Source organism: Phalacrocorax aristotelis, chromosome 5 (assembly GCF_949628215.1).
Source record: "Phalacrocorax aristotelis chromosome 5, bGulAri2.1, whole genome shotgun sequence".
In the NCBI taxonomy this organism is placed as follows: Eukaryota; Metazoa; Chordata; class Aves; order Suliformes; family Phalacrocoracidae; genus Phalacrocorax; species Phalacrocorax aristotelis.
In genome coordinates, this window is record NC_134280.1 from 50,913,376 (window position 1) to 52,026,983 (window position 1,113,608).

Below are 1,113,608 nucleotides of genomic sequence, written 5' to 3' on the forward strand. Positions count from 1 at the left end.
TTTTAGCAATAAGTCGGTTGAAGATGCAGCTTGGTTTCTCTGATGTAGGCTAGCAGTTGAGGACCCACACAACAGGGAGAAATCACTCACTGTCAGGCTTTCCTGGTGATAAGCTGAAGGACAGCTCTTGATCCTGGCACACCTAATAGGACAGGACTGGGATCACATGGCTGCTTTCCTGTAAGGAAAAACTCCTGTACTAGGTCAGACTGAGGGTCTGAATCACTGAGTGTCCTAGGGAGCTTTCATGGAGCAGTAGGAGCTCCCAAGGGCATGTTACTTAGCACGCTCTCAATTCCCACCCCTTGTCATCTCCTCCAGGAGTGAGCTCCACTTGGGCAGTGTGGCCCAAATGTACCTTCACCATTTTCTACTAACACAGGTCAAGAGCACAGCCCCACATGCTTCCTAAACAGCATGTGTCTGTATTTATTAATCAAGATAATTTTTTCCCCCAACAAACTTGTCCAGTCTTGTCTTGAACACACGTAAATGCTCACAGCCAACAGCATCCTTGGGCAAGGAGTTCCCCAGGTCTGTCTGCTGCTGCATGAGGACCTGTGTGCTTTGAAATCAGCCCCAATGTTTGCACTGGGAAGAAGCAGCAAGGTTGATTCCTGCCTTCCTTGGCCCATGCATGATTTCATAGCCCTCTATCATAACCTTTTCAGTCATGTCTTTTCCAGACTGAGGAGTCCTGGTGTGCACAAGTCCTTGCTTGCAGGGAAGATCCTCCAGACCTTTGATCCTCCTTCATCCCCTTCTCTGTGTTGCCCTGTTATATTTTGAGTTTGAGGCTGCAAAGGGGTGCCTTGTGGGGCACGGGTCAGCACGGTGGCTTGGTAAGCATGCCTACCCTGCAGCTCTCGCTCCCTTCAGATGCTGCTGTTTCTTGGCCGCAGGCTGTGCCAGCTCCTGTGATCCTGTTTGCTTAAGTAATTGGCACCGCATACCCTGCATAACCAGCTTGTGATTATATTTTTATTTTTTTTTAATTCAGAACTCTTCTCCTCTGAAGAGTAGAGATGATGTCTGGATGTTTTTATGACCGCTGGGATGTCTTCTGACCACAACTGTCCTCCCAGTGTTAAATCTGGTTGGTTTTCCTGCAGAGACCCCATGGTGTGTAAGAGACTGTAGGCGAGAGCTGTACCAGCTCCTTCCCTTTGCTTTTATCCTGGGTAAAACATGTTTACAAGACAACATAGGAAAGCAAAACAAGCAAACCAGCCTCAATATGGTCAATTCTCTCCTGGCTTATCTCATGCCAGTAAGTCAGTGATGGACTCAAACTAGAACTTCAAACTTCTTTGAAGTAAAAAGTAAAAAAGTAAAAAGTAAGAATCAGAATGCACGGTTTGGGTCCCAAGATGAACTTTACTGCAGGTGAGGCTGTAATGTGAATCTGTCCTGAGGAACAACAGCTCTTTATTTTTTTAAACTTTTTTTTTGCTACAGTTTTTTCTTCCTCTTGGCCCCACTGCAAATCTGCTCTCACCACTCAGCTCTAATCTCTTCTTTGGCAGCTAAAACTATTATCTTTATTGTTTCAGGGCTTGGCTTCTTCCTGTTAGATCTCCTAATTGGATTTCTACTCTCCGATCCATTTAGTCTCTTCTGTGCGTTCAGTAAAACCCTTTAACCCTTTGGCACCCCTCCACCTTGTGAACTGGTTACCCTTGAAGGTGTTCCTCTCCCCACACCACTCCGATTTAGCTTCTCTCCCTGATTTGCATAGTTATGGCTTTCCTAAGCAACGGCTGTCACTTCCAGTCTCACAGCATGCTTCATCACCATTTCCTTCAGTCCTTGCAGGCTGCAAAGACTTCTTGGGTTTTAACCAAGAATAAGCAAAACAACCCACATCACCCTTTAAAAGGAGGTCTGAGGTCACTCTGAAGCCAAAATCATCCAGAAATTATGACATTTTATCTGTGGCTAGCAAAAGGCTGCTGCTTCGTCCAGATCCACCTCCCACCTCAGAGGAGAGAGACCAGTCCAGCAAGACCAGGTGTCAGTCCGGAATTTCTGGCTATGTCTTAAGAGTATTAGCAGCCACAAGAGAGGTGATACAGGAGTGGGGCTGCCTCCACTGCTAGCTCTGCCATGGGCATCTGGGCTGACTGTGGGCAGGTTGCTCAACCCTTCTGCTCCTCTACAGCCTCTTTGGAAAATCTAGATCATAAAATGTGCTTTCTTCCACCTTGCATCAATCTTGTCCCTTAGGCTGTAAGCATTGTGGGACAGGGTCTTGCCTATGCAGTGCCTTAGATAATAGGGTCAGGATCTTCACTAGAGGCTTTAAGCACGCAGGAATGATCTGATTGCATTGCAGTTGCTTTCTGTACAGCTGCAATGATCTCTGTCCTTCCCATGAGTAAATCAGTGCAAACCTGGGAAAATTGTGCTTTGATTTATCTAGCCAGCAGGTACGCTCAAAGCTGCCCTATGAGGATGGGTGAGATGGTGATGGGGTCTGGTATGGAGGGGACTTGGGTACCCCATATCCAAAGAAGGGGCTCTTGGGTTTCATAGCATGTGCAATGCAACTCTTCTCACAGGAGGAAGATGGAGAAGAGATGATGGCATCATGCCACTGGTCTGTTTTTTCTGTCAGGCCACAGGGTGATGCAGTGCTGTGATTTTTCAAGCAGCCAGGATCATTGCTTGTAACATACCTTTATAACAACTTGGGGCGTAGTGAAGCAAGCTCTGCTCCAGGCCAGTCAAGCCCAATGGTGGCAGAGGTAGTGGAATAAGACCTCTTGCAAGATGCTGAGATGTAAGTATGAAGGGAGGAAAAGGGGGAGAAAGGGTACCAACAGCCCTACCACCTGGCTGCTTGACTCAGGTCCAAATGCCTGGCTCTTGAGATGCCTTGATGGACCTGGTCCCTCTCCTTCTTTCAGGCTTTTTCCCAGCCTTTTTACAACCTCGGTACATTTGTATTTGTAATGCTGGAACGCGTTGCCATGGTTAAAGCTGTTATTCACAGGAGGGTTTGCATTTTACCTGTGAGACAGATAGATAAAGAGATGGAAATGTGCATGAATATGCATGTTTACCCTCATTCCAGTTCGCACTGGGCACATGGAAAAACAAATATGATGAGGAAGGAAAACCCTTCAGGGGGAATGGGGAGAGAGGGAGGGCACTACCTTGGAGGAGTTTGTCTGAGGAAGACATAGGCTAAGCCAAAAGTATGTGAAAGAAGAGATGATGACCTGAGAGCAGGTGATGTGGGGAGGGCAGAGATGGGCATAGGTTGTTGGAGGTATTACTGGACCAGGAAAATACACAACTTCAAGCCAAGTCTACTCTAAGGGTGCAGTGGTTTAGAAGTGCTTATCATATATATAGTCTTAATTTTACTTATATATGTTCTTAACTTTATTTTCTTTTTATTCTTCTTTTATTATTTCTTCAAGGCAAGGGGGAGATGGGGAATTGGTCTTTGGCATGCTCCTGTACCATGGTCTTGTCCAGAGAGAAGTGGTAGCAAAAACTTTGGCTTTTTGTCTTTTAGGGTTTTTGGCTTTGGTGTATCAGGCTGAGACAATTTTATTGTTGTTAATTAGAGACTGATTCAGAATAATGGATCTGCTAGGAAAGATGGACCAAGTTCCTGAGTTTTGTGGCTAATGTTATTACGCAGGTTTGAATTGATGGGACAGTTCTGAATTGCTTCACTCAAACATGCATTGAATGAAGAATTGAATCAATAACTGCTGGGCCCTCTTCCAGCTCCTCCAGAAACAGCTGATTTATTTCTCTCCTCCCACCAGCTCTGGTGGTAGCTAGCTGGGGATTTTGGGCAGTTCCCAAAGGAGTAACCACCACTTGCAGGGAAATCACACTGTGCTGCTGCATCCAGTTACGGTCTTATCACATTTTGCCACTGCATCAGTGCATGTGGTGTTGCATGGCTGTGGATGGGACATCTGCACCAATAACAGGTAGAGCAGATCTTGCTTGGAAAAGCAAGAAGGGGCAAAACTGAGCCACTGGACCCTGGAAAAGACTACCTGCTTGCTGCCCTGGATGGTTAACTGGTTGAGTCCACCCTGCCCCATGACTGAGTTAGTTTAGCACATTTCATTGCTGTCTTTAAGCCTTGTCACATGATGATACTTGTAGCAACATGGTGGAGGAGGTTTCTGCTAGGACCCTCTTCCATTATAACTCTTTCAAAGGGTCTGTGGTCAGATATCCCCTCTGTCTGTCTGGATGTCCATTGTCCAGCGACACAACTTTGCTAACAGCTCAGCTACAGGAGAGCTGTGCAAAAGGGGATTTTGTGCTCCCTCCCATTCTGACAGCAGCATCATCTTCAGCTCTGCAAGGAGCTGGTGAGTCCTGGGGGAGGGAGCTGAGCTCACTCACCCAATCCACCAGTGTTGCCCATGCCTGGACAAAATGCGTGAGGCTGGTCAGCGGTGGCTCCTAGCTAAGGAGTGAGGCCCAGGTCCTCTGGAGTATTTTGGTATCTCACATCCTTTGATTTTGCCTGGAGGCAAGACTCGTCTCCCATCTAACATGAGGCACTTGACTATGCCTGGTTATACCTGGCTCCTGCCTATGTGGAGGAGGGAGATGGCACCTCCGGGGGCTGAGTCAGCTGCCTAAGAGAGAAGTCACTCACCAGTGTGTTTTGACTGAAAATCTCACCAGGAGACTGGGATACAAGATTAGCTGCCTATTTTAAAACCTGAGATAAGAGGTGGTGAGTCAGGGGCTGGAATTTCACTCCTGGCTCAGGTGGAGATAGATGGGCAGAGGATAAAGGGGAACTTCTAAATCACGTGTGAGAAGTGTAGAAATGCTAGTACATTTTCTGTGGAAAGAAGAACCCCAGCCTGGTGTTTCTAACAGCCTCATCCCCCAGTCCCACTGCTGGCCAGAGCTGGCCATTTGCCTTCTGCATGGGTGCAACATTACAACTCACTGCTGTGTGTTGCTACACCATGGCTATGCCCAGCCAGCCAGGTCTTACTGCTTTGCAATTTTGTTTAGCCCTCGTAACCTGTTATTAAAAGCACTAACAGTACTGGTGGGGATGTCCTTTCATATCCACCTGGCTCCATGCTGATACGCACCTGCTCTCTTGCCACTTGGCTGTTCCCTTTGGGAACGTCGCTGTTTTCACACTCCTGCTCTGTGTGCACCAGCGGGGCTGCAGTCCTGCCCAACAGGTGCCACCCTCCCCAAGCTTTGTAATTGGGATGATGGAGCTAATGAGGGGATGAAATCCATCCCATTGCTTTCTGTGATTGTCATTCCCCTTGTCCTCCTACATTGAGTTAATGGAGAAATCTGGTATCTGAGCCAAACAACGAATGTCTGTAACCATGGTCCTACCAGCACTGCTGGATGTTGATGCCAAGGATGAGCAGAGCAACCTCAGAGCCACACAGACCTCCCTGTGAGTTTGTCTACTCCATAAAGTCATCACAAATTAACTGTAGGTATGTCCTGAAAATTAATGAGTTAAAGTCCTTTACAGTCTTGCATGGGCCATCTTCTGCAGAAACAGTGTCCTTAATTCAATCATACCTCATTCATGAAGTGCTGTATTGAGCACAAAGGTGAGGAAGGCAGACTGGGTGCCTGGTACTGTACAGACAACATGTGGGTTCCCTGGGAAAAGGCTGCTACAGTTCTTCCACATCCACCTGTGGAGCTGGGTGAGGAGCCAGCCTGGATTTGTTAATTGTTGCTGGCACCAGGTGGCAAGCAACCTAGCCCGAGTGCTGGCCACGGGAGTGGATTCCACCTCAGCAGCATCGATAATTAATGGAGTGAAATGAGTGTTTGGGAGGTGGTATAATGGAAAGGTGAGTCAGGCACAGCACCACACAGAGGTGATGTTACAGTTCTGCCCTCCAGCGTGCTCAGACCACACTTCAGGTCTTCTCCTCTTGGAACCTGGCAAAACCTCAGTTGTCTTCTGTTGGGGAGAATAAATGACAGGCAGTGGGGTTAGCAGAAACCAGGTATGCTTATCCCAGAGGCTCAGCATCTGCTCTGGGCATGAAGGATGTTATCCTGTGACTTCGTCCCATGAGCAGGAAGGTGACCTACATAGGTGCCTGGGAGGGAGGGCCTAGGGGGCTTGAGGGGAGGAGCTCTGCAGGACACCTGGGTCCCTGTTGTCATCCCTGTTGTCCATCCCCCTGCCACCACCACCAAGGTGATGTGAAGGTCTCCCTTCAGTATCTACCCAGGCACCTGGACCTACTCCATCTTGGGAAGGAGCCTGATGTGTCTAACCCTCCCCAGCTGTGGGGAATCAAAATGCACCATTTCCAACTTCTGGCACCAAAGGAGCAAAGACGATGGCTGCTTCTTTCACTCAGGTGTGTACCTTCATAGCAGCTGCACATGCTTGAGCAGGGAAGCCAGCACCAATGATGGACTGCCTGCATTGTGCACCTGAGTCCCCTGTGCTCACAAGGGGCTTAGGGCTCTAGTGCTGGGCTCTGTAGAAAACGTCTTGCAGGGCCTTGCTGGGAGGAAAAAAATGCCCTTGTGACCACATCTGAGCCAGAAAGCATCCCTGAAGCTGTCAGTCTGTGAGTCCATGCCCATGCTGCGTGGTCTGGGGCAGAGCTAGGCAGGCGAAAGTGGCTGCACCAGGGGCACGAGCAACACCCTGCCAGCGCTGGGGAAGCTTCATCGCTCCCAGGCAGAGGTGACCCAGGTGCTGGCTCACCCCAGTGAGATGACCACCTGGGTCTGGGCTGGAGCTGGGAGCTGGAGAGAGAGGACATGCAGAAGAGCCTGGGTGTTCAAACTCTGTTTTGGCAGTCAGAGGGAAGAGCTTCTCCCTTCCCTTGTTCACGGCTCTTTTGTTTTCGCAGCCCAACAGAAGAGGCTTCCAGTAAGCTGCAGGGGTGGGGGCAGAGCCCACCCGCACAAAGGCAGCTCTCCATGGGCTGTGTGACCGCTGTCACGCTTTTTTCGCTCAAATAAATGCCGGCAGCGGATGACGTGGGGCTGGTGCTCCCCAGCCTGGGGGCTGATTGGTCCCAGCTCGGGTTTGAACACCGAAGTGTCCTGGCAACGAGCAGCAGAGGAGCCAGCCTTCCCCATCGTCGCTCTGCAAGCACGGGGGAAAGGTGGGCGCCATCGAGCGAGGAGCGGGGCCGCTGCCCCCCTGCAGGTACCCCTGCGCGGTCCCGGCCCAAGCCCTGGCTCTGGAGCTGGGGTGAGTTTCACCCGTTTCGCACGAGCAGGTGTCAGGTGGCCACCGTCGGTGTTGACTTGGCATGTCGCTCATCCTGCACTTGTGCTCCCGCACAGACACAGCAGCGGAAGAGCTCATTTGAAGTGGGGGAAGGGGGGAAATCACTGGGTTTTTGGCGGGTCTTGAAAGTGACTGATCAGTGGGGCTTGCGAGAGGGATGTTTGGGAAGAAGCTGTGTGGGGAGAGGGGAGTCAAGGGGCCTTCAGACAGTTATGTGGTCAGCTCTCTTGCACCAAGAGGACAGAGCAGACGATTTCAGGTAGGTTCGGGTTCGCCTGATTAACCAAACTCATGAAAGCCCTGCGGGGCACCCAGGGCTGGGAGCTGTGCTAGAAAAAGGTGGTTTTAAATTGAAATGAAAGAGCTTTTCCTGCTGATAGAACACTGCTTTGCTTTTGCCTCAGTGTGACCCACCCGCATGCCCTTCCCTCTGGAGCTGGGCGGGGGTGAGAAGAGAAGGCCCCCCAGGGGCATTTGCAGGGGGTGTGCTGTAAAGGAAGGGCTTTTTTCTCAGCTTGGGAGATGGGAGCAGAGATGCGAGGATCTGGCAGGGGGAGGACGCTTGCCTACATGGGGAGGCAGTGCTCAGCACAGCACATTTTGCACCCATCAAAACTGGCAGAGCCACACTTGTGAAACCATGTGCCAGCCATTAATGATGGGGCAGGTCCGAGCTGTCCAAGACAAGAAACCGCCTCCACAGGGTAACATCCATCCTGGAGGAGCCTCCTGGCTCAGTGGCAGGTTGTGAGCTCGCAGCAGGGCTGGCATCCTGCACAGATTCAGCACCACGTGTTGAAAAGCAGCACCACGACTCAGAAAAGCCTTGGTGCTGCAAGTGGGGGGCAGAGAATGCTTGCAATGCTAAGCCCTTTTGGCTCACGGCTTGTGTTATTTACCAGGGGCACAGGGCTGGGGGCTGACTGAACGAGCCTCTCCTAGACATCTGAAGGTACAAGGGGACTTGGAGATCCCTCCTAGCCTCACACTTGTGGCAGGCAAAGGCAGAGGGACATAACAAAATGAGCAGAGAGGGTTTTTCTGACAGCGTGTCAAGCAAAGCTGGAGCAGGAGGGGAGGATCACTGGGCTGAGGGGGCATATTTGATTCGCACCATCCCTGAAACAGCATTTGGAGGCTTTGTCCAGAGATTCCTTGGGAGCACACCTGGCACAGGGCACATGCTTTGGCAAAATGACTGCAGCCATCCAGCTGTTTCCCTCCACCCCCAGCTAGATCACAGCTGGGTCTGTCCCTGGAGTGGGGTGATAGAGCATAGGAGCCATCCCAGACCACTTTGCATACAGAGGCACACAGACTTTGGGAGATGGACACAATGAGCTCCTCTGCCAAAGGACTCCCCATACTAATGGTGCAGTCACCAAGTAGCCTCATCATGGGAAGCAAACTGGGGGTTATTGCTGACCTGGATTTGCTGTAATGACCTGGAGGTGTAAGATAAGCGCAGCCAGCCCACCCCAGGATTGGAGTGGGCAATTAGAGACACAGAAAGGGTCATGCCTGTTACACAGATCATTTTTCACTGTTTAAATGGGAATATGTAGCACAAGTCAGTTTAAAAAAAAATAAATCTTGCATCACGCAGTGTTGCCAAATTTATAATTTTAGGGGGAGCCTTACAGCATTATAAGCTTTGCCTAGAAGACCCAGTTACTGGATCTGTGAGAATCAATGATGCTTTTTGTGCCTAAATACAAGTTAAGGAAAGACATTTGTCCCATGTAGTTAGAGGAGGTTTGACCTAGATTAACCTGGAAATTCAGAATCCTAAAGGTGAATGAGATGAATTGGGTATTTTTGTTCGGGGTTGTGGGTTTTTTTTTTCCGAACAATCATGTTTTTAGATCCAATTTTTAAAGTTCAACAACTTGGGACGGGCTGCTGCTGATCCTACTTGGACCAACAGCTCTGCCTGCTCCAGTTAGTTCAAATGCGCCTTGCTTCTCAGAAGGATTAAGCCAAGTACAATTTTCAGGCTTTATTAAACCCACGAACAGTAACGTCAGTCTGAAACCCAAGAGAGAGGAAAACATACCCACACTTTGCAGGCCATAAACAGGAATAAATTCAGCTCTCTCTGTATCTCCTGAACTGTTCTGTTAAGGCAGTTTATGAACTGGGAGTGCTAGCCTCAGCAAAGCAGGACTTTCCCAGATAGTCATTAAATAACTTGTCTTTCCTGGTGTTTTATGAAATAAACACTGCCTGTTGCTCGCTAATAGCATCTGCTTTTATTTGAGTGGAATCATATTTTATAACAATCCGTCTGCTCAGTTTGCATGTTTGCAATGACCCCGGCAAGTAATCACTCCGTGGCTGGTAGTAAATTCTATCCCAGATGTTTAATGATGGTATTTACTGTTGAGAGTAGGAGCTACCAGTTTTAGGGCTGTAGTGATTAGGGTGGGTTGACAGGACACAAGGCAGTTGGGTAATTGCTAGCGATGAGCTAGTGAGCTCCCAGGTAATTGCACCTTACCTGGAGAGGTGTGTTGTCATGAGCAGTGTTTTAAAGGCAAAGCTGTGAGGTGTATAAAGGACAGTCATTGACTCCATATGGCAGCGCTGAATCACAGCCAGGAAATTATCCCTTCTCTTTACCAAGAAAAGTTAAGCTTGATCTGTTTTCTTTCCTCTTGCTCTCTTAAAGACAAGGCACTTATGGTAAGACCTGTGCACGTGTCAGTCTGTGCTCCTTCTTCCTCTTCATACCCTTTAAACACTGTTGAGAAGTAATGATGCTGTGCTTTGGGACACCTACAAGTGTCCCGAAAATGGGTCTTGAAGGGGCAGGCTCGCTCACTGCCCCTATGAAGGCCCATGGTAGACCCAACCTCTGTTAGGCACCAGGGATCCCTCGTAGCAGAGGGACCCTGGCAAAGCTCACTCACCAGAAGGCTTCAGCATAAGTTCAGATCTTCTCCACAGACATGAGCCCTGAGCAATCCTGATTCCTAGAAGAGCAGACATCATTAATGAGGCTATTAAAAAGATACATTAATTTTATTTTTAATGAATGTGGGATCTGCAGGAGCTCACGCGGTCACTTGCTAGAGCCACATTGGCCCTTGGGCAAGATTTCCCAAGTCCCAGACATCTCCATGTGTGTTTGGGCTCCTCAGGTTATTACTCAGCCTGAGTGTATGTGAAGCTGATACTCCTCACCTAGCCCTCACGTCTGGGGCTCTCTCCAGCTCTGCATCACCCCAGCACCGGCAATCTCCAGCCCAGTCACTTTGTGTTTGTTCACCCTGCGTAGCCATCAGTGGAGAAGCCAAAATTGCTTTGCCCTTCCTGCTTGTGGAGGAGATTCCTGTAATTTCCACCCTCTCCTACCCCAGAAAGGATTAATCCTCAAAGCAATGGTGACACTAGAGTCCTCTAATGCTTCTGGATCCTTCATCAGCAGGTCCTGGAGGGCTTTGGGAAAGATGCCATATGCATTATGTCTATTTTACAGCTGGGAGGGTGGAAGCAAAGCAGGGGGCAGAGCCTTGACACACACTGCCAGGAGAAGACTAAAATGCAGGTTTAGGCAGGGGCTCTCACAGCAGGGCCAAGGGGCTGATAGTGTCGCTCCCACCTCACCCAAGGCAGCAATTCATCAGGTGGGTCTGGTACTGGAAATGCTCTGGTTGAGTGGCTCGTTATCTGCTAGAGCCTCATGATTAAGCGACAAAAACGGGGAGTGTGTCTCTTCTCTCTGTTTTAATGAGCTTTCCTCTCCCTGCGTAGTAAGAGAGAAAAATTGCAGCAAAACCAGCAAAACAATCTTCAATGCAAGATTGTTCCAGCTATGGGGAGAAAATAAGTAGTTTGTGGGCCCAGGACCACCCAGGAGAGGGGTTGCTCTTGGCCCGACAGTGACTTAAGGGGTTTAGCAAGTCAGGAGTGCTGATGGTAAAGCTGTGGCAGGGTTGTCAATGTATTATGACTTTTGGGCAACTGGACCATATACAGGCCAATACAAACAACAGTGCTGGTCCACATTGCTATAGCTCCATTGACATGCCTGGAGCTGTTCTACTGCTACAGTTAGTGATGGGAAAAGCGGTTTAAGTTGTTCTCATCCCCCAGCCTGATCCAAGCACTTGCTCCTCCACCTTCTCCTTTGTTGGTATGAGTGTTTTTCTGACTGCCTGATGCAGAGGCACTGGTCCTGCAGACACAAAAATAACCATTTTCTCCCCTGAGGTTTTTCTACAGCTGGACCAGTCTTTGATCCCATTCTCTGCACCAAGAGTAGTGCCAGCATGATGGAGGGGGCATCGCAGGCTGTCAGGCCACCACTGCCTGCTTTAACCAGTCCAAAGTATTAGCTGCGATGAGGGTTCATGGATGGATCCCTTCCCTTTTCTTTCCTGTGGTGCTGTTAAGGGAAACATGTGCTGATCACAGTTTTACTATCCTCTGCTAGATATTTGAAATTATTTGGTTTAACCATTAGCCCAGGACCACTCAATCCATTGGCTGTGACCACAGGAGTGCTGAACTGAAGAAAATCCCTTGAAATCTGCTCTCTGGTATCAAGATGAACACCAGGCTTTGCGACACCATTTTTGAACCTGAAGGTAGGGAGGTACAGGCAAAGATCAGAGCACAAGATTCAAAGGCTGGAGCTGCTGCGTGTTGATCCTGGCTCTGCTACCGACTCTTTTTGTCCTGGGGCAAATTATTTAGCTTTCCTTTCCATCCGCTTTCCAAAACCTTTGTCACATGAGGGTTGGGGAGAAGCTTGCAAAGCACCTGCTGAAGTGCTTTGAAGACAGAAAGCAATATGCACAAATGATAAGTTGTACAGGCAATATAAACAAACCTGGCTATACATCTCCCAGGATAAATGAGGAAGGAGGAGGGGTTAACTGGTGGGTGGCACCCACCTCCTAATTACAAGGCTTGTCTCTGCATCCCTTCAGTGCAAAGCATCCTCTTGGTTGAAAAACGTCTGACACAGTCACACCTAAGCAGAGGTAAGAGAGGAAAAACTTGTCATGCAAGTGAACTAGAGTGGCCGGAAACTTCCTTTGGGCAGAAGGGGGTGAGCGGTGGGTGCTGGCAGTGGGTTGGACATGGTCTCCTGGACCACCTCCAGACCTACCGGTTCTCCTGTGTCTCCTCTTGCTTCTTGAACTTTTGAGCTTTTCCAAGTGATGTCTGTATGGTCTTGAGGGTCCCACAGAATCTAGGAAAGTCCTTCCTGTAGCTGCCATTAGACTCAATTTATCTTCTCTGGCACCTGATTTGGGGGAGGAACCTCTGGCATTTTAGTACTCTGTTGGTCCCACACCAGTTTGACAAGGCAAAAAGCAGCACAGCCCCAAAGTGTAAGACTGAAGAAGTAAATTGTGGGTATGCTTTGCTTTCTGAACCTTTGTGGAGTTTCTGGGTCACACTTCTAATGTGTCTTTGCAACAGCAGGAGCTAAAACCTGATGGTGCATGTGTACGTGCTAAGAAAAGTGAGACATTCATGTAATCAGCTACAGTTGGGGTGACAAGAAACACAGCAGATATCATGAGGGTTGACAAATCTTCTGAGATTTGTCAGAAGACACACAGCCAGGTGTCTTGGTCCTCTTCCACAATGCCTGAGGCTCTCTCCTCACTGCCACTTCTTGCATTTCACAAGAACTTATGACCTTGCCCTAAATCTAAGTTATTCTTGCAGGCGTAGCACCTCTGAAGAGCAGCCTGGATAAGTTTGCAGGTCTGGCCCCTTGTTTTGGCCAAGTACAGCGGCAGTTTTCTGCACGGGCAGGGAAGTGCAGGTTTAGCAGCCCGGGACCAAGGAAAACAGTTGCAATTCGTGCCTCTGCCTTTGATGCTTTGTAGCTTGGGCAAAAATCAGCCGAGAACAATTGTGTGAGAACATGTAAGCACCCAAAAGTGCAGGTTGATGTCTCCATACTGCTTATTTTGCTTTTAAGATGGCTCTGAGAATTTTGTTCTCTGTTTGGGAAATAGGAATAAGTATCTTTTCTCTCTCCTTTTCTTAGTCTTCTCCAGCCTGAAAGCTTCTGGGGTAGGAGATGTCCGTATATGTGTGCAAGTGCATGTTGCAGGCCATGATCTCAGCTGGAGACTTGTACTGAATCACACAAAACCAGCTCTGGAGCTGAGCGGCCTGATGCTCTTGAAGCCTTGCAGAGTTGCATATAGTGGAGGGTATGTTTTTCCCCACTGAGTGTTTGATTCCTGCAGCGCTATAGGGAGAGGGGGCTATCTGCACCACCTAGGTGTTCCTCCATTGCTCCCTGGGGCCAAGCAGCACCAGTTCACAACCAGTCCTTCACCTTGGAATCCCCGAGGAGTGCCAAATCTATCTGCTGCCTAGCTTCTCTCCTAGTCTGCATGTAACAGCCTAGGAGATTATTGCCCCCACCCATCCCGCTTGCCAGAGAGATCTTAGACAGTGATGGATATATCTGCTCTCGGATTAAAAAGCTGTTTAAAATGCATCCCCAGCCAGCTGTGGCCCTCTGCCCTGTTAGCTTTCAAGCTTTCTCTTGAAGAAATCATATATTTTTAACTCAACCCTACCCTTTCCTAGTCGTCTTGCTGTTTTCCACCTGGCAAAGCCGCAGCAGCAGCCCCTGAGCAACATGGCACGTGTAGTGGAAACGGCTTTAGCTGACTGGGATGCTTTTGCAGGGACTACAGGTGCTGTACACAGAACTGTGGGGAGGAGAAGACACCTCCAGATGGAAGTTAGGCATCTCCTTCTCCTCCCTTTTTTTCTCCTGGATCCAGAAATTCAGCAGTTGTGTCAGCATAACTCGGCACGGGGATAGGGAGGAGTTGGAGCCTCCATAGCATCAAGCAAAAGCCTCACTGCTCCCAGTTGCCTGTTGCAGGCACCTATTTATGTCTCCTGATTAGAGAGGGAGAAAAGGAGCTGCATGGGGAGAGCACCATAGGACAACTCCTTCAGGAGGAGGGTGGATGCTTTGTCCTCTGCATTGGACATTTGTATATCAGCTTGCCCTGTCATCATGTCTCTGCATGGGCAAGCACTCCCTTGGCATGGAATTTCCTGTCTTTCCCCAGGGACCCTGGCAGCTAACCACCCCTGGGCTGCCCTTCCCAGGCTTTTCCCTGCCAGAGACTGTAACAGCATGGGCTGTGGTGCAGGTCTCATTCCTCCGCTGCGTTTGCCCTGCAATGAGCAGCAGCAAGGACATGCTGGTCCCTGCAATCAATCTAAAGGCTGGTAGGCTGCCCTTTTGCCTACGTAGGTTTAAAAGTCTAAGAGCAACAATGCTCAGAAAAATACCTCCTCGGTAGGAGATCTGGGTGGGAAATTCTGGTTTGGAGCTGATGTTGCACTGGGACAGGGGTGCTGGGATGGCAACATTAATGGGAGATGGCTATGTCTGCATTACTCATGGTGGTGGAGGGGAAATCCTTAACTGGAAAAGGAACATATAAATTATATGGGTTCAGTAGGTAGATAAAGCATTACTTCTACCAGCACTCTCCCATTTCTCCCCCTTCCTCCCTGATTTTACCAGCCTAAACTGGAATTTTCTATGCAATATTTTTTTCCCTACTAAGACTTGAAGGAGCTATATTTTCAAGAAGCCAGGGACTTCTTTTTTCTAAAAATCTCAATTTTTCCCTGAAGTCAGCTCAGAGCACCTGTCTCTTGGAAAACCAGGCCCCTTTAAGATGTCTCAGGCTCCTTTGAATCACTAATTGCTTCTGGATAGGCAGGCCAAATGTTTTATCACATCAAACTCCCATAGCAATGCAAATCTGTACAGCTGAGAAGCCTCTTTCCATGCATGGGGGTGATGGGTATAGATAAGGATTAAAAATGGAAACAGATTCAGCCCGGGGGGTCCTCTTTGTTCTTTCCTGCCTTCAGTGGGGTTGCCAGGGCTACATTTGTTCCCCTGCATCTTTTTTGAATGGGATCCAGTGCCCCTTGAGTGCTGAGGCAAGAGGTACAGTGGCTGGAGAGAGCTGGATGGGGGAAGTCCAAGGTACATACATATTTCATTGCCCATGCCAGGCTCTGTATTGTCTTCTCGATCTGGTTTCACAAAGGTGGTGTTTTGTAAAACTCACCCTGGTTGAGGGCCGTGCACTCCAGGCTTTGTTCAGTCTAAAGTTTCTGGCTGTTCCGTTGTTTTCCACTTTTTCTGAATGCCAGCCAGGCATATTCCCATGCCTGGTGGGAAAAGGGGAGATGCTTGCTAGGAAAAGCAGGACCTGCCGGACAGCTGTTTGGAGGTGCTATCATCTGCCATGGCATGTCCTTCTCAGGCCTGTGGCATGTGTTTTAGGGCTATGCTGGTTCATGCAAGGTACAGGAGATGAGCAGCACTTTGCAGAGCCTCGTAGGTGCTGGGCCTGAGTTCATTAACTAACCCCCAGCCTGGAGGCAAATCTTGACTATTAAGAGGTGGAAAATCTCAGTGAGCAAGGGCAGCCTAAATCCTCCTTTTTGCTTAGGTTGCCTGTTATTAGAGCTGCCTGCCGTGTGCTGAGTACGGCTGTGCTCAAAAATTGCCAAGAGCTCAGCAATGTGGAAGCGAAGGCCAATTTACTGACTTCCCAATAGAAAGGAAGATACAAGCTGAATGTGCATCTGTTGGATGATATTTCTATTTCATGCATGCTGCTAACATACAAATAGAATAGCAACTTTGTTTGCATGATTTATGTAGTTACTAGAGAACCTTGGGTTAAGAATACAGCGATACTTTGTAGGCATCAGGTACTATTTATTCTTATCATAGTATGTAATAAAATCTATTTTCTCTCTGGCTTTCCCAGTGAATTCCAGTTGACTGAGACACATTACCTAACCTATTCAAATACTCTGGACATGGAGAGCAAATAAAGTATCCTGACAAATAATATGTTCATGTAAAATCAATAGCTAATAAAACATTGGTCCCTTGAGGATAATAACAATTTGTCTGTAAAATTAAAAGAAAAACTTCAAAATTTAGACAAAGAGGAAAATATTATCTCTCCTTTTTATTTAGGCATTATTCTTTCTGAGTTTCAGGTGCATATAGGACTGACTTAGGACTTGAAATAACTAAGGATAACTAATGTTATCCTGCAGAGGTTTAAGTCTTTAGCGATAGATTCCAACCCAGGTGCAACTATCTTGCTGAACTGGAGTCTTCATATATGACCCTGGTCTTCCGGGGCGGGGGGGAGAGGAGAAAAAAAGAAGTGGTTTTGAGTATAAAAATAATGCAGGATAATCAGAAACTAGAGAACTTGCCTGTCCTTTGCAGGCTTATGTCTAGAGTTGGTCTTGGATGTCCAAGTCAGTAAGAACCCAAAGCGATTCGGGCTTGGGACCCTCCTTGTTTCTGCCAGAGGTCACCATTTGGGTACTGCCAAGGCACAGAGCTGGTGCAGGACTGTGCTGTGCTCCGACACCTGGCACCAGCAACCGCAGCAGAGTGAGGCCATGGGAGAGGAACTCTGGTTTTGGTGTTGTGAGAGGACTGCAAGGCTGGGGATGTGGGGCTGGCTGTGTGTAACATGGGGGTTTCTGAGAGCACAGGCTGGCAGGTGGTTTCTGAGGCATGGTGTTGGAAAAGCAATTTTTGGACCAACGGGAATGGCACAGGTAGAGAGCAGGAAAAGGTGTCCTGAAGGGTGGAAGATGTGCTCGTCCCCAGGTCTGGGTGCCCTCCCAGTGCGAAACTGTGAGCCCAGGTAGGGAAGGAGGCAGAAAGGCCGCAGCAAGAACTGGAAAAACCTGCTCACGCCAGCCCAGGATTCACATTACTCACACTGGTTTAGAACAGGTCACGTTTGCTTTGGTTTCAAGGCAGAGATCTCCGAACTGCCTAAAGACTGTTTTCAGCCTAACTTAGAGCAGGTCCAAGCTCCCACATGCCTGTTTGCTCTGTCACTGCCCCTGTCGTCTCCTAACCCATTGCCAGTGCAAGGTCTTACCAGGGGTTTAAGTCTTTCTAAGCAAAGGCTGGGCTAGGGGCATGCACACAGTCATGTTCCCCAGCCCACCTGAGGGGTGGTAACCACGAGCAGTAGGATTGCATCCCAGTGCTTACACCTCCTAACCTGCAATGGGCTTTGAAGAAGCTCCCCCAGAGTTTGCTGGTTGAAGCTGGATAGGAGTCAGCTTCTGGGGATGATCCCCATTGCAAAGGACAAGTCCTCAGCCTCCGCAGATGCCATCGCAGGTGCTCATGAGCTTCTGCTCATGGCGGTGCTGCAAGTTGAAGCTGCCCTGCTGCAAGTCTCATCCACACTAGCACTGGGGCTGACTGCACCACACTTCTCCTTTCCACCAGAAGCTGGGAAGAAGCAGATGGGTCAGTCCCATATGATTTATTGCATTATTATAGTCAACTGGGTGTAAGTAGCAGGGGTGAAACCATGTTCTTGTTGGGAAGAGGAGGAAGAAAGAAGCTAACAGAGTTAGAAATCAGGCTAATGGCTGTATCTGCCCATTAGGCAGCAATAACAGTAATTTACCTTTGAATTGCTACAATTCATCATAACACTTTGCACCTACCTCTTGAATCCTCACTGCTTATCTCACCCCTCATGTTCAGGGATCTGAAAGCACTTCATAAACATTAATTAATTATTCCTCCACACCCCTGCAAGCAAAGTAAACATTATCCCTATTTTGCAGCTAGAGAAGCTGAGCTCACGTAAGGAGATAATAACTGAGCAGGGATGCAGGAGCCCAGAGAGCAGGTCCCTACTCCAGCTTCTACCACAAGCACCTTTCTGCAGAGGGCTCTGCAGTGTGGGTGTTGGGGACATAACCCAGGGTAATTCAGACCCTCAGCCATGCACTTTTCTGTGCTTACCAACGTTTTCAGGCGGCAGGAAAGGTGTAAAAAGGGTAAGGGCTGCTCCTGCCTTGGAGATGTCTGCAACAATGGTGCTCATCACTATCTCACCACCTTTAAGGCTCCACCACAGGGGACAAGGCACCCGCCAGTGTGAAGCACCTGTCATTATTCACAGTAGAACTCTCCCTTTTTTAATGACTACGTTAATGACCCTAATCTGTTGGTGCGAATGTGGTTAATCCCGCAGCTCTAGGGACTGGCAGTTCAGAAACTTTTCCTCTCCTGCCTCTTCACACTTTACTTTGTATCGTAACCTAATGCACCGGCACGGTGATGAGCTGGTGGGACTTGTGCAAAGCAGAAGGCACCAACCGCTGTCCTTGCTTAGAATTTGGGCTGCTGTAACAGGATTCAAGAGGCCATCCATCTCCAACCTCTTAGCTTGAGGATGTGATGTGCATAGTGCCATCCTGAAATTAGATTCTTGACATTAAACCTGTGCTTAAATGCTTTGATGGATCTTGGTCCTTGAGGAAGAGGGAGTCTGGCAGTGTGGATGTGGTGTGTGACAAATATGTAAATTAAGGGGAGGATGTGCTCTGAAAAGAACGAGCCTTGGCAGCGGAGGGGAGGATGAGACACCGAAGGTCTGTGCAAGGCCAGTGGTACCCCACTGGGAGGACTTTTTTTTTTTTTTTTTTTTTTTTTTACAGAAACCAACAGTTGACTTTTGGAAGCCAAAGGGATGCCAGCATCAGAGCAGGAGGAGGGTCATGTTTCATAGGCAAGTCATGGTGGATTAGAAGTAAATGAATCTGAAGCTTGACGGACAAATGGGATCAGTGCTGGCAACCCCAGCTCCTGGTGGGGGATGGATTAGTAACGGGTACCAGTTCATTTCCATGCAGGGAGGGAATGAATGACGAGGCAGGGAGGTTTCCAGCATTGCCCTGCCTGTAGCACTGCAAGAAAGAGACATCTCTGGGCTTGGAGAAGAGAGGTCAAGCCTAGATAAACACCAGTTTGGTCTCCCATCAGAGAATCACTGAGGCATGAAGAAAAACTTTTAACAGCTGCAATGCTGCTTTTGAACCTCCTAATAAAAGGGAGGGTCAGGAGGTCAAAACTTTCAATGCCTCTGGGAAGGAGAGGACTTTTCCTGGCAAGCCTTTGAAAAACCTGAACTAAATTAGCATGACCACACTGCTAAATTCTCGGGAAACCCGGACAGCTCAGGTCACAAGCTCCCACAGCAGCAGAGTGGCAAAGAGCTGTTGCATTCCCATGCTCAACAGCCATAATTAATGGGACTATTTCCTAGGCAAAAGGCAGACCTTGAGAAACATACCCAGCACCTGGACAGGAAATAAAAGCTTGTGGGATGTGCCCTGGGCATCTTTTCTCTTCCCTTCACTGTTGCCCTTTCCCCTTTCTATTTCTCCCATCCATTTTCTCTCTTCACTGACACCCACCATTGTTTCAGCTGCTTCTTCCTCCCCTGTTCCCAGTGTCACGTGGCTCAACTTGCTGTTGAAGTGAGGAATGGCAATGAAGCTGTAATGGCCCAGCCGTACTCTCCCGGGGGATGCTAGATGGGAATCCAGGGGCTCCAACCTAATTATATCCCTTTTTTCCTATTATTGCAAAAGAGGTAAGTGAGAGCCCTGCTCCACGTTTTGAGTTATTCACTTCCACTTCAAAGGTAGATTTTGCTGGTTTGGACCTTTTGCAAGAGCCATTCTAGCAAAGGGCAGGCAACTCAGGTTTCTGGAGGATGTAGGGACCTGAGATTTCTGGCTATGACCCCATAATAGATTTTTACAATGCTGCCTTTCCACTGGGCTCCCATTCATCTGCACTGTGAGTTTCCTGGGCACCACTTTTCAAGAGACCCTTTGCAGGTCATCTCCCTTCACAGCTCCTGCCGCTGTAGGTGTCGAAAGCAGATCGGCACATGCAGACATTGCAGCTGCTCTTACTGTTTTTGGAAAAGTGCTATATGCCTACAAGGTGCAATCCAACTACACAGGAAGACAAAAAGTTTACTGTCTAGGGCTGCAACCCTGCAGGCTGCTGCTGAGCATCCCCATTCCTATTGCAGCCACAGGAGACAGGTGCTCAGCAACTTTTGCAGGCTTGCTGCAGAAGCAGAATGAATTCTTCATTGAATAAAGCAGGAGGACAGGAAATATATCAAGTTTCAGAGGCCAGAAGTCCTGCCCTTGAAGGAGAACAGCTAGTCTTCCCACCAGACCAAAGTCTTCTTACCAGACCAAGATCTCTCCTTCCTGCAAGACCTAACCCAAGCAGGGCTGCAGGTGGGAATGGTGGGGTGCAGCCCGTGGTACGCTGGCACTGAGCTGCAGTGGCTCTGCAATGCTTAGCCCTGATTTGGCTTTCCTGTGATGCTGCAGCATCTTTTCTTTCTCATGTCTCTTGTTGTCCTAGAAACAGATGAAAAAATTCTTCCAGACAAGCTCTTTTGTTACACTCAAGGCAGCATCTTCTGTCTCTTAGCAAAACAGTGTAGGGTTGCATAATAAAACCCTTGCCAGAAAAACAAGGGTGGGTTCAAAACCTTCCAAAGAAATCTGGAAAAACTTCACACCCTCCAAACTTTCCCAAAGTCCTAGGAGTGGTGAAGGGGTCAACAGGCACTTTCCAACCCTGCTGAGCAGGCTATATGCTGAGCAACAATATATTTTTATCTATATTTATATATTTGTAATTATCTTTTTTTTTTTTAATATATAAATATATAATTTTTTTATATGTGTGTCATCACTTCTGGCTTTGAATTACAGCTCTTGAGGTCGGGGGGGTCTGCTGGAAGAGAAAGTCAACATGCCATATGGTACCGGCCACCTTTCCTTCCCAGTGCCAGGGCTCCCCTAGAAATGCCAGGATTTGGGGGCGGTTGTCTTTATCTGAGAGGGAAGCTCGTCTTCTAGTGGAAACACGCCCTTGTCTGTGCTGGGCCAGGCAGGGGATGAGCTGGGTGATTTCTCTGTGGCACATGAAATGTCATGGCTGTGCCAGAAAAGGATGGTGACTGATACATTTCCTGAGGCTCGTGGGGTCTGGAGGCTTATTCATAAGGTCTCAAGAAGTCCACGGCAAGGGGAGAAGAAGAGGAAAGCACCATGGGGACCATGCAGCCCTTGACCCCCGGGAGGAAGGGTACTGCAGCTCCTGCCTCTGGCAGTGCCTGGTGGGAGATGGTGAAATAACAGGTGACCTTCAGGGCATCAAAAAGGTTTGATAGCCACGATGCTGACCACATGCAGCTCCTGTGGAGACCAGTGGATGTGGGGCATCTCTGAAAATCTGACTTCTCAGTCTTTCCTTTTGGAGATGGGCCTGAAAAAGAAACCTTCTCTCTTCTCTCCTCCCAACAACAGCTCAGAGGGGTTTGGCTTTGTGCCGAAAGCCAAAACCGAACAGCTCTGCAGATTTCTGTGCCTCAAAGACCTATTTTTCCCTCATCCCCCAGGCTGACCATGCAGTGCCACATTGTAGCACAGGCTAACACTGTTCTGCTTGAGCTGGCTTCGGTGGTCACCTCAGCAGAGATGTGCTCCATTAAGAGAGGCTATAACTGGTCACCAAATGATGACGTGCTGCTAGTGCACTGTATATTTGTACTCATGGGGGGTTTTTTTGTGCAAGCATCTTCTATATCCTTAGAAGCCTCAGAGCAAAGAGTCTTCCTGTTGCACTCCTGAGTACATCAGCAAGACAGCATCCTTTTCTTTGGGGAAACTCAGATAGGGTTACTACCTCATCTGCAGTAGGGAGGCTGATGGACAGACCAAAGGACCTGCTTGGTTGTAATTCGACTGCCCAAGGTGCTGAGATAGCTCCGCTCTCCTCCCAAAAGCAGCTTGGCTGCTCAGTGTACAATGAGAATGGGACTTTTCAAAACTTTAAGATGCATCTTTAGAAAACCTAGCGAAGAACCAGCAAGCACAGACCCAGAAATCAGCTTGGTTGCTATTCCTGGGTCAGTCCCTGGAGATGGCCTCAGCACTACAGGAGTTTCTGAGCCTTGGGAACAAATCTGGTTATGGGCTGGGACACTGCAAGGGTTGGAGGAGGTGGTCCATGAGTAGCCCGTCTGGAAGGGCTCACCAGTATGAAACTACCCCATGGACACTTTCATCCATCTTTTCTGATGGAAGGTGTGGAGAACTCTTTATAGGGTGGTGGATCAAGGGATCACACAGATATGCAGGTGCAGAGTTAGAAGTTAATTTATTTTTTGCAGTATTGGCTTTACCTTGAAAAGTGAAGAGATTTCCAATCTTTTTTACAAGCTGCTAAAGGTAGAAAGATTTAAAACTCAAAATCTTTTTAAGAAAAGACAGAAAATCATCCTCACTAGTGGCAAACGAACCTCTGCTCAGTTTGTGTCTGATTAGGATCTCAGAAGAGTATCCAAGCTAATAAATATGTACCTCCTGAGAACAGCTTTTGTTGTTTTCTTACATAGATCTTTGTTCCTCCTGTGCTGTAAGGTCTCCAGGGCACGGCCTGTGTTACGGAGCACCAGATGCATTATCTGATGAGGTCCACATGAGATGAGGATTTTTCTGACTATAAGTAAAAATTAATGTATATTTTGTGATGGAGAAGCAGCCCTGAGATCCCTTTTGGAGCAGCACCTCAGGACCTGTGGTCCGATGGGTGGGTTATCCTTCCTCACGAGTGGTAGGACATTTCACAAGAACTTCTGGATGAAGAAATATAACAGTAACTGTGTGTCGACTCCACTGCGGGAGATGCATTGCACTGGGGTTGCACAGCATGGGCACAGCTGGGGCACCCTCACCGGTGGAGACCACCAGGGTGGGACGCTGAGGCTGATGCCACCACAGTCATCCTTATCGCTTGGTGGGCCATGGAGGAAAGGCATGCAAGGTGGGGAGAGCTTTCGGGTGGGTGTTTTGGGAGCTAGGATGGGAAAAGCAGGGGGAGGGAGGAGGCGAGGAGTTTCCAAAGCCTCCGGCGTGGCAGCAGGCACCTGCTCCTTCCCAAACCGGCTGAACCTGTCTCCCTCCTGTCGCCTCTCTGCGGTTTTAGGGCGTTCGAAGCCCCCGGCCGGCTGAAGGGCCTCCCCGAAAAGGGGTCGCTTCCTCCATCCCCCCGGTGACCAGCTGTCCGACCGGATCGGGCCCTTCGGTGGGACTGGAACGGGGATAGAAGGGTACAGTGTGGCTGGGGTTGGCTTCTCTCTGAGAACAGGAGGATTTAAGACTTCTTTTTAAAAAATGATAGTAATTTAAGAGGTTTTTTTGAAAAAGGAGAATTTGATCCTTTTTAAAGAAAAAAACCCAAGACTTTGGGGCTCTCTGCGCCGGGGGGAGGGGCAGCGCTCACCTGGCCGGGGGCGGGGCTGGCGGGGGCGGGGCGGGGGCGGGGCTGGCGGGAAGGGGCGGGGCGGCTGCCGGTCGCCGCGGTTCCGCGCTGCGGAGCGGCGCCGGAGCGGCTGGGGAGAGGAGCCGGAGCCGCCGGCAGGTGAGTGCGCGTCGGTGCGGTGGGGCCGGGCTGGGCCGGGCCGGGCCGGGCCGGGCCGGGCCGGGGCCGGGGCGGGCCTCCCGGCGAGGGGCCGCCGCTTTACAGCACCGGCGTGCGGCCCGGCCCGCGGCCCCGGGGAGGGCGGCTGCTGCCGCCGCTGCTGCTGCTGCGGCACTGGGGCCGCCGGCCTCGGGTCTCCCCGGTGTGAGTCCCCGTCCCGGGAAGCCGGCGCCTCTCCCCCCTGGCAGGGCCCACCGGCAGCGGTGGGGGTAACCCCATTGTTTGGGGGCTGCGAAGCACGACGACCTCCCCAGACTGAGGCCAGGATGATGAGGAGGTGACTCGGGGGGCTGGGATGCCTCCAGAAACCTGGGCTGGGACGGCTGGGATTGGCACTTGCAAGACCCTGAGCCTCTTTGCCACCTGCCCGGTGCTACGCTGGCCATGTCCTGGTCGGTCGAGTGCCGGTGGCTTTGCCTCCCACCTGCCCGGAGCACCGGGAGCTGGCAGTGGCATCACCAGCAGCTCTTGGCACCAGCATGGCCCACCCAAGCCCCACCAGAAGGAGCAGCGTCGTGGTCCCACTTAGCCCACAGCAGAGGAGCAGCTGAGGTGACATGGGGTCTCGGCTACCTATGCAAGGAGCCTCCCCTTGCGGTCTGCATCCACGGGGCAAAGCTGTCCGTCTTTCCTCTCTTCAGGGACGTCTCTAGCTCCCTGAGGAGGAGGGTTAAATTCCTTGATAAGAGCCTGGCTCCTCGCTGCATACTTCTGATGCCTTCTGCAAACTCTGCCGGCAGGTTGTTTTGTAACTCCGCTTGCGGCCCGCTGCAGGTGGGAGAACAAACTCCTCTCCCTTGCTTTTCCGTGCCCTGTGACACTTTGTATTTGCATGTTAAAAACCCAAACGTAGGTTTGAGGGTGGTATTGCACGGAGAAAGGGGTCACAGCCACACACCTCTTGCTCAGAGTGGCTGCCTCTGGCACACCCCGTGGCACTCCCCTCAGGATGACTGACTTCATGAGAAATTAGGAAGAGGCAGGTGGAAACAGGTGTGAAATGATCCGAAGAGGCGACATGGGAGCTTTGGCCACTCCTTGCAGTAAGCCAGGGCCTGCTCCCAGGGATGCCGGTGCTAACAGCGTGCTTGTGGGCCCTGGCCTGGTGCTCTGCTGAGACTTGCCAGGCAGGCGGCGGGCCCCAGGAACGTGTGGCAGCACGAACACCAGAGCTCAGCTGTCAAATGGTGGGGCGCAGGATCCAGCCAGGATGGGGCAGCGATGCTACATGCACCCATCAGCTCACCTCACAGGGTAGCTGTGTGAGGTTGTACTCCTCATGCAGCAAGAGTTGCAGCTGCTTTTAGGGAGAAGAAAGCGACTGCCTGTGTGCATATGCTGTAGCTGCAGTGGTTATGAGCAGGAAGTGTATCCATATGCTGCTTGCCTTCATTACCAGGCAGTGCTGGTGGTGTCTGCTCAGGAAGGGTCTGTAGGGTACGGGGAATACTCTTACCTTCTGCTGGTGCTGCTGGAATGCCAGGAATTCTCCTGCATCCCGGTTATCTGCTGGGAGAGCCTGAGCAGGGCGCCTGGCCTCCTTCTCAGCATAGCTCTGCTGGCTTCCCCATGCCCTTTTGAAAGAAATAGCATGGAAATTGAGAATCACCCCCACCCCCAAGTGCATACATCTTTCTAAAGGCTTTCTTCCACCTTCTTTATAGAAAGCTGTGAGGCCAGGGAGTGCAGCTTGCAGTGCCTGAGCATGCCCAGCACCCCACAGCATTGAGCACTGTGGGTCGGGGGGTCTGGCACTCTGAAATTTCCTGGCAAGGCGATGCCAGTTGCTCTAAAAAATAAAACTCTTTGCAAATGAGTGCAAGAGAGATGTGGGAGTTAACTCCACCCGGGGCTTTAACGGGGGAACCTGAGCAACAGTCTGACCCTGAGACAATAAAAAAATTTAAGAACTAATTCTGATTTATTTAAAATTCTTTTATTTCCCTTATGCTTAAGAAAAGCAAGTTACAGCTGGCGCTTGGTAGCTTTGGATACCCGCAGGCCCCAGCGAGCATGCTGGGGAGCTTGCCAGGCTTGACCAAAGCTTTTGGCAGCAGGTGGGAGCTGGCCCAAGTAGTGTGGCGATGGCCAGTCTGAATCATCCCAGGGTGCTCTCTTCCTTGCTCTTTGAAATACAACTTGACCGAAAAAGGTAGCGTGGTGTAATTGCTGAAGGTACAGGGATTTACAGCGCCCAGGCAAATAGAAGAGCTTCTGTGCCAAAGTATTTTGGGGACTGGAGGTAAAATGGGGCTAGATGGGAGCTGGTCAGCTCCGGCAACGTGTGTATTGTCCACCTCCATAGTGGAGACACGTGTTGTGGTTGCCTTCACCGTCACCACGTGCTGCAGAGAAACATTGCTTGAGTGCATTTGTTACGGTCCCCACCCGTTCATCTCATCCATGTTTTTCAACATCTCTCTGGCCTGTCCTGTTTGTGTCTTCTGCTATGGGGAAAAACTTCAGTGGTGGCTTGGAAGTGACCTCAGCCCACATTCTGCTGTCTCACCGTGTGCTGGGAGGGGTGATGCTTTGGGACCAAATCACATAAGGAGTTGATTCTCCCTGGCTGGGAGGCCATGATGTATGTGTGCCAAGGCTTTGGAGCAGAGTTATTTCCTCAAGTCATGCGATGTCAGGCACTGTAGTGAACTAGGAAGAAGTCCAGGTGCTGCTTGACAATGGGTTGCTCTGTGTCTGAGTTTAAATAAAGGCGTGAGGGATGTTTTAAGTATTAGCTCTGTGTATATCTGTTGTTTTTAAGAACATCTTTTTAAGGAATATTTCTCGATCTGTTCCAACTTGTCTATGCCCTTGTAAACCTCAGTAGTCAAATTAAGGCATAAGTGTGTCTCCACGGAAGGTTTTTAACAAAATCCTATTGTAAGTGATTGCTAACAATTTTATGTCTTTCCATTTTTCAGATGCCAAGTTCATGAGCTTCTAAAACCAGCTGATTATCTGGCTTTTTGTGGACTGGAGTCAGCACTTTCTTGAGGGCTGGGGTGCTTCCAGCTGCCCTGGGCTAGCCATCTAGAATAACTCGTTGCTTCAAAATAAAAAGAGGCAGAGGGAAGGGAGAAACCAACAACAACAAAAAAAACCCACAACACTTCTTACCTGAAAATATGGGTGGCTCAGCCCTGAGCTGGAAACTTTGGGGCAATTCAGCACTGCCTGAGTTTGGGAAGGCTTCCTCTGCTGCTTTGTAACCCTCCTGCAGCACAGGACCTGCTGGAGCTCTTGGGCTTAGAAGCCATGTGCTCAAACCTCCCCATGTTCTCCCAAGTGCCTGCTGCATAACTGGGAAGACAGGTGATGGGATGCTGCAATGCTCTCAAACAGTGTCTTGGGGCCCAGCGTTCCCCGTGATGTTAGACCTAGTGCTGTGCTCCTGAGCACGGGGACTTCATAGGCACCCATAGCATCCTATAGGAGAGTAGCTGGGTCAGCAGAGAAGCCCAGTTAGCAGCAGCCTCCCCTTTGCTCCCTGCTTTTCCTGCCAGCCTGAAGAAGCCGTTGGCAAGGGGTGGGAGAACACAGCTGGTTTTGTGAAGCTGCCCAGGTGAGGGATCACAGGGAGAGTATTTTTTAGGATTCTTGCTGGTTTAATGGTTCCTTCTGGGAATACTGCTTTCTGTGGGGAGCTGGTCTCTGCCTCTGGATGCTTGCCTGAGGCAGCTGGTGGTGTGCAGGGGGTTGGATGAACACCACAGGCATCTCTAGATGAGAATAAAGATGGGTTGGGTTGGTTTTTTTGGAGGTGTTGTGGTTGCTGTTTTCACTTGCTGATTTTTATTTCTTTTCCAAGTTCTGGCAATGTTTGGAGGTGACAGCGCTCCTTTCTGCAAAGAGCCAAATATACTCATGGTGGAAGTACTGGGTGGGCTTTTACCTCTTTGTGTGTTGCGATCAGTACCAGCTGGTTCCTGCAGCATGAACCCCCCTGCCTCTCTGAGGGACAATTTGCGCTTAATTAATCGTCAGAAAGCAGCTCGTGGTCTCCTTGGGCTCTTGACCAGTATGCCCAGGTCTTTGTTTAATGGTTTGTGCCTGTAGAAAGTCAGGTATTTCCCAGGCTTGCTCCAAGGACATCTCTCCTTCCTCTCCTCCCTGCCCTGATTCCTCTGGAATAGGGCTTTCTCAGGGCAGCTTGTCAAGTCATCAGGGTCCTGTCCCAATGGGATGGCTCTGTGAGACTTACACAGGGCTAACCTAGCCTGGCATCAGTTTGTACCACGTCATACCTGGTCCAAGGTATTCCCACCTGCCCCGCCATTGGTGGGGGGAAAAAGAAAATCTGTATCTGCATAGGAATCTGTACCATGGAAAGGATTCCTGTAGGATTGGGTTTTTTTAAAAAAAAAAAGAAGAAAAATAAAAATCCTTTTCTATTGCTCTTTCTAGTCTTTTTTAAATCTTCCAAACTCAGCATCTTATGTTGCGAAAGGACGTTTGCTCTCCCACTCTGGCAGGGAAACATCCCTGGGACCCAGGAGTGGATGTGCTAGAAGCAACATCACTTTGAATCTTTGAGATGCTGCATGCCGAGGACCCCTCAAATCTACTTCACCTCAGGTAATTTCTGGAGTGGTTTAATACGGTTTGAGGATTGCCTAGGCTGTGATGTTGGACTTGATGCTGTCCTTTTTGAATTTGTTTGGCTTTTTAATGACCTGCTGGGACTACAAAGAAGTTAGGGTAGGAGGTTCGAAAGGCTGAGTTTTCCTACAGCGATCCCAGGTGAGCATGAGTTGCATAAGAATTAAGTTCCTAAATGCTTCTGAAAAAAATAAGATATTTTTACGGCGTCTCCCTCTCTGTGCAGGTGGGAGGGCTGGCATGGTCCCCGGCACCAGTTACCATCCCATCTTGGTGTTCTGGGTGTCACCAAGTACCAGTGGAGTCCTTGACTCCCAGTGTTTGGAAGGACACCTACATGTGGAGCAGGAGATGGAGTTCTTTGCTGGCATCGAAACCCCTTCAGTCAGAGGTTTGCCACCTCCCAGCAAGGTGGTTTCAGGGATTAAAGTTGGTCATGTAGCCATGACTTCCATCACTTCCTGAAGGACAGTGATTTGTACCCCCCCCAATGGATGGCCTCTTCCATTTTAGTTCCAGATAGGGGATTGAGTTGCCTCTCCAGAGATGAGCCTCCATTTTAGTGCTTTAAAGAGCTCATTATCCCTGTGTGGGTTCAGGTGAGGATTGATAGCACCTCCACCTAATTAATCATGTGCCAGGTAGCGTGAAAGCAGAGACTTCTAAAATACCCAAGTGTCTTATCAAAGGTTTCAGCCTGGATTAATTCTGCATCTCTTGTTTATTTGACTCTGCATCTGTGTTTATGTGAGAGAGAGAGAGAGAGAGAGAAAGAAAGGAGTGATTTCAGCTCTTGGCAAATGGTCATTAAAGGCCTTTTTAATCCTACAAAGTTATAAATAAATATCCATGGCAGCATGCACCTGCATATTCATCAGTGCATCTTCTCCTCCGGATACCCAGCAGTGTGTCCTTGGCATGTGGCCGCTTTCTGAAGCAGGGTAGGAAACTACGAGTTATTCTGGAAATGGAAAATAAAATCTGGACGGTTTTTCCTTGGTTTTGCATTTGCTAATTTGTTAATTAATCTCTCACCTAGGATGAGAATTGGAGTGGAAAAGAGGATTGCTGGTGGCTGACACCAGCAATTCTGAAGGAGGCTGGGAGGCAGGTTGGGGGGAGAATATTTGGAAGTCATTTGGCTTTTTCATGTCCCTGGTCTTACTGAGAGGAGAGGTGCAGAGCCTGAACTTTCCTGTAATCCTATAGAAATCAAATTGTTGATTGCTTTGAGATGAGACAGGGAGAGCAGCAGGTCAGTGCCACTTGCCTTGTAGGTGGCCAAGGTGCATCTCATCCTGGACTGGGCGTGCACCACAAGGAAGCTGTGCTTTGAGGGTTGTTGCTGGCTCTTCTGGAGGCATTGGGAGAAATAGCCCATTCATTGGATTTTCCTCATTTTGGTCTTGCCCTTGATGAGGAAAAAACGGAAATTTGGAAGAAATTGAAACACTTCTGCTTTCTTCTGCCTAGCCAAGGAGGTACTTCAGAGTATTTCCAAGACTTGAACAGGCTCTTGCATCTCCAGATTTACAGCATTCCTTCAGAATCCCATGTGAATGAGAAATGCAAGCCGTTTTCTGACTTGTGGAATGGGCTGTGTGTAATAATGGGGGAATATTCACAAATTGCATCATGCTTTTGCGGATGACTGCTGTGGAAGATGAAAGTGGTGGAGATGCTGGACCTGATGGCAGATGTGTGCTGGGGCTGTGTCTGCATGTGGATGATCTGGCAAGTACCCCTCAGAACTTGGCTTTTAAGTGCTGGGTTTTGAGTCAACCCCTGAAGATGATGGGCATTTGGGCATCCTGGAGCTGCTCTGCTGGGACTCACAGCTGGGCAGCAGCTGTAGGTACAGCAGTGCCTTGACAGCTGAAGAGGAAGCACCAAATTTTTTTGTATTAAAAATAAAGGCAATAGTTTTAGGGAAAAATAGGGAGCATGGACTGAACCTTGAAAGGTTTTCAAGTCCAGCCCCTAATCCTCAAGGCTGATCTAGGTCAGCCTAGAGCCCAAAGGTACCTAGGCCCAGCCTTGCTCCTGTGCTGGAAGCTGGGCACCTAAATAATTCCCCGGCACCTAAATAATTCCCCAGCCCCTCCTGGGCTCGGTGTCCAGACAGGTTGAATGGCACATGAAAAAAGGGGTGTGGCAGTGCAAGAGCCTTTCCTTTTTCCCCTCTGTTCTACACATTATAGCTAATTTTGCTTTGCCTCCTTGAGAAGAAACTATGAATTTACTCTCAGCTGCTTTCATGAAGCCACTCTGCACTTGCACATCTGGGGTTGGTGGTAATAGTTACAGCAATAGGAGGTACTGCTAATGTTTCCCTTGCAAACTTTCATCTTTACAGCAGACTTTACTAGCCAGCCTTGCCAGCTCTTCTTCCATTAGTGCTGCAAAGGAGAAATACAATGCATTAAGGTGAGGAAGATGATCCTTCCCCTTGCAGGCTGAAACACTGTAATGTGAGTGTGTGCAGTAGGTGGAGCATTTTTTTTCCCCACTTCTTTTAATTTATAATGAGCTTTTGTTGGTTGCTCATCTGCAGAGTGGACTGGCTAGTTAACATCCTTGAAATGTCATTGCTGCCTGCGATCCTTGATGTTTCAACATAGCTCTTGACACTTGTTCACTATGGCCACAAATCTTGGCTTGCTTAAGGGGGAGGGAAAAGTTCCCCAGCTCAGTCCCAGTGCTGTTTCTGAAGCCTTTGTGTGGGTCTGATGCCCTAGCAGACACACAATCTTGGGTGAAAAACAGTGAGAGAAATCCCTTCAGGTGGAGCTGGGATGGGGTGAGCTTTTTCCACACTGGCCAGAGTGTGAGCCTCCCTCCCCTAAATCCCTGCCAAAGGCCATCACCCCAAGGCATGTCCACATCCTGTACTGCAGTGCTGGGCAGGATTTGGCATCAGCCAGCCTCACTGGTACGCCCCAGGCATGTTAGCGTGGGTCTGTAATTTTGGGGAGGAGGTGGAGCAGAAAATCCCCATGCTTCTATTTTGCTCCTAATGGGGGTGGGGGGTGTTGCTGGTATGGTGCATATGGCTCTCCAGAAATCTGCTCTTCGGGCAGTTCCTGCAAGATCCTCATGTGTGGGACATGTCTCCCTTGGGATGCCAGGGGACTTTGGCAGTGGTCTGTGGCTTCAGGCTCAAGTGGTGCTTCAGCTCTTGAGTAATGCAAGTGCCACAGGACTTAGTTTTCCTGGCCTTGGCCCTTTGATCTCCTTTGGGTGCAAAAAGCCCTTGAAACATGGATGTAACTTCTGCAGATGCCAAGTGTGCGTTATGCATCATAAGATGTCCGCAGCAGAAGCCTCTTGCTATCGAAGTGTGACAGAGCCCAGGGGTGTGCATGGGCTGGGATCCACCTGCATATCTCCGGTAAAGCTGCACCTTCAGGGTATGTTTGCAGTATCCCTGTCCCCAGCTGGGTTTTCTCCAGCTGAAGGAAGAGAGAAAAACAGAGTCTGCAAAACCTTTGTGTGGTTTTGAAATTACTGGGTTTTTGGGCTTGCTGTCAGGCACGCCATGGCAGAGCAGAGAGCTGGATGGGGCATGATGGGCGGACCAAGGATGTGGGGACTGTTATGGCCACCCCTAAATAAACTGCTTAGGTGTGAATTAGAGCCCAGTGCCTGCTGCTTCCTTGCTCCTGGGTATTTGCGGCTGCCTTGCATAAGAGCTGGTGGCTTCGATAGGCCTGGGGTGAGTAACACTTGCACACCCTCCCTGTGATGGATGGATGAAGAGCAGTCTCTCTGGGCTGTGACTGCTCCAGTAGGACTTGTTTGTCACCTCTTGAGCTCATTTAACCCCTGTCAGCTCTTTGTGCCAGGATGAAGTAACCCATTTGCTTCTCTGAGCTGGAGCCCTACACCTGTGTCCTGCCACCACACTGCAGGAGAGGAGGGCGGTGACCTCTTTAGTAGGTGGCCCTGTTGGCTGCTTTGCACCAGGCCAGGAGATGGTGTCCCTTCAGGATCCTGGGGCCAGCATTCTCAGGATGAGCATGGCCCTGTGGAAAGGTCCTATGCCAAGTGGCTGCAGGCAGGGCTTTGCCTGGTGCTCCCTGCTGCAGTGGCAGTGACTGTTGGTGGTCGCCAGTTTCTGCTGCATGGACAGCTCATTCGGAGCTGTGGATGTTTGTCTCCACTCAGCGTGGGAACTGTCAGCCCAGGAAGTGCCACCGTGTCAACACTTGCCATGGCTGATCTCCACCCAGCACTGGACCTGCAAGTGGCGTCAGCCCTTGGCCATGGCCTCAACCTTTGACTGTGGTGCAACCTTCTGGCCTGGGATGGATGTGGCATGGAGAGCCCATCAGAGCTGCTCTATCCCTGCAACACCCCAGCCGATGGCAGGTGATGCCGCTCCAAAAGAGATACCAGAGGCAGGAGGACACTGTCAGTGGGCTGGAGGGGACCCTGGACCACAGCCTGTTCCTTCCCACCTGCTGCAGGATGAGCGCTGTCAGGAGGCTTCAGTTCCCTGTGGATCTTCTCCATGTTGGGACACCTCTCCACACCTGAGTAATAGGGAGGCTTCTGTCCCACCAGAGGGTTTCAGCACGTGAGCAAGTACCATCGCTTCCCTTTGGCGCCCAGGAGCTGGGCCTAGTGCTTTGGGCAGGGAGGGACCTCAGGAAGCATTAAATAACTGCTGGATGTGTCACTGCAGCAGCTGATCCAGGGCAGTGAGTCATGGCCAGCCTGCCAGTGCTCTGGCATGCAGGATGGTGGCGCAGGGCCACTCCTCTACTCCCTGCTTGCTGTTGGCTCATGTCTTGGGGTTATTTTACTGGTGTGTCTGCACACAGCTGGCATAAGCATCTCTCCCAGCATCGGACAAGAGAGGAGTAAGAGGCTTAGGTTCACAGCAGGAATAAGATGACCGAGAGTACCCCAGCATCTGCCTGGAGTACATCCAAAGGGATGCAGAGCTGCTGGTCCCTGTGGACACCTTGGTCCTCCTTGGAAGGTGGGCTCATCACAGCCCACTCTCAAGCACAAATACAACTTTATTGATTAATTATGAGACTTCATAACCCTATCTGCAGCCCAAACTTTGACCTTAAGGGCTAGCCTCCTGACTTTTTGCAGTTTTAATTAGGCTTGCTGGGAAGCTCTGCCTGTGCCACTGCTCTCCTGCTTGCCTGGCCCTGTACCTAGCTCTCTGTCAGGGGGTGGATATAGCAAGGGAGGCAAGTGAACACCCAAAAATGAGTGAAACCTCTACGTTGGTGGGATGCTTGGCTCAAACCCTTCATGCTGGTCCCAGATTGTGCTTGTTAGGAGCTCTGGTAGGTGCGTTTGGGATGTTTTGGGATTTGGGTTGCAGCCGGCCTTGCTGTTGGGTGCAAAATTGGTGGGCTGTTTCCTAACTGGATTTTTTTTTTTTCTTGTGTGTGGCAAAATGTGGGAGAAAGGCACTTGCAAAGTGTTCATGATCCTTGGTTGGAAGGTGCTGCCTCAGCTTCTGAGGGTGCCAGTGGTGGACATGGCAGAGGTCCCTGCAAATCGGTGGCGGTCCTCGCTTGGCTGGTCATGTATTGGCGGTCCAATTTTCTTGGATGGTCGTGTATTATTTCGGTTCCAGGGAGATCACCAAACCCATGTGAGTCCCAGCTGCCATCAGGATGGCGGTTTGCAGGAGCTGCACAAAACATGCATCCTCCTGCATGTGCAGAAATTCTCCTTCATCTCCTCTTCCTTTAGCCTGACATCTTTGGGGAGGCTGGAAGATGGCAGTGCCAGGAAACAAAATAAAGCTGCAAGATCTGAGATTGTTAATTTTTAATTTTATGTTTTTTTAAGTGTCAGCATTTGAAATTCCAACTCCCAGTTAGGAAATTTGTTGAAGTCGTGGTATGAATCGTCCCTACCCCCCATTTTAGGACCCATCACATGGGGAAGGGACCAGAAAATTAGTCACTTTGTTAATCTGCTTCCAATAAAAATGATTTAGAAATCCATGGGGGGACCTGGGGAATAAGAATAAAATGAGTGGTTTTTGGCAGGAGCCATCACACATCCTGGTGCCCGCAGCTGCCTGCTCGCTTCCTTGTGCTGTTTTTGGGGCAGCCGGCAGGGCCTGGCAGCTGCCTGCACTTCTGGTTCATGAAACCATTCTCCCACCAAAGAGCTCTTCTTCCCCAAGAAAAGGGATTCTCACTCACCCCACCCCCCCACCCACCCCCCAAAAAAAAACTCTTTTCACTACCTGGTGGTATAATGAAAGCACCTGCTAATTAAAGCAGGGGGTCAGCAGCAAAGCTTGGGGAGAGGGGAGTCATATTTGCAAGTGGAGCAATGAGATCACCCCCAGCTGCTGATTTTTTAGGAGTGATGGTAAAGAGCTGTAGGGGGACTACGGCAGGGGTGATGCTGGGAGTGAGGTGAAGGCTTTGGGGTTTATTGCCTGGTGGCTTTTAGGGTGGTTTGGGTATGGTTGGTTTTTTTTGGGTTTTTCTTTTTGAACTAGGGTCATGGTGGTGCAGTGGGATATTGGGGATGAGATGCTGCGTGCGGGTTGTGATGTCCCACCCAAAGCAGGGACTGGGGGGTGTGAGGAGCATCACTGTTCCCCCAGATGGGGATGAGCTGCCATCTTCCTGTTGGCTCCTCTGTGAACCCAGGGCTTTAGGGGAAGAGGGGCAGCTGGGCTGGTTTTGAGTGGGCTGGGGGAGCTGATCCTGCCCTGGGAAGGGGCAAGGAGGGCAGGTAGAGGAGGGAGCAGCCCCCAGCCCTTGCAAGGCAGGCAGATAATATCCTGTATCTGGCAGCAAGCTGGGGAGGGCAACCCCTAAAAACCCCAGGGGTTAAGGCAAGCGATTGGTTAATGGGCACCCCCTGCACTTGCAAGGATTTAAGGAAATAAAAACAATTTTGTTGTGGGGTTCCAGGGGATGTGGCAGGGAGAGATGCAGCAGCGAGGGATGCACTGGCTACTTTGGGGGGGGAGCCCGCCCATATCAGAAGAAAATCTGGCTGCCGCTGCCACTCCCAGCTTTTTGGCAGTGGTGAGCCATGCGCTGGCTGCTGGTAAATGATTGCCAGACCGTCCGGCCAAGGCGGGGCTGCAGGCTGGTGCTGGGTTTGAACCCAAACAGGTGCCTGGAACTGGTGTGCCGGCAGCCATCCTGTTCCCGCACCCAGCAGAGTTTGGCAACTACTGGATTTTTTTGGGTAAGGTGAGGCTGTGCGAGGCGACTCAACTGGCCGGGTTATTTTTTCTTATTTATTTTAAAGCTTCTGGCTTCTCTGTGGGGTCAGGGCAGGGGAAGCTGTGTTTAATGCTAGCCGGGTCCCTGACCAGGGTGGGGCAATGCTTTCCAGCATGCGTTGCCACCCCAAATTTGGTGTTAGGGTGCTGTGGTTGCAGGGGAGAGAGCGACAGTGGCTTCAGGGTGAGCTAGGTGGTGCCGTGGTAGCACCTGGACTTTGCTCCATGCTGGGGGCCGGTTGCAGCCTTGAATGCACAGGGTGGGGGAGCCGTGCCAAAATCCAGCTTTGAAATTAAATTGGGCTAAATCTTGCAAATTTTAGTAGCTTTGGGCTCACAGGGAGGTCGGCTGAGCATTAAGATGCCCTTCACCCCTACCGGTTTTCCCCAGCTGCCCAGCCAAGGCAAACATGAGCTCAGCGCCGAGGTATTTGTGGCGGCTGCTCTGTGCCCGTGTTTTGGAGGTGGGCAGGTGGGTGGCACTGATGGGACCTGGCACCCGCAGGGAACAGCCTTGCCAAGCTGTACCTTCCCCGGTTTTTCCTTGCCTTTCTTACACCATGGGTAAAATCCCTTGTCGCTGTAGGCAGGACCCTTCAAACATTCCCTTTGATTACTCAGGCAGGCAACAAAAAACAAGCAAGAAGTAGTGTTTAACCTGAGGTCAAGCTTTCTCACAGCCTGGCCGCGAACTTGGGAGGGCTGGAGCTGAGGGATGGGGAGGCTGTGCCCAGCTGCATTAGGCTGGGAAAGCGGTTTGGGACCCTCTGGATGGAGGGCCTGGAAACTTCCTGTATACATTCCTCCACCCAGGCCTTTCAGACAAGCCTGATGCTAGAAAAAAAACAGTGTTATAGAGGGGGAAAAAGGATACATCTTTGTCTGCATGGTGCTTAGAAACACTGTAAGCTCAGATATTGGAGTTCTTTACAGCTTGTGCTTAATTTTTTCTTTTTTTTAAGACTGTCGCGGTTGTTGAGCTGCTTGATGTGGCAGGAGTTGGGTGCGCCTGGGCTAACAGGTGTTATTCTAACACAGAAGTAACCACTGGGTAGGAGTCAGGCTGGGCCCCAGTGTTGGGCAGAGCGTCCCCTGGGAGCCTGGGCTTTACTGCGGGCATTTGTGCCTGGCTCCCCCTCCCAAACCTTTATTTGAATTTCTTAATCCCTCTCTCATAAATTGAGATGGAGGTAAATAGATTAAAATGTGCATTGTCTGCACCTTCTCTCAATATTCCATTGCGAGGGTGGGCAGCCAGAAGTTTCTCTGCCTTTTCCAATATTGTTTGGAAAAAAAAACTGGTGCCATGCTGCCAAATTGTCAGAGAAATCACAGTGAAAGTCCAGCAAACCCATTAAAAGTCTGTGCTTGCAGCACAAATAACCTGGGTGTTGTCTTCTGTGCACGATGCAGGCACATAAACCCCATCATTTCCCATCACAGGAAGATTTAGACCCACTGCCCAGACATGAGCAAAACAAAAAGTTATTGGTTTTGGTTTTTTGCAGATGAACATCACTGTTTTAATAATATCAACAACGATGCAATCCACGCGCAGGGAGAGCTGCAGAGATGGGTGGAGGGCAGCAGTGAGCAGCTGCTTGGTCTAGGATTCACCTTACGGGATGTTGATGTTAGAGATGATTTAATGACACCACTCTTAAAGCATCTCACATTCCTCATTAGCAGCTTGGGATGGAAACCTGATTTCTTTTCTCCCCACAGGCATCCCATCCTGCGATGACCCGGTGTGCCTGAGGCCCAGCAGCTGCAGGGATGGAGCTGAAGGTCTGGGTGGATGGGATCCAGAGGGTTGTCTGCGGTGTCTCGGAGCAAACCACCTGCCAAGAAGTGGTCATCGCCTTGGCGCGGGCCATCGGTGAGCCATCTCTGTCTGCTGGGGGGATGCTCCTTTGTGGGTGGAAGCGTCTGCCAAGGGGATGCCCATCTGCAGGAGCTTCCTGGGAAGAGGAGACCTTGGGTGGGTGGGGGTCCTGCTCTGGGGTGGTGGGGACGTCACCAGCTGCTGGCCGTGGGGCAGCAGCCTCGGCACACCGCTGCTGGCCATGGCTTTCCCCATCTGACATGCTCACCTCCTCCTGGCAGGTCAGACAGGCCGCTATGTGCTGGTGCAGAAGCTGCGAGAGAAGGAGCGGCAGCTGCTGCCACTGGAGTGCCCCTTGGAGTCGCTGGCCAAGTGCGGGCAGTATGCTAATGATGTGCAGTTCATCCTGCGCCGGACAGGCCCCAGCGTAGCTGAGCGGCCCTCATCAGAGGGCACTCCCCAAGCCCCTGAGAGGACGTTCATCAGGGCCAGCTTGCCCATCAAGCCCAGGCCTGCTGGCACGGATGCACCCCGTTCCCGGGAGCCAAAAAAATCCATGACCTTCAACTTGGGTCCTGCAGGCTCCAGCGACCCATTCGCCATGAGCCGCTGGAGGCACCAAGTGCGGGAAGGGATGGACTTGGAGGGCGATGGGGTTGTCCAGCCTTCCAAGGAAGAGCTATTTAGGAGAGTGCTGCGGCAGCAGGAGCAGCTGCATTCCTTGGAGGCCCACGGGGACACCTTGGAAATGGACCTACGGCTCTGGGAACGCAGCCGGCTCGCCGAGCAGGAGGATGAGATCCTCTACCTGGAGCACCTGGTGCGGAGGAACGAGACAGAGCTGGGTGAGGAGGAGTTTTGGCAGAGCGAGCTCCGGCTGGAGAAGGAGTGTGAGCGGGAGCGGCAGGAGCGAGTTAGGAGCCTGCGGGCCAGCCTGGAGGAGTACACCCAGAGGATCTATGAGCTGAGTGCTCGGACCGAAGCCCTACAGGAGGAGATCCAGTGGGAGATGGCTGAGAGGGCCAAAAGGGGAAAGGAGACCCATGCGCCCAGCCCCACAGAGCTGGAGGACATGGCCGCCAAGATGAAAAGGGACTTGGAGGCCAAAGTCAAGCAAGGCACCCAGCTAGAGAGCAACCTGGCCAGCGTGGAGAAGGCCTTGGAGGAAGCTGAAAGGAACCTGCAGGTATATAGGACTGTGTTCAAGCAGCTGCATGAGGTGGTGGGACCTTTGGGAGGGGACAGGACCAGCTTTCCAGCAACATGGGGCTGATAGGTTGAGTGGGGTTGGTCCTGCCCCACCTGGCTGGTGTGCGTGGGGCTGGGTGCATGGAGGTGGCTCAGCGGCAGTGACCGCTGTCAGGGGATCACCACTACTCTTACCTGGCCAGCACAGGGTCCCAGACCTGTTGCACTCTGCAAGCTGCATCTGGGCTGGGGCTCCTGCTGGGTGGTGCACGGGGAGCACAGCATCACCCCGCTCCGGCACGGAAAATGGTGCTGGAGCAAATGGTCCATGTTCAGGGTCGGTAGCATTGGTGCAAGGGTCAATGTCATCTTAGATAAAGGAGTCATGGAGGGGCATAGCGTAGTTCCCCACGGTGCCTGTGCACAAAGCCTTTTGACCATGCAAGCTATGCAAGGACCTGGGCTCATCACGGGGGACTGCACAGCATGGAGGTGCAGCTGTGGGGCTGAGCCATGATGCCCCCCGGCTCACCTGTCCCAGACCCCAGCAGCAGGGGGTCCAGGCACTGCATGACTCCTGCCCTCTGCCCGCTGGGTCCCCTTTGGTGGGGCAAAAGGGAGAAGCTTTTGCCCAGCCAGACAGCAGTAGCCACCCTTCAAAAGGGCGGCCGTGCTTCCAGCATCTCTGTCTTGAGCACCTAGTTTGCGTCCAGCTTCTCTCAGCACCGCAGCAGCCAGCATTTGATGGCTGCTCACACCCTCTTGTGGAGATGCAGCAAATCAGGGCTGTTCCCAAAACAATGCCTTCCTTGTCCCCGCCACCCGGGCACCCCCCTTCCCACAGGCCCTCAGAGAGGGGCAGCTGAGCAAAAGTACCCCCGAGGTCACCTCTGCCAGTTCTGGCCAGGTGAGCCCCAGCTGGGGAGCAGCCCTAGGGCAGGTATGCTAGCTGGTTTTGGAGCATGGGGGGGACATGCACCTCACCCTGTCCCCCCCGCCTCGGTGTGTGTGTTTTGCAGGCCCAGACCCAAGAGCTGGAGGAATTAAATAAGGAGCTGAGGCAGTGTAATTTGCAGCAGTTTATTCAGCAGACGGGGGCCACAGTGACTGTCCTGCAGGCCAGGTCCGAGGAGGATGCCCAGCCGGAGCCGAGCCCGCACGAGCTGCCAGCCTGCCGGAGAAACGGAGGTCAGCACGCTGCCGGCTCGGCCGCGGGGGCTGCTCCGCAGAACCCCTGCCCGCTCACTGCCTCCCCTTCCAAGGGGGTCAGCACCCCCTCCAAGGGGATCGGCTCTAAAGCTGCTGGCTCTGCCCTGAGTGCTGAGGTTAGGCAGCAGGGACGGGGTTTTGATGCTGGCACTGCAGTCGCTCACCACCCTGGGGTGTCTCTGAGGTTTGCCAGCCCTGGGGCTCCTTCTTCCTCCCAGTGAAGCCTTGGGGCTGCTCATAGCCATGCTCAGGGGTCGGATTGCTGCTTTTGGGGTTGGGGTGGCCGCAGGGAGCTTTCCTTTGCAGCATTGCTGCATGCCACCATAGTGGCAGCAGTGAAAAGCAGGTGGCCAAAGGCCTGGGGCTGTGGGCTGGTGGGGATGGGCTCTGGCTGCTGCTGACCTCTTTGTGTTTGGTGAGGAAAGCGTGAGTGTGGTGCCCAGGACCATGTCAGTGTCCACATTCTTGCAGGAAACAAGAGGAGGTGGCTGGGGGCCCTTGTGGAAAGGGATGGGGGAAAACAGGGGCCCCGTCATTTCTCTTCCAGAGCACCCAGAGAGGGTGACATGGCTGCCCCACAGTGCTGCAGTGGCCATGCTTGGTGAACACGGGAGGTGCAAGACCTGCCTGAGCCAGGCATTTTTCCCCATCCCATAGGTTTTCCTCCCACCGCTGGTACCGATTCACCTCCCCAGGTCAGCACCAAGCAGCTCCTCAGCCATCCCAGGACCCTGCCGGAGCCCCTGGTGTCCAGCCTGAACCCTGAGGGTGCGTACATCCCGGCAGGCCCCCAGGAGCACGAGCTGGGCTGGAGAGGATGCGTGGGAAGGGGAGAAAGTTTTTTGCTGCCCAAAATGGGCTGCAGAGAGTAAGCGTGTGCTGGGAGCAGGAGGCCACAGCTATTTATAGATGCCATTAGGAAGAGCAAAGCTTACACTCCAGCAGCCTCCACTCTGCTGTCAGGGGCTCACACGCTGGCAGTCAGGCTCTCTGCCCTGCCGGGAGCTGCGGAGGATGCTCCTCACCCCCCTTCCTGCTGCCCCGTATGTCCCGGGGACTACGACCTTGCTAGGGTTAAGGTGGGGAGGATTTGGCTCCCATCTTTTACAGGAGTCACTTTTGCTCCATCTTAGAGACCAGTTCACCCCAAACCCCTTTCTACCTCCTATGACCCTTTTTCCACCTTGCACCACGTTTTCAGGTGCAGCAAAAGCAAGCTGTGCTGTCCCTGCCCGCCATGGTGATGCTGCCTGCATCCCATTCCCACCCGCACCACCATCCCCTCAGCAAAACCCTACTGCCATCCTCCTCATGGCCCAAAATGTCCATCCCCATCTCACCCGATGCTGCAGCATCTGCATGTCCATCTCCCAGTCCAGGCTTTGCACTCACGTATTTCCTGTTCTCCTTTCCCATTTTCTTTTTGCAAGCGCTCACCTACCATGATGGGGTCACTCAGGTTGTTTTTGTCTTGTCTTGCAGTTGTATCAACCAGGCAGAGCATCTGGAGGTAGAAGGGTCTGGCCAGTGGAGGATCAATTGCCTTGCAAGTGTAACTGTATAAATAAAACACATTCTATATATATATTTTTTTTTTACTGCTTTATATCGTGAATGGATGTGGACGGCCAGACAGAGTATTTTTACAGACTGTAAAATAGAACCAGAGACCAACACCACAAAGCAACCCTCTTGCTCTGCGGATGGAAGCAACCCCCTTCTATTTTTTTAAAGTGCTTTCTACATTCAACAGAAAACAGCAGCGCTCCCATTCCGCGTAGCCTCCTCAAAAGCCCTGTCGTGCATTCGGAAAAGTTCTTGCTTCTTTGTCTAGGGAAATGAAGCTGCCCTGGAGACCAGCCTGGAGGCTCACCTGGATGGAGCAAGTTAACGGGTTTTAGAGCATCTCGCCACAGCAAGTGGGGCAATGACAAACAGCCTCTTCACTGGCTGCCGGGGAGGCACAAGACCAGCTTTAAGACAAATTTCTGCCTCCCCTCTTTTTTAATTATTGTAAGAAACCTGTAGTAGAAACCTCCTTCCCATGGTGCCACAGATGAGGCTTCAAGGATGCAGAGAACACATAGCCGGGGCCTGTTTTTCTTAAGTTCACTTAATTTTTCAACTTGTTTTTAAAATTTAAAAAAAGTCACAGAATGAGCCCTTCCCCCCTGGCAGTGTGGGTGGGGAGCAGGACCAAAATGATCTTGGTGACATTTCACTGATTTGTTTTGTTTTTACCTGATGGCCAGTAGTTTCTCTCGGGTTTTGTTCATCCGTCCCAGTGGGTCGCCTTGTATTTTAAGTGAGAAACCAAAGCGGCTTGGGGAGGGGATGGGTTAGTCCAGGAGGTTCCTGAGCCTGTTTTTAACATGTCGTATGCAAAAAATGTGACTAGGGCACAGTGTTCGCTGTAAAACCCCACTTTCCCCATATGAATGTAATCCTGTGTGCCACAGTTTCAATTTTCAATAAATCTTTGGGAAAGGATTTGAGCAAAGTGAGTGCGTGCATGCTGTTGTGGCCCAGGGCGAGCCATCCCTGCCAGCTCCTGGTCTGGTGCCCGACGGGCACGTCCGAGCGGTTTGCGCACCCTGTGGCCGCCTCTTTAGTTTCCAAGCCATCTCTTTCCATTTGCCAAATTAAAGCTGTAAGTATTTTATGACCGAATGCCTCTTACGCACATGCTGGCTTGTCTTTTTTTTTTTTTTGAATCCAAGTGCTTTACAACCAGCAGATGAAGCTTGTCTCTGGTGAGAGGGCGGCCGTCTCTGGGATGAAACATGGCAGCATTTTAATAATGCACAGCAGCAGCTCGGAGCATTTTAGGACAGGAGGCGAAGGGGATGGTGCTCGGCTGCAGATAGGAGCAGGTAAGGGGGAAATTTCCCATTCACCTTCAAGCCCCTCCATCTGCACCTGGATAACCACAGGCAAGAATGTTAGCTCTTGCCCTCCATCAGCATCTCCCCTGAGGCTCTGCTGGGCTCTGGTCCTTGGGGACGAGCCCCTCTCAAAGCCCATTTTCAAGGTGCTACTGCAGCTCGGCAGGTTGGCCAAGTGATATTGCAGGATTAAAGTTTGCTTCACTGGGAGAGCAGTGGTGCAGCTATATCTCCGGTTACAACTGCAGAGGAGCTGCAGGGGGAGATGCAATTTCAGACTTGTCTCTTTTGAATCAGGGTTTTTTTGGGGTGGAGGGTAGGGTTGGTGTCCCATGCCCCTCCCCCACTCCCACTCCTTAAATCACTTATCTTGGGGAAAAGGAGTTAAAAATATTTTTGCTCATGGCAGCCGCATCAAGGAGTTTCTCTCCTGCTTGCTTGATTCTTGGGCTTCTTCCGCTCGATTTCTGCAAATCCTCCTTTTAAAATGAGACTCCACCTTGCTAAGAGAAGTGGAGGGTGATAGAAGTGGTACAGAGCATTTCAGTGCTGCCTGGGGGAAAAACATCCAAGAAGAGGGTTCTAAAAACCCACTTGTCTTGGACATGGCCAGATTTTGGGATGTTGTGTGACATCCTTTGAGTGCCCTGGAAAAAAAAAGAGCTCTGTGGGTTAAAAACTGGATCTTTCATTTTTGGGGGCTACATTTGTAGCTTTGCTTTCTGCAAAATAAATGGGAATAAAGAGAAAAGGGTCATCACTTACGATACCTCCCGCCAGGAGAAACGGGGCAGAAAATTAATTTAAATATCTGATTTTTCATGAGACTTTTGCCCTGCGCTTCTGCTTATATATTATTTATTATTTTGGCAGGTTATTTCTGTTCAGCCATGATTTGGCAAGCCAAACCAGCACCAATGACTTGTGGGCAAAAAAAAAAAAAGGGGGGGGTTTAAAAATGTATATCATGGCAGATTTTGGCCCTGTAGCTGATGCCCCTTGGCTGGGAGGTAGGATGTGGAACTGCTGCATGGGATGGGGGATGGTGTAAGTCAGCCGTGTCCCCCACCGAGGTCTGAGGATCAGGCATAGGGTTAGGGAGAGCACCATGGCCAGAGGCTAGCTCTGGGGTTTTTTTGCATCTCAAGGCTGTGGCATTTTGCAGATTCCTCCCCCCGCCCCCGCCCCACTATGTGGCCTGCAAAGGCAGCGGTGTTTCCTAAGGTAATAAATTACTTTAATTAACGCCTCTCCTCCACCATGGCACACACCACAGTGGGGGGAGAGGCGTTAATCAAACTCATTTATTACCTTAGGAAACTCCCCACCCGTGGGTGACCTATATTCCTCCTGGCATGGGGGGTGTGCAATGGCATGGTGAGCGTGCAGGTCCCTGTGCATTATTTAACCAAGCGAGGCTCGATACCACTCTGGCTCCCCAGCCTTTCTGCTTTTATCTGCTCTAAAGGCTGTGTCAATAATACATTTCTGCCATTGAATATTTTATTGATGGTTTGACTTTTTTTGCTGCTCGCAATTCCCATTTCAAGGCTGCGTGATTGTTCCTAATTAAAATTTTATGCCCTGGGAGAAGCCGCCTTGCTGTAGTGGAGACGATGCTGTCCTATTCTAGGCCACTACAGAGCGGTAGGAAGGAATTACTCATTGTTATGAGATTAAAACAAAGCAAAGAAATTACTGGGGTTTTCCCTTAAAAAACAAACCAAAAGCCCAGCGTATGGTGCATGCTAGAGAGGGAATGACTGGCTCAGGGGCAAGACAGGGATCCAAGTGTACAGGGTGGCTTGAGGGTGCTGTACCTGGGTGAGTAGGGAGTCATGTCCCCGCATCCCTTGGGTGCTGTGGGGCAGCTTCTGCCTTCCCTGTGGCAGGCTTCAGGGCTTCTCCCTCCGCAGATGCTTCTCGCTTCAGTGCCACCCAGAAATCACAAAGCAGAGGACACACCTGTTTTTCACTGGTGAAGTCACAGCTGGTTTGGTTTGTTTTTTAAAATAAAATAAATCTGCAGACTAGATGCAGGCTCTGTCAGCACCAGGCACCATTCAGCCTCCCTGGGGCTCCTCTCTTCCCTGCTCTACCTGATTTTTTTTATTTTTTTTTTAAGTATTGCATAAGAAAAATGGCTCCCAGCTCTTCACCCATCAACTCCGGACTGTGTTGGCTTGTCAGGCCAGGCATCCTCTGCAGACAGCGGTCAGGGTGCCAGTGCTGCCCCAGGCCAGTACAGTTTCTCAAGGGCAGCACAGCTGCAGACACTTGAAACACCCCAAATTTGCAGTCATGGATTTGTATGAGTTCCTCAGCGTTTGGGTTTGGTTTTGACCCTGTCTAAATTTCATCTAGAGTGCTAGAAGCATTTGTGCTGCCTCCCAGCCCCTGGATTTGGCAAGCAGCTTTTAAAGCACACACTTCAGCACCAGTTACATAAGAAAAGGTGTGAATGACTGGAGGAGAAAATGCCTGTTGGTTTTGCTCCCCAAGTGGTGTGCAGATGCTCTGCTGCTTGCTCCTTGGCGCACAGCTCATACAAGGGTAGTGCACTGCAGATGGAGAAGAGAAACTATTTGAACTCCCATGCATATCCATGCAGGGAGCATTGTCCGCTCTCCCACTGATGATTTTCCTTTCTCTGTCTCAGGGTAAAGACTGAGAGCATTCTACCTTGCCCTGAAAAAAAAAAAAAAAAGAAAAAATCACAAAGCGCTAGAGGAGGCTGGGAAATTTTCTTCTTTATGGATGAGCAAGTTTCTCTCCCAATGGAACCTCCTGCCAGCAGAATATTTTTTTTTATGTATTATATAAGTCCCTGCTTGCATTTAACTGACTTCCTCTTAAACAATTTATGTGCTTCCCCTGTTCCTCACAGGCCAGCTTGATCCTTTGGCATGGCTCACCATGTAGGACCTGCCACTGGCACACAGTATAGACAGAACACAGGCACTTCTGAGTGCGGTACTTGAAGAGTTAGTCCTGCTCACTTCCCTCTGCAAAGCACTGAAACAAGAGAATGAGATGTTTAGGAAGCACAGAGAATCCCTTCAGTTTAACAGACCTGACATTCAGCATCTTCCCCTCCTGAAAGGCACACCCATGCCTCTCCCCAAGTCTTACGGCATCAGTTCTGAGCAAGAGCTTTTAGCACCTGACTACTATTGTTACCAGGCTAAATATCACTTTACAAATCTGTTTATTAGCTTCTGAAAAACATGAAGTTAAGGGGCTTCTTAGCCCCTTTGTATTTTTTCATCATTCGGGAGCACTCTGGGAATCTTGGGCTAGGGAAGCGGTGAAGGCACCAAGGCTGGGCTTTCCGCTTGAGGGACAACCAGGTCGCACCCTTCTGCTCTCCTTTTCAAGCCACCTTCACTGGCTACAGCAGCAAAATAAGAGATGGGAGGCACGGAGCATGCAACGCACATCAGATGTCACCGAGATGGCACAATCTTCCTCTTCAGCTGGTATGGTGCCCTCGATTACAGTAATAAACAGCCAAACATTGGTTTAGCACTATTTATTGAAAACTTCAGGTGACAGCACAGCAGGTTAGTTTTGAATCATGCTGCAAGAATGTTAAAAACAGGAATTGAGCTGTATGCTTCTTCCCCCCCCAGCTTACTGGCGAGAGACACAAATAAAAAGAAAAGGCAAAACCAAACAAATTTCACTTCAACCCCTTGCCTTTGCTTACTGGAGCTGAGCAGGATGGTTCTGTAGGTAGCGGGAAGTCAGAAGACATTCATACCATGGCGCTGCTCGTGGGAACTGGGACAAGTCTTGCCAGGCAACCGGCAGAGCTGCTTCTGCCAGTGGTGTCTCCAGGGGTTAGTCATCGGGCAGGACAGTCCCAAATGCAGGGCTGTTGCTTCAAAGAGAAACAGAGCGCCTTCGTTTTCAGATACAGGTTCGTTAAGTGCACGGTCTCCTATAGATGGGGCGGTAGGGGACAGCAGGGCTTCAGTTTCAGCTCACAGACACACTCACACACAGGCATATTTTGCACATCTTTCCCCCTCTCCCTGGCTCTCCAGATGGCTATGCCATGCTCCCGCCTGCTCAGGACCAGCAGTGGGAAGATGCTGTAGGTGCAGCTAGGTAGAAGGAAAGCCGCCTGGAGCTGAGAACGCCGCAAACTTGTTTCCCCCTCCCCATCAAAAATGGCCCGATTGGCTTCTGAACGAGCATGAAAGCAGTTTTGGTAAATTCAGGTGTCTTTGCTCTCTTTCTAGCACGTTTGAGCACCCTGGACTCACTCGGTCTGCGTGGGGCACAGAGTGAGCTGATTTTTCTTGCAGAAGAGCAGGTACTCCTCCGGGACCCAGAGGGAGAAACAACAAATGAATGCAGGCGGGAGAGATGGGGACAGGCAAAATTTCTGTGAGAGACTTCATCCGTGCAGAGGATGTTGCTCTGCCTTCTGTGCAATTAACTACTTACTGACCAGAGCACTGCCGATGCCTTCAGATCAAGCCTTTACAGTGGTCCAAGACTACACCTGAGCAGCCCAAGCAAGGAGGAGAATACCTGAGCCCTTTCAGGGACCTCAGCAGGCTGTGCCGAATCCTAGTTGGTTATTGAGCTTAAGCTGCTGATAAAGCTGTGCTGCGCTTCAAAAAAATACACTTTTCAACAACCCACCTTCTTCACCAGCCCGAAAATTGCAAAAGTGAACTTTGTAGGAGAAGCAATCTGCTTTGTCACTTCCTCCATTTCAAGTAACAGCCACCCTGGGCAGCTGGAGGAGTCCCTGCCTGGCTCGCCTTCCTGCTCCTCAGGACCATGAAGTCAGAGTCCCCCGTGTGACATCACAGCGCGATCACGCAAGGCAGCTCCGCCAGCACCCAGCCAGGGCCCAGGGGGCTCCCAGAACCCTAGTGCAAGTAGCAGAAAGCGGCAAGCAAAGGTGAGGGGCAGGATGGGAAACAAAATAGGAACAAAAAAGGAAAGCAAGGCTTGTTTCTGCTTTTCATTTAACAGACTAGAGAGTCTCTCTTTAAAGGTGACTCATCCAGGGCAATACCAGGCACGGTTTCTTCTATTAACACACCCTTGGCAATAGCAGTTCAGTTAGTCACTGACTGGATATCAAGACGTCACCGGCTGGGATGAAGTGTCTCTTTAACTTGGTACGGAGTCCACTAGCACTTATTTACTTTGGAGAAGAGCAGGGGAGGAGAGAGAGGGGGTACGCCATCCCTCCTGTGCAACTTTACTGCTGACTCTTTGCGCCCACACACTGCCACGGCCCGCTCCCCTCATCTCCACTTCCAGCCCCGCTGCAAGAAGCGTTAGATCTTTTCATGTTCTGATTGCAGGATGTTACTGGTTGCAAGTCCACCAGGCCAAGGATGGGAGGCAGCTGGAGGCTAGAGTGGCGTTGGTTGCAGGGTGCATGCCGCAGCCCCTCACCTAGGTGTTGGGGCAACTCCTTCACACACCAGAGCCTCTCACCTGGGTGTCGTGGAGGGGACGGAGGCGTCGCGGCGTCGAAGCGTGTGTCCGTGGAGGCGATGCAGCCGCACAGCGATGCCCGAGGAGCAGGTTAGCCGCTGTCACACGCACAGTGGAGTCGCCGAGAGCACAATGTGCGTTAGTCAGTGGCTCACCTGCTCCTGGAGAGTGACGGGGAGCGGCAGGGCCCAACCTGCAGCAACGGGGGACACCCGGCGGCGTGAGGGATAGGGGGTGGGGGAATGGGGTGGCGAGGCGCCCGGGCCCCCGACGCGCCCCGGTACGGCGGGTTGCAGCTCCGCGCCCCCATCCCCGGGACAGGCTCCCTGCGCCGCGCCGCCGGTGCCGGGATGCTTCTCCTCCCCTGACGGCCGCCGCTCACCTGCGCTCCCGCCGCTCCGCTATCCCCAGGCCGCCGCCGCCGCCGCCAACTTCTCCCTCTGCCCCGGCCCGGCCTACACCGCGCGCCGCGGCCCCCGCCCCGCCCACCCCGCCGCTCCCGCCAATAGCGACGCCGCCCGCCCGCCCGCCGGCCCCGCCCTCGCGCCGTGGCGCCCAATGACACCCGCTCCCCGGAGCGGGGCGGGGCGAGGCGGGGCGGGGCACCCCCACACCCCCCCGTCAGTGACAGCGACGGGCGCGGCGCGTTCGCTTCTGCACGTCGCCGCTGCGGGGAGGAACCATTTGTACCTGTTGAACCGCCGCCCGCCTCCCGCTCACCCCGCCCCGCCCCCCCCCCCTTTTCCCTTTCCAACCTCGCCGCTTCGCCTTACGCCGGCGGCCCGCTGGCGGCGCCCCCCCCACCCTGCCGCCGCCCCCCGCGGGCAGACCCTTCACCCCTGCTGCCCCGTTCCCCACCGCCCCGTTCCCCCCCCTTCCCGCCCCCGCCCCGTGGTACGGTCCGCCGGGGCCGTGCCATCAGGGCAGTGTCGGGGCGCACGTACGCGGCCGGGGCGCGCGCGGGGGCCGTTGGCCGCGCGCGGGGGATCGTTGACGGCGCGCGCCGCCCAACCGCCACCCGCGGGCGGGAACAGGGGTGCCGTCGGCCGTCGTCCCCCCTCAGTAGCTGCCTGTCACGTCGTTGTATTAAATTTTCCGGGTTTATATTAATTTTATATATATATAATTTTTTCTGTTGTTCCCGGCTGGGTTGGGCGTGTGGAAAACCCGCGTGCCCCTCACAGCACCGAGGGCGGGGGAGGTGGGGGGGAGGTGGGGAGGCAGGGGGGACTCCTCACACCAAAGGGCCCCTCAGCCTGTATCCTGAGGGGACAGCTGTGAAGGGTGAGGGCCTTGCTCCCTAGGCAGTCTTCTTCCACTAACTTCTTTTCTCCCAAAAGAAAACAGGACGAGGAGTTGAAGTCCTTTTGGATGTTCTCAGTGTAACAGTGCACACCGTACTGGGAGAGCTTGCTCTCACCCATCAACCCACAAGCCAGCACCCAAGCAAACAGTTAAAATGCTGAATATTTTAGGGCACCTCAACGAGGGTTTGCTCGGCCGCAAAGATAGTGCCTTATGGACAGGCGTAGCACTGTCCCACGGAGGTGAAGAGCAGTGTTTGGAGAGGCAGGGTGTCAGGCATCAAGCCAGTGGGCTGGCTCCCACCTGCCCGAAGCCACACACCTTCCTCAAACAGACCAGAAAGTAGAGCACGCCTGCAGGAGCAGGCACGTTCGGTGGGACCCCCTGCTTTGTCTGTACTGACGTTGAGGAAAAAAACACTGGGTGCAAACATGGGACACCGCACCCCTGCTGAACTGGTAACGCACACTGCCTAGCAAAGGGCACAAGCTCCGCATCCCTCGTGAAAACTCCCTTGGCGTCAGCTGTTGTGGCTCCAAGGGCTGTTTTGCAATCTGGTGTTTTTCCTGCAAGGTGCGGTGAAAGATTTGGAAGCAAAAAGAGCACACGGGCTCGCTGATAGCTAGTGGCGATTCCCCACAGAGAGGATTTCCCTGCCTGTTTTGCTGGAGCACTTACTAGTCACCCACGCCTCCGCTCTCCCATTGCCAGGGGGGTCAGCGGGGGCCAGCCCTTCTGCGTGACAGCCCGCACAATGACAGCCTCTGTTGTTTTGTGCATGCTATGTGAGGTTTTTTGTTTTCATCCAGCAGCTGTAGGGAAAAAGTCACGTATTTTACGTCTTCCCCAGCGCAGGGCTTGCGCATGGATGGGAGCAAAATGGGCCATGGAGCACACCGGTCCCTGCGCCCTCTGGGGCAAGCCAATGGTAAAAGCGAGGCACAGCTGTTGAAACACTGGCTTTGTTTAAAAGCAGGTATTTTGGGCAAGAAATGCGGCTGGGTGCTGCCTTGACAGCTCCCCACCGGCACTACTGCTTGTGCTGGGCTGCTCCCCAGACCACACGTGCCATTGGCTGCTGTGCTCCAGGGCCCTCGTCTCTTCTTCCAGTGCCTGACATTGCAGGCTTTATTTTAAAGAACATAAATAAATAAAATCCTTTTCCCCCGGCTGTAGGCGATGCCCCTGCGGCCAGGCTCCGTGGGCTGCCTGCCGCCATCGTCCCAGCAGGGCTGCGGGTGCTGCTTGTCCTCAGCCACCGCTCCTATTCCGGACCAGCTCGTGCCTCAGCCCTTAATCTCCGGAATGAATCTCCCTGCTGACCCCGCTCTCCCGGGCAGAGCCTCCCCTTTGTTCCCAGCCGGCACAGAGCTGCCATGGCCGCAGTGGCAGAGGACAGCGTCCGCCCATGGCAGGAGAGCCCACCGTCCCTCCTCGGCGCAGCGCATCCCCTCTCAATTAACGCACAATCAAACATGTGGGATGTCGGGATCAGACACCCGTGCTTAAGGGGGGAAAAAACCCCAACCTGCCGCTATCTGCCTTGCCGTAAGGAGGGACTGAAAATGGACGCCTGTCTCCACGGGCAGCGCGGTGGTAAGGCCCCCGGCCGCCCCTGGGGCTCGGGGATCCCGACCAAGGGACGGCAGAGCCCCCCGGGGGCTTCGGGGGGCCGGCCCCGCCAGTCCCGCTCCTGCAGAGTCGCAGTCTGCTCCCCTCCGCGCCCCGCTATGGTACGGCCCGGCGCGCCCCGCCGCCAGTGGTTCGGCCCCGCCGTGGCCCGGAAGCGTTCCCGCTACACTTCCGCGGCGAGGGGGCTTCCGGCGGTAGAGCCCGTTAGGCCGGGCCCGTCCCGGTGATGTGAGCGCCGGGGTCTGCTCCTTTCGTGAGTGAGTGAGTGAGCGAGCGAGCGAGCGCGGGGCGGGACGGGACGGGACGTGGCCACGGGGGAGACTGGTGGGGGCGGGCCGGGCCGCCGGGGTTTCATGGAGCGGCTCCTCCGGCCTGCCAGCTCCGGAGGGAAACTGCCCCGCCGCGCTCCGCATCGTTTATGCCTAATTTTGTACTTAAACCCGTACTTATTTAGTGAATTATTCTTCGGGTGATCGCCAGCAGCTGCCTGGCGGCTGTCGGGAGATGCGGCCGAGCGGCGGCGGCGGCCGGGTGGCTGTCCCCGGCCCGGCCGCCTCCCGTAGCCGCTCCCCGGCCTCTCCCCACCGGGATTCTCCTGGAAACCCTCCCGCGGGGGACAGAGCAGTCGAGCAGGCTGTGACGGGCCCGCGCTGGGGAGCTACCCGCAGCGCTGAAGCCCGCGGCTGCCCCTGCTGCTGCAAAGGAGGTACGCTACATAAACCCAAGTGTTTCTGGCGGCCCCGCCCCGCCCCTTCCCCCTCTTAGTGGCTTACGCCTGAGTGCGTGTGAAGGAGTCACTAGCTGTTTCAGCCATCTGTAGGGAAGTCATGGGCCTCTCGGCGAGGTAGCGAGGAGGTTTTCACACAAGCATTGTTTTTAACGTACGGTAGCTTGTTGCAAAAGCCTGTTTAGGCTTAAAACCTTTGCCCTGAGGGACCTGTTCTTACTGACGGGTTCTTAAGCTGTGTAGCTGGTGCCATTCATTGGGCACCCCATTTCAATAACAGCGGGGCGGGTGCACTTTTTGTAGTTTTAGTTACTGGTTTTCCTGCTGGTTGTTGCACAGGTGTTTGCAGTGTTATTTCCTCTCTTGAAGGTCAGTAGGTCTTGGTACCTTTTGTTATGGCTATGCACCAAAAAAAAAAAACCAACCTACCATAGAAGTGTGGGAGGTTTTGGTGGTTTTGGCTTTTTTTTTTTCAGCCATGCCTGTAAACAGCAGGGAAAGCTGTAGTTAAAGGTGGGAACAGTGTGAAAGACTGATGCCAAAAGGGAACTCACCAGTAAGGGTGACTCTTTCTAAGCAGCCTGTTAAGAAAGAGGAGGATGTGCAGTGTTGAGAGTGTTTGATTCACAGCTGGAAATGGAGCCACTGGTATCAGGGAATTACAGAAAGCTTGGTGGCTGCTTCAAACACAGATGTACAAAATGCCCAGCTGCTCCTGTAGGTGAGATGCTCTGCATCAAAAATGCTTTGCAGAGCCTGTGCATTGCTTGCTTTGCATTGCAAACTCCCCAAAGAGTGCAGAGTCAGCTCCTGGGGAAGGTTTGGTGGACAGCTTTGGCCCACCAGTTAGGGCAGGGCCAGGCTGGGGGAAAGGTAAGTGCTTCCTTACCTACCTTGGGATTAATTTTCTTCAGGTTCTTAAGCACTTCCACCATTTAAATTGTTGCATGGGTGGTTCTGATAGCGGTATTGAAGAGTTCATTTTTTTGCAACTGAAACGGGAAAGCTGGATCTAAATGTAGATTTAGAGGGCTTTTTTTTTAAAGCTCCCTGTGTGTGCTAGATTGGCACTCTGTGGCTATAGGCTGTAGGAGTCTCTCATTAACCTGAGTGCTGTCACTGCCTAGTTCTTCTTACTTTTGCCTCTGGAACGTTGTGGTGGCAGATACCAGTCACACCATATCCAGATGTTTTCCAACAGGGTACAATCTTGATTTTTACAACTCTTATTTTCTTTCAGTGTAGCGTATGAAACTGAAAACAAAGCCAACTGCTTCCCAATGTGTGACCTCACTTCTCCAGAGGGAACTGAATTGTTTGGTCAATTTGGCAAGAAAAAAACAAAACAAACAAAAAAAACCCCCAACAAATAAAGCAGATGTGCCAACAAGAACTGGAAGCTCATGTGTTAGAATGTTTAGTAGTCTTAAATTTAATTACAAGTGCTCTTTGGAACACAACTTCTCAATAATTGCCCATTAAATTAGATCAGCATTCAAAACCACCCTGTGAGAAAATTCAGCTGACTTGTTTTCTTTGCCTGTGTATAATCCCAAACATTACCCAAACAGATTAAAACAAATGCCTTGTCAAGTAGATCTTCTGTTTCTACTAGCTAGGAACTGCTGTAAGAAGTTGGTGATGAAGGAAGCCAGCTGGTGCTGGAAGGGAAGGTGTGTGTGACTGGAAGGGTCACTCGCTGTTGTGGGTGGCTCTGTTGGCTTCTTGTGAGAATGAGATGGAGCTTGAGCATGTTTTGCAGGCCTAAACTTGCCTTCTAGCTGGAGCGTACTCAAAGTACGTTAAAATACTGATTTGTGGTAATGCGTAAGGATCTTGGGTTAAAAAATGAGAAGTTTATTGAAGTCCTTGCTTGATAAACACTTGTTCTGGAGGAACCAATCTTCTGTTCCTAAAGCCAACAGCAAACCCTGTTGCTAATATGGCTTGAAGAAAGTATTTGTAATTGCCATTTGATTGTACAATTAAAATTACTTAAGGCAGCTCAGTGTAAAAATGTAATCTGTCTTAATAGCAAAGCCTGGGCTTACAATTTATACGACAGCAGAGCCTGTGCTCTGGTAGGCACACAGCGCTCAGTGCAAACCCGACTTGGCCTTAGTGAGGTTGTGCCTCTGTGAAGGGAACCTTGGGTTGGGGAGAAGCGCTGGTGCATTTAAAGTGATCAAACGCTTGCCATGCAGGCATCAGTTTTGCGGTTTAATGTTTTATTAAAATAAAGGCTCTTCTAAATGAGAGTGAGGCTCTTCTAAATGAGAATTTGGAAATGGGGGAGTTAAGGATGTTAAGGGGGAGTACAGTGTTTGCTTTTAGCAGACCTCGTGTACAACCTGTAATTCAAATACTGGATGTGCTGTGTGCAGGCTGCAAATGTGTGAATGGCGCACCTGCCCAGGGAATTGAAACAGGTTTTTCCGTAAGCGGTGATGCTTTGCGTTAGGGGTATTGAGCCCAAAGACAAGGGACCTCTGGCCAGGTTACCTTGCATCTGCATTCATGAGCTGCCTGCCGGGCCGCATCCTAAATTACTCTGAATAGAGTCTTCAAAGTGGGATGCAGAAGAGAGGATCGGCAGGATCCAGAGGATTCAGCAGCCTCTGCTGCCGAAGGGCTGCGCACAGGGTACCCAAGTGAGCAAGCAGCAGGGGGTTGGGTACATCGGTGAGGGCAGGGCCTTGGCATCCCCATGACTGAAAGCAGCTGTAGGTGCTTCAGCTGAACAGCTTTCAGGGATAACTGGTTGCTTTTTAGCGGTCTGGGCTTTTATGTTACAGAAGCGTGTAGTTACGGTTTGCCTCAGAGGAATGGCTACAATCTCCTCCTTAAACATTATTATTATGTAAACCAAGAAGTTTGGTTATCTGCTTTGTATCTGCTGGTTCCAGCTCCGGGGGGTGTTTAGAAAAATTCTGACGTGGTTAAGTATAGGAGCGAAAGCTGGTCTTTCATACCAGCTGGTGGGTGAGCTCTCTGAAGTGTGTCATTAATGTGTTTGTGTTCCACAGCGGTAAATTTTTTGACATGTCTCCCGTAACAAAAAAACCCTCGGAAACGTTGGTTATTGTTCTTAAAATGTAGAACAAGCTCTCGTATTAGTTGTATAGTCAACTCTGGTTTCCTTCTTATTTTTTCTTAAGAGCACCTGCCCTGTTTGGAAAAGGTTGTTCGTAAAGTAAGATTCGTGATGTGCTTAGAATCTCAAATTCAATTCATCTCACTTGGCTTCTCCTTGCCTATTCCCAGCTCTCCAGAAAACACTTTCTTTTTTTTTACTGACCAGATTTGAAGACTTGGTTGTTTGCTGCGATACCAGATTTTCCTTAACTGCAAGTTTTGCCTCAGAGCAAAGTACAAGCTTGCATTTGCAGCATAAATATGTCAGTTTAGATTGTCAAGCCACAAGTGCTGATTTGTTTGCCTCGGTGCTGTTGTTTTATTCCACAGCAGAGAAGAAATGTATGCTGTTTGGAAATGTAGTTAAGTATATGTTGGTCAGGACTGTGGTTTGTGGGAATCACTTTAAAAAATAAAAAGCTCCTTTCTTCACTGTGCTTATTGCTTTACTTTAAGGAGAACTAGGGAGCAGAGGAATGAAGGTCAGTGTGGTAGCAAAGCAGAGGCTTATCCACAGTTTTACCCCCATGGTGGCTTCGGTTGGCCTCCGTCCTCCTCAGGGGCTCAAGAGTGCTGTAGCTGGCTGGATGTGGCAGCGATGGGTCAGCAGGAGGATGTTATATAATTGAGTGTCAGTTTGAATAATTCGTACATACACACTGCTGAAACTTGAAAAATTCCTAGTGTTTCGTCCTTTTTTTTTTTTCAGTTACATCATGGAGTGACTGGCTTTTGATGAGTCCACATGTTTGCAGATAACATGAATTGTTTTTAAACACCCTTCTGTTAACAGACATGAATTTAGCGAAAAGGTTTAAACATCTATTTAGGCAAGATTCCTACTGAAGTTAGGAGAAAACGTCACCAAGAACGTTGTGGTGTTGAAGCTTGATCTTTTTTCTTTTTAGCTTCCCCACCTCACCCTCCTGCTGAGCACTGAAAATTCCATTTGCAGTTTAGTCTGGTTTAGCGAAGCCTACATTTTAAAGGCTCTTAAGTGCAGAGCTGTGCTACGTGGCTCAAAAAGGGAGTGTTCAAGTAAAGATACACATCAAGTACTTGAATAAAACATTATGTTTTGTTCCAAAAATTCTCTTAATATGGAAGATATGTAACGTGGAGCAGGGAGAGTGGGAGAAGAGCACCTGATTGAAACTTTTTTGCCACACTTGTAGAAGAATCCAAATTTTTTTCATATTGAGATATGATATCCAGCTTTATAAGTGTCAATTATACTTTTCCATTACTTATAGAAGCTTGGAGGGATCTGTCTTTCTTAATGGTTTATAGCCTTATATATTAAAACCTCGGGTTTGATTGCCACTATGAATTTGGGTCATGAGGCATCTCCCAGTATCTGTCAGTTTTATTGCCATTCTGTGCTAATGCACAGCAGTTAATGTGATGCATTAATATGCACCAAATCTCCTCCTTTCTGTGGAATAATGGTTGTGACGTCTGAGACTTCTCTATTTAGTGACAAAGCTGTGAAAAGGCCTCTTTTTAAAAAGATCTAAAATGTGTAATCTTTCTTCTTGTTCCTTTTCAATTGAGCAAGAGAGAGTATTTTGATTTAAAATCCATGTTGTCATCCTGTTAGGCCTTGTTCAAAGGGCCTCTGGTCCCTTTCAGCTTTGCATTTTATTGCTGGTCTACAGGGTGGTTTTCATATTTGTGGGTTTTCTATTGCTATTTTCAGGGGGGAGTTCTAGTTATACCTTTTTCTGTCATCCAGGAGCCTGAGATAAAGCTGAATCTTTCACCTAAACTGAGTTTCACAAGCAGCTGGTTTCATCTAGCTCAGCAGGGATGTGAAACTTCACGTAACGATAACTGCTTTCCTGCAGCCACCTCTGGGTTGAAGCTGGGAAAACCAATCAATGGTGTGAGAAGCCTTTGCTGCAGAGTAATGTTCCTTCTACCCTTCACATCTCCACCAATGCGTCGGATGCTCTTTGCTGGGCTAACAGCTGCTCTGCTTGCATAGAGGTACACTGCCTCACTGAAGTCTGCCTTCTTGCAGGGAGCAGATTCCCAATGTCCTGCCATGGATGATGACAGCCAGGATGAACTGATAAACAAGAATGCTGCACTAGGCAAGGCTAAAAGACAGAGTCTCGCCCTCCTCAGTGAAACAGGTAAATGCAGCCTCTCTGCATGTGCACAGCTATAGTTCTAGGTTGGAGAACCCATTGGTTTAACCTCAAAAGAGAAGCAGGGATATATTTGTGACCCTTTATTTCTTTTTCCCTGATAATTTTGTTTCCTAAACTCTGTATCTTAAACTGCTGTCAGGCTTTCCTTGAGTTCTGAGGATCAAGCAGCGTTGATACCACTGAGGAAATCTGGGTTTCACTTTGTGTATGTAATATCCTGAGCAGGAGCTCTAGTGTGTCCTTCACTGTTCTGCCTGCCTGTCTGTATCAGGTACGTATTTCCTCTCTTCTCTTTTCTTTTTAAGAAAGCAATGGTGGAAATAGCTGTGATTCAGAAGATGATACCGGAAGTGAGGAGGAAGATGACGACACTGAGGGAGAGGGGGGTGAGGAGGACAAGGAGGAAAGTGAAGATGAAGAATTAGAAGGTAGGTCTGTTAATGTGCACTAACAGGCATATTTTTAATAATTGGAGGACAAGTGGGATGAAAGCTTTTAATCCAGAAATTAGCCATGAAATGTAAATTCACAGATGCTGCCATGTCAGGTCAATGCCCAAATCCTACAGTAATAAACAAACAAGTAATTTTCCCCAATTTCTAAGTTTTTAAAGCATTTGTATGTTTGAAGACTATCTGCTAGCCAAGGTGTTGTAGTTATAGTCAGTAGGAGAGAACTCTGCCCCAGCATGAGTAGAAAAGAAGTCAAAATTGCAGCAATGGCTGATGCTATTTTTTCGCTTAGGAAAAGCATGTTTGTTTGCTTTGGCATGGGACTCTAAAGTGAATGTTGTGATGGGGAGTTTTGGAAATAAATTACTACTGCTGTTAAGCCTAGGGAGGAGGGCAGAAGACTTGACTAATTCTTCTTTGAAAAAGGAGAGTAGATGTTACTTGGATTTGTTAATTTTACTGAAAAAGTACCCTGTAGCTGCATGTAATTTTAAAACTGCTACATTCCAATTATTAATTGGATAGACAAAAATAGTGTTTTATCATATCTTAAAGCTTGTTGGGAAGGCAAGAACACAGTTTTCCAAGTTACTATTTAGACTGATTTGAACACAGACTAAAAAAGTTGACACCAGGTGCCAAATAGCTTTATTAATCCAGCATTTAGAGTATTCTCTGCTACATCCAGACAGGAGAAGTCAATAAAAAAAGACAAGGGCCCCATTTTCATTATTTAAAAAAAACAACCCCAAAACAACAACAGCTGTCTTCCCTCCACAACCCCTGCCCACCCCCCCCCAGCCCCCCTAAAAAAACCCACACACCAACCAAACAAAAAAACAAAACAAAACACTGAATCAAAGTAAGTGAGAGGTTTTTTTGGTAACTTTTCACTGCTGCTTGAAAATGCCGACTTAATTCACAGGTCTTAAGGAAAAAACTAACACATGTGTCTGTATTTTGTACTAAAAATAAAAACACCTTTCAACAATGTGTGCTGAGTGTTTATAATCAATTTTTCTCAAAACTAAGCTTCTTTAAGCAGTCTCCAGCTAGGCACCTGGATCCCTTAACTCTCAAAATCATGGTTTACAAGTGAAATCTTTAATCTGTTTTGCAGGTGAGTATATTGCTGCTGCTTGTCCTCTGGAGTGTCTATTTTAAAAAAAAAAGTTAGATACATGATAACTTTATTATAACTTTATTTTCTAACTTCAGTGTTCAGTGGTAGTCTGACATATCGTATTTTCTTGTTGTTTTGATAATATGTTGTTTTTCTGCTGTCTGTCCTTTTAATCTCTGGCAAGACTAGTCACATTATCAGGCTTTATTTTTCACCAGAGTAATCCATTGCTTTTTAGTGAAGGGATTTAGGAGAAAAGAAAACAGCAAAAATGACTGCCTCAGACTGGGGAGACAGTGCTTTGCCATTGCAGCCCCATAAAATAAGCTTACCTGGAATTTTCTGTGGACTGGTACCCCATCTGCCCACCCCCTCTGCCCTTGCTGCTGAAGTCCTGCAGCACACAAGAGTTGTTTTTCATCTCACTTTTTAAGATTGCGAAGACGACGATGACGAAGAGGAAGAGGAGGAAGAAACTGAGGCTGCTGTCGGGGGAATGACTGATTCTCTGAAATTAGAGCCACACATAAATGAAGCGAGCATTTCCTCTGATGAGGACAGCGAAAACTGCCCCATTTGCCTCAACACATTTAGGGATCAGGCTGTTGGGACTCCCGAGAACTGTTCCCATTACTTCTGCTTGGACTGCATTGTGGAGTGGTCTAAGGTGAGCTGTTTTGTCCCTGATGTCCTGTGGCCTGGTGTGCTCTGCATTCTCCCCTCCGATCCTGCTGTTCTGCTGTAATGGGAACAAAACACTGTAATATTTGTATTTTCTTTCTTAAGCTTTTTTACACAGACTTGGGTTACTGCTCTGTTTGGCAGGATTTGTGTTTGTGAAGTGTGGATCTGTCTTTCTTGTATCGTCCTGATCTGTTGTGTTCTCCGAAAGCTGTAATGTCATAAGCAAATGTGTTTCTAGGCATCTAAAACTTTTTTCAAGACAAGACACCAGTAATACTATTCTTCTTTCTGTGTGTGTATGTATTTCTCTGTATATCTTTATCTCTTGTTGAATTGTGTTGTGGCCATTGGATGGGGATCTGTTGCAACAGTGAACTTTTAAACATAGGAAAGATATAAAAGAATACTGACTAAATCGTCAGTTTGCTCTGAATTCAGTTTTCAGTCAGAGTTCTTTGCCACCTAACTGTGTAGTTCCCATAATCATAACCCAGGATGAGAATTACAACAAAATGGACTGTGCATGCAGCAGCACCAGTGGTAATTAAATAAAAAATAAAAACACTTTTACTGAATATATTTGTAAGCCATTTCCAGTTGCTTATTTGTCCAAAAGAATGAAAATGCCCTAAAACATGAGCAGTATTTCAAGGCAATGCTTGGAAGAATTTTGTTACTTTGGCAATTGAATAATAATTAAAGGACTTAAGGACTTCAGTATGATAAACGCTTTTCTAAAAATGCATGTTTTCTCTGATACAGTAGGTTGGTTGTGAACCAGATAAGTCAGATTTCAGTACTTAAAATGTCAAGACCAATAGCTGTTGAAATGATCACTACATTAATTTAATGCTTATTGCATGAATAATTGAAGAATTCCTTTATAAAAATCGAATCAAGATATGTGCTTATTAACTATATGGGGAACTCTTTTTTTTCTTTTTTTTTTTCTTTTCTCCCCCTTCCTTCTTCCTTCTAGAATGCAAACTCCTGTCCAGTGGATCGAATCCTCTTTAAGTACATTAGCATTCGGGCACATTTTGGTGGTAAAATCTTAAAAAAGGTAAGCTTTCTACTGTAGCAAGCAACAAGGCCAATTGCCACAAAATAGCTATTCAAACGTTTACACTTCCAGCATGTTTATCTGATATTGGATATCTGGATTAATTATTTCTTTCTTATTTTGAGATTGCCTTTTAAGGAACTGTTGCAATTTTTCTTCCTTCTTACCCATGTTTCTTGCAGTATTGTATGTGAATTGAAGCATGGCATTGTTTCTGATGGCAAAAGGGTGTTTTTCAGAACTGTGTCTTTTGCCTAATGGCCATTTGACTCTCAGCTGTTCTGCATTGATAAGCCTGTCCGGATGGGGAAAATGCCCTGCATACTGCAAGTGCTGTTATAGTATGAATAATCTAGGTTACACGTGATCTCTTCCTTATGTCTTGCTACCAGCTATACTGCGTAGCAGTTGCATCGGTAAGGGGAGAGAGCCATGGGGCAATAGTAGAGCTCTTAAAGGCACAGGACAAGTGTGCTCATGGTCTCACAAAAGAATACTGAAGAGCTGTCATTGCTCTTTATTAATATCAGAAACATGTTGGTTTTCAGGGGACATTTAGGAGTTTGCTCTGTTTTCATAAACTGATGGTTTATTATTAAGTGGTTGCATTTTAACAGAAGTGCGAATTAACATTTAAATCATATGTTTAGGGGGAAAAAGCTAAGCTTGCTCTCTTCTGCCTTGTTTTTCATAGTGCTTTGTTTGACTACTTTTGAGAATTTTGATTTCTGTTCTTAAAATGCAGTTTTCTATAGTTGGTTTCTGACAGTAGACGAGTTCATTAGATGTTTAAGCATTTGATCATGTCTTAGATGTGTTAAATGAGCTAAATGAAGGTTCTGGTATGTAACAACCATTTTGATTCATTCACTTTTAGATTTTGCTGCAGGTACCATTAATGTGACAATGAATTTTAAAAAGTGCCATGTTCTCTATAAAATCTGAACCCCTCTTTTATTTAGATTCCTGTTGAGAACGCAAAAACTCAGGGTAATGATGGAGAGGATGATCCAACCTTCTGTGAAGTGTGTGGCAGAAGTGACCGCGAGGATCGCCTGCTGCTGTGTGATGGCTGTGATGCAGGGTAAGAAAGGTTGAAATGAATGTCACACCTGCATGATTGCAGATAGGACTGCAGGGCTGGCCCGTGTTTGGTCCACAGGCACTATCTGGTCTGTAGGCTGCTCCTTGCTGCTCTCTTCAGGCTCGTCATGTGGCCAGACTTGTATCCTTGTGCTTTAGTGCAGACATGCCCATGATGTGATGGATCCTTTTCTGGTCATGTAGCAGCATATGTGTGGAGAGTCCTGCACACATCAGTGCTGCAGACCACTGAAACAGGTCTTCAAGTAATGAAGCTGTTTGTGCTCATCCATGCAACATCTGGGTGCATGGAGGGTAAAAAACCATATATCCTTTATGCCTCCTTGAGAGGGTGAATGACTTGTCCCAGCTGACTGGGTACTAGTGCTGTGTGGGAGAAGTGCAGATTCACAGTTTTGTGAGATGTTGAAGTCTTTTCTGTATAGCCACGGCTATTAAACAATTCCCTTATTATTGCTTCCTTCTGTCTCTGCCTAGCTTATTTTTTTCCCCTCCTTGATTAATAAAAAAAGTGTTTTAGTAGAGGCATCAAGATACTTGAACACAACTTTGGGCCTACAGTCTTCTGTTAGAATTTAAAGCTCTAACACTGTTTAATCGGTCTTGCAGCATTGTCAGTTTGATGTCAGAAATTACCTGTTGAACAGGGAGAGGTACTTGCTTGCAATGAATATGTAAAATAATCTTTCAAAAATTACTTCTAGCAGGCTAACTAGACATCTGGTAAGTCTGTTTTCGTCTCTGTGTTCGGTAGTGTCTATATACACTGATTCACATTCTGGAGAAGGGACAAAATCAGGAATGCTAAATATTGTTAAGCATGTCATCAGAAGACTGAGTTTAAAATACTTAACCAGAACCGGTGTTTAATAGGTTTTATCTGAAGTCATGTCTTTCAGTTCTTTCTGAATTTTCATAAGCCTTATGCAGGACACTGCTTCAGGTTTTCCTTTGTGGTCTCTCAAGAGTTCCTCTGATTTCTGGCCCCATGCTCCCTTCCCTCCCCCCGCCTTGGCAGATAGTTTTTTATTTTTATCTTATTTTCCTAAAATAAGTTCTTTATAAATGCTTGATTTCTAGAGTTAGCACTTCAGAAAGCACTTCCTGAAGAAAGATCTTGCAGTCTTTACCAGCTCTTCACGGCTGAGATGAACTGTAGAAAAATGTACAATAGTTTGCTTCGAATCCTAGTTTTATTCCTCTACATTCTTGATCTGACCTGACACTAGAACGAAAATTTCATCAGTTATTTTTGCCAACAATTCTAAAGCCAGTGGAGTCATCCTGTCTTTCTGTTGCTTTTAGCCAGACAATGTTTAAATTGTGTGGTATAATGCTATTATGTTATTAATTTAAGTTATGGTTTAAGTAATCAAATCCTTTTCGACTGAAACCATTTTCAGGTAAGATTTGTTGGAATGTGACAACCTAACTTTCTGAACTGTTTAACAATAGCCTGCTCTTGCATCTTGAAGACTTCCTCCTTGAAGAATGTTCAACCTTTCTGGACTCCTTTGCCCTTCAGGACTGCCTCCCAAGGGACTCTCCCAAACAGTGCCCTGAACAGGCTGAAGTCTGCCCTCTGGAAGTCCAAGGTGGCAGTTCTGCTAAACCCCCCCCCCCACACTTCTCCGATAATCGAAAACTCTGTCATTCTGTGATCGCTGTGCCCAAGATGGCTTCCAGCCATCACATCACCCACAAGTCCTTCTCTGTTCACAAACAACAGGTCCAGCGGGGCACCTTCCCTAGCTGGCTCACTCACCAGCTGTGTCAGGAAGTTATCTTCTGCACACTCCAGGAACCTCCTAGACTCTTTCCCTCTCTGCTCTATTGTATTTCCAGCAGACATCTAGTACATTGAAGTCCCCTGTGAGGACAAGGGCTAGCAATCGTGAGGCTTCTCCCAGCTGCTTATAGAATGCTTCATCTGCTTCTTGGGTGGTCTGTAACAGACTCCCACCATATCTGCCTTGCTGGCCTTCTCCCTGGTTCTTACCCATAAACACTCAACCCTATCATCACCATCATTAAGCTCTATAGAGTGCAAACACCCCCTAACATACAGAGCTACCCTGCCACCTCTCCTGCCTTGTCTGTCCCTTCTGAAGAGTTTGTAGTCATCCATTGCAGCACTCCAGTTGTGTGAGTCATCCCAGCACGCTTCTGTAACTGCCATTACATCACAGTTTTCCAGCTGCACAATGGCTTCCAGCTCCTCCTGTTTATTGCCCATGCTGTGTGCATTGGTGTAGATACACGTCAGTTGGGCTATTGATCCTGCCACCTTTTCGTGGGGAGAAGCCCTAACTCCTATGTGACCATTCTCAGGCACTTCTGTGGTTTCTAACACATCAATAACATGTGTTTTCTGCCATGTGGATCTCCATCCCCTACTTCCACTGAGATGGTAGACTGAAGGACCTTGCTAGCACACTGTCTTTCAAACATTGGTGTGCCCCCCACCCCAGGCTTATCTCTAGCAAGACTGGTTTCATTCCTTCCCCCTTCAAATCTAGGTTAAAGCTCTTGCAATGAGCCCTGCTAACACCTGTGCAAAATGCCTTATCCCCTTTGAGACAGGTGTTACCCCATCTGCTGCCAGCAGGCCTGGTGTTGTGTACACCAACCCATGATCGAAAAACCCGAAATCCTGCTGGTGACACCAGGCTCAGAGGCAGGTATTGATCTCCTGGCTCTTCCTGTTTCTTCCCTCATCATTTCCTGCAACTGGATGGATAGAGGAGGATACTACTTGTGCTCCTGATCCCTTAACTAGTCATCCCAAAGCCCTGAAGTCTCTCTTGATTGCGCTTGGACTATCTGTTGCAACTTCATTGCTGCCTACATGAAAAATCAGTAATGGATAGTAATCAGAGGCCCATACCAGGGTAGGAAGCTTTCTCTTCACATCTTAAACCTGGGCCCCAGGGAGGCAGCAGACTTCCCTAAGAAGTGGGTCCAGTCTGCATATTAGGCCCTCTGTTCCCATCAAAAGGGAGCCTCCTATGACAATGACCCAGTTTTGATGCAGGGGATAGGCCAGCTTAACCTTGGCAACACCTCCAAGCTGGATGAACCATCATCCTCGTTACTGTTCGGTTCTACTTACAGAGCCTCGTATCTATTAGGCAAGGGCACCTGGGAAGGTGAGGTAGTCACAGAGGAGACACACCTGCTGTGCCAGGCAGCAGGTAAATGAACCTGAGAAGATGAGTGTGAGTAAAATCAATGGCCAGGCACAGAGATATATTATCAGGCAGTGAATTTTGGCATGGGAAAGTGAAACACACTGTTTCACTCTTTTATTTCCTTTACCTTTTTCAGAGTTAAACACTATAGTACATCAGAAATAACAGTAGCATTTCCCCTTTTAGAAAAAGAACAAAGTTGGTCATGAAAATGTTGCTAATCTGAAGCTTAAACTCGTACTTGAAGGCTGTGGTCTCCCTGTGTTCCTTGCCTAGGGAACTTGGTCTAAGCACTTGGTTTTCATGGGAGGCATCTCATTTACTTGGGAAACCTGCTTTAATTCTTTTTAGCAGTGTAACTTGAACATGAGTTGCTTCAAAAGTTCTGTGCTACTAACACATGTCACTTTAGCTGGGTTTTAATTGCTGAAGATGGAATTGAACAAATAACAGAAGCCAGGTTGGGTAATGTTGAAAGAATTTCCTGGGTAGCTTCTCTGTAAGTGGTTGGTGAGACTGATCAGTCTAGTTGCTCAGCCTGTTGGGTAGAGAACATTTCAAAAGCCCTACCTAAGGGAGCATCATGCTCTCCTCTTTCCCTTTGAGGTTTGATAAGGACTAGCATGGTTCTCAGGTGTTTGGCGTCAGTGTGGTTAGTCTCCAGTCCTGCAAGTAGCTCTATGAAGCCAGTGACTGACCAATGCTCTGCAACCTAGCTTTTGCAGTTACACAGAAATCCTGTTACCAGTTATCTTAATTATATCCGGTATATGTGGGATGCATTGTGCTTATTCAACGTAACAAGGCATTGCAGTTGACCCGTGACTAGTCATGCAAAATAAAATGCTCGTAAGCGCCAATAAAGTTAATACTATGTTGGTTTGCAGGAAACCGATGTAGTTTCCTGATTGCCTGTCTCCCCAGCACCTCAATACTTCTCTCTTTTCTCTTTACCACCATCTGTTTTGGTTCTGCACATTTCTTGCAGCTTGGGTTCAAATGACAAGCAATACATCACACAGCAAGGGAAGAACTCTCACTTGTCTGAGCTCTTTTGAGCCTAATGTGATCAGAATACCATCTAGTGACTACATCAGTGGACAAGGGAAGAGCCATGGATGTCATCTATCTGGGCTTCTGTAAGGCCTTTGACTTAATCCCCCCACAATGTCCTTCTCTCTAAACTGGAGAGATAAGGATTTGATGGGTGGACTGTTTGGTGCATAAGGAACTGGCTGGATGGTTGCATCCAGAGAGTAGCGGTCAATGGCTTGATGTCCAGATGGAGACCAGTGACAAGTGGTGTCCCTTAAGGGTCCATACTGGGACCGGTGCTGTTTAATGTCTTCATCAATGACGTAGACAGTGGGATCGAGTGTACCCTCAGCACATTTGCGGATGACACCAAGCTGAGTGGTGCAGTTGACACACCAGAAGGATGGGATGTCATCCAGAGAGACCTGGACAAGATGGAGAGGTGGGTCTGTGAGAACCCCATGAGGTTCAACAAGTCCAAGTGCAAAGTCCTGCACCTGGGTCAGGGCAACCCCCAATATCAGTACAGGCTGGGTGATGAAGGGATTGAGAGCAGCCCTGCAGAGAAGGACTTGGGGGTACTGGTGGATGAAAAGATGGACATGAACCTGCAATGTGCGCTCGCAGCCCAGAAAGCCACCCATATGCTGGGCTGCATCAGAAGCATGGCCAGCAATTTGAGGGAGGCGATTCTGCCCCTCTACTCTGCTCTGGTGAGGCCCCACCTGGAGTGCTGTGTCCAGCTCTGGGGTCCTCAGCACGAGAAGGATATGGAAATGTTTGAGTGGGTCCAGAGGAGGGCCACAGAAATGATCTGAGGGCTGGAACAGCTCTCTTTTGAGGATAGGCTGAGAGGGTTGGGGTTGTTCAGCCTAGAGAAGAGAAGGCTGCAGGGAGACCTTATTGCGGCCTTCCAGTACTTAAAGGGGGACTATAGGAAAGATGTGGGCAACCTCTTTAGCAAGGCCTGTTGTGACAGGACAGAGGGTAATGGTTTTAAACTAAAGGAGGATAGATTTAGACTGGATATAAGGAAAAAATTTTTTACTTTGAGGGTGCTGAAACACTGGAACAGGTTGCCCAGAGAGGTGGTAGATGCCCCATCCCTGGAAACATTCACGGTCAGGTTGGACAGGGTTCTGAGCAGCCTGCCTTAGTTGAAGACGTCCCTGCTCAGTGCAGGGGGGTTGGACCTCTAAAGGTCCCTTCCACCCCAAACCATTCTATGGTTTTATGATTGTATGATTCTATAATTTAAGACAGTTATATAACTATCAGGTAGCATCGTTTCTCTGGAGATTGAAACTATGGCCTATGCATCTGCTTCTACCAAGCTTAAGAAAGTGTGTCCACATTATGTAGTGTGTGGATAGAGGTAAAAGGCTCTCCTTGGTAAGGAGCACATTGTTTGATTTTTATTTTACTTTTTTTTTAAATCTTTTCTCAAGGTATCACATGGAATGCCTTAATCCACCTCTGAGTGAAGTCCCTGTAGATGAATGGTTCTGTCCAGCCTGTGCCCCCATAAGTGTCAGTGCTGCTGCAGGTAAGGGTTTCATGATATCCAGTCAAAATAAATATTTTTCTCCGGACTTAGATAATGTGAAGCATTTGCTGTTTTGAAGAGATGTTTGATCTGCTTTAAATAATTGTTTTGATAGGCATTCTCACTTGAACCTAAAGAATTGACTTGAACTCTTGACTGATGAGAGGATCTTGCTTATTAAGATTTTCATCTGAGGTTACAACTTGTGGAGCTGCTTCTTACAAGCATTCTTTAGCATTCTTTAACCCTCCGGAGGCAATCCCAGCACCTTAGTGCCACTGCATTGCATTATGTTTGAAAGAATTTGTCAGTATCCTGACCTCAGATTGCCACGGTAGCAGTAATTTCTGTTACCTAGAAAATTGTCTTTCTGTTAACAGTCTGAAGCAGTGGTGTCTCTGCTCATTTTCTTTTGAGAGGATAATGTCTGCCTTTGGAGGTGACTAGTTTAAGAAAGGGAATACCAATTTTTTCTTTTTTGTCCAAAATTCTTGAAATGATTTTACCTGTAGAAAGGCAAATGACCTGGGCATCTTTTCTTTCAAGATACCGATCATGTCAGTGAAGAAGAGGTTGCTGCCCTCATGGCTGATGTTACTCCTACCACCAGTAGGCTGCGCCCTCATGTCCGAACGCGAGCTATAGCCAGGACTCGGCAGAGCGAACGCGTTAGAGCAACAGTAAATAGAAACCGGATAACAACAGCGCAACAAATTCAGGTATTTAGGAGTATTTGCTAACAATCCTCTGGAAGAACATTGTGGAAGTGTTGAAATGAGTCCCTCCCTTAAGTAGTTCAGCTGCCTGTGTTGACTGTTGATAGCATAAACGTTGTTAGCTGTGGAGTTCTTTTAAACTGAGATGTAGAACATGGGCAAATTGAGTGCAGCACACGACCAAGACTCTTTATTTTGAAATCTGCAGTAGCTCCCTCTCTTAATCTGCGTTTTTATAATCTGTTGTGAGCAAAATTGTATTGTTATTCCCAGTGGCTGTTAATGCATAATTTGTGCACCACTTCTGTGTTTTTAGCATACTTGTTGGCGAGATAGGGCATCTTTTTTTTGACATTTGTGTATTTCCTTGTTTGTCCTCCTACTTTCCCATATCAGTAGGATCTGTTGGCCAATTTCAGCCAAATTGAAGAGAAAAAATTAGTATTTTTAATGTTTCTATGTTTATGAAAATCAGCCTCTTACTGAAGGGAAAAAACTCAGATGCTAGTGTCCTCAGTGATGTGGCAGTATGAGTTCAACCACATTAATAGGTACCAGAGAATCTATGCAAGAAAGTATCCCAAATTCCCAAGGTCCCTTAAACCCTTTACTCAATGAACTGTTTACTGAAGATGACTGCAGCTGAGATATTTCTGGATGTTTCTGTTGGCTGGGATAATTACGATCCTTAAGGTAAAAATTAGTATGCTGCAAACTGAAACCTTCAAACTTTGGGATCTCCTGCCTGCTTTGCCCTCTGGCTTTAGCCAAAGCACGGTACCTGTCACTTGCATAAATACAAAAGCCTTAAATTGCACAGGAGCATATGGTGACTTAGTGTGGATGCAGAACCTGTAAATAACCTCCCTGGGACTAATGATATGTTAATTGGTTCTTCATTAGTGCTGCTGTTGAATTTGGTAGAAAAGTGTGAAATTCTGCAACTTCAGAAAGGAAGAGGAGGATCTGATGTGATGTAAGGAAAATTTGGCTTCCCTTGGGGATGGTCAACCATGGGAATAGGTTGCTTGGACAGTTTTTGAAATCTCTATCTTTGGGGGCTTTCAGCACCCGTCTGAAGAAAGGCCTAACCAACCTGGTTTGAATTCATTGCTGACCAGTGAACAGAAAGGTCAGGCCTTTCCAAGGGACACGCCAAGATCCTGTCCAACCTGAATTACTCTGTGATCCTATGAAAATACACTTGGCTTCATCTGACAATAACACGCCATTTTGGTTTTGATCATATTAAGTCAGGTTTTTTCCAAAGATAGGAAAACGTAGAAAAGAAGGAGAAGGGAAGACTGGATAAAACTAAGTATGTCTTCAAGTTGGTCAGTTGGCTGTGGATTTCAGGTTGGGTCTGCTATAAAGGCTCCACTTGGAGCATGAAGTGCAGGCTGGGAAAAGACTGAGTTGGAGTAGGATGTCTGGCAGATTAAGCTTTCCCTTGTAATCCAGTTGTGAAGGTCAGGTGAGAAAGAAAAAGTAGATGCACTTGAGATTGAAGTGCCTCAACTTCATGAGCTACATTTCTATATTCTGTAACTTCAGGCAGAAGAAATAAAGGTAAATAAAGACAGGCTTAAGGGAAGCAAACCAAAATGCCAAAATCCGGTTGGGAAGACCAGTCTACTCTTAATTAGCTCCCCAGAGCTTGCCTGTTAAATTTCTCATCAAATTCATTGTAGTGGGAGGAGAGAAATTTGCAGCAGATCCCGAATGATCTGAATTACAGCAGTAAGTACAATCTGAAATAGGTGCCATGAATGAAGATCTAGCTCACGTTAAGTTTTTATCATGTTTTTTCCCTTGATTTAAGGACTCCCAGGAGTGCTTTAGCAGTCTTTAAATTCATTGTCCTCCATGGTGGAGGTCATCTTACCTGGCTGCCAACCCCTGTCTGCAAACCTAGGCCTTTTAGTTTCAACTTTAGAAGTATTAATAAAATAAAAAAACTTGATGAACTATTTTGATGCATTGTTGTTAAGCAATTATATCTGAGCTCTCAGGGCTATATGTTGAAAAAAAGAAAAACTGTAGAAGAGTGGTGTGTGAGGTGAAAGGCTATGCAACATAACTGCTACTGCTTTTCTTTCTTTCTTTCCCTACCTGTTGTTTCAGAAATAGTGTGTAGCTGTCTCCTGCAGGTGAGAGGGGTGGTGCCTGGGGACTTTACCATTGCATAGTGGTGTAAGCCTGGGAGCCCAGTACTTCCCATTCAAGAAGCCATTCTTTAATATACTTCTCAATCTGCAGAGATTATTACAAACTATACCTGGAAAGGCACTGTTACTTATTCCTTTTTGTCTCTGAATAAAAGTGCATCTTATTCTAGCTCGCAGCTTGAGTAGACTGAAGCTTAAGTGTGTAAGCTGTTGTCCTCAAAGCATAAGATGCTGATTTCAGATCCTTGGAAAGCTTTAGTATTTGGGGAGGCTGTTTGTTTTGTAATTCATCTGTTGTTCTATAGGTGCCTAAACTAGTGGTGGTTAACTAGATCCACTATTTTAGGTCCTTCTAGAAAAATAAATACGTTTAGCCTAATGTTCAGGGCTTTCCTTATTCCATGCTGCTCCTCCAAATCAGAGAACCATATGTAGCATTTATTGGCACCCATTATACTTAAAACAATGGCATTCTAATAAAAATCACTCAGTAAAATAGTTTGGAGCATGCATTAGTGACACTAACAGAGAAGCCTGGCAAAATTACTTCCATAGTAAGATGAATTGAAGTATATATTTCTGTTAGTGTATTCTATTTTCAAACATTTTGCTGTTTGAATTTTCTTTGCCACTGCAAGATACTCTAAAGCCATTCTCCTCTAGTGTTTGTGCTGTATATATATTTTGTAAATGTATAAGGATCTGATGCATATGCTCTGTTAGAAAGTAAGCACAATGAATAAACTGTAACATCAGAGGCCTCTTTGCATCTGCTACCCTCTTATGAAACTATCAATTATTGATGCACTGGTAGTTGCTTGAAGAAAGGAGAGAGGGTAGGAAAGGTGTCCCTGCCCATGGCAGGGGGGTGGACTAGATGATCTTTAAAGGTCCCTTCCAACCCAAACCACTCTATGACTTTCTGATATTTTAGGAATATGGTTGGTGTGGGCATGGAAGGAGCAAACCTGTGCTATGTTTGCCCAGCAAGGAGGCTTTGAGCTCACATTCTGAGGCTTGTGGTTTAGAATCCATATGCTTCAAATGTGTTTGCTTAAATGTGGTTGACCTTTGAGTATAGAGAGGAAGAGGAATTTGGACCTTGTAGGAGCTGTTCCTGCTTATCACAATGGAGTGATGTTCTGGAGGGGGACTTACCTGCCATTTCAGTGAGTTCCATGAGGTGTGTGTTTGAAATGTTGCCTCCGGACATGTTTCACAGCATTAGCTAAATCTGACCTAAAGAATGAGGAGTTTAAGACAGGGGGCCTGTACTGTGTTGGCTTTTCAGTCTTTGCTCATCACACTCTGCTGTACCATGAGCCTGAGGTCAGTTAGGTAGATTTGGGAAAGTACTTACATGACCTTTTCAACTGAGAAATTGTCAATCTCTGGGATTGTTCTCACTTAAAGAGTCCAAATTAGGCTAGCTATGACTTGTAATACTGAGGGAGGCTGAAGAGCAAGGTCATGTTATTCTTAATATGACAGTCAATAGGTGAGAAAGGTGACATAATTGCTTAACTGGCAGTTTGGTAACATGATTCCTCCTCATTGGAATCTCAAATCCATTTTCCATCAAATGCCTTTAACTGATTTGTTGCTGACCATCAGATACCTGTATCACATAACTTCTAATCCCCCATGCAGCACGTGCCAAGGTACCTCATGTCCTCTCTTCTGGATGAAACAATTGAGGCAGTTGTAGCTGGCCTAAACACAGCTGTCTACCAGCGTCCTCTTACACCACGGGCTCCTACTAGGCAGAAAAGAAAAACAGGTAAGGACATCGGACACATTCTGCGATTCCCATCTGCAAGAATAAAAGCTTTGGGAAGATAAGCCTGAATCATACAAAATACTGTAGGTCAGCTGTATGCTGCCACACCTTTGCAGCTACAGAAGTACACCACATGCATTTAGTTCTTTCCCCATACTGCCTCTGCCCAGAAGCATCTTGAAGGTTGCTTTTAAATAAATACTAATGATCTCACTTTTTCTGTTGTGCTGTTTTATGCTGTTGCAGCACACTGTATGTCTTTTGGAGCTGCTTTGTGTGCCATGGGGGAATCAAAAAGGGAATACCAGGTAAAACACAGTGCCAGTACTTAGCCAGATACTTGGTTGTCTTTTGTCCCGTCAGGTAGGAGGAAGAAAGTAGGAGGCAAAAAAAGAAGTCAGACAAAATCTTCTGCTGGGAAGAAGCAGAAGAGATGCAAGCGTCTGATAAAGAAGAGGAGGGGGAAAAAGATGAGAGTAAGATCACATGTGAGTTTCTGCCAGTGTCAGTATCTGCCATTTTTCAGCCATCTGTAAAAGCACTATAACATGGGATTCAATGGAAAAAATACTATCTTGCAATGACAGCAGATAACTTTTTTTTTCTGGTGGCAGTATGTGCAGGATGTGTCCAGTGTGCTCCAGAAAGGTGCTGTATGTGGAAATGAGTTACAACTTCCAGGCAGGCCTGCTGGGTTTGCTGACAAATCCTGTTACCTGAACTGCAGGAATCACGCTGTAAAGCATGTCCTGCAGGCTTTGTGTTATGCCTTGCCATTCAGCTGTAGTGTTTACTTGGCACTGATGCAAGCTCAGTTAAAATTGCCACTACCTATTCTTTTTAATAGGCAATGGATGTTAGTGTCTGTGTTGCAGCAAACCCAGTTAATCAGGTGTAAGGGCTCTCAAAATCGCTTTCAGTTGTGGATAGTGTTCTCACGTGAATGATACTGACCTACAGTCATAAAAGTCTGCACCAGTTTGACTTTTGTGCTTAGCTACCTTAACTAGAGTTTACATCCTACAGCCAGAACTGTCTCTCCAGCCTTTAATAAGGAATTGACAATTTTGAATTACATCATTAAAGATTTTTAGAAACTTATCTGGTCGCTTAAATCTGGTATGTGCAGTCTCTGTATGAAGTGACATATAGGCCATAGTTAGAAGTTTAATAAATGTTTTAAAACAAATATAGACAATAAATGCACACTGCTTCTGCTACCAACAGTAGTAACTGCATGACTGTACTTGGCCTAAGAGAAGAATTTGGGGCTTTAAACCCAGGGTACATACCTGCCCTATAACGTACAAATAACTCAGTCTCTTTGTGTGTGCAGGTGAAAAATGAGGTTACTACTCGCTCCCGTATTGCAAGAACTCTTGGTCTTAGTAAACCTATGCGTGGGGCCTCAATTCCTTCCATGTACAAACCAACAGAGCCCTCGCTTGGTCTGATGAGAGCAGATATTGGTGCAGCTTCTCTGTCTGTGTTTGGAGATCCATATGAGCTGGATCCTTATGAAAGGTAAGGTATCTATGGGTTATGATCAGGGACCTGATAATTTCACAATTGCCGGGTTGTTTGTACATGTGACTTCTTACAGAGCATAGCTCTCGCATCTGAAGACAGCTTTGGATACACAGCTCATAATAACATGTTGGCCTGTTCTTTCTTTCCTTCTTGGCTGAGTTGCTGAGCTCTTAAAAGAATCGCCCTTCTTTAAAGAGGTTTGCCAAAATAATAAGCCTCGTGAAAACCTTTAATAACGATCTATGGGGTTACCGAAAGGCTAGAATCTGAAGGAAGCGGATCCTATTCAGTTGTTTTCTATTTATTTATTTCAAGTGAAGCCAGCTAGCCTATTTGGTATACAATAAACAGTGACTTCACGTAGAATTAAATGGACCTGTGGAAACTTCCATGTTTCTCCTTTTCCTGTCTTCACTTATCCAGGCACTTTAAATTCAGGTGGAATCTTACGATGCCACAGTTTGTGTCACTCTTAAGCTTTGGATTTTGGGAGGGGGTGTCTGAAATTATTGTTGGTGAAATTTAATTTTCCACTGAATAAGTCATTTTGATCCTTTTATAAAAGGATATTTCCCATATACTATTTTAGAAATAAAAATCTACATTTGTATCTCTGCTGGCTGAGTTATGCTATTCTATATATGTAGCCACAGAAAAGTATATTGCACAAATCTTTTTATAATGTATCACAATAAAACATGCTTTCTAGCCATATCTGTCCTAGTAGTATTATCTACTTCATCTATTTGACATAAAAAAGCATTCAGACAATTTCAGGGGGTGTGTGTGTGTGTGTGTGTGTGTGCATGTGTTTTACCCACAGTAACGAAGAGGTTCCAGCAAATCCAGATTCACCAGTGAGTGCCAAAAGGAGAGTTCTCTCACAGTCAGCGCTGAGGTCTCACCGTCCTGTAGCTAGACCTATTTCTGTGGGACTTCCCAGGTAAAAATCCATAAAGTTTGTTTTGTTTTTTTTTTCTTAATTGTCTAATGACCCTAACAAAAGAGCAAACTGGGTAATCATCCTGGCCTAACTCTTTTCTTACCCTGAGTATTTTGAAAGAGTGTGTGTGCCTGAACATGTGTAGATAAATAACCACAGCATTTTATGCAAGAATTCTTCTTTTATGTTGAAAGACACACGCTTATTCTTTTGTAATAGCTCTAACTATTGCACTGAAATTTCATATTGTTATTTCCACCCTAATCTAGCTCTTCTTGCTTTCTGTTTTGGGATTGTTTAGTAACCCCATTAGTATGATTTAACAGTTAATAAGACTTGGATTTTAAAAAACGCTTGCTTATTTGAGAGGGCTGGGGAATCTAATTGCGCATCCAGAGGAGCAGATGAGGGATGTAACCCCCTCACCCAGTTCCCCTGCCATTTGTTGGAGCTCAGAAAATGGAGAGGACACTGTTTGATCCTGTAATTTAACAGTTGCTTTGCTGTCCGGTGGTTTGTGTGTGTAAATTGTATACCCCTGTGCCCACCAGGGCCAGGGAGCATTGCTTGAGTGCCTCCTGCTGGCAACCAGAGTGGGGTTTTCAGGATTGGGCTGTAGGATGCAGTGCAGAGAGGTAGGGCACAGGAAGCAGGAGCATGATGAGAAGAAAAGGGATGGGGAAAATGGCTGAGGCAGGTACCAACCAGGTCACTGTAAGGCTGAGGGAGCTGAAGACTGGGAGAAATGGAGGGAGCTCAGCTTAATTGATTAAAGGTGTGAGAGGTTTACATGGCTGTCCTCTAATGCATCTGACTTACGGCAAAGGTTGGTTTCTCAGGATTAAGATAGTATATTTCTATGGTAGCTTGGAATATTTCTCTACCTTTCCCATCTCAATCCTGAAGGAAGCTTTTCAGGAAGCTTTCCATGACCTCCGAGTTATTTGAGTAACACATTGCTTAGAAGGTGGGACTGTTTAGCTGAAATTCAGCTTTTCTAAAGGCTTGATTTGCCTGGACTACAGTGAGTTTCCTGGTCTGGTGTGGGTGGCCAATTCTTTTAGCCTTCCCATTTTGTCGTTCTGTTGTATGTTATTACAGGTTTTTGGTGTACATTATGTTTGGAAAGCTTGCTTTGTTGTCATACAGAAAGGAAATGTAGATCCCTCGACCAGCTGGGTCTGTGGTTCCTTTAGAAGTGTTTTGGTTTTTTTGAAAAAACAAAACAAATGCCAAAACCCCACCAACACAAAAGCAAAGAAAGAAAAACGAAAAGCCACACCCTACCACCAAAAACACTCAAACCTCTTCGGTCCACATTTCAAGAACAGAGAACTTAAAACCATTTTCATAAGGCTGAATAATGCATAAAGGAGAGTGTTTGTGTTGTCCCTTGTGTGGGAGCAATGCTGTTATTCTCAGCGTAATTCTTCCTCTGCCGTGCTTTTATCTACCCTACCAGTAGGCACCTCTGTGTATTCTGTCTCGTGCTGAACACTGGTTCTAGCTTCATCAATTTTTTTAGATAGCAGTGTAGGCCTGAGGAATAAATTTGTGATTTGGTGGTGGGGAAGAGAGGCAGCTGGGATGGAAATATCTGTGAAGTGCTGAACAATGGTTTGTGCTTCGAAAATGCATCTTAAATGCACTAGAAAGTTACTCTTGATACACAACACAGTGAGCATCAATCTTAAATAAAATTAAAAGCATTCGCTTACCAAGGGTCTCTGGTATGATTACATGCTTTCCTATCCTGTGGTGTTCCTGTGGGAAGTCAGTAAAAGCTTCACCTTCTGTTTGTCAGAGGGAGATGGGGGCTGAATGACTTTAGTGAAGCCAAAATTGCAAGTGAACTTCCCTGGCTGACCTCTGTTTATGCCCTTGATTTTGGTTTCTTTTTAATGTAACGTGCGTGTATAGAACAAGTGCTGTAAGAGTAAAGGAAATATAACCCCTCTGAAACATGCAGAAGCAGTGTACCTGCCTTGAGTCCTGATCAAGAAGCAGAAGCTGCCCCTGTGCCTGATCTGTTGGGAAGTATCCTGTCTGGACAGAGCTTTCTCATGATGAGTAGTTCGGATGTGGTCATCAACAGAGATGGTTCGCTGACGGCAAAGAAGGCAGGTAAGGGTTTGGCACTTCATAGTGTAGTTAGCCTCTTTGTTTCATCCATGTCTGCCCCGGTCCTACAGGCTGCGTGGCTTCAAACATAGGGATACTCTTATTAAGCATTTGAATATATAGGATAGATTCAGTAGTTGTCAGCAGTAATCCGTCTAATAAGATTCCTATGTATGCTCGGAAATAGTTACCTGTCTCTGTTTTTAATTGCAGAGGTGAGATGTTACTGGAGGATTTTGGTTTTAATGGGTAGTTTCCTTCTTTCAAAAGCACTGCGCTTGTAGTTTCATGCTTTGTTATAAAAAACAGAGGGCTGGATAGAGCAGAGATATCTTAGTACCGAGTTCTTCTGGCATTTGTCATGCATTGCTGCCATGCCCTTGAACTGTACTTTGGTTTGAAAAGCAGTGATGAGGACCTTGGCAAGAAGTTTCCTTGCAAAAGTAGAGCTCTAGAATATGTTCCAGCATCTTCAGCTGTGTCTTCCTTTGGCATGGTATTATTTGGAAAGAATCTCTTCAAACTGAAACTTAGAGCTTTATTCTTAAAATAAGTACCTATAACATCCTCTGTTACAGTCACTTTTATCAATCAGCAGCTACAGGATAATAAACACAAATCTGGTGGTATCTACGGAATAGAATAATTTATCTCCTAAATATTAGTATTTACCTCAGATGCAGTTGTCTGGCATTAAACCTTGAGCATCTGACCAAAAGAGCTATTGGACTGCCTTATTACTATGTGGTATTCTGCAAACCAAAGTGGAACTTAAAATAATTAGCTCAGTACTTCTTTTAATGCTGGAGGGGAAATGTCCAGATACATACTGAAAAACTTAATTGTTTGCTTGTATGCCATAGCTCCACTTCCTAGAAAATCAGCGAATGATTCAAGAGTGGATGATGGTTCAGGACATAACATCCAACTGAGTACAGTGCACTCAGGGACCACAGCAAGCAGCTCCATTGCTGGACCTTCAGTTTCCTTGGGGCTGAGTACTCGCACCAGACCCTCCTCCTCAAGCCTGTTTTCGTCGCCTCCACCCTCACTAAGCAGGATTGAGCCTGCAGCAAACCCTGCACAGACTATGTCAGAAAAGGCAACTGTAAAATCAGAATATTCAATGACACCCAGGTCTGTTCAGGCTCAGAATATAGCTACTTTGAGCAGGTATGGCTCCAAGGTAGAGGAAATGCCCAGATTTAATGGAAACGCTAAAAACTTTGCCCCCACTGAGTCATCATCAAAGCTGCTGAGCTGTAACTTGAATTCTGGCTCAAAATCTGTAACTGTGAGGCAGCCGTTAAAACCACCTCCCAAGAGAGTTGACATCTTTGAGCTTCCCAGGATACCAAAGATTAAAAAGGAAACCAGCAGCAAGCAGGTGGAGCCAGAACCCTCAGGGAGCCAAAGCTGTGACATCCCCAGCTCCTGTATAACCCAGCTGACTGGCAAAGAGAGCACTAATCAGCCAGGAAAGGGTAGCAAGGTGGAAAGTCAGAAGTCAAATGCCAAGGAGTCTCAGCAACAAACACGTACAAGCGGGGTGTCTTTTTCTACCAATACAGGCGTGTATAGCAGTTCATCACTGCTGGGCACTTCAAGGACCAAAGGGCCAAGCTCTTTCGAGAGTTTTAAAATCAATATTCCTGGAAACGCAGGGCATCCCAGCAGACTCTCTAACCCAGGATTCTGTAACACCTTCCGCCCTGTGGATGACAAAGTGCAACAGAAAGAGGGTCCTTCACCTCTTTTCTCAGTTAAGAAAAAGCAGGTCAAAAGTGAAATATATGATCCCTTTGAGCCAACAGGATCGGACTCGAGTTCAGCAAGCAGCAGTCCTGAAAGGCTTGGCTCAGGGATCCCATTAACTAATATTACCAGGACTATTTCCATCGAAAATCCAAAAGTTCAAACGTTTCAAACTGTCCGTCGTTTCACCCCTTACATGGTAGAAAATATATTTGGGTCTGGGGCTGACTCTGATGTGCCATCTAGTAACACAGGGTCTCGTGATGACGTGACAGTAGAAAGCAGGATTGTAGAACAGATCTCTGATATAGAGGAGCGAGACAATATGGATGAGGAAGACTTTCTAAGCAGTCCTTGCACTTCATCTACTGTTAAGCAAATTTCTAATGCAGAGTGTTTAAAGGAGGAAAGCAGAGAGGGCCCTAACGTGTTCTTTAATGCTGAGGAATTGATTAGACCGAATATTAATGTGAAACTCGAACCAGATAGTCCCTCAAAGAATGATGAGCAGCAGGAAGTCCAAAAGGTGGAACAAACAGAGAGGCGATCACGTTCCAGATCCTGTTCGAACTCCAGCTCCCGGAGCAAGAAGAAGATGAAAAGGAAAAAGGCATTTGTCAAAGAGCATAAGAGATCCCGATCAGGGTCTAGGGATAGAGCACACTCAAGGGACCGAAGCTCCAGATCTACCTCTTGGTCAGGTGGAGAAGAGCATAGCAAAACACACACATTGAAACCCAAGAGCAGGAGGTCTTCCACTGATCGTTCTAGCAGTCATGAACGATCTAAAAAAAAGAAAATGAAGGATAAAACCAAGGATAAAAAGGCAAAAACTTCCTGGTCTAGGGAGAGAAGGAAATCTAGGTCATGTTCAGGTAGTCCTGGAAGTACTTCTGAGTTTTATGAAAATAGGAAAAAGAAAAGACGGTCTCGATCAAGATCAAGACGGAGGGAACATTCCCGATCAAATAGCATTGAGAGGACTAAAAGGCGGAAACACAGGAGAGACAAGAGCTACGAGAGGTATGATAAAGATAATAGCTTGAGGTCAAGGGACAGAAAGAGATCAAGATCCAGGTCTCGGGAGAGGAGAAAGTGGAGATCTCGGTCTCGGTCTGCATCTCGATCTCAGGAGCACAAAAGCAGCAGATCAAAGGAAAAAAGACCACGGTCAAGATCATGTTCCAAAGAAAGAAAACACAGATCAAAAGAGACCTCACTTCCTCCTCCACCAGAAAAGGATCAAAAGCCTCCAGCTGAAAATGTGTCCAGGTGTCTGGAGCACCCCCATTCCTTCAAACAAGAGCCAAAGGAGGAGCTAGTACTAGAAGAGCTTTCCATAACCATCCAACCAAATGTCAAACTTGAGGAAATACACACGGAGACCCCAGTTCAACTGAGAGAGGTTCAAGAAACTATAAAGGTAGAACCCATCTGCCAGGAAGTGACCAGTGAAACTGCATTCCCTGTGCCAGAGATCACAAACATTTGTGTTCCAATTGGCAGTGTGGATTCTTTCACTGAAACAGAATTAATGAATAGTAGTGATCCAGCAGTGCTTGGTAGCTGTAGCAATACAAACCTTGAGATTACAGTTAAAATAGAAAATACTGCATTATGTCCACCTCTGATGGAACCGCCCCCAAAGAAGGAAGTTACCTTGCACATGCTGACTGAGGCTGCACCAATTCAAAGCTCATCCAAAAGCAAAATAATAGATTGTGTGACAGAGGTTAAAGATGAGTGCCTTGTGTCAGATGAGAAAATCAGTAATTTCAGTAAGCCTGAACTGGAGGTGGTACCTCGGGGTCCTGCGCTGAAATCAAAAGCACCAGTGAAAAGAGTTACCTGGAATCTTCAAGAGGAAGAGAGCAGCACGTTGTCTGCCGGAAAAGCTCCAAGTAAGTCTCTCTTCAGGAAAACAAACAGCAGTTGAAGCAGGCTGTATAAGGTTTAGGGTTTCAGTGTTTGGCTAAACCTGGTTGTAGTGTAACAGCTCTGTCATCTGAGCCGGGGTGATCCTGTGGTTTCCAATCCCGAGAGCTGGCATTTTGCACTTGTTGAAATCGTGAGGTGAGTTGTGTTAATGAATCAGGGAGGACGTGCTGTCAGCGCAGCTCAGCTAGTCAGCGGCAACTCATTCAGCCATGAAGCGCATATTTGCAACCTGATCTCTGAACTGGCAGCCCACATTCCGCCCTTCCTGCAGTTAACTAGAATGGCTGTTTTGCCTTCAGAATTTATAGGTATTTCTTGGAACCAAGGAGCGTGACAAATCTCTGTAGCTCGCTCCTATGAGCTCTGCTAAGCCAAAGCTGCTAGAAGCAGTTTGGCTTGGGACCCTGTGCTGTGTGTGTTGACAGAGTTGCTTGTGTGATTCTCCTTGGTTACTCAAAATGGAAACCCAATGAAATGCAATTGCTCAAGGGGGTGATAAGTCCTCTGTTATCAGAAGCTTTAAAATGTTGATGACTGCTAAACAAAATCCTTTTATAGCTAGCTTTGTTAGATCCTTTTAATTTTTTAAAAATATAATTGGCTTTGCATCTTTGATCCATTAGGTTTATTTTGTTCTTAAATGTTTTTTTTTCCTTTCCTTGGGGAACCTAGGGATGCCATTTTACAAACTTCAGCGTGCAAAAGAAGGGACCTGGAAAACAGAGGACTTGAACCAAACGTTAAATCAGGTGCAGTTAAATGAGCCTCCTCCAACCAATTATATGATTCCTGAGCCTATGTTTCCTGATCTAGATTCCTCTCAGGTTGGTTCCTATTCTGGCACCCAAGTGTCATGGAAGGCATCCCACCTCATCTGTGCCCTTGTGCAACACCCTCCTCATGGCAGAGTTCGCCTTCCTCTGCGTGTGGTACATTTCATATAGCCCGTACACCTCAGCAATCCTCTAATCATTTAATCTCTCAGGTGGTCATCACAGTTGAAGAAGCACATTTTCTTTTTAATTCTGCTCTATACATGCAACTTCTGTTTTCAGCAGTAACTTGAGGAAATATGGTGCTGTTTGAGAAGCTGTGAGCTTCTACCTGATTGTGATCAGGCTGTAAAAATTGGCCTGGTGACACTGGTCCGTGCCATCAGTCTGTGCTATCCACCAGCTGAAAGGTGAGTGGGGCTGGTGCTAGCTACTGACACACAGAGACCTAGTTGAGGGCTGGGATGTTAGCCTCCCTGGTTTAAACTGGTAATTACTTGCCTGTTTGAGTGGATAAAAGGTGCTCAGAAAATCTTGATCTGGTGCTCTCTTGTACTTACAAGCATTTACAAAATTATATCTATTTTACAGGTGTATTGTCAAAATATACCTTTGACGCCACCTCTGCCCTCAAGCCTTCCTCCCTATGCCCCTGTCAGCCAGCCCACGGTTCAGTTTATCATGCAGGGTAGTCTTCCAGCGCTTGGCTGCGTGGCAGGACAGAGCCTGACTCCAGAGCCGGGCAGCCTGGCTACTGCATCTGAACCGGGAATCCAAGCTGCATCTGTTGGAAATGCAGAAGAAAAGATCAAAGCACCCAAAGCTCCAGTGGATAAAACAAAAAATGAGGAAGTGAGTGAATGCTATCAAGAAGCAAATGCATAACATTAATGAGCTGTTTATTTGAACTTTTAAAGTTTGGGTTTTTTTAACTTTCTCTATACTGTATTTTCCCAGCCCCTGTTGTCACTGTTGTTTTTGGTCACTGACTATACTAACCCAGGAGCGGCCGGCGATCACTTCTTGGAATTCTTTTGGGGTTTACTCCATTTGATGGTTCCACTGCTTCATCACGATAAAGACAGGGAGGGATTAAAGCAACTAAAATACATTCTTGAAGTTCTGAAGCTTTCTTGCATGAATGTTTGGAGGGGACTTCCCAGAAGCCAGAATGTCCACATTCCTCTGGGCACCTGGTTTCTTCCTTTGCGCTCCAGCTTTGAAATTAATGTCAATTCTCATAACAGTCCTATAGAGAAGTAGGACCGTATCTTGCTGCTTATCAGTGCTGAAAATGCAGAGATAGTAAAATACTCTGGAGATTTTTTGCCTTGCTGCCGAATTTCAGTTTTGCTGTACAGACCATCTGCTCTAAGCATAGTAAATGTGACCACAAGAACAAAAACTTCTTAATCATTTATTTTACTTTCTACCACAAAACAAGACAAGATTCTTTCCCCACCAAACCTGCATTTATGAGCAGCAGTTTTTATGAACCTGTTTTGATAGAATATGTTCTGATGTCATCTGTAATCCTTAATTTATAGGCAACTCTGCAATTTTCAGAATGTCTTTAGAGCTACCTGAAGCTTTATATTCACAGCTATGACTTGCTGCTTTTAGAATCCGTTGCCTTTGGATGGATGGATGTTTACTTCTGAGCTGTTGGAAGGGACGGAGGAGGCCAGAATTAATAAGTGGACATTGTAGTCACTTACTTAAAACACGTTCCCTAAGGCATAGAATAAATGTACACAAAACAAGGGTTCCCCATAGCGTGAACTGGTATTTCTTTGAAGACTGCAATTTATAGTACGGGAAATAACTTTGAGATTAGCTTTTACTTGGGTCGTTGAAACTGTGAAATGTCTATTTTCATTGTTAGAGCATTTCTAAGAAAAACAGATCCAGAAACCATTCCCAAGATAGCGCAAGGTAATGCACTTCTCTTTGCTGTGCAGTACATGAAGAAACTTCACATGCAGGAAAGGGCTGTGGAAGAAGTAAAACTTGCTATTAAACCTTTTTACCAGAAGAGGGAGATTACAAAGGAGGAGTACAAGAACATTCTCCGAAAAGCAGTGCAAAAGGTAAGGTGTCAGTCAAATGAAATGGAGGAGCTGTGCAGGTCGCTAAGTAAGTGGCAGTACTTTGGATTACACTTGCCAGCTTCAACAGTTACTTGCTGTACTGAGTAGCAGACCTTTGGACTCTGACTCATACCCTGCAGTCCGGTGGTGAAGCAGTAGTGGCTTTAAGCAGGACTGAGTGGTGCCATTGATGAGAGTTGTCAGACTGTTCCTTTTAGAAGGTCGCGTTTACATGGTCCAGATCATTGCTAAACTTAAGCTGCCCAAGCTGAAATGTTCCATGGTACATGGCTTGGGCCAGAATGGTCAATTCTGCCTCATTAAGAACTTTGGCTAGAATCATCAAGCTGTTTCTGATAAAGTGAGAAGATATTTTGTGCGTTACTCCCTTGAGCATCCGTGCTGTCCCTGAACTTTGGATGAGGGCCTTTTAATTTGACTGATGTTCGCTTTCATCTCAACTCTTAGTGCTGACCAGATTGTGCCTAAAAAAGACCTGATCAGCAGGTAAATGTTGTCCTCTGAGAGCAAGCAATGCTTTTGTGTAAAGGCAGTTAAATGATGCCCTGGAGAGTTGTATTCTTTCCCTGCTCTGCATTCTTGCTGGGCTATTTCTGGAATGCTTGAAGTAAAGCATTACCCTTATCCTTGTTGAGTTTTCTGCTTTATGTATCCTGCTATGAGACTCAAAGGCCTATGGAGGAATCAATTCCTCTGGGATGCTTAGGGCTTCTCTGTCATTTGTCTGTTGCCTCCCTGAACTGCTGTAATGCTCTTAATTGACTGAATGCCTTTTCTAATCCCTTGTAGATCTGCCACAGCAAAAGTGGAGAAATCAACCCTATGAAGGTAGCTAATCTGGTGAAGGCATATGTGGAAAAATACAAACATATGAGGAAACATAAGAAATCTGATGGTGAAGATACACATGAAGTGGAAAACTGAGAGCAAGCCATGGCCAGCATGACTTGGACTGAACTTATTCTGGCTGCGAACACTATGCCAGAGGGAATAATAGATCTGCAGTTGCATCGCATTGAAAATAAAATGCAGAAAAGCAAGATTATAATAGGGCTTATCTGCAGAACCTTCTTTTGAATTGTTTCCATATGGGAATGAACTTGGGTTGGGTTGGGTTTTGTTGGTTTTTGTTTTCTTTGTTTTTGGATGACCTACTGTAGAACTAAATAACAATCAAACGCCTCAGACCAGCAGAGTAATTCGAGGGGAAACACAGAAGAGATTAATGTTCGGGACTCCCGGATTGCCACAGTTTTCAGGGTTACTTTGATCACATTTTTGGGCTGTGTACCTGTCTTGCTAAAAGTTTGAAACTGGACACCACTTTTCATATACAGTATATTGAGAGCTGTATACTGTTTCTCTTGTGTTTATTTATCAAAATATGGATTGTCTTTAGAAACTTCTGATTTAATACTTGAAACGTATTTTTAGCCCATTCGATGGTGAGCGAAGCTTTATTCGCTCTGTCATTTGGGGATTGGAGAATTGAGCTAACCTTTATAAACTGACTTCAGAAGCACTGCTCAAGCCATGTTGTTTATTTACATTCTGTTGGAAGTATCTTGTTAGTGAAAAGTTTAATTTCGGGGTGGGAGACTGTGTTGCACTTCTGTAAATAATGCACTGATGGCTGGTTTTGTGTCTGCCTTTCAGGAAAAAATGAAACAAAAAGGAAGCATTGTGATTTTTTCAGTAACAAGCTGGAGGGATAAAGTTGAACTGATGTACAAAGCAGAAATGTGACAGAATTTATAAAGTTATTTTGAATGGTTTTAGTTCTATAGCAGGTGTCATTTCTTTGTCTCAGAGCTGCCTCTTGCCCTGGCTATTATCTGTAAGCCTGCACACTTGGCTCTTAGGTAAGGAATGCTGTGTTTCTAGAAGAGGATTGAAGTTGGATAAGTAATTATTCCTCCTCTGTAGGAGGACTGGTTTTCCTATCAAGAAGCAAAGGAGTCCAGCACACGTACTGACTTCATCTTGCTTTCTTTAAAAGCACTCCCTGTCTGCATGTACTGCAGAGCAACTGAACTTTTAAGTGAGCATCTGAAATAGTCATAAATATATTTAGCACCCCTGAACCTGACAAAAACATCCTTCCCCATCTAACAGTATCTGGGAGAAGACATTTAAGAGGGAAGCTGAAGAGAAAACCAGTAAGTTACAACTTAGAATCTGGCTTTCCTTTCAGTGGGAACTGAACGTACATGGCCTGTTGGACCAGACAGCAGCAACATGTGTTACGTGAGGGCTTTCCCAGCCTCTTAGGGTGCACTAGGAAACTGCCCTCTTCAAGAATAGTCTTGCTGCTTGTCTTGAAAGAGAAGACAATTGGGCTCCTTGGGGTGAGTTTTATAAAGCGAATAACTGCAGCTCTTACTCTTTTTCTTCCTGGTGATTGTGGAACAACTCACAAATAGCAAGACCTTTGATCCCTTGCTGGCATTCTGAAGTTTTCAGTGAATTCTGATTTCAATTGCAGGATTTTTGTCTCCATGCTGTAATTTTGGCTGTGGTTGCAAGTAGCTAGTCTGGGGCTTTGTTTGGTTTTTTTTGTTTTGGGTTTGTTTGGGTTTGATTGTTTGGTTTGTTTAAAGAAACCAAAACAACAAGAAAACAACACAAAACAAACCTCTACACCAGTGTTGTCTGGACTGGCAAAATGCTTTGCTGCCATTGTTCACCATCCTACAGAAGTGTTTATGGATGAGCCCTGAGCATTTTGGAGTTAACCTTCCTTAGTTCTGTCTCCTTCCTGTGTGAAAGTGCAGCCCGAATGGAGTATTAGGGACTGATAACTTTGGGCTTTCTTTGGAGATTTGGGAACAAAGGCTCACTATGGCTGAAAAAGAATAGCTGGAAGAGAAGCTTTAGTTTTAAAGCTAGACTTATATATTTTAGCTACACCTAGCAGATGCATGTGGGGTTGTAAATACAAACACTGCGGATGATAGATTTCTTGACAAAATAAAGTTCACAAACTTTTTATGACACTGTTGACACAAGATGGAGAGAGTGGGATCTAGTTGTGAAGACACTTTGGCTGGAAATTGAACACCTTTGGATGTATCAGAGGAACAATTCTGGAATAACCTGCTTGCATGAGTGCAAAAGGGTAGGTGGTGTGAAAAACCAAAGCTTGACCAAATAGTAGGAGCAAGCATACTGTCACCCAGGAAGACAATGTGAATCAGACTGATTCACGGCTTTAAATTCTTGGTTGGCATTAGCCTGGAATTAGCAGTGAAGATAACAGCCTGCTGCAAGACGTGCACAAGGAGTGCATGTACTGTAAGGAGTGTTAAATTCTAGTTGGCTCTGTACTTGCCATTGCCTGGAGGAGCAATGAAGCTGAAAACTATGCCTTCTGCATGTGCTTTCTGCTGGAGTTATGTGAACAAGAATATTTTCTTATTTATTAAAAATAAGTCCATCAAAGTGTAAGCTGCCCCTTGGGAAAGGCAATGAAAAATATACCTAAAAACACCTTTTCCAGCATGTGCTAGAAAAGGTTTTTTAGTATGCTGGGTATGCTACTTGCATTCCTTTTTTTTTTTATCTTTCTGATCTCTTGTATCAGATGCTGCCATCTGTTTAAGAGAAAAAATCTTATTTAGCATATGCAGTAGTTCGGTAGTAGCATAACCTCTTGTTAGTGTCCTTTCCCTCCTCTGTAACAGTGGTAACACCAAATGCTGCTCCTTTAGCAAATGCAGGGACGCTGCTGTAAGAAGTTAATGCAGGAGCTACTCTGCCACCTTCTTTGTCTCACAGGTGACCTAGAGCTGCTTTTGGGACATATCCATGCCCCTGGTGTCTGGCCAGAGGTGGTTGGGTTGTCACGCGCTGCTCTGAGGATGGATGGAGAAAGAGGGTGGGGTTCCTGGGCAGAGCTTGGGGAGGCGGGGAGCAAAACGAGGAGGAAACCACTGGAGAAGACTGAGCAACTGGGAGGATCTAGCTAGCGCCACGCTGCAGGGCCATGACCCAGCCCAAAGCCTGTGAGTACCTGCCCCAGCTCTTCACCGCTCTGGTTCAGCGCAGTGGTGGGAGCCCTTTGGCTTGTCTCTGATGGTGCTGGAGGAGAGACCGGGCATGTGGGAGAGGGTGAAAGATTGCTTTCCGGCTGGACTCATTGCACGTCCCAGGTTTAGATGGTGGTGGTGAGAACTGATAATGAGCCATCCTGAGCAGGGTGCCTTGCGCAAGGGGAAGCTGCGCGCAGTGTCATCGGGTGAGGAAGTGAAACAAGGGAGAAGAAAGCAAATCTGGCTGTGTTTTGTCCTGGTATTGTGTGATCCCCATCCCGCATCTTCCCAGTGCTTTTCTCACCTGCAAACTTCTTTGCTCTAAACACCTTCCTTTTGGGGAAGTTCTCAGCCATCACTGGGTCCCCTCGTGTGTGCCCTGTCCTGCAGGGAACCACACTGTCCCTGCATTATTTCCCCAGTCTTATGGGACTGGAAACATCTCTGTGGGGAATTGCAGTGTGCATCTGGAGCAGGGGGAGGATGTGAGAGAGGAAGTGTCTGAACTCACTAGCCCTGGCCTCAACACGTCTCCCTAGCTGTGGTTGATTGCTGAGGGTGGGCTGGGCAAGTTATTTGGAGAGCAGCTCTCCTCCTGATGTCGGCTGTGCCCTACCAGCCCGCTGCTGGGATTAGAAACCTGCCGGTTTCAGGGTAGATGCATCTGCGGCTGGAGCTCTCACGGTGCTTTAATGAGAGCAAAGCTGTTAACTTGATGCTTGGGCTACAGGTCAACCTCTGGTGGGCACCGTTTCTCCCAGTGTCTTCAGGCCCAGGCAAGACCCTTGTGCCTCAGCTTTGGTTCCTCTCTTGAGAGGGCACAGGAGCTGCTCAAGCAGCAGCTGTGGTGTGTTTTGCCTCTGCTTTTCCTTGCTGGCTGAAATGATCCTGAAGTTGTGCAGAGCTCAAGGGAAAATATGGTCTGCAACCTAAAGGATGAAAGTCTCTTCTAATCACCTTCCCTGTCTCATGTGTCCAGGTCAGGAGCAAGATGATGTTTTGCGTGAAGTGACTCTCTCTACCCAGAGACTGCGCGTGCTACCTCCAGCGGTCCTGAGCAACCCCACACTGGAGAGCCTTGACCTCGACAGGAACAAGCTCAGGAGCATCACAGGCATTTCTAAGCTTTGCAACCTGAAGAAGCTTGTACTGTCCAAGAATGAGATTGTAGACTTTCCCAACGAAATCCAGAGCCTGGTCTGTTTAGAAAAGCTTGAGCTGAATCAGAACCAAATCCGGGTCATCCCAGAGGGGGTTTTCTCCCGTCTCCGCAGGCTTAAACACTTGCGGCTGAACAACAACCGTCTCAGTGCCCTTCCCAAGGACCTGGCAGCTTGTCAAGGCAGCCTTCAGTACCTCAACATTTCCAACAACCTGTTCCGGACTTTGCCCCCGCCCATCCTGCAGCTGGCACACTTACAGGAGCTCCACGTGCAGAATAATGCCCTTCGCCAGCTTCCTAGAGAGCTCTTCCAGGGGCAATGCCTAAAAATGTTCAAGGCCAATGGGAACCCACTCCGGGAGCCACCCAGTGAAGTGTGTGCTGGTGGCATCCAGCAGATACGGAATTACTTCAACCAGCTTCAACACAGTTTGGGGCAGGAGGACAAGAGGGTCAAGACCATGTTCCTGGGGGCCTCACTGGCAGGGAAATCCACCATCTGCAAAAGCCTGAAACAAGGGCAAGCCAAACTGGTGCCCAAGGAAGAGCGAACGGTTGGAATAGAGATCAGTGAGTTCCAGATCAAAGACTTCACATTTCTCTTCTGGGACTTTGCCGGCCAGCTGGAGTACTACATGACTCACCATGTGTTCATCACCCCACAGGCATTTGTCATCCTTGTCATCAATCTCCATATGTAAGTGCTGGCCTGGTTTGGATTCGAAGTGGAATGGGAGAAGAAAAAAGGGGCTGAGGAAACTTTCCCCTGCACAGGTTCACACCATTTCCATTGGATCTCAATGGCTTGTCTTCTCACTGCTGGAGTAGCTAGCTGTCCCTCTCCTTTGTAGGTCACTCTTAATAAAGCCACTAGATTTGTCCTCACCTTACCAAAGTCCTCTGTTTTGAGGGGTTAGATGAGCACTAGCTCCTTACGTGATAATTGATGCCCAGCTAAATCGCTTTGCTTTCTGCCTTGGAAATATGTCTAGGATCTCTCCTGTACCTTGTGGTGCTCCCTGAACATGGAGGGAGCATGAGGCTTGGGCTTTGTGGTACAGAGGGATGCTCCCATCCACAGCACGGATGGACTCTGCTACACCCCATAGCTTTAACTGGTTTCACTTAAGGATGGGAAACTTAAGGATGAGCGTGGATATGGTCCTTGACAGCTTAGGAGATCTGAGCTCTTCTCCAGTAAGCCCATGGGACAACACAGGGTGCATTGTCAGGCCTGTGCTGGGGAAAGTTGGCTGGCGATCTGAAGGGTTAGATGTGAATTTGGGCTTTTCTTTCTCTTCCTCCCCAGGTACCAAAATAATGACAAGACTTTCAAGGAGCTCGTTGGTTTCTGGATCAACAACCTGTCCATGCGCGTCCCAAATTCAGTGGTGCTTCCTGTGGGAACCCATGTGGACTACTGCCAGAAGGAGGAGGTGGAGAAGAAGAGGCACGACATCATGGCTAAGATCACGGCCATGCTCGTGGAGAGGAAAAGCAACCTTGCTCACTTCATCAACAACCTGGAGGGCAGTGAGGAGCCTGAGTTTTACGTGGACCAGTGGGAAAGGCTGAAGGAGATGGAGAGCTGCACGTTAACCGTAGGGCTGAGATTGCTGTGGTTCTTTGCTCTCTGTGGTCACCCTGTTGTCTCTGGCAGCCCACGTGCTACTGGTGATGGTGACCTAGTGCCAAAGCATCAGGCTGCTATTGCAGCCACTTCCTGAGGCTGGGGTGGACCTGATAACCCCTGGGTGTGACCTGCTGGGTCCTTGTCCCTGCTCAGTGATGGGCATCTCCTCCTGTGGTTTGTGGCAAGTATCTGGGTAGGAGTGGGGAAGAGTGGAAAAGAGTGGAAAGGGGCATTTACTGTCCCCAGGTGATTCTCTGGGAACTGCTGCAGGGCAAAAGTGTGAACGAAGCACCCTCTGAAGCTGAGCCAGTGGTGTGTCCCATCCTTGGTGACCTCCTTGGTCCTTTACTTCACAGGCTAAAAGATACCGCTGGATGTGCTTTTGGCAGGTGTGTGCTTTCTCTCTTTCAGATCTTAAACTTAGTTGCTGTCAACTGCACCGATCACCGTGATATCAAAAAGCTCGAGGCTACTATTCTAGAGCATGTGAAGAATGAGGAGCTCTTCCCTGAGGTCATCCGAGTGCTGCCGCCTGTCTACAGGCAGGTGGAAGCTGCCATCGTAGATATTGCACAGAGTGAGGAGGTGGCAGACCATGGTGAGTGGTCCATCAGCCCCGCTGCCTTCCTGGGAGGACCTACTGTCCTGCAGCTGAGACAGGCTCTCCAGTGCTTGCTGTGCCTTCGTGTGGTGGTGGGGTCGCTGCTGAACACCTCACAGCATTACTGCTGGAGCATTAATTGCTGCTACCAAACTCTGTCATTATGAGCCTCTGCCCCCATGGCAGGTGCCTAGGGAAAAGCATAAAAAAAGGCAAGGGTGTCCTCACCAGGAGGCTTTCCCAGAATCTACCAACCTGTGCTTGGAGGTACCCTGAGCTGGCCACATTATCTGGTTTGTTTCTTTCCAGTAACATTGGTCTTTCTCCCCTTTGCCTTGTATAAGCAATTAAAAGATCTTGCAGGAAGGGTCTTCACAGCTTTAATGCTTCTGTGTTGTTTCCAAACCTATGTCCTGCTAACTTTATTTAATGGTCCCTACACCTCCCTAGCCCCCTCTCCATGTCTCCTGTGACTTAGCAGGACTAGCAGGCAGCCCTGGCTCCTCGTTTACATACCTAGAGCAGGTATGAACAGCACCAGCATCCAGTGTCATCTCTGGCCCCCCCCCCCCCATGCCTCTGTAGGATTAGAAGATGAGGAGCAAATGCTTCTCTTTTGTGAGATAAGCCAGGTTTTGTTGCCTGTCTTGCTGCATGACTAAATGACAGTCTGAGGTGGAACTGGCAATCTGAGGTTTTCTGGGTGGAAACAAACCTGCTCTCTCTATCAATGAAAAAAAACCAGTATTAGCCTCATTTTTCAGATGCTCCATTGAGGTCCTGGCAGGCTGTTGGCACCGCTGAAGCAAGGCAAGACCATGGGAGCTGCAGGGTGGCAGTGGGGCAGCTAAGAATGGGCAAAGCATTTTGGGCCACAGCCACCAAGCATCACCCTGGTCACAGGGACTGTATGGGTGATATTGGGTGCTGCTGGTATTTGTTGGCTGTGTAAAGCATCTGCCTTGGAACGCTGGTGTCCAAGAGATGTATGCTGAGCTCCCAAGTCTACCCCTAGGCATGATGGACCTTCAGTACCTGCTCAGCAAACTCTCCCAGTGGGAGCACCTGGCCAACCTGGACAGAGAACTTCTCCAGGACATCTTGCGGTACCTCCACCGTATTGGGCTTGTCGTGTGGTACGAGGAAATCAAGCACCTGGAAAGCACTGTTTTTCTCCAGCCTACCTTCCTAATAACTATGTTCAGGGTGAGCATGAGGATCAGGACCATCTTCTCTGCAGGGCCCAAGGTCTTCAGCTTTGCTGGACTCCTCTCATTGCTGCCTCTTCTGCTCTTCCCACCCAGCTCCTTGTGAGGTACCAGCTAGTCCAGCAGCTCGAGAGCATCTCTTTGGACACACTGATTGGAGAACATGCCACCCTCAGAGACAGGTCCAACTGGGTGTGGACCTTCAAGTCAAAGGCAATGCTGTGCCACCGGGCTGTGCGTGCCTTGGTGAAGCACCAGCTCTTTTCAGAGGGGCTGCGGGATGTCTTTGAGGAAATCATGGGGGACATGCCCCACAGAGGGAGAGGGAAGCTCTTCAGCCTCCTGGAGCACTTTGAGCTCTGCCTGGAGGTGAGGCATGCTGAAGTGCTCAACCCACAGGCCAGTGAGTTTGTGCCTGGGAAGCCATGGGAGACAACACGGGGCCAAGGCGAGTCCTGGTACTTGTTCCCAACCTATCTGAACCAGACGGAAGAGGTCTCTGAGGTGTGGGGAGGAGATCACCACGAGGACCTCCACATCCGTGCCTACTTCTCACCTGAAATACCTGAGGGTTTTTTCCAGAGGTAAGCAGTTGGTTCCAGCCCTCGATGAGGTTGTGCGGTTCAGGGTTTGCTCAGCACAAGGCCAGCATGACTGTCAGCAAGCCCTTGGCCGTTGAGACCATATCAGCTGAGGCATGAGGCTGGGACTCAGGAGACCAGGGTGGCTTCTCAACTCCACCACAAATGTGGAGCCCTGGATGAACCATTTCAATGTTTACTCCCTGGATGTGAGCAAGACCTACGCTCCCCCTGGTTCACTTTTCATCTAGGGTGGGTTTTGGCTAGTCTGTGCCCATCCAGGCAGTCAGAGGTCTCCCAGTCCCACCTGAGGATGGTTCAGTTTCTACGGGTGCTGGGACTGTTCCAGTTTCTGGAAGCTCTCCTTTCCTGTTGGGGGGTCTTGACATGTGTCCAGAGTTTTATTTGATGGCCAGCTCTAGAAGCAGCTCTTGGCTTAAGAGGCTGCTCCTACTGCTTGAGATTTCAGTAGGGCAGGGTCCTCATTTGGTGTCTGCCTCTGTTTTTACTGAAATTGGATTAATATTTTTCAAGTCCACCTGGTGCCACACTTTCTCCCAGTGTTAGAGATAAGTGGGGAGGAGGGTGGTAAAAGCCATGGGCAATCTCCTTGCAGGTTCCTGGTAAAAGCTTGCTCCTTCTACTCCACATACTGGGTGGCCAAGGCTACCTGCTTGCTCATATGCAATGGCAAACCTCTGCTGATCAAAGAGAATAACGAGAGGGCCTACAGCTACCTGGAGCTCCGGTGCAGAAAGCCAGCAGGAAGGACAGGTAAGGATCCCTGATCCTTATTTCATGACTCCCAACCCGAGGTCTCTCCTTACTCCACCCCACCCACCTCCACCCCTCTGGGCAGAGACTCAGAAGCTTCTGCCACATGTTCTAGTCTGGCCAGGGTCCACCAGCTGTTCAATTAAAGATTCCCCCTTTCTCCATGCAACATGGTCAGAATTCCTTTCACGATATCACATGAAAGTGGAAAGTCAAGTTCTCAGACTTCTTATGGAGCAAATGGGTCACCCTTCCCCTTAAGGTTCCAGCAGAGTATAGGCTCAGAGTGGGTCTTCAAGTGACAAGCAAAAGGGCCATCCAAGCTGGGGAGGTATTCCAACATATCTTAAATTCCCTCTGAAGGCTGATGGGCTTTGGTTAACTTGAGAAACAGAGCTGGGCCAACCATTCTGGCTGTGGCCTGGTGGGCTAGAAGCAATGCGTGCAGCATCTCTGGGGCTGCTGTAGCTGGGTGGCTATGAATAAGCAAGTTGTTCTCCTTTTTTCCTGGAAGGTTTCCAGGTTGCCTGGGACTTCCTCATGGCAGTTGTGTTCATCGTTCAGAAGCTCGCCGAGGAGTGGCCGGGGCTGCACGTGTGTGTGAAAACTCCTTGCCGAACAACCGGCTGTCCCGCAGAGTTCATCTGGCCAGACATGGAGGGCACAAATGCCATGTACGTACGTGCTGCACCTCTCCAAGCCAAGGGCTGGAGCCCAGTGGTTGCTACGGCAATGCTGGTGGGGCTGTCAGCTTCTAAAAGCCATGTAAAGTTAGTTACAGAACTTGCCAGGCACTATGTTGCCCTTCTGACCATAGCAGCCTGTGTCCCACGTGGTGTTAGCATTTACTTGTGTGGGAAATTTAAGCGTGGACAGAAAGGTGAAAAAGTTGAGGCTCTGGGGCTCAGGCACATCACGTCCACTCTGGCCAGGTGCCCACACGTCCCCAGTTTCATGAAGAGCTGAAGGTGCTCAGGCACCTGGGAAAGCAGCAGCTGTCCCACCAACAGCAGGACCTCAAGTCAGGGTAGAAAGAGGGACCCTCTTTCATCACCTTGGCATCATCTTCCATGGGAAGTGCTGAGGGCAGCTCCTGCGCTGCCTTCTTCTTGGGGCTTTTTCCTCCACAGGACAAAGGAAAACGTTAAAACCTGTGGAACGTGCGGGCACCGCTTTGGCACAGAGCTGCTCCTGCCCAAAGGTGAGCCCAATGGTCCTGGGTTCACGTCACAACAGTGCTTGGGGGGAGGAGGGCTGAGGGTTTCAGGGCACTGAGGTGCTGACAATGTCCCCCCAACCCTGCAGTGCCCAGGCAGCTGGAGGAGCCCCTGGTGCAGCCCTCTGCTCACTGCTACATGACACACTATGGGACCATGACCTTAAGGCCCAGCAGCATCCATGCCAATCAGCAGGTAAGGAGGCTGCCACCTCCCCTTGCCCAGGGTCCAACACTGACGGCCAGGCTCATCCTCTCCACTCACCCCTGAGAAATCAGGGGGTGCAGTTGCTTCCAGCCCAGGGAGGGAACACCCCATCTCTGGGCACTGCTCTGGTTGCCACCCTCCTCCCTGAAATACTACCATCTCTGCACCTCAGAGCTGAGGTCTGGGTGCTTCGTGCTGTAGTTACTGCCTTATTTTTCCAGAACACCTCAAGTGAGTAACTCTGGGCCAGCGGCGAGGCGCTCGCTGAAGAAACAAGTATTATTTTTGTTTAGCCAAAGCCAAGCTCTCCTCAACATGCTTTGCTTTCAACTCATGTTTGCATCCTTAAGGCATGGAAATAAATGCATCCCTTCATGCATGGGGAAGTCACCTCATTTACACAAATATAAGGGGGAGAAGGTGCTGACAAGCACTCTGGCATGAGCCCTGTGCCCGCAGAAGCTTTGCTGGGACAAGGCTGGCCACAGACCCCCATGGTTTTGGGGGACAGGGGGAGGTGAAGGTCTCAGGCTGATAGTGGGGCAGGTATCTGGGCAACAACAGCAAGCTGGAAGCACCTTTCCATACATATATATATATATTTAAGCTTAAAAAACTTAAGAAAATAAATCTGTAAATGATCACACTCCACAAAGATACACGTTAGCAGGTGACAGAGGCAGGAAAACAACAGTTCAGCTCCGGGACCGGCCGGTGAAGCTGTCCTTGGGATGGGGGGAATGGAGGAGGAAGGATCCGTGGGGAGTGGCATGGGTGGGGGTCAGTCTATCTGCATGTTACACTGCTCGATGAGCTCGAAGAGGCTGAAGGAGTCGGAGAGCTGCAGGCTGACGGTGCCACTGTCAAGGGAGGAGGCTCCCTCCCGCAGCACCTGCTCATACCAATACTCGCAGAACTTGGGTACCAGCTGCAGCAGCAAACCATCAGGGTTATGGGAAGGGCTAGGGGAAGCTGACTGATGTGGCTGCAATGCCCTGCATGGCCCCGTCCTCCTGGAGCAGAGGAAGGAGGGGTGCAGGGCACTTCCCCCCAGCCCCTGAGGGTCCCCATCCCTGGGCAGCTGCCTCCCACTCCATCCTGCCCAGCCCCTAAGGGTCCCCTGACCCAGGCAGCTGCCCCCCGTCTAGGGTGGCCCTCCCTGGACTCATGGCCACTGAGGTTTCCCTCCCAGCCGCATGCCCCTGGTATTTTCCCTACTCCCCAAGAGTTCCCCTCCCTGGGCACCTAGCCCTGCTCCCATCCCTGAAGGTCCCAGTGCCTGCATCCCCACTGGTCTCCAAGGGTCCCCTTCCCCTGTCACTCAGTTCCCCCATCTTGCCCAGCCCCCAAGGTATCCCTTCCTCGGGTACCCAGATCCCCATCTGCTCCAGACCCTGAGGGTCTCCCTCCTCGGGCTCTCAAACCCCCAACTCCACTGGATGCCGAGGGTCTCCCTTCTTGCGCACCCAGACACTCATCTCCCCTGACCTCTGAGGGTCTCCCTCCCCAGAACGTGATGAGCCCTTATCTCCCCTGTACCCCAAGGGTGCCCCTCCCCAGGCACCCTGGCTGATGAGAGTCCCCCTCCTTGGGCACCCAGCCCACACTTCCCCCCAGCCCCTGAGGGTCCCCCTTCTTGGGCACCCAGACCGCAGTTGTCCCCCTCCTCAGGCACCCAGAGCCCCATCTCCCACAGACTTCCAGGGTCCCCCTCCTCAGGCGCCCAGACCCCCACTATCCCCTGGTCCCCAAGAGTCTCTCCCTCCCTGGACAGTAGTGGGGCAGTGGTGGGTGTTGGCCCCCGCACCTTGACCAGGATGAGCTTAGAGTCCTTGGGCTTGGCCTTGGAGAAGGACTGCCCGAAGCAGAGGTAGATGGTGAAGTCAGGGGACCGCTGCCTTTGGCCATTGCGGAAGTCCCTCAGCTCTGCGAGGGGAGACAGGGCTTAGTTTTGGGGTGAGCCTGGGGGGGACACAGAGGGGCTGGGAGGGTTCAGATGCTTGTGACATCCTGGAGCTGGCTTCCATGAGCCCCAAAACCAGGATGGGGGTGGAGGAAACGGGGGACAAGACACCCCTGCCTACCTGTGCAAAACTCACTGAAGTCAAAGATGGGGGTTTCCTGGTCCCGGCAGAGCGGGTCGGGTGGTGGGTGCCCGACACCCTCGAGCTGCTGGGACAGGGCCCAGAAGACCTTGCACTTCTTCAGGCGGGTGGCAAAGAGCTTACCAGTGCGTTGCTCCAGCTGCAGCCCTGCGCTGCCCAGCAGCTCCTCGGTGAAGCGTCGCTGCTTGCTATCGGCCAGCTCGGCGGGGCTGGGGAAGCGCACCAGGCGCCCAGGGCGCAGGGCCACCGCCGGGTCTGAGGGCTGGTATGCCAACAGGCACTGGCTGCCCCTCACCTCCTCCTGGTGGAAGAGCTTCCCTCGGTAGTAGATGCTGATGTCCAGGATGCGGATGAGGGCATCTGCACCAGACAGTGATCAGCAGCAGCATCTGCCAAACCCAAACACTCCCCCTCCTCAAAACACTCCCCCCCCCCAGCGTTAATGACTATTAATAACCATATATGCTATTTTTATTACTAACTATAATAATTATTTATAGCTACTCATAATTAACCCCTTTACCTGTGTTATCCTCTGGTGGTGGTGGTGCAGGGCTGGCAGTGGAGGCGAAAAGCATTGCCTCCCCTGGGGATGTCATGGGGACTGTGACCTCCGGCGGATGGCATGGCAGTGCCATGGCCCCTGAGGCAGGAGGCAGGCAGCGTCAGCATGAAAATTTATGGTGCAGTGAGGTGGGGTTGCTTTGGCATGGGGTGCACGTGGCAGCACCCCACCTCTTCCCACCCTGCCCCGTTATGGCGTTCCCATGCCCAGGACTGGATCCTGCCCCACAGCACCCACCTTGCTCCTCCAGCAGCATGGAGTCCGGGGACCTGTAGGTGCCCAAGGCGGGCTGCTCCGCCGTGGGCACCCATTGCTGATATGCCACTGAGGGGAGGCAGTTGCTTTGGCTGGGGTCTGGGTGAGGCTGGAGCAGGGTGGCCTGGTGGGGAGCATCCTCTGCAGAGAAATCACCAGTGGGATGGGGGTAGAGGTCATCCACCCATGGTGCCATCCACCCTGCAACCTGCAAGCAGGGCCAGCTCACCTGCAGGCGCCCAGGATGGGGTCGGGGAGCCAAGGTTGCGGGAAGAGATGTCACACTGCTGCAGCACCCACTGCAGCATCTCCAGGCCCTCCAGCATCGGGGGCTGAGCGGGGTTGGTGCTGCCTGAGGTGGGGCACAGTGGTTGGGAAGTCTCACAACCCCAAAACCAGCCACGGCTGAGCCTACCAGGATGCCCCACAAAAAATTGGGGGATCAGCACCTACCTGTGAGGGTGATTTCTGGAGCCACATCTTGGGGGTCGAGCTCTGCCTGCAAAGGGAAGTAGAATGGGGTCTTACCACTTTGGACGGGGGGCACCAAGCCTCCCCCGCCCCATGTTTTGATCGGGTGCTGGACTCCATCTCAGGAGCACCCCAAGAACATAGAGGTGCAATGTCTGAGCAGCAGCAGCAGGGACATTCCCCCAGAGCCCACTGTGCCCGCTCTGGTACCTGTGTCTGCTGATGCAGTGGCTGCTGTTCCACCACAGGGTCAGGGCTGCTGAAATCTCCCTCCTTGCCATGACAGAGGACATCTGGAAGGACAGCAACGTGAGCAGAATGCCCTGAGATAGCCCACCCCACGAACACAGGCCCCCCTATGGGGACAGGCTCACCTGAGGCAATGGCAAAAACTTTGTGTGGGTCATCACCAGACTTGGAGCGGTCCTCCAGCAGCACAAACATCCGTGTGCTCCTCAGGGCACAGCGGAAGTTGGTCTTCCACTTGGCCGGGTCCTCGGGGCACCCCTCATATCGCCCACTCGCCATTGCCCAGGCCTAGGGGGGTGTGCGTGCGTGCACACGCGTGTGTGTGTGGAGGGGGTGAGTGAACATGGGGACCTTGGCTCCATAAGCATGGAGGTTTTAGGGATGCCTGGTCTCTACACCCACTCTCCAATTCCCACATCCCACCCACGCTGATGAACCTTGGCTCACCACCAGTGACCTCCCCCATCCCACCCACCTTGACGACCCCCGGCTCACCACCAGTGACCCCCCCCCCATCCCATCCACCTTGACGACCCCCAGCTCACCACCAGTGACCCCCCCACATCCCACCCACCTTGACGACCCCCAGCTCACCACCAGTGACACCCCCCCCATCCCACCCACCTTGACGACCCCCAGCTCACCACCAGTGACCCCCCCCATCCCACCCACCTTGACGACCCCCAGCTCACCACCAGTGACACCCCCCCCCCATCCCACCCACCTTGACGACCCCCAGCTCACCACCAGTGACCCCCCCCCCATCCCACCCACCTTGACGACTCCCGGCTCACCACCGGTGAACCCCCATCCCACCCACCTTGATGACCCCCAGCTCACCACCAGTGACCCCCCCCCCCCATCCCACCCACCTTGACGACCCCCGGCTCACCACCAGTGACCCCCCGCACCCCACCCACCTTGAAGATCTCCAGATCGCTGCTGGTGACATCTTTCCTAGCGTTGTGCTTCCAGGGGACGCGGAAGATGCTGCGGCCCGGGTCAGTCCAGCACAGCCCCTGGTAGCTCCCGCTGCTGATGGCGTTCACCAGCCAGGGTCCGAACCGCAGCTTCTGGGGCTCCCTGCGGGCGCGGGGCCGTCACCACGCGGACCGGGGCCACCCGGGGACGGCGACCGGGGGTGGGGGGGGCCCACGGGCCAGAGAGGCCGTGGTGCTGCTTACCCCTCGCCCTGCAGCGCTGCCATGGTGCCGTGGGGTGCGCGGCGGGGCCCGGCACGGGTGGGTGACCTCGACTCGGGGCGCCGCTGCCACCCGCCCGCCCCTTTTATCCGCCCCCCGCTACCCGCGCCCAGTTTCCTGGAAACTACGTCACCATTCCGAAAGTGAAAGTGTGGCCGGCGGCACCCCCAGCGGGGGGGCGGGGAAGGCCGCAGGCGCTGGTCCCCGCCGGTCCCAGCGGTGCCCCGGCCTGGGGGGTGTGTTCCGCCCCCCCGGAGGATGCCGGCTGCGCGACACCCACCGCCCCCAAATTAACAATAATGACAAACCCCCGCATCGATCCAGACTGAAACCTGGCCCTGCCCCGCTGCGGGCTGCAGACCACGCTGGGCAACGGGCAGGATCAGGCCCCGAGCTCTGAAGGAGGGGGCGAAATGCCTGTGACCCCACTCTGGCGTTGTTTCCCACGGGCCCCGAAAGTGCCGGTGCGGGACGGCTTCACCCCGAAATTAACGCGGGTTTCCAAAGAGGAAGGGGCAGGTCGGCGGCAGGGACCCCCCCTAAAATGCTTGAGCTCGGCCCAAAAGCAGCTGCCACCGGGGCTTTCCGGGGTGCACCGGTGGTGCAGCCCAGGCACGCAGGGCTGGAAACTCCCGTGGCTTCTGTATTTACTTTTTATATTTATTTTAATCCTTCTCCTTTCAGGCTGCCTTGGTTTCCACACTAAGGGCACACTATAAAAATCTAAAAAAACAAAAGCAGAACGCAGGAGGGCAGCGGGCGCTGGCCGCACCCACTACATCTTGCCGGCGCTCCCGTGGGCCTGGTGCTGCGCCGGGCACTGCAGCTGCTCCCGGCTTCTCAGGCTGAACATCCGCAGAGGCAGGTGTCGGAGCACCCAACCGCCCCGGCCGCGCAGGAGAGGGGCTGGAGCCGCCGGCCCGCCGTTTCTGTGCCTCGCAGCTGCCTCGGCGGGATCTGGGGAGCGCTCGGGGTGCCGAACGGGCGTCACGAGCACCTCCGGTGCTGCTGTCCGGCACGGCGGCACCGCAGTTTTATGCAAAAAAGAAAAGGAAAAAAAAAAAAAAAAAATGAAGGGGGAAAAAAAGGAGGAAAACCAACCCCATGGTCGTGCATCAGCCCTGCGTGTGTGTTTTAGGGCCAGCACCACCCTTGCAAAGGGATGAACCCTGTGGGGGTCCCCGCCGGCCATGCCGGGTCCCGAGCGTGAGGCGGGGAGCGGGTGGAGGTGGGAGCGGGTCCTGGTGCCCGGTGCACAGCGGCAGCGCATCCCCCCACTCCGGAAAGGGGAAGCGGCGCCCGGCCGGGGCTGCAGCTGACTTCCAGTAATGCGGGTCCGCGACGCGGCCGCCCATGATCGAAAACGGTCCCCTTGTGCCTCGGACCATTGCGGTGCAGGTTACGTACATTTTTGCATTAACTTAGAGGAAAATTAGCAAATAACCATGATTTCAGGCAGCGCTCACCCTCGTTGCTTTTCCTTGAGCCCATCTGAGCTCTGCAGGGAGTGGTAAAACAAACGAAAAAACCCTGAGATTTGCAGTTTTACAAATTCACTACCCAAGGACTAGAGGGGTGGTCAGTAGGGCTGAAGCACAGGATTTTGGCCTCTTTCCCCCTATGCTTCTTGCATTTGAGGAAATTTCCCCTTCTTTCCAGGGACTTCTCCCTACTGCTTACTAGGACCTCCTGCATGATTTTCCAGGAAATTTCTCCCTTCCTTCCTAAAAAATCCCCCTATCACTTTGTAGGAATTTCCTCCATCGCTTTCCAGGAAACTTCCCTCTCACTTTGCAGGGAAATATTTTTTCCTGGGAAATTTCCTTGTTGCTTTCTAGAGTCCTCCACTGCTTTCTAGGATTTTTTTCTCTGCATTACAGGACTTACATTGCTTGCTAGGAAATTTCCCCAAGACTATTGCCCCCTGGCATGCAATAAATTATTTCCCAAGAAATGCCATTCTTCCTGTCCAGGAAATTTCCCTTTTGATTTCCAGCAATTCCTCCTTTGCTTTCTGGGAAATTTCCCCTCTAGGAAATATCACTGTTACCTTCTTAAGAAATGCCACTTTTGCTTTCAGGAATTTCCCTGGTATTTAAGGTAATTTCCAACCTGCTTTCTAGGAGTTTTCCTCCTCTAGGAATTTCTATCTCCTATGGCCTTCTAGGAAGTTCCGCCATTGCTTTCTACAAAGTTCCAGAGTATTTCCCCCTTTGCTTTTGAGGAATCCCCCCTACTGCTCTCTAGAAAATTCCTACATTGTCCTGCAGTAAATCACCCCTTCATTTTCCAGGATATTTTACTGTAGCTTTCTAGGATGGTTTCCTATTGGTTTCCTTTCCAGGAATCCCACCCCTCCACCACCCACCGGACTTTAGTAAATTTCCTCCTTACATTCCAGGAAGTTTCACCAGCCAAAACCGACCCACCTGCCTGAACCCCTGACAGGGGTATATGGAACCTCCCCCAAAACATATTTAAGGTCAATAAACCCCACAAAACCCAAACTAGAGGCACAGGAGCCATGGTCAGGGCAGGAGCACAGGACAGGGGTGACATGGGAAAGGTATGACTGAAAAGGGCCTGGAGTCAGCGGAGGACCCTACAGCAGAAGGACCAGGTAGGACACACAAGGAGTTGACCCCATGCTGGCTCTTGTCCCCTGCCCTGGGGACAAGGTGTGTTTCTCTAAGTGTATTTATTTACTTTCATCCCTCAATATGGCAATTAAGGCTTAGACGTTTCTGTCAATTAAGTTTACAGGAATTCTCCCCTTTTAAACGCTTATTTTCTTGGCCAGCAGCAGCATGCCTGTCTGAGGGGCTCCCACAGGGCCACAGTCACTACCCCCCTGCCACCTCCTGCTGCCCTCCTCACTCAGGGACATGCCCAAGCAGCTAAAAAACAGCCCCATTCAGGTCACCACCTCCAACATGGTGGAAGAGCTGGAGATGGCAGGAGGAGCAGCCAGTTTTACAAAAAGGTTTTTAAAAGCATCCAGAAGGACAAGGAGAGCTTTCCTGGAACCTCAGCCCTTCACAGCACCAGATTTTCCTCCAAACATAACCCCACACTACAAACCTGCATCCCACGCACCCCCCTGCAGCTGCGAGTCACTCAGCTTAAAGGGGCAATCCTTGCAGGCAGAAGGGCAAGCAGAAAACCTCCCCCCCCAACTTTTTATCAGCAGGGTTTCTTTTGGGGACCCTCCTTGTAAATCACAAAGCAGCAAGGAACAGGGCACCTTAAAAAAAGAAAAAAAAGAATCTCTTTTAATCCACCCAAGGGAATTCCAGAGCAAGAGCAGCATCACAGCACTACACACAGCACAGACATCTACCATCATCTTTGCACAGATTCCTTCCCAGATATACAGAGAAGTCATTAAGAAAGAAAGAAGGAAATAAAGGAAATTATTCACATATGCAAAGTGACAAGTTAACAAATCAGCCATAGACCAACTTTTTCAAGAGAAAAAGGATGCATCAAAGAAGAAGCCCCTCAACATACAGGTTCTGCAAAAACCTAACCCAAGAACATTGAAACAGAGGTGGTTTTCTTTTAAACATTAAAAACAGAGATTTTTTTAAAATTAATTTAAATACACATTTGAAACACAAACACCAAGCAAGTGCCTGGAGAACAAAGTGAAAATAAGAAGGAATGAAAAGTTAATTTGATCAGTTTAATTGAAACACCAAAGTCGGGTGGATTGCACCAAATGGAATAAATAATGGAGAAGATCACGCTTGGTTGGTAGATCTTGCACTTTAAACTAAAATTAATTACACAGCCCAAAAGAGTACTGAACGAGGAAGTCACCTGACAGGTGACGTTAGCTGGGGCAGCGTTCCTTTGGCAGAGTGGGTTGTAGGTGTGGCTTTGCCCCCTGCCACCCAACAGCAATCACCGCCCCAGAAGCGAGCAGGATGATGGGTTTTCGCAATCCAGAGTACTCCACCCTGTAACCACATACGTGCAAACACCTCCTCGCTCAGGGTGCGGGAACCTTCTGCCTCTTTAACACCAGCTGACTCCAAACACGCCCAAGTCAAACACCAAAGCACAACCAGACCTTGTGTTTTCACCGGGCAAGGTGAGCACACAGGCGCAGCATTTCTAGCATGTCTCCCCGAGGTTGGGCACCGCAGAAGCGGAGCCAGCACCTCCTTTCACACACCTGAGGCCAGGCTGGAAAAAACTAAAAATCAGCTAATCTACACATGCAGCCTCCGCTTTATCACCCTGGGGGCGGGCAGGCTGAAGGAATGTAAGTGGTTTCTTGTTGTTTGGTTTCCCCTCCCCATAACCCTGCATTAAAAAAATAAAACCCAACCACCACCCCAATCCCCCACCCCCCACCCCCCCTCCCCCCCCAAAAAAAAAGAACACTGAACAAAAATAACTTGATTCCAAGTTCCTCTCCCTCCCCTGACTGTAGCCAAGCAGTGAAGCACCTCTGGACATTCACGTGATCCCAGACATGTTCCCTACAGAGCAGACATCTCATCTCTGCACCTCACCCAGATGTGCCTGTGACACCTAGTTAGGAGGGACATCCCTTTGCTTTAAAACAAAAATAATTATAAAATCAACAGTAACAATCCCCTTTCCCTTCCCCTGATCTCCAAGAAGTTCATCTAAGTCCAACTCGTTTTCAGAAAGGTAGAAGGGAGGGGTGAAGGTTTCCAGGCCAAGGAACTTGCTGGATCCAGCATCCTCCGCACCGTGCCTCCAGTGACGATGAGATGAGCTCCCTTTGCGCACTGCCCGCTCTCAACCTGGGGCCAGCAGAGCTGAGGAGGGGTAGAGGGGACACAGCTGCCCCCCCAGCTCCTTCTCAGATAGTTGGAAACTCCAGGAAGAAAGAGGGGACCTGGGGTGGATGAGGGTTCAGGTTATTTCTTTCCCATCCCTCTTCCTCCTCAAGGCTGGCAGGAGACTTCTGGGTCTGCAAGCCCAGTCTGTGCTTACCAGTATCCTTAAGAATGACAATTTTAAAACAAAAAAAAAAAAAAGAAAGGAAAAAAATGCATTATTAGGTATTGTCCGTGGAAGGAGCAGGAGGGGACAGGTTCCAGACCGAGACAGAAAAGGGACTGCCTCCCTCCCAGCGTTTACTCGTCTGGAGACCATGTCCCCTCAGCATCCCTGCGCGAACCCTTTGTGCTGTTGCTCTGACACCAATCGACAAGGATGATGAACACAACGAATTCGGCATGGCAGAGGGTGGGACGGCACACGCAAGTGTGCTGGAGCTAGGCCCGGTGCTTGGGGAGCATGTCCAGCAGGAACTCCGCAATGCCGATGAAGTAGACAACTTGTGCAATGCCGAAGAGAGGAGCAATGACCAGGGCTCGGCAGTATGCCCCTTTCAGGAAGGCCATGGGCCCTTCCTTCTGCCAGATCTTCCTGGGGAGAGACAGCACAGACAGGTAAGTGTCCATCCCACCCCTCCACCATGCCAGGAGAGCCTCTGGCCATGACCTGGCTGTCTGGCTCCTCTTGCCTGGCACTGCCTCCACAGCAGATCATCCACCATCCCCCATGTGCTCTGCAAATGACCATGCAGGGAAATGCCCCATCCCTACATCCGGCCAGGAGCAGGAGCGTCTGCCTGGGTCTGGATGTACAGCTAAGACAACCCCATGCTTGCATCCAAGAGGTCCTCCTGTTCAAAAGTTGTGGCCAGCTCCACCCTCAGTATGGGACATAGCCAGATGGCGAGAGACTCTGGCTGCAACAGCAATACAAAACCAGAGCGCTTGTGTTTTGAAACTCCCTTCATGTTTTGAAGCAGCCAGACCACAGTTTAGCAAAGGGTCAGAGGAGAGTGAGGCTGGGGACAGCCCAGCCAGCCAGAGCTCCTGCAGCTGCTATTCCAAGCAGTCCCAGGAGGGATATCTGACTTAACGCTGTAGGATTTTCGAACAACAGAGTCTTGGGAGAGACCACCACAGCATTGCCTCTTTTTGCAGAAATAAAATGTTATGCAGAAATAAAGTGTTATGACTTCTGACGTTTTGCAGAAGCATTTAAATATAAGTGCTATATTTTCCTTGCTCAAAATAGGAAGAAGTTATCTTTTATATACCTATATATATGAAAAGTATATATCTGGTCATATATCTACATATCTACCCACATAGATAGACAGATAAAAGCACAGGTTCAGAGGGAACCTGAAACAGAGAAGCGGCTGGTTGAGTCTAGAAGCTGCACTGACTGCCTGGCAGCAGGCAGCAGCAGAAGCTGTGCATCTCATGCGGTGGCCTGCTTCCCGAGGAGTCTTACTTGGTGCAGTCCAGGATTCCTGAGTAGGTGTCCTCATTCACTCCTCTCTGCAAGGACTGCAGCCGCGTTTTGATCACTGGGGAGAAAAAGAGAAGAGAGACTGTGATGAGCACTGGGAATGTAGCATGCTCTTCAGCAGGCAAGAGCTACCCTCAGAGTAATGACTCTGAAACACAGTCAAAATGAGATCTCCAAGAACATAGATAATTTTCACATATTGATCAGCAAAAGGAGAAAACAAACCCATTCCTTTACAAATGGATAAAAGAAAAACACAGCCACCCAAAAACCAGCCCTCTCCCCTTGGTGTGACCAAGGCTGACTTAAGCTTTAAACACTTTCAAATTTAGATATCTTTCTGCAAAGTGGAAACCGATTTTCAAATACTCAGCTCCTTCTGGAAGAAGTATCTAAAATACAGGATTGCTGCTCTTACATTTCTTCACACCTTGGGGCGTTGGCAATGTTGGGGAAAGAGGAGTTACTTTCTGGTGTTTTTCACAGCAGAGAAACCAAGGTATTTAGGGCAAATGCTGTGGAGCAGGAGAAAAGGCCACAAATCTGAGGCTCCCCTGGTTGTCCATGACCGTATATACGTATGTCATCTGCATACTATCACTCCACATGGAAACGCGCCTTTTCAGGGGCACGTTTGCAGCCATTCCTGCAACGAATGAGTGAAATGAATGACACCCTCTTCCTGACTTACCTAGAGAGTACTGCAGACCTGTGTGTAAGCTGTGGCTAAAGGTATAGCTCTGCTGAAGGAAACATCATCTGAGCTGGAGGCAGCTCAGACAGCAGAGCTCCCCTCCTGTACCTCACTGTGTGCTCATGCTGCAAAGAGGTTGGCACGGTCACCCTCCTCCTCACCTAGACGACTTGTGGGCCTCTGACTACTGTCACTTGGCACCAGGCCACCAGCACAGGCTACTCGGGACTCACCGTCGCAAGGGTTGACAGCCACGGCAGCCGTACTGCCAGCCACACATCCGGAGAGGAAGGACACGTAGAATGGAGCCTTGACATTGGGGTCTTTCTGGCCCAGCTTATTCAGGTTTGCAAACAGCGGGAAGTAAACAATGGAGAACGGGACATCCCTGTGGTGGGGAGTGAGGAAGGGGAAGAAAGAAGAACAAGGATGAGTAAAGTCACAGCAGGACATCAACAAAGTGAGCATCAAAGCAAGGGCTGCAAGCATCATGCACTGGCAGCACAGCCACGAGTGCAACGCAGACATCCCAGCTCTGTGACTGCAACGCAGACAGGAGCTGAAAGTCAGCAGGGGCAAAACTGACTGCACAAAGGACAGCAGGGCAGGCATGCAGCCCTGCAAAGTCAACGGTCTCCCCCTGGTTGTTCAACACTCAAACTGAAGACCTCAGCACGTTCAGAGGTCAATCTTTTTGCCCACTTTTGTTAATTACGAGAAGTTCGCACCCTGTCCCCTGTTCCACTGGCATTGCTTTAGCTCTGCCTTTGTTAAAACTAGAGAAGAGTCACTCTGTGAAAGCCCAGTAAAAGAGTGTCAGAGGGGGCACCGGTCCTTGCATCCAACAGCTCCATGGGCCAGAACCTGTCTTCACACTCTGGACACTGAAGCTGACAGTTTTGCTTTGCTAGCTCACAAGGACTTCTCTATGGTGTTAAAATATGGACCATGGGGGAGACAAAAGCCTTTCCACAGAAAGCAGCAGAATTAAGTATTCCAGGAATAAAAGGCAGACTCCCTTGCTTCCCTGACCTTCCCTTCTTTAATGTGCAAAACCTGTGCACGGAAACCAAACCAAATCAAATCCACACCCCCTGAAGCCAATACCCCCTTTGCAGGCTCATCCCCTGGACAGCTGGTGCTGTATGTTCAAGACTGGGAACACTGGTGCCCTGCACTCAGGCCCGCGCCACCCTACCTTAGCAGCGTGGCTCCGAGGCCCTTGTAGAGTCCCGCGATGCCTTTGCTCCGCAGCAGCTCCCTTGTTATTTGCATTGCTGTGGGGCGTGTTTCCACCACTGGCTCCGCCGCGCCCGCTGCAGAGGAAGACAGCTGGGCCTGCGCTGCCATCAGCTTCTTCTGTGCCGCTGCGGAGGAGCAGAGAAAGCACTGGATTGCAAGATGCTCAGCAGCAGTCTCTTGAGCCTGGTGCCGCAGGACAAGAAGGAAGAGGCAGATCTCCAGGTGCACCAAAACATGCAGGCTGAGGCCGGCCAGGTGCCCTGCAAGCTTTTGCTCCCTGTCCGCACATCTCCCTCAGCCTGAGGCAACCCAGCTGGCCCCATTCTCAGAGCCGGCTGTTGCCACACCACAATGCTGTCTGCTGCATTTTCTTACTGACTGGTTTTACCTAAGCAGGAGGAGCCCATCACACACGACCTCCATGGTGCAGAGAAAAGGAGCTGCTGTGAGCAGGCAGGTGATGGTACCTGCTTCCAGCTACATCTCTGAGCTCCCAGTAGGACAAATGGAAGATATTAAGGAATGAGGGAGATTCAACACTTCTATTCTTTGCTTCCTTCCCTTGAAAGCAATCATTAACCTGAGGAGTTCATCAGCTGCACTAGGTGCAGCTAATGAATGAATAATGCCACATTTATACACACACTTTTCAAACTGATGCATTTCTGCTCTTTGGCCAGAAGATGGAGAGCACATCGACCTGTAAGCAATCCTCTGGCTGCCACCAAGCACATCACAGGTCTCTTGCCACACAGAGAACAGGCTGTTCACAGCAGTGAAAACCTCTTCTGAACCCTCAAACCATGCCTTAATTCCTTCAAACATTTAAAAATAATATACACAAAGACGATAAGGTCTGCATTAAAAACAGCGAAGAGAGGAAAGACAAAGTAAATCTGTGATTATTCAGGAATGCCACATCACAGGAGAGATTAAAGAACAAATTGGCCCATTTTCCAGGAAGGGCCACAAATGTGGTATCTAACGGTGTCATGCAGAGCTCCTGGGGAACGAGGCCATACCCCAGGCTGATCTCTGGAAGAGATTAAGGCGATAGCAAACAGCTCTTTTGCCCAGACCCTCTGTGCCAGACTCTGTTTTCCATTCTCACCAGAAACACTCCACAGTGTTTCAACCAAAAGGCTCTCACTCTCTCCTGCCTCTGCCTGCCAGCTCCTGCCCAGAGCCCTGAGAGCCTGACCCCAAATCTCTTCTAAATCCAGCGTGACAGGAGAATTTTATTTACTGTTTCTGCCAGGACAACTACTGCTTTTGTCAGGAAGTAAAAAAAGAGAGAGTATGGGGAGACAAGACATTTGGAAAGAACACCCCTCCTTGGGAAGCTGTTAGGGAGATGCCACAGCGGGGGAGAAGAGAGAGAATAGACACCAGAAAACATGGAGATGCAGGAATCACCACAGGAAAAGCACTGGAGGATGCTAATCCCTTTTTGGGCACACAGTAACTAACAAGTTTTAATCACTCACAAGCTGACCACCCATTCATCTCTCCTGTCTCTCTCCATCCACCACCAGCATTTGCTATTTCACTTGCCAAGCCTATTGCTTTGAGACAAAAAAATCACTACCCTTTATAACTGCAAGTGCCTCTGCAAAGCCATGTGAGCAAAGGTGCAGGGGAATTGAGCTGGGGAGCTGGAGGAGAAACTTCTGCTGCAGCCTGAGATACCTCTGACTTGGGAGACCGAGGGGAAGGAAAAAGGTTTTCTCTGCTCATTCCCTCCCCCCCTGCCATGACAGCCCAGTCCCATCCTTTTCCCCCTGCCTGCTCAGTGCACAGGGAAGAGAAGGCCACATACCAATTCGCCCCGCATCCTGCAGCTGGATTTTGAGCATCTCCATGGGAGTGGTGACAATCACCTGGCAGGTACCCGCGCCACAGCCTGCCAGCATCTCCCTCAGCAGTGTCAGCTTCTTCCTGCCCAAAGAAAAGAGAGAAAGAGTCAGTCAGAGGAGGTGACCAGCAGTAACACCAGGGCAGCTGGGTGTAGGGGCTTGGGGCACACCTCTGACCCTAGGGGTTACAGGAGAGGCAGCCCAGGGGACAGGGGAACCTGCTAGGCTTGACAGTTCAGCATAGCCCAGGCTTGCAATTTCTGCTGGCATCACCTGATCTAGAGGAAAAGACTCATTTTGGCCCCAGAAACAGAACAGCTCCAGATGGGAACACACAACCCTCTCTGTCCCCAGACAGAGATCTGCAGCTGTCTTTCAGCCCAGAATTGTCCCCGGTCAGGGCACAGCCTTCAGAAAGGGTATCGCTTCAGAGGGCAGCAGAGGACCTGAGCATTAAGGGGGATAAGCAGCTTTCCTTCTACCAGCCTAGTCCTTTAAACACTATCAACATCCCCATAAACAAAAAAACAGAGACCACAGGGCAAGGAGCAAGGGTGAAAAATATTAAAGTTGCTGCTTTGGAGTTCTATGACAAAAGCAAAATAAATCAACATTGAACACTAGAGTCAGGGAGGCAGCTCCCCTGTGGTTAAGAGCTTCTTCACCTCACCAGTGTTTCCAAACCTGAAAAAGTAGCCTTTGCACTAAACTAGTCCTGCCTGAGAGACAAGGGATGGATGGACCTCCAGCACTGCAGCTTGGTCCATCCTCTTCACTAGAGAGGGGGGATTATCAGTGGCATGTTCTTGCCTAACAAAATGCAGCATTTCATAGGCTCCCTCCATCCCAAAGCCATGAAACAGCCCAGCTAAGACTAAAAAGAGGAACTCAGGATGCCAATGCTGAGAAAGCCTCAATTTTCAGAAACCGATGAGTTTTTTCACCCTGTAAAAAAAAATCTCACCCCTTAGCACCAGAAAACACGGACTTGATTTAAAAAAAAAAAGGTGCCTCTGATTTGCTCTTTTCTAAAAGGGTATATAAAAATACCATATATAAATCACACAACCAGAGGGAAACAGCCTCTTCTTTTTTTTCCGTTTTAAATGCAAGGACTATTTTTATTCCCCCCAGTCCAGCTCCTGAAGCAATACTTCATCTTAACCTAATCAAGGCAAGTCCCCACACTATGGCAAAAGCAGTCCCACAATGATATGCCCTATTCCCTTGGAAAACCAACCCACACTCCCTTACGGGTGGTTTCACATGCACGCACACGCAGCACAGCTGTGGCTCTGTAGGCCAGCAAAGAAGTTTCAGTGCCAACCCTATAGCAAAGGGAGGGGAGACGCACTGTAATCCTGCTGGCCCACCACGTCGGCTGTGCCAATTTCTCCAGCTCTCATCTTCTCCAGGGAGGATATTGGAGCAGGGGATTAGAGGCACAGAGCCAGAATGGAGATTACCAGTGACTAAATATAGATCTCTCCTGTGAGGCTGAAGGGAGAAACATTTTACTCCCCTTTCCAAATACCCCCATAGATGAGAAGCTGCAAAACACAATCCCTCCTGTGGATTTACCCACAAGGGTGCTGAAGTGTGTGCAGCAAGCTTTCCTGGAGACATGCAGGTTATCAGGGTATGCAAATCCAGAGGTGCCCCCTGGCACTGACACTTGGAGGTGGCCAACTTGTGCCTCTCAGGCAGCCTGAAGTACACCACCAGTCTCTGCACAGCTCAATACAGTCAGCAGCAAGGCTGTAAGACCTCTAGCCCAGCCGTGGGAGGAAGAAAACAACCCAAAGGAGCTGGCTGCCAGTCCCCCTCTACGGCACAGCAGAGCATCCCCCACTTTAGCAAGAGCCCTAGAGCATCCCTGGAGTACGTGACTCCTGGCTTTCATCCAGTGCGACTGCTTTGATACCCAGTTCAAAAGATCAGGAAGATCTGCCCTGTGTGTTCATCTGTGGTCCATTATCCCAGCCAACAAAAGCCAGCCTGGCTTGACTGAACTTCATGGAGCGATATCAGCATGACCCAGTGAAGGGTTTATGTGTGGCGGTGTATTTTAGAGATGTCAAACAGGTACATCAAAAGCACCTAGAACAAGGGCTTTCAGCTTTTAGTTTGCATATCCTGGGAATGGAGTCCAAGAAAAAAATAGCGTAAGATATGCAAATCTTTTGTCAGGAGGTTTACAGGGGTCAAACTTCCTTTGCAAAACCTCACCAGTCTGTGCATAAAAGGAATTTGAAAACAGTTCATCTCTAGATGACAAAGGGGTTTAAATATTTAAGGCACCACAGTGGTTTAAAAACTGGCACACCTCAACTACCTTCAAAAGCTTCAACACCGGCAAGGATCTGGTGCTACAAATGCAGAAACCATCTTTTATCACAGCAAGAGGGTGTTACATATAACATCTACGCAATAGCCCCAAATTCTGCACTGGCAGAAATCAGTTGTTCTACTTTTGTAACTGGCATGCAATTAATTAGTGACAAATCAACAACGTCAAACGGGAAGGGGAGAAGATTCATGCCCAATGTAAATTAGTTTCAAACTAGAGCTGAAAAATAAGAAAGTCAAAAAGCAGGAACTAGAGGTTTATGGAGGGCTTTTCAAGAGCAATGCCTCAGTCCAAAGTTAGGATCTCTGAAAGCATTGGTGTATTGATGTCACACGGGAGCAGAATAAGATGTTTTCATTTACGAAAAAACTTGACTGTGTAGGAGTTGATTGTGCTTGGGATGGGACCCAAACCAGCCATTCTGGAATAAATATGACAAGACTTCCAAAGGCAGGAAATCTTTGACCTAAGGAAACATCTATACAAAGCCATATGTTTCTATTTGTTACCCAAGAGGTTACTGTCCCCAGCTTGGACATCACCTTCCTTACTCATAAGATAACCTCTGCCTCTGGTCTATCAACCCAACAGATTGTAGAGAGCTCCCCAAGGGTTTCAAACCAGAAAGAGTCAGCTGCTTTCAAACAATTTAAATAGTGGGTCTTTGATATAGATTAGGGGACCAACACACAGGAGCTGTCCTTCAAAGGGAGGGCAACCTGTCTGCCACAGCCACACGAGGACATGCACACAAACGGCCAGTCAGTCCCTTCAACCCAACCCATGATCTTCCAAGAGGGAATGAGCTATTGCAACCACACTTCAGAAAAACTGGAGCTATGATGCTGGGAAATGTAAATGGAAGAAAGTTCCCATTACGAGCTCCCTCCCACTCCTAGTGCCAGCTCAAAAATGCCTCAGAAAAGCAAAACAAAGCACTGATGTGGGACAGATCCACCCTTATAACTACTCAAAGTAATGCCACCAGATTAACTCTTGTCCTGGTAGACATTACTCCAAGTATGGTACAACCTACCTCTGGCCGCAGAAGCTCTGCATTGCGTGTCTGGACCAAGTCAAGAGGAAGTCGACTCTGTGCCTGCACCCATTACATCAGGTTTGCCCTGGCAGGAGATCCCAAGTGTTTTGTTCCAATATGAATGTCTGAAGTGAACAACAGGCAGAGCAACACATCTGGGCACATTGAGCACGGACACAACCCGTGTTTTGTCCCAAGACATGCACCTGGAATGGAAACAGGGCCAATGCTCCTCTCATGGGTGTATTCTGTGATTAAATAACCCATCTGTAGCTCCCTCTAGATTAACAATTGAAAGTGCATTTACTTTCTGGCTGACCTTTGATATCTGCGACTTCAACCCACTGTAATTCTCTGAGCCAATGGGTGCTAAATAAAAGAGCTGCCCCCCAAATAGCTATTCCTAAATAGGCACAGTCTGATTATCAGATCTTAACTGGCTCTTTCTCTAGAGGAAGGGCTGGATTCCCCCACCTAAAAGTCCCGGTGGGTTGGATGAGGGTTATATGCATTAAATAAGTGTCTGGACATCCAGTGGATAACTACAGAAGAGGCTGTCTTGGCCTACAAGGATTCTGGCCCAGAGAAAGACCAAAGCACAGTGCGTGCAAGGTGACACAGCAGCTCAGCAGCAGGACTAGCAGCAGCATCCCTCCTTCCTAAATCAAGAGCCTCACTTTACAGCCTGTCTATGAGCATTCTGCAGCTCAAGGATGAACCAGACCATGCAATGGTTACTTATACAGGTGACAAAGAATAGATGGTCCCAGTATTTTAGGAGAGCTTGAAAGAGGAGCAGATGAAAGAAGGAGCACTGGAGAGACATATCAGCTGGGAAAGAAATGAAGAACAAGCTCCATTCTCCCCATCTGCATGGGAGAGAAGGAAAAGTGCCTTGCTTGTCTCAGGATTACAGTTGGCTATTTCTCTTCTCTGAGCAAAGCTACAAGGCAGGGGGAAGCAGAAAGGAAGAAAATTTGCTGGCATCAGCAAAGACACAATTCACACAATTGTGCTGGTCTTCCTAGGAATCCGAGCTGATACGTCAGCAGATTGCCAGCCTTTGCTCCAGAAGAGCAAAGGAAAATGAAGGTCAAGATTAAAGGGGACAGGAGAGGTAAGGGAATAACACACCTTGGAGAAGAGCAGCAGGAAACTCATCCAGGGACACTGGAGAGTGTTTATGAGCAAGACATTGCTTTTATAAGAAGCCATGAGATGCTTTTTACTGCAGCCAAGGCAGAATATTTAACCAAGAACCTGAAAAATTAAAAACAAAACGTGGCAAACACATGCCAAATAGAACTGCTCTCTGGCATTCAACACTTTGGAGCTAAACATGAAACCCTGTTTGACACTTTAAAGGGACTGGTTTTCATGAAGTGCCTAACACCCAAATTCAAAGAGGACATAAAAAGTTGTGTGCAATACTTACATCTAACAAAGAGGCCTCACACACTGAGCACCCAAAAATCAACAATGTACTTTAAATGCATACCAACGTACTACCGATTTAAATCGCTTTCTTAGCTTTCATACCCAAGTGCTTCGCTTAGCCCTAGTGACTCCTCACATCCTCTGCTCTGGACAATGAAGCTGCTGCTATTTTAACAGCAGCTGTGAGATTATGGGGGTCTCAAAACATCCAGCTTCAGAAATCCGGGGGGGGGGGGGGAAATCTCATCTGTTTTCAGCAGACTGAAGGTTGGAATTTCCCTCTCTCTCTTGCATCCTGCCTTCCTCAGCTGTGAGGTCCAGCCAGCACAGCATCACAGGAACCTGTCTGAAGACTCTTCTGTGGGTCATCTCTTCTGCTTCATCTCCTGGGAACTGCAGAGGTCATCAGGCCAAAATCATCACAGGACAATGTTTGTCCCTTCTTGCCTTTCTCAGTCAGGGTCATGGGCTGCCCTTCATGTTTTTCAGGATCTTGATTTTTCTCCTTTCCTCCATGGCATAGCAAGGGGGTTTCCAGCACTCACACCCAAGCTTCCCTTGTTATTAAACAACCAGGACAGCTTGTGAGGACCAACACAGTTAGTTTTGTTTCCTCATGAAACAAGAAGCTGTAGCAACAGGCTGTCATACTGGTCTTGACATCAAAATAATATAGGCAAAGAAGCAGAAGTGAAGTCCCCTAGCCTGTAAGCACACATCCTTCCTACACCAAGAGGGGAAAAGCATTGTACAGGCAGGAGTGCTCCCCCGAGCTGGTCCCAGAGTGGAGAGGGCTGCAGGAACAGACATCTGCAGACTCAGGGAGATGGGTGCACCAACAAGGGCATGGGGTCCCATGTGAGGTCCTGCTGCCCCTATACTATGCCTCCAACAGCATCCAAGAGTATGGCCAGGGAAAAGGGAGTCTAGCACAAACCTGCAGTGATACATCCCAAAATACTCTTCTAGCAATTTGCAGCCAGGAGCTTCCTACGCCACAGTTGTTGTTTTCAGTCTGGCCTTTCAAAAACAGGTTTTATGCCACTTTTTTTCCTAGCAGTTTAAAAGCAAGTTCATTTCCACACTAAGTTTCTTATAGGATAAAAAAAATAAAATAATGCACACTAAAAGTTGTTGTGAAACTTGAAGCTACTTTGGTGCATGCTAGATTTTCCACACACTCTGGTCCACACATGCTTCTTCCACTTGCACATGGAGGACATGCTCAGCATATTTTAATCAGCAAATACTGATAGAACATGCACATTTTATCAAAGATCTCCAATTCATGCAACATATTGCAAGCAAGACAAGTGCTGGAAGCTTAGCAACAAAGGCATTCAATGTCAAACAGGTCTAGACGACTTTTGCAGCTCTGAGTCAGAAAAGCACCAGAGAACCCTTTGGGATGCTGGTCTAAGAGCACAGCTCATATGATATATTTATAGCAGATAGTCTGGCTTGTGCAAAAAGACTTTGGTGGAGCTGAACCAAGATCTTGGTGGCTCACCATGAAAAAAAACCCAGCCCCCAGCCTTACACTGAGCTCAGCTCAGAGCGCTTTACACCATATAACACCTTGACTGTTGCAATTACTTATTGAGAAATGAAACCACATTTGACATGCCAGGCAGCTTGAATCTTCACCTTTCTAACCCTGGGCTATTTTGTTGTTCATACCTAGACTTTGACTGCAGATATGAAATAGGTGGCTCAGCCTTGCTATGTGCTAGCAGGTATGTACCCTGTTTTGCCCTGGGTAGGAGGAGAGGCATTTGGATTCCAGCACTGCTAATCCTGCTGTCTTGCAAAGACAACTGGGGAGGAGGGTACAGAAGCATCTCAAGGGAGAAACCTGTAGATGGCAAACAGCTTGGAAAGAGGCAGCAAGAGCAAGGCAAACTCTTGGGGGGCTCACAACTTCATGACTCAGTGAAACAGCCCCTCACCATCACTCCTATTTGCCACATGTGCTACACGTGGGAAAAGATCCCATGAACTGCCAAAGGCAAGGCAGCATACAACAACTGCAGCACAGCCAAGCACAACCCCTCTGGCAGGCTACATACTTCCTCCCCAGGCTTGCAGTTTCCCTAGCATGGAGGAAAAGGATCCCATGATAAACAGCTGCTCTGCAGTTTCTAAGGGCCCTTGTCCTCACTGGTAATGTCATGGCCTTTTCCATCACCCCTGCTCGCCATGCACTAAGCAAGGTCACAACATGCACCAGACCTTCCAGCTAGATTCCAGGTTCATAGCCTATACCAGCTACAGCCAACCTGCAAGGTATTTTCTTTCCCATCACATCTTGGAGTGACATTTCTAGTTAGAAACGCCTTAAACCATCTACCACAGCAGTATCAAGGCTCTGCCTCTCTGTCTAGCTGACACTGGCTATCCTCACAAGCAGAGCTGATCAGATTTCATTCATCCAAGCACCCCGTGGTGGCTGAATGAAATGAGTGACCCTGACTCCACATGCTGCCTAGCTCTTGTCACCTGACTGTGGCTCAACCTTTCTTTCCTCTAAAGGAGTTAAAAATGCTTTGTGTTTAGATACAAATGCTCCCCACTACCTGAGTGGTATCACACTCCTGCTCCAGGTCATGGTGGTGCCAGTCCCATTAGTGCATATGTTTTAGAAGAACAGGGTGTCTTACTCTTCGCAAAACTCTCTAGCTCCTTTTTTTCTGAACCAAGCACAGCCCATTATCCACGTAATGTGTGGATCAGCCAGGAACCCAGAAGTCAAACTGGAAGAGGTCTGTGTAAAGACCTCAGCTGCTCATGGAAACAGCTGCATCCCACTTACCCAAACACCTGCTAAAAGCCTGCCTCAGCACTGAGAGGCAGACACACACATTTGTCCCATAAGGCAGTCTTTACCTCTCATAGTGCAGGACATCTATGGACAGGCATGTCATGTTTTAATGGCTGAAACACCACAGCAGTGACTGCTCACACAGAGCACCAAATACGTTGCAATGCTAGTCTGATTTCTTCCGTGGGCCACTCTCTCAGTGGTGGTACAAAGCATGGCATCTTGGCACTCTTTTATCTTCCCTGTACAATCTACTAAGCCCTCATTTTGTAGGTGGTGGCAAAGAGCTAGCTATGCTCCTGTCTACTGCAGTACACCAGGGCCCACCATGTTGTCTGCTGCAGGGACAGACCCACCACTCGGTAGAAGCGAGGAACAGCAAGGACATCATTACCTCCCACTGTCTGAGCAGAGAGCAGAAGAGACACTATTTGAAGAGACAGAAAATCACAAACAGCTGCAAGCTGATGAGTCATGCAGACATATGTTAGCTGCTACTTTGAAAGACTCCATAACAAAAAAATTAGGTACATGAAAAAAATAGATCCTCAACCTGTATCAGTCCACAATGTCCACTGGAGATGTTGAGACACTGATCTGCAGCAGACAAGACTGACGTGATATGTTATGGGAAGTTGTTAAACCAAGTAATCATGGCAGAGCTTTGCATTTCCTCTGAGACTCCACCCCATCACCACGGATGGGAAGAGCCAGGATCATATCCCAAGCAGACTGTTTTCTAACTACTGTCACTAAGGACTAGTGACAGTGCCCTTCACTGGCTGTCTCTGGAGAGAGGTCTCTGTCTGAAGGGAGACACAACTGTCTTGCAAATTGCAAGGGAAATATCTTGGTAAAAATAGCATTAAATATTCAGGGTCCAGCCTCTCTCAACTGCTCAGCTAGCATCTTTTATTCATATTTAATTCACATGAACCAACCCCCACTTGCAAGGTAAGCAGATAATGTTATTCCTTCAGCATTTATTTGCGGGTTAGCCCCTGGGCAATACTGCAAATGCCCTTCGTCAATTCAGATTCACCACCTCTCTAAAACTATTCTCCAGCTCCAAAAGGATAAGAGAGATGCTAAATTTGGGGTCTATGGAACTTGACTTGCCATCTGTTCAAGCCAGAAAGAGCATAACAGCATCCAATAGGATGCTGAGGACAAGGGTCCTCCCAACAGCTGTTTGAGCAGTGATCAGTGCCATTGGGTTCCTCTCAAATATTCTGTCTACTAATTCTGGATCTGCTAACCTTGGCTGAGATCTGGGACTATTTTTAGAAGCTTGAATAAAAAGCAGTCATCCAGCGGTGTGCTTTTCACTTCCCATTTTAGACATTATACCCTTAGCCCAAATGTAATCGCCAGGTGAGCTATTCAAGGTCAACTCCGATTTCAGTCACCACATCACCCCATACCACCTTTGCCCTGACATCTCACCAGACTTGTCCCAAGAGATGGTGTCTTAAACTGAACACAAAAGGTCTGTACCCCCTACTCACCCATCTTTGGAGAGGTGATGCCGGAAGAAGTCATTGGCTGCCAGTTTGATAGCCTTTTCTGGTGTCACTAGAGTCAGGTTCACTGCAGCCCCTGGGCAAGGAAAAGAGGAAAAGGCCATTGGAGAATGAGAATAAAGGAACTACGAACTGGATCTTTCAGGAATGCGTTGGAACTACTGCTCAAAACCAAGCACTGATGAAGGATAGCTCCCAATACACCAAAGGGGTTTAGAAACACGAAACACCACTGGAAATTAATAGGATTTCTGCCTCCCAACACCTTGGGTTTTTGAAAACTTCCCCTGATGTGTTTCCATTCCATTTGCAATATGTTTTTTGTAATTTCTTTCGCTTTGCTACTACCTCCCACCATGCATACATGCACCCTCTTCTCTCATCCAAGGATGCATTCCTATGAATCCAGAAGGATGCAGATCAGACCTTCAAGAAAGGAGTACAAGTTGGATTAATAATCAGTCCCAACTCCTTCGCAAATATTCTGTGATGCTGAGAAGCAAAAGCCCCCCTGCCCCACCTTCTTGCTAGTGTCCCTGCTACACCACCACCAAAATCAGAGCAGCTTGCTTACTAGGCAGCCCAGGAAAGGCAGAACCATTGAAAGACCTGGAGGCTGGCTGAAGTCAACAGGCTCATCTGCACAGAAGTCAGCCAGCTCTAAACCAACTCTTGGAGTTAAGTGGCTTCCCTTGTGTGTCACCACTGGGTGTCACCCTCAGAACAGCCACCACTGAAGTGGCTTTTTGTCCACGACAAGCTGCAGCATGCAGAAATTCCCCTCCAAGCATTGTGGCAAGGCTTGCTGGGGGACCTGGGGTGTAAACAAGCCTTGGCTCCCCCACCGCCCACTGGAGTGCCCTTTTGTCAGGAGCAACAAACAGCAAATCCCTGTATTGTGCCTGCCACAATGAAAGGTCTGCATGGCCTGGCCAGCTGCTGTGGGCCATGGACACTGGCATTAGCGCAAAACAGCGGCTGGGAGGCAGCTTTCAAGCTGCCCTGGGGGAAATGGGGTGAGGGGAGGGCCAGTCCCTTCTGAGCACAATGGGTTTTGCACCGTTAGATTAATGCTCCAGAATATTCTCCTCCCTTTAAATCTTACGGCTCAAAAAGTCCTCCAGTGGATGACGGCAAGCTCCCCCTACCTGCACTGAAGCATACTGACCTCCAAGCCCTCCTGAAGAGCTTCACTTGAGACTTGCTAATGGCCTATGAACACCTTTGCAAGGACAAAACAGAAATACTAGGGTATACCTTTTGCATTTGTGCTTGTTATAGACATTTAAACTTGTCCCAAAGCTCCATTTTCCAAAAAGAAGCAGACAGAGAAGCCTGCATTCCCATTAGGCTCTGAAGACCTGGCTGGGTTCATTTTCAGGAGGTTTGAACACAAGTTGACAGGAGCTGTAAGGGCTCAACACACCTAAAGAAGGGCAACTCAATCCTCCGTTCCTCAGGACGGACTCCCCGCCCTCAAAAAGTTGTTAAAGAACTTCTAAACTAGACATGGAAAGACATAGGTTCAGGGGGACTTTCCTCAGATTAGGAAGTAAAGTTGCAACTGGGATTTCTGGGACCAGTACAACTGGGACCAGGACACGGGAATACTTGGCTCCACAACCTCTGCTCAGAGGACACATCTCCATTGGGCAGGAAATTGCAGCAACAAAACGACTGCCTTTGCTGGGCAGGGGTCGGCAGCCTACGTTTTCCCCCATTCCAACTGCCATGTTCCGATTTTGCAGAAAATACGGAGTAATGCTGCCTTGTAGAAAGCTAAGCCAATGCATTCATCCCTCACTGGCCATGACATCCAACAAATGCCATCATCTTCTACAGGAGCCAAATAAACTACCCAGGGAGCAGGGCAGCCCTCTCACACTCCTGGGTTTTTGTGAACTATTAAGTGTATCAGTGATTGTGCTGCTTCAGTCTGATGTGCTTCCTACACATCACGTCCCCCTGCCATGGCTCTTGCATGTGATGAGAGGCCACACAGACATGACCCTCATGCTCTACCTCCACCTTTTAATGTCAGTCATATCAAGAAGTACAAAGCAAATCCACACAGCCTGATTTTTAAGTGGAACTGGCTACTTGTGAAGTGTTTCCTCGAATGCCAAGTCTTCATCTTCAACCCCACTCCTAATGGCTAGAAAGTAAAACACCTATACATTACCAACATGCAGAGTAAATAACCATTTCCTTGGAAAAACAAGGAGAGAAAGAAAAAATAATAAATCTGCTATTTTAACACCAGTGCAAAAGGTTCATTGAAAGAAGGCAAACAAACTCCAAACCATCGGGCAAGAAAGGTAAGTGAGAAGTACACTTCTGCATGCTGTCTTCCTCCAGGAACAAAGAGGCTTTCACAGCAATTTCTCCTTCAATTGCAAATAAAGTAGAGGATTAAAAACACACTATATACAGATAAAAGTTAATGAACCTGGGTTTTCTCTTACATCTTTGATATTTTCAGTAAAGCTGCTTAGCAGAGAATGGATAATCCGTGTCCTCAATAAACCATAACAGCTTCATTTCACTGGAGGAGGAGAAATCAGATACTTCGGCTGCTGTTTGTATGCTTTCCACAGCGTTTTCTACATTTTTCAAAATCTCATAGCTCTTCATGCCAATGGTACCTTCCTCAATTAAAGCTAACTTTGGCCTATAGGCAACACTACATGTACCAGAAACAGTGACAGACAAACTGAATGCAAAAATAAGTTGCAATCATTAAAAAATAAAAAATATTTTGAAAAGAAGTAGGGAAGCACTACAAAGAATGAAATAATGTAGAAGCAAAAACAGCTGTTTGCCAACTGAACTTGTAAGTGCCCTCTTCTTACCCAGCCCTGGGTTTTGTTATTAAAACACATTTTTCGTAAAAGTCCTTCTACACCACCAGCAACCTACGTAACAGGGGGAGTGAGTCATCGCCAGTGCGGCACTGTTGCACGTGGGAGGTATTATTAGCAGAGGCCAGGGAAGGCTGCCACACTGCTGTAGCTAAACTGCAGCTAACCTCCAAATGTCATCAAGAGCAAAGGGCATTTCCCCAGCCTGGTCTAGGCCTTTGGCTCCCACCAGCTAGGCTAAACAGCTGGTCAAAAAATAGGAGTGGGACTTTCCAGGATGCATACTGGGATCTACAGGCAGCTTCTGGATGGACTGTAGCAGGAAGCAGAGAGAGCACCTCTCCAAGGTCCCCTTCCACTGGTGTCCACATGGTCCAGGAGCCCACAGGGACCACGGGTTCATTTGTCTGGCATCACGTCTGAAGGCAGCACACCAGGCTAGACAGCACCACCCAGCCTTGAGGCATTGCTGCTACCTAGATGTTACGGAAGAAACATGAGAAAAAACCTCCTCTTCTTCCTCCCCCAGACAAACCCAAGAATCCCTGTAACTTCTGGGGAAGAACGTGACAGAAATATTGGGATTGCCTTATACATCACACAACTTACTATGGGCTACTCATACAGAGACTGTCTGTCCACACACACCCCTTAAGACAGGGTTTGTAGAAAAGCATCCTACAAGCTCAAGCTTCTCTCCTGTCTGCAGTGAGGAGCTTTAATTCATATGTGAAGGAGACCTGAAGTCACACAGTGGGAATGGCTGCACCCAAGCAGACCCTTTCTGTCTTCCCCCAGAGGCCAAGCACCCTGCAGGGATGACTGACACACTTGTGACTCCTCCATGTGGCACAGCAGCTGCCTCTTTCGCACATTACCATATAATCCTCCCATTTTCAGCTTAAAGGCTGAAAATAAGAGCTTGTGAGTCATACAGCAACTTCTGCTGGGGAACTGGGACAGATGGAGGGAGCAGGAACCAATCCCACCATCTGATTTCCATTTTCCTCTGTCTGCAAGGCTGAGCCGTCTCTTTACCTTCTTCCCAGAAAAGTGCTCACATTCTTTATGAATCTTGGATGTGTTTTACCCACTCATCCTCTCCCTGGGAGGGAAGGAAGGGCTGCTAATGTCAGCTCACAGAACTGAGGCAGAGATCATTATTGCTGAACTTGAAGGATTCACCTTTGCATCTTAGCCATGCTGACATATCTGTGAATTTCTGGAAGGAGCTGGAGCTATTCACAAAAGCTCTCTCCAAATGCAGCTCCCCATTTAATAGTCAGAGGTCACAAGTAAATTCAAGCCACTATCAGCTCCCTGAACAGAGGAGACAAAGTTAGCGGGACACAGACCAAGCCGACCAGACTCATTATGGCTGGGAAAAGCAAGAGCTATGCAAAACCCTCTGCGCGCTTTGAGACTTCTGCTTGAGATTGAAAAGTGGCCTGGAAATGTACATCCCCTCCACCACTCTACACCTTACAGGACCAAGATGTCTCTACCAAAAGCCCTATGGGTTCTACAGTCTCCCCTGTAAGTTTCCAGGAACAGCTTCTTCCTTCTGCTCCCCAGCAAGCAGACTGCCACTGCATATTTACAGCCAAAGTTAATGCAGGCTGTGTTCCTGGCTAGGAACACAGAAGCAATCAGGTTCTGTGAAAAATCAAGGGGGAACACGTCACTGCTAGCACTGAAGATGGAGCTTGCCAGGGTTCCTCGGGGTTATTTGTCTTGTTGCCCAGTCCCAGGAAAGCTGGTGCGAAGCAGCCAATCCATTCCCAGCATCCACCTCACTCCCTCAAAACGCCCACCAGCAAGTTGGGCAAGAGACACTGCCTCAACAGCCGGTGCCTGCTCCCAGGATGGCCGGCTGCATCGCCTGTGTTTCCTTAGATGCTATGGAAGAAGTGGCAAGAGACGCTACTGCTGCCAACAGCAAGGCGCCAGCATCTCCGGACTCCCACTTGAAAAAACAAAGAGCAAGGACTCACTAATCAAAGCAGTATTTTAATCAGGCTATATCAGTGAATGAATGCCACAAAGAATGCTATCTGAACGCCTCAGAGATAAAAACTGCATATTCAGGCAATTGAATACCAGTATATAAAATGAACCAGAGTTCAGTGTCAGCTGAAGTGCTGAAAGCCAAGAAGGTATTCCATATTTTCCTCTGCTATGAGTATGGCCTGCTGTTCCTCTCTCCTCAAAAATCTTTAAAAACTTTCAAGGACTTTGTGTTTAAACTAGAAAAGGTATAATGTGAAATAAGGAACTCACTGCTGCAACAGACAGCCTAAGCCATGGAGCCGGGAGATTTCTAGCAGGTTGGTACACAACAACCAAACAGCTGAAGCACCACCATGAGCCAACCTCTGATTTTCTTACCACCCCAAAGGAGGTTTTCTCTGGGGACAGGTTATTTTCTGTTTGTTTGTGGGTTGTTTTTTTTTTAATTGCAGCTTGTCTTAGTATTTGAACAAAGCACTTGGGCATGCTTGAGAGACAGCTAGTTTTGGAGACAAGCTACTAACTAGATGGGACAGCAGGCTTGTTGGTGGTAGGCTTTGATAAAAAGTAAGACACTTCGAGAGGTTTGCTACTGCCCCTCTGACAAAAGTTACCACGCCAAAGCTGGGAAACACACACATACAGTCCTGAAACAAAGTTCAGCAGCTTCACTTAATCTGCTAGTAAAGATGAACTTAAGTAAATGGTAAGGTTTAACATCAAAACAGCCATGGGGAGGACTCAAGCCCTCAATGGCAGTGAGCTGAGCAGACACCTGGCATGGAAGAGTTTATTTTCAGGAACAGCTGCACCTTTCAACATCTTAGCGTATTGCCAGGTTATTGTTTTATAAGCCAGAGAATATGGGCCTTTCCTCCCACTTACACACCAGTACTTCCAATGCAAAAGCTGAGCCATGCCTGACTCAGCTTTACTTACCTCTGTACATGCCAAAGTAGCCTTCCGACCGAATTGTTTTAATGAGGCAGTCAGACCTACAAACAAAACAGAGAGAGATAAGCCCCAGGAGCTAAAAGGTGGGTGAGAGCAGAGAAAAACAAAACAAATCTCTTGGAGTGGTTTTCATTTACAATCTGTCAGCAAAACCCTGAGCTGAGAAGGGAACCGCATCAGTGCTGAATGCACCATTGTTCAGGCCTGAGTCTGATTTCAGCCCCTAATTCACAGAGGCTTTGAAACCCCCAGCTCACCCTGCACGTGCTGTCTGCTTTCTAGAAACACAAAAGGGAAAAATGTCACTGCAAGGGCTGTTTATCCAGGGTCCCCTGTGGCAAACATACATGAGATGCTCTAACAAGCAAATCCCCATGCACATGTTTTTAAACCCAGTTCTGGAAGGGAAATAAGGGGGGCCAAAACTCCTGATGCTGACTTGCTTGACTTACTCCATGAAATTTGACACAAGGCACACAAACACTAGACGACCTGAACACTCAGTCATCTGTGACCTCCCACAGAGATTAAAGCACTTACTTTTAACACATCGGATCCCACAGCAGGCAGCGAGCACTCACGCTCTTGCCCTGGGGAGAGCGCGACAGGGTGCTGCCAAGGTCTGCTTCAAGGGGAGAAATGTCACCTTTGTTTCAACTATGTTTACTGCAAATGGGAAAACTCTGCAGAGTGCTGGAATGCCTCAAAGCCTTTCAAAGGCACAGACACACACCTAACAAATCCAGAGGTGCAGTCAGGAAGGCAGCGCAGTTTCCAAGGCAGAGTTTCCCTCTCTGGACCAGAGCTGCGAGAATTTCAGGTGCTGGCTGAAGGTTGCTTTGGGGTCTTTGGGAAGGACAGGTACTTGCTCAGGCCATACAGGAAGTGAGAGGTGCACATGCATGCATGCGTACATAATTAAGGAACAAACGGCTCTTTTAAGTAATAATAAGGGAAGAGTAGCTGACGAAAACAAGAATACATTTCTAAGAGATTTGGCAACCCAAGAACCCAGGCTCTGTAGTAGTGCTGAGGTGGGAAAGAAGGAAATACAGAGTCCCCTTGAGGGCTTTATGGCCTACTTGGGTCAAGACTGTTCTAGGGTACCCCGTGTTGTTTGTGAAGAGCCCATCCTGCATTGCTGCCAGTGACGGCAATGAGTTTTCCCTCTCTGCTAAGACTCCCTGCATCCTTTGGGACACCATCTTTCACACACCCCACCCCAGCTCCTGCAGCTTGCACGAACCCATCTTATTCTTGGGAGCAGCCCCCCTAACACATTGCAAGCCCCAGAAATCTTGGGGCACCTTTCTCCTATTCCCCCATCATGTGGAGGCAAGGCATTTTCCCCAAGCCAGCAGTGCTGCTTTGAACAAGCCGTGGCAGAGAGGGGAGTGGTCAGAGCTGCTCCCCACCATGCTCACACAGCCCCGCTGCCTCACCATAAAGCTTGCACATCACTCCCAGCCCCTTGAGCTGCCAGAGTGAGAATGAGCCAAGGCCCTGCCCAGTTCCCTTCTCTCCCTGGAAAAAGGGAGCCAACAGCCAACTAAAATTATACATAACATACCTGGGACAGTGCAGCCCAAAAGCTCAGCTCTCTCCAGCCCTCAGGGCTGCTCCAAAGTATCTTTCGCTCTTTCACGGGAAAGGCTTCCCTGATACCAAAGGTCTCTGGAGCTGAGCAGAAGCAAGACATGCTGTCCTAAAGCAAGACAGCTAAAATTTTAAATAAACTTGCAGCCTTCATGGGTGTTCAGCAGACACCTTTGAGATCTGGTATTGATGGGTATACAGTATTTCCTGAAAAAATAAGCCCCTGTAACTGGGGAGCAATGCAGGGGAGACCCTGTAAGGGTGTCTCTGAAGTCATGCTCCATGCATGGTAACAGCATCCTCTTGGTGCCTTTCCATTGCTTGCTTAGGCAGGACACAGGATGTCCTGAGACATTATCTAGAGGATGTGTTATCCCCATTACTTCCTTGTCCCTGGTGGCCCCTCAGCCCCAAAAAGGCCCTTTCACACCTCCACCTCCACAGGTTTCACACCTGCGAACACCTCCAGCATTACCCACTCACATCCAGGCTTTGTCACAGACTCTTAGAAACCAGCTCAAATCCACAGTGTAAATCCTGTGTATTCCTTGATGGTGCCTCGTCCCACAACTCCTGGCTAAGAAGCAGATCTGTACTCAACTGCTGGAGGTTAAAAGCCTCCAGAGATGAGGCATCCTGGCACACACTCCCAAGGGTAGCCTACAAATCCTCCATCCTGCCCAAACTCCCGTTGTTGTTGCCTGTCAGGTCAGGGGGAGAAGCGATCCTCAGGGAGGAGAAGCAGTCCACAACAGTAGCAGAAGCAAGACACAACAAAAATGAGAGGCAAGGCAAGACGGGAGGCCATGTCCTGGCCAGCATGCCTGGGCCCACAAACAACGCAGGGAGCAGAGAGCACTGTAGCTGTCAAGGGAAGCACCAGTCTGCCATGGCATACCAGAGCCTACAGTATAAGCTCGTGCATAATTGTATGTCATCAGCTAAAGCAAGGAGGCCTGTAGACTAAAATCATCAACATACAGAGCATTTCCTTCCTAATCCCACTCTGCCTCAAACTCTCCTGGGCAGGAAAGAGGAAAATACTGGTGTGGAGGAGCAGGGAGCAGGTAACACGACTTCTGAACAAAGCGGCAGGAGGACAGGACACACATCATCAGTCCCAGTCCCTTCTCCCCCCTCAATGACACCAGTACTTTTGGAAAACTAAGGCCTGTCTCTGGCTCCTAGGATAAAGCATCTTGTACATTCCCACAGGACATACACAGCCCTAAGCATCCCACACAAATTCCAGGTGAATTTGGGGGGCTGGATATATTCACGCCTTCTTTTTCTACAGCCTGCAGCACTTGATTTTTTGGGGGCATAAGACTGCCAGGGTAACCACAGCATGTGTCAACCTGTGATCCTTCAAAAGGTCTGCAGGCAGCGCTCTAGAGTGGGAATGCTTCCTCTTTTTAAAACTGACAGCAAACAAAGGGATAGTAACCTCCAATATGAGAACCACGGAAACAGAAGAGAGGCAGAAGTTTCCTCATGCACCTGATTGTGGCCCAGCAGAGAAGCGAATAGGGCTCCTTGTGTTTTGGTCACAAGCCCTGACAGCAGCGAACACACTGCTCCCAGGCAAGGGATGCAAACAGAGGTGCCCTCTGCAGAGATCTTGCTTGCTAGGCTCAGCAGCCTGAACAGCTGCTTTATTTGCTTTATCTGCTCTACCACAGCTTGGTTCAAGATTGTCCGCTGGCTTTCCTGCAGACAGCCCAGTTCCTAGAAATGCTGAACTCACCTGAAAGAACTAACAAAGTGGAAGGACTCCCAGCCAAAAGCCCCAGGGGATGCTGCCCACGCAGGCGGTACTCACATGCTGGTGTACATCCGTTGGCCATTCTGCTGGTTCTGCAGGCGAGTTTTTGCCAGGTCAATGGGAAATACGCAGGTGACCCCAATCAGCCCAGCTATCCCTCCATTGATCAGCTTGGCAGGTAAACTGTAAGGGGACGAGATGTAGAGAAACAGATGTCTTAGCACTAGGGTAACATCAGGGGAGGGAAAGAGCAAAGAATGGAGCTCTTTTGCATGACCAGAATTAACACATCGCTGTGTGACAAGGCTACCCCTGTCCCCAGCACAAAGAGAGCTCTGCCTCAAGGCAAAGCTTGGCTCTTGCTGTACATACAGGCAAGGAGGGGAAAGCAACACAGCATCAGGAGAAACCACTGATGAGTGGAGTGGAGCCAAACAGCTAAGCTACACATCACTAAGAGCAAGGAAAAACCCTGTTCCCCAGGACCCAAGGGTTTCTGTTGTCCCTAGAGGAGAAAAGATGGCGTGCTGGACCATCTACCACATGGATGGACTTCAGTTAGGGCCTGATGGCATCCAAGACAGCAGGTTTACTGGCAAATGCTTTTCAGCACTGCAATCGGATACGCATCTAACAAGAGATTTGTGACACATCAGCCGCTACCGTCATGTGGGAACAACCCCAGCAGAAGTGCCCAGCTGGCAGCCAAGGACCAGACGGCTGCAGCTCCAGGAAATTGTTTCCAGATTCACCGCCTGGGGTGAGGGGAACACACACAAACCAATAGCCTGGTGAAACCACTGGACTGGCAGCCTGCACAGCCACAGATGCAGAGATGTGAGCTCATACATCTTCAGGAAATCAAAACCTGGCTGGCTGCATGTAAATCCAAAATGTGGGACTTTTTTCCACTCGCCTTTGTGTTCCCACAGGGAATTCTTGCAAGAGGTGCTGAGTGAAAGCCAGATCAGCTAAACATGGATTCCCAGCAAATTCAATTATGAAGAATATACAGCACTTAAATGCCTGATAAACCACTACACACATAAACAAAAGAAGCCTGTTTGAGTTACCTTGCTCTAATAAAGCACAGGATGTGGCTCTCTGAACACAGGATGTGTCAGATATTAAACTGACAGTCTTTAACCGTCACAGCAGTTATCACCAGGGTATTCAGCTCCCTGAGCTGGAAGGCAGGGACAGGGAGTGGAATAAACCCCCCATAATCCAGGAGGAAGCAGTTTTCAACCTGCTGAGCCACCTGGACACTCACATGTCTATGGGGCCAGATGGGATCCACCCAAGAGTACTGAGGAGTACTGAGTACTCTTCCTTGGTGGAGGAGCTTGCCAAGCCACTCTCCATCATTTATCAGCAGTCCGGGTTAACAGGGGAGGTCCCAGGTGACCAGAGGCTTGCTGATGTGACGCCCATCTACAAGAAGGGCTGGAAGGAGGATCTGGAGAACTACAGGCCTGTCAGCCTGACCTCGGTACCAGGGAAGATGATGACACATCTTGAGTGAGCTCACTAGGCAAGTGCAGGACAGCCAGGGAATCAGGCCCAGCCAGTATGGGTTCATGAAAGGCAGGTCCTGCCTGACCAATGTGATCTCCTCCTATGACAGGGTGACCTGCCTAGTGGATGAGGGAAAGGCTGTGGATGTTGTACACCTGGACTTCAGTAAAGTCTTTGATACTGTCTTCCACAGCATTATCCTAGACAAGCTGGCAGCTCATGGCTTGCGCAGGTGTACTCTTTGCTGGGTAAAAAACTGGCTGGATGCCCGAGCCCAGAGTTGTGGTGATTGGAGCTAAATCCAGTTGGCGGCTAGTGACGAGCAGGGTTCCCCAGGGCTCAGTGTTGGGGCCAGTCTTGTTAAAGATCTTTATCAACGATCTGGATGAGGGGATCAAGCACACCCTCAGTAAGTTTGCAGACAACACCAAGTTGCCAGGAGTGTTGATCTGCTGGAGGGTAGGAAGGCTCTGCAGAGGAACCTGGACAGGCTGGATCAACGGGCCGAGGCCAATTGTATGAGATTCAACAAGGCCAAGTCCTGTACTTGGGTCACAACAACCCCATGCAACACTACAGGCTTGGGGAAGAGTAGCTGGAGAGCTGCCTGGCAGAGAAGGACCTCGGGGTGTTGGTTGACAACCGGCTGAACATGAGCCAGCAGTGTGCCCAGGTGGCCAAGAAGGCCAACAGCATCCTGGCTTGGATCAGGAATACTGTGGCCAGCAGGAGCAGGGAGGTGATTGTGCCCCTGTACTTGGCACTGGTGAGGCCACACTTCGAATATTATGTGCAGTTTTGGGCCCCTCATTACAAGAGGGACACTGAGTTGCTGGAGCATGTCCAGAGAAGGGCAGTGATGCTGGTGAAGGGTCTGGAGACTAAGTCTTATGAGGAGCAGCTGAGGGAACTGGGGTTGTTTAGCCTGGAGAAGAGGAGGCTGAGGGGAGACCTTATCGCTCTCTACAGCTACCTGAAAGGAGGTTGTAGCGAGGTGGGTGTTGGTCTCTTCTCCCCAAGTTACTAGTGATAGGATGAGAGGAAATGGCCTCAAGCTGTGTCAGGGGAGTTTTAGACTGGGTATTAGGAAAAATTTCTTCACTGAAGGAGCAGTCAGGCACTGGAAAAGGCTGCCCAGAAAGGTAGTGGAGTCACCATCCCTGCAGGTGTTCAAAAAATGTGTAGATGTGGCACTTCAGGGCAAGGTTTAGGAAACATGGTAGTGTTCAGTTGACAGTTGGACTTGATGTTCCTAGAGGTCTTTTCCAACCTTAATGATTCTGTGACAGCTGACAGCAGTTCTAGATTGCAGCTGGGTGAGCCAGCAAGGCTGAGCTCTCCCACAGGGGGAACAGGTACACTGCCTTTTATGACTGTGACACAATGCTCTGGATAGATGCACAGACTGCATTACCCACTGGAAGCAGCAGCAGTGAGGCTGGCCATGGTATGGTGGGGTGAGGCTCTGCACACGTTCCCCCAAAGCATCATTGCAGAGTGCTCTGCATCAAAGGGCAATTGCACAGAGAATCAATAAACGGCCATGCTGAAAGAGCTGCCTCTCAGCTCCACGCTCAAGGGAAAGGCAGGATATGGAGACTCAGGGTTTCAACTTGAGGTCTCCCTGGAGGAAGCAGGCAAAAGGGGGGTCATAAGCATGACGTTGACACTCCAGGAAACTCCTTCCAGCCTCCACACTCCTGCAGCCAGACCTCTTTCCTCCTCAACAACACACACATGCAGCCCCAGGGCTGGCACAGCTGAAAGAAGAGGTGCCAAGGACAGGCAGACAGACCTGAGCTCAGCCCACATCCCCAAACAAGATGGTGCTGACAGAGATTAAATCAAGCACAGCACATTAGGAAGGCAGGGAGGCCCAAATCAGTGCATGAGCTCAGCGCTGGGCCAGACTGCAAGATCTCACCAGCTCAAGACTCTGTTGCCTGAGGGATCTTTGCACCACAGTCTGAGAAGTTTACCTGCACAATCCTATGCTGAACTTGGGAAAATTTCACTGACATGGGAAATTTTCAAACAGTAAGCTTCACATCATGGACCTCTCTTTATTTAACCCATAGTCATACTAAAATAGGAGGTTAGAGACCAGACAAAAGCATGTCAAGATGGAGGCACCACTGGGAAGGAGGGTGTTTCAAGACAGGATCACATCAGCCTCCCTAAATTTGGCTTCAAAGTCACTGCTGGCAGGTCACAGGCTGCGAGGCACAACCAGTGCCGCTTTCCAGCCTCAGCATTGTCATTGCTTCTTTAAGTGTCCCTGAAACACCCAGGGCAGGCAGATACTTGCCTCTCTCAACCTGTTCCAACAGTGAAATCATCACAGGGTTTATATCAGTTGGGAGTGAGACACAGACACAGGGCAAACATCTTGCTTGCTGGCACTGTAAGTGCAAGAGATTCCCCAATTTCAGCACAGACCCCAGCAATAAAAGGAAATTATCTGATGTGCCTGGGCAAGCCAAAAATTTGGGCAAAGTCAGCTGCAGAGAGCCTTTCACTCTGTCTGTGAGTGAGAAACCCTTGCTCAGCACCCCTAATAGCACCTGATTCCAACCATCCAGGTTCCCCCACATGAACTGCAGAGGAAGACTAGTGCAGATGGACTATGTGGCAGTATCTGGCAAGACGCTGAGATCAAGTTCCACATGCACTCCTGCAGAAATGCAACACCCTTGATCTCACCTTGTAGCAAACTGCTGTTGTGGATTTTAGTCTTTTGGTATCAATCTCATTTTTGCTAAGGGATGACAGATACAGGCTGCAAGGGAAGAGGGGTTCAGTAAATGCTCCAACATTAAACAAATCTCCTTGGCTTGGCTGCCTGTGACAGCTGCAGACTTGTGGTCACATAGATGGGAGAGGTGACCTAAGCAGGAGAGGTGAGGGATTTGGGGCACAGAGAAGAACCTGAGACAGAGAGCACTGCATCCTGAATCAAAAGCTTTTCCACAGTGACTAAGTCATCCCACTTTTCACTTCAGTGCTCTCTGCTCCCTCACAGATGAGAATCCACTGTGCCTGGTCTCTCTGTCCTATTTAGCTTCTGCACAACTACTGTCTCTCACTACTTAAGTGTGCCAGGCTAAGTGAAACAGGGACAACACAGGCTAGCATACAAATAAAGCCATTTGCTCAGTTTAACATGAGAAGGGATAGAAAGGCATGACAGTTCTCCCAGTGCTCCTCCTCAGCCCTTTTAACACTCCCTGTAGACAGCAAGCTCCTGTTCACGCTGCCAAGAATATATCAGAGGGGCTGCGGGAGATCTTGGAGGATGAGCCTCTCCTTCCTTCAAAATACCAATCTTCAAATGGCCACAGACATCTGGTCCTTTTGCTCCGCTGAGGCTATCAGGGACATACACCTGTCAGGCTCCACGGAGGTGAATCTCAGCATGCCCTTCGTGGGTTTAAGAGAAGAGTGCCAAGTGCTCTCCAAATTGGCTAACTGATGACAGCCAAATTTAAGCATATAAACACTCCACAATACTGTCTTGTTATCAGCACAGCTCAGGACTATTTTCATTTGCAGAAGGCAGGCACACAGGAAGATATCTTAATCATGGCAAATGCTAAGAAGGGGCAAGCCTCTTGCCTGTAGCGTTCAGGCATTGCTAAGTCCTGGCTCTCTGTCAGAGAGGCTCTCTGACCCCTCCTGTCCTGAGCTTGTAACCTGGAAAAGTAGATATTAGAAGAGGACCACAAAAAACGCCACAGGAATCCCACAGCATGTCGTGTCATTCATCTGGGGCAAATTCACAAGTAGCAGAAAGTCAAACCCACATGCAGCACTGCACAGATCCGTCTGGCACAGCTCTTAGGAAGCTAAGGGTACATCTGTATCTTTGCAGAAAACATATCCCTATTAATTTCCGGGGAGGACTCAAATCTAGCCTTTGCATATGCCAGGACCAACACTCTTAAGTTCTTGCTGTGCACTTAAGTGTCACTAATTAATTTTGGTACTTTATGTTCCTGCAGTCACTCAAGCATTGACTGGCTTTAGAAGGGCACAAGGCTGCATCTACATGGACTTTGTAGTTACAGGCACTGCGTCCCCAGCTGGTCAAGGAGCTGGCTTTGCTCCCTTGATGTCAGCAAGCTGAAGTCAGCAGGTCAAGCTGACCTTTGAAAGCGGAAGCAAAAGGGAACAGACTCTTGCAGGGTAAAAAGCAGAGGGCAGAAAGAAAAAGGCAGTAAGAAAAAAGAACTGAAGAAAGCAGAGATGTGACAACATGGCAAGGACAGAATATAAGAGAAGGTTGAAAAAAAGCAGATAAGAAAGGAGCAGAGAAGGAATCAGAACTGTTTAAGGCCAGAAGAGATAACCAGGTGATTTTCATCAACCTCCTATATTACAAAAGGGATTAAGTTTGAAAGACTTTAAAAGACAAATCTAAAGCACACAACCAACAACTCAAAAATTTTTTTAAAAAGTTACCTGATCTGTTTATCAGCCATTTAATTCAAACTTGATCGTGTTAATAAATGAATCTGTTCCTTCAAATCGTTCCTTAATTTCTTCTTCAGTCACTTCTTTCTCACTTCAGTTTCTTCCTGGGAAAGAAGAGAAAGACACCAAGGAGACAAAGTTGAGACACTTACAATCTTCCCGAAGCTCAGGTCCTACTGGGCAAGCTGCAGGGTGAGGCCAGCTGAGGAACAAATGGCTTAAGGGTGCACCTGGTCTCTTCAGAGAGGAGACTAAGCTCCAGAGGGAGCTTATAAATGTCTGTGTCTGTGTGTATATGAATATACAACCACATATGGAGGGAGGAGCTGCCAGAGCCATCAGGCTCCAGCAGCATGTAAGGAAGGGCAGCAGCCAGGCAGTGCATGAGCTCTGCCCAGCATCCAGGACAGCAGTACCCATCACAGCTCTCGAACTCCAGGGAGCATTTCACACCACACCACGTGGACCTCCAATCCTCTGCAGGTCCACCCAGTCCCCACAAGACAATCATGCACCATCACAAGACCCGTTCAGCATTTCCCTCCACACAAACGTGCTGTTTCTAAAGGACAGTCTTCAAAAACCTGCTCCTCTATTTCCCAGACCACGCTCAGCTGTGCCAACATGCACACACGCACTATCGTACATGGCACATCTTGTACAACACACAATCTTGTGCCAACATTGTCTTTTAAGTAGTGCCTCTCCCTCCCCAAGCTATTGATGTGACTGCCCTTTGGACCCCCCCTTTCAGCTCAGTGCCTACTGGCACAGCACTGAAGCTCCAAGTCTGCAGGAAACAGTTCTCTCTAGGACTCCTAATTGCTGCTATTTAATGAGAGCCAGTAGAAGTCACCACACAAAGAAATCCAGACACTGGAGAAAATTTCAGAAGCAGCCACAGCCTTCAGCTTTCTGGAGATGTCCTTGTCTTCTCCTCACCTCCAACCTGGAAATCAGATGCCCCTTGCTTCCATCAGGCATCTCAGCAGCACCCAGCCACTCTCCTCCCTCCCCTCTTCCAGCTGCCACATGGGTGGCAAGCCAGAAGTGGAGGAGATATCTTTGCCCTTTGTCTCTGGAATGAAGTCTGCCCCTTAATTGCAGTTTTCCTAAGCCACACAGAATCTCACATCCAAAAAGGTGGCACACACTTCTGCTCTGGAGATAGAACCTGAGGGGCAGAGGCATTTCCGAGAATAAAAGGTCCCTGATAGTGTAAAGAGCTGGTGATGGTGCCAACAGGTACAGGAAGGAGAGGGGGTGAGGTTACGCACAGTTCAGCACTGGCCTGCTCCCCAACCAGTTACACCAAGAGCCAAGGATAGGGCAGTATGAAAGCATCTGCACAGTCCCATGCTTGGATGACATGAGACTAAACCTGCCTTTTCTGCAGACCCACATCCAGCCAAATGAGAGACCAGTACATGGAGCTCACTAAGGAAAGGGGTTCCTCTCTAAAACACTGTACACGAACCTCACCCACTACACTATTACACCACCCATGCCTCTGGTGACCCCCCTTCAGACAATTTACCTAATATGAACTAATCCGTTGAAGCAGACACTAAAAATCTCCAGATCAGCTAAGTCTGCACTTTCTGAGTGAAAATCACTTACACCTTTTGCTGAGTGTGCTTTCATATGCATGTCCACAAGAGTAATTTGTTTCAGGTTAATCTCATTCTCTCTCAATTTAACCAGAATAAGACCAAAATATAAAAATATAGGGAGACCAGTTGCTGAAAGCCTGTAATGCTGGCATAAATAAGCCCTGAACCATGAAAATTCACTTTATATAGTCTATACCCTCAACAGGATATTTGTGTTTATTGAGGCAGCGGCTCTGACAGAGTACATGCACCGAGTGGTCCTGACCCCCTGCTCCAAGCTCTGGGAAACTGCCTCCTTGTTGCCCCTGCTGCACCCATCCCTGTGGAGAGGCATCCAGGAGTCCAGGCACCCATCACAAAGGGCAACCCAAGAGAAGACAACGAGGTTGCTAATATTCACACTGACCAGTAGCCCAAAGAGTGAGAGAGACCAAGATGGACACACAAACGTACCGCAGGGCTGTTTCTTACCTGCTGACACAAGTAGAGTGATGGGAGTAGAAGATGGTACCACACCAAGAGGAACTTGGGATAGCTGGGTTTAGCTCTCTCCTCCCTTTTTTCCTACACAGCCTGGACACTGCTTTTGGCTTCAGCTCTCCACCTGCCCGGTAACTGCTGAGCCCTCCCTAGCTGTCTGACCCAGCTGGAAAACTGCTGCTGCTTTCCACTAAGGAACGGATGCTCCTGCTGCAGCTGCACAGCATGAAGGGGTAAAATCTATCTTCCTGGGTTTAAAACCAGGCAAAGTTACAGGCTTCCTTAGTGCACAAAGGCCCATCCAGGCAACAGGCTGTACAGCCAGCAAATGACAGGACTAGTATCATCTTCCCTAACAAAAGCTACTCAACTCGCAGACAAACGAGGGGAAGCAAGCGATGTGATCTTTTTACAGCAGACACCAGCACTTGGTAACTGTTTATACAGCACCTGGCACAGCAGAGGCCTGAATGTCCGTGGTCAGGGGATTTTAATGCATTATGGGATTTTAACGCACTGAAGTGGAAAGCATATTTGAGCTCTGTTTGTTTAAACAGAGCTCTAGCAAACAACCATTTGCAAAACAAACTCAAAGCCATGGCAAACTATCTACAGAACTCCCCGATTCCCTTAAAAGATGGTCAATGATGAAGCCTCTGGCACCCTGGCCAGGGAGCTCCTGGGGACAGCCAGATCCCAGTCCCTCCCAAGGCAGGAAAATAGCTGCTACAGTCCTGCAGTCTGAGAGGAGGAAAAACACACACTGGGAAGAGAATGGTGCCAATTTTATAGGATATTTAAAAAATAATTCCAGAACAACATCATGCGTTTAATCTAGAAAGGAAAGAGATTAAACAGAGACCTAAGTATATTTCACCAGAAATGTGGTGCTTTCAGGAGCCAAAAAGTGCAAACAAAAGCAGGCAAGCAAAGCTTCTGCAACCAAGCAGGTGTGTAGCTCCAGGGCTTCCTATGGGAGCACAGCTTGTATCTGCCCAGGAAATCTCCCATCAGCACCTGCACTGGGGCAGCAGGCAAGCTAGCAGCACCAAAAAGGTACTGATGCCTCACAAAGTCTCCGTACAGTTAAAATTCACGGCCAGGTGCTGCTGGAACTGGGAACTTGCATGGCACAAGCGGCAGGGAAGAAACCAGTAGTGGGTGGGCAGGGGAAGCGAGATCTGCCAGAGACCTACGTGAAAGCTGAAGAGGCTGAGCAGCTCTCACAGAAGGGAGGACCTAAATCGTACATTCCGTAATTAAGAAAGCAAAAGCTGCATGGGCAATGAATTACATGGCGTTAATTCCTTCCTAGAGTGCTGTTTGCACAGCTAGGCATGGATTAATGCCCCATTACTCACACACCAGGACATCCCCTCTACTTTTATTGAAATGATCAAGCAAATTAGTTTCAGAGCAACACGTGCACTGCAGCACATGGAATTACCTCCATGCTAGGTGGAGATGCAGTGCAAATGGCCCAAAGCCCACACTGCAGCATGTAGATAGCCCAGGAGCCTCCTCAACCCAGCCTCTCCCTTTTCCCAGCTCCCAAAACCCAACTCCAGAGAGCAACAGACTGGGGGTACTATAATGCAGACCTCGCCAGCTTTGGATGTATCTGGTCCTCACAGCCTTGGCCACTGGCAAAATGGTCCTGATTTGCTCCCCTGCCTTGCCACACACACTCATACACCTATGCTACCCAGACGGTAAGGTTTTCTTCAGGATGGCCAACCTTTGCATACCGTGGACCTGCTGCACTCCTAACCAGCCTGGGGCATGGGGCTGGACTCTTAACCTTCACTTCTCACCTTATCACCTGAAGAAAAAGTGCTTACCAGAGTATCACATCTAGCCTGGGGCATGGAGGGCAGCACACAGTCTCATCACATGCCATGTGCACATGAGACCAGCTCTTCACTTCTGCCCTCCCTCAGCCCTCCCATTTTCCAGGCTCCCCCCTTCCCAGCAGCCCCACTCTGCAGCTGAGCACAGCCTCTCGAGCACAGAATGTCAGATATGCCGATTTATCTCAGTGCACGCAGGCTGCCATTTTGATTGAAGACCTTGAGCCAACATCAGATGATGCTTTGGCTGAAGGAAGCAATCCCATCCTCTCCCTACACCCAGACGTGTTCCTATCCCCACTTTTGTGCCAGCACAAACATTTGTGCAGAGCAGTCAGACAGGGATGAGACAGAACTGGTGGCCAGCACATGCTGGAGCTGTCAATGAAAGCAAACATTCAAACTACAACCTTGACTTGAAAATAAACAGCAGAAGGGGAAGACAAAACTCCCTTCCACATATTTCCATTTGTCTTGAGAGCAGACAAACTCAACGTCCCAGCCAGAGAAGCCAACATCAAGAAGCAGGGCTCAGAGGGTTAGAGGAGGGAGCAAAGCTGTACCAACATCCACTGTGTCAAGGGGACACAGCCGTGAGACCGATCGCAGTCAGAGAAGGGGCAGGGAGAAGCAATCAGCAACTAACATCCGCTGGGAGAGGGGAAACCCTCTGGGATCAGCATACTGCTTTCCTTCACAGTGCAAACCCATTCGAAGGTGTGCACACCCTGCCACGTTTTTCTAACAACAGAAGCAAAGCTGCTATCGCAACAGTAAGTTTTAAGGAGTGCAAACTAAACTGCAAATATTTCCTGAGAGAAGCTGCTCTCTAGATGCATGCCAGGCACAAAGCGCACAAGCAGGTCAGCACCAGGAAATCTCACCTGGGGGAAGCTGTTGACTTGGCTCCCGCCTGCCCAAGGCATTTTGGCATAGAGGGGATGGAGGGAATTGGTGGTAGTTTCTTCTCTGCTGCTTGCTTGCCCTTAGGCTCTCAAAAGCAGGGACTGCCACGAACTTCCCTACAGCACCAGGCAGAGCATTAGTCCTAACTAAAACAAAGCAGCTCCCAAGCATGCTGGCAGTCACTCCCTCACCGTCACAGACTGTCACCTCTCTGGCTGCGTAGTGGGACAACGTGGCCCCTTCATACTGTTCTGCCATCAGGCAGAAGCCCTGGGGCTGCAGACGCAGACTCACCTGCCTCGTGGTCAGTGGCTGACTGTCCCCGTAGGACACTGGGCTTTGAAAGCACCAAGCCCAGGGCAGGTCCCCTCCTTGCCTCAGGTGAAAAAAGGCCAAAGTCCCAGAGGGGAGGTGCCACGCCACCTGCCTGCACCATTGGCTGCTCGCACCCCCATGGGGACAGCGCCCACTCAGTTTACAAGACAGCAGGGATGCTGAGCCCCAGTATGCAGGGCACCTGGTTCTCCTTTCTGACAGCTCCCTGCAAGAGCCCTCAGCTCCTGCAGCTCCTTCAGTCCTCCACGACTTACCTCTGCCTTGTCCACCTTCATTCCCACTGGCTACTTGGGATGGGTGTCCCCCAGGGCCCTTCTATCTACAGCCAAAAATGCCAGAGCACATTCGCAGTGACCACAGTCAGGCTGGCACCTTGCAAAACAGCAGGCAAACTTTGCCCCCATATCTGGCTTCCACGCTCCTTGCAAACTGGGCTCAGCCTGGGGAACCTGAACTTCATGCTGCGAGACCCTGTGATGACAGAACACTTCAAAACATCTCCCTCATGCCACAAAGCAACAGGCAAGCTAGTCCTCAGGCTGAGGGCATGTTATAGAGGTGTTTGGCTTTGCAAACATGGGTGGTGGCTGTACAGATTTACCTGGATGCCCACAGAGGGGAAAAAGAGAACCAAAACTCCCGATTAGCAGCAAACGTTCCTGATCTCTCATTCCAGCTCTGTTGCTGGCTTGCCGTTTACCTTCAGACAGGCTATCCACCCACAACTGGCAGTCTGAGGAACACCCTGCTCCAGCTTTCCTAAGCTTCCAGCTTAGGAAAAAGCAAGCCATGAACAAAACTAGTGCAACATCTTAGCAGAGGCACCTGCCCACCACATCCTTTACCCATCCAGACCAGCGTAGTTGTCCAGAACATTGCGACAGAAGAAGAGCTGCAACAAGGCCACGGTGGAGGTGTTACATGGCACAATCCTGCAAGTCCCTGGAACTACAGCAATGTTCTACATTCTGATACTGCACACACAGTGTCGCAGCTATCCTCTCCCTGGGGATTTATTCGAGATTACAGGAAATTCAGAGACCTCACTTACCTTCACACAACAGCAGTCAAGAAGGCAAAACAGAGACAGCACAGACTGGCCTTGGAAATGCAGCCACCTCCACCGAGGAAAGAGAGGGCTCAGCACTTGAGAGCTTCTTTTGAGTTGGTTCAACCGACCCTCCCATCTCATGGACAACTGTCCCACCGTGTGCCAGAGGCAGCTCTTTCTCTCTCTCTCTCCCCCCACCTCTCCAGATCTGCCTGCTGGCCTCAGTCACCAGGGCCACTTCAATGAGAAGCAAATGAGTTACCGAAGACATCAGACAGAGATTTTACTACACCTAGCAACAGTCTCTCTGTCTGCTTGGCCTCAGCCATGCTGGGAAAAGCCAACCTAGCTGCCGACTCCAAAGCAAGGATCAGAGTGAGTGCAGCAGCAGGTATGACTGGAAAGGAAGGGGACAAAAAAGCACTAAGGAGGTGGGGATCATCCTGTCTCTGGGCAGTAGGAACAGAAGAAAAACACCCAGTTTTCCCATGCTCTCCCCTCTGGGCTCTCCATCCTGCTGGAAGTGACAGGCTGGCCCCCCACTCCCAGTACAGTGTCATGCAACTTTGCCTGTTTTGCTGAGAAACCTTAAGCAATAACTCAAGACAACAATCATTTTCTGTTACCTCTGTGAGAGCTAAGGCTTGGTGAAAGGCCTCCAAAAGGAACTGTAAGCAGCCAGAGAAGTGCCTTCCTGACTTGGAGAGCTTGTCAAGGCCATACAACCAGAAACTTGCTTAGGTTAGTGCAGAAGCTGTTTGCCATATTGCTTAACGGGGAAGTCCCATGGAGGCCTCTCCTTGCATCAACATGAACTCTCTCCCAGATGACTCTCCCACCCCTCAGCTCTAGCCCAGGACAGCTCAGAAAACAGAGTCCATCCAGTTCATAGGTCAGATCACACTCCAGTTACCAGAGCCCAGTTCATAGGTTCATAGGTCACATCACACTTCAGTTGCCAGAGCCCATCCCACTTCAGCCAGGCAGAAAGGTTTGCAAAAGGGCAATTGCTCAATGCCAAGCCATCTGCATTTGAGTCAGATGGAAAGACTTGAGGAGCAGGCCTCTGCCGACCTGGACCAAATACCAGATATGCCCTTCAACTTTGCATGTGTTGGGAAACTGCCCTGGATTGAGAGCCTGAAGACTGACACTCATCTTGAAGCTGGACTTGGGCATCAGCACTGGAGCACACCAAGAGGCCCCAGTGCAGATCTGGGACTGCAGAGACCTTTAGTCAAGGACAGTCCCTCTCCTGGAGGGTTTGCAGATAAACTGCAAGACGGGATGAGCGAGGACAGCTGTTAGAAGGAGAAGTGACTCACCCAGAGCTCACATGACAAATCTTGCTGTCCAAGACATCGGGGCTGCAAAGCAGGGGGAACCAGAGGGAAGGTTTCAGCAGGACAAATGAGCTTGCAGTCATCTCACTGAGAACACGTAGCAGAGTCCTTCTCCATATGAGGGCAACACATTAAAACACTCTCATAAGGGAGTAACTGCAGTGCGTTCCCTAACAGGACAGAGAGACAACAGGTCTAAAAGCGCTCACAGCACCCCTGGCAAGACTGAGGGGAGCAAAGGAAACCCATGGCACCTGTTGGTGCTCTTCCCATCTCAATCTGCCTCCTCTCCGAGTTTTCAAAAAGGCAAGTGGGTTCTAGTGGATGAGTCTCAAGGGACCTGGCTCCCCTGCTCTGCACAAATGCTGTATCAGTCATGCTACAGCCATGCTCCCCCCTCATTCCTCTGAATACTTACAACACAAGTAATGAGCCTCTAAATAATGGACCGCTACTCACGCTCAAAGGCAAACTCAGTCTTGGCTCTCCATGGCTTCTACAGAAACATGGACCAAGAGGCATAGGAGCCAGAGGGCCAAAAACCCTTTCCATGTGTCTCTCACCACAAAATCTTCAGTGAAGCGGTGATACAAGGTCAGAGCACAGCCGGAGTAGAAATTCAGGCCCAGCATTTTGCTTGAAAGTAGTGATGGGCTCCAGCCTTTGGTCTGTAGAGACCCGCAAGTCCCTACACCAATTCAAAGGGATCTGTAAAAAGTGGCTACAGAACAACTAATTTATATGCAAACACAATGAACTACATATATGTGGCAACTTCTAGAGAAAATTATTATTTAAATTAAATTAAGTTTATAATGGCCTACATTGTTTTGCAGCTGAAGAGTCAACAGTGGAAGCACAAGCTAACTGACAGACAGTAAAACTGCCCGCACATGATCATGCTGGTGTACAAGCAAGTTTCCAGCTCAGACATCTCTAGATGACATAAGTGGGTGCTTATTGCCAGTAATGTCCCCTTCCAAGTGCCACTTAAGAAATCATGTAGTCACGCATTGAACTGGTGTGATTCTAACTATTTTTAAACCCATCTTCCTCTGGATCAGTTCTCCATACCAGTTTTTATTAAATTACAGCTTCACAGACATGCAGGATTAGCTGAGAAAGAGGACAGCTTCACTGAGAAGTTGGAGTCTGGCAGATGGGAGACAGAGCTGGGAAAACGAATAAGAACTTACATACAGCATTTCCTCTTCAATAATCTGTGGTGGTCAAGAAAAGCCAAAGACAACTGACAGTGACAGACAGACCAATCCTTTGATCTAGAAGGACTTGCCCCTGAGAAACTACATGGTGCAAATCCCTCACTTTGGTCCTCTGCCAAGAGACTGGCAGAGTAGAAGAAAGGTTCCCCCCTCTCAATTTAAAATAATCACCATGTACAAAGCAGTAATTAAAAACAATCGACCAGAAGCCCAAGGGAAGGCAAGAATTGGATTCTATATCACTTGGTAGTAATGAGGCAGAGCACTGAGCTGAGGTCCTGGGGTGTGAAAGGGACCATTCATTCCCCACCAGCAACAAAACCAGGGCTCCTGGCTCTCAGCAGACCGATCTCATCTGAAAGAAAGGGGTACCAGTGGCCCTGCTGGGAGGAATAAGCATCTTTTTGGACCATATCACAGCAGTACCTCATGAGAGCAACACCCAAACACACACAGCACTGTGCCTGATCAATGCCTTGAAGTGTGTCCTCCTGGAACAGTGCCAGCTTGCTGCAGCCAAACCTGAGGCTGCAGAGGGGAAGGACTGACAGTGCAGGTCAGTGCTGTGCCTGCTGTGAACCCCCTGCTGAGAGCTGGTGCTCCTGCTGTGGGGCTAGCATGGGGCGTGGAGGATGGACCTGATGCAATTCAAGGCCTCCAAGACCCTGATGATGGCCCACAAGGTGGAGAGCTTGGCAGCAGCTGTGTCAAGGGCTGACTGCTACTGATGACCACTACCTTCATGTCACAAGATGAGTATGATCCTTCTCAGAATGCTCCATGCAGCCCTACAAAAGGCTTCTTCTCCTTGAAAGGTGGGGGAAAATACAAACTCTTCTTCTTTTGAGAAGAAAAACAACCCACAAATCCAAGTTTGCTTCCCCTAGACTGTGTTCCTTCAGGCAGATGTTGAACAAGATGCGTGCCAGAAATAGCCCTAAGTTCAGCTACTCCAGAGCTATAAATTAAGCTCCATCCCTTCCAGCCCAGCAGCCAGCAAGGGGCCTGCTGAACCAGCTCTGACACATTGCTCCTCCCACAACACAGCGCAAGTGAAAACCAATGAAGCCGATGGGTTAAACTCCACCAGGTCAAGACTGCTTCTTCCTTCTCCAAACTCATCTAAGCCAATGAACAGAGGGAAGAGAGAGGAGGGAAAATAAAAATCCTCACTGGCTAAAAAAGCTGGCCTGGAAAATGCCCCATCTCAGTGTGTGCCAAGCGGCTGCAGCTATAAGCCAGCAGGCTGCTCCTACCCACCAAGCCAAGCAGTGCTGTTCCTGCCCCTGAAACAAAGAGCAAAAAAAAAAAAAGGATAGCAAAAAAATCACCACCTCCAGCCAGCATCTGAGGTACCCCAGCAACCATTTTTCTTCCCGCAGACTTTTTGCATTTTTGATTATTTCTTTTCCCTACAATGTACCCATTGGGAGCTGCACACAGGTACCTCCATACCACCAGTACAGCATATACCATCACAGCTCCTCACCCCACTAACCACTTCCAGTACCTTCATTCAAGCATTGGGCTGTCCCAGGAACAGGCCCTAAGGACGGAGAAATAAATTTATCTGCTCCAACCTGCTGCTGACAGACTCGTGTACATCCCCATCACGCCATGGAGATCTCAGAGACTTTTTTTTCCCTACTATGCCTCCCAGGAGGGCCAGGTCCTCAGCAGATGCAAGCCAGAAGAGCTCATCATCTCTGCTGGAGCCTGGGGACTTGGTCCCCAGCCAGCTGCAGTGAGAGGACACATTATTACAAGCACATACACACTTCTGCCCAATTTCATGGGGTTTCCTTGCCTGTCTGCCTGTAACAGCCTCATCTTCTCAACAATGCTCCAGCACAAGCTCATGATGTCTGGAACAGTTCAGGTCTTGACGACCCAAGCTTACTTGGGAAGGGGGAGAAACTGCAAATGAGAAAAGTAAAAAGAGGTGGGGGAGCAGGCAGGATACCTGCATCTCACTCCAACAGCTGCTTACAGAGAACCTGACCAAGACTGGGCAAGCATATCAGCTGCTTTCCAGCACCAATCTTCCTGTTCCTCCTTCCAGCGCATGCTCACTGCAAAGAACATGATCTGTGATTATTACAGAAAGGTGAAGAAGAGAAGAAATGCAGGAAGCCTCCTTTGCATGTGTTGTGATCTTGGCCAAAATGCTTGAGTCACTGGTTTTCAAAGCAGTGCAGGACCTTACTACCCTACATGCAGGACTACGGTAACGGAGACACACGCCACCATCCTGGACTTGCAGGCTGCATCATTCCGGGGTGACAGAGCACAAATGGCATTCATCCCCATAACCTGCATCTTCTGAAAACAAACCAACCCCAACCTGGTGGCAGGCATCCTGGCAACATCCCAAGGGACCTAGCTATGCTCTGTGCATGGCAAGACCCAGACCAGAGAAAGGGTCTGAGGACCATAGCACTGCAGAAAATGAAGCCACCTGCAACAATTTTTTTGTCCTTTCACGAGAACTTTGCCCTTTCGCAGCCTCAGTCATGAGCAGCACCAGAATACACCAGCCACTCCCTCTGCCCAAGGATTTACCAAGGGGAAGCAAGGTAGACAGAATTACTATCAGTACCTAGTCCATAACCTGATTGGAGCAAGGTTCAAGCACAGGTTGCTAAAGTTTATTTCTGTGTATTTCCACCTCCCAGTCTGTCTCATATCAGGCTGATGCATTCTATAGATCCTTTTCTACAGACAGCATAGAGCATAGGAAATATCCAGGGCTAGCTGTTCAGCAAACCTGCACTGAAAGCTTCCTTCCATCTACTGCGCCTGCTGCTAGTTCCCTTCACAGCTCTGCTCATTAATAAAAATACAACACAATAAAAGACAACCGCACACATATACACCTTGCCCAGATTCCCTCCATACTGGCTGATCCTGAGTCACCACCAGCGATTAACTGTTGCCATGCACTGAGGACACGGTTATTAAATTAATAGGGGCTGCTTAACCTGGCTACAAATATACATGAGTTCTTTGTGCCTTAGTGAGCTAATAAGGCATGTGCTAATTACATTAATTCAAACAAGCCCAGCACGCCCTGAGGGCAAAGGGAGAGAAGGGCGCAGCAAACCCAGGCTCTTTCATAATAGCTGTGCGAGAGCGGAAAGTACTTGCCTTGACACGGCTTTCAGAGGAAAAGCATAGAAGCACTGCAGCTTGCGCCCTACAGCTCACTCAACCCAGCTGCCTGGTTAACATGCAAAAAGCCTTTCTCGTTCACCCAGCCCTTGGTACAACGACAGACATGGGATCCCCTCTCTGAAGGGCCAGCCGGCTTGTCCCTTCCTACTGCTGTGGCCCAGAGCACACTGCAAGACTCAGGATGACACCCTGCTGCTGCTTTTGGACCCTGAGCCTGGGACCCTGTGGGCAGCCCCTTTCCTGCAGGGACCACATGGCACCTGCAGCCTCCAGCCACGGAGCAGCACCAGGGGCTGCAAGTCACCCTGCCATGCGGTGCTCCTCACGCAGACCTGTCTCCTCCATGTCCCAGAAGTCAGCCAGGGACAGCTTGGCTGGACAGGCAGCACACAGTAGCTGTACTCACGCTGCAGCGTGAGCGTGACCACGTTAGGGCAGTCCCAGCCAGCTCCCTAAACCTATCTGGCAATGGGGGCAGGTGGGCAGGACCGTATTGACCTCCCATGTCAAAATAGGAACTGAGCCTTCAGAAACAGGAAGAAGAAGGGGCAGACTGTGGTAGGGAGAAGCAAAAGGACAGCAAGAGAGATGCACAATCCCAGCAAGGTTCAGATTTGCTCAGAGAGGAGCCTCCTGTCTCCCCAGCCCAAGGGTAACCAGATCCCTCACCTCTGCCATTCCTGGAGAGGAATCGGGAATCCTCAGCATCAGTTATGCTCACACTAAGGGTGCCTGTTAGGCACCGCCACCACCTCCTGCCATGCCAGGGAGGGAGAGGAACAGGAGAGGAAGTCGCATTTCTTTGCATCTCAAAGGACACGTGCTCACCAAGCACTTACCGCTACATGCGCTTGTCGATGTGAACTCTAGGGGACTGTCCCAGAGCCAAGCAAACGCGTGGGGTTTTTTCCCCTCTGTTCCCACTTCTTCCTATACCGAGTGTGCCTGGCCATCGCCGGAGGCCTGAAAAGCAACCACCTTTCTCTGGCAGCAAGGACTACGCCATGTGAATTGCAGGGTGTCTCAAAGAGAGGATCTACAATCTGGCACCAGGTGAGACCCAGGGCTGTGGAAGGGTAGTACAACACACATTGTCGTGCACAAACAGGCACTGGTACAGGGTCAGTGCAGTCTTGACAGTGGCTTGGCAGAGAAGATGCAAATATCTTCACAAAGGAAAGCATATTAGGGATTTTTAGCCCCTGGAAGGTGCATCTCTCTCAAACCCCATGATTCTCTTTCCCAGCAGAGGCTGTGGTTACTCAGCCACTAGTCCGGCATAACTTCAGGCCACTGCCAAAAAGGAGGGAGCTTTTCCTTCCCCCAGCAACTAGAGGAACTCATTTCAGACCAGGCCTATTCCCAGGTTAATGCGTAACTATGGCCACACAAACGCTTGTGCTGGCACAAAAAGAGAGAGGTGGGAGTGAGAAGCGGGGCTGCCCCTCCCAGCAGCAGCCTGCAGCCTCATGGCCGTGGGCACTGGGAAAAAAAAAACCCCAAACAAACCAACAATAAACAGGAATAAAGCAGAAGAAGAATGCCTCCAGGGAAGCCTGCAAGATAACAGCTTCTGGCCCCTAAACAGAAAGCTTTAAAAGACCTAGAAATGCAGAGGCCTGCGGGGCTATACATCAACTGATAGCTGTCACTTGGAGTCCTGAAGAGGGACTGTGCAAGCCTGGCTGGAACAGCAATGTATCCAGCAAACCCCACACCCTGCCCCTGCAGCAAAGTCAGAGTGTCCCGAGACAGAGACAGACAGCCACCAACGTGGGTGGCAATGCTAAAATGAAACAGCACCCCAGGGTCTGAAAGGACACAAACCCTCCTGTGGCACCCTCTGGAGTTAGAGGCTGGGCTTCCCCTAAGGCAAGGTGACAGAGAAGCATCGAGCCAGAGCCACCATGCAAGCATGCAAACACTGGTGTACAGGCTGCAAGCTCAGCTTCTCACTAGAGCCAAGACTGTATTTCAGGTGCCTTTTGTAGAAGAGACGAGACACAGAGAGTAGACAGGACAACAAAAGGACATCTCCCAGCCTCCCAGATGCTTTGCAACAGCAGGCAGAGACCTTTCCAAGGAAGGTAGCTTTATCTCATTACTTCCCACCGCTGAAGGCAGAATTCGACTAATGCTCCCGGTACACTAGAAGAAATGCCAGTTAAATGTCATGTTAATCAATATTCTTTGCCTATCAGCCACAGGAATGGTGACACACGACACTGCTGCTGTCAGTCCCTTTGCTGTGGGGGTACAGGAACATAGCTGCCCTGCTCCTGCATCACAACCCACATTTCTCTCCTCCCACCTCAGCTGTTTGCTTACACTAAAGCTGTTCAGATCACAGCAAAATTATTTCCTGCTAAACACACATCAGCGGCCCCACACGGGTCACGTTGCTCCTAAGGAGGTTAGCAGCTCCTCCAGGGGAACTCGTATGCACCCTGTGACAAGCAGGGGAATTGTCAAGGGGACTGCAACCACTGCCGGACAGCTTGGGAGTCTGTGGCGTAACCCATCCACCAGCTCCCTGCTCACCCAGGGTGCCGCTGCTCACCTAGAGTGCTGTGAATCAGCAGACAGCAAGGCATTCCCAGCAGGGAGACAATATATTCAGAAGGCTACAGGCAAATGAAGACACATGCAGTCCAGCTCACCTAAACAGAGCAGAAGGAGGTGGGTAACACAAGGAAGGAAAAAGAGTGAGAGGAAAAAAGTGCAATAAATAGAACTTGGAAAGTCATTCTCTGGATATTAAATGCCTTACCTGGCTACTCTACATGCACATTGCAATGCTGCTACCTGCCAGATGTATCCACAAGAATGTACCTAACACATTAAGCATCCTCAGCAAAGTGATTCATCTTGCATTGCTTAAGATTTAGACCTATTTTTGGAAAGTTATAAAAAAAAAAGTCCCAAACAAACACGCCTGAAGCACACCTCACAGCCCTGCTCTACCTACCAGCCAACACTATCTCACCAAAGAGTGCATGCACTGTGGGAATAGACACTATGAATTGCTGTGCCAGTGAGCAGCGTAACAGGCATGTCGCATTGGGCAACTAACAGTGCTTTGACAGTGCAGGAACCAAACACACTGCTCTCCTTCAGAGGTCACTGGACAAGGACGTCTGGGCTCCAATGCACGATCCCCATTGGAGCCAGCTGTGGCTACTGATGTGGGAACTTGCCTGCCCCATGGCAGAGCCCACACAAGAGGTGACGCTGTACTCTGCTGCTGCCACGGTTGGTGTCAGGACCCCAGATCTGGTACCAGCTTGGGGAAACCATGTTCTCCTTCCCCTGCAAGAGCAGCAACCTCATCAGGGAAGAGAGAGAAAGGCGGTTGGCCACAGCAGCCAGACGGAGTCATCAGGGTCGCTGACCGTGAGGTGTAAATCCCCTCCCATCCCATGTCCTTTCAGGCTACTAGCAAGTTTGTCAGCTCAAGTATATGCAAGGGAGTGTCCAAACAGCACATGCCCTCTGCCACAGGTCATCTGCTTCCAGCTCCAGACCACCTCAATTTGCAGTGCTACAGGTCTAGGCAACTGCACCAGCGTGAGAGACAACCTGGTGTCAGATCACACTGTGGCCTTCCTGCAATCTCATTCGCATGCCAAGCAACGTCTCACAAGCTACATGGCAGCTCCACAGCCTCTCTCCCATGAGCTGACCCCACATCTCTGCAAAATGGCCACAGCTCACCTCCACTAGAACAGCCCAGCAAGCGCGCGCAGCCGAACCTCACCTCAGGGTAAGTGGGAGCTCACTCCACACCAGGGACCTTGCACAGCCACAGAGTCTGAGTCAGCAGCGTGCGGATGCCTCCTGAGCACGTAGAGGCTGCAGGAGCAGCCTGCTCAGCCTCCCCAGCAGTGTGCTGGCAGGCAGCACACCGCACAGCACACTCGGGCACGCACCCACACACAGCTCAGCAGCGGCCTGGCATTTCTTCCCCCCTTTCAAAAGCCAAATTCAGACCATCTGTTGAACTATTTCTACAAATCATCCCTCTTTCAGGAAGGGCCAGGGGCTGAGTTTAGATGTTCATATAGCGTCTGGCATCTCTGTAGCACTTATCACTTCAGTATCCAAGCTATTTCCCTTAAGGTCTCCGTTAGTTTTGAAGAACCAGAGTGGGGCACCAATGAACCCTCATTGTAAGTTTCTGCAAAAAAGGGAAAAAAAAGGGCATCAAAAAGGCAAAAGCTGCTCAGGTCATGCACACATTTGGCTGCTAACAAAGTGAGCGGGACAGTTCAGGTTAAGGGGGTCAGGCTGTTATAATTAATTTAGCCTTAAACGGAATTTCAATTAAAGTTTACAATTTATTGAATAGAGACAAGCAAGCAGCGCTGGATGCACGGGGGATCCTTCCACCTAACGTGCATACCGTCATACAATACTACAGGGTTTATATTCAGTTACTTAATTAATAACAATTAGTAAAAACACGCCTAAGTTTACACTCATTGGTCAGTGATAAGCATCCCACTTGCCGTTGGTCAGCCGTAGTTAAATTAGCCACGCTTGCCATGTAGATTAGCACGCATGCTCTTTACAGGTTGGGGGGGGCAAGTCTTTTTGGTCCTGAATTGGGTCGGTGGTCGCAATCTCCCCCTGCCGGAATTACCTTTCCCCCAGTTTTCATGCTTCAGTGCCTTCTGAGCCAAGAAGTTCCCTGTTATCACCACTGGCTGATTTGTGGCCTTCCCCATCTTGGCGCTCTCCTTTGTATCAGGATGCTTCCACTGTTAGCAACAAATCGCCAATCAACATTCCAATCATTAAGACAGTTAGCAAGTCAATTGAACGGCCCTCGGTTACACAAGCACGAACAGCTACATATTGACACGAATCAGATGAACACATTTTACAAGGCCAACACAATGTGTTTTATGACCTTTAAAAAAAACTACTACCCTTAGAAAACAGCCTTCATAAACAACAGCTGCTCCCAAAGGATGAGATGAACCAACAAGTGCTCCTGTTGCCCTACAGAGAAGAGCTCAGCTTACCCAGGGCATGGAAAAGGAAGCTACCCCCAATCTTGAGAAAGCCAACCCAAAATGAAAAAGGAAAATGAAGCACCCAGAAGGAGAGACTATTTACTACATCAGACCATACCTTCTGCAACAGCTGCCATTGCTATTGCATACAAGTGGCAAAACCCTGGAAGTGCTGCTGTCCCTATCTGACTGTAGGGGACAGGTCAGAGACAGACATTTTACTGCTTACCCAAGGTCGTGCTCTGAAACTGTGGCAAAGGAGAACGCAGTACTCAAATTTACAGTTAGTCCCTAACATATCCTATCCCTAAAACATGCTCTTTTTTTCCCTTTTTATAAATTCCTAACTATCACAGAGCAAAGAGCACAGCACTGAACAGGGCACCAAACAAGCTCCCAGCCTGCACGCAGCCTTGGAGAAGGTGTTTCCATCCCACCTTACCCAGCAGGCAACAGGGAGCCACCCTTGTCTCCTCTGCCAAGGTGCACAGGCAGCACACCCATCACAGGCAGTAAGGGGTCAGACACCGCAGCGACAAGGACACAGTAATCGGCAGCAATAGAAGTGACAGATGTGCTGGTCCAGACTAAGCACACCACATGCTACCGCCTCCTTCCACACATTTATCTGCACAAAGCCAGTGCTCGCCCTGGCTAGGTTTCACATCACACAGCACAGTCCCTCGAAAGATCATGGCTACTGGAATGGCTTCTTGCTTGATCCAAACTAAGAGCTCACCCACTACTACAATGACTTGCTTAAAGTCCCATCTTTCTGCTCTAATTAAAAAGGAAAAGCACACAACTTCTGTCTTCCCAAAGGCCTCCTCCAAGACAGTTAGTCACTCAATGCAGCAGCACCGCTGTCCGGTATAAGAGTAAATTTTCCTTCATCCTCCCTCTCCCCACTTTGTCCATGAAGGTCCTCATAGTTGGGACAGCCTTTAAATCAAGAGCATGAGCCCCAACCATGGAGCCAAACTCCAGGTGGGGCAGGCACAGTTTTGATGGGCCTTCATTCATCTCCAGCTGCTCAAATTCATGCCATTCTAGGAAACTCAGCTACATCAAAACCAACCTCTCTCCTCCTGGCCTCTGGATAAATGCTGCAGACCCAGGAAAGAAAAAAATCCAGACATCTCTCCTGATAAGGCACATGCCAGCATCAGCACTAGAGAAAGGAGCAGGGCACAGGCAGGTTTGACAAGGCATAGCCACCCACCTGCAACAGCACCACCAAAATGAGAACAAGAACCAGTTTTGAAAAGGTTTAACAAAATAAACGTAAGACTGCATTCCTGTGAGCAGCTCACGACAGGCTGTGTTAAATCAAGAGCAACAGAGATCCCACAAATTAAATAAACGGTATCCCATAACATTTCTCCTGACACAGAACAAGCATTGGTGCCTGGGTGCCTTTCTCTTCCCTGAGCAAATAATCTCTGTGTGGGAAGCCCTCCTAAGACAGCAAGTATTCAAAGCTCTTATATTTGCAGATGCATAAGAGAAAACTGCCAGACAGAAATCCAAACCACCCAGAGTAACAAGGTCTTTTCATTGGGTTTGTCTGGGGTTTTGCCTTGTCTTTGAAAGCTTTTGTACCCCGTTATTTTATCTTCTCAACAACTAGAACTACCTGGCAATCAATACTGCAAGGTTAAAGCAACACCCAGTTCTGCATTGGACAGCTCAATCCACCTCCTCCTTCCTCCTATCTTTACGCTGGAAGGCAAACAAAAGAGGCCAGAAAAAAATTATTTATCTGTTGTTAGGATTAGCTGGAGCAACACAGCGTTAGCTCTAGCAACCCGCCATGTTGTTAGCTGATACGGCCAAATGACAGTCCCCACTCTGATCAGGCACAGGCCAGAGGACTCAGCCTTGCAGAAGGAAGTCTTCATCAAATCACAGTGCCAGGGAAGCCAAAACACTGTCCTCTTACACTTCAGGTGCCTCCTCAGCAGAGAAGAGATGCTTGCAGTCACTTCCTCTCTCTCAACACAGACAGACAAGGCAACTGACTCTGGCAAGGCTAGAGTCCATGCAGCCATTTATGAGAAATGCAAAATAGAACATACACGGAGTATGTTCAAGAGTAAAAAATAAAAACAATGCACTGGCTCACATAGACGCATCTGTAGCTTGTTTGCCATGATAAGTAACCGATAACTCCAGCTCTCCTAACTTTCTGGTACTACAGATGTTTCGATACTTCTAAGAAAGCCTAAATGTGCAATACTGAGCATCAAAGCAGGCTTTTGCATTCCTGAGAATACAGATAAGGGTTTAGGTGAACACACACACAGATGTAAGAGGAATAATAACCAGTCCTTATGTACCTGCAGTAGCAGAAGGCAGGATGCTGCAACTGGGCAGATCCTTCCCCATCCTGCACTGCTGCTGTTGAAGGAGTAGCACAGGCACTTCTCCTTAGACAGTACTGCAGATTTAAACGGAGGAACAGAGGCAGCTGGGAGGTAAGTGTGTCAGGCTGGAAGCTTAACAGGACCTTAACAAACTTGTGACAGGCTAAAGAGGCTGTGTGCCCCGGCTCTTCCTGTAGGTCAAGGGCTCCCACATGGTGGCCCAACCTCACCTGGTGCAAACTAAATTTGCTCCACTGCCCCTGCCAGAGCTGCATAAACTTACTCCAGTCAAAGGCCAGCCATGCACAGCTCTGGGACACCACCAAAATGCCAGCAGCTGTGTAGAAGCTTTATTCTAGGGAAAAAGAAAAATAAACAAACAAAAAAAAAATAGGAAAAAAACCCACTCTGAAAAAGGACAACCAGGAACAAGGCAGGCTTAGGCAAAATGTGTCTCTGTTCTGAAACAGCCTAGAAAAGAGGAAACTGCAGAAACTCCCTTCATAGGACATCAGCATCCTACCATAATGCACATAAACTGCAGCACTCAGGATCACAAGGAAACTCATTTGTCCCAGCCATTCCAAACCCAGTTTGATTACACATCCCCTCCCCAGTGCAGGATCTCCTAACAACCAAATGAAAATATTTTGCATTTTTCCATCCCTTTTCCTTCCGCCTTGGGGCCTAGTTCAAAACTCTTATGTCATTCTGGCAGCACTATGATTTTAGGCAGAGAGAAACAGCCCATTAAGAGATACACCCCACGCAGGGCATCATGCTGGCACTGGAAAGTTGGCAGTGCAAAACCTCTGGAGTTTCCTGCCCCCAAGTGAGCCCAAGGATCAAGTGACAAAATAAAGTATCACGCTGGAACAAGGCAGACGTGCTGCAAGATGGCACTAAGGGACCAAAGTTCCTCCATGGCTATGTTCAACACTGCTAAATTTTCCTCCTCACCACACAAGCCTTTCACCTCCCAAATTTCACAAGGACATACCACCTTCCAGCAGCTACTGCAAATTTGGCAATTGCCTTCCAAGAGCATTTCATTTCCACGGTGGGGTGAAAGAGAATCCAGAGGTTTGCCAGCATCTGTAAAACAAGTAATTCCTAGCCCAGCAGCAAACCCGAAGCCCAGCCCTTTGGAGGACCAGAGATGGAGACCATGCAGCCCTACACCACACCTAGACACTTCTTGCAGAAGGATCAACTCATCAGTCACTCCTCTCACAGCCACCTGGCTGCAGATTATTCAGATAAAACCCAGAGTGCCAGGGATAATTAACTATTTTCACAGCATTGCACAGTCATCACATACATTGCAACAAGGGTGTTCCCTAGGTCAGGTTTTACCCCTCACGGAAAAGTTGCTCTTAGGGGAATCTGCAAAACTGGGCTGCCAGTCAGGGATGCTGGATCTAGATGTGTTTTACTCCAGCTAAACACAGAACAACGTTTTCCCACCTAAAAATGCTGCTGCCCTACTCCAGAAAATCTCTTCGTCCCATTATTTCACAGTTCTCAGCATAACAACAGTTTCACAAGAACTGTATAGGCACATGGAATGCTTACAGCTCCTAAGCAAGACTTTCCTGGTTATAACTCCCTGATCAGAGCACAGCTCCAAATCCTTACAGCTACCCAGCTTGGAGGCACACCAAACCCCAGCCACTCTGTCCCTTCTCTCCATCACGCCTTTGCCATACTGGAGACCTACAACACAAAACGTGACGCAGAAGCAAGCAGGGGGCTGCTTCCACGTGTACACGCTGCTCTCGCCTTGGCCAGCCAGGTAGATATTTCCCCCTGCCTGGTCCACCAATTTAAATCTTGGCAGAAAAAGGGGTGCAAATATCACTGACAGCCTGTCAGGGCATTCTATCTCCTAGGAACTTAATACAGCATACTACCCCTTCTTAAAATGGCAGCAGAAGGATATTCTAGGGCCCTGGCATCTTAGGAAGACATTAACAAGATTGCTGGGCATCAGACAAGACCACAGACTTTCCTTCAGAGCAGTGCCAGTCTCCAATTTACAACACAGATTTGCTCCCTGTTCCAACTCGGCCATCCACCTCTGCCACTGATCACTATCACTGTCAAAACATAACGCTCCTTACTACAACGGGCACTCCGCAAACAAATTGAGCCCAAGGGCACAACACCAGAAGCAATACTGTACCTGTGTGAATTACAAGAAATAGTACTACAGCACAGTTAAAAATCCTACAGGCAAGACACAGGAAAAGGGTAAATCCTCATTAAATACTGATGTTTATTTTCTGGTGAAGAAGTTAGAGTAACTCCTCCTATTAGACCTCATCTGTACCTTTATTTATAACAGCCTGGAAAGCAAAATGCAAGCCAAGGACTGGAAGACAACTGTCATCCGAGTCCCACACAATACATCGTTATCAGCGAAGTACCACTCTAGTTCGATTGCCCTTTGCTCGCCACTGCCAAGAAGCAAGTTCTTGAGACGCAAAGCCACAGTGACCTGCAGTGATCAAAATCACTGCAGATACAATCCCAGCACCAGCAGCCATGCCACAAGAGGTCAGATCCTAATGGCAGTGAGACTCTTGGAGACGAACGTGCTATGGTAAAAAGACCCAGTCTTCAACTGTAGAGACCTAATATCTAAAAGATACTAGGCCAATTACATGTAGCTGGGAATCCTGCTCTGACATTTGTTACTCTGTCAGCCTGGCAAGGTGTAGAAACTAAAAAGCTCAGAAACCCTGCAGGAGAGAGGCCTGGAGCACTGGAAAATCTGATTTCCACGACTGCACCCTCACCCAGCAGGAGCCCAGCAGCCCCTGAGGGTGCAGCAAGAGCGCAGGGGATGCTCGGGGTCCAATTCCCAGGGTGACCTTGAGGAAATCCCACAGCCTGTCCACGTTTCCACATTCCATGTCCACAGAAGGAAAAGCACAATAACCTTGACCCACCTTAGAGAGGCACAGATCTGGCTTAGGAGAGCCTGGAAGGAGCTTGGAGGGTCTTAGATGCCAGACCCTGGCCTGCGACCAGGGCAGCCAGAGGCTACAGTCCTACAAATCACCCCAGAAATCAGAAGCCCCGGAAAAACGTGCAAATCGCTTTCCTATATAAAAAGCAGCAGCTCTGGGGCACTAAAGGACACGGCTGAAACGGCACACGTGTCACCCGCAATTTCCCCCACGCGGGCAAGGAGAGGAAAGGCGATGCTGCCACGGCCCCCGATGCCAGGACCACGGGGAGCACGGGACGATCTCCCTCGGGCTCGGCTTTGACACACGGTCACCTGCGCCTACGGCCGCAAATTCGGGCAGAGGGACCCCCACCCCCTGGGATGGGGCGGGACGGGGACCGGCGCTTCCCAGGGGGAGGGGGGCAGGAGGGGGGCCGGGAGAGCCTGCAACCCATGGGGCGGCGGGGGGGAAGTGGGGGACGAGGGGAGCCCGCACCCCCCGGCGCGAGGGCCCGGCCCCCCAGGGACGAGGGGATGCAGGAATGGGGCCCAGCGCGCTCCTAAGCCAAGCGGCCGGGGCGAGAGACGGAGGGGCAGGCGCAGCAGGGGCCAGGCCGGGGGAGGCGAGCCATAACCCGGCGGCCGGAGGGGTGCCAGGACCCCCGGCGGCACCCCCCGGAGGCTGGGGAGAGGCCGCGCCCGCACTTACCGGTCCGGGACGCGGCGGGCTCCCGCCGGGGCCGGAGGCCGGTGCGGCGCGGGGTGCGGAGCTCCTCGCTCGGCTCGGCGCGGCGCGGCCCAGCTCAGCTCTGCCCCCTCCGGCCGCGCCCGGCGCAGTAAAACCCGCCGCTGCCGCCGCCGCCGCCGGGCCCTCCCCGCCGGGGCGGCCGCCGCCGCATCGCCATGGCAACGCGGGCCCGGGCGGCCGCGCCTCGCTCCCCGCGGCCCGGGCCCTCCGCGGGGCGCCCCGTCACCATGCGGTAGGAGCCGCGGGTGAGAGGGGGGTGTCCCCACCGTACCCCTAACCCCCCGACAGCGAACGCCCCGCGCCCCGCCGCAGGGCATGGTGCGCGCTGCCTCACCCCACCCGTCAGCCATCTTGCAGCCGCCCGGCCAGGCAGCGCGGGACAATTGAAAATGGGAAGAAAAATAATAAATCTCTCATTCCCTTCACAATAAAAACCAAGGGGGTTGCAGTTGGTTGGGTCACCGTGCTGTGCTGCCTGCTACCCCACTGGAAAGCTTCCAGGCCACAGGCGGGCATCACTTTCAGGTTTAATAGGCTCTGTCGTCGTTCCAGGAGCGTGATGGGGCCTGAGCCCTCGCACAAAAACAGCCTGGGGAGCAAGAGGCTGGAGAGCAGCTCTGCAGGGAGGGACCGGGGGCCTCTGGTCGACAGCAAGTTGAACATGAGCCTACACTGTGCCCTGGCAGCCAAGAGGGCCGGCCGAGTCCTGGGGTGCATCAAGCACTGCATTGCAGCCAGTCGAGGGCAGAGATTGTCCCGCTCTGCTCCGCGCTGGCGCAGCCTCACCTCGAGGGCTGCGTGCAGGTTTGGACACCACAGTACATTAAGGATGTAAAGCTACTAGAGAGTGTCTAGAGAAGGGTCTCAAAGTTGGTAAAGGGTTTAGAGGGGAAACCATACGAGGAACAGCTAAAATCACTTGGTTTGTTCATCCTGGAAAACAGGAGGCCGAGGGCAGCCCTCATGGCAGTCTGCAGCTTCCTCACAAGGGAAGGAGGAGAGGCAGGTGCTGATCTCTCCTCTCTGGTGACCAGTGACAGGACCCGAGGGAATGGCAGGAAGATGTGCCAGGGGAGGTTTATGTTGGATATTAGGAAAAGGTTCTTCACCCAGAGGGTGGTGGAGCACTGGGAACAGGCTCCCCAGGGAAGCAGTCACCGCACCAAGTCTGATGATATTCAAGAAGCACTTGGCCAATACCCTCAGACACATGGTGTAAATTTGGGGATGTCCTGTGCAGGGACAGGATTTGGACTCGATCCTTGCAGGTCCCTTCCAACTGAGGACATTCTCTGATCCTATGATTCTGTGATCCACAGAGACCATTTCAGTGCACTTTGGAAACTAAGCAAGAAAGCAAGAAGGACAGCAGTAGCCAGCCAGACCTCTCTGCCTCTTGGCATGATGCCCATGGGTTTGAGACCACTGAGGAAAGAGGGAAAGATCTCCAGGGGAATACATCTATAAGAGCATCCCTCGCCACTCATGTGCAACAGGCACTACACTGCAACAGATGCAGCGAGTGTGGGGTTACCAGCTCTGCACCAAAGGCTCACGGGAGCCAGCAGAGCATGAATACACAGCCTGTGCAATGAATCAGAGATGATCAGAGAAGAGTAGCTACAAGGATGGCGGAGCATGTCAGGCTTGTGAGGACATTGTGTACACAGGAGAAGCGACAATTATATGGAGTCAAGATGAAACATCAGAGTTGTGTGCACACATGAAAACGAGAAGAGCTTGTTATCACAGGGACCTGTAACCCAAGGTGAGAAGATGTAAACCAGAGGTCGATGAAGCACCAGAATCCAATGCTGATGAGTTGGATGTAGGTGAAGAAGGGAGCAGCTTGAGCACTTTTCAACCTGGGCTGGGCAAAGCATGAGAAGGTACGGCACAGGAGGTGACACAGCTCACTCCAGAAAGGTGGTGCCTGACCAAGGAAGGAGACGTGTGCACCACGGCCATATTTTTGGTGTGTATTGGATGGGCATCCATCACAGGAGCAAAATGCAAGTGCTGGGGGCAGGGAGCCACTGGCATAGTCTGTCCACCCTGCAGCCTTGTCTCCACCACATCCTTGGCAAAGTGCTGGCAGGCACTGACATGGGGCTCCCACAGTTTGGGGAACAGGGAAACAGAACACAGGGAAGCTGTGGTCACCCCTTCCCACTCCTCAGCTGTGAAACTTCTTCCCACCCCCTTCCCTGGTGATGGTGGGTCCATGCTCTGCCCTGTTTTGCAAAGGCTTTGGTGGATTTCACTGCACTGTACCAACTCAGACAAAAGCTGAACTGAACTTGGCGTGGATTGAGGGAGATAGATTTTACCATTTATTACAACATGCCATCCCATAGGTATGCTGGTAGGACAGTACCATCCCCTAGCAAAGAAGAGGTTAATGCTGTCCGGCTTTGCGCTGATTTTTAAGAGGACTGCAATCACCCATTTTTATTTTTGATTCTGACACATTAAAACAACTGCTCTTTGTAACCTGCATGGTGCAAAGGACCCATTTCTTCCGTCAGCCCTTAAAAGCGGGGATAAAAAAAAGCAGAGGAAGAAAGTTTACATTCAGCGAGTGCCAGGTTGTCAAGGTTTCCTCTGCTGTCAGACATAAATTTTTTCTTCTGACAGACACAAGAGAGATTTAAAACTGCTCAGTACAAGGTGGAGCTTCAAAAGCAGCAATGTCTGCATCTGATACAAGGTGAAGAGCAGAGCTCAGGACCTCCTGTACAAGGCAACATCGATGTCATCATGGCACACATGGGAGCATTATACCAGATTTGTGCTCAGCTTGTCACAAAGCTCCCCCTGCCCAAGTCTCAAAATCCTGCGCTGCTTTCAGCCTGGTTGCCACAGAAGCCGTGGGCTGTTTTAGCCCTGCCAAAGACATGGGTCAAGTTCAGTCTGCTGGCAAAGAAAGAGGCTTTACAAGGTTGCATTTTTCAGCTTCCTTCCCTGTTTGCATTGCTTTCTATTTTAATAAATCGTGGAGTGCCAGTGAAATCCCCAAGTGCCTGGTGAGTGTGGGTATTAAGCCAACACTTAAAAAAGCCAAATTGGGCAAGCTTGGTCACTGCTCCCTTGGCATGGTGGCCATCCTGGATGTGATTATCAGAGCGCTGGTATATGATTTAACTGATAAAGATTGAAGAGGCAGTAACATATAATTAGCACCGGTCAACATTGTTTTCTGGAAAAAACAATCTCAACCAAGCTTGATCTCATTCTCCCTTGGGACCACTGGGTGGGTTGCCAAAGGTAACAACAAGGAGGTGATAGGAGAGGCATCCAGCATCTGACTGCTGAGAGTACAGTCAAATGGTATGAATAAAATGAACAGATTCACAGCTGGCCATTTGCTTGGATGCCAGGAATTACCCAGAAACCACTGACCCAGCAGGTCTGGTTTCATTTTCTCTGCAGACACTTGACATTACAGAAGTGAGAGGGGATGCGGATGCAGCCAGAGAGTGAAGTGAAGGGGGTGCGGGAAGGGGACAGTTCTGCCCCAAGCCCAGCTCTGTTGTCCCTGAGAGCTCAAGGCTACATGACCGTGCAGGTAAACCAGCATACATGGTCTGTCTGTGCCCTCCAGCCATCACTCCTTGGAAGGAGGCTACAGACATTGTCTTAGTAGCTATTTGATTAAAATGCCTAAAATAGCAGGAGGAAAGTCCCTGGATGCTCAAGGCACACAAGTGTTTCTCAATTCCAACCAGCAAACTCTCCAGCCACATTTCTCTAGCAAAAGCATGGAAATCAAGGCTTGGCAATGCTAGTCTCTGGAAAAAAAAAAAAGGCAAAAAGCTTTCAAGCTTCCATCATTGATCATCAAGACGCCAAAAAGGAATAAAAGGAGAATTTTCTTCCCTTTGTAGGTGACTTTTAGAGCCACAGGGTTGACCCTGGAGTGCTAACAGGTAACGTGTCAGGAGCTGGCTTGCAAAATGGCCTAGCTCCTGCAACATGCTCTGCAGGGCTGGCAGCCTCCAGTAAGCACCAACACCTTGCCATGCCTAGCATGTGTGGGGCTGCCTGATACCCAGCGCGCCCCATTCCTCGCGCCTGCCCGTGGCGTGTCCCACAGCAACAGTGACCTGGGACCTTTGGTGGCCGATGCAGGATCCCACACTCAGCACAGAGAGTACAAGGGAAAGCAATCTCATGCCCTCCATGCTTACCTCCTGGATAAAACAGCAAGGCACTTTTGTTTATTGAGTGCCGATGAATGGTGCTGCCTTGGCTGCAAGATCAGCCTCCAGATCCCACTCTGGACGTAGCTGCTGGCAGGGAGGCTATATCTGCAGCCGCCTGTTGCCACAGCAGCCTTTCAGCAGGGCTTAGCCCTTCATCCGGGGAAGAAATTGCTCCACAGCATCGCGCCATCCGCATCTGCCCCTGTGCAGAGGTGGCATTGGATTTATGGGGTATTGCAGGATAGGGAGCATTACTCTCTTTCCCTGGGGTGTGCAGTCGAGCAATGCCAAATGGTGCTGTTGGCTCCGGGTTTTATGATCTTCCCCACTCTCCACAGCTCATTCATTCATCTGCCCTTCTAGCACCGGCAAACAACTAAGGAAAACCTACAGCCACATTAACTCACTTTGCTGTTTCTCAGGGGAGAAAGGTAAGATGGCTCCATGCTGCCAGGCTGAAGGGTGAAGTGGACACTGAGGCCACTGCCATCCTGCTGTGGGTGAAAATAAAATGGCCTGACCCACAGGGAGAGTCAAGACTTCCTGGGCTCACTGCCTCGCCAAGAGCTCCTGCCAGCTCCTTCAAGGCCATGTTATTTTGGGACCCCAAAAAGCTGATGGATCAATTTGTGATTGCCTCTGTCCTCCAGCCATTGTCGTTGCACAGCAGTGGTCACAAAATAGCCTGTTTAAGCAGCAGGATCTTCTTTTCCCTGCCTGGACTGCAACCAAATAATCTATTTTAAGGGATCTCTGAGGGGGAGACACTGTGTTTTCTTGCTCCTCTCCATGTACCAGGATGAAAGTGTTGCCAGGATTGACACTACGCCTGATGCTCCTGCAAGTGTATGAAGGATGGGCCAGGCCCCAGGAGCCAGTAACCTGCAATTTGGGAGGGAGCAGCTATAACCAGCATCACAACCTGTACCTGTTCTCAGCTCTGGCCTTGGGGAGAAGCTAAGCATCACAAGGATTTCCTTTTTCTCCAACCTGGAGAGAAGGAAACCAAAAACATTTGTCCTGAGCTGTTGCTGCTTCCAAAGGGAGTGAAATCCTCTGAGGACTGGGCTCAAAGAAGCAGCAAGGCAAAGATTCATACCTAAGCTCATGTGTCCCCCCCAGGTATCCTGTTACCACCTCCCTCAGCCAGGTCTCCTGTCCTGCTTCTCACTGTAATCTAAAGCTTCTCTTCATCAGCCCCACGAAGCATAATCAGAACCCGGGGTTCACCTAGGTTCATCAGCCAGGTCCCTTCTTCACATGGCAGGGAGAGATGGGCATCTCCACAGGGCTGCAGCCACCCCCTGCATAAGCCACACTCTCTCCTGGACATGCAGATTTGCTGTTTCTAAACCTGGTGATGCTAAACACCTCCAGAAGACCAGGTCTGGCCTGTGGCAGAGGCTTGGCAGAGCCAGCATGGCTGGGACACATCTGGGGTTACCCAGATCACTGAGTATTGCCACCTTCTGTTCATACCCATAGCTTTGTGCTCTTAGTGCTGCCTTGGAGCTGTCCTACAGATGGATGTTCAGCACCCTGGTACCTTTTATCAGAAAAAATGGTTTTCTGCATTAGGAAGGAAGAAAACTCAAAAATTTCTCAAGCTCTTTGTGTATTTATTAGAAATACAAAGGTTTACCCTTGCTGGTTCAAGCAGAGGTCTGACAGGGTGGTGAAAGCATGGAAAGATACAGCAGCTCGAGCAACTAAAAGATGAAGAATATTAGCTTGCTGTTTTCCCAAGTCACTCGCTAAATGTTGGCAGTCAGCATCCCTCAAGCTCTCATGCTAAATCAGACCTGCCCAACTTCTCCACAATGTGCGAGGCTGTCTGGTATCCTCTGTGACTGATCTGTATTCCCTGGCAGCCTCCTGTGACCCAGCATCTGATGGCCACACAGGGCCTGCCCCACGATGTGGCTCCACCTGGTGACCTAGCACATGGGAGCAGTGACCCGGTGCGTGAGACTTTGCGGGCCCAGCCAGGAGACACCCGGACGATACCTCCAGCTGCAGCTCTCTGCTGAGATGCAGTGAAAAGGCAGAGTGCATGTTTTCAAGCTTAACATGGCCGGTGTAGAAATCCCGTCTGTTTTGTTATGGGTCACCACTGAAATTCTCAATCCGGGAGCGAAGCTTAGCAACATGGATCAGAGGAGGGGTCCAGGCAACAGCTGCCTCTGACCCATGCAAGCATGGTCTCCCCTTATCCACAGGGCACCTTCAGCTCCAGCAGAAGCAAGACTTGCAACCATCTTGCCTTTCTCGAGAAAGCAAGTAGAGATGTCTGATCTGCCTCCTCTGCCTGCTTTGTTTCTCCACATACTCTCTTGCTGCTGTCTTACTCTGGGAGAGGCAGCCCCAATCTCTCCCTCCTTCCACATGGGAATGCATTCAGCTTTTAGAGCATCTTTTTCCCATCAGTTTAACCAATTACCTTCTGAACACAACATTTATATTTTGGCCTCCAACGTTTCACAGCAATGAATCAGCATTAGAACTATGCAGAGTGAGGAAAAAAGTAAATCCTTTTTGCTTATTTGGAGGTGATGTTTGATGATTTCATTTGGTGCCACCTAGTTGAGAAACATGGGATGGCAACCATCTATTCACAGTCTTCATCCTTTCCCAGAAGATGTAATACTCTGCTGTAAAAAGAATTTAAAATACTCTGTAGTACTCGTCTCTGAGCGTCCTTTCTGCCCCTTGCACATTTTCCAGTTCCACTGTTTCCTGTTTGGGAAAGACAAGAACTGCACTGGTGTTCAATGAGCAAACCAAATGGAAGGATCTTAGTCCCAGCCTCCCAAAGCAACCTTCTGCATGTGTTCAACCTACAGACCTGCTGCGAGGCAGGAAGGGTAGAGGCTAAATTTTCCATCATCGTGGTGCCTATCTGGTTTCTACATTCCCCAGTCACCAAGTTCCTTCAAGGTAGCTTAGAACTGGAACAAGCATCAAACTCTCCCTGTGGATTTTCAAGCCACACATTTACAGACGAATAGTGCATTAGGAAGATACAGTTTATTTCTGTGGAGTTCAGGAAATCGACACACACTTAATTGTAGTGAAGGCTGTTTTCTATATTTTAACAACATAAAACTGATAAGCATGGTGGGCTCACTGTAAGGCAGCCCTGGGCTGGGGCTTTGATGCACCAGTATCTGAAAACCAGTCCCACACCTTTCCCAGTGAAAGCTACTCTTGGCTTTTAAGGCTGAAAACATGCTGTGATCCTCCTTGTGGGGAAAACAGTGAATTTCAGGACCATCGGATTTCCTTTCCCTTTTAAAAGCAACAGCAGCGTGACACTGTCGAGTATGGACACTGTAGGGTACCAAAGGGCAGGAAATCTTATCCATTGGCAGGGTATCTTCTAATGTTCCCTCAGTTTTGTATGAAGCTCAGTAGGTTCATGGCTGAACCATCCAGTCCTCAACACACCACAGGTATCCCCTTTCCCTTATCAGAGCAATCCTATGGATGTGCTGAGTTGTACAGTATTGCTGTCTGGCCACAGTAAACAAACTGAGCACAGCCCCTGCAGGCTCCCTCCCACCTTCATATTTCCTTCAGGTCTTTTACTGGGAATTATACAGCATCTTACTGCCAAGACTGCGTAAACAGTTTAACCCCCCACAGGGTATAGTCAGGCTTTGCTTTGTGTTTTTTCTAGAATTAATAAACTGATTTGAGCTTTGCCTTGGCTTTCATTTCTCAGCAATTTCTTTTATTAATCTTTGCAGGGGCTGGAAGCATCTTACCTGAATCTGTCTCCTGGCAGCTAGAGGACTGTCACAGTTAGCAGAACCTGGAAGTGGAGGGTGGTATGTGGGAAACACACTGTTCACCTCCCAGAGCCACTTGGTCATTCTGCTGGAGATCTGCAAGTTTATGAAGTAGAAAAGGGTTTAATTATGAGAGTTAACAAGGTATAGATGTTACAATCAAAAAAGGAGGAGAAAAAATGTTCCCACTCCTGAAGAATTTCTCCCTTTATTTTTTAATTTTTTTGTAAGGAGGTTTTTCCTGGTTGAAATTTATTTGGGGGAATTTTGGACATATCAGGATTGTGCACGATAAAAACCATAAAATCTGCCAGATGATCAGTAGGTCACTGCAAGGTGCCTAATAGGCACCAGGAAAAGCCAGATGGCTGGAAAGGGGAAGAGACTACTCCAGTATGTGATGAACTCATGAAGGAAGCCAGAAAGGAAAGCAATCCTTTGATTTAAAAGATAAATGCCAGGTTGGGGTTTTTTTGCTGCTTCAGCCATCTACTGCACCTATAATCAGCGTTTCCTGGCTATAGCAACTATAGGCTTATGAAGGAGTTACTGTGTCTCAGAGAGATTATTGATAAAGATAACACACCTGAAAACAACATACTTTCCATTGACTTTCATCCAGCTTGAATATTTACTTCCAGGTCAGCTGAAGGGAAAAGCAGTCGGATGGTTGCTCTGATTTCCCACCAGCACCTCCATATCCTCAGCTGAGTGCTTGCTTCAGTGTCACTGCAAGAAGAAAACCAGATGCCAGCCAGGTGGCCCAGCCCAGTGGCTGCCACTCGGCAGTGAGAGACCGGAGACAACACTTTCCTTAAGTTATGGGCCCAAATCCCAAAGAGCTGTTCTACCGATGGTGCTGTCTAAGGTTTGGTATCTCCTGTTGCCTGGTCTGGTTGTAGCCCATACCTAGAGTAACCTAAATACCTAGCACTAACTTCTCTCTCTCCTAGCTCGATCTATCTGGAAGAGCTGTAGCTCTGTGGATGCCTGGATGAGCCCTCCATGGAGTCCAGCCTACCCAACCCTTATTTCAGCATTCCCTAACTCAGCTGTTGCCTGGCTGTCACAAACGGAAAGCTAGGTGCAGCCTAGCTTCACCCCATTGTAGCTGTGGATGCTACCTTATGCTACTTGCAGACTTCTTTAGCCTAGCTTTGCCTAGCCAAAAGCCTCCTGCACCTTCTCTGGAGGCCAGGCCAAGCCTTGTTGCTCCCCAGACCTGCTCCATCCAAGCCCTAGTCATACACTCAGCTAGTGAAACCCATGGCCCGAATGCTGTTTCCCAGCTTAGCCCCACTGCAGCAAAACCAAGCTGTGGGAATGCCACTAATCTAGCTGCAGTCTGTCCCATGCTTTGCAGCCAGCAGTATCCAAACAAGACCTCTTCTCTCATTTCTGTGCAGCACGGCCAAGCTCACCTGTGTCTTTCTGCCAGCAGGTTTAAAGGGACCTGGCCCTGTTTAACACCTCAAGGCATTTATAGATTGGCAGACCATGCTACGAAACAGTTAAGTGCTTATTTTATTCCCAGTGAGAGCAATATGCCCAAATGTGTCTCTCCAAAACTGGAGGAAAGAACAAATACCTCGTTGGTATATATGAAAGTTACAGACAAGTACGTATGACACAGACTGCCAGAGAAAATGTACATTCAAAAGAGAACTGCTGACTTGAACCCAACATGAGACTTGAGGGACAGCATGGACTAAGAGATCAGATCTGAGGAAGTCCCTAGACCCAAGGCAACAACTCAAGTCTGCAAGTCCTTGCACACTGCTCTGGACTGGACACTAATCACTCTGTGGACTGAGATGTTAGAATGGACTTGAAAAAAAAAAAGCACAATGATTTTATTCCTCTCTTTCAGTAGTACTGATGGCAGGTCTGAAACACAGTGTCAGGAAAACCACTAATGGTTCTTCACAGGAGGAAGAAAACACCAGGATTTCTCAGACCTGCAGCTGCAGGTTGACTTTGGGTGTTGCAACCTGGCATTTTTATACAGACTTTTGTTTTTCAGACTGAGAACAGCCCTTTAAATATTGCTTAGAGAGTGGGATATGGTGAATCCAACCCTGTCCTGAAAGACTTGAATTTATATAGATGACAGTAGTCTTTCAAAAAGCTTGCATGAAATTTCCTGCTGTCACTAGTGGGTCTTCAGTTGAGGCCCATTATGAGATGGGGAACAGGAAGCCAAGGGCACCTCAGCAGTCAATGACTTAGCAGTTAAAAAGCAATAAACACCTCCAGCCTTATACAAGATGTTCAGACTGCAGAACTGTGAGGTTAGCTCAGCACAATTCATGCCAATCCCACAATTCCTATTTCACACCTGGTCAGACCAGTTTTTAAAAAGCAAATTTAAGTCACGCTTTTCACCAGACTTCAGCAGGGGTCACACCTTCACTACTACACAGGTGTACTTCACTGGGAGGATGTGAGGAATATCCCTTTGCAACTGCAAGGGGGATTTTACTTCCACTTAAATTAGAGTCTCTCCCAGAACAGCAGGGTCATGGATTTTTACTTATTTGTAAAATAAAACTAAAACTGGAACTCTATCAAAGACCAGCAGCGTGTAGGTCTCATCTAAAAAGCCTGGCTGGTGCAGCAGCCTAGGGACAATGTGAAATTTTATTTGTTCCAAAATAGCTTTTGGAGCAAAACCAAAAAAAAAGAGAGCAATTTTGCTAGAAATTATTTTCTTCTCTTTTCCCAATGAATACTGAGGTTTTGGGTTGGGCTTGAGGGGACTGGAAGAGATTTGGCAGAAAATAGAAAACATTTTCATGGGGAATACAGTTCACATTTTTACGTGAGCAAAACACATCGTTAACAGAAATAGCTGACCAGTTCCCATCACACCACAGGCCTTCATAACATTACTGGGCCTCCACTTTCACATCAAGCACTGGAGCACAAACAGACCTAAATGCTCACACCCAGTGTTTCCACCAGAACACAGTTTCAGGAATAAGTTATAAATAAATATACATCATATGAGTGTTAATTCATTACAGGATACTTGACCCATTACTCAACTGACAGACACTTCAGTCTCTGAATTTCTCCATGTTTCTTAAATCTAAAGCTAAGGTCAAGAAGTGGAAGTGCAGAAGTGTCTCATAAATGCACTGCCGGCGATTGGCAGAAGTGCCATGTGAGTATAGACCCAAGAGAGCTCAGTAGTCTGCTCACAAGTAAATCAATGTCCAGCTCCTCAGGAAGACAGCAGTCCTTGAGGTGGAAGCAGCCCCAAGATGTCACTCAGGTATGCAGAGGGACCCCATTCAAAACACAGTTCTTCCTGCTAGGTGCTACATCATAGCTATTGCAGAGTCCTCAGTGCTTCTCTCCTGCTCCAAGCCCACCCGGCGGATGGAATCCCTGTATTTCTGCCGTCCCAGCTCAATGATGGTTTCAACCTCATCAGCAATGTCCTGGCGGCCACTGTCTTTCATGGCTGTAATCAGCTTGTTCACACAGTCAGGATCCTCCAAGTTTTGCTGAGCCCATGAGAAAAGCATGTCCAGGATCTGCTTATCAAGGTCCTCTCTAAAGAAAGGGGGAAGCACAGAAGTAACTAACACACTCTCCTGACAGGCAACCCAAAGAGTCCTAGCCCATGACTGAAGCCCCAACAAAGCCATCCAGAAACACAAAGCACTTGGTGGGCCTGCCTCTTCCTCACCCATCATACAGGAGTTGCAGTTCCGGCACTAAAATCTCTCCAGAAATTTTTTTCCTAATGGAAATATCAAATGAAAGCATTCTGCTTTTGAATGTAAATTCCCCTCAGGAACAGTAGCTTGGTCATAATAAGTCTCATTCGCTCCTATTGCTCTGGCTTTTTGGTCAGACTGCATGTCCCATGATGTACCACAAGCTCTTTTTGAATAAAGATGATATTCACAATTAATGCTGTAGACCACTGCTCATTGTCAGAGATGGAGTCTGGCCAGGAATCCAGATCACAGAACAAAACAGGAATGTGATTCATCTGAACTACAAAAGCTCATCAGGTTTGTTATTTCCCAATTTTGTTTTTCAAACATAAAGCTTTGTTTTATAAAGGCAAGAGAAAATAATCAGTTTTCCATAAAAAAGGTAATGTTTTGAGAAAAACCATGAGTCAACCCATCTTTTATGCAATGAAGCAATACCAGTGAGAAAATTTTCAACCAGCAAGCATTAATTTACACTATTACACTGCAGATAGATAGATAGATGGATATAATGCATCACTGTCAATGTGTCCTACCTTACCTGTTATTGTATCCTATGCGCTCAATCTGCTGATAGGTCAAGCCCAGGTTCAGTCCGATGGTCTGCCAGTCAGCTCCCACACGCCTGGCAATGCTCAGCAGGTTGGCCTGTGTCAAGTAGCCAGTCTCGGCATTGCCCAGGTTCAAGGGAGAGAAGGAGAAGCCATTCAGGGGACTGGGGTTCTCACCCCAGCGGGGTTTCAGTTGCTGTGTCACAGAGAAGAAAAAGAGAGAGAGAACGTGCTAAACAAACCATTTTTGTAGAGCATAGTGTCTGGCCATTCAGTCTCCACACTGAAATTTCCTTCTTCCTGCTGGGGAGGAAGGAAGATCTTGGGGCTCAAGGGTCAGGCTGTAAGAAGCAAGGAGCACTCACGCTGGCAATGACCAGCAAGGCTCACTGCCCCTGAAAAATATCAAATCATAGTGTTCACAGTCATAGCTCACTCTGGAAATCTCCTTTCTTGTCTTTACAGAGCACTTTTCAATGAACCAGCTCCCCAAAGCATATTTGCCTCAGCAGTAAGACAGCACTTAGTCTAGATTTGTAGTTGAGGCTGCCTGTGTCAGAAAGGGATGTGAGATCATGGCACATGATCTGAAGGGAAGCATTCAGCCTACAAAGGTATTTATTGTTTTAAGCTTCTCAAAAATCAATTAAATTCCATAAGAAAAAGTTGCATTTCTCACTGTAACATACAGTCTAGTCTTTAACAGCCTAGGCTGTAAGGAAGACTTCTGGCTCACACTAGAACACTTATACTCAAGGCCTGTATTCAAATCCAGCCTACCTCATCCTAGACCTTTCTTTTTTCCTGCTGTGTGAGCTGTGTGACTAAGAAATGTATAAACAAAACAGGCATCTCCCTTAATTACAGAAAGCTTGCTCCTGTTCTACATCCCTCATTCATTCAAAGGATCCAGCCTCTATGACCACCCATCTAACAAGCCTGTGCTTGACAGGCGAGGTGAGCAGGAGAGATGGAGACCCCTCCCAGCTATTCATGTTTGTCTTTTCAGAAGAGCTCATGGGAGTGGGAAATCTCCACCACGACATGGTTGGGCAGCCATTTCTGGCAGTCATTCATTGCATCTGTTCTCATGGAGGAAGACAAAAATCAGTGGAGCAGGAAGGCTGTGCTATTACCCCACCTAGATGAATTTTTCTGTAGGAGACAAAACAACTCACAGGCAGTTTGATGGGCAGAGTAGCGAGCCACAGGGAGTCTGGTCCTTTCCTCCTCCTACTGGCATCTTCAGGGATGCTCTCAGGAACTGCCCCTCGGTAGAAAGAGACCTTTGCAAACAGAAAGCGTGCAGTGAAGCTCAGATTCCAGCACAGTGGCCAAGCCTGTTTGCGCCATGTGTTTTCTTTTTGGGAAAGAATGAATTTAGCATTTCTCACCTATCCTCAGTCTATAAATATGGCCTGCCAACTAAGTGCAACTGGGAGGAGTACTGCTGTTCTGCCATAAAGGCTGGACTCACTGCCAACACCCCAAGAGCTAATGGCAGCATTGTAAGTCAGAGAGCTACGTGATGAGTGGTCCTTCCAGACTACTCTGCTTGTTTATTCAGGGTTTAGCCAGTGAAATGCAAAGCCAAGGGAAAGACAGGAAGAAAAGAGTCATGCCCAGTGTTCAGAGATTATTTGAGGGGCATTGTAAAAGCAATGATGATGATGAAGGAGGAAACAAAAAGTCCGTGTAGCTGGTTGCTCACCTGGCCTTTTACAGCTTGGTCTTTTCTGTCTACAGGGGAGGTCACATAGATTTCCTTCATGTTCTTCAAGTGTGAGTAAAAAATAAACGAGAGACGTCCATCCACACAGTCAGGGCGATCTGTGCAGAGAAGCAGCAAACACTCAACTTGTGCAGAAAAGTGTGCAGCTTTTCAAGCCTGGCCAACAGCCCATCATCCACTAGCAGCCTCCATGCTACTATCTCCCTCTTCTACTCATGCCTGAAGGAACTGTAACCCCCTGTCCCGCTTCCTTCCTTGGTGAGACGAGAAAGCAGAAAACATTGGCTGTGGAGAAAGTAGGTCCTACAGGTGAAAAAGGAGAATGGCCACAAGGTGGAGATCAAGTTCAAGAACGGAAGGCAAGGCAGGACAAGACATTCAGATGGAGTCAAGTCAAGTCCATCCTTGGCACTTCCCTCACATCCTTGGCCCATTCTACACCTTGGAGGGTAGAATCAGCTGCAACAGCATCCTGTAATGCTCAAAAATAGGTCACCTGTCTCTTTGCCATTCCTGCAGAGAGTGCAAAAATAGGAATAGAGCTAAAGGGAAAAAAGTATAATCAGGTACAACATTCATATATGTAATTATCTAGAAAGAGTCCAGCGTAAATCAGGACAGAGGGACAGACTCTAGCCTCATGAACTCCACTCAAAGACCAGTGCACTTTATTGTTCTTCATAGAGTTGCACTTAATTTACGCCATTGAAACTGAGCTGTACGTTCAGGTTTTGCAAAAGATGGCTCAGTTTGCAGCTGTAACAGGTCCAGACACATTGGACCCTAAAACACCATCTTGAGTTTTGGTCCTGCTCCCTCTTTCCTTCTCTTCTAATGGCTCCATTAGGGGGAATTCTTTGCTCTGGATTATTTCAGAAATACCTTCTCCAAAAAAATATCTTTATATGTGTTCTCTCAGAAATGGGCAACATTAATTAGATCACTGTGGCCATTCCAGTGTCTTGTCTAAGATGCCAGGAAAAGGGCATAGCTGGCTGCAGAAGCAGGTCAGTCATAAAATAAACATACATGGCTATTGCCCTCTGCAGGCTAGAACAGCATAAGAGGAAATGAAAGCCTGCAAACAACACTTCCATAGGGAAAAGTAAACAGAAAAGTTGGGTGACCAGAGAATGTGACAAGTTCAACATCCATGGGCTGCCTGCTGTGAGTAGTGGGCAAGATGGAGACAGAGAGGGATGCCATGGAGGAGTACAGCACCCAGCAGAAACACACCTAGGGCTAGAGAAGCAACACAGTTCAGAGCAGAAAGGAGCCCAGTACTATCATACCCATATCGATGCTGATGCCTCGCTCAAAAGCTGCAAAAAATTGCTCTCCTTCAAACATCTCCACCATGTCAGAAGGCTCAGGTCCTCGATAGCGGTCCTGCAGCTTCTTCAGCACTGGGTCAACCTGACAAGGATGACAACACAGGACCCCGTGTTTGGTCTGAAGCACATCTGTCCCCTGACCCCTCTCCCTACACTCATGATGTTCCTTTCACTCACCTTCCAACAGGGAAAGTCCATTTTACATGGAAAGGATGTAAACAAATGAACAAACACCTACCCCCTACTATCCCAGGTACCTTCACTACAGACAAGGAAGTGGTGCTCTGAATTCTGTGGCTTCCCTATTTCTCTTCTCAATTAAAAAGCAGAAAAGCCTATATGGACTAACAAAGATAGGCCATCCCACAGCTGGCATTAAAAAAGCATTTTCATCAATGTCTCTTTGTAACAGGTCAGAAACCTTCAAAGACAGGGAGGGATTTACTTGCTACTTTATCCTGCTCACAGTACGCCATTAAAATACATTTTCTCTGCAAAAAGCCACAAAAAAGTTACAATAGCACACAGCTGAGGACACCAGAAAGCTCATTTTGGCTTTGCAGCCTGTGATCACACTGTCAGACCCGGGGTCTCAGAGCCAGTGCAAATGTCAGCCTAGAGTCAAGGTGTCTATTTTTCTTTCTGTTTGTAACAGCAAATCTTCCCTCTCACCCCATGACCATCCCTGGCAGGAATACAGACACCTCCGATCTCACTGTGAGTGCCATTGCTACCTCCTCTGGAAACAATTTTAGTCCAGAAAACCAAGATATAAAGAATCCTTACAGAAGTTTATGCCCATGGGTCATTTCAATACAGAACAAATAAAGAAAAAAAGGAGCAACTGACCAGAGGATTACGCAGTGAGTTGGATACGCAGCCCAGTTCTGACAGTCTGATGAAGTAACCCTGACCTCACTGTGCTGCACTGCCTGTCAAGGTACACGCTCTACAAACACAGATGCACACTCACTTTGCTAACATCTGAAGCAACACTGCTGAGGGCTGACACCCCTAGCGCAGAGGCAGCAGAAGAGAATGCATGAGTGCCTCCCTTCTCCTTCCCATCTCCTTCTGTACAAAGTCAGCCAGATTAGCTCAAACTAACATCAGAAACTAACCTGATGTTGCAGATGAGCAGATTAAGGAGGGCTCATATGTTTTGTTCTACTGCTTGAACTGTAAACAGCAAGGAACACCAGGAAGAGTACCATTTCTAACCACTCCAGCTGAAATCAAAGCAATGCTTCTGCCCACACTACTAGCCCATGTCAGACAAGTGACATGTTAACATTAATATCTCTGACTGAAGTTTAAGCCAATATGTTTTGCCTCATATTTGCTGGACGCTAACAGCATGCACATGGCCAGTTACAGTGGATCAGCTGATTTTAGCAGTCCAGTCCTCAAGGTTCACAGGGAAGGAAATCACTGCATGGCATCCAGCACTGCACAGAATGAGTTTTCCTTCTTCCCCCAGCTCCCAGTGAGCCGGTATCACACTACCAACACAGTGTGGTGACAGCATACCCCAGCCACAACCCTAGGGCAGTGAACAGGACCATTTAGTGCACTGCTGCCCTTACATCCTACAAATGGAGCCCCAGGAAGCTCAGGAGCAATGCAATGCAACCCAAATCAGACCTTGTGCTTGGGGACACACTGTAGCAGGACTTGCTCGGGGTCCTTCTTCCTCTGCAGAGCAATGAAGTTCACCTGGTACATACGCAGCCGCTCATAGACTTTCTTGGCAATACCTCCAATGTAGGTCTTGGTGGTGTACCACAGCCAGTACCTGGCAGACAAAGAATTAAGAAGGAGGGATCCTGCCTAGGAAGAGAAGCCAGTGTGACACCCATGCGACTGTAAAAAGTGATGGATAGAGACAACGTGCTAAGCTGGGCCTGACTTGCAAAGGGAAAAGGGAACAGGTAGGGTTAATGGCATGACCCTTGGTCAGAGTGTGGGAAAAGCAAGGCAGAGGAACATCCCATCCTTTCCTCAGGACTAATCCTGCACTTACCAAGAGAAGTGGGTGACTTCAAACACTGCATAAAGATGAGTGAATTCCAGCACCACCTGACCAGTGATGTCATCCCAGGTTTGGCCCTCCAGGTCACCATGGAGAAGATGCAGTCTTGACCGATCCAAATTTAGCCCTAAGGACAATAACGATTAAGAGATGCTATATGCTACAGAAGCCTTTATTCACAGCTTTGCAAACTTAGCCACAGTTTTGGGTGATTCACTTTTTAAAAGCACCAAATTAAGGCCTTCTCTTCAGCATCCAGGACTGAACTTTGGTCAAAGAAGAGCAGCACTAAAAGGAGGAAGCTGCCCCAATGCTTCCAGGATATTCTGGTAGAAAATGCAGACTTAAACTGATAGTGTGCTGATTTCCACTAGCAGATTCATTAGACAATTCCCATTACCAATATTGAGCATTATTAATTAAGTTCTATCTCTTTCTAAAGGTACATCCCACAGACTTTTCAATCCTGATGAACTCCAGACATACAAATATCAGGCAGTGTTACAATGAAAGTCAAGCTGCACCCAAAAAGATTTTACTTCTTCACAAGAAAACCAGGAAAGGTCAAAGAAAATAGGGATTAGTAAACACAGGATACTCAGCATGCAAACAGAGGAATTCCTGGAAAGGCTGAGGCTGTTTGTAGCAGTGTTCAGAGTGGGAGATGGCTCAGTGTATGATCGTACCCTTTTAACTGCAGTGGCTCAGCACCCAATTCATGAACAAGGAAGTAAGAAAGAAGGCAGACCCCTGGAAGCAGCATCTTTATTACCCGTTTCAAGCTATTCCCAATCACAAATGAAAAGCCTTTTACAAAACATCTCCTCAGCTGGCAGGAGTGCCTCTCCAACCATCATACCAAGCCCAGCAGTCTAAATACACATGCAGTTTGGCAGAGAAATCCATTTCCCAAGGCCATTCTCCCAGCTTGCGCTGCTGGTCTGTGAAGCCCAGCGCTGGTGTGCTGGACCTGAACTACCTTCAGCTCCCACCACCCTGCACTACCACTCACTTAGCAGACACACCTTGCTGTTCCTGCAGGAAAAGCAGCAAGCTTTATGATTAACAGGAGAGGCAAACAAAATTCCCAGCTTGCCTTCATGGTTTTCCACATATGGCATTTCTCTTTGCCAATTTTGGGAATTAACTGACCTGTGACCCCAGGTGGGAGGGGCAGCTGAATTCTCACTGGCCTGAGAAAATCCACCAGGGAGTCCTGGGAGAGGCAGAGCAGGGGACTGGCTCTGCACCCTGCATTGGCTGTGATTTCCTTTATCTCTTCTGCAGAGACTGGCAGCACCTGGACGTGGAAGACAGCATGGTGAGCAGAGTCGTCAGGCACCCAAATTCCCACATTGCTCACTCAGTTGCCCCGGCACCCAGCAGGCAGATGCTGCTTTTTGCTCAGGGCCCTGTGAGAAATGGAAGCACAGTGAACTTTGGCTCAAGTCTGCTCTATGCTGGTGTCAACCTGGAAAGCTGGGACAGACCAAGGTATTCCAATAGCATTTAGCACTATCTAGCAACTCTACAGAACAATTAATTTTAGTGGGGTATCTTTAGAATTAGATCCACAAAAATAATCCCCCCCATTCTCATTCACTGAGCTGCTCTGCCAGGCTCAGTATGTTTTGCAAGAGAACAAGAGGCAAAATCTCCTTGAGTTCCCTTCACAGTAGCTCCCTGCTGATCTGCCAGAGGGAGCACTGGCAGAGCTGCGAGGAGATCCCTTTCCCACGCAGGGCAGCTTGGAGCACAGTCTGTTTTCCAGGCAGGGATGCTAAGACAGAAGGTGATCTGAGATGGGTCAGCCCATGAAGCATCCATGTCAGAAACAAATTACCCTAGGGTGGACATCTCACCTTCAGCTCTCCTACTTAGCATGGGACAACAGCTGCACAAGCTTTTTTTTTAAAGCATGCATACCTGCAGCTTGACACTGCGAGTCTCTTCAGTGACTCCAGGAGGAAAGGTCACTTTGATGTTTGGATCCACACTGGAAAAGAGCAATGTCCCCTCTGTTGGTACTTTGCATTCATTTTGCACAAGTCGAGACACAACGAGGAACCAAGAGAAGTGAAGGACACTACAGTGAGCCACATGCTTCTGTAACAGAAGACAGGGAAGAGAAAACTTGCAGGTGTGTAACATAATACAAAAAAGGCAGGAAAATAAGTGCCAGTAACAGCTGAGCAGATGAAAGCACTAGAACAGGGATGAAGCATGGCAGGCTGCAACTCATTACCTTCAGGAGAGACACTGCCATGTGAGAGGAAACCTGGAGCTGAAATCCACTACATTTTATAGCAGTTGGTCAGAACACAGCTCATCAGGTGTTTCAAATAGGCTCACTCTTGTCTGGGCAAAACCAAAGCGGGGAACAGGAACGATGTGTGTCACTGGTCATTCCAATCTGCTTACCTTTGGTTTTCTCTTCTGCTCCACTCTTGTTCTCAGATCACTCCAGCTCTGCCCACTGAAGGTCCGAACTACCACCTCACGCTGGTGAAGGGTTTGAGGGGAGGCATATGGCATCCAGATCTGCACCTCCTGGCAAAAAAGCATTCCCGTGAGACACCAATAGAAAGGATAAAACCAAGCCTAGCTCTGCTCTGTGGCTTCCAGTGTAGACAAGAAGGGGGAGGGTGAAGCATGGTCTGTATGCAGGGGGTGGAGGAAGAGATAGGATCCTGCTCTGTCATGCAGCCTCCAGGGAGGTGACAGATGTCAGGTCCACTATGGGGTAGCTGTCTCAAAAGTCCCAGAAGACTCTCTCAGAAGACTCGGCCAAGCTACTGCAGAGGCAGATTGATCAGAAGGTGGCCTGGATGCGTCCTCACCTGCTGGAATTTGACCCCATGAGGCTGCAGCTCCAGGACTCTACTTAGCAGGACATCGTGGTGTCTCAGCTTTACCCACTGAGGGTCTGGTGCGAGGGTTCGGAAGTAGATCCGCAGAGGGTCAGAGGCAGCCCCCGGTGGAAAGCAGAAATGGATGCCACAGGCCAGGACCACTTTGCAGCCTTCAGAGGTGACAGTAAAGCTTCCAGAAGAAACACATGAATGTATGACACTGTGAAATGACTTCAGCCCTCCAAAAATCAACAGAAGAATCTCCTACCTGTTGTTTCACTGGCCTACTGAAGCCATAAGCTCACGTGCTTATATACACACATGCAATACCCACCATGCACCAATCTTGTTTGGGGCCTTTTTACACCACTGTAATATATGTTCTTAATAACGGAGGCTTACCTGCCCTCTCCTGAAGCAAGGAAGAGTCTTTGGAGCCCTATGGCACTGGATTTATCTGCGGCAATAAGAAGGTTTAGGTAAGAGGAGGAGGCAGAAGTTACTTAAATCAGGGTAGACAAGAAAGACTGAATCTGCGTTTCAGTTTCAGCTTAATGCTAATCTGACAGAAGTCGCTAACAGAACACTGCTCACACTGCAGCAGGCTTCAGAACAAGCAGCAGCAGGAGGACAGGAAGAGGCCTAGAGGTCCCAAGATGCACTGGAAACGCTGACTCTTCCCCAGGAAAACTCAGAAGCAGGGGGAATTAGAAAATATTTCAGTCTACCACCCCTGCAGCTATCAGGGCCATGTTTGATTGCCTGGGGCCACCCCTGCGAATCAGTGCTTGCCCTGGTGAACGTGAGCACCATTGGAAAACCCTGCTCAGATTCCTGTTCATCCACCACCTTCATCTTGGACAAAGAGCTGCTCCTCTGCAGCCTGGGAACCACAGGAAAGCAGGAGGTAACTGCACAGCATAATGACCTCTTATTGCTCTCTGAGCTTCTAGCATAAGCCACCACAGCCTTAGGGCCATGCAGCAAGTCCAACAACTGGTGCTCACCTCAGCTAAAAGGGCTGGACCCCTTTAGGGACCCTCTCCTGATCCGTTTCCCATTTTCACTTCCACTGTAAAACCTTTCCTAGCAAGCCCAATTCCAGGGACCACTGAGCCCCTCAGACTGGACTTGGGCTCATAAAGCCAGAACTAGTACTGTCTGTATTCTTACAAACTAGCAATTATTCCAGACAAAGAAATACCAATCTGATTCCCCCCTGCTTGCTTCTCTAATCCACACCATGATGGGCTGAGAGAGGGAACAGCTGGGCAGAACCCACAGCAGCAGAAGCCTTGCAATTACCAGCCTGTGGGGATGGCTCAGTTTCTCCTAAGGGATTGCCTCGGAGGTGGACAAATGGTGAGGTCTGGATCTCAGGGGGGACGGCACGGAGGCAATTGTTCTGCAGATCAAGTCTGGACAAGTTGGGCAGGCTGGCAAGCGAGGCAGGGACTGTCACCAGGAGATTGCTGTGGAGATGCAGCCGCCGCAGAGACTTCAAATTGGCTGCAGGTTAGAACAAGAAGTAACCCCCCATCCATGCTGTAAATTGCATTGTATATCAGCTCTAACCCCCCAGCTGCTCTCCTTATCACGTGTACACACACACACAATAAGGAAAAAGCAGAAGAGCCCAACATCTCTTTAGCTCACAAAATAAAGGGGTCCAGGGAATTAGCTGAAAGGCAGCGCAGCCTCCTCCGTCCTCTGCTTTTTGGCACCCAGCTACGAGTATGGATGTAAGATGCTTCTGTAACAGCATCAGTGACAACCCTGGGCACAAAGTAATACAGGACCCAAGAGCCAGGAATCTGGACAGCAGAAGTCAGAGCCCAGTTTGTGAACTGGTCTACACTGAACAGTGCGATTTCAAGCCCAAATGTGCATCCCATTAAACCCCAGCTCTTCTGTTTCCAGTTCTCGCTGCTACCCAAAACCAGCCAGGCCAGATCCTCAGCTACTGTAAATTGTATTGAAATCTTAGCAGTCTTGCTGATCCACAGAAGCAGAAAGCATGGTCCAGAGGGTTGTTAATGCTGAAAGGCACTGACTGAACCAAGCATGTTTCTTCTGGATAGCCCTTCCATGTGGCTCTAATGTAACAGATGGTTTGTGCTAACAATTCTGGGGGCAGAGACCAAGGGCCTCAGGGGTCCTAGTCTGTACCAAAAGCTCAGCAAGCCCATGTCCTTCTTTTGCCCTAGAAAATACTTACCTAAGGAGTCTGGGATGCTCGATAAGCGATTCCCAGAGAGATCCAGCTCTGTGCAGTTGTGCAGATTCCCAACTTCTTCGGGGAGGAATTCCAAAGCATTTTCCGAGAGATCCAGGTCCTGCAGCACTGCCAGCTCCCCAATGCTCTGAGGTAAGTCCTTCAGCTGATTTTTCATAGCAGAGAAGAAAGTCAGTTTGCTCAGACAGCCGAAGTCCTCAGGAAGTGCCACCAGGCTGTTGTGGCTCACCAGGAGCACGCGGAGGCTGGGGAGGTGGAGGATGCAGCCAGGCAAGGTGGAGAGGCTGTTGAAGCTGAGATCTAGGTGGGTGAGACACCTCAGGTTCCCAACATCTGGTGGCAAGCTTGTCAGGAAGCCATGCTGACATGAACCAAACTTATCCCTGGAATGGCCACCTGGGTGTGGAGGGAAGTGGAGGAAGAGGTCAATATACTACAGGGACACCACACCAGCCTCTCATGAGACTCCTTATTACTGAGACCCAGACGATGGGGAGCTACTGATCACAATGAGCAGCACTGACTCCAAAGCACTCATGGAGAAGTGGGTTTTCTGCTCCTTGCCTCAGTTTCCTTATCAGTGAAAGGGATGTAATGGTGAAGACCTGTTATGAAATCAAGAGATGCCATAGTCAACCATAGAGGTCTGCTAAACACATCTGGAGTTAAAGCTCAGGAAGAGCCGGGCCACTCCACACATCTACCACCCTTCAGCCTACCACTCTCCTTCCCCACCTCTTCCCCACCAGCACCAGTGTCTGATACACAACACTTTATGGACAAAGGAGACATTCCTCGCCCTGCAGGCTTTGCCCATGCTGTTGAGGCCCTGCACAACAGCCCTGAGGACTCAGATCTGCCCTTGCAAGACTGGAGAGCAGACATGAGAAAAGCAGTGAAAACGTAGGAGGGGAAAAAAGCAGGTAATCCAGTACTGCGTAGGCCAGAGAGCACAGAGGAGGAAGGATACAAGTCCCCCACCCCAGTTTGTGACACTCAAACAGGAGAAGGGCTGTGCCCATGGAAAAAAGTCAATCAAACAAAAAGAAACTTCCCAAACTCTCAATTTCTTCACCATTTCCTACTCTCCCTCCGCTGCTGTCTGTTTGTATACTCATACAGCAGAGGGCACCAAACATTTTTTATGCTGCATGATGGTAAAAAATGAGAACAAACTAACAGACACATTGCACTTTGTACATAAGAAAATTGTAGTGAACTATTCTATTGTTCACCACCTCAGGATGCTCGTGGTGTGTGTACATCTCGCAAAACAAGCCCGATAAAAGGTAGTGCCATTATCCTCACCTTACCAAAGGGGGGAAAGACAAATGAAATTATTCACATGAGAAATCTGTGACAGATATAGAAACAAACCTGAATTCTGGCCACAAACTCCTCCCTTTTTCTCTCATTTCTTTTTAAAATTCCACCTCTCAAAGAGCAAATTATTTAGTCTGATAAAGAAATTATACCATTTGTATTGTGATCCTCCTACAATAAAGAGATGAGAAAGTCAAAGAATGATCTAATATGTATAGGTTTAACAGTTATTACAGCTTGCCAGATTATGTGCACGCCCTGAGTCATACTTCTTATAAAATGTTGAGCAGCCTCTTCTGGTCTGTCTTGAACTCTGCTAAACCTACGCTCACTGACACTAAGCAAGGATTAAGCTAGGATTGATTTAGTTGGAAACGCAGCAAAGACAGCTCATTATACTCCCAAAAATGAAAGAGGGGCTGAACATTTCCCAAAATATCCAACACCTTTCAATCTCCCTCTCCTTGTATAACTGCACAAAAATATCTCTCTAGAGGATGGCTAAAGAAAATGTTGCAGCATCAACCCAACCAGACTCCAAAAACCACTCCCCAGGCAGCTACAGAAACAAAGGAAGGAAATAAGAGTCTAAAAGCTGTTTCTTGTTGATATCTGCATGCAGCTCTGGGCAAGGCTAAGAGGCAAAGATGTTGTAAGGGGCACTGGAACAAAACAATTCCAAGGGCAGTTTGTCTTGCAGATGTGGGGAGAAGAATAAATAAAAAGCTGAGCCTAGAGAAGTTGGATGGTGATGGGCCCAGGAATTTACCTTTGAGTGCCAGGGATTTCAGGTGCTTCAGATGAGGAAGGATGTCCAGTGTGGTGCCAAGGAGGCGATCGTTGCAGCTCAGCCGGAGGAACTCCACCTGGACCACGTCTGCCCGTCGCCCCTCGAACAGCTGGAGGAATCGGCGGCAGCCGTCAGGATAAACATCCAGGTTCAGCCTCTTGGCTGCAAGGCAGGAGCCAGTGAGTGCAGGAGCCCCTGAAGCCCCTTCCCCGCACTCATCCCCAAGCCCCAGGAGCTCTGCCATCTTCTGCATTTCGTCCACAGGGTCTGGACATGCTCTGACTTGCCAGGCAGGCAGGCACTGGCGGCACCACGAGGCAGCCGGGACAAGGAGGAGGAGGAAAGACGGCTCTGAAAGAGAACAGAGGTGCAACACAGTGAAGGCCTCCTGTCCCAGCCCAGGGTGGCTGGAAACAGTTTATTATCACAGCAAGAGGGCAGGAGGGATTACGTATGACTGAAAGCTTTGTGGGCAGAACGCACAGAAATGTAGGGTGATGGATGCTGTTGGAGGCTTCTCCTCCTAGGCAAAACCTCAAGTTTTCGCAGCTGACATCTCAGCTGGGAATGGAGCAATTACCCACCATCAGAATAAATAGCCATATTAACTTTAAAAGATATAAATGTAAATGCCTATGCCTTATGCAAACTTCAAAGTGCCTTAGTAGGAAGCTTTACAAGAGAAGGGGGAAACCAGGGCAGGGAGAGCTGAGCTGGGAGCAGAGCCCAGAGGCTGCTCATGGGGTGCAACAGGTCCTCATCAAACCTGGTTGTGAAACCAGGTGCCAACCGGATAAAAGTGAGCATAGATGAAAACGGGCAAAGGGCAGCAGAGCAAATGTGGCAGGGCCAGGGAAGGGGTTAGAAAAGGCATGTCCATGGCACAGGAGCACTGGACTGTGCAGTGGGATGCTCTTGCAGATTTGCACCCGCACGGATGTTCTAATGCAGCAAACCAGGCATGAAGCCACAGCCGGCTAGCTACCAGCTAGTCCTTGTTTCCTCCCCTCACAGCACCCTCCATGGATAAAGAGAAAGGAGAGAAGTAGATATCACATAGTACATGCTAAGAAGGATTTAAACCTAAAGGAGCATACATATGAAATTTAAACAAATTAATTATTCCTCTGCTTTCTTAGTGTGAAGAAGACTGCATCCACCTGGGCTTTCAAAATCAGCCACTATCATTGCAGCACACTGACAGTGCAAAAATGAGCAGAGGCACCACGCTTAGTTTTATACCAGTGGTCACACACTTCCAAACCCCGTTTCCTGCTCTTTTCACTTCCTTTATCATTCACAACTCCTCCTGAGCTTGGCAATTAAACTAGCTTATGGTGTGAGTATCAGGAGTTCTTTTTAAACCCTGCCATTTACCAAAGAGGCAAATACAAGTTTATTTTGAGGGAGTGATGCAGAACTACAAAAAACTTGTAATGGCTTTTACATCCAAGGCCAGCAGAAGCAAGCTAATGCCCCTGCAACACCCTGAGGAGCAGTGCTTTTTGCTGTTAACCTGTGGGACATGGCAGCACTGATGTGCTGTGCAAGGCACAGCCTGGTGGAGTGCCATCACATCCGGCTCCCTGAAAGAGCAGAAACCTTATGGACACATAAGGACAGGAAGAACAAGTAAATGAAAACTACCACTTTAGTGTAAAAGGTAGGTGTTTCTTACAAGAAGGCTGTACACAACACATACACAGCTCTCTCACAGATATATGTAGCCAAACCACCTTCTGCTATAGCTTTGTAAAGCCATTGACAGTGAAGGAACCAGAGGGCAGCTCTGAACCAGCCGGGCTGGAGAGGCTCGGAGATGGCAAACAGCCCTGGGCATGTGTACAGGACACAGGCAGGCATCCTTGTGCGCAGGCACACAGGCATACACGTGTGCACATGCACACACACACTCGCCCTGGGCTGTTCTCATCTGTCCTGCCACCAGCTGTGGCAGCCGCAGGCCAACATTGCCCCACACCCCACCGGGCCCCTGAGGCGAGGCTTAGCCCCCGAGACCCCCACCCTGCAGCTGAGTGGCCAGGCCACACGGCCTGTGCCCCCGCTGAGCGCGGCCACGCTTGCCTCACCACCTCGTCACCCGGTCCCCGGCACACAAAACCTGGGTCCCGAAAGCTCAGTCATGCTCGGTTTGGCTCGGCTCAACTCAGGCACTTCCTGCAAAGTTTGCAGGCGAGATGCGCTGCCGGGGCGGGACAAGCTGGAGGAGGTGCCAGATGCAGCGGGACGAGGGGCAGGCAGCTCTGGGGAACGAGGCCCCGGCGTCCCGCTGTCATGAAAATGTCAGGGAATGAGATTTGCCTAATACCACCACGGCCTCGGCACCCCAGCCAGTCCCAATGCAGCTCCCTGGGCTCAAACGTGAGCTCAGCCTGCAGGGAACAGGAGGCATGGACGGCTCCTGGTGGTGTGCTCATTTGCCGCAAATTCAGCGGGAGAAACGTAGCGGGACCTGGGGCTGCAGGCCCAAAGTGCACACAGCTGGGTGCCATAGAGCCAGCCCTCACTCTGTCCAGAGCCACGGCGCTCTGCCACGGCCAGGCCTTTGCTGCCCACCCGCTCCAGGAGGGCACCTGCCTTCAGCTAGCTTCCTCGCAGCAAGGGACACCGTTTGGCCTAATGCAACTATCATTCTGGCAAGGCCCTGCAGCGTTTCTCCTTTTTGCTCAGAGGGGCAAAGGTGGGTTTTTCTATAACATTGATTTTCCAACTGGCACCTTGATGCTGCGACATGTCGGTGCTGCTGTGTTAATGCCCTGGGATAAGCACCCCTTGCTCAAAGCCGCACAGTGCCCTGAAGGGAATTTCTCTTCCTACAGGGAGTAAACACTAACCGCTGACCACTTCTCTGAAGCACTTCCTCAGTTATAAAACTGGGAGTCTGGGTGTTTTCTGGCAGCACCAGTTACAAGAGAAGCAGAGAGCACTCTCACCCATGCAGAGGGTTTCTGTGGAGCCTCCATGGCAGCAAGGCAGGGATGGCCAGAGCCTCCTCACAGCCCTGCTTCTGCAGCAGTTCTGCTTTATTTGGGTCCGGTGGGTTTTGGTGCAACATTTTCACTTTTATTCATTTCCCTAATCCAGAAAGGAATCAGGCGAACCAAGCATTCACAGAATCACAGAATAGTAGGGGTTGGAAGGGACCTCTGGAGATCATTTTGTCCAACCCCACTGCTTGAGCAGGGACACCCAGAGCAGGGGGCACAGCACACATCCACGCAGGTTTTGAATATATCCAGAGAAGGAGACTCCACAACCTCTCTGGGCAGCCTGTTCCACTGCTCTGCCACCCTCACAGTAAAGAAGTTTTTTCTCATATTGAAGTGGAACTTCCCATGTTCCAGTTTGTGCCCATTGCCCCTTGTCCTGTCATTGGGCACCACTAAAAAGAGTCTGGCCCCAACCTCTTGACACCCCCCCTTTATTATAAGTACTGACAAGATCCTCTTCTCCAGGCTAAACAAGCCCAGCTCCGTAACTCCTGCAATCCGACGGCAAGGCCTCGCCGCTGGGTTTGTAACCCCCGGCTTCCACCGGCGCAGGGCAGGCCGCCCACTCCCTCCTGTGGAGGGCCTCTCCTCAGAGGACGGGCCGCGCCGACCCCGTCAGGGTCTGCCGGACGCAGCAGTTTGGGGAGGGAAAAAAAAAAAAACCTCTAAGACGGACAATTAGTTTCCGCCCCTTTGCGGTGAGGCGTCGGGCCGGCACTCCAGGCTCCCCTCGCAGCCCCCCCCTGCGCATGCGCCACCGCCGGCGGCGTCAGCAGCAGCCGCAAGCAGCAAACCTCGCGGCTCCCCATTGGCCTCGCCCGCTCCCGCCCGCCTAGTCCAATGGCAGCGCGCCTTGTTGAGGGGTCACGGGAAGAAGGTGTTGCCGAGGCACCGCCCCTTCCCTTTGGCCGCCGCCTGCCGTCGCGAGCGCACGTCCCGGGCCTGTCTCGCGCCCCGCCGCCGCCTCCCAAGTAAGCGCGCGGCGGCCCCGCATGTCCCCCCCGTGGTGGGAATGGTCGCTCCCGGCGCGCCCACCCCTGCCAGCCGGGTTTGGGCGAGACCACGGCGGGGGGGGGGGGGGGGGAAGGAATGGAGGCCATGTGCTCTCCCGGCCTGGGCCTGCGTGTGGGGGGACGGGACGGGCTGAGGCGGAGGCCCCTCGCGTGCCGTGGGTTTGCACTTCAACAGTCATAGGCGGGAGGGTGAGGTTCGCTCCCCGCGGGCGCCCAGGCCTCCGGCAGCGCTGACGGCCCGCTCTCCCCTACTCTCCCCTTCCTTGCCCAGGATGCGTTACGTCGCAGCCTACCTGCTGGCCGTCCTCGGCGGCAACGAGTCCCCCACGTCAAAGGACTTGAAGAAGATCCTGGACAGCGTTGGCATCGAGACGGACGATGAGCGGATGAACAAGGTGGCGTTGCCTTGGCTTCGGCGCTTCTGTGGTTGCCTTGCTGATGAGCTAGCCTTGTTCTGTTCAGGCGTTCACTCATCCTTGCATGCGTGACTGATAAAACACTGCTTAACCGAACAAAACTATTTTTACAACGTTTTTGTAGAAATCTGGCCCTTTTATCTAATGCCTGTCCTCTGTGAAGATTTCTGTCAGTTCATGCTGACTTCTTACTGTTCAGGCTAGTAATTTTAAGTGGGATAGTGGCTACAGATAAGTATGTGTTGAAAATAAGTTCTGTTCTGACATAATGTATAGTTTGCACTTAATGTTTAATTTTGGCTTTTGATCAGTGTTGATTCAAAGTGAACGCTTTTGGAGGCCTGATATTCAGTAATAAATTCTTACTTACTGTGCTGCAAAGCAGCATTTGCTTCTTCACCAAGAAACATAGACAAGTTATAACATGGATGTTAAAGGTATTCAATAATAATACATAGGAAGGTTTTGGAAATTCATGCTGAAATAGTTGTGTTGAAAACAGGCTTTTAAAGAAGAGAGTATCTTAATTAGAATGTTTCTTGTCATATAATAGACTTCCAGGCTTGTGGACTTAAAAATAAATGGCCTTGGAAGAAAAAAAAAAGAACCCAAAAGCAGTCTTGTCACCTGGCCTGTACTTGTATGCTGAGTGCTTCCAGAGAGGTGGAGGGAAAAACAAGTTACTCTCCCCACTGGAGACAGTGATTTACCACAGGCCCAACCAAACAATGGGCTGGCTGAGTTGACAGTGTCCATATGGCTTGGGTTGTCAGTTTGAACTCATGGTGCTCCTGTTTAAATGCCAGGTCTTTCGGCTTTCGCGTGTTTATGTTTAATACCTTCACAAATGAGTTGTTTTCTCTGATCCTCCAATATCCGGAAAGCTTCTCTGGAATTTGTTTTGGTCATGATTAATTAATCCTTTTCTATTTGAATTGGCTGTCTCTTATGCCAGTGTAAATCTAGTAAAGTCTTAAAAACACCTTCCTTCTGGGTGAAGCAAACACCCAGGCATGGCATTTCACAGATCATATGCTCTGTGTACGCAGGAGGTACCTATTGAAAAGCTCTTGGTTAAAGTCCTTTGGCTACTCTGCAGTGTTTGATTCCTGGTAGCAGAGACTCACCAGTAAAGTTTGTGGCATTCTGTCTTTTTCCTTAAAGTGCTTGCTTGCTTTAGCAATTTTGGGGTTTGTGTTCTGCTTTCCTCTTCCCTGGTTATATGGCGGAGGTAGTAAAACTGAAGTTGGGACTCTCTGTTCCAGTGCAAGGATACAACAGCCAGCTTGGCTGTAACATTTGGTAACGCTAGGAACGGGACCCTGCGGTTTTTAGTCTAGGGCCCAGTGCTTCAGAGCCTCCCAGTGAGTATTAAGCAAGCTACGTTAGCAGTCCCTCAGTGACTAACAAACCATTACTGGGGTTTCCTAATTGGCTCCACAACATCTGTGTATCCTTTTTTCTGCAAGGTCCTTGGATTCATTATGAATTTATTGTAATAGATTTCATGAAAAAGCTTTCACAGAAAAGTATGAAAGACTTAGCTGGAGTTTTCATTTCAATATCCTGTTCCTTCCACTGAGAAATAAGGAATGTTGGGGCTGTATAAGCAGGAGGATGGAGGCGTTTTACACGATGATTAATCACTACTTGTTTAAATGTAGCTTATGCTTGTGCTGTTTTGAAACTATTAACATTGTAAACTTAATTTACACAGGTTATTAGTGAGCTGAATGGAAAAAACATTGAGGATGTCATTGCTCAGGGTAAGTACAGTCTCCAAGTGTCACAGATAATTACCTCTATGGCTTTGGTAACAGACCTGAAGACTGTAGAACTGCCACCAACTCCCTAATTATTCATCAGTTTAGCTTTGCGGTCAAGGATTTCCATGTGGGATCTGAGCTGAAATGACCAAAATCCAGGTCCATTCTCATGCCCTGCAGGTCGGTGCCAGTACCTGCTGGGTTTCGCTTGTGGACCACATTAAACTGGAAAACTTAAGCATGTATGAGCTTACTGGTAGTCTGCTCATGATTTAGTTTTCTGGACATGTTGATCAGAGGAAAAATGAACCGTCCTTCAAGTTCTCTGGGAGATTTTTTTCTTGTCATTTACCCACATGTATGCACCAGTTATGTAAAACAGGAAGAACAGATTCTTAAATGTAAGTAAGTGTCAATTCACATTAAGGGTACAGTTATACCCTCTGAAATTAATAAGCCTCTCCAGTACACATCTCTTCTAGGGCTCCCCAAGTCTGGCATTTCCTTTTCTCGAAGATAGGATTCTGAGTGCTGATTGTGGTAGAAGCTTGTGTTCTTACCTGTTCTTACCAAAGCTGGAACTTTTAACTGGGTCATAGGGCTGAAATAAAGCAGAGCTGAGGTAGTGCAAAGGTTTCTGGTTAATTTCTATTTTTTTGCAAGTGCATAGGCACAAGGGGACTTTTAGGCATACATTTGCTTAAAGGATGCCAGGACTTTGCCTGGTGCTGCTGTTACAAGCAGTAACTGGACATTTCTATTGGTGTGGTCTGAAGACCTAAGTGAGTCATCATGCCTGTGGTTACAACACGCTTACGCGCTCTCTTTCTGTAATACTTCTTCTTTAAATAAATTGTTTCCTAGAACATACTGACATGCATATGAAACATGTTTGTTTACTTGGCTAGTTTTATTACAGCTTGAAGTAACAGGGAATTATTTAGAAACTGATTCCCAGAAATTGGAATACAAGCAAACATACTGTGTACGCGACCTCTGAATGCCAGGGGAGCCTTGGTGTGTGAAAGGCAGATGCCAGAGAACTAGCTAGCTCCCCAAAGACGAGCTTAAATCAGAAGTCAATTTGCTAATATCAAAGGAGATGCAATAGGCTCCATGGGGTGCTGAAGAATTTATTTAAAATACTGTATTCTTTGCCATAAATACATTTTTCTTCCCGTCCCCTTCTCTCCTGTGTGATCCAGGCATGCCTTCACAGTTCTCTATACCGTTAAAAAAGGGGAAGGGGAAAGCTGGTGCTGCCTATGTGTTGTTTTTGAGGTATATTGAAAGTATTAATTTCCAGGCTATTATTGTGTATTCAGAAAACATACCCTTTTTCTGTATGTGTAAAATTGGATGTGTGTGTGCCACTATTTTTATGATAATTTTTGAAAAAAAAATAAATAGGGGACTTCATGTACAGAAGAAAACTAACTAATACCGTGCTGTGGGAGGTCTCAGGATAAGCCTTTGTGGATCTTAAACTCTTGAGGTTTTTTTTTTCCCAGAATAGTTTACTCTCTTAACATGGGTGCAGCCTCTTGTTCCTTTCAGCTAATCGTGACAGGTTCAGTCCATGAGGCATAGTAACATTTTTCTGCACTCTCATATATTTTCCCTTTCACCTTACCTCTGTGCTTGTGATGAGCATTTAAATACTTTCACTTCTGTCCTACTCAGGTAATGGGAAACTTGCCAGCATGCCAGCCGGAGGAGCTGTGGCAGTGTCTGCCGGAGGGGGCTCTGCTGCTCCTGCTGCAGCTGCTGCCCCTGCTGCTGGTGAGTATGGGCAGAGAGGCGTTATTACAAGGCAGCTCCATTTCTCTGTTAAAATCTTAACAACTGAATCCAAATTTCAAGGCTTTTCCACTTTGGTAGTTCACTATGTGATTGAAGTGTAAACTGAACAGTTCCTTTTCCTTTGGGCAATCAGAAGCATTTGTTCTTTATTCGTCTTAAGATTGGTCCGGCTTAGAACCGAGAATCAGACAGACTTGCCTGTGTGAAGCACGTCCCTTCACTAGTAGTGTCTGCATCCCCTTGGTGTTTGTATTTGGTTATTGAACGGGAATGAGATGAACCGTGGAGGCTGAAATACCAATAATATGGAAGCTGAGAACACCATGTATCTTGAAAATTTGTGGTGCAAAAATTGTAAATACTGGTTTGGTTTTTTTCTTCATTCAGCTGAGGAAAAGAAAGAAGAGAAGAAGGAGGAATCTGAAGAATCTGACGATGACATGGGATTCGGCCTGTTTGATTAATTATTTGTTATAGAGGAATTATTAAAATTCTTTGTTTTAAATGTTTTTTGAGTTTATCATTATAACCATACAAGTGCTAATGGATTCAGACAGCTATTCTTCAAATAGCTCTGGCAAAGCTTTGAATTTTACCTCTGAAACAGGTACGTGAACTTTAAGAGAGCTGAGTTCCATGGCTTGTCATAACATACTTAGGGAATGGTTAAACTTGTGTGAACCTGGATGCTTGTTTTGACACTCCTGTTTCTTAAATGGTATGGGAAAGCTAAATCTACCTTAAGATATCTTAAGTTGACCTTCTATAGTATCTATTTTGCCATCCCAGTCACTCAGGAAGGAATCCCATCTATTCAGCAATAAAGGGCTTTATTTTTCAGGATCTTTTTAATCAATTCCAAAGCATGTGAAACTAAATGGACAGCAGGTCTGCATTAGTCCAGATAATTATTATTTCAGAGCTAGTTTCTGTAAATATCTAGAAGCAGCGATTTCATCACTGTGTCAGGTTTCCAAGATCGAGGGACAACACCAATAAAATGCTTGACTATGCTTGGATTTCATGTTACATCTGTATGTTTAACAGAGGATCTGTAACAAAAAAAAAAAAATACTGCATCCTGCTGTTCGTGGGATGCTGAGATCAATACAAGGTGCTCTTCATGCGGAATGGCTGTTCTGGGGGTAGCTGAACTATCAGGATATGAATCACCTTGATCTGAACAAAAGGAAACTATGAGGAGAAGGGTGTTTTTGGAGAACTGAAACTGATCTCTGGTGTGTCCAGAAGAATGTGTCAGCTTGGGAGGACAGAAAATTTTGCTTTTATAAAGTGTCTTCTGTTTGGAGGTGGTTCTGGCAGGCAACTTACCCTGACTTGACAGCGGTCTGGCTGTCACCGTAAGTAGGTAGAATACAAGTAGCACATGTGATGATCTTCCCATGCCAGGTCTCCATGGGTGGCGTCAAAGGTGTCCTGGAGCAGTCTATCCTGTGAAGCTTTTCTAAGTTGTTTTGGAAAAAAAAAACAAACTACAAGCTGATACAGCTATGTTGGTTATGAGTCATTGGCTAAAGCATGGCAAGTGCTTGTGAGGGGAGATGAGTGAAATCCAAGTAGGAAAAACTATTTTATCTCCCTGTGGTGTACTGAGAGAAAATGCTCACTGCTTCACAGCAGCCAAGGGAGAGGGCAGTTGAAAGTTAGATCCTCAGACCTCAAAATGGCTGTGATTTAAGCAACTAACCCTTGCTGCCCTTCTGTGCCTGCTGCAAGGCAGTTATGGGTGGTAACAGTGCCACCACCTTTCATCTACTTTGTCTCCTAAGTCCTAGGGTGGCGATCTTTGTGGAAGTAACGAAAACTGCTTGTGTTAACTCTAGTTCTGTCAGACTTGTAATGGCTGTGGTTTGGCACTGAAAGGGCTGCAGGTATACTTGTGTTTCTTTCCTTGCTGTTTTCTCCAAGACTGATTCTTAGATGTAGTTTTACTGAGAGCTACTCCCCCTGCCCCCCTCCCTGCAATATTACCTTGCTTGGCTGCTGCAAAAGCCAAGTCAGTGGTTTCACAGGAAGGATCTGCCCTGTCACACCACTCAGCAGGGTTTTTCCATGAACAAAGGAATTTGGTTCAGTGACGCTGAGCTATTCCATGAGTTTTGCTGTGCCCAGGCCTGTGGTGTGAGTTGCTGGCTACTGTGATGAGGGGAGGATTACAGCTACATCAAGACTAACTTCTTTCTTCCCCCTATTTTTCTGTCTTCTCCCTGTGACCTGTTAAATCTTGAGTTATGGACTTGATCCTGTGCTGGGTGACCTCTTACCACCTTTAAATTCCTTCCTGAAAGTGCACCATTTTGATGAGAATTCCTGTCGCTCAATCTGCTTTGAGAAGGATGGCTCATTTCGTAAACTGTTTAGAGAAGAAACTTTTGGGGACAGCTCTCGGAGAAAGCACTGAAAATACAGCATTGGCTACCATGTTGCAGGGAGCTAATCTATTTAACATAACCACCCTATACGTATTCCCTGTGAAGGCCAGGGGACAGGCCTACTCCAAGATTTCACACACATTTTACAGAATTTGCTAAAACCTCTGCACAATGAACACTTCTTCCAAATGCAAAACCAAAGCATTTTAAGCTTTCTTCCCCTGTACCTACTTAGAAAACAGTTGTCACCTGATGGCTTTGAACATGAGCAGTGATGTGCTTGGAAATCTGCTGCAGACTTGTTTGGTCCTCTGGATAGGGCTTACCACTCTCTGCTCTGCTGATCAATGAGCTTTGGCTATGAAGGAGTTAGGATCCCTGCTCTTGCTCTGTGGATGCTCTTCCAAATTTTCTAGTGTTGCTGATGCCTTTTCAGACTTAGCAATTATTTCCAAAGGCAAGGGTAGCCATGAGGCAGATGCATTGTATTCCATGATGCTCTCAGAGAAAACTGGTGCCTGCAAATGCCTGGAGTGGTGGCCTAGTCTGTCCTCTTACAGAATCAGTGTTAGCTAGAACAGATTTTTCCTGACTTCTTCATAAAGGCTCAAAGGCAATGAAGGGAAAGGAAAGGCTAGCCTTGTGCCTGAAGATTACACTGGTAACTGATTGTTACTAAATTGACAGTAGGGGAGAGTGATTTTGTCAGGCCTGATGTTGAAACGTGAGCTTTGCCCACTGGGACACAAGTGCTGCACCATCTCAAACCAGCTCTGGCTGAAAATCACTCCTTACAAACACCCTGGGGCAGGGAGAGTGACACAACATCTTCACTACTTGGAAAGAAGGGAGAACGTCCTGGACACTACTGGCAAGTAATAAGCAATGGCTCCCTGGGGCCACTGTCAAATTAACTGGTTTCACTCTTACTACTAAGGCCCTCTCTTACTACTAAGGCCCAATTTTGCAAGCTGCTACATGCAGGCAGCGCTGCTGAACCTGGTAGGGCAGAGATATCTCTGCCCTGCCTACTTGGTAGGGCAGAGAGATCTGTATTAGCTTTCCTAGATGGAAAATTCAGTCCCAAGAGAGCAAAAGGACTGCTCCATTGCCTCAGGAGATGCTCCTATGAAGCAAGTCCCAAGCATTTGTCACGTAATTGTCTGATATACACAAACATCATGGGTAAGAAAAAGACATCAAGGTCAGGCTTTCCAGCGATGTTAACAGCATTCAGGTTAGGCTTTGTGACCAGTGCCACAGTCTTGCTAACTACAGGCGGCAATACTCAAGTCACATACTGAAGACAACAGTGTAACAGACTGCCTCTCAGCTTCCCTTTAAAAGTAATTCCCAATGTCCACCAAGAACCAAGATGTTACCTGAAAAAACAGAGATTGTTTGCTTGTACGTTATTATCTCATATGTACCAACTGCTCACCATTCATTAGACTAGAAAACAAATGCAACAAAGCGAGATCGCATGAGAAGCTGTCTCAGTGGCATCACAACATGTAAGGGCACAGGTGAACTTGCAGTCTTGTATAGGAGCTTGATACACATGAAAAGCTGCCATGTAAATCTTGCTGACCTGGCTTATTGCAGGGTTATGAGCAACTGCATGATTATGGCAGTAGTTTCTTACTGAGGAGAAAAAGATTAGCTTTGGGGGATAATTTATTTTTGAGAAAAACTGTCATTTGCCAGCCTGCCAGGTTTATTTCATTAACCTGTTTCAACAGGGCAGCATTAACCTCCTCAAATAGGTAACCTTGAGGACAATGGTAGGGTGATGTAAACAACTCAGGATGAGATTGCTGTTGAGAAATCAAGTGAAACTAACCCCAGCATTGTTGCAGTGTTGGTTCTATTTTCCAGGCATAGTAGGAACCTTAAGGTTTGTGAAATGCTGAAAAAAGAGGAAGCAGCGTCGGCTCAAGAACAAAGCTGTTCCTGTGGTTACAAGTCTGCAAACAAGGTTCAGTATTCAGTTTTGCCACAGATTTCCGCTTAAGTCACAGCCCATTGACTAGTACAATCCCTGTTGTGGAAAATGCAAGACAATGTTTTCTTCAGGTTTAGGCTACATGGAAATACCTTTCTGTGTCACCAGGAGCCTGGGGTGAAATCACTATGATTCTCTTGGTGTTAAGGGCCTTTAAAAGGGTCAAGGCTCAGGTGCATCTATGCTCACCTCTTCAGGTGGAGGTGAGGGCTGACAAGGGCTGCATAACTACATCAAACCAAGGGAGGAAGGAAATTACAAAAGCAAGTAGAGGTATGAGAGGAAGAGAAAGAAGGGTAATATAAAGAGAGGACTCGAGATAAGTGGGGTTAATTCTTTAGGAGCTCATTAGCTCATGTATCAAGGGTATTTCCTGGCAGCTAGGTGAGGTCTTGGGCTCCACGGTAGGACCTGGCAGAAAGATAAGGCTGGACTCCTGCCTGTCTGATGGAGGGAAAGCACAAACGTTTAATGGCAAACACTCTGAAGGTAGAGGCTGGTGTATGAGGCCTAACTTGAGCTCAAATATTGGATTTATACAAGGGTTACCTGCCAAGTTTGGTTGCTGTAGTCAGCTGACTGTGAGGCTGTTCTTACAACCTGGTCAGCCCCTTGGGGGGAGGGGAGTGGGTACCATCCTCCTTTGTATCCTTTCAAAGGACATTTGGAGTGGAAGGAATAGGAGAGGGTCTCTGCCTAGTCTAACATCTGACAGCTGTTGAGGACAGGTATAACAGTGTCCTCAGTGAGAAACTTCTGACTAGTTGTAAGAAAACTAATGCAAATGGATTTATGCCAAGATGAATTAAGTTTGGGTTTTTTTAAACCTTGGCAGAAAGTGCTTTTGCCCCACATTGATTCTGTTAAGAAACTACGCTTTTTTTTTTTTGTACCCCCCAAGCCTCCCTCCTGCTGAGCATGCTTCCTTGCTTTGAATTAAGCAGCTGCTTCTCTTGCTGATCCTTTTGCTGTCCCTGTAAACTTTCACACTTACCTAATTGTCAGAATAACTATAGCCTGTATTGCTTATGACAAGCTGATATTTCTAGCTTGTTATCTATTTTGATCTCCTAATAGCGCTGGCCTCTTGCCCAGTGATGGTCTGTGGCGGGCTGATACGTATTGGGCTTGCTTGCGCTAAGAGCTTGTGCCAGAGCACTAGTGAACATTGCAGTTGCCCTGACCAAAGGTAAGAGTTCTGATGAGCTTAGAGGCATGTAGAGGAAACTGTTAAGTGAAGGTTAGCGAAGGTAAGCAAGTGTGTGTGTGTGTTAGTGAGTTTAGAGGCAGAGGAAGCTGTTAAGAGAGGCAGGTTGCCTTTCTGATCTTGCACTGTGGCATTGTCTCCCCCTTGGTCCTCAAGCTTTTTATGAAAAGGGAAAGCTTTTCCCTTCCTCTGACTCTTCTTGCACATCTCCCGACAAACGAAGGACTGTACTTGCAGGAAACTCCACGAACTTGGACCAGAAGTCTCCAAGAAACAGCATGGTTTAGGGGGGAGGGGGGCGGAAACCACGGCAAGGTTTGGGGTGCCGCAGGAAGCCGTAATCCCCCTTAAATAGCCCCTACTGCTTAAGGGAGGCTCTGGTTCCACAGCGATCAACCGCGATGCCACGGGGACCTGCCTCCCTGGGCCGGGAGAGGGAGTTCACCGGAGGAAGGGTTGGGAGGAGGGGCCGGCTCCTTCCCGCCCCAGGCTGGCGGCGTGCCGCCGCCCCTCACCTCGGCCCATCCGCCGGCCGGGGGCGGGCCGGAGGGCAGGGACGCCTCATATAAGCCCCTCGGCTGCCGCGGGTAAGCCAGCGGCGAATTCCGCCGTGCAACGATCCTCTCCTTCGCTAGCAGGGGCTCCCGTCCCGTCCCGTCCCGTCCCGTCCCGCCCCGCCCGGCCAGGGGCGGTGTGCTGTGAGAGGAACCTGCAGCTTCCCCTCCCCGCCGCGGCTGCTTCGTTCCCCTCCACACCCCGCGCCCTCAGCGGGGCGCGGAGGCCATGTTTCCCCCGGACTCCACCTGGAATATTTCCTTCGCCGGCTGCGGCTTCCTGGGGGTCTACCACATCGGGGTGGCCAGCTGCCTGCAGGAACATGCCCCCTTCCTCGTCGCCAACGCCCGGAAGGTCTATGGCGCCTCAGCGGGGGCACTCACCGCCACCGCCCTCGTCAGCGGTGCCTGCCTGGGTAAGCCGGCCGGCTGCCGGAGCCGAGCGCTCCTTCCAGCCTTCCCTTCGCTGTTATTAGTTTGTTTAATTACAGCAGCGTTGGGGGGGGGTGGGGTGGTGGTGGTGGAAATAGCGCTCCACCTTCCTCCGCGTTCTGCCGAAACGCGTGCGGCGCTTTGTTTTTAAGGCCTTTGCCTCAGTATTCACACCCGCTCACGGTCCCTCGCAGGTGCCTCAAGATGAGGTCCAAGGGGGTGTCGGAGGCACCGCAGCCCCGTGAGGTGGTGAAGCACGCGTCCAAAATGGGCATCTGGCCCCCGTGGTCTGGAGGGAGGGTGGCTGGGTGGGTGCCGCTGTGTCCCGCAGAGGGCACGCATTGAGAAGGCTCCCGACGGTAGGAATCGGGACGGGGGTCCTGGTTTTGACCCCCACCACAGTAACGTGGACTTGAGAGGGCTCAGTTCTTGGGTTTGGCTTGCTCGGATGCAAGTCTGGTGGGGCTCTCTGCAGGCGGAGCAGCCGGCCTCTCGCTGTGCGGGCACCGGCTCTTGGTGGCTGCGAACGGGAGGTAAAGCAGCTGGAGACTGAGGCATCAAGCAGTGTGTTGAGTGTACGGGTTAGAGTTGTTGAACAGCGTCTCCGAACAACTAGGAAATCTCTCTTTATTCTTTCTTAGCATCTTTATTTCTGGAAGAGCATTATTCCTGGGGGTGTAGGGCACCGGGGAATTTTCTTGCCCTCTGCAAGAGCTAGATATCCAGCTTAGCTAGATACTATCTCTGTTGTCAAGTTGCAGAAGAAACCTTAAAAAGTTATCTCTGAAACAGGCACGCAAAGGTCTGTCCCTGCTTACAGCAGGTCTGGGGAACAGCTGAAGAGAATGGTGTGTGGTGCCTCCTGTTTTTTTTTTTGCTGTTTTGATGTTCAGCTGTTTTGCATATGGGAAGGGGAAAGTCAACAAACGTGTGCTAGAGTCTGTACTGGGAAGCTTTTCTTTTGAGAATAAAGAAAGCGGAAAAGTATCTTAAACTTGAAAGGGGAATGTGGTGTGAGAGAATCAGGTATTCCTATTTAGTCTCAGAGAATTGTAAGCCTCTTCTAGAGCCAAGTGAAACCAGAGCTGTTTACTGCTTGAACTCCTCTAACCTTCATCACAGGTGTCTTTCAGCAGCATTCCCTGTTCTTTGGGGACAGGTAGTGTTTTCAGATGTATCCCTCATCCAGCAAAAGTTAGTTTTGTCTATGTAGTTAGGTTTGAAGTTTTGCCCTCCTTAGCATTTTGTTTACAGAAGTGCCCCATGAAGTGTAACTCTTGCATCTAGAGCTTGACGGGAAGCTCTTAGCAGCTGTTCAGGCCACAGCCTGGGATCTCAAAGGTTGTAGTCATGCCATAGTGCCAGCTTTTATCGTGGACAAGGGAAAAGGCCTCCTCTAATCCCTTCTCCTGCAGGGATCCATTTGTTGATAGCTGCCAGGGATTTGGTTGCTTTACTTACTGTTGCTTCTGTTGAAGAGGTGGCTGCCCAATCAGCTCCCTAACTGCGTGGTCCCTGTGCTGCTCGGAGGTGTGGCACAAACATGAGACAGGCTGGCGGTAGCGCCCAAATCCTTTGCCTTGTCTAGATGCCATTATAGTGCTGCTGAGCAAGTCTATTATCATGTCTACCTTGTTCTTGCTATTTATATGCCAGAGCATCCACGGTGTGCTAGGTGTTGCCCTCAGGGAGTTATCCAGCCTGGTAGAGAGCTTTCTTGAATCAGGATTAGAATAGGTTTTCCCACACCCTATGAGGTACAAGGGGAGGCATGATAAAGAAGACCGAGTTAGGTGGCGACCTTCTAGGCAGCATTCACCTCCCTCCTGAAAGAAGGCAAACCATGCTGTTTAAAGCCAGCCAAGGCTTGGATCTTGGGTGTTCAAATTCTGCCTTAGGTTTGACGTCTCTGGGATAGTTTTCTTTTGACTCTGCCTGTGTGGCTGGCATATCTTGGGTAGAGAGTGGCTTTAAGGCAATGGAGCTGACTTCTGAAAGTAAAAGCAAATGGGGTGTGTGGTTGGGGCAAGGTATTGCTGCACTTTGTCCCTGTCATAAAACATCCTGACAGTGCAGATTCCATGCTGAAGTCCAGGGGTTAGAATGAAATCATAGGGAAGAAGGGGACGAGACAGAAGGAACAGCTGCAGCCTGTACAGGGAGAGTAGTTCATCCTAGTACAGACTGTTGTAGGATCCTGAGTATCTGTGTTTGCTGTGCAGCTGGCTTCTGCCTGAGAGTAGGTGTAATAGCCAGTGGGCTTTGAAGCTTATGACAACTGTTACCCTGCACTGTCTGTTGCCCTGTCCTGCAAACTGGAATGCTATCTAGTGTGTGTTGACAGACAACAAGCAGAGGGGAATTTTGCAGAAGCCTTGCTTATTTAGCTGTGTGTAGACAAGGTTAATGCTTTCATGCATCTGTACCTGGTTCTGAACTCAGTGAGACTCTACTGTGCAAAAATAAATACTTCCTGGGGAAGAGTGGGAAAAAACCCCAACACTTCCACTGTGGTTTTTCTTTGGTTCTGATCCTTTGAGACCCTGATCAGAGAGGGCAGAAATTTTCCTGAACTTCAGAGTGTAAGATCTCCCTTTTTCCAGCTTTTTCCTTTTGGCCTTTGCATCTGTTCAGCTTGCTTCTGAGCTGATTCTGCCTTCTCCCTGAATTAAGACCACACTGTCATAATTTGTAGGCAGTGTGGCTGTAAGGCAGTAAGGCTTTTCTGTGGGCTAACACTGAACTGAAAGCCCCGACCTGCAGCCTTGAGAGCACACTGGGGACTTCAAAGGCACATTTGAGAATACCAAATAAAACAACATTGGGCATCCATATTAACTAGACAGAGGTCCTTATTTCTAGATAAGAGGCCAAGAGGCATTTATGGTCTGATATGACATCTCCTAGCTCTTGTTAAGCACTTTACAGTAAGTTGTAGGGATCTTGGATTTATTCTTCAGGGCTACAACACTGGTATTGTCCCACATCTGAAGTGCTCACTCCAGCTTTGAGGTGGTTCTGTTCACTGGCGCACAAAAAAGCCTTGCTGTTTTTCTCACTAGAATAATCTTTGTGGCTATCAAGGTGCATTGGGCAAAGCCTCACATGTTTGTAAGTTACTTGATTTTACATACTGCAGTGTTGTACCATGAACCACTCTTGTCCTGAGAGTTTTCTGGGAAATGGCCTTCTGTCATGCCTGTGTCTTCTCTTGGGATTGTTGGAGTCTGGCACACCAGGAAACACACCTTTATATGCCAAGCAACTGAGAAGTCCTTTTGCCCTGGCTTTGCAGTCTTCTCCTTATGTGTACCTCAAATTGTGCAGCTTTTCACAAAGTCTAGGCCTGGAGCTCTGAGGATGCTTACTTGTCTGAATAAATCCTTAAGTGACTGGGCCTGGATGAATAAAACCATCTTACGTGACGAGACTGTCCTTTTTTCAGTCAGAAGTAACGCTAAAATACAGCTGCTGTCAGATTCTTAAATCTTTAATACAGAGTATGGGATATTTTTTTTTTGTTAAGGGTCTGAATCATCTCACTCTGGTGAGCTGTATGGGATTTGGTTTGCCTGCTTTGGAAGCATAGCAGCCTGGATAAATGATGGGATGTGAACCCGTAATCACTGAAAAGCTGTTTTTGAGCTGATGCTAAGGTCATGGACTGTGCCTGTGACTCATAGTTAACCAACAGCATCTCAGTTATCTGTGTAGCATGTGAATATTGTCCTATACAGCTCTCATCTGAGGGTGTGTTGGAACTGCTGAATTGCTTCTTTTTTTGGGGAAGAGGTGGGCTCTGCTGTCAGAGGCAAAGCTGGCTATCAAACCTCCATCTGTGGGAGTTAGCTGTTCTCCTAAAGCATTACAGTGTCAGCAGAAAATTATAAAGCAAGCTGAGGGGGATGCTTTGAGTACTAAGAATACAGAAGGGAGGCCATATCTGCTAGATTGAGGAGTGTTGTTTGGGGAGTTTTTTTGGAGAGCAATTCCTGGGTGACTTACAGGATTATTTTTTTAAAACAAGTATCTTAGCCAGGAGTCTGTTTTGATTTTTTTTTTTCCTCCTGCTACCCAATGGAAAGTCTCTACAGTTCAGCAGTGTATTTCCTGGTGATCACATGGTGATAGCTGACAAGCAAACCTGAATGTCAAATAACTGTTACTTCATCTCAGGCCAAGCCCACAACAAACAAACCCTCTTTTACTTTCTGAAATTGAGATAATGATAGCATCTCTAAATGTTGTCCTTCTGAAATTTGATTATGTTGCATGCAAAGGCTTAAGGACTGGTCACAGAGGTTATTTCCATTGTATGTGTGAAGTCTAACACCAAATCCCAGGTTGAGAGAGGGAAATAAATCAGCTTAGTCTCTATGGAGTCCTAAGAGCAATGCCAGTTTATGCTGGCCAAAGCGTGAATCATGAAGCCTGTCGTAGGGGAAATATATGTGATGCTGTCTTGTGTGGCTGTGTGAAAAGATCTATAGATCTCCTCAGGTACATGAAGGAAAGCTTTGTAGCATCTGTGGCCTCTCAAAACTTGAGTCCCTCACTGCACAGGAAATTTCAGGAGATACAGAAGACAAATGCCCTCCCTGGGGAAAAAGTTGCTTTCCTCAGCAGCCCCAGCCCAGTCAAGGGAAGGAGAGGCACCCTCTGTGCATACACAGAGACATGGATGTAATTCATGGGGAACCTCCTGGTGCTCCCTGGAGGCAGAAGCTGCTGCTGCTTTCTCTGGTGGAAAATAGAGGTAGGTGGGGGGATGTTCTCTGCTGACATAGTCAGAAATGTTTGGTGGCTTGGTGGAGAAGCTGCTGTGCCTGGATGAGTGCAACCAGCAGTTATGGGGCTGCAGGCTCAGGAGTCCAGTAAACTGGCAGCTGAGCAGCTGGAGCACCCTGCAATACCTTTTCCTGGAAGGGAAGGAACTTGTTCCTGCTCTCTGGCTGGCTTTAATAAGAAAGCTCCTGTGAGGAAAGATGCTCTTGCAGGCATCTTGTTGGATGAGTGCAAGGGAAGCTAACCAGCCACTTTTAGCAAAAAACATAGTCATAGCAATGCATATGTTCTTTCCTCACCCCACATAGACAGTAGCTGTGCAGAGCAGCTTGGTGCCTGGCCTTGCTGTGTCAGCCACAGAAGCAGCTGTGCAGTGTCAGTGGCAACAGCACAAGTGGTCTTTACACAGTCATTCTTGTGATCCATAATTTCAGCATCTCTCTTGAATATGTAGCATGTCCAGGCTGTTCCACTTCCTTCTGCCCCTCACCTCCCAAAACTCTTCAAGGCACCTGCCAGTCCTCCCTGTAAAATATGAGAAGCTGTTGTGTGTTCTTCAGGGTCCTATGTCCACTAATTGATTATGTTTGAAAGTTTAGTCACGATAAATCAAAGATGTTCCTCAGATTCCTTCCTCTGTCTTCCCGTTCCAAACTCCTGCTGCTATAGTGGTTACAGCAGCTCTGCCTGCATGTCCAGTAGCTGATGGTGTTTGTTTCCCATCTGTTGGAGGGCTGTGCTGCCTTCCAGCACAGTGGGCTTGGGAATGACTGTACTCTGATGCTAGCCCCCTGCTTGCTCTGGACTGCTCCACATTTGTCTCTGTGCCTGCCATGAAGCAGGGATGAGAATGTTCACTGGCCTGGCTGGAGACGATTTTAAACTCTACTGTGCTTGCTTTGTACTGCTCTTGAAGAGGACCATGGAAGGGCTGGGGAAATAGTAATTACATCAGCATTCCTTCTTTCTGAGGTGGGAATGGGCAAGCCTCCTAATTCCAGGGCCTTTGCAAAAGCTCAGAAATCTTCTACTCAAAGGAACAGTGTGAGCAAGCTGGGACTCCTGTCCTTGCTCTCCAGGAGGCAAACCCTGCTGCTGGCTGGATTCCAAACTGGCTGCTACTTTCCCATTGAATCTTCTGCACTTCTACACTTCCATTGCCCACCTCTAATACTCGGCCTCTTTCTTTCTGCTAAGAGTTCCTGGCATTTGGTATGAAAGTCAGGATGCGCCTTCAAGAATCTGGAGTCAAGGGAGCCCGTGTACGTGCATTTGCCTTGGGGTGTCTTCCTCATCAAGCAGGCGTAAGGCACCAGAGAGGGCAAGAGCTGCTGAAAAGGAGGGGTAGAAGAAATTACTCCATGTGTAGAAGACCTTAAATAAGTCTGTGTCCTTGGGAAAAGGCAGAATGTGTCCTGGAAGTGATAGGGTCTGGGGCAGTAGAAAATGCCTTCTAAGGAGCACATAGAAGGGAAAGAATTGGTGAGCCTGGGAGGATAGTAAAAGATGCTGGAGATTGTTATAGCTCTGCCTGGTTGTAGCTACGCAGGCCGGAGGGAGGGAGAAAAGAGTTTGGCACTTGTGATACAATAGATGCTTGTGACAGGTCTGATCCTGTCCCTGGTGTTGTGCTGATACAGGTGTGTATCAGCACACCTGTACCTGTGTGGTACAGGGTGTCTGGGACAGCTGCCCTCAAGTGTTCCTTGAGAAAGGGAATCTCCCGAACTGAAGGGCTCAGAACAAGCCAAGCTCCATGTGATCCCACTGGTGACGAGTCCGGGTGGGTGGTGTGCACTTTGTTCTTGGCACTTGGGATATGTCAGGTGTGGAAGCTGGTAGTTTTAGTAGAACCCAGGGCTTTGTGCTGCCTTTTGGTACTTGCCCAGACCTGAAACTGGTGCTTTCTGGTACAGATAAAGGCCAAATCTATGTTGATGGCTTCCATTTGACAAGTCCTCTGGAATCAGCAAGCTTGATGAAGTGTCTTCTGCAGCTGTTTTCCAGGCTTGTAGTTATGCCATGCCTGGAAGATTTCTTCTGAGAATTAATGTTTCTATTCCTCCTTTTACACTGCACTTTATTTGGATGGATACTGGTTTTGGAAGCCTTTTGGGTTAGGATTTAAAGGATTGAGTACCAGTTCAGCGTTCGGTGCCTCTGAGCTGCCATTCCTGTGGATTATCTAGTTTAGCAATCTGAGGTAGAGGAGGAGGCATCTGAGGGTGTAAGCAAATCAGGGAGCCCTTGACATGTTAATTACAAGAGCTTCTCTTGCCAGCTTCGTTGAACGCTGCTGATTCAGGGCTGGGCCTGGCAAGAAAGTTATTCCCGTGTATCATGGAGGCAGGGTGTGTATTTATGCTGCCATTGTTAAATCCTGCATGGGAAAAGTTAGAGCCCTCTTTGAGAGTGCCCTGTCAGCACAGATGGAGTTACATTGATTTATCTAGCCCAGTATTCCTGTATACTGGCATTGGTAAAAACTTCTTTATGGGATCAAACTAGCCATTTAACTACTAGCCATACTTCTGCACACAGAAGAGTTCATTCTCTGTGTGTGAGTGCTTCAGATAGACATTGTTATATCTGTCTTGCTGCTCTCCTTGCTTGTGCGCTGCTCAGCCTTGCAGGAAGGGTTGAGCAGAAGCTCTTCCCTTGCAGGGGTCTGTGCAACCCTCTGTGAGCAGCTCCTGTCCTGCCCACATGGTTGCTTTCTGAACCTGAATTATCTTGATGCCTGGGAATTGTGGTTGGGGGACTGCTGCTGACGTCCATGGAAGAAAGGTAACGTCAGCCTCTAGATATTCTTGTGTCATGGCTCCCAAGAAATGCGTTCTGCCTTGCAGTCTGACTGAACATGCTTCCCAAATAAGCTTCATCAAAGTGAGATTCCTTCTAGAACAAAATGCCCGTGCCTTTTCTGAGGACTGCTTTGGAACGAAGCTGCTCATTCTTGCTTCCTTGCTGGTAGCAGGCTCTGCTCATGCCGTGGCTAGTGGGGAAAAGTTCAGGGGTATAAGGTGACGCTTAACGTGCCTGCGTGAGATGGAAGGGCAAAGTGGGCACAGCAAGCAGCATGCTTGCGGGTGCACGGGAAGTGCTTGGCATGGATTGGAGCAGTTGGCTAGCTGTGCAAGCATGAGGGAGCTGGGTATGATGCAGGCTGAGGGCCAGTGGAGGACTGCAGAGCCTTTCATTCTGTGCCAGGGTGAGACAGGGCTCTAGCAGCCACACAAGTGTACAGTGAGCAAGGTCAGGGGAGGAGGAAGATGGGCTGCCCTTTTGTGCATGACAGAGCCAGCCATGTCTCTGGTAACATCTCTAGTGAACACAAAACAATCACTGCCTGCAAGCGTGCAGGAAGGTGTTTAGCAGGTGTTAGACTGAAAGCCACCAAAAGCTGTGTGTGGGCCTTGCTTTGGTGTTGGTGAGCCAGCTGAGGGTGATGGTTAGTGTATGATAAAGCTGAAGTGATGCTGGCATGGCAGCTATTTCCTTAGGCTCTGGAAACAGAAATGATGACTGCTCACTCCATTTTTGTCTTCATCAGTCTGAAGTACAGGTGCCTGGCATAGGTATTTACTGTCCTGTAGCACTGGTCTCTCTTCTTCCAAAGCATCTTGCCTCTAGTCATACCTCTGCTGTGAAGTGGAAACAGTGCACTCAATCTCTAGGTGTGTAGTGCCATCCTGCAAACTGCCCTTCACAAATGAGTTTTGGAGGGGGTGTGTGTAACACTGTGCTTGTGGGTGAGAGGAAAGGCTGAGAGACCTGGGGCTTGTTTAGCCTGGAGAAGACTGAGGGGGGATCTTATCAATGCTTCTTAATATCTAAAGGGGAGGTGTCAAGAGAATGAGGCTGGACTCTTTTCAGTGGTGCCCAACAACAGGACAAGGGGAAATGGGCACAAATTGGAACACGGGAATATGGGAAAAAACTCTTTACTTTGGTGACAGAGCACTGGAACAGGCTGCCCAGGCTCCCTTTCTCTTACTCTGTGAATCCCCTGATCTTGTCACCCCATGCAATTTGAGTTGCACTGTAGCATTGGCAGGGACTGATGGATGAGGACAGGGCATGGCTTTCAGTATAGCTTGCCTGGGGTCTTGAGCAACTTTTGCTTTTCATGTGCTGTTATATCATTTAATTTCTTTCTAACACAATGAACAGAAATGCAACATTAAGCCTCGTAATAGGGAATTACAGTGGAGAAAGATTAGGTTAGTGGGGATTGCTGCTGTTGTGATAGAGAATGATCCTGGCTGCTGGCCTGAACTGAGCTGCCTCTTGACCTTCCTATTGATTGTTTCTCAGTAGCAGCTGCATTGTTTTCTGACTTGTGTTGCAAGAGTAAATGCTCCAGTCCTGGCTGCAGAAGCAAAGGGGGCCTCAGCTTACAGAACATCAGTTGACTGGTGAGGCTTTGGTGTGCCAGCACTGTTAAATCCAGTGCAAAGGTTTAGCTTAGAGACATAACCAAGCCTGGCAGCTCTTGTGCCTGTTCTCCCAAAGCCTTTTTGGCTTCTGTACAAAGCAGAGAAACCTGCATTAAGGTGAGATGAGGTGTGAATTATGCATCTGCACTTAGGCCTGCACAAGAGTCCTACACTGTAGGTACCAGTGGGTGGACAGGGAGGCAATGGGCACAGTCAGCTGCCTGGTGAGCTGTTCTCTGCAAGAGGAAAAAACAGGGACAACTTAAAGCAGATCTTCTCCATATGTTCCCCACATCCAGGATGTGGTAGTAGTTCTGGTTCATGTATTAATTGGTATCTAGAGCACACAAAATAAGTCTCTCTTGGCTCAAGGGGAAAATATGTCTCCCCTCAGTTTGGCTTTATTTGAACAGATAAAGTGACCAACACCTTTCTGCTTCCCAAATTTTACTTGAAATAGAAAAATAAACATCTTGGGACAAACATGTTAATAAGAGGGAGGCTTCTGGCTCTGAAGCAGTTGCAGGTGATCTGGGTTTACTTAGTAGTCCTGCTGCAGGCTGGACTACTGTGTCTTGGCACTGTTTGTGTCTAGACTTTGCAATGCTGAGTATTGAGAATCTGAGCCAGAAAGTGTTGTGGGCTGAGCCCTTCTTTTATCACCTGCCTCTGGCTGTGAGAGCTGGACCTACCTGAAAAGCTGTCTTTTCCTCTTGGTGTTTCGACTGCCCCACCTGTAAGGTCAGAATAGGTGTTGCTTACTGGAGTATGATAGGGGTCCCTAGGTGTTACTCTGATATGGAATGTATTAGTGCCCCTCACTCTTGAGCCAAGTGGGAGAAGGGCCGTTATTTACAGCAGGTGGCCAGGCTTTCTAAGAAATCTCCTTTGCAAAATCACTTGCTTGTTGAGCTTGAGTTAAATCCCTGCACAGAGCCCCTGATGGGAAGAGTTACCTGCCACAGGGAACAGTCAGTCAACAGTGGGGCTATCTGCAGACTGAGTGGGTGTGTGTTGTGGGGGGAGTTCTGTTTGCTACCTGTGTATTACAAAAAAAACCCCAACTTCCTTCCTGTATCTCTTATCTGGAGCCAAGTCAGCTGAGCTGTTTCTTATCTGATGGTGAAATAGTAGGAGAGGAGGATTGAGTGAAAACCTTAAAATAAATATACCTCAGAACAACCAAAATTAGGAAATGTCCAGAACAGCAGCTTGTTTTGATCCATGGTGTTTTTCAATATTACTGGCTTACAGGAAGATGTGTACAGATGTGAAAAGAATTGGTGCCTTTAGAGGCTGCACTGCTAGCTGCCATCCCCCAGCCTCAAATACTTAAAAATGGGCATTTTTTTTTTCTTTGTGTTAAATAGTGGAAGTTATACAACTTCTGGGAAGTGAAGGATAGATATCCTTTCCACACCCAATGCTTTTTAGGCATCTGTCTAGGATTTCACACTGAAACTAAAGAGCTGTTACCAACTGTGGGGTACAGCTATCACCTGAAAATGTCTTATAAGGACAGATCATAAGACATTGTTCTCACTTTATTTCCTCCTGGCATGGATTTGTCTTTGTGCCTTCCTTTGACATTCATCTGACCTGGCTGATAGGCAGTCTGGGAACATCTTGGGTCAGGTTCCCATTCAGCACAAGTTGGCCTTTGCTCAGCTTAGCTCAGCTGAAAGTCTGTCTGGTTCTTGCTCTCGTGGGACAATGAGTGGAAACCAGGTTGCTTCAGCATGAATGTGGGAAGAGGAACAGGAGTCCAGTCAAGCAGTGGGATCTTTCATAAGCTGAGGTCAATGCCCACAAGAATTGGGGTTGTCCTTGGATCACCTGCGTGTTGCTGTGCACCACTCCTTGGGGTGAATGAACGGGTGCTTTCTGGTGGTCTGAGCTACCCGTGAGGGAACATTCAATAAAGTTCTCTGTTAATTATTTTCTAAACGTCAGCTTGCAAACTTCTGTTTCAGTGCCTCTTGTTTATAGTTTTATGATTCTGGGCTGGTGACAGGACTGTTCTAATTAGGACTGTATAATCTCCTGGGAGAGGCCGGGCAGGAAAAGCACACACATTGCTTACTTTCAGTATCCAGAGAAGAGGCGGGCGCAGGATCTGTGTGCGCTGAGCTGGAGCAGCTTGAGCATTTGTGCGCACGAAGAACACGGGACAGCTCTTCTGAAACCAGTGCTCATCATTAGAAACTGGCTTTTAGCTCTTCTGTGGATGAGGTACAGGAACAGCTGACATAGCAAGGGACAGGCAGCCAAGCTAAATTAACCTTGAGGAAGATTATGCTAGTGAACTCCTTCTGACTCATCCTATTCCTAAATGCAAATCTGAACTCGGATCTACCAGTGGGAAACATGAGAAATCCAATGATGCTCAGCAACTATCTGAGTTGGAAGTGAAGTGTAAAGATTGTAGCTGGGGACCCTTGCAGGGAGCATCTGTACTGAGCATCACACAAACATCGCTCCAACAGATAGCTAAGAAAAATGTAAGCAGCTCCAGAGTGAGGTTCCATTATAGTACACAGGAGCTGGCTCCTGTCTGGAAAATATTGCAGTCAAAATAGCTTGGTCATACCATCCCAAACTAACAAGGCATTGGGCTCTCCAGGTGCTGGAGGAATGTCAAAAGCACCTGCACTTCCTTCTGCCAGCTGGCTTCTGTTTGAAGCTTTTGATATCGGTGCATCTGGCCAGTCTGGAGTCTTAGCTGTGTAATGGGACTGAGGAGCAGTGCCTCGCATGTTGCTGACACATACGAAGGAGTCCGTCTGACTACTACTTGGTGCCGAATGAGAAGCAGGTTTAGCATGGACCTGCATGGTTCCCTGCCTGCTCCGTTAGTCCAGGCAAGGTTCAGCATCCGCAGTCTGGGGTGCGACCAATCAGTGTGTGCCCCCTACCAGCAGGGACAGGAGATGCATCCACTGTCTGTGCTATCCTCTGTTCTCCGTCCCCGTTGAAGAGTGTTTCCTTTAAGCTTGCATCCTGTTTTTCTTCTGCACTAGCCAGGGAGCAGGAATGTCCCTGGCGCAGAGGGTGATCTTTGTGCCGATGTGGAGCTCTTCCAGAGGGAGCTGCGGTGTCATGGGTGAGCCGCAGTCACAAGAGCTGCTGGGTGGAATGTTCAGAATGCCCCTCTCCCTCTTCAGCCTGCTCTGCTCCTATTTTTGTTTGTGTCTTAGGGTTTTTTTTTCCACTTGAAATACTTTATGGGTCAACTGTCCTTTTGCTGGCTCGCAAATGGATACGAGTGTGGTGTAATGTCAACAGGTGAGCATCATGGTGCCCCTGCTGCTGAAGGTGTGGATCTGAAGAGTCTCTTCTTCCCCACTTGCTGCCACCCCTCCTGCCGTGGGGTGTTTAACCTTTGTGATGGTCCTTGTCCATATGCATTGCACAGGCTTGAAGTAGCCTTTCTGTTTCATCTCAGAGCTCTCAGATGAGGTTAAGGGTCTTCCCAGCCAGCTGACTAAATCAGTTTTAGGTGATCGTTCTTCAGCTCTTCTCCTTTTCCTGAGATGGGTAGCAGGCTGCTGTGGCTGGAATTGTTTGTATACAGTTATAAATAGCACATGCTGCTTGAATGCTTTTCAGGTTAGAGAAGGGTAGTTTAGAGGAACAGGCCTTCTGAGTAAAAGGTGATGAAGCTTGTGATGGGTCTTAGTTCCTTTGAGCTCTCCTTGCAGTAGCTTTCTACCTTCTTTCTTCTTGCTTCTCTTGGAAATGAGCAACCTGTATCTTGTTTTAGGCTTTTAAAAATGTATTTATATATTGTGGTGAGCAGCTGTACCCAAGAATGCAAGGAAGTAGAGACTTAGATATTGGGTTATTCTGGAGTTGAGAATGACTGGTGGGGTGAAAACCAGCTCTTTAAGGCAACAATCTTGCTATGTCAACAAGCTAATGTGAAGCTGGCTTGTCATAGCTTGAAAATGGAATGCAAACTAGCAGCAGCTGCCTTCACGACTCTTTTTACAGGTAACAGTAACTTGTTCCTTGTAGCTGCTACAGAAAAATCACAGGATGAACCAGCAGAGGTGGAGCAGCTGGCCTCTCTTTTCTTGCAAGGGACACATTGGGGTGTTTCAGGACACAACTGCCTGCTCCTTTGCGTCATCACAACTGAAATTCAGATAAGGACAATGGCCCTGCAGCGCTCAGTCTCATCTATAACAACACCCACTGGGACAGTGCTGGGGCCAGGGAAGAAGGGGGATATGGCTTTTCTAATGAAAATGGAATACTCCACATAAATTAATATATTATTTTTAGAAGAATGTTGGCTTAGTAAATCTGTGTAGGGAGACGTCCTGAATTAATTGGTTGGTGGGAGAGGAATTAAACATTTTCCCAGCAATCAATAATAACTATTAGTGGGTATGTCTGCCCCTTGGTATGTACCTCAGCAAGAGAAGAGGAACTTAATTTAGCTTTTTCACGTGACCCTGTGTCATGAATCACCAGATCCATCAAAAGCATGGGAAACTTTTCTGTGGTCTAGAATTGGCACTGGACTAGTCCTAGTAATAATTGACAGCTTGTGGTTGACCCCTGTAGGACTCTTCTCTCTTGACCACCTCTCATTCAGCTGCTCCCTCTGGCAGGCTGCAAGCAGAATTTGAGCTGGTTTTCCTGGAATAGCACTTCTGGTAGTAACATGATTAAAACGCTCTCACCTCTTCTCTTTCCTCCTAAATGTATTTCCAAGAGAGCTTGCCATCTGTCATGGATCTAGCTACGTAAACCTGGCTCTTTTGGCTGAACTCTCAGCTAGCCTTATTTCCAGGAAAGCTGGTGGTGCTGCAGATCACACTGTGCCTGTCTCTTCCCACAGAGCCATTTTGCACTGTGCTTTGGTGCAAGTGAGCCAGCAAGTCCAGCAGAATCACAGCTGCCCTTAAGCTGAAATACCTCAGAAGCTCCTGTGTGTACGCATGTATGCACACATGTATAAAACAAACAACCTCCAAAACCCAAACACACAGAAAGTATTCAAAGAATGAAGTTACTAATTAGCAATAACTCTTATTTTGTCCTCTGTTCTTCTCTGTCCCACCACCTCACTTGGCTGTAAAATGGTGATAGAGCAGGCAGCTGCAACCGAAGTCTCCCCTCAGTCGGTTTACTGGCAGAGTTGGGACTTTGCTGTTTTGCTTTTCTTAAGCAACTTCCTGCTCATATGTTAGCTCCAACAGTCATAAGCTCAACTTAATTGCAGTTGTTTTCAGTACTGCTATCACATCTTTCTGCACACTGAGATGCCAAGACTGAAAGCATCATTTTCTAAGCACCATCTCTTGGGTGACACCCTTCAGTGCCAGCACGGCCTTTGCATGCAGGGTGTCTCCCCATGGCTGCATGCACAACACCCACCCTACCATTTGGTTTTTCAGCTAAGCCAGCAACAACCTGCAATGCACTCAGTGCAGTGGAGTTTCCTGGGGTTGTGTGGCCAAGGGGCTCGGCTGAGATTCGTTCCATTTTTGTCTCTGTTGCAGATTTTCTGTGTGTCTTTCCTCCCCTCATCAGGCATGAAGGCATCTTGGGGAGCGTTATGAGTGGTAATGTCATGGTGCTGCCAAAATGTAATTTCTGTGAGGTTGACTTCATGTTGGGAAGGATGTTGAACCATGTGGCTACTATCTGGAACAGGCTGGGCTCAATGGCTTACTGCTAATTGAGAAAGTAAGATCAGAATTAGACTGCTAAACATTGCTGTAGGACAGGGCAAAAGACTGGGATTATAGTGCTAAAAATTGCTTCAGAGGGGGGAACTTGGATTTTCTGCTAAGTTGCTACCTCACAGTGCCTAAAATCCTGACCCCAGAGTCTGTCTGTGTTCAAGGGTCCAGTTCTGTGCGTGCTTGACCTGCTGGTGTTGATGGATTTCCTAAGCACAGAATTGCATTCCCAGGCTGTCTTGATGGAAAACATGTTGCTGGCACATGCGTATTGCAAAAGAATGGGATGTGTCAATATAGCATTGAGGGTGTTGTTGCTCTTATCTCCATTATATTTATTAACTTAGTCTAACTTGGGTTCTTTCTTTCTGCTGCCTCCTTTCTGTAATTGCAAGACTGGGTGGGAGAGCAAAACAGAGGGATTTCCAGTTGGCTTGAACTGATAGCCTTTCATCTTTCTCAAGGAACTGAACCTCAGTTTGATTGGAGAGAAGTCCTGATTTGTGAAAGCGTGTCTCTCTTCTCCCACTTTCTTTAATTCTTCCCACATGTATGTTCCTGATGCCCCTCGGAATGCAGTGATTGCCTGGTACTCAGAGGAACGGTTGTCTTTTATGTCACCATGGCTAGGAGATGTGTGTGGAAGCAGCAGTCAGTATGTGCGCAAAGGGCATCACGCTGGGTGCTGAGGGTTTGGCTTGGGTTGGTGTTCTTGTTTGTTTTCTCCCGTTCCTCCTTTCCCACAGGAGAGCCCCAATGCTCTTGCCAGATCAGGCTCTCACGATAATGGGCTTAGCAGATGCCTTCCCTTTTGTGCAGATGGGATGTCTCCTCTCCTCCAAACCCACCTCGGGTCACTGTGTGAATGGATAAAGCAGACATACCTTTGTGAGTCCTGCTTGCCATCAGGGCCTAGTTTAGTGCTGTGGAGTTGGACATAGAAGGGATGGGACACCAAAGACTGCAGGTGGCACTAAAGTTACTGATTTCCTAATGGAGCACGGTGTCCGTCTTGCTCACTTGAGATTTGTCTGACGTTCACAGCAGAGCTGGGATTGCTTAGCTGGAAAGCACCAATGTTCCTGCTTAGTGCCACTTTTGCTTACAGGCAGATGACTTTAGATTTTTTAATGTCAGAAAAAGAGATGCTTACTAGAAAAGCTTTAGTGGAAGAAATGGATTTAGCCATAAACTCAAAGCTGTTAAACTGTTTTCCTTGTTTTCTTTGCTAGTCTGTGTTTTCACCATCCCTGCATTGGCTAGTGAAACAGGATCAACTGAAAAAGTGTGAGGCCTTAGTCAGAGGCATGTCATCTTCCTTGACTTTATAAAACACATATAAGATGAGGGTAGCAATTTGCGATGAGGGCTAAGACAGCAAACTTCCATGATTTGTATAACACTACTTATAATAGCTTCTCATCTTGAGTTATATATCAGCCAGTAGGGAAAAACTTCTAAGTAAACTGTGAATTAGGCTTTTCTGTGCCTTATTTAATAAAAGAGAAGGCTGGCTTTGCTAGGATTTCATGGTACATTTTTTCCTGTCGTTGCAGGTGAGGCTGGCGCCAGCATTATTCGAGTGTCAAAAGAAGCCCGGAAGAGGTTCTTGGGCCCACTCCACCCATCTTTCAACTTGGTGAAGATCATTCGGATCTGCCTGTCCAAGACTGTGCCAGAGAATGGGCATGAGGTTGCAGCAGGGCGTTTGGGTATTTCCCTGACACGGGTCTCTGATGGAGAAAACGTGATACTGTCTGACTTCAATTCCAAGGAGGAGCTGATCCAGGTGAACAGAAACTTACTGCAGAGGGCTAGGCAGGAACTGCATGCAGTTTTGTTTTGCCTTGGTCTCCAGTCTCCTTAGTAATGGTGGATAGTTGTCAGCACATGATGGTGTGGTGTTCTGAGAAGAGTAATAGGCTTTGATCTGGTTTTTACATTCTGGATGTCTTTGTCCCTCAGGCCTGTGTCTGCAGCACCTTTATCCCTGTCTACTGTGGGCTGATACCTCCAACCCTGCGTGGAGTGGTAAGTAAGGCTCTAAGATGCTCCTTGATTAAATCATGTACATGAATAAGAAGGCAGAAATGCTGGTACTCAGTTTTGGCAGTCTTATTGCCTGTCTGCTGGAAGCAAACAGCCTCCAGAGGCACGAGAAATTCTCAAATAAACAACTTCCAGCAGTGGATGTTCCTTCTTTCCACTGCTGCCTGTAGTTGATTGTCCCAAGACTAGAGGATCTAGCATGATAGTAATATATAGCAATCTGGGTAAGTGCTGGCAGACATAGCAGATGGTTCTCCTGGCTGCTCAGTACAGTGCTCTCCGTCACTGAGGCTCCAACCCTCTACACAGGGAAAGAACTTGGGTCCAGGATAGAAATCACAAGTGTAGTCCCTGTCCCATGTGCCTAACGCTTTCTGCAGGGTTTTAACTAGCGGTGCTGATACCAGACTACTTTTCTGTGGAGTTTTTCCTGTCCTTACTCTGAGAATAATATTCTTTTGCCTGTTAGAGCTTTCTTTAACATCTTGTCCAAGGCTGTCCAGAGCAATTTCTCCCTTCTGTGTTTGCATGTTAGAAATTAAAACATCTGAAAGCTGCGCAGAGCCAAAGCTGCTCTGAATTGCAGTCATGCTTAAGGGCCTCAGTTGAGCTTGGACTCTTCTTGTACTTCGTAGGTTAATATGCACATTAAAAGGCAGTTGTTTGTACACTCAATAGTCAAAAGGGAGAGGGAGAACTTCTATTAGTGTATGCATGCCCTGGTTTCCCGTAAGTGACCTGACCAAGATGCCTTAGTCTGATTTGAGTGCAGCATCAAATCTGCTCCCACTGCTACCTGTATCCTAAAAGTGAGGTCAGTTTTGCTCCTGCATAATATAATCCTTGGCTGGTTTTGTCTTGTGCAAGCATGTTGGGCAGGGAAGTGACCTAGAAGAAATGTCCAACATCTGGCCCTTCAGAGAGTGACGGAATAGGTAATGATTTGGCATTTGCTCAACAACTGCAGGCAGGGTTTTTGTCCCACAGCTGGTGGAAGCATAAGAGTGGCTCTCGCCTGACACCTCTCTGGGGCTAGTTGAGGTCAGTGTGGATCCAGCAAAATCTCAAAATTCCAAACCCATGTATAACATTGGGGTTTCTGGAATGTGCAGCTGTCCTGGCACAGTGAGGGCTGACTACTTGTGTTAAGATTCCTCATGGGAAAAGGTGGGGAGGGAATATATGAGATGAGGAAATGAATTCCTACCTCTTCCCCAGAAAATCATGTCTCTTTGTGTCTCTGAAGGGGGACTAGTGAGGGGAGAGTTTAAATTAGTTTGGGTATGAGCCTGGGAAAAGGCTTTGAAATGGGCCTTCGTAGTTCTTAGCATGCCTGTGATGACTGTATTTGCCACAGGACAGACTGACAGGCCTGGCACGAGGACCAGTTTTCAAGGCAATATATTTGTGTGCAAGGTGTAAAATCCATATTCTGCCTTCCCCCTAATATTTTTCCAGTGTTAGCTTCTCTAAGCTCTGGTGACGCCATGGAGTGGATGGTGAAGACGGGGGTGGGGGAATATTCTCAAATACCAAGAAACGGAAGGGTTAATAACAGACTTGTCAACTCACGTGCTCACTGTGAACTGTCTGTGGCACATGGGTGAGATGAACCCCTAACAAGGGTCACAAAACTAGCTGTCAGTTCATGTGAGCGAGGGGCCCTGTGAGGGGGAGGACATAAGGGAATGGAACTGGGCACCCCAGGGTTGACCCCAGTCCATGAACCATCCCCAAAAGTTGCCGCTGTTCATGCCTGCGTGATCAGTGGTGGCTGATCTTGAGTAAGGAGTGGTAATCAGCTTTGCTTGGGAATGGTGGACCAGAGAGTGGGGTCTGCATGTGTATTCCTAGATTTCCATGCAGTGAGAAGGCTTTGCCTGTCAGCCTTACTGTAGTTAAGCCTTCTTTCTAATGGCATTCCTTCACTCATGCTGCCACCCTGAGGGAAACGTATGCTTCTGCATCCTTACTGCAAAACTAGTGTTGTCTTAGCTAAGTGGCCAAAGCACAACTACATCTTGTTTAAACAAAGTGGGTTTGTGGCACTGTGCTGCCCACTTTGCTGTGTCCTCTTCCCACTCAGCCTGTCAGAGTCTCATCCTTGCAGAGGGAGTCAGCCAGATGTCTCCAGCTCTAGCCGTGCCTCATCTGGCTTTCTAGTGGAGCACCTTTGAGGAGGTGATGACAATGACAGTTTGCTATGGCTGCTTTTGGCTTAGTGCAAACTGATGGCTGCTTTAAAAGGGGGTGAGGATTCAACTGATTTTTGGCACCTCTGTTGTCTAGAAAGCATCCTGTAAGCAAGCTGAGTGTTCCTGTATCCAACAGGGCCTACTTTTCCTTGAGTTTAGTCTATCCCATCCTTCCACTTTCTTCACTGCCTAAACCCAGGTGGTCCAGGAGTCACTAACCACATCTGTCTTGATTCTGTTTGGTGAACAGCACCTGACATGAGGATGAAATGCCCTGCTCTGAGTTAGTGTTGCTGTAGCCCACAACTGTAATTGCAAGCAATCTCCCTTGAACCTGTAGGCTGTAGGCAGAGGTAGCCCTGAGCTTAGTTTGCCCCCGAGAAACCTGCTGTGCAGTCCACCATGACCCTGTTGCCTTGATGGGAGCTGGAATTCCTATAGCTGAATTTGATTGCGTTCAGCCCAAGAGCCTACGAAATGTTCCCCAGGCTCAGAAGAGCCACCTGAAAAGGTGTCTGCCTGTCTGCCATCCAGAGCAAGTGAGAACAAAGTGCAGAGCACCCTCCAGGCAAAGCAGCTGGCATTTTCCTAGGCACTGTGCAGCAAAAGACCAATGTCATCAGTCAGTCTGCCTGTACGATGAGGCAAAGCATGACACAGAATGGAGTACCTCCTCTTCTGATCAGCATTTCCATGCTCTGCCTGGGTTCAGCCTCTGCAAGCTCAGCTCCTCACCCAGCAGAGCTGAAAGATGTTACGGCTGCTGCTTATGGGGCTGAGTAGCTCCTGATGATGATTTGTATTTGAACCTGTCTGAAGAGAAGGGTTCCAGGCAGCAAATGGCAGATCAACCATGATACAAAATCAGCAGGACTCTTGTGAACCTCGGTTACAGAAGACCTTGGGTTGTTACTCTGCAAAGGTCTCAAACTTCCTGCTCTATTTGCTTGACCAATGTCCCCTTCCTTTAGTCTTCTGCATGGTACTTGCTCTGCCAAAGGCCTGTGATAGGGATTGTCTTGCTCAGCTACTTGTGCAATTACAATACTTCAAAGAATACTTTGAATTGAGTACGTGTTACTGGGGTTGTCCTTCCTGCAAGGGTAACGCAAAAGTATTTATGGTATGTATGTACAGAACACTCTGATAAGAGAGAGCCTGGTAGGAGCAAAACCCAAGTCCCTTGCACACTATTATCACACCACGGTAAGTAGATTCCAAATGTGTATGCATGTGTTGACTGCTGTTCAATAAGCCTGCTAGCAACAAATCAGGTGGTTTTACTCTTAGTTTAACTCTTATTTTACTGTTAATCCACCAGTGGGGACCTATGTCTGAGCTTATTTGTTTTAAACACAAGTGAAAAATGGCACAACGTCACAATGTGACAGCTTTGATCAGTGCTAATTTGCACTGCAGGTGGTTGTTGGTGTGTCATATTATTTAACTGGGCAGCAGTGAAACCCTATAGGAGATGTAAGTCAGCAGGCACGCAAATGAATATGCCTTTCTCATTGAACACTTGTGAGCAACACACTTCCAACGTAGGAAGAAAAACACTTAGCAAAAGGATATTATAGGCAACACACCTGTTCTATCACTGGTTTTGACTCCTCCAGTGCTGGTGGATGTGCTCCATTCTCCTCCCAAGCTGTTGGCACAAATATGAACAGGGACACAGTAAAAAAGCCACCTGATCAGTTGTGAGAATGAAGAATGTTTCACTTATCTTGATTTCAGAGATATGTTGATGGAGGGATTTCTGACAACTTGCCACGATATGAGCTGAAGAACACAATCACAGTGTCTCCATTCTCAGGAGAGAGTGATATTTGTCCAAGGGATGGTTCCACAAACATGCATGAGCTGAGAGTCACCAATACAAGCATCCAGTTCAACCTTCGCAACCTCTACCGCCTCTCAAAGGCCCTGTTTCCTCCGGAGCCACAAGTGAGTTCCTGGCAGAACGTGGGGACAGTAGAGAGGCACTGGCTATACTGTGCACTTTAGCAGAAGATTCCAGGCACCATTAGTTTTGTATCTCTTGTTTGTCTGTTTTTTAACCTTGACGTTATCAACCGATTGACTTGGCAAACCTTGACTATCGGCACAAGGTTGTATAGGTTGCTTGATTTTTCTTTTGCTAGAGGGAGATCTGGAATTTAGGTGGTAGCAGTTGCTCGGTAAGTGTTACCATGTGGCTCTCACTAGAGTGGCGTTTGCCAGGAAGTCAGGCCCAGTTGTTTACAAGGATGTATCAGCCATTGGAACCAGTGTGCTCTTGAGTTTTTTAAGGTCAGACGGAACTGCCAGCCTGAAGCCAGTGACTGTCTCCTAAAAAGTGCCAGTAGAGTGGGCGGCACTGCAGGCAGCTTTGCATTGCTTCTGAGCAAAGCAGCCTCAGATAACCATGGCATTTGCACATAATAAGTATGCATTCATGAGCTGAATCACTTGGACAGGTCTTTCCCTGCCCCCGGTCTTAGCTGGCTTTATCTGCAAATGCAGCAGCCCTTCTAGGCATCTGCTGGGATGTATTCTGGGTTGCTTGTCAGAGTGACTTGCTGAAGGCTGCCCATAACAGCATCAGCTCTAGATGGGAAATGAGGTGGCTGCAACTCTAAGGCTGTACTTAGGTAGGGTTCCAGATGTCCCTTCCAATCTGACTTATCCCGTGATTCCCATATCCAATGTATTAATGTTATACCTCCCATTCCTGCTTAAAACCTGGGAAGAGCTAGCAGGGATGACTTGTCCCTGGGGCAGCTCAGGAGTCAGGGGAATTCCTCTAAAGCTAGCACTGAGCTGGGTGTTTGCTAGGCCTAGCCAGACAATCTCCAAATGACTTGCTCTTGCCTTCTTCTGCCCATAGGTGCTGCGGGATATGTGCAAGCAGGGCTATCGGGATGCACTGCACTTTCTGAAGAAGAATGGTAAGGCACTGGGTGTTTGTAGGGTGCACTGACTTGCCTCCTCTGTGCCAGGCTTGGTGGTCTGGCTTTGAGGATAGTCGATGGTGCATATGAAAGGTGGAAGGGCAGAATTGAGCTGTGCCTCAGATATCAGAATATGGAATTTCCATTAATAAGTCCATTTTAGCATTTCAGGAAGCAGAGGGGGAGTGGACACCTTTCCAGTGCAATGCAGAAGGACTCTAACCACTCTGATACTGGAGCAGTGGCTTTGGCACAACTGAGAGTTGAGGCTACTTAGCATGTGCTCAGTGCTACACCAACATAGTTAGGCACCAGTGCTGTCTGGACCTCCTGCAGATACCCTGCTCCTTTTTATGTGCAGCTAGGGTATGCCTAATGTATTGCAGCAGTGCAGAGTGCAGTCATGCCCTCCGCAGCACCCAGTGCCGGGCAGTTTGACACTACTGTTTCACTCTCTGCTACATGCAACTGATGGGCTTTCTTGCCTCTAACTGTTGAAGCAGATTGAGCGTGTATTTGATGCCACCTAGTGTCGATTTATAGCAGATCAAGCACATTTGTTTGCTTTGTGATGTGTACCCTACTGGGATAAGAGCAATCATGCAGCTGTATTTGTGGATTAAGCTGCAGGAGCAAAATTTTACTTGCGAGATTGGTAACTGGCAGAATATAGCAACAAAACACTGCCAAACTGCACCCTGCAGTACTTAAAGGGGAAAAGTGAGGATGATCTTAAAGCAGCAAGGTTTCTAACTCACTGTGGTAACCATTGCTAATAGATGTTAGCTAAAGGGGCTGGGTATGATGTCTGTCTGAGAGGGGTTAGAGTGAAGCGAGGGCTAATGCAATAAAGGCCAGGCAAAGCAGGGCAACTAGTTGTGTCACTTATGGTATGACTTCTCTTGTCAGGTCTCCTTCATCGTCCAAGTCCTGCCCGTCCTCTCCTTGCCATAGAAGCCCCCCCAGGAGAGAAAAAAGAGGAGGAAACAGAAGCTGAGGACCAATTAGAGGACAATGCTGCCCTTGCTGTTGTTGAAGAGCACATCTTTGAACACTTGCCTCCCAAACTGAACCAAGGTATGGTCCAAAAGGAGAGAGCCCAAGCAATCTTCCTGGGCTGCCTGGTCTACTTGAGAGGATGATTGGGATGTGGGTATTGCTTGTGACTAGGCTTGGCCACACCTGGGGATTGAACTGGGACCTGTGGTGGTTAGATGGAGTTGTGGCCTCTTAGATAAGGTTGTGGCTTACCCAGTGGAGGCTGAATTGGGAGAGGGGGACTCATTTGACAGTGTTCTGCATGGTAAGGAGGGGAGGGGATCTTGATGCTCACTCCTTTGGGAGTCTGATAAAGCTAACAGCTGCTGGTCTCAGCTGTGCTCAGAGAATTACTACCCTGAGTGAGACTTCCTTAAGAAGTAGAAAGTGGAGATGGGAGATGTCAGGCTGGGTAACTTCTGGGCTATGGCAAGGAAAGGGGTAGTCCCATTGGGGGAATTTAACCATGCTCTCTTCTGCCTTCAGCTCTTCTGGAGGCTTGTGCTGAAAGAAGAAGTTTCTTGACTGGTATCACCAACATGCTGCCTATACGTGTGGCCACGGCAATGATGGTCCCGTATATGCTGCCTCTGGAGTCTGCAGTTTCCTTCACTGTCAGGTAGGCCTTCAACTGGTTCCCTCGGTGGTTTTCTTCCCAGTGCAACCAAGTGTTTGATGCAGTTGGTGGAGCATGAATGGACAGAGAGTAGAACCTCCTACCAGGCATATGGAGAGAAAAAAAAAATTCCTACCTTCATGTGTCATTAAGCTACAGCCAATAATTCCAGCTTGAAGGAAGATGGCTGTGTGCTGGAACTTGCCCTAGAAAATGGTGATACATTTTGGAGCCTGGCGAGAGACCTCTGAACTGGGAGTGCAGGGGTGAAAGTACAAACCACACAAGAGGTGGAACAAGGGGCAGAGTAGTCCCAGCCATTTCTAGCTCTAAGCTTACACAGCTGGGAAGACAGGTCTGTTAGTCTTGTTCTTAGTATAAAGTGCGCTATGAAAAGTTTCTGGGAGGAGATAGTTTGTGACAGAAAGGCTTAGGGAAAAACACTTGTCAAATCTGAAAATGGATGGAAAATACGGCAAGTGCAGCCACAAAACATAAAGAATAAGTTTGTGGGCTGTTCTCATCCTTCACAGCTTCTCCCCCTTCATTCTGTGAATGGTAGCGTAAATGGCTCTTGCTTCATTTGTCACTAAAAATAACGAGTAACCGTTGATAAGAGGCAAAACTGGCGTTATTTCCATCCTATCCTTTGTGTGGCCCAACTAATTGTTGTCTTCTGTCTCTTCCCAGGTTGCTGGAATGGCTCCCAGATATCCCTGAGGATATTAGATGGATGAGGGAGCAGATGACTGAAATCTGCAACTATCTTGTGAAGAAAGCCAAGAAGAAACTGGGCAGCCATCTTTCAGCCAGGTACGGCTGCTTTCCTCCACAGCACTATTCTGCAGGAGCCCTCCATTTTGCCTTCCAACTTTGACTTCTGCAGACTCTACTCCATTGGCACAGAGCAAGTAAGGCACAAATTGACCAGCAGGATTTACTGCCCAACTGAAAATGCAGTTCTGGTCCATGGTCTCTTGGCTTCATTAACTGTTGGGATAGACTCAGCACATGGTCTCCTTCCTTCTTCCCATTACAGGGCAGCCCTGTAATGAAGCTATTACTATAGCAATAGGGCAGAAGATATAGGTCTAATTAAAATAGTATACTAGCTTATTCTGTGGGCCCTGTAGAAGACAGAGGTGCTCATTTGTGTGGCGTTTCCTCGCCCAGGGTCCCCAAAAGTTCCTTCCAAGAGTCCTTCCATTCAAATGGCCTTTTTTGCCTTGAGATCTAGGCCTGGTTGAAGGTGGGGGAGGCACTAGTGTGGCCAAGAAACACCAGAGGGCTTCCAAATGGGACAGAGTGCTTTGGGTCTGTGTGTGTGCTGGTGCTTCTGAACTGAACTCCCTGCAGTACGCTATGGCTTGTGGCTGAGGCAAGACTGGTGCTTGGATGAGAACAGGAAACTGTATTATAGTAGTAGGCAGAGGGTCCCAGCTGTGATTCAGATCATAGTACGAGGGAGTGATTCCTACCCACAAGAGCTCATGGCCTGAATAATCAAGAGGGGGAAAATGGGCACACACAGAGACTTCTGACTAAGATCGTGCAGTCAGTGGTAGAACAAAATAGCTCTATGGTTCTGGAGCCCTGGTCTGGTGACCTGCTCAAGTCTTCCCATGTACTGATTCTTTGCATGTGTTTGCCTTGCAGGCTTTACTATCACCTCGAGCTTGGAGGACCCCAGAGCATGCCAATTTCTTCCACATCGGCTTGTAGTGAAGCACTGCCTATGTGGATGAGAAGCAACCGTTCCCTGTCTGATGTCATGATGAAGTGGGACGAGTACCAGCGCCAGCTCATGCTGGGCTTACTCTGCATCAACGTGGACATGCAGGCCTCCCTCTTCCCTCGGGAAGGGTTTCAGATAAAGCTTCCTCCTCTAGACTGTGCAAAAGAGTGCCTGCCACTCTTCTGAGCCTGTTGTCGTGATGGGATGCAGGGGGGGTGGGAAGGGGTGGGTGGACGTAGGGTGGGACCAGTCTCATCCCTCAGCTGCAGGGCTGCCCTGTGCTTATGAATATGCTGCAAAGGGGATTTCCCTGGGATGGAGACTGGTGGAATTCACTGTAGCCATTTGTTGCCCGCTAGGCCAGGCAAGGGACCTCTGTGTTCAAAGGCACACATGGGCTTCTACCTTGCTCTAGACTTGTGTTGAGGCCTGGCCATCGCCTGTGGCCAGGCTGATGCTGACCCAGCTGGGCTCTCCCAAATAATGCACTTTGAATTGCTATTGGCTTTTTACCGCCAAATAATCAGTACGTAGATGATGCTCTCAAGTTCATACAGCTTTTAGCTTCCTTTGTATTTTAGAGCATGAGTCTTGTTTTTTCTTAAGTCATCTGGTATCTCTTAGCTCTTTGTGCTACTGAAAGATGAAGTAGCCTCTTGCCAAACCGACTTTTTCTCATGGCTTCCAAATCTCCTCTTGACCACCTTCTTTGCTGAAGCCATGTTCTTTCCTCTGTCCCTTAGCTGCATCCCCACTGGAAGCCAGAGCTGGCCCTGATGAAGACTGCACTGGGACTGCAGAAATGTAGAAAAGTTATGCATTTACCCTGATTCATGTTGTCATGGTCTATCCCTTTTTGATTTTTGTCCTCATGGAATTCCTGCAGCTTGAACTGAGTGTTAAGTCATAGAGCTTATTTAAAATAAGTAATTTAGATTTCTTTTTTCCAGGGAAACATTGAATTTGAAGCCCTGTTCCTGTCACTGTGAATTAGTGTGGGGTTGTCCTGGAAAAGTGGACAAGCTCAAGGAAACTATGTAAAGTGCATGTAGGAAGGTGAGATTGTGCAGGGCATGTTATTTTTGAGAGGCTTGTGGTGGATCATCACAGCAAGTGCTGGGGAAGTGGCTGCCTCTGACTAGGGGTTTGGCTTTGCCCTTTAAGGGACCGTACAACTGAAGGAAATTCCAGAAGGGATCTCCTGCCAAGATGGGGCTTGGCTCTATCTTTTGCTCAAAGAATTTGGGTACTGAGGCTTTGGAGTGAGAAGGATGTAGGCTTGTGGCTATACCAGCCTCACAGCTTGCCTGTCTCATGTTGTGGCTCACAGGTACAGCTCTCCAGCTGGCAATAGCAGGAGAATGAGAAGTGGAAGTCAAGTTAGGAGCGCGGTGCGCATGCAGCCTGCTTGGAACTGGCTATGTCTGTCTTGCCCCTTAAAAGACCAGAGCTAGTGGGTCTGTAGCAGGGGTACTGCCTTCTCAGTGGTGGTCTGGCCGTGACTTGCTGTGTAGAAGCATGAACTCTCTGTTCCTCACAGGGTGAGATGTGGCTTCTGGTGGGGATTACACATACTTAAGCTTAAGTCCTTGCACTATGACACAAAACCAGCTCCTGGTATCTTTTTCTGCAGAATGCCTGAGGCGTCTTCTACCTCTCCTAGCCAGTATGCAACTGGCCAAAGCAAACACATGCTGTCTTTACTGGGGAGCAGGACAGGGTATCTGAAGCTGATTACATACCCTATAGGTGGAATAGTGATTTATAATAGACTTTCTTTTGCACCTTTAATTTAGGAAGGGAAAATAACCCCAGAAGTTCCACTGATAGCTGGAGAAAGCAGTGAATCTGCTTGATCGCATCTGCATGAGCAGTGTGGGTGAGGTGGTGGGCACTGTTTCTTCCCAGCACAATTGTGCACTGGGCGTGGGTTTGAGTGTTTGTGGTGGAGGCTGTGGTAAGTAATAGGTTGTCTTCTGCAGTGGCCATTGCAAGCTGTGAGGCAATAGACTGGACAGCTGTGGTGCTAACTGACTGTCCTGGAGATGCCAGTGCAAATATGAACTCGTGATGTAGAGTATCACCCCACTGCCCTTCCTGCATGTAACCTACCTATGTAACACAAGGGCCCACATAGCTTATGAAGTGGGCCCGCACTTATGCTGTCAGATTTAGTCTTAAGGTTCACATAGTTAGTGCAATTAGGTATCAGGGAAGTTGCTGCAGGAAGAGAAAAAACTGGAGGATTCTGAAACCAGAACTGGAATATTGGATTATAAAACAAGCCAATCCTGTGATTGTGTAAAGCCTGCGGAAGAAGCTTCCTGCTTAGATGGATATAAATCTAACTGAAGTGAACGAGCAACAAGCTACTGTCAGTGGGAGCAGAATGAATTTGATGAAAATTGGAATTGAGAAAGGGTGTTTATTTTGTGGTTTGCTGTGGGATTTATTTTCTTTCACTGCTTTGGGCTACCTTCTTTGGGGGAATGGCCCATGCACACCTGCTTTGTTTGCCAAATGTGTCTCTCTTGTCTCTAATGCACACAGAGTAATTGGCAAGAACACATAGATATTTAGTGGCAAGAAATGAGGGCATTTCATCCAGAAGCAAAATATCTGTGAGGCGCAAAGCTGGATGAGGAAAATCTTGTGCTTAGAAGCTGCTGCCCTTTTGACTCTGCCTTGTTTGTGTTAATATATGGGTGGAGAAAATGATGCAACTATTTTTTGATCCCTTCTTCCTGGACTGGTAAAACCACTGAGTGATTATGTAAACCACTAAACTATGGAACAAAATTCTCTTGGCAACAGAGCACGCTAAGAAATTGCAGCTTGGCACCCTTATCCCCTGGATCTCCTCTGTTCTCCTCTTGCATCAGAACCAACTGGGCTGGCGCCACTGTCTTCCAGTGCTCTGATCCAGAAGGCTTGCTGGATCTGGTCCATGCATTTCAACAGACTAACTGCTGTGCCTGGTAAAAGGCCTGAGTTTAATTCTGTTTCACCTCATTTGTCGTTTATTTTATTATATTAACCTCTCAAAGAGAAGCTTTTGTACGCATCAAACTGTAACCACAAACCAAAGCCTGGCTTTAAATATAAAGGTCTAACTCTTCAGGGAGGAAACTCCTGTTTTCCCTAGGCTAATTTGCAGGGTGTGAACGGATACTGGGAAAGCACCACTCCGTATTAACGCTTTCTTTACCTGTGTTTATTCCCCAAGTGATGCAATAGCTGTTGTGTGATAGCTTGTTGGCTTTATAGATTTAAGCTCTGATAAAGGAACTGCAGATCTGTCAAAAATACCCCAAACTACCCTCCTCTTCCTTAAGAGAAGTTTCATGCATTTGCTTGAAATTCTTGCTGCTCGTGCATCACAGATTACAAAGGATGAAGCAAGTAGGGAAGATCATCTGACCCGCTGATGCAGAAAAGGGGCTGGGGATGCTTTTGAAGAATACTTTTTCGTTATGCAGAGCTGCCTTGTCTAGATCACACTCCACTTCTTTGAAACCCCTGGAAACCTCATGATGGGCTCTGGGTTGGACCTGGAGTGGTTTATTGTGATAGCGCTAACTGGAATTCTTCATGCCTTTGTATGTGTGCCTCATGGCATGCGTTATCTTCTGGGCAGCAGCTGCTGATTTAACCTACACTTGTCAAGTTCATAGGACCAAGGTAATCATCTGTAGCAGTCAGTCCCTTCTTCAGCAAACTGTGTGGTTGGGAAGCCCAGCGGGTAGTTGCCAGGGCCTGTCTGCTCTCCAGTATATGGTGGCTGAGAGGTCAGGTTCCTGGACGAAAAGTTCATCTTGCAGTCCACGTCCCATTGTCCCTACAGCATTCACTTGAATTCTGCAAGAGTCCCAATCCATGCTGTTTCCACTGTTTCATGTAAAGGGTCTGGGCATTCAGGAATCCACTTTTTTTTCCCCTCCTTCCTGTGACACAGATACTACTTGCTGCTTTTAACAAGGCTAAGGTGAACTTTCTGTGCATCTAATCAGCCTCTAACCTGTACAACACTGTAGAGCTGTTTTGTGTTGCGTACAACAGTCTGTATCTATGGTGTGCCCTGGAAGCCACAATGTGTGTGGTATGTTGGGTTTGGTTTGCTGCCTGCCCTACTGTTAATACCATTGCAAGCTGATTTTTCAAGGGGTAGGAGAAAATATTTCACTTCTGACCACTGTCTGTGGGACCTAGGAGTTGTTTTCTCATGACTTCTTGGAGGGCTGTGTATCTGCAACACTCAGACCAGAGAATAAAAGAGGATCTGCTGTCTGCCAGCACTGGGGTGTCCCTAGTACTTATTGTACATTCCCCAGATGTTTTGTCCATTTTAAAAAATTAATCTAGTAATTCCCTCCTCCTGAGAGAAGAGCTTTCACTTTAGCCAAAGTGATTGTGGGAGAAATAGCCGAACCTCCGTGTGTGTTTCCCTTAGGGGTCCATTTCTGCTAAACGTGTGCTAGATGTGGTGGGTGGCAGGGCTGTGTTGCCAAAGTCAGAGGGCCTTGCCAGCAGTTTTTTCACGCTTTGTTTCCTTCTTCCCCTTAAATCAATGAGAGGATGGACCACCTCACCTGGCTGCCACGTCAGCCAGTTCATTTGTGCCAAACACACCTTGTGCCTTTACCATGGGCTCTGCCCTGCCTGCCCTGTGTCCCCACGGTGTCTACCTTTCTGAATGCCGCAGTACTTGTCCCCCTCCTCTCCCTCCTTCCCCTTGCCTACTGGTGGGACGTTGCTCTGTTCCCAATCTGCAGGCAGCTCCACTAGGACAAGCTCTAGCTGCTTCCATCTTGCTGTGTGGATCCACAGCAGCCTTCCTGTACAGGGAGGGGAAACCTCTAGTTCCAAGCAGAAGACTTAAATGTAATATTGAAATAAAAACCTTTTTCTTCTGGGGTTTTCTCTTGCTCTGGAAAACAGCTTCTAAAGCAGCTGTTTGAGTTAAATATGTCCTGGGACTCCGCTGCTGTCACCGAGTTTGAGAAGACCCTTAAGCACAAAATGCGCGTGGAGATCCTGTGGAAATCACTGATGTCAGAGCAGCAACTAGAGCAGCGACAGCATATGCAAGTCATGTATTTGCACGACAATGTCACTAAGCAGTGTTCACCGTCACTTTAACAGTTCAGTATTAAATTGTTGATGCTTTTTTCTCCTGTTTCCTTTTTCTAATGTTTTGCTGAAGAAAAGGTAACTATTTATTTTGGCAGAAATATACCTTCTAATAAAAACTTTCTCAATATATTTACCTGGCTGTGGTAGGTTGCTTGCCTTGCCATTTAAAGCTTTATTAAATAATTTTTGAATGCACTGTATGATGTGGGTTTGTTTTGCTGGGCCCTACCCCATTTATCCTGTTCTAAATCCTCAGGGTAAACGTGCACCGGCATGCAATGAACTAGGGCACTGTCCTAAAGGTGAAAAATTGTGCATTTTGGTCCAGTTCTGACTTCCCTGAGCTGAAATGCCCCAAACGATACTGGTCTCTGCTCTCTTCTGTTGGAGTTTCTGGGTAGACCCTGGTTTCCAAGAGGAAGCGAGCACCATCTTGGGGGAGCTGCAGGTGAAAGGTTTAGTTAAAAAATCATTCACAAATTTAAAACTTCCCCAATCCAGGGGCATCTCGGGGAAACTGATCCTGTCTCTTACACCTTGTTTTACCAGTTGGTGAGAGAGATGATCTCAGCTGTTGTGCATCTGTCTATTTCAGTTGGACAACGAGGTCTTCCTGGGTTAATCTCCAGCTGGGGCAAAGGGAAAGGGTCAGCCCTGGGGCTTGGGGAAAGCCCGGGGCTCTCCTTGGTGCAAGCCCGAGGCATGCATCCCACCACTGCTACTGCTGGCTGGAATCCCCAGGGAGAGGGAAAACGACACCACACGGCTGGGGTTTGTTGCTGCAGGTGCGGCTGGGCTCGGGCTCTTTTTTTTTTTTTTTTTTTCCCTTTTTCCAGCCTTGACAGCAGTGAAGTGTAGAAGGATGCTTTGTGTGCTATCACAGGCACAAGTGCTGTAATTAATGTTACAGCATGCAGCTGATAAAGCAAACAGCTTTTTCGCTGCTAATGACAGCAAAAACCAAACATCCCAACTGGGTGCCGTTAGTCGCTGAAGTCGATCTTTCTTCCATAAATCAGCCGGGCGATGCCCGCAGCTCTGCCGGGGGAGCGGCTGCGCCAGCCCCAGCCTGCGGGGTGGCGTCTGCCGGGGGATGTCTGGGGTTCTGGGGGGGAGCCTTGCTCCCCTTCCCTGAGTGGGGAGGCGGCGGCCCCGCTCCCGGGCCGGCCCGGCCGCACGGCGGGCTCTCCCTCGCCCGCCCGCTCATTTCCGGGTCGGGGCCGCCTCCAGCGCTAACGGCGGCTCCGCTCGCCCGTTCCCCCGGGACAGGGCGGCTGCCGGTGCCCGCTCCGCTCCCCCTGTGCCTCAGCCCAGGTAAGCGGTGTGAGGGGCTCCCCGCGGCGGGGCGGGCTGGGGGCGCGTTGCCGCTGGGGACGGGTTCCCCCAGCGGGGCGGCTGCCCCCCTCCTGCCGTTGTGTGCGGCCCTGGGCGCCGGGCAGGACCCCTCAGGGGCAGGACCCCGTCAGGGGCCCGAGCCTGCGGCGAGCAGCCGATGAGGACCCGGCCGCCGAGGTGTCGGGGAGCGGCCGCCCCACCGAAGGGCTGTGGTGGTGCCTTCGCCCTCGCCTCGTCGGCTTCCCTCGTCCCTCCCCTGCGGCTGTGGGGAAAGGGCAGTGGAGGGCCGGTGGGGCTCTGCGTGCTGGGGGGTCCTCACCTGCTGAAAGCGACGCACCTGCCTCGTCCCCAGCTGTCGGTGGTCCCTTGCTGGCAAAGGACGGATATGGAGGATCCACGTTCCTGTACAAAGCTGCCTTCTCTACCACACTCTGCTCAGAGACGTAGCTGCGGCCGTGGCTGTGGGATTCAGAGCGCTGCCCTGGTAGGGTCTGGGCTGGGGAGCTGCTGTCCCTTCTGCTGTCTCCCCTCCTCTGTTGCTCTGAAGTCTGCAGGCTTCTTTGAGATGAAGTCCAGGGGCTTTGGCCTTGTGCACTGGACCTGAATGGAGATCTTTTAATTTCTCATTTTTTTCCAGCGCCTTCTGCTCAGGGAATGTTCTTTCTTACCCCGATCCAGGGGCAGATGATGCTGCACATCAAAGATGCCATGGGTCCGTATGGCAGCTGTGTTAGTGCTGCTTCTCCTTCTCTTCGGAAGGAAAAAATACCAGAGTTTTCTCTCTCCTAAGACCGCAGTGTCTTTCTCTTTAACATCCTGTGTGTGTGGGATGCACTTCAGTGAACTTGTGTATTGAACCTCAGGTCCTTCCTGTAGGGCTTCCTGAAAACAGCCAAAGGGAAAAGAGGCCAGCGATTGCCAGCCTTGGACACAGGGGCTCAGGAATATCCTGAGGATGCGGGATAATCCAAATGGAGCTTGCTTGTTTAGGGATGACCCACTGAGTCCTTGCTTATTCTGATGGAGATGATGGCAGTTGTGCATCAAGGGGCTCTCAGAAAACTGGTAACTTACAGCCTTGCCTTACCCAGTTTCAGGGTCAATTGCATCTTATTTTTCATGTTCTAGAGCTATATTTATTTCTGAGGATCATATAAGCAGGTATATACAGATTAATATATATCTATACATCTCCTGAAGGCTATGGGAATTGCTTTTCTAGATCAAACAGATAATTAGTCTAGTCTGTCCTTTCACTCGTCGCCCATTCAGGTGGTCAAGAGGAGGTTCTGAGAAACTGCAGTGGGCTGGAGTAGAGGAATTCTCTTTGCCAGAGCATCCTACTGCACAGAGACTGATGAGAGACCTGAGGGGTAAAATTTTAGGATTCTTCATAAGATGGTATAAAACCTCTCCAAAGCTATCTTGCTGGGCAAACAATGTTGTTCTCATTCTTCAGAGCATTGCTCTCTTGGTCCCTCTGCTGTGGGGTAAGTTGGGTAGCATAAACTGTTCAACTGGGAAGTCTGTTTTGTCTGTTTTGGATGTTTTGTCAAATAGGAAGATTTCCACCCCCCACCCCAATTTGATGCATCTAACAAATCAAGACCCTACCATCTACTGGTCTGAAGATTGTATTGCAAAGGAGGACTTGACATGGGGCTGTCTTTAGCAGCACACAGACAGTGCTGCTGTTACTCGTGACTTTGCCAGGCAGCCTCAGAGAATAAACTAATGGGATGAGGACAATTGGCAGTAACCTAAATCATATGGGCACAGTTCCATGCACAATGTTCTTCACGGTCAGAGAGCTTTGCAGCTATTGATCCTTACGTACAATAAACTAGGTTTGGTTTCCATAATACAGACCATGTTAGTCACCATCTAAATCTTTTTGATCCGATAAGGCTGCTCAGGGGACTGAATCCACCCACCTCTCCTCACCTGCACGCAGGAGCTCATCTCAGATTTAAAGAGAGTGACAAGAAACTTCAGCTGTAGCAAATGTGTTGTCTTCCACTGAGCAGAGCAGCATCTTCCCTGTTCCTGCCAGACACCTTTGCTTGCTGTCCACATAAAGTCTGCGGTGGAAATACTTGGTTTACTTGGAACGTCTGAATCTTGAATGATCCGTTTCATTGTCGCATCAAAAGAGCAGAACTGCAACCATTAGCAAGACTTTCTGTCCTTTGCCACTGTGTGTCCTTTGAGGTATTGATAGCCTGGCAGCTTGAAAGGGAAATGCTGTTGATGTTCTGATTACCCCTCTTAAAATATTTTTCTAGCAGTGTTCTCTTTTCCCTATCCTGCATTCTAAATATTTAATTTCTTGCTGATGCTGAGAAGGATTTCCCTATGCATGGACCTAATTGCACATTTTGCTAAGCAAATCTGACCTCTGCAGCTGTGCAAGGAGCACTGGGGTGGGTTCACTGAGTATTTCCTGTGTGCTTCTGCTGTTGCCAGCCCTAGGCTTTTAAAAACCATCAGCCAGACATTAAAAAAAACCAACCAGTGCCATGGGATAACATAAGTGTTTGGTTTGGGTTTTTTTTTAATTATGTACTTAATTTGCTTTCTCATGCTGATTTCTGATTGTCTTGGAGACTTCTGCGTGTCTGTATAAGCTACCAGAAATCCTTGAATTTCAGTATTTCACTTGACTGCAGGACCTAGGGGCCTCAAGTGGAATAATGAATGTTGTAAGTTTTGGGAGAAGACGGTGCCAAACATCAGGTTAATAGCTGGTTGAGTATAGGTTGAGGTACTGTGAACTTTCAAGTGAAGTCTGGAGCCATGGTGGGCTTTCCTCTGCTGCATTTGGATTGGGGTAACATGATTGGGAAATACTGTGGACTTCTTAACCACGTGGTTTTTTCTTCACCATGTGTTACAGAGTGCTAAAGCAGGAACAAATACTGTCTTGTGCTCTTAGAGACTGTAAATTTAATCCTTGGTTTGTTTTGGAGGAAATGGGGTATGGTACAGTGCTCTCATCTGGTTGGTGTAACTGGAGGAAAATTTGTCAAGTAATAAGATTGAGAGCCAAGAGGCTTGTAGCATCCCTGCTTTCTGTCCAGTGAAGTATGTGATTGCAGTTAATTTAGCACAGATGTCATCTGAAGGAGGAGCTGTTGTCCTGCTTCTGTAGTTTTAATCTCTCTGCTGGTACATGACTTCGAATCACTTCTCTGCGCCAGCTAATGGCCCCATCTATGCAGAAGGGACTGCCTGGTTCAGAAGGATGTTTGAGGATTACATATGACTGAAAGCCCTGCAGGAAAGGTTTGTGTTCTGAGAATAGCAGGAGACCTCTAAAAATCTGACTGGGAGTCCTGAACCTGCTGACATCTACTGTGGTGGTCTAGCACTGTCTGGGCACGGGGCTGGCTGAGCTTGTGATGCTGGTAAGAACCTGGCAGATGCAAAGATGTCACTGTTCACAGCGGATGATGTATCCTGAGCTGAGGCAACCTGCCTTTCTGAAGAGATGAGAGTATGAATAAGGGGAGAGTTCTTAAGACCTATACTGCAGCTTTTTAAAAGAATTAACCTTTAGCATGTGTGCTGGATGAAGGTTAAACAACACAATGAAGGCCTGAAAAATGTTGAGTCCCATTGTTGTAGCTGTGCAATCAAGGTAACAGTATCTAGCTGTTTATTGCTTCCGATCTCAAGCTCTTCAAAAGAATAACAAGCAGGATATCTGCAGACCTTTGGAGGAGTAGGACTGGTATCTATATGGTGTTAAAAATAAAATTGTGGAATGTCTAAATGTGTCATGTAGGCTATGGAAAGCAAACCTTTGGGGAAAAATCCAGCTATGTCTGGGTATAGCTAGGTGAGTCCAGCCTCTGGAAAAGGTGGGTTAGAAGCAGACAGCAGGCTTGCAGGCTAGCTGTAAGCCCTTAGCTGGGCATGGCAGGAGCTTAGGAGAGGTGCAGGTGTGGGAAGGCACATCTAATGAGTAATACAGGAAAGCTTGGTAGCCCTCACTGTTACAGTAGCTGAATACCTCTCCATCTCATTCAGCAAAACATCTCTGAGTAAGAGTAGTGGTGCTTTTGTCTGCCTCAGTTTCTCCTCTGTAAAATGAAGAGGATGAAACCAAGCTCATCTCCAGCTGGTAATTTAAGCTGTAGGTGACCTCTAAGTTGACGGCATGATGGATGGTGAAGTTTTCTCTCTGGACAAATGGTCTGACTTCCTGTAAAATAAAATTGACTGGCTTATTTATTGGCAAGGACTAGCAATGCTGTACTGTCCCCAGGGAAGGTGAACTCTATGCCTATGCTAGCAGCTGAGGCGAAGGTGAGATGAGATGTATAAGTATTGCTGAGTCTTATTTTCCCCATAACTCTTGCTTGTGGACTACACGCTCAGTTGTTTGGGGTGGGACAGGCAGGCCAGCAGAGCCATCCCACTCTTGTGTGAATCGCTGCAGGCTGAACCTCCTGGTCTCTGCCCAGCTCCCCTCCTTGGCAGGTGCAGAGCTGCTGAGCTTTGCCCAAGAAGGAAGATGAGCATCATACATCGCTTAGATAAGATAAAGCATGACCAAATCTTTGTTACCCTTGGCAGGTGTGGCTAGGTGCTGTCTGGGATTTGTGCAGTTCTGAGGAATAGTCAGGTATTGCAGCTGTGGGGAGGGTTGCAAAGCCTCTTTAAGATCTGGAGACTTGATGCTGGAGCCCAGAAGGGAAGGTGGGTGCACCCCAAGGGACGGTGACAGCAAGGGCATGAGGGGTATGAGTGAAGGAACAGCCCACCTGGTAAGCCTGGAGGTAGAAGTACTTCTGCTGTGTGTTCCTATGCCTGGGTCCTGCTGCAGACTCTCGGGTTGATGGTGCTCCATGAGTAGCTCCATCAGCTCAATGTCTGCTGAGCAGGTGCCCTGGTGTCTAGCAGGGCTGAGGACCTCTTCAGCAGCAGCGCTGCCAGAGCTTCTCTCTTCACCTATCAGGTTTTTGAAGTTCAAAGGTGTCTGTTGTCTTGAACTCTGCCCTTCTGTCTGAGATCATGGGAACTAGGAAAAGAATTCAGATTTATTCAGGGGAAAAGGACACTTGTGAATGCCCCCACAAATGTACATGTTTTTTCCATTGCACGCTTTGCTCTTGTGCTTGAGAGCTGCCTTCCCTCCTCCTTACCCTCTTTGCCTCTTCGGGGAGTTGGCAAGATCTCTGCTCTACCTTTCCTCCCCCCCAGATGCATAGCCAGAAGATTAATCCTCTGCTCCAATAAAGATGCACAAACCCCTTTGATTTAATGTGTTTCCTATGGCACAAAAAGAGTCTTTTCCTTCCCATGCAAATCTGGTTGCTCAGTCAAAGCTGCTAAATGCAAATAGACCACTTGTAGCTGTTCTCTCAGGGAAGATTAACGTGGGCTTTATGTAAAGCATGAAGATAAGACCTCAGGAGCTTGGAGAACAGAGCAGTACGCAGATTTGTGCTGGAGAGAGGTCAGCATGGCTGTAGCTCATTCACAACCTGTTTCCAGACTTGAGGTGGGATACTAGGCAGGGGGATATTTCAGGTTGTCAGAATCAAAGAATTGAGCATTTATAGAAAAGGATTAAGAGTTGCTAGTTATGGGTGTGTGTGGGTTGGTTGTTCTCTCCCCTCTCTCCTTACCACCTTCCTGCTGCAATCAAGTGCAGAATCGGCACTGACTGTGATTTGGTGACTCAACTCATTCTGACGCCTGGGTCCCTTTCCTCTATTCAGGTTGGGCAAATAACATTCAGCCTGTCATCATACTTGAGAGCTCTCGCTATTGCCCTAAATATGAGGAGCTGTAATGATGCTTACATTGGCTTAATCCAATTAGATCTGAAAGTCCACTTCTCTGAAAAAAGTAAATGTTGTGTGCGGGGGCTGGTATTCAAGTGTCTTTACTAAATCAAAAACCTTTTCGGCATTGGTGGATGAAGCATTTTTCTTTTAAACATGTACTATTAAATACACAGGATGTGCAGTATGGTTGAATTAGCATTACTATGGGAACCATAACTTTTTGCATTTCCTGACCTTTATCCAAGTAATGCTAAGGATTTATTAATGTGGCTCCAAAATGCTATTTATTTTTTTGTGTTTGATAGGCTTTTTTGTTCTGGTCAGTACTAAGAGAGGCTTTATAAAGTACCCCAGGAGGAGTTTAGAGACAGGACAGGCTGCGAGGTGCAGAAGAGCAGTTTGCTCCCTTTTTTGTGCTGTTCTAGGAGCATCCCAGCGAGACCATGGTTCAGTGTTAAGCATCGCCTTTGCAGCAACAGTAAATAAAATGGTGAGTAAACTGTCTCACTCAGAGGCAAGTAACTCACTTGGTCTGCATTTGTTTGGGTTTATTTGCCTCAGCTACACAGCCAGAGCCTGTCTCAAAGGATGTGTGGTTCTGGGGCTGAGGTGAAGCTGAGCCAGTGAGGAGTGGAGAGGTGGTAGTCCTGGTCTGAGAGGAGCAGAGCTGCCCTCCAGCAGCATAGAGCCCTCCCAGACAGCTCGGAGGATCTTGCTGGCTCTGTTAAACCTGTGTTAACGACAAGTACGATGGCTTGTAGTAGCCTTCATTTTTTAGTCTGGGGTTTGAAATAACCATCTTAAAATACATGGGGAAGGACCCACCTTTACCTTTGCTTTCTGCAGGTCCCATTTTCATTTGCTGCTGGGAGGATGGGGCTATTTGTAGCTCCTTTGTTTGCAGGTTGATGAGGTCTTTGCTCTTCAGATACCAGCTGGAGTCTTCTCAGTGGGAACTGGTAGAAGAGTGGTTTTTGTTCTCTGTAGAGGCTGGGCTTGCCCACTCGTGACTTGTATGGCAAAGCTTGTTTGCTGGGCAAATATTATCCTTGAGGGCTGACACGAAGAGGCTTGTGGCACGGGGGTGAGCGAAGGGGACAAAACTATACCAGGTATGCCTGCCAGGGTCTCAACATTTTCTTTTTTCCTTTGTCAGCTTCCAAGAAGTCCTCAGCCCTAACTAGTGGGAGCTGAGACAGCTGAAGGCAACTCCATGCTGGCTGGAGGCCCTGAAGCTGCCATGGAGTGACAAATCCCCATCAGCATTTCCAGCTGTCAGCAGGCTGGGGTGGCTTTGCTTCCTTTCAGTGGTGCTGTGGGATAGAAGGGTGCTTTGATCAGTGGCAAGAGTAGAGGGTGGCACCTCTGGCTGCTTTAGTGAGAAAGTCCTGGGGTGTGGGGTGTGTTTTACAGTGCGTTGGAAAGATGATCCTTGCAGTGTCATCTTGTGCTTTACTTCTTTTTTTTTTTTTTTTTTTCCTAAGCTCTCTGCACTTCTCTTTGTGAAACAGGTTGCCACCTATGTAAAAGTGGAATTAAACTTGAGGCAGGGTTCACAGGGGTAGTTTTCAGCCCTGCCCTTCTTGAAACTGGATGTGAGATAGGCAGCGAGCTACCTACAAGCACAGCTAGAGCTTCTCAGGAAAGGTAAATTCAGCACGAGATGAGGGATCATCTGCTTTCTTACCACTTCTTCCCCTCTTGCCTAAGGCAGCTCAGAAACAAGCCCTTCTCCTACACAGCCGTGTGCGAGGCAGGATTACAAGGAATTTACCTTGGGAGCTTAATAGCAGGTTTTCTTGTGCTGCTTTCTGAACTGATGGCTACTAGCCGATGTTGGAAAGGGGATGCATAGGGAGCATTGCAAACCACACCTCCTGGCTTGGACCTGCTCTGATACTGTATTTACAGTGGCGGTGTTTGTTCTCTGCTGGTTTTTTTTGCTGTGGAAGATACTGCTGGTTCCAGGGAAGGGGAGCAATACTGGCCTGCCACTCAAGGTATTCGGGGACACCTGCAGAGTGAGAACATGAGGTTGTGTAACAGGGTGGAGGGGAGGGAAGAAAGTATCTCTCTCCTGGGCAAGGAGTTATTTGAGTAGAAGGAAGTCTGAACAAGTTTGTGAGTTGCTGTGTCTCAGCAGAGTTTCTCCTTAGGAACTTTCTGTTCTCACTTCCTGCTTTTGCTTTAAAGCAGCAGAGTAGAAAAGGGACAGAGACTCAGTGCAGACGCATTGTATATCACTGCAGAAAACAGTTCTTATTCTCCTGATGGAAGGGGGAAAATTTATTGATTGGTTTCCAAGAGCTGGAGGTGCTTAATTAACAGATGGTTAATGCTTCAGTTTGGATCACCCAATGTCTTTGCAAATGTTGAACTGAAGAAACTTGCTCTCAGTTCTGATGCGGTTCTGCAGGTCGTTTAACTAGTTCTAGTAACCCATTGATCTGGGAAACTACTGATTTAAAGTAACAGCTGCAATGGCTACATTTTCAAAAGTAAAGGGTGAAAAGTACGTACCTAAAATATATGGGATTGTGATGTTTTCCTATGAGATGGATGCCTTGAGCTGGTAAAATTAAAAACTAAGGATTTTCTGCTCCATTCTTTGTGAAGACTTAGAAAATTTTCTTTAAAAATACTTGTCAGGAAGTTTTCCACTCTCTCATAATAATACCTATTTCCACACCACCACCACCCCCCTCACACCCCTGCAGTTTTCTGTAATCCTACAGCAGTGTTGTCAAAGAGGGGAATATTTTCCCCATAGTAATTTCACCTTTCACAGAACAGTTGTAGAAGTTGAAAAAGGCACGTCTCAGACAGCATCTGCTTCCAAGTTTGCTTCAAACGCTATTCCTTACATTGATTGCTCCTTGCACTAAGCAGTACCTGATATGCAGGGAACATGTGCCCTTCAGTTGCACACATTATCCTGCTTTGTAGAGGAGCAGCTCAGGGCTTGTGTCTGCTCAAAACATAATTTGTTTTTTTGTCTTGTAGAAATCTGAGGCTTTTAGTATTTTGTTGTGATTGTCCTCCCAAATGAGGAAGGGAGAGGATATTTCTGATGTCTTACATGAGATCCTGGAATTCTTGGACATTCAGACCTATCCTCTCTTCTTTAGGGAGAGGGTGTGTTGACTCCCTGGATCCAAGACTTCACCTGTGGCCCCACAATGGTCTGACAGCCAAGAGGTATCTTTACTCAGTGCATAGGTTTCATCCTTATCCAGTGCACAGAATAGACCTTTTCAGGAAATGTATTTTGCATAGCACAGCCAGCATCGCCTTAGCTCACAGGAAGGGATGAATCTTTACCTTTACACCCACTGTTAGGGTTGATCCTTAGCTGAGAATTAGCCAAGTGTCATGCACCTGTGCACATGGCCATTTTCATCTCTGTGAGGCAGAGAACAGGTTAACAGTCGTCTTGGAAATTGGCTTCACCCAGCTGCCTCAGCTCTGTTTGTTGTTCTAATAGCATTTGCAGAAAGGTCAAACTGTCCATGAGTCCCATACCGTGGCTCCTGGGCAAAACCAATACATCACCAGCCACAGAGAGGCTTCTCCAGGGAGTTGTGGCCTAGAAATCCTCTCCATACTCATTCCTACTTGCCAGTCTCTGCAAACTGTTTTTGTCCTTTAAGTGCATCTTGCAGATTCAGAGTAGTGAGGTAAAGTTTCTCCCTATGGTCCCAAAAAAGATTTGGAGGTGGATCACTCTGTCCAGTTCTCAGGAGACTAGAGGTGAATTTCCTGGAATGAGGAAAAGATGGTTGAACTTCATGCATTCCCTCTGCAGTTGTAAGCCTCTGGATAAGGAAGTTTCAAGTGCTGCAGAGAACTTGCTGGCTCAGCTGGAGAAGAAATCACTGTCTATCACGTGTTTAGTAAGCAATGTGAGTGGGTGCTTCACCAAAAAGTTTCCCCTTTGAAAGGGGATTGGGTGGTCTGATGTTCTGGTTTGGTATGTGCATGTGTGTGGTGGCAGAGCTATTTGAGGACAACAGAAGGCTATGAATTTTTGTTTGTATGAGGTTGATTTCAAGATCAAGGATCTTGATCAACAAAGATAAGACTCTTGCCCCACTTCTGTGAACTTACACCTGTGGTGCTCCAAGTGAGATGGGATTGTTGCAGAATTTTTAGCCTTTGTGCAAAGGGGGCACTGAAGCAGCTGAGGAAACCTTGCAGCTGGCCAGAAGGGGCTTGAGCTCATGACAGTGGGTGGCTGTTGGGAAATGTAATGAAGAACTGACAGAACAAGATTAGGAGCCTGCTAGAAGCAGCAGTCTACACCTTTCTCATGCAGCATCCTGAGGTTGCATGGCAGAGAGGTCATCCTCCACAAAGCTAATGTCAGTTGTTTCCCTCTTTTGTAACAGAGGTGAGAACAAGAGAAAGAATGCCAGGTGGTGGTGGTGTGGTGTGTGTGACTGACTTAAACAGTGACTCTGCTGGACAAGTGCGCACAGGTGACAGCAGCCCAGGAAGGTTCCTGCTGAGGTCAGACAGTGTGCGTGGCTGTCAGAGAGAGATTCTGCTTCGTGTTGGAATGGAAAAATCTTTGTTCTGTTATCACGAAGACAGTTAGAATCTGAGGACTCAAAGGGAGGTCTGAGTTGAGTTTGGCACCCAAGTTATGGGTCTGATCACAGTGATAGTTGTGGGAAAAAGCCTGACCTTTGGCCGTTGGAGTATGAAGTCCAGTTCATAGGACTGTCCTTGGTGAAAATGCAGCACATGCTGTTGTCCTTTTGGTAGAAGACTCCATGTACTTTGAGGGTGGTTCCTGCTGATGAGGAAGAAGCCTCTGTTCGTGCTGAGGAACAGCCAGGCTGAACTGGCACTGTGTCTCCAATAGCAGCTAATGGCAGATACCCTCGTCTTCCCAGCATAAACATGTAACAATACTTTCCTAATATATTCTTTTGGCTGTTTGAGGCTCAGAAAAGTTTCACCAAAACAGATATTTTGTGTAATAGTCCTTTATGTACAAACTCAGGGAAGAAAAAACCAGCCACTTCTGCAGCCCATAAACACCTGTGACATCCTTAGCATCCCATGTCAGTGAGTCCCATGCTTTAATGGTTTGCAGAGAGGTGCTTCCTCCTGTTTGATGTGCAGCTGCCACCACCCAATTTTTTCTGAGGCTACTGGATTCTTTTCTTAAAGAAGACAGTGACTGGGGACAATTCTTCACTATCTCTGCCATTCAGGAATTGGCTACGTGGGCAACTCCACAAAAACCCAAATTTTTGCATTTGAAGCTTTGCATATCCATTAAACCTTTTATCCACTTATTCAACAAATGGCTGTTTCTGCATAATATCATTTTGCCCCTGAAGTACTTCAAGGACAGTCAGAGCATGCCTAGCTCTCCACCACCACAGGACTGAGGGATGCCTCCTTTCAGTGTAAATTTTCTCTGCAGGTCACCAAGCATGGTTGCATTCCTGAGGGCAGGGGAAGGGCCTTGTGTACCGGTGGCTCTGCTGCTCTCAGGGTATGAAAGAAGTCTCCACAGCAGCATTTCTGCTGATGTGTCTTTGCTGAGCTGCAGCAGCCAAGGTGGTGCTCATCATGTGTCAGATGTTCCTGGATGACACTTAGCTGTTCAATAACTAGTGGCATGAGCCCAGCAGAAGCATGCTGAGTTGTTTTGGTTTGATTGAGTTCTGGTTGTCTCTGGTACAACCTGCTTTGCATGTGAGCGCTCCCTTTGCTAAAGGGGCTGGTAAGGCAGGGCAAAATTGCCAGTAATGTTCAATTAAACAAGCTGAGGATCTGCCCTGGATTTACGTAACTTCCTGTAAAGACTATTTGAGGAGCTTTGTATGCCAGCTTAGATCTCGAGCTTGTCTTCCTTACGGGGTGTTCCTGCCTGCCACACCAGCCCTTGGAAAAGAGAAGAGAGCAGGGATCTCCTTTGCCTGAGCTCCCAGTGCTCAGAGATCACTTTGAATCAAAAATGATCCAGTTTGTTGGATGTCAAGTGCCAAGTCCTCTGTCTTCTCTCCTCCTTTTCCCACATCTGGGCTCGCAAAGAAAGCTTGTTTGCCTCCTGCCTTGCCAGGAGGTATCACCAGCAGAGCAGAGTACTTACTCTGTGGTCAACACGCTTGGTGTTACTGATTGCTGAACTCAAAGCAGCATCTACCTTCGACTTCACAACACTATGTTCAGCTAACATGAACAAAGGCTGTATTATCTCTTCACAGCTAAAATAGCCTGTCTTTCTCAATTACTTTCTTGAGCTGATTGCCTCTGTCCTCTAACAACCCCATATTTGTGGCAGAACATTAACAGCAGTGGCATCAGTACAAAACCTGATACTGCTCAGAGCCTTTTTTACTTGACTAAATGTATGATAATTACTTATTTACTTACTGCTGGCTAACCATGTCCTTTGTGAATGTGCAGCATGATCTCCAGCCTATGGAAATACAATGAATTCTTCTTCTTGAAGCGAAAGGGTACAATATTACTGGTTTTTTTTCTGTGCTATATAAGAAGAATCCTTATGTTGTATTGTATGAGATGTTGCAATGTTCTGTCTCTTAAAAAAAAAAAAAAAGGATTCAGGAAACCTGTAAGCCTTTATTAAGTGAAGAAATTTGTAAAAAGGAGCTGTTTTTAAACTAGCTGTTGCTATTTGTCTTGTCTTATTGCAGGTATGTTCTTTATTTTCTGAAAAGTCAGCTGTGTGCTAGTTATCGTGACGGATCCAAGACCATTAGCTGTTTATGGAAAAAAACGTGGTTTGGATTCTGTTTGTAATTGCTGAGAATTAACTCTTAGCCCAAATATCATTAGAGGAAAAACTGATGCTTTCTCTCCACTCTGCAAGCAAAACAACCCAACAAAGCCAAAACCCCGATTAGTAGGAGCGGTTCCAGTGCAAACACGCGCCCTCAATGTTTGCAGTGCCAACACTGTGATGCTGTGCCAGTGTGAGAGTGCTGTGAAGTGTTGCTGGCTTGTGATGTGCATAGCTGGGGAACAGCGCGGGGGTGCGATGGAGGATTTGTGGCAATTTCTGGGGGAAGGAATATTGTTTTGGTAGGTTGTGGATATCTGTCTGTGTTGAACACTTATTACACTGATGGTTCTTGGCATGTGTTGGTGCTTTCAGTTGTGTTGTTGAATCGGGAAGCATCAGTGAGTGCAGTTTTAAGTAGTTTATTTGTTCATCTCTTGAAGTTAAAAAAAGAAGAGAGAACTGTTACTAATCTCAGGTTTCTTGCAGATAGGAACATAGAGTCTGCATCCAGCAAGTTTCTCCATGGCAAGTTTTTTTTGCAAAGATCAAGAAGTTGGTATGATAAGTCATAAAGAAGTGTTCCTCTTTGAATTTCAGTGAGGGGAACAGTGAATTCCAGCAAAGCATCTTTTTTAAGATGCTATTCAGAATGACAGAGTCCCTTGCAGCCGTCCATGAATCTGGGGTATACCTCTGTATCGTACTGGCATATCCCATGATTAAGTCATCCATCGATACGGCAGTGTGGGTTAGCTCAGGGCTATCAAGCTGCGCTAATCTCCTGCTGAGTAAACAACACAAAGGTTCCTGGATTCATTCCTGTTTCCTTAAAGGGTTACAATCAAATGCAGGCAATTACAAGAGAGAGTGAGTGAAGTGTAGCTCTAGATATTACACCTGATTTCAGGCTCTCGGCCCAGGGTGTGTATGGGTTTTCTTAGGGGCTGGTGTTTTCTTTGTTTTTTAAGAAAAAAACCCTTGCAAAACAATTGAAGTTTTTCTAATTTTTCAGTGTATTTTTTTCCTGCCATTCCCTTTGGGAAGGGAGAACCCGACAACCACCCAAACAAATTCCAAACAATGGAAGCAAATTTCCTAGAGAAGGGAAAGTGCAAAATTAATTTTGATGAAGTGCACTGAGAAAGAACTCTCTTCTTTCTGCTCTCCTCTCAGCCTTTTCAGGCACCGTAGCAGAGCCTTTTTAAACAATTTGCACCAAATGGGTGGCCAATTCCTTTGAGCAGCTTTTGGAAATTCAGCCTGCGTGGAAGCCAGTTTGATATGGGCATCAGCATTGTTCCCTGGCAAGACCTCTGTTCTACCTTCACCTGGTCAGATTTGTATGGCTGTAATTTTGTCAATGCATTTAGAATACATGCTTTTTGCATGCAACCAGGATAATAATTGCATTATGTGTATTTGATCACTGAATCTCACAGTACTATAAAATCTGGGATGTGTAGATGTGACCGTCCTGCAAGAAGCACTTTTTTAGTAATTATTGGCTTTCAAAATATTGGAAGAGAAAGGAAAGTAGAACAAACAGAACAAGTGGCATATGTTTGATATAAAATGGTATAATGACCTATGAAGCTCTTATTGCCCTTTTCTTTTAAAACGTACCTGTTACTTAGCTGCTCCTGAGTGATGCTCCCTTTCCATGAGCAAGCCACAAATGCTTTGTACTACCACATGCTGGCATGCTTCTGCTGCACGTTTGTAATTTGCTGAAGCAACAGGCTTCTGCTGAAGGGATGCCTTACGCCAGCCCTTCATCTCCTTCTGTTTGTATAACATCCTCTTGTGCATGGGATCAGACCTGTCTCATTCAGTGTATGCATGAAGAGCATGGTCATTGCACACCTAAGCACCCAGTAAATTCCTCCTCGTAAAGTTGTAAGACTCTTCTTCTGCACCAGGTGTGGGAAGGAAAGGGGGTTAGTTCTTCTGATCTGTTTAAATACATGGCTTAAATATTTAGCTTAGTATGGGTGTGTTTTTCTTGTTTCTAATAAAATTGTCTTAGGCAGAGATACAAGAGGATGTCTTCTGGGAAACTTCCCAGCAAGTATCTAAGCACTTTGGTTTGTGGTACACCTTGAATACCTGCTATGTACCTGTAAGGATTCTATCTGATTTTTCTTTCTAAACTACCAACACTGTTTTAAGTTTGGTCAGGCATTGGAACAGGCTGCCCAGAGAGGTGGTGGAGTCACCATCCTGGAGGTATTTAAAAGACATGTAGATGTGGCACTTCATGACATGGTTTAAGAGACATGGTAGTATTGGGTTGACGGTTAGACTTGATGATTCTAGAGGTCTGTTCCAACCTTAATGATTCTATGATGCTTTAATATTCCCTTCTACCACCATGTCACTAAAAATTCAGTGGTATAGGAAAGCAAAAAAACTGCTTTCCCTTATAGCTCCACAGGACCCAAACACTGAACTTGCTCTGTAATCCTGGATAAGCCTCTTAACCAGTTATGCTTAGTTTTTCCTGCTTTGTTAACTGTTGATGAAAATTTGGCTGTGCTCCCCACTTTCCTTTCCTCCTTGTCATCAGGCTGTGGGGGGAAAAAAACCCCCAAACCCAAAGTTGTCATGTGCACACAGTGGTCATGGTCACACAGATAAGGCCTTGGCTGTTGATAGCATTTTAGCCATGACTTTTCTTTACCACTTTAACACTACTTACTGCTACAACAGGAAGCTTTCTGAGACAATAAATTGAAAACCATGACACTGTAATGCTACCTTGAAATGAAACTAGTATCTCTCCTTTCCAGGAAAAGCACCTTGGGTCTCTTCGCTTCGAAATTTGCAGTTTTTTCAAGTTCTGTGTTCAAGTTTTTCATTCTTCGGCTTTGAGGCTTTGAAACTATTTTGATGCTTGAGTTTCACATATAATTATTAGTCTCCGGGATCCAAGTCTTAAAATAGTTCCAGCTGTCACAAGCACCAGAATCGAATTGGAGGAGCTGACAATCTATAAGCACAGGCAGGTGACGTGACTTACCCAGGGCCATATGGCAAGCTGAGTCAGGATTAAAATTCAGGTCTTGTGATTTCCACTAAGAACGCCATGCCCACGGGATCCAGCTGACTTTCTGGCACAGCTTTGCACAGGACAAACTGCAGTTCATGCCTCAGGTGGTTAAAATATGCACATAAGACTGGTCTGAGTTACTGCTATGTAGAAATGCAAGACCTGGTGTTAGCTGTCTTTACTGGCAGTCTAACTTCCTGTTCTGTGCTGTGTCTGAGAAGATCTGTGTTTGCTTTCCAGGCAGTGGGAAAGTTGTCTTGCAGAAGCAGGTGAATTTTTGCTTGCTGGGCTCCAGTGCACACTGTGGCAGGAGATATCTGGTGTAATCCACAGAGATTGAGGATCTCAGTGGAGAGGTCCTCATCAGGACCAATCATCCAGAGTCCTGAAGACTGGCTTTTTCTCGAGCTCTGTATAAGGTGGTTCAGATGTTGGACACTGCCCAGGTCTGGACTGTGCAGTATCAGAGCTGACCTTGAGCACAGGCAGCCAAACACCTGGCGTGGGGTAAAGCTGGCTGCAGAAGAGCATTGCACACTGAGGCTGCCAGGGTGATTGGAGCCCATCGGTGCCCCTGTGTCCCTGGCACTTCCTTCTTCCTGGTAGATCTCCCAGGCCCAGGTGTTGGTTTCTGTTATGGTTCCCAGATGTAAAAGTGGCAGGAAGCACTTGTTTGAGCTGAAGGTGGGACTCCGTCTCTTGTGGAGTGGGTGCTGGTCAAACTGTGACCCAGAAAACTGGAATAGTCCCATGAAGCTTTGTCAGCACCCACTGATTGCAGCAGGTACCCCATTTCTATCAGCACGTTTATGTAAACAGTGAATGTTTTCATACCGATTTGAAGGGAGGCTGGTCAAGTGTCTTGGAAGACAAGGGAGGAAGCAGGTGGCTCAGGAATTGCCCGAGGCTGGCAGTGGCTAGGGGCTGCAGATCTCTTCTGGAAAGCCTTCTCTGTGCTTGCCCTGCTGTTACTCTTCCCTCACCAGCCATTCACGGCCACCATTGAGGGCAAGATGCTGGGCTAGATGAACTCTGCCATGACCCCTTGTGGATGTTCTTATGATGGAAATCAACAGCCCAAGATGAAGAGATTGTCCTGACTCCAGGCTAGGTGTGGAAACTAATTCTTAACTTGTGCTGGCTCAATGACTACTGTGTCCTGACAGAAGGAACCTGGAAAAATTAATCCTGTCAGGAAGTTTTGGTAACAACCCTTGGCTTTGTCACTGGAGGTGTCTTGGCTTACATCTTGCTGGGGGACCCTGGCAGGTTTCCCTGACCAAAAGCATTATATGCCCATACCAATCTTCTGTCTTCTCCACTTGTGTCAGGCAAGCATGGCTCTTCCCAAGCTGATCTTTCTGCACCCAGGCCAGCTCTGCTGGCCTCTTTTGGGTAGCAGTCCCCAGTTTTAGTATTGTAGTGACCTCAGCCTCCTTCAAAGTTGTCCTTCAGTGATGTTCTGCATCTTGCTGATGAATCTGCTTCCCAGTAGTTTGCAGTGATGATCTGTAACTGGGGAATGTGTGACAGCACTTGTTAGACTCAGATCTGCTTTGTGCCTTGTTCTCATTTATGCCATGCAATGCCCTTAGTAACACGGATGGAGCTGAAGAGCTTCTCAGTCAAAGGCTTCTGGGAGAGAAGTCCATCAGAACTGCAGTGTATTTTGCTTACTGGGGCTCTCTCTTATTTGCTGCTTTGTTCCTCTACAAGTGCTGTCTCGCCATTGACAGAGCCACATCTGGCTTGATGCAGCTTGAACAAGAGATTCTGCACACTGAACCTCGAATTAATGGGCTTGGGCTCTTACATGTGAGTGAAATCCTTTCAGACTCTTGTCCACGTCAGGCTCCCAGCTCTTCTAATTAAGAGGCTTTTAGCTCAGCCAATGTTTGGGAGCTACAGTACAGCTAGGCTTTTGACAAAATGAGGAGATGCTAGAGGTAGTGATGTAATGGGTCCAATTTCAGCTTGCAATATCTCTCTGAGAGAGAACAGAACACCCTCCTTGTATAATCTTTTGTTTGCTGCAGCAGAGCTGGGTAGATGTTGACTGTGTGGGCTGCTCTGGCTTTTGAAATAGAAGTGATGAGGCTGCTAACAAGAAAGTTCTTTACTTCTGGGGACCTCAGTGTCTCTTAGGCAGATAGAGGAATGTTTCAGAAAACATTTCTGATTTGCACTTTTTCTTATTCTGGCTGATCTCTGCAATCCTGTCATGGCTTTTGCTTTGAACTCCCATTTTGTTTCTTCCTCTGCTGCTGCCTTCACTCACTGTCTGGTACAGGGTGCTGTTTGTGCTGAGACTCTCTGCAGAAGGAAACGGTCTGACAAAAAGCTTCAGCAAGGTGGCCGGTAGCAGCCAATAATTATCATTCATTAGTGTGGCAGTGTGATTCCTCACTGTAATCACCTGTAAAATCTATGCAGCATAAGATATTTTGGTGTGTTTTGGTTGTTTTTTTTTTTTCTTTCAAAGCCAGATTTGCAACTTTCACTGTAACGTGAAAGTAAGCTGGGGTTCTTTCTGGACTCTTTACTACTAACACATAGAGACTTGCAGCCAGAAGCAAGTTGACTATCCAGCTAATGCATAGAATCAAGCTTTTGTCTCCAGATTTTGCTTTGTTGCCTCCATAACACAAACAAATCTCCGTAGGAGGCTTTGTTTGAAAAAGAGCAAGAAGGACACCCTGTCTTCTTGCTTTTCATGCTTTCTTCCCTCCTTTCCTTTGCAGTGTTGCCCAAAGTTTGTGGCCAGCTCTGTGTCTGTTGCTTTCCAGGGATGTCTACTTAACCAGAAACATCTAAGGCTACCCATTTATAGGTAGTTTTCTGCAGAGTTTCAAATAAGTATTTTCTCAAGTAACACTAAGTGGAGGTGCCCTGAAAAAACCCTGATTTGAAGGGGGGAGTGAAGCGTTCTGCTTGTTCTTTGAAGCAGAACCATCCTCTGGCTCATAAACCAGCAGTAATAAATGGAGTCACATAGTGTGGTACATAATTGCCTTCTCCTTTGTGTCAGCTTCATATAGTTCTCACATGTGACGTTCTTCCTGGCCATCATGTTCTTTATCCTCCCATTGTACTAAGAGAGCAAACAGAATTAACTTGTTTGCTATCACGGCATCTATATGTGGCTTTTAATTTCTCGGACTAAAAAAAAAAACAACCAAACCAACCTTCAAACCCTCTTTGTCTAGTACTGTTAAATCTGCTCTCAGCCTGCTTGCGCAGCTCACTTCTGCCTTGTAATGCAGAACACAAATCTGCAGAAGTCTAAAGCAGTCAGTGCAACAAGGCTTAAAAAATGTGGTGGTGCTGCTGATGAAAAGCTGGAGAGTGTTACATGGCATCAGTAAATCAGAAAGTGGGGTGGGGTAGGGATGTATTGTACGCATCTTTATAGTCAGTGCTGTGCGTAAAGGAGTGCTCTCATTCCTAGCCCTTTTGTTTTAGGTACTTGTAAATAATGGGAATTATTTTCTTTGGCCTCTGAAATGTCTCCATAAACTTGTGGTTTCCTTCCTATAAAGGTGAACATTTCAGATTAAAATACTGTTTTGGCAGCTTATGAGCTCTCAAAACAGAGGCTGGGAGGCAAGAGGGACAGGAGTGCCCAACTTATTAAATTTTTCCCAGTGTAGGAATTGTCTGACCTTTCTTTGTGCTGTAATAATGTGAAAGGAGATGGAGTTACTATTTGGGAAGGGTTAACAAGAAAATGTCAGAGATAGAAAGCCAGCCAGGGGACCTGGGTGGCAGAGGGCTGGGAGAGACATTCCTTCTTCTGTCTTCTCTGTCACTTGCATAGATCTTCCTCTGCCTTCATCCCCCTCTGGGTTCTTGCAGTTACGATGAAGGTTTGGTATTCAAAGGTGGTGCAGAAAATCAACAGGAGGAGGAAGAGCACCTATTATTACCAGAGGAACCAGGACCAGAGAGAAGCATACTGGTCAGGGCATCCAGGCAGCTGTGCAAGAGCTGGGTCTGACCTTGCTCGTGGTGTTTGAGCTCCCTGTCTCAGCTAATGTGGGACTATGTCTGTGCTCCCATGCAGATTTACCTGCACGCTTTAATATTCCCTACCTACCCTCTCAACTTTGCTGAAACCTTCCCATGGCACCTGACTTTCACTAGCAGATAACTCTGCCCTGTGGGTCTGAGCCAGAGGAGGAGAGATGGCAAAAGAGCATCGTTGCTTGGTGTAGGGTCTGGAGCCCATCGCAGTGTGGAGGGTTACAGCTGTGCGGTAGGCTTGGTTATGCCCATGTTGTGTATGGTGTGTACCTATGTGTGGTGTGTACCTTTGATACAAGCTCTGCACACTGTCTGTCTTCCCCCGTCCTCCCCTCGGTAACAGATATGGATGCTGAATATTGTTATTTCAAAGCAACAAGGCATAAAACTAGATGGCGTGTGGGGTGGAAGTGGAGGGTCACGTTTGACTGGGATTTCTGTGTTTCCTGCCCTGCAGCTCTTCCATTTGCCCTGGCCCTGGGGAAAAAGACTTTGAGAAGATGGAGAACCAGAGGGGAGCACTCTTGGGATACATCCACTGGGAAGGAGAAGAGGAAGGGGATGAGGAGGATGGGGTAGCTCCTGGTGCTTCTCCTTCCAGCCAAATGAGTGAATTGGAAGATGTGCAGGTGGAGATGCTCAAGAAGGCAAGGGAGCTCTTCCAGCTGTGTGATAAGGACAAGAAGGGTTTTATTACCAAGGTGGACATGCAGGTGAGGGGAAAAAAAATCCTTCCCATTTCCTGCGAAGAACCGTAAATTCATGGGTGGCAGAAGAGGGGAGAATGTGGCATGTCTTTACTTTTGGCAAGTGTGGGTGTACACATGGGCTCCATCTCATTCAGATTTCTGGGACCCAAACTCTACCACAGCCATCTGCTAGGAACCAAAAATCCCAGGAGGGCTTGGACCTCCAGGGAATTCCTGGGACAAGTGTGACCGCAATTCCAAATTTTTAAGGAATGCATAAAATAAAAAAAAAAATTGCAACATGCAACAGTTCCTACAAAATTAAGCGTGCAGTGGATGGGAAATCTGGGGGCAGGAATCTTCGGTTTTATTAAAAAAAAAAAAACACACATAACAAACAAAACAACCTTTCCCCCCCCAAAACACAGTCAACAACAACAAAAAAATCCACCAACCTCTTCACAAAAAAAGCTGTATTACTTTTTCTGTCTTAATCATAGCTAAAGCCTGATCTCAAAAACTCACTTTCGACCTGAACTATAACTTTGCTCTAGAATAATGTGTTTTGCTGCTTTCTGTTAAAAACAGTATTTGTTAACGGAATCTCTGTAGGTCTTTGAGTTTTGTGTTAATGGTTTATCTGGAAAGTTACATGCAGATTGTTTTTCTTCTGTCTCATCTGTCCGTCTGTCTATAATTAACACTTGGCAGGTCCATACTGGTTTAATTATTGACTGACTTTGGGTTGTGGGAGGCCTAATATTGTACAGTTACATTAATAAATATTTATTAAGCTTTACCTGCAGTTGCATGTTTAACAGTCAGTCATGAAGTTTTATTCTACACCTCTTGTTATTTGGAAGCTTCTTTGGGTGCCCCTTCATACTTGGTGCTCTACACACGTATTATGAAGCGAAATCTCTCTGCTCCTTGTCTCTCCTGTGGGAATAGTGATACGGTCCCAACAGGCAGAAGATGACAGAAGAAAGCTATCTCTCTGTTGTGGACTGAATGTTTTGTTTATGATCCGCAAGATTTCCTGCGAGAGATGGGAACTGAATCCAGACACCCACAAGTCTGTCCCCCTTCTCTGCCCAAAGAGATGCAGCTGGTACCTGATGTGGCCGTAGAGAGCTCTCTGGGGAGCAGCAGTGGTCACAGGAAGCTGGCAGTGCTCCGGGGGCAGCTACCTTTGGGCAGGGCTTGGGCACAGGTGGGGAGAGGCAGGCAGTGTACTAGAGGCAGTGGTTCTGAGGTGGGGGAAGGAAGATGGTTAAGCTCCCTCCAAACAAAATAAGCTGAAGCTCCCTCTCTGCAATCCTGTCTGAATCATCCAGTAATGGAAAGCATTGCTGTATCAGTGGGTCCAAACAGACATTTGTCATCAGTCAGCTGTACTGGCAGGCTGTTGCATCCAGACAGGATGCAGTGCTGAAAGAGCACATGGCTACAGGCCAAAGCTGAGGACAGCAGGGACAGGAGCTAGTCACAGAGAAGACTTAAGTCACGTCTTAATTTTGTGCATTCTTTTGTCTCTGCAGCGGCTCCAGAGTGAACTCCCTCTAACCCTTGAACAGCTGGAGACTGTTTTTGACAGCTTGGAACAGAACAATAATGGATACTTGACGCCTGTGGAGTTCAGTATGGGACTAGGTAAGGACTGCAGAGAGGCACAGGAAGAAAAAAGCCCACCTGTGACATGATGTTTTGTGTTGGTAAGAAATAAAGTGCAGTGGTTCTGCTGAAGCTGTACCAGCTATGCAGTGCAATACCCCACGCTTATGTGAATATAATTGGAGAAGGTGTGTGTGCAATACTGCTATCCCCCTTCCTGAGGCTTTGTGTTGCCTTCTGCCAAAACTCTTACCTGAGAACCTGGTAGAGCCAGCTTCTGAACACCTCCTGCTGGAGACAGTACATACTGCAGCCTGTATCTGGCTTGTGATCCACAGTTGTTCGTCTGGATAAGGACCCTCGTTGGATGAGGGGACAGAAATATGCCTCTTGGCAATTGTCTCCATATGGTTTATGCAGTGCTGTTCAAGGATATAAGGAGTCCTGTCAGTAGGCTAGCACACTGGGAAATGAGCTTTTGTTTTCCTCTTGCTGTTGCCTTTTAAAAACACTAGGAGAATGCTAATCCTATACCAGAGTCGTCATCCAGCAGCACAAGCAATGCAAGAGGTGTTAAGGAAGACAAACGACCATAGCACTAATAACCTTTGCTGTGGGTGCTTACTTGCCTTAGCTGGTTGTAAGCTTTCAGAAAATCTGCACCCTCTTAGCACCTTCCTTGGACATGTAGATGTGTTAATGGGATCAGGTCAAAGCAAGTGAACACAGGTGGTCTAGGGTTTTCAGAAGTGATTGAGGAGGCTCTTGAGTTGTGGTGTCCTGATTGCTCATATTGTGGTTGCTCATGGCTTTCTCACAACTTGGAGGGGGGATATTTTTAGTGCTTCAACTTGAATGGCTAGAAACAGCCAGCCCTGAAGGGAGAAGCTGTAGAGATTTCCTCAGAGAAAACATGGAAAGCTGTGTCTTTGGCTAGCCTGTTCTGGGAATGTAACCCACTGAGTGCCTGCTGACTATGTCCTGTTTCTGCCTTGTGTCCCTGCCTGTGGCTGAAGCCTTGTTGGCTGGTTCTGCTGCATTTGCCAGAAACAAGAGTCATCTCAGGAGTGTTGGCTTTCCTGCCTGGTGCTGTGTAGAAGGTGAATGGGTGCCATTTGGGCACCTTGGGCACAGTGTCCTCTGTGTTATGGCTTGGTTATTCCCAAATCTCATTGAGCCATTTGTCCCAGCCATAGCCATAGATGGACATCATGAGGGTACCTGCCTCAGTGCCATTGCTGGCAGAGGTCGGCAAGATTTTCTTTGTGTCAGCCACCAGTTGTCACGTACTACCCTGTGTTGGTAGCCTGGCTCTGTGGGACTTGCTCCGGTCTAGCCAAAACACTTCATTTCTGCATTTCTTTTCTTTATGGTTATTCTTTGTCTGGCTTCATTGGAATCCTTTTCAGACTTTGCCCCTAACTCAAGAGTTTGGCCTGCCATATTCCTGTCTTCCTCTGGAGTGTGCAGAGGGGAAATCAAGGGAAGTGATTCAAGCTGCAATCAACTCTGCTTCTTGAGAGGGTTCCTTGCATGGCCTCTGAGAGGTTACAGGGTGCATCTGTACAACTGACAAAGGAGCATACCTTTGAAATGTTCAATTTAAAGCAATCTGAGATCCATCTAGGATGTCAAAACAATCTTCAGATCATTCTCTACCTCAATTTTCCCCGCTGTAAAAGAGACATAATGAGGGATAATGACTCTTCCTTTAAAGTAGACATCCAAAGTGCCTAATCTAAGACTATCTCCTTAATTAACTGTGCAAGCCTCAGGTTTTAAGCTGAGTAGGGCCTGTATCTCCACACTTCAAGTTTTTTTACAGCACGTTTTAAGAGCAGGAGAGAAGCAGTTGTGTTCTGGACATAGAGAGCTAAGCAGCTGAGTTAAGTGACTTCAAGGTACGTAAATAGTGGATATTTTTCCTCTTAGAGCAGCTTCATGTTCTCATCTGTGCTCTGAACATCCTTGGCTCCTGGCCCTGTAGCTGGAATGTAATTTCTGCCTTTTGAACCAAGCAGATATGTTTTGGAAAAGAAGAGTAGCTGCTAACGGAGGTCTGACCTCTGTATACAGGATGGGGGCTTGCGTTTGGATAGGATTGCTTGATTTGTTTCTTTGAGAAGAGTTTGTTCCCAGCACCAGTATTTGTCACATGCCTTGCAGAGCATGAAGTTTCCATGGCATTAGTGTCTCAGCATGAAACAGGGACCAGATAGCTGGAAGCCATCCATACGTGGGATGGGGGAGGAAGGGGTGTTCAGAGGCTAAGTTAATTTTTCTCAGACACTCTACGCAATCCTAGCAAGAGGTGGTCCTTGTCCCATAGCACTTGAATCAGAACTGACGTAGCACATGAGAAGGGAAGCGTAACGGTCACCTCCTCACATCTTCTTTTAAGCTGGGGCTAAGGCATGGTGCTATTCAGTGCAAGGCTTGTAGTCCCAGAGGAAGCTGTGGGATCACCAGCAACTGAACCCACAGTGCCACGCCATGGGCGTGAAGTGACCTGATGCTGCATGCTTCACATGCTGAGAATCCAAGGCTGTGAGTGGTAGGTCATCTTCATGCAGATGTGAGCAGAGCCCTAGCAGCCTGCTGTTGGCCTGGGAGCCAGTTTCAGTCCCAGCATTGCAAACTGGATGCTGACATCACTCAGGACATCAGAACAGAGGGTCTTTTCTGACCACAAGCTGTATTCTACACCAGCAGTGTGCAGGTAGCTTCTCATGGACCTCTGTTAGGCTGCCATTTAAATAGCAGCTTATTAAATGACGTCCAATTTTACTTTTCTTCTTCTTCCCTTCTCCTCACACCAGGAAAGTTAATAGGGATTGAACTGTGTCAAGGGGCTGGGAGAATGGATCACTCCAGACAAGAGGAGACCTTTGAGTCAGGCTGGTCAGATGACTTGGACCCGGCAGATGATGATGAAGAGAAGCGATTCTGTTCCATGATGGAGCAGCTCGAAGCAGCCCACATGTTTGAAGAGTAAGTAGGGCAGTTGCATGGCGTTACTTCTACCCTGTTTTGATCTTGCAATAGTAAAACTTCAAAGTACCAGCAAAGGCCAAAGTAGTGAACTGAGCTGCTTTGCTCTCTGAAGCACTGCTTGGGCTTTCTGTACCGCTGTCTTGAGTTTTCATATGCGTGGTAACAAATGCAGTGAAGTCTGGGTTTTCTCATCAGTTTACAATTACTTTTAGTGCCATGCTTTCTGCAAAGAGTTTCCCAAACTAGAGTTCATGACACAGCTGTAAAATGTAGCAGTTGGTGGCGTGGAAGCCCATCCACACACAGCACATGAAAAGAAGCATGTGAGGGTTAGACAAGGTAAGGAAGATGAAGGTACCATCTGTTCCAGAACAACGGGTGACTGTTCATGTATGTTCAGACAGTCTTAGTTCTAAGAGTGTCTGTGAAAGGTCTGTGCTTAAGGGGCTGTTTTGGACTGGGCTGATCTTGAAGAGTGTGAAAGGCTAAACTGGGCAAGGGGTGCTCACCTGAGCCTTGAAATTTGATATTAATGCCCTTGCATGTAGCCCCAGTAGAGTTTGCTGGTCCCAGTGTCATCCAGCCTTTTTTTAAGGGCCTTCTCAAGTGAAACATTATGCATAACTGGTTCTTACAGATGCACATCTGCTGGGGCTGGGGTCCCCAACAGCATCTGTGGCAGCCCTTCTTTTCAGGCATCATAGTCCAACAGTGCTGCCAATTTGCAGGGAGCAGCCCAGGCAGGGGCAGGAGACACGCAGGATTGGAGACAGAAGCTGAGAGTGAAGGAGTTTGCTGCTTTCAGAGGTGCATCTGTCATGAAACATTTTTTTTGTCTCATTTACATTGTGAGAAAGAAACCTGCATGTTTCATTTAATGCTAAACGACTTCTCCTGTCCTGAAAAATTCTGGAAAGCTCTTACGCCTCAAATAATGGAATGACACTGTGAAAGGCCATATTACTGTTCTGGAAAAATAGCCTCTGCTATTTATAACTCTCCTTTAAGAAGCATCAAGTCTTAAAGTGGAATTATCCTGTGTTTTATTTTGACAACTTACTTGCAGTTTTATGCAATGAGTTCAGTCATGTCATGCCTTTGTGCCAAGCCAGCTGCTGTGAAGAAATAATATAAAACTGAAGCTAATTGGGGTCAGAGCAGGAATCTGAACTCTTCACTGTTTCTGCTAGAAATAAATGGCTTTGTTTATTAACGGGACTCAATATGTTCTGTTATCTAAACCACGAAGTTTTGATGAAGTGGTAGTAAGTTTTTCAACTTGGGACAGAAAAGGAGGCTGTCATGCAATGGAGTAGGGGGAATCAAGAGCTTTCAGGGTTTGTTTTTTTTTTGCTGTTTCACAAAGAGTGTTAAGGGAGACAAATACATAGACAAACTAAAATATCTATTTGGACAATGTCTATAGGTATAATTCTGTACATTTCAAGGCAGTTCCTCCAAAGTACTGCATGGATTTTTTTTAAATATTAAAAAAAATAATAAAAAGCTCTTCTCCAAAAAGAAGCATGAAGTGATATCTGCAGGCTTATAAGACTCTTTAGGAAAGAGTAAGTTTATAAGTGCTGTGTTCAAGTTGTGATGAATTAAATGCCAAAACAGTGTAATCATTATTGCAGGTTCAGAAAAACATGACTTTGGGTTTCCAGGGCTTCCTCCATTATTACCCTGGTGTGACACCTGGACAAAACTGCTTCTTTTGTTTGTGCCTCAGATTCCAAACCTGTAAAGTAAATAAATAACAAGGACAGTAGCATCCACCAGTATGGTCCCAGGGTGAGAACAAAACCTATGTGTTGTGTGCTAAAATCCCTGGGCTATGACAATTTGCTGCTTGACCTTAGCTTACAGCAAATTTGCTGAGTGTTCATCTCTTCAAGTCTTGGTTTAGACACCAGATGTGTTATTGCTGAATACTTGAAAAAGACTCATTCCAGGTTTCTTCCCAGAGGACTTTTCTTTTCCTCTTTCAGACAACTTCCTTTATTTTAACCTTGCAGTAGATGTCACTCCACGTGCAAGCTCCATCACTGACAAACTTCCCTCTTTGTCATGACGGTGTAATGGAGGTCCTCACAGGAGGAGGGCAGTTTGTCTGTCCTGAGTGCATGTTGGAGTTGGAATAACAGTCCATAAGACGACACAAACTCATTTGCTTTCCTTCTCTCTTGTATGCTTGCTGTAGTCCACATGGAATTCGGGAGCTCTGGACTCGGCTACGAAAGGAGCGTCCGGAGCTCTTATCCAATTTTGAAGAGTTTCTGTTGCGTGTTTCATCATATATAAAAGAGGTGAATGATGAGAAGGAGTCTATGGAACAGGCATTGAAGCGGTAAGGAGAACATCATGGTCGTTTGCTGTCAGGAACCAGCTGATGCTTGGATGCTGCCTCAAATGCAAGGAGAGGCTGGGTTACAGGACACAGAGATATAATAAAATGACTCTTTATCTTGATCTGATCCCCATGGGTTTGTTTTGCGTGGGTGCCCACCCATAACATTTGGCCTGGTTAAAATCCCACTTGATGCCACACAGATGTTAGTGGAAATATGTTTCCACCCTCCTCTCCTGTTTTCTGTCTGTATTCTCTTTCTCTCTCCTTACCTGTGTCCACCCTGCCTTTTGTAGGAAGGAGACGGACCATGACCGAGAAGTCAGGTGCCTTTATGAAGAAATGGAGCAACAGATCAAAGCAGAAAGGGAGAGGTTGATCTGCCAGGTACCTAATCATTTTTGGCTGAATTCAAACTTTCTCTGGTCTGAAGCAGAGGTGGTGGCTCATCTGGACAAGGAACAGCTCTTACCATAGTCAGTGTTATATGCACAGCTGTGTGTCTTTACCTCTTCAGGAAGCACTGAGACATGACAGGAGTAACCTGCTCCACAAGGAACTGCGCAGCAAAGAGCAGGAGCTCGAGAAAATAATCTACCGGCAGAAGAAGGTAACAGGATCCAAATGCTTTCTAAATAAGTACGTCCTCTTCTACTGTCTTTCTGCTAAGGCTTTTTCTGACTGAGAGTGGTTTTCATCTGCTGAGGGTTGGTATTAGCTAATCTAGTACTAGCTAGTCTAGTTGTCTCCTGCCTCTGAAGGTGTTGAAGTGGTTTGTAAAGTGATTGGATTGTCTTCAACTGTAACGTCTTCCTGTGAATGTTTTGTCCATGCATTTTCTTATCTGCTTTGTTTTCTCTTGGCACAATCTTCCTATCAGTTGTACAATAACTACCTGGCAAGGAAGACAGGGTAAAAATTTGGAAGTTGTGAGTTTGGAGCCTTTTGTGGTGTGTAAGAAAGCTGTATGTGAATATACAAGCACTAAATTTCTCTAGTTTCTGTCTTCTGGCTGCTCCAAAATAACCCAGAGTGAACAGTTCTGTGATGTGTAGAGCTGTATGTACTGTATATTTGCATTTCAGCACCTAATGACATACTGATTAATCAGTCACAGACAAGATCAAAGCAGAAATTTTCCTTTAGTCTGCTGTCCCTGGCATGGACAGACATTTGTATGGGATGGTCCATTCTGGATGTCATTTTCCTTTTTGTCTGAAGAACTGAGACATGACCACCACAGAAACAAGTCATGGGAGGTACCTGTAAGATGTTGGCGACTGGGGGTATCCAAGTTGGATGCCCCCAAGTACCACCTGTCTGTGGATGAAACAGCACTTCTCTGAAATCATCAGCTCATTGTGCAGCAGCTGGATAAACCAGCAAGACTTAGGTGCCATCAGGAAGGATATTGAGAATAAAACAGAGGATGTAATTTTCCTGCTGCCCACACCCTTGATGTGCCTCAATTGGTGTGTGCAATTCTGGTCTCCTCTAACTCCACTGTGTCCTCCTTGAGTGTGAAGGTACAGAGAACTAATATGATTAGGGAAATGGAGCATCTGCCTTAGGAAGAAAAACTTGGAAAGCTTAAATGTCATTTTGGAGAGGAGGAGACTGAGGGAAGATATAAGTGAGCTTTATGGACTCGGGAAGGTGGTGGATAAGGTCCACATAGAACTGTTATTCCCTAAATCCTGCAACAGCAGAGGTGAGGGACACTCAGTGAGACCAGTATGAATTTGATTTAGAAGAACATACTTCTTTACTGGGCTTCTTGTCACAGGAGACAGGCAGTATCAGCAGTTCAAAAACAATTGGACAAACAAATGGACAACATGTTTGTAAATCTTTTGAAAGGAGTAATGGTCAGGGATGGGGCCTCTAACATCTCTAGTCCAGGGACCATAGATGCTGGGGGGTGTATGAAGGGAATCGACCATATTTAGGTGCCCAGGCATGCTCTTCCTAGGTAGCATCTCCTCTTGCTATGGGTCAAGGCAGAGCACTGGGCTACATGGACACTTATTCTTACTTGAAGGCTCATTTCTGATGCTCTTAGCCCTGAGGCTTGTAGTAAGCTATGTGGGTAATCAGGTCCCTCTTGTGGCGTAAGTCCGGTGTTGCGATTGTGCTGCTCTACGGTATTGCTTCCAAGTACAGACAACATACATAAAAGTACATACATACAAGTACAACATAAATGGGAGCGTTGTGTGTGATAGACACCTCTTAGGGAGGGCAGATGCTTACTTAAAGCCTGTCCTCTGGCTTACTGAAAGATCCAAAGGCTGTGAGCAGCAGTTGCTCTTTTAGTCTCAACTCCACTGCCCATCATGTGGTCATGTTCAAATTTTCCCTGATGTCCAAAGGACTGGAAGGCTCCAGACAAACCTGGGTGTGACTTGTGTCTGTAGCCTCAGTGGGGAGAGATGTGGGGCTTGTTTCAAGGAACCTAGGGAAGGTCAGCTCTGTTCACTCCTTCTCATGACTGTTGTATGTCTGTGCTGGCAGAGAGCAGGGTAGCAAGGAAAAAAGGACTTTATCTTGTGCCACAGTGCGCTGCTTTACTTTCCCTTTGTGAGTCTTTCTGAAGGTACAGAAAAGGCAGGCTGAAGGTATAAATGGGTTTCCACAAAAGTCCCTGCTCTGTGGTGAGATCACATCTCTCTGTGTACTTGCCTAACTTTCTAAGTGGCAAGAAGTTGTCAGATGTGGTATTTAAAGGGCTAACCTTGTCTCTGTGCTCAAAACTTTTGGGAACTTTTAGGAAATGTGATCTCCTGTCCAGTATTCTGCTTGTGCTGTTGTCTTTAAAACCGCCACCTAGCCTTGAACCCTGTGGAGGCTGACTCTGCCACCTACTACAGCGGTCAGAACTGGTTCCTGGTGCTCCCTTCTGGTTGCAAGTTCCCAGATGGCTACCACAATTCCGGTGTAGCACCAGCTTCAGCAGAGGGCCCTGGTTAGCTGGTATGGCTGGCTAGATACTGAAGTGTCAGTATGATCCTTCTCAAGATGCCCTACTTGTCATCTGAGATGGGTGGGTCTGACTGCTGTATCTCTCTTCGACTCTTTCCCACACTACACCATCCATTTGTGAGGAATCACATCACTGGTTGAATACATGACAGCTGTCTTTGAACTTCCCAAATCAGGCTTTTTAGTTGTGCTGGGGTCTGGTGCTGTCTAGAGTGCAACGGTGCCCCAGTGGCATTTAACAACATCTCTAGCCTGAGGTCCCATCTCCAAGAGTAGTAAAGGCTACCCAATCACTTGACTTTGTAGATGTAGTGTGAGATTCCCCTAGCACCTCAATATATTCCTCTTTCAGCTGCCATGCGCTCAAGAAGCCCCCAAACTAGAGGGTGCATTTCAACAAGTGTGCTCATTAAGTCCAGACAGACAGACCTGTTTCTGCCCAGGCCTCCTTTGACCCTCGTTTGCACTCTGATTTCTGCAATGCCTGATAGCAGCAAGCTCCTCATGCTGCCAGAAGAACTTCCTCAGCTATGCCTGACTAATTGCATTGCTTGCTCCCCAGTGTTGGCATGATGAGAAATAATTGCTTCCAATTCACCTTCCTGATGCTGCTGACAGTCCTGTAGACCTAAGTTGTGTTTACCTCCCTTCCTGCTCGTTGTTTACATCTGCTTTTTCAGCCTGTTTTTACAGGCATGATTGTAGCACAAAACTCTTCCTCTCTGTGTTTAACCCATCCTCCTCTTCTCCCATTGCAGCTGGAACATCAGCTACAGTCTCTGAACTCAGAGCAGCTGGAGACCCGTGTGCAGAATGAAAGGCTCCGGCACCTGAATGAAAACCTCTTGGAAGAGCTGGAGAAAAGCAAATGGGAGCTGGAGGCGGTGAAGGGGCAATTACAGAAGCTCCAGAAACAGGCTCAGCTTGAGCAAGAGCAGAAGGACAGGTAGGACTGGGCAGAGAAGGGGGTCTCAGGGCAGGGACCCAGGCAGATGAGGAAGGGGTGGCAAGTTAAAGAATAAGGATCTCTGATTAGAAGCCTTGGTCTCATCAGAGGATTGCCTGTCTCTTCTTGAGGAAAAGAAGTAACATCCTACTGGTCTTCTGAGCCTAAACAGGGAATGGCACTGCTACCTCCCACCTGCCATTGATATTTGGCTATAAAAGCACTATAAAAAATATAGATGTTCCTCAGCCTAAAGGGGCGGCTTCTCCATGTATTTTCCATGTCACCATCGCCTCTGTAAAGTCCCTACAAATCCTCTTCTAATCACTACTGTTCCTGTTTCTGGGCTTAATCTAATAATATGTAGCTGAAGCATCAGGATGTTTCAGATCCAGATGACAGTGATCATCCTTCCCATCTCTAGCTGATGAGGAAACTGGAGTGTGAAAGGAGAAAATGCCTGCCCTCACACTGGAGGTGAGCAGGAGAGCTGAGGTGCAACCCAACCATCCTAGCTCCCATGCAGTGCTGCTTCCCCTGAATCCTCCTAGCATAGAGCAGGCCCTTATCTTTGAGAATACCATGAGTGCTCCCGAGAAAGGGATCTTTGTAGTTCCTCTCCCATTAACTTATTTCCCCTTTTAAAATCCCCTTTGCCCAGGGATGTGTTTAGAGTCTCCAAGAACATGCAGAAAGAGAAACAGAGCCTCCTTCGGCAGCTGGAGCTCCTCAGGTAAGAACAGGGTTGGGGGGGAGATGCTGAGCTTTTGTGCACATAAGGGGCTGAGGTTTCAGCACTGTGCTCATTTCTTCCACAGAAAGCTATGGGAGTGTATTAAAGCAGTGGTCAGACACTGCTTTTTTTTCTAGGTCCAGAGAGAGTTGTGCAATCTGCCCAGCTCTGGCAGAGTACAGGCTGCGTTATTTCACCAAATAATCCCTCCACTAGAGGAATTTAGTATTTCCTGCTGGCCAAGGGGGCCATGTGGAGCCCGTTACCTGAGCTGGGATACATGGAAATGCCAGTATGTCCAGCAATAAATAACATCTTTACCTGTGTCCCAAGCTTCCTTTCTGTCCTAGCTTTCAAATGTTGGTCTTCACTCCGTTTTTAATGTGTGCTTCGTTGTGTCTCTCTTGTGTCTTCCTTTGGAGCAGAGAGATGAACAAGAAACTTCGAGATGAACGAGATGCTTTTGAAGCCAAGAAGCTGGTTAGTCTAAGAAAGAAAAACCTAATTCCCAGCCACTCTACTTTCATCCACTGCTGTTGCTGTCACCACTCCGGGGCCTGTCATTTCCACGGGGGACAATGACCTGAGCTCTCAAGGCCTGGTGTGGTGCTTAATACAGACTTCACAGCACCTCTCTGCCCACGCTAGAGACGATCTCTGCTGGTTGCTGTTGTCAACTGCCTGGGTTTAACCCAAGGCGTGCTAGCTTGTGACTGTCACACAGCCCTGTGCAGGGCTGCAGTGGGTGCTGTCTGCTGCACACATGGGGTCTGTGTGTTGTGACAGGCACTGGGCCCATGCAAGGAGGGGAGTGAAGCTGGATGCATCCCTGGAGCTGGGTGGTGAGGAAGATGATGGATTCCCATATGTGCTGCTGGCTGACTAGGGGTGAAGGGGGCATGGGAGGGTTTTGGAGTTTCCCTGACACCTTTAGTTTGTAGCAGATGTTTTCAGATGTTTCTCTGGGGCAGCTCCCCATTCCTGTGAACTCTGCTGGGGTAGAGGTGCAGCAGTGAGCCTTGTGTCACAGGGTTAGGAGAAAGATATCTGGAACAGTCAGCTCCATCTCTGGCCTTTCCTAGTCTCCAAGATAAGTACGAATATGTGATCTATTTTTAATTCTTATTATTTTTTCATGAAAAAGTCTTTGTGTTCCCAAATGTCACTGGCAAGGCTGCTCTGTGCTCTTCTTGGACCCATCCCTGCCACCATGTGTCTTTGCCTGCTCTGCCACCATGCCACACTTGAAGATCTGGAAGTAGCTGCCTTGCAGTGAGGACAGGCAGTGGTAGGCTGCGAGAGACTTTCTGGCTGGTGCGTAAGGGAACATGGAAGGAAGCATGGGGATCGTGCCCAGGTATGAGATGAGATGCCCTGCTTGGGGAGAGGCTGGAGTTCTTCTCCAAGTTGAGCAGCAGCTGTGTAAAATAAATTAACTAACTCTTTTGGAAGATATTTTTTCCTTTTTTTCTTTCCTTTTTTTTTTCCTTTTTTAAAGCTGCTAAGTGTGTGCATGCACCAGACCTTCCTGCTCCCTCTTGGAGAAGTAATAAACACAGTCACTCTGTAGCAGAGTCCAGTGCAAGCAGGCAAAGAAAATAGTTTGTTCTCTTTCCATGCATAGTGCTTCTTCAGCTTTGGGGTTCCTGTGGGTGGGGCGGGTGGCCCATGGAGACCATGGTTCAGGTATGTGCCTCTGTGTGTGCAAAGCTTGTCCACTTATCCTCTATTATCCCCTTTTCCCCTGCTAGGACCTGCTCAGGGCTGCTCTGAAACATGACAGCTGCAGGCAGACCTAAGAGAGAGCCTATCAGAGAGAGTCTTAGTACAAAGGAGCCACTTTCTCCCTTCCCTCTGTGCTGGCAGCAGGGATGGGGCAGCAGGGATGGGGCAGCAGGGCGAGCTACTCCTACCGTCATTGCTCATCTGGCAAGCCTGTGTCATACTGGGCAGATGAAGCCTGTACCAGAGTAAGGTTTTTTCCCTTTGTCAGCCATAACATCTTGTTGGCCACGCTTGTTTCAGTCCACAGAGATGCAGGGCTTCAAGGGATTGCAGAGATGCTGCTATTGTCATGCACCTGGAGAAGATCTGCTGTCTGGCCTGTCCCACTTTAAGGGGGAGAGAAAATAGCAATACTTCCCTGCAGCAGCAAAAAGGCGAGTCCAGCCTTCTGATGGGGATCCCTAGTGTGTGACACACTCTCTGGTAGAGTGTATCAGTGCTTTTATATGCTAAAAAGAAATCCAAGGCCTTAATATCCTCCGTTAGTGCTGGAAGAGTTGTGTTATTTCTGTGAAATGAAGGTGTAATGAACAGAGGTTCTTTCATAGCAAAAATTTTGAAGTGGTTTGAAGGAGGAGTTGGGCTGTATGTGGCTGATAGCAACACAGCTGCTGCTCCTTTGCACTTCCTGGTGGCCAGCTTATACCTTGCTCTTCATAAGAGCTTCTGCCCTTGACAGGGTGAGCAGACCCTGGCCGCACAGCGCTGTGGGGCACTGTTTTGCCCCAGTGGCTAGGTCACAGATAGCAACATGTGAGCAACGTGTCGCTATTTCTGCCTGTGTGCAAACTGCTAGGTGCTTTTAAGACCCAGGGGCTGTGGGTTCAGTTTCACACCCATGTCCCATCTGGCTATTGAGTTATGCTTTCATGCTGTATGTTGACAGAGTAAATTGCATGTCTGCTCGTCATGAAGAGTGTCTGGGGACTCCAACTGCATTGGACACATATTTGTATTTCACTGATAAACCAGAATTTTTCCTATCCCACTGATAAACCAGAATCAGAAAGATCCAAAATGCTTGTACATGTGCTGCTGTTGTTGCGGAATCCTTGCCATCGTGTGTTGTACAGCTGTGATGTTGTGTCTGTCCCTTTACCATCCCGGTGAAGAGCCAAATGTTACACAAACCTGGCAGGCCAATAAAGCATGGCAGAACCAATGGCAAGACATGCCCTGTTTTTATTCCTTTCTTACCCAGGTACGTACTTTGCAGGCTGTTTCCTCCCCAGGTAGTGTGCTGCCATAGCAGATTGCCTGGGAGTCCCTTTGCTCCACAGGTGACTTGAAGGTTGTGACTCAGCTCCAGTGGGCTGTAACACAATTTCCTTGTTTCTGTGTGTCTAGAGAGTGCCCTTGAGTGAACTTGCTCAAACCCTGAGAACTTCTCACTGGGGAACCACTGGTAGGTTGAATCGCAGCCTGACAGCAGTGCTGACCAGAGGGTTGTTATACACTTGGGGGTCCTCTGCCTTGGGAGATACATGCTCCATAGGTGTGAACCTCCCAGTGCTGGATTGTTTCTGAGGCTGGAGCTTCTGTTGAACACCAGTTTTATATGTAAAAAATGTTTTGGGTTTTCTTTCCCTCAAAGTTCCTGGTTGGCTGAGGTCCCCTGCAGACACCAGTGTGTCTTCTTTTGTTGCACTGCATTGTGGTAAAGGTGTCCTGGAAGTTCTGGACAACAAAGCAGCTTAATTTTTTGCCTTTTAAAATAAGCCAGGGATTGTTGAAGAAATAATCTTCATAGCCCTCCCCTGGGCTGTGGGCAACACGAAGGAAGGCCTGTCCAGAGCTGCCTGCAGGTGTTTGGTCAGTTCAAAACTACTGCCAGAGGCAGATCTGGCAAGCTGCAGAAGCTTCTTTTCCCACCTTTACCCCCAGAAACAGCTTGTGAGGACATGTCAGAAATCTCCAGACTTACAGAGCGAGTACATCTCCCTTTCCCCCAGCGCCGATGTGGTGGGCACCTTGCCACGCTGTCTCTCTCTGTTTTGTGTATGTAGCCAGAGCAGTTAGACGGTCTGTTGGGGGGGGGGGGGGGCTAGCCTTTAGCATGGCATCTGGGGGAGATGGCAGGTCAATCCTCTCTCTGCCACAGCTTTTCATGTGTGATCTGGGGCAGGTTGCTCATCTTTGACTCTGTTGGGGGTGACAAAGCTGCTGGGGGGGCGGGGGGGGGAGTGTTATGAGAGGAGTTGTCCTGCTTACTTCTTCTCTGGGGAGCTGGTAAATGCTGGCTGCAGCAAGCGTGTAGTCTGAGGCAAGTAGGAGGAAAGCATGGAGAGGGATGTTCATGTAAGGTAGAGCATGTGCATTGCCCTTTGCACAGCAGTCTTCTTTCTTTCCTATGGTGCATGTGCAGCTCTGGGTGAGTATGCCAGAGGAGGGGTACTAGCGCCTTCTGAGGAAGGGGCAATTGGTCTGTCCCACAAAACATCAGCATAATAAAAGGCAGGCAGGGAAAGAGAGATTCAACTGTGAGACCGAGTGGAGAACAAGCCACAGAAATGAAAGCTTTGGCTAACTAGAGGAAGAGTTCAGTTTGGGGCACCACCATTTTTTATGGATTTTATTGCAAAGGGGAAAGCAGCATCAGTGATGCCTTCTTGCATGAGTTCAACGAGCTGAACTGAGAAAAGCAAGCCTGTGCTCACCTCTGTTCAAGCCTGCCGGTGGGGTACTACAACCGCATGGTGCAGGGCTGTTAGGGCTCCAGCCTTGCCCCCCTGAAGTGGTCTGTGGAGGTGGCGAGTGGTTAAACTGGGGCTGGTCAGGTTCCTGGGTCCTAATCGAAATCTTCATCCTTTTTCTTTCCAACTTCCAGGTGCCTCAGAGCAAAAAGCCCCTGTTGAAGAAAGGGTCAGTGCTAGGCAGTTACCTGCTGGATGACAAGCCAGTCAAACGGTTAGATTGGTGTCTGTGTTGTGTTCGTGGTGTCAGTCTGTGCCCACTGGAGTACCCTGTTAGTCAAGATGTGTCCTGTGTCTAGTTCTCCTACTTTGGTGCTGGTTGTTTTTGGGAGCATGGTGGGGGTGCAGCTTGACTGTCGCTCTAGCTGTCTCAGGGGGTGTTGGCTCAATGTGAAGCTGAGGATGCCATCAGCTAATTTCCACAGGGGTGGGCCCTGCTCTGGGCTGCTTCTACATGCAGAAATGGGTAAGCAAACATAAATGCCACCAGAAGCTATGGGAGTATTCATGCGATGGGTGTCACAAAGGCTGCCTCTGACCAAGTCAGTTTAACCAGCTCTGTTAAAATGACTGGATCATCTCCCAAGTGTGCCAGTTCCTCCTCAGGTAGAAATCCTGTCAACTGGCACCTCATGCCAGAGTCCATATCCCTGGGGCATAGGAGAGGGCAGGAGTTGCACAAGGCTTGTGTTCTCTCTGGCAGCTGAAAGCCCCAAGGAGAGGGCCCGGTTCCAGGTGGGTTCATTCTGCCCATCTCCCTCCACACCTATGCAGATGCTCACCTGGCACACCAGGCCTCCCCTTCAGCCAGGGCAGGCAAATGTGTCTGTGTAAAGGCCCTTTTTTTTTTCTACTCTGCATGCAGACTGTACAGAGACCTCAATACCTATGTATGCCTCCTTGCCAGAACTATTCTGGCATTAAGCATCAGCCCTTGTGAACTAGTTGTGTCACCAGCACAGCTGGTATTGGCCAAAAGCCTGGTTCCTCTGAGAGGCAGAAGAGGCCAGCCCAGCCCTGACTTGGCTGGGAGCTGGATCTCCCCTGCAACTGCTGGCCCCAAACAGGTTTTAAAGGCAGCACGCTTCCCTGTTTCCTACCAGGTCTCTGCAGAAGGTTCCACTGCTTCCCAGTTTCTCACAGTGCCAGCTAGATATAGGTCTAGGCTTAGAGTTTATTCCAGCTGCAACTCGCCCTTAATGCTTGCAGTTCTGGTAGTGACATTTAAGAATTGAGCTGCAGATTTCTGGGCTCATGGACTGACGGAAAATCAGGTGGAGCAGGGCTGATTCTTGAGCCCAGGCTGGGAGGTTGCTTGGATAGGTCTGCGGCAGAGCTCTTTTGTGGCTCTGTGACTGGCAGATGTGTTACCCATGGGACCAGATGACCAAGTTCTCCCATCCTCCTCCCCAGCTATTTCTTGCAAAGAACCTGCTAGCTGCTGCTGGCATAAACCCACCAGAAAGGCTTAACAGGTGGAGAAGTCTGGCAGTGAGGGTGATGTGAGAAGGGGAGAAGTATTTGTTGGTCCTGTTTCTGTCCTAGTGCTGTATCACGCCACATTGCTTGAGAAACGAACAAAAACCATTAGATATGGAGTCATTGTTCAGAAAGTTTTGTGTTTGTACCCTTCCCCTCCTACCCAAAGAGACTTTTGCATCTCAGCCCCTCATTGCTGCGTCTCCTGTGAGTCCCGGGAGATAGGGGCTGTTTCTCTGAGCCTGGGAGGATGTGTCTATTTTCCATGGGGAATGGTTCCAGCTGGCCTGGCTCTGGGCTGGCACTTGGGGCAGATGCAGGGAAGACAACCAGGGGGTTGAGGAAGGGAGGAATACCTGTAGTGGATAAAGCCCTTTGAGTTCTAAGCCTTCTCATTCCCTTTGTCTAGTTCTTTAACCATGGAAAGCCAAGGCAGAGCTAAGATGCTGCCTTGCTCCTCAGCAGTGATTCCAGTAGTTTAAATTGGTTATTCTAGCTGTTATTCTGAAGATTGTTCCTCCACTTACCATGTCAGCTCTACCCCCAGCAAACAAAGGGCATCAGCCTGCTCTTGTGTAGGCACAGTCAGTGCAACACCTATTCCCCACTGCCACAGCTTGGGCAGGGGTCCCGGGGATTTCCTGCCTTTAGGAGTGCAGCGTGGCTGGTTGGAAGCTTTATAAAACAACCATCTTTCAGGTGCTGACTCCCTTACCTCGGGCCAGGCATGGATGCAGGCAAGAGCAAAGCCAACACCAGGCCAAGTGACCCTGGTGTGAGCATGCTCACTGTAGTTTGCACACCTGTGGCAGGTTTCTGCTGCCTGAACTCAGACTCTGCTACAGCAGTGTTTGGAAGTGGTGCGCTGGTTTCCTGGAGCATGGCTGCCTGTCTTCAGCAGAGGGCAGTAACGTATGTGCACGCTGCATGCAGCCTCCCAAGGACGATCAGCCAGCCCCTGCCCTATTGCCTGCAGTCAAAACCCTTTTCACTAACCTCAAAACCTTTGTTGCTTCTTTGTGTTGTATTGGGTAATATAAATAAAGGGGGGGTTGCTTTTTGTTTTTTAAATGTTTTTCCTGTTGCAACCTTTTTATACTTTACCTCATTTTTCAGTAATGGGAGGAAGTGGGAGGCAAAGAATCCTTGATAAAAATCCAGAAGGTGGGAATTTTTATTAAAATTAATGACATATATGTCAGCACATATGAGTACAGCATAGCTCAGGTGAGCTGTCTCTCTCCCTAGGGGTGCTGCTGATGCCTGAGTTGCAGGGAACATGGGGAGTGTATGTACGAAGTAGAGTTCCTACAAGCCTTGCATATGCACTAATTGGATTGCATTCTTGTTTTGGGAATTTGCAACCTCCTCCTCTTCCCTTTCCCTCCACCCTTCCACCCTATTTGTGGTGCCTGTGGGCTTTAATACAGACAACTGGCCTCTGCGGACCTTTCCTTCACCTTCCCAGTGGATTTGGCAGTGGAGGAACCCAGCAGAAAGAACTGTAAATACTTCCCAGGTAATGGGACATGGCTGAAGAAAGGAGAAGGAGGCAGCACAAACTTTGGAGACAAGAGCAGAGACAAGGAGAGATGGTCATTGGCAGCAGAGGCTGAGTGGCTGAAGATGACTTTGAAGGGTGATGCTGACTGTAGAAAAAATGCAGATGGATTAGATGATGCTCCATTGCCTCCTAGAGGACAGCCTGTTGGCACTGAAACCAGGGTAAGCCTAATTACTTGGGATTCTTCCTCAAACACCTGCTACCAGGGACTTGAGGATTTCTGACTCTGTTCCCATCTAACCCCAGCTCCATAGGTTTATAGTGCAGGGGTCCAATGCCTGAATCAAAGCACAGTCTGCAGCTGGGCTTTTTAAAACTGCATCCCTTTCTTCTATTGTAGCTTCAGGCACTGGAACCAGCCAACTGTTCCCCAGACCGCATCTTTAAAGTGGTGTTTGTAGGGAACTCCGGCGTCGGGAAAAGTTCCTTCATCCACCGCTTCTGCTATGACAGGTTCTTGGCTGAGCTCAACGCAACCATCGGTAAGTAATAGGGTTCCTGACTCATCTGGCTAGGAAGGGTGGGAAAGTCAGCTTGGACACATGCTTTTTTGCCCATATTTCAGCCCAACTAAAGATAAAGATGGTCCCTCACCTGATTTTGAATCAATATTGCAATTTACATGAACTAAACAGTGTTCATCTTGGCCATTGGCCTTGCAATGGCAAACTGCTCTCTCCCCATCCTATCTTACGATTATTGTTGCCTTTCTGACAGGTATTGATTACCAGGTGAAGAGTCTGATGGTGGATAACACCCAGGTTGCCTTGCAGCTCTGGGATACAGCTGGACAAGAAAGGTAAGCAATTTCTGTAAGGTCGCCCTACTGCCAGGCTCAGTGTAGGAAACAAGAGGAAAGGGAAAGAATGCATGACCCTGGTTTCTGTCTCTGGGGAAGTTGTTAGCTTCAGAAGGACCAGAGAGGTCACACCAGCTATTCCAGTGCAGACCCTGCAGCAAAGATCTGTTTTGGAGATTTCTAGAAGCTGTGGCTGCAAAGCGGGGCCTGGAGAGATTGCTCTGAGGACTGACATCATTTTCCATATGTCTGACCTACGTGCTTGTGGCTTCAGCTACTCTATCCATAGATCACCATACGGAATGAGGTTTGAAGCTCCTCTAGCCCTCAAAGCTCTCCTGCATCAGACTGCTTCTGGGAAAAGCTGCAGGACAGGGCTGCAGATTAGGATAGAAGGCTCCAGATAGGCATCCTGTTCTCAGATTCAGCTATGCTACTGCTGTCACCAGCTGCTCACCACTACTTGCTATTCAGAGGGTGGAAAGGAGGGTGTGAACCTTTCCAGATCTGGTGCAGACAAAGCCAGATGAATTTGCCTGACCTGTGATTTGAACTACCCTGCTGGAGTCTGTCAGTGAGGCTATTGGCACCTTCCACTGTCCCTTCTGCTGATAGACTCATGGAAGTGATAATCCTTGGTAGAAAGGCAGCATAGCATTTTGCTGCAGTGACTAGAGTGAATGCTCTTCCTAGAAAGGTTCAACTAGATGATCCCTGAGGTCCCTTCCAACCTGTGATTCTGTGAATAGAGGTTCCCCATTTGAAGGCCTTTAGTTTCAAAAGCATAGGCCATCTCTAGATATTAATGGCACTGTTGGTGAGGATCAGAGTAATAGAGGACACACTTGACCCTTGTCTGCTGCTAGAGGTGTAGGCCCACCACTACCTTTATGTACATTAGACTTTATTTAGGATGCACTTTGAAGCTGAAGATGAAAAGCTATTTCAAGAGGGCTGTTAACCTCAGGAGCCTAGCAAAAATAAGTACTGGGTATTTTGGGCTAAATATGTTATGAGGGCAAACCTTCAGGAGGCAGCCGAGGTCATGGGAATATTATAACCCTGAGCTGTGCCAACAGAGTGATGAAGCTGTCTGCCCCAGTCAGCTAGGCCATGCAGACCTGGTGGGAATGTACTAAGTAGAAGTATCTATTGAAAAGCAAACTGTTTCTTCCAAAATCAAGCTTTGTGCTGAAGAAATAATTATTTTTTAGGGGACTCCTGTGGTTATTTCCATGATAAAACTAGGCAGTAAGGGGAGCTGTTATGACATGAAGCGTGACATTTTACTGAGGCCAGATTGCACCAGAGGCCAAATTGAAGAAAATGTCTCTGCAGAAGGACGTTTAGTGTAGGCCCCTGCAGCATGAGCAGGTCTTAGACACATATTTGCAAGTGAAAACTTGGCTTAATGCTGATACTGAATAGAAAAGCTGGGAAGAAGCAAAAGCTTTTCTTACTTCTTGAGAAATATTTATTACTTTTAACTGGAGGTGTCCAGCTGTGAATATCCTATGGAAGAGATAGAGGAATCCCTTGGAGTGTGCAAGGGGTGACTTCCCTGAGACCGGTGCATGCTGTGTTTTATGTTTCTTTTGGAGCATCTAGATGGTCCTGTAGTTCCACAGGTATACCTTGACTGCCAAAGATAGTCTGTGCTTTCTTAGTTGGGTAGCATGCCCTTATTGTAGTGAGACAGAACAGGCTTCAGGCAATCATCTGAAGAGTTCAGGAGGGTCACTACTTGCTGGGGGTTTTCTTGGCTCTTAATAGAGTAGGAGAGCTTGTTATCCTGTGCAGGGCTGAAATACACAGCTCTCTTATGAGATCTCAGTACTTGTATTTAATTTGATCGGTTTGCAATCAATGTGGTTATATCATCGCCATGTCATAAACTGCTCACAGATTTTACAGATGGGTTTTTTGTTTGTTTGGTTTGTTGGGGGCTTTTTGTTTTGTTTTCTTTGGTTTTTTTTTTTGTGTGTTTGTTTTGGTTTGTTTTGGTTTCTGTGTTGGAATTTATTCCTAAAATACAAGTCTGTGGTTCTAACTGGTACCCAAAGTACAAAGTAGATGTCTGGGAGGAGTTTCTCCTGGAAATTGTGTCTAACTGCTGATTTTATGTATGATGGCATTGCTTTATAGATTCAAAAGTGGAAACAGACTGTATTGATCCTGAGATCTTAATTGCTGTTTTGGCAGCATGGGGGCAGGCATTATGCAAGCCTAGTTTATACTCTGGTACAGCTTAGTCTGCAGAGTCTTCCAGACTCTAGAGAAAGGTCATGTTTTTTCCATCCATTTCCCTTCTTATAGACAATTATCTTTTTAGGTGTGATAGGAAAAGGTTCTTCTGTTTCCTTCCTCTTTTCTCAGCACCATGTGTTTGGAAAGACTCCTGCTTACCCATGGCTGCCTGGCCTGCCTCAAAGGTGCAGGGATCTGACCTGTCTGTCACCAGTGTGTCACCCCAGGTTGACACATCTCACGCACAGGGGCTGCCAGACCTTGCAGAGAGCCTGCACTAAAAGACAGATAATCCCATTCTGTTTCTTGTCATTACACAGCCATGGTTCTGAGAGTGCCTTTTGTTTCATTTGGACTCAGGTTTCGGAGCATTACCAAGCAGTATTTCCGGAAGGCGGATGGGATTCTGGTGATGTACGACATTACAGCTGAGTGCTCCTTCACAGCAGTGCGGAACTGGATGAGCAGTGTCCAGGTGAGAGCAGGGTCTCAGCTCTCTAACGCTGGTGGTGCCACTGCTGCCTTGCTCCCACACTGTTGGAGCTGGTCTGGAGCAATGTTCTCCAATGCCCCAAGAGGACCTACTGACAACAGGAAGATGAATTATCAAAGCAGATGCTGTGGGTACTACCTGTGGTAGTCGGTTTGGGGCCATGGGCTTCCTGTTGAAGATATCAAAGCCAGTGAGAGACCGTTAAATGAGGAAGGGCTGTTTCTATGGCAGAAGGTGGTGGGACCTGCCAAAACAGTAGTGTGTGTTCTGTATGCAGCCCATGTGTATTGGCAACATCTCCTAAATGTGGTCACACCACACCTGTGCTCAGGCAAGATCTCCTGGTGTCCAGCCTATGCACAGGAAAGGGAGACAGCCCTGGTGCGTATAGGCTCAGACTAGCACTTCGCATGATCACATCCTGACTCTGCTTTGAGATTTCTAGATGAGACTGAAATATTAGTAATCACATTTTTTTCCTCATTTGCTTCAACAGTTGGGTTTTTTCCTTTTCTTTTTTATTTGGTGACTGTGTATTAATACTGTAGTCTGCCCCCCTGCTTTTTATTTCCAGACTCTCAATAGAAGCATTAATCTGTGGCTTGTATCTGCTAGCAGAGACAAAAATACCTGCCTGTATAATTTAAATTAAGTTGTGTGTAGATGACTCAGAGCTGAAGGGAAATTGTCAAGGGTGGTTTTGTTTTGGTTGTGCTTAGTCTCGAAAACCCAGATCAAAGTGAAATGAATAAGCATAGGTTGGAGGTTTCTAATATTATTAGCTTCCACACGCCTGTTGGGGAATAAAATAAACACCACTTAGCTATTTCTTTGGACTCTAAAAGAGCAAACGTTAAGATTTTCAAAACTAACCAGCCTCTGAAAATCCGGCTCCTTTCAGGAAGGTTAAACTGAGCACACAGAAAATCAAAGCACCTGAAATCTGTAACTTTTTTCTTTTCCTTTCCCCATCTTAGTATTTATCTTGCTTTGAAGCTGTCCAGGCACAGTAAGTCATCCACGGCAGTGATGTTTGGAAATAACTTGGAGCCCCGTCCTGCAGCCCTTACTCTGGTGATATTCTAGTGAATCAGTGGTACTCAAGGGAATTTTACCAAAGGTAATGGGCTCCAGGAATTGCCTAGGAAGAACAGTTCCTACAGAGACCCTATACAAGACTCACAAGTTGCTTAGGTTGGTTGGTCAGTGGATTTTCAGCAAGGGATTGTTGAATTTAGAACGGCACGTCAGACGAATAGTACCACACATATGCACAAAAATTTTATATAACTTAATAAGAAGGTCTGTCTGTACTAAAATTCTGAACAGCCTGTAGGGCAAACTGCTTTTCTTTAGGCTTGTTGTTTCCTAGAGAGGGACTTATGTCCCATCTCCCTTCTTTCCACATCCCAGCTGTGTATACCAAACATTTGAAATACATTCCCATATTTTAAACTTCCTTCCACAAATCCCTGGGGCTATTTGAGGAATGGTCCTTTAATGAGCTGAAGGGTGTGATCCTGCTGCCACTGAAGGTCTTCTTTCACGTGAGCTGGAACAGGATCTGCTCCAAGATATTTTCTTCCCTCAGCCGAGTCTCTAGGGTGCTTTACCCTGTTTCTTTTGCAGGAAGGTATCGAGGATGGAGCTGTGGTTTTTCTGCTTGGAAATAAAATCGATGCTGTGCAGAGAGAGACCCAGAATGTGCCCAAGGTGGAGGGGGAAAGGCTGGCGAAGGTGTGACTCTGTGCTCTGCTGCTCGACCTGCTCTGTAGCCTTCTTCCAGCTGTGAGCAGGGCAGCCTGGCTGGCAGGAAGCCCTTCCTGGAGCCATTTCCCTGTGTGGTACCTTCCCCCTACCCCATTTCTTTAATGCAGACATGTATTGAGGTTCCTTTGGTGTACCAGGGAGGATGAGGTGGTGGCCAGCATGTGGCAGACAATGGCCCTTGAGGCATGCTCGTGTATTCCTCTTGAGGCCTGATGCCTCCTTACAGCAACGCTCAGTCTTTCTGAGGGGAGCACGCATGGCTGTTTTCCCATTTGAGGACTCCTCTGATGCATGCTCTGCAAAATTGTCATGCCTCCTTCCTCACTTGCTGCCTCAGCATGCCCACTGGTACCTTGGCCCCTGGGTGGGGGGAGGCAGGGTTTCAGAGGTGTTCCCCATCTTCTGGACCCTGCAACACAAAGGTAAGAGAATCAAAGTCCCCTGGGCAGATGTTTTCTCTTCCCATATAATTCCCCAATGTTGGGACACTCTGGCTGGTTCCCAGTGCTGAAAAAGCATCTCCTCATCCCGGGTTGGTGAGCCGGGCGCATGCCCCAGCAGAGTGGTTACAGCCACCCTCCTGGCCCCAGCTGCTCTTGGCAGAGTTCCCAGTGCAAGGGTGGGCTGGCTCCCGCGGGTGTGGGTGAATGGTGGCGGAGAGCTGGCAGCCAACATGGGTACTTGCTGTGCTCTCTGGCAGGAATACAAGGCTGTCTTCTACGAGTGCAGTGCCATGACTGGCTATAACATCACGGAGCCCATGCTGCACATGGCCAGGTCAGTGAACATGAACAGTCACCCTGGGATATTTCCCCAGTTGTAGGTGATTGGTATGCACTCTCCTGGGGAATGGGCAAGAAGAGGGGCTTGTCAGAGACATTCTGCTATGTCACAAAAAGACCCGGAGCAAAGTGCTCTTCCCCCTGACTCCAGGTCCTTGTCTTCTGTGCCTGGAGAGCACCAAGTGCAGACTGGATGTTATTGCATGCAAAGCTTTGTCTGGCAGAGCTGGCTGTTTGAAAGATCAGGAGTTTAATTTTAATATTTCATCATAAAAACCATGTGTACTATCCCAGATTTTAAGTTGGCATTTTCAGTTTGAAGTCTGCATGCATCTCTAGGGGTTTTTTTCTTCCTTATCTTATTAAGCATTATACACAATGTGATATTTTGGTGGCAATATTTTTAAAGGGAGATAAGACACTTAGTAAGGCTGAAAGAAGTTTGCTGTAGGATTTTTAGTTTTTAAAAAAGCAAGTAGGTTTGAAAAAAATCATTGAAATCTTGCAAGAAAAATATCCTTTTGTTTTCTTTTATCTCTTCACCTCCTGCTGCAACATCTCTGTTAAATTCACAGCAGGACTTATCTGTTCATTAACTGGGATGATTTACTTACTAGCTAGGTAAATCACATCTCCCACAGCATGTGCCTTCAGTGTGCTTTATCACCATGCTGCTGTCTGAGACGGCCCAGACAGGTGAAGCAAACAGTCCAGGATTCTGTCATCCATGTGGGAGCCTGCGAATAAGGCACCAACCATGCATGCCCCGGTCTGGTGCTCTGTCTACTAAGCCATACTGTCTCTTGTATGTGTTCAGTTTCTTTCCCTGATCCCTGGAAATTTGTGCTCATTTTCTGTGTGTGGTTTATCTAGCTCAACTTCCAGAGAAGCCTGGTCTTCGGGCCAGTCACTTTTTACAATCCTAAATGTCCCTGGCTGACGAGGAGCAAAGGGCAGAGCCAAATGCTTTGGCAGGAAGATCTCAGTAACCAGGTTGTGTTCTTGATCTGTGCTACTTCTTCCAGGTTGCTGACAGCACAAGAAGACAGGCAGAGGGAGAATGCCCTGCAGCTGGAAGATGTCAGCAGGAGGAAAGGGTGCTGCACATAAGGCACATCAATGTGTCAGCAAGAGACATGTGCCAGCACTGTTTCACGCAGCTGGGGTTCCTTTTGAGCAAGCCGAATCTGATGGTATCAGCTCTGCTGAGACTTGGGGAAGCTGCAGCTTTTCCCCATCTGGGAATTTCAAGACACTAAATCAGGCCAAAACGTGCATATGATCTGTGGTGTTCCATTTCCCAACGCTGCACGCAGCCCTGATCTCTGGAGGCCTCTGCTTCTTCGGGGGAATCTGGGTGGTCTTGGCTAATAGCACTAACTGGGCCTTCTGTCTGGAGAGGTTGCTTTCCTGTGAAAGGATGAAATCTTGTTCCTTTTCTTTCTGGCAAAGAAGTAGCCTAGTAGCAGAGAGTGGAGGGCACAGTGGGTGCTGTGTTAAATAGAATTTTAGTGTAAGAGATAAAACTATTTTACATTTGGGCTAGCTCTAGGTAGAGATCCATTAGTCTCAAAGAGCAGCATCTCCTCTTGGTTCTGTTACAGCAGAGCCCAGCTGAAAGCCTGTTGTGGTAACGTCCGTCAGTTCCTGTAAGATCTGGATCAGGCCCTGTATTTACTGCGAAATTTGGTTTGACTTGCCAGTATTGTAGTTAACCAATTCCATATATGGATACAGTACGAACTGATAAAAGGAGTCATCCTGATGGCTTTCTTCACTTCGTTACCCTAATGGACCGTGTCACTGTCCCTCTCTTACTGTTTACTGAACACAGAGCAGTTGCCCTGGGACGTGCAGGCGCTGGTATGTGCTGCTGATTCATAACCCGTTGCAGGAGCTGTGCTGTATGACTAGGCGGGCCATATATAGCCTGTTCTAAGCCTGAATGCTGCCTGTTTCCTCCCATTCTCTTACCCTTTCCTGAAGAATCTCCAGTGACTAGGAACTGACTTATCTGCAGTACTAGAAGATCCCTCCCTGCCAGTTTGACCACAGTGCTTTCAAATCTATCTGGGCTGGAAGCACATGGCAGCTGCCTGTGTGAAATGTACCTAGTGAAGCTTTTTCTCTTGTGGTGAACTTTTTTTTTTGTAAGGTCCTGATCCCTTTCTTCTTTGAGCCTGTTTCTGTATGTGAATTCGACATTTTAGGTGCAAGATGTGGTACTGCAGCTGTGAAACAGTCCCCCCAACCTCGCAGCATATAGGGAAAGGCCTGTTTATCCACTGCCTTCCTGCTTGTGGGATAAGGTGCTTACTCTGAATGTCTGTTTTCTCTGGGAGTATCCCATGCAGGAAAAGTGCTCTGAGTCACCTCCAGCCCATCAATGTTACAAAGAATTTCCGTGGTTCCTCCTGGTGGCCTTTACTCCTGACAGGAAAGAGGAAGTTTTTCTCCGGATGAGCTGGATTACAGACTAAAAGGAATAGCTAAAATAAGCTCCTGCTCAGGCCTTGCTGCTGGTTGGCTGTGGTTTGTGCTGTGTTTAACTGAAGTAACGCCTTCCAGAGACTTGGAATCGGAAAGTTAGAAGAGGTCCAGAACAACTCAGGGCTGCTTGTGTGGAGTCTAGAGTAACACCAGCAGTGCTGACAGTGGAGCTGCTTCTGTTTGCAATAAACAACATTTGGGCAGGGAAATCCTCTCTGTTTTCAGAAAGCACCTGTAATCTGAACACACATGTGGTTTTCTGGCTTTCTAGCCACTGTGGGTGTGAAGGAGTACAGACGTTGTCACCTCTTGAATAGGTCAAACCTTCTACCTGAGCTGGGGGAGCTGCTGTCAATAATTCCTCTGCATCGTACTCCAGCTGCAGATTAATAAGGAGCAGCATTGACTAAGAACTGGCATCTTCGGTCAGGGCACATCGTAATGCTAACATTTACTTACTTGCAGCAGCAGGATTTAGGAGGTTGCTGCAGAAGGAAGAGAGCAGTAGCCAGTCTGCTAGCATGGTCTGAACGTGTGCCTCCCACACTGTGTGCAGAGCACATGAAAGACAAAGGTGTGAAATATAGCTGACACACAAACACAGGCCGGTCTATGTATCACCTTTATCAGTGCTGTCATATTGCAGTGGCAAGAACTACCACGTGGGTTTTCTTAATGTACAACCTTAAGCATGTTTTCTTAGTGTGCAGGCAGAGTACAGGCAATAAAGAAATGCTGCCTTTACTAATGGTTGTGTTGAGAGATTTTTTTCAGGTACTGCAGGAGGTTCAGCCTCCCTTCCTCAGTCAGTGATTGTAGCGTGACCTCCCCTTCCCACTGCTCAGGAAGCGCTGAGGAGCCTGTCCCCCCGTGGTGGTACAAACAGGAGTTTTACAAGTAGGGAGAGCGCTGATGAGGAACCCACGTCTTGGAGGCAGCGCAGAAGCAATTCATCTCCAGTCTTATTTTTTTACCTCTTTCAAGCAGCCAGAGTCCAGCTGATCAGGGAAGGCAGAGCAGGGAGGAAAAAAAGGAGGGGACGCCTCCCCAATGTCCGGGGGCAGTATAGTGCTTTCAGAGACAGCACATTCTCACCTTGTACCTATATTTGTAGAACTAAACATTTATTTTAATGAAGTCCCATGCATCCTTTTCACTCGTGTTAGGAATTTGGTTGCTTTTAATCCTTGTGCCCTGGCATGGCTCCAGCTGGATGTTCGTGCATTACAGAACTAATCTCTCTGCAACTTTTGACTAGATAAATTAATACTCTTTCCCCTGATATCAGCTGATAGCACAAGCAGCATATTGTAACATCTTTTTTTAGCAGGAACAGGGTGGACTTTTGTTTCAACCATGACAAAGTGGCACAGAATTTGAGGAGGTTGTGCTTAGACAACAGTAAGCGCCAGGGTGGGTTTTATTAGTGGGCGGTCTTCTGTCGTCTCTCTGCACAATATTTAAATGTCCTGTTGGAAGACCCAGACACTTAGTGTAGAGGGGCATGTTGTTAGTTTTTAAACCTGTCTGATACCAGACCCAAATTAGACAGACTTTCCACAAAATTCCTGATTTTACTATATCTCTTATTTTTGTCTAAATCTCTCCTGCCTCTGAATGGAAGCCCTGGGAGCAGCCACCCTTTGCAAGAGACTGCAGGAAAGAGCAGCATAAATAAAAAGCAAATAATGGGGATATCCTGAGGTGGCATGAGATGATGGAGGACGCAAGCTAGACTCTGCATGGGGGCTTATTCTTGTGCTGTATTGGCTGCTGTGTCCTAGTTGACAGGTGACTTTTCACACTCTGTAAGGCATTTTGGAATCCTATCACAAAAAGGAACTCTTCTTATAGCCTGGGAAGCCTTATCCTGGCACATGCAACAGTGCACCTGTGTATACAATCAGATCTAGGGGCAAGGGTGAAAAAAATCCAGCTGCTCTGATAAGCAGCCATGGTGCCACAAAGCTCTGCACACGGGCAAAGGGACCCCACTCTTGTCTCTTTCATGTTAATAAGCTAAGGTTAAGCACAACACGTTTAGCCTGACAGCATCGCTCTGAAAAGCCAAAACAGGGCTGAACAGTGAGCATTAAGCCACAGTGTTAAGCTTAAAGCTTTCCCACAGGACAAAAGCAGGAATCGCAAAGGTTTGGGATGTTGTTTTCTTCCACCTTCTTTATTCCAGCAGCCTGAACTCCAAGGGAGAGTTTCCATCTGACACGCATTTCATCAGTTCCTGCTATGGGAATCATGCAGTCTCTCACATGTGATTTTCTGTCCTGTCACCTTCTTCCATCTGTGTCTTTTCATGCTTTTTTTTATGTGTTAATTGCTTAGTCCATATATACATTGACCAAGTACTTAAGTTCTAAGTATCTGACAGCTCGTGCTATGCACCTTTAAATTGCTCTGTTTGGCAAACTCCTGCTCAATGCTGATAGATCCACAGTCCTGCAGTTCGGAGCTTCGTTACCTCTTTGAGCCACTCTAAATCTGCTTATTTCATATCTGGCTGTTTATGAGTCACACAGAAATTTCAGTTGGTGCAGCTACAATAATCTGACTCCAGACTCCCCATGCCTGCAAGGCATGCTTTATATGCATATTGAGCCATGTGGTTTAATAAGGCCCTGATCCTGCAAACACAAGTGTAGCTGTGCGCTGCTTCTGAAATGACTAGTCCACAGGATACCTGAGCAGGTAAAATTAGTTTTTTCAATGTAAACGTTTCTCTCCAGGAAATATATATTACTCCAATAATGAGCTGAGGATTGGGAGGTGGGGGTCCTGTGGTATATCTCATCTTTACCTGCAGGCTTTCCCAGGTACATGACTGCTGCGCAGGCAGCAGTTGTGCCTAATCATGCCCATTTGCTGACCCAAATCTGCCAGGGCTGGAGGTTACTTTCTTTCCTGTTTGTGCATGAAATCTCTGGACAGGGCTAGAAGGCAGCTGCCCAGTGCAGCTGGCTGCCCAGGGCTCTGGCAAGGAAGTGGGCGCTACCGTCTCTTGTTGCCTCCTGGCCCTGCCACATGCTCCCTGCAAGAAACCTTTCAACGTGGAAGCATGAGCTGGTCCTGTATGGCTCTATTTAATTGCTCGGCTCTCCAGGGACACTAAGCTAAAGCTTAGGTAGGATCCCCATGGGCTGAAGAGAGAGGCGTTGCTTTACTCATTGGGAAGGATGAAGTGATCTTTGTGTTGGGACATGGGCAGGAGAGGTTGTGTCACAGTCAAGGCAAACATCCAGGAGTTCCTAAAACACCCTTTTCCCTCCCTCCCGGCTCAGATCTCTCTTCCCACCGCCCCTAAAAAACCCTCCAAGGCCCCACTCAGCTGCCGAGGGGAGGGGGCAGGTGTCTTTATTCTGAGCCTAGCCTCTCTGTGGGACTGCTGTTAGCGCAGAGGTATTTGGGCTGGAGTTGAAATGAGGTAATGGAAGGATGAGGCATTGTGCCAGTCAGGGCTTGATCTTGATTTACAGGGCGTTTCATGGAAAACTCTTTAACAAGCAGAACTGATGCCTTAAAAAAAAAAAAAAGAGAAAGTAGCTCGAGCTCGAGTTTGCTGTAGCGTGCTGCCCGTGGCAATGGAAACGCCAGCGTGGGGCCCGGCGGCGGGCCCGTGGGTCGCTGCGGCCCGAGGCACGGTTGACAGGCTGCCACACCACCAGCGACGCCAAGCGCCCCGCGGCCGCGCCGAGCCCGCGGACCCCGCAAACCGCCGCGTTTCGGGGCGTTTTGTTTTGCAGGAAACGAGAAGGAGCGCAAGCGGCGAACCCAGGCCTCCCAAGCCGTCCCGTACCGCGCCGTGCGAGGGGCCGGGTGGCAGAAGGCGGTGCCCCCCGACGAGGCACCGCCCCGCGGGGTCGGGGCGGTGGCGCCTGCGGGGCGGGACGCCCTCCCTCCGTCCCTTCCCTCTTTCCCTCGGACCATTCTTCCTCCCTCTGTTCCCTCCTTCCTTCCCTCACAGCGCGGAGGTCGGGGCGGGAGGCGGTGCGGAGCGGACTGGTGCGGCGCGGCGCGGCTCGCTGCGGAGGGGTGAGGCGGGGCGCCCCCGAAATGGCGGCCGCCCGGGGAGGGAGGGAAGGAGGGCGGGAGGTGGCGGGGCGCGCGGGTCCCCGCCGGCCGTGGGGCAGCGGCGCGGCTCGGAAGCGGGACGGGAGAAGGGGCCGGGGGCAGCCCGCGCCGTCGTCCCGGGCTCCCCACGCCGCCCCCAGCCCCTGACAGCCCGGCCGGTGAGGTGGGAGGCGAAGGGCCGCCCGTGGGCCCTGGGGGTTGCAGCCGGGGTCTGGCGCTCTCCTCAACCCCCGTGCCCTCCCTGAGGTGGTCCGCCGGTACCTGACCGCCGTCACCGAAGGCCAGTTCTGTTGCAGCACCTTGACTTCTGCATTTTATTTTTTTTTTTAAGGGTTTTAACCTGTCGCGGGAGGGGCGTGTGTGTGTGTCAGCAACTTTGCACAGCCCGTGCATTAGGAAAGGTGTTCTGAACGCTGCCATAATATTTGAAACGATATTTATCTCCCTCTGCATTTTGTTCAGTTAAGTGTCCCTGTTGTACAAAGAAGACTTAGCCTTTATGTTGGGCCTGTAGGACCCTTGGAGGCAGAGGAGGGGGCGAGCAAGCTCTTGTTTACCACAACATGCAGTCCGTGTTGTGTCTCTTTCATTTTCCGGAAGCTGAATGAGATGGGAATCTGATGGTGATGGGTTATTGTTGCACCGCAGTGTTGTTTGCCATGAGTAGTCTTTCCCAGTAGCCTTTGCTTCATGTCATCTCATGAAGAACATAAACTGCTGTAAATTTTTTAAAATCCTGGCTTTTCCTGAGGGCTTTTGTAATCAACCTGTTGAATTTTATCAATGGCATAGCTTTAGTTCCGACTACTCCACAGCATCTCTTAAATTATGCTGCTTCACTTTGTCCCCCTACAGCACTTTCTGGCTTGCTCTGAGAGATCAGGTGGTGTCTGCTAGGACAAGGGTTAATTAAAATGGCATCCCCCATCAGAGGTAATGCCAAGTGGTGGCCATTTTGTTGAAACAGTTTTGAAACTGAGCCTCTTGTTTCCTTTGCCATCTGCAAGGCCATTGCCTAGGTTCTTAAGAAGCTTTTGGTGTGACTGGATATTTACCATCCGGTATTGTTCAGGCTGAAGGGTCTCTTAGCATGTCATCAGTCAGACAAAGGTCCATCCCAGTCCTCCTGCAGGACTCTCACTGCTACCAGAGATGACTTCCTCAGTGATGGAGAGAGCAGAGCATCTGTCTCTTCTGAGTGGTTGCTGAGCTCAATGGAAACTAGAAAAGTCAATGCAAAAGTTTCAGTGTATTTAGATTCTCTGAAGGAGTTTGTGTGCCTAGCACAGGCAGTTCCCAATCTGCAAGTTGTTGGAAGCTGGGCAATGTTTGGTGCAGCATCATTTATGCTTTACCTGAGGCATCTGGTGATGTGTCCCTGTTAGAGGCATAATGCTGGCTTGCATAGATTGGGTGTGGGCTCTGGTTTGCTACAGCTGCTCTTAGGTGCCGGTACTTTGAGTCAAACATCCTTGCTGAAAGCTTGGGTTGTGAGTTGGAGGAGTTGGCAGCTTTTGAGCTCCTCCATGTAACTATCCTGAGATCAAATCCTTGCTCTGTAGTTTCCAGATGATGTCTTTCTGTCCACATGCTGTATTTCTGCAAAAAGCATGTTTTATTCCCAACTGTCACATATATTGATTGTCCTGTGGCTTTTCTTAGATAATGGCTTACCTTCTTGGTGGAGTCCTTCTGCAAAGGAGGAGAATGACTCTCCCAGTTGCCTGGTGAAAGTCCTGGCAGCCTCTGCTGTATGTTGACTCCAGTAAACAATAAGAACATACCTTTTTCTATGTGCGATAATGTCCCATGTGTGACATCTCATTTTTCTCTGGAATCTGAGGTGGGTAGTCCATCCTGCAGCACGTTTTGTGGGAGCTTAACAGTCAAGTTTTCTTTCTCCTGTCTCAAGGCAGGTGTGTTAAAGGAGGGTTTGTTCTTAGTGCAGAGAGCAGAGCAGTGAGTAAGAGGAACTTTTACAGTGTTGTTGGGACTGTTGCTCTTCTCTTGGGTCCAGTACAAAAGCCATCTTTGAGAAAGCAGGGAATACCAACCAAAGAAGATTTTTCTCCAACGCTTTAGCTTCCCAGCCCCCTTGTGCAGAAGGGAAGTCTTACACCAGTTTGGAAGTAGGCAGGACTCTGAGGCTTCTCTTCAAGTAGAGTAAGGCATGCACAGCTGAAATCTTGGCTCTGCGAAGGATATTTTCAGTGCAGCCTCTGAAAGTTTGTGTTGAAGGGTGTGAGAGATTCTTCAGCAAGGGGGTGGAAGAAAGCTGCTTTTATTCCCTTGTCAAGTAAAAATGCTAGGTGGGAGTGCCTGGTGGAGTGCTATCTGTCCCTGTTAGGAAGTTTCCAGAGGGTGTATTGTATTATTCCCAGCTAATACAGCTTGTAGCACAACTCCAGCTGTTCCTGTTACACATACACAGACCACGCAACAACTCCCTTGCTCTTGAGACAACCCTGAAGGGGTTGACTGGTGAGCCGTGTCTCCTCTAGTTGGGTCATCCCACAGATAAATTCAGTTGTTGCTTCTACAAAGTTTGGCTTCTGCTCTAAGGAGTGCATTGGTCTACTTTTTATGCATAGGAGAAAAATACATATTTACATGTATTTGTCCATGTGGCAAACTATCCTGTCTGATGTTTCCAGGTGATTTGGTCACTTACAAAGCAGTCATGCTGTCCCTCTCTGCTTTTCTTGTGCCTTCTGTTTAAGACACAAGCTTAGAGAGGTAAAAGGTGGATAGATTGACTCTGAAAAACAAAAAGGACGAGCTTTGCTTTCTCATGTCCCAGTCTGCTACTGCTCTCCCCATGGCCTCATCAGTTTTGCTCTTGAAACCTCCTGAGAAGATCCTCTCCTACTCCCCACCTCTACTCTCTGCTCCTGGGCTTGACACCGGGTTATCTCCAGCTGTCCCAGAGCATGTGCACTGGCAGCTGAGGTTACGGAAAGCCTGAGGGAGGGTGACCCCTAGGAATTACAGCTCGCCTCAGCTTCCCTGCCTGTGAGGAACAGAAGCTTCAGTCTCCCTGGTTGGTTAAAAACCTTCAAGATCCTGAAGGTGAAGACCAGGTCTCCTTCCATCTCACTTGCTCATCTGGCCTTTCAGACCCTGAATGTGATTTTCCTTTTGGCACAGCAAAGCCAAAATGAAATGAACAGTGTCACTGTATGTAAACTCACCCCATTTTCCCATTCTTTTGCACATGCATTTTGGCAAAGCTTTCCCCCAGGGTAGTGACCATCTTCCCAGTCTTGAGAAGTGTGCTTTTCCCTGCCACCCCATGCCTGAAGCCAGGCTGTGGAGGGAGAAATGAGGAACGGCAGGGCTGCAGGATGGAGATGAGGTGTTTTGTCAGTTCTGCAGAGAGCACCTTGTACCATCCCTCCCCATGGCACAAAACCCGTTCGCTGCCAGGCCTCTTGGCAGGGATCAGCATGGTAATAGCAGTGCTGCTGATGGGCATCCTCGCCGGTGTGCTGCTCTGTCCCACCTGCCAGACTCCCCCGTTGTGATCTCGACAGCCTGGCAATCTAGGGAATGAATTCAGTCAGTCCTATTAGTCCTGCATCCCGGCTGCTGTATAGTAATAAAACTCTCGGCAGAATCGGCGGGAGGATAATGACTATTTTGTACCCCTGGTATCTAATGGCAGAATAAGAGGTGTGTTTTGGGGTCTGGGCCACGTTTGGTTATGACCAGCTTGGTCCATGTTTCTAGCCTAAGTTATTGCTAGCTTGTTTGGTTCTAGCATAAGCTCTCTTGCTGGTTGAGTGGTTGCGGCTCTCCAGTACCAGCTGGAAAAGTGCTGTACAGCTCAGAAGGTGCATTTCAAGCAGTAGTGAAATAAGCTTAACATGGGCCTGAAATTGTAGCTGGCTCCTTAGAAGGATGCAAGCAAGAGTAGCTGCCATGACATGCCAGCTGGGGTCTTCATGGAGTTATTGATAAATATATATATTTCTCTGTGTGTGTATTTCATGTATAGTAGTGCTGGACACTACTGGAGGCAGGATACTGGTTTAGTGGGATAAGGAAGGATATCAGGAATTATGTTCTGCAGGGGTCAAGGGAGGGTCCTTCAGAGCTGTTTAATTTCATTTGGGTGTTGACCCACAGCCACTGTCAGCTGTTTCGTACAGCCAACCCAATGCAATTTTAATCATGCCATGAGTTGCACGCTGCGTATTGCCTGCATTCATGCAGGCTGCTGCGGAATTGCATTTTCTATCTGCTGAGTGTGTGTGTATGAGGTGAGTGCATCTGAGTGAGGGAGTGTGGAGGATGTGGGATGTGGCATGGCCTTTTAAGAGAGGTGGAAATGATACGTGTGGGAAGTGCAGGAGAGGATGTTGCTCAGACCCATGGGTTATTCCTGGCAGCGGTAACGAGGCTTCGTAAGGAAAAATCAAGACAGAAGTAGGTGACACAAAATGTTTGGCACCGAGTGTTGTTTCCTATTGATTGCTGGTGCCAGATATGAATGCAAAAGGAGCAAAGTTCACTTTCCCAACCCAGCTTCTCTTTTCCTTTATAGGAAAGAAAACAGGAGCTGGTTTTAAACAGAGCAGTGGGGAGCTGGGGCAGTGGAAAGAGTTGTGAGGCTCTAAGTGCCTGTGCTTCGGTGGAGTTTGTCCCTGTAGCTGCAAAGTGGAAGGTGCACACTCCTACAAAGCTGTGGAGTTGGGCTGAAATCTGCAGCATGTTTCCCAAGATGTCTTTTCACTGTAGGAGAGGGACAGGTTGAGAGGAACAAACACCTTCTGGAGATGCTGCGGGAGAAAGATCTGGCTGTGCTGTACAAATTGGTAAGGTGAAAGCACATCTGATACCTCACCCTAGAACACTTCTGCCCCTGGCGGGGAGAAGTAGACAGGAGAAAGACCAAGCAGATAATTACTATTTTGCACTCCTGGCATTGTATGTCAGAAAAAGAGGTATGTTTTGGGGTCTGGGCCACGTTTGGGTATGACCAGCTTGGTCTGTGATTCTAATCTAAGTAAGTTCTTCTTGCTGGTCGGGTGGTTATGGCTGTCCAGTCCAGGCTGGAAAACTGCTGTACAGCTCAATAGGTGCATTTCAAGCAGTAGTGAAATAAGCTCAACACAGGCCTTAAAGCGTAGCCAGCTCCTCTACAGAAGGATGTAGGTGTGGGTAGCTGCTAGCGGGGGCAGGATACTGGTCTAGTGAGAGAAGGAGGAGCAGTGAGGAATTGGCTCTGCGGAGGTTAATGTCCTTGGCAGCTCTTTAAATGCAAGTGTATGACTTACTAGCATAGCTGGAGTACAAACAACAGATTATTTGGCTCTGTTAAGAGATCCAGTTAAAACTGGGACCAAGAGTGGTTTGAGGTAGGAATTTCTGGGGGAGAGGTTTCTGTTTTGTGTGAAGTGGATCATTTTTTGAGCCTCGCTGACCTGTTATCTGCCAGAGCAACAGCTGGGATGTCTGCGTGGTTGTATTTTCAGGGAGTGCTCTGATCAGTGACCACCACACTGCAACAATAAAGAAAATAAGGGGGAGGGATATTTTTGGTCAAATTTATACGCTAACAGAGCCAGCTGGAAGATGCCAGCCATGCTGGAATGTCTGGCATGCCAGCCAGTGAGCGGGACTTCTGGAGTGCTGGACGAGGCAGGAGTGAGTCATGGCTTGTGAATATCAGTATTTCTTCCTAGCTTTGGTGGAATCCAGAAGGGAGGAATTCATACCCCATACCTCCTCTGCACATTGCCCTGGAAACAGAGCTGATTTGTTATTTTTCCCCATGCTCACTGTAAGCTACACGCAGAGCTTCTGGGGAGGTGGTGGGGAGCTGTGTATGCAGCCACAGCAGTGTACGGTGAACATAGAAGCCGGGCACATGGACACATGGATGGCAGGCGCTGCCTTGGAGCAGGCAGCTCTGGAGCAAGAAGGGATCTTGTTCATGTGTGTCAAGTGCTGCGCGTGAGGAACGTGTGTATGGGAAAGTGCTGGATTCTGTGCTTGTGGGTTTGTCTGATGTAGCATAGAAGGGATGAGTCCAGTCCTGTGTGGAAGTACAGCTTGCTGAGGAGTTCAGATGCCAGTGAGCTAGAAACTGGTTAGTTGCAGGTCCCGCCATTGCTATGTGGAGTAGCCCTGTTCCATGTGTTTTTTGAGACTTGGCTTAAGTGAGAGGTCTGCCAGAGGTGAGGTGAGAGATTTGATGTGATCTCCAATTTACCTTGTCCACTCAGAGGGTTCTCCTTTTATCAGGAGGACCTCTTTAGGTATTTGGGGAGGAGGCACTGTCAGGCTGGTTTCTGTGCCTTTGAGTCCCAGTTTGCTGGGTTTTTTTCTCCTCCTGAGCAGGGAAAGAGTACAAGCCTCCTGCTGAGCTCCTGTGCTGTATGTGGGGAGTGAGCCCGCTCCCAGCCTTGGAGATGGGCTCTGGAGAGTGTACCAAAAGCCTGCTCTGTCCATTGTGTGCTGCCCAGGGCTTACCTCTGGTGTGTGCAGTGTTTCTGGGGACAGGAAAAAAGGGAATTTAAACCACTGTGCTGACACCAGGAAAAAAATCCTGATTGCTGACTTCAGTGGGCCGTTTGCCCTCATTGTTGGTCAGGCACCAGGGAAGCATGGATCCTTACTCATAGGTGTGCTGCAAGAAGCCTGGAAGGAGGAAAAAGCAGACACAGTTGCAGAGAAAGAGCTCTGCTTTCACTGGTGCAATGAGCTTTACTTTGGCTGCATGTGTCTCCAAGTGGAAGAAAACCCCCTTGTAGAAAAAAGGTATTTTATCGTTTGCTACTTCATCAGGAATTTTAAGAAGTTTTTAGGAAAATAGAAGGGAGGGGGAAGCCAACTTAGATGAGAGCAGTGAGAGTATCCAAATTAAATTATTGTAGTTATATCAATGTAATTCTTATTATCAGTATATTTACAAGTGTGTAAGTGGGAAGCTGGTTTCCCTGTGTATGAAGGGCATAGCTGCTGCAGATCAGCATTATCCTCCCAATTTCTGACATTGATAACCATGTCTGGCCAGCCCAGGTCCCTTCTCCCTGTAGCACCCAGTCCAAATAGTCTTTTTTGTTTTCCTGTGTCTGCACGGTAGCAGTTATCAAGTCAGATGCCGTGGCTGTGTGTGCATATACCACTGCAGTGAGTAGTTTTCTGAGTGGCAGGAAGGTGGCCTTGACACCAGAGCAGTCAGTGCTGAAACCACCCTTTCATCCCAGGTCAGTAGTAGGAGGGTTATTTTCTGTGCCAGAATTACTTCCAGCATGAATTTTAGAGTTTTATGTAAATTCTTCAAAAGCAAGAAGTGACTTGTTTTCTGGGTTCGTCTATCCCTTGATATCCTAGAGGGACCTCATTTTCACAATGGGCATTTAGTACTGAGCGAAACTCAGATCAAAGTGAAGGTAGTTACTCAGTTTCTTCAGAAACTTGTGGCTGTGTTGTTCCTGGATTTTCTCTGAGTACTTTTTGCTTTTAATGTTTAAGGACTCACTGAGTGTCTTAAAAAAACTACAAGTGAACCATGCTATGGACTGCTTTTACCTTACTGCTCACTAGTGGCATGGGGTGCATTGAAGGCCGGATAATGAGTCTGCCCAATGCCGGATGTTTGCCATGTTCCTGTCTCTTACACGCAGAGGAAAATGCTCTGCTGCTTTCTGCTGAGCTCAAAGAAGTAGTCTCAATGCTGAGTATGTGCCAGTAATGTTTGGAGAGGCTCCTGGGGGGAAAAAAGTATGTGGTTCCTCCCATCTCCCGAAGTCTTCTTGAGTCTTCCTGGTAATTGAGGGTTAATCCAGGGTGTCCCAGAGTTGTAGAGTAGACTACTTTTAGCCTTTCAAATTGTAACCTTTAAAATAGCAGGAGATGAGATCAGATTATGTGGTCCCTCCTGACTTGAAAATTGACCTCCAAGGCACAGGGGAAGGATTAAGTTTCAAACTCCTTTTAGGCTTTCCTTTAATGAAGCTTGTTCATAATAATGCTAAGGTAACCTCTGGGTTGGTTGGTGGAGAAATACCCTGCAGGATTTCCCTGCTTCATTTGAAGTCCAGCTGGTTTCTGCTGTCATCTGGTAAAGGAACCCTTTTCCAGTTACTTATTCCTGCCAGCTCTAAATGAAATTGATGATACACTGAGACAGACTTGCCAAAGTTTCTGTACTGATTATAGCTCTGTACGCTTCATGGGGAGCTGCCCTTTGTCTGTGTGTTTATTTAAAGCAGCGGAGAGGACCCGGGCAAGCTTGGGTGCTCCTGCGTGCAGGTCTGTATAAAGACTGGTGGAATGACATGTTTCAGGGTGGTGGTTGATGGCTTGGGGCTGGGGGATTTCTTTAGAGCTCCTTGGTGTGTGCTCTGGGGTCATGGACTTTTTATCCTTTCCCCTGCCCCCAAGCTTGGCAAAGGGCCAGCAAGTAATTGCCTTGAGGACAGCCCTTGCCTCCCAGTTATTTATTCACATGCTGGTGCCTCCCTGTCAAGTTTGCAGGCTGGTCTAAAAACAGCCGCATAAATGGTTTTGGTGGAGTCATTAAAACCTGCTACACAAGAGCGAGGCAGAAGAGGGAGGAATGTTTATTTTTGGGGGTGGTTATTATATTTGGGGGTGGTTTAATTTTTACTGGAAGAATGGTCCTTTTTCAAGGCAGCCTTAAGCGTCATGGATCGAGCATTGTTTCCAGCATTGCTCTTATAGCAACAGTAGAGACAGCTCCTATGAACTTGGACTTACGGCTCTGGGAAATGAAATGTCATTTAATTTGCCCTTGACTGTTTTGATATTTGATCTGACTCTAATAAAGTGTTTTTAGCTCTGGAGAGGAATAGGACTCCTCAAAGTGTTCAATGATCACTCCAAAACACCCTTGGAGACACGGACGTCAGGGATGTATAAGGACTGATGTCAGAAGAGATTTCTTGGCCATTCCTGGCGCTGCTGTTAGCGAAGTGTGTAATTCCAGGTGCGAGAGTGTTCCTGCATGAGGTGACTGTCCTGGGTAGGAAGGGAGGCTCCTGAAGATGTCACTGGTGTCTAGCTGCCATGCTGAGGTGAGAGCGGCCGTCGCCCCGTTCTGTGGCTGCATGGTGTTCCCTTATCTGTCAGTGTGCTGGGGTGCTGCAGAGTGCCTTGTCCTATTCCTAGGACCGCAGCTCCGTTGCTGAGACGCTGAGAAGTTTTCTCTGGCATGACTGGCACAAGTCCTGAGCTAAGCAGCAACATGGCTGAATTGATAAGAGTGTTAACTGTAGTTCCCACTGTTCAGTCCCTTCTCAGCTGATTTTAAAATGTGACCTTGTGGAGTTGAAACTGAGGCAGGCTGCCTGGGAGAGGTCCGTGGGCTGACTCCAGAGACTTTTACTTTTCTTGTTTACACTGCAGAAAGTGCGAACAGGAACAGCCTACTCAAGGCAAAACAAGTTTTGCTAAAGCTGGTGCCAGCTTTTTATGCACTTCTTGCTTTGTGCTGTCTGTGGTCAGGTGTCTCAGGCAGGGCAGTGCTAATAGGTAGCTTGAACGCTTTGCATTTTACAGCTTTGTGTTCTGTAGTGGTCTTCCAGAGGACAGAACAGCTCGGTGGATGGAGAATGGATGTTGGGATGCAAGGAGAATGAATCCATCCCTTCTGTCTGCTGGGAAAGCCACTTGATCTCACTGCGCTCCTATTATAACATGCTACCTTGTTTTCTTTGCTGGGATGCTTTGAGGACGCAAAGGGTATTTCAGGCAGTGAGGTTATAGAACATTGTGTCATTGAGAGGCTAGAAATGTACCCTATGGTGACACAGCTTCCTGTCCTCTCTTCCAAAAACTGCTGCACCTATTTTTGACAGTGGGATTTAAAGTCATTAAAGTCATTAAAGACAATTCGTTTGTGAGCTCGGTGAGGTGAAGATGATGGCCTACCATGGGATATGCACCTGATGCTGTGGGCAGGTAGAAAATCTACCAGCTTTTAGCCAGTCACCTTTTCACTGTAGAGATTTCATAGAATCACAGGTTGGAAGGGACCTCAGGGATCATCTAGTCTAGACTGTGCTCCTCCTAGAAAGGATGGACAAGATGGCCCAGCACCCTGTCCAGACGACTCTTGAAGGTGTCCGACGTGGCCAAGTCAACCACTTCCCTGGGGAGATTATTCCAATGGTTGACTGTCCTCGCTGTGGGAAATTTCACTCTCGTGTCCAATCACAATCTCCCCAAGAGCAACTTGTGTCCATTCCCCCTTGTCCTCTCCATGTGACTCCTTGTAAAAAGGGAGTCTCCATCTTCTTTGTAGCTACCCCTTAAGTACTGGTACATGGTGATGAGATCACCTTTAAGCCTCCTTTTCTCAAGGCTGAACAAACCCAGTTCTCCCAGCCTACCCTCATATGGCCGGCTTCCCACTCCTTTGATCATCTTGGTGGCCCTTCTCTGGACCCCTTCCAGCCTGTCTACATCCTGTTTTGTATAGCAGGGACCAGAACTGTACACAGTACTCCAGGTGTGGCCTGACAAGCGCTGAGTAGAGCAGGATAATGACTTCTTTCTCTCTGCTGGCGATGCCCTTTTTGATGCAACCCAGCATCCTGTTGGCCGCCTTGGCTGCAGCAGCACACTGTTCGCTCATGTTGAGCTTCCTGTCCATTCCCATTTGTAGGGAATGAAACTGAAAGTACCTCTGTGGTGAGACCGCAGCCAAATTTTGTGTGACACTGCTCTCTACAACACAGCACGTGTTCTTAGGTTAGTTTTTGCCTGAGTCAAACCACCGTGTAAAAACCCAGCTATTCATAGAGAGTGAACAAATGGTTGTCATTGCTGCATTATTTGGGAAGCTCTTTGAATTCATGTATGGAATTGCCTGAATAGGCTTTTTAGGGGCTGGGAGGATTTTTATCCTCCCAGGATTTTTAGGGCTTGTTGGCTTGGTCCTAGTACTGGTTTTGTGAGCACTCCCTGAAAACACTGAGGACCCAGTGGCTTTGCTGAGAGCTGAGCTGGAAATGAATGTAATGAATAGGGAGGGATCAGGCAGAAAGCTGATTCTGCACAAACTGTTTTGTTTAGAAATGTGGTTTAATGCTACTGGTAAGTTCTCCAGTGCAGACAAAGCCCTGCTTTAAAACAAAACAAAACAAAAAAACCCAAACCAAACAAAAACCCTCACAAACCCCACAATGCCCATGAACAGAGTTGGGAGAACAGAATTTAAAATACCAATAGCAGGCTGTAGTGAAGAGTTCATGTTGTCTGTTGGCTAATCCTGACCTATCTGAACTATTGTTTCTCCTCATGGCAAACCCTCATTGCTATGAGCTCTCTGCAAACACATACCAGGCACTGGTTTCTGGTGCTTTGGGTGAGAGAAGAAGAGACGGTTATTGTTCCTCTCCTCAGTTCAATGACTGGTGAAGTGGTTCCTGTGTATAAATAGCGTAAAGTGGTTCGGGATCCTTCAGGATAAAGGAGGCCTTATGAGATACAAGAGGATGTTGTTTGACAGAGAAGCAGTTCCTGTTGGTTGCACAGTGCATGCTGGTCTCTGGCCTGCCTTGCAGCACGCGATGGCAACTGGGTGATTGGAGGGACTGTTTGCTTCCCTGGTTATCCACTTCTGGGAGCAGCAGATGGGGGCTTCCTGCTCGCAGGATGTGGCTGGCTGTGTATGTTTTGTTAGGACCAGAAAGCCCTATGAATGTGTTTTTGTTTGTTTTATAGTGAAACACTGCTAGACCACAAACACATGCAGTCCTGGGCATGCTCGATTAGTCTTTCTTTCTCTGTCGTGCTTTCTTTTTCTTAATGGTTGTGAAATTGGTTTTATGTTAAGGTTCCTTTTATCCTCAAGGATTCCGAAGCCAGCCATCACCTGGCCCAGGTTTGACTAATCCCCTCATAAAACACTTAATTCACAGGTATGTATGTGATGCTGAACATGTAAATCCTTGCTGAGTTTGAAATTTATGCTCGTTGTTATTTATGCTTCAGTAAGTCCCGGCCCTGGGGAGTAAAGAGTCTTGAAAAAAATGAGTGTGAGGGCTAAATGCTCTTTTCCTGAGAGACAGCTCTTGTCTCAAAGAGCAGGTGGCTCCTCAGGTGTATTAGGCACACAATTCCTTGCTGGGTACCTGACTCTCATCAAAATTAGCAGGAGTTAAGGGTCTACATCTCTCTTGAGGGGTCTATTCAAAATGTAGCAGCTTGAGCCAGGGTAGAAGAAAGGAGGGATTTGGCAAGTCTTCTGAGGGGTGACAGCAGGACTGTGATACACCTGTGGAGATGATGCCTAGACCCAGAGGATGTTGAGGTGAGATCCTCCCAAGCTCCCAGGATGGGGTCTGGCTTATCCTAAGTCCTTCAGAAGGGTGCTCTCCCAGTTCAGAGGTGGGGCCAAGCAGGGTCTGCCAAAGATGGCCAAAAGATCTTACTTCTTGTTGAATGTACGTGGCTTTCTAAGTTGTCTTCACGTCTCCCAGAACCACTGTGCACAGTCCTGGTAGGAGCAGGTAATGTGGCTGGAAAACATTGCTTTGTATTCCTCGCTTCTCAGCAGCCCCTGAAAGGCTTAGGGTAAGATCCTATTATGCTAGGTACTGTACAGTCAAGGAAGATGACTTCATGCCCTCAGGAACACGTAAGCAGTATAGACAACAGGCAGAAGGAGACAAAGGCAGTTTCCAGTCTGTGGTCTGGGGAATCTCATTCAGCAGTGCTAAACGAGCTCAGCTTCCATGTGAAGTGTCAGGGAGGAGGGTTTTGGACCAAAATCTGTTCTGCATGCCTGCCCCCCACACAAGTATATGTGACAATTCCTGAGCTTCTTTGACTCACTGGATGTCTGGCTTGTGTTTTGCCTTCTTCCCAGCCCTAGAGGCACAAGTACTGTGACTTTCCAGCATGTTCCAACATGCTGAGATGGAGAGCAAAGTGTTCAGCTTTGCATCCTGGGTTAGCTTTCTCTTCTGAAAGGACAGGGTTGCGGGAGCAGCATGAAGCAGATGGATAAATGGTAGGGCACAAGGGCTGCTCAAGGAGAGTTTGGGCCCAGCCTCAGGACTGAGGATGCTTCAGAGCTATTGCTTTGCAGGTGACAGTGCTGCCTGCATATACTGCACCACCACCCACCCCACCTCCGCCCCGATGAACAACAGGCAAGGAGAAGTCTGAGGTAGTCAACAACTTTTTTGTCTCAGTCTTCACTGGCAACCTCTCTTCCCACACCTCTTGAGTGGACCTCAAGGCAGGGACTGGGGGAGCAAAGTCCCTCCCACTGTAAGGGGAGATGAGGTTTGAGACCACCTGAAGAACCTGAATATGCATAAGTCAATGGGACCTGACGAGACATATCCCAGAGTCCTGAGGGAATTGGCTGATGTAGTCACTAAGCCACTCTCATGTCAGTCAGGTGAAGTCAATGGTGCCTGGTAAAAGGGAAATATTGCACCCATTTTTAAAAAGGGTAGAAAGGAGGGCCCTGGGAACTACTGACCTGTCAGTCTCACCTCTGTGCCTGGGCAGATCATGGAACAGATCCTCTTAGAAACAGTGTCTCAAATCTCAAGAGCAAGTCTTGCCTGACCAACCTAGTGGCCTTCTATGATGGAGTGACTACATTAGTGGACAAGGGAAGACCTGTGGATGTCATATATCTGGACTTCTGTAAGGCCTTTGACACTGCCTCCCCCCCAACCTTCTCTCTAAATTAGAAAGATATGGATTTGATGAATGGACTATTTGGTAGATAAGGAATTGGCTGGATGGTTGCAGAAGGCCCAGAGAGTGGTGGCTAGTAGCTTAATGTCTGGATGGAGATTAGTGACAAGTGGTGTCCCTCAGGGGTCTGTACTGGGGCTATAACTAATATCTTCATCAATGATGTAGACAGTGGGATCGAGTGCACCCTCAGCACGTCTGCAGGTGACACAACAGAAGGATAGGATGTCATCCAGAGAGACCTGGACAAGCTGGAGAGGTGGGCCCACATGAACCTCATGAGGTTCAGCAAGTCCAAGTGCAAAGTCCTGCACCTGGGTCGGGGCAAACCCCAGTATCAATACAGGCTGGAGGATGAAGGGATTAAGAGCAGCCCTGCAAAGGAGGACTTGGGAGTACTGGTGGATGAAAAGCCAGACATGAGCCAGCAACGTGCACTTGCAGCCCAGAAAGCCACCCATATGCTGGGCTGCATCAGAAGAAGCATGGCCAGCAATTTGAGGGAGGTGATTCTGTCCCTCTACTCTGCTCTGGTGAGGCCCCACCTGGAGTGCTGTGTCCAGCTCTGGGGCCCTCAGTACAGGAGAGACATGGACCTGTTGGAGCAGGTCCAGAGGAGGGCCACAGAAATGATCTGAGGGCTGGAACAGCTCTCTTTTGAGGACAGGCTGAGAGGGTTGGGGTTGTTCAGCCTAGAGAAGAGAAGGCTGCAGGGAGACCTTATTTCGGCCTTTCAGTACTTGAAGGGGACTTATAAGATGGGGACAGACTTTTTAGTAGGGCCTGTAGCAATAGGACAAGGGGTAATGGTTTTAAACTAAAAGAGGGTATATTCAGACTAGATACAAGGAAGAAATTTTTTATGATGAGGGTGGTGAAACACAGGCACAGGTTGCCCAGAGAGGTGGTAGATGCCCCATCCCTGGAAACATTCAAGGTCAGGTTGGATCGGTTTCTGAGCAACCTGATCTATTTGAAGATGTCCCTGCTCACTGCAGGGGGGTTGGGCTAGATGACCTCTAAAGGTCCCTTCCAATCCAAACCATTCTATGATAAAAGTAGTAAGGTTGTAGAGAAATAACTCCTGTTAAGTTTGAAGGCACCTCCTGTGGCTTCTTGCTTATCTGAGGGAGGTACTGTGTCCATTTACACTGGGAGGTTGAAGCCTTGCTCTAGGAGGGCTGGCAGTGGCAGATGAATTCAGGGGAGCTGTTTTCCAGCAGAGCCTGCTGTGGTGCTTAGGACCTGTGTCTTGATTATGCTTCAGCAGGGATAGAGGCTGAAGAAAACAGTGACTTCGTAGCGTGCTTTTTCTCTGCAGATGCTCCGCTCTGGTTTGTGCTCTATATCCTGGGCCTTGTAAACCATGGGAGCAGAGGATGGACATATGCAATGTGTTCTGGTGCTGTCTGCCTACCTCTTTCCTCTTCCCAGGCAGTTCCCATGGGAGGGCTAGGAGCAATGATCACTTTGAGGCACTAACTCCAGCTAGGGCGTCACATTGCACAGAAGGATCATCTTCCTGAGCTTTCTCATAGAGTTACTTTCAGTCCTTTTGCACCAGAATGAGCTGTTGTTGTGGTGTGTATGCAGCCGTGACAGAAACGATAGCAGCTTTTACAGGTTACAGTGGTGAATATAAACCCGTTCTGACAGCTTCCTACAATCAGGTCTTCACACTCCCCACTGCTGCAGTTTGGCTCTCCTCCGTTACCCAGTGCACACTTTGCAGTTTAATGAAATGCATTTGTGAGGTGTATTCTGAAATCATGTGCTCTGTTAAGAGGAGGACTTGATGGCAAAGCATCTTATCAAATATTGATTCCCAGAATAATCTTTGACCTAGTTCATGATTCTCTGCTTCTTTTCTTTTCAGCTTTCTGCTTTCCTGAATCCAGCAGAGGACCAAAGCCAGCAAGAAGAGAGAGAGTGGAAGAAAGCACTTGAAGTGGACTGAACATTTGCACTGGTGCTGTGAACTGCTTTAGTGGTGGAAGGTCAATGTCAGGACTATTAATCCATGTTGGCTGTCGATTTGGGGTGGATAATGGCACTTGGTAGTTGTGTAAATCAGAGCTCTTCACCTGCAACCTTCAGAGTTCCTCTTCTGGGAGGCTTTACTTAATGACTTCGGGCTGCTTTCTGGGCTGTGGGAGATGTTCTGGCAAGTTGATAAGCAGCTGGAGGCCTTTTCTCAGGATGTTCGGTGGGGTAGGTAAAGTGGCAGTGGTAATATTTTCATCTTACAGAGACAGAGCTTAGAGAAGTCATGTTTTCAAAGACTGGAATTTAGCCTTGCTGGAAAATGAGTTCTTAAGTCAGTTTCTTAATAGGTTATTGGCCCACACCTGCATTGCACATACCAAGGGGAGGACGTCTGCTTTGTTTGCTAAGAGCTGCCTCAGGGCCAGGGTTATCTGGCCCAGCTGAGACAGACTCTAGCATGGCTGAACCTTGCCCTCCAGGCCAGCAGCGTGCCCACTGGGTGCGTGAGGTGGCTGACAGTATTGGACTGGCAGCCCTTTGGGAGCTGCACTTTCATAGCAGCATAGGTGTGGTGGGATTTCCTGCAGCAAGTCTCTCTTGTGTGTGTTGGGAAAGATGTTAGGAGTTATCTATGAAATAGACGTCTCTGATGCGTTGGATACCAATTTTCTTGCTATCATTCAAAAATCAATACTTAAAAATAATGATGCTTTTAAGGGCCTGGGAGCTATTTCATTTGCTTTGGCATTGTTTCTTCCCCATCCGTCAGATGCTGCTTCAGGGCAAGTTGTGCAGAAAAAGCCTGCAGGCCTGGCTTTCTTTGCTGTTTAATTAAGTACTGTTACTGTGCAAGTTGGGGCAAATGTACCAAGCAATGTCTGTGATGACTAAATGAATGTCTAGCCAGCAGGAGTGCATGTGTGCATGCCACGTGCTTTCTGTGCTGGGATGTGGCTGCATGCCTGTATGTGCCTTTGGGCCTGCAAATAAAAACACAGTGGTCTGATGTGGGATAGTCCCATCATTGAGATTTTAGGTGGCTCAGCGCAACAAAACCGCTGTTTGTGCAGTGCTTGTGTTCCCAGGTACTCAGCACCCGGAACTGGAGCCAAACTACTCAACTTCTGGTGCTTTCCTGTTGTCTGGTTTGTCTCAGTAGGATGAGAGGGCAAGAAAACCAGGCCATATTGTGGTTTCACTTTTGAAGTGATGCCTGCCTTGCCTGGCAGTCCTGCACTCTGTGTTCTTACCCAGCTGGGAGGTTGTGGCTTACAGTCAGACAGGGCAGGATGAGCTCTGTCATTGTCTTCTTTTTCCTTTTTTTCTCTTTTTTTGAGATGTTTGTATAGGTGGGTCATCCTCTCCTTCTTGCTCTTCATGTAAGTGCTTCACTATTACTCCATTCTCTCAGACTTTGATGTATTTGAGCCAGCATGCCAAAAACACTGTACCAGACAGTCCTCTCATTATAAGTATGGATTTTACTAACCCCAAAAGAAGTTGTTCCAGTTCACTGGCCAAAGTCGCCTATACTGGCAAAAGTACTTTTGAGGCAGTGAAGTAGTGTTGCTGTAGGGCTTTTGCCAATACACCAGTCACCTGGAGCTTGTCATCCCTCACAGTTGGCATTCCTCTGTCAGCAGGGGTTCTCAGTGCAGATCCTTAAAATATCCGTGGGTTTAGAGAAAAATGAGGGTCCTGCATTGGGGAAGAAGAGTAGAGGCAAGGGACAGACTAAGGGACTTGCCCAAGGCCACGCATAAAGTCGGCATCAGAGTGGAGAACTGGATTCAAGCTGTTCAACTCCCAGTTCCGTGAATTATCTTCCAAATTATTACCTCTCCCTTTCATTTGCAGGTTCTGTCATGCTGTTTGTCCTTGTTTTTTCCTCCCATATGTGTGCATTTTTTTTTTAGTTAGAGCATTATTTCTCCTCGTCACTTATACTGTAGCGTGTGTGGGCATAGTAGTAACCTGTTATTGATTTCTGCTGAATTACATAAAAATACTGCTCTTCACTGTATGGCTAAATTTCACAGCCTGTATCCCATGATTGCTTCCTTAAATTTAACTTGCTGATAAAGCTACTGTCTATTGGACTAGACCATGTGAACTTCATTATGGAAGTGCTTTTGGTTTTCTAACCACTTCTTCAGTTAGCAAAGTGCTTCCCGTTCTGAAGCTCATGTCTAATTAATATCATTTTATGCATTTGTAAATACACCCCTGTGGCGTAGCTCACCGTTTTCTGCCCACTGGAGAGCTTGTTCATGATTATCAATGTGATTCAGAACAGATAATCACATTATCAATGTGATTCAACCTCAGTATTTTGAAATAGAATATAACTCTGTGTGTTAATTACCATTGCTGCTTCTTGTCTGGTTTCAAGAGTGATTTGTGCCACTTCTGAGGGTCTTTTATAAAGATGACTGAAGCCAAGAGGCCCTGGTCACGTCAGTGAATTCAGGATGAGGCCCCCCCTTGTTCGTCCTGGTGCTGTGGCACAGATCAACACCTCTCTGCTTTTCAGGACCACGAAGCTCAGAGCCCGACGTCACCCTTAGGCAGATTGTGGCTCACCACTGCCTGGGCAATTTGGGAGAAACAGTTGACCCATGTCTCCTGCCCTCACTTGCTTTCCCTGAAGACCTGCGTAGCTCCCTAAAGCCTGTCTTTGCAGGTGACGGGAGGCAGCAGGCCACCCTGTGTGATGCAAGGAGCAGAAGCACATGACTTCCAAAAAGAAGGTCTGGAGAGAGCTGCCTTTCCCTGAATAGCTCTCTGGGTGAGTCATTAAGCATGCAGCATCAGCTCTGCTCCTGGCTAGGAAGGATAGATCAAAGAGGAGTCAGCCCCGATGGCTTTCTGATTCATGGCCTGCCATCCCTGCATGAATCACCATGCTCTATAAACCTGCAGCTGTTCCCTGCCAGCTTTCTGGAAACAGGCAGACCCTCTCTTCCCAGTGGCAAAACCGAGCTGCCCAAAAGGCCTGTACACGGCGCTCGGTGGAGCAGGACCTGCAGCCTCGAGGGAAATTTCAGACTGTCTGTCATCTGAGTGCAGGTATGGTCTCAGCGGTGTGTCTGCCGAGTCCTCACCCAGAACAAGAAGCAGCTTGGTCTGGGATTTCTGAGCTCTCAGATCAGAAGGAGGGGCAAGTTAGCATCCCTCACTAGGGCCCAGCACCTGCTGTATGGTGATACATGGAAATTCCTGTAGTGGCATTTTTTGGGAGGGGGGCATACTTTGAGGGGAAGGGGGAAAGGTTCCTGAAATCTTCTGGAGCAGGAGGGGAACTGGGCCAAGGAGCCAGCCCAAGGTCAGTAAGCATTGTTACTGTCCCTGGGCTCTTAGTGATATGAACTGGGGTCAGTCTCAGCAAACCCACAGTGCATTTTCCTCTGCATATGGCCCTCATGTTAGAATGGGTGGGCAAAAAGTCAAGTGCAGTCCTTAAGAGGCTGTTACTGGAGGGAATCTCTTGGGTCTGGGCTGAGGTACCTTTTTGGGTTGTGCAGGCGTGTGTGGCTGTGGGAACCTGCCTTGCTGCTGCCATTCCTCTTCTGTGGCTAAATGGAGCCTCTGGGAGCTGTAAATCTGTCACCTTCCATGAATGTTACATTTACGGGGCGTCTTCTCATTGAGAATTTACAAGTCTGTTCAGTGCATACAGTACCACCAGCATTCATTCCTCCCCACTGCCCTGGGCCTTTTTGTGCTGCAACGTGGTAATTAATCTGAGCATTGCTGGAGGTTCTGATCGCTTCTGAAGATAACTCTGAAGAGTTATTCTCCTTGATATATGCCACCATCTCAGTTACGCTCCCTTTGCCAGTGAAGCAGTCTTCTGCTGCCAACTGTTGTTGCCAGATGTTACTCTAGAGAAAAATGTTTTCTTGTGAAATGGTGATGGGGTACAGGCATGGGTGGGACTGCTGGCATAGTCTCACCCTTGCCTTCTCTGTTAGCTTCATTTATTAGTTTCTAAAACAGAAGCCTGGCTGGGATTTTCGAGTGTGCTGGTGTGAATTGAAAGGAAACAGTTCCCTGCAAATAAAATACAACTGTGCTGCAGAATGGGCAGCTGTTGTTCCCAGCCTTGGTTAATCTGGCTCTAAAGCCAGATGTTAGCAGTGTAGCAGCAAAGGTAATACTGACTGACTGACCCAACCTGATAGCCACTTGATGTGCAGCCTGGCTGTGCATACCCAGTGCTCGCTTTCTTTACTGTCAGGTGTTTTACAGTGGGCTTGCCAAGGCAGATGAGCGTTCGTACTGCATGGCTGCGTTGCAGCTGCAGTCCCCAGAGGAAGCTCGCATCACTTGTGGGAAGAAGTTTTATCATCTAAGTAAGCATGAACTCCATGCCTGTGGAAAAGGGGAGAGGCTGTTTGCCTGCCTGATTCCAGGGAAACTGCTGCTTTAGGAAAGCATTTTGCTGTGATATGGGTGCAAGATTTTTGCATCATTCCCTGCTGGCTGGTGGGGGAGGAAAGGGATAATTTTTTAAACTGAATGCAGTAGAGGTGGTGTGGATTTGGTTGCACTTCTTCAAACTGCCTTACACAGGTGATGCTCTGGGCAGTGCCTTTGTCCTGTCTGCCTGGTCAGGCAGTGGTGACAGAATACTTTTTGAGAGGTTCAGACCTTCTGGCATCAACAGGAGGCAGTGAAGTGACATGGAGTTGCTCTTGCTGCAGACCTACTGAGAAACCTGCTCAAGAGTGTAGGAGATCTGTGACACTACAGTGGGACTGACCCACAACGAGCTCCCATTCATTATGTATCTGCAGTGGCGTTTTACCCTATCAGATCATCTCAAGCCAATGGTTTTGTTTCTTCCTCTTAGTAGCTGGGACAGCTGCTGTAGGAGACAGCTGGCCAGTGAGAAGGGCCATGAGAAGTAAGCAGAGGGAAGAAGAGAATTAATTACTCCGACATGCTGCTGGGGTGCAAACAGGATAGGGCATTTGAGTGGATAGCAAGTACATTCCCAGCTACAGTTGTAAAGACTAAAAATATCCCAGACTTAGCAAGGGATCTATTTAAGGCAGTTGTAACTAATGCCAGTGAGGAAAGAATATTCTTTGGAGACCGATTATTTGGTAAATGTCAGAGGCAGAGGTTTCTGTCATCACCTTCAGAAGCGGCAGTTAACAGGCTGCAGTCAGGAGCCAGATACTGGGATTTTCTGGATAACAGGTCTGGGATTTAATTTATTTCAGTTCAAATAGGAAGAAGTAAGCATGAACTGTACTGAAGTTTTCTCACCATAACACTGATCACAATTCATGGTTTTGGCTTGACCGCTCGCGCAACGGTAGGTCTGATGCCTCCACTGCAAGTAATGATCTAAAGGAAAATGAGTCTCCAGAAGTGACAGCAAGGGTAGGGAGAAAGAAGAAGGATGAAGGCAGAACAGGAAGGCCACATGCTGGTACCATCTGTCTCCCTTTCACACTCTGCAATGTCTCGTGCTGTAGGTCACTCAAATGGATACAAGAGCTCCTTATCTAAACAAGCGCTGTCTAGCATCCCTGAAGTCAGTTGAATGGCTTGCTCACTGGCTTACTTCAGCAAAAAGTCAGAAGTGTGAGTTCTTGCAGGAGGAGAGAAGTAACGTTGGACTTTTCGGACAAGGGCTGTGATGACTGACTGAAGCTTTTCCGGTTTTGTTTTGTTTTGTTTTTTCAGGAACGGGCTGAGCCAGAAAGATGCGTGAGTACACGGAAAAGAAGGAAACATGTGGGACCATCTGTCTCAAGTACCTGCTCTTCATCTTCAACTTCTTTTTCTGGGTAAGAAACTTCAGTCTACTTCAGAGGCACTTAGATGGTACTGCAGTTCTGGTGTCAGGGGCGCAGAAATCTTGGGCTTGATGAATTCTTTGGCAAAAAGCGCTGACATCAGTATGACACAGATTTTGTCATGTGGGGTGGAATTCCATCCCTTGGGCTTGCCTGCCTAGGCTGCAGAAGTTATGGTTTGACACTGCAGTCTCTGGCTGTTTCTAGGTCATGTTACCAAGTATGGAAAATAACAGAGCCTGAAAACATGCTTTGTTTTTTCACCTGGCTTGCTTTTTCAGGGAGTCTGAGGTCTCCACTGTCTTGCCATTTCTCCTCTCAAAATGGCAGAGGGAGTCCTGGCAGTGGAGTGGGACAGCTAGATTAAGGATAACAAACACCTTCTTGCACCTGGGTCCACACTAGAGCTTCCTAGAGTAGTGCTTTTCACCAGAAAGTTGCTGATGCCAAAGGATTGTTTTTTCCTTTGCTGCCTGGGACAGAGCATCGGAGTGGCCAGGTCAGACCTTTAAGGAGAACTGTCTGAGCTTACGAGAAGCTGCATAAAACCCTCCAGAAGCACAAGGCTTGCAAAGAGAGAAGAGACTGCTAGGAGTCTGGTTAGCTTCTCCGTGTCCATTTGCTGCAAGGGTTAGAGTTTAATCAGCCAGGTTGTTTAGCTGCTTGACTGCTTGCTCCCCAGATGTATAGTCTAGGAAGGAGATATTGGGAATGGTAGTCATTTATTGGTAGTATTGCTCCCTGATGAACAGTGGAAAGCTTGCTGATGTAAAGCTATTTTCTTCCCCTCTGCTGCTAGGTAGGACCCCAATAGGTTTGATATTTTTTCATATTTGCCCAGATAACAGTGTGGCTACAGTTGGGAAGGCTCTGGTCCAAGTATGAATTGCTGTGCACAAGTGCAGATGCTTCGGATAGCTTGCATCTCAGGCTGCTTAGGGTGCTCAACTGGCCATCTTGAAGCCCAGCCCCTCCCAGTGCACTGGGGCCTGCTCCCAGTCCCAGTGAGACCCTCTGGAGTCCTTCCTTTAGTGTAGATCATTGGCTCAGCTTGCAGAGCTGAGGCACATCCTGATATCCCAGTGCAGTTGCTCTGGGAGGCAAGAAAAGTTCATGCATCAGATGCACTTCATCTGCTTTCTTCTCTCTGTACCCAGCTGGCTGGCGGGGCTGTGATGGCAGTGGGCACCTGGACCCTAGCTGAGAAGAGTGACTATATCAGCCTGCTCTCCTCCAGCACGTATTCGGCAACTGCTTATATTCTGGTGGTGGCTGGGGTTGTTGTCATGGTTACTGGCATCCTTGGTTGCTGTGCCACCTTCAAAGAGCGTCGGAACTTGCTAAGAGTGGTAAGTTTTTTGCTTGCTTGGTTGTTTTGTTTTGGGGAGGATTCACCCCATTTTTTCTTGAACCATGCTGGGAGGGAAGGAAACATCTTGGTTGTGTTCTGTGCCAACCTTACTTGTTTGTCCTATAGCAGATACCACTAAGGCCTCCAGCTCCTGACATCAGTGCTGCCCTTGTCCTAGGGGGCAGGTTCTACTGCAGAGCATTTCTTTTCAGCCACCCAAAGAATGTGCTTATCACTGCATGGTTCAAAAGTACAAAGTATGGTTGCAATACCTATACTTTGTGTAAAAATGTCTATTTGAAACTATTCAAAACAAAATCTCATGGCTTTTGTCTCTTTCTTCTTCCCTGCCCATCCCATACTTTCTTTTGGAAAATGGGAAGAGAGAGTAAAATAAGAGACCTGTAACAAAACTGGCTTTTAATGACAGTAGGTTCAAGCCAAATTAACACGCTTTTTCACTTGGTTGACAAAAATCAGAACATTTCCAATGAATATTTTCTTCAGCTGCAAAAAAATTATTTGTGTTTTCTTCCACAAAAAAAGCCACACTTCCTTGATAATGTGCTGCTTCTTTTACACCTTTCCCTGTATTACTTCCTGAGGTCCCTGCTCACCTGCCTACACTGAAGTTTTTGACCAGCCCTAGCATTTCTATTCCACTTCCTCTCAAATCTCCCTTTCAGTCTGGAGTGTGGCAGCAGTCCCGTTTAGTGTCTGGGCTACGGCGGTGAGTGCAGTGACCAAAGTAACAATCAGTGGCTCTTTGCTTTCACGGTTGCAGGAGAGGATACTTCAGTAACTAACTCTTCACCAGCTCCTTCCTTTGCAAATCCTCGTTCACCTGACTGTCTCATTTCCCCTCTTTCATTTGGATAGAGGAGCAGAAATAGGAGTCATGAGCAAGCCTGGTGCTTGTGCCAATGGTTTGAAGGCCTGGTAATCCCTGTGAGAGGCAGAGTAGGGCCAGGAAGAGAGAATGAAACACAGAGGAGGACACAATGAGTGCATTGCTGGTGCTTGTTCATTAGGCTTCTGGTCTGTAGCAGTCCGTTTTGGCTTTGCTTCACTTACTCTCCATGCCAGAGAGATCTCCCTTTGTCTTTTGCCTCTACCAGAAGCTACAGATGAAAATCCGGTGGGGTTTTCTTTGTTATTCTGCCACAGAAAACTAATAGTTGTCTCTTGGGAACAAAAGGTCACTCTGTCTCCTTACACCACGCGTCCTTTCGGAGTGGCTGGTCGCGACAGGCCTATTGTCTCTTCTTGCTTCTCTCTTTACCCAGCTGGCTGGCTGGCTTGCTTTGGTTGCTGGTGAGTAATCTGCACAAGAGATAGGGCTGTGCTTGCCAGGGCTGGGTGAGCCTGGCTGGGGGCCTTTGCCAGCTCTGAGCTCAGACAGTAATCCTGACAGCTTCACAGCCAGGGCGCCAGGGTCTGTGCCAGCCTGTCCCAATTTCTCTCTGTACCAGAAGCTCATGTGAATACGGGAGGGAGTGCTGCAAGCAGCACTCTCTGCTCTCCCCAGTGCCTCCTTGGTGCTTTTAAAAATCAATTATTGACAGCTTTGGGTGCTGTTTGTAAAATGCATATCTGGTTTTTAGTTTGGTTTTCTGTTGAAGACTCAGGAAGCTGTGAATTTTTTTGCTGCCGTTCTACCTACCTGAGTTTTATGGGCCCACTTCAAGGCTTTTCATAATATTTTATTGCTCATCGCTTACAGCTGTGCTACTTTTTTTAATGTCATTGTTCATTTGCCTTCCTTGTGTCCCTCCTTAGCCAGGTGATGTGCTGAGGCTTGGGCAGCAGATACGGAGTTTCTCTGGCTCTGCGAGCAGGCATGGCAGCGAATCTGCAGCCTGGCTGGCCATGACACTGCAGTCCAGCTCTTTACAAGCACACAAACCACTACTATGTTACACCTCATTCAAGATGCATGCTTTCGTACACAACAGTATGCAAGCAAGAGTCTCGGGAAAGGACCTGTCAATAGAAGACCTTGCATGTAAAGGAAGAAGGTAGCTTTCTTCAGGCTTGGCCCCTTATACTGCCACCTTAAGGTTAGCTACCTTGGATACACATATGATTTCTGTTCCTGCTGCATTTCAGCCTGGAGCCCTCCCACTGAAGCGAGATTGCTGATTTAGGAGTATAGTTGCTATATATTTCTTCTTCAGATAGTAGAAAGATCTCTCCAGAGAGTGATTTGGATTGTAGGTGGGTCAAACCATTCTTTGGGTTATTCAGGGAAAACTTACTAAAGCTTGGTGCTTCACTCAGACACTTGAAGCAGGGTGGAAGAAATGTGGACCCCACAGATCTTGAGGAGACACAAGATAGCTCTAACTCTGGCTTGGAGCCAGAGTAAGAGTAAATTTTGCCCAGAGCCCACCCAAGTCCAGGCACGTGTCTACTACAGGCCTTTGGGTGATCCCACATTTCTGACTTATTCTGCAGCCTCTTGGGGAGTAGGGCATGTTCCTGCAGCTCCATGCTAGAGCTGGCCTACTCCTCCCAGAGCAGACCTCTGCAAGAGAGCCCTGCATCTCCTCATGAAGAGCAAGGAGAGCAGCTCTGTGCTCTGTGTGTGCCTAGAGGGAAAGCTGCTGCTCCCCTATGTCAGAATGACGCTTGGAAGTGGCCCTGAGGGAATGATGAGACTGGGATAAGGATAAGGATAAGGATGCAGTGTATTAGCAGAGACAGGTTGTATGCGTGGGTGGCAGATACACTGGTCTCCCTTACAAGGTTTTACAAGGCCCTTGTGACTCAAATTTTTTAAGGTCTGCTGGATACCTGTTTGTTTCTATCCACCATAAGCCAGCACAACAAACTGAGCTGTAGTGATGCAACTCAGCTTTACCTGAATGCCTCTGACATGATGACACAGAGCAGGGAAAAATAAATAGAAGAAACTTTCTAGTTCATTGGTTGGTCACGGGATCCTGCCACCCTCCTGCCCCTCCTTGGCAGAGAGATGATGTCAGAGGAGTTAGGGCATAACTAGGTCCCAGTAAAAGAAAGTCAGCCTTTGTCTCAAGGCATGCTGATCCCTTCTTGCCCCCTTTCAATCTTCTGCGAGCGCTGGGACCAGCCTTTAGCTATCCCACACTCCACTGGGTGACTCATTCCCTTGGTATGAATGGGTACCTTGTACAGGCATCTGCAGAGATAGTCAGTGTTCAGCCAGGGGGGAGAGTGCAGGGCTGGGGAGTGAAAGCCTGAGATTGTGTGCTCAGATTAAAGCCTGGTCTGCAGATAAAACCCAGCTGTCCATCCTTCACAGCTGCTGAATCCCAACAGGGGTGAAAGAAGAAGCCTGAGTGCTTGCATCTGTGTCATTTTACTCCTGCAAAGGGGCTGGAAGTGAAGAAGTGAAGAAGGGTGCACCGTGGGAGTGTAACCCTCGTGCAACAAAAGGCATCTGTGCTATGTAGGTCAGCTTGCTGGGTCCAGGTCTTCACTGTCCTTTGTGCTAGGGAGAGACAGTTTGATGTCCAGTTACATTTGTTGAGAGCCCTTGGGAACAGCCATTTCTTAAGGTTGGGAGTAAAACAGAAAATGGGAGATATTTTGTTTGTTCTGTCCTGGGGAGGCCGACTCTTACAGGGACTTATGAGATCCTTGTAATGGCTGGACCTCGTGTCTCTTCAGCTTTATCTACATAAAGATTAATTTAATAGCAGTCATAGAACAGCCTGGATCTGTAAAGAAACTGTTCTGTGCTGACTAGGAGCAAGGCAGGGGCTGTGTCTGAGGACAGGGGTTCTCTCTGAAAAGCTCTCTTTGACCCTAAGGAGGAAGTGGCCACATCACCCTCTGTCTTCAGGCCTGCCCAGTCCTTTTGATCTAGTACATGTTCCTCCTCATAGGTTTGGCTCCCCTTCCTGTTTGTGTACAGGAACAGTGCTCCAAAACAGTTTTCTGTACTTTCTGCCCTTTCCATTTCACTGCCATTAAGCCCTTTTAAGAAATAGTCATGTTATCCTCTTAGTCTTCTAAGAGCTCTTCTCACTAAAGTTTCGGGATACCTAGCTTTTCCCTCTAGATCCTAGTTCAGCAGCACACGTGGTCACAGTCCCGAGTGTGGATCAATGCTAAAGTCCATCCACTTCAATAGTGCCCTTCAGCCTGTAACTGAGCCCCACAGAAGTCACTGGGAACATAAATGTATGGTTTATGCTTATGCTTAGCTGGTCTGCTATATCCTTGGTGAAATGGGCCCTTTGTTGCTCTACTGAATCACCATCATAACATACATTGCTCCTTAGTAACTTGCTGCGGTGCCCTAAACAATATCAAAACAAGCAAAAGTTTCAAATTTTTCTGTATGAATGTCAGAATCAGATGTTTTCTATGACATTGAGTGTAGTCATCAGGTTATCCAGTACACACTTTCTTTTGTCCAGTGATCTTATCTCAGTTGCCTGTACTTTTCCATTCTCTACATCCCTCTGGCTCTGTGAGTTAAACTCACACTTGCTGCTGTTTGTCTTCAGTTATCCTGTGATTTTGTTTGGGTTTGTGGTTTGTTTTTTTTTGACCTGTGGGATTGTTCCTTTCCTACCCTGTTGAGGTCTTAATCCCAGCTCCTGCCTTTGAACACTGCTGCCAAAAAGCATTGATGAAGACAGTCATGCGTTTTACCAGCTAATGAAAAGCTGCCTCCTGGCATTTCCTTACATTCTGTTCTGATGTCCTGCTTTTCCCGTTGTTTTACAGTACTTCATATTGTTGCTGTGTATCTTTCTTCTGGAGATCATTGCTGGAATCCTGGCCTATATCTACTACCAGCAGGTGAGTGGACATTAGAGATTCAAGCCAGGGAGAGAGAACAGCTGGTTATCATTGCATTTCTCTAGCCAGAATTTGAGCTTGGAAGGTTGGGACCTAGACCCTGGTTGTGGTTCACCTTTCCACATGTCTATACTCACTCCCCTCCCCATGCAGAAGACCTTGGATTATTTACTGTTTTTGACAAAGTGGTAGTGGTTACTCTAAGGGAGGCTGCTCAGCTTTGCTGCTCAGCTCCTTCCTGTGGTTCACCTTTGTGCGCTGTTTTTCTGCAGAGACTTGTAGAAGACAAATTTTGAGGCTGTGTATGTCTAGGAACTTTCCTAACGCCACCCTTCAAGGCATAGCGCAAGCAACTGAAATCCCGTTAGTGCCACTTAGCATATTCAGGTCATAGGAACAGTTGCGGCTGCATCCAGCAAGCTAGCTGCCATACTTTTGAACTGGCAAAGATAATGAATGGTACAGCTGAGAGGTCCTTTTAGGTCAAGAAGTTTTCCAGAGCTTTATTTAACGAGCCCAGCTGAGGGGGTGGAGAGCAGCACAGGCTCCCAACAGCTGCAGTTCTAGCTTGGCACTTTTTGCGTTGCAGAGAGCAGAGGCTTAAGTCATCACTTTGTTTTCAAAGGGATTTTAACCACCAAGGCACAAACAGCCTGCAAAGTTGCTCTCATGTCTGGAAATTGATTGGAAATGGCAAATTAGGATTGTTGTCAAGTGGCTGTCTGAAAAGCAGCTGGACTTCCCATCTTGTTGGCTTCACTGCCAGGATTCCTTGTCATTGTTTTTTCTCTTGGGCATTCTGTGCTTTGCCTCACTAAGATGGGCACTGGTGGTTTGCAAGGAGCCAAAGAACCACGCTGGCTCCTGACAGGAAGTATCAGTAGTATGAGCGTGCGTATTTAACAGGGAAAGATCAATCCTGGCAGGAAGCCAGGGTCCGTCCATCCATCCATGCAAAGGCACGAAGTTCACACATGACAATGGATGAAGATTAGTTTGAAATAATGGACAAAATATTCAGAGCTGTGCCCTTGAGTGCTTTAGATTACTTGAGGGAGTCTCTGATCAACAGCTGCACTTCCCCTTGCCCTCTGGCTGACAAACCCCCTTCTTTCCTGGTTGCAGGCTGCTTGCTCTGTTTGCCACTGTTTTTATTTCAGCCCTTGCTTTGGTGTCTAAGGCTTGTGAGCGTGTGTCTAAACTGTTTCTTTTGTTATCTCTATTCCATGCTGCAGTTCTTCCCCATGAGCCCGCAGGTAACTGCTTTTCTCCCAAGTAATAATTCTGCTAATGGACTCTCCTCTTTATTTGCTTCTGGTGCCTTCCAGCTGCTGAACCTTTTCCTTTCTTTTTATTACACTAAGTCCTTTGCACTTCTGTAGAGCTTCCCAGCCCAGGATCTCAAAGCATTTTGCAAATATTAATGAATGAAGCCTCATATCATCTCTGTGAGGTGGGTGTTGTCCCCATTTGACACATGGCATTGGGAAAAACAGTGTTTCAAAGGGAGAATAAACTGTGGTATTTTGCACAGTTCAGCATGACCAGATGTTTGACCTCTCATTTACTACTTACTGCATAGAATAAAAGGTGTGTAGGGAGGCTGCCCACCTGTTTCATTCATTGACTCCATCTAAAATGCCTGTTGAAGTTCTTTATTGGTATAGGAAACCTAGCATTTCATAGGTGTTGGGCTAAATTGGTGCTGCTGTATGAACCAGGATGACAAAAAAAAAATAATCTAGCTCTGGCACTTTTTGGCTGTCACCTGGATGGGTGAGAAGAATTAAGCTAGATTAAAAGAGCCTCCAAAGGATTAAATGTTTGAAGCCAATCACCGGAACATGCCAGTGGTTTATGACAATGCTTTCAGAAATTCTGTACTTGCAAAATCAGACTTTGTGTCTCTGTCACTGTTATCAAGAAAGGCCATGCAGTATTTTTGCAATTGCACACTTAGTTCCCTCTTGTGGCATCCTCTTTGATGCCAATACAAGAGCTATTCAGACTACGTGGCTTCAGTCGAGCATGCCCAGGACTCTGATTTCTTCCTGCTCCTGGACAGAGTGGTTTGTTTTTTAGTATTCTGTCACAAGCTTCAGAGGGAGAAGGCTGCACGTGGTCTCACAGGCAGAGTCATATTTAAGCAGGCACAGTTTTGTAGTCTCTTTTGATGCAGGCATGTCTGGGCAATCTTACATATTCAAGGTGGGAACCCATATGGTGGTGTGTAGCACAGGCTGAAATTTGGTCCTAAAGCACCTCGTTCAAGTTATTAAAATAGAGGTATGATCTGTAATCAGTTAGAAGTAAGCCTGTCCAGTCCAACCTTGTAGGATGATCTTGCAGGAAGCTGTAGCTTTGACTAGGCTCTCTGCTTTCCTCTTGGAGCAAAGACAATGAAATGTATGCAGGGCTATGGGTTGCTTTGAGGGGTGTGTTTGCCTTGTGATTTTATCCCACTTGTCTCTTCCATTCAGCTGAGCATGGAGCTGAAGCAAAACTTGAAGAACACCATGACCCAGAAGTACCGGCAGGAGGGAGAAGAGAGTGTTACCAGCGCAGTAGACAAACTGCAGCAGGAGGTAGGTGTCTGCACAGGCAGGGAGAATTAATGCAATTGGGGAGCTTAAAACCAAGCTCACAAAAGGCATTGTCGGCTCTTTCATCCAACGTATAGACGTTTCTTCTGTATGCTGAGTGTATGTTCTGCTCCTTCTGACTCAAGACAAGATTGGGTAAGGTGCAGGGCCCAGGCCATGCAGCTGGCAGAATTGTGTGGTGTGATCTCCAAATTATATGCCCAGTAGCACTGGGGAAACAATATCTGAATTGATCCCAGAGTGAAATGGAGTTGCCAAGTCACTCTGACAGCTGTTTCTACTTCCCACTTCAAAGCTTGGGAGAAATTGCTGACATTTTTCATTAAGCTCCTCAGTACCTTAGAGAGCAACATGTAAGGAAAGAAGAGCCTTCCTGCTGCTCTTGCTAGCTGTGCCTGGCTCGGGGTAGTTCAGGTTAGGGCTGCCGCAGTTCTGACAGGCTTTCCCACAGAAAGGACCCTTGTGCACAGGCACTTTCAAAGCATGGGGCCTACTATATGCATACTGCCATAGCAGGTGCATTTGTGATAGTAGCTGGTAATTAAACTTACCCTGTTATTGCCATTAATGCTCTCGAGTCTGGTGTTTAAGAGCAGAGGCAGCTGCAGGTGTGCTCTGGTTACAGTCCATCTCATCAGCAACCAAAAGTCCCAGCTGCTGAAGGATGGGTATTTAATGGATGGGTATTTAAACTGGTATTTAATGGCCATTTTGGGAAATCTTAACACAAAAGTCACCAATAATCACAGTAGCGTTAAAAAAAAAAAAAAAGCCTATGAGATAGCTGGAGTCTCTCTGCAAAGGAGGGTGAAGCCCAGGGCTTGGTGTGGGAGGCTGGAGGGAGGAGGTTGCGGTGCTTGCAGGCTCAGCCTTTGCTCTCTGTGCATGCAGTTCAAGTGCTGTGGGAGCAACAACTATACAGACTGGGCCGACAGCCAGTGGATCAAATCTCCAGAGGCCAGTGGACGGAAAGTCCCAGACAGCTGCTGTAAGACGATAACTGACCTGTGTGGCCGAAGAGACCATCCTTCCAACATCTACAAGGAGGTAAAGAGCAAAAGGGCTTCAGAGCCATCTCTCACAAAGTATGTAAAGGAGGTGGGCAGGGAGCGAGGGTGTTGGGTTATTACTGCAAAAACGGTCAGTAGGCTTCAAAGTCAGTAGGATTCCTTAGAAAGCAGAATCTGTTTTTGTATTTGAGCGTTCAGCCATCTAGGCTATTATTTTTTATTAAGATATAGAGAAAAATAATAAATTATATTTGTTATTACAGAGTATGCTAGTGATAGGGGGAAGTGGGAGAGGTTGGTTGTTCTGGCAAGAGACTTGGATGTGAGCCCTACGTTTGACACAGCTTCCTATTGTTGGAATTACTCAGCGAGGTGCAAATGGAGATACTTCTGGTCCTTGACTGAGATAGTGGGATTTGCCCTACAGCATGAAGAAACAGCATACGGGGGAAGAAAGAGGGCCCTGTAGCAGACGAATTAGGCTGGTTCTGGTGGACTGAAGTTTGGGCTGGAAAGAAGGCTGGAGTTGAGATAGCGGGGCTTGTCTCTTTTCTAGAAGACGCAAATTGAATCCTAGACTAGATGAGTAAGTTAACAGGTAGCTGTCAGACCATTTATTGATCTAGTTTGCATAAGGCTGGTAAAAGTTTTTGCATTTATTTTGGCACCCTCCAGTCCTGTCACCTGGCTTTAATTTGCTCGCTGTGATGCCCTCTGTGGGATAGCATAGTCCTTTTCCTCATCAGTGGAACCGGCACCTCGGCTGGCTGTATTGAGCCTGGGGAGCAGCAACCAGAGCCTTTTCCTTGTTCCTGTCCTCCTGACAGTTAAGGAGGGCTTGGGATGAAGAGGTGGCCCCTTCAGCGCAGGTATTTCTTCTCACAGTCTGTGCTTTGAGCAGGACTGAGGAGTGTGAATAACATCTACATTAAGCTAAGCAACTCAAACAGCTAAAAGGAAACCAACCGTCTATCCTTTGTGGAATGAATAGGGAGATGAAGTCCAGTCTTTCTGATCTACCAAAGTCCCTCTTATGTCCAGCTGCTTGGCTGGATTTTGCTCTTCAGAAAGAAGGCTTTCCCATAAGGTTTGTGCCTTCCGTGCAAGACCCAGTGAAGAAGTACAGAAAACAGTCCAAGGGCTGATGAGGTATTGCTGAGAGTGGAAACCCACAACCGTCTGAGGGCCAGGGCTGGCAATTCCCATCCTCTCTGCTGCATTATTAAGAGAGGCTCTGAAGGCTGCCAGATGTATTGGGCTAGATCTAGAGGAGAAAGAGCTGTAAGGGGAGGTTTTAATCCACAGTCAGCTGCTGCATATCACGATATGAGGTCTCAGTCAGAGTTCAGAAAGGATTTTCATGGCTTTGGAAAAGAAGAACCTAGAAAAGGGCCAGATCAGGGCACAGGAGTAACTGCTTCATATCAGGGCAGCTGGGGCTGACTCCAAAACCTCATGCTGGCGTGGGAAAAGTGAGGCTTTTGCCACCCCTCCCTGGAGTGCTGCTTGTGTACAGGTAGGTGTCTTGTGTTCACTGTAAACTCCTGGGACAGAAGGGCCCTCAGCACCCTTGGGGCATGGCTGTAGTCTACACAATGAACCCCCTGATGTTACCATGGAAAACCTCCCTCAATAGATTAAACAGTTTAATTATTTAAAGGGAGCTCTTTAAAAAAACAAACAAACCCCAAAAACAAAACCACAAAACAGAAATGGGAAAAAAAACACCAAGAGAGAATGCTCTTACTGATTTATTTTTGCCTTGTAACAACAAAAACTTGGGCCTGAAACAGAAGGGAAAGGTCACACTGCCAGCCAATGATGCAGCTGCAAGGCACAGGCAGGCAGAGCCTGGCTTTGCAGGTTCACACTGACTCATTGCGGTCGTAAATAGCAGAGGGAGGAATTTACTTTTAAAAGACTCCTGTCGTGTTAGAGTTCTTGGTACTGGATCCACCCAGCAGCATTTCCCTGGCCTTTTGGCCTGACGGGAGCGAACACCCTCTCCAGGAATGTGCTAGGCAGAGAGGGAAACTTTCTCCACATATCTCAGGGAAAAATGACACACTCCTTCTGTGTGATGCATCCGGTTCTTCTGCATTTCTCCTGCCCGGCTAGCAGCCGCCTTGGGTTTGTTCGATGGTTCTTGAGGCAGCAGGTCCAAAGCAATACAAAGCACGATGCAGTTTACACCATCTTTGTAGCTTTTCAGCGATGTTGGACGAGATGGCTCACAGACGCTGCTTTTTATAGCACTGCTTTCAAGGGTCGCAACCATTGGATTAAAGTGAACAAGAGGTTAAAATGAAGCTAATTTTCCATGTCCCTCCTCTCACCCTGCAGAGCGGTTGCATTACCAAGCTGGAAAACTTCATTCAAGAGCATCTGAAAATTATTGGGGCAGTGGGGATCAGCATTGCTTGCGTGCAGGTAAAAGGCTGAATAGAGTTTTGGGGGTGCTAGGGGGAAGTTAAAGGAACCCCTGAGCTGAGGGATGGAAAAAAAATCACATTTTAACGTCTTCCCTGCCTGGCAAGGAGAAGTTATCAGGTACTTCAGGGACCTGAGGATTCACTAGTTCCAAAGCAAAAGCCTATTCTGTAAAATTTGCTTTTGGTGAAGGAGTGCAGCCGGCTGGGCAAGGGGGAGAGACTCCTGTGCCAGGGCTGTGGGAAGGGCAGATCTGGCCATGGCAGGTGGTTTGGCAGCCTGAGAGAGACCTCTTGTGGGGATGTGCCATGATTGCCCATGCAGCCAGAGAGCCAGTCTGGAGGAGGTTCCTACCCCAGTTCATTAGGATTATTTTAAGTCATCCAGATTTCTTCCTCTGCTGTGTATATTGAAGAACAGCGCTGTGGGTCTGCAAATTATTTGGGAGAGGGTGATGAATAAAGGGGTAGGGTATTGATGCTCCCCACTCCCATTTTAGAGGGGTGGGCACAGGATGTTTTCTTCCAGATGCAGATGTCTCTGGGAGTTCCTCATCTTCCCTTTTGTTCTGGCAAGTAGCCAGATTACACCCCAGAGGAGCTGCTGGTGATTAATTACAAGGATTAGCACAGATTATGTTCTCTTGCTGCTTATTGCAAGATGGAGTGTGGTATCCCCAGGCAGGAGCTTGCTGCCATTCCAGCCTGAGTCCAGACTGTTAGTTTGCAAGCTGCTGTCTCTACTACATCCATTCTGTGTTTTTTTTTTTTCACGCATTTCTCTCTTCTTTTTACACCCCGTAGATCTTTGGGATGATTTTCACCTGCTGCTTGTACAAGAGTTTGAAGCCAGAACCATATTAATAGCTGTGGGAACTGTCGCTCTTCCTCTGCTACTTCCCTTAGCACCTACCAACCTGACCACTCTCCACCACCACCACAGAAGTGTCTGTAACCTGAGGACTTGGCTCCATAATTAAATGCCTTTTGAACCACGCACCGCCTTACCTGCCCCCCTGGGGGAAAGTCACCCTTCATGTTGTGTACAAGGCAGCCAGGAGTTCAGCAGGTCCTCTTCATTGTCAAGAAACAAAAGAGCTGTGGATCTTCTGCTAGAAGCTTTAGCAAAACAGTCCCTTGATATAACTATGAAGCAAAATTTATCCAGTACCATTTCTCTTGAGGCTTTTCCTGAGCCAACATGAAGGTATCAGGATGCTATACAAGAACCATGGTTTGCTCTCTGAGAAGTGCCTTGGCAGCACCAGGCATTGACTGTGAAGACAGATGACGTTTCTGCGCTGAGCTGGAGCCAGAGCTGAGTCTCTCATACACGGAAGATTTCTCTCTCTCCTCCCAAGTGTGCACCAATGTCCTAACACAGCTGTTTTCCACTTGGGAGGGTGCCTGCCTGGTTGCTTGGGGCAGGAGCTACTCTCCCTGCTGATCAGGAGCACAACTTGGTGCAGCTGAAATCTTGTCGTGACTCTGATGTTGCCAATACGTGGGTGCCTTAGCATTTCTCAGCCATCCTTCCTCCTCTTCCTTGAAGCTTCTCCCAACACAGTGCCATTAGGAGCCACAAGAGGCATTTTGCCTCCCAGCAATCTGGAGCAAAGACGATAGACTACTTTCTAATTCTTTTGGGTCTAGTCTGTTTTATTGAGTGGCTTCCAGTGTGAGTGAGAAAACTTTGTTTCTTCCTGCCTATCCCCTGCTGAGATTTGGTGAAGACCTGGTCTGTTTGTGGAGGTGGCATATCTTGCTAGCCTTTGGCCCGTTTGGTTAGTGGAAATACCTTCTCATATCTCTTACATGTTGAAAGATGCCCTTGGCTTGATTTTTCTAATTAAAACCTCCAGGCTTGTCTCTCTTGGGCAGGAAGTGTATATATTCAAATCTTTTATCAGCCTCCAAAAGAGCTCATTAATCAGGTGAGGGTTTTCTGGCTTTAATGAGATCTGGAAGCCCACTTTATTGCTGAGAAGGTCAGGAGAGTCAGCTTCAACCAATTGCCCCAGTGTGCTTGGTAAATTGGTAGTGCTGGCTTAACTGTTCGCTGCAGAGGAATAGGTTTTCATTAAATATTCTCTCTGCCTTGGGATCCTGGATACATACAGGGCATAGACATCACCGCTGCCACAGACTTAGTGTTGTCATGGTGCCAGCAGGGTCTTGGCCTGAACTCATAGGGTCTTGTGTGCCTCTTGTCTTGTTCTCACTTTGCTGGTATGCCTGTTAACACCCATGAAGCAGAGCGGGCTGTGGGGTTTTGGTGTTCCTGAGCAATGAAGACAAGCCCTTTTATAAACAAATTTATTCCCTGTCCTGGCCTTTTAGTGGTGCCGGCTGAGCCCTGTCCCTTGGCAGCAGACAGTTAATGCGAGCAAAATCACCCAGACCCCTAAAGGGTCTTGCAGCATCATGGGGTTTTTTTTAGTTTGCAGAGCAGAAATCTTGTGCTAAAGGTGACAAGTTAAAATTCAGAGCAGGTCAATCTGAAACTCTCCCATCGACATCAGCTCCGTGAAATAATCCTTAACTAATGCAGAAAGAGAGATGGAGGAACTGAGGTGTATCCTTAGTTCCACAGCAGTAGGAAAGAGGGGAAAGAAATCTAAATTAAATGATCTAAGGGAGAAACCTCTAAATTATTTCTTGTTTTATAATCAAGTACCTGACAAGTATTGACTGGTAACTAAGAGGAAAATATTGAGCATGTTGCTTGAATCAATATTTCTAGTTTCTTAAGTATATCTTCATAGCTGCCTTTGCCCATTCCCTTCACATACATTGTACAGGGTTGGGAGAGGCCAGGAAGAGTAAGATATGGTTTGTGTCCACTGAGTTGTTTTTTACTTCTTCTCTATGTAATAATATTCATTGCGGTTTTTTTCTTTTTTAACCCAGTTTAAGTTGCTGGCCAATAGAAAAATAAAGCTTAAGATTCTGTACTTACTCTGTGTAACAAAATTGAAGGGATCCTGTGAGCCAGAGGGGTTATATGGGTTCCTCAGATCCTGCTGCTGAGAAGCCAGTTCCTTAAGAAGCAGCTGGTCTGAGGGCCCAGGCTGAGAAGGAAGCTGCAGAAGAATCTGCTTCATGTTGCTGATCTTGCCAGCCCGGTTATGATCTGCTGCCGCAGGATTCTGCAGACAGCTCCTCTCTGTGGCACCCTGAGAGCTGAAGTCGCAGAACCCAAGGGTACCTGGTATTGCACGTCGGCTGTGGTGACGTGGAGGTGTGTGTGCCCAGCACTGCTCCAGGGTCTGTGGTACGCCCAGCCGCGCTCGCTGGGGTACTTGGTGACTTCTCTTAGCACTGTCACACAGGCTGCACTTTCTCATCATGTGCAGAGCACTGAGGCAGACAGAACAGGGCCTTGGCCATCCAAAGGCAGTGGAAATCTTTCCCCTTTCCATCTTGACTCTAAGGACGTAGATGTGCTACTGCAGCGGGGCTGCCTCTTCCTACCACTGTGGGCTGACAGGGTGCATGTGGGTGCTGTGTACTGCTGCGCACTGTTTGCTCTATGTGCTGTGGAGTAGCTTGTAGCCACCTTGCATCACAGACATGTCAAACAAGAGGGAGCAGATGTGTCCCCTTTTTTATTTCCCTTTGGAATTTGAGGCTGAAAATCACCCATTGCAAGTTTCAAATATGCCTGTGGTCAGATGGAAACGCCTGCCTGCAGCTAATGGGCATGGCCACTCGGTGGCTCTCCGGGCTCAGCACAGCGTACTGTGAATTCAGCTCCTCTAATTCAAGTGAGCCTAATTCAAGCTGCATGGCAATGTGGGCAGCAGGGCCACGGTGTCACCAAGCCCCAGGGAAGTGCAGTACAGGTCACACTGATGTTCCCTTGCCTGGAAAGGAAGGTTGTTCTTCCCAGCCCTGGTAACATGCCTGATTTTTATGCTGCAGCAAGGCCAAGACCCTGTCCCAAGACCTGCGTGGGGCTCTGGCCATCCATTTTCAGATGTGAGTTAAGGTGGCCCACGAACAAAGAACGGAGGGCTGGTCCTGGCGGGCTGTTTGCTGAGGTGGGGCTGGAGGAGTGGGGCAGGATGGGCTCCTGCCCACACACTTGCAGTGGGGGCACAGGAGGTGAACGGATGGCTCCATGTGAACAGTGTGCCCCAAACACCTCGACTGTTCTGCCACAGCAGAAAAAGAAATGCCCGCACCTCCTCTCGTTGTGCTTCGTCCCTCTCTCATTTGGGGTGCAGTGTGGCTCCAGTCACCCTTTCCTGCCCCCAAAGGGAATTTAGCCCCCTTCCTGCAAGACTGCCATGGGGTGGCATCTGTGAAGTCTGTAGCACAGTGTCTTTCAGTATGAAGCAATTGCTTAAAGAAATTTCTCATTTGAATTGCCTTCTCCTGCAGTGTCTGTGATCAGGGTGCAATTACCATCTTACAGCATCCCCACAGCCTCAGGTCTCTGGGTGCTCCTACCTCTCCTGAGGTGGGAGCATGGATTTCTCACCCTTTGGGCCTGGAGATTTGGGTGGTAGTAATTGCCCTTCGCAACAATTACCTCAGCTGGTGGTCTGCTCTTGGGGTGCCTGGGTGGCCAGTACAAATTGCTTAGGAATAGAAAGGGAAAACAAATGTAGCAGTAAATAGTTTCTGCAAGGGTCTGGCTTTGGAGCAGTCATCCTGTTCCTGCAGTTTCAAACAAGACACAAGTTTTTCATGCTCCACGGCAGGGCTGCTTCTAACCCCAAACCTGTTCACAAACATGCCTTTTCTGCTCCTGCCGTTTAACTGTGAGGAATTTCCTCTCCATGGAGGCCTTGGTGCCCCTTTCTTTTGCCATTTATAAAGCCTCCCTTTGGCGGTGGTTGTAATGTCCTTGTTTTCCTGCTGGGCTGGGGCTGAGCAAGGCTGTGGTGGTGGAGGGAGAAAGACAAGTTGCAGACAGTGATACTCCCCTCCCTGACAAGATACGCCAAATACACCTTCCTTGGAAAATGGCAGAGGGGAATGCTCTTTCCTTTCCTGCCGTGAAACCTCCCCAGATTTCCACGTGCACGTGTGTGCATGCGTCCCTGGGAGAAGCAGCTGGGTGCTCTGTGCTCCTCCTTACCACACAGCACCGAGGAGCAAGAAGAGATGCCTCAGGCAGCACCGTTGCTGAATTGGGGCACAAGTACATGTGAGCAGACTGACAGCTTCTCCTGGCATGGCTGGTTGTGCTGTGGGGGCCCTGGGCTGGCTCTCGTGCTATTAAAGAGCAGCTCTTTGGGCTGCTGGCCACGCTGTGCTGTGTCTCCCTGGTGAGCTGCCTCTGCCAGAGGAGCGTGTCTGCATGCTGCTTCTCTGCACCAAAGTCTGGTCGGGAGGAGAGGTGGCGGTTGCACCGGTGGCACAGGCCAGGCTGGCCAAAGCAGCAACAGGGAGCTGATTCACATGGTGCCTTCAGAAATGACAAATTCCTTGCGGAGACGGGGCTTGATGCTCTTAAATGAGCTATAATCACATGAACAGCAGGCATGCTGGTGCCCACCAAATTCATTCAGTGACTCATGCCAGCACAGCAGATAATCAGGCAGAGTAGGGTTTTGAAGTCCTCTTACTCCCTGTAAAGGAGGCTGCTCCTCCTGTTTTCTCAGCTGCTTGCTTTAGCAGAAAGGATGCTGCATGCACTGAGGCCATCAGGATCAGCAGCTCTCTCCTGATTACTGCTCCTGCTGCAGAAAAGGAGCTGCTGAGCATCAGGCCTTTCCAGGCTTCATTTTTTTTTGAGCAGCGCACTGTCTTGCTGACAAGGAAAGAGCAGTTTCTGCCTACAGAGTGTAGGGAGGCCAGCATGGCCTGATCCTGCCAATGGCTGCTGTGTCCCAGCATAGGGACAGCAAAACCCAACCCTCTGCCCTTGCAGCCCCAGAGGTGGCTTCAATGGCTGCAGCACACGTCTCTGGCAGCCATGGGGGGCCATGAGGGTCACACGGTGCTCCTTGCAGCCTTCTGTGGTGAGAGGCCAACCCAAACCAGGCGCTGACCCCAGGGTGCAAGGCGTGTGGAGCGACACTTCACAACTTTGACCTTGTGTGTACATACAGCTGTATCTATGTATCTCCTCTTGCCCTACTGGAGGATTTCCACCGCTAGCAGGAACTTTTGCAAGTGAAGTTCATATTTCTTATTTTGCTCAGAAATGCTGGATCCCCTTTACCCCAGAAACCTGCCATCATAGACATGTGCTCGGTCCTTCCAGAGTCATGGTCCCCCTCTCACTTCCCAGGGGAGGGGGGTCCTTTCCCCCAGTGGGTCAGCCAGCATCCAGGGATGCTCCCTACCTGCCAGCAGTCACAGCCTCAGCCTTCCTCTTCTGAAGTGCTCCCCAGCGCCAGATTGGCAAGGGACCAAGGTGAATTGTTGTACCACACTGCAAATAGCTTTCTCATTAACCTAGCAGTGCCCCGTTAATGGGCGGCTGCATGTCTCCTGCCTGCCGCTGGCTGTAAATAAATAGGCATCTGCCTAACAGCCCCTCAGTGACGGCAGGAGGCGGGTGCCTGGAGCAGTACGCAGCCGTCATCCTTGGGGCATGCAGGGCACTACCAAAAGCTTAAGCCCCTTGCTTTTTTTTTACAGGAGAAACTGAGGCAAGAGTTTCATCCGCCCTCGTAGGGCAAGTATGTGGTGGATGCTGGGGGACTCACAGCGTGGGGGTGTCTGTGCAGAGAGCTGCCTGCACCACTCAGGAGCACGCTCTACTCATAGCACTTATTTTAAGTGTTGACAAAGCCTCCTCTTCCCTGGGAAAGCTGCTTGTTTAATCACCTTTTAACCCTCCCAAGCAGTTTTTACAGACTAGTTGTTTTACATGCTTTGACTTCTTGCAGCATTAAGCAATGGTGGCCTGAGATGTGAGGCACCAGTCTCAGATTTTGGGTTTGGGACTTCAGCCGCTATCTCCACTCCTGGAGGACGTCAGCTCAGTTACCCCTGGGCTGAAATAACAGCTAATACCACTACAAAATGACATCTGAAGACACGTCCCTCCATGACCAGCTTTTACGGCTTCTCTCTTGCACGTTATTCCTCTGTTATATGCTGAGTATTATCAGGTACTATTTTATATTTATCTAAATTAAATCTTGTCCCATTTAAACATGCCCAACTCCCTAAGAGATCCCAGGTTAATTCACATTTTGTCCTTCCTTGTGTTTTCCATCCCTCCTCCTCCATCGATCCACACACATGATCAATGTTATAATTTATTTCCTTTTCCTCCTTTCTCCCTCTCCTGCTGCTCTCTTCCAGGACTTTAATGAAAGTTTTTAATAGCAGTCAGTTGAAGGCTGACCTGCTCTTTCCTTTGCTGAATGTCTTGTGCTCCGCAGATGGGCTCATGAATGATTCAGTTGTTTGGGCTCTAGCTGGCAGCTGTGGCAGAATTACTCAAAAGAAACATTTCTGAGGTTTGGCCACGCTTCCAAGTTGGTCAATACTGAACCCCAGACCAGGAAGTGGAGCCCTAAAGCATAAGACAGCAAGGAAGGGTGCATACGTACTAAATATGTTTTTCAACTAAAAATAACCCAAACCAAATGTTATTCAAATGTATTTTACAGTTCACTTACTGTAGTTAATGGCACTGGATGGGGCTATTAAAATCACAGCCCCAACAAATGTGGGCTCTTGGTGTCCTTTTCACCCAAAAAGCAACACTGCCTTTTGGAAGTGAACTGAATTTAAATGAACATGGGTGCAAGGAAGCAGCATTTCACAAGCAGAGCGGTGGGTCGCCGGCAATGTGGTTAAGGTGCTGACTGGGAACACAGGAGCTTGGTGTTGCGTCGCAGTTTACCTAGAGGTTTGAGGGCACCTCTTGTATTGGGATTTTAGGCAGACCTCAGTGATCCCTAAAGGATCAAAGTGACAAAGTGACCAGATATTCAGATGTTATCGGTGCTGGATGGGAGCAGACCACAGAAGCCCATCCTGCACCTGCCTGCGTGGGAGCTGAGCTCCTCTGCACTTGTGAGCCCACTGCCAGAGGCTGCTAAGCACAGCAGACTAATTCCTATCATATTCATCCAATATTCCTATATATTCCTATATAATTCCTATCCTAATTCTTTTTCCTCTCTAATCATATTTCCTTTTCCTTGTCCCCTTAGACTGAAAACTTCCTTTCAGTGCCTGTACAAGCTGTGCCAAGCTCTGTGCAGCCCTGGTTGCAGCTGCACCACTTAAGTTCTGCCTGTAATCTAAGTAACCATAAAAATATCGCTCCAAAGGAGTTATGACCCTACGAAACTGCTGAACTCTGGTGGTACTCCTCTTCTGAAACCAACAATGGGAAAGGCAAATCGGTGTCAAATTGCAGCCTCTGGTTCAGCATCAGCAATTTTTTCCAGTCTTGCATAGCCTGGAGCTTTGAGTAAACCCTATTCTGCTCTTGCAGGCAGAGGTTTCTGGAACATGAATGCAAATAAATCCTGCTCTCCAAGCACCGCTGGAGAGATGCTCTTGTTTCACTGCTTCAGGATTCAATGTCCTTCCTGGAGACAGGGTCCAAGGATGCTTGTTGTCTCCCAGGGGGAACCACGTACTGCCAGCCTGTGGGATGACTAGGAGCAGGAACCAGGCTAGAGCAAAGAGGGAGTTTAGGGCGTGGGAGAGTGAAGCAGTTTCCATTTCACCTGCTTAGAGCCAGCTCGAGGGAACAGGTTCACTTTTCTGGTCCAGTTTTCAATGCCACTTTTCCCCAGGAAAGGGTCCTGGAGGGAGGAGGCAGTGAGCCACAGCCCCCTCAGGCGCTTCCACCTGCAGCCTTGCATGACACTACCTCCTGGGCACAGGTCAGAAACAACAGGCTATAATTAAGACAATTATGCCTTAGTTAGGCATAATTGAGCTAATGTTTTTCTCCAGTCTACATCCCCACTCCTGGATAATCTATGAGCCAAGCTCTGAGCTTCTTTTTAGGGCTTGTAGGAGGCAAATGTTCACCCCTTGTTTCCTCCAGCTAATTAATCCCATCCCCAGTCCTGCTAGAGTTGGCAGGAGATGCCCCCATATGCTCTTAATGAAGCCAATTGGAGCATGAGGGTTATTTGAAGGCCTGAAGGGTGACCCAGGCGGCTCTTTGCAGGGTTGGGTTTTCCTCTCTGCACCTCTAGCCCAGAAAAGTGGCTCTGGCACCAGCCAAAACAGATGTCTCGGGGCCAAGCCTGGCAGCACTTCCCTTGGCACAGTGGCTGATCTACAGGCAGAGGAAATGGGCTTTGATCAGAGAGCAGTCCAGACTGAGGGCCAGGAGCAGGGCTGTGTGCTGAAGGAAAGGCTGTGGGATGGGAGAAATGAACCTGTGTGTTTTGTTTTCATTGTAGCCCATCCCACACTGCAGAATCACTAGCAGAAAGCCAACAACGTGTCCCTGATGTGCCACCACCAGCAGCCAGCTCACACGGCCAAGGGCAGGAGCAGCTTCCTCCCCAGTGCCATGTCCTGGCGAGATGTGTGTCTGGCCCTGCCTGGCACATCCCAACCATCACAGCATCCCCATCCCTGCCCGGGGGAGAGCAGCAGCTGCCACATTTCCTTTTGGGGGGATTTAGGTTTTGGGGGCTGCAGCACTGCAGGTGGCCTGCACTTTTACGCTCTGCACTGTAGAGGGTAAGGAGCAGCAGTGGGATGGCCATGCTACTGGCTTCGGCTCCAGCAGCTCTGCAATGAGCTCTTTCCTACACAGGAGCTGTGGGATGAGCCAGGGATGGGAGATACATCCTGAGTACTGGGAGCAAGCGTTAAATAAATGCTGCAGTGAACAAAACAAATGCCATGTCCTCTCAGCTGTGGCTTGCTCTGGTTTTCATTTCCAAAAGCAAATCCAGTCTCACTGTTATGCAGGTAAGTGGTAATTTGGACATCTCTGACACCAGAGTGAAGGGAGGTAGAGATGGTCCCAGGGCCAGAGTAACTATCACTCCTGCTGGGCAAGTGATACAGAAATGAAGGGAGTGGGAATATGGAGATGCTTTTGCTTCAGCCATTTCACAGAGCTGTGCCTGGCTCTGTGATGACTTTTTGCAGCTGGTCTCTTCTGCAGCCAGGCTGAAATATCCACTTGAACCTGCTCTTGAACACATGTCTACTTCGAGACTCAGTCTTCCCACCACACTCGATGAAGAGAAAACCTCTGATGTCTCCTGGAGAGGAGACCTCATCTCGATCCGTTCTCACATGGGGAGGGATGCTGCCTCAAACAGGTCTGGGGAAAGTGAATTGGAAAAGGGCAAATGGAAAAAAATGGGTTGCAAAGGGGGTAGCCATGCTGGGGAGAGAGTGGGTTCTCCTCCCAAAGGGGAGCAGTGGTGCCCCTTCCCTGTGTTTCTCTCCTGTCATTGCTGGAATACCTTGGGGACCACTTGCTTTGCACCCTGGGATGCAGTGGCCCAAAATTACGGGCAGGAATAAGACAGCAAAAATAGGTGGTATCCAGGTAGCAGGAGTGTGAGCAAGGGTTAAGGTGCAATTGGCTCCTGGTAGTGCCCTTTTTGGTAGAGTTGGGTATGAAGTGGGTGGAATGTTCCATATATCTGACCTTTTCTAAGCCAGAAGACCTCCTCAGGGCCAGGTGTGTAGTTAAGTGCAGAGAGACTCCTCTGTGTTTTGAGCCAAGTCCCCTGAGATCATCCTGCCCTTGCTTTGGAGAGGTCACACGACCTCCTGAAGCTGGGAGGATGCTTTCTTCCTCATCATACTGCCACTGCCAGCTGCACACCTTGGCACCAGGCTGTACATCAGCCATTGCTCCCTGCTGCCTCAGCATGTGGTGGGAGATGGGCAACCACCATCCTCCCCAACTGCTGGGGTCCTACCGATGGCGCCAGCCTGCAGGCTGTGGTCCGTGCTGATAGAGGCCAGGGAGCCCAGTTGACAGGCTTAATCTGGGGCTGCTGTTTGCAGCACTGACAAAGCTAAGGCTGAGGAATCACCTGTAAGCAAGGTTAACCTTAGATCTGGTGATCCCATCTCTGCGCTCTTTGTGGTGGCCCTGAGCTTGGTGGGGATGCTGGCTTCTTCCCACCAGTAAGCCAGCGGTGGCTGCTCTCTCTTGCAAGCCCGCTTGCACCAGTTGCAGTGGCAGCTCACTGGTGGCCCTCCAGGAGGCTCCTGCCAAGGCTGGTGGGTGAGCGGCAGAGCCAGGATCAGGTACATGGCATCTGGTCTGGCACCCCGTTCATGTGGTGTCCCTGTTTGTTGCTGAGGAGCACCATGGCTGCACTCTCCCGCCCTCGTGGGCAGCTCTCAAAAGCATCTCAGTGCTTTCTAGGCATCTGGCCCCAGTCATCCAGTGGGATTAAATCCAGCCTGTATCACATCTGCCTAAAAGTTTCCTGGGGACCAGGGGCTCAGCTGCTCCCTGGAGTAGCATCGCACATTGTCTCTGTAACTCAGGCACCAATGCGACTTTAATACAACTTTTTAAAGTATGTATTTGTATCTAGTAAGCCCTTGAGTACAGCAGAGTCCCTTTTATATTGAAATTCAGGCTCCTCAATAACATTTTATTATGAGGCTTGCTATTTTTGGAATTGCTGTTACTCTGTTATGAGCAAGGCACCTAACATCCTTCGATATGAAATCATTAAAGACACAGCAGAGTTCATTACAGGGGCATTTCTCTGGATTAAGAACAAATCAATACCACATACTAATATCACAGCCTGGTACCTGGCTTCGGTTGCAAATAGCACATCCAGAGGCAGATACTCTTCTTTTGGCCTCTTGTGCTCTTCTTCCAATATCTTATTTACTGTTTTCCCCCAAGCTGTTGTGATGGATTTATGAGCAGACAAAATCCAAAGGTTGTTTTTCCTTGAGCTACCTGAATATTGTAGCTTTTAAAATAAAGAAGAAAGAAATAACCAGCTTAAGTCTGTGATATTGCGGTAACCTCACATGCAATATGACTTTGCCACTTCTGCTGGTAGATCCCCCTGGAAGCAGACATGCAGAAGGGAGCAAAGGCCCAAAGCTCTCTCTGGTTACTTTTAGCTGATCACATTCAGAGTTTAGAATAGTTTCAGATGTTTTGAGTTGAGAACATGCCCAGGGGAAGTGGGTTGGGAGGGAAAAAGGATGAGGATAATTTATAAGAAGCCCCCAGTAGAAGAAAGAGCTCTGCTGATCAGGTATCCCCTGGAGAGATCATCTTCTTTTGTGAAAATCTGCCCTGGGTTGAGACGTGGAAGCAGTTGGAGTTTGTTTATGTCCTGGGCATGCTGCACTGGCAGGGAGTGAGGGTAGACAGTGCTGTCATGGTAGGTCTGGGGCAGCATGGCCACAGCCTCCAGGAAGGACTCAGGCAGTGCATGACCACCTTCATCCTGGATGGAGGCTCCAGCTTTGCTCTGGACAACGCAGATCTGTCCTGGACCTGGCCTAAAGCAGGTTTGCACATCTGCGGTTTGAAGCAAGGGCAGGATAAAAGGGGTTTAACTGTGCTCAGCAGAGGGCTGCAGGGTGGATGGGGAATTCTGGGCTGTCAGGAATGACTGGCTGCAGCTCAGACATCAAGAGATGTGTCTTGAGGTGTCTCCTGCTAGAGCTGAAACGGGAGTTTCTCCATGTTGCAGCTCCCAGCTATTGCAGCACACAGTGTTCATTTGATTTGGTAACAGCTCAGGTAGCTGACGTGAAAGCTGCTGAATCCAATGGCATTTGCTTCTCTTTATTTATTAGAAGTAATTATTCATCAGTGGAATGTAATTATTACATTTTTGCATTTTAAAAATGTTGCTTAATGGAGGAAAGCAGCCATTTGTGTAGGTTGCATTTAATGCTGAGTGGATCCAAAGGGGCTTTTCTTCAAGCTGTTTTGACAATAATAATTAAAAAAAAAATCAAGTTGGTGAAGTGTGGAGCTATAGGCCGTCTCTGTAATGATCTGAAGTACTCAAGCCCTTATTAACTTAATGTTTTCATTTACTAGCTCATTCCTGGAGGAAGACCTCCTAGTCAAACCACTATTGCTTCTTTAAAAAACTGAAGTTAGTAATTGCTTCAGCTGCACATCTCATTATGAGGAAAGGCCTAGACCTGAGAGCAGCACTCATCATCTTGGTTTTGTTTTTAAATTTTCAGGGGAGAGTTCAGCAAACCTCGGGTTATACCTCCAGCCCAAGCGTTAGCTAGTCCGTTGCTGCGTGCGCATTTATAAACTCAGTTATAAAAGTTCTGCTTTTCCACTTTCTTTGGAAACAGGAGGTTTGAGGGCTTGGCTGTATGGCAAGCTGTTAGTGTATTGATGAAGAGCTGGGCAGAGCCTGTCAGCTGGTGGGTAGTGGCTGATCAGTGTTGGTAGGAGCACATCCTATTTCACCAGTGCAGCCTTTAACCGTGAGTAGTTGACACTGCTCTGATTACCATTTACCCTGTTTGTTCCATTAAGTGGATATTTTCTCCCTTCCCTCTCCTGGCACTGTCTGGGATGGAGCATACTTTCGCACACACTACCATAGGGAAGAATTAATTAAAAACAAAAAACCCAAGGGGTGGGGGTATATAGCTAGAGATAACTGGGCTTTAGCTGTGTCCTTGTACCTTCTGGATTGCCACAGACGGTAATGCTGCTGATCTCTGAATTGCTGCACAAACTCAGGAATCAGCGGTTCCTGCACTGGCCTCTGCTCACAGTCAAAAAGCACTTTTTAAAATCTATGTAAAGATATTCCATTAGGATTTGAGGGCAGTATATGACAGGGGCACTTGATAAGAGGGAGGCAAGAAGATGCCAGGGGTTGGTGAGATTAGGCTTCTCCTTGTTGTCTGTCTCTGATGGTTTCTGAAGAGTGGGATCAGTGCCATCGTAGAGGTACAGGCAGGGAAACTGAGGTACCACACTGGTGGCTTGCCCAAAGCTTGTGTAATGACCCTATTTGTTTTTGTCAAGGCCTGTCCCTAAATATACACCTTAAGGAGAAGAAATTTTCTGTCTTTGAAAGACATGAGCAATGACGTTACATGGAGATGGGCAAAGAGAGTCTTCGTTGCTGATGTGACCAGCCTGGAGAAAGCAAAGAGTGAGTGGAATGGGATGGACCCGAAGTACACCAGCATTGGAGGAAAGATTCCCACGGAGCTTCATGTACTTGTCTCTGCAGAGATGTTGGTAAGGACAGTGACATTTATGTTAACCTCTGAAGTAGTTCAAAGCTTGTAGATACCACTGTGGTGAACCACTAGAAAATGTGGAAAGCAGCAGCTCAAGAAAGGTCAGCACCTGAAGGTGGGTGCTGAGCACAGCTGTCCTACTGCTGGCACTGTTTTCTTTCATATTTTTTTTTTAAAGCAGTTAATTTCTTGGAGTCCTCCAAGTAGACTTGCTTTTAAAAGAGGGAGGTCTGATTCCCAAAGAACAGGTATTCAATATTCATTCTTCCTAGCTCCAGATCTAGCCTTTGGGGTGGAGCATGGGTTAATTCACCATTCAGTCCTTACAGAAAGTCTTGACCACAGCCTTTGCTGCTTGCTTTGAAGTTTGCTGTTAACTGCTGGTTTCTTGCGCTCCCCAAAGTATATGGGCTTCTAGCTTTTTAGCTTTTTGTTTGCTCTTATGTGCCTTTCTTTGATCACTATTTGTTCAGCTCCTGAAAGCAGGCAATAATGAACCCATTTTATTAAAACACTTGCTTGGTATTTGGGAGGGATAAATGAAGGACTTCCCTGCATGAATTTTCTAGCTTGGCTGGTACAAGACACAATGTTTGATAGGGGAGCATATGCATCAGGAAGGAGCTTGTGGGGAAACTCGAGTGGTGCTTGGGAACTCCTAGTCTTCACCCAGCTACGTGTGACCTACAAGCACAAGACAAGGTGTAAGTCACCAAAATGGGTGACTGACAAATTCTGGATATGTGCATTTGTGGAGAAGGAGAAATAAGATTGGGGGGTGCAAAACCCAATGCTCTCTGCATGTTTTGGCACTACATCCTCTATATATTTCTGTAAGGGAGTGTCAGGGAGAAAGAGATGAGGGTTTAAATGAGCCCTGCTCCTATGTAAATATTGTGCTGTTTCTGAGCACTAGCCCAAAGCGAAGCTGGTTGCCTTGCAGCTCACCCCAGGTGGCTGGAGTTGCTAAAGCCAAAGATAACTTCTTACCTTTTATTTTATTTTAATGGCCTTACGTGCTGGAGGTGCACACGGCTGAGGTCTGCAGCAAGTTCTGCAAGCTCTTTAAGTATCTAAGGCTTGGGCACCTCAAACAGCTTTTCTTAGAAGAACTTAACAAAATTAATTAATCCTGGACACTCACATGGTGTAAGGCACCACACGCTACCAGGCCATTTGAAGTCAGATTGAAGTTAATGAAAAGACTCCCACAGGCTTCAGCGGGCGAAACATCAAACCGTGCAGCACGGCAAAGCCAAAGTCAGCCACGTGCTTACTGTCCTTGGTTTTCAAACATCTCTATTGTGCTGTCCCTATTGAACAATTAAAAATGCTTTCTCACTGGCTGGAGGAATTGAATAATCATGGTGCAAACACACTGAAGGGGAAATCAAAGCTGTATTCATCATCTGGGCAGTCAGAGCCAGGTGGAAACAACATTATTTTGGAGATGTCTCAATTGAGAAGTTCCAGGAGTAAGAAAATCTTGCTGGCCAATTAAGCTCAAAAGGATGTACATGTGTCTGCTCAGAGAGGGGACTCAGTAGAAGTGCAGTTTTCTTACTAGGATCAGAATTGAAGTTAAAATCTACTTGGAATGCAACTGTTTTTAGAGCCAAATAGGCTCTTTGGTTTTAGCATTTTTTTGTGTTTTTTTTGTTTTGTTTTGGGGTTTTTTGTTTTGGTTTTGTTTTGGGTTTTTTTTTTTGTGTGTGTTTTATTGTTGTTGCTGCTGCTGTTTCGTTTTGTTCTGGTTTTTTTGGCGGGGGGGAAAATTGTTTTTCCTGTAGAGTTATTTGCAGGGCAAGAGGTAGATCATGTTCTGGATCCTCATAGTTTATTACCAATGAAATGTAGATTTGTAGCCACAGGGCTAGTTAGGCATCTCTGTGGGAATGTAGAGCTAGGGGGTTTGTGCTCTGGTTGTAGTCAGGGTTCTCAGCGTTTTCATTTTCCTTCATATAGACAAGAAGCACATAGAAGTCAGACTTTAGTATCCAATTCCAGGCTGCATCTGGGGAAAGGTCATGGGAAGAACAAAAACCCAGCACACATCTCTCTCTAAATCACTCTGGGGTGAGACCCTCACATGAGGTTGTTTTTCAGAGCAAAACTCCTTTTGAAATATAAGGCTTGAGGCTCATTATGGATGGGCATGAAAGCACTTCACTTCCTTCCTGCTGGTGGACTCGGAATTGTGATTAAGAGTTTTTCTGGTTTTGTGGCTTTTTTTTTTAAAAAAAAAAAACAACCTGTCATTTTGAGAAACATAATGCTTTCCAAGCACACATATAGCTTGGTGCCGATGCTGCAGGTCAGAGCAGGACACTGGACTCCACAAGCAGGTTCCTCTGTACTTTCATGACCTCAACTCCCATCATGTGCTTCTCAGTCACTAGTTCATTATTTTTATATGATAGTGATGTGTGGAAGTTTGCCTGAGGCAGCCCTGGCCCCAGGGAGGCTGCAGCCTGGGTGCCGGGGGGGTTCTTCTCTTACGTTTCCCATTGTGCTTCCTTGCTTTTCCAACATGAGGTTAGTGTGAGCCCTGCAACAGTCTTTCAAAACAGACTGAAAAAATTTCCAAAATGCTTTATATATAAAGTGAATTAATGACTGCAGAGGAGTGGTGGGATTTTTGTTTTTCAGTGATCTTCCAACTGACAGGTTTCTGCATGTAATTAAGGGCTGCATATTCAGTACAATTTCTCTTTTTTTGCCACTTCTGCCTATCTGTTGATTCAGCTAAGGGCTCCTTTTCACTAAGATTCAGGGTAAATTGAGGCTTTTTTTTCTGCATATACAGACGTGTCTTTTGCATTGGCTTTAAAAAGTACGGTTGTTGTGAGCATATTTAATAGCTCTTCTCAAAGAGATCTGGCAGGTTAGAAATCAGATCCAATACATTTATGTTATTAAGAGCTGCAGAAACAAGCACAGGAGAAATGACAGTGAAAGGGAATTACTTTCCCAGTTACCAAAGAGCAGGGGTGAAAGCTGGCATTTATAGAAATCCATTGAAAAATTCACTGACTTTTAATGGAACAGGATTTAAGCTCTGCTTCTGCTCCTAACCCTCCCAAGGACAAAACTCTTGAGATAACCGTTCATATGAACATGATAAACTGTTTGCTCTGCCGCATTACAGAAATGGCTTTTTTGGTCAATGCTGTGTTTGCAAACTCCTGAGGAAAAGCTGCAACGCAGACAGGTTGTCGTGTGCTGCATGCGCTATATTATTAACGTCTGCTGTGACTTAGTCTTGCTACTTAGGTTTTTTTGCTGCTCCTTGTGCAACATCTGTCTGACTGAGTGATACCGGGCTGCCATTGGCTTCCACTGCACCCTGTTTTCTGTCCGGGAAACAGCAGTGAGAGTAACCAAGGTGGTTTTTCTTCTTCCTCCAAATTTTTGAATGAGGCCTGCTGTGTTTTTGCAAATTACATCTTCATTATTTAGGAGCCATAGCTTTTTCTGTCAGACAACTTGGCATCAGCTTTGAAAAGAAACATGTTATTCTAAAGCAGAAAACTAGATTAGAGAATTGCTTTTGCAGATAGAAGCAAGGTCCTCTCAGCTCATCTAATCCAGCTCTTTGGCACTGGTGCAGGACAGCTTTCCACACAGCATAATGCACGGCTGCCTCTGCCAGCAGCGCCAGCCTGAGCTGCTGCGCTTTCTCAGCACAGCTCATGGAACGAGCGCTGGGCCCGGTGCTTTTATCTTTCTGTGAACAAGCTGGCACGTATCTCCATGTAACGCGCCACTGTAACATGGAAAAAGTGTCCTGCAGGAGTTCTGTTTGGAAAGGTCATCCTATATTTCATAGTGTCCTTTTAAAAAAATAGCCTGAAAGAGAAGCAAAGGTTTTGGGTGTTGCTTTTTTTTTTTTAAAGTGCATTTAGCTAGCTAATACAGCAGGCATGCAGAACATAAGCTATCCAACCAACTATGAAACAAATGCTAGAATTAATTGCTTAATTCTCTTTTATTAGGATAAAGCATATGGTTTTAAAGTGTCTTCAGTGAAGAACTGCTGAATATGGGAAACATCCACTATTGCCTTGTACTAAATTGAAAAGCAAGTTCAAGTGTGAAGATTGGTGGGGTGATAGCCGAAGGCAAGCTGGCCTGCAACTTGTTTTGTGAGCCAATCTAGTTTTAAGGGTTGTGTGTACAAGGTTGACGCAGTGATCACATTAAATAATTACCGTCCCTGGAAACCCAGGTTTTGTTCAAACCAGCTTCTTTGTAGTTTTTCAACTACAGAAGAGAACCCACAGAGATACTTCTTACCCAGCGGCTGATATATGAGGGCCAAAGGTTCAACTGCACCAAGGAATGACAGCCAGCTAAGGCGTTAGCACCTCTTCCCATCCGTTTTCTACAAGGCTGCTGTAACAATGAATTTTCCCACATTTGCATACAGGCTAATGCTGCATTTGAGCACAATCCTGAGCACATACAGATGTAGGAATTGGCCTCCTCCATTTCCAGGTAAGGTGGGTGTGTCTGCCTGTGCACACACCACCTGGAATGATGTATTCTCTGGATGTCAAGGACCAGCATGAAATGCGGTCCAGCTTTCGAGCCGGTGGTGCAACGGGAAGGTGAGATCTTTTGGAAGTGCCAGCACCTGACTCAGGGTAGGCACCCTTCACGTACAGCTCACCTTGCAGTGCTTTGCGCTGCTGGGAGCGCGCAGAACACTCCCCGTTTGCCGGGCAGTACCACGCCACACGCAGCACAACACAACGCCACTGAAACGAGTAACGAGCGGAAAGCGTGCATGCGTACCAGCTACAGTGGTGCAGGTGCTTGGCAAGATCTAGATTTTGCTCCTGTTCACACCAGCATGCATACATTCTCACATCCAGCGCCTCCCCTGGGAACACTCATACATGTTTTACCTAAATGAAGGGCTCTGCACCATCTGATTCTGGTTTTTTGTAATACAGCAGCCCCAGTGTTGTATAAGAACTGGGGGAGAGAGCGCAAGTTGACTTCAACTGCAGTGGAAAGCGTGCTCTACTCACTCCAGAAGCATTCAGGAGTAATGCCTCGTTCTTCCCGAACTTACTCCCTTCCCTGTCACTGGAACCCTGAGCTTCAGCCCGTGTTTCTAACCGCCTTGTGTGCCTAGCACAAAACACTGAACTGATGGCTTCATAGTACTCCTGACCTCAAAGTAACCAGTGCAAGCAAATGGCTGGATCCAAGCACACACATAACTCTATCCAGAAACTGTAGGAAGACTACCTTTATTTCAATATTTTTATGAAATGTAATAATTTTTCTATACGAACATTTATTTTTGCTGGCAGAAGCATCTAAAAAGTTCAGAAAATAACTCCACACACAGATTTAAAAAGAGGCATCCAAACTTTTAATTTCATCTCCAAATATTGGTTACGGGGACTTCATCTTTCCTTTGTTTCCTTGAAAGAGGTTAGTGGTTCGGGGTGGTATTTTCTGCAGAAGGTAAACATCTCTCAATGGCTGCACTACATGCGGCTTTCATCCTTTACTGCCTCAAGTCCAGTTTCAAGTTAAGAATTAGAGATATGTTCCACATGGCTTGCAGCAGGGTACTTTTTCCATTTCATTTCTCCAGGGGTGCATAATTCAAAAGCTTCTCAATCAGATCCACGTGGGCTAGGAGCATTCTGCGGCAGCAGTATCTCTTCAAGCCAAGGGCATCCAGGGCATCTCTATTAATGAACAAGAACAACAACAACAAAAAAATGGATGAAGTGAGTCAGAACCACTTGTAAACGTTCCTAAGCAACACACTGATTACTTTGAGCTTAGTCATAGAGGAAAACTTGTGTGCAGTTCAAAGAAAGAAATAGAAATTTACATGTGGTGTTAATGTTCTTTTCTATTTACTGCTCTTGACAGGGTGTTTGCCTTTCTCTGGCCTGCAAGAGCATGTGATCTTCTGTTGAAGGTGGCACCTAGCTGACAGAACTACTGAACCTTCAGAGGTAAGCCTGCAGAACTCCCCTAGGAACAGAACCATAACAGACTAAATAACTCTTTGGAATTTCCTCTTCTGAACAACCACATTCGTGAGGGCATATCTGGTCATGAAACAGAAAGGTTAAGTGAGATGCAAGTATTTTGGTTTTGGAAATAAAATTTTAGTCTTCACAGCTGGAAAGAGACTTGAAATATGGTGCACTTCTAACCTCAATTATATAGTTACAGTAACTCAGTCTTCCTTTTACAAACACCAGTCTCTAGAAAAGAGAGGAGCTGATCTGGTTAAAAATCTGATCCATCAAGAGGTGTGAACATAGTAACAGGAACACAGTTCTGAAACATGGGAAGTCATTTCCACTCCTCTTAAAATCCTGGACAGTCCACAATTACCTGTGCCAGCTACAGCTCCAGCTAGTGGTATGGTAGATGGTAGCACGAAGGCACTAGACAGTCTCCTGACACACGAATAAGAAACAGCATCTCTGAGCGTTGTTGTCCACGCTATTGTTAGCATCTCTAAGCACTGTCACAACACATCGTTTCTGTAAACTGAGGATGATACTTGCCTACTTCACAAGATAAATTTGTGATCTAAGCCATGTTAAAAGGGTGGGAGATATACAGAAACTAAAATAACTCAAGATACAAACTACCCCACATACGGATGGGATGCTAATTCTGAGAAAGGCTAGAACCCTTTCCAGTTCCCATGTAAGGCGGCATTCAGTTATAAAACCTGTTCCCCACAAATACACAAATAAGGATGTGCAGACTGCTCAGCAAGAAACTTGTGTTTTACAGTCTTTCGACTTAATTCCTTCCGAGTGATTGCTTGAGATTCTTACAGTTGGGTAGAGAATGTATGAGTCATCCTAGCCTAAACCACTGCCTGTCCTCTCAATGGCTATTGCTCTCAGACATATTAAAGATAAGTGACGCTATCCAAGCTCTTCAGCTCCGACCTATTAACCATAAAGCCAGTCTGATACTCCTTCAGAATTTGATATTCATGAAATGACTGATCTCAGGTCTTTAGATCTGTATGACTCAGTGCAACAGGCCAGCTTTTGCTTAAAACAAATACAGTTTCCCAAAACCTGTAATTCTCCTGTAGGAAGAAGCTGATAAGATACTTTTCTAAGGTACAAATGACCGAAAGGAAGCCTCTGCATAAGCTGGACAATGATAAAAGGGTGTTTGGCTTCAAGCAGTACAGTCCAACTGCATGGAGTCAAACTCCAGCAGCTTCTCTGATGACATCAATTAGTCCTTGTACCAATCAACAGTTCTTCAAGAGCTTAAATAGCAAGGCTATTCATTTTAGGACTAGCACTTGCAAAAGTTATTTAAGAGAAGTATATGAACAGTGTATTTTTTTAAAAAAGAGTGTTTATAAATACTATCACATGATATTTAAACTTTCCAAAACACTTGAACTAAAGCATCTGATGTCTGTTGATACCTGTTAATCAGGGATGCAAAACGCTAACATTCCTCACAACTTCAGAAGCCATACTATGCATTTCAGCTAAAACAACTTCAGCTGTACTTCCCTTTTCCTCTAGCTTCCAAGAACTTGTGGAAAAAGAGCAATTTTAAGGGACAAACAGAAAAGTGTGGGTGGTTTAACCACAAATTGTTTAGACAAGTTTATTTCTTCTATTTTGTCCAGCCATTCCTTAAGCCACCATTAACAGTGATCCTGACACCGCACTGTAAGATTTTAACTGTTTGATATCTGTAAACTCTGCTTCTGCTCTTACAATACCATAACTGTATTAGTTTGAACAGGCATCCCAGAATCACACTGGTGAAGTGACCGTACTAATTGTTTTCAAGCGAGCATTTATCAATAACAATGCACATCTTCCTGTCCCACACAAAAGCAGAGGAATAATGAAGACAGGAAAAATATGAAAATGTAATGCTTGGAAAATATGTCAGAAGTGCTACCGGAATAGGTCTGATAAATTTCAGTATTAGTGAGATTTGATTAACAACCCATACTATTTTAATACACCATAAATGAAAGAAAAAAAAATATTTTTTTTTGGTAGGAACTTTCCAAATACCTTTACTTTAGCAGCTGCAATAGTCCACCCAGCTATGCTTGACAGGTTCTGGGATGTAAATGTGCTCTAAAAAGACCACTCACAGAAGTAATGAGACTTAGAAATAATATTGAATTGTTTTCACTGGTTGGTTTTTAATGAAACTGATAAATGGTGGGGGGACAGGACATCTTTCCTCTGCAAACTCAACATCAAGCAGTGAAAAGCACAAAGAATAATCACAACTTCCACAGTTTAGATAAGGCTCAAAACCCAAAGCTTTATTTCCCTGTTTGTTCCATGCTCCAGGGTTTAACATTTGACAAAATCCTATTCTAAACTATAAAAATGTTTTCAGATTTACTTTAGAGAAACGGCAGTGAAATCTGTAATGTTAATATACATTCTTCTGATTGTTCACAGACATAAGTCCATTAAAAAAAACCTATTAGTAACCCTAACAATTTGAATGCAAAGCAAATACTCTTTTCATTCTACTTCACAGTTTCAAGATCACTTGGGGAAGTCTATCAAACTTCTAGCCCCCTCACCCCCACCCCGAATTGTAAACATCCATGTTTTTTTCTTCTTCATACATAAACTTCATGACAATGTAAACATTTCTCAAGAGTTACCTTCTCAAACCCTTCTGAAGTAGTCCCACCACAGCTAGACCCTCCTTGAACTATTAAAAGGTAATCCTGGCTATGCAAAGCATGCACAGACTTCTTAAAATAGATTTGTTAGGACTATCAGTCAGGTACCTAGAGCAGTTAAAACGTCCCCTTCCCTCCTGCACACCAGTGCTTTCAAATAAGGTTAGCATTTCTGGGTAGCAAATATGAAACACTTTTAAGAAAACCTAAAAGGCATATACATTGTTAACAATGTTAGTTGCTTCTTACACTTGTAACTACTTCTTTCTGTCACCTTTAAAAAGAAGAACACATATGTGCCAAAGTTGACTGTACTGCTTGTTCCTCTCCTTCCCATTCCATAGCGAGTTAAAGATTTGAGACTGTTTTGGGTATAAAGGTTATGATTTCACAACTTCCATACTACTACCCAGAAAGATTCAGTCGGGAAATGTGTACTTTCTTACCTACTATAATTTCTAGCCTCTATAGTTAGCATCAGAAGGTATCTGTAGCTTTTAGCCTCTTTACAGGTACTTTGTGATGTCACGATCCTACACTTATGTATCTTATGCACTATGCAATCTCAACTAAAATCCGAGTCAAAGGACGTAGGGAAATGGTACCCACCCTTCCGTGTATTCTGCTTGCAGAAGGCCAAGATAGGCTTCCCACTTGTTTCCAACTATTTTGCCGCATGTGAAACATCTGACCGGGATGATCATTTTTGCACTGTAGCTGGAACATTAAAAAAAAAAAAAAAAAAAAAGAGTATCACGTCTCTGCAAAATGCTTAAATACCCGATTCGAATACAGGAAAGGCAATTCAGAAGTTGCACATGTCTCCAAAGGCAGCTCAGCAGGCTGCGTGACGGTTAGGCGAGACAGAGGCCTCCTACGGACGCGCGGGATTAGAGCGGCGCACGGCGGCTCGGGCCGCGCCTCTCCCAGGGCCGAGGGGCAGGCACGACCCTGTCCGCCGCACCGCGACCCGGGGCTCCCCGCGGGGCGGCGGCGCTCTGCCGGCGGCTCGGCCCCACACCCGCCGGCTGGGAGGCCCAGGGGCCGGAGGCGCACGCCTGGGGGCGGCCGGGGGAGCCGCAGGCTGCGGCCTGGCTCCCTGGGGCGGGCCTCCCCGGAGGAGACCGGTGCCAGTTCGCCCGCGCACCCCGCCCGGAGGCGGCGAGGGAGCCCCAGGCCCCACCGCGGCGCTCAGGGGGCCACGGCCCCATCGGCGGCTCCTACCGCTACGCCTCCTCCTCACGCCCGGGGCGGCGGCGGCGGCGGCCGGGGCGCTACCACTGCGGCGGGGATATCCGCACCGCCGCCGGGACCGGCCGGCGGGCAGGAGGGCGATCGGCGCACCCCTTCTTCCGCGCGGGGAGGCGGGATGGTAGCGTCCGAGCCTACGGCGTCCCGGGCGGCTCAAAAGAGCGTGGAGGAGGGGGGGCGGGCTTGCTTTCGCGTTTCGCGTGTGGCGCGGCGGGAGCGCGGAGCGGCGGCACCGGCGGTGCGAATAACTGAGCGCGGCGCCCGCCCCTACTCCTCCTCCTTCTCCTCGTTCCCAGGTGGGTGGGCACTTGTTGCATTGCGGGAGGGCTTTTACAGCGACCAGACTTCTCATCCCATCCTGGCTGAGGTACCAGAGCCGTCCGGGGCGGGAAGCGCAACTGGTGGCTGCAGCGCAGTAGCCGCCAGCCCTGTCAGGGCGGGGGCGTGATGGGGACCCCGGCGGGCAGGGCTGTGGGGTAGGGTCGGGGTACTGGTACCCCGCGGCAGCCGGCCCGCTCCCTCACGGGCAGGGTCGCCGGTGTCCTTCGGCGCCTCTGCCGCCGCGGCTGGAGAGCCCGTCCCGGCAGCAAGCAGAGCCCCCTCCCGCCGCGGCGGCTGGTGAGCGGCTGCCTGTGGGAGGGCGTGAGGGGATGGGGGGGACGGGACGCCTTCCCGCCCCCCGCGGTCGGCGCGCGGCGCTTGGGACCCCCGCCCCAACGGTCGGCGTGCGGCGTCGCTCGCTGCCGCCTCGCGCCTGTAGAAACGCGTCGTTGCGGCTCGTTTTGGGGCTGTTCATCCGCTTTTCGTTGGTCTCCCTTAGGCGGGAGCGGCTGCCGCCCGGGTGCATAACCCGCTCCCCTCGCCCGCCGCCCGTCCCAAAGGGTCCTTGGTTTTTTCCCTCCCGCTGTTCTGCAGAGCCCAGACAGCGTTTATTTCTTTGGAGGCAAACCCGCCCTGGAGTCCGTCAAGTGTGGGGGCGATCGTGGCTGCGGGTTTGTCGAGAGTTTTTAAACTCCGGGGTCAGACCGGACTTGACGCTGTCCCGTTTAACTTTTAATCTCTCTGGGAGCTGTGCGTAGCCAACGTAAGAGCGAAGCGGCTCGACAGAGGCACACGCTGCCCTTGAGGTATCGCCTCTGCTGCCCAGGGGCAGTGCCGTAGGCGCAGCCTGCAGGAACACGAGCGTTTCTCCCGGCGTCAGGGGGACAAGGGAAGCTCCCCTTGCTTGGGAGGCAATGCTTGGTTGCAGGCAAAGCAGCCGATTTCATTGGGCACCCCAGGCCGGGGGAGGTTTGGTTGCAGAGGATAATGTATCTTGAAACTGTTTACTTGTATTTCGTTAATCTCAGGATTGGGGAAGCATTAGGCACAGACTAGGTGTGCTTAGCAAAGGCAAGCATGCTGTGATGGCTACAAACTTTAGGGACAGACACTGCTGTTCTAGAGACTCTGGGACGAAGCATTAGTCTGAGCACTGTCAGTCCTTATTTTTCTCTTCTTACAGTGTCAGCATTACACTAATTGTCCTTGAGCAGAACAGAAATTCTCCAAAAGTGTTTTATTTTCCTGCTAAAGTATCTGTGAGTTGATACAGTGCACAGCACAGAGCCATTACTGTCAGGCATATAAATAATTGTGCCTTAATGCACAGCTTACGTTAATACGTCTTTCGTGACTATTTTTTGAACGACTGGATTATTGACCCTCTGCACAGAAATGCCAGACCTAACTTGAACTGTAAAAGAGCAAATAGTTTTGTTTTAACAAATAAGGGTTTGAGGCTGTTTGAAAGCATTTTTACAATTCTGATTGCTAGCGAAAAGACAGTAATTTTTGCAGTCCCATGAACAATTATACGCAGTCGTGAATGGAGTGAATTGACTTGGCATGGAGGGTAGATGAACCTCCTGCGATCTCTAGATTATTATCATTATTGTTATTGTAGGCCAGCGGGAGCCAAACTGTGTCTTTTCTTTTTCTCCTTTGATTTTTTTTTTTGGTGGGTTGAGAATTTGGAGATTGTGCTTTGATGCATTTTCAGCACCAGGGCTCCAAAGTAATTTTCTTACTGAACTGTGCAGTGAAAGGCAGTTGTGTTTGGAGATGGAAATTTGCAATTGGAGTGAGAAAGAGGGGCTGTCACAGGGGCTTCATGGCAGAGCCACATCATGAGATGTAGGTTAGCATCTTACGGCTGCCTTGTAGAAATATGCTTGCTTATTTCTTGAAAGCAAAACTGAATTTTAACTTTCAGATCTAGTTCTCATATCTGACTTTGCTTAGCATCTTTTTTTCAAAGAAAAATTTACTTGGCTTTTCCTCACAGTGTTACTTTAACTTTGTTACGTCTTTTCTGGATAACCCACTTCGGCTGGGTGATGAGCTTAATGAACTAATAGGTCTTTTATGACTGTAGCTTCTTTGATCCTAGAAAATGTAAGGATTTTTATGATCTATGACCTGGAGAGACTGCTACATACTGAGAACATTGTCTACTCAGCTTCGTGCATCCTCTGCTTAATCTGACTGTTTGCCAAACCACAGAAGTCTGTTTAAAAGAGTTGAGGGGATGTGTGCACATGTGACTATTAGGAATCGGAGTCAGTGTTTTATGGGCTGTAGTTCATGCTGACTAGGGTGACTCTGCAGAGTGAGCTGTTTGTTGCATGCCACCTTTCAGCTTTTTCAGGTGAGCTGGGTGCTGCAGACACTCAGCTGTTGCAGTTTAGTATTTAGTCAAACTTGGTCTCTTCAACCATCCTCCTGAAGAGGGATGAGGATGGGAAGAATTGGCAAATTAGGTCTCTTTAAGCACCCTTGAAGAAGAACGGCAAGAATTGGAGTCCTATCTCCTAGAACTAATCCTAGAGCTGCATGGGTCTTTCTCACAGTAAGTTCTCATCCCATTTCTGGTCTCTTGCCATCTTCAACAAGCAGTGGTCCCCAAACTGCTGATTCTTTGGACCTTCAGACAGCCTGGTGGTCAGGAAACCCATCAGAGCACTCCTCAGCATTGACCAGAAGAGACTTCCCTAGAAGTAACTGAGTTGAAGCAAGTTTGAGAACTGCGGAGTGCTTTTCTGATGTGCTTCTGGAGCAGCTTCTGTCATATGAGGCATTGCAGATAATGTATCCCACAGTATAGGACTTCTTCCTGTGATCTGAACAACTTTTGAAAGCTGACAGTGTTCTGTCCCACCATCACTGTTGGGTGAGGCTCGTTTTTGGCTTCTTTTTTTTTTAGACTTAAAAAATGCTGCTAGACAATGACTGCTCCATGACATTGTTAGTGATGAGTACTGAAACCCTGGACTGGTGACTGAGTAGATCCTGCTTCCTATTCTCCCATCCACAAAATGTAAGGGAAAATATTGCTGCTTGTTTAAAAAACAACCCAGAAAAAAGTCAGTTAAGTGAGCTGCGTGACTGAACTACTCTTAAAATACTTTCATAGCTTGAGTGGCCATCTGACCTCCTGCAGCTCATGTTGGCAGATTGTGTCTGTTGTGACCTGTCTCTGTAATTAGGGCTGTATGAAGGAGTTGTGGGATCTCTGCACTTGTACTGGTAGCATGAGGAACCAGTGGCTGAGAATTTTTTTTTTAGCTCTGTGGGTTGCAGTGGGTCAGGTTTAGGTGTTGCACCCTCATGAGTCTGGAGACTTTTCACCTTTCACTGTTGTTCCTCTTCTAACTTTGCTTGTTCCTGCATACATGTAGATAATCACCAGAACTGAAGACTTGGGTCTTTTAAGATCTGAATTGCCCGTTAGGTAGCAGTTGTACTCAAAGGTATTTAAACTCAGGACTTTTTAGAAGAACTTTTCAGTGAGTGATTGTTCTGGTACTATTGATCACGACTTGCAACCTTCTATAAACCTGTGACTAGCCCTGTTGACTCTCGAGTTAAAAGCTCTGTTTCCTCTTGCTTCCTGTGGTCATTTAGAGAAAGAATGTTACCAGTTTTTGCTCCTTCCCTAACTAACACCTCAGAATTGTGTATGTGATTGCAAAAGTTTGTGGTGCCCTATTCAGTGTTGTACTCCTTGGATATTGACAAAGCTAGAGAAGAACCCTAAGAGAAAAAGACTTGCATGAATCTTGAAATGAATGATTAAATAAGATGTTAGGAACAGAAATGTGACATGGAAAACATAACTAATAAGTATGTAGCAGGAGAGAGAGAGAGGGGCAGATAAAAAAACCTAAACCAAAACAAACAAACAAAAAAAACCCCAACCCCAAACATCCATGATGAAGCTTGGCTGCTGTTTTCTCAGGCACATTCTCCACTCCAAGTCTATTAAATCCTGCAGGTTTACTGTTGGGCTTTCTCTAGTCCTGGTTAACTACTCAGAAGTGTGTAATTCATCCTGTTTCACAAAAGGAAAAGTGGCTCCCTTGGGAGCTAGCTAGTGTGACTCTGGAAGGACTTCCCTCCTTTCCTTCTAAAGCTTGCAGGCTCAAGAAGCAAAGACTAAGCTGGAGTCTTGATTTGTTTTCGCCTTGATTTTTTGAGTGGGTGGCTTTCTGCCTGATTATATGCCCTCCTCCATCACAATTGGATATAGCTTTATATGTAATGGTAGGGAGGTGGAGAAAGCCAAGAAGGAGAGGCAGGGATGATGGAAGGAGGAAAGGCTTGTCTACTCTGTAGAGCTTTGCATTGTTTAGTTGCCCTGCATGTTGTTTAATAGTTGCTCAGGCCCCTGGATTTAGTGAAACAAATACAGAAGCTGCTAAGCAAGTAGAAATGAAGAGAAACCTTGCTAAGCTGGGGATGTGACTGCAGCTCCACTCTAATACCAGACAAGCCTGATGCTGCTGATTTCATTAAAAGCAACATTCAGGGCCTCAAAGCAGGGTTTAATACTTGCGATATATTTTTTTAAAAATATGCTGACCTTATCTGGTAAGCCTGTAATATTTGTTGCAATGAAGAGCAGCTGCTGCATAAATACATATATAATATCAGTTGCCAATTCTGAAAGCTGTGCTGAGACTGTGGCTTGTTTGAAGTGGGGTTGCTATTAAAAGACAGGTGGCAGGATGTTTATTTTACACCTTGTTAATTGCTTGTTTTTCCTGCTGTAATTGGCTTCCTAATGGGGGCAGAATGCACTTGGTTTTGCACACAAAGCTTCATTAGTGACAACCGATGGAAAGGATTCAGAGGGTGGGATTTATATGAAATATATATTGAGTAGCAGATGTCTCTGCTAAAGAGAGTATATGAGGAAGTCCTGTAGATGTGTCCAAAAATGCAAAGTTTTTCTGTAAAACGATTTAAGGTGTCCTTGTGTTAGATGTAAAGATCACTGCCTATTACTTGAGAAGGGGGCAGAGATTTTATCTTGCTGTTGTTTTTGTGGGACAGAGGCTTTGTTCTGCTTCACTGGGCAGGAGTTAGGGTGCTGGGATGGTGCTCTGTACTTGGTACTCTGACACTGTACGTAGATCATTAAAGATATCTTTAATGATCCTGTGGTGTCCCTAGTGATTGCTCCTGCTAACGAACTGGGAGGAGATGGTGAGCAGTGATGGTGTTTAGTAGCTTTCCAAGATTTGTGAATTCTCCCCTGCTGCTTGTGTGTGTTAGTGCTTTTTCAGGGGTCCTCCCATTTGCACTGGGCCCCTGGGGACAGGGCATTGCTATGGAGAAGCATAACTGGACTTTCCACGTTTTCAGGGTATTCCTAGTTATGTTTAGAAGTGAGCTGAGGTGTTGCTCTGGCTAGGGGTGGGTGCTCCACAAAGGTAGTTCTTGTTTTAATAATGACTTTTTTTTATGTAGTGTAAGGTCCCTTAATGTAGGAGACTGGTCTAAGAATTGTCCATGGATGGTCATCATGATGATCATCAGACACCATTGTGTGTGATGCCATGAACAGAATTTTAAGCTCTTCAGTTTAACCTGCTATTGTACCTGTAGAGGTTGTTGTAGGTGGCAGGTGAGTGTAGTTTTGTGTGTGTGTATGTACATGTATAAAATTAATAAAGAAAAGGTAAGACAGTGCTTCATGGAAATAGCTTATCATCCTTAACTCCCTCTACCTGCCCCGCTCCCCCCCCTTTTTTTTTTTTTAAAGCACTGAGATGGGATTGGAAAATACACTTGTCTACTCCTTCACTTCTCTGCTTCCTCAGATGTCAGTATTTAACTAGTTTAGGACTGGTTTTATCTGTCATGTTTGTTCTCAGTAAGGTCACTTTGAGGCAAAAGTATAATATTTGCCAGACTTGGATTGACATATTTTATAAGGAAAAAGCCTTTATTACATGAATCTATCACAGCCTAATTGACTGTTTCATGATGGGGGGTGGAGGGGAAGTAATATCGTGAGGCAGTATTTTAATCGGAACACAGGAGCTGCCCATCAGCTCTGCTCTTCCATGCAAGTGTCCTCAGATGACAAAATAATCCCCTTTCTTGGGATAATGCTTTTAATTTCTGCAGAATCTTTACTTCTGGAGTAAAGGATGGACTGTGAAATTGAGGTGAGGCCAGGACTTGTCATTTATTAATGCTTGAAGGGAGGAGCCCCAAGGTGTTACTCTTCCATGGTGAAAGCAAATTGTGCATTCCCATTTTGCTCATAGATGAGCTTTTGTCTCTGATGTACTTCCTGTCTTTTGCTGGGAACTTTTTTTCTCCGGGTGTATAAGCAGGTCCTCTTCCATCAAGACTTATCTCTCTTTAAAGAGACTGCAGCATGCCAGTCCTCTTGTCATAGTTTGCCCTGGCATCTTTGAGTCTCTGAACTCCAATGAAAAGGAATGGGGGGGATTTTCTAACTTAAATATAAGTCTTATCTCTGAGGCTCTTGTAAGTGTTGATGGATGTATTTGGAACCAAGAATTAAGGAGCAGGTTCTGCTGAAAGGCTGTCCGTTGTGCCTTCTGGGGATGCTTATGTCTGGATTTAAACTTAATGCTTGGACTTTTCCTTCCATCTGTCTTCTGGCTGGTCTTGTGTCTTGCAGGCCTTCATGGGAGTGGGAATAAAAGATGGTTGTTCTAAGTAGCAGCAAAGATCCATCTTGCTGAGTACATTGTCTCTGACAGTGGCCAGCAGTGGCTACTTAAAGAAGGTAAGCTTAAAGCAAACATGCAGTTGTAGTACAGTGGGATGCTTGCAATTTGTTTCTTGAAAACCTGTAACTGTAGCCTTGTTCTGGAACTGACTAGGTAGGGAAGAAAATGCAGTTTTTCTGATTAAAACCACTTCCTCAGCTTGGGCGTGTCAGCTTGTTGTGTCCAGATTTAGGTGCTGTGTATGGAAGCTGCATGTCCTAAACCAGCTCCAAAGCTGCCCCTGCGATGTGCTGCATCCTGGTGAAAGACAGCTATTTCTGGAAAAGTCCCTGTTGGTGCGCAGAGCCTGAGACCTCCCAGTGTATGGGGCTTTCAGTGTTGGCATGGCAAGGGGGACAGAGTTGATGTGTAGGATATCGTGTTACCACTCAGATGAGTGGGCTGCTGTGCACAGATCATTGTGCCATCCACAGGGAATGTTCCATTGCTTTTGTTTATTGAGCTGCTGTTTTTAAAATTAAAAACAGCCAAATGTTTCATAAATTATTAAGAGGCACTGCTTTAGCGTCTCTCATCAGATTAAGTATGTCACTTTGTGTGTCCTTAGGGTGATGAAGCCAATCAGCTTGGTCGTTCTCTCACCTTAAGGATGCATTAAGGTGACATACTTCATCTCGCAAGGGATGCTGAAGCTATCACACTGCAGAAATGGTAACCGTAGGGGTCCTGCACTTTAACTGTGGATTCTCAAATGAAATTTTGCAGAAACAATACAGTTTACTTTGTACAAGTGAAAACCTTTTTGTTAGAGAAGTGCTTCCTGAAAAAAATATTGAGGCAATACAGTGGTAGACATATGCACAGTGACTTCTCTGCAGGAAAGAAAGAAATTATGGCATGTTTTGTATGAAAGACCAGGAACAATTATGTTTCAGTGGGTGAAGGGGGAGAAGCCTCTACATTCCTCAAATTCTTTATGAATATGGATTTCGCAGCTGTTTTGCTTGCAGGTGAATTTTTTTATTATTCAAGAGCCAGTTCCAGCATTTTAATCAAAACGCAGTAGCACTGGAGTAGCAGAGGGTTGGGAAACTGTGGGGTATAGTAGCCTCAGGACTAGAAAGCTGAGGGAGGGTCTCCATCTTGCTGCGGAGAAGCCCTGAGGCCTGCACGCTGGTAAAACACAGTATGTTGGAGCTGGAACTGAGCTGTGGGGAGGTAGCTTGCAATGAGTTTTCCATCATCTCTTGGCTCTACCCAGCAGTTCTAGCACTCTTCAGCATGTGTATAGTACTTGGGAATGCTGCAACTTACAGGGTTAAATAGTTGTGAAGTTTTAATAAACTTGAGATTCAAGACCAACTTGACTTCTGAGTGTCCAGGTTGTTTTCAGTTCTGTTGCCTCTTTAAACTCGGTAAGTAACGGCATACGTGGCGTTGTTACTCCTGCATTCCCAGTGTGCACAGCTAAATCACAGTCACGTGCACATCAGGGAGCAGTCATTCAGGAATCTGTTCTGAAGGGCATCAGTTCCTTTGATCTGCTGCTGCTGCTTTGCTTGGTGGTGGTGTGAGGGAATAATAAAGTAAAGCCTTCAATCATATGACCTGATCAGGGAGGGTTGTCTGTAGTGATTGATAAGTCCTCTTGGAACAATAGGCTGCTTGAGCTGTGCCCAGGGACCGATGGGTTTGGTTGGGGCTTTGCATTCATTTTTGGCCTAAGTAAAAAGAACAGCAAGATCAAGGTTACGGTTTTGTTTGCAGCTTGCCTTCAAATCCCTGCTTGATCTAAAATGGTACTTAACTGTATATACCTCTGTTCTCCCCAAAGCTATTTGGAGAACACTTTTCCCATCTTGTTTAGGATATGCTTGAGTATTTTGAGGACCCCCAAATTATTTTGATTCCTTAAATTGGCTCTCTCCCAGGTATGCATAGAACAAAGACATCTTTCCACCTTTTTCCCTTGCACCCCCTGGTCTGATGAGCGGCATGCTGAGCGAATGGACGTGGGTTCTCTTCCCTGGCACATCCCCATAGCCATGGCCTTTTCCCTGCAGGCCTCTTGTATGACCTTGTCAGGCTGCTTCACTTCTTGTCTTGATTTATAATATTTGCCATTCTCCATAGAGAAGCTAAAAAGCTTAATATTAAGAAAGTGCTTGTATCCTGTGAAAGATAGCTTTTCTGTTTGTATTGAGAAACCTCTGAAGATGAATGTGTGTTGATTCTGCTTAGCTCTGTAATAACTGAATTGCGCAGTGGTTTATCTGGAATGTGGGTTAATGTTAGCCATGTACAGTGTTACATGAAGGATGCCACCTGTCTGCATCTGGGCCAGAGGTATGTTTGGATGTATTTGCATTTTTGCAAAGGAGACACATTTTTCTGCTTCTCTATTGAGCTACAGCCCTGGTGTGTGGGGTCAGTTTAAAGCACAGATGCTTTACCTTCTCAGAATGCATGCTGAACGAATACACTTTCGCTTCTATCCCGCAGGGCAAAAAGGTATGTGGGTGAAAATGGCTTTCCCCCCAGCACATGTGCAGCCACTTTATGGATCGAGGAAGGGTTCGTGGAGTACAGAAGAGCTATTGCTACTGTAGAGAAGAGCCAGCTGAACGCCCTCTTTCAAGCATTCCTAGCTTCAGCCACAGCAGTAGTGGGCTAGGGCTGTGCTGCAGTGGCTCTGCCTGCACTGCTACTTGGGCATTCTGCCTTTGTCAGGGTGAATCAGGACATCTGGAGGAAAGGGACCATGGGATGACTAGGAGTTTTCTGCCACACATGCAAGAAAATCTTACTTGGAGAATGGGTAATAGAATGCCTTTATTCCAGAAAGCAAGAACTGCCCAGAAGATCCTTCTCCCCTGCTGGAGGTGAGGACACAGAAAGCTATGCTTAGAAGTAGAGGAGGAGATTTCTTCATCTAGATGCAGTGGTAGGCTTGAGAAGCATTTGTTTTCTGGAAGTTGTCTGTGATCTCTTACTGTTCTGTTGGGGTTTTTTTCTTCTTTACTCTCTCTGTCAGTAAATGACCATTTCATTTTGGCAGTGCCCTACTGTTTAAATTATGGTTACGGCCAGTTTATTGTGGACCTGTTTAGCATCAGTTTTATTGCTTGCTTGTATTCCTACTTGGCTGCAGGATTGTCATTGCAGTGCCTTTTGAGTATCCTCTTTCCTGTCAACTGGCCTGACTCCTAGGGCTTGAGAAACTGTTTGGGGATTCCTCTGGGAGCCTAAGGGAGTTATTGGAAAGAAGTCAAATTCTCATAAGTTCCTGAGAAAGCTGTCATAAGCCTTGTGGCTGCTGGGTTATTGCCAAGTCCTTTATTCATGGGACCCATGATGAGCCATTGCTAGACAATAATGGTTTCAGGTTCCGTTGTACTGTATTATGAAAGGAGAACCAGTTCTGGGGCATTGTTTCAGCCAACTTAAGAACACACAAGATTCTCTGCATCAAAGCATTTACAGTTTAATAAGCCTTGTTTTCTGGCTTTTTTTTTTCCTGCTTTCCCCTCCTCGTGGTATTTTCTTAGTGCATGTATGACTATATACAGGCACACACACACAGAGGTGTATGTATTAACCCTGCCTTTGCCTGTTGGAGACTAGTTCTGTTGGGCAGGCTTTTCTATGAGTTGCAGAGTTGGCTCTGACCCTGCATATCCACCCCACATCCTCAAGGCATTTGTCCCAATATCTGCCTCTGCAGTGAAAGGGGTGAAAGTCAGAACTAGCTTATTTGCCCCATGGAGTTTCCTTTTTCTGCTGTTGGCTCATGGCTTTGTCCTGCTTCATGGGGGACAGTGTTTGGTACAACTGGATTTTGAGTAGCTAGTGCCAAAGTTTGTTTCCCATGGGAGAGGGGTACTCCACCCGCACAGCTTTCATTCTGTGGATGTGTGTCTTGGTGCAATCTTCTTGTGTTTTTAGTTTAGTCCAGTTGCCCTACACTCTAACCACTTAGGGAAAAAATGGGTGGATTAAAAAGTTATCCAGAATAGTATTGAAATGTCGAGAACATGCATTCAAAGTAATTTCAAATACTTAAATTTAAAATGAAATGTGTTGGTGCATTGAAGTTTTTTGATACATCTCTCTGTTCGGGACTAAGCTGGGATGAAATCCAAACCAAACCATGCGAGATCCCTGGAGGGAAAAGTGCAATGCAAATTGGAGGTAGAAAAGTCAGTCTGAACTTTGGTTTGGCTTTGTCTTTCAGTTTCTGAATGTGTGCCTGCTGTGGATGAACAGCAGTAGGACAAATATTTAGGTGCTGCTGTACAGCCTGTGGAAGCTTTTATTCAGTGGCATGCGTTACAGATTTCATACCAGATATCAAAAATTGTGTTTCTGTCACAACCCACACTACTTAATTTCAGCACAATGATCTGCCAGCCCTGAAACGTGTCTGCATTTGTTCCAGAGAGCTTGCTCAGATGCAGGGCTTGGATCTATTTCTCTTTTCTTGGCTTGCCTTCTGCAGATATACTAATAGTAATAATAAAAACCCCCAGAAAAATCCTCTCTAAAATGTTGCTATTGCAGCTGATACATTGATGATTTTAGCAGTTATTTATTTGTGCTTGGTGGGTTCTTTGTTGCTGTTTGGTGGGGTTTTTTTCTTCTCATCTTGATTTGAAGTATATGAAGATTTATGTATGATAGCGCTACAGTAGAGCTAAGCACTTGGTCAGCTGCATGTGTATTGACAAACAAGTCGGGGAATGTGTTTCTGAGCCTTACAGCCCAGTTCTTCCAAAACTGTGGGACTGACTGAAAGCTGGAAGTGTTGAGGAAAAAGAAGCTTTTCTAAAATCTGACATGCCAAGCCGCCTTAGTGTTTAAGTCTGAAGGGTCAGAGTGGACACAACGAACTTGAGGGACTGGGGAGGGAAAAAGTCACAGAGGATGTAAAAAGTGAGGCTGGTATTTAGCACCTGTAAGTGCATGTGTGTGTGCAGATGATGAGAGCAGAGTGTGACTGTTAGGAGTTTCTAGATTTCCTGTGGAGCAGTTTGCATCGCTACAGGTGGACAAAGTTGCTGCTCACTAGTCTGGCCTTGATTTGTAATAGCTGTCTATGAGCCTTAATGTCAGCAAGGATCACTGGAGTTCAATGGATCTGGTACTGTTTACCCAGCAGTTAGCCTGCAGTTTGTGCTGAGTGCCATGGGCTGGACTGGGTGTAACAAGGAGGAGATGATGTCAACAGGGTGGGAAAATCCTCTTGTGGCTTCACAGGGCAGACTTCTGTGGAAATACGAGGGAATGGGGAGTTGAAAGTCATGAAGGCAGTCAAAACAGGGTATTGCTTTGTAGGTGCACATGGATGATGGGGACTGAAGGTTGAAGATTCTGACTGTAGATGTTTCAGTTTATCTTCAGAAATCAAAGGCCTCTCTTTGAAGGTTTTCTTCTAAGACAGGCTGCATGTAATGTGCACACTGTATTATGACTGTGTAATGTACACATGTAAAATTGCCTTTCACAGTGTCCTGCTACTGCAGAGTGGATCAGACTGGCTCTCTGTCTCTGCTTATGCCAACGAAAATAAATTGTCCCATCATAACTTGTGAGGAAAGCAGTGTTCCGTAATCCTGTGTATAAGGCCACCAGCCAACAGTGTTGAAAACAAAGCCAGCCCTTCCTGTGGTGTTGGATGCTGCTTCTAGGCAGGTTGGAGAGCCAGCTGGGCAGGGAGGCAGTGAAGCTGTCACTTCTGCAACTTTCTTACTCATGGTGGCTCTTCTCTGAACTGTGGACAATGTGTCTTTCTTGCCTCTCTTCTTGCTTCCCCACCCCCAATAACTTGAGACAGCCCTTTCGCTTCTGTCAGTGAAGATGCTGTTTTCTTTTGCAGCTCACAGAACAGGAGAAAAGGCATTGCACATATGGTATTTTGTTCCAGACACTTTTTACACCCTCCCATTTAATTTCAGATCTGTTTTCTCTTTTTTTTTTTTTTAAAGCTTTGCAGAGCAAAAGATGAGGCTCTAATGACGCAGGAGGAGGGAGGGAAAAGGAACCTTCCCTCTTAATTTTTTGCTGCTTATACGTGACACTGACGAAGTAGAACATGGTGTGAATGTCAGTGTCTCTGTACGCACAGTGGTGCGGAGCAAGTGTCACAAATGTGAGTCATATGGGGCATAGCTGAAAGGAGTTTGCATGGGCAGAGCTGAAAGAGAGAGGCAAATACTGGAAGCTGGAGCTCTAAGCAGCTGGGAGAAGGGGGCTGCTGCTGAACTAGCTCTGTCCCCTACCTGTTTCTTCTTTTCTTATTTTATTTTTTTGCCAATTCTGACAGCAGAGCACAAGAGCAGATAGAGTGTGATTTAAGGGGGCTAGCAGGATCCCGTATGCTGCCCTCTGCTTGCGAGAAGACCTCAAGCCTGCCAAGCTTGTTTGTGCTCTCTGATTTCGCACTAGTCATGTGCTGTTCTCAGTGATAAGCCTTGCCTGCTCTCTATTTTCTCAGGTTTATTCAGCTGCTCGCTCTGTGAGTTTTCCTGCAATACTTGGGATGTTTCCCTCGCTTCCTCTCTGCATTCAGTATGTGTATTAGGGTTGGGGTTGTTACAACAGGAAATCTCATACTGTTTTTTGTCGTATGCCATGATCAGCTTGTATTTTGAGAACACCTACCGGTTATCAGTAATGTTCACCTGTAAGTCAAACCTCTGCTAAAAGATCGCTTATTTTATGGGATGTGAGAAGTGAGGCAGAAAGTGAGGTGCCCAGCAAGTCAGTGAAAGGAACTATGGCTCAAATCCAGGTTGTGCTGCCATATTGCGTCCACTTGGCTAGCCTGTGTCCTGCCTGATGCCTTTGTTGTTTCCCCTGAGCATCTGAGTTGACAGTTGGTTGAACACAAGTGAGTCACCGTAGTGTTTCTGGGTTACTGGTGCTGCTGCATTTCTGAGCTTTCTGTCAGGGAATGAAACTATTCTTAAGTCTCTTATGGTAGAATGATCACCGCAAGGTCACCCATTCATGACCTTGACCTATTAAATTTCCCTGATGTTTGTCCCTTGCTACAATATAGTTGCTATTTCCAAAAAGCACTGTTTCCTTAGAAAAATGACAGTTCAGTTCTAGAAGAAACAGTTGCCTTTGCTGGAACTTGGCTGAAGGTTGCATTTGTCTTTGCATGTGGTATGGGTTGTAAACAAAATTTGCCTTGCTGTTTTCCAGGAGGAGCCACAAAGAAGCTTAAAACACGCATTTCTCTGTCTCTGGAGATTACTGTGCTTTTGTCATTTACTTTCATCTGAATTGAGCACTGCTACTCAGATTTAACAATAGTGCAGGCCAAGTAAGGGAGCATAATATTAATCCTGTTCGGTTGGCCCTGTGTAAACCATCTGTTTCTAATACACTTTGGCTTGGATTCATGCCACTTAACTGACAGGTCTAAATTAAGAGGTAGAGAGATGCTTGTGTCTAGGTGATGACTTCTGTCCTAGTGGGAGATGTCCATCTCTCTCCAGTGACCTCAGAGGAAGCTATCATGATCCACCTAACTTGGGTATTTCACGAGTGCATAAAGCTGGGTCAGATGGAGTTGAGCCAAGTGTTGGAGAGCCCATTGTTCATGCCACCTTTTGCAGCTTTGCTGCCACTTGGGTTAAAGGAAACTCTGCTTATACTTTTGTAGAGCTGCTAAAAGCTTGTTTCAAGTTGAATCTGTTCTCCTTCTCTCTTTTTCTAGTATTGAGTTTGGTCCTATGCTGCTAGTAACATGGAAGGTGATGCTTCACTTTTGTTTTGCACGTGTATCTTGACTAGTTGTTTTGGGTCATTAAGTCTCCTTTAAGCCAGGAAGCGTAGCTGCTGCTGGCAACAGTGGCAGCTCAACAAGGAGCATTTAGCTGCCATTTGACCTTTGGTGTGGCACTGCACTTGCCCCTATCTCAGACTGCAGGTAATGGTTACCCACACTCAGCCAGAGACCTCAAATAAGACAGTCTTGCTTGCAGGGACTTCCTCAGGAATGGCAGAGCACTGGAAGGGCCAGAGGATGTCGTTAACATCCAGATGCAAGATAAAGCTTGGTGTGAAATCTTGCAGGTTCCTCTTTTCTCTGAACTTGCGTGCCATTTGTCACTCATTCAGAATCAGGTGTCTCTCCTAGACCTCCCAATCAATTCCCACCCCCAGTCTAAGAGCCGGAAGTGAGCAGAGAAGTATCACGGCAATCTGAGATTATAGTAAATAAATGAACTGGGAGGATGCCTCCCTAACCTTCCTGTTGATTATACGTGCTTGTGATGTACTATTCAACCACTGGGTGTCTCTGGGCTCTGCGGAGCTTCAGGCAACATTTAGTGCCTAGAAAGCTGGCACTCTGGTTATGCTTGGTTTATGCTGCAGTTTGTGGCTGCAGTTTTGTTCTTGTTTTGAAGGGCATTGTGTTCACTTCTCAGCTCACTGGTCAGAATGTGGCTTCCCCACTCTTGAAAATGGAGTGGGGTGGCACTGTGTGGTAAGGCCGCACTATGGGTTGCAAGTAGTACCTGCCTTGTCCTGTTCAAAGGGCAGCAAATTCCCCAGCCTGATTTTGCTTTATTGTTGTTTTTGAATACCACACCTCTCTTATTGCACTGCGCTGTGCAGAAGGTCTAAGGGAAGAGAACATTAGCACAGCAGCTTTGCTACCTTCCCCTAACCGATCGGCTTTTTTTCTTCTCCCCTTGGCTGTGACAAGCTTACTCTTGCATGCACACTCAAGTAGATAATTAATCTGTCTCTCAACAGGGCTCTGCTAGCCACAGTATTTTCTTCAATTCCATGGAGAGTGCTACTTTTTCATTATGATGCTGGAAGGGTAAAAGGCAGCCTATTCTTTACTTTAAAAACACTGTGATAGAAGGTAAAGCTTTTATTAAACATGCCTGGCTGAATTTATACACTTAAATATCTGAACTGTGGCTAATATCTTTTGAAAGAGGAGGAAAGAACTCAGCTGTAATAGCCAGCATTTTGTGTTTGGATGGTTAATCAGTAGTATTTTTAGTAGCTAATCAATAATATAGAAAAATAATTGAACCAATTCCTTCAAAGATTTAGGCCAGAAAAAAACCACAGTATGAATGTCTATTGCTGTAAGGTGGTTCTCGCCTTCTTTCCATCTTACACCCATTTAGAATGGTTGACATCTCAGTGGTTGGCAGGTGAAGGTATCCATGTTGCAGCTTTCTTTGTTGTTATTAACTTATCTGATAGAAGATTTGCAGCACAATAGCTGATGAAACAGCTGACTTGTACCAGGAGCTCTTTCCTGCTGACTTGCCTCTGAGTGGATACCTGGTATGCTGAATGGTGTTTTGTTAAATAGGTAAACTCACCAGCAGCTGGACACATTGTTTGGTCCTGTCACTTGCTTAAGTCTGGAGAAATGGAACTCCTGTGTACCTTTGCGGTGCATAAATGGTGAGATAGGATTTTGCTGGAGTCAAGCTGGGATTTGGGGTTGCTACCTGAGGTGGTATTGGTAAGTTTTGGGGGTGGTGAGGATATTACTCAGTGCTTGCCTGAGGAACGTCTAGTGGAACAAGCCCTGGACCTGGGATACCTTATTGCGGCCTTCCAGTACTTAAAGGGGGACTATAGGAAAGATGTGGGCAACAGCTTTAGCAAGGCCTGTTGTGGCAGGATGAGGGGTAATGGTTTTAAACTAAAGGAGGGTAGATTTTTTTTTTTTACTGTGAGGGTGGTGAAACACAGGAACAGGTTGCCCAGAGAGGTGGGAGATGCCCCATCCCTGGAAACATTCAAGGTGAGGCTGGATGGGGCTCTGAGCAACCTGATCTAGTTGAAGATGTCCCTGTTCATTGCAGGGGGGTTGGACTAGATGACTTTTAAAGGTCCCTTCCAACCCAAACCATTCTATGATTAACTGTTTTTATAAATTTCAGGCAGTGATTGTAGTAAGAGGAGCAACAGTGGGTATATCGTGTTCAAGACTAATAGTAGTAATTTTTTTTTCGAATTGGTTTGATGACAGCACTCAACTACTGCAGTGGGTAGAAAAAACAACATGTTATACCGTGAGGAGCAGCATGCTTTATAATTGTATGGGAGCTGAAAGTTGTCTTGCTGTACAGACATAAAGTAGTTCTGGTCAGCTTCTTGGTGGCTTGTGTACAGGGCTTAGGCTTGCAGCAACATAAACTGGAGCTGTGTTCATAAATTAAGCACTTAGCTGTGATGTATGGACAAGTGTCATGTTCATAACTGGCCCTGCTAAAGGTTCATTACAAACTCTGTTATGGGTTGATATGTAGAGACAGCCATAGTGTGTGGCTTGGATAAATACAGCAGTTCTAGATATGTGGGACGGGTGGTTCTGTGCTTGCCCAGACCGTTCAGATGTAGGATAGAGGTTCACAGTCTGTGGCAGAAGACCAGGAGCTGGGTGTTAGGACGGTGCTGTCATTTCCATACTACAGAGTCAAAGAGGATGTCTGACCAAATAAGATGGGGAACATAGGACTTTTGGAACCGTTAGGGTTGGAAACAATGAATCTGGCAATTGTATTGCAGTTTCAAAAAAGTTGTTTTTTTTTAAAAAAACAATCTGCCTCTTGTCTTGCCTTGGAAACTTTCAACACTCAACCACATGCAGGCACTAATATTAGTTACAAGACCTGATGTTGATTTCTGTTTATTCCTCCTCCATTTTCAGTTTGTAGAAGTTATTTCAATCCTGTGGAGGCAGAAGCACACATTTTACTGGCACCAACCCACATGGACGTTTGCAGCTGTAATTGGGAAGGAAGGGTTACGCTGCTGAATGTTCGTGTCACCACTGTGTCTCAAATAAAGGCCTGATTTGACTGTTGGAAGGTACAATACAAACTTTTTGTTTTGGTAGTTTAAAATATCACATCTTGACAAAGAATGTTTATCACAACAACAAAACATTCCTTGTATTACCTGCTAAACCTGTGGTACTGGAGTAGGAGCTGAACTAAACAGGTTTGCATGGTTGTAACGTGGATAAGTAGCCACTGCTGAGGGGGTGAAAGAAAGGGGAACTGGGAAGGAATTTTCAAAGTACAGAAAATAAAGGTCCTGTATCATTTATTGTCCTGTAATCTGGGTCCCTATTAAACAAAGTACTGAAAAATCCCTATTCAGCTAAGTATTCAGAGGTGTATTTCCAAAGGGTTTCAAGTTTATGAAGGCACAGAGAGCGGCACTTCAACGGGCTTTCAAAAAGTGTGATAGTTGCCCTGTTCCTACAGAGTCCATGGAGAATTTCCTCCTAGGTCCTTGCTAGTCTCTTTCCTTGAATACCTTGACCCTGAGACCTGTCTTGCATAGGTCTGGCTTAGCCAAGGCAGAGCAGCACATGTCAAAGTATTTCTCTGAACTGAGGCCTTTATGATACAACTGATGAAAAAAACAATGATGGGAAATGGTGACCAGAACAGGGTTGTTAGTAGGCCCACATGACTGTGTAAGCATGCAGATAAATAAGGATGGCTGCTGTGCTAGCAGCCCAAGCCCACTGCTCTCTGGTGGCAAGAACGCCTGTGTGCTCATCAGCTCAGGAGTTTGCACTGGGCTGGTGGAGGCACACCCATGAAGCTGCTTTACTTTGTGCAGACGTTCGCATGAAATACACTGTAGAGATTTGAAGGTGTTAGAGCGATTAACTAAACGGGAACTTGGATGACAAAATGATCCTGTTACGCTGCTTAGGCTTGGCAGAAGGAGAGGTGTTGGGGTGCTGCTGCAGTGCGTTTCAGAGCTGTGGGAGTTTGTGACAGAGCGGAGCAGGTGTGAATGCTCCAGATCATGACTAAGTGATGTCTTGGCTGATGAAGAGTGCTGTTCTATTCCCTTCCCTTCAGTGTTTTCTTCCAAATCTAATTTGCCTCAATTATATATTTTTCTCTTATTTACAGTTACTGATGGCTTGCAGCTTTGTATCGGCCTGTTCCTGTTGCAGGCATGAAGAGGAGGGAATTAGTTTTTGCTCTCCTGCTTATTTGAGACCCTGCAGCATTAAGGCACTGCACAAGGAAAGAGAGCTCCTGTCCTTGGGACCATGCCCTCTGAATGGAAGATGAGCAGAGAGTCTCTGGCATACCTGGAGCTGTGAATGGAGCCCAGGTCTCCTGAGCACTTAGTCCAGCCTCCCAGCTACTGATGGGTACCCAGGCTTGTGTGGCACTCTTTGCTGGCCTGCTGATTTTTGATCTTTGGTGTGTTACATATTTTAGCAGCTGTCCTCTGGAAATAGCTGCTCTGTTGTGGCTATTCAGCTGGAGAATTTTTGAACTTGGGTGTGCAGTTAAATGGAATGAAAATAAGTGAGATCCCAGGTTCCTAGTAGAAACTTGGATTCTCTTCCTTGTGCTTGTAGATGTCTGTGGATTGACATGAAGTCTGGAGGAGGAGGGTTTAGAAGTGCCTTGCCTAGGTTTCCAAAATTGCCCCAGGCTGCAGAATTGACTGTTTTAAAAAAATGTATTTCAGTATTGAATTCCCATACAGAGGGGCTATTAATGCAGCTGACATCTATTTTCTGTATGCCATTTAATAGTTAGGGAAAACCAGAAAAGTGTAGGGTGGGGAAGATTTCATAAAGGATTTTTCTTGGCCTTTTGGCTGACAACCACTTCTTTTGAAAAGTACTAACAACTCATTTCTTAATCTATGTAGGTTTACTGACTGCTTCTCAAGGCACTGTGTCAGGGCATTTTGAAACAACTAGCCCAAGTAATTGAGAATAGATGCTCCTTCGTTATGTTTACAATTGGTATTTTCCACTGCCTCTCAAAGGTACATGTGTATCCATAGATAGGACATAAGCTTGACTTCTGGATAAATAGAACTAATTAGATGAGGCTTTTCAGTCATTCTTATTTTCCTCATCGAGAAAAATGTACATAAAACCAACCACTTGCTTTTTCGAGGCATTTAGATTTTTGAAGGTGGGTGTTCTTATTCAAGTGCGTAACTTAAGAAGCACTCCATATTCTAGATCTAGCTGTTGGACAAAGTTTGTCCAGTAGACAGTGAGGACTCCTGAAGACCTGACCTTTGAGCATGGAAATAAGTACGTGATTTTTGGTTAACTGTATAACACCCAGTGCTGTACATGTGAGCACAAACACTGACCCCCATATATATAAACATATAAAATAATTTTTCCCGCTAAACTTACTTTCTTAACTATCCAAAGCTTATGTTAATGTTCATCTTTTGTTGAGTCAGAATGCACACTGAAAACACTAGCGTTAGCTTTAAAGGAAATTCTGCCAAAAAGGGGTTTAAAGAACCCAAGCAATATATCTGATTGAAGGACTGGGCGTTGTATTTTAGCATATACATCTTCGTGCTCGCTGAAGTGTTCCCTAATGCTGCAAGTAAAACACTGGACTGGTGGCCAAAGATTTATCTTTATTCAGCCTGACTTCCCCTTAATGCGCCTGCTTATTTCTAAACTGATTGTGTCCCTTTATGTGTTTCAAAAACAAGTACCTCTATGTCTTAACAATTAAAATAATTCAGATGCCATTGAGGTAGAACAATTAAAAAGTACTACTTGGTATAAATTCTTTCAGTCACTTCTAAAGAAGCATTTGGAAGAGATACCAAGCTTTTTGTGTTTTGGGGGTCTTGAACAAATGCCTAAGTTCTGGGATTTAGGACAAGATTTCCTTGGGTTTAGGTTAGCCCGCTGTTGTGGTTTAGTCCCAACCAGCAACTAAGCCCCATGCAGCCACTCCCTCCCTCCTCCCAGGTGGAATGGGGGAGAGAATCAATAAGGTAAAAGCAAGAAAACTTGTGGGTTAACATAAAGGCAGTTTAACAGGTAAGGCAAAAGCTGCGCACACGAGCAAAGCAAAACAAGGAATTCATTAACTCCTTCCCATCATCAGGCAGGTGTTCAGCCACCTCCAGGAAAGCAGGGCTCCATCACATGTAATGGTTACTTGGGAAGGCAAACGCCATCACTCCAAATGTGTTCCCCCCCTTCCTCCTTCTTCCCCCAGCTTAATATACTGAGCATGATGTCATACAGTATGGAATATCCCTTTGGCTGGTTGGGGTCAGCTGTCCCAGCCGTGTCCCCTCCCAGCTTCTTGTGCACACCCAGCGCACTCGCTGGTGGGGTGGGGTGAGAGGCAGAAAAGCCCTGCCCAGCAGTAACTAAAACATCCTTATATTATCAACACTGTTTCCAGCACAAATCCAAAGCACAGCCACATACCAGCTATTGTGAAGAAAACTAACTCTATTCCAGCCAAAACCAGCACACCCACATCACTTTCTGCAGAGCATCTTGCATCTTCCAAGTGTGTAGTCCTGGCCCTTTGCAACAAATGCAGTGTGAACCAGACCATGGGCTTCTGTGTGTGCACTGATGTTGGACAGGTAACTTGCATTAGGAGTGCATTTTTTAAAGCTAATTCTCCTGACTGTCCCACCTTACTATACTTAATTTGAATAATGGAGTAGCTTCAGAGTGTCTACTTGATTCCTTTTTGGATAAAACTAAAATTGAAGCTGTGTTCTAGGAGCACATATGATGCTCATAATCTAGTCCAAAGTACCCCATCCCAAAACGGTAATGATTGTGCGTGATGGGGGCCTTTGGGAACAGCTTATTTACTTTACAGGTTTGTTCCTATTGTGCTGCATTTAGACAGCTTGCATCTGTTTCTGGTTGATGGGAATAACTTGGGTAAGGCTAGTCGTGCTCATCTGGGCTGTGTGAGTGAAGGGCTAGATGAGGGGAAAGAAAGCACTGTGAACAAGCAGTGTGTAGAGCAAGAGTGGAAGACATTCTGCTTATACATACTTAAAAACCAAGGAAGGATGGGGATATGAAGGCTGGGTACAGCCTTGGCTGCAGTGACCATGCGATGGAGCTCAGGATCTGGAGTGGAAGCAGCAGGATAGCAATCGTGGACTTGAAGTGCCAGTAAACCCTCCCTGGAGCAAAGCAGGGGTTTGGTGTTATATATTGAGCACACAGAGGACATTATACCAAAAACTAAATTGGCAAAATGGTTAACCTACTGGAATATATTCCTTCTTTTTAATATATTCGTATTTGTGTGTAGTTTGTAATTTTCTTGGGAACACTGGTCTTTTACTACTTTCTGCAAGAAAAACCTGTTAAGGTTTAGGACAAAAGATGTGCCTTATTGGGGTCAGATGCATGTGAAAGAGGGTACAGACTCTGGCTGTTGCTAGGTTACACTTATGTGCTCACATAGAAAAAGAAATCCTTATATGTTGGTAGTGTCATGATAGGTCAAAATATTTCTCTTGCTGCATGATGTCAGTCACTGCTATTGTGTAATGAGTAGATCCTATGGTTAATTTTTAATGTGATTGGCATTAGTTGAACTCACCTCTGAGTCAAATATATGCAAATCTTTGTTGGTTCACACACTGGAAGCGAATAATGCATTTTTCTTGGAATTTGCATTTCTTAAAAACTAAATAGGAATAGCTGCAATTCTGAATAAAGCAGATCTATTTTTATTAAAAGATATGTAAATTGGATGTCTTGTTCAAAACTTTTGAAATATGCTGTAAAGAACACATGTCATTCGCTGTCCTAGCATCAGTATGAATCAGCATAGGAATCCTGGTTTTAATCATATGCCTATATGACTACTATTTGCATTCTATTTGGGAATTCAGAATAAGGTAAGGGCCAGCTTGCATCCTTTACCCCTGGCGAGAAGATGCAACAGTGCATAGAAAGCAAAAAGTCTTAGCCTTGTCTCTGAATATTCTTTCATCACATGCCCGTGTCCTTGAAAGTCTGTTCTGTGTTATCGCTGGAAGTCTTGCTAGAGGTTACTTTAACATTTAGGATCTTGAGTAGCTGAGCAGTCCTGCTCCCCCAACTGAAATGAGCTGCTGTTCTCTCAGTACAAGTCTTTCTTGTACTCCTCTGTGAGGATAACTTATGTCTTCCAGACATAATTCCTTTTCATTGTCCATGTGTCTGTCCTGGGAGAAGGCTGTGATTTCTCTGTGCAGTCTTCTAGCTTTTTTAATTTTTGGTTTCAGCCTTGTGATGATGGTACTGTGCCAGTTATTGCATGTTTAAGCTAAAAGCTGCATTAGGAAACAGCTATATAGCAGTTATGCGACTGATAAAACCATAGGTTTTACCTCCTCTGAGACTTCTGGGATTTTGTTCTCTTTATGGGCTTGATGTCTGTCTGGAATCACTTGTGCTGGGAGAGCAGTAATGCAGCAGGCACAAAACCATGAAGTAACATGGTTTGGTCTTACAAGGGGGTGGTTTGACTTTACCATAGGCTGCACATCTTTCACTTTCTTGCCACTTCTAAATCAGGTGGTGTTTTTGTGCTCATAGTAGTATTTGGCTTTGAAATTCACCTGCTGCAAGGCTGAAGCTGTAAGTGAATCTCTTCAGAAACTGTCACGCCTCTCATTCTTGCTTAATATATCTAGTAAAATAGGAAATAAAACTTTGGCTAGGGAGCTGTGTATGCTGGGGCTCTTGAGCATCAAACTTCTACTCTTGCTTGTTGGATTCAGCTGAGCCTTGAGGTGACATCTAGAAGATACTTCTTAAAGCCTTTCAGTTAAGAAGTACAGTACTGCTGTGTTTGCCAATGAAGGCTCTGAGGGAGGTAATGAAGGACTGTTAGATGCCTTGAGTGCTCTGTGGCAAAATAGCAATGCCTCGTGTGCTTGAAGAACAGGTAACCTAGAAGATCAAGTCTTTGCTGCCTCTGAATGTTTAAGGAGGACAATGAGCAGGGAATACCTTAGCAGTTCACCATCATGAAGGAAAAATTCCAGTTGTTTCCCAGTCTCTTTTGAGGGTGATTGTTTCGAGCTTTTGCTTTTAAAAAGCTAGCTAGAACACTTTAAGGATGTGATCTCTAAACTACAGATATTCTTTGTAAGTAAGCATTTTCATCTTTAATTCAGTTTTTTCTAATTGCCTCCTTTTGATTTGGGTGGAGGGAGAGTAAACTGACAGCTGTAGGAATTTGGATAGAAGTGACATTTCAAGTAAATTTTGCCTATGAGGATGGCTAACAGCTTTATCCTCATGCATTGCTTGAGAGATAATGGGACTGTCACAATGTTGATATCTACTGCCGTTTGTTTTCATTGTTTAATGTGCATGGTCACTGGAGCTCATAATTAGAAAATAAGTTCCTTTTAGGAATATGCCTTATAAAGCAGAACTCAAAATTAGTATTCATTATGAATACCACTGTGTATATGACTCAAATGAATATGAGCACCTAGCTATTGTTTGCTTTTTTCCTTTGCAATCATTGCATTATTCCCCTTGTGGCCCTTAAATGTTGGCCTGATTTTCACTTCTGTAGATAATTGTCTAATGCAATTCTTTGGGAAGGAAAGCTAGCCACCAAATTAACTTTTCTCTCCAAAGTGTTCAGCTTCTTAAGCAGATCTATCTTTAAAGGTTTGGGTTCTCGCTGTAATGACTAAACCATTGGGGAATATTGCACATACAGAAGTGAAAACATCCACTTGCTTAGTTATTCTGATTAACCTCCTGTGTAAAGATGGATTTGGGAATGCAGCTTTTTAGTGGCTTTTGTCCATCCACTTTCTTTCAGCATGTTACAGTACTGATTTGTGCTTTGGTTAATGTTTGTGTAGGCTAGACCTGTTGGTAGTCTGATCTGTATGCGTATGTCTGTATGTCAGCTCACTGGTTTTGTGTGTGGATTTTGACTGCTGGAAATTCTCTTGGTACACACATTCAAATCTAATGTCTTTCCTGCAATTACTATGTTGGATTTTTTGATGAGGACCAAAGGTGTCCTGTGGGAAAAGTGTTGGCAGAGGAAGACTTTGGATGCTGGCAGCAGGGCTGTTTGTAGCCCGATTCCCCTAATTTCCATTTTGATGGCACAGTACCAGGCTTGTTCTAAGACTTTGCTGGTCAATTAACTTGTTCTTTTCTGTTCTTGAATTGGAAACTAATTGAGTACTTGTGAAGGGTGCCAGATTAAACTCTGTTTTTGCTTGGAGTGCCAGTGAAAATGCCTTTCCCTCCCATGTTTCCATAGGAAACTACACTTGAAAAATTGAGGTTACATCATTAATGCTGTGTGTGAGGTTGTCGGGCACGTGCAGACAGTCACCCAATGCTGATAATGTTTTACTCTGTCGGCCAATTTTAATCAAATTTGTCAGAAGGTGGAGGTCCCACCTTCTCATCCAAGCACCCTTCTTGTGTTTTTTAGCTCTGTGAAAGAGCTGACTTCAGTGTACTGGTGCTAGCACAGGAAACTTAATAGGTAGGAGTATCCTTGCCTGTTTTGGACAGGAGGAACTCAGAGTTTGGCCTCTCCTTCAGACAGATCAGAGTCATGTTCTATGAATGTGTGGTGTGACTTTTTCCCCCTCCTCTTCTCCTTTTCAAAATTCAGTCCTGGCTGCGAGGAACAGGTCTGAAGCTGCGGTTACTTGAAGCTCTCAGGCAACATTTTTGTCAGCATTTTAACTTTATTTTTTTTCTGCTGTGGTAAAGATAAGCAATTTTAGACTGTGGTCTGGCATAAGAGGGGAAAACATTTTATCATTCAAAACTCACACAAGGATCAGACTGTGTGCCTTGATTGATGGAGTTTGTAAACTATTTTGGTGAGTGACAATGGGTCTTTTGCACTGCTTTGAATAAAGTTCTTCCTCATTGAGATAAAGAATGTTTTCTGATTTTCATGGATGTCAACCACCACTTCCTTTCTTCCAGACTACTGGCTGGTATGGCCATGGAACAACAGGCAATATGTGTAGTCCAACACTGAGGCCGGAGCAGTGAGGCCAGTCAAACAGTTCGGGAATTGCAGGACCCATGTGATTCCTAATATAGACAGGTCTGCTTCCTTGGAAGTGTCATGGGACACAGAGGAGTACAGACTCTAAGATGGGACTCTTTGTTATTTGTGCTTTGGCAGTGTGTTTTGTTTTGGTGTTTTGGGATGAGAAGAACCTGATAAACTGCAGGACATGTTGCTGTAGAATGGCGATACAGTCCCCCTGGAAAAGGAAATGCAGCCTTTTTAGGGGGCAGTGGGGTGTTGTAGTGTGCCTCCCCCCACCCCTGCATCACAGGGGAATGGTTAGAAAGGAAGGGAAGATTGTTAAAGCCTAATCTGATGGGTTTGCAAATAAAAATCTTGTACTCCATTAAATGTGCAATAGTTTATCTTCTTTGCAGTATGCATCCCATTTCTTGCCCTCCCCCCATCCCCTTACTTGCATACTTCAATCTTTTTTGCTAGGAAGTCCAGGCTGTTGGTTCTCCCCCTGCCCTATTTAAACAGCTTCCTTACCTAGATATTTTATTGCTATTAGTTTATGAAATGCTTGAAAAATGTCTAAAGTTCCTGTTTGCCTAGGATTAAATGAACAAACTGGAACAAAGAGGATAAGTGCTGTCTTCCTGCTTTCTGAAGAGCACTGATATGTTTTGATATCTTGTCACTCCATCACCAATACATGAATTCTCCATCACTTGTCCAAAGAAACCCACTGAAATTTTTTGCCCTAATATGTTCCTTCAATTTCTGTGCTTCTCTTCCTTTGCCTTGTGAGAAAACAAGATCCTTTGTACAATTTTGTAACAGGAAAACGTGGGGGAACCTGAGAACTATGAGAAGAGGCAGGTGTTTGTTAGCTTTGGGGATCTCTGTGTTGCTGCTGACTTGTGGATTTGCAGTTTGGCTTTAGAAGATTTTCCATGGGGGAAATGTATTTCCCCCCCAGTCAGGTTGTCCCATACTAATGGCTGACTATTTCTTTACCAAGGCCCTTTTTTGTGGAATTTTCTTCTGGGGAAGATGCTAATTTTAACAAAACAGGAACACACAAACAGCTATGGAAGGGAGCAGGAGTGAGATGCAGTAAAGGAAGGAAGAGTGTCTGCTTTGGATAGCAGTGCTGGCTTGCACTGGGACCTGGGACCTGCCATGGCCATGTCTGAGTGGGATGTCTCTTTTGAGAGGGGATGGTAAAAGGGATCTGGGCTCCAGTAACAGTAGCAGCGCTCTAGTGCTAGCTATGGTCCCTTTCCTCTAGGATTGACTACAGGGAGCTCCAAGCGAGGGTGCATCCTCCTACTCTTGAGCTTTGAGATTTATTTCCTTGACACCCACAGGCAAAGATAATGCTTGGTTTTTTTTCCTTTTTAAAGAAGGAGAGCAAGAAGCATAAGCTGCTGTGGAGGTATTGCAATATGACTTTGAGAAAGAAGGTGCCAGGGGAGTATGTAGTACCTCTCCCCCACCCCCCTTCTGTCTTCTCTGTTTCAGAGGTGATGCTTCCTGGTCTGCCTGCTGGATAGCTGGTATGGGATGGAGCAGGAGTAGAATAGAGCAGGTTCTGTGGAATTACTGGCAGCTGGTGTCAAGCACAGCAAGCAAGCAGTGATGCAGGAACAACCCTTCTGTCCTCCCATGCATTTCTCTTGACTATTACAATGCTAATGCTGCTTGTTCCTAATTCATGCGATCTTCTATCAGGCAATACATGACATGACAAATGAAGCAGTAGGAATTTTCTTCAGCAGTGTTTATTTTAGTGACTAACATGCCCTTACAAACTCATTAACTTGCTTGCAGATCATGCTCTCTAACTGCATTGGGTAAGTCTGTAGTCATACAAAGTTGCATGCTATCCTGATTTAATTGAGCAAAACTCAGTGGAGTAAGCAGGACTGCCATGGTGTAACCGAGGAGAGCCTGGTCCTGTCATATCTGATGGTAGGTCTGCTTTGGGCAATCATGACTGTACTGAAGACAGAGAGCAGCAGCAGACTGGCTGTTTTTTCTACAAGTGTTGTACTACTAGTTTTCTGGTTATTCCCTGCGGCAGCAGGATGTTGCCTGTGCACTCTGACCGCTCGTTCTTCATAGGCAACTGGCCCCATGTCAATTGTTAATGGATGTGGTAAAAGTTTAGAGTAAGAAGAATCTGATAGTTGATGTATGAAAAGTTGTCCCTAGGAAGGTAGAACTGAACTCCCAAGTTGAGTGTATGTGCTCTATGCCTGACTTATCACTAATACAACAGGCATAATAATGGAACTGTAGAGGTATTTCAGTGGAGTAGTTAGGATATGAAGCAGGAGCTGATGAACTCTAAATAAAGCATTTTGATCCATTAGAGCCTTTGCTTTCACTGGAAATATTAAGTTCTTTGCTGGATTGGGGTAATACCCTCTAAATAACCTGGCTGATAGAACAAAGGAAGGGAACTTCAGGAAAGTAAGTGATCAGCAGAAATAGAATTTTTTTCTCCCCAGTTTGCTTCTGAGGTTAAAATAACATCACCAGATGTAAAATAGCAGATATGTTCAGGACTTGAATTTACTTTGTAAATTACCATTTACATCAGAGACAGAGAGAGGCAGAAAGACCCCTGTGCTCTGCCAAATGGGCAGGAATTTTAAATTCTCTTCAGTTTCTCACTTCTGAGAAACTGAATCAAAAATACCTGTTGCTTGCGTAAGTATTTCTGGCTCATCTACTTGAAGATACTTTCCCAAAGGAAGGGTAGCATTCATAGTAATCTTCATTATATGGTGTACATAGTTTTTATCTACAATTGAAATTCTATAAACGTGAAGCAGAACAACTTTACAAAGTAATAGACAAAACCCCCTTATTTTCAACAGAAACCTTAAATAAAAGCTATATAAATTTATAGGCTACTATCGCTTTAATGATACTGTAATTCATTTGCTATTTCCTGCCTCTTTTCTAGAAGTTGGAAGCTCAGCCAAAATATATTTGGAAGATCAACAAAGGTTTGTGCTGAGACACGTAACCTTTTGGGGCAGAGTGAACCATCACTTTCTGGTGGTTCTCCTGAAAAACACTTCCTTCTCATTGCCGTAGGTCTTGCTCAAACTGCTTCCTTGCCTCTTTCTGTCTTGTTAGAGTCTGAGTTTGCAAATTCTGACACTAATAAATTACAGCGTGCTGGAAAGGAGGGATACTAATGGAGTTGTGTCTGTCAGTGGGATATTGTGAAGGTGCCTCTTCCAGGACTGTTTATCTACATTTTTTAAGGGATGTTTCATGAAAAGGATTATGAATATTCCTTAAATGAAGAGACCATTTTGCTTTAAAAATCTGTGATGCCTGTCATAGTGTGTAACCCATAGCAAGCTAGCGGTCAGAAAGGTACTGACAAGGTAAGTATGGTGTTTTGTTTTTCAAATCAGCTCGCTTTCTTGGGGATCTCTGAGTTCTGATTAGACCAAATCCTGCATGAAATGCAGTTGCTAGCAGGTGGAAATGGGGAAACACACAAGACTTTTGTGTGTGGCAGTGAACAGCACAGTGATGTGGTGGAACAGTAAGCGCTGCCTCATTGCTTGCAGTCCAGTCCTTACTGCTCCATCTTCTCAAGCTGGCGAAGTAGGAGAGATGTATTTTGCTCCCTTGCTCCTGAAGCAGTATGCTGTGGCAGCACGATGTTGTGTCATCCTGCAGCAGCTTAGAATGGCCAATTAAGAAAAATCATTAGTGAGGGAGCTGAGACACTGAGATGAGGCATGCCCTTGGAAAGGGGAATTTGATCAGATATGAGTGAGCAAAGGAGTGCTTTCAGGAGTGTTTGGAGTCACCTGTATGGCAAAGGAAGGAGGGGAGGGGACTTTTCCTCAGCTGCATCACTGGGCTGACTACACTGCAATGTTCCTCTAGAGCAGCTATCCCTTCTGTTGACTGAAAAATATACAGAGCTTTGTTTCTTGGCTTCCGTGGGCTTCCACCAACCCAACTAGAAAAATTACAAAGCAGAGTCTTGCTGAGGAACAAAAAGCTCCTAGTGAAATTATGTAAGTACATGTGTTACACTTAGGCTGCGCTGGGGTGTGAGGGAAGAGGGTAGCAAGGGTCAGTTCTTGAAGAGAAGTGTATACTCTGATCTTGGAGATGACATGAGACCTGAATGCCATTACTAAGGGAAAGAAATGGTGTCTTTCTGAATCCTGTTAGCTGAAAGGAGGGTACTGTTGTGGAGAGGCTCCCTGCATTGAATCAAGTTTGTGTTCTGTCTCTTCAACTGCAAAGCTACAGACACGTCCTTTCCAATCTTGTGTGTATGTGCGAGATGGCTCTCTGGGGACCTTAATGTTGCTGTTACCATGGGAGCTGATTCAAAGTGGATTGTAATGCTATCAGAACTAGAAGATATGTGCAAATCCTGTTGTAGCATTTTACAGAGGTTTGGGATTTTGAATACTTCTTGAAAGAAAAGTATTTCTATTATTTACATGGGGATATAACTGGGTTTTTTTTGTGTTAAGCATTTCTGAAATCAAACTGGCTCTGTCATAGAGAGGACAGCATGGCAAAACAAGTCAGCCTGAAGTGGGTACAAGTAGAAGAATTTTAGCTTGGGGTACGTGTTTCCCCTGGGAATTGTCGTTCTGTTTGGTTGTAGTGTGTTTGAGTTACCTCGATCCTATTCATATGGTGCACTCAACAAAATCCAAAAATAATTTTTTTCCTTACATATTTATATCTGTCCTTTCCTTTGCCCTGTTTGTGTTGGCTGACACCTTCACCTGCTGCAGTACTTGAGAAAAGTCCTCAGCTGAGACTTGGAGGTGCTTGTTCTAGAGAAGACCACTGTGATAAGAGCAATGTGCTGTGCACCTCAGACTTGTTTTTTCATCCGTGAAGATTGGATGGTTATTCATGCTGGACCCCTACAGTTTAAAACATCTGCCTGTCACCAGAACTTGTTCAGTGACTTTAGACTTAACAGCTTGGGGGCTGAGCTCTAGACCTCCAGGATCTTGAGATTCCTCTGCTGACAGTGTTTCTAGCACTTACAGCATCTCAGTCCAGTAGCACAGCGGAGATGGCAGATGTGCTTCTTTGGAAACTTTTTTGTGTGAGGTTAAATCGAAACTCTAAATTTTAATTGCTAATTTCTTTTAGAAAGAACAGTTTGTCTCTGACCTACATATGGGATTCAAATGTGACTTTCTCGCTCTTTGAAGACTTTTTATTGTTCAAAATTGGGAATAGTATTAAGACTACAGGGCTGCTGTTGTCTCTTTTCTTGTAACTTTGTTTTATTTTCTCCTGGTAGTGTGGACTCTCTTCTTCATGAAGAATTAAAGCTACATCAACTGGTGGTGAGTTAGGAACTATTATATTGGTTGCTGTTTGTAGGTCCACTGGGGAATTATAGGTAAGCTCTTTCTGAGCAGAATTGATTAGTTTTTTCTTATGCCCTCTCTGTAGGAATCTTAATTTTTTTTCCTGGGGAGGGTGGGGGGTGTGCGTTTGTCTTGGTCACAGACCAGGATTTTTTCTGTATTGAGAAAAAGAATCTTTAGTATTAAGGCCTTGTAGATTGTGACGACTTGTCAGAAAACAATGACAAGACCTGCAAACACCTCTGGAAACCATTCTTGTCCTATGCAAAATCTAATTCTTTGTTCCAGTTTTATTGGAGTTGTTTAATCTGTTTTTCTCATTTCTGAAGAGGAAGTGTTTTCTGTCCATTAAGTGCACATGCTGTTAAGAAGACTTAAATGTATCATTCCCTAGAGATATGGCATTTTCATAATAACATTACTATTCAGGCAATTTAATTCAGATTTTATCAAATATTCTAGGCAGGTCTGTTTCAGGAACGGAATGTGAGGATAAAGATGTGCACAGTTGAGGAAGCCAAATTAGAGTGAGGAGCAGAATATTGCCAAGGAGCTGGAAAAGAGTTGTTGTAGTTCAAGGAGAGGACAAGCATTTGGTGCAAGTGACATGAAAATGAGAGTCTGCAAAACAGAGAGGAAACAAAGGCTAGTATCCCATGCTGGATAATAAACTGATTGTTCCCCTTATTCAGGGACTCCAAAATACATCACAAGCATCAGTGAATGATTTGGTTGTACAGTCATGGTGTACTTCAGCACTAGTATGTGTCGTAAAAACTGTCATGGATATTTATGGTAGGACAATGGTTGATGATTTGGCATTTGGTTCAGTAGAATAGTATTCCAAAAGGATAAAGCTATTCTTTGCAGAAGAGACTGGCTTAATGGAAGGGAGGGGAGGAAGATATTGGCCCTAGTCTGTGAAATGAACTTTTACTGCACATGATTTGCCTGAGCACCTTTCGTTCAGGGCACATGCTTTCAGCTTCAAAAAGAAGCTGTTTGTACCTGTTAAACCTATATTCTCTCAAAACAATTCATACTGCAGTGCATATGATTCTCCCTCAGGGAAAAGAGAGAATAAACTGAACACCAGATATTAGCTGAAGCACTTAGCGCACTGCTGGGAGGCACTTCGATATGACAGTGATATAGGCAGTGTCAGAAGTGATGCAGCACAGAAGAGAAGAGATCTGTGCCAGCAGATTGTGTTTGATGTTCACTACAGTATTTCTCTAGAGCACAGCTATGTTTAAGCACCTAAGCCAAAAGCATTTTTGTTCCACAGCCCCCAAATACTCTGTAAATACAGCTAGAGCACTTTGTGGCTCCAGCAAATGCAAGAAAGTAGGGAGGTAACTCTTTAAGATTACGGCAAGCCATCTCTGCCAGGAAAACTCACCTCAGCATAGTAGCTGGCAAGCTCCTGTCAACCCTGTGCTGTTTGCTGATCGAGGAAATAATCCATGAACTAATACGTTACAATTTCTTGACTGATTTTTGTGGACAGGATTTTTCCAAAGCTTTCTTTGGGATTTAAGAACCTACTTGTTGCTGAGTTGCCTTGGACATGAGCATTGATTCTCTGAGGCGATCCGGAGAGTGTCTGGATGCTGCTACTGCATCCTTGTGAAGATGCTGGCAATGCTGTATAAGCAATTCATGAGGCCTTATAGGCAAGGGAGAGAAATCACTTGTTTGTGTATCAATGGGAGGGAAAAAGGCTGTCTCCACAATGCCTGCAGAGTAGACTATAGCAAGGGTTTGGGACTTGCAGTGGAGAGTGCTGCCCGCTGAAGAAAGTATGTTGATATTGCAAGGGGTGCTGGTGTCAGAGAGCCCATGCCTTATATACCAGGTGCATGGTCACTACTTTTATGTAAAATTCACATGCTTACTCTGAAATCAACTGTAGTTAACTAGTTTTTTGGACAGCAGGAAAGATGTTGAAAGACTATGGCTTTTCCATCTTCCCTGCCCCCGCCCACCCCCCGCCCCCCGAACAAAGCTACTCTGTTCCATCTGGGCTTTTGATTTTTGAATTCATTTCTAAAACGGTTTCCTGATAGAGAACTTTATATTCCTAGCCATGAAAGACTGAGCTTTAGAAGCACTGTTTTAATTTAAGAAACTTGATCTTTAAAAAAGCTCTGCCTGCATGGGCACTGTTAGCACTTTGGGCATGTTCCTGTGCTGATTTCTTTTCAAAGATACGCTTCTCCCTATATCTTGTTCAAAGAGACTTCTACTTCTTTTTGAGGGCTGAAGCCAGTACTGTCATAAAATGTGGTAATGTCTTCAAACTGATAATTACCTGGAGATATTTTTTCTTGGATAAATTCCTGTCTTTATTTCCTGTCCTGTGTGCAGAAACAAGGCAGCAGTATAACTCTTATCTGCCTCCTGTTTTATGGAAACCCTTCTTCAAGGGTCATAGTCATGCATTTGAATGGGGACACCGTATGATCTCTGCTGTGCTGGAAGGGCAACATAAAAATGACAGAAGCAACAAGACAAAGTGCAGTGTGAACAAGCCCCAGTAGCTTAGTTTTGAAAAGCTTTGTTCAAGGCATCACATAAATACGACAGAAGATAGTTTTATGGTTTAAAAAATGAGGAGAGAATATGTAGGTAATCTTTGCAACCAGGTAAAAATATCATAGTACACATAAAGTGAGGTGTTACAGCTTCCTGTGATCTAAATTGGCATCTAATCTTCGTCAGTAGGTGAAACAACACTTGATGTTGTTTATATTGAATGCTTTTTTTATCACTTAAGAACAAAGTGGTGTTTTGAAACCTTTATTATGTGAATCAGGCAAATAAGGCAATTCAGGTAATAAGTAAAATCTCTGAAGATCAAGGAAACTCCATGCTTTACATCATATAATTGGCCCAGACCTTTATTTTAATGTTCTGAATCTATGTCTGAAAACTGCGTTAAGGGGAGGAGTAGTCTGCATAGAAAGAGGTTTTGCTCTTAATGTTTAGAGCCTAAAACTGTGTTTTGCCTATTATTCAGGGTCTCTTTCAAATCAAAAAGTTCCTTTTTCCTTCAAAGGAGATGCTAGGCTGCTACAGGGAGCAATTTTTTTCTGGTCAACAGTAAAACCTTCAACTTCCATTAATTCTGTGTAACTAAAGCTGTCTGTTCAATATCTTCATTGATGATCTGGATGAGGGGATTGAGTGTGCCCTCAGTAATTTTGCAGATGACACCAAGCTGGGTGGAAGTGTTGATCTGCTGGAGGGCAGGAAGGCCCTACAGAGGGACCTGGAAAGGCTAGATTGTTGGGCCGGAGCCAAATGTATGAGATTCAACAAGGCCAATTGCTGGGTCCTGCACTTGGGTCACAACAACCCCATGCAATGCTACAGGCTTGGGTAGGAGTGGCTGGAGAGCTGCCTGGTGGAGAAGGACCGGGGGTGTTGGTTGACAGCTGGCTGAACATGAGCCGGCAGTGTGTCCAGGTGGCCAAGAAGGCCAACAGCATCCTGGCTTGTATCAGGAATAGTGTGGCCAGCAGGGGTAGGGAAGTGATTGTGCCCCTGTACTCAGCACTGGTGAGGCCACACGTCAAGTACTGTGTTCAGTTTTGGGCTGCTCACTACAAGAAGGACACTGAGGTGCTGGAGCATGTCCAGAGAAGGGCAATGAAGCTGGTGAAGGGTCTGGAGAACAGGTCTTCTGAGGAGTGGCTGAGGGAACTGGGGTTGTTTAGTCTGGAGAAGAGGAGGCTGAGGGGAGACCTTATCACTCTCTACAACTACCTGAAAGGAGGTGGGGATTGGTCTCTTCTCCCTAGAAACAAGCAATAGGATGAGAGGAAATGTCCTCCGGTAGTGCCAGGGGAAGTTTAGGTTGGATATTAGGAAAAATGTCTTCACTGAAAGGGTTGTCAAACATTGGAACAGGTTGCCCAGGGAGGTGGTGGAGTCTCCATCCCTGGAGGTATTTAAAAGAAGGGTAGATGTGGTGCTTGAGGATATGGTTTAGTGGTGGACTTGGCAGTGCTAGGTTAGTGGTTGGATTCGATGATCTTAAGGGTCTTTTCCAACCTTAATGACTCTATGATTCTATGATCTAACCAGTTATTTAGGCCTTCCTTCTGCAGATAACGGGAAAAGAAAGAGAAAGGGAACTTGGAAAAGGAGATTCATCCCACCTTGGTTAGGGCTTTCCTCAATATGGGGTACATGGAAGTCGCTGTTTCTTTTTACAGTCGTACAGGGAGCCAAGATATCCCTCTGAGACTGCATCTGGCAGTTAAACAGTTGAAGTTGTACACAGGTGTTTGCGTGATTTGAATCCCAAGCATAGTCCTTAAAGTAACAGCTGACTTTGTTGCAGAGGCTGTACCTTGAGATTGTGCAGCGTTTGCAACCAGAGATGTTTTGCTTTGGAGGCTGCTGCTAAGTTTGTGGGTTTCTCATGCTGGTAGCTTACATGTATGTAGGTAAGTGTAATGGTAATTGTGTGAAGGAGGCCCAGCTTCAGATCGCGCCTCTGCTGTTGGACAAACAGTCTATTTGGGACAAACAGTCTGTTTGCAAAGATTTCACAACATGCTTGGGAGAAACTCTGTCCGTTTGCTTGGACTGTTAACTGTTTACTGTAGTAATGATGATGAAGGATCAATTCTGTCAGCATGGTACAACAAAGTTTTCATTAAAAAAAAACCAGAGGAGCACATCCTAAATGAATAAAGGGCATATTGAAATAAGAGCTTATGTTATGTAAAACCAAAAGTTTTGGAGCTGGGAGGTCAACTCTCTGGGTTTTGGAGTGTGTTTTCCTCCCCTGAATTCACTGAGTAATTCCACTGTTGCCCAAGTATAACAGACCTTTCAGAGTCCAGCTGGCATTCCTCCTGGTATTCATTTGGAAGATCAGCTGTGGGAGTTAGTGGTTATCTAGCCATTCTACTGTTTGGGGTTTTTTGTTTGTTTGTTTGTTTTTTTCCCAGTGTGTGTGTACTCTCAGTTCAAGTCTCATGTCCTGGAGCTGGTTAAAGTGTGCTTGAGGGGCCCTGTTGTAAAGACTCCAGCAAGTTCAGAAGGGGTTTTTTAGCCTTTCATGCATGGGCCTTTTCTTCTTCCGCAATGGTGTGGCTTTCCTTTTTTCTCATCCAACTTTTTTTTTTTTTCTCAAATGAATTTAAAAATGCTAAAACTGGTAGATAAATAAAATCAAAACTCAGTCGCATGCGGTTCAATGCTGAGCCGCAGACTTGCTATTTGATTAAACCAGCTTGTCTGTCAGACCACGTACTTGTCTGAAATGATGATAGCTATCTCCAAGGGGCTTCTGAGGGTAAGTATATTCAGGATTTTGAGTTCATATACTGAGTTCCCATAGGAGGATGGAGAAGGGGAAGGTATTGCATGTTCCTGCTGTGCTGGTTTTGACTGGAATAGAGTTAGTTTTCTTCACAATAGCTGGTATGTGGCTGTGCTTTGGATTTGTGCTGGAAACAGTGTTGATAATATAAGGATGTTTTAGTTACTGCTGGGCAGGGCTTTTCTGCCTCTCACCCCACCCCACCAGCGAGTGCGCTGGGTGTGCACAAGAAGCTGGGAGGGGACACGGCTGGGACAGCTGACCCCAACCAGCCAAAGGGATATTCCATACTGTATGACATCATGCTCAGTATATTAAGCTGGGGGAAGAAGAAGGAAGGGGGGGAACACATTTGGAGTGATGGCGTTTGCCTTCCCAAGTAACCATTACATGTGATGGAGCCCTGCTTTCCTGGAGGTGGCTGAACACCTGCCTGATGATGGGAAGGAGTTAATGAATTCCTTGTTTTGCTTTGCTCGTGTGCGCAGCTTTTGCCTTACCTGTTAAACTGCCTTTATGTTAACCCACAAGTTTTCTTGCTTTTACCTTATTGATTCTCTCCCCCATTCCACCTGGGAGGAGGGAGGGAGTGGCTGCATGGGGCTTAGGTACCATCTGTGGTTTAACCATAATGTCTAGTGAAAAGTTGCATACAGCCAGTCATGCTTTTTCTCCTCTCCCATTTCAGTGTGTTAGCTTGAAAGTTTTGAAAAAGTTTCACTGACAAAAATAACTTTGTGTAGAGATGAGACTTTGTTTTGCTTTTTCTGTTAAATTTCAAAGAGCATTGTAGGCTGCTAAGCTGACAAAAGAAAGATCAGTAGGAAAGAGAGTTTCTTCAGGCAAATTTCCTGACCCAAGACAAAGGCAGCAAAGAACTGTCAGGGTATGTTTTTTGTCACAGGAACAGAAGAAGAAAACTGGACACCTATCAATTTGGTCTTCACAAATGAGTTGCACTGAAGAAGCATGGCTCATTTGAGCTGGAGCCTGGGGTCCTGTGCTAGTCCTGGAGTAATAGTGGAGAAAGGATTGCTTTCAGGGACTGTCATACCAGCCTTGCTGTGCTAGGTGCTGGCAATGCAAAATGTCTTGATGGCAGACAGAGAAACCTGAGCTTTGCACTGAAATGACCAACAAACGTGATCTCTTTTCTAAGAGAAGAGTGTCTTTCTCTCCTTGTGAGTTTTTGATGGATGACTTGAATTTCTACAGAGCCTTTCCACCTTGGCATGTGACTGTGCAGGCCAACCGCTTGCTCATTTATGTTGCTACAGAGCTAATTCTGTTTCAGCAATGGATAAGGAGTTCTGCTGAACCTGCCCTTGATTACCAGCTCTGTTTGCCACAAGGGAGCAGTTATTAATGTGCTCTCATATTTAAGACTATTATAACTCCTTCATTTTGATTAATCTCATTGTAGAGTGTTTTAGTCTTTCAGCCTCCATAAAATGTAAGTCTAATTGTGGAAGTGCTTCCATTGTTTCCCTCCCAGCTGAGGGAGGAGGCAGAAGGGCTATTGGTTTTTATATAAAAATAAGTTTAATGAGATTTGGAGGTTGGGCTTGATCCAAGGCTTACTGGAGTTGGTGGTGATCAGTCATTAGATTAAGATGGATTTCACGCTCTGGTATCTGAGTTACTGCCATGGTGTTCAGCTGTCTGTGTAGTAAGGGTTTTGCAGGTTTCCATCAATTGTTCAAAAGCAGCAAACTGTCACGGTGAGGGAGGGCAAGGGGAAGCATGCTGACCAGATATTTAACAGCCACTTCTTTTATTCCTGTGATCCTGTTGTCTCACCTTTCTGCACATTTCAACATTGAAAGTGTGGTCATGGCGCATGTGATAGTGGTTCATAATGAAGCACACAACCAGATGATAGAGCTTTAGCAACAGGGTTCAGAGCGAAAAGATTAATATCTTTAACTCTGAGATAAGCTGTAATTTGGTAGTTATTAATTCTTACATTTTTTTAAAAATGAATATTGCAATGTGAAGACCAGGGAATCAGATAGAGGTAAGAAGCTGTAACAAACGTAATTCAGATGTTCAACTGTGCCAGCAATTGGTCCCGGTCTGGCCCGTGGGCCAGTTCTGTTCTGTTTTTCTTGTACACACATACACATATATGTTGATGCTTTACCTATGAGCTGTTGCCTTTTCCTTTAGGAAGGAAAGATTTCTGTGACATGTAACAGAGGATGGCCCCACAACATTGCCCCAAGCCAGTTTGTGGCAGGCATCCCCAAAAGATCAGACCATCTTCTCAGCCATGACTATCTCTGCAAATGACTGCTGCAGCTCAAGCTTAATTTCTTCCTCTCTCCCTCTGCTTTTTTCTGTACTGACTTTTGATTGACTGGTGCTCTAGGTCAACCAAATATCATCAATGTCTCCTGATAGAAAACTGTGTGAACAGTGCCTCACTCTTACATATTCAACCCCCAGGAACTTGTTCTCTACAGAAGCAGGCTTTTTCTATGCCTTATTCCTGCAGATTTAATTTTTCAGGCTTTTTCACTATACAGTGTTAGGCAATATATTTTCAGCTGGAACAAGTTGGTGTGGCTGTCCATTAAAGTTAAGAATAAATGTATTGTATCACTAGAAGGTGCAATTCATATGTATGGGGAGAGGAGAAAGCTATCCGTGCATCTACTTTGAAGAATGCAGCTATTTCTAAGATCCTTGTAAAGACAGATTTAATGTGTATGACTAAATGTAGTAAACCTAAAGAAAACAGCAAAATGGAGTATCTCTTCTTGGAGCTTATTCTTTTCTGTCAAGCACATAGAAGGAAGGCAGAGTTTTTAGTGTGAGAGAGGGATCATGAAGTATTGTTTATCTACTGTGTTACTGCAAATGAAAGGAACAGAGTTCATGTACCCTGTGAACAGTAAATGGAAGTGGGATCTATATAATACTTATGTTAAAATAAATATATTACCTTTGCTTAAGAAGCTGCTGGTTGCTCTCTCAGGTACATGGTTCAATTTAGTGATCATGAGCATCTATTTAAACTAATAGTTTTAAAGCTCAGGACAGAACTAGTACTTTGTCCTTGACTGTCTTATCTGCTGCTGTAACACCCAGTCCCCCTGGGCTGTTCTGCCTGTTGTCATCTGGTGGCATGTGCAATGCCATCAAATGGACAATGCAGCTGGCAAGTTTCTTTCAGACTATCTGCCTTTCTGAAAGAGGCTGTCGTTACTCTGTACCTCAGTTTGGTTCAGCCTGAAGTGTAATATAGCTGCCCAGAAATGTATTGGATGTTGTGCTCATTGCGGACCTGTTGAATCTGTTCAGGCAGTTTGATGGCTCGTATACATAGATTTGTGTTTGGATGAAATGACATTGTGAAGAGGATTCCTTTTCTGTTGGGAGAAAACTTACTGAGGTGGGAATTTCAAAACATCACACCTGAGCTCTTCAGTTTTGTCATGTAGGCTTTCAGTGTGGTTCCTTGTACCTGAAAACTGTCTTACCATTTGTTGTTCCCAGTTTACAGGTGCAGTAACTCAGACTAGAGGTCAATCTGGAGGAGAAGAGTGAGGCAGTGGTCTACTAAGGCCTGCTTGTGAAATAAACTTCACACACAACTTGAGATGAACAAGGTAGCTCTAAACTTTTTGTACACTCCAGAGGGTGCAGCATTTGTTTGCTTGTCATTTTGAGGCTTCCTTTAGAGTCATACATTTTTGTGTAGAGACTGTATGTATCCTACCTCCTCCCCTCCAAAGGAAAAAAGGTGAAAAGATTGTAGAACTGAAGAACAGAGAAAGGGGAGGGGGAGAATGCTGGCTCTGTATTTTTTCTTTTGAGTAGAAGACCCTGACTGGGAGAAGTAGAGGGTGCCTGTGGGCACAGAGGTTTTGTGCACACACTTGGGGATGTGTGCAATGGGTTAACATGCTAAAGGCCAACCTCCTGTATGTTGGCCTTTACCAAGAACTACGTAGAAATAGTTGTGTGTTGCTCGTTTATATGAGGGATGACTCTTTGCAGAACTGTATGTCAAGACTCTATATTTTCCTGTGAGTGTAAAGGGCAGCAAACCTGGACATGCATTTGGTTTGCTCCAGCTGCTGAGCCTTAATTGAGAACTCAAGCTGCAATTATTCTGTGAGTGAGGAGGCTATAAGTGCAGTTGTGGTGTTGAGCTGGGGAGGGGAGGACAGAGAGGAAGTCTGAGTGATTCCCAGTCTGCTCATAGGTTCCACATCCTCTGAGGATGACCAGCTGCATGTGACCTGCAGTAAGACCTGCTTTTTCATGCTAGTGCTGCTGCTGTACAGTGCTGAAAGCCTTCAAAGAGAGGGGCCTGTGGCTGCTCCTTCTGCCTGAGCTGCCCAGACCTGCAGAAAGTTGTTAGAAGTAACTGGATGCTTGGTGAGTGCTGCTGAAGATCACTTCATGTCCAGCCTTGTTTGACTTTTTACAGTGAAGCTATCGGAGAGTAGGTTGATCTCACCTGTGGGATTTCCCTGCTTCCCTCATATGTGACTCCTGCAGACTTTTGCTGCCCTCCACCCCTCAATACAAAAACAGTGGCAGAGGTCCTTTGGTAGTGCTTGGTTCTGTTCATGTACAGCGATGCTCTTTGTCCTGTGGTGCCTTGAATTATGGTGACTACGAAAGGTAGGAGGTGCTGTCAGGGCAAAATAATGTGCTGCCTGTTTGGCCCATAGAACAAAAGGCAGATGGGGTTTGCCAATCAGCCACTGCATGACTGAGTTCTTGATAGCTTTCTGTAGGCAGAGTGGTTACAGCACAGATCTGCGGGGCACCCGGTTGCTTACATGGAGTGTTGTCTGCCCTCTTGAATGAGAGATTAAGCTCAGCTGCCTATACCCACTGCTGTGGTGTTCTAGAAGTGCTTTCTTCTGAAGGTGGTGAGGCTCCTCTGCCTGTTCCCAGTAGCATGGCCCATGAGCAGTGCCTGTAAGCTTGGGTCTGGAAGTACAAAGTATTACATTTAAGAGGCTCTCTACTGTTTAAATTAGAACTTAAGTTTATGCTTGTTCTTTCCTGGAAGGACTGGATTGTTGTAGGGAGAGGATCAAGGACAAGGTGTCTACCAGAGGCATGAGTTAATTTGTATCTTGATCCAGGTAAGTGCTGGTAGGGTTGCGAGGTATTTATAGTGCTGGTGACCTGATCTGGTTGCAGAACCACTGTGCTGCCTAGTAGCTGGTTTTAATTCAGGATGTTGTGGATGTCTGATATAGTCCATCCATACAATCCCCACTGCCAAGCTCTTGCAGTGCCTGCTGCGAGCATACAGCTTTACTGTGTAAGTGCAGTGTGGGTGGTGGAAAAACCTCATTGTGAGGAGAGGCTTTTTGAAATGGCAGAGATGCACCTGTGCTTTCCCAGGATTTACACTTTCAGTAACTGCGTAATTAATACTGACCTCCCAATTTTTCTCTTTATGGATTTATTTGTTAAATCAATTTGTGCTTAGATGACAAGATGCCTCTGACCCTTTATGCTTTGGATATCTTTTTATGCAGTCAATAGAAGTAGAGATAAACTGACATCTGAAGACATATGGGAGGTGACAGCATAGAAAAGCTGAAACCCTTTGTAATAGACTTGTGCTCTTTCTGCAATCAGAATTGGCGCACATGGCAGTGCTGCTGCTGTGCTTTCTTTTGGCCTAGTTTTCTAAGTGCCTTTGCCCATACAAATTTCTGAAAAGTGATTCTTCCTGGGCCTCCACAAGCTGTGCTGTGAGCTGTCGCAGAGTGTTTTGCTCATTTGTTCCAGGTGACTTTCCCTGGGTAAAGGTGAGTCGGTGGCTGCGCTGTGAGTAGAACTGAAAATATCAGATTCCTGCTTGTTTGACTACAGACATCTGGGGGCTGATTTGATAGATTGCTTTTTCAAGTAGTGGATCACTTAGTATTTTGGATACATTGAGAAGACTTCTACCTGTAGCTTGCAGTACTAGCAAACGGATTTTTTTCTTTAGTACAAGAAAGGTAGGTGGGAGGAGTACATATGACTGCACTGGGTGAGATTTACTTGGGTTTATTTTCCTCCCCTGCCCCCCAGGTATTATTCACCATATGAATAGCCCTTCCTTTTAAAAGCAATATTATGCTTTCAAAGACTTATAGTCTAGACATAAGTTAAACTATACAATGCTAGAAAACTTCCTTCCTTTCCAACCACTCACCGCATACATCTATGTCCTTGCCAATGAAGTCTCAGCATTGAACATTGGTGTGTATCAAGGCTATTATTATAATCTGCTATTTGAAATTAATGGAATTGAGAAGATGAACTACATAACTGTGGAGTGTATTTTCTAGATTATCCTTAATTTGAGAACAAGGTGCATACTTTGTTAGTTTTCTCTTGTTCTGTGCTCTGATATTAACCAGAAGAGAATATTAATGAAACCATATTGAGGTTGTTGTAGTTAAATTTTTTGAAAAAATAATTTCATAAGTAACATTGCTAAATATCTGATGCTGTTTTATAGTTAAGTTTGCAGTGGAAGTTAATAGCTTGGAAACCATACTATAGCAGGCACAATGTCAGGTTATGAGCTTAACAAGATACTGTCAAAATTAAAGGCAGTGTATTGAGAGTCTGTCCCTAGTGACTCATATCTTTTGAAGCATTTGAACTCATTAGTGCTTAAAAGCTATCTTTCTGTTTTTTGAAAACCTTTTTAGAACTATTCTGTTGTTTACTTCTATATTTTTCTCTTTTCAGGCGATTAAAGCATGTTTGGCCATATAACATGTTCTGTGTGGCCCCCTCTTCTCCCCCGTTATTTCATAGATTTTCTGTACTTCACAAAGATATTTGCTTTTCCACTAATGGTATAACTCTTAACTGCACTAAATAAAAAAACAGCCCAAAAGCAAACCGCAAAAAAACCAAATCCCACTCAAAACAACCCTTTATAAAGCACCACAAGAATTTATTTCATTTGTGTCTAGAAAAAAGAGTGATGAAACGTGCATGTTTAAAGGGAGAACTTTCTTTTACTGATCTGGAGCTTAATTGGAGCACTGGGCTAGCTATTGAGTTTTACTGATGTCTTGAGTATGTGATAAAGGAGAAAAGGTTGCTTTTCATATTAAGGGCAGATGTATTTGAAGAAAATGAAAAAGTTGGATGAAATGGTAGCTCTGCTGAAGTTTGTGTTTCTGGGATTTCCCCTATATTTGTACATTTAAAGTAACTGCATTATTGTTTGGTATTTCTTCCTTGTCAGTATAGTATCTGAGCACCCACTAGAGTGTTGAGTGACATGATTTAACATGCAGCTTGGTGCAGTTTGTTCCCTTTCTACTCTGTGTGTGTCTTGGTTAACAACAAACAAGCAAATTGATCTTATGCCAAATGCCAGTGGTTGGTAATCCCTCTAAAATCAAATTGTCTTCTCGCAATTCATTGGGAAGCATTTGCTACTAGTGAAGCAGGTCTCTCAGGGGAGTAATATTAGAATTCCCAATAAGGAGCAAAAATATGGGAGTGTATCTTATAAACAACCAAGATCATGTAGATAAATAGTAAACATCAGAAATTATATTATTTTCTCTTCTGTGTCCAAGACTGATGTGGCTTTATTCCAGTAGACATATTAAAGATATTTTTTTGACCCAAGAAGAAAATGAGGGGTCAGCTGCTTAAGTGGTGTAAACACCCAGAGCGCCAGAGGAGACAGACACTCTTGGTTTAGCCAAGCAGATAACTACAGATTTTGTGTTAAGTGTTTATATTGCCCTATCAACCCAAATGAGTGTGTTTCAATTTTTTTTTCATATGTGAGGATCTGGCACTGCAAATTCAATTTAAATTCTAATGGGAGCGTGACTAGAGTTACATAAATGATGTCGGCCTTCACATTAGAGTAGATATCTACAGCAAAGATTGCAATGTGGATTCTTACCTTGCAAATGAACATACTGATGGCTGTCCATGCACTCATATTCTTCTTTCTCTCCTCTTTCCTCTGGGTGTCAAGTATAGAGTTGTTTATGCCAAATAGCATAATTTCTCAGGGAGTGGTTGAGGCTTGCTCCAAACTGCACAGTTGATGTACTCCCCTAAATTGTGGGAGGCCCTGGTTCAAATCCCTGCTCTGTGTCACATGGGAAGGATTTAACATAGGTGTTATGACTGTCCCGGCTGTGGGAAAAGCATCAGCTTGAGCTCAGACTTTGAGATCCTTGGGAATCAAACTGTGAGGCACAACAAGGACAGAGAGGGAGGTCCTGTTGCCCAGGGCTTGTTTTTTCTAAGCCAACAAAGCCTAGTAAATTTAACCTAGATGCATCAATGGCTTTGGGTTAGTCAGGTGGTTTCTCATCTTATTTTGGTGGAAATATTGTTTGCCTAAAACTTGAGAGATTATGTTGTCTCTACTTCCCTGGAGAGAGCTTCCAAGAAGACAAGCACAGGAGGAATTAGTAGGAATAACAAGGATTCTCATCCTTAGCTTTTGACAAGGATCGTCCAAGATAATTTTTTTCTTCAGGAGAGAAAAGTCTACAGTTTACTTTTCCTGGAAAAGTAAAGAGACTGGCAAATGTACACAGGGACGTGAAAGGTAATACAAATGTAAATGACAAATGTATGTATTGTATTTTATTACTGATATGTCTGTATTAGAAAATACATGGGGAATATTTCTATTTTTTCACAAATACTCCTTGTTTTTATTACATAAAAATAAACCTTTACAAATTCACATGAAATGCAGCCCCATCTAATGAACTAACCTAGCCTCTAGTTAAAGGAGACCATATTTTCACCTTTTGTAAGCTGTGGGGAAATATTTATGCTTTCAGGAGTCAATGCCTGAGAATGAAGTTACATAGTTTCTCCAGCCATGCTGACTCATAGCCGAAGACTTTGAGCTGGACAGAGCATAGAGACTACCTCACTGTGTCTTGTTTCTTTATCCGGTCTGACCAACTAGCATGATGCATCTGCCACTTCTTGCAAATCACAAGGCATTAGTGAAGGTCTATATGTGTATATGTGGTATGTTGGGAGATACGGAGGTTATTTCTGATCCTGCCCTGCACCTCCCATTTGCAAGGAATCTGCCATATGCCAAAAAATCTCTGATAGATCCCATCAGATTGAAAAGAGCACTGCAGCATTTGAGGAGCAGCAGGTCCTAGGGAACAAATTTTGAAGTGACTATTGTCTCCTGTTGAACAGGAACAGTTGTTGGTGTCTCGGCTACATATAATTCAGTGAATTGCAGTGAATTCCTTCACCATGCTGAGGGATCAAATTGAATGTGTAGAGCTAGTGGGAGGACGGAAGTGTTTGCAGGAGCAGGGGAAATCAGAGACTTCCCCTGCTGTCATTTTGGTGTAAATTAGCAGAATCCCAGTGAAATTGCTAAGCCCCAGTAACTCATATAATAAGATCTGACCTGCACTGGATCTCCTCACAGAGCGTGGTATGCCTCCTAGAGATTATGTAGGTTCCTCTTTGCAGAAACAGATTTTTTAATTGCTTTATTTGGTCTGGATGGTAGATACTTGATTCTACTAGTATGTCCGCTGCTAATGAAATCTGCAGTAGGGAATCATTTAAAAGTAGTCTATTTTTAACAGTGCTGCTGTAACAATTTAAATGCTCTGAGCCCTACATACAGAGCATAGACCCTGATGGGCTTTTTGTGTGTGTTTATTAGATGGGAACAGCTGGATATCTGAGAACACAATTTGTTACCAGGGCTGCTTTAGGTGGTAAAAGGCTGTGGCTTTTCCCCTAGCTCCTCTAAGTTTATTATGAAATCAGACCCTGTTGTATACTATTCATAAGAAGATCTGAAGAGAACGTTGTTCACCTGGCTCACTAGCCATCTTGGCTATTGCTTCTCTACAGGTTGACCCCTGGCATTGTGGGTGGGAGAGGATACCCTGAAGCAGGTGGCTGCCTATTGCTCACTCTTCTATTTGTAGGTTATCTGTCACGTTTGTCCAGAGCAAGGAACTTTAAAATATTATTTCCTGAAGAATGGCGAGTTCTCTGCTGTGCTAGGTGTCCTTTGCACAGGGTTGTTACCTGTCTTTCATTCCGTTTCTGTGAATATGTTTTAATTGCAAGGTTGAAAAGCCATGATTGTAGATTCCCTTCCTGATGTTAGTGTAGGGCACTGTCTCCTTGTGTCATTTTGCAGATCTGGTGATAGCAAATGCATCAAAATTAGTGCTGTGTAACAAAACCTGACTAAAGATTATAGCTGTCTAGTGTTAACTTGTAGCATGTGATTTATAGGACATGGGGAGAGTGGCAATGTCTTCTAACCGTTTAAGCTGGGAACTGTGTAACCATTTGTCACTACTACCATAAGAGCTGATCCTCTGGCTCTGCCTGCCTGGTGGAAGCAGATGCCACCACAGGACTTTTCCCAACCATTCTTTCTTCTCTTCTTGCAAGTTCACTTCACAGGAATAAGAGCACCCTGTCCAGAGTGTGTGACAGCCCTGGGGCCTAAATAGGCATATGCAGGATAGAGTATCCTAATGCAGTTCAGATGCATGTATTAGGCATTGTCTTGAGTTCAAGAGAACTATAAGCTCTCACGTGCTTCACTCTGTATTTTGTTGCATGCTCACAGCAAGCACCCAGAAACATAATGGTTGAAATTACTTTGGCCTTTGGCGGGATTTTGGCTGTTTTATTACTACAGGATTTCTTTTGCTGGGTTTTGTACTAACACATGTCAGCATAAATGTCCTGACTGAAAGGCTGTCCAAAGGCCTGTATATGCTAAATTGTGAATGGTCAATGTTACACACAAGTCTTGGAATGGTAACAGCAGACACTCAGAAGCAGTAAACTACTCCCAACACCTTTTTTTATTAGAAAAAAAAACCCAAACAAAACCAAACCCACAGCAAATTTTTCTGAGAATTGAGTAATAAAACATGTACAGTGTAGTTGATTTTCTCTGTCTTGTTCCAAGACTTATCTGATCATCATGTCCTCAAAATTCTTTTAAAAATGCTGGCTGTTATTTAAGGATGTTATTGAAGTCCTTCCTTTGGAGAGTTCGGGTAAATGTAGAATTTAGTTTAATTAACCTTCAGCAGTCTCTTTCTGCATGAAAAGGTGACCTTTATAAAATGCCAACTACATACCTAAGAACCTGCTGTTTGCATTCTTTGTCTCTATATATAAAAAGTATGTAATTATATAAAGTAAAACACATTAAAACATGTTTAAACATGTTTCAGGTATTTAAGGACGCTTTAATTTGAACAGTGGTGTTGTATACAGACATACATGGAAAAACTGTGGCCAGTGGTAGGCTCAGCTTGTTCTGAATGTTATGTGATTTACCTAAGTCCCATCAGAATATGGGTCTAGAGCTGGGGAGGTTTGAGGGCCATTGTCTAAAAACCAAGTTGTATGTATCTGAGTTATAGCAGTGCTTGGAGGCGTTGATGGAAGTCACGATAGCTATGGACTAGCCTCTGTTACAGGTATTATAGTAAGAGGGATTCTGTGACCCAAAAAGCCTGTAAACTCACAAGGTTGAAAAACGTTGGGAAGGCTGCAGCTCAGAGTGGGGGAGATGACTGTCCAGGTCACATTGCATGGCTGCATTTCTGCTGAACCCCTGCTAAGCATGCTGTCCCCTAGACTGACCTGTCTTTTCTTGTTCTTAGATTCATCACTCATTCACATGCACAATTTCTTCTGTTTTCTTGTGCCAGGCAGTCTAGAAGAGAGACATCTAAAAAGCCCTTCTCAACTAACACAAGTGTGAATAAGCACAGTTTTTGGAAAATATGAGATCTACTATGCTTGTTAAGTTCCCCAGATTGAATTTGCCTTTAATATGCTCTTGGGGTTGGATTTCAAATGTATTTAAGTTTCTAAAGATGCAAACAGATGCTTAGTAAAGCCTTCAAAGGCTTTTAACTTGTTTAGGTGCTTTTGAAAATCCCTTTAGGTGTCTGTGAGTCTTTAATCCTCAATAAATTTGCAAATCCTTAGAGCCTGTTGTTCAGCATTCAGGGCTTGAACAAGGTCTGGAGTCTCTGCCTTTTGCCCATATTTCTGTAGGTACATTTATTGCAGCCGGGAGGCTTGCATCCTGACTGTAACTGTGTAAATGCAAATGGAGTCCCGGTTTTTAATCTGACCCTCAATAGTGCAGCTGTATGATATCAGAATAATTGTTTCAGGCAGAGGGCTTATGGATTTTGTAATTGGCACCTGTCCTGTTGCAAAGAGGGGATTCTGCTGTCATTATTTGAGAAAAAAATCCTTCTTCCAAAAAAATTTGTATAGAGCGGTTACTTGAATGTTAAAATATACTTATTTATGGCATCATACAGCTTGCACGCAATTACAACCTCAGTTTCTTCTGCCAATGGAAACATGATTGTAAACAGATCTGTATTTTAGGGGGAGGGATTCACTTAGGCAAAAATCAGAGATAAAAATACTGCTAACTGAATAATTTACAGTGGAGATGGATGGCAGAGCTAGTGCAAAAAAAGTGCACTAATTTATCCTTAAAATCCAGCACGCACACTGAGATTACTCAGAAATGTTCTTCCGTGGTTCAGAGCTGAAATCAGTCCTGTTGCGATGATAGCTCAGTGGTAGAGGAAAAGAGCTCTTGGGTTTCAGACAGAACAAAAAGTTGCTGGATTTCTTTCCCACAATGTGTTCAGTTTGAATAACTGGTGTTTGGGCTGCTCATTTTAGGACCCAACTCCATTTTAGAACCTGATTTTGAAGCTCCAGTATGCTGTGAAAGAGATTGCCAGAATAAATATGCAAGAAATACTGCATGCCAAGTAGTGAGTGTAATGAGGTTTAGTGTGATGGCTGGGAACTGGTCCGTTGCTGTAAGGGAAGCTGCACCTCATGTTAGAAGCTGCCTCTGGTGTCCTTATTGCCAAATTTATTTTTTTTTAATCCTTTGGTAAATGAGTATGAGGATGATGTCACTTAAGAGCACAGAAGAAATTTTAGCAAACTTACTAATTTAGTAAATGGGGTAAAAGATTTCCACTTATAGTCTGCAGTGTGAATTTTTAAGTGGAAATTCTAAGGACTTCAGTGTCACATGGAAGCAGTGTTTGGGTAAATCTCATTGAGACAGCTAATCTGCCAATTAAGTTTTGCTTTGAGAACTGGTTAGGTTGTTTTTCCAGTGATTATTTTTTCCTTTTGCATTTTGCATGGCTCTGCTTATGTAATAATAATTTAAAAAAAGACTATTACCCTCATGTAATAAACCCTTGCAAGTGATGAAATGATTGCTGGGAACTAATTGTCTCTGAAGTTTGTACCGTACACTCCTTTTGTTCCTGACACTTGCTCCATCAGGTCTTATGGGTGTTCCTTATAGAAGATGGAATTACCCTTGGCCAGCTAGCAGTAAAAAGTAATACATTACTCGTCCAGAGTGTGCACTAGATGATTAAAGAAGGGACCTTTAGAGGCTAAATTTAGTGATGCTGTAGCCTATTTTACTTCTGAAGTTCCCAGTCTCTCTCTTTCTCTGAGATAATGCAGTATATTCATTTTTCCACTTCCATTATTGCATAATGGTTCTTATCTCTAGTGTCCAACAGTGGGACTTCTTGAGTCGGTGACAGTTTATTTTGACAACTTTGGAAAAAAAGGTGAAAGTGCCTGAACCATCTGGAACTTTCCATCGACCTGTGCCTCCGCTGAGCTTTGCATTAGGCCCTGGAAGGGGCCTATGGTGGGATCACCGTACTTGTTCCTAAATTGTTGTGCAAGGTGGAGTTAAGTCCTGGCACTGAAAAGACTCTGTGCCATAGACTTGTGCTGCCTCAGCTAGGTTTTCGGAGCTACATTACCCGTAACTGTGAAGGCAAGTGACTCTTCTACAGTATGGTGAGGAACCAGGCTGGAAAAATATGTCTTATTGCAAGGGGCAGTAAACGTAGGTCAGTGGAGGGCAGGAAAGAGGCTATAGGAATGTTGAGGCAGCAGAGTCAGATCTTTGTATCTTAAGGGTGATGTGGTATTTCAGTAAAGTCTCAGCTGATTTCTGTATAATGTTAGGTCACTTGTAGCTATTGCTGTTCCTGAGACCTAGATAAGCAGGTTGCTCTGGTGCATGTGGAAAAGCATTACTTTCTATACAAGAGTGAGCTCTGAGAGAGAAGATTGTTCAGATCCTTCTGCCCAGTGGTTCCCATGTTTCTTGTAGCCTTTCTGGTGAAAAGGGTGGGGTTTTTTTTGGCTGTTTTGTTTTTTGAAATTTTTGCTTGTCTTTTGCCCACCCCCCGCCCCCAATCTACTTCCTTCTACCTTGAACTATTCTTCAGAGATGCCTTGACTTCAGATCCTGGTGCCAGGAGTATGACTCTGGGGTACTGCAGGCTGTCTCTAGTACCTCATCTCTACTATATCAGCACCTTGCTGAAGAGGCAGGTCCTGCTGATTGAGAGTTATTCTAGTTCGTCTGCCGGCCAGTGCAACATGGCTTCATCTAGGGTCGTTGACTTGTCCGCCTGCAGCAATAACTTGAGATCTGCCTGCCATCAGGATGACACTTCCCACAATATAACCTAGCACTGATTTTTTTTTTAATGTAGGTTTATTGTGTAATGCTGTAAATCATATGGCTGTGTATATCTTTAGCATAACTGCAGCTTGTAGAAGTGACAATAGTGGTTTGCAGGGCTGAGGAGGCTTTGAGCTCTGCTGCTAACTTGCTTTGTGAACTAAGCCGTAGGATTTTTGCTCTCTTTGAATGTAAAATTATTTTAAGGCCTGATTTGAGAACTCTTAAATCAGTGCTGACTTTGGGTGTGGTGTTTTTTTTAAGTCTCTAAATATGGTTTGAAAATGGGGCCCTCTGATAGCGTTCCTCTTATGCTACCTGTCTTCATGTTGATGATAAGTCTTTAGATGTGGCTGCATAATATATTCATAGTATGCTCAGAAATTCTGCATGTGGCCTGCAACACTGGAGGAGAGAGATTTGTATATCTTAATCCAGCTGTAAAGATGAGACTGGTTCATCCCAGCTGGGGTGATAGATTTACTGTTGGCAGCGCTATCAGTCATAGTGATGGCAGAGGCTCTCCAAAGCTGGTGGAGAGTGTGGGTCACCGCATGTTTTACTGCAAGACACACATAAAAGCTGAAATGCTTGTATTGCCATTTATTAAGCGGTCTGTATAGCTGTCTTGTTTTTCTGTTGTGTTAGGTTACATCCTGGAACACTTGGGGAACATGTGGTGCTCATTAAGTATTTCTCAATAGGTCAACAACAATCCTGAACTGGTGGAGGTCTGTGGTTACAGAGGTTGCCAAATCACTAGTGTCTGACAAAGCCAAACTGCTTGCAGGTTGGGAGCCAGTTCATCTATCATAGTCCTCTGTATTGCCAGTCTTGGAGACTTGGAGATGACACCAATATTTTGAGATGCTGTGTTTGTTTGTTCATCTCTTGGTGTACAGCTTGGGAATGCTGTCAGATGTTAGCAGGGAAACCATGGGGAGGCAGAGGTCCATCTGTGCCTAGTTATGCAACCATAGGATGAGTGCATGATTTTAAAAAGACAACTGTGTCTGATCCTTCAAGGACCCCTTGGTTGTGTTTGGTTTTAATGTGAAACATATGGCTGTAGTGTGGAGCTGAGGATAACGATTCAAGCTAGAGACACAGATCCCTGATGGTGACTCTGATCTGAGTTGGCAAATAGAAGACTTCAACAACCCCTTTAAATCTTGTGTTGTATGCTTTTTTTTTCAGTTAACTTTGTCATCAGTTGCTATAGCTGAATTGATTACTGGTGACTTGAATCACAGAATGGCAGGGGTTGGAAGGGAACTCTGGAGATCATCTTGTCCAACCCCCCTGCTTGAGCAGGGACACCCAGAGCAGGGGGCACAGGAACGCTGCCAGGCAGGTTTTGAATGTCTCCAAGGAAGGAGACTCCACAACCTCTCTGGGCAGCCTGTGCCACTGCTCTGTCACCCTCACAGGAAAGAAGTTTTTCCTCATGTTTAGCTGGAACTTCCTGTGTTCCAACTTGTGCCCATTGCCCCTTGTCCTGTCATTGAGCACTGCTGAAGAGATCAGTCCCATCATCCTGACACCCACTCTTTAGATATTTATAGGCATTGGTGAAATCCCCCCTCAATCTTCTCTTCTCCAGGCTGAACAAACCCAAGTCTCTCAGCCTTTCCTCATATGGGAGATGCTCCAGCCCCCGATCATCTTGGTAGTTCTCTGCTGGACTTGCTCAAGCAGTTCCCTGTCCTTCTTAAAGTGGGGGGCCCAAAACTGGACACAGTACTCCAGATACAGTCTCACTAGGTCACAGTAGAGGGGGAGGAATACATTTGAATAGACTGAAATGACACCCATACAGTCATTTAATTTTAGTTTCACTTTAACTTATTTGCCTGTGTTGTTTCCCCTGGCCTTTCATATTCTGACTGCAGTTAAGAAAAGGGGACTGGGAGGAAGATTGATTTTTCATAATGTGTCCTGCATATAACATTAACTACATTTTCAAACAGAGGCATTACTAGGGGGCTGTTTCTGGTCATTCAAAGTTTGACTTACAAAAAATATTTTGACCCTGAAGTATTGCAGCTAGGCACTAATCTAAAGAAAAGAGAGGTCCTATGACATTTAGGCTTCTAGAACAAGCAGACTCCTGACTTTTCCACCTTGTTTGTAGCTGTAGAGTATGAAAGAGAAACAACTGTCCTGATTGTTCAACTCTCTTTTTCAAGTGAAGTATTGACATTTGGGGAAAATGCAAATAGGGGCATTTGCTTTTTGGCACTTACTGAAAGCAGTACTTGACACTGTGCTATATTTATAAAGCTTGAGTTAACCTCAAAAGTCAAAGCTGTATTGTGTGTGCAACTTTAAATAGAATCTTCTGACACTGAAATTTAGGGTGGGCATTGTTCTCTGGAGTACTTGAAAGGTTTTTTGAATGTCCTAAGTAGAATATGGAAGAATTAGGCTGTAACATAATTCCTTTTAAAAAATCCTCTCAAATTTAAAACTAGGTTTGCATTCTAAACATAAGAATGAAATAAAGGTACTTCATGTTGCTTTAAGGAAATTAACTGCCTTTTTACTTGTTTTACAGTGAAGACCTTGTTTGTTTGTGTTTCTATACAAGCTTGGAGGAGAGGAATAACAAATGCCTCTGTCATGGCTTTACTCCAAGATATATGAAATCAATGTTAAAAGCCGGTGCATCAGTGCCTGTCACTGGCGTGCTGTTCTCTGTTGTATGGCCACGTGGGGAAGATGAATTAGCTGAGTGAGGAAATGGATTGCTGGGATATTTTTCTGTAGTCAAAGTTAAGGGAGATGGCAGCACTCAACTCGTTCTGCTGTGTTTTAAAGCTTTGAGGTACCTAGAGCTTGAAATACTCAATATCCAAACAAGTTTGGGAGAAGCTGATTTGTATTTTTCAGGCTCTGTTAAGGTGTGTAGGTGGAAAGTCAAAGCAACACTGAGTATAAGGTCCTCAGCAGGGTCAAATATTTCTTTGTCATATACTTAGAGCGCTTCACGCACAATGGCTGTAGTAGGATGTAATCTGCAAAAGTATCTTGCGCTGCACCAGTTCTGTAGGTTCTTTTAAAAAATTGTTTCCTTGGATCACAAAATCTTGCCCTTAATATGGCAGTGGTCTGGTTTGGGATTTTTCTGTAGTTCTGAGCTCTCTGAAATGTTGGACCTGGTTACAGAAAAATCTCCATCAGAACCTCATTTGCTCCTTTGCGTAACTGATGTCTGCTTAGTAAAAATTATTTCTCCTTTTTTTCTGCATATGTTAAGTGGAGTTTCTGAACCTGCCTTTGTAAAAAGAACAGGCCCTTCTTGTACCGGCTCACAAAGCAGCAGAATTTATTTTTAAGGTTTACTATCCAGATTGTTTTTGAAAGAAAATTTCATTCACCAGCTGCGTAAAATTGTACCAAATGAATTTAATTTTGCTGCTTTCAATTATCAGTGTCTTTCATATGGTGTGTTTAAAATCTAACCTTTTCACCCTTCTCAGAAATGTTCCCGTATTATGGGTGTGGTGGTAAGCAGAGCTGCAGAAAGACTGATCTTTTGCCTCAGACATAGGTAGTGCAGAGAGTGCAGCAAGATCCAGATCTACCTGCAAGGTGCTGTGTGCCCTTAAGTGCTTTTGTAGTAAGTTGTTTCTCTTGGCATGGAATGGATTTGATATTTTAAGTTTAACATTATATGACCTTCCCTTAAGAGTTAAGTCATTTATCATGTTCAGCCTAAGACATGAGGTGCAGGAATCAGCTGGAGTAGCCAACCTGGAGCAGCAAGCTAAGCTCCTGCCAGAAGGACTCTCTGGGCACTCCATAGGCCATGGCTGTGCTGTGCTTGCTCTGGGTTATTATTGTTACAGCTTTTAATTTCTTGTAATTTGAATTGTAAGAGTGCTCAGCAGGTCTGAACTGCCACATGTAGAAGGGCCAGTCCCTTCCCCAAGACAATGTACAGTTTAAGCAGAGAAAAGATGTAGAAAAGGAGGCATAACTTATCCACAGTATGTGAATAAAATGCAAAGAGGGGAACTAAGGAATTAGTGGTGTGATTTGCAGAGGGGCTGGGTTGGTGGGGTACTTGGCTTTGCAGCACCAGTGGGAGTTAGACAGCAAAGAGATCACAGAGAATCTAATTTCCATGTGTGGATATAGATTTCAGTCTTCATTCACACAGTGGTCTCTGTGTACCACATATGATAAATTAAATTATTAACAGGAGTGAAGACCACAAGAGTTGAATCCAGGTTCTGTACCTTATTGAGAGCCTTCTAAGGGCTTCCTCATTTTCCGGGTTAATTGAAAACACACATTTTTCTCCCCATTTCGCTTCAGCTTTTTTTTTGACTTAACTTTGCATGGTATTTTAAGGCTTAGGTGAAACCAAATTTTTATGCTCTTCCCTTTTTACCTGCCAGAAAGCCTAAATTTCTTACAGTTCAATTGTAAGATTTCGTGTAGGAAAAGTCGGTAATATTTCAAGATCTTAATTGTCAATTGGAAGGTTTAATATTGAATTGCAAAGGGAAATTTTGTAGCTGAATTAATGACCAATGACACTATTAATGCTAAATGAGTCCAAGATAATGTTATCTTGTTATTATAAATGTCAGGAATTAGACAAGATTAGGCCATTAATTTACAGTTGCTACTGTGTCTAATAGTGTTGATTAAAAGGGATGCTGGTAGGGCTGGCAGGTGAAAGGCTTGACCCACTTCTTAAATTTTTGTTAATCTGTTCAAAAATGTTTGAATTCCTCAATACAGAGTTTAAGTGCCTATGTGAATGTTTTGAAATATCAGGTAGTGACAATGACAAAACCAAAACACAGTCTGGCACCAACTTTGAATCTGAAGTAATGCTTTGACTTACAGTTCAGATAGTAAGTCTGTTGTCTTCACTGAATAATGTTATGTTTGTGTGCTTGGGTTGTAACCTTAATATATTAGGGATTGTGATTGTTTTTCTTTATTACTTAAGGTGTAGGTGTGTTAATTCAGGCATAAGAGCCTTATTTGAAGTCTCATATATGTTCTGTCTAGGTCTCATTCTGTGAAACTTGAAGATGTGCTTGGATTATAGCTCCAGGGATTGTTCTTTGTAATGAACTTAAAGTGATTTTGCAGCGTGCATCTAGAGTACAGCAGAAAGGGATGGTCCTGACTTCCTCTTGCCTGTGGCTGTGTTTCTCTCACTGTTTTCCTTATGTCAGATTTTTTTTTCTCCAAGTTACCAACTTCACAGCTGATCCTGAATGTTAGTGTCAGCATGAGAGAAGAGGCAGGTAAAGAGAGCAGGTAGGCGGAGGGGAGTGTGAGCCAGATTGCCTTTCAGCAGCATCCTACACATTGATCAAAGTGACCATGGAACTGCCTCAGACCCAGGCTCTCCTGGTTCTACAGCTCTTAGCTGTACCCAAGTACAATTGAGCTTGTTGGACTGTGTGGTTCAGACTGGTTGTTTTGATGACTGAGTTTGTACCAGCAAACTAGTGTTGCAAACCAGCATCGGAGACAGTGTAAGTAATCAGAGTGGACAGTGTACTCTGAGGCTGAACCTTGAGTCAATGTGGATATATCAATATATCCATATTTTCTGGTCTGCATGATGAGAGCCATGTCTCATGGGTGAGAAAACGTGCAGTAAAGACTAAGATGTACAAAAATCATAGCTTGTGAATGAGGCATGTATTAACTAACCCATGCATGTTAATAGTGGACAGGTACAGTGCCTTGTGTGAAGGAGTCTCATTCTTTCTTGATACTGATCTTCTATGTAGCACCTGTAATGAAGAAGAGTGTGTGAACAAGTATACACATGAACATATGCGCTATCAGTTCACGTTTTCACACTGTTGTGCCTCCTTCCTTTGCTGCTAAATGAAATAACTGAAGTATTGTAGACTGAGGACTGGTCTGTGTTAGAAGCTGGTCTTATTGGAGCATGTTGCACCCCACATGCAGAACAGAGATGTCCTGTTATCCAGCAAATGTCTTTAATTGCTGGACTTCCAGAACTTTGCTTCTCCCGAAGTGAAAGTTTGGTTCAGTTGAGAACCTCTCTGGTACTCTTAAGCACCAGAGTACTTGGAAGAAGGTGCTGATGACTAGTGTAACAGGCTTGGAAAATGTGCTGTGATGCACCTAAAGGGGGAGCAAAGCTGAAGCTGTGTGGATATTGTCACAAAAGTAGTCTGGCCTCCCTGTGACCTGGTTTGAAGTCTCCTTAGCTTTGATAGGCATTAGAGGATAGATGTTATCCTTGGCATGTTCTTCTGTAATCTATGTGTATTCAACAGAAAAATGTTGCTTGGTGACTATGCTGTATAATGTGTGCCTGATGCTGTCTGCAGGGCTTACAGATATATTTTTAATGCAAGGGGAATCAGAGGAGCCACCCAGAGAAGTGAAATGTTTTCAGGAGATAAAGGCTATTAAACTGCTTGAAAAGACCAGCCGGGTCTCTAGGGGGTAAAAAGCCAATTTTGACCTTATGGAAACTTTACTTGCTGAACTTACAAAGAAAGTGTTAGCAGAAGAGAGAGAGAAATCTATAACGGAATTACGTTCTGCCTTACAAAATGTGCCCAGTAGCAAGATCCACAAAAATTGCGTGCTCCTTAAAAAGAAAAGGGAACCTGAGGATAAAGCATGCTTTCTTCTCTTCCCCAGTGGCCTCTTCTCTTGTGGAATCCAGCTCTTCACATCCACATGGTTTAACATTCCCTTGCCTGGCAGTGGGACTGTCCTACGATATGTGATGGTGGCTACATCTGTGATGGAGGGGGGAGGGCCAATACTTCAGTGAATAGATTATAACATTTGCTATCCCTGTTAGGTCATATAAATGTACTACTATAAATTTCTCTTGTAGGAATACCAACTATACCAGTATCAGGCATTCTTATTCTAGGATAGTAACTCCAGTGGCTGTTAACATTTTACTGAAAAAGCTTTCCAGTTATTTTTCAGTAACTGGACTGGTTCCACCAGTGCAAAATTACTACCTTGATTAAATATTGCATCTTTCTTATCTGAAGGGAAGTACTGCAGTTTGTTTGCTCTTGTTAAGCTAGTATCTTTATTTAAACCTATTGATGCTTTTCTGAAAGGGCTATTTATTGCACCCATTGCAACCCTTTTGTTTCATTCCTGTGACTCCTTACTGAAGAGAAGATGCTCTTTTGTGTGCCTTTATTGGCACAGTGGTTAGATGGGTGCAACTAATAGGGTGAGGGAAGCGTTTGTTCAGAAAATATCCTTGTTACTTAACAAACTGGCAAACACAAGCATTGTTTTGGTATGAATTCCCTGACAGATGCTGCTGACCAATGTAAATATAGCTCCATTTAGAAAGTGAGAGATGAGAGGACCTTGATTGATTTGCTCTTGATGTTTTCTCTCTATCCCTTCTCTGGCTCTCAAACTGAAGTTGATGACATGAGGGTAGAACTGAGGCATGCGAAGTGTCTCCAGTTGGTGACTCAGGGTGTGTGTGTGGACTGTTACTCTGACAAAGCCTCTAAAAAAGGGAAAGACTCTGAAGAAGCACGTTAGTTTCTTGCATCGTGCAGTAGATCCTGACTATGAGGTTATGGAAGTTGTCTTCGAGTTTAATAATTTGCTTACTTCATTCTCATTTCAAAACTGCCTGTCATGTTCTCCGTAGAAGTTTCTATGTAATCGTGGCCAGCTGGAGTTACTGAGAGGCTCCTGAGTATGGAGATGAAGAATGCACTACCCTGCCTGACTTGTTCAGAATACAAAGTGGGGTGGCAAAGACATGACAGATAAAGCAGACTCCTTAAACTTGACTTTCTTGCAAGTGCAGGAGTGAAGAGATCAGAGCTGTAATTAGAATCAGTACTACTTCTTTGTAGCATGCTGCCTTGCAACCGTAGCTTTATAGCACGGGATTTATGTCTTTAGAGTATTTATTGCTGCCACAGTGGGGATCGGGGTGTGGAGACATGAACCACTGCACTAATCTCATGAAATTGTTTCTGTGCTGTGAGAGCGCAGGATGGGAAGAGCTGTCCTGAGCTGGCGAGACCAGCTTCCTGTTGTGTTCCATCAGCATTTTAACGAAGTGGCAGTGGGCATCAGTCTCCTGTTCTTTTCCTGCTTGCATGATTCTTCTACTCAAAAAAGTATCAGCCCTGGGCTCCCTTCACGTAGCTTCCATGAGGGGATAAATGCAGCACTTTCTCAGCCTGTTTTGCTGTATTCTTTTCCCACTTGCCCATCCCCCGTCCCTGGTTGGTTGGCTTTTTCTTCTCCCCAGGACCTGTAGCCTTTTGGTTTATTTTAGCTTGCAGACACAATTGAAGGAGTTTCCAAGAGGAGTGGGTCTGCAGGAATTATTTTCGTTACTCCTTTTTCTTATATGTGCCTAAGGTTCCATGTATTGATATGCATTCAAATCTATTAATTACCAAGGCAGAGGGTCAGGCAAATTAGTCTGGGACTGCACTGGGGTGTTTTTCTGAGGGAATTTCTTACAGTGCTCCAGGGAACTGCTACTGTCAGGATGAACAGGACATACCTCATTTGTTGCAGATAGGGCTGTAACTGCTTATGTGGGTGATATTTACCTGTGCATTCACGTTATGAAGTCCAAGAAGACATGATCACTTCTCCTCAGGTGGGGGAGAATGAGAGAAAAAAGCCTGTCTGCAGCCAAAGTCCTTCCTGACCTCTCATGGTAAGAAATGACTGGACACACTGCTCTTGAAAGGAACAATGTTTTTGGAGTCATACTAATGGAGATTGAATGTGTTCAGTTCTTACTTCTGCTATAAACTTCCTTGTGTGATCATGAGCAAGTTTTAGTCTCCTGAAAACCTATAAATGAGGTAAATTATTTTTCTTTTCTCCCAGTCTTATCTGTTTAAGTTGTGATGCCTGTGAGGCAAGGATGGTACATTTTGTGCAAACGTACAGAGGTGAAAGGGCCAAGCTGTCAGCTTTCCTGCCCTGTCTGCTCCCTCATACCAACTGTTCTGCAGTAAGTGCAGCAGCAAGGGTGTGGGAGAGACTGGAAGATGCAGAGAGGTGGAGTGATACTCTGAGGACTGTAAAGCAGTATTAGTGTAGAGGGACATAAGAGAAAACCTTTAAATATTTAGAATCTGAGACATTTCAGAAGGTGTAGGAATTTTTTGTTTGTTTCGTTGTGAATTCAGGCTATACCTTTATTCATGTGCCTTTTAAAATTGAGAGAAGTGCAACATTACAAAGGTAGAAAGGAGAACCTGCTGGTTCATAGAGGAGGGAGGGAGGATGCCAGGCTTTACTTCAGGGATGATGATGAGAAGAGAGTGTTTTTGAGTTTACTTTTACCGAAAGCAGTACATGTGAATTGGTGTTAGCAAAACCTTTACACTGTGTGCGTTGCTGCTTTGTAAATGCTGGCAAGCAATGCTATTATGGGCTGCTGGACTCTACAGAGGGCACTGATCTATAGATGTGTTTTTCCCTAGTAAAGGACATCTCCTGTGCTAGCTGCATTTAAGTGTAGAGAAGAGTTTTGAAAAGCTATGCACTGCAGATGTCATAATTTACTGTAATACCCTGCTCTCCAGGATAAATGAGTGCGTCAGTTCCTCAGATATGCTCAGCCAAATCATTAGTTAGCATGAACTGTCTTTCCTTCATGGAACTGAGTGGAGTTTCATGGGTTTCACCCACCTGAGAACCTGTGTCCTAGTGAGTGTGGCAGGGCTGTGAAGGGCTGAGGGGAAGCTTGAGGTCCCTGGTAGCTTTGTTATTGTGCTGCATTGGCACAGATGAATCTCCAGGGTAATCTGTGCTTTCTTTGCTGGGAAGGAGGATGGCTTGAAAGTTTTAGCTCATTCTCCTCTTTTCCCACACTCTTCCTCCTTGCCTCCCCCAGTGGTTGGATTTCCTTCCAGGTGGAAGGGTGCAGGGAAGAGACAGCTGTGTGTATGTTTGTGTGGTAAAGAAATATCACCAGTTTCTCATATCAAGGACTGCTATGTAATTGTAGGTGTCTTAGTCATATTTGCAGGGAAGTGAAAGTAAGTGGGAACAGGTGTGTGACTCCAATGCAGGAGTCGCCTGCATTGAGAGATCAAGGTATAGAAAGGAGATACTGTGGAGCTGCTGGCTGGATTTGCATTGACTGGAGAAGAAATTGTGTACCTGCCTTAGTGTTGGGAATATCACTGAAAACATGAACCAGGTAAAAGCAATAACTTGTGTTTCTAAGTTTGGGTGTTGTTTCTTAAGCCCCTCTCCTGGTCTGTAGAACATGAGCAACTTCTATCAGCTTATACCTCACAGCCTGCCCACAATGAGGAAATACTTTCTTCCAGCCAGAGGAAAGAAAGAAGTTCCTTCCATTACTCTTCCAGAGTCTGCTTGACTTCCAGTGGCTGACTTTCAGCTCTTGTTCCCATCCAGCTGTGAGGTATCATCTCTCTACCTTACCTCCTGTGGACTGCCTAATGTTAAAGCAGACCAGAAGCAAAAGGATGTTACCTTCGTAGCAGGAGTTTACTTATGTCTTAAGCGATACAAAGTTTTGATACAACTACGTCATATTTCTTAAGTATAGGCTCACTGTAGGCAGCAACAGCAGTATTTCTTACAGTTGAAAATTAAATGTGCTTTGATTGGCTATCTATGCAGGGCAGGGACCAGCTGACTCACAGGCTTCAGACAAACCCAGTGCATCAGTGACGAGTACAAGTGCTGTATGAGCAGAGATTTCCATAAGGGGCCTGCTCACTTGCGTTCTGTGTTGAGAGGCATTTTGTCTTCATTAGAGTAGTGCATGGTGGTAGTAATGGATGGGCATCAGCCAAGCATTCTGTTTGCAAGAGAGTATAATACTAGCTTTACAAAGTGAATAATAACATGCATATGAAGTATAAACTGAAGCAGTTTTAACTGTGCCAGGCTGAAGATGAGACAGAATAGCAAAGGCAGACGGCAGAAACTGCTGGGGAGAAGTGAAGAAAGACATTACAGTTGTTATTGACTTGTGGGCCTGGTGTGGTTCTAACAAGAAATGTGCTGGTTAGCCATAATGCTGTTAGAATAACAGTGGCCAGTGAACAGCTGTTATCCCTGCAAGTTTAATCTCCACCTGCAGCGTTTAATATACTGGACCAACTCTTGTGTGATTGTAGCAAACTGCAAGACAGAAGGACAATAAAAGTGAAATGCTTTAAATTTGGATTTTCCTGAGCATGGATGCTTTTTGTATACCATAAATTTCTAATGCTCTGAGATGGGCTCTCTGTCTTGTCATAGACTTGTATGGAGCTTTGCATTTTTTTCTTTTTATATATATATAAAAAATTGTGTACCTTTCTTCCTATTTCCCCCCATTTTATTTAAGTATAAGCAGGTAATTATTTGTATGCTGTACTGTCCAGTCTGCCCCAAACAAAACCAGAAATTTTCTGAGCTAGATGTAGTAAACAGGTATTGTGAGAGATGATTTCTGCTGTCAGAGGGCAGATTTTGGCCTCAAGATGGACCAATTAGTTGGAGTGTTCTCTCTGTTGTGTGTGAAAACTGAGGGGTAGAGAAGTGAAGACTTGAGTCCTATTGATAACTGCTTTGCCTGTGTAACAGGGATCTGGAGAGGAAGAGAAAAACTGCATCTGCTGTCAAGTTGCTTTAAGTAACATGGTGCAATGTGTCATTACTGCAACTGACTTGGCACAAAACTTTTGCAAACCTCTAAATAATTTAAGGATGTTGATTTTTGAGGCCATTTAGTGTCTCTTAACTGAGTGTAAAATATTCCAAAATATTTGTAGTAGTTTAAGCCAACCTTCATTTCTACAGCAGGACTTAAAGCAAATACAGAAAGCAATGCTGATTCTTCATGAAATGCATTTGGTTTTCCTAAGGCTTAGTGGTGCTATTCATCCTGTTTAAGGAGTTTCTTAAATCCTTCTCCAGAGGGAAGGTGTTATACACCAGCAACGTGCATCGTTAGTTAATATCTTTGTGGATACCTAGTATCTAGGTACTGGTTTAGATAGATGCTTTCTGAACTTTGCAAATAAGTGTGGGTTGGAAACTGTTATTGATCCTGACTAAAGGGTGATAATTAGACTCCTGTATAGACCACAAATAAATTTTCAATGTCCTATCCTATGATGACCCTCTCATCTTGTCACTGGGATTATGTGCTGTGAAGTGCTACCCAAGGCATCCAAATTTTTGCAGGTCTTGGGAAGGGTAGGGCAGCAGGTTGTGAAGTCCCGGGGATACCCTGTGACAAGAGGGATCTAAATGGGTTTGGCTGGAAGCAAGCTGAGTGTGAGTGCTTGCCCCAGCCAGAAGGGGACATGGGCCTATGAGTCTGTGGGGAAATCCAGTGGTTAAAACTGTCAGAAAGTTGCTTAGAGCAACACTTGTCAAAGTGAAGAACTCTTTGGACAATGTGAATGCTGCTGTCCTGGCCCAGATGGATCTGGGTTGTGCTTTACTTAACACGCTGACTAGCTCACATCCAGTGCTCACACGGTTGCCAAACACCAGTGCTCTTAAGTCACTGCACAGCAGCTCTTCATTTTCCACAAAGTGCCTGCCATAGCTGCAGTGATTCTGGCCCAGCAAAAGAACATGTTATTTTGTAATAGCTGGCTGATCTGCTCATGACTGATGCTACAATGCTCGGCCAGCACGGTGGCCTGCGGCCAGATCAAGTTACTCTGTGGCCATATGGAGGATCAGAGCAGAGGGAATTGGTACAACCTGAGATGGAAAACTTATTTTGTTTGTGTGTTTTGGATGGCTGGTTTAGGAGAGGGAAAGATCTAGACTTGCCTCAAAACTGGGACTGTGTTGTTTTAATTCTGTGAAGTTGCCACAAAGTGCAAAGATAGGATAGGTGTGTCTTCTCCCTGGAAATACAGTGGTAAAAGTTGTATGATGTAGTTTATTGACTTGGGGATTTTCTGGGAGCAAAAAAGAAAAAAAGGAGTGAGTACTTTGCAGAAATTACAGCACTAGAAAACTTACAGTGCTGTGTCCTTCAGTGCTTCACTTCATTGATTGGGGTAGAAAATTAAATGACATGTAAACTGTTGTTACCACCAAAATTTCCTTTGCTTACACTGGCTGATTTTCCTGTCTACCTTGCTCCTCTGCAGGTGCTTCTGAGTGTTTGCTCAGGGCATGCTTGTGGGATGGCATTTACCTGAGTGCTGATCCCCATGGAGCTGGGTGCTCACTGGGAGTGTGCGGGTATTTGGTTCATCTCCCAGCTCTGTGACAGGCTCCTTGGGAAAGTGACTTCTGTCTTCCTGCATGATGTCAAGTGTTGTGGATGATCTCAGGGCAGCTTAAAGTATCCCTGTGACTCAGTATCATGTCACAATATTAGGTGGGCCTCAAAGTGTGTGGTATGACCCTGGACCTAGCTAGTAAACCATCAGTTAGCTCAGGCAGTGCTGCATTTTACCTTTGCTCAGAGAGAGCTTGGAGAGTGGGAAGGATGTTGGTGTTGCCTTCCTCATAGTGTCTTAGGTCCATACCCATTGCAGCATGTGAAGGGTAGTCCTTCTTGTGCCTATAAGGATGGCAGAGGGCCAAATGTGTGCAGTATTGTGATAATTTAGGAGATGTATCAGCTCTTTGAGAATTGGAATAACTTCTTTAGAAAATACCTATGATCTCTACTTAAAGGCTTACAGTGAGAGATAGTTGGCAATGTCCACTGAGAATATATTTCAGGAGCTAAATACCTGTCATATTTTAAAAACACTATATGTTTCTGAAAGCCCTGGAACAGTTTTAAGAATGACTGGGCAAGTATTGGAATCACTTAACAGTGCTGTGTCTATATTTGTGCGTGTATATAATTATATACATGAAATTAAATGTATTCTCTGAAAAGAAAGTTTTCAATAGTGAATTTGAAATAGTGACAAATCAGGTTAAGATTTAAACTTTCCCTAATCATTTAATAGCACTTAAATTAAAATGTATTTACCAGTGCAAGTTTGGCTAGGGTTTTAAAGGAAAATGAAAGTGCTTGAACCATAGGACATCAATGGCTTAATTGTCTGGAAAAAGAGTTAACTGCGCTGCCAGGATAACCTGTGAGAGCAATAGCCTTTTCTGCAGCTGTAGGGAAAAATATGCCATTTAAGTTTTTCAGCAATATCAGTTTCACAATGGGTAACTTGTGTAGTTGAGACTGATTGGGTGTTGAGAATGCTGAATAGCTTGTGCTAGGGAGAGACTGAAGAAAGACTAAATGAAGGATGGTGAGGTATTATCTTTATTCTGCTAGAACCAGTCACACTTCCTTACTTCCTTTCACTATAGACGATGCTATATTAAAAATAATTTTAAATGTAAAGTTTGTTTTGATAAACCTACTTCTCTTGCTGAGCTGTCAAGTTTGGGGCAGTTTAGGTAGTCTAAATCATTGCTGTTTCTGCAGATTTTAATTAGGCTTCCATTTTCCTCCAAGGATGGCTTGACATAAAGTAAAAGTTACACGAACAAACAAAAACCAAATCCCAACAACACAAAAGAAAAAACAAAACCAAAAAACTCCACCCCAAATGTAGTAAAAGAAAATCCTTCATTAATATAAAAATGGCAAAAATTGAAACTTGAATGAATCTATCGTTTATTGTATAACTGCTTAGTTAAACAAATAGCAATGTATCTTCCTTAACAAATTTCCACACTGAGCTTTAGAGTATGGGGTATTTTAATCTAAACATCTGTATGTCTTCACATTTACTAAGCAGGGAAAATAAGCCCTTTTTCAGGCATAACAGCTGAAAATGGAAACAAAGTTTAAAGCTGCTGACCTTAATCAAGGTTTTATATTTCAGGCTTCTAATCACTTTGATTTAATTATGAATATTGAAAATGTTAAATTATTAGTGCACATCATAAGAGTGTCTGAATTATGAATGAATGGTCAGTGTCAGGCAGCCTCTCCCTTCTGGCTGGTACAGAAGGGTGTTGGGGGAGTTGCTCCTGTGCCCTCCGGTGAGACAGAGCATGTCACACAAAGAACCTCTGCTTGTTTCCGTGGCAGTTGAGGTTGGGCAGCTCTGTGCCACAAGCGACCATTTGAGTTGATGCTGTTATCTCTGGTTGTGTGTCCAGTACTGGGTGTTTGCAGAGCTTACTAGCACCATTTGTGCAAGCCTAGGGAAAATTGATGATGTCTGGAAACCTAAATAAATTGTCTAGCTCAACACTCTGGATTTCACATGGTTATTAAAACTCAACAATTCCTGTCTCAAAGTAGCCTATTTTATTTAACAGTATAGCACACGTGTCCTTGGGATCTAGTTACACTAGATACAAGGGCAGACGTTGAGAGTTAGATGACAATGATGGAAAGCAATGGCTAATGCAGAGAGGCTTTCAGGAGTCTGCTACATTTCAGCCTCCCTTGTAGGTTTACCTGCTTTGAGGAGTAACTGCCTTCTCAGGCTGCACTGGGACAGTCTCATCTTACCCAAAGAATGGGCTGTTCATGTTGCTGATTCCATCTACAGTGCCCAGGCTATGTAAGAATTTAAAGCCTCATCTTTCTGCTCAGTATTTGGGAATAAAAGTGATAAAAGTGAAAGCTCCTCTGCAGGAGAAGAGGGAGCTTTCTCATGGGTCAGGCTGAGACTTGAGAACAGCCAAAGGAGGATCACAGATCTTGCAGCTTTCAGTGCTAAGTGCTGAGCGCTGATGCCTTTGCAAGCAGAAAAACAGGATGCCAGTATTTAACAAAACTTTGTCAGTTGACTACTCCAGGCCATGTAATTCTCTCTGGGTTGCTGCTAAAAGATTAAACAACATGTGAAAGATGGTTATGTTGCTTAATATAGTACTGGAAAGTGTCCAGTATTACAGTAATACATGCTGTAGAGTAGAAAAAGGTCAGATGTCTTACAGTGTGCCAGCCATGTAGCTGCGCTCAGGGTCATTTGCTCCTGAATAAACAGGAACACTTGTCTAGTTATGTGTTTTTGTAACTGTAGTTTGGTAAAGCAAAGGTGAAAGAGCATTCACCGGAGCCTTAATCTTAGACGAGACATTTCTTTAGTTGGAAGTTGTACGTGGGTCTGAAGCACACAGGATCACGGTTCATTAGTAACATTTTCAGCTCTCTACTGTTTTTTGGTATAGGTGAGGTAGCTATGAGCTGGAGCTTTACTGGATTTAGTGTTTAGTTTTTCATGGTGTTGGTCAAAGTTGATAGGAGGTGGTCCTTTTCAGAAGATAATAGGTTTGCAGTAGAGCTCACGTGAGGGTTGCAGAGTGCAAGTGGATGTTTAGGGCAGAGCGCTTGAGTGGTATGCTGCCGTTTGCACTAGCTAACGGAAGTTATGTGTGCTTGTCATTTTAAGAGCTAATATGCGAGTGTCCCATCTGTAAAGAATAACTCTGAACAGTAAAATCAATCCAGTGGTTTTCAGAGACGAGTGAAGCAAGTATTGCAGGAATATGGTTGTCAGGGTTAATGCTGATGTAAAAAGGATAAGAATAGAGTAGAATTCAGGAAATCCTAAAACAGGAGTGGGAAGGGAGTATCTATTTATATATTCTATTATATATAAAACATAGGGGAATCCAAGAAGGTAATTCAAGTATTGAAGCTTGCACAGATATCAGCTGGAGATAGTTTATCTGGCAGATTTGCTGGGTTTTGGGTTCAGACTGATGGGTATGGGCACAGCAGGAGAGTTGTAGCCTTTTCTGAGGGTGAGGAGACATCTTGCATCAAGCAATAGGAATTGAAAGAAGAGATTTCAAATAAAGAGTGATTCCAAGTTATCAAGTGGAGTTTTGTTTGAGGGGAGAACATGTGGGCAAAAATAAAATGCTGCCTTAATTTAAAGAACATAAAATAAAAAAGCAGGTGTGGGTGGGAGAGGTGGGGAGGTGGTGCAGGGATGAAACTTGCTGACATTTTCTTGGTGGTTTTCTCTTATGAACACTGCTTGCTCTTGTTTTTTATCTGCTTTAACATATAGTTTACACAGCCTCTTGTGTTTAATAGGACTTCACAGAACAGTGCTTTTTGGGGGTTTTTTTGGGTGGTGGTGGTTTTTTGTGGGTGTTCCCCCCTCCCCCCTCCTGGTTGTGTGGTTTGGTTGTTGTGGTTTTTTTTTTTTGTTACAGGCACTGTCTGCTAATGCAAGGATACAGGTAGTCACTGAAATCAGGGCAATTCCTTGCTGCCAGCTGGCCCTGGTAATGTCTGGCCCTGGTTATCTGCATGAGCACTGGCAAAAAGATCACTTTGTAATGCCTTATGGGAACACCCATGCAGCAAAGCCTTTCCTCCTTTTTAGGGTCACCATTAAATGCCATTGATGTCTCGGTTGACAATGGTTCTGTTTCTTGGGATTGCTGCCCAAATGGATGCAGCTAGGTGTTTATCATATTATGGGTCTTGCCTCAAAATGGAGAGGGTGAAGCTATTTTCTGGTTTAAGGGGACAGGAAAAAAAATATTTGTTGACTGGGCTCAGAAGAATGAAAACTCGGGCAATATTAGCACATCATGGGCAGTTAGGAGACACTTAGACAAGTTCAATCTTTGCCTTTAAGCAGTCCAATAAGTCTCACCTCTGTGCCTGGCAAGATCATGGAGATCATCCTGGAAACTACTCTAAGGCACATCGAAGACAGAGGTGATTGGTGACAGCCAACATGGCTTCACTAAGGGCAAATTGTGTCTGACAAATCTGGTGGCCTTTTATGACAGGTTTACAGCATTGGTGGATAAGGGAAGAGCAACTGATGACATCTACCAGGATTTGTGCAAAGCGTTTGATACTGTCCTGCACAACATCCTTGTCTTGAAAATCAGAGAGCAGGACTTTTGTCTAGCTCAGGGTGTCGAAGTTCCTGGAAAGCTGAGCTGTCTGTGGCAGGTCTTTAATCAGACAGTTTGAATTTAGGCTTTAGGACTCAATTCACCCTGTCTTGCTAAGCTGTAATTTCTCCCCTTAAGAACCTGAGAAGTTAGCCTGAAAAAAAATCTGCTGATCAGTTGGGAGTTGTCAGAGACTTCTCTTTAGATGGACTTCAGGTTTTGTGGTGCATGCCGTAGAGGCAGGAAGTGTTTGACACAAGCCGGGACAGAAAGATTAAACACAAGCCTCTGGTCTCTGGACCAGGATGTCTGGTGTAGCTGGATTTGAGGGGAGCCTGTTAGCACTAATTGGAGTTTCACTGCAGCTGACATTCCTGTTATTAAAATGAATGCTTAGAGGCTCTGTTGTGCTTAGCAACATGTGATAAATAAACATAAACATCCTGTAAAAGGTGGTCCGTGGTCAAGAGAGGAGACAAAAAAGAATTCAATCTAAGAATGAAAGTGGGACACAAGCAAACAAAATCTTTTGCTAGGGGTTATACAGCAGGTCATTTGTGGAGAGAGAAGTGGAGCCCTTGTTTCTCTGCTGGTGGTGCCAGCACCTTTGCTGAAACTGTAGTTGCCTGGGCTCACGAGCTGGACAGGTCAGGGGAAATCTGCAGTGACTATGATAGAGGAGGATTTTGGTTGTCTTCTAGTCTTGAAGAGTAGATTTAGATGCAGCCTACTGAGATCACATCCTCTCATTAGTGTAATGCTGGCACTTCTGATGGCAGCGACAACCTCTGTTTCAGGAGGCAGGATTGCAACCTGAATAGCTGTATGTGACCTAGCTTTCTTAACAGGAGTGATGAAGATATGGCAGTACTGGGTTATACGTGACTATGATCCAGGCTCACTGGAGGCAGTGTTGTGTGCATGCTTCTGCATCTCTCAGCCTTCTCTCTTGAGCTGGTGGTTGTCTGTGTTCAAAGCATGTGTGACTGCAGTGTAGATACAGCTTCAGATACGTACTTTCTCCTACATTCCTATAGAAAAGATAAGGCATGAAATGTGTTCCTGTGCATCTATGCTTGTGTTTATTGCACTGTACTCTCTAGGGATGCAAATTGAATGGTAAGACTGGGTCAAGCCAGTAGTTGTCTAGCTTGTTTTCTTTTTCACAGTAGCCAAGAGCACCTGCAGAATCAGCCAACACCAGCCCGCAAAAGTAATAGGGAAAGGAGGATTCGTTTGCATTGTTATTACTAAGGCTTCTAGCTTGTTCTTGCTTCATGATTGAATTTGTTTTTCTAGGAAGAATCTTTGCTGTTATGAGTCACCCTGGCTTAAAAGGAGGATTTTGCTTTCAGCTGCCTTTTGCCTTAAAAGGTGATGTTTCTTCTGGTATTTGTCAAGTTTAGAAAAAACCCCAAACCAACAGCCAACCTAAGAATCATCAGGCAGCTCTCTCTTCTCAAGAAACACTTGATATCTACTTCCTTATTTATTGTAGAGGGGGGGGAAAAAAAAACAACAAAAAACCGAAATAAAATAAAGCAATGTTTGGGGAATGCATTGCTGATTCTCCTTTGGGGCCTGCTTGGTTTATGTGGCACTGAAATGTCAGGCAGCAACACTCCTGCACTAACAGGGAGGTAGCCCGCTTTCTGTTGCACTGGATTTCTGGACCATCTGGAAATTAGTGGCATTAAGCACCTGAAAAAACAAGATTTAAAAACAAAACAAAAACCAACCAAACAAAAACCAACCACGATGACAAAAAAACCCCAAAAACCCCAAAACAACCCAAACAGCAACAAACCCCCCAAACACCAAAAAACCAAACCAAAAAACCAACCAAGCCAACAAAAACTAAGAGTTACACTATGGCAAAACAGGCACAGTTGATCTAAAGGCCAAATGTCTTTCAAGTGGGTAGATGAACTGTGGTCTTGGCTGCCTGTGGTCAGTAAGGATGCTGTATTTCTTTTGAAGCTGTTGGCTTTTTAACCCTAAGTAATTTACAGTGGAGCTAATTGCATTGTGCTTAACATCTATCTGCAGTTCCAAACTTAATGCCAAGGAGGTGTATACACTAGCAAAAATCTTGTGGCACAAAACAATGGTGTAATTCATTATCCACTGTAATGATAAAGCTGCAATGGAAAAGGAAAATATTGTGTGTGGTTGGTTTTTGTTGTTTTTTAAAATGTTTGTTTACAGTACAGACCTTACTGCTGCTTCTGTAGGTAGAACTAAACTGTTGGTTGATGATGCATTTGAATGTTGCTACATGTTTTAGGATAGCTACAACCTTATTTTTCTCTGTACAGCATCACTCTGCAATTTTACCACTCTCAGCATAAGGTGCTTTTCATTTGTGGGTATTTGTTGCATAAACTGCTTCCACCAGCTGAGCTTGGTTTGGCATTTGTCTCAGGAGCTTGAATGATTAGAAATATTTATCAATTTTACTCTCCCTTGCCATGACCTCTGCACGTAGGAAACATAAGCTGGTGCTCTTTTGAATGTTTTCTGTGCATTGTTCCATGGGAGCAACAAAGGTGGTTTCTTGGGATGTTGGTGAACCATAAATTACAGGGTGCTGTTCTGCAGGCACTCTACCTGGGCTTTCCTCTGCATGCCCATCATGCCTTATATCTCTTGCCATTGCATGTTCACTCTTACTTTATTAGCTTGTGTGTGGATTACAGAAAAAGTCACTTCTTCTAAATGTTTTTGAATTCTGTATTGGAAATGTGCAAGAGGGGATCTTCTCCAGTAAGTCAATCTTTATTTGGTGACCTGAGTTTTATTTTGGAAACGAACTTCACTGAAGTTGAAGAGTGTGTGTGGGAAGTACAGAAGGGAGGGGAAGGGGACTGAGAAGCAGGGAGCTGTAATCGTGGATTGAAAAGGCTGTTCCTGAAGCGACTTCTGATCATCACCTGCCTGTGTTTTACCCTTGATTCTGTTGGTTTGTGTCTTGCAGTGGCATCCTTGAAGGGCCAGCTGCTATTGCTGTGGGAGATCAAAAGCTACTTCCAGCTGCATCTTGTGTCATCTGCGAAACGACCATCCACAGTGAGTTTCTCTTATGCACACTCTGTTTTCTGCAGTGACAATTTGTTAGCTGTAATCTGTGATAATCATCTCTTTGTCTACACTTTGTCAGTTCTCTTACTACTGCAGAAAGATTTGGTTTGTCAATCCCAAGCCAAATGGATACATACCTTCCCCCCTTGCCCCCAGAAGCTCATACTGGAAGCTCAGCATTGCAAATTCTTCTTTTTCTGGCCGCCTGCATGCTTTGTGGTGGGGAATGATTGAAGACTACGCGCTTTGAGTGTACATTCTGGTTATTCGTCCAATGGCCAAGATGAGAATTGGACAAAATATTTTGTTCCTGAGAACAGCTTCAGAAAGAAACTTTATTTAAATAAATAGAGGGGAGAAAATTAAATTTCCCTACTCATTCAGAGTGCCAGAAGCAAACACATCATATGTATGTGGCATCTCATCATAGGCAGTGGCAGGTGAAAGAAGAGAGTGTCTCAGTGCTGGAATGTTCCTGAGTCTGTTCCTAGGTAAAGTCTTAAGGTGAGAGGTTGGAATCTTCCCAGCATTGTAAGGGAGCTAGCTAATTCAGTGCTATTTGGATACCAAATGAAAACTCTTGAAAATCCTCATTCCATCAAACTCTTAATTTTGATCTGAAAGAAATACAGTGAATAAAATGCTTCCCTACTCCTACCAGCTGTTAATGTCCGTGCAACTTGCCTGTGATTCTTTTGTCAATAATTCTCTTTTGCCAATAACTCAGTAAAGCGCACTCAGGTGATTTTCATATCTTGCACCCTTTAAAATGATGGCATAACAATTGCTTGCAAAGCCATCTCTGCTTTTCAGACAATTATTTACCTGTCTTGTGCTTGTTGGGAGAGCTGAATATGTCAGTCATGTCTCCTGTGAGGAGTCTGTCTGCAGGACTAGAAAGGCAGGAGCAAATCTATGCATGTGCAAGTGTTTGCTTTGAGGAAGACTCGAGGGCCCAATGAACAAAAAAAAATAGTAAGCACTTAAGGGAGCGCAGGACACTTGTACAATTAAATGGGACTGAATGTTGATGTGGTGCAGATTTTGGGTTATGGGGTTGGGCATGAGGGAAGTGATTGTGCTGAGGTAACTGATTCCCATAAGAACTAATAGCAAGAGCAGGAGGAAGCAATACTTAAAAAGAAAAGGGCCCCAAAATCTCTGTTACAAGGTTACAGGGAAGAGAACTGGACACAATGTGTATTTCTAGCCTTTGTCAATATCATGGACGCATAAATTATATATGACTTGTAGAGTAAGAAAGGTTGCTTCTAGTAAGCATCATGTTTTGCCTGGAAGGCTGGAGTCAGTTTGCAGTATATGTAGAGAGTAAGACCTGTCAGAAATTGAATATTGAGTGAAATTAATAATTTTAATCAAAAGTAGTTAAAAATGAGGCCAAGTTGTAGAAGGAAAAACAAAACCAAAAACAAACAAAACAACAACAAAAAAACCCCAACTACTCAGCTGGAAGACTGCTTCCAGTGCTGCAGACATGCCCTGAGATGCACATTTTATGTATTAGGAAAATTGATCAAAGCCATGGTTATACCTTGCATTACCACTGTTCTTCCTGATCATTATGATCAAGATTTCTTAAGTCCTTTGAATTTCACTCCTTTCTCTGTGACCAAGTACAAAGGAGTTGGTGCTGGTGTGATGGGGAGCTCAGCATTCTATGAGGTGGTTATCTTGGCCCTTCTTTCCTTCTGACTTAGTATTGTGCAGAAGTGACTGTTTTAATCACAAAAAAGCTAAAGAGCCATGAGGAGCTTGGTCTCTGTATTCTCCTTTAGAGGTCCTCTAGTAAACCTACAAGTGAGCTTTGCCTCTGCTGGAGGTACCATGATCTTGTCAGAGAGGTTGCCTGTGATTTCTCCCCACACTCCATCTTCCTCTGTTAATCATGTAGATCCTTGATCCTGTCTGCAGGCGTTTTCCCTGTTTGATGGATCTTACTGTGGACCATGAATTTTGGCTGGGTAAAATGCAGGAAGGAGAAGGGGCTTAAGTGAGATGTGTCCTGTGTCGGCTGACAGAGAACACCATTCAAAGCAGAAGCTTCTTGGTGCATGGACAGGTATTTGGCTGAATCTCCTGGCTGTGGCAAAGATAAACCAGTTTATATCAATTAGCAATCCTGACGAATCATCTGAAATGATTGTGGGTGTTTTCTTAAGAGAGTCATTGTAAAGGAGTGTCACTGGGAACAGTGACTGTATGCATCATCTGAGATACACTGAGCTGAGTACTGTAAAGGAGCCCTAGACTTTTTGTTTCTGCAAAGAAACAGCCTAGGCTGCTTTTTGAAGTTTTTGCCTTTCAGATCAAAAGCAGGATTGCTTCTACACACTTAAGTCTGCTTTCTATTTCCCTTTGGATTCTTTCTAGTGCCCTGAGAAAGCTGAATCCTCGCTGAACCCACAGAAGCCACCTCCACTTGCAACTGTTAAAACTAGCTGGCAGCAAAGGATGAGGTTGCAGATGAGTGATGTGAAAGGTCTTTTCTCTGCTGTAACATCTGGCTACTGCACCCATGAGAAAGCACAAGTACCACGTGGTACTTGCTTGCTCAAGGCTCCCTGGGGAGCAGGTCAGCCCTGGTGTAACGCTGGATGCATACTAGGTGCTGCGCTGGCAGCCCTGCTGATACAGTTGCTTCTAATCTTGTCCCGTACCGCCCTTGACTTTCTGTTCTGACTTGCTTGTTCTTTTGTTTAGCTACCAGACGTTCTGAGTAAGCTGCACAAGTGCATACTGGCTGGTACACCTGTTGAAAGGAGAATGATCTGGTAGCTAATGTGGAGCTCTGCAAGCCCAGTCTCAGCTCCCTGGTCTGTTTGCAGATTCACTCTGAGAATTCAGTAGCATGACTTGTCTCCATGCTAGTTTCCTTTCTGTTAAAGGACACTTTCCACCTTGGATGGGATCTGAGGATAAACATAGAGCCAGTGAATGCTCCTGTATAGTGGTTGAAGAAGTAACAAGTATTAACTAGGATGTCTCTCTAATAACTTCTGCACAGCCCAAATAGTATCCCTGAAGTTTTTTTAGTAGTCAAAATGAGATGACGAGGACTGTGTATGCATGGGAAACGGAGGGGGAAGGTTGTGTACCATGCCAGTGATACTGAGGTGTGAGCATGAGAACCCAGCATCTGCTGTCCCACTGTGGTCACTGAGTGTGTCTCACCTCTCTGAGTGAAAGTGCTTGCTTGGACCTGGGACACCAGAGTTTGCCAACAGCTTGTGTTCATGTTCCTCGCCTGGGGTTCCAGTAGCAGGTGCTGTTTTTTCCTCATGTGGCTTTGCCTTATGTAGTCACATCTGCTTAACTCAGCTGTCCTGCCTGCTGCGTGTTGGCTTTCAGCGTTTACCTTAGGGTTGCAGGAAAGCCTTTTACTTTGCTTTCCAAATGTCACTGGGTGAAGTTCTTTTCAGAGCCTGGCTACTTCATGGCTGTACAGCCTACCTCAGAATAGTTGCTGTCCCCAGTGTGTCAATGAATAGGATCTTGGCAGGATTGACAGCTATAAAACATTCCCTCTGAACTCTGAGATGAAAGGGAGGCATTTCCTTTCTCCTTCCAGAGGGCTTATCTGCTGTAAGAAGAGGGAGGTGGTTTTCTCTTTTAAAATGTAACTCGTAATGCGTATCTGGTATCATAGTAGTGTCTACAGCGCTCCACAGCAGCATGCTGTAATGTCTTATGCTATGGGAAACTGGGAATACGGGAATGAAAGGCAACTCTGCCAAGAGGCTTCTGCCTGCATGAATAGGATAGTACCCGTGACTCTTATGGCATTACCTGAATCTCACTGGTGATACAGTGGAAAAGGAATAGGGTAAAATCAAGTTAGGTTTAAAATATTCAGATTGCAAGGATACTCCCTGGGGTGTGATCTGCTTGCTTGCTAATGGTGTAGATAGGGAGCAGAATAGATTAAAGAAGTTTGTTTGGCTCTGCACTGCAAATATATAAGCCAACCTTCCTCTGGCTCCCAGCCCAGGGTGCAAAGGATGGCTCATCACCCTGCTCTTCCAGTGTTGACAGCTATTGCTGTCAGGGACAGATGTGACTTGGGTCTAAAATAGGGATAACAGTGTGAGTGCTTTTTAGTGGGAAGGTAGATTTTAGGAGAAAATGAAATTTGTCTGTTCCACGGTAAAGGGAAAGAAGAAATGTTTTTGTTTGGTGCATTTTTCTTTTTTTCGTATTGGTTCCTAGGATGCAAGGATACTGCTCAAATAGTCTAGTATTCAACAATCTTGGATTATATCTTTGGTTCATCCAGTCTTATAACCTGTTTCTCCTCATGCCAAAGCCTTAATGCAAGGAAGCAGGCAGTTCTGGGATACCACTGGCTCTGCAGAAATAAGTCTGTGTATTTGATCCTTATGAAAATGTTTTGGAGAACTGAACAAGAAAGCAGTGCAGGAATTTGTGGGCAGATTAATTGCATTCTTGTTTCAGACTGTTTATTCAAAACTTTCTTTTTGCCTTAAAAAAGTTAAAGCTATTTTTAGCTTGCTTTTTTTCCCCCATCTCTATTAACCCAAACAAATTTCCCTCTTGGATGAGAGGGTGGAGTTGGGAGGAAGGAAGGGTGGAATTGAAACTGCTTCATTAAATCAATTTCAAGACCGTCAACACACAGTTTTGTTTTCACATTACAGTTCTGAGCACACAAGAATCTCCTTACATTCTCCAAAGAGGGCAAGCTTTGTGTGCAGTGGGGGAAAGTGAGAGCCTCTGAGACAATGAAGTAGTTATAGAAAGCTTATAACTTTTGCTTCCTGAATATTTTTTTGTGGTTAGTTCTGTTAGGGTTAGTCTGTTACTTCCAAGGGATTGTGCATCTTGGAGACAGTTTCTTCTACAAGCAAATGTCTCATATTACAAGATGAAGGGAAGGATTCTGATATAAACAGGAAGGTCATTTAGATGTTAAGTAGTAATGGTAGATGTTCTCTCTGAGACCCCCTGTGTATATCTAGTAAGAGGTGTAACCTGACCTAAAGAGATGTGACTGAAGGTAGGAGGTGAACAGTCAGAAGGATAACTAAGCTCTCCTGAGTCCTAGTATATGTGTCTTGGTGGTTTTATGTAAGCTGCTTCTGAAGTGGAGACAGCCAGAGCAGAGCAACTCCAACAGCTTCCTTACTAGGTTAATGTGACTTTGGATTTAACTTTTATATGATTATTGACTTTGGTGTGCTGTGGAAAGGGTTGCTGAATCCAGGGCCTGTGGATCTAGTCTGTAGCAAAAAGGATACATACTTTTGAGATATTGATTGACAACCCAGCAGCCAGTGCTTTCTGGCCACTGCAGAGCACTGCTGCTTTTTTTTTGTTGCTCTGAATCTCTTGAGCTTTAATATTGCTTCTTCAGTACCTGTTAGTTTCCCTTCACTCTGATAAGAGGTGAAGGATCTTTACAATAGAACATGTGTGAAGTCAACATCTGGTGGTAGAGCAGCGGAGAGCTGCTCATGCTGTATGTCTGACTGCACAGGCTACTCAAGGTTGGGCCCTAAATTCTCTTCTAGCCATGTGTTGCTCCTGGCATGTGTTCTTCTGACCTGTTGGAGAACTGATGAAAAGCAGAGGTTATGTTTGTGTCTAAAGAAAAAAAAAAACTTTTCTGTTTTAGAAATAAACAGCAAAAAAACCCCAAGTAAATACATCTTTTCCAGTAATAACTGGTTAGCAAGTTCCTGAACTCTGTGTATGAGCTCAGAGCTGAAAAGGACAACCTGACTTCCCAAGTCTCAGTCCCAGGGAAGGCTTGTGCTGCTGAGGGATCAAACTGGGGTAGGAGCCCTTTCTGTGGACTCTCAGGTTCTCTCTTTATCTGCTTTCTTCTCCTCTTCTGCTTCTCCCACTGGGAGGCTGCTCCAGATCACAACTGCTCCATACTCAGATTTTTCTGACCTCGAGCCTAGAAGTGTTCATGGTTGGTTTATCTCATTTCTGCACCAAGATAAACATACGGTTTAAATGTCTCTTCTCATTTATTGCTGCTCCGCTCCTCAAGTGTGTTTACAGGCAGTGATCCTGTCCCTTACCAGGCTGTGTTTTGCCAGCTTAAACAAGCCAAACTTTCCTGAGATAGGCCTATTATTCTTACCAGCACTTCTGTGCACCTATTCTCGATTCAGTTAATCATCTTTGAATTTTGGTGTGACCAGAACTGCTCACACTAAGAGTGTCTGGGAAAGGGCTGCTTTCATTAACACTAATTTTGGCATCTAACCGTTTACTGTGGCTTAAGCTAAATCATATTTAAGAAGGATCCTCTGGTCTTACTTTGAAGACATCAAGAAATGGTGAGTCTTTCTGCTCTAGGGGAGTTCTGTCAGTGGTTGGTTACTTTGCTGTTTAAATAGGTACCTTAATTTCAATAGGCTACCTTTAGCTGCTGCATCTTAATGCCTTTCTTTGTTAGTTTACAGAGGCTTTTATTATCAGAAATCTGATTTTTCTTGGATGAGCTCTTATACTTTTAGACTATGTAAAGCAATTAGTAAATTACAAGAGTTTGAATTTCAAAAACTGAGCACTCTCTCTTTGAAGAAAAGGTCCCTTTTAAGGTATCCTAGAGTATAAAAAATGGCTCACTGTCAGCTTCCATCTCCAGATGACACTGGGCACTGCACAAGCAAGAGTATATGTACAGGGTGAAAATATAGTCCATTATTTATGACCCTCTCTCTGAGCTTCCCTGGCTTGTGTGAGGAAAGTGGAACTACTTGGAAATACCTTGCCTCCCCCTGGATTTCTGGCTTCTTTGAAGGTTGTCTTGATCTTTGAATAAACTGTGGCTTATACGTTTGATATCATGCCAGCAAATGAAATCTTTCTATAACGCACATTCCTTCAGGCTTTGTGAATCACGAAGATCCCACTGTTTGGTGTAGGGCCGTTTTCCTTCTTCTGGCACTGAAGAATATTGGGGTGTGGTGGTGAGCAAGGCACAGCCTGCCGTGCACAAAGTCAGGCTTTGTTACCTGGCTGTGCTGCAGGCACTCTGCCTGTCCGTGAGTGAACAGCACAATTGCTCCCTCTATCTGCCTTTAAACGGGGGGTCAATGACACTTTGCCTTGGCCAGCTGAGCTCTTGTGCTTTCCTAAACCCTTCTGATGACTCACTCTGACTGCTTAGCTGTTGGGCTTACAGTGATGGTAGCACAGGGCTGCTAGTGTGAAGATCAGCTTGTGGTCTCCAAAACCCACTTGAAACAATGTTCTATCTGAGCTTAACACTCTTACTGATGGGAATGCTCAGGTTAGGATGCTGGTGAGGCTGGCTTTTTGTTTTGTTACCTGTGCTCTCATAGTCTCTGGTTTTTGTTCTACACTGTCTCTTGTAATATTCTCTAGTTCAGTGGCTTCTAACCTTTCTGGAACAATGGACTGTTGCCAAACACAAAGTTTCTGGCAGACTGTGCTCCTCGTTTATCATACATCACTGTTCTCACATTCAGAATGCACTTAATTTTGGGTATTGGAGAGGCTACAAACGTTTGTTGCAGCCCTGTGAGCTGCTGCTGGGGAACCATTGTGTTCCTCTTAGCATAGACTTTTTCTTCTGCTTCACAGTGCCTATGCTGAAGTCTTCATTAAAGGTGTAGTGATACAAATACATTTGGACTAAAATTGATTAAGTGCTCCGTACCTCTTTAAAAAAAAACCCCCAAATACCAATGGATATAAGCTGCCTTCTGGATTTTAACTGAAACCCTTCCATGAGAAAATTAATTGCTCTTTCCTTCCTCTTCTCTTGGAGTTTTAGCCCAGAGCTAAATGATTTTGGCAAAATATTTTCAGGCATTTAACTTCTTATTTATAATAATAAATAAATCCTTTCACAGTGACAAGTTTTTGCCTTTAGAAAATGCCTGTGAGTCCCTCCTGCTAGATTGCACTGCCAGTATACAGATATAATTTATCATATATATATGCTAAGAAAGCACATAGCTTTAAGTGCATTCATCTTCTCTAAGATGGCAGCCATCTTTGTGCTCTGGGCATCCTTTACATTACTTAAAGTGTATAATACACTCAGCAATTAAAGTAACTTGCCATACACCAGCTTGTCCTTGGAATAAATCTTCACCAGTGCAATTATAGCACCTTCTACCTTCACTTTCCAAGTTCCTGGGGGGAGAAAGTGCTCTTCTGCTTTTATAAGTATTTTTTCCTGCTCTGCCACATGTAGTGTTAGCTCATTGTGCAGTTCTCTTCTAAGAAGTCACTTGCTATAGTCTTTTAAAAGTGCAATTATATAATTTATATAAACTTCGAAAGGGAAAGATGAAGATCTCTGTAACAATCTTTTATCCTCAGTGGAAGCTTGGAAAAATTCAGGTGAGTATTCTGGAAACTAATTAGCATTTGAAATGGAGGTTAAGATTGGACAGCTTCTCATGTATGCTGTGGGAGATGTTTCTGGAGTCCCCTTGCCTTTCATTGGTAGGAGTAATATCTCAGTTTTAATAGATGACTACTTCTTAGTCCTGAAGCAGCTTCCCTGTAGCTCTTTGTCCTTGCCAAAGGAGAAGGTCAGTGCCTGGTTGCTTTGAATTGAGAGGTTAGCCCAATATTCTGTATTTAATCTTGAAGGTGGTCAAGCAAACAGCCTCTGCTTTCAAAGTTGGTCTGAGTAAGGCTGATTTTATTTGTTTGCACCACAGCAGTGCTCATGGGCCCCAACTGGCAACTTATGCTATGTAAGAACTGTGCAGCTGCAGGACATGAAGATGGTCCCTAATCAGAGAGGTTTCAGCCCATACGGAATAAATGACCACTGCATTATTAAATGTTTCTGCCTGAATAGAGGCTTTGTCCTAGCTGTGCCCAACCCTTCCAGATGGAGGGAACATGCAGTTTATACTACAGGCTAGTGAGGGCTGTACTTCTTGCATACCCAGTACAGTTGGTCTGTCTACAGTAGTTGTCTAATGTTTCCCAGATGTGAATATGCACAGAGGATGCTTCTCTTCCTGAGTAGCACATGGAGAAAGACAGTGACCAGCAGTGAGCTGTTGGCAGCCTGGTGAAGGTGACCCAGTCCTGCCTGTGCTTTTCCCAGAGAACCCCTTGCAAATAAAAGGGAGATGAGCTGTGGGCTGTGTGGATTGTTCTTGCAACCTGCTCCCAGCCACCTGTTATGGGACAAAACAACACCTGACAGGAGAGGGGTAAGCAAACAGCTTAGGGTTCCCCTTCAGTCAGGGGCTGGTCAGTTAGGGCTATGTGAGCTGTTCTGCCAGGACATGGGTTTGGATGCTTGCGGTCTGCATTATTAAGTTCTATTTTAGGACTCACTTGCCTTGTTCACCAATAAAAGTGTTGTTTTAACGGAAATCTGGGGCTTATCTTCTTCAACCTCTGCTCCTGGAAGCTGCATTTAAACCCAGGATTAGGAGCTGAGGGACGGCTCTGTTGACATGAATCTAAGGGAGAATTATTTTGTAAAAGCAAAACCGTCAGTCTTGTGAATTTTCCTCTGATGGCTCTTTTCATGCTGTTGAGCATCACTGAAGTCCTGTTTGTATCAATCTGCAGGCTCAGAAATACAGCATTGCTCCCACTTGCATTTGAAAGACCATATCAGTAACTACAAGGGTTGCATCTTGATTCATTTTAATTGGTAAGATAGTTTGTACAGAACCCTGGGACTTGTGTTTGCATTCTCTAGAGTAAGATTTTCAGTTGTCATAGTGAGAAGAAAGTAGAGTTTACTTTTGCAAACCCCGTGTCTGTACTTGAGTCTCAAGTGAAGTGCTGCAATCATTTTGAAGCTTGGTGAAATGAGTCCACTGTTAGCTTCAGATGCCTACAAACTAGCTGTCTCCAACTGGCTGAGTTATATGGACTCTTCTTTCAGTCAGTAAAAGGGAAATAGGTGTTTTAGGATACAGTTCATCTGACCCTGTTTTAGATAACTGCTTTAGAAACAGATTAATCCTGCCCTGTAGGTGCCTGTTTTTCTCCATCAACTGTAGCAGCAGTCTGTTGATGTCAACATTTGTTCAAATGAATCCCGTATGAAATATTTCCAGTTGTAAATTTAACTGATTAGGCATTTTCAGTAAAGTATAGTCCCCAAGCAGCAAACACATCCTGGTACCCAGGGAGCGGGTTGTGTGCTACAACTTTTTCTACTATTTCTATTTTCCAGCTCTTTATCTAGAGAATGAAAATTATTCCACCATGACAGGAACACTGGCCTTCAGAAAGCTCCTTTTATCTACACAAATACTTTCTGTGGTATTTTTCCACTAGCATTGGCCTTTTGGTTATCCATCTTAAAGCTGGATTAACTTCAGAAAGGCAGAAGTGCCTTGTATGGAACTCTGAGGCATGTTTATTTCTTTGACCAGTAAATCAGTATTATAGTTTCCTGGGGACTGGAAAAAGAGGGTATTATTATGGAGTTATACTTTTAAGTCCACTTTCCTGAATACTGAGTTTCCAAGGGAAAGATATAAATCTCGTTTGTGAAGGAGAAACAGCTATATGAAACAGACCTCAGGGGCCTTATTCTCTTTGTGTTTATGCTTGCTTGCCTCTCTTTTCTACCTTCCTCCCTTTCCTCAGGTGCTATGGTATATTACTTAATCTTCTTTGAGGTAAATATTAGCTTCTTTGTCACTGTATGGAACACATTGGTATTCAGAAGAGCTTTTTTCCTGTGCCAGAGACAATATTTTGTTTCTTTGTAACAACTAACCTTCTTGGAAGTCTCCGGCTAATATTTTTCTTTTCTTCTGTCTTTTATTGACTGTGGTACGTTGAGTATTGCTTCCCTCCCCGGTAATTTTTTGGGTTTTATTCATGGCTAACACATCCATTTTATGAAGCAATGAAACCTATATACAAAGGAAAGCAAAGCTTGTTGCAGGGGCTTGACAGAAGTGACAATAGGAAGCACATGCTCTTGAGTCATGTTTGTTTTATAGATGAGGTCTAGCATGTAGCAGAGGGGCACAAATCCTGTGGCTCTCCAGGATCCTTCTGGCAGTGTTCATATGTTCTCTTCTACAGCCTGTCTGGGAAGGGTTGTACTGAGGCTAGCTGTCAGGGGTTTAGTTGAACAGAGAGGGTATTGAACTGTGGTCCTGTTCTCCCCCCTGGTGCAAGAGGTGTGAAAATCCCAGCTACTTTACCTCTGTTTATCTTTTTTCCCCCACCATTTGTCTGCTTGCAGTCACTGCAAACTATTTCAAGCACAAACTATTCTTGCAACGCCAGTATAAAAGATAGTGCATGGAGATTTGCATCTCAATTCCCACCCCCCCTTCTTTTTTTCTTCTCTCTGTGTTCTACTTTCATTGTAGGAGACAATGTTGGAGTTCCGGTAACTGAATCTAGTTCTAATGTTACTTTCCCCCCCCTTCCCTCCACTCATCACCTTAGTCATACAGTCTTGACACAATCTTATCATATGCATGTTTTAGAAGGCTAGGAATTCACGTGGCATGCAAGGGAGGAAGGATGACTTACCTGTATTGCAAGTATTTATCAGCATGTTCAAATGTGGAAGCTCTTGTTTCATTTCTGCCAGGATCATCTTATCCACAGCAGAGTTTTGGACCACAGAACTGACATCTGTGGGGTGTAACAGGCTGTTCAGGAGCACTTGGGTGGTTTGCTGGGGTGGAGAGGGGTTCTTAACCTGCCACTTTGGTTCTGGTCTGCACCCCCTGAAGTTCTAGGGAGATAACATGCTGAGTTGCCTAGGTATTATGGTAGTGAGTGATTAAGAAAAGTGGACAGCTGATTGTGGCTGTCAGAGGAAATGTTTGGTTTTGTTTATCTACGAATATTATTTCAAAGTCCGCTTGCTTTTGTCACAGATTAAATGTGGTTGTAGCGTCTGTGTTTTGTCTCATGTGCACAGGGCCTGAATGAAATGTTGACCTGTGATTCAGGGTTGAGGTCCAGTGTTGTGTCTCTTCTGGCATCTCATTAGCAGAGTTACCTTGTTCACAGCTGGTCCCTCAAAGGATACAGCTAACTTGTCACATCCAGGCCACTGAATCCTGGTTTAAGAGCTTTGCTCGGTCATGTTAGTTGCAGTGAAGTACAAAACACACCTTCAGATAACATTTATATTTTGGCAATCGACACTTTGGTGACTGTCAGCCTTCTCCTTAATTTGTAGATAATCCAGTTTCAGTTTTGCACTTCCCTGTTGGTGTGCTCCCAGCTGTCCCACCAAAACTGGAAATGACCACTCTTGATATCCAGTGAGCTGTTCAGGAAGTTTTGATTCTCTGCTTTGAAAGTGCTGGAAATCTAGTACATAGATGGTATATCTGGCCACCTAAACAAACAAATAAAAATGCTCAACACACCAGAATTTTTCAAGATGAATTAAAGCTCTGACAGGAAGAGAGCAGTAGGAAAGAGTTGGTGGTAGGGAAATCTGACAAGTTAGTTTGTTTTTGATATTTTAATTGGATAGGTTGGGAGACAGGGAAAGAAAAGATGGTGCTGGAGACAAAAGTCATGGTGTCCTGGGAAAGGGGGAGGGAAAGTAATTGTAAACATGACTAGCAAAATAATCTACTTCATGTGCAAAGTCCATTTAAATGTAAATTACCCAAAGTAATTTTTTAAGCGGAATTTTTAGCAGCATGGTGTAGAAAGACAGAAGTGTGTTTCCTCTTGTTTAAATATGTGATGCAGACAGCTGTAGAGAGCTATAAACATCCCCCATCTCTACCTCCTCACACCTACTTCTTTCCTTTAGGCTCCTTGGAGCTGTTCCCTGCAGCAATGCTCCCAGGTAGTGACAGTTAGGATGTTCACTTCAGTCACCAGAACCCTGTCAGTCAGGGCCAATTAGCATCCTAATGACTGGCATGTACCATCTTGATAACATTCAGTCTGTGCTTTGTACCAGGGGACCTAGCCTCTTAAGAACCCATCTTGTCTCATCTGGCCCATACCAGTTGTATAAACCTGGTTTTTAAGAAACAAAAAAAAGGAAGAAAAAGAAAGAAAATTTCCATTTCATCTTGTCTTCTGAGTCCCAGGGGCTTCAGCACAGAACAAATATACTGTCCTTCCCTTTAGCTGGAAATGATGAATCTTGCTTGGGGGAGGGGACTTAAATCAAACCACTGCCCTTATAGCTACTGAGGACTTTCAGGCAAAGCTTCAACTGAGGTTAAGCAACACAGTACTTGTTCTTCAGAGCTGTGTTGAATAAGAGCAAGCAAAGACCCAGCCACATAGTCTTTAAATATTCAGTACCTGGCCAGCATGAGGACTAGAGTGGTACTTTTATGAAATTACTACTACCTGTTGCTGTTCGGCTGTCTGCTGCAAAATCCACTTCATAATAGACTAGCATCTATTGTCAAAAATGCTTTTGTAGTTCAGTCAAACCAGGGCTGAATGCTGTGCAGAGACCATTTCTGTAGTGCAGAGCAGGACATGCAGGTGAGGAGATTTAGGGGAGGGTTCACAGCTGTTTGGCAAGGTTGGAGCGTAGTTGAGTGTCCAGGGTATAAACCTGCCACTTGGGCACATGTTATCAGTGCGGAGAGTCTCAAGACTTTGTACTGTGCTGTGCCAGGCTGCAGGGGGAGCGGATCCTCTGGGAGTGGCAGAGTTAAATGCTGCAGTATGAAATCACCCCATTTCTGTGCCATGTCTTATTGTTTAGTGGCAACATACTTTCCAGATACTCATGCATCTATCCTGATTTCTAGTCCTAAAAGTCAGCATTCCTTCTTGTTAATGTGGCTCTACTGTCTAATCTTGCCATGTCCTAGGTCGTGTATGGCTTTAATGAAGTGCTGTGATGCCAAGGCCAGCTGGTTGGCATGTTGAGTTACAGCTAGCACAGCCACACTGGGTCTGAAGTTTAATGGGTCAACAGTTTAATGGTCCTTAGGAGGAGCCAAATCACCTGCAATTCTAAATCAGGCCAAAGAGTGGCTGAAGGGCAGTGTATTATGGTGGTTGGACTGAAGGTACAGTAGGGAGGATTTCCATGTACAGGGCTGTGAAGGTGGCACCATTCACTGGTAGTAACATTGTATTATTTGAAATGGCGTTGATAAGATTCTGAGGACAGAAAAAGTTTTCTTCCCTGTTAGAGACAGCAAATTCAAAGTGTGAACTTTGGAGAGTCAGTGAACAAGAATTATTATTTTTAAGGTCATAACTATTCTTGAAACACAAAAAATACCCCTGTCATCCCCCAGCCCAGCCTGTGGAGGCTGAAAGACAGCACATTAACATATCCACACAGTGCGTGCATTATTTTTAACATTGCTGTGAGAAGTCTGTCTTTTCCTAATTTTTTTAAATGGTGTTTGTAGTTGCTGTCATGACTATTTAAATTCTAATCTTAATGTTTTGATGTTATCTTCTGCAATGTCACAAGAACTTGATGGCTAAGAAAGCTGCAGGTATGCAGACAGAAGCACTGACATTTGTCCAAGTATTTGGATGTACCTCTTGTCTTTTCTAGACATGTCACTAGAATACTTAAGCTTGTGTCCTGGAGCCCCTTTTGGAAGTGCCACTTTGAATGTCATGGTATCTGTTACAATCTGGTTTGTACGCACTGAGCCTGCTCTCATTGTGCATGATGTGTAGTAAACCAGAAAGGCTGACTTACTGCATGCACACAGTGCTCAGGACTAGAAGCCCTCCAAAGATGGCTCAGTGATTTGAACTCTGCCTCTTGTGTTCTTATGTGTATGGCTTTGTTTGTAGATACTTCTGAGGCTGAAGCCCTCTGTCCCACTCTTTTGGTCCCTGAGCATCCCCATATCTGATGTTATAGGCATCACAAGATCACAATATGCTGCTTTCTCCAGGTCTTCGTGCGTTAAAACATACTCAAGGTCACACTTAGTTTTTCTTCACAAAAATAAAAGCCAAACACTTAGTCTAAAACATAACCTCCAATAAAAGAGTGATTATTGTATAATGATCTCCTTTGAAGAGCTTAGGTGCTTACTCAGGTGTCAAGTATAGATAAAATGGGGAGAGTTGGCACAGCTGTTCTAACAGGTGGAAGACAACAGGACAGTTTTTCCCCACATTAGTCTGCTTATATGCTTAATTCTGACCCAGAACTATTCTACCTCCCCTTTCAGAGTAAGGAAGGTAGCTGGGTTTCTGTGGCCTGTTTAACAAGTGGATAGTGCTCAGCAGCTTTCCAAAATGTGTATGAGAAAAGAGCATGAAAGCTCCCAGGTGAGGGTCTAGGGGTTCTGATACAGATTTTGGCAACTATGCGCATATATGGTCTGAAAGCCAGGGACTGGTTAGTTGTCCATGCTGCAGAGAGGGGCAGAGCCATAGCATGAGCCTGTCCTTCTGTACTGGTGGAGCTTCCCAGCCTTCAGAGCCATCTGTTTTCTTAAGATTGAAGCCAGAGGGATTCATGTCTGAGACTCAAGGGTGATCCCAACTGCTCAGGAAAGCATAATCTTGGTGTGACTGTGGACTTATCTATTGTGGCCAGATCCGCAAAAATAATTTAGACCTGTAACTCCCACTGATCTCAAGAGGATTAGGTGTCTGCATGGCTTTGTATATCAAAACACTACCTGCTTCAGTTCTCATTTTGCAAAATCAATAAAATATTACCTTTCTTTTCACCTTTCAGCCTGGCTGTGTAAAGATACCAGGGATTCATCCTGAGGATTTGTTTTTAAAACAGTGGAGACATGCTCTCAGTTGGGGTTCTTATCTCAGGGTAATTATTGCCTTACATCAGAATACAGAGGTGTCACTCAAAGCACATAGTCAAAAGTCAGAATCTGCAACTCAGTGCGTGGTCAGATCAGTAACCTGAATGCTCTGGTTTTCTGTAGTGTAGGACAATTCCCAGAGATTAATGTAAATGCAAAAACCTTTCTAGTGGAAGCAAACCACAGGACTGCTTGATAGGCATTTTAAATGGCTGTGTAAAGACTTGCAACTACATATTTTTGAAACATATTCATTCTTGGTGCAGCTCAGATCCTAGCTCAGTGATGAATTACTTTAAACTTGAAAATGAACTCCTTGTCGTGGTATCAGGATGGATGATAATCTTAAAGGTGACTTGTAAGAGAATACAAATATTCGGCTTGTGACTTTTTTTTCATCCTATAATGGGTAAAGAGAGCAGTGGTTTTGCATGAAGTATGAGGTACGGAGTAAGCAACAAGTTCCAGTGGGTAGAATGGCTTTTTATTTAAAAATATTCATGCTCTGTTTTGAGTATTTTCAGTTGGCTGCAGATTTGTTGTGAAACAGTATGCTGTACTTGTGGCCAGCAAGGGCTTGGTATTTGGATCAGTGTATAAGCTGGAGGTCTTTGTGCCAGGGTTCTGGAATAGGGTTGGTAGCAGGACTGCCATGCAATCTGTGGTCTGCTAATCTCTGGCAGCCAAGATATGGTAGTCATTTTGCTAATGAACAGTAGGAAAGACTGTACTACTTTTTTTTCTGCTGTTCTTATGCTTCTTGCTGTGTCTCATCCTGACCAAGGACTCTTCAGTTTAGAGTCAGGTGGACTAGTTCCTAAGCCTCACTCTGTGCAGCCCTAGGTGGCTTGGGAAACGAATGGGGAGCATGGGGGAATAGTGGCCAGAACATGAGCTTTGAGGACCATATCCTATTGTTGCAAATTAGATGAAAGTAGGTTCATTTCTTTTTAGTGCCTGGGAGGGACAACAAAGAACTTAAATGCTGTCACTGGCTGCCTGGAAGGCAGCTGTGCCCTTCTGGTCCATTCTGGCTGGCTGGCTGTAAGCTCAGACATAACTTAAAATGCAGTCTTCCTCTGTTTTCCAAAGTAAAGGCTCCAGGGCACAGTTCTACAACAATGATCTGCAAAATTTCTAGCTGTGCAGTTCATTCTAGTCTGGGTGGCTCCTGAGACAGTTCATTGTCGGAGCTGCATGTTTTTTCCATGTTCCAAGAATGTGGTTACAAATACTGTATTTCTGGTTTATTGCTTTGAACATCTTTTCTGCCACCTCACAGGGCTTCCTTTTCCACCACCCAAGTGCAAAGCACTTATCTTCATTGTCACCTATTGATATCCTACCCCTGCCCTGCATAACTTGTCCAGTGTGGCACTAAGACATCGCCCCCCATCTGTTCTGTCAGTCTTGAGTGCTCATTTGTCGTGTGTTTCCACAAAGCCTCCTTCGTATTTTCTTCCATGTCACATCTGGCACCTAGGAAGAGTCCTGGTTAAAGGTCAACAAAGCTGACAGCTTTTCTCATTCTCAGTCTTACCTTAGCGCTCTCCTCTGCCAGTAACAAGCTAGGAGATGAGACAGCTGCTGCATGGGGAATATGTGCAGAGCTAGCTTCTAGGCACGGTCTTAGAAGCGGTTGCTCAAGGGAAAAGTTGCTGAGGGTGACACAGTAGTCAGCCGTTGATGTTCCTCTTTCTTTGCCCGTGGCAGTACCCTGTTGCTGCCTAGGGAGGAGGGGGTGTGGAGAGTGGGAGAGCACTGCCTGCCAGGGCTGGCATGGTCCTGGCTGAGCCACTCTGCCTCTGTTCCTCCAGCAGAAGCAAGGCTGCCTCTGCTTGGCTCTGTGTTCAGTAAGGGCTGCCCTGCTAAAAAGCAATGAGCTAGCAAGTGATGCCATCATAATGGTCTCCTTCATACACCTTCCTCACATCTATGTGAGTCTGTTCCTCTCTTGGGGACTTAGAAGATAAGCCCTTTGGTGCAGGGACAATGTCCCTGTAACTGTGTGCCCATTGTGTTTGGTAAGGTGCTTATAGCAAAATATGCAGGAACTCTGAGGTGTGGTTTAAATGCTCTACAATTCCTTCAGTATTTCCACTGCTGGTCACTATATGCTTGATTCAGCTCTATCCTCCTCTTTTGTCCCCAAAAGCATGGTGAAATTTAAATTTTGCATAAGGTGGAGTGTATGTTTCCTCCTCAATGAGAAGAAAAGTGCCAGCTGTGGTTTCAGTACTAATGGCAACCAAAGCCTCCCTGAAATAATTTTTCTCCCTTCTTCCTTGGCAGACAATTTTGTGGACTTATTTTTATCTCATTATGTTTTATATGCCTCAGTTGTTTGTATACTTTATAAAGCTTCTAAAACAGAATTATTGAATAAACACTCTAATGTTGGACCTGTGTGTTTCTCACAGCTGGCTTCGCACGGATTTTTTATCTTTGTTTACAGGACAGAGTGTATTGCACCCCTCCCAACACTTGCACTCCCCCAGAAGAGCCAGAATCTGCTTCTAGTGCTTTTTGTTTAGCTGACTGTAGTTCTGTTCTAGCCTGGGAATTATTTCCTGTTAGTGTGGCAAAACGATATATCCAGCTCTGTTATTGATATATGTGCATCACATCTAAGGGTCTGATTGAGAACCTGCATGGGACTGTGAATCTTTCCATTGATTTTTTTTGAGATGTTTTGACTGTACTTCTAATTGCCTGTCATTCTTGGTGCTCTGTTTACTTTGCTTGATGAGATAAGGATTGTTCTGTTCTTCCCAGGAGTCTTCCTTTTTTTCACCTCTATGATGATCACTATATTTTAGCAACCTGCTGCTAAGAAGCACTGCAGCATTAGCTGTGCCTTGGAGGCAAAGCTGCAGTAGTGCAGAACTTTTGGCCCATGCAGCTTGCATGTTCCTCTTGGCCAGGATATAAATGGGTGATGGTGGCTGCCCTCAATCTACATCAAAACTCCCACAATATTACTTTCATAATGGGATGACATGCTGTTTGCTTATCTTGACCATCTTTTACGGTCCTTTCTTGTCAATTCCTGGGTGGTATTGTGAGTTTTCTCTGTGCTCCTTTTTACCTTAAGTCCCATTGATATTTTTGCAACGTCTTTTCGTGTGTGTTTGGCCTTTCTGTCCCCATTTTTTTTTCCTGGTTGTTTCTACTCCCAACTATGTGAATGTCACTTTCTAGATTGCTCCTTGGTTTCTCATGGCTGGTTTTTATCTCCTGTAGCACTGGACAAGCAGATGGCTCTCCCCTGGAACTGAGTGGGTGCTTTTGGTGTGCATCTAGCTAGACCAAGATCATCAGCTCGGTCTTCTGTGACAGCTAGGAGGAAGGTTACAGGAGCAGGATGTGTATCAGGGTGGTTCACTGATGTAGTCACAATTCAGGCGCTTGTTTAGGTGAGCATTCGCAGGAACAGATTCTGAGGAAACGAGCAGCTAGACCAAAAGCGATGATGCAGAACCAAGATCCAGTGACACATGCTTTGTGGCCTTGTTGCAAAGTCCTTGTTCCTGTTTTGAACACCAGGCACACGCATAATCTTCTAGTTAACAGTCTAGGTTGCGAAATTGCAAGTGTTGAAAGCAACTAACAATGTGCTGACCTGTGCTGTTTGACTGCTTGCTGCAGCTCTGCAAATTTTCTGTCCTGATCCCTGAATGAATGCCTCTACCTGAACAAACAAACCATCTTCAGATACCCTAGTTTGCTGCTCATGGTGGATGGGCAGTGGCTGTGGTCATTATATCTTCCAGATCTGCCTTTGTAATTCCCCAGTGCTGACAAATGTGCCCATCAATGTCTGAGTGACCACCCCACACCACAAACCTAGCCTTAGTGATACTTGATCCTTAGGATCTCCACTGATACTTCATAGTGACATCATTACTTTCTTGGAAGCGCTGAACACGTGCCTGTGTGCCCATTTTCTGGGTTTTTGTCTAGGGGAACAATGCTGCATTGTTTGCTGTGTGGAGTCATGTCTGGAAAATATTTCTGGGTGTCTCAGGGAGCAGCTAAGAAGTCTTTATTAGTTCTTGAGAAAGTTGAGCTTCTGCGGAATCTGAATCTTACATGTAGCCCACATTAATTTATTGCATTTATGTATTGAGCAAGCTACATTCAGTATGTCGATTGAATGGAGAGATGATTCAAAAACATGAAGTGTTCTGGAGAGAGATTAAACTGTTTTCTTGTTCAATATTTCATATCTCTCTGCCTGCCATGAAAATTGAAACTGCAAATATTAATAAATTAACTGATACATTTGCTAGTCTCATTGTAATGATACAGCCAATCCACAAGCAGTCAAATGATAAGTCATACTTTCAACAGCAGGAGATACTTTTTTTTAAAATCATGAGGTTATTTCACAGTGTTAGGTTTTGTTTTTAATTTCTCTTCTGCTTTATGAACATTTAGAGTTGGTAATGCCAGACTTTCTTCTGCAATCAGGAGGAGCAAAAACTTAGTTTTGTACTTTTTTTTTTTTAAAGACGGGGCACTTACGCTCAAGAGGAGACATAATAATAGTAAAAGTTGACAGATCTATAACTTTATCCTTTCAGTTGTAATTTAAAGCATTTTAAAGAAACAGCTACTGTGGCAAGCAATGAATAATGTTAATTGACGATTTTTGAAAGAGATGTATAGTTGGTACTTTTGCTCTCACCTTTCACTCTTTTTTTTTCCCTTTTACCTAAATCAGAAGTTGTTATAATAACATCAGCCACTGCTTTCTCAGTGTCTACGCACCAGGACAACAGCATGTTGGATAGGAAACCTGAGCAGGGTAAATTCCAAAAACTTCCTCAAAGGCCCTGTTGCAATTTTGTGTCCTTTTTTCATTCTAGACATTTGTGGGGGAGAATAATTTTACTAATATTTTGATGGCTATGTTAGAGCTGTAGTACTGTACTAGGGCCTGATACTAGCAGAACATGATGGTGCTATAAAATCAAGGTAGCCAGATTTAAAAGCGGTTTGAAATGTTGCAGAGGTTCTGTCAATACTGAGTGACCAGGTGATAAAATGATAATTAAAATGCATGATCAGTGAATGCAGAATATTGCACATAAAAAGAAACCTTCTTCCCTACCAAAAACCCCACAAAGTACTCGAGGGTAGTGATGATGAGTCATACATCAACTAAAACTGCTTTGGGAAAGTTGCTCCTAGTAAGTCTTTGGAAGCATTAGCTCTGTGTTCAGAGATGATTGAAGAGGCAAATAAAAGGAAAGATTTTTTTCTACTGTGCATGAATTAATCAATTTCTAGACTCGTCAGCCTGGAAAAGAGGTAAATGAGAGGTCATAGGAGAAAGCTAATGAAATCATGAAGAAGGGAGAGAAGGTAAATTAGGGAATGATTGTTCACCTTCTCATAAACTGGGCAACAGAAACCACCCAATGAAATAAATAGTAGTCTTTAAATAAATGAAAAGATATTTTCTTGAAACACAGAACAGAGCTGTGGAACTTGTTGCTACATCATGTTATTGAGGCTTAAAAGCATACACAGACTAGGCAAATTCACAGAGGAGAGATTCATGGGCTATTAAACAGAATAGTTCAATCCTAGCCTCAAGCTGAGGAGCCATAAGCTTCTAATAGTTAGCTGGAACACTTTAAGGAAAGGGATGTACCAGGAGGACAGCTGTGCTACCTTCTCTGAACTTCTGACTCCTTCCATCTTCACTCCCACCTATTCATTATTTGGGAGTGGATGGTGGGCTGGTTACACTTTTGTATGCCTCTGGGGCTGGCTTCTTCTATTTCTAGTTGCTTGGTTTGTGTAAGCCTATATATCTGAGCAGCTTTACCAGGTTGTTAAGAAACAGCTTAGAGTCGCATAAGCACATTTGCATTTCCCATGTCTTCACATATGTGTACACATTTTTTTCTGGAAAGCTTTTCTACGTAATTGGATTGCATCTGTTTTATTTCAGTGAAATAGGATCTTGATGCAGATTACATCATGCAGAGAAATCCTGAGGTGCACTTACAAAAATTTCCACTAGTTGTCACTCGATCCCTATTTTAAAGCTGACTTCAAGACCTATTCGAGCTCTTTTTAGCTTCTGTAAAAATGCTGTCCTGGGCCCCAAATAATAAATATCTGTGACAAATTTTGCCATGGAGTCTTCCTGAAACATGAAGATAGGAACCAGTTTAAATCCAAGAGATGGCAGCCTCTGCAAGTGTTGTTCTGTGGGTTTAACTTTCTGAATAAATATTCTTAAGAGCACATTGTCCAAGGTCTAAACTAGTCTGGGGCCTGGTGTGTCAGCTGCTATATGCATACTGCATGATAACTGCCCTCTCTGGATAGGTGATGATTTCAACGGACATGTTCCCTCCAGGAGAAGGAGAAGTTACAGAAGAATGAAAAAGCTATGGCGGTGCCTCAGTCAGCTTGGATTTAGTTTTTGATCAATGTTTTCTTTGGTGGAATTTAGCAGGACTGAAAATGAGTGTGGTGAAAGGGTGCGAGCAAGGATGAGGAGGAAGGGTCTCCATAGAGATGTTCTTCAGCTTATTCCCAGGATGGTACCCTTTCTTTAGTTTCTTTCAGTTAAAAATACAGGTGCTTGTTCACTGTGAATGTATGCTGTTTTACAGGTCCATGGTTTGCCTGCTTTTATTTCTTTGGTACTTATGTTCAAAACCAGTACGAGTTTGAGAAAAACAACAAATTTTATAAACTTGATAAGCATCTTATTTCTTTTTCCATCTTTAGCTCTGCCAGTCATAGGTTGTATTCAGAGCACACGTGGTTTATTGTTTGTTTTAGAGGTAGTGTTGTGTTGAACAAATCATATTCTGTACCAGTTGGTTCTTGATGCTGTGAATTTAGGAATGGAGGGATGCTGACTGTCTTGAAGAGTTTGCAGTCTGAGTTAATCACAGGAAAATGCAAACATGCCACTATTCAGGCTTTTAATTTCTTGTTATTTTAGCAAAATTATTTTGCTATGGCTGGCAAGCCTGTCTTGTGAGTTTCTCATCTGCCAGACTTGCGTTTGGCCTGCTCCACTCCACAAAGGGGTTCAGGTGTAAACCTGGCTAATAACACCCGGGGATGATGCAGAGCATCACTGTCAGGAGAACTGCACCATCAGTGCAGGCAGTATTGGTTCCCTTTGCTCTATGGAAGGAGAAGATGGGACAAGTTGCTTGCTTAGCAGGCTCATAAGGAAAAAAGCTTTCCTGTCTTTACATGCTTTGGCTTCAGTGACCCTATATTATTTGAGGTAGTAGTCAATGATGGAGTCAGTGAGCAAGAACAATTAGGATGTCCTCTACCCTCCTTTTGCATGCTGACCTTGTAAGTACCCTTATGTGTTCTCCCACATGCACTCTGGGAGCAAGGATGGAATACAGAGCAAAGCAGCCTCTACTGTGTAGCTGGAAAGGTCTGGCATACCCTTGTTCCTACAAGTCAATTGCTGTTTCCAGTCTCTCAGTGCTTAAGTAGTAGGTGAAGCTGTGTTTAAAAGGAGGGGAAAAAAAAACCAAACCACCACCACCAAAACCCACTAAAACCCAAACAAAAAAAAGCCAAACCACAAAAACCCAAGACAAAACTAAAAAACCACAACCAAAACAACAAAATCTCCCCTCCAACCCACCCACAAAACCAAACCAAACCTCTCCCATTTATCAGGATTTAAAGAAAAGGATTTTATTTTCATCAAAGTTCCATTTTTAGTGTAACGTAACTGAGAGGATTTGCTTTTCAATGACTTGTTCATTGTAACAGTAAAAGTGTTGTGCTGAGTTTTTGCTGTAAAATTTAACAGAAAGTATTGTTCAGTACCTTCTCTCTTCTTAAAAGGAGGAAGGAAAATCAGCTTAAACTGAATTGCTGTCAAGGTGTTTCTTCAAGGTTAGAGAATGTTTCCTGCTCCAGCTACCCTTTTTCCTTTGAAATTATTATGTTTGGAAATGCTGTGAGCCCAGGCCATCAAAATGAGTGTCAAGGGAACAAGGGGTTGTGTGAAACCAATGGGCAGGGCATTGATACCTTTATATCCCAGGACTTCCTATGTTTCATTTATATACTGAGATAAGTAAGATGGGGTTCTTTATTTGCATGAGAAACGTGTGTCTTTTTATCTCTACTATATCAGTCCATAATTTTGTGGCTTTGTTAAAACCTTTATTACACATCTTTGTCTAATATTTTCTTCATTCTTTCAATTTCTAAAAGCCATTTGAAAACTATGGAGCTTGGGCAATCTTCTCCCCCATATATTACATTTTAAATGTAGGGGGAAATGATCAAAACTTATTGTTCTTAATTGCCCTTTAATTATTTTACACTTAAGTCTCACTATTCCTCGTTAAGGTTATTGTTCAGGAAGTGTTTTAGTAATCCTGCACAATCATCATCTGTGAAAGATTTTGGTAGCTGTTGCCTTTACAAGGAGGATTTTCACTAACATGAGCAACTAGCGCATGATGAGTTTTGCTGCTCCACTGTCACCTGGGCCAGAAACCGTGGGGCAAAACATAGAAACCCAAGTTCATACAACACCTAGGAAACAAGTTCCTGAGGATGGAGCAGCCTGGCCTGGAGATAATAATTGCATTCAAAGTGACCACTTTCATGGTTTATACTGCACAGCTCAATCTTTATTAGCCAATTTGGTGGCTTCCTTGATCCAAGCCATTTTGTAATAACATCAGAGGTGCCAGACAGTGATTTACTAGGTGCTTACATCATGTCTCCTGTGGCACCAAAAAGTCCGAGGCAGGGTTCAATATGTTATAATGCATGAGACCTCTTACACTGCATACGAGAGGAGGGTGCTGCTGCCAAGACCAGAACTTCAGGAGTTGATTTAGTTCTTTGTGTGACACAGGTGTAACTTGACCTGGAGGAGGTCCTTCAGCTCAGTCACTGACTCTTCATTTTAACAGTTGCACAAAATTTAATTCTACCACAACCAGACCTTGAGCTCAAGTGAAAAATTTTTGTGTCACTGTAACATGAAGAATAAAGTACATGCTAAAACTAAGCAACTTCAGCTGAGAATAAATATGAAGTGAAGCTGCTTAACTAAATATAAAACTTGAGGATCACTTTGAAGAGAAGTTTGAGGAGCAGTTTTCCAAACAAGGCCCATGCTGAGATGGCACCTAGATAACTTGGTGGCAAGGTGAGAGGAGCCTGGGAAATTGCAGTAGAATTAAGGGAGGTTTTACCCCCTTGTCCAGTATGATGGATGTTTGTTCAGTTTGATAGGACACCACCGCAGGATTAGTCAAATGAAGGTGCATCTTCATATACTGTAGTTAAGCTCTCAGTAGAATGAGCCTATATCTCGTTGATTGATGCACCCGAAGCATTCTGCTTTTGCAAAGGTTAGCGTTAGCTCTAAGATCTGTGTAAGTAGCTTAGCTCAAGGCATTGCTATGAGCATGATATAATTTGAGTACGTCATGGTGATCAATCTCGTATGGGGTCACTTTCCTCTCTTGCAGAGAAGCTGAGATGATCTGCTGTCCTTGTGTGCATGTCTGCAAAAAAAAAAAAAGTAGTGCAGCGCATACCACTGTCTCAACCCTAGTTGACATTTGGGTATTCAGCTGTGAATAAATGAGGGTCTGCCTATCAGTGTGTCAGGGAATCTAGCAAATGAGGAACAGTAGTAATTAAAGTCTTGCTGGTGTGAAATCCTACTGAAAACACTTAGCAACTGACATGCAGCAATTTTTAAATACTTAACAAGCCTTCAACTTTCTTATGAGGAGGTAAACATCAATATCTCCCCTTTTACAGAGTCCGGCATACAGAAGAGTCAAATGACTTCCCCTAGTCATATCCAATGAACGAAAGCAGAGTTCTTGGTGATTTTAACATTAATGTTGGAGGTCTTTCCTGCATGCAATCACAGTTATTACAACTGGTAGAGCAAAGTCTTACCCGCTGTAGGTGGAATATGAGTTTTAGGAACTTGTTGATCAAGGGGAGATCAAGTGGCTTTCTTCCAAAGAACTGAAGAATCTTATGCTGTTGTGAAAGAGGAGAAGCTATGGCTGTAAATTCACTTCCTCACGCAGATTTTTTGTATCAGTAAAAGAGCTGAACTTATCCTTGATTCTTAAGGAAAGAAATTTTTCCTCAATCAAAAGTCTAAGGGCACCTTTAAAATACAGATTAGTGCCTTACTTAGCATACCATGTCAACATACTGTGTGAAATGGCTTATTGCAGAAGCAGGATACTTGAAAGCAGACAGATCAGTAATAAAGTGTAGCTTGACCAAGATCTGACTGAAAAGAATTGAATAATTGCTGCACATTGTAAAGTATTTCAAGTGGAACATAGAAGACTCACCTTCATGGAAATGAAATTGCATTTCACACAAACCCCTGGAAGCTTCTAGGCAGAACCTGCCTTTAAGCTTAGGTGGAATGCCAGGAGGAGACATTAGAAAGGGATTTAGGTGTTGTATAGCCCAGGACTACATATTGATACAGGCTTTTAAAGACTATATAGCAAACCTTGATCTTATTGAAGAGAGAAGAAGAAATGATGAAAGAACTGAAAGAAATAATTTAAATTTAATCTTAACAGAGTTCCGTGCTATTTCAGTGTATTCGGGTATATTTTTTTTGTGACCTCCTGCTTACAGATCTGTACCTGGAAAACCAAATCATGCTTAGAGAAGTACTCTGGAGTTCTGCTGTAATGAGTGTATCTCTACTTCTGACTAAAACATTTAGTCAGAGCAGCTGATAAATACATGTATGGTTTTCCATATTCTGAGCTCTAGGTTTGCAAAATTCTATTGCAATACCGTTACGAGATTCATAGAATTGCCATATTTTAAATATTAAGTTGGCTTTTTTCCACAAGAAAGTTCCATCACGAAGTCACTGAAATGTAGTTTATTTCAAAGATGGTATGTCGTATGTTTCTAATCCTGCAGATGAAATCACTGATCACACACTGCAGGTATTAACTGAACCTGAAACAAAATAAATATAAGCCAATAAAATTCATTTATCTTCTAGCTGAAATGTAGCTGGGGAGGAGGGCTCTGATAATCATTATGGGTGATACAATACAAGTTTGAAGGGTGGGAAGAATCACAGAATGGTAGGGGTTGGAAGGGAACTCTGGACGTCATCTTGTCCAACCCCCTGCTTGAGCAGGGACACCCAGAGCAGGGGGCACAGGAATGCTGCCAGGCAGGTTTTGAATGTCTCCAGGGAAGGAGACTCCACAGCCTCCCTGGGCAGCCTGTGCCACTGCTCTGTCACCCTCACAGGAAAGAAGGTTTTTTCTCATATTGAGGTGGAACTTCCTGTGTTCCAACTTGTGCCCATTGCCCCTTGTCCTGTCATTGGGCACTGTTGAAAACATCCTAGTCCCATTATCCTGACACCTACCCTTTAGATATTTATAGGTATTGATGAAATCCCCCCTCAGACTTTTCTTCACCAGGCTAAACAAACCCAAGTCTCTCAGCCTTTCCTCACATGGGAGATGCTCCAGCCCCCTGATGATCTTGGTAGCTCTCTGCTGGACTTGCTCAAGCAGTTCCCTGTCCTTCTTAAAGTGGGGGGCCCAAAACTAGACACAGTACTCCAAATGTGGTCTCACTAGGGCAGAGTAGAGGGGGAGGATAACCTCTCTTGGCCTGCTGGCCACACTCCTCTTAATGCACCCCAGGATACCATTGGCCTTCTTGGTCACAAGGGCACGTTGCTGACTCATGGTCAGCTTGTTGTCCACCAGCACTCCCAGGTCCTTCTCAACAGAGCTGCTTTCCAGTAGTTCAGCCCCCAACCTGTACTGGTGCATGGGGTTGTTCCTCCCCAGGTGCAGGACCTTGTGCTTGCTCTTGCTGAATTTCATGAGTTTCCCCTCAGCCCAGCTCTCCAGCATGTCGAGGTCTCGTTGGATGGCAGCACAGCTTTCTGGTGTATTGGCGAGTCTTCCCAGCTTGGTATCATCAGCAAACTTGCTGAGGTTACACTCTATCCCATCATCCAGGTCACTGATGAATGTATTGAACAGGACTGGACCCAGCACAGACCCCTGGGGAACACCACTAGTGACAGGCCTCCATCCTGACTCTGCCCCGTTGATCACGAAAGAAGAAAACTTAAGGAAGACTGTAAGCACAATGTTTTAGTGCCGTGACAAGGAATTTGTCCAAGATACCTGCATGAAGACCCATATAGTACATTTGATATTACTTAAATAAAAGTCTATAAAAGATTCTAGGTGGCTGACTTCCAAGACTTCTGTTGTCCTTAAGGAGTTTAGTCTGGCAGTCAGAAAGTGTGTGGTGATGATTCATCGAGGTGTAGTGAGCATGGATACGTTTTTGACAGATGCAATTAAGCTGTGTGTCTTAGCAACGTTTTTCTTAGCCACAGGTCAATGTACTCTCCATTTATTCAGGGCTTTCTCTTAAGTGACAAATGGTGCAAGACAGCTGTTTTAGAATAGGACTCATTCCAGTGTCAGAGGTGAGAACACACTTTGTTGTGTGTAATGGAAAGGCCAACACCAGGGTTCCCAGAGAGGGAGTGTTAGAAAGCACTGCAGCTTTATACTACGTGGGAGAACTTTTCATCTATGAAAGCAAAGGGTAGAGAACACTCCTCTTTCTGTAACAGACTGTGGATATTGTGGCTGCCTAGCGCTCTGCTAACATTCATGCAAATGCAGGAATCTGACTGTTCCACATCACCTGTGGGCACAGCACCAATGTCATGTAACTCCTAACCTCTCTGTTCTGGGAGAGCATCTACCTTTTATTCTAGCATGTGACTTGTTTTTTACACCTGGCAGCTCCCAGCCCTGCCTCTCTCCCATTGTCCTCCTGATGCTATACCTGTTTTCTGGTTGTTTGAGGAACCACCACTCTCATGCCAGCGTATCTCGAGGTTGAAATCCCTAGTATAGCCCTGAAAGCCACAGTCCAAGTTGAAATGTGGAGCTCTTTTTTTTTATGGCCCTTTGGATAAGAGACTGTTCCTCAGTGTTTCTCAATTCCAGTTGCCTTTCTTGCTTTGCACCTTGAACTGGAAAAAAGGGTGGATTAGCCCAATTGAGGGGCAGAGGTCTGCTTGAAACACTGAACTGGAAATGTATAAGAAGATATACACTAGATTCTCTTGTGAACCATGGTAGCAGTTCCCAGACGTATATGGAACCTTTTCTTGTGGGGGGAAAAAAGTTCATTCTTCTTTCCTTAGTCCTTGATCTCTGGTTAGAGAATAAAACAAACCAGGCATTCCTATAGCATGTGATCCCTTTATGAGGAGTTTATTTCCTGGCAAGGAATAGGAAGATGATGATTCTTTTTGCTTAGTCTGTATGTATGATGCCCACTGACAGTTGTATAAAGCAGATGATTTCATATCTCATGATGGCTTTCAAGTAGTCTTCTGTACTCTTTTGTAACAGTCCTGCAGTCCAGTGTAAGTATGCAGAAGAGGGGAAAGAACAGGGGAATGCAGTCCTCTCTGAGCCCCTCTGTCTCAATAGATGTGTTCAGGGGTTAGTAATTGATGGATTGTTTCTAGTAATTACATTTGCAGCCATCTAAAGGCACAAAACATGATTTGGTGTTGACAATTAGTGTTATTTAAAATAACTGTGTTTAAAATTCTTAGCCTCTGGGAGCTCTGTTGATTAAGAGAAAAAAATGCCAGATGTTTCAGGTACAGTAGATGTCAAGAAGGGATTAATTAATAGTTTGTATAAATATGGATTTTCTGTGACGAAAGCTCATATACTGAGAAAAAGTGATTAGTTCCATGTACTAAAAGTTAGTGAGGAAAAGTTGTTGAAAAAGCTATTAATGAGTTTTCACTGCACTATTTATGAATCACATAAACACAGTGATAAGTATAGTGAATTCCAGCTTTCAAGGTCTCGTGTCAGATGACTCCCACAATGCCTTTCCTGTACTCTTTAGGTACTTATCTAAAAAAAAGTATAAATAAAAAAATAAAACAGAGCAGCTTCATAGATGTGGATTTGTAGGACAAAACCATGCTGAAGGACTCAACGCCCACATTTGTGTATGTTTCAGGGATGCTTATTTCGGAGTGACTCTTGCTGTAGCCCTGCTGACTGCTAACGCGATGTGCTATCTTGTGCTGTCTGCTGAGATAACTTGTCAATCTGTGTGGCTATAATCCATGTTCGAACGGGAGCAGTGACTGCATAGGTGTGGTGTTTTCAGGCAGGCAGCTTGTGGTAACGCTGCTGTGTTTCTCTATGGACGTTTATACAATGTGTATCTGGACAAAGTGGCAGCTGCTGAGATGCTTGTTACTAGCTGCAGTCCTAATTACTCAACAGCTGATGCAAACAGTCATCTCTGAGACAGGCCAATTACAATGTAACACAAAACTTTAAATTTAGTTGATTAATTTTACTGGGTAAATTGGTTTGGTGTTTTTTGGTTTTTTTTGTTTTTTGTTTTTTTTTTTAGTTTAAATTTTCTTCTTGAATGTGAAGCATTCTCATTTCACAGTTGCCAGCTTTGTTTATTTTGTTAAATATGGCATTTCCCCTTGGAGCTTTCTCGGGCTGCTCAACTCAAGGAAACTGCACACTCTGTCTTCCGAGCCTTTGATGCTACTCTTCAGTATGAAGTGTCTTTGTAGTGTTGTCTGTGTGAGTTCAGTTACACCATTAGTTAAAAAAAATCACCTTTAAAGTTTGGATTTCTTTCTCGATTCTCATTTAAAATCAGTTGATGCAAAGGGACGTGGAAATAGCCATGTTGGAGGGTGGAAGGCCAGTTTCCTCTGGCATTTGGAAATTTGATAAGGATTCTGCTTCCTACTGACTTGGAGCAAGACCTAAAAATGTTGAAAGACTCCACGAAGGAAAACTCTGTAGCCTTACATGTGTGTATAGGGAGATATTTGACTTACAGTCTGTATTTTTTTGTTTCAAATTTCAAAACTGAAATATTTCATTTAGATTCTGACATCTGAAGTATAAATGTAATATGCAGGAGAAAAGTACTCAATTTAAAATAAGGGAAAATAATTCAGAAATGAAAAGTGAGCAAACCCCTCTTTCTTATGGAAATGTTGTGAGGTGGAGTGACTTGTATCTTGTATTTTCAGTTTTTAATATTGTCAACATTTTGATTTTATTAAACACTAATATTTCAGTAGAGATGCTTGCTCTGATGAGTTGTGGATCTTCTGAAACGCTGTGTTTTTCTGTTGCTGTTGCTACCACGGCATTATTGTGATTGTACAGAGGCAGAATTTAGATTAGATTTTCACAGTGCTAACTGGAATCCTTACAATGAAGAGCATCCCAATAAGGTTAGTGTATTTCAAAGTATAGAGAAGCTAATCCCAACCCTGTTGGTGTCATTGACAAAATCACTGCAAACTTTACTCAGATGAGGATTTCATTTGAATGATTCAAGGTTTTGCTTTCTCTGCTAAGCTGAAGAAACCCTTTGTTTTTGAGGCACTTGATGAAGTGATTTTATCTGGGTTTGTTTAGGCTTTGCTTTAAGTGCCAGTTTCTCACTGCTGTTACATATCTATTTTTCTCTTTCCCATTCTGTTGGGCTTTGTTCCTTCACTATGGAGTCCAAATGCAATGTATGTAAGTCAGGAGGAGGCAGGAATGATATCTGTTTTAGACATAAATGAAAATGAACCCCCCCCTCAAGTCCACCAATTTCATTCCCTTCCTCAGCGTCGTGGCAGAGTTAAGAGTCTGAAGCGTCTTCAAAGAGGCTGTCCTCTGCAATGGCAGTTTTCAGCTTCACTAGACCATACTTAAAAAAAAATAAATCTCTGGGTATTATTTCTGTGTAGTCAAACACTCTGGAGCTTTCCAGGAGTCCCTGTCATGCAGGGTTAACCATTTCAAAGCTATTAGTACATAAATGCTAATATCACACACCTACCCCACCCCAAAACAAAACAAAAAACCCCCCATGCAAACAAACCAACCAAACCCCACCCAACAATCAACTAACCAAATGCCTGTTGTTTCTTACAGTTCATGTCACTTCTGGACTTAAGTCATTTTAGCCTTGTGGTACCAGTTGAGGCTTTCTGGAAGAAAGGAGGCTCTCTTCTACCCCAGAGTTCATTTTTCACATGGATTTTGCCAGTAAAGGGCAACACTGTTTCATGTTTGAGTTCTTTTGCCTTTTCAAGGGGGTTAGTTGTGTTCAAAGAACGAAGAGAATTAATGCACAATTTCATTAAGGCTGAACCATGACTTCTGCAAGTGAAAACTGTGCATGAAACTAATCTGGCACTGGCTAAAGGGAGCACAGGACTTGGAGGTCATGTCATGGTATCGGTGCAGCTGTGTCTTTACTGACGTGGCTTAATGTGCCTGGCAAAATGTGGTGGTTTCCTAAGACTGTCTAGCTGTGTACATCACAGGTCTGTGGGCATCGGTCTTTGCTAGGTGAGCATGTCTGCACTCCTCTCCTACATGGCATAGGTGTCTCTTGGGTCACCTGTGGAAATTTCTCTGGCTCGTCTTATATGCTGGAAAGGATTCATGACCCTTGTAATTTCTTGCAGCTGTTTCTGTTTTAAGTATAAGTATTCCGTGCTGGGAACAGTGTTACACTGTGTCATATATACATATACCAGGCAGTTGTTGTTGCCTGTTACACAGTCATGTAGTATTATAAATGTTTGAGTAGATACTCGTTATTCCTAATTTCTAATTCTGCTTTGTGAAGAGTCTGCTTATAATAAATGACTTGTGTTTCCTGAGACTTGTTTAGAAAAATTCTGTTAGAAGTATATTGCTAAATAGCATTCAGCAGTTAAATGCAGTTGCTGGCACTTAGCAGAGGCACAGTTATCTAGGAACAGTTACAGGATGCCTGATTTTAACAATGTCTTGCATATTATCCATGCTTGCTCTCTGTAAATGCCAGTTTCTTCTTGAAAAGTGCTGTAGCATTTCATAGCACTCACACATGGTCTTAATCAGAGTACAGGCAAGGCTGTCTTAATGTAGTGTTTATAATTAACCCTAAGATGTTTGGGCAAACACCTGGAATGTACAAATACACTGTAAACCGTAACTATGCACTTAAATAGTTGTGAGAACTGGGGGATTCTACTGTCACTTTGACTTGAAGGCATCATCACACTTGCCATGGCATGGCTTGATGGCCTCATTTCTGGTCAGGATCTCATTGCACTGTGCTCCCTACGAACACACCGTAAGTGATGTTGAAGAATTTAGCATCTAGATGGGCACGACAGAAAGGAAATATTATTATACTCCTTTCAGAAATAAGACTTTCAAAATGGTAGGCTCAGGTCAGGTCTATGGGAAAGTGGCAACTGGACCCAGCTCTAAGTCTTAGGCAAAGGGCTGAGGGTCAAGTCTGCCTAGCCTTTGCACAGAGCTCCTGGCTGCTCTGAGATAGGCATTTCCCCAATGTGTGGTTTCAGTGGTTATTTGCTTTTTGATCTTGTTACATAGCTTCAAAAAGTAATTGGCCAGATGGGCTGTTTGATTTGCCGGACGTTTCACTCTTTTATGTTTAGTTAAAGTCAATGTATGTCAATTTTTCATCTGTAAAGCAGAGCTAAAACTTTCTTATTTAATACTATGCTGTGAGGATAAATTAAGAGGTTAATTTCTTTTTTGCTGTGTCAGGAAGAGAGTTAATATGGTTTAAAGATGAAAATAAATATATCAGATCCAATCTTTCCTTCCTTGCTCGCTCCTAGTATTACACGTATACTTTGTATCTGAAGTTTTTGTTCACACCTACCCATCTAGGATTTAAGTAACATGCATTTTAAATGCATTATCCCTTCTGGATTGCACGGGGTAACACCTGCTTATTCCAACTTTCTTTGACCTTGTTTCATAAGTGTAAGAAGGGATGTTTCTTTTTGGAGGCAGCTCGCTCATACTACTTCTGAATTATCAGGAGAGAATATTAAGCATGATGTTGGGTGACTTGAGATCAGGAATCAGGCTGTAGTTCCCAAAGGGAAAAAACATAATCTTGTCATTAAGATGAAAGGCTGCAGATCTTGGATTCAGTCCCTCTCTTTGCGCACCCTTCAGTATCCCAAAGTCATTAAGTGAGGGAGCTTAAATTTCCCTGTCTAGCCTAGGTGTTGTAAGAATAAATTAACTGGTATGGATGAGTCACTTGAATGCTCTGGGACTATGGGTTATTTAAAAACCTAAATTTATCACTGAGGCCAGACTTTTCTAAAGGGCTCAGCTTGGCTTTTAAGCTCATGCCAGTAGTTTTCTTACCACTGTCATTAAGGATTTGTATCACAGTGTGCCTAGAAGCCCACATGGACATCAATAATGTATTACACAAAGGCTTGTCATGCAGCAGTCCTTGCCCTAAAGAACTTGCAGTCAAGTCAGAGGCACTAAATGGATATGAAGAACACAAGAAAATGGGGAAAACATGGCAATGGAGTATGGTGTGTATATATATATATATAAAATATATATAGCTGCCCAGCCATTCACAGGTTGCTGTTTGTGGTTACTGTTTGGCCTTTCTACCTGATGAGATATCTGATGCTAGAGGGAGGCCATGAGGATTTTGGACATGTACTCATATGTACAGGCACTGCCAGGAGAGAGGAGAGGACAAAATTTGTTCCTGAAAAGCTTTGCAGATGAATGATGCAAGCTGATTTTGGTATAGTGGAGGTGGGAGGTCAGTGTGCGATAGAGGATAATTGGGTGAGAAGCCAGGAAGGACCCTCAGCATTAAAACAAGTAACTGAGAGCGGGTGGAGAGAATCATAGGAGTTACTGTGATTGTAGCTTTAAGTTGGGGAGGATGTCTACAGCAGCATTTTAAACAAATGTAAGTAGCACAAGATTGCATTTATCAAGAGAGGAGAGTAAGAGGTCTCAGTAGCAAATCTCCTAGCAAGATCGTTGCCAGATCAGTGCACAGAGACCAGTCTGTCTGTGCACTGCAAGGTGTATTTCTGCCCTAAATTGAATTATTTTAGCTGTCAGCAAATGCTTGATAATATAGTGATCTGTGCTTGGGAGATTCACTCTTTTATATTAGTGTTGTATTGCATTCAGTGTGGAGGCTAGACAGAGCCACTCATCTTTATCTCAGCATCCCACGTGGACTCACTTCACTTAGTCATGAGTGGGCAATTAAATAAGAAGAGAGACCTTGTCAGCTCCAGGCATTAAAATAAATCTTGGTGCTTGTAATACATTTACATGGCTCCCCCAGATCTATCTGGACTTAAATCATCTCTCTCATTCACAGATCTTCTGGGATATTGACTGCTCACTTTTGCTTTGGAGTTCTCAGAATCAGAATTTGGCCCAGGAGATAACCAGCAGTAAGTTTTTCTGACAGGCACCAGTAAACATAGACATTTGCCCACCTTGGTGCGCACAGGCATTGCTTCAAGTAATACTAAATGCTCTGCTGGGGAAACAGGGGTGTGTGCTTAGCAGGCAGCAGATCTTACTCTCAAATTTCTCTTGTTCACATGCATTTTACCTTTAAATGGCTTAGAGTTCTCAGTTCCCAACAGCTGATACAAGGCCTCTGTGAACAGATTTGGTGATCTTATTTAGAAAGAGCCTGTGTCTGCATCACAGGGTCCTCAATGAATGAATGAGCAGTCAGTATGTTTCTTTCTCACAGGGATTTCAGTAAGAGGCTCTTCCTAATTTCTTTACCTTAATCACCTGGAGATGCGTTAAGGACATAACTAGTAGTATCATGGTCCTAAAGAAGGCATGATCCACTAGTTAAGATGGTTCTTGTTATGCATAAGCCTTTGCTGATGATCTTGTGGAAGCTCCATGAGCTGAATGGAGCTTAGAGTTTGGTTTACCCTAGAGAAACATCTTACAGAAGGAAAGACAAGATGCAGACATGCTGGAAGGGAATAGCAAAGAGCTGCTGTTTGTGCTCTGTTTTTCTGGACAACCAGATGTATTCTGTGTTGAAGTTGGTGAGCTACTGCCTCTAAACACCACTGAATTCTTTGTACGTAATCACACAGAAGCAGGAAGGGTGCATGGCTGGTGTCTGGTATGTGTTCTTTTGGGTTTTTTCCCTTCTGGAACCTTAGAAAATGCTTTTTTGATTTCTAAGTTAGGCAGAACTCTTCCATGTATTTGTTTCAGCACTCTCATATTACTACAAATAAATAAATAAATGCCAGCGCATAATTTTATAAGTAGTTTGCACTGGGAGGTGGGGACTTGTGTATCTGCTTGGAAGAACGAAGGCTCATTTTACTGGCTTGTATCAGGAAGATTGCCTGACTGCTGCAGAGCTGTAAAGTAAATGTCATTTCTGGGACTTCTTCCCTTCTTCCCTTCCCTCCATAGAAAGCACCAAGGTAGTGTCCACCAGAACAGCTGATAATGTCACTAGGTACTTGCATTTCTACTGTAGATGTGTTGTGAAATCCAAAATAAGCTTAAGAGATAACATTAACAGAATCAAATAGTCTCAGAGGCTGATGTCTCTGAAGCTATATAAAGGGCATTTAGACTGTCAGTGTTTATTTTGACAGCAAGAGACATGGATGCTGTGACAAAGCTTTGTTAAGGTGACTCTTTCTATTATACAAAATGATTGGTGTGCATTTCCCCGCTTCAGCTGATGAATGTTGGTGTAGAGGCAGAAGCCACCTTCTCTGTATCTTCACTGATCTCGTGTTTTCAGATGTGTTTTCAGAACCAACTCATGGCAGGCTGCAGCCAGTTACAGACCAGCTGGTCATGACAGTAGGGGAGTGGATGGATAATGGCAGCTAGATCTGGGTGGCCGATGTGCTTTCCAACCGTAGCTTTCAGCACTATGTGGTTGGGCATTTTCTTTGAGTGGCTGGCACAGCCATTCTGTATTGCTTTGGACTCATTTTTTTCCTCATGCATGTTCACAGTGAAGGTGATGAGTTGTGTATGTATGACTGCAAAGGCATAATTTAGTTCAGTCTTGTGCTAAAACTGAGTGGCAGCAGTTGGTGAGAGAGTCAAATGGCCTCAGTTGCTTTCTATTTTATTACCTAAACCACTGTGAGCTTGCTGTCTTTCCCTCACCACCTTCACCTTCTGTTCATTCCAGGTGGGTGCTAATACAAGTGCCACACAAGCTGTTAGAGCTTTGGGCTAACTCAGAGAGAAACTGCAATCTTAATTCAAGACACAGCATCAAAAGCTGGAAACAGTCCCAGTTGATGAAAGATTTATGTGTTTGTGTGTATATGTATATGGCCTGACTTGTTGATATTTAGGGTTTTTTGTTTGTTTTTGTTTTTTAATTCAGTTTGGATGATGAACACAAAATGTCTTCTGTTTCTACTACTGCAGAGACAATATTTACAGCTGAAACTTTTATGGTGATAGTCCCTCAGAAGCATATGTTTCAAGAGTATTGCTGTGCTGCTGACTTTGACCTTTCAAGTCTTTGTAGTAACAACCACAGTAATATTTTTCCCTTCCTTTACTTAGGTCTGTTATGCTTGAGGTCAGCTGCAACCTTGTCAGCAGGTCAGAAATACTCTGCCTTTCTTGTACTGTTAAATGGAAGAGAGGCTCCCAGCATGGTGCGAATAGTCTGCCATTAGTAAATGGATACAAATTAATTAAGCTTTTGCTCTTTTCTTGCTCACATTTTATTTTGTCCTTTCCTAAAGGAAGGTTTATTGTCTATATGCTGAGTTGTCAGGCTCAGAGCTCCTTTTCAAGCACTGTTTTGTTACTGAGCAATTCTGAATCCCAGAGAAGGAGTTTTGCAGGCTTGTGTGTGATGCAGACCAGGTGCCACAGCAAGAGGTTAGAGGGAAGGCCTGCTTGACACGCAGTTCCTTGCTCCATTTCTGGACTTGAGGTTGTAGCCAGCTGTCCCCTCTGGAGAGGGAAGTTCCAATACTCACACTGCAGGTGTGAGTCTGTGTGTGAGATTGATCTTCAAGACTATACTTCTGTATCTGTTTTATCATGCAGTTGATTGGCCCTGGCTCCCCAGGACTCATCCTTGTTTTCCTCAGCTAAGCTTCAGTATGGTCCATACTCATGGGTCTGGTTTCCTCTCATGAGCAGTCCCATTAGTGGCCATAGAGAGCCTTGGCATTAAGCAAGCACATGAGAGTGTAGAGGGCAGGGACTTGCTGTGTGCTGAAGCCTCAGTGTTAATGTGCCGCACCTTTTCGTAAGGGATGATCTCAAGTGAAGGTGCTGTCGTGCCAATGCTGGGTAAATGGGATTTTTGTGCCTGACCCATAAGTGAGTTGTCCCCTAATTCAGCAGACACACAAATAAGTGACATAAGTTATAGTTAGAATGTGAGAATGTGCAGGGAATTTCTAATGTAATTAATTAATGTGTAATGTAATTTGAAGAGTTAAAGACAGTTTGCTGCCTTCATATTCCTTGTGAAGTTTTACAGCAGAAGAAACTTGGTTACCTGCTGTCCTCCGAGTGTTGGGCTTTGAATATTCATCCAGCCAATCTTCCTGATTGACTGACAATCCCAGGCGGCTGCATCTACACTAACACCAATTCCTGCAGCAGGTTTCCTAAAGGCTGATGCTGCCTGTGTTTATCTGCAGCTGAGCAGCCACTTGTCCTCTGGTGGAGATGGAGGCCCATTTAGTGACTCCACGTTGGCAAAAGTATAAGACACAAATCCTGTCATTTCTTTTTGAGATGCTTTGCCAGTAGGTTGCACATGAATTTGTTGACAGCAGAGAAGCAATAAGACTCAGGAAGCATTCACCCTGGTCAGGAGGTCGATATTCACTGGAGTGCAGGATTTATGCATGTGCCTCTATTTCTAGATTATTCTTGTTCCAAGCCTGTCTTTTCCCAGTGTGGCCCTACAGCCAGTGTCAGGCCCCTTCCCTATAGCTCTGCTTCTGCCCCTGCGCCCTTGATCACTTAGCAACTTTTGTGTACCTTCCACCTACAGTTTCTCTCCTGACCGTATCGAATACAGTATTTTCTTACCAGTTTCCCTGTCTTTGCCCAGCCAGTTGCAATTTCCTGCTCCCCACTTTATTCTTAAATCTTAGTTTGCTTTTCCCCCAATCCTTGCTGCACTGTACAAGCTTTTAAAAATGCTTGTGTCTTTATTCACCTGCCTGTCTCTCTCCATGGCTGCCGCTTGCCTCCTTTCCCTGGTTCATGTGCTGCTTTCTCTACCTTAGTGACAGCAGGGAGAGCTCAGAGTACTCTCATATGCTTCTCTCACCTTTGCAGTGTTGAGATCCAGGTATGGTTCACCCTGGAGCTGCTGTTGCAGAGCATCCTGCTCAGTTCCCCAGCTTGGTGTGAGCTCACTGCAGCTGGACTCTTTGTAGGTGTGAGATATCCTAAAGCCTAATGAATGTTTGCAGAGCCTGCGCAGACTGCAGCATGCAATTGCAGGTGCGAAGCTGCAGGATAGCAGCTGGATTATTCCAGAGTGTGTAAATTAGTCATATTTGAGTGGTTTATGGCTGCACACTGTTCCTTTTTAAAAAGAAAAAAAGCTGAAGAGCTACCTGTATGTAAGCTGTGCTGCAATCTTCTGAGGTAATGCAGCACTCTGGTGTGTGCATTAGCACATTGTCTCATGAGCACTGAAGTTCTTTCTCTCCCCCTGCCATTTGAAGACAGAGGACCTGAGATACAGTAAACTGGTGCTTAAATTCATCTTTTCTTCCTTTGTTAAATAAGATGATGACATGATAGCAATTCTTTGAACAAGAAGGAAGATAATGTAAGGCTGAGTAGTGAAATCAGCTGATATTAGCCCAGTGGACAGAGCTTTGAGAACTAAAAGAAGGAAAAAAGAAACCATCAGGAAGGCTATTCCCAAGAAAAAAAGTAGGGAATGATCCTTATCTGTGGCAGCAGAGAGGAGGGTCCTGTTGACCCCTCTTTAGCCTATGCAAAGACAGATGAAGGTTCAGAGATTCCGGGCTGAGATTTGCTAATGGATAATTAGGCTTGGGAATGACAGGTCAGGTATCCAAGTTGCTGTTGGTGTCTGTGGGCATGTATAAGTTAAGGATCTTGCTAGCATGCTTTGTTCTGGAGTGAGATGTAAATGATCGAGGAGAAATTTGTAACTGAAGGGCAGTTGCAACCAACCTGGATCCTGTCTTAGTGGCTGTGTGCTATAGTCAGGAGTGCTATTGTCGTAGGAAGTATCCTAGAGGAGCACCATCAAGCCTTGACAGGTGTCTTAGGAATTAGAGGGCCTTCTCAGACAAAGTCAGTTTCTTGTTATAATCAAAAGTACTTTCCCCACTGTTTCCTCAGCTGAGTGAATCAACAGTGACCCTTAGTGGTTAGAAAGACTCAGTGCCTGCTGGTCTGTCATGTGTAGGCTTCCTTTATTCAACCTGTACATCTGTCTCCTGAGATCCTGACTAATATGGGCATTAGCTAAAGCATTGGGCTTCTTATTTCACAACTGGTGAGACTTTGTGTGATGTTCTTCTGTGACAGTTTGCATGGAATTGTATTTTTTAAATTTTGGCAGGAGACTTAAACCTCACTCTTGGCCATTTGATTCATTGCTTTGACATATAAATTTCCGCACTGCTAATCTGACCATAGATCCATGGGATTGTCCTGTTTGAAGAAAAGCACAGGCACTGATACCCCATCCCTCACTCCATATAAAGAGTTGTGGAAAGAGGTATTCTTTAAGACCCATTTGAATTCATAGAGACCAGTTCCGTGAAATTTAGCATCAGGCCACAACCTGTCATTGTCTGTGATTTTTCTTTATAGACATCTGTCTGCTGCAACAGACTGCCTCGCATCACCATGCCTTGCTGTAACTATAAGGCAAAGACTCGCAGTGAGCTGTTATCCTGACGGGTATAACTGATGCTGCTGCTGCTGCTATGTTTTTACAGTTCAGCAATCATTTCTATTCATTCTTGAACCTGGGCTGTGCTTCGAACCAGAATTTAAGTAGAGTCACCACCTGTTCATTTTTCAGCCAGACAATCTGCTTTTTTAATCTTTTAATAAAAAAAGCCCTCTTCAACAGAAGTCAATTTGTTTCCCTGGCTGCCATCTGATTCCTGGCTTATTTTCTAGCCAAGTGGTATCTCCTCCTCCTCCTCCACCTCCTCTTTACATCTTTGCTTCTGGCTGCTCGGAGTAACACTTAGCACATGATGTGGCAGCACTGGAAGCTGTGTTTAAACTATTTGAATCCAACCATAGTAGAGTGAGAGTGGAGCTATGAACTCATGGGAAAATTGGATGTGTAGGGAAAAGGCATTGCCATGAAACTCTCTACTTGTTCCTGCTCTTCAAAAATAAATTGTTGTTAATTAATGTGCATAATACATCTGTATGTTGCTAAAGATTATACTAAATATATACATAAAAGGCACAGACATAGTGAATGTGTATAATGGTGATTTCTGGGGCCACAATTTCTGGTGCCCAATTTCAGACCCTCAAAAGGAGCTACAGAGGGGATTTGATGGTGTTCCAGGACAAGCATCTGCTGTTGCTGCTATTGTTTGAGGATACAGTTTTAGTATATTGGTGTCTCACATGTACCTGTGTTTACATTGTCAGGGAGCTGGACAGAAGAACTCTTGAGACCTTTTCAACCCTTACCTTCAGTAGTGCTTTGGGTGTGCACATGTATATGTCAACTGTATATTGATATAAAAACTGTGGACAGGTTTAAATAAAAATCCGTATTTTCCCATGACTTTCTTGAATGCTACTGCTATCTGATTTTGGATATAATACAACTTGGGCAATCATGGAGCTGACCTGCATGTATCCACTCTTACTAAACTGCATTTAGAGAGGGATTTGAGGCAGGTGAATGGTTTAAAAAAAAAACCAAACAACAACAACAAAAAAAAACCCAAACAAAAAGCTGTCTTTCAGACTGGTGGCCGAATAATTTGGGAAAGCTCCCAAAGAGCTTGGAGGACAAGGGCCTTACCGCTTTATAATTTGGTGCTAGTTTTCTTTATTGCTTTTGCTACATTTTTTTGCATTTCAGTCTAAACCCTCTCTGCTGGAGCTGGCTGCGGCATTTGGGTCATGGAAGAAAATTAGGAGTTTGGTGACTTTGCTGTCTGAGTTTTGTATTGTAAGCTGCCATTTGTGGTGTGTATTTACTGTGGCTCCAATGCAGGGGTCCACAGAGACCCATGAGTCTAGTGTCCTGTATTCTGTTTTGAACTGTGATTTCCAACGGGGTCATTTGGAATTAATTATTTTGTTGGGTGTGGTTTGGTTTTTTTTATATGAATTATGCTTTTGTATGGTAGGGAGCCACTTAACTTTCGAATCTACTGGATCTTAGAAAAAGCACTTAGACCACAACTAAAATTAAATAGAGAATGGGTATAGGAGGAGTTCTTTCACTGGAAATTAAGCAAGATAAAATTTTAAAACCCTACAATGATGTAAAAATAATTGTCCAGGTGCACTCTTTAGGTTATTAGTGGTGTGCAGTGCCTTCGTAGGACAGTGTGTATGTTAATTACAGAATGAATTCCTTTTATTGATGTAATGCCTGTTGTTTAAGGCTGTAAAAACACTTAACAAAAGGTAATCAAGTCCTTTGCTCTAATTTTACAGAGAGGTGTCTTGCCCTAGATCATGGATTATGTCAACCGGGGTGGCTCTTTCCTTGGGGACACATGGTCCTTCCCTACCACAACTTACAACCCTAGGTAAAATCTCTCTGGGCCTTATCTCCCTGCTGTGCTAAGGGCAGATGACACATGCCAGCACCACTCCTGGCACCCCAACATGCTGGAACAGGAATTACACACTGCATCTGTGCAGTAGCTCTCAGTGGCAATCCCTACCAGCTAAAAAGTATTAGAGCTCCCTATGCTGTGTGGATGTTAGTGAAAAAGCATAATGTTTTTTGGGGGAAGTAATTTCAAGAACTTGTGAACAATAAACCTGTTTGTGAGCTCAGGTCAAATGTGAGCTGGTGATGTGACATCTGTCAAATGGGATGTTTCACTTTCAGCCTTTTGTGGGCTTGAAATCACCCTGTGTATCTTACCTTTCAAAGAAATAGGTGAATGATGAGACACACTGTAGCCTTGCAGGTCCTCTTACTGGGAGGAGAACTCATCATTTGTCCTCACATGGACAAACTGATGTGCGGGCTTTCATAAAATTGATATGATGCCCTTGTAAACCTGTTGTCCTTGAGGGAGTTCCTGCAGTTTCTCACCATCTTCAAACAGAACCTGACTGGAAGAAATGACAATTAAACTGAAGCCCCTCCAGGGCAATGCTGTTGTTTATTACAAAGCACTGATGTATGAAATAACAGTACGATAATAATCTGTAAATGAACCACAAACTAGGAGAACATCCGCAAGCATTCTATAATCATCTGTAAATGAGCCACGAACTAGGAGAACATCCACGAGCATTTTGTAATGAGATGTGTTCTCTAAAGCTGCAGTTGGCCAGAATAAATCAATAGCCCATGGAGTGCACTTTTATTTTAGTCTTAAATGTGTAAAAGGCAGTTTTAAGTGGCTCTACTTTTGGGAACACAGACTTAAAAACTTCCTGACTCTAGCCATTTGCAATGCCTTAAGTTGTGCACTAAGTAAGTAGTAATAAATTTCCTGAAAATGTAGTAGGCCTTTCAGCTTTATCTGCTGTAGCTTATTCAAAGGAGGAAAATACTTATGACTCCTTGTTTCAAGGAGCATTGTTCAGTGTACTGATGTTTAATGCCTCTTTGGTTAAATACCATTCCCAGCTCATCACTTTTAAGCCATTTGGGTTTTGTCCGAGGTGCTTAAGAAGGAAAAGAGAGAACAACGAGATAAAGTAGAGGTAGCTCTAAAGCGTTTGTTGACATTTCAGCATTGGACAGTAGAGGAATTACTAGTTTTATTGCTTTAGACATCTGCAAAGAAGCTGTCTTATCAAGACTATAGAAGCAAAGAATCTCCCAAACACTCTTGTGTTCGCTTACTAGTTTGCTGTCTCTTCAGGGTAAGTATCTTCTTGCAAGCCTTCATGCTTTTCTGCATATTGTGATCTTCAGCTGCTCCTTTCCTCCGATCCTGTTCCTTCACACCACAAATTACTTCCCATAGCTGCCTTGGTGTCTGTTGATTCATCTATCCCTTTCCCCAACCTTATTAATACGGTCCTTTCATTTTGCATCTCTCTGTTGCAAGCCACCTTTGCCTAGGTCTATGTGCTGGTTTTGGCTGAGAAGGGGTTAATTCTCCTCACCGTGGGGGTCGGCTACCTTTCCAGCTTCCCGCGCTCTGCCGCGTGGCGGGGGGGGGGGGGGGGGCGCTGGGAGGGGCAGGGCCATGGTGGGGGCGGCTGACCCCGACTGGCCAATGGCAGGTTCATTCCATACCACGTGACACCGTGACCAGTATATTGAGGGGGGGCAGTGGCAGCGCGGAGGCGGCGCGTGCGGTTTGTTCCGGCGGTTCGTTCCCCCTCTCCCCTCCCTTCCCCCCTCCCCCGGGGCTTTGCGCCTCTCGTTGTTCTACTTTACATTGCTTTTCTATTGTTGTTTCTTTTAATTTTAATTATTAAACTGTTCTTATCCCAACCCATGAGAGTTACCCTTCTGATTCTCTCCCCCATCTACCGGTGGGGGAGTGAGTGAGCGACTGTGTGGGGCTGAGCTGCTGCTAAACCACGACAGTCTTTTTGGTGCCCAACGTGGGGCTCAAGGGTTGGAGATAACAACAGCTGCTGGTCACAGCACCATGTTGTCCTTTTTGCAGTTGGTGTTAAAAATCGGTGTTGGTTTGTTGAGTCTGCTGTGTTCTGCTGTGATTAGTAATGTTTTGCCGACAAGATTTGTTATACAAACACTCGTTTTCAGCTTTATCTGGTATTCAGGGTTTTTGCTGAAACCGTTACTGTACTTCGGATACCACCTTGTTGAGGCAATTAGCAATTATACCTCCTCCTCTGAGAGATTTTATATGGAGGAAATACAGAATAATACCTTTGCAGCTTTGTTCTATGATGTCTGTGCCTTTGTTACAACAACGTTTTTGTATCTTGAACATCCTTGGGTGGTTAAGGTGCGCTTATTGTTAGTTTTTGGGCATGTTGTTTTGGTTTTGACTAAGCAACTTAAGAATATCACCCAGAAATCTGCCCCGAGGCTTGATAGTTACGAGTGGCAGGGCATGAGGGATAGCATGGGCAAATACCTAGGGCAGTGGGCACCCCCAGTGTTTTGGAGTTTCACCCCCGAACAAGTGCAGAATCCTAAAAAACTAGTAGAATATTTGGAGAAAGTATGTTGTTACGCTGGGAACTCCAGAGAGATAACTGCAACATGCTGGGGTCTGGCCCATGCATACCGAGCCCTGCTCAACAGTATTCAGTGCCCCCAGGGGGAAGAGAATGTCTCTGGATTGAAATGCAAAGTGACTGGCACTGTAGACAATCCAGCCCTGACAACAGGCACTGCAGCCACTCAAACCCCCACAACAAGTACTGGAGCTGGCTCAGAAAATAAACCTGTACCAGTATCAGTTGCCCCCATACACAAGACGAAATATTGGAAGCGGACATTAACTCGTTTAGAACGGGATGATGAAGAACCAGGGTCATCGCGGGGAGAGGAGGGAGAAGTAATAAATGAAATAGAGACCACCCGATCCCTGTCCTTAAGCGAGTTGCGAGATATGCGAAAAGATTATAGCCGTCGTTCAGGTGAGCACATTGCCACCTGGCTGCTCCGATGCTGGGATAATGGGGCCAGTAGCCTGGAACTAGAGGGAAAAGAAGTGTCGTGGTTTAGCGGCAGCTCAGCCCCACACAGTCGCTCGCTCACTCCCCCACCGGTAGATGGGGGAGAGAATCAGAAGGGTAACGCTCGTGGGTTGGGATAAGAACAGTTTAATAATGAAAATTAAAAGAAACAACGGTAGAAATGCAATGTAAAGGAGAACAACGAGAGGCGCAAAGCCTCGGGGGAGGGGGGAAGGGAGGGGAGAGGGGGAACGAACCGCCGGAACAAACCGCACGCGCCGCAGCCGCTCGCCGCCCGCCGACCCGACGCCGCGCCGCCTGCGCGCTGCCACTGCCCCCCCTCAATATACTGGTCATGGTGTCACATGGTATGGAATGAACCTGCCATTGGCCAGTCGGGGTCAGCCGCCCCCACCATGGCCCTGCCCCTCCCAGCCCCCCCTGCCACGCCACGCGGCAGAGCGCGGGAAGCTGGAAAGGTAGCTGACCCCCACAGTGAGGAGAATTAACCCCTTCTCAGCCAAAACCAGCACAAGAAGCCAAACAATTGGGATCCCTTTCTGGGGAAGGGGGCATTGACAAAGCAATTGGAAAAAAAACCACAAGCCCTCAGCCTCTGGAGGCGACTCCTGTCTGGAGTGAAGGAAAGGTATCCCTTTAAAGAAGATGTTACATATCGCCCAGGAAAATGGACAACCGTGGAGAAAGGCATCCAGTATCTAAGGGAATTAGCTGTGCTTGAGGTGATTTATGGTGACCTGGACGATCAACAGTCATCCAAAGATCCAGATGAAGCCGAGTGCACACGACCCATGTGGCGGAAGTTTGTATGGAGCGCACTGTCTTCGCATGCAAACTCATTGGCAGTGATGTCCTGGAAAGATGACGAGACACCAACGGTGGCAGAGGTGATTGATAGACTCCGGGATTATGACACAAATATCTCTTCCTCGCTCGTCTCTGCTGTATGGAGTCCTACACGACAAGTAGCAGAAACTGCTGAAGGAAAAGGTGAATCGAGCCAGTTTGCAGAGGTAAAGGCCATCCAGCTGGCCTTAGACATCGCTGAACGGGAAAAGTGGCCAGTGCTCTATCTCTATACTGACTCCTGGATGGTGGCAAATGCCTTGTGGGGCTGGCTACAGCAGTGGAAGCAAAGCAACTGGCAGCGCAGAGGCAAACCCATCTGGGCTGCCACATTGTGGCAAGATATTGCTGCCCGGGTAGAGAACCTGGTTGTAAATGTACGGCATGGGGATGCTCACGTCCCCAAGAGTCGGGCCACTGAAGAACATCGAAACAACCAGCAGGTAGATCAGGCTGCCAAGATTGAAGTGGCTGAGGTGGATCTGGACTGGCAGCATAAGGGTGAACTATTTCTAGCTCGGTGGGCCCATGACACCTCAGGCCATCAAGGGAGAGATGCAACATACAGGTGGGCTCGTGATCGAGGGGTGGAGTTGACTATGGATATTATTGCACAGGTTATCCACGAATGTGAAACGTGTGCTGTAATCGAGCAAGCGAAGCGGGTAAAGCCTCTGTGGTATGGGGGACGATGGCTGAAATATAAATATGGGGAGGCCTGGCAAATTGACTATATCACACTCCCACAGACCCGCCAAGGCAAGCGCCATGTGCTTACAATGGTAGAAACAACGACTGGCTGGCTGGAAACATATTCTGTCCCCCACGCCACTGCCCGGAACACTATCCTGGGTCTTGAGAAACAAGTCCTGTGGCGACATGGCACCCCAGAGAGGATTGAATCAGACAATGGGACTCATTTCCGAAATAGCCTCATAGACACCTGGGCCAAAGAGCATGGCATTGAGTGGGTGTATCACATCCCCTGTCACGCACCAGCCTCTGGGAAAATTGAACGGTACAATGGACTGTTAAAAACTACACTGAGAGCAATGGGGGGTGGGACATTCAAGCACTGGGATACACATTTAGCAAAAGCCACGTGGTTAGTCAACACGAGGGGATCTGCCAACCGAGCTGGCCCTGCCCAGTCAGAAATCCTACATACTGTGGAAGGGGATAGAGTCCCTGTAGTGCACACAAAGTATGCTGGGCAAAACAGCCTGGGTTCTTCCTGCCTCCGGCAAAGGCAAACCCATTCATGGGATTGCTTTTGCTCGAGGACCTGGGTGCACTTGGTGGGTGATGCGGGAGGATGGAGAAATCCGATGTGTGCCTCAAGGGGATTTGATTTTGGGTGAAAACAGTCAATGAACTGAATGGCACAATGTGAACTGCTATATAATAAATACTGTGTGTCACCTCTGTGTTGTATCAATGATATCAGAGTATGAGCCTCCCAACCCATGGACGATCAACTATGAAACAAGCCATGCAGCAGCGATGGAGCGATGGCTGACTCGGTATGCAGCAACCCACCGCCACACACCATCTCTCCCACCCTGAAAGACTGATACAACAGATGGAGCCCAGAGTCATGGACTGGGTGAACTCAGTGGACATTTTAATGGACATTTTACAGGGAAGGTCCATGAACTAAGGGAATGATGTCTGTGTATTATGTTAAAGGATGGGAAGGGGAGGGGTGGTGGTTGGTGCGGTTGTATTGCATCGTATGGGACCTGGGCATGGTGTAAATGGTATGGAATAAGGGGTGGAGAATGTGCTGGTTTTGGCTGAGAAGGGGTTAATTCTCCTCACTGTGGGGGTCGGCTACCTTTCCAGCTTCCCGCGCTCTGCCGCGTGGCGGGGAGTGGGGGGCTGGGAGGGGCGGGGCCATGGTGGGGGCGGCTGACCCCGACTGGCCAATAGCAGGTTCATTCCATACCATGTGACACCATGACCAGTATTTTGAGGGGGGGGCAGTGGCAGTGCGGGGGCGGCGCGGCATCGGGTCGGTGGGCGGCAAGCGGCTGCGGTGCGCGCGGTTTGTGTCAGCGGTTCGTTCCCCCTCTCCCCTCCCTTTCCCCTCCCCCGGGGCTTCGCGCCTCTCGTTGTTCTCCTTTACATTGCTTTTCTATTGTTGTTTCTTTTAATTTTAATTATTAAACTGTTCTTATCCCAACCCATGAGAGTTACTCTTCTGATTCTCTCCCCCATCTACCGGTGGGGGAGTGAGTGAGCGACTGTGTGGGGCTGAGCTGCCGGCTAAACCACGACAGTCTAGCAAATCATTTCCTTTTGACTGAAAGTGTGTAATAGGCTCAGAATACACCCCACCCCCAGACCCCCCGAATTTATTCCTTCTCCCATGCCCTAGGACTCCTTCTTGGGCCAGTAGCCTTGTCCCCTGCTAACACCTCTCTGTTCTTGGGGAAACTCCTTTTCCACAACCCTCTTTTCAGCAGAGAACTTCACTATGGTCTCCTGAGAGTAGCAAAGCAAGAGAGGATGATGTATATAGCACATCTGCATGGTGCTTTCCTATGACTAGTGTACTGTGGTCCTACCTAAGCCTGCAACCTCTTGGTGGCCACAGCTGAATTCACTGCATAGAGCTTTTCTACTACAGAATATCTGAAACGGTAGGGAAATGCTCTACTTTGGATGTCTGGGATGTTCAGTAGTGTTGTATGCATTAGGTTTCAGTCAGTTAAGGGGGGCTGTTCCCCTTTATGTTATTTGAACCAGGTCAGATGATCTTGTCTGCATCCATGTTACATGCTGCCATGGTCTCTTTTTTTTGTGTCATGCAAATGAAGCTCATGTTTTATCACAGAGCTATGCCAAAGGCTGTCTCAACTTACCCTGTGCTGACAGGGCATCTGGTGCATGAAAGGCAGTCCTGGAGTGGTGTTGGGTGACTGCACTGGTTTAATGTCTCCTAAGCTCGGAACAGGCTTTGTGCTGGACTGACGTATGTGCTTAACACTGACAAGGGTGCAGAAGTGTACATGGCACTTAAGAGCAGAAAACTGAGAGACTGCAGCAGGTTTTAGTTGTATCCCTGGTATTGTTGCATACCAGGATATTAAATGTTTTAAATTCTAATGAAGACTGTTTCATTAAAATGTTGCTTTGCTGTTTTTAGTGAAACTGTAAGGAGTTCTTTTCGGTTGCCTACCTAGGATCTGCCTTTAACTGATGATGGTTCATCCTTGATTGCAGAGTTCTGGTCCTTTTAAGTTTAAAGGTGTATAATGTTTATGGTAGAGGTGGTGGCAGATTGCTCCTCATCTAAACAAGCGAATTCCCTGTGTGGCATAGATTTGTTGCTGCTGGATCCTCGCTGGGAGAATGTAAGTCAGAGCAAGGTTGCTGATGATAAATAAATCAATTGATGACAGAGGAATTTATGGTCCATCATAGAAAACAGAATAGGAGCTGTGATTTATATATTTATTTGCTTTAATAAATATGAAAAAATAAAGTGTGACATTATTCATAGGAGCCCTGGCAGTGAGTGATGATGGTGCAATCTGTACGTATCTGCCCAGTAGGATGAGTCTTTTCTGGGAAGAAACTTGTGGACAGTGGGCAGCATTTTAAACATACAGATGGTTTTTAAAAGTGAGTGTGTACATGGGGAATGGTATTTGTATGACAATTTACCTTGACGATAAGCATAAGCCCATATGAGTAGGAGACAGATTATGCGTTTCTCTCTCAGGTGTTTTAGGTGATCTTAGGTTTTTTTGTTGCTTGGCCATTGGTGTAAGCCAGTGTGTTATTCCTAGTTCTGTTGTTCCTGTGACACAAAACCTCATCACTGATATAGCATACCTGGACATTAAACATTGACCAGAAAGCAGAGGAGGTGGAAAATTTTTTTCTCCAACTTGCATGAGAAAATTAAGTTGCTCTGATGTCTAGAACATCAGGTGAGAAACATGCCTGCTTATGGACACAGAGTACCTCTGGACTGCAGGGACTTGTTTGATAAAGGATTGTGGGAATGCTGGCATCCTTTTGGGGCTGGTGTTTGTGCTCTGTGATGTGTTGTCATTGTGGAAGATTCCAGGGCAAAGCATTCCTTTCTGGGGAGAATGGCAGAATAATTTTCCCTGTCCTTGGTTTCTGTTCTGGTCTATGGGTGGCATACCAGACTGCTGCAGATCAAGGGTTTTGGGGTGGGAAGGAGTAGGAAAGGGGGTTACCTTCTCCTAGAAGCCTGTCAACCCCAAACATAGTCTGCTGCTTAGCTTTGCATTTTTGCACTGTTGCTGAATTACAAATTCACATCACCAGCTGCATGCTATACTTGACTGAAGTTCTCCTACCCAGATTTCTTGGTAAAAATATATAGTATATTTAACCTGACTTTTCCTAAAACTGAGAGAATTTGGTTTTTTGGCTCATCTGTGTTTATGTCCGCAAACCTGAGATGGAAAAGAAGGTTAGGAAAGGTGTAAGGTATGGAAAGTGGAGATCACAGAAAAAGTCATATGCTAGGAGTCACTCTACAAGTGTTACACAAAATCTAGGGCTTATTTCCTCTATGCTTAACTGGGATAAAGCAGTTTAGCTTCACTGATACCAGCTGTAGTAGCAGTCAGTATTGACCTGGTCTTTTATTTAGGAGAGGAGGAAGACAAAATAGAACAACAACCGTCATTGAAAGGAAAAGGGGATGGTTTTGTTCAAAGGGAATTATCTCAAAGGATAGGGAACATTTCAGTTGATGTCTTCACACGTTTTTGGGTTGCCTTCAATAGCTGTTTTCAGGTAATGATCACAGCAAAAGCAAATTCCCTCTGAACTGATTCTGCAGTTTTTTGAGAGCTGCCCATCTTGGATATTTTTGGAGTGTCTTTAGCAGAGCTATTAAATAGTGTAACATGTGTTGAGGCTTTACAATCCTCCAGATGCTAATGCTCTGCTGGTGTGGTTCAGCAGCAGGACTGATGTATTACCTTGCCTTGCTTCTCACTTGACATGTCTCACTTGACAAACAAAAGATGGGGACTGGTACTTGGAGAGCAAATCAGGCCATGGGACCAATACCTTTCAGTTGTGACAGGCTCTCGGTATTGATGCTGATGCTGCAGCAGCCAGAGCTTTATCACACGTGCGACTAACACATCTGGACCCTCCCCAAGTATTTTTCTGTGATGCCTTCTGGTATTCTTTGTCTTTATACCCAGCACCATTTACTAGCCTGCTGTCCCCTGGGTTCAGAGAGAAAAAACGTGCTGTCCCTCTGCCATGAAATGGGACACTTAATGGGGATGGTTCCCAGTTCTGATGCATAGTTTTAGCATCAGCAGTGCAACTGAAGTTAGAGGGAGCAAGTGCTGTTTTTAATTTTTGATTTGCAACCATTTTGAAGGCTTCTGACTTGTATGACAGATTTAACATGTGGCCCTCTATAATAAAAATAGTGGGGACGTATCTACCTGTTCCTTCTATGTCCAGATTCAGGCTGACTTTATATCCTCTTTTATGGAGCACTTGTTTTCTGGGGAATGATTTCTGTTATTCCCACTGTTAATAAGATAACTGCTAATTAGGGTTCAGTGCCGTCTCTTTGTAACAAGTGTCCTGTGTGTACTGCATGTGGGAAAAAAATGGATGTGAGCTTGGAGTTTTGAAAGGCCAACTCTGAGGTGCCCAAGAAGAGCTGATAATCTCAGCTTTGGGATGTAGCAAATGGCTGAAATACCTACAAGTCTCTTAGGCACTAAAAATCAACATAAATCTTATTTATACATTTTGTTTTGTGAAATTCAATCTTAGACACGCTAGAGCACACATTACACTTGACTTGTTTGATATGTCCCTGGTCAGCTCCAGTATGGACAGCACTGGGCGAACTTGTGGATAGGCAAGCTGGGGCTCATGTTTTACATACTGTGCTGTATGGAGGGTTGCTTCCCTGTTTGCTATACCAAAGCTTTAATACAGTGGAGTGGACTTGTCTGGCTTCTACCTTCTGTACTAATTGAAAAGAGGCCCCTTCTGAATTGCATTACGTTTTGCAATTGTGTTTGTAAATTACTTAAATGACACATTTACAATCGCTATCTTCTTTAGATTTAAATCTTCCCCATTCAGATAGTCACAGCCCAAAAGTCCTGCTCAAGGCAAAAGAACACCATAAAAACCTAATGCCAGATAGATGGGCCCTCCTGACTGCTGAGCAGTGGGGACTGGATCTATTTGAATATTTCACACAGACTGCATTTTTCATTGCCTTTAGTCACCTCTTATCTTTAAAAAAAAAAAAAGACAGAGAATAAATGTTCATTCTCATGGTTATTGTAGTCCAAAAAAAGTTAACCAATGCTTAGATAAGGTGCAGAAACTACTGTAGATAAGGTGTTGTTGAGTTTCCCTACCAGCTTTGACCAGGGTTATTGTTACCTACACATGCAGATTAGTAGCTGGTTTTGTAGTTGACACTAGTTAGACTAATCTAGCTCCTCTGCATAGGAGATACTAGCAACGTAATGATAGGTGTTGCAAGTGTACCTCTCTTTATAGTGAGAGTAATCCTGGAGATGATTAATGCCAGTAGGCTGACTGCCTGAGTTCACGTAGCTTCTCAAATCTGCTGGGATGGGAAGGTGAAGAAAGTTAGTGTTGGGAGGAGTCAGCTAATCAGTGCTTTCCAAGCAGTGGAGGACTCTGCGTACACTTAATCTCTTTCTCCCCTTTAAATCTCATTTCATGCCAATATTATGGGTGAAAGATTTTTTGAATTCAACATGAGTGGCTCTTTTACGGTTCTGTAAAAACTCTGATACTTCTAATTGCTAATCACTAGTGAAAAACGTGACCAGTAATTTTATATCCTTATAATCGTGCTTTCTGCAGACTCCTGCGTTCACAAAAGAATCTGTTACAAAAACCGATGCAGTACCTTTAATAGGTATTTTTCAGGCACTTTTGTTTTATATATATATTATATATATATATAAAAAATATATATATATATTTGTTTTCATACTCTTAGTGGACATGTGGGTGCTTTTGATGAAGCAGGCAGCTGTCTTTGAACTATTTGAAATAACTGAACAGATGCGTGACTCTGCCACACATCAGCTCAGCACAAGGCATCCCTCCTGAGCAGCATAAATCAGGAGACTTCAGGAGCAAATATACTTGCTAGATTTCTCATTTCCTCATTTATCTTTGCCACAATGTACCCCCGTGGGCAGGATAATATTTTGATGGGTGAATAAAGTACCATTAACTTCAACATTTTCATCAATCATCATGACAAAGGAGGACAAATAGTCTTTGCACCTGGTCTTGCCGCTTGTTTAGTCATCAAACCCTTTGCAAAATGAGTGTAAACCACGACTTTATTAAGGATGTGGTTCCGTGATACAGGTTTTTTGACAGCAATACCTGTTTTAGCTACTGCCACCGCTACTTTGCACCCCTAAGGCATAGCAGCGTCTCCATCCATTGTTCTGTGCAACTGCATATGCTGCCACCCCGCTCAGGGCGCCAGCTTGGCTCACCTTTTTAGACAAAAAAAAACAACAGAAAACACATTTTGGGGAGGGAGGTAGTGGGAGGGTAGTTTTCTCTAAAGCTGCCTCAGTTCCCTGGTCCTGTTCACTACCTGGCTTTGTGAAGAGCTGACCTGGCACCCTCTGAGAAGAGTGGGCTGGGCTGAGGGCAGGCATACTTCTGGGGTGGAACGGTTTTAAGCCAGCACTTTCAAAAAGCAGTGAATTGTACTGGGAAACTAAAGCCTTATTTGATAACCTGTGTGTTGGTAGTGCTTCATCACCAAGGATGTAGACAGGATCCTTTGTTGACAACTTCTGTAATAGTCCTTTTGGTTTTTCCTTGTTGAGGTGACTTCTTGAGAAGAAAAAAAATCATGACGAGAAGCAGGGCATGTTGCACAGCAGCAGGGCACAGTAAGGATGTGGGACAGCACTGTCAGGGGGGTGTGAAGTTCAGGGGCTCGCTCCAGGTCTGCTGCCCAGCTGAGAATTGAGGCAGCACCAACTAATTTTTATCAAGTGTCTTTTTCAACAGTAGCCTTTCACGTTGGCATAATACAAAGAATTCTTAAATATCTTTCCCTCTCTCTGTGCTTTCAGAAAGTCACTGTGGATGTGTCAGGTTATGGCTGTGCTTTTCAGAGGGATTACTCTACACCACAAAAATATAGATTATTCACTATCAGCCTTGGGTTTTAAATTTTTTTTTTAATTTGAACTATCATTCTGCCTCTTCCTCAAGCATAACTTTTCTCTTCTGAAAGTGGGGCAAATGATGAGTGGATTCTACTGCATTGGCATTTACTAAGTTGCTGCTTAGAGGCAATGTTCTTGCTTGTTCCTTGGGTAAATGTGGTACGATGACAGTCTTTAATCTGGTAGAAAAATATCATGCTCCCCTAGATTTCTTCCTGCATAGCATTACTTTGTGATCACTTATGTTCTCAACGCCCATGCAGCAGAAAATTTTTCAAAAGTAATACCCCTTGATAATATGTTAGGAGTTCAGGTCAGGATTTGGCAACTAATTTCCAGGAGGCCCGGGTAAGGAAGCACAGTTTACCTAGCCATATAAATTGCTTGTGTTGCTCACAAAGCTCACTGTCATGCTAAAAAGACAACCAAGGAAAGAAATCCTTCTGTGGTAGCTTTGGAAATTTTATAGACTAAAGAGGACACCTTTATCTATCTTTAAGAGGACAGATAAGAAGGGATCTGGCCAAAGCAGAGGACAGTAATTAACGGTATAGAGAAGGTAAATAGGATGAATGCAGGCACCTCATCACCTGACACAAGGGGATGGTCAGTGAAAATTAGAAACTGGAAAACAATGTAAAGTTCTTGGCCCTGCAAAGCCTCGGAAGCTCCTCACCACCACCGGACAAGGTGCCCAAATAGGTAGGACTCAGAAAGTCACTAAACTGTGCTAGATAAAAGGCATGGCAGATGATAGTGGGAAATACTATAGCTCACCAAGACCGTAATAAGGGATAGAGTCTCCTAGGTTTCAGAGTCTGGGCTAAAGTCTTGCTGCTGTGGATTCAGAGGGCCCTCTCTGGGAGCAAGTTATACCCTGTTTGAAAAGCTCTGGGATCTGCTTGTGGTAGCTTCTGGTGGAGGCAGAGTGCTTCCCAGGACGGAGGACTTCCCAGGATCACTTCTCAGCAAGCAGCAGGTGAGGATGAAAAAGCCTGGGACCCATCACTTCCTTTACCACTGTCTCAGACACAATCAAGGAAAATGAGTCCTCCCTTAACTGGGATAAGTCAGGCAAGAAGTCAAGGAGGAAGAGGCTTGGCAGCAAAACCAGTAAGGTGACCTGATCTAGCGGGACCTTCTTTGAGCAAGGGGTTGAGCTAGGTAACTTCCAGAGGTCCCTTCCAACCTAAATAGTTTCACATATCATCCTGTGAGTTACCACAATACCTTGGAAATGCTATAGCTGCAACTGCTTGCTTGTGACTAGGTTTGGGCTTTGGTTTTTGTTTTACTTCCACGTTGAAGCTCATTGTTTCTGAATCAGCCTGTAGAAGACCATATAGCCAGTTTCTATCTGGCCATAAAATCCAGCCTTTGAAGCAAATCATGCAGCATAAGATTCATGATGTGCTCTCAGCATATGGCACGACAGAGCATTTTGCTATTGCAAATCAGTATAATCAGCCCTGCAATACCCTGCCTCCTTCCTGTATAGTACAGTTTAATACACAGCAGAGACAAGTTAGCTTCTCAGTGAAGATTTGGAAGAAAAACATTGGCCTTGCTGGAGGTACATGGGCAGCAATCACGAATGTGCCTGAGCCCGGATATTTCTCTAATCCTTTCTGCATGTGCACCATGGGAAAGCTTGGCAAGCGTTTGCCTGCACTGAGATTCTGAACCAGACACAGCCATTGCGAATGGATGATCCCAGTCTCTGGCTGAGCTGGCAATGATGAATTGAAGCCCTTGAGATATGCAATTGAGCAGATGCAAGTGACCTTAACTGACACAGAAGTGAAGCCTTATCTGCATCAAAGACGGGGTTCAGCTCATCATTGTCTGCTGTTATAAACAGCAGAAAAGGAGAAAGGCACAAAAACTAGCCCAGGTAAAGTTTAACAAAGGAAGGCAGCTAGGAAGAAGCCTGGCCAATTTTTTTTTTTTAAATTTTATTTTTAAAACCCAACAATCAGAATGCTAACAAACATTTAAGATGTCATGTGACTCAGGTGGATATTTTGGCAATTCTTCCTTCAAGTAGTCTTTCCCAAAGATAGTCTTTGCTCTGTGTAAAGTCTTTGCCATCTTCTCTCAATGTTTCAGCTTCTGCCTTAACCATCTCTTTGCTCTGATGTATTTAGGGCCTGATTCTGCATACAGATGGAGCAGTGTGTTGTTACCCAAGTTAGTGGGTTGGTCAGTCAGCGCTGGGCACTGCAGGCTAGCTTTTATTCACAAGCAAGAAAATAAAAACTTCCTTTCCTGTCACCAGCATGCCAAGGCCTTATCTTACAGAAACGAGAGGGATTCTCACCAGTTTTCAGGTACAGAAATTGTCTCTTACTGCATGTGCCTGTTATGCCTAGCAGAACAGGATGTTGAACTTGATTGGAGGTGGTGGGTATAATCAAGGTGGGAAATACTAAGTGTCACTTTTCGGCCAGAAATATGTTTGGGACATGCATGTGGACTTCTGTGTGTTCATGAAAGCTGTTCTTGAGTTTGCAGAGGGCAAGGTACGGAGACCAGCAGGCAAGCCTGGTTTGTGTCGTTTTCTCTGCATGTATGTGAGAGAAGCAGCCTTGTAGGAATCTTTGCAATGCCAAAGCTGGAATGCAGGTAATTACGCATGGTGGTAACTTTCAATTTCTGGGTAGTCTTGTTGCCCTATAGAATCTTCCCACAGGACTAAAATTTGGCTCAGACATAAGGATTTGCAGGAATGTTTTTCTATTTAATGTGTACAGTGGAAACTGCAGTTTAATTTGTTCATGGGGTTATCCTCCCTGTCACTGTTGGAGACTGGTGCTTATTTCCCTCATAGTAGTGGCACTAGCAGTGCTTTCCTGTGTTTCCTTTGATGATTGGCTTGCTCGCAAAGGCTGTCTGGGATAGTAGGTCACTGTGAAACAACGGCTCTTTCTTTGCCGTCATCAGAAAAGGCTGTACCTAGATGCTTGCTTCCGACAGGAAGAGAAGGAAAGCAGAGGATAGAAACGAAGTGTGAACAAGACTGTGTTCAAAGTGGAAGATATTCAAGGACAGGAGTGTCAGGAAAGCACCATTTCCCTTGATGATTGATTGCTCTTCAGCACATGGTCATGCAAGAGCATGCCTCCTATAACTGTAGCACTGTGTGCTTTCCAGCATCCTTAATCTGAAGACCTCAGTAGAGTTAAATCTGCGGCAATTCTGTGATAGAGATGCAATCGCCTCTGCTCTGTAGGTGAAACTGAGGAGGAAAAGTTCAGGTGCTTGCCCTGAATTAGTAAGTCATTGATAAAGGTAGGAACTGAACAGGAGCTCTGACTCCCAGTCAAGTATGCAGACAGAAATTAGCCACAATGAAGCTAATAAGCTGGTCTCCACTATTGCTTATGTAGTTGAACAAATAAAAATGGTTTTTTCCTGAAGCATTGACCACCCACCACTAGCTCCCATGGAAACCTGCTGGAGTGGTGGTAGTTCAGCTGTTCTGTAAATCAGGCTCTTGAAAAGCAAGAGATGTTGTACAATTGGTTATAGTAGACCTATTGATCCTTCTTAGGAGAAATGTTGCATTATGCACAGTATTACACAGAAGAAACAGCCTCAAGAAGCTAGAGTATTGGCAAGCTTTCTGAGGCTATTTGGAGTGCATAGAGCAGTATAGGATCAAAGTTGAGCAGAAGAGATAGGAGATAAGGAAATGACTGGGGAGAAGGTGAGAAAGGTGAATGAGAAATACTGGAGAACAGTGGCAGAAGAGGGCAAGTTTGGTCTCAGTGCAGAAGATAGTGGGAAAGTGTGTGCATGATAGCCGGGGGGAAAAAAAACCCATCAACCCCTACCTTTAAGGAAGTACATGAATTACATAGTAGGAGAATTTTGGTGAAGCAGCACAGTCCTGAGGATAGGAGGGCTGCTCTGGAGCACAGGACCTTGCATTCTCTTGCCTCCTCTCTCAGTGATGTACCAATGTTGTGCACTGCCTGTACACTTGTCATGATCTCCTGTTGGGCTGAACTATTTGGCAGAGGTTAAACCCCCTTGCTTTCCAATCAACCTCAGGTGGCTCTGGGAGGTTGGGGGTGGCTGGGCTTAACTTCTGATTAACTCAAATATTTTATCGTGACTAGGTTCCTTTTACATTCTCAGAAACAGAATTAAGACTCAAAACGGAGTCAAGTGCCAAGTCACTGTATTTGGCCAACAACAAGTACGCAAGAGAAAGGTAGAGAAAGAGAGAAAAAAGTGAGGAAGGGAAAGAGAGAGAGAGATGCGATAGTTACCACCACGGATCTGTGGCGCCTTGTCGGTCCGATGCATCTTCAGATCCAGTGGGGGAATGTTCCATAACACTCCTTGTTGTTTCAGCTGGTTTCCCCTTTTCATAGCGTTGTCTTCTTGCATAGTCAATAACTGTTTTGCATACCCACACCTCCCACGCGGCAGTGGGGCGCGTGCCCAGTACCATCACTACAGGGTGCTCGGAAGTTCTGGAGGGTCTGAGCCTCCCCATGTTGTCAGGCAACCCTGAGCCCGGGTGCACGTGCAGAGGACATGTGCCCTGAGACAACAGGACACACACGTTCCTGTCGGGTGGAACTCACTGGGCTGCCGTGGTGGTTAAACTGTCCTGCTCAGTTGCTGTGGTGATCAGGCTTCGGTAGTTAAACTGTCCTGCCAGCAATGTTGAGACAAGTTTCGAGTCCCTTAGAATGCTGTGTGATGGTGCTGTGATCTCGGCTGAGTCCTCCAGGTACTGCTCTAATAAAGTAAGGACAGTCATTTCCCTTAATCTGCAATCAGCAGGTTGAAAAAGGAGGGAAAAGAGTAAGAGGTGGGTGAGACCTGTGTAGCTTTGGATGTGTTCTTTATTCTTATAACCAAAATTTTACCCTGAAAGTGTTCTCGAAATGAATCCTTGTTAGCTGACGTAAATCAAAAACATCTTGTTCCCCATTCTTTCCCTTTTCCCCCTGCATCACTAACGTGTAGCAAATGTAAAAGGAAGACAGAATGTGTTTCATGTTATACAGGGGAAATCAGGTATTAGCTCATTTCAGACTGTTTTGCCATAACCTGGGAAGGGTTGCATAACTATCCTCTGTTAAGATTGTTGGAAAACTCTGGCTCTTTGTTTTATTGTATTTATTGAAAGAAAATTAAGTAAATGTATCTGCAAAAGAGAGAGACTGGGTGAGTGCATATGTGGAGCAGAGGGGGAACTAAAACCTGTGTTGTTGGTTCCTGCTGGTTTTCAGGATTAGACTCCTGGGCTGTGATGGGAATCCTGAAGAAGTCTCCTTTGAGGACTTCCTGTAGGCAAATGCACAGCATCATCCTGTAACTGGAAATTTATCACTTGGATAGAGGTCCTGAATTTCTGCTGCACTTTAAATAAATCCTCTTTCTTACTTAAGTAGAGGATTACTGCCAGGGAGTCCCTTTGTGGGAGTTATTTAATAGAGAAAATAATCTCAGGAGAACAATTGGTGATGCAAAAACCCCAGTCTAATATTTTTACATTGCCTCAGACTTTCCCATATGGCCTTGAATAAGTCAAATAGATTCTCCATGCCTCAGGTTGCTAGGAATGAGGTAAGTGGTGCAACTCGACTTGGTGGGCATAGGATGATAAAGGTATTGAAACTGGTGAGGTATCCAAAGATAAAATGCTTCATCTGAGCCAGTAAGTATGCCTGCCCACTCTTATGCTTATGTTGTATTCCTCATTGAAGTTAGGTATGGAGGCTTTTGTAAACTAGTCCCCTGCAACCTGTGGAAAACCCCAGCAAGGGAATACAAAGCTGCTGAGTAGCTCCCTGGCGTTCAGTCCTAGTGTTGAAAAAAAATAATCCAAGGGGATTTCCTGCATCAGGATTTATTTTCTTGGCTCTTCATCTGTGGTGGTCATGCAATTTACTATTCTGGTTAGTCCTGGCTTTTTGGCTGCTTCTCAGAAAACAGCTGCCAGCACCAGTGATGACTTAGGAGCAGGAGGGTCTACTGGTCTTTGGGGTTAAAGATCAGAGGCTTCAAATGGTAGTGCATAGATCCACGTTTATCCAGGGATCAATACTGAGAGTGAATCCCTGAGCATCCCCAATACAGAGGGATGTAATTGTAGATGACTTTAGTAAGTCCATGGTGAAATGTATGTGTAGCACTGCCTGAGTGACCCAGGATATGGGGAGCAGGCACTTCTGCACATCAGGACTGCCTGATTTCATCAGTTTGTGCTGGGGCTACCCCAGCTTGGGTAGCTTGCTTTAAGCCTGGGTCTGAGAAGTACTGTGATCTACTCTGTTATTAGAGAGCCAACAAGAATTCCAACCTAATGTTTCAAGGCATTGAAAAAGAATCCCTTGCCCTCATGAAATGAATTCAGGAGACAAATTATCTTCCAGTTGACTAATACTTTGCACGGCTCTGGTAAGTAGTTGATCTTCATAAAATATGGACGGATGTGATATTTGTAAGTTCTGCTTCTTCCTAAAAAAGGACACAACCCTCAGTAGGGGTGTTGCTGGGGAATGAACCTGGGAGCTGTGGATCAAAAGGAACAAATCTGCATTGCGTGTGCTAAATAAATGTGTGTATTAGCCAGAGGCTTGGAACTGTCTGTGTTCACACTACATTCTAAAGAAGAACAGAGATCCACAATGTGGCCATTCATTTGTATCTCCAACTTGATTGCATCATAGTGTTTCAAACCTTCATCATCCTGAGAACTGGTGGAGCAGATGCTGACCTGAGCCCTTTGAGCTGGAAGTCAGGAATTGTTTCTGTCTAATCCAAAGCATAGCTGGTGTGGTGACAGCTCATTCCTTAGCCCTGATGTGTGCTCTGACCACATGCGGAGAGTGCAGAGCAGGAGCGTAGGACTTATGAGTGATGATAGGATATTTTGGGCCCTGAAATAGCAGAAGATGCACTGGAAAATTGCAGTGCTTTCCAAGGGATTAGAGATGCTACTGCCTCTTAAGATCAGTTATGGACAAGTGTAATGTTCACTGGGTAAAAAAAATGGATGGATGGCTGGGCCCAGAGTTGTGGTGTTAATGGAACTAAATCCAGGTGGTGGCCAGTCACAAGCGGTGTTCCCCAAGTGTCAGTTTTGGGGCCAGTCTTGTTAAAGATCTTTATCAATGATCTGGATGAGGAGATTGAGTGCACCCTTAGTAAATTTGCAGATGACACCAAGTTAGGCAGGAGTGTTGATCTGCTTGAGGGTAGGAAGGCCCTACAGAGGGATCTGGACAGGCTGGATCGATGGGCCAAGGCCAATTGTATGAGGTTCAACAAGGCCAAGTGCCGGGTCCTGTACTTGGGTCACAACCACCCCATGCCACGCTACAGGCTTGGGGAAGAGTGGCTGGAGAGCTGCCTGTCATAGAAGAACCTGGGGGTGCTGGTCAACAACAGGCTGAATGAGAGCCAGCAGTGTGCTTAGGTGGCCAAGAAGGCCAACAGCATCCTGGCTTGTATCAGGAATACTGTGGCCAGCAGGAGCAGGGAAGTGGTTGTGCCCCTGTACTTGGCACTGGTGAGGCCACACCTTGGATATTGTGTTCAGTTTTGGGCCGCTCATTACAAGAAGGACATTGAGGTGCTGGAGCATGTTCAGAGAAGGGCAGCGAAGCTGGTGGAGGGTCTGGAGCACAAGTCTTATGAGGAGCGGCTGAGGGAACTGGGGTTGTTTAGCCTGCAGAAGAGGAGGCTGAAGGGAGACCTTATCTCTCTCTACAGCTACCTGAAAGGAGGTTGTAGTGAGGTGGGTGTTGGTCTTGTCTCCCAAGTAACAAGTGATAGGATGAGAGGAAATGGCTTCAAGCTGCATTAGGGGAGGTTTAGACTGGATATTAGGAAAAAATTCTTCACTGAAAGAGTGGTCAGGTACTGGAACAGGCTGCCTGGGGAAGTGGCTGAGTCACCATCCCTGGAGATACATGGTTTAGTGGTGGACTTGGCAGTGCTAGGTTAATGGTTGGGCTCAATGATCTTAATGGTCTTTTCCAACCTACATGATAGCATGCTTCTGTGGAAGTATCTCCCCCTTGAAATGTTTGGTGGTCAGTGAGCACTGGGGAAGAAGGTGCATGGCTCTTGTAAATGATAGTTGAGCCTACCAATTCATTTGGTTTTACAGGTGAATTAGAGAACATACCTGGACTCCATAATGACATAGAGTGCACCCCTGTCCCTCATTATGGCTGGATGTTTGCCCTCTCATCTTCTGCAGTGTTATCAGGAGCTTGGGCAGCCTCTGTGAGAAGGTGATCAGGCAGCTGATGGAGATAACTGTAGGAAAGCAGAGCATCTCACAGCTGCAACATCAAGGAATATATATAGGAAATATGGATTTCCTGTGGCTAGGATCTCTGGCTCTGCAGATCTGTTGTGCCACATCAGGCAGATCTCTTTATCCCCCTGGATGTTGTTTCTTCCTGTCTTACTGCTAGGAGAGGGCTGCATCGTGCCCTCTGTACAGCACCAGGTTGTACAAGCAGCTGGGGTCTCCCAGCACATCCATCACACTAATAATGATAGGAAGGAGGGTACCTGTCAGAAATTTCTCCTTACCTTTTAGTTATTAATAAATTTTCCCCTCCCTCCCCCCCCACCTTTCTTAAATAAGTCAGCTATCTTTTATTCCTTCTAAAAGAAGTAAGTCTTGACAGGTCTGGAAATGTGTTTCCTGCAGTTACTCCATGCACTCAGGGGCTGTGCTGGCTCATTTATACACCCACATGCCACACAGCTCAGACATTTCATTAGCTTGGCAAGTATCTTTTGTTTGTAGTGATAGGCACATGAAAGTACAACAGGAACTAGGCTGGAGAAGAGGGAAGGAAAGGGTATGCATTGCTGCCTGAAAATCGCTGTCTCAATGTTTTATTCCTTGCATATGCAGGACAGTCTTTTTTTATTATTATTATTGTTTACTATCAGTGCTTTCTGTATACAAGAGCTGACATGGACTCAGATGAATGCACTGTGGCCTGGGTGGCTGTTTGTGCCACTCAAACAAGGCTGATTTGTGGTCTTGGCTGGCAGATGAAGGGAGGAAAGCACGAAAGGGATTTTCCTGTTGGTCAGGAGTGAAAGTGTACCCTGGAGAAAGGAGCATGAAGCAAGTACTTGGCCAGCCCTCTCTTCCTCCCCAGCCTCATCTCTGGTCACTCTTGCTTCTGGGTATCTCCTCTAGTAGGAGCTGGTGTGTGTTGGGCTCAGCATGGGGACTGATGGCTGCAGAGTGACAGGCAGGAGGAGAAGGTGGGGGCAGCGCTGCTGTCTGATTTACATGCCCACAGCAGGGGTTGTCCTTGGCCAAGCCCATCCAGGGTGTTTGTGTGAGAACTGAAATGCAGTTGAGGCTGGTTAGATCAGCATAAGGCTAATTTTAGATCGCAGATACACTGCCAGTCTTGTGCTGCATAGCTCCAGCCATCCTGTTCCCTTTCATCTTGCCGCAGCTTCATCTTTCCCGTTCAGAGTTGTCCCCCTGTTGCTCAGTGCAATTCCTGGGTGACTGGTTTTTGTCCCTAAGCCCATTTGTGTGCTTGCAGCTAGTGTCCTGGAAATGTTTGCCCTTGTCAGATCTGTCCCTCTCATTCAGCCAGCTACAGAGCCTGGCAGATCCAGGCCTCCTGCCAATGCTTTTGCAGTGCTGTGGTCTCTCGAACAAAAAGCCACTCTTTTCTGTAGGTAGCACAGGCTGACAGATGTTTTGACATCTCCTTTTGTCCCTGCCTGGCTTTCCTGGAGACAGAAAAGGCACATGGAATACAGTGCAGGTGGGAGAGATGTCTGCTGGGATCTACCAAAGGTCACACGAAAACTGTGGAAGGAAGATATTAGTGCTATCTTTATTCCATCCTTACCTCCATCCCCAGCTTGAGATGCTACATGGAGGAACCGCACTTTGTATGTCAGATCTTCATAATATAATCTAGCTTTATTCTGTCCTGGCTCTTATTTCTCTTGAAGGCTGTGTCAGCACTCAGGTTCTCCGTGCCTGTGTTGAAACATAAGTCTTTCGGCCTCAGGGTTAGCAAGCTGCTCTGAGGAGCTGCGACTGTTCATGTTTCTCATTGGTCAAGGAATGACTGTCCACTTGGCTGATACCAGAGCTTGAACTTCAGTGCTTAGTGAGAGCCTCTTGTTTGGGCTAAAAAGACTGTGTTTTGCAGATAATTTTTTGCTGGGGGAGAAGAACCCAGACCCATAAGATCCACAGGCTGAAAGAGCTGTAATGACCTTGTGTCTCATGTGAATACGAGGGTACCTAGAACACACTTTCAAGAACAGGGACTTGGTGTTACTCCAGAATCATTCAAAGGCAGTTTGCAACCCAGTCCCTTTGGTTTGCTGAATACAGGTGAGATGTAGGGATTCTTTTCCTGGTGTCATAGATAGGTTCTGCTGTGGAGAGCCACTTTTATGCTGTTGTCTTTGACCAAAAAATTACTGAACATAAAATTAGCTTTATGGTATTATTTGTGGTGTGGGGGTGATTTTTTTTTTAATGTGTGGTGTCTGGTTGTTTTGTGGTGGTTTTTTCTTTTTTTTTTAAGCTTGCACTATACTTTTCTTACTATAGTAAGAAAATTAATAGTGGTGTTCTCTGTGTAATGCCACAAATTATTTAAGGTGCTAATGCCTCTTCAAAGTTATTGAACACCACAGAGCTATAGGCCTGATCTGCCAAATGCAAACAGGGTAATAGTTTTTATTACACAGGATTAAATTCTGATCTTTGGTCATGTTTATTGACTGAATATCTCAGGACACAGGGTTTTAAACATTTGACAGCAAATTCTTAGCATTATGCTGATAAGAAAAGGGATGGGTAGGATTCTTAAACTGTTTCTCTGTTGTGTCCTCATCGTCCTTCTGCACTGATGGCATTTGCTTGTTCACCATATTGTTGTCATCCTTGCACAAAAAGTATGTTCTCAGCAGGTGTCTAGGTAGTGCTAAATTGTAGCAGGCCCATTGCTCTTTGGTACTGTTTCTTCTTTAAAGTGCTAGACAAATGGGGCTTAAACCTTTGAATCAAGGAATGGTTTTCAGAAGTGCTTAAATGATTTAAGAGTGCAGTTCCCATTGGCTTCTAGTCAGACTTTGTGCTCTTTAATCTTTTTAGGTGCTTAAAAGACATGCTTGCTTTCCTACCCCCAAGGGCTTGCTGAATCTTTCCTAAGTATTAATATGGCCTCTTTTAACTATAGTGTCTAAGTACTGACCAGCCTCCAATATGCTATTGCAACAGCCTAGTACAGAAGAGATGAGTGTCTCCATCTACAGAGGAGAAGTTAAGACATGAGGGAGATGGAGTGACTTGCCCCTAGCCAGACAGGGTTTTTGAAGCGCAGATACCCAAGTCCTACACTAAATCCCTGAGCAGGAGATTGCTCAGCTTCTTTACAGGAAGGTGCTAAGCATCCTCTGTCATGCTTTGCTGAGTCAGGGCCTTGGGCTCTTCCTGACATGGTCTATTTGTCCACATATATAAGTACTTACCAAAACTGCTGAGGTTTTGCTATAAACTAAAATATTGGCACCAAAACCTTTCACGATTGCACTCTGAATTATTCTATGTGCTGAGAAAAGGAAGGTAAGGAGCAGACAGAGAAAAAGGCATTTAAATACAGTATTCTGCATGTATAATTTGTCATTTCACTCATGATGTCTGACAGTGGAAGAGCACACAAAGTACAAACTCACTGGTATTGGGCTCTTTCTCTAGAGACCCCTTCCGTTAATGGTGGCTCTGTCATAAGATCATGTTGGGTGAGCTTTGAACCACCTCTGCAGGGCTTGCCTATACAGCTCATGACTTGAGCATGAATGGGGATTATAGGAAATTTAAGGAAGCAAAGATGGAGTGAGTTTGGAAAGATTCTTTCCTTGAATTTACTTAAGATGCTGCTTCTTTGGGATGCAGTGATGGCTTGTAATAGTTTGGAACAGCTGTAGCCTTGCTGTTTGGAGAGCAGTGGGGTTCTAGGGAGAATGTCCTTTTGGGGGTGGGGGGGAAAGCCTCAGCACTGGCCTAGGTTTTATGCCTGGTGTTCTCTTTCTAAAAAGACTGCCTCTCTGCAACTACTACAGCTTGTGCTGTGGACAGTCTTCCCATAGGAGAGTGACTGGGTGGAGCATAGGATCACTTCTTCAAATGAGACCTTAATTAAAAATATTTTGAAAAAATAATTCTGAGAGTTAATTATTTCTTGGCAGTTTTTAATAATGAACAATAGTGTTCAGCATTTTGGCTTTTGTATGCATTTTACCTTTTTTGAGGCTTTAGTTGCTGCTTCTGCTGCTGGTTCTTTGTCTTTGTGTTGACGGGTCCTTGGTTAGCCGCAGTGGTTTGTGTTGGCTTGACAATGATGTGCGTCCCAAGGACCATGTGTTTCAGTTATCTGGTCTGGGCCAATTGAACAGCTGTAGTCCTCTGGCAGGATGTGTTCCTGAAATGCAAAATATGGTTCTAATTTCTTTTTGTTTATTTTTAAATCCTGTTTGGCAGTCAACACTTTATACTTACCACATTATGATTATGGACAGTGGCAAAACTAATTTGCTTGACGTTTAAAAAACCTGAAGCGTGGTGCTTTTTTTATTAAAGGAAAAGATCCTTATTGTTTTGAAATATTTTAGAATGCTTTTTGTCTATTTTATGTTGCTTTATTTGAAATTATCAAATTTACTCCCGAGAGATGTTTAGGGGAGCATTTGCATGCCAAAGCTGAGCCTATCAGCTAAGTTGATGGTGCTTCTGTTAAAACATATCTAAGAAGGGGCAAAAATCACACAGGCAGAGGAGGAGAGGAAAAAAGACAGTGAGAAACCACGGAGGGAGTACCAAGGTCAGGGAAGAAGGAGGAGGAGGAGGAGGAGGTATTTCACGGTAGAGCAGGTATTACTTGCAGCCTGTGGAAGACCCACACAGGAGCAGATGGATATTCCCAACGGAACTGCTAGCTGTGGAGAGCAGAGGAAAGGTGTGAGAAGGAAGGAACAGCAGAGAGTAACTGTTATGTACTGACAATATCTATTCATCGATGACATGGACAGTGGGATTGAGTGCACCTTCAGCAAGCTTGCAGATTACACCAAACTGAGTGGTGCGGTTGACACCCCTGAGGGATGGGATGCCATTCAGAGGAACCTGGACAAGCTGGAGAAGTGGGCCCATGTGAACCCCGTGAGGTTCAAGAAGGCCAAGTGCAAAGTCCTGCACCCGAGTCGGGGCAACCCCCAGTATCAGTACAGGCTGGGGGATGAAGGCATGGAGAGCAGCCTTGCAGAGAAGGATTTGGGGGTACTGGAGGATGAAAAGCCAGATATGAGCCAGCAATGTGCGCTCGCAGCCCAGAAAGCCAACCATATGCTGGGCTGCATCAAAAGCAGTGTGGCCCGCAGGTCGAGGGAAGTGATTCTGCCCCTCTATTCTGCTCTGGTGAGGCCCCACCTGGAGTGCTGCGTCCAGCTCTGGAGCCCTCAGCACAGGAAAGACATGAACCTGTTGAATTAGCAGGTCTAAAAATAATAGAGCTACTCACTTCACATCAAGGACTCCTGCAATGTTCTGCAACTGCTAAATGCTGTGATCTATGATTTATTTATAAGAGCTGGCAATTCTGTTACATGATTATATCAGTCATGGTCTCTGTACTTCCTACCACACCTTCCAGCTGTGACCCTGCTGTCAGGAGAAAGTAACCATGTACATGATCCACATCCAAATACAGCATATTTTATTTTTTGGTGAATTATATTGATTTTGCAAATATATACTCAATTAGCACAGTCTTCTAATTCTAAAAATAAGTTTATTTAGCTGTCTGTTTCATTTTTGCTAATGCATACAGTATGATATTGTGCTAGGAGTTGAGTGACCTTTGATTTTTGTTTGTAGACTATAAATCAGGGCCATTGTAGGCTGGATCCTTATTTTCAGTGTGTTAAGACAGCTCAGTTGTCCTGGTAATAATGTACTGATTTATTGGGCAGGAGTTGCTTCGCTTAGTAGAAGTCGACTATCTCTATCATCCAATAAATAGAAGCAGGCTTAATAGATTTCCATGAGGAAGTGTTACGATCATTTGGGCTGAAGACCTTCGTTCAGCAATTCCTGTGTCTAGCCCTTAATTTTTGACTTCTGCTGGAGTGTGTTGTTCGAAACCATACTGTTTTCATTGAGGATTTGAAGTGACAAAGTACCATGTGGCTTATTAATTTGTGGCAGTGGTTAACTAGTCTTTTTAATAAATTATTCAGCTTTTCTTCAGTTTGCATTTTGCCCAGCTTTAGCTTGAATGGTTCTCAGTGTGCCCATTCTATTTTAACAGTTCCTTTCCATTACTGGAAATCATATTCCTATACAGGTGATTGTCCTGGTTTCTGCTGGGTTAATGTTCTTCCTAGCAGCTGGTATAATGCTGTGTTTTAGATTTAGTATGAGAATAAAGTTGATAACACACTGATGTTTTAGTTGTTGCTAAGTAGTGCTTACACTAGTCAAGGACTTTTCAGCTTCCCATGCTCTGCTGGGTGCACCAGAAGCTGGGAGGGGGCACAGCCGGGACAGCTGACCCAAACTGGCCAAAGGGATATTCCACACCATATGATGTCATGGTCATGCTCAGTATATAAACTGTAGGGAGTTGGCTAGGGGACAGTGATCACTGCTTGGGGATGGGCATCAGTTGGTGGGTTGTGAGCGGTTGCATCACTTGTTTTTTCCTGGGTTTTGTTTCTCTCTCCTTCTGTTTTGTTTTTCACTACATCATTATTATTATTAAACTGTTCTTATCTCAACCCACAAGTTTTCTTGCTTTTGCCCTTCCGATTCTCTTACCCATCCCACCATGGGGAGGAAGGTGAGTGAGTGGCTCTGCAGTGCTTGTGCTTAGTTGCCAGTTGGGGCTAAACCACCTGGTAAATTAGGCAGTTTAAAGTTTCTGGTATTAAGGTTCATACATAGGAGAACATGTTCCATAGTCTTCCAAGAGGACTAATGCTAATCAGATTTTTTTAATGATTTGGTTTTTTAAAAGATATTTTTAAATATCCTTTACATCAGAGAACATGCCTTTGAATTTCCTTCTAGCAGATTTCTATGCCGGTCACCCTCTTGGGATGGTTGACCATGACTACAAGACCTAGGAAGACCAGAATGGCTTAAAAAAAACTTCCTTGGCAACTAAACATTACAGATCTGTGTTTTTTTGTGCGACAAAAATGAAAATGAAATTACACATAATAATAAAATGTTAGTGGCCAATGCTGGGTGCTCTTATAGGGAGTTAATAGTCTGTTGCAGATTGAGAGTGAGGCCTTTTGGTTTAAGACCTTTACTTTCCTTATATAACAAAAACCAGATGAGCGGAGATGTGCATGTATTTTGTCGAACTACTGCAGAAGAAGGCTGGTCGAGGATGCAGGTGGCCTTAACATTGTGTACCTGGGGAGCAGAAATGCTGTGGTGAGACTGTTGGCAATCAGACACCCTGTGCTGTAAAGTCGGTACAGCTAGGGGTGCGTTTGGAGGAGAATAGATGGTCCCTCTACACCATGCACATGGGCAAGGGAGCTTACAAGTTAGAGGACTTTGGAGTAGACATCAAGTCTTGGCTATCTCTGGTGTAAGGGGAGCAACTACAGGGCAGCCAGGTGTCTGTGCTGCCATGGCGCTTATGCACTTGGCAGCACCATCTCTCATTCTTTAACAAGTCCCACTTTGCGTGTAGGTGTCTGGTGCTGCAGGCAATGTTCCCTCAAGCAAGGTGTCCCGCTCTTCCCAGACCTGGTTATTGTGACTCACCCTAGACAGCAACTCCCTGACTTAGTCTCTTGAACAGCTGCTAAATTTGGAATCCACAGGCTTGGCTGCCTGTGCCTGGCAGCATCCTATGTCTGGTTGTTCCTTAGTTGTTAGGGGTTTGGTAGATGGTGAACTCTGACTACAGCACTTGAAGCGAGCAGCCGGTTACAAGCATCCCAAGCATGTGAAGATTCACTTGCCAAGTATTGCAGGGGCTCTTGTAAGCCCTAAACACCTTGTGTTTAGGTTCTCTCTGTGAATACTGAGGATTTAAAAAAAAAAAAAAAAAGTCCTAAGATTTGGAGCTGCTTAAAAGAGAGAAGGAACATAGTTGTTTAGATAAACAGGTGTGCTCAGCAAACTCATTTACTGGAGTTAAATTTGCCCATAGCCATGTTTGTGCTTTTGGCAAAGTGGCAGTCCTGTCACAGGAAAGAGTTTCTACTGAATTCTCACCTGGGCATGGGAGCCCAGAGTTACCAGCTGTATGAGAGCAGGAGGGGCAGCAGACAGTTTTCAAAAACGCATTTACAATGGTTAGGTGTTCCCATACTATTCTGGAGTGGCTGCTGTGCTTTGTGTAATGCTGCAGAAGTGGTATGTTATAAAGAACATGGTGGTCATTTGTGTGTTGGTGGTTCTTTATTTTGCTTGGAATTTTAAAAATCTTTAATACATTCAAACTATAAATGGTTGCACATAAATGCAAAATATAAACTTGTATGCAAAATAAGTTGAGTTGTACTGAAATTGAATGTCATAATAAATACATTTTAAAACAGTTTTGGGAAGGAAACCTGAAGTCACTCGTGGATGTAGATATTTTGCTGCAGTCCTGAGTGCTGAGTCCCATCACGCTGGGGCTCAGTTCATCAAAGTGGAATTCATCTCATCTGTCTCTAGCTGTCTAAACTTTAGGCAGCTAGGCCAGAAAGTGCTTCAGTGCAACTATTTAGGGTGCCTATTTTAGGGTGGGTAAGTCATGCTCAGATGATGTCTGTCTTCACTGGATGCAGGGTACATAGAGAACTAATTTGGATGCTGTGCCCGAGGTCAGCTGTGGGGCAGACCCACAGTCCAGGAGCGCTTGCAGCCCCATGGTGTCATTTCAGACAGCATTTGCATGCTCTTGGTTGATACAGTTTCTGCTCAGAACAGCACTTGGGCATCTCCTTCTCTTCCCCCCGAGCAGGCATGTTTCCCTGGAATGAGGCCTACAGCTCTTACCAGTTGTCCCCTTCTGGCTCCGGCTGTGTCAGCTAGGATGTCACTAGCTGTCGCTGCTTCTTGGGGCTGGTGGTGATGCCACAGGGATCTGACAGCAGGGCAGGCTGCAGGAATCTGAATCTATTGGTTTATTGTAAACAATTTGCAGCTTTTGGTCTGATCTGTCCTTACAGATTTTACCCAAAGCAGACCCAGCAGCGCTTACACAAATGCTTCCACCAGCAGAGAGAAGGCAGGAACCACTGGACAGTAATTTCAGTGACACTACTATATGTAAAGGGAATGTCTTTCTGCAGTCTTGAATGGAGGAGATGGGGAGTCTCAGCCTACTTTCCATCCACTGGACTGTGTTGTTCTCTAGCTTGTGTTTTATCTTAAGCCTCCGGCGATGTTAAAACACTGTTGTCTCTCAGCTGTGGGTGCGTGATAGAGTGTTGACCTATCTTGTTCTGCTAAGCTGAGCAAGATGAACCATCAGGGAATGTGGCATGCTGTTGGGGGCAGGTGTAATAGGTACCGGGGAGACTTCAGACAGGAGACCGCTGAGGAAGGCTAACTCTCTCAAATGTAGTGTGCACACACAGATAACAAAAAGTTGGTTGTACAGGGGTACTTGTGAGAACAAAGTGCAAGTTTACTATGGATGTTAGCAGATTATTTCTGTGCTTCCACATATTCCTGCAGAGTCATTTTGTTTTCTCAGGATTTACAGTCACAGATGTGGTGAGGCTATAAACACTCTAATCTCTCTCCTTCTTAATTCAGAATTTGGACTCTTCCCTGCTCCATTAAATCCCACATTTAACTTTATTTTGAAGAGTTTTAGTCATAGGAACAGTGCTGGGGACAGAAATGGTACATTTAGTTCTGCTGAATGGATATGGTATCAGATTGACAGTCCCTGTCAGTGTGTAACTGCAGATTAATGGGATGTAGTATGTCATTATGGCTGCTCAATAGCACAAGTTTCGAGCTCTACACCAGCCCAGGCTTCCATGTCTTGTTAGAGGGGGTTACTCTGACCTGCCTTGCACAATTTTATCCCTGATCATTTGTGGCAGAGAATAAGGATGTTTCCAGTTCAGGTACTTAATGGCCTCGGGAATATGATGCAAGACCAGCAGTGTAATTTAAAGGGTATGAAGAGATGGGGAAGAACTGATACAATATAGAAATGACAGAATCCAACAATATGCTAGAAGGAATGAGATATGTATGAAAAGCTTTATGCTGTGAAATAAGCAGCCTTCTGGCCAACATCTACCAGTGGATGTGAAAGTATTATTTGTGTCCAAAATGAATAGAGCTGCTGAGCTTTACCAGCCAGACCATGAAGTGAAGGGAGGGAGCGTATTCAGGGACTGGGAAACGAGGGCATTCCATGAATGGGTTATTGGAGTAACTTTCCCAGTTATTGCCGAGTTGAGCTTCTATCATGCAGTACTTTAATACTTTGTGTCTTGCAGCGGATGCCTTATGCTGAGCTGGTTGATTTGAAGGTGTTCTCAGTGAGGACCACCTTTAGACATTACCTAAAACATATTTTATACCATGATCAGCATTCTTTATGTCAGCAGCTGAAAATAATGCAGTTTTGGAATTGAGTAGATAGTAGTTTGGCCCTAGGGCAGGAGCTGAGTAAGGAAGCGTATAGGTTTTAGAAAGGGCTTCGTCACTTTAAGATGTAATAGACCCCCTTCAATTTGTCCTTCCCTGTCAGACAGCCTGCTGGTGTTGCTGTGCAGGTTCCAGGTGCCTCCTCAAGAGCCGCTTGTTGGCTTTGGACTCCGCAACTGTCAGTCCTGCTTGTGCAGACAGTGCAGTGTGGACTGCCATAAAATAGAATGGATTTTTTTCTTTGATGGAGTAGGGAAAAGGTTCCTGCATGGGAGTGGGCAGAGGAGGGATTTAGCCCTCCCTGTCTGACTGGAGTTACATGGAGGAAATGCTAACCATCCCAGAATGACAGAAAATGGCTTAGAAACCTGTGTGGCAAGCACAGAACTGCTTCCTCCTTGACAGATTTCAAGGCAGCAGTTGTAGCGCTGGTTAGAGGAGGAGAGAAGAGGAGGAGGAGAAGAGAGAGCCTACAGCTGGGGAGTTTCAGATGTACATGACAGATCCTCTGGGAATTTTTCCTCATGCTTTAAAAAGTATGGCTTCCACCACACTTGCTTGTGATGCACCATTTGTTTATGCTTCTGACACTAGTGTAAGCATTTTACATGTCCAATTTGTTCCCCACCATCTAAAAGTGGAAACCGGCAGGTCTTAGCAAGTCTTTACTCAGAAGATACCAAGTCTGTTGTGGAAGCTGCTGACCCAGAGGGGCCAGGGATGCTTCTAGGCAGAAAAAACATGTCTCAATATTGTGATGTAGTATGACCTTGACTGTTCTTCTGTGTGACAGTGTTAGGGACTTGTGAAGAGCTCCCTTGCTAGTGTGCAAAGAACAAATACACTGTTACCATGCCCAAACCTCCATGTCAGAGTAGGAGCCGAGGGAGAGCATCATTGGAGCTGCTATTTCTTCCTATTCCCTGCAAGCAGGTAAGGATGTAGCAGCAAAGTGTGGGATAAGCAGACTCCTCCTCCTCTCCCTGTTGGCCTGCATGTCTGAGTCACATCTAGGGAAAGGATTGTGAGCAGCTCATCAGGGCTAGATGTGATGCTGTCCATCTGGGAGCAGGGGTGCGGACTGATTACTTCAGGGCCTAGGACGGAGCTGATTGTCCACAGCCACCTGCCAGAGCTCTGTTACCACCTCCCTGGTCTGTGGACACAGCAGTGTGTGAGTACTCCCTTGTCTGCTCCAGGCACAATCAAGTGGGCTAGCTCAGGTCAACAATTTGTACTGTTTTATACTAGCACTGATAATTTATTTTTCCTAAATGTAACTAAGCAATTTTGATAAAAACAGCTTTTCAGGCAACACTGTGGGTGAAAGCATCCAGGAAGGAGTTGCAGTGAGTAGCTGGAAGGTGTGAAACTTTTCTAAAGGTACATGGGGATCTAGGAAAGAAGTCTCTGATGGCCTCAGATTTGTAACTCTCTGCCCTTTGCTCAGGGCTTGTTTCACAGCAATGGTTGAACTAAATATTTGTGCATTTACAGTTTGCAGAAAAAAGTAAACTCTTATCTTTATTACATATATGTGGATAATACCACAGAACCACCAGACTATTTCAAAAGAGTGGTAAGATCCTAATAATGCCTTTGTTTAGAAGGACAGAGACACTAATTCACCCCTAGAACCGAGAAAAGTATTTATCATTGGTACCATGCTGCCAGATTTAGTAGTATGAAAATAATGCAGTCATCTGTAATGCAAATGTTGATGTCTGAATAATAGAGAAAATAACATGAGCAATTAATCCACGAGGGAATAGATCATTATAAATGTAAATTAGATCATCAAAGGATAAGCCACACAGAAATAAAACTACCTCAAAACATGATTAATTACCGAAATTCCAGTAAAAAAAGGCATCTTTAACAATAGAGTCCTTGGAAGACATGTCATGTGATTCATCAAAATTCTGGACAGGGTTGTTTTACAATCCCCAAATTGATTAGCTTCATTAAAAATATAATGGGGACATTCATTCCACCCAGGATAGCATGCTGTGTCAGGGACAGAGCACAGCCTTAGCACTAAACTGACTAAGTTCTGATTTATGCACACCCCATTTTTGCTAAAGTATATAGTTTGCTTGGGTAAGTCAGGACATACCTGCTTGCATTTTTTTTTTGGGAGGAATGTATCTCTTACATTAAGATCATACGCAGGTACAAATATGTATTAATCACCTCAAGATACAGTATTGGAGGAGAGATTGCCTTTCTGGTCAGGACATAGAGTTTTCCTGGTTACTTTTTAAAAGTTCAGTTAAAGATGTTATTCTTTTCTAACAATAGAGGCTTATTGCTCTTCAAGTGCTGTGAAATACTCGAGTGACTTCATACTTTGAAGATGCATAGTATTTTAGCACTGTTTGTAACATTAAAGGCCAAGATCATAATCAGCATCTGAGGTTTAATTTTACGTCTTGCTATTATTAGAGACCTACTTAGGACTTGGCAATTTTCCCCCTTTCTGTTAAATCTAGACTCAGTTTGCCTTACTGCATCAGTTGAAGTTCATTTTTGTATGGCATCCTGGTGGTGTAGTGAACATTCTGCAGAACTGGCTTTATGCAACACCTTGCTTCTTAGGCAAGGCGAGTTGGAGTCTTGAGATCTGTTGCTGGATTGAGTGTTTGAAAGAGTGTCAGAGGGAGGAAAAATTTGAGAAGCATCTCTGAAGCTGGTACTGGCAAGAAGGACTATGAGCAGTCAGGCAATTACTTGTAGCAAGGGTCCAGAAAAAGCTGACAACAAACTTTTGTATACAGGACAGGTTGACAAGAACATTGAAACTGAGCTCAAATCCAAACAATCATCTCTTGCTGTTTGGTTCCTTCTTTATCTGAGGAAGCAATATTTTCTAAGTATTATTTTGTTAATGAATATTATGCAGGAAATACCGTATCTGTCCTTACTTTCTCTTCTTAATAGAAACAAGTCATATAACCCCTGTCTAGTGTAGCCTCTGGGTTAGAAGGTGTCTCGGAACAAGTTTTGCCTACTGCTTTACTTAGATTTATATGCTGCTTCGTCTGCCGACATCTTTGTATTACCTTACGTATATGACACTTAGCAGGGAGTCCCAAGTCCTGGTTATGTTAGGAAGTCATGTGGTCACCTCGGTTGAGCTTTGGTATTCTTTTGGTTTGGCACCTTACTTTTCAGTTGTTTTCCTACATTTTTTTCCCCTGCTTTGAAAGGGACAGCAAGGTTGAAATATCTGTAAAAGATGAGTCTCCTTGGAGCCTCTTGGCTGTTAACAAACACTGAGTGTTGACTGGTTCCATACAGGAATGGGCATCTCAACCATGACTTGAGGTGGTTCTCCAAAAAGTTTGCCTTCACTATGAGCCACAGTCAGGAGTTTTTTCAGCTCTGGCAGACTTGCCTTTTGCAAATAGCACTAGAGTGCTATTTCTGTAGCTGTGAAGGCTATCTGGTGCTAAATGTTTCTGTTTCTTCATTCAGTCAAATGGCTTTGAGGCATTTCTTACAGGAATTTAGTTGGAATATTGTATTAGGTACCTTTGTACTTTTGAGGCTCCAACAGCTAGATTTAAAGGCTGTAGAACATATACAGAAAACCCAGGAAATGAGAAACAAATACCTGCCAGGAAAGAATACCTTTGCATCTTTATACTGTCGTCATCTCTTAAAAACCAACCCTTCCGGCCTCATTCCTGTGTACAGCGCTTTTGTATAGGGGAAAACTTGGCTTTGACTAACCTTTTTGTGCTCCTGAGCCTTTGGTGGTGCCAGCATGTCACTTCTACTGTAAGCATCCAAGTTTAAATAGCAGCCTTTTTAGCCTGTAATGGAGAGTGTCCCACTTGGTTGTCTTCAGCATGAGGAAGGATGAGTGCAGTGCCTTATCCTAAGAACCTGGGAATATAAACAGAAATGGTAGAATATGTATTTTCCTGAGTTCCCTTAGGGCTGTAGAGAGAATCCTGGAGGGAGAAAGGCAGCTGAGAAGAAAATAATGTTGGTAAATGATATTAAAAACTAGCAGACAGGGAGAGATATATGAGTGCAAGATACATAAGGCTGTTAAGTAAGGGAGCTGACTGTGAACCCAATTTATGCCAGTGTCATGAGGAATGAAACGAGAAAGGTGGCACTCAGTAGGTTCCCTTGGCTCCTCATAAATTTCAAAGTGGCTGCCTTTCCTTTTTTAGTATCCTGTAAAATGCAACCCTGGGACCATTAGAAGATGTGCTGTTGAAGGTGATAGAAAATGAGAGAAGAAATTTCCACATTCTGGCCTTCGTTTCCCAGATCTTCAATGATTTGGTAGTCAATTAACTGGAGGTCAGATATATCTGTAGTTTGTTAAAATGTTACGCTCCAGTAGAGTATGTTATTCAACTTATGTTGTCTGCATCTTTAGAACCACACTTGGTGAGACAATATTTTGGATTCACAGTGATGAAGAAAAATATTTTAATTCTTCGTCACCTTCTGTGTAGAATGACACTTATGCTCTGTGTATTTCTGTGTGTTTCGTAGAAATGTAAAGAAGTTGCTGTTTAAAACACTTGGAGGCCAGCTAATTCCTAGAAATAATTTTGATTGAGGGGAAGAGGAGGAAAATGAAGAAGGCAGACTTTTGGTATTCCTACTGTGGATTAGTTGGCTTAAGCTTGGACACCAGTGGCTGGTATTTCTGATGTTCCTCATCAGGCTCCTTGTCCTCTCCCGTTATCTAATGCTTCCTCAGTCTGGGGACTCCGTCAGTGTTGTCATCTTGTCAGGCCACAGACCCTTGGGGCCTGAGACTTTTTTAGCTTTGTGCTCAGCGCATGTGCAATGTAAAATGACCATACACTAAGTGCCAATGAGAAGTTACCAGTGAGGTGTGAGGAGCTGCTTTGCAAAGCTGGTAGTATGAATTGTTTTTTAAACTTTGGCAGTCCCTTCACACTTCATCCTCAGCTGACATGCAGCTGTCTAAAAAATGAGACCTGGATTCATTTGTCATTGATTTCTTAAGTCACCCAGGAGGCCTGTTGCAGCTCTGTACGTTGTATGCTGTAATCCATCCTTGTAGGAGGGTGGTGGGAGCATCAGCATCATAGGTGGATTTGTTCTGCTTCTAAATAGGTGAAGGTTGTGTCTTGTGACCTGGTTATAAATTCTCTGGAGGTCAGTGAAGGAGTTTGATTAAATGTCTTGGCCTTGCCATGGGGATCTGCGCATGGCCAATAGTTCATGTGAAGTATGTATTTTTGACCAATTCTGCACGATCCCTAAGAGTGGCCATTCTGTTTTCTGGCAATCTGAATTCCAGTCAGATAAGGTCTCAGCTTTTCATTGTCCTCTCTGTCCCTCATATGAGGTAGCTGTTTTTTGAGAGGGTGTTTTAAAATGGTGTCTGCCTATACAAGCTTCCCAGGCACGGTTGTCTACACAGGGTAGGAGAAATCTGTTTTTAAAGGCATTAATGAAAGTAATTCCCTAACAAAATTAATTAACTTCAATGAACTGTCCTCCGTGTCTGTATAGATAAGATCTCCCAACCCTCAGGATTGCTCAGTAAGTGATTCCCAGGCCAACATTAACTAACATTCCCCTTTCAGTGACCATGACCTGTTGGATCAGTTACGTATGGATTATCAATGCTTCTGGCTATTCCAGGCCCACTGGAGACCTCCCATTCCCCAGGCCCTCTCTGTTTCTGGTTGCCCTGAGGCAGTGAGCTCTGCCAGTCTTGCTGTAGCCTTCAGTGCTATATGAGCCTTGATGTACCTCTGTACTCCTCCCTGCCTCCTGAAATTAAGGGGTTTTGTAGCCCCTGTTCATGGGAAACAGTGTGACAGTTTAGGTGTCCCTGGCTCTCATGTCTGTACTCTGGAGGCTCTCCAGACCTCTGGATCTGGGACTCAGGCTTCCTCCCATGCCTGCAGTGCACCATCTAGTCACAGACAACAGCACCTCAAGCTGAGCTCTCCCTGTTTATTAGGGAAATGGCACAACTCCTCCTCAGTGGTGTCTGGTGATGGACCTATGACATCTGATTGTCCTCAGCTGGTCAGGAGAAACTCAGTGGAGGTGTGTGTACAGGTAGGAGAATGCATTGTCATGGGAGCAGCCAAACTGCATCTCCAGGAAGGGTCGCTTGCTGTTGGCCAGATGATTTTGTAAGAAAGGCTGAAAGCTAGGAGTTGAGGACCAGAGTCACACTGCAGTAAAAGCTTGAATGAGTCACTTAGGTCCACGCTGATGCTCTGGAGTTTTAGGCGAGTACCTGAAGTATCTTAAGCTAAGGTTAAGAGAGACACTTAGGCTAGCCTTCTTCCTCCTGTCTTTTCTGTATGCCATCTAGTTGTGTACTTGTTAGAGAAAGTGCTGTCTCTGTGTGTATGTGCATGTGTGAAGGGTAATCAGCTCTCACTAAAGTGCGAAATCTCATCCTGTCCTGTTCTATGCCCATATTAGTAGTAGTCATAGTATTAATGCTGGTGGGGGAGGTGGGAAATATTTTATTGATTTCTAAAACAGCTAAACTCATTTAATGTAAGGGAAGCCGTTTCAAAGCTGTATGCATCAACCCTCTCAGTTTCACTCCACTGACATCGCAGCTTTCTGAAAATGAAAGCCTTGTACTGTCACCTAGGGAGTTTTCTGCTGAACTTTTAATAGCTTTGTGATGAGGTGCTGTGCAATTCAGCAGGTAATTGGCCTGTGTGTAACCCAAAATGTTTCTACAGGAGTACATAGGTGAACAGCAGTTTGTACTAATTAAATAATTGCTTCTATTAAGCTGAACATAATTAATGCAGCTTAGATAATAGAGAAAGGTAAGTTAGTAATTTAACCATTTTGAGTTTGGGGCAGAATTTTCAGTGAGTTACTTTGTGGCAAAGAAGAAAGCATTGGGAAATATTGCTATAGAACAACTCAGATGAAAAGAGGTCATCTTGCAGTATGTGTGGCTGCATATTAGACTTGTGCTGAAAGCTTTTTATACTTCTGCATGGTTGTATGGCAGACTGTAGTTAGAGCTGGGAGGGAGTATGTTGTCTGGTGGGGGTTTTGTTTGTGTTTTTTTTTTTTCTTCCTCAAGAAGCTTTTAAGGCTTAGAACACTTGAATGCACTTACAAGGTTGTGTCATTTGCCCAAAGCAGCCCAGCAGTCTGCAGCCTCTCCCCTACTCCATCTAAGTTTTAACTGCCTGGGGTCAAGGCCAGCTCTGATTTGGGGCAGGTTCAGGGCCAGGTTCCATGGTGCTTGGCTCCAAGCTGAAGTGTGGGCTGCTTTGCAAGGGGAGGGGAGCTGGGAGCCCAGTGTGACAACAAGGCAGGCAGGGTAGTGCTCTCACCACCAATTTGGCAAGTCCCCCTGTACCTGCACAAGAGGAGCAGGCAAGTCCAGTGATGGTAACCAGGGTTGGCTAAGAGTGCGGTGATCCAATGCATAGAGATGAGACAGGTCCAAGATCAAGCTAGGGTGTTGCAGTCAGGATCAGCTAGGTAGAGGGCCAGGCACAAGTTTGAACTCAGGCAAGGCCCAAGGTCTTGAGCTTAAGTGCAGCTCCCTAGCAAAGGGGTAAGGGCCCTGCTGGAGGTATCTCACAGAACTTTCTCATGCTTAGATGTTTCACAGCAGTCTAGTCTCAGCTTATAGTTGTGTTGTTCTAGGGCTGGGCACAGGCAGCCAGACCCTCAAGAGAGAGCAGAGAGGTTGCAGAGCCTCTTTTGCACCCAGATTAAATAAAAAACCCTAAGATTTTCACACACAGAAAAGAGAGCTGCAGCCTTTTCACCTAATGATGCCAGTGGAGCTGACCAGGGCACTCTTTAGGACTGGAATAACAACATTCAGGATTCTGCTTGTCCTCCTCACAGATCTCAGTTTGAACCTGTCTTCTACTCCCAAAATTAAATATCTTATTATTCCTGAGACGAATATCACACTTACCCAGGCTTTGGTCATTCTTGGCAGGGATTACTTTTATCCTAGTCCTTTTTTCACACCTGAAATTCCAGCCTAGAGCTGGAAAAACTTTATGAAAGCCAGGCAAATTACAAAACCCTCTTTATTTCAATTTATCTCAACGTTTGTCAGTGGTGTTTATCATCATAGGAAAGAACGTGTTTGTCTCTGGTGTGGTACTGTAATGCCAGTGAAAAATGTGCATTCAACCATAGGTTGAAATTTTCTGTGTTTTAAATGCTTGTATCTAGTCCCAGAGCAAAGAAAGCCCAACTGAAGCCAGGCATAACTGGAGTGGCTGGGGCAGGATGACGTCTTTAATACCAATCTTGCTGAGCAGGAGGCAGCCAGAAGGGTGTCCTAGAGGCACAAGCAGAAAGCATCATGACTCCTTCATTTTACAGTGCCTTGTACCTGAGAAATTCCAAAAAAATTCCGGTGGCTGGCAGCAGTCCTGGGTATATTGTAGGACTGATGCTTAGTCAATTCCTGGTAATTTTGTCCTTGCCACTGCTGCTGTTGGGAATGAATTGCAATAGTTTAGTTGTCAGTGGAAGCTGGAGAGGAGGGCAGGTGTGGTCCTACACAGATTTCCTCCTTTTTCTCACCTGTGTATCTGTCCCTGCTCTAAGGTCTGAAGTCATGTGCTGGAGCTCAGGATTTCCCTGCCTTGTCTTGTTAAGTGTCATCTAAGTATTGGCTAAGATCAAAACCCCTCATGTTCTTTAGATAAATGGCTTGCTCTTTGTAAGCAAAAGCAAAAGATTGAATTGTCTTGACATTTTATAATCTTTCTGTTTTCACATGTTGAAGCTTAAATGTATTGCAAAAGGTTCCTGTCATTTTCCTGAAGTCTGCTGGGAATACTATCCTGACTTTGTTGTGGTCTGATGTCTGCATCTGGTCCTGCGACCTTCTTGAGCCTGATGTAAGGTTTTGTATTCCTCAGGACTGTGCTGGCTCCTGGACAGTTCAGGCATACCTGTTACTAAATTATATCTGATGAGGAAATATGAAAAGATCAAATATGGCTTTATTCGCTGGAATACCTCAGCTACATGAGTTACTTGAGGGTGGAGCTGGGTAACTTCTGGTCCATCAATACTATCCTATTCTCCATGGTACTGCATCTCTGTTCGAGCTGCTGGAATTTGTGTATTGAGTTTTCCAGACTCAGCCCTAATCTTATTTACTTGTGAACAAATCTGTATACAGCATTGACACAAATAATTTCTCTGCCAAGCTAATATGCAGTGCAAGGGAAAACATATTTAGGTGGCTGTGTTGGATTTGGGAGCCTATGAAGCTCATAATTTTCTTATCAAATAGTAGACTTGCAGCATTCTGGCACCATGCAGCCCATCAGGAGTAGATGTATTTCTGTCAAGGGAAAGAAAGAAAATTCAGTCCCATTCTTTCTGCTCTGGTGCTCCCAGGAGATACAGAGAAGAGAAATGTGATCCCTGAAGATCTCTGTGGATGGCGAGAAGAGAGTATATAGAGAAGGTGAAAATCAGCTACAGGATGCCATACCTTGAGGAATTCCAGATTCAGTTGACTTTTTGATACCTTAGGCTTTAAGCTATCTTTTGATAGTAGGCATTGTGGATGATGCTGTCTTCAGGCAGCCGACAGCACCGTGTGTACTCTTCCAAGAATGTGGCGGGGGTGTGGTGGTGTCACTTTTTCCACAGAAGGTCAGAATTAATGATTCTTTATTGATGGTAGAAGCATTTTGTCAATTGTTCCCTCCTTGAAATGAAAACCATCCAATTAATAATGCTGAAAGGAAATGTTTCACAAAGGGCTGGAAAATGTAACTGTTTTGAATCCTTGTGAAAAATAGAGCCTTCAGTGCAGCAGTATTTCTTTTAAAATTGTTTTCTGACAAGCCTTCTCTTGATAAGGAGTCTTGCACATCAGGAAAGACAAGGAGGTAATGACTATCTAGCTGCTGTGTTAGAGGTGTATATGTGTGTGAGAGAGACTGGTAGTGGTGGTACATAATCCTTGTTGCTTAAAAACATGCTCCCAGGTGCGAGTTATCTGCAAAATGCTGCTAGTTAGAGCTTCTCTCCAGTTGCAAGGGCAAGGACTGTGGCTCACATTGAAGGTGCTCAGATATTTCATAACCCAGGCGTGGAGTATTCCCCACTCCTTTCAGTTGCCTGGCTGTCCCCATCAGCTGACTCAGACCTGCTCTTAATCCTGAGTTTGGCCAAGGCTGAACCTTGGGTGCCAGGGTAGGGCAGCCTTGAGCTGGAGATGCCTTCCCTCCCAGGAGACAGAGTGCCCTGTTAGATGCCTTTAGGGCATCATGGAAATATAATTTGTTTAATCTGATCTGTTTAACCTTGGCCATACTGCCACTGCCCTTCACATTTCTGGTTTGCATTTGTGATACTTTTTTCTTCCCCCTGGAAACTGAGCTTACTTCATCAGTTGGAGTGGATGCTGAAGAGCAATTAATTCTGCCTTTGTACCAGGCTTTTAGAGAAATTATTTGTGATCCAAAGATGATTGGATGTGTTTCAGTGTCAGCACTGGGTATCCCTTTTTAAGAATGCTATTGAGACTCTCATACAAAAAATCAGCTAAGCATGTTTCTAGGATGTAATTTTATTGTATTAAAGAAAGTATTGCATGCAGTAGAATTAAACAAAACCTTTCAATTAATTCATCAAAGTATTTTCAGTGCTTCCTTCCAGGACAGGCAGAATTTAAATAAACACCAAGCAAAGGAAGGGGATGGAAACTTTTTTTTTTTGACCTTACATCTTATGTCTCTTTTGCTTTAACTGGGACTAGTTAGGCTGAATACATAATCATAAGCTCAGAGGCTTAATTTTTGTTGCAGGGAATTTCTGTAGCAGGAGTTTGAAAAGTCACAGTGTGATTGATGTCAAGTAAGCCTTCAGTTGCATAGGCTTTGAGCTTGGTATCCGCAGTAACGTGAGTTGTTAATCTCAGTGAACAATCAACAGCCATAGTAATGGGCTAACAGAGCATCCAGATTTTAAAAAATGTGGATGATGGCAACAAAGATATCTTGGGCTTTTTATCTGTTGAAAGTTAAATGGGAAAAGGTTTAAAGCAGAACTTTGTGGTTGTTGCTGTACGCTTCTATGGGAGAACTTATCTTGGGCCGCATATCTCCGGGACACAGGGCTCTACCCACCCTGGGGACAGTGATGCACAGACATCAATATGATGGATACAAAATGTCCGTTTATTTAGCTGTGTCACACGCTTATATAGCTCTTGCGCTTCCTGTTCGTGCCACTCCTATGGGGAGGAGTCTATCTTTCCGTCACATCCCGTGATCTTCCGGTCGCCGATCCCTGTCTATTCCCCTACAGTGGTTAATATATTGATGGGGCCAGTTTTTAACATTTTCAACAAAATGGATGCTGACATTCCTTATTGGTCTGGTTTTCTGGCAGATGTGACAAAATAAGTTCATAAAACAAAAAGGTTAAAAATTGTAGAAAGGGAAGAGGCCATTTTAGTAATGTTGCCTATAGATATGTTTCATTAGGTGGGCAGTAGAGTTGCTCCTCCACTTCAGGCAAAAGTCTAGAATTTATTTCTGGGCTATGCGCCTTGTCAGTTGTATCTTTATATGCAGATCTCTGTGCTAAAATACAAAAGGATTTACAGCAGCAGAGTTAAGGTTGTGGTGGTTTCTAAGAATATAAGTCAAGCAAATTCAGTCTCTAAGAATGTAAGTCAAGCCAGATCAAGATACACAATCACTTTCTTGTATTGGAAACAAGGCAGAAACTTTGGATAGGTACATTGTAGAAACAATTCCTCCAAGTTTAATTTTACTCGAATTGTTGTCAGTTTTGTGGTTTTTGTCATTTGAAACTGGAACAAGCGTGGAAGTCACTTTATTCTAATAAACTGGAAATGAAAATAAAGACACATTTGTCCCAGTGAGGTCCTTCTTAATATGTAGAGTTCTCCCAAGATGTCTTCCTGTTCATGCTTCACTTCTAGGAAATCCTCTTTTGAGAGCTGCTGTGAAATATGAATTTGGATGTATTTTTCCAGTTATGAATAAGCTGTTCCTGTGCTATGGATGCAGTTTGGATTGAAGACATTATGGGAGAAAGCAGATTCTGTATCTTGCATGGTACTTCAAGCTCTGTGCCTCATTCAGTAATGCTGTTTTAAGCAGCAGAAGTGTTCAAAAGTGGGAAAAGACACATCAGTGCTAGCAGTGTTTCAGTCTCCTTTCTCATACACGATTACTTCTAGTTGAAAAATCTTCTAATGCTCTACTTGAATTGTTTAATTTGCACAACAGATTTTTTTTCCTTCTCAGTGTTTCTCCTGAATGGCGAGTGTACTTAAATGGGAAGAAATGGCCCTATTTCTTCTGTCTGTCTAATCTAATTAATCTGTCTCATTTATTCAGCAATTAGAACATAAAACTTTTTTTTCCTCTCACTAAGTAGAAGATGGGAGTGCTGAGCATCCGTGTTTGTTCTTGTAGAGTCTGTCTGGTTGAATAAAACACATCCTTCGGTGCCATCCTCTTCACTTGAAACAGGTGTTTGAAGTTCACCTTTTTGGATGACTTTGAACTGAAGGCAAGGAAAGCCTACTGGGAAAACAAGCGTCAAAGGCCTTGTATGCTTTTTGAAAGAGTTAAATTACTCTCTGATCTCACTGGTTTCAGTCAGACTATTAGGTCTTTAAGCATCTTGTCTTTGAGGATTAGTCTGAACTCTTAATTGTCTGTTCCTGGTGGTTTCCATCATTCCAAGTGCAGTAATCCTGCTTTAAACAATATCTGTGGCCGTCATTGCATTGGCATAAAACCTCTTATTATTCTGCTTATAATAGTCCTCACTTAAAAGCTTTCCCATCAAAAGCCTTTCAGCCAATCCATAATTGGGGTGATGGCAGGTGAGGAGTGTGGGCAAAGCTGAGCAGGGCCATAGCACTTGATAAATTGCTTGTTCTCAAACTCTCTGGGCTCCTGGAGGAAGGGAAGTGTCACCAAGTCACCTTTTTACTAAAACCTGCTGGCAGAGTGTTGATTCCCAGGTGATTTGCATTAGAATAGGATCTAACATTTGCACTTGCTCAATGCCCTGCGGGCTTTGAGAAGACTTATTCTGTAGTTTGGAAGCAGTATGCATTTGTATTTAAGTCTTATAGTGACAAAATTGAAGGGCCATAAAGACAATTAAGGGACTGGAGCACCTCTGCTATGAGAAGAGGCTGAGAGAGCTGGGACTATTCAGCTTTGAGAAAAGAAGGCTCGGGGGTATCTTATCAATGCATATAAACACCTGAAGAGAGGGCACAAAGACAACTGGAGCTCTTTTTAGTGGTGTCTAATGACATGACAAGAGCATCAAGTGGGCAATGACCTGACCTGGGACAGAGGTTTGATTTTCCTGCTGTCTTGTCTTCTCCAGTGCTATGTGCAGTCATCTCATTCTTTTGTACAGTATGGTTCCACTAATGACACCTTTTGCTGTTCTATCAATTTTTAAAAAAAGTTTTAGTTTATTAAAACCCCTCTAATTTCTCTATGCATGAGATTTTGGGGAGATCTCAGCTTTTATTTAAAAATATGTAAAAAATTAGTCTTTGTTTTTCTAGAGAAAAAGACCAAAACCATAGCTTTCTAAAAAGCCAAAATATTAGGTAGTAAAGAGATTCTAATGCTCAGTGTGTTATAAAAACATTTTGATTTTAGGAAGCTGATTTTTGATTTTTCTGTACGTTACCTTGGCAGTATTAGTTTCATGTATTTTCTGTTCAACAAGCTTCCCCCCCCCCCCCCCCAATAATGAATTTATACATTACATATTTTGGATGTGTAGAATTTATGTATGCATCTTTTTTGAGTCTCAAGTCCCGTGAAGTGCTCATATCTGATCCAGTGTTTAATGTGATTCAGATTATGCAAAGAAGCTGATAATGCTACCTTCTTCTAATTAAGTGCTTGAACATGAACCTAAGTGGAAACATGCTGTGTGGGATGTTCAGAAGTGCCCATGGGAGAAAGGAGCTTAAGTCCTATTTAGAGTGAAGAGCTCATTCCCACCAGCTTGAGAATGTTATGTCTCCCCATGCTCTGCTCCTGCTGCTGTCAGCAGGTGCTCTGATGACTTCATGAGCCATGCTATGGTTTTCTTGCACCATCCCTTTACTTTCACACTAATGGAAACTTTTATACCTCACCAGGTTTTTCTCTAATAGCTTTCAATCCAGTGATTTTAGTCCAGTTAATGAAGGGGTCTCTTTTTGTTCTTCCTGAAAGACACAGTTAGAGGGAGTTGTTTTCCTTGTATTTGCAAAAAGACACATGGCTTCTGACACACAGGCTCCTGTTTTGCAGGTCCCTGGTTTGCTGGTTGCGGAGAGGCCACCTTGTCAACTGGGATCACATCAGGTGCTCTGAGCTCCCGTTCCTGCATCAGGTACATGAATAGCTATGACAAATTTATTGATCTAACATAAAGCTCTGAGGGGATAATTGCATTTGAACTTTAAGACCTCAGTGAATGGCTTTTTAAAGAGTAGAAAAGACAATCTCCAGAAGCTATTATAATTAATATAATGGATCAGGCTGGTAACAGAGATGTTGCATACTGCTGGTGTGGATTGTGTTTCCTTGTTTCCCTCAGAGTGGGATGGCCTGGAAAGACATTGTGTTGAGCCCTTTGGGTGAGGGTACTGAAGTGAGCATTGAATTATTATCCCAGGGCCCTCTTTCTTTCTTAGTATTACTGGCAAGCTAATCTAACTTTGAGTGATCTGGGTACTGCTCACTTGAATACAGAGAGCAGCTCTGTTCTTTCCAACCCAGATAATTTTTTTTCATTTACGATAAAAGCTGATATACTATGAGCCTTCACTGTTTAAGAAAAAATAATAAATAAAAAAATAAAATCCTGTCTACTGAAGTAATGCGTGAAATTTGTCCATCCTCATTCTTTTCCCCTTGAACCTGCATCTTTTGTGCACAGTCTATGTATTTTGAATAGGGGAAGAACACAACCCAGTCCTTCCCATTGTGCTATAAAAAAAGGTGGAGGTGTTGAAGAACATGCTGTGGTAAGGGAGGGACAGACAAACAGATTTAAAAAAAGGTGCTGCAGCATCTGGCCCCGTTGCTATTAGTATATAGTTGATCAGTCAGCAACAAATGACTAAGACACCGAGATATATTTAGGATAATCTCAGAGAGTGCAGCCCCTGAAGTGGGGAGAAAGGAAGAAGATGATACATTGGAGTTTATGTTCAGTCCCCTCTAAAGCCCTGTAGGGAAAAGTATTTCTGAATCTTCTGGAAGAATAAAGCCAAAAGTAAAACACTAATAACTTCCAAGTGGGTGGATCTGAAGTGGTGAGGCTTTTAAATGGTAGGTTACTCTTCCCCCTTTCTTTTATTTATCTTAAATACTTCCTATTTTGGTCTCCTTTAAACAGTTACAGTGCACATACTGACCAGCCCCAACCTCCAGCTGAAAGTCAGATTTTGTCAGAAATCTGGAAAGAGAAATAATTTCTGGTTTGCAGTTGAAACCGAAATCCGCGCGATAGCAAATGGCAAGCGCTCACTGGCAAGCTGCTGGAGACACTCAGAAAAGTAATCACTGCATGGTGTCCGTTTTAACTGGGAGTTGCAGGTGCTTATTTAAATCCCTGTAGGTCTGTGGACTTCTGCAGCAGGTGCAAACTGAGGATTTCACCAAGATCTGTGGTGTGAAGCAGAACTGAAGTTGGGCATTTGATGTTAATGAGTATTAACTTTTGGCTTGGGTATTCCGATTCTCTCAATAGCTGGGGTCTATCAGGAATTTCATGTTGCTTGATTTTCAGTGACCCTTCTCCTCCAATTTCTAGCTCTCTGGTTCTTTGTGGGAAAAGGTATTGTCTTTGCTTTTATATCTGTCTGACTTCCACATTAGTTACAACTGGAATTAAGATCTGTGCAGTGTAGTTAATGTTACCCTGGGTCAATTGAGTTGAATCAATCAAAGCTCAGTCTTTTATGCTACAAAATAACTTCTTGTCACTTTTTTAACCTTTGTGTTGTCTGTGAAGACTAAAATATCTGTTGTTATTGCAGGTCCCTCAGAAGGGCTATTCTGTCCACGTAGGTTTTACAGTTAAACAGAACAGGTTAATTTGGTAAATGGCCATAATTTACCACCTAATAGAGTCTGTAATCAGACTAGGAGTTTGTTGTGTTTTCTGCATTACTGTGTCAAAACTTGAGTGACTTTGCTTTCAATTCTCAAACTGAATTATAGGTTTAGGCCAAAGAGATGCAGCAAACACAGGCTTTCAGCAGCTGGACTGACCCAATTTTCTTCATTACCAGTGACGATTTTGTTGGCTTTGTGTGATTATACATTTAACTCAAGCAGAACTTCCAGTAGGTGAGGATCGGAAAAGTGTAGGAGACTTCTTTGTTTGCTTTGTTACTGTAAATATTCATACAGCATCACTGTATAATTTAGAGGATACAGCTCCTAGGGCCATGTTTACTCCCTCAGCCTTACAGCATTGTGTACAGCACTGCTGTATGATGCATGCAGGAAAAAACCAAAATCTGTTTCACTGTAGAAAATTTTTATATTCAGTCTTTAAGATTGTCTTTACAGACTAAGGACAATTTTTTTCTGTGGTGTAAGGGCTTCTAATGAAACACAGTGAATCAGCACTGGGGGCTTCTGTTTGGGCTGACAGTGAATGTATTTGATCATGGATACAGTAAGTGTTTGTACTTTAAGTCATACGAAAGAAGCGTGAGCTTCCCAAGCAGTATTTCACCATTGAAGTCAGGCAGTATGAATTGTCATCTCAAGTACAGCATCACTGGGAGGTGAGATTTAGCCAAAATGATCACTTCTGCTATACAGATGAGGAGATGAGGTGTTGGAAAAATGGCACACTGTCATCTTCCTTTCACTGGCAGAAAGGGAGGGAAGTGTCTGCCTGTGTCCGTGCAGTACTTATATGCAGATGAGCCTAGACCGTAAGCTGTCAGGTTGTAGACTCTGAGGGATTTAAAACAATTTTTGTGCCATGAAAAGTCTTTTTGCCCATGTGCCTAATGGTAGGAGTGGAGTCATTGTGGAGGGGAGTAATGCTTTGCTTTCCCCCACCAATTTTTGTTTTTCTTTAGCTTTTCCTGCTTCTTGCCTCACTACTGACAGGGAGACTGGTTTGCCATGCTAAACACCTTGGGGCTGCCAGGATGGAGAAAACTTACAGGCTCCTTTGACAGCTGTAATCAATAAGAAGTGAAAAAATCTCACTTTGAGAAGCCCTTTTCCAACTATAAATGGCAACAAAAGTCATGAAAGTGAAACCCTGATTTTAGACCAAACTGTGAAATCTCAGCCCAGGGAAAAGATTTGCAAACCAGGAGTTTCTCTGCTCATCTGTGCGCACCTCAGTCAAGGAAAGAACCACACTGTTCTAGACAGTTCTCAGAAATTCTTTCCTCAGACAGCTCATAAGCTGGAGCTTTGCTGAGCACATCCTTGTGCTCTCTGGGCAGAAACAGGTCTTGCAAGAGCTTTCGTTATCATATTGAAACCTTCTCCAAAGGTCCCACTCACTCTCTGAGAGATGCTGAATTTCTCCAACTCTCGTGAGATCACTGGGAGATGAGGAAATTTCATTAATAACATCTGGGCAGAGGGAGGAATCAGAATTAGCTTTTTAACCTAACAGGTCTACTTTATTTTTAAAAACAAGTGAATAATTTCTATGGAAGGAAAAAAGTTGTTTCTTTCCAAATAGATTTAATTGCCGACAAGTCACATTGAAAAATGGAATAACGGCTTCTAATTATGATTAGGGATTGACAGAAATTCCCAGAGCACATGGCTAATCAAAAATAGAGGCTGAGAAGTGCAGTATTTTTCATGCTTTATTATGGTGACAATGACAAATCATTCAGAAACCATAATAGGAAAAGTTAAGTCTAACTGGTATGTTCTAGTTTTGTGATGTTGAGTAACTGTTAGTGTGGGCTATTACTGTCGTCTTTGTTTTGCAGGAAGCAATGCCAGCAAATAAATATGGCTATGTCCTATCTTGCTATTTTACTCGGAACTTAGCTGCTTATTTGGTTGATATGGAGTTTTTATTCCCTTTATGTTACGGGTGCAGCTAGGGAATCTGGTGGTAATAAAAATGAGGTTTGCACTGATAGATCTCAATGTTTCATGAAGTGTGATTTAACATTGCAGATATGTAACAGAGAAACAAGTTTGCCCCCATGGTCACTTAGCTGGCAGGAGAACTAGTATGAGTATCCCTGCCCTGGAGTCCCAGCACGGGGCTCCTTATGTCCAACCATGCAGCCTCTGGTTTGGTTGTTAATAGAACTGTCAGTGGTATCATTGCTCGTAAGGATGTGGGGAGGGCTTTACACTCCCCAGATATTAATCAGGTATCTTTTTGTCAGCACTGAATTAATTTTTAAAAAAGAGATATAAAAATAGTGCATCCTTTTGTATTAGCTATCATACATCCTCTGGAAGCATCTTTGCCAAATGCATGAAAGAATGCAATTAATGGCTACCCAAAAGATTTATTCTATTATCTTGACTATCTTTTTTCTAAAGTAGTTTGACATTTTATTTGTCTGACTTATCTGTTGTTGTAGGGAGATTTTGTTTTATTACCCCTGAGAAGGCTGAAATGTTAAACAGGAAATACAGGAGCTCCTTTCATTACTTTTTTACTATGAAATTTGAACTCTCAGACTGGAGTGTCAGCTCTGCAGTAAAGGAGAAATCTGGGCTCATGGTTGGGACAAAATAGTGCTCAGGAGATTTAGATTTCATTATAAACAATATACCAGACCCTCTGTAGTAAGCTGCTTATACCTCAATCCCACAGAGCAGTTTTAAGCCCTGCACAGCCTACCTCTCAAATTTGAAATTCGGGTTGAGCTTTGCCTTCCTCTGACACTGCCAACATCCCAGAATCTGCAGTCAACGTGAACAGGCACCGCAGGGAAGGAGTGCACTGGAGTGAAGTCAGGTTCCTGCTCCCAGAGCAGACTTAACTGTGAACAGTAGGACAGATGTAATTTAAAATACCTACTGATGCTGCTGGATGCGTGCTGTTGGTAATGTGAACTATAATGGTAACTATAATATGTCAACAAGGAGGCTGTTTATCTGGAAGAGTAAGAGCCATTTTTGTATGGTCATCTTTTAAAGTGAACTCGTTTCTTCTTCAGCTAGTCCAGACATGCTTGACATCAGCTGAAATCTCTTAAACTTAATGGCTTTGGGGTGTTTTTCTAATGGTGTTCTGGTGTCCAGGCATCTCTGCAGTGCTTCACGATTTCCTGATTCCACCTTTATGCATGCACACACACTCTCCATTTGGGAATACAAGTTAAATATTTGATTTGATTATGATCTTTGAGAGGCACTGTAAGTAGGAAGGTTTTTTTGAGTGGCTATGAGGAAGCTCAGATAGTCAGATCAGAAGCAAAGAAAACCAATTGAGAGTAGATTTGCAGTTGTCTGTGTGGGAGCGCTCTCTTTTACTTTGTATCGCCATTTTGAGTCAAAGAAGATGAAAAGCATCTGATTAATAGAAGCGTGGATGAAGAGATGTGCTGTTATAGTGCTTTTGGAGTCCTGTAGATCTTAGGCTTGGCACCCAAAAACCCCTTCCCTTCACAAATGGAGCCTTCTTCATATTAGAGAAAACTGTAAGATAACTGAAACTAGCACTTGCATATATTATTACTTACGTTCTGTGTGAGTAAATGAGTATCCACATGTCTAAAAGGAGTCTAAAACCTAGCTCTGCAAAAATAAATTGCTTTATTTTAATAACATATAACATCTAAGAAAGCCTCTGTTTTTTAAGAAAAAAATATAGGAAACTTTAGACCTTCTTGAAGCAAAGATAATTGTTCTCTTGCTTGTTTTAATTATGTTATCTTAAGTAGGTCACTCACATGCTTAAAGCTGTGGAAAATTTAGGAAAGCTTTGGAACGTGGCATAAGTGCAGAACCAGGTGACCTTGGTTCCAGTCTCCTTTCACAGATCAGTCCCTGCATTGGTCCAGCATTTTAGCATGGATTGCCTACAGTCAGAGAGAGCGTTTACTTGTATTTGTTTTTTATCCAGACTGGTGTTGGCACTTCTTTTCTGGGTCAACTGATTTAATTACAAACATGTTCATTGCAGTCAAGCTGTCTTGTAGCAGCAGTGATAAAAAGATAAAATCAGGCTTCTGAAAGCAATGGTGACAAGATTGGTCCGGAGCAGATAGAGACTGAAAACAGGAACAACTTTGTATGGTCAGAGATAGCACTGAATATTTGCTTTCTAATTTAGGGTGTGTTTTATGGCTGTAGAAGAATGAGGCAAAAATTACCAGCTCAGTTAGTTCCTAATTCCTTAAATGGGTGCCACCATCTTCCAGGTGCTTAGGATGTTGCATGTCGCTTGGCTACTGAGAAAGTCTGACATTTTGGTGTCATCTGTGAGCAGCAGAGCTCCAAGCACATCTCTAAACTGCTCTTTCCCCCTTCAGCTGCCTAAGTGGTAGAGCTCCTCTGAAAATTTGAGTAAAGGGCTCTTTTGAAAACAATTGGCTACAAAGATACAATGTGGAGAGTACTAAAAGGAGGACTTCTCTCTGAGCTGGTTTTGCCCTACTTCACTAGTGTAGATACAAACTGGTCTTTAAACTCCTTGGAGACCCCCAAGAAATGTGGTTATGAAGATTGTGCTAATGGGTATAATACGTCTGGAAAATACAAGCATTTCTGAGCTGATGGGTTTTCAAGCATGGCCTATGTTACCAAAGTCAGTTAAGTGGGATTGCAGGACACAGAACATCTGTTTCAGGAAAAAAATCTCTAGCCTCTGCTTTTTATGCATCTTCTGCTTCCATACTTGGTGAGCTTTTGGGAAGCTGGGTGGATTGTGCAACCTGATCAGTGTTATTACTGTTATATTTCTTCTGCTACTGTTAACAAATAGGTCATGAATTTTTTTCCTTTAAGCAAAGGGTCCAAGAGAGACTTCTTTGGACTGTCACATGTTTGCTATCTGGAGCTTTGCTACTGTAACCTGAGGAGGTTGCGATGGTGGGGAGTCTTTCCTGGCGTTCAGGAAATAAGGGAAGACAAAGAGTTCTATGCTGGGAGCCGAGAAGTTTGCATAAAGCACGCTCTGTAGCAGAACAAGTCATGAAAGGTTGGTTAGCAGCGTAATTATTCCTCTCTTCACTATGAAGCCCAGCCTGCACCTCTCTTTAAATGCAAATGGAAGTTATTGGTAGCTTGAACTTCTCAATGGTGTTCAAAGTAATAAGATTTTATAAGCACGAGATAGGATGTTTTTGTTCTGTTACAATAGTAGGTAAGCTCTTTTCCCCCTCAGTTTGGCCAGGACTTCACCAGGCACAGAGAGGAGGGAGCAAGTAGTAAAGAGGCAGAACCTGTGTTTTTTCTTCTTGGCTGCTGGGTATAGACTCAGTGAGGGATACGAGCCATGCTAAAGTCCTGATCCACAGTCCTTTCAATTCAAAGACCCTCATCTATTCTGAGAGATTTGAAACAAGCTCCAAGCCTGTCTCCTTCAGTCCAGCTCGTAGTATTGTTGGCTGGCCAACTCAGGAAAAAAAGAGGTATTAAAATAATATTGTCCTGGAGCATGCCCCTTCAGTGCTACATGCCCTGTCTTCTGCTTGCCTGGTGTTTCACAGCACCGAGTCACAGCGATCTTCATTAGCTCCTTGCCTGGTGTAATGATAGATCTTCCTCTGGTTTCAACCCAGATATTCCTCTGTTTACGAGAGGGGGAAACGCTGTATTCTTTTTATAGCCCTGCCTATTCCTATTCCAACCCTGTTTTTCCTCAATGCAGTGGACACTTTTACTTCTCTGCTTTTTTCTGTAAGATCACAGGTTGTAGTGGAAGTGACCTAAGTAGGCAGTAAAGACTTGAAATGAAGTTGAAATAAAATGAGCAAAGCTGTAGGGAAAGTGAATTTGACTGGAAAGTTTTCTCTGTGTGATCAGCCAAATCCTAAAATCTGTCTACTCCTCGACTTTTCCTAGGATAAACTATTTTAGGTTAATTGTGTAGATATAATCCCCTTTGAGAACATTTGTTCTGGAGTAAGAGTGTCTATGTAGAAATTGAACTCTTGAAACCACTTGAAAGTATTTATTCTGCAGTAGCTGCTTTGATTAATTTCTAAGCATACCAAGACCTACAGTGATCACAGTTGGCATTGCTTCTGTACCTCACTGCTTCCTTAAAGTAGCTCAGAGAGCACCCCTGGTAATATGTCAGGTTCAGAATTGCTCCCTGTCATTTTATTTAAACTAGCAGAAGCAAACAATTGTGTCGACTCTTCATCTAAAAATGTGTACCACAGATTGAAGCACTGCACTGCGTATCTGTGTGCTGACTCCACAAAGCTCCCACCCTTTGCTTCCATCTCTTTCATAACAGTAGAGTTTAAATGTAGAAACATCTCTTAAGTCAGGCAAGGATATTTCACTCAGAAAATGAGAGGAGGTCAGTGCATCACATGAAGCAAGACATAAGGGGATGAGGCACGTCAAATGGAAAAGACTGGAAAAAGGCAAGGGAAGAGTACTGAGGGAGAGAAAAACAGGAGTGGAAACAGAGGAGAAAATGCAGGGAGAGGCTGAAGGTCTTGATGAAATTGAAATGAGTAGTAGTTAATACACAGGAATTGCTGGGTGACTTTGGATAAGCCAGGATAGCCCCACTCTTCAGAGCTGGAGCTCTGCTGGCTTCCTTGCCACACTGTCCCAGTTCGCTTCAGCAGAGAACTTGCCTTCACCACTCAGAGGTTGCCAGCTGGCACAGCCACCCATTGGCCTGTGAATTATTTGTGCCTGTCTAAAGGCATGAACTGCTGAATGCATGAGCTCTGCTTTCGCTCCAGGATAGATGCTGTAGCTCAGCTGGGGGCCAAATGGTAGAGTCTCAGCCCAAAAAAAAGCCCAAATAGCAGTTCCCATGGCTCTCTACAAGGTCTCCAAAGGAAGGGGGCAGCCCTCAGCAGCACTGCAGCCAGGGCTGTGGCCAAAGTAGCAATATTTCAAACTGAAAAAAGTAAATGCTGCTCACCTCTGGTATCATTCGCCTAAGGACCTTACAGTTTTATCATTGTCTGGATGAAGCTTCACAGAAATTTGATTAAATAGCTCAGCTATTTCCAGTAGGAATGGGAAAAGATACCGAAGGCGAATATCTACTGAATAAACAAGAGCTAGGGATAACCTTCAGCTTGCCTGAGCGTGTGGCCCCTGCCCCTTTCCCTGGGCAGGGTCAACAGTTGCTTCTCCATCAAAAAAGTCTTTGCTCTGCATGGAGCTCATGAACAGCCTTGTGTTCTTTGTGTTGGACCACTGCTTCCTTATGTTCTTACCATTCTGCTTGCTTTTGGTTCATTGCCTCCAGTTCTGGGGAACCAGCATCTTTTAGTTGGCCAAGAGCTGACCTGGCTTGGGTATGTGCAAATGCTTGTGGTCAGTTCTCAGAGGACCTACTTTGACTCTAGTTGGAAAACTGAGCACGTAGTCTCTCGCTTGGCTTCAGGTCAGCCCCAAGAGCTTGATGTTCCTCCCTTTTCTGGGGTCAACAAAAATTAATTAATCCTATCTGGTCCTGAATGCTTCAAAAGGTCTCCCTATTTCAGGACCGTTTGGCTGGATAGGAGATGGTAAAAATAACTGCCTGCAAACAGATGTGAGTTCACCATCACCTTTCATTTATGCTATGGGGGAAATATGTTAGACATATATTAGACTATAGAACTGTCCAAAATAACTCCAACACTTTGCAGCCAGTGAGCAGCTGATGAACATGGTGGTCTGTTTAGATGTTGCTGTCTCCCTGCAGTCACTGTTTAGACCCAAATGACAGAAACACAAACTCCTGAAATCAAGAAGTAGTTACAGTTCATGAACAACACAGGGTCAGATTTGAAACTGGTGGAAGTTACCATAGCTTCATTAAAGTTTCATTTATTTATGTTTACATTATTTTAGCTGCCTGATTTCACAACTCTAATTTAGTGCATAGCAACGCAAGTAACTGAATCAGCTTAAGGTGACAGTGGACTCTGCTGTGAAGAGACCAGAGTTGCACTGAGGGGGGAGAGTTAGCACTCTTAAATCAGATGTACTATCAGTAAAAATAATCTGGAACTAGAGCTTTAATAGATTGATATAATTTTATAGCAGCTTCTGATATGACTGGTAAATTGTAGCTAAACCTTAATTTACCCACCACCCCCTGCTCTTCATGTTGAGTATCATAATAATGAAATATCCTCTCATCTGAAAATGGTCTTAAGAGTTATCAGTATGAGGGGTTAAAGGTAGACCAAGAGCAAGTCATGTACTCCGTATCATCAATTCACAAGCTAGTTATCTCCCGCCAGTGGAATTATAAAAGGAAGTTAGTGTTCTGGAAGCCCTTTTCATAGCGCAAGTGCATATTGCATTTCTATTAATTTAATAATTTAAGCCCAGCTTTTAAGCCTAACCTTCAATAACTTAAGCCTAACTTTTCTGAAAGTGCAGAGTTGCTGTTTGCTATGCTTTTGAAAGATGCAAGGTCTGTTTATGGGCTCAGTCTCAACATGTCTTTCTGTTGTTATAAAGCTGTTTCAAATTTAGTTTGAGGATAAACCTATGCAACTCCTTCATATCAAATTAATAATGCTTTTAGTGCCTCTGATCTATAGTGGGGTGTTTTGGTTAATTTTAGCAAATTTTATCTATTGCTCTATAGTTTAATATAAACTTCCTGAAGCAGTATTTTTAAAAATTTTGATAGTGTACAAGTGAAGGATACTTTATCTGAGATGAAGGGTTTTCCTGGCTTTTGGTGTTTAGTCAGCCCTTAGTTAGGATTTCTGGACATGTGTGTGGCAAAGATTTAGATCATCTTTGCCATTTTGAATTTCTTCAAGTTTCTTTTGACTTCAGCAGGTACTAAATCTATTAAGGGCAGGCATGTCACTATAAAATTGAAGCAGAGACAGGAAATAGGCATTTGTCATGTGGATGAATTTCAACAAGCTTGATTTCATATTGCTTTTTGAAAAGCAGCCTGGTATGATAAATGACAGCAAATGAAATTCTGCTTAACAGTTGCTGACCTCTTTTTTTCTTTTTCGGTAGTATTCCTGCAGAAGACACAATATTCAAACCTAAATACAGAAAATAGACTGGAAGCATGTTATGAAGCTTTCCATGTGTATAAAGTGTGTTCTGCAAAGCACTTTGAGTAACAAGGGCGTGCTAAGTATGAGAAATTTTGCCATTGACTAGTTCTGTTACAAATGTGGAGGCATAGAAAGATGGAGGTTCTCTTCACAGATGTTAGCCATGTCCCTTGATGTAGATCTGGAAAGTCCTTGGACTTAAATTGAAATGTCTTCACAGGCAGTTGGTTGGTCACTAGTTCCCTGCATCCTCCCTTGCCAAACACATAAATAATAATGTTTATCTCCTGAACCACAATGGGTAATCTCTATAGTTTTGGAAGCATTTATTGTCAAGGTCAAAATGAAGTAGCCTGCCAGCAAAGCTGAAGGAGGGGAATAGTTCTTCTTTGCAAAGAGAGAAAAGGATGCGTAGATTTTTTAGCAGGGAGTGTTTAATGTTGCTGCCTTCATACCATGCCTTTGTTCCATAACACAGAAAAGGTAATGGAAGGGAAGACTTATGGCTAGGAAGTCTTTCTAGCCATGGGGGAGCTCTCTTGCACTGTCTGGGTTACAGAGGATACAGCATGTATAGGAAGGTGCAGATTCTCTCATCTCACCTGGTGCATGTGGACAATGAGATCAACAAAGGTAATGTGTAATCCATGGAGAGCGGACCATGGAGCTCCTACTGCCAGCTGAACCACCTCCTTTAAAGTCTTTTTGGGGCACACCGTCAGATGCACATTAGCGGAAATACATTTATTAGTATAAAGACACAGAAAAATCTTAGAATGTACTCATCAAGATCAGTCATTCTGAACAGGGAGAAGCCCAAGTATTCTTGCTGTCATCTTGTTCTATGGGAAGTCCAGAGCTAATTGTGACAAAACCAAGTTTTTAACCAATTCGATATCTGAAGAAGGGTCAAGACACTTTACAGCCTTATTGTTACTCAGGCAAGCATTGTGCAAAAATTTGTATGAGTTGGCGTACTCTCTTCATAATATATTTTGTATTTATGCATGTGTATATATAAGTATCTTTATTCCTATAGAAAAGCAGACTGTGAAAACATGATGTTTATTTCTTAGAAAACTTGAGTACAGTGGTCCCTCATACTCCTTTATGGTTTCTGGGTGTATTTCCCACCCCCACCGCCCCTGTTGTGCCTCTAAGGAAGAAGAGCAAAGGCCAACTTTGGCAGCAAACATTTTCCTTTTGAGAACCTCTGTTCTTTGCTGCATGTCAGATAGTGTTATGGGATAGTTTCTAAACCAGATTAATTGAGTTCAAAGAAAGTTCCCAAGCTTTGCAGAAGCTGTCAATTTGCACTTTTTTCCTTTTTTGACACAATTTAGTGTCAAAAAGAGTTCAAACTGCAGTATGACAGCATGATGGGAAGGTGTTGTGCCTTCTTTCCAATTTAGAAGAATTGCTTTCCAAGTGGGAAGGTCTCCAGCATCTCCTAGTACTGTGAAGAACACAGCAAGTACAAAGATGCTTTGCAGTAAATGTCTCCGGGAGGCCTGGTGAGCCTGAATTTGAACATAGATGAGCAAGTTGAGTCCCTCCCTGTATGAAGTGCCCCTCAAGGTGGGACTACAAAGAGCAAGTAATCTGCTGTTGTATCTAATTTACTAACAAGAAAACTATGTTTGCTAATGGTTAATGAATGGTTGCATTACATTTCCTTGCAAATGCTGGTCTCCTGTCTGGTATTAGCTTCCTCGTGGGAAAGCCAGATAGCACATTCTGGCTGGTTAGTTCTTTCCCTTTGACACAGCTGCAGAGTTGCTCTCTCTGTTTCTAGTATTAACTGCTACCTCTTGCTTGGAGTTTAGATCCCTCCCAGGGTACACCTCCTGTTCATCCCTGTCCACCTACAGTTGTTGGTGTGATGAAGCATTTGGGCATAGTTAGGCTCACTGAAGGAGTAAATAAAGCTTCCTACAGGTTTTGTCAGTCTCTCATGTACCCTCCACAAACTAACTGCTCACTTGACTTACTGTTTCTCAGTCTCTAGACAATTTTGAAATCCCTGTGGCTTCAGATCTGGGTTTCAGTGAAGCTGTATATGCAATTCCTTAACCTTGAACTGTTGTTGAAACTTGTACTTCCCTGACAGAGCACAAAACCAGGCACTTAACTTCATGGACATGCTTGTAGGCTTGAGTGCCTATCAAATCAGATTGAGTGCTGCGTCAATTTTGAAAAGAACTGAAGGGCAGATTTTTACTCACTTGCCCCCCCAACCCCTACCACCACCCATCCCTCCCCCCCCACAAAAAAAATAATAAATTCAGTATCTTGAAAATAGAAGACTTCCTACTAGACTTAAGGAAAGTCATACTTTTCCAAGACTTTACATTTCTGAAAGAATGGGGGGATGGAGATTTGGAGTGGGGGGGGTGATTGCTTTTAATTTTGCTTTTTAACTTAAATCTTCCACTGCAGGCTTTAGACTATCATGACAGAATCCGTCAGGCATAATGAAGTACCAGTAGGTCCCAGCTCTTGCACGTGCCTCATGTGCCATTGTGCTTGGTACTCTGGATGATGCCATGTAAATCCTTGGCTTGGCAACAGAAGTGCTATCCAGTTACCCACTGACTGGTCTGTATTATGCTTCACCTAGTTTTCTGATTTCATTTCAGATTTACTAACACCTGGTCTGCAAGTGGTAATAACAGCCATTGATGTTTATAGGAGTATAGCCATGTATGTGTGTGTAAATGCATGGAAGTATACATACTAAACGCTTACACAGTTCTATTGCATTATGAGTTACCACCATCTGTGTGAGTGTGCTACCAGTGTTTTCTTCATTGCACTGATTGTCAAGGTACCCTAAATGAACGAATGAAAATACATCGACTCAGAAGGCGCCCATTCTTTGTTCAGAAGTGAACTGGTTGCCTTGACGAGTTCAGTTTTGAAAGCAATCTTTTTCAGGGCACTGAAATATAAGAAGTGAGAAATCCTACCCCGGACACAAGAGAGACTCAATTTACCAACCGTCAGACACGTGGCATTAACTTTGAACAAAATGAACACCAGATTCTCTGAGCTTAAGGCTTCAGTGGAGCCCAAAAGGCAGATATGTGTATTTGAATGATGCAGAGGAGTGGCCTTTCTGTGTCAAGGTTCCTTTTATGTCCTGAAATAAAATAATGGCATTCATAAAGATGACTGCTACAGGGAGGACTTACAACCTAGATGTTGAAACAAATACAAGATGTGGAGTAATGAATTTTAACTCATCACATTCCTATTTCCCTGTGAAAATTTCCTCCTACATTTCATAGTATGTTTCAGTTCAAATGGTGATCCTATTGAAGGTTGTTTCCAATTTAGTTTGATGAATGTTGAGAAAGATATAATGTGTTGAGAAGGATATAATATTCTCTTTTGTAGTCTTCATGGAGTGCAAGTTTGGAAAAGTTCGTTAACTTGTTGAGCCAGAACAGGCAGAAACATTGGTAAAAATTTGCAAACATAGTATCAGTTCAGGTTTTTTTTGTTTGGGGTTTTTTGGCAGGGGAGTGTTTGGTGTGGGGTGTTTTGGTCTGGCTGCTGTGTTGGATCTGCATCAAAAGCTTTTTGGGTAAGCTGACACATTTATACCTCTGAGCTTGGAAGCTGAGTCTGTACTATTTCCATCAGTTAGGGGATTTTGAAGAAACTGCCAGGCAGGTACTTTGCAGAGATGCAGGACACGATGGCTGAAGGGGATAGCACACTGCAGGTAAGGGCAGTTCTGCAGCCGTTCTTATCTTTTCCTCCCCACTGTGTCCAGTGGGCATGTTGCTCTCGCTTTTACCCGATGGCACTGCTCCCAGCATGCGACAGGCCTTGGCGTAAGCTGGGTGTTAAGCCAAAACTTGAGCAGGAGCTGAATAAGCAGTCACAATCTGCCTCAGAAAAATCATGCAAGCATGCTAATTCTGCCAGTTGTATTCCTTGAAGTATTAACTTCAACGATGAAATGAGAGGTTTACGTACAAAAAGCCAGACTGGCCACTACATAGTTGCACTGAGGACAACAGTCATGTGCCAGCATGTGCTTCCTGGGTGTGTTGTCCCCATTGATATCCCTGCATGTAAGGAAGGAGTAATTACTTGCAGTGCAGGTCGTTCCATTTAGAATTCTGATAATGCTTTAAAAATGACAGGATGTTGTGCTTCAGCCTCTGTTGGCACCTAAACACCACGCAGCCGCTTGCTCGCTCCCCCCACCCCTCTGGGATGGGGGAGAGAATCAGAAGAGCAAAAGCAAAAAAACCACTTGTGGATTGAGATAAAAACAGTTTAATAATTCAAATACGACAATAATGATAATAATAATTATTATAGTAATTACAATAATGATAATAAAAAGGGAAAAAACTAGAAACAGAAACAATACAACCACTCACCACCTGCCGACTGACGCTGCCGGTCCCCGAGCCGCGATTGCTTCCCTCCCCTGGCCAGCTCCTCCCAGTTAACATACTGGGCATGATGTTACATGATACGGAATATCCCTTTGGCCAGTTTGAATCCGCTCTCTCAGATGTGCCCCCTCCCCTCCCAGCGTCTTGTGCACCCGGCAGAGCATGGGAAGCTGGAAGAGTCCTTGACTAGCTCTCTACAGCTTCCTGAGGAGGGCAATAGAGAGGGAGGTGCTGGTCTCTTCTCCCTGGGATCCAGTGATAGGGCACATGGGAATGGTTCAAAGCTGTGCCAGGGGAGGTTTAGACTGAACATTAGGAAGCATTTATTTACTGAGAGGGTGGCCAAACACAGGAACAGGCTTCCTAGAGAGCTCGTTGATGCCCCAAGCCTGTCAGTGTTTTAGGCATTTAGACAATGCTTTTAACGACATGCTTTAACTTTTGGTCAGCCCTGAATTGGTCAGGCAGTTGGAATGGATGATCATTGTAGGTCCCTTCCAACTGAAGTAGTCTGTTCTGTTCTATAACCCTTAGATGTTATCTCTCTCCTCTTACAGCCAGTATCAAGAACAGATCAGATTAATTGTCTGAAATGTGCTTATTTCTCAGTGCTGACAAGTAGAAGGGGAATAGCAGGGAAAAGCTTACACTGGACATCAGAAGTTAGATGATGGGAGACTCTCCCTGACTGTTTTTTGAAACACTATTAAAATGGTCAAAAATGGAAAAAGAAAACAAAAGCAATGAGGCAATGCACACAGTCACCCAATGAGCAATGGTTTGAGAGAACACAGTCTAGTGCTTTAATCCTTGAAACATGGTGTTTGTCTGGAGAGTCACCCAAATGCCTTACAGCAGCTGGACAATCCTCTTCAAACCATAAGCACACACCAAGGCTATGCCAGAGGAAACGGTAAATGAATTGTCCAGATCTGTGTCCTGATTTAGTGTAATGCAGAGACACGAGACATCAAGGTTTCCTGAAGGAAGGTATCTTTTGAGCCTTTTTAATCCCATATGTTCAGCAAATGTTTCTGAGAAAACCCTGTACTCTCCCCTTTCCTCCTCCATCAATATTTATTTTAATATCCATTTTTATAGATTGAGTTAATTGTTTGCTCTGCTGTATGTCTTTGCATTGGCTAAAAACCCAGTGATTTTAGTACAATGGCAAAGGTAAAGGAAGATCTGTGGAAAGATCTGCCAGAATGGGATTGAAATACGAAAACACCTCCATGCCTTGTAAGCCAAAGCTTATTGATACATGGAGGAGTCTAATAGAGATGGTGGTCAGCTGGGAGCTGGAGAATCATTACACCTTAATCACTCTTTGCTTGCTTTGGGGAATTGAAACAATTCCTCAACTGGTCATCAGTTTTGTTTAACAATTTATTTTAAAGAAAAATCAGAAACAAAGAGATAAAAAATTAAGGGGGAAATAAGGTTTTTCAGGATCATTCAGGTGTTTGTTGGTTTGGATGTTTGTCTGCGTTTTTTGGTTTTGTTTGGTGGTTTTAAACTAGCAGTATTCTAGAAGTAAAAAGAAATCCAGGCCCAGAAAAAGAGGTGAATAAGCAAAAAATCCTTATTGGGGGACAGATGCATGAGGCTCAGGATCAGCTTTTTGCTTATGGACTGTAAGGGACTAGAAACTTGTCTCAATATTGCTGGCAGGACAGTTTAACTACCGAAGCCTGATCACCACAGCAACTGAGCAGGACAGTTTAACCACCACGGCAGCCCAGTGAGTTCCACCTGACAGGAACGTGTGTGTCCTGTTGTCTCAGGGCACATGTCCTCTGCACGTGCACCCGGGCTCAGGGTTGCCTGACAACATGGGGAGGCTCAGACCCTCCAGAACTTCCGAGCACCCTGTAGTGATGGTACTGGGCACGCGCCCCACTGCCGCGTGGGAGGTGTGGGTATGCAAAACAGTTATTGACTATGCAAGAAGACAACGCTATAAAAAGGGGAAACCAGCTGAAACAACGAGGAGTGTTCCGGAACATTCCCCCACTGGATCTGAAGATGCATCGGACCGACAAGGCGCCACAGATCCGTGGTGGTAACTATCGCATCTCTCTCTCTCTTTCCCTTCCTCACTTTTTTCTCTCTTTCTCTACCTTTCTCTTGCATACTTATTGTTGGCCAAATACAGTGACTTGGCACTTGACTCCGTTTTGAGTCTTAATTCTGTTTCTGAGAATGTAAAAGGAACCTAGTCACGATAAAATATTTGAGTTAATCAGAAGTTAAGCCCAGCCACCCCCAACCTCCCAGAGCCACCTGAGGTTGGTTGGAAAGCAGGGGGGTTTAACCTCTGCCAAATAGTTCAGCCCAACAGGAGATCATGACATGGACCAAAGAATCTTCTCTTTTTTATTAAAGGAATATGGTTAATATGTGACAACTATGGTATTGTTTTGTGAAATATAGCCCTTAGACTTCTTTTTGAAGGGAGAAAAAAATCCTGCTTGATTTATGGAGAAAAAGGCCTTAAGCTGTAGGTGGCATTAGCAATGAAAATGTCAGGCTCTGTAGTGTGTAATACACGACCGTGCTGTGATTTCACTGTATTTGATGTTATAGGAAAATAACCAGGACTTCTGCACTTCTGATTACTCATTTTGAATGCGGCTTTTCTAAAGAGAGTGACAGTTTCATATTCCATGGGGACAAAGTGCAGCTATCTTAACCGTTGCAAACTTTGGCCTTCCTCCACAGAAGTCAGCAGGATTTACTCATCTCCTATGGGAGGACCATAAAACCTTAAGAACATGTGTAAAGAGGGAATTTTCAGAGAAACCATATTTTATTTGTATCAGCTTAAGTTACCAAGGTATCTGCTGGAAAGCTCTTCTCTGTTCCTGATTACAAGGGATGTCTTTCATTTTCATCCAAAATCTGTTTACACCCTGCACAATTATTTTGTTCTTCCACTTTTTAAAAAGAAAAAAAAAATATATCTCAAGATTGAAAGCTTTCAACACGGGGTAATAGCAAGAATACATTACACTGAAGAAGGATGACTACGGCACTCAAAACTGCCTTGCATGATTAACTTTTTTGTGTTGCACGTTTTCACTTTTCAGCCCCTTCTTACATTATGGCTGAGAGAAATACTGCTGAATATCTTTGGTCTTATTCACCCATACATCAACAAATGAGGAACAAACCGAAATTTGTTTTCCTTGGGAAGAAGTCTCTCTGTCAGCATGGATTGAGTTGGCTGGTGCAGATCAAGTCATTGCAGGACCACATGTTAGGTTAATAGAAGATCATGGAAATGGCTTAACGCTTCAGCAGTTTTATTACTGGAATTGCAGAACTGAATGTCCAACAGGGGGGTGAGGTCATCTCAGTCTTACATTCTGCCTCTGCATCCACTCAGAGGTGGCAGATCATTGGCAAGAACAGGGAAAGCTGCAAATGAACGTGCCCGAATTTGATCATAGGTGAGAGATGGTGCTTATGTAGGAACAGGCAAGTGACAAAAACACCACCAGTAAGTAATACTGGAGTGACTTTCTGGAGTAATTTCTGACTCTCACATGCTGACTCCATGGAGGTTAAACCCACATAATGGATGGCAAATTACATCGAGCTGACTCTACTGACTGGCCTTGCTGCTTTAATTTTTAGCTTTCCCTAGTGACTATATAAGTACATGCCTGTGTAACTACAGTAGGAATTCTGGTCAGGTTGGTTTAATACTTTTCTATAAGGTAGTGCAGAGTTATCATTAAATCTTTTTTTATTCCTAGGTTGTTGGTTTTTTTTTTTTTATTTTGGTATTAAAACACTGAAAAACTGGTTCAATTCTGCTTGTTCGTTAAACCCTGTTAGATACAGGAGCTGAGTTCTAATGAGCAACTTGGCCGATATATTTGCAGGCACCTTTTATAGGAGGAAGACTGTGAGCTGGAAATAAAATTTCAGTCTCAGGCTGCTATAGGCCAGTTATTATGAAGACAGTTTAAAAATAATGAAAACATACTCACTGGATAAAAGTTTTGAATGAGCTATGTGAATTCTAAGTTTTAATGCTGGGTTTCCAAAGTCACTTGGGATCAGTTCTATGAAGATACTGCATTAGGTAAAGTTGCAGGTAGACATTTTGTGGAATTAACAAACTTAAATGTCATTGAGGCTCTTGAAGTTTTGTTGTTTTTGTTTGGGTTGGTTTTTTTTTTTTAAATAGGTAGTGATTTTAGTGCTTGGCCTGAATCTTTTTAATGAGACTCAGTTTTCTGACAGAAAGGAAGTAGCACTTTTGAAACTTGAACCCTGTAAACTGTTAGAAACTATACATGAAGAGTAGAGGTACATGTTACTGCTGTACTTGTTTCTGAAAATTGTACATTTAAGGCACTTCTGAAAAAGGAAGAGGTAAAATTGTATCTGGTTAGAGTCGTAGCAGCAAGTTTAAGACCAATGGGAAAACTCCTTTTGATATAATGAGTAGTGATATGATCTGTGAAACTGGGATGTGGATGAGAATTCCTTATTCCTTTGCCTAAACCAAATGTTTGGATTTCTTCTTATTTCATTGCTTGACCTGAAAAAATCGAGACTTTTCTCTTTTTGCTTTCAACTCAAACTATGTAGCATACCCTCTGAATAGAAAGTAGAATAATATAAATGAAAGAGAGCTAAAAATAAAATTAAAGTCATTTCCAGCTGGCTCTATACAAGCACTAAAAACAGAAATAAAGGAGATTTCATAGTTTCACTGTAGCATCCAGCAGTGAAAATCAATCAGTTTGAACCAGGTTCATAGTATTAAAACAAACCATCACCTTGTAGTAGGAAGTAAAACAAGAGGTGCAACATTCACACTATGGAAAGCAGATTGAAAGAGTGAGCAGATTAATGGGAATATTTTAAATATATTTTTGTGTGTGTCCATGATCTTTTATTACAAGAGAAAATCCAGTCAATTAAATTTATATTGTTCATTGAAGTCCAATTACATATACTAAACAGTGGGAACGTGTGGTGGATTGATGCCGGCCAGCAACTGAACTCCCACCAGCTGATTGCTCACTGCACACTGCCCCTGCAGTGGGGTACAGGAGAGAATTGGAAGAGCAAAGGTGAGAAAAAGTCAGTTTAATAAGTGAAGAAAAACTGTGTGCAAGCGAAGTGAAATAAGGAATTTATTCACTACTTCCCATCTGCAGGCGGATGTTTAGCCACTTCCTGTAGGTAGGCAGGCCTCAGCAAGTATAACGCTTACCTGGGAAGATGAACGCCAATACAGCAAATGATCCTCCTTTATCCTCTTTTCCTTGAGCTTTTATTTCTGAGCATAGCATCATGGGCTGTGGGCTGTGTCTTTGGTCACTTGGGGTCAGCTGTCCCGGCTGTGTCCCCTCCCAACTTCTTGCCCAACGCTCAGTGAGAACATTGCCATTCAAGCCTGCTTTTACTCCAGAGTGTTCAGTTGCTGCTGGAATTACTGCGTCTAGTGGCAGCCATTCATGCTGGTCAGAAGAAGGTGCTGCGCTAGTGACTGCAGCTGCTGGAGGTTTCTGCTGTAATTCAGGCATCCAGGTTTTTCACTTGGCCATTTTGCCAGCCTTCAGTATCATCATTTTCTTGGATCAACTGAATTCCCTAATAAATTCAAGACATATATATCTCTGGTCACAAGTGGAGATGCTTTGTCTTTTTTTTTACTGCTGGAGAGGCCTGATTTTTGTGGCTACTTTATTTTTACCAACTGAATTTTTTGAGTTTTGTTAGAAATTAGTTCCCAGTGTCTACATTGCTAGTATGGGATGGTATATTCATCCCTTCAGCTATCAACAGAGGCTGACTGGCTGGACTTGAAATTAGTTTAACCCGTTTTGATTGCAACAAAGGACTCTAAATCCTTAGCATTGTTGTTGCCTTCATTTGGACATGCCGAAATCCAAACGCATGTGAATCTCATGTTTTGGAATGGCTTAATTTTGGTAATTGTAAGGATGCCCTGTTGTTCAGATGGTGGTTGCCACTTAAGATAAAACAGAACTGGGCACTCAGTGCTGCTGGATACTTTTGTTTCCAATGCATAGGCTGTGGCTGTATTCAAAGTGCAGGAGTTAGGGCTTTTGATCGGTACTAGAAATACACAGGAGGTGGCTCTATGAGTTACATATCAACATTGCATTTAAATGAGGCATTTGCTGATTTTTCCACTGCTCCTGAAAATTTCCAACCCTAATGGTAGCTTTGGTTTTGAGTGTTTGGATTTGTTTTTTTCCCTTGTAATTACACACTTATTTTTGTATATCTATTTTAACTTGAGCGGGTATCTGTGCCTACCTTTAGCTTGTTTCTTCCTGAAAATTCTTGTTTTACAGTGATACAAGCATATAATAAACAAATGGAGCTCTTGAGAGCTGAGAACTGTCTTTATACCATGTCCTTATTAATGACTCACCCCTGCCCACTCCTTTAATGGAGAAGATCTGCTTTTAAAGTTGTGTTTAAAGTTGCTATTTCAGTATACATTTTCATATTTCTCTCTGCCTGAAGCAGCTGATGTCCACCTGAATCCTGAACAGGGTATTTGTCTGTGATATTGAAGAAGCCTTATAGCTCTGCTTGTGTAAACACAATTGCAGTTGCTCCTGAATGCCCTAGCAGTGTGTCAGAGTTAAGTAAATAAATGAACTACATTAATTGCTCCTACATCCCTTGAGTGCTTCCACTTTGTGCATTTTACAGTAATGTTAATGTATTGTAATCCATTATTATCTGCAAAATTAAAATTTTCTTTCTTTGCCTGCATCTGCCACTGTTAATTCAGAAGCTCTAATACATGCATTGAAAGAGGGAGGTAATAAGCAAAAGAAGGTCCCTCTGGGAACGTATAATTTCACTTTTACTCATGACTCTTTCTTCCAACCCGGCATGAAATAAACAGTGTAAACATGCAAAGTTAGCACACTGCTAAAGTGAGACTACAAAGCAAAGTTGTAAAACCCTTCTGTAGTTTTTGCACTTGTATTTATTATAGAAATGGCAAGAATGGGACTCAGTAAGTGCAATGATGCACTGAAAACAGGTCTCAGGCTTGCATTGAAAGTCTGGGGCTCATGTGGAAGCTGTGAGCAGTGTCGTGTACTGGAATGGGAAACTACTCAGTGGGGCACGCTGGGTCAATCATTTTTATCAGGGAAAATGATAACCAGCAGAAACCTGAGATTCATCAAGGAAAGCAGGAAAATCCCAGAGGGATCTGTGTGTGGGCACAGCATATCTGTAAGAAAAAAGGTGGCCGAATGGGCTTTAACAGACCCAATAGTTTTGATTTGAACACAATTGCCTTACCACCATCTGGGAGCTGGCTGATACTAAACATGTATTTCTCCTAATTTTAAGTGCCAGAGCCATTAGGAGATGTCAGATACGGATATTCAGTTTAGCCGTTGTCTGACTTCAGAGGAGTATGTGAGCGTGAGACAGCCCATGACATGTTGGACGATTGGGATGAGTCAGAGAGAGATTCACAGAGATCCAGGCAGAGTAAAGGAAGAAATCAGAATGGGAGCAAGATGATGAAAAAAAGGAAAGAAAGTGGATGGTGAGTGGAAGTTTTAGGAAGCCTTTTTATTTAAGAGGGTTTCTGCAAGAATGGGCTCAGGCAGAAATAGGAGAAGCTGAACTGCCTGGAGCAGAATTAACATTTGAAAGCAGCATGGCCACCCTAAAGGAGCGGGGAAGATAGCTACATGGAGGGAATGTATAGGGAAGCATGTGGCAGAAGAAGCAAATGTGCTTAATTCTATTTGCCAGCATTGTATTGCATCCTTCTGGGGCTTCAGTGGGTCTTCCATGGAGTTTCAGAGGAGATGCTGGTTCAAACCTTACTGTGGATGGTGCATCTGATAGTTGCGACCTACTCAACAGCCTGTCTGGCAGCACCCTGGCCTCACAGCGGCGGTTCTGTCTTCTCTGCCAAGGAAGTGCTTGCAGGCAGAAGTGCCAGGGCACAAGCTGTGTAGGGCAGGTAAACAGCAGCACAGGGGATAGGAAGTGGACCTTTTCCATGTGTAGGATGTGACAAATGTTCTGTTGTTTAAATGAGATTATAATATTCTGCTATTAGTCTAATCACTGTAATTAGTCATGCTGTGCTCATTGGTGATGTCCCCAGGATGTGTTTCAAAAATGTCCTCCTGTTATTTGCCTGAAGGGTGCTGGATTTGGGAGTAGAGAACAGCAGCACTGCTACTGTTATCCACCGTAACAGGAGAGATCTGAGCAAAGGAGACAGTTGCAGAGCATGACTTGAAGCAGTCACAATAAAAAAATATGTGTGTGAGAGTGGATGCATGCGGGTGAAAGTTAGAAAGGAATAAGCTTGTTGTGCCAGTTGGGATGTGTATATTTATACAGGGGCAAGTAAGGCCCTGTTGGGTTATTTGTCTTGGGGCTTTCTGCCTTCAGCATACATTCCAGAGGAAAAGTGCCAGTCTACAGCTGCTAAGGTATTTACAAATCCAGGAAGAGGCATGTAAAGTTCAGTGATATGTTTTTTTATGCAGACATAAAGAAATTGCGGTGAAATAGAGGAGGTTCTTTAATTTCATGAGGCTTAAAAATGCGTACGGCCCACAAGGCTGTACAAAGCCCTCTTGATTTTCTGATGTGCAGCAGCATTGGGCTTTGCAGAATAAATGGAACTAATCATTTCTAGGAGCTGGTCTGATCCATTACTTGAGAAGCTGAGAGCTAGGACTTGTACCCTTGAGTCACAAGTGACTCCTTTCTTCTGTCTTAAAATGTTAATAAACAGCTGCTGGACGTCATGGGTGTTTGTAAAGCTGTGAGAATTGCTGCAATGAAAGATTGTCCTCTATGAAGTATACAGTGTTATTCCTAGGCTCCTGGGGGGTAGAGTACCCTCCTTTTGTGTGTATTGGACTTAAGGGCTGAATAGTAAATGTTGAAGCCTTGAATATTTACAATGAATTGTGGAAGAAGAATAGATAAAGTTTGCATTAATGTAGGTAAAGAAACACATATGCATTTAGTGAATGTAAATGTGTATTTGCCAGCTTTTCAGGAACATAGAAATGCTATTAAATTGTAGAAGAAAAAAACTTTACCCTTAGGTAGAGCTTCTCTGTAGGAATAAGATAAATATCAGACAATAAGTAACCGCAAAGCCTTCAAAAAGCAATGCTATAGAAATACACGCACACACTCTGCCACTCATGTCCTTCATGCATTAAAAAGCATAAAATGCTGTGAATGTGCTATCAGCAACATCTGTTTTCTGAGTTCTCATTAGGAGATGCTGATCTACATTTAGTTATATGATTGTCTCACTTCCAGAAACCTCAGATTTCTGCTCCTTTGAAGAGCGTAACAGCCATGCTTTTTGGTTTTGGAGCAGCACTAAATCATTCTGTAGTTTTTCTGCCCCTCCCACTGCCTCATACACATGATGCAAAATGTTTCTTGTAAGTTCAACAGCTACACTGGTTTATGTGCAGACTGGAGATTTTAGTAGACAGAGGAAGTGCTTCTAAAGAGGAGCTTTGATTTTTTTAAAAGTAGCTTCAAAATTGACAGTTAGACTTGATGATCCTAGAGGTCTTTCCCAACCTTAGCGAGTCTATGATTCTATATTTATTGTCTCCCAATGATTTCTTGGTTCAGCCAGGAAAAAGTAAATATATTCTTATCCATTTAGTACATAATAAAAGTTTTATACTAACATAATTCTAATGAATTCAGTAACAATGCAGTGCTGTAAAATAAGTATAACATAATGGAAACAAGCACAGTGATCCTACTTACCAACTCAGAGCTAAACTTTTAGTGTAAGCATTAAGTTTGGTATTTTTGGTCCATCAATTACAATGTTTTGCATCTAAAACTTTTAACAATAGAGCACTATAAAACCACTGTGACTTCTTTTCATATCCTTGGCATTGCAGAGATATAATGCTGGTGTCTAACTGATGAATTGGACACTTCTACATCATTGTTACATATATACCATCACTGGTGCCATATCTGTAAGAGTAATTCTGGCAATAAGCATTAAGTGATATCATCTCTCTTCCAGATAGTCCCAGGAGAAGCCAAAGGATGATGTCATGTCTAAGTAGTTTAATCCTAGATGTATCTTTTAATGTCCTGATTTACATGTGTTTCTGCAACAGGATGAAGAATCACAGTCTACACTGAAGCTATATGAGTTTTTTTTTCTTGGGCTGTCAATTTTTCAATTTCGGCAGCAGAAATAAATACTTTTCAAGAAAAACTATGTGTTTTTTAGATCAATATATATCTGCATACATATATAGATCATACATAGGTATGTTTGGTTTAGCTTTTACAGTTTGGCTGGTTTTCTTCATACCCATGTCCCAGTCCTCAAAAAAAGCTTAGATGATTTTATGTCAGAAAGGTTTCTTGGATTGAGTGAGTTTTGTTGTGATTTGTTTGTTTGCTTGTTTATTAGAATTTTCTGTACTAATAGCAGCCTTAACACCGTTGCATTTCTATTGCCAGAAATGCTTTTGCTGAAAGAATTGTTTGACTCTTTAAAAAAATTCTACACACTAATATAAACCACACCAACAAAAGACAACGTCATAGCTGTAAGCTGTGCCTATGACAGAATTAGCTGTTTCAGTTGTGCCAAGATGGGTTGTACTTGCATAATGATACCAGCAAACCATTTCTGAAGTAGACCTTGCTTGAGGTACATGCTTGACTTTACATACTGCAAATAATTTCACTGATTTCAGAAATTGTTTGTAAGACAAAATCTTTGCCCCTGTGCTCCACAAACTTCAGCAGAGCTAGAATTTCCCTGTGGGCTATAAAGCATTTTCAGGCTCTGGACTGGAGCTGATAGACTCCCTGGGGCTACAACAGGGGTAGAAATTGATCTTTTGATATTGAAGAAGAGGTGATAGAGACTTATGGGTGAACTGTGGAAAACCTAGCGATGATACATAACTTCTTATTGATGTGAAGGAGGGAAGGAAATGAGGAGATGCTTGCGTAGAAAGTAATAACGTTGCCAAAGGGGTGGTCTAGGAAAATGGTCTTTAAAGCAGCATTTTGGATAAATAGCTGTGGAACAAGATTCTGTTTGTCAAGAGAGTTTTATCTCTGCAGATGAGAGGATGCTATGGATGGCCTGTGGTGACACTATGTGGAAACCGTCTGCCAGGCTGAGATATAGCTTAGATACAAGATATAAGAACTGAGTGTGAGCTACAAGATGAAGATGATATCCAAGTTATGGGCTGGTACAACAGGAAGACGCTGCTGTTGTTCACAGGTCAGGAGAGTCTTGGGAAGAAAATTAAATACCTGCTTTAGCCATGATGAGTTTGTGGTAATTGCTGAACACAGACATAAAAATACAAGAAAACCAGCTGAGATTGTCATTTGAACAGAAGGCGTGTCATTTTGTAAGTCATCAGGATAGCTGAATCTGTGTTTACAAATGAGATGAAATATGGGAGGGAACAAAAAGTACCGAGGCAAGTAGAACTATAGAAGAAAACCGAAAGGTGTGGAGCATGAGGGGAGTTCGGTAGACGACACACTGAGGAAGCACTCAGAAGAGTGAGGAGAAGGATTCAGGGAATAGTGTCTCTGAAGCCATGAAAAGAAACAGCACAGCTGGACCATGGCCAAAGCTACTGAAGAGCCTATCTAAGAAGCTGTAAAGGTATTGTTAGAAGTTGTTTCCATTGACTGTAAGACCATAAATGAGATGTTTCTAGGCTGGATTTGTCTGAAAGGAATGCTATATAATTACTGTAGTGATCTGAGAGCAGCTTATGTGTTTTGGCGTGGCTTTTTCAAGATGGGAGGGACTAAACCATATTTGAGGTTTATTTGTATTATGAAAGGAAGAGCTAGGAGAGGAGGTTGGTTGCAGGGGAGGTCTGAGAACAAGAAGAGATCACCCCTATAAACAGAGTTGGTTAGAGGAGGCGACCCTCTTCATGCGATGATGAATGATCCCCTGAACAGGAAAATTTATTACATGAACTGTAAATGAGATAGTCACATTGGACTAGTCATATAACCTGATGGTCTACAATGCACATTTAATGAGAAATTGGACCTATAAGTTTGACTATTTTTTGTGACCTGTTTGAGTGAATGTATGTCTAACTCTGGGTGCTTTTAAAATACATTTATTCTGGTGTTTGGAAGGCATGATGGACATGTATGTGAGATCCTGAGGGCTAAGGCAGGGCGAGAGAAGCGTCTTCCTGATGTCATGCATCAAACATTGCATGGGACAGGCTGAGCTGCTGCAAATGCCACATGAAGCTCTTAGCCATCCAGGAATTATTCCATGCCTTTCTGGTATTGTAGGCATGCACTCATGCCTTAGCCGAGAATGCTTGTCCTGTGCCCCAGGAGACACATGCTCCTAGTTCTTCTCACCCAGTTTTGCACTCCCTTGTGCATTATCACTGGTACAAGTTAGATTACTTACTTGGCTGCTGTTGTCCTTTTTACGGTACGTTTTGCAGAGATTTAACCAAAATTTTCATTGCCTCAGTACAGTCAGTTTGCTGTCATCAGATGGGCCAACTGAGGCATTGTATTAATAGTATATACAAACGGGGACTTGTTGAATGATGGTATAATGTCAGTGGTTTCAGCTAATCAGCACCTGTGTTTCTGTGCCATTTTATTTTCTCCAAGTGAATGCAGTATGGACTGTCCCTGAAGACATGTAGATAGCAAGTGTTTCCTGTCCATAAACACCTCTGTGAAAATGCAGTGACTTTGTTCTGCTCTTGCTGAGCATGCTCAGCGCCTGTTAGTATTGATGGGACTTACGTATGTGCTCCGAGTGCAATGTACCCCATAGCCTCTGGGTAATAGAAACCCTTATCTTGCATTTCCATATTGCTGCATGGAACAAAAGCCATTGTAAAAACAAATCCCCCCATCCCTCCATGGGTATTTTGTCTTACTTTTCTCTTCATGAGAGCTAATTTGCCATGAGACAACTTAAGGCTGACAAAAGAGAGCTTTGTTGTTTTCTGCTAGCTTAAAGGGAATCAAGAGGAGACTTCTTGACATGCTGCCGTCACTGTCCAGACCTTTTCTAAGTTTTTTCTTCTCCAGCTGCAAAGTCTGTGAGGTGAAAATCACCTCTCCTGAAAATGCTGTAGTTTCTCTAGGATGAAATCACTGTCTGCAGGTTAGAGAGTGGCTCTGTCTAACTGTGGCTATCTGTGGCTCCTGATTTACAAAAGTGTCACTGTATCCGCATGGCTTCAGACAACTCTGAATTCTAAAAGCTGTTATAAATACTGGTATTGGCAAAGAAGCCAACGTGAGCACTTACCTGCCCTACACTGCTGTTTGCTACCCTACCAGTTGCATCGATGTGACTGTAAATGGGGCTGTACCATGAAACTAAAGCATCAAAATGACGGAGAGTCAGAAACATGGCAGAAAAGGGAAGGGTCTTTTGATCTTTAAGTGACCCAGTTTATCACATGGACCCGCAGACATTTATACATGTGTACTTAAGGTGCAAAGTTGCAGCACAGGGAAGTTAATGAAGGAGCAGGGACTTAGGACAGCCTCATAGTGCCCTTAGACAAATAGCAGAACAACTGATGGATGAATTTCCTGTAGCACTATTTAATTCCTTTAGGGGATTTCTGCCAGCATCCTAAGCCCTGTGAACCACCTAATTCAGGAGTCAGTTTATTGCAAGTACTGAAGCATGCATTTAAAACCCTAATCCCTGCACCTCTTGTACTATTTTTGTAACACTGTAAGGTGTAAGTATCAGCAAATGTCATCTGTAAAAAACCAAAACACCCCCCCCCCCAAAAAAAAAAAAAACCACCCACCCCAAAAACCAAAAAACCCAACTGACCGAACAACAGCAACAAAAAAGAACAACCCACCCACAAAACCAGCCACCCCACAGAATCCCCCTTGACGAAACTCTGTAGTTTGTGGGTGAGGCTGCAGAAGTTGCCTATGTCCATATAAATTCTTGGAGGGAATTGCTTTGGACAAAGTATCTTTTCCTTTATATGGGGAAATCAGTTCCCCAGTAATTATGCATTTGTTGTGGTTGTGACTCTTTATTCTGTATGCTGACAATATCTTGGGACCGAAATGTACCATTTGTTCTCCCTTTTAGTATCAAGATATGCATCACACTGCTGGTTTTCAGAAAGAGGGGAGAGATTGGGGGGGGCAAAGGAAATGTTTCCCTTGCAGGTGTCCCTATGGGAAAGAACCATTATAAATGTCTTTGGTCTTCCCTCGTACTTTTCACAGACATACTGGTTACACAGTACTTCTCAAAATATATCTGGGTCAAATCAATCTTTTTTGTAACAGCTTTGACCTCACTCTTACTTATATATGACCAGCAGTTCTCAAGATAAATGATACAAAAGAGAGAAGGAAAGGAGAGAAAGAGCAAAAGGAAGGAGCAACTACTTTTCTGTCTTTTCCATGACGAAGAAAGGAGGAGATGAAATAGAGGAGGAGGACATGGCTGTAGTTGCTTTTCCCCTCCAATTGCTCCATCATGCAGCAATTAACCTGAAGGACTGTTTGTACACTTCCCCCACTAACTAAGCTGCTCCTGGAGGTGACGATAGCTGACAGGAATACTCAGTCATGACCGCAGCTAGCAATATTCCTCTCCTTCACATTGCAGGGAGTGGAATGGTCCATAGCTATGCAGGTCCTGCAGATGCTATTGGTAGGGGGGATGCAGTGATAACTACCCTTGCCAGCCATTATATTCTTGCAGCTGTATAGGCGTGGGATTATCTTGATGTTTCTCAAATGCTCCTCTTATCTTACTCTCATCAGACATGTACATCATGCTTCCAGTTTAAGAAATATGGTTGCAGTACCTGGTCTCTAATCAATATGACAGAACTGTGTTCCTCTTCCATCTTGCATCCTTGGAGAACATGCCTTGAAAGAAAGGTCCACAGTTTCCTTCTGTAGAAGTTTTATACAAGTTTGGTAAGGGTATTAATACCTACACTGATAATTCTTAAGATTAGACCCATCCATTCATGATGGTCATCTTAGCAGGTGAGAAGAAAGCACATCACTAGAAGTCCCACAGAAGCGCAGGGAGCTTAGAAAAATGTCAGTTACTCTTTGTGGATGGTGAAATTAGCCTCCAGAGCACTATGTGCTGCCCAAGATAATTTCTGGCGTGCAAAGTATCCTACTGTATTCCCAAAGTGTAAAACAAGGAAATAGGATTATCCTGACTTTACAGATTAGATTGGAAGCAGAGTAACTGTCAGTTAAATGATTTACCCAAAGTTAGAGAAGTGGCTTGTGTCAGAGCCAGGGTTTGAATCATAATCATCTATATCTCAGACTGGTGCTTTAGCCTCCAAAATAGGCTGTTGTTCTGGAGAAGAAAAGCCTGCAGTTAGTCACAGTTGCAGCTTTGAGGAAGTGAGTGGCCAGAAGAACGAGTGTTAGCCAAATGTTTTTCATTTTTGTGTTTGTGTGAGAGAAGCTGTGCGTGCTCTAATTTGGTAAAAATTCAAATTCATCTCTTAATTAGAAGTTGTTGTTATCTAAAAACTTTGCAGCACACCCACATTTCTCCTGACAGCTTGGGCTGTATGGCACAGACAAGCTAGGATGGCTTTAAATGTCAAAATATGCTTTTCATTCTTGTGTGTGTGTGTATATATATGTATATCAATGCATTAACAAGTAAAATAAAACCCTGCATTGTGACAGATTGTTTCTTTAATTGTCAGCACTCTTTAAAGGAATTTATGGCTGGCAAGAGAAATTTGCACTTCTAGAAACATAGGAAACCTTGAATCATCTAGGCTGAAAAGAAGGCCAGGCCTTACTCTACATACCTCTTGCTGGAATGTTGCTGGAGGTGGCTGGGTGGTTTGAATGCTTTTTTCTCCCTTTGCTAATTACATACCAGGCTGTATTTCATGCAGAACTCTGACAATTTTCCTCAGCTTTATCAGCAACTCTTATTGTTTGTGGGAATAAAGAAGTGGGAAGCTTCTCTCCTGAGAAAGCTGGTTCTTCATGTTTTCTGGCTGAGTGACCCCTGCTGCTGTGATATTTGTGGAGCAAGACACCTGTGTGCCCTGGTGAGTTATATAAGGTTTGTATTCCCTGTTCAGAGGTGGATGTGAGATAGCAGTAGGCTGGAGCTGGGAATCTATTAGCTAAACTGTGCTTAATGTGGACAACCTGGACCAGCTTAGCAGAAGTTGAAGGTGCAGTGGCTTCTCCTGGAGGCCACTCTCAGATCCTTTTCCACCAGGCAGCTCCCCAGCCACACTTCCCCAAGCCTGTAGCGTTGCATAGGGTTGTTGTGACCAAAGTGTAAGACCCAGCACTGAGCCTTGTTGAATGTCATACAGTTGGCCCCTGCCCATCGATCCAGCCTGCCCAGATCCCTCCATAGACCCTTTCTACCCTCCAGCAGATCAACATTCCTGCCCAACTTGGTGTCATTAGCAAACTTACTAAGGGTACATTCAATCCCGTTGTCCAGATCATTGACAAAGATGCTAAACAAGACTGGTCCCAAAACTGAGCCCTGGGGAACCCTGCTCGTGGCTGGCCACCAACTGGATTAAACTTCATTCACCACAACTCTGGGCCTGGCCATCCAGGCAGTTTTTTACCCAGTGAAGAGTACGCCCGTCCAAGCTAAGAGCAGCCAGTTTCTCCAGAAGAATGCTGTGGGAACGGAGTCAAAGGCTTTACTAAAGTCCAGGTAAACAACATCCACAGCCTTTTCCTCATCCACTAGGAGGATCATATGACACAGTTTGTTTCAATATGGCACTTTTTTTACCACTGAAGATAACTTATTGGAGTAAAAACAAGAGTCCAAGCCCCAGACATGCTCAGGAACACTTCTGTGAAAGGAAACATCATTCAAGCTGTTTCCCCTCACAGGTTTTCAGGCCCTTTCTCTGTTTTGTGTGATATATGTAGGTGTATCTAAGGCCTATGGTTAGGAAAGCTTCCTGCACTTTAAGAAGACAAGGTTCCTGGAAACTCAATTTGAAGACACCAGGAAGGTGGGCTGCAGTGGGACCAGGATTTCCCAAAGGAGGGGAGCCAGCCAGCCAAATGTGAGCTGGCAGCATCTGCAGGTGGCCAAGAAGGTCAAATGGCATCCTGGCTTGTATCAGGAATAGTGTGGCCAGCAGGAGTCGGGAAGTGATCGTGCCCCTGTACTCGGCACTGGTGAGGCCACACCTTGAATATTGTATGCAGTTTTGGGCCCCTCAGTACAAGAGGGATGTTGAGGTGCTGGAGCATGTCCAGAGAAGGGCAGCGAAGCTGGTGAAGGGTCTGGAGCACAAGTCTTCTGAGGAGTGGCTGAGGGAACTGGGGTTGTTTAGCCTGCAGAAGAGGAGGCTGAGGGGAGACCTTATCTCTCTCTACAGCTACCAGAAAGGAGGTTGTAGCGAGGTGAGTGTTGGTCTTGTCTCCCAAGTAACAAGTGATAGGATGAGAGGAAATGGCTTCAAGCTGCATTAGGGGAGGTTTAGACTGGATATTAGGAAAAACTTCTTCACCAAAAAGGTTGTCAAGCATTGGAACAGGCTGCCTGGGGAAGTGGTTGAGTCACCATCCCTGGAGGTATTTAAAAGGTGTGTAGACATGGTGCTTAGGGATGTGGTTTAGTGGTGGACTTGGCAGTGCTAGGTTAATGGTTGGGCTCAATGGTATTAATGGTCTTTTCCAACCTACATGAGTCTATGCTTCCATGATCTTGTCTCAGTTCCCTTGATTTGGGATTTCTGTCATTCAGCTCATGGAGAAAGAAGGGTTTTTTGCCAAAGAGGCTTTCAAGCCCAGGGTTTGGCCTATGAAGTAAGTCTCCAAAATAAATGCACTTCATAAAAGATGATGGCTTTTGGTGTCTCTCACCCTCTGCATTAGGCAGGAAGGCATTGGCTCCCCTACCTTACTCTGAGGTGTAAGCTATAGCTGTTTACAGCTGTAGCACACAGCAGAGGATGTCATTGCAATTATTCTTAAACAGAAGTGGAAATGCAGTATTTGATACACAAATTCAAATTGGAGACTGGGTCCAAATGGCCATAACTTTTAAGTACTCTTCACATCAGTGTAGATATTCAGGTGATCAAAACTTAAACGTATATTCAGACTTGTCTGAAATTTTCTTGTGGCATATCGTTTGATGTCTTAAAGTTACTTTTATTTTCCCTCTGTCCTTTTACAGAGGTTTGCATAGAACGTATTGCAAGGCATAAGCAAGCAGCAGAAGCAGAGGTGAATATTTTCCCTTCCCTTTGACAATGTCTGCCATTCTAGCTCTGTCTTGATTTTGAAATTTTCTTCTTGTTGCTTGTTTGGGGTAATGAATAATTATTAGAACTCTTTTTACTGCGGTATGCCAGGATGGTGGAAAGGCGTCTCCTTAAAAACATTTACAAAGGCAGGTGAGCATCTGAAAATTAATGCTTCCCATATAGTAAGAGCTGCAGGTTACATGAAATCTTGTCTTACCAAAGTATGCCTGTGTTAACTACGTATCTGAAATATTTCAGATTAATTTATGGGGAAAGCTTGGATTTTCATGAATTGTAGTTTAAAAAAAGCAAAAAAAGTAGTATGCATTGGCTGTTGCCAATTCTGAGAACGTAGTGGGATAACCATAGTCTTATGGCTGGTAATGTCTCTGACTATAGAATGAAGAGCCTGTTTCCAGGCTTAATACTGTGTTGGGAATCTTAAAACTGGTTGTATTGTTAGGCTCTGTAGTATTGTGTTATGTGTGTGTTAGGCAGGCTAAAGAGATGTATGCACATCAGCTATGGATATATTATTACAAAGTTGCTACTTGGAGCTACTGAAGAATGTGAGAAGGGGGAACAAGGGAATAAGTAGAGGCAAATTGAAAGAAAGATGACTCATGCCTTAAACATGAACGTCACCAATAATTTCTAGCTGGGCAGAAATGAACAACTGCTGTTTGAGTTAGCTTTTATCCTTCCTTTTAAGGTATTTAAGTTTTGTTTACTATGCTGGAGCATCCTTTTGTGTGCTGCATCGATGTTGTCATTTAAGGGTCCCCAGCAGACATACTGGAGGTACCAACCTTGACACTAAATTTTTTACCACGGTTAACAAAGCTCAGGCTCTGGAAACCTTAAAACTGTGTGGCCTGCTTGTCAGCTGGATCCCTGGGTTAAGAGATGCTGTTTAAATGGTGGTTGCAGGTAAGAAGTTAGAGACAGGCAGCAACAGGAGCTCCAGTACCTTGGGTTCCACTTAAGGTCGTTTTTGCAGCAGATGTGTCACATTAGTCAGGGATTGTTGTATTTTCTGCCTTTTGGTTTCCCCAGATTCATTTCCCTGGTTGGATACTCTCTTGCCTTGAGACAAAATCCGTGAATTAAATACCACAGATAGAATTGCTTTGTTCTTGTGCTGCCCTTCTGGATGCAGACGGGTGCCCTCTGTACACTCATAGCAGCAGCAGCATCCAGACAAACTGGTAGGTCACAACACTTTTCTTCTGCCTAAAATGAAAAAGAAGACTAGTTCAGATTAAAATGCAGCGAGAGCCTCTAATACTGCAGTATTAATAGCGATGCTGGCCTTGACAAAAATAGCTGTTAAATGGGGAGTAAAAAGCTTTCCATGTTTGCCAAAGTTGTAATGAAAATGGTGGAGCTGTCATAAATACGATGTTCTTAGCTAAAATGATTATGGCTTAACAATTTTCCAATGCATTGCACTGGGTTATTTCCAGCACATTCAGATCTTAGTGTTGTAAATGTTTAATAGAAAATCTTGACAGCGAGTCTTTATCTGTGCCAGAGAAAAAGGTAGGCAATGTTTATGAAATCCACTCACATTCTTTACTCAGCACCTTGACGTTGCTCCCATGCTCGTTTGTTGTCATTTTTATGTGTCTAACTCTCCCAAGAAACACTTGATCCAGCGTATGCCTGTGGATTGCTAAGTTTGGTTACTGGTGTGATGCAAACTCTATGAGCCTAACAATCCTCATAGCCTTTGAATACACAGGCTGACTCCTCAGCAGGGATTAGTCCATGGCGTCCCACAGAAGTGGCTGGAGCTGTGCCAATCTACAGTGCTTGAAGTCTGAGCGCAATGATGCATCTTTGATGCAAATTGCTACTTTTAGACAAAACTAGTGTTTACAAGGAATCAAGCGTGCCTGAGATAATGCTGAACTGTGAATCAGGGCCAGAAGTTTCTTTTGAAAGACCTTTGTTAGATGCCAAAGAACTCAAGGAAAATTTAAATACCAGCCTCTCTAATAATGATAGAACAATAGTAGTCAAGAAAATGCATAGAACTATTTTATTCCACATGGCAAAATGATTAATGCTGTTTATTTATGATCCACACAGTGGGAAGATGTGTTTGCCTCACTGCAGCCCTGATATCAATTTGTAGCAGAAACTTTAACATTGGATGGCTCCGGCTGTCATTAATTGTTGGTTATGTTTCTTATTTCTCCAGAACAGGGGCCAAACATACTTTGGCATGTTTTCACTGATCTCTAACGGGCTTTGTAAGTGGAGGGAGAAACATGCTGGAATCTTACTTTCTTTTCACCTTTGGGTACTCTGAAGTAAAAGGAGAAGAATAATTAATTTCTCCTGAGGCCAAGAACTGCATAGAACCTAAGGTGGCATTATGATCTTTGTAATTGTAGAAAGCATTTTGCTGAGTATGCAGGACACCCCAGAAAGAGTGGACTGCTAATACTTGATAGAAGTTGCTTGTTATCTCATACTAAAGAGAGCAATTTGGTCTAGAGGAGCATTCCCATATGCAGTTAGTCAGTATACCAGGAAGTATCCTGCTTTTTATCTTTGAGTGTCTCAGCTGAGGAAAAAATGCAGCATAGCCTTGGCTAGCCTCATCAGACAGCAACAGAGAGCCTCCTGATCCTCACCTCTTGTTTTGCAGGCTTGTGTACGAGATGGGGCTACTCAGTTGCTTACTTAAGTATATACTGAAGTGCCTTTCTGAATCCATAGCCTTCTGCATAGATTACTGTTATGAAGAAATATAATAGTCATAATAAAGTATCTTGCACTCCTGTGAAAATTATTTAGTTTTTGCAGAGAAAGTGTGTGATGGCATAAGCTAAAGAAATTGGATGTGTATTTTATTGCCTGTTAGCCAGTGGTCTTTCCAAAGCTTTTAAGTAAGCTAGGTACGTAACACCTTGTTAATACCCTGTGTTTGCCCTAACAGTGTTCACGACTAACACCATAGCAATTGTGTTTTGGTAGCTTTGGTGGCTAAAGACATGTGAGGGAAGTTTACAGGGAGGGGTGTTACGTTTTAGTTAACTGGCTGATACACCTAAGAAGAACAGATAATCTCTGAGAACCAGTAAACTTCGGGGGGGAGGAAATCAGTGGAGAGTAATTGTAATATGAGCTCTTTCAGAAATTGTCTCCTAAGAACACTCTGATGCAGGTGGTACACACTTGGAAGACAAAAGCATGTACATACATACATGTCAGAATAAATAACATTTAAGCTGCAGTTTTGCTGGTAGCTACAGTGTATGTCTAGGTAAGGCTGTCATGCCCTGTAAAGTGTGTGTGCAGTGACATTAACCTTTAGATACTCCTTCCAATATCTGCCTTTCCCACTAGCTGCTCTTTTCCAGGGACCTAGTGTCTTCATGTAGCAGCTGCCTGTCTGATCACCTAAACTGACTGTTATTGGATCTGTCTTGAATCGCATCTCCAGGTGATCAGACTTTTGCAGAGTCCTGCTGAATGTTGGATATGCCTTTTAGATTTCTTTCTTGGGTATTAAGTGTTAGACTGTGTGCTGCTGAGGAACCAGTGGGATCCAACCTATCCCCTTGGAGAGATACCTGTTCCAGATCTGATACATCAGATAAAAGATGTCCCACTGTGATTAATCAAGGTTCAGCTGTCTCCTCTGATCATAGCTTCATCTGATCCCTGATGAATGACCAGATTAATGATCACAGTTATTGATCCCTATGTCTAAGCTGTACATAAACCATTTAGCTTGCCCAGAGAAGAACATCTTGCACCAGCTACCATTCTGGTAACCTTTGGTCAGAACTGAGGGTGTTAGCTGTCCTGTTTTAGAAGCTACAAAAAAGTGGCTGCTTTGAGCTAACCCAGTAACAGCTGTCCTCCGTCTTCTAACCTGCTCTGGAAAATACTGGGCTAACTGCATGCTACCGTACTTATTGAGAATGATGGATATGGTTAGGGTTCGCAGATGTGTGGCACCCCTGCACAAATATGAAATATTCTGCTGGTTTTGCCTGTGGAACAGTTGAAGTATGAAAATGCTACACTGAATCAATGGCTGATTCTCACAAACACAAAAAAAACGTATGTCTTCCTTTCTGGAAAGCCTAAAAGTGCTGAAAAGTGTTTTAGCATAGCCACTGCTAGTTATAAAAAGAGACTTTACGGTAAGGAAGGCACCTGCTACAAGTCATACAAACTAAATAACATTTTTTATATGCACTGTTCACAACTGAATTACATGAGGAAGAAGGGTTTTTTTGATTTGTTTTCTGTTGAATGCTGCATGTATGATTCCATTTAGAAAAGTTAAAATGCTGAGCATTTATGTTACTGTCTTGTTATGATTATATTTGGTCGTCCATTTCCTCTCAATTTGCATTCCAAGGAACTGGACTAGGAGCAGTTACATGAATGTAGTAACACAGGAGATTATTATTTTTTTCAGTAGGTTCTATGACATTCCTTATTTTTATATATATTTTTACAGAGGTTGCTGACATTTTAGCTCTTGATGCAGGAGTGTGAAATAAAGAGAGGTGCTAAGGGAAGAAATGAAGAGAGAAAAAACAAGCTGGGATTTAAGAAATAACTTAGGGGGAGTATCTACAAGAATTTCTGAAAGAAACTCCTGATTTGCTGCATTTTGCATTATCTGACAAATAACACACAGCAATAAAGGAAGCCAAAATTCAAGGTAAACACATGTGAGATGGGCTTCAGTACTGAATTCAAAATGTTGCCTTTTTCTGTTGCTGATGTGACGTTTTACTGTTGCAGGGAATTTGGTGTTTCTGTTGAGAGTAGAATTAATTTCCTGCTAACATACACAACAGCACCACACGCGCAACTCAGATTTTGTTGATGGACAATTCTTTTGTACGCAAAACCAAGTGCCCTTAATGTTACAGGTACATTCAGTTTCAATAGTTGCACCTCTTTTTGGCAATACATTCAGATAATTTACATGTTAAATCGCTGTGTTGCATGGTCTTGAGTTAATGAAGGAAGGCAGTTCTGAGTCAGAGCAACATTAGCACAGTGTCCTTTTTCAACGGTAGCTCAGAGCAAATGCTTTAGGAAATGATAAAAGAAATAAGGCATATAGTGATAATTCTTGAGTGTCCTGACTGTACTTAGAAGCCATTAAGCAATATGGCTGCATCAGTGTAAACCCTAAGCAGGGGCTGAGAAACACTACTTCCAGATTTCCTCTTTGAAACAGGAGCAAGTGCAAATGTCACAGCTTGAGCTTTTCCCTGTTTGCAGTCTGGAGTTGCATCAATGCAGGTGGGTCAGTTCTTGGCTTCTGCCTCCTAAGTGGGGTTGATTCTGTAAACATCTCACCCCTGCGAAGTGGGTAAGACATCTTATGGTGCTGGGCGTAATGTTGCAATGACGTGAATGCAAAATAAGCCTGTAGTTAGCAACTGTCCTGCACTATGATTGCAAACCTGACTCTTGGTAGCTGTACAGGTGTTCGTGTGTCTCATGCATGTGCATTTTGGATGGGTAGTGATGGTAACTATTTATGATCATTAGCACTTAAGGCATGTTTGTGCATGTCTCTTTGTGTTTGGTTTCCCTCTGTATGCAAGTGCCAAAGGCTTATCAGGCAGTTAGCTTGGGATCTAAGCTAGAAATACACCTCTTTTTTAGGAATCTCTTCCTTTCCTCTCCTCCCTGTGCAGTCTCTCCAGAGCAGTGCTACAAAGTGGCAGCAATTAATATCAGCTGTCAGGTCATTCCCCTTACTTTCTGTTTAAGCAGGATCCACAGCCTGGCTGTACTTCTTGAAGAGTAACAGAAGGACCTGGAGATGCCTCTGAGTTACTGCATTGCAACACCTATTTATAATAATTTGATGTTCTCCCTGAAAATTGAGACTATAAAATTGATGAATTGGTTTGAGTATTTTTTCTGTTGGTCTTCAGTTGCATGGACTGTTTAACACCAGCGATCGATAGTTTCATTATAGCTTTTCTCCTATAAGCATATAGGATATTTATGAAAAAGTGACTTGGGATTTCTTTATTATGCCTGAAAATGTCTTAAAAGATGCCTTGCATGGTGTTAATCCTCAAAAGTGAGAGGAGTGGTGTGGATCTTCTGGGAGAACAAAAACTTTAAAACTTGTTGGAATTTGACACCCCAAAATTGCTACTTCTCTCATTTGTTTCCTCTCCTTCCTTCTTTCTTACGTATTAAAGCCTCTTTGGTAATTGTCATGGTGTCTGATGTGTTACTTTTGCTGATTCCTTCTTTTGATACCTAAAACCCATTTGTGTGCTTTGTGTAGGGTTTTTTTTTTGACCGTTGATCCCAAGCCATTTCCATATGGCATAAAATCAAGGACAGAGGCGAAAAGATTGGCTTTTAAAAGTAAGTGTGTAAATAAATATTTTAAACTATTCATTTAGAAATAAATCATGACATTTTGAGGCCCACACAGATGGCCTCATGTTGCTACTGCCAGTTTTAGACACTCCTCTGACCATCCCTAAACATCACTATATGAACCAGTGAGTTTAGCTGGGAGAATGGTGAATAATTTCCTATCTGGTGTTGGCAGTCTCCAAAGGAGCCTGGTTAAAAATTCCTGGAGGTTATATTGGCTCTTCACCTTCTGGTTTTCAAAAAGTTTGAAGCTTGCTGAATAACATATTAAAAGCAGACGTATTGTCAGACAGCCTCAGGTTTGTACTAGTGTAGGGTTTTTTCTCCTCTTTGAATTCTGTTTGGTAGTATGCAAGAAGAACCTTAAATATTCTGCTGGAAAGGAGTGGGTTTTATACCAGTCCTTTACACTTTCTCTTATTTGTGAGAGCCAGTAATTTGAGGCACTGTCTGTTCTTGAACTGGTAATAATTTAGTGGGTAGGAAACATGTGCTTCCTAATTCTTAGGTGAAAAGTGATAGAAACTGTGGGGCTACTTGCATAGGGGTTTTGTTAGCTAGACTTACTCTTTCTTGGCTTTTTGTAGCTGATGGGCTTTCTGGTGAAATGAAAGGGAAATTTCTCAATGAAAGGGACTTCTGGAGAGTCAGCTCATTGCAGAAATAGCAGAAGGCTGTTCACTAGGAATAACGTCTCATAGATATGAATTCACAGCACCAGCATTTCTTCTGCTTTATTTCCCACAGCACTAGGCTAAAGTGGCTCAGCCTTCCGGACATTACAAGCTTGTATTGCTCCTTTATTTGTTTAACAGCTTTTCTGAGCTTTAGGTCATTGATGTCAGGTCTGTCCCACTTAAGGTGTGTTCCATGTTTTTACACACTCAAGTTGTAGCTTTCTCATTCCTCAAGGTGGCTTTTCCTTGCTGTTTTCCTCGTGTTCCCCTCAACACTTTCTTAATAGACTATCTGTGAGTATGAAACAACAAAGGGTAGATGCCCAGTATAAGGTCTTGCCTAAAAGGGCCAGGTCCTTCAGAGCTGCAGAGTCTGTCTGCATGATGCTAGAGGTACTCAGTTGTGAGTGGGCTGAGAAATATTCCTGTAATTATTCTGTTACTTTTTCATAAATGGAGTATCTCCAGAATGCCAATTGCTGCAGCTTTGGGTATATCTGGTCAGGAATTTGTCTTTAAGTTACATGTAGTGTTAAGGTTACTCTAGGTGTAGGTGTTTACTCTAGGTTCCTTTGCAGCTGCTCTTTGAGGGGACCTTACAGGGGTTGCTGCCCCTAAAACTCAATAGGAAGCTTGGTAGGTTATGGCGTCTGCTGCTTAACGGTGATTGTAGCTGTCTTCCTATGAACTTGGCAGTCTCATATTTTGCACGCTATTTCTTTCATCATCCTGAAAAGTCTAGATATCAGGGACCATGTTTTAATATAAGATGTGATACTGTTGAGCTGTTAATTCTTACCTAAGCTTCCACATGCTTCCACAGGTTAAGAACTAATAATTGACTGTGGTCGGTAGTTCCGTCAGTTTTGTATCCTGCCTCTTGTGTTTTAACCACATATTTCTGAGAAACACCTACAGTTATTTTTCATTGTCTAAAGCAACATATGAGCAAGTTAAGTCAGTGAGTCTGCTGGTTCTTGGGAATTTGGACCCCTTATGTATGTCGGGCTACACACTTGCTTGTGGACTGTTTTTTGCCAAAGTGCTTGCAGATTGTGTTGATTGTAGCTGATCATGCACAAATCCAATTAGTTCTTTTTTTATTGTTATTTATTCCTCCACAGTAAGACTAGGTTGCTTTTTAAATTATTTATTTATTTCTGAAGTACATTCCTAGAATCCTGCAGGTTCAGAACAGCACAGTTGTAAAAGTTTCTAGTGGTCAGTATTCTCTGTATAATCTTGAAACGTTAGTTCAGGTATCGAGCTCTGATTTGTTGCTATTTATTAAATACCATATTTTGGGCGTGTTTGTTGATGAGAAGCTCAACATGACCCATCAATGTGTGCTCGCATGCCAAAAAGCCACCCATATCCTGGGCTGCATCAGAAGAAGCATGGCCAGCAGGTCAAGAAAGGTGATTCTGCCCCTGTGCTCTGGTGAGGCCCCACCTGGAGTGCTACATCCAGCTCTTGGGCCCTCAGCACAGGACATGGACCTGTTGGAGTGGGTCCAGAGGAGGGCCACAGAAATGATCTGAGGGCTGGAACAGCTCTCTTTTGAGGACAGGCTGAGAGAGTTGGGGTTGTTCAGCGTGGAGGAGAGAAGGCTCTGGGGAGACCTTATAGCAGCTTTCCAGTACCTGAAGGGGGCCTACAAGAAAGCTGGAGAGGGACTTTTTACATGGGCATGTAGTGATAGGACAGGGACAATGGCTTTAAACTGAGAGAGGGTAGATTTAGATTAGATAAAAGGAAGGCATTCTTTACTATGAGGGTGGAGAGGCACTGGAACAGGTTGCCCAGAGAGGTTGTGGATGCCTCTCCCTGGAAGTGTTCAAGGCCAGGTTGGATGGGGCTTTGAGTGACCTGGTCTAGTGGAAGGTGTCCCTGCCCATGGCAGGGGGGTTGAAAATAGATGATCTTTAAGGTCCCTTCCAACCCAACCCATTCTAGGATTCAGTGATATTTCTGGATGTTCTATATAAAAAGCCATTGTAGTCTGTTTTGTGAATTTTTTTGGGGTTGCGCTGGGCTTTTGGTTTTCCTTAAAATGTGTAGTGATTTCATTCAACATGTAGTGATTTCTGTTTGTGCCTGCAGTCTATCAGTTAGCTAAAGATGTTATTACATTTTTGGTAAATGCAGGCTGAGCTTGGTGGTGTACAAGACAAACTGTATAGACAGTCATTGCTGTGAGCTAATCTTATCTCCTGGAGCAAAGCATTTCTGAGGAATTTCTAATTTTGACAACTGGGATCAAATGTCTGACTTCTGAGGGCTGACAATAATGCCAGGGGCTGAGCTGCTTTGTCCTGTTGATAGCAACTGTGCAGTTTAAAAACCACATGAAATGCCGGGGAATTGTGCATCTGAGCTGGTTAGGTTCAGGGGGGGTGTGTGTGTGTTTAGGGTAAGGCGTTAGCTTTACAAGTCTTTATGGGGCAGAAATGCTGCGGCTGCTCGGGGTAAAAATAGTTCTGGGTTTTCAATGGCTGCATTCCATGGCTGGAGCCTGAAATCATGAATCAGGGCTTAGCTCTCGGTCTGTGCGAGACCAACTGCGAGAGCTCAGCAGACAGACACAGGAGGGGAGCAGCTAGCTGAGATGAGGCCGAGCCCAGCACCGCTTATACTCTGGGAGGGACCTGTGTTGCTTGTACACTCTCAGCAAGGTATCGTACATTAATATTTTTGATTTCCAGTAGGAGTGTGGTTACTTGAGTGTGAATAATTAAAAATCTACTGAACCGTGGAAAATTTCCCACTAAACCAAAGATGTCTTTTAAAAAATGTCTTTTTTTGTGTGTGAATTCAGCTTCAGAGACTTGTAGCTTCACACCTTAAAAAACTCCAGAGACCTGGGATGATATATTGTGATTGGAAGGGTGTGCTGCTCGTTCCCACGTGAACACTGTTTCGTGCAAGTGTTTGTCCTTGATTTTTGCATGGCAGCTTTTTCAAGACATTTTCTAGCCTAGAAATTCCTGGGAATTTAGATACATAAATAGTCTTTTGAAGCCTTCCTGCAACAGTGCTTTTTAAAAATGGTACCTAAAACATGGATGCTTAACGCAAGGATCTCTCTAAAACTTCAAACTCATCAGTATTGCAGCATGAGATCTATGCGCGTTCAAATCCTGTTTTGACAGAGTTCAGATGATTATTCTCAGTGGTTGAAAACGTGGTGTGATTTCATGAAAGAGTGAATTTTGTCCTTACGGTCAGGACGGTTTTTTGAAAGCATTGCTAGGATGCTACTGAAGTTTTTGTGACCAGTATTACCTTTAAAAGCAGTAAACAAAACCCTTTTTGTTTGGGGTTTAGTGTTTTTTTTTTTTTTTGTGTGGCTTTTTTTGGTTTTGTTTTGTTTGTTCTGTTTTTTTTTTTGTCGCTGAGATATTTCAAATCTATATCCTACAGGCCATTGCTAGTAGGACCTTGAGAAATTGGTGTTCCTGCAGTTTTTGGCAAGCCCTGTGAGCTGAATAACTCTGTGATCCTCCTTCCAGAGTGAGTTGCTAGATTTCACGTCGCCAGGAGTACCCATGCCAGCCGCGTGTGCAGGTTGTCTGTTCCATTAGTGTCCAGGGCAAAACTATCTAAATCCACACATGGTAACCTCGCAGCCAGGTACAGCATTCAAGTGCATTAATCTCTTTTCTTTCTAGGCCCTGGGATGCAGCCACAGACGCTTGTCTGACATTCGCAGTGTATCTACTTGTGCTGATCTGTTCTGTGCTACCCCTGCATGCCTGGCGCAGCCACAGGCACCTGCCTTTTGCTTTGCTGGCACTTTGCATGTAATGCGGGCACCTACAGCTGTGCTGTCCCCAGCTACTGCTGGATGGGCTTGTGTTAGAGGAGCTTGATAGCTTAGCATGGCGCAGCGTACCAGCAATCTTGCTTTAGCAAACCAACTGCTAAAGCTATTTGCGCCTCATTTTTTTTTCTCTTGTAGTGGGCTGGCACAGCTTACTTCCCTGAATGTTGCTGATATTCAGAGTAGAGAATATGTTTTCTCATGAAGCTCCCACATTGTGAGGCAGATCTGCAACAGATAACCAAAGTGAATTTGGGAAATCTCATGTGAAAAAAACAACTTTGTAAAGTAAGAATCATATTGCTCTAAGATGAGGAGTAAAACTGTAGCAGTCAAAGTAGTTCCACGCCGTAAGCTGTTAGTGAGGTCTTAGGTACTGTTATAGGATGATTAGCAAACATCAGGAATTTTTAAATCTAAGTAGTTTTATTTTACTTGAGATGTCTTAGCATGAAGGCACTGGGCTTTGATGCAGGACCTGGATTCTATTTCAGCCTTGCTGGTAGAATTGAGTAACCTAATTTTCCTGCTTTTCAGTTCCCAGTCTGTAAAATGAGGATTATTTTATAGCACAGATGTTATGGGAATAAGATCTATTTATCACTAATGTAAGTGCTAATGCCATATTTAGCCCTTCAGAGTTGCCAAATTAACTGTCAATGCACCACTCCTGGGAGGCCCATCCCACTCCTGAAACGGGAGTTTTGTGTTCTTCTCACTACTGTCATTTTACAGAGGGTGAGTATAGACTACGGATAGTTTAAAGGATATTCCAAGAGTTGTATAAAGTCCGAGGACAAGAATAGATGCTGTAATCCTGCCTACCCATGTCCTGTGTGCTGGCTTCACTGTATGTTCCCCTTTTTGGAGGTTCAGTAAGAGTTAGAAATAAGTTGCAGGACATTAGCTTAGTCATCAGCACTGCACAAAAATAGTTGAATGGGTATTTTAAAGAAGTGACACGGCAAAACTGTTAGTGTAATTGTACCAATAGCAGAGCTGCCTAAAATAACAAGAACATGAGAAAGTCCTTTCTAACTGCAGCACTTTATCTAATACGATTTTTGCTTACTGTGGATAAAGCAATGAGAGGGTATCTCAAATATTCGGGCAGTGGTCCTAGATACTATGTGCCCCTTGTGTTAGGAATTACAACGCTTTAAACTGTCTGCCAGAGTTGTCAGCTAAGGTGAATAACTGAAGATTTGGGTGTTTGCCCAAGCTGTCCAGATTTAATTATTCTGTGAAACCTCATCAGAGATGAGCTGCACCTGTGATACTAAGAGAGAACTGTTTTGAAGGTAGTTCAGACCCTGATTCATAGCTCAATTTAAAAAATACTTATTTAGAATCTGAAAGTTTTTGCATCCCCATATACTTTGTTACAAGTAGTGTTTAGTCCTGATCTGATTTTTTGAGGGAGGTGGCAAATAGAGAAGATGCATTGGTAGCCAAAATGATGTTGACAAATTGGAGATTCAGCCTGGAAAAAAAGGATAAATGCAATACATTTAACTTGAGAAATAAACAACTGCATAAATACAAATAGGCCTATAGGCGAAGATCTGGGGGTTACTGTGGTTCACAAGGTGAATTTAAGTCAGGAATGCTGTGTTGCTTCAAAAGGCAAAGCCATCTTGCAATGCAAAACCAGAACATGTCACCTGTGAGACCTGTGAAGTGATCCATCTCTTTGGCACTTAGTACAGTCTCAGCTGGGATATAGTTTAGATTTTGGGAGCTGCAGTTGAAAGATGCAGATCAACTGGACAATTTGATACGAGTGCAGTGGGAGTGAAAAAATCTAAAGGGAAGACTGCATGTGTTGGAGTTCTTTGGTAAAGAAGAGATTGGTAAGGATATTTAACAACATTTAGCAAATGTGTAAATGGCTGCTTGAAAGAGGAAGAGAAGAGCTCTTTGTAGGCATAGGGTAAGAAGTAAAAGGCTTCAATCACAGATCAGAAGATTCAGGTTTGTAAATAGATGAAGTAAATGTCTGTCTGGGGTGACATAGATATGACCTGTTCCACTGTCATCCATGTCGTCTTTTCAACTCTCTCCCGGTTCTATGATTCTATAATTCTGCATGATTATATGCCTTGAGTTGGAAACTAATGTCCTTAATCCTCTGCAGCAGACAATGTGCTCAGTGTCTCCTGGAAAATCTGTTCCTGCAGCTAGGGCTGATGCTATTATAGATAATAGTAGCTGGGCAGAGGGAAGCGGTTGGGTGGGTATGTAATCTTTTGGCAGTCGTAAACAACATGGAGACATGAGTCAGGAATGACTGGTTATTCTCAGTTTCTCATGGTACAAAAGCTGTAGGACAACTACGTGAATAGTCAGGTGCTAAATGCAAAACAGGGAAGGACTTCTTCACGCTGTGTTTACTTAACCTGGGGAACTTATTGCTGTTAGATGTGTTGGGTGCCAAAAGCAATTAGACAATGTTATGCCAGCAGATCTGTCAAAAACATTTAAACATAAATAAACTGTTTCCAGCTCAGGAATTTTCTGAGACACATGTTGCTGGAGGCTGGGAGTGTATACCATGGAGGCTATCGCTATGTTTGTGCCCTGTTATTGTACTCTTGGCTCTTGCAAGTGGTGTCTGTCAGAGTTTGAAGGGAGAGCTGGTCCAAAATTTATTGAAGGAGGGTTTTCTCTTTCTCCAGCCTGCAGTGCACAGTCTGTGGAGGCATCCACATGCCTGATAATCAGCACATTTAAAATAGCCTTTTGCCGGTCAGGATCTGAGAAGAGGCCTGACCGGGATGACTTCTGTTCCCATCTGAGAAGTATTCTGTCAGCACTCCCACTTCAATCCGAGAAGTGCAGTGGAACAGCTGGGGTGGAGTGGGAAGAGGCAGCAAAAATTCTCTCCTAGGCATCAGACATTCTCATGTCTTTGCTGTGAATTTCAGGGCTAGTGCTTCCTAGATTATTTCCAGCAGGAATTGTGTTGTGAACTATCAAGTCTTTGCTGTTAGGAAGCCCCATCATGAGAGACATTTCTGAGTACGAAGCTTGGCATGCCTTACAGGAGGAATTGCAAATAGCCAAGAGGTATGTGAGCAAGGTCAGATAAAAACTGCATAAATGCTATGTGTCAATTTTTTCTCTCACAAAATTGCCCTATCTTTAGCAGGGTGGTATTATGAATGATCCTAAAATAATTTCTGTAGCTGACATGCTGCCATTCTGTTAGAATTATGTGTTGTGAGGACATGGCTGTGTGGGATTGATACACGAGGAGGGGGCATGCAAGCAGTGGACTCTTGGTGCTTTTCTGCCTATAAGCTTCACTCTGCCAACACTAAAACCACTGTGTTGACAAGAGTAAGCTATGAATTTTACCTGTGGGGCAAACAATTCAAAGTGTTGACAGAAGAGGATTGAGCACAATGGCAGAGGCTCTCTGGTAAAAGAACATAAGGCCGGGAAAGGCCATAACGAGAGCTAAGCACCTCTGGTCGTGTTCAGCTTGTTCCAGAATAGGGTTTGATGGGTCAGGCTGCTGGAGCATGTTGTTAGAGGGAATATTGCTGGCACACAGTCTGCAGATTGATGGATAACAAAACAGAAAACAGGCAGAATAATGTCCATATGAGAAGTCCTTAGACCAACAAAATGCAAGTCATTTTGTACCCAGTAAGGCATACACCGATGTGGAAAAGTGTCTTCTAGTTCTAGAGCACAATGCGTTGATCAGTGAGCAAAAAGACTGCTGTTTAGGTTTGGAAAGGTATTGTGGTACCTAGCTCTTTTATTAGGAACCTAAAAATACTTTTACAAGTCTGGAACAAAGCTATAGGAGGCAAGGGTCCTTTGAGGGTTGGCTGCATTGTAGGGCAGTTGTACTTGGCCTAGAGTAATGGCTGAAAATCATTATTTCAAGTTGAAAAATTGTGTACTTGCAAAATCCTCCTCAAAACTTTGTTAATGTCTTCCTAGGTATTGTCTCAAGATTCTTTGCTCTGTTTTTCTAACGTTAAAGCTTTTAAGACAAAGCAGAAGTATCCCATAGTATACAAACCCTGAGAAAAGGTTCTTGAAATTAAAACTGAAAAAAGAAAACCTCACTTTAACATTTCTTCAGCAGATTTCACTGCAGATGCTTCCCAAATAATTTTATAAGTAATTTGAATTAAAAAGCAACAACACTTTCAAAGGGGGTTGTACTTTGTAGGCATGACAAAAAATTACCACACCAGCTTGAAATGTTGACCCAACTAATCTGGCCACTGGCCAATACTGCATAGCTTATAAGCCCCTCATTTAGTGGTTGGTTTCTCTCATTTGCTAGAAAGAAATTTTAAATCCTATTTAACCTAAGTGCAAATGTTCTTATGAGCCGTATAGAAGTCCAGTCCTAGTGTACATCCTGCAGAGATCTTGGAAAGGAAGGCCCTTGGTTGTGATCACATGGTGTAACTATAGCCAGAACTGATGTTGCACAAGAGGAATTTTTATCCTTTGCAGAACTTAGAGCAGTCTGTGAGCTAGTTGAAATTGTTTTCTGAATTAGTACCTGTAATGGGATCTCATCATAGATTACTTGAACCAATGCACCTGAGCAACACACCCTCCTGTGGCCAACCTGGCTCTCCTTGCCTATCCCTGCCCTTAGCAGCCCCTATATCCGTTTTGGACCATCTAGACAAGAATGATGCTGTCTGCGACAGAACGTGCCTGATGCTAGAAAATCCCCAACTTGTCTTGATAGCAGTTTTATAGTTGCTTTGTGTGTTCTGAACAGCAAAAGCAGTCAGATGAGGAACTGAATAACTGACCTTTTATGTTGCTGTCATGTGTCGTGTGCCCACCTTGAAAAAAATTTCATCCTGAAGGTTAATAAAAAAAAAAGGCATTTTTATGCAGTGCACTTAAATTCCTCAATAGCCCTTGTGGAAGTGACAAATATGCCCTCAAGGTTTGTAATATATATTGGGTGTTGCATCATCCTTATAATGAATATTCTACTGGCTATTCTACTGTAGTTATTTCTGAAGTCCCAACCAGAATGGGAGATTTTTCTGCAGGTTGTTGTACTTGGTGCATACTAATTCCTTCTGAATTTATCTGCTTTGCTGAAATGGATTTTCCCTGCAGAGGAATTTGCCTTCCTGATATTGAACTAATAATATTAATGTGTATGTGTTTCTATTTGAAAGTGTTGGTAGCCACAGAGCACAACTCAGTTGTAATAATACTCAAGTTATTGTTATGAATGCATGCCAGGTTGTTAGTTTTCTTTTTTCCTGTAGTTGTATTTAGTGATGTTTTAAATACAGGAAATTTCCACCCAAAAAGAACAGCTCCTCTCAATGAAACATAAGAAAATTCTTCCTTGTATTCTTTGTTTCATTACTAGGATTTCTGCAAAGTTTATTTGGAGTTGTTTGTCCCCCAAAGCTATTTATTGGTGCCTATGCCACAGCAAAAATAGTTGGTCAGATGAGAGGAAAAATACATATTTGTACAGTGACATATTTGCAGTGATATCATCTGCTTTATGGAGAAATGCCTTTTGGTTCATCTTGTACATCTGTATCCTTAGCAGCAGGTGCCACTGGCAGACAATTCATCAAAGTTAACGTGATTGCTGAGAAACACTAAAGCCTTTCTTTTTTATTGCTGTGGGATGTGGTGTAAAGAACTGTGTACTCTGTGGGAGGGGGAAGAGGCTATGCTGACAAACAAGCTGGAAAGGTGGACTTTTCAACTCTACTTTGTTGAGGATTAAGCATAATAAAAACCAAATTTGTCCTCTCCATGGCTTGTGATGGGGAGCGAATGTGGGACACCTTGTCTCAGCAGGAGATGGGAGCACAAGTTCAGCGCGACGGGGGCCATCTGGTAGGTGTGGTAGAATACACTTGCAGGAAGGACAGGGATGAGAAGTGAGTAGGGATTTTTTCCAGTTGAAATGCTGCCAACTTAGTCATACCATCAGCAGATTCTGGACGCTTGCATTCTTCCCTTGGCAGGTGGCTTTAAAAGCAGCGCACGCTGCTTTGCAGATTGTACTGGGCAACTGTACCTGCCTACCCCACCAAGTGTTTGGCTTGACTACCTATAGCTACTGATGCCTACTAACCAGTGTGCAGCAAGATTTGCTGAGATTTTATGTCTGTCTGAACTCTTGCCCCACGTTGACAAGTGTAGTCTGGAGACCAGTGGAAATCATGAGTTTGTGTATGTTTAGATGGATATGAAGTAGCCAGGTTTGGGAGGAGGGAGCCTGGATCTGTAGTAAACAAAGCCCAGGAGCACGTGTGCTAGTGCTAAACTGACACATGGCTAAGAAAGGATGCTCTGTGGCACAACAGGGTGGAAGCATTAGCTGAGATTTAATCTACAGAAGAAGAAAATAGTGCAAAGCAGACAATGATAGAATTAATGACAACAAATTGCTAGCAATAGATATTATCAGCAGCAGGCATGGAAATGAGGATGGAGCATTCAAGTACGAATGGAGGCACATGCAGGCCCTTTGGTTAGAAGTATACAATGCTCAAAACCAGAATAGATCCTAATACTAAGACAGACTCAAATTTAGGAGCTGGGAGGTTGCGTCCTTCCCTCTCAACATGCAGCCATGCACGTGAGAGCATCCGTGTTATAGAAAGGATACCTGAGGTGCCTTTTCCTTATATCAACACTTTTACACACGGAAAATAGCAGCATTGAAACATCTGAGAAGTTGAGCAGGAGCTAAACATACTTGGTGGCAAAATAGTGATGCTGGGTAGTTTGGAAAATGCCAAGCAGGGAACAATTAAAGCCGATAGGACAAAAGTGACAACGAAATGGTGAGGTCTCACAAGCATTTCAAGGGATCAAAAGCTCAAACATATATACAGTAATACAATTACAAGCTCAGGACCTGCAGTATGATCATATTAGTAAACAACGCGATGATTAGATTGGCCTTCACAGAACATATGTAATCAGTATCACCTTGCGATTCTGCCACTCTGTGCAAGGCCATAGCTGAATTAGGAATCAACTCAGTCTCAGGGCACCAGATTTAAATCCTGTAACCCAGTTTAATTGCTGCTTATAGCCAAACTTTTTCTAAATTCTACAGTGATGCCAATGCGATGTTCTTTGCCTTTGTATAACCTTTCCTGCTCCTATTTGAAATTGGGAAGTCTGGGTAGTATCTATCGAAATTGTTTGGTTTATTGATTTTTTATTTTTCATGCCCTAAAGTGAGAGGGCTATCAGTACAACAACTTGGATATATGAAACAAAGATTTGAATTCTAGTTTCTTCAATATTTTAGAAAAGTTGTATTTTCATTTTCACAGCCAAGTTCTGGCTGTGTTTGAAGCACAGGATCCCCCGTAGAATAAACGATGACTTCCTAATTTCTTTGTGCTTTTAAGTAGTTATAGGTGGTTTGGTGCTTACCTAAGTGATAATAGTCTTTGCTGGTTTTTCAGGAGAAAGTTTTGATTCCTGAAGTGGCCTGATGCTGGGATTTTGGACCCAGGAGTCCAATTTCAGAATGTTGTTTTCCGTAAAGGACAGAAGTGAGAGAGCGCCTTCTCCTGGCAGAGGAACAAGAAGTGACTAATCACTGCTGAAAGTGGAACATTATTTATGAAGGCTGCTTAGAGCTTCACACATGTTGGTCTTGAGTAGCATTTGTTTGTGCTTGTTTATACCATTCTTCCCCCAAGTTCTATTAATGATGAGATCGAACTTGAAAAGGATCAATGTCTTAATTTCGTTTCACTGAGTATCAAATGTTAGGGGTGTCTCATAAAGGCAAGTAACAGAATTCTTAATGGTAAGTTCATTCACAAGGTAGTATAGGTTTTATCCATCCAGTGGTAGAATCTGACCTTTACAGAAGTTTATCTTTTCAAATGTTGTATGTGTTACAAATTCTTGAGATTCTTGTTGGGTTTCAAGGTTTTTTTCTACGTTAGATTGCATGTGAATACTGACAGAGTTTGGGGAGCTTTCTTTTCCTTCTAAATGGAATCTTATGGCCAAATAAAGTAGCATAAACAATTTGAAATGCAGGAAGCAGAGCAGGGTTTGGAGATCTAACCTCAGTGCCCTGGTATAATTTAAATAAACAACCAATGGAAAGTACTGTAATCTAGTGCACTTGTGCAGATGTTTGGCAGGATTCAGGACTGCAAGCACTGCTGCTGCATGCTACTCTTTTCCCTTCATCCCGGGGAAATAATCTTGTCAAGAAATGAAAGTGGGAGGAGGAAATGTATCATTCCAGCACAAGCTAGATACAATTCCTGTGCTCAGTATTTGTTAGAAGAGGCTGGGCAGTGAGATACCTTATATCTTTCAGACAGCCTATTGCAGATACAAATTTCAATGCCTGGCCTTACTTTTAGTGTAGATTTTTTTTTCTTTAACCAGTATGAATTATAAATTATGCAATAGTCTATCCTGTTAACCTCCTTGGACTAAATGTATCTGAGCTGTAAAACCCAGAAATTCACAAGAAGAGTTGCAGTATCTTTTGATTGAGAAGTTTCTCATGAAGGGTAACCTACAGCCAGTCTGTGGCCTGAGCAACTCCAAGAATGGTGAGGTGCCATGAATACAGGGTAGACAAGCAGAAGAGTTTTAATTTATGAAGAAAACTCAAATGGGCTCATCTTCTGCTGCAGTTAGGGGCCGAGTATCACAGAAATTGTGACTGTGTAGGGAAATCAGCGTAAGAAAATTTCAGTGGGAGATCTTATGGAAGGGAAAAGTAGTATTTATTTTAAAAATCTTTAAATTGATTTTACCTGCTGACGATTATTTTGTCATAGATTTCACCCATCTGCATACTTGTACCCACATGCCCACAAGCACAAGGAGGTGTATGTTCGAGTGGTCTGGCAAGGATCGCTTGTGTGTGATGTAGAGGGCAAAGGATACCAGATGTCAAGTCTCTAGGGTTCTTCCTGATGTAACAAGCATGTTTTTGGACAGATCTTTTGTGCCCTTTAGGATTCAGCCGCTGTTGCAGGGTGGTGCTTTGCTGCCGAACCTTGCTTTCTCCATCTTCCATAAATCTTAGGCCAGGATACCAACCATTGCCTGTTTTCCTTGTGGGCTAAGGAGGATAGGAGTGGTGGATGTGACACTGCTTCTTCTTTGGTGTGGTCTTTGTTAGCAATACAGGCTCTTCTTTTAACCCCTGTCCTCCTGTTTCTTCTGGTGTTTGCACCTAGACATTTCAGTTCAGACTGCATTTATGCCAGTCTTCGTATTTCTGTAACAAATCTCTCCAGCTGGAATTTTTAAGTGCACCCATTGTAGTCTTTCTGCACTGAAGTTAGCAGTAAAATTCTTGTGGATATGCAAGAGAGGGAGTTGTGTCAGTGCTCGGTACTTTGGAAAATTAACTCCTTAGAAATCCAGTTGTATACCACCTCTCCTCAAATAGGGGAGGCACTCCCAGCATCAAGTTTGGACTAGATAGCATAATGTTATGACCCTGCTGTAGTTCTAGAAACGTAGTGTTGCATGAGCACAGAGAAGCAGTTAGGCTTTTGCCTGAAAATGAAAATATATTTTTGTGTGACAGTGTTTCCGTCTGGCACCTGTTTTCAGATTTGGGTCATGTGAGAACAACTTTGTTTCTTCATGCTTAGCAGAAAGGTTTAGACCTCCAGAAATGTGAACTTTGCTCTAGTGTCACCATGCTGTCAGGGCTCAGCACCGGATTGCTTGTTCATCCAAGTTGTTCCACATGGCTGCTACCTCTTGGTCACCTTTAGCTTTTGTACCCCTTGGCTATCTGCAGGAGACAACCTCACTTATGAGAAGATCCAGCAAATAACAGAGAGAGAGAGTACTTTGATGCAGGACAGCAGTGCCAAGAAAAGCTACTTGTATAGCTCGAGGAGATTGTGGTTCCAAGAATCAGTTCAGTGAGACTCACTCATGCGTACAGAAAACAGGTACTGGCCTTGGGCTTCTGGGAAACTTTCTCTACCACCCTACTCTTCTTCCCCAGTTTTCTGTCTCTTGTAGCGCATTCGAGTTAAGAATACTAAGTTTATCTGCACAGTATAGTTATTAGTCTTCTGTGGAGGGTCCCTGGTGATTGTGTTGCATTAGTACTTCAGCTTTTGCACAACATATGTGAGTTTCATGGGTCGGTGGCTTTTGTCACAAGAGTGCTTGGTTATTGAATGAGCCTACCTGCAGTGATTTGAATGTTTGATTAAAACTTGATTTGATTCCTCTATCTGAGCTGAATATTCAGCAAAGAGTCTAAAACACCCCAGTGGACTGAAACGAGGGGAAATAGGAATGGAGAAGCAGGGAACGGGGGTAGGGGCAGAAAGCAGCTGCTAAAATGTTCAGCAACCACTTAGAACTACAATTTAAATTCAGTAAAATTTCCAAGCTAAAAACAGTCTTCTGCAAAATTGTCAGCTTACACTGTGTGTTGTGGGTGGCTATGAAGAATTCTGCCTTTTAAAGAGTTGGCAGTGGGGTTTGGCAGAGGGGAGGATATAGAAAGCGAGTTGTTTTTGCATGCAAACCCAGTGTTGATGAGGTCTCTGTAACACAACTACCATGGAGAGGGTTAAATAAGTACTTGAGATACCAACTTCGAGCTGGAGTGCTGCCCTAGACTACTTGAGTTGGGGAAGCACGTGCATGATTCCCTTTCATCCACAAGCTGAAGAAGAAGCCAGAGGCTGTGGAAAAAATAGTGGGAAAGGAACTAAAAATGTTATGAGTGTTAGAAGGAAACTTCCTGCTCTTTAACATGACATCCTGCAATATATAACCCAGTCTGGAAAGAAATTTAGTTGGTACTCAGGTGTCAACTATGTGGGAAGCAGCAAGTTCCCTAAGTACTGAGCAACAGTTTGGGCCTTAGCCTGTGGCAGGATGGGTGTGAGGACTCTGGTAAGCTCTAGCGAGTTGTTCTAACAATAGCATGGAAAATCTAAAAGCCCACAGACCAGATGTCAGTGAGCTCCTGTGTGAAATTTCACCCGTGGTTTATTATATGCTGTCTGGCTTTTTCACCCTACTGCACTCTCTCCAGATGTTTTTCTGGTACTCATAGTGCAGCACCAAAGGAAAACACCACTAGAAGATCACACAGCTGTATGTGAATAAACCACTTATGGGAGGTGGTAGTCAGCAATGTAATCTTATGACACAGTTAGCAGTGAGCCTGGAGCATAATGGCCAAGCCATTGCACTGTCAGCTTTTTGCGGGTCCTGGGAGCAATGCTGGTAATTGGCTGTGCTTCATCAGGTCTCTTACAGAGTCTGACCTAACTTGGTCTGCCCTCTCTCCATGAACTGGAAAATCTCAGTCAGCAGTACCAAGGATCTCTGGTTTCCTTGGGAGCTTAGCACTAGGTCTTATTTACAACATGGGATGGATGCTTGGAGCAGCAGGGTAGGGAGAGCATGTTATCAGACTGCCCGGTGCCTTGTATCTTGAAGTTGCCAGCACCTGGGAATGCATCACTGAGTGCTGATAGCAGGGACAACTAAAAGGCTATTTTCTTAACTCCTGCTGTTTCCCTTCTGCATCCCCCTCCGTGTCCATCATGTGGTGAAGTTAGCAGATGGGCTGCCCCTGAGGTGACACATGCTTACCTGCAGGGAAGAGAAACTCTTGCACCAATTCCCTGGTGAAAGTGCTGCTGCTGGCAGGCAGGCAGCTCTGTCACTTGGCAGCAGGCCTCAGAGAGAATATTACTTTGTCCTTGTTCTTAGTCCTGTTTGCCAGGTTCCCTTCTGATTGCCAGGCTGGTAATGCATGGGGGAGATAACCCTGGTTCAGTGAGCAGCAATTCAGTCTGTCATCAAACAGAAAATACTGGGGCAGAACTAACAGAGCCATGTGCTAAGCTAATTTGGTGTCAGGCTTGTGGGTGTGGTTCTTTGGTACAAGTAATTTTTTGTTCGTCTCTCAGCAGAGGGGACTGAAATCTTCCATAAGAATCTCCCTCTCTCCCTTACAGGCCTGTTCACAACTTTTGTCGTCCCCCTCCATGTTCTTTACCTCCAAAATAAGCTGCTGCCTCTTGTCTCTCTCCAACAGGCTTCCCAGCAGCAGCAGTTTTCACAGAATCGCAGAATCACAGAATCACAGGTTGGAAGGGACCTCAGGGGTCAGCTAGTCCAACCTTTCTAGGATGAGCACAGTCTAGACAAAATGGTCCCAGTACCCTGTCCAGCTGAATCTTAAAAAGTGTCCAACATGGCCGAGTCAACCACCTGCCTGGGGAGATTATTCCAATGGTTGACTGTTCTCACTGTGAAATATTTCCCTCTCATATCCAGCTGGAATCTCCCCAAGAGCAACTTGTGTCCATTCCCCCTTGTCCTCTCCATGTGACTCCTTGTAAAAAGGGAATCTCATTCTTCTTTGTAGCTACCCGTTAAGTACTGGTACATGGTGATGAGATTCCCTCTAAGCCTCCTTTTCTCAAGGCTGAACAAACCCAGTTCTCCCAGCCTATCCTCATATGGCCGGCTTCCCACTCCTTTGATCATCTTGGTGGCCCTTCTCTGGACCCCTTCCAGCCTCTCCACATCCTTTTTGTAGAGCGGGGACCAGAACTGTACACAGTACTCCAGGTGTGGCCTGACAAGCGCTGAGTGGGATAATGACTTCTTTCTCTCTGCTGGCAATGCCCTTTTTGATGCAACCCAGCATGCTGTTGGCCGTCTTGGCCGCAGCAGCACACTGTTTGCTCGTGTTGAGCTTTCTGTCCACCAGGACCTCCGGGTCCCTTTCCACAGAGCTGCTCTCCAGCCAGGTGGATCCCAGTCTGTGCTGCACTCCCAGATTATGTTTTCCCAGATGCATGACCTTACATTTCTCCTTGTTGAACTTCATAAGGTTCTTGTTGGCCCACTCTTCCAGCCTATCGAGATCTTCCTGCAGAGCAGCTCTCCCTTCTGGAGTGTCCACTTCCCCTCTCAGTTTGGTGTCATCTGCAAACTTCATCAGGCTACACTTGATCCCGTTATCCAGATGTTGATATTGAAGATTGAATTTGAATATTGATATTGAAGATATTGAATAACATTGGGCCCAATATTGATCCCTGGGGGACTCCACATGTGACAGGTTGCCACTTGGAAAAGGAGCTATTTACCACCACCCTTTGGGTGTGGCCTGTCAGCCAGTTCCCCACTCACTGCACAGACCACTTGTCTAGGCCATAACCCATCAATTTCTCCAGGAGGAGACTGTGGGGGACTGTATCAAAGGCCTTGGAGAAGTCCAGGCAGACAATGTCCACCGCCTGCCCCATGTAAACAAGGCAAGTCACTTTGTCATAGAAGGCCACCAGGTTTGTCAAGCACGATCTGCCCTTAGTGAAGCCATGTTGGCTTTTCCCAATCACGTGCTTCATTTGACTTGTGATGGAGGATTCGTTCCATAACTTTCCCAGGGATTGAAATAAGGCTGCTGGGCCTATAGTTACCCGGATCCTCCCTCGAGCCCTTCTTGTAGGTAGGGGTAACATTTGCCTTCCTCCAGTCCTCTGGGGCATCCCCCATTCTCCATGACTTCTTGAAGATTATGGAGAGTGGCCTTGCAATGATGTCAGCCAGCTCTCTCAACACCCTTGGGTGGATGGCGTCAGGGCCCATTGATTTGTGGGGGTCAAGCTCCTGTAATAATTCATGTACTAACTCTTCCTTCACTGATGGTGGGTCTATGTTTTTATCAACCAGGAATTTGTTCCCACGCCCTGTGACCCTCCAGTGCTGGTAAAGACAGAGGTGAAGAAGGTGTTGAGGACCTCTGCCTTTTCAGCATCATTGGTGATTGACTCTTCCTTTTCCTTTTAACAGTGGGCCTATGTGTTCCTTCTTTTTTTGCTTGTGGTTGACATACCTGAAGAACACTTTCTTGGTTTTTTTGACATCTATGGCCAGTTTCAATTCAAGCTGGGCTTTTGCTTTTCTAACTTCATCTCTGCACACTCCGGCAATGCCCTTGTAGCTCTTGACGGATAAATAATCCTCTATTTCTCCATCTCTGGTATGCTTCTCTTTTGATTTTGAGTAGACCCAGGAGGTCATGGTTGAGCCAAGGGGGCCTCTTGCTCTGCTTACTTCCCTTTCCTTTGTAGGGGATAAACTGTTTTTGTGCTTCCAGTAGAGAGTTCTTGAAGAACCCCCAGCACTCATTAGCTCCTTTGTCTTCCATGGAAGCTTCCTACCGAATCCCTCCCAACTGAGCCCTGAGTGAACTGAAGTTTGCTCTTCTAAAATCCAGAACCCTTGTCTTAAAGCTGACCTTCAGCATGCTCAGCAGGATCCTGAACTCCACAATATTATGATCACTGCAGCCAAGGTTGTCATTAACCGAGATATTACAAAGCAGGTTTTCTCTGTTTGTAAATAGCAAGTCCAGCAGTGCCTCATTCTGGTTTGGCACATCTAACATTTGTATCAGGAAACAGTCCTCTATGCATTCCAGGAACTTGGTGGATGACGTGCAAGCTGCTGTATTGTTCTTCCAGGAGATGTCTGGGTAGCTGTAGTCACACATAAGGACCAGGTTCTGTTGGCCAGAAGCTTGCTTTAGCGCCCAGGTATTGCTTCATCAGCTTTGTTGTTGTGGTTAGGAGGTCAGTAGCAGATGCCCACTGTGAGGTCCTGCTTGGAGATGACCTCTTTGACTTTAACCCAGAGGCATTTGATAGAGCAGTTGCAATCACCATAACTGACTTCGATACATTCGAGGTTTTCCTTAATATAAAGTGCGGCTCCTCCACGTCTTCTACCCTGCCTGTCTTTACAAAAGGGACTGTAACGGTCCATCACGATGCTTCAGTTGTTTGAGTTGTCCCACCATGTTTCAGTTACTCCTATGATGTCCTACCCTTTTGAGCGGGCACGGAGCTCCAGTTCCTCCTGTTTGTTTCCTAGATCATGTGCATTCGTATACATACACTTGAGGTGATTACTCTTCTGTTTCACCTCTTGGGAAACAGCTAAGGAACATTTGTCACCACACTGCTTGGTCTGACTTACTCCCCTGTTGGATGTGCTGGTGTGAGCATTTCCGTAATATATCCCACCCCCCAAGTCCTTCAGTTTAAAGTCCACCTCACCAAGTTAGCCAGCCTACTGCTGAAGGTTCCCTTGCCCCTTCTAGACAGGTGGATTCTGTCCCTCCCTAACATGTTGTAGTCATTGACAAACACCCCATTGTTATAAAAGCCAAACCCCTCATGACGGCACCATCCATGTAGCCAGGAGTTGATATACATTATGTGCCTATTTCTGGCTGCCCCCTTCCCTCAAACTGGCAAAATGGAGGAGAAGATAACTTGGGCATCAATATTTTTCACTTGCTCCCCCAGGGCTCAGAAGTCTTCCTTGATTTTCCCCGGTTATGGCTCTCAGTGTCATTCATACCTACATGAAATAGTATCAGTGGATAGTAGTTTTGTTCCTTTTTCCCAGCACTCTCATCACCAGCTCTGCAGACTGGAAGACTTGTTTGTGCTCTCACTCTCCATGGCTCGCTGAGTTTCCTGGACACTTCAGGTAGTCCTGCAAGTTCAGTCCCATCCCTCCCAATGCCTGACCTCCCCAAAAAGAAATATATACATCACTGCTTCAGAGTGATGTTCCTTTGTGAAATTTGGCTGCTTTCTCTGTTGAAAAACAGGATATATCTTTCCTAGTTTGATTCTTGTCTTCTCATTTTTCCCACCTTCCTAGATGTTGCTAATGGCTTGGTCTCTGTCTGACTGTGACTCCTAATCCCAAAGGGTGTAACTGGTTGAGATCCAGGTCACGAGTAACACTTGTGTTCAAAGGATCTTCTCTAAATAATCTTCAGTGCAGATTCCTGCCGTATTGCTTAGTATGCAAGAAAGTGTATTACTGTGCCCTGCACAGGTATTAAGACTTTATTATATCTGGAAACCAAGATGTCTGTGGACTTCACTCAGTAATATAACTACAAAGGATTTCTTATCCCACTTTACCATGCAGGGATTCCCACACATACTTGCACACATTGCATACCACCAATTATTTTTATTTTCCTATGACAGAGCAGACCTCCAATCTCTGTTACTTCTTGAATTATCTTCTCGTCTATCTTCTGTAGCAAGTATAACAGGTGATGCACATATGTGTGGGTATATCTGCCTAAAGCATTTGTACTCTCTGGCCAGAGAGTCTAGCTGCGATATCACTGGATTAGTTATTTGGTGCAAGGGCCCTGAGAAGAATTTACCATGGTACTAATGTGTTTGGGATTTACTAAGCAGTAAGTGCAGAAGAAAACACACCGTTTTGTTTATTGGCCATCCTTCAGTGAGTTTCCAAAACCAATGTTTTCTCCAGTATTTCAATTTAAGATATGAGTTAGCTGGTTTGATGTTACGAAGAAGTCACTCTTCCCTCATCCTCTGCTATAGGTATAAAGCAGCAAATGAAGGGATAAAACTGGATGTGGAAGAATGTGAAGCGATTATGATGGCTGCATGGGGCATGATAGACAGCAGCAGGGTTCAACAAGGAGAGAGGTTTATAGCATCACAGCTGCTGGCTGCATCTTTCTGATGCCTAAACCTGGGTGGAAATCTGTCTGTGCACTCTAATGTCTTGCTGTTGCTGAACCTCAGGAAGGCATGTTCACAGACGCTTTATTTGTATGTACATACCAGGCATATAGAGGGGATGAAATTGCTAATTGAGTATGGCTGTGTCAAAGCTTCTGTACCTCTTCATGTTTTGGCAGCCTAATAGTGGGGTTTGTTTTGTTGCTGTGGTGTTTTTCTGTAGCCATTTGCTGCTGAGTTGTGATTTCCATGTGTCTGTCGCAGCAGAATCCTCAGATGCACAAGGTCCGGGATTTTCACTCAAGAATGTCACATAGGAGACAACAACTCAAGCACTGAGAAGGGTCCTCGGCAGTCACAATTTTCTTTGTCATAATATGCTCCGGCCAATAATTTTCTATTTTGGCACAGAAACAAATACAGAAAACCAGTCAGGTTCCTTTTATAAGGCATTGGCTCTATTTGGCATGTTTTGCTGTGCAGCAATAATGGTGGCCACTCAGAGCTGTGCTGGCTGGCCTCTGCAGCATGCTATTCTGTTCCACTGCAGCAGAAACTGAGGTAATTTTAATGCTGTCCATTTGGTTAGCACCTGCCTAAAAGATCCCAGACCACTGTGGTTCTTAGCATAAAGAAATAAGGCATTTTTACTTTTGTGAAAAAATAGTTTGTTTTTAGTAACTTGCTGCTGTCTGCTCTCCCATGGAGCTATTGCTTACTTGCTGTCACTGTTCAGCTTATCCAGCATGACATTGTCCTATTGTTTTGACAATGACCTTAATCTATTTGTGCAGTTCAAAGTAAAGGCTCTGTGGCCGGAAATGGAAATGCATGGGCTTAGGCAGCTTATAATGAAATACAGAGTCTTTTACTTCAGCTGCTTTGAAGACACTGCAAATCAGTTGTTGGATTTGATGTGTCTTCGGGGATGTGAAATGAATTTAGTGGCTCCTAGCTGGTTGTAGTGAATCAGGTGTTTACCTCATGAAATGCATTTTTATATATATATATATATATAAAAAATCAAGCTTTGTGGGTGGCAGGCTTAGCAGGTATATCAGTGGCTATATCAAACTGGATGTAGCTTACTCTGCCAACAGGGATTTTGATAAACAAAGTTGGAGGCAATTTAAAAGGCAGATCATTGAGTAGGAGCTTCCTACCATGGTTGCCTCTACTGTATGCATTGTAGACACGGAGGATAGTAGGACTGCGAAATGGCACTGCAGCACTGAATTAGGGAGTAGGATCAGTAATTTTGTGTTAGCTGGTGTCTCTTAGTGCTGCTGGGGTGGGGGAGCTGCCTCAGTACAATATTAGCATTGTGAAAAATCAGAGTCTGGGCTATCAATCTGACGCCTTTCAACAGCAATAGGTTCAAAGTAGCTGAACAGAAGAGCAGACAGCAAGATACTTAAGAGAAAGCAAACTATTTCTAATGAATTTGAAAACACTTGGTTTGTCCTTGCTATGGAATAGGAACATGTCATCTGGCTGAAGTGCCTTCCCAGAAAAACCTGTCCCCTCTGGGAGCACTGGTAGGGGGGAAGTGGCTGCAAACCCTCCCTTCATGCCATGTACCATCAGAAATGCCTGCTGTGTCAGGATGAGACTGGAGCAAGGCAAATTGCTTATGTTATATGATTTTTTAGATCAATATTGGCTTTAAAATGTAGCCGGTTGCATTATACTTTGGAGCATGCTTTTGTGAAGATCCTAGGACTCTGTTTGGCTTCTTAAATGGAAGTAGCTGCACACCAAGTATTAACACCAGAAAACTCCTGTCACAGGCAGCATATGCATGGTATTTTTGCCCTTACCTGGCAAATTTGCTTTCTTACTTAATGCCAGAAGTCAGAAACAGCACCACATTCCTTTACTTTTGCTTCTTTGAGCTTGAATTCCCTGGACTCTGCAAACTAACATATAGCTCGGCATCTATTTCCAGAAGTCATACATTTCCCTTGATTTACATTGTTTAATCAGTGAGGATGTGGTGGATGCATATACTCTGAACAAGACAATCTGTATTGCAATCACTTTTCTGACTGCAAGCCTCAGCTTTCATGCAATTAAAAGATAAGCTCACAGGTATGTAAAACTGCCTCCTGCTTGTTACAGAGATAGTGTTTGCTTAGGCTGTTTTCTGTTGTTGTCTGCTGCCATCAAAGCATTTCCTGCTAGTAATTCCTGCTAGTCACCAGAAACTTAGCAGTATAAATTCCCTTCCTTCTCCTTCCATTGATGGGAATCTAAGCCAAATCAGGAGGGATATTCAAATTCTGTCTATGGATTAATGAGAGTTAAGCATCCTGTGGTCGCAGCTGTTCCTGTGTTACAGGAAAAATACTAAAAATAAAGAGTTGTTTATCTACTATGGAGCTTTTCAATATCAGTGCAGCCGTAGAGGGCAGAGCCTAGTCATATGGGAGATATCATCAGTATGCATTCGATGAAATATAAACACAACTTTAGCAAGCTGAAAAGGTAAGCTATTCTTGAACTGTCTTCAGTCTATGTTATTCGTGGATGTAGACTAACGATGAAGTGATGAACAGTAAAATGTGTGTTGACCTAATGAATAAGAAATGCTGCTGAGATACAGGGGGACTGCCTCCATTCCTGTCTTTCTCGCTGCTGTTCTGAGTAATCTTTTCTTATTTGTGCTTCAATGCCTTTATCTGTCAGATGGCAATAACAACAATAATCTCAATTTTAAAGCTTGTTGGGCTATAACAGTGAAGATCTGGACACAAATGTGTTTTATTTCCTTCACCACAGGCCAGGAGTGAGAGAAGGGAGGACATAGTTGCTACCTGAAAGATGAGCATCAGGGACTTTAAACGCCTTCTGAAGTATTTTAGAGCTGCCCTGCCCACGGTGCTTTTTTCGAGGACTTGAGGTCAGATCATGTACCAGTTTGTATTGTGCTACTATGATATTTCCCCAGAAAATTTCAGTGCTTTGTAAGCAACTGCCATGGTGATTTTAGGCCCCCAGTCAGTCATATCTGATGGCCTTTTCTTGTGTTTTGGATCACTTTATTCTCATCAAGTGGAAGATGAGAGTTTGTGATTAAATGTTCTCTCTCGTCCATCTCTTATGGTCACTGTGTCTGGTCTTTTACAGATGCTTCAGGAGTGGAAATGACTGAAAAATCCTGTGATATTTGTATGCTTTTCTCCTCTACAACTGTCTGATCTATGGTGGTATTACTTCTCAGCTATTTATAGGTCATACTTTTGCAGAGCTATCAGTGCACAATACTTCTAACTTTGTCAGTTTGTACTTTATATACATCTCAGGTCAACTAGAGAACTTCCATTTGTAAGTGATTGATAGTCCTTTGGGCCTGGCCCCTCATCCTACATTCTGGGTGTTCAGCTTTTCTACCATATATATCTTCTTTTTTAACATAACTGTGTAAATAGCCTGTGCCTGTGTGGCCATACTTAAACTCTCTATGTCCCTTCTGTGACAAGCCACTTATAATTTGTAACCATGTTTCCATGAATTTTTGTAAAAAGCCTCCATATACTTTTCCCCTACTGGCTAGATCTGCCAAAGTATCTCTTGTTGTCTGTCAGGTGACTTACTCTCAGTAAATATATATTCCTCGTTTAATGTTTGGAATGCAATCTGAGATACAGTAGGTCCATCTTCTGTCTCTCAGGCAGCCAGCTGTCATTTTACTCTCTTCTTCCAAAACATTGTGATTCTTGTAGTGTTTCACCTCCTGTCTCACTCTCAGTATACAGCCTGTTTGAGTTCTATCACTGCATTACACAGGCCTAACTTTCCTGCAGATCATGGAATTGGAGAATAATTCATGTTGGAAGTGACATCTGGAGGTCATCTGACCTGATCCCTTGTGCTTTGAAGTTATATTGGGTTGGTCACCAGGGGACTTTTTAAATCTTAGATTTGGTCTTCATCTCCAAAGATGGAGATTCCCCATGTCTCAGAGTCCCTGTTCCAATGTTGGAGAACCTCCTTTCCTCTTTCCCGCAGTATCTAGTAAGAATTTCCCTTATTACAAATTGTGGCCATTGTTATGCAGCTCTGGAGACATCCTGGCTTCATCTCCTGTCTACCTTCCCTTTATGTAGCTGAAGCCAGCAATACCATCCATTGACCCTCTGTTAAGAGTGCTCAAGTCCAGTTCTCAGCTTTTCATTTATCACGTGCTTCAACTTCTTTACAATCCTAGTACCCCTCTGTTAGTCTTGGTCCAGTGTGTCAATGTCTGTTTTGTACTGGGGAGCCCACGTCTGGCCCCACTATTGCAGACACAGTCTTGCAGGTGCTGAGTGGAGCAAGCTAATGGCTTCCATTGATCTTCTGGCTTCTTTTCTTTTAATACAGCTGAGTACACAGCTGATCTTTACCCTTGAGGGCAACTGCTGATTTATTTTTAATTTGTTGGCCACCAGAACCCTACGTTCTTCTCCACAAAGCCATTTTCTAGCCTAGTTGGCTAGAAAATAATTTACTCTGGTAAATTATACAGAATATAATAGGGTAGCGTTATATGTTTATTGTCTTAACTCTATTTTGGGTTTTTAAACTTTGTTTTCAAGAGATTTGTATTCTTCTCCCATGTTCCTTTTTTCAGTATTTTCTTTACATCTTCATTTTTAACCCAAGGCCTAGTAAATACTTGTAATATCCAGAACAGCTGTTATCTTATAAACTATTTTAGAGTCTTTATTTTGCAGGCACTACTTATCATTCTGCAAAGCTCAGTATCAGGAAATACCTTGTTAATGCCTCTCAATATTTGGAGCCTAATATGAGACAGCTCAACTAGGGCCTGTTTTTCAGAATATGCAAAAATGTCCTGAAGATACAGCTTTGAATCTTAGTGTCAAATTTTACTGGAGTTTTTTTTTCCCTTTTGTTATCGCTGCAGAACAAATGGAACTAGAGGAGTGAGCTATATTTTTGTATAACTTGTGGTTCATTTCCATTTTTATTTTGTAAATTCTAATCTGCTGTTTCTGTCCAAGTCCCTTGAAATCTGTTAGGAAGAAGGAAAGAACCCAGCTGGAGTTTTGGGACTCCCACAGTGAATTTAAAGGATTTGGGGAGTCAGATATTCTTTCTGGCAAAATAAGGCTACTTGATTTGAAATTCTGTGAAGAGCATCAGCAAGAGAATACCGTGGTGCTTCTTTAGAACCAGCTTTTGGATGAGAAGGCTTTAAGCAAACATTTTCTGAAGGGTTTGGTCTGAACTCTTCTTTTGAAATGACTTTTCAGTCCTCCAGTTCTCAGTTCAGTCTTTTTTTTCTGTGGGCTCTCCCTGTGTTGCTTGTAGAGATGTAAAGCTTGGAAAGCTCCAGGTATCACCATGCTGGGAGAAGACCTGACAATGGAGCAACTTTGAATAGAAAACACTATTTCACAGGCTTTCTTAAAGATTGTTATTATTCTGCTTTACCACTGGTGTATTTACTGAAATGGGATGTGTTTTGTAAGTGTCAAAATGAAGGCATGATGCTGTTCTTATGCTGAAATGCCAGCTCTTCCTCTCCCACCATCGCATACATCCTGATATTTTCTATGTCAAAACCCAAATGTCTTTCTAGTGTTGTGCTAATGATTATGGGTCCCATTTGACCAGAATGTGAAGGTCAAGTTGATTTCCCCTCTGGAAGCAAGGTATGCTTCAGGTATCTAGATCAGAGTTATCTCCCTAACCCATCCAAAAAAGCACTTCAATGTAAATATGGCAAAGGGTGACAAAATTAAAATCTGTCATCCATACGGATGCCAAACTAGTGCAAAATCAAGAAGGTAACCCCGTAAGCACTGCATCTAGTCCACAAGTAACAATAAACACTAGCTGAAACAGCTTTTCATGGATGGCCTGAGCTTTTTTTTTTTCTTTTTTTAAACAGCATTTCCTACCCTATGCAAGAACAGAAAACAGAGTCTGCAGAGATACACTCAGTTTCTGGTCCTGAAGCAGTGGCAGGCGAGGTGATCTGTCATTAGGAGAGTCACTCATGCCATGATACATTCCATGAACAGGGTTTTTACGGCTGTATCTATGTTGTTAAACATGGGACCCACCTTTATTACTAGAACCCTGTTTTCTGGGCTAAATTCAGCTGACTTCTGTGTGCACTAAAACCCCAACCAAGTTTAGCAGAGCTGCAGTGGTGACAAATTATGGAGATTAAATTTGCCAGCCTAGAGACAGCTGTAAAAAAATGGCACATTAACAGCCCTGTTCCAGTAAGGGCCATGTCCATAATGGATAGCCCCAAACTACTTTATTCCATCGCCCACCTACATAGGCAGAGTTATTAAAAGCCTTGTTTAGTCATGCAATCAGAGTAGTAAGAACAATCAGTTCTACTGAATATATATTTTTGTTAATCAGATATGATTTAACAGCTTTGGTCTTCTGAACGATACGGCTTTTTATAGGTTCATCAAAGATCTCTTAAGTGTAATAAATGCTATCCTATTAAATTTGACTTCAGAAGTACAACACCAAGAGAGGTGCCTCTTTTCCTGACAAAGTAGTAGATGGCAGAAATGTCATTACTGAAGTTCACTGCTGGGTGGGAGTGCGCTGGAGCTCTGTGTCTATTTGCCTGCAAAGAGCCGAGGACGTAAGGTGAAGCTAATAGGTAAAGACTGATTAAAATTAATCCCTGCCTGAAAGCAAAAGTGTATTGCTAGCAAGGCGTCGTCCTGAAGTCCCGTGGTGTTTCAGTGGAGGGAGCACAGAGGAGCACACTGCCAATGAGAGGACCCTGAACTACAGGGTGTAACTTATCCTAAATGAGTCTGGTGCCATGTCTGTTCTTTTCAGTTCACGAGTGCAATGACCAGCCTTCATGAAGCAGGTTTTGACATTTTTAGCTAGTGGTGTTTTATTACATGGTGTCTTTTTGTGCACACTGTGAGAGGCAGGAAAGTTCCTTCTCTTCTTCCAGCAGCACTTGTTAACAAATCTGCTTGAAATGCTTTCATCCCTTAGAGCGCTTCATGGGAAATAAGTTGCTTTGTCAGGCCTGTGTCTTCAGCAGCTATTCCTGTGAGTGAGCTCTGCCATGCAAACACATAATCATCTCTTTCAAGAAGTCAGTGATTGCTCCAGGATATGTATTCCCGTATGTATTATTTTGTTGATCTCTTCTGATACAACAGCTTCATTGTTAACATGGAATTGAAACATAACTTTAAAACATCATCAGTCACAATGTCCTCATGTAAAGGAAAGCTAATAGTGAAGGCAAAGTAATTCACAGCCGGAATATCAAGGAACTGTAACCTGGCTTTCTTCTCTACCAGTGTCTAATGACTTTTGCAAGTTCCTAGTGGAAGGTTAAAGGGGATGTTGGAAATAAGGTGGTCATTCCGTCATGCTTGGAAATTCACTAGAACCAGGTTATTTGGGGCAAAATGGAGAAAATAATTTTAAAAATGCCTAACACTTTGTCCATACTGCATTGTGTGCTGGGGGTCTGGTGCATTGGGGAGGGGCAGCCTTGGTTGCTGTGGCTGTGTGATTGAGACACTGCGGTAGCTATGGCACTCACTGTGCGCCATCACTCTGACGGCTGTGCTGTGTATTGTGAGCCAGCACATCGCTGGGGATAAAAACTCAGCGAAGCAGTCTGCTCCTGGATCCCACAGTAGGAGGATGGCTGGGTTCCTACAGCCCTAGTACTCAGTGGGAAGACAAGAAAAACTTCACAGCAGCCTCCTGAAAAGCAACTGGTCAAAATAATGAGGGTGATGATCCCTAGGAATTAGTGGAGTTGAAAAACTTATTAGACGTACTTCCCAACTAAAAGACACTCTACCCGTGATGGTTAAAAGAACTGCAGCACTTGGTTTTCTGTTGTGCTTGGTTAAAACCAAACAAACTTAGGCATTAAAGCAAAGCTGGAAGAGGGTAAATTTATTAGGGTAGAAGTAAACGCAGGATATCTTCAAAGAATAAACCTTCAGAATTAGTTTTCTGAAAGACTAGTTAGGAACAGGGTGAAATTCTTAGTAATACTGCCAGGTGCCAGCAGAGGGCATTTGGAAACTTGGCTTTTCTGCTCGTTTATCTTAGCCCCTGTGTAATTTTGGTGAGGTTGATGTCCTGCAGTGCTGCTGGCTTCTGTGTTGGTGCAGGCCTATGGTGAAGGCAAAACTTAGGGGTTTGGGTTTTTTGTGTTGTTTTGGTTTGGGTTTTTGTGGTTGGTTGGTTGGTTAACATACAGAATGTCATCAGTAAAATATGTATTTCTGAGTAATTTCCAAGTTAGCACAAATACTGAGCCAGAAAGCTCTGGCTTCTATCAGGAGGGAGTATTTGGGTGTAAGGTGGGTAAAAGGCCAGGAGGAAGGAAGTGAAGCAACAGTGTGTTCTCTTGTTTTTTCCAGTGTTTGTAATGTTTAAATTAGTAGTCTAAAGTAGAACCCAGTTGCTTGATATGAATTACCGTATTTAAGTATTAATTATACCTCCCCTACCCTACTATCATTGGCACAAGGCTCTTAGTAGTGACCATTTTTGCCCAATACTCTGTCTTTAGTACCAAGAAAATTGCACATGTGTAGGCATAGTAAAAAAAGACCAAATAGTGACTTTTTGTATTCATGACCAAAAATCCAGTTGCATTTCTGTTGATCAGGGCTTTTGTTATTTGCATGGAGGTATGTAACACGGTGCAGTACAGAATGGGTCTCATCAGCGACACATTTGGGGAGAGTGGTTGTTAAAGTACTCAGATCATTGAGTAAATGTGTAAAGGCATTAAAGCATAAGAGCATTTAATAATAATGCTTTTCTGTTCTGGGGCTTTGGATCAAGTGATTCCTATCCATCAGCTTTGATTCAGGCTCTGGCAGCATTTTTCCTGAAGAGACTCATCAGACATTCTAAATGACAGTCTCGAGGCATGTAGCAAATGAGGACAGGATTGAAGATTGAGTCTCGGTTGGCCCTTTCTGTTTCAGTTCTACAAATTGAAGTCTGAAAAGATGGAAACAGATCTAGCTTAGGTGTTAAACCCATATACGCACAGGAAAATTTCACTGCATTTTGCATAAAGCATTTAGTAAAGCATGTAGCAGAAGTGGCAGTAGGACTCAGATATCTGAACTCTACGTACTCTGCTTCATTCCACAGTCAGAAATTAACCTTCATTAGTTCTCTCTGAAAGCCAGATTATACTGCCAAAATGTGGGGTTTGCTTGTGAAATCAACTGAAGTGCATTTCTCACCTTTGCAATATTATATATGGCTCCAGCACTGTGAGGATATTAAGGCTTTTGGCATTTGGAAAAATGTTAATGAAAATTAGAGAAAGATGTTTTTTAAGCTGTGTAAAGGTGCATTAAGTGGACCTGTTTGTGGTTCCTTTATTTTCTATCATCATACTAAAATATTAACAGATGTGAATTTTAATATAAGGGGGGGCTTTATTGCATATGTTAAGCAACTACATTTGGAGATTAGTTCCTCTAAATCTGATTTGTAGTAAGATATGATTTATGCTGCCAAATATAATTTATAAAGTATGTCTTGATAAAGTGGATGGAACGAGATCTTTCTGGCAGCAAAAAAGATACTGGTTTATAAGTGTCAGTAGCAAAGACAGAGTAAAGAAGAGGTGAAAGGGTGCATTTACTGATATAATTTTCATATATACTTTACTTGCTATAACATCTGCTAACAAAATCCACCTGACACGTGCTTATATTTCCTTGTATTTCTGTGGCAGAGCTTTCCTTTGGCCTTTTGAAAATGCTAGCTTGTTAGTTTGTACTGCAGTACCTACCTATATTGCATTGTGCTTCCACATGCACATGTTATGAAAGAATTCATTAACTTCATCTGAAATTACTTGCAGAACCCCTAATCTTGATTATTAATATTTGGGTGGTTGGTTTCAAAGATGTTCGCTTGCACCTTTTCAGCATAGAGATCTATCAGCTATGAAAGGTGAACTCTTCCTTTGTGGAGACTTGTCACTGTGGCTGAAAAACAACTTGGTCCCTTCTTGCAAACATGCTTGAATAAGTTGAGAAGGAGCTGTTGGGAGAGGGAAGGGAGATCAGGGCTAGGGGTGGGCTCTCTGTTGTGAATGGAGGACAGAAGAGGGAAGCAGTTTTCTCAGACCTTGGACAAGTGGGTGCAATGCTGTAGTTTTGCATGATGGGAATGCAGTGGTTACCACTATGGAAAAGCTGTATGTTTAGGTGTTTAGTACTGCATGCCCGAATCCACCAAAATTCTTGGCTCCAACTGTGTGGCTAGCAGCTCCTTTTCGTATGTAAGACGTGATTTCTTTAAGCAAAGCTAAAATAATCCCTATGTGATGACAGTGTGTCTCATTCCTTTTTTCTATCAGCACCTGTCCAAACTGCTTTTCCCCATTTCTGTGTTGGCTTCCCTTGCTTTTATTGAGTGCTATCTGTTAGTGAACTACTTTTAGGACAATGCCAAGATTACCAGAAATGTGGCAGACCTCCATTTCCATCATAGGTTGTAATACTTGTTCTGACTGAAGTGAGTTTTCATCCAGCCAGTGTAATGATTAAAGCACAGAGTAAGTAATGTTGGAATGACTAGCCATGTGTAATTGCTCTTCTAGGAAAAGCAGAAAACTCTTTAGCAAAGACTAGGAGTTGTTATAATGGTAATTAATAGTAAAGTTGACCTCTTGCTCAGAAAAGCTCTTTCCTGGTACCTGCAGATACCATTAAAACAGCATCCTGGCATATGTTATGTATTGACAAGTTCATGTTCACGTTCCTTGTGCTCGTAGTCAGATTTCAGGTTTGTGTTGGGTACCTCCTCCTTAACGTTATCATTATGCTGTTAACAGTACTATTGTAGAGTACATCAATTACCGATGGTGTTGCACTGATACCTAGAAACTTCAACAAGCTGGTGAGAGATGGTGTAAGAAAAAGGGCTGGAGAGCAAAATCGAAGCACAGGAATTGAATTACTTACTCAGCAATGGATGTCTATGTCAGAGGTGGAATGGAAACTTTGCTTCTGGCTTCAGTCTGAAAGCCTACTTAATTTTTAGGGACAAAGTCTTAGTCTTTCTTGTATCATCTGCAAAGCAGACTGACTCCCATCTTTTCCCTTCCTTCTTCTAGCAAAAGGCCAGATCTAATCCTCTCGTTCAGCACATCAGGAGGCACATCAAGGTTTTCAAACTCTACATGCTTATTGTAGAAGGGCAGCTGTCAGTAAAGTAGCTGCAGGTGTCTGATATTTAGCTATTACACATCTACAGGTAGACGTCTTTAAATTATTCTCTAAATGAAAAAGTTTCTCAAAAGTTTGTATCTGTGCTCTTCACACTCATAGGTAGACCTCCCACTGACTTCAGTGGGCACTGGATTGGCCCACACAGGGAGAAGGAAAAGAACATTTGAATTTTGGAGTAAACACTAGCTGAGCTGATAAATCCCAATAGCTTTCTCATTGCCATGGCTGTGTGAGTCTGTACCCCCGGGGAGCCATTCTACCTCCTCATCTCCTCTCATCTGTTTTAGGGAAATTTCCAGGCAGTATTGCACTGTGCCTCTGTCCTGGGCAGTCTTCATTCAGATCATGCATCTTCCAAAAACACCTTGAAAAACATAAAACAAGGCTATGTTGAGCAGCCTGATACAGAATAAACTATGGCATTCAGCAGCAATGGGAGGCTATAACAAAACATGTATTTGGCAGCAGTGTCCTGCTACACCTTTGCCTGGAAGGAAAAATAAATCTAAAAGCCAGATTCTCAGATGAAGCTGACTTGGGTATGTGGATTGGCAGGTAGCAAATAACAGTGTGAAGAGACTTCTGGCCCTTACTGGCTGCTTACCTTGAGAGAGCAAGGAGCCAGCAGTGCTCCCAGATGGAGGAGCAAGAAGTCTAACATCATGAAACGTGAGGTTCCTCTGAGGATGCTGAGGTCCATCTGGCAGCTGATTCTCCAGCGAGGCTGGTGACAGCTTGAGGGAAGGGCATCTCACCTGTGCCATAGCAGTATAAACTTCTTGAGTTGAGCCTTGGCATGCATACCTCAACTGAATCAGGAAAATAGAGCCCCTACTCAAAGAAAGGGGGAAATGTAAGCAAATCCCAGGGCACAGTTCAGAAATCCTGCTGCAGATATTTTCCACAGCGGCAACAGGAATGAAAAAGTCAGCATATACATAGGGGAGAAATACTTCAGCGGTGGTGCTTGTCTGAGCAGAAGCCTCTGCGATTTTAAGATGGTTGGCTGGGTTCTCAATTGGTGTAAACCCATCCAGTGCTTTTGATTTCCTTGTAGTTAAGTTGTTTTGCAGCAGCTGAGAATCTTGCTTATACATCTGAATCATGAGTGAGGAGTGTGAGTCTCTGAGGTACTTGTATCAAAACCCGATGTTTAATTACCATATGGTGTTAAAAGCAGATCTAGTTTAAGTGAACAGTGCTTCAATGCACCTATCTAGATAGAGATTTGATCCTTGATTCTAAAGAAGAAAGATGAGCTGGCAGGTCACAGCTCAACTCTGACAAAGACCAACCCAAGAATAAAAACTTTTTTAAAAAAACATAAAAGCCATGAAATTATCCATTTCTCAGAGGTATCAGTGAAGTTCTTAAGATTCTGATCTTCTGTGAAAGTGCATACACTGACACATGCTTATTAATATATATATTCATCATGAGTGTACATACCAGAACCAACCTGAAACTTTCTAAAGGCCCAGGGAATAATCCAGTCAGGGAAAAGAAACTGCCAACTAATGTAGGTAATCATATCAGAGAATAGCAAATTGCAAAGCAAATACTTGAAACAACATTTTTTGTGACTGAAATGTTTGCAGCAGGCCTGCGAACAGACAGAAGCTTTTCACATGTGCAGAAGGGAAACGGGCACCCAGGTTCTCCTGAAACCCATGTTCCCTATTTAGTACATTCCCTGATCCTTTTCATAAGAAATTATATACTGGTAAAACCCAGTCATCTCATAGATGATCTGCAAATCGTAACGTAAAGCTTTTAGTCACCACTACATATACAGTAATTGGCTGCATTGAAAGTCTGCCTTGTAAGTACAAGATAGTAGTTTATTTGTTGTGTAATGAATTGTTTGTTCTTCTGCGATGCCAGAAGCTGTTGCCGTGATCACTACAAAGTGCTGATTTACTTGCTGTCAAGTTACTCTGGTTATTTACTATCCTGAAATCCTTGCCTCTTTATCCCTTCCCTTCGCATACAGAAGGAGAAAACTGAGAAAATGGGAGCGTTGTTTTTTTTACCCAAAAGAGGTGAGGGCTGTGTGAGTAAACGCTGATTTCCATGAGGGGCCATCAGAGAAATCTCCACAAATGATGTGCAGCAGCAAAAGCCCTTTGCTGAAACTCCCCTTCAGTGATGAGGCAGAGGAACAGCAACCTTTAGGGTTCCTTGGAGTGGATATGCAGGGGATTTGGAGGCAGGGCATTTTGGGTCTAGCTGGTGTCAAGGGTGCTGGGCCAGCTGTCACACTCTACAAGGACTGGCAGTATTTGCAGGCCTGCCTGTGATCTCTGCCTGATGTGGTGTGACAGAGAGCACCTCTTCCAGCCACAGTGAGAGCAGGCAGTGGTCCTGCCTTCACTTGCTGCTTCATGGGGGTCAACTGTAGTCTGGAGAGGACCCAAGTCTGGCGCTGTTCCAGCCCTCTTGGAAGGGGGGATGTCCTAATGATGGACATGAGGTACAGATGCAGTTAAATAGGTCCTTTTCCCCCAGGATCTTTTCATTCCTTTGCAGTTGCAGTTGGGAAGCCTGTAGGACTGTCTTGTTGGTGCTATGCTTTCATGACAGCTCAGATTGTTATGACAGTTGCACTGCCTGTTCCAGAGTTTTCCCCTTGAAAGATCCTTATTTAAAATCCTAGCTATCAAGCAGTCTAGGTAGCTAATTGTCAGAGCTTGTCACGCCATGTAATTAATTCTTGGACAGCATTCAGATGCCTCTTTAAGAGTGTGTAAGGGTGTATGTGGAACTGCATCTCTCCTGCCCTGTTACTGCAAAAATTGACTCCCACTTCTTGCTGGCTCAAACAGAGCTGCAGAAATCATTGCAGTAGGGTTGGTGGAGGATTTAAGATTAGAAGCTTCCGTAACCTGATCCTACAGAAAAATCCTAGCTAACCTTGCTGCTAGTGCAGGGATTTGTTCACAACTGGCTGGAGATGACCAAGGGGATTCCTTCAGTCTCATCAACCTGCTGTTAGGAGGTTTCTTATTATAGCCTAATAACTCTGTCCTGGAAGTGCTGAGACGAGAAAAGCAGCCCTCAAGTTAAGGTCTCTGCCTTGGATGGGAAGGATAAGGCATCAGCATCATGGATTTGAGAGCGCCATGCTGCTCACTACTTCTGATGCACACACACAGTTGTTTGGGTAAACAAACTCCTCCTCATGCCTAAGTGTTTGTGCACTGCAAAGACCAGCCTGTCCCTGGCTCTGGCTGAGTGAGGTGGGAATAAGCCCCAGAGCTTCATTGATCTTGCGAAAAATAAAAAGTGCCTGTGTGTATACACACACGTATTTTTTTTTTCTGGGAAAAATGCCAACATGCTGCTTCTAATTTTGAGCCATTGCCATCCTAGGTACAGTCTATTGAATTTTGGGGTTGTTTTGTTTTTAAAGCCATGTTATAGAAATTAATGTCAACATGGAAAATGTTTTTTTTGTTTAGAGCATAATAACAAAAAAATCATCTTTTAGTTCCCCTAAATGCTCAAACATTATTTCAGCAGAATGTTCTGCTTTTAAACCTGTGCTGTCCTGATTCATCCCAAGGTTTTTCAATAGCATCCTAGTGGAGGCAGAATAAAGCATGGCTCTCACTGGAGCCTGCGTTCTGTCAGAACTCAGCATGGTCAAAAAATAAACTTAAATCATGGCAAAGCTGTTGAAGCCAATTCCTTTGAGCTGCTCTTTAACTGGGAGAAAATAGTCCTGTAACACACAAAAAAAACCTTCATCTGCTTTTATGGTACTTCAAGAAGTGTAGACAAGCAGGAACCCAGGACTGAAATGTTTCTGTTAGAGGAATGCAGACTCCGTCAACAGAATACTTACGTGGATGAAATAAAACATGACTAAACCACACCTGAATAAAACTAGTAGAGCCTTGTAGTGGCTTCTGAACCTAGCCATTTCTGTTTGTCATGCACAGCTCTTGCTTAGTAAATACTGGCTCTTGTGCCCATAGCTGTGTGCCTTTCTCTGCAGCACCTATCAGGCCTCAGGAGGCCCAGGTGAGATGACTGCTGAGTTATATACTCTGCTCATTGCTTCTGGTGAAGAGAGCTGCTTGTCTTGGAATTTTCTTGTCTTCATCTAAAGGGAGCAACCTCCTTTCTCTTGTTTGCTCTCTAGCAACCTCTGATTGACCACATTTTGGACATGCTGGGTGACTCTTGGAGTTTCCTTTTTTGCTTTTCGTTTGTTTTAAGAAAGCGCCTAGAAGTGCAGTTCATCTTCCTAGATGATAAGTACAAAGGGAGATGAAAGCAGGCTGTGGCCTGAAAAGTGCAAAATGTGGATAAGAAAGGCAGAGGGAAAAAATGCTTTTCACAGAATGGTAGGGGTTGGAAGGGACCTCTGGAGATCATCTTGTCCAGCCCCCCTGCTTGCGCAGGGACACCCAGAGCAGGGGGCACAGGAACGCATCCAGGTGGGTTTTGAATGTCTCCAGGAAAGGAGACTCCACAGTCTCCCTGGGCAGCCTGTTCCCTGCTCTGTCACCCTCACAGGAAAGAAGTTTTTCCTCATATTGAGGTGGAACTTCCTGTGTTCCAACTTGTGCCCATTGCCCCTTGTCCTGTCATTGGGTACTATTGAAAACAACCTAGTCCCATCATCCTGACACCCACCCTTTAGATATTTATAGACATTGATGAAATCCCCCTCAGTCTTTTCTTCACCAGGCTGAACAAACCCAAGTCTCTCAGCCTTTCCTCGTAAGGGAGATGCTCCAGTCCCCTGATCATCTTGGTAGCTCTCTGCTGGAGTTGCTCAAGCAGTTCCCTGTCCTTCTTAAAGTGGGGGGCCCAAAACTGGACACAGTACTCCAAATGTGGTCTCACTAGGGCAGAGTAGAGGGGGAGGATAACCTCCCTCGGCCTGCTGGCCACACTCCTTTTAATGCACCCCAGGATACCGTTGGCTGTCTTGGCTACAAGGGCACGTTGCTGGCTCATGGTCAGCTTGTTGTCCACCAGCACTCCCAGGTCCTTCTCAACAGAGCTGCTTTCCAGTAGTTCAGCCCCCAACCTGTACTGGTGCATGGGGTTATTCCTCCCCAGGTGCAGGACCTTGCACTTGCTTTTGTTGAATTTTCCTCTGTACTAAGAACTAGGGCCCCAGAGAGATTTACAGCTATGCCGTGTAATTACAGGTGGAGTCTGGCAGAGGACCAGCTGAATTTCTGCAGTAGCTCCCACTGATGCAAGGCTCCTGGTCTACAAGGAATGGCCTGTTCTTGTTCCCAATAGGAAAGGTGCTTCCCCTGTCCCTCACTGCTTAGTGGCTTTCAGTGCCTTCAGCCCCATGTAGATCACGTCCCAGCCAGCTTTCCCCGCCATTTGTGCTTCTCCACCACTTCTCAGGTGCTTAGTAAGAACCTGAACATTTTGCAAACTTGGGTGCAAAAGAGCACGTGCATTGATCTGATAGGTGGGACCAGATGCTCTTGACATAATCTCTTTGACAAGGTGGGTAAATCCCACCTGCTGTTTGGCAGGAGCAGAGGAAAATCTGCAAGTTGGTATTTCCTTGCTGGGGAAAGCAGCCATAAGGGAACATTGCCAGGTTGAGCTCAAACCAGTTATCTTATTATTGAGAATCATTGGGACTCCAGGAAGAAAAGAGGATGTTTTTGAAGTCAAGTCTGTCTGTTTATGAGCTTCACTAAAGCAGCAGAAACCAGACTGTCCCGAGGGCCAGGGAGAGGGGAACCTCTTGTATAATGCCTCTGATCTGCAGGTTTTGTTATGTGGTTTTTGTGATTTGTAGCTTAGGATTAAAAAGACCAAAGACCTTTTAAGTATGGATTTCATACTGCTGATTGCGTCATCGTCCATAGATGTGGAGCCAACCATTGCACAGCAGACCCTTCATCAACTAATTAACTCGAGCTGTCAAGCTGCAATCAGTGAGCTGCTCTCTTACTAAAATAATAATGATAAATTTCTCTCATCTGAAGCTGTCAGCTTCCAGCTGCATGAGGTATGAGTTTGCAGGATCTGTAACTTACTCCATGAAGGAAAATTGGATTTGCACCTCTGTCTTCCCAAAGCCAGCTTTGGCTTGGTTTCCTTTTTAGCAGAGTTTGCTATTGGAGGAGCAGCTAAGGCCAGGATTATGCCAGGACTCATAGCTGGGCTAATAGCTGCCATCAGACTGCCAGATGCAGCATTCTGCAGTGGTGTGAGTCCTGCTCATTTTGCAAGGAAGATAGGAGTGGAGAACATTTGCCCTCTCTGTGCCAATCCAGGGGAGTTTCACACTGCTAGAGCTTGTGTTTTTCTAGTTTCAGTTGCTTATTGATAAGCTGATGTTTGTTGGTTTCTTGTGGATTGTATTTTTAAAAATTTGTCTGAAAGGGGTATGTTTCAGTTGAAATTCTTCTTGTGGTTATTTTGTGAGGCAAGAAAGGTGCTGAGCATTTCACTATAGGACAGGGTGTAAGACCTGGCTGAAGGAATAAGTGTCCAGAATGCCTCTGGGACCGCTTGTCTGACCCACAGAGTTGGCAGTCCAGCAGGGAGCCCTTGCAGGCTCTGGTGAGGATGTCAGCCCTTCTCCTTTCCCAGTTCTTGGAGCTTTAATGCCCTGTTATATCTGTCCTGTCATATTTATCCTATCTTAAACAGATCAATAAAGAAATCCCATTCCACAGTGGTGAAGGAGTCCTGGATTCAACCCTCCTGCTTCTCCATCTTGCATAAAAAAATTTAATGCCATCTCATCTGAATATGACCGATTTATAGCAGTCCTGCTCACAACAGTATCCAGGCATCAATGGGAGCAGCAGCTTGCTCCAAGATTTGCCTGGACTAAAAGCAGTCAGACTTTTGAGGTCTTGAGATTGGAAGAGCACCTTGCAGTTATTTCAATGTGTTTTGGATCAGGCTCCGAATACAGTATGCTTTTTGGGCCAGGCAGTGAGTGTAATTATCTTATGGGTATTTTCACTTTTTGCTCTTGCAAATACATTCAGCACCTTGATTCTTGGCATGTGGCAAGCAGCAGAGGAACAGTTTTGGCTTTGTAGCATTTGACCCCTACAGGAATTGGTAGAGTTGTATTACAGTTTGTTTAGCTTTTCTATTTCCAAGCAAAATGGAAGCAAACAAAAATGATTATTTGTTTGCTTTATCCAGACAGACTTTGACCAGGGAATTTGTGTAGTCTTCTAAGAAATAATAACTAGCATTTACTGTAATGAATCTCTTTGCACTGTGCAAACATAACAAATAGAAATTGAAAGTACAGTTTACCCTACGGCATAGGTTTGGGTGACACTTATAGAAGGCTATAAAGCATCTTAATTAAAGTTTTATGTGCTCACAGTTATGCATTATTTGCGAGAAATATCATTAGCAATACTAGAGCTATGCAGAAACTTAATATGGTCTTCAGATACCTGGAAATATGTGTAAAATAAAAGTGTTTCTAAGGAGGTCCTCTTTCCCCCCATCAAATAAGAAATCCTGTCTAAAGGCAGAATGCAGAATACAGAAAGCAGGAGGGCTGGTTCTTTCTGCATTCCCTGCCATTTCTGAAAACCATCTATGGAATAGATAGCCTTATTTTTTTTTTTTTTGTAGAAATGCTCCTAATCACTTTTCAGTTGGCTTCCTGGTGATCTGATGCAGAAATTATTTTTTAGTATATGAATCTGCCTTCATAAAAATCCCCATAAATATAACACAGTAAACAAACTGCTTGCAGGTCAGACTGCAGAGAGGTGACCTTGCATTTTTAGCAGTTTAATGTATGCTAGGGCTTAGATTTAGCAGGATTAAATTTTGCAAAGGTCCTGTGCCAAGTGTTTCTCACAGAGTACAAATATCTGAAAGCCTAGTGCAAACCAACAGGAAACACTGAGCACAAACACTCAGGTGACATTTAGGCATAAATTTGGTTTTGATTAAATCCAGAATCTTATCCAGTGTGCAAAATGGGTGATGACTTTCAAGACTAGACAGATACTTCGGAAATACATTTTCAATGAGAGCATCGAAATTCAGGCGCTGATTATCTTTCGTTCTTTAGCATTAAAGCTCTAAGTTCTGTCCAAACAAAGCTCCATGATTAATGTTTAATAGCATTAAGCACCTTAATAAATAGGGATGAGTTTCTCTCTCTCTCTCTCTCTCTCTCTTTTTTTTTGTTTTTTTTAGACAACTTGTATTTGCTGAATTTAGGGCCTCAGTATTATATTTGGTAACTGAGTTTAGGTATGTTTTGCAAAAATGTATCACACTTGTGCTGCCTTAAAATACAGGTGCCTCTTCTTTCTGTTTAGACATACCCTTCCTTAGGGAAATGAGCTCATTTACAGATTTTGACAGTGTAATATAAAGAGCCTGACTGTGGTGATGTGGACAAGTAAATGCAGATGCATGGCTTCCAGTGCAGGTGATACTTTTTATTCTAAAACAGCATTTTTATTTCAGGCATTATCACTATTATACTCACTAATATGTCTTTTAGGAGTGTAAATTCTAGGCTGCTGTTTTAAATTACCTGTATGTGTTATCTGTTCAAAAAATATATTTGAAAGTATGTCTGCTGGTAGCACTCCTGAAGTTATTTTTTGACTGTTCACTGTTATGAGTGCTCAGAATGGCAAAGCAGAAAGCCAAAGCTTCTGCTCCTACCCAGAAATCCTTTTTTTTTTTTTTTTTTTTGATAGCTGAAGCTCTTCTCTTTTTGCTTGAATGGTTACAGATATAGCAGGGATAAGAGATCCACTGCTGTTTACTTTTACTATGACGGATGTTATAAGCCCTGTGATTCCTTACAACATCAAGAAAAGGAAGAATAGCTGAGAATATAATATATAAATATATATGTAGCCAGTTGAAATTTCTTTGTACAGGTCCATTCCATTTTAATATAAATATTTAATCAACTCCTGGTTTTGTTTATTATTTCCTTCCACATACTCTTTTAATTTGCTGCAGGCTCTTTAGTACTTCAGTTTTAGTTTTAAGCTCTCTCCAGCACAGCTTGCATTATAAGAAATGCATTGAGTTGGTGTGACAGAAATTCCTTGTCGTAAAAAATAATGTCTGTTTGCTTATTCCAATAAGTTATCTTTCAAGATGAAAGGGACATCTATTGCTCCCTTAAGGGTTTTCTTTTCAGTCCTTATTTTGGAAAAAGAAGTAGATTTATCTTTAAGATAGGATTTTGGAAGGAGCCTAAGGGAGCTAGGAGCAAATTGATGTTTTTTGGCTATGAAGAGAAAGACGCAGACCCAGGAACGCAGCAGCAGAGGTCACTTCTCCATCCCGCCCTGGAGTCTTGGTGTGCTTGCTCACATCTGTTGACTGGGTTGCTGGTAGAAGAGCTCCTCACCCCATTTCAAAGCACCTGGACTAACTTTGCTTGTTTTGGTTGAAGGGACCCCAGCTCTGCAGGTAGATCTGCAAAGCAGTAGCCTCAAAGATGTGTGCTCAGGGAGTAATTCTTTCCCCCACAGCAGCTGTACACAGAGTCCAGCTTGATCTGCAGCCTTTTAAACACTCTGTTTCTCATGCTTATATACAATCGCACTCACAAAAGCATTTAAGTGTGTGCTTACTATTTAAGTACATGAATATCTCAATGCAGTGAAAACTGTGGCTGAGTACTTTGCTGAAATGGGCTCTCTGTGACCTGATTCATAAAAGTGCTGAGCACTTGGATCTCTGTGAGGTCAGTGAACGCTGTTGGGCCTTCATTGCTTTGGAAGTGGAGCTGAAATATGGTTATAAGAGGATTGCTTCATGCTCATATGCTTGCAAAACCCTAATTCTGTTTTTACAAGACAAGAAGAGAATTCTTTTTGAATCTTCAAGGAAAAAAATCCATGAAGAAGTTAAAAGGTGGACACTAGTTAGGGAACATTAAGAAGTATTTGAAATTTTCTAAGTCATTGTTTTGGTTTTTTTTTTTTCTTCTGCTTTAAAATACCTGTTTTCACAACCATCAGAGCTGTGTAGTTTAAAGATTTTTGTGTCTGATTGCTTTATACTTGACAGAGCCTGAGTACCACGTGTGTGTTTGAAGTGGGATTTCTTTGAACATCAGCTGATCTCTCAGATTAGAGAAAGTAACCTGATTTTAAGAAAACTAGCACATAAATTGCATTTGTGCTACTAAGACCTGCTGACACCACAAAGATAGGTCTCGACAAAGATTTTCTTTGGGCCACAACTCATTTTGTACAGGATGTCAGATGGGGTCTTTATTTCTGTTCTTTCATTCTTTATTACTGGGAGCATTGGCACAGGAACAGGGCTTCTGCTTCTCCAGGAGTTCAGTGACTGGCACTGCTTCTCTTTCATCTACAGCAATAATCCTCTCTGTCCAGGACTTAAGTAGGCAGAATTTTCTGGGGAAACAGGGAACCTTCTTACTTATTTTTTTTTGTTATTGGACAAAAGAAATCATTAGCAGAGAATAGGATGACAAAAGCCCAGAAAGCACAAATGGCAAGGGAGCTCTGTGGGGCTCAATCCCAAGTAGTGTTTTATAGAGATTTTTTTTAATTTAGTCTGACTTGGAACCAGCTCTTCTGCATGCATGTGTGCTCTCATCACTGTTTGAACATGTAAATGATCAAATATGAGTGAAGGAAATGCCTTCAGTGCAAGTAGTGCACGTACCGGTACCAGTGTGTCTGAATGCACAGGCAGAGGTGATGAAAACTGGTATGCAGATGAAAGAATGTAAAAAGCAGTGAGGTGAGGTTTCTGCAAAAGTAACTTCTGCACAGGCTTAAAGACTATTGCAAATCATGCTCAAAATATTTTCTCTGTGTCTATGATTATGTTATTTCCATAGCAACTAATTATGCCATAAACCAAAGATCATGACTTCAGGAGGCATGTGAGCAGAAGATGAGCTATTAAGTATTGAAGATCCTCTTTTTTTAATGCAAATTTCCTTATTTATAAAGAATGAAAGAAAATGAAAAAAAAAAAACCAAACAACAACAAACAACAAACCCTGAAGTCTGCTATGTAAGTGAAATTGCTTCTGACTGGAATTTTTTTTTCAAAGTTTTGTTGGAGGCATCGGTAAATCTTTAAAGGACTTGCAGGTACCACTGTGAGTATCAAAAGATCTTTCTGTCAGCTGAGGAAATCTCTAGAACATCTGACTTTCTCCTCCTGCCCATGCAATCCAGGGTTCAACCACTTTCCAGCAAATATAGCTTTTTACAGATACTGAAAGGACCCTGGAAATAAAAAGGAAGGTGTGGGATCTTCTTCTGTATGCGACAAGCTTGAGGTTTCAGTGAAACATGCTCTCTTCTGCTTGACTTGTTAAAAAAATATTCCTTTCTACAACTGCTTCTTGAGCAATCCTGAGCTTACAGCCCCATAGTAATACTCCTTGAGCTGGAGGACCTGCTGCCCAGAGTAGAACTGATGGTTCTTTGATTTACCTGTGCTTTAGGGGGCTGCTTTGACACATCTTTCTTTTGGTTCAGGAACTGGCTTTATGGCTCCAAGCCTGGCCCACTCGTGTCTCTCTTTAAGCCTTCCACAACATGTGACAGCACAAGCTCTTTGCACCACGTGAATATTTAGGACAGAGCAGGGTTTAGGGAGGAGACCCTTTGGTTGCTGTTTCTTTGCTCTGTGGGCTATTAGAAAGGGGGTTGACATGCAGGGACACTGTCACCAGATTTCTCCATTTCTTAGCCCGTGGATGGAGATGCAGAGAGGTAATTGTACAGTGCTGGCTCAACACCTAGGTCCCCCAGTCATCTTCATAGAATCATAGAATGGTTTGGATTGGAAAGGACCTTTAAAGGCCATCTAGTCCAACCCCCCTGCAATGAGCAGGGACATCTTCAAATAGATCAGGTTGCTCAGAGACCGATCCAACCTGACCGTGAATGTTTCCAGGGTAGTGGCATCTACCACTACCCAGATGCAACCTCTTCCAGTGTTTCACTACCCGTATTGTAAAAAAATTTTCTTACATGTAGTCTGAATCCACCCTCTTTTAATTTAAACCCATTACCTCCTGTCCTATCACTACAGGACCTACTAAAAAGTCTGTCCCCATCTTATAAGCCCCCTTCAAGTACTGGAAGGCTGCAATAAGGTCTCCCTGGAGCCTTCTCTTCTCTAGGCTGAACAACCCCAACTCTCTCAGCCAGTCCTCAAAAGAGAGCTGTTCCAGCCCTCAGATCATTTCTGTGGCTCTCCTCTGGACCCACTCCAACAGGTCCATGTCTGTCTTATACCGAGGGCTCCAGAGCTGGACGCAGCACTCCAGGTGGGGCCCCACCAGAGCAGAGTAGAGGGGCAGAATCACCTCCCTCAAATTGCTGGCCATGCTTCTGATGCAGCCCAGCATATGGGTGGCTTTCTGGGCTGCCAGTGCACATTGCAGGTTCATGTCCATCTTTTCATTCACCAGTACCCCCAGTCCTTCTTTGCAGGGCTGCTCTCAATCCATTCATCCCCCAGCCTGTATTGATACTGGGGTTTGCCCCGACCCAGGTGCAGGACTTTGCACTTGGCCTTGTTGAACCTGATGAGGTTCTCGCAGGCCCACTTCTCCAGCTTGTTCAGGTCTCTCTGGATGATACCCTGTCCTTCTGGCATGTCAACTGCACCGCTCAGCTTGGTGTCATCTGCAAACACGCTGAGGGTGCACTCAATCCCAGTGTTCATGTCGTTGATGAAGATACTAATATTGGACAGGGCTGAGCAGAGACTGTAGGCCTACTGCAGCATGAGGCTGTCAGGTTAAAACTCATTCTCAGCCTCTTTTGCCTTGCTGTTTTAATCATATATGTTCACGCAAAATTAATATACAAAAGCAAACAAATCAAAGACTCCATCACAGGGTTTTTTTTTTTTTCCTAGCTGAAACCACCAGCCTGGCCCTGAACTTCTGACTCCAGTCAGAATAGGTAATGTTTCTCTTAGTCATTGGAAGAGGTACACTTTTTGCAAAGCTTGCATCACTGAATCAAATGTAAACAAAAAGTAGCTGGAGACAGTGCACTGGGGGGAGAGAAGGGATTGCTTTCTAGGCACGTTGCTGAAGAAGGGGGCAGGCAGGGCCAAGCAGTCTTGATTAATGCTTTTGTGTGGTGATCTCTGTATGGACATGAAATCAAAAAGTTAACCATTTGGAGTGTATTTATCAATTGATCACCCTTAGCTGATTGTAATGCCATGGTGTGGAGCAAAGTTAACCCACAAAAAGCTGCCACTCTTGTAGTAATATTTGATCTTAAACATTTTGTTCACTGAAACTACTGGGAAAGACTATCGCCTCTCATGCGCATGCCTTTGCACGCTCCCCTGTTGCAGAGTAGCAGCAATTGTCATATACATACCCTGTATTTATACAGTATATTTCAGTAATAGTTTTGAGCAGGATTTTTAAATGTGTGTTTTATTTTGTGTATCATTTCTTAATAGTTCCATGAGATGCTCACAAACAGACTACTGAGGTTAATGCATCCTCCTATTTCATTAGGAGGATGGAGCAGGTATTGCAGAGTTTTGAAGACAGTGACAAGAGGCATTAGTAGTGCGAAAGCCAGTGTAACCACTAAAGGACTAATGAGAATAAATTAATGAGGAGGTGTGTTAGTGGCTGCATTTTGTGTGACCTGGGGGGACTTGTGCGTTGTGATCATGAGAGTTAAATCACAGAGCAGGAAGACAAAACAGCATTCAAAGGGTTAAAAGGAAGACCTGATCCAAAGCGGTATCAAAATACCCATTGGTTTCATTTGATGGATCCTTTGGGTCCAGAGGTGTCACACATGGCGAGGCACGAGGGGGAGAAGCCCTGGATGCAGAACAGGGAAAGAAGCAACTGGGTCTGGAAAAACATGATGCACTGAAAGAGGAGCTAGAGGTGAGCAGGGGGCAAAAGAGGCCTGGAAAGCAGCTCTCACCCAAACCATGGGGACAGGCAGGTTCTTTAGGGATCCTTGGTAGAATGTTTTGACACATTAACCATCACTTGAGCTCAGAGTATACACACAGAGCTCGCTCAGGCGTCGGCAATGGTGGTGTTACTGCTCCAGGGATCAGGGACCTACAGCACCACCCAGCCTCGGCCCCACCTGGGACTCGCTGCTGCCTGTGCTGTGGGTTAAACGGTTTCCAGCCCTCCTTTCAAAGTGGCAGGGACAGGGTTGTTAGAACGTAGATGGTAGCATGCCACCAGAATCAATACAAATTGAACCTCTGCTGGCAAGACTGCACTGTGCTTGCTTTCTTGTGTAGAGGAATTGATATGAATTGGCCACAGGATGGGAATATACAGATGCAGTTGGGGAGAGAGAAAGCAGATGGAAAGCTGAGGTGAACAGAGGTCACTAGGTCTAGGATGCGATTTTAGGCTCAGTCATTAACAAAAAGTTTTGTGAAAGCTATAATTCACCTGCCCCTTGAGTCATCCTTGTGGACATAATGGCCCAGCGACACAATGCTTCCGAGGCTTATTCTTCTTGGTTCAAGTATTACTTTAGTGTAATGGCTCAGATGTTGATACAGGTCCCAGCATGTACCTGTCCCTTTCATCCCCTTTCCACCAGGGATGGGTAAAAGTAGAGTACATCAGCCCTTCTGTTTTTATTGCTTTTCCCCAGTTCCCACGCAGGGTCTTACTCCTTTATATAAGCATGTCATCCAAGCCGTGGTTAGCCTGCCCGTGCGATGTTGCTGTCTCAGGGATTTCCCATTTAGGTGAGCAAACTCTGACTGGGTTTCCTAACATGGAATATTTAATAAAAGAATGATTCTGGAGTTGTATAACATCTGTATACCAGATGACTCTGTTTCTAATTAGCTGTTGATATTGATGAGAGAAAGAAGAACAGCAACGACTTGAGAGCAAAATTTTACACTGAAGTGCCTTTGAGAAGGTGTCATCTCAATGAGGTGTGCCTAAGGGATGGTGGTGAAAGGAGGCTGGGGTAAAAGTACCCTTTTTTGTAACGGTTATGCGGGACCCCCACCCTCCTCATGTGTTTTTCTGCATCTGTCTGAAATATACCCATTGTGTGTCAGTGTTTATTATTTTTTATTTAAAAGCAGCATTTAGAAACTCCCTTCTACCTCAGCTCTTGCCTTTATAAATTATTCCACTCATATTAAGGACTGAATTCCCTTGGGAATTGATTTCTTGCCTTAAGGAAAGGTGAAATCTAGTGATTTCTATCTCTTTTCTTATCCAGATAGCAGTAAGTGAGCTGCTTTTGAGCCTTCAGATGTCTAGTTTACAGTAAATATGCCAAATTGGCCTCTGTTACTCGCTTGCAATACCGCAGGCACCCTTGTTAAACAACAATTATCTGACTTGACACTGTTTCAGCGTAATCTGTGTACAGTCCTGTACCCAGTTTTTCTTTTTACCATTTAATATGGAGCTTTGTGCATAGGCATTCCTGTATACTGACAGGGGACATAGGAGATATTTAAATCACCTTTAGGTTTCCATTGACAAACTGGTCTAGTTGCCATACAGATAAGGAGGAAGATTGGAGGCAGAACTGTTTGGTGCCATAGGAAAAATAAATGGCATATTGGAAACTCAGACCAAGAACACATCTGCTTGCATGGGACCTCTTTGTGTCCTAGGAGAGCAGGACTCCTTTCTGGGGACAGAGTTTATACTGTGCAGGAAAGGGAGGGAGGAAAAGAAGAAGAGCGAGCTCTGTCATGGCTATGAGGTATGTCTGTTCTCAGAGATAGATTAGGAAGTGGAAAAGTTGTAAGCCATCCAAAGTTGTTGAAAGAGATGGCACAGGAATTATTACCCTTGTGTTTTTTGCTCAAGTTCTTTCTTTCTAAAGCTTGCATCAGGTATGGCCACTGTATTTATAGTTTGCGGAGGAAATGAAGGGAAGTAATTAGACTCTAGCTTTGCAGTTGGTAAATTAGCAGAACTAGAGGATGGTACGCAAGGGTGAACTGCTCAGGCTATGTGCAAACCCAGCTAATTTTATTTTTACTAATTTGTTCTTTAATTAATTGGTGCCTATGTCTCTTGATTTGTGCTGAGACTGGCAAGATGCTTCATGCAAGAAACCTGTTATCATCTTGATTAATTCTCTGCTGGGGCAAGCTTTTTAAAAAGTATTAGCCAGCCATCATCTTATTTATGTCCAGGAGCTAATGGTCAAAATAATGAGGCAGACAGAGGATGAGGGAAGGAAGGCAGAGACAGGCTGTCCCATTTTATGGATAAGGAAGTGGCACCTATGGAAACGGAGTTATTTGTGTGGGGAGTTCAGGGCAAAGACGGTGAGTCTTACTTTCCTGAGTGTTGGATACTGTAATTACCACAGGTTCAGTCAGATTTTTCTTTTCTGAAAAAGTTGTGTGTGGCAGATTTTCAACTCTCTGCTGCCTGTGGGAGTAGCTGGGTTTTAGGGAAGTGCTCCCCAGCATACAGAGTATGATGCCAATCAGTGAGTTACCTGACAGGGGGAGAGAGGCAGCCAGAGAAGCGAATGAGCTGGCCGTATATTTTGCTGAGTGGGGACTCCCTGGGACTGAATGAATTGGGAAAATCCTAGTGATGGATCTACGGCGGAACACACAAGCCTTCTGGCAAGGGACGCACGGCCCGTCCTGACCCCGCTCCCCCCGGAGCATCCCCAAGGCTGACGCGTAAGAAATTTTTACAACAGTTGCTCATCCCAGTTTCTTTCGGCGGCGCCGCCGGTGCCCCCGGGCGGCCCTTCGAGCCCCTGCGCGCCGGGTGCCATCTCCGTGCGGTCACTCCGCGCTCAGAGTTGCGGGACTGGGGGTGGGGCAGGGGGCAGAGGCGGGCGGCCCCAGACCCGCCCCAGGCGGGGGCTCCGGCCGCTGTTCCGCCGCACCCCGAAAGCGGCGGGGGGCGGCGGGAGGGGCGGGGAGGGCGCGGCGGCCCCTGCTCCCGCCTCGGCGGGCGGCGGCGGGGCCGAGCCGGGGCGCGGCGATGCGGGGCGGGGAGCGCCATTGGCGCCGAGCCGCGGAGGAGGCGCGGAGCAGCCCCGGCGGAGGAGGCGCGGAGCCCCGTGGCTGGCCGGCCGCAGGCTCCCTCCGCACCGGGGGAGTGCGGGCATCCTCGGAGTGAGCCCAGCGGCTCGGGGCAGAGCGGCGTGGCCGGGGGAAAGGGCCGCGGGAGCTGCCCGCCTTCCGGATCATCTCTGCCCTCGCCCGCCAGCCCTGCGCAGCGGCACTCTCTTGTCTGCCTGTGGCATGTGGAGCTGGGGTTTTATATGGCATTTGCGATCCAAGCCAGGTCACCCTTCCGTTTTTTAAAATCCGTTGCTTTGGGTACAGTATATCTCCCTCTCTTTTTTTCTCCCCTGGTAGTGGGGTGGGCCGGGAGGGACGATTGTGACACTGGAGGGAATGTTTACTTGTGCAGAAGTCTTTCTCATGTGGAAACACGCTGCTCCCTAACTCCTGGCTAAGCAGACTTCAGTTCACCAACTTTGCTGCCGTACAGCGCGTGTAACTCCTTGACAGGATGGCAGACAAAAGAACAGCTGGTGCAAAGCAATAGGGGATTCGTAGCAAGGAGGAGGAAAGAAAATCACAAACCTTTCGCCCGCACCGCTGACGTCCGACGCTTGCCAGAGCAGCAGTTGCAACGGGACGAGCTGAAGCCACCATGCGCAGGTCTAGCACCGATGAGTCGACCTATCACAGGAGCCCTTCCCTGGACAGCAAGGATTACAGTTTCCCAAATGGCGCCTTTCGTCGCTACAGCAGCATGTATGGTGGCCAGTTTGGGGCTGCCAGCAACTCTTTTTTTGGATTCCACACCAACCCAGGCCCGAAGGCCACCAAGGCTAAGTACACGTCCCCCAAGGGGAACAAGTACGTTGTCTTTTACCTGGATCTCTCATTTATTTTTCTCCTAGAACTGAAGAGGTGCAGCATGGCTCACAACTGCCTGCAGTGTATCAAGTACCTAATGTTTGTCTTCAACCTTCTCTTCTGGGTGAGTACATGTTTGAAACTGCGAGGCGGTTGCATTTGTGTCTGCTTACTGAGATGGAAGGTGAACTTGTTGCTGCTTTTAAACTTCAGAGTTTAAACTTGGAAGTTGAACAAAGTAGTGCCTAGGCTCCCCTTTCTGTGGCCTCACTAGTTTGTGTGGACAACCTACTGAGGGTTTCTTTCACACTCTTGTTCCTGGCTTTCAGCTGCATTTCAAAACCGTGATACAGGGCAAAAGAGTGTGTCTATAGAGGCCAGTTGCGTGAATACCTTCATCACTTTGTTCCACTGAGACCCGTACGTTCCTTTTGTTGGCCTGATCTTTCATTCTCGTGTGTGCTTGCCTCCGAAGTTATGCATAGTCTTTGAGAAATCACTGAGGCCGTTCATTATTTTTTAAGGTCGAGCACATGCTTACATCCATTGCTGTATCACGATGGCATACTTGGTACATCGCAATATTAAAGCCTGTATCAGGAATCACCAGGTGATCATTCTATGTCCCCATCAGTGATGGGTCCTAGCATTGCCATTCCCTCCTAGAGATATGGCTCTGGAGGGTGGAGCGAGACCAGACCCCTCCTCACTTCTTCTGGAGCTGCTGCTACTCTGTGGCAAGAGCTTATCAAATCAATACGAGGCATGCATGTGTCAGCAGGACACTGTGATGGGACGTAGGGGCGTGCGTCTCCGCGTTGTCTTTTTAATAAATGAGGTGGCTGTCAACAGCAGGGTGGTTGAGCATTTCACTGCCATGAAATAGGCTGTAGACGGAGACTAAATAAGCTCAGTGGGCGGTTCAGGTTACAAATGCTGTTTGCCCTGCAAAAAAGGGAGAAGCATGATTGTGAGGGGAGGAAGAGGTTTAGAGTTCAAAGTCTCCCATCCAGATTCGTATGTGGGAGGGTCTGTTGGGAGGTCCTCAAGAGGTGCCTTTAAATGCCTTGTTCTTCCGGAGTGGTTTATTAACATGTTGAGGAAAATAAGGAGTATTGTGAAGTGACACCACTTCTGTCTTGGCACTTAAGGAGGGGGTGTGTGTTTGCAGTTGGATGTTACCATGTCTGTATTACTGATTGTGCTCTCATGAATTGTTGGAGGTACACAGAGGGCTGTGAGTGAGATGGAAAGAGCTGTTCTCCAGCATGCGCTGCTGTACAGCTGTTTAAAACCAGGCATGCTGCAGTGCCGGTGCATCAGAAAACACAAAGTGCAGGCAACTTCTGCTGACCTGAGTCATACCAAGGAGTCAGGATGTGATAAAGTAGTGCGAGTGCACTGAATTGGCATGGTACTAACCAGAGCTATAAAACACAAGGAGGGTGATCTCTTTACACCCTAGATAAGCTGGTAGAAAGAGTGTTGGTAAGACTGCAGTCTGTCTTTCAACTCTTGAGTCTGTTTGCTTCCGTGTTCCTAAATATTGTCTGATATTTATTGCAGCTTACTCCAGACCTTTCTGAAAAAGGCAAACACTATCTTTCTTGCTCTTTAAGCCTTATGCCTCTACTGACTGTCCCTGGTTGAGATTATAGCACTGGCAGCTAGTTGAAGTGCGTGCTAGAGAAATGCAATAGGACGCTGGCATTAATAGCTCTTTTCAGGACTATGCATGGCACTATCACAAAGGGTACTCACTGCATTCTGATGCCTTTTACAATAGTCATCTTCCACTAAGCATATGCATATGATAAGAGGTGCTGCTGCAAATAATGTGTGCATATTTACAAAGGCAAGGTGGCACATAATAATGTATCTTTGGCATGGTTTTTCAGTAGGAAAGCCTTAACCCTTTGAGAGAAAAGGAAAGGTTTTTGTCTTTCCCCTGAAACCATCAAAGCTATTCTCAAATGCTTGGAGGGAGAGGAAAGACAGGGGTCCCAAAAAGAGAGAATAACCATATGAGAGCTGGGGTCTTCTTGAACTAAAGCGTGTGAGCAGGGGAGTGGGTGGTATCAAATACTGCAGCAAGATTTCTGTTTTGTTTCCCTTTCACACGCTACCTGCACAGCAGGAGTGATTGATGATGATCATGTCCAAATGAGGTTTGCACAGTGTGTGGGTATACTAGATGCAACTCTTCACCTTCTCACAGCTGAGAAAGTAAAAAGAGATTATTTTAAAAAGTACTGGCTTAAGCTGACCTATCCTTAGTAAAAGCAGGAAAAAAATTTCAATTTCTAGTGATCAAAAATCTTGGAATGATCACAGGTTGATGCTGCTGCTGTTTTGTTTTTCAAGTTGCTGTCAGTTATCTGTCATGTTTTACTCTGAAATTAAAAGAGAAGCATCTCTGCAAGAAGAGAGGATTTCTCTTTGCATACATGCTCATGGAAGTTTTGCTGTCTCCACCTTTCCCCTCCACCCTTCTCTAGGTAGGTAGTTAGTGACAGAGAACAGTAAGTAGGAGGAGGAACTGGCTTTTTTATCCTTTGACCTCCAAATAAAAACTGCTGTTATTCCCATGTATAGACAGCAGTCATTGCATTAAATGAATTAGATTCCTATGTTATAGGTTGTTCTGACTTTTTATTCTGTTTGGAGCAAATGCTTTGTTTTCCTTCAGAAATCATGTTTTCATTTTTTTCTTCCTGTTCCTATTCATTAACTCCAGTCTATTTTGTGCATCCCTTCAGCCTGTTTCCCAGTACTTTCAGCAATTTTTCTGACAGTGTAGCAGAAAAATAGTCTTCAGCACTGTGCGACCCTGGTAGGATTGGTGCTGCATTTCTGAGGTGAAGACCCTTTTCTTATAAGTCTGGTGAATTTATAGAAACAAAAATCTAAGAGACCTTAATTTTAAATGTTCCTGGCAAGCTTAATTGGATTAGGTGCTGTGCTCCTGCTGTAAAATTTTTAAAAGCTGTTATATGACTGTGAAAGCAGAGCTAATTTCTCCTCCCCTTTCTGATTGTTGAAGGGAACACAAAGCTTCTTCACAAGCGTCAGAGGCTGAGGTGCCTTGTCAGGGTTTGGTGCTGAATCAGTCCATTGGTACAGCAGACCCGGCAGCTATTAATGTAGAGCAAAAAAAATCTGATAGTCCTAGAATAGCTCTTTTTTCCATGAAGAGTCCTGCACAAATTGCTCTTGGTGTGTTTGCAACTACTCTGGGGCATTAAGGTACTGAAACATGGGCAGAACATTAGACAGCAGCGCTGCTGCTCTAATGGGAAATGCCATTCAGGGCCGTTTCTTGGAACATTGCCAGATGCAGAGGAGCCATCATTGTATCACTGCACTGGTTTGTAAGTTCCCAAAATAACTTTTGTCATCTGATAGATAATACTTGCCCAACTTCATTCATTTTTATGGACTTCGTTTTTCTTCTGTTGTATTGCTGAACCCTTGAGACTGAAGATCGCAAAGCAGAATATTTTTATTTCATAATGAAATACTTGTATTTCACTGTGAAATACCAAGGGAAGAACATTTGTTTTCTGCATTTTGTCCTCCAAACAACCAGAGTTTCTTTATGACAGTCAGTAAAATGAACTGTTTTCTTTCTCTGCTTGTAACCCAAGTCTCTGCCTGCCTTTTTTTTTGTTTGTTTTAAAAAAGTAGGATGTTTCCTAAGGGCTGAAAGTGTGGTGTAGAAAGAAAAATGTCATCTCCTTAATCCCCCTTGGCTTATGCTAGCATTCCCACTTTCTTTGACTCCTAACTCCCAAACCTCCAAGACTCAAAAAAGGAAATGCACAGAACTGTACTTGTGTTTCCAGTGGCGCTTGCTTTCCTTAAGAGATCCTGTGCTAGAGAAGATAGCTAGATTGGTAGTGATTTGCCTGTCAAAGAACTGAAATACCTGTATCTGACTCTGCAGGTAAACGCTTTAACCGACAGAGAAATTCAGTACAGCACAGAATTTGCAAAATGCTGTTGTTAGAAGACTAATTATAGAGGAGACAGCAACGAAAAGAAAGGAGACAAAGTTCATTATTTATCAAACTTGCCATTAATCATTTCTGTGCATGTGTCTCTGTTGTTAAAACACACTACAGTTTTATGTACTATAAAGAAGTCGGTGTCTTCAAAATGGTTTGTGAAGACTCTAATTCCAGCAGGTAGGCTCCCAAAGACCCAGGGGAATATTCTTTTGTAGCTTGAAAATTTGGGAGTTGCCGTCTACTGGACACACTATGGCTGGGATGAGCAGCTGGAGCTCTGCTTTCCACCTTCCTGCCTAATGAGATGAGGCAAGGCCCTTGCTTTGTTTTGCCATTTGATCCATATAAAATTCACAACTGCTACAGTCCGGAGAATGCTGTCACTTGGCTTCTGAGACACAAAGTGCAAATCTGAATGGAAACACAGAGCCAAGGAAGTTGCAGGTAGCACTAGTGAATGCACTATGGTCTGTGTAGAAGAAACCCAAGAATCTGTTTAATCTGATTCCAGGGACCAGCTGTGGGTCTCTTGCTCTGGCTTTGCTGCTGCAGCTGGTTTGTGGACCGCAGTTTGGGAAGCTCTGCACTACTGAGTACTGCTGGCCTGGTGATACTGCCAGCAGTCAATCTTTATTACTTGTGTGTAATTGGAGAGAAGGGAAGTAATGAAAATGAGAAATCCCTCACTACTGGGATACTTTTCCTTCCTTGCACTTCAACTCAGTGGCACAGGTATGTCTGGTAAGACCTATGGAAATATTTATAATATCTGGAAGACTGAATGTGCAGGGCAGCTGGGAGAAGGAACAGCTTGATCTGAAAGTGCACCATGGGGCATTGCATTGGATGGTCTTCAAGTGATCCTGGCCAAATTTGGCCAGAGGGTGGAGGCAGAGGGGTGTCTCTTCATTTCTTTGTACCTCGTTGGGAAACCACCTGACATTAGTTTGAGAGGAGAGCTGTTAGCTGAGGTTATTCCCAAAGCTGGGGAATTCTGTGAGAGGCAGCTGATTTTGTTGAATTGGATTCTTTGTCCTTCATCTGCATCCTCCATCAGTCAGCTGAATGAGATTGATAGCTAAACCAGCCAGAAACTCTACAGATTGCTGGTGTCTGAGGACAGCAATCATTTTGTAGTTACACTTGGCTGCAGTCTTAAGATGGTGGAAAAAATATTACTAATAGAGTGGTAAGCCATTTTAAAAGCAGGCCCACCATCTCATCATCATTATTTGCGCACGTTCCTCTCTAATGGGCAAGGGCTGCCACTCATCCCATGGAGCTGAACTTATCAGCTGAAGCAGCTGCATGCTGTTCTGCAGGGAAGACAGTTGCATGTCTACCAGTTGGATGGTGCTCTGAGAAGACAGTTTGACTAGAAGTAAGACAAGCTGTGGATTTTCATATGTATAACAGGTAGATAATCTGTGACAAACAAAAAGTTGACTAAACAATGATGTCGACTTTGCTTCTGTATAATTAAACCATGGGAAGTTTACCCCAGAATATAATTTTTTCTAACTGCCCCTGAGTCTCTGATTCGCCTTTGTTACTTACCTCCTCCAGAAACTGCTCAGTCTGATTGACATCTTATCTCTGCCTCTGACTTTGTGAGGGCTCTCTGAGGATGTATTTTTAAGGAGCATTGCTTTTAAAGAGAGGCATTTGATATAGGAATTACAGACTTCAGAAAATGACATTTCAGTGAGAAGCAGAACTACTGAGGGCTGCTACCAAGTGTGAGAGGGAGATGGTTGTATTACCTGATGTCTGATTTATATGGGCACCAGTTGGACCTTTTCTTAGAGCAGTGCCATTCAGTTTCTCTCCTGTGTCTAATAGGGGTTGGAGATCATGCTGGAGGCTTGTCTCCCATTGAAGGCATTGCTAAGGGCTACATTTGCTACCTAAATGCATACCTTCTAAAAACCTTTAGGAAGTTAATGACTTTGAAAGGGTGCATATCTGTCAAATCAGGCTAACAGTGACAAATGGACTCACGAGTTATTTGTGGAATACTCAGCCAACAAAGTTCAATTTCGTAATCTTTTCCATGGGAAACCAGGCTCAGAAGGCTCTTGGGAGGAGAAAAAAAATGCCTTAAAGTTGACTATATAGTAGATACCATCTTCAGATAGCTTGCTGTGGGCCAGTTTCTGCTTCCGTTACTCATGACAAAGAATAGCTTCGTTGCTTTAGGTGGGTTTGTTAACATATTGATAGGCTTTTTGGCCATGAGTATTGACAAGGACTAAGCACCTTGCCTTATAAGTTTTGCTGTCAAGTATATCTACTGTACCTCATTCAGACTTACTGGTAGTACAAAAAAACTGAGGAAATCCATCAGTGGATAATCCCACAGGCTATGGCATGTTGCAGTTGTGGAGGAAGCAATGAGTGAGATGGAGGCAAACATTATTCCCTCTTCTGGACAATGACAGATTAAATCTATTGCAGCCAATACTTTGAACTATACAGGGGAAGACAAAAGGCAGGTGAGATCATTTCCATCATTATTCCTCCTCCTCCGTATCTTGGCTTGAAGATTTTTGAAGGCTAGCCAGTGCTTCTTTCTTACACATGATTTCTCAGCATGGGGACTATGAGCAAAGTCAGACTAACTGCCACAACATATGCTGTCACTTCACAGTTCACTCTGCCCATGTATTAGTTCCTTTTCACCCTCTTGGGGCCTTTGTTTTAGAATATGAACCTTTTGGCCAGGGTATCTAGAGGACCAAGAACCCAGTCTGTTTGCCTCCAGACACTACTGTTACAAATGTGATAGCTATTAATACTGCTGTGTGATTTATTTATTTAGAACGTAACTTTTGGTTAAGGTAGCAAATCTGTGCAAGTTACTATATGACTAATATACACTATCTATATAAAATATATAAAGACACTTCTCTCTGGTACTTATAGTGTAAAGTGAGCACTGCTAGGTCAAAAAAGAAATGTGGAGTTGGATGGAATGAATTCTGTATACTCATGCAGATTGGAGACAGTAAATTGTATTTCTTAGTACTGTCCTGTAATTGTTTCTCCAGGAAATGTTAAACCGTCACAAGATGGAACAGAAGTAAATGAAATTGAAATTGCAGTCTGTAATTAGACTGTCATACTGTAACGCATGTTAAATCTGTCTTCAACAGAAAAACTAACACTCTCCAAAAATCCCTCCCAGCCCGCTTCAAGTGTGAATGCATGCAGAGCATTTAATATGATTCAACTGAGGCTTGTTCTAAAGTTGCCATACATTTGAGATGGTAGTTTGGATGAGACAGAAGGTTGATGTACAAGGACAAAGGACCAGAATGACTTGGTCTTGAAGTTTTTATACACAGACTTTCAAGACTTTGGGGTGTTTGTTTTGTTGGGGTTTTTGTTGTTGGTTTGGTTGGGGTTTTTTCTGCTTGCTTTTCCAGATTGCTTGTACAGCCCTTTTTATTCTTTCCTTGGCCACAATACCTTTGTTCTCAAGTACTTGCAAAACAGTGAAGCAGCAGCTTTTGCTCCGTCATCTTATTCTTGGAGTCACTCTGAGCCGTACACTTCAGGGGTGGCTCTCAATCCAGATCAGCTTCATCCATACTGGCTTATTATATTATTGCTTTCTAGTCTTGTTTCTGTTCTGCACGTTATGCCACATTTGATTATCTGTTCTTCTAACAAGCATCTTCATGTTTTCACCCCATCCTGGTTACTAAAGTTTCCCTTTCCACTCCAGCTGTATTTTGTAAACTCCTTTTTGAGAAGTCATCTGCTGTGATGTAAACGCTGCATCTGATGACTGTGAAATGATAGTGATTTACTAGTGCCAATTTTGTTTATTCCACATGTATATCGCATGTACCAATTAATCTGTGCTGGCTCTTATTTAATGCTTTTCCTCCTCCAGCACCCTGTGCCTACACATTTCTTTATATGAGGTGTTCAGGGAGGAACTTTCTCTTTCTGCATATCATTCCTGGCTCTATCGATGGGGACTTTCATAATGTAGAGGTCTCTCGATATAACTTATAGTAGCAGTAAACTTTCTTAGCTTCTGCTTGTAGTCATTAGTAGATGCTTTGTTGCTAAAACTACCTAATGTCTGCTCCAACTCCATTCAGATAGACAGCTGTCTTCCCCCTGCACCTAACAGGATTTGGTTTGAGACTTGGAGAACAAGGAAGACACTACTGTGAGGAAAGGAAAGCCAACCAACAACCTGCCCTTCACGCAGATGTCGGTTTGCACCTTATTTTTCCGTGTGAAGTTCACTTTTTTCCCCCTGCATGTCTTGTCTTTGTCACAGCGTCCAATTTTAATGATCAAACAGCCGGCACGAGGTGCAATACTTGGAATTAAACAATTTAAGTCTCCTATTTAAAACAGGCTTAGCACGTTGGAGCAAAAATCTCATTGACTTAACAAATTACTATGTGGCAGCCCTATGGTGAGATTACAAAGCCTTTGCGTAAACTGCAGTTACACTAGCAAAATTTTGCTTGTGCCAAGAAAGCTTGTTTAGGCTGTAATGGCAAAAAGTGTTTTTGCTATTATTGGTTGTTCTCCCAGTAGGGGCTTTGCTGGTATAACATGCTGACAATTTTTTTTTTTTTTAGCCCACAAGGCTTAAGAGCAGTGATACTCTCTCTGTGCTGCTGTCACACTGCACTGGGCCCGAAGAGGCAGAACGGAGCTGGGTAAAGGGAAAGCGAACATTGGCTGCAGGAAACAAGATTTTGTTGTTGCTCAGTGGCCATAGGCTTAAACGATGCAACAGCACGAGGCACTACCAGCTGAGCTGTGAGCAAGCTGCTTCCCCCCAGGAGCAGAAAGGAGAGGTGAGAGCGTAATCACTAAGGAAAGACAGCAGCCAGCAGCTGCTGTGGCAGTTGGACAGTGGCTCCAACATGTTTTATACTTCCTCCTTCCTTCTTTAATTGCCAGTTGTTTTGCCCTTGCTGTCTATACAATATTTAGAAAGGAGAGTACAAAGAAGGAGCTAGATTCTCAGTAAGTATGTTCATTCACTTCTCTACGAGCACCAGGATCAGGTACCTGTTTGTGCTGATATGCTTGGAAAGGCTCATCTGATGGCTTCCTCCGTAGGAGGCAATCTCGTGGGCTTCAAACCTCCTAAGGGGTTTTTCCCCTCCCATTTTGTGGTCTCCCAGTAGGGTACCTGCAACGTCTGGTCTTGTCACAGTTCCTGTGACAACCTGGGAGTCACCTGTAGTAGTAGCAAGGCTACAGGTCTCCTTGGGAAGCACCATACATGAGCGTGTTTGGTTCTACTGAGTATCTGGATTTTTCTCTAGGTCATCTCACTATAGAGTATTTCTGTGACATTGCTGACATTCTTTATTCCCTCAGTATTCACCACTGACTATTATGAAAGTATATACTGAGTGAGATGGACTTATGGCTCTTTTACAAAATATGAAACAGAGCTCCAGTTTGTTCTGAACCACTTAAGCATTCAAAACCTTCGTTGTCTTTCAATAACAATTTTTTAACAGCTCCCCCCACCCCCCACAGTGGAAACTACACTTTTAGATGTGGTTATTCATGACCACTTTATTACATTTTTCTGAAGTCCTGCTACAAATTGACCTTAAGTTATATCCTGTCCACCACATGGCTCCTGTCAAGTTTGTAAACGTTTGTAAGTGACTGCCTTTGTGTTGGCCAATTGAAAATTCATACTCTTGTTTTGTAAGTGACATTTATCCAGGGTTGTAGCACAAATTGTTTACTTATGTGTGAATAAATCTTTTCACTAGTCCGTTTGTGGCAGCATGGGAAGGAGCTGAGGTGACACGTTTGATGCCATTTTCTTCAACAAAGCAAATGGAGCTCTGGATGTCAATGATGTTCCACGGCCACGTGCAATCTGTTACAAGTTCCAATCCTTGAAGGCAAGAGTTTCTAACACATCCACCATCTGCTTTGTACTTGTTATATCTATGCAGAATATTTGGTTGTTTTAGAACGACTTTGCAAACTAATATAAATAACCCAGAAATGGTCTAATGCATCCTATATACACATGCAGCTACTACCAAAGGATACACTGAAGGATCTTTGGGCATGAAAAAGCAGACATTGTTTTGCTCTTTATTCATGGGTCACTCCAACCATAAGAGTTTTTCACTTTTGTAGTGTAATAGTACTTTTCTGATGTTCGGAAGCCCCAAACTGTGTAGCAGTAACAGTCTGGGGGGAAAAAGGAGGCAAGCTTGAGAGCTTTTTGGGTGGTCTTTCAGTGCAAAGAAAACCAGGAACAATTTGATTGTTCATGAGTCCATTCATTGTAGCTGCATGTATTATAACCAGTAAGAACTCATTTTAAGGTTTTCGTTCTTCCATGTCTTTTATCAGTGATGGGATTCAGTTTGTACTGGGGAGAACAGGCTAATTGTTCTAAAAGTTCTAAATTGTTCTAAAGTTCTAACTGTTCTAAAAGTATCTTGTACTGCTTTGGTGCCCTTGCCCTCCTCTCCCAGTGACAGATGTGATAAGGGATCTCTACTTACATCTTGGCTGGTGCATTAGAGCTCGGTGCCACAGCATGGAGCACCCAGGCATACTACTCCTCTTCGTAGTCAGGCTGTTGCCTTCCTGGTGGTCCTTACTATGGAAAGCTGAAACCAGAGGTATGTACGATCACAGTGTTTCTGGTAGCCAAAGTGGGCAGTGTCCTTAACACTCCCAGCTAAACTCTTGTGTCCCTTTTCCATGTTGGTATCGCTGAGTTCTGCAAAGGCGATACCATGTTAGCAAAACAGCAGGCCTTTGAGGGGGATCATGTGGCAGGTACAATTGCTTGCTCCAGTGCCACAGGGAGGTCTCAGGTTCAAGTCAGAGGCAAAGAAACAGTGTAGCAAGTTAGGATCTATTTATCTGAAATAAGCATCATTGAAATCCTTTGTGTAAATTATGACAACTTCCATTTGTATTCCTTGAGTAAATTCACTCAGGGCCTGAAGATTTTTACCATACTCTTATCAGTCTTCAAAATGGTCTTGCGTATTAGTTACAATGTGTATCCCTTCTCACTCTCCCTCCAATTTCCACTTGTAAATAGGTTTTAGCTAGATAATTTTTGGAGAAAAATCGACTAACAATCACTGAGAAAAATGTCATGTTCCGAAGGAGAGCATATGTCTCCACTTATGGTACTGGTTAAATTGTAATCCTGAAAAAACCACAGACTGGACAGTCCCAATTTTTCTCCAGTGCTGACACTGAAGGGATGTTTCATTGTCCCAGTAAAACCTTAGATGAAATTCTGGCATTTTCTAAGTACTGAATTTCTCTCTGCCTTCATTTCTCAGTAAATATCGCATAGGCTTTTAAAAATTAAGAAATCAGTCCTTCTTCAAGAGCAGGCTTTGTTTTCCTTTGCTTTCTTAGCGGCTGGTACCTTCCTCTAAGATTCCACTTGCTCTCCCTAAAAGCTGCAGTGAGTTGTTACTTTGAGGCTGGAGCTTGGAAATACTTCATGCATTGTAACTACTGTTGAAATTTCTCGCTCCAAAATAAGATCCAACCCATTCAATTCCCAGCTTAGTATTTTTAGCACAAGCTGCTTACAGTTACATGTCACCTTCTCTGTAATAACAGTGTGGATTTCCCTATGCATGTGTTAGGAGCGGTCCCTTTTGCAACCTAATCCATTTTAGTAACTTGATATTCTGATGTGAAATTAGGAAAACAACAGAAGGCCCTTCATTTTCAATCTCACCCCTACTAGCTGGAGGGAGATATATATATATAGTACTTTGTTGTCCCCTGTGCTGGGCACTTGTTCCCTCTTTTCGTGGACTCCAAATAGAACTGGCCAGCTAAGAAATCAGTAGTTCTTTGGCACTTTCTTCTTCAGACTGGTTGTACTTTTCCACATCACTCTATTTTTTTCTAAAAGAACATTTTTTTCCTTTTTGTTTCACGATGTTTTTACAACTCCTGTAAACATTGCAGTTTTTCACAGTCCTTACAGGATTCGCCTTTGACCCAGGGTTCATTTGAATTATGAAATTGTTTGTGACATCAAAAGCACACCCTTGCATCGTTTTATCCCTGACATGCTTTTGTTCAGGAAACATGAATGTGAGGGAGGGCATATTTCAGTGATGATATTGCAACTCCTTGGCATATATGTAGGATGAAAAAGCTACTAAGGAGAAGAAAGAAAATCAAAGTTGAAAGCAGTAAGGGGTGTTGTACCGTATACCATTTGGTGCAGCATATGCACTTGCCCTCCATCATGTGGCGGAGCAGCTGCCCAAATGCTCCATTCTGCTGGTGATACCTTAGCCAGGCCTTGATGCTTTAGAGTCACATTTGATCCCATCAATACCTAGTTTTAGATTGCTTCCCTTTGCTTACTGCTTTCGAGTTAATCTTCTGTGTGCATCATCTCATTTTGACCTAACTGGCAATGCTCTCAATTTTTTTTATTCTAGCCACGTGTTGAGGTTTGGGGTGTTTTTCCCCTTTTTTATCATGTCTGTAAAAGTGAAAATGCTCTATGGCCATGTGGTGTCTATGGGCTGGGGACTCAGTAGGATTCACACAGTCCTGGCACATGATTTTCTGTCTGCTGATATAATAGGAGCTGTTAGGTTGCACAGAAGTTATACAGGCTTCAGTCCCCATTATGCTTAGGAAAACAGCCATCTTTTTCTCATCACAGGTATCACTAGCTATTATGTACTATTTCAGTTGCTTGATAGAGGTGTCAAATCTTCCACTGAATTAACAAACAGGTCCATTTTCCCCAAACATCAGTCCAGTTCAACTCTCTTTCTGACTACATGGCAGGTTGCTCATAGATCCAGTGCTGCACACAGTAGTTTTAGTTTGATTTTGGTTTTGACTCCGCAGCTACACCCTGCTTTGTTCTGTTCCCAAATTAGGCTTTTGTCCCTAGTGCCAAATGCTTTGTCAGTTCTTTTTAAACAATACTTGTGAAGTGGGGAAGCTGCAGGGACACTGTTGCTTTCCCAATATCTGTGGCATGTTAATTTGATGCAGACCTTTAAGCCTCAGCTACCCATGGTCTCCACTGAAAAGTTTATGTGGCTTCTGGTGCAGAAGACAGGGCAGACAGTGCCAGAGGGCTCAGATGGTGCTTAAAAGCCTGTCACTGTGCTGCACTGGGTTGTCCAGCCTGTAGCTCCTGAGCACCAGCCGCAGGTGCCTACTGCAGGGGTTGTCTTGGGCCAGCAGGGATGCCAGCATTGCTAAAGTGGCTCTGGGACCCCTGTATACCCTCAGCTCAGCCCCAGCCTCCAGGGAAGCAGTGGGAGCAGGTGGAAAACTGCTGTTGCTGTGGAAGGTGGTATATGTGTTGTGGCTTTCAGGCTGGTGCCCCATCCTTGTGCCAGTCAATACTGGTGCCTCCACAGAGGAGATGGCGAGAAGGAAAGGAAACAGAGCCTCCCTGTGGTATTGCAAGTACAGGACCAAGTACAGTCTTGCTCATCTTGGCACTAATGTTACCATTGGCATTTGCACTGAGAGGTTTTAGAGGGAATGTAGTGGTGTGTACTGGTATATGCAGGTATCGTGGAATGAGGCTATTTTCCTGTATACAAGAAAGTAGGATTCGTAAGGTAAAGCTGGGCTTTATTAAAGGCACACTAAGAAGCTTTTGTAAGGTTATCAAAGTCTTAGGTATGTGTTCTGAGATCTCCAGAGCCTTCCAGAAGGTTTACAAAAGCTTTGTTGTGACAATTCAGTGTTGCTGCTGACTTTGTCCTGAGCTGGAAAAGCAGATGCTTAAAAAGAAATGAAGAGCTATAGGAAGCAATAGCTGGATGTTCACCCCGGTCATACTCTTGTTTTGTGCAGAGTGTAGAATCATTTGTTTTATCTGAACAGTTTCATTGCTGTGTGCATGTGTATGAGAGAGTGAGATAACTGAGTTTTTGTGAGTGGGTGTTCAATTTTGGCTAGCAAGATCCTGTTTTGCTTAGAATTTGAAATAACAAGTGACAGCTGTGGGACTTAAAGATCTATCAGAGTTGGAAGTTATGATTACATGAGAACAGTAGGTGTATGTGTTGGACAGGCATATTTTGTTCTGGGGAAAAAATATACATCAAGTTATATGAATATTTAGGGATATTAAGAGAAAATAATATAAATTTCCTTGAAATAAATTGTACAAGAGATGGGAGTTGCAAGAGACACTGTGTATGTAAGAGGCACACAATATAAAATAATTACTTCAGCAAGTTCCATGGATCATGGAATAGAACATCTCAGCAGACTTTTTTGGCAGGTTACCTGTTAGGGAAGGAGTTCACAAACCATGCTACTTACTGTGGAACTGTACTTGAAACTCTTTTTGATAAAATAGTTTATCTCTGACATTTCTGGGGAAGTCTCAAAAGATTTGAAATAAACCATTTCCCTTTACTGTCCAATTAAAAACAATACTGGAAACATGGAAATAAATACTTTTGTGCTCAGAAAATAACTTGAGCAATATAATAGAAGAAAATCCTTGTTTTTATATAGTTGCTTTAAAATGAACACGGTGAGCTCAGTCTAGGCCTCCGCACAGCCAACATCATCACATTTGCTTGTGCTGCAGGACCTGACGCTCATCTCCTTTGCTGGAGAGGCATTTAGTTTGTGTCAGAATGCTTAACTGCATGTCATCAGGTATGAAACTGTAAAATTGACTTGTCTAATTCAGACGTTGCTTTTAAAAAAGTTGAACAAGGGTTAGATAAACATTAAATATAGTAATATTTTAGACTGGCTTTACTTGGAGGATTTTCTTAATTTACTTTGCTACTTAAAACTGAATAAATTATTTTTAAAAGTTTCTTATCTATAAAATATGAAAATATTCAGCAGAGCAGAAGTTTTAGTCTTTCGGAAAAAAACATCTCCTTACAAACTCAATTATCTAATAGCAGCCATTCCAGGCTATTAGGTGGCTAATAGGTGTGCCAGAAGAGAAAAAACATTGTCAAACATTATAACTGGAAATTAAGGCATTCCAAAAGAGTTGTGCTTTGGGTCTATGACATTTAGAGTGTATAGTTATATATATGGTAGGAGGAAGGAAAAAAAGATGTTTGAACAGCTGCATGTTTCTTAACTTCTTCAAGAAGTTTCCACTACTTGGTCATTAATAACTATATAATTTGTATGATTGAGAATGACTGAGTCTGTACTGGGGAATTTATCGATAGTGACAATTTTGGGCCTGATGTGTTCAAAAAGACTATTATGACTGAAATATCTATGTCCTGTTGAATTTCCATTACAGCTGAACATCTTTTAGGTCCTTTGAAGTTTTATTCCAGGTTTCTCTCTTCAGTCAGTTACAACTTCTTCCAACCTGTGCCCCCTTCTTCTGCCTGCAGAAGGCAGGAGGCTTTGCCCTTGAACAAGGCATCTGTCACATGGATCTGAGAGCATGGGTCCTCACCTCTCACGCTCCAGAGTCATGTGATTCTCTTAGCAAATGTCAAGACTGAGCAGAAGCGTTAACCATGTCATGTGTAGTGTCATATAATCCAGGATTTATGTGAAAGGCAGAAGGCTGAAGTAATTTCAGTAGTCTTAGATGCTCTGCTTCTAGTTGTCTTCCAAGTGAGCAAAGCCCTGAGAATGTCAGAGCAAGTCTGAGTTTTCTTCTACGAGTGCGATAACTGTTTAGCAGATTGCATTTAGTTTTCTGTTCCTACCTCTGTGCCTACGGCTGCACCTTGAATTGGGGTTGTGTTTTTGGAAACTATAAAACAGGCTCTGCTTACAAAACAGCTGCGGAGGGTTTGGGCTTCTTGTGTCTTGAATAATTTGAGTAACTTTCATAATCTGAGAATAATGGATCTGCAATTTTATAAAATTACCTACAACAGAGAAATACCCGTTGCACTGCTTCTGTGGGTGTTGCTGGGCTGGCAGGCATCCATATACCTCTCCCCAAGCCCCTGCTTTGGGACTTTCCCTTTCTAGCCTCAGTTTTTGCTCTTCTGCCTCTCGAGACGATTTCCTTCGTCTCTGAAGTTACCCATGCAGGTGCACAGTGGTGGGTTAGTTCTTTGGATGAATGTTGCAATTGTGTAGATAGTGTTAACAGGGGTTTTCTGGTTTTCTTTTTTCTTACTTTGCTTATATAGACTGTACTTTACTGAGTTTTCAGAAGAAGCACCTGGGGCCATTGCACCCAAGGACCTGTGTATCCCCAAGAGGATTTTATCACCAGGGAAATGTTATTAATGAGCTGTCTCTTAATTTTTCCACTCTGCCCTGGTTGTTTGTCTCTGTAATTGGTAGGTGCACTCTTCTAGGAAGCGCTAAACTCACTGTTTGCTTCTTTTGAGAATGTTATTAATTAAGCAGGAAGCTGTATTATTGGCTTGAATTTTATAGCTGCCCAGGACAGTCCAGAGAGTTTGTGTGGTGATCTAGATATTGTTTATACATGGCAGTCTTTCTAAATGACCTTTGATCCTAAGTTTTTAACAGTTCCTTCTAATCTGCTACCTGTAAGCCTGACATCCAGCTGGGAGAGTTTAATTCTGGTATCAGGCAGAATTGAAAAAGCTATTAAAAATGTTTATTCATGAGTTATTTGACCAAACTGATAAAATGTGAAGGCAGCTTTACAGAAACAACGTAGAAATGTAGCATAAATTTGGAAACCTCTGCCCTTACTTCCCCTTCTTCAAACTGAGTGTTTCAGAAGAGCACATGCCTGTTAAATAACATACTGGAGATATAGGGACAGAGACAGCAGCATTGTCATATTTTGGTGCGAGTCTATAAAAACTGCTTAATTTTGGTGTTTTGGCAGCATTTGAAGTGAGTTTGTGCAGTATTTGATGTTAATAGACTGCAAGGTGCTTTTTATTTCTGCAAGTCAAAGTGGTGGGTGATGTGCCAGGGGCTGCTTCCATCCCCTCTCCTATGTGATTTGTATAATTTTTAGAAGCTATGGGCCAGTCAGCTGTGAAGGGCATCTGTATTGTCTTCAAAGTGTTAAACATGCCAGTTTCTGTGGAGCTTTCTTCCTGCTTCTTTTATCGATGCTGTGTCTGGGTGGATGTGCCATGGAGAGGACTGTGATACTCAACCATGCTCTTTGAGTTGAACATATGATGCAACCACTGATTACTGAGAAATTTTGTCACTAGGTAGGGCTGTTGGAGCCAGATCCTTTTGCCATCACTCATTGCCTGAAGAAACTGTGGGTAGCAGGAAGATCGCATGCAGGTACAGACATATGTGTTGAGGCAGTGAGGGAGGACAAGGGCGCTGAGGACTTCTGTGGGGAATTGCATGTATCGTTCACAATCGGAAATCTACTTTCAGTTAAGTAACTTCCCAGGGGTTATGACCTAATGTGTCCTTCCTGGATGGGATCCCATTGATTTTTGTCACTGCCATGCTCAGGAAGTGCTTCTTTTGTCAAAGCACTCTTTTATGGGCAGGTATTCTGACTCATCTGTTTTAGCACTTGAACTACTCATATTGGGATATAGGCCCTTACTGCTTCTAATTCTGGTCTTGTACCATTTTTGTACCCCTCCCTTTTTTTTTTTTTTTTAAATTAAAGACCCCCTAATACCCTGAAAGTATCCAAAATGTACCTCTTCCATTTTCGTCTCTTTTTTCTGTAGGTTTACTCGTGGCTATTCTGTCCTTGTCTTCAGTTATCTCTTGATTATTGGCTCGGAATTTTAGAAATTTGTCTTTTCTTTTCACATCGCACAGTAGGGAATGTTTTAGCAAACAGGACACTCTACCCATAAATGCATTCAAACATCTTATCAACTTGGCCCTTAAGTGGAAAGCACCGTGAATGAAAGTGAGCACTCGCCTGTGCTAGGAGGAGTTTTATCAACGCCTTAATGAATGCCTGTTTTGCTGGTATACACAGGAACTAGTGACTGAGTTATCTGGCAGAAGCATCCTTCAACTGGTATCATCAATTACTACATTTGTCACCTTCAAACTAATCAGACCTGATCTGACAGAAACCCCATGTGTCTGGAGTCTAAAGCCAGGATGCACATGAGTGTCAGGTCAGGGAAGATTGCCCACAGTCGGTCTGATTAGCACAACTTTTTTAGCTTGGTCAGTGCTCCTGGCTTTTAATGGCGGTCATGATTGAGATATTGTAGTTCCTTACGTGCAAGAGAGCTGGTCCATGCAGGCTTTTATTGGCAGGGTTTTCCTCTTATCTTCAGATGTGCTTTCACCAGATGTGCTCAGTTATAGTGAAAGATGCTGGGTATTGAAATGCGTTTAAGTAATTGTTATGTTTGACTATGCAAAATCCAGAGACAGTGCTTCCTCCTTTCCCACATATCCACCTTCGTTAAGTATCACTGATCCACATCTATTCTGGAAATAGCAATTAGGCACATTCATCTGGTAAGACGACGAGTTCTTGATCAAGCAGCGTGCTGCGCGTCTGCAAAATTCCAGGTTGCGGGAGGACTGCCAGTCCCGTGGCAGCAGCCCATGTTGTCTTGATGCTCTTTGCTGCCTGGTCGCATAGGGGGATGCAAGGGCCGCTTTCTTGTGGCGGCTGACAGTCCTCATCGCATCCAGTCTGTGAAAAAGCCACATGTCAGTGTGTTGCAAAGGGTCTCCAAAATTTTGCAGTACAGACAACCCCAAGTGGCAGAGAGCTGCCTGTAGCCCCAACAGGCTGAATGAAAGGGAAGCCCCAGACTCCTCCTTTCTTGCTGCTCTTCCACAAAAGTGATTCCAGCTTCTAAGAAACACTGGTGCTGTCCTCAGCTGTTCCTTAGATCTGTGTTCCTGTTACAGTGAGACTTTGTGTCACTCAACAAACTGAAATAACTGTAGTCTTATAATCAGATATAGTTGGGAAAAAATGAACAAGCCTTTTTTTATATAAGTCCCTAATGAAGAAATTGCATAGCCAAAAACTAATCTGTGGGTTGTTGGTTTTGTTGTTGTTGGGTTTTTTTGTTTGTTTGGTTGGGTTTTTTTGGCCAACTTTATAGATCACTCTAATAAAGGCTGATATTTTTTTCTTGAGTTCTTGCCCCAGTTAAGTCCTTAGACTATCATAGCTGTGTTACCAATTTTATTATAGTAATACCTCTACTTTTTCATAGATAAATTGGTGCAAAAGTTTCCCTGCAACATATTTTTCTTAAACTGAAGCCCCCCCTGGCCCGGGGACTCATCCAGGTTTGCCAAAAACGTGTTTGACAGTGTCCTAGAGATGGACTCTCCTTTCATTTTCCCTAGATTACTGATTGAAAGATGATGTAAGGAAAACCTTGCAGATGCTTTCTGCATTAAATAAAGAGCTTTCCCCATGAATGTAAATCTCCTATGGCTTACTTTTTATGATTCAGTAGTGAGTTATATTTGGTTTATATTTTGTGATTAGAGGGCAGAACAGATGGCAAACCCTCTGTTTAAAGTGAAGTGTACTGAGTAACCCACAGTGCCTGGTGCTTTGTATCTTGCTAACCAGAATTGGGAGAAAAGTTGCACTCACTTTTCTCAACCTTGTTCCTGGAGCTTTACGTAGAAACAGTTAGCAGAAACATTCAGCAGATCTCACTTAATAGCAGCACCATTTCTGCTGCTACTCAGGCCAGTTAACAGCGAACTAAATCTAGTTTAGAGGAGCTGAGGAGGTCATCAGGAAACATCGAATATCGTGAGCAGAAGCATCCTTATGAGACAGACACTGTAAAGTAACCAGTTCGGCAGCTGGGGGATAGATACGCCAGTTGAAGTGAAGGCTTTGGCCAAAATATAAGGCCAGTTTAGAACATTTTAAAGCTTCTTAAGTGACATTCCTTTAGTAAAAGAATGATCTTGATCCTTGATGAATTTCAGTATGCAATACAGCTTGACCACTTCAGTATTCTTGTAGCTTTCAATGACACACAGAATTTTTCATTCCTTTTGTGTTGCTATGTTGATTTGTTCCATGGAATAGTTGCAGGCAGGACTCCATTTCAGCTGTAGGTAAGCTTATACTTTTCTCTGCTTCAGCAAATTGTTAGGAAGCTTCTAGTGATTAAATATTTTACTTCTCCTACAGAGGAAGTGCAACAGAGCTGGTAGGATATCAGACACTGCAATACCTTGCCCTTGCTTTTTGGAAGAGGTGTGAGGTTGACACTCATTGCAGACATGTAGACACATTCCTTTTCAGAGTAAGCAGGAGCAAAGACATGGGAGAAGGCAGTGGAAAACATGTGGTGTTAGAGTTCCTTGGTGTTGACTTTCTGAGATTCCTTTCCCGTCTCGCCCATTTAGAAGAGAGTTTATCTGACATTGGCTGTAGGTCTGGACAGGTGTAGCCACTAGCTGGCAGGTAGGAATTATTACCAGAGATGTTCCTGCATTCAGAGTTTACCTAAGGGAGGAGATAAAGACCAGTTCAAAGCTCTCCTTTCTCTGCCTCTTTGAATTCTTCTTTTTTCTTTCTTTTTTTTTCTGTCCTAAGATTAATCTGGCTGTTTAACCATCATCCATCTATTCCCCTGCCTACGCTCTGTATCTTTTTAGCAGCAGTTGTGGTCTGTGAAGTCTATGTAGTATCATGATGAGAATTCAGAATGACCCAGTGCTATTCTGTACTTTTTTTTTTTTCTTCCCTCCTCCATCCTGCTGCTTCTCCTTCATTAATTTTTCGTTCCTTTCTTTCCTTCTGCCAGTCTTATCTTTTGCATCCAATTTTCCATTTTGCATCTAAGCTGGTCCTGCTTTGAGCAGGGATTTGAACCTGGCGACAGTCTGTATCATTTTGTTGACTGAAAAGCATCCTTTAAATTGCAGAGATGCTAAGCATAATTCTTTCATGTGGAAATACCCACATTTTCATGTCACTGTGTGGTGGACCTAGTAAAAGACAAAACCCCCAAACCTGGAATTTGTCTTGTACCTTGGTGGCATCTTGGATTAACAACAGTAATGTTAGTTTGATGCTGTGCAACAGCTTTCATATCATAGCACTTCTTGTATGTGTCTGGTTAAAATTTAGGCCCTTGATAAATGGTGGAGTTATCAACTGAGTGCTGATGATAGCCTACGTGTATACACTTATAATACATGATATATTTGACGTAATTCTGCTTAGCTTCACTCATAATGAAAAATTAATATTTCTTGAAGTTACTGTTGCTGAAAGCACACAGGCAGTGCCACAGCAGATGAACTGACGAGTAGTAACCCTTTAAACCAAGGTAATTTTATTGTGGATTGAGACCTTAGTTCAAAGTTACTGAGTTACGTATTCTGAATTGAGCAGGTCAGGCTTTCAGTGACTGAATTTTTGTGGCTAGATATTATTTTTCTTATCTACATGGAATATTGCTGTGTTCAGTTGGTGGCCCTATTGATTTCTGTGATTTTGTTTCTAGTGTGATTTACTAATCTATGTGAAAAAGCATCAGAATCTGGTCTGACAAACAAAAGACAGCAGTAGACGCTTCCATTCTCTATGCCTCCACCCTGCCCTTGAGTTCAAGACTGATGGTACTTTCCTCTGCAAGTAAAATATTTGCTGTGTTTAAGACTGCAGTTCTTTCAGAGACTCCTCACTCAAATTGCTCAGTCTTGTTACCTTAAAACCCTAAGCCACTTACTTAATACGTATTCTTAGAGAAAAATCTGCCTCTGAACACGCTTAGCCTTGGACAGAAAGCTTCAAGAAACTTGTAACAGTAAGTAGACATGGCTTGCAAGCTAGGTGACATACTGCATGATCCCATCCCTTATAGCGCGTCAGTAAAAATGTCCCAGTTGTACAATCGTGTTCATAAATTGCACTGCTAGTGCCAGGCAGATATACTTTTCCCCAGCAGCCTTGTGCTTATTATCCTCTTTTCTTCCTTTTCCCTTTTTTTGGGGGCAGGCAGCAAGGCGAAAAGGTTGTAGCAGCATTTCAGTCTGACATTCATGCAGCTATAAGAACCGTGTTTTGTCAACTGCTCTCTGAGCTCCACTCTTTGTACAGAACAGATTCTCAGGTTAAGAGAAGCTGGGGGAACAGAAGAGTGTTTCAATGATTAATATCACTGCTGGGCACTGGGATGTCAGACTGCTGCTGCTGCAAGAGATTAAAAAAAAGAAAAAGAGGGGATTGAGGCCAGTTTTCTGCTGGATGCTCCAAGGGGAGAAAGCCAGGTTTTTAAAGGTGTTGAGAAACCAAAATATAAAGTAAGTATCTTCATGTCTGCGTGTATGTTTAGGTACATAATTATTTTCAGATAAGCAATCCTTTTTTTACTCTTGAAAGATGCTTGTTATCCTATAGTGATTACAGAGTTAAGTAATACTTTTGCCTTCAAAGAAATCTGTTCCTTTTTTATGGTGAGGAATCAGCAAGAAAAAAATCCATAATACCGTAGAAGTAGGCAAAAAATCCTCAGATCTGGACAAAGAGTGTGAGGAGCCAAATCCCTAGCAATATGCACAGCTGTAGTGGTCTTGAAAGCAGCGATGCTTTGCTCTGAATTAGTTGTGAAGGCTCTTGTGCACAATGTGAGGGAAATGAGGCCCATTTAAAATGGTATCTTTGGGAGCCCTCCACCTGTGTTCTCAGGGTTAGGCTGTGAGTGTGCAGATGACCAAGAGATGGAAATGGACTTGCATGGGCAAACCTTCTTCCTATAACAGGACATTTTCTGCAGTATGAAGTGGTTAAAGAAGTTGGAAGTGACTTTTATTGATGTCTTCTATTTTTAGCAAGTAATCAGAACCACCTTATTCTCCTTGATAGGGTAGTGTATTAGAAAGCAGAGGAGAGGCAGCCTAGAGGGATGTGAAGCATCTTACTAAGGATTTTTCCTGATATCCCAAATGTAAGTTATTTAACTGTTTGTGGTGGTGTTTCTATTTCCCTTCCTTCACTTCATTTTGTTAAAAACATGCTATTAAATATTACTACTGATCTGGATGCGGTTAGTATCAAAAGTATTGCAGACTACAAGAATGTGATTATGACTGCAGCCCATAAGAGTTTTCTGTGGCACTGTTCTCTACAGACTGCTGTTCCCAGGAAGCTGACCTAACTTTCAGGACAGGAGATCTTCTATAAAGGTGACAAACTCTCAAATGACTCTTCAAGGTGTTTGTGTAGGAGTATGATGCCTTCCAATGCCTTCCAGTGAACACCTGTAGATACCCTGTTTTTTTCTGCCACTTGGAAACTATTCATGGGTGGGAGAAAGAAAATTGCTTGTACTGCAGTTTTGCATGGACCTGGAAGGTGTGGGGCTGCTCAGCTCTCCAGAGGAAAGGCACTGTTCTCTGCTTCATTACATTCATTAAACTTCGTTACAGACCTTAAGTGTCTGCAGCGATGATAGGGAATGAACACTGCTCTGTGTTTCTTCTTCAGGAGTCATTTTCTGAGCTCTGGTACTCTACGGTACCACTGGCCTAATCCAAAAAGGGTAAGAGATACTTAATCCAACAATTTCTTTATCTTTGTTGCTCCCCACTAATCATGAAGGCCAAGTTCACTCTCAGGTTAAAGATCAAGTTTAAAGACAATTTCTCTGGAAATCCAGCCATTGCAAAGAACTGATTTCACCTGCCCTTCCAGAACCCTGGGCTTCGCCTGGGCACCAGCATCCTTCAACCCTGGCAGAATTCCTCCTCCTCTCCAGCCTTACCTCTCATTGTGAAGCTCTTCGTTTTGATGAAATGTAATGCTGCCCACGTGCTTGAGTTTTCCCCTGTCCATCTATTAAGCAATCACTTAGTGCTGATGACAGGAAACTGTCTACAGAAATCAATAGTTGACGTGTGGCAGCCCTCTTCTGGTGAAGGCAGCAGTGAATACAGATGAGGAGAGCAAGTCCCTTGATACGAAGATGATTTACAGGCTGTGTTCATGTGGCTAGAAAAGAAAGGACTTAGGAAAGGGTGCTATTTGGGGTGAAAAGATGGGATTGTGGATTTCGGTGTCAGTAGGTCTAAGGGCTAAACAAACAAGGTTAACCTAGCATGTGAGACTCAATGTTTTATTTGAGAAACTGCTACAGAGGAGTTGGCATCAGTCTTCTGGTGTATGAGTGGGTGTGATGGTTGTGGGTTTGGATAAAGATTCTGGGGCAAGCACTGGAACGAATTCAAGAGGTACTTTCTTTCTTAGCAAAGCTGGCACAGTGTCTGGATGTGAACCTTGGAGAGTACAACACTACTTGTTCCTGAACACGAGTTCAGGTTCTAGGTGGCTGTAATGATCTGTTCTGACCTTTAAAAATAAATCTCTGCATGTTTAAGATGCTGGTTAGCTAGTGTAGAAGGGGAGAGGAGCTAGAAACCAGTATTCCTCTCTGATAGAATTGCTTCTGTTGATACTTTGATGCCATTGGATTATTTTCATCTGTTTGAATGCTTGTTATTGTTGTGGAAGAAAAAAACTTTCAATCTTCACACAAAGATGCATTCAAGCTTGCTACGTTTTTAGATCACACACTAATTCCCTTATTCCTCCAAACTGACCCTATCATGTTTGACGTTGGATTTTCTTTTTCAAATACTTTTTCTCTCTCCTCCTCTCTAAGCCGTTTCTTTTCTACTTATCCTGCTGTAAAACTTTATTGTTCCCTTAGGCTGTGATTAATTCTCTTGCAGCAAGGTGATTTACAACACTTTGCAATGAGCATGTTATGGGTGGGGTTCTTTTGGTTTACTTCCAACTTTCCATTCATCCTTCACCTTCTAACCTATTCTATTGTACAAAAATAAATACTAGTATGAGCACATATTATCCACTCCAGGTAAGATCTTGTGGACTCTAGCAAACTATTTCTTTGTTCTGTGCAATGTGGATTGATTTTTTTTCTTGTCTCCTAGATTTTTTTTCTTCACTTAAGTATCAATCTAATCTTCTCTAACTTTTCTGGTACTCTATTCAGTTTTTCTCCAGTTCTCTGATTAGATCTGACTGGGGCATTTTTCTATAGTGACACACTGTAATTTCATATTCCTTTTTAAAAATTTTTTTTCTCTCCTGAGGTACAGTGTAATTTCCTGTGAGGTCTTCACAAGTGGTTGCCATGCTGTGAGCCAGTAATTCGGCTGGAAATAAGAATGCCCCTGGGTTTCTCTAATGCATATTAATGCATATTTTAACCAAAACAAGGTCTCATGATGTATCAAGAATTTTACTAAAATGTCTTCAGCTCTGTCTTAGATTTTGATTTGTTCATGTTGGCATGTAAATATTTTCAAGTCCCTTGAAAGCACTTTTCCTCTGTGATATTAACAAAAAATGTACTTTGTATTACCTTGCAGTAATTGGAAGCAGTTGGGACTGCTCTTTCAGATTACACAGGCTCTTCAAAGACTGTATGGCATGGTTTAAATGCATGAGGGCTCATCCTTTACCTTGCTGTGCAGTTTCAGGGAATGGGGAAGATCACAATGGCTGTTTTTTACTTTATGCCCCACACTATTAATTGTAGAGCTTCTCTGAGCAGCTCTTTGATAGCGTAAGGCAGCTAGAGCAGAAATATGTTTCCTCTTCCTTTGGCCACGCCTGGTTTTTTCAGGTGGTGAAATATCAGATATGGTGCAGATAATTGTAAATTATCTTCCCGTCTTTTTCCTTTTTTAGTTATAAATTAAGCTGTGTCAAGAATGTTTTTGGGTTTCTTTGCATTGTGCTTAAAGCAGTGGGGATTCATTCTTGGTTGGTCCTCAAGCACTGCTGTAATGATCCTGATTATTAGCAACAGTGAGATCTAAAAGCTAAGCCTCATCAAAACCCAGTTAAAGCAATTGGAAAACAACTGACTTAATTAGCTTTACAGCAGACCCTTCTCCAAGTTTGCTTATCTACTATACAAGAAGTGGTAGGGAAAAGCCCTTACAGATTATTTTGTTCTTTTCTCTCTTCTTATTTTTGTTTTGGCCACCATTAGCAAGTGTCTGCCTGTCCCAACTGTTGGTTTTCTCATGCCACCTCCTTTCAGTAGTATTTACAAACCACACACAAACTTGCAGGAGGTGTTTTGCTTTTCTTTTCCCCTCTGCTGAAACCCTGCAAGTAAAGGCAGTGTAAACTACTCTATTCTCCTTCCTTTACATGGCCCTTCTGAAGTGCACAGTGAAATCCTTCAAAGACAATTGTTTTACTTCATTTAGTTTATTTTTTTTTTCATATATTCTATTCTAGAGCTGCTGGAACAACCTCATTAAGGTTTTGATCCTGCAAGTCAATAAAACTAGTCGCGTGCTTGCACGCTTCCATAGAACCCAGAACTGCCGGGGCTGGAGAGAAAGCATCTTCTCTGCCAGAAGGAAGGAAGGATTCTGTTTATCGCACTGAAGTCTCAAGGAGATTGTTTTGGGACCTAGTATTGCACTACTGATTTCAAGGATCTTTTTTCAAATGCTTCAGTGGATGCGCAATTACACATAGCCTTTAGATTCTGTTTTCCTGCCCTTCAGAAATCATGCCTTTTAGTGCCTCCCATTATGACAGTACAGTTCTCCTAAGTAGTGAAAAAGGGCATGAGTAGGCATTTGGGGATCTTTACCAACTCTTGAAGACCTTATGATCTCATTTTAAATGGGGTAGATTACATTTTAATACCAGGCGTTTTTTAGAGTAGGACTATTACAGGAATAGGCTTATTTGGTGGTGGTATACATTTTGATGATTCCAGTGGGTTGACATCTTTGTCTGCTGTGACAATTTTGCTTATAAAATTGTATACCTAATGTCTTTGTTGTCAGAATTCAGCTACGGAATTGTCAGAAATTTGTAAGGCAGAAAGAAGATCCAGTTGCTCTGAGTGTGCTATATTTAGCTGTGCATAAATGAGGGTAATGAATCAAGACTTCTTTGCATTCGTGAAGTAAGCAGAGATGCTTCGAAGGTGTGCATGAAGCAAGCATATGGAATTGCTTGTCAACAGTTAAGTCCTGTTATTTTCAATGAGGCTCAAGCAATAAATTATCTGTCAGTGTAAAGCAGGTTTTTTGATACTCCCAAAGCATGCTGTGTGTCTTTCTAGATGTGAGAGTGGAAAAAGAGAGCTCCAGGTGAACATGCTTTGCAAAAAACCAGAGACTGGCAAGTTTCTATTGTTGATAGCAAATTGACTATTCTCATCAATATTGGGCCTTTATCAGAGGAAAAAGCATTTTTTCCAATTTTTCATGTGCTGACTTTGTAGTGGATGTATATGCGGTCTCTGTGTGTTGTTTGAATTGTCATCACTGACTGGATCAAAAAAAGATTCTAGAAAAAAGGATTTGAGAAAGAACATTTGGTTGACATCAATAAAAGGGGAGTGTACTTTAGAGTCCCACAGTGCTGCATGAAGTAACTATCATGCTAGAATATCCTATATCCACGCTATAAAGAGATTTCTGCTTGCAGGTCTCACTGTTCCCAACACTCAAAATTAGTTAGGCTGGGTAAAACACTGTTGTAGATAATCTGGGAAACAGCTGAATGAAACCAGAACTCTCTAGAAATGCATTCATTAGGTTGCCCAAGATCTGCTTCACTTTAGTGACTGCAGAGAAAGCATCCCTATCAGAAATGGGGAAAAAAAAATCTTTTTAAGTTTTTGGACTAGCAGGTTCAAAAGCATTGACTTATAGGAGGTGGTGGTGATACGCAGTTCCAGAAGGCACTGAGCAAGAAGGTTGTGCCAGGGCAGTGTGGATCACTGCCTAGTACTTCAGCAGAAGGAGGTGGGATGGCAAAGGCCGTTTTCACATGAAGAGAGCAAGCCTCATCTAACTGCTTTGAGACAAGAAATTATGTTGCTTTCAGAGACTTACTGGTGGAATCTAATTAAACTACAGCAGAAAAGGAACTAAAAAATTCCCCTTAAATGGATTTGTTTGCTGACAATTTGATATGAAATCAGGGGCTAGGAACAGATAATTAGCTTGCTTTTTTTTTTGTGTGTGTGTGTAGTTTTAAGAGATTAGGAACTACAAAATGTATAATACAGACTTCTGGCATCATTAACAATTCCTCCAGCTTTATTTTCCCTGTCACCCTGTAATGAGTAATGAACTAAGCCGATATTAAAGCAAGCTTAACAAGCTATTGTTTTTAAATTGCAAGTCTCCCAATATGTCTCTCTCCTTATTATTAATTTTAAATAACTCTCATTTTTGTTGCTGCCTTTTTGTCCCTTGTATAGCATTTGTATCCACATACTTTCAGTCCTCCCAGCAAAGATGCAGTGATTAGGCCCTCTCTGTTACCATCTTCCAGGACATAAGAACAAAGAATGTTCCTAGGCAATGAAAGGTCAGAAAAAATACGAACAAAGTCAGAAATCTATTTTAGGGGCAAGACAGTCTGTGAAATTCACTACTGAATTGAAGTTGTCAAAATTCATGAAAGGTGTTCAAAATTTCATGTCTATTAACAGCATTTGTAATTGAGCTGCTGAAAATAGTGGTAAGAGTAAGCCTGAAGTTTATCTTCCTTGAAAGCTATCTCTGGCCACTTGGCTGTAAGGAGGCTGGAGCTCTTCAACTGGCATTTCCATCCAGCTCAAAAAGGGTTTTAATGATGAATAATGCAGATTATTGAGGTCAAAGGACCTTTTGGCATGCAAAAACCTTTACATAGTTTGATCAAAGAAGTTGTGGTAAGTGTAGGAGAGAATGATGAATTCAGTCTCATGTGCTGCTATTTTCCATTTACCATAAAATAAGAACAGATGATGTCCAGCAAAGCTGAAAGATTACTTTTTCAATGATAAAGGAAAATACCTGGAAATTAACCTACTTGCCCTTGTTATCTTAATGAGTATAGAAAAGCCATTTCTAAATGTGAAATTTGGGATCCTGTATTCTTTTTTCCCCAAATCATTGGCATTGAGGACACACTAGGTGTCTTGCGTCTCTTCAATCCCTGAGTCTCCTGCACATAATAAAAACTTAAATGTAAATGTGTTAAGAATTAAAACATATTTGTTGTACTTCTATGTGGAATATATTATTTCACTGTGTGCTCTAGAATTTAGTCTGCCTTCTCTGAAGCATCTGCCCCTGTCAGATTTAGTTATAAGAATTGTGAATTGCTGGTCTAATTTGAAATTTCCCTTTCTAAAAGATAGTAAAGCTACCAGTGTGAAAAAAAAGTGTCTCTCTGTAAATACAAATTAACTCAAGGCCAAGACTTTTAAAAACATAAGTGATTTTTGGATGCTTCTGTTCTGTTTTGTTAACCTGTGACCCTCCTTTGAAGGGCATTGATGTCTTAAAAATTAGAATGCTCTGTAAAGTTCTGGTACCTCTCATCTCAAAAGGCTAGAACAACTCTAAAACATGCAGAAGAGGGAGGATCAGAGATAGGGAATGGCTTCTAGATGGGGGTTAGTTAGAGTAGATCTCTTCAGTCTAGGGAACAGGTGGCTGAGGATGGACTTAGTTTTTGTAAGCATAAAATTAGGGTTGCATAGAAAAGGGTGAAGGAGGAACAGTTTCTTGAAGAATATGTACCTAAGCCTGTAGATGTTATCGCCATAAGACATCCTGTGGTTAGCATGAGTTCAAAAATGAGAAAACTGGGAATAAAACCTATTAAAGGCTATGAAATATGAAGATGTGTCAGACTCAGGAAGTGCCCAAGAGCTGGAGCCTGAGGCAGGGCTCTGGGGAAGTGTTCCTGTATGCTGCCTCTGTCTTGTACTTTTTTTCTCTGGTGTAGGATGTGGCCAGAGATTCACCGCAGTTCTGGATTGACGCTTGTTCTGACTTGATGCAACCAATTCTGAGTAAAATATTGGGTGCTTATCTCCTGAGAAAAAGACTCTGTAAAATCATCTCCGTTTAGGCACAAAAATTAGATGGTTTCAAATCCCTCTTTGCACTTGAGGCCATAAAATGCCATATATCAGAGCATTAATTGTAAGGAATATCGCCTTGCTCTGTGCCTGACCCCAGGAATATGGGATAGCTTGTAGATTAAGGTATTATTTGCTGCAGGCGCAAGGACTGGAATTTAGCCATTATTTGAGCAAAAAAGAATCCTTTATGCCAAGTGACAGCGCTAGGTGATATGAGTGTAAGTGTAAATCCATCTAAATATGGTTCTACATGACAGAGCTTAACAATTTCAGAGAGGAGTCATTAGAGACGATCAAGTAAATAGAATGTATTTAGAAAGAAAAAAGCCCACAGGCTTCAACAGTTATTTACCTAGTGGCTTAGTGCATGTAGGCAGAGGAGTGGTTATCCTGTCAGGCTTCCTATGTACCTGTCAGACTGTTTTCTGTTTCCGAGTATACATATTTATACAATCAGATTGAAGACTTAAATGTGAAGGAGCTGTTGCTGGCTGTGATATGTATGTGCTCTCTGATGACAGGAATATATTTTGAAATAGGAAAGCAATTCATTTGAAACATGCAAGGCACAAACTTGTTTTGTCTTCACACCTTTAGGCAAACATGAAAAAGAAGGGGTGGGGAGAGGAGAGGGGGGGTTACCCTAGTTCGTCTTGGGAGACTTCCCAGCTCTGTTCAGCCTGGTTTGCCCTTGGCCTAATGGAGATTTCCTTGCATAGTACTCAGCAGCCAAAATGCTTAGGAGAATCAGTTTGCCAGCGGCACCTGCTCAGGAGATGGACCCTTGGACTGACATCTTGCTCAAGGTTTCTGGTTCTTTGAAATTTCACTTTTCAAGAACGACAAGGTAGCAGAAAGCATTTCACGCATTCCTGGGCATTTTGTCTTGGGGTTCGGTGTTGGCCTTTTACTCCACAGGTGGGTTATGCCTGTGCAGCGCAGTACCTGCCTGCATTGGAAGCAGATTCCATGCATGGAGCAGATTAGTTTAGAGGTTGCTGGGATTGTTTTTTTTTGTGCATGGCAGCATCACAGAGGTGTCTCAGCTGAAATGAGGCAATGTTGTGAAAGGTACAGCACAAACAATTAGGAAGAGAATTTCTGCCCGGAAAAATGTAAAAAGGCAAGAAAAGTTAGAAAGGGGGTTTCCTTCGCAGGGATCTGAGCCCTGTGAGGTTAAATAACTTGCCCAAGTATCAAACAGGGAGTGTGTTCCAAAGGCAGCTTTAATACAAGATTTGAGCGCAGTGAAAAGATAAGTGCTTGTTTCATGTTTGCTTTTGGGTGTAGGCAAGTACTCTCGCTACAGCTGAACTGCTTACATTAGAGATCAAAGCACCAACATTGATCCCAAAGGCTCTAAGGAGTGCTTGGCCTGGCACCTCCTTGCATCATTCTTCTGCACTTTCCTTAGGTCATCTGACAGGTTGATATGACTCTCAGTCTCCACTCAGAAGAATCTGCTCTGAGGGTTGTCAGCACGGTTGTATTTACAGCCCTGCACAAACACTTCTTCATGTTCTGCCTGGGTACAGCCACTCTGTTTGGCCTCAAGCTTTGCAGAGCACTTAAATTCATTCCCATACAGAAAAATATGCAAATGAGAAAACGGAAAAAGTATCTACTTATCCATAAATAAAGTCAATGAGGATCATTAGTAATAACAATTGAGCTTTGAGGTTGCTGTGATGCTGGCAGAGGCAAGCTCTTAGTCTCCAACCCGGATGAGGGAGGATTTGAAGGCATGGGGCTGCGCTGTGGGGTGGCAGTGACAGCAAGCTGTTGTGTCACTGCATGGACAGTGTGGCTGACAAAGCAGCCTTAGAGGTGCACACGCTGAGTTCAAATTGGCTTCTGCCAGTTTTTCCACCTGCCACTGTTTTCTGTTATTGCAGGGTTGTGTTGATATTTGTGTTTATCAACTTTATGTCCAGATAGATATTGGTACAGTCTCCCTTCAGTGCTGCTACCTCTGATGAGCATGTGCTGTATTCCAAAGGTTTTTAAAGCCAGAGAATATACGTTTTGAAGTGTGGTTTATATCAGGGAAGTGACTAAGTAAAAATATACTTATTCCAGAATGGTTCCCTAGTGTATTTTCAAGGCATTTGATTATTCTGACAAATACAAGTCTTTATGCTGCTTTTCCCTGCAGACCTTGTAAAACTATGGAAGAGCGGCCTGCAGTCTTTTCTGCCTAGAGTGTCTCCTACTTTAACTCATAGGCACAGTCCTGAGTATGCAATTTGGAGTCTTTATTACCTATGCTGCTGCTCGAGACAGAACAGGAGAAATATAGCATGATTTTTTTCCGATCTCAAAGTGAGATTTCTGAACTGTTGGGAGAAAAAGCCTATCACTGAGTTGTAAACTGAGCAATAACAGAATGAGTGCAGGCTCTCTACTGTCAGTTCTTTACAAACTGATTGCTGTGGTCGTGGGCCTGTTTGTGCTCACAGGGTTCAGCACGGGCCCACGTCGGGAGATAAGGGTAAGAGGTGCGTCTGAGCAGAGTATGAAATATGCATCTGTGGTGAACAATTTGCTTCTTCCTCCATGTGTTACCTTCTTGCTCCTGTCACAGAGGCTGGTATTTTTGCACCTTACAAAGTCTTGTGCTTCTGGAGAATGAGCATCTGTTTCCAGTGGTTTTATTGACAGCAGAGCAGGAGGCTCTATACTGTGCTCTTTTTTTCACTCCTACCACATACTGTACCGCTCGGGCACGCTGAGGCTTAGCTGCTGCATTGCTGATTCGAGATGGAGATGAAATGTAAAATCTCAATTTCAGCCTGGATTTCAAGCCCCAGGGATTTGACTCCCTTGATGAAGGGTTTTGTTTCCGATCCTTGCACGGACGTGATAGAGCTGTAACGTCCAAATGGCTTCTGGGTCTGAGTCTTGGCATGACCCTTCTGCCTGTCTGTGAGCAGGGAGGCAATTGTTTCCTGTTGGCAGCAAACTTGGATCCAAAACTTTCTGAAACTATTAACAAGTACTCATTTAATGTGTTTCTGGTAACAGAAGTTTGGGTTTTTTTCCTTTACTGATTTAGCAAACTGCTTCTGAAAATTTTGCAGGGGCTGGGGGAAAGGCGGGGCTGTGAATCCTAGTGTGGATTGAGCCAACTCAACACTGTAACTGAAAGTGCAAACTAGGGCAAAATGCTGTGAAAGGGATATAGAGAAGAGCTGTTTGTTTTAATTTTACCTACTGTGTTACCCCTAGACTCTGAACTCTGAAGCTCATCAGCAGCTTGTTAGCATTTGGAGATAATACAGAGATGATCCATTTTCTTTTGGAAAAGGTGTGGGGAAAAAAAGGTTTTCTTTTGGAAAAGGTGTGGGAGAAAAGGGTTTTTGTTAAAAAAAAGAAGCTTTTAGGTTTTGTTTGGACTGTGACTTAGTGCTTTGCTGTATTAAGAGACAAGCTAGTAATAAAATTTCCTATACAGTTTTGCTACCTTCCTCATATAGATGGACACTGCTGTCCTGATACTCTTGCATCTATATGGTTGTGAACATAAATCCACTTGAGACAATTATAGAAACAGAAGTACCATCAAGCTGAGATGCACACTCGTTACTTAACGGATAGTTAGTCCTTTATGGACTCTATGTCCTGATGCAGGGATTTGGAAATCTTTTTCTGGGAGGAGGTTTACAGGTCTCAGCATTTGGATGACACTTAGTCCCCTGTAGTCATTAGTGCTACCTCAGGGAAATGGCCTTACTGATTTAAGCTATATTCAGGGAACAAACTTATGAAAGGAGAAAGACCAAAACAGTAGCCAGTGTTTTCTAAAGAAGCCTCTGATCTGGGGTTGGGTTTTTCTTGCCATGATCATTAACAGCCTATACATCTGCTACTCACAGGTTCTTTGGTTGTTAGGGAGTCTTGGATCTTTGGAGAAATGAAACAGAAGACAGAGTTTTGCTCATATCACTCAATAAATATTTAAAAGCAAGGGGAGCAAAAGAGTTAAGGGAAATAATTGACAGAATCGAATCTGTAACATCAGCTAGTATATTTTTACTGATAGTTACAGAGAGTCCTTTTCAGTTTAGTACCATTTGTTTTAGGATGAAAGTTAATTTAAAGGCAAAACAGTAATAACCTGCGATATGTTTGATGCTAATTTGTGAGTGTTTTGACAGTTTCTGAAAAGCCCGGTCAGAGACCAAGACCTCCTCAGACCAGTCTTTCTACACCTTTAACAGAAAATCAGTCCTTAACTCAAAAGACTTTGCAGTCCAAGTGTCAGAGGAAAGACAACTGACAAAAATGACAAACAGATGGGAGGGTGTGCAAAGAAACGGCAAGCCAATTAAGATTAGCATAATAAGCAATGCAGTGAGGTTATTGTAATGCTCAGTAATTACACCCAAGTAAGAAACTGATGGATGGTGAATTTCTTATTTTCAGCTCGAAAGTGATTGAGTTGTTCCCTGCTATTCTCTGTTGCCTGTGTGCAGGAGCGTGTGTATTTTCAAAGCGCCTTCCTACTTTTTGGGTGTGGGAACATCAGTGCTTGGGCATGTATCCTTAGGCTGCTGGATACCCAGGTTAATGGAAGCTGTATCCAGAACCGTGGGTGCTCTCAGCTTGTGGAAAGCAGTTCCCAGGATGATTTCAGACGTTCTTTTTTCAATCTCTACATATTTTGCCTACTTACAAGTCAGTGTTAGTGAACATATGAAGAGTCTGTTACCATTGGTAGAGTGAAATACTTAGAGTGATCGTGAGATAAATCCTACCTACTCTGAATGCAGCCCTCCTTTCGTGGCCACATTTGGTGGTATGATCTGCCAGGAGTGATGTTCTGCTCAGAAGGCAGAACATCTTGGCCCAAGAAGGGAAGTCTGTCCAGTAAATGAGGCCAGGCATGTGAGCGACTGCAATCAAAACGTGCTCTTTACTCCGCAGACAGCAGGGCAGATGGCACTTAAGTTTATGAAATCAGGTAATAGGTTCTGTTGGAGAGAAGCATGTTAAACATGTCAATCAGCCACAACTTGAAAAGCCCCCATTTGACTACTTGAATGATCTGAGCAGGTTCTTGCAGTGCTGACAAGTTGAAGGTTTCTTATAATTTTTTCCAGGGAGTATAAAGTACACAGTAGTAACAAACTAAGAGGGCATGTTTTTAGGGAGAAGGTGGAAAGTACATTGATATTCCCTTTGATACTTACGGCTGTGGGATGAGTTCCCTTATGTCTATCCATTCTGCTCTGGACCCAGCAAAGTCTGATCCTAGAACTGCCAAGTTCCTGCATTCAGATCGTAAGTTGACCATGGTTCCTTGGAAGTAAGGTTGACCTGCACGGAGTTAAGAGTCTGAAGACCTGCTCCCCGGTTTCCTTGGCTACACAAAACGTGGAGCTTGTAGCTGTGTGCTGGAAGAGCAGTTTGTGAATGAGGGAAGGCTGTTAATCTTCTCTATTTCTCGTAGTGTTTTTGTACAGCTGGCTAATGGTCCCAGCTCGTGCAGTTGTTATAACAGAGACCTGCACAGTTGGAACCTCTGTCAGCTGCTAAGCTACTGTTTCTCACAAAAAGGACTGTTTTCTAAAGTTGAGCAAAGTCTTAGAGACAACAGGACTTCTTCAAGGAAGCTCCATTGTCTCCAAGGCATGAGTAGTTTTTTCTTCTCTGGCAGCAGACTCTGTCTTGGCTTCAGCTAGCTGACTGCCTCTTTACCAGCTCCCTGCAAGCCAGAGGAGCAAGTCTTACAGGAGGGATGCAGCACACAAACTTCATAGGACAGAGTCATTTGAGAATTTCCTTCTAGTGCAAAAATCACATCTGAAGCATACTAGAGGTTTTGTTTCTCACCTTCTGCCTCGTGAATGTCTCTTTTATCCAGTTCTTTTTTTAGCACATGGTTTGGGCTTGTTTTGTTCATATAATAGATAAATTCAGGATATGTCACCTCTGGCATGAATGTTGGAGTACAATGAAGGCTGGCCGTGCTCCTTAAGAGGTGAAGGTCTAGCACCTGAGTATAATAACATGGCGGGCTGGGCAGGGCTCTGGCTGGCCAGGGTGCAACTCTGCTTTATCCCAGCAAAGCAAGCAGGGCCAGGCTGGGGTAGGCAGTCAGGGTCAGCTGAGAGTCCAGATCATTAGACACATCCATGGCAATGAACCTGGTCCAAATTCAAGCTGAGAACACATGTCAGGGTCAGCACCATGTCCAGTGACACCAGGCATGTCAGAGGTCAAGCTGGGAAGTCATTGCACAGAGCAGGGTCCAGACTGACAAGGTCCATTGCCAGGCACTGGCAGGGCTGGAGTTGGAGGCAGGCACATATCCGCAACAGCTGAGGCAGGGACTGATGGCTCAGGGCTGAGTTTAGGTCGAGCCCCCTGGGCAGAGGGGGTGGGGGGAGGCCCTAGGGGAGTCGGGGTGACTCAGACCTTGGCCTTGAACTTGCATTGCAGCATTTTGTTTTAGGAAAGCTGAGTTTCACGCTCTCTTTGCATTAGTGTTGCTCTCTTTGCATCACTGTCGGTGAAGAAGAAAGGTTCAAAGCAAATTGTAGAGCCTTTGTAGTTGGTACAAACTCCACAGTGGTGTAGATGAGAGCCCCATGCTACTCTGAGACTGGGGAGGGGAACATTCCATTACAGAGCCCATGATCTGGGCACATCAGGGAACAGGAAATGCTCTGCTGGCTGAGATGGACCTCATATTGTCAACTGGATATTGACCTAAGTTAGTTGCTGCTTCTTTCATAGGTAAAAAAACCCAACAACAAGCCACCTTCCAATTTCTTCTCTTGCAATATTTGGGATAGGGGAACTGACAGTGCTCTTGTCCAGGCGGTTGGGGTTTGAGCCTAGCTTTGGAGTGCCTTCACATCCTGCTGCACCAGGAGTTTAAGTTGTTCTTCCTTTTCCATTCATCCTTCCCTCAAATGCAGGAGTAGTTCAGGCTCCACACCAGGAGCCGAAGCATCATTTCTGTGGTTCTCTCCAGGGGAAGTTGGTAGGCTGAATGAAAGTGTGCGTGTGCACTGCCTGGTTGGGAATCTCCAGTAGTTTCACGCTGGTTTAAATGCTGGTGACTGTTTTGGCTGGCCCTGAAGGCTGATGGCTTTAGCTTGAATTTTTTTTAGAGCCATTCATATCCTCATGCTGTTCAATCTCTAAGAAAGGGAAAACATGCACTCCAGATGAGTGGTGTGTGGCAGAGATAAATCAGCTATAAATTGCTTGATTCCCTGTCAGAGAGTAGCTGCTTTTGCATAATTTTTTCAAAGAATCTTGAAGGAGGCAGGGACTATACCACACTCTTTCTGTAGCATGGAGACATATTGCCCTTTTTCAAGACTGAAATGCTGACTTGCATTTTGTTGTGGACTGCTCAGGAGCTGTCTGCACAGGTTTTAAAAGCCTCAGATGAAGGAAAGCAAGCTACAGTGAGATGGATGACCTTGAGAGAGTCAGTCAGCAGTAACTTCCTTTGTGCTACCTACAAGCCCCAGCTCGACTACATTCACTACTCTTCCTTTTTTAAAAAGTTACTCTTTCAGGGGTCTCCAGCAAACCTCATTTGCCTTCAGTGGAGGTTTTGGATGTGATTCAAGGGACAGTGGGCAAATAGAGGAGCTTAGGAAAAAGTGGTAGCCCATTGCCTGTGAGCCTCTGGTCTTCAGTGCCTTTGCTGAATCTGTCCTCAGGGTTACCAAGGCAAATCCCCACCCCCCAATGTAGAGACTTGTCAGCTAGAAATGTGACCTGAACCAATAGTTCATTTCACACAGTCGGTACTGCACAGCAGTTGGTATGCTAACTATCTGAGCCTGGTGGCAGAAGCCGAAAACAGAGTAACCCTCCTTCTGTCAAGAATTCAAGAAGGGGGGAAGGAGCCGAAAGACAAGCATCTGCTGACATCTGATGCAGAGAGGGAGAAGGAGGAAACTTGGAGGATCCATAGGTGGATCTGAAAGATGTTTGCTGGTGTTTTACAGATGTTTTTTGTTAAAAAATTAAGTGTGCAATGGAGTCCGTGAACTGTTAGCTCTAACCCAACAATGAATAATGTTTGGCAGTGCAGTCATGTTACAGGCAGTCACAGGTCAGGCTGCATTAGCCATGAGAATCTTTATTCCAAGTCTAATTTAGCTATATATTTGGAATAAAGGGCTAAAATCCCTTCCCTTTCCATATCTACAATTTAAAATAAAATGTCTATTAAAGAGGGATGTTCTTGAATAAGAACCATACTTGCACCATCCCTATTCCTTGGGGGCCTTGAGATCCTTCTGGTTTAACTGAATAATTCTGCTGTGGTCCGCTTCTTTTATCATCAGTTAGTGCTTTTAAATGGTTAACCATTGTGTGCCTGTTGGGCTTAAATTGCCCGATTCAGGATGGCAGGCAAGCTCTGCGTCTTCGCAGACCATCATGGGAAAAGTATGTCTCTGTGAACCAAAGTGGAATCAGCACTTTTTTGTTTTGTTCATTACCTCAGAAGAAAAGCCCAAGGGGAGTACATTTTTGGTCACAGCTGTGACCAATTCTGGTTGTAAAGCCTGAGAGATTAAAACTATGTGCTTCTGTTGATGGTATGCCAGAGGGAAAAGCTTCAGCCCAGAGGCACCTTGAGAAGCCTGATGGTGGTCCAAGAAAATCTTGCATTTTTTGCATTTTTTACAAAACTGCAAAATTCTGTTCTTGCAGCAGAGTGTCTGTGCAGGTTGGGAATCAAGTGGTTGGATAACAGTCCTGCTGTGAGGGCCTTGCAAGTTATGAGGGATGTCAAGCTGAATATTGGCCAAGAGCATACTCTATATGTGAATAAGGTGAACTACATGATGGGCTACATACAGAGGACTGACTTTGACATGGTCCTCCACAGCATCCTTCTCTCTAAACTGGAAAGATAAGGAACTGGCTGGATGGTCACATCCAGAGGGTAGTGGTCAATGGCTCAAAGTCCAGATGGAGACTGGTGACAAGTAGTATCCCTCAGGGGTCTGTACTGGGACTGGTACTATTTAATATCTTCATCAATGACATGAACACTGGGATCGAGTGCACCCTCAGCGTATTTGCAGATGACACCAAGCTGAGCGGTGCAGTTGTTGTGCCAGGGGACAGGGTGTCATCCAGAGAGACCTGAACAAGCTGGAGAAGTGGGCCTGCGAGAACCCCATCAGGTTCAACAAGGCCAAGTGCAAAGTCCTGCACCTGGGTCGGGGCAAACCCCAGTATCAATACAGGCTGGGGGATGAATGGATTGAGAGCAGCCCTGCAAAGAAGGACTGGGGGGTACTGGTGAATGAAAAGATGGACATGAACCTGCAATGTGCACTGGCAGCCCAGAAAGCCACCCATATGCTGGGCTGCATCAGAAGCATGGCCAGCAATTTGAGGGAGGTGATTCTGCCCCTCTACTCTGCTCTGGTGGGGCCCCACCTGGAGTGCTGCGTCCAGCTCTGGAGCCCTTGGTATAAGACAGCCATGGACCTGTTGGAGTGGGTCCAGAGGAGGGCCACAGAAATGATCTGAGGGCTGGAACAGCTCTCTTTTGAGGACAGGCTGAGAGAGTTGGGGTTGTTCAGCCTAGAGAAGAGAAGGCTCCAGGGAGACCTTATTGCGGCCTTCCAGTACTTAAAGAGGGAATATAGGAAAAATGCGGGCAATCTGTTTGGCAAGGCATGTTGTGACAGGACAGGGGGTAATGGTTTTAAACTAAAGGAGGGTAGATTTAGACTGGATATAAGGCAAAAATTTTTTACTATGAGTGTGGTGAAATGCAGGCACAGGTTTCCCAGAGAGGTGGTAGATGCCCCATCCCTGGAAACATTCAAGGTCAGGTTGGATCGGTTTCTGAGCAACCTGATCTATTTGAAGATGTCCCTGCTCACTGCAGGGGGGTTGGACTAGATGACGTCTAACGGTCCCTTCCAACCCATTCTATGATTCTGTGACTGTGGCTAGCACATTGAAGGAAATTGTTATCCCTCTCTATCTGAAACTGGCAAGTCTTTGCCTGGAATGCTGGGTCTAGTTTTGGGTCTCCCACTTCATGAAGGATGTCACAAAACTGAAGTAGGTCCCACAAAGACCTCCTGGTGTGGCTAGGGGATGAGAGCCCATGAATTAGAGAGAAATGCGTTTGTGTACTCTGGTGAGGGGATGCCAAGGGCCATCTAATAACAACCTACGACTACTTCAAGGGAGTAACAAAAATGGCAGAGCCAAACCCTTTCTGGTAATTGCAAGTGGTGTGTCAAGGGTGCTGTGGCCAGAGGTTGCAGCTCAGAAGCTTCAGACTACTTAGGAAGAGTTTTTTCATTGGTTTCATACTGCATCTCTGTAATAAGGTACCTGGCGATGATGTGTCTCCATCCTTGGACATTTTCAAGACTAAGAGCAAACCATGCTGAGCTAATCTAGTGTTGGCAGTAGTCCTTCTTGGAGAACAACGTTGGGCTAGACACCTGCAGAATGCCCACCAGCACTTCTGCAGGCCTGTGTAAGCCTTAACTCCTGGCCAGCCCCCTAATCTAGAGAACTATGGTGAAGTGGGGAGCAGCAGTCCCTGGAGTGATGCTCGACTTGGTCTTGGAGCACTGAACTGTTCAGGGTGGGTCAATGACTCAGTTGGTAACAGGGTGAAGGTGTGTGTTTCTCTCTTGGCATTTCCCCCCAGTTTGTTTGACACAAGCCATGGTGGTTGTTGCCTCTGGATGAGACATTAAAAAGTACTCAGCTAAAAATAGACTGTAGTGAACCAGACCTCCTCGGTCTATCTGACAGTGTTCCCTCTTCTACCTCTTGCCATCAGCTGTCTTTTTTCTAATTAAATATGCATTTTCTGGCTCAGGAGTTAGCAGGCCTCATTGAGAGAGCTTTAAACTAGATACGAAGGGGGAAGGGGATAAAACCAGGCTCGCTAGGAATGAGTCTAGGGGTGGCATGCCTGTGTTGGAGATGAGATCTAGATCGACTGAAATGCATTTATACTAATGCATGCAGCATGGGCAATAAACAGGAGGAGCTGGAAGCTATTGCGCACCCGGGAAACTATGATGTGCTTGCCATCATGGAAACACAGTGGGATGACTCACACAACTGGAGCACTGCTATGGATGGCTACAAGCTCTTTAGAAGGGACAGGCAAGGAAGGAGAGGTGGAGGGGTAGCCTTGTATGTTAGAGAGTGTTTTGACTGTCTAGAACTCAACGATGGTAATGATAAGGTTGAGTGCTTTTGGGTAAGGATCAGGGGGAAGGCCAATAAGGCAGACATCCTGGTGGGAGTCTGTTATAGACCACCCAACCAGGATGAGGAGACAGATGAAGTACTCTACGAGCAGCTGGCTGAAGTCTCACAATCTTTAGCCCTTGTTCTCATGGGAGACTTCAACTTAGCAGATATCTGCTGCAAATACAACACAGCAGAGAGAAACCAGTCTTGGAGGTTCCTGGAGTGTGTGGGAGATAACTTCCTGATGCAGCTGGTAAGCGAGCCAGCCAGGGGAGGTGCCCTGCTGGACCTGCTGTTCACAAACAGAGAGGCCTGGTGGGTGATGTGGTGGTTGGAGGCTGTCTTGGGCTCAGCTACCGTGACATGATAGAGTTCTCGATTCTTGGAGAAGTAAGGAAGAGGGTCAGCAAAACTGCTACCCTGAGCTTCAGAACAGCAGACTCTGGATCGTTAAGGAGTCTGGTTAACCGAGTCCCTTGGGAGGCAGTCCTGAAGGGCAAAGGAGTCCAGGAAGGCTGGATGTTATTAAAGAAGGAAGTCTCAAAGACGCAGGAGCAGGCTGTCCCCATGTGCTGTAAGTTCAGCAGGCGGGGAGAAGACCGGCTTGGCTGAATAGTGAGCTTTGGCTGGAACTCAAGAAAAAAAGGAGAGCTTACCGCCTTTGGAAGAGGGGCAGGTGACTCAGGAGGACTACAAGGATGTTTTGAGGTTATGCAGGGAAAAGATTAGGAAGAAGAAGGCCAAGCTTGGAACTTAAACTGGCCACCGCCATTAAAGATAACAAAACCTGTTTTTATAAATATATCAGTGACAAAAGGAGAGCCAGGGAGAATCTCCCTCCTTTGTTGGATGTGGAAGGTAACCTTCCCACAAAAGATGAGGAGAAGGCTGAGGTATTTAATGCTTTCTTTGCCTCAGTCTTTAATAGTAAGATTGGTCATCCTCGGGGTTGTCAGGCCCCTGTGCTGGGAAATGGAGCTAGTATGCAGAATGAAGTCCCAGTTGTTGAAGAGGTGGCAGTCACTGACCTGCTCCTTCACCTGGATGTTCACAAGTCCATGGGGCTGGATGGGATCCACCCGAGGATACTGAGGGAGCCGGCAGAGGAGCTCACCAAGCCACTCTCCATCATTTATCAGCAGTCCTGGTCAACTGGGGAGGTCCCAGATGACTGGAAACTAGCGAATGTGACGCCCCTCTACAAGAAGGGTTGGAAGGAGGATCCGGGGAACTACAGGCCTGTCAGCCTGACCTCGGTGCCGGGAAAGGTCATGGAGCAGATCATCTTGAATGCCATTACACGGCACGTGTGGGACACCCAGGGGACCAGGCTCAGCCAGCATGGGTTTATGAAAGGGAGGTCCTGCCTCACTAATCTGGTCTCCTTCTATGATAAGGTGACCTGCTTAGTGGATGAAGGGAAGGCTGTGGACATTGTCTGCTTGGACTTTAGTAAGGCCTTTGACACTGTCTCCCAGATCATTCTCCTGGAGAAGCTGGCTGCTCACAGCTTGGACAAGTGCACTCTGCGCTGGGTTAAAAACTGGCTGGACGGCTGAGCCCAGAGAGTGGTGGTGAATGGAGTCAAATCCAGTTGATGGCTGGTCATGAGTGGTGTTCCCCAGGGCTCAGTGTTGGGGCCGGTCTTGTTCAATATCTTCATTGATGATCTGGATGAGGGGATTGAGGTCACCCTCAGTAAGTTTGCAGATGACATCAAGTTAGGCGGGAGTGTTGATCTGTTCAAGGGTAGGAAGGCCCTACAGAGGGACCTGGGCAAGCTGGATCAATGGGCCAGAGCCAACGGTATGAGATTCAACAAAGCTAAGTGCTGGGTCCTGCACTTGGGTCACAACAACCCCATGCCACACTACAGTCTTGGGGAGGAGTGGCTGGAGAGCTGCCTGGAGAAGGACCAGGGGGTGTTGGTCGACAGCTGGCTGAATGTGAGCCAGCAGTGTGCCCAGGCAGCCAAGGTGGCCAACGGCATCCTGGCTTATATCAGGAATAGTGTGGCCAGCAGGGGTAGGGAAGTGATTGTGCCCCTGTACTTGGCACTGGTGAGGCCACACCTCGAGTACTGTGTGCAGTTTTGGGCCCCTCTCTACACGAAGGACATTGAGGTGCTGGAGCGTATCCAGAGAAGGGCAGCAAAGCTGGTGAAGGGTCTAGAGCACAAGTCTTCTGAGGAGTGGCTGAGGGAACTGGGGTTGTTTAGCCTGGAGAGGAGGAGGCTGAGGGGAGACCTTATTGCTCTGTACAGGTACCTGAAAGGAGGTTGTAGCAAGGTGGGGGGGTTGGTCTCTTCTCCCAAGTTACTAGTGATAGGATGAGAGGAAATGGCCTCAAGCTGCACCAGGGGAAGTTTAGGTTGGATATTAGGAAAAACTTCTTCACCGAAAGGGTTGTCAAACATTGGAACAGGCTGCCCAGGGAGGTGGTGGAGTCACCACCCCTGGAGGTATTTAAAAGAAGGGTAGACGTGGTGCTTGGGGATATGGTTTAGTGATGGACTTGGCAGTGATAGGTTAGCGGTTGGACTCAATGATCTTAAGGGTCTTTTCAACCTTAACAATTCTATGATTCTATGATGTTTATATATTTAAATTTTTTTCTCTCTCCCCCCGCCTGCCCCCCCTGAACTCATTTCTGTACCACAAGGCTGAGTTTCTTCTGGGCTTTTCTAAGTATGGGCTTATTAGCTGGTACATAGCAATTTCTGCTGGCCATGATAAACTGTGATTCTGTTTCTAAAGTTTCCTGGATTTTTAGTGCTTTTTGAAACTTCCAAGAGACTGTATCGTTCAAGGATAGAGTTCATAGAACGCCTTACCTTGCTTTAGTATAGTAGTGCTGAAGTATTTCATGAAATTGCTTGTGACCAGCAATTTCAGCTGAAGCAAAATGTGTAGTTGTCAGTTGGTTAAACTACTAATGTACTGTAAGAAAAAATGTATCTTTAACAAAAATAAATGGACCATCTTCTCAGCTTGGATAAAGTGCCATAGCTCAGTTGATTTCAGTGAGCTCATGGGGGTTAAAATAAATTATTCCTTTTAGGTCTTTTTAACTCTGTATTGCATGTTGACTGATGTTGCGGGGGAAAAAAACCCCAAATATATCTGTATTGTAGTGGAACCATTGGTAGAGTACTTTAGTCAAGACAACTTGCTACAGTGCTGTTAGGTGGCTTAAAAATTGTGGAGAGGAATGTAGGTAAGTGCTAATAAGCAGAAGCTTGGTATGACTGACATCTATTGTCTTCCATGAAGTTTTCCTGTTTTCTTTATAAATAACTTGTGTTATTTAATATTGGAAGAGTATTATTTGGAAGTTCCATTAACTGTCTGGAAGAAGTGATAAGGAAGAGAGAAGTTGTGAGGTCCCCTGAATAATAAGGAAGATAAATGTTTTAAAGATACTGGGAAAGCTGAATATGAGTAGGAATGAGAGTGAAATTCATCATGGTAGAAGTCAAGTGAGTATGTCTGATAAAATAATTTGCACTGATGTTTGAAGGAAACAAGTAATTTCAAAAGTGGCAAACAGGATATATCAGATATGTCTGCAGCATGGTATGGAAATAGGAAGTATAAGCAGGAGTGCAGGCTGGTTTTGTTGAATAAGTGATGTCCCATAACAAAGGCATGACAACATTTCCTTTACCTGCCTTTCAAATAAGATCTATTGAATCTGTTTCTGAATCCTCTGATACCATTTGGGGTTCAGATAGTGTATGTAAAATTATAGGAGAGGAGTGGGAGGGTAAGAAAAAGCATGATTGTAATTGTGAGAAGCATGGTTTAAGAATCTGGCAGAATATAGTGGAGGAAAACAAGTATAATATGGAGGGAAAGGAATTCTTTAACAGTAAATGAATGAGTTTTAGAAAGGACAAGTTACTGGGGGAAAAAAACCCCTCCTTTTCATCTATGGAAGTCTTGATGGAGCTACCACGGTAACATGAAGCTGGATGACTAGGAAGTAAAGTGTACTTAACAATTCTGCAGTGTCTGAGAAGGCACTTGGGGTGAATTAAATAGCTTCCACAAAGTCAGTTCAACAGTAAAGTTCAAAATGAAAGCAGTAGTCAAGCCTCAGAGAAGAATAAACAAATCTAAGATGTGTACCTTGCTACCTACATATAAGAATTAGTTCTTAGTTGATTCTTTGTTCCTGGGTTTGATTTGAGGGCACTGGGTCTTGCCTCTCCATGAAGAGGCAAAAATAATTGCAGATCATTTTCCAGTCTGTAACACTGTGACCTACCTTCCCTAGATCTGGTAACTTAAAATAACTCTCAGCTCATTACATGCATTTTAGTGCCGTCCCAGTCTGAGAACACTTCTCGGTCTCCACAAACTCCAGAGAGGTACTTGCTGCTACATTAAAAACATCACGTTAGCACTTGCATTTGTCCTGAGTTCTGATGAATTTTCATGCACTAAAAAATACCTGGGAGGTGTCGCTCTACTAAAAGTATAAATACTTTTTAACAAAACTAGAAAATATATTACAGCTTTGCCTCAGATAAACTCTTTCTCCACATTCTTTAGTTAGTGTTGTTCAGAACAAAGGTGAAAGGAGCTAAGAGAATTTACCACCTATTCTTTATAGTTTCTGCGTTTACATTTTCAGTTTATAATATTCAGCATAAGTTTTTTGGCACACACAGAAGGTTCAGAATCCTATGTTTTTGGCTTTGTCAGAAAAAAAGCGTATGTAAGAAGTTTGACGTTTAGAGTTGTAATTCAAGCACTCTGTACAAATTCTTTCTTCTCACACATTGGGCTTTGTTTTGTCTTATGCCTATGAGATCTTCAGATTTTTGTATTATTATTTTTGATTTGTCAACCCAGTTTTTGAAAATGGTTTTGTTGGGTTCAGTACCAGCAGATTTCGAAGTGATTCCTATTCAGGGAACCAGATGAATTCTATGTGAGGCACTGAATCCAGTAGAATCCGAATTAAAGAACGAAGGCAACCTCAGGGCCTCCATTAACACAAATGACAGCTGCATTCCCCTGCTGAAGTGGTTGCATTGCCACTCTGAAGCTGATTGCTTGAGGAAGAAGTGCTTTCATCTGCCTTGGATTGTCAAAGAGCAATTTAAGATAATCAATTGCAGAATCAGAGTAATTTGGGTTCAGAAGGATCTCTGGTGATATACAGGCCAGCTGAAAGCAGATCTTACTAGATCAGGTTGTTCATGTGCTTGTCCAGTTGAGTTTTGAGTATCTTAAAGGATGGAGGGGTGTAGACTATTCAGTCTCTCTGTGGACTTCTTCCAGTGGTTGACTATTCTTAAACACATTCACTTCTGTTACTATTCAGTAAACACATGACTACAAAAAGAATGATGCAATGGAAAAGCTTGGTCTGAGACATTAAAATCTAATGAGAACAGAATGTCATTCCTTCCTCTCATCATTCCCTGTTATAAACAAGTAGTAACAAGCTGGCTACGATGCAGGGGGAAATGTCACAATATTCACCATATCCTCACTAATTCATTGCTGCAAAATGGTCGTCTTCTTCCATCACCGTTTAATGGGATGGAAAAGTCAAGAGAAGGGCTTGGATGGTTTTTATAATCCCATCCATTCTACAGAATCACATATGTGGTTAAAAGAGGGGGAGAAAGCTCTTGCAGCTTATACCAATGAGACAGAATCAGCAGAAGCAGTATATTCTCCTCTTCACACTATGAGAACCTTCCCCATGAATATGGGCAAATCACTTAACTTTTGATGTCTTGGCATTTTGTGGATGTCATGCTGCTTGAAGTTCCTCTGAAATAATTGTTGATGACTTCATCTCTACCAAGGTAAAAAATGAACAGTGGATCATCTAATCTGATCTCCTGTATATCCCACCTTGAAGAATTTCACCAATGTAGTCTGGCTTTGAGCTTGTTTCTGCAAATTAGCTGTGAAGTGCCTTAGGCAACATGGTGGGAGGCCTTCTAGGCCTCTTGCATTTTCAGTTCCTCAGTGGCCGACAGGAACAGGGGATGCCTGATCTAATGTTCACAGTTGCCTTTTTTTTATTGTTCTCATTTAGTTATTTCAACAACTCACTTTCCCCTTCCTTTGGAGAATGTTGAGCAAATCCTGAAGTCTCTGGCTTTCTGTTACATCTCCACTTTACATTAAATGATCTTTCTTTTCACACAACTTAAAATACATCTGCCTGCAAACCTGTTTAATTATATTACTTGTTAGCCTGATTAACAATATCTTTAGCTTGTGTAATTATCGGGTTTTTTGGTCTCACGTACAGTGACTTTACTAGCACGCAACTTTTCGTCTGAACTGACAATAAACCTGCATTATCATGGTGAAGGATCCAGTGTTGATTTTATGTGTGATCCTATACAGCATAGTCAATGTTCCCGGTAAGATGGAGACTAGAAACCCTCCAACAGAACTGACAGATGTTAAAACTGATGAGGAACCTTATCAATACAGAAAATTAACCTTTGGGGCCAGGTTTCTTGCTGGCTGATGGGAGGGAGGAAAATGAACCAAGTGAACAGAAAAAATGAAGAATCTTTAATTAAAACCAACAACAAAAACAAGCAAAAATCCTTGAGCTATTATCTCTGATTTCTATATATGATTTCTCATATGCTTTGTCTGTATTTTGTTTCTAGGATTTCCCTACCGCCCTTACCCTTTGGCAAGTTTTTTTTCTTCTGAGATTTGCATTTAGAATTAAATTTTGCTTCCTTCTCCCATGTGCATGCAGGAAAGAAAACACTTCTATTGCTATAGCTGGTGATATCGGTTCATCAGTAGGATGTGAAACGCCTTGCATAATTGGTTTGTTATTTTTTGTTTCCCCTGGTGCCTTTTCTCTGCGAATGTCAGACTTTCAGATGCAGAGTGGGCTGGTAGAAGAGGGGCTGCTTGAGGGAGTTGTGATGTGGAACAGGATTGAATTCTGCATGCTAAAAACTGACTATCCTGCAACTCCACAAACTGACACCCCAGGTGATTTCCAATTCTGGAGTCCATTCCCTTCTCTGTTTCCAAAGGTAGTGCTGGAGGAGATGGCATAGCTGATAAAACCAAATGTTCTCCAACTCATATAGGGTTTTGACATTGTATTTGTATTCTGGAAAATAGTTGGGGGAAAGGTGCATTGCTGTACTTTTTGGACTGTATTGCTTGTGGCATCAGAATGTGAGGTGCTGAATACAAAGAGACATTATTTTCTTTTTGCCCTTGTTATTCTTACAAGCCCAATGTAGCAAAATGACAGTGTTGTCCTTATGGAATTTTCTTCAAATACTTAAGATATTTGCTATTTTTCCTAAAATCCCAATGTTCATGTTAATACTTCAGAATGTTACGTTTCATTTTTCTGTGAGCATATTTGTAAATTCGTTTTTCCAGAGGAAAAGGTGTCACTCAAACGTCACACTTTCCAGAGTCACTCATACGTTCTGGAAGATTCAGACTCCCAACATCTAATAAAATAAATGCATCCTGCATTTTAATCCATCTTCACAGCTTTAGGAGTTTGATTCCTGATTTCTGTATGCATAAGATTAGCAGTGTTAAACTGAGCTGGATTTTATTCCTTTTAGATCTTCAACACACTGTTTTAAGAAATACAGTGAGCTGACTCAACCTTAGTTAACGATAAATCAGAAGAAACTGTGAGAGGTAGTGGGATTGCCCAAAGATCATTTTGGGCATAATGGCAAGTTGTTAGGGCTCTGTTGTTACTACTTTGGGTCAGCTACATGACTGATAATGTGAAACATGACTGGAAGGTACTATTTCTTCTTAAACCTTTGAGGAGAAAATGTCCCGTCTTCTGGAATAAATTGCAAACTGTTCTCTCAATTAAGAGAAGTTGAGACAAATGTGGAGGACACTCTGTTTTGCAACATCATTCTTCATGTCACAGTAGCAGGCTAACAAATCCCCATTGTCAGAGTTTGGTGATCAGTTCCTTCTTCAGCTATAACCTTTCTCAGACATGGTGGTAGCTGGAGTCAGGAGACAGTAAATTCAAGGGAGCCCTTACCTGACACTGAAGTGTACATAAGTGTTTTAAGTAGAGGACTGCATTGCACCTGGGTCTGAAGTGAGGTGATCAGGACTTTGCTGAGTGTGTACTTTACACCTGGTTTTATCTTTCTCTAGCCACCTTGGATAAAATAATATAATAATTGGCCTGCTTCTTTTCTTCCACCATGTTGATCCCTAGCTTAGACGAAACTGTTTCAGAGATGTGTTCGATCTCCACTACAGTAGTTAGGATCCCAGGGAGTCATTATGACAAATTAATCTCTTAGATTACCCACATGCCTTGTTACTTTTGTCCTGCCTCAACTAACAAGTTTTGACAAGTAAATTACCAGGGCAGTAGCCCTTTTCAGATGAGGCTGACTGAGAAAACGGGAAGTAGCTTCAAAGCACAAAGGGTTTATTGTCACGAGAAACATAGCAGATCTTCAGGGATCTTGAACCCAATTATCCATATCTTCCTTGGATAATGCCAAGCTGTTTCAAGCTAATTACCCACAGTTTAGACCATTCTGGATATGAATTTCATCTAGTTCTAATGAACTTTTACTCTTCGGCTTTGCTCATCTCCTCTGCAGTGAATTTAACTTTTGAGTTAGTGTTGGTTTTGTTTTAATTACATTTCAGCAGACTAATTGGATGGCTCGGGACTAGATGCTTAATAACGTGATATTGTGTATTATTAGTGCTGTCAATATTAGAGGATGAAAGAAAGTTATTACTAAGTACAGAGGTTTGGAGCTTATTTTTCCAGGAAAAGCAGCTAGGATTTTTCCACTTCTTGGTTCAGTCTCCTTTGACTTAGTGACTGATAGAGCTCTTAGTAAGGTCTATAAAAAGATTCCCATTGATTTGAATGAAGCTTTTATAGATGCTGATTTAGGTCTCAATTTAGAAAAGTACTTTAGCAGGTGATTAAATAAGTTTCCCTATCAACAGAACTTAAGCACATGTTCAGAAAAAGTACTGAAGCATGAATCAAGACTTAAAAAAGACTTAGGGCATTATAAAAAAGGTAATTTATTCACAAATGCTTACCTTCTAACCCACCAGAAGAAAATACTAAATCATTTTAAAGGAGGGCTAACGTTTTAGTATTCACCTTTCTCTTTTAACTTAGACTTTGTAGTCATGACTGATTTACCTTTCTCATTTTTGCTTTGGCTAACTAGGGAGAAACCTCGAAAGCCATTCTCCAGTTTATCTGTTACCTCATTCACCAACAGCTTATTTTTTCAGTATTTTTCAAGTCTGCTTCTGTTCTCACTTACATATTTTGCTTCAGTTGAGTGGCATTTGATCTACCTAAACTGAATGGGACTATTACTACTTAATTCACAGGGGTTGAGATTTGTACCTGCTACCTTGAGAGAGATGGCTTGTGTTACACAGTTTGCTGTGAAATAAAGATTGGGTCTTTGGGGTACTGTGCCTCCATTTGGGCACTCAGTCTTGCATCCAGTAAAGCAGTGAAGTGTACCTTTAAGAAGCACCAGGGAAGTCAGTGGGAATGTTCACCTCCACTAAATCTAACATGCAAAGTTGTTTGTGAAGATGACACTGTCTTTACAGAGTGTGACTATATTCAGTGCCTGATTTCTGCATCTCCAGATCATTTTGTGTCTTCCCATGGTATTCTGGTGTTTACTGCCTCTGGTAAGGCACGTGATTACATACCTAACAGTTCCACTTGCTACTTCAGCATCTCTGGAAAGTGCAGATGGTCCCAGGGAAGGAAGCAAGCGAGAAAACTAACAGTTGCACATCACTATGCTCTCATCTTTGTTTCTTTAAACTTTAGGTGTAACTTTGATGGTTTAAATGAGACATTCTTATATTAAAACATTTATTATAGTTATTATATTAAAATTTATTTAGGTTTTAGAATGACTGCATTACTAGCAGTCATTAAGATATTGTTGGAGAAGACAATTTTTTAAAAAAACTTTTCTGCTGCTTTACTTTCTGCACTTTTCTTAGCCTAAGATAATAAAACCTAGCTGGTCAGTTATGATTTTTGTGTCTCCGTAGACCAGCACAGTGCAATTTATTTGGAGTTCTGGAAAAAGAAAGGCTATCTATTTTGAACAATCCTCTAATCTCATCTGGAGGAAAAAATGTTAACATTTCTAGTCATATGGACATTAATAACATTTCTCTTAAAATCCAATCTGCAGCTTAAAACTTACAATGTGTGTTGAGACCTGAAGATACAGCAAAAGGAACTTCAGGTCCTTTTATACTTCTCTACTTGATGAAATTCACAGTTTGACAAAGCTGGTCAAAACCTTACTTTGCAGTGCCTTTAACTTACAGTGACGAGCAAAGGCTCAACTTGTTTGGGGAGTCAAACATTCTTGTCTCTATCTAGAAAATTATGAGACTTTAAACAGAGATCTGAATGCTTTTAGTCCCATCCCATTTTGTTAAGTCCTAAAAGCCTCGTGTTTTCTAGCTATTCTTTGAAACCATGAATAATTTTTGTTGTTAGCTGAGACTCTGCTGTTACCCAGGGTTCCCGGAGCTAGAAAACACTAAACAGATTGCAGACATTAATAATGCTGATAAGCTGCAAGTACTTGTTTTATAAGTTTTTACAAATAGGGTATTTGTAGATTTTACACAGATAGTGCTATGCCAGCCCTATATCATCTGTAGATCCCTTCATGTTGGAGTAACTTTATTTTAACTGACTCTTTTGCTGGTTACACTGTTTTCTGCTAGCAATGTCATCTGTACCTAAGAGAGAATTTGAATCTGTATTTCTAGATCCAATTGAAATGATTGTTATTTGGATGCATGATCAGGAATGTGACTAAGACATGCATTCAGACCCCTGCCTTTCCATGTTCAGGTGCTGTTAGAATAAGAAAGATTTGCATGTGATGCCTCAGAGCTGTGACTGAATAGCAGAGGTGGCTATTTAACTGTCCTCTTAAAAAAAAAAAATTAAAATCTCACAGGCATAAGCAAACTAGAGTAAATGAGATTAAATGCTGCACTGAAGAGTTATTTCAAATAGGAGGAAATATGAAGGACTTAAATGTAGTAATACATCACCAGGATATTCTCTCTAGAGATTCTTGGCAGGCGATGCACTGAGTAGAGTGCAAATACATCTGTTTTAAACAGTAATCAATAGATTATTGTGTTGGTGTAGAACAAATTTACTGTTTGGATCACACATGGTGATTCTGCACTATGTACGCATTACTCTTTAGAAAACCTTCTGCAAATGCCTCCTCCGGTGGGAAACCCCAGAGGTCTGCGTGCAAATGCATGTTGCAGTCACACCCAACATACAGCTAGACATACAGACATTTTGTAAATGGTGTTTTTCATCAGTGTCACCTCAACCGTAACTAATGTTGGAAAATCCTTGTTTTTTGAAGCGATACCAGTTATTTAACATTTGTCCCAACCCCTTTTGAAAGCAGCATTGAAGATATGATTCCAAAGGGGTTAAGAGCTGTAAACTGCTGTAGAAACATGCTTGTGCCAAATTGCGAGACAGTGGCCATGTACTAGGTGGGTTTTTAGGAAGGCTTGAGAGGCTGTGTCCATGCTGTTTGACCCAAGCGAGCCAGCACCAAGAGCATGCTGTTGGCAGTAACGTGGGAAAGTGTGAACACATTTCCCTGTGAACACATTTTGATTTTGTAGGTGAGGTGGTCAGAGGAGATGAGGAGAGAATGTAATCCAAGTAGTAGTTCAGTTAGCATTTCTATATATAAGCTATATGGCAGCTCAGTAAGGAAGAAGGAGGAATTAGGTAGAAGATAACCAATTCGAGTGATGGATGAAATTCTATATCCGACAAAGCACAGGAAATCAATATCAGTCAAAAACTGAGCCCTGGTTTTAATTTTCTGAGTCCCCAGGCCAGTTCTCTAACCACAAAATATTGTTAATGTCACCACAGCTAGTTTTATACCAGCTAGACAGTATTAGAAATTATTCTTGTGTAGCACGTTATAACATGAGTAAGAGTGAAACCTCTATGACTTTTTTTTAAATATGCCTTTCAAAGCATAATGGGAGCCAGAATAAATTTCCTAGGAAGTGTAAATTCACTGCAGTTACTTTATATTTCTTTCAACTCTTATTACTACTAATTAGATGGAGGGAATCAAACCTTTTCTCTACTACTTTTCTTTTCACAGTATGAAGTAGCAGTAGCTATAAAATAAGTGCACTAGTATGAAAAAACACCCCAATGTTTTAACAGATGGCAAGAAATCATAAACTGGTCTGGAAGTTTTGTATTTCTGAGAAAGCAGTTATTGTAAATTAAGTCAGGTTTATTTATGAGACTTATTAGTGTGAAATATAGAATCAGTGTTCTATCATTTTCACAGACGGCTACTCTCTTAAGAGACAGAGTAATTATGGTCATAAATATTTTGTGTAATCCTGATGGGCAGAAGGAGGGGAGGAAAGGCTGGAAAGAAAGGGCTGTGAACGGATTTTGAGGGGGCATGCTTTTGCCAGCAGGGGTTAGCAGTCTGGTGGGAAACCTGATTAGAAGTATGAATGTAGAAAAATCTGCTGGCAATTGTTTATTATAGATTTCTTCTTATTAAGTATTTTGGGGAGAAGCTGATGTTTGAAATGGGTCTGCTTCAAATGAAGGCAAGGTAAAAATTATTCTCTCGTTCATGAGTAAGTACCCTTGGTAAGCCTAATGCCCAGGGAAGGCTTGCAGAGCCCCTCCAAGGGATTGCCTGGCTGGCCACTGAGGTGCAGTGTAGGTTCCTTGCAGGCTGGCACAGCAAGAATTGGCCAAGGCCTGGTGCCCTGTAAATGCAGTACAATTTTCAGAAAAACAGACAAGTTTGTTCTGTCACGGCTGAAGGCAATAAGGAGAATTACTGAGCCGTTAATCCAATAACATCAATTCTGGTCCTGCTGCTGCACTTTTTGCCTGGTCTGAACAGAAGGCTCAAAATCATAACAACACCTTTCAGTGTGCGTGCAAAACGTGGAGGGAAGCATTTAAAATAACTCCATCACATGCTGTATATGCATTTTGAGACCAAAGCTGCTCCAGTGCTGTGCTACACGTGCACATGAGGCATTTGTGTGGGCGTCGAGGGCACCAGGAGGCACTTCTGGCCCTGCCCAGCCACCTGGCCCTATTTTGGCTGGGGATGCCCCGCAGGGAGGTCAGTGTCCAGCCCGGGACCCAGCTGACAGACTGTTTTTTGTATCTGGAAACTGGTTTTCCTGTATGGGCACTCTTGGTAGCAGTCCCCCAGTTGTGGCTTCAGCATGACCCGACAGGGTGCTGTGTCTTCAGCCTATATCCTGCCTGTCCTAACTGGACACCCTGACCTGACCCCTAAGCTTCTCTCATCACCTCACATCATTGGGGGTGGTCAGTGGCACCCACTGGTGTCCCCAGTCTACTCTGTCCACCCCGCTGGGATGCAGTGGGATGGCGCTGAGGGCAATGTCTGGCTCCAGTCAGGTTGCCTGGGTCTAGAAACTGCCACAACCTGCCTTTGTTGTGCTCAATAAATTTCATAACTTGAGAAACAGATGACAGTGAAGTTTGGCAGGTGTTCCTGTCCGTGGGTGCATATCTATATTTGTACCCCTGCGGCTCTGACCTTTCAATGATCTTCAAATATGGGAGGTAGCTGTTGTGTTCAGGTGTTGCTTTAAGTGCCTGTCAGTAATTAGTATCACTGTTACAGCATCAAAAGTGCTTATCCCTGAATGCCTCCTATTGTGGCTGTCACGATGTTTAACTGTACTTCCTGCTATGCAGTAAAGCTATCGTTGTTTTCTGGAGATGGTTTTTTCTACCCGTTTGCCAGAAAAGTCTGATGACCATGTATTGGGGGGAATAGGGGCTACAAATACATCAGAGTAAAGCTATACAGGAGAAAGGGAGTTGTAAAATAGAAGTATTTTTGTGAGGAAGTATCCAAACAGGAGCTGCTGTAAGTCAGACTTGTAAGAAGAGAAAAGGGGAATCTTTAGCAGCCCATAAAGGTAATGTCACCCTCTTCAGAAGGCTGTTTTTTTTTCCTTTGTTCTGCTTATGAGGTGGCTTTGGTGTAGCTGGACCATGATGGTCCCATGGGCTTTATCCTTGGATTGGTGCTGCTTTTGGATGGGCATTTAGTTGGCAGTAAATAAATGCCCCATACAGTCTGACTTATTTCTAGCAAGTTTCTTCTAAACTGCCAAATAACCTTCAGGGGACAACAGAGACTTTCTGCTGCTTTAGACTCGGGATGTTTGAACTGGTAGCCCCAAGGTGAGTGGCTCCTGTTTTTATCAGCCAAATTCATGCCTTTCCCCCAGGCTTTTCAAAAAGGTAGGGAAAAAGAGTAAGAGCCACTGTTGGCTTTCAATAATTGACTGCCTGCAATTCCTGTTTGTTGCTTCTCCAGTTCTCTCATGGCTCATGTGATACCATTTTGTGTTGGGTGTGTTTTTGCAAAAGGTAAATGTGGTCAGTGCAGAACAGCTAGGTTATAGTATGTGAGTAAATGGAGATAGGGGAGCAATACTCTTTCTTGTGGTGCTTTCTGAGCATGTCCTGTCAGCAGAAATGTGCAACAAGGAACCTGCCACACAGCCATTAAAACCCCAAAAGGGAAGCTTCCTTCAGCCAGAAGAAAAATTTTCCCTAAGGTGCTGAGTGTGTGACAGACTATTAATGGCACTGTCCCCTGATGATGCAAACCTCTTTAAAAGTGCAAACCTTAGCACAATAAATACTTGAGGGCATAATCTGATTAACAGCTAGGATCAAGCTGAACTTTCCCACACAGGTTAGTATTGCACAGAACTGTTTGGCATAAGGTAGTGCAGTAGTGGCTGACTCAGCATGCTGACACTAGTGTGGGCAGGGATAAGGATGCAGGAATAAGGATGACTGGAGCTTGCACACCTAATACATGGAGGAAGAAAGCTTTGCTGGTCGTGGCGGTGATGATGGGGTGATCTTGTCGGCTTTTCGCTCTGGCAGTTATAGAAGTTTAGCAAGGGAATTATTGGAAAGAGGATGGGTAATAGATGCAAGTCCTGTTTCATTAGCATGATCTTGCATTGTGTTCTGCCAAATACACAAACCAATGGCACATCCTGTTCAACACGCCAAATTTACCTATACGTTATATAGGTAGCATAACCATGCAAAAACGAATGAGCCTAGAGTGTCCCTGTGATGGTATTTGTGGAATGGGCTATGATGCCAACAGTTATCTTTCATCCCTTTCATATCCCTTTTCTGTACTACCAAGGAGGGATTAAAATGGCACATCGCCTCCAAAGCCACCCTGCGTAGTAATTTCAAGTAAGCCACAACTTTCTGAGGGTGGAAGGCTTTGTAGAATGCGTGTCTAAATACTGCATAACTGAAAGATTTAGAGTTTTTCTCTGCGATATGAAAATTACAACTTTGTAATTTGTGGCATCAAGCTTATCACCTTTAAACATATGAGAATTAATGGGTGTCAAGAAAGAGGGTTTAACGTAATGTTTAGGAGCATCATTGTGAAAGATAGACTAGCAGAAGCTCTCTGGTCTCTGCATGTAAGTGTAATCACAGGCTGCCTCTGGAAATGGTGGAGTCTGGTTAGCTCCTAGGAACTTCTATATAATGCTGAAAGATCTTGTGCTATTAGCATTGTGGGGAGTGGAAAAGGTGTGTTGCTGGCTTGGGAAGCTGGCAACCCTCTCTGCTTGCCTATGAGAAATATATAGTGTTATTTTCCTCCCTCAAATTGGCACTTGAATGTTCCATTAGGAACACCCTAGCTTGTTACACATGTGGTAGATGCCTACAGCTGCCGCTGGCTCCCTAGCTGCATGAACTTGACTGTGTGTCAGCGTTGCATGTTTGTACATATCATTTGGTACCTGAGAGAAATTCACGCATGTGGATGGGAAAAGAAGGGAAGGATCTACCTAACGCACACAGAAAAGCATGTCTCAATGAGTGGTGGTGCATGAGCAGCTCAGAAGAGGAGGATTTGAGTGTCATAGTTTCACAGAGATTTGTCTTCTGCAGTCCAGGGGAACTATCTGGTCATAATTTTTCCACTTTTGTGTTAGTATTTGTTTACGTGGATCAATGTAGATATGACTCATTACTGTGGCTTGATCTTCTGTAGATGACCTGCTGACTTCTGTCTGAACTTGATGTTTTGATGTGTCCGTATATATTTGATTAGCATTTAAATAGCAGCTCTCCAAGCTTCACTGGAGTCATTCACATTTCAGAAAACTGAGACTTTTTTAAAGGGAAAAAAAAACACAGGAAAAGGGCAAATTATCCTCCTTACACATGACTTCAGCGTTGCCTTTGAAATTAAAGAAGGGAATTAACTGTGATTAGAGCTGGGCAGAATTTGAAGTTTCCATCACAGTGGGAATGCCTGCATTTGAATATCTGGGTTTGTTCCAGGTTGGTACGAAAATGCGAAATAGGACGTTTCAACATAGTGGAAATTCTGAAACACTCCATTTGACTTTTCTTTAATTGAAATGAAATATTTTAACACTTTTCGGGTTGAAAATACTTGATTCCTAATATTGATTGGCTCTGCAGTATTTAATTTTAAGCCTGTTTAGTATAAGTTGCGTGCAAGATGGGGATTGCAGTTAAGACACATGATGTGTTTTCCATTTTCCCTTTTGGGTTGGCCTGCTTTTCTGGACTACATCTCCAGGGATTATTCAGGATTTTGCAGTTTCTATAATATATCATACGAATCCTGCAGAGGAAGATCTGCATGGCATTGTAGGAAATGTAATCTTCTGGGCCATTCCGTTTATGTTGGAAAATGTGGGCCCATACTTCAATTTATATAAATCAAGACGCTCTTAGGGAGATGATGCAGGCTAGTAATCTCTTAATCCAAGATCAAGGAAACATCCTGGGTTACTTCACACTAAAAAAAGCCTACAAACATCTTTGGGGCATGGAACTCTGTAATGAGATATTTGAGCTAAATTTTTCTTAGGTAGCGACAGTATTCAGTATTTTTCAGCAAATCAGTTCTCCAGAGGAAAATACTGCTTTTGTGAAGCTGCATATTTGGTTAGCAAGTTCTAGTATTTCTGAAGTTTGTATTTATACAAGTTTTATTCAGTGACTGAGGTCTTCACTCTCCTGATGGCTGCATCTTATACCAGTCAGACCCTATGGAATTTTGCTGTAGAGCTTCTGTGTTATCCAGTTTCCCATTGCCTTCAGACATTTACAGGTCATCAAGGTTCAATAATGGTTTGTTTTATAATTGTCAAATCAAGAAAGAAGAAATCTAAAAAAGCCTGCTGAACAGGGTGCTAGGATAGTGAGGGTAGCCCTAATCCTCCATCCCTGCACTTGACAGGATTTTAAAGTAGTAATGCCCAAAGTCACATTGGTTAGGGAAAGGTTGGTGAAAACAGCTACCACCTGATTAGGGATCTGGTATTTTCTAGTTCATGTTAGCCTTGTTAAGCAGTTTAGCTTAGGTATCACTATGGTCAATCCTACGAATGTATTATGGAAAGTATTTGGGGATTTCTTTAAAGTTTTTGTAATTCTTTCGGTTTGAGTTCTCCCTTTAAACAAGGCACTGGCTGACACACACACAGGTGATGGTAGATAAAAAAAAATCCTAATAGCTTTTCAGAGTGCCATAAGTATTTGGGATGAGATTTCCCTTAACTAGCTGCAGTCCACTATTTTCTGTTTCAAGTTGTCTTTGAGTGTTGTGCTGACACCGGTTTTCTGATAAGATTAAGAGAGGGCTTTAATTTGAAACGGAATGTGGTTGTCACTGCCTGTGTTGGCAGAGGATTTCCTTCTTGTTCAGTTTTTCTGTCTTATGAAAGTATAAGTCTAGGAATTTCTTTCCATCACCATTATCTCACAGGTATGCTTGGCCTTGTACGTAGTTACTTTTTCTGAAGGTTGTCCAAGGTCACTACTCTCACAAGGCAAGCAAAAACTTACTGTTTCCCTCTCTATGTTTTGGGAAGGATGAGGGATGCTTTGCAAGCTTCCTTATATTAGGAACATAACAGGAAACAGCATTCTGTTAGTGCAGACTTTGCCATATTGAATTAGCTCATTACCTCCTGTGGCAGATCAGCACACAGCCTGTAACAGCGATGGAGCTGTATCAAGGTGACCCGCAGCTCCTTTCAGTAATTTATCTAATCAACTCTGCAGTAATTTACTTAAGGTTGAAAAGGCAGAGGAGTTACTTCATGACCTTTTGTATCTGCCAGTTCATACTCCAAAGTGTGGTATTTTTTTTTACTACTCATTTTATGTGAGGTTGCATGATGATAACACTGGGTCCTTCTTAAAATTCATTACCCTCACCTGTCTTTAATGAATTCTAGCAATTATGTATTCCATGAACTCACTCTCTGTTGCCTTAAGAAGTCTGCCTTTGTATTGATTTTTAATTCACTGCCCTTTAGCTTTATTGATGAACCTAAATATTTCAAAATACAGAAACACAGATTGTACCATCCAAGCATACATAAACCTTACAGCAGTGCCCAACAGTGCTCTTATGTCAAATTTATTCAGACGCACTAAACAAGTGTAACTCTCAGTGACTACAAAGGCTGGGCCTGACAATTGCATTAAAAGTAATCTTAGTGCATGGAAATGTGTAGTCCTGAAAAAAAGACCTGTTTAACTAATTCTTCACCTTAGAATTAGGAAAATAAACATTTTCCAGACTTCATTAAGATGCCACATGCCACCAGTTTGTTCAAGTGTCATTAATCAGTAAGCTAGTATATCTACCTGGACAAATTTTCAAGGCTCAGTTTATTAGACTGGGGGCAGTTCATGAAGGGAATAAAAAGTTTGTGTAATAATGAAACATATATTAGAAATATAGAGATGAAAGCAATATTTTATACTTCATAGCCTACTTCATAGCTTACACTTACCAAAACCTGTAGTCTAGGCACATTTCAAACTGCATCTGGTGGGCGTTCTGGGAGAACACCCATTAGAGAAGTCCAACACCACCCACTGCTGGTAGTGCCTCTGAAGGCCTTTTACCCAAGGGGTCGGTGGCTGCAGCGCCTGCTCAGAGTGCCAAAGTCTTCCCAATCTCAAGGGCTTTGGATGTGCCAGTTCGTATGCTATGGTGTGCTGTGTTTTGTGAGAACGGCTGTTAGAAACTCATCTTTAGGGTGCTAGTTACCCCACTGCAACTTAAAGCCTCTTATTCCTAATAAGGAATAACATTTCAGCTGTACTTAGCATTTCTCATTGATCGGGTTGTGTGCTTTCTACTTAGCATCTAGTCCGTTGTGAGGTGGTTGGGTGTCATGGAAAGTAGGTGAGCAAAATATGGCATGTGGACTCTGGAAGAGAGCATGTACCTAAGAACCAGTGTCCCTTATGGCTGTGTGTTAGGTAATGGGATATGGCATGTATACACTTTTGAGAAAATGTATTCCACACAGTGTAAAATATTAACCCTGTATGTTTATCTACTCTATGCTACCAAGCAGAAAAACCTGGTAATGAGACAAAACAGTCTCATTTTGATACAACATGTGGTACCCATAGCTGCTCTTAAGGGACTAAGTACATGGTACCATCTGAGTAAGGAAAGACTGGGCTCCTGGCAATATTGTATTGTCTTGTAAGGAGTCGTATGCACTCACTGGAGAGGGCAAAGCAAAACTGCATAGATTCAGAGATCTTGTGTTCCCTCGGAAGCACAATTATTACAAGGTATTGTTCAAAGTTCTTCAAAAGTGCAGAGGGGCTCAGCTTGGTGCAGGTCTGTCAGGTCAGGTACTCTATTGCCTGGCAGACAGGACAGAAGTAAGGTTTTTTCCCCCTTAATCAGTTTGTCATAACAAAAATGATAGACTAGTCTAAACAGAAATAAAAGTTACCTAGTGAAGAAAAGTCACTGCCCAAGGTTTTATAAGGACAGCCATTTTACTTGGAATGTTTTAAGAGTGTTATTGTGCCTCTTGTGTCCAAAGGGGAGTGGCTGTGGACCTGTGTATAAATACAGGCAATGGGGCAGTTAAAAATAAGTGGTTCTCTATTGCTGAAGAATCACAGAATCACAGGTTGGAGGGGACCTCGGGGATCATCTAGTACAACCTTTCTAGGAAGAGCGCAGTCTAAACAAGATGGCCCAGCACCCTGTCCAGATGACTCTTAAAGGTGTCCAACATGGCTGAGTCAACCACTTCCCTGGGGAGATTATTCCAATGGTTGACTGTTCTCACTGTGAAAACTTTTCCTCTCATGTCCAATCGCAATCTCCCCAAGAGCAACTTGTGTCCATTCCCCCTTGTCCTCTCCATGTGACTCCATGTAAAAAGGGAGTCTCAGTCGTCTTTGTAGCTATCCCTTAAGTACTGGTACATGGTGATGTGATCCCGTCTGAGCCTCCTTTTCTCAAGGCTGAACAACCCCAGTTCTCCCAGCCTATCCTCACATGGCAGGCTTCCCACTCCTTTGATCATCTTGGTGGCCCTTCTCTGGACCCCTTCCAGCCTCTCCACATCCTTTTTGTATAGCAGGGACCAGAACTGTACACAGTACTCCAGGTGTGGCCTGACAAGCGCTGAGTAGAGCGGGATAATGACTTCTTTCTCTCTGCTGGCGATGCCCTTTTTGATGCAACCCAGCATCCTGTTGGCCTTCTTGGCCACAGCAGCACACTGTTCGCTCATGTTGAGCTTCCTGTCTACCAGGACCCCCAGGTCCCTTTCCACAGAGCTGCTCTCCAGCCAGGTGGATCCCAGTCTGTGCTGCACTCCCGGATTATGTTTTCCCAGGTGCAAGACCTTACACTTCTCCTTGTTGAACTTCATAAGGTTCTTGTTGGCCCACTCTTCCAGCCTATCCAGATCTCCCTGCAGAGCAGCTCTCCCTTCTGGAGTGTCCACTTCCCCTCTCAGTTTGGTGTCATCTGCAAACTTCATCAGGCTACACTTGATCCCGTTATCCAGATCACTTATAAAGATGTTGAATAACATTGGGCCCAATATTGATCCCTGGGGGACCCCACTTGTGACAGGTTGCCAGTTTGAGAAAGAGCTATTTACCACCACCCTTTGGGTGCGGAGGGAGGAGTCATTGGAGGCTCGGGAAATGCTGTGTAAACCACAGCTGATAACCTTTTCATCTGCTTCATTCCCTCCAATTAGAATATATTAAGTGAAAATGGGAAATGAAGTTGGTAAGTAAGAGAATGCCTGTGTTACAAAGTGTGTTTCTGTCTTCTGACTGTACTTCCCACAACCTTGCCACACAATTGTCTCATTAATGTGAAAGCTTTTGCTTTATAATTTTTGAGAGGGTGCAGATAGCTGCCATAACCACAAAGAGTCATCCATGAGCAATTGTGCTACACTTCTATTTCTGACTTGCTCAGATCCACTAGGCAGTCTCTGACATTGATGTAGTGTGGTACATCCTTTAACGCCTTCATTTTCATTTCAGACACGCTCCCACTGTCCCATTACGACTGGCTCCAGCGGTTTTTGTTTTGATCAGCATTAGCACCTCATTTCCTCCTGCCCTCTCAACCTCCCTTCAAAGCTCCATAAAACCCATCTCATCTCTGGTACCTGACAAATATTTCTGGACACCTTGAAGCACTGTCTTGTGAGGAGGGAAGCAAGGGTCAGGTGCGACTGCCTCTGTAAGCCATCTAAGGGCAACATTAACTCAATATAAAACCTGTGAATGTGGTACCCATCGCTCCCTCCCTCCTTTTCTCCATTTGTCTCCTTAATTCAGCCCTTCTCTTTCCATTATTGCTGATACTTTTCTCCTTGTAGAGCTTAAGATGTGAACTGAGCCGGGCCTCTGTGCATTCACAGAAGCTAAGCAGCTCCTCTCTAGTCTGCTTGGATTTGATTTGTCTCTGACAGTGATGGGGGACCAATGCCCTTAGCAGTAGGGAGGCTGTTAGTTAGATGTGCCTATCACTGCTGTCGTGAAGAGGAACTGCTCAGGGTATTACAGGGTCTGAACATATGTTCCTATTAGATTTTATGCACTGTGTCCTGGAAATGTTTGTAAATTAAAGGATTCCTGCCTGTGTATGTAGGTAGTGGTTAGGATAGTAATGAAAACAATATTTACAGGTGTGTAGAAGGCAGGAAAACTTCTCTTTAACTGAACTTGCACTTACTGGCTTTCTGTCTGTATTTGCCTCTTAAGAAGTTTCTCTGTTACACAGTCAGTCGGTGGCTGAGTCTTTGCTGCAGAACTTCCTAGCACTCTTCTTGCACGTCTGTCTCAGCTTATTCCATCCCTGCTGTTCGAAAACCTCTGTATTATTACTGTAATTGCTTATTTTTATGGTGTTAGTGGCTGGAGATCTGCAGATAGTGTCACATCAGGCAGACATGGGTTTGTAAAGTAAGAGTGTGCTTCTATCCAAAGAGGCTTGCAAACTGATATGTTTTAAGACTCATTTTATAATATATTAGGTTATGAAGTTGCTTCATACTTAGGATGAGCTTCCTTCTGCTTGCTGTAAGACCCATCAGGAGCAATAAGGGTCACATATTTATGGTGGCATTAGTTTATCTCTCCATCACTTTACAAGTGTTTGATAGCAACTAAAATTCCCATCAGTTGCTTCATCCTCTTGTGCCAGATGCAATCAATAGAGTTTATTTTCTGCTGAGACAAAAAGTATAGATGGTCCGGAGATGGGACAGGCTTGAAAGCAGAGGTGGGAATGGTCACGGAGCCTACGCCTTGTTATTTTAATGGTGTACTTACTATGTATGGGAGAGGAGGTAACAGATGAGCAAAGGAACAGAAAGGAGGGAGCGGGGAGGTTGACATAAAGGTTAAATTAGACAAAATTATGTCTAGATTTGTAACATTAACCTGTTGACTTCACTGGTGTTCAGGGTAGTGATAGACAGCTCATATATTGCTAAGCACCTGCTCTTGGCTAATTCTGCAGAAACTGCAGCTGTTTTGGAAAAAGTGGGCTATTCCATTACACTTAGGGGGCAAGAAAGGCTGCTCCAGACCCAGCCTCCAGTGAGAGAGAAAGTTGCTTTCGCAGACCAAAAGTCTCTCTTTACTGATGTCTAACGTGAAGGGAAAGCAGGTCTTTCTTGCTCCAGCTTCTTTTAATTTGAAAGTACAGTAAATTCTTCAAATCCATTTAGCTCTTCAGGTGCAAACCAGGTTGTTATCCATTTTGTTGAACTCTTTTAGCAAGCAAATTTACATTTTGCCTTTCCAGCTGCAGATGAAGTGGAATTCTCTGTATACAAAGTGTGGGGGGGTTCTGTGTTGAATCTTTGATTAAGTTGCTGTGTACAGGTATCCTCTGGATTTAGTACTGGGAGAAGGTTGAAGGGTTCTGTGATTCCAAATTATACCTGAAAATGTATAAGTGCTGTTTAAAGTATGATAAGACTGACCAGTTTCCTTCAATGCTCTGGATCACTCAAGGGGAGGAACCTCCAGCAGCTGATTTAGAATAATAAATCGAAGTATGTTTAGGCGTTTGAAATTTGCTAATGTCTGCTGTAATGCATGTCTGGGAAGGAGTAAAGCATGTCCATGGTCAAGAAACATAGTTTAGTGTAAGGATAAGTGAGAAAATTTCCACCCTTCAGTTATCTTAGTGTCGTGGTTTAGCCCCAATCAGCAACCAAGCATCATGCAGCTGCTCACTTGCTCCCCCCGGTAGGATGCGGGAGACAATCAGAAGAGGAAAAGCGAGAAAAATCCTCTGTTGAGATAAAGGCAGTTTAATAGGTAAAGCAAAAACCACACATGCAAGCAAAGCAAAACAAGGAATTTATTCGCTACTTCCCATGGGCAGGCAGGTGTTCAGCCATCGCCAGGAAAGCAGAACTCCATCACGAGTAACGGTTACTTGGGAAGACAAATGCCATCACTGCAAACGTGCCCCCCTTCCTCCTTCCCCCAGCTCTATATACTGAGCATGATGTCGTATGGTGTGGAATATCCCTTTGGCCAGTTTGGGTCAGCTGTCCTGGCTGTGTTCCCTCCCAGCTTCTTGTGTACCCAGCAGAGAACGGGGAGCTGGAAAGTCCTTGACTAGTGTAAGCACTACTTAGCAACAACTAAAACACCTCTGCATTATCACCACTGTTGCCAGCACAAATCCAAAACACAGCCCCATACTCGCTACTACAAAGAAAATTAACTCTATCCCAGCTGAAACCAGGACACTTGGCTATCTTGCATATGAAAAAATGTGGCTTTCTCCTATGCTGTTGTTTTAAATCTAGCCTTTTTGACTACTCTCAGGAAATTTAGAAGTGTGCAGCTCCTACAGAATGTCAGTAACATTTGGACACTTAATCCCCTTCATCCACTTTGGAAATCTCAGCCCAATGCAAAGGCATTTTGCCAAGTCTTCCACACTGGGCTTTGAAGGGTGTTTCAACGATTGATGTCTCTTTGTGGATTTTGGTTGGTGATTTTATTCCTAGGGATTCAGATAATTGCCCATGTGTGAGGTACATTTGCGGTAAACTGAACTTCAGAATTAGGATAGTTTATAGGGTAGCAGATTAGGTGCATGCCTTTCTATGCATGACCTTTTAAAAAGCAACCAAGCATCCAGCCCATCCTCCTAGTGCCATGCATGAATTACAAAAAATACAGTTTTTCACTTTTTTAATGCTGAAAACCCATTTGTCTTTTGTGTCCTTAACCAGACCTACAGAAGAGATATAACTTAAGCAATTTGCTTTGCAGAATGAGGCATTAGCAATTTACTTGATTAACAACATGTGCTAGCTTTCGCTCTGAATTTGAAATACCACAAAAATTATTTGACCTCTTTTTACAATTAGCTCTGTAGTGACAAAGGAAGCCAAGCCAGAAGAATGTGTGTGGTGTTCCTGACGATGCCAAGACCTCCAAGGAAGCTTCCTGTTTCTGTTCAAGATAGCTGACGGGTCCCATTGAGCTGGGCTTATTTCTGCTCAGTCATTGCCTTTCATATTATATTTTCTTTTATGATTGTAATTATTTTAGCCATTTAAAAAATAAACTGTAGATGTTGTTTGGATTTGTCTTCATTAATTAGGTCTGCAACAAACTAGTGCTGGAAAAAGTGCTATTTTATCTGTTACTAAGCTCACGTTTGAGCATGCTGTTCTGTGCCAGAAGCTTCATACCATAACTAATTGAATAGAAACAGAGGAAAAGTATTGTTTTTAATTAATAAACAGGAAACTAAAAATAAATATAAATGAAAAATACTCCAGGAAGTTCCAGCAGGTGAGGTTTTGCTCTGTAGAGGTTCTCTCTAAGATACTCCTAATTAACAGTTTGGACCAGAAGTTTGGCTGGTGGGATGACAGGCAATACAGGACTGACAGTATCACGCTGCGTACTTCGGCTGTTTTTTCAGTTGAGGAATATGCAGGTCCTGAATTGAAGAAGGCTGCACTAAAAGAAAATAGCTTGACTTTATGGAGACAGAGAGCATGAATACAAAAATGCCATCTCTGGTTTTCAGAGCAAACTTTGTTAGAGCAATTGTATGGTTCCCCAGGGCTCAGTGTTGGGGCCGGTCTTGTTCAATATCTTCATTGATGATCTGGATGAGGGGACTGAGTGCACCCTCAGTAAGTTTGCAGATGACATCAAGTTAGGCGGGAGTGTTGATCTGTTGAGGTAAGGAAGGCTCTGCAGAGGAACCTGGGCAAGCTGGATCAATGGGCCAAGGCCAATTGTATGAGATTCTACAAGGCCAAGTGCTGGGTCCTGCACTTGGGTCACAACAACCCCATGCCACACTACAGTCTTGGGGAGGAGTGGCTGGAGAGCTGCCTGGAGAAGGACCAGGGGGTGTTGGTCGACAGCTGGCTGAACATGAGCCAGCAGTGTGCCCAGGCAGCCAAGGTGGCCAACGGCATCCTGGCTTGTATCAGGAATAGTGTGGCCAGCAGGGGTAGGGAAGTGATTATGCCCCTGTACTTGGCACTGGTGAGGCCACACCTCGAGTACTGTGTGCAGTTTTGGGCCCCTCTCTACAAGAAGGACATTGAGGTGCTGGAGCGTATCCAGAGAAGGGCAGCAAAGCTGGTGAAGGGTCTAGAGCACAAGTCTTCTGAGGAGTGGCTGAGGGAACTGGGGTTGTTTAGCCTGGAGAAGAGGAGGCTGAAGGGAGAGCTTACCTCTCTCTACAGCTACCTGAAAGGAGGTTGTAGCAAGGTGAGTGCTGGTCTCTTCTCCCAAGTTACTACTGATAGAATGAGAGGAAATGGCTTCAAGCTGCATTAGGGGAGGTTTAGATTGGATATTAGGAAGAATTACTTTACTGAAAGAGTGGTGAGGCACTGGAACAGGCTGCCCAGGGAGGTGGTTAAGTCTCCATCTCTGGAGGTATTTAAAAGATGTGTAGACGTGGCACTTCAGGGCATGGCTTAGGAGACATGGTAGTTTTGGGCTGATGGTTGGACTTGATCCTAGAGGTCTTTTCCAACCTTAATGATTCTATGATTGTATGTCTGAGCCAGAGAGGAAGATATATGCAGCCTGGTGCTTCCAGCAGGGAAATAAGAGTTTCTGGATCTTTTTGCTTTTTCTTCCTCAGTTCTGGCTGACTTGCCTATATCTGCTTTAGAGCTACGTCAGATTGTTTCTGACATGTGTGTTTCTCCCTATGTATTTGTTTATTTCAGCATATGGACTCTTAAGTTAACTTAGTTAATGGGGTTATATTTCATATTCATTATCCCATACTTAATTGGGGCAGGTCAGGAATACTAGAAAATGAGTTTGAGAACTTTCAAAAAAGTAGTTTATTTGTCTTTGAAGTGCTAGAATACCTTCCAGCTTGGAATTCGCCTGGGCCTTGTGCTCTGCCTAATTTTTCCATATCAATAAAAGCAAAATTGTTGAGGAAACCCCTGTAAAAGTAGTAAATAATAAGAAAGGAGTTTTAATACCAGGTAACTACCTATCCCCTGAAACTATGGCTACAGTTTGTAGGGGATGTTTTTTGTCCTTAATTTTAGTGACAAAATGTCCTTCGAGAAAAGTAAGGACAACTAAGTGCCTCCACTTGGAAAATCAATAGCAAATCTCAAATCCCATCAGCAAGCACACAAGAGGCTGCTGTTGCTCAAGTTCCTTTTATTTTCACCTTTAATGAGGTAGAAAGTCATTCAATTGATATATTGTACCCTGGTCTTTTCCCAGTAATTGACCTAGACTACTCGGCCCTGCCTTAATAAATCTGTTGTCTGAAGGGAGGGAGGGAGGAGGAGAGGACCAGTGAGTTTGGTTTAGACTTGTCTTGTAGCTCTAGGTTCCCTCTGTCACCAAAATTGGGAATAAACCTTGTCACACCAATGTAGTATTAAAAGGCAGGCATTCTTTATTTATGGTGCCAGATGCATGGGGGATCGCTCCTCCGAACGTGCATACCTTACACACCTTTCCCATGTGATTTATATAGACCAAAAATATACATATTCATTTTATCAGTACATATACAGTATTATTCTCTTTGGTGATTGGTGCAAACTTGCTTGCTTCACATGTAAATTACTGTGCAGACTCAATTGTCCTTTCCCATTTTTCTCTTTTGAGTAGGTGGTGTTACTTGGGTAGGTGGTCCATGAGTCGGTGGTTGCAATCTCTCCCTGCTGAATTACCTTTTACCTACTTGGTTCTTAATCTTGGCAGTCGTGGCCAGTTTTCTCAGTCCACTACACAAAACCACATTTTGTCATCCTCTTCTGACAGAAACACATTGTCTATTGTTTTGTTTGCATTAATGATTACATAGAGACTAAAATACAGATCAAAGAATACACTGATTTGTATACTCCATGTCCCCAGACTTAATGTCCAGTTGTATAGGGCTGTACAAGGTGTATAGCAACATCCATGGTTGGTTAATTCCATCACCCTGGTTACACCTCATTGGTAATTTAAAGGATGCTTCTTGACTGAACAAGCTTGCTATCACAGCATAAAGCTGACCAAAGTACAATCTGATTTGACATCTGGAATATATTTTGGCTTTTACCGAAATCACTGTATATTCAGGGCAGCAGTTAAGGTGGTCTTGATGCTACAGTGAAGACCTTTGTCCTTTCTGATGATGGCTATTTATGGCAAAGAACTGTTGTCTGTCTTCTCTTTAAACTCACTTTATATATAAGGGGAGAAAGAGTCACAAGGCTTTTTCTGTGTTTTGGTGTGAGATATCCACATTTCAGGGTAGAGGACTCTTTACAGGAAAGCTGGATTTTGTCCATACTTTTTCAACCAACTACCTATTCGGATTGGCAGTGGACACACTGCTTCACTGACTCTCTCCCTAGAGCTCAGGTGCCTCTGTAGTTCCAGTGGTGATCTCAAGCTCTCTGAATCAAACCACAATTGATTCAGTTTCCAGATTTGTCCTGGTTAGCGTGGTTCATCTGGGACACCAAAACAACAGGGGAATCTCTCCTGTCTTTCAACAATGAGTAACGTTTTTTTCTCAGAAACTTGGCCTTTAGTCAACTGTAGGTATCTTTCCATAGTAAATGAATTGCTGTGAAACCAGAGGTTTTGGTGTGAGCTTTTAGATGTTGATTCAATTTGAAAAACAGATCAGCTGTATTTATGTATTAGTGCAAAGACTACAAGAGCATAACTTAAGCACACTAGGTAAATGTTTTCAAAAGCATGTTTGTAACTGAACCACTTTAATAATTTGTGTTCTTTTGCCTATTATGTACTGTATTTTGAAGATGTTTGTTAAAGCATGCTTCTTTGAACACATATGAACAACATTTATTCCAGCCTCTTGGTTTCAAAATAAACAATGTCTATATTATAAAATATTAGTCAGTAGCTGCGTAGATATATTCAAGTGCAGAATCGTCAGTGTACTTGCAAGTGTTCATATACACTGCTAAGGGCTGCTGCAAGATTGGAAGCATGTGTAGAGGGGACTTGCACTTCAAGTCTCTCTAAAAGTTAGTGAAATGATTATGTAGTTTTTTAAGCTAATGCATTAACAGCAGTTTCAGAATGTGATATTGTTATTGTTTTACACCTCTTGCTCTTAGAGCTTTCAGCAGCTTCATCTTTCACATTAGCTTTAGGTGTAAAAACCATAAATGCTTGAGTACATGTGGCCGACACACTTGAAGAGTTGGGTGCCAGACACCAGCAGATGAGCTGGAGATAAGTCAGAGGTAGCCAGTTTTCCCATTTTGTAAATACTATAGGAAAAACACTAAGATCTCCTAGGTCCTATAGTTTTGGTTTGACCGCTGTGTTATGCTTCAATCCTTTAACTGGTTCATTTCCTGTCCTTTGAATTGGAATAACACAATTTTTTTGGTGAATGTTCCCTGTCTCAGAATAAAGGCAAACAGGATGCTTTCACTATCATCATAAAACTGTGTATAAATACCAACAATCTCCATGTGTATTTATATGCCAAAAAAATTTCCCAAAAGAATCTAAATAAAACTCTACTTTAAAATTAGAAGACACCAGAATTGGAGTAACGTATATAGCATTAGTTTGGCATTTCTGTGTTAAATGACTTACGGTAAAGATTTAGTACTTACCTTCTATAATAATGGCAATCTTATGATGTATTAGTGGGGAGCATGCTTCATGTTCACCCATCAGTTTGCTACCAATTTTGCTAATGGAGTAACTGAAATAATAGTAGGTTGAGGTTTTTAATGGAAATAGGAATATGACATTTTCAAATATCTTACATAGCTATTTACTAACAGGAGAGGTATTTCTGAAATGTTGAGATTCAAAGTTTAAATTCCATTCCAGGCTTTGGTGGTCCAGGGCTTTTTTAGCATGTAAAACTGTTTCTTTATCGCATATTCATAAACTTGGATGCTTCTCTGCTTTCTCTGCTGACCACCAACTTGTGCCTTTGTTCGTACCTTTACACCTTGTTTTTTTCCTCCAGGGGAGAAACGAGAAACTGGTTGTGCACTTTTGATGCTGAGGCTGGTTGAGGAATCTGCATTTGTATAAAAACCTTGGCTGGCCTCCTGCAGCCCCGGCTGCATCCTGCTCAGGTGAATGGAGTCTTCAGCAAAGTGAGCTGCAACAAACTTGAATATCTTGCTAAGGAGGACTTGGCTCCACTTTTTCTAACAGCTTATGAGTTGTTATTCTTGGAAAGCTATTTCCTTGCCAAGTTGCATTTCGATGCTGCATATCTGGAGCTTCTTAAAGAAAATATTTTTTCTTTTGTTTTTAAACATGAGCAAACCAATGTATTTTTCTCTAACCTCCTTCCAGGAAATGTCTGAACTGTTGAGACTGAAATTTTCCAAAACAGCATAGCCAGAGGCGTGCTCCTAGTGTGTTAAAGTCTCTGGGATTTGAATGTTTTCTGCTTGGGTGCTAGAAACAGTCCCGTCCTGTGCATGCTAACCTTTTAAAATCTCTCAGCATCAGTTCCTCTGATCTTGCTACTGCTGACGTTCTGTGCCAGAATTCAACTGGATAGGGCAGACATAGTTTAATAAAGCAAATTTTGTGTAAATAAAGTTGTTACTTGTGCCATTGTATACCTTTCTAAATATGTGAGGCTAAATATCACATTGGCCTTTTACAGAAAACTATCATTTTGGCCTTTATTGGTTCTCTATTCCCTGAGACATTTATTGTTTGCCTGACAGACCAGAGGTCTTGCAGAGGGCATAAGCAGTCAGTCTGGAATTAAAAAGTAACTTCCTGACCAGAGTATGCAATTCACAGTGAAATCAACAGATGTTATTAGATAAAGAAGCTCTAAGTTAGAGAAAGGACAGTCATAAATATTCAGAAATAATTTCATGTTTCCCTCATCCTTACCTGCATTTGTTCTATTTCCTTTTTTCAGCATTGCATTGTTTGTTTTGTAGACATTCTCTTCCATGTCTTTTCTGCTTGAATTCTTCAGCTTCACCATTTACTGGGAGCCTGAGAATTCTTTCGGCTAACAGAGTGACAGTGCTTATTTTTACCTTAGGATTTTTATGGTTGGGTTTTTTTATTATTGTATCAGTACTGATTCTCTCATGTGAGCTAAAAAACTTACTTTTTTCTTATAAATTACTCTAAGGTTTTCCTGTGAAAGGAACTACGGGACTGTAAGTGAGGAGCTGTGCTTGTGGGAGCATTCAGAAGAAGGTTTTAATAATGAGTATGGTCTAGGAATACAGTCCATTTTCATTCCTGTCTTTCCAACAGAATCCTGTGTATCTGTCTGTGTGGCATTATTACCTCAGAGTGAAGTGTGGCAGTAAAGTTTTCTTTTGCCCATTCTGATTATATAATTGTTTTTTTAACATTTTGTGGAATGCATCAAAAAAGTAACATAACAATATAGGTGTCATCCTGCCAGTCTTTATCTAGTCAATAAAATAAACTGTAATGTCAATAAATCAGTTTCAATAGAAATTCCATTAAGTTCAGCTGAGTAAAATATACTTGTTTATAGTAATTACAGACCTGCCCCCACCTTCATCTGTTCAGTGATAACCTACATAGGAAAAGAATTTGTATGAACAGCTATAAAGATACTTAATTTGTTCTGTAAATGTATTTTGAAGTGCATTACTCTGGAGTTTCAATGGAACACTGTCAAGTAAAATCAAATCTAATTGTGTTCACAAACAGGGATGGATTCATAGAAGGACAGATTGCCCATAAGTTGTGACTGATGTGGTGGCCTTAGTGTTTACTCTGCTACATGTTTTTCTCAGCTCTACCTTTCTGAGCTTTTCCTAAATGTAAGGCATCAATTCTGTGCAGGGCTAGTTTCTTCTTTTTTCAGGAGAAGGTTTTGGTCCTGGTCAGCAGGTACAGACATGTGCTGAAAAGCGATGTGCAAATGTTCATAGTGATAGCAACAAAAACCTCTGTGCATTAAAAGGTGAAGTAGATTAAGAAATTGGGACTAACTTACTAAATTTTGTTATGTGTAAGAAGCCCGGCTTGGATATTAGAACATGTTGGTAGTTATTAGATCATTTTTTATCCAGTGTTCTCTAGTGCTGGTGTGGTAATGTGACAATTCTTGGTAAAGTGTTACTGCAGTCATCCTTCATTGAATCTGGGTTAAAAAGAACTTCCAAAGGTCTCTAAAATTGAAAATTGTCTTCATGATTTTTCTGAATCCAATCTGATGGGGTTAATGGGCACCTAACTAATTGAGGTTAATTAGGTGGAAGGCCAAACCACAGGCTGTGTTTGCTTTCCATGCTCAAAAAGCAGTAAAATTTGGGACTTTGGTGGTTTGTAAATTTTGTGGTGATTCTTATGAATGCTTTTAAAAGTGAATTCTTAGTATGTAGAGAAACAGAAAGGTGTGGTAAATAAAAGTGTGTGTGTAGGTATCCTCTATTCACAGTTTATTCTACCTGTTACCATCAGTTCCTGCCTGTGGGAATTGGTATTGTGAGAAACAATATGTTTTTGTAAATATAAATCGCCACTTACTGGCCTTCAAGCATATTCCACCTAACAGCAGAAATCTCCATTATCAGTTTAATCCATACTCAAGATTCATTTTAGTAACAATTTTTTTTAACAGAAGGATATCTCTGTGGTGTTGTTGTTACTTCCTTAAGTTTTCTTTTCTCTACTACCTGAAAATTCAAGATAATAGTAGATAGAGGTCTGGTTTTTCAGCGTGCCACATGCATCCAGTCAGTTGGAAAAAAGTCTGATTATTTGCTGAATAGTGGTACAAAGACTGTTTTGTTGTAATGAAGACAGTTTTACGTTACAAACTCTTATGCAGGCTTTGTTATATAGGCTATGCAGGCTGTACATTATGTGAGTCACCTACATTCATTCAGAGTTGGGGTTTGGCCATTCTAGAGGTCATATGATGTGGCTATTTTCATAAAAATGAATGGATTTGGGGTGAGAAATAGTGTCGTAGGTTAACCTTGCCTAACAGCCACGCTCCCACTCAGTCACACCTCCTCCTCAGTGGGAGTGGGCAAGAAAATAAGAATAGGAACAAGAAAGGTTGTGGGTTGAGGTAAAGTCAGGGAGATTGCTTAGCAGTTACTGTTGTGGCTGAAACAGGCTCGACTTGTGGAATGTTAATTTATTGCTAATTCAAATAGATTTGGGTACTAAGAAACAAAAAGACAAACATTAAAACAGTTTTCCTCCCCCCTCCCCCAGGCTCAACTTTGCTCCAGACTCCAACCCCTCCCTGCCAAGCAGCACAGGGGAGCGATGGGGACAGTATGGTCAGTACGGAGCCGTTTCTCTCTGCCACCCTTCCTTCTCACACTTTTATTCTGCTCCATCATGGGCTTTCTACAAGCTGCAGGTCCTGTCAGGAAAATCTGCTCCAGCACAGGTCCCCCCCAGCCTTCTGGGAATGTCCGCTCTCCCATGGAGCTCCTCCTCCAGCCTTGGTGCTTCATCTGCTGTTTCCTGCTCCTTTTGTTCCCCCCTCCTCTGCCCATGTGCTGTTTTCTGCCCTTTCCTAAATGTGTTTTGCCAGAGGTGCCACCACCTTGGCTGATGGGCTCAGCTGTGCCCTGCGGTGGGTCCATTGTGGAGCAAGCTGGAACTGGCTGTGTCCGGCATGGAGCAGGCCCAGCCTCCCCTCACAGCAGCTGCTCTGCACCCTCACTGCCCCTACCTTACCAGAGACACCCAGAACACAAGCAGGTGACTTTGTGAAAATGGATCTAAAACCTTAAGATACTTAGGACCCCAGGCATTTATTCTTACAACCATGAGTTGATGTTTTATACCATCTGCATTTATATGACTTCTGAGCATTAGTGATTTAGCAAATAAAATTTTGGAGTGATTTTATATATGCTAAATAAATATCCATGCAGTGCCTGCCTGACTGTTGAGTGGGTGCGTTGTGTGTCCATGAGAACCAGGCTGGAGGGCAGCAGAAGGCTCTGACCTGTCTCAGGAGACCACATCTGATAAAATTCAGAGCTAAATGCATGCTTTTTGACTATCCAGTGTGCACATTATATGCACATACTGATTAGTTGCTGCCAAAAAGATTGACTAATGGCTGTTTTTCCTTCCTTTCCTTTAGTGCCACCACAGGTATGACTTTCTTCTTCACAGCTGTGGGTATTTACAGAACTCAGAGGAACTTTATTGTCTTAGAAACATCTACACTTGCTGTCTGAGTTTGGCAGATGGAAAGCTCAGAAAGTGAATGGATTTAAAAATTGCTGGGGAGGAGGAACAAAGAGATACATGGATGGACAGGTAGATAGCATGGTCACCATGTGAGCCTCATCGTCTTAGGAAACCAAGCTGCATAAACTGCAGTAATTTAATTACAAACTGTTCTGTAAATCAAATGTTTTTCATCTCCTGACCTTAAGGAGTTGCACGTTGCAGTTTTGACATCTAAACATACATAACGTACTTTATTCTGGCCATAGATTACACTGTGCTGTTGTGTCAAGCCTCCTCTTGGGGTATCTATCTGTTCACGCTAAAACAATATTTTACAGTCATTTTTGCCTTTCTATAGAAAAATCTTACAACCCAGTTTCTACTGGTGTATTTTAAACCACAAGGAGCTGCTTTAACTTCCTAAGCTTCTTTCACATATCCTTTGCCTTTTTTTTTTAGTACAGGTCTTGATTAGAATGTATGAAGTCTTTAGAGACAGCTACCTCCGTGTGTCCAGTTTACTCACATTAATGACACTTTCTAGAAGCAATTTCCTTGTTTAGATTAACCCTTATGTTTGTTTGATTAATAAAATACCTTTTATTTGGAAATGTATTCATCCAGAGATCACAAGTATACCATTAAACAGAAGTAGGATATTGACAGTTGCATCTGGCTTTGGTATCACCTTTCAAGGTGATGAATAAACAGTGTCTTTGGAAGTGGAAACAGTGGAATGGCCTATTTGAAGTAATTCATTATTAAAACTGAGAGTTTTGGGCTTTAGAAAAGCTGATCAGGTTTACAACCAGTCATTCTTCCCCCACATCATGCCATCACAACAGGACATACAATGTCCTTCTGGGGTACTTTTCCTAATGAGCAATTCCTCGTATTTGTGAAGCTATATAAAGGCTATCTTGTAAGAGCCATATTTGTAGGTTGTCATCTCATGCCTGGGTCTGGATCCCCACTGGTAGTTAAAACAGTGCTCTAGATTATATGATAAGAAACTTCTCTTCCCAAATCTAAGCAACTTTTGTGACAGAGGAGAGGAATGGGTGGGCTGATGTGTAACACCAGTTGGAGTCAGTGGCAGTAGTTCATGATCTTCCCAAACCACCAAATTCCTTCCTGACACACCTGGGAATCACTTATTTATAGCCCTGTAGGACCTACCACCTGACATGTGCAACCAAATTAAAGCAGAAGAAAATTGTTTCTATCCTAGAGCATAGTTACCTCAACATGTAATCCCTTCTCTCCTTCATCTGCCAGGATACCTATTTTCCTGTTTCTCTCACCCTGCCTCTTCGGCAAGAAATAAGTCATCATTTCTGAATTGCCATAACCTTGTCTGACTGATGAGGACAGAACTGCATAATATTTTCTCCTCCTTGGTATGGTCTAGGCTATCATTTACTGAAATCATAGCTCACAGGGAAGAAAACCAGGATGCTTCTATGGTGAGGAAATCTTGCTCTAATGGGGCTGCATCAGCACTTCTAGTGCATTAATATTTTTATTGGACTGTATAGTGAAGTACTGGGAAGTAAGTGCATTAGTGTGGATCAGCATTTCTGAGCTATGGTTGTTTTATAGAGGTTATCAACAAGATGGTGCATTTGAAAGCTTTGTTGATCTGGATCAGCACTTCAGTGCATTAGTGATTCATGCAAATGCTTAGGCCCTGGGACCCAGGGAGAACAGGGACGTGTTGCTGTGTGTCATGAATTCAAATATTATTAGCCTTTAGCTTGAAACTGAAGTTCAGAATTTGATAGATATTGATTATAAAATGAAAACTTTCTTTTTGCTTAATTTATTTTATAGCAAAAATAGGGGAATGTACATGGCCATGAGTGATTATTTTTGCCTTTGAAATTTAATTTATTAAACAGGGAATCTTTTTGGAGGAAGGTAAAATTCAGTTCTAATAGCAGCTATAAAAATCCACTCAGCTTCTAATGACTGTATATTGCACACTATCAAGTGGAAGCAGAAACAAAAATTCAAGAAATGTTTCCATTACACTGAAACAGCAGTGTAGTCCTGATGTAATCTCTGGGCTTCCATGTCTTGTCCCTGTGCCCACTTTTTGGCTCTTGTGGTTGTACATCTCAAAGCACTTCAGGTAGTTGAGTCCTTTTCTTCCAGTTGCTTGCTTTCTCATGCCTGGAATCCTCCTGACCAGATGGGTTTTCCATATCTCCCTGGTCATCATTCCCTTTGGCTTGTAACTACATTGCAGCTAGAAGAGGGATAAGCAGTAAGAATGGAGACCAGGGAAAGTTGGGCTTTGGCCGTGAAAAGGGAAGAAAAGTGATAAAGCAGCACAGGTGTAAAGTGAGTGGAAGATACCTGAAGTAAGTGAGGCAGATAATTGTTAAGGTCTGAAACTGAGGGACAGGTGAACAGGGTCTTGAGCTTCATTTGGTTAGGGTTAGAGAGAAGATGCAGAAAGGAGCAAATCTCAGTAAACAACAGAGTATAGGGGAGGAGACGGAGGTGAGTCCTATCCAAGAAGAGCCTGGTTTTAATTCACCCATACAATATGATTGTTTACATTCAGTAATAAATATTTTATAAAGTTACAATCTTTTTTTCTTTCAGCTGTTACAAAGAAATACGGTCATATAGTAGGAGTGGGTGCTTGAGACCGAGAAACTCAAGTAACTTCTGTTTTCTGATGTAAGAGATGCAGTGTGCTGTTAGGGATTCAGGGATGGATAGTACTGAATTCTGTCCCCAGGTATGGACATGAACGTTAACAGTGATATTTTTGTTCATATCAAAAAAATGTTTACAGATTTTTTTTTTAGAACTGCAGCATTTTGTTCTGCTTTTGCTGATTGCTTTGACATGTTTAGTCCCACTGAGCATCATATTGCCAGAATGCGATGTGCAAAAGAATAAAGTCCACTGAGGGTGAGTGCTAAAAATCCTTCACTCTTTGTCTACCCGCATGAGAGAGGATGCACTTGCAATTTCAGTACAGATTTTCAACACGGGAGGAGAAAAAGAGGAAATAATTTCCATTTCATTTTATTCTTCCTTTTCAGTCAACTAAAGGTAACATTGCTGTATTCTGTGATTTCTTCAGAATTGCAATACAGTTTCACCTACACCCCACTTCAGCTTGTGTTTAAAGTCCCAGTAGTGTCAGGGGACTTCAGTGTGAGTTTCAATTTAAACGTGCTCACAGTGTTTGCTCTGGTTCCCTTTATCAACTCTCTTCCTTAATAGCTGCCTATTACATTATTTCTGTCCTTCCTTTCAACACCCAGGCAAAATACAGAGGATGATGACTTTTAGTTTGTCTATATTCTGGCACTATAAACAGGTGCACAAGCTTTACGTTCTTTTAAAACTTTTAAGTTCTTGTGACACAGGAAATGAAAATGTATAGGCTCTGTAAAGGTGACAACTTGGGCAATCAGGTAGGCTGCATCTTGAAGTGGTTGCATTAGTACTGTTTATTTCGCTTGCAGTCTGATCCTGCTAGACAGATAAACTTTGTGGGTCATGACCTAAAGAGGTGCCTAAGGATTGACAAGTTACTAGTGGAGGTTTTGGAAAGTGCCCATTCTGAGGCACAGAAATTTAGATGCATTGGTTCTTTGTGGAAAACAGAGAGCTGATCTGACAGTCTTGGCTTTAAAGCAGCTGTCATCTGTGTGTGCTTTTTCATACCACCAGAGTAAGCAGCAGCAATGGTAGTAGCAGCAGCAACACTGTCACTCAGTCTTTTTCTTTCTCTTGAGCCCTTTTACTGTGCTTTTGGGATATCATTTTCAGATACATATTAGATACTCGGAGAAAGATTATACTGCTGTCGGCATGCTGTTCAAAAAGGTAGAATGAACCAATGCAATTGCCTTCATGTGCCTGGATCAGCATGTTGCCTGCCTCTGTTATCAAGCTCTGAACAAAATAAGAAGTGTCATTCTCTGGTCCTTCTTTGGAGCCCCATGGAAGTGCCTGGTTGTGATGTTTATCATTTTAATGTGCTAGCAAATTGCTTCTGCAGACTGAGAGACTCTCTGTAACCCTCTGTGTAGTGGGTTACTTCTGTCTGGGCATCTCTCACTGTGCAGAGAGACTGTGCAAGTGTGTAAGAGTACAGAGTGATAATTTATTGACTAATGCATGTAATAGCTGGGACAAAAGTGCTACCAGGTTAGCAGGACATTAATGTGTTCTCTGTTGCAGATGCAGAGATGTAGTGGGTGGTAGGTTAATTGCCAGTTAGTCAGGTGAGGAAGGGCTGGCCTCTATTGCTACTTGAGTCAAGCTGATCCTTGACCATTCTTTTTGAATTGCTGTCTCTGATTCTCCATTTTTTTCTTAGGGCTTTATAGCTTCTCGTGTCAGTGTTTTTCGCTTGAGTCACTGACTGGTACTATCTCAACAGTTTCATTTCTGTCTGCACTTCTGTCTTGCTTGGCTTTAGCTTATGAACTTACAACTCAGTAAACTTTTTTTTTTACAATAAAGCTGAGCCAGATTTTCATGGCTGTCCTGAAGCACACCAGGTAATAGGTCTCAGACAACTGAACCCCCAGGGGATGTGGCTGGTCTTTGGGGAAGTGCTGATAGTCATCTATGATGGTGCTCCTCTCCTCTGGAAGGGAGAGAGACAAGTGAGCTACAAAAAGTTTTCTCTCTACCTTGATTTTCATGTTTTGGTAGAATGGAGATAAAACTCTTTTCTGAAACCAGAGGTGTGGATGAACTGACCTAATGGTGGTGTGCCCACTTGAGCAAAACATGGCTTCTGCTCTGCAACCTTCTGACTGCCTGCCTCTACTGCTACCTCATAGCATTGGAATTTTAAAAGTGTCCTTTTTTTGTATTTGTTTTTTTCATGTGATGTGTTTGGCACTATCTGGGGGCTAGAGTTTTCTTTTGCCCATTGAAATTATTTCCTGGTAAGTGTGCCCTTATTCTCATTCTGAGTGAACTACATCGCCAAACCTCTTGGTGTGTGTGTAAGGACAGGACTGCGTCTCCACTATGAGCAAACAGGCAGAGGTATAAATGGTATCAATATAAATAATGGGAATGAAGGAGTGAAGTTTTGCAAAGATCATGGGCAGACAGGAAAAGGGATGCTCTGAAGTGTGCATAGGGCAGTGGAACTGGAGAGAGCCTCTGAGCATCTCAGATAGCAAGAATCCATTGAAAGTGCTCAGAGACTTGAAAAAGGAAAAATACTTAGGGTCCTGTGCTTGCAGGAGAGAGGCTGCTGCAGGTGAAGTGTCTGAGTGAAGGCCTCCAAATATGGAAATCAGAATCAAAACTTACTTGTATCTCCCAGGTGTTGCCTGTCATATCTACTGTTGTACTTTAAGAATGAAAAAATACAGTGTCTTTTGTGGCTGGAGGTGACCCTGAATACTTATGCTCTTTAGCATTCTAGTTTATCTTTGCTATCACCTACACCTTGTGTTTTTTCTCCCAGATTAATTTTTTATTGAAGCAGGATTTTCATCTTTTGAGCCTAGGATTCCCTGAAAAGCTGTTTGTCTTTTATTTTTGGTTCCTATCTGTGCCACTGATGAGCACAGCCTGCTCTTCCACACTGTGGAAATGTCAGCTTTGCAAAGGCAGCTCTCTGGGGTCTCCACAGGCGAGAACATTCCTGATGCTGCCGCACTTCTTAGGGGAAATGCTGCCAGTCAGTTGGTCATGAGGGAAAAGAAGACACAGAATAATCTCCTGATAAGAACTCATATTAGGAAAGCCTGGCAGCTCCAGAAAGTGTGTATAAAAGAGGCACTGAGATCCTGAATGAAAAATAAAAATTGAACCCTTAGTTTGTACGGCGTGGTTTTGGCTGCACTTAACCTGTGATAGCTTTGAGCTTATTGTTTGGCTTGGTGTGAACTATAATGCTGTAGCCCAGAGTCTGAAGCTCATGTACATACATGTAGCACAGGCACAAATACACATATGTGTATGCACACACACTAACTAATGTGAGATTACTTTTTTATGGGAGACTGGAGTTAATCATGGTGGATATTCATGATTACAAGACTAAACTTCAGCACTTGCATGCATAAAGCCAGGCAGTGCGAACAATGCTGCAGGTAGACCAGAAAGGTCACCATGTTTCAGTCTGTAGGCCGTGAGTATGACTTATGAGGAAAAAGGGACTGTCAGCCTACAGAGCAGTACCTTCTGGACTTGTGTGATAGGTACATCAGATCTGAGTAACTGCTCCTTGCTCTTTCTATACACTTTGTTAATACAGAGAACAAATAAAATACCCAAAAGGAGGTGGATAAATTGAATTGTGCAGCACTGATTCTACTCAACCCAATCAGTTGTCTGTTTTTCATGCTGTCTGTATAGTAAATTCAGCGTTATTTACATGCTCAAGAGCACTAAAGCAAAAAGAGACAATAAATATTATAGTAAATAATTTTGTACTCAGATGCTCAATCAGAGTTCCCTATATTAAGCCCAAAAGGCAGATAGTCTGAGTTGTTGCTTTTCTCAGGACACTAAACCATGCTCCTGGCAGAGAGCAGCAGAGATGAGAAATGTATTAATTGAAATACGTCCACATGATTCTAGCAGGTGAGCTATGCACTGTGAGAGATAGGAAAAAAAATCCCCCAGGGTCCTCTGAAAAATTCCTTTTCAGCTTCACATCAAGTGATCTGCATGCTCTTGAGCATCCCAGTAACACTCATCAGCCAGCCTTCAAGAGAAAGGGCTCTTTGGTATAGCACAGCAGTAGCTCTCCATCCAGTGCCCGCAGCTCTAGCTGCAGCTGCTCTGATGCCTTGAGGAAGGAAGACATATTCAGACAAGGGAAAGCCACAGTGTGCCTGGCCAAGCATGCATTGGTGGAAAAACCCTTCCTGATTCCAGCCACAGAGTACCCAAGGCTGTACCATGAGGCTTGACTTTACCCATGCTGCAATACAGAACTGCAAGATAAGGACAGTGCAAGTAAACTTGGTCCACTTTTGGGAGAGGACTTACAGAGGTCAAGGCCAGGAGGGTTCTCCTGGAGCCTTTAGGCCAATTTCCTTCTCTTCTTTCCCAACTGTCCAGACCATAACATTTCTCCTAGAAGCAGCATTAAGATATATATTTTAAAGTCTCCAGATCTGGGCAAGCCTATCACCTCTCCTGGTAACCAGTTTTAATACTTAGTTATGCTTTCCCTAAGAAATTTTGCCTTATTTCAAGGTTAAATCTGTCTCACTTTGGCTTCCTGTCAGTGGATCTTGCAATGCTATTATCAGCAGGATTGGAAAGGCTATGTTATCTGATCTCTGTTCTATGAAAAGTGTTTCATGGTGTTCACATCACCTCAAGATTTACTCTTCAATATCCTAAATACATCAAAAGCTTCTTAGTCCTTACATTGTTAGGATGAATTTGTCAGTTCCTGGGACACTTCTATGACCCTCCTTTGCAGTTGCTTTAAGACGCCTACAGCCACCTTGGTATGTATAGATCAGAACTGCACACAGTCTAATAATGATCTTTCCAGTGCTGCACGCACAGAACTAGGAGTTGCTTCCCTGGGTCTTACACTCTTTAGGGCTGAAGTTGCCCTTTTTGTAAGTTTGCGATTCTCACACGTTGCTGTCTAATAATTATCTATTAAAACCACTGAGTTCTTTGCTTAGTTACTATTTCTGCACACAGTCTCTCATGATACAGGTATTTGTTTTCCCCATATGCACAGCCAACCTGGAGGGCTTTTGTTTTGTTCATGTTGAATAGTGACCATTTATTTAGGTTAGAAATCACAGAATCATAGAATCTTTGAGGTTGGAAAAGACCTTTAGGATCGTAAGGTCCAACTATCAACCCAACACTACCATGTCTCCTAAGCCATGCCCTGAAGTGCCACGTCTACACATCTTTTAAATACCTCCAGAGATGGAGACTTAACCACCTCCCTGGGCAGCCTGTTCCAGTGCCTGACCACTCTTTCAGTAAAGTAATTCTTCCTAATATCCAATCTAAACCTCCCCTAATGCAGCTTGAAGCCATTTCCTCTCATTCTATCAGTAGTAACTTGGGAGAAGAGACCAACACTCACCTTGCTACAACCTCCTTTCAGGTAGCTGTAGAGAGAGGTAAGCTCTCCCTTCAGCCTCCTCTTCTCCAGGCTAAACAACCCCAGTTCCCTCAGCCACTCCTCAGAAGACTTGTGCTCTAGACCCTTCACCAGCTTTGCTGCCCTTCTCTGGATACGCTCCAGCACCTCAATGTCCTTCTTGTAGAGAGGGGCCCAAAACTGCACACAGTACTCGAGGTGTGGCCTCACCAGTGCCGAGTACAGGGGCACAATCACTTCCCTACCCCTGCTGGCCACACTATTCCTGATACAAGCCAGGATGCCATTGGCCACCTTGGCCACCTGGGCACACTGCTGGCTCACATTCAGCCAGCTGTCGACCAATACCCTCTGGTCCTTCTCCAGGCAGCTCTCCAGCCACTCCTCCCCAAGCCTGTAGTGTGGCATGGGGTTGTTGTGACCCAAGTGCAGGACCCAGCACTTGGCCTTGTAGAATCTCATACCGTTGGCCTTGGCCCATTGATCCAGCTTGCCCAGGTTCCTCTGCAGAGCCTTCCTTACCTCAAGCAGATCAACACTCCCGCCTAACTTGATGTCATCTGCAAACTTACTGAGGGCACATTTGATCCCCTCATCCAGAGCATTGATAAAGATGTTAAACAAGACTGGCCCCAACACTGAGCCCTGGGGAACAGTGCTTGTGACTGGCACCAGCTGGATTTAGCTCTGTTCACCACAATTCTCTGGGCTCGGCCCAACTCAGGGCTCTCAGCAGTCTGAGCAAAATCACTTCTCTGACAAGGCAGCCAGTGCTGATCTTGAGAGTGAAGGGAAGCATGGAGAAATACAGCCAGAAAATCTCACTAGGAGTGAGTCTGGGAGAGCTGTGTGCTTTCCTCTATGCCTAGAGCAGGGTTCCCTAGCATATGGCTTAGGTGAGGCTTTAGCTGGTTGTTCTGTGTTTCTTCCAGGACAAATGTAGGAAATATAGTAAGGATAAAACAGCACACATAGTAAGTCCATAAACATAACCTCCATTTGCATGGTGCTTGGGAAGGCTATCTTCCAGAGTATGCATATAACTTATTAAAAAATTGGTGAAATAATGGGGAAAATAGTTGGGGTGAAAAGTCAGACCCATTTGCAAATCAAATGTTTAAATGTTTAGCAGATAGGAAAACTAATCACTCCTAAAATTGACTTACCCAAAACTGTAAGCATCATTTATACAATGATAACACATATTTAGAATCACTGATGAAGCAGAGACGTAGTTTGCCAGATTTAATGCAAACACAACAAAAAATTTCCATGCTAAGAATTTTTTTATCTTTTCATTATGTGATATTGCGAGAGAATGGTCACAGGTCTGGAGTAAAGCGCTGGCTGGCTCAGCTAGTTCATAGTCATCTCTGAATTTTTAAATAGGGAACAGGAGGCACTATATGGTTATTGCTAAACCCATACATCCTCATGTGTTTACTATGACATCCAGTGTTTGCAGGTTTCTGAAGAATTGTAGGAAACAGCAGGATAGTGCTTTTGTAAATCTAGTGAGGATGTTTCTTAAATTATTACCTAGGACAATAATCTTATTTTGCTTTTTTCAAAACTGGCAATCATTTAAGAAGTTAATAGGTGAAGCCCGCCTTTGTAGTAGACAGAGGAATTCTCATTTGTTGTCTTTGCAGTCTTAAGTCACCCTCTTTGAGCTCATGTACTATGATATAGTCTTTAATTAGGTGCTCACATGCGATTTTGTTCCATGGAGTGCCTTTCTCATCAGGACACATGTGGAAGTTGCAAGGTTGTGCAGGGAATGAGTCCGATCTCCACAGAGCCCTTACCTTATTTGGAAATTATGCAGTGAATATGGCCAGGGATTGCTGACAGACAATGGATAAGGCTGTGCAATGCCAAAATACTCAGAGCCGCAGTTTGCACATCCCTAATTATGCGGGTACTTGGTAGGATGTATGTTAGGCCAGATTTGCATAAATGCTGAGCGTTCCCAGCTGCAAGCAGGACTGCTTGGATCTGTGCTCTGCATGTATGGGGTGCCATAAAAATGATAAGTACTTTGGAAAATCACACTCTGGGGATCCCAAGTTTGTTCTTTAAATGTCGAGTTTTAGCTGCTTCGGCTTTACTCACTGCTAGCTTTAGTTTCATGTCTGCCAAAAAAGGATTCTAATAGTACCAAATGTTGTTGGAATATCGAAGCAAAATGAGAAATTTTCTGATGCTAGTTAGTGTACTGAAGAAAGGCCTGGAAGTGTGATGCAATTCATATAGGGTTTATGGCTGTACAGAAATAAGATGTGGTGCAACATACTGAATGTGGAGGTTGAGAAGGAATACCGAGTAACTACAGAGTCACCAAATAAGCCATAATTCCTATGGAAACATGGTTTTTGGCAGTGCGTCCCAATGCATATGCACTGGAGAGAGGCCTGAAGTGCAACAGGCAACCTGTTACAGTCTGGCTTTGCAATCTTAGCTTTCATATGCTGGAGGGTTTTCTGGTTTGTTTTAATTGAATAAAAATATGCCGCTGCACTTCACTGGCTATTTATTTGACAGGAGATAGTGACATCTGAGCCATTAATGCCTCAGGCAGGCCAGGTGCAGCTACGGAAGGAGGACATATTTCTCTGTGAGTCTAATGAGTCATTCAGGGAGATTACTGTACACGGTGTCATTCAACATCACTGCTGATGCCTGATGGAATTAATAATGCTATTTATATCAATAAGATTAGCAGCAGATAGGTTCAATGTTATTAATAGTATAATTAGGAGCTATGAATGTGTATCGATGTTGTGTAGTATTGTCTACATTAGCATGTCATAAAAGCTGTCACTGTTAGGAAGTAGATGTCAGGTGCTGAGTCAATGAAACACCTGCTTACAGATAACTGTAATTTAAGCAGCCATATTTAGTTTGGTGAATCTAATCTTTTTTCTGTCCAGGGCTTACCCTAGTGTCATGGATAGCAAAAGCAGCACCAGAAAAGACACCTTAGAAACATGTAATCTAGCTCCAGGGAACTTGCAGGTCTGTTCAGTGCATCTTTCCCACTAGTATCTTGTTTTACCTGTTCTTGAATATTTTCAGTACTGGTTCCTAGCCAACTTCCCTGGAGATGCTTTTCACTTACTGGTTAACTTATACTGCCAACTTACCTAGCAACTTCTGAGACGGGAGTAATTCCCATCTTTCATTTATACATTCATGTTATTGCCTTGAAGATATTTATAGATGGTGATCGTGTTCCGCCTGGGTCATCTCTTTTCTAAACTATTAGTTCCTCCAGCTTTTCCATATGTGTGACCTGTTTGTCTAATTTCCTGGGTCACTGCTGGGGAGCTGGATGCAGTGCCTAAATAGAGTATGGGTTCAGGAGAAGAAACCATATCAGAACTCTTGTAAGCGTGAGATACCTGAACTTCCTATCTCAGCCCTTTATTTTCAGTCCCTGCTGAAACTGATGTAAATGTAACTTGGTAACTGCTGTTTCATACTCTTGGTTCTCCATATAACAAAAAACATTAGGTCAACCTCAGACATTTCAGTTCATCTTTGTTGAAACAGGTGTCCACAGCCATACTAAATTCAGTGAAATGGTGTACTGATAAAAAAAAGATAAAATTACTTTATCACCTGCTCAGGACTCAAATTCAGGAGTTAACTTTGAACATATGCTGCTTGTGCTAAGGCTGTTTTTACATTGCAGGAACGATGTAGTATAGCTCGTAGGTAACTGAACAAGCTTCTTATTTGTTAGTTTGGGTGCCTGCTGCAATAGATCTCAGCATGATTGAATTATTCTAGAGTGAAGGTATACCCTACATACATATATGTACACACACACTGTACTATAGCTAACTTGATGTTAGCACAGAGTGTTTTGCTGAAAATAAAGGCGAGTTATCCTACGTAAATAAAACATACAGAGAGAGAGGGCAAGATCTATTTGCCTTGTAAAAATCAATTTTAAGGGCACATATTTTAATGTTTCAGGATATACTCATTTACTCTGGCATCCTTTCATTGTGTCTTCACTGTATGCATTTGCTATGTTCCAAATAAGATCAAAGCAAATATCTATCATCCTTCAGTTAAATAAATATTTAATTTCAAAAGAATAGGACAAACAGTGCATTAAGCGTGTCATTCAGTCTGAATCTGATGACCTGACCTAGTTCGTTGTTTGCACAAAGTTCTACTTATGGAGCATCCTAAATTACAAATATTCTTTACTTGGAAAACTTCAGCAGCAGTATCATGTCAAGTACAATAAAATAATATGATAGCTCATATGAGATGATGCTGTCTTCAGGGGACTTGTAGAACAACATCTGCCATAATACTGATGTATTTTATACACTGCCTGTTCTTCGTTTAGTTCTAATCCACTCTTGAAATAGCTTGCTGGAAGATCAAGTTGTTGTGTAGCAGCCAAATGAGTCACAGCCTCTGTTTACAGATGGGTCTTTCAAAATGGCTGCTTCAGCACATGTAACTATATCTTAGAAGATTCTCCAAGTGATATTTTCTTCATATTTATAGCAGAATATAAAGTAACTTTTCCAGCTGTGGCTGGATAAAACATTTCATGCGTGGTAAAAAAGCTGTCTCACTTGTGCAATAATTGGCATTGGGCATTGCAGAGCGTCATAATCCTGGTACTTGTGGTGTCCCTCAGGCAGAAACAGCCATTGCTGTTAAAACCATTCTGAATCTACAATATGTACATAGAAAACTAAATGGCCAGTAACTGTCCCAGTAAATTTTATGGTGATTGTCTTTATGGTTGCAATTTAACATAAAGACAAAAGCTCAAAATACTGGAATCCACAGTATTGTGTTTTGTCAGTTACTTACTCCAGCACTTGGTAGATCCTCAATATTGTTTCTAGACAAGCTTTTGCTTCAGTCTGGTGCCCTGCAGAAGTTGGACCTAGCCTGGATTCTGGCTTGCATATAGACTTTACAATTGGCATTTCTTAATCACTGGTGGAAGAAAGAGTCCTGTGAGGGCAATGTCAGTGTAGGGATGCTGTTTGTGATCCATCGAGGACAGCTTTGGGGGTTATCAGTAGGGAATAGAGAGGAGTGCTTAGTGAAACAGCAGTGTAACTAGAGAAACTTTCAATGCATTAATCAATGTACTCATGGGCTCCACTTCCAGACAGGTGAGATACTAAAATATGAAGCCAAGAAAATCAATCTGCATCACCAGAACACTTTCATAAAGAAAATGCTGCAAAGTAAAACAGCTTTAGACTCCTGACAAATCTTATAATACAGTTTACTTTTCACTGAAGCATTGATCTTAATTTCTTTAGGCATGAATTGTCACAGCCTAAAAGTGTATGTAAGCATGAACGCCATTATTGTCATCAGTGTGTATAAGTATAATGAGTTGCAAAACATATGTCAAGAACAAATGCTTGTGTACAGCCTCCAGATTTTACCTGTTGTGTATTAACTTCTTTTGCCCATTAATGCTATTTTTGTCCTGATTACGAGTGCAACGTCTTACATAGGTTAGGATCAGTGAGTGAGAAAACTCCGTAGAAAAACTCTTCACAAAACCACACGAATTTATAACAACCTTCCCCTACCCTCAGAGCAAGAGTAACATCAGAAAGTGTAGTTTGTTTCTATTGATGTTATTCATAGAAAAAAATATCACAACTCTTCATACTGCATTATTTTCTGTGTATGAAAACATATCTATTTTAATTTAGATTCTCTCTTCCTCTTTCCGTCAAATAAAAGCTAGATTTTTTTTGAGAGCCTCTTCTTTTTACTTATTAAAATACATGAGCAAACTTTAACACTTTTACAAACACACACATTTAAGTCTGTCCTCCCCTGATAAGGATTAACACATGCCAGGCATTCTTTCTCTGTTCATAGCTACCTGAGAAAATAGTCATTGTGGCAAACCTCTTCAACAGTGGTTTAGACTGCAGTGTGCTATATCTCCCACTGCATTATCTGGGAGTCTAGCCTGTAAATCCATTCCAGCTTCTGCAGAACTATAGTATAGAGTCATCTTTAAAGTTTTCGTGAGCAAGGTGAATATATCAGCAGCCCAAAACAACAGAAGAATTATTGAACAAATTAATCCAAGCAGAGCACAATTATATGGAAGGCAGTGCAGATCCAGTGACCTGAAGGTATAATGGAGACTCTGCAGAAACATTAACAGGTGGCTTCCCTCTGAATGAGGTGAAATTGTTGAATGGCTTTTGTGTGCAGCACATTGCAATGATTATTCCAGTTAAACATTGACCTTGTCAGTGCTGCAAACAAATGATATTGTGGATGCAACACAGCAAGGGGTGACAAGGCTAGGGAGCACCTGAGCATCTGGCAGTATCTGACTGTATCAGGAAACGTGACTTGTTCATTACCAAGGGACTTAAGCATTTTGCATAAACTAAGCCTTGATATCAGTCATTCAATGCAACATTTCATTTCCATATTGTGGTGCAAGTTTCAGCATCCCTCAGCACCAGCAGAGAGGCAAAGCATTGGAGGAGTCTGGAGACACTGTGAGTACTCTCTGTTGAGGTAGAAAACAGCGAGATGAGTTATGTCATCTTTGTAGCATCAGTGATGTAACAGATTGGCCAGCCCAGGGAGCCAGACCTCCTCCATCACTGTTGTTATGCTCATTCTGGAAAATAATCCTGCTCAGAAAGAAGATGAAAAAGGGAAAGGGAAGGAAATAGCCAGGAAATTTTACCAAGTGCAGTTCATTCTATGCTGTTTGATACTAACAGGGTAATGACCTGGAACTCCCACTCAAATGTTAACTATGAGCAACGAAACTGTGTGCTGCATCTGTATGCTGGTGGAGACATTAATGGATCCACACGTCTTAAGTACCAACCATAATTTTTTTGAATCTTAAAGAATGAGGTCACTAGGGACTTTCTCTAAGGTGCCTTTATAGTGCTTTTTAAGACTTTGAAGTCTCTAATAGGCTCTTCAAGCCAAATACTCTGGAGATGCATCAGTGAAAGTACAAAACTAATAGAAAGGGGGAAAAAGTTGGTTGTAGTTCCAAGTTGTAGTGAGAAAGTAACAGGCTTACATTACTTTCTGAACATCATCGCTTTTATATTGAGCAGACAAGGGCCTTTTAGCATGAGGAGATTCCAGAGGTGATTTAACTGTGCAAGACAGACCAAAGCAAAAGTTTCTTAGCTGTTTTACACTTTCAAGAAGCATGTGATAAGCTTCTCGGGAAGAGTGTACAATTATCAGCACCAAACTCTTGAAATCTAGTTCATCCCTTTGGACCATTGATTTCTTTTGGTGTAACAGAGGGTTCCTTGTATTCAGCGTCTTCTCTGGGGTAAGTTGAAAAGGGGCTAGGACCAGCCAAAACAGTCTAAAAGCCTCATGCACAGATGGAGACAAGGAGCATGGAGGCCACCCAAGGGAAACATCACTGGCAGCATTCAGCAACATGGCTTCTATGAATGCAAGGCTTCCTTGCTCACTGTGGCAGCAGTGAACAGCAGAACGCATAAACTGAGGCATGAAAGCCTCTTTGTTCATTGAGCAGATGGAAAGGTTTGGCCACTTTGTGAATTTCTTCTTGCCGTCTGGACTGGAATTGCCCTTGTTTCCATACCATCCATCATTAATGTTTCCCAGAGTTGCCCCTTAAACACAGCAAAAATACTCTACAGCATATTAACAACATGAGCATATCATAGTAAATGGCTTTATACATAATACAACATAGTCATTAGCCAGCTGTGCACATAAAGCACCAAGTGGAGGCAGCAGAATGTAAACCAGGTTCTTCAGCTCTGAAGCTGTTAGTGTCCGCACAGAGGGCTAACAGAGTTCTCCTGGCCTGTGTGTTGCAATGGAGAGTGCTTCTCCATCAGCAATAGTTGTCCTTCTCTAGGGTGTTTTATACCATTTCAAAATGCCTGTAAGCTGTGGGCTAGGTCGGTGAGAACAAACTAATTACACTGCAGGCCACAGCTTCTGTGTGGTAATCATAGATCTGTTGGCCATGATAATTTTAAGTCTTCCTAACTTACTGCCAGACATATTTGGACAGGTTTATATCATGTGATTTACCATAGTTATGAGCTGCGGAACAAACTTTACAACTCAAAGAGTTATAAAGCAGGTAGGTTTATTTCAGCGCCAGGTGCGTGGGGGATCACTCCTCCAGAGGCAAGCACACCCCTTGTTTCAATATCCATCCTCTTATACTGTTTCTGCTACTCATTGCATCATTATGGTAATGGTTACCCAGAATTTACAGTTCTCCCTGCCCTTAAATCTTCTGCCTGCGCACGTGCGGAATCTTCGGGTGGTCTCTCTGGTAGTACTGGTGATGAAGGCTCTGAGTCTTCTTCCCCTTGTCCTTTTCACCTTTTGTAGACTTAACCTGCAAAGCCGGTTCTGTCTGGTTTCACAGCTAGCCTCATAATGTGTTTTTCCTTTTCACTTCCTCTTATCTCTTGTGCACACCAGGGGATTCGTCCATCATTCCGGGTTTCTGATTCCTATCTAACCTTTGCACATTTGTGGGCGTTGTATAAGTCACTCACCCTTGCTGGCATGTTTCTAAGTCACGTCAAATTACAATTAGATGACTATGTTATCTTAAACTACAAAGCAAATTATACACCCATGTTCCAGAATACTCTGACTCAATTCCCCCCTTTTCTTCAATCCTTGTAAATTCTTTTACAAGGTGTCATTAAGTCTTTGTGAGAAATACTTTCCCGTCTCTAATTTCCATCTTAACTGATGGTTTTTTTGTCATAAGAGTCTCCTGTGTTTTTACAGCACCACAGCATACACTGAAACCGTATACATATAGGAAGTGTCAGAAATACAAGTGACAACAAAAGCACAAAAATCTGCTGCAACCACCCAAAATTGGGTAGCCAGGAAGTTAATTTCTCCCATAATTCCTGAAATCCCCAATTTGTGTTGTCTTCCCCAGTTAAATGTAATAACTTGGTTTGTTCCTATATCTGTCCTAAATCAGTTTCTACTCTAGAGGTTTGATTGATACAGGAACAACTACTACTGTTGATGACAGTACACACTCCTCCTTCTTTGGTTAATAACATACCTAATGTTATTCGGTCTTGTAAAACTAACCTGGCGAGCCCTTTTATCTCCTATTGCTGTGCTTAGATTGCATCTGCGGTAGCATTTAAAGCTATCTCAACAGTGGTTGATAGATTCACTATTGCTTTTTCTAATTTGCTAACTCCTAACCGTGGTATGAACTATCTAGCAAAACTATGAAATCCCGTGGGCCTGTCTGCTAAGGGATTGTTGACATCCCGTTTAGTTCAATGAGTGAAGGATCTCAAGTACCTTTGTCCTACATCCACATCTGCATCTATCCATACATGGGGATATGCTGGCCAGATTGCACATTCTCCTTTCCATCCAAAGGGTAGAGTTTTCCAAGCCTTATTCCTGTACAACCAGTACCATCCCTGCGGTGCTGGCCAACCCCTAGGGATGGTTCCCTTCCAGGTTTGGTTTGAGGCCTACATATTTGCTCCCCCATATTTCACATAATTGGTACAATTAGGATACCTTCCAACGAACCTTCCTTTTCCACACCTGGTGTCTGTTGCATTCCCTCTGCTATTGGTATGATTGGCTACCGATGGTAAAGAGCATCTTTGTATGCAGAAGGTTCCCTGAGTTACATTAAGTGGGTTCTAAGTTCCACATCAGACCCATCTCGGGAATCTGGGCATACGTGGAGACGTTAAAATTATTAAATGATGCCCGTACCGTAGTCTGGTTGGGAAATCCCACACCATATAATGGGAGTCTTCTAAATGTGTTTTTGGGTAACTGTGAACAGACCTAACACACAGTCAAATTAAAGTCCACTGCTATCTTCATTAATATCTTTAGATATGAGTTGTCCCCCCATCCTGCTACTAAAATTCCAGTTCCCACCAGTAACATTATGATCGGTACAGTCTTAGTTTGTTGTGTCCAGTTATTGATGACTGCCATATTTTTGCCTTCTTAACTCACGTATGGTCTGTCCTCACAGTGCTTTCCTTAATCTTGATTGCAGTGTGGGATGTGAGTAATACCTGGAATGGTCCTTCCCACTTTGGTTCCAGAGGTGACTCTGTAAAGAATCTTACATACACATAATCACCAGGCTTAATATCATGTACCAGTCAATCAAGACCTTGGGCTCTAGTTTCCAACACTAGTTTCTCTACTTCCCAAAGCTGCTGTTGTAACTTAATTACATAATCAGCTAATATTTCATCCCCAATCTGCGTTGACATTCCTGCCTGAATAATATAAGGACTTCCGTACAATATTTCTAAAGGGCTTAACCTTTCTTTAGCTCTCGGTTTTGTTCTTATTCTTAGAAGTGCCAACGGTAATGATTGTGGCCAGGATAAGCCGGCCTCTTGTCCCAGCTTCACAATTTGTAATTTGATTAAGTGATTCATCTTCTCCACTTGACCACTTCCTTGTGGCCTATATGAAATATGCAACTACCAAGCTATTCCCAGGAATTTACTGGTTTGTTGAACAATTTTTGCAACAAAGTGTGATCCCCTATCTGAAGAGGTTGTTGCAGGAACTCTGAACTTCAGTATTATTTCCTGTAATAGCGCTTTGGTTACCTCCCTATCTTTATTGGTTTATTGGTTTGGCAAGGGAATGCTTCTGGCCAGCCTGAAAAGGTGTCTGTCAAAACCAACAGCTGCTGAAACCCCAGTTTTCTGGGGAGTTCTGAGAAGTCGATTTGCCACTGTTGTCCTGGATAATTCCCTCTCCCTATTTGTCCAAGTTTGACTTTAGGCCCTGTCTTGGGATTATTCTGCAAACAAATCTTGCACTGCTGTGTTACCTGCTTGATGGTGGTATACAAGTTTTGGGCGACTATCAGCCAACTCAAATATTTATATATGGCTTCTGTTCCCCAACGGGATTTTCTATGCTTTGCCATAACTACGGCCCATACCAATGCAAATGGTATTATTATTTTACCTTGTGGAATTTTGGCCCGCCTCCCTTTTTCTATCTTTCCCTCTAGGTCTTCAATTCGTTTCTGATCTTCCTTAGAATACCTGGGTTTGCAATCAATTTGTATTTTACTATCTGGGACCAAAGACTGGACCTCTATTACACCTTTCTCAGCCACCCTTTTGGCCTCGCGGTCTGCCATGGCATTGCCCAATTCTTGAGTGGTGTTTCCTCTCTGATGAGGCTTACAGTGCATAATAGCCACCTTCTCGGGCAGCTGTACTGCTTCCAGGAGCTTAAGAATTTCTTCAGCATGTTTGATATATTTCCTTTGGTGGATAGAAGTCCTCTCTCTTTCCATATAGCTCCATGGGCATGGACTACCCCAAAACCATATTTAGAGTCCATCCAGATATTAATCTTCCTGCCTTTTGCTAGTTCCAATGCTCAGGTTAAGGCTATTATTTCTGCCTTTTGTGCTGAGGTATTTGGGGCAAGGGCTGCGGATTCTATTACCTGGTCCTCAGTGGTTACAGCATACCCTGCTTTGCAGATGCCTTGTTGGACAAAGCTACTTCCATCTGTGTAGCAAGAGTCTTCAGCATCTTCCAGTGGCTCCTCTTTTAGATTTGATTGGCTGGAATAGGCTGCTTCAATTGTTTCCAGGCAGTCACGTGATACCGGTTCCCCTGTAGTTCCACTGAGAAAAGATGCTGGATTGACAATGTTAGTAACCGCTATTTCCACATCATCCTGTTCCACCAGAACAGCCTGATATTTAAGGGACCTCTGTGGTGAGAGCCAGTGCCCCCATTTTACCTCTAATACTGTAGATACAGTATGAGAAATCAACACCGTAATCTTTTGACCCAATGTAAACGTACGTGCTTCTTGAATATTTAGCACCAATGCTGCTACTGCCCTTAAGCAGCTAGGCCAACCTTTACTTACTTCATCAAGTTGTTGGGAGAAGTACACCACTGCCCTTCTATATGGTCCTAAGTTTTGGGCTAGGATTCCCAGGGCTATTCCCTGTTTCTCATTGGAGGACAGCCAGAATGGCTTGGTAGTATCTGGTAAACCCAAGGCAGGGGCGTCCATTAGTTTCCGTTTCAGTTGCCGGAATGCTCTTTCTGCTTCCCCACTCCAGGTGAGTCTTCTTGGACTAGATTTCCATAGTTCATATAGTGGCCTTACCAAGAGTCCATAGGTATATATCCAGAGGTGACACCATCCTGTCATTCCTAAAAACGTGCAGAGCTCCTTAGCTGTCTGTGGTCAGGGAGTCTGACAGATGGCTTCCTTCCTTGCTGTTCCTAGGGTCCTTTGGCCAGCAGTTATCTTGTATCCAAGGTAAGTTACCTGTTGCTGGGCCACCTGGGCTTTCTGTGGAGACGCTCAATAGGCATTAAGTCCAAGAAAGTTTAGCAAACTGTCCATGTTATACATAGTTCCTTCATCTCCGTGGCTATTAATAAATCATCTACATATTGTAATATTATTCTGACTCCATGTGGCCGCTCCCACTGTTCCAAGTCTTTGGCTAGCTGATTTCTGAAAAGGGTGGGGCTATTCTTAAAACCTTGTGGTAGCAGAGTCCATGTTAGCTGAGTCTTTCTTCAAGGTTCAGGGTTCTTCCACTCAAAGGCAAACAGCAAGTCACTCTCTGGACTCAAGGGTAGGCAAAAGAAGGTATCTTTCAGGTCCAAGATGGTAAACCAAGCCAATTCAGGTGTCAATTTGGTTAATAATGTATACGAGTTTGCTACCACAGGATGCAAATCCTCAACAGTTCTATTAATAGCTCTGCGATCCTGTACTATCCGATAACTGCCATCTGACTTTTTAACTGGAAAGATGGGAGTATTATATTCCGATTCACACTCTACTAATAGTTTATTTTTTATAAACTGGTTGCTTGTTTGTCGGATACCTTCCTTATCTTCCATCCTAAGGGGATATTGTCTAATTCTTATGGGCCGTGCCCCTGGCTTGAGTCTGACCTTTACTGGGGAGGCATTTTTCGCTTTTCCTGATATCTCTGAGGCCCATACGTCTGGATAATACTTGGTTCTGGATTTCCCTCAGCACTCCTGAGGTAACAGGAGTATCTATGAGGTTCAGACTTAAAAGTTCAATTAGCTGGTCACTTCCTACTTGAAGTACTACCTTCCCCTTCCCCAGTCAGAAGCATCTCATACTGGCCTAATGTCTGTATCCACCTATTCATCTTACCACTGTATTTCTATATAATTAGAGAAAGAGAAAATATTTGATGGTATAGCATAGAAGGTTTTTATTAGCAGAAGTTTATGGCCACCAGTTTTATTGGCTAAAGTTTTACATTCACACCAAGTTATCTATGTCATCCATAACAAGTGCCAATAAAACTTTTATATTGTGCCACACACACTATCATGTATTCAGAACATACCTCAGAACCACATTTCTGTTTTAGTGTCTGCATTACCTCTTTGACAGTGGAAAAACGAGAAATGGGCCTGATGGTCCTGAAAGCTTCCTCTGCACGCTCTCCTACAGAGCTGATATTCCTCTGCTAGTGAAAACCAGAGGCAGGCACTAGTGTGAGGTCCCCATTCTCTTTGCCACCTATGCACCTTGAAGGTCTCAGAGTAAATAGTAAGGACTAGTATATTCCATAGAAGTGTGAGGTTGAATGCAGAAGATGTGGCTGGCTGGTTTCTGAAAAGTGAAGTTGTATTTTCTGTTACCCAGTAACATAACTATGCAGGTAGAAAAGACACAGATTATGATATTTGACAGACAGACTTTTCAGCAATGTTTTGTCTTGGTCAGTTATTGCTTACAGAGTTGAATTGCAGAGAGCCGAGGACAGATTTTTCTGAAAGCTCTGTGTAAATTCAGTGAGCAGATAAAGAGTAGAAGCAGATAAACGTCTTCAAAGGGACAAAAATGTTTCCTGATAAATACCTGTAAACAATAAGTGTAGACCAGTTTTCTATAAGGCCTGACCTTAGCTGCCATAAAGGAAATGAAGCAAAAGCTTTTGTGGTTGTTTCATTTAAAGAAGACAAGCGATTTGCCCCTCTCACTTTACAGTACCAGATCTCGTGCAGTGCAAATTAGAAAGGAGACGATACCAGGTTCAGATTTCTGGAGCATCTGAATCCTAGACTTTGCTCTAATCTGAAACAAAGATACAGTGCCCTAACCCTCTGATATGGAGGTGCAGTTGTTTTCACACCTGAACTGTGGTGGAGTTAAGTTGGATAAAGCATTTAAGTTCATCTCAAGCAAAGACCTTTCTTTGTCTTGGGATAAAAAAACCCTTGGAGCTGCGGTCCCACACCACAGTCTCTGAGATACCCATGCTGTATGAGATCATTGTAGGAGGGTGAACAAAACAAAACAGGAGCTGGCTCAGAGAGAGATTCAGCAAACAACAGGAAGCTGCCAAATGATCGTTTTAGTGCTGCAGTTGTTTGCCTCTGCAAAATTTCAAGGACACCCATCAGAAAAGCTTGCTGGGGAAAAAAACATAAAAAGGTGCATTCTGTGGGAGCAGTTTCAGTTTGGAAGAGCTATGTTTTGAGACAGTGCAGTATTTCTTTAATAGGAGAAAAAAAAGCACATTTTATAATAAGCAATTTCTATATTTAGTCTGCTACAATTACATCACCTTTTATAAAGCACTCCCATTTAGGGTCATCTCACACCAGTATGTGCCTAGTAGCTCTGTGGGAACCTGAGATGAAATTTACTATGTATCTGCTGTATTTTTGTATCAGTTCTCTCTTCTTTTGAAAAGATACAGATAACAGTGAGCGGCTTTACAACAGGAAAGCTGTTGTGTTTCCTAATTGTAATGACAACAGAGGAAAAATTATAAAGAAGGGTAAAAGAAATGCCTTTTTTGTTTAAAGGCTAGTGAATACATTCCCCTTTATCAGTGGTAATAAGAATTGCGTAGAGAGATGCTTTCCCAGTTGGATGGTATGTTTCTAAAGGACAAGAACACAACTAAGTTATAAGCGTTCCCTAAAATCTCCCTCCAGCCCACAGGGTTTGTAATACTGTTCTTACTGTTTTGTCCTATAATATCTCCCCTTTTCCCAAGACTGACTGTTACGTTCATGTGTACCAACACTCCCTCAAAGCTTGAAATCATCAGACCAAGGAAATATGTGTGGCAGAACCATTTAATTTAAAAGAATTTGTACCCAGTCATAATTCTGCCTTGGTTCACTTGTGCTTTGGCTGAGGCAAGGACTTCTCTCAAAATACCAGGTCTTGAAATACACTTGGCTTCCCTCAGTCCTGCTCTTTTCAGGTATTTGTTCTGATGCTGTCACCTCTGCATTAGTCAGTGAATGCTGAAATAGAGCAGAACTAATGTGGTGCTTTACTGTGGCAACTTTACATATAAATAACTCACAACTGGAGAGATCGTTACCTGACACTATACATTCAGCTGTATGATAAGTATATGCTCTTGCAGACATTTCCATAGCAGTTCTGATGGGAAAGAGTGGGGGACAGTATTTTTTTGTTTTGTTTTTCACGTAGCTATGGAATTTACGCTATAGGACAGAGTAGTTTTTCAGATACCAAGACTACACATTCTTGGTTTTGATTGTGTTTGTGGGAAGGAAACTGCAGATTCTAGGGCCAAGGACCAGAAAAGACTTGGTCTGTGTTGCAAAGAGTGCAGTCTTTGCTATTGATCTCAACGCAATGTCCCTGTTGGCAAACTAAGAGAACATAAACCCCCTGCTCTCTTAAGTAAGGTACTGTGTTGGGTTAGCTCTGCTTAGTACCGTTGGATGAAAACTCATGATCAGTTGTCTCGTAAACTCGTTGTTGCAAAGTACAGGCATTAGCTTGCTACTGCTAAACTGGTTAATCATAGATGAGTGAGAGTCTGTGTAATTCAGCTTCCAGAGGACACTGCCATCTTGTTTTATACAGCTACGGACTTCTCATCCCAATGCTGGGGAAGGAACAAAGGCTCCTTGCAGAGCACCAGGAGAATCAGCTGGTTTATCTATAAATTCAGGGACTTTAGCTGTTCAGACCATGTCTGTGCCCCATCACAGTACACTAATTTTTTAGTATCCCAAGGCTTATTTTTGCCTGGGTGGCTACTTCGGCATGCAGTAGCTGTCTCCATTCTGCTGTATTACTGGTCAGCATAACCAAACTTCTCCTCATACCTAATTCTGCCTTTCAGGGCTCAGGAGCTGCTGCTGAAATATCCTTTCATAATCTTTTATATCCTCTTGTTACATCCCACTGTACTAACAGTATAGCCTGGGGTTTTTGCATACTGAGTTTGCTGAGATACAAAAAGCAGAGATTAGGGGGTACCATGTGGCAGTGACAGCACTAGTGGTTGCAAATAGCTTTTGACTCTGTATCAGGCCATGTACAGAGGCAGATGGCTAGTTGTTCAGGCAATACCCAGCCTTCTCAAGAGAAAAAGATGGTCATCCTGATTCCTGTTTGTGTACCATAGTTTGGGAACCTTTCACATAGCCACAAGCACAAACAACTCATCACAGATCAAAGACACTTGGATTGGCACTGGCTGGAATTTGCAAAAGAAGTATTACGCTTTGTCCCTGGAAATCTTTCCGTTGTAAGGAAACTACCTTTTACAGAACTTTTCCTTGCTGCCACAATACTGTATTATTGAAAATGTCCCAGAAGAGCTGTATTTTATGTCTCGCCACCCCAGCTCTCAGCTCCAGTTTGGTATAGGCATAGACTGCTAATTCATTAGCATTATTGCCATATTTGCCAGAGAAATCAGTGATGAGAGTGTAAACAAAGCGGTCAGGCAAGTTTCAGATTCTTTTTTGGGGGAGTAAAAAAACCGAAGCATGTTTCTTTCCTTCCTTCATTACCATACTTTACATAAACTTTAATTACTCCCTTTGCTTTTTTGCCACATCGAGTTCAATAATGTAGTAGAGATAAGGCCCAGTATGCTGCTCTGAAAGGGGTGGGGTTGCTAACAAAATGCTAACAAAAAAATAAAGTTTCTGGTCAGTGGAACAACTGATATTTTAACCAGGCTGAAAACTCTGAGGTAACATCTTTCTAAATAATTGAAACCCATCCTGAAGTGCTCAAAAATGTCCTATGCCTGAGGTGAAGTTCTGTGTACTTGATGGAAGACTGAATTGAGTTGGACAGTGCTGGTGTCTTATTTCTTTTGCTTGCTTTAAGAGTAAACTTTAATCTCATTTATCCAGACCATTTATAGCTTGCTCAGTAGTGTGCTTGGCTGACCCTTGGCAGTCCCTTGTTTTGAAGCAACACTTATTAAATCAAGTGTGTTTCTAGAAGCAGAATATTTAGGCAAAATGGCCCTCTGTCATTAATGTTCCTGTTCATGTGGAGCCTACTTATTAATTTTGATTAAATGAATAAATGCCCATTTTTAAAAATTACTATCATTAGTCTTTTTCTGTATTCTTCTCCTGGTATGGGGCTAGTGAGGAGAGGAAGGGCATTATTATATGTGCTTGTACAAGAAAAGTATTTTTGTAGATGCAGAAGAAACTGCATCTGTTTTTACCTTGACCAATTGGAAATGAGAGGCATTATCCACATACTTTCAAAGATTCACAAAACACGTGGATCCTTTTCCTCAACAGTGAATTAAACATTGGTAATACCTATCTCAAGAGCAGACTGTCATCTGCAGATAAGACCTTAAAGAGCAGTTAATACCACCTGCACCTTTAAATCTCATTATGCGAGACTGAGGAGTGTAGAAAAACAGAGGCTAAGAACAAAAAGAGGTAGTCAGCTCTCTCTCAAGTCTTCTTGCTGGTAGCAGTCTTTCTCAATTTAAAATGTTTCTTGTTCTGAATACTTATTTTTCTGATACGTTAGTGGTTTTATTAGCTAATCTCTGTAAATAACTTAGGAATTAGCTGGTACTAACAACAGAAATCAAGAAGAATTAATTCTTCAAGAGGATGAAGTATATGAAACAGGCTACTAGATGTTTTGGTTTTCTATTTTGTGGCCAGACAGTTCTGTAAAATTATTCCATGTATTACATTGCACAGGCTGTTTCTTCCCCACCCCCCCACTGCCCACCCCCTGCATAGCACTGAGTAACAGAGTCTTCTAATATCATGAGACAGACTTCAGTGAGCTTCACATTGGGCCACAGAGTGTGACCAGACCTGATGGAAAAGAAATGAGCAACAAAATATTAAAGACTCATGATTAAAATGAAAATTAAAACCACCAAACATCTAGGACTGCGAAATCCTTGGGCTGAAATAGTTTTTGGGTAGCTACTATTTAGTAGCAGGTCCTATGCAAAGCAGATGATCCAAATTACAGTTTGTAGTTGATGCCCTGTTGCAGTCATTTTCTGTTTCCTTTTGGTGTGTTCCCACTGTGATGTAAGGAAAATGGTTTTTGAAAAAAACCTACAGATGTGGCTGCCTTTTTTCATATTTCAAGGTAGTATGTCTAGTTCAAGTTGATGTAATTTACCCAATGCGGTACAGTGATATCCGTTACTGTCAGGCTGAGAATATGCAATTCTGTCCATAAGGGAGATACTTTTCCCTCTACAGCAAGGCACTAGAGATAAGATGCAGGACAATGTTGACATCTCTAGCTCTCGGCAAAAGATGAAGACTTGACAAAATAAGTCTCGTTAGGATTCAGGGAATGTCTTTGCAGGGTATTCTTTGGGTGTGATGAGCAAAAAGGGGAGATGGTGTTAGAATGATGCTGTTTGACAAGACACTTCAGGGAAGGGGATAACAGCTCTGTATTCAGCTTGGCTCTAGGAAAGGGGATAAGGCGTTTCACAGTGCGTGTGCTGTTGTGTTAATAGCATGAATATTATTCCTTTGAATAATGTTTAATGTTGTAAGCAGCAGCATATGCTCTCATTGCAGCACACAGGCAAATGTTTGCATGCAAGAGTACTATTTTTGAAGAGGAACTGCCTAGAAAGCCCAAGGTTGTCCTTGTAGGTTTACTGGGACCCATGGTGATGAACACTCTATGAATATTTAAAATTACTTATATGGAATCCTTTACAAGCTTCACTGAATCTACAGGTGGGGAGAAAAGTGCTTTTGGATTTTATATGCTAACGTACTCAGAATATTTCGTACCTGTCTACCACCAAGAAAAGTCCGTACCTAAAGTCAACAGATTTTCTCACCTGGTCAGGCAATAGGGTTTCCTTGTATCACTGAGCCTAGCACTGTGCTTGACAGTCCTCCTTTTCTTCCCCTGGCAATTCAGAATTAAGATAGTGCTATGATTTAAGCATTCTTACCTGTTTCTCTACCACTTCTGTTCAGACCCTTGCCCCTGCTTAAATGCTTTCTTGCTCCAAAGGTGCCATGTAGCTTGCAAAACCAATGATATTGCAGCAATGTCATCATTTTCACAGAAGAAAAGGCTTCTCAGGTTTTTTATTGCCCCGTGTAGGCTTCTTGCATTCTGAGGCACACAACAAAGGCAACTTCCTCCTCTTCTCCTTGGCCTCGTGAGATGAGGAAGGTTTCAATGCGAGGTGGCATTTTAAGTCCCACGAAGTTGCACCTAGCTGCTGGCTGCGACCGTCGCGTTCTGTGCGGATGGGGGAGAGAATTGGCAGGGTAAAAGTAAGAAAACTCCTGTGTTGAGATAAAGGCAATTTAATAGGCAAAGCAAAAACTGCGTGCGCAAGCAAAGCAAAACAAGGAATTAATTTACTGCTTACCATCAGCAGGCAGGTGTTCACCCATCTCCAGGAAAGCAGGGCTCCATAATGCGTGACTTGGGAAGGCAAACACCATCGCTCTGAATGTCCCTCCCTTCCTCCTTCTTCCCCCAGCTCTATATGCTGAGCATGACATCATATGGTATGGAATATCCCTTGGGTCAGTTGGGGTCAGCTGCCCCAGCCGTGTCCCCTTCCAGCTTCTTGTGCACCCCCAGCGCACTCGCTGGTGGGGTGGGGTGAGAGGCAGGAAAGGCCTTGACTCTGTGTAAGCCCTGCTCAGCAGTAACTAAAACATCCCTGTGTTATCAACACTGTTTCCAGGACAAATCCAAAGCACAGCCCTGTACAAGCTACTATGAAGAAATTTAACTCTACCTCAGCCAAAACCAGCACAAGGCCCAGCAGTGCTTATGGGGAATGAAGTTGTCGTAGGCTATACCACATCATTAAAAGTGAAGGCTTCAGATGATAACATATTCAGATCCCACGGGTCATATTTATTTGGATTTTCACTGTATTTCTGTTTGCAGAAGAATATTCTTGAACACAGTCTGCTGCACAGCAGACTTTAGACAGTTGTTTATAAGACGCAGTCAAGACTTTCCATTAATTTCCCAGGATAACAGCCTGGCGATCATGCTTTGTGACAGACTGTGTGTTTGACTTGTGCAGTCTCAACTATTTTGCTTGTGTTTCTGTAAATGGGATGGTTGAGGCAGGGGAACATGTCAGGCACAGGAAAGAAGTGACACCTTCCCTGGACACCAGCTGCGAAGGAGCAAGGGAAGGGATTTTCAGAGACATTGAGTATGGGAGGTGGGAGAGTCACTGCATGGAGCTGAGAGCAGCCGCTTGGGGGACAGAGAAAACTTCTTAAGGACCATGTTCCTTAAGGACTTCTTAGAAGTGGGCATAGTGTGCTGCAGAAAGTAACTAATAGCAGGAATAAAGCTTGGGGACAAGGACCTGCTTGCAAGGAGACCATGGGTGAAGGGACTATTGGCTATAAACCATTTTAATTTCTCTCTGCTCAAAAAACTTTTTTTGAAGTTTTTTTCTTCAATTAAAATGTTACCTATTCTATTTTATACTTCAGCAAAGCCTGGCTATTGAAATTTAATTAAAAGCCCTTTGTTTTTTTGCAGAACTGTCTATAAAGAGGCGGCTTTGGATCTTTTTGCACATTAAATATAAGTTAATCCTTATCACCATCCCTGCCTTCTGCCACATGGAAGTACTGAAGGGCAAGGTGGAAAAGGATAAAGGTTTGCAATGCTGCAAAAAAGCAAAACAGCTTTGACCTTATGCTCAGTAGTTTCCCTGAGCATGTTGAATGCACCTCAAAACACAAAAATCAGCAAAGCTGTTATGAGTGTGCAGGGTTAAGGACCAAGCAGATCCTGTGAGGACAGAAGAATTCAAAATGGTGTTCAATGCTCAAGGACTAGTTAAACCTCAGCAGCACCTGTGGTACTGTAAGTGGCGTGCTCAGCCATGCCTGCGCCAGGCATTGCAGGAGGGCTACCTGCTGGGCAGGGCTCTCTGATTTAAATGCCATCCCATTTGCTTCATGGCAACTCAGCACCCTACACAAAGCACCCAGTAGGCACAAGATTGCATATGGATGTATATATAACTCCAAATACATTACATGTTAAATCCATTCAATTAGTTCCTGCAGTTGTTTGGAAAAGTTTAACAAAAGAGAGTGAGTTTAACAAAAGGCAAGATCAGTATTCCCAAAGCATTGCATTCTCCTTTTCTGTTATCCTGTCACCTTAAAAAGCTGCAGGCCCCATGTTTCTGTGTTCTGTAACATCTTGGAAGGGTGTAAATTTTTGCAAGAGATCCCTAGAGACAGGGCAAAGCACTAAGGTTGTAAAGTTGTGCTGTTCTAATTTGAGGAGGCAGAAAGCCAAGTTAGATTGACAGTTTAAGTACCAACAAAATAATAAACTAAATGCATATTCTGTGTCCGAGCCTTTTCTGCTTTCAGTTCCCACTGGGACACTCTGTTCCAGTGCCCTTGTTCCATTCGACTTTCTTGCAGAGGAATTGGAGCGTATCCAACTTTTTAAATTACCTCAGCTTTAATTTATTCCGCTTTTGATGTTCATAGCACCATATATCTAATGGTCCCCAAATCTTTTCCCTCCTCTCTGAGGCTATAATTTACCTGCCCAATGCCTCAAAGGCAGATACCACTTACTTTTAAAGTTACATATAATTTTAATATCCATATGTTTATATAATATATGACGTTTGTGAGGTAAGTGAGGAAGGGGGATGGTTTATGCTTTGTGAACATTTCCAGTCATTTAAAAGACAAATGAATTTTAGTTTTACAGAGGCATCTTAGCAGAAACCTGCACAGGTCCAGCATATTTAATGTAACTTAAAAAATGAACAAGCTATTCTCCCTTAGGACTTAGTAGTAACCTCACAGAACTAGGCAGGATCCAAAAAAGGGATGTGAGTTAAGAAACACTGAATTCTATACGTCGGGATTTAGAAACAGAGAGCTCGATTCCAGTTTCCACTGAGGCGCTTTTATGTAAACCTGGAAATCCAAAGGGAAATCAGTGAAACAAAGCTGTAGCACTTGTTAAGGCCCCTTTTCAGAATAGGTTAAATTTAGATAAAACTCAGGTCCAAACCCTTGTTTCCCACGTGATTGCAGGGCTGTAGGAATGGGAGCTACATATACATGTTAGTAGAAGAGAACTGCAGTGAGAATTAAATTCTGAAGACTGGCCACTTAAGGGCACAGGATGGCTCAGGAAAGCAAATCTGAGCAAGATGTCCCATGACTGCATCGCAGCTGGTGAAAGTGAGATCCAGTCCAAGGTGAGCACTGATTCCGGAGCCCTGCGGACACTCACACGCTGACTGCTGCATCACCTCTTATGGCTCCCTGTGGCTGGCCAGGGCAGAGTGTGGATATTGATTTCCTCTGGCATCTAAGCCTGGTATGATCTCGGTGTGCTATCGCTGCTCTTTTGGCATTACAGAGATCAGACATGGTGGAAAAGGAGATTATCCAATTCACTGCAAAACAAGTTAATACATCTTCTGTCACACATCTACTAGTTTCAAATGTATCATCCCCTTTTATTTTCACCTGCACATATATGCTCAGGCAGAGCCAAATGATCACGTGGTTCATGTTGGTGCCACTTCCTTAAACCTGGTGGAGGCAAAGAGCATATAGTTCTTCAGATTCAAATAATCTTTGAAAAAGAATAAGAACTGGAACCATATCTGACCTTATGAATTCTGATTTGAATAGAGAGGCAATGACTTAGCATCCATAACTTAGCATCCATTAGCAATAGAAGCATAACCCCTTCTAAGAATCAGGCTAGTATCTCTATTTAAGTCTATGCTTGAAGCAATTGGTCAGGCTTACGAAACAGGTAGCTTTTCTTACTGTCCAAAATTGACTGGTTTTTTAGGGGAAAGAGGGGACACAAAGACAATGCCTGCATCATGCCTGTGCTGCCCAATAAGTCATCATAAACAATGTGAAACATTGTCTTGTGTCTTTCTAACAAGCTGTTTTTTCCTTTTTCTTGCTCCTTTTTCTTTTTTGTCTACAGGTGATGAAATAGATTGGCTCCAGCTCTCCCCTCCTGGCATGCCATATGTGCTGTGTGATGCCCTTCTTTGCTAGATTGTTCCAGCCTCTGGGGAGGTGGGAATTTATTCCTGGAATCACTCCAGTGTCCAGATCACTTTCATTGTCTTTATTAGTATGGACTGCAGCCCATCATCATTGAGGGGAGCAGTTGGTAGGGAGCATATGAGATAATTGCCTAAAATGAACTCTACCTCCATGGGGCACAAAATCACTCAGTGCCACTGCAGCTTTCTTATTCCGGCTTAAGTCACCTTCCTCTCTCTAGGCAGTAGCTGGTTCTTACATACGTTATGGGGACCATATGCTCAGCCTAGATCCAGTCCTAGGCTTAGCCAGTCTGTCTGTAAAGCAGTATACATCCTGTCCTGCAGGCCTTTCTAGGTGGCATCTCCATCCTTCGGGTGCTGGATGGCTGGCAGCAAAAGAAATCAGCTTTTCTGTGTGCTCGCTAACTGAGCAAAGCTCCATGGGCCCAGAGGGTCAAACTCTTCCTATATGCACATTCCCAAGCCTGGTACAGCTCTGTGTGGTAGGGCCAGCCTGGTATAATGCTTAGATTTTGCCAAGATTGAGGTATAGGGAGTAGTAAGGTTGTAGTAGTAAAATACTTCCTCTGGTTAACTTTGCTTTCCTAAAAAATTGGCTGTTAGCCTGATTGAAATGCTGTAGCAGTGTGCAGCAGGCTTCCTATGCTTGTATTGTCTCACTGAAAGTTACCTTTGCTGAATTGTGCCATGTAACTGTGTACAGGGTGTTGGGGAGGGGAGTTATTGTATTACCTGTCTTGTGGTGACTTACACCACATTGGTGTTTTTGAAATCTCTTGTCAAACAGAGTTTTAACTTAAGGTTCCTTCTTGGTACCGAAGTGGTTTAAGCAAAGATGAGAAGCAAAAGCTCTCCTCTCAGAAGTAGCACAACCCTGCAGCTCTTCTCTGCCTTGGGGCAGCTGTGTCCCATCACAGCTCGTTACAGCAGCTGGAGGTCCTCCCTCAACCCTCTAAGGGGAGGAGTCATTGGCTCTTTTTTAGGCTCCTGTCTACCTTCTCCCACTTGAATTTGTTGGGTTGGGGTGGAGGGGAGAAGGCAGTAAGCTCTTGCATTCAGCCCAGTTCTGGATGTAAAACTAAACTGTAACCATGGCTTGAATTAGAAATATCAAGATGAGCAGAACCTCACAAAACACTGAACTCTTTTGCAGCCTGCTGTAAGCATTTTTTTTAAACCCTTCCAAAGGGAAATATCCACACATATCTCTACCACTTCAGTGAGCAGGAAGCTTTAGTAGAAAATGTTCCCTTGTGCTTGTGTTCTACTTGGTTTGTTTGGTTATCATTAGTTAGTAATTGTTTCATTACTGTAGAAATAGATGTCATATTACTTTTTCATATTATTTTTTTTCCCTACCTTGTTGTTGTGTGAACGTTTCTTACAGTTATTTTCTGTGGGGAAAATATGAAAAGGACACTGTAACAGTAGACAGAAACTGAGAAATTGCTTTGGCTTTGGAAGAGCCTTGCTTCTTGCCCTTATCTGGCATCAGCAAAACCATCAATATTAAACTCAGGTGTGAGCCAAAATGATCCAGCTTTAAATTTACAAAGGAAGGGGAGGGGGGAGGTTTGACTAGGGCAGATTAAGAGACTAGAGAATGGTAGTCTGGAGTTTTGCGTGGCTGTAAGTGCACCAGTTTCTAGTCATTGCTTGTTGAATGAGGGAGGAATGGAAGTAGCAGGGGTTATCCATGACTGTTGGCCTTGCTTCTGCAACAGGGTGGCATGAGAAGACAGTGCCAATGGGTATATGCAAGTCTAATGTTGTTTACAGAGGGACGTCTGTTCTACTACATTTTAGCAGCTAAAAGAGACAGGTATTAGCAGCTAGTCTGTGTACCAGAGGCCATAGGTCCTAGCCAGGAATGGCTTTCTGCCAGCAGCTCCAACTGCAGTGCTGGTAAGACACATGTCATATTATTTATGGTGAATAATAGAATACTAAATAGTTTAATATATTATATGCTGATCCTAAAGTGATGGAAATTTAAAGGTGTGGGGTTAGGGAGGACTCAGCAAAGCTGTCCTTTCCTCATCACCCCACAACCTCGAAGTTTCTGTGGCAACTGGAAGGAAAGAGGCAGAACATTTAGGGCTTTTGGAGGAAATGTATCTGAAGGAGAGATATAGAAGACGTGGATGAAGAACAGGAGGAAGCTCCAGGCATTTGCAGTTGAAGGGAATGGGAAGACTATGTGCATGTGAGGGTAGACACGAAGATCATGTGCTGTTTGGCAGGGATGAAACAGGTCAGTAGAAGGAAGCAGTTAGAAATTATCGGTTGGCTCTATAGGTGGCTAGCGAGCATCCGAAAGCAATCTGAGACTCTAACAAAGGCTAAAAACAGTTAGAAGTTCTTGGGGGGTCTTATGTGTGCAGTGCTGTCATGCAGTAACTCTGCACGAAAATGTTGTTCCATTGAAGCCTTTGGAAAAACACAGAGCATGCTGCTGGGAGTGCATTGCTCTCTCCTTTGCCTGTATATCTTGATAGCAAAGGGTTTCAGGCTTAGGACTTTTATGAAGGATTGTTTTTTAACAGAATTAAGTGCCAGGCGTTACAGCCACAGCTGTATTTCCTATGGCAGAGGTCAGTCTTACATCGCTGTGACCTTCGGTGGCTCTGTCCCATCATGGACCTTGTGGTCATGGGGACACTGCTGATGCTTTTGTTTTTATGGTAAATTAAAGAAGCCAACAGACACTTTAAAATTCAGATGTCCTCTTAATATTTCAAGCAGGGGATGGATGGACACTTTTTTCCCCCACAGATAACTTTAATGCAGAGAAAAGAGCTGCAGAGGAGAGCTCTGCACATTAAGGAACCTGATGAATTATGCATGAAGCACAGCAGTCTGGTATCGGCAGTGCCTGCTTTATGAGAGGAAGGGAGTGATAGTAACAATTTATGTCACACAGTAGCTGTAGTTTTTCATACTGAAGCAGTAATGCAGGCTGCTGGGCTAAGAATGAACAGCGTGGCTCCTCCTTTGAGCCCCTATGGGCTGAGAGAGGTGATTTGGCGGTGGGGGAGCAGAAGACCTGTTTTGAGCAAAGTGTGGAGAAAGGGAGGAGAAGGCGTGGAGTACACATCAGCTCCACAGGCTGCTTGGGAGAGCTATGCTGAAGGGCAGTGGAGTCGCTGCCAGGTTGACAGGCCCAGCGTGTGCGCGTTAAACTCTGCCATGTAACGGGACAGTAAGACTCATACTGAAAGCATCATATCAGACTATCTGTGCTGCCTGGGCTTGCTGTCCTGCAAGGCAAAAGTGGAAAGGGAAAGAGGAAGCAGTGGTTAAAAGAATCTCGTTACAGGTAAAAGTTGACTGCAGAATAAAAAAAGGGATAATAGTCTGCAGTGTTTTAATGTGAGGTCTGTTGCTGAGCATGACAGCAGGCTTGCAGAGTTACTGTGTGTTGGAAGCTGCGGAGGTAATGCTCTGTAGGTAACCGGTTCAACCGATCTGCCGGGAAATGAAGTGCCCTAGAGCTCTCCAGGCCTTTGTGATTCAATGGCAAAAAGAAATTTCTACACTTGCTGGTGAGTTGCCACTGCATATTTATCAGGGAGCTACTTCTCTGGTGGTGGCAGTAGTCAAAACTTGGGTTTCCTTGTAATTGTGGTTCTCTCTCAACCAGATTTACATCTCTTAGGTTTGTTCTCTTTAGGTTTCTTTTTTGCGCATTCATGGTTTTGAACCCTTTATTAGGAAGTGGCAGTCCCTAGAGGTGTTGAAAGTGGGCTGTATTGCTATGAGGCATCTGGATAGCAATAATTATTATTTTTCTTTTTTTATAGTGTTGGTTATTCTCCCCTTTCAGAAGAGCTTTGCAAACAGCAAGGAAGCTGTATGCTATGCCTTTATTGTGGGAGACTACATTAATGCCCAGTTTGCAGATGGAGAGACTGACACAGAGAAGTACAGTCCAGCATTTTCAAAAGCATCTTGTATTAGGAGGCAAATATTTCCCAAGATTTTCAGATATGCTGATCATGTGGAGCCTCTCTGGGCATCAACTAAAGTGCTTGGCATTTATGAAACTGGAAAATATTTGATACTGGACAAAATCCGAGGCTACTCTGAAAAACATTGGCCTGGGAGAATTCCTTGGGCTAAATGGCTCAATAGGAATCCTGGAGGTTGCTGCAGTTCCTATTTCTCTGCTCTGCTGCTTTACCATAGATTGCTCTTTATACTTGCTTTTCATTAGACAGTGATTGTGTTTGCATTGACCCCCTCATCCCAGTCTCTGTCAGAATCTTTCACGTGATGAAGTTGTGTATTGGAGTCTCACATTTTGGAGGAGTTGTTCTGACTATCCTGCAGCCTGAGCAACACAAAGATTTTACTTCAGCCTCTCATAGGACACTCAGGTGCAGAAGATAGGAGAAACCCCCCAGCACTCTGAGAGAGAGTTCTTTGTGCTTGTCTGGGTTCTTGCAAAATTTCAATTCACAGCTATCCTCAGTGTTAAGAATGTTAATTTAACCATGGTTGAAGAACACTTATCAGGTTAGAGTTCTCTTGCCAATGAACTGGCAAAGCTTTCATTCTGACTACATCACGTTTCTGGTACGCACATGACATTGCAGTGTCTCATTACTGTATTTCCAAGCAGGGTTCATTGAATTGTTCTATTTTGTGTTTACTGGTATGGGTATGCACAAAAAACAAAACCACCCATCTTAACTGTAAGCAGTAAAATAAGATTGTGCTCTGTTTTCATTTTTAGTAGAGCTGCTTTATAATACAATTATGTTTGTGCCCAGGGGCATGCGGGATTGAATTACCAGGTATTCACCTTCCACTGCTCACTCTTTTTTCAGACACTTCATACTTAAATTATATAAATCCTTTGGGAACCAGGCAAGTATATAAGTGCTAGTTAGCAAAAATAATCTGAAGTTGCATACTAACATACTTTTCTCTAGAGCCATTTTGTAGGTAACTTTTCTTTTTATTAATCTAAGTGGTTTAAATATAGGCTTTAGCTCAAGCAACTTCTTATGAAGATGTTCTTCTGTCAGCTAGGACAAGAGGCATCTGGGGAAAATGTGAACCACCTACTCTGGCCAAGCATGAAAAAAGCAAAAGGAAAAAATAAGTCTTTTGGGAAAAATAAATCTATTAGCTGAAGTGGAAGCTCTGGTAATCCTTATTCAGACAAGGCTTTTGTTAATATTCCACAAATAATCTTCTTTGTTTGCCGATGCTTTTTTGTGTTTTCTTTTAATTTTTTCAACACTTTATGGAAGATGAGGTGTGTCTGCCGTTTTTGCAAAGATGACTAGGCAGGAGCTATTCGTTTCTGGGGAAGAAATGACAGCCAGTATCATATGCAACTTGTGTCAGTTTGGCTGAACTTTTTTTTTTCTTTAAGTATTCATAATTAAGCAGAAGCAGATTTTGCGTGGCCATTCTTATCCTGGTTTGTCCCAATTTCTCAGATGATCTAAAGTGCTATAAACTGTTCAAACTGAAGTAAGTGCATGCACAAAGATGTTTACAATAAGGTAGCTCTAGGCCATTCTGTTTAGTATTAAGTTTCTCTGTATAAATATACTGTAGTTCCTTGTAAATGGGCGCAATACAAAAAGGTTTGATGAAAGTTCTGGTGACTCTATAACCTCAGATGATTGCTGCAGGTATTTTACCATGCAAAGACTTCATTTGGATTCTTGATCCAAAACCGTGATGGTATATTCCACCTCCTTTACTGTTGTGAGTGGTTGCAGAATGTACAAGTGAATGCATTCCCGAATTTCTACTACAGAGATACATATATATATATATCTCCGTATATATCTGTGTCTATAGAAATCCCTTCTCCTCTCACACTGCTTCTGAGCTGGACGTTCAGATTAATTTTGTGTGACTGTCTAGCAGGTTACTTCTTTGTTGTTTCTTATCAGCTTTCGAAGATCTTAGTTCCTCTTTTTTAAATTAAAAACACCCTTAATCCTTGTATGTTTAGAGTATTCTCCTTGTTACTAAAAAGTACCTATTTCTTCATAAGCCAGGCTGATGATTCACTTTCAAGATTTTTTCACATCTTGGGCAGAATTTTTTCCTTCTGGTGCTGGTCCAAGCTGAGTTTCTATGGCTGGATCTTTGCTTATACACAGAGGTGTGCTTTTGATTGCTGAAATTACACATCGGCATTTACCTAAGTATAATTATACACACTATGTGTAACTTCTTTCCCTGGCTTTTATTTGAATACTAAGAGGAAAGAAATGATCAGTCTAAAGAGGTTTCCTATGTGTTCCCCCTCTCACCTGCCTCTCTCTTTCAGAGGGGAAAAAACCCAACCCCAACTGCCATGTTCTCTAGATAAAACCCATTCAAGAAAAGAAGTCCTAAATCTTTTATTCACCATTAGTATTAATCACCACCACCTTTAATTTTTCAATCACTGCTTGATTAAATTGCTGCCTAGATTCATCCTTTCAGCGATAGGGCCTGGTGAGCTCTCTGCAGTGAACTCAAACAGAGAAGTAATAAAGTGCTTTCTGTCAGAGGCACTCCCCAAAGCACCAGACACAACACAAGTTATTAAAAAAATATCAAAGGGTGAGCTGCTATAAACTGTGTGGAGAGGAAAAAAAATGACTGTCCAGGGAAGGGGAAGAAGATTTTAATTTCACATCTGCAATTACAAAGGCAAATATGTCTGTATAGAGGGTATTTCAAAGTCAAAAAGAATGAGCAAACTTGAATCGCTGGGCCTGTGTCATGAGCTAGGTTTGTAATAGTTTAACCACTGTCAAAAGGCATGTGCCCATTTTCTTTCAATATAATTGTCAGCATAGAGCATGTCTATCAGTTAAGAAACTCACATTGCTCCACAACCACCTGCCTTTGAATCTTCTCTCTAGGAATGCAGATGTTCCAGCTCTAGACATGCCCTGATATCCAGTGAAAGTGGGGTTCTGCTTAAGCCAGCTTACGTTGATGCTCAGCCCTCTTCTGATGCTCCACAACCATTATGAAATTGGTTTATGTTGCTATAGGGCTCAATGGTAGACCTGTGGCTCTTGAGTCACCTTCCACTAGTGAGCTATCAAGGTGCCATTCCCATGCTGGTCCATTGTCTGGAGTCTAGCATTGGCACTGAGGTTGCTGTGTAGCTTCATGTGAGCCAACAGGTCTTTCCTGGCCACTGTCCTCACACTGGAAGTGAGTTGTAAAGTTGGCTTTGGTGTTACATTATGATACAGCTGAACTTCCATGTGTTACGGCGTGACTGCTGTTCAAAGCACATTAAGTCAGTGTGAGCATCTCCTGTTCGGCTTAGCAGTTTAGAATATGACAGAATATTTGGAAACAGAGTAGGGTATTTTAAGAAGAGCCTGTCTTTCATCTGAGTATGATGGCTGCCAGCACAAACACTGTTTATCTAGTAAATAATAAAATGGACAAACCAAAGCAAACAGCTGGGACTGAGAGTGCACCTTTAGCTTCCCTGCCTCAGCTGAGGAGAAGTAACTTCCAGATGAAATGGGTTATTTTCTTTAAAATGCAGTCTATGAATTTTTTGCAATTACATGAGTATTCCCTTGGCTTTGCATCTTCTTTGACAAATCCGTATACCTTGATGTTGATGAGAGCATATATTGGACAACCTTGTTGTTCTTGTTAGGACATTTCACAGGATACATTGCTAGGTTCTGACACAAAGAGCATTTCTCTCCCCGTGGCCACAACCTGACTCAATAAAGAGTCAACATAAGCTAAATCATTATAAGTCAATTTTAAACCAATTCAGGAATGTCCACATTGGGGTTTGTGTGGACAACAATTTAGTGAAATCAATTGAAAAATCAATGTTAGGCATAATCTCTGTCAGTTTCACTAGCTTCCTTCCCATTCAGCTCCCAGCCAGCTAATAGCTGGCAGAAAACCTGCAACATAATGTTATCTTAGGCTTAACAATCTTCATTGGCAAAAGGATTTTAGAGGTTGGACTTACTCCCTTAAGTTTGTATTGTGCAGGTCTTTACCCACTAAGGCAGTGTTGGAGGCAGCCTGTTTCACGCTCAACAAGCCTTAAGCTACAGCTTTTTGAGAACAGAACAGCCTCATAGATGAGGTACCAGAGAAGGAATCAAGAGAGCTGAGTGCTCATTTCTACTGCTTCTACTTTATCTTTCTATCTATTCCCTGCCCCAAATGGCTGCAATAATATGAATCTTGCATGTGGTGTACGGGCTTATATTAATTAATTTGTTCTTGGGAAGCTTTTTAAGAGTCTGTGATTACAAAGGTAATAAAAATACACTGATGATTTTAGTCACTGGATGTTTGGGGTGGTGCTGGCATGTTACTAATATTCTGCCATCGTGTCTGCATGTACCAGTGTGCTCCAATGAAAACCTGGGGCTGCTGTTGTAGTGATGAGGCTGGTCTCCTGAGGAAATCTGTCATCACACAAAGCTTAATCTCATTATTTAGTAAGTAACTTTGAAACTTCACAGCTAAGCATGGATTCCTTCTGGTTAATAAGGATGTGATTTCTGTGGAAGATACATTTCTTCCCTTAGTTTTCTTGTACTGTTAAAGGTGTTCTGCTATTGCCATGGTTTTGGTGCAGTGTTTACCATGACTGCAGAAGCAGCATTGCCTCCGTGAGAGTTGCAAACATGAAATAGGGTCACAACACTAAAATTCCTGCTCTCTGTTGCTTACCTGTTGAAAGATTTAGGACGGATGTGTACTTCTATACTGCAGTATCCTTATACACCATGGTTGCCCTACATTAAGCTTCCTGGTCCTCAGCTAAAGTTCCTGCCAGTGTCTGTAGTATAGAGACAGGGAGCTAGGGTGGGTGATGGCTATGATATCTTACTGCGTATGTACACTATGCCTCTCCTGAATAAACACATCTTATACTGCTCTGCAGGAAGATGCAATCATCCCACAATGAACAATAACAATTCAAAAACATTTAATAAACCTTGGGTTTTGTTTTGTTTTGTTTTTTTCAAAAAAACAAACCACAAGACAACAGTGGTATTTAATTTTCACAAAACGAGTTGGAGAACTCTTTGTGGACTATAGTAGAAATATTATTGGAGCAGTGGGTCTGAGGCTGTCCTTCCCTGCTGTCTTTCCATTTAGCGTCAAAATACATTTGGGCTTCCTTCTCTGCTATAATGCTATTGTTCACAAATATGTGTTTCTTGTTTACTCTATGAAACCCTAATGAGACAGCTTGTGCTGTTAGCTGCTTGCTTGAGAAAAGGATCCCAGGCTGAACCTTTCTAAAAGGCATTAGGTTGGATGTTGAAAATGTCAGCCAGGATATCTGTGTGCTTGTGTCTGTTTTTCAGAAAGCACAATCGCAGTTTTTAATTTCTTCAAGTCCCTGAGGGAATACTACTAGAAAAAGCTGATAAGGGAAATTGCTTCTAATTTTGCAACATTCTCTATCCCTTTACTCATCTAGTTATTATTGTATTGTGCCAAAAGTCTTGATGGTACATGTTCATTGTTCTGTTGTCCCATCATGCATTGCAATTACGTTAGATATTTCACTAAAATAATACCACAATCATAATTTCCTGGAGATGTAACGTCTTGGGATACCGAGGTATTCAGATAGGCATGGGGTTAACCTTTGCATCCACTGTAATTATGTCAGCTAGTGGAAATTATTACAAGACCTGAGACATAAACTTCAGAACAGACAAGCACCTGTTGCCAGCATTTTTGAACCTCTTGGGCTCACCCCGAGCAATTAAGTATCTTATAGCCAAATGGCAGTTGTCCACTTTGTCAGTGAGACAATGTTATAACACATATGACTTTTTTACTGTATGAGCAGAGTAACTTCTAATTTAGACAGGAGAATTATTAACAGAAAAGGAGCTTTAATAGAAGTAAGGTAATTTGTTTTCAGTTATAAAAGCTGGAGTTGTAGCATGGGTCAAGAGGGGCATAGCACATAGTGGAAAGGTGTGGATGTGTTGATCCTTCAGGCTTAGGTTGATTTACTTCTTTGCTCTCCTGACCTTCCTGTTGAACAGTTTTCTTCCAGATAAATTCAGACAGAGGAAACTGTTAGAAGTAGAGAAACTTGCAGAGCAATAAAAGAGGAATCTAAGGATTTCCATCATGAGCACACTCACCCATCAAATGCCAAACTAGCAAGTTATATAGCATGACCAGACTGTTGGTAAAGCATCTCTGCTGTGCTCTGTTGAGCTATGTGGCTATCTGCAAATGGCCTTCAGGGCAGAGCAAGGGGATCTGTAGAAAAGTGCTGTATCGCAATATAGAATTGTCCAGCTACAGTGGGCTGATTGCTCTGAATTCCCAGAAATTACTCTTTCAGGGATGGCATTCCTTTGCATCATATGCGATCACTGTGAAGACCAGCAGTTTCACCCTTTTACATTTGCTTGACAACCTTTCAGCTTTCCCATTTGGTTGATAACAAATGGCAAAGTTTTTTTAGGACAACATATGCTGTCAGGTTTGATTTGACAGACAATGTTCCCTAAATTTATGACACTAAGGATTACCCAGTGAAGACTCTGTCACATATTAGGACAAAGCGATTTTAAGAAGAATAATGACAATTAAACAGCATCAAAGAATGGCAGGGGATGAAAGGGACCTCTGGAGATCATCTTGTCCAACCCCCCTGCTTGAGCAGGGACACCCAGAGCAGGGGGCACAGGAACACATGCAGGTGAGTTTTGAATGTCTCCGGGGAAGGAGATTCCACAGCCTCCCTGGGCAGCCTGTGCCACTGCTCTGGCACCCGCACAGGAAAGAAGGTTTTTCTCATATTGAGGTGGAACTTCCTGTGTTCCAACTTGTGCCCATTGCCCCTTGTCCTGTCATTGGGCACCACTGAAAAGAGTCCAGTCCCATTGTTGTGACACCCACCCTTTACATATTTATAGGTATTGATGAAATCCCCCCTCAGTCTTCTCTTCTCCAGGCTGAACAAACCCAAATCTTTTAGCCTTTCCTCATAAGAGAGATGCTCCAGCCCCCTGATCATCTTGGTAGCTCTCTGCTAGACTTGCTCGAGCAGTTCCCTGTCCTTCTTAAAGTGGGGGGGCCAAAACTGGATACAGTACTCCAAATGTGGTCTCACTAGGGCAGAGTAGAGGGGGAGGATAACCTCTCTTGGCCTGCTGGCCACACTCCTTTTAATGCACCCCAGGATACAATTGGCCTTCTTGGCCACAGGGGCACGTTGCTGGCTCATGGTCAGCTTGTTGTCCACCAGCACTCCCAGGATCTTCTCAATGGAGCTGCTTTCCAGTAGTTCAGCCCCCAGCCTGTACTGGTGCATGGGGTTGTTCCTCCCCAGGTGCAGGACCTTGTGCTTGCTCTTGTTGAATTTCATGAGTTTTCTCTCAGCCCAGCTCTCCAGCCTGTCCAGGTCTCACTGGATGGTAGCACAGCTTTCTGGTGTATCAGCCAGTCCTCCCAGCCTGGTATCATCTGCAAACTTGCTGAGGTTACACTCTATCCCATCATCCAGGTCACTGATGAATATGTTGAACAGGACTGGACCCAGCACGGGCCCCTGGGCAACATGACTCGTGACAGGCCTCCATCCAGACTCTGCCCCGTTGATCACGACCCTCTGAGTTCTGTCCATCTTTGGTGGACAGTTGCTAGAATCCTTTGAGAAGACAATTCATATGAAGGGTGTAATCAGAGTTTTAAGAATTGCGGATTTCCAGATGAGGAAGGGTGAATAGGATTTTCAGTGGGTAACACAATTAAATATGATGTGAGGGTTTGGATTCCCTCCCCCTCCTTGTTTTCTTTCCCTGTCTTTTCTTAACAGAGGAGGAGGAGCTGAGCAGTACTGTAAGGAAGATGCAGGTAGGATGAAAGAATCAGACAGGATGCAGAACAGTCAAGAGGCGACAGTTGTATTTGCAGAGGGTAGGAAAATAGCCAAGGAGATGACAGGGAAAGCTCATTTGTACAGCAGGGAACTGCTCACTTACACGGACAAGGGAAAAAGTAGGGGTCTGGAATAGAAAGAAGCCTTTAGTGATTTATACCTGTGGCAGACCTCAGCTGTTATGTATATCTTTTTTCTTTTGCCTGGTTGCACATGTAAAAAGTCCAAATTTGTGTTTTTGATGTCATACAGGTTTCCTCTTACTTGTTGTCCCCTTTCAGTTGGATTTTTTTTCTGTATTTGTATGTTGTTAGGTGTTGAAGGATATCACAGCTATTTCAGGCATGCTGGTTTCCATAATATACTAACAGAGTGTGTTTTGATAGTGTGGCCTTTACTGAATGGTAGAGAGATTTTCCAAGGCTGTGAAAGGACCTCTGACTCACTCAGCTGTTACCTTTCTTCATGTAAAGCTGCATACTTTGGAGTTCACAGCTCGGTGATACTGGTGTCTGTCTTTAGAAACACTAAGTTGCAAAACTTGGGTGTGCAGAGAAAAGCTGCACCTCAGCTCTAATTTTGGTGAGTTCTGCTGCTGTTTTCAAGTAATATTTTGTGAGCTGCCAGATTTGTTGGGGCGGAGGCAGGTTATTTTTTTAAATGACATTGTTGTGGCAACAAAATGAAGAGCTCTTCTGCCCTTCTTTGATGAATTTTCCTTTTGCCAGAAGGGAAATAAAATAAGTATTAGAAGCAAAATCAACAGTAGTGAAAATATGAGATAGGGAAAAATCCACATGATTATTTCCTTCTTTCTGTCTCCCTCAAGAAAAAGAGAAGGTGAACCAAGGGTGAACAGACTTTGCCCTGCTGTGGGGAGGCATGGCAGCCTTCTGGGCCCATCCGCTTTTATAGGGACTAGTAAATAGTCTTAAAGTGTTTGAGCACAGCATATTTATGTGCAGGTAGGTTCCATATTCAAAAAAATGACAAGATTTTGTATGGTAGTGGGACTACTCATTGTAAAAAACTTCAGAGGAGCCGGACTGTTCAATTATCTGGAGATATTTCTATATCTGAAAACCAGCTGAAAATGTCTGCAATGGCAGGGGGAGAAAGAAAGGCCTTCAAGCGATTTACTTCAGAATGGTAAAGAATTTGTCTTCAGCACTGGGTAAGAATGATAAACACATGCATGAAAAAGTATGCTCTTAGCATCCCCTTTTAAAAATCATGTGTTTAATCTCAGTAATAAAATTTTACAGTCAGAATTTCTGTAAGTATGTCACTGTTGCCATGCCAGTCAAAAGTAATGCCTCTGCTACAAGGTTTTGCCACATGATGCAAAAGAGCCCTGAAAATGGCAATGTTGTCTTTTCCTCCCTTTCTTTCTTTGTAATTGTTAGAGGCACAATTGGTGAAAAGCACCAAAAAAGTTTGTTCTTACTTGCTCTGATCCCTGGCTGGCTCAAATATGCTATTTGTATGCCTGCCAGTTTTTCACACCTGCTTTGAAACAGCAAAGGAGGATAATGTGAGAAAAGAGAGAGAACTGCCTTATTGTTTCCTTTAATACAAATACGCAGCTAATCCAAGCAGGAGTCTTCCAAAAGGCAAAACTTTACCAAGAGTCAGCCTTGCTGTCGCTTTTATGCTAGGCATTATAAATTGGGCCTCTGTTTCGGATTGATATTCTTCATGAACAAACTCAGAAAGTGGAATTTAAAAACAAAAAAAGGGATTAAATTGTTTTAGCTTCATTACACTTCATGCTGCTGCTGCTCCTCCCCCTGGAGAGCACTGAAGAGACTCTTTTGCCGTTTCAGACTCTTCTCATTTATAGAGTGCGATTGTATGAGTTGACCAAATTTTCCAAACCACTGATCTCACTGCAAATGCTCTGCTGCCTTGTTTCCGCTTTATGTGCGTGAGTTAGCGGGTTGTATGAAATTGCCAATAGTTCTTTTAATTGAAGACAGTTAAGGGGTCTGTATTTTGCTTTTCTACATTACTAGCTGCTGCATTCCCTACACACTGGGTGGAAGAAGGAGATATATCATATGGGAAAAGGTTCTGCATGTTTGGATAGCTTTTTAGAAGTCTGTGGGTCTGTGCTGTTTTGTAGGAGCTGGATTTGGCTGTGTCATGTGACTTATGCTTTTAGACAATTTAAATACCTTAAATTACATCAGAGATTTGGCCAGTGAATACCCTATTAGGATTATGCTTTATATATTACGTGCATGTGAATAAACATGTATGAGAGCCTGCAGCTCATTCTTTTTTTTGTTGTTGTTGTTGTAGTAATTCTTTTTCCATTCCCTTAACTTCTGTTATATCACATGCAGCTTTATCTGATGTGTTCTGCAGCGCAGACAGACTTAAACTAGTTTCTTTCTTTCTCATCTGTTCTGCCCGACTGCAGGTTTACCCATTGTAACATGGCCAGCAGAAATCATCAGTAGCAGATTAGGATTGGGTAAACTCCCCTGGGCACATTCAAATCCTGTCAGGTACCCATTGTAAAGCAGCTGCAGACCCAGAGCTGAGAGACATTTCATTGATCAAAGTCTACTTAGTGAGCTTTAAACCTGTGGTCTGTTATATATATTAATGCCACCACATGGTCAGCTTTTTGCTAAATCCAAACCAAGAACAGAGTGTGTGGATGCAAAAGGTCTTTCATAAACTCGTCATCTTCAGTCAGTCCGGAGAAGAGACCATGGGGATGGAAGGCATGAGCAAAACCTGTGTGGAATTCAGCTGTGAATACCACACTTGCAAAATAAGCTCTGACTTCAGAAAGGTAGATGGCATGTGTTGGTGCAGAGCATTATGCGTGAGTGGTTCTTCCCTCTGTGCTCATCTGGCATCACACAGAAATCACTTCCTCAGAGCTGAACCTGTTGAAGTGTCTCAGATGGGCCAGATGAGGCTGGAATTGCTGCAGACTCTCTCTGTCTGCTGCCTGGCTGATATTTTTTCTCCCGGTTTATGGCCAGAAGGACTTTGGCTGCCCTTGCATCAATCTGTTTGCTGTGGGACAGGTGGTGGTAAGCCATTCTGGCCTCCAAGCATTAGCTTTGCTATAGCTAGTGCCATCAGGAACAGACTGTAGTGAGCTTTTGTGGACGTACAATTTAATGGTTGGGGCTGGATATTGCACAGGATACAGTGGAACAGTCTTGTAATGTCCCCAGAGCAGCTCAGGGATAATAACTTCAAGGCCTGGGGAGAGGCAATAAGCACTCTTTGGCCGGCACTCCAGCTGCAGAGCTGGGACAGCCTCCCACTTCCCTGTGGCCATCGCTTCACAAAAGGAGATGCCTGGGGTTTGCAGAAGGGTTTGGCACCTGTTTAACCCCACATCCAAATGCTTCTGCCTTAGCTTCTGTGCAGAGCTGTTGTCTATGTCGATACTTTGAGAGGCACCTGGAGAAATGTTTGCCTCTTCCTGCTAGAGCCTCGGAGGGTCAGTTTTATAAAGAAGAGCAATGGGGGGGTGATGTAAAGAGAGAAGAACTATTTCCCATTCGCAATGCTGAGCATTTCTCCTTTTCATACAAATATTGCCACTATTTAATTCTGCAGTTCAAGTTGGCAACAGCAATAAAGTCAGCAAGCAGATGCTTTGCAGAGAGAAATAATTTCTCTACCATTGGTTTTCTTGCCCTATAGCAAAGTTTTGTTGTGAGTTGATTGTGTCTGTAATAAGCCTGGCTTTCTGACAGCCGCTCCTGGGTAGGAGATAGGGAAGTTTCACTGTGAGCCTCTTGTCCCCTTGGTCAGAGTTAATTTCCCATTTCTAGCTGGCTTTAAGGTAATGGTATGCTTATTTTGTCAATTTAATAGCAAGGGAAGCTGAACATTGTACTTGTCGAAAGCCCTTTTAGGAGAAAGCCCTGAAGTGTGCTTAGTGTGCTAAGTGCCAAGTGCTCTTGTGTCCCCAGCATCACCAGAGTTTGGGGATGTTCTAGCTACTAGTAGCTGTTGCAGGCTCACTGCGTGCTTTGCCCTGGCTTGTGTTGGTTTGAAGAGAAAGGACCTGACTTTGGATGTATTTAGAGTAAAAGAAATCCTGAGCCAGGGGTTTTCCACTTCAATCTGAAAAATGTTATATTGCCTGGAAGCCTCTGCTGGACTTCTGTACTGAGTGAAAGCAAGCATGACAGTGTCAGTCCTCTACCAAATGAGAATTTATTTCAATGGGAGCAATGGCTGGGGAAGTCACTTCTGAAGAAGAGGGTCTCACTGCAGGGCAAGCTGTTTCCACTCTCTCTGAAATCTCTTCTACCCTGCCTCTTCTAATGTGTGAGTTTGTGTAAGCATGTCAAACATGCATAATTGTACTTAAAAAGCTGTTAGGGTAAGCTTGACTGTGCTCTCCTTGGGCTTGGGAGAGAAGAATGATATTTTACTTAGAAAGCCTGCAGAGAGCTGACTTTGCAGCACTGAGCTCACTGAAAACGGTGTCATACTTTGTGTCATACTTTGTGTCATACTTTGTGTCATACTTTGTGTCATACTTTGTGTCATACTTTGATCATAGCTCCTTGGAGGTCCTGGCAGGAGTATTTATTTAAGTATTTCAGAAACTAGCTCTAGCTGCTTGCATCAGCCACAGCTATTAAAGATTACAACTGAGGATAATTATTCTTTGTAAGGACTAGTTTTTATCAGAGAGAAATAATATACAGGCCTGGTAGCGCCATGCATGTCTTGGTGGTGCTTTAGCACTTCCTCATAATCATTCACACTAATGCTGCCCAACTGAGCAAATCCCATGGCCATTTCATCCATATAAAATGGAGAAGATGGATGAGCTTTTCACTGCCCCTGGAAGGCTGACAACAAATCTCAGATTCATCAGACCAAGGAGGAAGCAATTACTCAGACAGCAGCTTGCCAACAGCAACTTTCTCCCTTAAAATAAAGGGGCACAATGACATCATATTTTCATCATCTTTCCCTGTGCTGCTGCAGTGAAGGGAAGGCAGAAGCTAGGCCTGAGAAAGCTGCCTCTTCTTCCACAGCTTTCCTCTTACTTTCCTCCTTCTAAACCTCTGCTTTCTTTGTTCCTGTATGTCTTTCTGCTCTGAACGCACTTTATTACCTGCCACCTTGTACCAGAACAAAAGACAGACATTCTCTTAAATTCCATGCTGCTTTGGGCAAATTCATCTGCACTGGCACTTACACTTTGTTTCCTCCTTCACCATAGGTTGAAATCCAGCATAGAACAGCTTAGACACAGGATATAGATGATGCAGGTGGTATCTGAGGGAAGTGGTTTGGGATAGCAAGAGAGGTACTTGATGAGAAATGAGATCATGCATCCCACATATGGTCACTCAGAGTTGACATACCTGAACCCGAAGAGAGAGCAGCAGCGTTTCGGAAACTGTGTAGTTTTGGAGCTTTCTGGTTTGGGGGCAGGGAGATATATTTTTGTACGTTTTCTCTACCAAGTGTGTGCAAATGGTTTCTTTGAGTATCATTCCCCCTCCATAAGCAAATTGGAGACTGCAGTCATTGAGCAGAAAGTAGTTTTGGTTCCATGAACACAGAAAGCCTTCAAATTAGGGATGAAGGTAGAACTCCTGTAGAATAGCAAAAATTGCTGAGACAGCATATCTCAGTGTGAAGGTCAAGGATGGAAAGGGAATATTTTTCCAGATCACTGAGTCTGGAGGGAGTTAGTTAGGGAGGCTACTAGTAAGGCTGTTTTCTCAAAAGGATTTCCCTTCATGTTTCTTTGCTGTGTCTTTCCACTTTCATTTGAGGACTCTCATTCATTCTGCTGTGCTTTCCTCCCTTGCAATATTTCAGCCATGTACTTTTGAAACCTTTCTCTCTTGTGAGAGAGCATCTTCTTAATGGCAAGTCACACTCTTAGAGAGCTGTGGGAAAGAGGCAAGGTGGACTGAAAATTGGATGCTTTTTTTTGTTGTTTTTGTCCTGGCAAAAGCCCATTGCTTTAGAATAGATCTCAAGATGTGCCACATGCCAGGTAAGATCTCATCATTCTAGATTAACCATGAAGCATTGCTGTTGCTTGATAGGCAAAGCTCACGCGCCCTTGGGAGAGTGAGAGACTGTGCTGGGATTGAGATGCCAAAAAAACCACTGAAGTGAATGCCTCTTGGGGATTCACTCCATTGTCTGAAGGTGAGCTGTTAAATGCAGTCTCCAAGGATGAGAGCTTTCTGTCTCTTTGATTGTGTTTTGGCTGCCAAATGGTTAATGGAATGGGAATGGAGACTGCTGAAATTGTCTTGAGACTTCTCTTGTTACTGAGCTGCTCGTTTACAATTTGAAATCAGTCATTTAGCTATAAGTGGCTACAGGTCATTAATTATGAGCAGGTTCTCTACAGTACAGCTGCAGACTGTAAGTGGCCTCATGATGAATTATTAAAGAAGGCTTTTCCCATGCTTCACAAATATGATTTTTAGCCTGAACTTAACTGAGAGATTTCCCATTGCCACCTTTCCCCCTCCTATCCAGAGAAGCTAATATTGTAGTTATTCCAATAATATCGTTCACTATCCAAAATGTCCTTGTTTGAATAAAGTTATACTTCTCAACATTTGACTTCCTTTTCTATCCCACTCCCATGTCTTCCTCCAATTTTATTCTCTAGTCAGACCTGTCCCACCCAGCACAGACACATTGCAGCAATCTCTGCCCTGAAGCTCATTTATTCTCTTGCCTATTAAATTTGTATTAAATCCCACTATCTTCTTTTGGGAGACATACTAGAATTAGTACACAGCCTGGTGTCATGAGACCATTCTCTGGGTTTCCTCTCTTTGATGAAGGCTGTAACATTTATATTTGAAAGCTTTTTATTTTTCCACCTGTAGCATTTGAATTGCAATACACCCTGTGGACATTTCAGCTTTGTCAGCTTGACTGTTATTAAGCTGTAATAATTTATCATCATTGGCAATGATTTTATGTCGTGTTTTTTTAAGCAGGCATTGCAGAACATTTATTGGTAAACTGCTATGAGCATGCAAAGACTTAAGATATATAATTTATAAAGCCATATTTATGTAGCAGTCCTTTATGATAGAAGGTTGTGCTGAGAAAGTGTTTGAGATGACAGTTTATTTTCAGATGAGCCAGAAGTCTTTGTTTCCATCTCATTTCAGGACCCAGCACAGAATGATTGAGGATCTCCAGAAACCCCAAAGCTTTTTTGCCTCTAATGGCAAGAGAGACTATGTAAATAAAACTTGCAAACATAAAAATGCAATAAACTACAACTCTTTCATGAATTTATCACATGAGGGGGCAAAGTAATAAAAAAGCTATAAATTCGTGTCAGTCATACTCCTTTATTAAGAGCTACTAGGCAATACATGTAATGGGCAGTGCAAGAACATAAGTGTAGCTGAATGCTTTCCATGAGCATTCACTGGAAGAGACTTGCTAAACTGAGATAATTTGATTCTTCATGCTCTCTGTGTGTATTTGCACACACATGGGGTTTTAATAGCTGTGCGATAGCATGTTTTTATCATAAGGAAGAAAAAGACCGATATGTAATTTTAATTAATAAGGGTAGATGAGTCAATTTCCAAATTATCTTGGGGAGGATTGTGAAGTTTCATGACCTGGCATTTGGAGAGAGAATCATCTTTTTTGTCTTTTAGGTAACAAGGCAAGGGAGGGATTTCATGTTTAAGTCTATGCTATTTGCTCCAGCTACCCTACAATCACTGCATAGACTAGGTTTCTGAAAGGATTATTTGTCCTGGATGCATATTCTAGGATAGGCTGGAGTGACCTTTGGAGATGCCTGTTTCTTTCCAATGCCAAAGCAAGGAGAGTCTGGGCAGATGGATTTGAGCTGGGATCTGGGTTAACCTAACTCTAGGCATATGGGCTACTGTTGTGGTCAGGGAAATTCCGGTCAATGCTATTGATGGTGTCTAGGGAGCTATTTAGCTGACTAAAGGCAGGCTTAAACTATGAAGAGCTACATTGATTTCTAGTCACCAATAGTAGCATTGACATCTCAAGTAACGTGACCTGAATCCCACCCTAGGTGTCTAAAAGCTGGTCATATAGACCTGAAGTAAAAAGAAATATTTGCAGTCTTTCTGTGTTGTATCCTGCAGCACTTGACAAAAGAAGATGAAGTTTAGTCCAGAAATATTCTGCAGTTCAGAATTTTCCACAGTACTTTTATGACCAGAGGGGTACTTGTAGGTAGCCCTTCATGTAAGCTCATTATTCGGACTGTCCCAGTGGGAATGTTTATGCTCGTTTTTACTTTGTAGTCTTTGCATTCATTTCTGCAGATCTCTGAAACAGGAAAAGCAAAATAAAATGTGAAAGCAAGGGATTCTGTAGACTCTCCTATCTGTATGTTGCAATGAAGCTGCTGATCATAGATCTGTTTAACCAGATATGTTTATTCCAAAGCATCTGAAAAGCTTCCATAGCAGATATTTGGTTGGTGATAAGACAGGACTGTAGTGTTTCCTTTGGGGATAACTAGCAGAGAAAAAAAGATTATTTGAGGTGGCATTCATTACTGATGGCATACTGCCCATGCTTGGAAGTGGCTTGGGACACAGGCAATTGCATATAAATAGAACTAGTAAGAGTGCAAAAAAGCCTCAGATATGCTATTGTATAGCAAAGCCTAATATAAATAAACAATCATTAAAAATTGCTAACATAAAACAAGGGAATAATCTTTGCTTTCTCTTGTACTCCCACCCAATTAGAACAGTTTTCTTGACAAGGCATTTGAACTATTGAAGAGAGAGATGCTATTCCAGTCATAAGGCTGATTTTGTTAGGAGGGATTGCTTACATGGTATTGTTAGGCAATTGCAATGGTAGTAAATACTTTGTTTGCCTGTACAAATATTATTAACAATCCGTTAAAAAGAATCCATAAAAGATTCAGAATCCATCTTGCTCAGCTTTCTGATGGTGTTCAGTGAAAGGAGATGAGCTTTGTGATGTGAGGCTGCTTGTTATTAGGGTGTGATTATTGCTCACAAGTCTGTTATTGATCAGGGGATCGATACTGAATGTGGTAGAAACCCTTCCTATGACCATGTGAGCTGCTTATTGATGGGACTGTTTAAAAAAGAATTATCACTAAAAGCCAGTTGTGGTGTACAAGTTTGGTCATTGTCCCCACCTCCCTGGAAAGATAAACCTCAGAAGAGGAAGGTCTCACTGCATCTTAATGTATTTCACATTTCGTCATTAGTATTAGTATTGCTGATATGCTTAGCCATCCTCCATGGAGCTGTTTGCATTTGCATCTTGGATACCCCAGCTGGTTTTGGTGTTTGTTGGTTTGTTTTAATATAGGAAAGAAAATTAAGACGGCGAGTGGTCATTTTGCATGTGAGCTGTTATGGCAGTCAAGGGGTTAAGTTGCAGCCTAGAGGGTAATAGGTTTTCACTGTGAAATGTGGCAGAGAGGCTGGCAGTGGGGAGGGAAAATAGAGATAAAAGGAGAGGGTGGGAAATTCTGTTGGAGTGATCTGAACTAGTCTTCCATTGCAGAGTTTTCTTCTATTCGTGGGGCCTCAGCACCCCCACCTTGTACTCCAGTTGTTTTCTAGTTTGTTTTATTCCCAACACTAACCTCACATCAAATGTTACTTCTACTGAATGATGCTGCAGCATTGTTATGGTATGAACTGGATAGTGTCTTTAGGTTTACTGGAAGCATGAATATGAAGAAGCCTCTTGATAGCAATTAGAAGGTTTTCATGCCTGTGACTCATTCAGATAGGAGGGTTGTGCTGGAGTCATGTCCCACAGCTTTGTAGGAGCCAAGATACTGTATAAAGGTCCTACTGCTTCCCAAAACCTTCTGGTTCCTACTGGGGATGGGCTCAATTCCTGAGCAGGGCTTGAGCCCCTCAAGGAGAGATCTGGGTGTGCCAGGAGTCAGCCTGAGTGCCCTATGCTTTTTCGGAGGGACTTGGAGATTAGTGGGAAGGGGCTTCCTGTGATATGGGAGATTTGTCTGTCCTTGAGAGGACTCAAGGTGTTGCCAGCACCTGGTCAGAGAGAGCAGGTCATAGGTGCAGTTTCTACGGTGGGACCAGGCGAAGAGAGTGTTACATTGCTGGTGTTCCCACTGACCCTCACCTCCAGCCCTCTGCTGTGACCTGGTAGGTTTAAGACCAGTATTTGATGGTGACCCTATGCATCCTTGTTGATACTGTTAATAGCTGCTGAGTGAACTTAAGAAATGTGAATGGGAGGGGAGAATGTGACATAGCTGAATTGCTACTGGAGGAATTGGAGAAGACCTATTGTGTAGACCGTAGGTTTGCAAAGAAACCAATTTCTCTTTGAAAACATCTCCATCAGGAAAATTAACCATAATCACAGTGGAATACATCAGCAGAATTTGGGACCTGGGGGAAGGATGGTCTTAAAATCAGCCTTGAGATGTAAAGAGACAAACATGTTAGTAAAAGCCACCCACCCCCCCCATTCCGGGACTGAAACCAGAGATTCTTTTTGTGATCTGACTCAACTTCCAGAACTAAGTTCAGCTTCTGCCCGGGTGCATTGCAGGAGATTTTGTTCAGGCTATTTAATCACATATTGGTTTATATAGTCAAGACTCTTATTTTTTGAAAGCTTTTGTGAAGGAGGATATCAGCTTTACTTGCCATCATTTTTTTTTCACAGTATCAGCAATTTTCTTTTTTAGATACACAACTAATTTTGCATTTCAACTATAGTATCTATGTTCACTATGGACGTTTCTATAGCAACCAGCCTTGTGCTGCCTACATACCTCTATGGATGGATTAAACACGCAACATAAAAATGTTTTTCATTTTATTTTTCTGCAGACTGTCCCTGTTAGAACATCTTTTAAAAACTTTTTGAGTAATATAAAATAGGAAGACTATCTCTGTCATCTTCATACTACTTAAGAAACCTGTTTATTTATCTTTGCTTTTTATATGATCCCTATCATTTTATTATTTCACTACCTCTTACTCTAAACCCATCCAGTGCCTCTAAGGGAGAGAAAACTACTAAAGACACCAAATAATCTGGATTTTATCCAATGCAAGAAATCCGTGGTAAACCAGGGAACTGATCTGTGGCCTCTGGAGTCATTATTTGATATTCATTATCCTTAGTTTTTCTCAGCATCTCACCAAATGTTTTAGGTAAAATTCTCTGTCAACAATCTCCTTTACAGAAATGACAGGTTTTGTGTTGTTTAAAATACCAAACTTCACCATTTCATTTGCTTCTATTGTTTTCAGTATTTAGTGCTATGTATGTGACAGCAGGTGACTAAAATTGGACCTAGAGCTCCAGATCTGGTCTTTTGTGAGTTCATGCTACAAAGTAATTTAAAAAGTTGTATATTATTTTACAGATGGGTCAGTACAGGGACTCCAGAGCACACCCAGTTTTCTTCCATTTCTACTTCTTTTTTAAAAGGTTTAACTTAATTTGATGGATTCTGATTCCAGACCTCATGCACATACCGATTTCATTACAGTCATCCCAGGTGGATTTAGAAATTACATTTGAGGAGCAAATGAAAAAGCTTTTAACACTTTCAATTTGGCAGCAGTTAAAACTAGAACCTGAAAAGAGAGATATTCTTTTTGTTGTCATATATTTGTCCCTTTCCATCTTCTGCATTTGCTCTGCATTTCAGTGCATTCGATGCGTTCAGTCATTAACTCAGTACTTCACTCATAATCCTTAATTTGAATTAGTTTAGGTAAATTTCCAAATTAGATGCTTGTGACACTGATAATCACATTTTTTTTTAATATCCCGTGATCATGTTTAATCTTTTTTCGGCAGTGCTGCCTTAACAGGTCATCCTCACCTGTTCTCTTTCTGAAGTTTTTGCATCCTTAGTGATATGACTTTGTAGTATGGGAGAATTAAGTGCACTACAGAAGTGACTAACTAAAGTCAGTGGCAGTTAAGCACATGCTTTAAATGCTTTGCTACATAAGGCTGCGATTGAGCACACGTTTAAGTGTTTCAATGAATTCTGAGCCTGTGAAAGGAAAACATCACTTTTAGATTGGGTGTATTAACTCATAAATGTTGGCGTTCTGTTCTTTTTTTAACTGTGGTTGATAGATAACTGATTTAGAGGATCAGGTACGTAGAACAGCAGGGATTAACTGAATGACTTTTTATTCACTTTTCCGTTAACAGGATGTCAGCATGATATTCTGTCTTTTGACATCTTCAATTGTCCCCAAATTTACTTTAGTTGTATGAGACTGCAATTTAGTGGTGGAACTCAACTGGGAAAGAATAATGAATTTCTTGAGGCTTAAGTTCTTGAGGCTCAATCCTCACCAGGGTAACTGAAAAAAGAGCATTTTATATGTTTCCATTATTGACACTATGAAAATGAATGCCCTTCTTGTGATGTTTCTTTGCCCACAAAGAGCTCCAAAGTCCTGTTTGTAGACTTTCTAGGCTTGATAAAAACGCTCTTGGCATTTGTCAGGTTCATGCTATGGGTGGAATATTCTAAAACAAAACCTATTTGTAGGAGAGAAGTACCTAAAAGGAAGGAAAGCAACAAAGTGAGCTATTGAAGTGTGTTTCTTTGAACGTGTGACAAGACTACAGTGTGGTAGAGGGCAGTGAGGGTACGAATCTCAGGATGTCATGCTGGCAGGCAGAACACGAGTTAGGATTGTAGCCCTCAAATACCTGGGTGTGCGTAACGGTTGCTTGTCTGTCATGCAGGGTATGAAGTTCAGGGCTGGGAAAGACAGTGCGTCACGTCTACTTTGAAATCATGTTGAGCGCTATACGCTGCGTTACACCACTGACAAGACAGTGGCTTGTAAAGGAAAGGCAGACAGCATGTTAATCAATTCATAAGAAAAGGTCTAGTATGACATTCAGGCGGAGCCTTGGCTGTTGTTGATCAGGATGGTGACTGATCAGTCATGATGGTTGATACCAGCAGACAATGTAGGCCTGCAACTCTTGGAGGTATTTGGCTGCTGCTTTCGTACATAACAGCCCATACTGCAAGATGAAATTTTTGTATCTGAAACTAATTTTTAAGCAAAATGAAAAGAATATGGAATGGCAAAGCCAAACAACTAGTTTCATAGAGCTTTTAATTTTTAAATGCTTATCTGCAGAGCTGAAGAGATTGGCATTTGAAATGCTTTGTGCTTTAACTCAGTTGTACTCTTTTAAAGCATTCTCCTGTAAGTCACAGAGATATCAGTGAAAAAGTTCAAAAGTGGAATTAAATGACACCAGAACAAAATAAAATTTTGGCTTGAGAGAATATATAGCAGTGAGTAGATGTTGTTCTAAAAGAAAGTGTTGAGTCTGGGAGTAAAGCAGCATCTGCTTGTGATATGTAATTTATGTGGGATAACGTCTGCCTACTGGGTGGAGCTGGCACTCATTACCAGTTGAGACCAGACATGCCTGAGAAGCAATGCAACTGAGAGCCCATCTGAATTAGACGAGGAAAGGATTTTCTGAGTTGTTCCCTTTTACAGAGGGGATTTGCAGACTGCAGGCTTGGGTTCTCTTTCTCTCTTTCTTCTTACCTCATGATGTGCCATACTGTTGAAATCCCAAGTCTCAACTGACTTTTGAGGTCTATCTGCAGACTCAGTGGATTGGAGACTTTTCTGCCCTTATTTATGCTTCTCTGACAAAGACTTCTTCAGGGGACTGTGCTGGCTCAGCCAGCCTGACTGATAATCAAGGTGCTAAAGACGTGTGGGTGGAGTATGGGGTGGAAAGGATGTGCTTGCATTCAGCCAAACTTTAAAAGGCTGCTTAGTCCCTAGAGTGGGAAATCAGGGAGACTTTTTACAATGATCTAGAGGATCTGTAAGCCCAGCTCCAATTGATTTTTTGATGCAAATTATGAGACAGCTCAAGTGCTCTGGAGGGATGACAGTTGAGAATTTGCTGGCAGCTGCCCAAATTCCATAAGCAATGCTGAAAACCTGGGCCATGGCTGCAAGAGCAGAAGGCAGCACTACAGAGGAGAAGGAAGTGCATGTGCGCGAAGAGCTGAGGTTGAGGTACCCTTATTCTGCTTCAGAAATGCAGTAAGATAATTTAATCTTTTTTTTTTTTTTTTTAAGTACTATAGCATAAGCCCCGTGTTGTTTCTAGTTTAGCTATTGATTGTACCAACACAAGAGTCTGTTACATGTGGACATAAGTTCTTGGATTTCCCTGCAACTATTCTATATCAAACCACAAAAAATCTGGTGGACTGGATGTGTAGAGGTTAGCAGGTCTTACTCCAGATTTGTTAAGGCTGAGAGAGAAGAGTCTGGATAGGATCTGTATGCCCATTAGAAGAGAAATATAGCTTTTATAGGTCCAGTGGATCCAAGGGGGAGGAAGAGATTTTTAATTTGTTTCTGAATTTGATGAACATATTTCTAAATTTTGGTTTGAAATAAGCTATGCTTTTGTTGATGAAAAACCAAGAGTATGATATATAGGTAAGGAGAAACAGGGACTTAACTCTTTGTATAACCCTGTCTCTGAAGATAGGCTGATGCCAAGCAAAGCAAGCAAGCAAAAAAAAAAATTCAAATTCAAACTGTAAGTGAACTTCAAAACTAGGAAGGTGAAGAGGGTGAAGTCAGGAGAACATACAAATCCTCATAATGTGAGATGGTTTCATTTAGCCAAGTACCCTATTTTTGGTCATGGTCGCTCAGGGATGTTTAGAGAGAATATAAGAAAAAAAGAGAGATAACAGAGGAAATTTTTACCAGCTGCTCCAATTAACGATTTAAGGTCTTCACCTGCAAGGGCTGCATGTAAAATATAATTTTTAATAAATGCTAGTATACCTTGCCCACCTTTGATTTGTGTAATCCCTTTTTGAACCTGCTTATATTTTGATATCCCCATAACTCTGTGGCAATGAATTCCAGAATTTAATTAAATGTTTTGTGAAGAAGTACTTGCTTTTATTGGTTTTCAACCTGCAGACCAAATAACCTCTAGCTTTTTTATCTCAAGAAAAATGATTAATGATCCTCTATTCACCTTTCCCATCCCATGTTGGCATTGCTGGACTGCTACTGTTCCAGTCTCTTCACTCCCAGGAATGTGGTCCCTACTAACTGATCTGTTTTTCAAGTATTTTTACCTAGTCTTTTTTAAATTGTTGCTAAAAGGACGCAGCTCAGATCATGGCCATTTTGGATGAGGTTTGTGCATATCCTTCAGTTTGCACAGCAGAGCTCTAGAGCCTTAATACACTAAGCATAGAGATGTACTTCAGTTCTAGCATTTGCTACTCCATTTAACTTTCCAAATTCAGAGGCACAAAGAGGTTAAATTTTACATCATCCTTTATTTGTTAAATTTCTGTATACCATTCCATATTTGTTAAATTTCAGACCTCTGACTAGCGAAAGACATGCAGCTTGTGCTACACTGAGGTGATACTAGTAGTGTGTGTCACATGAGCTCTGCTGAAGTGTCCATCCATGTGGTGGGACACCATCTGCAAATTCAGTCACCCTGCCTACCGGCAGTCGGTAGTAATGGTGTGGTGCAGATGGATGTCTATGAGGTCTTCAGTAGTCTAATGGCCATGAACTGGCAGTGTGAAGGTGTTCTCCGGAAGTGGCCACTCCTTCCTCCAAGATAGGCAGCTGCTGCACCAGCAGGTTGTTTGTGCACATGCTTGTATACAGTGCCATGGTTTCTGCATTAGCACACACACCTCTGCTTTTTCCATGTAAGATTCTTGATTCGTTTGATCCTGTCAATATATGTATGTATTGCATTTCCACCTCCTCTGTGTCTAGCTGAAAGGAAGAGTAATGTAAGTATGCCTTATGTTACAAAAACATATGCTGGATAATGTTTACATTACTACTGTTAATACCTTGATGTTGATTTTTGCATTGCATACTCTTGCTCCATAGTTAGAGAGGGAAACATACTCACGCAAAAGTAACTGAATAGCAAGTGGGATTGAGAAAGCCCTTCTAGTTTAAATAGGTGGAGGCTGGGGGAGAAAAACCCTCCAAGTGAGTTAGTTTAACTACAAAACAACCGGTCATACCTTCCACTTGGATTTTGTTATCAGTGTATTTTTTTAATACACGAGGAATTTTTTTTAATGTAAAAGAGGAAGTATGAGGGGTAGATCCTAATCAGATACAATATAAGAAGCCTTGATTAGATGCATTTTCCATGTAATAAAACAAAAAAAAAACCACTTAAAGACACCATCACCATTATCATGAACAATGAGGCAATTTCTTCTGCAGTATTTTAAGTGTGTAGCTGTGACTTCAGAATAATTTTCTCCAACAACATGCATATATCTGGGGCTGTTTGGGATTACTTTGTTTACCATACTGTAAGATCAATTCTAAATGTATGCACTGAAGTCTGAATAATTCATTTTCTAGCCCATTAGAACAATTTGGAGGATCTAATTCCTTAGGCAGCTTTTTTGCTGAGAGAGCGAGTGCACACATGTCTGTGTATCTCTTGGGGAAGGAGAGAGAGCGAGTCTATGCTTTTAGAGTAAGCCACCCGCTTTACTGCTTGACTCTGCTGTATAAACACCTATGAGCAATTTACCTTGAGCAGAATAAAGCACTCCTTCCACAGCCAATTGCGCAGTCCAGGGCATGCAAAGAACCCACTACTCATGTCTTTGTACTCACGATTTTGCAACTCAGGCACAGATGTACTAAACAGCCTGTTAGAGATCTACACTGAGGTCTGTCCTGGAACAGACATGTAACTCAAATCTGCTGAGTCTTAGGGCTATGACACTATCCCTTCAGGTGTCCCACTGTTTTGGCCTTACAACAAAAGATTTTACAAAAAAAAGCAACATTTTTTTGAGGAAAAAAAAAATGGTTAGAGGAAACTGCATTTTGTTTCAGATTTTGCCATGACCTGCTTTGCTTGTAAGAGAGTGGATTATCATGAACAATTAGATGAATAATGTGTTAAACATTTCACAGTGGAATTTAAAAAATGCTGTTGTCAGTAGCCTGACATCTTTGAGGGGGATTTGGTTGTTGGTTTTTTTGTTTTTTTTTTTAAAATCAACCCTACACTTGCCACATGGAGTCAATACAGACTTGTATTTGGCTGCCAATAGATCAGGTTCAAGCTGTAGACTTCTTGCTAATCCTTTTGTTTTCATGTTTTCTCTTTTAACCGTGATGGCTTCACTGTTTGCATGGAAGTCCCCAAATTGTCAAGAGTAACCCTGTTAATGGTTTTGTTTTTGTTTAATTTCACATCTTGGCAAACCCTGAAAGCTGTCAAGACTCATCACTCTGCTTCTGACTGTTTGGCACAAACAAGGACTGGGAGTTGGGGATGGGGTAGGGAGAAAAAAAGTAGAGGAAAGGGAACATCATAAATACCTAAGTAAAAGTATCCATACCTTAACAGCTCCTTAGATACCAAGACAAAGAGGTCAAAACAGACATGCTGCATAGACCCAGCTACAACAGTTTTCTCTTTGCTGTGATCCAGAATAAATACATGCGATTCCTCTGATCCCTGGATCTTAGACTGGGAATTATGCTACTGTTCAGTTCAGAATGGAGGAAGTGAGTGAGCTTTTTGAATGTTTGGGAACAGAAAATACTCTGCTATCGTTGGAAAGGCTCCTGTGGCCATCTTGGTGAGTCTTGGTTCCCTTCAGCATTTCCTTAACCAGGTGCTTGAGTGTTATTATGGTCATTGGACGGATACTTACAGGCTGTGGAGGCAAAAGAGCAGTTGTACTTTCCATCCCATTCATTGGCCAGTTTAGTGCTATTCCTGACTGTATCTTAGTGCTCTGACAAGTTTGGTTTTAACTTGGGTGTCTGCCAGCTCTCCTTCAATGCTGTTCTGCTGTCCAGCAGACCTTCAGAGTTTTATTTCCATTTTATGATCTGTAAGTGGGCATAGAGGGTTTCCACTGTATATTGCCGGGGCATGGACTGTCCCTCCGTGGTGCTTGTAGAGGATACTTTGCAAAAAGGTGAATATGGTGATATGGGATGCCCGTATATGAAAAGGCTGATGAATGAAGTATTTGAATCCCTGTGTCCTGGAGTCTGCCTTCTTTCAGTGGAGATACGCCAGTTGATGCAGCTGAGTACCTTACAGTCAGGTATAGTTTGGCTCCTTAGTTCTGAACAAAATAGACTGGTTTGCAACTGGGGTGAGGAGTCCTGCCTTGAGACACCGCTGCCTTTGTTGTCCCTTGTTGAGGGGGGATTCAGTGGCATGCAAAGGCAACTTTAGCCATTAGTACTAAGAAATTGCTTTGGCTTTTGTGTTTCTCTTCTGTGTTTCATTTCTGAGGCTTAGCTCTACCCCAGGATTAGCTCTGTCTTTTTTTCTTCCCTGGTTCATGAGCTGCCTTATGTTCATCCACTTTATGCAGACATTTAATTGATATGCTCCTGTGTCTGGCTTACTACTCTATGAACACAATTTCTTTCCTAGCCTTTAATTGATTTGGATAATAAAGGGCAATTATAAAACTCAATAAAAATTGGTTATTTTAAGGGGAAAGCAGGAAAGAAAGAAACCTAAGTGATGCTCTGCTATGTGAGTGTATAATAATGCAAAATCCCCTTTGGTTTAATTCTATTTAATTGCTCAGCTTTACTCAGATTGTTACAATTCCGCAGGCTTTCTCACAGTTATAAGCAGCATGCTTATAAATGTTTGTGTTTTTTAAAAGTTCCTTGTGTATATAATAATTGCAAATTTTATGGGTTTGTGGTGGCTGCTGCCTGCACTGGCATCCTCCCTTCTCCTTGCTCACATGCCTGGGGAGCCTGTACTACTGCTCTCCTCTCAAATTTTTCCTGAACAAGCCAAGGCTTCTTCTGAAATACCAAACCAGTGACCACATTAGGAGTAAAAATCTGTTCGGGTTTTTTAAATATTACAGGAGGATTCTGCCTCTTTCTCTGGCCCCTTTACACTCTAAATGATCTCTTGCTTCCAAAGGAGGCTAGACCTTGGGTAAGAACTAACTAAGAAGAGCTATGAGGTGTCCTACCAGGGGATGCTCTGGCAGGATTTGTTTATGGCATGTGCCAGGGATGGGAGTTGGTGTACTGGGATGGGAAGAATAGGGGATCAAAAGGGCTTCAGCCGTTCTGGGCAGCTCTCTAAGGTACCAAAATAGGATATGGATTTTTTCAGTCCCTTTGAGATCTGAATCTTTGGGAATTTCTCCTTTACTCAGTGTCTGCTTTTTCACTGGATAGAAAGAGATCTGATATTTCAAGCTGTGTCCTGGATTTAGGAAATCTAGGTCTTTATGTTGAATGTATATCTTACTGATGAGTTCCCCCTATATGAATTATTTTTTCTTTCTCCTTTGTCTGTTTTCCCTACTGAAAGCACCATAGGGATAGATCATTTCTTATTAGGTGTGACTGCTGGGTTTACCCCAGCAGAGCCATTCTACCACTGCCATGTTGGTATGGATTAATACCTGGGTTTGCTTGGATACGATAACTGAATTTCATTGTTTCTCTCTATTTTCCCAGTTGGGAGGCTGTGGAATCCTTGGAGTTGGCATCTGGCTGGCTGTTACCCAAGGGAACTTTGCCACCCTCTCCTCTTCTTTCCCGTCCCTGTCAGCTGCCAACCTACTGATCGTCACAGGGACATTTGTCATGATCATTGGCTTCGTGGGCTGCATAGGCGCCATTAAAGAAAACAAGTGCCTCCTGCTGAGTGTGAGTATTAAGCTGCTATGCCATTGTACTGTTTGCTGTCTTAAGGTGCTGGTGCTATGCCAATGCCTGTTACACTGTCCTTACTTCCTTATAGAATTTGCCCATTTGACTTGCATGAGACGTGAGTCATGTTTGAATCAGTCCTTGATAGCTCTAAGGGGCTGCTAGATCATTCCTAACCATGCTTTTAACCTGTCATTGGAGAATGAGACCTGCAAGAGGGAAGGGTTAGTGGTGTTGTGGGTTTCCTTGAACTCTTCAGAGAAGAGGGAGGGGTTTATGAAGACATCTTCTGCAGTCTACCCTTGAATTATTTTTTACTCAGCTTTGGTAGCTATCTACTCCGAATGACTATCCTGGTGGGAGTGATGATCCAAATTCCTGGGCAGAAAGATCAATGTAGGCAGGAAACATTGTAAAGAGGTTGATTTTTGTTTAAATTGGAAAAGAAGTCCTTCAGAATTGGCAATACTGGTTTTGCCAATCATTAACTCTCAAAAGGCTGAGATGTCAGGGAGCAAAGGTGCCAGCACAAGGAGGCTGCTGTGAAATCAAAGATTAATAAGGTGCCAGCTGTCCATGATTTAACAGAGGCTTGATCCACATCCCTAGTGTATTTTATCAAAATGTAATTTGATGCCACTCAAAACTGGACTTCAGAAGTAGTGAGTGCCTGCTATAGTTGGTGTTAGTGTATATTTTAGGTCCTGTTCAGCTGGAGACCAGGAAGCCAGATGATCTTGCTGCTCAAGTCAGGACTTTACCATGAGGTTCAGCAAACCTCAGAGTGAAGTGAAGCTGGGGTTTAGTTTGGTGAGCTGGTGATTCCTTTGTAAAAGGCTGTTCATCACTGTGCTTCACATTCACAAACTATACCTGGGAACTACAGCATGAGTCGAGGCACACAGCTCCCAAGAAAAATTCACCCTGTAAAAATCTTTTAAGTGACTATGAGATTCCAAGCCTCAGTAGAGGACTCTTGTCAGACCCCTGCCTTAATTGGTTGTGTCTGCTGATTTTTAACCCATAAAAGTCAGGACTAGTCAGTCTAGGCTAGTAAAGATTATTTATGAGGCCGGTAGGTGATTTGAAACTAAAATGAACAACATAAATTGAAATTCAGGCAATTTTGTGAGTGGGAATTTACACTGGGAAGGCTGAAGTCAAAATCTGAGGCTGAAAGACCATGACAATTTTAACAGTCTTATAAATACCCACTTTGTGGAGGAGGTGTCTGGCCAGTCAGATGTAATTACTGGATTACAGCTCCAATGCCAATGCAGCAGGAATCCACATGGTGCTGAGTGTAATGGTATAGCTTATATGTGCAAAATTAATCACCTATTTTGTGCTTTTTTGATTAAAGTCCTAGCTCAGTTGTGACCAGCAATGAATGAGCAGTGTCTTACATGTGAGGATCAGGTCAGGATCTGGCAGTCAGTCCTCAGTACTGGAAGAGTTTCAGCCTTTTATCTCCTATGGTTTGTTGGCTGTCATCGTTCCTTTTGGCAAGGGTGAAGTCTCCCTTGATCAGCCATCATTGCTGCAGCTAGGGTGAATGTACTCAGCCACTCCTCGATGGGCATCCTTTTCAGGAGATGCAATGTTTGGAGGTACTGCTCCTCCTAACACATAGTGCAGAATACCCAGAATCTAATGCCCTTCAATGCACGATCTAAGGACTAATCTAATGCCCTTCAGTGCATAATGTAAGGACAGTACTTAATGGATCAAGTTAAGTAATGCAAAGGAATCCAAATTCATTTAGGAACTCTTTGCATGGAAGAATTGGGAAGCTTGATCTGATTTGGTACCAGCATTCCACTCTGTCTGCCTGTCCTTACCTTTGTGTACCATGGCTATTCAGTGTGGTCTCTATTTCACTCAATTTTCTTCAAAATTGAGTTATGTTAGAGCTGATTACAGCTACTTTAATTCTGAATAAGCCCAACTATAGAGGGTTGAAATACAGTTTCATTAGTCTACGTTGAATCACTTATTGTTTAGTCTAGAGTAACTTTCCACAATATGCATCAGTACATACTTGACCTCATTAAATACCAGTGAGATTTTTGAGCTCTTGTGAGTTCCTCTGTTGAGTCTATCTGTTTGGAAGGGAAATGGATGATGGTAGGAGCTGTTGTTTCTGGGAGCAAAGCCTTCGCATGTAGATTTGTTCTTAGTCTTCCTTTCCGCAAATTGCTGGTTGTATTTGACTAGTGTTGGAAATAGTACTTTTAAGATCAGGGCTGGGGCGTTTGGTTTTGGCCAGCTACTCTTTCTCTAAGTAATGTAGGTAGCAAAATAAATGCTTGAATGAAATAACTTGCTGAATATCTAACCAAGGCTGTTCTTAGTGTGTGTGGTTGCTACATTTCTTCATCCTTTTTTTATATCACAGGTGTTCCCAACACTGTGTTCTGCCAAAATGAAAAGAATCTCTTCCCAAAATAACTGTTTTTTGCTAAACATCCTTGAGAATGCCCCTTCTCTACTGCTTAAGAGGACTGTTTTGTTGTAGCTGGGATGTGATAGGTTTTATCATCTAAGTTGTAAAGGGAAAGCTACTAAGCACTGGCAACCTTGTGTATATGTGACACGCACCGTGTTTTAACAGTCAGTGCAGGATCAAGTCCTTACACTCCTTTCTGTATGTCCCAGGCCACCACTTAACATCTGGCTTTGTTCCTGGTAGTAGCTAAGATTGCTTTTTGAATTGAATTCCTGTAATTTATGTCTCCAGAAGCTATTACCACAAATGTGACAGCAACTCATGGAATAAGTTGTCTTGGTCATGTGTGATGTCACTCCATATCTTCTTGTGCAGTGTTTGGTTTAGCAACTTTTCCTAACTTTTTCTTCTAGTTGAAAATAGGAGTTTTGATAATACACAGAGAAACTGAAGTTTACTCAGGGATGCAGTCATGGTGGGATGGCAGATACTCAGCTTGTAATCTACATATAAGAGGTCAAACATTGCTCCACTGAGCAGAACATGGCTGTGTTTCTCTGAATGAGTAGCAGGTTTCACTGACCTCCCCCTTTCCTCTGCTTGATACAGTGTGAGAGAAAGTTTTGGATGTTAAGTATGACCATAGACAGTAATAAAAATGAGGTGAATGTTGTCTGGTTCTCCAGATGCTCTGCCTGTATTGTATTTGTGTCACCTCCTGCTCTGAAATCATGTCCTTAAGATCTCCTTGAAGACACTTACAGCATTATAAGCATACAGACCACATGGACATGCCTGGTTTAACCAAGAACAATTTGGATAACCGCTTGCTCTTATCTCCTGTAGTGTACCCCATCCTAATGATAGGTTGGTGTTAGTCTTTACACCTGCAAGGACTGGAAACACCTCTTCTTCTGCTTCCTAAAAGCAGAAGAAAGAGGAAAGGATGTGGCAGTTACATGTTGGGGAAGGATGTAGTTGGGAATATGCTGCTGTTACTGGGATGGGTGGTTCGGAGGAAGACATTGGAAATATTGCAGGAGGCATGGACTGCCACTGGGATCCCAAAATGGACTGGGAGGGAGCAGGGCAGGAAGAACTACTAGCTCAACCCACCTGCATTGGAGGAGCAGAATTTTATGTGGTATCGGATGCAGCAGGATGTTTGTGTATAGTCTTGCCTTATGAATAGTGCTACTGTTCAATGATGTGGTAAGGAATGAGATTTCCTGAAGAGTCTGCTTCAGTGAATGAGAAATGAGCAGTATCAAAGAGACATTTCAATCTATTTATATTTCATACACTAGGTTGCAGAGCAGATAAGAATCTGATCCTGTATCTTTATGTTCTCCATATATGACATTTGTATTGGGTTGTCTTAGCAAGCCTGTAAGGTCTTTGGTATTAGGCTGCTGTGATGTTCGGTGTAAATGATAATAATTGCTTACCTCTGGCATTTGCCAATGACTTTTGAAAGAAAGGAGTTTTTTAAGCAGCAGAGGACAGATGGAGAAAGGAGGTTGAAAGCAGAAGTAAAGTTTAAGTTGTAAATGAGATTTTGCATAGCTACATGCAGTAGTCAGGAAAGATCCATGTTAACTCTGAATAGAGTGTTTAGATAGCCTAAAGCTTCACAGTTTCACCCGGTGTCCACCAGCTAAGGAGCTGGCAGATATTCTTTACTCAGTGGCAATGTATAGCCAGGACAATGCCTTATTAATCTCTTAAAAACCAGGCCCCTTCCTATTTCTCTGTATTCAGAGGAATAGAATAATATGAAAATCTAAAATGGAGCATGAAAAAAAATTTAAAAGGAAACCTCAACCATCTTATGCATTCTGCAAAAACACACAGATGGGGGGAGTTGTGCAGCTGTCATTCTGAGATCTCAGTGAACAAAGAATGGATATTTACAATGATTCTTATTTACTCTAGCTACCATGTGAAAGAAGATAAACTTTTCCATCTTTATATTTCCCTAGGGAAATCAGAGCAACTAGCATTTCTTGAAAAAAAGTATACAACCCGGTGTATATAATCTTGCATCTGAATGTAGATGCAAATTGATGACTGAAGCAGGCAAACAATGCTTTCTTGCTTCAGGAAGATTCCTTTGAAATTTCTGCTATTCTTGTTGCTCAAGACTGTATAATAGAGGTCCCTCTGCTACAAGCTCAGCTGTAATTAGAAAATGCATCTTTGTTCTGATGGGTTAGGTCACTGTCCTGAACAGGTGACAGAGGTAATAAGCTAAGAGTCTGACTTGAGAAAGTTAGTTTATTGACCTCAGTTGATTTTTTTTCATAGGTATTTGATCCTGCACTGCAGGATCATCTAGCTGTACTGCAAATCTCTATAAGCTATCTTGAAACAAAATTAGGAATCTCCTTTTGCTTCCTTCCCCTTTGCAAATGTGTTATAGTTCTAATGTCCATCAGAGCTATTAGTTGTATCCATCGTCTTTGTGAATTTTAGCTTTGAGTTTGCATTTAGCTTTGAGCGCTCTTAACCCCACTGCCATACATGTGCTTTTCAGCTGAGGGCAGGTCCTTGCAGAAGACAAGGCACCAGCTCACTGTACCACTCTAGCACAATCAGTTATGATGACTTGATCATAGTACTGACTTTAGGCAGGTGCAGTATGTACATGTGCACATGCCATTACTCTATGCTAAAGAAATTTATGCCCAATTGAGTACTTTTTTCTGTTTCATGCTCAAATGTTGACAAAGCTGATCCTTAAGTGTCTGTATAAACATTGTCTTTCAGGGTAGCTGTTTAAGATCTGTGTTTGAGGAGCTAAATTGCCTGAATTCTTTGCCTTTCATACATGTTTAGCAGACATCTATATTTATATGCTTGCACTGGAAAAGGTCATTATTCCATGGATAGTCCAGATTAAAAATCTCAGCTCTAGACATTAAATCATGATGGATTATGTTATTTATCATCTGTGTTACGGTATCCCCTGCAGGCAGCCCATGAGATCAGGATGCTTGTTCTGCATAAAAGTCATGGTAAGAAGATGCCCCTCACCAGCAGAGCTTACCATCTAAATAGATAAGACAAATGGAAAGTATTACTATCCTCATTAGACAGATGGGGAGCTGCAGCACAGTAAAACTAAGTGTCTTGCATAGGTTGCACTGGGAGATTGTGGGAGAGCTATAAAGCAAACCCAAATTGTCTAAATCTCAGCTCAGTGCCTATGTCATTTGCCTCTGATTACAGCAGAGTCTAGCTGGCCTGTGTGCTACAATGACCTTTAAGAAGTGTTTTGTCCATGTTTCTATAATAGTAATGACGATTTTGATTTCTTTCATCATATGTATTATGTACAAATGATAAATATCCCAAAGCAAAATTAGTTCTCAATTTTTATCTTGTTGAAAGTGACTAATTGGCACAATTATCTCATTTCCATGAGCTCCACTGCAGGCTGTCCCAGCTGAGCCGACGAGCCTAATTGCAGTGTTACCTTCCGTTAAATGGGAAATAGGACATTCAGAGAAGCTGCCAGAAAGGGCATGTGAACATGGTCTAATGCAAATTTTTTTCAAATAGAAACTTACTTTTGGTCCAGGAAATCATAGTCACTGGTGAAAAACAGTATCCAGCCCCTTGCGAAGGAAGGATTTTTATGTCAGTTTGGTTGTTACAGCACACATGTATAGAGACCATGTTTCCAGGCACATGCAACTTAATAACTCATGTTCTGGAAAGAAATAAGATCCATTGGCAGTTCTATATTTCACCCTCTCATTTAGTGAAGCTTCTTTTTTTTTTTTCTCCAATGATTTGGTGTGAAGAACACATTCTTCTGCTCCTGGTTGGGATGTACAACATGGCCAATAATCCATTCAAAAGAAGTAAAGGATGAGTCTTGTTTGTGTAGACCTGAAGGCCTAAAAAGGCCTTAAGCTGGCACAGGTGATTCTTCACCACGTATTGCTCATAAAGGAATATATTAGAAAGGGGAAAGGGCTTGAAGTAGACAAAATGCTGATTCCTCTCTGATTACTCAAAGCCATCTGCCTTCTTTATAAAGCACCAAGTTTGGGTATGTTGTCAAGGATTAGATCAAGGATCAAGTATTAGATAAGCAAGAAGATTGCTTAGATACGCCCACTTTCTCCTTATTCATGATTTGTAGATGAGCCTGATTTGTTGTTTTGGTTTTTTTGTTTGTTTGTTTCGGTTTTTCTAAAAAATAAAAAAAGAATTATTAATGAGAATGGGAAAGAAAATAATTATTAACAGACAGATCTATGTGTTTGGCTTAATTTAAATGAGAACCTCAGGTTAATAAGTGAGAAGTTCATCACAGTTGCTGGAATGAATAAGATCAGAATTGAACCTTGATATTATGTCAGGACAGGCTGTGCAAAGAGCTTATACTATATACATATCTGAATGACTATTCAGACATCAAAAGGCTCTTATTTATGGAATAGTCCAAGGGGAAAATGAGTACCCATGATGTTTTGTACTGTGCTGCTGAGAGTTTTCTGAACCTCAGCCAGCTCATCTGTAAGTGAAATAGCAATAAAGAAAATGAGGAAAAAATTAATGAGTGGGGAAAAAAAGGAGAATAAAAATACCTACTGTTTTCAGTAGAGTCGCTGGATCCAATCAGAGAGCTGACAGCTGAAACTCCACTGGTGACAGGGAATTTATTTCAAAGCAACTAAATGGGAAAGAAATAGCCCATGAATGACTTCATCTCAGTAATTTAGTGCTACAGATCAAACAGTAGATTCTCATTCCAGCTTAGTACATGAGCTTGTGTTCTTTTACCAATCTTGAGTAGCGAAATCAGGGAAATTGTGGCTGCAGCCACAGCAGCAAGCAAGTGATGCAGAGATCAGGAAGATACCATACATACAGTCTGAGTGCATTATACATCATGTGTAACACTTCTCTGTGTAGTGCTGTGTTGCATATGAAAGCCCTAACTTGCTACCAGTTGGGACTATAAGTACTGAGCACCAAACTCCCCTAGTTTTGTTGCCTGTCTTTTATTATTAAGAACCTGCTCCTCGTTGCTTTTCAGTTTTTAGTTCCTTCCACTTGGCTGATACTGAAACTCCGGAGTGGATGGGACCTGTCTGAGTCCTCCTCTTTCTCCCTTCTTTTCTTCAGCTCTGGTAGCAGTTAATCAAAGAACCTGGAAACAGAGGAGAGAAAGAATAAAGCTGGTTTCCTTCCCTCCTCTTTTTAGGCTTCAGCCTAGGCTCAATGTGTAGGAAGGGCTTACCTCATAGGGTAGTATTTATTTTTCTAATATAGACTGATGCAATACCACTAGCACCTGATATGCTTTGAATCAGAGAATATCTGAAGTTGGAAGGGACCCATAAAGATCATTGAGTCCAACTCCCTGCTCCTCACAGGACTACAAAACTAAATCATATGACTAAGAGCATTGTCCAGATGCTCCTTGAACTCTGACAGGCTTGGTGCTGTGCCTACTTCCCTGGGGAGCCTCTTCAAGTGACCGACCACCTCCTCAGTAAAGAACCTTTTCCTAATGTCTCTATTCCTTTTTGTTTGCCAAGATGCTGCTTTATGTCAGTCAAACAGTGTGACAGTGCCATGTGCAGAAGTCAGGGGAGCTATACTAGTTTATATCAAGGCTTAATCTTTTTGTCTAAATGGCTATCAGTGTTTACAAGTTCCTAACTCCTGGTTGATTAATCTATTAACTAGTAGCTGTGTATTAGCAACATCAGCTTCCCTGACAGTCTGCACAGTCTCAAGATCCCCTATCACTTAGAAAGCCTATCTCACCCCATCTTTTGTCCCAACATTCAATGAACTCTCACATTCAAGTGTTTCTTGAAAAGAAACCTGGCTCTGAGCCCTTTCAGAAGGGGACTCAGAAACCAAGACTCATCTTGCCCTACGCTGCTGTCTGTAAGGATTTGACATGGGTCACAGATACCTCACTGCACATCAAATTACCAGGACAATTAAGTAGCCCAATGAACCTCACAGTGGAAGAGCAGAGCATAAGACTACATGGTGGTCAGGAAAACACAAAGAAGCCTGTTCTCTGCCAGAACTTGCAGTCTCCGGACAGACATGTTCATTGTCTGATCTGTAAGACTGACCTCTGCTGATTTTGATGGGCTTTTGCGCCAGACCTAGGGTCACCAGCAAGGTCTGGTAGGCAACAGAATATTCCCATTTCAAAAGTAAAGGACAGGTAACCTCTGTGCTCCTTGCCAGCCCATACATTCATGTCACTTTTGAGGATAACATTTGATTTTTTTTCTTCTTAACAATACAATTATCTCTTCAGACAGGAAGCCGTAGGCTTACCAAAGCAGCGGTTGTGCTTATATTGCCAGTCATTCATTTGCTATTTTAGCCACCTTAATATTGCTTCTTAAATTAAAGGACATCATTGGCTTTTTTCTTTAAGGTTTAGAAATACCTGAACCTCAGAAAAATTTAACTCTGGAGGTAAAGAAATGAAGGCTAGCTTGTGTAATTCAGTAATGCCTACACAAGGCGTAGCCAGAGCTGATTTGATGCTATAGACATTTTAGTTCCCCAGTAGGAAAATATTACCAGCTAAAAGGCAGAATTAGGTAAACCACACTAACTTGCTTTTCATTTTTTTAAGCTACTGCAAGACTGACCCATGTGCATCTGATGCAGCAGCCTCTGTGCAGCATATTTGGGAACAATAAACTGGGGAGAAAGCCAGAAGTAGAATTTAAATACAGACAAAATACTCTACCTTGTCCTTTTTTTCTCTTCTTGACCATCTGCTTCTCACCATTTTCTTCACTTACACATGCAGTGCAGTTCCTAGATGCTGTTTTGAGACTCCTAGAAATAAGAGAAATCTTCTATTGTTATAATTAGCAGGTGAGGTCCCATTGCAAGCTTCGCTCAGGGTTTGCAAATATGTGTAAAAGGAGAACTGCAGAATTTCAGGGTAATTTTTTACCCCTTCAGCTCATCATAATTCAGCTGAGCAGCATGGTCATGTCATTTGCTCTTATCACTTTGGGGGAGCTTCTGTCAGTTAGCCCAGCACTTGGGATCAACCAGATGTTTGGTGTGAAGATGAGTGTGAAGCCGGCCCTGCCGACTCACTTACTCCCCAAGCAGGGTGTGCGGGCACCACTCACTGCTGCTTTTCTCCTCTCAGGGCACTGAGCTGTCCGATAGCATTTCATGCTGGAGCTCCAGATGACAAGAAATATCCCGGGGATGGTAGATTCATGGAAGAAGCTCTATTTACTAAGTACACGGGTGATGCTAAAGTCTGAGTAAAAGGTGTAAGTTTAGACACTAATTAACTGTGCATGTCTTTGCCATAGGTGGAGAATACTGAATCAACCCCAAGCCCAGAGCCTTTTAGTTGTATTTTCTACTTCCGTTAACTATGTTAGATGGACTCAAGCAACGCCTTTGTTATTAATGGAGTGAAGCAGGCACTTACAAGAGCTAGTCTAATGTTTTAGTTCTTCAGCTGCATTGTACTTCACAAGTAGGATGAGTTTCTGTCTTGACTAGGGTAAAGATTGACACCAGATGTTGTCGCAGCTTTGCATTTATGTTTGCAGAAGAGATGAAGCAACCCTTAAACATAGTCAAAAACCAGCGAGACCTTTCTTTGTGCTAAGGAATAATAATCTACGATCTGTCAACTGGGCCAGTATCCACCTAGTGTTGTGATGTGAGAGTGATACCTGGCTAATATTTGATGATATTTTATTGATTTTGAGTCAGTTTTTGGAGACGATGGAAAACAACTCGAAACGCCACAAAATGCCAGTTAAAATCCTGTGACATATAGTATGGGAATGTCAAGTCTCTCAACTCTCACTTACTAATGCAGTAAGACTGAATGATTCCAACTGGAAGCACTAATGCGACTAAAGTGAAACACTGTTAATGTGTTAAAACTGCATATGTTGTATATCTTCCCACGAATAATTACTGCAGATTTCTTTGAGCTTTATTGATCAGCAGGAGTTTTTGCACATTCATTAAAAATATAGTCCAAACATAAACAGAGCTGTACTATATATCCAGCAGGCATAAAGCATGCGCAACTTTGCCACAATCAGAATGAATTAACTATTAAGGCTTTTAGAGAAAAATAGCTGATGTACCAAATTTAGATACATGCCGTTTTCATAATGGAGTTGCTGTTTATAAGTTTGCTCATATACATTACTGCCTTTTTACAGTTTATGAGCAAACTTATCATTTTTATGCTAAAAAAAAAGATCAGGAGGCTAAAGAGATTTACTTCCAAGGAAGTATTAAAAGAGCTAAATATGCACAGCATGGCAGAGAGAGGGCTCAGATGGGATATAAGTCTACAAATATTAGAGAAGTCTAAATACTGTGGGCAGAAAGGAAGCATGCATGGTGCTACAAAGGGTGGTAAGTAGGAGCAATGGTATGGAACTAACAACAGGAGAATTCAAACCAAATGTCAGAAGAACTTTGGTACTGAGATGTAGAATCAGAATCCACTGTGATGGAAATTGATGGAAGCAAGCTGCCCTTTCCCTTTTGTTGTGAAGTTCATGTGGTAGATCAATACACTGGGATTTTATTGACTGTAATCCCAGTTATTGTTACTGTCTGGGCACTGTCCTGTCATTTCTCATTCGTTGCTCTCTCACTTTCTGTACAAGTCTTCCAGGCTGCAGAATAAGTAATTTCTAAGATGCAAGTAGAATTCCCATTGCACTTTTTCTTCTGTTCTCCCCTCTTTGCTCATTTCCTTGGAAAAGAAAATCAAAGACAATTTTAAAAAACTAAGCAAGCCTTTCATAATGTTCCTACTCTCTATTATTATATCAGATCAAAATGCCTTTGGGGATTTATGTGAAATCAAACTTCTTGTGAGAACTAGTGATACATTAAACACTTTCGCTTTCAAAAGTGGAAGAAAGTTTAAATTTTTTTTTTTCTTTTTTGAATACTGATAAAATCTGTACCATATCAGTTTTTATTCTGTGGAAGTCATGTACCAGTATGTAATAAAAAAAACTGTTCTGGGAAACTTTTATCATCCTTGGGGATGATCTTTGTATTGCTGTGCTTAGAAAGCCAGAGCCAACACTGGCAAGCATTGGTACCTGAAAGCAGGTACAGGGCCCTATAAAGAGCGGGTTGCTTTCCAGTACCTGGAGTTATGTTTTCCAGTACCTCAGCAGGAATTCTTGCACTGATTTTGACTTTTCATAGGTAGTTTGATTTTTTTCCAAAGTGTGGGATATGGAGTAAATTTGGCAATATCTGACAAAGGATCTCTGACAGTGTTATCGCCTTATGATTTATGACTTCATGCATCTAAGTTTCTTGATGCATCTGTTTTAATTTGGTTAGGCATGAGGATGCTACACTTCTGCAGGGGAGACATAAGATTTTGACCATGCCAACCATAGTAATGAGGCAGCTCCACTCAGTCTGATAGATATTACTTCAATATGAATGATATAATTTATGATAAGAGAACAGGAAAATTAAAAGTGTGTTAAATTCAAGTTCTTCATTTTCAGGCAACTTGGTAAAGTGTGGCTGCTATAAAATCCATTAAGTTCTTTTGACTTTCATGGAGCTCTGTCAATTTGTGGGTGAAGGTTTAACTTCATTTATCCAAAAAAGAGAGATACTGTTTACACCTTCAGTATTACAGATAAGGTGCTATCCCTGCAGAGAAGGTTATGTGCAAAATGTGATGTAATTTTTGATAGTATTTCTGTTCATATCAAATTATAATACAAAAATCAATTAAAAAATTTATTTGTGGCAGATAGCTTAAGCCTCAAGCACAGTAACACAATCTGATAACCTTCTTTTTAATTCAAAAATAAAGGACCTCCTCCTTTTGATCAGAAGAAGCAGAGATCTTTGAAATGTCTGGAGAGCCTGCACTTCAATATGTGCCTTTGTTTTAAATCAGAATAAAAAGATAAATGTAATAATTGGGTAGCTGTGGGCCATACCAAGCCTCATATTCCCTTACATTTCTTGAAACTGAGAAAGAATAACACCTTCTTCCAGAATAAGATAAGGCTACATCTGGAGTGCTTAGTCCAATTTGGGGCTCCCCAGTAGAAGAGACACATACACCAGAGGGGAAGGAGTCCAATGGAGGGCCACCATGATGATTATGGGGCACATGATGCGCAAGGACAGGCTGAGAGAGCTGAGTTTGTCCTGTCTTAGGAATAAAATCTCCTCCTGCTTTTAATTTCTTATCTTCAACTACTTTACAGCAGAAACTAAAGAAAATACGGCTTTTAGAAGGATTCTTGAGGATTGGACGAGGTGACAGAAACAAGTTACAACAAGGGAAATTCCAAATAGTGATACAGAATATTTTTGTTATTATGAAGATGGTCAAGTATTGGAAAAAGGTGTCCAGTGAGGTGATTGGACACGGCTCTGCACAGCTTCATCTAGTTGACTGTGCTGTTAGGAAGGAGTTGGACCAGATGGTCTCCAGCAGTCATTGCCAACCTGTATGTTTCTGAGATTCTAAGAGTCTCTGTCTTCTAGCAGCCAGAGCTGGATTATTCTTGAAGACCAAAGTTATATATGTACATGTTAGGACCAGACAGACAAACTCCTTCCCAAGCTATGAAGTTAGAGTCCTCTTGGCAGACCAACAATTTTAGCCCAGTGAATCCTCTGTAATTTCTTCTACCTGAGGTGCTTGTTAATTAGGAAGTTAAACATAGCACTGAAATTAAAGATGATCAGTGAGGACTTGGTAATCCAGCCTAACTAAAAGGCAAAATACTTGACTGTATCAAACTTGCAGTTGATGTTACAGGGGAAAGATTACCTGTAAATCTTCCATTTTTCTCTTCATCCTGGACGCTGCTGCAGGCCAAGAGCAGTTAGCTTGCTAGAGCACTTTCACAGGAGCAATTTCCCTACTCATGTGTTTTACTTCATATTGTGTCTGTCAGAAAAGAAGCCCCTTGCAGACAGATTAGCCATGTAGGCACTACTTGATGGAACACAGCACAAGGCTGACTGTTGAAGTTATTTGTCCAGTCTCTTAGGTAGGTTATGCTAATCTGTAGCCTCTTTGGTCTAAACAAATTATTTGCTAACCCATGAACTTTAAAACTGCTTTGGAATGTGTCACTATTCCAAAGAGACTGCTGGCTTTTGGGTCTCCCTACTACATTCTTGTTTATTGAAGTGGATTTAAATAATACTTTGCAAGAAATTTCTGTCTCCTGTCACCAGCTAAGTTGGGAAGAGGGTCTGGCACACTGAGGTCTTACTGTCTCCTTCTGAGGCAGACTCCCATCAAACTAAAAGCATTACTTCAGGGATCAGTCTAAACACAGCATTCTTGAACTTGTCATCAGTTATATCATGTTTAGTCACACAGAAAAATGTTAGGAGACTAACAAGATGATCATGGATTGGTTTTCATTGTACTTGGTCACTTCCGTCTTTGGGAGACTGTGAGGAGATCAGCTACTCCTGACATGGAGAGATGGGCAATTTGAGCAACATAATAGAACTATTGAGAAGATTTGGGAAGGAGAGGCAGTGGGGAAGTAAAAGACCCAATCCTCTGTATTAGTGTGTGATGCTCAGTCATCATGCAGAGAGGCAAGTGTCTATAACATCTGAGAAAACAGAGAATCTTGTTTGTTTGGGAAGAAAATATAATTAACTTGTTGTTCTGTGCCTTTGTGAGCTGTGATAGAGACTTACTTTAAATGATGTACATAGGGAACTGTTCTTAATTCTCCCACCAATATTAAGAGGCTGGATGAAGGGAACTGGAACTAGGGTCAAAAGCCTAGTACAGCTCCAATGGGAATGGAATTGCAAGTCAGGACCTCTTCTCTAACAGATTTCTCTCTCTGACATCAGGAGCGTGATGCACACCTATGAGGTAGGCCTGATAGTAGTTGCGTACTTCCTTTACTCCTTTAATGGGAACCTGTGGGAAAGTCATGAGTTTTGTAGAATATGAAGGTAAGTGCTGAGAAACTGGCCTTAGTTTTCTGAAGGGTTGGAAATCAATGGTGGTAGCTAGACAGAAAAATGTCGCCTTACCTCCCTTCTCATCAAAATTTCTGCGGGGTTATTTCAGGTGTAATTTTTGAAAAGCTGTGCAGTAGGTACCTCTCCAGTGAACCTCTACAAGGTTGCATCCCACACTTTGACAAGTAGTGTGGTAAAGCATCTCTCTGTATGAGGTCAGATTAATCTTTTTTTTTTAATGGAGTTTTACATGAATGCTTTGCTTTGGGATTGTTGTTTCTCCATGCATAAATCTTTATTATGACAACAGCCTGCAGCCCCAGTGAAGCGAAGCAAAACTCATTTTTATTCTTCTCTGTATTTATCACAACAGTGAGAGAACTCGTTTGAAATGGAGTAGTGAGAATTTCCAGCAGGTGTGGTGGGGGTTTGGGTGCTGTGATTCTTCAGTGGGCTTATGTTTCTCTCTTAAGTTTGAATGCATTATGCCAATTGGGCATCATTCCCTTTGGGTGGAATTGAAAGCAAACTTTTGTTGGAAGGTGCTATGGGAATAAAGGAGCAGGATGTGCATATGTCCATGCATGCACTTCAGTCCAGTGGATCAGATGTGCTGATGTGTGCAGGTTATGCTTTGCAGCCAGCTCAGTCTGAAGCCTCAGTCTTTACTTTCTGACTTGTTGATTTGGGTTCAGGTAGGGTTCTTCTTTAGATGGGGATGATAAATGTGCTGACATGTAAGTGCTTGTAGCTTTTACCAGGTGGTGAATTTGAAGCCTCCACCTTGAGGTTGACCTCACCTAATTTACTTTTGCAGTAAAAGATACAGTATATGTCTCTACTGTCAGCACAGAGTGGGATTACTAATACATGTTATCTGTGATATAACAGTATACTTTTTTTGTCAATGAATGCAAATAGTAAGAAAGATAAAAGTAGCGGTTTTATTTAAAAACAACAATATTTTTCTGTGGAAAAAAATATAATCCTACTTATCTAGGTTTTGACTTTCTGAACACTGTACATAAATTTTTGTTCATTGTATGACTTCCAAAATCTGCAGTGCATGAAACTCAATTCCCACCAGTAATAGCTTGGAGGAACCTCTGAGCCAGTATAGGGAAAGACTTAGACATGGTATATAACCATCACTGAGAGAACTTTTATTCTGAGATTTCCTAAATTTTGAGTGCTTGACTTCACAATTTTAGCATATTTTACAGTGGCAATGTCATACCTATTTCTCTAGTATGAACTGAAGAAGGAAGGTGCACCATCATGGTCTTGCCAGGAGATCCAGCCCGTGAGCTTCTGCTGCTGGCACAGCAGCATAGCTGGTGACAGCAGCTGTCTGCTCCAGTCCTAAGATGGGGAGTTTTAGCAGAGTTGTATGACTTGGTGTTGCAGGGGAAAATACTCTAGAGTCATGAAATGTCATTTAATTTATTTTCAATTGAGATAAACTTTTAATTACTGATTCTAGTATTGAGAAATAATGACAAACAATTACATGCTTGAGAAAACACCTCAACATCCTTCCATACACCTTTCCTTCCCCCTTGCCAGTCTCTAGTCCACTCCCCGCACTTAGCATTCAGCCATGGGGTTCAGTGTGGGGTGCTTTCCTTTTTCTGCTGCTCTTTGTTTCTTGCTGTCTTTTTTTTTCCCGTGGCTCCAGAGTGGGGTCCTCCATGGGCTGCCATCCTCTAAAAGGTGTAGCTCTTCCTGGGTATCCACATGAGCAGGCGTCCCCTGTGCTGTATAGGCCTTGCCTTTTTCTTTGGTTTCTCCTGCCCCAATTGGCTACTGCCAGTAGGTCCAGTTTCTCTAAAATTGATAGCCAGATCATATCCTAAACCAAAGCGTTTCCTATCTGCTGTTAAAGATGTTCTTCCTCAGGCTCCCCTTTCTCCTGCAAAGTCATTTCCTGGCTTCATCTGTCCTATCTCTGTGCTGGTGAGTGCAGAGAGGGACGAAAGCTTTCTTCAGAGCACAAGAAAAACAGGTCCCTGAATTTTACTCCATTTCCCAGCCATACCTGCTGTTTCATTGAGGTGATGTTCTGTGAAGTGGGACTGGAGGCCATCAGCTCTGAGGGGACAGCAGAAAGGCACTGCGCGCATGTGTGGGTGCCACAGGAGTGTGGAAGATGTTCAGTGGGATGGTTTGCAAGTTGTTGGGTCACATGTGAGCTGCAGGAAAGATGTGAGTAGGTTTTTTGTGGTTGTAGACTTTGAAGGTTTTAGCTGCTGAGCCCTCTTATCTCTACTGGATGCGTGAAATGCAGTTTTTTTCAAGGCTAATGACTTTCCCACAAAAATCCACTCATAGCTGGGTAAGACAAAAGGCACATGCCTGAAATGGAGCTGCACTTCGTTTCAGGTCCCTGCTCTAAACACCAGAACATGAGAGGATTTCAAATTAAGCCATCAGAAATTTAAGCGGAGCAGAGAACATACTTTGCCCTGCTTCATTCTTGGAAGTAATTGAAGTGCTATTTTTGAAGATCTTCCAAAAGCTTTTATCCTTTAGACAGAAACAAGCTCAGAATAGATAAGCATAGACAATTAAGGTTTGGCAAAATTATAAGCTGACAAAATTGGGGTCCTGTGGTAGGAAATGCTGATCACTGTTTGTAATGGGTACGAGTCCTTCATTTGTTCTAGAAATAGCCTAATGTACTCCAGGTTATGTCAGTGAATTTCACAGGGAGGCAGTGGTGTTCACATGCACATTTTGGAAAAGCCATGCTTTATGGGTGAGCAAAAAAAGTACCCCACAGCCAAATAAAATATAGCAACCTGTCTGCGCAGCTTTGCAAAGAGTGATTTGCTTTGTCCTGTTTCAGTTAATGCTATGCAGCAGACTAAAATCGTAAATGTAAAAAAATAAGCAAGCTGCACCAAGGCTGGTTTGCAAAGCCATACAGAAGGTCAGTGTTGGATGGTAATGATATTGAAATCAGCTTCGATCGTGAGCGTGAATGAGTTCTGTGATTCAAAACTGGGCAGTAATAGGATCCAGTATTAGGGTCAGGCAGGTGTGAAGATACTAGTGATGAAGATTTGAAAATAAGCTTTAATTTAAGACTCGCAGGGCAAAATGCAATGAGTTCTGTAGACAGTGTAATTATACTAGTGGAGAAAGGTATTTTCCCTTTCTTGACCTTTTGCCCTCCATTCAGTCACAGAAATCTATAGGTTCAAATGTTTGGTTTTGACCTACCAAGCAGTGAAGAAGCTCTGATAAGGCTTTGTAGCTATTAAACTTTCATAGGTTTGCAGCCTTGTGGTCGAAGCTAAAGAGAGGGTAACTGCTTTTTTCTCTTGGGGATAGGATTTCAGTTAAGTCAGTGTTTCTCAGTATTAGAATTCCAGCCTTGCTGGCTGCTAAGTGTACGGAGTTTGTGTCATAGGGAGCAGGACCTTTGCCTGAGCCTAAGAAGTTTCCATAATTGCTCTCTCTCCTTTACCGATCTTTGCAAAACCCAGTTTCATTGAATGCTCTGATAGCACATGTTCTAAAGCCTGTGCAACTGCTGTGTTAACGCTGCTGCAGACCTGAGCGGCAGACCTGTCCAGCACCTTAACAAAAAGCAGTGGATATTGTTTTTAAAAAGTGTTTGTCATTACCAATAGTAGTTCTTGCTGAAGTCAATCAGAGCTGAGGGCTTTAGTCTCTACCTGAAATTCTTGTGTTAAAAAGTTTTTTATCCACTCCTTTATGATTTTGACTACTGGGTTTTAGACAGTTCCATGGCTTATGAGGAGAAAAAGAAATGGACCAACTCTGCTCTGATGTCTTCAGTACAAATCAGCCCTTTCAGTTGAAACCTGTGGGTGATTTGTGTAGCTATGCAAAACTGCTTGTAAAGCTAACTTGGTATACAAGCTTTTTGGTGTGCCTTTCACTTCTCCCACAATTCCCCTCGTAAGGAGCTATGACTGTATGGTTTATGGAATAGGCTACCTTCTCTTGCAGTGTGAAGTCTAAGCTGTCGATTTCGCTGCTGTCTTGTTAATGGGAAAGATTTGATGGGGAAAAAAAATAAAGAAAACCTAGCCCGGGAGGAGTCCTCAAGGGTTACTGTCAAATAGAGCACTGGCCTGCTGGGGGGACAGACCTTTGTGGGGTTTTATATTGTTCTTCTGAAATCAGTAATATATATGAGCCATATATATGCCCAGATACTGCTGTGTTTCCTGACTAGTCCTTTACCTGCTTTTTCAGTTGCTGCATGTCGCGTGCCTTCTGTTCTGCTGTAACACAGCAGCTTTGCATCTTGCTGCCTGTATGTCTCCCACTCCCCCTTCTGCATGATCTGCTGAATGTACTTATTGTGCATCCAGAGGAAGCTGAAATAGATGTTGATGGTTTTTGCTTTTTGTTTTTTTCCCCTGTCCCTTCTTCTCTTGACAGTTTTTTATCATGCTGTTAATTATATTTCTGTTGGAGCTCACTGTTGTGATTCTGTTCTTCGTCTACACTGACAAGGTAAGTCAGATTCTTCATTTTTCTTTCCCCTTCAGCGCATTTTTATGCCCCTTTTCCCTATAAATAAATCATGAAGCACTTGGCTTGGTATGCACATCATGCTTCTGTCTTCCTTTAGACGCCCCTTTCAGAAGGAGCTCTCTCAGAATGCATAAACAGCCTTGCAGGACTGGGCTCTCTTTCTTGCTCATGTGTATAACTCAAGGTCACAGATACTGCCAAGTACATCTGCCATTTAAAAAAAAACAAAAACAAACAAATACCCAAAACCCCCACAAAAAAGCAAAGAAGCCAACAAGCCTTACTAGGAACATGTAGGAAGAGACACCCATCAAAATGAATAGGATTTTTAAAAGATATGCTTACAATTTAAGAGCCACATTAATGTTGTTACAAAGGAGGTGTCCTTAGCACAGGCAAAGGCACACAATTCATTGTCTTTCCAAGTTTCTTCTTGCAACACACGTGTACTTACATTCCAGTGGAAAGCCAAAGTGAATGTATAAAAGTTTAGTAAACAAAGCTTTTGTTTGTGGTTTCAAATTTTACTCATGTTTGATCTTTGTTTCTGTGCTTACTTGGTATTTCTGTTGTAAGGGCAAGAGTGCCTATCTGAATTATATTTATCCTTAAAATATTTTTTCTTAAAAAAAAAAAACAAACAGCAAAACCCCCTTATATTAATAAACCCAAAACAAAGGCATAATTGTGCATAACCTGCCTATTCCGTCAAAATTGTCCAGGTCTTTTACAACTGAAAACTTGAAAACTAAGGGAGCTTAAAGATCACAGGGTAGGTGGCAAAATATTGCCATGAATTCAGAGTCATCAGGTACATGACCAATAAACAGCTTAATCTGGAATGGAAAGAGAAAATAACAATAAATAAATAAAAATTAAAAGTATCAAAATAAAATGAAGATTAACAGTGGAGCTAGTTATATGCAGTATGTTTAACAATAACCTGGACAAGTGGGTAAGCTGCCAACATTACTTTCTAGAAAGACTCCAAATTAAGTAACGAACGCTGTGAGTGATTGTCAGGTGCACTTCTGAAGGACTGAAAAGAGCTAGGTTGCTGGACGGTATGCTGTGGCTGGAACATGGAATTAGCTTGCAAGGTAATTAAAGTAGAGGGGCAATTTAAAATTAGTTGTATGCATTACTGGATTCTGAATTACTTTTAACCTCTTGGGAGAAAGATCTACATGTCACACATGACATCTTAATAAAGGCATCATGACATCCTAATAAAGGCATCTACTTAGTATGCAGTGGGCCTCCAAACCCCAAACACAAAACTTGGCACGTATTTAGAAAGGTATTCAGTACAAATTGACGGACTCTCCTCACTGTGAATTTAATATTGAGTTTGGTTACTTCATTTCAGCGAAGGGTAACAGAAACTATTAGAAGCACTAGAAAGGTGGGAGAGATCAGTCATGAAGCAGTCATGACATACTAAAGACCTGTCCTGAACACAGAAGAATTCTTGAAAATATTAAGGATTAGGTTTAAAAGATAAATGTTTCTTATGCTCCACATCACCATCTTGTAGAATTCCCTGTTATTGGCTGCTGTTGAGGCTGATAGTTCAATAAATGTGTGGGTAAGGAGGAAAGAAAAAAATCCAATAAAATATTTTTATTCATAAAGCAGTCAGCACTATTATGCTGACAAGTGTGTCATAGAGAATGTTGGTCCTCGCTCTTCAGAGGTAAAAACAGTGAAAAAGTGTTGGGAAGGATTCCCTCCCTGCTTCAGCCTGTTGGTTTGCAGTGGTTTTTATTTGTTCTTAATAAAGAGATCAGGAACTTTAACTTCCCTCTGAGTCATGTACTGTAGTTTGATGCAGGAGGTACAGTACAGTTGTCTGTAAGATCAAAACAGAGTCCAAAATATGGGCTCCAGTTCAAGTACAGTTTTACTGAGAGAAGAAATTGCAGATGATCAAATCTGAGGCTCTTAATGTTCCTGTATGATTTTAAATCCATGGTCCTTTACTAAGGAAATCAATAGTTCATCTCTGTGTTACATTTACAGTCCTGCCTACAGAATAAATAAAACAGCGGAGGCCTAAAACTAGTATTTTCATACAGCATGCTTAGAATTTGTGTGCTGGCTTTTCTGATGTGAAGGGCAGTATTGCCACATTCACTGGTATGGGAAAGTAGCTAACCCAGACAAGTCCACCGCAGTAATGCAGTTAATGCAATTCCTTGGAAAATCCGTGAAGGAACAATCTACATTAATACTTGCACATCAGAAGAAAGTAACATTAATTTTGTGTGCAAAAGCAGAAGAGGACTCTGCAGATTAAGATTTTGAAGGCTCCTGTATCATTCATCCATATACATATATATAAAATCATCAGTTTTTTCAAGTACTTGGTAGCCTTCTGTTAATTAGGAGTGTATGTACATATAAAATTCTTCCCAGGATAAGATGAGGGCCAATCGTTATTTTCTGTTTCTGGCTTGAGAAGAAGTTGAATAATGGATTCCATGGCAGTTTTCACTTACTCCTACTTGGTCAAGTGAAAGGACTCTGGAGTGGGTACTTTGTCCCTTGCTACAGAGTTTAATCAATCCTCTCCTCTTTCCGTGAAGCAAGGCAGTGTTATTCAGGTGGAGAGGCAGGAGCTGAGAGAATTGCCCAAGACTCTGCAGGCAGCTGGGGCCGATCCTAAATTCAGAGCTCTTGGTGTTTTGGCTGAGAGACTGAAATGTGCCGATAGGAGGGCTGGGTATTGCATCTGACTTAATAGCATTTGTCCCATGAATGATGTCCTTTTAGTTCCTTCTGCTGTAGAATGGGCACAGTAGTAAGTGGGTGCTTGCACTGCAGAATCAGCCACAGGGTGAGTGTGCGTCAGTGTGCATGTGGACACAACGCGTGGGCTCTCGAGCTGTGAAGCAGTCTCTCTCTATGCATTGCTGGGACTGTTCATTAGTAGTGTGTTAATTATTAAAAAGCATCGATACAAAAGTTCTTTACAACCATTCACAGATAGATTTTTGGCATAGCCCTTTTATTATTTTGCTGCAGCTGTGGAGGTGGGCAGGACAGGCTGCCAGGGCTCAAGGCAGCCTAGACTGACCCGTTCTCATTCATCAGCTTTGGAGAAGCCTGAAAATTGCCTTTGCCTCTTGTTCTAGTGACTTGGCAGCAGCTTCTCTGAGCTTCTAAGCAGCCAACTTGTTCCCATGCCGTAGAACATCATTTTCCCTTTTCTTGATGGAGAAATATTTGTCTTGATCTCATGAGATAAATGCTGCCCTGGACTTTACAACTCTTTATCTGAACTGACTATCTTGTCTGATGTAAAGAGAGAGGGGCTTGGAGAAAGCTCAGGAATACATAGTACAGGAAGGAAAAGGGGTAATGCCTTGCTTCTTAGAGATGCGCTGTGGATCTCATTGGCAGGCCCTAAGCTTACACCTCATTCGCTATTCCTCCGACTGTCCTGGCTGGTTACGTTGCAAAATACAAATCCCTTGAGTTCTGCAGAGGTGAAATATGGGAATAGGATGAGGAAATGCATTCCTACAGGATGGTTTTCAGGAAAAATATGTAGCACTTTTATTTTGTCCTGGCTGTTCCCAAAGCAGCAGAGAGATTGGGTCATAGGCTGTCTTCAGCTCAAAGTGGGCACCTGAGGGACTTGAGGGACTTGGGAACTCCTGTTGGTGTTTGTGCATGTTCATGTGCAAGTTCCCAAAGTGCAACTTTTTGTATTTTGAGGGCAGAAATATCAGCCCAAGAGATGTGGGCATTGAGTGGAGTTTGTGTGATTATTTGAACCAAGGCAGGTTGTTATCGCTGCGAGTGCACTATATTTTCAGGCTAAATTTATGCCCCTATTTGAAGCAGTCCAAACTCCAGTGAAATTGCTAGAGTCATGCGAGTGGTTATGTGAATGGCCACCCATCTACAGCTTGAATATTCTCTTTAATGTATTTTATTTTGATTCCATTAATACAGAACAGCATTTGACATTTTTTATAAGTTGATAATTTCTGTGTGAGGCTCTGTAGGTATTTGTAAGAAATCCATGGAGTACTGATAGTGTTAACCCTAATTTTATTGTGACAAAGAGAAAGCAGCAGGGCCCTATCCTGCCAAAGGCTGGATACACCTTATATTTCTCAACACCAGATTGGACTCTGTTAGAATGTAAATTATGATAATAAAATGCATAGTCTTGTACCAGCTCTAACGTGTATAATCCTTCTGGTTTTAGCATCTGTATTTATATTTACTGCGATGATCCTCCTGGAGGCACAGAAAGCAAAGTCCATATTTACTTTTTTGCAGCTGTAATAGATGATTTTTTTCAGTAGGTTTGTTGGTTCAGATGTCTGCATTTTTTCTGATTTATGGGCAGAGCTATGGTGCCGCTATTTAATGCCCACAAATGGAAGAACATAACTAAGCCACTGTAATGTGCTTTTTATTTTTCTTTTCGAAATGTCAAACTGAGTAACATAAGCCAGTTTAAGGAATCACTGACTATGATATTTGATTATGGGAGCAGTTACTGCTATTGGCAACTCAAAGTTAAGACCAGAATTTTCAATAAAGATTAGGCCATTAACTCACTTGGGGTCCCTGTGAAAATTACAGCCTAAATTCCATGCCTGCTTAGCTGTGTTGAAAATGGCCCACAGAATGGTAGAGGATTGAAAAATAATGGCTACTTCTGTTTTTCATGAGATGTGTGAAAATGCTCTTGTTTTCCGTGTCGCAGTAAATTGTAATGAGTTCCTCTATAGCTTTTACTGCTAGCTTATAAAAAATATGGTCTGTAGGTTTATGCATTTCTTGCTTTGTTCCTCAAAACATTTTCGAAATTATTGTAATTCCTGATTGATATTTTGCCTGGTCCCATACAGATTACGGACAACAAATGGGAATGTAGTGGGTATGATTTCAACTATAGCTCAGTCTTCACAACCCCTTTCACATTTTGCTTTAAAGACAAAGTAGAAAAACTGAATCTTTCCACCTTCTGCACTTATGAGATGTTGCTCACAGAAATTATCTGATGCTGCTGAATCGCTTGCCAATATGAGGAAGGGGTTCGCAATCAAACTGAAGAAATTATTCATACAGAAAGATTAGTTCAAACCTATTGCAGAAACTCTTGTTCTCATTGAGCTCCTGTCCAGAGAGCTTAAAAGTTTTCCATGTTTGTCCTCGACAGAGCTTTAGTGGAGCAGGGTGTCTGCTCAGGTAACAAAATTCTTTGTGTTCCTAGTCAGTGTAGCATGCAGGGCTGTCCAAGGCATACACAGAGAAGATATTAATCTTTTTTAAAATGGAGAAATGGAAGGCTAAAGTGAAGTGACAAGATCATCCAAATTGTATGCAATTTACAGATGGTCTTAAGTTATTGGAAAACAACAGGCTTTGGAAAGTCGTGGGAAAATGGCAGGGTGGTCACTGCACACCACTCTTCAGTCAGATGGCCTGCCTTTTCTACTGGTGTTTCTTCATCAGCATTTGACTTTGCCTACACCCTCCCATTGTCACATGTTTTAAAACTTTGTACTATTGAAACTTTTGAGTGGTGGTAGGAATATTGGGTCCTTGTATCCTCCTCTACCACAGTGAACGTAGGTGTTCCTGCTGCTGTGCAAGGATGGGAGAATTTCAGAATAATACCTGCAGGGGTAGTATCTGCTTTTGCTGGCATGCAGAAGGCTCTCAAAAGGACAAGGCCATCTTTAACTCTCTGTGGTATTTTTGCAGGGATGTGCTGCATTTACATAACAAGCTTCAGAGCGTGCAAATGCTGGTGTGCAATGGTTTCTGAGCAGCCTGTGTGTTAATGCTTTATTTTTTCCGTTAGAGCTTCATTTGTTTTGTTTTTAAAAGAGCTTTCCACACATTGAGCAGTTCCTGGCATGTAGCATCTCTCTGGCAGTGTTCTGGAGTTCGCGTTTTGCATAAGTGCTGACGTAGCTAAAAGCTGTTTCTCAGATAAACCAGAATAGCATTGCTCACGGATGTGGAGGAATCTATAGATTGTCTCCTGGATTGTGATGCACTGCAATTATTGCTCTGTGAGGGTGATGCATTAGCCCTGGTCCACTGTTCCATTTCTCTAATGCAAAATAAAGTTATATAAATGGTGATATATAAGAAAAGACAGAAGTGTCTCTGTGGTTTATTTTACTTGGTAATAAGCTTAATTTCAACTAGTTTATTAGCATTTCAGTACTGGTGTCACACAATAGGGGGTTGCAGAAATTTCATCAAAAGAATTTAATTATAACCAATTCGTTTTGGCTTCTTTTCAGCGAAGCATTCAGGCATAGGTTTAAATCTGTCCCTATTCAGATAACTTAAGTGCATGCTTAAATCCACGTGACTAACTTAATCATATACTGAAGTCTTGTCAAAGTTAAAATGCACCTTTTGTATCTTCCCTTTAAAAGAAATATTGCTAGGAGAATGCTAATGACAGTGAAAAATTCCGGAGATCGTAAAGATGCATCACATCTTTCAGTCCATAGGGGGTTTAGTGAAAAATAATGAATGTTTGATTTAAAGCATTATTGATTATCTTTTTCTATTTTTTTCTGAACAGCTTTCCATTTAGTATCTTGAACTCCACCACATCATTTTAACCTTTTTTTTAGGTTAAAATGGAGGAGGAGGTGAGGGGGATGGAATTTATTTGCCTGCGTGGCTGGAAAAAGCAAGTGCACCAAAGGAAATCCCTATGGTTTCACTAATTCATTTGTCAAAGGAGGATTTAATTCAGAGTGCACCTCCAAAATGCTATTAACAGGCATGTTGAAGGATAGCAAAGTATTGATGAGAAGAATTAAGTGCATGCTCAGAAATAGGTGTTATTTAGGAACGATAACTGCAGATAAAATGCATTACGGCTCCCCATTGGGAACTCTTGATCAATGGTTGATCGAGGCCTAATTGATTCCTTGAATAAAGTATTAGTAGGGGAATGGGTGTGGGGAAAGGAAAATCAAACCTTCCTAAATTAAGCTCCATGCCTAACACAAATACTCTTTGTAAAGATTAGATAATACAGTCACCTGTCAGCTCTTTGTGCAGCGTATCTTCATATTTTGGCTGAGTTCAGAAATTAAGATGAAAGTAGGTGTCTCATCCTGGTCAGTATGGATTTTTGTTCATATTGGAATGAGTACGTTACTTTTCATATTGTCCTGCTGCGCAGTTTGGAATATTGCTTTTTCTCAGGAGAAAACCAGTTCCAACTTCCAACCTGGCTGACTGGGAGATTAATTCCCAGAGCCATATAGATGAATCAAACACACCTGCTGCTGCCATTATGCCTGGTTTAAAGCCAGCCAGATCTATCTTTCATTTCTTAACATCACTAGATTCATCTGAGGGTTTCCTGATAAGTATTTGGCAATGGATCATGCTAGCCTGCAACAGAAAGAGATGTATCTGGGCTTCCTTCTTCCTGGTTTGTAATCCCTAATAAGAGGTTAACTCATAATCTCAGGAGCACATCAGAGTATATCTTTGTTGTGGGAGCACTTTTACAATGATCCTATGCCTGTGTCTCAAGTTTCAGATTTTGTAGTAGACAAAATATGAGCGGTGCAGGTCTACAGCTAGCCTCTCCAAAGGAAAATTATAGAATACAGTAATGGTGGTTATTAAATACATTGCACAACTGCATGTTTTTTTGTCCAGGCAGCTTAAAGCACATTACAAGCGGTAATTAGTTCAGCTCTGCTTTCGCTGACTGGGAGAAGTGATGTTGAAGGCTAAATCCGGAAGGTGCCGTGTCATGTCTAAATGAATGTTATGGGACCTTACTATTCCAAAGGACAAGTTTTTACATGACTCCACCTATGGTCAAATAAGAAGCCATTTCAACATCTAGGTGGATAAGGAGCTGAATGCATGCTGGTATGCAATGCTGATAGAACTCAAGTGAACAGCATTGGTTTACATACAGCTAATCAATACTAGTTTAGCTGGTGACTGACCTGCAGTTTTGCATGTGTTCTAAATGCTGGTACACATTTTATACAATTTTATTTGAAAAGGGGAAGGATAGCAGAAAGAAAAAAGCATGTTTTAGAAAGGCGATAAAATCAATAATTAAGGCAGCCTTAGACATTTAAATACAGGCAACATCAAATGCAGAGGAATGAGTGAGGTAGCATAGTGAAACAGACAGCACATTTTTTATTCATTCTACAAACATTTTTGATGTGTCGCAATGTGTTTCACAATGTATTTCAAGCAACCTTAGAAAATGACAGTAAACTAAACGTTTAACATTTTTGTACATATACAAAAAGAGAAGGAAAGATGACTTTTTGTGTTATCAGACTGACAGGAGGCCAATAGCATACAGTCCTTCCCTTGGATTTGTCAGCTGCATTTGAAGATTAATGTGGTGGATAGACCACTTTATTAGGTATAATTTGCAGCTGAAGTTCTTTCAACTCCTTCCTCTTAAATTAACTCAGCAATGGCATTCACGGAACAACTTCTAGTTGAAATGAGGAAAGACAGATCTGTTGATCAACAGGTCTAAACCATTACTAGTTCTGGGTTCTCTTAGGATGGAGTGTGTTGACTTTAAGGCGACAAATCATGTTCAGGTGCTTTATATTACCTAAACTCTGTGATATGTACAAGGCATCCACTGTACAGTGTAGTTTCCCATTGGAAATATTGCTGCATTGCAAGGCAGTGTTGTCTTTCTGGCTGATAGTTGTGGGTTGAATCCTTGCTGTGAAGTTCAGGGGTAGTAAGGAGGTTCAGCAACTGTTCTAGACAGCAGCCATTATACCTTTTGAAATATATTCCCAAACTTAGAAAACCAACATAATCAATGGTGATTACCAATCAATGATAATCAATACCTGCTTGCTGTTTTACTGTCTGTGCCAGTAAAACAGCAACCAGGTATACCTGTAATCATCTTTATTAGGGGCTAATTATCTTTAATCATTTGGGATCTTGAGCTCCCTGAATCTTTACAAATGAGCACCAAAATCAGCGATTGACTTGACAATAGGAAATGCCTGAGCTGGAAGAGAGAGAAGTAGATTTTGTGTAAAGGAATATGTCTTAACAGGAAGCAGAAAGAGTACTTTATTTTACAATTTCCAAGTATGTACATTTCCTACCTGAAGCTTTCAGTGCTTCTGATAATTTGGATGATGGTAGTATAACACAATTTTGGTACAGTGTCCTGGCATTAGCAGGGAATGAGGCATGTACAAAGATTGTTTTAACCATGGCACAATCTTAATTCACTTTGTTGTACTGCAGTTATTTTGTGTAGCCTTTTCTATGCCTTTAAATTGCAGGGGAAGCATCCTTGAGAGCAGAGAATTCTTATATACATTCAGTTCTTTCTTGCTGAAACCCATTCATCTACTTATACTCCACCTCCTGCTACAAATTGTCTTTGATACAATTTCTTAATTAGTTTTTCCTGTTTTATTTCCTGTTTTTATTGAATTATTATACAACAATATATGTTTTGATTTTCTTGCTTGCTCCATTTTGCACTTTACTACCATAAGCCAAGGATGTTGTTGCTCTGCCAGACGTTTTTGCCATCTGCACCTTGCCACTCTGAACCACAGGAAAGCAGAACAATACATGTCATCATCTTCAGCTGTGCTGATGTTGCCTCTGTTGACAAAGTCCTAACCTCAGCATTTAGGAAACCTTTTCAGAGGTCACCTTGAAGGGCATATTGAAGTGCAAACTGAATTGCATGTTAAAAACTGGTAAATTATGTAAATGAAGCTAAATGGAAAAGATTCAAAAGATCATTCAAATATATTTAAGAAAAACAACTAAAAAGTCTTTCTCTAGTGAATAACAAAAGTGGAAAGTCATGGAGCACGTCAGAGAAAAAGGGTTTGATTCAAAACCTGATGTTTGTTAGATTTGTTGCACAAGACGTTTAGTTTTTCTTTTGAAAATTCAGGACCAAAGGAGTTGCAATAAGATTTGAATTAATCAAAATTGTTGAAAGGATATTTAAAAGCTGTGAAGAGAATCAACATTACTCTCTGTACAGCATGCACACACAAGAAAACATCCTGCAGATTTCCTTCAGGTCCACCTTTTTCTCGATAAATAGGGAATGCATTGTAGTTGGCAGAAAAGTCGCTGAATACATTCAACAAAGAGAAGCAATTTTTTTTTTTTTCAAGGTCAGGTAGCTTGGGAAAAGAAAAGAAGTTTATTTTCTTTTGGGGACTGTGGAGAAAGCGGGAAGAGAATGTGTTGCATACCTTGAAGTGTGTTGAGATCAGACTGGTATTTAAGTAAATGTCAGTGGAGTGCCCTTGCTGCTACCACCACCGCTGGTGGCCATTCAGTGGCCAGGTGTGGCTTCTGATAGCTGGGTGTTCTCAATGGAAACTTGGTTCATGCTGTCTTTGACACTGATTTATGTACAAATGCCAGAGGCAGCTCTTTCATAATGACTGTGGTTATTGCACAAGAGCACTGAGCAATGAGGATTGCTTTTCCGATTGCTTATCATAAGTTTTCTCTCTTTCAACTCTATTCATGTAAGTGTCTGTTTTCATGTAAGAGCATCAGTGAGAGATGATTAGATGAGTAAGACTAGGACACTGAAATGGCTCTCTGCTGCTGAATATCACAGTTTTGCGATATCCATTTTAAGCCACTTAGGGGTTTATTACATGATACAATATCATGTGTCAGCACAGAGTGAATGCACAAGTTACCACTTTCTGTACGGTAAAATCTTGGCCCCAACAAAGTCAGTAGGAGCTCTGTATTGTTGTCCATGGAGTCAAGCTATTATCCTTAATCATAGGATTTTTGTAATCTCCTTCCCACTTCCTCACGTGGTGATCTAAATAACGCTTGCTTGAGTGTGTGAGATGGTGTGTTACAGTGCTATATGAGATTCCACTGCACATCAGCTGCAATAATTGGGGAGTTTAGTTCTCTAGCATAAAGTTTTAATCTTGCAATGCAGAAGGTGTGGGATGCTGCAGCCTACTAAGAAATTGGTTGAACTTTGGCTGCAGAAAAATTACGCATTTCCAAGAGAAATGAAATTAATGAAATTTAGATTCCTGTGGATGTTTGTTTCCTAATCTCAGCTGTGTTAACTTGGCTTCACCATTCGTGTTCTCAGTGACTGTCCGGCACCCTTGCTATGGTACAGAATTGCAGAACTGTTTAGGATGGAAGAGACCTCTTGAGATCAGGAGTCCAACCACCTCCTCAAGCAGGAACAGCTAGAGCAGGCTGTGTCCTGTTGGGTTTTGACATCCACAGACGGAGACTCCACAGTCTCTCTGGGCAATCTGTTGCAGTGTTCAACCACCCTCACAGTAAAAAATTTTTTTCTTGTGTTCGGATTGAATGTCCTGCTTTTTAATTTGTGCCCATTGCCTCTTGTAACCTCTCAGTGGGCGCTGCTGAGAAGAGTCTGACTCCCTCTCCTTCATTCCTTCCCATCAGTTATTTATACACATTGATGAGAACCCCTCTGAATCTTCTTTTCTTCAAGGCCAAGCAGTCCCATCTCTCTTGGTCTCTCCTCATATGAAAGATGCTCCGGTCAAATAATCTATATAGCCCTGCACAGCATTCACTCCAGTAAGTCCTTTTCTTTCCTGTACTGGGGATCCCAGAATTGGACATAGATACTGGCCTCACCAGTGCTGAGTAGCGAGGAAGGATCACATCCTGTGACACACTAGCAGTGCTTCTCCTAATACAGTCCAGGATACTGTTGGCCTTCTTTGCTACAAGAGTGCATTTCTGGCTCATGGTCAACTTAATGTCCACCAAGACCCCAAGGTCTTTCTCTGCAGAACTACAGGTGTCAGAAGCCAGACTAAAGGCCAGGTAAACAACATCCACTGCTCTCCCCTCATCCTCTACTTACCACATTGTGTAAAGCTGTTGTGTTAGTTAAGTATGATTTCCCCTTCATAAATCCATTCAGACTACTCCAAATCATCATCTTGTTCTTCATGTGTTTGGAAATGGTTTCCAGGATTAGTTGCTCCATCACCTTCCCAGGGATTGATGTGAGAATGACAGGCCTGAAGTTCCTGGATCTTCCTTATTGCCCACATTGAAGAGAGGAGTGGTATTTTCTCTCCTCCAATGTTCAAGAACTTCTCACCATCCTCTAGTGGGACAAAGAGTCCACTCTTGTCTTGTTACAGTATAGCCATTGCTTGTCCAGTATTTCCAATTGCTGCGCTGGCAAAAAAACAGCCCAAGTGCTGACTGGCAGGTCACTATATATTCTAGAACTGATGAAATGTGTATCTGTTACAGTCCCATTTCAGCCTTTTTTTCTCATTCTGGCTAGTAATTTTGGGCATCTGCTGCAGCTAGTCCCCAGTTGTCACAAAAATTGTGGAAGTAGACTGTATCTAAAATCTATGTGTTTAGCAACCATTTCACCTCATTTTTTTGCTTTGTATTATTTGTTGAAGGCACATAATGGCAAGAACTTTCCAATGACAGAATGCTAGTGCATCCCATAGGTTTGCAGTGATTAAACAAAAGGAGAATATTTGAGTTAAAGGTGGATTTGTGAGTTAAAGCTTTTTCTCAGTGATATATAATGGAATGAGTGCTTTTCCAATTAGCCTTTCACTGTCATTTATTTGGAAGGACTTTTTTGACTACTTGCTTTGAACTCCTGGAATGTGCTTGATATCAAACTGCTAAGGGGGCAGCAGGGAGAGTCTTCATTCCACATTGAGCTGGACTTCTTGAGGATTTAATATTTCCCTTTTCCACAGTTATTGGATTTTTGTGATTGGTCATGGTTATATTTTTGTATTTTGTATTCATCCCATAAGGATCAGCTAGTAAAATAGAGAATGTGGCTTTTTCCTTCCACATCTTTGGTGGGGCCATGCAGATTCCATAGGAGTTGGATTCTGGATTCTGGATTCCTCAGGCTCCTGACTCCTGATCCAGGGGCAGCTCCAAGCATGCTCCTTAGACACCACAGAACTGTCTGCATTACTATGTAGCTCTTTGAGGAGATCAGATCAGGTGCTCTGAAACGCAAAACTACTCTTCTGCTTGATCTAGGAAATACAAAGGTACCTTTCTGATCTAAAGACCCTTCTCCACCCATTCCAGACATGTTTTGAGCAATGTTCCGCTGGAGTAACTGGCCATTTGAGATTGAGATAGACCTGTTTGCTGTGTGCCTGGAACAGCTATGGTCTTCCCTGTGAGGCTGGGGTGACACTACAGAGAGGCTCGTGGCATGTCCTGGTGTGAATTTGCCTGTATGTGATCTCCTCTGTGCCCTGTTTAGCAGAGAGATGCTAACAGCCAGGTTTCAAAATGGACAAAGAACCCTTTCCATGTGCCCTTATGAAACAATTCCAATGTAAATGAGCAACATGATATTTTAGATCACTGTTTCACAGACTGTATGTGTTTATTTCTGGTCTCAGTAGGATGCTGTGCAGTTATAGCCTGTAAGGGTCACTCAGTAAGTCCTTATCTATTCCACAGCTTTTACATTTAAAGTTGATGCATGTCATTAATCTTTTTTTTTTTTTTAAATAACATATTAAATTAAAGGATTTCAATATCACCCTTTCTCGAGATTTTTCCATGTGAACCTTTCTAGAGGAGATTATTTTATCAGGTAGGGGTTAAGGAGTCCTGTTCTATATAAATTTTTGTGAAAAGTTGCACATTTGGGGGCTGAGGAACAAATCTGATGAGAGCATAAAATGCATTACTTGAAATGTGTTTCTCCAGTCACACAATTATTCTCTGCCTCCTAAAGACTCTTTGCCTTGTTCAGCTTAATATCATGATTCCACAATTTAAATACCGTGAATTAAGAAGATCAAGTTTCTGATCTCTGAAAGCCCTCAATACCCTGGTTACTCTAACCTTCCAATGGAAAAGGACATTGTGATGTCCCCATGTCAATTCTGACTTGCCGATCGCTTCACCTTCTCTCCTTGAAATAATTATCCAGTGGGAATTTTAGGTTGCACGCAGACAACTTGTGTTCTGATTGAACAGAGTTAAGTAGACACTTGTTACAGAGGTTGTTCTTATGCAACTTCTAGTTGCTCTTTTAAGTGGTGGTGGTAGAATCTGTTAAAGAGAAAAATCAGTGCTAAAGGAAAATGAGATTTAACAGACAGTTAACAGCATCCTGCATAATAAAAATGTAGTTTTAAGCCAAGAGTGATTTGGGTGTCTCTCCCTTGTTGACCCGCTTTGAGATAATTTAGGGAGGCTTGAATTTTGACCCTTCAGGAAAATTAGACCTACCGGGGTGTGAAGTGGGGTGTCCTGAATACCCTCTCATGTCTGCAAGTCATCTCTGAGGTACCGTGACACTGAACAGCAGTACAGCAGTGAAATGGCGTTCAGTGCACTGCCTACCACAGCAACACACTTAGAAGGGAAGAATTCCTTGGGTAAGAACCACAGAATCACAGAATGGTAGGGGTTAGAAGGGACCTCTGGAGATCATCTTCTCCAACCCCTTGCTTGAGCAGGGACACCCAGAGCAGGGGGCACAGGAACACATCCAGGTGGGTTTTGAATGTCTCCAGGAAAGGAGACTCCGCAGCCTCCCTGGGCAGCCTGTGCCACTGCTCTGTCACCCTCACAGGAAAGAAGATTTTTCTCATATTGAGGTGGAACTTCCTGTGTTCCAACTTGTGCCCATTGCCCCTTGTCCTGTCATTGGGCACTGTTGAAAAGAGCCCAGTCCCATTGTTGTGACACCCACCCTTTAGATATTTATAGGTATTGATGAAATCCCCCCTCAGTCTTCTCTTCTCCAGGCTGAACAAACCCAAATCTTTTAGCCTTTCCTCATAAGGGAGATGCTCCAGCCCCCTGATCATCTTGGTAGCACTCTATCCCATCATCCAGGTCATTGATGAATATGTTGAACAGGACTGGACCCGGCACAGACCCCTTGGGGAACACCGCTAGTTACAGGTCTCCATCCAGGCTCTGCCCCATTGATCACGACCCTCTGAGTTCTGTTGTTGAGCCAGTTCTCTATCCACCTCATGGTCCACTCATCCAACCCACACTTCCTTAGCTTGCCTATGAGGAGGCTATGGGAGACAGTGTCGAATGCCTTACTGAGGTCAAGATAGACAACACCGGCTGCTCTCCCTTTGTCGGCCCAGCCAGTCATACCATCATAGAAGGCTATCAGGTTGGTCAAGCATGACCTCCCCTTGGTGAATCCATGTTGACTACTTCTGATAAACTTCTTGTCCTCTACATGCCTGGAGATGACCTCCAGGATGAACTGCTCCATCACCTTTCCAGGGATGGAGGTGAGGCAGAATGAGTCTTAATGGTCCCTTTTTTGTGTCCTGTGACCACAGTGCTGAGCATCTCATGTTGCCTTTGGAATATGGTTGTGCATGGAGGGTAATGATGCATTTGTTTGGATCACTTCCTTTGGTTTATCTGGAACTAGCAGCCCAACTGGTCCTCCATTTCAAGCTGAAATGGAAGAACAAATTAAACAAGTCTTTTATCTCAGAGGATTTTTGTAAAAGTGAGTGGAGAATGAAAGGTGAATTGCATTTTATAAACTAGGATATTGAACTGTCCTTCCACCCCATAACTCAAAACTCCAGAAAAAGTCAGGAAATGTTCCTTGCTTTCTGGATGTACCAATATCCCTCCCCAGGTCTGTGGCTGTCTCAGGATGTACGGGAAGGGCTTTAGGAATTTGGGAAGGGTGGCTGGGTGGGTCTTTTCCTGCATATAGAGCTGTTTCTTGTAGGACTTATGTGGAGCACCTGAAAGTGAATTTGTTGATTTGCAACAAGTGTAGAAACACCTAGATCAATCCTGCAGTGCTCTGGGGCTTCACCTCACCCACAGGGTCTTCCTCTATGGTCCTTATCAGGGATGCGTTGTCTTTTCTGACCTCTACAGTCAGTGACTCTGGGCAGCAGCATTAGGTGAAGGCAAAGCGAAGGTTTTATGCTACTGCTTTTTCTCAGGGAGCACAGGCTGCTTTACCTTCCCACATCATGCCTGGATTGAAGATTGGCATTGCTGATGAAGGAATTGAGTGAGGGGCTATACTCTTTGCCAGAGATGAATATGAATATTATTGCTCCCTAAGCTTGGAGTAATGTTTATTACTAAACATCATGCAGATTATGGCAGAAATGGCTGTCCAGGATTCTCCTGGGAGCATTTGGTCTCCGGCTGTCCCTCTAGTCTCAGGAATGCAGTCCAATGGCATGAGTAATTTAATGCGATTAAAAGCTAGCTCCCAGTGAAAGGAGTGATGAGGGAGATTCTTTACTTATTCCCCATTAGTCCTGAGTAGGCTTGCTCATGAATCGTGTAACCTTGGCAGCAAGAGAATCTCCTTTTGCTCTGCTATCTGCAAGGAAATGAATTACACAAGCATAGAAATTCATGAACGCTGAATACTGCAATTAATTTTGTTAAAGTCTCTTTATATATTCAGTTTGGGAAGAGGGAGGAAGGAGAAGCTTATCACAAACTGTGAGTCTGAAGCCACAAATCTTGCACAGCTTTTACTTTGAGATAAAAATGAATATGTAAGGCATCAAAACCCCCTTTGTTTATTTTATATATTGTAAGAATGAGAAATTGTGAAGGTAGTAATGTAAAATAGTGTTAACATCACAGTCCCTTATTGAATTGATTAACATGGAGAAAACACATTAATAACTTTTTTATTACTAGTCTGAAAACTTTATAATGGCATTTATTGGAACAGAACTGAAATGTGAATGGCAGAACTATATAAATCTCAGCTCATATGTGGTGGCCTAAACACAGTATGAAAATGTTGGTTGTTTTTTTTTTGGTGTTTTTTTTTTGTTTGTTTATTTGTTTTTTTTTAAAAAAAAGAGTCCAGACGTGGAACCTTGCCAGTTTTTCCCATTGGATTTTTCATTTGTACATATTAAGCAGGCAGTCATATTGCAGAGAAGTTGGATGTGAAGCTGGATGTATTGGAAGTGCAAATTTCCTCTCTTTATGGCCAAACCAGGTGCATGTAAATGTTTCATCAGCACACCCATTAAGTTCCCAGTAGTAAATTTAGTCACAAGCACTCGTGAGGTGCTTACTTTGCATTTAGTTTAGATCTAAAAAAAGAGGTAGCAGGTTGATTTAAAATGCATTACATTCAGCTTATTTAACATTCTTATTCTCATATATTCTTATTCATTATGTATATATAAAAAAATGAGAAAGTAACAGAAATACCCACACAGCTCAAAGTGATGAGGGTAGTTGTTCTAAAATAGGTAAAATCTGGCTTAGCAATCAGCCTGTCGTTTCATGAACTCCATTTGAGTGGACTTAGAAATAACCTCACTGAAGTCAGAGTGCTTCTTCCAGACAGAGCAACCCCTTTATCCTCTCTTATTAAGTTGCACCAAATATTCCTAATGTTTCATGCTGCTGCGTAGTGCTAGCACTGTACTGAGCGTGGTTCTATTTCATCTTTCTTTTTCTTATCCTTTCTTGTGGGCAGTGTCAATCAGCTTGCAAATTGCAGCATGCTCACATCTGATTGCAGCGATTGCAGGTTTCTTTGCCACGTACTTACAGACTTTGCAGTGTTAACTCTTGCTGTGGCACAGCCTCACTCTGCGTTAGGTACGAAGGTGCAGGGACTTCTGCTTGTGCATCACCCACCTTTTAATGACAACAGTGCTTTGCATCACATTAGGAGTTGTGTTTTCTTTGGGAGTTGCAGTGATGTCACCTAACATGTGAAATGTATTTTTATCATATCTGTTCAAAATGGGTGGCCAGAAATCATAATTGCTGGACGAGGGGACTGATGGGATGATAAATAAAGTACAGTAAACAAAATTGCTATCTGGAATTAAAAAGAAATATATTCCTGACTGTCTGGCAAGTTGCACTGAAGGGAGGTGGCTACAAAGCATGAAGGAGATTTTTCTTGGTAGGATCAGATATACACAGGCCTCTGTATACATAATGGGCTTCTGAAAAGTGTTCCTGAATGCCATTTGTTTGGAAACTATCCACTTCAGAAAGTTTGGACTAAATCCTTAAATAATGATCAAAATATAACATAATCTTTCTACTGTTTCAACATGTCCTCAGCCAGAATCATGGGATTCAGCATGGTGAGGGATTAAATTGGTAACAAATACCTGGACTTCTCTGTTGTATTTTACTTGCTTTAGCATGCTGTCATTTATTCCCCTCTCTTTCAGAGGATGGAGTTTACCTGCACTCTACCCTTACAACATCTCTGTAAATAAGAAGAAAACAGAAACGCTTTCGTTTACACTTGTTCTTGAGTTTAGCTTGTATCTTCTTACCCAAGTTTTAGAAGATAATTTTAACAACTTCAAAAACTCTTCTTAAATTGCCCATTAGGGGGTGGGGTGGGGGGAAAACTAACTTTTTCCCTGTCTGATTTTTTTTCTGACAATATGGTCTTTTGTGGCAGAAGGGAGCACGTTTTTCCACCCTCACCCCTTCCTATCTTGTTTCACCACAAGTCATGCTCCGTTAGAGGCCGAATGTTTCTATCAATAAATGATGGATTTGCCAATGGTGATTTAAATTTAAAATTACTTGCAAAAACTTAATGAAGCCTGCAAATCATGACTTAGAATTCAAAGAAACGGTCTCTGACAGTTAAAACTACAGGGCCAAAGTAATTTCAATGGTGGCATTTTTTCCTCGCTATAAATTATGTTTCAGGTCAAAACAGAGGTGGTTCTGTATGCAGCATTGTTATTTTTTTAAAGTAAATAGCAATTTGTCTCTTGCTGCAGTAGCTTTCTCTTATTGGTGTGTAGTGGGGTGGGTGACATGCTCCTGCAGATAAAAATTTGCCTCTGCTGTAACTAGCTGTTGTGAGTGCCAGTCTGCTTCTCATCTCTATTTTCCATTCGTTTGAACAGCACTTTCTAATCCCATTTCCCAATCTTGTGCCCTCGTTACCAGGCTGCTCAGACTGCTTGTCTGCTATGGACAAAAATGATACCCTGAGATTCCCAGCCATTGTATTTCTAAATGGGGTTATATTTTTATAACCCCAAGGTTGTAAAAGGTTTAAACTGTCCATTTTGGCAACCACTTTGCCTGTGTAGGAGACGATGCCTGATGCTGGTCTGCAGTTTCATGAGGAAGAGAACCAGTTTACTTAAAAGTGCATGTGGAGAATTTGCTGTTGCTTGGAGCATATTAATTTAGTTAATTAGATTTGTGAAAGATAATGAGAAGCTTCCTGTCCTGAATTCAGAATATTTAATGCAATTTGGAAGCGGTTGTTAATCTATCTAAAACAACCAGAACAACCTGAGTTACCCTATTGATTCTCTCCTGTCTTTCTTTTCCCCAAATCCAAGGAGATAAGAGTAGTCAAAACTATTTCAGCTTCCCCCCCAAAAAAAAGGGGGAAAGGCAGAGAGTACTTCTAATGCTCTAGTAATTGTGTCTAGAGACTTTGTTTAGATTTGGTTATTTTTCTCTGAGCTGCGTGGTAACAGAGTGGTATTCAGCATGTTTCTGAATGCTGTCGATCTCCCATTTGGTGATGGGAGCTACAATTTTACAGAGTTAAACTTAAAAGCTTGCTAATACAGCTAAAAAACAAACAGGAATGATATGCATTGTTGAGATGTGGCATAAATAGATAATACAAATTCTTTTCCTCTCTGTTAATTTTGTTTGAATTGACCCTGCAAGTGAACCCTTTCTTCATCAAACTTTTGGTGTATGTTTTTCATTACTAAAATTTCCATTTGTTGTTTCAGAAATTGTGGGGGTTTTTAAGCCTTCACATAGTGAAACTGTCGTTCACTGAATACCCAGCTTTCACAGTTTTCCACTTTTTTTTTTTTCTGATTTGTTAAATTACTTCCCCCCCACCCCATGTGTCTGCATAAGCTGTCATGGTGGGAGGAAATTCAGCCCTGACTGATTAGTCTAAGGATTTCTGTTGTCCTGTTTATATTATAGAAAGAAGTGAGTGCAATGGGCTTAGTAATTAAAACTTGTTTCAGTCCTCTCAGTTAAGAGTGCCAGGACTCATTTACTCTATGTATGCTGGGTGTCATTTTTCATCTGCAAAGCTGCTTTATGTGAAACCTGAATATCCATTGCTTTTGATTTGCATGGTTTCAACGCCGTTTCCAAGATTAGATTGTCTGTGGCTTATTTATCTATCAACAAATTGTTTGTCTATGTGATGAGACATTCCCTTTTGCAAGATGGGTACTGTTCTTTGTAGCTCAGCCTCCACCTTACAGCACTTGTGTTTCTTGACTGAATGTTTCTCTTACAGACTTCTGAGTGGATTTGGCTGTAAGATCAGTTGTTACCACTTATGTGAGGGTAGCAAAGAAATCATTACTGCTCAGGGGGATCTGTTCACGGGGATGTGGCCTTTGCAGTTTCAGAACAATTGGAATCCAGTCCCTGTCTCAAGACTTTCTGTAGTGCTGTTGTGGTCCTCATCATTTTAGCTGCGCAAATCTTAGTGGTGTTAATGAGCTCTGAAGGACCCTTGTCTATGTTGACAGCAGAGAGCACTCTCATATTTCTCCTTCAGTGGAGCATTTTGCACTTGCATGTTTGTATGTGGTGGTCACATAGCCAGTTTCTCAAAGCCTTTCATCCTTCAGGTACACTCTGACTCCTGTGGTATTTACGTTCCAAATTCTGTCTCAGTGATTTTCTGAGTCTTTGCTGACTGTATTTCACCGTTGTTAGTTCCCTTGATGACTTCCAGATCTTCCAAAATCTGGAGATAGGGACTCTGACAACTGACCTGAGTATTTAACGTATTTATATCCCAAAGCAATACTAGATTGGATCAGGTCTTCTGAAATTACATAGTCAACATGTTTTCTGTGTTAATTAGAATGGTAAGTGGAGCCACTGGCTTTTCTTTTTGCTTTATTTGTCTTCACAGATGTGGTGGCAAGAATTTCAGGAACACTATATCAAGAAGTTTAGCAGTAGGGGAAAAAACCTGATACTGTAGCTTTCTTTTCGGTTTTGGAAAAGGTATCACAGATAAAAAAAACTTTATCACAGATAAAGATACTCTAATCATTTTTGATTATTGCATTTTCCAGCATTCAAAACCAAGGAAGGTGAAAGTTGGCATAGCAAAGAGTTCCCCAGCTGTTGTTGTCAGGCTATGTTGCATAGTCAAGCGGGTCTTGTGAGATCACTGGAGAGCTGGCTTCTGCTGACCACAGAGGTACACAGCTGAGAGGATGTGGTCGCTGCCTCTTGTAAAAGTGGTCATGCATTGTAGGAAAATGAGATTTAAATAGGATCTGATTGGGAAAAAAATCACAGGTGTATCATAAGAAGGAAATGGCCTTTAGTGATTATTATAAGTGCCTTTTGATGCTCAGGTAAAGGCACTGTATATCGAGTACTGGTTATTTTGTTAAATTCTGAACTAGTATAAATAGTCTAAATAGCTACAGCATCTCTTAAACAGTCATATCATCAGCCCATGGAGCTATGCCAGAGCTTTACCAGAGCTGAGAAGTTGCCAGCATTCAGTGTATGAAATCATGCAAGGTAACATTGGTGGTGAGGCAGAATGACAAATACAACTCTTTCTTCTTACTAAGTTGGGGGAGAAAAGGGGTTGCCTTTCGCTTTTTAATATTTCAAACTTTTAACATAAACCATGAGGCCTCAACATTTTATAATAAAACCTTTTTTAATAGAAGCCAAAATTCTCAACTATAGCTGCTGGATGTGGTAGCTGGAGTATTATACAACCCCCCATATAAGTACTACATGACTTCCCAAAGTATCCAAAAAGCTGGCAATATTGGTAAAAGTACAAGGTTGCTCCTTTGGATTAGTGACTGGGTGAAGACTAATCCCAGCCTGCAGTTTCTTTAATGCTGTTGGTTTAGTTTGGGATTTTTTTTGTTACCTACAAGTTTTCAAAAAGCATTCTCTTTGACTCTTTGCTATTTAATATTTAGGTTGTGTAGTTTGTCATCCTGGCCAAATAGTGTGTCTTGAATTCCTCTGACAGAATGAAGAAAATGTATTAAAAGAAAGTGATCAATGGTGAATAATGATTAAGAGCAGAACAAGTCTCAAACGGATTTTCATTCTTGCTAAAACTGCCTTTTCCAACATTTATAAACTTTGTTATGAACTCCTCACAGCCTTTCAGCACCTTGAAAAAGCTTAACAAGGCACAAAAATCCCACTTTGCACTTCTGTTTGTATACATTTTATTTTCACTACAGCAACACCTGGGGGCCTCCACTGTGGTTTTTAAGCCTATAGGATCATGTAAAGAAAATTGTGATCCCAGCTCCAAACATCTTTGAATCCCGTAGATTTATTGCTATTGATCCAGGTCTATGTATATTAAGTTTTTAAATAAGTAGGAAAGCATGTCACAGTCACATCTGAGGGAATGTGAGCTTTTAGTGTGTTTTGGACCGCAAATGGCAGGTAATGTCACTGCAGCTAATCGCCATGCAATGTTTTCTGAAATGGTTACAGTTTAGGTGGTGGAAGTTTTTCAGATACAAAGTTAATGGGATTCTGAAGAGCAGGGCTGCACACAGGGCCCTTCTCTAAAAGGAAGCTACCGCAGAACTAAAGCCCCCATGAGTGTCTGCAGCAAACAGCACAGTGTCTGTGGCTGTAAGTGGCCTTTGCTGCTGCGCTCTGTGTTCAACACAGCCCTGTCTGTGTAGATTGGCATTCAAGCCAGATGCCCTGACTTTAGGAGTATTAACTGGGTATAGACTGGAGATGGACCTGGCGACGGCACACCCTGCCAAGCCACTGCTGCGATATCTGAGGGAGGTATCTAGGAGGACAGGTAAGGGACAGAGGTGGTGTTACTACTAATGAAATTGAACCAAAAGGACTCAACTGTTTGGACTGACAAAATAATCATGTGGCATTGAATACTGAAAGCTGTACTGAAGACACTTTTTGCTTTTATCTAGGGGTCCTGACTTCATGTCAGAGGAAATAAAATGTGGCCTGCACCAAGGGAGTTAAGGCAGCACAGCTTAGAGCTGCTCACCTGTGACTCCTTAGGCTTGGCCTCGTCTGTGCAGCCGTCGTACTGGGTAATGACTGCTTGCAGGCTCCCACACTGCACCATGGGAAGCCAGGTGAAAGGCAGCCTCTAAGATGAATGCTGTGAATGTGCTGCAGGGCAAATGTGCCTGTATGTGGTTGGTGACGGTGGAGCAGCTGGTCTCAGTCAGCTTGGATGACATATTTCTCAGAGGACCCCTGCTCTGTCAGCAGCAGCCCATGGAATACTGGGACCAGCACTTTTGAGAGTTGACATGGGCAAGGAGGTGTGGATTTGGCAGACAGGGAGCTCATTCAGAGACTTGGGCTGTGATCTAGGAGAATTTGTGCCCCAAAATCACCAGTGCCAGTTTAAAAGGAGCAGTGCCTGAGTTTCCAAGATGATATGTGCTAAATAGACTGATATGTTTTATGTCAGCTTTTCTTTCAGGATGGATTTGAAGCAAAGGTCAAGGTGCAGGCCATAAGTGACGTAATCTGGCATGAATAACAAAGTCCCTATCCTTGGAAAACCTTGTAGCCTTCTGGAAAGATTTATATATTTTAAGGCCAGATGAAATGGTTAAGGTCATCTATGGTCCACAGCATTTCAATCAGTGTTCTTGTCATCAAACTAATTGCATCTGAATTACAACACTGCAAAATTCTTGAGCCTTGATTTAAAGACATCATTGACTGCACCTCATTCCTCAATAATCTGTTCCAATGATTTTTTTTTTTCTTCACAGTTAAAATTATGCCTCGTTTCTATCCTGTATTTGTCTAGCTTAAACTTCTAACTGCTAACTCATTATGTCTTTTTCCGGTAGATTAAAGCGCTGTCTACTGTTGAGAATTGCTTCTCCGTGTAGGTAACTGAAGACTGCAATTATGCTGCTTTTTAACCTTATCACTCTATTTAGTTTATCCAAGAGTGTTAGTCATGTGAAGTAAAGCATGCTTCTCAGTGATTGGCTTTTTCATGTAGGTATTCTCTAAAATCTTTTCAAATTTTCAGTAGATTTCTGAAAATGTGTACCAGTTCTGCAGCGTAGAGATAATGACACCGCTCAACCTTTATACCGCCTATGTTGAATATACCCATGACTCTGTTTCTTTTCTAAGCTGGAAGTGTTGCCCTCAGACCATGTCCATCTCCATTTCCTCGGTCCTTCCACAGATTTCCTGCTTTCCAGGAGATGGTTTCAAGTCTTGTAGCGTGACCTCTCATCTTTGTCCCTATCTGTTTGTTCTGGTATTTGGCTGGATAAGACATGAGGCTCTGTAGCAAAGCAGGCCAAGTGATATCAGCAGATTACTTAATGCACAGCAAATTTGGGGTGTTATCTACAAAATTTCATTGGCAGTGATTTATATACTTCCTTCCCTAGCAATGAGAAAAATACCAAATAACTTGGGGTCAAGAACCCACTGAAAACCCCACTGAATGAATTCCCTATGTTTAATAATGTTCCTTATTTGTAAATTTTACTTTTTAAAATACATTCGATGTGGCTGCACTGACTTGTCTTTCTCTTATGCTCCCATAAACATTGAACCTGATAGTAAATTTCAAATTTGAGCTCTTTAGAGGTGTCAAAAGCAGTAAGTTTAGATAGGTGGAGAGACACAGAGAAGTGCCCCATGGGGCCAAAGGTCTCAGAGCTAGCTCAACTAGTATTATTAGACACCAGAGAATCCAAGGGGGATGAGAGAGAAAAGACAGTTTCCAGCTTTAAGAGGAGACTTGGGATCAATTCTTCTCTTTGGCAAAAAGTCAATCTCTTAATTAGGAAAGAGGGGCTCATTTTGAAAGGTGGAAGCACAAGTAATAAATACAAAACAAGGCAGAGGCAGCTGAAGGAACGTCCTCAGAGGTGTTCTTGAGACCATTTTCATATGTGGCAGATTTAACCTTTCACTTCGGTTTCTGCTGTTCTCGAAGGGACACCTAACCCTTCTGACAGATAGTGTTTCTGAGTAAACCAGATCATCATTGACAATTGCTCAGTCTGCCTGGATTAGTTCCAGGACCTTGATGCCATTTCTAGGAGGGGTGCCTGCATATGGCAGAAACCTGTTTCAGGTCCTTAGCTCAAACACTACCTTTTTGAAACAGCACCTCTTCTAGAAGGCTTGTATATTGGGTGAAGTCAATCACATGAATGCAGAGTAGGTGTAAACTACAACCAAAATTTAAAAAATAATAAAAAGCAGTGGTTTTGTTCCTGAGAGAAAGCTTTTAAGACTTGAGGTTTTGTGGAAGAGAGAGAAAGGAGAGATGGATTGGCATAGCAGGTTGGTAACAGGATGCAGCCCATACCATGGACTTGTACTGACTATGAGGGGGCAGGTTGAGCTGCAGTTGATTGACAATAAGCTTCAGACGATTTGCACTTTTTTAAAAGCAATTCTGGACACTAGATACATATTTGAGCCAAGCTAGTATTACTATCGTTTGATCTCAGGGCAAACCAGAGGTGTTCAGAGATTGTCCAAACTAACCTTTACAAACATGTCAGTGGTGTCTAGGTGACTGGCGGTCAATTAAGTCAAGGTGAAATTATCCAGTGGAGATAAGCCTTTTAAGGATCCTGATTAAGATGCAGCTTGTGCTTAGAACTGATTAAAAGTGATTGCCATCTGAAGGAGATCTACTGGTGTGGCCAGCAGTTATTTGATTGAGTCTGGATTATTGTAGACAGTTCTGTATATACTTTTAGATGTGACCTTGTTCAGTGCTTGTGAGGGAAGCTGGCTGAGAGGGACCAATTTCCTTGAAATTTCCTTCATTTCTCCTAAATGGTGGCTGCTTTGGATTTGGAATGGGACTCATCTCTGTCTTGGCATGGGCATCCCCTGTCACTGGGGAGTCTGCTTACCTCTACTCCAGCTACATGTGGTATGTGATCTTCAAATGTTTACTAGTATGTTGGTTTTTATAGGGTTAGATGAGAGTGGCTCAAATGATAATTTCTATTCGGTCCCTTGCTGCTCACATGAACAGTATGTGCATTTTTTATATTGGCCTTTGTTGACTATTTCTGAGAGTCCTTTCCCTTCATGCAGCACCACCAAGGCACTGAGGAACTAAGACTTCTTGATCTTTTCTGATTTCACTAACTGTTTATGGGGAGTGGGTGGCTACTGAAATCTAGACATACAGGCTGTGTGTCACCATTTACATGAAGATTCAATTACAAAAGAAGTTGGTATGTGCCCTGGGTGGTTTGAAACGCTGCATCTGCCACAGAGCGGCGGTGCTGATGCAGTCCTGCACTGCTCACCCTGATGGGATCTGGGAGGGGGTCAAATCTCTTGCCAATTTACATCTGGGTTTGGCAGCCGGGATGTGCACATATCATGTTCTGGGATATAGGAGGGCGCCCCAAGCAGCAGCAGTTTGAGGTGAACTTTTCTTCAAGGTTTTTGGTTTCTCCTTTCATCCAACTCTGCTGCCATTCTGCTGTTCATTTGGTAAATGCCACTTATGTGAAAAAAAGAAAATATATAATTCTGTTCTGTAAGGAAATATTTCAGTCCTCCAGCACCTCAGTCAGTGAAGCTACTGTCGCTTATCTCTGTTTAACATATGGGAAAACAACCATGCTTCCTTCTCCAATCAACCTGTGTGACTTCCAATGAGAAATGCGGCTTTTTTTCTGACATTGCTAGAGGTAGAGAGGGTGTTGGAAACTTGCATTTTGTGCCATGTAAGTGTGACTGGCAGTTTGTTTATTTGCTTATTTTCTGTTATTATGGAAAGCAATCTCCATGTAGTTTATTCTTTTGCAGTGACTGAGTCCCAAATCATACCATTCATGATAAAATCTGTTTTCGATGAAGTGTGGTGAAGAGCTGCAACTGTTTGTTTCATTAAAAGAAGGGAGGCATTTAATAGCAGTTATTCACTTTTGTTGCTTTTGTTATCTACTAGCTTTCCAAGACATTTTATCTACCAGTTTATAATATCTCAATTGAAAAGCTTACCTGAGGATTAAAAACAGTAATTCCAGTTGCTGATGGTCAGAACTCCCATGGTGTCAGGGACGTTATTTTGGAGAGGGAATGGTTTACAAGCTTGCCTGTGCCCTAATAGAAACATGAGGCACTGGAAACACCATGTGATGATGCCAAGTTGCTAGAAATGTGAGCAACTCCATTGATTTTAGTGGAGCCAGGCAGATTTCTACTAGCTGAAGAACTGGCATTTAGCATAACCTGTGATTCTTGCAAGTACACAAGTCTATGTGATTGGAAGAAAAGATTGTATTTTCAAGGAAGAAAATAATTTTAAAGGAAGAAGATATAGGTAATGAGATAATTACCTTCTCTGGTGTTTAGCCAGGAGGATATTGATATCCTGTCCCATTTTCTTCAAAATAAAGCCAAGCAAGTCTTCCAATGGTCTTGCTGAGTTTCTGTGAAGTAGCCAGATGTTGTTCCAAAGCCCTCTGTCTCTTCCCTGGATCTACAGTTTGTGCTGCCCTCTCTCTCTGGGGTTGCACCCTGCACTTCTCCCGCTTTCAGGCTGAGCAGAGATCACCCCGTGGTAGGCATAAAGCTTGCTGTAGTGAGCGTGTCTTTGCCTGCTGGTCTGTTCCCTCCAAAGACAATGGTAGTTCTCATCACAGCATTATTTATTTAAAATGAGTTAATTTCAGAGAAAGCATATCTTAAGAATAATAAAGCAGGCTATGTGCAAATCTCACTTACCCCTAAGGATTAACATTCCCTGGATCTAGGAAGACATAGCTTCTTCAATCTGTTTCCGCAGAATCGCTCTTTCCAGACAAGTTTCTTCAGTCAGAGTAACAGATTTTAACCCTTCAGTGGGCTTGTTTGGTTTGGTTTGGTTTTTAATGGGTCTTTTAGTTCCAGCACAGAGAAGGGTGGCTTATCAGCAGACATTTGTTCATTCCCCTTGTTCTGAGGAATCAGGAAAATCTCTTCCTGAGGACATGATTTAACCAACCCTCTCCCCCACTTGCTTTATAGCTTACCCTCGTTGTTACTAGTTGCTGGTGGAGCCGACAGCACTGTGTTCAGCAGAGCAGCTCTGCCACCAAGAGGTGGCAATGCCAATGCCTGTGATTACTCATGGGGAGCTTGCATGCCTTTCCCACCGCCCCCAGCAAGGTTCAGGTGCCACCAGAGAGGCCTGATCTAGTTAGGGTGTAATTGTTTTAACTTTTGATGGGATGTATTTGCCTTAAGGCAGTGGACAATTTCTGTATTTTGGCTTATATTTTCCTACCAAAGTCATGAATTTAAGAGGAAATGAACTTAAGTTACTTGGATAAATGGATTTGCAGGTAGCCCATACTTAAGTGGTTTGTGGGACTCGTTCATCTTCTCTTACCGCAGTGGGAGAGTAGGGTATGGTTTGCCTTTCCTCTCCCTCCTCCTCTGATATTTTAGTAATGCTCTCTTATTTGAAAGCTCTCTCATTCACCTTTAAACTAAGTAAATTAGTATTGTAAATAATTGAAGCAAAGGTTGATCCCATGGGATGGCTGCAGCAAATGGCTTAGTGGGCAAATGTCCAAGTTCTTCATCTCTGTGAGTAAAATGCTGGCTTCCCCTTTGCCAGCTCACAGCATCTGCAAAGGAGTCTGTGTCCAATGTCACTGTTCTGCCTAATATATAATCACACAATGGTCATTAGTTCCTACAAGGAAAGTGGCTTGTCTCCCTGCTTTGATTTGCCTGTGCATGTCCTGAAGCCTTTGTGGCAGCTAATTGGATCTCAAGCTCTATTGGCATGTGCATCCCTAGGTGGTTGGGGCTTTTTTGGTCTTTTTTTTTGGTCTGTATAGATGGAGATAACAGGTTGTTAGGACATGAAACACAAATGCAACCCACCTTTCATGTCTCTTGGCAAACAAAGGCTCAACAGCATGTATCATGTTAATTAGAATCCTTCCCAATTTAATTATCTGAGGTTATACTGATGGTTGTTGAGGACAACCGAAAGTGATTATCTTTTTTTTAAAAAAAACCAACTCCCTACTACAAAGGGAGTTTCATTCTGGAGAAGAAATGGCAACTTTAGGTCACGATGGCACCCAACTTTGCTGGTGTCACTGCAGTTAGGGACGTTAGTATATTTTTTTCCCAACTAGCTTAATAATCTGAAAGAAAAGCTCATTTATATGTAAACAAAAGGTTCCTCCTGCGGAATCAGCATAAGATGTATCCTGAATGCTGTATAAATAATTAGGTATGCCACAGAAAACATGCACCTTCAGTGTTCACTCACCTGAAATTCCTCCAACATGCTGGTGAGGCTTTTGTCGCTCAAAATGCATAATCCCAAGCAGAATTGACTTAATATCCTCGTAATTAATTTGCAGTGACAGCCTTTTGTGTATGTAATTGCTTTGATTTACCTGCCTGGTTTTACCCGGCTCTTTCCCCATGTTTGCCACAGCATTAAAACTCCTCTGAAACAAGAAGTGGCAAGCCAAGAATCCATGTTTCAAGTTTTTATTCCTAGGTTCACTAGAATGAAACAAGATTTGGGATTTTAAGGAGGTTTAGGACTATATCGTTGAGGAGTGCCCGTGCAGAGGGTACCATACAGGACAGAGAACTGGATGTACGCATCCTCCTAAATAAGCAGTCAGCTGTGCTACAGGCTTTGTTCTGCGTGCATAGCTGCACCTTAATATTTTGAGCCTGTACCTCTGAGCTAGTTATGATGTACTTTATTTAAATAAGCCTGGGGACTTGATGCACAAGTTATTCCGCTGTTGCTGTGCATAAGAACAGATTAGATGGGAGCAGCCTCTCTGGCTACAGAAAAGCATCCTTTCCCCTTATACCAGCAATGATAGGAAGCTAAACATTCACATTATATGGAACACTGATAAAATGCCTGTCTCTCCCTTGGACTTTAAAGGAACCTTTTGGACAAAATCAGGTGCAGTTTGCTGAAAACATTTGAGTTTCCTCTTGCATGAAAAATTTTGAGTTGCAGAGCCTAGTGACTTGTCATACTTGTGAACTCTTGTTTAAAACAAAGCAGTACTAAAGCTGCTTTTGGGATTCATTGGCATTTTAGTAGTATGCATATGTCCTGGTTTCAGCTGGGATAGAGTTAATTTTCTTCGTAGTAGCAAGTATGGGGCTGTGTTTTGGATTTGTGCTGACAACACTGGTGATAATGCGGAGATGTTTTAGTTGTTGCTAAGTAGTGCTTACACTAGTCAAGGACTTTTTCAGCTCCCCATGCTCTGCTGGGTGCACAAAAAGCCAGGAGGGGACACAGCCAGGACAGCTGACCCAAACTGGCCAAAGGGATATTCCACACCATATGACGTCATGCTCAGCATATAGAGTTGGGGGAAGAAGAAGGGAAGGGGGGATGTTTGGAGTGATGACGTTTGTCTTCCCAAGGAACCGTTATGCATGATGGAGCCCTGCTTTCCTGGAGATGGCTGAACACCTGCCTGCCCATGGGAAGTAGGGAATGAATTCCTTGTTTTGCTTTGCTTCCACGTGCAGCTTTTGCTTTACCTATTAAACTGTCCTTATCTCAACACAGGAGTTTTCTCACTTTTACTCTTCTGATTCTCTCCCCTGTCCCACCGCGGGGTGGGCAGGACTGAGTGAGCGACTGCCTGGGGCTTGTTTGCTGACTGGGGCTAAACCATGACAGAATAGTACAGGAATGTTTCAGTGGCTCCTTTCTTGCAGCCTGAGCTGTCTGCTGCATCAGGTGCTTTGACACCTGCTTTTGAGCGTAAGCAGGTGCTTGTGGGCAGAAGACAGTAACTGAAATGGCAATTAATTGTATGCACAAACCATGGACCCAGGAAAAACTGATTTTAAAAACCCAACCTCTTTGACTTTCTTACTAGCTTTTTTGTTATAAAAACTACTGCAAGTTCTTGGTTCTTGTCAGAGCACATGGTGGGAGGCTCTTTCTCTTATAGTTCCATCAGCTGCCTGCTCTAGGCCAATGCAAGACGTACTTGTCCTTCCTTTTGCTTCCTGATGAACCTCAGTTTTACCCTCTCAGTGCCAGGAGGGTTACTGATCCTCTCAGGTTAGTTACTCCATTCCTTGTCTCAGATTCTATACCGGGCTTCATGTCCCAGGTTGGTTTTGGTATTCAAATACCTACTCGAAATTATATGTTATTAATTTTATGGCCTGAGTGGAGTCAGGTTATTTCTGTTTTACAAATAGAGAACTGGAACACAAGAGAAACAGTGACTTTTCAAGACTATATAGAAATCCTGTGGCGCAGCTGAAAGGTCTCACCTCGGTTGACCCAAGACAGCATGTTTCAGAAATGTTCAGTCTTCTTCCCACTCCCATATCATTTCCTACAACCTTCTGTTCCTGTACTCTCCGCTTTTCCTCTGAAGTTACACAGCCAGTGCCAGTGCATCTCTCTTGGCATCAAACACTGGTAGAGCTAATAAGTGTTTCAACTAACTTATTGAAGTTTAGAAGATCCATAAAATGATCCATAAAATGAATACCCCTGACATAGGCTTTTGCAGTCAAACTAGGAAAAAATGATTCACTAAGCAAATCGTTTGTTGTGTCTAAGGAAGCAATTAAAAAACATATTATGTCCTGGAGTTGTTTCACATTTGGTGAGGAAGTGAGGAAGAGGGAATCACACACAGCTGAGCAAAGCGTCCTGGAGGTGCTGTATAACACTGATGACACTGACAAGACATTAGTATATCCTCTCTTAACTGCGAAGCGTCAGCAAAACTCATGCAATGTCTCTTACTTACTAAAATCTTACAAGATTTCTGTTTATAGGCAGATGGTATAAGGAAGATTTCAGTGGTGAGGAGAGCACATACCGCTCTTAGCTACTTATAGAGAGGCTTGGGGACATCTCATTTAAAACAAGCCTTACCTATTGGTACAGTCAATCTCATCTCTTCTTAGCAGGCAAGCGGGCTTCCACAGATGACCTTATAGATTAGTCACTTTCTGTTTACATTTGATTTCCCACTCCCTGCTATTTGTAGAGAATGATTATCAAGGCATTAAATTAAAAGTTTTGCCTGGTGGGAAACTATTGGATATTGTGTCATTTCCTTACAGCCTCTCCTGTTCTGCTGGAGAGGCAGAGACGTGGGGGAAGCAATCACCAGAAAGGTCAGGAATATTTACTTACCTATATTGAAACACTGCTGAGAGGCTTTGTCCAGTTTAGGGGGCTTTTTGGGTGGAATTTTTGTTCATGGTGTGGTAGGGAAGCACTGAGGCTTGAAATTAAAAGTCTCTATTTACCTGCAGGTTAGAGAGCTGGGGGACACTGCTGGCATCCTCTGGCCTTTACCTAAAGACTTTGCCAGAATCTAAGTGACATCTCACGCTGTCAGCAAGCTGAAAAGGAGTTAATAAGGATCTCCCCAAGAGCCTGCTTTTGGCCTTTATTCTAGAGAGGATTACAGCAAAGCCACCTTCCCTCTGAGTGTGCTGGGACAGTGGAAGGCCTTTGTCTCTTCAGTATTGATAGAGATTCCGTTTAATCAAAGTCTTGCATCATAGTAGATGTAAATATTGATAACACCTGTGTTCTGAACAGATACGACTTTCTTGTTTGCCCAAGTTTTGCCCCAAAGCGCTTCCTCCTCCTTATAAACAGCAAAATTACGGGACTGGGCTTCTTAGGGATCAGTACTTGTCTTCTGTTTCATGCCTTAACAGTAAGTAGATAAACTCCAAAGCCTTTCATTTAGACAGGGAGTGAATGATCTGTCAGACCATCCCCAGGAACTGAGAAGGCTACTGCAATATCCTTTCTGTAATACAGAGATGGAACTATTTATGAGCCTTGCTGAGTTTTTGCAGTGCAGAATGTTTATGTAGTGCTTCCAGCATGTCTGTGTCTGTGCTAAGCAGGGGTTTTGTTGTTGCTGCTGTTACACAGTTTTTATCTCAGCTTTAATTATTCCTAGGTTGTCATATTCAAGGTAGTCTGACAGCTCTTGGTCCTCTTGAAGCTTCTAGCTTCTGCAGCTGGGCTTGTCAGCCAGCCAGCCACAATTCTGCTTGGAGGCTCTGGATTTCCGAAGTGATGAAGGGGCAAAGCTGACAGTAAAACAAGCCTTCATGTAAATTGCTACAGCTTAAGTAGCTGTCCCATGGGAATACAGATTAAGAAGGAACCACTTTTTTATTTGGCCTGAATTTATATGCAGGCTTAAGTAAAATTTTTTTTAAGGGATGTTTTGTCACAGTTGTAGTTTAGATGAGGCTCAGATAGATCCCTGCCCATTCTCTGTCACTGCATCAGCTGCTTCCAGCCACTTTTCCTGACCTCTGTGGCAGTTTCTCTCTGGTCCTGCTGCATCTCTTGTAGCTTTCTCTTCTCTAGTTCAAATACTGAGTTTCCTTCATTGCCTGAAGCTCTCTGGACATGACTTATCTACCTTAGAATGGTATATAGTTTTTAGAAAGCTTTTTTTAATAGGACAATGAGAGATTTAAGAGCCAAATTAGGGCCTAATGGAAGTCAGTAAGGAAATATTTGTGCTCATTGCAGTGGGAACAGGACCTTACCTTACATAAAGCGCTAGTAATATGCATGCCCCACTCTAAGAAGTGGTTGTCTTGCAGTCATGGATTGTAGTGGATTAGCACACTAAGCAAAAGGACACATTTAAGTTAGTAGAAACACTGGTGAAATCTGTTGGTGCTCATAAGCATGAGCAAGCCTCCAATCTGTCTGAAGCCAGAAGTCATAGGAATCAACATGGGTGGGGTGCCAGCTTGAAGCTTACACCTCTCGTCTGTTGACCAATGAATCCCAAGGAGCAAAAGAATTTTCTCTGCTTCTCTTCCAGACTGATAAAGGGTTCTTACTGCCTAACCTTTCAGAAACTCTTTCTGCTTAGGAGATCTCTGGTATTCCACATGACTGAAAATAGGCATTTAATTTAGGGTAACAATTTGCCTGCTGAGAATTTTTATTATGCTTCATTGTGCTCCTTCACTAGATAGAGGTGTGCTTTGTGAAGGGACTGGCTTGCGTAAGGGAGAACACAGCAGATACAAATTGCAGAATATTTAATGTAGTACTTATAGTCCCTGTTTTGTGATAGACATTTTGCCTGGCTGAGGACTGGTAGCACGGAAACAAACAAGAGAAGCTGACAGAGCGGTGAATGCTGGGTGGGATCATTTGTCAGGAGATGTGATGAATCACTGTGGTGCAGCATTTCATTTTCAGAAAGATAATTTTCTGAAAAACTCAAATTGAAGGCAGAAGAGACAGCTGGGGGTGTTTTGTGAGTTTTCATTTAAATCAAATATACAATTATAATAAAGGCATGTTGAAAAGTTCCTGCTATTCTAAAAATATTTTGAGGAAGAGATAAAATTGTGGTTAGCAAGAAACAGAATGACCTAGAGGAGCATTTGCCATCTATGCTCCACAAATAGGTGTTGCGTTTTACTTACCCCCTCTGGTCAAAGCCAGTAGGAATCATATGTCTAGAGCTTCAAGCAGTGCTTCAATTAGGAGGAAAAAATATCCAGTTTAGAACCTTGTGCACATGTTATTCAAGCAGAGGTCAATGTGCTTTTAATAGGACTGCACGTAGGCTCTGAACTCCTCACAGCCTGAATGAGAGGAGTGGTCTTGTTTAATATCATCTGTGCTCTTCGAAGTCCAAGGCTACTTCTGCATCAAGACTGATTAATTCACGCAGGATAACACACTAATAAAAAAGGCTCTATGTAACCGGCTAGAAACAGGGGAGACACAGACAGTGGGGGAACATGCAGGTACCTCAGCACAGCCCCAAGTGGCAGGAGACCAAAGGCCAATGCCTGCTTCCCTTTTTGCCTGGTGCCAAAGGGCCATAGACTCAGTTGTGCTGTACGAGGTTATTTTTAGTTGATGAAGACCACCTTTTTGGCCCTGGCATAAGCAAACAGGACAGTGTGAATGCTTTAAGGAGTAGCCTTGTGAAAAAGAGGGTTTAAATCAGCTGCTTTTCAGAGAACAGCACTCTTCAGTGCATTTACAGCACACTTGGATAGAAGTTCAGTTAGGAAGTTCAGTAAAGGAGAACTATGTAAAATCCTACATTTACAATCACTCAAATAAATATAAAGCTCTGTGTGTGTGTGCGCGCGTGCGTGCACAACTGTGTGAGATTTCCAGATACTTCCCGGGTCAGTGGGCACGAAATAAAAAGCAAAGAAATTCAGAGATACTGGGTCACAGCATGCATATGCCTCTCTCAAAGTTGCAACCTGTGTAGAGATGGGAGATAAAGAAATGAGACACACACGTGGTGTGGCATTATAAAAAGCTTATATCCTCTTCCAGGCATCTTCTTTTTAAAACAACAAATAATAATGGGTCATACAGAGTGCATGACTTGCAGGACTTGATGTGGAGGCTTTTTGAAATAGTGGTGCAAGAACTGGTCACGTAGTGCCTGTTTTTCTGAGTAATGCTCTGCTGTTTACTCAGTTTCTGAAATATGGACCTCTGTTGCCAGTTGTGCTCCCATTATAAAGGTCTTGAACTCTTTGTGCAGGGAAAGAAGGTTAATTTTATGAGGAAGAGGACTTGCTTTCATTTTGCCTCAGCAGGTTGCTTGCTAGTGCGTCTTCTCCAGGTAATAGGGAAGGCAGGAATGCTTGGTGAGACAATCTCTTGAGGCCATGTTAAAGCACGCGTGCACTAACAAAACATTGTTCCTGATCGTGAAGTACTTTATCAATGTTGATCGTAAGTCATTAAATTATTATTAAGTTACTACTATTATTCATTTAAACAGGACATGAAGATTGCATTAACAAGGGCAGCCTGTGAGCCCTGGTAAAAGGCATTATCACGCTGAGCCACTGCATTGGTTTGCACAGCAGAATTTGCGTGAGGAAATGCAAACTTTGCATTTTGCACCCTTTTGGTAGCATGACATTTGTCCTTCAGATAAGCTTCACTGTTTCATTTGACCTTATATCCCTTGTTCCAGATTAGTGGCGATATGAACTGTAGGCTGATGCATAGCTCTCTCACTTTACAGGGCAAATTTTTTCAGGTGTGATAAATTAATATTCCAAATAGATCTTTCTCTTCTGTCTTCAAGGCAAAAGATCTACTAGCTAGATTTCTGTCCCCACCTGCCCTCAGCTATGCTGTTCCTCTTCACCTTTATCCATCTCTGTAAAAGAATTAGCTTTTCAACAATTAATTGACCTCACTACCTCTGTAGGGCACCAACTAAATTTCAAAGCCTCTCTTAGACTAGCAACACAACCGTGCCCTTCCATCCTAATTGATGGCTCTGCTCGAGACCACAGCAGGTCCAGCTGAGACACAGGGAGCTGAGGGTAAGTGAAGAGCAGAAAGCCAGTTCAATCTAATTCTTAAATGAATGCTAGGAATCCCCCACACATATAAGTTTATAATTTATTGTCTGTAATTTTCTCTATTCTCTCTTTCTAATTCCAAATTTAATGATAGCTTTCAGCTTTGGTTTTCTCTTCTAATTAACATACCAGTGACTATGTATAATCTCTACATAAAGTCAAAGCAGCTTACATGATAATTACAGTGGGAGCACAGCACTCACTGTACGAGATAGTCATCCATGAGAAAGTTCTTGCACGATAAAGTGCTGAGATTAAGTTGTATATCTGTCTTGTACTGTCCCAAAGCTATTTTATTAGTGTCTCGGCTTGATGGTGGTAGACTTTTGGGAAGGAAGCAAAAGAACTGGAGAGATCAAGCACAACCCTTTGCACATACAGCAGAAATTTCTTGGACATATTGAACTTTTGAGGTCGTAGTTTTTCATGGAGTCATATTGTTGAGTAACATTTATCCCAAAATAATTATGATGTAGTGGGTTGAAAATTCCTTTTACACTCTGGAAGATGTTTTGCATCCACCTTTTTTTCCAGGAGCAAATGAAGACAATTCTGACTGAACAAAGCAGAAGGAAAATCCAAGTGTATGGTAGAAACAGAATACCTTTGTTCCTTCTTTTAACTCAAAATTAGCATTGGTTGCTTCAGTTTAGACCCTCCTCAGCTGGAACGACTAGTGTCAGAGGGCCAATCACTAGAGAATACACCATGTCTCTCTGCTGTACAATATGGAAGAGAGTATGTATTAACTTAGACTGTCCCCATGAAGCAAGCTGTGAATTTAATTCTAGTTTCCTTTTCGAGGGTTGCAGCAGAAAGATCTCAGGGTGGCACTGTATTTTGCAGTCGGATTTAGAGTAGATTGATGGAGAAGAAAATGGGACAGGTCTGCTCACCCTCCTTGCTATACCTCTCATGTTGAACAGATCACTAACAGAGACAACCACCCAGGGGAGAGGGGAATGTACAGGCTTATTTGAGCAGCACTATTCAGTGCTTTTCATTTTCAACAGAAAAATCAGCTTAAACTGTGAATATCTATTTATTATTTACTCCCTTTTTTGTGTTTGCTTGACTGTGTATAATGCGTGTATATGGTTAGACTGGGAGAGAGGTACTTGCAATCATTTTGGATACTACCTGGTGGTGACCAGTGGATCCAACAATAGCCTGCTTTACCAGCAGAGACTCTCAACAAGAAAGTACCATCTTCAATTGCAAATGCCTCTAAAGGAGAACTTTGTGCTTTCATTAAATCAACAAAAATGCATTTATTTAAGAGCAGCTCCATTTAGTAACTAACTTCTTAAATCCTGTCTGTCCTGAATTTTGGATGTATCATTCCCTGCAGCTTCAATATAACTACGTCCACCCTGCTGTACGAAGTGGGGTACCGTGGCTGATGTAATGAACACAATTCAGGGCACCAATACAGTGTTAATGCTGCTGTTGATCTCCCATGAAGCATGGGTGATGCTGAGGGGTACTTGGTCACAATTAAAGATATTAAGCTAAAAAAGAAATGCTATGGGTAGATTAATGTTTTCATATATAGGCCTCATTTGCAAAAAATGAGTGATTAAACTGAATCCAGCCTCTGTACAGTACTTTGGTGGTTAAGTGAGAAGGGAAAAGATGCTCTGGAGGTCTCTGATGGAAAACACAAACATTAACTCAGAACAGGAACTCCTCATGTTCTTTACAAAATGCAGATACCTGTAATAGATAGCAGCTCTACTGGAGAAGGGCTTTAGGAAATGTAGGTTAACTTCTTACACATTTCAGTGTAGGACTGTTGTCCACCACCTCCCTGCTCCACGTGCTTTGATCCTGAAATGTGGTACTCAGCAAATTCTGAGTTTTGTGCTTTTTGCTGTTGGTTTTAGATTGACACGTACGCTCAGCAGGATCTGAAGAAAGGGCTTCATTTGTATGGGACAGATGGAAATATCGGCCTAACTAATGCATGGAGCATCATTCAAACAGATGTAAGTCTGAGCTTTTTTTTTTTCCCCTCCTTCTTACCCTCTGGGCTCTGTCACAGTATGTTCTGGGTGTGAACCTAATTAAACCTCCAAATTCCAAGCCAATCTCTTCCTCCCATGCAGTCAGCACATTAGCAACTAAACTCTCTGCTTTTTGTAACAAATGGTATTTTTTATTTACTTCTCCTTTGACCAGGATAGCTTATTTCTTTTAAAAATTTATATTGTGTTGACGCCTAAATATCATATAGTTCTTTGCTGTGTGGAGAGTGAAGGAGATGGTCGACAGGAAACAAGCAGTACCTTGTCTTTAAAGTCAAAGGGTCAGCTTATGTTGGAATGAAGAGCAATAACATAATAACAAAGAACCATTTTGACCCCTTTTCGCTTCTGTCCTGTCTCCTTTTGTTGCTGTTGTTGGTTTCCAGTAGTGTAGTCAAAATGGAAACTGGCCATGGTGTTTACAACCTCCTCTTATAGTCAATACACTTTTCCCAGCAGAATTCAATCATCCTTCACCACAGATGGGCTGGGAATACTTTTTGCTATGTTGCCACTGCTGTTGCATCCTTCTGATTCTCTGACAGCACTCTGCCAGTGTTTGTCTCATAAGGACTGGTGAACACTATAGCTGGCTCCCTCCTTTTGTCCTTGTCTGGCTTGCTGAGGAAGCACCATCACTGACAGTTCAGGTTTATTAGCTCTGTCCTTCTCTCTTCATATTCAGTTCAATCAGTTCTCTTGGGGTGATCTTTCCGATTTGATTTTCTCTGCTTCTTGGATGAGGAAGAGTGCTCCATCTTTTCTTCTGCTTTAAGAAGAAGCACTTGTGCTGCCTTGTCTTCACTCAAAAAATCTTGTATACCTTTCTCAAATTCTCCTCCAGAGGCGCTAGCATGGTATAGACAGGGCTTTAGTCTTGCCTCTGATGTCTTAAATAGGCCAAAGATGATAACCTTTCCCAGTCCTTCCAAGGTTCTGTGAACTATTCGAGATGATGGATGGGCTACCTAACACATTCTGATATGATAAACCTGCTCGTTTACCCTTTTCTTCCTCTATTGCCATTTGGGCTGAAATTCTGAATGTCTTTCAGTCTCTTAGTGTCAAGATTCACATATACTCTTCTGTACGGTGCAAGGTAACAGGAGCGGCAGGCTGCTAAGAAAAGGTCTGAGAAATTAAAAATTTGGGGTCACTAACAGAACAAAAGACCTGGTTGTCCAAACTCCATGTGCATCTTGGGGGCTGCAGGAGCTGTCTGTATTGAGTGCAGTAGGGTGCAGCTACAGTGCTGTGTGGGAAACACATACAGCTCAGGTCCAGCGAACAAGCTAGTAAGATTTCCAGTCCTGCATCCTAACAACTGCATATGGAAGGTTCTTCCAGTTACCTTTAAAAGGCCTCAGCATCTTGCAATATTGTTAATATTTTTCTCTTCCAATACTGTGATCAAATATGAGAAGGCATCAGTTACTTACAAGACAAATGCATTTTGTGGTGCTAGCCCAAGAGAAAGCCATGTGAAATATAGATAAAATTTTTAACATCACAGCTTATATCACAGTATTAGAAGTTTTACTCTTACACTAACTTAACTCTGCTTAGTAAAAATGTAGTAAAAATTACTAATATTAAGATGTTTGCAGCAAATATTAATCTGGTTACTGTGATACCCCAAGAACTATTAAAAACATATAGCAAAAGTAGGGGAAAAAACATTATTTGGAGGACTTATGGGATATAAACCCCATGCTTCTGCTCCCCTTTCTGTAAAATAGGTGAACAATATATACTATGTCTAGTTCACCTAGTATCATTTTTTCAAGGTGTTCACAAGCTGGATTGGATTTAGAAAAGATGTAAAAGAATGAGGAGAATGTTGGAAATTTACATTATGGTAAGAAATTTTAAAAGCTTTAAGTAACCAGGAAAACATGAAGTACTGATGTGATTGCAGGCCTTAAAAAGCGAGCAGAAAGGGAAAAGGGTTTTGAAAGAAAAGGGCTCTGTAGCTGATCCAAGAGCTAAAAACTCAAGGTACAGATATCTGATGGCAGGATGCCATTGTACAGCGGGTTGGTGGATTCTCTGAAGTCAAGACAGGTTTTTGTCTAAAAGAAATGGTGTTGTTCAGTGACAAGCTTGGGTTTGAGGCAGGACTCAATAGTCTGTGGTCTGTGTAGCACTACAGATCATGCTCAATTGTCTTAATGTTTCCTTTGGCCTTGAAACCTGTTACAGTTTAAAGAGTGTCTTAAAAGTTTCAGATGAGACAATGCTAGCTAGCTCTAAAGAGCCTAAAAGATAATAGGAAAGTGCCATCTCGCAAGCCGTGTACAGTCATATTACATCACTCTCTTTTCTAACTCAGCAACTACGAAATTACTGTGCGCTGTCTTGACAGTACCATAGTGTTAAAGTCTCTGTGCTCCCTGTGCTGGGCACTGAGGATAGAAGCAAAGCGCTCCCACAGATCCATTTTTGCTGCTCTGCATAATTGGTTTTCACATGTATCTTTCAAAAGTATTTAGGAATAGACTATTGCAGTGGTGCAGCAAAGGCAATCCCAGCATGGTTAATTATGTAAAACACTTTGCAGTTGAATAGTGCTGTGTAAATGCCAAGTATTATTTTTTGTGTTTGGTAATAATCATTATCCCTTACATCCCTAATCAGTAGAGTATAATCACTGATAGGAGGATTAGGGCAATACAGGGGACTTTCTGAAAGGTAAGTCCCAACCCAAGCTTGCTGTTTGCATTTTGGCTCCTAACAGACCACTCTCAGAACCCCCCACATTAGAGGTAACCACACTGCAATATAGGATGATGTCTCAGCACTGACTTTTCTAAGGGGGCCAATCGACATCAGTCGTTGGTTGAGCTATGGGCCATGTCTGTATGTGGATGGAAACCGGCATCCTCAGAAAAAAGCACGGTAAGGAAAAAACATGACAGTAACAGAAATCATGAGTCCTTCTCCCTCGTCCTCTCTGCGTTCACACTCCTTTATTTGCAAAAGTATTTTTCAGAACTTGAGCAGAAGGATGGTACTGTCATTAAAGTAGTAGGCTCAGATGTGAGGGATCTAAGCTCTGGCATAGTTCTTTATTTCTCCTACTATTAGCTTAGATAGAGACCATTCCCACCCTGGGTTCACTATGTATGACTGTGTATGGCAACTTTGCCAGGGGAAAAAAGTTTTTCCAGAAACAGAACCACATTTAGGTGACATTTGATTTCTGTGGGACTGGCTGGTCACAAATTAGAGGGGAGTTTTGACTGGGAATATGCATTCCCAGTGCACACACAGTGACTTGTGAGTGGTGGTTACTGTATTTCTTCTTCAAGTGTGAAAGATCTGAGCACCTTTTGTGGGGAGGCTTTCTTCTCTGAAGCCATTGTGCCTTGAGAAATGCTTTTCTCCTCTTTAGCAAGCATACAATTCCTAAGTAACTGAGAACAAGGAAGAAAACAGGGTCTGTCGGGTCCATCTTTAAGGGGGAAGTTTTGGTCCATGGCTGGTATGTTCAGATTACCGATAAAGGAGTTGGGTTGAGCTGCATACCTGCAATGCATGTTAGAGGAAAAGCACTTTTTGCAGTCATATTAAGGCTCTAGGTCAAGGACCTGTTCAAGTTAGAACATTTTATTGATTTCTTTTTAATACCTTCAGCTAACCAAACTGACAGCCTTTCTCAATAGTGATTCAATAGTGATCAGAAACACAAGCAGTGACTTCTGCATGTCGTAACTGAATACTACGAAATCTTACAAAATTATTTTAAACTTGACTCAAATTCTGATAGTTTAGGATGTAAGTTAGCCGGAACTGCATTACACGCCTTACCAACCAAGACTGTTTAAAGATACAGGTGGAGATCATGAGGAAATGAGAAATAGGCATTAATTATTAAAATGTTGCTTCATCCCCAACATATTTGTGATCAATATTTGAACACTTCTCCTTTTAACTAAGCAGGCAGTAATTTGAGAGCCATGAAGAAGATGCATTAGCTTCACTAAAGTGAGCAAATTCAGCTCACTTTTACTGCTGTGTAAAGCCTTTCATGTCTATTTAGGCCACTGTAACTGAGAACAAAATTTGACCCATCTCCCTCTACCCCAGTCATTGATTCTGTTAGATCAAACCATACTTCAGGATTACTGCTGAAGTAATCCAAGCCACCCATTAAACATGATTTTAGAATTAAACTACCTTATCCACCACTTTTTATAGTGATGGAGGAAAAAGGCTTATAAAAGGCACCGTACCCTGTCCCTAGTTCTCTTGTCACATTCACAAGACCAGAAAACGACGACTTGCTAGAACTGTCTGCAATGAGGATTGGGTGTCTGCTTATTGTCATGAACCCTATCCCAGCCTGGATGATTTTGCAGGAATTTGGCACAGAAAATAAGACCTACTTAGCATTCCATACTGGGATTGCGTGTAAAATACATAGAAGAATCCAAGTCCTTAACATTTCTATTGCACTAAGATAGAAACTTTTGTGTTTAACATTAATTACCAGCCCTGGATACCCCACACTAGAGCAGCAATTACTTGTTAATACAAAAAATTAAGCTATTTGCAGGCAGTGGTGCTTTCCATAAATCCAGCACAGAGACCTCGTGCTGTTCCGTGTTGCTTGGCTGGGAAAAGCATTCCTCAGCAGCACGACCTTTGACTGCATTGCTGTGTTGAGCAGCCCCTGTGTGTCCTGAGCTCTTGGGAACTGACGAGCTGCTTCAGAACCCCATGGGTAATCAATAGGGGAGTGAGTTATATCTCTCTAACAAAGGAGGGAAAAAATGTGTTTTGACATCTCAGGAGACAGAGCCTGCCACATGAAACGTGTGAAACAAACAGCAGCGTATTGTCAGTATTTCTGGAAATGTTCAGCAGCAGGAGCTGAGATACTCAGAGGCATTTGACAAGCTTTTGGTTGTTTTAGCCAAACACTGTACAAGTGCCCCCAGAACTAATACCTGATTGTCACCTGATGCCGTAAGTACCCACATTTGTTCATGTGGGCAGGCACAATTGCATCTAATCATGCACGCTCCTTCACAGCTGCAAGCCCTAGAATCGAGTGACCTGAGGTGTCCAAGTCAAGGTGTCTTAAAGTTACTGGTTTCAAGACAGTAGCTGACATTTTTAACAGGTTACATCCTTTTAAACAGTGTTAGTCTGGGTACCCCAAAATAAACACTATTAGTTTGTAATAGTTTCTAAAAAATGTAAGTGTATTGTTCCATGTTGAAACTGGGAACAGAACTAATCAATTAGGCAACCTTGTCTAATTTTATCACTTAACTACTGAAGGAAGGCAGGACTGTAAATGTGACCAGAAAATGAATGTGGTTGTAGCAAGAATCAAGCCTGTGATTGCTTCATGATAGTCAGGCAGTTTAACATTCTGGCATTGGCAGAACATCAGCCTTTGTGGAAGAACATGAAGTCTGGTATAACTGGCTACAGCAAACTGCTGGTGACAGAAATTATCCTTCATGTGACCTGAGGTTTCTCCATCCTCCAAGTGTAGGACTGTCCCCAGCTATCCTTGCTCAGAAACCTTGTAAATTGCAAAAAGAGAGCATTGCTCTCAAATCTGAGAGGACTCTAAAAATCCTCTTAATTTGTGCTTTGCCCTTAATATTCCCCTTTCTTCTGATAGTCCCTCATCTCCCTCAACAATTTGGCTATTTATCATTCAGCTTCATACACACAGGATAAATCAGTCACTTGTCACATGATCCAAAATCACTCCCACACTCTCTCTTCTCTACTTGGGCCTCCATAATGAAGTCTCTGAATTTACTGAGCTCTCAGCTTATCTGTATTTTTTCCTCTAGCTGGACCGTTTTGCTGAATCTATACTTGTGACCTGTTTGGTCCCACTGCCGCTTTTTTCCTTGTCCTTGCCTCTTTGACCTACTGCCATAGGTCAGTGCCTCTGCTCCCCGGAGATGCCGTTCACTGGGCTTGGTCTTCATTGCACACTGCTCACTCACTTGTTCGTGCACTCTCGGGTCTCTGTGGTGTTAGTACTCTTCTGTGTTCATCACCTCCTCTCCTTTAGGATTGTGCATCATCTGCTGCTTAATTCCATCTCTCATCCTTCCTTTGTCTTCCAAAGACGTGACATTTCTTCCAGTTAGTGTTCCAGACATTATTTCTTCCAGTCCCAAGACTATTGATCCTCATGCTACTTCATTCATTTTTACCCGTGATCTTTTCTTAGCCCTTTCTCCCATTGCTGGGACTGCCTTGTCTGCCAGCCGTGGCAGGCCAGTATCAATATTTAGTCCTCTGCTCTTGTGCAGTACACAGAGGTTCTGTGTGGGCAGGCAATATGTGTCCAACTGCAGCTTGTCTTTGCAACTGCATCTCGTCCTATATCCAGCTTTTGGCTTACCAGGAAGTTTTACTCTTTGGAGTCCCAACCCTAGATCATGGCCTAAGGTGCCTTCTGCTTCATGGGCTCCATAGGAACAGCTGTCCTCAACCTGTTAGTGAGCCCTTAACTGCAAAACCTGTACTTCGTCTCCTCAGTCTGTCAGACTTCGACACCCTCAGCCATGCAATATTATGGGGAGAATGGGTCTAGTCCCGTTTTATGCAAACTTGTGTCACTTGTGTTTGGCCAGAACATCACTCAAATGTCTCAGCCCGTACTGTTGCACTCTCTACACCACAGATAAGCCACATTTTCAAGGCTTGCTATTTACAAGCTGTCACTTCTCACTGTCTATCAAAGAGCTGCCTCCTGACTGTAATGACAGCCTGCAAGACCTTCTTGTTAGATTTCCAGATAAACCATCTTTCCTCAAATGCATGCCATGTGTTCCACGCTGCTCCTATCTGCTTTTGGGACCTGTTAGGCACGGAGATCCTGTCTTGTTTGCAGGAACACAGAGGGGGGAAAAAAGGAAGTCACTGACTTTTTTACTTTCAAGTCAGTAGAAAACAAAGCCTGTAAAGTCACAAATCAAACAGTTGTAAGCTAGGGATTGATTCCTGCCACAGACCAAATCAGGATTCTGAACAGACCCTTGGGGGCATAGTTGTTAGTCCAGCAAAAACTTCTGACTCTTGCTTGGCAGCAGAAAAACAGTGCTGCGAGCACTGAAACGTCTCTGTTACGGACTACTTTTCTGCGAGTGCTTGAAGCATCATATGATGTGCAAGGCAACGCGTGACGCCTCTGCCCTCTATTGGTCTTGAATGGCAGATCTTGTATGCACAACAAGATCTGACCACTCAGCCCTCTGTGGCCATAGACTTTCCACCTATTACATATATAGGGAAAAACTCTCAGGCCACTGTAAACATCAGGAGCTGGATTAGGCCCTTGGTCCTGCTGATGCAGCTGTCTGCATGATTATGAGTGTGTAAGAAACAAGAGGAATGGTCTCTAAAGGGATGCAAAAAATACTGTACAGGCTTATATAAAATTACATTTAAAAAAAAGATCTTGGCAAGTCATTTTGGGGCTAAGTAGGTAGTTGGCATAGCCTTGAAAAAGTGTGAAGTACTGCCAATAGCAGAGCGCAGTTCTGCAGCCCAATGGCGTCTTGTTTTATTTAGTGGTAAAGTGTCTAAATACCGACAAATTCATACTTTTGAGATAGCATAGGCGTGACAGATGGTGTACACATCTATATGGTAATGAGTCTTAGCTTAGTTTGTATCACAGGAATATTCCAGTTCCCAGAGGGGAAAGACGGTCACAGAGCCATTTTCTGTACTGTTCTGTTATGCACATTTCCTATACCTTTCATCCCGCTACCAAAGTTGAACAAACCTTCCAACTGAGCACTAAGTCTTTGTACACTGTGCCTGTGTGTATGTGTATATATGTTTATATATAGATAGTTATGTATACATGCACCACATAATATATGCAGACAAAGTATTTAGCAGCATCAGATGATGACATTAAGGACCATGCACCAAAGCAAGAAAAGGAGAAAATACGTGTTCTACTGACAGACTTTCAAAGCTGATCAGTAATTAACAGCTTAGAGAGAAATTTGCATCGTTAACTTCAATCATAATTTCAGAAGTAGTGTAACGTAGAGATCCCAGAATCTTCATTTCCTGGGTGCGGTATCTGTACCTTAAATAATTTTTTCCTGACAACACTCTGCAAATGATTGTTTTAATCCTGCTCAGCCACATCAACTCTTAACCGTAGTACTTGGCTGGGGTTGTCCTGTTTCAGCTCCTACAGTGTCCTGCCAATGCAAATAGGTTCCCTTGCTTCTTCTATCAACATTAGCTACATACAAAACCATATTTAAACATCATAAAAGCGTGGGGAGAAGGGTCTGTCTGGGTAAAGCTGAGGAAATATACTGTATTTCTTTAAAATTTCAAGCCTCTTCTGGTGTAATCGAAATGCACTGAATGTCCAGCTCCAGGAGGTGGAAGTCAGAACGAGCAGCAGTCAGTGACAGCTCATACTTACGGTATCATCCCGTCTCTTCTTTTCCAGTTCAGATGCTGTGGCGTCTCTAACTACACTGACTGGTTTGAAGTGTACAATACAACCCGGGTGCCAGACTCCTGCTGCTTAGAGTTCAGTGAGAACTGTGGACTCCATTCCCCAGGGACATGGTGGAAAGCGGTGAGTAGCTCTCCAGCAGCAGCTCAGCAGCTGCCTTGCAACCCAGGTAAAGGGCAGGCAGCTAGTCACTTGCAGGGCTATATGGATGATAAGGTATGTTGTCCCCTTAACTCATCTTTAATCAGGTGGTTTCAGAAGGCTCATTTTTGAGCTGTGGCTTTTGACCGCCAATGAAACTGCCAATTTAATTATTTTTATGAGCTGAAGGCTTTCCTTTCAGTAGGCTCTAAGCTTGTTGGTTCACATTGCAGACAAGTACCTTCCAGCACTGATCTGGAGCACAGTGTAGCTACACCTAGCTAAGAAATGACAGGACTGCCCTTTTGAATGTCCTGCCTACTGGAGTCAGGTAGCGATACAGGCTAATGGCTCAGCCACAAACGTAGCACAAGCCCTGGAGCAGCAGCCGTAGCTTATCATGGCCCAGGCAGTCGTGAGGCCAGAGGACTGTGTGAGCCTGCAGTGCTCTGCTCCTGCTAGGAACCCCAGTTCAGGGGCTTCTGCTGCACAGTAGGAGCGTGGGAACTGTTCCACTGCATTGCCAGCAGCATTTTTTTAGCAAGGTCTTTCCACGGTAGATAGTCAGAGCCTAAACTCTTCACTGAAATTAGCTCAGCAATTCTTTGCGCTAACTACAGCTAGTGCAGTTATCCAGGAGGGCTGTGGAGTAAGGCCATCTGATGAAGTAGAATTATGAGCGCTTTGCTAGTTCTAATGGTTTGTGAAGACACTGAGTGAAGCGCTCTTGGCCTCGTTCTAGTGAGATTTCGTATGCATGGATTGGCACTGGCGGAGGCTGAGTTCCAACCAAACATGGCTCCCTTCTATTGTTCAAGTAGCTCCAAGTCAATATTTTTTATTTAAGGGCTTAAAAGTTCTTCTTCTATTTGGGGTACCAAGAAGGTCAGTGCAGGGTAACACCATGTCTTCTGATGGGCAGTAATACTTTTTCCTTTATACCTATGTGAAAGACACACAATGAAGGCTGAATGATTCTTGTCCATGTACATTTACAGTACATTTGCAGTACAGACTGGGATCCACCTGGCTGGAGGGCAGCTCTGTGGAAAGGGACCTGGGGGTCCTGGTGGACAGGAAGCTCAACACGAGCGAACAGTGTGCTGCTGCGGCCAAGAAGGCCAACAGGATGCTGGGTTGCATCAAAAAGGGCATCACCAGCAGAGAGAAAGAAGTCATTATCCCGCTCTACTCAGCGCGTGTCAGGCCGCACCTGGAATACTGTGTACAGTTCTGGTCCCCACTATACAAAAAGGATGTGGAGAGGCTGGAAGGGGTCCAGAGAAGGGCCATCAAGATGATCAAAGGACTGGGAAGCCGGCCATGTGAGGATAGGCTGGGAGAACTGGGTTTGTTCAGCCTTGAGAAAAGGAGGCTCAGAGGGGATCTCATCACCATGTACCAGTACTTAAGGGGTAGCTACAAAGATGATGGAGACTCCCTTTTTACACGGAGTCACATGGAGAGGACAAGGGGGAATGGACACAAGTTGCTCTTGGGGAGATTGCGATTGGACATGAGAGGGAAATTTTTCACAGTGAGGACAGTCAACCATTGGAATAATCTCCCCAGGGAAGTGGTTGACTCGGCCACGTCGGACACCTTCAAGAGTCATCTGGACGGGGTGCTGGGACCATCTTGTTTAGACTGCGCTCTTCCTAGAAAGGTTGGACTAGATGATCCCTGAGGTCCCTTCCAACCTGTGATTCTGTGATTTACAGGACAGAGGGCACAATTTTTTCATAAGGTTATCTGACAGACATTTATTATTTACACATTATTTAAAGAAAGTTTTCACTTGGGTTAATGCCAGCCTTCCCAAAACTGGGCGAGGAACATGAGGTTACAACTACGGCAGAACTTAAAGCAGGAAGAAGATAATGGAGGCATGCCCATACTGCAATTTGTAAGGATGGAAAAATGGTATGACAAGGGTCCTTGTGCAGCAGGAGTGGCTACTGAGCAGCTCTCATTGGAACTTTTGGATTTGATATATAGAATGAATATTTTTTTTTCCTGAAACATGGAGAAAATGGAAGGCTTATTCTGAAGTTCTAAGTACTTACGGTTGGCTTTTAGCAGTCAAAGAGACCCCCCAAATCCATTGCTTGTTTATTTTTAGTTACTGGCCCAAGGTACATGGAGCAGTGCTCATGCAAAGTTTTGGAGGTGCACCTTTCTTTTTTTCTTCTGTGTCATTACAATTAATGCTCCATGTTCATGCTCCAACCCAGAAATACATGGTAGTTGCTCCAATGCAGAAGTGATAATCCAGGCTACCTAGCAACTTAGTCTGAGCTGGCCCTTTTCTGTCTGTATATTCCCAGGGGAGTAGAGCTGTGGGTTTATGACTTACACAATATTCTGGTTTGGGTTTTTTTTCTTTTCCCCCCCCAGCCTTGCTATGAAACAGTGAAAATCTGGCTCCAGGAAAACTTACTAGCAGTGGGAATCTTTGGATTGTGCACAGCTATGGTGCAGGTACAGTTTAATTTGAATTTTTTAAATCCTAATTAATTTTAACTAAGAAACCATAGATCCAGATATATTGTGCTCAAGCCTGATTTAATAATTTCAACTTCTGCATGATCTTAGCGTAAAACTCTGCACGATTTAAGTCTTTTATGTGTTAATTTAGTTACAACACTATGTATGAGGTACAGAACTAGGAATACTGCACACATTTTTCTCTTTTATGATGCACTGCAAAGAGCAGGCACTTTACCAAGTGGTTTTTTCTAAGGCTTAGACTAGTCTCAGTGGAGAGGTGGTCCCCGCCCTCCAGAGAGAGAGGCCTAGTCAGGGCAGGGTGAATTGTCCAGCAACTCTCCAGAGAAGACCATCCTCTGAGGCTAAATACCTAACTTCAAGGTAGCCTAAAGGTAGCTTAAGGCTTCAACCCCATCCTCAGTCCTAGGGTAAGTTACAAGTTGGGATGTTGTTACCATTACTCAACCTTGCCTGTAAAACCATCCTCCGTTTCTGTTAATTGCAGGGAACCTAGGTAGGTAAGAAAGATTGGCATAGGCTTGCCTATAGGATTTTTTGACCTGCAGTTATTTCCAGCATAACAACTTTGTTTGGAGAGGAGTCAGTCGTCAGTGTAGTACCGTGTCTCTTACGTACCTATGTCTTTAATCCAGCTTGCTGGGGTTGTGGCTGTAAAGTAGCCCCAATGGCACAAAGCTTAGCCTGAGGATACACAGGTGAAAGCTGTGCTGGGGCTCTGACTGTTTCAGCTATATGTCAGCCCCGCCATTTATGGCCCAAAGTCCCATTCCTGAATGGAGTGAAATGGAGCTTTAGTTCCTGGCTCCACCTCTCTCTCAGACTCAGCGTACATGCAGAAAGGACGACATTGTTAATCTAATTAATACTACGTAACTCCAGATTAACCCATGGTTTTTGTTTTGGTTTGTTTGAGGGTTTGTTTGTTTTGTATGGTATACCACTAGCAGCAGCATGAGAGAGCCTGGGGTCAGCGTTCCACTCATATTCCCACTAATGTTAGCTTAGACAGAATGGCATGTATCTTACCTTCTCATATGGCACATATTGGCTGCAGCTTTTTAATGCAAATGCCTGACTCCTCACAGGCACAAATTCAGTAGAGTTTTGGCCTTTGTTTTCCAGTAGAGTAAGCAGATATGCTTAGGAAAAAAGATAAGCATATGGCAGAGAGACTGTAAAGCTGTTGTTAATATATTACTTTTTTTGTTTTTTTTTTAAATCACACTTTTGAACATCTATTCAGCATTTAGGGAATCTAAAAAATATGTTAAAAACCCAGCAGCCCATGTTAGAGTCCTTCTCATAGACCTTGCATATTTGAGGTATTTAAGAAAATAGTCTTTCTGACAGAAAGAAACTAGTTTCCCTAGGAGAAGACACTTCAGACAATTAAAAAATGCTAATATTCCTAGTAAATGCTGTGAAACACAGAGAAAACGCCTCAGAAGACAAAGGATTTTTAGTCTGTCTTCCAGCTGCACTATGTGATTGAATAAAATCGATGACAAAAGTGTTGATGCAGTGTAACCTGAAATGAATTGGGCTCCCTCTATTGTTGCTGTTACAACGTTGTTCTGGCCCTAAGCCTGTGACAGCTTTTGTTTTTCATGTTAACAATCTCATACTTAGAGTCATACAGCACATGTGGCAGAAGAATCTTCCTTCAGTCATGCATGCTTGAAATTATAAAACAAATTCAGCCACTGAGGTTTTATTATGCAGCTGTCCCCAGAGGTGTTCCACTGCTGGGAAGTAGATGGCAGCATTCAGGAGATACCTCCAAAAGGCACTTGCTTACTGTAAAATAGCACACTAAAGCCTAGCAATCTTACTTCACTTTGGAAGAACAGGAAATGAAGATAAAGAAAAAAAGGGTTATAAAGCTGTTATTTATAAAGTAGTATGTGTGTTATTCAAGTACTCTTTCAAAGTACTTATTAACAGGAACTACTATTTATGTAAAGACTAAATTTTAAGTGGTCAAATGAAGTGCTTAAAATAGAATTCATACAAAAAAGTTCTACCTGGCAAACCTTTATTTCAATGACAGCTTTTACAGTGGTGTTGCAAAGGAATAGTAACAACCACTTAGATTAATGTACTAAATGCTTCAACTGGAAGGAAAGCAAGACTCTTTTCCCCATCCCCTTTTCTGATGAAGTAATCTGCTGGAGGCAGCACAGCAGGTCAGTAGTTGGGCCGGGAGAAGAACCACCACCTCCCTGCTGCTTCTCTTGAATAGGCCGAGTAGAAAGACACATACATTGTTGACGAGGCATTGATGGTTATGATTAATGCATGGGCAGTCTCCAGTGATTCCCCCAGAGGAACTCTGCACATGTACGCTTGGAAAAGTAAAGTACAGTAAAGTAATCCACAACGTCCTTTGGGTCAGGGAATAACCTGATTGTCTTTCAAAGCAATAGCTACAGCGATAAGCACACAGCCCCACAGCTGTGGGTTGCTACTGGAAAATATTTCTGAGCAAAAGACATCCAAACTGTTTTTTTTTTCCAATATACCTCTTCCCAGCATCTGGTGGCTGCCTTTCATGGAGAAGTCAACTCTCCCGTGCTCTCACTGTTCATTCTGTAAAACAGCAACGCAGATAAGAACCAAAGGCAGACAGAAACTAGGAACAGAATAAGGACATGAGCTGGCAGGAAAAGCAGTATGTTGTATGTCTTCCTGTGTGTGAACAAAACCAGTGTAAGCGTGCTTTTTCTCTCTTTTTTTTTTTTTCTTGTTTCAATAAATAGGTGCATTTTTACTTACTGAAAAACGATTGTTTGTTGTTTTGTTTTGTTTTTTTTTTTCTCTTAGATTCTTGGACTCACATTTGCGATGACCATGTATTGTCAGGTAGTCAAGGCAGACACCTACTGTGCATAGATACCATTCCCAATCTTTCTGCTCCTCCTCCAAAGGACACAGGAGAAATCTCCTTCGTGCTTATTCATCTGACCTTCCCCCCTCCCCTTTGTACTATAAACTGTGTATAATGCTATCTTTCTGAAGATTTTGTGAATCACCCCACTCTACCGAAGGAGGAAGAAAAGGAAAAGTCAGTACTTGAACTGGCACAGGTAAGAAGCAGCCTTGTCTTTAAGCAGAAGAAAGCCTCCAAAGAGCAACGGTTCCTGGCCTATAGCAAAGGCAAAGGGGGCTGCTTACGAGGGACCGATCTGCAAACTGATATTAGGAAAAGATTGCACTGAGGCAACCTCTGTGAAACCTGCCAGGTTGCCTTTCCGCATTTCACAGTCTGGAAGAGAGGGCATAGAAAATGCATAGTCTTCAGGATGGAAAGACAGAGTAGCTAGCACTGAATGCAATTGTAATTTTACTACAGTTTGCGCACAGCTAAAGTGTCAAGATCAAGCAGCCCTGCCTCCAAGTGTCTCAAGATGATTTTGTAGCCAGGAGAGGATCATCTTCAGAAACGTGTTATTTTAAAGGAGTACTTTTAATCTTATGCACTGCAAAGTCAGGCTTTTAATCAGAATCTGTACAGTGAGATCTGGCTGCTATGGGAAAACAATATTGGACATTGTCTCACTTATTAATTGCCAGTGGCATATAGATGTTGACCATATATGTAATATATATTACATTCATATACACACACTGTTCTGAAAGGAGGCGAAAATACCCAGCATCTAACCTCAGAAGGAGGGAACCTTTCCATCCCATTTTACATTCCAACTGAAATAACCAAGTATTATTTCTTGTAGGAGGCACTATCACTTATACCTCTGGGAAACAAGTAATTACTTTCAGCTGTAGCTTCATTTCAGTAAACAACTTGTGAGTGGGCTCTCTCTGTCATTCTACTATGGTTTTATTTTTTATCATCCCTGTTTCATGTTAGTCTGCCAAAAAATATCACTCATTTCCACACCTGAAGAGCTGTCAGCTGTTCTTTCCCTGAATGTCACCATTTCATTAATTTACTTTGGGATATCATCATCTGCAGGTATGATAGAGTTTGCCTTGCTGAGGAAAAATCTTTTGCACATTGCTCATTTTTCTGAGAGTTATTAAGACTTCAGATGTTTTTATGCTTAGCTTTTTTTTTTTTTCCCCAGCTGCATGCTTGCAACAGCCAAGACAGAGTCTTTGTTAGAACTGGAGTTACCTCTCAGTTCTGTTTTTCAGACCCATCTCCCTCCGCCTGGATGTTGGCTAGAATATGCCACACACTTTCTGGAATTTGCAGAAATCAAAATCATAACTTTCCCTAGCCATTAAAAAAAAAAAAAAAGGACACACAGCAAACAAAAACCACCAAAACACCAGTTGTCTGATTTCCCCACCCTGCATTGGTAACTGAAGTAATTTATGTAGTACCTTTCTGTGCACACCTTCTAGCGATGACATTAAGAATCAGATGTCTCCTATTGTGCAAACAAACAATTCCCCATCAGCAAGAGGCTGCAGATAATGCACATGGGATGGCAAGAAGCTGAAGCACCCCAGGGAAAGGACACAGCAGGGAGCAGGGAAACAAAGCAATGCAGCTGGCCTGCTCCCTGCAGCCAGCCTTTGAGGACCTCTCAGCCACCAACAACAGACCACAGACACAACCACGGTGCCCTGTTTTCCCAGAAAGCTCAATGCAGCCATTCTTACTGTGACAGACTAGAAGAATGCATCAAGTTCAGGCAAAAAAAAGTTACCCTGTACCTTCAGTGCTTACAACAGCAGGTCTCAGCTATGAGTGACATTTTGCTTGCTTTGATTTAAAGGCAATTTCCAGCAGTAAAGTTGGACTTACCAGCCCACAGCCTATTGAACAAGCTCCTTAACACCCGTAAGTAACCCTGTTCTGGAGCTGCACCATTGACAAATACTACCCTCACTGCTTAGGTTTTGGGGGTTGTTTCTTTTTTTTCTTTTTCTACCTCTTTGCAGGAAATCAACAGTCTTCTCACCCTCGGGCCCGAACTACATGTTTTGCAGGGAAGTGCTTAGGACAGTCTGGTGTGTGAAAGAACAAGCATCTTCCAAAATCCCAAACCCCACTACCTTTATTCATCAACCTCTGTAGCATGGGGCAGTTAGCTGTGCAGGCTAAGTTGAAAGTAATGTGCATTTTTTGGTGGATTCCCAGTCACTCACTATCACAGCAACCTCACCACCACTAAAAGATTTTATTGTCATGCTCACAAGCCTTGACAAATGTTAACAGACCTTGACCCAGGACAGAAGTTAAACTGAGTGAATACCCCACACACAAGTGCCCTGTACCCTAAGCAAGAGACTTACTCTTGGTGTTAAAATCACATCAGTCTCACTGCTCTCTGAGCCCAGGCTGACCTGTCAACAGTCATGCTCTTCAAAAGTTGGTGTAAGTTCATGCCTTCCCTCTCTCTGCTCTGTTCCTTTCTTACCTGCAATAAACACGATTACAGGTGAGATGTACCAATAGTTCTTGCCATGGTTTATAGTTTGTACGCACAGGTGCTCCTGCTCACAGCTCAGAGTTTCCACCCCTGAAAAGCAGCATAATACAGTGACGAATACCTTAATAAAACATTGATTTTTTTTATTTTTTTAAGAAAGATAAAAGGTAGACAAGTCTATTTGTAGTGATCCCTGCCATTAAAAATTAACAGAGGCAGCAGGCTGACGATGGCTCAGTTGATAAAAGCAAACCATTGTGCAAAAGAGCTCCCAGAGAGGACAACTCTCATCAATTTGCCTGATGGAAGCGTAGGGAGAAGAGAGATCACAAACTCATCCTGTGAGTCTCCCAGTAGTATGTGCTGAGCTCTTAGAGAAGGCTGCTAGACTTCAGCTAAACCTACAGAAGAAACAAAATGAGAAACAGAGACTGAACACAGCTCACACTTTGTGGGTCCTTCCAATAATTTTCCACAGTTTAGGGGTTTTTATGACAAGATAAACTGCCTCAGTTTTCAATAACTCATCTATAGGGAGTATAAGCAATACTCACTTCGCAAATCCCAGTCGCTGCAACAGAAATGTACAGCACCAACTGCTGAAAAGAAAGGAAAAGAAAAAAAGAAAAAAAACAGACCACACATAGCTGCTAATAATTCCTTTTTTTTTTTTTTAAACATTACCCTTACACTGCCAGCTGAGCTGCTACTGCAACTTGTTTATAATTTGAACTGGACTATTTTCTATACTTGATGTTATTAACTCTCTTCACACAGGCCAAACAGATGTTATGGTGCTTAAGGCATTACCAGCACAATCCAGTTTCAAACCTCTGAACATACTGCATATAACAAGCCTCAGACTTACCATATTTTCTTTTTGAAATCATTGCATCCTTTCTCTGGTGATGAGGTCAGACTATTTTGTGATCTGTAACAGCAAGAATCTTTTTTTAAAAACAAACAAACAAAAAGGGTAGTTCCACATTATGCATAAAACTTTATGCTGAACTGGCTGATTATAAACACCCTGTAGTACATAATACCCATTTAAAAGGTTGCTTTACGTATGCAGAGCAACACAGAAGTCATTCCAGTTGCTTCCATTAGTGTTCTGTCACTTTTCGTAAAGTCTTTTATATTATTTTCACTTCTTAAGATGAAGGACTCGATACATTTAAATTAAAGACAGAACCAAAGGCAACAAAGACATTGAAGGATAGCACTCCTAATTTACACTCACTGCTCTTCCTGCTTAGTAACAAGATGTGAAGGCACAGGGTGCGTGGCTGGACCCACTGAATTCAGCAACATCAGGATGAAGCTTTTTGATTCAGTCTGATTACTTCCCTCTTTTCATGTTCGCAATTATAATAATATATATGTGTATATATATTTAATAGAATATGGTTTATTTTCCTGTACACTGTCAGTAGCAGCCAAATATTACTGCTTGTACAACAGGATTATTTAGCTCCACATTTTATAGTGCACACTCACTGAAATTCACTCCAGTTTCTGTTCTACGAATACTTCTTTGTTCCTCCCCCTCAAAGAATATGAACTCCTAAAGGTTTATTCTTCCATTTAATAATTACCATTTGAATGCAGCATTGTATGATTTAAAATACAGAGAGGAAGGAACTGCACAAATGCTGTAAAAATATTTTATCTTGTATCAGCAATACGGCTGCTATGTGAATCCACCCCAAACCCCTCACTTCTGGCAAATAATTAAGAACTCTACGCCTTTCAGTGCGCGTGGCTCCCGCTGCCTCTCCCCCCACTCACAGCTAGGGTAGGAGGCTGTTGGCACAGAGAAAGTCGAAGCCATTCACTTACCCTTAGCTTCATTGTCGTGCTATAGATGTGGCACCAACGGTAAGCAACAGAAACCAGCAGTTGATTGTGACGTTTATTTTAAAACCAGACTCCTCATTAACTTTGTCTGCAAAGATTCTTGCTAAGTGTGAATGATCTTACTAGATACCGAGTTAGGCAATCCACAGTAAGAAAACAGGTCAGGACTTGCCATGGGAAATTTTGTTTGGATTCCATTGTGAATTCTCCTAGATTGTCACCGGTACCTTACCGCAGTGGGCAGGTCTCCTCAGTTCCTTGGCATTTTGTTGCTGCAACTACAATGAAACATTTTTGTGCATTCATATAATGAACAAAATTTAAAATACAAGTTTTATTTTTCAAAAGTTATTAAATATTCTTTAAAGTTTAAAACAGAATGTCTTTTGTATTCTTTACAATCAACTATATTACAAGCTATACAGTGAGTATATACGTACCCAAAGACATGTGTGCAAGTGTGCACACAGTGTATGCAATAAAAAAAGGTACACAGTATACTTTTTTGTCATTTCTCATTACCTATCTTTGATTTGACCTATCCTTCCTTACAGACTTTTTTTTTTATTATTAAGTGGCTTACCCATGCCCAGATAAATTTACACCCCTTCTGTTTCCTCTTAAGGGCAACCTGAAATTATGTGATAGCCGATATCAATTCAGAAAATACTGGGAGATCAGGTTTACAGGGTAACAAAATACTTAGACCCAACATCAATTATTATCTGTTTTGAACTTTGTTACTGATAATTTTGAAACAAAAGGCCTTTCTTTTTCTGAGATGGCTGCTTAGATTCAGAAATTACATAGAACTTCAAAAATTAACACCAGACTGTGTTAAAATGGAGCAGCGAGGAACTCCTACAATTTCAGATCAGAAAAAGGCCTGGTTAGCCAGGTATCTTGTCTGAAGTCATGTCTAACACTGACTTTTTCAATACAATTTAGTTTACCCTCCAGGTCAAACAGCTTCGCAAGTGAAATTGCTTCTTAACTGGGTGCATTTTGAGCAACACCACAGGCATACCATTGAAAGTTTAAAGGTAGATGCAGCCTCAGAGGAGACACCCAGAGTTTTTAGAAGTTGTTGCAGGAAATCTCACGAAAGATAACCCAAACCTTTGGTGGAAGTTTCTTACAACTCCCTCAGTTCAGTAGGCATACTTATAGTGCTTGAATTTTCTTCATTCCATTAAGTGTACCACTAGATGGTCTCATTAACCACATCTATCTTTAATCTCTTTCTGACTTTATGGAACTTTCCACATCAGTCTTACGTTGTAGCACTGAATTTCACAATTTCATCATGCCATATACATTTAAAAGAACCCTTCTTATATGGATTTTAACATGTTGCCTTCAATTTCATTTATTCACCATTGGTTCTATACTTCAGGAATGCCAACTTAATGATTCTTACAGAAATATATGGGCACAGAGCAGCTCTATTACCTTTACAGCCTAATTTGTCTTTCCACTAAAGCTTAAACCTGGCTAATAGAGTACGCAATTGATTTTCAAGATCCCATTGTTTCAAAAACCTAAGCCCAGCGTACCTCCCCCCAGCAACTATCCTAGTTCAGTTGGTTTTGTTTTTTCAACTACATGTTGGCATAGACAGCGGTGTTTCTATTTTAATCAACAACTAGCCTACTATTTCAACTCACATCCTGCTATTTTCCTCAAGTATACTTAACACAACCTGGGAAAATCAGGCTTAGCTAATTATACTAGCTGTGTAAAACAAAGTACTTTCTGTCTGCATGATGATAATTTTCAAAGCGACTTAAGGGAAGCCTGTGAAATTTCATCCAAAGTTCTGTCTTGACACATCAAAAGTGCAGAATACAGAGCCCTATGTTTCTTACCTTCCCATATGTTAAAAAACACAAGCAAGTAAAGACTCTATTAACTCACAGAGTGAGTACAGTTTGAAAGGCTGTTCTTCTCAAATCCCATCAGTTGCCCACATAGGTAATTTCACTGTAGGCCTTGCTCCACCCTCCCATCCCCCCCCCCCCCAATGTTTCCCCATAGAAACACTGTATATATTTCTGTTCACTAGAAATCATGGGTTTTGTTGACCTGTAAGAACAGCTTAGTTTACATTTGTCCTTCCAACGGCCAGAAAGCACTACCAAATCTACACCAGTGTATGTTAGGCAGCTACATGCGGGGCCTGTAAGTCATCTTGCAGTGCATCATTTTTTAATGAAGAAATGGCTGATCAGTTAAACTGGTTTCTCAAACAACTCCCTGGTAACTTTTATGCAGAATTGTTTAGGCAGAACATTTTATTACTACAGAATTGCTGTCGAGCAGACTTCCCTGTACTTGCGGTTACAAGAATAACTTGAGAGAATGGGATTCTTATCTGCTATAAACCTCCCTTTACATTCCCATGGCACTGCAGTTACAGAATATGGTTCAACTCACAGCCAACAAAATAAAATATAAAACTGTGTACAATTAAATCTATACAAAACAAAGTATACAGTGTAAAAAAACCCAGTTGTTAATGTGTATTGCTTATGTGTCTATTTTTCCAAATGGACAGCAACAAGAGTTTCAGGTGTAAAGCATTCATCCTGAAGATACTAAAAATTACTATAGAAATAAAGGGATTTCAGGAACTGGTTTGTGAAAGTCTATTCAGATGCACCTCATTACCTCCCTCCTCCACAAATACCCTTTCTTGGCTGTAAAGCTTCAGCCCATCGCTGCTCCACCCCTTCCACCTCTACTGTACCATTTAAATCTACTGTTCTGCACACAGGGATGCCTGGTTATCAAGGTCCCAGTCTGCCAAATGCAGAGGGCATTCAGTTATTTGTATTTTATGACCTTAAGTGCCCAAGGATAGGCATCTTACATGGCTTTACAAAATTCAGGTTTGACACTGAGTTAGGAGACCGTAGTCCCGACACAGCAGAGAAGAGTGAGTACTGTAACAAAGTAATTCATGTCAGCCTAGTTACGGACCTACCAAGAGACTAAATCTGAATTGCTCTCAATGTCCTCAGTTCCCTGATGCAAGCCTGCAAATGGCTAGATGAGCACTGTTATCAAGCCGAACTGCCACGAGTTGTTTAGCATTCTCCAGAGAGACTAATGCTGTGGAGATTATTTTTTTTCCTGTTTCTTCCCCCCCCCCCCCCCCTTTCAACCCGGTTTACCTTGGAAATATGTTTGGTGTTATTGTATCATCCACAGATGCAATTAACTGATTCTGATACTATATCTCATATTGGATAATAAACACCCAGAAAATTGAGCTAAAAAACACCTCAGCCTAGAAAAGTTGCTACTGCTGTCTTGCAATCGAGCAAAAAAGAATGCTGTATTGCATTCTTTCGAAATACTTATATGCATCCACACACTACTGAGGTGATTGGAGCAACATATGCATCCCCATATGTTGTACTGTGGCAGCCTAACTGCCCAAGACAACTTCTACAAAAAACAAACAAACAAAACCAAGGCAGTTCTGAGTTCTCTCATTTTCAGGCTCTCATTTCTCAAGGAACTGAACCGTCCCCCCAAGGGAGTTCAAGTTGCTTACAAACTCAGTTAAGATGAAGCATTTGCAAGTACTCCAGGAAAAGAGCACTTCACCATGGTGCTGCTTCTAGTGCTTTCTTGGAATCCTCCTCCCACTATGAGCCTGTACCAGATAGCTTATGACAGTAAAAGCCACTAAAGGCTTCTCTATAATCCTCAGAACACCGCACAGCCCTCCTCCCTCCCCACCAATGGCCACTGTCTTTGCATCTGTATTAATTTCATTTCAAAGTGATGTTGGCAGTAGTTGAATACGGAGGCTGCATGGAGCTACAAGTGAATGCATTTGGGAAAATTCTTCATGCTATGAGCTCAGCTGCAGGAACTGGACACACAAGTATGTTAGAAACAGGAATATTTCCCCCTAGAAGCCAGTGGTGCTTTGACTATTCTCCTGGTGAGCAGCTAACTTACGCTACTTGGTCTCTCAAGAACAGAGATGCCTTGAAACCTCATGGTTGAAAATACTTCTACTTTTGGGGGAAGAATAGATACTGTGAACTCAGACCTGTGCACAACTGAAGGAATTATGGATTTGCAATGCAAACACAAGAGTACATAGACTGAATTGATGTGTCATGAAATTACTAACTCACTTTCCCTAAAGAAAATAACTCACCAGCTTGGAAGTACAGCTTGTTGTTCATGGAACTTGCTCGATATTTGGTGCTAATAAAAACTGAAGTTTTAAATCTCCTTCCTATGAAGTTTGTGCATTAAAGTTCTTCCTTATTAAACACTTTCTTATTCCTAGCTGTGCACCACAGCTGGTTACCCTGACACAATACAATCTTCATTATCAAAAGGCCCTTTGAAATAAGTGCTCACAGGTCTAAAAGAAGAATTATCACATGAAAAACTGGCACAATTAAAAGCTTGCTGCAAATCACACTCTTGGTTCATGATGGAATCAACAGTTAATGTACATTCAAAAATCTATGTATATATGGTTCTTCTCAGAACTAGAATATTCCAATGCACCCAGTCTTTACTATAGGTGACATAGGACTACAGTTCCTCCAGGCTTCTGCACCAGGAAAGGTGGGGAAGAAAAGGGAAACTAAAAGTGACAGGTATGAAAAAAACATAGATGAAAAATATGGGAGAAGGATAGAAATGGACAAGAGACCTGGGCAGACATCACTTGGCACCTGAGCAGACTGTTTTCCCCCACTGTAATGTACAAAAATACAGCAGTATCCCCCGAAACGCATGGTCAGCTCATTCACAACAGATACACTGCTCTTTTAGAAAGATGCTCCCAGAACTGAATCAGGGCTGCAGCACATATGAAGTCTATAACTGTTCCACCTAGTCCCTGTGATTTAGCAGATAAGGGGTTATTGAGTCTTATGTAGGTGGCGGCTCTCTCAGTTCTAGGACTAAAGCAGCCCTTCTCTGTAGCACGCTGTGATTCAGATCTGTACGACAAAAGCTGTGACGCCCTGCTGGTACTGCAGCCAGGGGCAATCAGTCCATCCCTTTGATAGTCTTCATCTTCCCACCCCCAGCAGTCATACAGGTAACTTCCTAGCAGAGGCACTGCAGCCAATATTGTCACCAGGAGAAGGGGGGAAATCACCAACCCCATCTAGCGAATACAAGGTCGAAGGTATGCATATAAACGTTCAGTGCAATTTTGTTTACCTTTTTTTCCTTGATCCTGGTTTCATCCTGTTCCGACTGCTTTCCTGTCCTCTTCAGGCTGCAGTCCCATCTACTCCCCTCCTAGGTGCTGCAGGTTCATGGAGCTATTGAAGGACACTGGAATACTCAGATGATTAAAACAGTTACAAGAGGTACAGACACTGCCTTCTCTTATATCCTCCAACCTTCAGCACTTCCAGCCTCACAGGAGATCAATCCAGGGAGCAGTGGGGGTGAATTTATACGTAATTTAAACAGTACCAAAAACTGCAGAGATCCATGACATTTAAAGGAACTCAGCATGTCACTGCTGATGTGTCACTGGTCACATGGAGCACAGTGTTCTTCAAGTTAAAAAGCTTTCTTAACATCAGTGCAATTACACAGAACACAAAGGTGTTCAGCTACGCAATCAGATCTAGTACCGAACAACTGAGTGCCCTGGTGCCTTATTTGTGTAAGCAGCTCTGGTGAAGGATAAACAGAAATTTGGGACAACGCTGCCATTCTCTGTGCTGACGATGCAAGCTTATTTCATTTTCATTTTAATTCAGTGAGCTCTCACTGAAAATTAAAGATTCCCCAAGAGCTTTATAGCGGGAAGTGACAAATTAAATTGAAATTGAGATAATCCCTAGAAATGCATATACAACTAAAGCAACTCTAAGTCCAGACACCTTTCAGGCTGGTAAGTTCTTATAGAAATAAGAAAAAGCAATCTCGTACAATGAAAATATTCTCAAGCCTTTCAATTTGTCTGAAGACATCCCAGAATGCATCAGATAGTGTCTACACTATCATTGCAGTGGGACTACTCAGATCTCTATCAGAGAATGAAGTACTATTGAAATGGGTTACATGAACCAGAAGCAGCAAAGAATTTCACAGACAGGAGTTTTTTAGAAAGAAAAGAAAAAAAAAGTCAGGCAGCCAGTCTTTTTCAAATTTCCTCTGGCTGCCTTACGGAAAGCACTATCGCAAGCCTCAACATAATTTTAACTTCAGTTTTTTCAAATAGCAACATTTGCTTATTTGAAAGCCTACAAGCAAGATCTCTGTTCAGGTAGAAAAGTTGCTCAGCTCTGCAACTCTTTTTCAGGTCTGCGTAAAATTGTTCCTGTGGCAACAATATAATAATAAGCAAAAACCCACAAGGAATGACACTCTGGGTGTACAGGTGTACACAGAAGGAATTTAAGCCCCAGGAATAAAAGAAGATTTGCCAGGAGGCAAGGTTGTGCTGTAGTTTCAGTTATGTCTTCAGTGCAATTTCTGAAGCAGAGACGATGATGATTCCCCAGGGAAACTGCACAACCACAATGCCTAGGCATATTTAAAGATTATCACTCAGGGCTTTTAAATCCAGCTCCATGTTTCCATTAATCCACTGAGCTGCCAGCCCAACCTCACATTGGCAGGCTCGCTCAGTCACTCTCTAAGAATAGAGACTTTATTAAATATTAAGGTCTTAAGTACTTCTGTATGACTGAGAAATCCTAAACAGTGCACAGAAGATAAACATTTTCCCAGTAAATATATATACATATGCACAGTGATATTAGATAAAGGCAAATATCCCCTCCTGTCCACCTAGCAAGAGATTTGTGTAATAAATCAATTCATTTTGAAGCAGCCTATGTGCCCCCACAGTCTTCTCCCCCACTTGACTAGACCCAGGGTTCACAGGCTTACCTCTGAAGGACAAAAAGCTCACTTTTCTCCTGCCTTGAAATGACAGCTTTGCAATTAGAAAGAGGTTCACGGCAGGATTCACACTACTCTGATAATGCTGATGGGAAACACTACACGTAGAGAGACAGATAAACAGTTGGTTAAAGGTAGCAGCACGTCTGATATTTGACCTCTGCCATGTCCATTATATTATTTAAAAAGCCTTCAGCCAACATAGCTTTTGCTGAAAACTTAGGCTAACTAAAATGCATAAGTTAGATATATGTCCAATACAAAATTTTCTGAAAAATAATCTTCTACCTAATAAGGAAGGGGGGACATCTAGTCAGATGGATTACCTTCCTCCTGTATTTCAGCTGGTTCACTTCAGATCTAGTACAACTTGGGGTGGGGTAGAAGAAATCAGGAAAGGTTTTGGCTGAGATTTTTAGCTTTTCATACTGTTAAGGCATGCCACTGGACTCAACAGCAAGACAGGTTGTCACCAGGAAAACAGTCAGCAGCAAATGAGGGTCCTCTTTGGGACCTCTCCTGTGGAAAGGGTCCGGGGGGTACCCACAGGGTGCTGAAACCCCACTTGCCTCTTAGATGGAAGACCTGTAGTGCAAGCAGTCCCCTGAAGCAGCCCTGTCAGCTCATGGGGAGTATGGTTTGTTACGCTGTCTGAGGGACTAAGACTTTCCCAGATGAGGTAATTCTTTTGTCTTCTTTCTCTGCACCCTCCTCTCCAACTGAAGTTTTCTACTGCAGCCAGATATGCTCCTCTCTGCACAGCGTCACCATTCCCCTGTGGGCTGTCATGCTGAAACCCCTCTGTCAGGAATCAGAGGCACAGCACCTTCTCTACAAATAGCAATATAAACCTGAATTTCCCTTTCTAGACTTTAGACATGCTCAGATATCAACCAATGGTCAGATATGCATTACACCCACAGGGGCAAAACTTGGATGTTGCCAAAAATGAAAGAAATAAGGAGCCTAGAGTCTATGTGTACAAATGCAAACCAAGAGATGAATCAAACCTAGAATACTGGATTTAGTGCTGGGGTAAAACATGACGAAGCAAAACACCAAGCAGCTGCATGAGGTTCTTCCAGCACACCTACGCCAGGGACCTTGGCACAGGCTGGTAGAGACACCACCCTGCTCTGTGCTAGGGGACACCACTTTGACATGGGTATCACGTGGGTACTGTCGTTCCCATTACACTATTTATATGTAGACCCAAGAGAGTAGTTGCAAAACCAATATACTTACAAAAATGTTCCACGATTTTGTCAGATCTCAAAATGCAAAGTTACCATTTGGCTAGAGGTTTAGCTGAGGCTCAGCCTTGTGTTTCCTTGACCCACATCATCTACAGGCCCATCAGTATGGAACAAAGTACTTGGTTATTCATGCTGAGGACCACAATTAACATTTCATAAATACAAGTTCTGCAGGTACTCCAATAAAGTAAGGAGGCATCGAGGGCTAGGAAACACATAAGGCTTCAAAACCCTTAGAAGGGATAATACAGCATGCAGAACTATATAAGTAATTTTGTACTGCAAGTCAATGCCTTTATTAACAGGGAATTACAACAGTCACAGCATTTGGTATCATTCACACACACACAACCCACGTATGAACTCCTGTATATGCAAAACTCAATTCAGTGATATATTCCTGCAGTGTGCTCTTCCCCCCTGCCCCGCCAAGATTTTTACCTATAAGAATGTTGGTACCTCAGATTTAAATTTCTCAAGCTGTCCTGGATTTCTGCAGAGCACGGCCCTTCGCAAGAGCCCAGAGGAATGCGGTTTCTACATTTACCCAGAATTCTATGAAACTTTGTCCTTCTTCAACATAGTGGCCCATATGACCATACCAGGGAAATGGCAAGGTCTGCAAAGTGTTAAAACAAATAATCAATACTCAAATTCCATTGTAAGACCTACAGGCCAGTCCTTGAAACAACTGCAGATTTGTCAATAAAATGATCTTCCACTTATCAGTTCCTTTTGTGTGTGCACTAGCTTAGTTTGTTCATGCTTTTTTCCATACTTGGACATGTATTTCATAAGGACAGCCTTTAGAAATACTCACTATACATGCTTACAAATGCTTCTTTATGCAGAAGTAACAAAACCAAAACATAATCTTTTTAATGGACAAAACACTTGAGGTGCAAAATAGGCTGAAGAAAAATGTTACATAAGCACAGGAAAGTAATTATTCTGATAATGTGCAGAACAATCCACAAGACATTAAATAAAAATAAACATTTCAGCTTCTTTCTAAATAAATTCTTTTATAATCTCCTCTATTGAAAGTTAAGCCAAGTTTGCCTTGCCATAAATTCTATGTGCTCTAGTATAAAGCCTGGCAGACCTATCTCATCATAATTTAATTTCTTTCCTTATCCTTCTTAATTCTTAAAGTTTAATTTTACATTGACAGAAATGAGCTGGAATAGTTCAATTTAAGTGGAGAACAGCCATTATTATGAATGCACAGTTTACCAGCGAGTTCCAAATACTGGAAATAAAAGGGATTATTCTCCAGAGCCCTACCAGACCTCAGACCAAGATCCTGCAGACAGATCTATTAGCACCTAATTTACATTTTGAGATAGACCACATGTGGGGGACAGCCCACAATGGAGACTCAAAACCAGGGTTACTTTTAAAGGCAATTCAATACTTTTGTGCAAATTATTAACCTCAGCTTCACTTTCCTAAATAACTACTGATGCACATTTTCAATAGTAGTGAGGCAGTTGGACTAGATGATTGTTTTAGGTCCCCTTCAACTGGAACTATTCTATTCCATTCCAGTATTAATGCCAAAAGGATGAGACATTTCTCAGGACACAGGTAATTTTGAAACTAAACCAAACGCCCTTCCTCAGGGTGATGCACATTTGAGGGGCTACCTATGAAATCCTGCCTTTCAGCCAAGCACCACAAGTTTTACTGTTGGACAGAAAGCAAAGCTGTGCAGTGAAAGAAAAGAGATGGATAGAGAGATGCCATTAGAGAACTCGGAGGGCTTACTAGGTGCTGCTCACTTTCAGCCCTGCATTTTCAGACCACTCCAATCCAATCAGAAATTCAAAAACATTTTCATGTGCAGTGAGTCATGCCATTATCCTCCTGCTTTGTTAGGGGCTGCAGTCAGTCAGGGTGACACCTCCTCAACATCATGAAGAAATTGCCCAAATTTAAGTGCCTGACACCTGCGCTGTAGAATGCTTCTCACCAAGCAAAGCTTTCATTATTTTGGGTTTGCTCTGAAATAAAAGTAAATTCTTTCAGATGCAACCACATACTTCCAGAAAAGCCCCAAATGAGTTATTTGAGGCTGCCAGTGGAAATACCTTAAAAAGTAAAAGGGTATTAATACAAAAGTAGCACTATCAATAAAAACTGGCTGAGCTATACAACTTCACAGCACAGCTCTGTTCTCAGAAGTGTTCTCCTTTTCACCATTCAGAACGACTATCTACTCTGCCCTTCCAAACAATGGTTTTAAATTTTCTGCAGGACAAGGAAAAGGCATTATTAGCCCTTTTGATTCCTCCCATTCTCACTCAGTCAACACAACTGCAGGAGATGAAGAAGGATTGGTTTGGTTTGAGATTCATTAAAAGAGTTGCAATCAAGCTGCAGCTGCACTGCTAAATTCTGTTTTAATATTAAACAACAAAATTCGTAGAAAACAAATAGGATCCCAGACATGCAAGTCAGTGCAAAATGTGGCCTGTGGAATCTTGCCTTAACACCAACAGCGCTTGAATACCCCCCCCCCAAAAAAAAAGAGAGCTTTCACTTGAAAATGGCTTGGAAATGAAAGTGGAGCAGCAGTTTGACTCAGACATCACACAAACACAGAGACCACACAGTCACTGTCAAAGGAGAGGAGTATATCCCCTGAAGCATGTATGCAAGCAAGATTAAAAAGCACAAGATTAGCCATACAAACGTGATCCACTACAGATCCTTCTCTTTAATTTTTTTTCTCCCAGTTTATCCAAGTAAGATGCAGAAAATGCCAGAAGTACCAAGGTACTGGAAAAAAAATGTTCAAATACTGGGGTGGAGACAAGATGCCTCACAGATGTAATGATTTAGCCAATGGCCAGAGGACTAAACCACCATTAATCTCAATTTAAAGTATATAATCAGTGATTTCATGACTAGGAAAATATTCAGGCCTTTTAAAGATCCAGCTACTGTCTGTGGCTTTCTGAGTTATTGCAGTAGTTAATTCCTCCACCTGATTGCATGCTGTGCAAATTACTATTTCAATTTATCCTTTATAGAGTTACTTGTCTCCATATCTACAAGCAAAGCCATTTTCACTTAACCTGTGGTGGAGAGGGGAGAGACTCGTGACTCTCACGGTATCACTTGCAACCATAGCATGCTCTGTTCCCTTTGGCATGCATAGAACCTCAAAATCATTTGCTGCAGAACAATCTTTTGACAACAAGTTGGGAAGACCCCCATGGTGTCAGTGAGGAAAGTACCTTACTTTGTTCTGGCCTGTTCTGGTTTATGACAACTCAGCAGCAGGGTCTAGCCAGCAGGTGATGGGAGAGAATCAGAAACCTCGGCTCCTCTTTGACTTTGTGACAGACTTACTACCTGACACTGAAAAAGTAATTTTCTCTTTTGTTTCCCCTTCACCTTTTGTCTGCCAGGTCTGTTTAAGGCTGTGTGCTCTTTGGAACACTGTCATCTTCTAACTCTTGACTCTGGGAAGCCTACCTGTTTTTTCAATGCAGTTGTTATCCCTAACAACCAAGGGCTCCTGAGAGGGAGAGGGAAAAGGCTTCTCATATACCCGATAAATTAGTTTAATACTGCACACACTTGAAATTCAAATTATATGTCAATATCTGTACCTAGGAAGGTAATGAGTATTTACAATATTCGCGTTGTTGTCATCTGCAAAATTCACTCAATAACTTAGTTCTCTGCCAAAAGCACTGGGAGGAGCCATCAGAACAGTAACCTCAGTTTTTACAAATGTATATGCCAAGGATACTGCATTGACTTTGCCAAAATATTTCATATTCCTTGGCTCCAAGGCAGACGAGGCTCAAAAAGGCACAGGGATGATCTTGGGAATACAGGGGCTTGGGTTTTGTTTTGCTACGTGTAGCTCTCTGCTGCTCCTACAAGAGGGAGAAAAGGAGAAAATGTGTGTTTTGTTTTTTAAAAGCAGTGGCTTTGCCCCTTCCCTCTCTCTCACCTCCCTCAAGCAGCCACCAGCACTCTGTTTCCCTTTCCTGCCCTGTCCACCACTTTAAGAGGCACAGGCAGGTAAACTCAATAGCTACTGCCGAAGGGAGAAGAAGAAATCTGAACACAAAACTGGGACCCTGCTCATCCCAAAGGTTTAAGCACTCTATATTACAGAGAACAGGAAGGTCTTAATTCTGAGGATGATAAGTATTCTCCCTGACACTTTATTTATACATATTTTTTTAACTGATTTGAAGTTGTATCCACAGTTGCAACACACGAGACAATATATTTGTGAAGAGGAATGGCTTGCCATTTATGAAGAAACTATTTGTCTACTTGCATTAGCAAAACTGGCCTGCATTATTATTCCAAACACCTCCACGTGGTTCATCACTAGTTCCAACTCTAGTGCTAAATAAAGGCTTTCACTTAGCCAGATTTATCAGTTGTTTTAATGACAACAAAGTAAGAAAGATTATTAGCACAGAGGTTTTTCACATAGGGACATGAAATAGCAGAGCAAAAATAACACAATCTCTTGCTTCACACAAAAGCTGCCAACACAGCAACTAAAACAGCACCTATATACAAGCGGGAAATCAGCCCAGAGGTAGCTGCTATGAGCAGAGCGGAGCTTTGCCACCCTACCACAGTATCGCTGTAGTAACTATAGGTACTAGGGAGCCAGCCTTGCAGATGCATCAATTACTCCCTGCTCCTCTCTCTCAGTGTGGTCACACAACACTCCCAGGCATCATTTCCCTAACTTCCACAACCCAAGAATGATGATGCTGCTACTGCTAGGCCTTCATCTGCTCACGATAGTCCAGCACATCCACTCATAGCGTTTGTTTTGTTCAGGCCCCAAAAGGAGCAAAGGAAAACAGAAAAAGGTTGCAAAAGCTGTAATAGTAGACACGATCTATAGCAACTTAAGTTTCCTGCCCCACAAGTTCACCTGAAAAATCAGAGTAGAAACATTAAAGATTAGGACTGTGTATATCCATTTTCACACAAATAATTTCCTACAAGGGCAGTAACTGCCTGCTGGCTATTTTTAGTCACAGCCCCATCCTCCACAACTGCAAGCAAAGGGAGCATATAGTGGAGTATATCATCTCCCTTGGTGCACTGGAAGGCAACTCAATGAAATATATCAAAAGACCTACCTAGACTGTTGCTAAATGCAGATCATAAGGAAGAACAGAAGAAAAAAGTAACATTACAGACATCACTAATTTTTACTAAAAGTGTTTCTGAGCTGCTTTAATACTTGCAAATGCATGCAATAAACAAAGAAAAAACAAAATTCAATCTTATCTTTTTGAGTAGAATGAGCAGCAGCGGTAACCATGATGTACAGACTTTACATATTGGAGGAAACTGGTGAAACACCATAATCTTCTGATTTCTATTCCATGTGCACTGACCTTTGAGGAAGGCGAGGTATATTACTCAGGCAATCCCTGCTGCAGCCATACACATACCAGGAACTTCACAGCAAAAGATTACAGCACTGGAACATTAGACAGCCCTGCTCCAAGAAACTGTACCTGGGTTTGCAGAAAAATACAACAATCCTACAAGCCTTACAATAAGTTGCTTACAGAAGAACACACAAGGCATGCGTGTTTGTGGGTGGTCTGTACCCCTCCACCACCCCATGTATGTCGGTTCTGATTAGTGGCTTCTGGTAAATGAAATTAGGAGAGTTAGGAAGTCTCTAGAAAGTCAATATGCTGCTTACCTAAACTGAATGTTTTCACATGAGCTTCATTACTCATCTTTGAAAAAACAGGTGGGGAAGGTGATTAAGTTCTACTCACACCTGGGTAGCCAGCTGAGAATTCATACACAGAAGGGCAGCTTTTTAATTTATGTTATGTTTTGCCTTCCCACACTAGACAATTACTAAATTTTACCTTATTTAAATGCCACACAATGGATGGATCAAAATATTATAATCTATGTGCCACGTGAAGGCAACTCAAAAGTGCCCCTCTGCTTTGCTCTCAGCAGTTGACTGGAAAATTAGTTCTAACATGTTGGAAGTTAGAGTAAGAGCTTATTTCATTAAAAGCTTGTAAGACACTTCTTCTTCTGTTTCTGTGAAAATACCATACAGGTTTTTTCTACCGTATTTTTCCTAAAATAATTTTTTTAAGTTACACTGTAACCAAACAAACATTGCAATATAGCCAGAAAAGGTAACTGATATAAGTAGGAATGTAAAACAACTAATTATTTTCAATTTTGAGTCTTAGATTCCATTAATCCAATTTTTTTTTTGCAAAATAGCATTTTGTTATAATGTTATTGTTCCAAAAGAATACATTTAAAGGCATATTTCAGCTTTTAATCTCAAATGCTAACAAGATATGTTATTTATTTTTGCAACTTTTTGAAATGCAGTGTTAACAAAATTCTATTCCAGTTATTTTCCATATTAAAGATTTTGTTTTCTAAAGAGAGGATACATTTTCCCCCAACACAGAGTATCAAAGTGATTGCCTGATAGACTACAAAACACCAAGGCAGGCTTCGCTAATTTGTACGTACTACATAGAAGAGAGATCACTGAGGGAATATAGCTACATACAACCTCTTTGAGCTGCAGAGTGCAGAATCCATCTGCTTTGTGCTGCCTTTTGTTTAAGTGAAGTCAAACAGCTGCACTGTGTATTAATCAAAACAGTAAACTTCAAAGGACACATCCCAAATTCAGGAGAGACAGTAATTACAGTTCCTATGAACATCCGTCAACTTTGCAGTCTCCACAGAGAAGCATGCACAAAACACCACCCCCACTCTTAAAAATAATTACCACTAGTAGCTCATAGTAGAAACAGAAAAGGTATTTTGTATATTCACCCAAGCCCATAAACAACAATAAATTGTTAGAACTCACTCAACAATTCTTAAAGAATTAAAGATTAAAGAAACTGTTTTCCTAATATCATCCTTCAGTCTACCTTACCTCTTCTCTTCCATCCCCTACTTTCTTACCTGGAAGCTTCAGTTAATTCTGGAGTTTGACACCTACGTATGGTAACAAAAAGGAACTATAAAACAAGGTACCAAAGCAATCTTCCTTGAAGAAGTAGCATCTCAGAATGAGACAAGCTAAACAATTTATTTTCCACAATTCTCTGTTTCTGATTACAAAGACTCTATGGTAACTCTGGTTTCCAAAACAGATACACTTACCGTAAGAGCTATGTTTCCCGAGATAAGATGAGATGTTGTTATCCCAAGAATATGGTCCATGTGATCCTGCAAGTAGTCAGATAAGTCCTCTTTTCTATGTTGATAAGATACTTAGTTCTATACAGATACAAAAAAAAACCTTTGCTAACTATTAAAATTATGTGTGTGATGATAATTGACAATAAAAATACTAGCTTCATATCAAAGGCCAGCTGCAACAGAATCAGCTGCCATTCTTTTTCTCCATGAATGCAATGAAAATTGTGCAGAAAAATGTATTTATCATAACGCTGCATGAGTCTAACCCAAAAAAGTAAAACACAGGTAAACACAAGAGCAAAGGTCAGTTGGAAGAGAGCTCCACTTGGCATCAGGTAGCTAAAAGATACCTTTACATTCATAGCACCTGAGATCTCACCCTAATATAGAGAAATTTATCTTGCAACAGAATTAGAACAATTTTTTTTCTTAAATGTATCTTAGAAAACTGAATAATGAAATGTTCTGTTGAAATAAACACACTTCCATTTCATTGCTTGCTGTACTTGATGTAAGCTGTTTTACTGGGAACACTAGATATTTCTCCCAGTCAAACTCCCAATTCTTTAAGTCCCAATACCTTTGGCTTTGCCCTGCAAGTACCTCATTTAAGGAGTACTTGGTTCTAACGAAGAACAAACACACATTTTTCTTTGTTTTACAGAAAAAAAATGTTTCTTTGCATTGTAAAACAGTGCTTTCTTTTCTTTTTGAAATGAGGGAATGAAAGTCACCTGCCATAGTCCTTACAGCAGCACCACTCCAGCACTCCCACCCACCTTCTGCCCTTCACTCAGTTTTCCCCACTTGTCTGAGGGAAAGTAATAAAAACAGATGCTCTGCGGAGCCCACTTTCACACCAGTGTCTCTCCTGTGTCATCTTTTCATACATGCAGTGAGGTGCAAATTTCAAAAGAAACCTGTTTTCATGGTGGCTTGTTGATGGCACACTGCTTTGTGGATTCTCTAGTATCTAATAAAAGACAACCTTGACATTCCCACACACTGAAAAATTAAGTGAACACAAGACCAATTCACGAGAAACCAATCATCATTCACTCTGGAGCTCATATGCCTTCTGGTGCTCACTTCTTTTTGGTTTAACAGAGACATTCACAATAAAGAATTATGCCAACTTTGTTTCTTTTGCAATATTATTTCTAAAGCAACAAATATGTTTTGCCTTTAGAGACAAAAGGCAACATCATTGGCCTCAAGCACCTATATATCATGGATGGCTCAAAATCACAATGCACTTCTCATCTGGTATTTATTTTTCATTAAACAGCAAGGGTTAGTTTGACCTTTTTGACACACATAGGCATTCATTCTACCTCTAAGGATGGAAAAGACACTCCTTTCTAACACAGCTTTACACAGACAAACAGGAATCTTGAACTTCATAGAGAATCATCACAGAATATTAAAAAAAATCATTTAAAACCTGATAAATTACGTGCATCTTTTCTAGAGAGGAAACATCAAGCTAAAAGTAAATATTCTTTTCTTCCCCACACCCAGTTTTGAAAGCTACCTACTAGCTAATATAAAAATGGATGCCATTTCAGATCACAACCCCTTCATTTTCTGAGACATTCTGGTTCAGTAGTGCCACTGAAAGTAGAAAAAAAACAGTGTAATAGAATTCAATTCTTGTGCTATTCTAGATACCATTGCCAGAGTGACTTTAAATTGCTTTTGTATGAACTAGAAAGGTCAAGTTAATTGAGCACAAGGATTCACGCAGCAAATTATCTTACTACTAATGGTATGGAAGAAAGAAGCCTGATTAGTAAACCCAGCTGGATACTTGCAATGTGAGAAGTTGAGAGATGCCAGAACTAAATCAGAGAGGTGAAGATCAATAGTTCTTTAATCAATGGTGGATTACGGTGGGATTTATTCTGCTGAAAACAGCATGGACAGATAAATTCCCCACTGAGATTAATTACTGGGAAGGGTGGATGCAAACTGAGGAGTGCAGTTATCTTTGTGACAACTGTAAGTGGCAAGAAGAACACCAGCAGGAGTACAGAGCTATTGCCTGAATCTCTGCTGGTGACCAATGACACCCTCATCAAATTCCCAGCACTTCTTAGTTCCTTAGAAGAAACTGCCTTGAAGCCCACGTGTTTCTACAAATACAAATATTGTAAACAAAAAAGCAGGTACAAAATTTTTTGGCTTTGTTTTTAAACTGATGGGTCATTTCAGCTTTTGGGTTCATAAAAATTCTGTATTATGGAGATGAAAGCACCAATGCCTACAGCTAAAGAATGACGGCTTCATGCACAAAGATGCTGATCACATTCACAGCACCTACTTAAGTCAAGGATCAAAGCTGCTCTGGGGCCCTGTCTATTGGGGCTACCCATGTAATCCATCATTACCATTATAGCTTTTGGTGCTAAACATTACAGTTCCCACAAGCCAACCATCATGCACTAGTATGCATCTGGTAAGCAGGCTAACCAGAAGAGAGAAATCACAGAGCACCTCTTGTAACAAAACCCATTTAGAAACAAGTCATAAATTGAAATAACTGTGACTTTGAACTACTTAAGGAATTTATGAACATGAAAAAACAAACAGACCTAACTGCTTAGCTTGTCACTGCTTGATTTTCTACCAGCTTGAGGGAAAGATATCTAATTGGTCTCCCCCCCAACATTTTACATTGACTTACCTTATCAGAAGACAGCAAGACACAGAGGGTCCAGCAGATATTAAATTTGCTGGACATAATCTGATGGATTTATTTGTTCACTTACTTTGGTTTTTAGCAGCAATTGTTTGAAAGGTCTCCGTCTTAAACTTTGATCAGATGGCATCAACTTGTCCATTTTATTTCTTGTAGAAAACATTTCAGAAAATATTTTCAACTCTGACACCAACCCAGTTATGTTGGTCTATTTTCAGTGACTCTGAATTTCAGAGCTTTAAAAGAAACTTCTGGTTTTTTTTTTTTTCTCTGAATTTTATCAGATACCAACAATCACTTCTGTGTGGCAAATCAGAAAAGGTTCTTTATTGTGAAAAATGCGAGTTTAATACAGATATGTTATAAATTACAAAAAATGTTTTAAAAATCACCTCTCCAGGATACCCAAATTAATTGAACATGGAGTCTCAGTGAAGCAAATAAAGTCTTTCGCAGATCATCTCTTATTTTAAAGCAGGTCATAAAAATAGTCCAGGCCTTGTCCCAGTTCCCAGATGGATATTCCAGTGCCCAATTCTTTTGCAAGCTCTAAGCGCAATTGGATGGACTAAGACAAAGACACATAAGGCAATTACCTTTTAGTCAGAGACATTAAACACAATCTCTTCATGCCATTATTGGACTTTTTGAAAACATCTATCCTTTAAAAGATACTGAAAAACCTAGTCTGTTTTTCAAACACTCTCTGGTTAGAAAGCAATCATTCAGTAAGAGACAGTTAATTGCACCAGTTAATTCAATGACCTAATAAAAGATAACCAGCTAAACAGACAAAATGCCACAGAAATAAATCAGATTTATGAACTATGCAAAGGACTGTTCTAATTTAGACTATCATTCCACAATGTACAGAAATTCTAACTCTTCCCAGAAATGTCTCAGGGGTAAAATAAAACTTTATCACTGAAGACAATTAGAACAACTTGTCAAATACCATCAAGATCTCTCACCTACCCTTGTCTTCTCCCAGGACAGTCACAACTTTCATTATCACAACTCTATTTTAAAGAGATTCTGGGAGATTAATATTTAAAACTGTCTTTACTTGAGCTCCAGCCATTGATTTCGAGTTAGTTTAGCTATTGGTTTATAAGTGAAGCAAGGCCACAATTCATGTTCTGCACTTCTTTCAGTTCAGGCAATAAAAATAATTATTTTTCTATCTTTTACTTTCAGATTTTCTCACTTTGAAGGGCAGCTCTGGAATGTTTAAACTGCTTACACTAGGGCTGTGTTTAAAACTAATTTCTATAGAAAACAGAACAAAATATCAAGATATTAACAGATCCACTGGACCTGGCGTTCATGTCTGCTTCTAACTAATCATGTAGAAACCAATTTTGAGCAACCTGTCAGTGATTATAACATTAAAAAGGGGAGGAAACACACTTGTTATGGGGCAATAAAATTAAGTTTTCTCTGGCCATCTTGATCACCATTATGTGAACAACTCTTTGATTTGCCCCAGCATATAAATCTCATATTTCATTACAAGCTTGCTGAAATTGGAAAGAAACCTCTTTCCATAAATTCACCAACCATCCCAGTTGAGTATCTGTTAGAGAAGAAGTAGTGAAAGAAATTAGTGTTCTTAACCTAGTTAGTACTGAAAATAGCAGGGTGAAACCCTTCCACAAGGCCCAAGAGAACATAGCATAACAACATGCAGCACGATCTATCTTTTCCCTGATAGATTTGCAGTGAAACTTTCTAACACTCTAAGACAGGTACTACTAGCAAGAACACGGTTAGATGTGGTAATTAATATCCCATATGTGCTGGTACTTCTACCAATATTAGATTAATGAAGGGAAATATCCTTGTAGTAATGGAGCTTAAGATAACAACCCTGTTCAGAAAAACAAGAGCCTTGGATCATTTCACACTAGTTTAACCTTCAAAAATGTCTCTGTTTTCTGTAAATATTATATATTTTCACTATAGAAGAAATTCACTTCCAATATTAAAAGCCAGCAGAGTCTTACCATACTGCCTTTAGCTTAATTTGAGACAATCTAAAGATAGCTTCCTAGGAACTAAGGCTGCATGTAACCATTTTATCCTGTATTCTGGTATATTGCAGACTACTATGTAGACAGAAGTTGCATGTGCTGCCAAAGGACTTTATTAGGGCCAAATGCTTAAGCTTTCAAAACACTAAAATATGTTCTACAGAAACAGTACTGAAGAAAACAGGGTGGTGCAGGCCAACAGGGAGAATCAGGACACCTTTACAGAGGAAGGCAAAAGTTCCCCAAGCTCCCAGCCAACATGATCAGAAAAATAATTTCTTTGGTCTCTTGTCTGACAATCACCATGTCTGTTAGCACATGAACTGTGCACTCAAACAGAGCCTCTCAGAGCACTGGTTTGCCCTCATGTGTCTTATCTCTAGACACAGCTGATCTTTAAAGACTCCCAAACCCCATTATGCATGAAATAGAAAAAAGAATCTTCTTGTACAGGTAGCTGAAGCTTTGAGTCATAAAAACATGAGGGCAAACTTCTTTCACAGAAGCCCAAACCCAGTCCAACATTTTCTGAATTGAAAAGTGTCTCAATAATGCAAAAAGTCAAGGAAAGGTCTCTTTCCTGTTGCAGCCCTCTGACGTGAAGAAGTGGCACCTACCTTCAATGTTGGGTAGAAGATGGCATGTTTTCCTCCTTTACTTCTGCAAAACAGGAAAACCAAATAGTCACAATAGCTTTGATAGATTCCCATAAGACTTTTAGCTGAGGTTAGAATTCAAAACTAGTTTTATTCCTTTCCACTAAAATGAAAAAAAGACAATGCTGAAGAAAACTGCTGATTTTATTTTGGAGAAGTTATTGCTATTAAAACTAAGGTACGCTAGTTATGTTCAGCACATGAGCATGAAAAGGCCCATATCAAAGACAGAGACTACTTGCCATTTAGTGGCTTATATCTTTGAGATTTCTTACCCAGTGTTCATTCCACTCTGGAAGCTGAGGCACTCTGTCTCTGAAATCAGACACTTTTGACATCAACTTCCATTTATTCCACACTTGCAGTCTGGCTACTCTACCTGCTGAGGGCAGGGTAGGGCCAAAATCTTTTCTATTCCTCTTCCTTTTCTATTGCAGATAAGAACTTCTACTCCTGCCCCTTTTCTGTTGTAGATACAAACATATCACAGCATATAAATCCAAAGCAGTGAGGAAAGAAAAGCCATTAAGAGAAGGTACACAACATATCTAGAAGTCAAGTATGCAACCGTGTCACTGTCCTGCAGGTTGTTAGTTACAGGAATATTTGTCAGAAAGGTCCTCCTGCCAAAATCATTCTTTTTAAATGGGCTCTGGCAACACTAGCAGCTGGAAAGTTAGAAAGTTCAAAATATGACTGTATAAAGTCAGAGACCTGCTAGAGGAGTCTTTGCATAGCAATTGCATCATGCCACAACTACAATAACAAAAATCCCTGGTTATTGAAAGGATTCCTTAAAAGGCTTCAGGATAAATCCTTTTAAAACATCTAAAGAAGAGAGCACAGATTCCTAATAACTAACACAAACCTTGGGAAAAAAAACAGGTAACTTTCATGATTAAGATGAAAGTCCCAAACTTCTTTGGGCATAACAATTCATCCAAAAACTGGTTACAATGAAATACAATACAGGCAGAGTCAGACACGATACTTGTTTTACCCCATACTAGTAGTCTTTAAGGAGGACAACTCTTAAAAGAGGTGAAAAGGCTGGCAGTGAAAATGGAGGATCTGAGAGGACATCTCACAACAGACATGGTTTGATACTGGATCTAAGTAAACACATTGAGATATCTTGTTGCAACTGGATTATAAAACTGTCAGATGCACCTACTAAATGTGCATCTGAAAAAGATGAAGATATTTGGTTGTCAGATGTGAAAGACTTTGCCCAATTCCCCAAATCACTATCTTCCAGGGTAAATTAAATGCTAGCAGTATCAAATATACAGACAGGGCAAGCTGCGCTGGGCGCAGATACCAAGGCTGCATTTTAAACCCCTAATAATGATAAGGATGAGTTACAAGTGGTCTCACAGCACCATTTTACCAGTTAGGCTGGCAGGAAACACAGGGTCCATGGACAGGCCAAGAAGCAATTGATCCTACAATCTCCCAACTTACGTAAATGCGTACTTACCTGCAAAGTACACTGGGACAAGCACTCAGAGACAACAGGTTTCTGTAACTATTTGTAATAGTTAGTCTCTGCCTGCTACATGAAAATCATTAGCTGTGCTTTGCTTAAAGATTCATGATTTGATTTCTTAGCAACTGCAGATTTCCAGGTGAGATGCTTTACCAGTGAAGCATATTTCAGGCCTGGCTGCCATCCCCATCCAATGGAACTGAACCTTTGCAAACCAGAGTGGTAACTGAAAGAGTGTTCCCTTAAATAACCCTTCCCTGCAGTTGGCTGAACCACTGCAGACATGCTGAGCCTCACAGCTGCCTGCCAAGCACAGCATAGCGAGCAAAGTTTAGAGTGATTTTCAGATCCAGTGTGATTTTTTTATCAAAAATTCCTCCAGGAAGCCCACAAACAAGAATCTCCAAAGATTAGCTTTCAAAGGCAAATGATGTAGTACTACTGACAAGCTATCCCTTTCCCACACGTTCAGTTTGCAAGGAGATGTTCAGGAATTGTGTTTCAGAAATTAATCCCAGAAGCTTGCCATTCAAACAGAGCCCTCAGATTTACTCTTCTCAGAGCAAGTTTTCATCCACTGGTCATTGTGTCTCCAATTGGATTGTGTATTAATGATCAGTAAAACAATGCTTCTGATTTATTCCTCTTTAGTTAACATGAAAACATTGTACTTGTTTGGCACAACACAGAAAATAAATTAAAACACTGCTGACCAACAGGTAAATATTCCTTTTTTTCTGGTAAGTAGTACATGTTGCTGAGAAGTCAGGAGAAAATTACAGGCTGAAGGAAACCTTGAAAATTTAACGCAAAATATAAAGGTAGGACATTTTTATTTTGGTGTTTTATTGAGGTGGGTTTGTTTGTTTGAGTGTTTTGTTCTGTTGGGGTTTTTTTGTTGTTTTCGTTTTAATTCATTTAGAAATATTTAAACCAAGAAGGTATTTTGGAAATAACAAAGTAGTTCTGATTTTTTGTTCTTAAAGCACCCTAAAATGTATTTTACTCTTGTTTTCAGTGGCGTGTCTTCACATTGCCTATGCAATGAGCAATATACAAGACACAGTTTTGTATTAGTGGGATTTTGTTTGTATCATTTTACCATATTTTTGTATATTTGCATACAAAACCAGCAAATTATCACCGAGGCTTAATAAGATGTTGCTGTTTTTTTTTTTTTAAACCTGTTTTAAACAGATTTTTCCTAGCATCAGAATCTTCTTGTCATTTCATGATGAAAAAGGGAGGACAAAGTAAGGTATTCCCCCTCATGCTCTCAGTCCTTTTAAAAACTTGATCTGGAAGTCACTTAATATTATTCTCATTACATTTCCCTCCAGTCCATTCCATTTAGTGGAAGTCTGTTGCTTGACCAATTTTATCACTAGGACTTGTAAAACCAGGCTCTTGTACCACAGATTTTTCTCAGAACTACTTTTGGCCAAGTTACTGGTGATCACCGAACAGCTCACAATACTAATCTCAGAGCCTCTGATTAACTAACACTCAGCAGATAAGTTTGATGGATAATTTCTAAAGATATGACTCAGCAGACCTCTCTTCTAAAGATTGTTTTAGCTTGTGTTATTTCATTAGCCCTTCTCTAATTTACTTCTCTCACCTGAAGCACTCTTTTATGCTGCAGTTTAGTGTAGACATACAGATCACAAACAGCAGAATTTCCATTTACTGAATTCAGCTGCATACTATAGTTAACTGGTAATTCATTGCATACTGGGCCATGCCCAAAAATATTTGCAGAACAATCAGTTAATAAATGTAACTCACTTTTTGTACTCAAAGTAGTGTTCAGCAATTTCTTCATCCCAGACAATTTTTGGTTTGTGCTCCTTCAAGGTTTCAATGTACCTACAAATTAAAAACATAGATATGGAATTGACTTTTCTAAAAAGCAGTTATGAAATTACATTGCAGCAATTTCTGAAAAAGCAGTTTTACCATGTTGATGTTGATGTTGAACACTGTATCAAAAACATCTTCTTGCTGACAATTAATTTCCTCACCTACTTTACAATTTGCCATGTTCCCATTTTTAGGCTTTTTTTTAAAGCAATGAATTAATTAACATTCATCAATTGACAAATTTATAAAGGCACATGAAGGCAGTGCTACAATATTTCTACAGTCTGATTTCTATATGCCAAAGCACAGGAACTGAAGTCATCACTAGGCTGTACCTAACTGTGTCCTCCGAGGCTAATCAATGCAATTTTTAATTATAAGCCACTATTATGTGATCAGAAAAGTTCTTCTATAAAAGCAGCTTAGTTAATCTCCTAAAAAGGAAACTAAAAAAGAGCTTGTTTTCAGGGAAAAGTTACTGCTAAGTAACTCTGCATATGAATTTTCTCCACCACTAGCTTCTTGGCATTATTCTCTTGCATGGACATTTTGAACGTGGAATGACCTACCTCATACCTACCTGACAGAAAGTGAGGACAGAATACTACTTGTACCCAAAAACCTGCATAGGGAAGTGGTGTGGAATAGTTAGTATGCTGTAAATTCATGTTCTTGGTTAGCTCACAGTATTGTCTCAGTGTAAAGATAGTGTCTCCTTGTGTCTGCATTTCTGACTGCACAACGGAAGCAAAGCTGCCTGCTGCCTGCTGTCAGAAGACCAGAAGATGGCAAGCTACTGCCAGTGATAGAGGCCACGTGAATGTCACAGAAATAAGAGAAGTCTCTATCACATGTTCCTCGATCTCTTCTGCATCTTTTTAACCTGCATCTGTGCCCAGCAAGGCGGCTGAACTTAACTTTGCCGACAACTTTCCTGACTAAATATTAAGGAGTTTATCTGACCGCAGGCCAAGGACCATCAGTTTCTTTTTCTCTTTGGGGATTGTATCAGCAATTTGAATTCGAGGTCCCACTATCAGTACTCTATCTTTGTCACGATTACATATAGCTATCACAGGCAAACACGGTGATTTGTTTTTGCAAAATCTATCAAAACCATCTCTTCTACAATATATCTCATTCTTGCAACAATCTCTCTGCCCATGACAGGATTTGCATGGAGAAATTTGCCTTCACATAATCTTATTTTTAAATAAGAAGTTTCCATCTCCTATGTAAAAGATGTTATAACTGATTTCCACCAGCCACTACCCCAACTCCATCAGTGCTGAAATGTCACCTCTCTATATACTTCAAAAAAGGAGAAAAGGTTTGTATTCCTCAGTTTGAAAAAGATTTATTCTCTCCTTTGGTATTATTCTAAATGCAATTACAACATTCAGCATTGCAGGGAATATATTCTCTCTTTTGCTGTGGCTTGCTCATTCCTATATTGGTAAATTGCTGCCTACTGCTAGCAGTTTTAGAAAGATTTTCATTTTGTATTTAAGTCAAATGAACCCGAGCCAGGCATGCTATTTAAGTATCTACATAAGCAAACACATGGTAGCAGCTATTGCACTCTTCCTCAATACACACATGCCCTGAAACAACGCACCTTTTCAAATAATGCAAATAAACCTTTCAAATAAATCTTGGAACCTGCCTATCCCTTTTTAAGTTATACAAAAATTCAAGTTGTCCCACTGGAGAAATATGCAGAGAGATCTAGTTTTTTATATTTGAAATTTAAAGATAGCTTTTAATAGCTTGCCCCATTCCAGAATGGCCGCTTCAGTAATGACAGGAGACAACAATCACATAGAACATGACCAAGATGTAACAGCTCAGAACACAAGAATTACCAGCCAAGACATCCTGGCACACAGTTTTATTCCTGAATGTATGACTCTAGATGGGAAATCCTAATTTCACTTGCTGAAAATCCCAACACAGTTGAAGAGTGTTCAACGTATATACGAACAAGCTTTAAAATTAGAAATGCAACTTGAAGATATTATTATAGCCTATTATATATAAGGTTTATTACTATTTTAATGCTGTTCAGACATGCACCACATTTAGTGAGAACCCATCCTGACCAGGCACAGATAATTTATTTCCCTTTCTCCTGCCTCTATGCATTTATCACAACAGCATGTAAGAGCAAAAATGAACAAGTTCATCTTCAAATCGTATCTATGGTGATGAGACTAGCTCCAAGCTTGAGTTGGGGAAAAAAGAAATATTAGGCCCAAAATTGTCACTACTATGCATTAATTTGGGGGACCTATTTGAAATGTGTTTACTTGTTTTTACATTGTCTCCATTAAGGACAACAAAAATTCAAAGTACAACATTCAAAACAATAAGCTCCAGATTACTTCAACTGTGACTGTGTACTCAACGCTTCTGAAAATCAGGTTTTATATTTTTCAACCAGACAACAAGCTTGCTGTGAAGAGTCTGGAAGGGGTGCAGCCACAAACCAGAGCTGTTTCACATAGGCTTTCTATTGTCTTAACATGGGAACAATCCATTCCCTTCCTGTAGTCATCTGCCCCGTCACAACTCATTTTCTTCAGTAAAACATACAGGAGCTTCATAGGCAACATCTCCTAGGTATGCCGTATTTCCTGTTATCTCTGTGCTATCCTACTATGTGCATCATAAGTGGAAGGGTTCCTGTGTAAAACTGCACACCTGTATCAAAACACACTTGCTTGACTCAAACTAATGCTTACCCAGACACTCTTAAAATATTGTCCCCTAGCTGAGGCAGTACTTGACTCAACAAATATTTAAAATTCATTTATTTAAAAAAAAATTAAAAAGAGAAATTTTCCATCACTCTGAATCAGACAAGCATGGGATATCAGTACGGCTGGGGTACAAGAGATCTAGATTAATCTCCAGGTTCTCAAAGAGGAAAAGAGGTGGGCAGGGAGCTCATCACAGCCAGCCTTCCTTCTTCTTTCTAGGTCTCACCTCATTCTTCTCCTTTTGACTCATATTTGTTGTTATTTTTCTCTCCTCTCTTTCCAATTTATCCTTCTTTCTACTGTCACTGTCCCAGTTCGCATCTGCTTTTATACTCCTACCCAGACTAATGTATTTGCTTCCTTGTCTGTCAGCTCCTAACTTGCTAGCTTTCTTCTTTTACCAAGCTGCCTCAGCAGTTGGGAGTGTGATAAACGCTGAAAACTCACCTTCACTGCCTTGTACCATGTATTTCATGAGAAGTTTGTGACCATTTGCAGAGAAAGTCATGCTGTTTCTCTGGTCCTAGCCTGAAACATGGTCAGCACAGATGAAGTATCTGTAGTGTTGACACTAAGTCTCCAATGAAGCGCCAATGCAGCATGTATAAATGATAAATTTGCATGGATTATCAGGAATAGTAACAAAAGGCAGATGTCACCCGCATGTCCACCTTGTAAATACTTGTTCTTAAACAGAGAACTGCCATTCTGGTTCATTTAAATAGGCCTTGGTTTAACTTACCCACAGCAACATTTTTGTTCCCCAGAACATTTCTTCTTGATAGCAGCTAAGGAGCTAAGGTATCGATTCAGTTGCCACAAACTGGGCTTTGAAAGTTTAAAAGTTACGAACTGCTAAAAACATGGCCACATAATGTAAAAGTGTTTGGAAATGATGTTATGTCTGCCTGCCACCTTACAAACAAGACTTCAAACCTGTAGTGTTTTACTGCAATTTACTCCCATACCTCTGTCAAAAAGGATGCTTTTTGGTCTACAGACACTGACTGTTATTCTCATGACTTTGATACTCCTGGTTACAAACCCACTGGGCAGGGTTGGACTAAAACAAGCATTCCCTTCCGCAGAGTAAATGAGAAGCCAAAACATACATATTATGGAGTACCTCTATAGTCAGTCCTGCCAAAGATGTGTATCTATGAACGACACTAATATGGCTACACCTACACACTATTGCACTTTGCTGCACATTCAACTAACAAATAACGGATCCAGAAGAAAGGTTCTCAGGATTTATGGCTGGTGTTCCTTTTCTAAGACACTTTTCTTCCAAAACATGAAAAATGGTATGGCACTGGAATATAGCATGGTAAAAACCACGATCTACAGTCCCCGTGAAGAAGATATTTATCTTCACGGACAATGCTTTTGCACCAAGAATATAAAGAAACAAGTCTCCGGTATATCTTTCGCAACAAGAATATACATTCTAGGAACACATGTAGCTTCACATATAATTTTTAGACTATGATTTATTCACAAAGGTTAACTTTTTTTAATCCTTAGGTGCTTTGCCTTACTAGTCCCGAGTTGCTCTCCAACAAAAAAGCTTTAGTGAAAAGGAAACCACTACTGAGCATTCCATTTTGATGCTCTTTTCTAACACTTTACATTTTCTCCTCAGTTCTCACATGAACAAAACTCTGACTAGAAGGAACAGACTCTAATCAGAAGGAAGGATCATTTGCTCCTGCTGCAGCAAACCGACTTTATCTTCCAATATAGCAAACTTCAGTGATTCAGTCAAAGGATAAAAAAATACTATTCAGCTTGAAAATTTATACCAGACATTTTTTCTTTCAGTCTGCTTCAGTTACAATAGACTTAACTTAGTTATTAAGCCTTGAACCTACCAGGAATTGCATCTCCGTAACTGACCATCAACAGTGCCTATGCATGGCAACAGATGCTTTAGACTGAACCGCATAGGGTCCATCTTCCCACTTTTCAGGGAGATGCATCTCTTAATAAAAGTAAGAGAAATCACATAAAAGGCTGTATTCTAAAGCTCAAGAGTTTAGATTTCTGATGCAAAAAGATATACAGAAATACCTGCAAAACAGTTTTCACAGTAGTACTCCTAAGGACCTTCCATATCTTGGTACATATCTTCCAAACAGTATTGGTCAGTCTCCCCACTGCTCTGTGTATGTCAGGACACTGTGTGAAAGGGCAAATACCCATCTTTGAAACAAGATTTTTCAGATGGGATATATATAAAACCTGTAAGTCAAAACCCTTTTTATTTAATGTTTAATTTCAACTACCATGACACTTTCACATTTTAGCTGTTTAGGCTTTTCTTAAACTATTTCCTTTTTGGTGGGAGAAAATGTCAAGAAACACTATAATCTGTAGATGTTTTTAAACTTTAAATTGAAAAAGTTTTAAATCTGAGATTTTTTTTTTTTGGCCTTCTCTACTTTTTAGTTGATCAGTTCTAAAGAACAGCGGCAAAATTGCTGAATCTACTACAAACTACTAAATAATTCAACCACGAAACTACCAGTTTTGATAAAGGATGCCTTCAACAGTAATAAACACAAACAAAAGGAAGAAAATCTGAAAAAGAAAAAAGATTAGGTAGATATTTTCAGTTCTCACTCACTCAATCCCTAAAATTGCAGCATGCAAAAAGTAGAGATGCCTTGCAATTTAACAATCTTTAGATATTAGCCTTTAAAATAGTTTTGTAAGCATGCATAAATTTATGCAAAGGCTAGCTGCAGAGTCACTAATAGCATAATATTATATGTGTATGTATATATATATAGCATTATATAGTGTGCAGTAAGAGAGGTCGGTATTAGACTGAACAATGAAGTAACTTTCACCACACTGGTCCCATCAGGTTCACTTAAGCACATTTTTACTCATCTCCTCTCACCATTCAATACTCAATAACACCATATTTACAATATATAAGTATAAACTTCCAACTTCAAAAGGTGGTAAAATTGTATACCCCTATATCCCTTTCTTGCACATTAAAGAATCTGGATTTTATTCACACAAATCCCACAAGTTCTTCCAAAAGCAAATAGGTTATCCAAGAAAAAGACAGCTAGTACATATCTTCTGGAGAATCAAAAGAACACACAAACTAACATTAAAACAGTTTTTGCTCTGAGGATTTATGCATTTAACAGGAGAGCACACTCTAGAAGTCTTACGTATTCTGTCTGCAGGGTATGTTATCCAAAAATAGTTCTGTTGAGACCTTTAGATTATTTAATGTAAACCAACTTAAAACTAAATACAGTTTGCAGAGAGACACTAATCTGTTCCCTTTCATTACTATGGGGTATCTTGGGTAAAGCGGTTAAAGTACCCAAGCAGCAGCATAGAAATGAAAAATCGTCATCTTTCTCTATTAATCTTCTCTTTCTTTTTGCCTGCACCTTTGGTCTGTCAGTTTTAGAAGACAATTTTAGTATTTTTACTATTTTAATAGTAATAGGTTCCCAACAGAGTAGTATCTGGGTATGTGGGTGCGTTGCTTTCAGTAAGTTTTATGAAGTCTTTCTCACTGATTTCTCCACAATACTTCATCACTGACTTGACAGATGACACTTTTTGGTGCTTTCTCACCAACCTCACACAAACCTATTGACCTTTTACCTTCTGCCATGATGCAGAAGATAAGCCATGATGCACCAGCCCAGTTATAATAAGCAGAACCTCAGCAACATTTCTACCATTACTCTGGACTCTTAAAAAGTGCACATTGTTTAGCATTCTCAAAGTAATTTAGAAACAATAATACTTTGGTGGACACAACTGCAGAGAGGCAGCCAATCATTCCTATTTTATAGAACACTGGAGACACAGAAGACAATGTCAAGCTTTTCAGAAGTGTCGTCTTCTTGCTCTTGTCTCAGGGAAACAATGAGCATTAAAACCTTTCAGTGTCTTAATACAGCTGCAGAAGAAAGCACAAACATTTCTATGTATACATATTGACATGTTAATAGTGCCCCTTATTCTCATTTAACTTGACAGAAGTTTTATAAAGAAAAAGCCCCATCTGAGAGTGTATGCAATGGTGCACTAGCGAAATTACCCTAGAGAACTGCGAGTACAGCTGAAAGTACTCTAGTGCATGCTAACTTTTCTCAATAGAACCAAAATGGTGGTTCTTCACAAAACAGTAGACAATGTTACAGTTGGATATTGATCAAAGAATAGAAATAATCACACACAAGGCAGAAAAGGGTGTGAACATTTATATATTTAAGGTTTTGACTCAAACTGAAAGATATGAGAGGAACATATGAAAATCTCCTTATAGAAAGCAAGATCTTTATTTCTAAGCCAATAAACAGTCCTCAGACAATGGAGACATAACTAGATAGAGGCAGAAGGTTTGCATATCTGTTTGTATACCTTCAATAACAGACTGCTGTTCAGCAGCTCCATTTAATTTTGTAATGATACAGATTTTTTTTTCTGTTCTTCTGTTTTTCAAGACACCTGGGGCTACAAAATGTGAATTTTTTTCCAGTGCAAATTATTTATGATAACAACTGTCTGCTAAGTTGCTATCTGTTCATATGCATCAACTTTGCATATTTTCTATCAGAAATCTTTGTTGTTCTTGACCATTGCCAAGTCTCAACTTTGTAGCTAAACTATCAGACAATTTTTTTACTTGTATTTGTTCAGTTAGTCACAGATTTTTCTTCCCAACTCATCCAGTCTAACACAACAGGCCACTATTTATAGTGGGGTTTGGGTTTGGCAGCTTTTGCTGTCTTGAAAGAATGAGTTTGTTGCCTTCAAGAGCCTGCTGTATCATCTCGACTTCTCTTTCTGCTCTGGCCAAAGGGCATCCTCTTGTCAGGCAGAAGACAAGTTAATGGTAGAATAGTTTACTGTGCTAGAACAAAAAGTAGGATTCAGGCAAGCTCAGACAACCAAAAAAAGCACAGAATAACTGAATGAAATAAAGCATACTGTTACAGACTAGCTCAAGTAACTCATCTATTTAGTCACACTAAAAAAAGTTTAGTTTGACTATGAGCTAGAGGCTAGAAGTTCCACAGGCAAAGGAGTTATTTTAAAATAATTTTTAATGAACTCCGTATATTGGTTAACTTGAAGTTTTCAATAAAAGCTTATCTTCATTTGGTCTTGATTTCCTTTGCACACACTTTAAAATACATGACTATTCAACAAAAATGTGATGTTGTCTTTGGTATTCATCACAGAATTAATATCAAGTAGGCATGCTAATGGGCAAACAAAGAGCAACAATATTCTCTCTCAAATTAGGAAACAGGCCACCTCAAGGTTAACAGTTTTTCTGACTCACTTCAGTTATGAACTATACCAGACAGAGCTCACTTCTAAGCAAGAATCTTTCCCCTCCTCCCAGTTTTAAGTTGAAATTAAATAGAAAAGAGAAAAACATAGCAGATGTGTAAAAGTCTAATATAAATAATTTAATAATTTAAAAGTTTATATGAAGCAGATCCTCCCCTCTCTCACACTTCCTATTTCATAATTTAAAATGTCTCCACTAGCCATCACAACTGTTTCTACCATACATCAGGAACAACTTGAAAAGCTTCATTTAAAGAAGATTGTCAAGCTATGTTTTGCTGCTCTAAAATGCAGCACACTGAAAAAAACTTGATTTTCCGCCAGATTCATACCATCCACCATCACCAACACAAACCACAGATACATTAATTCTAATATAAAACCTACAGGACACACTAATGACCATCACCCCTAAAAAGACTAAGAAAACCCTTTTCCTCAATTATTACAAAACATTGCACTGTGGAGGTTCACTGGTCCACATGGCTCAATAAAACCACTATTATTTATACAAACGCACTTGAAGTACTGCATGCTGTCTCTGTTGATAACCAAGCTGATTCACCTGTTCCATTTGTCTAAATCCTACAATATGGCTTGTTTCTACTATATAGGAAAGTGGCAGTTCCAGTGTTCAATTGTACCAGCACAATGTAGTTATTCCTAGCAGGGCTGATCAAAAGCCAACTGCTGTTTTCTGAGATATTTAACGTCTGCATGCATGCAAATTGTCCTAAACAGAGTTGAAAACATATTGTTACATATCTAATGAAAACACAATTTCAACAAAATATGTAGATATGTCAACAGCAGTACTTATATCATTGTATGTCAAATCATATAATCTGCACTTAGTTTTAAAATCAATGTAATGTTTCAACTATTTGTTATGATACTATGAAAAGTAAGAGAAGAGTATCTCATTTTTACTAACTCTAGTCATAAAAGTATTAGGCTAAAAAAAGTACGAAGGAGATTATGGAGCAAAAAAGACTTTGTCAATACGGTACCTAACTTTCTTGCACGATATAAATTTTAAGCAGAACTTCCCCATTTTGAAAAAAGAGAAAAACACAGCTTTCTTACATTTCTGAGATTTTTTGGTAGGTTTGTTTTGTTTTTTTTTTTTAAATCACTTGCCTCATTAGGTCTCTGTATAGAGATATACCTGGGTTTTCTTTACTTTTCTCTCTCTGGATAGGATTTGTAACCTGTTTTTTTTTGTGGCATATCAAACCAAAGGACAGAATGTGGAAGCCTGTATCAAACAAAAATCTTTCTAGATGCCTCCATGTAGCCATGGATAACATGGGAAAATAATCCTCTTTTCACGACAAGCCCCAGACTACCAATGCTGTTTCAGAATGATTACACCAGAAGATAATGCCAGAATTTGCTTTGAGCAGTGACAGCATTGCTTACTCCTACCATACTAAGGTAGTTTCCACCATAATCCAGGATAAGAATCATCTCAACATCAAAGATTTTAGCATATGAATTTTCAGTAGAGGCTAGGAGTAGTAAATGTAAGGTTAAATAAATTAATTTGGATACTAAATAAATAATTGTGCTGTCAAAATTAAATATACATAATGTCTAAGTTCACAGAATCACAGAGACACAGGTTGGAAGGGACCTCAGGGATCATCTAGTCCAACCTTTCTAGGAAGAGTGCAGTCTAAACAAGATGGTCCCAGCACCCCGTCCAGATGACTCTTGAAGGTGTCTGACGTGGCCGAGTCAACCACTTCCCTGGGGAGATTATTCCAATGGTTGACTGTCCTCACTGTGAAAATTTTCCCTCTCATGTCCAATCGCAATCTCCCCAAGAGCAACTTGTGTCCATTCCCCCTTGTCCTCTCCATGTGACTCCGTGTAAAAAGGGAGTCTCCATCATCTTTGTAGCTACCCCTTAAGTACTGGTACATGGTGATGAGATCCCCTCTAAGCTTCCTTTTCTCAAGGCTGAACAAACCCAGTTCTCTCAGCCTATCCTCACATGGCAGGCTTCCCAGTCCTTTGATCATCTTGGTGGCCCTTCTCTGGACCCCTTCCAGCCTCTCCACATCCTTTTTGTATAGTGGGGACCAGAACTGTACACAGTATTCCAGGTGCGGCCTGACACGCGCTGAGTAGAGCGGGATAATGACTTCTTTCTCTCTGCTGGCGATGCCCTTTTTGATGCAACCCAGCATCCTGTTGGCCGTCTTGGCCGCAGCAGCACACTGTTTGCTCATGTTGAGCTTCCTGTCCACCAGGACCTCCGGGTCCCTTTCCACAGAGCTGCTCTCCAGCCAGGTGGATCCCAGTCTGTGCTGCACTCCAGGATTATGTTTTCCCAGGTGCAAGACCTTACATTTCTCCTTGTTGAACTTCATAAGGTTCTTGTTGGCCCACTCTATCAGCCTATCCAGATCTTCCTGCAGAGCAGCTCTCCCTTCTGGAGTGTTCACTTCCCCTCTCAGTTTGGTGTCATCTGCAAACTTCATCAGGCTACACTTGATGCCATTATCCACATCACTTATGAAGATGTTGAATAACATTGGGCCCAATATTGATCCCTGGGGGACCCCGCATGTGACAGGTTGCCACTTGGAAAAGGAGCTATTTACCACCACCCTTTGGGTGCGGCCTGTCAGCCAGTTCCCCACCCACTGCACAGACCACTTGTCTAGTCCATAAAGCATTAATTTCTCCAGGAGGAGGCTGTGGGGGACTGTATCAAAGGCCTTGGAGAAGTTCCAGGTAGAGAGTGTCCACCGCCTGCCCCATGTCAACCAGGCAAGTCACTTTGTCGTAGAAGGCCACCAGGTTTGTCAAGCATGATCTGCCCTTAGTGAAGCCATGTTGGCTTTTCCCAATCACGTGCTTCATTTGACTTGTGATGGCCCTCAGGAGGATTTGTTCCATAACTTTCCCAGGGATTGAAATAAGGCTGATGGGCCTATAGTTACCCGGATCCTCCCTTGAGCCTTTCTTGTAGATAGGGGTAACATTTGCCTTCCTCTAGTCCTCTGGGACATCCCCCGTTCTCCATGACTTCTCGAAGATTATAGAGAGTGGCTTTGCGATGATGTCAGCCAGCATTCTCAACACCCTTGGGTGGATGGCGTCAGGGCCTATTGGTTTGTAGGGGTCAAGCTCCTGTAATAATTCATATACTAACTCTTCCTTCACTGATGATGGGTTGGTGTTTGGATCAATCGGCAATTTTGTTCCCAAAGCCTGGGACCCGACGGTGCTGGTAAAGACAGAGGTGAAGAAAGTGTTGAGGACCTCTGCATCATTTCAGCATCGTTGGTGATTGACTCTCCTTTTCCTTTTAACAGTGGGCCTATGTGTTCCTTCTTTTTCTGCTTGTGGTTGACATATCTGAAGAAACCTTTCTTGTTATTTTTGACATCTACAGCCACTTTCAATTTGAGCTGGGCTTTTGCTTTTCTAACTTCATCTCTGCACACTCCGACAATGCCCTTGTAGCTCTCAATGGATAATCCTCCACTTCTCCATCTCTGGTATGCTTCCCTTTTGGACTTGAGTAGACCCAGGAGGTCATGGTTGAGCCAAGGGGGCCTCTTGCTCTGCTTACTTCCCTTTCCTTTGTAGGGGTTAAATTGGCTTTGTGCTTCCAGTAGAGAGCTCTTGAAGAACTCCCAGCACTCACTAGCTCCTTTGTCTTCCATGGAAGCATCCTACGGAATCCCTCCCAATGATCCCTGAGTGAACTGAAGTTTGCTCTTCTAAAATCCAGAACCCTTGTCTTAGAGCTGACCTTCAGCATGCTCAGCAGGATCCTGAACTCCACAATATTATGATCACTGCAGCCAAGGCTATCACTAACCAAGATATTATAAAGCAGGTTTTCTCTGTTTGTGAATAGCAAGTCCAGCAGTGCCTCATTCTGGTTTGGCACATCTAACATTTGTATCAGGAAACAGTTCTTTATACATTCTAGGAACTTGGTGGATGACATGCGAGCTGCCGTATTGTTCCTCCAGCAGATGTCTGGGTAGTTGAAGTCACTCATCAGGACCAGGTTCTGTTGGCCAAAAGCTTGCTTTAGTGCCCCAAATATCGCTTCGTCAGCTTCATCATCATGGTTAGGAGGTCGATAGCAGATGCCCACTGTGAGGTCTTGCTTGGAGATGACCCCTTTGTCTTTAACCCAGAAGCATTCGACAGAGCAGTCGCAGTCACCATAGTTGACTTCAATACATTCAAGGTGTTCCTTAACGTAAAGTGTAACTCCTCCACCTCTTCTACCCTGCCTGTCCTTATGAAAGAGCCTGTAACTATCCATTGCGATTCCCCACTCATTTGAGTTGTCCCACCATGTTTCAGTTACTCTTATGATGTTGTACCCTGCTGAGTGGGCACAGAACTCCAGTTCCTCCTGTTTGTTACCTATACTGTGTGCATTTGTATACATACACTTGAGGCGATTACTCTTCTGTTTCACCTCTTGGGAGACAGCTAAGGAACATTTGTCACCACACTGCTTGGTCTGACTTACTCCCCTGTTGGACGTGCTGGTGTGAGCGTTTTCGCAACGGAACCCACCCCACAAGTCCTTCAGTTTAAAGCCCGCCTCACCAAGTTAGCCAGCCTACTGCTGAAGATTCCCTTACCCCTTCTAGACAGATGTAACAAGTTATGTAACAAGCACCTACTATGTGGAAGAGAAGAAGCTTAGTCACTGAAATTTTACCCTTACAAAATTCTGAAGCACTTAAAAGTGCTCCCAGGCTTCTAAACAAATTACTAAGTCTAAAGGAGAATTGAAAATACGCATTGTTGAGAAGCCAATAGCCAATTCTTTCCTCAGTCAGGGTCAAACCACCACACTGACATTACTGCAGCTTAATGTTCCACCTCCACAGAAGAAACACAGGTCCTAATAAATTCTTATAAGGCAATGTATCATCATGTAAAGGTAGAAGTATTAGTCTTTCCTAGACTGTACAACATAAAAGCTTAAATTCTGCTCTAGCTCACCCAGTAATCTGGTTTATTACAGAATCTGAGACAAGACATAGTCTCTCTGCTTAAAACTACTTCTCAACATGATGAAAACTAATGCTTGTTTATCCCTAGAGGCTTGTTTCAAGAATCAGCAGGTTCATCTTAAAAAAAATATAAAACTTTGAAGATAAAACTGCTAGTTTAAGGGTACATTTTCTGAAATGCTTAAGTAATGCTCCATTGAGGTTGAAGTGTTTTCAAATACATTACTCTAAGTACAATACTGTGCTCCACTCTTCCAAGAACTGATACAATAGGCAATGCATATGAAAAAGTGAGGTTGTATATCTTTGGATGTGAGGCTGAACAAAGTTCAGATACACTAATATAACTGCTGTTCAGCTTCAGCTGTAAATAACAAAAAACTAGAACTGTGATAGATCTGTTGCACAACAGACTGGGTTTGTTGGGTTATTTTTACACATATCATAAAAGCTTTCCAGACTTTCCTCTTGCTCAAAATATACAAATCAGCTATATTCATACAGTGCTACACAGATTAGCTATGAAAACTGTGTTATACTGGATTTGGAGCCTGGTCAGATTCAGATGATCTTAATTCATTGTATAGAGGATGAAATTTGATCCACTCCAGCTATGAAAATGAAGGTTGAGTGCACAGTCACCTACTTTGATATGATTAATACTTCATGCCTACTTCATTAAACATGGTAGATATTAAAAAATCACATCTCTTTTCCACCCTTGCCTAAAAAGTCAGATGATCTTAATGGCAGTGACCATCACAACTAACTCTTCTAGTTGCTTCTTGCATCTCTCTTCAACCATTCCTGAATTAAAACCATTCCAAAACAAAGACAAGGTCAATAGCAATGCCACCCATTAGATTTAACAACCACAAAAGCCAGCAGGAACATCTTTTCCTCACCTTGTGTCAGAAAAGAAGCCGTCCAGTTCTTCCAAGCCCCCAGCACAGCCCTGTCTGACTGGGGTCTAGGGTACCAGAGGACAACCTTTGTGGTTGCCGGGAGGCCCGTGCTAGGCAGGTGCTCAAGCCCGCTGTTTCCATAGGGTTGCTAAGAGGCCCTGGCTCAGACAGATGGGCAGGGACCAAGCCCCACGCAGGGCATGGTTATAGAAAGGTTACCTAGCTCTCACAAAGCAGAAAGATTTTTCAAGCTACTCTGTGTACTTTAATTATTACCTGTCACGCCTCAAGTTTGACCTCTGAAGACCTGAACACCAAACACTTTCTATAAGGTAAAATAAACACAGTTCAGGTATAGTTTTTTGGCATGAAGTAGTTATAGATGCACAGTAATAAATTCAAATGATCAAGCGCAATACAGCAGATACTTATACCTTCATATGAAAAAAATAATAAATTCAATCCCCGACAGGGAATATTATAACTAAAGAAGGCAGCTACACTAAAGGAATATCTACAGCAGATCAGTGAACTCTACAAACCTCCAGTGTCCTATGAAGCTATGAACTATATACTCTTTTTCATCTTTTGGGATCAAGTTAAGTGAAGAATGAAGAACATTGCTGCTGACTTTTGAGTTCATTTTTCATACTTGGCAGAGGGATTTTTCTTCTCTCAATTGACCATGTTTTAGTCACAGTTATATAGATTTATTCTGGTTTTACAGCAATAGAACTAATATAAGACTTTCAGCCTTTGTTTTTTGAAAACATAGAATGATAACAAATTCAAGCAAAAGACTACTAATCTCATAAATAATGCAAATCGCAGAGGGTTAGTACATTTTTAACATGCCTTAGAATAATCTGGATAGCATATAATTCCTCCATTTTGGCATGACTTGAATTGAAGATGGGCTAGGAAGTAATAAACTAGATTTTATCCAATGAGAGTGGAGATTTATGTCCCTTTAAGGAACTGTCTTCATCAGGGCAGTTAAGTAAATACTTGAGAACATGGATTTTAAATCTCTTGATATTTAGTTAAACTAATACATATTCATGTGGCAGTGTTGAGTTTTAAAGAAAAGCCTGGCATTTTTCATTATGAAAAAACAGCAGAACGTCTTCCCTATCTTTGCTGTAACTCTGACAAATAGTTGTATGTTTTTATCTGTTTATTTTCTGCTGAACAAACATATCTGTGCTGGCTGCTAAAATTTGTTAAGGTTAAGACTAAATTTTAAAGCAAAACCCAATATAAAATTACTTCCAAAACAACTGTTACCTAAATCAAATAGCAAGACTTGTAGTGCAAATCAAGGGACAAGATGATGGCCATCACATTTTTACCCCTTTAAATTAACAGGAAATTTTAAAATGCAATACTACTTTACCTCTAACAGGAATGTATATAAATTTTTTCAATCTTTAAACACCACTACTTTTCACATCAACCATAAATATGGGCCTCTACTAGGTATACAGCAGTCTGTACACAAAGGATCTTTGCTTTGCTGAAGAAATTGCTGATTTAGAGGAACAGTGTAAAGGGGAATTATACTCACAACATATGTGCAATCTGTGTACATTCTAAAATTTTGTTAACATCTGGGGAAGTTAGAAAATAAATCCTTTTGCTGTGTTTGAATGATAGAAGTTTGCTTTTTGCAATTATTTGAGCAAACTCAGACATTAAACATCCACAATTTATCCTAGTACACTGCTAAAGGTAAAACAGTAGGGAATTTAAGTATCTGAAGTGGCTCCATATGCAAATATATTAAATTGCAATAACACTTTCAAAATCCTATCACTGCATTCCCTACACAAGTCATTCAACACACAGAGTAATCACCAGTACAGCTGTGTAATTAATAGAAGAATGTCCTTTAAACACTTACTGTCAATCTAAAAAAGTTAAATATTAACAAACACTATGATATGCTGTAACAGAAGGCAAATCCAGAAAGCTCAAAGCAAAATTAAAGAGCAAGAATCCTGCAAGATATCAATTACTGAAAGCATCGAGGAAGAGAGACTGATACAATGTGGAATGAAAAATGTCTTTTTTTTTTTAAAGCACAATTTAGAAATAACTATTGGAGGAAAAAAGGTTATAATTTTCCTCTTCTCTTCTGATTTCATCAGTGAACATTGCTTTTTTCAAAGAGTTAAGAAAAGCATTTGATTGTTTTGATTAAAAAAATTTACTCCATTGAATTAAGTCTGGCAATATACTGAATAGGTTCATTGCTACAAATAAGTCAACTTTTCTACCTTAAGGCAGGCCTAAGGGGAGAAGTAATGCTTTGCTTTAGAAAGTGCTTTAGAAAGCCTCACACACCTACTATTTTGCCAGTATCAAATCAATCTTATCTCTCCTTCCGTGAACAAAGAGGCAAAACCTACCTCTGCTCCCCTGCTAGTCAGTATTAGCAGAACACCAGTATTTCCATTTGGTTCCACAAATATTTCCAAAAGATAATTTAGCCAAATCATAAATTGAGAAACTAGTCAAAATATTAAGATATTTTAGTAACATTTAAGGAAACACAAAAATATAGAAATAAACCCAAAAATTTACTTAGTAGTCAAAATTAGTTACCTTTCATTGTGTAAACAGCAGCAGTTTGGGGTTTTTTTTGCTGTTTAATTTCATTTTCAGATGCATCTCAGGGAATTCACAAGTAAAATTGTGTGTCTACTATTAAGCATAACATTCTGATTCTATAACAAAAACATGCTCAAGATTTTGCTTTGTTTTCAAAAGATTTTAAATCTTACATAAATTTAAGCTTATTTTATTATTAAAATGTATATGGAGTTTTAAAGATTCGCTCATATCTTAAAGACTATGAAATATTTCAGTATAAGATACTTGAATATTTTAATATGAAAGTTCTTAGGAGGACATACTGTACGAACTTCTGGGGGCAAAAATTAGGGCAATATCATAACCTTTACCACCCCAGCATTACTATGGAAAAACAGCTGATAGAACAAGGGCATCAAAATTAATCACAGGATTCATACACATGTATTACATTTAAAGAAAGGAACACAAATTAAAAGCATCAAAGAAGTGTTTTGAAAGGACAGAAATATATTAGGGTTAAAAACAACTTATACACACAAAACAGATTTTCCCAGAAACAGATGCATATGGGACATTGCGTTTTATCTCCAATGTTACTGCCATTCTACATGTATAATGCAAACATCTTCAATTTTGCCACACAGGACTGAAGTCTACTGTCCTAGGATTTTCACAGCTATTTAAACAAGCATTGACTACTATTTGACTTGCCTCTTGAAGTATTTTTAAAGGGTGGAAGGCTATGTGATCTGCTGCTTGGTTTGATTTTCACAACTACTAAGAAAACAATACATTCATTAGTCAAGAATAGAAAGTCACATCTCAAAGGTGAGGTCTATTAGACTGTAGGATGCTATTATTGATGGTACTCCACTCCACCCCCACATACACTGAAGAATATAGTCCTTATGCATGGAAAGAATCTTTCTGCATAGGCCAGTACTGAAAATTGAAACTGGAGCTTTACATCTTTTTTGGAAAATAACCGAGATGATGATTTTCATTAATGGAAGCAAACACAGAATAATTTAACTTCAGCACCTGTTACACTTGACCACTTGACCACTTAACTTTGACTGCACTGGAAGTGTATTTTAATATAACTATGCAGTCACTGTATGCAAATCATACTAATAACTTCCATAATTGATGTATTCTGAAGCACTACGAAGGCTAATGAACCTTGCTGTTTTGATGTATCGTGCAAGATAACCTGGTTAGACAGTCATTAAGAAGCTGCTTTCTCATAACACAAAACAGAAGTTTTCACTAATGGAGAAAATATCATAAAATACAACTTACAGGTACACAAATTCTACTTTACCCATTGCAGAATTGTCTATAAAATTATGAAAAATTCAGAAGTGTGAACAATTGTTTGTCAAAGGTCTCCTCAAATTTTTTCAAGGACAGGTGGAATAATGCTTATTTTCATAATACCCTAGCATCTTCTGAATGCCTCACTGCCATTATTCAACCTTCTGAGCATCTCATCTTCCACATGGAGGAAAAGGTGGAGATGTTAACTTATGTCACCAGCAAGAGCGATGTATTCAAAATTATCACAGGAACAGAAGTCTGACATTGTAAAAAACGGTGGATCTGTATTGGTAAACGACTGATTATTATCAAAAGAGTTTCTTGAAGCAGATTGAATCCACAGTTTTAACATGATTAGTAAAAAGTAAAATAACTACCCACTTGATTAATATCTTCCTTCCTCAATATTTACACAAAGTAGAACCCTTGATTAATTCACCATTTGGATTATCACGTCAGAAGCCAAGGTTGTAGCTAGATTCCAACTTAGAGAACAAGCTTATTTCCATCTGTTGAAACTAAATGAGGATGAAGCTTAACAGGATGACTCTGGAAGTTTCAAGTCTGTAGTTACATTGATATGTTCTATAGATGAAGTTATAAGTCGATTTCAATTTAAACAACAAAGTTGCTTAGTCTTTGGTTAAGTTTGAGAGATTTGATGAAAACTTGTAAATATGTTTAGCAAAAATAGATGTAGTAAACCAAATTCACTGTAGAAGCCAAAACTAAAAAGTATTTAAAGTTTTTGCTTTATAGGTACAAAGGGCTGTAAATTTGAAGCCAGTTATTTGATCCATAGTTTACTTTTCTTTGGAATCTTGTATAAAGGAGTGGGGGGAGAAGACATACAAATTTCCAAGTTACTTGGAATCTGTGAACCTCGAAGGGCTAATTTGCTTTGACATATGTAGATTACTGTGAAGTAATTCAGTATTTTATCTACCATGTTCCAGAGCACAGCTGTGAGAGACGGCAAGTGCCTCGTCACAAGTTCAGAGGCAAAGAGTCTCAGACCAAAGCTCTTGCCTGTCTTGAGTCTCCAAGCACACTCCCAGAAAAAGATTTCTTTACTAGGATTGTCACCAACACATCAACATCCTGCACACAGCTGCTTCAATGAAAAAACAGGCTCTTCCTTCCTCTGTGTGAATTTGCACAGTGAAACAACTGGTGTCGAGGATATTTGCAGAGTGTGTGTTTCAGGAGTTACTTTGGACTAGCCCTAATCTGGTTTCACAGACTCAAAGTTCATGAGGAGAGTGAACTAGATGCACTACTGCAACTCAGTTTCCATTTCAGCCTTGCCCAAAAGGAATTCCTTTTGTATATTCCAAGACTGCTTTGCAATGTGAATTAAAGTAACAGAAATGGGAGATGATATGGAAGACTGACTTAAAAAATGTATTCCAGCACCAAACTGAAATACACCACACTATTTTTAAATGTTTCTCACTTTCAGTGGGTCAGTGGGTTGGTTTTTTTTGTTAGTTGGGTTTTTTACAGTCTTTATCTTTCTTCCCCTTACTGCATTTTTAAAAGTCCATTATGAACAGCCACGCTTCATGCCAAGTGTCAAGTCTAATTGAGTTATAATTATCACAAGGAATTATTACCTGAATACTAACTTGTATCCCAGGAGATCAGTGTCCTAAATATGCACATATAAGATCTTGATTCTATTGCTAAATGGTGTCAGAATTCAGGGTACCTCCAAAACAAAGCTGAAAAGTCAGATTTATCTGCATTACATGACAGTGAAAAAACTGTTCGCCTTTGGAAATATGATACACACAACAATGGTGATACAGTAGTACATCTGAAATACTTGCTTTTGGCACTCCAGTAAGTTCTATAAGAATTCATAAATAAGAGGGACATTTTAAGTAGCTCATAACACTTCTAATTTCTACAAAGTTCAGAAGTTTTATAGAAAATGCATGTGCTGACATACAATACAAAACCACATATTTAACTTTTTCCACAGGAAAAAAAAATTTAAGTACGTCCTGAGCACATGTGATTGCTTTTTTTATTTCAGAAAGACACAAACTTTCTAATTCAGGAAAAAAAGCTTCACAGTAAGGGTCAGAGAGTAATTTAAAACAGTAGTTTTGTACTTACAAGAAGGCAATCTGATTTCTAGGAAAGTTAAAACATCCAGGGCAAGGGTAATAGTATGTATTTTAGATATGCTCTATTGTAAAACAAATGAGCACATATCCCACTGATTTAAAAATTAAGTTTATCCACTTATAGATGTAAATATTTTGGCTTAAATATATTAGTTACTACCTTCATTTTGCAAATTAACTGCATTTGATAGGGGCATTAATACGTGCTTCCTTTCATGCATTGTTCCTTAATTTATCCTAATTTCTGCAGTTTTCAGTCACACAGTTCTACTTTTGCATTGCTTAAGTATTTTTGCTGAATTTGGAACTCCTGTTTATTTCTGCAAATCAAATGGGTATTTATAAGAGTCACTATTTGCTGGTGCTTAGTCTGAGTCTTCTGCAAAAAAACAAAATTGAAATATGGCAGGGTACTCACTGTAATGGTACACTCTATTTCTCCTGTTCCTTCTGTCTGTTTTTAAACATATCAAGTTTCATTCTCAGAACTCCAGCTACATTCTAAAGTATTCCACAAAATTTTAGCATCTTCTCATATGAATTTTGCTAAATCTCTTACGGATTTTTCTCAAAGTGTTTTCCAGTTTTAAATAAAATACATTTTCTAGTTCTAAGAGTGTGTGCAACATGTCAATCTTATATTTAAAATTCTTGTATTTTTAATGCTAAAATTAACAAATCACTAAGCATGTCTTGGGAAACCTCTGGAAGAACTTAAGAATTGAGATCATTAGTAACCCTAGCACGTATTAGAGAACAGTTAGGTGACTGAATTATTTTGAGTTTTGAATTCTGCACCCAGTTAATTTTGGAAAAAAGTGTACCCTTAAAAACAAACACAGAGAGAAGCACAGTACAAAACCAAGGTAATTACATTTGTAGTAATCTAGGAGGGATTACTAGCCTGTAATCAAGGAGAGAAGAAACTCACGAAGGGAGATTATGCACGGCAGGAGATGAGGAAAAAGAGATCAGGAAAGGATAGAACTGGGAGATGGAAAATTATAAGAATCTTCAGAACTCAGAATAGAATAAGGAAAGATAAATTGTATATAAGACTTAAGGACCAACACAGAAACATTAGGATTGAAAAATAATTAAAATACCAGTAAGTATGGCTATTGAAATATCAGTACTAAAAAAGGCAATGTACATACCCACATGTATTAAAAATGGAATACAAAACAAAATAATCACTCCTCAAATTCTGTTTCATATCAGATGTGAACAAAAATGACTCAATTTACATTGTGGTTTGTATTTGTAGAGACAGAGGAATAAAATATCTTTTTCACTATACTACTCATAAGAAACTTTAATGCATAGTTTGTGCGCTGAAACTTGCTGAAGTTCATGATGATTTTACAAGGCTGAACTACATGTTGAGAGCAAGTTTTGCTTGAATCAGTTTAGTAAATCTTGAGGGAGCAGGACCTAGGAGTTAGCATATAGGACTGCCATCAGAGTTAAACACTTTCACTCGTTTACTACTCCTACCTCTCTTTTATTATTACAGGCAAGTCATTTATGAACATGGAATATCCCCATCATAAAAGAAGGTTATTCCTGCTTTTACTAGACACGCTGAAACTTCAGACTGAATATCATACTCATATGAAGTACCTCCAAGGCTCTTTTAGAGGCTTACATAAAAAGACTCAGGTCTAACTTGTATATACTGTTCATAAAGAAATTCTGGATTTTTTTTTTTAATATAGGAAAGGACCACGAAGGATTCCGCAGCAATCCTTGATTGGCAGAAGTCTGATTTCACCCTGTTCTTCTATCTGTATAAGCCAAATAATTTAAAACTCCTTGCAGTACGTAAATGGCAAGCTAGCAACCATTAGAAAATACTCTCAACTAAGCAACAAACCTGGTGAAGGCTCTAGAGCACAAGTCTTAGGAGGAGTGGCTGAAAGAACTAGGGTTGTTTACTTGGGAGAAGAGAAGGCTGAGGGGAGACCTCCTTGCTCTCTACAACTACCTGAAAGGAAGTTGTAGCGAGGTGGGTGCCTGTCTTTTTTTCCCAAGTAACAAGTGATAGGATGAGAGGAAATGGCCTCAAGTTGTGTCAGGGGAGGTTTAGATTGGATATTAGGAAAAATTTTTTTGCCAGAGGGGTTGTCAAGCACTGGAACAGGCTGCCCAGGGAAGTGGTTGAGTCACCATCCCTGGAGGTGTTTAGAAGACCTGTAGACATGGCACTAAGGGACATGATTTATTGGTGAACTTGGCAGTGTTAGGTTTATGGTTGGACTCAGTCATCTTAAAGGTCTTTCCAACCTAAAGAATTCTATGACTCTGTTCTATTCTGCGAAAACAGTGTGACTGACAGTGATCTTTACAAAGGTTTTTTTTTTAGTTACCTTGTTGCAGGCATTCATTCCTATTTACACTTCAAGAAATCCATGACTTAGCATCTTGAAATACCAGCTACCTCCTTGAAAATCGGGAAAAAAATTCCAAAGGTAAAATAAGACACTGGAAACATCATCAGCCAGTGAAGTCATGCTATCTAATGAACGGCAGCACAACCACCTCCTGTTAGAAAGAACTGAGCAAACAAACATTTGGAAGGCAAAGAACAAGAACACTACTAGACACAGCAGTACTAAAATCAGTCCTCCCAGTTACAAACATGTACGTCTGAAGTCCAGCTGAGCCAATAACTGAGACATGGGAATTATTTTTGGTTAAAATTCTGAAACAGAATCCCAGTATAGAAGGTTTAACAGAAAATAAAAACTACATCTAAAAATTTATCTGCTTGGACTGCGCTACCTCCTATCTTCTTTTCAAAGGCATCATGAATAGGTGAAATACCCCACAAAATAAAGCAAAGGTTTTAAGGCACCTAGGGTAATACTTGACAGTAAGGTACTTGGTGGTTGTAAAGCTTTTCAGTTCTTTGGCCACAAATAGCCAACTAGAGAATCCCTAAACTTAGCATTCAAGAAAAAGCTACCAGTTATTGATCAAGCCTTTCACAGCTGGAGTTGAACAGTAAAGGTGTCTGGTTTAGTGCACTTTCACAACAGAGAGAAGGAAGTCTTATCCTCAGCAAGCCTCCCAGATGATGCAAAATAGAATTGCACAGTAAGAGCCTTGTTACAGAACCTCAAAGTGGCCCCCAACACATTCACTATGTACTGAATGTCAAACTCAGCTTTAATCCACTAATAGAACATTAAATACATCAAAGAAAATGCTGATGAGTGACATTCTGGCATTCTGGCCTCTGGTGAGGCACGTGAACAAAGAGAATTAAGCAATTTGTGGAACGCTCCCTAGCTGAACCAGGTCAAATGCAGAAGAGGACCTTGTAAAAGTAAATATGTGGTCTGTTAAGACTGATGTGTCAGACAGGACAATGGAATTTAAATATGATTTCAGGGGAAATAAGAAACTGCTTGGGACGGCACACTGTAGTCTAGTGGTTACACTGTGTTAAACACTAATTTTGTGGCAGCATTAGCTGCTGCATTTGAACTATCTGTACGTCAAAATACTGGGCAGCTCCCTTCCTACAGTGACACTATATTTAGTGAAAGGAACATTACTAAAATTTAAAAAAAAAAAAAAAAGTGTGCTTTTTAAAAAATATTTCTTTGTGTCATGAAATCAGATCTACAGGAATAAGTTAACAAAGACATCTAGAACAATAGGTTTTCAAAGCCCAGAGAGCAGTACAATGCAGGAGAGGAACACAAGCACACTGGAAGAACCTTGCTAACTGAAGGAGCGTGCAGTTCACAACTTTGAATCAGGAAACAATATAACCTTGTTAAAAACAGTAAGTAACAAGTTAAAGTACAGTCTTACCTCCCTAAATCCAGCAAAATGTCTTGCTAAGTTATTTCAGGCAAATCAACTGTGATCGTCATGGATAAGTCTCAAATGAGTGGTTGTTGAACTGTATGCATAGTTAAGCTGGTTCATTGTAGGAAAAAGAGAGCAGTGGCAGGCTGCTGCAATGACAGCTCAGCAAGTTGAAAGAACTGCATACTGTGGTTTGCAATTGACTGTTTCAAAACCAGTGTGCACAGCCTCCAAAGAACTGTCAAAAATATCAAGTCTTTTAAATTGAAACATTTAGAAAACAGTGTCTGAAAGACATACTTTAAGATTCCTCTCAGGGAAAACCTGAATCTGTATTGAAAGCACACATACATCCCTTCATCTCACTTTTTGATTGCTCAAAATAGTGGTCAGTACAAATTTTCTCCAAGTGTCCTGTTTAGAATGCCACCAACAAATATAACTTGTAAAGCATATAAATTGCACAAAACAAAGTTATATGACCTAGAGCTGTGTTCACACAGGAGACCTGAAAGAAAGTGGGAAGCAGAACACAGCTATTCGTGTTTATCATTTGGATGTAACCATCCAGATTTGATAAATCATTATTTATTACTGGGTTTTCTTAAATATAAATTTCTATTCTTTCATGTCAATTAGCAAGATAAATGTTTTCTAAAAATCCTCCTCATCAAAATACATAGAGAAAATACTAACTATAAAGGTATATTTACAAGGCAGAGGAACACAAATCAAATGCTCCTACCTCTGATCTGCACATGGGACAGTAACACAAAACTGGCATGCCAGGTCTGATCCTCTAACACACAGAGCACTGCCTTGCAGGTGGTGAAGCATAGATCCTCAAACATTTTCACAGCTTTCACTTCTATTAAGATCGTTCATTACAAAACACTTCAGTAGGAACTAAGTGCCTAAATGCTTTGGGAAACCTGGATTGTGGACTTTAAAGCCTATATCTAAAGTGGCTGGGAAAAGAGAATGCTCAGGCCTTAAGAGTTCCAAATCTATCATATTTTATTTCAAGGGTTGGAAAGAGACAGGGTGGTCATCTATCGTGTCATTTAAACATACCTACAAACTTAAAATGTTGACATGAGTAATTAAGATGATAATAAATTTTGCACTATCCACAAAATGAATGTACTTTATATTTTTCAAATATAAAAGAAATACATATTTAATTACAAAACAACATGGATTGTTGGTGGCCATAAAAGCTGCGTTTATGCATTATTCACTCATGAAAAAAATAATTAATTCAAAGATTGCCTGACGGTGTTCATGCCCTTCTGCAACACTAAACCTGAGGAGGAGTGAAGGTGTTTCAAACTCAAAACTTGTGTGTCAGTTGCTTTTACTGGCAGTGGAACACTGGGAAATAGCTGCACGCCGTCCAGTTACACATTGATCTGCAGTCTACAGCGGGATCAACAGAAAGAATGTGGCAAAGCTATGACTGGTGGGCAGCGTTTCTCCAAGGTTCTCAGCCCAGCCCATACACAGGAAGGAGTTGCATAACCATTGTGCAACATCTGAGCATTCCCAGGCTCAGCACCCAAGCAGGTACGCAATGTCCCTTACAAAGAATTGTAATGTGTTTGCCTGTCAGCCTACAATTTTCTGCTATTTATTTTCTGTCAGAAGGTAAATGGGAGCAGAGCATGGTGTGTAGATTTAATTGTGAGCAAGTGAAATTACAGAATTGGAAGGCAACAACTGCTTTAGCATAATGAAACTAATCTGTGTGACCAAAGGATGTAAGCATATACCTCCTACTAAGGGCAGTGCAAAGGTAGACTGAAAGTAATATTGGGCATGCTGATGCATCACTGAAAGAAAGAACAGCTGTTGTACGTACTTTTGCCATAATTTTATATTTCTGATGTCTGAGAAGCCTGGCCTCTTCTGATTTCAAACCCTCTCAATATGGAAAGAAGATACCAGTAGGAATCCACAGTTCTGCACTGAATAAGGTTTCTTCATCAAATTAGTAGACATATGGACTTTTATCTGGCACTAGTAAGTGGTTGTTTTTATAACAGAAAGACATAAGCTACAGCATTTCACAAATATCTGTGTTGTGACCTTTGAAATTCAATCTATATACATAAAAATCTGAAAAAGGAGCAATTAGCAAGGTTGCAAAATTTGCTGATGATATGAAAATATTCAGAGCCAATTAAAACTAAACTTGACCAAAATGAGTTGCGGAAGTTCACAGCAATGAATTATGTGGCAGTAAAATGGCAACCAAAATCTGGTACCAATAAACACAGAATAGTAACTATGAGAAAAGGACAGTATTGGTTCTGAATAAGTTATTATCACCCAGAAATATGACCTTGGTGTTTCTGTAGGTGGTTTTCTGTTAGCATCAGTCTAGCAAGCAAAAGTTGTCAAGAACTCAAACAGAATATTAGAAATCAGTAAGAAAGGATTGCAGAAACATGAATTATAAGTGACAAAGTGTTTCACTCACTTTATAAAGTACTCTGAATGCAGTTCCCTGTTCTGGTGCTTGGAAGCCTGTGATATGTATCAAGTATATTTTAACAAATCATACAGCACCATTCAGCTAAGGGTCACGTTTTACCAGACTCTGACCAATCTCCATCCAGTGCCATGGTCTGCTACACATCTCCTTGAACCAAGAAATAAATAACAAACCAGAAATCATTTATGTTTTTTTGCCCATAAATACTGCAATCAGGTAAATGCAAAACTTACCTTGGTTTGAGCACCTGTTTCAATTTTGTTTTCCCATGGGGCAAATAGGTGCCATTGCAATAGATGAGGGAGAAATCTAGGAAAAGAAAAAGTCTGGGGCACAGTTCCCATTAGTCATGGTTTAATCTCCATATGGGAACAAGCACTAATAGAACCTGTCCATCACCAGATAAGTTTGTGGGCTGGGGAGGAATTAGAAAAGAGCAGATGAAATACTGAATCGTATTCCAACAAGTGCTGATTTGGTGCATAAACCTTACCAGGAGACATACTGAACTCCAAGGTAAATCTAAGTAAGCACGTTAATTTTACAGTATTTGGAAAAGCCTTAGAAATAAAACCAGGTTTTTAATATTAATTGCAGCAGACCTGGCATATTAATGATATAATTTGTCAACTTAATGTACAATATACTTAAAGGATCAAGGGTTTTGAAATTTGGTAGAACATTTGGTTTTTAGAAACATACACCATGCAAATATGCTGAGAAACACCTTTGAAAAGAGAGTAAGCCCTGACTGATCATTTATATATGGGTTCTGTAACACTAACTAGTCATTAAACATGATCTTTTTTTTTTTCTTCTGCAAATTAAAGTCTGTTAATCTTTGGAATTTAAGATCACTGATAAAATGGCTGTTATTTTTAATCACTGTTATGGTATTTCAGCAAGTCAGCTGCAGATAGACATGAGCTACATTTTCTAATCATTTGCACTTTTTTTCCCCACTTCTCCCATTTACTAAGTTTCCAAACAGGCTGGTTACCACTGAAAACTGACTCTAAAAAAAGTCAGTTAATACGCAAATAGGCTTGTTACAATAATTTTAACTTCTCTCCTTCATTAAAAAGAAACAGTAACATCAAAAATATTTTCCAATTGGTGTGATAAAGCAGCAGCAAACATATTATTTGCAGAACTCCAAACATCATTTGAAGAACACAATGGTAGCATACTAAAACTTTATTTAAGCAACCCAATATCATAAGTGGAGGCAGTACTGTGATGGTACCATGGTTGAACATTGTGATTGTAACTTCATTGCAACATGCTTCACAGATTTCACAACTGCAAAATCAAGAGCATGAGCGATAATATTTAAGACGATGCTGTGAAATCTGAGGATTCAAAAAAGATGTCCAAACTGATCAAAATTCTGGAAACTTGCGAGAAAGACTCAAAGATGGGAATTCATTACTTTTGGAATGCAAATAACAAAAACTCCATAAATAAAAACAAAACCAAACACTTTAGATACTGCAAAGCATGTATATTTGTTGCCACTTTTCAGTTTGGGGCTATAGCATTGGATAATCCTGGTGTTCCTGTAAATGTACAATCCTACAGTAAGTTTCAGCTTACTGTAATTGTTAACGCAAGCAACATTTCTGTGTGAGACTACACCATAAAATATTAAAAGGGCTTTCCCTGTCAAAAAGGCCAGGCTAATCCATTGTGTTGGTTTTGGCCGGGATGGAGTTAATCCCCTTCACTGTAGCTGGTACAGTGCCAGGGGCACAGAGATGCTTCCGTTGCTGTTAAGGAGCGGCTCAGTGTCGCTAAGGAGCGCCTGCAGCAGCCAGGGGCCTTCCCAGCTTCCCGCTCTGCCACGAGGGCAGGAGGCCGGGGGGGCGGGGCCACAGCCGAGACAGCTGCCCCCGGCCGGCCAATGGGATGTTCGTTCCCTACCGTGGGGCGCCGGGGGCGGGACATTAGCGGGGGCCGGAGGCGCGCGGGGGGGCGGTCGCGGCTCGGGGACTGGCGGCGGCCGGTCGGCGAGCGGCTGCGTCACGTGCGGTTGGTTTTGGTGGTTCCTTCCCCCTTCCCTCCCAGCCCGGGTTTCGTCGCTCTCGTTATTTTGCTTTTCATTGCATTATTATTGTTGTTAGTATTATTGTTTTGTTATTAAACTGTTCTTATCTCAACCCACGGGCTTTACCCTTGTGATTCTCTCCCCCATCCCGCTGGTGGGGGAGTGAGCGAGCGGCTGCGTGGGGCTGAGTTGCTGGCTAAACCACAGCATGCATCAAATGGTACGTATTTAAGTACTCAAACTAACTAGTGTGTCACAATTTAACCCCACTTTGTCATCCCTCCAAAATTAAAACACACCTACAGGACTGACACAGTTTTTACTGGCAGTGCCCAAATCAGTTACTGTACTAGAATAAGTAAAATGGACAAAAAGATAAAGGAATCAGCACTAGGGGTTGATCAGCATAAAGCTTTGCTACTTAAGAGCATAATTTTCATCACTCTTCTTCCTAATATTTTAGGTGAATACCAGCCTAAACATTCTACATCTTAAACATCACCTGGCATAACAATTTTTGCATCAGTCCTACCTAACTTGTGCAGCTTGTGCAATGTAGATAGAATAGGAAGAATAAGAGACTCAGACTATGTCTTATCTGTAAAACTGAAGTGTTTCAACGCAATTAATTTTCTCCTTTTCACTAGAGTTGCAAATACAAATCAGTGTTTCGAAGACACTTGTCATTTTGTGCAAGTGAAAAGAATAACAAAATAACTATGTAAACACTGAAAATCTTCATTTTTCTAAGTAGAGAAATAGGATTTACAAATGTTAATGTTACACTGTAACCAACCAAGACCCAGCAAAAATATGAGCACAAGGATGACGGTGAACTTTAAACCCAGAAAACTGCACATGCAGCAACAGAACCAAGTGGTGCTTGTGCCATCGCTTCCATTGCTTGCCCAGGTTTTTTTCCAGCTCCTGCAGAGTTTCCTAGGTAAATCCCAACTGCAGAAAATCAATTTTTCTGTGAAGTTCCTGAGGAAATCTCACCGTGTTAATTAGAACTACTGCAAGTGGAAAATAAAATCTCAACTTATCTCAAAGAGTTGGGTGAGCTGTTCTGGAGAACTTACCTGTGTACTCTGTTCTATCCTGTTTCATAGGAACAGGCTCTTACAGATGTGATTTTATTTTACTCCACCTAACCACTCATCCCAGTATTCATTGGAACACACGCTCCAGATAAATTTTCATGTGAGCCATAACCAAATCTTTTAAGTCCTTGACTGCACAGCAGATGGAACCATAATTACCACCAAGTATAATTTTACATGCTTTACAGTTTTGAATTTAGTCTGTGTTTATAGTGACTTCTGGACAAGAAAGACCCGCTGAAGTCAACTGAAGCCAATACGTTACTGATTTACCTACAGTTTCTGTTCATCCTACAGATAAGTCTTTGGTTGTTGTAGCAACAGATTTCACCCCAAGCTTTTCTTAGTAGAGTGGCTTTTACTTATTATTTATTTATAGCTTCAACTAACTCATTGCAAAGAAACCAGTGGTAATTTTCTAGCAACATTTGTAGCCTATGTGAAGTTTTTGCAGGAACAGTCGTGATGGTTATAGGTGAGATTGTCTTCTTTTTTGTAGTTTTTCTCTCTGGTAAGTGAGGGGTTTTTTTGTAACCCTGTCTTTCACATACTTTACACTGAGACTGTTTTCTCTGGTAGCTACACCTACAAATATTTTAGCACCAACTCCAAACTTTTGCAGACTGTAACAAATATTTATAAAGTGTTCAAGCAAATATTTGCAAAAATACTCTGAGAAAATACTTTAGGTGCAGAAAATTTCAGTTAGAATGCTGTACCAATGAGGAAGATAAAGAAAAACCCTCCAGGACATGAAACAACTCTGTATGAGAGACATTATACATTATATATGAAGCCTACATTTTTGTGCAAGAACTTAATGTTTGAGCTCTTAATGTGTGGGCTTTGTGTTACATTGAGGTAAGTGCTTTTCATGCGTAGACCTAAAAAGAGGACATAAATTAAGCAAAAATTATTCTCGATCTTTAAGTGCATAATTGGATGTGCATACATGCATACGCACGGACCATGGTAATTCCCCTGAAATACAATCTGAATTTTCATCCGAACTACCATTTCAGTAATGTTATCATTGCAATAACAGTGCTAGACTAACCACAAGTAAATATGACATCAGAAATTAAAAAATGCAAACTATTAACATCGGCATTGTCTGGAAATTTGGCAAGAACCTCCCAAGAACTTACAGCTACATATTGTATCAGCCACCCACTTGAAATTCTAGGAATCCCAGTGAATCTAGCGTATAACAGTAAGACTGATTAAATACTTTCAAGTTCTTTACTACATGTGGTATTTTTAAACTTTAAGCAATAACTTATCTGTCAACATTATACTTTCTATAACTTCTTAATCCTTAAATATCTCCCTATTAGCCTTCTATTTATTTATCCTTAAAAACCCAAAATGCTAGTGTGCAATATCAAATAACCATTTTGGTTGAGAAAAATAACATTCAGCCAATGAGACAGAAATATAGTACCAGGCAAGTATCTACAGAAGTTACTTAAGCCCTGTGTTTTTCAAGTGTCTCCCCTAAAGATGGTTCTCTGTCATATTGAACTATAGAAAACACCCCGCTATCTCCCCTAACCTGTCTGGTTTTCTTTATGAGCTTTTCTTTGATTGTGCTGTAACTCCATGGCTGGAAGCCTCATCCTTGGCTTAATGACATGGAAAGCTAAAATGATGCCCCCAAACCCTGCTTTTCAAAAAGATTGCTTTATCTGCTGAAGTAAATTATACATATTCCCTAAACTACCAGAATTTGTTTGGAATTATGTCTCCAATCTTACATTTGGCATACAGTCTACTTACTCCTTCCGTTTCCAAACAATAATGTTAGTTAGAATTAATAGATATTGGTTATGATCCAGCATGTTAATAGCAAGATTGATCCATGGGGTGGTTTATAGCTTGTTAAAAGTTTATTAGCTATCACAGATCATCAATAAAAACTGTTTAATTGGCTAATTGCTACAGCTGCTGCTGTCAGTGACACTTGTGATTCTTCCCATGTACACAGTAGCATCTACTCCTGAACACTGCCTGCCAGATATTTCTTTTACAGGAGAATCTTATTGCAGTTTTGTACTTTGTGATAATGCAGCAGTTTTTACCGCTTTAACAGTTCCTATGAGAAACACTAGATCAGGTTACAGCTGCAGCCAGAAGAATCTTTTTTAAATGTGTGGAAAATTAAAAAATGGAAAGCCTTTCAAGTGTCTTGGTTTAATAAGTAGTGACCTCAGAAAGTCAGTGCTCTGATGGGCTGACTAGGGATTACTACAGCATCTTTGTTCAGGCCTTTTTTGCAGCTGTTTCACAGTCTCACATGGCTATGAGACTGTGGCTCACATTTGCACTGAAAAACATCTAGCAACCTAACATTTCGCCAGCTGGAACTGTAAGAATGATGATATTTCACAATTATTCTTAGATACAATGTCATTTTACTTGAATTCTATTTCAAGCAATAAAATCATCTGACGTGCAGAAACTTTTCATTTTCTCCATAAACAACTTATTCTAATTGCTTGTAATATGAAAATTGTGTTAATATACATCAAGACTGTATTTTTGCTCACTAAAACAGCTCTTAACTGTTGCATATGAACAGCTGACTGCCATGCTGTACCGCAGATGTCTGTATGAGATTATCAACAATTCCAATGTTCTAAGAGCAACTCAGAAAGTCAGTACGACATAAGGAATATCATCAAGATTTTGCTGTTAGATTCTGTTGAAACCCATATATATTTCAAGGGTTTTGAACCTACAATAACCAAGTACAGCTATTTTATCAGTATGCATTCTGGGCAGCAGTACCCAGGCTTTCACCAGTGAAGAGCACAGGCCAAGTATTCTTCTGAAAGTGTTATACTTGCAGAAATTCCTGAGAAGCAAATGCATATAGTGTTTATTAATTTATTCATTCATTTATCTATTCCTTCTGTGGATATTCAAACACTAAATGCCTGAGTAGATTAAGCCCTCAAGCACTGCTCTAAAGTATGTATTTTTACAGTACTTCTTAAAGGTTCTGAGTGAAGAGCAGTAGCATAAGAGCTGAGAACAGCTTGGTATGCCTGTGAATTTCTTTATTTATAAGTGTGCAAGCTGAGTAAAGGGAGGAGGATGTTTCTAGCAACAAGTCCCTCTAGACCTTCCAATCAGCCTGCTGCCATAGGGTATTATAAGACAGCAAAATATATACACACAAAACAGGGACCTAATTTCAATTTTTCTTCTAGATCATCTAAGGTTCATTTAAAAACTGCATGCCCCTTACACAGCACAGCTTTGCATTCCTGACATTCAAATTCTAAAGCCACTGTTATACATAGCATATTCCATTTTACTTTGCCTTCCAGTATTGACTCAATATTAATACAACGTAAAAATAATACACTCTGAAACCCAGCAACACATTTTCTTTGCTTGTTGAACAACAGTTCAGTTATGACAATCTTTCTCTTGTGGCCTCTCTCTGCCCTGGATTTTGCGAGATATGAGCACAATAGTTATGCAACAGAGGATCATTCTAGCATATTGTTAAATCTGCTTTCTAATTATACATTGAGCGTTGATCAATGCTGAAACTGAATTAAGGCATTACAAATATATGACAGGTATCTTAAGATGCTATTAAGGCCACAGTCTTCTGAATAATGAATGAAGCAACAAAGAATTTTAACCGTAGTTCAACAGGATAATTGCATTTCAGAATAGTTTATGGTACAAAAAGCATGAGGTCTTTCAAAGCCAGTACGAGCTTATCAAGTCATAGAAAACCAGGTCAACTGCAATTCATATTGCTGCTTTAGTCTTACACATATTACTTTAGATCATCTCTACCAATAAATGTAAGTATTCAATTTTTTAATAGTGTTCCAATATTTCTTACCCTTCAAAAAGGCATCTTTTAAGCCTACTTACTTAGAAGGGCAAGGGAAGAGGAAGAAAAGATGTAATAATTACATGTATGATTAGCCCTGCCAGCTGTAAGTTGTAGATGAAAAAACAGATTCACTTCTCAGTGCTGAGCTGCTGCTTCTACCCCAGACCCTCTTATACTCTCACTTGCTTTCTGATCATTTCCTAGAATTCCACCAGTGCAGTGTACAAATTTAGGAAGATCCTTACAACACCAATTCTACATAGACACAATGTATCAGAACCTGGGAAGAGAATATTGTCTACAGTTCTGCTTCTCCGAGATTTCAGAGAATTCACATTCCTAGATCTCAGTTCCATGTTTGAGATAAACAGAAACTCTTGAAGCTGTGACAATGGCTAGGTGTAATTCATCCCATGTTTGGTACCAATGTCATGGGGCACTTTTGGAATATTCCAGCCAATCAACACCCCTGTTCTATCCAACCAAAATAACTAAAAAACCCACATTGCATAAGAGAATTTAATTCAATATATAAAATAAATATCATATCAAGACAAAACATATCCTGAAGTTTACTTTCCCCTTGTGCTTTGTTTCCAAGCCTCATAAGTCTCCTGAATATTCATGGATATGCAAAGCTTTAAAAGAAAAAATAATAGAGTTGAGTCTCAGCTCCTGATTATAGCACATCAGTACTGAGGTGCAAATAATAAATAAGTTCTGAAGCAATATGATGGTGAACAGAGCATTCATAAAGACAAAAGGTCACAGAAGATGTATGGCTACACGACAAGGCTGAATGCAGAAAATATCTAATTGCTTTGTAGGGCAATCTGAAGGAGAACACAAGTTGAGAAAAAGATGTGACTTCCATTGAAAGTTTTTCTTCTAAGTCAGAGTCAAGAGAACATGCCTGCTATGCATCAAAGGCTATATGGATAAGCTCAGAGCAGAGCATGCAGCCACAGACTACATGGGCTACACTGCAGTCTATCACCTGCACTTTTAGGGCAAAAACCCTGAAATCTTTGTGACTTCCAAAATCTTCTACTAGGGAATGGAAACCTAAAAACAAAGATCCTGATAGATGGCATCTTGAGACAGAACAGACAGCCTTATGGTATGTGTCAGAACCATGGTTTTGTTAAACTTCAACTTTTAAGTCAAATTTCACAAAAGCAAGTTTTGCCAAATAGGAAACTAAGCAGAGAAAATCTTCTTCTAAAGTAGCAGTCAGGAAGTCTTATGAAAGACCATACTGAACCTCTTCTAATACCATCTGTTAATACCAGATGAAGATGCGAGTACTGGGTTTGCACTGGCAATCATTAGTATGTTTTCAGTTGTACTTTGATAAACCCTGCGTTGGTTAATGACACAGATTATCTGCAGAGTACTGAGGAAGTCCAGCTGGGCTGATTAAGAAAACCCAGATGGAGAAGCAACTTTTCATACCATTGTAGGATTTAAAAGGCTACTGTTTTCCTTTAACGCAAAGAACTAAAAGACCTAACAAGATTGGAAACATGAGCAAAAACACAAGCCAGCATGAAGCAAAGATGTAATCAAATGCATCAAGGTTTTGTTGTGATTGACTGAAAGATAGTTCTCATCTAAAATAATATATAGTGGTTTCACACACAAGATGGCTGTTCATACAGTCTTTTACCAAGAACTTGATCCATTGTAAGGTAATATACAGCAGCTCTTTCTGGTGACTATCTGCAACTGGAAATAGTATCTCTCATATTTCATGAATAGAGCACTGTTGGATTGTACAAAAAGTAACACTGCATTCAGTATGACTAGAGAAGAGTAAGAATCCATGGGTTTTGGAATTACTTCTTTAGTTATTAACTCCTGATTCAAGAAGTTACTTGTTAGTACCAACCTTTATCTAGCGAAAGACAATAAACTGTTACCCACTCTGGGATTGTCAGTGTTCTTCCTGTAAAATGCTTATCATGCTACTGAAGATAACCATTAACCTCACTGGCACCTGTACCACTTCTCAACATCATGACAAACAGAGCCCAGGAAATATAATTCATTCAACCCCTTGCGAACAATCCTTTTGACGATGACAGTTGATTTGCTATCATCTATTTGGTTAGAAACATTAATGCAATATAAAACCTGAATATAGATATAATAAATAGTGAAGAAAGTTCTCCATGTACCAGTCCAGTAGCATTTAGAACAAAAGTTTAAGGTATTGTATTTGGGTGCTGAATATTAACTAACTAGAAAAGATTGCAGTGTGAGAAAGATCGCTGCCATCCTTGGCTATCAACGTAAATGTGTATATGTTTCAAAAAGTTAATTCCGGCACTATATAAACCTCCATATTACCCAGAAGTTTATTCCACAGCCTTAGGATAGAGTCAGCACAAATAATTTAATCACCTTGATCTAAACCACAGATGAACTTCCATGATCTGTTCATAAAACCAACCAACCTCATATGAATCAACAAGTTTGAATGAGTGTTATTCCATCTGTAGCACTGCAACAGTTTTTGTTGGAATGAAAAACTGTACTTTCACTTAACCGAAAACAGTCGAGCTGGTATTATTCAGTCCATCAATTAAAGAGGCTTAGTACACTGGGTAAGAGATGAAATTACATTATTCCAGTCATTACCTGTGCCCAAAATGTTTTTATATGTTATATGCTTAACTTTGGCATTACCGAAACCCCTTTCCACCTTAGAAAGCCTCGATGTCCTGTGTAGTAGGACAGTACCATAACCGCTAAATGATCATTGTGCAACAGTGCTGCCAGCAGCTTTGCAATACCCTCCCATGCCTAAATGTCAAAGTCTTCACATCTCAACAAACACTTCAGCGCATTGGGGGTTTTTGTTGTCATTTTTGCACTGAGGGCGGGATGGGGAACCCAACTTCATGCTCAGATGTCAAGTTCATAGCTAGAGCATGAATTTCACAAATTAAAGTAATATGAGTTGGTTACAATTCCCTGTGCAAGCGTATAATTAATAAAATGGGAATAAACCTTGCTGTACAATTTGTGCCAGCACTTGCTCTAATTTCCCAGACAGCCACAGCCTCATTACCTCCAGATTTGTGCATCTCATTATGATGCTGACACTCACACTTGTGTGATTAGTGCTGAAATTACAGATTCATCCTGATTTAGTGTGGCCTTTAATGCTGTTAATTAGTCAATGAAATGTGAAAACAGTTACGGCATTTTAATTATCTGAATGCAGTGAGATTTGTATACTAAAAAAAAAATCCCAAGAACGCAATCTTTTATTCGAAACAGTTTCTGGTTTTGATAGAAACAGCTGATTGAGAGAAATTTAACAATTTATTTTGCTGCTAGTTGAGGTGACGACTCCTGTCTGTATCTGCCATGTACCACTTTATTTTTTGCAAAGACAGATCAAAAATGCCCTCTTATCAAAAGGCATCAAAATGTGCAGTAACAAAAACCTGAATTAAATATGGACAGATTAATTACTTAATCTAGGTAAACTTTTTGTATGATTTTGGCCAAGATCCTTCCAAAAAACCCTGGAGGAACAGTCACCCGTAGGCACAACTTATGTGCAGAAACGAAACCTTAAGGGAGACACCATCAAAACACCAAGGGAAGAACCCTTGTTGCTGGACCTAGGCTGAAGCAATTTTATACACTGAGTGGTCAGCATGACCCCGTCCTCATCAGTTATCTCAGCCAAGACAGGTGCACTCCTGCAGTCAGCTGTCATGGAAGGTGCATGAGAGTACAATTTCTCTGGTGTAGCATGGCATAGGCTATACACAGAACATAACTGTAATGAGTCATGTGTGAGGTATGTGTCTGAGTGTGTCACCTACTATTTGACCTTCTCACTGTTTAAATAAATGTTTCATTGAGCATTATTGCTTTACTTCAATAAACTTTAGTTATTACTGGTTTATTAATTTTTGCTAACACACAGTAATTGATCAATTGCCATAGCACACTGTGAAGGGCTTTGGTTCACAGGCAGAAGGCTGCTTTAAAGAGATTAAGAGCCACGTATCCTTGCAAGCTGGCATCACGGCTGCCCTAGGACAGCTTGCTGTAGAAGGCAGGCAGCAGGAGACTGACCCTCAGAGAGAGGACTACTGATCTCACTAGTAGTCTTCCAGGGGCTGCGTACCTCTAGGCTTCACTAAAATGGTATTTTAGGCAGACAGATCACATGCAGGCACTTACATGTACACACAAATGTACAAGTCTGAATCCTGAACTGCACAACACCTTGCGTGTTTGTATTTCTCTAAACAGTTACATCAGAGTCAGTCTTTACAAGTACTTATAAGAATGCAGAGCCTGGCAAGCCTGCAGGCAGCTGCTGGTAATGCACATGTGGAATGTGTAGAAAAGCACTTTTTATTATAGACTTAAATTTGTAGGATATTATCCTCACTGCACCCATTTACATAGTTCTTCAACAGTGTAACCTATGTGTTACCTTATTTGATTAGAAATAACTTTTATACATAATACTTTCATATTGATAATTCTGATTAAGCTTTCTTAAACCTGTCCACTCCTTTCATCATATATTAGAATTTTGTAGTTTTTCTTCTACAAGATCACACACACAGAAAATTAGTATTATGTTTATTTGCAAAAAGGTGACAGTTTTTCAACAGGCATGAGATCTCAGATAGATTTTAAACACACAAGCATCAGGAAATTTGAAAATAAAGGCTCTCAAAGAAATGCCAAATTTAATAGATTTTATGCATGTATATATACACATATATATTGCACACATGCATCCATCAGTAGTCCATAGCATTAAAATATAATTGGCATGGTCCTGTACTGGGAACTTCTCTGGTCTCTCATTTACACTCTCATCTTAATTTATATGCATGGTTTTTGAATTGCTAATTTTTTAATGAAACAGCTGAGGAAAATATTCTCAAGTAAGACTATTTTTTACTGTTCTGTATACCTCTAGTGAAACCAAATTCAAAACACTATAATGAAAATACTGAAGTACTTGCATTATTGCTGCCACAGACCCACTAACTTCCATGATAGAAAAACCCACATGCCTTTATCCAGGTATTTAGTGTTCAGAAAGCTCAGAAAAACTGAGTGTTTCAGAGATATTTCATACATTGTTTCCCTTGCATAGATAAAATGACCAGCATCTTTTCTAGTGGTCAGTTGCTTTCCATGAATGCTGACTAGGTATGAGGATCAAATTTTACTCCAATTAAAAATCAAAGGCCATTATTTTAATATTTGGTTTAAAATCCTCCTTGAAAATTGTATTCTCTTACTTTCAAGCCAATGTATTTCCCACTGTGTTTCTGGAGTCATAAAACATCACCTATTCCTTCCATTGCCACATGCCTGTCTGGACATTCTTCTATAAACCAGAAGTATTTGGAGCTAAATTCTGCTCTGTTAGGGGCAAAGTACAAGTATGTGAAAAAAATATGTGATTCCCTGCCTTCTACCTCCATTCTACTTTCAATACCACTATCAGTCCCCTGAAAACAATTTTGGGAACTGTACCAGAGAGAAGATATTATTGAATTGAGCATCTGCCTGAGGAACTAAATATGGAAGAAAACCTAGACAGATGAGTTTAATATATAGAAAGAAACATGAATTTAATCCAGCAATTTTTCACTCCAAGCTAGCTTCCCCCAGAAGCATTACACAAGAATAAGTACCAATGTTTTTCAAATACTAGAAATTCAAATATTAGTCAATTAGCTAAAGGCTACACAAGTCAATAAGAGAATCATGAGCAGAGTCCAGTTCCTTGCTGAATTCATTAAACTACTAATCAGTGAAGTCCTTAAAGTCAGGGTAAGCAACACATATTTCCAGTATAAGCACAGAAATTATGTCGACAGCATATATATAAATATTGCACAGACTCAGTGTGACAGTACTGCAGCCCCTTAAGGTTCTTGAAAAAGCAGACATCAAAGTCTATAAGAGTATAGTCGTCTTTATCTTATTTTCTACTCAAAGATATTGCATACTTGCCTGTTCCACTTAAGAAAGTGCTCAGATTCACGCCTTTATGCATTGTTCCATAGGATTCATCTTCTAAATCCCAGGAAGTAGCTGAACTTGGTGCATGCATTCTTAATAAGCATTTTTCCTCTTGTCCCTTAAGCATTACTACCTTGGAATTATTTTACTTGCCAGCCAACCTCTTCTTTTGACCGTTCTTTTGCACACAAATAACAAAAAATCTCCAGCTGGATACACACTTCAGGGAAAATATTACAGCTGTCACAGTAGAAAGGATGGTACTGGCTCCACTAGGCCAGCTGACCCAACTCAGTGCACGTTCCCACTGAAATGGATACATCTTCCTATGAATACGATCTTTTTGGCGCACAAGGATGAGACTATTAACGTAAAGCAGTAAGACAGACTGCCAAATGTGAAGTCAAATGTATCAGAAGGTCCACTCTGATCCGTTTCCTTAAACCAGCTCAGAATAATGGACATCTCTAAACTGAAAGCTGAATTAATCCTAAATAATTAATAAAGTATATTTTACCCATAAATTCATAGAGCCTTTTTCAATAGCAGTTATGGAGAAAAGCAATGAAGTTATTCCTGCCCATCCCCTTATTTTTTGCCTCAGTGTGGAGAATGAGACAGTGAACTGTTATTTCTCTGGCTTAAAATCAAAAGGTTGATGTGTGACACTGAATCTAGAAGATGCTTTCCTCAATAAATTTGCAAGTTAATGGCTTACATTGTCATAATCTAGCAGACTGCTATACAAGCATATTTTCTATACAATAGTATCTAATTGGTACAAGATAGGTAATTTCATTAAATATTTTTAAGTGACACAAGAAAGGGGGCACTCACATGTATTCTAAAATAAGCATACTGAAACATTGTAGAACAGTTGAAAAAAAAATCTACTGTACTACCTGGCAAAATTACATATATTATCATAAAAATGTATTCAGCACCTGAAATGTTCCAGTCACACCTGGAACAGACATTTGTTATTACAGCATTCAACTTACCTCTTTTACAAATTCTCTCTCTGCACTGATAGTATGCAGGATTTTGGGTACAGAATACACACAAAGTTCTCATCTCATACATACATAAACAATTCAAGAACATCTTTTGCCAAGGAAATCAGTCATTTTATGATGCAAATTTCCATTAAGAAGAAAAAACAACAACTAAACTTTGCCACCAGCAGTGTGGGCTGCAAAACCACTCCATTACAGGGTAATGCAATACATAAGGCAACTGAGGAACATCTGAGTGTTCACAACAGCCAGCTTGGGTAAACAACATAAGAATGTCACTCATAAAACACTCCCTCCCTGAGCTTGTATTTCTTATATTACCAGATATGAGGTCTCCTTCTCCAGATTCTTTGCTTGTTGAGACTCACTGATAATGACAGTATTTGGTACAAAGGAAGATGGACAAGAGAGATGTACAGGAAACCTCTATGATACAAAGTCAAATTTGCTGAAGAAACATCATCAAGAATTTAACTACAGTCTTCTGTTTACTAAGGACCGTGTCTGTCTCTTGCAATAGCTCAGAGAACTAGAGACAGTGGAATGCTAACTTCACGTGAGATTACAAAAAGCTCTGTACATAGCTGAAATACAGCAACATCGCAGCAGTCCAACAAAAGAATTAAAAAAAGAAGGAAGCTGCATGCGCTACCCTGCACTGATGTTGCAACCGAACACTGAAAGAGTTCAAATTAAGTGTAGAGCAGTCCACTTTTAAGAATGGCTGTAAACAATGGTGTATACCTCTGTCCCTTTCCTCAGCCCTTCAACATTATACTTCAGCATCATCAGTACAGCACACTCATGCATGGTTCATAGAGTATATATCACTCCATCATCCAGCATCCTTGTACCCAGTTTATATTTTCTCAGAGGAGAAGGCTGCTTAAAATCTATTTTAAATCCTAGGCATACATGCTCTGCCACTTGTCCCTAGCCCCAAGATGACAGCTACATTTTTCATTCTATCTATGAAAATTTAAAGGGTTAAAAAAAAAAAAAAAAAAAAAGGAAGAAGAAACGGCATTTAAAGTCTGTGATTAAAAAACCCAGAAGACCCAGGGACAGAAGAAATGAGGATGCTGGTGAGAAGTAGTCAAGCATCGGTGCATTGCACAATCATTGCCAAGGCAGCCAAGAGGGCAAAGAGCATACTGATAGACCACAGCAACTACAGGTATGTAGTACACATTAATTCTTTATAGGTGGTAAGCATCACCCTTAAATCATAAAGCAATGGGTAGTTGTCTCCTGAGTCGTTTTATGAACGCATTGTTACAAAGGTTAACCTACAAAAACACTGTGTCACCATGGAAAACACTTCAAATACCTAACAAGCATCTCAGACACATGAAGAATGAAAGTCAAAATGTCCTAAAACATACAAAGTTTGCATAAAATTTTGTAGTCAGTGTTATTCAAGACAGTGATTCAGACACACAAACTTGCTGTCTTCTGTAAACCACTTATTACCTGAAGGCAAGCTAATTCTTGTTCTACATAAGTCAGAATATTAAACCGTAATAATACCTCTTGGATCTTGAAATACACCCTTGATGTGAGACAGTTATGCTTCTCTTGGCCTATCAAAAGGACTGTCCTTCCACCTTGTACTGGCTCTTTGGCACCACTCAAGGACCATCTGCTTAACATCATTTAAGAAATGTTGACTCACCTTTCCCTGGATACCATTTCCAAACTTGCATCATATTGAAAGAATACATAAAATGCCAGGTAAACTCTCTGCTAACAGTCACTGTTAAAGGCAGCATACTTATTATCCAGTGTAATTAGCTACAAGATTCTGAATATCAATTCACCACTCAGGACTGAATGACAGGAGGGCAACAGTCAGTTTGACCACTGCAGTCTTTATGAATTGCAGACATTAGCAAATCTCAGTAAGAAAATGCCTGAAGTGTGTATTTGTAATTTCACTGCTATTGGAGAGTATTAAGAGTTATTCATATGCCACAGCTAGAATGAGACAAAAATAGAAAGCTTACATAAGCTTCTATTATGAAGAATGAGTACTGAATGTAAAAGTAATTGAAAATGAGATTGCAGGCAGCCACTGGAAGGCTAGACCTGCCTTAGCTCTAAAAATACACAATAATGTATTTTCTGGTTAGCGGCTGTAAAGGACATACAGCTGATCTGCATCCATTTATAAATGCAGCATGTGACCCAGTTACTGAGATAGTTACTGTATGCATATATGAATTTGGCTTAGTAAAAGAGCTGTTCAGAAACTACACAAAACCATTGGATTAGCAACAATTGCTACGTTATCAGTCAATCACCCAGTAAACATCATTGATGGAAATACTGGACATCTTAAAGCTCCAAAGTTGCAAGAATTACTTTGCCTTCAACAAAGTTGAAAGCAAAGATCTAAAGGAAGTAACAACTAGGAAGTAGTTTTCAACTTTCAGCCAGGCAAAAAACATTGCTGGGCCCTGCAAGCAATCGCAGTTTGTACACACGTAGATTACCCAACCCTCGCTTTAAAAGCAAGTTCTCCTGCAGGTGAAGGAAGCAAGATCAAGTTTAGCAGAATCACTCAGTAAGACCAGAAATGGAAACAGAAAAGCAGCTAACACACAAGTCCTGACAAAGTTATCGTTAAGAAAGTGCTTATTGTTATTTCAGGTAGAATGCCAAGTATCCTGAAGTTTCCCTTAGGAAACCTCTTTTCTCTAGCAAATAGAGTCTGGCATATTGGACCTTCTGTTCCCCTCAGAAGGGAGTCACCTACCACTATAACCTGCCTTTTCTTCCTCATGGAGGTGGTTGTGACACAGTGGGTAGTCCTTTCTGACCTTGGCAACACCTCTGGTGTAGATGGACCATCACCCACGTCATCCATTGACTGGCATTCCACATCCAGAGCCTCATACCTGTTGTATAGAAGCACCTGGGAAGGCAAGGTGGGCAAGGAGGGAGTTTGCCTACCACCCCAAGGATGGACTTGCCTCCATTCGCTGTTCTCCTTTAAGCTACAGCCTTCAGCCTGGTGGCGGGGAGGATACAGGATCCCTTTGATCTTGTAGTTTTTTTTCTGGTGGCTGTTCCTGTTTCTGTCTGGAGAGGGCAGGGCATGGTTCCAGCAGCCTAACTCTCTCATTTCCATACTAATGACTCTGTGTTCAATACTTCAAAATACTTCAAAATAGCAGCCAAATGTCCTAATAATGGTAGCTGATAGGCAGAGTTCTGAATAACAAAGTGCAATGTCTTTGAAAATACTGTTTTCCATTTCAAGCAATGACATTAAGTGATTCAAAAGCATTATTTCATGCTTCTTAACCACCACACAAAATGGAAATTTCTTTTTTTGCTCACAGTAGCAGATGAATACACACAAAAATGTATTGCTAGTAAAGGGTCATTTGCTACTTGTTTTATGGATTTTAACTGGCATTCACATCAAGCTTGGGCAGAAGCTATGCAATATGACTGATGCAAAATGAATTCCATCTTACTTAAATTATTTTGCAGTGCTTATTCTCATTAGAAGAGAAAGCTCCTTAGGTCAAAAGTCAATGGAAAAGATGTTTTGTTCCACCCCATACTCTGACTCTACTGGAATTAAACACAGTGCTTTAATTCTGAATGCATTTGTATCTGTTCAAATAGGATTTGATATCCTTCTATAAATAGCAAGTTCTGTCTAAGTTAAGATGTCACTGGTACAGAGATAAGTCTTGCAAGTGTTATTATATTTACAGATAAAATATATACCATATTCTATACATGCAATACTCCCTATACACATATGTAGAAAATCTAATAATGAAATAAACATTTTTATACCACAAGTGCTTCTATTTTCCACTGTGCTTTTTTTATCAGTCACTTCTGTCTGATCAATAAAATTTCTGCTAATTCTAACAGAAGAAGCACCTAACAAGTTACCATATCAATTAAATGGAACAGAGCCAAATGAGGAATTATTAACTTTTGGAATAAGAAATGTTGATTCTGTGATTCTTTTATGTTAACTGGCCTTTTGGGCTTTCCAATAAGCTGAATTGCACATACTGTGGGATTTTAGCACTGATATGTTTCTAATGAGAGGTTAATGAACCTAATCTTTTATACCATGATAAAACACAAGACTGGGATTCAGGGAGCCAGTTCTGACAGTGTTTGGCTGTGTTCCAGTTGAGTTCACTTATTCATGAAGAAGTTTCCATCAGATGCTCTGCTTCTAACTGAAACATGAAGTGAGTTGGAAAAGAAAGGTCCCCATGGTGTAGAAGGAACTGTCAGCAACCCAAGGAAAAGGTCAAACGAAAATGAAAATTCATTAACCTTAGCATCTGTCAAACAGTTTTGAAAGGAAGAAGGAAGAAAGAAAAAAAGGGTGAATACAGTAGCCTGAGACAAACAGAATCACCACTTTTTACCTGTTTCCCAGAAAACTACCTAGTAGATCAGTAACCTTAGTTCTCCCAGAACAGTATCTTTGATAAATAGAAATTATGTAACCCAGCTAAGTACCATTCTTCACGGACAACTCCATCTCCCTGGCATTTGACTGTGACAAGAATATCTTTTTCAGTCTTCCTTTTCCTGTATTTTTGTTTCACCAAAAAACTCTACTTTTTCCAAATTCTTTCCTTAAGGAATGTAAAATCCAGTAACAGTTTGCAGTCATGTAAGGTAGATATCTTGTGCAAAAAACAAGGAGAAAAGTTGTAAGATTATTTAGGTTTAATGAAGCATCTATACAGTACTGAAATCACTAAAAGTGAGACATTTTTAATTTGTACTGTGCTTATGGAGTCCACATCTGGGTCTCCTACATGTTACTGCATTGCAAATAATGTATGATAGATGCCTGGCAAAGATTCTTTTGCTCTTTTCAGATTTTTTTCTAAGTTTTTAGTGGGATTTAAAGATGAAAGAATGTAAGAAGAAAAGCAAGACTTAGTGCTTGTTGAGAGAAAAATTAAATAAGACCAGCGCTCCCAATGTAAGAGAAAAACAAAAAGGCAGACATAAATATAAAATGTTTCATCTGAAACATTCTGATTATTAGATATCTACCTAATATGACAACTGTATCTATTAAATACATCTTCATCTATCAAATAAGCCATTTTAAATACCTAGTTCTCAAATGTGAGAGTAACAGTACATTAACAACAAGTTTTATAATTTAAAAACAGCTTTGTAAAATAACATGGCTTGTTTTGAGCAAATTGTTAAAACTGAATAAAATCTTATTTTTATTCATTGTTGAAACTTTCATGCGGATAAACTAATTTTGCTCAGCTTGAGCACCAGGAGGAGCTGACAGAAGTAACATATAAGGACTCTCTTCCTAATGAGACAGAACAAGTTAGTGATAGCCATTGAAAGATTAAGTCCATATCTGATACAGCAGCTAATACAGGAAGTTTCTGATGTCATCTTAAATGTTATTACTGACACCAGTTACCATTTAGACAGGCTTGCAGATATGGATATGATTCCTATCAGTTTAAATAGTATTAAGAAAATAAGTTTACATACCTTGTGTCCAGCAGAATATTCCTTGCTGTGCAAATTGACAACAAATACACTTTTATCACCTTTTTCCATCTCAGATCAGTGTAAAGCAAATAAGGTTCTTTTTCCCAAATTTATGTCAATAGAAAGCATCCCACCAGCCAAGCCTACCTGTCAAAAAGCTGTTGTAATATTCTATGCAATCCACATCCAAAGAATCACAGTGAGAAATGCACAGACATGACCTACTCTAGCCCAATTAAGTACACAGTTCACAGGAGACAGAAGGAGACCCTAAGTACTGAAAAGAGTGAAGTTTCTTACAACTTTTGTCCACAAAAAACATTAAGGTCTACAAGCAAGCATGCATAGCACAACTCATGAATTATGGTTTCCTATCTCTAGCTGGATTTCCCTCTACCTAATCAACTGCAAACTTTTCCCAGTTAAGCATTACATGGATTCTCTGGCAACCAACAACCAGCTTAAGGTAGGTAGGCTTACTCTCTTCACAGCCGTAACACATAATTTACAGCTCTGCTAAACCACATGTTAAGAAAATTTTTCCTATCTTTGAGAACTTCAGTCTTCGTCAAATTTGGTTTAAAGTAGTTCATATATCCAAAAGGCACTTGCAAAGAACAACTGCATGGACAGCTGACCAGCAGAGACAATGTCAGTCATAAAGCTTATTTTCTTAAGAAATTAAGAATAGAAATAATCTGGATGACCGAGTGTAGAATATTCAAGATATGAAATTTAAAGTAAAACTAAACAACGTACTTGATCACTAGTTAAACGACCCCCACTGGCCAATGGGATGTTCATTCCATACCATGTGACGCCATGACCAGTACATTAACTGGGGTAGTTGGTGAGTGGGGAGGGTGGTTGTGGCTCGGAGACTGGCGGCATCAGGTCAGTGAGCAGCTGCGTCATGTGCTGTTGGTTTTGGTTGTTCATTCCCCCACCCCCCCAGCCCGGGTTTCCCCTCTCTCATTATTTTCCTTTTCATTGCATTATTATTGTTGTTATTATTATTATTGTTTTATTATTAAACTGTTCTTCTCTCAACCCATGAGCTCTCTCACTTTTACTCTTGTGATTCTCTCCCCCATCCCGCTGGTGGGGAGTGAGCGAGCAGCTGCGCGGGGCTGAGTTGCCGGCTGGGGCAACACATGGATATGGCGAACTTTTAATGAGGTGAACATACATTAAAAATATGTAGTAGAGTATTAGAGTATTAAAGATTTTGAATAAATAGCTGAAAAATCACACAGCAAATAATAAGCCTAAATAGAACACCATGGCAAGTACAATGAGATTTATAGCACAGGCAACGTTATTGGACAGTTATTTGTTTCCAGCATAGAAGAAACTCATTACAATGGGCCTCTGGTACTACCACAAGACAGTATCATATATCCTTTTTTGACAAAGATTAGTCTTTCCTGAATGGACAACATTCAAAACTTTTACTCTGTACACTAACATAGAAAAAAAAAAGAAATAACTTGAAATCTCCTCAAAATGATTTAAAAGTAGGTGAAAATATTATAACATCTCCATAGTATCCTTGAACATACAGTTTTGAGACAATCTTCTACTGCAAAGACAACACTATAAATGCCCTTCCTTGTTTAGCTATAATGGCGGAAAATGCTGCCAGTTAATATTGTGAAGGAAGAGAAAAATATCAAAATGTCAACATTTTCAAAATCAAAACCAAGATCCCTTATTGCACAACATTCCAGGATTATTCTTAATAAAGGCCGAAAAACACCCCACAATAAAGCAACTCACTTGACAAACTCTAAACTTATTTCATTCTTTTAAAGGCTGTAAAAAATGGTCAAAAAAGCTCCCCTTCAGCAGGCTATCAAATAAGGCAGAATGTTGTATGACTTCCCTTTCTTTATTCTCTCCCGGTAGCTCTGGCAACCATAAAGAGAAGGGAACAGAGCACAGAATTGTTATCCACTGGAGGGCTGAAGAAAGGCTGAGTTCTCTTGCTCATTTTATGACATGATTCTTGCACTGTCACTTGCATGATGAAAATTATTTACCTGAACCACTGTTACTATGAAACATGTTTAAGAAGCAAAAGTTCAGTTTATTTCCCATGAGAGTGAATTATCTTTTTCCCTCACTTCACAGCAATCCTGATGGAGGTTTTGCATGTTTAATAGACTCAACATTTGCCATTTTTTTTCTCCCTGTCAAAAAATCTATCCTCAAGACAAATTGTCTGGAATGTAAAGGCAAAGCAACTCCATTCATGAAGACTGTATTTAGCAATAAACTAAGACAAACAATTAGCAAGAGTCTGAAAGTGCAGGATACAAGGCAGTAAGTGAGGGAGATAGGAAGAGTCTTTAAGAGAAATCAGAGGAATCAGGAATCAAGAACAAGAGATAATGCCTAGGACTCATTAAATAACTGATTAAGTGTATATGATGAAAGTAATTCAAGAAACTGGAAAATATGAAAAGCTATTATTGGGCAAGGCAAACCACATCTTTGCTTTCAGTGAAAAGATTGGATATTCCTTCTAACACGTAAAAAAAACCCAAAACAAAACATAAGCATAGCCCCATTAAGGTCTCTAGCTGACACCCAAATATTTATTATACTACTACTGCTGAGTGTTCTTGAATTTAGTATGATCTATGTTTCACCATTGGTCTGAACAATGTACCACAGCCTTTTTATGTTAAGTGGTATATTTCCAATTTCAGATACAGAATCACTACAAAAACACATACTGCATATTGAAATTCGTTCCAAGCTGCTTCATGTTTACTAAAAATATCAATATTTGCCAAAGTTCAAATGCCGATCTCTTACCAGCAAATATCCTAGAACCAAAAAACCATAAAAATTTGCTTTTCTGATAGTTCAAATAAAGGGGAAGAGGTTAAATAAACTGCTAGGGTGTCACAGCGAAGTCAACAGCACAACTGAGAAATAAAATGAAAAAGAGCAGTTTTACTTCTATTAAAAATTCTGCCTTTTTGCCATCATATTCCCTTCCTTTCCTTTCAGAAACATAACCTTGAATTTTTATCCTGCTAGCCGAGAGAACAGGAGTCTCTCTCTCAACAGATGCCTGACTGGTTTGAATAAGCTTCTTATCATTTGCTTTCCAAACTCTAGAACAGTTCCAGTCTTACATTACAGTTTGTTTTAGAGGGGAATGGGGGGCTTTGCTCCCCCTGGCATAGCACTGTTAGTTATCAGGCATATTGACTAAAAATACAGATTTAGCAAAAATACTGACTAAGTAGAGGAAAACATTTACACAGCATTGTTCTCAGATACCATGTTGGCAGTAGCCAGTAGTGAAAGACACTGGCCTCAGTCTGACAGTCCCAGCAAAATACATTCTGAAGGTAGAAAGTCCTGGGTCACAAGGTCCGGCTGTTTAAAGGAGGACTTGAACTTAGAATGATAACACCTGTATTTAAACGTAAGTAGAAACTGATCAATGGAGGTGCAAAAGGCAAGGCAGGTCATCTAGTTAAAAGCATAGCTTGGCGTGATGGGATTCGAAAGTTCTGGTCAGACCACAAGTGCATCCCTTGAATGGCTACTTCAGGACAAACTATTTCAAGCCATTTATTTTTGTTAAAATAGTGGAACAATAATTCCACATAAAGATTCCATTGATCAATGATTGCTTTACTATTCTGTTAAACATGGCTACAGAAAAGTAGCCAGTATATTACAATGATTAAAGTGGCAAAACACATGTAAAGAGAACAAGGGAAACTGAGGACATTTTGTGCCTTTGCACTAGAGCGTTTTAATGCAGTCATCCACAATGTACATTACACCTAATATCCTAATAATAAAAATACTTGGGTTTTATGCATCTTTGAAAAGATAATTGTATTAAGTGGCAAGATGCTCCAACCTTTAACAGATATGAAAGAGACTACATAGAATCATTGCTCCACATACTGAAATGAGCAGCTTTATAAAGAAGTTAAAATCAGAATCTGCGCATTTTGAAGTATATAAGTATACAATTCTATCACTTATGCCACAATTTTATGTTTATTTTTTTCTTCAAGGCCCAGCACCTGCGCAGAAAGTCAAGCTACTTCTTTTCTTTAATACAAATATGACTCAGACTTATTTCTGCAAGGATTTTTTTCCCCTATATTTCTATAGATACTGCTAGTTCAACTTCTCTATTACTGGCTACCACAGAATACAGTTAGACTGCAGAAAGTAAAATCAGCTTTAAAACTGACATAATAGTCATGAAAAAATAAATATAGCAGCATTTTTCACATTATGCATTTATACAAATGAGGAAAGGTTAATTTCAAAAGCCTTCTCTCTCTCATTACTCTTCTTGCCATTATGTCTGATTTTGTGCCGGCTGAGGACTCATTTTCATGAACCAGTAGTTTTTCAATGGATGCGGATTATCTGAGCTGCAGGCTTTATGTGTAAAATATGCTAAAATAGATAATGTTAAAATGTGTTTCTCATCCCTAATAACAATTGAAACAAAGATTTCAAGCTGAAAATTTAATGTGAAAATAAGGTTTGAAAATAAATTTATTATCCTGGGAACAAAAAGGTTTTATTGTATAAATCAGCAGCTTTTTAAAAATTTCCAGCTCAAGAAACATCCTATTTCTAAAATTCAGATACCAAAGAAATTAAAGCTGCCAAAATATTTTAATTGCAGAGATTTCCAAACTCATGCAAAGAGGAATAGAGGCATTTAAATGGCAGATAAATAAATGTCAGAATCCAAGAAAGATTCAGAACTGTGGTCGAAATACAAACAGCCAAGCAGAAAATATGACCTAGATAAGCTAATACTTTTCTAGTGGTCTGTGAACACAATTTGGAATATAGGATCCTAAGCAGATAGGAAAGAAAATAGTTTTGTAAATAACCCATTCTTAAAATCTTAAACCCTCTATAGGTATCAGAGTGAATTACACTAGACTGCTTCGGTGTTTTTTCTACATAAAATGTACAGAAATAACAGCGTTAAAACTCCAAAGATAACTTCCTATCAGATGCACGTGAACTGAAACACACTATTTTCAAACAAGAAGCTCACAACATATAGCAGGGCAGACACTGTGCTACAACAGGTGGAGCACAATGATCTTAAATTGTGTCCATTGCTAAGAAGGGAGTTCTAGTAACTAATTGCAGTGAACTTGGAGAAAGTGAATGCAAAAGAAATTATTTAGAATGTAATTCTGAAGAGCACATGTCAAAACATGCACATTAATGTGATTTGAAACAAATTGGCTCCACGTGAGCTCTAGAAAACAAAATTTTTTCCATGCTCCAAAACTACTACTCTTTTTGAAGACATTTACTTTTCCTTACAGCAGCTAAAAGATCACTTCTTTTCCTGTTCAAGTACAAGACTACTGAGGAGTCCTTCAGAACAAATTGTTTCACCTGTTGCCACAGACTCCCCACTGCTTAAATCTATCTACTAATGCACTTGAAGATTTAAATTTTATGTTCTGAATACACTCCTATTTATACCTCTCTTTCTCATGGTACAATAAAACAGATTATAACAAAATATTACTTATCCTGGAAGATCTTACTGTACATAATAATGCATGCCATCCCTCCTTTATTATGCAGCTTGATAATGATCATTTTACAGAAGACTAATGCAAACTCTTTCTTTGCAAATTATCAGTGTCTTTTAGGCAAGCTCATGATTCAATATTAGATTTTTGCTTTAAAAACCCAAAGATTTTAAATTATTCTTAATATAGTTGCTAAACAAATGCTGCCAGTCAACTACAGGGTTCCAGGTATACCTTGTGCGTAATATTTCCTTTGTGGATTTTTATCAAGGAAGACTCTAGGGGTAAGGAGCACAAAGAAAACTCTATTTTTTGGAGAAGTTTCCAGATCTGATTGAAATTTATTGGTGGGGCTCTCTGTAAGCTTGACATACTGCCACTGGTGGTACAGGTACAGGGCTTTTTTTTTTTTTTTTTTAATCTGGGGTGAGAGTAAATTTACTTTACACTTATCAAGCACCTTAGTTTCTCCTGACTTAAATTTTAATTCATTTTCTTAAGGCAAATCTGGTTTTGGTTGACAGTTTCCATCACCAGACTGATCAGTTTTCTTTCATGATAAGATCTGAGTGAAGAATAAAAAGAACAGGTGAAGTATTCTTGAGTATAATTGTTTCTAAATCAGAAAAAGTATCACACAGATATGGCCACACTTGGCTATGTTTTTAAATCAAAGCAACTGTGTCTGCTGTCTTTACCAACTCAGAGTTCTGAAAAAAAAAATTTAAAAAAATTGGCATCTTCAAGGCTTACACTTCAGATTTAAACCTTTGCAACATGATATCCACTTTACACATACCGGTGCTTATAATACTGGTTTCCAGGGTCAAATGTAAGAGCAATTACAAATTACAAACAATTTACCATACATCTTTAACTATTCTACCCATTCACCTGTTTTCTAATTCATTTTCCCAAGGATACGTACACCAGCAAGCCAATTGTTCAGGAGGCCTTCAGTATGCAAACTCAAATACAGAAACAAAACCAGGGTAAATTAAACACTTCACAATGCCTGGACCCAGCTAAGACGTAATGTAAAAAAAAAAAAAAAAAATGGTTAAAGCCAGAGCAATCTCAATTCAGAAGCAACTAAATTTTTAATTTGGCAGTAAGCAGCAATCAAGGTGATATGACACCCCCATGTCATATTTTTAACTCATAATTTCAGTGTTACCTGCAGAGACACTATGCTTCTTATGATGTTTTCACCATGTCTTCACTGGGAAATGAAGGCTCAGCAATGCCAGTTTGCAACGATTGTATTAGTTTCCCAGGTTTGGTGCATAAAGGTCTCCCTAAGGATGCACATCTCATTGATTTCTCTCCATATGCTCATAATCCACAAATGCTAAAATCTAGGACCAATTCCATAGATTATTATTCCCAGTAGCAATCATAACTTCACTTGCACTGTCAATACCAAAATACATTCCCCTTCTATATTGAGTTTTCTCAAACTGTTTAGTGCCTCATTACTATAAAAAGCAGAATCCAGTGAAATATAACTAATCTAAATCCATTAAAACTAATTCAAAGTAGCGCAAGACTATGGAAAGTGACAGCTTCATTGACTTTTACCTTTCCAGGTTTATGACTCCAAGCAATCAGCATATTAAGCACAGACCTCTAACCCACAACCAGTCCTCAGCTGGAAACACCTCAAGAAAATAAGTCACTGGGACTCATAGCCCACAACGGAGGGAAATTTTGCTTTCACTCAAACAGGAAAAAATTAATCTTGTAAAACACTGATGCCTCTACACTTTGGTAAATACAAGGAAACACTAATGGTAAGACAACCTCCTCTGGGTTTTAACTGTTGTAGTAGATAATTTTATATTCAAGATTGCAAGCAACACCTACCATCTACATCTCCACCCTGTATTTGAGGTTGGCAGTAGAACTATCCCCAGTCTTATAGAAACTGGGACATAGAACTTCCAGACCCCATTTTAACCTGCTCGCCCGATCAATGTCCTCACTCAAAAAAAGGGACGTGCACGTACCTGCTCTAAGCCTGGCAATACAGCTACCTTGAACTTTATGACATACCATTCTAGAGGAATTTTCTTTCCCGTATCCAACCTTAAGGGCAGGTAAATAACAAAAGGCAGAAGCTATTTGCAAAAGGTTTACAAAGAAGTGGTATATGGAGAGGTTTTTAGTTTTTTCAAATAGTTGCTTTCTAAAATAGGGTAACAGAGCCAACATTTGATTTAAACATGGAAATGACAAACTCTCAGAAAGAAGTAACTATTTAGGATATATAGATATATTTCAGCATAATCCTGTGAATTTCATTGAGTTTCATTTGTAATAATTTTCATAATACTGTATTTTTAGTAGATCAAGTATCAGAGTCTGCCTTGATTTCATTTTAGCCATGAAAAATACCACATTCCAGTAACATTCTGAAATGCAACTCTCCTATTTTGAGAGCAAAAAATCAAAAAACTATTTCAGCTAAAATTTATTACCATTTCTAATCCATTTTCCTAAAATAGTCATGAACTAACTTAGGGAAGAAAAGCCGACCTCCGTCTGCTTCCTGGTGTTAATAATATACTGAAATATCTCACAAAAATATAAAGAAAAAATTTATTGGACCTTATACTGCTACTGAATGTGATCAGCAGAAACCTCATAGAATCATAGAATCGTTAAGGTTGGAAAAGACCCTTAAGATCATCAATTCCAACTGCTAACCTAGCACTGCCAAGTCCATCACAAAACCATATCCCCAAGCACCACGTCTACCCTTCTTTTAAATACCTCCAGGGATGGAGACTCCACCACCTCCCTGGGCAGCCTGTTCCAGTGTTTGACAACCCTTTCGGTGAAGAAGTTTTTTCTAATGTCCAACCTAAACTTCCCCTGGCACTACTTGAGGACATTTCCTCTTCTCCTACCGCTTGTTACCTGGGAGAAGAGACCAACCCCCACCTTTCTACAACCTCCTTTCAGGTAGTTGTAGAGAGAGATAAGGTCTCCCCTCAGTCTCCTCTTCTCCAGGCTAAACAACCCCAGCTCCCTCAGCTGCTCCTCAGAAGACTTGTGCTCTAGACCCTTCACCAGCTTTGCTGCCCTTCTCTGGACACGCTCCAGCACCTCAATGTCCTTCTTGTAGTGAGGGGCCCAAAACTGAACACAGTACTCGAGGTGCGGCCTCACCAGTGCTGAGTACAGGGGCACAATCACTTCCCTACCCCTGCTGGCCACACTATTCCTGATACAAGCCAGGATACCATTGGCCACCTTGGCCACCTGGGCACACTGCTGGCTCATGTTCAGGGAGCTGTTGACCAGCATGCCCAGGGCCTTTTCCTCCAGGCAGCTCTCCAGCCACTCCTCCCCAAGCCTGTAGTGTTGCATGGGGTTGTTGTGACCCAAGTGCAGGACCCAGCGCTTAGCCTTGTTGAATCTCGTACCGTTGGCTCTGGCCCATCAATCCAGCCTGTCCAGATCCCTCTGTAGCCCCTTCCTGCCCTCCAGGAGATCAACACTTCCACCCAGCTTGATGTCATCTGCAAACTTACTGAGGGTGACCTCAATCCCCTCATCCAGATCATCAATGAAGATATTGAACAGGTCTGGCCCCAACACTGAGCCCTGGGAAACACCACTCGTGACTGGCTGCCAACTGGATTTGGCTCCATTCACCACCACTCTCTGGGCTCGGCCGTCCAGCCAGTTTTTAACCCAGCGCAGAGTGCACTTGTCCAAGCCGTGAGCAGCCAGCTTCTCCAGGAGAATGCTCTGGGTGACAGTGTCAAAGGCCTTACTAAAGTCCAAGCAGACAATGTCCACAGCCTTCCCCTCATCCACTAAGCAGGTCACCTTATCATAGAAGGAGACCAGGTTAGTGAGGCAGGACCTCCCTTTCATAAACCCATGCTGGCTGAGCCCGATCCCTGGGTGTCCTGCATGTGCCACATAATGGCATTCAAGATGATCTGCTCCATGACCTTTCCTGGCACCAAGGTCAGGCTGACAGGCCTGTAGTTCCCCGGATCCTCCTTCTGACCCTTCTTGTAGAGGGGTGTCACATTCGCTAGTTTCCAGTCATCTGGGACCTCCCCGGTTGACCAGGACTGCTGATAAATGATGGAGAGTGGCTTGGCGAGCTCCTCTGCCAGCTCCCTCAGTATCCTCGGGTGGGTCCCATCCAGACCCATGGACTTGTGAACATCCAGGTGAAGAAGCAGGTTGGTGACTGCCACCTCTTCAACAACTGGGACTTCATTCTGTATACTGGGACTTCATTCAATCGTCTGCTGTATAACTCCAAGTGTAAACAAGCTGTTTGCAAAAATCAAAAGCTATTGATGTTGTGGAACACATACTTGCATTTCTACTACTTCAAAGAGTCCATAGATACACTATTTTCTGTACTACTTCAAGGCTTCAAGCCTATTCCTAAGTCTTACATATTTCCACGCCTGCTCTTTACTCAGTTATCCAGAATTGTAATAAACATGCACATTTATTCTTGCCCTCTGAAATGACTGTGCACAAAAAACAGCCTTGAGAAATGTTAAAATATTTTAACAGACATTTTTCCACTGCCTTATGCAAAAAGTAATCAATATGTTTTGTAACTTTACCCGTTTCTTTTTTACTGTACTGTTTAAAAGCATTGTGTCAAAATGAAAGGAGGCATTTAGATTGTATGATTCTGCCTACCTCAAACTTCTAGTTCACATCAGGACTGAGCTTTTACAAGAAAAACTAACACCATGTTTTGGTCTGCATCATGGAGCAGTCTCAGAGTGCATGAAATGAGAATACTTTTTTTCTGGGATGAAACAACCGCGGAAAAGGCACTCTAACTGGTAATGAGTTCCAGTCCATAGGACCAGACTAGAGTTGCCCCAAAGATTCACTGTGTAAGCACTGGGTCCCCAGCACCACATTTGGGCCAGCCTACTTGACAGCATACACATAGCCAGGTAATGAAGACATAACTTTAGCAGATCAGAAAAGAAAGCAAAGAACAGTGCTTTATCAGGATTTACCTTAAGTTTTAGAGCTTGCTAAAAAAAGCTTTGAAAGTGGTGCTCTTTAGCAAATGAACAATATAATTGTCTTCAATAAATTCAACCAACTGAAATTATATTTGAGTTACCAAGAAAGTTCATTCCAACTTTTAAATCTATACTGATGATATTCAGATTAATTTCAACAGGCCTATAAAAAGTCATATCTTGGTTTTAATGCTGACTGCTTCCCCAACAATCATGGCAATGCAATTAGCTGAATGGATTCATGTTAAAATTAGGTAATGAGGATTGCAATACCAGTTTAAGATCAGAAAAATTACAAGCTGCTTTCTTTTAAGACTTAAAATAAAAGCCTGTCTGTTAAAAAAAAAGAAGCCTACACTATACATCAAACAATGCCCTCCTTCAACAAAATACAAACGATCTCATTACTGTCAATTTTCTAGTAAAGAGAATAGACAATCAGTCTGGCTCTATTTAAGTTGCAAGATAAACAAGCCGTGTCTTACAGTATCTGTATTCAGAAACACATATTCCGTTATTTTTCAAGCCAGCCCAATTTTTCAATCATCAGACATGCTAATCAGAGTGGTCCACTTCATCAAAACCCAACGGGGGAAGTAACTTAAGACATAAAACAGCAGAGGGGTGGGGGGCAGGGAACAGACCAAGAAAAACAACACAAACAAAGAAACCAACCAAAACCCCAGGATGTAGTTTCTCGGGAAAAGGTTGAAAACTCTCTCAGGTTAGAAATAAGAGAAAAATATCCAGCTGCCTGGAGCCAATACTTCAGTCCATGCATCCCTGTCAGTGGTGGCTAGGTCCCAGGGTGACTGATGAACTTCATCCAGGCTGCTGTCTTTTAGCTCAAAAAGAGGACTTCATGCCTTCGGAATCAGAAGCTCCCCAGACGAATCTGATCCAACAAGTCAGAACAATCCACTTAGCCAGTTCTAGGCTAACTCGTATAAAGATGCTAAGCATTTTCAGGAGGCCTTTTTCACACTCATCCCCAATTGATTTGCAATGGAACTGAACACAACAATGAGTATCTTGTGGGGGAGCAGTCAACACCAGGCAAAAATTAATCATTATCCTTTCAGCAGTGAGCATGAGAGAGGGTGGGGCAATGGGAGCAAAGGGATTGCGAGCAGAGGAATCTGGATATGCACAGTGTTATATGTTCTATGGTGTTTGTTAATCACCATCTATTTGAAGAGATTCAGTCAGGGCTAGCAGTGGTTTTAGGTCCATCACAAGTGATCTCACAAGACCAAATAAGGCTTCCAAAGCAATAAGTTTCTTTCACTGTACTTTACACTAGGTGCTGACACCCATTTGCAAATCTATTAATAGAAGTTCATTTAACTTACAGTAAAGGCTTCTGGCTTTTGCTTTTGTTTGTTTTGAACTACAGAAGTATTTTTCCCAATTCCATCATGCTATCTTCTAATGGTTAGAGTACAACAATGAGAGAGTAAAAAACTATATCATTATTATTTTGTCAACATCTGACTGCCTAAATACTGCCTTTAGCAAATTTGCTATTAAAAAAGATCCTGAGAGAAAGAGAGAAGAGCACATTTCACAGCAATATGCCCACCACTTAAAATGTACATCACAACTACTTTTTTTTAAAAAACAGATGCCCTGAGACATACACACTCACCCACAGCCAATATGCCACTGTACAACTGAACTTCAGAACCAATCATTTCCCTAATAAACACAAGCCACCTTTCCCTCATTTCAAAAGAAATAAGGAATGTGTTTTACATAAAAACTAATTATAATAGTTTTTGTATTTTATGTCAAGTTTACTTGGACAAACTGAAATATGATAATAATTTTACTTCATAAGGTGTTCTATCTACTTTATATGAATTAACCAGTCTGCTAACAAACAGCTCACGCTCACCTCCCATTACTGAAGGGAGGGAGAGCTATACCATGGAAGCCACACATAACAGAATATCCCAGAGGGAATTTAATAGAATAAACCTCTTGAAAAACTCCTGAATTATTTAGACATATTTAATACAGAAATAACTTCTTATTGATTCCAGGCCCAATAGTAACTTCCTCCTATCACTGCCATGATTTCACCATCTGACCCAGCAGTACAATTTAATAGTTCCTCCAATGAAGCAGAGAGGTGGACAACAGATCAAGAGGATGTTCAATTGGACAGAGCTAATTGGTCTCTCCCCAATGTTACATAAACCATGAGCAAAATGGATTAAATCAGGAGACAGAATCCTAGTATGCAGGGAGGTAATGGATCCTGATATAATTATCCTGAGATAATTATAGCATGAAGAGAAATGTTGTAAAAGCCTTGAAGCTTGAAGAGAAAAAGCATCCCTTGCACAAGTTTTTTTGCTACCTACTGTAAGACAATATCATGAGTCACAGTTGGTCCAAATCTTCTTAAATTGCTGCTAATAAAGACACTACCATGGTAATTCAGGAAAAAAGCTCACCTCTAAATGTTTCTAAGTACCACTTTTTAGTACCTGGTATTTACAGAATGGCAGACAGCCAATAAAATTCTCAGTAGGACTCTACATCCTCACATAGCTTGCAAATAATCATATTTCTATCTCTGAATAGCACAATGCATTGTCAAATTAGCTTCTCCCTTGCTTCAACTGGCAATTTATTATATCAATCTTTTTAAAGCGTTTAAAAAATTAACATAAAAATCCCTATTCAGATTCCATTAAATAAAAGGTAAGCATATGCAGCATTGTCTCACAACAATGGAGTTATTCACATATCTATTTTCAACAGCTACATTTGGAACCAAAGCAGCTTGGATGCAGAATATATTCAGAAGTTATATACAGCCAAGTGGAACATCAGAAATATGTCTTCTCTTCTTACTCACTACACAAAAATAAAAAGAAAAAAAAAAGGACAAAATGCCTTTAACACATTTAAATTGCAGGGATGTGCTCAATAAAGAAGGTTGATTTATTAAATGTAGAGTGGCACCATTGCCACATGATAGCCTTTGATTTACATTGCTTTTAAGTCACAGCTAGCAACGAAGTTTATCAGTTCCCTTTTGGCCCAGGACATAAAGGCTAGAGATTTTAGATGGCATGGAATGAAAAATACCACTGCACTGCTGCCTAACTTCCCATGAGAGGCAAAAGAAAACAATAGGTATTACTGCAACTGAAATATAATGTCCCAATGATTAAGAGAGATTCTGAAAAGCAGGTAGCTAAAGGCAAAAGAAGTACATTGGAAGTAAGCAGCTCTTGAGACTGAGGGGCTTGCTGACCTACTACAGGTCTCATAAAGGACTCAGAGGTAAAGGTTCTGCTTTATTAGAGGCTAAACAATTTATAAGCTTCAGGGTATACTGAAAAATTATTTACCCAACACATACAGTTTTGAGATGAAGAAGAAATACTGTCAGGTTGCGATTTCAATAGAGAACATGCTGAAACAAACTGATCATTAGAGCAGTAAGTCAGCAACACCAGATGGTTATCTTCTGACAGAATTTTAATACAGTGGTAAGTTTTAATGACTGAATCTTAGCAGTTCAGATACCTGATTCTTGACAGCCAGCAGACAGAAAACATGCCAGAAGCACTAGAGGTGATTTGGGGAATCACAGGCACACCACCTTTACTTCAGGCTTAGCATTTCACACAAATTATGTCAGAACTAAATATACACAGGAATGTAGCTTCCTTGCAGATAAACAACAATGGTACTTAGTTGATTAAAGCACCAGAATTTGCTATAATCTCTGAGATTGACTCACTGTATTAACAAGGAATACTTGTGACCGAGCTGTAAGACAAACACATTGTTACTGCAAATATAAGTGGTAGTTCCTATTGTACCAACACCCAAAGACAAACTACATTGTGCTGTAAGAGAAAAAATGTTTTAATTTCATTTACAGAATCATATATATCTATAGACAAGCACATACACATATACATATTACTTTTTATGGTGTGTATGAAGGAAAAAGGATATTACATTGACAGGTTGTATATCTTTTCAGCAAAATGGTAACCAAGCACTTCTACCTTTAGATTACATTCTGCAACTAAAAAACACTGCCAGATAATATTTTATGCAAATAGGAATTCTACTGAAAGTTGTTTTATGAAAAAATATTCCATTAATGAAATCTACCTATGTTCAGAGCTCTTTCCATCACCTAATTCCTACCCTAAAGAAAAACACAAACATGAGACCAGGAAAGGTTTCTGCACTCTGCACGTAACCCTATGTATAAGCAATACTAATAATCAGTTAAGTGCATACCACATTTACATCAAACAACTTGAGACCTGCCACTGAAGCTTACAATTCTCCAGCTCTCTTATTAAAGATGATCAGATTCCAATGAACATACTTCAACAAGACAGTGTGCACCTTACAGCGTGCCAAGAAGCAACTGGCATGTTGGAGACCTGTACATGCAATAAATTTCAGGTGCAAAAACCTGAAGGGAAACCTGCAACAAAAAAGTTGATACCCTCCATGCTGTACTTAACTGAAGAGATTTTGAATTAATTTTAATACCAGTACTTTATCTTAACATCACTATCACTACAACATAGAGGGTGCCTTTTTACAGGTCATAACTAACACTGGATTAGTGTCACCAAGAAACTGGAAGCTCAGATTCACTAAGGAGCCAAGGTGAGAAAAATAAACAGTCAAGCCATCCAGTTCTACACTGGACACAGCTTCTGAGCAGCCTTTTTATGTAGTATGAAGCAGATACAAAAATGAGAAGGAATAGGATCAGCCTCAGCCATGCTGTGTCTTATTAGAGAATGAAAAACCCTGATGTAGGCAGAGTACTAATGATGGAATAAAGAGTGAAGCTTTTTTGGAGGGAGTGGGGAAGAGCATCTCTGAACAAGCTGTGCTCATTCTCGGATTCAATTGGATGCGATAGTGATCGTTTTCAAAGACTCACAGATGCTAGAAACTAGGACTTCCTTACAAACAGCCTGTCACCAATTAAGTGGCAGAAAGCTTATTTTACATCAATAACCTTTTTTCTGTTTTGTGTCAGAAGCTTGGCCTATTTTGAAGCTGGCTTACCTTGAACCTATTTTGCTATTACATTACTACACATGACATATAAAACAAAGACTAATACATAACGGTGCATGCTCAAAAATATATTTCTGGAAAAATAAACTTAACCATTGACCGACAATAACGGACAAAGTGAAAATTGATGTGTTTTATGTATAAACTCAAAGTCTGTTAAAGACTTTGTCCAGAACCTTGCTTTCAGATATCTGAAAAATTACAATACCATGGTCTGTCAATAAAGAATACGTTAACAGGACCATTCTCTGTATTAAGCATTGTCCTGTACAGTGTGCCACCACCCTTCATACAAGTAAGCACAGCCTCTTTTGGTAAAAGTTAGATTAATCATACATGACTTTGCTAGGATATTTCTGCCATTAATTAAAAAGCAACATGAATTAATACTGTAATATAGTCCAGAAGAATCTATGAAAACTAAAAGTAGATGCCAGCCTAGTGTGCAGTATGTTTTCAAGCAGAAACTTCATTCCAAAAGTTAGAGTTCAGAAAAGAGCAAGATCCTTTTATTCTGGTAGATAGTGCTATACTCTTACCTGCAAAAGGAACTGTAAATATTACAGTGAAGCTACATTAATTGTGCTGAGCTTGTATAATTCGGCTTGTAAATCAACAATGCTTCCACTACTGAGTATTCTTCCTGTCTAACCACTACAATGAACTTTACAGAAGCCATTCTGATATACTCACTATGTACCTTTCACTGTAGACAACAGCATTATTTTCCTCACCTCACAGTCATCTTCTGTTATTCAGCCAGATTCAGACACAATTCAGCTCTGGGAGAAAATGGTGTCTACAGGTCTACAGTATTACACACCTGCAAATAGCCAAGGCGAAGCAGGAAGACAGCAGAGGCAAGCGCAACCATGACAAAGTGTGTAACTGAAAGCATGGACATGAATTCAGGCCCCTACCTTATACAGATAGTATTTCAATGCCTAACAAGAAATCTGTTACTATATTGAAATATCCTGGTGTAATGAACTTAGTAAACTCTGAAAGTGAGAACAGTCACCTCTTGAGCTTTAGGTTTGTTTCCACTTGGCTTGGTTTTATTTTATAAATCAATAACAAACTTCTGAATGAACCTGATTTTCCCACCAAATTCACACTGTTTTTCTTGCCTTTTCTTATAGCTTGACGTACTATATCCTGACTGTATTTCTACAAACTTACTGCTGTTATAAGTGGTTATTACCCAAAGCTAAACCAAACATTTTCCTCCGAGAGTCAATATAAAATTTCAGGTTGGCTTTGGAATACTTCCCTTTATCTTGTTATAGATTTTTGTCTCCAGGTGAGCTTATTGCAGCTTTTTCAACTCAAAATAAACTTGGTGGCATGTTGCTGTTTGAAACCAATATCAAATTTTAAAGTAACAGGTAACAACTTCAGGAGCTAAGAGAAACAATCTTTAGGTCAACTGCATGAACCCCCAAAATAATACAGAGCAGAAGAGAATACTGCAGAACATTTTAACACAAAGATGGCAAACTGCACCTACAAGCATGAATAGAGGAAAGAGGGAAAACTACACAAATAATTTTTCCATAGGAGTTCTGACAGGATAGCTGTGCCACCTATCTGCACTTCTGTACAGGGAAGAGAAGTTACAGGTCTTACTCTAACTGATGAGCTACTGTTTCAGTGCAGATTTATCACTTTTGCCATTTTTATGATACTAACACACCTGTATTTCTAAACAAGAATACTTGTGAATTTCTGAGTTTTGTGAGAATATACCATACATAGTACTTACAATCCAGAGAGGTCTTACCTGCTACCAAGGATTGGCTCCCCAGAGGCTCCCAAAGCAGAATAGTCCATGCCATAGAAATTCAGCCCTAAAAGTATTTTATTCCTCCATTTTGAATCAGGATCCAGTACTTGAACACAGGCGCGTACCCAGGGAAGAGGGGAATTCGGTCCAGGCCTGTCAAGGTAGCAAAAATCAAGCAGGTTGTCAGAAGAAGTATGTGCTCATTCTCAGCCTTCTCTTTTTGACTAGTGTAATGGTGAAGACCAGACTATGGCCTGCAAAAATCAGTGGAGGTTAAGCCACAATCCTATGAAGGTTAAACACACATTCTTCAGTGACTTGAAGTACTGATGCAGAAAACACGCTTGCCCCACTCTTGACTTCGTGATTCGTTTCTAAGGTGAAGGGACACTTACAGTGGCTAAGAAAAGGTTTCCACCTAGCACATTTTCTCTGTCACTGGGCCTCGCACAATAATTCAAAACTCTGTATGACTTCAGTTGTTTTCCAACACCACCCTCAATATTTTTTCTGTAAGCTGGCACAACATACTGAGACAAAATCCATTTACTTATAGAAAGAACTATAAAATCAGTGACTGGTAAGCAAGACAGGTTTCAATGACTGTTTAACACTTTTTTATGGATATAACCTTAAATAGGCAATTACCTAACAAAAAGCTACATTAAGGAAAAGCGTAGAGCCTTAATACATAGAGTAATTGAATTGTCATACATATAGTATCAGGATATCATGTTCATTCCATTCCTATCTTCTCAGAGATGAGAGCAGGCTTTATCGCAAACACTCACTAACATGATAAAAGGAAAAGCATATTCTGGTCTTACAAATATCAACATCATCTACTCCCTATTAATCATCTGCCTCAAAGCCTTTGGAATATCTGTGCCATTAAAACTCAATGTGCTAATACAGTACAGGGATGTTGCTGGAAATTGTGTTCATATTTAAAGGCCAAAAATATTGTGAAAAAACATAAGTATTATCCTGTATTTCACAGATAAATCAATGCTGCATATTCCATCAGGAGAGTAACAAAAAAACTGTTCTAACTTCAGTACCCATTACTGCTTATGTTTGTTCTCCCCTAGATAGCTAGGCTTGAAGATGTAGACAGGCCTAGGGAGAGATAGGAAGGAGGTACATAAATTCTTTTCAGAAGAGACAAAAGTTCCTTTTTGTTAAACCTGTCTAGACATCATCAAAATGCTAATATACTACAGGTGACAAAAGGTTTTAGTGATGTAATAAATACAAAAATGATGGCATTTCTAAATCTGCCAGTTTACCAAAAGTATTAACTCTGGACAGCAACCTTGAAGCAAGACACACAGTATCTCCCAGGAATTCCAAAATCATACTTGACCTGCAATTTGGAGGTGAAATGAACCATGCTTTTGGAGAACAGTAACATAAAGAGTTTCTGTAGAATTTAAGGACCTCTCAGCTCTTCCACTTTCACACAGTTAAAAATATTAAGTTCCTGAAAATGAATATTCATGTACAAGAGTGGGGTTTTGTGTTATTTTTTCAGTCAGAACAACTCCCTGATCTGGTTTGATGGACTACCACATGAGCAGCTGTATCAATACAAGGGAGGGACTAGTGGAAGAACGGAAAAACATACTCGAGCACATCAATGTCAGCAGTGCTTCCAAAAGGCAGTCTGCTGCCTCAGGATGAAGCAAACGAGTTGTCAATTGTGCTTAAAAAGCTAATTTTTTTGACAATGACATGTGCTAGATTATTCATGTACCTATCCTACAGAACTGTGCTAAATAACTAAAAACAAAGGAACTTGGCCTAGAAAAGAATAAGTGTCATGGAACTTGTAAAAGGATATTTTTTTTAGCTTGAGTACAAAGCCTTTCACAATATCTGCGTGGCAAATGTACACTGCTGTTAAACAATGTCCTGAGTTACCGGCTTGCTCAAAAATCACGTATCCTAATTACTAATAAAAAAATTTAGTATCTGATGCAGTTAAAACACACTATCCACTTCACTAAAAAAATTAACTCATGCTGTAGATTTAGTAGTGGCTTAACTGGGAATCAGTTCCTTCAGCGATTTTTTTCTAATTTCAGATGGAATCTTACCGTTGTGGTGTTGAATAGTCATATGTCATGAGACTGAAGCTGTCTATTGCTGAGGCCAACTGATCAAATTCTTTCTTTGTGAACATTCCTGGCTGGTTAGTCCTTTTAAAACAAAGCAAAACAAAAACAACAGGAAGAGATAAATTACTACAATAACCGGGCTTATTCTTCCTTTGGGTTTCATACCATTTGATCAGGTAAGAAAAATCTTTCATTCTGAGGTGCAAAAAAAGATATTTCAGTACCATTCTTATAATAAATGTCTAAGAAAGAAATATTCAGTGCTACTTATGTTGCCAATGGGAAGAATCAGACTTCTACAGCATACTTACCAAATAAGCATCTCCAGCGTGGCTACAATAGTGATTATAAGGGCTGTGGAAGAATCAAATTGCCTTAGGTAGCAAATAACTGAACTCTAAAAGCTTTCACAAAACCTTTAATTGCTTGGCTTGTCACACTGGTTTTTTATTTACAAAACTAAGTTATCTGAGCCATATTTAAATAAATGGATGGGTGTAACTGTTGATACAAAAATATAAACTAAAGGTAATATTTTTATTAATCTCAAAAGGAATTGTAATTTCAGTTTATACCATTCCTAAAACATTTTCTCTCACTGGTGAAAACACTTTGGTTGCTTTTCATTCTGTTCCAAAACAGTCCTAAAAAGCAGAAAGCCAATACAACTGCAAAGACCCTTTTCTTTAGACAAAAACACATCCATTTCTTTCTTCTTTGGAAAGTGGGGAGAAATCCATTCTATGACCTTCTCTAGACAAAAGTCTAGTCATGCCTTCTGCATATAATTGTATGAAATATGGAACAAAATTCTTACCTCTCACTTTTTTTTGCTTATTCTTGATTTACAAACTCTAGCATTGGGTTAATATCTACCTTAGCTTCATGGGTGAGGGGGTGTAATTTTGACAGTTTTGGATACATACAAGTTGCCTGAAAACATTTAATCTGTTTCAAAGAGAATTTGTAACTTCAAACTATCAGCATATATAGCACAGCAGGGAACATAAGGCAGCCTTAATCACATTGCAAACTTGGGACTGAACTAGAAAGGAGAAGCTTCTGCCAGGAGAACCATGTCCTCAGCCAAAGGGCTCTGAAGCACGTTAAGATGAAACAGACAGGTAGAGAAGTAACATATTGTCCTAAATAGCCTGGGAGAGCACAGTTCATAGGGGAACATTATAAAAGAAAAGAAAAAGGAAAAAAGGTAGTTTAAAAGCTACAAACTCTGTGGTGCAACTCTGCCATTTGAGAGGCAGACTTAGAGGATTCTACAAGATTACATTAGAGTGTGGAGGAGAGAGATTGAAGTACCCAGACCTTCCCAGAAATATCAGAAACCTCTACTTGGTCTAGAAATTAACAGGCAACCCCTATCTACACAAGGTACACATTAAAACCACTCATGTTCCATCTTAAATGTAAAAACAAAAAAAGATGCTCAGTGACAGATGTAAGTAATAAACTGAAAAATCACTTATTTTGACCCGTATCACTTTTGGATCAGTGTGCAAATTCCCCATCCAACAATATGTGCTGAGTGGATCACCCGAGCACAACAGCATTCATTTATCAGTTTTCTGTTCCTTCACATTAGGAAAGAGGTTAACAGAGTACAGGTTACAAAGTCGAGCAGATTAAAACATTTAACATGCCTGTCATGTTATAAGGGAGCAAAATATGAATGATATTTGCAAGTCAGGTCAATGAACCTGACCAAACATACACTGGATTATGTAGCTGTAATCTGTATGAAGCACTGTGGTGTTCTGGAAGTCTCAGGTTTTCAGAACCAGTGATACACTTGTCATTAAGGAGAAATCCCATCCCTTTCCTTTCAGGGTTTTAAGAAATTAAAACAAATCTTTGCTGCTGGAACCTATTGGTTGACCTCAGTTTTTTGGATAGTTATCTGCTTGTCATTTACTGCAATTGCAAACTACAGTTGTTCTACATGAATAAAGAAAATGAAAGATATCTTTGAAACAACGTCATGGGAACTTGGATGTCTGTAGGCAAAGCAATTCCCCAACGCAAACATTTCAGAAATTGATTGTGATTACTCGTGAAGGGAAAAGCATAAAAAGTAATTATAATGTGTATTAGATATTAGGGCAAGTTGGATTGCTTTATAGATTAAGGTGGGTAATACTTTAATTAAATTCATATATGTAACTTGCCCTCTACATCTATTTTTCATGTAAGCTGATAAGAAATATAAAAACAAACCAACTGACCAAACAAAAAACAAACCAACAAACCCCCCCAGGTTAAAACAGATATTATCATCATTTTCTCCAAAGCAACCTTGTAACTGAACTACTACTGCTACAAAGGAATGCCACCTGAGGAGCAAGGTCATAAATTTCCAACTTGGAACAAATGTGGCAGCAATGAATACACTTTGTGCATTCATAGGTAGTCTTAAAACACCACCACTCTTCAGAGAAGGGAAGCACCACTCAACAGCTCAGTCAGCACCACCAGTCAATCCTGCTCTAATCAAGCACTCGGGAAACTGTCCACTGGATCAAAAATAAGTCTGTTTGGTTCATGCCTTGAGACTTGTTCTGAGTCACGAAAATTGGCACTCAAGGATAAAACATAAATATCTTTCAACAGCTATTATGCTCCTCATTTGAGGTTTTCCAATAATTCTGATATTTAATCATAAACTTAACTCTATGGCAGGTACGTTCTACTGACTACATCAGTGAGAAAACCAGCACAGAGAGAGTCAAGAGACTTGGCACAGAATACACAAAGTCCATGAGAATAAAAGTTTCCAAGTCTAAGCCAAAAGCCTGTCATTCTTCTAAGCGTTGAATACTATTTCCAAAATATTCAGTGAATGGCAGAAAGGCCATCATCATTTATCAGCACTGTACAATATACATATGAAAGACAGCTTGTTATTCAATTGTCAGATGACTAAAACCTCGGTGATTTTATCTGCTCACTACCAACATCACAAATGTGAAAGAGCAGAAGTCGGGTGTATGAACAAGACTAAAAGGAAAAGCAAATGATTTAATATATCTGAAAAGCCTCTTCGCATGGAATTAACCCTGACCTCTGAACTCCTTCACTTGCTTTATCTTTGAGTTCACCATAAGATAGAGTTGAAAAATTACATCTCATTTGGCATCTAACAAATGTACTCGTTAGAAAAGTTGAACACTGAATACAAGAAAAACCTGCTGTTTAAAGAAACCTGCTCCTCCTGGGCTAAAAATATACTGAAATTATGCAACATGCACTATAAATATAAAATAATTTGGAATCAAGAAGTAAATTTAAGCAGAAAAGAGGATTCTTTTTATGTTAGCTTATATTAAATCCTTTTTATCACTGTTCTGAGAGCCAGACACTTCATATAATACTTGCATTTGTCTTTTTCGAACTCACTACCTTAAGCAAATGTCATACAGTTTCCTTAACATTCTGCTCAAATTCACTAATGTTTTTATGTAATTCTTATATCATTGTTCAACATAGTTAACTCTGAAACTTTTTAAATACTAACAAAAACCCCAACCATACAGGTTTGGAAACGGCCATCTAATCTCAGCAGAATTTGCATCTATATGGACTGTAAAAATTGCTCCATGAAGAGAAATTCACCATGGAGATGAAGTAAAAAAACGGCAGTAAAAAACACCTCTGATACTATGTATACACAACAAAAATTCATTTCAGCTGAGGTCTGGATATTATGTCCATCTGGATATAATGTCCATCATTATGTGTAAAGGTCATTATCCCAGGTGCTTGTGTTGGTTGACAGCAGACTCACCATGAGTCAGCCATGTGCCCTGGCAGCCCAGAGGGCAAGCCACATCCTCAGGTGCATCAAACACAGCATAACCAGCTGGTCAAAAGATGTGATTATCTCATTGTATTTAGCATTGGTGTGGCCTCACCTTGCGGAATGTGTGCAGGTTCTGGGACCCTCAGCTTAAAAAGGATGTGAAGGTACTTGAATGCATCCAGAGGAGGGCAACAGAACTGGTGAAAGGGCTGGAAGGAGTGTCCTATGGGAGGCAACTAAAGACTTTCCATTTGTCTAGTTTGGAGAAAAGGAGGCTGCGGGTGACCACACTGCTCTCTACAGCTTCCTGAGGGGAAGCGGAGAGGAAGGTGCTGGTCTCTTCTCCTTGGGATCCAGTGATAAGACATGTTGGAACGATTCAAAGCTGCACAAGGGGAGGTATAGACTTGACATGAGGACGCATTTCTTTAAAGAGGTGGTTAATGCCCTGTCCTGGTTTTGGCTGTAATAGAGTTAATTTTCTTCATAGTAGCTAGTATGGGGCTATGTTTTGGGTTTGTGCAAAAGCAGTGTTGACAATGCAAACATGTTTTAGTTGTTGCTAAGTAGTGCTTACACTAGTCAAGGACTTCTTCAGCTTCCCATGCTCTGTCAGGTACACAAGATAGGAGGGGACACGGCTGGGACAGCTGACCCCAACAGACCAAAGGGTTATTCACAAAATCACAGATGGAAGGGGCCTCTGGAGATCATCTTGTCCAACCCCACTGCTTGAGCAGGGACACCTAGAGCAGGGGCACAGAAATGCATCTAGGCTGGTTTTTAATGTCTCCAGGGAAGGAGATTCCACAGCTGCCTGTTCCACTGCTCTGTCACCCTCACAGGAAAGAAGTTTTTTCACATATTCAGGAGGAACTAAAAAGAGTTTGGCCCCATCCTCTTGACACCCCCACTTTAGATATTTATAAGCATCGATAAGATCCCCCCCGTCTTCTCCAGGCTGAACAAACCCAAGTCTCTCAGCCTTTCCTCATAAGGGAGATGCTCCAGTTCCCTGATCATCATCTTAGCTCTCTGCTGGACTCTCCCCAGTAGTTTCCTGTCTTTCTTGAACTGGGGAGCCCAGAACTGGACAGAGTACTCCAAATGTGGCCTCACTAGGGCAGAGGATAACCTCTTTCGATCTGCTGGCCACACTCCTTTTAATGCACCCCAGAATGCCATTGGCTGTCTTGGCCACAAGGGCACAGTGCTGGCTTGTTGTCAGCTTGTTGTCCACCAGCACTCCCAGGTCCTTCTCAGCAGAGATGCTTTCCAGCAGGTCAACCCCCAACCTGTACTGGTGCACGGGATTATTCCTCCCCAGGTGCAGGACCTTGTACTTGGTTTCTTTGAATTTCATGAGTTTCCTCTCATCCAAGCTCTCCAGCCTGTCCAGGTCCTGCTGAATGGCAGCACAGCCTTCTGGTGTATCAGCCACTCCTCCCAGCTTGGTATCATCAGTGAACTTGCTGAGGGAACATTCTGTCCTTTCATCCAGATCACTGATGAATATGTTGCACAGACCCCTGGGGAACACCGCTAGTTACAGGCCTCCAACCAGACTGCACCATTGATCACAACTCTCTGAGCTCTGCTGTTCAGCCAGTTCTCAATCCAAGTCACTGTCCACTCATCTAACCCATGCTTCCTAAGCGCACCTATGAGGATGTTATGGGAGACAGTGTCAAAAGCCTTGCTGAAGTCGAAGTAACATCCACTGCTCTTCTTTCATCTACCCAGCCAGCCATGCCAACAGAGAAGTCTATCAGATTGGTCAAGCATGATCTCCCCCTAGTGAATCCATGTTGACTACTTCTGATAACCTTCTTTTCCTCTACCTGCCTGGAGATGACCTCTAGGATGAACTGTTCCATCATCTTTCCAGGGATGGAGGTGAGGCTGACTGGCCTATAGTTCCCTCGAATCCTCCTTCTTGCCCTTTTTGAAGACTGGCCTTCCTCGTTGCATCTCTGCATACCCTGACAAGGTTCCTATATTTCTCCCAAGTGGCCTGTGCCTTTTTCCACACACTGTAAACCTCTTTCTTCCATACCATAAGACGCCATGCTCAGCATATAAAGCTGGGGGAAGGAGAAGGAAGGGAGGGGACATTCGGAGTAACGGTGGTTTGTCTTCCCAAGTAACCATTACATGGTCAGCCCTGAAACAACCAGGCAGTTGGATTGGTTATCTTTGTAGGTCCCTTCCAACAGAAAAAATTCTGTTCTATCTTTCCTGTCCCTTTGTAGGGAACCACTGAGTTACTGAGAGAAAAAGCACTCTACTTTTTGAGCGTAATGTTTAAGATACAGAAATATTTCTAATAAGTGACACAGTCCTTTTCTTGCACACAAAACAGCTGTCCCTGAGAAACACCAAAGCTTTTGCTTCAGACCAGCCCATTTCTTTGAGAGGTGATGAAGCTTCCACCACATGCTTTTAAGAGGTTCATTTCCTGGATAAAATACTGACTTTCCTGCTAAACCTTGTTTACATGGCACAGTATTAATTTCTTCCCATTCTTAGCTATGTCACTTTTGGCTTGACGAGGAAGCTCCTTTACTTTGTTAAGAGATTTGCTGTTTCCATTTGTAGGCTCCCAACCCAAATTTCTGCTAGACAACACAAGAGAGGAAAAACTATTCCCCTGAGGGCATAGGTCTTATTTGCACATATTCCCAACAATTCGTCATTATTTTCTGATGGTATGCTGCTATATGTATACACAGAAACTATTATAGGGAAAGCACCGCAGACTTAGAAGAAGAAATCACCTGTTTTCTTTAGCAATTGTGTATACACAGATTATAATTTCACAGTCCCTTTATACAGTTCTACCCTTTCACGTCTAATATAAGTGCAGGGGAGTTTGTTTCATAGCCAAGAATGTCTATTATCTGAATCTCCCAAATAGCGTATGGTCATATGTATCAAAATTCCCATTAGTGCTTAACTGATAAGTATTTCTGTAAGGTTTTGACTTTGTAGTCTTTCATATTGAAAGACTGGAAAAAATACTTCAACCATGCAAACCACTTTCATTTACTTTCAAATGAACCTATATTCTCAATTACTTCTTGTCTTACTATGATTACTCTCAAAATGAAATAAGACAAGGAAAAAAAAGGTCTTATAACTGACTGCTATTCACTGCAAGTTCAAAGTGCATTTTTGTTTGGTTAACTCACCTTCTCCTTCCCTTATAAAAGAGAAGTTTTCTGTGTCCTCACATCTTTAACTAGCCCTTCATAAGAGAAAACTGATTGATTTTCTGTTTCCGGCATATATCTATTTCAGAAGTCATTCTTCTCAGTAATGACTTAATTTTATTCATGTGCATAATTATCTATTTTCTCTGTAAAGCAACGGGTTGCAAATCTTCCCTTTCCCCATCTTTCTTCACCACCAGATATTATTGGTTTTCACAGCTCCTTGCAGTTAGCTGCACGAAAGTATAATGCTACTGTATTTTATGAACACAGACCACTTAATTCAGTTAATGCACGATCATGGAATAAAAATTCACCATTTCTTCCTGCATCCAGTCTGTTCTACAACAAATAGGAGAAAGAGCTAAAATTTCTACCCTGTGCATCACACAATTATAGACATTGATAATGAAATAGTCAAATGCATAAACAAGTTAAATCTGAACCATTTTCTTTTCAGGAAAAATCCTTTTGGCAGTTTTGCAACTACCTATCTCTTTTTAGGTTCTCCAAAATTCTGTAAGGATGACAACTCACTGAAGTAATTCTCTGCTGTCTGTATTTAGAAAACAGTTCTACATAGATCCTGGTTTCTGTGGATGTTGTGCAACTAGATTCTCTGGTGTCTTACAGATGTTCTATATATAATGCCCTCTCACTGCTGGGTCTTTGAGAAAAGATGGGTCATCTTCATATGTCCAGCTGCCTATTTTCATGAGGTGGCAGGGACTTGACTGTTAAAACTCTACATCTATGTCAATTTTGTTTGAAACTGGTCAGATGCTAAAAAAGCTTTTGTGGAGAGACGAAGAACAGAAGAGAGAAAGCTTACAGACACCTTGTTTCCTCAGAAACCATCCTAAAAAATAGAACTGAAGTCTGTCTGCAATAATATTGGATGAAGCAGGCAAGTCAACAACAGGACCTTGACATGATACTGCTGTTCAAAGCCATGGACCATACTTACAGATCTAATCCTTGCTGTCAAAATAAGAATGTGACCACAGTAAATGATTAACCAAAAAAGAAAGATTCTCAGACAGATGAAAATAGATTTAATACATAGTGGGGGCTGAATTCCATGCAGCTGATTGGAGATTTTTAAAAGCACAGCATGATCTCTATCTCTGACTTCTCCCTCAGTGAGCACACCCTTGCAGAGCAAGTATCAAGGCTTCTACAGAGATGCATGTTACTTGTTAAGCATTTTGGAAGATGTACATGCTTAGTATTCAAATACATTCACAAGCATTTGTAATACAGCATTCTTTCTTCTCTGTTTCCTTTCTAAGGACAAAAAGTTGCAAGAGGTAAAGAATTGCATTTAATGATATGATCCAAATCTCAGTTATATCAGAACTTAAACAAAGTATCTGATTTTGTGGCCTACAAACCCAGATCAATATGACAAGCCAGGGACTGTACATTGCAAAACAAAAATGTTAGTCCACTGAACCATAGTGTTGAGGTCAGTCCATTGCAGGAGAAACAAATAACACTAATTCCAAGTTAGTATAAATGTTTTTTTTTTTTCTCAAGTAATATGAAAGACTACGTTATTGTTAACAAGGCAGAGAAACATCATCCCAGGCAATAAAAATTATGAAAGAATTAGCAAATTAAAATAGGGAAATATTAATGGAAATGTGACAATTTAGCAGTTCATTTCTAATGAGTTGCAACAGCCTGAATATCCCAAGCCTGGGCTAGACATTAGGGAGAACCTTCTAATGGTGCGAGTAGTCTGGGAGCACTGTAATAGCATTCATTCATTGGTAGATTTTAAGAGCTTGTTAGATAAACCTCTATCAAAAGTCACATAGTTATAGTTTATTTTGCCTGAGGATAATGCACCTTCCAATTCTATTCTCCACTATTCAGAATAGTAGCTTTAACTCAGAAATAAAAATCTGCAACCCTACTTGTGCACTGTCTTTGGCTGCTGCACTAATTTCATTATAGGAATGGTAAAATTCAGACACCTTCAAAGAGCATAAGGGCTATCCATCAGTTGTCTACAGAAAAGATCACAACTTAAAATAAAAAAAATCTCTACCAAATGCATCTTAAAAACTCAAATGTGGCTGATTTTATTAGCATTACTGACCCTATTCAAGTTTTCTTAATGGCAAGAATCTCTTTACCAAATTCTCAAATTATATTAGGACAGGCATTTAAAAAACAACAACAAAACCTAGCCAGCTTGAAAAGCAAGAAAATTGTAACCAAGTGCTACAGATAAACAATACAAAAGAGCCAGGAGTGGTTAACTTCACACAATATGAGTGCTTTGTATCACTAGGGGGCTGTAGATGATAACAGACTGACAAGTAAAAACTTGCTGTATTTTCATCAGGAAACAAAATGGCATTTATGTAACAAATGAAATTTTTGCAGAACATTGAGGGCTGGCACTCTTCCTTAATATACATATCCCATCCCAGCTGTTGCCTTTGCAGTACTTGCTCTCCAAATAGGGAGAAACACAGTATCTGTTCTTGTCATGGAGTAGCCTACACAGTTTTCATGAAGCCAAACTAATTACCTGTGGCCCATCTGGTTTAAACCAGTAACAGAAGTCAAGAAGGAGAAACATGCCAACAATTGTATGTCCTGAAAAGAAAGCATGAAATCCCCGCAGACACCTAGGGACAAATGAGCCTGAAAACTTCTGTCTTCAGAGCTGAGGCATGCTGGCAGCCCAGTCTGCGCCACTTACACTGTGTTTTTCAAGTAACTTAAGAATTTGTATCTGTAGCTCTTCAGCCGACATAAGAAATTCACCTGTTTGACAAAAACAGGCAATCTGAATACCAAAGAAGGAAAAGTTTTTCAGTACTTGTCATTGTATTTACTGTTTCCATTTTTGGGGAGGTTAACTGCTCTCATTTAATGTTGTTTCTGTTATGTTGCTTGAGCCTCTTCAGAGGAGTCATTTAAGCAAGACTATGCATAAATGAACATCCACTGTGTAACCATTTGGTTCTCCTAATTTCCAAACTATTCTAGTGCCTTTCATGCCAGGGCTTAATGCCCAGGCAAGCCATGCTCCAATAACAAAACATCACGCAAAACAAGCTTGCACCCTGGAGCATATGAGCCTAATTTAAAAGCTCTCACACACCAAATGTAGGCTTAATTCCTCCTTGCAAAGATTAAAATTCTCATCTTTGGTTTTTTTTTGAAAGTTTTTAAAAATGCTTATACTGAAACTTATGCAGTAATTGCTTTACAGCAGCTGGCTCAGAATTGGTAGAGCTGCACGTGCCAGACATGATGAGGAATACGTTCCACTTTCTTCTCTTTGACCGTTGTCAGTTGACCTACAGATTATTTTAATGATTCTCCCCAGTCAGAATTCAAAAACAGGTGTGTACGCTGCTGCAGCAGGTGTCAGTGCAGTCAAACCTTGATGCATTAATTTTATGTAGTAAGGCAGTGTCTTTAAAAAGCCACTTCTAAGAACAGATTTGTTCCCCTCAAATCTTTTCTGAATCTATACAAAATGCCTTGAACCTTTCACGGCTGCAGCCATGCTGTACTGAGCTGGCAGGCCAAGAAACAGCAGCAAAATCAGGGAAGTCATCGGCGAGGGAAATGGATGCATTTTAGAGCCATTAACAAGCATCCAGATTCACTGTAGCTAACAGAATTCAGTTTAAAAAGAGATGTGACTGACAGACCTATACTTTAAGCCTTTATACAGGGAAGAAACAAAACCCGTGAGCCCAACAGCATGACTCTGAGTATGACTCAATAGTACTAGTATAATTCAAAGAGGTTATTTAGCTTTCTCCAATAACTGTTACTCAGTAGTAATCATTTCCTCCCCAGTTTTCTGTTCCCCTCAATATAAACTCATATCTCAAGCTGCATCTTGTGATCCAAGTCACACATATTTTACAGGTTCCCTAATATGCAATAAAAACTATATGCCAGTCAGCTAGCCTAGACAGCCCACTTAAAAGTTATTTCTGCACCTTCTTGAGTGCTGAATTGTATGCACAGAGCCCAGTTTCAAAATCTCTTGATACATAACTGTACCCTTCATATTCTTGACAGTGCCTTTTTTTTTAGGATACAGGAAAACTGGTGACTACAGGAACAATGGAGGGCAATGTGCTATTATCAACTAGGCACAACAAATAGGAAACTGTGCATAGTTACAGTTTTCAGATTTTCCCTCCCAAGTCCCATTTTCTGTATATTGCTTGCCCAAAGAGATAGTCTCCCAACATAAAATTCCTTTATTAAGCAACAGCAAGAATGGGAGAGCATACTTGGTGTATGCACTTGCTAACTCTACAATGAACATATACTGATCATTTTTAGAATTGCTTACTTATGTGACCTAACTTGTTAAATTGGAAGGAAAAGTAAGAAGGATAATCAGACATGTAGAATGATCAGAAGAAGTGCAGCAAGAGTATTACTGAGTCCAACAAAGTAAGATTATTATGGCCAGGTTTCTCACGAACATTTTAACCTTTTGTAACATTAAATGTAGGTATTGGTAAACTAGAATCCTACTTAATAAACACTACTGTACAAGACTGTTTTTCTAGTATGCTGTTATTTGACATAATCTGATAATTTAAAACTCCATCTGAGACAAGCAATAGGTTTCCTGCTGTTTTGATCCCTGGCATTATTTACTTACCAAATTTCAAGGCTTTACATTCCAGCCCACATAGTCCTGCCTGAGAATGATGTTAAAAGTGATAGTTCCCATTTCACTCCAAAACAGAGACATCTTAGAAACTGTTTATAATTTAATTTAATTTGTTTACCATACAGTGTCATAAAAATTACGCTGTTGTTTACTTGCATATCTTACATCAGAATTACTACTTGCTAGAAGTGCCTCTAAGGAGAACAGTGCGTGTATACTGGAATAGTGAACCCACAAACATATCATTCTGTATACACAAAGTTATGGCAAGGAAATTGAATCTGCAGCAGCTTGTGATGATGATAGACTCCTGGTGAAAAACACAGATTGCATTAATAATTACAAGTATCCATTCATAATCAACTTCTAAGAGATTAAAACACCTGTTTCCTTTATCACACATGCAAAACACTGGTCAATTGTGCCATCCAGTGAGCTGGGAAACTGTGAGGTCAACAAGCAATTTTCCATTATGTACTCTTCCTACTTTTCAGCCAGGTGAGTACGTATATTTACAGGAAAGGAGGAAAAGAGCATGACAGTACAATGTAAAAGGAGGGACAAGCTGTCTGCCCTGCTGCCAATCTTTCCCAAGAGGCACGGTAGCAAAACTAAGCTGATATTCACTGCTACTGGATATCAGTAATGAAGCCTGCATAGATCCTGGTCATTTTCATTGCATACTAGCTCTGGAAAGAAAAAGCTGAAGCTACTTAAGACAGTCCTTCATATCCATGATGTTTTGCAGCAAAAATAAATAATAAACTGAGTGCTAAAATCTGGGAGAAGTGGAAGTTTAGAGGTGGAAAATACTGACAGTATGTATCTAGAGAATCTTTAACAGGGAGAGAGGCTGTAGAATTTTTTTTTTTCTTTTACTCTTCCATATGCAAATATGAATATCCAAAGTTACGGATGGTTGCCATAATTTGGGTGAGGAGCACACATTGTGTTCAAATATTCAAAGACAGAAAAATGATTTGGGTTCCTGCAGCTTTCAAATGAAGGCAGCTGCACTACTGCTGTGGATCTCAAGAAGCCAATAAAGACAGCCAAATTTGATATGGATTATTCGCCAAGACTGCAGTAGCTTTAATATGCTCTTTTCAAAGCCTATAATCTAAAAAAGTGAAAAATGAAAGACATGTTCAACTACAGATTTAACTGCAAGTGTTTCATGAGCAAGTAACAAGTTGTAAGCGAGACTGCTGCATAGCAGAGAAGTATTTTGCAAACTCTCTAAAGAACAAACAGGTATTAAGAGAATTACAGCAGAGTAAGCTGAAGAACCTGAATACGAAAATTTGTAGTTTACAGGATGTTTTGGCACAAATTGGAAATTTTCAGCTGTCTCTGGTTCCAGCTGCTTAACAAGTGACTTTAATTCAGTTGTCTGGCTTTCTTTTAAAGTTCAGAGAGCAAATGTATACTGTTTGAGCATTTTCTTCTTGTATTTATCTTAAGACATTATACTAAGTTTAGCTTAACAAAGGTAGTAATATAGTAGTTGTAATAACTTGAACTTTAGCAAGAACATTTTAAAAAGATAAATCACTTCAAAATGCTGGGGAATGTCCATCCCCCAAATCCATTGTCACATACCTTGCTGACAGTGTACAGAACAATTCTAGGATTCCCCCTAATGCAAAGGTGGATCTTAATCCATAACATAGTGAGGTCTAAGAGACAGGTGATTCTCCCAAGAAATGAAAAACACAAAGAAACATCCATCTATTCTGAACAGTCAACTAGTGGTCTAAAGGAGCAAAACCCTGTTATGTAACTCTCTCTTCATAAAAAGCAGAGACACTAGAAAAAACTTCCCAATTTCTCCAGAAAAGTTTTCTCTTCACTTTCTACTCTACCAAAAGAACTATTTTTATCAAGGTAACATCTTGTTTTCATGGAAATACAATTTCTTCCTTCCCAAAGAAAGGATTAATATACTCTAACCTTTACAGCCCCATAGAGTCCTAGAAGTATTTCAGCTATATGTTTTCAGAAAATACTAAATATTTCTCTAGATTACTATCAATCTTGGAATAATTTCATCTAAACAGCATGACAATAAATAGGAATATGTGTTAACTGTCTCTCTTTTTTTGCCCCAGAAATCTCCTAAAAGAAGCCAGGTTAGCTCCATATATTCACATCCCACCACAGCAAACCTTACTGTTCAATGAATGAAGAATGTCATTTCAAAGCTACCAAATGAGAAAGCTAGTCTTTTCAGGACAAAAAATACAGGAGTTTAGAATCAGTCTTGTCTACCCTCCACCCCACCACTCAAAACTAAAGCAAAACTGGTACAGAACATTCCTCCTGACCTTGTTCAAGAATGTCAACAGATCCAGCTCCTAGAACAATGAGTATACGAAAATTAATATATACAAAATAATACTAAGCACCATTTGAACACAAAATGTATTCCCTTTAATGGCTTAAATAAAAAAAAACAACTTGGAGGCTGAAAAGAGGAAAACTGTTGAATCACAGTAAAAAAAGTCAAGGCTTTATAAACTCCCTACTCTAAAAACAGTGATACAGTAACGGCTCTTGAGATATTTTCAGGTTTTCTTGAAGTCCCTTGTCTCACAATGCATATGTAAACCAAAAATAAAGTCTGCCAGCAACTTCTCACTGCTTTAAAAAAAAAAGTAATGTCAAGAACACTTAACCTCAGCACAACCCAAATCAGTTACCAAATCTTAAGACTTCAGACTGTTTGAAATGTAAGAGTGCAACTTTTTTTTCTCCAGTCAAACAAGAGATCATCAGCAGCAGTTAAATATGATGGTTGGGATATAGCTGCACTTAGCTGAGAATGTACGGGAAGCAGAAACACACTCTGAGATGCGGCAAACTTTTCAGAGCAAGGAGAAAACAGCCAGTGTCTGACAGAAAATGTTTTGTCGTAGGCATGTTCTGTCAATTTTAGACAACTCTGGAAAATTCACATAACGTTATAAATTTAACAGTATGAGCTTCTTCAGTGTTTTAGACAATATTTTTGAAAAGTTTACCTGTCATTTTAGTTCACTAAGGCTAAAAGCAAGCTCATACAGTCTCAATTTAAGAAAAGAATGCCAACACCCGACTTACATGTCTTCAGCTCTCTCCATTCCTTTGCTGTGTCTGCCCCACCCACCCTTTTTTGATCACAACTAAAAGAAAAACTTGTCTAGATTTCTAGCTTACCTAAAACTTTAGTAGGAAGGCTTAACAAAGAAAGCCTTCAAAAGTATCTATCAAAAAAAGAATAAGGCCAGATTAAGTCCTAGGTGTATCCCTGCACAAGGAGCTGCCCACAGCTCTTCAGGAGAAACAGGGAAGGTGTAGTATTTGTGAATGTTTGCTTTGCTCCTGGGATAGAGGAAAAGTTTCACAACAGAGCATACTCTCTTTCTTCTTTCTCCCACCGGCTCTGCTCTGCTTCCTTGTGCTTTTCTGCCAAACAGACATTTATGGAGCATTAATTCTGCCACCTAAATAAATTGATAAAGGTGCTGCTCTCCCTTTTCTCCTCACACAGCTGTGCATCACCCACTACCTAGATGTGTATCATCAAATTCAAAATATATATGAAGATTCCAAAATATTATGTGTTTCTACAGTGTTTTGCCATTCAGCAATTATTCTTTTTCTAGTGTTCAACCTAAGAATTCTTTATCATGAACTAAGAATATTTCTATCCTTTTCTTCCAAGCTGATGTAAAGACCAATGTATCACTGTCACTTACACAGCCACTGTTGACACATTTGAAGACTTATTATGTCTCGTGACACTTTTTTCCTCTTTTTAATATACTAAATGCAGTTCTAGCTTTCCTCAAAGGAGACATTATCTATACTTGTAGCCATTTTTCTTCCTTTCCTCTAAACATTCTCGTTTTTCTACATCCTTCTATAAATATAGTACCCCAGACTTAGTTTTCCATGAGACCTGCCTAGCCATGAGAGCAGAACAATTACCTTTTGTCACCCTGAAATGCAGCTGTCCTATACATTCTGCTCTACACCATATGGACACATATTTCTTCCTGGAAAATCTAAGGGCCATGGCTTAAAATATATGGTTCAGGGAACCATATATTAAGGAAGATGTAGGAGATTTAGAGACAGTCTGGAGAAGAATGATCCACAGTCTAGAAAATATGGACCCATACTAAAACATTAACAGACTTTGGTTTATTTATTACTTACAGGGTTTGCTGATGGGTGCCACCTGAGATGTCATCCCAGTCTGACAGTCGCACATCTGCAGAGTGGACTATTTTAAGAAAGCTGACACATCAAATTCATACTGAGAATTTTTGTTTTAGAGACAAGGAACCATACTTCATATTTCCACTAATGCTTCCCAGTCCACCTACCAGATGTGAAACTGTGAGGTTAAGTGCACCTTTCATCACAGATGAACATGCTTGTTTTCAATTTAAATACTAATTTGATATATACTATCAGAAACTGGCCAGGAGATAACAATTTCTTCTAGCTAAACTGTATGCAATTTACCAGTGGTAGTATTTTTTTTATGAGGACAGTGACAGCTCCAATGATTTGTTTACAATGTGCTTCATTCTTGCTAATAATCCCAAACACCATATCCCATAAAGTTAAATTAAAACATAATGCTCAGTGTCCTCTGCTTTGTACTGGTAAGCATGTTACCAAGACAAAGGTAAGAAGACCAGCATACTATTACTTATACCAAGGATCAAGGTCTGATATACATCTAGTATTATCATGCTAGACTTGATAAAATTACTGAAGTATAAAGCTGCCTTGTGTTACCTAGGGCTTCTTAAACAATCAAAACAATCTGTTTTAAAAACTGTCTTACATGCATTTTAATTATGATTGATACATACAAAACTCCAAAGTTTTGGAGGTTTTAAGCGTTTGTTTTTTTTTTTTTTTTCAGAAATGCAGCAATCACTCCTTTAACAGGCCTTTCATCTGTAATTCTAAAACTCTTAACAGTGACAAAGTAACCAGTGCTTTTCATACCTTGATCATATCCTCAGGGTATGACAAAACAAGCTCTTAGTGTCTTAAATATGCTCTTACTTAAAAAAGACCAAAAAAAAGTTCTCAATGGCATGTCAAATGAGTCGAGATATTACACAGAATCATGTAGATTGGAAAAGAGCTTTAGGATCATTAAGTCCAACCGCTAACCTAGCACTGCCAAGTCCATCACTAAACCATATCCCCGAGCACCACGTCTACCCTTCTTTTAAATACCTCCAGGGATGGAGACTCCACCACCTCCCTGGGCAGCCTGTTCCAGTGTTTGACAACCCTTTCGGTGAAGAAGTTTTTTCTAATGTCCAACCTAAACTTCCCCTGGCACTACTTGAGGACATTTCCTCTTCTCCTACCGCTTGTTACCTGGGAGAAGAGACCAACCCCCACCTTTCTACAACCTCCTTTCAGGTAGTTGTAGAGAGAGATAAGGTCTCCCCTCAGCCTCCTCTTCTCCAGGCTAAACAACCCCAGCTCCCTCAGCTGCTCCTCAGAAGACTTGTGCTCTAGACCCTTCACCAGCTTTGTTGCTCTTTCGATGCGCTCCAGCACCTCAATGTCTTTCTTATACTGAGGGGTCCAGGACTGCACACAGTACTTGAGGTGCGGCCTCACCACTGCCGAGTACAAAGGGATAATCACCTCCCTGCTCCTGGTGGCCACACTATTCCTGATACAAGCCGGGATACCATTGGCCTTCTTGGCCACCTGGGCACACTGCTGGCTCATGTTCAGGGAGCTGTTGACCAGCATGCCCAGGGCCTTTTCCTCCAGGCAGCTCTCCAGCCACTCCTCCCCAAGCCTGTAGTGTTGCATGGGGTTGTTGTGACCCAAGTGCAGGACCCAGCGCTTAGCCTTGTTGAATCTCATACCTTTGGCTCTGGCCCATCAATCCAGCCTGTCCAGATCCCTCTGTAGAGCCTTTCTCGTGTGTGTCTAAGCAGTGTAACAGGTCATTAACCATTTTCCCTTGGATTTTGGGTGCTCCATTCTGCTCCCTGTCTTTCAGCTCAGGGGGCTCAGTACCCTGAGAAAAATTAGTCTTAACATTAAAGACTGAGGCAAAGAAGGCATTAAGTATCTCAGCTTTTTCCTCATCCTTCGTCACTATGTTTCCCTCCACATCCAATAAAGGATAGAGATACTCCTTAGCCAGCTTTTTGTTACTAATGTATTTATAAAAACATTTTTATTGTCTTACTGCAGTAGCCAGATGAATTGCTAGTTGGGTTTTGGCCCTTCTAATATTCTCCCTGCATAACCTCATGATTTCCTTGTAGTCCTCTTGGGTTGCCTGCCCCTGCTTCCAAAGGCCATAAACTCTCCTTTTTTTCCCTGAGTTCTGAGTTTCCTGAGCCAAGGGTCTCTGTTCAGCCAGGCTGGTGTTCTTCCCTACTGGCTCATCTTTTGGCACATAAGGACAGCCTGCTCCTGTGTCTTAAGATTTCCTTCTTGAAGAATGTCGAGCCTTCCTGGACTACTTTGCGCTTCAGGACTGCCTCCCAAGGAACTCTGTCAACCAGGGCCCTAAATAAGCCAAAGTCTGCTCTCCAGAAGTCCAAGGTGGCAGTTCTGCTAACCCCACTCCTTACTTCTCAGATAATGAAAAACTCTATAATTTTGTGATTGCTGTGCCCATGGTTGGACAGCCTCCAACCATCACATCACCCACAAGTCCTACTCTGTTCACAAACAACAGGTCCAGCAGAGAACCTTCCCTAGTTGGCTCACTCACCAGCTGTGTCAGGATGTTATCTTTCACATGCTCCAGGAACATCCTAGACTGTTTCCTCTCTGCTGTATTGTATTTCCAGCAGACATCGGGTAAGTTGAAGACTCCCACAAGAACAAGGGCTAGCGATTGTGAGGCTTTTCCCAGCTGCTTACAGAATATTGCACCCATCTCTTCATCCTGGTTGGGTGGTCCGTAACAGACTCCCACCATGATATATGCCTTGTTGGCCTTCACCCTGATTCCTACTCAATCAATCAACCCTTTCACCCTGCAGCCTGACACCTGGGTGGCAGTATGTTCCCACCAGAGCTCTTTCTGGGAAGCTGTGTTGGTCGTGGTGGGTGCAGAGTTCAGAGAGGCCATGGCTTTCTGCCAGGTGGATACCATTGTTCCCTGGTTGAGCTGGCAGAACTTCAGCAGCCTTCCTGTATGCCCTTCCGCACTGTGTCCTATTTGCCTGCCCTGCTTGCTAGCACTCCCCAGGATCTTCTTTTATAAGTGTAGGGGGACCTTGCTCCTGACCCTGCCCAGGTCTCCTCAGCCGCTGCCACACAAGCTGTGGGCTCCTAGCAGCACTCTCAGCTCCCTCTGAGGTTCCCCCAGTTCAGAAAACCTCACTGTGCACCACACGAGAGCACTCCACTGCAGATCGTGACAGCACCAGAGCTGCTCACCTTGGCAACTGAGTTTACCTGTTTACCCGAGATTTTACATTTTCTTATTTACAGATTCTGTTCAACTTCAAGAGGTAAAGAATCATTTGCTCTTCAAGGAGCAGCTACTGTCTTGCAACCTCAAAACAGGTGTTTTAAAAGGATATCCATCACACAGGACAAACTGCTTGGTGCACATCCTAACCATCAAAATGCAAGTAAAGACAAGTAAAGAGCATAGTGAAGTAACACAGCCAATGCCATTTTTATTGCTACTTTGTGCAAAGGATTATACTCAGGGGACAATAAAAGCCCAAGGAAAGTGACCCCTAACAGCCTGTCTCTAAACATGGAGTTATTTAACACTGTGAGTAGAAAAACTAACAGCTTTTAATGACTTAGTATATATCATGCTGATCCTTAACAATGTTACACCTTATGTGTAATGTCTGTAATAACCTATAAATGCCAGAAAGGCCATGGTTATGCAACCATGGCTAGATTCAGAATCCCTGTGAAGACAACATCCTATCTACAGCTCCTGAGAGTTTTCTGTCTGCCTTTGCTCTTTCTCAGGGCAGCAGGAAACAGGAGAATTACTGATGCTCTTTCTGATGATAGATCATCTAAATAACTTAAGAATTTTCTTTACTCATTTTTTAATTCACAATAACTGGGCAACACCATGGATAAAATGGTTGCTGAACCTGGACAAAATATGTAATAATCTAGTCAGATTAACATCAATTTACTTGCAGACAGGAAAGAGTACTCAAATTCAAAACCTCACTTTCTGCCTCTGAAAAAGCATCCCTAACATATTATAAAGCAAGTAAGTATAGAGAAACAAACAAAATAACAAACTCAACCCCTGTGATTTGCAGACTTAAGAGAACAGGTGCAACCAAATTTCAAGTCCTATTTGCCATCTTTTTCTTTTCCTACAGCACATTTAGGCATAAAGTAGCTCACTCCAGCACAGCTATCCTATTCAGAAAGAGGCTTGTGATATCAATATAAAAACACCCACACAGCTTTCACCAGTATAATTTCTGCAGTAGAGTAGTCACTGAAGTGCACGTACTTAAGCTAGGAATTTAATCAAGCGCAGGATTAGTCAGCATAAATGGAGTTACTCAGCATCACCAATGGGCAGAATATGTCTGGGTACCCATATAGTTTTACATGCATCCATATCCATGCATGTAAAAGCAGTAACACACTAACATTTTGAGACAATCTGTTGAAAGACAGGCTGAAAATCCTCAGCAAACCATCTGCTCTAGCAACCATTTACATAACACAGCAATCCTAGCACATCTCTTCAGACATACACAACCACAAGTCTCCCATCCCAAAGGAGAGTCACAGTATAATACACACACTTCTTAGAGCATAGCTTTGGTTCCTGCTGTTCCTCTCTCTTGCAAATCACTTATGTTTGCAGCAAAAACATGCAGTTCCTGGACATCAGGTGGATGGAAGTACTAACTATCTCAGCCTGTGTTTGCCACCATGGTAGCTCTACATGCATTCTCTGTGACAGCAAAGCTTGCTAGAGAGATTCCTGCCTCCCAATGAGCCTCCACACACATTCCCACCCATTGATTATGCCAGTGCAACTGTCTCTGGACAGTGCTGTAAAGGAATATATAAAATGTCTGGATTAAAAAGAAAAAAGTCACTCAAAAATAATTTAATTTTTCTTTTAGCCCAGCCCAAGCAAACCAAAACCCAAAGGTTTCACTGGACCTTGAAAGCAAGGTTCAGCTAGAGGATCAGGCTCACTTCGCTTTTGTTTGCAAAAGCTGAATTCAAGAAGTTAAGCAGATGACCCAGTATATTTACTTCCTGTACTTGATTTTACATGCAATGCTGCATTTTCCAGACTGTTTTTCCCCAAGCAAACCAGTAATTTTAGCTCTTAAAAGTGTCTCCTTTCAGACAGCGTTTGCTGCCAGACTGTTTTGATCTTAATGCGTATCAAAGGAGTCTAAATTACACATTCCTAAATAAACTGCTTACATTTAACTGTGCTTTCTCTTTAAATTTTAATCAGGGTAGAACACAAAAGGAACAATGCTTCAGCTCCTAGCATCCCACATACAGCTTATGCCTCCTTTATCACTCTTTTGCCAGCTGCTGAACTCTAGAATATTATTCAATTCCTGATGATACTTATTTCCATGCCTTTTGCTATATTTTTGATTAACAGTCTACAGTGATTCCAACAAATAAGGACTATAAGATGCATTAAAGCATACTTTCAACCATGTGTAAGTGTTAAAACCCAGAGTGAGTTTCAAGACACAAGATATTTAATACACAATGGGAAGCACTTTTCAGTTTAAGCCTTGTTATCCTATAAATCAAAAATTTTCAGTTACAGCTACTTCCTAAAAAGTCAAGTGAGGCAGAAAGAATAATTGAGGATTCTGCTTATTGATATCATTAAGTCCAATATACTTCTAAACTTTAAAGCATGCATGGGCATTGTGAACATTTTAGGATGCTTCCGTAGCTGATGAACGTACTTTCAGCTACCTGTTTAGTCAAGAGGTTAAAGTGTTTTTTCTAGTTAAACCAATAGGAAGACATACATGGAAGACACAGACAGGTGGCTTACATAACAGTATTAGTTGAAAAGAACATGACTAATGCATTCTCCTGGGAAATAAAGGTTTATGAATAAATCCCAGAAAATTTAGGAATGCATAAAGAAGCAAAAGAATTGGTTTAAAGGAATGAGACTTTTGGATTCCTTCACATTAACTAGAGGTGTTATTTCACACAGCTAGAAAACAGAAATACTTCACTACACCTCTACAAATAAGGCCACTTAGGGACCGGTATGTAATACATATTTCAGGTTAAAAAGTGGACTTTAGATAGACAGCTCTTGCAGCTCTAGTAGCGCATCCCTAAATCCCAGTTCAGAAAGGTTTTGGAACTTTGAACCCACTATCCTGTTAATATGCAGGACAGCAGCAGGAGAGGCAATGACAACACAAAGTCCAAACTTCAGTGCCGTGTTCAACTGCAAAACAGTCCTGAAAGATACAGTTACTGTAACAAAGCAAATTCTGGTCAAGGCAAAATGTGTTTAAGAATCCAGAGGGCTCATAGTGGCTTCAACTCTTGTTTCAGGATTTAATAAAACTAGACTGTAGAGCCCCATGTGACTGTATATAAACAAAACAGATTTAGATCCCTCTGGCTATAAGACTGAATCTGGTAATGTCAATGGGCATCATGATGAGCAGGAATCTTAATGTGTTTGTACTATTCTCCACTTTCTCCCTACCACCAAAAGAGCAAATGCACTTTAATGTGAACACCATTTACAGCAATTACTTAAATTCTACCAGAGCATGCAGTAGCATTTTAAAAAGCATCTGTGTGATGAAGTGACTGAAAAGCGTTTTAGAAAAATGTTCTAAAGTGTTCTCCTTTGCTTCATCTGTAATAGACTACAATTAACAGCAACAGAAAATTGCTTTAAAAAGGAACTATCAATTGGGATGAAATGTAGATCATAAGAGGGCAGCATGAAAGATGGGAATAAATGACAGACTGGACTTAACCAAAGCACAAGAATCTCAAAGTATTTGTTATCACCATTGAAGATCCATGCAACACAAAGGCATACCAGCCCACAATTTTCCAGAGAAATCTGCAAGAAATGAGAGTGTTAACCTCTGCAACATTTACAGACCATTATCTCATGAGCCAGGCATAGATTTTTAAGGACTTTAAGGATTTTTACGTTTCCATGTCTTTATTTTTAAAGAAGTATTGCAGTTATTGCTCTGTGGTGCAATGAGTTAATACAATAAGGCATATAACACTTTGGCTTACTGCCAAAGTAGTAAAGTAGTGCTAGCAAAGTAGTGCTAGCATTTCAAAGGGCAATAGCCAAAAGTGTGGTTCAGTTCTTGGAAACTTCCCTATAGTAGAAACTTTTACTACCAAAGCCATCCATGCATCAGAACAAGCTCCTAAGCATTTATATTCTGAAGCAAATCTGAATGACTCTCAACCTTCTCTTGACACAAAAAGTGGGCTTCCTAAGACTCAAGTATTTCCAGACATAAAAGCGGCTCTCAACAGCCACGCAAAGACATCCATGATAGTAAGGATCAACATACCTGTCCTGTAGCTCTGATTACTTGCAACACATGTGATGCTTCATCCTAAGAAACAGTGCTGATTAAAAGCTTCCCTCTGCATCTTATGGCCTGAACTTTCTTTCAAATTCTTTATGAATTCTTTCAGATAATTGCGTGGCGGTCAAGTGACTACTGCCTCCAGCTCTGTGAATACCACATATAGAAAAGGTCTGACCGACCTGAGGAGTTTGCACAAACTTCAAACTTCAGTTGACAGCCAATGAAGAGGAAGCAGACTGTCATAAGAAAACATGTGAAATAGCCCCAAGTGAAACCTAAGGCTGACAAAGAGGAAACCTCCAGCATGAATATCACATTGCTCCTGAGAAAGACCTCACCATGCTGATGACTCATCTTTCTGCTCAAGTAACACCGAGTGTCAACCTCAGGACCCACAGGAACAGTGGAAGCGTAAGCACAACACCATAGAAAAGGGGTAGAAAGTGGGAAGGTTTTGCATAAAAATTCTAGCTGTAATGTTAGTGAGGCTTTTCTGTATTAACTAGATAATTTGGACTATCAGACTATTAAAACATTAAGTGGACGAACAATAAATTCTTGACCCCATTGATATAGTGCATACCTTTTTGCGCATTACAAGATTTGGAGTGTAGCAGTGACCCAACCCACCTCAGGATTATAGGGTGTGTATTCTGACATAGGAAGACCACAGAAAATACAGAACACAAGGAGGAAAAGGAACAAGACACACCATGTCCAGAGAAAAAGAAACAGCAGCATAAGTCTAGTGCTGTCGTGAGACTTGGATCTACTCTCCTAATGCCATAATGCACTAGAAACTAGTACTGTTCTGTGAATAAAGTGTCTCACAAAACATGATGCAGAAAACACCAGAACTGAGGCAGAAACAAAGGGGCTTGCATGATAGGAAAGAATCTCTTCAAAATGCAGCTAGGCTGTCAGAGCCTTTCAGTCCCTAAAGAGAAGAGCTCTGCACAGCTATTATTTTACAGGACTCTACCAATTTACACGGAATTTATTTTCTTTGCTTTTGCCATCATCTTCAACACATCGCTTTTCCCTTTCTGCCCATCAAAATTTGGTGGCCAGCCACACATGGAAGCAAAGGGTTTTTTGCATTAAACTAGCTACTTCATTTTAAAGATATAAAATGGTTATAATGTGCAAGAGAGGAAAACATAAAGCAACAAAAACCATCCTGAAGTACATAGTTTTACAGAAAATAAACTGCAATCAGATTTCATGCAGCTATTGAAGAACAAAATAACAGGTAGATATTATTCTGGGCTTACAGTCTTAAGATGGTAGAAAGTACGTATCCTATATTGAGGAACTGGTCTGGAGAGGGGTACATCACCAACGTATAGAAGAGGTGACATCACAGTTACAGTGCAGGCAGTAACTGATCTCAGCACACAGATACCTGTTTATTTACCTACTACAGGGTCTTTGAATCTTCCCAGCAGGCATCATTTAAGCTCTGCACAGGTATCTGTAGGCAGAAACGCTTTGTTTCCCCCTTGTGCTATCAGACCTCCCCACAAAACTCATCAAAAACTTGGAGACCATTGCAGAGAAAGGTCTAGCCGCAGAAGAGGCATTTACAAGCCTGCTCAGGCATTCCATTTTCTCAGCCTTTCTGGCACCTTGAAAATGAATGTATGCTGAAAGATTGTGACAGTCTACAAGAAATTTAGGAGGTTGTACAACACCATCCTGAAACCATGCTGTTAAACTGACATCAACTGTAGTGGCTGTGAGCTTGTCCACACTGTTACACAGCCCAAGGCAAGAAAAATAAGGCATTGTAATATTTTTCTTTAGCCGTCTACTAACTCTCGCCTGAAAAAAAACCTAATAATGGCTCTCTATTTAAGATTGACTTACATTACTGTATTTTCATGTGCAGCTATACAGTTGCTGAACATCTTGAAGGAAAAAGGAAACTTGGGAAAAAATAATCTTGCATTGCCAACTATGCAAATATTACGAGTCTCCCCCAGTTATCATTATCAGCATGTCAAGCCCAGTAAGCCAAAAATATCTGCATAACCAGGAGGAGATACCTATTACATTAGGTAAAATTCAGAGATAAGGAATAAGCACGACATAGGATTAGCATGCTGCAATTAGCAGAACCCACTGAAACATACTCAATTACTTTATAAAGACCATTTTTGTGTATGTAATCCTCTACAACAGCTTATGCTTCATTATTCTGCAGTCCCATATGACAAGAGCCCCCACCAAACCTTTCAGAAACAAATAACAGGGATTTGGAGCTTCTCTGACAGTAAAAGGCCATCACCCATGACATATACATAACTTGGCCTAGCTACAGTGCAACAGGGACACTCGTTATCTTTGAGAAGCAAGGAAAAGGGAGAATGGAATAGAGAATCAGAACCTAGTAGTTTTGGGGATAAGATAACCCTTATTGCCACAATTCTCTGAAAGGCATGATGTGTTCTTTGTATATGTTGGTAGTATTACAGTGTACCATAAACACTTTTCCACAAGGTAGCACAACAGATACCTATGCTCATGATGCAAGGATACCACTCATCTTTTGACCTGGAAGGGCATCCAAATGTGAGCAAATATCACCAAATGGCAGACGGATACTGGCAAAACTCTTGCTAGTAAAGCTGTATAGCATTGGCATAGCCCACATTTCAATCTGAAATTACAATAAAGAAGTCACAGCAATCTGCAAGTATTCTGAATCACCTTCCACCCTTGTTTTCAGTTCTATCTGCTTTCACATGGATGTTACCACTGACTGATCATACAAAACCCCGAAGGACTAGACACAATCTCCCTGAAATACCGGAGTGCCATTGCCTTTCCAGAAAAAGACTACAGATGTAGTAAAACTGTGATTTTTTTTCAGTTTTACTATATAACGCTTAAAGACAACATAGAATCTTTTCCTAAAAGTGTAAAAACTTAGAGGATTCAAATTCCTTCCACATAATGAAATTACAGTCTCATTTTTCACATGGATTTTTTATTTTTTTAAACAAATACAATCTTTGGAAGTCAGTATCTCTCTGCTATAAACACTGAAAGATAAAGCACTGCTTACTGCTGTTGAGCCAGAAGAGCATATAAACTGGTGCATCTGTCAGATTCAAGTCATTGCACAAATAAAAAGCATAATTAACAATTCTAATATTATCCCCTTATTAAATGCACTTGCTGTACCTATGAACTATCAAGTAAAAATAAATAATTTTATAAACCCACAGCCTTATTATAGATATAATTCCTTCCCGTATTTCTGTTTCTCTTACTTAAAAAATAATTATTATCATTTACAGGTGAAATTGTGCCCAGAGGCTCAGAAAGTTCTTTCATGTGCTACCTTCAAAAAAAGCCCTTTTCAGTCCTTGGCAACAAGTCATTACACTCCACAACTGTTTCTGCTCTCGTTCACCTGGAAGTTCTTACCAGATATTTTTGGTTAACACCACAACAAGAGGCCCCTGTGCAAATTATTTTAACATCAGAAGTTATGAGGTATATATGAAGCTGCATAGTTACTAAGACTATTCAGTGCAACATTCATGAAGACAGGACTACCAATCAAACTCAAATAATTTCTTATTCATTTAAGTTGCATAGCTATAAACAAAGCTTTGAATTTATTGTATAACAGACAAGAAAGTATTTCTCATCTGGAATCTGCCTTCTGAATAGGAATACTCACCCTGCTGCAACTGCAGGAGGGATGACCAGTATGAGTTTAAGTTGTGCCTCATGCAGAGCTTCAGAAAGGTGAATAAGCAAGTGAATCAACTCCCTGAAATATAAATATATTGTTAGAGGGACAGGCAATAAAACTGGTGCTATATATTAGCAAAAGCAAGTTAACAAGTAACAGTAGGGACAACCGAAAAGACGCAGCTGGCAAGAAAGCCAAACATAGTATGTAGCAAATGACCATAGCATAAAAAAGGTTAGGAAGACTGATCAGAGGTTTACCCTCTTCCGGGACTAAGAACACTGAACTGCTAGAGACAGTCTTAGTTTTACTGGAACTGGTGATCACCTTGGGGCTAAAATGTTTCCTACTTTCATTTTAATCTAACTATGCATTGTTAGCATGTAAAACCAGCATAACTTATCAGAGCAGGTCACCTCTTGAGGTCTGAGAATTTGTAAAGAAGCTTTCATAGCAAGACATGCAGTCTTCAAGGGATATTTTGAAGCCTGTATTTAGAAACACTTCCACTGCTGTTTTTTTTCCCCCCTGTATAAATAATCCTTTTGTTTCCAATACATTACAGTATACCTACAAAATAAATGTTTGCCAATGTCATATCTGGAAGTATCACCTTCCATATGAATCATTTTAAGACTTTCACAAAAGCCGATTTTCATATCCATATTCTAAACACTTCAGTAGGAAAATAAACTCCAAAATTCTCATGTAAACTTTTAGTCTTCTTGATTTGACAGGTGATGTTAATAGAAAATCCTTCAGAGACAGACTGCAGAAACAAAAAAGTTTAACGGTTATTGTTGTCTTAAGAGGAGACCAATATTACCTTCAATTTGTACTATAAATATGGCCCTTCTGTGGGCCTTAAGTCACCTGATTTTTCAGAACAAAGTCAACTTTCATATTTACCCACTGGCAGGGTGGATCCACAATGGCAGACAGATGATATTAGCACAGACTTCTAGCTCTGTTCAGAACTATGCTTAAAGCCTGAACTGAGCAGAAAGCAGCTTCCCAACACATTCCAGTAGGCTAAAAATGCTAAAGCAGGAAAGGCAGGATATACATAGGCGATCATCCAAGTTGTTTGCTCCACTTAAACTGGATTAGACCTGAACTCTCAAAAACAACTTTTGGTACTGTCATGTCTTTCAAGGCAATATCATCCTAGAGGTATTCTTCTGAAATCCTTGACCATGTGATGGATAACGTAATTACCCATCATAGTAATGATGCTTGACTTGCACAATGTAGACACTACCCAAAGGTAACCAAGTATTTTCGTTTTCCCTGGAACAGTTTGATGCCTGATGAAAACTTCTAAGTACACTACAAAAGCCATTACTCTCAAAATCCTGGCAAACAAACAAAGTAAGTTTTATCACTTTCCCAACACCATCAGTATTTTGTGCTCACAATTTGAGAGCTGGCTGTGCTGAACAGCTCCTGACAATGAACTGTCATACTGCCACCTATATTTCTCTTCTCAGGGGAGACATGAGATTAAAGGAATCAGCTTTTGGTCTGTCTGCAGCATGTACTTCTACCATTCTTGCTCTGGGAAAGTAACAGCTTTCCCTCCCATTTCCTAATCATACGCATTCCACATTACAAGTGTCACTATTCAAACAAATCAACTATAGCAAAGAAGAATCCTTTTCCATAGGAATGCATTAAAAAATTACAACACTAAACTGAACAGACATTTATTGAGTCCAACATACACATAATGGCTCCCACATGACATAATCTTATCAAAAACTATAATCAGTATTAAAACGAGCTAAGCCTTCTTTCCCACTGATTAGTGTCTCGTGGCTAAGTGACCTTTTTAATTAATTATGCCCAACTGCAGTATGAGCGCACCCTTTATTAGATGTCAGAGATGCTACATGTAAGATAAATTTGACCAAAGAATCAATTCCTCTGGCATTGAAATTATTCTACAGTGTTCATCAGCAGTGATCTTTCTTCTCTGTCTGGCTGCCTTTATTAGCTGTAGGAACTTTGAGACTTCTACACCATGCAAAACATTTGCTGACTTTAAATTTAATTATTTAGAAGGTCACGGGATAGAAGGAGGGGCAGAATAGGACAAAGGAACCTAACATAGATGCAGAGCAAGATAACATCTTTTTCAGTTAGAAACAAGACCAGCACCCTTGCTCTCACTCTGCATCTTCACATATCTGCCTCAGCTCCTACAATTTTGCTATCCAGATAGCAATGCTTTGAGAAAAGAAGCATCTGGGATTATTTTGAAGAGATGCAGGAAAAAAAATTCAAGTCAACATTAAATTCAAGGCTTTCCCCTTTCCTCAGCAATGTCAGACACTTGTGGTTAGCCAGCAGAGGTAAAAATGTATCCAGAAAAGCAGCGATGCACCCACAATAACTGACTGCACAAGAGCAATCACACTTTAAAATCAGAAAGGCATACAGCGTAGAACCACAACGCACAACTGTAAACAAAGGACATGAGATCTGCGGCCTGAAAAAAGGAGCAAGAGAGCAGTTTGGATTGCTGGTTTCATTTTGTAGCTAGCAGACGGGACTATAGCTGAAAACAGACTCCAACAAAACAGCTGCTTCCTCTCCTGCTACCAAGTCCAAGGAGTATAGCTCTGAGCAAAAAATAATTAGCTTCAACTTGGGGGAAGTCAGGAAGAAAAGGGGTAGCTGGATAACTGCAGATTCTTGCTCAAGAAACCCAGATTAACATCTACTCACTAACCTGTCAAGCCAGGTCTCTGGGCCCTGAAATCTTTCCAGTAGATCAGACAGGATTAATGGTTAAAGACTTAATTTAGGCTCACTTCAATTTGTCAGTCAAACAGATTATGTAAATCAAATTTGCACTCCTCCTCTCTCTCCCAAACAGGAATAGCAGAATGCTCATTTATTGTATGCTATAAACTAAAACTTTACCATGTCCCAACAGCGCTTTCCAATGTTTTAAACAATATTCTCCCATATTACCACTGGTAATTTTGAAAGAAAAGCTACTAACATTTTTAAACATTGTAATGAGGTGCAGGAAAGTAGGAATAGAATCAGTCTTCCTGAAAAGGCTTCATTAAATATTTACCAGACACTTCACCATTGTAAAATTTAAATTCAGAGTAGTAACTAAAACACTGGCAGCTTTAAGACTCTATCTTGAGCTAATTACAGTCTACTTTATTCCTACTATTTCTATTATCACTACCACTTTGTAGGTCAAATTTCCAAGTGTTCATGATTTCAAAGTGTCTGATTCACTGTTCATGATTTCAAAGTATGCAGGCCTCCAAATTTTCACTACCCAGTGCACAAGGCAGGGCTGTAGGTGTACTTGAAAAGCTTTGCAGAAGACACATAAGGCTGTTATATCCTTCCCTTCAGTTACGTGACCCTTCAGAATTCTGCAACTTTCCACCTTCAGTCACTTTTTTAGCACGATTTAGGGAGTACTGACTACCAACAATTTATGCCTTGCCAAAAAAATTGGACAGAATAAAGCTGTCTACTTCAAGAAGAAATTGCCCTTTTGTGCCATTTCATTGCCTTGTTAATACCAAGAAACTGGAGTGAATTATGGCAAATCTTTGATTAATAGATTAATTTTTCAGGGACTAACATGAAGGATAGGACTGCCAGAAGAGCTTTTTGCTCCTACACTCCTACCAACATTAATAAGATATCTGAAGGTCATCTTCTGCATGATACCAAGTGCCTGCAGCACGTGATGACAAAAAAAATCACATTTTTCAGATTGATTCTGTGTGATGGCAGTGCCATCTGTCAGCTAATGCCAGACTGATCAGAATAATGTGCGCAATTCTATGCATGCTGTGAGATTCTGATGGGTACATTCATGCGTTTTTCGCAACATGACCCAGATCTCTGGAGAAAAACACACCCAATAAACCCACAAGTGAGACTAGCAAGAGAGATATCATCCTGTCTAGCCGTTAACTAAATAAGCAGGAGAACCTTTGCTTGCTCAGTTATCTCGGTATTTCTGCCATGTACATTTCTAAACTTAAATGCCACAGGATTAATAACTTGGAATATTTTATTACAAAATCAGTTGAGAAATTTATAGATGAAAGACAGTTATTTAATTTATAGCAGGTTTAAACTACAAGAAGCAGCAAAACACATTATCCTATGCAGATGATACCTCAGTTCTATCTTGGCTGATGTAGATTTTTGTTAGGAGACTAATTTCCTATGTGTTAGAATAAAAGATGGGAAGCTGAATACTTTTTCACTGTGCAATGATTGTCAGCATGAAAGGAGGCAGCATCAGTTAGACACATGTTTCATCTCACATAAAATTGGACCTCACTGTGATTTGTATATCAATAATTCTGTTCCCAGAAATCACAGGAAAGAAGTAGGTACCAGTACAATAGCGGGTACTTCAAAGTATCTGTATTAGACATCTACAGGAGTCTGAACTGGTCAGTATAAACCCCCTAAAACTTGGGCCCACAAACACACACATATCAAGACAATTCTTCGTCTTCAGGTGGTATTTCAGCATCTAAATACAAAAACCTAATGCCATTTTGGACATCCAAAGGTATTCAAAGTATGCATACAGGCTTGTTGCGTAAGACTCGAGACATCTAGGACCCTACATACTCAGGCAGAGACCAGGCTGCTTAGGATATCTAACACGAAACCAGGCACCTATATTTAAGTGCATAATTCTCTTATATAAAATTTATACTGTTTGTAAAATAAACATTCAAATGAATATGCAAAAGAAAGCAGCACAAAGGACTGATATAATTTAAGACTTTAGTCTGCTGAGTATTACAGAGCAATTCTAACCCCAAACCAGAATGAGTAGAAAATTTTTTATTCTTGAAAAAAAACAAAAGCAGATGAAGTTAGTTCTGCTTAAGATGTAAAACAGAAGATACCTGGTGAGCCTGAAACCACAGAATTTCATGTCTTGGTGGATGCCAGCAACATAACTTCTTCGTAACATTTTACCTTATCTGTAATGCCAGCTAGGATAAACAGGAAACTGAAGGCTCTTTTTAGATAACTCCTCAAGCCTTGCAGGAAGACTTTTCATTAATTTCTAATGTTGAAGTGAGTACCCCCAAAACATCAAGGTTTTTTAGAAACATGCAATGGGCTGGCAGAGACATGTCTAAATTTGCCTCATTTTAAAAATGCTCAGTGATCACAGGTTCTTAAAGAGGCTGGTCACAGGATTTGGGGTTACAAAACCTTTGTACAGAGCTACACTGTTACCCTGTCATATGGAGATACTTACCAAATTTCATTGTCGCAAGGTCTCTAGGCAATTCAGTGTTTCAAGCCCCAAGATCAAGACAATGGGGAGAGCATGTGTTATGAAGATGTCATTGTGCCTCTCTAACCCAACCAAAATTCATGTTCAGCTATTGAAAAAAGGTATCTCATGGGGACACTTGCTCAGCTGAGGTCTACTGAGAAGAGAGCTTCAGCTGCAATTAATCCAGCTTTCTGATATATGAAGTAGTGCTTAAATCATAACCCAATTTATTAGTGAGTTAGGACACTAATTCACAGGCTTCCATATTCTTTTGCAGACTCACCTGCCTCAAGAAATACTGGTGCACTCTGCTATAAAGTATCACTGCACGTTGTCTTTAGAGAGTGGATGCTGATTTTGTAGCTGAAACACCACATTAAGCACGAATGTTCCACAAAGAAATCCCACTCTCTAGTCATCTTAAGTCTGATAAAGAAACCTGTGTATATTAAGTGTTCCTGCACCACTAATGCAGTGCACTGAATGGGATCATGGATCGTTTCTATAACAGTATTAAAAAAATAACAGGATCATCTCCACAGCTTTCTACTCAACACAGATACACGAAAGGATGCACTAGAATAATTGAGTGGCATTTTATTGTTTCTTAATCTAATACCTAGGTATCCACTTTAGGTTTTGAAAAATGAAAACCATAATGATTCTAAGTGAACTATTTTTTACTTAGATCCACACCACTACTCCGTCATTTCATAAGGCAAGCTGGCAGCTGCAGCATATCCCCAGATATTTTTATGCATCTCTGTTGAGTCTAGACAACCTGTTGCTAACTGCTTATGTGAGACTATTCCTTATCTATCAGAAAAAAATGATTTTTTATTTTCTTTTTAAACTAAAACATGTTCATACTAAACAATAGGAATAAGTTGTATCAGCTAGGCAGGTCTCCTAGTATTGTCAGACAGCTCTGAAAGTAATTTGAAGGCAGACTATCTGTTCCTAGGAGCATCATTATAATCTTTTGTTCCTTTATGTAGAAGTAGGTTAAGCTACTTTCAGGTGTTTGACCTTGAAGGATCTGAATCAGGAAAGCCTACACTATGTACCTAATAGTTAATACACATGGTTTATATGGACCATACACAATTGCTGTTCTATGAACATTTCACCCCTCTGAAGGATTAGGGGTCATCTCTGTGTTGACACCTACCTGTCAAGTGACCCCATCCTCCCAAGGTTAAGAACATGCCTTTACTACTGGTGTTTGCCAAGACACACTCTGACAGGGAAGATGAGGTTTGAATCATGTTACAACACTGCCACTCTGTGGGCTGAAGAGGTCATAGGCTGCTCCAACTCTTCTGGCAGGGAACAGCGACTGTCCATGCTTACCCATTTAACAGGAATAATTCTGCTCTGCTATTCAAAAAAAATTAACAGATCCCAAAGTAACATCACTCAATGTGCAATAAAAATACAGGCCTGCCCAGGTGCCAAGTTCACTTAATTCTGTCCCTTAAATCTGTTCAAAGCACCTGTTTACTCCAAAAACCCTTGAGAGGGAAAAACCCCTGGGGTACCAGATACCCAAGCCATCCTGTTTTAGAGCACTTAACTGACTTAATCCCCAAATGAAGACACTGGTCCCATAGCTTACAAGCATCATGAGACAAAATTTTAATGTAATGATGCAATTCTAATTTCACAAAACAACTGATTCCACACAAGCCTAGCTTCAGCTTGTTGCCTAGATTAGCCTTATTCAGAATGCTTGTCTCTGAGGAGGCAAGCCCAATACAAGGTATTTTGCAACTTAAACACCCTAACCATTTCTGAGGGAGTAGAAATAAAGGGAGGAAAAAAAGCCACAGATGAGTTTACAATGAAGCATTTAAATCAGAACTGGTCTTGGAGAAGAGGAAAATCTGCAGTTCATAGTTTTTGTTTCTATTCATGTTTTTCTGCCAAACGTCATCTTCCACATTTTTAGTTAGGATAGTCCTGTTCACAGGTGGCCACGTAAGATCAAACATTACCAACTCAGAGCAGCAAAGGTAGTTACCATTCTACTCTAAGAGAATAACCCTTTCCTTCTCCAAATTTATGGAAAATGCTTCCCAGTCCTGTCTATCAGTAACAGACAGACAGTGAATATGTAGAGGTTCTTCTATACTTCACCTAAATAATACTCAGGTACTGAAGGCTAGAGTAACGACACAGTACTACCTCCTCTAGTACAGACAGTTCTTATCACACAAGATGGGACAAGCAATGCTGTTTTGAATTGGCATAGAGTAACATTTTTACCGTGCCACAAGTAAACTCACCCTGGAGCTAACAAAGAGTATGCTTTGTTCATGTGTCATTTGAAATACAGCTAGTGTGCTTAAATTGGCCTTCAGTGAGTCTTCAAATTACAGTAATACAATCTGTCCTACATTCATGAAAGCGAACTAATAGGTAAAGCATCAATTTTACTGAAATACAGTAACTTCATAGTGGAGCTACCAAAAGTAGGTCAAGTACTCCCAAGTTTAAAATATACCATGCTTGCAAGAATTGGAAAGCTAGTTTCTCCCTAGATTAGTTTCAGGTTGGGCATTTTGGTTTTAGTTTCAGTATGTCTAAAAGCTCTCTATATACAAAGGTTTGGAAGGTTTCTTAATCAACTCAAATTTGGTGGTCTTGAAAGCATCCCACACTTCCAACTTCACCCAGTAACCCAAACCAATCAACGTTATAATGAGGCCCAGTGCCAACATCTGAGTAAAAATGCAATTGAGGTTCCATCTTCACCCTTGTACAACAGTAACCTCTTGCAAAACTCAAGTACGAAAGGCTAATGTGATCTGCTAGGTCCACTATGAAGATTATTGTGTAATCTTTGAGCTCATGTAGGGTGGAGTAGACTCTTCTACTTCATTTTAAGATAAGTGGAACAGTTTTCAGTTGTCCTAGAATGAAGTGTATTTATTTTAAAATTACAAATTCAAGTCAACATGGAGAAATTAATAATATTTTTTCAGAGAGCCGAGTTTTAGGAATTGCATCCTAGAGACTTATACTCACGTTTGCTTTTGATTTCCCAGCTGACTCCAAACTTCAACTACAAAACCATCAAAATTTTCGTTCTAAATAAAGGGAATTGACAACAATATACAGTGAATCACCATGCTTATTCATTATGCTTATATTGGAGATGATAATACAGTATCAAAGCACACAATTACTGTAGCTTTTTTGTAATAGTACAGATTGAATATGCTTTTTATTCTTATACCAGCTTTGTCTTTAATGCAGCATTTCATGAAGAAGTCAAAGAGAAGCTCAGATTATTTAACAAACATGCAGAAATTGAAAAGCTCTACTAGTTATCCATGACTTCTACTCTTACAGGATAATCCAGTATCAGATTGGGAAAATTTAGCCATTAATGGGAGATGGTTGTTATGTAAATCATTTGGCACACATTTACATGTATACTGGGAAAAACCATGTGAGTTCTTGAGTCTAAAGCTGTAAATGCTAACTTGGCATAGACACGATTCCAAACATCGCCTACAACTAATCTCACTTGTGATACTGTATGTTTAGCCTCATCAAGGATACTGTTGTACTTGAGTAACGTTTCCTTAAGAGGCCAATTGTTACTGAGGACCTAAAATTCATAGAATCATAGAACGGTTTGGATTGGATAGGACCTTTAAAGGTCATCTAGGCCAACCCCCCTGCAGTGAGCAGGGACATCTTTAACTAGATCAGGCTGCTCAGAGCCCCGTCCAACCTGACCCTGAATGTCTCTAGGGATGGGGCCCCCACAACCTCTCTGGGCAATCTGTTCCAACACTTTACCACCCTCATTGTAAAAATTTTTTCCTTATATCCAGTCTAAATCTACCCTCCTGTAGTTTAAAACCATTACCCCTTGGGTATTGGTATTGATAAATCAATTGGGTAATTGGTCTATGAGTTACAAGTTTTAAGAAACTATTCCGTTTACATCTACATCCATCTTCCTCTAGAGCACATTAAGATACCTTTAACATCATGTAGCAAGTGAGAAAACTTTCTGACAGTAATTAAGCAGGCTGACATGAATCAACCACTAAAGTTGAATGTCTTTTGGGTGCATCTTGTCTAGTCCTACATAGGCACAGTTCTAAAGCATTAGCTAAGGGGCTGCCCAGAAAACCTTAGCAAACAGTAACCATTCCTAAAAAGGAAAACCTCTTCTCTCTCCAGCACCTTAGCAATTTTAAGGAGACTGGTTTATCAGATCTGAGCAAAACCGTACAGTAATAGACATCCAGTGAGTTATTCTTGGTATTAGATGTGGCTCATTAGCTCTAGCACACTGAGCCTGAACGTACTCCTGTAACACAGAAAACATTACTCATTGCACCCGTGGCCCTTTCTCTGCCTATCAAAAAATGCCACTAACCAGTTTAGCCCCTACTTAACAGATTTTTTTTTTTTAAATAGAAATGTAAAAGAAAGCACTCTGCTCACCAGGCAACCTCCATGAGAAGTTTACCAGTTATCCCCTACTGCCTCAGTAACAATCAGCCTGTCAGCTGTTTGGAACAGGTTTTATCAATCACAGTTTATAGCAGGGAAAAATCACCAGTGTGGCTGCCAACAATAACTTAACAAGGTTATGTTAACCAGACTTATGTAGTCTCACTTTAGACTGGTAGTTAACTGCACTTAAGTGTTGCTATACTTTGTATTTACAGGAATTAGACACATACTAGGACACACTATGAAGAATCCTGCCTCATTATTGTTTTGAGTAGAATTTTATTTTGTAGAATATAAAAACAACTGGAAATGAGAAAATAGCCATTATAAAAGTAATCAAATGTCATCTCACACTATTTGATAAGCATTAGCAGAAAGTCTTTTTACCTTAGCTAGCAGAACCATGTTCTTGGAAAGCTCCTCTATCTCATCCTCACTGCCAAAAACACTCTCAAAGTCCTGGTAAGTCCAGCCATCAAACAAAATTCGAGGCACTATCAAGAAAAGTCATCAATCAGTAGTGAAAATGAAGACTTTATTATCTACACTGGAATATTGCTGCAGAAACAGAATACAGCAGATACAAGCAGAGTTGCCACTAAACAATGATATATCCCATGACTAATATCATTGTTCTTTTACTCTGACCAACTTTAACAGCACAGATAAATTGACATTGTAGAATATTCTTCTCCATTTTACATTCAAAGGTCAGCACTGGTGCAAGTTTTAAGAGGATACCTTCACTTGATTGAACTATCTTAACTGAGCTATCACTTAGGGCCCCAATAAGGGTCTTAAAAGAACACCAACATGAAAAAGCAACATTTCTGTAAGTTGTGCATTTCCTCTACCACAAGAACAAGATAGAAAGTTCACCTCAAACTCTAAGTTAGTCTTTTGTACACAGCCCTTTTATTACTTCACTCTTCCACTCATCTCAAGACCCTATGACAAATTTCTATTTTGGAAAACATGGGCACTTGAGCTCATGTAATTTCTTTTTCTGACAACACAAAACGTTAAAAAGATAGTCAGACAAGAGTCAGGAAAACTGCTGCTGGAACAGTTAACCATGCACACTGGAAAAGCCAACAACTCATGCAGAGCTATGTCTAAATCCTTTCTAACTACCAAGAACGTAAAAGCATATCTTAGAAGAGTAGAGAGATTTCAAAAGCTTTATCATCTGGCAGCTGAAGCAGTTTAAAAATATCTGACTGAGCATTCAATTTTTCTAATGTATTTCAAGTTGCATACTCTCTTGTGAATCAAGAAGGGTTTCACAGTCCCACCGAATTCTTGCTATAGACAAATATAAGTAGTGTAGCACAGTATTATCTCTACAGCAATGTTTGCCATTTTCCCTAAAGACACACACTGTGGCACATCCCTTGAGTTGCCAGCTTTAATGGGAGAAGAGCCAAAGGAGGACTTTTCTACTACCATGCGGGAAAGGCTGACTGACTCAGATTTGGATTTTTTTTTTCTTTTTAACTAAGCAGAACCCCTGTGCAACAAGTTTGAGATGCTCCCCCAGATAAACAGGTAGTGTTATATACAAAGGACCCCTCCAGAGAGGGCCCTGTGACCCAGGGTTTATCCATAGACAAGAAGTTAAGGCAAAACATTAAGGCACCAACAGGATCAACACTCCAGTTACTTATCTATCTATAGTTAACTGCTTTTATTTTTCTTCTTAGACTTCTTCCTTCATACAACTATGCTAAGGTAACCTCTCTTTCTCCCATACGCACCTGGAATAAAGCCTTCTTTTGCTCTGCTAGCAGTTAAAGAAGATAAAAACCAAACAAACACAAAACAGAGGCTCACCTATTTTGATGTTTTTGGAGTTTTTTCTGACATCTTTCATCCAGCCTATCAAACAGTATCAAGAGAACAACTGTTAAAATATAAATGATGTTGACAATGACAACATATTTTCAAACATTCTTCAAATAATGTAGCATAGTTTCATTATATCTACCTTCCTGCCACAGACTACCAGTTCATAACCAACACAGAAGAAACGTCCTCCGATACACAGAATTTGAAGCTATTCACCCCCACCACAGCACAACTGGCATTTACTACAATCTTGCAATAGTCCCTACCCAACCCCTCCCTGCTGCTTACAGTTCTGCCTCATCATGGAAACTATGTTACTGCCTACCCAGAACAACACTGCTGTAGTCATCAAGCATCACCTGGGAGGATTGTTTTTGTTTTTTTAAAGATGGAACTTCCAAGTGTCCCATCCACTACCCTTGGCAATCATTGCACTACAATGAATTTGTGAGTAGGCACCAACATGGTAAGAATTATAGCTATTTCAAATGAGATTCCACATTCAATCAAGTTCAAAACCATAAACTACTTAGTTATTATTTAAGAACATACTAGCTGAAATTTGACCTTGCTGCCAATTTCTTAACAGTGAAAGAAAAAAAGTCGCTTCAGATTAAATTTAATCTTCCATTCCCAAAACAAATTCTCCCAAATGTTTTTGCAAAGAGAAAAAACCCGCAACAGGTAAACAACTGCACAGCGAAAACAACAAAGGCTATTTCTACCTGTACAGATTATTTGTCCCTTCCTTTTTTTAAAAGCAGCTTTGTAGACAGCCTGGTGGAATTGCCAGTCTTTCTACCTATTCTTTGGACAGGTAAACAATGTATATGTGTGGAAGCAGGTGGGGACTGAAAGAAGTTCACTCTGAAGAAAACTCCCCCAAAAATGGAACAGAGAAAAGAACTTCTCCATGAGGCAGAGCCAGAAAAACCCACAAGCATATATTGCCAAAGCTACCCAGTCTGCAACAAGGCCAGTAATCTTCCTTGTAATGCACATTCAAAGAAAAAGGAAATAACACCTTTATCAGCATCATGGAGCCCAGTAAACTGGAACCTTTCCTTCCCTCTTCTTTTTACTTGTAACCAGACTGGTGAGATTAGTGTAAATTTGTTTCCGAATATTTTAGCAATGTCATAGCCATGGCTGTTCCACTTGCAAAAGAAAGAAGAGAGAAAAAAAAAAAAAAAAGTCAGAGGCTCAGAAGCAAGACATACAGTTCACTTTACTTTTGACCAATACAAATTCTTTAACACAAACATAGTCATTTGCTAGATACCCATTTATTAGATTAATGAAACCTTCTGGGACGTTATTTATATTTAAACAAGAAAGTAATCTGGAAACTCAGGTAGCTACATGAAAGGCAATCTTCAAATTGTGCAAATTCACCTGAACTACAGGAATTTGCATGTAGATTCCAACACAGTTTTGAATTTATGGATTCTGCAATTATGTTCAAGAGAACTTAAGAAAGGTGAAAATTTATACGGGACCTGTTTCCCTTTTGAGCAGTGTAAGACTAAAACAAGGTAAAAGCATCCTCTAAACAAAAGGAAGAAACATCTATTATTCAGGAAAGTATGCTTTGAATAATAGTAAGACTGGATAGCAAAAGTGATCAGTTTGACAGCAGCATAAAATTTGTACTGTTTATTTAGAAGGTTCAAGTTGGTAGCTGCATGGTATGAGGACACTTACTAGCCCTCCTGCTCTGACTTTACTGCAACTTCCCATGGCTCATCAAGGAAAAGAGAATACTATCATCTCTGTTTTACCATTGAGAATTAAAAGAACATGACCTAGATGTCCTCCAAGAGATGGATGGGAGAACATGGGTTTGAGACCACTTGAACTGCAAGCCAGCTCTTAAATAATCCTCTGGCTATTTGACTGTATTTGATCAGAAATTCCCATTATTATACAGACACTTTTAAAGCAGGAATACAAGGTTGCAGATCAGCACAGTCTGCTGCATATTCATTCAAAGCACCAATTTTATTAATTTTATTAACTTACAGGAGTAATATATCCCAGAACATCTCCTGAGAAACGTCTTTCCTTCACCTTCTGGGAGCAATAGCTTCTGTGTTCCAGTATAATATCCTTTGCCTTTGGATCCACAACTACCAGTCCCCGGTCCCACACATTTTTATCAGAGTGCAGCGTCTGGGGGGAGAAGACAGTTTTTAGAACCAGCTATATGAAGCGGCCACTTCCAATAGCAGCAGACTTGAAAAACAACAACAAAAAATCACATAATTAAACTCTGAGCACTCCTTTTAAACAATGCAGAGCAGTTTGATTTAAAACTGAAACAGGAAAGTGCTCAGAAATTATTTGTTATCATCAGTAAACTTAACTTTGTTTGCAATGCAAAAAGCATATAAACAACAACCAAAAAAAAAAAATCGAGAACTGGTAAGATCAAAGAACATCATTCACCACAGCTGATGATGCTCTGCTCTCTAGTCAATGCTTCCTGCCATGTTATCCCTAAAGTGATGAAAAGGGGTTAAGAGTTCTTACCCAAGAATTTGACTACTACTTTTAAACTGCATATGTTTTAGACTGAGTATGCTACCTTGTGGTTACTGAAGGCCAATATTCTGAACACTTTTCTTTAAGGAAGATCTGCTTCAACTAAAGCAGCACTAATAGTTTTAATGTATGGAAACAGAGTGAGAAGGCATAATAAAGTGTGCATGGTGAGTACGCAGAAATCATCTATTGATTCAGCGTGAGACTTTAAGGACAAGACCTGTCTTAACACTTTGTATTATCCTTGTTACCTGCAGACTAGATTTTCTTCTAGGTAGATGTTGAGCAAGTAATACAAACAATGAAAGATGTATCTGCATAATGAAGGGTTAACTATACTCATAACTTAAGGAAGAGGATTTTGAACATATCTACTTTTTTACCTGACGTTCTTAGCAACACTAAGTACATATACTTGGCACATGCACTGGTGAATATACTTCCTCTCCATACATGTCCTTCCTCTTGCACTGCTGCGCCTTCTTGCAGTTTTGAAAGAAAATAGGCAGGATAAGAGAGACTGCAACATGTTGGCTCTGCTTGCTCAGATTGCTATGGGACTCTGAATCATTTCTGCCTGCAAAGGAACTGCTGGCTAGAAGGCTTTTCACACTCTTCTGTGAGGACACAGCCTTCCCACTGCAAGGTTGGGTACACATTCCCTTCCACCAGGAAATGACCTAGGACTCTTGACCAAACTACTGCTCCCACCCATCTTTCAAAAGGGATGGAAGCATGTCCCCTTTAGCGATACAAGAAGGGCCAAAAACTTCCTGCTTCTGCAGCTTGCATGGGGCATAAAGCTCCAGAAGTCTAAATAATATTTATTCAAGAAGTGAACCATTTGTGACACTCAAGAAAGCTCAAGGAAAGGACAGTTACAGGTAGTCCTATTTCTGAGCATAAGCTTCAACAGAAATGCATGGTTGCTTTTAGCACTGGTTTGACAGAATGAAAGTCCATTTACCGAAGTTCACTGCACATGTTAGATTAGATCAGCATTTCAGTTATTTCTCTTACCTTTTCTTCCAGTTTTTTTGTAGGACCTTTCTTTGCATCTGTTTTTGACAGGGTACCTTCAGCTAGCCAGCAAATCATGGTAAGAGAAAGTGAAGTACAGAGAAGCCTCATGGTGTTTTTCCCCATGTCAAGTTTCTCCTGTCCTGAAAATATAAGGCTTCAAATCTCTGTGAACAGAAGAGTGTAACAGTTTAATTTAATTTTCTTGTCTAATACAACTCAAGCAATTGTCTTATCTTCTGCTCTTTAGAATCCAACTTATTAAGGCAGTACTCTTTGAATAGTGCTTTTGCTCCAGCAGCAAAATAACAGAGTATTTTAAGAGATTCCTAGGCTCAAACATCTTTTTATCCCTTGTTTCAGCATGTGTATCACAGAGAAAGTGGGTTGGACACTTGCAACTTCCATTTTAAAGAATCCCTAAAAAAGTATAACAGTTTACAGCTGAATCTGAGATAAATGTCTGCTACCCAGAACAATTATAGTACCACCTTACCTGTTCTATAGCAAATAAGAGGTACCCTTTGTTTCTGCTCCTGCCTAACCCAGTCAGCAAGTCACAAATTAAGAGACAAAAAGATGTACAGCTATATGCTTATAGCTATATGCCTTTACTCTAACAGGTAAGAATTCCTTGCCAAGTCAGTGATACACACAAAATTGAAAACAATAGTGGTCCTTTGGTCTAGAAGAATTACTTTGACAGTTTATTCCAGCTCCAGATAACAGAATTTGCCGGTAGGCTGTGCTGCCATCCAATGAGACCTGGACAGGCTGGAGAGCTGGGCTGAGAGGAAACTCATGAAATTCAACAACAGCAAGCACAAGGTCCTGCACCTGGGGAGGAACAACCCCATGCACCAGTACAGGCTGGGGGCTCAACTACTGGAAAGCAGCTCCATTGAGAAGATCCTGGGAGTGCTGGTGGACAACAAGCTGACCATGAGCCAGCAACGTGCCCTTGTGACCAAGAAGGCCAATGGTATACTGGGGTGCATTAAAAGGAGTGTGGCCAGCAGGCCAAGAGAGGTTATCCTCCCCCTCTACTCTGCCCTGGTGAGACCACATTTGGAGTACTGTATCCAGTTTTGGGCCCCTCAGTTTAAGAAGGACGCGGAACTGCTTGAGCAAGTCCAGCAGAGAGCTACAAAGATCATCAGGGGGCTGGAGCATCTCCCTTATGAGGAAAGGCTGAGAGATTTGGGTTTGTTCAGCCTGGAGAAGAGAAGACTGAGGGGGGATTTCACAAATACCTATAAATATCTAAAGGGTGGGTGTCAGGACAATGGGACTGGACTCTTTTCAGTGGTGCCCAGCAACAGGACAAGGAGCAATGGGCAACGGGCACAAGTTGGAACACAGGAAGTTCCACCTCAATATGAGAAAAACCTTCTTTCCTGTGAGGTTGGCAGAGCAGTGGCACAGGCTGCCCAGGGAGGCTGTGGAGTCTCCTTCCCTGGAGACATTCAAAACCCACCTGGATGTGTTCCTGTGCCCCCTGCTCTAGGTGTCCCTGCGCAAGCAGGGGGGTTGGACAAGATGATCTCCAGAGGTCCCTTCCAACCCCTACCATTCTGTGATTCTGTAATTGAGAATTAATAGAGAACAGTTCTGTTCAGTGCTATTTATTGATCACACCTTAGTTCTGTCAGAGGAAAGACAAAAAAAAAAATTCAAATACAGTCAGAACTTGTTTTTCAACCTCTCCACATTCACAAGTCGCACTGCTTTTCCAGCCTAGTTCCAAGAATTGGATGAGAAGAAAACAGAGAGAAAAAAAAATAAGCATTAGGGGAACCAGGGCAAAAGGAGGTAAAATACCAGAATGAAGAAAAGCAACCTGTTACTAATTCCGGAACTGGGAATAGCTTTCATGTATAACAAACTAGTGGCTCTAGATATGTACCAGGCTGCTTCTCATAAGTAAGATCCTAATGGGGAAAAAATAAAAAGCAAACACCTTTCCCATAATTTTATCAAGTTTTGTCTATTTAAAAAATTCTCACACTTCCTGTATTATTCTGAAGATTTAACATTTCTGCCACTCACTTCAAAGACTTATACACTCATTTCAAATCATATTTACAAAACTGGTTTTCTGTTGGCATTGATAGCAAGTGCTGCCCAAAGTTTGAGTATTTTTTTTCTATACAAAACATCAGGTGAGGGATCCCAAAGCAGCAACAGCAGACTAAGCACTCTAAAGGAGTACCATGGCAGTAACATGGTGGCAGAAGGAACCTTAAAGGTTAAAGGGAAGCGTACTCAATGAAACAGTAGCTATTTGAAGCCAACAGTGGTAATGCAGAGATGAGATCAACAACCCAATAAACTTAAGCGTATTTCGATGTGGCTGGCTTAGCAGTGAGGCTTTAAAAAGCAGAAATATTTATTGCAGGAGTTAGGGATTCTGCAGGAAAACAGAGGAGTACATGATTAGGAAACAAAGCAGGATGATGGCATCAAAAGTACTTGAAAAAACCAATGCCACTAGCACTAAAGAACACAGATCATCAAAAACCTCATGTACAAAATTATTTGAAGGCTTTAGTCAAGTCGTATAAAGACTGCAAAATAAAAGCAGAAAGCCTTCTAATACTTCTTGGATCGTGGTGGGCAGGGTGGGGGAAGCTCAACTGCTATACCATTTGAAATTCATTATTATTAATAGTTAAGGTATTATGCTTCTACTTTGACTTCAAGGTCACCGATAACCTCGTTTTCCACATCCTAAAAAATTAGACAAAGCAGATTGCTCTTCACAGCATCTACTCTCGTCTGTCTAGCTTGGCAGGGTCTATAAACTACTACAGAGATGAACAACTGAGAGCCTCAATACAAGTCTTAACTACTTGAAGAGAATATAAATTCTTCCAGAAGCTGGTATATATTGATTTGGAGGTGTTCGATTTCACTTTCAGAATCAATTTGCAACAGCATCCACTTCCTTGAAGAGAAGCTGATGTTTAACAGCTGAAGAACAGAAGTTTAAAAAAAAAAATCCCTGAACTCTAATTAGACATCAAAGTGTGCTCGTTTCCTTGAATTGATTCTGTCCACCTGCCAGTTATTAAGTCAACACCTGCCTCTAGATCTGTAGGAGGCACTGAGCCTGTGGCAAAATGATTTTTGCCAGTGACAGTCCAATATTAATTCTTGGTTGGAACCTTATTTTAATAATTTGTTCTTTAACAACACTGGTTTAGTGAAAATCATGTAGACAGCACCACTCTACTACATGAATTAGTCAAACTTTAAATGTGCTTTATAGAAACATATGAAAAAGTATGAATTTTACAAGCTTTACAAAACTAGATCCCCATCAAGTTTTTCTTCTCCAAGACTCCCCTCAAAATTTTTTAATTGTACTCAAACTAACTGAATTGAGTACAACTATATGACGTTGGCACACTTGTTTATTTCCTTTATCACTGCAAAATGCAAGCAAAATTGAAGATCGGCTCTGTTCATGTCCTTGTTCAACTGATACTATGGACAATTTAAGGTTTAAAACATTTTTTGACAAACTGTTATGAAGGCCAGGTTTCTCCCTAAGCCAGGTAACAAATGTTTAACCAGAGCCTCCACGTGACATACTTTTAGTCAGCTGCTTTAAATGCATTTTTATTAAAAAAAAAAAAAAAGAGAAAAGCTGGCAGATTTAGACTGTCCAAAATAAGCAACCAAAGAAACGAAATAATCTTGGAGGCTGGCACAGTAACTACTTGGAAATCAGAGTGAATGTTCATACTTTATTTCTAAAGAGTAAACTAGGTTCTAACTACTGCTGCAGAAGGAGTTTGCATCACTTAGTAAAGGAAGCCCAGGAAGCATACTCTTGGTGTGCTTTTAAATTAAATCAACAAGAGCTAGTTTCAGGTGTGAAAATAAACCTGTTTCTAACCTGTGTAAATACTACTCCCTTTCCTCTTGTAAGGGTCTCTCCTCTGACAGTAGGAATTGCCACTCACACTTGCCTGACCCTCGAGACGACAAAGCTTTCCACGCAGACCCCAGAGACAACCTGCACGCCGCCAAGCCAGCAGGCTCCCTCCGAGCGAGCCCCCGCCGCGGCCCACCACCGAGCTCCTATCCCGTGGGGCCACCCTCAAAAGCCACGTCACCCCTGTCCCACTCCGGCCAGGCCAGGCCAGGCCAGGCCTGGCCTGGCCTGGCCTAGCCTCCCCTCCCCTCCCGCCAGCCCCCAGCCGCCCGCTGCCACCACCTACCGCCCCCCGCCGCTTCGGAAGTAGAGGCGGAGGCACCGCCCCGCCGGCGGACGGGGCCGCGCTGAGGCGGCGGGGCGGGAGCAGCCGCCGGGTGGCGCTAAGGGCTAGTCGCGCCGACATGGCGGCGGCACAGCGCTGGCGGCGGGAGGCTGGAGGGTGCGGGGGCTGCTGCTCGGTACCGTCTCTCCGGGGCGGGGCGAAAGGCGTCTAGCCCGGCCCAGCCCTGGGTGAAGGGACGCCAGCTGGGTTGTCCCAGGGTGTGGGTTGCGCTGGGGCCCATCGGTACCCCAAAGAAAGCAAATGCTAGTCACGGCCTAACCGTAAATTCCCTAGGAGAGCCTCTTGGTTTATTCCAAGCTGTAGCAAATAGTGTAGGTTAAGTGTTGAGTTTGGGCTAAAACACATGCACTAACCTGGAAGCAAAATGATAGTACAGACAAGGCTGCAGAAAGTCAGCAAGCAATATTGCTAACTCTGTGTGCAGAAAGGAGGGTTCAAATCTCAGATGGCTGCTAACTTGCTTTAAAATAAAATATTAGTTTTTAAATTGAGATTTTTATTCTGTTTTGACCTTCCACAGTTTGTGCTTTGACATAGAACATGGCTGTGCTATTACTATTTTTACTGCAGTGGAAGTTTTGATGTAACCCTGCTATTTCAAGGGCTGCTTGCAGGGACTAAATACCATATCAAAAGACTTGATGAAAACCAATGTGTTATGCTGTGATGTAGTGGCAAGCCTAGCATATCCTAGCAGGGCACTTCCCAACAGAAGCCTTTCTGTGACCTGCTTTCTGTTGGTTACAGCTTGGTGCGACATCCCAGAGCTGAACTGGAGGGCTACCTTGTCTTTTCCTGATCTGTCCTCTTCTTTTATTCCCTTTTGCATAATGAAGATCTTCACGAACATTCTTTAGCACTGAAGAGAAAAACAGAAATGTTTTTTCCCCTGAACAAAAGTTTTGCCAGTGAACCAGATGGTCTCTCTGGCAAGTGCTAAGAATGTGTACCCTTTCTCTGTGCGCTAAATCACGCAGATTTAAATTCTAGCAAGGACTGCAAACAGGAAACTGGTACTTGCTAGCACAGTCGGACCCACATGCTTACAGACTAAAGAGCAGGAGAAAAAGAATGTCTCATACTACTTTTTTAGTGTCACCGAAACACTTCTGAATCCTTCAGCTTTCACTCAAGAAGTGGTGATTTTTTTTCATCTCATAGGATTGCTTGATAGGTGTGTTTCAAACACAGTATGTTTTCATATATAAACTGCCCCAAATTTAAAAGGTGCATAACTACAGTACCTAAAGTAATTTACAATTGAAGTGGTACCAGATTTTCTGTTGTTTCATAACATGTGATTCATCTCTCACAATATTTAAATGCTTCCAGGTTACACTTCTAAATAGCAGGAATGACAGAGATGAGGCATGAGGGCATGAAAAATCAGTTTTGTTTCCAGTCTCTCTGTAATGAAATCTATTGTTCCCTGCGTTGCATTCCCATCATATGCTCCTTTTGACCCTCTTTCTTGTAGACTTAGTGGGACTGATGAAAGGTTTGCTGCAAGTAGTTGACAGGATACATGCTGCCGTTGAGGAGAATTGTAGTTACCTGTAAAAGAAACACAGATCTTATCTCATATATGTAAGGTGGCACCCAAATTTTCAACACATCTACAAGGCAGTGGGCAGTCCCTGCCAGAGGCTGACATTCCACTAAGCAGGACTAAAAGATAAGAGGATCTTTATGCTTCTACTTTTTCAATGTCTTACAAAGAGACAAGAATCTGTGTCTGTTCTGGTAATCATGTATCTTGTTCAACTCCCACTACTTACCAAATTCAGTAACTGAACCTAGACTGTGAATTACTTTCCTTGAGCCAGTTACCTGAAGGCTGGGTGCCACAGTGCTGGCCATCTCAGCACCTAAGTTCCCCCTGTGTAACTAATTGTAACTCATTAAATATAAGAAGCCCCAAGCTTTGAAGGTGAGAATGTTGCATAAAATACTGACCAGGTTTTGTTTGTTTTTTTCCCTCATACTCCAGCAGTTACTGATTTTGATTTTAAGGCATAAATAAGTTTAAAAATGGGGCATGGTTGCCTGTGATAGACCATATCGGTAGAGCTATGGTGCTACAATTAGAGGGTTCTTTTTGAAGTCAGTATCAGGTATCAAGTTCTTAAGCAGAATTTGCAGCCCGTGGTTAGCTTGGTACTGCCACAGCTATTCTGCTAGCAGTATTTGAGCCAACACTTAAAAGGTAGTTTAAGTGTACCTGCATGACTTGCAGTTGCAGAATTGACTAGAATACAGCCAGACAAGGCTGATATACTCAGCCTTTAGCTGTCACTATGCTCTTAAGGGTAGAAATTAATTCAACATTTTGGCCAGCTCAAAAAAGATGATTTTTTTTTTCTGAAACAGAAATGTCTTTCAGCTTCAAAGGTAAACGGAAATTATTGTTAAGCATCAAAAGCTGTTTGTAAAGCTATAAAAAAGGAAGAGTTTACTTCATGTAAGCCCACAGATGCAGAGAATCTGAATTGAATATAAGACTAGCTGTGCATGACTGCCTGTAGTTGCACTTGGTCTGCAAAATAGATCCAGGGAGAAACAGATATATGTGTGACTACCATATACTGTCTTCTCGTCTTTCAAATAGATACTTGTGCAACTAAAAAGCACTTGTGTAACAATGTATCCTGAAAACATACAGAACAGGCACTTGAGAGGTCACCTAACTGAGGTGTATTATCAGATAGTATCAAGTATTATATCAAGTAGTTCTCTATCTAAGAGAGAAAAATGTATCATTAACTTGAAGGCGCTGGAGCTTCATAAATTTAAGATGCAAGCTCTAAATGAGGAGGATTAACCATGTGAACAAACTACCCAGGGAAACAGTGAATCTGATGGTGTCAGATCAAGACTAAGTACCTTCCTGGGAGATAGGCTGTAACTAAAAGCTAAATACTAGTCTCAGTTCAGGGGGAAAAAAGAAAACGGACGGGGGGGAACCCCAAACCAAAAGGTACAGGTGAAATAAAATGGCTTGAATTATACAGGAAAACAGATGAAATGACTGATTGATCTCCAGTAGCCCTAAACCCCATGATTCTACAGGTCATTATAATCCACTACGTATACTAATCACTTGCGTTATGACTGAAACTCTCAGCATACTTTTGGTTAGGCAGACTAGGCCAGTTTTGACACCATTTGAATCTTTTTCCATCTGATGAGATTAAATGCCCTGGGCAGTCCTGCCTCTTTGGCGTGTTTAAGACAGTTTAACCTTGAAATGTTTTCAATCTCAGGAGTAGATGCAGCACGGCACTGTGTCACTGTGCGTGTTCGCAGCCTTCCTGAGAAACACATGGTCCCAGGTTTGCATGCCTGCGCACCCAGGGAGTCAGAGCGGTGTGAATCACCACATATAACGCAGAGCAACTGCGTCATGCAACTGAGGGCAGGCTTACGACGGCTATGTGCCTAAGGATGGCTCTGCATACAGTAGCTCTTGGGCTTGCAAATGTACAGCGGGACTACTCAAGGTACATGAAGTAGATTCCATGCACTGTTTTGGAGCCCCTTTTGAGCTGGAGGGCCGAGGCACAGCCTCTGTCAGTCCAACCTGTGGAAAGCATGACCTTATGTACCGTACCATAGAGAGTCCGTACTCTGCTCTCCACACTTCAGAAATAAGATCCTAGATTGCAGGGACAGGAATTAGACTTGATGATCCTTGCAGGTCCCTTCCACCTCAGGACATTCTACAACTCCTGTGATTAACAGACTGCTCAAAGCTTTCCAATGAAATTTTCTTGTCTCCTGATCTGCCGTCCCTCTCATTCTCCCTCAAAAGTTACATCCTCTGAGGCACCTGCGAAGCCTTATATTTCTCCTTCAGAAATCATAAAACTTCTCGGTTATTAGGGGCACGGGGAGAGGAAGGGATTAGGGCGTTCCCGAGCAGGGAGTATGCAGCGGATTCACCCGCGGACGCAGAGATTGCAGCCGTCCTGCCGACCCCTCACGGGGCAGGGCCGCCCCGCTCATCGGCCTGGGCCCGTTTGCCCTGATGGCGGTGACTGGTCACGACGTCCGAGCAGCGGAACCCCCGGTCTCCGGCGCCCAGCCTCCGAACAGCCGCCCCTCCCGGACCGCAGGACGACCGGGGAGCCCCGGGGCGCACCGCCGGGAGCCGGGGGCGAGGCCGGGGCCTGGGCCCGCCGCGGCGGCAGAGGGGAGGCCCGGCTCCGCCTTCCCCGCCCCCGCCTCCGCCCAGCAGGTGGCGCCAGAGCCGCGGGTTCCCGAGGCCGACGGGGGCGCGGGTGTCGTCCCGGCGCCTGCGCGCTGCAGAGGCGGCGGCAGCGGCCTGAGGAGCCCCGCGGGGAGAGCAGGCGGCGGCGGTGGTGGTTGTGGCGGTTTGGCGTGTCGCTGGGCGGCCGTGATCGCGCGTCACGATGCCTGCGGTGTCGAAGGGCGATGGGATGCGGGGTCTGGCGGTCTTCATCTCCGATATCCGGAACTGTGAGTGGCGTCTGGGGCGCGGTGGGGCTGGGGCCTGGGCCGGGCCGGCCGTTGCCCTGCGGGGCCGGGGCTTCTTCCTCTCAGTGTCCATCCCCCGTCCCCGTCCTTCCCGGTGCTCTCCTCATCCCCCTGCCCCCGTAGCGGGCCGCTCGGACCGCGCCTGCCTCGCGAAATGGCGACGCGCACTGGGGGGCGGCGGGGGAGGCGGCGCGGCGGGAGGGCAGCCTGAGGCTTTTGGGTGTGGGTTTGGGTTGGTTTGTGCGTCTTGGGTGGGTCGGTGGGGTATTCCTCTCCCCCCTCGTCGTTGCAGAGGGTCGCTGGGTGCCGTGGTTGCCGCCCCGGCCGGGGCGTGTAGGGGTGCCGAGGGGTCGGTGCCCACCGCCGTCCTTGTTTATGAAGGGAAGGCGCCGTGTATTCGGGATGCGGGTGGGTTTGGGGCCGGCCGGAGAGAGGCGTCTCTGGTCTCCGTCCAAATCCGTGAGCGTCTTTCAATTCAAAACGTCGCTGATGGAGGGCAGGCCTCTGAAAGGGTGCCTGTGAGCAGGGCCTTCTGGGGGTATGCCGAGGCTTGGCTTAAACTGGGTTTAAAAATCTGTTTTGACAGAAATCAGCTCTTAAGATCTGTATAATTAAAAATGGGGTGGAGAGGGGTGCGAGTAAGTGTCCCCCCGAGGGAAGAGGGGGAGAGCGTGAGTGTGCAGGGCCCAGAGGAACAGTACAGACCTGCTGCTGCTTGGGGTGAGGGGGAAAGGTGTACGTCTGGGGGCACACCTCAGTGCTCAGTTTTCCTTTTTCGACTGAGAATTACATGTGATAGCAGTTTAATATTTATCTGAGTTAGAAATCTAAGTGTATGATGTGGCAGGAATTGCCTGGGGAAGGGCTAAGGTCACTGTGGTTGGTATGATGAAACAGCTCTATTTTGTCCACCTGTGTGTGTCTGTAGATTACTTGAGGCTACTTTTAAAGCGGTGGAGTAAGGTTTCCTCTCTAACAGATGAAAGTGGATTTGGAGAATTTTTTAAATGCAAATTAAGATGATCTAACTATGCTTGTATTGGGATAACCACATAGGCTTAGAAAAATCTTCATGTTGATGACTTCTAATACAAAAAGCTGGGGAGAAAATTGTACTGATAAAATTAGACCATTTAAATACAGCGTTTCCTTAAACTAAATTCAGGTGATTTGGACTTCTAGCCGTGTAAACAGGGGCGTTGTATGTAAAATTCAAGGCTGTTAATCTTCCTTACAGCAGAAACTGTCTCGCTGGTTTTTTTCAGAACAGGACTGCATGTCCTTAGGCTTCTTCAGACTTCACTCTTGTATTTGTAGAAGGTGGCTTATGAAATGTGTTGTGTATGAGCTCAAACCTATGTGAATGTTCATGTGCTTTGTCTGGTTGGCCCAACTATTCACTGAAAATTTTTCAGTGCCCTGGTATTCTATGCAAGCTGCATGTGTAACATAGTTTCACCTGGTGTCATAGCATTTAAGACTTGCTGTTCTATCTCCCACTATTTTTTTAAATGATGGTTTTAATTCATTTAGCTAGAAGTAGTATGATTTTTTTATTCCATGTCTATTATGTCTTGCAGTTGGTTAACGCATTTGTCCACTCTTGTTTTCAGTGGAATTCAGGAAAAGGGCATACAACAGAAACATTCAAGCTCTTAGGTTCTTAACCTATGTTTAGAGATGTAGACTAATGAGATTTAACGTAGTAGGATAGAATAAATTAACTACAAGCTTGCCAGTGTGTCAGCAGTGTGAGAACTCTGATGGAACAACCACCTCTCTGTCCACATTGGACAACAAACCTCTCATTCTCAGTGTCTGCAAGAGACACAAAGATGTAACTCACTTGGGAAACAAATAAGATATTAACACTTCCACTGTTTAAACAAATACTGATATTTCTCAAATGTTTTGTCCCTGTCCAGACAGCTATTTGGGAGCTGTAGTCACTTTGTGTATTTCTTAGCTTCATAATGAAGAAAGAGCTGGTGGTTCTCACTAGTAGGTGATCCATGAAGCTTCCAAATAGCTGTCTAATGGCATTTGAATCTTTTTCCTTTAAGGGAGTTCTGAGTGTTGCCAGGTAACCATGGGCTAGTGTACGCTAAGATTCCCAAAAATACTTGAGAGCACTCTCTAGAGACTCTGTGCTCTGCAGGCCCTGCTATTGGCTTGAGCTCCATCTTTCTTTCCCCTCTTCAGAGTGGGGAGCTAGATATTTATCAAGAAGAAAAAGTAACAGCTGTTTATGTGAACAGAATCTCTGTGAAACTGTAATATTAGATTGACTTCTTCAAAGTTAAATTTTCTTTATTCATACAAATATTCAGTGAACTTTCAAAATCCAATAGAGTAAGAAAATTAGTTACCCTACAGCTCCTGACAGCTCTCCAGAATTTTGTTTCAGGGCAGCTTCTTGTTGTAGGCTCCGTATTTGGCATATAGAGGTCATTGTGCAGATGGCAGAGGAAACAAAAAAAGTTTTAATAACCTTTTTAGATGCCTCACAACTTGCCAGTAGATGTGTGGGTTTTTCTAGAAACCTGCCTAGTTGGATTGTTTTGGAACATATATGAAATATATGTTACAAAAAGCATAATAAAAAGCAAATAGCTTTTGGCTTATGTGTTGTAGACACCAGAGGAGTGACAAGAAAACTATAGATTGAAAGCTGAACTGAAGTACTTGGTTAAGATAGTCCAGTTAATTAGCACTTAGTTAATGTGGCCCATTGAGAAAACAGCAAGTCATGGCTATGCTGTAAAATAGATTGTGGTTGTAGTGGAGCTGGAAAGCTCTGAATCTTGTGGTTTGGTGAAGTGTCATCCAGACTTGGGGGTTCAGGTCAGGAAAAGTTCTTGTCACTGCTTGGACGAAGTGCCTCATGAACTAAAACCCAAGAAGATCCATACATGTTATAAGCATATGGACTGCAAGAAATAAGATTTAACATACTACTAAAGAATAATTTTCTTGTGTAGGTACTGCAGAGCTGCTGAAGTGATTTGGCTTATGCAAGATGGTGCTTTATAAACTCTCCAGCTGTCTTAGCTGACAGATACATCATCAGGAGTGTTTTCCTTTTTTTGAGAATAGCTTTGTGCTTATCTGGTGATGAAGTACTTCTAAGTCATTTGTCACTCAACCTATTCTGTTGCAACAACAGTGTTATCTGCTATTCACCCTGAAAACTAGGAAAGCTTACTTTTTCCCTTTGTTTTGGAGGTGGTAGTGTAGAAATAGTTTCTATTAAAATACTAAGTGTACTACTGGTAACCCCCTCCTTCACTGTAAAGTCAGGAAGTCGTCTACTCCTGGGTTGATGAAACAGGTCTACACAGAGGCAAAAGCTGATTTTGCTACAGGTCTGGAGGACAAGACAGTTCTTCATTTCCTTCACTACTTTAGAGAACTGTCTTACCTCTTCACCGTCACCATAAAAGTTGGACAGAGGGAGGATGGATTCCTTTGGTTTGTTCTCCAAATGTTTCTGTGTATATTCTGTTCCTTTCTCCTCAGGCTGTATTTTTTCCTTAAATAAAACGCAACAGATACATTAAGTGAAGGTCTGTCTCTTCTCGTAGAACTTAATGCATTAGTTCTTCATTGCACTGGACAGGGAGAGTGTTCATAGGCTGAAGCCTCTTGAAGTCTGACTTCAGCAGCTTTGCTTCACTGAATTGGGACTGGTGCATCAGGTTGCGGATAAGCAAGTGGGGATCAAAAAAAGAGCTGGTTCATGAAATTCATTATATGATGATCACCCTTTTGACTGGATGGTAGACAACAGCGTGCATTACCTGTGTATATGGGAGGGCCATACACATGAATTAAAGGACCACGTGGGTATGAATAGAGTTATTTGTTCTCTGTGAGAACAGCCACACAGTGAAACAAACTTCACATAAGGTGAGTTGGGCACATACAGCTTGTTTTAGTGCTATATGTCAGTAATAAGGCTTTCAGTGTGTAGGTTAAAGCTACTGCATTGCTCCTCTGAAGTGTAGGTTCTTATCTGCATTGGGTATAATTTTAAAGTAGGACTTGAGTTACTTCTATAGAGTCAATACTTCTCTTTATTTCTATTCTTAGATTACTTATCTCTCTGAAGAAATTTGAAGGCAAGGCAACTTGATTTGCTCTCTTCTTTCTCTTTGCAAGAGAAAGTGGCTATGGCCACTCATCTAATATGGACAGTTTCTGGCCTGAAAAAACCCTAAGAGCATGCTACTTAGAGCTATAATAAGCACTAAATCTTGCATTACTTGCTACTATTTGCAGGAGAGTGATTTAAGGAAAACACGATTAGCATGAGATTAATCTGAGGAGAATGCATAAAAAGGGACTAGTGTTCTGTCCATTGCCTCTCTGTCTTAGTATTCTTGTGTTCATTTCATGGAACTCTGAGGGGCTGAGGTTGTCTGGGGGTTTTGTTTGGTTTTTACACTTGTTGAATTTGTGTGTGTTTGGCTGAGAAAAGAGGAGAGCAAGCAAAGATGATAATTAATAGATGAGAGGCAGTACAGAGCTAGAATCTTTCATGTGACGTCCCACCTCTCCATTAGAGACATTGGAAAATACAATGTCTGCTGAACTTGAAATCCTTTGGATGAAGGCTGCCCATCAGGACCTATAAAAGGAAGTTAAAGACTATTGCAGGGACTATTATGTATCTGCATCAATTAAAAAGCTCATACAGGATTTCTTTAAGGCCCCATAAATAGTAGATTAGAAGTGATAGTTAAACGAGGAGACTTTGGATAAGCCTCAAACTGTTCTTGAATGTGAACTAAGGTAGAAGAGAGTCCACAGTGACTTGTATTAAACCAGTGCAAATACTGCCTTACCCCGTTGAAGGGTGTGTTGACTGTACTGTGTGGAAATACTGTTCAAGGAAATGACTACTCAAATGCTGTTTAGTCAAGGAGAGAGGAAGATCTACTTTATGTAGTAGCCTAACCTTGCACTTCTGGTTTTGCATATCTCCTTAGCTTAAAGCTTCTCTTTTGATAGGAGCCAATGTAATTTTGTTAACTAAAATGCCACACAATACGTCACAAAGTCACTCAGATACGAGCTTCCAGTAACCATTCAGTTTATTTGGGGGAAGATCTGGTCTTAAGCTAGACCCTGTTACCTAATTAGTCCTGAAACTTTTTCAGTTTGAGCTGTAGTAGTGTTCTTAACTTGTGGTGCCTAGCTGGAAAAAAACATCCATGGTAGGCACCTAAAATTATTAAATTTGTATTAAATTGCTGCAATTAGAGTATCTGAATTGTGATAGGATTTGGAAGCCGCTGTGTGCTCTTTTGCATTTATTTCCCTTCCCTGATGGGAGTTAATGGGTTACTGGATTACAGTCAAGCCTGTGACTCCATGCTGTTTTGTGGGAAGTGTTATGGGGCAAATCTCTAGCAGCATACTGGAGGAAGAAATCAGTTCTGTGGGTAGTAGTTCACTTACTGTGCAGAATATTAGAAAATGTACACTACAGTGTTCTTAAATGTGATCAGTAGGTCACTGATCTCTTTGTCTGTAGTAATGGATATCTAAAGACACCAGGATGTCCTAAGGCACAACAATCTTCAACTGCCTTTGTGCCATTTATGATCTTCATCATGATAGACAGGCCCTTCTTTCGTCTGATCGAACATGTCTTGTGAAAGGACAACATACACTCATGTTTTCCTTCATAACAGGATGTTTATATATCATTAAGCAAAAAGCTTCTTGTTCTGTGGCCTTCAACTGGTCAATTTTTGAACAAAACCGAAGCCATACTAATATCTTGTGAAGGTACACTATTTTATAGTAGCCTCTTTGGATTAGTTGTGCAGTTAGTGTGTAAACAAGAGCACCAGCATCCTCCTTCAGACATACTCAGATGGACCTGGAACTTGCACCTCTGCTGTAGTACTTTAGGCTGAACTAGATAATGAAGGAATTTACACTGACAAATTCGCATAATGTGAGGGCAGGCATACAGCAAACAGAACGCTCTAATATATTGCTAAGTAACCTGCCTCCCCTTCGGCCCTCTTCCCTGCTGCACTAAATAACCAGCTGAGAGATTTGGGAGAGGTGGAGGATGGATTTGGTGTTTTACTTCATGTAGCTAATGATCTGCATAGCAAATGGCAAACCTATACTCTACAAGGTAGTAGCAAGAACGTGTACGCCAAGAGGAGAGCAGCCCTAAGGAAGAGTCTGGAGTTGTTGTCTTTTTAAGAAGCATAGCCTTGAATCAAACTGATTATGAAACTGTATCAACATATTTTGCAGAAGGGGAGCTAGTAGTGGTTAGACTGTGGTGTCTCTCCCACCTAACTCGCCAATCAGCTTAGACGCTCCCAATGTAGATGCAAATGAAAACATAACAAAACAGAAAAATCCATATGTTCAGAAAAAAATTACTCACAGCTCTCAAGGAAAACACCTAACAAAGTCTCTTAAACTGAGAATTTATCTTTTGTGTAAGAACTGTTATCTTCCCAAATAGATGTTCCTAGCCACTAGGGAGTTCAGAGGAGAAGCTGCAGCTCTTAGCCTTGGCGGTATTTGTATTACTGCTGTCCTAAACAGAAAACTAGAGTTGTCCTGTGTTCAAGGCCTGTTCGATAATTGAATGTGAATGAGGAGCATGTTCTGCTAGACAAATGGCAGCGCCATAAATAGCAACTGACACTACTACTTGCCCTCAAGAAGCATGACAGAATGCTGGGAAGCTTTTTCGTATGCTAATAGAGCCTCCTCCCCACCATGCTTTGTAGTTCTTCATGCTAATAATGGCACATCTATAATCATAGCATTGTCAGATGGCGATGGGCCAAGTAAGGTTAATAGGTAACACAATGTAACAGTTCTGACCTGTGCATAAATTAAAAATAAATTAATTATTGGGTGGGCTCAATTACACTGGCTGCTGGCCATCAGAAGGTTGGAGCCACATCTAAACTTTCGTGAAGCAATTTTTTTTTCCTTTTAAATGTTGTCAGTACACCTGTCTCTCAGGAACTTGCTTGCAGATATCTACTCTGCTCAGTATTCGTGTGGACACTTGTATAGAACAAGTGCTTCTCTATTCCTTTGTGAAATAAATATAGTAAGAACTTGTAGCAGTTCTGGTTAATTAGCACAGATGCGCTTTGTGTCTCAAACTTGGCTTAGGCAGACTACAGTTAGTATAGCAGTAAATTAATCCTGATGGAGCAGGTCGCCATCTAAGCGAGCCACAAGCAGCCCACTAATTTCAACCTTGAAGCACTCGCTTAGTCTTGTGATCCTGCTGCCACCTTAGTATTAAGGTATGTCAAGTGTTCTCTTCAAATGAATAGACTAAACAAATCCCTTTCCTGAAACTTCTGTTTTCTCATTCTTCTGTAGATTGTAATGCAAACTCCAAACTGAGATATGCAGGAGTTATTCATGCAATACTGAAACTCTGACTGTAGCCTGGATTACTAGGAGATTTAAGAATAGCAATTGGTTCTCTGAAGAGCTGGATGGCTCTTGATGTTCACTAGTTTTTTTTTAAAAAGATGGTAATTAAAGATAAATTCAGTCTACAGTGCACTGTTATCTTGCCTAATGAAGGCAGTAGGCAGCACAGTGGAGCCTGAAGCCTGGAAATTTGCCAAATATGACATAACCGCTCATAAGTGCCTTGGACAATGCTGCGCCTGGGTATCTGTTTTCTCAGGTACTCATCCTGGAGAAGACTAACAGCAGCCATATACTAGGGCTGTAAGGCTATAACCAGTCTGTCTTTTCTGCAAAATAGCCAGCCAAAACTTACTGGCTTGCAACCACCTCTTTTAATAACCTGTTACAGATATTTAATCATAGTCTTGCTAAACTGGAAAAAGCCTGAATAAGTGAAAGCAATAGGGATGTGGCCTGAACTGATGTGGAACATAATATTGTTGTGCTTGTGCTTAAATACTGTCCTACCCATTAGTTCATATACATGACATGACCTTTATTAAGCCTCTCCAAGTTGAATAGCTTGGCTATGGTACACTTTGGAATACAGCTCTGATAATTTCTTGAAACCGGGAGCTGTGTAACAGCCTGGAAGTGAGGCAGAGCAATTGCCTTTGCAAGCTTGGAAATGGAAGCCTCTAGTTCTGCAGCACAGCACTCCTTCAACTGTTATGAGTAGTGGTCTTATCTTCTTTTTAACCATCCTTTAGGTTAATTAAGTGTTAATGGAGATGGTAAAAGTCAAATACGTAAGTAGAAACTCTTCAGTGAGTGTTACTATGGCTGCATAATGTGATGAAAACTTCTCAGTTAATCAAACACATTTTCTTTAACAGCCCTTGCCGCCTCCCCCCCCAGCTTAGTGGGACAGAAGATCTAGCAAAAATTGGTCCTTGGTTTTTGATATTTTTATTTTTTTCTGTAATTGGAACAAACTGAAGCTACCTGCCACTGAGGTTTTGTTTTGCTTTGCCATCCTCTAAAGTAAACAATAAAGTTTGGATAAGGTTACCATGCAGTATAACTGCTGGAGTTCAGGAAATTTGGTTTTAGATACTTCAACATCATTTTAACTCATGGGTTAGTTTAAGCATCATCCTCAGTGACATTTGACGCCCAGTGTGCTAGTGCTGCTCCCTCAAACTACAGTTTCAGGCATGTCTCCTTATTACTGATTCTAGTCTGTACAACTTAAGACTTAATCATTCAACTTGATTCAACTTGTATGGAGATAAACTTTTATCACCAGCTAGTTGCTATGCTATTTATGTTTGGTCAAGGTCTAGATGAGACTATATACTGCATTCAGAATAGACAGCCTGAAAGAGTTATTCAAAACAAGCTTTTGTTCGTATGCTATGCAAGTTTTTAACTCTGAGAGAATAAACCTTCAGATGTGCATTTGCTGTTTAATATGGGTGTTCCTGTCAACTCACTGCTACAGCTGTATGCGCAGGGGGTGGGACTTCGATTTTTTTTTTTTTGTGTTGCTGAGGCTGCAATCCATTTCTACCAAAGGTGCTGACTCGACAAATTCCTGAAGTATTTTAGTCAAGCTTCCCTTAATACTCTGTTGCTTGCTTAGGACACAAAGAACCCAGTTTCTAGCAGTAACTGATAATCTGTGAGCGTAACGAGTAGATAATGTTGCTTGAAAGGCTTGCTGAGAGGTTTTGGTGATTAAAAAAAAAAAGCCTTTATTTCGTCTTGGGCTAAGAAAAACTGGCTGAGATGTACTTAGTCTTGTTCCCCCTTTCCTCCATTTTTAACATCAGTGACCATTGCCACACTTGTTGAGGTTAGAGAAACAGTTGCTAATAATTAAAAGTAAATATTGTAATGTGCTTTCCTTACAAACAGAACCTAAAGATATAGAGCAAGGACCTAGGTTCCCAACTTAGATAACTAAATATCCTACTCAGGTTAGCAATACCCCAGACTGAGGTCAATGTTCTCTGCCCTGCCCTAAATGAAGTACAAAATCTCCAGACTCAGTGGTAACATTTTAATTAGATGTGCCCTTCACTTTGTAAAGGGGGATAAAATTAATAGTTTTAGAAACGAAAATTGTCGTCTAGAACAGATGAATTGTTGAAAACAAGGGGAGGTGTTTTCAAGTCTTTTTAAAGAGTGCTAATGTGATAGCTTAGCAAAATTGGAGTGTTTATTTACATAAACACTTGCACCCTTATGGCATATGTTACCACAGTAACAGAGGACAACAGCCCTCTGCTTGTAAAGTATGGACCAGGAGCAAAGCCTTGCTTCAGTCAAGTAGTGAATTCCTAATGCTGGCAAGTATCTTAGACATGAACACTTGAGTATCTCTGCCATGTGCACAGGACAAATAATCTAAGCCAATTAAGACAAATCTAAAATTTATATTAGAAGACACTTCAAGCCTTAGATTGTATGAGCTGCTGCTTATTTATACAGTAAATAGTTTTACTGCTTTAAAACCAGCTTACTTTAGGTTGTCGAGGTACATTAGAAGAAAACTCATAATGTGTTGCATGATATATAGTGAAAACTGGTTAAATATTGTGATCCCAACAGATGCATCTTATAAACGGAGGGAATTTTATTGTGATCTCTAGCCTTGTTGTTCTAGAAGGTTTTTGGAGTTTCTATGTCAAATTAAAACTGTGAACATATCTCCTGATTTATCTGAATACCAAGATGCGTACAGATAGCAACTATGATTTATGTTTCAAAATAGGTATTGGGGATTCTTGAGCTCTGAAAACGCTTAACTTAAAAGCAGTAAGTGAACGAGTAGGTATAAGTAATTAATTTTTCTGGGTTGGATATGGGGGAAGTGGGGCTATTTTTTCCATGTGGAGTGCCTGCCAAGGCACCTGTACTTCAGTGTTTTGAGCAGTGCCCCTTATAAAACAGTGTTGTAGAATGGAAAAATTCCATTTTAAGCAAATCTGTAGGTATTTTGTTAAAATGGCAAGGCAAACCAAAGTAGCTGCTTCTATCTTGGGCCTAACTTGTTTCAATTTGTAGTGTGCTGCTCTTGCTATGTGTCTGTACTCTTGTGGCCATTATTATAGGCTTATTAGTATAAACTAGTTTTCTGTATCTTATGCAAGAGTTGGTTTTGGAAGTGCACAACCAGTTTCTTTTTTTGAGTCTATATCAAGAAATTACAAAATCTGGATTAATTTCTGTTCAGTGTGGAATTCCCTTATACTTTGATACTTTGCTATTAACCTATCCTAAGGCACTTGTTTCTTTGAGTTACTTAATCCTATTTCATCTGGCCTGCTGTCAGATAATCTCTGGAATGGTAAGGGAGTGATTAACAGTTATTGGATGACGCTGGAGGTTTGGACATGAAATGTAGTAGGATGTTTAAAAGCTGTGAGTTGTTACTTTGCTCTATGTGGAAGAAAGGGATGAGATTGGAGGTGCTTCAGAATGCTGGTCGTGATCCGATCTTCAAACCTTGTCACTTACCCTCCTTGCACTGACATGGCTGTAGTCATGATCCGAGTGGTGTGGGGGAGGTGGGATGTGAAAGCAGGACATCTGATCCCCAGAAGTCATAAAGTTGGACCATTTTCAAACAGGGCCAGGAAACTTCTATTCATAACCTTGTAGCCAAATATATGTGATGAAGAGTAAAGGAAGCTGTCTTTTTCTGCTTCTAGTTGATGCTTTGAAAACTGCTTGAAAGTTTGAGTAGGTACAGGTCTGAATTTCCAACACAACTAGATGGTCAGTTCTGCGTTGCTGAAGTGGGCTTCTTTTGCTTCCCTCAAACTTGAAGCAACTGAATATAATGCCTAAGTTGGATGTTTTTAACCCTACCATGCTCACTCATGTAGGAGATAGTGGACCCAGACCTCTATAGAATCTCTGTCACCAAAACCTAAAATGTCAAAGAGTAATAAACTGCTTTGGTTTGGACAATGCAAGTATCACTTGAATAAACTTGCATTATCAGAATTTAAACTGCAGCTTATTTCTCTGAATATCGAACTTGAATTTGCATTCAAAATCCTAATGCCTATTCTTGGAATCAAAAGTTGATATGAAATATAAACTGCTAAGAAGCCTAAGGTGGTAAAGTCATCTAATAAAATGTAAATTTTAAGTATTTCTGTGTTTTCAAATGACTTTCGTGGAGCATATTGGAATTCTGAACTTACGTGTGTATCCTGTCTGTCTGAGGTCTTTGGGCTACTCCTAAGTTTACCGCTTTTCCTCTTCAGTGCCTTTTAAGAATGCTTTTAATGCTGTTAAACTGAAAGACCATTCAATAGAGAAACAGTAAATTGGCTTGTCCTTAAGGTGAGGAAAATATAAGCTGTTTGTTAATAAGATTGTGCTTAGGAGACTCTTTCCTTCAGGGCACTGTTAACCTAGTAATCAAGTTGGAAGTAAAATTCAGCTTTCTCTTGCCAGTTTAAGGGACAGAAAAAACGGGAAGCATTTGTGAAAGTAGTAAAGGCATTGCAGATTAACGGTATATGACTGATACTGTCTAAAGTCTGCAAAGCTTCGTGAAACAGGGAGGTCCTTTTAGCTTCTTAAATTCACCTTTAAAGTGATGCTTAAGTTACCTCTGATGTTTGCCTTCATCTTATCTTAATACTGGACAAGGAGGGTAATAAAGCCTCCTGATGTTTGTATGTTCACATAGCAAGGTTGCTGGAAAGAAGCTTAGGGTGCCAGAGGGCTTTCCAAAGCACTGTATCCTGATGTGTGTTTTGTGTTCTTCCAATTTCAGGCAAAAGTAAAGAAGCGGAGATAAAGAGGATAAATAAAGAACTAGCGAACATTCGGTCAAAATTTAAAGGTAAGTGACTTGATCATACCAAACTATACATACGTCCTCATATGATATTCTTCTATGGGTTTTTTGTTTTGTTTTTATACGTTTAGACTTTTTTTTATCAACTGCTGATGTAAGCAAAATGCTAGAGCAGGCTGTTAGAATAACTACTGAAAATGTTCTTCTAACTACAGAACTTCCTGACAGTTCTGTGATTCTTGGCTGTAACAGAAGAAAACTCCCTACTATATCAAAGAATTGAGCTACTGTTCACAAACTTTCTCTAATGCTTTGCCTCCTAACCATGTGACTATTCAGCCTGTGTTCTTCCAGAAGGCCATGAACTAGTTTGAAGAAACACAGGTGGATGTAATTATTTCCAGTGAAATGCAATCTGTTTAAACTTCTCCTTTCCTCCTCCCCGACCTCTTTAGGGAAGTAGTGCGTTAGGCTGTCTTCTAGCAGAATTAAAATAAAAACATATAGCTGATGAAGCCACACATCTTGACCACTCCCATAAGCAATAGAAATACAATTTATTCATACAAAACAAAGGATATGCAGTGACTAATTTCATCCTTGTGTGTTCCAGAGGCAGCAATTCACTTTTAAACAACATGTGCTAAAACTCGTGCTGTAACTGTGTTCAAGTTGTATATGTGGCTTCAAATTTTAAAGATTCTGAAGGGTAATTGAGATGCTTTTAAATGGACTTCTTACAGTAGTGGCTATGGCAAACATTCTGTTTAGATATGGGGCTGTGTGTAGCTAGATAAGGTGTTGCAGTGTGGAGGTCATATATGTGGCTTCAGAATTTGCTGTATTCAGATTAAATGTGTTTACCTTAATTATCTATCCTGACTCAGCCTAGTGTATCTATTTGGAATACTTAATGCATTAACAAAGCCTGAAACAACTTTTCTGAACTTCGTAGGGATGTGTTGCTACTTTAAGTGGTATGTCTCTTAAAGGCATATGAAGACCTGCAAAAACTTGAGTGTCAACAACAGCTTGGAAGGGAAAAGTTGACCACAGTGCAAGGCACTCAAGAAAAGTTAAGAAATTATTCTACATTAGAAGCCATCACATGCCTTCGTGCTAACATTTTTCTCTTAGAAATTTCAGCATACTTTATCCAGATTGGTAACTTCAGTTGAAGAGATTTTAATGGCTGTTTTTCTAGGGTACTAAAAAAAGGAACTTTCATTTGGTCACCTCCCTATGCTGTCACACTGGTGTGTGTGTGGTTTTTTCTTTGTTTTGTGTTGGTTGTTTTTTTTTTTTTAATTCCTTTTCATTGCAAAGCTTCCATCTATTTTTGCCAGAAGTAGCAGGATTTGTATTTTCTGTTCTACAGACTATTCTCCGTCACCCAATCCAAGTCTAAAACTTGTGTCCATTTTCCAGACAGTGACCAGCAGATACTGCCTTAGTGTACTAGGTATGCATGCACACCAAGCACCTAGAACATAGTTCAAGGATCTATTAGAAACTTGCATACAAGAGTAAGAGCCATTTTTCTTAGTTCCAGCTGTATGATCAAAGTGGATCAGCCTATTGCCTAGTAAATTTAAGCATAAAATTGTAACTTTTAAATGAAGCAGTTTAGTCTCCAAGCAAGATCTATACAAGACAAATTAAGTATGTCTTTCAGATAGAGATTGAGTTTAATTTAAAACTATTTAAGATGTTTCTGTACACTGAAATTATTCAAAGTTTTATGTTACATTATCTATCAGTTAATTTCACTAGGTTGATTATCTGGACAATACATCCAAAAAGTCTGCTTGTTTTCTCTTGGTCTGTGTTTGTAGAACTACCTGCTGTCAGATAACAGCTGATAACCAATAATGCTGCTGCTGAAATTCATTTCAGCACCTAAATTCTTAATTGTTTAGACAGGACAGCTTTTTTTTTTCTAGAAAGCAGCATGTCGCTTTCCCTCTAGATACATCAACAATTATTGTATGTGTGCCCTTCTGTCACCAAGAACAACTAGAGGTTAATGCCTAGCTGGAAACTTTGCTGCAGTCATACTAACACAGAAATCTAGTTCTTTCAGCAACTTAACTTTGTGCTGCGCTGCCTTTTTTATCTTGATTTGGTTGACGGGCAAGCTTTTAGTTTGTTTGCAAAACCTAATCAATTTTTCACTAATAAAACTGGAAGCTTTCAGCAGACTAAGACTTCAGTTTGCAGTGAAGGTCTGAAAACTTCAAAAGGCATAAAACCAAAGAACGTTATTGAAGCTCCTGTAGAACCTCACTGCCTATTGTATGTTCCAGTGTGCTTGAAGTACGAAGGAGGTTCTGTCAGACCTGCTCACTTCACTGCTAGAGTTAAACGTGCTGTTGTAAAGGACTGCGGTAAGGAATTGCAAAAAAGTTTATAATGGCTAAGGCTATTTAAGTACTTAGACTTGCATGGATATAGTCCAGTTCTTATTGTTCGGCTGTGGTCAGATCCCAGTTACGATCTCACTTGCTGCTTACTAGCCCAACTCCTCACGTTTGCACCTGACATGAAAAGCTTTAATCTACAAGCTGAAATGGGGAAGCTAGATTCAAACCTCTATTCCATATGAAAGCTAAGTGTTCTAGAAGAAATGATGGCTTACAAGTTTTGAGTAACACAAGTTAAACTTCATTTGGGTCCATCCGCACCCACTAACCTGCACGCTTTTGTAAACTTGAGTGTGAAAGAAGTGAATCTGAATTGTTTGGGTACCACAGCAGTCAATGTAGCCTTTAAAATTAATGCTAATAATAATTATGCCTCCTGAGTGCATAAAGCACAATAAGTCCTCTGTGGGGAACACAGAATGAACACTGACACATAATTCAGTGTTTTGTCAATGTCAGTCATCCTGAGCCTTCCCTGTGAAGATCCTGTGAACGTGTATTCAGAAGGTTGCTAATGTCACCTATAGTAATAGGCTGCCTAACATATGACAGAGGTAGTATTCCCTGTTCTTTTATGTGAATGTCTCTATAAAAGCAGCAGTATAAGCCACTGTATTACTTTTAGAAAACTTGGCAGTAATGAAGCTTTAAGTGAACTGAATTCTGTGAGAATAGCATTATCTGGTTAATGTGGGTAGTTAGGTAGCTGTGTCATATTACTGAGTAGTGATAGATAAAAGAGCTGCTGATGGCACAGTTCATAAAACCCGGTTCTGTTCCTCAGTTTTGCAAGGTATTTCATGGCTTAAGTACAAAAATAGTTAACAGTAAGTGCATAGTAAATTCTTCTTTGGTTAATCATGATGTGGGGGAGAAATGATCATAGGAACCTTTGGCTGTGTAGAACCACGAATCAGGCAGTGATCAGAGAACAGAGGTGCTTTCAGCAAAATAATGCAATAACTTTAGCCTGTGTACCTTGTGTAGCATCCTTTAAGCACAGTTTAAATAGTTTTGAATTAATATCAGGTTGTGCTCATTCAGTAGCTTGACTGAAAGATAACTGAACCTTCCCATAACCCGACCTCCATTATGGCTCTTTATTACTGAATTTATATGGATTTTAGGTGAAAATAATCTTACTGAATTGAAGACAATAACTTGATGTACCCTGAATGAAAACTAGACATAAATGTCATGGGTTGGAAGAAGATGAGCTTGGACTACTTGTTGTGTAACTGCTTGAGGCCTTGAGTCTGTGAGGATGTGATAGCTGCATATCTTTCTGCTGCAGAAGGTCTATGTGGGCTTTGTGCTGCATGGTTCTTCCTTGCAGAAGGGCTGTATAAAAATAAACTGACCTTCACAATGCATTTTATTCTTGGTTTAAGCAGAGATCATTCAGTTGAACCCTGTTTCTTTTTATGTAGCTCTGAATCTTAAAAATGTTTTTAAATAGTTTGGATTGACAAATGTGTGACTGTGAACTTAAGATGGAGTCTCTTGCTAAATAATTATGGGGAATACTGGTAGCCTGGGTTAATTACCTGGCCAAAGATCCAGCTGTTGGACTGGCTGCATTGCTGTAACCAGGGAGAGGTCTGACTTTAAGAAGCAAGGCTGGAAGTAGTGCCTCTTAACACAGGTCTCTTCTTGCTTGAGACTAGCATGAGAGACTGGTATACTGCAAGTATCCTTAACTTCCTCTGGACCTTTACAGTCTTCAGCATACTCTGTTGCAGTGTCTAGACCCCCACCCCATGCAACTTGCAAGATATATTCTTATACTGTTGCTGACAGAGGCTAAGTATTTCTATGTTTGTTCTATCATGCAAGTAGCTGGCAAGCCTGTTACCCACCGTTATGTTTGGGTAACCTGCTATTTAAAATACCATTGTACTTAACAGACTGGGATAGGGCTGCACATCTCTAGAAAAATCCATACTTTTCTTGAACTGATGGAGTGTATGCCATGGCTTTGGGTTCTGATCTGGCTTTTGTGCTCCAAGCTCAGAAGGAATCTAGAATCTCTGCACTAAGGTGACTTTGTCTCTTGTTTCAGCATGAGGCAGCTCCATTGCTGAGGTCAGTGTGTCCTTGACAGTTGGTTTAAATGCTTCTGCATTAACTGAGATAAGATGCATGTAGTAGAGAGTAACTAGGCAGTATAATAAAGCAGAAGTTGTAGGAGATATATGTGGAGAAATACTACTCCTTTTGTTCCATGTGTTCAGACTGTAAGCTGATTTTGCTTTCGTGCTTGAGCCAAACTAGAAGTCTGGCTGTCAGAGTAGTAATTGCTTTGTAAATGAGTGAAAAAATATCTGGCTTATTAATTTGTTGCATCATTTTGACCTCTCAGAGCAGCATTTGTGTACTAATAAAATTGCCCACGAATCTATACGCTTTTTCTGCCGTCAAAGGTACTTTGTTCTCTGTTTGATTCAGGCTTGCTCATTTTTCCAGATCTGGTGTTACATTTTAGTTTTGTTCTGATTACTTAATATGGCTTGTGTTACAAGAGTGGCTGCTAGATTTCAGACATGCTAATGTATCTTAGTTTTGGCTTGTGCAGAAGTGCCCCAATGTCAGTTGATAATCTCTGCTTTTTTTCAGCATGCTTGTATTTCCAAATCCAAGCAAGTCTTCTTTATTGTTCCAAACTACACAGTAACCCTTCACAGGAAGTTCAAGATAAACCTCTAAATACCTGTTTTAAACAGAAGATGTGTAACAGTAAATTGCTTTCCAGGCAGGCTGTGAAAGTGTAGTCATTATGTTTAAGATGGGTCTGGTTAGTCACATTGTCTTCTGATCATCGAAGAGGTGTATGAGGGCAATCAGACAGTAAAATAATGAAGCATCTTCACTGACAGAGTGAATTGTTGGAAGTCAAACCAGGCTTCAGATATCACCTGAGTTGTAGGGCTGCTCTGGTACTACTGTGTTCTGGTGGTAGCAGTATGGGAACTAAATACTAGCTTATGGATTGTCTGCCACAAATATTCAGCCCTTTCACTTAGAGGGCTTGGACTGTCAGTCTTATGGAAACACAAATCTTGTCTCAAAGTGTAGATACATTCATAAAAAGCCATTCTTCATTTTTCTTAGCCTCTAAGCTAGTAGTAGGCCTTCTGATACAGTATAGCACTGGATTGCTGTCAACTGCATGAACACAGGTCAGTGTCAACCTAGGAGAGAAGCACACTGAATGCAAAGAAGCACTTAAGGGTATTGTCCATTCTGTTTTGCATAAGCCACTAGTGCAGTTTTAAAAGCTAATATTGTCTTGTCTTTGAGATAGGGATCAACCATCTGGATGCTAGTGTGACTAGACTTGTCAGGCTTCCTTTACCCTTTACCCCTCAGTGAACATCCCATAGGACTAAACTGCCTTCTTGCCTGCTCTGGCAGGTAGCAGGCTCTGTAACTGTGTAGCAGGCTGATTTTTAAGTATACTGAATTAGATTCAAAAGCAGGCGCTGATTTGTAACTCGTGGTCCAAATTGGGGACAGAAGGTGCTGCCTGGGAACCAAAGGGTCTCATAGTGCATTTGTGCCTTATTTCTTCCTTTTTGGAAGGCAGTGTGAAAGAGATCTATGAGCAATGTAACTCAAAACTTCCCTGTTGAAATGCTAGAGAGGTGATGCACAGAAATGTGGAAGCAATAATTCTTTCTTAATAACAGAACTATTTGCTGATCAGCTGTTAATAATTTCTTTTTTAGAAAAATGACTAATAAACTTTCCAGGGAAAGCAAGTAGACTTTGAAATGCCCACTGTGCTCAAAACCTGCTGATGTGTGTTCTGAATCCTTCCTGTTTCTGCTGACTTGATTTGCAGTACTTGCAAATGTTCCCAAAAGCATTTAAAAAAGAGCTGAGTTAAAAGAAATGATTGTGTATTGCAATACAGATAACAGAACATGTGAAATTTCCTTTTGCTCTTGTTTGGATGTTTGCTTGAGGCTGGAGGAAGCTGTACTATCTTAGCACATACTTAAGCAATGAGACTTGTTAGTAATGTTTAAAATAGAACCTTTATAACTCTGTAAATGCTACACGGCAGGGAGAGAAATTAGTTAAACTTGAAATTTCAATAAGAATCTGAATCAGACTTCTTCAAAACACAGCTGGAGTTAGATACCTATAGTGAGACCTTTGCAATTCTCTTTTTTTTCCAAATTACTCAGCTAATTAAATAATAAAATTTTTAAAAAGACTATGTACTACTATTGCTGGGAACTAATAAGGCTTTAAAGAAGAGTTCTAGTAACTGCTACTTCGCTTAGTTCATAAGCTTGCCTGTTATTGAGAATGTTCAGATTGCCTTCAGTTCTGCACAGAAGGGACAGAAGCTTTTGAAAGCAGTCAGTGAACTATTTTTTCTGTCTTAAGAAAAAAAAATGGTTCCGGTACTGATTTTATAATATCATTCTGCACACAATGGAGAAGAAAGCTGCTTTTTCCTTGTTAGTAGGATGGTGATGTGTTTTGAGCTTGATTGCAGGGCATGGCTTCCATCAAAAATGCTTCAGATACCCCAAGATCCAAGGACCTTGCTAATCTGAGCTCTTAAAATACTGGTATCTTGGAAGGATAGAATGCTTTAAATATATGGGTCCTAAACCTGAAAAAAGGAATTGCCAAACCATGCCGATTACTTTGTGAGAGTCAATGTGGTTCAGAGTATACATACTTTGATCTGTTTGTGCTCTTCATTAAGCATTTGGGTTGCAGCGTTCTGTACTCCCTCTTCCCTTCTGATCTCACAGAGTCATTTGAGAAGATGAGAGAATAGGTTTTATACTTGTGACTTTTGTGTGTTGCTGATGGATTGTACACTAACAGGCAGCTGCAGTTCAATCTCTTGGACTCCTGGGAACTCCAGTCTTGGAGACTGGTTCAAGTTTTTTCACTTACAGTAAAGTCCATGTGAAAGCTACTTTCTGATGCCTTTTGGTGTATCTGTATCTCTGAGAGAAGCAGCTAATGATATTAATGCTCTTAAATACCATAGCAAGTCCTCAGTTATGTAGATCTCAGCCACTAGAGGAACGCTGACTACAATGGATTCAATGTCCCCTTCTGTGAATCATAGTAGTATCTGGTAATTGTACCCAGCATCACCTATTCCTTTAATCAGTCACCTGGAAACAGCTGGCTTGTCATGAGTTGACATACTCTTATTCCTAAGTAATATAAAGCCCCCCCTGGTTTATTCACTGATTATTTCTTTTCCTTTCAGGTCTCATGCAGAAGACCAATTGAGATCAAATCCTAAAAGCTTGTAGAAACTTTTCTTAAGCAGCTGAAAAATGTTTAAAAACTGAAGTGGTCACTCTGGCTTTTCCTGTATAGTTTTTTTCTTGCCTCTCCTCAGGAAGGAAGGTATCTTTGACCTGCATCTCCCTGCCATGGTGGGATGGGAGGAAGTTTTTTTTCTTGAGTACCAGTTTATTGGGAAAATAATATAACAGAAGGTATTTATTTCCCCTGTTACAAATACAGAAGACACTCTTTCTTTGCTGCTCAAGCCATAGTTTGAAGGACACAGCAGACTGACAGACATGGCTGAATATCTACTTTTCCCTCTGGCCATATTGCTCCCAAATAAGGGGGTGGGGACTCAACACACTTTCTCCCCCCTGATTCCCCCCCTCCCCCTCAAGTCTGGATGTTTTTCTCTGGTTCTTCTATATGTTAATTAAGACATCTCTAAAGCAGACTGTCCTGGATTCATTTGCTGACTCAGCAAAAAGATAGCCTTATGGCAGCAAACTGTAAATGTGACTTGAAGAAAACATGTCTTTGGTCAGCTTTCTGTGGAGCTGACTGTTGTCAGAGTATTTTGACAGGATCCAGTATAGCAAGATTTCACTACCATGAGTATCTTCAATAATGTTGGTTCATGTATCTTAAGTAAAATGTGACATGTGTTGGCTTCCATGGTATGGACCTGAAGGCAACTTTTCTTTGCACAGCACTAAAATAGCTTTAAGGTAAAGCTGCTTTTTGCTGGTAACTGATACGATGTCTGTGCCAGTTTAAAAAAAAATAAAAATCAATGGGTGTCTAAAAACTCAGATTTGAAGGTTATCATTGTCCATATTAAAATGGCGGTCATGTGCTTACATTTGTTTTCTCAGTTGAAATAAAACTAAATAAAAGAATTTTCTAGAGTCAAAATAGAAAGCAACCCCTCAGAATACATAGTTGCAGCCTATAGAGATAACCCTTTATCATTGCCTAGTTCAGTGTGCCAGTATGCTTTGTCTTGGTTCACTAATATCACATGGCTTTACACATTGGTGGTAGTGTTCATCCTTCACAAACTGTAAGTTTAGTTCATAGTGGTATCGTTTCCATTGGTTTTATACAGTCAATGTAGTGTGAAATCTATGGGAGCTGTAGGTGCATGTGGCTTGGGAAATTTAATGTGCTCTTGTACCAGTGGATTAGAAGGAAGAAGGAGAGACTATTAAGATTCTTTGTTATGTATTTAGCTGCCTACTACATAAATCTGAAGTTTTTTTAAAAAATGCAGCTTGGAGCTTTTTAGTAAGCTTTACTTTATGCAGTGCTATTCTGGCTGAACTTGCCTATCACTAAGGAATACATACTGATCTGACAGACAAGTTATTCTGGGCTCAGAATGCAGAGGGTAAGGAGCTTATATAGCCTTTTAGGCAGCAGCATCTATCAAAATTTTGCTACCCTGACTGCACTCTCTAGCATTCAGGTTTGCCTGGTTTAGTGGATGCTCTGTTATTTCATGATTTGGGGTAGGGAGAGAATGTTCTGCAAAAATTGTATGTTCATATGTAGCCCTCTTTCTTCAGAAAAAGAAGTGGTCCGCCTGATGAGCTGTAAGCTGCCATACTGTTCTGTGTAGCTTTTACAAGTTTCTAAAATACAGCAATACTACAACATAAGGCCAGACCTATTTAGGGTGCATTTTTCTTCTAAAACCTGGGGGGAACCAGATACAGGAACAACACAGGCTTAATCATTCTTTTTTCCCTTGCTTTCCAGGTGACAAGGCTCTGGATGGTTACAGTAAGAAGAAATATGTCTGCAAACTGCTTTTCATCTTTCTCCTGGGGCATGACATTGACTTTGGTCACATGGAGGCTGTAAACCTGCTCAGTTCCAATAGATACACAGAGAAACAAATTGTAAGTAACTCGGTCTCTATAAAAGTTAAGCTGTTTGTCTAATATCCTGCCTCAGCTGTATAGTCTGTAAAGGACTTTCCTTCATACATCCCCACACTGTCCTAAGGTCTTATTTTTGATCTAGCAGTGATTTTGAAATTTAAACACCTTTGTGCCCAGGGAATCTTCTACTAATTTTACAATATAAAATGTGCACTCTGTGTGCAATTATTATTCTTGTTAAGAAACTGCATTGAGTCTTGCGTTAGAAGGTAAGTAGCCTTTTAATTTTCACAATACCTCTTTAAATATTCCCAGGTAAGACTGCGTTTATCAGGTACATGTAGCTTACTAGTGTCTGAATAATAAGCCAAATTCTTGATTTGCTCCCATTCATCTGAAATGATCTTTTGAGCATGTACTGAAATAGATTGAAACACTTAAACTGGTAAATTAGGGTAACAGTAAACTTACTCAGTTTACTCCACTTAATCTTTCTAGCCTTCGATCTGCTATCTAAATATCTGCCCAATATTTGGTACTGGAGGAGAGCTGTATGTCTCAAATTATGTTTTCTCTTAATGCCACAAGTAGTTCTTTAAGTCAGCTAAAATTTATTTTCATTTTCCTTTTTCTGAATCACAGGGATATCTCTTCATCTCCGTACTAGTGAACTCTAACAGTGAGCTGATTCGCTTAATAAACAATGCGATCAAGAATGATCTGGCCAGCCGCAACCCCACGTTCATGGGGCTCGCTCTGCATTGTATTGCTAATGTGGGTAGCCGAGAGATGGCGGAAGCATTTGCTGGAGAAATTCCAAAAATACTTGTAGCTGGGTAGGTATGACATGCCTCCTTCAAATACAACACCAATAAACCTTTTCAGCAACTCAGTTCCACTGCAGCAGCTTAAGCCATGCATAGAGCTATACAGCCCCAGGCTTGCAGTACGCGTAGTGACAATTTCCAGTACCTGCAGATACTTTGATATACCTGAGCATGGAGTTACTTGTGTAAGTGTACAAATACAACATGGAAATTCAGGCTATGTCAGTATCTTGAATAGGCTTTTACAGTTGTGATGAAGTTTTTGTTCCGTATAAATGTGTGGCAGTGAACACCCCTGAAATATGTATGCTTTACTTTCCTTATCTCTCCTGATGAAAAGAAATAAATGAACCTAAATAGATGTTTACACTACAAATATTGTTATAAACTGAAGCTTTTTAAAATGGTCCTGACTTCATAAGAAATGTGAGAATATTCTGTTGTGTGAGCTTTCTTGCCTCCTCTACTAGCCATGTAAGCAACAATTCCTGCAAGTGGCAAATAGTCACCACCAACTGTCTAACTTTCCCTGTGTATCCCTAGAAGTCTCTAAACAGATGTGACCAATGTCTGGAACTGTAGTTAAGTAAATCTAAAATGAAACTTGTGATTGCAGGGCTAATTTATTTTAAAACTTAAGATGTCCAAGTGCAATCAGTGCATTTAAACTCTCATAGATATGAAATATTTTGGAATATGCATGGATCTTGTTTTATAACAAACTAATGTCTTACATTAATATAAAAAAGCAACATGTTGCATAAGAACTGTATTAATACTCTAAATGTCAACCACTAGAGCTTGCAAATATTGGAAACATGCTTGCTTATGCAACACTAATTCTGACTTCGTCTATTATGTGCACTGTCCCAGTTGGCAACAAGGAGGAGGATGTAACATGTGATATCTAATTATATCTGAAATGTAGTATGGGCCAGAAAGAGAAGAGTAAGCAGCTAGCACCTGATGCTCAGTATAAGTCTGGTGTGGCAGAGGAAATGAGGGAGAATCTATCCTGTAATTCCATCTTTCTCAAACATGGAATTCCCTATGTAAGGGTGCATGTTTAGAGATGTTCTGGGGCCCTGTGAGGCTTGTTGCTATCCTGTCCTGCACTGTCCTTGCCAGGTGATGTTCTCCATGTAGCATAGGGGAGACAACGCTGCCATACTGAGTCATGGGTTTTAATAAGATAACCTTAAAAACTTCCAAAAATTTCATGTGGGGTCATCAACCACAGTCAGAGAACAGCACCTTCACTTCAGACTTGTTTGAACTTTGAGCTGTGTTTATGCTCCAAGACAGTCTTCAGGGCCTCGTTCTTTCTGTGTTCCTAAGAGAATATATATAATGTGTATGTGTACATGTCATACCTAAGTGACCTGTGCAGAATAAGCACAGTTACATCTGCAACTTCAGTGTAGCTCTCTTGGCTTGAATATAAATTGGAGGGAGAGAGTGGACAGGGAGGGGAGGAATAGGTTTGGTTTCATTTTTTCAACCAATTTGATCTCATGGAAAAATTGGTAAATTCATAAAGAATAGGTGGACTGAACTTCTGGGGATGTGGAGGTTTCTGAACATTTAACCAAGACTGTGCGTTATAAAGTGCCTCTTAAAACTTTCAGTGCTAATGCTGTTGTACATTTTTAGCTGTTTGTGCAACATACAAAATGCTTAATTGACTACGTTGTGAGAGGGAGTTCACTGAACTAGAATAGAGTGTACTGCTCTTAAAATAGTCTATTTCTGTACCAGCAGCATGGATGGCAAGGTGGGTTGTATGCTTGGTGATAGCTAGCTCACTCGCATGCTAGCTGTAGGTACTGAAGCTGTGGAGTAGTTAATAATTTGTATCTGATATGCACGACCTGTCATGCGATCCAGCTTTGGTCACATACATAATATAGTATACTGTAACTGTTTGACTTGAGTCAGTTTGGAAGAAGCTTGTTCTCATCTAATGATGAGCTTCCAATTCTGATAAAAAGATGTGAAACTCCAAGTTGCAGAGAGTCATTATAGAGGCTACTAGACGTATGTAATGGTTGAAAACTTGACTAGTTAAACTTACTGGACAAAATAAAGAAGAAAAAGTACTGTAACATAGGAATAATTTTAGTGGACTTCTGTTTCAACTTCTGTTGAAAAGATGCTGCCTGGTTAGTGATGCAGAGTCAGTGTACAGACTAGTATAATGCTGGCCTGCAAGTATTTAAATCCATATTTATGTCTTGCAGAGATACTATGGATAGTGTGAAGCAGAGTGCTGCCTTATGCTTGCTGCGTTTATATAGAACTTCTCCTGACCTTGTCCCCATGGGAGACTGGACATCTAGAGTGGTGCATCTCCTCAATGACCAGCACTTGGTAAATCAGCTTCATGTTTCTTGGGCCTAATCTGTATAGAGAACGATGTAATTTCTGCTGTTAAACACACCATTAATTTATTTCTTTGCCAGTCTTTCAAGCAAATGGGTTACTGTTTTCTTCAGGCTTGAGGAAAGAAATGGAAGGAGCTGCCCTTTTTTAGTTGTTGTGCATGTTAATTTTTACTAAAGCTTTGTTTACATTTTTCTTGGAGGTATAGGAATGATATGCACACGTTCTTTTGCTCAGGCTGTAAATAAATTAATCTTGTGCCTTGTGATCCTAAGTCATACTGCATATGTGTAATAGTAATTTTCCTAGGCCTTTTAAGAGTAGACCTGCACTAAAAACACAAGGCCGGGTTTGTCAGTGCTTGGACTTTGTCCTGTGGTGTCCGTGTCATTCATATCTTGCTGGTTCAGAAAAACCTGTCATTCTAGATAAGAGACTCTATTTTTCCCCATCTAGTTACTTTATGAAAGTAAGGCTACCTGTGCTTCAGCAGTAATAAGAGTGTTTTAGTCTGCAGTAATATAAAATTTTTGTTATACAAAGCACTGTCTTTATCTTGGGTTGTCAGAATTCTTATCTGGATGATCTGCTGCATCCCTATTTCTTCTACTTGTGCTTCTCGTGTGTAATAAGACAATTTACATCTAGGCTTTATTTTAATATAGCTCTCTGTCATTTTAGATATACTATACAGACATGAGACAAAGCTAATAGGAAAATAGCATTAAATGCTCTGCGAGCGTGGCAGTATCATGTTGTTGAAAATCCTGTTGGATTTTGAAGAGGTGTAATTAGTCTCTAGCTGCTAGCCAAATAAAGGGCTTTTTAATATGGGGCTTTGTCAAGTATAACAACGCTAAGTTTATCCCAATCAAAAAATACTTGAAGTGAAAGCTATTAATGGGCAGCATCTTAAACTGTTACAAAATGGAACGTATCACTTTTGTTTTGTTCTAGGGTGTGGTTACTGCAGCTACAAGTCTGATCACCACTTTGGCACAGAAGAACCCAGAGGAGTTTAAAACTTCAGTCTCCTTGGCAGTGTCTAGATTAAGCAGAGTGAGTCCAATGATAACCCTGATAATACTGTTGCTTAAATCACTTGGCTTTCTAGATCAGGTTAGCTTATTGTTGCTTATTTATTCAGCTTTCTAGGTCAGATTAGTTTAGTGTACCATTAACAGTGAAGATGATTCAGTTTCATTTCATAAAGTTGGTTCAGGTAATCTCTTAAAACCTGTTGCGTGCCAGGGCAGAAAACCATATTAGCTTGCCCAGACTTTCTTGCTGTAATCTTTGCTATGCTCCAAGTCTATGTAGCAAAAAGGGGTCTCCCACTCCTCTTTCTCCCCCCCCTCATTTTACTGTGTGGCTTTTTTTTTTTTGTGGTCTTTTGGAAGGTATGCAAGACATGGGAGGATACTACTTCACAAATGTATTTTAGACCCAGATTTATGTGGTGTTGTACCCAAAATTACTCATAGTTCAGAGAAATCTAATTTCTTTTGAAATATGAAGATTTTGTCTAATACTTAAAAGCAAGGGAGTGCTGAGGGAAGTGCATAACTGTTCTATAATGGAGCAGTAAGAAATAGATAGAACTTCTTTGAGTGAAGCTAGTGCCAAACTCATGCATAAACTAGAATCAAAGCAGGGAAAGCAATCCATGAAGAGGGGTACTCTCTCTGAAACCTAATCTAATCCTATATTTCCGTACGCATATGAAACTCGTCTGTGAAAGCTATCTCTTCTTTGCTCTGGAGTATGAATATTACTGAAGGTGTTAGTTCATCCTAGTTCAGTCTGGCATAGCATCATGTGCTTGAATTCCAATTTAACCTATCAGCAGCCATAACACTCTAAAATAATAAATAACACTATGTTTAGGCTTTCTGTTGGCTGAATCCATGAACTGCTGAACCAAAGAAAGTCAAGCTTCTAGTTAAGCATTTTGGTATTACAAGATGGTAATTTTCATTCTTAAGAAGAGCAAGTATGCTTTCGGGAAGAGACTTACTGGACTGCTGTATCTGTAAAACTGAATTTTGATTACTAGGGAACCTGATGGTATACTCATAGTACAACAATTTGCACCTAACTTGTCTACTGAATTCAACATTGCTAGTGACATAGTTTTGTAAGGTGACCTACAGTGTTCTTTGGGTCCTTCTTATGATTGCACATGACAACTTCAGCAGCTGACGTGCTGTCTGCTTATTTTACAGATTGTAACTTCTGCATCAACAGATCTTCAGGACTATACATACTACTTTGTTCCTGCTCCTTGGTTGTCTGTGAAACTTCTGAGGCTGTTACAGTGCTATCCACCTCCAGGTAATGCACAAATCAGCACAGCGGTCATCTCTTTTATGCAGTGGACTACCTCCAGAGAGCTAGTGTGCTGTAGTGATACCATAGCTTGGAGTGCAAGCACATTGTCTTAAGACAAGGATACTGAAGTATGTACTTTTGAGAATTTTGAATTGTTAAAATTAAACGTAATTCAAAAGGCCATGTACGTTAAAGCATCAAACCAGTGTGCATCTCACAAACCAGTTGCAACTGTCACTTTAAACATTCTTTAATGTTACCAACTATATTAAAGCCTTGAAATGTATTATAGTGCAGATCACGTTTGACTCTTGTTCTCACCCAAATAGAACTGTGGCTTAGAGTTCTTTTATCAGTGGTGTACTGGGGGAGGGCGAACTATCTTTAATGTATCAGAATACTTCAGCGGATTCAAATTTAACAAGGTGGAAGGCCTAAGGTAGGGATTAGGGTGTTGAGCAAAATGAAGTTGTCCAACAGCCTGTTCTTCTCCAGAAGACCCTGCGGTACGTGGTCGTCTAACAGAATGCCTGGAAACTATTCTTAATAAAGCGCAGGAGCCACCGAAGTCAAAAAAAGTACAACACTCAAATGCAAAGAATGCTGTGCTGTTTGAGGCAATAAGCTTAATTATACATCATGACAGGTGAGCTGTGAGAACACTTCTGTTATGAGAGGATTTTTTTAAGTGAAAAGCTGTGGCTTAGTCTTGAACGCTAGATGGAATTTTACTGGGAGGGGAAGGGGGAGAGAACAGAATATGAAGTTGCTAGATTGGAACACAACCACAGCAGTAGAATTTGACAGTATTAATGAACTGTGTTGCTGTCAGCATTTTTTTTATTGCTTTGTTTCTTGCTGCTGCCTTTTTTTTTTGGTATTGACCCCACCACTCTAATCCAACAAATATTATTTGCTCACAGTATCTGAATTTCCATTTTACCAGCGGGGCATTCTAGCAGACACTTCAAGACATTTAAAGAAATTTCTACTGCAGAAACAGTATTCTGTATTGGTGTTCTCAAACCTGTTGCTTTTAACCCTTTCACTTTCTCTCCTGTTCTGTGCAGTGAGCCAAATCTACTAGTCCGTGCCTGTAACCAGCTAGGTCAATTCTTGCAGCACCGAGAAACTAATTTGCGTTACCTAGCACTGGAAAGCATGTGCACGCTTGCCAGCTCTGAATTCTCACATGAGGCTGTGAAAACACACATAGAAACAGTTATCAATGCATTGAAGGTAAATATTTAAGTGTGCAGTCTGTTTTAAGTGTTGTCTTCTCCCCTGCCTCAATGTCCTCTCCCCCACTGCCCCAAGCCCTCCATCCCCAATTAAGCTAATAATATTTGGGGACCAAATGAGTTATTCTCAGAAGTCTGCTGTAGGTTTTTTCCTTAATCCTGCAAAATCTTGCTGTACTGGCAACAATAGAGGTCAGCTTCAGTTTATTTCTGCAGCTTACTAGTAAATCTGATACTTGTAGCTGTGGCCCCAGTACAACTTTGGTATCTCCTCAAGCTGTAGACTGAAGATGAATAATTCTTTCAAAACATGGAATTCCAAAACAGAGAGTGGTGGGAAGACTTTGCTTTATTACTGTCTTGCTGGTATCAAACACTATTCCTTCACTGCAGTAGCTTATGGTAAGCAGTAGAGCAGATGAACTTCCACTCTGGAATTAGAAGGTCAAGAAACCAGAAAGACGCATTCCCAGGCCATGTTTATGTGAGAAAGCAGAAGTCAAAAGAGGAAGACTGACATGCTTGTCAATTTACTTGCACACTGCAGTGTTTACATGTATTGTTTTCTTCCAAGCTCGTGCTGGAGCGTATCGATACATTTGCTGATACAAGGGAAGCTCAACATCAAACTTGCAGATAGCTAACTACCCATTGGCTTGGTGACAGTTTGACAATTTCAGCCAGTTATTAGTGGATTTGTGGCCAGTGGTGCCAGTTACCCAGTGCACAGAGGAACAGAGTCATTCACCCTAGTTAGGGTAGTAGGGGAGTGCTCTGTACAGACTCCTCCATCCTTTCAGCACTTGCACAGATTTGAGTATGTATACTACAGAAACAAAACCTGATGATTTGAATTTTTGTAATATTATCTAAAAGCAGGAAGCTGTCCAAGTCTCTGGTGACCTCTTTCTATGTGACTGAAAGTGAGAATAACATGAAAAACTCATAGCTTGTGAAGGGCATCTCTTAAGTTCATTCTGCATCTGAAAGATTATGAAAATGCATGTTTTATATTTGACTATGGATTATAGTAAGTTTCATCTCTTCAGTAAGTTGCACGTGCTTTTTAAATAAAGTTGAAATCATCGTGACCTTTTGCTGTGTGTTCTTTTGCAGACTGAAAGAGATGTAAGTGTACGACAAAGAGCTGTAGATCTCCTGTACGCAATGTGTGACCGAAGCAATGCCCAACAGATTGTTGCTGAAATGCTGAATTACTTGGAGACTGCTGATTATTCCATTAGAGAAGAGATTGTGAGATACTTTTGTTTCCTTAATTTTTTTCATAGCTGGCTTTGGCACCATATGTATCACTTATTGATTGCAATGCTGGATAGCCAAAACCCCTGAAGTTTGTAGTCTAATAGCAAAGAGTGTTCTTCATTTAGGTTAAACTAATGGGGTGGGGGGGAGTGGCGAAACACCCTTTTAAACTAGAAATTTTAAAAACTACTCTTGGTCTCTGGGCATTGCATATAGAAAGTGCAGTGAATTTTATCAGTGCTTGAGCAAATAAAATCTCTACATCTGAGAGTTATGTCCTACTGTAGTCAACTATTTAATAGCTTCAAAAATTAGTGATAAATACATATTTGCAGGTATAACTCCATACTGTGTATGCTGTGAGAACGTTCTCTGTCTAAGGATTCCCAAAAGCAATACCTTATCAGCTAAAAGAGAGGCATGATATCTGTCCCTTTCCTCCCAGCAGGAAAAAAAAATCCAAAAGTTGAAATACTCACTTGACAACCTTCCTAGAATGGTGGCCAAAACCTGTACTTGGAGTAATTATTTAGCTTAATTAGGTGCTAAAGTTTCTTGATCAGAGAAGTTAACATAGAATACAGGGTTAGTTGATGTACCTCTTGTACTGTCTTGTTGCTGTTGGCAATGTACCCTGACTTGGCAGATAATGTGAATTTCACTCTGTTAATTTACTGCTCCTAAAAGAGTAGGTCAGTATAAATGCAACTGATAAATTATGTGGGGGGTCTCTTACTATGCTGATTGTTTGCTTCAGTATATAGGAATCTTAGTATGACCTGAAAAAGCCAGCTATATTGTGGTGACTCTGGTCTGTCTCTGCTAGCTGGAGTTTACACCTTTTTTTTTTCCAAGAGGTCTCCAATTTCCTACTTGGTCCTGTCTCAGTTGATGGCTTAGATGACGTTTTTATAGCAAACAAAGAATGTTCAATAAGTTGTTCTTGATCGCTTAGGTACACAGTTAAAAAGTCACAGATGCAACATATTTGAATGCATTATGGGGAAAGCATTATGTACCTGGGAACTGCTGTGCTCTGGCACAGAACACCAGTGTTGATCTTTCACCTTAGCTGTGGGAGCAATTGCACAAGCTGGCGCATCAGAAACTGAGGTTTCTGGGCTACCGTGGGATATCACTAGGTGTATATGAAAGTGAATCGATACACAGCTTCTGTTCTAAGCTAGTCAACCTTCTTTATTCTCGTATGTGTGTTCAGGTTCTGAAAGTGGCAATTCTAGCTGAGAAGTATGCAGTGGATTATACCTGGTACGTGGATACAATCTTGAATCTGATTCGCATTGCTGGTGACTATGTCAGTGAAGAAGTGTGGTATCGAGTTATTCAGATTGTCATCAACAGGGATGATGTTCAAGGATATGCAGCAAAGACTGTTTTTGAGGTGAGAATAACTGGTTTAAATTCACTTTCAAAATGAGGTAGGAATTAAGTAAACACCATGTGATATAGCAGGTGTGTGTGCTTTCCCATGTGAGGGAGGAATAAAAATATGATCCTGAGTATTTCAACAAAATGCTGCTGAAGCTTTCAAGTAAAACTAGCACCACTGATTTCCAGAGACTGTATTAAGTTGATGGGAAGCTTCTCTGGCTTAAGTAGTGTAGAATGCACCTGGTACTGCTCTGGTGTTGGTGAGGGAGGGCAAGGTGGGTTATTATTTTTGTGGATGGCATTGAATGGATGGCTTAGTAAGGAAATTACATTACCTGCAAAATTACTGGAATGTAGTAAAAATAGAAGCTTTTTTACAGGGTTGCTTGCCTTTTTTTTGTTTGTTTGCTTGTTTTTTCTGCATGCAGCAATCTGAAATACCCAAAATCATAACTTGATGATACTTCTGGAAGCATATGTCCATTCCTTCTGTTCAGGAACTGATAAAACTGGAATTTGAACTGTTAAAGGAGGACACTTTCAAATGTCTGGCCTTGTTGCTCTGACTTTGTTTGGATTCTTCATATGGGCTTTCTGCTCTTTTTATTTCCTTTCCTGGACATTTAAGCTGACTTTCAGAACTCATCCCTGCTATGCGTTTCTTCATACTCAATAAAGACAGTATTTTTATCTTGGACAACCTCAGCACATTCTTGCCAGGTTTAAATTAAGTTTATTAACATCCTTCTGACACCCCTAAAGATGTAAGAGGGAACCGAAGCAGCTACATGTGTGCTCAAAAGTCCACAGTGCTGCTAGATGGGCTAAGAGTGCTCTTAAGCAGGTAATACCCAAGTTAGAGATTCTTCTATAAAGTCATGCTTTTCTCATAAATGCTCTAAAATGCCCAGACCTATGGTCTGCTCTTACAGGAAAGTAGACCAGGAAGCTGGACATGGAAGTGATAGAAAAGATCTCTTCTGGCACACTGCAGATCAATAACTTAATGTGTTCTTACAGGCCCTTCAAGCTCCAGCATGCCATGAGAATCTTGTAAAAGTAGGTGGCTACATCCTGGGAGAATTTGGAAATCTGATAGCAGGTGATCCAAGATCAAGGTAAAACACCTTCTAAAATGCTGAATTGAAGTAGTAACACTTTCTGGAATGTATCTTATGTCTTTTTAATATTCCTAAAGGCCAGTTAACAAATGATTCTGCTTCTGCTAGTAGTGCATTAATAATGATTGTGTCTACAGAAACTCAACAAGTTATTTTTCTTCCCATCTTTTAAGTCCGCTCATCCAGTTCAACTTGCTACATTCCAAGTTTCATCTGTGTAGCGTTCCTACCCGAGCACTGCTTCTGTCTACCTACATCAAGTTTGTGAACCTGTTTCCAGAAATCAAAACTACAATTCAAGATGTATTGCGCAGTGACAGTCAGCTAAAGAATGCTGACGTTGAGCTGCAGCAGAGAGCTGTTGAGTATTTGAGGCTCAGTACAATTGCGAGTACTGATATATTGGTAGGTATAATGATATTTTGGTTTTTTTTAAATGCAGAACTCTTTAGCTGTGTCTTTTGTCAACAAGTAAACTCTACTGATCCTTACGTGATTGCTTGGAAATCTTAATGCGGGATTAAGGATCCACAGTGTGGGTGCTGATTCTTTTAGTCTACTGAATTCAGCTGCAGTCGTCTTTAATTTAGAGCTGAAATCAAAGTTGTTGTTGCTTTAGTGGGACAAATGACTGTTAAAGCAGGCTAATCTGGAGCTGGGAAGCCAGTGAAAGCTGGTGTAGTACAGGGTCTTATAGTATTTGGATACCAAAAGGCTAGTGCTTTGTTTTGAGGACTTACTTGATGATAGGCAGGAAAATTGTAATTGTGCTGCACTTGTTTGGGGGTGTTTTTGTCTCTAGAAGTTCAGTGTTTTAACCTGATGTCCTCAGGTCTAGCCAGAGCATGGCATGCTTAGTCTTGACAGCTAATAAATGCTTAGATCCGACTAGATTCTTGGGTAGTCTTCTGCGGTTTCAGTCTGGGTCTGCTTGACTTAAGGACCATGAGGTCTGCTATGATCTGATGTTTTTTTTTTTTAAATAGCAGCGTACCAGATAAGTGATATGAACCCGTTCTCTTAAACACTGCTTTGGGACAACTTCAGAAAGTTTTAAAGAACTTTTTTTTTTTATATTAAAAAAAAAGTCTACTCCACCACTGTGCAATAAACTGCACAGTCATTTTCTGTGTGGATGATTACTTCTGCTTTTGCCTAATGCAATCTATAAGGGTCTATCTCTTCAAAGATTCAGAAGTTGGTTTGGCTTTTTCAGTGAGTTTAAGTAATACACATTTTTGTTTTCTGTGATAAAGGCTACAGTGCTAGAAGAAATGCCTCCCTTTCCAGAGAGGGAATCTTCTATTTTGGCTAAACTCAAGAAGAAGAAAGGCCCAGGCACTGTTACTGACCTGGAAGAGATCAAAAAGGAGAGGAGCTCTGATATGAATGGAAGTGCTGAACCTGCTTCTGTCAATGCCAGTGCTGTTGTGAGTTTAAAAGCTGTTATTTCACTAATGCAAGTGTAAGAAAAGAATGGTTTTCCTAAAGTGGCTTTTCAGGGGTTTAAAGCTTCTCATCTCAAACTTAAGGCTATGGATGTTGCTATAAAGTAGCAGGGGAACATACGGCTGCTTTCGCCCCACCGCATGCTTGGATGCAATTTTCCTTTGGAAATCTTACGTAAAAGGAAACAAACTGCGGCGTAAAAAAATCCCTTTTACATTGTTACCTTGAAAAATATTGCTGTAAACTTAGAAACAGGCATTTCCTTGCCACTGAAATTGAAGTCAAGGAGATGATAAAATTAACATATTTAAAAGGAGTAACTTGAATTTCCAAGTATCAGCTGTTCTTCTGCTTTGTCTAACATGGTAGATATTTTGCATTTTGTTTCAGGTGGCTGCTGTTCTTCCTGTAAGTGGACAGTGCTTGCCTTAACACAGATGTCATTAAATCAATATAATGTTGTTACTATTTATTTGACAGTACTATTCGAGTTCAGTTATGGTAGACAAGGCTATAGACTTGTTTCCTCTGAGCTGAGGCTTCTTATTTTATTGTCAGTTAAAGCTGGCATGATGAATTGTTCCCATAATGTAATACTGGTTTCTGGTTTTAATGACTAGCAATGGCTTGTAATGACATTTGAGATGTAGTAGTAGATTACCTAAGGTGAAGAAATATTGTAGCACACTCCCTGCCCTGTTTGTTAAAGCATAATCCTTTAACTCTTAGTCATTGCAGTATGTAAGAGTAGAAGTCCCAAGTGCAACATCTTTGAATGGACAGAAGTACCTTCCAGGAGAAAAATTGCCAAATTTTCTTTGCATGCCAAATTGAGGTGACTGACAGTTAAAATTGCATTATGCTTTATGAGCTTCATTTACGGGTTGCAGCCATGTAAGAAGTTCTGCGGTGTTACTGTCATCAGTGGCTTTGGTGTGACCCTGGCTTAGATGCCAAGAATATGTTCCAACTGTTTGTTTTAAGTAGTTCTTATGGATTGGCTTCTGAATTTTTTTTTGCCAGGGAGTTTTTCATTATACTGCATCAAATTCAGTCTTTGGGGTATATGATAACTTTGAGTTTGCTTACAAAACCAAAATTTCAGACTCCATCCAAATGCATCTCATGACTCATCTTCAGCATATCTGGCATATTGTAGGCTGCTAATGTCTAGTATGTGAACATTTCATTTAACAGTCTATGCTTTGTTTTTGCATGTGACTTAAGCATATATATGCAGCCCCTGTTGCATGATTCTGTGTCCTAGCTACTTGATTTGACAAGAAAAAAATTTTTTTAAAGGTTCTCGCCTCCACCTTTAGTGTTTGCAGCTTGAACTAGCTACAGAGACTGCTTTCTTGCTGGTTAGGTTTTACATTGTTTCTAAGGTTTGCCAAGCTTCAAAAACCCAGGACTAAACTGATAGTCAATTCTAAAGATGCTGTGATGTTTTAATTTAGGTTTGCATAAAAGCCACTGCCTTTCTTGCTGGATTCTTCATGAAAGAAATGCAACACACTTGCATTTTATTCCCTACAGTACTTAATTTCCCTTGAAACTAAGAGGGGAGAATGGGGGGAGTGGGGGCGGGGGAGCGGCGGGGAGGAACATCATCTTTCTTCTGCAGAATCAGATTCTAGACAGATGAAGTTTGTTTTTTGGGTTTTTTTTTTTTTATATTTAATGGTTAGGTGGACAAAACTTTCAAAAGGGAAAAAAGAAAACCATGTCTGTAGATGAGCTTAAGTTGACACGCAAGGCGATAACTGCATTCACAAAGCCTCCTGCGTCCATTCAAAGCTTGATTTGGGGTGGGGAGAGGCATTTTGCCATAGCTTAGTTGTCTATGCAAAAGAGACAGCTTTGTTTTGGTTTTGCTGTAGTGTAACACTGAAGTGTCTTGTCTTCCCTAGTCTACTCCTTCTCCATCTGCGGATCTGCTGGGTCTGGGCGCTACCCCTCTCACCAATTCAGCTCCCCCACCGTCCTCTAGTGGTAGCCTGTTGGTGGATGTATTTTCAGATTCAGCTTCTGCAGTTGCACCTCTTGCTCCTGGTTCTGATGACAACTTTGCGAGGTAATTAAGGAATTGGAAGAAAAATTTGTCTGTTAAAACAGGATTAGAGGAAAAAAATTACATACAATAACTTTTGGTTTTGTTCCAGCTTACTGAATGCATTCCTGGGTGGTAGTTGTGCAGTAAGAGAGGTGCTCTTGAACTCTATGCTGGATGTGCTATCTTAATTGAATACCTCTGCTTGTGGAAAAACTGAGTCTGTAGTAATCAACCTGAGGATATTAGCCACACAGTATTGCCTAGTTTTCATGCTGGTTTTGCTTCGTTAAACTAAGATGCTTGTGCATCTCAACCCCCAAATTCAAGATATATTATCTGGCCTGATATGAATACACTTATTCTTATCTTATTTCCATAAAGTATTCTCATGTCTATCCACTTACAGTAAGCTGATACTGTAACAGTGAGATGGATTATATCCAGAGATACTGATTCTCAGAATTTCAAGATATACTTAAATTGTTCTGCTACTGTCTGACCAACAGGTGGGAAAAGGGGGTTAAAAACCAATAAGTGCTTTTCTTTTTTTGAGGGGGATTTGTTGCAAGTATCTTCCTAATTATGTTAAGTATAGTGTAGGTGCAGTGTGTTATTAATCCCGATAATATTAAAAGCCACTGTGTGTACACTCAAATGTTATTTGGCTAAAATTTTGGAAATAAATAGTATAAGATCACAGGATGTCTATAAAAATCTGTTGTCTTATTGGTCAAAGAATGTCTTAGTGTTGTCAAGGAACAAATTTTGAACGAAGTCATGACAAATGTGCAATGCATCTTAATATAAAAGACATAATTAGCAAAACTAATCTGCCTGGATCATTGAGACTTTCATCAAAATTTTATATTAGGCAATGCATTGTTGCAGGTTGGCAGTGATGAAGCCTTGATCCTGTGTTTCCCTTGGAAGGCAATAAGTGATGTTTAATCATGCTACACAATACCAAGATTTTAAGAAGCTACACAAGCTTTTGTTAGAGCTTTTTTTTTTTTTAGAGAAAAAAAAGAAACCAGCAAAAGTTACCTAAACAGTTTTCTCTTTCTGCAGAAGAAAGTATAGCATTGCCCAACCCTTTGGTCTGTCTGTAGATGATGAAACGCTTCTCTAATGATACCGAGAAGTTGCTTTTTACAGTTTCCTGCCTCTTTTTAGTGCTGTTGTCACTTTTGTTTCTAATTTGTTACTTGGGTAAGTCGTTCTCTGTGTGCCCATATATTCTTGCCTATGCTTAATACTTGTGTATTTTTAAGAACTGATTGTGCAGCTGTAGTTAGAAGTGCCACTAAGGTGGTTAAGGCATCCACTTCAAAGCGCCCATTTGTAGTAGTTAATATGCATCTGCATTTATGGTTTTGAACTAAAACTTTTTTGCTGTCACAATTAAACACCTAAAAGGACTTGGTTCTTTAAGAAGCATAAATTTAAGCTGCTGAACACTTTTAGCTGTCTCCTGCCTTGGGGAAGAATTGCTGGTTCCTAACAATCAGGGAGGGGTGGGGTGCGGGAGAGAAGTGGGGGAAAACATCACCTAATGCCTAAAACCTTTCTAGGTGTACTGAGCTAGGGCAGCTAATAAATTCTTCATGCATTAAACTCAGCAGTGCCATTTTTGAGGAAGGAGGTAAAAGAAATAACTAAGCACTAAGCTGTCTTTACTAACTCCTGCTATCTCTGTCGCTACTGCCTTTCTTCCTTTGTGCTGCCTGAACTAGCCCTGACCTGGCTTCATCTGAGGTAGTTTCTGAGGAACCAGCTGATACTGTGCATGATGCTGATGAGCTTTTTCACAAGTAAGCAATACTAAAACCTTGCAAGGCTGGGCAACATCCAGAATATAGTTATAAAGCAAAACTATATTGTGCATTATCTTAATACCAGCAAAACTAGAGAAACATGTACTGTCCGACTTGTGGCTAGAACACCTCTGTAGATGCTGTGGATTTTTTGACAAGCTCATGAATACACAGGTTAGAGCTGCCTTTACAAGTTGGTGCTATCGCACACTGCTCTAGAATGAGGCAATGTCAGTTGTATATTATGTTTTGCAACTACTCACAAGTAAAGGAAAAACATAAGACTAAATTGTCAAAATTACTGATATTTGGGAGTATGTTTTAAGTGCCTTGTATGCAAAAGGCTGATGTTTGCTGACCACCTCTTCTACTTTTAAGTGAAGGGTGACGGAGAGGACTGAAATCACTGCAGAACGGGCTTCCTCTCTCAAAGTAGAAAAAAAAAATACAGCTTTCAGTTGACTTACGTGACACAGAACTGATAAAACAAGGGATTCTTTTTTTTCTTTCAGGTTTAAACAGTCAAAGCTCCAAAATTTTCAATTCTGCACCAACCTAATGAGTTTCTTATTCATATTCTTGACAACTTCTGAAAAAAACCTAGTCTGTTGCCTGGTTCTTTATAGACAGCGTGTGTGTGTATAGCATATTGTGGCTTCCTTCATAGTTTCTCAGATATCCTATCAAATAAAAATTTCAGTTCTTTTAGTGTTCTACAAGTGGTGGTTTTGGTTGTAAAATTGTCTTTTCTAACTGCAGTTTTGTGCAAAGACCTCTCTCACAGACTGATGCACTCTAGGTTAACCACAATCTTCATCCTCTGTGTAAACCCTGAATTTTGTGGTTCTAAATATTGTTTAATGTGGCTCAATTTAAAACATGTTTTCCCTCTCTTTCCCTAGGTTTGTGTGTAAAAATAATGGAGTCTTATTTGAAAATCAGTTGCTACAAATTGGATTGAAGTCTGAATTTCGACAGAACCTGGGTAAGATCTTTCAGGCCAAGTGGTTAGCTGTCTGCATTATCAACCTCAATGCCAGCATGATATTGCAGATAGGACTTGCTTTTCAGCTACTTCAGAGGGAAATGTGAATTCAGGCCTAACCTGTCTTCAGAATCTTCACTGTTTGTGTGTCCCTGGCTTCTGTGTAGGTTCATTTCCTTAAACTTTTTGTTTTGGTAGCTGAGATGAAATGGGGAGTGTTAAGTGGTACTATAAGCTCCAGCTCTTGCTGCCTAGTTAAGGCTGGTACAACCAGGGCCCATTCTCCTCAATTTTTGCATCTTACAGTATAACTTTTTGTAATAGTGATACACAAGACATTTCAGGCATATCTAGCATAATACATTAATGCACAAGATACTGAAAACATCTAGAAGGAGCTGGGAATTGAACACAGACCAGTGCTAGGATTGCTCACTTCTTCTGCATCACTTTTGGCACCATAATAGCTCCTCTACATAGAAATGAATGTTCTTCAGCAACTGAAGGACTTCCACTGATAATTGCCTGTGTGACAGCTACTGTGGGAGAGGCCTGATGGTTTTGTTTTAATGTGTTATTTCATTTTGAACTGTGAATATCTTGGTAAGACAAACCATGTAAGTTATGCTTTGTTTGTAAAAGCTGTTTTAAAGAAAGATGGAAAGACAAGTGTATTTGATACTTGAAGTACAGTAGTTCAATATGATTACATGTGACATAACTAAAAATTCTGATTTTTATTCTTTTCTTGCTAGGACGTATGTTCATATTCTATGGTAATAAGACATCAACACAGTTCTTGAATTTTACTCCAACAGTAATCTGCTCAGATGACCTACAGTCAAATATCCTTAAATGCAGTAGCATGTGTCTGTTCTTACTTGGGTTTTGTGTTTTAAGCCCACAAAATTATTATAAAGCTGCTGGATCAAGGCATGGTGTCCTTGAACACGAAGGAATGAGAAACTTGCTGATAACTTTCTACAGGTCTCTTAGAAAGAACAAGTCTTGAGCAGAGATGGAAGATTCTCTCCTTAAAGGTCTGGTTACAAACACAAATTTTGTTGTTGAAATAAGGAGAAATGAGGCTGAATAAATATGTATTGTAATTCTGTAGCTTTCTCCACTGTCATGACGTAGCAGGGGGTATAGATGTGGTGTCCTTCAAGTCCTGTATTAGCAGATAACCTCAGACTTGAGATCGAGGTAGGGGAATACATGTACACAAAGATGATATTTTCAAATAAGCTCATAATTTACAGTTCGTCCTTAATGCTTGGTATTGCTAATTGAGGATTTCTGGGAGGCTATGTAATCAAGCTTGTTTGACTCAAAACAGCACTGTGATGTTCACATCAAAATGAGACAATCCAGTGGGGTTTTTTTATTGTGAAGTCTGTGCCTTCATACCTTTTTGGGGTGTCTTTCTTTAAGAATATCCAAAATAACTGAGAATTGTGGAGGTTATTCCTTCCAGGTCTGTCAATTTGGAAAAAAAAAATTTAAAAAAAAAAAAAACCCACCCCTTTTTTTGCAGTACAAGAATTGAGCTTTGAATATTCAGTAGCATATATAGACTGAGAGGACACTATGCTAATTCCTTGTGTAGCTTTTGGAGGATTTGCAGGGTTTTTTTTGTGTGTGTGGTTTTGTTTTTTTTTTGTTTTTGTTTTGTTTTTTTTAAAGTTATCAATTCATTGATCAGTTTCCTTAACCACATCTTATGCCTGAATCTTCAGACAAAACCTGTTGATCCCACAGTGGATGGAGGTGCACAGGTTCAACAGGTGGTGAACATTGAATGCGTGTCAGACTTTATGGAAGCTCCAATCCTGAACATTCAATTCAGGTAAAACACAGGATTCAAATGCTAGTGAATTAATCAGATGAAAGATGTTAAATTTGTCCTGGTCCTCTTACTGAAGTGTAGAATATGGACACACAAAGCTGTTTTGGGTGGATGACTTATGTGAAAAATTGACTAACTAAGCTTTAAGGTACTGGAAGAGGTAGGGAATCCACTTGGAACAATATAGTTTAAAAAAAAAAACAAACTTACACTAATCAAGAGGCAGCTACTGATAAAGTGTCTCTATGAATTCTCTTTCCGCTATCCATATAAAACAGCAGCCTTCCTGTTTGCTTAAGAAATCTTGACAGGAATACACGCAGTAACTTCTCCCTCCTGGAAACCAAGAACATTTCTGCAAACAACTTGGACTGGAGGTGCATGCAGCCAAAAATAGAATCTTGTTATGTCCACTCAACGCCAGCCTTTGGGAAATCTGGCCTGCATTATTTTATTCTAGTCTAAACTGGTTCTTACTGGTATGTTTTCACAGGGATGTATTTTTCATTCCTCTGATGGATGCTATCAAGAAGGATAACAACCTATGTTGAAACAGAGATCCTTATTAGAAGCTCTGCCAATTCACTTTCATGTGCCATCTAAGCAGAGCAAATAAATATATTTAACAGCGGATTAAAACTGTATGTTAGAAATGACATTATCTGCAGTTGATGAATTTTAATAATAAACAATTGCACCTTAGTGTTCATCCTCAATTGCTTGGTTGATTTAGGCTGAGAGACTGTTAACGTTGTGCTGCATAGGTCGTGTTCTTTCTATTCCATCTGCAGGTATGGTGGAACATTTCAAAATCTTTCAGTAAAATTACCCATCACACTGAATAAATTTTTCCAGCCAACAGAGATGTCTTCTCAAGACTTCTTTCAGCGTTGGAAGCAACTGAGCAAGTAAGACTTCAGACAAAGTATACTTGAGCTTGGGGCTCTTGTGGTGGGCCGAGGGAAGAACAAAGGTATATTGTGAATGTAGCTGGTGCAGTGCCCCATACCATACATAATCCTGTGAGTTGTAAACTCTCACAAAATAATTAGTTGCTATTGAAAGCGTTGTACATAATACACGTGTTATACCATGTATTCATCTTGCCTTGTCTTGCAGTCCGAAACAAGAAGTACAGAATATCTTCAAAGCAAAACACCCAATGGATGCAGAGATCACAAAAGCAAAGGTGGGTGGTAATGTGGTATTCTTAATTTGTAGCGTAAAGGTAGTGGTGTAAGCAAACTTTGTTCACCTTGGTTTATACGGCAGTTGGATCATCGTGTTAAAGTGTAAGTCCATGTTGTGTAACAGACCCTTGGCAGTACTGGATTGAATGGACTATTTCTCAGTGTGTCTTAAATTAGATACAATATTCAATAGTAGCTGGAAACTTGAAGCTATTTAAGAAAACAACAATTCAGTGCTTGAAACTGAACTGGAAGAAACGTCAAGCCTTAATTTATACTAGAGTTACTAGTCAGAAAAGAAAACAGTGACATTTTGTAGATTTGGCTGCCTTAGGCAAAACAGAAGTGACCTGTGTAATACAGGAATGGCTTTATCAAAACCAGGGGAGACTTATGTTGAATCTAACTTATTTCTCAGTTGTTTTCAAGAAGAACCTTTTTTTCAGGAACAGCTCTTTCTCAGGGTCACTCTTGTCACTTCAAAAATTTCTTGTAATAAAATTGGTATTGGATAATTCTTTAATGTCTCAAACACTTCAAGTGAAAATTAGTCTACTTATTTTGCTAGCTGGGGGCTGTGCTTGGGTAGACGTGGTGTTGGTGTCCCGCTGTCCCCACGCTTAATCTTCAGGGTTTGTTTCATAGATAATTGGCTTTGGATCAGCCCTACTTGAGGAGGTAGATCCCAATCCTGCTAACTTTGTTGGTGCTGGTATCATACATACAAAAACTACTCAGATTGGATGCTTGCTGCGCCTTGAACCCAACCTCCAGGCACAGGTATGTGTTTAAGTAGTTCAAACAAGAACTGGTATTTCAGCTGTAGATAAATATCTGCGTATATCTGAAACTCTTTAAGGTATTTAAAATCACTATTGCAATAGCTAATTGTGACTGTGGACTGCAACAAGAAATGAAATTGTAGCAGCTGGTCCTGGCCCAGTTTGGTAAACTGCTTCTTCATAGCGATTCTCTTTCCTATTGAAAGAGATTATTGTATTATTTCAGACTGTCCATGGAGTCGCATCTTCTCTTGAAGGTTGGAAACATTTAATGTTTCTGTTTTGTGCACCTGGGACAAGATTAAGTAAAATCCCCTTTGCCATTTTAAATTAATAAAAGAATCATTGGCTAAAAGAGGAAAACATAAGCAAACAAGCACAATATTCATAATATTTTTCCTCAAGCATTTTGATAGAGGTTTTATCAAAGCTGACTGAGGACTAAAAACTTAAGGTGGTAAGTCTCCTGTTTCCTGAAGGTGTGGTGGTAGAGAGCCTTTAGACTTTCCACAACATTTACTCCTCATAAAGAAAAATTTTGGACAGCACCTTGCTTTTAAAGCCTAAAAATATTAGAACAGTGGTAATTCTCAACATGGGTTTGAAGACGTATTCCAGCCTATGGTTTGAAAAAGCTATGTTAGTGGCTGGCTGCCTCTGCATGTTTTAACTTGAGGTCTTTTTCCAACTAAATCTAACAAGTAAGAGGTGGCTTTCACTAGTTGACTGTGCATTCATTTAATGACAAACTGTGTTTAAAAAGTAAACAATATTTTATATTCTCTTTCAGATGTATAGGCTCACACTACGAACAAGTAAAGAAGCTGTATCTCAGAGATTATGTGAATTGCTGTCAGAACAGTTTTAAAATTAACCATGTCCGTTTTGGTTTTGCCACTTATATCACTGTCATCATACTGCAAATAAATGTCTTGTACATCACTGTCCGAGTACTGCAGTGTTAACCAATGCCAGCTCCCTGCCTTAATAGGACTTGACCCTTGTTTGAAATTAAGACTATAAAGTGTACAGTACAGGGAAATGACTTTTTACATTAAAAATGGCTTTTACTGTGTCACACAATGGGTGGGAGGGCTGTCTTGTGCTTTTTTTTTTTCTTTCAGAGGTCAGGATTTTAAACTTGTTAGAGGGCAGTTGGCTTAGATGTGGTAACCAAGGTTTTCAGCTGGAAACGGCTAGTAACATTCTGCGTTAGTGCCTTTAACAGGTACTCCCTCAGCTCTGAGAGGAAAGAAACTAACGTAATGCTGCTCAGTAAGGTTAATTTCGACGCTGAGTCAAAACTTTGTAAAGTCAAATGTTACCACAAGCTTTGTACTGGATGGAAGGGCAGATTCCAAGATATGTTTGAATATGATTCAAGTGAACATTTTTGTTGAGTGTCACCAATGCTTGTATTTGAAAAATGCCACAGGACCAGAGTCTTAAAGTATTAATGTTGTAATCCTTTACGTCTTAATGTTTTCTGATCTTTGGGAAGTGGGTTGAACACAAAAGCTATTCTTAATCCTCTGCTTATCTCAAATAACAAGCTGAGCTTCTCTCTTAGGTGGTGAATGAGTACATGCTTGTTCATTGTTAGTCAAACTGAAGTTAAATATTCTGTTCTGTGTTTTTTCTTTCCCATCAGACTTAGCAGGTAATAGTCCTAACGATGTGATATAACTAACTGCGGAGTCTGGTATTGTGTAAAAGGAGAAGTGGGAAGAAATGGGCCCTAGAAGGGCTGTAAGGCATGCATTCTCTCAGATGAAAATGTAATTTTAAACAATATCTTTTCCTCAGTGTACAGTAAAGGTAAAAGTCAAGAGGTTGAATAACTGATATCTGAACAGTCTGTCAGTGGTGTGGTAAATATATTCAGCATGCTGTAGAAGACTTGTGTTGAGACTGAGAGTAGAAGGCCCCAAAATAGTCAGCTTTTCTAGTGGTTTTTACAACCAAAGCCTTTAACTTGTTCCACATCAGCAAACTCTTTGCAGCCTCTCTGCAGAAGTAAAGTGGACACAACTTTGGCTCATGCTTTTCAAGCCTTGGGATGCAACAAAGGCTATGAGAAGAAAGCAGGTGAGGTAGTGCAGGTAAAAACTGCAGGCAGTTGTCAGCGAGTACTACACGTCATGATGAATGAAGTCAGCTGCTGATGATGTGAGGAGTGAACCTCAGATCAAGATTTCCTCAAAGTTATTTAAAGGAAGCCCGGGACTGGTATCTCAACACATACAGCCAAGTATGCCCGTGAAATAAAGGTTTGGAGGGATAGTGATGACATTGAAGATACATTTAAATGAGGCTCCTGTCATGCTGCCCAGTGCACAGCAGGGGTCAGGATTTGACATGACTGAGTGTGTCTTGCTTGTTTTCTTCAGTGCTTTGAGTTAAGTGATGGAACTGGGTGATTGTAACTTGGTTTGGTTGAAGGCTAGTGATCGTATTTGAGTGCAAGTGAAAAACAAGGAACAAAGGTTTGGCTGTGGTGTGTGGATTTTGGGAGATGTTTTGTTTTTCCAGAAATGCCTGGTAACTATGAATGTTATGACTGAAAACTTGGCTATAGACCTGGTCTTTCTGCAAAAGTTCTCTTGAACAACTGGCCCTTTTATGGCCTTTCAAGTAGCTAATAAAGACTCTTTGATCACAAACATTGACTTTGAAAGTCTTCATGAGCAGTTCCTGCAGTCAGGTGGGCAGCTGGCAAAATACTAAATGGGCTACCTTATGCTTTGTCCTTTGGATGCCATATGCCTCTGTATTAGTCCTGTTATCTTAACCATGCTGTTGGCTGCTAGGTTAAATATCTGATGTGCTGAACTAAAGGCAGGCTTAACAAAGACAGGGGAGGAGCTTTTGTGTGATTTTTTTTTTTTTCCAAATCCTGTTGTATATCTGTCCCCCTGAAAATGTTCTGTGCCCTCATTAAAGGACACCTGGAAACACTGCACTACTATAGTTCACTTTGCTTTGGTTCAGCTGTGCTAAAATGTGCATTAAAATGTGGGAAGGAGGGGGGTAAGGGAAAGTGTCTTTTCAGTGGTGGCTGTATTAAGCTTATGACTGTTCACACTTTGTATTAAATGTCAGCTCAGTGAAGCCATGAGCAGAAAAGTGAACAAACTAAGGACAAATACTTGATTATTTTTTTGTGAATGATGGTTAAATTACCAAAGTGATGTATCCTGTCGAGCAGACAAAGTAATTTCTGCAGTAAACAGTGTTATTGTTTAAGTACAGTATTTTCAGGCATTGACATGTGAAAATAACTGAATAGCAAAACAGGTAGCGTATGTTCATTCTTGACCTACACTCCAGTATGTAACATTTATGGTGATTGTCTTATTTGTATAAAACAAAGTTCTGTCAAATTAAGTGGAGAATTTTCATATAGAAGACTATATATTAGACTATATTCATCAGAAGAACGTATTAAGATTAAATAAATGATTAGAACAGTAATCAAACTGTCCTCTTTTGTCCGGGGGCATGGAAGTGTGAAGAATACTTGCATGGAATGGTGTTAATTGAACAACAATTGATGTGTAATGGTGAATTCTTTCCTGCAAACTACTGGTGGGTTGTGTTCCACTGAGCCTTACGAAGCTTTGCAGATCTCTGCTCCCCCCAGTGAGTTTGTTTATGGCTTTTTTTTTGTTGCTGTGTTTCTTCAAGTTACAAATATTCTGCTGGAAAAAAATCAAAACCCCCCCCAAAACTCCATGTAAAATCTTTCTTCATATAATGTTTAACAGTAAGTATAGTAAGTGTATGCTGTGGTAAAGTGGTGTAACAGTGGCCGAGGCCAAGAAGCACGCACCTGTATTACACAGACAGAACCTGATTAAAAAAAAAAGTTGATGTTGCTGTAAAAGGAGAGTATCTAAACTGCTAAATAACCTCACTTAAGCTTTAAATGTATGCTTCAGATTCCTAGTACTTCTCTAAAACTTGCTAGAAGGAAAAAAATATCTCTGGGCAGTGTGAGCTTTTGGGCATTCACAGAATCACAGAATGGCAGGGGTTGGAAGGGACCTCTGGAGATCATCTTGTCCAACCCCACTGCTTGAGCAGGGACACCCAGAGCAGGGGGCACAGGAACTCATCCAGGCAGGTTTTGAATGTCTCCAGAGAAGGTGACTCCAGAGCCTCCCTGGGCAGCCTGTGCCACTGCTCTGGCACCCTCACAGGAAAGAATTTTTTTCTCATATTGAGGTGGAACTTCCTGTGTTCCAACTTGTGCCCGTTGCCCCTTGTCCTGTCGTTGGGCAGTATTGAAAAGAGCCTGGTCCCATCATCCTGACACCCACCCTTTAGATAGTTATAGGTATTTGTGAAATCCCCCCATAGTCTTCTCTTGTCCAGGCTGAAGAAACCCAAATCTCTCAGCCTTTCCTCATAAGGGAGATGCTCCAGCCCCCTGATGATCTTGGTAGCTCTCTGCTGGACTTGCTCAAGCAGTTCCACATCCTTAAACTGAGGGGCCCAAAACTGGACACAGTACTCCAAATGTGGAGTACATACAGTTCATACAACATTTTGTTAAATGAATTGCAAACCAAGTAGTAGAGAATACTCTCTTAATAGCAGCAAGTAGAAATCACTTGTGAGTGAAATACCTGTGTCCTGTTACACATGTGGTCTTAGATTTCTTGCAGAGAAATGCCCTGTAAATTTCCTCTTTGTCCAAAAGTCACGACATGTCTGTGTTAATTGTGATTCTAGAAATGTTGCACCTCATTAAGGGTACATGTAGAACCCTCACAATTAGCTTGTGGTTGGATAGTGCCTTGCTTTCTGACTGCATCTCTGTGTGAATGGCAAGCACAAGCGCCGTGTCTGCTTTCAAATGAAAGGAAAGGCAAGGGGTCACCTCAGTTGTCTCTTCTCTCAGTGAAGCAATGGGCTATTCCACATGTCCTAGTTCAACTGCAGTGAACCTGACGAACTATTTTCAGTTAAAATAATTGGCCAAATAATGAGAAATAACTTAGGACATTCAATTCCTTCTACTTTATTTGAAAGTGAAACATCTGTTATTGCACAGTGCATAGGCCAGTTTTTAGCCTCTGGTTAAATACACCCTGAGCAAGGCCAGACAATCTCTGACATGGGTTTTCCTCCCACCCCTCGCCCTGCCCATTCTTTTTTTTGTTGTTGTCTTTTGTTTTCCCCCTTTCCCTGCACCCCCCCTCCCCCCAAAAAACTCCCTCCTGATTAGGAATAATTTATCAGTTAACTTCCTTGACACTCCAAGTAGCTGCTCAGGAAGCTTCACTGCAAGGCTGGCCTGTATAATCAATACAAGAGAACTCCTCTGAGCTCCACTGAGCGGTCGCTAAGGAAGTATGAAATTATGATCAGTGTTTAATGAAAAGAAAAATTGAATTGAGGCCATCTGGAGGTCTGGCTAGTGTATGCAACTGTCAAAGTTACAAACGCAGCCACCAAATACAACTATTTCTGTAATGAGCCTTTTTCCAGGGTTATCGGGATCTTGGCATGGCAGTTGTAATTCCTTCTTAAGAAGCTGAAGTGGCACACAGCAGCTGCATGCTGTGGTGACCGTCATTTTCTCAACACTCCACCTGTTTGGAAGAGAGGGAGGATCAGTTGAGATCTGTATACATCATTTTAGTCTTACAGCTTTTCTAGTATTTGAACGTTATTTTTTTTCCTTATGGTGGAACATTTAGAGGGAAGAGCTAAACCCTTAGAGTTTAACACTTCTGTCATCCACAGAACTATAAACAGTGCAGCCGTTAACTCTATTTTAAGTTCTCTTAAGTAACTCTATTTAAGTTCTCTTGAGCTACTGCAGCTCGGGTATCCTGAGCTTTTGCCTTCCTTCCTAAGACTGAATTTTCAAAGGGCTTATAGCTATTAGGCCTCAGACCTCACTGGAAAATGAATAGGATTTGATTTCCCCATTCTCCTTTTGCACTTCTGAAAATCATATCGTAACTATATTTACATTTTTTTAAAGCTGTGCACGGGACTACTTAGGTGTGCAAAAGGTCTCTGGTATGACAGTTAACAAAGGTGCTGAATTGCGCGTGTTCCTTTTGCATGGTTCATGGAGGATGGAAAATGCCTTTCTTCCCCTGAACTGAAAGCACAAGAATCGAAGCTGATGACTGCGTAACATCACTTCCGGGCTGCGAGGTCAGTTAACAAAGTAGTAGTAGGCTTGCACGTATCTCGCTGAATTAACAGGAATCAAGCACAGGTTGGTGAAGTGGAGCTTGAATAAGCAGGTGAGACTTAGATTCTATTCTGGTAGTGCTTCTGTTCTGTTATACTGCTGCTTTTCTGACCACGTTCAGCCAGCCGTGCTGCTGGACTGGCTCCTACTTTTTCCTGTTTTGTTTTGTTTGTTTGGGTTTTTGGTAGTGGTGGTGGTGTTGTTGTTGTCAGTGGGAAGCTGCATAAAGGTAGGCTAGAATTCAGCTATGGGAACGTGAGAGTTATGGAAATAGTATTTTTATATATAAATATAAGTATGTGATACAGAAAAATATTTTTGTAAAAATCTCTGCAAGGGGAGAAGTCTGCTTGGTTTTAATTAAAACTTCTTTAACCATAACTTTCTTAGTGATTATGATGAACTTTAATAACTCTAAAAATCTTCCTCCAGGCTTCACAGCCCTTCTGAAAACTCTCAAGATACAAAGTCAGTCACTCCATTTTCAAAATGCTGGGGGACACCTGAACTCACTTTGAAGGGGATAACTTTTACCTTCAGGATTAATTTAAATTAGTTATTGCAAAAGCAAAATCCTTCATTGCTTTCCTACTCTGAACACTGTATCTGCTTGGATTGTTGGGAATAACTTTCTTCCCAAATAACTGTGACCTCTGTAATATATTGCTTCAGTGAGTTTAGCTTTTATTGAAGCCTTGATTCCCTGTCTGAATAGTCCCATAATGAGCAAGCGGAACGGCGCAGACTGAGACAGCACACTTGGAACTATAAAATATCCCTGAATTACATTGTTAAGAGAACATTATAAGACAACTGAAGTGACATTATGTATTTAGGTGAAAGAAATTTATTTTGCTGTCTTGGCTATTTGACTGACTGACCTTTTCAGTCTTTAAAAAAAAAGCCAAACCTGAAAAAAAACCAACAAACCAAAAACCAACCAACCAAAAAAACCCAACAACAAAAAAGCCCCCAAAAACCTGAAGCACTGATGTCTGTTTTTTAAACGAAAACTTAAGGAAGGGAGACAACATTCCTTGTTTAAATTGTACACCCTACATACTAAATGACCCTATTAGTGTTGTTTCTAGTTAGCCGCCTTATACTGCAACATTATATTGCTGGGTTGATGCCAACCACATTTTTCTCCCTGAATTATAAAGGAGCGGTACTTAACAAATATCACTACTTACAGGTGGCCAAATAAGGATAAGAAACAACTGTAGTACTATACAATCTCTGTTATCCTTACGTTGTTGAAGATGGGCACGGTCCTTCACATCGGCTTAAGGTGACATTTGTAGAACAGCCTTTGTAAGTGATTTTCTCTTCATATTTGAGTTCTCTACAATGCTCTGTCAAAGAGAAGAAGGAAAAAAAATCATAGCAGAAACTTATCTTAGTCTTCTCGAGTGACTTTTGCTGGATGCCAAAAGCCTCCATACTCGGTTTCCTGGAAAACCATTCTCATTGCATGAGACAATTAACAACTCAAAAGTAAGTAACACAGCAATAGAAGGTTTTAAACTGGGTACAGAAGATGCATGAGGTAGTTACCACGGAGGAAACTAAGAAAATGCAGGTTACTGGAATTACACGTGGGCAAAAAAATTCTTGTTAAGAATATAGGGCAAATTCAGTCCAGCAGGAAAAAAACTCTAATCCACTGATGAGAACACAAAGATGCAAATAAAACAATCAGCTGTCTAATTTTGGTGGAATTATTTCTGGTTCACAGATTTTGTAATAGATTTTACTTATTTAAAAAACGCTTAATTTACTTGTTTTAAGGATTTTTTTATTTATAGGCAGCCAGAAGTTCACAACTTAAATGCCTGCCCAAAGTCTGTCTTTGCTTACTAGGTAGAATGCGTAATGCTACACAGCCAGTAATGATTATGTGTATTGATCTTGCATTTTCTCCTGACTTGAAGCAAGACGCCAAACACTTTATAAAGCAAAATGCTGACTGAAAGCACAGGTCTTCCAATGAGTTTAAAGACTGTGTTTGAAGTTTATATTCAGGAGAACAAAGATGTTGGATACTCTCAAGGCAATTTATGCACCTCTGACGCTGCTCTGGTACAATGTTCTTGGGAGCACATTCAGGTTCCCTGCTTGAAGAAAGGTGATGGATGACACTTGAACATTGTCCTGGGGAAGGCTCAGTTAATACAGCAGCTGGAATTTGTCATTGGGAAATAGGCAATGAGCCTCCTTTCTGCTAAAAAAAAAGCCCCGAAGCCAGCCTCTGGTTCTGCGTTACTTGTGTAACAGTGAGAGGAAGGACAGACTGCATTCAATCGCTTGCTCTGCAGGTAGACAATTCTGCTGTACTGTGTGGCTGAGCTGACTGACCTGTACAAGCTGCACTCTGCTGACAAGGTTAGTGATAAAAAGTTCTGCTACAGGTGACTGTACCCACTGTTATATATTGATCCTCACATGACTCTTGGAGAGCAGCAGTTAATCACAAACACGATTTCCTTAGCTGACTATTTGGAACCCTTTGTGTAAATTGGTGTTCTGGAGTAAGACTCAGTAGGTGATGTCTTGGATGACTTGAGCGTGGTGTTCCACATTGTTCTTTATTTTGTTGCAGTTAGAGATAAGTTTCTGGTTCGTTTGATCTGATTGTAACGATGGAATGGAGGACTTTGTGTGAAGGTTCACAACAACTAAAGAAATAGCATAGAGTTAAGTGGAAAAATTTTGAAGACATGCTTCAAAGATAAAAAGATGTGAATATTTAGAATCTTGTTATTTAAGCAGGGTAGAAAAGGATGCTGCATATCCCTTGTAATTCTTGAAAAAGGTAGGGCAAATGAAAGCTGTAGCTTGTTGGAGGTGAGGTTGCACTTTAGGAATTAAATACACAGAGAAGGAGAAAAAACAGTGGAAGTGGTATATGACAGTGTAGAAGGCAAATGGAAAGAAAGCAATATGATATGGCTAAAGTACACTTTCCACATAGTTTCTTCTTTCTATGTTGAACTTGCCCAAAAGAGAATGCAAAGTAGCTGAAATTGAGAAGCTGACTATTCTCTGGGTCCTCAAACAATGGTTAAAACAAACAAACATGCCAAAAAGAACCACACAGGAAATCCCCCTTCCCTTCACAGACTGAACAGTGTGTATGTCATTCTGGTTTATTTTAGAAGGGTTAATCCATATCCTAGGAAGTGTTGAATAAAAATTGTCTGCCTTACTGTTTCAAAATAGACCAACCAGGCCTCTGCTACCTTTACAGAAATACAGTTAAAAATATATAGATATCTCTTGTGCATCCACACCACTGTTCCTGACTTCTGTACTGTAGATCATAAAGTAGGACAGTTCCATTTAAAGCAAGTAGAGAGGATGTTGCTTTGTGTGCCTCTCTTTACATGAAATTGTGCAGAAATTGTAGAATATGATATTCCTTCAGTCAAAATATATTAGATTTTAATTACACACGAGAGCCAAAAAACTATCACTCTACTTTGAAAACTGAGAAACCACGGTCCTGCAGAAGAAATATCGAAAAATGCTCAAGTGTGCAGAAAGAGTGTATAACGTGAGGACTGCAGGGTAAGTCAAGAGATAGCCTGTACAAATAAATTTTTCTTACACTGCTTAACTGCAATTTTAAGATTAAAACCCAAATGATTCTGAGACTTTCCTGATACGCGTCCTTAACTCACACTTCTTAATGTTTACGTCAGTACATAGCAGGGAATCTGTTCTTATGAATAGAGGCTTCAGACAGCTACTCAACAAAAAATAACTGCAGAAAGGACAAAAAAGATGGAGTCAATTCATACAAATTGTATCATAGCCAAAGAATATGTAAAAATTCATATACTCATGAAAGAAAATGTGCCAAAAAAAATTATTTAGGAACTGGTACAGATATATTTTACCTGGTGGTGCTGAAGATGGTACAAATTGAGGCAAGGAGGTTGAAAGTCTAGAGCTGAAAGGAGTTAACGTTGTGTGGGTAGTGGACAAAGTTGTTGTTTGCAAAGGGGTCCTGCCAGCTGACTGTGTAGAAGCAGTAGTAGTAACACTGGGAGCAAAAGTCAGTGTTGTGGATAAAACAGTTGGGGTGAAAACTGGTGTAGACCTTGCATAGATACTCGTAGGAACTTCTAAGGAAGATGTTTTCCCAAGCGGAGTAAATGTAGTGTTTTGCATGGAAAAATATGTAGTAATTTCAGCAGTCCTAAATGTGGAAGCACTGAGGTTCGTAGGCGTAGGCTTTGGGCTGGTGGTTGGGGCCGATGTGGAGGAGACCGTGGAAGTGGCGGGAGATGGCAGGCGGGTGCTGAGCGGGCTGCTGGGACTCAGAGAGGTCCATGCCAGAGGGACTTGTGTGCTGCTAGCGGGGCTGGCCTCTGTGGAGACAGAGGTCTTGGAGGTGGTGCTGGCGGAGGTGGTGGCGGTGGTCTTCTGCGTGGTCGGAAGTGTCAAAATGTATGGAACTGCAGTCTGTTTGTGGGTGAAGGCTGCCGGGAGGAAAGCACAGGTTGACTAAGGTTGGCAGGCCACGAAGGGAAGGTAAAGTAGGTGAGAAGAAGCCCTGGTAAGGGCCTCTGGCAAGAAGAGCCGCCCCGCATCGCTCAGCGTGTCGCTGGGCAAGAGGGAGAATTGGGCTCGTGGTTCTTCTCCTAAGCTCCCCCTGGTGCTTTGACCCAGGCAGGGCCAATGTGTGTGTGCCAGTCAGCGGTGGGTTGATCCGGGCTGGATGCTAAGTGCCCGCCCAGCCCCTTCCTCTCTCCCCCTCAGCGGGAACGTGGAGAGAATTGGAAGTGCAAAAGCAAAAAACCCCACATGCGTCCAGATACGGGGAGTTTTCAGAAGTGGAGAAACTAAGAGAAAAACAAACCAGAAGCACCCACGAGATGCAAAGGCAATCACTCGCCACCTCCCACCGGTGCCCGATGCCCGGCCAGCCTTGGAGCAGTAGCTGCTTGTGAAAAAATTACCCTCCCTCCCCGTTTTACTGCTCAGCGTAACATTCTGTGGCATGGGCTATCTCCTTGGTCACTGAATTCGGGTCAGCTACGCTGGCTGTCTCCCCAGGCAACCTCTTGCCCACCCCTTGCCCGCTCCCTGACAGGCAGAAGGAGAAACAGAGAAGGCCTGGGTGCTGCGCAAGGAGGCCTCAGCCATAGCTAAAGCACTCGCATGCTCTCAGCACTGGCTTTGACACGTGTCTAAAACACATCAGCAGACAACCTGCTAGGAACAGAAATTAGCTCCATGCCATGCAGAGCTTGTACGCAGGCCCAGCAGTGCCCCGGCCCCAGGCTGGCCAAAGGCAGCGGGAAGGGAGGGCCAAGTAGCAGAACAAAAGTGCAACCGGCGTATGGTGCTTGCAAGGAACGATGGAAGGATGGAGGGGGAGGCAGGATGTAGGGAAGGGCGAGAGCTGGTAAGAGGAGGCAGAAGCAGTGGGCAGGGCAGGAGGGAGGCTTACGGGGGTGTGAGGAGCTCAGCCACGTTGAGGACACAGTTGAGGCGGGCGAAGATGCAGGCGAGGGCAGCGGGCTGGTCTTGGCTGTGGAGGGTGCGGAGGACTCCGGTGTGGACAGCTCTTCTGGAGCCCGGGTCCTCGGGGAAGAAGGCTTGGGCCTTAGGGTCGTAGGCGTAGGCTTTGGGCTGGTGGTTGGGGCCGATGTGGAGGAGACCGTGGAAGTGGCGGGAGATGGCAGGCGGGTGCTGAGCGGGCTGCTGGGACTCAGAGAGGTCCATGCCAGAGGGACTTGTGTGCTGCTAGCGGGGCTGGCCTCTGTGGAGACAGAGGTCTTGGAGGTGGTGCTGGCGGAGGTGGTGGCGGTGGTCTTCTGCGTGGTCGGAAGTGTCAAAATGTATGGAACTGCAGTCTGTTTGTGGGTGAAGGCTGCCGGGAGGAAAGCACAGGTTGACTAAGGTTGGCAGGCCACGAAGGGAAGGTAAAGGAGGTGAGAAGAAGCCCTGGCAAGGGCCTCTGGCAAGAAGAGCTGCCCCGTATCGCTCAGCGTGTCGCTGGGCAAGAGGGAGAATTGGGCTCGTGGTTCTTCTCCTAGCTCCCCCCTGGTGCTTCGACCCAGGCAGGGCCAATGTGTGTGCCAGTCAGCGGTGGGTTGATCCGGGCTGGATGCTAAGTGCCCGCCCAGCCCCTTCCTCTCTCCCCCTCAGCGGGAACGTGGAGAGAATTGGAAGTGCAAAAGCAAAAAACCCCACATGCGTCCAGATACAGGGAGTTTTCAGAAGTGGAGAAACTAAGAGAAAAACAAACCAGAAGCACCCACGAGATGCAAAGGCAATCACTCGCCACCTGCCACCGGTGCCCGATGCCCGGCCAGCCTTGGAGCAGTAGCTGCTTGTGAAAAAAATTACCCTCCCTCCCCGTTTTACTGCTCAGCGTAACATTCTGTGGCATGGGCTATCTCCTTGGTCACTGAATTCGGGTCAGCTACGCTGGCTGTCTCCCCAGGCAACCTCTTGCCCACCCCTTGCCCGCTCCCTGACAGGCAGAAGGAGAAACAGAGAAGGCCTGGGTGCTGCGCAAGGAGGCCTCAGCCATAGCTAAAGCACTCGCATGCTCTCAGCACTGGCTTTGACACGTGTCTAAAACACATCAGCAGACAACCTGCTAGGAACAGAAATTAGCTCCATGCCATGCAGAGCTTGTACGCAGGCCCAGCAGTGCCCCGGCCCCAGGCTGGCCAAAGGCAGCGGGAAGGGAGGGCCAAGTAGCAGAACAAAAGTGCAACCGGCGTATGGTGCTTGCAAGGAACGATGGAAGGATGGAGGGGGAGGCAGGATGGAGGGGATGCAGGATGTAGGGAAGGGCGAGAGCTGGTAAGAGGAGGCAGAAGCAGTGGGCAGGGCAGGAGGGAGGCTTACGGGGGTGTGAGGAGCTCAGCCACGTTGAGGACACAGTTGAGGCGGGCGAAGATGCAGGCGAGGGCAGCGGGCTGGTCTTGGCTGTGGAGGGTGCGGAGGACTCCGGTGTGGACAGCTCTTCTGGAGCCCGGGTCCTCGGGGAAGAAGGCTTGGGCCTTAGGGTCGTAGGCGTAGGCTTTGGGCTGGTGGTTGGGGCCGATGTGGAGGAGACCGTGGAAGTGGCGGGAGATGGCAGGCGGGTGCTGAGCGGGCTGCTGGGACTCAGAGAGGTCCATGCCAGAGGGACTTGTGTGCTGCTAGCGGGGCTGGCCTCTGTGGAGACAGAGGTCTTGGAGGTGGTGCTGGCGGAGGTGGTGGCGGTGGTCTTCTGCGTGGTCGGAAGTGTCAAAATGTATGGAACTGCAGTCTGTTTGTGGGTGAAGGCTGCCGGGAGGAAAGCACAGGTTGACTAAGGTTGGCAGGCCACGCAGGGAAGGTAAAGGAGGTGAGAAGAAGCCCTGGCAAGGGCCTCTGGCAAGAATTGCTGCCCCGTATCGCTCAGCGTGTCGCTGGGCAAGAGGGAGAATTGGGCTCGTGGTTCTTCTCCTAGCTCCCCCTTGGTGCTTCGACCCAGGCAGGGCCAATGTGTGTGCCAGTCAGCGGTGGGTTGATCCGGGCTGGATGCTAAGTGCCCGCCCAGCCCCTTCCTCTCTCCCCCTCAGCGGGAACGTGGAGATAATTGGAAGTGCAAAAGCAAAAAACCCCACATGCGTCCAGATACAGGGAGTTTTCAGAAGTGGAGAAACTAAGAGAAAAACAAACCAGAAGCACCCACGAGATGCAAAGGCAATCACTCGCCACCTGCCACCGGTGCCCGATGCCCGGCCAGCCTTGGAGCAGTAGCTGCTTGTGAAAAAAATTACCCTCCCTCCCCGTTTTACTGCTCAGCGTAACATTCTGTGGCATGGGCTATCTCCTTGGTCACTGAATTCGGGTCAGCTACGCTGGCTGTCTCCCCAGGCAACCTCTTGCCCACCCCTTGCCCGCTCCCTGACAGGCAGAAGGAGAAACAGAGAAGGCCTGGGTGCTGCGCAAGGAGGCCTCAGCCATAGCTAAAGCACTCGCATGCTCTCAGCACTGGCTTTGACACGTGTCTAAAACACATCAGCAGACAACCTGCTAGGAACAGAAATTAGCTCCATGCCATGCAGAGCTTGTACGCAGGCCCAGCAGTGCCCCGGCCCCAGGCTGGCCAAAGGCAGCGGGAAGGGAGGGCCAAGTAGCAGAACAAAAGTGCAACCGGCGTATGGTGCTTGCAAGGAACGATGGAAGGATGGAGGGGGAGGCAGGATGGAGGGGATGCAGGATGTAGGGAAGGGCGAGAGCTGGTAAGAGGAGGCAGAAGCAGTGGGCAGGGCAGGAGGGAGGCTTACGGGGGTGTGAGGAGCTCAGCCACGTTGAGGACACAGTTGAGGCGGGCGAAGATGCAGGCGAGGGCAGCGGGCTGGTCTTGGCTGTGGAGGGTGCGGAGGACTCCGGTGTGGACAGCTCTTCTGGAGCCCGGGTCCTCGGGGAAGAAGGCTTGGGCCTTAGGGTCGTAGGCGTAGGCTTTGGGCTGGTGGTTGGGGCCGATGTGGAGGAGACCGTGGAAGTGGCGGGAGATGGCAGGCGGGTGCTGAGCGGGCTGCTGGGACTCAGAGAGGTCCATGCCAGAGGGACTTGTGTGCTGCTAGCGGGGCTGGCCTCTGTGGAGACAGAGGTCTTGGAGGTGGTGCTGGCGGAGGTGGTGGCGGTGGTCTTCTGCGTGGTCGGAAGTGTCAAAATGTATGGAACTGCAGTCTGTTTGTGGGTGAAGGCTGCCGGGAGGAAAGCACAGGTTGACTAAGGTTGGCAGGCCACGAAGGGAAGGTAAAGGAGGTGAGAAGAAGCCCTGGCAAGGGCCTCTGGCAAGAAGAGCTGCCCCGTATCGCTCAGCGTGTCGCTGGGCAAGAGGGAGAATTGGGCTCGTGGTTCTTCTCCTAAGCTCCCCCTGGTGCTTCGACCCAGGCAGGGCCAATGTGTGTGTGCCAGTCAGCGGTGGGTTGATCCGGGCTGGATGCTAAGTGCCCGCCCAGCCCCTTCCTCTCTCCCCCTCAGCGGGAACGTGGAGAGAATTGGAAGTGCAAAAGCAAAAAACCCCACATGCGTCCAGATACAGGGAGTTTTCAGAAGTGGAGAAACTAAGAGAAAAACAAACCAGAAGCACCCACGAGATGCAAAGGCAATCACTCGCCACCTGCCACCGGTGCCCGATGCCCGGCCAGCCTTGGAGCAGTAGCTGCTTGTGAAAAAAATTACCCTCCCTCCCCGTTTTACTGCTCAGCGTAACATTCTGTGGCATGGGCTATCTCCTTGGTCACTGAATTCGGGTCAGCTACGCTGGCTGTCTCCCCAGGCAACCTCTTGCCCACCCCTTGCCCGCTCCCTGACAGGCAGAAGGAGAAACAGAGAAGGCCTGGGTGCTGCGCAAGGAGGCCTCAGCCATAGCTAAAGCACTCGCATGCTCTCAGCACTGGCTTTGACACGTGTCTAAAACACATCAGCAGACAACCTGCTAGGAACAGAAATTAGCTCCATGCCATGCAGAGCTTGTACGCAGGCCCAGCAGTGCCCCGGCCCCAGGCTGGCCAAAGGCAGCGGGAAGGGAGGGCCAAGTAGCAGAACAAAAGTGCAACCGGCGTATGGTGCTTGCAAGGAACGATGGAAGGATGGAGGGGGAGGCAGGATTGAGGGGATGCAGGATGTAGGGAAGGGCGAGAGCTGGTAAGAGGAGGCAGAAGCAGTGGGCAGGGCAGGAGGGAGGCTTACGGGGGTGTGAGGAGCTCAGCCACGTTGAGGACACAGTTGAGGCGGGCGAAGATGCAGGCGAGGGCAGCGGGCTGGTCTTGGCTGTGGAGGGTGCGGAGGACTCCGGTGTGGACAGCTCTTCTGGAGCCCGGGTCCTCGGGGAAGAAGGCTTGGGCCTTAGGGTCGTAGGCGTAGGCTTTGGGCTGGTGGTTGGGGCCGATGTGGAGGAGACCGTGGAAGTGGCGGGAGATGGCAGGCGGGTGCTGAGCGGGCTGCTGGGACTCAGAGAGGTCCATGCCAGAGGGACTTGTGTGCTGCTAGCGGGGCTGGCCTCTGTGGAGACAGAGGTCTTGGAGGTGGTGCTGGCGGAGGTGGTGGCGGTGGTCTTCTGCGTGGTCGGAAGTGTCAAAATGTATGGAACTGCAGTCTGTTTGTGGGTGAAGGCTGCCGGGAGGAAAGCACAGGTTGACTAAGGTTGGCAGGCCACGAAGGGAAGGTAAAGGAGGTGAGAAGAAGCCCTGGCAAGGGCCTCTGGCAAGAATTGCTGCCCCGTATCGCTCAGTGTGTCGCTGGGCAAGAGGGAGAATTGGGCTCGTGGTTCTTCTCCTAGCTCCCCCTTGGTGCTTCGACCCAGGCAGGGCCAATGTGTGTGCCAGTCAGCGGTGGGTTGATCCGGGCTGGATGCTAAGTGCCCGCCCAGCCCCTTCCTCTCTCCCCCTCAGCGGGAACGTGGAGAGAATTGGAAGTGCAAAAGCAAAAAACCCCACATGCGTCCAGATACAGGGAGTTTTCAGAAGTGGAGAAACTAAGAGAAAAACAAACCAGAAGCACCCACGAGATGCAAAGGCAATCACTCGCCACCTGCCACCGGTGCCCGATGCCCGGCCAGCCTTGGAGCAGTAGCTGCTTGTGAAAAAGTTACGCCCCCTCCCCGTTTTACTGCTCAGCGTAACATTCTGTGGCATGGGCTATCTCCTTGGTCACTCAATTCGGGTCAGCTACGCTGGCTGTCTCCCCAGGCAACCTCTTGCCCACCCCTTGCCCGCTCCCTGACAGGCAGAAGGAGAAACAGAGAAGGCCTGGGTGCTGCGCAAGGAGGCCTCAGCCATAGCTAAAGCACTCGCATGCTCTCAGCACTGGCTTTGACACGTGTCTAAAACACATCAGCAGACAACCTGCTAGGAACAGAAATTAGCTCCATGCCATGCAGAGCTTGTACGCAGGCCCAGCAGTGCCCCGGCCCCAGGCTGGCCAAAGGCAGCGGGAAGGGAGGGCCAAGTAGCAGAACAAAAGTGCAACCGGCGTATGGTGCTTGCAAGGAACGATGGAAGGATGGAGGGGGATGCAGGATGTAGGGAAGGGCGAGAGCTGGTAAGAGGAGGCAGAAGCAGTGGGCAGGGCAGGAGGGAGGCTTACGGGGGTGTGAGGAGCTCAGCCACGTTGAGGACACAGTTGAGGCGGGCGAAGATGCAGGCGAGGGCAGCGGGCTGGTCTTGGCTGTGGAGGGTGCGGAGGACTCCGGTGTGGACAGCTCTTCTGGAGCCCGGGTCCTCGGGGAAGAAGGCTTGGGCCTTAGGGTCGTAGGCGTAGGCTTTGGGCTGGTGGTTGGGGCCGATGTGGAGGAGACCGTGGAAGTGGCGGGAGATGGCAGGCGGGTGCTGAGCGGGCTGCTGGGACTCAGAGAGGTCCATGCCAGAGGGACTTGTGTGCTGCTAGCGGGGCTGGCCTCTGTGGAGACAGAGGTCTTGGAGGTGGTGCTGGCGGAGGTGGTGGCGGTGGTCTTCTGCGTGGTCGGAAGTGTCAAAATGTATGGAACTGCAGTCTGTTTGTGGGTGAAGGCTGCCGGGAGGAAAGCACAGGTTGACTAAGGTTGGCAGGCCACGAAGGGAAGGTAAAGGAGGTGAGAAGAAGCCCTGGCAAGGGCCTCTGGCAAGAAGAGCCGCCCCGTATCGCTCAGCGTGTCGCTGGGCAAGAGGGAGAATTGGGCTCGTGGTTCTTCTCCTAAGCTCCCCCTGGTGCTTTGACCCAGGCAGGGCCAATGTGTGTGTGCCAGTCAGCGGTGGGTTGATCTGGGCTGGATGCTAAGTGCCCGCCCAGCCCCTTCCTCTCTCCCCCTCAGCGGGAACGTGGAGAGAATTGGAAGTGCAAAAGCAAAAAACCCCACATGCGTCCAGATACGGGGAGTTTTCAGAAGTGGAGAAACTAAGAGATAAACAAACCAGAAGCACCCACGAGATGCAAAGGCAATCACTCGCCACCTCCCACCGGTGCCCGATGCCCGGCCAGCCTTGGAGCAGTAGCTGCTTGTGAAAAAGTTACGCCCCCTCCCCGTTTTACTGCTCAGCGTAACATTCTGTGGCATGGGCTATCTCCTTGGTCACTGAATTCGGGTCAGCTACGCTGGCTGTCTCCCCAGGCAACCTCTTGCCCACCCCTTGCCCGCTCCCTGACAGGCAGAAGGAGAAACAGAGAAGGCCTGGGTGCTGCGCAAGGAGGCCTCAGCCATAGCTAAAGCACTCGCATGCTCTCAGCACTGGCTTTGACACGTGTCTAAAACACATCAGCAGACAACCTGCTAGGAACAGAAATTAGCTCCATGCCATGCAGAGCTTGTACGCAGGCCCAGCAGTGCCCCGGCCCCAGGCTGGCCAAAGGCAGCGGGAAGGGAGGGCCAAGTAGCAGAACAAAAGTGCAACCGGCGTATGGTGCTTGCAAGGAACGATGGAAGGATGGAGGGGGAGGCAGGATGTAGGGAAGGGCGAGAGCTGGTAAGAGGAGGCAGAAGCAGTGGGCAGGGCAGGAGGGAGGCTTACGGGGGTGTGAGGAGCTCAGCCACGTTGAGGACACAGTTGAGGCGGGCGAAGATGCAGGCGAGGGCAGCGGGCTGGTCTTGGCTGTGGAGGGTGCGGAGGACTCCGGTGTGGACAGCTCTTCTGGAGCCCGGGTCCTCGGGGAAGAAGGCTTGGGCCTTAGGGTCGTAGGCGTAGGCTTTGGGCTGGTGGTTGGGGCCGATGTGGAGGAGACCGTGGAAGTGGCGGGAGATGGCAGGCGGGTGCTGAGCGGGCTGCTGGGACTCAGAGAGGTCCATGCCAGAGGGACTTGTGTGCTGCTAGCGGGGCTGGCCTCTGTGGAGACAGAGGTCTTGGAGGTGGTGCTGGCGGAGGTGGTGGCGGTGGTCTTCTGCGTGGTCGGAAGTGTCAAAATGTATGGAACTGCAGTCTGTTTGTGGGTGAAGGCTGCCGGGAGGAAAGCACAGGTTGACTAAGGTTGGCAGGCCACGAAGGGAAGGTAAAGCAGGTGAGAAGAAGCCCTGGCAAGGGCCTCTGGCAAGAAGAGCCGCCCCGCATCGCTCAGCGTGTCGCTGGGCAAGAGGGAGAATTGGGCTCGTGGTTCTTCTCCTAAGCTCCCCCTGGTGCTTTGACCCAGGCAGGGCCAATGTGTGTGTGCCAGTCAGCGGTGGGTTGATCCGGGCTGGATGCTAAGTGCCCGCCCAGCCCCTTCCTCTCTCCCCCTCAGCGGGAATGTGGAGAGAATTGGAAGTGCAAAAGCAAAAAACCCCACATGCGTCCAGATACAGGGAGTTTTCAGAAGTGGAGAAACTAAGAGAAAAACAAACCAGAAGCACCCACGAGATGCAAAGGCAATCACTCGCCACCTGCCACCGGTGCCCGATGCCCGGCCAGCCTTGGAGCAGTAGCTGCTTGTGAAAAAATTACCCTCCCTCCCCGTTTTACTGCTCAGCGTAACATTCTGTGGCATGGGCTATCTCCTTGGTCACTGAATTCGGGTCAGCTACGCTGGCTGTCTCCCCAGGCAACCTCTTGCCCACCCCTTGCCCGCTCCCTGACAGGCAGAAGGAGAAACAGAGAAGGCCTGGGTGCTGCGCAAGGAGGCCTCAGCCATAGCTAAAGCACTCGCATGCTCTCAGCACTGGCTTTGACACGTGTCTAAAACACATCAGCAGACAACCTGCTAGGAACAGAAATTAGCTCCATGCCATGCAGAGCTTGTACGCAGGCCCAGCAGTGCCCCGGCCCCAGGCTGGCCAAAGGCAGCGGGAAGGGAGGGCCAAGTAGCAGAACAAAAGTGCAACCGGCGTATGGTGCTTGCAAGGAACGATGGAAGGATGGAGGGGGAGGCAGGATGGAGGGGATGCAGGATGTAGGGAAGGGCGAGAGCTGGTAAGAGGAGGCAGAAGCAGTGGGCAGGGCAGGAGGGAGGCTTACGGGGGTGTGAGGAGCTCAGCCACGTTGAGGACACAGTTGAGGCGGGCGAAGATGCAGGCGAGGGCAGCGGGCTGGTCTTGGCTGTGGAGGGTGCGGAGGACTCCGGTGTGGACAGCTCTTCTGGAGCCCGGGTCCTCGGGGAAGAAGGCTTGGGCCTTAGGGTCGTAGGCGTAGGCTTTGGGCTGGTGGTTGGGGCCGATGTGGAGGAGACCGTGGAAGTGGCAGGAGATGGCAGGCGGGTGCTGAGCGGGCTGCTGGGACTCAGAGAGGTCCATGCCAGAGGGACTTGTGTGCTGCTAGCGGGGCTGGCCTCTGTGGAGACAGAGGTCTTGGAGGTGGTGCTGGCGGAGGTGGTGGCGGTGGTCTTCTGCGTGGTCGGAAGTGTCAAAATGTATGGAACTGCAGTCTGTTTGTGGGTGAAGGCTGCCGGGAGGAAAGCACAGGTTGACTAAGGTTGGCAGGCCACGAAGGGAAGGTAAAGTAGGTGAGAAGAAGCCCTGGCAAGGGCCTCTGGCAAGAAGAGCCGCCCCGTATCGCTCAGCGTGTCGCTGGGCAAGAGGGAGAATTGGGCTCGTGGTTCTTCTCCTAAGCTCCCCCTGGTGCTTTGACCCAGGCAGGGCCAATGTGTGTGTGCCAGTCAGCGGTGGGTTGATCTGGGCTGGATGCTAAGTGCCCGCCCAGCCCCTTCCTCTCTCCCCCTCAGCGGGAACGTGGAGAGAATTGGAAGTGCAAAAGCAAAAAACCCCACATGCGTCCAGATACGGGGAGTTTTCAGAAGTGGAGAAACTAAGAGAAAAACAAACCAGAAGCACCCACGAGATGCAAAGGCAATCACTCGCCACCTGCCACCGGTGCCCGATGCCCGGCCAGCCTTGGAGCAGTAGCTGCTTGTGAAAAAATTACCCTCCCTCCCCGTTTTACTGCTCAGCGTAACATTCTGTGGCATGGGCTATCTCCTTGGTCACTGAATTCGGGTCAGCTACGCTGGCTGTCTCCCCAGGCAACCTCTTGCCCACCCCTTGCCCGCTCCCTGACAGGCAGAAGGAGAAACAGAGAAGGCCTGGGTGCTGCGCAAGGAGGCCTCAGCCATAGCTAAAGCACTCGCATGCTCTCAGCACTGGCTTTGACACGTGTCTAAAACACATCAGCAGACAACCTGCTAGGAACAGAAATTAGCTCCATGCCATGCAGAGCTTGTACGCAGGCCCAGCAGTGCCCCGGCCCCAGGCTGGCCAAAGGCAGCGGGAAGGGAGGGCCAAGTAGCAGAACAAAAGTGCAACCGGCGTATGGTGCTTGCAAGGAACGATGGAAGGATGGAGGGGGAGGCAGGATGGAGGGGATGCAGGATGTAGGGAAGGGCGAGAGCTGGTAAGAGGAGGCAGAAGCAGTGGGCAGGGCAGGAGGGAGGCTTACGGGGGTGTGAGGAGCTCAGCCACGTTGAGGACACAGTTGAGGCGGGCGAAGATGCAGGCGAGGGCAGCGGGCTGGTCTTGGCTGTGGAGGGTGCGGAGGACTCCGGTGTGGACAGCTCTTCTGGAGCCCGGGTCCTCGGGGAAGAAGGCTTGGGCCTTAGGGTCGTAGGCGTAGGCTTTGGGCTGGTGGTTGGGGCCGATGTGGAGGAGACCGTGGAAGTGGCGGGAGATGGCAGGCGGGTGCTGAGCGGGCTGCTGGGACTCAGAGAGGTCCATGCCAGAGGGACTTGTGTGCTGCTAGCGGGGCTGGCCTCTGTGGAGACAGAGGTCTTGGAGGTGGTGCTGGCGGAGGTGGTGGCGGTGGTCTTCTGCGTGGTCGGAAGTGTCAAAATGTATGGAACTGCAGTCTGTTTGTGGGTGAAGGCTGCCGGGAGGAAAGCACAGGTTGACTAAGGTTGGCAGGCCACGAAGGGAAGGTAAAGGAGGTGAGAAGAAGCCCTGGCAAGGGCCTCTGGCAAGAAGAGCCGCCCCGTATCGCTCAGCGTGTCGCTGGGCAAGAGGGAGAATTGGGCTCGTGGTTCTTCTAAGCTCCCCCTGGTGCTTTGACCCAGGCAGGGCCAATGTGTGTGTGCCAGTCAGCGGTGGGTTGATCTGGGCTGGATGCTAAGTGCCCGCCCAGCCCCTTCCTCTCTCCCCCTCAGCGGGAACGTAGAGAGAATTGGAAGTGCAAAAGCAAAAAACCCCACATGCGTCCAGATACGGGGAGTTTTCAGAAGTGGAGAAACTAAGAGAAAAACAAACCAGAAGCACCCACGAGATGCAAAGGCAATCACTCGCCACCTGCCACCGGTGCCCGATGCCCGGCCAGCCTTGGAGCAGTAGCTGCTTGTGAAAAAATTACCCTCCCTCCCCGTTTTACTGCTCAGCGTAACATTCTGTGGCATGGGCTATCTCCTTGGTCACTGAATTCGGGTCAGCTACGCTGGCTGTCTCCCCAGGCAACCTCTTGCCCACCCCTTGCCCGCTCCCTGACAGGCAGAAGGAGAAACAGAGAAGGCCTGGGTGCTGCGCAAGGAGGCCTCAGCCATAGCTAAAGCACTCGCATGCTCTCAGCACTGGCTTTGACACGTGTCTAAAACACATCAGCAGACAACCTGCTAGGAACAGAAATTAGCTCCATGCCATGCAGAGCTTGTACGCAGGCCCAGCAGTGCCCCGGTCCCAGGCTGGCCAAAGGCAGCGGGAAGGGAGGGCCAAGTAGCAGAACAAAAGTGCAACCGGCGTATGGTGCTTGCAAGGAACGATGGAAGGATGGAGGGGAGGCAGGATGTAGGGAAGGGCGAGAGCTGGTAAGAGGAGGCAGAAGCAGTGGGCAGGGCAGGAGGGAGGCTTACGGGGGTGTGAGGAGCTCAGCCACGTTGAGGACACAGTTGAGGCGGGCGAAGATGCAGGCGAGGGCAGCGGGCTGGTCTTGGCTGTGGAGGGTGCGGAGGACTCCGGTGTGGACAGCTCTTCTGGAGCCCGGGTCCTCGGGGAAGAAGGCTTGGGCCTTAGGGTCGTAGGCGTAGGCTTTGGGCTGGTGGTTGGGGCCGATGTGGAGGAGACCGTGGAAGTGGCGGGAGATGGCAGGCGGGTGCTGAGCGGGCTGCTGGGACTCAGAGAGGTCCATGCCAGAGGGACTTGTGTGCTGCTAGCGGGGCTGGCCTCTGTGGAGACAGAGGTCTTGGAGGTGGTGCTGGCGGAGGTGGTGGCGGTGGTCTTCTGCGTGGTCGGAAGTGTCAAAATGTATGGAACTGCAGTCTGTTTGTGGGTGAAGGCTGCCGGGAGGAAAGCACAGGTTGACTAAGGTTGGCAGGCCACGAAGGGAAGGTAAAGGAGGTGAGAAGAAGCCCTGGCAAGGGCCTCTGGCAAGAAGAGCCGCCCCGTATCGCTCAGCGTGTCGCTGGGCAAGAGGGAGAATTGGGCTCGTGGTTCTTCTCCTAAGCTCCCCCTGGTGCTTTGACCCAGGCAGGGCCAATGTGTGTGTGCCAGTCAGCGGTGGGTTGATCCGGGCTGGATGCTAAGTGCCCGCCCAGCCCCTTCCTCTCTCCCCTTCAGCGGGAACGTAGAGAGAATTGGAAGTGCAAAAGCAAAAAACCCCACATGCGTCCAGATACAGGGAGTTTTCAGAAGTGGAGAAACTAAGAGATAAACAAACCAGAAGCACCCACGAGATGCAAAGGCAATCACTCGCCACCTGCCACCGGTGCCCGATGCCCGGCCAGCCTTGGAGCAGTAGCTGCTTGTGAAAAAAATTACCCTCCCTCCCCGTTTTACTGCTCAGCGTAACATTCTGTGGCATGGGCTATCTCCTTGGTCACTGAATTCGGGTCAGCTACGCTGGCTGTCTCCCCAGGCAACCTCTTGCCCACCCCTTGCCCACTCCCTGACAGGCAGAAGGAGAAACAGAGAAGGCCTGGGTGCTGCGCAAGGAGGCCTCAGCCATAGCTAAAGCACTCGCATGCTCTCAGCACTGGCTTTGACACGTGTCTAAAACACATCAGCAGACAACCTGCTAGGAACAGAAATTAGCTCCATGCCATGCAGAGCTTGTACGCAGGCCCAGCAGTGCCCCGGCCCCAGGCTGGCCAAAGGCAGCGGGAAGGGAGGGCCAAGTAGCAGAACAAAAGTGCAACCGGCGTATGGTGCTTGCAAGGAACGATGGAAGGATGGAGGGGGAGGCAGGATGGAGGGGATGCAGGATGTAGGGAAGGGCGAGAGCTGGTAAGAGGAGGCAGAAGCAGTGGGCAGGGCAGGAGGGAGGCTTACGGGGGTGTGAGGAGCTCAGCCACGTTGAGGACACAGTTGAGGCGGGCGAAGATGCAGGCGAGGGCAGCGGGCTGGTCTTGGCTGTGGAGGGTGCGGAGGACTCCGGTGTGGACAGCTCTTCTGGAGCCCGGGTCCTCGGGGAAGAAGGCTTGGGCCTTAGGGTCGTAGGCGTAGGCTTTGGGCTGGTGGTTGGGGCCGATGTGGAGGAGACCGTGGAAGTGGCGGGAGATGGCAGGCGGGTGCTGAGCGGGCTGCTGGGACTCAGAGAGGTCCATGCCAGAGGGACTTGTGTGCTGCTAGCGGGGCTGGCCTCTGTGGAGACAGAGGTCTTGGAGGTGGTGCTGGCGGAGGTGGTGGCGGTGGTCTTCTGCGTGGTCGGAAGTGTCAAAATGTATGGAACTGCAGTCTGTTTGTGGGTGAAGGCTGCCGGGAGGAAAGCACAGGTTGACTAAGGTTGGCAGGCCACGAAGGGAAGGTAAAGGAGGTGAGAAGAAGCCCTGGCAAGGGCCTCTGGCAAGAAGAGCCGCCCCGTATCGCTCAGCGTGTCGCTGGGCAAGAGGGAGAATTGGGCTCGTGGTTCTTCTCCTAAGCTCCCCCTGGTGCTTTGACCCAGGCAGGGCCAATGTGTGTGTGCCAGTCAGCGGTGGGTTGATCCGGGCTGGATGCTAAGTGCCCGCCCAGCCCCTTCCTCTCTCCCCTTCAGCGGGAACGTAGAGAGAATTGGAAGTGCAAAAGCAAAAAACCCCACATGCGTCCAGATACAGGGAGTTTTCAGAAGTGGAGAAACTAAGAGATAAACAAACCAGAAGCACCCACGAGATGCAAAGGCAATCACTCGCCACCTGCCACCGGTGCCCGATGCCCGGCCAGCCTTGGAGCAGTAGCTGCTTGTGAAAAAAATTACCCTCCCTCCCCGTTTTACTGCTCAGCGTAACATTCTGTGGCATGGGCTATCTCCTTGGTCACTGAATTCGGGTCAGCTACGCTGGCTGTCTCCCCAGGCAACCTCTTGCCCACCCCTTGCCCACTCCCTGACAGGCAGAAGGAGAAACAGAGAAGGCCTGGGTGCTGCGCAAGGAGGCCTCAGCCATAGCTAAAGCACTCGCATGCTCTCAGCACTGGCTTTGACACGTGTCTAAAACACATCAGCAGACAACCTGCTAGGAACAGAAATTAGCTCCATGCCATGCAGAGCTTGTACGCAGGCCCAGCAGTGCCCCGGCCCCAGGCTGGCCAAAGGCAGCGGGAAGGGAGGGCCAAGTAGCAGAACAAAAGTGCAACCGGCGTATGGTGCTTGCAAGGAACGATGGAAGGATGGAGGGGGAGGCAGGATGGAGGGGATGCAGGATGTAGGGAAGGGCGAGAGCTGGTAAGAGGAGGCAGAAGCAGTGGGCAGGGCAGGAGGGAGGCTTACGGGGGTGTGAGGAGCTCAGCCACGTTGAGGACACAGTTGAGGCGGGCGAAGATGCAGGCGAGGGCAGCGGGCTGGTCTTGGCTGTGGAGGGTGCGGAGGACTCCGGTGTGGACAGCTCTTCTGGAGCCCGGGTCCTCGGGGAAGAAGGCTTGGGCCTTAGGGTCGTAGGCGTAGGCTTTGGGCTGGTGGTTGGGGCCGATGTGGAGGAGACCGTGGAAGTGGCGGGAGATGGCAGGCGGGTGCTGAGCGGGCTGCTGGGACTCAGAGAGGTCCATGCCAGAGGGACTTGTGTGCTGCTAGCGGGGCTGGCCTCTGTGGAGACAGAGGTCTTGGAGGTGGTGCTGGCGGAGGTGGTGGCGGTGGTCTTCTGCGTGGTCGGAAGTGTCAAAATGTATGGAACTGCAGTCTGTTTGTGGGTGAAGGCTGCCGGGAGGAAAGCACAGGTTGACTAAGGTTGGCAGGCCACGAAGGGAAGGTAAAGGAGGTGAGAAGAAGCCCTGGCAAGGGCCTCTGGCAAGAAGAGCCGCCCCGTATCGCTCAGCGTGTCGCTGGGCAAGAGGGAGAATTGGGCTCGTGGTTCTTCTCCTAAGCTCCCCCTTGGTGCTTCGACCCAGGCAGGGCCAATGTGTGTGCCAGTCAGCGGTGGGTTGATCCGGGCTGGATGCTAAGTGCCCGCCCAGCCCCTTCCTCTCTCCCCCTCAGCGGGAACGTGGAGAGAATTGGAAGTGCAAAAGCAAAAAACCCCACATGCGTCCAGATACAGGGAGTTTTCAGAAGTGGAGAAACTAAGAGAAAAACAAACCAGAAGCACCCACGAGATGCAAAGGCAATCACTCGCCACCTGCCACCGGTGCCCGATGCCCGGCCAGCCTTGGAGCAGTAGCTGCTTGTGAAAAAGTTACGCCCCCTCCCCGTTTTACTGCTCAGCGTAACATTCTGTGGCATGGGCTATCTCCTTGGTCACTGAATTCGGGTCAGCTACGCTGGCTGTCTCCCCAGGCAACCTCTTGCCCACCCCTTGCCCGCTCCCTGACAGGCAGAAGGAGAAACAGAGAAGGCCTGGGTGCTGCGCAAGGAGGCCTCAGCCATAGCTAAAGCACTCGCATGCTCTCAGCACTGGCTTTGACACGTGTCTAAAACACATCAGCAGACAACCTGCTAGGAACAGAAATTAGCTCCATGCCATGCAGAGCTTGTACGCAGGCCCAGCAGTGCCCCGGCCCCAGGCTGGCCAAAGGCAGCGGGAAGGGAGGGCCAAGTAGCAGAACAAAAGTGCAACCGGCGTATGGTGCTTGCAAGGAACGATGGAAGGATGGAGGGGGAGGCAGGATGGAGGGGATGCAGGATGTAGGGAAGGGCGAGAGCTGGTAAGAGGAGGCAGAAGCAGTGGGCAGGGCAGGAGGGAGGCTTACGGGGGTGTGAGGAGCTCAGCCACGTTGAGGACACAGTTGAGGCAGGCGAAGATGCAGGCGAGGGCAGCGGGCTGGTCTTGGCTGTGGAGGGTGCGGAGGACTCCGGTGTGGACAGCTCTTCTGGAGCCCGGGTCCTTGGGGAAGAAGGCTTGGGCCTTAGGGTCGTAGGCGTAGGCTTTGGGCTGGTGGTTGGGGCCGATGTGGAGGAGACCGTGGAAGTGGCGGGAGATGGCAGGCGGGTGCTGAGCGGGCTGCTGGGACTCAGAGAGGTCCATGCCAGAGGGACTTGTGTGCTGCTAGCGGGGCTGGCCTCTGTGGAGACAGAGGTCTTGGAGGTGGTGCTGGCGGAGGTGGTGGCGGTGGTCTTCTGCGTGGTCGGAAGTGTCAAAATGTATGGAACTGCAGTCTGTTTGTGGGTGAAGGCTGCCGGGAGGAAAGCACAGGTTGACTAAGGTTGGCAGGCCACGAAGGGAAGGTAAAGGAGGTGAGAAGAAGCCCTGGCAAGGGCCTCTGGCAAGAAGAGCCGCCCCGTATCGCTCAGCGTGTCGCTGGGCAAGAGGGAGAATTGGGCTCGTGGTTCTTCTCCTAAGCTCCCCCTTGGTGCTTCGACCCAGGCAGGGCCAATGTGTGTGCCAGTCAGCGGTGGGTTGATCCGGGCTGGATGCTAAGTGCCCGCCCAGCCCCTTCCTCTCTCCCCCTCAGCGGGAACGTGGAGAGAATTGGAAGTGCAAAAGCAAAAAACCCCACATGCATCCAGATACAGGGAGTTTTCAGAAGTGGAGAAACTAAGAGATAAACAAACCAGAAGCACCCACGAGATGCAAAGGCAATCACTCGCCACCTGCCACCGGTGCCCGATGCCCGGCCAGCCTTGGAGCAGTAGCTGCTTGTGAAAAAGTTACGCCCCCTCCCCGTTTTACTGCTCAGCGTAACATTCTGTGGCATGGGCTATCTCCTTGGTCACTGAATTCGGGTCAGCTACGCTGGCTGTCTCCCCAGGCAACCTCTTGCCCACCCCTTGCCCACTCCCTGACAGGCAGAAGGAGAAACAGAGAAGGCCTGGGTGCTGCGCAAGGAGGCCTCAGCCATAGCTAAAGCACTCGCATGCTCTCAGCACTGGCTTTGACACGTGTCTAAAACACATCAGCAGACAACCTGCTAGGAACAGAAATTAGCTCCATGCCATGCAGAGCTTGTACGCAGGCCCAGCAGTGCCCCGGCCCCAGGCTGGCCAAAGGCAGCGGGAAGGGAGGGCCAAGTAGCAGAACAAAAGTGCAACCGGCGTATGGTGCTTGCAAGGAACGATGGAAGGATGGAGGGGGAGGCAGGATGGAGGGGATGCAGGATGTAGGGAAGGGCGAGAGCTGGTAAGAGGAGGCAGAAGCAGTGGGCAGGGCAGGAGGGAGGCTTACGGGGGTGTGAGGAGCTCAGCCACGTTGAGGACACAGTTGAGGCGGGCGAAGATGCAGGCGAGGGCAGCGGGCTGGTCTTGGCTGTGGAGGGTGCGGAGGACTCCGGTGTGGACAGCTCTTCTGGAGCCCGGGTCCTCGGGGAAGAAGGCTTGGGCCTTAGGGTCGTAGGCGTAGGCTTTGGGCTGGTGGTTGGGGCCGATGTGGAGGAGACCGTGGAAGTGGCGGGAGATGGCAGGCGGGTGCTGAGCGGGCTGCTGGGACTCAGAGAGGTCCATGCCAGAGGGACTTGTGTGCTGCTAGCGGGGCTGGCCTCTGTGGAGACAGAGGTCTTGGAGGTGGTGCTGGCGGAGGTGGTGGCGGTGGTCTTCTGCGTGGTCGGAAGTGTCAAAATGTATGGAACTGCAGTCTGTTTGTGGGTGAAGGCTGCCGGGAGGAAAGCACAGGTTGACTAAGGTTGGCAGGCCACGAAGGGAAGGTAAAGGAGGTGAGAAGAAGCCCTGGCAAGGGCCTCTGGCAAGAAGAGCTGCCCCGTATCGCTCAGCGTGTCGCTGGGCAAGAGGGAGAATTGGGCTCGTGGTTCTTCTCCTAAGCTCCCCCTGGTGCTTCGACCCAGGCAGGGCCAATGTGTGTGTGCCAGTCAGCGGTGGGTTGATCCGGGCTGGATGCTAAGTGCCCGCCCAGCCCCTTCCTCTCTCCCCCTCAGCGGGAACGTGGAGAGAATTGGAAGTGCAAAAGCAAAAAACCCCACATGCGTCCAGATACAGGGAGTTTTCAGAAGTGGAGAAACTAAGAGAAAAACAAACCAGAAGCACCCACGAGATGCAAAGGCAATCACTCGCCACCTCCCACCGGTGCCCGATGCCCGGCCAGCCTTGGAGCAGTAGCTGCTTGTGAAAAAGTTACGCCCCCTCCCCGTTTTACTGCTCAGCGTAACATTCTGTGGCATGGGCTATCTCCTTGGTCACTGAATTCGGGTCAGCTACGCTGGCTGTCTCCCCAGGCAACCTCTTGCCCACCTCTTGCCCACTCCCTGACAGGCAGAAGGAGAAACAGAGAAGGCCTGGGTGCTGCGCAAGGAGGCCTCAGCCATAGCTAAAGCACTCGCATGCTCTCAGCACTGGCTTTGACACGTGTCTAAAACACATCAGCAGACAACCTGCTAGGAACAGAAATTAGCTCCATGCCATGCAGAACCTGTACACAGGCCCAGCAGTGCCCCGGCCCCAGGCTGGCCAAAGGCAGCGGGAAGGGAGGGCCAAGTAGCAGAACAAAAGTGCAACCGGCGTATGGTGCTTGCAAGGAACGATGGAAGGATGGAGGGGAGGCAGGATGTAGGGAAGGGCGAGAGCTGGTAAGAGGAGGCAGAAGCAGTGGGCAGGGCAGGAGGGAGGCTTACGGGGGTGTGAGGAGCTCAGCCACGTTGAGGACACAGTTGAGGCGGGCGAAGATGCAGGCGAGGGCAGCGGGCTGGTCTTGGCTGTGGAGGGTGCGGAGGACTCCGGTGTGGACAGCTCTTCTGGAGCCCGGGTCCTCGGGGAAGAAGGCTTGGGCCTTAGGGTCGTAGGCGTAGGCTTTGGGCTGGTGGTTGGGGCCGATGTGGAGAAGACCGTGGAAGTGGCGGGAGATGGCAGGCGGGTGCTGAGCGGGCTGCTGGGACTCAGAGAGGTCCATGCCAGAGGGACTTGTGTGCTGCTAGCGGGGCTGGCCTCTGTGGAGACAGAGGTCTTGGAGGTGGTGCTGGCGGAGGTGGTGGCGGTGGTCTTCTGCGTGGTCGGAAGTGTCAAAATGTATGGAACTGCAGTCTGTTTGTGGGTGAAGGCTGCCGGGAGGAAAGCACAGGTTGACTAAGGTTGGCAGGCCACGAAGGGAAGGTAAAGGAGGTGAGAAGAAGCCCTGGCAAGGGCCTCTGGCAAGAAGAGCCGCCCCGTATCGCTCAGCGTGTCGCTGGGCAAGAGGGAGAATTGGGCTCGTGGTTCTTCTCCTAAGCTCCCCCTTGGTGCTTCGACCCAGGCAGGGCCAATGTGTGTGCCAGTCAGCGGTGGGTTGATCTGGGCTGGATGCTAAGTGCCCGCCCAGCCCCTTCCTCTCTCCCCCTCAGCGGGAACGTGGAGAGAATTGGAAGTGCAAAAGCAAAAAACCCCACATGCGTCCAGATACAGGGAGTTTTCAGAAGTGGAGAAACTAAGAGATAAACAAACCAGAAGCACCCACGAGATGCAAAGGCAATCACTCGCCACCTCCCACCGGTGCCCGATGCCCGGCCAGCCTTGGAGCAGTAGCTGCTTGTGAAAAAGTTACGCCCCCTCCCCGTTTTACTGCTCAGCGTAACATTCTGTGGCATGGGCTATCTCCTTGGTCACTCAATTCGGGTCAGCTACGCTGGCTGTCTCCCCAGGCAACCTCTTGCCCACCCCTTGCCCGCTCCCTGACAGGCAGAAGGAGAAACAGAGAAGGCCTGGGTGCTGCGCAAGGAGGCCTCAGCCATAGCTAAAGCACTCGCATGCTCTCAGCACTGGCTTTGACACGTGTCTAAAACACATCAGCAGACAACCTGCTAGGAACAGAAATTAGCTCCATGCCATGCAGAGCTTGTACGCAGGCCCAGCAGTGCCCCGGCCCCAGGCTGGCCAAAGGCAGCGGGAAGGGAGGGCCAAGTAGCAGAACAAAAGTGCAACCGGCGTATGGTGCTTGCAAGGAACGATGGAAGGATGGAGGGGGAGGCAGGATGGAGGGGATGCAGGATGTAGGGAAGGGCGAGAGCTGGTAAGAGGAGGCAGAAGTAGTGGGCAGGGCAGGAGGGAGGCTTACGGGGGTGTGAGGAGCTCAGCCACGTTGAGGACACAGTTGAGGCGGGCGAAGATGCAGGCGAGGGCAGCGGGCTGGTCTTGGCTGTGGAGGGTGCGGAGGACTCCGGTGTGGACAGCTCTTCTGGAGCCCGGGTCCTCGGGGAAGAAGGCTTGGGCCTTAGGGTCGTAGGCGTAGGCTTTGGGCTGGTGGTTGGGGCCGATGTGGAGGAGACCGTGGAAGTGGCGGGAGATGGCAGGCGGGTGCTGAGCGGGCTGCTGGGACTCAGAGAGGTCCATGCCAGAGGGACTTGTGTGCTGCTAGCGGGGCTGGCCTCTGTGGAGACAGAGGTCTTGGAGGTGGTGCTGGCGGAGGTGGTGGCGGTGGTCTTCTGCGTGGTCGGAAGTGTCAAAATGTATGGAACTGCAGTCTGTTTGTGGGTGAAGGCTGCCGGGAGGAAAGCAAATGTCAGTTGAGGGAAGTGGTTAGTAAGGGAAGGTGGTGATGTGGCTTGTTTTGGGGCAGAAGTGTTTTGCTAGGTTATGGGAACGAAGTCAGGCCCAGATTCCAATATTTCCGGTTCTTTTAACATGAATGAATTATGTTATGCTCTCCAGTATATCTCATCCTATCTTGCTTCTTTTGAGAATTCGTAGCTGGTGATTGTTTTGAAGAATGTCTCATTTTCCTTCCTCAGGACATATTGAGATGTTATGAAGTTTCTCTACTTTCATGTACAATTTCTCTGCTTTGCAGGTATTCTACAATTTGCCTGCTGCAGATTGTACTGGAAAGGATCCATGGGAGAGCTGAAGCTACTGAAGGGACAGGCATGTGCCATGGATGACTCGGCTCTCTCCTGACCAGAGCACTCACCTGTTACTACTTTACTAGTTGGAGTCTTAGCTCTGGTTGGCTCCCTTGCTACAAAGAAAGGGATGAGAGAAAAGAATGGTTGAGTGTTGGGAATGATTCTAGGCAAAGCATATGGTGGCATCTCCTCAAAGGGAGACTGTCATGTTCAACACCATTACATCCAGGGCATGTGGACCCCAATGGGTCTAAGTTGGAGAACTTTAGCCTCGAGTTCAGCATACACTTTCTTGCCCACCCTCCACTGGTGACTCTTTTGCACCCTGGGTCAGCACTGACCAGGGAGGTGGCATTTGTTGACCCATGCTTGTCATGGGTGTCCTAGGGCCTGGGCATCCACTGGATGGAGAGCATGCCGTGTGTTCTGTTTCTCACCCAAAAGTGTCCTGAGCTGTAAACTGGAAATGAGTTTCCAGTTTCACTGCTTTTTGTTCCCCACCCCAGTGCATTCTTAGGGCACTGCTGTAAGGGGAGGGAGAGTGTGTTAGCTTGTCTCTGGTTGCTACTTGTAGGGCAGGAACTTACAGATGTTTGTACCCTGATAAAGGCTGTGCTCCAGAGACAAACCCCTGAAGCGGCAAGGGAGGAGGAGGATGCAGAGTCATGTGTAGGCCAGTCCCAGGACCTGCCTGGGTCCCAGAAGTCCATTGGGAAGGGTAGTGGGAACTGAGAATGAATACCAAAACTGAAGCCTGTGTGAGAAATGCTGCTTAGGAGAGAATGGTGGGAGCTGGAAGGAGCAGGCAGATCAGCAGGAAGGGCAGGAAGGAGCCTTTACCAGGATGTGATGGTCTCAAATGTGTTGAAGACACAGCTGAGGAGGGGAAAAAAGCAGATGAGGCTGACGTGACAGGTAAAGAGCTGGGGCTTGGAGACATCTGTGTCAGTGGGACTTCTGGGCTGCTGGCAGGGCTGGCCTCTTTTGTGACAGAGGTGCTGCTGGCAGATGTAGGAGTGGTGGTCTTCTGTGTGATGAGAGGCTGCACGAGGTGTGTCTTTGTTGGTCTTCTGTGGGTGACAACTACAGAGAGAAAAATCACAGGCCGATTGCGGGAGGACAGGGGAAGAGGGGAAGGTGAAGAAGGTGTGCAACTCCCAGGCAGAAGCCCCAGGGTATGGGTGGGGGTAAGAAAGGCAGGACCAGACCTACTGAGTCTTACTGGGCAAGAGGGAGAAATGGGCCAATGGCTCTCCCCAAAAAATATGGGGCGAGAACTGGGCCTGAAAAGTTCCCTCTGATAATTCAGCACCCCCTGCCTCCTTCTGGAGCTCCTGAGGGAAGAAGAGCCTCCCTGGATGTGCATGTCTCCCCTCCAAGGTGTTCCAGACTGGGCAAGGACATCCTCTGGGGAAGCTGGGTTAAGTGAAGCAGAGTCTTAGACCAAGGACATCTCTCAGATCCCTCTTACTCACCTACTGGGACTCGGTGGTGCAGAGTGGTTGCTTGGGTTCCCTCACTCTCTGTAAAGTAAGAAAGAATGGCTGTTAGTAATGGCTGGGAGCTGGTAAGGTTCCTAGTTAAAGTGGGTTGTGATAATTCCTCAAAGGAAGCTGTAATCACTCACACAATAAGACCCAGATGTGTGCACCCCAACAGTACTTTCTGGGAGATGCGTGGCTTGGGAGAGGGTGTACACCTGTCTTCCCACTACAATAGACTTTCTTCCACACACTGTCCCGTCCTCTGGTGTCAGTTGCTATCCTAGCAATTCACGTTGTCATACAGCCTCGGAGGAGACTGCCTTTGTTGGCATATGGAGTACCTGTCATCCCAAAGTGTAATTTCCTTCTGGGAAGAATTTGTTACAATAGCTAGGGGTAACACATATTCTGCTATATGTGAGCTTTCAAGAACTCCCTTCGAAGCATAGATTTTGCCTAAATCTGGAGGAAGTGTAGAGTATGTCTTTGAACAGAAATATAAGGTTTAATATAATATTTGGATGTCAGAGGTTTGCTTTATTGGCAAGACACATACATTTCCATTTTTATCACATTTTCCCATTATCCATGTCTTTTCCTATCTACTTGCAATGTTAAGACAACTAGTAAGAATGCTTGGGTTTTTTTATGAGGAATACATTGACAAGTGTCTTGTGAGTGATGGCTTCACCTGGCAGATATCAAAAAGTGATATTTACCTACTGTTGCTTGTTTAGGCTTGCTGAAAGTTGTGATCTGAGATGTGGTCTGGAGTGGTGTTGAGGTAGTTGCCATTTCCTTTTTGGTAGTGGTCTTGAAGGGTAGTGTGGTGAACCTTACTTCTTCCGTCTCTGTTGAAGCAGTGGTTGATGAGGCAACAGGTGTAGGCTTTGGTTTAGTGGTCGTGGTTCTTTTTGTTGAGGTAGTTAGGGAAGGGGTAGTGATGGTTGTAGTCATGTTTGGTGTGGTAAAAGTCGATGTTGTATGTTCTTTTGGAGTACAGATAAATAATATAATGTGAGTAGATTCATTGAATAATTAAAAATAGATAAATTATGAAGAAGCTACCCATATTTCAGAGATCCAGTCTTCACCCTTGATCCTTTGAACATTTTCTGTGTAATTGTTTGTATTCATGTTCTTATAAGCTTGCCAAATCCATCTCTACTTGTATTTGTTTTTGATTCTCATATATTTCCTTGTTCTCATTTTCTGTATTTTTCCTGTATTAGATTATTTTATATATAATTTTTCTAAGAAGTTAACTTTGTTGTCACTTATTGGCTTTGTCCAAATGACAATGTTGTTAGATATTTTTATGTTCCAAATCAGCCACAGTTTCAGTTTTCTGTAATTTGTATTACACATATAAATAACATCACACTATAGGATTTTCCTTGTCCCAGTACATGAATCACCTGTCACAATGGCAGCCTTTGAAGTTGCGTTTTGACTCCTGTAGGACCTCTTTTTAACTCTGCTTTCCCTGATAGCCTGGGTCTGGGATGGCTTATTAGTTGAAGTGCATGTTGGTGGGAAGCTAAATGTTATTATGAGTCTGCACAAGCCATAGAATCACAAAGAAATTTATGTTGGAGGAGTCATCCTCCTGGGGGCAGGACTCTAGAAACCTAGGCAAAGCTGCTGCACCAATACCTGTGTGATTCTGCTTCGGAGCCTCCTTACTTGATTCATAGTTAATAGGTTGGGCGCTCCTTGAATATGATGACATAACTGAAATAGTTGTGGAAAAGAGGCCAAAGCTGAGCTAATAAATCCAACTGGAGCTGAGCTGGCTCACTGCTTATAGAACTTCTTATGTGCTTCTCAGATAAGTCATACAAGTGATTTTTGGTTCTATTTTTAACCTAGTGTCTATATCCTTTCTTTTTCTATGCACTTGCAATCTATACTTGTGAACATTTCTGGTTTACACACTCCTTTCTGGAAGCCTGCTTTGCCTACTTCGTGATTTGGAGTCTTATGCTTGGATGTTAAGACAGCTTGCAATGCTTTCATAGTAGAATAATATCACAACTATGTATAGAGTGTGTTTACTATAATTAATTTTAGACAGTAACACTAAAAACCTACCAGTTGTTGACTTTATTGTGACAAGAGGTGATGCTGATGAAGTTCTTGGAACTGTGATTTTTGATGTTATTGTTGGATTTGTAGTCGCAGTTGATATAGTAGCCGCAGAAGAAGAAATACTAGGTACTCTTGGTAGGGTACTTGTGGTAGAGATGCTCATTACTTTAGGCTGCACTGTTGTTACTATGAGGACAAAAAATCCCAAAATTAAAGGATATGAAATAGTGCTTGATAATCTATTTATAATACACCTATATAAATTGAAAATTATTTTTGGAAGTAAAAACACTACCTTAATAACGAATAGTAGTAACTACTATTAAAACCCATTAGCTTTTAGATGAAACATCTGAGAGAGGTTCTTCATTCATTCCTTTGCTATTACGTGTAGTTAATACATTAGACATGAACTCTTGCAGAATATTTATACATTTCCATTCATCACTTGAAAGTGAATTTGGCATAAATACTTCTGCATAGCAGCAGAGGTGGAATTGTATTTTATCATTCACACAGCCGACAGAGTAATGTTTTCTGAATACCATCTGTCTTCATGGAGATTAATAGAATTTCTAACAAATTTAAAATCACTATATATATATTCATTTCCTGGATCAAGCTGTAGGAGTTTGGTATACTCAGTCATATATTTCCATGAAGACCTTCATCAATTGTTGAAGTGTTCTACAGCCAGTCACCACAAAGAACTGTGATGAAACCTTTGTGAGATTTTGTACATCATAGAATCATAAAATGGTTTGGGTTGGAAGGAAACTTTAAAGTCATCTAGTCCAACCCCCCTGCAATGAGCAGGGACATCTTCAAATAGATCAGGTTGCTCAGAGACCCCTCCAGCCTTACCTTGAATGTTTCCAGGGATGGGGCATCTCCCACCTCTCTGGGAAACCTGTGCCTGTGTTTCACCACCCTTACTGTAAAAAATTTCTTCCCTACATTGTGTCTGAGTCTACTCTCTTTTAATTTAAAACCATTACCCCCTGTCCTATCACCCCAGGCCCTACTAAAAAGTCTGCCCACATCTTTCTTATAAGCCCCGTTCAAGAATTGAAAGGCTGCAATAAGGTCTCCCTGCAGCCTTCTCTTCTCCAGGCTGAACAACCCCAACTCTCTCAGCCTGTCCTCAAAAGAGAGGTGTTTCAGCCCTCCAGATCATTTCTGTGGCCCTCCTCTGGACCCACTCCAACAGGTCCATGTCTCTCCTGTACTGAGGGCTCCAGAGCTGGATGCAGCACTCCAGGTGCAGCCTCACCAGAGCACAGGGGCAGAATCACCTCCCTCGACCTGCTGGCCATGCTTCTTTTGATGCAGCCCAGCATATGGGTGGCTTTTTGGCATGCAAGCACACATTGCTGGCTCATGTCCAGCTTTTCATCCTCCAGTACCCACAAGTCCTTCTCTGCAAGGCTGTTCTCAATCCCTTCATCCCCCAGCCTGTACTGATATTGGGGGTTGCCCTGACCCATGTGCAGGACCTTGCACTTGGCCTTGTTGAACCTCATGAGGTTCACATGGGCCCACTTCTCAAGCTCGTCCACATCCCTCTGAATGGTGTCCTGTCCCTCAGGGTTGTCAACTGCACCAGTCAGCTTGGTGTTATCTGCAGAATTCCTGAGGGTGTGCCTGATCACACTGTCCATCAGAGACAAGATAGAAGTCCTTATTTGCTAACAGAGATATTTCATTACTGGTATCTGGAAGTGCCTAAGTATGCTTAGGAAACACTCTTCATAATTTTTTTTCTGAGGATGTCTAGCAAAATTTCTCTGAAAATATTTGTGGTAATTATGATATAAACTTATTTTCCCTCATTGCATCTTATGCATGTGAAGCTGATGGCACCACTATATCACACAAAAAAGGATATTGCTTACATGTATCAGGACATATATCAGTGTGTAAGTACTGGTTTTGTCAACTGCATAAACTAACCTGTTGAAGGTGAAGATGTTTCAGTAGTTGTACTACTGCTTTCATCTCCTATTGTGTAAAGGAAGAACAGGTTAAGTTTGTGAGTGAAAACATATTATAATATTCCAAATAAGGCAAATTTCGGATTGGAAGGATTGTGTTATTTAGGGATATATTCCTGAAAATGCTTAATATTCGATATTCCAGTGTCAAACTTCTTATCAAAGGACTTAAACAATGACAAAGAAATCAATACATCTCATAATAATAATGAACACGAGTAAGTTTTTGCTATCTTTCTTAAAATTTTCATGTTTAAGGGTACCTCCCTTTTCATGAATAATGGAAACAGGTTTTTTTTTGTATTTAAATGAGATCACTAGCTGAGATCCTGATTACACAGGTTACAATTCTGTAATATGAGAAAAATTGTCCTTGTATTTTTTTACATCTGCATGAAAATCCAAACTATGCAGCTAGAGTCTATCCAAAACATTATTTATTAAGATATGTTTTCATAGAAGTAAACCATATGGTAATAAACCTTAAGTTAAAATACTTAAAAAAAAAATCTCTAAAAAGAGATTTGCTAAGTAGAGTCCATTAGCTAGGTGTGATCCTATTCTATATTTTCTCTTTTTTTATGAAATGAGTTGAATATATCTGAGACCCACAGGTCTGCTGGGGCAGCCCCTCACACAGATCAGAACATCAATGTGTTTTCAGGAAGACCCACATTTTGAAAAGTAACCCCATTTACATTGAACATAACTTTTCATGTTGCTAACTGAAATCAGTCAGGGTCATCAGCTTCTGCGTTATAGCATTCCCTATCCTAATCTTTCTTTTAATTAGTTCTTTTCATTCCTTTATTTGCCAACTTTTACAAAACTTTCACATACTAATAGTACAGTAATAGGGTTCTTTTGAAGGAAAGTCATGTTTGGATGAGCACTCATTATTAATTGACAGGTACTAGGAAAAATACATTCTTTGAGAATATACAAATATTTTAGTATGGTTTTTCAGTTACTATAGAGAAAGAATATGATTATGTGGGTTGCTGCTTACCACATGGCATGCATCTTTTCTTCTCATGGTCAAAGTATTCATCTTGAGAGCAGTTGTAACAGCCTGAAGAAAGGGGAAGAGAAATTTGTTTTACATTTCTCAGAGAACAGCAGTTAATTTATGCTATATATAGTCTAATATCGTACATTTCTGTTATTAAAAAATTGTATCAGTTGCAATATCATCTATTCAGGTAAGAATTTCCAATGTCATCCTCAGAAGAAGGGTCTGCCTATGTAGTAACTTATTTGGTTTCTCCAACTATATCCATTTGTCTAATAAAATATTAACGGCTCTCTCCACATATTTGCTTACCTAAGTACAGTGTATTCTTTTGATTTTGTGCAAGTCAGAGACTTTCTTCTCAAGACAGGCTGAGCTCAATATAAAGCTAGATGTAGTGCAGGTACTGAACTGATCATGTATTTAAAGCAGTAGAAGTAAGCTGAAGATCAGCAAAACTGCTCCAAAGATAGCATCAATTAGAATATCATTATTTATCTGTGGTACAATTGATTTAAAAAACAGCATTGAAAATAATTACTGTTACTGTTTCCTGGCTTACACTGGTATAGCTTATTACCTTCAATGTTGACATATTTGTAGTTTTGATTTGGACAATTACAAGGCCTGTAATGCCAAGTGCAGTTGTCATTGTTGTAGCCATAGGAATAAGCATCACCATTTCCTGTCCTTTTATGAGAATTATAATACTCACAATAGACAGCTAAAAAAAGTAAAAGTAAGAGAGAAATCAGAATTTTTCAAAATAATGGCATGTTAATTTCAAAGGACAGAAGGCAGGACAAAATAAACAGTTTGAATAAAAAATTTTGTCACAGAAGTTATTAGCTTCTGACATAAACTGAAATTTACACTCCAGTGAAGTCAGTTTCTTTTTTATAAATGCACTATGCAGGCGTTTCCACAATTTTTAATGCATAATATAGTGAAATGTTGAAAAACAACCATCAAAAATGACAACTCTAGCATTTATTTATAGAACACACATCCTCTTTTTTCTTCTGTATGTGGTATTCTGGGACACCTTGATAACTTTCCTCTTTTACAGGAAACACAGCTGTCTCTATTTCCTTGACACCCATACAGAAGGTGATCTCATCATAGCTAAAATGAAACATATTATTTTACAGTTTCATACTCCCTTTGCTGACAAACTGACAGTTCACTATACAATGGGAGCAGGAGAAGCAGTTTGCCTTCTGTGATCACGTTATTTTCTTTCTCATTACTCCATGTTGAAAAGAGAGATAATGTTTTGGTTAATTTAGCACAAATGAAAACTACAGATTTCAAAACCCTGGTGACTGAAGTCAACTATTTACCCAATTTAGGAGGTGCTTATTAAGCAATTACCTATGTTGCCCTATTAATACACTCATAGTAACAATAACAATAATAATCTCAATGTGTTTAAAGAGAGCTTAAAGAAACTTACGACAGAACTCAGGAGTCCTCCAGTCAATGCAGATACCTTTATCTAAGCATGCCATGGCATATACTGCAATGGCATCACACATGCATTCACAGTCCCCTCCAATGTCACAACCACAAGAGTCTCGAACACAAGCCTCATAATATGGCATACGATTCACCTGCATTGGAAAATAAAGTAATGAATTTTCTAGGATTCATTTGTGCCTGCTTGTTAAGAAGGTATTTTTCCCTGGGCTAAACAATACGTGTTCCACTAAGTGACAGTAACTAGTATTTCCTCTGAACACTTGTCAAAGCAATTACAATCCCACTTCATATAAATCTTTTTAGCAAGAATGTAGGTGCATCCACATCAACAATAGAAACTGGTGATGTTTTGCCAGATATGTGTTTCTAAATTTGTACTAGACCACTCCTGAATATATGCATAGCCAGCTAAAAAAAATCCCAAATCCCCACATTCATTCAGGCACAAGTGTCTAAGTTCATCAGCTGTACACCCTTTATTGATATGCATGAGCACTGCAGCATTTAGGTTGGATATTAGGAAAAGGTTCTTCACCCAGTGGTTTGTGGAGCACTGGAACAGGCTCCCCTGGGATGTAGTATTGGTGTCAAGCCTGGTGATATTCAGGAAGCACTTTGACAATGCCCTCAGACACATGGTGTGAATTTTGGGGTTGTCCTGTGCAGGGACAGGAGTTGGACTCAATGATCATTGTGGGTCCCTTCCAATGCAGGACATTCTATGGTTCTATGATTCTATGATTATCCACATTCCTCACTTGTTTTCACCTCCTGAAAACAGACATTTTTCATTCAGAAGGCCTGATGAATCTTGTGATATTTTAATTTCCACAAAGTTGGCAACTTAAAACAAATAGGAGAGTTGATGTTATCTTCCTCTTGGGCTGATCTACATCTTCTAAGTAATACTGTTGATTTACTGATGAGAACAAGTGTTTTCAGGCTTTTCTTAAGTCTGGTTGTCTTAACAAAGGCTAGATGTTTTCAGAAGAGTAAACAGTGCATTGATCAGTATCCGACATCATCAACAGACTGGCTAATTTCTGATACTTAAGTCTTCATTCTGACATTTTTAACTAATCAGTTAATACCAGACTTAGATTTTGTGCTTACAAAAGGGCAGGTGAAGTGCAAATAAGAAAGGATTTAGATTAACATAAATAAGAGCCATAAGCTATTTTATATATATTTTGTTAAAACATTTTGAGGAAGAGAAAATCAAGTGTTGATGTGCAAGTATTTTGGAAGAATACAGGTTATGCCTATAAATAAAAAGGCCAAATCAATTCTTACCTTGTTGTGACAGGCAGAAAAGGCTTGGCTGTTGATGATGGAACATGTCTTTTCTGCCCATGCTTTACGATAAGGGTTCTTGCTACAGGGGTCCACTACAAAGTATACATCTGCACAGAGAGGATTCTCTTTCCAAGAATTGACAAATTCCAATTCATTCGATGCCACATACTTGCTTCGAGTTTCAAAATCATCCTTCATATTGCCATTATAGTTCCCACACAAACCGCATATGGTTTCCTCGATTAAATGAAAGCAGCAAGGTCAGTTCAGCAAGTTGCGGTTACTCACCTTCCCTTTTGATTACTGACAATTTCCTATGCTTTAGTAGTGAATGTGATCTACAGATACTCTCTTATACATTCTTAGCATCTTGTGCTTGAGGTTCTTCCCATCAGTGGATGAATGTGTTTCTCCTCTAAACTGTAAACTCATCATTTAGAGATCAAATTCAACCACGCAGTTGTATAAAATACAAGCACCTAGCTCAAAAATTTCCTTAATGAAGTAATCACTTAAAAATCATACACTAGTGAAAATCTCTGCTGTTTTGGAGATAGTGATTAAAATGAATTAACAGTAGTGTCTCTGAAGACCTTTTGCCATCATAGAGAGTCAAGGTAACTGTCATCAAATGTTCTGTTCAATCTGAATTGAGGGACAATTTACTGAGGAAGTGTCGTGGCTCAGCCTCAGCTGGCAACTGAACACCATGCAGCCACTCGCTCACTCCCTCCCCACCCCTGTGGGATGGGGAAGAGAATTGGATGAGCAAAAGAACTTCTGGGTTGAGATAAGCACAGTTTAATGATTACAGTAAAACATTAATAATAATAATAAGAATGATTATGATAATAATGACAATAATGTTAACATAATAAAATGGAAAAGGAAGGGAAAGGGAAAAAAAAAGGGAAAAAACCCCCACAGAAACACAAACGATACAACCGCTCACCACCCGCCGACCGATGGTGCCTGTCCCCGAGCCGTGAATGCTTCCTCCCTCCCCCGGCCAGCTCCTCCCAGTTAACATACTGGGCATGACGTTACATGATATGGAATATCCCTTTGGTCAGTTTGAATCCGCTCTCTTAGCTGTGCCCCCTCCCCTCCCAGCTTCTTGTGCACCCAGCAGAGCATGGGAAGCTAGAAATGTCCTTGACTAGTACAAGCACTACCCAGCAACAGCCCAAACATCTGTGTGTTATCTCAACATTTTTTTTTCCCATGCTAAGTTCAAAGCACAGCACTATACCAGCTAGAGTGAAGAAAATTAACTCTATCCCAGCTAAAACCACGACAGGAAGTGATTCTGCAATACCTGCGTTTCTCTGGAGATTTTGATGAAGAAGTTCATGTGCTTATTCCAGATAAGGGTCATGTTGTATTTTCCTGGGATAATGATATCAAACATCAGGTGAAGGGCGTTCTTTTTCACATTATACCGTACTCCAGGATTCTCCCCAGAAATAGTGAAGGTTTCATCTCGCAGTATGAATGTTAAATTCTGGAAGAAAACTTATTTAGATGTTATAACTTATCAACTTTCAGTATTTTCCTTACTCTGTGTTACATTGCTGAAGATCAGATGCTGGGTCGATGAAGGGAGAGCAGTAGATGTTGTCTATCTTTACTTCAGTAAGGCATTCAACACTGTCTCCCACAGCATCCTCACAGGCAAGCTAAGGAAGTGTGGGTTGGGTGAGTGGACAGTGAGGTGGATAGAGAACTGGCTCAACAACAGAACTCAGAGGGTCGCGATCAATGGGGCAGAGTCTGGATGGAGGCCTGTCAATAGTGGTGTTCCCCAGGGGTCTGTGCTGGGTCCAGTCCTGTTCAATACATTAATCAGTGACCTGGATGATGGGATAGAGTGTAACCTCAGCAAGTTTGCTGATGATACCAAGCTGGGAGGAGTGGCTGATACACCAGAAGGCTGCGCTGCCATCCAGTGAGACCTGGACAGGCTGGAGAGCTGGGCTGAGGGGAAACTCATGAAATTCAGCAAGAGCAAGTGCAAGGTCCTGCACCTGGTCCTGCACTAGTACAGGCTGGGGTCAGAACTACTGGAAAGCATCTCTGCTGAGAAGGACCTGGGAGTGCTGGTGGACAACAAGCTGACCATGAGTCAGCAACGTGCCCTTGTGACCAAGAAGGCCAACGGTATACTGGGGTGCATTAAAAGGAGTGTGGCCAGCAGGCCGGGAGAGGTTATCCTCCCCCTCTACTCTGCCCTGGTGAGACCACATTTGGAGTACTGTATCCAGTTTCGGGCCCCCCAGTTTAAGAAGGACACGGAACTGCTTGAGCAAGTCTAGCAGAGAGCTACCAAGATCATCAGGGGGCTGGAGCATCTCCCTTATGAGGAAAGGCTGAGAGATTTTGGTTTGTTTAGCTTGGAGGAGAGAAGATTGAGGGGGGATTTCATCAATACCTATAAATATCTAAAGGGTGGGTGTCAGGATGATGGCACTAGGCTCTTTTCAATAGTGCCCAATGACAGGCCAAGGGGCAACGGGCACAAGTTGGAACACAGGAAGTTCCACCTCAATATGAGAAAAACCTTCTTTCCCGTGAGGGTGGCAGAGCAGGGAACAGGCTGCCCAGGGAGGCTGTGGAGTCTCCTTCCCTGGAGACATTCAAAACCCACCTGGATGTGTTCCTGTGCCCCCTGCTCTAGGTGTCCCTGCTCAAGCAGGGGGCTGGACAAGATGATCTCCAGAGGTCCCTTCCAACCCCTACCATTCTGTGATTCTGGCCCCTGTGCTCTGGTGAGGCTGCACCTGGAGTGCTGCATCCAGCTCTGGAGCCCTCAGTACAGGAGAGACATGGACCTGTTGGAGTGGGTCCAGAGGAGGGCCACAGAAATGATCTGGAGGGCTGAAACACCTCTCTTTTGAGGACAGGCTGAGAGAGTTGGGGTTGTTCAGCCTGGAGAAGAGAAGGCTGCAGGGAGACCTTATTGCAGCCTTTCAATTCTTGAACGGGGCTTATAAGAAAGATGTGGGCAGACTTTTTAGTAGGGCCTGGGGTGATAGGACAGGGGGTAATGGTTTTAAATTAAAAGAGAGTAGACTCAGACACAATGTAGGGAAGAAATTTTTTACAGTAAGGGTGGTGAAACACAGGCACAGGTTTCCCAGAGAGGTGGGAGATGCCCCATCCCTGGAAACATTCAAGGTAAGGCTGGAGGGGTCTCTGAGCAACCTGATCTATTTGAAGATGTCCCTGCTCATTGCAGGGGGGTTGGACTAGATGACTTTAAAGTTTCCTTCCAACCCAAACCATTTTATGATTCTATTTTACAGACTTTTCTAACCCTTTGGAGTTGTTTCATTTGCCTATGCAAGTTTTCACGGGAAATAAAAATATCTTTCATTGTCTACCATCATTGTTAGATGTGCTAGGTTTCTGACTGCTTTTGGTGGAAATAATATCATCATCTATATGCAGCCAGCAGAGTAGAGGAAGTATGTTTTCATATGTTCCTAAGAATAATCAAAAAGTTACAGAGAAAATAGCTGTTTGTTTTGAGCTTTTTTACTATCTCCCACTGTCATGTGACTCTTACAACTTCACTCCTGCCATACTGCAGTGTTTCAATATCTAGATAATGCACAGAAAGGTTTGTCTGGAGCATGCATTTATGAATCTGGATTCTAAGTGAACAAACTTTTTCACCACGGCACTGACCAGCTGAAACTGCCAGTATTTAGTTGGTAATGTGGCAAATGTGTACTGCTTGTAGTGACTTCTCCTTGGGATAAAGTCTCATCTGTCCATATTCTTCTCTCTGTCAGATAATGAAGGACTCTAAGATATACTAGATACTACTTGGTGTTACTGTCCTATAGAACTGAGAACAGTAAAACTTATCGTATTCTGGAGGCTGTCAGACAGTAGTGGAAATGAGGATAACTGCTCATTGCTGTAGTTTCAGAGATGTATCTCAGGTAAGACCTGGATATATTTTGAATTACAGATATTAGCTGGACTTAGAGAAATCTGAGAGATTTTGCTCATCATCCATGATGAGAATGACTCAACTTTATGCTATCATTTTCCTGAGTTTGGCAGGGGGGCAGAGGGTGAGGAAATCAGTATCTTTTGACCAAGCAATTCACTGCTGAGTCAGCAAAGTTCAAAATTTTATAGCTTGTACGTAGGCAAGAAACTTAAAGACTGAAACATTGACATGAGAATTGAAGAAAACCTGATGGTAATTCCTACTAAAACTGAAGCTCTAGGTTTAGCACATAATTTCACTTACCAGACATCACTTCAAAGTCACAGCTTAAACTTCCAAATGTGAATCAAACATGTGCTTAAAATAGCTATTCAGCTGGATAACAGCAGAATGAAGATCTTACCCCGAGGTAAATACTGATGGATCTGGAGCATGTAACCCCTGATTTCCCACAGACAACATTCTCAGTAACAATTTTGAAAGAGGAAACAGGTCTATTAACACTGCAGCCATCCTAAAAAAAACAAAACAAACATAAGAGAATAAAACCCCAATAGACCCTGTGTCTGGAATCTTCCAACTTAAAACATAAAAGCATAAAGAAGTAAAGAAAGTTTAAACATGTTATGACGGATTCTGCCTGTTTTGGGAAGTGATGACCTCTGATTTGGTAGTTAAACTGACATCACTTCCCTAAAGGATATAGTTGGCTGGTACAGAACACATACGTGTCAATGACTATTTAAACATATTATTAAATCTAAAACTGGTTGTAATTGCATGAAAAAGCTGTGTTTCTAGAACTAAAGCCTTTTCCTCTTAAGTATTGAAGTAAGCAGAAAATATAAAACCATGTTAAGTCTTTATAAAGATTCAAAGTGCTCTACTGGTTATAGATGCATCCTAGGATATTGGCATTAGCCATTTAAGTCAAGCTATTTCTTGATGCTGAGATACTGCCAAAATAAGCAGTAGAAGGCAGATTACCATAGCTAATATGTATTCACAGCTGCCATCAAACACAAAACGCTGTCCATCAAAAGTGGTGATGTGGCCTTCTCCATACAGATTACACGTTGAGGAACACTTTGATTTCTGAACACATTTCCATTTGCCTTTTGTGCAAGTGCTGGGAGTGAGAAGAGAAACCATACTCAGATTTCAAAGAAATGCCACCTTAACCTGCTGCTTTTCATACGCAGGCACTTTTATAGATAAGATGTTAATTTAGTTGACTTGTGTACACTGTGACCAAGTTACAATTAATATAAGAACCATAACTAAAAGTTATGGACTACCTAGAAAATTAATTAATTAGAAAAAAGAAATCTTGAGTAATATTTGCTTTCTTTTTTCATGAAAGAAAGAATGTAAAACTCATTTATTTTTTCTCTTAATGAGAACAGATGCCACTGTTCTGTGTAGTTTGGGTGGTAGTGGTGGTTTTTTAATACTAGGTTAGTAACTGGAAAGGGAATAAAGTACTTTAAGAATGCTGCTAAAGAGATGGAAACAATCTTTTTTGGGGTTGGTTTTATCTACAGACAAGAAGGAAGACTGTGCCCTTATCTTTATTTAGGTGGAGCTGTTAATCCTTGACCTTATGTAGATTACAGTTACAGGCCCTACTGGATGCCCTTAGTGCTGGATATGCATGTGGCAGAAATTATCCCTGAAGCCAGTACCGTGACTCTTTTATCTATACATGTATATTGTAAAATGTTAAGCTCCTTATTATCACCTCTGTGCTTTGTCACTGTATTCCTTCCATTCAGCTGTTGCCATTTCCTACTCTCCTGTCAACTAAACAATTTTGTTACATAGTTGTATGGTTTAGTGAACAATGATTCTGCAAATGCAAAACTGTAATTCTTACCAGATCTCGCATTCTGTTTGGATCTGTTCACCTTTTCCATAAGCAAGACCACCATATTCACATGGACATTCCTCAGCTGCAACACATTTGCCATCAAGATTTTCATATAGCCCATCAGCACAGACACAGCCAGATTCACATTTAGTGGGTATCTGGTAAAGACCAACAGATGGCAAAATGAAAAGAAACGTGAAATGCATTTTATCTAGTATGTGAATGGTGTCAAGAGTGAACCTGTGCTAAGTTCTAGTTTTGACTTGATTTCAGTTTTGTAATTTTCCTTCTAGTAATATACTAGTCAACTGAAGTAGTTTCACTGGAGTTGTAAGATATACCTGTTGTGTGGGATATTAAACATACTTAAAGACTCTGAAAGATTTATCTTTCATTGCTACCAATCTTTCAGACAGAGTACAGCAGAAGTTTCTTTATATTAAGGAAGCTTATTACCATTGTTCCAATTAGTCTGTTTCCTTAATATAAAGGCATAAGAAAACCCTATCAGGATAGGCCAGAGGTTCACCTAGCTTAGGTGTCCTGTATCCTGTAACCCTCAGCAGCATACAGTGGGGAAAGAATGGAACAGGAAGCATCAATCACCTGTTCTATCAGTTTCCAGTGACATGCAGCTCAGGAGTACCCGAGCCAGAGGTGATAGCCATGTAGTTAAGAATCCTTAATGGATTTTTTCTATTAATTTGATAGAATTTAATTCATTAATTCATGCAATTTAATTCCTTTAATCACTTCTTGAATATATGTAAGTTTTTAGTGTCCACAGTCTGCTGAAGGAAGTCTGACGTTTAACTGTATGACATTAGAAGAAATACCTGCTTTCTTTTCACTAGAAGGAATGTAGTCAAGTTCTAAGTAACAACTAGAACATTCTTCCTCTCTCAAGAGGATAAATATCCCAGAGCTGTGAAACTCACACATTCAATTCCAGTAGCCAGCATCTGACAGGTAGGGGCACATGCAGCTCCATACTTGTTTTCTAAACTGTCAGAACATGATACATATTTCTTAGGAGCTTTGCAGCTTTCTAGGAAAAAGGAAAAAAACCAAGCATTGGAGATATTGTGAGGTAGCAATTTTGCAATATAGTGGGAAAGAATATGTTACTAAGTAAACCATATCAGACCCATACCTGCAAGATTTTGAGGTTTGCCTGTGCAACTTAGCCTTCCATTAACGCAGTAGCTGGGCGGGGAGAAAAGACATTTAAATTCAACTCTCTCATAAGTCAGAAATTTTTAAATTTTTTTTTGCAAAATGGCTTCTATGTTTCTCACCATTGGAAATGTTTCATTTATGTTACTAGTTCCTCCTCATCCTTCAAAATGGAATGTGAGTCAACTTGCCTCTCTTTGCGTTTTGTAGTGTACAGTAACATCAGTTTTGAAAGTGGATAGTAAGCCATTCACTATTATGATGGCATATCAGGTCATTCTTAAGGTTTGTATAGAGCTGTCCAGATGTTGTTGACGATATCTCCTACTAGGAATAAGCAGTTCTTACCTATTATTTTGTATTTTTTTCCTTAACATTTCCAAGCTTAAGGTAAGTAAAATGGTTTTGGTTCATTTAAGAATCTTTGTATTTTAGGAAATGGCAAAAAAAGGTGTCTCTAAAAACTAAATTTTTGCTATTAAAAATAAAGGAGACTGTACTGGTTTTGGCTGGAATGGAGTTAGTTTTCTTCATAGCAGCTCAATGGTGCTGTGTTTTGGATTTGTGACCAAAACAGTGGTGATAACACAACATTGTTTTTGCTATTGCTGAACAGTGTCAAGGCCATCTCTGCTTCTCAGGCTGCACCACCAGTGAGTAAGCTGGGGGTGCACAAGAAGCTGGGAGGGGACACAGCCAGGACACCTGACCTGAAATGACCAGAAGATATTCTATACTATAAAACATCAGGCTCAGCTATAAAAGCTCAGGAGAAGAAGGAGGAAGGAGGGATGTTTGGAGTTATGGCACTTGTATTCCCAAGGAACTGTTATGCATGACAAATTCATACTTTCCTGGAAATGTCTAAACATTCACCTGCTGACAGGAAGTAGTGAATTAATGTCTTACTTAGCTTTGATTGCACATGCTGCTTTGCTTATCAAATAAGCTTATTTTTGCTTATTAATAATAAAATTATTAAACTGTATTTATCTCAACCCACAAATTTTCTTGCTTTTGCCCTTCTGATTCTCTTCCACATCCAGCTGAAGCGGAGTGAGCAAGCAGCTGTGTGGTGCTTAGCTGCTTACTGCCATTAACCTTCAGCTGAGACACATGAAGAGCCCTGTCTCCATTTTCAGTTTGTTCATCTTTAAACTTGACACACTTACCAGGTAATCCCACCAGTTATTGTTGACTGGTCAGGCAAGATGTACTTTCTATCTTCTATATAGCAGGGACAATGAGATTTATAAACACACTCATTCTTGTGGTTCAAGTACATTCCTTCAGGACAGTGGCAGCCTTCAATAGGGATGTCAGTTGGATGACATTCCAGGGCTCGGTTGGAGAGTGACAAGCATGTCCTGTCACATGCTTGAGTGTTGTAGCTGAATGTTTGGTTGCCAGTACAAGCAATGGCTGTAAAACAAGACAAGAGTATATGTTAATTTACTTATCCTCTTCCTTATGAAATATAACTGTGCTCATAATGCACTGCATATATTGTGTCAAAGGCTTAAATGCTAAATGCTTCCTATTGCTTCTCTTCCTGTGGATGTGGAGCTTTAGCAAAAAATATTGCAGACCAAGGCTTAACACCAACCATGTAGCTGTTTGGAAGTTTTATGAATGTTAAATATCTATTGCTTCTTTGTGTATCTTGGAATAAAACAATGCAAAGAGAAGCTTTGCAGAAATACCAATGTATTTTTGAGTAACTGTGAAACCTGTGCTTTTGCCTAAGTTGCAGAATAGCCAAATTGTGTCTGCAACCAGAGTTCTTTCTCATTTTACAATACAGTATAGCTTTATTTATGTCTATTCCATCACTTAAAGATCAAGTCCTAGAAGCATCCACATGCTCACCTTAAAGCATAACAGTAATCTTTTTCATGTAGTCTTAAAATAACAATCCTTTTCTGAAACAGACTAGAAGGTTATTCAACAGTTGGGTATCTATTATCCCATTTCGGCTTTCCTCTTCTTTCTGTTCACTGGATTCCTCATTACTCTTAAGATGATTTGGACACTGTTTACAATACTGCTTTACCATTTAAGATTTTCTTTGTGTTATGACACGTCTGTGAAGTCAGCAGCTCCTGGGAATATGTCTTTTATACCTGCTGGTTGGCCTGCTTGAGCAATAAGTAGTCATTTTCTAACGACTGACAAGCATTTTTAAAATACGGTTTTGCTTTTATTCAGTTTTGTCATAGGTGAATAAAACATGGGAATATTATTAATGGAAACAGATAGACTTGCATGCATGCATTCATCTGACAGCAGACTATTAAGAGTTTGTTCAGTTACTTACTACAATTGTCCATACTGTTTCTCCAGTCCTCAAGGATTAAACCCATTGAAGCGCATATTCGTGCATATGATCCCAGAGCAGAACAAATATAAGGAAAGGTCTCTTCATAATTACAGGCTTGGTAGACACATCTCTGAAACCCAATACATGAAGAGTATGCTGTTACTGGGGAGAAGACATCTGGAAGTGCTAAACCCTGGAGGTGTTTAAAAGATGTGTAGCCATGGTGCTTAGGGACATGGTTTAGTGGTGGACTTGGCAGTGTTAGATTTACAGTTAGACTCAATGATCTTAAGGGTCTTCTTCAACCTAAGTGATTCTTCAATTCTAGGTTTCTATGCTGAATTGCAGAGGTAAGTAATGGAAAATCCATATTATTGCATAACTAAAACATGAAAAAGATCAGATTAATTGCCTGATTGGCATGAATAAAATATACTCAGCACCTAAAAAATGCATTTGTTTATTTGCTGCTTTTCATTTTTAATTTTCAAAATGTTTTGTCGTGATTGGCAAATATAATGAGCTCAATTATGCACATGGAAAAATCAATACTTTGTGAAGTTAAAGTTGTTGACAGGGAGAACTGTAGCATGAGTGAAAATACCTTCTGATTCATAGGGATGGGACTGGGGCCTATGAACAAACAGACTTTTAGTGCCTTATTTTCCTTAGCTTCTATGCATTGCTGATCCATATGAGTGGGATATTGTATATGAGTACATTTTGGTCCATATTTAGACTCCCTCTGTATGTTGTGTATCATAATTTCCTACCTTGTAGAAATGAATAGGGTTCACCACAGCATGGCATTTCTCAAACACTGTACCCTTCTTGGTAAGAATGGAGCAATGAGTCTCAGCAGATATTTCTGATAAAAGTAAATCATGGACATTAAACAGAGAGATTTAGGAAAAAGAAATGAAAAAATGAAAAAGAAAAAACAGCCTGGACACATGACTCTAGCTGAGCTTTTGGTGATGATGGATTGAACAAAAGGACAACTTTTGCAGACTGTACTTTTGTTCAAACAACAGAGTAGCTTTTCTTTTTCTTTTTTTTTAAAGACCAACAGCAACAGAGACTTGAGAAGGGAAAGCCTGGATCCTGGATTTCAATCACAGCACTGCTGAGCAAGTCTAATAAGACATTCGTGGACATGGAAATATCACCCAAAACTTCTCATTGATCATCTCAATCCCAGATTTCTAGAATGGGATCTGAAAAGCTTTCACTAGATATGTATTCTAGAAATCAGAAATGTCTTGGTGACAGAATTTGTGATGTTCAATTACCTCAGTCTCTGCTTCTCTCAAACTCTCTCAGTCCCCTGGTAGGCTTACGGAAGTGTCAGACAAAGCCAGCTGGGGAGATCAGCTACAACAGGATCATCTACTTACTGTTCAGTTGACTCAAAGCGCAAGGGTCGGTATCTCTCTCTAAGGCAGGATGGCAATTTCCTGCCCTCCAGGAATCTACAAACAGGGAGGCTGTCCCTTCAGTGATATCCATGCTAGTCATGAAGTCATCTGTAGTGTCTCCATTGTAATTGCCACACAAACCTAATAACATCAGAAATGCAAGTGGTGGCTGAAAATTAAAGAATGTGTACACATTGTGGTTCACGATGGAGAAAATTGATTCAAAAGTTCTACATGGAGTGTCAATTAATACTGTAGGCCAAGTAGCCAGAGAATCTCAATTATGTACGCATTCAATCACTGAGCCTCTGCATTCTCAAGTTAAGATTGTCCACTTCTATTCAATGACAAATTCATACATAAGTTTTTGTCTTGTTTTTAGAAAAAAACTTTTCCAGCAGTTTTAAATCATGTAAAAGAGAAAGGCCATGAAATACTTCTGCAGTTACACATGTTTTCTTATATATATATAATCTGTAATGACAAAGAATATAGATTTATACTTTTTTAAAAGCTAAAGCCTCTCTGTAATTCCCCATAGATAATTAGAATGCAGGATATGCCTTTGTGGCTAATGTTGCTGTGCAATAAACACAAATGTCTCCATCTGGTGCTTATCTGCTGAGAAGCTTTTAGATTCTTAGGCTCATTGTGTTTACAGTGATCATGTGCTGGGTTCAAAGAACCGTATGCTTCAAGATGTAGGGACCACAGAGAACGCAGTAAAGCACATACTGAAAAAGACACACACACATAAAACATGTGAAGATCAGTACTGTATTACACATGAAAAATGTCACCCATCTAATTTCTTTGATTCATTTTAAAGTTAGTAGTGAAAACAAAATTCTTAGCACATCGGTTTTTCAGTGCAGGTATTTTTGTTGTTTTTCCTTTGAATCCAGAGAAGAAAGTTTATTCCTTAAAGGATGAATACTAAGCTTTTGAAATTACACTCCCTAAATTTTCTCCTTCATATGGGGACTAGATTTCTTACCTAGGGTTCTGCCTCTGAATTGTGATCCAACTTTCACATAGGCCTGGAACACAGGTGATGTTTGAACTAGAAGCTCCAGCCCGAAGGTTGTATACATTTGAACGTACATCGAGGACTGTCTGAAAACAGTAACGTTTCCTAAAAGAACAAGGGTATTTAGAAATAGAGATTTCAATGCATATGGTATTGCAAAGTAATTATTTTAATGCATATGTAAGTGTTCTAGCATTCTGTCTACAAGCTTTCTCCTTCCACACACAACCCTCCACAGGGAGACAGATGCAATGAGAAAGATTTTAATCTTCCTCTAAAACCTCTGCTATTGGCAGTTGCGAGAGAAAACACAGTGGGTTGTGTAAAACAGACATTTAATGTAATTTGGCTTTATATATATTCCCTTGTCTTTACCTGATTTGTAAGGTAGCTGCTTAAGTTCATCATCATCAGTAAGGAGTTCATTCTGAGAAATCACAATTTTATCCTGTAAGAAAAGGACATGAATCAGAAGTAATTGTCTGTACTGATGATATTCCTACGTTCTTTACCTTAAGCAACTGTATTGTTAATGACCTATACAACAGAAAAAGATTGATTCAAGCTTTTTCTCACATTTTTCCATTATGCTTTCAGTTTTCACTTTGAAAACACTCTAACTTCCTGAGTTAATGTGGCAACGGAGATCTTTAGTCTAGATGCATGAACTGGAACATATCTTTAGTATCTGTCCCCCATAATTTTTCAGTTCAGGCTATTAGCAATGACTTTAAGTATTTATTTTGCTAATCTGGTTGCTGAAATGCTGGATAGAACCTGTGGAGGGCAATACTTACCTTTGTAGATAGGTAAATAAGAGCACTAAGTGACGTCTCAGAATGGGAATAACCAGACTTTTCATATACAGCCATTAGGGTTCCATTGTGTGGCAGGCTGGAACTCTGGAGGAAAATAGTGCAAAGGCAAATCTGTGTCAGAATAACACTGATTTGTAGAATAAATGTATATCATAGGAAGACCTCAGTTTGTGTTCCAATATGAACCCGAAGACAGACTAAAATGCATCCATTTGATATTGTGTGTTTCTAGACTGAAGGAAATTACCTTCATAAGAACGTATGTGCAAACCCCATGGAACCTGTATGATCTAGAGTCAAATGTGGTAACAAAGGAGCCTCCTTCCAGCGAACACCTTCCAGGGCAGGGCAAGTCTTTGCAGTTCCACTGACCCATCATACATTTACTGAGGAAAACAAGAAATCCTGTGTAAGGTTATTCTCATATAACCTTATGGCACTTTATACCAGCAGAGGATTTGATCCTCCTGCCTGGAGGTTTTGCTGTAGCAAAACCAACAGGCAAGATTGGTTAGTGAACACAGTGTAACATACATGTCCATTCTGATCTTTCATTTCCACTGTTTTGAAATTTCTTTTCTTTATGCTCTAAGAACTTAGCCACTCCCTAGAAACGGAAGATGTAATTTGTATCACTTTTCCCCTTATACTTTCTATGCTTTGATTTTCTTTGTCTACATATATCAGTTGAAGTTCTTCATCTTAATTCAAAGTTGCTTAACTCTTGTATGGATTGTCCATAAACTTTTCTGAATAGATAAATCATGAAAAATGCATTCATTGTTGCGGTTCTGAAGATTAAGTCCATTATTTATAATTTATTTTATTTATTAGAATTATGATAGCAAGAGAAGTTACACCAAAAAAATTCCACTCTTCTTTTGAAAAACTTTCCAAATTTAAAAAATATTTCTTAAGTAATTATTTTCTGTTGCAAAACAGAAATGTAGTTTTCAGCGCTGATTTGGTGATCAGAAACACTGGGATTGCCAGAAAGAAATTGTAAATTCTTTACATAGTTTTGTCCTAATTTTACCTCCACTTTCACAAAGGAGAAAAAAATGCTACTGTTTTGTATGCTTCTGAAGGAGCATTTATATTTTTACATTAATCAGGGAATGAGACATGTGCATCTTCAATTACAAATTATGGTTTGTGACACTCCATGAAGGTGGCCTCAGAGATGGTACAACACATTTGCAGCTGCCCTCCAAAACGTTAGGCTAAATTTTTCAACCACTTGGTGATGCTACTCTCCATCCTCTCATGAAATTACTTGTTGCTACTCACCAGGTCCTACATGCTGCTTTCATTGTCTCACCAGGAGCATAGATTTTCCCATTCAGTGTACATGGACACTGCTTAATGTGAACACATGTTCGATTCTTTGAGATGTCATCAAGAACAGTTCCTGCCAAAGAAGATAAACAAAATTAATAATTTTCCATATCCTTACTTAGTGCTAAAGCTATTATAGCTTGAATGCCTTCCAAAATTAGCTTAAGAATGCTATTCTTGCACAGTCAGTGCCCTTACTTAGAGATCATACTTAAGGACCATGACTATTCAAGACTCCAGTTATATTATGCTAAGAAATAGCAGTTGAACAGCACAATGCCCTGAAATGCACTGCTAGTTCATTATTAAGAAGTCTATACCACTTGACTGGATATATGCCAAAAACATCTGTATGGGCCATTTAGGACATGATGAATACAGAAATGATACCTTCTGGACAAAAGCAACCATAGGTACAGTGACTGGAACAGCTGTACTCTGGGTTGGAACAGGTTTTAATACATGGAGAACCACATTCCTCATAGATTTGGTTAGCAGAACATTTTCCCACAGCTGCAACAAACAGTGAAAGTGTTAAGATTTTTAGAGTGTAAACATAGAAGAATCATCTACCACCTAGGATGGAGAAGACTTTGTGGTTTCTGGCAATAACGTTCTCTTATCCTGCCTCAGTACTCAGTCATCTGAGTATTCATCATCACCATCATATTCACCCTAGCTTCTATTAATATTTTATACCGTATTTATTAGAAACTCCTTTCAGAAGCTTGAAGAATGGCAAACAGGCTATATTGCAGCCTGATAAACTACTACAAATCAAATTTTCTGTAGTATTTAAAGGTTTTAAAGAATATAACTTTTGATCTTCTGTATAGTTCCTGCTTCTCAGACATTATCTGCTTTTCAGAATAGAGCTACCTAGCAATTCTAATATATGGAAGTCAGCATATGTTTTATTTATGTGATAAATTCAAGCAGAGATTTTTCCTTATCTGAAAGGGTAAAAATAAGTGAGGTAGGGAAATAGAAGTAGTTAGAGATGAGGATGACAAAGAAAAAACAAAGACTAAAAAGTTTATTGTCTTTGTCTATTAGGCATTTATTTGCAAATTCTTAGATTCTCAGCTTTGTTTTTTTGGGGAAACAAGAGTTCCCGTTCCCTTTATTTTTTTTCAAGCTTTGCGTTTTATCACTTTACTACCAGTCCTAGTAAAGGTCTACTGGCAGCATGAAACAGCTCTGACTTGGGGAAAACTAGGCTATTTTTTTATTGTGATTAGTAACAATTATTGTACATTTCTGTGAATGCACACAGTGCCTTACTAATATTTATCTGAATTTATAAAATGCATAAGGAGTTTACAATTTTGAAGGATTAAAATCATTTGCAGACCAACCAAATAATAAAATGGGTTACCCATTTATGTAAGATGGACAACCTTGGAGAAGGAGGGGAAAAATTATTTTAGGAAGAAGTGTAATTTTGAAGTGTTGGGGATAATAATGGAGCCTAGCAAGGAATGTTTTCGGTAAGTATGAGGGAAGAATGAAAGAAAACTCAATATTAAGTACAAAAACTAAAGAGTGGTACCAGTATGCGAAGATCAAGAGGAGAAAAGAAGAATATGGCACCAGAGATGCAGGGAGGGCAAAATGAGGCAAGGCCTCATAAGTAACAATGGTGAGACAATAAACTATGGCAAATTAAACAATGACTTCAGGAATATAATTCAGCTGGGATTTCACTATTTTTATGCTAAAATCTAAATGGTAGCCAGTCTTAAATATTTTTTAAACAGAATAAGAATCAAGGGATAAGGAGAAACATATTCCTGTCAAAGCAATTTATTTTTCAAATTTGTGACCCATGACCATATATTCATATAAAGGATAAATGAAAATATGATTACATTATATGCTTCTGAAGGACACTATCTGGTTAAGCAAGGTCATTTCGAAAGATACTCTTTTTTGGCATGAGCTACATCTCTGGTAATTTAATGTATGAGTCAGTTTAAATTTAACATCAATTTAAGTTACTTTTGACTTTTTTATGATCAGTATCAGTATGATACTGATCAGTATGATCAGTATCAGGCTTTTTTACGATCAGTATCCTATAAAACAATGAACCCTGCTACATAACACTGACTGTAGATTGAAGTTTCAGATGGATTCAGAAACACTGCAAAACATGAATCAGCACTTTAATAACAAACAGACACTTGAAAAAGAGTGAGTCTAATCATGTACAGCTTGGAGAGTAATGGAAGATTTGCTTCCTGTTTACTTCCAATTAGTATCTGTAATTAAGAAGGTTGAGCATCTGAAAATGGATTACTGAAAATCTCCTGTGAATAAAAGGGGCTATGGCAACTGTTAACAAAAAGGTTCAAAGACTTCAGAGGCCATTTAAAAGTTGTCTTTTCATTAGCTAATTTGCTAAGTACAATAATGAAAACAGCGTACTAAGAAAGAACAGCCTCCTGTTGGAAGTCTAAGAAATTCAACAGTTTTCACCTGGTGGATGTCTCTTTCTTTTATCATCACTGATCTAGACATAGGAGCTATGTTTTGTGCTTCCTCCTTCTCTTTTGAGGTTTCCGTGCTTTCCTTCTTAATGCTTTACCAAAGACCACTCTTGTTCTCTTAAGAAAATAGTTTGTTTAATCCAAGGTGGTACAGACTTTTCTATCAGTTGATTTAAATTCCAGTTAATTATCATTCTCCCTCTATGTAAAATACAGGAAAGTGAAGTACAGTCTTCTATGAACAAAACATTTGAACTTACAGCAGAAGTTCTCAGTTCTCCAGTTGAACACCATTTGGTGGGACATAGCACATTGCCTTGAATACTCTGACAGTGTAGAGCAAGTGCAATTTTTTTGTCCTGGCTGACTGCAGTCCTGCATATCGAGCTGGCAACGAATGACAAATCCATCCTTTGGCACACTGCAGGTTGGTGACACCAAGTTAAGTAGCTGAGAGCAGATCATGGCCTAAATAAAAAAAAAAAGAAAAAAAATTTTCCTAGTAGTGTTTCCCCATTGTGAAAACCACAATAGAATATCACTGCTAGTTACGATTTTCTTGTTGGTTGTTTTGCCTTTTCCCCTCTACAGTTTGACTTAAAATGCATGAGAAATTAACAAATAAAAAGGAATATAAATCCACTGTATAATAGAAGGATCTTGTTATGTTGAATTGGTTCCACTTCTCATTACGTTGGAAATTAAGTCATTCTTTCAGTACCATCAATCCCCCTAAAAATGGCTGAGAACATTATACAGGCAGGGAGTACTTTGCCTCATGGAGATTCAGGTCAGGACAAAGATCTCTGATGTGAAGATAGCAACATTTATTCCTCTTTGAGCAGATATTTGATGTGTATGTATTGCCTACCATGTTGCCTTTTGCAGTATAAGGTCTCAAAGAGAAACTGTAAAAAGGCTAAACATCCCAGCCAACAGAAGTTCTCCACCAGATCAAAGTAATTTTTTCAGTGTGAATACAAGTAATATTTACAACCCACTTCTTCACAGAAGTATCTTCCTCACAGGACCTACAGAAACTCCTTTATACCTGCTCTTCTTGTTAAAGAGATACTACTAAACTAATATTTCTCTGTGTTTCTGTTCTGGGAAAATGAGAATCTCAGAAGGATTCTAGCAGGCTCTTCCTCTGTATTATGAAAGCTAAACTTTTTTAGCAAGAGGAATGGTTTCTATGTTTAAATGAAGATATTCTTGGGTTGCTAGAAAAATAAGATGAAACTATTACAGAAAAAAGAAGAAAAATTTATTTCAAGAGAGAACTTTTTAAGCATTCTGTAATTACTAGTAACCTATATACTGTACACAAGTACATGAGAATTGCAAAGTAAGATCATATTCTTGTGAGGAAGTACAAATGGAACCAAAGAGCATGATCATTCCATGTAGAGTGAAATGTTTTTTAAAGGATAGCAATGACTACTTGCCATTAGGCATATGGTGACTTTATGACCTCCTAGGTAGCAAAAAGAACAGGTTTCTGAGAGAAATTGTTTCCATCTCCTCAGCCTGGAAGATCTACCCAGGAGAGACTCAAAACCTAGTAGGACATTGGCCTGGACAACCTACTCTAGCTGACCCTGCTTCAGCAGAGGGGTAGGACTAGATGATCTAAAGAGATCCCTTCCAAGCTAAACCGTTCTGTGATTCTGTAAAATCTGTGTGGGAATGCAAAATTTGAGTTTGCCTGGTTAAACAACTTAACAGGATCATCTTAGGTAGGATTTGATTCCTGTATCTGCAAAATCTAAGCAATAGAAGCCCTTTTGTTCTTTGCTGTTACCAAGCTTCCTCTTTCAACTGTATTTACATGGATGCATCATGTTTCAGGTACACTCTTTTTCTTTTTGTCTAGGACTGCAAGTGACAGCAGTTGGTAGTGGTTAGCGCTGTTATGAACGCTGTTATCTGGCAATATGTTTAAAGCATCATTGAATTTCTTCAAGTCTGCACAGTTTATGTCAGGTCTTTAGTTTTCAATAAAAAGTTCTTTAAAGCTTCACTGGTTTCCATGAATTTCCTGTAATGACCTGCATGAAATTTCAGAAAGCTGTAAGCTAAATGCTGTTAAGTTTATATGAGTGATATAAATCCAGCCTCAAAAATGCCCATGGGCCTTTTTCAAATTGTATCTTAATGCAAAGAACTAATTTTCCTTCTCATATCATGCTATGCAAATTTTGACTTTATCCACTTTCATGGAAGTCCATTTTATGAAACCACTGCCTCTCTGTTGTTGATTTTTATCCATCTTTCTGCTTCTGTTAAGAATCAAGCTGCAGAAAAGCCAAAAAGATCTTTCTTACGTATTTTTGGTGAGGAATGGTGGAAACTGCTATCTCCTCAGACAGGCAGATCTCTGATGGATCATCCATTTTTTGTAATGCTGCAAATTTATATGTATCCAGCAATTTACCTGTAAATTGAAGGGTTATAATTTGTCAGGAAAAAGCCCACGTGGATTTGTTTAATTGTTGCTGTGATGTAGCAAAACTCAGATCCTTCTCTTTGACTGTGAAAGGTCCTACTAATTAATCTTCCTGATGATAACAACTACCTCTTTTGCCCTTTACCTGGAGTTTATTCAGTAAAGTATACTTTTATCACCTTGATCATTTCTCTGAGCTATTTTGTAAGCTATCACATCTACTAACTTACATGATACCGGCTGCTACTGTTTTTCTGCTGGCTGTGTTGTCTTTTGCCAGCTGCTGTTTCATGCCTCGTCTCCCCATCCCCCATTCTTATATTCTTCCCTGTGTGTGGGGTTAAACTCATCACAACTAAAAAATATTGTATACTTTTTAGAACTCTTTTCCATGATGTGTATAGAAAACTTCATCTGCTGTGTTGATCGGAGGTTAGTTTACTGTGCAATGTAGTGTATCCACACTAGCACTGTAGTTCAGATTAGCAGTGTGCTTTTAAAGCAAATCTTCCAAACAACCCCACTCCATACAATTAGATTTCCATTGTGGAGTGGTCTTGGCATACAGAGTGTCTTTAAGATGAAACCAAGCCAGAAGATGTGCTCCAGGAACGTGTCTAATGAGCTCCCACTGCTAATGGATGTTAGTTCAACAGACCAGATTAGAGTGACTCTGAAATGAACCCCCCAAGCCACATATAGTGCAGATGTCAAATCCTCAGCACCAATTATTTTGTTCTAAAGATCCATCCTTACTGGGACACACTACGTGTTAATGTTCTTGTCCACTATGTTCTTTTTATTATAGCCTCATTCTTGCTTCTGCCTAACGTAATAATTTCCCTTGCTGTGCCTTGCTATGAACCAAGGACTGTTCTGTAAGTTAGGTGAGAGAGTGTGATCCTTACCACCTGTTTCTAAAATATAAGACAGTCCTTATCACTTGCCTGAGGAACACACAATATTGTCATCATAGCAAATAATAGTAACACAATCACGATAGGTATGTTGGTGAACTCTGGGAGTGCTTTAGTCAATTCTGAAACTGAGCAAGTAGTCAGAGAAATGTTAGTGCAGTATTAAATTTCCACCTTGACTCAGTTTAACTAGTTCTCCTTCCAACTGACCTGCCCTTAGATCTTACCTTCATTCACAAATTCATTCAATTCAAAACCATCATAGTTTCCACACATTCCACAGGTTTTCCCCATATATTTTTTTTCAGTTAAAACCTAAAATAAAATAAAACAAAACATTTAAAAGGATCCAGAGCTTCAGAGTGGAGGATTGTGCTGGGGGACCCTTCCAAAAGCAGCAAAATTGCGGCAAAGCCACGGCAGCAAAAGTGCAGGGAGAGAAAGGATACCCCATCCCCCTGCCCAAAGTGGGAAGGAGAGAGCTTCTGACGAGAGGCAGCTCTGACTCAGTGTGGGCCAGGGCATGAGTGACAGCAGCCAAACAACCCCCTCATGTACAAGAGCAGCCCCCAGGAGCACGGTGAACAGGGCGTGGCATGGCAGTTTGCACTCACTGCAGGGGGGTTGGACTAGATGACCTCTAAAGGTCCCTTCCAACCCTAAGCATTCTATGATTCTCATTAATTTCAGTGATTTGACTGGAGGAAATTTTTGGAAACAGTAAACTTCTTTTCCCTATAGGCAAATAGTGATTGTTGTGATTTTTTTATTTAATAAAAGAATAAGATTCTAAGACATTTGCAGATAATTGAGGGGTGATAATATTCTAAGGATCCAGAAAAAATAGCAAAGGAAATGATGCTGTTTCCTTGCTCATATCTTTGTTGACAAATTTCAGGTTTGTTCTTTTAAGAAATTGTAGGTTATAGGAAACAAATCTGTTTCCTAGGTTATTCAATTATCTATTCAATAGATACTCAATAGGTTACTCAATTATCTATTGCTCTGGAGAGTAAAGTGGTAATATTACTACTGGCTATAATCAATGAATTATTATGAAAACCTTAGATCAGAGGAAAAAATCTGACTATACATGGAGTATAGTGTGTAGCCATCACAGTAGCATTTACTGCTATGTGTGTGATAGTAAGTAATGCTAGTAAATCTCCCAGGCAATTTATTACAAAACAATCTCCCTGTTTTAGCAAACTTACCAATTTAGAATTCAGTGTCTTTTGTGGCATTAATATTACAGGTCACACTGAGAAAATGTGTCCTCTTCCCTAAAATATATCAGGGATTTTGGAGGGAAAACATTAAAAGATTCAGAAAAAAGGAAAGAAACGAAGGAACTGGTAGGAGCACCATATGTTTGAAACTAAAAGATGTCCAGGGGAAGCACAGTAGAAATGACAAAACTATGGCACATGCTATTAAATGCTACACAACTGTAAACAACTTCAACATCCCTTTAGAAAAACATTGTAGCTGCTGCAATAGCCTGAAGAAAGTTTAAAGTCTGTGAAAGTGTCCACAAATCTCAACATTGGTGGCTTTAGTTAATTAACGATGTTGGAAGTGAAAGGAACATGCAGGTATAAAAAGTAAAGTTGTTTATTTCAAGAGGACTGGATAAAGCAGGAAAAAACAAAACAATCAAATAGTAAACACATGCAAAAAGCACATAATTCTAAAGAGATCTTGTCATTCCAGTAAGTCAGTGACAATTTTCTCTTCTGCTTTATGAGAACATTTTACTAACCATGAGATAGTCATCATTGTTCCACATGACAACTAGCTCCATCTCCATCAGCTTGGCCACCAGGCGGATGTTTTGTCCATAAGGTGCTATTTGAATTCCATTGCTGGTGTAAGGCAACTTAACAACACTGTAATAAGGTGAGAAGAGAAACTGACCTTATACCAACATTATACAGGTATTAGTTATCTTTTTAAGATATAACACACATACAATCTGAGTACTTGCAGCAGCATGAAATAGTTTTTTTTTCTTTGTAACTGTAACATTTCAAGACACGTTAAAATTTCTGTTGATTGAAAATCAGTGTCAGCAGTTTCATAGAAGAATAGAAGAATACCAGGAGATGGTTGCATACTATTTATACCAGTAAAAATGTTTGCACAGGACCTGGCATCTTCACTTTGTTTTATTGGGGTGTAGTTAGATGTTTCAAGAACTTGTAGCAGTACAGTTTGTGTGGTAGAACTATGGTTGATTATCCTGAAGAGCTTCTGTGGACTACAGCCTGTTAAGATAGGAATTATTGCTACAATTGAAAACTGACAAGGTTAGAGAAACCCATGATGGGAATGTTGTAGCAGAATTTCATCCCCGTGGCTGAATTCTAATGCTACAAACTAACAACATTAAAGAGCAAATATATTTTGCGAAGTACTCAGTAAGTATGTGATACAATCATAGAAAAGTTGGTGGTAAGGGACCTTCTGAAGTTGCTCAGGCCAGCCTTCTACCTGAAGCAGGGCCATGTGCAACATTAGACCAGGTCAGTCATGGCATTTGGTTCTTGTGAAAAATTTAAAATGCAGATCATTGGGTTAGGCCCATAGATTTATACAGTTTTCCTGGAACATAAACTAATAAAGGAAGTTTTTCTAAATACAGTTTGCTAAATTAAGGTATAGCTGCAAGTTGCCTTTTTGTCATGATGGTTATTGTACCCAGGTAAGTATAATAAGCTACAGATAATCCACAGTCAATTATTTCCTGTATCTGCATGTACGCAGACAAAAATTCCACACTGCCTATCAGATAAAAATTTTGAAAGCTTCCCTGGACAAATTTCCTTGTATGGGAGCAATTTGTCTAGAATAAGGAATGATGCAGAACCCAAAGGCTCCCCTTAGTGAAACAGCTGTTTTCTGGACATAGTGATCCTTGGAATAATGCGAACACTCAGTGGTCTCATACACAAGGACTTCTTTGTAAGCCCCTCCAATATTCCTCTGTTGGTTGTATAGTTCAAAGTTTCTCTTGTACCCTATATATGTGTTATCTGAACACATATATATGAACAGAGGGTTCAGAGTTATCTAAATCTCAAATCAAATGGACTCTAAGCAAAACACAGGGAGTTCAACTAATATCTACTAAAGGTAATAAGCTGTTTCATCTGTGCTTGTAGAGATAAGCATAACCAGATTGGTAATATCTAGGAGCCTGTAGTTTCAATGTGAGAACTGTTTTGGTCTGAGAAGGTTAATTTATCCCTTTGCTTACACAAATATGCAGTAAGCTTGATTCAAATAACTGCAAATGAAGTACTTATCTACAGAGTGTGAATGCTTGATAGGAAGAAATGGGAGTAGAGACCAATTAGATGTGCTAACTTCCATAATTTGTTAATTAATTTTTGACACAAAGTCAAAAATTCAGTGCAACTGCTGTGTAACCCCTTGCCTTCTTTAAATGCTTTTTTCCCATTCATCACACAGTCTTACCCAACACTCCTGACAGAAATGCTGCCTTTCTCAACAGTGACAACAGAAGGTCCCAGCTCAATAATGATCCTCACAATTTTTTTGTCCAGCCCACGGCGGAACTGAATGTTGAAGTCTGGACTGGTCTCATCACATACGGTTGCAAAGATATAGTTGCAGGTCCCAGTGAAGTCATACTGGTATTTATCAAAGGTTGAAAAATGCCCTCCACCCCAGGTAGAACAGGAATCCTTGCTCAAAACTATAAAAGTGAAAGACAAAAATGAATTTAGGTCTCCTAACAGCATATTTACTCTTTCTGGCTGCCATTTCAAATATAAGTAACAGGAAAAGATAGTAAGTTTCTACTCAGATTAATTATGTAAACAACATCCTAGCCATTTTTTTTGTAAACTCAAGATTTTATCTCAAGTCAGGAAGTGAAACAGTAGTTGGAGTCAGACAATATTCTTATTTACTGTAAGCAGAGGAGAGCTCCCTAGTTTCCTAGCTTGGGAAACATCCTTCCATCTCCTTTGTAGTGTATATAAAGGCTTACCTTCCTATTTGAGTCTGCTTGATCTGCTTGCAAATGCGACAGCTTGCTACTGGAGAAACCTTTAACATCTCAGGCACAACATTTACGAAGCTATCTATGGCATTACTGTATCATGATTCATTGCACAGCCAGACCATTAGATATCCAAAGACAGTCTTCAAAGCTCAGCTTGTAAGTCCCCAGTTTTTTGGCTCTGTGTTTGTGTAACAAAGTTCCAGCCACCTTTGTAAATATATGGAATGTTTTAATCAGTTTTCATTTTTAAAAAGTAATCACTTTTCATCCGAATGGACAGATTTTAGGAGGTTGAAATGAATCATATAAAAAGAGGTACAACTCCAGCACTTGATGTTAGATATTTCTATACCTACATAAAGCATTTGAACAGTCCTTCTGAAGTTGATAGAACTACTGAAGTAAGCAAAATCATGTCCTTGGTTATATATTTCCATACCCAGATCGTTACTTTTAATTTTTTAATTACTTTTGCTTATGGGGTTATATGAAGCTCAGGTATCTTAGAATATATCTTAGAAGCACAAATTATCACGTAAATTTAGCAAAGTCTCTGTGCAATTTATATTCACTGCTTTCAGGCCAAAACATTTTTTCACTCTTAAAGAGTGATCAAATGACTACAGAGAGCTACTGTTTTTATTCAGATCATGTAGAAAATACTGTTTCCCAATAAGCTGTTACCTGTTGGCAAAAAGTACTCCTGTTCCATACTTTTGTGCTGTCCAGAATATCTGACTGGAGAATAGGAGTCAGCTAATTGTTATCATTGACCTTTCAAGCCCGATTCCAGCTAGTTTAATATATTGTGCTTACGTGATACTGACCAGAAAACCCCAGCTTTTTTAGAGTGTGCCAGGGAATTACCTGGGGTTGCACAATGGTCAGAGTGCAATAGGTGCCCCTTTCTATAAATACAGGAGTGCTTTCAGTGTATTTGTTTTTATTTAAAGCTTATCAGAGAAAAATAACAAATGGGAATGCCAATAACTCAAAAAAGTTTAAAACTAGATTATATATTTGTCTTTTGAGTTCAGCTTTTATTAAGTAATACCTAGGGATTTTCTTTTAATTTGTGTATATCCATGCCCTACTATTCCTGTTGTAAGAACAGCCAGAAGACAAAGATGAATTGCTGAAGTTTTTTTTTTTGGCTGATCACAAGTACTCAACTATTTTTACCTTTAGGATGAACTTCATGTAGCTTTTGCATGCTTATGCTGAATGAGAATTAACCTAATACAAGCCACTCTCTGCCGCTTCTGCCTAAAGAAATTCTTCTTATTACAATAAATTTACATTTTAAGTCATTCTTTTTTTTCTACACCTCTGCATTTTCACCAGACGAGATTAAGAATTGCATTGTCAATCACTGAAATGCAGCAACTTTTGGAGTACACAGAGTTGCCTTTTATCAGTATGTAACAGTAAAGCACAGTATTCTAATGCAAACATTAAGCTCATGGATTACTAGGAAGAATGATAGAAAAATTGTTCAGAATGCTAGTACTGATATCCATATTTATTTTAGAAAGGATCTAGTGAAAATTGTGTTTTCAGAAGGTTATAGAGCCTTCTGTATCCTGTTTTAGCAGAGGAACAGCATGTCCTGTAAAATACAGTATATCATGTTAGCATGATGACATTTATTCATTCTTGCATGGATGTGGAAAACTAAAGGCTTAATGAATAAAATTTAGATTGAAAAGCCAGTGTCTCACATTTCTTCAGAAAAGCACATGTGAAAAGTTGTATTGGTTCTGACCAAGGGTTGATGTAGCTCAGTATTTTATTTCCAGTAGTGGTCATTAAGAGACTGCCCAAGGGAAGAGTACCATCAGGTCAAGCATGTATACTTCCCTAGATACTCTCCCAGTCTCCAATTATTTTCAATTCAGGGATTTTGTGACACTATTTGGATTTGTCTGCCTACCCTTCTTGTGCTGTGGTTTCTAACCAGCCTCCTTTTGAATTGAAGCAAAGTTTCTTTGTAACAGAAAATACCACAGTCACTGCTTTCAAAAATGACCATTTTAATTATGAGTTAAGATTTTAATGATGTCTGCCTTTCTAACAGTACTTCTGATACCTAATATTTTTAATACATTAAAGCTATAATATGCTAATTATTTTGTGTTTTGGCATGACACATTTTTATGCAAGTAAGATAATAGTATCTTACTATCTTCTGTATTTCTTAGACTCAGAAGGACTAGCAAAAATTTGCAGTAAGTAGGTGGCTGGAGTTAATTTTGCTTACTTTTGGGTGCATGCACCCAAGCCATTAGGAGTTATGGGAAAATTTCTGGGAAACCACCAGAACTGCGGCAACAATAGCTTCAGCTGGCACAGCTGGATGTTGAAGTGAAGATATGTCCATACCCTGACTCCCCACTGGCTGCTGGCTATAAAGGTGAGGAAGAACTATTCCATATTCTGATCTTTCACTTGCTCATAAATTTGTTTTAACCTGCAATCTTTAAAGTGATGTCATAGACCTAGCCTATATGGAGAATCAGGTTTATTTCATTCCCTGGATTTTGCAGCATCAAAAGAATCCATTTCCTAAGTTCTTAGATAATATTAGGCCATAATCTGCAGGAAAGAAAATCAAACAGATCACACAAATGACCTCAACTGCAAATTTCTAAATTTGGAAGGCTACTAAACTGTTCACAGTTTTTATCCTTAGCCATCAAAACCTCAGCATGGTACACTACACCACTTTCCAACTAGTATAAAACTTACCAGAGCAAGACAACGTATTTTACTGTCTTTTCATAAGCAAGCTCTTAATTTGGAATTTCTAAAACTAATGCTTTAAATCATATATTCCCTGAGGCAAGGAATTATTTTTATTATGTGTTTTGTACAGTGTCTCCTGCAATATGGAATTGATGCTAAATGGAGTTGTTACTCATAGCTGCAATGTGACATTAAATACCAGGTCAGGCACTTACTCCTTTGCAGAGATTCTTTCTGGTTATGGATAATAATGTAGGGCCAATAATTTCCTTCAAATGCTGTGAAAGGAAAAAGACAACAAGAAGTTATCCTCTGAGCACAGGAAGTTGAATATTTGTGTATTTATTGATTTATTTTTAAACATGGTACAAGTCAAATTGGAAAACCACATAACTGAGTTTGTAATAAAAAATTCTTCTGCATCTGGAAAAATGATACCAAAAGCTGCCAGAAATCCTGCGTAATATGGAACTTCCTGTACTTCATCCTCAAATCCTGTGCTTCTTGTTAAAAAAATGTGGGATAAATCTTTCCTCATGTTTTTGAATTCTTATTCCACCATCTGGGTAGAAGTAGTGGAGGGAACAGCCAAAACTGGGAAAATATGGAAAAAGTAATGTTCCATGTGTTCTTCACAAGAATCATGGGATCTGTAGCTGAAGAGTGGGAAATCCCCAGGTCTAGTTATTGCTTTTGCTGCTCATGTTACGGCAGAATGATGAAAGCTGTTTCCTGCTCCCTTCCACACACCTCTTCACAAAGCCTCTTCTGGTTATGAGAAGCCAAGGAATGTTTAGCAAATGTGGAGTACAGTATGGTCCCTCTTCTGTCACAGACCCAGACCTATGGCACCGCGTCCTCATACATACCTGAAGGTTCTTTTGCCTAGCAGCTTGCTTCCTGCCTAAAGCGCGAAGAGAGTAAGATAGATGTTTAAAAGGGCTGCCACAGCCAATCTACAAGCAGTGAGCCCTGTGCAGGGACAGAGGTAGTGCACGCATGGAGTGAGCTTTCATAGAGTCGATAGGTGGATGGTAAAAACCAAAGCAAGCTGTAAGAAAAAGGACCTAGGGTGCTTCAGAAGTGTGCTATTAATTTTTAAAGTTTGTCAGGTCTGGTATTTCTTAGCTAGCAGGAGCAAATATCCTGCAGAAACCTTATAATTCTCTATTATATGTTTAGGATCCCTTGCAACAGAGAAAATAGGAAGGTTTGTTATAGCAGAAGGTTTGTTTAGCCACATAAACTAGGTCAAGTCTACATACATATCTAGCCAATTCCACGCTGTGCTGCTGAATGTGAGGTAATATTTATCATGTGGTATCTCAAGAACTGTAGGAAAACAGGTGAGGTTCCATCTTGTATGTGAGGCTAGATTAAGGCACCACAGCACAATCTGGAGAATAAGAGTTTTAGCACATGCCCTTGCTTTGAATCTGAGACCCAGACATCTCCAATTTCCCCGCCATTCTATGCCTCAGTTCTTCTCTGAAACAGTACTTCTTGAAAAAGATGTTATCTGAATAAACTAATCAAGCTTTTAAGAGCTAAAATACTACACTGGTGGAATTGTATACAAAGACTATCTAGACAGAAGGGAAATAAATCAAGGATATAAGTTCAGCGACTGAAGTGCTCCCACCCCAAGTGTTATTCTAGTAGCTTTAAACGACATTCATCTTAGCCAGTTGTTAGACTCCTTTCACAGGCTGTGAAAGTAAGTACAAATTTGCTGAGTACAATTTGACTTGCAAAATATGTGTGTAACATGGAACAAATGGATTATACATAAAAACGTTATTTCTCTCCATTGGTATAAAGGAAACCGTAGGTGACTATACGTAGTGTAAATGGCAAGGCAGAAGTCCAGTGAGACGTGTTCCCTCTATCATTCTTCCTAGATCTTGTGTCCATTTCAATGGGACAGTGCTCTACAATCAAAAAATGAAACTCAAGGGTGAAAAGTAACTTATTTTTTCTAAGTTGGAGTAAGTTACCAGCATAATATCTTCTTGATAAACTAGACAAGAATATTTCTACAAGAAAGAAACATGACAAAGCAATCTCATCAGCTGTTGAGTTGCAAGCTGTTATACTCACTGCATGACCAGCACTTCAACTTTCACAGTTGTCTGACACACTAATGAGAAAACCATTATAGATCTTACTCATGCTGCCCTGTCCTCTGTAATTGGTTGGCACTGGTAAATAATTGTTTGAAATTTTGCAAGTGTTTCAGTAGCACTCCATGGTCACCCTGCAACTCAGCAGGCATCTCCAGAACACAGCATGCTTCTTCCTATGTCCTTCCAAGTTCCTAGTGAGCCCCACATCACAGTAACTCCACCACAAAAAGTAATAGAGTCAGTTTGTGTGGCTATCAAGCTAACACTCTTTACACCTAGAGTTGCTGCTGCCTTTTTTGAATGCCTTGATTTTGGTATCTCCATTTGATCAATAATCTATTATTGTTGGGTTAACAGTTTTGCAATCACCACTGTTTAATCCCATACTACAAACAATACATTAATGGGATTTAAGAGTGTGCAACAGCTGCCTTCAGAGGATATTTGATTTGCAGGAATTGAAGATATGCCTAAAACATTATTTCAGGTGAGATCTATCTAGAAAGCTTGATATAAAACAAGAATTCTAATATTTTGTGGACAAATATTTTAGATTGGAACAGACACTTTGGTTCACAAAGCTTATTTGTAAGCTTTTCAAACTCAAAATTCACAAGTCTAAGCATGCCAAACAGTGTCCAAATGTTACAAATACTCCAGGTTTGGTATTTAGATTTAAAAAATTGAATGTCATAATCACCCTGGATTACATGGAGGTGTGCAAGGGTTATACTGAAAATAGCTAAGAATACGAAATCTGCTTTAACATTTTGCTCAAAGAATGGCTAGTAAAACAAATACAGAGCCATTTGCTGACTTTCTGCCAATCGGTCTGTATCCTGTCAGATCAAACTATTAGACTAATTACAGTGTGGCAATTATCCTCAGCATTTACATTTTTTTCCTCACACTTAACTCTGAGGAGATTAGTAAAATCGTCCTGGCAATTTTATTAACGATTCACAACCACATGAAATGGTAGATTGTATAGATGCAGCAAGTTCTATGGCCCCATGTAGAAGCTGCATCTAGCTATTATTTAGGAAATTTCCATTGAAAAGGCTTTCCTAGTGGTAAATGAAATTTCTAAACTACTGAAATCTTCCTTACTGACATTTTACTGTTACTGCAAGTATTCTGTTTTCTTTTGAGAAATGTGATGTTTTTGAGTTGACATGAAATACTTAATTTTGGATGAGCTCAATAGAACTTTAAACAGACTTTCACTTTTCTTAGATAAAGGAAGTTTCACTTTCAATTCCTACTCTACTCTAGTTGGCCTGACTTGCTTGAGAATTTTATCTGCCAAAGTGCAATTTCTGTGTGGTCAGTCTCTCAAGTTCATGACAGCAATACAATCCAGACAGGGAACCTGACTTACTATGAAGAATTAAGTAATTGTTTTCCTATATTACAATTATTATGAAACATTCCTATGGAAAAATACAATTTGAAGTTGTAATGGCTTCAATCAAAATATTTTACATCAGCTAAATGAAGGAAAACAAAACATTTTCATTTGATGTAAAACATTGAAACTAAATCTTTCTTATACATCCAAATATAAATATTTTGGGATTTCAGTTCTGTAAAAGGTTCAATTTTTATCTTCTCATCTGGGACAAAAAGAAATGTTGCAATGTCAGAAGTTCTGGAAAAGACAAGAGCTTTAAAATAAATTATATAAGCCTAAAATGAAATTTAACAGCAAGGGTAGTGATAGAATCATAGCTGTAATAATACTAATCAGTTGCATATGCTCATGATGATTTCTTTTCAATAAGAAACTATTAACTTCCTTTGTCTCTTGTAAAACAAGATGGCTGAACAGCATAAATGAAGGTAACTTCCTAGTTACATACATAGTAAGAAAAAATATAATGACTGTACATAAACATCTCTTAAGGATCCATGCAGTTTTGACTACTGAAATATATGAAGTGGTGAAGCCTCAATTTAATGAATGAATCAGCATCCCTTATTAAGTATAAGCTAGAACTAACAGTTTTAATCTGGTTTTAAACTTCTGTAGGTTTTTTAAATCAGGCTAATGCATGTTTACTGCTTTTTCTGAGTTATCAAGGGAAAGAGGAAGTGGGTCTTCCATGGTCCATCAGACTCCACATCAAATATATATTCTTCCAATTAATATTTACATTCCTAGTTGAAGCCAGACTCAAGGTACAGAATTTGGATGCAGATCCATGATAAAAATTAAAGTCCTTGCTTTGATTTAACTCATTCTAAAGAGGTAAGACTTGGATCTAGAATTTGAAACAATGAGCATCCTGCATTTTGGCCAGTTTGAGAGCATACAGATCAACTTCTTATGGTTCAGATATGCCTCCAAAAATTATATGATTTCAAAATCTTACTTGGCAGAATGAAATCTGTACTTGTTTTCATAGTCTCCAACTTCGCATGGCATTTCAAGGCCCCAAAATTTTGATACATCCCAAACTGAGAAGTCTGCTCTGTAAGAATCCTCTAGACCCTGCTTTTAGGCTTTTATGTTTAAATTAAAATGCAATTCCATCCTAGTCAACACGGTCCTGTATAGATGAGGCCCTATTTGTAATTGCCAAATTTACACCTAAAGCTTGTGAGTGAGTAATGGTCAACAGTAATTTTCCATTTGAGAATATTAGTATTTATAATAATACATCTACTCATCTAACATATGAAGTCATGTAGATTTAAAACTTGCAAGCATCTGCCTTTGGGGTTAGGACCCATGTTCAGGTACTTGACTTCATCTTGGTTACAATGGTGCTAATACAGTGAATGGAGTTATACTTGATTTATAACAGTATAGCTGAGATTAGAAATTGGCTCTGAGAGTCTACAAAAGGGTTGAGTTTCTTATATTTTAATTTTTTTAGTGCTACAGTTTAAGTCAGTGATTTAAGGGTAATACATGTCCTTGTGCAATTTGAACTATATGGTTCATTAAATGCAGTAAACACAATACAGAAGAAATAAATTTAACTTTGTTCAAACTAAAGCAAGTGAAGTATGCTTTTTAGCAGCTTGCAACACGTTCTTGAAATCAGAGCTGTAACAATTGATAATTACAGAAAATATACAGAGAGATAAAAAGAAACCATATCTTAAGCAATGTCAAAACATGGCAAAAAAGGCTCACTCTCAAAGAATCAATTGAAAACACTATTGGAAGAGGAATGAGTAAGAAGGAAGAGTAGCTACAGAGTCAATGAACTTAGTTGTCAAGTCTTTCTAAAAAATTACACAGTCGTCTGATATTCAGATGGGTAGGATCAAAAAAATCAGACAGAGCCCCTTAAAAGACTAAAGAATTATATTGAATAATATATGGAAGAATACTTTAAGAGTCATGTAAAATTTTTAGACTGGAATAATTTGCCTGTTCTCCAGCACAGCACAGGGTTCTTTCTATTACATCATTCTTCAAAAAAGTAATGCCATCCAATAGCTCATACTGAATACTTTTTGCAGTTTGTATAACAATGGAAAAAGGTTTTGATCATCACTCTACACAGAAGATATAAAACTTCCACAATGGCATCACCAGAGCGCTGCATCATGAACATCTGAAAGACGAAGGCACTTGGCAGCTTGGAAACACAGCATTAAAAAAATATCCCCTGTATCTAGGGAACCAGATTTAGGGAATGATCCAACAAATGAGTAACCCTGTTTCTCAAAAAAGTTAAGAATAAATAGTTCTATTCCAGTCATGTATTTATTAAATACATGCAGCTGTGGGTTTTTTAAGATGCAGTGAGGAAGCAAATGTGTAAACTTAATTTTGATGGTTGTGGGAAAGAAGAGCAAGACCTGAACCTCATGTGTTGTAATATTACAACAGAGTCACCTGCTTTGTTTCAATACATGCGTATTTTCCTTCAAATCATATACCAAGAGGAAGACAGGCAACTTAGACTTACCGGCAGATTGCAGAAAACTGCAGAAGATGAGCAGTATTACTGTCGGAAACATGATGCATGCCCTAACTGGAGAGTTTTTTCAGTACTCTCCTCTGTTCCAAATGGGCAGTGCTGCTGCTGCCACTTTCTAGGCTTACCTCTTCAAGCTTGGATGCTTTATATATAGAAATGCAATGCCCTCCCTCATTCCCATGGCTTTCAGAAATTGCAACAGCAGAGCACCCGCCAAACAGGATCTCCTCTTTATCAAGTTCAACACACCTAAATGCCATTTAGAAAGAAAAGAAAAAAGAAAATACAAACCTCCTCCAGTTCATTATCATTCTTACAAGGTTTTTATAATGGCTTCTGTTTGTAACAGCTGAAACACATTTAACTTTATTTACTGAACAAATTTGGTATTATACCCAAAAGCAATATGCAAAAAGACAAATAATACACAAATTACGATCACTATCTGATAAGGAGAGGAATAATATTGGACCAGTACACAAAGTGGAAGAATGAAGTGCACTCAGATTTTTTTATTAGCTCTTCTTTAATTAACTTTTATTCACTATCCCGAGTGATTGTGTTCATCTCTTACGTGATTTTTAAAGGAAAATTATAAACTTTGCCTCAGTAAAAACAGCTGTCTGTGGTACAAACACAGCAATAATACAGCTTCTTTTCTGAGTTTGCAGGGGAGCTTAGTAAGCTCTTGCCTACCCCCTTAGCACTGCAAAGGACAGGGGGCAATCTATGTTACGAAATGGGGAAGGCTATTGTACTGTGGTACTTTGGCAACTCTGACAAGTTCATCATCCTAACCATCCCAATCTTTTGGGATGCTGGTAGTCATCTCCTACCATCATCCCAAAAGATTAATTCCAGTTCTGTTACAACACTTGGATCTCCCCACATCAGAGCTAAAACACTGAATGCACTGGATATGTTCACTGTGTCACTGCCACCACTGAACTGACAATACAAGAATAACTTTACTTTCTTGATCCTGTCATTTTTCACTAGCACAGTAATTACTTCAGGAAAAAACAGTCTAATTAGAAGACAACTTCCCCATAAAATATAAAAGGTATGGATTGCCTCTCCATATGAATCTCTTCAGCTTTTCCTGCTTCACAGGACAGAGAGTGACCATCCTTTAATGTAATTTCAGCCCTGGCTCAACCTGGTTATAACTAAAAGAAAAACATTAAATTTTAATTGAAATTAAGGTCTGCTTCTTTTTTTGCCTTTTCTCGCTCCCTGTCCCCCCAGCAACTGAAGGGTAAAGTACATGATTGTTGACAATAGAATTGTGACCCTAAATTCCAAAACTTCTGTTGAAAACTTTCTTTATCTGCCTTATAACAAAACAAAGTAAATGAAAAAAATCAAGAAAAGTTATTTTCAGTAAGAAAAAAAACCTGTTTAGTTAAACCCCAGGCATTTAAGAAAGAATTTAATACTAAGTATTTGTCCACATCGACTTACTGATCATTAGCACATCCCATGGTTTCAACTGGATTGCAAACATTTAGTATTAAAATCTCCACAAGATAAGACAAGAACTATCTCACCACCTTTGACTCTGTTGCACTTGATGCATACTTTTTTTGTTTACAGACCTTCTCACAGATTTCACCTCAATGTAGTTAAAATAACTGAACTTTTAAAATTAAAGGTAATAATGTGAGAATTACCATTTGAGTCCAATATTTAAATCTTGTATGTGACTTCTACGTAGCTCCCTTCTGGGACACAGGAGTTCATATACTTTAAAAGTGCATGATAACTGCCCAGTGCTTTCTGAATAAACAAGACCTTTTTCCGAAGGGTGTCAACATAAATACCCTGTATCACATGTCGCTTCTGAAAATCTTGATCAAAGTGCAAAAATAGCCTGAATAATTACATTGGTACTACAGTACATCTATAAATAAGGTTTCACAACTATACATATTACATTAATTTCTAGCAAATCAGTGCTAAGTCCTCATAATGAAATCCAAAACAGAATTTCATTTTTTCACACATTCAGGAAACAACTGCTCTATGAAGATCAGGAACTGTAGTGCTCCCTAACAACTCTAACTTGATCACTGATAGTGTCATACAGAAGTTTACAGAAACTGTAATACACTGACACTGTTAGTGTCATACAGAAAAGATGAAAAAAAATTATCACCCTTGTCAAATAGGTTTTATTTTCATTTGTTACATATCTACATAATCTTTCTGTCAAGCAGTAATAAATTAAAACAGCTGATATCAATGATCATTCCATGATTTGCTCATTTCCAGAGCTGGGCACTTGAGAGCAACAGTTTCACTATCAAAAGTACCAGAAGGACACCTCATGGAACTAAGGTCACTGGTAATGTGTAAGAAGTTACCAAACCCTTTATGTACCCCCTAACAGCTAATTTTCCTCTTCCATTACCACAGCTTCAAGCTTTTCTCTGTAGCCTTTATGTTTTCCAAAACCTTTTATGCCTTTATTATATGAACCTTAAGAAGAACTCATGAAATGCAAATACTGGCAAACGTTATTATAGTTATCAAAAATATTTATGCTTTCAGTTCCCCATATTTGTAGTAATGTTCTTAGCTGGCACTTTTTCTATCTAAGAAGTCAGGATAAAGATTTTGCCTTCAGCTATCCTGGAAGGAATTTCACCAGATCAGCCTAAATACTTATGATTCAGCGAGTAACTTGTTATTTTATGAGGACATCCAATGATGATGTAAATAGAATTAATCAAAAGCAGCCATTTATAACTACATTTAAGTCAGGATTCCAGACCAAGATAAAAGCATTTGCTGCAGGACTGTGAGAAGTGACTGAGTCTGCAGTACACGGACAATTATATTATGTGGAAAAGCTTTGTGAAAATTTGTCTACACAGCTGTAGTGAGAGAATGATGCCTCTAATTAATGGTTTTATTTCCCATGTCATAATTATAACTGATTTATTAACATCATTAACTGTCAGAAACTGGCATTGTACAGGTGAGCAGAGGTTATTCTGGCCATATACATTATCCAGGAAATGTTTCTCACTATTTAGGTATAGCCTACTTTCCAGCATCATATATACTTCTGGAAGATTTTGAAATGTCAAAGGAATTTATGTTAAGCCAGAAATTATGCACGTTGAGAGTCATAACACTTTAACTAAGTAACAGACTGTCTTGCACTGTTTAACTCACCTAGGAAATGATAAGTATATTAGTTCTAGAATATTTCAATGCTTTTATGAAGATCCCTAAGAAAACATTCCATTTCCAGTAATATACTCCTTCTTTCTGTATGATTTTACCAGCCTTGCATATATTTGGATAAATAGCTACATATCTTTATAAAGAGTCAAACCAAAATATAGCATTTGATTAGCCCTAGGCCTTATGAGTGTTCAAGAAATTTCCAACCTTTGAAGCTTGTGCCTGCAAGAGTCCTTTGCTTTTTCTGGTATGTAAAGATACTGGCTACAGCTTGATAGCAATCTGACACAACAGATGATCTGGTGTTTTTTTTCCTTTGAGCTCAAATTTTTAATTTTTTATCCTATTCAAATTTTAAATTATTGTAAGATATATTGGTTTAATATAAGACTATTAAAATAATACACACTTTAACTTCTAAATTATTGTAGATGATTTGCCTTCAGACAAACATTTTATAATATTCATGATAGCATCATTTATGTACAATGAATATAACATACCCGTATCTTGAATACAAGGCTCTTGAATACAACTGGGTTATCTTTATGACTGAGACATTCACTATGACTGGCAGAGCAATCTAAGTTTCTATGTGCAATCAGATGGACTGTAAAGTTTCAGTAGGAAGGTTTGACATTCCAGGGAATCTTGTGGGGCTTTTTTTTGGTATGGACTGTCTCAAGGTAACAGTATTTATTTTCTATGAGCATGCCTTAACTATATGCATCTTTGAAAATATCTGGTATGAATGAAGACATAGAAAGAAGTTTGAAATCCTTTGAACATGATATTGGAAAATGGGATTGCCACATCAAGGAGATTTCAGGCCAATTTTTATGCAGTATCCTGTCCAAAAGAGCACCACAAATTTGCCTCAGAAATTTCACAATAGGTATGACAGAATGTTTCCTTCAGTATCTAATCCATTTTTAAATCTTGGTAAGATCACATTGTGGAAAATTAAACACTGTGCAACAGTCACAAATGGGGAAGCTCCTCAGAAATACCTAACTCCTTAAAGAATTTTGCATTTGACAAGAGCAGAACCACATCCATATCACTCAGGATTTTGACTGAACAGTAGCATCTCTGCCATATAAAGCAGAAACACTGAATTCGTATAGGGACAACTGAATATATGCTGACTGCATCTCATGCAAAATTTTGAAATTATTAATATAAACAGAATTTACCTACAGACTGAAAAAAGCTTTAAACAAGGAATGAATGAATGAGAATTTTGTTCTGGGCAGAATTTCATTTTGGACAACCAAAAAAAGAACTGAGTAACATTTTCTCTATAACATTTTCTCTGTACTGTTGTGGAAAAAAAGTAGAGTATTTTTTTTTTCTCCACTACAGTGGAAAGGAATTAAGAGGAAATTTTTGTATGCTGTAACACATACTGAATATTTTATGTCCTCGTCTTCTGTTCTCACAAAAAAAATAGCTTAAGTGAAAAATTAAAGAAAGGCAAGTAGTCAGTGTTAGATATTTTACATAAAACTTCAAATATAGGCCAGAAAATTCAGTATTGTGAACATATGACAGGAAGGAAAAGAGGGATGAAATGACTAGTCAAGTCAGAATGAAATGGGGAAGCGTTACTGCTTAACCTTACACAAGGTACTATTTCAAAATAAACCAAAAGATCAACACAACTAGCATCACTATGCTAAACATAAGAAAACAAGCCCTAATTTTGTCTGCCTATTTCTCATTGTTATCTTTTGGGTAATTTAGCCAGGCAGCAAAGGATCACATACACTGCTGCTTCTCCAGGCTAAGCTTATTGCTAAGCTTATTGTGTATGTCAGAGGCTCCTGTCTAGTTGTCTGAGTAGCTGGCAGGCAGTGAGGCAGGCAGGCACCACATAGCCAGATGGTTGCCCCTGCTGCCAAATGCTTTCCAAAGAAACTGGCAGTAAAATAGATACATACTCTGAGAATGTTCCAACTGTGGTAAATAAGAAATTTTTGGCTGAGAAATATTCACCAAAAAATCATAACCAGCTATGCCCTTACCCTCAGCCTATGTCCCACCTTTAGAATCCTCTGATATTTATGTGTGCCTTTCTACCCACCTCTCTTCATGCTTTTTGTACACTTAAACTCCTTCCCCAAACAATACCTAAAAGAAGCCCGGTGGGATTGCAGCATCAGGCACCAAATAATTTGCGTTATGGTTTTAGTAGAAATCCACACTTCCTGCTTTCCTTTTGGTTACCAAAATGAAGAGAATTCTCTTTCTCAGTACCTAGAAAACAGACCATAATTCTGGAATTTATCAGATACAGTCTTCAAAATACAGTCCTCAAATGATACCACACACACTCAACCAGAAAAAAATTGCTATTTAGTAGACTGTTAGGGCTACCATTTACTTGGAGCCAGCTCTTCTGTCCTTGGGTATCTGGCTACAGATATTTAAATGTAAAATTTCATTTAACAGTGTAAATTATGTTTTGTTGCAATGTACAGAGACACAGTGCCTATAGGAGGATTTCACAGAATCACAAGTTGGAAGGGACCTCAGGGATCATCTAGTACAACCTTTCTAGGAAGAGCGCAGTTTAGACAAGATGGCGCAGCACCCCGTCCAGACAACTCTTGAAGGTGTCCAACGTGGCCGAGTCAACCACTTCCCTGGGGAGATTATTCCAATGGTTGACTGTCCTCACTGTGAAAAATTTCCCTCTCATGTCCAATCGCAATCTCCCCAAGAGCAACTTGTGTCTATTCCCCCTTGTGATCTCCGTGTGACTCCATGTAAAAAGGGAGTCTCCATCATCTTTGTAACTACCCCTTAAGTACTGGTACATAGTGACAAGATCCCCTCTAAGCCTCCTTTTCTCAAGGCTGAACAAACCCAGTTCTCTCAACCTATCCTCACATGGCCGGCTTCCCACTCCTTTGATCATCTTGGTGGCCCTTCTCTGGACCCCTTCCAGCCTGTCCACATCCTTTTTGTATAGCGGGGACCAGAACTGTACACAGTACTCCAGGTGTGGCCTGACAAGTGCTGAGTAGAGTGGGATAATGACTTCTTTCTCTCTGCTGGCAATGTCCTTTTTGATGCAGCCCAGCATCCTGTTGGCCGCCTTGGCTGCAGCAGCACACTGTTTGCTTGTGTTGAGCTTCATGTCCACCAGGCCCCCCAGGTCCCTTTCCACAGAGCTGCTCTCCAGCCAGGTGGATCCCAGTCCGTGCTGCATTCCTGGATTATGTTTTCCCAGGTGCAAGACCTTATACTTCTCCTTGTTGAACTTCATAAGGTTCTTGCTGGTCCTGCAGAGCATCTCTCCCTTCTGGAGTGTCTACTTCCCCTCTCAGTTTGGTGTCATCTGCAAACTTCATCAGGCTACACTTGATGCCGTTATCCAGATCACTTATGAAGATGTTGAATAACATTGGGCCCAATATCCGTCCCTGGGGGACCCCACTTGTAACAGGTTACCAGTTTGAAAAAGAGCTATTTACCACCACCCTTTGGGTGCGGCCTGTCAGCCAGTTCCCCACTCACTGCACAGACCACTTGTCTAGGCCATAACGCATTAATTTCTCCAGGAGGAGACTGTGGGGCACAGTATCAAAGGCCTTGGAGAAGTTCCAGGTAGACAATGTCCACTGCCCGCCCCATGTCAACCAGGCAAGTCACTTTGTCGTAGAAGACCACCAGGTTTTTCCAAGCACGATCTGCCTTTAGTGAAGCCATGTTGGCTTTTCCCAATCACGTGCTTCATTTGACTTGTGATGGCCCTCAGGAGGATTTGTTCCATAACTTTCCCAGGGATTGAAATAAGGCTGATGGGCCTATAGTTACCCGGATCCTCCCTCGAGCTTTTCTTGTAGATAGGGGTAACATTTGCCTTTCTCCAGTCCTCTGGGGCATCCCCCGTTCTCCATGACTTCTGAAAGATTATGAAGAGTGGCCTTGCGGTGATGTCAGCCAGCTCTCTCAACACCCTTGGGTGGATGGCGTCAGGGCCTATTGGTTTGTAGGGGTCAAGCTCCTGTAATAATTCATATACTAACTCTTCCTTCACTGATGATGGGTTGGTGTTTGGATCAATCGGCAATTTTGTTCCCAAAGCCTGGGACCCAACGGTGCTGGTAAAGACAGAGGTGAAGAAAGTGTTGAGGACCTCTGCATCATTTCAGCATTGTTGGTGATTGACTCTCCTTTTCTGTTTAACAGTGCACCTATGTGTTCCTTCTTTTTCTGCTTGTGGTTGACATACCTGAAGAAACCTTTCTTGTTATTTTTGACATCTACACCCACTTTCAATTCGAGCTGGGCTTTTGCTTTTCTAGCTGCATCTCTGCACACTCCGACAATGCCCTTGTAGCTCTCAATGGATAATCTTCCACTTCTCCATCTCTGGTATGCTTCCCTTTTGGACTTGAGTAGACCCAGGAGATCATGGTTGAGCCAAGGGGGCCTCTTGCTCTGCTTACTTCCCTTTCCTTTGTAGGGGTTAAATTGGCTTTGTGCTTCCAGTAGAGAGTTCTTGAAGAACTCCCAGCACTCACTAGCTCCTTTGTCTTCCATGGAAGCTTCCTATCGAATCCCTCCCAATGATCCCTGAGTGAACTGAAGTTTGCTCTTCTAAAATCCAGAACCCTTGTCTTAAAGCTGACCTTCAGCATGCTCAGCAGGATCCCAAACTCCACAATATTATGATCACTGCAGCTAAGGTTGTCATTAACCGAGATATTACAAAGCAGGTTTTCTCTGTTTGTAAATAGTAAGTCCAGCAGTGCCTCATTCTGGTTTGGCACATCTAACATTTGTATCAGGAAACGGTCCTCTACACATTCCAGGAACTTGGTGGATGACATGCGAGCTGCTGTATTGTTCTTCCAGCAGATGTCTGGGTAGCTCTAGTCACACATAAGGACCAGGTTCTGTTGGCCAGAAGCTTGCTTTAGTGCCCTAAGTATTGCTTCGTCGGCATTGTCATCATGGTTAGGAGGTCAGTAGCAGATGCCCATTGTGAGGTCCTGCTTGGAGACGACCCCTTTGACTTTAGCCCAGAGGCATTTGATAAAGCAGTCACAATCACTGTAGTTGACTTCAATACATTCAAGGTGTTCCTTAATGTAGAGTGCCACTACTCCACCTTGTCTGCCTTTATGAAAGAGCCTATAACTGTCCATCGTGATTCTCCAGTCATTTGAGTTGTCCCACCATGTTTCAGTTACTCCTATGATGTCATACCCTTCTGAGTGGGCACGGATCTCCAGTTCCTCCTGTTCGTTACCTAGACTGTGTGCATTTGTATACATACACTTGAGGTGATTACTCTTCTGTTTCACCTCTTGGGAGACATCTAAGGAACATTTGTCACCACACTGCTTGGCCTGACTTACTCCCCTGTTGGACGTGCTGGTGTGAGCATTTTTGCAACAGATCCCACTCCCCAAGTCCTTCAGTTTAAAGCCCACCTCACCAAGTTAGCCATTTAACTTCTTGTTTTACAGTGCGTATAGGTGAAAAGTGAATACAACTAAGGAAAAACAGCACTGTTTCGCTGTCCAGAAAAGCAGCGCTCTTGTACTGTTCCAAAAGTACTTGTGTACTTAAATGACTGCAAAGTCAAGTCTTTCCCATATACTTGTTAAGAAAAAAATGTAGAAAATAATTTAAAACACATGCCTCTGAAAGTGGTAAAGACTTCATCAATTGGTACTTAACTTTCAATTATAATTTGTTGGGGACAATGGCCTGAGACCTCCCTGTGTTGGCTTTATGCCTCTGGCATTCATTTTGATTAATATCTCAGATACTATAGCTGTGGAGACCTCGGTTGGTGTCATTCACTCTTTGTATCCTGCCAACATGAGAGGCTGAGAAAGCCTGCCACTCCCACAGTTCTCTGAAGCATATCTGCTGCCCTGAAGGCAAACTTGGACAAAATACTTGAAGTGTTTCTGGAGTATAACATGTGCGGGGGAAAAAAAACCACACAAAACAAAGCAAGGCCCGCCACTGTGAGAATATGCTCTCACATGATACCATGTTTTCCTTCCTGTGCATGGGAACACAGGGAAGGCAAACTCCATTTGCTCTCATCTCCCATTTTCTCTTCTCCTGCTCCTGAACACTGTGATGTTGATGCTGAACTCAAACTGGTTTGCATTCTGATCTCTGGAGCCATCTGGGCTGCACAGTTTGTTCTATAACACTTAATCCTAAATTCTGGCCATTTTAGCTACAGTGCTGACAGAAAAGAACAGAATGATACAATTCTGGAAGGAGAAACCATAGAGGGAATGTTTCCTTTATTCATGTCTGTCTTCTATCTCTTGATACTTGTGTATGACTTTTTAATTAAAATTTCCCTCACACACTATAATTGTGAACAAAATCTGTGCAGTATCTCTTAAGGCCAAAGAGGAAGCCATTGATTCTCTCACAGTAGTGAGAATAAAGGTATTCCTTATTGCTATTTCTTGACTATTCATGGTGATCTCATATCAAAGTCTAGAGACAGATTAGACTTTATGCTGAACTAAATCCAAAGTTGGTGTTTGGTGTGCTCCTTTTTTCCCCAAGTAGAAAATGTTGATACAATATTTTTTATTTTTTTTTTTAATTCCTAACATATTTTGTTCCTCCGGATTGTATTTGTATGGAGAACATTGATGTGCAAAGATTTGGGAAAGCTTTTAGGCTTTAACAATTAACCGGTGGTCCTTTTCTAAAGGAAATTCAGGAATTGCCCTGAATTATACATGAGCAGTTTTCCTGGGCAGTGTAAGGCATGTGCGGTTACCATTCAGAGTATGTTTTCAAGCACTGCCGTATTCTTGGGTAAATTTAATGTATAAATTAATACTTTAAAATGTGGTTTGGGTTAGGTTTAAGGGGATTTGTTTGTTGAGCGTTACACTGTCCAGTTGATGGAGATGACAGGGGTAGGATGGGTTATGCCCAGATGAATTTTGATGTGTGTAAGGCATGCATTAAAAGTATTTCCTGAGGTTAATGTAATGTATAATGTGGAATATAAATGAATGCATAGGAGTACATAAAGCTATATAAATACTTACATAAAACAAGGTTCGGGGTTGGGGGGGGCGGATGGGGGGGTCCTGTTATGAAGTTCCTGTGGCTGAGGTTTATAAAGGCAGCTTTTCAGGCCGCAGAGCTCGGAGAAAGGCAAAGCAGGAATTGCTATGACCTATTTTGTTCTTTTTTGGAGGTTGTGTTTTGTTTTAGGTGGACTGGCAGTTGCATCTAGCCCTTCTCTATATTATGGGGTAGTAGGGTTAGTACTGGCATCAGTTATGGGTTGTGTTTGGGGGTTGTTGTGTTGTGTTGAGTTTGGGGGCCTCTTTTGCTGTGATGGTGTTGTTTATGGTTTATTTGGGTGGTATGTCAGTGGATTTTGTATATTCTGTGTCTTTAACTGTTGATCCATTTCCTGCGGCTTGAGGGGATTGATGGGTTGTGGGTTATGATGGCAGATTTGTCTTGGTTGTTGTGGTTGGGATTGTCGTTGATGGGTTTGTTGAAGGTTGAAAGTTAGGAGTGGTTACTGTTGATGGTAGGGGGATGTTTTTAGTCCAGCTAGATTTTAGTGGGGTGGCCATGTTTTATTCATGTGGGGCAGGGATGTTTGTGGTAGCTGGGGGAGGATGTTTGTGGAGCACGTATTTTGACTTCATACAATACAGCAAAGTCATGGAAAGCATTGCGTGTGAAAGCAGCTGGGGTTCAAATGTTTCTAGCTTAGCTAGAACTCAGTTCTTTAAGTCACATGAACAGGAAACAGCCTAAGATTTCCTAAGATTTCCTCATAACTGTCATGCAGCTGAGCAAAATCTGTCGTTTGCAATTAATGTTCAAACTGGACTTCGAAAAAATACAGTTATTTGCCACTTGTTACATCACAGCTTTATTAATTTAATAATCAGACATATTTTATTACCAGATATAGAAAGAAAAGCAAATATATTATATGAACCAGGAATCCATTAAGTACAAACTTTGACCTCTACTGGTAAGGAAGTAAAATAAAACCTGTATTTACACAAGTATTAAGAGCTGGGAACAGGAAGTCAGTAGCAATCACGTTTAATTTGCCCTTTAATGCGTGTGTATTTTAGAACAGATAGTCTCCCATTAATGCTAATACTATGTATCTGTTGAGATAATACAGTCAAACGTATACTTTGTTTACCCTTTACCTGATACATTCTGATCTTTTTTCTTTTTTATGTGTTTTGTTGACTTGGATTTAAAAAAAAAGAGAAAGAAAAGAAAAAGAGATATTAGCTTTGGCAAACTCTTAGACTTCTGAATCATGATAAAGCACATTTGAAAAACATGACTTATGTCTTGTTCTGAAATTTGGAAATCTCTTTCCAGTTCTGAAGAAATGTTGTTATTGGGAGAATGAACCAAGGTTAAGGGTTTAAAAAGCAGGAAGGGATTAATGAAGGTAGTTTACTTGCATACAATTTCAAGAACAAAGGACAGTGTGGCTGTTTTTCCCATGGCCAGGGAGCACTATGTATGGAGAACTGTAATAAGATTGCATCCATAGAAATCATACATTCTCTTGCAGCAAGAATGAACAACTCACACCACTTTTGCATATCTCGACATTTGACTAGTAGAAATGTATGATCGAACTGCAGCTACAATTTGCAACTATTATTTACAGCTGCTTGGCCTCTCAGTCCAGACAGCTATATCTCTGTTACGTCTCTTTCTGTAAGCTGATCATTTAATGTACTAAGACTTCCCTGCATGCAGAGACTGGCAGTCATTTTGTCTTTGGTTTGGTTTTTTTTGGGGTGTGTGTGGTTTTTTTTAGATTTTTTTCTTTTTCATGTAAAATAAGGATGACCACACTATGTTTTCTTACAAAGATTTGACATTTTTGTCCTCATTTCTTCACCCTAATACATGCTACAAATTCAGACCTGAAAGGTCTTTGCTTCTTTGCACAATTAAATATAATCAAATCTATACACTATTATCAGTCACACTGTTACAGTAAGAACAGTTTTTCTCATGGGGAAAAACCCCCACTTTTCGAAAGTTCTGTGTAAGTAAGCGCACATTCACTTTTAATACTCTGAGGTACATAAGGAAGATTAAACATAATAAAGTATGAAGAATCTGTGGGAAAATGAGAACTAAATATTAAATTGCCTTTACCTGGCAGTTTCAGTTTGGCAGTTTCACTTTTCAGTTTTTAAACTGAGCATGATATAGCACTGAATTGCTGCATTGTGCCATGTATTTATATCTTTAATATCTCAAGCTTGGATTTTCTCCCCTTGAGACAGGTGGTGGGTGTCTTATATGTAAATATCCAGGACAAATATAAAGAACTATTTCACAGACCTTAGGTGAGATCCAGACTTAATTTTAGTCCTTACACTTGTGAGTATGACTACTCCCTTGTGCTCTTTGTTAAAGTAATTGCTAAATTAGTAGTACCCTCAATGAGTCATTCTCCACCTTTTTTTATTCCACACTTTCTTTCCTTTCAAGTACATGTTCCACTACTTTAATTGACTTGTAATCTCTAATTTCTCATTGTTCAGTGTAAGAACAAGCAGAGGGAGGAAAAACAAAAGCACTTATGTATGTTATGTATCTACAATACAATATAAACAAGATATCTGCCAAATATATTTTCTATCTAAGGTGCAATACTCTGATATTTTATTAAGAAGTCAGACTATACACTGCTAAATGCATCTAAGATCTTACCCAAATGAGCTAGATGACTTAACTATTATAACAAGACTCAGCATATTTTCCACCTGCTAATACTTACTGTGTATATAAATGTATCTACATAAATATATGGATACATATGTATATACCCATACATATATATATATGTATATACATACTGTATGTATATACATATACCTACTGTTCTTTTGACTTTTTCTAGTGAGTCCAGAGAACTGTGCTGCTGTCAGGTTTGATGACAACTCTATACAGAACTGAAAAATTTGACCGACCACAGTGCTTAATGTGGCCCAAAGCATGTGAAAAAATGCAGGGCCAGGTTTTGTTCCACTGATGTAATTCTGGTATGATGTCAGTAATTCCATTTGAGCTAACATCACAGTTGTTCCAAGGCCTGTGACTGCCAAGCTGTATATAGCGTACTTATCTTAGTTTCTTGACAGAATATGAGCAAAGTACTTGCTTGTTGAGAATATGAGGTATATGAGAACTTGAAATTGCCTGTGGGAAATCTGGCAAGTTCAACTGCTCCTGTGTTTACATATTTTTAATTAAACAGAACTAATACATCCATGAATGCTGGCAGTTGCTGAAGTTGGTGATAAAACTCTCATGTACTTTAAAGGTAATACTCCCCAAGTCTCAAAAGCAGTGAAAAATTCGTATCTGAGAAGTACAAGAGTGTAAAGACAATTAAAAAAAAAAAAAAAGGTGGAATTTTAGCTTTTCTTTTATCATATTTATCTATGTTCCACACATTTCCAGGCAGAGCTCAGATTTATTTGCGGTTCATTAATCTTACCTGAAAAGCTACAGCGTACAATGTTTACATACACTCCCACTAATTACTACAAGCTCTCTCTGTGTGGTGGGGTGGTGCCTACGTAAATGCGCAGATTCAAGGAAATGTCATGTATTCCCTGCCCTTACTGAGAGTGTGTATGTTTCTGGTTACTCTAGGGTTTGGCAGCCTCTGGATTTTCAATAAGAAGCAGACATTGTAATGTGAGATGTTTTATACAGAGTCAGAAAAGAATGGGAAGACTTTCTTTGTGTTATCCTTTTCTCTCCTACAAGAACCACAAATACAGGTGCAAGGGAGTTAAATACTCAGACCATCCATATCGACTTCTGTTAGGTTTCATACAGGAAGGTGGGGTTCCCACAGAACTTTATTTTGAGGACTGAGTCAAATTCAGGTTCAAACAGCATATTGCATTCCTATTAATCACTACTACTAATTACCTATCTTCTGCTGTATCACGTTGATGATCTTGCTTGAGTTTCTTCCATTAACACATTGAGAAACAAGACTACATGTCTGCCAGGTATTGATTCAATCTCTTATTCTTTTACCAAGGTGAGAAACATGTATGCAGTGAGGCTTTTGTTTAAAGAGTTGGTGTTTTATAAACACCACTAAATGTAGTAGAAATGTTGAGGTCAATGCCTTGCAAGTAGTAAGCATCTCTGGCTGTCAGCTTGCTCCTCTTATAGATTAGTTTATTGAAAAGACTACCAATTTGCTAGAAGAGCATTGCTGATGACTACAGCCTTTTTCCAGAACTTTCAACAGGCTTCTAAGAATACTGAATTCAGACAAGGGAGGCTACTAAAGATAAGGACTGGGACTGGATTTGAAATTGTATGGGAAGGCAGCATAGATAACAAAGGACATGTGTGATATACTTGTAATGGAGTGCTGAGAGGTGCTCTGCAGCATTTTTCATTGGCTGCTATTTCCCATATACTTGAAAATTTCATGCCCAGATACACCCTGTTTCTTCCAGTCAAGCAATAAATGGGCTGTCATTGTTTGGAAAGAAGTTTAGTAGCCTTATATCCTTCTATCAAACAAGAAACAACAGAAAGAATTGTTTGTAGCCAATAATTGTTATCTGAGAATACTTATGTATCACAGCCTATACTAAAAAATGGAGGTGGTTTTTCTGCAGAAAGGAACACTTCACAAGGGCTGCAAGCTACAAACAAAAGTTTGTAGCTTTGTTAATGTAACAAAGTTATATTAAAATGTTACTAAGCTGAAGTATATTAGTAACTGTCAAAACACTCCTGCTCGCTTTGCCAGTACTAACTGTATCTTCTGCTATTTTATTGTGCTTGCAATGATGAGGAATGGTGGTGATAGAGAGGAAATGCTGTTTTCCAGCAGTTTTTACAGTGGCTAAACCTGAATGCATTTTTTTTAAGATCTCCCTCCTTACATCCTATTTTGAGTGCAATCACTGAGAGTAAGCAATAAGAATGATGAAGTGGCTGCTGTTACAAGATGGAGGCTTTCTATTGTTTTCTACAACTTCATGTGGCAATGCTAGAACACATCAAGGAGCCTGCATTAAGGCAACCTATAGAATGAGATTCTTACTTGGAAAGAACTTTATCTTAGAGCCAACAAGATAAACAATCTTGGCCGTTCTCTTGACAATCTGTGCCAAGGACATTTGTAATTTATATGATCATTCATATATAATTGCTTTCATAGCACTAAGTCAGATAGGGAAACCACTGGATTGCTGAAGGCACTTCTCTTGCCTATCTAGCCTGTCCCTGCATGAAAGTTCTTTCCACTTCCACAGGTAAAAGCAGCACAACATTTAGGACACCGCTGTCTGTACTGCTGCACTGAGTTGCATCACTGAGATTATAATTCGCAAGACTATTTTTTTAACAATATGTGAATAATAATATTGTGTACAGCGTTCAAGATTTAGCACTTTAATACTGTCTACTTGCTGAATCAAATTTTAAAGAGACCAGCAGAAGGTAGTTAAATGACCATGATTAACATTCTTGTCAGCAAGCATCAAACTCAGCACATATCTCAGCAGTGCCATAACCATGACTCACATCATCAGGATATCCTTAAGTGTTTGAGGCTTTGACATATTTACAGCAGCATTCTCTAATGGATACAAATATAAGGATAAACAAATGGAGGCTCACTCTGGGTTTTTGATTGCTTATTGCCAGTGAAGATGCAACCCATCTGTTATTTTCATGTTGTCTTTGGAAGTATTCAGCCCATTTTGAGGAACATGGATTTAGAGCAGTCAGGTTATTGGTTCTGCCAAAGGAAATGTTTACTGATGGCTACTGGCAAGGAAGGAAGGATGAGAAAATCTTGTCATTACTAAAGTATGCTCTGATAAGTATTAGCTTTTACCAGGATCAAGTGTCCAAATGTGCCAACAACTTACCATCAGTGAAGACACTGCAGCTCATGAAATCATGAGTCTGAGAAGAGACACCTTCAAATCAAAATTCCCATTTTAGTTGGGATTTTTTTTCCAGTACTTCATGGAAACTGGTTTCCAAAATTCCATATGGTACTGAAAGGGGGAAAACAAAAGTTAACTGTTATATTGCTGAATGCTTATCCAGCTGAAAGTTAATTGTTGTGGCAAGGAGGCCTGGAATCCACCTGCGAAGGACAAAATCCTGATAAGGATAGAAAATTGTCTCAAGAACCAGCTAAAACCAACTTTGCAGTTTGGACAAGTGTCAAGAGATAACTGAGTCTGCGCAAAACCAAAGGGTTACTAGCAGTGACGAAGAGGATCCAGCAGCCTTCATCTTTATGACCCCTGACGATCACCACAAGGAGGCACTGTGCAAGCTCAGTTGGGAAAGATTTATGGAAATAAGTTTTTTTTGGCTGATTTTAATACGAAGCGGGGAAAGGTCATGCATATGTATAGCCGTATTGGGAAATCTTATGTATATGTAATGCTTTACTGTATAAATCCAAGACAAACTATCACACAGGCGCACACAACTTTGGTGGGACTACCCCCCGTGCTGCCCAGTGCTGAATAAACATACCTACTTTACAATCTTACAGATTGTGGAGTCCACTTTCTGCACGTCAGTACCATGCCTTGTTGATATCCTTACTCTGGGATCATCTGGGAAAGAGACTTCTGAGCAGCTTTAAAAGGTTTTGAGCTATATGATATCCACCTGAGAGTAGATCAGATAAACTCAACTCATAACAGCCTGGAGTCAAAATCCAAACATTAGGCTTGTACATTTTTTTGTTTCCTCAATTTTTACCAGGTTTCTACTACAAATTATGAACAAATGTTGAAGTTCTCCCTTACCTCTCTGATGCTGGTATCTATGGATACCAATGCAAAAATAGTAAGAAGCATTCAAAAATAGTAAGAAGTTACTGTGTTGTGATTCTATCCTTTCTAACAAATCAAGACTTTTGGTGATTATCTGTGACATTTTGATACGTGACATTGCAGTGGTTCTCAGCCTTGCCCAGGTCAAATGGGCCTGAAGCACTGGAATTCTACTATCCAATAACTTTGATGCTAACTGGGCAAAAATATACAGAAGCAGACTCAAAAGTATTCATCAGTGGAATAAAAAATATAAAACAAACCCTACCCTGTAATTATGGCTGTCGTAGCTTGTTTGTGGTTTGTGTGGAGTGAAATACAGTGCTAAAGAATATCTCTCTCTCCCCAACAACTAGTTAGCTCTTTCATTTGTACGCCCCATGCTATTGGATTTTATACTAAATACTGATCATTCATTACAGGCTTACTTATGAGCTAAGAAAATTATCATGAATGTGCTGTGCTGGCTGCTGCGGAATATTCAGACAGACTCAAGTCTTGAAAATAACTCTCAAAGTTCCAACAGTAATGTAGGCACATGCAGGTGTGAAAGGGATGTCTAATTAAAAAGAAAATTTGTTGACCTCAAACCATTTTAACCCATAAACTCATAATGAAATACCTTTACAGCAGGCTATTCTGAAATAAGTTAGCTGATCCCTTTAGCCATGGTAAAAGCAGCACATCAAGCTACCATGCAAATTGAAACAGTTAGCCAAAAAGTTATGTCTAGCAACTCAGAACTATTACAAACACACAGAAAGCGATAAACAACAAAACTACTTCTCAAGAACAGTGAGTCGCTTAATTCTTCAGTATTTCTCTGGAAAGTGATCCAAACCCCATGATGTAATATCTCTATTGATTTTAGACTATCCATAGGCTACTTTTAGGGGGGGGAAAAAGCCCAACTTCCTGGGTAGAACAGTGTTACCTGAAATGACTTAGGAATTTAGTGTCATTGCAAACATCTGCTGTAACACTCCTCATCCTTCAGCAATTGTTTGTGACTCATAGGGTGGTGTATTTAGTAACTGGGGTGCTTTTACCTCTTTGACTCAGGAATTTAACCCAAACCAGCTGCATCTGAGCCTTCAGCATTGAACTGTGGTAAGCGGAATCAGACTACGTGGAGGCCTTACAGCAGCCATCTTAATAAAACTGGGTTTTCTTGAAAAGCAGACTAAAACAATTACCATTCTGAATGCTAAGGCTCTGAATGCTTTTGATTAAACAAGAAAAAAGGTGGTGGTGGTGGTGGGGAAATGGGAGAAGACAGTGAAGACGGTAAAGACTATAAACAGTACTCTGCACTCACAGCACAGCCTTTTAACTTGGGGCACATTTTCCCCTCAGCAAACCTCTATAGCTTCAGCCACCCTGCGCAGAGCTCCCTGCGGGTTCGCAGGACTCTCACCTCCGGGAAGGCATACCTCCTCCTCCTCACCCTTTCCAGCAGCGCCAGGCGCGCCGTGCTGCCGGCTTCCTCACAGCGCTTCGAGCGCACCCCCTCCCCTTCCCGCCCCTGCGCATCCCCGGGTGCGCTCAGGGACAGCCCCCCTCCCCCCTCCTTAGGGCTGCACCTTACGCGAGAGGCAGCTGCCTTGAGGAAGGGCGGCAGTTTTCTCCTTTACCACTTAGCTGCTCAGTTTTAAGGCAAAATACTACAAAATTCATGCTGAATTGCAGGCAAGTGGACAAAATGTGTACTCTTCCTTGTCCTTTGTAAAAAAATTGAGTGGGAGATGGGCTGATGTGGCTTGCTAGGCACTGTGTTTACTGATGTGCAAATACCAGAGAGAGCCTGGGTGGCAAGTTTCATGAGGAAATGAGCTGAGGTACTGTTAGTGTTAAAACCTACCTTTTGTTCCTGTACATCAGGAGGATTTATGTTTTGTCAGGAGACAGGGAGCTGCCTGAACGTGAGTTTCCTTCACCTGTCAGTGGGGGAAGTTCCTGACTGCTGAAGGGCGAGCAGGGCTCTCCCTCACCAGCAGGCCGAGAAGGCCATGCTCTGAAACCCCCCTGCAGCCACGGCCCTCTGGTGCATCTCAGACACCTCTCTCGGAGTCAGTCACCGCTCTGTGATCCGTAATGCCTGTGGTCAGTCTGTCGGAGCTCCTCGAATCCATCGCTTGCTGTACGTGATTCAAGGGGTGTGTGGTGGGTCTGGGTGCTCCCTGGCTGGCTGGTGATCGCAGGCAGTGAAGTGGGAATGATGTGTAAGCGTTGGGCAACACTGAAGTTTTTTTTTAATACCAAAGTATAAATGTCTGTCGATGATGCTGGCCTGTGTGAATTCAGGGGAGTTTGTCTGGGGCTGTTTTCTGTCTCAGTGTTGTGTACATTGCCACTGCCTGCAGCATTTCACTTTGTTCTCCTTTAGGAGCATGGAAACCTGACTGGCTTTTAACACCAAATTTTACTACTGTGGTTTTTAAAGTCTGTTGAGAATAATGAGAATATTGAGATGTCTCAAAAAAAAAAAAAAAAGTATCCTGGTAAACAGCGGGTACCTGCTAGTAGAAAGCAAATTATAGAGCAATAAAAGATTGTCTTGTCTTTACAGCTGCCCATACACTGAAGGACTAAAAATCTTTGCATGCAAATGAAAACCTCTCCCAGCCTTGTTTCCTCAGTTTAATTTGAACCTAAATCTTCTTTATTTGTAGAGTGCAATTTTGAAACTCTCTGTTGAAGTACATCACAATAATTGAAACACTAGTAAAACACAAAGGTCATTTATGTAGATAGAGCATATCAAAATGAATTCAGCTATGGGATTGATTTAGTCTGTTTTGATAATTCAAACTTTAGTCTAAATTTTCCTTAAATTCTTTTCTGAAATTTATTCAAAAGAATACATTCTCTGCTTTAAAATCCATCTATCAGTGAGGTGTCGAAAAGCAGCGTTTTTTGGTGTAGTTTAAATCTAGCATGCTAAGAAGATATGTTCAGTTCATATATTCTAGGCCAAAAGCCAGAAATTAAATAATAGGTATGGGTTTTTTTTTAATGTTTTTCATTTTGTAGATCAGTAATAATTCTGTGGGGTTTTGGGTGTGTGTTTGTTCATTTTTTAATTTTTGTTGGCTGCAAGTGTCATTGGTTTAAATCTTAGAGGGTGAATAGGCACTTCGCTATCTCTGGAATCCAGGATTCTGTGTAGGTTAATAATCTCCAGCATCACTTTTATATCAAGGAATCCAATAAAATTTAAAATGTTTGCTCTTAGCTGAGGACTTCAACTACGCAATCAATAGATAGAGTATGTTTACTATTGCTAGCAGTCAGTGAGTCACTGTTTAGTATTTGCATTCAGTGCTGATGATGTTAATACCAGATAGTGATATCACTGCAAGTTCCATATGGATTTTTTTTACACTGCTGGTCTAACAGCAAAGTTAATCTCATCTTGTCCCTATGGTTTCTGAAGAAATTTTCAGAGTATTTGTATAGATTTTGTTTGAAGGACCACATTGAACCCTCTGAAGCAGAGCAGATGTGGAGAAAATGGCTGCTTGACATCTTTTGGCAGTATTTCTTTGGGGCAATTTTTGAACTTACAGGAGAGCTTTCAAAGGAAATTCTTGCCTATCTGAAATAAGAACTAATTAAAAGGAGTGGGTTTTTTGGCACTTTTAATAGGTCTTGCAAGTTAATTTGGGCTCTTTGGGTCCAAGCAAGTTCTTTACTTCCATTTAAAAATAAGTGGGGAAAAAAGAATGCTATTATATATATACTATTAATTATCAGGCATTATCTAGTGACTGGTATGAGATTTGTGAGGTTGGAAACTTTTTTTTTTTTTCTACAACATGAGAGAAAGTTTATATTCAGGGTCTGCTCTCTACAACTGGAATTAAAAAGCCAAAAATCTCTTTTTGCTGTGAGAATTATATTTTCTTCATAAAATGCTATCCAAATGGGTCTCAGTGATTAATCTTGAACAGTATACCTTCAAATTTTTTCTGAATTTCAGTTCAGCATGTCTCTTATTCCTTCCTGCTTTCATATTTTTCACTTTTATTTCATTCCTATTACAAAGGCTATAAAAGTAATGCTAGAAGGTCAATAAAAACACCTAAGAATCAAAGAATCTTTAAGTTTGGAAAGAGTCTGACTCCCCTGGTCAGGCAGGGTCACCTAAAGCTGGTTACCCAGGACCAGGTCCAGATGGCTTCTGATTATGTCCAAGGATGGAGAGTCCACCAGTTCTCTGGGCAACTGGTTCCAGTGCTCACTTACCCTCATGGTAAAAAAGTGTTTCCTTATGTTTAGAAGGACCCTCCCATTCTTCAGTTTGTGCCCATTGACTCTTGTCTTGTCACTGGCCACCACTAAAGAGAGCATGCCTGTGATCTTCTTAATGCCCTCCCTTCAGCTATTTATATACACTGATAAGATCTCCCCTCAGCCTTCTCTTCCATAGGCTAAATAGTCTGACCTTTCCTCATATGTGAGATGCTTTAGTCCCTTAATTATATTTGTGGCCTGCTGTTGAACTCTCTCCAATATGTCAATGTCTCACTTGTGCTGAGGAGTCTGGAACTGGACACAGCACTCCAGGTGTGGCCTCTCCAGTGCTGAATAGAGGGCAATGATCACATCCCTTCACCTGTTGGCAATATGCCTCCTAATGCAGCCCAGGATATCAGTAGCCACCTGTCCCTTAATAGCGCATTGCTGGCTTGTGTTCAGCCTGGTGTCTGCCAGAATCCCCAGATCTTTTTTGCAAAACTGCTTTCTAGCTAGGCAGCCCCCCGTACCTACTGGTGCCTGGGGTTGTTCCTCTCCAGGTGCAGGACTTTGCACTTGCCCTTGTTGAACTGCATGAGGTTCCCATCAGCCCACTCCTCTGGTCTTTCCAGGTCCCTCTGGAAGGCAGCACAAACCTCTGGCATATTGGCCATTCCTCCCAGTTTTGTGTCATCTGCCCCATCATCTAGATCATTAATGAAGATGTTAAACAGGACCGGACCCAGTACTGACCCATGGTGTACACTGCTAGTTACCGGCCTCCAACTAGATTTTGTGCCAGTTTCATCAGCTTGTCAATAAGGGTCTTATGGCAGATAGTGTCAAAATCTTTGCTAAAGTTTAGGTAGACAATATCCACTGCTCTTCCCCTCATCTACCAAGCCAGTAATTTAATCATAGGTGGTTACCAAGTTGGTCAAGTGTGACTTCCCACTGATAAATCTATGCTGACCACTCCTGATGACTTCCTTGTCCTTCACGTGCCTGGAAACAGCTTCCAGGATTAGTTGCTCCATCACCTTCCCCGGTATTGAGGTAAGATGACAAGCTTCTAGTTTCCTGGGAACTTCCCTTAGAGGAAGTACCAAGATCTCACCTTGTTTATCAAGTGTTCCAATTAGTTTGAAACTGTTACTTTCAAACAAATGTTGCTAACCTTCAGTTTGCTACTGGAAAAGGCTAGTCCCTAAAAATGTCTTTCTGTGGCTTAGTGGAGTAATTGTATTTTGATTCCTTAAGTATTGCTTAAAATACCAGCACCTCCAATGTTCAAAACATATCAGGAGTTATATTAAGCTGCTGTCATTTCTTTGCATGCCTCCCATCAATTGTCTCTGTAATCTTCAGTAAGATAACAAAAGTAGTTACTATTAGTTAGTAACCATTAGTTGTTCAGATGGCTAAAAATAATTACATTTTATTCTAGTGATCTTTCCTTCCTGCTGTCTGAGGACATGACTTCTGGCCACTACTGCTGGCACTGTTCCTTTATACTTCCTAAGCAGTGTATAGTTAACACTGTTCTGTCAAGCAGGAACACACTTATTTGTGCCAACCCAAAGATGAGGATACTAGGAGAGATAAAAGATAGCACTGGAACTGGACCTGGTTTTACTGATTGTTCGACTGACAGGAGTTTATGGCAGGACCAGTGTCTCTCGGGGTACCCCTCACAATCATTCACCAGCACAAACTGACTGCTTCCTCTGCACCAGTCTGTACTATAGAAAAGTAGATATGGGTTTATGGTTGTTTTATTAACCTTCAAAATCTGTCACTCTGGGTGCCAAAAGAAAACTCTAATGAGGCAGCCATCTTCTCCCAGTGCTCTGCTTCTGTCACCTACTCCATGTAGCTTTGCATTGTCTCTGCTGTGTAGGCCTTTGTGTAGGCTGAGTAGGCACTACAGAGCTGCAGCCATTTCTCCTGAGAACAACTTTATGCTGCTGGAAAATAATTCCCACATCTTCATATACAGTAACAATTTTGCGGAAATGCTGACCATTTTGAGGTTTGGCCCCTTTAACGATAAGGAGGATGACAGCCATTCTGAATAACAACATTTATGAACGGCAGCCTATTATCGTGTTTCTTTGGGGTTCAGTTTATAACAAAAGATTAACATCATTAGAGCACAGCACAATTTATAAACCTGTAAAGTATGTGAAGGCTAGGATAGAAAGAAACTAATTTGATGTGCACTGCCCCCTCTGAAAAGCATCCCCTCTGAAGAATATGTAATACTGTACAGCTACTTCCTCTTCATGAAAAGAAATGCCTAAAACTGCAGGAGTAGGAGGTCTGATATGCCAAATGAGGTAATTTGGGGAAAAAAAAAAAAAAGATCCTTTCTTTAAGCATAGCAAGTACATACAATGTAAAAGGGCAAGATATGTTTTTACTCTTCTGGTCTATTGGGTACAAGATAAATAGGTAGTTAAAATGGTACTTAGTGACCTTTCAGGTTCACATTAGCTCATGTGTTTGGGGGTCTTTGTTTCTGCTTGAAAGGCTTGGGCAGGACTTTCACTTACAAAGCAACATAGGAGAGGAGTATCATTCTGTGTCATGGTGATTCATATAAAAATGCTATCTTCAGAAATTTGGGGTGGAAACATGTAGATGACCTCCCACATACCTAATAATATATTTCTGTGAGCAGAAGTCAGTATGATTTGGTAAGTGGTATAATAGTATATAATAGGTAAATGGTGTAATAGCAAAATTTTCTCTTGTCTGGCTATAGGCAAAAGTTTCTCAGTTTTCCTTAGTGTGGGACCGGAAATCCGTTTTATCGTACAGAGAATCCGTGTGCCTTGGCAGTTTTGCAGTTTAAACTTGATTGCCCACCCAGAACTTCCTATTGTAATCCTCAGGTAGACTTGGCTGCTTCTGCATGCACTCTACTGTCCCTTAATTGATTAATATTGCTTCATTTATAAAGTTCAATAGGCAGAGGTGACATTTGTATAGTTGCATTTGGATGGTGTTTAATATATTGCTGAGTACAGAATGGTTGTCACATTTGACAGCACAGTAACAGCAGTACCCATATTTTATACACAATTGTGCAAAGTGATTTGGGCATTTCCTGAGTTTGAAAGCCAAAAAATTTTTCTTCAATCCACGTACAAATTAATTACTTAGAAAATAAGGTTCATAAGTTTTCACTTTTGGCTTTACATATAACAGGAAAAAATTGGACCTGACATACACAGACAAGCTCTACTGCTTCACAGGAGTCATTCCCCGGATTTACACAGGTGTAGCACAGCAACATTTATCTACTTGTAAAAATATATTTATATATTTGTTGATATAAGAACTGCACAAACATGACTTGCACATTCCTGATGAGTAGTAAGCAAGAGGTTACTGTGTATGTTATTGACAGTTGAAGGGCAAGTGTGCCTAGTGATGGGTCCTTGTATTATTTTCATTCCTGCTTATACATGAGCAAGGAAGTTATTTGTAGGAATCCCACAGTGAATTTACCTTATTTAATTTAAACGTATCCATTATTTATCAGGTGATAAAAGGAACCAAATAGCTGGGGGGAAAAAGTAAACTATTTTTTCATTTTGCTTTATTTTTAAGAAAAGCAAATATACAATTTCAGTGAAAGTTATATTTTCCTGTTTTTTAAGATTTCATATATTTTGTGTAACCTGTTATTATGATTTCACCAAATGTCTTCTTAATAGTCCCATGTTTCATTATTTGGCATTTTTAAAAGAAAACTTAAAAGCAAGGAATCAAGACCTGTTTTACAACCAAATTCAAGTTTTAAAGTCATTGTCCTTTCACTATTGGACTCTTGGACCCAGGCAGAACTTCAAAAAGAGGATGCAGCTTCTCAGGTCTGAGGCAGCATGGAATGCCTGGTGCTGGGGCACTTGGTCTTCCGGCCTGCCATGAGGATGAGTTAGTGATCAACTGTACTTTCCTGAGACCCTGCAGCTTCACGAACCTCAGCCCGCAACTGTAGTGAAGAGATGGGAAAGGCGTGTGCTTATGAATTTGGAAGGTGGAAACTCCCATCATGTCAAAGGCTGGAAGCTGGTGACCTCTCACACTGGGAGGAAGGCTCCAGCCCCACCTCATGACTTGCAGTTACAGAACAGGTTTGCTGTCCTCATAGCTGAGAGGGAGCTGGGAGTGCCATTAAATGGAGCAAATCCAGTGGCTGACCCTGAGCCACTTGGGACCACTAGAAGGAGGTTGCAAGTGATCATGGTTGGAGACTCCCTACTGCAGGGACAAAGGTCTCCATCTGCTGACCTGAATTGTCATTTAGGGAGGTTTGCTGCTTGCTGGGTGCTTAAATTTGGGATGTTGTAGAGACGCTGCTAAGGCTTGTCTCACACTCCACCTACTATGCCCTGCTGCTCTTCCATGTATGTGCCAAAGATACTGCCAGGGGTCACCTGGGAAGTATCAGATGTGCCTGAATGGCACTGGGGCAGTGGTCAAGTGCATGAGGATGGAGGTGGTGTTCTCCTTGATTCTGCCACTGAGGGGAAGGGTCTGAGGAGGACTGGATGGATCCTGTGGGTTACCAACTAGTTGCACAGCTGGTGTCAGCAGCTTCAGTTTCTGTGACCAGGTTCTGTGGCCCTCTTTGAGGGTCCATAGCTGCTTTAAGAGACAGGATCCAGCTGACTGAATGGGGCAAAACCATCTGTGTCAACAATCTAGCTAATATGGTAGGAAGAAATTTAAACTAGAAACAATGGGGCACAGATTGATTCCTCAAAAATCAACTAGGGAAATTAGGGAGAGGGTAGGCAAGCCCAGGTGGTAGGAATCAAAGGGGCATAGCAATCAGCATATTCAACTGCAGCTCTGTTTTGGAGCTTAGACATGTGAAGAAGAAGATGCCTGCAGAGCAGCCTTATGGTAAAAGCTATTTTGCCTGTTCTGAGGAATTGGCATGCTTGGGTGCTTCTCTGAAATGTCTCCACACTGATGAAAGCCATGTGGGGAACAAGGAGAAATTAGAAGTCTAAGTGTAGTTACAGGGCTGTCACCTCGTTGGGATAATGAAGACATGGTGGGATAGCTCACATGATTGGAGTGTGCTGGTGGGGGCATCCATCATGACAAAATTCAGCTTATGATGCACATAATTTGCTCTGATAAATCCAATACCTTCTCAAAATGAATATAATCCAGTGTGATTTCTCACTGCTGTAGAAGGAGAACTAAGGTTATAGCAAAGATGAGACAGATGGTGATGATAAAGGAGGAAGTGGCAAATTTAAGAAGTAAAGGATCAGAATTTACCAAAAGTAATGTTAAGAAAATGACCTTACTTAACAGGGATTTTCCTCTGTTCACACTTAGATATTTCTCTTTTTAAAATATTTAGCAAACATCTTTAAAATACTACAGTGAATGAAACAAAAAATTTAGAGCTTAAAAAAATAATGAAAAATCTTCCAACCACACAGAAAAAAACCCCAACCAATAACAAACCAAAATGAAATGCCACCACAAATAAAAGATGCTGAGGCTAGAATGTTAACAAACAATGCGGAAATAAGTACTCCAGAATATAAGTATAAATTGCTTTTCTTTGACATCTACTGATGTTAAAAACAAAACCAGGAGTGGAATGTTTACTTCACTACCAACATGTGGTTGAATTTAAAATAAACATCTTCATGTATTAGTTATCATAAACAATAATAGTGTTTTAATAGTGTCATATTAATTGAGGAACTGCCTTGTCATTGAGTGCTCTGAACGGAGCATCATCAGTTGCTGACTTGCGATGCTCATTTATGGTGAGGTGCTAGCCTTATCTTTTTACAAAAATGGTATCTTCTCAATTGCCTCCCTGGGCTAAATACAGATGAAGGATAAAATTAATAAGAAATTTAAAATATTACTTTAAAAACAAAACCATAATTATAACCATGGGACATTAAACAAATCTTAGAAATATGGTATGTTTAAATACCTGAATGCAAAAGTTGAAGTCACAATACACTTTTGGGAAACTAGTAATAGAAGGAATATAAATCCTTTTTTCAAGAACAAATGCCAGAAAGATATTTAATGAATCAAATGTCTACTGACAAAGTATCTTGGTATTCTTTTTTCTCCAGAATTGTCAGTCAGCCCAAAGGAAAGGAAGGCAACGTTTTCATTTATCAACTCCATGCTATTTTAATTCACTAGTAGATATTGAGTTTATAGGGTGACTATTAATCCCATTTTGGATGTGGTAGGAAATCACAGTCGTCCAGATGAGTGGCAGCTATATTCTGGAAATTCCTATGCAATTTCTGTTTCTGAGGAAGCATCATTTTTCAGGCAGAATGTGTGTATGACTAGTTGTAGAATACAGATGTTATCTCATTTAGTGTGGGGTCAGAGAGTGCCCTGAGAAGCTGATAGATACTTCTAGTAGACCATCTCCATTAGACAGATAGAAAAAATACTGTCTGAATTGCAGACACAATGATGTTACTTAAAGAAATCATATTCATGAACTGAGTTCCATGTCTGTTTTTTCAGTGCCTGAAAAGTTTCTGTTAGGGACCACAAAATGTTTTTTACACAACTCAACTAAAACCTGCTTTTGAGCCAGCATAATTGTTGAAGGCAATGTATACTTTAAAAAGAAAGCCCAAATGACTATTACCTTTTCCTTCTCACCTCTCACAAACTGGACTATAGACCTATCACAGTGAATTTGTTTAGAGTCTTGGCTAAAAATCAAAGAAAATAGTAGTGTAATGCTATCTAGATAGAATGAAGTATGTTCTAGACAATTGGGTAGTCCTGAGTAATGAAGACTTGCGTGTCTATAATACAGTGTACACACCATCATGCAGGAGATAGGAAGTTTCTTTTTCATGATACCTGGCTGGATTCCAAACACCTGCTCTTAAATTTTTAATATCTGCTCTTATGTAGCTTTGCAACTGTTCATAAATTAAGGCTTTTGTTACAAGATGTAGACTGCATTAAGAATGTCAGCTAGAAATATGGCTTGAGTTTTAAAAAAAACCCATGCTAGTAGTCTCATTGGTGAGTCATTTCTTTTTGTCGTTTCAAGAGCTTAAAAACAGCACTCAGTGTCTGGAGCTGATATTGAGACAGAGTTTTAACCTCGTCCCCGTGTGTTTATTTCTATTGCTTTAACAGACGGCAACCATTCTGTAATCTTGGAGTCCAATGTGATAAGATTCTTTAAGTTTCCCTAACCAGCCTGGCCATCTAGCCTGCAAAGTCTGACTTAATGTACAGAAAAAATGAAGAAGGAAAATATAAGAACTGTAATTGTTTTCATAGTGATAAAGTTTTATGGATAAATTCTTGCTGTGTGTAGAGTTTGAGTAAGCGCACTTTATGTGGCAAGCAATACAGCAGATCGGTGAATGTCCTGCTCATTTATCAGAGCTGAAAATGCAGGTGAAGGAATTTATGACAAGAAACTCCCAAACATAGGCCAATGAGCAGTCTTACTGCACCTGGAAGAGACTAGTCACAGATATGCGTTAAAACTTTCCTCAGTGTGTACCATGTGCATGGAGTAAATGTGGAAAGCTTAGTCTGAATCAAGCAAGATGCTCTGCATTCTTAGTATTTTTAAAAAAGGCAGTTTACAGCTTCTGAAAAATGTAGAATGTAGATTTCTGTCATCTAGTAAGAACTGTACTATTACCTATTGAGTAGAAACTATTTTGATGTTAACTTCAGCTGAGCTGAACAGGATTTTAGTTGTAAATAGTATTTTTTAAATAACAAAAGTAATAATATTATGCTATATATAATATAATATATTATATTATATAATTATTATAATAATTAATAATAAATCAATAATAAATTTAAATAAATAAATAATAAATAATATATAATTAATAAATAAATAAATTATAAAATTAATAAAATTATAATTATATATAATATAGTATAATAATATTCCTGTTTGTGGTTTAATAGGGCCAGTAATCCACACCAGTATCTTATTTTCTATGTGATGGCAGTTTGGGAATGATGAAAAGAATGCAGGAAAAGACAGAAAAGATCATTTTATCCAGTTACTATAATAACCTCTAATAGATGAGCAGAATGACTGTTCATAGTGTCAAGCAGTGCCAGATGATCTGTTCCAGGGCATGGAATAACTCTTTGTTGTTTTTTAATGATGGGAACATTTGTCATTTGCAATTGCTAGATGGTACATATGTTGGCATTAGATAAATTTGCAGTATGATTCTTGAAAATTTTCGGCTGAATACCATTCGAATACTTAAGTACTGAATGATTTGTGGCTGAAAGCAAATCTAAGACACCCCTGTCTTCTCCAAGAAATTAATCAGAGAGTTTTGTTCCCTCCTCTGTGGGAATATAAATTCACATCTCTCACATTTTACCAGGGTGCACTGATCGCCATTAGCCTGCCCCTTAGTCTGTGCAGCAATACTCCTTTTTCTTGCCTTATAGGTGCTTTGACATTGTGCACCATGATTCATGGAAAGAGAAATAAAGCAAATGAAAAGGAGCACAGTCCTGTAGCTATCTGGGAGGTGGAAAGATCTTTATCTGTATATGTTACACTGTAATCAGCATTAGTATAATTTACACATACTTGGATGCAGTTTAAAAAGGATTAAATTCTCCATCCTAGTGGACTTCACACAATGCCAGACTAGGAAGGTTCATCAGCAAGGTTCATGGGAGGTTCATAGCCATATTCCTCTATTTGTTGAATCCTTTGCAAAAACAGAAATACTCAAAACCTGAAACCAAAAACTTGAATTGTTTGTTTACAGACATTTTTGTCATTGTGGATGATTCTGAATGGAGGCAGTGGTTACTTCTATGTGCATATCTGTTTTCCACCAATCCTTATCTCAGGGAATTGGAACTTCAAATTTCCAAGGGTTACATTGTAAGAAATCACTTGTGCAATTAAATCAGTGCAGTTATTTTGGTGGTTTTTCTGTCAAGGCAGATTTTACTGACTGACAAAAAGAAAGGAAAAACTCATTCCTGACAGTTATGTATAATATGTTATCTTGTTCTCTGTTATTTAAATAGTCCCACTGTGATGTCTGTGACTTCTACCTGTAACATAACAGGGCAAGCAGCACATGCAAAAGTGTGGTAGAAAGTTGCCTTCGTGTCATTTTCTTTCAATCTTCATTCAAGATCAGCTGCGTTGCTGCCTTCTACAGCTCACTCCCTGAGCTAGTTCTGCATGCTCACATTGTTTCTAATTTTCTCATAGCTTTTAGTTATTACTTCATTGGGAGGCAGTAGAGTTTTGTCCTTTTGGAATTGCCATTGTGTTGCTGCTCCAGGGATGTCATGATTCCAGAAAGTAAATGCCGTGCTTGCTTTCCTCTGGGAGTAGCAGTTCTTTCCTATTTTGGAGCAAAGTCAGTCACACCTTTAACCAGTACAGTAGCATTGCTTGATTTTTCACAATCAGCGTTAGTTGCTTTTACAGTTTGATGGCTCCTTTTTTTCCCCTGGGACATGTTCTCCTCTCCTGGGAAATAGCTACCCTGTATTTCTGCCTACTATGTCAAATAGAAGGCGAAATTTAGTACCTTCCGGTCATCATTATTCTTCCATGTATCTGGGGCAAAAAGGCATTGGATTAACTTAAATATCATAATTTAAAGAAAACACTCCAAATTGGATCATGAATTCTCAATGAACTCTAATTGGTGTCTCATGGCACTGAATCTGAAAGATAAATCATTACCTGAGGAAGTGCCTTCAGAATTTAATTCTGGATTCTTAATAGGCCATATTTGAAGCCATCCTGTTACTCTTATTTCAAGTAAATTTGTGTAAACCAGTTTTTTGTACCAGTAGTAGCCCAGAGTAACTTCCTGAGATAGGCTGGTTGCTGGTGATTGCAACAGGCTCGCAGCAGTTCTGTGGCTGTAGATCTGTGAACAATGCCAGGAGAGAAAGTTGGTTAATAAGTTACAGTGCCCTCAAGTTAGTTTATTGTGAGTGACCTGGATCATGGTGCATGCTTTACAATGCAGTAGTTCGCAGTGTCTTGTTTTGAGTGCCCACTTTGAAGTATTTTGGAATATATGCAGTGAAAAGTCAATGGGAAACCAGCAGTTCATTCCCATTACTGCAGAAAAGTAAATAGCAAACTTTTGGAGGGCACAGACCATTTTATTGCCTACCCCCCTCCCCCCCCACCCCCCGGATTTTGGAATTTGGGCAGCGCACTTGGCTGACAGAGGAGCTAATTAGAGGTCACACAGGGCATGAGACTGGCAACTGTCATCCTCCTATGGGAACAAGCTTGATTCTGTATTTTTGGGGCTTGCCCAGGAATAAAGGGAGCAAACATGATGAGGAAAAGAGACTGGTATTACTGTTTGTAGACTTCCTGCCCTTCCCCTTTTTCTTTGGTCAATGAATTCTTACCAGGGGAAGGTCCTTCCTATGATTTTCCATTTCCTGTGCAAAGTCTGTATTTTTTCACCCCATCATATGCTGTCAGTGAATTTTGACAGGGTACTACTGCTTAATATTTATTCAAATAGTTTCATCTTTGGAACAGAGTATAAAGGCTGGCTGCTGCTTGCACTTTCTCACAGGGCTAAGGAGGCAAGTGGTGCTAGTTTTGCTGAAAGAAACGGAGAAGCGACTCATCCAAGATTGCAAAGCCTATTGGCATTACTGCTAAAGAGAGAGCTCGGTACAAAACTGTCTCTGAAAATGGTACCTATAGGAAAAGAATTTACCTTTTCAGTAGGGAAGTAGTGGTGTTCTGACCAGAGTCACTTAAAATAACCTCTTCAAGCTCCTCCTCTCCCTACTAATCACCTCCATGCCCAGATGGCTGACACAGCTAAGCCTCTGCTGAAACTGGGGCTTCTGTCTACAGTGATGGTTTTGGTATTTGTCTTCTTCCAGTCCACCTTTTTTTCCATTTTCACTTGCTTCATGTGCTCACTTTCCTCATATCTATTGAGATGAGGCGTGTGCACTGCAGAGTAGGTAGCTGCCAGATATGAGCACTGGAATGCATCAGGTGACATTGCTGCTTGACCTGGGTTCTTGGAGATGGGGTGCCAAGCTGCAAAGAACTTCCTAATTAATTTTACAGTTTAGAAATAAGGTTATAATTTCAGCAATTCAGTGTATTTGCCCACATTGGCTGATTTTTGAAATCATGTTCCTAGCTTGAGGCAATGCAAGGTAAAACAGATTAGTTTAAACTACTGCATAAATTGTAGAATAAATTATAATCTGTATAAATTACTGTGTTTTACCTGCCCTTTTCATCAGTCAGTTACTGCTGCTCCAGTAATTCAATTTATCCTGTCACCTGGCATCTGTACTTTATTTGCTGGTGGTGTGTGTGGGGGAGATGGAAGAGCATAATGGAGAAGTGGTGCCTGAAAAGCTGGCTGTGGAGTGAACACTGTCACAGTGAGAAGCTGGAAGCAGCTACTGCAGCAAACACAGTGCTGCAGTAAATGATTGAACCGAGCCCAGCTAATTACAGCGGACCACTGCGTTTATGGACTACGCATGAAGAACCCTTCACTCAGCTGCATTTGTTGAGGGACTTCTAGTTCTTACTCAGCAGCACTGGAAGCCCCAGCTTTTGCTTCTGCCTGCACAGTGGGTCCTCCCAGTTTGTAGGGAGAAACCAGGGTGGTTGCAGGAGAGTTCAGTTTGCAAGTCAGGAGGCTGTGTGAGTTATGAGCACCGTTCCTTTAAGTGGCTGGGTGCTGGAGCCAGGCAGTCTGGGGAGTTGCTGCAGATACTCCAGTTCTGGTATGTGTAGACAGATGGAACTGATTGCTCAAGCACCTTTGGCCTGGAATGAGCTTTAAACATCACAAATAACATGTTTTCTCTCTATGTAGTGAATTAGTGTCCCAGTGTAGTGAAAAATAGGCCTGACAGGGTTCTGCCTTCTGGGCCATTCCATTCTTCCATCAAACTAATCCTGCAGATGACTATACTGACATATTACTGCCAGAACTGTTTTGTATTATTGCTCCTTAGGCTTAAATAGTTTGTGCGCTTCATACCAGATCTCACTGTGATTCAGTGGTAGGTAAATAATAATTTTAGAATGCAGGAGTATGAAGTATACTTTCTTATTGTTTTCTGACTTCCTTTCTGATAGTTATCCTAGTATTTTTAAGCAAAAGTAGTGGCTGTAGTACTACTGGAGGAATTCCAGATATCTGGATAAAAGACAGTATGTAAATGGATTTCATTTAACATCTCTGCAGGAATATTTGTGTGTATATACACATACATACACACTTGTAAAGCAAAATCTTAAAAAAATACTTCTGATTTCTTTTGTATTAGCTTAATTTATTGGCCCCACCCAATGTTGAGACACAGTAAGCAAAAAGGTTCATTGCAGCTGTGTGCATCCAGCTTTGGAAGTACACTTCTTCAGCTGGATGCATGTGTGCAGACTTTTTCTATATTGTACAGTTAGGAAACTATTTCAGTGCTGAAAAAACAGAAAGCTCTCTGCTCATTTGTATCTGATCAAATTAGGTGCAAGCATTAATATAAAATGTCTTCCTGGAGACTGTGGCATAAAAGCATAGTTCTCCCACCTCCTTTTTGTCCAGGCTGGCCTACTAGTTTGTTTTTATTCTATCTTTCAGGGAACTTGGCAGGCCCAAGTCTTCATACCTGTTAGCTAAGTATTTGAACAGATTTGGAATAGCATTGTCAAATAGTCATTTTAGAATGACTTTGTGTATTTTCACAGGCTCAGTCATTTCTCTGATCAATCTATGGTAGAGGAAAATTAAATATAAGGTAGTAAAAGGTGTGCTGATCTCCAACATGTTCTCTTTTTAGAAATGGAGTGGACTAAGAAGCAGTGATGTATGTTTGGCATTTAAACAATGCTGTGGAACAGCTGCTGAATATTGCAGGAATACTGTGAGGCTACATCCCTAGCAAGGCATCAGTTATTCCCAATGTTCAGCTTGGTCATCCTATATTGTCATTACTGAGATATAGGATAAAACGTTGGAACTCTAAGGACTCAGGAAAAAATGTCAGCTGATGGTCTGTAGATGTGGTAGTTGCTAAAAATAAGTAGGGCAGTTGAGACATTGGATTTTAAAATCTGGATGCAAAATTTGTGGAGGTGTGAGCAAAATTTTTCTTTTAAGGGATGCTAACTTGCAGATAGTTTGTTTTTTCTCTAACAACTGATTACAAGGATAATTCAGGATTATTCTCTCACCCAAATCAAGTATATTTCTTATGCTTTCTCTGTCATTATGGGCTGAATATAGAAGTTGCTGTACAGAACATCACTAAAGTTTGCTTAGTTTTGTGTAGTGAATAAAGCAGGAAGTAAGAGACTAATGATTCTGCAATGGTGCAAAAAACATGGCTTTGTGTACAGTACGCCAACTTTAAACAGTCTATTATATTATTGTAATGTACAGGATGACTTAGAACATGTTAAAGAATCACTATCTATCAGGTATAAGAAACCTTTTTGTTTGAGTGGCAAATACCTTTACCCTAAAATATGTAGTTATGGTGCATCTTCTGTGAAGTAGCAGAGAAAAAACATTTGAAGCCAAAAATTCCAAACCAATGCAACAATGATGTACTTTATGCACTGTAGCCATTTTTTTACCCAGCTGATTCTGAGGTCCTGTTTTATTTCACTAATATATATGTATGAACTATGTCTATTGAAGTGTCATTTCTATTGCCAACAATACTTTTCTAGTCTGCGTTTCTTTATAAAATATTGTTTTATACAGAGCCAAACCTAGGCATTTCCCATTAAAATTAACTTATACTAGAAGACTGTTGCAACTCTCTTTTGCTGTAGAGAGCTGTAGTTGTTTAGCATGTAGTATTACATATTAAATAGATATTAATACATATCATGGAATCATAGAATATCTTGAGTTAGAAGGGACCTGTAAGGATCATCAAGTCCAACTCTTTGTTCCTCACAGGACTACCTAAAACTACACCATATGACTAAGAGCATCATCCAGATGCTCCTTTGAACTCTGACAGGCTTGGTGCTGACCACTTCCCTGGGGAGCCTCTTCCAGTGACCATCTACCTTCTCATTGAAGAGACTTTTCCTAATGTCCAGTCTGAACATCCCTTGACACAGCTTCATACCATTATGTATTATGTAGGGCTGTAGTTCTGTTTGATATAATTATTCATTAATTATTGCATCACTTAACACCTGTTTGTAGAAAGAGAAGAGTTGTTTAAAAATATTTTGATTCAGGGCCTGAGTCTATCTGCATGGGAGGATTAAAAAAAAGTGTACAAAATAGTTTTTGTATGTGGAAACATAATAACTAATTATTCAGTATCTAGAAATTTGTATGGGTTTTGAATTGGATGCAGGACTGCCTTTGTAAATTCTCTCTATGCACCTTTTTCACAGGCACAAGGTACCATAGTTTTAGTTTGTCATTATGGTGAGGTTCAATATTTTCTGTCTTTTTCTCTCAGCCTCCTGGTGTTGTCAGGTTGTGTATCATCTTACTTTGGTCTGTGCTGTCCACTGGAATACAAAAACAACACTTAAGGCAAAGGATTCTATTTTATGCAAAATAGATTTTGCTGGTAACACAGATGTTTTTCCTGGGTCCCTTTTCCTAAAGAGAAGTAATGATGCCATCTGCTGGCAGAGGACCAACTGATTCTGGGACCCGGTACTTCCTTAATAAGTCTGCGTCTTCCCCTAGAGAGTTACAAATGGATTTTCCCCCCTTATGTTTAATTAATTGATCTTGGTCATAAATATCACACTGAGGCAATTATTTCTGCATAAGGTCCATGAGTTATGAAGAGTTGAATCAGTAAACCATGTACACAGAAACTTCCTTCCAAGTACCCTTTGGCCTTGCCTTAATAAAGGATTTTAACAAAACATTAATAATAAGATCCTCTTTAAAATTTAATTAATCAGTGAAACAGTGCTAATACAATTTTTTCTGTGAAACATGGAATAAATTTAGGTCTTTGTTGTAAAGCAGGGAGGACATTTTCATTACCACCTGGAGAATAAACTGAATTTCCAGACTCTTCTAACCTCAGTCAGAGGCTCTCAGCAGTAGAGCCAACAGGAAAAGACAACAGGTCCCTCAGACCCTGCTGGTCTTTCTGTTAATGCCTAGTTTATGAATTAATTTGTAACATACTCTCCAGAAAGGTGTGACTATGTTGCTGCTTTGCAAAGATGGGGACATCAGAACAAGATACTGACTCATAGAATCATAGAATGGTTTGGATTGGAAGGGACCTTTAAAGGTGATCTAGTCCAACCCCCCTGCAATGAGCAGGGACATCTTCAACTAGATCAGGTTACTCAGAGCCCCGTCCAACCTGACCTTGAGTGTCTCTAGGGATGGGGCCTCCACAGCCTCTCTGGGCAATCTGTTCCAGCGCTTCACCACCTTCATCATAAATTTTTTTTTCCTTATATCCAGTCTAAATCTACCCTCCTGTAGTTTAAAACCATTACCCCCTGTCCTGTCACAACCGGCCTTGCTAAAGATATTGTCCCCATCTTTCCTGTAGACCCCTTTAAGTACTGAAAGGCCACAATAAGATCTCCATGGAGCCTTCTCTTCTCCAGGCTGAACAACCCCCAACTCTCTCAGTCTGTCCTTGTAGGAGCAATGATCCAGCACTCTGATCATTTTTGTGGACCTTGTCTGGACCCGTTCCAAAGGGTCCATGTCCTTCTTGTGCTGATTCAGTAGCAGTTGTCCCATTCTTCTTTGCTATTGAAATATGTACTCTTTAGATATGCCTGATCAATGGTGTTGTCTAGAAAGACAAAGGAAAAACACTACTGTCTCTCTGACCTTTAGTAGTCTGATGCCATATCTGGCAGGTTAATCCTACAGCTTCTCTTAGTTCAGCTTGGAAGAGCAGTTCACGTTCTCCTCTGAGTTTGAGGGAAACTTCTCAAGGCTGACTTCACTCTAGTTCACAGAGGCTGTCAGATTTTGAATCTTTTCTTTCAAGCCACTGGCCCTTTCCTAAATGACTCTGGCTTTAACTCATTTCTTCATCATAAGCTTGGATCCATTTTATAATCCCATTTTGCTTATTTCCCCAGATATTAACTGTTATCTCAGTACAACTCTTGGAATTGTAGAAAAAAGGAAAGAAAGTGTGAATGCACCAGAGTGCTGGGTCACCCGAGGACATCAGAAATTCTGTTCATAGTGCTATACTCACAGATGACCAGCAAAAGTTGGGAAACATTGAAAGGCAAATTTGTAAGAACTATATTAAAAAGAAAATGATTCACTAGATTAAGATTTGTAAACAGTTTCTTCTCCTTATTTGAAATATATTTTGCTTTATTATAGTCCCATTTGGCTTCTTTGCTTTCTGCCTCCTGAACACAAAATAAATGATACTGTTCTTCCTCTTTTCAGAAAAATGCTGATCCTGAGGAGGAAGTTTCCTGTTTTGACCTTGTTTAATTTTAGAGATTTTATGTAGGTCACAGGATGTTGATTGAAAAGCCAGGCCTTTTGAAGGCTGTGGGAATACTTTTTCATGAGTAACCACAGAGGGGCTCTGAAGTCTGTGTGATATTACACCATTTCCTCTGAAAAAGAACAGTATTTTTGATGGTGATCATCTTCACCAACTGCAGGATGAGGCAAGGTTCATTTTTACTGGAAATGGAATAATATAAATTTATCCTATCTGTAAACAAATGCTATGTCTCCTGCTAAGGCTATTAAGAAGTGCTTTATTTGTTGTTGGGTATCAAAAACTGTGGAATAGAGGCAGCAGTTGCTTTACACAAGCTAAAAATAGTCTAATTCGTATGATAAGGTTGGCTTACAAGATGGTGAATGAGAATATGTCGTGGTTTAGTCCCAGTCAGGAACCAGGCACCACACAGCCGCTTGCTCACCCTCCCCACTCCAGGTGGGGTGGGAGAGAGAATCTGAAGAGCAAAAGTAAGAAAACTCATGGGTTGAGGTAAGAATAGTTTAATAATTAAAATATAATAGTGATAGTAATGAAAAGGAGAACAATGAGAGAGAGAAACACAAGCCAGGAAAAACAAGTGATACAAATTGCCCACCACCTAGCCAGTCCCCAAGCAGTGATCGCTGCCTCCCAGCCAACTCCCCACAGTTAATATACTGAGCATGACATCTTATGGTATGGGATATCCCTTTGGCCAGTTTGGGTCAGCTGTGCTGGCTGTGCTCCCTCCCACCTTGTTCTGCACCTGGCAGAGCATGGGAAGCTGAAAAGTCCTTGACTAGTGTAAGCACTAATTAGCAACAACTAAAACATCAGTGTGTTATCGACATTATTCTTATACTAAATCCAAAACACAGCACTATACCAGCTACTAGGAAGAATATTAACTCTATCCCAGCTGAAACCAGGACGGGTTTTGGCAATTAAAGGCCAAGTTGTAGTAAACTCTGCTTAAGTTCAAGGAAGGAGGAGGAAGGATACGTAAGAATTTGCAAAGGGCCCTCTTTAGTTTAAGCCTATGCTGATGTCAGTGTGGCCAGTTCTTGAGAGATCTCAGATCTCAGCCTTTACATGACTTGCAGGCATTGTTTGAATTGAAAGCTTTCTTCCTTCCCTGTCTCCAGAGAGAAGCAACTGGTTAGGGTTGCTGCATATGACAGAGTGTACCTGACATTAATCTAATGAATAGACTAGTGTTTGGGTGAGTGTATACTAGAGAGAAAGTATTTGTCAAACTTCTTGTAGAAGAGGATTAATGCAAAACCTAAAAGCTAATCCTCCCTGCCCCAAATGTTTGAAACTGGATCAGACTTGCCATTGCTTCTCCATCCTCAGTTTTGTAACAGCAGGAAGGGAAAGGGAAAGAGGGGACTCCCCAGATGTAGTTGAGGGACAAAGAGGAAGGTGGATGGTCTTTGAGGTTGGAGGAGGATAATGGGAGCATGCATCGGAGTTGAAACAGGAAGATAAAGCATGTGTAGTTAATTTGGGGGGGATGAAGGAGTGGAGTGAGGTGAATGCAAAAGGAATGAATTAGAACTTCGGGGATGGGAGGAAGGGACTAACAGGAAGCTGGATGCCCTTAATCCTAGGGCAGATTTTCTGTAACCTAGGTTACTTCCTGTAAACTAATTTTATATTAAGAGCTCTTGTATTAGAATCCAAATCACCTTATTTGTCTGTGTTTTGGAGAGTCAGTTGTTCTGCAGCCATATGAGGATATGGTTTAGTGGTGGACTTGGTAGTGATAGGTTAGAGGTTGGACTCAATGATCTTAAGGGTCTTTTCTAACCTTAATGATTCTATGATTCATATCAAGTTTGAGCACTGGGGATTTGAGAAAAATAAAGACAGTCCAAAAGAGTGATTAGAAACCCTATCCATTAACTTTCTGTGGTTTGGGTTTTCAATAAGTTAGACTGGCAATACCATGTATGTCTATGAATTGATACCACAACTGAAATCCTTGCATAGCCAATACTTTTATATTCTGGTGATTATGATTACTCTTACATTCTGATTATTTTCTCAGTGTCTCAGCTGGAGGCATAGCTGTTTTGAATTAGTGCTTTTTCACTCATGTTTGTTCAGTTTTTCCCATTCAAGCAAAATTAAAATGTGGAGACACATACTATTAATTAACTGAAGGGTATATGACCTTAAAGTGAAGTCTGAGGGGATTACTTTTATGTGTGTGTAGACAGGATCTTTCCAACAGTTAGCAGTGGTAATATCTATTACAGTAGCAATAACATCAATGAGGTTGGGAACTACAAACTCAGTGATCAGATTCCCCATATTAATCTTTTGAGAAGGACAATCTCTTGTGAGAAACAACCAAAATGTCTTAATATGAATGAATGACAGCTAAATCATATTATATATTTTCCTGTGTTTTATCTTCTGTCTCATGGAAATGCTAGCAAAAGCTAGGCTACATGCTTAAGCTTTTGGCTGGACTTTGGTCCTGGTTTGTCTGTGTCTTTCTGAATCACACAATGATTTAGATTAGAAAAGACCTTTAAGACATTGAGTCCAACCGTAAACCTAACACTTCTATGTCCACCACTAAACCATGATGTCCCTAAGCGCCACATCCAAATGTCTTTTAAATACCTCCGGGGATGGTGACTCAACCACTTCCCTGGGCAGCCTGTTCCAATGCTTGACAACTCTTTTGGTGAAGAAAATTTTCCAAATATCCAATCTAAATGTCCCCTGGCACAACATAAGGCCATTTTCTCTTGTCCTGTCGCTTGTTACTTGGGAGAAGAGTCTGACACAGAAGGGAATCCATAACTGACATCAGCAGAACGTGTTTAATACATGAACTCTTCACCTGCATTTAGAGGACACTATACTCAGTAAAGGCACCATAAGTATCATCGACTTGGCTAAAACAGTGTGGGAACTGGATATCACTTAAGTACAACATTTTAAATGGTTCTTTCTTGGCAGGCAGCAGCTAGGCTTGTTCTCTTCATTGGAAATACTGTACCTGTTTTGAGTATAGTGCCTAAAGAGCTTACATGGTGAACTGCAACACCCAATTACACTCTATTAAGGTTTGTTGTGATGTTATGAAATGGCATTAGGAAGCAGAGGATGAACTCTAAAATAGGACAGAAGCCTCTAAATGCGGTCAGTTGAAAAAGTGCTGCCTGAAATGCTGTGTTGTGCCTAAGGTTTCCAGCAGAAAATTCCTGAAGTGTCTAAAGATATATTAATGTACATGCTCCATAATCAGTGACTTTGCTGTCTATGTGTTCTGTCTCCTTCCTTGGCACAATAAATCCAGGAACTAAGTGACCTTGCATTTAAACTCTCTGAAGAGACTGGTATGTTTGGCATGCTCTGAACATACCTAACTCCATCTGACTGTGCTGAGTCAGACTTAGGCCAACACTGACTCCGAAAATGTTGCTGCAGCCTGAGAAGGTCTAAACATACATTTTCGGAGTGTCTTCACCACCAAAATTGTGGGAATGTGGTGGTGGTATCCCTCCGTTCCTGATGAGGCTAAATAACAGTGAGAAAGTCAGCTAGTAAATCAGAGGGAGCCCTGATAGGAAAGAGGGAGCCCAGTCATCTGGGAAATGGAGAGACCCTGAACATAAAGCTTACTTTGTTTTTTGGATCTAACACCTCCTGGTGATTGTAGTGTAGTGCACAATAACTGCAAGTGCCTAAGTGAGTCTGTGAACCCCTCAACATTGTGATTTATGAAAAATAGTCTGAAACAGCTTTCTTAGTTTCTATATAAACTTGAATGCATTTTTTAATCATATTAAATCTCTGTGTTTACCATTACACTTCTCATATGGTTAAAAGAAATTGTTCCCACCTGAGTGGGACTTCAGTAGAAGCAAAGCTGTAGAACAGTAAGCTTTACTTTATTCTGGCCCTTTTTTGTGGGTATTTATTTACATTGCATGCAAACACTCAGAATTTTAATTCTCTATTATGCTATCTCAAGCCAAATTCTACAGAAGAGTGATTTGAATTTGGCACTAACAGCTTTTTTTAAAAAGTGGTGAAACAAAGTAGTAGAGACAGTGTATGGCTTGCCAAGAGAACTTTTTGTTGCCAAAATTGTTGCTCCTCCAAATGACAAATGCTCTTTTTATATAAGGTGTGAGAAGTTCTAAAATATGCCATATTTTTGTCAGGGAAATTTCTACCACGGCTTCTTATGTGGCCTTAGATTTCCAGTTTTCTTCTCTTGCTGTATTCATCCTGACTCTCTTATGAAGTTTCTCAGCTGTCAGTCTTGGTCACAACAGCTAAGCTGCCTTAGATAGATCTAACCAAAATACAACACTCATTCCTACTTGAGCAAAATAGTTTATTCGAGAAAGATAAGATTTTTGCTGCATTATTTGGAATGTACAAAAGTTGCTTTTTACTCAGCCGTGATAGTTGCTGTTACCTTTCTGGGAATGCTATTAGCTTTAACATTGAATTAAAAGATCTCTGAGTTGAGGTATATGAATGAATGAGAGGTTATTCAGCGCTTAGCACAACAGGTTCTTGTCTGGGTGGACAGATTGATGGTACTGCTACAAAATGGGAGAACTAGATCTTTAGAAGTTCTTTGTCTTGGTCTAAGTCTGCCCCTGAAAGTTGTAGTTACAAAGCATTCATTAAAATAAAATGGCAAATCTCACATACACTTAGTAATATAAATTATTTTAAATTAATGACAATAAGACACATAGATTAAAATGTTGGAAAATAAAATATATTTATGCACTTAAGTATATTAAGTAAAATGTATTTAAGTGCACAATATATTGTACTATCAAGCCTAAATGTAGGAATGCAAACTAAAAAATATTGGGGTTTTTTTTCACATTTTACAGTTCTGTTTGTAGCCCTGTTTTCCATCCAGATGCTTTAACACTCACTTCATTTCAGTATGATGATTAGAACAAAATACACTGTGCAACAGAATACGTGGCATTTTAACCTATGGTCACAGTCAAAACTCATTGACCTACTGTGGCATACAAACTTGACATAATATCACTATGTTATCATGTATGAGAACTGCCTATTTTTATGTTACAGGAAGAGGTTAATTTTCTTAGAAAATGGTTAGTAGAATACTGTATTCATAGAGTTGTAAGAGCATTTGTTTACAAAACCGGAACTCCCTTTCCTTGCACCAGGAACTTGCCATAAGTCAAGTCACAAACGTGAAGATGGGTGCAAACTCCACATGTACGCAGTCTCATAATCGTTATTTTTTTATCAGCTGTGGCAAGCAGCTGTTGTTAATTCTTCAGCTCCTCCTAGGACATTTATTGTTTGTTCCCTTTGGAAACTGGGCATAGATTAAATAATGAGTATCCTTACTGAGTTTATCTTGGGCCAGGCAGCTACTTTAATGAGTGTAGTTCTTTCTCTATTGTAAAAAGAGTTTTCATTTTCAGTATCTTAGTATTACTACACCATTTCAAGAATTTAAAACTAATTCTTCAGAACCATCATCTTCTCTTTGGTGTTCTTTCCCAGAGCCAGTCTGAGTTTTCTCTGACCCAAAATGATCCAATTTCAGAGATGCTTTCCTCCACAAAGAGCAATCACCGACTATTAATAGTTTTATCTTTTAATTGAGAATCCAGTTAATGAAAAATAAGATAGTTATGTCCAAGAAATTGAAAGTGCATGTGTCTGTTGTGGTGAACAAAATATCACTCACCAGTTGAGCTGCTTGTTAGAGCAGCTTATTACAATACAATTCCAGAAGGCAGAAATCCTTTGTTGAGGATAGACTTCAGGCATTTGTTAAGAGAGCTGTACAAGCAGCAGGCTGTATTTGTGGGATTGGAAGAGGACTCCATGCACAGAGCTGGTAATTATTTTCTAACTTTCACTGCTCTGAAAATGAATGTGTGTACAGAAACATGGTGTGAAGTATCTATTTTTAAACTGAAAAAATACTTCAGTATTTAAGGAATAGAATAAAATTCTGCACCTGGGGCGTAAAGCACGTAAAGTTACTACAACGTTGATATAACACAGTCAGTACTAGTTTCTGCTGCTTTACCTTGTCTCATCACAGTTTTGCTGATGCACAGTGACCACTGGCAGTAATGAAAAATACATGAATTATTGCTGCATTTGATTATGATTTGAGTCAGATGAATGCCTGCCTACATAAGCTGCACATTCATATGTGTACTACTGAAGCTATAGTGATTTAACCTCAGTACCATTATCTAAGCTGGTTTTCAATTTCTGGCCAAGATAATTAAAAAGGTTCTAAATCCCATTAAGAATTATTAAAAAGATTAATGGTCTACAGTATACAGTACTATGCAAATCATGATACCTGCTTCAGGCTTAATGCTTTTGCTTCTTATGTGCAACCTTCCTCAGTATTTATCTTCTAACCTTTCTTCCAATCATGTTTATTTTTACATCTGATCACTAGAAATGTTGCCATAGTTGTGAAGGCCTGTTCTCAAACTGTGTGTGCAGTGACTTTACTATGTCTTTAAGATGGCATATCGAAGGAAAAGGCCAAGCTGTAGTAACAAGCTCTTATTTATTACCCCTTAAACTCTACTTACTACCCAATTGTTGCTTTAAAAAATCGAGATCAGTACAATGCACTAGAAGGCCTGTGGTACTAATGGTACCAAACGTGAAGGGACTGGTCAATCTATACGTCCTATGTGTGTATAAATGCATATATAACAATTACAAGGCTTTTTAATAATAATTACTATCCAGTTGCAGTTCAGTCATCAACATATTTTCTTCCCCTCTTCATCAAGACTATTAGATTGTTTCTGACAATCTATTGCAATGCAGGTATTAACAATATATATTAGTTTTGCTACTGTCAAAATGTGTATGTTTATTACATACTAAAGATGGCCATACATTTAAGAAGGGTGTAACTATTCAATGTACCAGCATGATTAACTCATGAATAAGGAAAAATTAGAACTGTAGATAGCTACCAAGGGAAATTTAACACTTGCTCACACTTACTCAAACCATATAAATTATTTATGGAATTAAAAAATAAGAGAAGGAAACCATACAGTGGAAGCTCCTGGAAATGCCATCATTTGAGTAATTTACAGCTAGATTTAAGAAAATAAAGAGTATCCTCCAGAAAGCAAGCATGGCTGCAAAAATTGGAGACAATAAAAACTGTGTGTGTCTGCATTCAAATAAATTATGCAATATATTTCAATCACATTTGTCTGTATTATTTGACAGGAAAAAGCAATATGTGCATGATTGATCAAATATAGTCTTATATTCACTCTTGCTTAATGTGGCTTTTATTTGTTGGTCGTTTTTTGCAAGCTTATACAGCTTGAAATAACTTTTATGACGTAAGAAGGAACTACCACTAATGTCTATAAAACTATTGTGTATATAAGCAGTTTAGTTTGCAAAAAGAATACATTTAAATAAGGTAGGTAAACAGAAGTGAAAAGGCAAGTCTTGTCTAAGAAATGAACCCTGTAAAAGAAATTTACCAAGTACCCATCTATTGCATAACATCTCACTGCAAAACTGATAGGAAGAGACAGTTATAAGCATTCAAGCCCTCAGAGTGAGGGGATGAGAGGATTAGTTAGTAGTTCTAATGTGAGGCAAATTATTTCACAAGTCCAGTCTTGACAGAAAGCGCTGAATGTTGGTATATTTTTCCCTTCCTACATAATACATTTTTCTGATAAACCCAAAGAGGAATTCTAAACTTTTTCTGCACTGAACAGTGTCTAAAACTGAGCAGAAATTGCTGAACTAACAGAAATCACAGTACTAGCTGTGTAGACACAGAATCCTATCCTACTTTAGGGAAGATGCTGGTTACATGTTAGGACTACGCTATCGCGCTTTTGATTATAGATGCAACATAGGAAGAGGCAGAAGTAGAAGAAGGAGTGAGAAGAAGGAAAGAAAGCAGATAAGACTGAGACGGCAGAGTGTGTGTCTGCTTAGTAGTGTACATGTACAGCAGTTATACATTCAAAAGAACTGGCACTGTATTTTCTCACCTTTTTTTTTTGTTCAATGATGGTGAAATGGACTCTTGAAAACATATATCTAGAAAAAAAACCCCACCTGCAAAAATCAAAAACCTTTTAAATTAGGTTGAAAAAGTGAATTGCAGACAAAATGTGCTTTCTGGAGAGTGTTTATCTACCCTGTGAGTTCTCGAGCCAGTCAGATTAATTATGGGATTGTACTGCAAAAAACACTATGATGTCGTATTCTGGAGTGCTGAAGAAAAAACTTGTTGAAAGGAATACCAATCCAAATTCCCATTGTTATATGAGATAGGACTGTCACAAATACTATCTTACCCTGTTAGGGTGTCTATATTCATCACCACCTGTATTGAGAGGCTGGGAGCTGCATAAATAGGAATGGCCAAGATAGGGTACTTGGACTGTGTTGAGTTACCTCTGTTCCTGCAATGTATTATTCTTTATGTGCAAGCGACTGTATGTCATTCTGAAGTCTTCCTTCAGAAGAATACTGGCTAGAGACTGGTAGCACGTGCTAAATGTATGTTCTTAAGGCCTTTGAATGCAGCACGTTGTCAAATGGTTTAGGTCCAATGAACTGAACTGTTTTACTTCAGTTGAGATTTTGGCCCCACACCTCCACAGGTGAGGAACTTATGTTGGACTCCTGTGGTAAAGAAACTAATAAAAATATTTGCCTGAGCTAGGTTTTGTTTTCAGCACCAAGGCCAGGGCACAAGAGAGGGAATCTGTTAATGGAGCCAACAAGAATGTATGAGTTATTTGTAATAAAAAATAATTTTACCATGCATATATTGCTGGCTGTAATTTCAGTGGGTGGTCAGTAGCATATGGCCAGTTAGATTTGCCAGCCATGAAACTTCTTGATTTCCTCCTCTTCCTGCTAGTCAGCCAATAACAGTATGTTTGTTACTTCTGCCAGAAAGTAAGATGAATTGCAGCATTATTTATAATCTCTTCTTCTGAAGTGAAAGACATTATTGATTTTTCCAGATTTTAAATCAGGCCCAAAGGGAACTACACTCATGTCCTCTTCAATGGTGTCTTATTTGGTTTCTTCCTTAGTACCACAAGTCAGGAGTTCAAAGGTTTATTCTAGAAAACATATTCCATGCATGAGAAAAACACAGTAACCATTAGAAACTCAAAACCGAATCTGAATGTGTAGTTTAACTTCAGGAAGTGAATAAAGAATATGAAGGGTGTGCACGACTGTGCTGTTCTTTCTACTTCTGGATTGCAAGTATAAAAATGGTCATCTTAACTCATGCCTTCTGCCCCAATCAGTTTGTAATCAGCGGCATGTTATTCTGTAAGTAAACTTAAGTAATAAAATTAAATGTGGAATCTTATGAGAAAGGAGAGCGATGCTTATTTACCTGACCTCTAAATGAGTTTATTTTATCTTTTTACATTCCTCCACTCCTGAATTTCAGTCATTTGTCCTTGCGTGCACACACACAGTTACAAACATCGAGCTTGAGATACCATGTTTTGCCAGGTCTGGCCAGGATTGCTGGTGTGCAAAGTAGAGGACAAGGGACACTGCTATCAAGCCCCCATTGCATTTTTTATTTCTTCTTGATTGGTGGTGACAGCTACTTTGGATAGATCTGTACATCCTTTTATAGTCATTGGCTGTTAAGATGTGGTCCTTTGCCACAGAATATGGCTTATTTCAGTTTGCTTAAATCGTAGGTGCTTACTGCCCATTGTCCGTTTTTCATTTGAATTCTATGTCTTAGTCTGTTTTCTTGGTGAACTAATGGGTAAAGGAATGGTATGTGTAACATGCTGCTGCTTCATTGCCACCCTCCTGATATCAGGATGCAGGGTCTTCCACTGCCATCTGTGCTGTGGTCTTAAGAGAGCATAGGCCTATTTTTCTGCATGTAAAGAACACACTTCCACTTTATCCCTGGGAGCAGTGTCGTGGCAACAGTGTTCTTCATTATGATTTTGTGCTGCTCTTTCAACCCTTGTCCTGCTGCTTCTTCCAGTGCTTTCAACAAAAACACATTTCCATTCATATTACATAAACATTCATACCAGCCCCAAATAATGTATCATTAATTCTGAAAATGTTTTAATAGGCTGAACTAGATATTCACTTTCATCTATCATCTCAAACAGTTTTTTTGCAGAGTCATAACTTGTCATTCCTGAATGAACCTTCCTGTTTCGGTGAGGCTGTAGAATTCATATGTCTCATACACTGCTGTTAACGTTGGCTGTCCACAGCCAACACAAACAAAAAGCTATGTGAACAAATACAGTGTCATAAATTCAAGAGCAAGTCTGAGGAATTTGCTGATGTTTTTGTGATACCTTTCAGGTTAGAAACATCACTTAAGCATCTCAGGAGTACTCAACAAGAGATACTGCAATGAAGCTGGTGAAGGGTCTGGAGAACAAGTCTAATGAAGAGTGGCTGAGGGAACTGGGGTGGTTTAGTCTGGAGAAGAGGAGGCTGAGGGGAGATTATCACTCTTTACAACTACCTGAAAGGAGGCTGTAGCGAGGTGGGTGTTGGTCTCTTCTCCCAAGTTACTAGTGATAGGAAGAGAGGGAATGGCCTCAAGTTGCACCAGGGGATGTTTAGATTGGATATTAGGAAAAATTTCTTCACTGAAATAGTGGTCAGTCACTGGAACAGGCTGCCCACAGAAGTGGTTGAGTCACCATTCCTGGAGGCATTCAAAAAAACGTGTAGACGTGGCACTTCAGGGCATGGTTTAGGAGGCATGGTGGTGTTGGGTTGATGGTTGGACTTGATGATCTTAGAGGTCTTTTCTAACCTTAATGATTCCATGATTCTATACCCTGTTTCATGGTGAGGAAACCAAGCACATAACAAGATTTTCCAAAACTTAATGCTTCTCACTTCCCATTTTGAATATGTTGTTTAGTATGCACCTCTTGTCCTGGTGGTGTTACTTGATGAATTAGTTATTTTGTTTCAGATGCGTGACGAGGGATACTGTGCCTCTGCCAACTCTGCCCACCTCGGCCTTCTGTGTCCTACACTAGAGTGAATTTATTAAATTTTAAATCTCTTTAAGAAAAAAAGGTCTTTAAAGACTAATACTGTGGATTTAGAATAGACTACCAGAACATTAGTGGATCTCACCATTATCTAGTTCTGGAGATCATTGCCTTTTAATCATGTAACCCACACTTGATGGCACTGAATATGTAACACATACACTTAGCAATGGAAAAAATGGTGTCGAAGAAGACAGAAAGCCACAGTCATCCTTGTCCATAGCTGTCCATATTCAGTCCATGAGATGCATCTGAAGACATCCAAGGTCCTTACAGGTGGTTAACAGATCATCACTAGAACCTTACAGATGAGCTTTTTGACAATTTTGGGAATGAATCCCATCCTGACTCTTATTTTCCTTCCCTGTACCTTTTTGAGTTTTAAAATATGCTTCTTGGAATGGACTGACCAGAATCGGATGTAATTTTTTTTAAAATGTTGTTCCTCCATGAATGCATATAGAATATTACAGTGTTACTTTGAATTTTGTTCTCTGTACCTTTATTAACACTGTATTAACATTTTGACTGTCACTAGTCACTTAGATGGTGTTTTTCTGATACTTTTCACATCAGTTTCAAGATACTTTTCCTGAAAGCTGATGACTGACATTGTGTCTTTTGTGTGTGTGTGCGTGCGCGCACGCATGAGAGATAGGAAGGCAGTGTAGGCACACTTGAATTCTGTTTTTGCATTCACTGCTTTATGCTGGTAGTCACTGACTTTCATCTATTGTTTTATTCCCTCTCAGTATTGCATGCTAATTCTGCATTTCTCTTTCTTTTTAGTTTTGGCTTCCTTGGATAATATAGCTTCTTAACAAACCATGTAACTTCACAGTTTGTAGCTGTACGCTTCTACGGGAGAACTTATCTTGGGCCGCATATCTCCGGGACACAGGGCTCTACCCACCCTGGGGACAGTGATGCACAGACATCAATATGATGGATACAAAATGTCCGTTTATTTAGCTGCGTCACATGCTTATATAGCTCTTGAGCTTCCTGTTCCTGCCACTCCTATGGGGAGGAGTCTACCTTTCCGTCACAGCCCGTGATCTTCCGGTCACCGATCCCTGTCTATTCCCCTACAACAGTTCACTGCTTTTAAACCTTGATGGACCCCATCAGTTATTTCTGTCTGTTGTGACAACTGACTATCCTACATTTATTTATCAACTTATTCTAAAATCTCCTGTTTTCATACCTTGAAATGCAAGAATCTCTCTGATTCATACTCCATAAAAAGTGGCTGTTATGTAGGAGTATCTTTCCATGGTGAGTTATCACCTCTGTAGTGAACAGCAGTAGAAAAATATCATTTAACTCTTCAACTGTTGTAGTTTCTTCCTTGAATGGTGTTTTTGTCATCTCCCACTTCATTAAGTAGCAGTTTTCCTGCTTCTAACAGAATTTAGTAGTATGTTATTGTTTTCTAATGACTCAAGGAACTAACTGCTCCTTAAAGCATATGTAAGCCTGTCTTATGTTAACATTCACACTTTTTGTTATTATTTCATTCTCATTTCCCTTTGTTTGTTTATACTAAGCTCTTATTTTGCCTCTGCTACTGTGTTGTTTGGCCATGCTGACTTCTGTTCTTATTTCTAGTCCCTTTAGGACTAGGAAACCACTGTTTTGATTCATGGTATTTACCTATTCAGAGCCTCTAATACAGTGCCTTCAAAGAGTGACCAGGTCGCTCCTTAATTTGACCGTTTCACTTGTTCATGGGCATTTCCTCTAGTACATCAGTGCATTATTATAGCATCTCATATCTCCATTCCTACTTATAGCAGACAAGTCCCCACATAGACACATTGTAAACCCCGTTCTCTCTCTGCTTGATAATCAGATTCCCAACACTGTAGCTTTGGTAGTCTCTGCCTTACTGAAAATATTCTTCTTAGCTAATGTCCACGTTCAAGAAAAATGAACAAAAATCCCCCCAAACAACCCTGCCTCCTAACATTTAAAGAAAAATAAATGAACAATATTATAAATGTGTCACAGAAGAATTTGTGAATCTACCTAGCAAAAGTCACCTTTAAAAATTATAATTGATGATGTTAAAAAGTGAAAATTGATAATGTAGATAAAAATAACTCCTAAACTCAAAACTCCTGCTGTTTTAGTAGCTGAGCTATCTACATCCCACAAGGATAAGCCATAAACCTGCAACAGAAAGAGGCTACTGTGTCAACTTTCTGAAGTACGTATATAGCATATGGATAGAGGTATTAGGCCTGTAGGTACTCTAGATCTAACCATCTTCTCTGATACTGTTTCTCTGTGACTTATATTACAGAGGAGGTATGCAAATCTTCTATTATTTTGATTTTCACTATGTATTCTTGTCTCTGTTTTGTTCTCTTCCAATAATCAAATAAGAAATATTTTTCCTAAGACTCATGTAGACTGCGTGTATACTCTCACCTAACTTACACTCAGTGACTCAGTAGTATACGCTAATCTTCTGTTCATATCAGACTCCTTTTATTTTTTTTAAATTTACTTTGTGAAAAGGGAGTTATCAGATTGTATGGTAGTTTCTCAAGAATCACACAAAGGGGGATATACCTTAGTCAGTTAGAGAGCTTATTATGAAGGGGAATGCCATAAATTAAGCATCAATCGCTTCCATTTTCATTCAGGTGTGCTTTGTGTACTGGCTTATTTTAACATAATTTATATGACAGGAGTCAAGATAACACAGACACAGCACTATAGAAATACTGTTTAGCTTCGTAAAACCAAATTCTGTTCAAAATTACTGCCTGCACCCTTCATCCAAATCTCATATATGATGAGGTGAGATTAGGTGAATTGCTCTTTCCAAGTTCACCGAATTCTCCTCAGTTGAAAATGATTTTTTTCTACTCACAGTTTATTTTGGCTATGTTGTATATACTAGCTTGCGCGAGAGAGACCTGGCAAGTGCAGGGTCACAACACGAAAATGGCGGTTTCATCAAAAGAGGAAGTTTTTCCTACAACAGCTGCAAAGTACCTCCTATTAAAACTCAGGTAATCCATGTTTTTCATCTCTATGTTTAAACAGTTCATATTCTGTGTGTTTGATAGTTTTGTGTATAATCAATACCATCCCTTGTATAGTTAGGAACAAATTAATATCTCATACATCCATCAATTCCGGGGGATTTTTTGCTTTGATTTGAATGACCCAATCTGGAAAGATTGCTGTGATTACAAAATGAAAACAAAGAGTTTAGGACAAGAGGTGAGAGTTTAAAAATGGGATGTCTTTTGACATATATGTATTCCCATAAATTTCTTGCAAAGAGAGGGAAAAAATTACCCCCAAATGATTTTAACATTAACAGACAACAATAATTTTTCAGGTGATGGCTAGAAGTATAATTTACATTTTCTTTTATTATAATAGTCTTCTTCGAGAGCTCATGTGCCTGTCTCAGTCTTTCCATTTCTGTAATATCCTAAGTTACCTTGAGCACTTTGTAATAAATCTGCATTAAAGTCTGACCATTTGTAACCATTTTTGTTAATTTAAACACCTTTTTTGAATGATGGATAATTTACAGGACAATGCTCCCCTGTTGTCAGATAGTGTTAGCTCTTGGATTCAATACCTGTAGAGTAAATGTCTAATTGCATTGTTAGTTTATAGGCAAACATGTTCAGTCTAGTCTAAAATGCTAGAAAAAGATCCTTTTTGAAATATGTGGCACTCTGAGATGGTAAAGAGATGTTTCTGTAATAATTTGTGTACCGGTGTATTGTGTTTATGTGGCAAGATTTTGGTAGCAGGGGAGCTGCAGAGGGGGGGCCTCTGTAAGAAGAGACTGGGACTGCACTGTGCCGGACACAGACACTGCCAGGTGACTCCAGGAGACCCGCCGCAGCGCACTGCTGACCCCTTAAACCAAGCTGGCAGCGCCTCTCTGGAAACATCCTACTGAGGAGGGGGAGTGAGAGAGCTGCTGGGTAAGGGTTCACAGCCAGCCAAGGTTAACCCACTATAGCAGGAAAAGTAAAGAATCTTTTAATCTAATTACAGGTTTGCCTGATGAAAGCAACACTTAATGCAGTATTGATGAATTACTGCTCTGAACTGGAAAATTTACTCTGGTCCCTGTACTGGGAAAGTACAGAGTAGATATTATCACTTATCTCCTGGACCTGCTTTCGATTTAGCCTTTTTATTAAGCTATTTGCTTACAGCAAACATCTCTTAGAGTTGTTATGAAATACTTTTTCTCAATAATGTTTCTAACCTTCAGAAGCATTGCTGGAGAAATAGCTGTTCTTCAGACTGAGCAGAGAAAGATTATTTTACTCTGTTATCCACATTCTGCATACTGTTACACATCAGCAACATTGTGCTGTGATATTTTCAACTAAGTCTTGCTGTCCAGGTCAAGGTAAGAACTTTTTTTTTAATCCTTCTCTTCGCATAAACTGAGAAACATCTTCGTAAATCATCTTAAACAATTTGGCCTTGTATCCATTCCAAAGTTTGTATTCCCAGGATGTAAGCTGTATTTTATACCAAATTATTAGATTAACAGAGACCATGCCCCGCCTCCTTCTTCAACAACAAGTCCCTCTAATTTCTGCATTTTAGTCAGCCATGCTCCCTCACGCTTTCCTTGTCTTTGGAACAATGAAACTCTTAACTATTCTGTGCAAAGTTGAGGAGTTTCAAAAGCAGGAGGGAGCCTTAGAGCCCAGGGATTCAGTTATTAGAATAGAATTGTTCAGTTGGAAGGGACCTACAATAATAATGTAGTGCAACTACATTCTCATGGGAGATGTGAATGTGAGCACCCAGGATGGATTTAGGTATGACAGCCCTCACTGAATGAGTACTCAGTGAGCTGTAGAACGAAGACAGTCCTCCTCCTCTGGCATAATTTTTAGAAAAATCTCTGTTTTTTGAAAGGCATGAAGCACCTATGTTCACGAAGAGTGTCTATGAATGTATTAGTCATGATCCACAGAAGAGTTAAAATTTAGACATACTGCTTTTTTTTAAGATTTTCCTCTTGCCTGGTCCATGCAGCTTCTTGTTCAGAATGCTGGATGCGCACATCTCATTTTGAGCCTTTGCCGTATATTGCCTAAGTATTTTTGTGGTTCTGTATCTCTGGCTGTGTGTTTAATTCTGCAGTTGTAAGTATTGGGACAGCAATTTTGTGGAGACACATCCATCAAAACTGTGAGGTATACGGATCCTCTGGGAAACAATTCTTCTGGACATCAATTACTTATAATTTGAAGTTATAATCAGGTTTTTTTTTTTCCAAATTGTTTTTATCCAGCCCTTCCAAATTTGAATGGAGGTAGTTGTAGTAGATGTAATACGTCACTGGATGGCATGGACTGTCAGTCTCACTGTTGGTGTTTTGTAGGGCAGATGATCTGCTTCTGAGAATTGACATTTTAAAAAGGAGCAACTGAAGAGGAAAAGCCCTAAGGAAATGCTCAAAAGTATTTTTTGGTCTTCCGTCTGATTTTGTTCTCTATTTTTTTTCCGTTTCAAAGGGCACTTTAACAAGTAAAAAGATTCAAATTTTGAAAATGCAAGGAAAATAAAGACAAATAGTGCAAAATATAATGGAATTGTGTGAAGGAAAATATTATTCAGGTTGTCTAATTCATCCTTC

General features: G+C 43.3%; 15 protein-coding genes, 2 long non-coding RNA genes and 1 other non-coding gene across 57 annotated transcripts; 10 read left to right on the top strand and 8 right to left on the bottom strand.

Annotated features, from left to right (window-relative positions):
* Positions 1–23,516: 23,516 nt before the first annotated feature.
* On the top strand, positions 23,517–42,190 carry RASSF7 (Ras association domain family member 7). Of its 8 annotated transcripts, none has more exons than XM_075094446.1 (6): positions 23,517–23,585; positions 37,204–37,357; positions 37,585–38,489; positions 39,511–39,679; positions 40,358–40,468; positions 41,183–42,190. In XM_075094446.1, exons 2-6 carry the CDS (start codon positions 37,255–37,257, stop codon positions 41,212–41,214), a joined length of 1,320 nt encoding a protein of 439 aa, XP_074950547.1. In that variant the 5' UTR covers positions 23,517–23,585; positions 37,204–37,254; the 3' UTR covers positions 41,215–42,190. The 8 variants fall into 8 exon arrangements, with proteins under 8 accessions (XP_074950547.1, XP_074950549.1, XP_074950553.1 ...); XM_075094444.1 differs by lacking the exon at positions 23,517–23,585 and adding an exon at positions 35,337–35,441; XM_075094448.1 differs by lacking the exon at positions 40,358–40,468.
* An 8,962-nt stretch (positions 42,191–51,152) lies between these two features.
* PHRF1 (PHD and ring finger domains 1) lies at positions 51,153–84,826 on the top strand. Of its 4 annotated transcripts, none has more exons than XM_075094454.1 (18): positions 51,153–51,252; positions 56,877–56,991; positions 57,315–57,437; positions 59,019–59,251; positions 60,248–60,331; positions 61,294–61,415; positions 67,110–67,207; positions 67,754–67,926; positions 71,742–71,871; positions 72,235–72,359; positions 73,208–73,395; positions 74,225–74,344; positions 76,314–76,468; positions 77,329–80,121; positions 80,831–80,907; positions 81,523–81,783; positions 82,893–83,021; positions 83,832–84,826. In XM_075094454.1, the coding sequence occupies exons 2-18, from the start codon at positions 56,901–56,903 to the stop codon at positions 83,964–83,966; spliced, it is 5,037 nt and encodes a 1,678-aa protein (XP_074950555.1). In that variant the 5' UTR covers positions 51,153–51,252; positions 56,877–56,900; the 3' UTR covers positions 83,967–84,826. The 4 variants fall into 4 exon arrangements, with proteins under 4 accessions (XP_074950555.1, XP_074950554.1, XP_074950559.1 ...); XM_075094453.1 differs by having other exon boundaries at positions 51,153–51,248; XM_075094455.1 differs by having other exon boundaries at positions 51,161–51,244.
* A 2,142-nt stretch (positions 84,827–86,968) lies between these two features.
* Positions 86,969–94,834, top strand: LOC142057773 (malignant fibrous histiocytoma-amplified sequence 1 homolog). The gene is made up of 11 exons (XM_075094459.1): positions 86,969–87,046; positions 88,053–88,932; positions 89,545–89,836; positions 90,280–90,466; positions 91,485–91,675; positions 91,774–92,261; positions 92,875–93,032; positions 93,547–93,706; positions 94,163–94,233; positions 94,338–94,444; positions 94,678–94,834. The coding sequence occupies exons 1-11, from the start codon at positions 87,028–87,030 to the stop codon at positions 94,693–94,695; spliced, it is 2,571 nt and encodes an 856-aa protein (XP_074950560.1). The 5' UTR covers positions 86,969–87,027; the 3' UTR covers positions 94,696–94,834.
* Positions 94,835–95,035: 201 nt separating this feature from the next.
* On the bottom strand, positions 95,036–99,426 carry IRF7 (interferon regulatory factor 7). 2 transcript variants are annotated; one of them, XM_075094461.1, is made up of 11 exons: positions 99,286–99,426; positions 99,022–99,184; positions 98,227–98,389; positions 98,063–98,145; positions 97,835–97,880; positions 97,611–97,733; positions 97,364–97,522; positions 97,085–97,204; positions 96,541–96,921; positions 96,264–96,382; positions 95,036–95,384 (listed from the first exon to the last, which is right to left on the bottom strand). In XM_075094461.1, exons 1-11 carry the CDS (start codon positions 99,306–99,308, stop codon positions 95,238–95,240), a joined length of 1,527 nt encoding a protein of 508 aa, XP_074950562.1. In that variant the 5' UTR covers positions 99,309–99,426; the 3' UTR covers positions 95,036–95,237. The 2 variants fall into 2 exon arrangements, with proteins under 2 accessions (XP_074950562.1, XP_074950561.1); XM_075094460.1 differs by lacking the exon at positions 95,036–95,384 and having other exon boundaries at positions 95,817–96,382.
* A 3,122-nt stretch (positions 99,427–102,548) lies between these two features.
* Positions 102,549–156,887, bottom strand: SLC25A22 (solute carrier family 25 member 22). 2 transcript variants are annotated; one of them, XM_075094462.1, is made up of 10 exons: positions 156,780–156,887; positions 133,743–133,858; positions 127,821–127,946; positions 124,388–124,443; positions 118,563–118,653; positions 109,371–109,489; positions 107,508–107,676; positions 106,543–106,697; positions 105,598–105,673; positions 102,549–104,715 (listed from the first exon to the last, which is right to left on the bottom strand). In XM_075094462.1, exons 2-10 carry the CDS (start codon positions 133,760–133,762, stop codon positions 104,562–104,564), a joined length of 966 nt encoding a protein of 321 aa, XP_074950563.1. In that variant the 5' UTR covers positions 133,763–133,858; positions 156,780–156,887; the 3' UTR covers positions 102,549–104,561. The 2 variants fall into 2 exon arrangements, with proteins under 2 accessions (XP_074950563.1, XP_074950564.1); XM_075094463.1 differs by lacking the exon at positions 156,780–156,887 and adding an exon at positions 138,898–138,993.
* Positions 156,888–166,320: 9,433 nt separating this feature from the next.
* Positions 166,321–183,574, bottom strand: PIDD1 (p53-induced death domain protein 1). Of its 2 annotated transcripts, XM_075094464.1 has the most exons (16): positions 183,486–183,574; positions 181,375–181,746; positions 179,265–179,678; positions 178,352–178,555; positions 177,449–177,503; positions 177,035–177,236; positions 176,616–176,744; positions 176,121–176,300; positions 175,347–175,494; positions 174,186–174,321; positions 173,807–173,957; positions 172,121–172,244; positions 170,808–170,926; positions 170,275–170,382; positions 169,087–169,292; positions 166,321–168,375 (listed from the first exon to the last, which is right to left on the bottom strand). In XM_075094464.1, the coding sequence occupies exons 2-16, from the start codon at positions 181,646–181,648 to the stop codon at positions 168,138–168,140; spliced, it is 2,688 nt and encodes an 895-aa protein (XP_074950565.1). In that variant the 5' UTR covers positions 181,649–181,746; positions 183,486–183,574; the 3' UTR covers positions 166,321–168,137. The 2 variants fall into 2 exon arrangements, with proteins under 2 accessions (XP_074950565.1, XP_074950566.1); XM_075094465.1 differs by lacking the exons at positions 166,321–168,375; positions 169,087–169,292 and having other exon boundaries at positions 170,367–170,456.
* A 1,648-nt stretch (positions 183,575–185,222) lies between these two features.
* Positions 185,223–189,913, top strand: RPLP2 (ribosomal protein lateral stalk subunit P2). Its single transcript, XM_075094467.1, has 5 exons — positions 185,223–185,377; positions 185,691–185,814; positions 187,553–187,601; positions 189,285–189,383; positions 189,792–189,913. Exons 1-5 carry the CDS (start codon positions 185,247–185,249, stop codon positions 189,866–189,868), a joined length of 480 nt encoding a protein of 159 aa, XP_074950568.1. The 5' UTR covers positions 185,223–185,246; the 3' UTR covers positions 189,869–189,913.
* LOC142058182 (small nucleolar RNA SNORA52) lies at positions 187,759–187,891 on the top strand. Its single transcript, XR_012660874.1, has one exon. It is a non-coding gene; the product is annotated as a small nucleolar RNA SNORA52 (small nucleolar RNA).
* Positions 189,914–195,549: 5,636 nt separating the features above from the next.
* On the top strand, positions 195,550–221,729 carry PNPLA2 (patatin like domain 2, triacylglycerol lipase). Its single transcript, XM_075094470.1, has 9 exons — positions 195,550–195,979; positions 212,472–212,704; positions 212,881–212,946; positions 216,900–217,109; positions 218,032–218,092; positions 219,005–219,172; positions 219,620–219,752; positions 220,440–220,562; positions 221,406–221,729. The coding sequence occupies exons 1-9, from the start codon at positions 195,793–195,795 to the stop codon at positions 221,668–221,670; spliced, it is 1,446 nt and encodes a 481-aa protein (XP_074950571.1). The 5' UTR covers positions 195,550–195,792; the 3' UTR covers positions 221,671–221,729.
* A 4,475-nt stretch (positions 221,730–226,204) lies between these two features.
* Positions 226,205–228,806, bottom strand: LOC142057780 (uncharacterized). The gene is made up of 2 exons (XR_012660750.1): positions 228,272–228,806; positions 226,205–227,059 (listed from the first exon to the last, which is right to left on the bottom strand). It is a non-coding gene; the product is annotated as an uncharacterized LOC142057780 (long non-coding RNA).
* CRACR2B (calcium release activated channel regulator 2B) lies at positions 227,835–276,746 on the top strand. Of its 2 annotated transcripts, none has more exons than XM_075094468.1 (18): positions 227,835–227,931; positions 248,046–248,301; positions 249,819–249,930; positions 252,711–252,882; positions 255,089–255,235; positions 255,532–255,622; positions 255,753–255,845; positions 258,976–259,163; positions 259,825–259,896; positions 260,322–260,376; positions 264,509–264,588; positions 267,284–267,578; positions 267,758–267,899; positions 268,135–268,216; positions 270,824–270,938; positions 272,586–272,693; positions 273,427–273,503; positions 274,534–276,746. In XM_075094468.1, the coding sequence occupies exons 2-18, from the start codon at positions 248,089–248,091 to the stop codon at positions 274,616–274,618; spliced, it is 2,127 nt and encodes a 708-aa protein (XP_074950569.1). In that variant the 5' UTR covers positions 227,835–227,931; positions 248,046–248,088; the 3' UTR covers positions 274,619–276,746. The 2 variants fall into 2 exon arrangements, with proteins under 2 accessions (XP_074950569.1, XP_074950570.1); XM_075094469.1 differs by lacking the exon at positions 227,835–227,931 and adding an exon at positions 228,367–228,436.
* Positions 276,747–279,859: 3,113 nt separating this feature from the next.
* On the top strand, positions 279,860–316,719 carry CD151 (CD151 molecule (Raph blood group)). Of its 3 annotated transcripts, XM_075094483.1 has the most exons (10): positions 279,860–280,042; positions 295,653–295,773; positions 301,252–301,360; positions 301,463–301,566; positions 302,733–302,924; positions 307,649–307,723; positions 310,204–310,308; positions 311,218–311,373; positions 313,680–313,766; positions 314,570–316,719. In XM_075094483.1, exons 4-10 carry the CDS (start codon positions 301,483–301,485, stop codon positions 314,627–314,629), a joined length of 759 nt encoding a protein of 252 aa, XP_074950584.1. In that variant the 5' UTR covers positions 279,860–280,042; positions 295,653–295,773; positions 301,252–301,360; positions 301,463–301,482; the 3' UTR covers positions 314,630–316,719. The 3 variants fall into 3 exon arrangements, with proteins under 3 accessions (XP_074950584.1, XP_074950582.1, XP_074950583.1); XM_075094481.1 differs by lacking the exon at positions 301,252–301,360; XM_075094482.1 differs by lacking the exons at positions 279,860–280,042; positions 301,252–301,360 and adding an exon at positions 284,707–284,898.
* A 16,427-nt stretch (positions 316,720–333,146) lies between these two features.
* On the bottom strand, positions 333,147–337,956 carry POLR2L (RNA polymerase II, I and III subunit L). Of its 2 annotated transcripts, none has more exons than XM_075094502.1 (3): positions 337,818–337,956; positions 337,203–337,310; positions 333,147–333,612 (listed from the first exon to the last, which is right to left on the bottom strand). In XM_075094502.1, exons 2-3 carry the CDS (start codon positions 337,295–337,297, stop codon positions 333,504–333,506), a joined length of 204 nt encoding a protein of 67 aa, XP_074950603.1. In that variant the 5' UTR covers positions 337,298–337,310; positions 337,818–337,956; the 3' UTR covers positions 333,147–333,503. The 2 variants fall into 2 exon arrangements, with proteins under 2 accessions (XP_074950603.1, XP_074950604.1); XM_075094503.1 differs by lacking the exon at positions 337,818–337,956 and adding an exon at positions 337,412–337,540.
* Positions 337,957–338,037: 81 nt separating this feature from the next.
* Positions 338,038–802,117, top strand: TSPAN4 (tetraspanin 4). 18 transcript variants are annotated; one of them, XM_075094496.1, is made up of 11 exons: positions 338,038–338,140; positions 355,581–355,741; positions 409,773–409,864; positions 497,417–497,498; positions 587,630–587,709; positions 725,739–725,930; positions 744,802–744,876; positions 783,207–783,308; positions 791,812–791,943; positions 794,359–794,442; positions 797,296–802,117. In XM_075094496.1, exons 5-11 carry the CDS (start codon positions 587,647–587,649, stop codon positions 797,362–797,364), a joined length of 717 nt encoding a protein of 238 aa, XP_074950597.1. In that variant the 5' UTR covers positions 338,038–338,140; positions 355,581–355,741; positions 409,773–409,864; positions 497,417–497,498; positions 587,630–587,646; the 3' UTR covers positions 797,365–802,117. The 18 variants fall into 18 exon arrangements, 17 of the variants coding, with proteins under 17 accessions (XP_074950597.1, XP_074950601.1, XP_074950602.1 ...); XM_075094501.1 differs by lacking the exons at positions 355,581–355,741; positions 409,773–409,864 and adding exons at positions 444,898–444,973; positions 561,274–561,394 and having other exon boundaries at positions 338,039–338,140; XM_075094495.1 differs by lacking the exon at positions 355,581–355,741 and adding an exon at positions 369,008–369,053 and having other exon boundaries at positions 338,042–338,140.
* Positions 791,937–800,815, bottom strand: LOC142057787 (uncharacterized). The gene is made up of 5 exons (XR_012660752.1): positions 800,746–800,815; positions 800,432–800,476; positions 799,792–799,865; positions 795,499–797,061; positions 791,937–792,903 (listed from the first exon to the last, which is right to left on the bottom strand). It is a non-coding gene; the product is annotated as an uncharacterized LOC142057787 (long non-coding RNA).
* Positions 802,118–820,119: 18,002 nt separating the features above from the next.
* Positions 820,120–937,894, bottom strand: CHID1 (chitinase domain containing 1). 3 transcript variants are annotated; one of them, XM_075094507.1, is made up of 13 exons: positions 937,819–937,894; positions 933,590–933,756; positions 932,048–932,197; positions 931,050–931,182; positions 930,011–930,055; positions 928,565–928,671; positions 926,726–926,787; positions 918,382–918,474; positions 891,384–891,485; positions 889,282–889,437; positions 825,788–825,868; positions 822,472–822,514; positions 820,120–820,389 (listed from the first exon to the last, which is right to left on the bottom strand). In XM_075094507.1, exons 2-13 carry the CDS (start codon positions 933,713–933,715, stop codon positions 820,291–820,293), a joined length of 1,197 nt encoding a protein of 398 aa, XP_074950608.1. In that variant the 5' UTR covers positions 933,716–933,756; positions 937,819–937,894; the 3' UTR covers positions 820,120–820,290. The 3 variants fall into 3 exon arrangements, with proteins under 3 accessions (XP_074950608.1, XP_074950607.1, XP_074950609.1); XM_075094506.1 differs by lacking the exon at positions 937,819–937,894 and adding an exon at positions 935,067–935,234; XM_075094508.1 differs by lacking the exons at positions 918,382–918,474; positions 937,819–937,894 and adding an exon at positions 935,067–935,171.
* Positions 937,895–942,153: 4,259 nt separating this feature from the next.
* AP2A2 (adaptor related protein complex 2 subunit alpha 2) lies at positions 942,154–985,829 on the top strand. Of its 4 annotated transcripts, none has more exons than XM_075094511.1 (23): positions 942,154–942,357; positions 954,599–954,667; positions 964,081–964,223; positions 964,848–965,041; positions 967,273–967,402; positions 968,372–968,473; positions 969,640–969,748; positions 970,241–970,391; positions 970,816–970,984; positions 972,103–972,240; positions 973,469–973,651; positions 974,662–974,759; positions 974,936–975,167; positions 976,019–976,192; positions 978,125–978,288; positions 980,001–980,078; positions 980,984–981,066; positions 981,822–981,911; positions 982,792–982,915; positions 983,707–983,823; positions 984,035–984,104; positions 984,751–984,885; positions 985,678–985,829. In XM_075094511.1, the coding sequence occupies exons 1-23, from the start codon at positions 942,291–942,293 to the stop codon at positions 985,753–985,755; spliced, it is 2,898 nt and encodes a 965-aa protein (XP_074950612.1). In that variant the 5' UTR covers positions 942,154–942,290; the 3' UTR covers positions 985,756–985,829. The 4 variants fall into 4 exon arrangements, with proteins under 4 accessions (XP_074950612.1, XP_074950613.1, XP_074950610.1 ...); XM_075094512.1 differs by having other exon boundaries at positions 970,244–970,391; XM_075094509.1 differs by lacking the exon at positions 980,001–980,078.
* A 33,403-nt stretch (positions 985,830–1,019,232) lies between these two features.
* Positions 1,019,233–1,051,458, bottom strand: MUC6 (mucin 6, oligomeric mucus/gel-forming). The gene is made up of 29 exons (XM_075092517.1): positions 1,051,428–1,051,458; positions 1,049,693–1,049,933; positions 1,047,975–1,048,101; positions 1,046,440–1,046,527; positions 1,045,174–1,045,283; positions 1,043,107–1,043,314; positions 1,040,745–1,040,867; positions 1,040,307–1,040,427; positions 1,039,264–1,039,402; positions 1,038,996–1,039,100; positions 1,038,574–1,038,646; positions 1,038,166–1,038,303; positions 1,037,148–1,037,309; positions 1,036,524–1,036,618; positions 1,035,748–1,035,880; positions 1,034,603–1,034,852; positions 1,033,408–1,033,460; positions 1,033,193–1,033,302; positions 1,032,261–1,032,412; positions 1,031,372–1,031,513; positions 1,030,788–1,030,898; positions 1,027,739–1,027,924; positions 1,026,418–1,026,657; positions 1,025,099–1,025,255; positions 1,024,223–1,024,366; positions 1,023,640–1,023,702; positions 1,022,949–1,022,951; positions 1,020,640–1,020,813; positions 1,019,233–1,019,534 (listed from the first exon to the last, which is right to left on the bottom strand). Exons 1-29 carry the CDS (start codon positions 1,051,456–1,051,458, stop codon positions 1,019,233–1,019,235), a joined length of 3,981 nt encoding a protein of 1,326 aa, XP_074948618.1.
* Positions 1,051,459–1,113,608: the final 62,150 nt, after the last annotated feature.

Bases quoted from the DNA above. Each gene is read 5' to 3' on its own strand.
- RASSF7 (XM_075094446.1), top strand. From the start codon at position 37,255: ATGGAGCTGAAGGTCTGGGTGGATGGGATCCAGAGGGTTGTCTGCGGT. The intron at 38,490-39,510 runs GTATATAGGACT...TGTGTTTTGCAG, and splicing joins AAGCTGAAAGGAACCTGCAG to GCCCAGACCCAAGAGCTGGA. The intron at 40,469-41,182 runs GTGCGTACATCC...CTTGTCTTGCAG, and splicing joins GTCCAGCCTGAACCCTGAGG to TTGTATCAACCAGGCAGAGC.
- PHRF1 (XM_075094454.1), top strand. From the start codon at position 56,901: ATGGATGATGACAGCCAGGATGAACTGATAAACAAGAATGCTGCACTA. The intron at 59,252-60,247 runs GTGAGCTGTTTT...TCTTCCTTCTAG, and splicing joins GCATTGTGGAGTGGTCTAAG to AATGCAAACTCCTGTCCAGT. The intron at 73,396-74,224 runs GTAAGGTATCTA...TTTTACCCACAG, and splicing joins GAGCTGGATCCTTATGAAAG to TAACGAAGAGGTTCCAGCAA.
- LOC142057773 (XM_075094459.1), top strand. The intron at 89,837-90,279 runs GTAGGGCTGAGA...TCTCTCTTTCAG, and splicing joins TGGAGAGCTGCACGTTAACC to ATCTTAAACTTAGTTGCTGT. The intron at 90,467-91,484 runs GTGAGTGGTCCA...GTCTACCCCTAG, and splicing joins TGAGGAGGTGGCAGACCATG to GCATGATGGACCTTCAGTAC.
- IRF7 (XM_075094460.1), bottom strand. From the start codon at position 99,308: ATGGCAGCGCTGCAGGGCGAGGG. The intron at 98,390-99,021 runs GTGGGTGGGGTG...ACACCCCCCTAG, and splicing joins GCGATCTGGAGATCTTCAAG to GCCTGGGCAATGGCGAGTGG. The intron at 97,523-97,610 runs GTGAGCTGGCCC...ATTTCTCTGCAG, and splicing joins CCCATCCTGGGCGCCTGCAG to AGGATGCTCCCCACCAGGCC.
- SLC25A22 (XM_075094462.1), bottom strand. From the start codon at position 133,762: ATGGCTGATAAACAGATCAG. The intron at 124,444-127,820 runs GTGAGTACCGCC...TTTTGTTTGTAG, and splicing joins CAACGGATGTACACCAGCAT to GTCTGACTGCCTCATTAAAA. The intron at 106,698-107,507 runs GTAGGGTGGCGC...TCCCCACCACAG, and splicing joins CTCGGAGCCACGCTGCTAAG to GGATGTCCCGTTCTCCATTG.
- PIDD1 (XM_075094464.1), bottom strand. From the start codon at position 181,648: ATGCAGAAGATGGCAGAGCTCCTGGGGCTTGGGGATGAGTGCGGGGAA. The intron at 176,745-177,034 runs GTGAGGACGCAT...CTTTTTTGCCAG, and splicing joins ATGGGGTCAAATTCCAGCAG to GAGGTGCAGATCTGGATGCC. The intron at 169,293-170,274 runs GTGAGTTGTTTT...TCTGTGACACAG, and splicing joins CTCTGCCCATCAAACTGCCT to CAACTGAAACCCCGCTGGGG.
- RPLP2 (XM_075094467.1), top strand. From the start codon at position 185,247: ATGGCAGCGCGCCTTGTTGAGGGGTCACGGGAAGAAGGTGTTGCCGAG. The intron at 185,815-187,552 runs GTGGCGTTGCCT...TAATTTACACAG, and splicing joins ACGATGAGCGGATGAACAAG to GTTATTAGTGAGCTGAATGG. The intron at 189,384-189,791 runs GTGAGTATGGGC...TTCTTCATTCAG, and splicing joins AGCTGCTGCCCCTGCTGCTG to CTGAGGAAAAGAAAGAAGAG.
- PNPLA2 (XM_075094470.1), top strand. From the start codon at position 195,793: ATGTTTCCCCCGGACTCCACCTGGAATATTTCCTTCGCCGGCTGCGGC. The intron at 219,173-219,619 runs GTATGGTCCAAA...TTCTGCCTTCAG, and splicing joins GCCTCCCAAACTGAACCAAG to CTCTTCTGGAGGCTTGTGCT. The intron at 219,753-220,439 runs GTAGGCCTTCAA...GTCTCTTCCCAG, and splicing joins GCAGTTTCCTTCACTGTCAG to GTTGCTGGAATGGCTCCCAG.
- CRACR2B (XM_075094468.1), top strand. From the start codon at position 248,089: ATGGAGAACCAGAGGGGAGCACTCTTGGGATACATCCACTGGGAAGGA. The intron at 267,579-267,757 runs GTAAGCCTAATT...CTTCTATTGTAG, and splicing joins CTGTTGGCACTGAAACCAGG to CTTCAGGCACTGGAACCAGC. The intron at 270,939-272,585 runs GTGAGAGCAGGG...TTTCTTTTGCAG, and splicing joins ACTGGATGAGCAGTGTCCAG to GAAGGTATCGAGGATGGAGC.
- CD151 (XM_075094483.1), top strand. From the start codon at position 301,483: ATGCGTGAGTACACGGAAAAGAAGGAAACATGTGGGACCATCTGTCTC. The intron at 307,724-310,203 runs GTGAGTGGACAT...TCTTCCATTCAG, and splicing joins CCTATATCTACTACCAGCAG to CTGAGCATGGAGCTGAAGCA. The intron at 311,374-313,679 runs GTAAAGAGCAAA...CTCACCCTGCAG, and splicing joins CTTCCAACATCTACAAGGAG to AGCGGTTGCATTACCAAGCT.
- POLR2L (XM_075094502.1), bottom strand. From the start codon at position 337,297: ATGATCATCCCGGTCAGATGTTTCACATGCGGCAAAATAGTTGGAAAC. The intron at 333,613-337,202 runs GTGGGTACCATT...GTTCATTAATAG, and splicing joins CAAGCAGAATACACGGAAGG to AGATGCCCTGGATGCCCTTG.
- TSPAN4 (XM_075094484.1), top strand. From the start codon at position 587,377: ATGCGCAGGTCTAGCACCGATGAGTCGACCTATCACAGGAGCCCTTCC. The intron at 587,710-725,738 runs GTGAGTACATGT...CTATTTTCCCAG, and splicing joins TCTTCAACCTTCTCTTCTGG to TTGGGAGGCTGTGGAATCCT. The intron at 794,443-797,295 runs GTACAGTTTAAT...TTTTTCTCTTAG, and splicing joins TGTGCACAGCTATGGTGCAG to ATTCTTGGACTCACATTTGC.
- CHID1 (XM_075094507.1), bottom strand. From the start codon at position 933,715: ATGGGGAAAAACACCATGAGGCTTCTCTGTACTTCACTTTCTCTTACC. The intron at 928,672-930,010 runs GTGAGCCTCTGT...TTTTCTTGATAG, and splicing joins CTCCAAAAACATCAAAATAG to TGCCTCGAATTTTGTTTGAT. The intron at 825,869-889,281 runs GTAAGACCTCTC...TTTAATTTGTAG, and splicing joins GAGCCAATCCTTGGTAGCAG to GTACATTGAAACCTTGAAGG.
- AP2A2 (XM_075094511.1), top strand. From the start codon at position 942,291: ATGCCTGCGGTGTCGAAGGGCGATGGGATGCGGGGTCTGGCGGTCTTC. The intron at 981,067-981,821 runs GTAAGATCTTTC...TTTTCTTGCTAG, and splicing joins TGAATTTCGACAGAACCTGG to GACGTATGTTCATATTCTAT. The intron at 984,105-984,750 runs GTGGGTGGTAAT...TTTGTTTCATAG, and splicing joins CAGAGATCACAAAAGCAAAG to ATAATTGGCTTTGGATCAGC.
- MUC6 (XM_075092517.1), bottom strand. From the start codon at position 1,051,458: ATGCAAAAGCTACATGAAGTTCATCCTAAAG. The intron at 1,038,647-1,038,995 runs GTAAGTATTGCC...CTTTTCTTACAG, and splicing joins TTATTTACCTATCTACAAAG to GATAAAATTGTGATTTCTCA. The intron at 1,023,703-1,024,222 runs GTAATAAGCTAT...CCCTTTCTTCAG, and splicing joins CAAATATGTCAACATTGAAG to GCTGTTACAACTGCTCTCAA.